General features: G+C 42.1%; 3 protein-coding genes, 2 long non-coding RNA genes, 1 other non-coding gene and 4 pseudogenes across 17 annotated transcripts; 3 read left to right on the forward strand and 7 right to left on the reverse strand.

The window, feature by feature from the left end:
• Positions 1 to 38785: 38785 nt before the first annotated feature.
• Positions 38786 to 42288, reverse strand: KLF14 (KLF transcription factor 14). Its single transcript, XM_024250382.2, has one exon. The coding sequence runs from the start codon at positions 42115 to 42117 to the stop codon at positions 41146 to 41148; it is 972 nt and encodes a 323-aa protein (XP_024106150.1). The 5' UTR covers positions 42118 to 42288; the 3' UTR covers positions 38786 to 41145.
• A 128474-nt stretch (positions 42289 to 170762) lies between these two features.
• On the reverse strand, positions 170763 to 174347 carry LOC100449506 (zinc finger protein 131-like; annotated as a pseudogene).
• Positions 174348 to 212073: 37726 nt separating this feature from the next.
• LOC100939643 (uncharacterized) lies at positions 212074 to 440155 on the reverse strand. 6 transcript variants are annotated; one of them, XR_010140754.1, is made up of 9 exons: positions 439866 to 440155; positions 437859 to 438942; positions 382822 to 382952; positions 315522 to 315578; positions 277166 to 277281; positions 243868 to 275887; positions 243023 to 243065; positions 215393 to 215472; positions 212074 to 213592 (listed from the first exon to the last, which is right to left on the reverse strand). It is a non-coding gene; the product is annotated as an uncharacterized LOC100939643 (long non-coding RNA). The 6 variants fall into 6 exon arrangements; XR_008527588.2 differs by adding an exon at positions 373179 to 373377 and having other exon boundaries at positions 243868 to 277281; positions 439866 to 440154; XR_008527589.2 differs by having other exon boundaries at positions 212074 to 213414; positions 243868 to 277281; positions 439866 to 440154.
• LOC112134430 (U6 spliceosomal RNA) lies at positions 385239 to 385345 on the reverse strand. Its single transcript, XR_002915863.1, has one exon. It is a non-coding gene; the product is annotated as a U6 spliceosomal RNA (small nuclear RNA).
• On the forward strand, positions 440119 to 822439 carry MKLN1 (muskelin 1). 4 transcript variants are annotated; one of them, XM_024249293.3, is made up of 19 exons: positions 440119 to 440339; positions 474255 to 474376; positions 706372 to 706441; positions 719985 to 720127; positions 721745 to 721833; positions 730109 to 730218; positions 732094 to 732286; positions 744082 to 744159; positions 747409 to 747474; positions 761769 to 761881; positions 770582 to 770794; positions 776270 to 776491; positions 780459 to 780588; positions 797592 to 797739; positions 798677 to 798791; positions 800590 to 800729; positions 805197 to 805299; positions 813094 to 813148; positions 822081 to 822439. In XM_024249293.3, exons 2-19 carry the CDS (start codon positions 474348 to 474350, stop codon positions 822200 to 822202), a joined length of 2139 nt encoding a protein of 712 aa, XP_024105061.1. In that variant the 5' UTR covers positions 440119 to 440339; positions 474255 to 474347; the 3' UTR covers positions 822203 to 822439.
• LOC100434022 (large ribosomal subunit protein eL27-like) lies at positions 573543 to 573992 on the forward strand (annotated as a pseudogene).
• LOC100939744 (uncharacterized) lies at positions 640081 to 658460 on the reverse strand. Of its 4 annotated transcripts, XR_008527591.2 has the most exons (7): positions 658286 to 658375; positions 657476 to 657565; positions 654778 to 654909; positions 653849 to 654352; positions 652674 to 652741; positions 641917 to 642010; positions 640081 to 641559 (listed from the first exon to the last, which is right to left on the reverse strand). It is a non-coding gene; the product is annotated as an uncharacterized LOC100939744 (long non-coding RNA). The 4 variants fall into 4 exon arrangements; XR_655464.4 differs by lacking the exon at positions 652674 to 652741 and having other exon boundaries at positions 658286 to 658460; XR_010140752.1 differs by having other exon boundaries at positions 652674 to 654352; positions 658286 to 658457.
• A 5820-nt stretch (positions 822440 to 828259) lies between the features above and the next one.
• PODXL (podocalyxin like) lies at positions 828260 to 892867 on the reverse strand. Its single transcript, XM_009243230.4, has 8 exons — positions 892503 to 892867; positions 845281 to 845889; positions 843838 to 844058; positions 843434 to 843505; positions 841098 to 841245; positions 840775 to 840836; positions 840383 to 840550; positions 828260 to 839007 (listed from the first exon to the last, which is right to left on the reverse strand). The coding sequence occupies exons 1-8, from the start codon at positions 892564 to 892566 to the stop codon at positions 838810 to 838812; spliced, it is 1542 nt and encodes a 513-aa protein (XP_009241505.1). The 5' UTR covers positions 892567 to 892867; the 3' UTR covers positions 828260 to 838809.
• On the forward strand, positions 854699 to 855535 carry LOC100939833 (ras-related protein Rab-5A-like; annotated as a pseudogene).
• Positions 892868 to 1089283: 196416 nt separating the features above from the next.
• On the reverse strand, positions 1089284 to 1089752 carry LOC100431513 (NADH dehydrogenase [ubiquinone] 1 beta subcomplex subunit 9-like; annotated as a pseudogene).
• Positions 1089753 to 1153433: the final 63681 nt, after the last annotated feature.

A 1153433-nucleotide genomic window follows, 5' to 3' on the forward strand; every position in this document is an offset into this window, starting at 1 on the left:
TGTTCAGGCTCTCGCCCTCCACTCTCTTCATTCTTCCTTCTTGCATGTGTCAGCCCAATCGAGAAATTCAGGTTTGAATTCAGAGTGGAGATGGGCCCACTGGACTCTGTACTTCTTGTGAGTAGCCTCCTCTGACAGCTATTCACCTACTGTCTCTCAGCTTTAAGCCCCCCATTCTAGTCTCCACTTTGAGATGCAAACTACATTTCCCACATCCTCTGGCCAATGCACTTCCCATTAGGTTCTGGCAAAAGGAGAGGCTAGTGGGAGATTGGACGGTAAAGGGAATAAAAAAATCCTCCTGGTCTTCTAGTTCTTATCAGCATCTCTGTGACAAAGGCAGTTGGCCCATCTGTAGTATTCCTCAGTATTTTAATTTTAGGTATTGATAAATGGTCTTTGTTGTCAGTTTGCTTTTGTTTGTTTGTTTGTTTTTGGAGATGGAGTCTTGCTCTGTCGCCCAGGCTGGAGTGCAGTGGCTTGATCTTGGCTCACTGCAACCTCCGTCTCCTGGGTTCAAGCAATCCTCCTGCCTCAGCCTCCCAAGTAGCTGGGACTACAGTTGTGTACCACCATGCCCCGCTAACTTTTGTATTTGTAGTAGAGACGGGATTTCACCATGTTAGCCAGGCTGGTCTCGAACTCCTGATCTCAGGTGATCTGCCTGCCTCAGCCGCCCAGAGTGCTGGGATTACAGGCATGAGCCACCAGGCCTGGCCTATTATGTTTTATTGTTTTTAAAGCCCTTAGACTTACCCCTCATATATTTGTTTATTTATTATTCATCTCCGTCATGAGATGTACCCTCTAATGAGGCAAGGACCTTGGTTCCTTACTATAACCCCTGTGGCTGAAGCAGTAGTACTTGACACAAGGTAGACACTCAGCAAATATCTGCTGATTGAATGAGTGATTGAAAACTCAACTGAAAGGTTCCATGTACACTATGTGAGATTGTTGGTTTTGATTTATCAGTTCTGGTCATTGTTGGTGGTACTTGATAGCCATCCCAAATTTTCTTACTTGTTATCCTGTTCTGAAAGAAGACACACTAGATCCAAGGAAAAATCAGATTGAACGAATATCATTTATATGTTGTATCCACAGCCTCTCTGAGGCATTTCCCTACCTACTCACCCTCCGCTCTGTGCTCTCAATGTGGCCCTGACATGTCCATATTGATGACCCAATCACACTTGTTACCATGATAGCAATGTAACAAAGGCTAGATGAAGAGAAAGAGGATTCTTCTCGAAACAAAACAACAACAAAAAAAAACAGTCCCATCCCAAAGATTGAAGAATCACTTCAGGGAGCCTGCATCTGCTGTGCCTTTGCTTATGGAGTCAGGCTTGCCCAGAAACAGTAGAAGGGCTTTGATCAGCAGTCAAGGCCAACCTATCTTTCAGACGAACAGAAAACGATGACTTGAGAAGGATAGCTTTAGATATGACAGAAAGCAGACTGGGGATATATCATCAGATGAATGAAGAGAGACTGATAATTGGGGAAGACATGAGATCAGAAACGTTAAAACTAGTCATAGAAGAGAAAAAGATAGGTGTCCCTTTAATTTAAATCCAGACCTAACTGCCTCTACATTTGGGGATGAGGCTAGAAATGGGTTGCGGACATGTTTTTAATGATAGAGGACCTGGGAAAATGCCTGGGTCCCAAGAGATTTAACAGAAGAGGAATGAAATGATATTAGGGAGCAATTTGGAATTATACCCCAGGAGGGAGCCTAGATTCAGGAAATTATTGAAAGTCGCCCTCTGATGGTGACAGATAGAAAGTCCTTAACAAGAACAATTGGGGGACATTCCTTTGATGATAGGGACAACTCCCCAAGATGGTTACAGAAAACTTAGGTTTAAGAAAAGAAGGCCAGAAACATGATTGGGGAGTACTTTAGTATTCTTTTCTTTTCTTTTTCTTTTTTTTTTTTTTTTGAAATGGAGCCTTGCTCTGTCACCCAGGCTGGAGTGCAGTGGTGCAATCTCGGCTCACCTCAACCTCCGTCTCTTGGGTTCAAGTGATTCTCCTGCCTCAGCCTCCTGAGTAGCTGGGACTACAGGTGCATGCCACCATGCCTGACTAATTTTTGTATTTTTAGTAGAGACGGGGTTTCACCATGTTGGCTAGGATGGCCTCGATATCCTGACCTCGTGATCTACCCACCTCGGCCTCCCAAAGTGCTGGGATTACAGGTGTGAGCCACTGCGCCCGGCCCTAGGTATTCTCTTGTGGGTTTCAAGGTGATGTGGTTTTTGTAGGCGGGAAAGCATGACTAGCACATGCCACAAGGGGCACATTCAGGTAATGTACAAGGCTAGGTCTCTAAGGAAATGCAATACGCCAACATGGGCCAGACAGAGACACAACAGAATAGGTGTAGGGCATTATAGGCAAACTCTGACCCAGGTCTCCCATTTTCACCCAAAATTAACTTCATAAAAATTGCATTTTGGGCCGGGTGTGGTGGCTCACACCACCTGTAATCCCAGCACTTTGGGAGGCCAAGGCGGGTGGATCACTTGAGATCAGGAGTTCGAGACTAGCCTGGTCAACATGGAAAAACCCTGTCTCTACTAAAAATACAAAAATTAGCTGGGCGTGGTGGCGTACACCTGTGATCTCAGCTACTCAGGAGGCTGAGGCAGGAGAATTGCTTGAACCTGGGAGGCAGAGATTGCAGTGAGCCGAGATGGCACCACTGCACTCCAGCCTGGGCAACAAGAGCGAGACTCCATTTCAAAAAAAAAAAAAAAAAAGTGCGTTTTGAAATTTTAAAGGCAGTTCCTAAAAGAATGTGCAAATATGTCCCACAGAATGTCTTGCTTTCTTGCTTGTTAGTATTGTGAATGTTTTCTTGCCTTTTTTTTTTTTTTTTTTTTGACAGAGTCTTGCACTGTTTCCCAGGCTGGAGTGCAGCAGCGCGATCTCACTGCAACCTCCACCTCCCAGGTTCAAGCGATTCTCTTGCCTCAGTCTCCTGAGTAGCTAGGATTACAGGCGCCCGCCACCACGCCCAGCTAATTTTTTTGTATTTTTGTAGAGTCGGGGTTTCACTACATTGGCCAGGCTGGTCTCAAACTCCTGACCTCATGATGCACTGCCTGGGCCTCCCAAAGTGCTGAGATTACAGGCATGAGCCACCGCGCCCAGCCTTTCTTGCTTTTAGATACTAATTTTATAGGCTGGGCATGGTGGCTTATGCCTGTATTCCCAGCACTTTAGGAGGTCAAGGTGGGTGGATTACTTAAGGCCAGGAGTTCAAGACCAGCCTGGCCAACATGGTGAAACCCTGTCTCTACTAAAAAAAATAAAAACAAAAATAAAAAAATTGGCCAGGCATGGTGGCGCACACCTGTAGTACCAGCTACTCGGGAGGGTGAGGCAGGAGAATTGGTCGAACCTGGGAAGTGGAGGTTGCAGTGAGCCAAGATCACGCCACTACACTCCATCCTGGGTGACATAGTGAGACTCCATCTCAAAAAAAAAATACGAATTTTATAGATATATATTTCTCAATACAATATTTTTCATCCACTATTTGTCTAAGAAGAGTTTATGTTCATGGCCTTAAAACTCAATACCACTTTAAAAACGTGCCTTTTAAAGATGTGCAAGTAATCATTTGATTTACATTCCAAATACAATTAGCAGAGTGTGGAAATCATATGTAGTCGTTTTATAAAGCACAAGTATTGACAAAGGGTCATATGAGTTTCAGATGTTGCTGGTATTGAGAGGCCAAAGTATTGCATCAAACCATTTGTTAACATTTATATTCATTGTTTTTCATCAGAAAGCTACTCTAAAGCATTTTTCTCTCTAACATGAAAATGTGTTAATGATATATGGACACTTAAGTTATGTTTTAGGAACTTGATTGGGGGACTTTTGTTGACATGTAACCCATTATAATAATTTCCATTTAAAATTATAGGAAGTACATCCTTACTTAGCATTTTTATATGTAACATCTGGTTTTCAGGAAAGTATTATTGACTTAAATGGGAGATGCCTGAACGTTTATAATTTTCAAACAAATAGAAATGAATTTTAAAAATTGATGTAGCATGAGTTAAAAAAGAATGAGAATAAAAACAAAAACAAAAGCATGTTAAATTGAAGACACAAAATAAGATGGTAAAAATTAAAAGTTCAAATAAATTAATAATCATATTAAACATAAATGGATTAAGTTCACCTAAGAGAAAGACATTCTCAGGGTGGATTTTAAAAATATGGCCATGTACTATTTGCCTAGATATATCAAAAATATAGTAACACATAATGGCTGAAAAAGGTAGTCCTAGGAGTTTTTTCTCATTCTTTATATCCTCTTTAAAAAAATTCCTTCACCCCCATCTACTTTGCCTCCTGTGCTACCATATCTTTATGTCACAGGTGACGTCCAAGAGCCTCCTACCAAACAAGAGGGCCAATAATAGCAGGTTGAAGATGTCCAAGTAAATCTAGGAGGTATTGGGTTACTTTGGCTGGTTTAAAAAATACCAGAAACTATTTGCTTTCATCTGGCAGGGACAACAATACATCTTTACCATTTTGCGGCAAGTGTGTCAGATATTTGCCCAATATTTTTCTGTACTCTGCACTATGATACGGTGACTAAACACTGCAAACTTCACATTCCAGAGCCCCTTGCTAGCTAGCTTCTGCCAATTGGAGGCACTTCCAAAAACCATAAAGTGGAGGAGGTAAGAATTAGTGTCTTCCAGTTTCCAATTTGAGTTTGCTTACTCTCCAGCTACAGCAGACAGCTATGATTTGATTCCAGCCTTCAGCTTGTTATTCCCAGCAATAATCTCACTATGACCCATCAAGATACTAGTAGCAGCCAAGCCCATCATTCACTTTTATCCATTTGGCCATAGCCCCTTGAATGGTGCAGCCTACACTCCCTCAGCAGTCTAAGCACCAGAAATAAAGTATCCTCTTCTGTATGTTCTGGTAATATCACTTCTTCCATTTTGTTCCCCCAGGTCTAAGGTGGTACCTTCTAAAGAGATTAATCTGTGGGTTGCCTCAACCTCTCATTTTTGCTTGTTCAGTGTTCCAATATCTGTGTAATCAATTCCCTTTTTTAAATACCCTTTGTTCGAAATATCTAGTGTGGTTTATGCTCTTATGATTAGACTCTGACTGATACAAGAACCTTGATCCTCTCATCATTCCAAAGAAATTATGCTGGTCCACTACAGAGAGGGGTAAGAAAGCAGGGAATATCCTAAAAGCTTTGGTAAAACTCATGAATGTCAGGAAGAAGAAAATATGAGGGCTTTTACATTAATGCATCTTCTAGAGGGTCCAGTTTAGGAGTATACAGGTTATCTCCTCCTGAGTGGACTGGCCTGCCTTACAGTAAGAAAAATGTAAAATTTTTGGTGGCAACCAATGGCATATTTGGGTGTGTTACACTGACAGATCCAATAGGTGACTTTGAAAGACTGACAAATTTTAGTGGGACTTAGAGCAAGAAAATTTCCTTCAGCTGGTTCAGGCTGCAAGCAAGCAGCTCTGTCACGTGGCTCTTATGATTCAGTAGATCCAATGATGCAAAAAGATCAGGATGACGAAAACAGCCCATGTGACTCCTCAGTAGGTAGGATCACATTAGTGACCTGCAGCGTTCTGTGGAAAAAGCCACGCCCTATGGGCAACTAAATATTCTCCTTATGAACCTCATGTTATATTTTGGGGGAATATATGTCTAAAAAATAAAAATGCTGGGTCATAAGATATATTTGTTTAATATAATTTGTCTGAGAAATGTCAAATTGCTGCCTGTAATCTCAGCACTTTGGGAGGCCGAGGCTGGCAGTTCACCTGAGGTCAGGAGTTGGAGACCAACCTGACCAACATGGCAAAATCCCATCTCTACTAAAAATACAAAAATTAGCCGGGTGTGGTGGCTTGCACCTGTAGTCCCAGCTACTTGTGAGGCTGAGGCAGGAGAATTCCTTGAACCCAGGAGGCGGAGGTTGCAGTGAGCCGACAGAGTACCACTGCACTCCAGCCTGGGCAACAGAGTGAGACTTGGTCTCAAAAAAAAAAAAAGAGAACAAAGAAAGAGAAAGAAATGCCAGATTGCACTCCACAATGGCTGCCTCTTTTAAATATCTGCTTTGAAGGATTGCCCTTGGGCTACTGGAGCCACTTATCCCAGAGAATAGGAAGTGTCTGGGAGATTAGGTACCCCCAGTACATCTGTAGTCAATGGACCACTGCAGTATAAGGGTGAAAGCCCAGCTCCTTTGCCTTAGACTCGTTCAGGCTGAGGCATAATTTCCTCTCCAGAACTCCCTTATAGGATCACATTAAGGCTAGGACTCTGTCTGAAATACAGTACATCTTTCTTTAGTTTCTTCTATTTTTCTGTCCTTCATCCCCAACTTCCCTACCAGTTTATGCTGAGATGACTTTCTTAATAAGTTATTTGAAAATAAATCTATGTCTCAAGATTGGTTTTTGGCGAACATGATCTAAGTCACATTGCCCCATCCACACTTAGTATCATTCAACTTTCTAATTTTTCCCTATTTCACTGTTGTTTCAATTTGATTATTCTTTGATTATTAATGAGTTTAAACATTTCTTCGTATTTATCAACTTTTGGTTCCTTATTTAAATGCTGATTCATATCTTTTGCCTATTATTTTAATGACGTTGCTGACATTTTCTTGTGAATTTGCAAGATTTTGTTGTATATTCTAGATATCAACCCATAGTCAGCTTTAAATGGTATGAATAATTTTCTTTAATTCTATTAGCTGTACATTAATTTTTTTCCCTGGATAGAAAGCTTTTGTGTGTGTGTGTGCCTCCACCAAGATTTTTTAAATTAACTATTTTGAATTCAGTGACATTTAGTTCATTTGCAGCGTTGTGCAACCATCACCTCTATCTAGTTTCAAAACATTTTCTTCACTCTAAAGTAAAACCTTTTGCGCATTAAATAGTTTCTCCCCTTTCTCTCTAACCCCCCAGTACCTGGCAGCCACCAATCTGTGTTCTGTCTTTATGAATTTATCTATTCTGGATATTTCATACAAACGGAATAATACAATATGTGATCTTTGGTGTCTGGCTTCTTTCACTTAGCTAATGTTTTAGAGGTTCATCCATGTTATAGCATGTATTAGGTATGGTACTTCATCCTTTTTTTTAATCACTGAAAAATACGCTTATGAATATACTGCAATTTGTTTATCCACTCTTCCATTGATAGACATTTGGGCTGTTTCCACCTTTTGACTATTATCAATAGTGCTGTTATGAACATGTGTGTACACTTACTTATTTGAATGCCTGTTTTTATTATTTGCAGTATATACTGCTAGCATTTACCTAGGAGTGTAAATGCTAGATCGTATGGCTAACAATTTTACATTCCCACTAGCAATGTATGAGGTTCCAATTTCTCCACATCCTTGCAAACATTTATTTTCTGGTGTTTTTTTGTTGTTTTTGTTTTTGTTTTTCACTTGTAGTCATCCCAGTGGGTGTGAAGTATTACCTCGGTGTTGGAAAGCTTTTTTGATGTAAATAGGTTAATTAATGTTTTGACTTATGGTTGTATTTTCTAAGTCTTGTTTAAAAGTCTGTCTGTGCTCCTAGGATATAAAAGTTTTCTCTGTTTTTTGCTTCTATTGACATATTTTTTCACATTTAAGTCTTTAACCTGTTTAGAATCTTCCTTTGTATTTGATGTTAGTTAAGGATCTAGTTTGCATTTCTCAACAAAATGATGATATTAGGTAATAATCTGGTTACTATTGCTCCACATAGCCAATTTCATCAACACCATGTACTGAAAAAACAATTTCTCAATGGATTTTTCGTGCCTTCTTTAATATATGTTAAATTCTGATACATAAATGGTTGTTTCTAAATTATTCTATTCCACTGGTCTGTTAGTTCTTGATCCCAAACATGCTAAAATCACATGTTAATACTGTTAATATCAGGCAGGGCAAATTTCACTATACTCTTCTTTTTTTTAAGGTTTAATATTTTTTTAATTAATTAATTAATTTATTTATTATTATTATACTTTAGGTTTTAGGGTACATGTGCGCAATGTGCAGGTTAGTTACATATGTATACATGTGCCATGCTGGCGCTCTGCACCCACTAACTCGTCATCTAGCATTAGGTATATCTCCCAGTGCTATCCCTCCCCCCTCCCCCCACCCCACAACAGTCCCCGGAGTGTGATGTTCCCCTTCCTGTGTCCATGTGTTCTCATTGTTCAGTTCCCACCTATGAGTGAGAATATGCGGTGTTTGGTTTTTTGTTCTTGCGATAGTTTACTGAGAATGATGATTTCCAATTTCATCCATGTCCCTACAAAGGACATGAACTCATCCTTTTTTATGGCTGCATAGTATTCCATGGTGTATATATGCCACATTTTCTTAATCCAGTCTATCATTGTTGGACATTTGGGTTGGTTCCAAGTCTTTACTATTGTGAATAATGCCGCAATAAACATACGTGTGCATGTGTCTTTATAGCAGGATGATTTATAGTCCTTTGGGTATATACCCAGTAATGGGATGGCTGGGTCAAATGGAATTTCTAGTTCTAGATCCCTGAGGAATCGCCACACTGACTTCCACAAGGGTTGAACTAGTTTACAGTCCCACCAACAGTGTAAAAGTGTTCCTATTTCTCCACATCTTCTCCAGCACCTGTTGTTTCCTGACTTTTTAATGATCACCATTCTAACTGGTGTGAGATGGTATCTCATTGTGGTTTTGATTTGCATTTCTCTGATGGCCAGTGATGATGAGCATTTTTTCATGTGTTTTTTGGCTGCATAAATGTCTTCTTTTGAGAAGTGTCTGTTCATATCCTTTGCCCACTTTTTGATGGGATTGTTTGTTTTTTTCTTGTAAATTTGTTTGAGTTCATAGTAGATTCTGGATATTAGCCCTTTGTCAGATGAGTAGGTTGCGAAAATTTTCTCCCATTTTGTAGGTTGCCTGTTCACTCTGATGGTAGTTTCTTTTGCTGTGCAGAAGCTCTTTAGTTTAATTAGATCCCATTTGTCAATTTTGGCTTTTGTTGCCATTGCTTTTGGTGTTTTAGACATGAAGTCCTTGCCCATGCCTATGTCCTGAATGGTAATGCCTAGGTTTTCTTCTAGGGTTTTTATGGTTTTAAGTCTAATGCTTAAGTCTTTAATCCATCTTGAATTGATTTTTGTATAAGGTGTAAGGAAGGGATCCAGTTTCAGCTTTCTACATATGGCTAGCCAGTTTTCCCAGCACCATTTATTAAATAGGGAATCCTTTCCCCATTGCTTGTTTTTGTCAGGTTTGTCAAAGATCAGATAGTTGTAGATATGTGGCATTATTTCTGAGAGCTCTGTTCTGTTCCATTGATCGATATCTCTGTTTTGGTACCAGTACCATGCTGTTTTGGTTACTGTAGCCTTGTAGTATAGTTTGAAGTCAGGTAGTGTGATGCCTCCAGCTTTGTTCTTTCGGCTTAGGATTGACTTGGCGATGCGAGCTCTTTTTTGGTTCCATATGAACTTTAAAGTAGTTTTTTCCAATTCCGTGAAGAAAGTCATTGGTAGCTTGATGGGGATGGCATTGAATCTGTAAATTACCTTGGGCAGTATGGCCATTTTCACGATATTGATTCTTCCTACCCATGAGCATGGAATGTTCTTCCATTTGTTTGTATCCTCTTTTATTTCCTTGAGCAGTGGTTTGTAGTTCTCCTTGAAGAGGTCCTTCACATCCCTTGTAAGTTGGATTCCTAGGTATTTTATTCTCTTTGAAGCAATTGTGAATGGGAGTTCACTCATGATTTGGCTCTCTGTTTGTCTGTTATTGGTGTATAAGAATGCTTGTGATTTTTGTACACTGATTTTGTATCCTGAGACTTTGCTGAAGTTGCTTATTAGCTTAAGGAGATTTTGGGCTGAGACGATGGGGTTTTCTAGAAATACAATCATGTCGTCTGCAAACAGGGACAATTTTACTTCCTCTTTTCCTAATTGAATACCCTTTATTTCCTTCTCCTGCCTAATTGCCCTGGCCAGAACTTCCAACACTATGTTGAATAGGAGTGGTGAGAGAGGGCATCCCTGTCTTGTGCCAGTTTTCAAAGGGAATGCTTCCAGTTTTTGCCCATTCAGTATGATATTGGCTGTGGGTTTGTCATAGATAGCTCTTATTATTTTGAGATATGTCCCATCAATACCTAATTTATTGAGAGTTTTTAGCATGAAGGGTTGTTGAATTTTGTCAAAGGCCTTTTCTGCATCTATTGAGATAATCATGTGGTTTTTGTCTTTGGTTCTGTTTATATGCTGGATTACATTTATTGATTTGCATATATTGAACCAGCCTTGCATCCCAGGGATGAAGCCCACTTGATCATGGTGGATAAGCTTTTTGATGTGCTGCTGGATTCGGTTTGCCAGTATTTTATTGAGGATTTTTGCATCGATGTTCATCAAGGATATTGGTCTAAAATTCTCTTTTTTGGTTGTGTCTCTGCCCGGCTTTGGTATCAGGATGATGCTGGCCTCATAAAATGAGTTAGGGAGGATTCCCTCTTTTTCTATTGACTGGAATAGTTTCAGAAGGAATGGTACCAGTTCCTCCTTGTACCTCTGGTAGAATTTGGCTGTGCATCCATCTGGTCCTGTACTCTTTTTGGTTGGTAAGCTATTGATTATTGCCACAATTTCAGAGCCTGTTATTGGTCTATTCAGAGATTCAACTTCTTCCTGGTTTAGTCTTGGGAAAGTGTATGTTTCGAGGAATGTATCCATTTCTTCTAGATTTTCTAGTTTATTTGCATAGAGGTGTTTGTAGTATTCTCTGATGGTAGTTTGTATTTCTGTGGGATTGGTGATGATATGCCCTTTATCATTTTTTATTGCATCTATTTGATTCTTCTCTCTTTTTTTCTTTATTAATCTTGCTAGCGGTCTATCAATTTTGTTGATCCTTTCAAAAAACCAGCTCCTGGATTCATTAATTTTTTGAAGGGTTTTTTGTGTCTCTATTTCCTTCAGTTCTGCTCTGATTTTAGTTATTTCTTGCCTTCTGCTAGCTTTTGAATGTGTTTGCTCTTGCTTTTCTAGTTCTTTTAATTGTGATGTTAGGGTGTCAATTTTGGATCTTTCCTGCTTTCTGTTGTGGGCATTTAGTGCTATAAATTTCCCTCTACACACGGCTTTGAATGCATCCCAGAGATTCTGGTATGTTGTGTCTTGGTTCTCGTTGGTTTCAAAGAACATCTTTATTTCTGCCTTCATTTCGTTATGTACCCAGTAGTCATTCAGGAGCAGGTTGTTCAGTTTCCATGTAGTTGAGCAGTTTTGAGTGAGATTCTTAATCCTGAGTTCTAGCTTGATTGCACTGTGATCTGAGAGATAGTTTGTTATAATTTCTGTTGTTTTACATTTACTGAGGAGAGCTTTACTTCCAAGTATGTGGTCAATTTTGGAATAGGTGTGGTGTGGTGCTGAAAAAAATGTATATTCTGTTGATTTTGGGTGGAGAGTTCTGTAGATGTCTATTAGGTCCGCTTGGTGCAGAGCTGAGTTCAATTCCTGGGTATCCTTGTTGATTTTCTGTCTCATTGATCTGTCTAATGTTGACAGTGGGGTGTTAAAGTCTCCCATTATTAATGTGTGGGAGTCTAAGTCTCTTTGTAGGTCACTCAGGACTTGCTTTATGAATCTGGGTGCTCCTGTATTGGGTGCATATATATTTAGGATAGTTAACTCTTCTTGTTGAATTGATCCCTTTACCATTATGTAATGGCCTTCTTTGTCTCTTTTGATCTTTGTTGGTTTAAAGTCTGTTTTATCAGAGACTAGGATTGCAACCCCTGCCTTTTTCTGTTTTCCATTTGCTTGGTAGATCTTCCTCCATCCTTTTATTTTGAGCCTATGTGTGTCTCTGAATGTGAGATGGGTAACCTGAATACAGCACACTGATGGGTCTTGACTCTATCCAATTTGCCAGTCTGTGTCTTTTAATTGGAGCATTTAGTCCATTTACATTTAAAGTTAATATTGTTATGTGTGAATTTGATCCTGTCATTATGATGTTAGCTGGTTATTTTGCTCGTTAGTTGATGCAGTCTCTTCCTAGTCTTGATGGTCTTTACATTTTGGCATGATTTTGCAGCAGCTGGTACCGGTTGTGCCTTTCCATGTTTAGCACTTCCTTCAGGAGCTCTTTTAGGGCAGGCCTGGTGGTGACAAAATCTCTCAGCATTTGATTGTCTGTAAAGTATTTTATTTCTCCTTCACTTATGAAGCTTAGTTTGGCTGGATATGAAATTCTGGGTTGAAAATTCTTTTCTTTAAGAATGTTGAATATTGGCCCCCACTCTCTTCTGGCTTGTAGAGTTTCTGCCGAGAGATCCGCTGTTAGTCTGATGGGCTTCCCTTTGTGGGTAACCCGACCTTTCTCTCTGGCTGCCCTTAACATTTTTGCCTTCATTTCAACTTTGGAGAATCTGACAATTATGTGTCTTGGAGTTGCTCTTCTCGAGGAGTATCTTTGTGGCGTTCTCTGTATTTCCTGAATCTGAATGTTGGCCTGCCTTGCTAGATTGGGGAAGTTCTCCTGGATAATATCCTGCAGAGTGTTTTCCAACTTGGTTCCATTCTCCCTGTCACTTTCAGTTACACCAATCAGAGGTAGATTTGGTCTTTTCACACAGCCCCATATTTCTTGGAGGCTTTGCTCGTTTCTTTTTATTCTTTTTTCTCTAAACTTCCCTTCTTGCTTCATTTCATTCATTTCATCTTCCATCGCTGATAGCCTTTCTTCCATTTGATCGCATCGGCTCCTGAGGCTTCTGCATTCTTCACGTAGTTCTCGAGCCTTGGTTTTTAGCTCCATCAGCTCCTTTAAGCACTTCTCTGTATTGGTTATTCTAGTTATACATTCCTCTAAATTTTTTTCAAAGTTTTCAACTTCTTTGCCTTTGGTTTGAATATCCTCCCTTAGTTCGGAGTAATTTGATCGTCTGAAGCCTTCTTCCCTCAGCTCATCAAAGTCATTCTCCGTCCAGCTTTGTTCCGTTGCTGGTGAGGAACTGCGTTCCTTTGGAGGAGGAGAGGCGTTCTGCTTTTTAGAGTTTCCAGTTTTTCTGCTCTGTTTTTTCCCCATCTTTGTGGTTTTATCTACTTTTGGTCTTTGATGATGGTGATGTACCGATGGGTTTTTGGTGTGGATGTCCTTTCTGTTTGTTAGTTTTCCTTTTAAGAGACAGGACCCTCAGTTGCAGGTCTGTTGGAGTACCCAGCCGGCTGTGTGAGGTGTTAGTCTGCCCCTGCTGGGGGGTGCCTCCCAGTTAGGCTGCTTGGGGGTCAGGGGTCAGGGACCCACTTGAGGAGGCAGTCTGCCCCTTCTCAGATCTCCAGCTGCGTGCTGGGAGAACCACTGCTCTCTTCAAAGCTCAGATGGAAATGCAGAAATCACCCGTCTTCTGCGTCGCTCAGGCTGGGAGCTGTAGACCGGAGCTGTTCCTATTCGGCCATCTTGGCTCCTCAGGTTTAATATTTTTAAAGTTGACTTTTATTCACATTTAAGCATCAGTTTTTAGAACATGTGGAAAAAGTATTGAAAATATAAGAATATCTAATAAAAATGAAAAAAACAAACAAAAAAGAGTAAGTTTATCATCTTCCTTGAAAGGTCCAGCTGTAATTAATTTTGAGTTGGATTACATTAAAATTATATATTAATTTAGAAAAATTATTATAAAATTGTACCATATAAAAGCATAATTTTTTTCTATTTAGATCTTTTTCATATTCTTTATTAAAGTTTTCTTCAAAATAAGTTTGTACCATCACGTTGCACCATTTAAGAGCATAAAATTTTTTTAGATATATTTTATATCCTTTATTGGAGTTTTAAATTTTTCTTCGTAGACATCATATGCATTTGGGATCAAATTTATTTCTAGCTATTTTATGGTTTTTGTTGCTAATGTGAATAGTGTTTTATGTGTATTACATCTTCTACGTGGTTGTTATTGGTTTAGTTCTAACAGTTTGTTGAATCTGTTGGTTTTTCTAGTTCAATGGTCATATCATCTACAGATAAAGACAGTTTTTATCTCTTCCCTTCCACTCCCTTTGGCCACTTCTATCTTTTTTCTTTTCTTATAAATCTGTCTAGGACCTTGAGTATAAACAACAGCAGAGATGGGGACATCCTTGTCTTGCTCCTGATTAATGATTAAAGTTTTTCCATTAATTATGTTTGCCATTGGTTTTTGATATAAAACTTTATCAAGTCAAACAATTTTTTTCTATTCTTAATTTTCTGAAAGTTTTTGTAAATTATAAATAAGTCTTGAAACATAATATTTTTGTTGCCTACTACTACTTACTACTAGTGTAAATTCTTTTTCTGCATTTTTTCTTTGATCAATCCATGAGGTAAATTTTGTTGATGGATTTTCTTGTATATACTTCAACATATCAGATTTTGTATTATACCTCAATATCTCAATTTCTGAGAAAAATTTTAATTGTTTGTGATGTATTATTTTAAATTTCTCTATTAGATTCGAGGAGCTATTTTTAATTTTATTAAAATTTATGTTTATAAATGAAATGAGCCTATACTTTACCCACCCTTTTTAAAAAATGACCTCATAAAATTAGGTTTCATATGCAGGACAGAAATTAACTGTTCTTTGAAATTTTGGTAGAAATAAGCCATGAATAACATGTGGTTTTGTGGGTTTAGGAGGAGAGGGCAAAGCATGGTCATTTTTAAGTGTGTAACATTTATTCATCTCTTCAAGGTTTCTATTTCTTCTGCTGCTAATATTGACTTTTATATATTTCTAGGAATTAATAAAACACAAACCATTTATAATACTTCAAAAAACTTTTATGTCTCTAGTTATTTTCCCCTTTTTTGTTCTGTATCTTTTATGTATTTTTTTCTTTTTTTTTTTTTGAGACAGAGTTTCACTTTTGTTGCCCAAGCTGGAGTGCAATGGCGTGGTCTCGGCTCACTGAAACCTCTGCCTCCCGGGTTCAAGCAATTCTTCTGCCTCAGCCTCCCAAGTAGCTGGGATTACAGGCATGCAGCACCACACCTGGCTAATTTTTTGTATTTTTAGTAGAGATGGGGTTTCATCATGTTGGCCAGGCTGGTCTCGAACTCCTGACCTCAGGTAATCCACCCACCTCAGCCTCCCAAAGTGCTGGGATTACAGGTGTGAGCCACCGCTCCTGGCCTCTTTCACGTCTTTTTATCTGTATTGTTCTTGCCACAGATTTATGTAATTGATGCTTTCGAATAAGCAGCTTTTGGTTTTGTCCTCTAACTCATTGATTTCTGAACCTATCTTTACTATTTTCTCCCTTCTTATTTTTTTGGGTTTACTCTATCACTCTTTTATCAACTTCTTGAATTTTCTTCTTAGCTTATGTATTTTTTTCCTTACTATCCACCTCCAAGAGAAATCACTATTCCTGACTTCAAACAGCATAGATTAGTTTTGTCTGGTTTTGTATTTTATATAAACAGTGTCATAAAGTATGTATCCTTTTGTGTCTGGTTTGTTTTGCTCAACCTTATGTTTGGGAAAGTCATTCATATTTTGTATACAGTTGTATGCCCTCCATTGACGTTGCTTTAGAATATTCTATTGCGAGAATATGGCACAACTTATTTATCCATTCTACTGTTGATTATGCATTTAGATAGTTTCTAGTCTGGAACAATTACAGAATGTGCTGCTATGAACATTCTAATTCAAGTTTTTTTGGGGGACACATGTACTCATTTCTATTGGGTATATATCCAAGAGGGGGAATTCCTGGTAATGTATATGTTAGGCTTTAGTGAATACTGCCAAACAATTTTCCATAGTGGTTGTACCATTTATACTCTCATCATTGTGGACGAGAGTTCCCGTTGCTCCACATTTTGGTGTTTTCTGCCTATTTCATGTTAGTTATTCTGGTGAGTTTGTAGTAGCGTCTGGTTGTGTTTATTGGCATTTCCTTGATAACTAATGAAATTGACCAACTTTTTTTGTTTGTTTGTTTCTTGCCCACATTGATGAAACTACTTCAGCTCACACCTGCTTCTTCTCAAGGAATTCCCAATGAACAGTTGACTAAGAAGGGGAAATTGACCCTTATTTATAGATGGCTCTTCGTAATGGCACTAGCCAGAAGCAGAATGTAGTGGCATTGTAACCCCTATCAGAGATAATCATGAAAGAAAATGGAGTAGGAAAATACTCCCATGGGGTAGGACTTGAAGTATTACAGCCCATTGTCTTATTGTCTACTGTTTGTTGAAGGTGAGATGATCTGGCATAAGACTCCTTACTGATTTGTGAACAGATACGTGAGGAAACGATTCATACTGATTTATAGTTAGAGCTTAATAGTTTGGCCACATAATCAGGGACTGATGAGGCATCAGATTAAAGGACAGATGACAGTGAGATTTAGGAAACAGGTTTTGAAAATTTCTCCTGTCTTTAAAGCCTTTTCTTGACCCCACTTCCCCTTCTAGCTGCATCCCCGTTTTCTCTCCTTCCCTTTATAACACCCTTCCTTGAAAGGTTTGTCTGCACTTACTATCTCCAATATTTCTCCTTCCATTTTTTAGGCCCACTTCAAGCCATCTGACATCCTTAACACTCAATTAAAACTGTTCTTACAAATGTTGCTTGCATTGCTTCTTCCAATGGTAATTTTGGATTAAAGTCTTATTTAACTTCTACTGGTTTTACCACGTATTCCATTATCCAGAAGTAGCTGGGTGAAAAGGCCTTCTGAAGACTCAGTTTTGGTGACAGCTGACTGACAACACTTGCAAGATTGCAAGATTGTAATCCTGATGAGCCGGGTATGTGGTCTGAACCAGAACTTACATATGGTGCTGTTTTTCCCAAAACCAGAATGCATGGGTCAGGATAAATGTTGGAGTGCTATTCTCAGATCACTCTTATTTAAAGCTTTTTTTTTAAAAAAAATTTAAGAGACAGGGTCTCCTTCTGTTATCCAGGCTAGAGTACAGTGGCATAATGATAGCTCACTGCAGCCTCAGACTCCTGGGCTCGAGTGATCCTCCCATCTCAGCCTCCCAAGTAGCTACGACTACTACAGGTGTGCATCACCATGCCCAGCCAATTTTTAAATTTTTGGAGATATGGAGTCTCATTATGTTCCCCAGGCTGTTCTCAAACTTCTGTGCTCAAGTGATCCTCCCACCTTGGCTGCTGGGATTATGGGCATGAGCCACCATGCCCGGCCTGTTTAAAGCTCTTAATACCAAAGGAAGGAATGCCTCCACCAGGAGGTCTACAATGGTGCCATCGAACTGGAAACTGATCCACCTCCTGGACATTTTGGACACTGCTCTGCATGCCACTAGGAAAACAAGCTAGAAATGAGATTATGACATTGGCTGGTGCACCTTTGATTCTTGGTAAGGTTGCTACTGTACTAACTGGGCAAGAATGTAGGGAGGGGTATGAATGTAATCCAAGGGTCTTAGGAGAGAGAGGAGATAAATATCTGAATGTCTAATGTAATTATCTTAGAGAAAAATCTCAACTCTTACATATAAAATGAAATATTTTTCCCAGTGACTGCTATTGTCTGTTTTCTTTTGAAACTCCCTTTTCTAGCAATTCAATAATTTTCAGTAACTTTCAACTATTAGAATGGTCATTTTCAGTTTTTACAACTTCTTGCTGTTAATTTCACAACTTAAACCTCATATGTAATTTTTTTTTTTTTCAAGAGTCTTGCTCTGTCGCCCAGGCTGGAGTGCAGTGGCATGATCTCGGCTCATTGCAAGCTCCACCTCCTGAGTTCACGCCATTCTCCTGTCTCAGCCTCCTGAGTAGCTGGGACTACAGGTGCTCGCCACCACGTCTGGCTAATTTTTTTTTTTTTTTTTAATAGAGACGAGGTTTCACCGTGTTAGCCAGGACGGTCTCGATCTCATGACCTTGTGATCCGCCCACCTCAGCCTCCCAAAGTGCTGGGATTACAGGCGTAATTTTAAGGTCTCCCCCAGTAAGCCCCTTATTCACTCTAGTTTTTATTGTCTTAGAGTCTGGCTCTCACTCATCTCCTCTGGCACATACCCTTCTGATGATGGAGTGGAGAAGAGGGATAGCAAAGGTAAAAACCTTCTTATGGGATTGCCCATGGAGAGATTAAGGTCATCTCTTTGGCTCATTGTCTAAGGGCATGGTGTGGACAAAGTGCTAGTTTCAACAGGCTCTGCAGTAGACTCACTCACAAGCAATTCTCCCCCTTGGCTAACTTTCACTTGGGGCCTCATGTTCCATTCCCCTTATGTGTGTACACCTTTGGCCCACTGTGGCAGTCTCAGAAAGACTGTGTCTCCTGGCCAGGCATGATGGCTCATAACTGTAATCCCAACACGTTGGAAAGCCATGGTGGAGGAATAGCTTGAGCCGGGAGTTCAAGACCAGTCTGGGCAACATAGTGAGACCCCATATCTACAAAAAAATTTAAAAATTAGCTGGGCACAGTGGTGTGTGCCTATACTCCCAGCTGCTTGGGAGCCTGAGGTGGGAGGATCACTAAGCCCATGAATTTGAGGCTGCAGTGAGCTATGAAGGCACCCCACTGCCTGGGTGACAGAGAGAGATCCTGTGGCCCCCAATGGCATTCACCCTCTGCAGCTAATTCTTGGGTACCCAGGCATTTGGAGAACCCACATACCGTTTCTCCCAGAAACCGGGAACTTGGTGAGGGAGTCATCTCGGCTGTCTGTCGTCTTTGTTAGCCTTGCCACATAATTTCTTCTCCATAATTTTCTCCTGATCTCAAAGCACAGGGGCAGGTCCCCCAGTTGTCCTTTGGTTAAGAAGACCTTCCCTTGGAGTGCCAACTGCCAGCATCCCTTACAGGGCATTGGTAGGAATCTTCAGGAAAATCACTCTGTCAGGAATTACTATGTTAACAATGAGTCTTTCTCTTTTTGGTCAAGAGTCAGTCTCCCAAATTAATTGAAACCTGTTAAGTCTCAGTTTATAAGAAAATAATAAATGCAATCTCTCTTTAAAAACAGGGCCGGCCAGGCACGGTGGCTCACACCTGTAATCCCAGCACTTTGGGAGGCCGAGGCGGGTGGATCACGAGGTCAGGAGTTTGAGACCATCCTGGCTAACATGGTGAAACCCTGCCTCTACTAAAAATACAAAAAGTAGCTGGGCATTGTGGTGGGTGCCTGTAGTCCCAGCTACTTGGAAGGCTGAGGCAGGGGAATCGCTTGAACCCGGGAGGCGGAGGTTGCAGTGAACCGAGATTGTGCCATTGCACTCCAGACTGGCGACAGAGTGAGACTCTGTCTCAAATAAATAAATAAATAATAAAAATAAAAAAATAAAAATAAAAACAGGGCCAAATGGCCAGGTCTGGGATCATATAGGCATGTGCTCCTCCTTGATGAGCCTAAGTTGGAATCTCTTGGCTCACTGTCTACTGACACGCAGCTCAATGTCATTCTGTTATGCTTTAGCGTTGTTGCCAAGCCTTTTTCCTGTTTGGCTTTTGGAAGCATAGACAACCTGGAAATCTCAACTGTACACCTCTGGGGAACAAGCCCAACTCTGGAAAACAATCCAGGAAGGCACTTTAGCATCTGGCTTTATTTTATGCCAAGACTCAAAGTGATGTGCTATGCGTGAAAAATTATTTAACCCAATCCCAACACATTATTCTGCTTAAATCAACACCTGACAGGTAACAGAAGGCCTTCATTTCTATTCTTTCCCTAGTGATTTCACTGTAGGGACGTTGCTTATGCCCTGGCCCGAATGACTAATTTCAAACCTGTTCCCTCTATCTTCTGTACCAAGCATTTACAATTGGACACCTGGAACTGACTTCTCCAAAATGATTTACTGCATTCTAAATTAGATGGGATGCCAAGCAACAAAATCTTTGAAATGCAGCATCCCTTAACCTGCTGTTCATGACCTGGTGCAATGCCTCCAGACACTGCCTCGCAGGTAACTTTCTGAGGTCTCTCTCTGAGCCCACTAAGGGTTACCCAATATCTTTCAGGCTAGCCTAGTTTAGACAGTCTCATCCCCACAAATAAGAGCATGGCTGGATATTTGTCAACCGGGACCCATCAGTCTGTCTCAGGATTGCAATAAGACTCTGGGGAACTTAGAAAAGTCTGTGGGTGAGTGCTCTCTTTCTGGCTAAGTCTATTTTGATCTGATGGAAGTCTCTTTTCTTTTTTTCTTTTATTTATTTATTTATTTAGACAGGGTCTTGCTATGTCGCCCGGGCTGGAGTACAGCGGGCGTACATTCATGCCTTACTGCAGCCTCAACGTCCCAGGCTCAAGCGACCATTCCACCTCAGCCTCCCTAGTAGTTGGGACTACAGGCATGCACCACCACGCCTGGCTAGTTTTTTGTAGAGATGGGGTTTTGCCGTGTTGCCCAGGCTGGTCTTAAACTCCTGGACTCAAGTGATCTGCCTACCTCGGCCTCCCAAAGTACATGGATTATAGGCAGGAGCCACCACACCCAGCCAGAAATGTTTTAATAAGGGTTCTGTTATTACTATTAATCACTTATTCTTAATTTTGAAGATTGCCCAGTACAGTGATGGTATACAGATATTGATGTAACTTGCCTCTGTTAAAAAAAATTTTTTGGCTCTGTTAAAATTTTAAAGTTGATTACTCTCAAATGATTCAGGAATAAAAGTGTATGTTTGTGTATATAAATTATATTTGTGTTTGTGTATATACACACATACACACACATGCATACATACAGAAAGAAAGAGATGGATAAAGCAAATATGGTAAATGCTTAAAATTTGGGAATCATTGTGAAAGGTATGTGGGAATTCTGTGTATTATTATTGCAATGTGTGTGTCAGTCTAAAATTATGTCAAAACAAAAAGTTCAAAAATATACAAATACACAATGTATGATCAAGAAATTTTAAAAACACATCCCTAGTATTAGCGGTGATTATTGCTAGAATATGGGTTCACATTATTTTCTCCTTTTGGTTTATCTATATTTATAAATGTTCTACAATGGGAATGCATTGCTTTTTCTCAGTACTAAGGACAAAGGAGCATAACAATTGTATTACAATTGGTAAAAGGCAATATTTTTCAAAGTTGATCTTGTTGGCATGCTAACCACATGATAGTTACTGCTCTTCTTGGGAATGTAACTTAGACATAGGGTTCTGTAATGTGTGGTCTAGAGCTCCTGTTTTGAGTGAATAGAAAACATTTTGTTCTGTGATCAAAACAAGTTAAAAAAAAAAGACCACTGTCATTCCTTCACCTCCAGCCTTCCACAGTTATTGATATTTTGCTGGATGTCTTCTTATACTTCTCCAGATCCATCTACCACCTTCCTCTCCTCTTCTTCCTCAGAAGTCTGACCTAGTCAAATGCTCTCTTGTTCTCTGGCTTTCATTGGGTTTGGCCAATGGTGAACAAGTAGTAAAAGATCCATGGGAGGGAGGAGACTGAGATCTGGGTAACTTTTTTCTTGATTCCACCCTTGCAGTCTTCCTATAGTTGGCTTTATCCCTTAACTGAGGAACATTGCACCTGTCAGGTGACCCTCTCCACACAGCTCTCTCCTTCAAGTTAAGAATGGTAATGACACTCCAAGTTACTAGCTGTAGGATACAGAACTATCCCTTGCTTAATCTCTGCTCACATCTTTGAAGATAGTGCCTTTATTAAACTCTCCTCCATTGACTCAGTTTGAGTGGGAAGGTGATTCTGGATGTGATTAACGTTTGAATTGGTGGAGTGAATAAAGCAGTTTGCCCTCTGCAACGTGGGTGGGCCTCATCCAATCAGCTGAAGGCCTGAATAGAATAAAAAGGCTGACTCTCCTGCAAGTGCAAGGGAACTCCTGCAGCCTGACTGCTTTCAAGCTGGGATATCCATGTTGTTCCTGCCTTCAGACTTTGGGTTTCAAGACTGCCAGCCTTCAGACTGGAACTATACCATTGGCTCTCCTGGGTTTTCAGCTTGCAACCACAGATCTTAGGACTTGTCAGTTTCCATAATGGTAAACTAGTTCCTTATGATAAATCTCTTTCTGCACACACACATGCACAAACACACACACACGTGTGCCCTATTGGTTCCTATTAGTTCCTTTTTCTCTGGAGAACCGGGACTAATATACTGGCCCTGGAAGACTCTTTCTCTGGGTTCAATACTGATTTTCCCTCCCAGACAGTGCCTGCCCTTCATACCATCAGAGTTGTGAAATCTCATTTCATTACGTGCCGTGATGTCTGTACCTTCCCTCTAGTAACCAGGATTTCATTTCCCTGCTGCCTATATTCAGCGTTAGGCCAGTAGCAAGGGTATCCAGTGAACTTCTCATTGACCCCTCTGGCATCCGGCATTGTTCATGGTCAAAGGGTTCGCTCAGTCACACCAGCTTCCTGGCCCACTGGGTGGTGCCTCTTGTCCACACAGTGGAGACCCATCTGGCTACCTGCTTTTTGGCTAGGTTTCTTCCAGCATTCTTCTGCACATCAATCCACCTCAAAGAGGGAATCTGAGCTCTGTTTTTGTGACTCCTGCCTGTCACTGTGCCCCCTCAGATTCTGAAGCTAACTAACCTCCAAACCTTGCTGGTAAGAGCATTCATAACTTTCACTGTCAAAAACACCATGCCTAGTCACCTTTTGTGTGCATTGATTGGCCTAAAGCATTTTACTTTTTCCCCTTGCTTTTCTTTTTTTTTTCTTTTTGAGATGGAGTCTCTGTCACCCAGGCTGGAGTGCAGTGGCATGATCTCGGCTCACTACAACCTCTGCCCCTCTAGGTTCGAGAAATTCTACTGCCTCAGCCTCCCAAGTAGCTGGGATTACAGGTGTCCGCCACCATGCCTGGCTAATTTTGTATTTTTAGTAGAGACGGGGTTTCACCATGGTGGCCAGGCTGGTCTCCAACTCCTGACCTCAGGTGATCCTCCCACCTTGGCTTCCCAAGTGGAGAGAGTACAGGCATGAGCCACCGCGCTGGGCCTCCCCTTGCATTTTTTTTTTTTTTTTTTTTTTTTTTGAGATGGAGTCTCGCTCTTGTTGCCCAGGCTGGAGTCCAGTGGCGCAATCTCAGCTCACTGCAACCTCCGCCTTCCCGCCGAGTTCAAGTGATTCTCTTGCCTCAGCCTCCCATCCCCTTGCATTCCTTTTTTTTTTTTTTTTTTTTGAGACAGAGTTTCGCTCCTGTTGCCCAGGCTGGAGTGCAATGGTGTGATCTTGGCTCACCACAACATCCGCCTCCTGGGTTCAAGTGATTCTCCTGCCTCAGCCTCCTGAGTAGCTGGGATTACAGGCATGCGCCACCATGCCCAGCTAATTTGGTATTTTTAGTAGAGATGAGGTCTCCATGTTGGTCAGGCTGGTCTTGAACTCCCAACCTCAGGTGATCGGCTCGTCTCGGACTCCCAAAGTGCTGGGATTACAGGCATGAGCCACTGGGCTCAATTTATATCTTACCTTTCTTCCTGCTTTAAACATGAGTAAGATGCCTAGAGCTGGCCCTATTGTTCTGTGGCCATAATATGGCAGAGTAAGAGATGCTGAACCTGCCAGTATAGAGTGAACTGAACAAATCACAGCAGCACTTTCCTCCAAATTTCTTGCTATATAAGAAAAATAAAACTCTATTTGTTAAGTTACTGTAGGGTTTTCTGTTGCTTCCAGCCAAAGCAATTGTACCTAATACAGGTGCTTTAGCAGAATTAAAGGATTTCAACATATGTATCTTTCTCAATGGGGGGGACAGAAGCTTCTAATATCTTCTCCCCCTAGGATCCAGATCCTAAGTTGGCTCTGTGAGATGGCCAAGGATACTCTAAATACTAATAGGACCTAGACAGGGGACTACATTCTCTTTTATGAAGGTCAGTTTTAAGAATAAAATGCTAGCATACAATAATAATCACACTCCAGTTTCCAACTGGGAGATAAAAAGACTGGCCTCTATCCTTAGAACCCAATTTATTTTTAAATTTAATTTAATTTAATTTTTTTTGTTGAGACAAAGTCTTTCTCTGTCACCCAGGCTGGAGTACAGTGGTGTGATCTTGGCTCACCGCAACCTCTGCCTCCCAGGTTCAAGCAATTCTCCCGCCTCAGCCTCCTGAGTAGCTGTGACTACTGAAGTGCCCTACCATGCCAAGCTAATTTTTTTGTATTTTTGGTAGAGACAAGTTTCACCATGTTGGCCAGGCTGGTCTCGAACTCCCGACTGCAGGTGATCCACCCACCTTGGCCTCCCAAAGTGCTGGGATTACAGACATAAGCCACCATGCTTGGCCCTTAGTACCCAATTTAAATTTGCCTGGAGTTCCAAGTTGAGGACCATGGAAAATCTGTATGGGACTAAGGATGCTGGATTCTCCCTTCCCCTACAGCAACCACTCCTAGTAAAATTTGATCTGTGATCCATGCTAAGAGTGCCCTGGGGGCAGGTGCATTAGGGTGGTGCCTCTCCGAAAGGCAGTTAGTATAGCAGCATAGTCTGGGCACATACTCAGTAGCCTGGTGGTCCAGAAAGAAGAGAACAACTTTTGCTCTAGGTGACCACAGTAACTGCAACCTCATCCTGCAGGTATTTGTTTAACAAAACGAAGGAAGGTAGAGAAAGTCTTCAATAAGGTTTTCTGGGCTTCTTGGAGCCAAACTGCCCAACCAACGGTACTAAATGGAACTAAGGCATGATTTTCCTTTATTCTCATATAGCATATTTTCCTAAGTATACTCAAGGGATTAAAGGGACCTGCATAAAATTAAGATGTGAGATGGAAATCTGAATGACTGAGGACTATGAGTCCAGTATTCTGGGCAATATCAGGAGAGTTGACCTACCGCTCCCAAGTCAGTAAGTGTCTTGTACCTTGTGTCTCCAGCAAAGTATAAAGAGGAGATGCTGAGGCCCTTTAATCCTACACATCTACACAACCCACCGTGAGGGGCTAAGGAGGTATCTCATAAATATCCCTTGGAGGCTGAGGCAGGAGGATTGCTTGAGCCCAGGAGGTTGAGGGTGCAGGAATCTGTGATTGTACCACTGCACTCCAGCCTGGGTGACAGAGCGATACTCTCTCTTCTCTCCCTGTCTCTCTCTCTCTCTGTCTCTCCTCTGTCTCTCTCTACATATATTTTTCTATCATCTATCTATCTATCTATCTATCTATCTATCTATCTATCTATCTATCGAGAGATATCTGAATAGATATATATGCCTTGAGATTATCACTATGCCCTTGTGTCAATGATCTAAAACCCATTAAGCTAACTATAATCTGTGAAGAGTTTTTTGCTTTATCTACACAAATACCTGGGAAGATGGGAGGGGAGATTTTCTGGGATTTTAGAGCAAAAATCATGTTTGTACCATAGGAACTATATCAGGATAGGCTGTGCTGTGAGCACAACCACAGTGGGCCTGTGACAGGGTTGAATACACGTCCTGGGCATCCTGGGCAACAAGTCAAGGTCACCTGTGGCAAGACATTAATGTCACTGCAATGGAGTAAAAGAGCCAGCCTGTCTCAGTCACTCCAGTTATAAAGGAGATCAAAATGCTCCAATCACACTTTAAAATGGTTCTGGGAAAAGAAATCATGAGATATTAGCATTCTAAAGAGAATGGTGTATATGATCTGGGAATCAGAACTTAACACCTCAGAACTCTTGGTAGATGTTTTCTTTCTACTGTCCAACCTGGAAATTTCTCCGGAAAGATGAATGGCCCATCAAGGGTTTGAGACTAGAAATTGAGTGACTTAGGGGCCACTGTAACACATAGCAGGCCTTTATGGAGAAGAAATCTGAATCTCCCTCAAGTAAACAGAGGCATAAATAAATCATTGGAGCAAATGGAATGTTTGTTGTGTTGGGGGCAGCCAATTTATTGCTCAAAGAAATAGTACAATGTTACTTTTTTGTTTTTGGCACAATTCTTGTGTTCTAAATACCTGACACGACTTTTTACCAATAAATATAATATGTGGTTGCAATTATAGGAATAACACATGTAATGTATGAATTATTGTGTGTTAGTGGAAGAAAAAACAAAACTGAAAAGAAGCAATACCATTAAGGTGAAGAATGTGTCTCTTTTTGACATTGCTGGCATAAAGCAGTAACCCCACTCTCAGGAGTATACCTCGTAGGAAGAAACCCTTGAGAAATGGATAGGGATCCCTAGGAAAATCCCTCTTTGTTGTGCTTCTTACCCTTTAGGCAACTATTATCTTGTAATAATATTTTGTTTTGTTACAGTGTAATAGTTAAACAACTGAGGTAGAAATAGTATGTTTCAATTGTAAGATTCAATTAGTGATTTACTTTAAGAGTATCAGTGGGTCATTCCACCATATTTCTTTTTTTTTTTTTTTTTTTTTTTTTTGAGACAAAGTCTTGCTTTCACCCAGGCTGGAGTGCAGTAGCATGATCTTGGCTCACTGCAACCTCCACCTCCGGGTTCAAGAGATTCTCCTGCCTCAGCCTCCTAAGTAGCTGGGATTACAGGTGTGTGCCATGATACGCAGCTTAATTTTTATATTTTTAGTAGAGATGGGGTTTCATCATGTTGGCCAGGCTGGTCTCAAACATTGAGGTCTCTTGACCTCAATGATCCACCCGCCTCAGCCTCCCAAAGTTCTGGGATTACAGGCATGAGCCACTGTGTCTGGCTTCCCCCATATTTCTTAAAAATTTTATCTCCTGGCTTACCTTTACTCTTGCCATTACTACCCCTGCCTTAAGTTTGGTGAATGTCCCATACACATAGATGACCCTGACATCTCAATTCTTTTTTTTTTTTTTTTTTTTGAGATGGAGTCTTGCTCTGTTGCCCAGGCTGGAGTGCAGTGGCACAATCTCGGCCCACTGCAACCTCCGCCTCCCGGGTTCAAGTGATTCTCCTGCCTCAGCCTCCTGAGTAGCTGGGGTTACAGGTGCGTGCCACTATGCCCAGCTAATTTTTTGTATTTTTAGTACAGATGGAGTTTCAACATGTTAGCCAGGATGGTCTCAATCTCCTGACCTCACAATCCACCCATCTCAGCCTCCCAAAGTGCTGGGATTACAGGCATGAGCCACCGCGCCTGACCAACCTCTCAATTCTTGACCTCCTCTCCCACAAGGATCTTCTCCACCTCACCTTCACTATTCACTTCCATGGCCATTGCTTAGATTTTATCATTACATATAGGTGTGACCCCTGCATAATCTCCGTGCTATGATTCCCATTGTCTGATCACTTTCTCCTATCTTTCCAGTTTACTGTCTAACCCCAACAAACCTTTGGCATCCTATACTCAAAATACATACAATATTTATTTACAAAAATTACATCGGGTAATACAGAGGGCAAATATGTGCCAAAGACAAAAAGAACATTTTTAGAGCCATAAAAAGAACATTTTAAGCCATTTCCTGAAGCAATAAACTGGCTTCCATAAAAAACGCACACACCATTCCATTCGTACCAATTTATTTTCCATTATTCTTCCCAACCTTGCTGTTCTCATTCCTCTCCATATCCAGTTTAAAGCCCATGGTCTCTTATTGTAAGTACTCCCATTCACATAACTTTGATTCCCTTGCCCCCTCGCACTTTTTGGTCAAACTAAAACTTGGGTAACTCAACTTCTCCGCCCAATCTGTGTCTAAACCCACACAGCTGAATGAGGCTGATAAGCGTGCACAGACACAGACTGACTAATCTCACATTATTACAATTGCTAGCGTCAAGTGAATTATTAATGCTGCCTGGGAATCACACATAGCCTAGTTCATTACTCTCCCCCTCTCCAAAATGACTCACACATTTTCCTTTCTCCTCAAACCCCCAATTAGTTCATGTCTCATTCACAAGCTCAGTTGATGACCTTATTTTCTAATTCACTGAGAAATATTACACAATCAAGAAAGAACTTCCACAGTCTCCCATCACTGCATCCACCCACTTACCTGTGTCTTTAACCTCATATTATGCCTCTCCGACTGCTTCACAGATGAAATGTCCACGCTTCTAGCTAAAATCAATCCCTTTGCTTGTGCATTAGATCCATTGTGCTCGCTGCCTTAAGGATATTGTTCCTGCAATTCTCCCCCTCTTTCTCTTGCATTAATAATTTTTACTCCCTCTTGAATCATTTTTATTAGCAAACAAACAGGCGGCTTTCCTTCCCATCTTAAAAAAAGAGAGAGTAAAAGCAATCATTTCTCTTGACCCTGTTTTTCCCTGCCAACTTCTACTCTATTTCTTTGCTCCCATTTGCAGGAAAATATCTCAGAATAGTGCCCTGTACTCATGGTCTACAGTTTCTTTCCTCTTATACTTTTTTTTTTTTTGACAGAGTTTCGCTCTTGTCGCTCGGGCTGAAGTGCAGTGGCACGATCTCAGCTCACTGCAACCTCCACCTCCTGGGTTCAAGCGATTCTCCTGCCTCAGCCTCCCAAGTAGCTGGGATTACAGGTGCCTGCCACCACACCCAGCTTTGTATTTTTAGTAGAGAAGGGGTTTCACCATGTCGGCCAGACTGGTCTTGAATTCCTGACCTCAGGTAATCCGCCCTCCTGGCCTCCCAAAGTGCTGGGATTACAGGTGTGAGCCACCGCACCTGATCCTCTAATGGTTTCTTAAACCCACTGCAGCTGGGGTTTTAGCTCCTGCCACTCCATCACAATTACTCTGCTCAAGGCTGCTGATGACTGCCTCCTGGCTAAAGCCAACAGTCAGATTCCCAGCCTTCCTCCTACTTGACATAGCACGAGCATTTCACAAAATGGACCACTCCATTTTTGGGTGCACTTTCTTTACTAGGCTTCGAAGATACCATACTCTTGGCTTTCTTCCTACCTCACTGGTCATGCCTTCTTCGCCTTCTTGGCTGGTTCCTCCTGCTTCCCTTGGAGTGCCCCAGGGATCAGTCTTAGCTTTTTTTCCCTTCACCCTCTACACCCTCTTGTTGATCTCATTTGGACTTACAGCTTTAAATAACATCTATATGCTGATAACTCCCAAATTTTTCTCTCTAGCCCAGACTTCTTTCTGAAACACCAGATGTATCTATTTTACTGCCTCGTCAAAATTTCCATGGGATGTCTAATTTTTATTTCAAACTCAACAGTCCAAAACAGAATGCTTTTTCTTCCACTACAAATCTGCCCCACTTCTAGCCTTCCTCATCTTAGTTGATGGAAACTCCATCCTCCCAGCTGCTCAGGCAAAAGACTTTGGAGTCACTGTGACTCTTCTCTTTCTCTCACTCCCCATGGTCAATCCTTTAGGAAAATCTATTGGCTTTTCCTTTAAAATATATCAGAATCTACCATCACTATGGTCCAAGCCATTATCATCTCTGATCTAGATTAATGAAATTACCTCCTAACAGATCTCCCTGCTTAAACCCATCAAACGTAGCAGTCAGAATGATCCTTTGAAACACAAGGTAGATCATACTATGTTTCTGTTCAAGATCCTCAATGGCTTTCTAGTTTACCCATAGGAAAAGTCATTACAGTGACCTATAAGGCCCACATGGTCTGGCACCCTCTCCTCCTTCTGACCATAACTCTGCTCCAGTCCTGCTAGTTCCTTTACTGTTTCTTGACCTCATCACCTAGGGTTGCTTCTTTAGCTGTGCCCTCTGCCTGGGACACTTTTCCTCCAGATATCTGCCGGCTAACTTTCTCAACTCCTTCAAGTCTTTGTTCAAGTCTCATTTGCACAATGAAGCCTATTCAGATCACACTGTTTATGACCTCACCTTAACCCCTACTCTCACCTAGCACTGTTGATCCCACTCAGCCTGCTCTACTTTTCATTAATTCCATATCTTCTATTACCTAATGCTGATTTATTTTTTATTTTCTATATTCTTTCTGCTGGAATATAAAATCATAAGGGCAGGGATCTTTATTTTATTCACTTCAATGTCCCAAGTGCCTACAACAGTGTCTGCCATATTTTAAGTGCTCAATTAATCCTTGTGGAATTGTATTTTTTAGCCCATGAAAGCCTGGTGTTTTTTGTTGTTTTTGTTTTGTTTCATTAAAGATAAAAGCCATGACTACACACGACCCCAGAAGGAAAGCCTCAAGCTAGCACCGCCTCTGGATGCACTTCAGTCCAGTCCATTGCTGACCCCTGCTGGAACTCAGAGACCAAGTTGTTGTCTGTCCCTTGACTGGATGAGTGGACCTGGAACTCCTTGGGGACCAGCAGGGTGACAAGAGGCTGTTGATATCCTCTTTGCCACCTACTTTTTCCATACCCTGTTTGTAAGAGTCGTATCTGTAGTCCTACCTCTCCCTGGGGATTTTCCTAATTCTAGGGGTCTGCACAAGACAGATTAAAGCCTTCTTTTGTTTTATTTATACTTGGTAACTGTCTTCTCTTATAAAGACCCAATAAGAGGGAGAAAAATAAAATAAAAAATCCTGCTCTGGGTTCCACTTTCAGAACTAAGAACTTAATCTTTAACCAGACTAAAACTTCACATGAAGTAGAGAATCTGTTTTGAAAATATTAATGGGATTTCTTTTCTTATTCTCTTCCATATAATGACTCCCTTCTCAACCAGAGACATCCTTTTTCACCAGAGAGCATTATGGTTGTTACAGCAGGAATGCAAAGGTACACGGGACTTGAATTCAGCTTTTGAAGCCCATAATTAAATAACAGTCTTGAAAGCTTTTTTGAGAAAATAAGCTCAAAATTCCAAAACCTCTTAAATATTAAGAGCAAAAAATGTAGCCTGGACATCAGGTTTTACTCTAATCTGTAGGTAGAACACACTTCGGGTATGACGGTGGGAAGTTGCCATCTACCGAGGGACAAAGTAAAGTGCTCTTCCAGTTGAAAGAGCCAAGGACAGGGGGCAGGTTTGATGGGTTAAGACTAACTGATCCTTGGATCCCCGGGAAGGAACCCCTCAGTCCCTTCAGTCCTTGGGCCTTGGCCCAGAATGGGAAGATGGTCATGACATCAGGAACCCCAGATAAGTTGAGGGAGAATCTGGAACTTCTGGCCTGTCCTTCACTTCTACTCCATGTTCAGTGTGACACTGGGGCAATATAGTGCCATTCAAGAGGTAGTTCTTACATGGTTGAGAGGTATCTAGGCAGATGGATCTGGATTTGCAGCCCAGTTCCCTGTGGCCTTGGTGTGGAATGGGGGACAACCAGAATTTTTTTTATGCCTTGGAAAGAGCATGCAAGAGTGCTGAGAAAACCCAAGGTCCAGAAGTCTGCATTGGGGATGAGAAAGCCACATCCAGCAGAGACCTCCAGTAAGAGGTATAGCAGGACTCCAGACTCCAGACTGCAGCAGTGAGTGTCAGAAAGGCATCAAAAACACCAGACAGGACCTGTTGCAATTCACTGGGCATAAGCACAATATTCCCAGAGATCCCTAAAACAGCCACACAGCATAGAAAATGAGTGAGGATCCAGAGAACAGCAGAGGACACAGCCATGAACTGCTTCCCTTTCTGCTGTTTTGAGTATATGTAAGCTCCCAATATTCAGGAACCATGGTGAGAAGAAGGGGAGAGTTTGAGCTTTGAATTGACTGAATATTTATACCCAAAACACTGAATTAAATTGAATGGGACTATTTTAAACAGAAGACTAACTGAAATACAACTAAATTACCTTAGTTGACAAGTTTAAATTTTTCACCTGTCATTAACAGGAGTGGGAGCTTCCTAATAAGACACAAGCAGCAATAGATAATAAAAAATGCTACATTTTTTTTCTTTCAAGTTGAATAGTAAATGTTTGTATGCTTTGACCATTTTGCTTTTCTTGCCCTTTACTAAACTAGAATATTTTGACAGGGGAACTAGGATTCTGGGTCAAGCTCTGGATCATCAAGAGCTATTCTGGAAAAATAAGAGAGACAAACAGTATTCTGGAGTGGAGTGCATGAGATTTTCCTTTGAGAATTCAGATTGGGCTCATTTCCTGTGTGGTTTGTGTTGACACTCCCCTAACTCTATCCCTCCAATGAGCTTAAGAAAATGGGAATGAGTCTCTGAATTCCTAGTGAGGGGTGAGGGGCAAAAGAAACTCCCTGCGCAAGTCCTGGAATAGGCATGAGAGCGCCTGAGCTGACACTCCTATATACGGGCACAAAGGTTCTTATCGATTTGGATTCTTAGTGTACTATGATTTTTCTCCATATAAAATTATCTACCTTTGCTGCACTCAAGTTTTGTGCTTGGAATTGTATTTTGACTCTGATATTAATTTTGTCACATCTTCTTGCTTTTATTAACACTTAATATTTGTTTGGTATATCCTTTCCAAACCTAGGATTTTTCTTTTTTCTTTCTTTCTTTTTTTTTTTTTTTTTTTTGACAGGATCTCACTCTTGCCCAGGGTGGAATAGTGATGTGATCACAACTCACTGCAGCCTCAACCTCCCGGGCTCAAGCAATCCTCTCACCTTAGCCTCCTGCATAGCTGGGACTACAGGCATGCACCACCATGTCCAGCTAATTTTTTTTTTTTTTTTTTTGTAGAGACAAGGGCTTGCTGTGTTACCCAGGCTGGTCTTGAGCTTTTGTCTCAAGCGATTCTCTCACCTTGGCCTCCCAAAGTGCTGGGACTGTAGGTGTGAGTCATTGTACCTGGCCTGCTTTTGTTTTTTTAACCAATATTATTTTGTTTCTGTCCTTTAAAATACTTTAAAATGTCAATCTTGTTAACTTATACAAGCAACACATGAAGGTATTCTGCTTTAAAAAAAAGTCAAAGTAGGCTGGGCTCAGAGGCTAATGCCTGTAATTCACCACCTCCGAAGGCTGAGGCAGGAGGATCACTTGAAGCCAGGAGTTCGAGACCAGCCTAGGCAACAAAGCAAGACCTCCCGCCCTCATTTCTACAAAAAAAATTAATAAAAAAAAGAATGAAAGCATTATATATAAGGCTAGAGAGCCCCTAACCAACACTCTCAATCCTTGTCTTTTCTTTAATTGCCTATTACTATACTTTGACAACTTTTTTGGTTCTTGTCTCTTGAATTTTTGATCCTTTATATATTCCAGACATTGATCTTATGCCTGATAAATATTTTTCTCAGAATGTAGCTTGATATTTAATTGTGTTTAGGCTTTTAAAAGTAAAACATTTAAAAGCTTTCATGCAGTCAAATCTTTTTCCTTCCTTAAATTTTTATTTTTAATTTTTTTGTGTCCTAAACAAGATGACCTTCCTTATTTAATGATGATAGAGAGATTTTCCAGTATTTTTTACCAATATTTTATAGCTTAAACATGTTTAGGTCTTTACCATCTGTAATTTATTGTTATGAAAGGTTTGAGAAAGAAAGTAATGCTGTGTATTGTTTTGTTTTCTTCATGAAGAGTCAATTGTCTCAATAGCATTTATCAAGTAGCCTATCTTTTCCCTGATTACATGAATGCCAACTCTCTCGTCCACCGGACTGTATTTACAGGTTTATTTCTGAACTCTTTATCCAATTCCACTTATCTCTTTGTCTATTCCTGCATTATACCACACTGGCTTAATTAATATAACTTTGTCATATTTTAATATCTGGTAAAGCAATTTTCCCTTCCTTTCCCTTATGTTCTTCTGTAATATTTCCTTTAAAAAGCTCGACGAAAAATCATTGTGGGGTTTTGATTGGAATTGCATTACCTATACAGATCAATTTGAGGACAGAACTGACATTTTTATAGTATTGAATTTTACCATCCACAGACATTATTTTTATCCATTTAGTCCTCTTTTCTTTTCTTTTTTCTTTCTTTCTTTTCTCTCTCTCTCTTTTCTTTCCTTTTTTTTGACGGAGTTTCGCTCTTGTTGCCCAGGCTGGAGTGCAATGGCGTGATCTCAGCTCATCACAACCTTCACCTCCCGGGTTCAAGCGATTCTCCTGCCTCAGCCTCCTGAGTAGCTGGGATTACAGGCATGCATCACCACACCCGGCTAATTTTGTATTTTCAGTAGAGATGGGGTTTCTCCAATTTGGTCAGGCTGGTCTCAAAAGTCCTATTTTCTTTTATGTCATTCAGTAAAAGTTTTATAGTCTTCTTCATAGATGTTCTTTATATTATTTGTTGCTACCAAATATGGAATCACTTAGTCTATTACATTTTCTGATTGATTACTGGCACATAAGAAAGTAATTGATTTTCTTCTTTATTCAATTAATGTAGTGAATTATGTTTATAGATATTATTGAATTAATCTTGCATTCCTCAGATAAACTTCACACGATTATTATCATGCATTATTCTTGTCACGCATTGCTGAATTTTACTTAGGATTTGTGGACCTGTCTTTATAGATAAAATTGGTGTATCTTTTTTTCTTGTCTTTTAACTTGCCTTGTTTTGGTATCAAGGTTAGCTTGACTACATAAAATAAATGGGTTAATTTTCCATCCTTTTCTATGCTTTAGAGTGCTTTATAAAAATAGAAATTATCTTTTTCTTGAAGGCTTAGAAAATTTGCCAATACAACTGCTGAGACCTAGTGCCTTTTGGGAGGTACAACTTTGACTATCACTTCAATTTCAGATTTTCTACATCTTCTTAAACTATTTTGAAATTTTATATTTTTCTTATAAAATTATCCATATAGTTTTCAATTCTTAATATAAAGTTTTTTGTATTATTCTAATTTAAAAAATCTGTGTTATGATTTTATGTCTTTATTCCTGATAACTTTTTGTGCCTTCTATTTTATTTTATTTTATTTTATTTTTGAGACAGGACCTCACTCTGTTGCCCAGGCTGAACTGCAGTGGTACGATCACAGTGCAGCCTCGGCCTCCTGGGCTCAAGCAATCCTTCGACTTCAGCCTCCTGAGTAGATGGGACTACAGGTGCATACCACAAACCCAGCTAATTTTTTTTTTTTTTTTTTTTGGTAGAGACAGGGCTTTGCCATGCTTCTTGAACTCCTGGGCTCAAATGATCCTCCCATCTTGGCCTCCAAAGTTTTGGAATTACAGGCATGAGCCACTGCACCCGACCCTGACTTCTCTTTTTAAGAAATTTATATTTGCCAAAGAAACCTACCGTTATTCACCTTTTAAAAGAGTTTTGCTCAAAGCTACCTATTTTTTCTTCTGTTTCATTAATTTCTGCTTTATTAATGACAGTATTTTTCATACTTTTTTTATTATCACCCCTCCAGAATTGGTTTCAGATTTTTTTTTCCTAATCACTCCCTGTTTGCCACATCCCTGTGAAATCTTAAACCACACATATAATGTATATCTATTTATGTAGTATGCTCTTTTGGAGGCCACAACCATTGTAATATTTAAATGTTTTCCTTTTCTTCTGGAGTTGAAAGCTTAGTTCATTTATCTTCATTCAACCTTTCTCTTTTTCGAATAAAATATTTAAGGCTATAAATTACATTTCTTCCCCTAGTGTTTTTTGCTTGCTATATAGTGCTTTTTGTTTTCATTCAGCTCTAAATTTCTGCAATTTACCCTTCTGTCTGACTTACGTAGAGGATTCCTTTTACATTTCTCAATTTATGGATTTTTAATGATATTTTTGTTGCATTTTTATGTGATTACCTGCCTGAAGTTTGTCTAGACTTTGTGTCTTACCATGTGGCCGATAGGAATGCTTGCAATCTTTCAACATTTAAGTTTGATTTTTATAGTAGGCTTTTGGTAGACACCTTTTATCAACTTAAGAAATTATCTTTTGTTACTAGTTTACTAAGGTATTTTTAAATTAAATCACAAATCATTGTTGAGTTTTAACAAATACCTATTTTTGAAACTATTGAGATGGTCATGCCTTTTTGCTTCCTAATTTCTATAAATTTGATCAATTACTTTGATATATTTCATGTGTCTCATCTTCCTACACTTTCTAAAGACTTACTTCTTTCTGTACGTTCTCCAAGCAATCATCTATATTCCCACTGACAATGGTAATATCACTGAAACTAAGCTAAAAATACTTGGAAGTATTGTTTACATTTTCTGTAATCATCTACTATACCTATCTCAGTGATAGGGATGATTTCCCTGTGCTTTCTCTGCAAATTTAAACAGGTATCGCTCAATATTTTCTTGGACCTGAGATCCCGAGTGAAGACAGACATTCATGCAAAGCTTGCGTCCATTCTTCTGTTAGATCTCTTAGGGTTCTAATCACCTCCTCTAATCTACTAATAATTAAAATGCCACTCTCCTTTATAATTCCATGTTTAAGATTGTTGGCTACTGGTCTTTCTTATTTTTCTTTTCACATCATCCATACTGTCCTCTGAAAACACCACCTTTCTTCTAAATAAATTCTTCTCTTCTTTCAGCTTAATCAAACCATCATCCTTTCTTCAGTTTTCACCCTTGTACTGCTTCTATTTTGATTTCAAGATTTAAATATATATTTGAAACAAATATGACTCCCATTTTATTTCCTGAATAGACCCTGATTCCTAGGGAGAGAAGGATTCAGGCAAAAGCCTTTTTAATACCTTTCTTGCCTTCGGCATTATGGTATACAATGCTTTTCTCTTCCTCAAACCCCTATATAACAAAAACTTCCATTCCTCTTTATGTATTTATGATAAAATCCACCATTTCTCTGTGGTTGAACACACAATAAATTCAGCTGAGGCCTTGAAATTCCACTGTCAGGGCTTATATAGTAAACACATCTGGCACCAACTTGGAACATAAATAGAATGTGATTCTGGATATCCCATATGAATTAAAGGATTTGAAACCTCCCATTGGCCTCTCCTTAGCCCTATTAAAGGGTGCATTTCAAATCCCGATAATGGGGAAACTGATCTGTTACCACCTGATACTTCCCAGAAGAATTTAAGAGCTAGAATGTCCTTAACCTGTGCTCTTACATATACATGGAACTTATGCCATTGACCTTAGAATCCTCAACTGCAATTCTGGCTGAGAATAAAGGCAGCACAAATTGATCTATTCAATAGTGCCTTCCCTTTCTGCAGTGATCCCGTCTCAGCTACATCTATGTGAATCAAAATCAGCCACAGTGTTCTGTACAGCTCACTTTTGCCAAAGTCTATGCTCAGCGACTCTAAAAAATTAGTGGCTTGTGTGAGGACACTTGCTATCATAGGCTGCTAAGATTTGAAATGACTAAAGAACTGAAAGGCTGAAGATCATTAAAGCATTAAAGCCCTGTACTCTGGCATTACAGACATCCAATCTCCACACATCTTATTTTGATTCCCTAATTCCAGGTGAAGTGCCTATTTCTCAAGATTTAACAGGCAAGGCACATCTCAATGTGGTGGGGCCTAAGGGAGAAAATTAATTCTACCTCTTTCCCCTCTATGTTATCAGCCAAATGAATAATAGATATAAGAATCAGATAATGAGGGTCAAAATATCAGTACAGTCATCCCTCGGTATACACTGGGGATTGGTTCCAGGATCCCTGCGTATACCAAAATTCATGCATACCCAAGCCCAACTGGCCCTGTGAAACCCATCTATATGAAGTTTCATACTCTATTCGCATGTGACTTTTTGTATATGTGTAGAGAACAGCATATGAGCAGGCTCTGCATCCCACAAATACTCTATTTTTGAACTGTGTTTGGTTGAAAAAAATCTGCACATAAGTGGACTTGTGCAGGTGAAACTCATGTTGCTCAAGGGTCAACTGTTACTTTGCTGATTAAGCTGTATCATGGTCAAAACTGAGTTTTCTAATACACTGTCTCCCCCACCCCTCCTAATTCCTGGTCTTGGATCTGGACTACCCAGAGAAAAACATACAGTGGAAATACTTACCTGGATAGCAGCAAGGAACAGAGCTGCCCCAAAAGTAGGAACAGAGAGAGGTGTTCTTCAGACCTGCCTCTAGAAGGCAGGTCTGGGGCTCAGCAGGTGTGTTTACCCTATGGAAGCAGGATCTGAGTGAAGTGCATGCACACTGCGGGCAGGGAGGTGCAAAAGACAGAACTTAAGAGTGTGTGTGTACAATGACCCCCCCATGTCTCCATCAGAGAATACAATCATTTCTCCTTTGGGGAGAAGTGTGTAGAGGTAGAGATGGGGGTCAAAAATGATATTCCAGAATGGTTCCCTGCTTGGAGAAGAACAGGGAAATAGGGACAAATGACATATTCTTGCCTCCATGGGTGGGGGCAAAGCCTGTATTCTTCACATCCTCCCAGCAGAAGCAGGGGATTCAACTCCCTCACAACCAAGGTCTGACCTAGAACTCATTCCCAGCCTCCAACCCATATTTCAGGAAGAGGTCTATGAATAGTTTCTGCTACTAGGTCATTCCTACATACGAACTGTGGATGGCAGGGATGGGGCAATGGCTCAGAGGTTCAGTCTGACCCCAACCAACCCCCATATGTACTCACTCATTGAGTGAGTACATCTGATTAACAAAAAGAAACCAAAGAAACACCAATAAAATTAGGAAGCCCTTTTCATGGCATTTCACTAACTATTCCTTGAGAACTCTCTGGTTGCTGGAGTGAAAAAGGTAACAATAATACTCAGACTAAGAAAGACCTACCTAAAACCTTGTATCTGGCTACTCCCATGTATGTGCTGAGTATCTCCTTCCCCACCACCTCAAGACCTGGGAGGAGTCAGTTTTACCAATGAAAGACATGTCACATTGAGATTGTCAGAGGCCATCCCCAGATAAAAGTCCCCAATGTACAAGAACCCAAATAAGGACACTATTTGGGAGCTTGAGAATCAAAAGTTATTTATCAACAGGTGATTGGAAAAGCCAAGCTTTCTTGAAACCAATTTCAGAATGGTTAGCGGAAATTCCTGTTAGCTTCTTTGGTCCACTTACCCAATGGCAGATCTTCAACTGAAAAGGACAAAGAGGAAACAGTAGTCTTCAATAGGACCCACAGTGCCCTAGCTATCCAGCCCTAGCTGAAGAGACAAACAGAGCAAAGAGAGGACTCCTTCCACTACCAAAAATCACTGTCACAGTGGGGGCCTTCTCCTCCCACATGTAACTCAACAGCCCCAGCTTCCCTGCTTAGCCTTCATTAGGAAATACTGAACCTTTTCACGGTCATAGGCCATACTCTTTGGGTCCTTTCTAAGGACTCCTCCCTCACTTGGTGTAGGAGCACTTAGTATAGTCCCAATGCCATGTTTGTATCATTCACTCTCTTGAGGATGCCGGAATGCCCAGGACCAGAAAAAGAAGGGAATTCACACTGAAAATTAACCTAGCAGGTCCAAAGAGAAAGTCTCTCCTAGGATGCCAAAAAGTCATTCTCACTTTATGTCCACATGGTGTGAAAGGAGGGAACGTAACCAGTTAAGAAAAGGGCTTTTGGGTCAAACACAATAGGCAAATTCAATCAACATGTGAAGGTACATAGAAGCCATACAGAATAGGGAGCGAGGGAGGGACTAAGGTCCCAGAGAGGAGGAAGAGATGGGGTAATCAAGTGTGAGGGAAAGAGTCACTTAGCAGGCCAGACACCTAAGTTCTAGTCATGGCTCTTCCCAGCAACCCAGCATATGACTTTGAGCTTATCTAGTCTTCAGTATCCTCATCTGCAAAATAGGGGAAAGCAGTTTGTTTAACCAGATGCCCGTTAGGGTCCTATGAGATTACAGCATCTTCCCCAAATGTCAGTGATAGACTATTGCAAAATATTCAGAGGGGGCCAGAGGGGATCTCCCAGGGCAGGAAATGCCTTTCAGCCTCATCTCTAAAGAAAGGGTCACATATATACACATTCATACATACACAAGCAGAGTGGTCAATGATTTCATCCACAGCAGCAGAGACACATATAGAAAAAACAAATACTGTTGATGTTTGATTCCTTCTTATTGGGAGAGGGGCCCTGAGGATATAACTTGGAGGGACTTATATGGTCAGAGGAGAAAGTTCCTCCTATTTGATAACAGCTATCACCTTGCTACTCTTTCCTCAAATCCAAGGCAGCCAGCTCCTTGGAAGAAACCAGTCTGTTACCCTTCCCTCTCCCATCCACCAACTCACCTGTTTCAGAAACGAAAATCTGCAGACTCTGAGGGAAATAACCCCCTAGTTAGCCACTAGGAAATTAACAGAATCTACCACTCCTGAGATTACATAAGGTGGGGCAGCTGTGTCCACACGCCTCTATTTCCCTGAAAGTTATCAATGGTTATGAACGGTCTTGTTTTGGGCCCCGCCCAACCTTAAGGTCGCTTGAGTTTTCTCTCTGAGTGAAGGGGGAACTAGTCTGGACCACCCCTTTCTTTCTGGTGCCTTTACGGTTGTTTTCAAATTGTTTAACCAATCTCAGCGTGAGAGGGAGCCAGGAAGTTACCATCCTCAAGTAGGAATCCAAATAGGGAGAAGGGCTACGACGCAAGCGCAGGGTTCCAAATCATGCAATAGGACCTGCAAACAGACTCACACCCCAGACATCAAGAAGCATCTCCCAGCCACACATCTACATGGAGCTTATGTGGCCTCTCCTAGCAGAGGTAGCTGGGGCAATTGGGGGAGTGGAGGGCATTAGCCTTCCATCAACCTGGGATCCCTATTTAAAAGATGGTAAAAATAAATTAGTAAACATTGCTGTTTACAGAAATAGAAATCATTTCTGTTTCCAAAGGCCTCTCACCATCCCAGTCCTGGACATTTCCAAGACTGCCACCCCTGACACCCTCTCCAAGGTCCGCCCTGGTGGATGGGTGAGACACCAGAGTCCTTTGAGACTGGGAGCTCCTCAGGCATCTGAGAATTCCAGTTTCACATCCCTGGTTCCAGGGAGGGGAGAATCTTCAGTACTCTGGAGAGTACCGGAGTTCATCCCTTCTTATCAGTTCCTGGGGGCTGTCCTGAGGCAACCCCCACTTTTAGGATGATATACGCGTTGCAAGAATTCCCGCTATTTTCCGGCCCCCAGTACCTCCCCAGAGTCCACATGTCTGCCTGGACCCACCCTCAGAGCAGAGGAACCAGTCTGTGCCTTGGTGTAATGACTCTGGGAAAGAGGGATGGGCAGAGAGAAAGCAGGGACAACGGCCTGGGGGATCATCCTTGAGGGTAAGACTGACAGCAATGACTGTCCTACAGGCAGGTAGTGAAGCTGGGCGCCGGGCCGGGACCGGAGCCGGAGGCGGAGCTTTCCACCTCGCTGGTGAGTGGCGGGTCGATGCGGGGAGTTCGACGACGTCCCCGGTACTCGATCATATCTGGATGATAGGTTGGGTGGCGGCGAGCATGCTTGGTCAGGTGGTCGCTCCGGGAGAACTGCTTGGGGCAGAGGGGGCAGGAGAAGCGCTTCTCGCCCGTGTGCGTCCTGTAGTGGCGGGCCAGCTCGTCGGAACGCGTAAACTTCTTGTCGCAGTCGAGCCAGTCGCAGGAGAAAGGGCGCTCACCCGTGTGGGTGCGCTGGTGGGACTTGAGGTGCGACGACTTGTAATAGGCTTTGGTGCAGCCCGGGAAGGAGCATTGGTGGCGCTTGGCAGCAGGTGTGACAGGCCTCCTACGGGGCACCTGATCCGCGGCGGGGGCGGGGCCGGCCCCTAGGGCCCCTCCAGAGACCCCACCAGAGGCTGCTCGTGCGCCCGGGGCGGCAGGCGCGCTCGGGACGGCGGGCGCATCGGAGGAGCTCTCGGGAGCGCAGACCGCCGCGGCGCCGGAGGCGGGAGCCAGCTCGGAGCACGGGGTCTGGACGGAGCACGGGATCGGGTCGGAGAAGCTGGACGAGGCGCGTGGAGCTTCCCCCGAGTTCTCCCAGGAGCCCTCGCCAGAGCTGCCGCGCAAGTCCGCCCAGACGCTTGCAGCCAGCAGGTGGGGCGCGGCGCCGCCCGCGCCGGGGCTGGGGGCGGGGACCTGCGGGAGCGGGGGGACCGACGCGGGCCCCGGTGGCCCCGGACCCGGCAGAGCGGACTCCGGCGGCGCCGCACCCACCTCCGAGCCTGCGGCTCCGCCCGCGCCCTCGGGGTCCGGCGGGCGGCGGTGAACCACGGCGCCCGCGGACATGGACACCAGGCACTCGGCGGCGAAGTAGTCCAAGCACGCCACAGCGGCCGACATGCTGAGACCGCCCGGCCGCCGGCGAGCGCCGTCCGAACGCGGCCGGCCGCGGGCGAGGGAGTTCCCGGGAGCGTCCGTCCCGCAGCCTCGGAGCGAGAAGCAGGAGGCCGGGTGCTCGCCGCCCGCCGCCCGCTGCCGCAGCCGCCGCAGCCGCCGCTGCCGCCGCCGCCCGCGCGGAGCCCGCCCCGCCTGACGCGCCCCTGACGCACCGGAGCCCGCGGGGGCGGCAGAGACCCGCCCCGGCCCGCAGGACACCCCCTCGGAACGCGCGGCCCCCCGGCTAAGTCATGTTTAACAGCCTCAGAAATTATCTTGTCTCCGCGTTCTTTCTTCTGCCGGCGAGCCAGGTAATGGTAACAGAGCGAAACTCCCCGGTCGGAACTTCTGGGCTGCCGCAGCCTCGCCCCCCCTCCCCGCAGCCCGCCGCCCGCCGCCCGCCGCCCGCTGGTCGGTCGCCAGCTGGGTGTCCCGCGGAGTCCCAGAAAGTTTTTTTTTTTTTTAAGGAAAAAAATGGCTAATACCTGACATGTCTTTCCGTTCATAATTGCGATTGTTAGCGAAGTGGTCTGGAATTCCATTTCATTCCCCGTTCGCCGCTCTCAGACTAAATTGCAAATATCCCCAAGTCTGTAGCAAAAAAAGTTTTCTCATTGAGCAGCTCAACTGTGAACCCGGGGCCGGGAGCAGTTCCCTAAATAGATCCGCTACGTAGCGATTAATTAATAGCATCTCGAACCAGAAACAGTTTTAACCTTGGAAAAGCAAGGAATCCTCTCCCGGTTGAAATTGAAACTTAAAATCATTTGGGTAACGATTTAACTATTCAGCCAACGAAAGAAAAATGCATGTTTAAACTGCATTAACCTGTCACTGGCATCCAAACAAATTTAAACGCTGAGATATAAATTATAGTCTAGCGGCGAGATAAACACATTAAAATGGACTCCCACCATTTTAATAATAGAAAATCACGTTTCCAATTAGACAGTATCTTGTAATTTGCTTTTGACGAAAGTTAAAAGTAAGGAAATGCAGCACATGATATAGAATGCTCATATGGTGTTTTGTGATTGTGGAGGTTTGCCTTTTTTATAATCAAATGCATATACGGTTTCTTTTACGTGTCTTCATTGCTTTCATTTTTTCCCTCGTTTTTCTTTTTAAAAATGTGAAACCACATAGAAAAACAAACAGGATAATTTCTAAAAATAATCATATCTTAGTTTTTGATGTATACAAGCTTTTATATGAGTGAATTGTGTGCATTTTATTTGTAGTTCTTCAGTACTTTTTCTTTTGAAAATTAATACGTGTGTATCAAGAATAACATACGTTCGTGTATTTACTGCCTAGGATAATCAAATGTGAAATTTTTGTTATAGTTGTTTCATGTTTTTATTTATATTAAACATTACAGATAGAGTTGAATGTCACTTTATTTCCCTCCCCAGTCCCATTCACCTTTCTCCCTCTTCACTTTTCTAGGTAATTAGTATTATAAAGTGGTTATTTAATCTGCATTTGTTTTGATACCCGTATTACCTAATTATACATGTAAATATATGTATATATTCATGCTTATTTATTAAAATTTTTAAGTAAATGGTTCACTAGTATACATATCATTTTGCAACTTTTTTCCCTCAATATGATTTTGACAGCTATCCAGGTTGACACCTATAGAATCTACTTTATTCATTTCAGCAGTTTTTAAATAATATTGTCAGTGTTATTATTTTTAAGGCGATTCCATTGCAAAACAGTTAATTTTTCTGAAGTTCCTCTAGACGATTAACTCTTCATTAATCTACACGTTAAAATCTATCAGATAGAATGATTTACTAGCTGTTTTAATTTTATTATTTTAAAAAAAGTGAAGATATTTAAAATGCAGAGAGAACATTACAAGCACCCATATACCTGTCTCATATAATGAATATGTTAACATTTTGTCATATCTCCCTCAGATCTATTAAATATTCAACATTTCTGATAAAATTGAAGGTCCCCTTGTACTGCCCCCAATACCATTCTCCACCCTTTTCCCCAAAGGCAAAAACTAACATGAATTTGGTATGTAACTTTCCAATCTGGGTTTTACACTTTAACTGGATGTGAATCTATAAAATGCAGAATATTGGCTTATATGATTTTTTTAAATGTACAAACCTCGTGTTAGGCTGTGCATATTATTCTTGGACTTGTTTTTTTCCTTCATGGTATGTTTTTATTTTTTCTCTTCGTGTTGATAAATATAGACCCAGTTCATTCATTTTAATTGGTATAGTGTGGATCCATGCATACAAATGTGTCCTGTTTATTCATTCCACTATTGATGAATATTAAACTGCTGCCAATATTTTGGTACTACTTGTACATGTTTCCTTTGCACATATGTGAGAATTTCTCTATGTATCTACCTAGATGGGGAATCGCCGGGCTCCACACACATTTTCAGTTTTGCGAGAGACTGCCAAATGCTTCAATTTGCACACCCATCAGCAGTGTGTGACAGTTCATGTTTCCCTCACATGATCTTCAACACTTTCTAGATTCAGATTTTTATTATTCCTGCCAATTTGATTATTTTAAAAAACAGTATCTTGTTGTTTTATTTGAATTTCCCTCACTGCTAGTGAAGTTAAGCATTTTTTCCCATATGTTTGTTGGTTATTGAGGTTTCCAAGTATGTGATTTGTTTTTTCACAGTCCTCGTTCGTTTTTTTCGGTAGATCGTGTATATTTTATCTTTTTTCCTCCTGATTTGTAGGAATTCATGCATATAAACATTAAATATATTGTCTCAGTCTGTGGCTTGTCTTTTAACTGCTTTTGATGTCTTTTGTACTATAGACAATTTAAAATTACTCATACTCATTGATCTCTTTCTTTATAGTGTCATTTGTGGATTATTAAAGAAACCTCTCCATACCTGATGCATAAAGGTAGCCTCTTATGTCTTCTTCCTTAATGTTTTAAAGTTTTGCCTTCCACACATGAGATTGATCTATCTGGGACTTATTTTTTTTGAATGGTGTAAAGTAGAAATTTAATAATTTTACTCCTCCCTTTTCCCCCAACCCCCATATGGAAGGCGTGTGGTAACCCGGTTTACTGAACAGTCCTTCGTGTCCCTATTAATGTGTAATGCCACCATGATTGTAAATTAAATTTCTATGTATTCATGGATATGTTTCTAGTTTGTCCTTTTCCACTGATCAAACCAAATTTGAGCCAATACCACAGTCTTAATTACTATGGCTTTGTAAATCTTGATGTGTAGAAGGACATATCCTCTCTTTGTTCATTTAAAAAATTGGTAGGTAACGTGCACATCATTTTGCAACTTGCTTTTCTCCCTCAATGTGATTTTGAGAGCTACCCATGTTGATACCTGTAGAATCTGCTTTATTAGTTTCATGAATGTATAGACTGTTTTTGGACTTCTATTCTTCTATACTAACTTTAGCATTAGTTTGTCAAGTTGCATTGAAAAACTCTTTTGGTATTTTGCTTAGTTAAATTTATAGGTTAAAATTTGGGAGCCATGACAACTTCATAAAATTGAGCCAACTAGTACATTAATATTATTCTGATTTTTAAATGTCTTTCAATAACGTTTTATAATTTGTTTATAAAAGTATTGTACCTCTTTGTTAGACTTACTCCTATTGTACCTTACAGCTTTTGCTGCTATTATAAGTGAGATGTCTTTTCTATTAAATGGTTAAATTGGTCATTGCTGCTACTGTCATTGGTAGAGATCCCGTAGATTTTGAAATAACCTTAAAACTGTGTTAGATAATGTTGGCAAACATGCTGAACTTATTAGTTAAATAGTTTATTTGTAGATTCTCTTGTGTTTTCATGTAGATGATAATATTATCTATAAATAACACCCCTAATACATTTTCCCCTTTCTTATCTCCTTGCATGGGCTGGGACCTTCAATATAACATCAAATAGTAAGGGTGAGTACAAGCATTGTTTTCCTATTTTTATCTGATTGAAAATGTTTCTCATGTGTCATAATTATGATATTTGTTGTAAGTCTTTGGTGGAAACCCTTTATCAGTTTCCTTCTATCCCATTTATGCTTAAAGTAGGAATATTGTTAAACCATGAAATGAATATTGAAATGTTATTAAATGCTTTTTCTAAAGATATTGAGATGATTACAGGTTTTATCTTTGCTATGTTAAAGTGACAGGTCACATTGATAGATATTTCTAATGTGAACCTACCCTTGCGTTCCTGAGTTGAACCCTGCTTTGCCTTAATGTACTGTTATTTATTAATACAGTGCTTCGTGTATTTTATTTTAGCATCGATGTTCATAAGTGACATTGGTTTAAAACTTTCCTTTCTTGCTCTTTGTGCAAGAAGGAAAATGCATTTGGAAATTTCCTTCTTTTTCTATATTCTGTGACAGTTTGGATGAGATAGGTATGATTTGTTCCTTGATTATTTGGTAAATCTCATCTGTGAAACTATCATATTTTGAAAATTCAATTTAATTTCTCTAATGATTGTTGGTTTCTTTGGGTTTTCTATTTCTTCAATCAATTTTGATGATTCACTTTTTTTTTTCCTAAAAAATTAGATACTACATTTAAACCTTTAAAATGTTGGTATATGGTTCATGGTATTCTCTTTAAACATTCTTTATGGTGTCTGTAGTTATACCCTATTTTTCATTATTGATATCATATATTTGTGAATTCTCTATTTTTTCTTTTTTGTCTTAACAAAGATTTGTCTGTATATTCAGACAAACTTATAGAGATTTGTCTGTATATTCAGACAAACATAGAGGTTTGTCTGTAGTCTTTACAAGTAGGCAGCTTTTGTTGATCATATATCTGTTTCTTTTAAAATGTATATATTTGTTTAATTTCTATATTTATTTTTATTAATCCCTCACTTACATTTTCATTGAGTTTAACGTGTTATTCCTTAGCACCTTAAGTGCTTTTCAAGTTAAATACCTATCAATTCATTTCCAGTGTTTCTTATTTTCTAATATATAATTAAGGGCTATAAATTTCCCTTAAAGAGAAATTTCCCTTGCTTTATCTGTATCCTGCAAGTTTTTAAAATAGTGCTTTTATTGCCATTCAGTGCTAAATACTTTATAATTCCACTGTGATTTCTTAAATATGAAATTTTTGGAAGGGTGCTGTCCCTGGATTTCCCTGGCATTGTATCACTTGAACTATTCTCTAACCAGTGCTCCTTGTGTAACCTCTCAGGAACTGGGTCTGGAAGTATAATTGGGGATTATTTGAAAAGGAAAGTAGAATAAGGGTAATTTTTTAATGCAGCATATACTGTGGCCTTGAAGTAAATGTTACCAAAATATTATCTCTCCCAAGCCCATTCAGAAGCTTCCAGGAACAACATCAAAGAGATGTTCCTGAAGGCCTTGAACAGCTGACTGGTCCATTCTTTTGGTCACAAGTAGTTCAGGGGATGTACATAGTAGGTGTTACATAAATATAGTAGAATAAATGAATAGGAATGTACAAGCTGACAGATTAGTATTACTATTCATTTATGATTATTAATCCCAAACAGACATTAAACATTCCTAGAAATACTGCACACCAGTTTGCATCTGTTGCCTTTCTCCTTCCCGCCTTTTGGCAAAAGCTAGTCTGTTCTAGTTCTAGCTCCATTATCTCTTGCTTTCTCAAGATTCACAATCTATAACATACCTTCTCTCTCTCCAACATCATCTGTTTTTTCTTCTGTACAGAATAATTTGAATCAACATTCAATAATGGATTAATACCTTCAGCTAAAAAAAAAATCCCTCTGTCTCTCTCAACTCTCCTTTGTCTTCTAGCTACTGCTACATAGTTAGGTTGCCCATGAAAGCCAAATTTCTGAAGTGCCGAGTATATTCTGTCACCAATTCCTTACCTCCATGGATTATTAAGTTTGCTTCAATATCGAACCCTCACTTTGCTACAGAAATTCTTGTCAGGATCAGCATTGACGCACCACACAATGCAAATGTCCTTAACACTACTGAACTGTACATTTAAAAATGGTTAAAGTGAGAAATTTTATATTTTACATACTTTACTGTAATTTTCAAAGCTTTCTTTTCTCAAAAGGAGAAAAAAATTAACATTGACCCCCTTGTTGCTAAATTCAGTCCTCAAATAACTAGAACTCTCAGCAGTTGAGCAATCCTTGAAACATTCTCATCTTTTGGCTTCTGTGATATTACATTCTTTTGGGCTTTCTTCATCTTTCTAACTGTTCCTTAACAGTTTAAGTCTTAATTACTTATTCCACCTCTTTACCTAATCTCTGAAATTTAAAATTCTGCATAACTGTATCCTAGGTCTCCTTCTCTCAATCCTACCCACTCTCTCTAGGTAATTTTAAACATTTTCCATGGTTTAAGTACACCTGTATCCCAAGAACTTATAAATTTTATACTCTTTAGCCCAGATCTCTTTTCCAGAGATGTCAGAGAGTCTTAACTACTTGACATCTCCCCAGCCTTCCTGGAGTGTCTCATTGAGATTTCAAACAATAGATTAAAAAGTCAAATTCTACCCCAAATCTACTCTTACTGTATTCTTCCCTGTCTTAGTACACAGCACTTTCATCCACTCCTGCTCCTTAAACCAGGAAACTGGGGTCATTCTTGACACTTCCCTCTCCATCAGCCCCAACATTTAATTAACCTTCAAGTTTGGTTATTCTGCTTTCAAAATGTGTCTTGACCATCTCTTTTCTCATTTTTCCTGCCAGTACCCTAATCCAAATCAACATCAGCTTTTGATTAAACTGTCATAATATTGGGTTCCCTTAACTAGTTCCTCTACTTCACTCTTGCTCCATTCCAGTGTCTTCCCCATATAGTTGCTACATGGTGAAGTCATCAAAACCTTCCTGTCATAGTTAAGACAAATTCAAAACGGGGGGCAATGATCTGGCTCCTATTTCCCTTTCTACCTGACCTCTTACTCACTCACTGTATTCCAGCTTTCACTGGCCTTTGAAAACACTAATTCCTCGAATGTTCAAACTGTAAAATCTTTGCATATGCTGCTTCTTAAACCTAAACTGCTCTTGCCTTCACTTTTTGCCTGAATAATTCCTATGTATCATTCATCCATTTTCACTTCCTCTGAGAATCCCGACACCCACAATCTAAACTGTATCCCTTCTTTTACACAGGCATTCATTGATTTAACAAATATTTAGCGGTTATTCTACTAAATATTACTAAATATTTACTGTTCTTCACCTTGCATAGTTTTAGGCACTGGTGATAGAGCAGTGAACAAAGCAGTTTCTGCCCTCATGGAGCTTACATCCTAGTGAGAGAGCCTGATAACAACCAAGTAAGTAAATTCATAGTATTTCAGATATTCAGTGACAGATGCTGTGGAGAACAGTAAAACAGGGGCAGTGAGATAGCAAGTTCTGAAAGGGGTTATTTTGTGTATGGGGGTTAGGCAAGACCGTTAGGATGAGGTGAACTGAAGGGAGTAGTCTTACAGAAATTTAAGAGAAAAATAGGAAGTGCGAAAGTTTTGAAGCAGAAGCATGTGGGGTGCTGGGCAGCTTAGAGGCTTGCACTAGTTTTCTACAGCTGCTGTAACAAATTACCATAAACTTAGTGGCCTAAAACACAAAAATTCCGTTTCTCACAGTTCTTTAGTTCAGAAGTCCAAAATCAGTCTCACTGACTAAAATCAAGAGATCACCAGGACTGCATTCTTTGCAGATCCTGGGTGAGAATTCGTTTCCTTGCCCTTTTCTAGCTTCTAGAAGCAGCTGTCTCTTGGACCCCTTCCTCCCTCTGTAAAGGCAGCAGTGATGGGTGGAGTCGTTCTCTGATTTGCATAAATCTGATCTACTCTTCTCCTTATTTCTGCTTATAAGAACCCTTCTGATTGCATTGGTCCCACTTGAATCCAGTATAATCTCCCCATCTCAAGATCAACTAATTAGTAACTTTTATTCCATCTGAGTTCTGGGTATTAGGATCTGGACATCTGTGGGGAGCTATTATTCTGCCTAGCACAGGGTTGAAACAGACTAAGGGAAGGGAAGAATGAGTTCAGGGCCTAGGCTGAGTGGAAGGCAGGTCATGTAGGGCCTTGTAAACAATGTGGAGAGGGAGATGGGAAGTCTTAAGGAGGATTGATTCACCTTGGTTGCTGTGTGGCTAGTAGACTCAATGGCAAACAAGAGTGGAAGCAGGAGACCAGTTAATATGCCATTGCAGAATTCCAAGACAAAGATGATGGTGGTTTAGACCAGTGAAGGTGGTGAGGTGCGGTCAGATCCGGGATGTTGTTTGGAGCTAGAGTGAGGGATATCTGCTAAGGTGTTGGATGTAGGGTATAAGAGAATGTGAGGATTCACGAATGACTGCAAGGATTTCAGCCCAGTAATTGGAAGAATATAGTTTCCATTTTGAGATGGGGACGGCTTTAGAAGAAGCAGGATATAGGAGGTGGAAATTGGGAATTTGCTTTTGGACACTTGGAGATAGGGAAGCTAAGTTGGCTCTTGGATCTGAGTCAGATGCTGCTTTTTTTTTGTTTGTTTTTGTTTTTTGAGACAGAGTCTCACCATGTTGCCCAGGCTGGTCTTCAACTTCTGGGCTCAAGCGATCCTCCTGCCTCAGCCTCCTGAGTAGCCAGGATAGTCTGATGTTTTTATAGTTCAATGAAGTCCAGCTACCCTGACTGGGCAACAGGATAAAAGGGATTTTTTAAAGCTATGTGTTTTTATACATATGTTTCTGGAGAACAGAAATTGTAACTCTTAGTAGAGTTTTTCAAAATGCCACGTATAATTATTTGTTTAATAGTTTTTTACTATAATGATCACAAGATGTTATCTAAATATATTTAAAACTGATTGTTTTGTGTCAAACTGTAAAAACAAAGATTTATATTTTAGGAAATCTAATCATTTAATATCTAATTTTTTTAAGTTCAATTTCCATTCTTGATAAAACCTCTATGTTCTTAGCTGTCAGGTTTCTTTTAGATCGCTGAACTTCTTTCCTGTGACATTCACGCTCATGTTAATTTACAAGTCTAAATGAACTATATGTGACCTTATGAAAAACAGATGAGCTTTTCTTTGGTGAATTTCAAACACTTTTTCAGTGCCTGTAGTGTTGTGGGCACATAGAAGGTAAAGACACATAGCAAATAATTGGAAAATATTTTTATATAATGAGACTGAGAGCAAAGGTCCAACTGAGATGTTTGTATGAGACAGAAAAAAAAGTGGGTGGTGTTAAGATTCTGCAGTATGATAGCTCAATAGTTCAGCAGTATGTGTGGTGACTTTGGAGTCTAACAAGCCAGATTCAAATCTCAGCATGAGGCATAGGACCCTCTCCTTTCCCATGAAGCGAATAGAAATTGGCACAACAGTTTGATGATAACCTGTCAAGATGATGGTGTTCATACATACTCTGTAACTTAGAACTTTTGTACCTTAGTTATATGCCGTAGAGAAATTCTTGTACTTGACCCTAGGAGACTTCTACAAATACGTTCAGAGCACCATTTGCTGCAAATTTTTGAAGCAACTTATTCATTAAAATGTAAGGCAATACTACACAGTAATAAAAATAAGCAGTGAGGCAACATATCAAAGGCCTGTCTCTTAAAAAAATAAAAATAAATATCATAGCCAGGTGTGGCAGCGTGAGCCTGTGGTTCCAATTACTTGGGAGACTTGAGCCCAAGAGTTCGAGGTTACAGTGAGCTATGGTGGTGCCACTGCACTCCAGCCTGGCGACAGGGCAAGACCTCATCTCTAAATAAATAAATAGATAGATGTATAGATTAGATTAGATTAGATAGATAGACCAAAACTAGTTAGATCATGGATAATGCTTTCTGCTTAGTAAATAGAATGAAAAAAATCTAAGATTTTAGAAGACTGTGTCAAATATGATATCTTTTACACAACGTAAATACATGATCATAATTACTATATCAACACGTTATAATTGTTAATAGTACAGACTCTGCAGCCAGCCTGCCACATTCTGCTTCCATCACTCACCAACTACATGACCTTGATTGAGTTACTTTGCTTCATTCATAAAAGGGAATGAGAATAACATCTACTTTATTTGGGTTGTACTAATTAGTTAATACATGTAATATGATTAGACCACACATAGGCGTGTAGTAAGCACTGTATTCATTATTATGTATTGTTATCCACATATTATTCATATATGTCCATAATATACCCATACATTAAAAGTATAATACATTAGCAGGTGTGATAAATACCAAATTTAGAGCAGTAAGTATCTCTGGTACAAGAGGAAAGGGAATGGAGTTTCAACAGATTCTTTTGTTATTTGTTTATTTTTTAAAAAATCTGAAGCAAATTAGGTAAATGAGATTTGTCAATATGAGCATAGGTACAGTGCTGTTTGCCATATTATTCTCTGTACTTTTCTGTGTGTGTGAAATGTTTTTTTTTTTAAATCGCAGAACACAGCCAGAATATTAGATACACAAAACATATCTGCCAAATAAGTGAGTGGACTGAGGATGCAGCCCTCGGAACGTCTGGCTGGACTCCCCCTTTATTCTGCTCTCCAGAATAAAGGATAGCAGGGAGCATCTTGGCCATTAGGAGGGACACTCCTCTCCAGCCATGTGGATGCAGTGGAGCCAGGCTTTCAAGGTTCTGAGGGAAAATTATTTTGAACTTAGAATTCTATACCCAGGTGAACCCATCATTCAGTGTGAGAGCAAAACGAAAACACTTTCAGAAGTTTTCAGGTTCAGGAAATATACCACTCAAGCACGCTGTCTGGAACAATAACTAAACATCGTATTCTGGAAAGAAAAAATGAATCAAAGAGGAAGGCACAGGGGACAGGGAACCCAGTGACAAAACACAGCATAATTTAAAATAATCATTGATTGGGGGGAAAGGGGAGAGAGAGGGAGGGAGGGAAAGAGAGAAATAACAACCATCTGACATTCTGGAATTAAAATCCCTAATGGTCTTTACATGGGAGGTAGCAAAAGGGCAAAGGAAAAAAGTAGAGGCGTGAAAAGGTTCCTGACTTGTTCAGAGAGAAGCTAGTCATGTTGAGTAATTGAAGATGTTGATTTTATCAAATAATTTTAAATATGTGCTACCAAATGAAAGAGTAACCACTGGAAAAATTGAAATAAGATACCTAATTTCCTAACCATTAAAAAAAAACATTAAATAAGGAAAATGTCCTCAGTTCAAGAAAAGGAAGAGGAGAAAAGGAGAAACAATAACAAAGTACAGTAAATAGAAAACACAAAATAAGATGCAGGAGTTAGTCCAAAGTGTCAATAATCACAAAGTGAATTAACCAACCAAATGAAAAGATAGAGCCCCTCAGACTGAGTTTAAAAAATAGAGAAGGGAGGGCAGAAAATTCAAAACCCTAAAAAGCTATATGCTGTTTATCTAAAACAAATGACCCAGGAATTTAAAATTGAACAACAAAAGCAGATATATTATGAAAATGTCAACAAAGCAAACCAGATTAACATTTCAAGTAGAAAAAAATAAGGATAAAGAAGATTCTAATAACATTATAAGAAGTTTTATATACTCAGTTTAAATGTACGTGGAATATTTACAAAGAAAATTTCAATAGATTCTATAAAGTAGAAATTATACAACCTACACAGTGACCACATGCATAAAATTATTATTTAACAACAAGAAGACAGTAAAAAACAACAAACAGAAAAAGCACTATCCTCTTGAAAATGAGAAGGCACACTTCTAATTAACTTGGATTACAAAAGAATTAAAATTGAAATTACAAACTACTTAGAAATGAACAAATGAGCACACTACATTCCAAGATTTGTGAGTACTGCCAAAGTGGTACAAATGGAAAGATTTGCAGCCTCGAGTGCTTGTAGAAAACAGAAATTGTGAAAATAAACAAGCTAAGTTTTTGACTCAAGAGTTAAAGAACAGGAAAAATAAGTCCAAAGAAATAAAAGTAGAAACAAATTGGCCAGGCATGTTGGCTCATGCCTGTAATCCCAGCACTTTGGGAGGCTGAGGGAGGAGGATCACCTGAGGTCAGGAGTTTGAGACCAGCCTGGCCAACATGGTGAAACCCTGTCTGTACTAAAAATACAAAAATTAGCCAGGTGTGGTGGCAGGCGCCTGTAATCCCTGCTAGGGAGGCTGAGGCAGGAGAATCGCTTAAACCCGGGAGGCAGAGATTGCAGTGAGCCGAGACCATGTCATTGCACTCTAGGCTGGGCGACAAGTGCGAAATTCCATCTCAAAAAACCAAAACAAAAATAGTAGAAATAAATGAAATTTTAAAAAACCCCAAATGGGCTTCATTAATAAAACCAATTGCTATTTATTTGGCAAGACCAATAAAATAGATGAATGGTTGGTGAATCAGATTAAGAAAAAAAAAGAAGATATACTTAATATAAGGATCAAGAAATGTGGAAAAAGCCAAATATTACTATGTACAACTTTAAATAAATATAATTAAAATTAAGATAAAATGTTTGATCCATAAATGCACAAATTACCAAAGGTGGTTCAGTAAGGAGCAAAGCTCCATGGACCATTACCTGAAAATAAATGGAAAAATAATCAAAGGTATACTTAAAACAAAACACCAGATCCAAGTAGTTTTGCCAACTGGAGCTACCAAAACTAAAAATAGGTATTTCCCATGTTATATAATGGTCACAGTCCATAAAACAGATTGAACAATTTTTCAATTCATAAGAGGTTGTTTTTTTTTATTACCCTAGTTCTGAAATCAGATAAAGATAGGATCCAAAAAAAAGAGACTAATTCTCACAAACATAGTAAAAAATTTCTAAATCTAGAAGTGTATTTTAAAAATAGTGCATCATACCCAAGTTGAGTTTTTTCCAGGAGAAGAATGGTAGTTGGATGGTGAAAGCGTATTAATAGAATTCATTGTATTCTCTGAAGAGAAAATATATAATAGGCACCTCAAAAAGCAGTTGATAAGATGTAGCACACATTCCTGGTTTTAAAAAATGATCTTAGTAAAGAAGTCATAGAAGAAAGCATCTTATATTTGAAAAGGGGTTTCCAGCGGAAATCTACAACAAACATAATGCTTAACCATGAAATACTTGAAACATTCCCATTAAAATTAGGAACAATACAAGGGTAGCCTTTACTAGTACCACTTAGCATTAAAGTAGACATCCCATTCAGTACAACAATGGGGAAAAAGCCAAGAAAGAAGATGAATACGTATTGGAAAGTAATATACAAAACTGTAACTTTTTGCAGATGCACGTTTCCATGTACCTAGAAAAATCCAAGGAAAATGTCAGAAAAACTTGAGAGCTAGTAAGATTTTGGTAGGGTGACTCTATAAAGATCTTGGTGAAGAAAAGTATACAGCTGAATTAAAGTTCTCATATAAAGATGTGAATACGTGGAGAAACACACTGTTTCTTAACAGAAAAACTCAATGCTATAAAAGACAATTATTACAAAACATTTATAAATTTAAGACTGTTTCATTCAACATAGCAGCAGGTTTCTGTATAAAATTTGGCAAAATAATTCATCCGGATGAGAAAAAAATAGGAGGAATAACATTGTTCTAGCAGGTATTAAAACATATCATAAAGCTTTAGAATTGATTCGGTGTGGTATTGTCATAGAAATTGACCCGTAAATTGGTGGAAGAAGGAGGTGATATAGAAACAGCCATTTATACGTGAGAGTTCAGTATATGATAAAGGTGAGTGGGGGAAATGATAGACAATTTATTAAAGAGTATTCAACAGTTAATCATTTGGGGGAAAATAAAAATCACTCCCACGGCCGGGCGTGGTGGCTCACGCCTGTAATCCCAGCACTTTGAGAGGCCGAGACGGGCAGATCACGAGGTCAGGAGATCGAGACCATCCTGGCTAACACAGTGAAACCCCGTCTGTACTAAAAATACAAAAAAATTAGCCAGGCGTGGTGGTGGGCACCTGTAGTCCCAGCTACTCGGGAGGCTGAGGCAGGAGAATGGCATGAACCCGGGAGATGGAGCTTGTAGTGAGCTGAGATTGTGCCACTGCACTCCAGCCTGGGCAACAGAGCAAGACTCCGTCTCAAAACAAAAAAAAAATCACTCCCATGTATAAAAAATAAACTCTAGGTGGATTAGGGAGCTAAGCATAAAAATCAAATTTAAAGCACTGGAATAATCTCAATAGATGTAGAATAAGTATTTAACAAAATTAAAGATTCCTTCATGATTAAAAAACTCTTAGAAAATTAGGAGTAGAAAGGAATGTCCTTAATTTTATAAATGGCATCTACAAAAAAACCTACATTGTACTTAACAGTGAAAAATGGAATGATTTTCACCTAAGATTGGAAATAAGCTAAGGATGTTCACTCTCTCACTTCAATTCTCAGATATTATTGTCTATTAAGAAAATCCCAAGGCAGCTATCTAAAAGTTCATAGAACTAAGAAGTCATTTTAGTAGAGTTTTCAAAATACAAGGTCTGTATACTAACAATGAGTACATAAAAATCAAAATTAAAAAACAGCATTATTTCCCACACACACCAGTTCCAATTAGCACCAAAAAGATAAATATTTAATATATAGTTAACGAAATTTTCATTATCTGTGTACTTAAAACTACAAAAGACCAATGAAAGACAGCATATACCTAAATAAATGGCAAGTCTTCCATGGATTGGAAGATTCAGTACTGTGTAGATGTCAGTTCTTCCCAAACTGATATATAGATTCAAATGGCCATAATCAGAATCCAAGTAGGAGTGTGACTTTTGTAGATATTATATTGAAAATTGATATGGAAAGACAAACTAAAATAATCAAAACAATTTTGGAAAAAAACTTTTGAAAATAGGATGTTAGGAAATGCATGCTATTTGATTTTAAGAGCTATTACAAAACTACAGTGATTAGGACAGTGTGGTACTGGTGGGAAAATGGACACAAATATTAACGGAGCAGAGGGAAGATTTCAGAAATAGATCAAACTGGCCAACTGATTTTTGGCAAAGGTGCAAACAGTTCAATGGAGAAAGAATAGTCTTTTCAGCAGATTGTTCTTGAACAATTGGACATTCGTTCATAAAACCTGAATTTCAATTCATACCTTGCACCTTCTACAAAATTATAATCAAAATGGATTATAGACCTAAATATAAAAATCCGAAACTGTAAAACTTCCATGGAAAAAAAAAGAAGAAAGATTTGTGTTCTAGAGTTAGGCCAAGATTTCTTAGATTTTGATATCAAAAACATAAGCTATAACAGAAAAAAAAAGATTGGACTTCATCAAAATTAAAAGTTTCTCTGCAAGACACCTAGGAGAGTTAGAAGACAAGCAACAGACTGGAAGAAATATTTGCAAATTACATATCTGAAAAAGAATTTGTATTGAAAAAATATATATCTGAAAAAGAATTTGTATTGAAAAAATACAAAGAACTTTCAAAGTTCAATATTAAACAATAAATAATTTTTAAAATGGACAAAAGATTTAAACACTTTACTCAAGAAGATGTGGGGCTGGCAAATAAGTATACAAAAAGATGCTCACTATTAACAGTTAGGGAAATGCAGATTGAAACCACAATGAGGTACCGCTATACACCTTTTAGTTGTTGTTGTTGTTTTGTTTGTTTGTTTGTTTTTTAAGACAGTCTCGCTCTGTTGCCCAGGCTGAAGTGCAGTGGCATGATCTCAGCTCACTGTAGCCTCCGCCTCCCGGGTTCAAGCAATTCTTCTGCCTCAGCCTCCCGAGTAGCTGGGACTACAGTCACGCACCACCACACCCAGCTAATTTTTGTATTTTTAATAGAGACGGGGGTCTCACCCCATTGGCCAGGCTGGTCTCGAGCTCCTGACCTTGTGATCTGCCTGCCTCAGCCTCCCAAAATGCTGGGATTACAGGTGTGAGCCACCACACCCGGCCCTTTTAGAATTTTTAAAATGTTCTATTTAAACCAGACAGTACAGAGCAGCTGGAACTCTCAAACTCTGGAACACTAAAGCCCAGTCTGCTAGACGGGAGAGATGCCTCCAAGTTCTTATCTCTAGCCACTGGCTTCAGCCATTTGTATGTGGTGTTCTATTTCTAATGTGTAGGCCAGCTTATAAAGTTAAACACACATTTACCACATGATCCAGTAATCCCTCTCCTAGGTAGTTAGCCAAGAGAGCTGAAAACTTATATTCACCCAGAAACCTTTATGTGACTGTTCATGATGGTTTTATTCATAATTGCCCAAAATCAAAAACCAGAAACAACCCAGATGTTGTTCTGCTGGTGAACGGACCAACACACTGGCACTTCTATGCAATGGAATGATAATCAGCAATGAAGAGGGGCAGACTGTGAGAGACACAGCAGTGTGGAGGGACCTCATCTGCGTTATGTCAGGAGAAAAAGTCAGATAAAAGGCCACCTACTTTATGGTTGCGTTTATATGAGGAATCCCTTAAAAACAGATCCGTCGTTGCCACAGGCTGGAAGGGCAGGAATGATTTTGGAGGGTTCTAGAACTGTTCCGTATCTTGTTTGAGGGGGTGCTACATGACTGTGTGAATTGGTTAAAAACTCATGGAGTGATACACAAAGACAGAATTTTGCTGTTTATGAATTTCAAAATGTGAATTTAAAAATTACTGTGAAAAAATGTAGACTCTCGGTAATTGCACAGTAGGATAGGAAGATGTGAAAACTCAGACGCTGTGAAGGAAAAGACTCATAGATCTGATGACTACAAAATAGTAAATTTTTATAGGACAAAAGTCACCCTAAACAAATGAAAAAATTAGGCCACGGGCTTGTGAATATATATGTTCAGCAAATATTACAGAGAAAGGACTAACATCTATAATGCAAAGGGTGCCTACAAATTAACATGTAAAAAGGTAAATGCTATAAAAGACAAGTGGGCAAAGTACATGAAGTATGGGGTAAGTGTAGGGAGTTCACAGAAACCAAAGAGTCAGTAGATCGAAGAGATTCACAACCTCACTCTCCGTCAGTGAGCTGTGAATGAGAGCAATGATACGGTATCATTTTCAACCATCAGATAGGCAAAGCTTTTAAAGATTGTTAAAACCCAACACCAGTAAGGGTGTGAGGCAACGGTCCCATAGAGTTTTTGGGAGTGTATACGTTCATACAACTTTTTGAAAGATAATTTGGTAGTAGCTATCAAAAACCCAAATGTGCATACTTTTTGACTCAGCAATTTCACTTCTAGGTATTGATACTATAAAATACTCATGTAGATGCACAAATATATATATAAAAGATTTTTTATTAGAACATCATAGTAGTCAAAAATAGGGACCAAATTAAACATCTGTCAGCAGAAGAATGGTTACATAAATGAAGTGAGTCTGTAGGGTGGGCTGCTGTGACAGTACAGATGACACATATGTGAGCACTGATAGAGTACTCTGTCAATTTATTTATAATGAAATGCATTATTAAGTGAAAAAAGCAAGTAACAAGAAAACATGCATATTGTCCTGTTTAAAAAAAATTACAAATCTACGCACACACGCACACATACACACACATACAAGGTCTGGCTAAATACACATCAAAGCTCAGGCAGTGGTTCTTAAAGCTCAGGCAGTGGTTCTTAAAGTGGGTGGGGGATCATGAAGGAAAGGTACACTTTTAACTCAACAAAATTTGGTCTTATTGGAACTTTAAAAATGCAAATGTGTTTATGTTTTGTTTTATTTTGCTTAACAAATATCTTAGTATTTTACTAAGCATTTAAATTAGTGAAATAAAGAGGCATAATTCAAACATATTTAGACACTTTAAATTAAGTAAGCCCAAGTAGAAAACAAAAAGGTGTATAATTCCCAAATCATGAATGAGGAGAAAGAATAAATTTGATTACTATAGTAAAAAAAAATAAACAGGAAGTATTAAAAATAGAAACCATAAAATAAAGTGATAGAACAAACACCAAGTATAACTTTTGTCATGACAGATGTGGCTTGAAAATATCTTTCAAAACACAAAAGACTCAGATTGAGTAAAAAAAAAAATACAATTTAGTTGTAAGCTGTTTACAAAAGGAGATACTGCAAAATGAAATTGACAGAGAAGGTAGAAAAGTAATGAGATGGGCAAGAATATCAGAGGCAAATGCAACCCAAAGAACCCATCCATGTATGCTAGTATTAAAATCACATGAAATAGAATTCAGGACGAGAATATAAAATGGAACAAATATAATTATTTTTATATGAATAAGTGATGTACTATGAAGGCAATACAGTCAATATAAATGCTTCCAAATAGGGAACTGGTGAATTATATTATGGTACCTATTTATTTACAGTGAACCTCTACACAGCCAGGAAATTGCTAATGTAGAAAACATATAATGACCTGCAAATGTTATAAACTATAAAGCAAAAACAAGGTTATATACTGTAAGTACGACATGATCGCAATTTCGTTTTAACGTTTTATTAAAGAGAGAAAAAGGACTGGAAGGCTCACAGTATCAGGGTGCCATGCAGGTGCCATGTGGAGGGAGGACAGACATAGCGAAGCAGTCCTAAAACAACACTCGGTCACATGTGAGGACATAATAATGGGTGTTCAGCCTGGTGGCTGGACAGCTCTGCCTTCAAACCAGCTTCAGCTGCTATGTCTTTTCCCCTTTGTTCTCCAGCCTTCTCACTTCCTATATCTCTTGGCTCCGTAACAGGACTGCCTGGTAATAGCTCGTAATCCCTCTTCCTGAGTCTGGTGTGTACCATTGTGAGCTATCACTCTTCTCGTAAGGTTTATGTGATTTCTGTATTTGGTTCCATTATTGATGTTGTAGGATATCCCATGAGAGGTGTCAAGACATTAGGAGGACATAGATTGTGTTGGAAGCATTTAGGTGATCAGGGGAAGGTGCTGTATGTCACAAGGTGGCCAAATCCAATGAGAACAAGATGACTGTGGCTTCCCCTGGGGACAGATATCTGCATTGATCCTGGAGCTCCTATTGAAGGCTGTCTCCCCTGATAACATCTTCATAGCGTCTCATGGGGATTGGGTTGTTGTGGTGCTAAGAAGGGAATAAATTAAGAAAAAATTGAGAAAATTTTGCTATGGAAGAAGGGGCTCTTGATTTATGTAAGCCGTGGTCAACACATTCTCCCTGCAACTAAGCTTGAGGTAGTACATTTCCTCTTCTCTGATGCTGGGTGCCATCATGAGGCCAGAAAATGTTCCTAGGTTTGGTGAGCCACATTAATCTCTGTCCTTCTCTGAATTACCTTGAAACACTGGAATTTAAAATGTGTCCTAGACTGGTACCAGTAGGGACAGGGGAATTTAAGTTACTGACAAGAGTGGTTGAGGAATAGATTGGACACTGACAGTAACATCTCAGGGGAAATAATTGGGGGAAGATTAGTGCCAAAACTACAGTAGGAATCTGTTACTCTGGGACACAGATGCAGGGTTAATTGGAATGAAATGTTACTACTTAGTGTGTAAAGGGAGGAAGCTGACTAAATTTCGTAGATTTCTATGAGACAGAAAGGATATGCAGACTGGAAATCTTCTCATGCCCTTTACTATCTGTGACTTAGGGCAAACCCTCTAGAACGGTGGTTCTTAAAGCTGAGCCTGCACCAGAAGCATCTATAGGGCTTGTTAAAATCCTGATTGCTTGCCTCCCTGCCAACAATCTCCCACCCCCAGGTTTCTGACCTGGTAGGTCTGGGATGGGACCTTAGAATTAGCTTTTTCTTTTCTTTCCTTTTTTTTTTTTTTTTTTTTTTTTTGGAGATGGAGTCTTGTCCTATTGCCCAGGCTGAAGTGCAGTGGGACGATCTCGACTCACTACAGTCTCTGTCTCCAAGGTTCAAGCGATTCTTGTGCCTCAGCCTCCTGAGTAGCTAGAATTATAAGCACCCACCACCACGCCTGGCTAATTTTTGTATTTTTAGTAGAGACGGGGTTTCACCATGTTGGCCAGGCTGGTCTTGAACTCCTGACCTCGGGTGATCCCCCAACCTTGGCCTCCCAAAGTGCTGGGATTACGGGGATGAGCCACCGCACCCGGCCAGAATTAGCATTTTTGACATGGTCCCGGATTGATGTTGTTGTTGCGGGTCAGGAGACCACACTTGAGAACCACCTGCTTAGAATCCCTATGGACAGGTAAAGAAAGTAAGTTAGTGAACGAAGGATCTCAAAAGATCCTCACTGTATTGAAGAACTTCCCCATTCAAGGGTTGTTAGACAACTGTTACATTTAAATGGGATTGGCTGTCTGGCTGCTCCGGCAATGACCTCAGAGGTGCTGTCCCTCTTTCAATACGCTGGGTCTGGTCCTTCATCTTACAGATTGAGTAAAGCCACAGATTGAGGAATGGGGTAAAGGAAATAATATAGAATCGAGATTTTAGATAAAATTTGTTCAAGCCCCTTCCAGCATCCTGAGAAAATTCCAGTGACTCCTTAGGATGTATGTGACCTTCTAGGGACTCATTTCTCAGCATTACCTTGGGTTCTGAGTCCCTGTCTCACTGACCTCTCACCTTCTGTGCCTGTTCCCTTCTTTCTACTGCACATGCCCAGAAAGTGGAATTTGGCCCTTTCCTTATTCCCCCAATGCCACTCAGAAGGGATGTGGCAGACATCGTTTTGCCTGTCCAATAGCCCCCACTTCCTGGTCATAGAACCCCAGGCAGCTTTGGGAAGCTGCCCCTCCTCCCCCTCCTCAGTGGAAATGGATCCAGAGGGCCGGTAAGGTGCCCTGTCGACTCTAGGGCAAGGAGCCGGGAAGTTGTATTCCTGCACTCTGAGTCCGGAGTGGGCAGCTGCCCACTGACCTCAAGAGCTGCAGACCAGCTGGGTCACCAGCACCACATTTCTGATCCTTGCTTTTCAATAGTTCCTTTAATTCTTTGATTTGCTGCATATTTTCCAATGAATCCTGCCGTTCTGAAGTTAGCTCCAGTAGTCTTGCTTGTAAAGAAAAAGAAAAAGCCACAGACTAGAGGTTTGGGATTGAGAAGGGGTTTGTATTTCAGCAGTGCAGATAACTTCAAAGGCAATGTTCGACAGTCTCATTGATTTTATTTAAAAAGTCTTTGGCCCTTCTGCCACAGGACTGTGCTTCTTTTCACCTTCCCTCATGGGCCTCAGTCACCTCATGTGTGGTCCCCCCATTTCCCCTCCATTCCCACCTACGAATTTCCCCAACTTTCCTCTGCTCATGGATGTGTCCTGCAGAGCAGCGCGACTCTCTCTCTGTACTGTCTCCTTTCCGGCCATGCCATGGGGTGTCACCCTCCATATTCAAAGCAGTCTATCTAGGTCTTCTCAAAGAAGTCAATTCTCTCTTGAAGAGTAACCAAGGGCAACAGCAAGCCTGCTGTTCAAAAAGTACATCTCACTCTGCAACAAATCAGTGCCTACTATATACTGGTTCTTACAAAGTGACACGTCATCTGATGGAGCAGGTCATTGTATCTTGTGAATGCTAAATAAACCAACAAAATGCTGATTTATAAACCATAACAACTTATTATTTAGAGTCAGGGTCTTATTCTGTTGCCACGGCTGGAGCGCAGTGGTGCCATCATAGCTCACTGCAGCCTCAAACACCTAGGCTCAGGGGATCTTCCTGCCTCAGCCTCCCAGAGTGCTGAGATTACAGGCATGAGCCACCTCACCTGGCCTCAACAATTTATTAATTTTAATGTAATCAACCAACAAATGGATTAGAATGGGGGTTATCAAACTGTGGTCTGCAGGCTGTTTTTGTACAGCCCATGAGCTAAGAACATTTTTAAAGCAGTTTTAATGGGTTGCAAAACGAAAAGAAGACTCTACAGCAGAAAACCCATATGGCTTGAAATCTTGAAATATTTATTCTCTGGCGCCTTACAGAAAACATTGGCTAACCCCTGGAACAGAATACTCTTGTAACAAGGTCCCTGAGACTGGGATGGATACCCAGACCTTAGGAAATTGATCAACGTTGGGCTATTTTATTTGGGGATTGCCTATTTAGGCCAGGAAGCCCTTTCTGCCGTCATTATAGGAGGTGGCTAATTCTATGGTTGAAAAGGAAAGAGGGAGGGATGATCTGTGATTGCTGGGCCCAACTTGGAAGTATGAGGAGGCCAAAGAGGTTCTGGGGTAGGAAGAGCTGCTCTCGTCCTGTGGAGGGCCTGGAAGTTGGGCCCCACTGGCCTCTGTGGTCTTTGTCAGAGGGAGTGGTAGCAGAGGAGGCTGGGGCTGTGGATTTGCAGGATTGCATGTGAGAGAGGCAGTCCTGGCAGTGGTGGAGTAGCCCTGGATGCCCCTTAGTTCAGCAGGAGGGGAGGTATGGAGTGAACAAACAGCTGTGGGGATTGACCTGGATTGGGGAACATTTGAAGCTGGCTCTCCCAACTTGTTATAGCAAATGAGCCACGGAGTTAACTGGCTCTCAAACCAATGGATGCCACCCTTATCTCCTGATATCCCTGGCTTCTCTACCTAAGATTGCATCACCCTTACCCCTTTCTTCTTATAGATCCTCTCACTTGTTGCTTTCTCTTCTTGCTACTTGGTACTCTCTAGCTCTGATATTATTTAACCCACCCCTTATTTCTCATTTGTCTCCTTCACTAGAATGCTAGCCCTATGAAAGCAGGGATGTTTTGTTCACTGCTTTAACTATAATGCTTTGAATGGTGTCTGGCACACAGCAAGTGCTTAATAAATATTTGTTGATTTAATTGAATGAACTTTATTTCCTTCATAATATTCATGGGAAAAGAACCACTGGAAAGTCTTAATTCCTACTAATTTGGTCAGGAAGGGGCTTAAAGTCCCTCCAAATTGAACGTTAATGGAAATGTGGTCGTATTTTGTATCCTTAACTAATAAAGACTGCCATATTGGTGATATTAGTATCAGTTTGCCAGTACATTTCTCCTTAGCAAAATGCTTACATAGGATGCTAACTTACTAACAAAAGGTTATTTACTGAATCTGGAATCAGAATAAAGGTTGTTTCAGGCATAAGCATAGTAGCTGGTGTTAGGAAGCTGTAGGATAGCCTGATGACCATGTACGTGGGACGGGAATACATCTTTCAAGGGGATCAAGAAACTTAGGGAGTGTCTGGGGCCCTTCTCTCTCCCATATAATAATAACAGGCCACACTCATAGTGCCTATTCTGTGCCAGGCACTGTTTGTTAAAGTCTTTCTGTGTAATTGGTTGAATGAGTTTATGAGTAATAGTGAATATTTTGAACATTTACCACGTACAGGTACTATTCTGAGAACTTTTCACGTTATTTCATTTACTCCTCGTGAGAATCTGATGCAGTAGATTCTGATTGTCCTCCCCATTTTGCACTGGGGCATCAGAGGCATTGACAGGTTGAGTAAGTTGTTTGAGCTCACACAAATTAGTAGGTGATGGAACTGGGATTTGAGCTCTGGTAGCCACCAGGCCCCTGGTGGACAGTGCTGGAGACCTACTAACTACTGTTGCCACTGGTCTTTTACTTCTCTTCTCTTTTCTTTTCTTTTTTGAGATGGAGTCGCTGTGTCACCCAGGCTGGAGTACAATGGCGTGATCTCGGCTCACAGCAACCTCCGCCTCCGTGGTTCAAGCGATTCTCCTGCCTGAGCCTCCTGAGTAGCTGGGGTTACAGGTGTGCACCACCATGCCCAGCTAATTTTTTTTTTCTATTTTTAGTGGAGATGGGGTTTCACCATGTTGGTCAGGCTGGTCTCAAACTCCTGACCGTGTGATCTGCCCACCTTGGCCTCCCAGAGTGCTGGGATTATAGGCATGAGCCACCATGCCCGGCCTGGTCTTTTTATTTTTCTAAACTGTACGTGTATTCCAGCCCTTACAACACAGAGCTCTGCAAGTAACAGATGCCCCCAACGTAAAAAAAAAAAAAAATGAAGCAAATCCCAGTTCCATGTTCTTTCAGAGATACCTCTTCCCCTTGATTTGACGTGTCTGACTCCCAAGTCTCATCAGGAATAGGCTGTTATTCTCTAAATCATAACTATCCCTTGTAAAAGTAGCTACCACTTTAATTCGAAAACCAGGCTAATATTTTAAGTGTATCAAGAGAGGCTTTTTATTGTCACTATCTGTTGAAACCTTCAGTAAATCTGAGAGTATTCTTAGAATCAACACATAACTTTTGTGTTTTGTAAGTTTGGAACGTTGCCTATTGGATTTTCTTAGTGTGGCACATGATTGAAGGGAGCATGTTAACCTTTTAACTAAAATAAAGTGTTTTTGCACAAATTTAGTGATTAGACCTGAGCTGGTTAATGTGAGAGAAATGATCTTAAACATGAGCTTACTTTCTTGTTGTGGAGGTAAGACAGACACAGGATACAATTTGATAACCAGTAAAATTGCTTTTGATTAGTGCCAAAATGGATGGAGCAGATATTGAGTCCAATAAGTTTGGATAAAATAAAATATCTTGGAATATTTTGGGACTAATTTTAGGATAGACATATCATTGTTAGGAATGTTTATAACAGTTCCCATCAGGAGATAATCCCTTCTAGAAGGTTTCTTAGATTGGAACAGTCTTGTTTAAAAAGATAAAAGCGCCTAGAGGGAGCTCACTAGAGGGAATGTGGTTCCCTCTAGTGGTGGTAGAAGAAGTTGTGAATTTTCTTATTTATTTCTTTTTTTCATATTTATTAATTGCATCCTGATACATAGTAGTTCCTGTATTAGAGATACAGAAATAAAAGACACAGTTTTATTTATCAAACTCTTACAAAGTTAGAATAGAGAAGAGCAAATAATTATAATACTGTATCTGAAAATAGTAAAAAGCCTCCTAGTCCAGATCTAGAGGGATGGGGTTAGACAAGGAAAGACTTCCTGAAGAATTAGATGTTATCTGAGTTTTTATAAAAGGAGCACCTATTATTTCTTCCTCTATAGAACAGTAATGTATTATATGGGTGTGTTTGACGTTTATTTTGGAAAATTTTGGAAACACAGATAAGTTTTTAAAAAGTCCATTATTTCTTCACCAAAAGATAACCACTTACAACATTTTGCTGTATCTGCTTCAAGCCACTTTTTATGGATAATTTATTTTTTAACAGAATTTATGCCCATGACATTTTGTAATGTACTTTAAACAAGTTAATATATTTTGAAAATTTTCTTGTATTAGTACGTTCACTAGCATAACATTATTCTTTCTCAAAATAGTATTCACCATTTTCTCACTGTTACTTTTTCAGATGAACTTTAGAAAAATTTTGTTCATTTTTAAAATTCCATTGATATTTATTTATTTATTTATTTGAGACAGAGTCTCACTCTGTCGCCCAGGCTGGAGTAAAGTGGTGCGATTTCTGCTCGCTGCAACCTCTGCCTCCCGAGTTCAAGAGATTCTCCTGGCTCAGCCTCCCAAGTAGCTGGGATTACAGGCACCCATCACCATGCCTGGCTAATTTTTTTTTTTTTTTTTTTTTTTGAGATGGAGTTTTGCTCTTGTCACCCAGGCTGGAGTGCAGTGGCACGATCTCAGCTCACTGCAACCTCGTCCAAGTGAGTCTCCTGCCTCAGCCTCCCGAGCTGGGATTACAGGCGTGTGCTACCATGCCTGGCTAATTTTTGTATTTTTAGTAGATACGGGGTTTTACCGTGTTGGCCAGGTTGGTCTTGAACTCCTGACCTCAGGTGATCTGCCTGCCTTGGCTTCCCAAAGTGCTAGGAGATTTTTTTTTTTTTTTTTTTTGAAATGTAGTCTAGCTTTGTTGCCCAGGCTGGAGTGCAGTGGCGTGATCTCGGCTCACTGGAAGCTCTGCCTCCTGGGTTCATGCCATTCTCCTGCCTCAGCCTCCCAAGTAGCTGGGACTACAGGTGCCTGCCACTATGCCTGGCTAATTTTTTTTTTTGTATTTTTAGTAGAGATGGGGTTTCACCGTGTTAGCCAGGATGGTCTCGATCTCCTGACCTCGTGATCCACCCGCCTTGGCCTCCCAAAGTGCTGGGATTACAGGTGTGAGCCACCGCGCCCGGCTGTGCTGGGAGATTATAGGCGTGAGCCACTGTGCCCGGCCTAAAATTCCATTGATATTTAGATTGTGAGAAATATAGAAATTTATTTGGGGAGAGTTTATATCTTTATAATATTAAATTAAGTCTTTGTATCTAGACATATAGTAGGTCTCACCATCCATTTGAACCTTCATTTTTGTTCTCCCTATCAAATGTTACAGTGTTCATCATTGGGTACAGCACTTCAATTTAAAGGTTTTTTTCTAGTGTTTTATATTTTTATTTTTATTTATTTATTTGAGACAGTTTCGTTCTTGTTGCCCAGGCAGGAGTGCGATGGCGTGATCTCAGCTCACTGCAACCTCTACCTCCCGAGTTCAAGCGATTCTAGTGCCTCGGCCTCCTGAGTAGCTGGGATTACAGGCACCTACCACCACACCTGGCTAATATTTTGTATTTTTAGTAGAGACGGGATTTCACAATGTTGGCCAAGCTGGTCTCGAAATCCTGACCTCAGGCGATCCACCTGCCTTGGCCTCACAAAGTGCTGGGATTACAGGCGTGAGCCACCACGCCCAGCTTGTATTTTTATTGAATTGGCTATTGGATCTTCCTTGACTGTTTTTTTTTAAACTAATTATTATGGATATAGGCATAGTAACACAACTGATTTTTAAATGTTTTGAGACCTTACTGATGCCAGAATTTTAATCTTTTTAGTTTTTTTGTTGTTGGTTTTTCATGTAGATAATCGCAACACCTAAAATAATCACCATTAATCCTTTTATTTTTTCTTATCTTAATGCATTGGGAGGAATAGCCATAACTACATTAAATAATATAGGAACTTTTGTCTTGCTTTTTACTTTATTCTTGTTTTACCTTCAAGTGTAGGATTGTCTGATTTTTTTTTTGACATAGATATTTTTCACATTATGCCTTATTTACTAAGTTCTCTTTCTTTTTAATTTGGAATAAGTACTAAATTTATCAGATGTCTTTTTGGTATTTATATTAGTTTCCTAGGGCTGCCTAAAAAATCACCATAAACGTGGTGGCTTAAAACAACAGAATTTACTTTCTCACAGTTCTGATGGCTAGAAGTCCAAAATGAAGGTCTTGCATGAGTTGACATCTTCTGGAGACTCTGAGGGGGAATCTCTTCCACGGCCCTCTTCCGGCCTCTGATGGCTGTCAGCAGTCCTTGGTACTCTTTGACTTACAGCTCTGCCTTCATCTTTACATCTTCTTCTCCTCTGTCTGTGTCTTCTCTTCTTGGGACACTTGTCATTGGATTTAGAGCCCACCTGGATAATTTACAGTGATCTCATCTTGAGAGTCTTAATTATGTCTACAAAGACCCTTTTTCTAAATAAGGTTGCGTACACAGATTCCTGGTGGACATATTTTTGTGTGTGTGTGTATGGGCCACAACACAAACTACTACAGCATCTATTAAGAAAGGTATCTTTTTTACTAGACGGGCAGTTTAACCAACTAAGACGCAGTGCCGCCTAAGAAAGATATCTTTTGGCTGGACATGGGGGCTCAAAACCATAATCCCAGCACTTTGGGAGGCTGAGGTGGGAGGATTACTTGAACCCAGGAGTTCGAGACCAGCCTGGCCAACATAGTGAAACCCCGTCTTTACTAAAAATACAAAAAATTTAGCCGGTTGTGGTGGCACATGCCTGTATTCTCAGCTGCTGGGAGACTGAGGCAGGAGAATCACTTGAACCTGGGAGGCAGAGGTTTCAGTGAGCCGAGATGGCACCACTGCACTCCAGCCTGGGCGACAGAGTGAGACACTGTATCAAACAAAACAAAACAAAACAAACAAAAAACCCGAAAGGTATCTTTTAACTTGTTCTATAGATAAGTCTCTCCTCTCCCCATCTCTCCTCTCATTTCTCTTTCTTCTAGGAAAAAAAAATCCCTTTCTCTAACCCCATTCTTTCTAATACTGTTTTTCAGATCTCAGCTTAAAGGTTACTATGTGAAAAGCTGTTTTTGATTCAGTAGACTTGGCTAAATACTCCTCCTATGTATGGTATGTGCTTTTTGTAGCCCCTGAACATCTATTATCATATTACGTCATATCTTCTTGTAAATGTGTTTCATTGTTGGCCATTTTTGTGACCCTATAACTTGGAATCATGGATACGTCGCTCCCTATTTTATTCCCAGAGATTGATGCATCAACCAACATATAAAAAGATTAATACATATTTTGGTATAAAAACTTAATATGATGCATTAAACTAATAGATTGTCTTCTGTTGAATTGTTCTATTCTTGTAACAAATTGCATTTAGTCATACTGTGTTATTCTTTTACTATAATGTTTGAATTTGCATATTAGACATTTTATTAGATTTTTTGCATCTATATTCAAAAGCAGGTTTGGTCTTTTGCTATTCATTACTTTGGTTTAGGGAGCAGAGATAAGCTAGATAAATAAGTTATCTGTCTTCTGGAAGTGTTAAGTAGCATGGGAGGTATGTGATACTTGAGTGCCTAAAAGAGCTTCATCATATAGCCATCTAGGCCCACTAACCTTTCAAGTCTGGCTAAACATCTCCCAACTTTTCATCATTATTGGTTTTTGTACTTCTGTCTTTTGAGTTTTTCTACTTCTTTCTTGAAGAAAGATAGCTCGTTCATTGTATTTCGATTTTCAGAAATTTGATGGGCGTTGTATATTGAAATCTCTTACAATTTAAAAATGTATTTCATAGTTCCAATGATGTCTTCTTTCTCATTACTAATGGTGTCTTTGTTGTTTCATCTTTTTCAAGTTTAATTTTCTGCAGATTTTTTTCATTAGATTTTTTAAAATTAGGTAATTAATTTAAAAAACTTATTGAGGTGTATGTGACATACTGTAACATTTATCCATTTCAAGTTAACAATACAATAATTTTCAATAATGCTACCCTGTGGTTTGGCCATCAGCATAAATCAGTTTTAGAATGTATTCATGTGCCCCTAGAAAGATCCCTCATGTCCATTAAAAGTTAATTCCCATTCCCGTCCCCAGCCCTAGGCAACCAATAATCTACTTGCTCTCTCCATAAGTTTGCCTTTTCTGGACATTTCATATAAGTGAAGTTATAAAATATGTGATCTATTGCATCTGGATTATTTCGCTGAGCATAATATTTTTGTGAGTCATCCATGACAGGCATGTGTCAAGAGTTTGTTCCTTTTCATTCCCACGTAGAATTTCATTATATGAATATACTGCATTTTGTCTTTTCATTCACCAGTTGAACCAATCAGTTAGGTTGTTTCTAGTTTTTTCTGTTATAAACAGTGCTGCTGTGAACATTTGTGTGCATGTGTTTGTTTGGACACATGTTTTTGTTTATCTTGGGTAGGACCTAGGAGTAGAATTGCTGGGTTATGTATTAGTTTTATGACTTACTTTTAAAGAAACTGTCAAACTATTTTCCAAAGAAAAGAAAAAGACTTTTCCACATTCCAAAGAAAAAACTTTATCTCCATACTTTTATTCAAGAATGGGTTAATTATTTCCAGGTCTATTTTTATTTTTTTGAGGACCCTCCATACTGTTTCCATTATGTCATACTAATTTATATCCTCACCAAAAATGTGCAATGCTTGCCTTTTTTCCACATCCTTGCCAATTCTTATTATGTTCTGTCTTTGATAATAGCCATTCTAACAAGTGTCAAGTGATATTTCACTGTGGTTTTTATTTACATTTTCCTGTTGATTAGTAATGTTGAGTTTTTTTTTTTTTAATATATATACCTATTAGCGCTTTGTGTGCCTTCTTTTGAGAAATGTCTCTTCAGGTCCTTTGCCGATTTTCTAATTGGGTTGTTTTCTGGCTGTTGAGTTATTTGAATTTTCTTATGTATTTTGGATGTTCATCCCTTATCGGGGATGAACATTTTTTTCTTTTTCTATACGTTGTCTCTTTACTCTGCTATTGTTTCCTTTGCTGTGCAGAAGCTTTTGAAGTTGATGTAATGTCGTCTATCTATTTTTGCTTTTGTTGCCTGTGCTTTTGGGGTCATACTTTAAAATACATTTCCCAGACCAATGTCAAGAAGCTCTTCCTTTATGTTTTCTTCTAGTAGTTTTATAGTTTCAGGTCATATATTTAAGTCTTAATCCATTTTGTTTTTTTTTATATGTGGTATGAAATTAGGGTCTAATTATATTTTTCTACATATGGATATCCAGTTTTCCCAACACTGTTTATTGCAAATACTGTCTTTTCCCTATTGTATGTTATTGGCATCTTTGTTGAAAGTCAATTGAATGTAAATGCATGGACTTACTTCTGCATTCTCTATTCTGTTTCACTGGTCTATGTGTGTGTATTTATGCCAGTACACACACACACACACACACACACACACACAAACACACACATATATATACTTTAAGTTCTGGGTTACATATGCAGAACGTGCAGTTTTGTTACATAGGTATACACGTGCTCTGGTTGTTTGCTGCACCCGTCAACCAGTCACCTACATTAGGTATTTCTCCTAATGTTATCCCTCCCCTAGTCCCCCACCTGCTGACAGGCCCAGTGTGTGATGTTCCCCTCCCTGTGTCCAGGTGTTCCCATTGTTCAACTCCCACTTATGAGTGAGAACATGCGGTGTTTGATTTTCTGATCTTGTGATAGTTTGCTGAGAATGATGGTTCCCAGCTTCATCCATGTTCCTGCGAAGGACATGAACTCATCCTTTTTTATGGCTGCATAGTATTCCATGGTGTATATGTGCCACATTTTCTTAATCCAGTCTATCATTGATGGACATTTGAGTTGGTTCCAAGTCTTTGCTATTGTGAATAGTGCCACAGTAAACATATGTGTGCATGTGTCTTTATAGTAGCATGATTTGTAATCCTTTGGGTATATGCCCAGTAATGGGATTGCTGGGTCAAATGGTATTTCCAGTTCTAGATCCTTGAGGACTCGCCACACTGTTTTCCACAATGGTTGAACTAATTTACACTTCCACCAACAGTGTAAAAGTGTTCCTATTTTTCCACAACCTCTCCAGCATCTGTTGTTTCCTGACTTTTTAATGATCGCCATTCTAACTGGTGTGAGATGGTATCTCATTGTGGTTTTGATTTGCATTACTCTAATGGCCAGTGATGATGAGCATTTTTTCATATATCTGTTGGCTGCATAAATGTCTTCTTTTGATAAGTGCCTGTTCATATCCTTTGCCCACTTTTTGATGGGGTGGTTGTTTTTTCCTGGTAAATTTGGTTAAGTTCTTTGTAGATTCTGGATATTAGCCCTTTGTCAGATGGATAGATTGCAAAAATTTTCTCCCATTCTGTAGGTTGCCTACTTACTCTGATGATAGTTTCTTTTGCTGTGCAGAAGCTCTTTAGTTTAATTAGATCCCATTTGTCAATTTTGGCTTTTGTTACCATTGCTTTTGGTGGTTTAGTAATGAAATCTTTGCCCATGCCTATGTCCTGAATGGTATTGCCTAGGTTTTCTTCTAGGGTTTTTATGGTGTTAGGTCTTACATTTAAGTCTTTAATCCATCTTGAGTTAATTTTTGTATACAGTGTAAGGAAGGGATCCAGCTTCAGCTTTCTGCATATGGCTAGCCAGTTTTCCCAGCATCATTTATTAAATAGGGAATCCTTTCCCCATTGCTTGTTTTTCTCAGGTTTGTCAAAGATCAGATGGTTGTAGATAGGTGGTGTTATTTCTGAGGCCTCTGTTCTGTTCCATTGGTCTCTATATCTGTTTTGGTACCAGTACCATGCTGTTTTGGTTACTGTAGCCTTGCAGTATAGTTTGAAGTCAGGTGCATGATGCATCCAGCTTTGTTCTTTTTGCTTAGGATTGTTTTGGCTATGCGGGCTCTTTTTTGGTTCTATATGAACTTTAAAGTAGTGTTTTCCCATTCTGTGAAGAAAGTCAGTGGTATCTTGATGGGGATAGCATTGAATCTATAAATTACCTTGGGCAGTATGGCCATTTTCATGATATTTATTCTTCCTATCCATGAGCATGGAATGTTCTTCCATTTGTTTATGTCCTCTTTTATTTTGTTGAGCAGTGGTTTGTAGTTCTCCTTGAAGAGTTCCTTCACATCCCTTGTAAGTTGGATTCTAAGGGATTTTATTCTCTTTGTAGTAATAGTGAATGGGAGTTCACTCCTGATTTGGCCCTCTGTCTGTTATTGGTGTATAGGAATGCTTGTGATTTTCGCACATTGATTTTGTATCCTGAGACTTTGCTGAAGTTGCTTATCAGCTTAAGGAGATTTTGAGCTGAGACGATGGGGTTTTCTAAGTATACAATCATGTCATCTGCAAACAGAGACAATTTGACTTCCTATTTTCCTAATTGCATACCCTTTATTTCTTTCTCTTGCCTGATTGTCCTGGCCAGAACTTCCAACACCATGTTGAATAGGAGTGGTGAGAGAGGCATCCTTATCTTGTGCCGGTTTTCAAAGGGAATGCTTCCAGTTTTTGCCCATTCAGTATGATATTGACTGTGGGTTTTTCATAAATAGCTCTTATTATTTTGAGATATGTTCCATCAATACCTAGTTTATTGAGAGTTTTTAGCATGAAGGGCTGTTGAATTTTGGCGAAGGCCTTTTCTGCATCTGTTGAGATAATCGTGTTTTTTGTCGTTGGTTCTGTTTATGTGATGGATTAAGTTTATTGATTTGTATATGTTGAACCAGCCTTGCATCCCAGGGATGAAGCCAACTTGATCGTGATGGATAAGCATTTTGATGTGCTGCTGGATTCAGTTTGTCAGTATTTTATTGAGGATTTTCATGTTGATACTCATAAGGGATATTGGCCTAAAGTTTTCTTTTTTTGTTGTGTTTCTGCCATGCTTTGCTATCAGGATGATCCTGGCCTCATAAAATGAGTTAGGGAGATTCCCTCTTCTTCTATTGATTGGAATAGTTTCAGAAGGAATGGAAGCAGCTCCTCTTTGTACCTCTGGTAGAATTCAGCTGTGAATCTGTCTGGTCTTGGACTTTTTTTGGTTGGTAGGTTAGTAATTATTGCCTCAATTTCAGAATCTGTTATTGGTCTGTTCAGAGATTCAGCTTCTTCCTGGTTTAGTCTTGGGAGGGTGTATGTGTCCTGTTATTTATCCGTTTCTTCTGGATTTTCTAGTTTATTTGTGTAGAGGTGATTATAGTATTCTCTGATGGTAGTTTGTATTTCTGTGGGATCGGTGGTCATATCCCCTTTATCATTTTTTATTGTGTCTATTTGATTCCTCTCTCTTTTCTTCTTTGTTAGTCTTGCTGGCAGTCTGTCTATTTTGTTGATCTTTTCAAAAAATCAGCTCCTGGATTCATTGATTTGTTTGAATGGTTTTTTATGTCTCTGTCTCCTTCAGTTCTGCTCTGATCTTAGTTATTTCTTACCTTCTGCTAGCTTTTGAATTTGTTTGGTGTTACTTCTCTAGTTCTTTTAATTTTGATGTTAAGGTTTCGATTTTAGATCTTTCTTGCTTTCTCTTGTGGGCATTTCGTGCTATAAATTTCCCTCCACAAACTGCTTTAAATGTGTTCCAGAGATTCTGGTATGTTGTTTCTTTGTTCTCATTGGTTTCAAAGAACATCTTTATATCTACCTTCATTTCATTGTTTACCCAGTAGTCATTCAAGAGCAGGTTGTTCATTTTCCATGTAGTTGTGCAGTTTTGAGTGCCTTTGTTAATCCTGCTTTCTAATTTGATTGCAGTGTGGTCTGAGAGTTTATTGTGATTTCTGTTCTTTTGCATTTGCTGAGGAGTGTTTTACTTCCAATTATGTGGTCAATTTTAGATTAAGTGTGATGTGGTACTGAGAAGAATATATATTCTCCTGATTTGGGGTGTAGAGTTCTGTAGATGTCTATTAGATCTGCTTAGTCCAGAGCTGAGTTCAAGTTCTGGATATCCTTGTTAACCTTCTGTCTCGTTGATCTGTCTAATACTGACAGTGGGATGTTAAAGTCTCCCCTTGTTATTGTGTGGGAGTCTAAGTCTCTTTGTAGGTCTCTAAGGACTTGCTTTATGAATCTGTGTGCTCCTGTATTGGGTGCATATATATTTAGAATAGTTAGCTCTTCTTGTTGAATTGATCCCTTTACCATTATGTAGTGGCCTTGTCTCTTTTGATCTTTGTTGGTTTAAAGTCTGTTTTATCAGCATCTAGGATTGCAACCCCTGCTTTTTCTTGCTTTCCATTTGCTTGGTAGAGCTTCATCCCTTTATTTTGAGCCTATGTGTGTCTTTGCACATGAGATGGGTCTCCTGAATACAGCACAGTGATGGGTCTTGACTCTTTATCCAATTTGCCAGTCTGTGTCTTTTAATTGGGGGCATTTAGCCCATTTACATTTAAGGTTAATATTGTTATATTTGAATTTGATCCTGTCATTATGATGTCAGCTGGTTATTTTGCCTGTTAATTGATGCAGTTTCTTCATAGCATCAATGGTCTTTACAATTTGGCATGTTTTTGTAGTGGCTAGTACCAGTTGTTCCTTTCCATGTTTAGTGCTTCCTTCAGGAGCTCTTTTAAGGCAGGCCTGGTGGTGACAAAATCTCTCAGCATTTGCTTGTCTGTAAAGGATTTTATTTCTCCTTTGCTTATGAAGCTTAGTTTGGCTGGATATGAGATTCTGGGTTGAAAATTCTTTTCTTTAAGAACGTTGAATATTGGCCTGCACTCTCTTCTGGCTTGTAGGGTTTCTGCAGAGAGATCCGCTGTTAATCTGATGGCCTTCCCTTTGTGGGTAACCCGACCTTCCTCTCTGGCTGCCCTTAGCATTTTTTCTTTGATTTCAACCTTGGTGAATCTGACAATTATGAGTCTTCTTGTTGCTCTTCTCGAGGAGTATCTTTGTGGTGTTCTTTGTATTTCCTGAATTTGAATGTTGGCCTGTCTTGCTAGGTTGGGGAAGTTCTCCTGGATAATACCCTGAAGACTGTTTTCCAGCTTGGTTCCATTCTCGCTATCATGTTCCGGTATACCAATCAAACGTAGAGTTGGTCTTTTCACATAGTCCCATATTTCTTGGAGACTTTGTTCATTTCTTTTTACTTTTTTCTCTAATCTTGTCTTCTCGCTTTATTTCATTAATTTGATCTTCAATCACTGATATCCTTTCTTCCACTTGATCGAATCGGCTATTGAAGCTTGTGCATGCGTCTCAAAAGTTCTCGTGCTGTGGTTCTCAGCTTCGTCAGGTCATTTAAGGTCTTCTCTACACTGTTTGTTCTGGTTAGCCATTTGTCTAACCTTTTTTCATGGTTTTCAGCTTCCTTGTGATGGGTTAGAACATCCTCCTTTAGCTAGGAGAAATTTATTATTACCGACCTTCTGAAGCCTGGTTCTGTCAACTCATCAAACTCATTCTCCATCCAGTTTTGTTCCCTTGCTGGCAAGGAGCGGTGATCCTTTGGAGGAGAAGAGGTGCTCTGGTTTTTGGAATTTTCAGCTTTTCTGCTCTGATTTCTTCCCATCTTTGTGGTTTTATCTACCTTTGGTCTTTGATGTTGGTAACCTACAGATGGGGTTTTGGTGAGGATGTCGTTTTTGTTGATGTTGATGCTGTTTCTTTCTGATTGTTAGTTTTCCTTCTAACTGGCCCCTCAGCTGCATGTCTGTTGGAGTTTGCTGGAGGTTCACTCCAGACCCTGTTGGCCTGGGTATCACCAGCAGAGGCTACAAAACTGCAAATATTGCTGCCTGATCCATCCTCTGGAAGCTTCGTCCCAGAGGGGCACCCGCCTGTTTGAGATGTCTGTCAGCCTCTACTGGGAGGTGTCTCCCAGTCAGGCTACATGGGGGTCAAGGACCCACTTGAAGAGGCTGTCCGTTCTTAGAGCTCGAATGCCATGCTGAGAACCACTGCTCTCTTCAGAGCTGTCAGACAGGGACGTTTAAGTCTGCAGAAGTTTCTGCTGCCTTTTGTTCAGCTATGCTTTGCCCCCAGAGATGGAATCTAGAGAGGCAGGAGTCCTTGCTGAGCTGCAGTTGGCTCCTCCCAGTTCAAGTTTCCCATCCGTTTTCTTTACACTGTGAGCTCCTCAAGCCTCAGCAATGGCGGACGCCCCTCCCTGCATCAAGCTGCAGCATTGCAGGTTGATCTCAGAGTGCTGCACTAGCAGTGAGCAAGGCTCTGTGGGCGTGGGACCCGCCGAGCCAGGCACAGGAGGGTATCTCCTTGTCTGCCAGTTGCTAAGACCATGGGAAAAGTACAGTATTTGTTCAGGAGTGTACCGTTTCTCCAGGTACAGTCTGTCACAGCTTCCCTTGGCTAGGAAAGGGAAATCCCCCAACCCCTTGCGCTTCCCAGATGAGGCAATGCCCTGCCCTGCTTCAACTCTCCCTCTGTGGGCTGCACCCACTGTCCAATCAGTCCCAGTGAGATGAACCAGGTACCTCAGTTGGAAATGCAGAAATCACCCATCTTCTGCATCCATCTCGCTGGGAGCTGCAGATCAGAGCTGTTCCTATTTGGCCATTTCGCACTCTAGAATCTCAAAGAACATCTTTATTTCTGCCTTCATTTCATTATTTACCCAGTAGTCATTCAGGAGCAGGTTGTTCAGTTTCCATGTAGTTGTGTGGTTTTGAGTGAGTTTCTTAATCCTGAGTTCTAATCTGATTGCACTGTGGTCTGAGAGACTGTTATGATCTCCATTCTTTTGCATTTGCTGAGGAGTGTTTTACTTCCAATTATGTGGTTAATTTTAGAATAAGTGTGATGAGGTGCTGAGAAGAATGTATATTCTGTTGATTTGGGGTGCAGGGTTCTATAGAGGTCATTAGATCTGCTTGGTCAAGAGCTAAGTTCAAGTCCTGAATATCCTTGTTAATTTTCTGTCTCATTGATCTGTCTGATATTGACAGTGGGGTGTTAAAGTCTCCCACTATTATGATGTGGGAGTCTAAGTCTCTTTGTAGGTCTCTAAGAACTTGGTTTATGAATCTGGGTGCTCCTATATTGGATGCATATATATTTAGGATAGTTAGCTCTTCTTGCTGCATTGTTCCCTTTACCATTTTTTAATGCCCTTCTTTGTCTCTTTTGACCTTTGTTGGTTTAAAGTCTGTTTTATGAGATTAGGATTGCAACTCCTGCTTTTTTTTTTTTTTTTTTTTTGCTTTCCATTTGCTTGGTAAATATTCCTCCATCCCTTTATTTTGAGCCTATGTATGTCTTTGCACATGAGATGGGTCTGTCTCCTGAATATAGCACACTGATGGGTCTTGACTCTTTATCCAGTCTGCCAGTCTGTGTCTTTTAATTGAGGCATTTAGCCGGTTTACATTTAAGGTTAATATTGTTATGTGTGAATTTGATCCTGTCATTAGGATGCTAGCTGGTTGTTTTGCCTGTTAGTTAATGCAGTTTCTTCATAGTGTCAGTGTTCTTTACAATTTGGTATGTTTTTGCAGTGGCTGGTACCAGTTGTTCCTTTCCATGTTTGGTGCTTCTTTCAGGAGCTCTTGTAAGGCAGGTCTGGTGGTGACAAATCCCTCAGCATTTGCTTGTCTGTAAAGGATTTTATTTCTTCTTTGCTTATGAAGCTTAGTTTGGCTGGATATGAGATTCTGGGTTGACAATTCTTTTTCTTTAAGAATGTTGAATATTGGCCTGCACACTCTTCTGGCTTGTAGGGTTTCTGCAGAGAGATCCGCTGTTAATCTGATGGCCTTCCCTTTGTGAGTAACCCGATCTTTCTCTCTGGCTGCCCTTAACATTTTTTCCTTCATTTCAACCTTGGTGAATCTGACAATTATGAGTCTTCTTGTTGCTCTTCTCGAGGAGTATCTTTGTGGTGTTCTCTGTATTTCCTGAATTTGAATGTTGGTCTGTCTTACTAGGTTGGGGAAGTTCTCCTGGATAATACCCTGAAGAGTGTTTTCCAACTTGGTTCCATTCTCCCTGTCATGTTCTGGTACACCAGTCAAACGTAGAGTTGGTCTTTTCACATGGTCCCATATTTCTTGGAGGCTTTGTTCATTCCTTTTTATTCTTTCTTCTCTAATCTTGTTTTCTTTATTTCATTAATTTGATCTTCAGTCACTGATATCCTTTCTTCCACTTGATGGATTCAGCTATTGATACTCGTGTATTCTTCACGAAGTTCTTGTGCTGTGTTTTTCAGCTCCATCAGGTCATTTATGTTATTCTCTACATTGGTTATTCTAGTTAGCAATTTGAGTAACCTTTTTTAAGGTTCTTAGCTTACTTGCATTGGGTTAGAAGATGCTCTTTTAGCTTGGAGTTGTTGGTTATTACCCACCTTCTGAAGCCTACTTCTGTCAGTTTGTCGAACTCATTCTCCGTCCAGTTTTGTTCCCTTGCTGGCAAGGAGTTGTGATCCTTTGGAGGAGGAGAGGCCATCTAGTTTTTGGAATTTTCAGTCTTTTCACGCTGTTTTTTCCCCATCTTTGTGGATTTATCTACCTTTGGTCTTTGATGTTGGTAACCTTTAGATGGGGTCTTTGAGTGGACATGCTGATTCTTTCTGTTTGTTTCTTTTCCTTCTGTCAGTCAGGCCCCTCTGCTGCCAGTCTGCTGGAGTTTGCTGGAAGTCCACTCCTGACCCTGTTTGCCTGGGTATCACCAGCAGAGGCTGCAGAGCAGCAAAGATTGCTGCCTGTTCTTTTCTCTGGAAGCTTCGACCCAGAGGGCACTTGCCAGATGCCAGCCAGAGCTCTCCTGTATGAGGTGTCGGTTGGCTCCAACTGGGAGGTGTCTTCCAGTCAGTATACGTGGGAGTTAGGGACCCATTTGAGGAGGCAGACTGACCCTTAGCAGAGCTCGAACGCTGTGCTAGGAGGTCCTCTGCTCTCTTCAGAGCCATCAGGCAGGGATGTTTAAGTCTGCTATAAGCCCCTGACTGGGACTGCTGCCTTTTTTATAGATATACTCAGTCCAGAGAGGAGCAATCTGGCAGTCTGGCCACAGCAGCCTTGTACACTGTGGCTGTAAAACTGCCTACTCAAGCCTCAACAATGGTGGATGCCCCTCCCCGCACCAAGCTCCACCATCCCAGGTGGATCTGATTGCTGTTGTGCTGGCAGTGAGAATTTCAAACCAGTGGGTCTTAGTTTCCTGGGCTCCGTGGGGGTGGGACCCGCTGAGCCAGACCACTTGGCTTCCTGGCTTCAGCCCCCCTTTCCAGGGGATTGAACGGTTCTGTCTCACTGGCCTTCCAGGCGCCACTGGGGTATGGAAAAAAAAAAAAGCTCCTGTAGCTAGTTAGGTGTCTGCCCAATTGGCAGCCCAGTTTTGTGCTTGAAACCCAGGGCCCTGCTGGGGTAGTCACTGGAGGTAATCTCATGGAATGCGGGTTACGAAGACCATGGGACAAGTGCAGTTTCTGTGCCAGAGTTCCTCAGGCTTAGACCCTCATGGCTTCCCTTGGGTAGAGGGGAAATTGCCCAACCCGTTGTGCTTTTCAGGTGAGGCGAACATCCCACCCTGCTTTGGCTTGCCCTCCGTGGGCTGCACCCACTGTCCAACCAGTCCCAATGAGATGAACTGGGCACCTCAGTTGGAAATGCAGAAGTCACCCAACCTTCTGCGTTGATCTTGCTAGGAGCTGCAGACTGGTGCCGTTCCTATTCAGCCATCTTGAATCTCTCCTCCACTGTGCTGTTTTAATCACTATAGCTTCATAGTGGATTTTGAGATCAGATAGTGTGATGCATCCATTTTGTTCTTTTTGCTCAGGATTGCTTTGGCTATTTGGGGTCTTTTGTGGTTCCATACAAATTTTGATATTTTTTTTCTGCTTCTGTGAAAAATGTCATTGGAATTTTGCTAGAAATCACATTGAATCTGTAGACTGCTTTTCAGATTTTTAACTTAAAAATATTTTTAATTTTTGCTTTTATTATTTTTGACACAGTAATTGTATGTACTTATGGGGTACAGTGTGATATTTTGATACATGTATAAAATGTATAATTCTCAAATCAGGGTAATTAGCATATACATGGCCTGAAACATTTATCATTTCTTTGTGTTGGTGTGTCCAGAATTGGTTCCTTCTGGTGGGTTCTTGGTCTCGCTGACTTCAAGAATGAAGCCGCGGACCCTTGCGGTGAGTATTACAGTTCTTAAAGATGGTGTGTCCAGAGTTTGTTCCTTCCAATGTTCAGATGTGTCTGAAGTTTCTTCCTTCTGGTGGGTTCGTGGTCTTGCTTGACTTCAGGAGTGAAGCCGCAGACCTTTGCAGTGAGTGTCACAGCTCTTAAAGGTGGCATGTATGGAGTTGTTTCTTCCTTCTGGTGGGCTCATGGTCTCGCTGACTTCAGGAGTGAAGCTGTAGACCTTTGCAGTGAGTGTTACAGCTCTTGAAGGTGGCACGTCTGGAGTTCTGGAGTTGTTGGTTCCTCCTGATGGGTTAATGATCTCACTGGCTTCAGGAGTGAAGCTGCAGACCTTCACGGTGAGTGTTACAGCTCATAAAGGTAGTGCAGACCCAAAGAGTGGGCAGCAGCAAGATTTATTGCAAAGAGTGGAAGAACAAATCTTCCACAGTGTGGAAGGGGACCCCAGTGAGTTGCTGCTGCTGTCTCGGGTGGCCTGCTTTTATTCCATTATTTGGCACCACCCACATCCTGCTGCTTGGTCCATTTTACAGAAAGCTGATTGGTCCATTTTTACAGAGTGCTGATTGGTGTGTTTACAAACCTTTAGCTAGACACAGCGCTGATTGGTGCGTTTTTACAGAGTGCCGATTGATGTGTTTACAAACATTTAGCTAGACACGGAGCACTGATTGGTGCATTTACAATCCTTTAGCTAGACAGAAAAGTTATCCAAGTCCCCACCTGACCCAGAAGCCCAGCCAGCTTCACCTCTCAATCCCCCCTCTAAACAGGACACCCCAACTGCTTTTGGATATTTGGCCAATGACCGCTCTAGCTACTTCCTGCTGGGTAGGGGCGAAGAAGGGGCCCTGCAGTTGTAGTGTCCTCCAGAGGGGAACTCTTTAGGCCAGTGGAAGGGCCAGCAGGTTGGTCCAGGTGTCCTCGGTAGAAGTTGTTAGTTGAACTCCTTTGGGGTTCCATTTGTAAGACCATTTGTGGTTTGATGGCCTAGATTCCAAAGGAAACAAATTTGACAAGGAGGTTAAAAATACAAGGCCCGAAGGTAATAGCAAGATGGCTGCCATGGGACCTAGAAAGGGGAGAAGCCATGTTGCCTAACTCCAGAGGTTGGTATAAGAGTTTAAAAGGCGTTGTCTGATTTCAGAAGCCTTTTCCTGTAAACGCTGGGTGGCATCTCATACTATCCCTGACTGGTTAGTGTAAAAACAACACTCTTCTCCTAAGAAGGTGCAGAGTCCTCCTTTCTCAGCAGTGAGGAGATCTAGGCGTCGGTGGTTTTGGAGAGTCACTGCTGCCAAAGAGTCTATTTGGGATTGTAAAGGAAGGATAGATTTCATTATTTTTTGAATAAAACCTCATTCAGTCCATATTAACTTAGAATTGGTATAGGTGGCTCTTTCCTGATTCCGTAAGTACTTTAAGGTTTGGCTGAGTGAAAACAGCTTTCAGGTTTGAGCAGACTAATTATTAGGCAATTTTAATACCCATTGTGTCTTTTTCCCTTAATTGCCCAGGAGGAACCATCTATTGTCCTGTCCTGAAGGGAGTTCCTCCTAGGTCTGGTCAGATCTTTGTATGGTAATTAGTTAAGATTTAGATCTCCTGTTAGGAAACCTGCTGGGTTAAGGATTTCTGATAGGAAGGCTATGGGTTGTCAGTGGCCTCAGGGCTTTCAGGCTACGCCCTTGTTTACACTGACAACAAGGTGGTATTGGAGTGTTATAGGGTTGCAGAGAAGACCTTCAATTATCAATTATAGGTTTTAAAGTTACCCTGGCTTTTAAGGGAATAGGGTACACTGTTTTTTCTTTACTACTTCCATTTCTCTGTCTTTCTCTTTGATTTCTTCTTTGTCTCTCTCTCTCTGACTCCCTCTTTGTCTATCTCTTCCTCTTTCTGACTGTCCATCTCACTCTTTCTGACTCCCTCTTTGTCTGTCTGTCTCTTCCTCTCTCTCTCTCTGACTTTCTGTCTCTTTCTCTCTCTCCTTTCTGATGGTCTTTCCCTGCCTCTGCCAGCTGCTTATGCTGCTGTTCTCCCCTCTCCTTCCTCGTTTGATGGCTTCGGCAGTGTAAGACTGCCACCTCCTTGTCTTTTGCACTGTGTGCAATAACTCCATGATTTCCTTGTGGTATTTAATGGGGGTTCCCCCAGAGGTTAGGAACTCCCTTTCTTTCCATATTGCAGCATGAGCATGTAGGATTAGATAAGCATACTTGCTATGTGTATACACATTTATTCTTTTTCCCTTTCCTAGTTCTAAGGCTCGGGTGAGTGCCACTAGTTCTGCTAACTGGGTGCTGGTCCCTGTGGGAAGAGGCTTACTTTCAAGTACGGTTACATCACTAACTATGGCATAACCTGCCCTTCGTATCCCATTCTCCACAAATTAACTTCCATCTGTATATAGGTTAAGATCAGGATTAGCTAAGGGGACTTCTAAGAGATCATCTCAGGTGGCATAAGTCTGGACTATTGTCAGACTTATGGACTGGACTGTTGTCAGTCATGCTCAATTGGTTCCCCATCCTCTGGGAGAAAAGTGGCAGGGTTGAGGGCTACATACATACGTATTTGAAGCACCGGTCCCTCAAGGAGTAGTGCCTGGTATCTAAGTAGACGGTTGTCTGATAGCCATAAACTTCCTTTGGCACCTAGTATGCCATTTGCATCATGAGTAGTCCAGACAGTGAGATCCTTTCCTTGTATTATTTTGATAGCCTCTGACACTAAGACCACCACTGCCGCAGCTACCTGTAAACATTGAGGCCAGCCTTTTGCTACTACATCAGTTTCCTTACTTAGGTATGCCACTGGTTGTGGGGTTGTCCCACGAGTCTACATAAGGACTCCAAGAGCTATTCCTGCTCTCTCTGTGATGTATAAAGAGAAGTTTTGTCCTGTGGGAAGGCTTAAAGCTGGAGCTTGTACTAGGGCCTGCTTCAAGTTTTTGAAAGCTGTTTCTGCCCCTGGTTCCCATTCTACTAGATGAGTATTTGCTCTCTGGGTCTCCTTGATTAGAGTATAGAGGGGCTTGGCTATCTTGCGGTATCTGGGGATCCATAGTCAGCAAAAGCTGGTGATTCCAAGGAACCCTCACAACTGTTTTAATGTATTAGGGCAAGGATAAGCCAGTATAGGCTGTATTTGTTCCTTGCCAAGGGCCCTGGTCCCTCTGGCTAAGGTTAGGCCTAGATATTTGACCTACTGTAGGCAAAGCTGGGCCTTCGACCTAGACGCCTTGTACCCTTCATTAGCTAGAAAGTTCGAGAGATCTAGAGTAACCTGCTGGCATGAGGCTTCTGAACTGGTAGCCAAAAGTAAATCATCCACATACTGAAGGACTAGAGTGCCTGGACTTGAGAAGTGGCCTAGTTCTTGGGCCAGTGCCTGACCAAACAGACCAGGGCTATCCCTAAGCCTTTGGGGCAAGACCATCCACGTAAGTTGGGACGTGTGGTCTGTTGGATCCTCAAAGGCAAAGAGAAAGTGGGAGTCAGAGTGCAGGGGAATACAGAAGAAGGCATTCTTGAGGTCCAGAACAGTGAACCATTCTGCTTCCTCTGGTATTTGAGAAACCAGGGTATAGGGGTTGGGTACAACTGGATATAGAGGAATTACTGCCTCATTGATGAGTGTAAGATCTTGCAATAGTCTCCACTGACCATTCGGTTTTTGTACTCCTAGAATTGGGGTGTTGCAGGGACTGCTGCATTTCCTTACTAAGCCTTGAGCTTTTAAATGTTTAACAACATCCTGTAATCCTTTATGAGCTTTAGGCCTTAAGGGATATTGCCTTTGATAAGGAAAAGTGGTGGGGTCTTTTAGCCTGATTTGGACTGGGCAGGCCTTTTTTGCCCTTCCAAATTGTCCTTCCAATGCTCAGGCTTCAGGGTTGATTCCCTCCTCAAGTAGGGGACAACAAATGGGTAACTTGTTCCCCATATTCATGTAGATAATAGCTTCAGCTTTGGCTAATATATTCCTCCCTAATAAGGGTGTGGGACTTTCAGGCATAACAAGAAAGGCATGTGAAAAGAGCAAAGTCTCCCAATTACAACTGAGGAGGTGGGAGGAATACCTGGTTACAGGCTGTCCCAGGATTCCTTGGATGGTAACGGACCTTGAGGATAGTCATCCAGGACAGGAGACTAACACTGAGAAGGCCACGCCAATGTCGAGGAGGAAGTCAATTTTCTGGCCCTCAATGGTTAAATGTACCCGGGGCTCAGTGAGGGTGATGACATGAGCTGGCGCTTGCCCCGGGCACCCTCAGTCCTGTTGTTGGATCATCTGGTTTGGGACTTCTGACCCAGAGAACCTTTGTCCTCTGGGGCAGTGCACCTTCCAGTGATTGCCTCAGCATAGTGGACATGGATGAGGGGGCGGCTTGTTTCTCATTGGACAGTCTTTTTTATTTATTTATTTATTTTTATTTTATTTTATTTTATTTTTATTAAGTATTTATTGATCATTCTTGGGTGTTTCTTGGAGAGGGGGATATGGAAGGGTCATAGGATAATAGTGGAGAGAAGGTCAGGAGATAAACACATGAACAAAGGTCTCTGGTTTTCCTAGGCAGAGGTCCCTGCGGCCTTCTGCAGTGTTTGTGTCCCTGGGTACTTGAGATTAGGGAGTGGTGATGACTCTTAAAGAGCATGCTGCCTTCAAGCATCTGTTTAACAAAGCACATCTTGCACCGCCCTTAATCCATTTAACCCTGAGTTGACACAGCACATGTTTCAGAGAGCAGGGGGCTGGGGGAAAGGCCACAGATCAACAGCATCCCAAGGCAGAAGAATTTCTCCTAGTCAGAACAAAATGGAGTCTCCTATGCCCACCTCTTTCTACACAGACACAGCAACAATCTGATCTCTCCTTCCTTTCCCCACACTTGCCCCTCCCCGTTCTCTTCAACAAAACCGCCATCGTCCTCATGGCCCGCTCCCGATGGTCGCTGCCTCTTTGGAGCTGTTGGGTACACCTCCCAGACAGGGCGGCCGGGCAGAGGTGCTCCTCACCTCCGAGATGGAGCGGCTGGGCAGAGGTGCTCCTCACTTCCCAGACGGGGAGGCCGGGCAGAGGCGCTCCTCACTTCCCAGACGGGGCGGCCGGGCAGAGGTGCTCCTCACGTCCCAGATGGGGCGGCCGGGCAGAGGCGCTCCTCACATCCCAGATGATGGGTGGCCGGGTAGAGGCGCTCCTCACCTCCCAGACGGGGTGGCCGGGCAGAGGCGCTCCTCATTTCCCAGATGGGGCGGCCGGGCAGAGGTGCTCCTCATTTCCCAGATGGGGTGGCCCGGCGGAGACGCTCCTCACTTCCCAGACGGGGGGGCTGGGCAGAGGCGCTCTTCACTTCCTCCCAGACGGGGTGGCAGCCAGGCAGAGGTGCTCCTCACTTCCCAGACGGGGCGGCCGGGCAGAGGCGCTCCTCACTTCCCAGATGGGGTGGCTGGGCAAAGGCGCTCCTTACTTCCTCCCAGATGGGGTGGCAGCCAGGCAGAGGTGCTCCTCACTTCCCAGACGGGGTGGCCGGGCAGAGGCGCTCCTCACTTCCCAGACGGGGCGGCCGGGCAGAGGCGCTCCTTACTTCCCAGACGGGGTGGCCGGGCAGAGGTGCTCCTCACTTCCTCCCAGACGGGGTGGCAGCCAGGCAGAGGCGCTCCTCACCTCCCAGACGGGGCGGCCAGGCAGAGGCGCTCCTCACCTCCCAGATGGGGCGGCCGGGCAGAGGCGCTCCTCACTTCCCAGACAGGGCGGCCGGGCAGAGGCACTCCTCACTTCCCAGACGGGGCAGCCGGGCAGAGGCGCTCCTCACTTCCTCCCAGACGGGGTGGCAGCCAGGCAGAGGCGCTCCTCACTTCCCAGATGGGGCGGCCGGGCAGAGATGCTCCTCACCTCCCAGATGGGGCGGCTGGGCAGAGGCGCTCCTCACTTCCTCCCAGACGGGGTGGCAGCCAGGCAGAGGCGCTCCTCACTTCCCAGACGGGGCGGCCGGGCAGAGGCGCTCCTCACCTCCCAGACGGGGCGGCCGGGCAGAGGCGCTCCTCACCTCCCAGACGGGGCGGCCGGGCAGAGGCGCTCCTCACTTCCCAGACGGGGAGGCCGGGCAGAGGCGCTCCTCACCTCCCAGACGGGGCGGCCGGGCAGAGGCACTCCGGTGAGATCTTATTTAAATTTTAGGTGTGAAATACTTGTCTGAGACCTCCTAAGTTATATAGCACTGTCTTTAAAAACAGACCACACAGACCGATACATGCGAATTTACTACATTAAAAATGGTGTCATTTCAAATTGGTAAAGGAAATAAATGATTTATGATATCTCCAAAACCATATGGGGGAACAAAGGGGTATCCTGTCTTACCCCCTCCAGATATACCAAGATTGAAACATGAAAAATGAAAACCACAAAGAGCTTGAAGAAGTCCTCAACAAATTTTTTTCCATAACCTTGGCATGAAGAAGGCCTTTCTTTTGTTGTTGTTTTGGTTTTTTTATTTTTATGAAATTATATACAGCAGAATGACTGCTCCATAGACAGAGCAGGGCTATCTCAGTAGCACAGAGTAGCCAAGAAGGCCTTTCAAAGGAAAGCAAAAAACCCAGAAGCTATTTTTAAAAAGGGGGTGGGGGGCGGGTGCGGTGGCTGCCGCCTGTAATCCCAACACTATGCAAGGCCGAGGTAGGAGGATTGCTTGAGCTCAGGAGTTCAAGACCAGCCTGCGCAACACAGCAAGACCTGTCTCTACTAAAAATAAAAAAATTAGCCGTGTGTGACGGCACACATCTGCGGTCTCAGCTACTCAGGAGGCTGAGGCAGGAGGATCACTTGAGCTTGGAAGATCAGCAAGCTATGACTGCATCACTGCACTCCAGCCTGGGCAACACAGCCAGGCTCGGACAGTCTTTTTTAAAGTGTCCTTGTAAACCACACTGATAACAGGCCCTACCAGGTGATTGGTCTGCTCCATTTTCTATCCCCTCTGAGCCACCAAGGTTTGTCTGAGGGCCATGACTAAGGCTGCAGCCTTTCTCTGATCTCAGTTTTCCTTTTGGGCCTGTTCCTGTTGGTCCCTATTGTAGAAAAACGAGGCTTCCAGGTTTAATAATGCCTCCAAATTTTGTTCAGAGCCCAGGGCTTGCTTTTGGAGCTTTCTCCTGAGATCTGTGGCTGATTGGGTAATAAACTTATCTTTTAGAATCAATTGACCCTCTAGTGAGTCGGGTGACAGGGGAGTGTATTTTCTTAAGGCCTCCTGTAGTCACTCGAGGAAGGCAGAAGGATTTTCTTCCTTTCCCTGAGTTATGGTGGAAATCATTGAATAATTCATGGACTTTTTCCTATTTCTCCTTAGTCCTTCGAAAACACAGGTCAACAGATGTTTACAACTCCAGTCTTTATGATCTGAGTCAAGGTCCCAGTGGGGATCCATACTGGGGACAGCTTGCTGACCGGTAGAGAATTTTTCCCTTTCTTCAGCTGTCATTCTGTCATTTACTTGACCTAAGATACCAGGTATGTCCAAGCTCTCAGGCTGCAGCTAAAGCCGCATTCTTTTCATTAAAGGCCAGGGTTTGATCTAACAATAGCATGAAGTCTCTCCAAGTGACATCGAAGGTTTGCCCTAGACCCTGTAGGACATCTGTGTACCTATCAGGATAATCTGAGAACTTCCCCAGGTCTGTCTTGATCTGCTTTAAGTCAGAGAGGGAGAAAGGGACATGGACCCAGGTTGGGCCAAATTCCCCTCCTCCTACAGCTTCAAGGGGCCATAACTGATAGCCTGGGGGTTTTGTGGTCCTTTGGAGATTTCTTTGCTTATTTCTTTCTGGGCAGGGGACGTTAGAGAAGCCTTATTATTAATAGGAAGGGGAGCTATAGGGAGGCTAGGATATGGGGATAAGCTGAAAGGTCCTCCTGTGGGATGTAAATTGCAAGCTTTGCTTAGTTGTGTATTCTCCTTCAATGAAAAGAAAGCTTGGACATAAGGTATTTCACTCCATTTACTTTCCCTCTTACAGAAAAGGTCAAGCTGCAGGATAGTATCATAATTTGTACTTCTCTCAGATGGCCATTTTTCCCCATCAGAGAGAGAATATTGGCGCCAGGCCATAGTGCAGAAAAATATGAGCCGCCTCTTTTTCAGGGTTTGCAGGTCAAATTGGTCCCAATGGCTTTGGATGCATTTCAAGGGTGAGCCTGTTGATGCCTGAGTGTTTCCCATCTGAAAGACAAAACCGCCCGTTGTTTTGTTTTGTTTCACCCCCTGCCCAAGAACCTGCAAAGGTCCCTGGACCCTGCTGATCAGAATAGTTGCGCTCACTGATGCAAGCAGCAGAAACAACCCCTGTCCAAGAACCCGCAACAGTCCCTGGACCCTACTGATCAGAATAGTTGTGCTCACTGATGCAGCAGCAGAAACACTAGTTTTCCTCGCAGACCACAAGGAGGACCAAGGAAGGTCGGATTTAGTGGCCCTTGCCAATGCATTCTCGAAAACCTGCACCCTTTCTTGTCCTCCTAGACCACAAAGAGGACCAAGAAAAATCAAGAGTTAGTGGCCCTTACTGACACATTCTTGAAAACCTGTTAAAGAGTCCTAAGCATTCTCCTGTTAGTATTGGGACCTTACCCGTGTCCTATAAAGAGGTTATGCCCCAAAAATGGAAGTGGAGGTCCATACCCTGAGGGAGGGAAGGGATCTCCAGAGTTGGAAGAGTGATGCCTTATGTCTTCTTTTATATGAATAGGAAGGATACAATTTCTGAGGCTCCCCATATCCTAGTTGCAGGAATAGCTTTTGTTAGGCCTGCTTGTCTGAGGAGGGATTCTAAAATTCCAGATAGTCTCCCCATTGATGGGGCTTTGGGCAAAGATTATGTCTTTCTGATTGGTGAGCCCAGGTGCCTAAATAAGGTAATAGAGTCCTGAAGTTTATACTAGAAATCATTCTTACAGGAGAAACTAGAAAAGCACCAGAGACAGGGAGTGGTTTTTAGAAGCGGGGCTAGCCTTGGGGAGGAGAGGTGAGAGGAAGTTTGTCTGGCAGGCGTTAGGACCCGGGGGCAAGGGTCAGGATAGATGGGTGAGTCTCGCTTGGGCCACATGCCTTTGAGAGTTCTGCTCATGGCCACAGGGTCAACCAACTTGTTGTTAGGACCCCAGAGCTAAATGGCTTTCCTCTCTGCCGACCCTTGGCTCAGCCCAGAAGTACAGGAAAAGCAGAAGCTGGTTCCAGGCAAACCAATGCTCCCAACTCCAAAGAGTTGGGGGTTGTTAGAGAGCCCTTTCCCTGAAAACCTGACACCCGTGTCTTTAGTCTGGCAGCTGCGCTAGTTGCTTTTAACTGGCCGACAGGTGCCCGGTATTTAGCCCCCAATTCTAAGGAAAGATAGGACAGAATAGCAAGCCAAAGGGGTCTGATGGTACTCACCGCTTGGCGATAGTTGATGGTCCCTTCGTGGTCGCCAAAATGTGTCTGGAATTGGTTCCTTCTGGTGGGTTCTTGGTTTCGCTGACTTCAAGAATAAAGCCACGGACCCTTGTGGTGAGTGTTACAGTTCTTAAAGATGGTGTGTCCGGAGTTTGTTCCTTCCGATGTTCAGATGTGTCCGGAGTTTCTTCCTTCTGGTGGGTTTGTGGTCTTGCTTGACTTCAGGAGTGAAGCCGCAGACCTTCGCAGTGTTACACCTCTTGAAGGTGGCATGTCCAGAGTTGTTGGTTCCTCCAGATGGGTTCATGGTCTCACTGGCTTCAGGAGTGAAGTTGTAGACCTTTGCAGTGAGTGTTACAGCTCATAAAGGTAGTGCAGACCCAAAGAGTGAGCAGCAGCAAGATTTATTGCAAAGAGTGAAAGAACAACGCTTCCACAGCATGGAAGGGGACCCGAGCGGGTTGCTGCTGCTGGCTCGGGTGGCCTGCTTTTATTCCCTTACTTGGGCCCACTCACATCCTACTGGTTGGTCCATTTTACAGAGAGCTGATTGGTCCATTTTGCAGAGCGCTGATTGGTCCGTTTTTACTGAGTGCTGACTGGTGCATTTACAAACCTTTAGCTAGACACAGAGCGCTGATTGGTGCATTTACAATCCTTTAGCTAGACAGAAAAGTCCCCACCCGACCCAGAAGCCCAGCTGGCTTCACCTGTCATTGGGAACATTCAAAATCTGCTCTTCTAGCTATTGAAATATATACAATAAATTGTTGTTAAGTATAGTCACCCTATAGTGCTATAGAACACTAGATTTTATTCCTCCTGTCTAGCTGTGTTCTTGTATCTGTGAACCAAACTCTTCCTATCCCCTCCTCCCTCCTACCCCCTCTACCTCTAGTAGCCACTCTCCTACTCTATCCTCCTCTACTTCAATGAGATCAACATTTTTGGCTTTCAAATGTGAGTGAGAACATGTGGTATTTATCTTTCAGTGCCTGGTGTATTTCATTTAACATAATGCCTTCCAAACTCATTCATGTTGTTGTGAATGACAGAATTTTGTTCTTTTTTATGGCTAGATAGTGTTGCATTGTGAGTATGTACCACATTTTAAAAACCCCAGTTAGGGTTTTTTAGGACATTTAGGTTGATTCCATATCCTGGCTATTGTGAATAGTGCTGCAGTAAACGAAGGAGTGCAGATGTTTCTTTGACATGCTGAGTTCCTTTCCTTTGGATATATAACCAGTAGTAGAATTGCTGGATGATATGGTAGTTCTATTTTTAGTTTTTTGAGAAACTTCCATGCTGTCTTCTGTAATGGCTATACTAATTCACATTCCCACTTGAGTGTATTAAGAGTATCCTTTTCTGACCAGGCACAGTGGCTCATGCCTGTAATCCCAGCACTTTGGGAGGCTGAGGCGGGTGGATCACGAGGTCAGGAGTTTGAGACCAGCCTGACCAATGTGGTGAAACCCTGTCTCTACTAAAAATACAAAAATTAGCCGGGCATGGTGGTGCATGCCTGTAATCCCAGCTACTCCGGAGGCTGAGACAGGAGAATTGCTTGAACTCAGGAGGTGGAGGTTGCAGTGAGCTGAGATTGCACCATGGCACTCCAGCTTGTGTGACAGAGTGAGACTGTCTCAAAAAAAAAAAAAAAAAAAAATCCTTTTCTTTGCATTCTCACCAGCGTATGTTATTTTTTGTCTTTTTGATGATAGCCATTCTATCTGAAATATCTCCTTGTGGTTTTGATTTGCATTTTTCTGATGATTAGTGATATTGAGCAATTTTTCATATACTTCTTGGCCATTCACATGTCTTCTTTTGAGCTCATTTGCCCATTTTAAAATAAGATTATTATTATTATTATTGCTGTTGAGTTGTTTGAGTCCTTTGTATATTTTGGTTACTAATCCCTTGTGGAACGAATAGTTTTCACGTATTTTGTACCATTCTGCAGTTTGTCTCTTCACTGTACTAATTTTTTTTTTTCTGTGCAGCAGCTTGTCATTTGATATAATTATTAGTCTATTTTTATTTTTGTTGCTGGTGACTTTGAGGTCTTCTCCATAAAATCTTTGCCCTGACCGGTGTCCTGAAGTGTACCCTGTATGTTTTCTTCTTGCAGTTTCATAGTTTGTAGACTTAAATTTAAGTATTTTATCCATTTTGAGTTTTTTTTTTAATATGGTGAGAGGTAGGATTTACTTTTATTTTTCTGCATGTAGATACTCAGTTTTCCCAGCACCATTTATTGAAGACACTGTCCCTTTCTTAATGAATGTTTTTGGCACCTTTGTTGAAAATCAGTTTCCTATAAATATGTGGATTTATTTCTGGGTTCTTAGTTCTGTTCATCTGGTCTATGTATCTGTTTTTATGGTAGTGTCGTGCTATTTTGGTTATGATAGTTTCATAGTATATTTTGAAGCCCAGTAATGTGATAACTCCAGCTGTGTTCTTTTTGGTCAGGATTGCCTTAGCTATTCAGGGTCTTTTATGGTTCCATACGAACTAAAAAAAAAATTTTTAAGCTGTGAATAATGTCATTGGTATTTTGATAAAGATTGCATTGAATCTGTAGATTGCTTTGAGTAGTATGGACATTTTCACAATATTAATTCTCCCAATATATAAACTTGGATATCTTTCCATTTTTTTGTGTGTCTTCTTCAACTTCTTTCATCAGTGTTTATAGTTTTCACTGTATAGAGCTTTCATCCTCTTGGTTAAATTTATTCCTAAGTATTTTTTTGTGTACATATTATAAATGGGTTGTTTCCTTGATTTCTTTTTCAGATAGTTCATTGTTCACATATATAAATGCTACTGATTTTTGTATGTTGATTTTGTACTCTGCATCTTTACTGAATCTGCTTATTAATTCTAACAGTTTTTGGTGATGTCTTTAGAGTTTTCTATATATAGGATTATGTTTTCTGCAAACAGACAATTTAACTTCTTCCTTTCTGATTTAATACCTTTTGTTTCTTTCTCTTGCCTAATTGCTCTGGCTAGGATTTCCTGTAATTTTCTTTTCTGAGTGTCCTTGACTGACTACTTTCAGGCTTATTGAATGAGTTTGGAAGTGCTCCTTCCTTTTAAATTTTTAAGAAAGTTTGAAAGGGATTGGCATTAATTCTCCTTTAAATATTTGGTAGAATTCACCAGGTAAGCTGTCAGGTCCTGGGCTTTTCTTGGATGACAGACTTTTTGTAATCATTTTAATCTCCTTTCTTATTATTAGTCTGTTCATATTTTCTATTTTGTTGTGATTTAGTCTTGGTAGATTGTGTATTTCCAGGATTTTATCCATTCCATGTAGGTTATCTAATTTGTTGGTGTATAATTGTTCATAGTAGTCCGTTACAATTATTTGTATTTCTCTGGTATCAGCTGTAACTTTTCTTTCATTTCTGATTTTATTTGTTTGAGTCTTCTCTTTTTTTCTTAGTGTAGCTAAAGGTATTTCAATTTTGCTTATCTTTTAAAAACCCAATCTTACTTTCATTGATCTTTTCTATTGTTTTTCTAGTTTCTATTTCATTTATTTCTGCTTTTAAAAAAATATTTATTTCTGCCATTAACTTTGGGCTTAGTTTTTCTTCTTTTTCTAGTTTCTTGAGGTGCAATATTTGGTTGTTTATTTGATATCTTTCTTCTTTTTTGATATAGGTATTTATTGGTATAAACTCTCTTTAGAACTGCATTTGCTGCATGTCATAAGTGCTGGTGTGTTGTCTTTCTATGTTTATTTGTCTGAAGATTTTTTTCTTAAAAAATTTTTTTCCCTAAACAACAAAGATGATACAATAATTTTTAAAAATAGAGACAAGGTCCCATTATGTTGCTCAGACTAGTCTTGAACCCATGGCCTCAAGTAATCCTCCTGCCTTGGCCTCTCGAGAGCTGGAATTACAGGCATGAGCCACTTCACCTGGCGTGTCTAAAGATTTTTTAAATTTTGTTTTAAAATTTCTCTTTGACCCATGGATTGTTTAGGAATCATTTGTTTAATTTTTGCACATTTGTAACTTTTTGAAAGCCTTTTTGTTGTTTTCTAGTTTCATATTGTTGTGGTGTGAAATATAATATGACTTCAATCTTAAATTTTTAAAGACTTGTTTTGTGGCCCATGATCTATCCTTAAGAATGTTCCATTGCACTTGAAAGTAATGTATATTCTGCTGCCATTGGATGGAATGTTCTGTACATGTGAAGTTTATTTGGTCTAAGGTATACTTTAAGTCCAGTGTTTCCTTATTGATTTTCTGTCTGTCCATTGTTGAAAATGGGGTGTTGAAGTTCCCTACTATTATTATATCACACTCTATTTCTCTTTTCAGGTATATTAACATTTGCTTTATTTATTTAGGTGCGCCAATGTTGGGTGCATATATATTTACAATCATTATATCTTCTTGATTAATTGACCCCTTAATCATTATATAATGACCTTCTTTGTTTAACTTTATAGTTTCAACTTAAAGTCTATTTTATCTGATACGAGGTTAGTAACCTCTGTTCTCTTTTGGTTTCCATTTTCATGGATTATCTTTCTCAATATTTTCACTTTCAATCAATGTATGTCCTTAAAAGTGAAGTGAGGCCAGGCATGCTGGCTCACGCTTGTAATCCCAGCACTTTGGGAGGCTGAGGTGAGCAGATAATTTGAGGTCAGGAGTTCTAGACCAGCCTGGGCAACATGGTGAAACCCTGTCTCTACTAACAAAAAACCAAAAAAACAAAACAAAACAAAAATTAGCTGGGCATGGTGGTGTGTGCCTGTAATCCCAGTGACTCAGGAGGCTGAGGCAGGAGAATTGCTTGAACCAGGGAGGTGGAGGTTGCAGTGAGCCAAGATCGTACCACTGCACTCCAGCCTGGGTGACAGAGTGAGACTCCATGTCAAAAAAAAAAAAAAAAGAAAGAAAGAAATGAGTCTGGTAGGCCCCATGTATTTATTTGGGTCTTTTTTTTTTTTTTTAATCCATTAAGCCACTCTATGCCTTTTGTTGGGAAAATTTGATCCATTTACATTCAAGGTAATTATTGATAGGTAATCAGTAATTATTGATTTAATTGATTATTGATCATAATATTTTGGACATTTTGTTCATTGTTTTCTGCTTGTTTTGTAGTTCTTTTTTCCCCTTCTTCCTCTCTTGCTGTCTTTCTTTGTGATTAGATGATTTTCAGTAGTGGTGTGCTTTGGAGACTTATCTCTTGTGTAGCTACTATATGTTTTTGCTTTGTAACTAGCATGAGGCTTACATAAAACCAGCTCAGGCACCAGGCCACCCTGCTCAAAAACTCCAGCATCATGCCTGCCTGTGGATTAATGATAGATGGCTTGCCCAGAATCTCTGGACAGGCTTACTGGTGAAGATAGTTTGTCAGCACTGGAATATGTGCCTACTTACTCAAATGCACAGAAACCAGTGCGTGGCCACACGGATCACAAATGATCAGGGAAACATAACACTATCAAAGGAACAAATTAAAGCACCAGTAATCAAGTTTAAAGAAATGGAGATCTAATGAACTGTCTGACAAAGAATTCAAAATAATCAAAGAAGCTTAGTGAACTACAAGAGAACACATATAGACAACTAAATAAAATCAGGGAAACAATATGCAAACAAAATTAGAAGTTCAGTGATGAGATAAAGCCATAAAAAAGAACCAAACAGAAAATCTGGAGCTAAACTGGCTCCAGTTTTAGCCAGCTCCACTGACTAAACTGAAAAATTCTGTAAAGAGCTCAATCACTCAGTAGAAAGAATCACTGAGGTCAAAGAGAGATCATTTGAAATTACCTGGTGAGGACAAAAACAACAAAAACAAAAATGATGAAACAGGGTGAAAAATGTATATGGGAATTACGAGACTTCTTCAAGTGAACCAATGTTGACATTATGGGAATTTAAGGAGGAGCAGAGAAAGAGAAAGGATTAGGAAGCGTATTTAAATAAATAATGATGAAAAAAACTTTCCAAATCTGGAAAGGGAAATGACCATCCATATCCTGAATCCCAAAGAACCCTAAATAGATTAAATATAAAATTATCTTCACTGAGACACATTGTAATCAAACTCTCAAAAGTTAAAGATAAAAACTTTGAAAGCAGAAAGAGAATAGCACCTTGTCTCATACAAGGGGACCCCCATAAGACCATCAGCAGATTTCTCAATAGGAACTTTGCAGGCTAGGAGAGAATAGGATGATTTATTCAAAGTACTGAAAGAAAAAAAAAATCCTGCCATATAGAGCAGGGCTGTTCTTTCAGAAATGATAGAGATTAGAACATTCCCAGATTTAAAAAAAAAAAAAAAACTGAGGGAGTTCATCACCACTATATCTGCTTTAAACAAAAATGCTGGCCTGTAATCCCAGCACTTTGGGAGACTGAGACAGGAGGATCGCTTGAGGCCAGGAGTTCAAGACCAGCCTGGGCAACATAGCAAGACCCCATTTCCATTTTTTTTAATGCTAAAGGTAGTTCTTTAAACAGAAAGAAAAGTACATGAATTGGTAACATGGAAACATATGAAAGTATGAAACTCATAAGTAAAAGTAAGTACATAGTCAAATCCAGAATATTCTACTATGATAATGGCAGTGTATAAATCACTTATATCTCTAGTATGAAGACTAAAAGGGAAAACTCTAAAATAATAGTTATAAGAGTTTGTTAAGGGATACACAATCTAAAAAGATGTAAATGGTGACTTCAAAAACAGAATGTGTATGGGGTGCTAAAGTGTGTAGTTTTTTACATAACTGAAGTGAGCAGCTTAAAATAGGCTCTTGTAACTATGTTTTATATAAACCTCACTGCTTCATTAAAATCTACTTTTATTTATAATTTTAATTGACTTAAAAGTTAATAGACTATTTTTTAGAGCAATTTTAGGTTTACAGAAAAATTGATTAGATAATGCAGAGAATTTCTAAATAACCCTTCTTTCCCGGCACACAGTTTTTCTATTATTAACATCTTTCACTGGTAAGGTACATTTTTTCAATTGATGAAATTGTATTTATACATTATAATTCATTAAAGTCCACAATTTACACTAGGGTTCACTCTTTGTGTTCTACATTTCTATGGCTTTTGACATAGTGTCATGTATCTATCACTACATTATCATATAGAATAGTTTCACCACTCTAAAAATCCCCTGTACTCCATCTATTCATCTTTTCTTTGCTTGCCCCAGCAAAGACTGCTTTTTTTTAACTGTCTTTTAAAATTTGCCTTTTCCAGAATGTTCTATGATTTGAGTCATATAGAATGTGCTTTTTTTAGACTGCTTTTTTTACTTACCAATATGCATTTAAAGTTCTTTCATGTCTTTTTATGGTTTAATAGCTCATTTTCTTTTATCACTAAATAATAGTCCATTGTATGGATATACAACAGTTTGTTTATCCATCCACTTATTTAAGGGAATCTTGGTTGCTTCCAGTTTCTGGAAAGTATGAATAAAGCTGCTATAAACATTCATTTACAGGTTTTTGTGTGCACATAAGTTTTCAACTCAATTGGGTAAATACCTAGGAGCACAGATGCTGTATTGTAATGTAAAACTATATTTACCTTTGTATGAAATTGCCAAACTGTCTTCCAAAGTGGCTGTAACAGTTTGCATTCCCGTCAGCAATGACTGGGAGTTCCTTTTGCTCCACATCTTCATCAGCATTTGATATTTTCAGAATTTTGGATTTTAGCCATTTTAATAGTGTAGCAGTATCTTGTTGTTATCCTAATTTGCAATTACCTAATGACAGTTTATTTTCATATACTTATTTGTTGCCATATATTCTCTGGTGAGACATCTGTTCTGATCTTTTGCCTGTTTTAAAATTAGGTTGTTTGTTTACATATTGCTGAGTTTTGTTTTGTTTTATTTTGTTTTTATTGAGACAGAGTCTCACTCTGTCACCCAGGCTGGAGTGCAGTGTTGCAATCTTGGCTCACCGCAAGCTCTGCCTCCCGGGTTCATGCCATCTTCCTGCCTCAGCCTCTGGAGTAGCTGGGACTACAGGCGCCCACCACCATGCCTAGCTAATTTTTTTGTATTTTTAGTAGAGACAGGGTTTCGCTGTGTTAGCCAGGATGGTCTCGATTGCCTAACCTTGTGATCTGCCTGCCTCGGCCTCCCAAAGTGTTGGGATTACAGGCATGAGCCACCACGCCTGGCCACATATTACTGAGTTTTAAGAATTATTTGTCTATTTTGGATATGTGTTCTAGCAAATGTGTGTTTCACAAATATTTTCTTCCAGTGTGTGGCTTGTCTTTACATTCTCTTAACAATGTATGCCACAGAGCAAAAAGCTTTAATTTTAGTGAAGTTCAAGCTGTCAATTTTTTATTTCATGAATTGCGGTTTTGGTGTTGTATCTAAAAACTCATTGCCAAACCCAGGGTCATCTACATTTTCCACTATGTTAAATATTTCAGGCAGTTTTATAGCTTTCCATTTTACATAGAGCTATGATCCATTTTGAGTTAATTTTTATGAAAGATGTAAGGTCTGTGTCTAGATTCTTTCTTTCATTTTTTTTTTCCTGCATGTGGATACCCACCTGCTTCAGCACCATTTGGTGAAAACACCATTCTTTTTCCATTGAATTGCCTTAACTCATTTGTCAGACATCAGTTGACTATATTTGTATGGGTCTATCTCTGAGCTCTCCATTTGTTCTACTGATCTGTTTGTCTATTCTTTGCTTTTGTTTTGTTTTTTGAGACAGGGTCTCTGTTGCCCAGTGGTGTGATCCCAGCTCACTGCAGCCTTGACCTCCCCAGACTGAGGTGATTTCCTCACCTCAGCCTCCTAAGTAGCTGGGACCACAGGCTTGTGCCACCAAACCTGGCTAATTTTTGTATTTTTTGTAGATATGAGGGATGGGGTCTCACCATGTTGCCAGACTGGTCTTCAACTCCTGGGCTCAAGTGATCCACCCACCTTGGCCTTCCAAAATGCAGGGATTATGGGCATGAGCCACCACACCTGTCCTATTTGTCTTTTCCTTCACTAATACCCCATCATCTTGATTACTGTAAGCTTTTTAGTAAGTCATGGGGTCAGGTTGTGTCAGTCCTTTAATTTTGTTCTTCTTTATTATTTTCTGAGTATTTTGGATCTTTTGCCTTTCATATAAACTTTAGAATCAGTTTATCAATATACACAAAATAACTGGCTTGGATTTTGATCAAGATTGCATTGAATCTGTAGATTAAGTTGAGAAGAACTGACATCTTAAAAATATTGTCTTCTTATCCATAGACTATCTCTCCATTTATTTAGATCTTCTTTAATTTCTTTTGCCACAGTTTTGTAATTTGTCTCACAAAGATCTTATAAAAATTTTGTTAAATTTATACCTATGTGTTTCATTACTTTTTGGTACTAACGTAAATGATACTATGTTTTTAATTTTTAACTCTAATAGTTCATATTGACATGATGATATGTCATATACATAGAATTGAGAGATTTCTATGTACTGCCTCTGTTTGTTACATAATTAAATCTTCACAAAAATTCCATAAAGTAGGTTCTATTAGTATCCACATGATATGGTTTGGCTGTGTCCCCACCCAAATCTCATCTTGAATTGTAACTGCCACAATTCCCACACATCGTGGGAGGAACCTGGTGGGAGTTGATTGAATTATGGGGACAGGTCATTCCTGCACTGTTCTTGTCATAGTGAATGAGTCTCACGAGATCTGATGATTTTGAAAAAATGGGAGTTTCCCTGCACAAGCTCTCTCTTTGCCTGCTGCCATCCATGTAAGATGTGACTTGCTCCCCCTTGCCTTCTGCCATGATTGTGAGGTTTCCCCAGCCACATAGAACTGTAAGTCCAATTAAACCTCTTTCTTTTGTAAATTGTGCAGTTTTTTCAGCAGCTTGAAAATGGACTAATACGCCACATTTTGGAGATAAGAAAAATTAAGACAAAGCTTAAATGACTTGCTCCATTTCCATAGTGACTAGGCAGCAGAGCTGGTATTCAGATCCACATAGCCTATATTTACCTCTGCTGATATAATGTACTTTTTCTTTTTTTATTTAGAAAAAGCATTTAAGAGTTTGATTTATTGTTATTTGGCATATAACATTCCATATCTATCACACCTGCTATGAGGATTATACCCTTTATTGGTATAAAAATTTTCTTTATTTAATTTCATGTATATTGACTCACTTTTCTGTACATATCAAAATATTTAATTTTGTCTTATTTGTGTTTGTCAATATATCTTTGAACACTGTTTAATTTACAACCTTATAAAGAGCACAGAATTGGAGTTTATTTCTTATTATACGGACTGTGTCTTCTGTTATTATGCTTAATGCTTTTTTCCCCTTTCCCTCATTTCCTTTGTTATTTCTTTTTATGCATGGACTACATTGTTATTTACTTTTACCTCCCTCAGGTATTCGAAGGTTTTAGATAGTTTTAAAAATTCTATCTGTGGTACCCTTTAAACTTTTTTGTTACAAAAGTAATATATAATCACTGACAACAATTCCAACACTTCAGAAATATATAAACCAAAAAAGTGAAAACCCATCTGTCATTTTTGACCTGCTTCCAGTAAAATACATTTTTTTCCTCAGCAGAGTAACCTATTTAACAGTTTGGTTCAACTATATGGATAGGCTTTATTTTAACAGCTACATGGTCTTCCATAGTAAGACTCTATTTACCCCTTTCTCTAATTGTTGAAGCTTCAAGTTGTCTTAATCTATTTGTATTTTTTAATGATGCAGTATTTTCCTTATAGATCTGTGAATATTTTTCTATCTAGTGCATTTCTAAAGTGGCATTGCTGATCCAAGTATATGTGTATTTTTATTTATAAAAGATATTTTCAACTGGCTATAAATTGTACCAACTTGTTTTCTCAATGGTAATGTATGAGAGAGTGCTCATTTCACCACACTCCCACAAACACTAAATGGTATTAGTAGTTGGCCAAGCTGATGAGGAGGAAAAGAATTCCAACATCATTTAAATGCAAATGATGGCAGATTTATCTGTTCTCTTTAAACATTTTTTTTCTAGTACTTTACCTTTTAATTATTTTTTCTTACATTATTGTATTGGCTAGACCAATCTAGACCAATTCTGAGAATCTCCTGTCAAGACCTGGGCCTTAAACCTGGCCATGAAGAATTAGAGACCCCTGTTAATTCAGAATCTCACATGGCAGGAAAACATCTCACCCAGCAGCTTACACCACACCTCCCTGTTACATCTTTTATTCTTAGCATATATAATAACAGATTCTTATCAGGAGTAGGCACTGAATTTTATCAAGAGATTTTTAGGGGCATCTATTAAAAGGATCATATAGTTTTCTTCTTTACTCTTAGGAGGTTGTGATTAATACAACTACCTTGTTTATTATGTTAATAGATTTTCTAATGCTAAGACATAGTTGCCTTTCAGATTAAGATTTTATTGGTGGTAATCCCTTCCCTGATCTCCATCATCCCTTCTCCTCCTCCTCTTCTTTTTCTTGTTGTTGTTGTTCTTCCTCTTCTTCCTAATTGTCCTCCTCCCCCTTCCCCTCCTCCTCCTCTTCTTTCTTTTTGTCATACAGTATGGCATCTATTGACATAGCATTTAGATTGCATTAGGTATTATAAGTAATACCGCTCCTCCTTCTCCACCTCCTTCTTTCTTTCTTGGCTGGGCACAGTCGTTCACGCCTGTAATCCCAGCACTTTTGAGACCAAGGTGGGAGGATTGCTTGAGGCTGGGGGTTCAAGACCAGCCTAGGCAACATAGGGAGACCACGTCTCTACAAAAAGAAATTTAAAAGTAGCCAGGCACGGTGGTGTGCAACTGTGGTCCAGACTACATGGGAGGCTGAGGTGGGAGGATTGCTTGAGCCTGGGAGGTCAAGTCTGCAGTGAGCTGTGATTACACTACTGTATTCCAGCCTGAGCAACAGAGCAAGACCCTGATTTCTAATAAGAAATAAATTATTTAGGTGGCAAATTTAGAATTCCAGTCCAAAATGCACTTTTTGTAAAACTTTTTCTTTGGAAATAAAGATTCACAGAAAGTTGCAAAAATAGTGTACAGAGATCTGGTGTACCCCTCAACCAGTTTTGTTCAATAGTTAGATCTTATCTAACTACAGTATAATAGCAAAGCCAGGAAATTGACATTGTTACAATGTGTGTGTATAGTTTTATGCCATTTATCACAAGAGTAGCTTCCTTTAACCACCACTGCAATCAAGGTGCAGAACTATCCCCCTCACCACAAAGACCTCCCTCATGCTACTTTTCTGTGTCACATCCACTCCACTCCCTATCATCTTTTAGCCTTGACAACCACTAATTTGTTCTCCAACCCTATGATTTTTGTCATTTTCAGAATTTTACATAAGTGGAATCATACAGTATGTGACCTTTTGAGGCTGGCTTTTAAAAAAGACTCAATATAATGCCCTGAAACCCCATTTAAATTGTAAATGAACAGAAGTTCATTTATTTTTTATTGCTGAGAAGTATTCCAAGGTATGATGTACTAAAGTTTGTTTAACTATTCACCTATTGAAGGACATTTTTGTTTTTTTCTAGGTTTTCACTAGTACAAATAAAGTTTTTATGAACAATCATGGAAATCACACACAGGTTTTTGTGTGAATTTAAGTTTTCATTTCTTTGGGATAAATGCCTGGGAATGTGATTGCTGGGTCATACGGGAAATGTACATACAGTTGGCCCTCCATATCCGTGGGTTCTACATCAATGAATTCAGCCAACCATGGATCAAAAATATTTTGGGAAAAAACATAAAAATAACAATACAACAATAGGAAATAATATAAATTTTAGAAAATACAGTATGGCAACTATTGAAATAGCATTTGCATTGTATTAGGCATTATAAATAATCTAGAGATGATTTACAGTATGAGAGGATATATGTAGGTTATATGCAAATACTCCATTTTATTTTTTATTCTAACCAGGCCCAACCCTGGTGCATCTTATCTAAGGTCAGATAAGATGCACCATTTTATATAAGGGACTTCAGCATCCATGGATTTTGATATCTGCAGGGGGACCTGAAACCAATCCCTTGAGGATAATAAGGGTCAACTGTATAGTTTTTGAAGAAACTGCTGAGTTGTTTTCTAGAGTTGCTCGCTACCATTTTGCATTCCCACCAGCAATGTATGAGAAATCCAGTCTCTCTGCATCTTTGTCACCATTTGATGTTATTACTATTTCTTTTTATTTTGCTGTATTAATAGGTACATGGTGATATCTCATAATGGTATTTATTTTTAATTCTCCAATGAATAGTGATGTTGAACATCTCTTAATATGCTTTTTGCATCTATGTGCTCTTTTCAGTAAAATATCTCTTCATGTCATTTGTCCATTTTCTAATTGGGTGCCTTCTTTACTGTTGAATTTTGAGAATGCTTTAACTATTTTAAGCATGAGTCTTTCATCAGATATGTGGTTTGCAAATAACTTCTTTTAGTTTTCAGTTTGTCTTTTTATTATCTGAACAGTGTCTTTCACAGAGCAAAAGTTATTTTTGATGGCATCCAGTTTATCAATTTTTTCTTTTATGGATCATGCTTTTGGTGCCATGTCTAAGAATTCTTCCCCGAGTCCTAAGTACTGCAGATTTTTTCCCATTCTTTTTTTCTAAAAGGTATATAGTTTTATATTTAATATTTAATTTATTATCAGTTTTGAATTAACTTTTGTATAAGCTGTGAGGTTTTGGTTGAGGTTATCTTTTTGCATATGGAGATCCAATTGCCCCCACATTATTTGATGAAAAGACTATCCTTTCATCACTAAATTGCTTTTGTATCCTCAAAAGTTAGTTGTTAGTGGGTTCTGTATTCTCTTTCATTGATCTATGTGTCTATCTCTCTGCCAGTAACACACATCTGGATTACTTTATCTGTATAATGTCTTAAATGGAGTAGAGTACTTTCCTTCAATTTATTCTTGTTTTTCACAGTTATTTTAGCCATTCTACTTCTTTGACTTTCCATATAAATTTTGGAATAACTTACAAAAAATATTTCTGGGATATTTATAGGAATTGTATTAAACCTGTATATCCATCTGAGAAGAGTTGACATCTTTACTATATTGAGTCTTTCATTCTGTGAACATGGTGTGTCTCAATTTATATTTACTTTGATTTCTTTTATTAGTGTTTTATAGTTTTTAGCATGCAATTTAATGCTGTGTTTTATAAAAGCAACACTGTATTTTGTTAGTTCACATGTACCTCCCTTTTTTGTGGAATTGTAAATGGTATTGTATTTCTGATTTTGGTTTCCATGTGGTCATTGCTAGTATGTAGAAATACAATTAATTTCTTTTGCAGACAAGTATTCTTTATGAATATTTATGTTTAAGTTCTCAAGTATATACTAGCAAACCATATATGGCAGCATATTAAAAGGTTTATACACCATTACCAGGTGAGATTTATTCCTGAAATTCAAAGATGGTTAAATATATGAAAACCAATGTATATAATATATTTGTGTGTGTTGAGTCAACTTTCTATCCCAGGAATAAAGCCTATTTGATAGTGGCAGATTAGCTTTTCAATGCGCTGCTGGATTCGATTCTCTAGTATTTTGCAGAGGATTTTTGCACCTATGTTCATCAGGGATATTGGCCTGGAGTTTCTTTTTTGTTGTTGTGTCTCTGCCAGGTTTTGGTATCAGAATGATGCTAACTGCATAGAACAAGTTAGGGAGGAGTCTTTCCTCCTCAATTTCTGGCAATAGTTTCAGTGGGATTGGTACCAGCTCTTCTTTATACATCTGGTAGAATTTAGCTGTGAATCCATTAGGTCCAGGGCTTTTTCTGGTTGTTAGACTTTTTATTACTGATTCAATTTTAGAACTCATTAATGGTCTATTCAGAGTTTCAGTTTCTTCCTAGTTCAATCTTGGGAGGTTGTATGTTTCTAGGAATTTATCCATTTCTTCTAGGTTTTTGAGTTTGTGTGCATAGAGGTGTTTGTAATAATCTCTGAGGGTTTTTCTATTTCTATGTGGTCAGTGGTAATTTGTTGTTTCTGATTATGTTTCTTTGGATTTTCTCTCTTTTTTTTTATTAGTCTAGCTAGTGGCCTATCAATCTTATTTACCCTTTCAAAAAACAAACTTTTGATTTTGTTCATCTTTTGGATGGTTTTTTGCATCTCAGTTTCATTCAGTTTAGCTCTGATTTTGGTTATTTTTTTCCTTCTGCTAGCTTTGGGGGTGATTTGCTCTCGTTTTTCTAGTTCCTTTAGCTGTGATGTTAGGTTGTTAATTTGAGACCTTTCTAACTTTTTGATATGGGCAGTTAACACTATAAACTTTCCTCTATGTCCCAAAGATTCTGATATATTGTATGTTTGTTTTCATTAGTTTCAAAGAATTTCTTGATTTCTGTCTTCATTTCATTATTTACCCAAAAGTCATTCAGGAGCAGATTGTTTAATTTCTATGAAATTATATAGTTTTGAGAGATCATCTTAGTATTGATTTCTATTTTTTTTTTCCTTAGACACAGTCTAACTCTGTTGCCCAGGCTGGAGTGCAGTGGCATGATCTTAGCTCACTGTAACCTCTGTCTCCTGGGTTCAAGCAATTGTCCTGCCTCAGCCTCCTGAGTAGCTGGGATTACAGGCATGCACCACCATGCCTGGCTAATTTTTGTATTTTTAGTAGACACAGGGTTTCACCATGTTGGCCAGGCTGGTCTTGAACTCCTGGCCTCAAGTGATCTGCCTGCCTTGGCCCCACAATGTGCTGGGATTACAGGCATGAGCCACTGCGCCTGGCCATGATTTCTATTTTTATTTTACTGTGGTCTGAGAGTCTGGTTGGTATGATTTTGTTTTTTTTTGTTGAGAGTTGTTTTATGGCTGAGTGTGTGGTCAGTTTTAGAGTATGTGCCATGTGCAGATAAGAAGAACGTATATTTGTTGTTGGGTGGAGTGTTCTGTAGATATCTGTTAGGTCCATTTGGTCAAGTGTTGAGTTTAGGTCCCAAATACCTTTGTTAGTTTTCTGCCTGGATGGTCTATTACTGTCAGTGGAATGTTGAAGTTTCCCACTATTATTATGTGGATATTTGAGTCTCGTTGTAGGTCTCTAAGAATTTGTTTTATGAGTCTGGGTGGTACATTATTGGGTACATATATATTTAGGATATTTAAGTCTTCTTGTTGAATTGAATCCTTTATCATATGTAATGCCCTTCTTTGTCTCTTTTGATCATTGTTTGTTTGGAGTCTGTATTGTCTGAAATAGGAATAGAAACCCCTACTCTTTTTTGTTTTCTGCTTGCTTGGTAGATTTTTCTCCATTTTTAAACTTTTGAGCCTATGGGTGTCATTGCACGTAAAATGGACCTCTTGACAACGACATACAGTTGGGGCTTGCTTCTTTATCCAACTTGCCACTGTGTGCCTTTTAAGTGGGGCGTTTAGCCTGTTTATGTTCAAGGTTAATATTGATATGTGTGGATTTGGTCCTGTCATGTTGTTGTTAGCTGGTTGTTATGCAGACTTGATTGTGTATTTGCTTTATAGTGTCAATGGTTTATGTACTTAAGTATGTTTTTGTAGTGTCTGGTAATGGCCTTTTGTTTCCACATATAGTAGTCCCTAAAGAACCTGTAAGACAGGTCTGATGGTAATGAATTCTCTTGGCATTTGCTTGTCTGAAAAGGATTTTATTTCTCCTTTAAAGAAGCTTAGTTTGGCTGGATATGAAATTCTTGGTTGGAATTTTTCTTTAAGAATGCTAATTATAGGGTGGGCGCGGTGGCTCACACCTGTAATCCCAGCACTTTGGGAGGCCAAGACGGGTGGATCATGAGGTCAGGAGATCGAGACCATCCTGGCCAACATAGTGAAACTCCGTCTTTGCTAAAAATACAAAAATTAGCTGGGCATGGTGGCGTGTGCCTATAATCCCAGCTACTCAGGAGGCTGAGGCAGGAGAATCACTTGAACCAGGGAGTCAGAGGTTGCAGTGAGCCGAGATGGTGCCACTGCACTGCACTCCAGCCTGGTGACAGAGCAAGACTCCGTCTCAAAAAAAAAAAGAAAAAAAAAAGCTAATTATAGGCCCCCAATTTCTTCTGGCTTGTAGGGTTTCTGCTGAAAGGTCTGCTGTTAGCCTGATGGGGTTCCCTTGGTAGGTGACCTGCTCCTTCTCTGTAATTCTCCTGTGGTTAGGTGGGACCTGCTGGAGAAGAAGCTATGGCAGCAGCTGCCAGGAAATACCCTGGTTGGGCATCCAAGGTTGTGCCGCAAGCAGGTGTGGCCAGGCAGGGACTCCGGGAGAGGCCAGCAGACAAGGAGGTGCTCAGACCAGACTGTCCCCATCCTGTGGGCAAGAATGCTCTTCTCTGTCCAAGTCTGACAGTCAACAAAGGCCAAAGCCACCTAGAAGAGTGTGGCAAGCCTTGGAGGATGGATGTTTCTGGTTGTGCTCCACTGCAACCATTCCTGTGCCAAACCCTCTGGGCTCTGCACAGGCTGGAGTCCTGTCCCTGCCTCCTCTCCAAGCAGCTCTCCCTGTCAGCTCAAATGTCTGTGGAGGTCATGGAGTTTTCTGCAGCTAGGATTCTGGAGGTCTGTGGTGAGAGTGGGCCAATCCTCACCTATTTAACCCACCCTTTCCCCAGGAGCTTCGGAGTGCCAGCAATGAGTCCTGGTGCTTGGAAACCCCATGCAGGGCTCCCAGCCTCCTTTGCCTTCAGCCCAGGGTCTGTGCTCTCCCTCTGTCCACTCTCAATGCCTTCTCTCTGAAGATCTGCTCAGAGTGGTCCATTTTCTTGATGGTCTGGTCTCTCAGTGGGAAATGCTCTTCCTGGCTGTGTCTATTCAGCCATCTTGGCTCTTTTCTACAATTGATTTTTGTATATAACTCTTGTAACTGCATCCTTGCTGAACTTACTTATTAGTTCTAGAAGGGTCTTTTTGAAATAGATTACTTGGAATTTTCTGTATAGATCGTTATATTATCTGCAAATAGGGATAGTTTAATTTCTTTCTGTCCAATATGTATCTTTTTTTTCTTTTTCTGGCTTATTGCACTGACTACAACTTCCAGTACGATGCTGATTAATGGTGGTGAAAGTGGACATTTTTCGCTTGTTCTTGACCTTAGGGAGAATTCATTCAGTTTTGCGCTATTAAGTATGATGTTATTTGTAGGGTCTTTGTATATGAACTTTATCAAGTCAAGGAACTTTCCTTATATTTCTAGCTTCCTGAGAGTTTTTAGCATGGATGAGTGTTAAAGTTTGTCAGATACTTTTTGGCATTGATTGATATGATTATTCAACTTTTCTTCTTTAATCCATGTAATGGGAACAACACAGTAAAAGTTGCTGGCCTATGCCACATCCAGATGGCTGAAGCCAGTGGCTGGAGATAAGAACTTGGAGGCATCTCTCTCATCTAGCAGATTGGGCTCCCTGTTTTTCCCACTACTTCCTTTAAAAGGACCATTTGGGAATTTGTCTGTGAACTTAAAGTGACCCATATACCCCATTTCATTGTATTTACTGCTAGTTACCATTCTCTCTCTCTGTCTTTGTCTCTCTCTGTGACCAACTCTTCATTTCTGCCTTGCCTTGTGTGCTTATGTGACGCTGGAATGTAGGAGTGCCCTCCCTGGGAATGTAGGATTGCCCTCCTTACTCATTGCATCCTCCCTGCCCAGAATCTTTAAGTAATAAATATTTGAAGATATTTCCTATTGTGGTGGTGCACTGAATTTGCATCTTACTCTGAAGAACCAGGGGTTCCCCTGGGCCAGGTTCTCCCTGGGATGCTAGAGAAAACAGGGTTGGGTTCCCAGTGCCAGGGCAGTAGTCAAGCAGGCATAAACAGAACACAGGTCAGATATGAGCCACAAGGACCCCTGCTAATATAAACAAGTTCCCATGTGAGGGACACCCTGGTCATAGGTCAAACAGCTAGATATTGGGATATCTGCCAGGTAAAAGAAGTATTCTGTGAAAGACACACAGTAAATACCCATGTCAGGCTCCTCTCCATTTCTCATTAGTGCAGGGTCTCTAGCTGCTCTGGTACTGGAATCCCAGTTTAGCTGGAGGCTCTCAGAACAGTCTGTTAATATGGTTGATTGCATTAATTGATTTTCAACTATTGAACCATCATTGTATACTTGGAAAAAAATCCTACCTGGTCATGGTGCATACTTATTTTTACATATTACTAAACTGTATTTGCTAATATTTTGTTTAAAATTTTGCATCTATATTCACGACAGATCTTCCTCCCTCCCTCCCTCCCTCCTTCCTTTCCTCTTTGTATTTTCTTGGTGAAGTTTTGATAATAGTAAAACTGACCTCATAATTTGAGTTGGTCCTGTAGAATTAGTGTTAATGATTCTTTAAACATTTGGTAGGACTCTGTGTCTTCAAATTTGTTGATTCTTTCCACTGTCCTCTCCATTTTGGTATTGAGCCTATCCACTGAGTTTTCAAATTTTGGTTATTGTTTTTTTTTGTTTGTTTGTTTTTGAGACAGAGTCTTGCTCTCTTGCCCAGGCTGGAGTGCAGTGGCAATCTCAGTTCACTGCAACCTCCACCTCTTGGGTTCAAGCTATTCTCCTGCTTCAGCATCCCAAGTAGCTGGTATTACAGGCATGCACCACCATGCCTGGCTAAGTTTTGCATTTTTAATAGAGACAGGGTTTCCCCATATTGGCCAGGCTGGTCTCAAACTCCTGACCTCAGGTGATCTGTCCACCTCCATCTTCCAAAGTGCTGGGATTACAGGCGTAAGCCACTGTGCCTAGCCTGGTTATTGTGTTTTTCTGTTCTAAATTGCCATTTGGTTTTTCTTTATATATTTTATTTATTTATTTTGCTGATACTATTTTTCATTTCCTCTAGGTGTGTTCATAATTGCTCATTGAAGCAGTTTTATGATGGGTAAGTCGATCTTTGTGTTTGGTGTGAAGTAGGAATATAATTTTATTTTTTATACAAATTTTATATACAAGTACCCAAATTTCCCACCACCTTTTATTGAAGAGTCCATCTTTTCCCTCTATTTTACAGTGCCAACTTAGCTGTTAATCAAGTATCCTTACATTAATTGTTCCCCACCTCCACCTCTAGACTATATTCTGTTCCACTGATCAATTTGCTTATTCTTGTGGTAATACCATATTCCTTATTACCATACTTTTATAATACATCTTTGTGTGGTAGAACAAATTCTCTACCTTTGTTGTTCTTCAAGTGTTTTCATGATACTTGGTTCCTTGTATTTTCATTTAAAGTTTAAAATGAATTTGTCAAGTTACTTTTTAAAAGTTTTGAGATTGCATGGGCTCTAGACAATTTAGAAAGAATTGATGTCATCAAATTGAATCTTCAGAGTACAACATTTATTTTTCACTTCTTTTTAAACTTTTTATTTTGAAATAATTATAGATTCACAAAAAGTTCCAAAAATAATGGTACAGGAGACTCTGTACCCACTTCACCTAGCCTCCGCCAGTGGTAATATCTTATATAACTATCATTATCAAAACTGGGACATCAACATTGGTAAAATCCACAGAATTTGTTCATATTTCACCAGGTTATATGCACTTACTGTGTGTATTTTTTTGTAATTGTATCATATGTAGATTTTCTAATCAGCATCACAATTGAGAGAGAGAACTGTTCCATTACCAAAAAGATCCCTATTGCTACTCTTTAGTCACACTCATTCTTCTTTGATTTTTTTTTTAATAAAAAACTTAATTTCTCCACTTGACAATATATCCTGGAGATTCACCATGTTAGTGTATATGCCTAATTCTGCTTAAATGCTGAACAGTTCTTTTTAAAATATATTTAAGCATCTTCCTATTGATGCTTAATTTTAAATTATTTCCAAGCTTTTACTATTTTGGACCCTGCTGCAGTGAACATCCTAATATATGCATCCTTGTGCACATGTATAAATGCTTCTGTAGGATAGAAACAAAAGAGTGTAACTATCGAATTGTAGGTCAAGCCCATCTTCTATTTCAGTACACGAGGCGCTCTCTTCAATGGCTATAAAATTTATAATCCCACCAGCATTTAGGGAAGGATCAGCACATTAATGAGAATGAATAAAAGATGTCCAGAATACAGAAAGCGAGTGAAATTTTAAATAGGACTGTCAAGACGAGTCTTACTGAGAAGATGGAATTGGAGCGAAGACATAAGAGAAGGTGAAATACGTGGCTGTCTGAGGGACAGCATTCCTCGAGGAAGGAACAGCTAGTACAAAGGCTCTGAGGTGGCAACGTGCTGGCTGTTTGGGGAACACTGAGGGGCCACAGTGGCTGAAGTAGAGTCAATGGTGATACTTATGGTAGGAGATGAGTTCAGAAGGTAATGGGGGAAGGTGTAGATCATGAAGGGCCTTATAGGCCAGAGCAAGAACTTTGGTTTTCATGCAGCATGAAAGGAAGATCATGGCAGGGTTTTGAGGCACGATGTTATCTGACATTTTTAAAAAATAAAATCAATTTGTTGAGAGAGAATTTATTTTTTATTTATTTATTTATTTATTTTTATGAAGTATTTATTGATGATTCTTGGGTGTTTCTCGGAGAGGGGGATATGGCAGGGTCATAGGATGATAGTGGAGAGAAGGTCAGGAGATAAACACATAAACAAAGGTCTCTGGTTTTCCTAGGCAGAGGTCCCTGCGGCCTTCTGCAGTGTTTGTGTCCCTGGGTACTTGAGATTAGGGAGTGGTGATGACTCTTAAAGAGCATGCTGCCTTCAAGCATCTGTTTAACAAAGCACATCTTGCACCGCCCTTAATCCGTTTAACCCTGAGTTGACACAGCACATGTTTCAGAGAGCAGGGGGTTGGGGGAAAGGCCATAGATCAACAGCATCCCAAGGCAGAAGAATTTCTCCTAGTCAGAACAAAATGGAGTCTCCTATGCCCACCTCTTTCTACACAGACACAGCAACAATCTGATCTCTCCTTTCTTTTTCCCACACTTCCCCCCCTTCTTTTCAGCAAAACCGCCATCGTCCTCATGGCCCGCTCCCGATGGTCGCTGTCTCTTCGGAGCTGTTGGGTACACCTCCCAGACAGGGCGGCCGGGCAGAGGCGCTCCTCACCTCCCAGACAGGGCGGCCGGGCAGAGGCGCTCCTCACTTCCCAGACTGGGCGGCCGGGCAGAGGCGCTCCTCACATCCCAGACAGGGCGGCCGGGCAGAGGCGCTCCTCACCTCCCAGACAGGGCGGCCGGGCAGAGGCGCTCCTCACATTCCAGACGATGGGTGGCCAGGTAGAGGCACTCCTCACCTCCCAGACGGGGTGGCCAGGCTCTCCTCACCTCCCAGACGGGGCAGCCAGGCAGAGGCGCTCCTCACTTCCCAGACGGGGCGGCCAGGCAGAGACGCTCCTCACCTCCCAGACGGGGCAGCCGGGCAGAGGCGCTCCTCACTTCCTCCCAGACGGGGTGGCAGCCAGGCAGAGGCGCTCCTCACCTCCCAGACAGGGCGTCCGGGTAGAGGCACTCCTCACTTCCCAGACGGGGCGGCCGGGCAGAGGTGCTCCTCACCTCCCAGACGGGGTGGCCGGGCAGAGGCTCTCCTCACTTCCTCCCAGACGGGGTGGCAGCCAGGCAGAGGCGCTCCTCACCTCCCAGACGGGGCGGCCGGGCAGAGGCGCTCCTCACCTCCCAGACGGAGTGGCCGGGCAGAGGCGCTCCTCACTTCCTCCCAGACGGGGTGGCAGCCAGGCAGAGGCGCTCCTCACCTCCCAGACGGGGCGGCCGGGCAGAGGCGCTCCTCACTTCCCAGACGGGGCGGCCGGGCACAGGTCCTCCTCACTTCCCAGACGAGGCGGCCGGGCAGAGGCGCTCCTCACCTCCCAGATGATGGGTGGCCGGGCAGAGGCGCTCCTCACTTCCCAGAGAGGGCGGCGGGGCAGAGGTGCTCCTCACTTCCCAGACGGGGCGGCCGGGCAGAGGCGCTCCTCACCTCCCAGACGATGGGCGGCTGGGCAGAGGCGCTCCTCACTTCCTCCCAGACGTGGTGGCCGGGCAGAGGCGCTCCTTACTTCCTCCCAGACGGGGTGGCGGCTGGGCAGAGGTGCTCCTCACCTCCCAGACGGGGCGACCGAGCAGAGGCGTTCCTCACTTCCCAGACGGGGCGACCGGGCAGAGGCGCTCCTCACATCCCAGACGATGGGCGGCCGGGCAGGGACGCTCCTCACTTCCTATATGGGATGGCGGCCGGGCAGAGGCTCTCCTCACTTCCCAGACAGGGCGGCTGGGCAGAGGGGCTCCTCACATCCCAGATGATGGGTGGCCAGGCAGAGACGCTCCTCACTTCCTAGACGGGGTGGTGGCGGGGCAGAGGCTGTAATCTTAGCACTTTAGGAGGCCAAGGCAGGCGGCTGGGAGGTGGAGGTTGTAGCGAGCCGAGATCACGCCACTGCACTCCAGCCTGAGCAACATTGAGCATTGAGTGGTGGGCAGATCACTCGAGACCAAGAGCTGGAGACCAGCCCGGTCAACACGGCAAAACCCCGTCTTCACCAAAAATATAAAAACCAGTCAGGCGTGGCGGCGCGCGCCTGCAATCCCAGGCCCTCGGCAGGCCGAGGCAGGAGAATCACAGGAGCCCAAGACAGGGAGGTTGCAGCGAGCCAAGATCACGGCAGTACAGTCCAGCTTTGGCAACAGAGGGAGATGGAAAAAAGAAGGAGAGGGAGACCGAAGAAAGGGGAGACGGAGACCGAAGAAAGGGGAGAGGGAGAGGGAAAGGGAGAGGGATTGGGATTTATATTTAATAAAGGCACCTGTTGTAACTGCGTGGTTTGATTAGTTTTGACCAAGGCATATTCCTATGCACTGCCACCCTTCCATCATCCCCAAAGTCCCCCATGCCTCTTTGCAGTGACTTTGTAGTTAATTCCTATCTCATCCCCATCTGAGGCCACCATTTTTTTCTTATTTTTTCACCATAGATTCATTTTGTCTACTCTAGAGCACCATAGAAATGAAATTATACAGTGTGTGTTCTTTTCTGTCAGGCTTCTTTTGCTCAATATAATATCTGTGAGGTCATCAACGCTGCTGCTTCATCAGCAGTTCATTCATTTTTAATGATGATGAGTATATTCCTTGGTTCATGAATATACCACAATGTGTTTATCCATTTATCCACCTGTTGATGGACCTTTGGGTTGTTTCAGTTCTGAGCTATGAGGAATAAAGCCACTATAAGCAGTCATATACAAGTCATTGTGTAGACATATGTTTTTCCATTCTTTTGGGTAAATGAATACCTAGGAGTGGAATTGCAAGTCCATGGGTAAGGGTATGTTTAACTTTATAATAAACAGTCAAACTCTTTTCCAGAGTGGTTGAATCATTGTACATTCCCACCAACAGTGTGTGAGAATTCGCATTGCTCAACATTTTTGCCAGCAATTGTTATTGTCGATCTTTTAAACTTTTAATAATGCTGCTGAGTATGTCATTAGATTTCATTGTGATTTTAATGTGTATTTTACACGGTGACTGACAATATTAAGCATCTTTTTCTGTGCATATTGGCCATTTGTATATCTTCTTTTTTGAAGTGTCTCAAGTCTTGCCCATTAAAAAAAATTGGGTTGTTTCTTTTTTTAATTTTTGATTTATAACTCTTTATGTATTCTAGATATAAGACTTTTTCCAGATATATTTATAATAAATATTTTTTTCCAGTCTAGGGCTTGTCTTTTTATTTTCTTCTTGGTGTCTTTGGAGAACAAAAGTTTTTCTTAGTTTGGCTACAGGCTTGCCAGTTTTGCTTATCTTTTCAAAAAAACCAGCTCTTAGTTTTATTGATCTTTTCTACAGTTTTTCTTGTTTCTATTTCATTTATTTCTGTTCCAATCTTTATTATTTCTTTTCTTCTGCTAACTTTGGGCTTCATTTGTCCTTCTTTTGCTCCTTGAGATGTAGCATTAGATTGTTTTTTGGGGGATGTTTCTTCATTTTTGATGTAGCTATTTATTGCCATAAACTTCTCTGATAGAACTGCTTTTACTGCATCCCGTGAGTTTTGGTATGTTGCGTTTCCATTTTCTTTTGTCTCAAGAGATACATTTTTTGATGCAGAGTCTTGCTCTGTCACCCAGGCTGGAGTGCAGTGGCATGACCATGGCTCACTGCCTTGATGTCCTGGGTTCAAGTAATCTTCCTGCCTCAGCCTCCTAAGTAGCTGGGACTACAGAATTTCTGCTTTATTTTTAAAAAATAATTTCAATCTCACTGTTAAATTTCTCACTTGGTAGTTTATTTTTTTTTTATTTCATTGAATTGTTTCTCTGTATTTTCTTGAAATTTGCTGAGCTTCCTTAAAATTATTATTTTGAATTCTTTGTCAGGCAGTTTGTATATCTACATTTCTTTGGGGTTGGTTACTAGGAAATCATTGTCTTCTTTTGGTGGTATTATGTCTCCATTGTTTTTCATGTTTCTTGTTGTCTTTGTACATATCTGTGCATTTGATGGAGCAGTCACCTCTTCCAGACTTTACAGGCTAGTTTTGCTGTGGAAAGACCTTCCCCTGTAGGGGAGTATGAAAGTGCTTGGTTGGTGGTGTTCAGGGATTCTGATACCAGTGACAGTGCGGCTCTGTAGTCTCTGTGTGGCACTGTAAGCTGAGGTCAGCGTTAACAAAGATTGCAGAGATCCTCAGTGGCCAATATTGTGGATGTCTATAGTGGCAGCAAGGATTGTTAGGATCTTCAGTGGCAATGGCTGCTAAGTCCTCCCGATCTCTTTTTTCCTCTCTGGAAATGTTGGTGCTGAGGGGATCCCTCTTGGCACCGGGTCTGGCTTGTAGGCCCACTCCTGGTGGTGGTGGCACTGGTGTCTGATGCATGGCACCTGTGGAGCAACCACAGTGCTGAGGCCTGAGGCACAGGCATGTGTAGAGGGACTGAAGTTCTGGGATCCAGGGTGGTAATGCCACTGGTGCCCAGGGTGAAGGCACCCCTGTTGCTGAGTTGGTGAATATATGCAAGTTGCAGATGTTTGTGGATTAGCTGGGGAGCTGAGAATGGGAACACAGGTGTGTGCAGAGTTAGAGTGGCTCTGGGGTCCAGGCGGAGCCTAGCTCTCTATGGTAGCTGAGCTGGTGCCCAGAGCACAAGCATAGATGGTGAAGGTTTGGCTCTTAGGCCTGGCATGTGAACTAGCTCACTTTGGTGATGACTCCAGTGTCAGGCCCAGTAAAGCCACAGAGTCCAGGTGCTATAGTTTCAATATTTGATCCTCCAAACCTCATGTTGACATTTGATCCCTAATGTTGGAAGTTGGGCCTATTGGGAGGTGTTTGGGTCATGAGGATCCCTCCTGAATGGCTTGGTGCTATCCTTGTGGTAGTGAATGAGTTCTCTATTAGTTTCCCCAAGAGCTTGTTGTCCAAAAGAGCCTGGCACCTTCTCTCTCTCCCTTGTTTCTGCTGTCACCATATGATCTCTGCATGCTAGTTGCCTTTCACCTTCCATCATGAGTGAAAGCAGCATGAGACCCTCATAGGAAGCTGAGCAGAACAGTACCATGCTTCTTGTACAGCCTGCAGAACTATAAGCCAAATAAACCTCTTTTCCTTATAAATTACCAGCTTCAGGTATTCCTTTAGAGCAACACAAATGGACTAAGATGCCATCATCGGAGTGTGGGCACTTGCAGTGCAGTGTAGCTCCAGGATCAAAGAACATGTGGGCTTGGGAGAGGTAGTGGCTCCTTTCTTGAATTGGCTCAACAGTCTATCAAATTCATGGATGGGGACGGGGTGTTCAGGCATCTCTGTCTCTGGGGTTCTCTGGTGAGAAGGGCTGTTGGTTAGCTCAGTAGTAAGAGATGCCAGTGTCCTTTGTGGAGCAGGCGCCTAGGAATGCTGGTGGTTCCCATCATGTAACTGATACCGATAGTCTTTGACTTTCTTCTTTTTCGCTACTAGTCATCTCCTGGCATCTTAGCTATGCCAGTCTCACCAGCGATACTTTTTCTGTGGATATTCCCAGATTTTTATGCTCTACTGTATTGCTGCAGATTCTTTAATGAACCATTGAGCTCCCTCTGGACTATTTTGTTTTGTGCATAGCTGTTTATATATATATATATATATATTTTTGGTGTGGTAGATAAAGGCTGGTATTTCCTACTCTGTTATCTTGGTGATGTTGCCTCCTGTATATTCTGGAGGAAAAAAGGTTTTACTTCTGATGCTCAGTTTAATAAGTTTTTTTTTTTTTTTTTTTTTGAGACAGGGTTTCGCTCTTGTTGCCCAGACTGGAATGCAGTGGTGTGATCTCGGCTCACTGCAACTGCTGCCTCCCGAGTTCAAGCGATTCTCCTGCCTCAGCCTCCCAAGTAGCTGGGATTACAGGCATGCGCCACTATGCCTGGCTAATTTTATATTTATAGTAGAGACGAGGTTTTTCCATGTTGGTCAGTCTGGTCTCAAACTCCTGATCTCAGGTGATCCACCCACCTCGGCCTCCCAAAGTGCTGAGATTATAGGCGTGAGCCACCGTCCCCAGCCAATTTAATAAGTTTTTAAGGTTAAAGATACTGACTGGTGTCCTCTCTAAAAACTATTCACCTAACTCGAAGTTGCAAAGATTTTTCTCTTATGTTTTCTTCTATTGAAAGAATGGTTTTAGCTTATAAATTTAGGCCTATAACCTACTTAAGATTGATGTTTGTATGTGATATAAGGTATGGATTGAGGCTTATTTTTAAAATATAAGTATTCAATTGCTCCAGCACTATTTATTGACAAGATCATCCTTTTAACACTAAACCACAGAAGCCTCTTAATTGTAAAACAATTGCTCATATATGTGAGGCTGTCTTCTGAAACCTCTGTTATAGTCACCTCTTCTTATGCCAGAATCACCTTGGCTTGGTCCTTCTCAGAGCCTGATCATTTTCTCCTCACTGTTGCTTTGTTCCTGAATCTTTCCAGCTTTTGTGTGGCTGGACTGTTTCCAGCTTCTGTTTTTGAAGCTCTTTTCTTGTCTTTGATAGCAGGATTCAGCTTTTCAGTGACACATTTACAGAATCCATGTTTACTTGGGGTCATCTTAACATTTAGTCAGAAAACCGTCTATAGTAAGAGAGCTGTTAGCCTGAGCTTGTGCAGACCGTGCCTCTTCCATGCCTCCACTAGTCTCAGGAATGCTGGGAGACAAGGCTTGAGTTGGGGAATATGAAATAAAACACAGTATCCTATGAAGTTCTTCCCTGGTGTGTTGCCATGGTTACTTTTTTTTTTTTTTTGAGATGGAGTCTTGGTCTGTCACCCGGCAGAGTGCAGTGGCACAATCTTGGCTCACTACAACCTCCACGTCCTGGGTTCAAGCGATTCTCCTGCCTCAACCTCCCAAGTAGCTGGGATTACAGGTGCACACCACCACACCCAGCTAATTTTTGTATTTTTAGTAGAGATGGGGTTTCACCATGTTGGCCAGGATGGTCTTGATCTCTTGATCTCATGATCTGCCTGCCTTGGCCTCCCAGAGTGCTGAGATTACAGGTGTGAGCCACCACGCCTGGCCGTTTACTATTTTTTTTTTTTTTTAAAGGAACACAGTTAAATATTTCAAAGATCCCAAGTGAGTTATTGGTGGGGTAACAGAAGCTTCCTTTTATTGCCACCACAGTGAAAAATCAAGAATTTTGAAAGTTAAAGCTGATTGATTATTTCTTTGGATACATAAAGAAAGATGTTAAAGCATATTACAAAGTGCAAAAAAGGAGACATTCAGCAGAGCGAAAACAAACTCGTAGAAGAGCCCAAAGCAGCAGGCTGATTGTCTTGACGAGAGGGTGGAGAAATGAACGCGCTTCCTAGTTTTGTGGTTTTCCTGCAGTTTCTGGACACAGATCTCTGCTCCCACACCAAGGGCGTCTTTGGGGTCTGGTTTCTCTTCTCTAGTGACCAGTCCCCAGTGTATGTGATTCTAGGAAGTTAAATGTCACACAGTTCCTTATGCTGTATCCCTCTTGTGTCCCATGACACCCTGTCTCAAACAGAGAGTTTGGAAATCATAAATCAGGGGAAGGGAGGCTAGCTAAGGGCTTTACATCCACCACCTGTTATGAGAGTATTATTTAATCCATTTTGGAGATGTGAAAACCAACTCTCAGCAGTCAAGTGATTTGCCCAGATTCAAACATTGAGGACATGGCAGGATTAGCATTTGAGCCTAGGCCCATCTACTGTCAGAGCCCATGCTCTTTCTTCGGTGCCCTCATAGGCTGGCTGTAAAGTCCAGACCCAAGACTGTGGTTTCCTGTGACAGTACACTAGGAGGGATGAGGACTGGGAGTGGGACGCTCCTGAGGCTTCAAGGAGAAAACTGCAGAGAGGCCATGAGAGGCAACAGGTAGCCAGCACTCTCCTATCCCCACCATATGTGGTGGCACCTGGGGACAAGGCCATTTGCATACTCCAGTCCTACAGACACCCATTTGGTTTCTCTCATCCTCTTGTTCTTCAGCACAATCTTAGGAGGAAAAGAAATGTCATCTGCTTTCTAATTTAATTCCTTTTTTTGTACTCTTTATTATTTTTCCTTATGATAGAAGAAATGGTTTTCCATTAATACAAAGTTCAGACATCATCAAAACTATAATAAACATCTGCTGTGATCCTACCTGCTAAAGATAACCATCATTAAGTTCAATGCATAGTCTTCCTTTTTCATATTTATACATATGCTAACATATATTAGAATTATTCATTTACTTTTACAAGAAGAAGGTCAGGCTGGGGGCATGGAGGGCTCCCACCTGTGTAAGCAGAGGTCTTGCACCTGCATAAGCAGGGCCATGATCATGCCTGTAATCCCAGTACTTTGAGAGGCCACGGCAGGGAGTCTCTTGAGTCCAGGAGTTCTAGACCAGCCTGCACAACAGGGTGAAACCCCATGTCTACAAAAAATTTAAACTTAGCCGAGTGTAATGGCATGTGCCTGTGGTCCTAGCTACTTGGGAGGCTGAGGCAGGGGGACACCTTGGGCATAGGAGGTCAAGGCTACAGTGAGCCATGATCATGCTACTGCACTCCAGCCTGGGTGACAGAGCAAGACCCTGTCAAAAAAAAGTCACAAATAGTGTTGCAATTTTTCTACCACTTTTAAAATCCTTTGAAACATTTCTTGTGTTGGTATATGTAGATCTTATCTGACTGTATTCTTGTAAATAGATATATAACATAACATTGGGTACACCACAAACTATTTATTTATTTATCTGGTGGAAATCTTATTCCTCCCCTCATGTTGCACTATTAGTGATTCCAGACTTCATTCTCTCCCCTAGGTGGGAATGATTTATCTTACTGTTGAAACTAGGAGAAGAAACTAGGCATAAGCGGCCCTGCCCTCTTTGAGCTTTCAGTCCCAGTGGCTGGCCCTCAAAGATGCCAGGAGTACAGTGACTGGGGGACCTCTGCTTCTGCAGGTGGGAGACTGAATCCTGGGTGGGCGTATTAGTCTGTTCTCACGCTGCTATAAAGAACTGCCTGCGACTGGGTAACTTATGAAAGAAAGAGGTTTAATTGACTCACAGTTCCATGTGGTTGGGGAGGCCTCAGGAAACTTACAATCATGGCAGAAGGGGAAGCAAACACATCCCCCTTCACATGAGGGCAGGATGGAGAAGTGCCGAGCAAAGGGGGAAAAGCCCCTTAGAAAACCATCAGATCTCATGAGATCTCATTCACTATCACAGAACAGCAAGGGAGTAACTGCCCCCATGATTCAATTACCTCCCACTGGATCCCTCCCATGACACATGGGGATTACAGGAGCTACAATTCAAGATGAGATTTGGGTGGGGACACAGCCAAATATCAGTGGGCCACCTTGGAGAGTGGAGGAAGGAAATAGAAAGCTCACCTGTGGCCTCATATTTTGCTTACATTCTCCAGTGAAGTTTAGTGTGGATTTTGAATTTCATCTGTCCTAAGCTTATGGCTTTTCAAAAAAAAAAAAATCCCCTTTCTTTCTCAAAAGAGAAAGAGAGCAGTATTATTTTTTGGCCTCTTCAAATCCCAGCATTCTCATTCCCCACTGATGGACAGACATTTGTGTTTGTTACAACAAATATCGCCTTTGTCACAACAAATACTGCCTTTGTCCAATGTTTACATTTTATGTCTATGCCAACACGGTTGACAATAGGAATGATGTCTTTGAAAGAAGCTCTTTTTTTTGGAGAAATCTCTGAATCTGGGCCTAGGGTCAGTACTCAGGGAGAACCCAATCAACAGCAACTACAGTTCAGGATGGACTGAAGAGTCTCTTGAGGCATGGTAAGAAAGCTGTATTGCAGGAGGTTTTGTTCATTTGCCTATTCATTCAGTAAGCACTGACGGGTCACTTCCAATGTTCCAGGCACAAAGTCAGCTTTTATGGAACCTGCAATGCACAAAGAAACAAGCAATAAACAAGGAAATGTCAGAAAGTAATAACTGCTATACAGTCTTAAAAGAGTGATGAGTTTCAGTAAAAGCAATTTCCGAGTACATCTTGAAGCTGTCATAAGAGAATGCTTTCTGGTATAAAAGTTGAAACGTATCCATAGGCTTTCTTTCAGAAATTTCTAGTTCTTGAGCCTCTATTACAATATTTTGGTAAGTGATTTGTTTTCCATGGTGCTTTCCATTTCATGGGGATTTCAGAAAAACTGTGTTGCCCGCAACCCTCTCCCCACAGACCTCTGCACATACATCTTTTCAAGGCAGGCACTTTAGAATAATACAGATAACTAAATATGGATGTGTATATGTGTTTATTTTCAGCATAAATTTGCTTAAAGTGCTGTTTTCCAAAATATTTTGTCTTCCAAAAGAAAGACTAATTATCTGAAATAGTCTGTCAGTGTCTCTAGGGCATGCTTCAGTTGGGTGGCACTAGAGTTTTGGTATATTTTAAAAATATTTTCTTATTGTTGTATTTCCTATGTGTGGTGAGATGCTATTTTAAAACCCAGAGAGGCCTTGGAGACACCGTAAAGGAGGCCAATTTGGGGTAATGGCTCGATGCCAGCTGGGACCATGGAAAACCTATTCTAAGCCTGGGTCCTTTTGGTGTAAGCATGTGGGCACTTGAGGCCTTCTAATATGAAGCCCAATAGCCTTCTGTTCTGGGAAATTGTTCCCTGTTTTATTTGTTTGTTTAGTGGTGCTTAATGACTTCCTTCCTTCCATTTTCTCTGCACTGTCTTTTTCAAGTACTCTTGTCAGATTGGACCTTCCTAACTCACTTCAATGACCCTTGCTTGTTTTCCTCTCATAATATTCCAGCCCAGATTTCCTTTTCCTTTTTTTTGCGTAAAACTCATATCCTCCATAATGTTTAGAATTTCTTTTTCTTTCTTTCTTTTCTTCTCTTTTTTTTTTTTTTTTTTTTTTTTTTTTGAGATGGAGTCTCGCTCTGTTGCCCAGGCTGGAGTGCAGTGGCACGATCTTGGCTCACTGCAATCTCCACCTCCTGGGTTCAAGTGATTCTCCTGTCTCAGCCTTCTGAGTAGCTGGGATTACAGGTGCACCCCACCACACGTGGCTAATTTTTGTATTTTTTGTAGAGATGGGGTTTCACCATGATGGCCAGGGTGATCTTGAATTCCTGACTTCAGGTGATCTGCCTGCCTCGGCATACCAAAGTGCTGGGATCACAGGTGTGAGCCACCACATCTGGCCTGTTTAGAATTTCTTGACTGCATTTTTCAGGTCTTATACTAATTTTTTTTTTCCATGTGGACAGTCCCATTTTTGTTGAACTCTCTTTGTTGTTCTCTGATGTTTCTTTTTTATAGGATCCCATTTTTGTTTTGTGGATTAAATATTCCCTAAGTCTCGCTGAAGATGCTGCATGTTCTTTTCCAGTTCTAAACTGTTCACTTAATTATTTGTTTCCTCTGGAGACATTTTTTCTGTTAATTCTGGTCTTTTTCTTCCATGTTGTATATTTGCTTCCAAGCTGGTGATCCTTGCCTGGTTTTCCATTTTGTCCTGAAAATTTCCTTTCCAGCAGTCTTTTTCTAAAAGTAAAAGCTCTTAACATCTATCTGCATTGATACCTGAGAACATCTGTATGAGTTCTTCACCCTTAAAGTACGCTCTTCTTTCACTACTGATGATGACGTATTGAATAACTCTGGAATCCTCTCACCAAAGGAGGGCCTTCTTTAGCTCTTGTAAATAACCTTAGATGATACATCTGCACATCTGAGCATAGCCTGTGTTCTGCTGCAGTTCTCCGTATGGGGGAGGAGTGGTTTATCTTACACTAATGGTCAGTATTTAAAGGCTCTCTTTGGGTCCATCTGGTGGAGGGACCTGCCCTGCAGCAGCATCCATCCAGACCCTGCCATCCTGCTCATTTTGGTAGTTTCTGGTTGTTCTGTTAGTTTCTGAAAAGCACATATGGCCTATTTGCATCCTGGACAATAGTTCCTTCCTTCTGCTCCAAATAGGTTGATTCCTTAGGAGTTCAGGTAAGATGACCTTTATGGGCTGAAGATAGATAGGTGTAAGTCCAAAGTTGCAATGAGGGACAGTTCTACCCAGGGTGACAGGAGCTATAACATAGTGACGTTGCAGCCCTGTCTTAATGGTGACATGAGTTGTTCTGTAGCCCATCCTACATCTCTGTATTCTAATCTCCCTTAAGATCAGCGATTATATTTTTAGTAGAGCTTGGTTTAGGGGGAAGAAAGATGAAAGAAAACAGAGGGTGAATAAGAGCCCTTTGTGAGAGACACCAGCACAATCATACTGTTACCGGCGGAGGATGTCCAGGCTCTTGGCGTCTTGAACAAACAATTGGACAAAACGCACAAACAAAGCAAGGAATGAATGAAGAGATTTATTGAAAATGAAAGTACACTCCACAGTGTGGGAGCGGGCCCAAGCATAGGGGCTCAAGGGCCCTGGTACAGAAGTTTGGGGAGTTTAAATACCCTCTGGAGGATTCTGTTGGTTACATGAAGTATGTCATTTGTAAATAGAGGATGAAGTAAAGTTACAAAGTTATTTATTTGGTGTACGCCCTATGGAGAGGATATTTCCTGTCGTAGCTGAAGTGTGAATTGGCCTTACATTCCCTGCCTCCAGACCCTATTTTCCTGCCTCAGTGCAAGCAGTTTACACTTGGCTAATTGGTATTTCTTTATCATGGGTATTGTAAATTACAGTTCCCCTTACCTGGATTATTAGATTCAGACAAATGTGTTTGTAGCTTAAAGGCTTAGGAAGCACAAGCCTTCAATTTCTCTGTAACAGAATGCATTATTTACAATAAAAATGTAGACGAGCTCATAATCCTGGTTTCAGCTTTAAAACAGAAAAAGGTCTAAAATCATTAAGAATCCTAATTTGGCATATGAAAGTGGATGAATGCCATGGTTTTAGATTTGGGAGGATGAGAGTTTAGGTGAGAAACTCTCCAGGCTTTCATGATGCAAATCTCCCTGTTGGAGTAAAAAGATAAAGAAAATTCTAAGTCGTGGTATTAACACTTGTATAACCAGTTACAATGTAGGTATGTGCATCTGTTTTGTAATGATTGTGTTGTTCAGACTTATTCCTAAAGGGCTTAAAACAGTTACAAGAATCTGATATATTGGACATATAAAAAATTTAAGCTACTATCCATGTTTTAAATGTCTGGGAAACTCTCATTTTTTAATATCCATTTATTTTTTATTTACTGCTAAGTGAATACATATGTAGAGAAATTTAAAATGTTTACAGCATAACGCATTGGACTGTGCAGGATGCTAACATGGATATTAGATAAAGTGCTAATAATGAAGTGTGTTCCTCAGATAGAAACATCTCGCCCTCCCCTTGTAACTGCATATTCTGCTTTCAAAGTTCTCTCTGATTACAAAAATCTTTCACATTCTTTTGATCTAAGAAAAAGAGGAAACCCCACAGAGGGGGAACAAGGTCAGAGCCAGGGTGATCAATTTTGCCTCATTTTTATATAATCCTTTTTGTGGTTATATTTCTCTCCCACCTTAAATCCATTATTCTTCTCCCCATCCCCTCAGATGGCCATTTCTTCAGTATGGTTGGAACACTCCCTAGAATAGCAGAATGGAGAGTGTCCAAAACAACTTTTACTATTTGTGCTAGACCTTCACCAAACAGTAATATGAAATTTACTCTGAATAAATTTGTTGCCTCTTTATATTATCTCTCTTTATAAAAGTTAAAACAACAAAAGAACAAAACCAAAAACCCAAACATTCTAGGTAGAAAAAAAAGAGATGAAAAATTAAGTTCTATTTTGAACTCAGAAAGGTCCTGTGTTCTCAAAGTAAGATAAAATTTGGATGAAAGAGGACATGTGGACTTCCACATTAATAATAATAATGAAAATTATGATTAATATGTTTGGATATTTGCTCTGTGCAAGCTGCATTTTGGATCTTAGTCTAGCCAGGTGGGGACCGTTATGGTTCACATTTTGCAGATTGGGAAACGAACTTACAGAGGAGGTTTGTGGTTGCTCATACTTACCCAGACATAGACCCACTGCTCAGGTATACAGAAAGTAATTTATTATTATTATACTTTAAGTTCTGGGGTACATGTGCAGAATGTGCAGGTTTGTTACATAGTACACATGCCATGGTAGTTTGCTGCACCCATCAACCCATCATCTACATTAGATATTTCTCCTAATACTATCCTTCCCCTAGTCCCCCACCCCCCAACAGGCCCTGATGTGTTATGTTCCCCTCCCTGTGTCCATGGGTTCTGATTGTTCAGCTCCCACTTATGAGTGAGAACATGTGGTGTTGGGTTTTCTGTTCTTGTGTTAGTTTGCTGAGAATGATGGTTTCCAGCTTCATCCATATCCCTGCAAAGGACATGAACTCATCCTTTTTTATGGCTGCATAGTATTCCATGGTATATATGTGCTACATTTTCTATATCCAGTCTATCATTGTTGGGCATTTGGGTTGGTTCCAAGTCTTTGCTATTGTGAATAATGCCGCAGTAAACATACATGTGCATGTATATTTATAGTAGAATAATTTATAATCCTTTGGATATATACCTAGTAATAGGATTGCTGGGTCAAATAGTATTTCTGGTTCTAGATCCTTGAGGAATTGCCACACTGTCTTCCACAATGGTTGAATGAATTTACACTCCTACAAACAGTGTAAAAGCATTTCTATTTCTCCACATCCTCTCCAGCATCTGTTGTTTCCTGACTTTTTAATGATCGCCATTCTTACTGGTGTGAGATGGTATCTCATTGTGGTTTTGATTTGCATTTCTCTAATGACCAGTGATGATGAGCTTTTTTTCATGTTTGTTGGCTACATAAATGTCTTCTTTTGATAAGTGTCTGTTCATATCCTTTGCCCACTTTTTGATGGGGTTGTTTTTTCCTTGTAAACTTGTTTAAGTTCTTTGTAGATTCTGGATAATTAGCCCTTTGTCAGATGGATAGATTGCAAAAATTTTCTGTCATTCTGTAGGTTGCCTGTTCACTCTGATGATAAGTTTCTTTTGCTGTGCAGAAGCTCTTTAGTTTAATTAGATCCCATTTGTCTATTTTGGCTTTTGTTGCCATTACTTTTGGTGTTTTAGTCATGAAGTCTTTGCCCATGAATGGTATTGTCCTGAATTGTGTTGCCTAGGTTTTCTTTTAGGTTTTTTTATGGTTTTAGGTCTTACGTTTAAGTCTTAAATCCATCTTGAGTTAATTTTTGTACAAGGTGTAATGAAGGGGTCCAGTCTCAGTTTTCTGCATATGGCGAGCCAGTTTTCCCAACACCATTTGTTAAATGGGGAATCCTTTCCCCATTGCTTGTTTTTGTCAGGTTTGTCAAAGATAAGATGGTTGTAGATGTGTGGTGTTATTTCTGAGGCCTCTGTTCTATTCCATTGGTCTATATATCTGTTTTGGTACCAGTACCATGCTGTTTTGGTTACTGTAGTCTTGTAGTATAGTTTGAAGTGAGGTAGCATGATGCCTCCAGTGTTGTTCTTTTTGCTTAGGAGTGTCTTGGCTATGCGGACTCCTTTTTGGTTCCATATGAAATATAAAGTAGTTTTTTTTCCAATTCTGTGAAGAAAGTCAGTGGTATCTTGATGGGGATAGCATTGAATTTATAAATTACTGTGGGCAGTATGGCCATTTTCATGATATTGATTCTTTCTATCCATGAGCGTAGAATGTTCATCCATTTATTTGTGTCTTCTCTTATTTCCTTGAGCAGTGGTTTGTAGTTCTCCTTGAAGAGGTCCTTCTCATCCCTTGTAAGTTGGATTCCTAGGTATTTTATTCTCTTTGTAGCAATTGTGAATGAGAGTTCACTCATGATTTGGCTCTCTGTTTGTCTGTTATTGATGTATAGGAATGCTTGTGATTTTTGCACATTGATTATCAGCTTAAGGAGGTTTTGGGCTGAAACTATGGGGTTTTCTAAATATATGGTCATGTCATCTGCAAAGAGAGACAATTACTCTTAATAAATTTGAGAGTAATTGAATACCCTTTTTTTCTATTTGAATACCCTTTATTGATTTCTCTTTCCTGAATGTCCTGGCCAGAACTTCCAATACTATGTTGAATAGGAGTGGTGAGAGAGGGCATCCTTGTCTTGTGCCAGTTTTCAAAGGGAATGCTTCCTGTTTTTGCCCATTCAGTATGATATCGGCTGTGGGTTTGTCGTAAATCGCTGTTATTATTTTGAGGTACATTACATCAATACCTAGTTTATTGAGAGTTTTTAGCATGAAGAGTGTTGAATTTTGTTGAAGGCCTCTTCTGCGTCTATTGAGATAATCGTGGTTTTTGTTGTTGGTTCTGTTTATGTGATGGATTAACGTTTATTGATTTGGGTATGTTGAACCAGCCTTTCATTCCAGGGATGAAGCCAACTTGATCGTGGTGGATAAGCTTTTTGATGTGCTGCTAGATTCAGTTTGCCAATATTTTATTGAGGATATTCACATCGATGTTTATCAGGGATGTTGGCCTGAAATTTTCTTTTTGTGTTGCGTCTCTGCCAGGTTTTGGTATCAGGATGATGCTGGCCTCATAAAATGAGTTAGGGAGGAGTCCCTCTTTTTCTATTGTTTGGAATAGTGCCAGAAGGAATGGAAGCAGCTCCTCTTTGTACCTGTGGTAGAATTCTGCTGTGAATCCATCTGGTCCTGGACTTTTTTTGGTTTGTAGGCTATTAATTACTGCCTTAGTTTCAGAACTTGTTATTGGTCTGTTCAGGGATTCAACTTCTTCCTGGTTTAGACTTGGGAGGGTGTATGTGTCCAGGAATTTATCCATTTATCCATTTCTTCTAGATTTTCTAGTTTATTTGCGTATAGGTGTTTATAGTATTCTGTTATGGTAGTTTGTATTTCTGTGGGATCAGTGGTGATATCCCCTTTATCATTTTTTATTACATCTATTTGATTCTTCACTCTTTTCTTGTTTATTAGTCTGGCTAGCGGTCTATTTTGTTGATCTTTTCAGAAAACTAGCTCATGGATTCATTGATTTTTTTTAACTGTTTTTTGTATCTCTATCTCCTTCAGTTCTGCTCTGATCTTAGTTATTTCTTGTCTTCTGCTAGCTTTTGAATTTGTTTGCTCTTGCTTCTCTAGTTCTTTTAATATTGATACTAGAGTGTCGATTTTAGATCTTTCCTGCTTTGTCTTGTGGGCATTTAGTGTAATAAATTTCCCTCTAAACACTGCTTTAAATGTGTCCCAGAGATTCTGGTACATTGTGTCTTTGTTCTCATTGGTTTCAAAGAACTTATTTATTTCTGCCTTAATTTCGTTGTTTACCCAGTAGTCATTGAGGAGCAGGTTGTTCAGTTTCCATGTAGTTGTGCGGTTTTGAGTGAGTTTCTTAATCCTGCATTCTAATTTGATTGCACTGTGGTCTGAGAGACACTTTGTTGTGATTTCTGTTCTTTTGCATTTGCTGAGGAGTGTTTTACTTCCAATTATGTGATTACTTGTAGAATAAGTGCGATGTGGTGCTGAGAATAATGTACATTCTGTTGATTTGGGGTGGAGAGTTCTGTAGATGTCTGTTAGATCCACTTGGTCCAGAGCTGAGTTCAAGTTCTGAATATCCTTGTTAATTTTCTGTCTTGTTGATCTAATATTGGCAGTGGGGTGTTAAAGTCTCCCATTGTTATTGTGTGGGAGTCTTAAGTCTCTTTGTAGGTCTCTAAGAACTTGCTTTATGAATCTGGGTGCTCCTGTATTGGGTGCATATATATTTAGGATAGTTAGCTCTTCTTGCTGCATTGTTCCCTTTACCATTATGTAAGGCCCTTCTTTGTCTCTTTTGATCTTTGGTGGTTTAAAGTCTGTTTTATCAGAGACCAGGATTGCAACCCCTGCTTTTCTTTGCCTTCCATTTGCTCAGTAAATATTCCTCCATCCCTTTATTTTGAGCCTATGTGTGTCTTTGCACATGAGATGGGTCTCCTGAATACAGCACACCAATGGGTGTTGACTCTATCCAATTTACCAGTCTGTGTCTTTTAATTGGGGCATTTAGCCTTTTTACACTTAAGGTTAATATTGTTATGTGTGAATTTGATTCTGTCATTATTATGCTAGCTGTTTATTTTGCCCGTTAGTTGATGCAGTTTTTTCATAGTCTCGATAATCTTTACCATTTGGTATGCTTTTGCAGTTGCTGGTACAGGTTGTTCCTTTCCAGGTTTAGTGCTTCCTTCAGGAGTCCTTGTAAGGCAGGTCTGGTGCTGACAGAATCTCTCAGCATCTGCTTGTCTGTAAAGGATTTTATTTCTCCTTCACTTATGAAGGTTAGTTTGGCTGAATATGAAATTCTGGGTCGAAAATGTTTTCTTTGGCCGGGCGCGGTGGCTCACGCCTGTAATCCCAGCATTTTGGGAGGCTGAGGCAGGCGGATCACCTGAGGTCAGGAGTTCGAGACCAGTCAGGCCAACATGGTGAAACCCCGTCTCTATAAAAATACAAAAAATTAGCTGGGCATGATGGTGTGTGCCTGTAATCCCAGCTACTTGGGAGGCTGAGGCGTCTCAAAAAAGAAAAAAAAGAAAAGAAAATTGTTTTCTTTAAGAATGTTGAATATTGGTTCCCACTCTCTTCTGGCTTGTAGGGTTTCTACAGAGAGATCAGCTGTTAGTCTGATGGGCTTCCTTTTGTGGGTAACCTGACCTTTCTCTCTGGCTGCCCTTAACATTTTGCCTTCATTTCAACCTTGGTGAATCTGATGATTATGTGTCTTGGGGTTGCTCTTCTTGAGCAGAATCTTTGGTCTCTGTATTTCCTGAATTTGAATGTTGGCCTCTCTTGCTAGGCTGAGGAGTTCTCCTGGATAATATCCTGAAGAGTGTTTTCCAACTTGGTTCCATTCTCCCTGTCACTTTCAGGTACACCAATCAAACATAGATTTGGTCTTTTCCCATAGTACCATATTTTTTCGAGACTTTGTTCGTTCCTTTTTCATTCCTTTTTCTCTAATCTCGTCTTCTCGTTTTATTTCATTAAGTTCATCTTCAATCTCTGATGTCCTTTCTTCCACTTGATGGATTCGGCTATTGATACTTGTGTATGCTTCACAAAGTTCTCGTGCTGTGTTTTTCAGCTCCATCACGTCATTTATGTTCTTCTCTAAACTAGTTATGCTGGTTAGCAATTCCTCTAACCTTTTTTCAAGATTGTTAGCTTCCTTGAATTGGGTTAGAACATGCTCCTTTAGCTCGGAGGAGTTTGTTTTTAGCCACCCTCTGAAGCCTACTTCTGTCATTTCATCAAACTCATTCTCCATCCACTTTTGTTCCCTTGCTGGCGAGGAGTTGTGATCCTTTGAAGGAGAAGAGGTGTTCTGGTTTTTGGAATTTTCAGCCGTTTTGCACTAGTTTCTCCCCATCTTCGTGGATTTATCTACCTTTGGTCTTTGATGTTGGTGACCTTCGGATGGGATTTCTAAGTGGACATCCTTTTTGTTGATGTTGATGCTATTCCTTTCTGTTAGTTTTCCTTCTAACAGTCAGGACCCTCTGCTGCAGGTCTGCTGGAATTTGCTGGAGGTCCACTCCAGACCCTGTTTGCCTGGGTATCACCAGCAGAGGCTGCAGAACAGCAAAGATTGCTGCCTGTTCCTTCCTCTGAAAGCTTCGTCCCAGAGGGGCACTCGCCAGATGCCAGCTGGAGCTCTCCTCTATGATGTGTCTGTCAGCCCCTACTGGGAGGTGTCTCCCAGTCAGGAGACATGGGGGTCAGAGACCCACTCGAGGAGGCAGTCTGACCCTTAGCAGAGCTCAAACTCTGTGCTGGGAGATCTGCTGCTCTCTTCAGAGCCCTCAGGCAGGGACGTTTAAGTCTGCTGAAGCTGCGCCCACAGCTGCCCCTTCCCCTAGGTGCTCTGTTCCAGGGAGATGGGGGTTTTATCTATAAGCCCCTGACTAGGGCTGCTGCCTTTTTTTCAGGGATGCCCTGCCCAGAGAGGAGGAATCGAGAGAGGTAGTCTGGCCACAGTGGCCTTGCTGAGCTGTGCTGTGCTCCACCCTGTTCAAACTTCCCATGGCTTTGTTTACACTTTGAGGGTAAAACTGCCTACTCAAGCCTCAGCAATGGTGGATGCCCCTCCCCCTACCAAACTCTAGCATCCCAGGTCGACCTCAGACTGCTGTGCTGGCAGCGAGAATTTCAAGCCGGTGGATCTTAGTTTGCTGGGCCCTGTGGGGGTGGGACCCACTGAGCCAGAGCACTTGGCTCCCTGTGAATGGTTCTGTCTCGATGGCGTTCCAGGCGCCACTAGGGTATGAAAAAAAAAAAAAACTTCCTGCAGCTAGCTTGGCGTCTGCCCAAATGGCTGCCCAGTTTTATGCTTGAAACCCAGGGCCCTGGTGGTGTAGGCACCGGAGGGAATCTCCTGTTCTGGGGGTTGCAAAGACCATGGGAAAAGTGCAGTGTCTTGTCCGGAGTGCACCGTTCCTCACAGCACAGTTTCTCAGGGTGTCCCTTGGCTAGGGGAGGGAGGTCCCCGACCCCTTGCGCTTCCTGGGTGAGGCAACGCCCCACCCTGCTTCGGCTCGCCCTCTGTGGGCTGCACCCACCGTCTAACCATCCAATAAGATGAGCCGGGTACCTCAGTTGGAAATTCAGAAATCACCCACCCTCTGTGTCGATGTCGCTGGGAGCTGCAAACTGGAGCTGTTCCTATTCGGCCATCTTGCCAGCAATCAGAAAGTAATTTCTTATTTAAACGTCTATTTGCTCTCTGAACCTGGCAATTCAGTATAATATATGGGCTAAATGCAAGAAGGAAAATGTTAAATAGAAATTTCATTATCAGGTGGTTCCATAGCTCACACAGACACTAAATTATTTTAATATAATGGCATAAATAAAATGTCATTAAAGAGTTAAACGAGTTTTTGGATTCAGGCTCAATTTTATTTAGGAAATAATGGCCTTTGTAACCTGGGGCAAAAACATCTGGCATTCTGCTAAGAACTTGTCATGGTTTCAAGTATTAGGGGAAAACTATGGTTCGGCTAATGTAGGGCGTTGGCTTGTGGCCACAGTTCATGTGCCTTCTGAACAGAGAAAGTGGTGGAGGGGGGCTGAATTGTTCTTCCTCTCCTTCCTTGAGTGTAAGTAGGGTGTGAGGTAAAGGGATGGTATTAAAGAAAAAGTACATATTATTAAAATGTGTGAGAATCTGGACCTTAGACAGCAGGACCTGGGAGAGACCTTGCCAAGCAGCAAGGAGCACCTACAGAGACCAGAGAAACAAGACCCACTCTGGCAAAACAGAAGGTGGGCCTGAGAACAGCAGGAGGAGGAGGATGCTGGCTCAGGGGGAAATGTCTAGGGATTGGCTAAGCTCTTCCCCTGGACAGGCTGGGGGTGAGGCAGTGTCTTTGAAGAGACCACCTCTTCCTGAGGTGGACAGTTGGAAGACCTGGGCCACAGTGATACTAATGGCCCCAGGTAGAGATGTCTCCCCTACCTCAGTGCAGGTACTAACTGCACGTGCAACATGGAAACTTCCAGTATTATCAGCCCCAGAAAAAGAGTTTATTTCCGTAGTAAAGTCCACAGGAATCATAGAGACAAGGGCTGTCCCCAGCAAATCCTAGACAGCCAAAAAATATGTTACAGGTCCCAGGGAGAAGCCTGCATGCCTAGTGGGCCTCTGTATTTTCACAGATAATAAAGTCCTATTCCTAGATTTTGTCAGTTTCCATGTGTCAGTACTCCCACTGTTACAGATTTCAAACTATCCATGTGAAGCCACTAAACGTGGAGTGGGGAAAAGAGGCACAGCATCCACTCTCAAGGCCAGTGTAAGCCAGTGGCAGCAAGCCACTGGTCTGCCCTGAAGGTAGAGGTCTTCTTGTTGGTTCCTATCTATAAAGTAGAGACAGTTGTAGAAAGGCGACTTTGTGTTCCTCTCCTATACTGATTATACATGTGCTACGGAACCCAAAATCAGAGCTTTAGAAATTTGAATGGTTACAGAAAACTTTTTATAAATGTTGCTAAATTATTTGGTTGTTTTATGCTAATAAAACCCTCTGGGCAGGGATTCAAATGTGTCTGAAAATTACTTGTAAAGCTGTTAGGAGGATAACAAAATGTCATTTAAATATAATTTTCCTACTAAAACGTGTTAATTAAAATATGCTAATATCTTTTATGAGTTGTTCTTGTGGGATATAAACAATATTTTAAAGCTGTTTAGCTACATAAATTGTTCCGATGCCATTTCTGGATCAAAAGTTCCAAAAGTCTCTGATAATTATGGTTATTAATTTGGTCATAGTTGCTGACATCACTAGGGTTAATACAACATTGAAACAGTACATATTTATTTAAAGACCTTTTAAAAATTGGAGTTCAACATTAAAGCTGCCTATCATAAAAGAGAAATGATGCATATACCTGTTCCCAAAAAAGTAGAGTTAAATGAGAGTCAAAGCCTCTTAAGTCCTATTTGTCGGTAATCCTTGTTACTCTCTAGTACTCCACCCCTCCCAGATAGTCTCATTCTTCTCTGCTTGGCTCCATACCCTGGGAGTTCGGCCCGTGTGGGTTATATCAGCCGGGCTCCCTTGCCATTAGCTACTGGTTGAATTTGGCAGGTGGAAGGCAGCAGATTGGAGGTCAGGAGAGATAAGTCTCAATATACCTAACATCCTAGCTTCATGCTTTGGAGTTCTGTCTTGGGCAGTAACTGGATCCCTCCATGAAGACAACTCCCACTGGGCCACCTTCTTTGCCTGTGACACTATTTTCTTCCCTTGTCTCTTCCATACAAGGGATGCTGGTGACTCCGCGCTGTCGCCGGTCTCTGGGTCCCTGTGCCTACTTTGTTTGCTTCCTTCATCTTGCCCACACCTCTGAAATCTTCCCTTCACTAAGGACTCTTTATTTGAATCATCTGGAGTGAATTCTTTCTACTGGGTCCTTCCCTGATACCTTCATATTGTATATTTCGTTTGTATTCTTTATTAACCATAATTAAATTAAGACAGTAGTTGCTCCATGTGTTTGTATTTTCTACCATCCCCTGTTGGGGAGATACATTTAAAGCTTTATATGGCATGGGTACCAGCCAGTCATATGAGATGCTGGCTTGTGAGTTGTTCTAGTGCATTGTGGGTGACTGTTTGCTCTTTTTGATACAATAAAGCCTAATTCCAAGATATTAGGATTGGAAGAAAAGAAATAAATAACGGATGCTGTCTAAAAATAAAATGCATTAGCTGCTTCTGCAGCCAAGACGTTGGCCTTCAGTCCTTTATTTTTTCTATTTCCTCTGTTTGAAATGTTTTTTAGTTGAAAATGACTTTCCAACTTTTTTCTTTTTAAGTATGGCAGATTTACAATAGCAGGCCTCAGATTCAGAACAAAAAATCACAGTGCAGTCGTACCAAACTTGAGTGTGCATCAGGGTCACCTGGAGAACTTGTTAGGACAGAGACTGCTGGGCCCCATCCTCAGTTTCTGATGTAGTTGGTCTGAAGAAGGACATGAGAATTTCCATCTCTAACCAGTTTGCAGGTGACGCTGAGGCTGCTGGACCAGGGACCACATTTCAGAACCACTGCAGTGCATAATCTAGATAGATCCTGTGCCGTATGGCTGCATGGTGGCCCTTCAGACCATTCTTCTCTATTTTACATTTTATAATGGTGCTTTTTGCTGCTTTTGAGAAAAGAAGAGATTATAAATCAGCTGGGAAACATTTGTTTGCCCTAAATATGAAACACATTTCTCAAGACTTATGATCTCTCATGTCTTATTTTGTATTCAACTCTAAAGAATCCTGGGAAGACAGTTGTGAAAATGTCTTGAATCCTTTCCTCAAATTTCTAGTGGATTTTATTCAATTTCCTAAAGTAATGACTGTATATATTTTCTAAATACATAGCTTCAAATTCTTATAAAAGAGTGAATTAATTTCCAGTTACAAAGACATATTTGAATGATTTAATTTCTTATTGGATGTGACATTTCTGTTGTCAGAGAAAATGGATCAGGCAATAAATCAAATATATATTTTAATGTTTATATTTCCTTACCACCCTCAAAATGCAGGAGGAACCAAGGAAAGGCAAAGAAAAAAGTGGCTAAGCTCTGTGGCAACATGGACGGATGTAAGTCAAAGCAAGACATCCATAAATCTGGAGGGTTCTTTTTGTAGGGAAAAGAATCTACCATTCTGATATAATTGGGTTTAACTCTACATTGTAGTTATTCTTAAATGTACAAGCAAATCTTAAGACAGCAAGCTGAGGCAAAGAAATAACTCATAAATTTTAGCCAAAATAATATGTTTTCAATTCTAAGTCAGTTCACAGCCAAAGGAATTAGGAAGGGAAACAAGTTCTTAACTTGATGCAGATCGCCGCCATCTTGGAAAATGGATTGAGTTGCTAGATCTGGACCCATGACCCCAACCTAGCTGGATCAGGACATGCTTCTTGGTGTGTTCTAGGCATAATACCTAAGACTGGATTTATTTCAGTTACTTAGAAAATGTTGCTTTAAATTGTCATCTCCTCCTAAACAACTCATGGTGCTATTGTCAGGAGGAAATGAAGTCCGAGAGTTGAAGTCTCGTATTATTAATATAAGCACAACAGTGGTACACATGACAGCCGGGTATGGGAAGCAGCCTTGGTTTCAGTGGATCTTGGATTACTCCAGAGCAGATAACTAGGATACTTTTACCTGGAAACAGTGTTCTTCCAAATGTTATCACCCATAACTGGAGATAATGAGATTTTATCCCTACCTAGCAAGAGCCCTCATGACTTAAGTGCAGCCACTGTGCTCACACTCTTGTCAGGACGTATCTACCCCATTTTCCTCCTTGATATAATTATTAGTTCCCTTTCTGTACATATAAAAACATCTCCTTGCATGTTTAAAATAAAACTCACTCTGGTAGTGTTAACTTTCCATGCAGAGCAGAACATTTATAAATGTGTGTCTGCAGAAATAAACAAAAACTTCTCGCTGTAAATAGAACAAAAAGAGGAAAAATGTTGTGGAAATTTTACTGCTGCCCGCTATTCTGTTTATATTCAGGCAAGGCAATTTTATGAAATGCGTAGAGTCAGATTCAGGGTTGAGTTTGAATTGACGTAATCTAAATGCTGGAATGGTATCCAAAAGCCAAATCTATATCATCTAGTTTTGATATCTGGAAATGTTTGCATGATGTTTTTGACACTTAAAGGACATTAATATTACATTGCTGATGTCAGTGTTCAGAAAAAATAGGATTACGTAGGCCTTTGGAACCTTCTCACTAAAGGAAGTATTTTCCAGCTCTTTTAAGTAAATTCTAAATAATATATCTGCAAATCTGAGGACAGTCTGCCTTCTGTTACAGTGCCAGGCCAAATCTTCTAAGATCCTTAAATTCTGTAGTTAAGGAGAAATTCTCTCCATGACACATTTCAGTTGGCAATATCAAGATAAAAAGATGCCATTTCGTGTACACGGGCCTGTCTGGTAGAAGGACTTACCAGCTGCAAGGTTTATTTGAACTACAGGATGTCTTTTTTTTTTTAAGTCATGTGCTTGTTTTTGTTTTTGTTTGAGATGGAATTTTGCTCTGTCACCCAGGCTGGAGTGCAGTGGGTGCGATCTCGGCTCACTGCAACCTCTGCCTCCTGGGTTCAAGTGATTCTTCTGCCTCAGCCTCCTAAGTAGCTGGGATTACAGGTGCTCGCCATCACGCCTGGCTAATATTTGTATTTTTAGTAGAGATGGGGTTTCACCATGTTGGCCAGGCTGGTCTCGAACTTCTGACCTCAGGTGATCCACCTGCCTCATCCTCCCAAAGTGTTAGGATTACAGGTGTGAGCCACCATGCCTGGCCATGTACTTCGAGTAGATTGGTACTTGAACTTCAAGTGGATTGGTAGATTCTGGTACCTTCTAGAAAGCATGCTTATTTTATCTGAGTACCGGATAAGGAACTTATTAAAATGGTACACTACAAGTGCCACATAAGTATTAGAAATTATTATTTATTTCCAGAAACTACTTTGTGCCACTTTAAATGTAGCTGTGGCTTTAAGAGATCACTCTTAAGGAGTTATTTAATAATTACCACACGATGTACTCTTAACATAGTTTTGAAAGTGACCCATCTAAGGACTGAGATTAGAGACAGAAATGCAGGGTCTTTTTCATATTTGATGTCTTCAGCATCTTGCACAATGACAAATACTTTGCTGGGATTGGATGTATATTTGCCGATCAAAGAGGTGAATAAATGAGCCAATAAGAACTTTCTGTTTAAGAAGACTGCTTTCTCTCCTAAATAAAATACATCTTTAGTTAATCTTGAAAACACCTATTACTTTAAACCATAATGTGTCGGGAAAGTAGCTACTCAGCTACTTCTAATTGGCTGAGCCAATTAAAGTGGAGGACTGTTGAGTGAGGTTGTTCTCTGTGATGGTCTCCCACAGAGCCAGTGGAGCACTGAGTTGTGTCAGTAACTGACACACAGAACAAACTCTATGACAGTTTTTTTGAAATCACAAAATAGAGGTGTGTTGTCTAGCTTCAGGGACTTCCTGATTACTGCTTAGCACCAAGTGGCTGAGGAGGTGAGGATGAAAAAAGGAAATAAGTGGGCCTATCATATCAGCAAGAATCAGTGTGTCGGGGTAGAGGAGACCTGTAGATTGAAGTGTCAACCCTGTCTGTCTGTCTGTCTGTCTGTCTCTGTCTCTCTGTCTCTCTCTCTGTACCCCAACCCCTCCCCGCCCTCTGTTATTCTCTCTCATATCAGTATGTGTGTAATGGATATCCCAGAAAAGAGATAGAAAAATAAAAGGGTAAATAAATATTTGAAGAAATAGTGGCGGCCGGGCACGGTGGCTCACGCTTGTAATCCCAGCACTTTGGGAGGCCGAGGCGGGTGGATCACGAGGTCAGGAGATCGAGACCATCCTGGCTAACACGGTGAAACCCCGTCTCTACTAAAAATACAAAAAATTAGACGGGCGTGGTGGCGGGCGCCTGTAGTCCCAGCTACTCGGGAGGCTGAGGCAGGAGAATGGCTTGAATCCGGGAGGCGGAGCTTGCAGTGAGCAGAGATCGCGCCACTGCACTCCGGCCTGGGCAAAAGAGCAAGACTCCGTCTCAAAAAAAAAAAAAAAAAGAAAAAAGAAATAGTGGCAACATTTTCCCAAATTTGGGAAGCTAAACAAACTCCAGGTAGGATAAACATCAGATATTAACAACTAAACATGTCATAGTCAAGCCAAGACAATGAGAAAATCATGAAAACAGCAAAAGAAAAATAACTGTACAAATGTACAGGGGAAGCAATAATGTGATTAGCAGCTGACTCCTCATCATGAACAATGGAAATTAGCAGGCAGTGAATGATATTCGAAGTGCTAACAGAAAAATCTGGCAAGCAAGGCTTCCAAAAACTATCCTTCAACAATGAAAATAAAATAAAGTGATAAACAGATAAACAGCCTGAGAGAACTGATATCAAACCTGCTTTCCAAGAACAGACAGGAATGCAAATCCACAGGAAGGATTAAAGAGCATCAAAAATGGTAAATTTGTGAATAAATATATACATTTTTCTTTTCTTCTCTTATTTAAAAGACATAGATTGTTTAATGCAATAATTATAACACTTTATTGTTGGTTTTATAACATACATAGATGTAATAGCCCATATATGTGCCATATCTGTATATGTCAAATTATATCAATATATACAACATAAGTATATTCAATATAAATATATAAATAGCATCTAAAAATATAAGTAGGGAGAAGAAAATAGAGCTATAGTGCAGTAAAGTTTCTGTTTTACCAGAATTATGAGTATTAGCATAGATTGTGATAAATTAAGATGCCTATTGTAATCCCTAGAGAACCCACTAAGAAGACAATTCAAAAAGTGCAATTAAATATTTTCTTTATTTGTTTTGATGGTTTATTTGGGGTGTAAGTGGTCATGACTGCTAAGTCGTCAATGTGGAATGGCATGTTTGTCTCATTTAATGTCGTTTGTCTTCAATTTCCTATTGCCTGATATTAAAGTCTCTGCATTCTCATTATTTAATTTGCCTTGTGTGAATCATCCTGTCCTCTTATTTTTCAACTTTATGAGTAACTTTATTTTAGGTGTGTTCTTTATAAGTGATTTTACTTTCTGAACCAATGTGAGTATTGTTTTCTTATAATGGCAAAATTATCTCACATATTTTGGTTATTGACATAATACACTAAATCATTTTTTACCTTGTAATTGGATTTATGTTCAATTCCCACTTTGAAAAATGAGGAAATAAGTATAATTCTACACCTCACCACCCTATCCTTCCTTCACACCTAAGTTTGGCTACCCAATATTATGTCATATCTTTAAATAATAGACTAGTATTTCTCATATTGATTTATCAGCTTTGAACTATGTCAACTCTTTATTATAGAAGATGAGGAAATTGGCATATTTACACTCACTACCTCCTACCTTTGCTAAGGTAATTAATAAGTATATCTAATAGAGATATATAAAATTCCACACCTGAAAGCCAAGCATACATCTTGTTTTTAAGTGCCCATGATTAGTTTCCAAAATTGATTAGGTACTAAGCTACAAATAAAATATCAATCCAAAGTAAAAAAAAAAAATTGCAGTATCACAGCTTCTGATCATAATACAATAAAGCTGGAAATGAGAGTATCAGATCTAGAAAATCCATAGTCCTAAATACTAATGTAGATGAACAACAAAGAATAAAAATAAGTTCATGGCAGCACTATTCATAACAGTCAAAAGGTGGAAAAAAACCCATATGTCCATTAACTAATGAATGGATAAACAAAATATAGTATAATCATACAATGAAATATTATTCAGCCATAAGGAGGAATGAAGTATTTATACACGCTACAACATGGATTACGCTAAATGAAAAAAGCCAGATATATAAGGCTACTTATTATATGATTTCCTTTATATGAAAGGTCCTGAGTTAACTATTTATGACTTTTCCATAAATCTATAATCCATAAATCCATAGAGACGGAAAGTAGATTAGTGGTTGCCAGTGCGTGGGAGAGAGGGATAAATGGGAAGTTACTATTAATGGGTACAGAGTTTCTTTTGGGGATGATGAAAATATTTTGAAACTAGATTGTGGTGATAATTGCACAATTTGGTGAACATACTAAAAATCAGCAAATTATACATTTTAAAATTCACAGACTTTATGTCTGTGAATTATCAGTCAGTATAAAAAGTGATATACTTCTTCCATATTCTCTTGGTCCACTCTTGATACGGTTACCCAAAGGTAAATACCAGAAGGCAAGAAGCATTTGGGGACTGTTTTGGAGGCTGGCTACCACATATATCTTAAAAAAATGTATGTCCTGTTGGCCAGGCGCCATGGCTCATGCCTGTAATCCCAGCACTTTGGGAGGCTGAGGTGGGTGGATCACAAGGTCAGGAGTTCGAGACCAGCCTGGCCAATATGGTGAAACCCCACCTCTACTAAAAATACAAAAATTAGCCAGGCGTGGTGGCGGGAACCTGTAGTCCCAGCTATTCGGGAGGCTGAGGCAGGAGAATCTATTGAACCCGGGAGACGGAGCTTGCAGTGAGCCGAGATCTGCCGTGCACTCCAGCCTGGATGACAGAGTGAGACTCTGTCTCAAAAATAAAAAAAAAAAGTATGTCCTATTATACCCTACACTTCTCCCATGTCAAATAGCTTCAACTGGATGCAGCTACTAACATCTGTATACTTAGCTCCATTCATTGGACAGTCCAAGTCCACATTTCATAGCTAATTTTTTTTTCTTTCAAGTCTCATGTTTTACATGACTTCTTTTTTCTTTTGTTGCTACCTAGCATACTATATATATACTTTAAGTTCTGGGATATATGTGCAGAACGTGCAGGTTTGTTACACAGGTATACATGTGCCATGGTGGTTTGCTGCACCCATCAACCCATCATCTACATTAGGTATTTCTCCTAATGCTATCTCCTCCCCTAGCCCCCAACTCCACAACAGGCCCCAGTGTGTGATGTTCCCCTCCCTGTGTCTATGTGTTCTAATTGTTCAACTCCCACTTATGGGTGAGAACATGTGGTGTTTGATTTTCTGTTCCTGTGTTAGTTTGCTGCAAATGATGGTTTCCAGCTTCATCCGTGTCCCTGCAAAGGACATGAACTCATCCTTTTTTATGGCTGCATAGTATTCCATGGTGTATATGTGTCACATTTTCTTAATCTAGTCTATCATTGATGGGCATTTGGGTTGGTTCCAAGTCTTTGCTATTGGGAACAGTGCTGCAGTAAACATATGTGTGCATGTGTCTTTATAGTAGAATGATTTATAATCCTTTGGGTATATAGCCAGTAATGGGATTGCTGGGTCAAATGGTATTTCTGGTTCTAGATCCTTGAGGAATCGCCACACTGTCTTCCACAATGGTTGAACTAACACCAACAGTGTGAAAGCGTTCCTGTTTCTCCCCATCCTCTCCAGCATCTGTTGTTTCCTGACTTTTTTATGATCGTCATTCTAACTTGTGTGAGATGGTATCTCACTGTGGTTTTGATTTGCATTTCTCTAATGACCAGTGATGAGCTTTTTTTCATATGTTTGCTGGCCGCATAAATATCTTCTTTTGAGAAGTTTCTGTTCATATCCTTTGCCCACTTTTTGTTGAGGTTGTTTGTTTTTTTCTTGTACATTTGTTTAAGTTCTTTGTAGCTTCTGGATAATTAGCCCTTTGTCAGATGGATAGATTGCAAAAATTTTCTCCCATTCTGTAGGTTGCCTGTTCATGCTGATGATAGCTTCTTTTGCTTCACAGCTAATTTTCTATCCTAAATGATGTCCTATTCAATCAAGGTCAGTGTGATTGGAAAATTATTTTCTAACACATCATTATTTCTTACTGAGCTTTCTACTCACAAGTAGAAATTTCCATTTCTAAATGTCTCAAATACATTAAACATAGATGTGTTATCTCCAATCATAACAGAAATCCTGTAAGGTAGAGATGTAAGGTAGAGATGCATATTATTGGTGAGGAAAATGAGGCTTGGAAAAGTCATGTAATTTCCCTAAGGTTTCCTGGCTAGTAAGTGGCAGAGCAAGGATTCTAAGCCGTATAATAACAACCAACACAATAGTTCACATATACTGAATATTCACTGTGTGACATGTTATTCTACATGATTTCCACATATTATCTCATTTAATAATCACAACAGCCTGATGAAGTAGGTATTATTAATGTTTTACAAATGAGAAACTGAGGCTTAGAAAGGTTAACTAACATACCCAAGGTCACAAAGGTAGTGAGTGGCTGAGCAGAGACCAGAACCCGGGTCTGTTTGAGTCTTGTTTGTGGACTTAGCATTGTATCACACTGCCTCCAGAGTGGAGTAGAGCTGAGTGGAACTGAGGAAGCTTTCAGATTTTTATATACGTATGAATTTATTAATTTATGTACATATCATATACATATATATTTGAGACGGAGTCTTACTGTGTCACCTAGGCTGCAGTGCAGTGGTGTGATCTCGGCTTACTGCAACCTCCACCACCTGGGTTCAAGCAGTTCTCCCATCTCAGCCTCCCGAGTAGCTGGAATTACAGGTGCATGCCAGCACGTCTGGCTAGTTTTTGTATTTTTAGGTAGAGACGGGGTTTTGCCATGTTGACCAGGCTGGTCTCGAACTCCTGGCCTCAAGTGATCTGCCCACGTCGGCCTCCCAGAGGGCTGGGGTTACAGGTATGAGCCACTGCGCCTGGCCATATCCCTTATATCTTGCTCCAGAAAGGATTTGAGGTGGCCAGAGGGTCTAAATTCTCTTTCCACGAGGATATAATCAACTTATTCTCGCAGAAATAACTGACTCCAGTGTTCCATACAGGTATTTCGCAGAAAGACTGAATTTTTCCAGATTCTATCCTTATATCCCTCTCTATATGCCTTTGAAGTTTCCGTTTAGTTGTTTCTCCTTTTTAATTCTCATTGTAATGGGAGATATTGAACAAAATCTTTGAGATCCACCTCCACCAAAATTCTATTTTGGATAAATAAAAACCTATTTTGGATATTGGATAAATGGAAACCTTATATCAAGAAAGGTTTTCATTTCCCAAAGAGGGCGCTGTGGTTCAAGTTGGTGCATTTGCTAGCATTGAGTTCCTATTTGGGCTTTCTTCCTTTTGCATCCTCTGAATGAAGAATTGCAGTATAATTTAGGATTTGGAAAGTGTTTGAAGGCCTGTTCATTAATCTTGTGTAGGAACTGGACAACTCCCTCATCAAACACAAATCAAACACAAAAGCCTGATTTTTTTTGGAAGAAAAGGAAACAGCTGAGGTTTCTGCATAATTAGAACAAGAGTAGCAGGCTCTCAAGAAGTGTCCACACAAAAGAATTAGAGACAGAAACAGATTTAATGAAAACTAATCTTCAGGACCACACACTTGCACAGGCCCTTTCCAAGTTCCCAGGAAGAGTTCCAGCAATGTGTTCAAATGGCCATGTGTTTCTGTAAAATTTGCATCAGTACAATATTTTATTTTATTTTTATTTATTTATTTATTTTTGAGATGGAGTTTCACTCTTGTTGCCCAGGCTGGAGTGCAATGGTGCGATCTTGGCTCGCTGCAACCTCTGCCTCCTGGGTTCAAGCAATTCTCCTGCCTCAGCCTCCTGAGTAGTTAGGATTACAGGCATGCACCACCATGCCTGGCTAATTTTGTATTTTTAGTAGAGATGGGGTTTCTCCATGTTGGTCAGGCTGGTCTCGAACCCCCGACCTCAGGTGATCCAGCTGCCTCGGTCTCCCAAAGTGCTGGGATTACAGGTGTGAGCCACGGCGCCCGGCCCAAAAGTACAATGTTTATTTTAACCACAGTCAGTTAGGGTTGCTCTTCCTTCTTCAACTTTTCCTTGGTCACATGCTTCCTCAGGTCGACTGCTACTGGATGGCCTTGGGCATTACTTAGATCTGACTAAGGTGAAATGAGGCTGGGGATGCATTTATTTTAGGGTTTACAGGATATGTTTATGTGATTTGCTGTCATTTCCATAGAGTTATGTTATGCTAGGTGTCCTGGTGCAGAGAGGGCTTCCAAGAGTACTGCTATTACCCAGGGAGCCAATTCATTTAGCATCATGACATAAAAGTGTGGGCTGACGATCTTGTTGCAATAAGGGTGTGTGTCTAGGACCAGAATTATGTGGTGGTGGTAGAAGAACAAGGTTTGGAATATATGGAAATAGATGCTAATCCACAGAGAATTCTTGCAGCTGTTAGACATGTAAAATTACAAGCTCAGGATTTGGTTCTCATATATGCCTAGCCAGAATAAAAGTACTCTTTTGTGAGGAATATGTTCAATGAGGCAGTATATCCAGCTACAAATATACCATACGTTTTTTATGGGAATCACATGAAAGACTATTTCCAGGGCATGAAACTGTAGCACAGCCACAAACAACAGTTTCTGCAGATGAAGTTGCACCTTTTACCATCCCAATAACCAACCAGAAAAAAATTACATCAACCATGCTAGAAGAGTAAGTTATCTTTCTCTTATCTCTATGAAAATGATATTACAAAATCTTTGTCATATAAACAGATGATCAAATCGTATGCAGCCAAAAATGTAGGGGAAAATATAGCAGAGGATGGTCAGGCAATAAATGAATAAAAACACTGGATTTGTGATGTTTGTGGTATTGTCAGATTCTAAAAATTTTGTAATTTCCTTTGGTTACGTTATCATTTTAAATAAATATTCTCATTCATGCCTAATTTGTATTTGTAAGTTTGTGTTCTCTTAATCCCAGTGGGCCTTCAAAATTACAGACATTTCAGACCCCACAATCTTTTCGTGAATCTTTTCGTGATTAGAGATACTTTCTCTGATTACTACAGCAGAATGGTAGAAATAAAATATACTTAAAACTTTATTTAATAATTGGGAATTTTATTTCTGAATGTCAAGTTTAGTTCCATGAATTTCCTTTTTAACTCAGTTTTAGTGAGGTATAGTTTACATACGGTAATATGCATGGATTTTAAGTATACATTTCAATGACTTTTGACAAATGTGTAAATGTATGAAACTAACATCCAAATAAAGATACTAAACCTTTTCATCATCCCCCAAATTCCCTTGTACTACTTTCCAGTAACTCCACCCTCAGCTCCCCAGGCAACTGATATTCTGATTTTCTTTTTTTTTTTTTTTTTTTTTTTGAGACGGAGTCTTGCTCTGTTGCCCAGGCTGGAGGGTAGTGGCATGATCTTGGCTCACTGCAACCTCTGCCTCCCGAGTTCAAGCGATTCTTCTTGGCTCACGGCAACCTCTGCCTCCCGAGTTCAAGCGATTCTTCTGCCTCAGCCTCCCGAGTAGCTAGGACTACAGGCGTGTGCCACCACACCTGGCAAATTTTTGTATTTTTAGTAGAGATGGGGTTTCACTGTGTAGGCCAGTCTGGTCTCGAACGATATTCTGATTTTTATCACTAGAGATTAGTTTGCCTGTTTGTGAAGTTGGTAGGAATGGAATCACACAGTGCACTCCTTTGTGTCTGACTTCTTCACTCACCATATGTGCGATGGTTAATTTTATGTCAACCTGACTGGGCTAAGGGATGCCCAGATAGCTGGTAAGACATTATTTCTGGGCGTGTCCATGAGGGTATCTCCAGAAGAGATTATCATTTGAGTTGGTAGACTGAGTAAGGAAGACTGCCCTTATCAATGTGGTTGGGCATCATCCTGTCCATTGAAAGCCCAGATAGAACAAAACGGCAGAGAAAGGACAGATTCTCTCTTGTCTTGAGCAAGGACATCCATATTCTTCTGCCCTTGGACGTGAAGCTCCTGGTTCTCAGGCCTTCAGACTCAGACTGAATTAGACCACTAGCTTTCCTAGGTGTTTGCAGACGGCAGATGGTCGCCAAGAAATCTTTCTTGGGCTCCATAATCATGTGAGATAATTCCGATAATAATAAATCTCTGTCTCTGTCTCTCTTTCTGTTGTTTCTCTGGAGAACTCTAATACAATATGTTTTTGTTTTGTTTTTTAATTTTTAAGTTTATGGGTGTATAGTAGGTGTATGTATTTATGGGGTAAATGAGATATTTTTATACAGGCATACAATGCATTATAATCACATCAGGGTAAATGGAGTATCCATCTCCCCAATATACAACTTTTTTTGAGATTTTTGCCATGCTGTTGTGTAGATCAGTAATCTGTTGCTTTTTGGTGATAAGTACTACATCATGATTTCTCCATTCTCCTGTTAAACATTTGGGTTATTTTCAGGTTTTGCTATTAAGAATAAATCTGCTGTAAATATTTTTGTACAGGTCATTTTGTGAAGATTGATTTTCATTTCTCTTGGAGATATAGAAACGGAATTGCTGGGTCCTATGATAGGTGGGTATTTACCTTTATAAGGAACTGCCAAAACTTTTTCCAGTGAGGTTGTACCATAAATCACTTCCAGCAGTGATTAATGAGAATTCCACTTGTTTCATATGCTCGTCAGTACGCTAAGAGTTGTGAAGTGGTGTCTCATTGTGGCTTTAATTTACATTTCCCTGTTAATAATAATGTTGAGTGCCTTTTCATATGTTTACTGACCATTCCTGTATCTTCTTTTATTAAGTATTCTAAATAATTTACCCATTTTTATTTGGATGGTTTGACTTATTATTGAGTTGTAGTGGTTCTTTATAAACTCTGGATGTAAGTTCTTTATAAAGTTTGGAGAGATCTATTTATCTACACATACATTATCTGTCTGTCTGTCTATCTGTCTATCTATCTATCTATCTATCTATCTATCTTGTCTGTCTACCTATCTATCTATGAATGAATCATCCATCTATCTGAAGAGAATATTTTCTCCCAGTCTGTGGTCTGTCTTCAGTGTCTTTTTTTTTTTTTTTCCTAAAAAAACCAACCTTTTATTTTGGAATACTTTTGGAGTTACAAAAGAGTTGCAAAAATAACAGAGACAGTTCCTCTAAACCCTCCACCTGGCTTCCTCTAAAATTAATATTTTATTTTTTCCACAGATTTGGTGATTATCTGCTCATCTTATTACTGATTTCTAATTTGATTCAGTTGTGGTCAGAGAACACATTCTGTACAATTTCAATCTTTTGAAATTTATTATGACATGCTTTATAATCCAGCACATAATTTATCTTGTTTTCATGCATACATGAATAGAAATGTATTTTTTTGCAGCTGTTAGATGTAGTATTTAAAAAACATAAATTAGATCAAGTTGGTTATTAGTATTGCTCAAATCTTTTATATCTTAATGGATTTTTGTCTGCTTGTTATATCAAATAGAGTGTTGAAATTACTAACTATAACTGTAGAATTGTCTAATTCTTCTTTTCAATTCTGTTGGTTTTTGCTGCATATTTTTGAAGTTCTGTTTCTAGATGCATACACATTTAGAATTGTTATATCTTCTTGATGAAATGACTATTTTTTCGTTATGAAATGTCCATCTTTATCACTAGTAATACTCCTCGTTTTGTTTTGTTTTGTTGGAACAGAGTTTTGCTCTTGTCACCCAGGCTGGAGTGAGGTGGCATGATATCGGCTCACTGCAACCTCCGTCTCCTGGGTTCAAGTGATTCTCCTGCCTCAGCCTCCTGAGTAGCTGGGGTTACAGGTGTGTGCCACCACACCCGGCTAATTTTTGTATTTTTTAGTAGAGACAGGGTTTCACCACGTTGGCCAGGCTGGTCTCAAACTCCTGACATTAGGTGATCTGCCTGCCTCGGCCTCCCAAAGTGCTGGGGTTACAGGTGTGAACCACTGTGCCTGGCCTTACTCCTGGTTTTGAGTCTACTTTGTCTAATATTACTATAATCACTCTAGCTTTTTTTTTTTTTTTTTGAGACAGAGCCTCGCTCTGTTGCCCAGACTAGAGTGCAGTGGCACGATCTCAGCTCACTGCCAGCTCCGCCTCCCGAGTTCATGCCATTCTCCTGCCTCGGCCTCCCGAGTAGCTGGGGACTACAGGCGCCCACCACCACACCTGGCTAATTTTTTTTGTATTTTTAGTGGAGACGGGGTTTCACCATGTTAGCCAGGATGGTCTCGATCTCCTGACCTCGTGATCTGCCCGGCTCGGCCTCCCAAAGTGCTGGGATTACAGGTGTGAGCTACCACGCCCAGCTCACTCTAGCTTTTTTATGATTAGTATTTATATATTTTTGCACTTCTATACTTTCAGTGTATCTGTGTCTTTATATTCAAAGTTCCTCTTTGTAGGCAGAATATAGGCGAGTCTTATTTTCTATCCAGTCTGACAATCTTCGCTTTTAGTCAGAAAGCTTCTTATTGACATGGTTGAGTTTCAGCCTATCATCTTACTATCTTCTTTTGTCTATCCCAGCTGCTCTTTTTCCCTTTGTTCTTTCTTCCTGCTTTATTTCAGATTAATCAGTTTTTTTTTAGCATTCCACTGTATCCTCCTTTCTCATTTTTAGCTATGCCCCTTTTAAGTGGTTACTCTAGGGTTATGGTACAGATATCCAACTCATCATAGTCTCCTGTGAGTTAATATACTATCTCTTAACCTATAATTCAAGAACATTATAATATTGTATTTCTTTTTTTCTTTCTTTTTTTTTTTTGGAGATGGAGTCTCGCTGTGTCACCCAGGCTGGAGTGCAGTGGTGTGATCTTGGCGTACTGCAACCTCCACCTCCTGGGTTCAAGCAATTCCCCCGTCTCAGCCTCCTGAGTAGCTAGGACTACAGGTGCGCATGCCACCATGCCTGGCTAATTTTTGTATTTTTAGTAGAGATGGGGTTTCACCATATTGGTCAGGCTGGTCTTGAACTCCTGACCTCAGGTGATCCACCCACCTCGGCCTCCCAAAGTGCTGGGATTACAGGTGTGAGCCACCGCTCCCAGCCATAATGTTATATTTCTTTCTTTGTTTCTTTCTTTTTTTTTTTTTTTTTTTTTTGAGGCAGAGTCTTGCTCTGTCTCCCAGGCTGGAGTGCAGTGGCCCAATCTTGGCTCACTACAACCTCTGCCTCCTGGGTTCAAGTGATTCTCCTGCCTCAGCCTTCTGAGTAGCTGGGACTACTGGTGTCTACCACCATGCCCCGCTAATTTTTGTATTTTTAGTAGAGACAGGGTTTCACCATATTGGCCAGGCTGGTCTGGAACTCCTGACCTTGTGATCCGCCTCGGCCTCCCAAAGTGCCGGGATTACAGGTGTGAGCCACCGTGCCTGGCCCATAATGTTATATTTCTAATAACCTCCATCCTGTTTTTATTTTTTCGCTATTGTTAAGTACAACATATCTATATATAAACTTTCCATATCTTGTAAACCACACAATGTATCCTTATTTTTATTTTAGTCAGTTTTCCTTTAAAGAAGTTAAGAAAACAAGTAAATTTTAAACAATGTATTTACTATTTTGGTACTCTTAATTTCTTCCCATAGATCTGTTACTAATTGGTATTGCATTTCCTTTATCCTGAAGTACTTCCTTTTACATTTCTTGTAGTGCAGGCCTACTGGCAACAAATTCTATCAGATTTTACTTATTTGTAAATATTTTTATTTTTATTTTCTTCTTGAAGGGATATGTTTTCTAAAATTCTAGTTGACTTTTTTTTCTTCAGCATTTTAAAGATTTCCCATTGCTTTTGGCTTCCATTGTTTCTTTTTCTTTCTTTCTTTCTTTTTGAGACAGAGTCTCACTCTGTCCCCCAGGCTGGAGTGCAGTGGCACAATCTCGGCTCACTGCAAGCTCTGCCTCCCGGGTTCATGCCATTCTCCTGCCTCAGCCTCTGTAGTAGCTGGGACTATAGGCGCCCGCCACCACGCCTGGCTAATTTTTTGTATTTTGTAGTAGAGACGGGGTTTCACCATGTTAGCCAGGATGGTCTCGATTTCCTGACCTCATGATCTGCCTGCCCCGGCCTCCCAAAGTGCTGGGATTAACAATCGTGAGCCACCACGCCCAGCTTTCTTTTTTTTTTTCCAGCTCTGTCACCCAGGCTGGAGAGCAGAGGCATGATATTGGCTCACTGCAACCTCCACCTCCCAGGTTCAAGCCATTCTCATGCCTCAGCCTCCTGAGTAGCTGGGATTACAGGCACATGCCACCGTGGCCAGCTAATTTTTGTATTTTAGTAGAGACGTTGTTTCACCACATTGGCCAGGCTGGTCTTAAACTCCTGACCTCAAGTGATTCACCCACCTCAGCCTCCCAAAGTGTTGGGATTACAGACATGAGCCGCTGTGCCCAGCCTGCTTCCATTGTTTCTAGTAAGATGTCAGCCATAGTTCTTATTGTTGTATGTATTGTGATATATCCCTCTCTGCCTTCCCCTTCCCCCAGCCGCTTTTGAGATTTTCTCTTTATTTTTGGTTCTCTGCAGTTTGACAATTATGTATGTGCCTCAGCATAGTTTTCTTTTTGTTCATCTTGCTTAGGGTTTCCTTAGCTTAGTGGTGCTTTGGGTTTGTTCACCTTCAAATTGGGAAGATGTTGGTCATTATTTTTTAAAGTATTTTTCTTCTCCATTCTCTCTCTCCTGTTCTTCAGGGACTTCAATTATATATATTAGATCACTTTAAATTGTCCCACAGATCAGTGATTCTTTATACATTTTTATTTTAATCTTTCTCTCTTTTTTTTTTTCAGTTGAAACATACAACTTTTTTGATGATACACCAATGAAGCTTTTGGTGGATAAATTGAAGTCAAAACAAATAACACAAGAGTATGTGTCATTTATAATAGACAGGTTCACTGTCAATTCACAGAGGAACCAGTAAAAAATATTTCAATCCAAGAAGCATGATTAAAATCACAAATGTGTTTTCAGCACAAGAGGACTATTTATTTGATATTCATAAGATGATTCAGCTTGAAGCAGGTGACTGTCACAGATAACATCACCCTGGGTGAGACATTATTCAAAACTAGCAGCTGAAAGGATCCCTTTATTATATGACTAAGTGGAACAGCAGTAACTTTCAATTTTCAGTGCCTCCAGCTGCAAAACCAAGAAATTTCTTAAAGTCTTTTGAGAGCACATAACTAATTAGAATTTGTTCACTAGTTTTATAACTTTCACTTTCACTGAGAGGTCATGGTGATTTGCTAAGGCTCTAATTTTCTTAACACACACTCCAAATGTAATGCATACGTTTAAAAAGGGAACCTTTATTGAATTCTCTATAGCTGAACACTTCTGCTCTGAGATTGTCATAGATGATCTCAGATATAGTAAGGGCATCAATAAAAATTTCTGATTCCACATAAGAATTGTAGAGAGAATAAATATGTGGACACTTGGGTACTGAGAATTTTTTTCTTTTTTTTTAGCATATCTGATTTTCAGCAAAATTATTTTCAAAATCTCAACCTTGATTCTTAGCCACCAAAGCCATAAAGGGTGCACCCCTGCCACTTAAGCATATAGACTACTCCCATGGCTGTTACATCTTGCACTTGGCATGCTTGGTGTAACATCATCCTGGATCACATTCTCCAGAAACACCTTCAGAACCCCCTGGATCTCCTCATAGATGAGGCCAGAAATGCTCTTGACACCATCACACCAAGCAAGATGCCAGATAGGAGGCTTGCAGATAGATGCCTTGTAGGCTGTCATATGTAGGACCTTGCAGTGATACTTAGTTCCTTCCTTACCAGTCCTTTTCCACCTTTGCCTCAGCCAGACATGACAAAACAGATGCTTTTTCTTTTTGTGGTTCAGTTTGCAAAAATTTTATGACCTGTGTTCAAATTTCACTGATCTTTTTTTCTGTGGTGCCCAATATGATGTTAAGGGTACACAATGAATTTTTCGTTTCATATATTGTATTTCCCACGTCTTCACCTATTCCTTCTTTCTTTCCTTGTAAATTCCTAACTATATTTATAGTAGTTGTTTTAAAGTCATAAGTCTGCTAATTCCTCTGTCTAGGTCATCTTGTGGGTCTCCTATTGATGATTTCTTTCTCTTATGTATCAGATTTTTTTTGCATGTTCCCATGTCTCAATATTTTACTGTAAGGCAAAAATTGTGTATAAATGATAGTGGATACTGCTGTATAATATTTTGTGTTTTGTTTTCACAGAACTTTCAAATCCTTCCTTCCATTCCGGTTTATGGGATAATGGGTTGTTTGTCCAGTGCCAACTAAGATGTGAAGACTGGAATTGGGCTACAGTATTAACCCCAACTTCCTGCATTGTTGCCACTAAGTGGTTCATCCCTTTGATACTGTCAGAATTTAACTGGAAGGAGATTAGTTGCCACATGAGTTGGTTTAGATGACTTTTGGATTCAACTACAATTAGGCTTTAGAATCAGAACACTCAAGACTGCACAAACTTTCTCTAGTTTCTAGCCGCGTGTCCACTGATACGTCAGGATTCCCCTTTATCACTTTTGCAGCAAATTCTTAGAGTGGAGAGGGAATTGTTGTACTAAATAATTTATGTTTGCATTAGAGCTCTTCCAAATTCCAATTCATCTTGCCAGCCCACGCTATTATTAAGTATTCAATGGATTTTTTTTTTATTCTTTGAAAAATTTCTCTATCTGTAGCTAGGCCACTCCTCTACTCACCTATGCCCAGAGTAGACATTGGCCTCTCTATATAAAAATGTCCACAACCCTTTACTCATATGTAAAGTGCTTGCTGTACTCTGCTGTTTAGTTTATTATTGCCTATTTGTGTCTACTTCTCGATGGCTTTGGGGATAAGTGTGAGGGCTTTTTTGTTTTATCTGTTTTTTTTTTTCTTGTTACTCTGGAAGCAGTAGTTTCCACATTTTATTATATTTTTATTAGGTTGGATGTTCTATAAATGTCTACTAGTCTAGATGGTTTGTATTGCTGTTGAAGTCATCTTCTCCTTTTGTAAAAAATTTTCTGCCTAGTTGTCCTATCCATTATTGAAAGTGGGGCCCTGAGGTTTCCATACATTATTGTTGAATGATCTGTCTCACCCTTCAATCTGATTTTCTTCTTTTAATTCATGGTATATGCCATCTACTGCCTCCATTGTTTCTGATTAGTCAGGTATTAATCTTATTGAGGTTCTTTGGTAAGTAATTATTTTTCTCTTGTCACTTTCAAATGGTTCTCTTTATCTTCAGATCTCAGTATTTGTGGTTTTTTTCAATAAATACATAAATTAATTATCTTTTATTTTAAATTCTGCTGTGGGGGAAAGTAAAGGATTAATTTACTCTTACCTCTTATTTTCCCCTACAGCATAATTGACAAATAAAAATTATATGTTTTTGTAGTATACAATTTGATGTTTGTACATATAAAAACTTACTGTGAAATGATTACCTCCAGTTTTGGATGGAGGATGGATACCTCCAGTTTTGTCCTTGCTCAAGATTGCTTTGACTGTTCAGGGTGTTTTGTGGTTTCATGCGAATATTAGGATTTTTTTTCTGTTTCTATAAAAAATGCTGTAAAACTTTGAAAGCATTGAATCTGTAGATTATTTTGGATAGTATAGACATTTTAACATTATCATTTCTTCCAATTCATGAATATCTTTTCATTTATTTGTGTCTTCACAAATTTCTTTCATCAATGTTTTACTCAGTGGTTTACATCAGTGTTTATAGTGTTTAATGTACAGATCTTTCACATCCTTGGTTAAATTCATTCCTAAGTATTTTATTTTGATCTATTGTAAATGGGATTGTTTTCTGAATTTCTTTTTTGGATAGTTTGTTTCTCTACAGAAATGATACTTATTTTTATATATTTAATTTGTATTCTACAGCTTTGCTAAATTCATTTATTCTGTTTTTTGGTGAAGTTTTTAGGGTTTTCTACATATAACATCATGTTATCTGCAAAGAGACAATTTTAATTCTTCCTTTTCAATTTGGATGCCTTTTCTTTTTCTTGCCTGATTGATCTGGCTAGGACTTCCAGTACTGTGTTAAATAAAAGTGGCAAGAATGAGCATCCTTGTCTTATTTTTTATTTTAGAGGAGAAGTTTTCACCAGTGAGTATGATATTAGCAATGGACTTGTCTTATGTGGCCTTTATTGTGTTGAGGTATATTCCTTCTATACCTAATTTGTTGAGAATTTTTATTATTAAAGGATATTGAATTTTGTCAATGGCTTTTTTTCTGCAGCTATTGAGATGATCATATGATCTTTGCCTTTCATTCTGTTAATGTGGTGTATCACGTTTATTGATTTGCCTATGTTGAACCATCCTTGCATTCCAGGGATAAAACCCACTTGATCATGGCGTATAATCTTTTCAATGTGCTGTTGGATTCAATTTGCTATTATTTTGTTGAGGAGTTTTGCATTTATGTTCATCAGGGATATTGGCCTGCAGTTTTCTTTTCTGTTAGTGTCCTTGTGTGGCTTTGATATCAGGGTAATACTGGCCTCGTTTCCATTTTTAAGAAGAGTTTTAAAAGGACTGGTTAATTTTTCTTTAAATGTTTGGAAGAATTCAGTCATGAAGCCATCAGGTCCTGGACTTTTTTTTTTTTTTTTTTTTATATGAGACATTTCATTAGTTATTCAGTATCTTTATTTATTCTTTGTCTTTTCAGATTTTCTCTTCATGATTCATGGTTGATAGGTTGTATATTCATAGTAGTTTATTTTTTTCTAGGTTATCCAATTTGTTGACATTTAATTGTTTATAGTCATCTCTTATGATCCTTTGTTTTTCTGTGGTATCAATTGTAATGTCTTCTCTTTTATTTATAACTTTGAATTTTTCTTTTTTTTGGTTAATTTAGCTAAAGTTTATCAGTTTTTTATATTGTTTTTTAAACTATTTCTTTGATATTTCTTGTCATTTTTCTAGTGTCTATTTCATTTATTTCTCCTTTGATTTTTATTATTTATTTCATTCTGCTAACTGTGGGCTTAGTTTGCTCTTTTTCTAGTTCTTTGCACTGTAAAGTTAGGTTGTTTATTTGACATATTTTTTATTCATGTAGGTGCTATCACTATAAACTCTCTTACTAAAATTGCTTTTGTTACATCCCCTATATTTTAGTATGTTGTATTTTCATTTTAGTTTGTTTCAAGATTTTAAAAATTTCCTTTTTGATTTATTATTTGACCCATTGTTTAGGAGTGTGTTATTTAATTTCCACATATTTGTAGAATTTCGTTTTTCTTGTATTATTGGTTTCTAGCTTCACATCATTGTGATTGGAAAAGATGCTTGATATGATTTCAATCTTCCTGAATTTGTGAAGACTTCTTTTGTGGCCTACAATATGATCTATCCTGGAGTATGTTCCTTGTGAGCTTGAAAAGAATGTGTATTGTGCTGCTGTTGAATAGATATTCTGTATATGTCTATCATGCCCATTTGGTTTATATGTGTTATTCAAGTATACTGTTTCATTATTGGTTTTTTGTCTGGATGATCTATCCATTGTTGAATGTGGGATATTGAAGTACCCTACTATTATTATATTGCTATCTATTTCTCCCTGTAATTCTGTTTATATTTGTTTTATATATTTAGGTGTTCCAATGTTGGGTGTAAATATATTTATAATTATTACATCCTTTTGATGAATGTTTCTGTTTATCATTATGTAGTGACTTTCTTTGTCTCGCGTGACAATTTTTGACTTAAAATCTATCTTGTCTGATATAGGTATAACCACCACTGCTGCTCTTATTTGGTTACCACTTTGCATGGAGTATATTTTTCCATTCCTTTACTTTCAATCTGTATGTGTCCTTAAAGCTAAAATGAGTCTCTTGTAGGCAGCATATTGTTGGGTCTATTTTGCTTTTGTTTTTAAATCTAGGAAGACATTATATTTCTGATTGGGGTCCATTTATATTTAAAGTAATCACTGATAGATAAGGACTTACTATTGCTGTTTTATTAATTATTTGCTATTTTGTGGTTCCTTCATTCCTTTCTCTCTTATTATCTTCCTTTATCATTTGATAATTTTTTGTAGTGGCATGAGATATGATTTAATTACTTTGTCTTTGTCTTTTGTGTATCTACTACAGGTATTTTCTCTGTGGTTCCTTTGAGGCTTATATAAGATATTTTATAGTTGTATCAGTGTATTTTAATCTGATAATGACTTAACTTCAACCACATTCAAGAACTCTACACTTTAAAATTTCCTTCCCCCCATTTTATGTTACTGATGTCGCAGTTTACATCTTTTATATATTGTGTATTCATTATGTATTCATTAATATAATATTGAAACTACAGTTATTTGTAATACTTTTGTTTCTAAATGTATATACTAGAGTTAAAAGTGACTTACATACCATTACAGTATGAGTATTCTGAATTTGACTATATTCTTACTTTTACAGTGAGTTTTATACTTTCATATGTTCTCACGTTGTTATTTTAGCATCCTTTCATCTCAATTTGAAGAGCTACATTTAGTATTTCTTATACTGCAGGTCTAGGTTGATGAACAACCCCAGCTTTTGTTTGTCTGGCAAAGTCTTAATCTCTCCTTCATTTGTAAAGGACAGCTTTGCTGGGTGTAGTCTTTTTGGTTGAAGGGGCTTTTCCCCCCTTTAGCACTTTGAATATATTATCCCACTCTCTCTTGGCCTGCAAGGCTTCTGTTGAGAAGTCTGCTGTTAATCTTATGATGGCTCCTTTGTATGTGATGAGTTGCTTTTCTGTTGCTTTCCAAGTTTTGTTTTTCACTTGACAATTTGACTATAGTTTGTCTTGGTGAAGATCTCTTTATATTTAATCTATTTGAGGTTCTTTGAGCTTCACGGATCTTGATGTTCATATACCTCTCCAGATTTGGGAGTTTTCTGTCATTATTTATTTAAAGTCTTTTTATCTTAAATTATTATGTATACATACTAGTTGTACATATTTATGGGGTACATGTGATATTTTGATACAAGCATACAATGTAGAATGATTAAGTCAGAATAATTGGGGTATCCATCACCTCAAGCATTTATCATTTCTTTGTTTAAGGAACATTCCAATTCTACTCTTTTAGTTATTTTGAAACATACAATAAATTATTGTTAACTATTGTCACTCTACTGTGTACCAAACACTAGATCTTATTCCTTCTATTTAACTGTATTTTTATACCCATAAGATGATTTATAAATCATTCCCTGCTTATCCCCCTCTTTCCCACTACCCTTCCCAGCCTCCATTGGATACCCCAATTATTCTGATTGTAGAGCTCCATTTCTTTAGGGTCATTACTGGTGCTTAATTTTGTCCCTTTGGTGGTGTCATGTTTCCCTGATTATTTGTGATTCTTGTGGCCTGAGTTAGTGTTTGCACATTTGAAGAAGTAGGCATCTCTTTGAGTCTTTACAGACTGGCTTCAGCAGGTAAAGCACTTAAACATTCAGCCCACCGAGAGATTCTGGGCAGGTCTTATAGTGGGGTCTGTGGGTGGGCTTGCTCCTGGAGCCCTTAGTAGAGCTTTCATGATGCCTGGGCCAGTGGGTGGGTGAGCCTGGTACCTCAGTCCACTGAGGCACACCTAAGTATTATATCTGCATGGGCAGGCCTGGTGCCTGAGTTTGCAGGAGGAGGTCTGGAACCAGGGTCTATGTGTACAGGCCTGGATCCTGGGTCTGCAAGGGCAGGCCTGTTGCCTGTGTGGAGGCTGGCTTGAGACCTGGTTCCACTGGGGCCCGGCCTGGCATTGAGGTAGGCCTTGAGCCTGAGACTGTGGGTGTCAGCAGGTAGAGAGTGGGTCTGAAGCCTGGGTCCAGTGAGTCTGATCTGGAGTGTGGGGTCATGGGGGTTGGTCTGGCACTAGGGAAAGTGCGGGTCATGGGCTCCCGCCTATCATCAGGGTAGGCCTGGAGCTGGGGCCATAGGGACTGGTCTGCCACTAGCGCTCACTGGGATGGTCCTGGTGCTAGGGTCTGCAGCAAATATGGGTGCTCATTTCCCTGTTTTTCCTCCACATCAAGAGTATCTCTTTCTAGACTGCACTGCCTGTGCTTTGGGAAGGGTGTCATGGGTAATGTAAAACTGTCCTGCCCTGTTCAGTGTCTTTTCTTAGATCTGTGCTCCACCCAGGTACTCTAATCCCTCATCTGAATTCCTAGCTGTTGTGAAGTTATTTTTATGCATGGATAGTTATTACAAATTGATGTTTCTGTGAGGGAACAAGTACTGGAAACCCCTATCCCTCCATCTTGTTGCTGTCAATCTAGGTCTCCAACATTTGTGTTTATTTTACTTAAAGTTTACTGAGCTTCTTGGATGTATTGATTAATGTTTTTTACCAAACTTGGGAAGTTTTCAGCCATTATTTCTCCTTTCTCTCTCTCCTCTCCTTCTCATGCATATGTTGATGTGATTAATGATGTCTCACATTTCTGCGAGGCTCTGTTTATTTTTCTTCATTCTTTTTTCTCTCTGTTCTTCAGTCTACATAATCTCTATAAATATAACTACAAAATTGTTGACTTTCTTTTGCCTGCTGAGAGCTAATGTGTCCTCACACTCCAAAGAGAGAGCAAGCAAGCTCTTTAGTGTCTCTTCTTATAAGAGCGCGAATTCTACCATGAAAGTTCCACTGTCGTGACCTCATCTAAACCTAACTACTTCTGAAAGGTTCCATCTGTAAATACCATCGCACTGGGGGTTAGGGCTTCAACATATAAATATTGCAGGGACACAGACATTCAATCCATAATAGCGAGTTTCAGTGAATTTCAGAAGCCCCTAAGGCAGAAAAGCAAAAGCACCTTATTTTTTGTCCACTTGACATGTGTCTTATGTTGGACTGAAATGTAGGTCTCCTAATTTTAGTGTAGTTTTGTATATTTCTCCCTGTATATCCTTAACTTTCTGATTTATAAAGGTAGGTGCTGTGTTATTTGTGTCATATATATTCATAACTGATATGTGATTTTTGTGAATTGTGGCTCTTGGCATTATCAAATATTTTGTTGTCTCACTTTTTGTCCAAATTCAACATTTTCTGATATCATTAGCACATTCTCTGTTTTCTTACTATTTTGTTTGTCTGCCCTATACTTTTACATCTCTTGACTTTTACCAGCCATTCTGAATCACTTTGATTTAGATATATCTCCTAAACGCAGCATAGGGTTGGGTTTTGCTTTGTGGGTCAACCTGCAGGTCTTTTCCTTGTAATACATGGATTTCTATTTACATGTATTGAAATGAGTGACATGTTTGGTTCAATAGCTATTTTAATGTTATATTTACTGTGTTTTATTTTACTTAATATGTCTCTTTATGTAGTCTGTTTTTGTTGCTCTTTAAACATTTTGTTTTGATGTTTAGAAACATTTGAACATGTGTTCTTGCAGTTACCTTCCAGTCTTCACATGCCATTCTCCCTGTGTGCACGTCTGTGTCCAAGTTTCCCCAAAGGACATTAGTCATATTGGATTAGGGACCACTCTAGCCCAGTATGGTCTCATCTTACCTAAGTATATCTGCATGACCTTATTTCCAAGTAAGGTCACATCCTGAGGTGCTGCAGGTTGGGACTTCAGCATATGAATGTTGGGGGGACACCATTCAACACGTAACTACCTCCATCTTTATATCCATCGTGGTTGCCTCAAACCCTGTCTTTTGATTCTTTAAGCTTCTAAGGCTGTGGGTCTCTACCCAAGATTTAGTAAACTCTCTGAGGAGAACTGTGGGCTGCCTGCCCTCAGGCTGAAAGCCATTAACATGGAAAGTTTACACAGTGCTATTCTTATCTTCTGCCAAGTGCCAATCCTCTCTCCCTTTCTGCTTCCTTTTGGTTGTTCTCCAGGGCCATCAAGTAGTTTGTTTTTATATTTGGAATGGAATTATGGTCATTATTTGCAAGAGAATTGGCCCAAAGCAGCTCTTCCACTATTACTGCAAGACTCTTATTTTATTTCTTCCTGGGGTTTTGTTAGCTGTTTTTTTTTTCTTTTGTCTGTTCCTGTTCTGGGGTTTTTAATGTATGATTCTAGGTGTTTCTTTCAGATCTGCAAATGGTAAGAAATGTTACATTCAGGTTGGTAGCGTGCATCAGTTTCTTTCTGCTTCATTTTGTGAAAGGGAATTTTTATCAGTTGAGGTGTTTTATTTTTATTTTACATTCCCTTTATACAGAGATTTCATTTGGATGTTATCTGCCCTTTCCCATTCATCTGGAAATGTCCCATCTTTTTCCTGGGCCAGCAATATCAGGCAAGGGTAAAGATTTTAGTTGGCTGACTATATTTCACAGTTCAAGGGCACCCTCTGCTGTTGACTGAAGAGAATTGCAGTTTCATTAATGTTACAGTTTTGGTGGGGTATTTTTTTTTTAATTTTGTTCTAGTGGCACTTTTAATTTTCAAAAATATATTTATCTTCCTCAGATGTGAATCATATTTTTTGTTTCTTGATCTCTGTGGTTTTTTCAAGTACGCGTATTCATTTTGTGAAAATTCAATGAGCTCTACACTTTGTATGTGCATATATTTCAATAAAAAGCTAAAAATAAACTTAAGTCAATAATTAACACCTGATGAATGAAACACAGAATTATATTTGATAAAATTATCTTCTACCCTCTAACTTTGTTATGCCCTACCTGCTATTTTTGTCGATTTGTTACTCTAAAAATTATATTTTGTACACATGCCCAAAAGGTATGTTTTGTAAGTACACTTAAAGGTGTCTTAAAATTACTTGTTTTTGAATCATTTGATACTTACCACCGGTCTTTTCAAAGTGTTTTTATCATTCATGAATTGTTTATCTTGAGTCTTCTTACAGGTAGATGAAATATCATAATTTTTACTAGAAAATAGCCACAATGAAGGGACACCATAATTTCACCATGCAAACCAGCACAACCTTACACAGATGACAAACATTTCCCCTCAAAAGTTGTTAAACTGTATTTGGGCTGACCAAATTAACCAGAGTTAATTCTGTTCATGGGGGAGCAGGAAGTAACTTGATAAAATGCTCTGAGTTTATACATCATTGTCAAATAAATAGTATAATTTTAAAGGAAAAAAACTTGTTAGGCAATGTTCTCTTGTTTTCTGACATCTCATATTGTGACAGAATGTAAGGCCAACCTGGTTTTTACAAATTCCGTGGTCTAATTTTTTTGTTGTTGTTAGTGTATAAAAATGGCATTGACTTAAAATTTTTTTATTTCTTTTATTTAATTAATTTATTTATTTATTTTGAGACAGAGTCTTGCTCTGTCACCCAGGCTGGAGTACAGTGGCACAATCTCGGCTGACTGCAATCTCCACTTCCTGGATTCAAGCGATTCTCCTTCCTCAGCCTCCCGAGTAGCTGGGACTATAGGCGTGCGCCACCACGCCTGGCTAATTTTTGTATTTTTAGTAGAGAGAGGATTTCACCATTTTGGTCAGACTGGTCTCGAACTCCTGACCACAGTTGATCTGCCTGCCTCAGCCTCCCAAAGTGCTGGGATTACAGGCGCGAGCCACCGCACTGAGCTGAGTTTTTTTTTTTTTTTAATGAATGTACTCCTGGTTGTTTTTTGTTGTTGTCGTTGTTATTGTTGAGACAGAGTCTCGCTTTGTCGCCCAGGCTGGAGTGCAGTGGCGCGATCTCGGCTCACTGCAAGCTCCGCCTCCCGGGTTCACGCCATTCTCCTGCTTCAGCCTCCTGAGTAGCTGGGACTACAGGTATCTGCCACCACGCCCAGCTCATTTTTTGTATTTTTAGCAGAGACGGGGTTTCACCATGTTAACCAGGATGGTCTCGATCTCCTGACCTCGTGATCTGCCTGCCTCGGCCTCCCAAAGTGCTGGGATTACAGGCGTGAGCCACCGCGCCCGGCTTCTGGTTGTTTTTTTACTCTTCTCTTGACATAGTTCTCACACACTGCATTCTGTTGCATAAAAGGAATTACATAGTTTTGAATTACAGATAAAGATGGACATTGTCTATGTGGTAAATACGTGGTAGTTTCTGGGTGACTTTTTATATGCTTCATATGAAAAATGATCGTATGTAGTTTTGAAAGGAACATAATCTGGACCATTCAGATACACTGAAATTCAGCTGTTCTCTACGTCATCTGTGTGGGTGTAGCTAAAATATGAGATTTTAAGCTTAAAAACAACTTCTGTGTGTTATTTGGAAATATTTTTTACTTAATTTCTCAACCACCCCAAAACTTAATGGGCAAATTTAAAATATGCATTTAATGCCTTAGTATTTTAGAGTGTAGACTTCAACAAAGTCCTTTGAGCCTCACTGTAGAAAATATTATTGACTTTTTAATATAAATCTTGTGTCCCATGTCCTTGCTAATTCATTATTTCTAATAGTCCATCTGTTGATTCTTTTTAATTTTCTGCTTATACAATTGTATCATTTTTGAATTATGAACAGATATTTCCTAAATTCCATCTGCTGTTTCTGTTGGGCCCCTGTTCCCTTGCTTTGCTGTGAAATAGCAAGTCCCTTCAAGGAAAAAGGCAGTAAACATGAGGTTGGCCTCGTTGGTCTCAGGTATCACAGTTCCTCAAATCCTGTCCTAGTTACATGCTCTCCAAATATTTGAAACAGTTTTTTAATGTATATGGTATATCTTTTACAGTTGTTTTCTGTAGGAGATTTATAATCTCGATATAAACTATTCCATCATGGCTGGACCAAAATGCAGCCTGACTTTTTCCTTTGTTTGTAAACTTTATTTTCTATTTACATGCTGATAGAATTTATTCTTTGCTCTTAAAATTTAATATTGACCAAGAAATACATAGGGCCTTGCATTATTTGCTTCATGGGAATCCTTTCCATATGCAGTTTCAGGTCTTTATTCAGTTTTTATTTAATATTCTTCAAATATTATTCCATTTATTTTGTTCATAACTCAGTAAAAATAGCCACAATTAAAGAGCAATCCTTTGTAGTTTCTTCAGCAGGACCAACATCTGCCTGCATTTGCCATCCTTTGTTGAAGGATCTCTCCTCTGGATGAGACCCATTTCTTCCCTCGTGAATTAACATATTAATCTCCTTTGTCTTCAGTTCACTCCTGCCTGCTCAACAGCATCAGCAAATAAAGACACCCTAGTATCTCCCATCTTAAGAGAAGAAAAATCTGCCCTTCCCACAGGACTCCGCCCAGGCTCCATCTCACTTTTTGTTCCCTTTCAGAGTGAAACTTATGGAAATTCTTTCTTTTTTCATTCTCTTCTATTCTCTCTTCAACTTCCTCAATCTGGCTTTTCCCTCCCTAACTCCATTAAAGCTTTTCTTGTCAAAGCTACCGATAGCCTCCATGTTAAAATACTATCAATACTCAAGTCTCACTCGACCTCTCAGAAGCACTCAAAATATGTTTTTCCTTTGGCTCTAGTGACCACACGTTTGTCTGTCTTTTCACCTATTTCCACATCTTTTTTTCTATTTAAATTCCCTGTCTAGACCGGGTGTGGTGGCTCATGCCTGTAATCCTAGCACTTTGGGAGGCCGAGGTGGGTGGATCACCTGAGGTCAGGAGTTCGAGACCAGCCTGGCCAACATGGCAAAACCTCGTCTCTACTAAAAATACAAAAATTATCTGGGCATGGTGGCGCATGCCTGTAGTCCCAGCCACTTGGGAGGCTGAGGCAGGAGAATCGTTTGAACCTGAGAGGCAGCGGTTGCAGTGAGCCAAGATTGTGCCATTGTACTCCAGCCTGGGTGACAGAGCGAAACTCCATCTCAAGAAAAATAAATAAATAAATAAATAAATAAATAAATAAATAAATTCCCTCTCTAGATTATCTAATCTAGTCCCTCGACTTAAATATCACTTATATGCTAGTGACTCCCAAATGTAGACATTTTTAGCTCTGGGCATTCCCTTGAGAAGTGGGGTTGTCTCTCTAGTAGTTCATCTAACATATGCACGTGGATGTCAAATGGATATGAAAGCTAAGACAGCAAAAATTAATTTCATTCCCTCTCTGCAAGCCTGTTCTCATTTGCTCCCATTTCAGTAAACAGCCTCATCAAATAGTTGCTCAACCGAAAGACATAAGGGTCACCTGTGATCCCTCGATTGCCTTCTGCCAGGTGCACCTGCAAAACACATTCCCCAAATTTTACTTATTTTTGCCGGCTACCACTGAAGTTCAAGGCACCATCATCTCTCACCAGTACCTGCTTTCTAAGTGGGCTCCATGGTTCCATGCTTGGCCTCCCCAACACATCCTCCACATGGCAGCAAGAATTACCCCCCTTTAAAATGTGATCTGTATCACATCATCCTCCGAACTGAACCCACCAGTGGCTGCCTAGGAGTAAACTCCAGATTCTTCACCACAGTCTACAGTATGTACTTGCTGTGGTCCCTGACAACCTCTCTGATCGCATTTTTTATTGTTCTCTTCTTTTCTTACTACTCTCTTCACTGGCATTCTTTTTGTCCCTCAAAATTCATTCCCACTGCAGGGTCTTAGTATTCAGCAGTTTCTTCTGTCGGAAATACTCTTTCTTCAACTCTTTCCGTGATTAACTCCTTTTTTCATTAACCAGGTCTCATCTTAAATGTTGCCTGCCTTCCCTGAACCCACCTCTTCCTGACATTCTCCTTATCATCAGGAAAGGCAGGGTAATGCTGTGGTAACAGATTGCAGTGGCTTAAAACAACAAAGGTTTACTTCTTGCTCACTGTACATTGCAGGTTGCAGGTTGGCTGAGGACCCCAATCCATGCTGTCCTCACTATGGGCTGAGGGAGCAGCTGCTATCTGGAACAATGCCAGTCACCACGTCAGGGGAAAAGAACGCTCTGGAGGGCGCTGCAAAGGCAACCGAACGCTTGGCCTGGAAATGACATGCATCAGTTCTTTCTTTTTTTTCTTTGTTTCTTTTTTTTTTTTTCTCTCTGTCACCCAGGCTGGAGTGCAGTGGTGCGATCTCGGCTCACTGCAATGTCCTCCTGGGCTCAAGCGATTCTCCTGCCTCAGCCTCCTGTGTAACTGGGATTATTGGCGCCCGCCACCACACCTAGCTAATTTTTGTATTTTTAGTAGAGAGGGGGTTTCGCCTTGTTGGCCAGACTGGTCTCCAACTCTTAGCCTCAAATGATCCACCTGCCTCGACTTCCCAAAGTGCTGGGATTATAGGCATGAACCACTGTGCCCAGCTAACACACATCACCTCTAATCACAAGTTATTGGCCAGACTAGTTACGTGGCCCTACCCAGCCACAGAGAGCCACAAGAAATAATCATATAGATGCCCAGAAGATAACTCTAATGGCTATCACACATTTTACACTTACAAAAAAAAATTTTTTTGAGAAAGGGTCTCGCTCTGTTGCCCAGACTGGAGTGCAGTGGCGTGATCTTGGCTCACTGCAGCTTGGACCTCCTGGGTTCAAGCAATTCTCATGTCTCAGCCTCCCAAGAAGCTGGGACTACAGGCGCATGCCACCACACCCAGCTAATTTTTGTATTTTCTGTAGAGACAGGGTTTTGCCATGGTGGCCAGGCTGGTCTTGAACTCCTGGGCTCAAGTGATCCACCCACCTTGGCTTCCCAAAGTGTTGGGATTACAGGCGTGAACCACTGCTCCGGGCCCTCCATCACACTTCTTATATCATTCTGTTTATACAATGTTTTTATACATTGAGAGATAATAAATTCTATGTAACCATCATCCAGGTTAATAAATAAAATAATTCCAAGGTCTTAGAAGCCTCTCCTTAATGTACCCTTCCCTCTGTCAAGGAGCTCACCACCATCCTAACTTTGGGGTTAATAAGAGCAATGCTTTTAGTTACAGTTTTACCACCAAAGCATGTATTTTTGTTTAGTTTGAGCAGTTTTGGACTTATATAAGAAGCAGTATTTTAATTTCTTTCTTTCAATGAATGCAGTGCTTATAAGTTTATGTATATTGATGAATGTAGCTATTTTTTAATGTATCTATTTTGCCTGGCATGCACCTGTAATCCCAGCTACTCAGGAGGCTGAGGCGGGAGGATTGCTTGAGCCCAGAAGTTGAAGACCAGCCTAGGCAGTATAGTGAGACCCACTCAATCAAGTAATCAGTCAATTATTTTTGATAAATAATACATGTATCAATTTTAATGTTAAGGTATATTTGTGTTGTTTTCAGTTTCAGGCTTTTTGGAAACAATGCTTCTGTAAATATCCTAGTACCTGTCTCGTGGGAGTGAAGTTGCTGAATCGTAGGATGCATGCATGTTCGTCTCTGCTAGATCATGTGAAATTGTTTTCAAAAGTGATTTAAAATGCGCTCCCAACACTATGATTTCCAGCTGCTCCATATCTTTACCAATGCTTGGTATTGTTGTACTTTTTTTTTTTTTTTTTTTTTTTTGAGACAGAGTCTCGCTCTGTCGCCCAGGCTGGAGTGCAGTGGCGTGATCTCGGCTCACTGCAAGCTCCACCTCCCGGGTTCACGCCATTCTCCTGCCTCAGCCTCCCGAGTAGCTGGGACTACCGGCACCTGCCAACTCGCCCAGCTAATTTTTTTTTTTTTTTTTTTTTTTGTATTTTTAGTAGAGACAGGGTTTCACCGTGTTAGCCAGGGTGGTCTCGATCTCCTGACCTCGTGATCTGCCCACCTCGGCCTCCCAAAATGCTGGGATTACAGGCGTGAGCCACTGCGCCTGGCCTGTTGTACTTTTTAGTTTTTGCCAATCTGGTGGGTGTATGATGGTCTCATTTTGTTTTTGCTTTGATAACTGATGAAGTTGACCACCTTTACATATGTTTTTTGTTTATTCCTTTAGTTAGGGTATTCAGTTTATACTTACTGCCCCAGCATAATTATTAAAATGGTCCCCCTTTCATTCTCTAACATTTCTCGGTTTGGACAATACGTTGTACGGCACCCTAACCTTAGTGGGGTCCCTCCGCTAACATGGAAATTTCCTTCTTGCTCGTTAGTGTTTAGGATGATGTGGTCTGGCATCTCTGAGGAAAGAAAAAAAAAATGGGATAAATACAGAAGATTGAGTAAAAAGCAGATGAGAGGGAAACCAAACTCATTAACTGGGATTACTCAGTCTGACTCAGGCTGACCATTTCCAAAATAATGTGTGATGGAGCCTTCAAATGGGTACAAAGCAGATGAGTTTGAGCAACATAATCCAGCAGTAAAAGTGAAAGAATTTGTTTACCGATTTCTCAGAAATGACTCAAGGCACGATCATTATTTGAAAGCTGGTCACAGTGTCTACTGCAACCACTGACTCCCCTTTCAGTCTGTAGCAAATCTCTTAAAAGCTGACATGTGAAACCAATAGTATGTTTCTTACCTTGAGATCATCTTGTGAAGTTTCTTACTCTATTTTTTAAAATGTGTTTGTTAGATTTTATTTTCTAAGTAATATTGATTAAAAATATTTATACACCTACTTCTAAGTCCACAGTTTAGCACTCTTATTTGTATGGCTTTAAAAGTTAGAGCACAGGGTCTTTACATTAAGGATTGGGGGAAAAGATTCCATTCAAAACAAAGCCTGTAATTATAGACATGTTTTTCTCTGTACTTTATTTTAAATACATTCATTTTTAAACGATGCTCATCTTTTTTTTCACCAGGTGGTAAAATACTAGTGCAACTTTTCATCAAAATAAAGTTGACCACAGATGTAAATGAATTTTCCCAATTGAAAATTGCCCTTCAGCTGCCCCTAAATAAAATTTCTCTACCTAACTTAAGTGAAAAGAACTGGTGGTTGTCATTGTAAGTAAAAATATAAAGTATCATAGCATTGTCTACATTGCTCCTTACAATACAAACTTTGAAAGAACCAGAGATGCTTCATAGGAGTTTAGTCGGTTTTGAAAAGGCACATGGGTGTGTGTGTGTGTGTGTGTGCGCGCGCGCGTGTGTGTGTGTATGTGTGTGTGCATGTTTTAATATTCTAAAAATTAAACACCACCACTCTTTCTGTTGCAGAGATGGCATCGGTGATTACCAGGCTAGACAAGAACGTTTGTTCAGACTAAAAGCCAGAAGCCAAAATTCAGCTGCACAGTAACAATGTACTTTTCATCATACAGCCTTGTGTTTCCTATATATTTGATTTTCTACCATGCATTAGAATACATAAACTTGTATTCTAATGATTTAAGTTTGATTTCACAATATGGAAAAAATTTGATTTCACAATATGGAAAAAATTTGAGGAAGAACATGACCTGGGAAAGAGAAAAGGGAGAACTTTTACCACAATGAACAAAGATACATTCGTACCCCTCTATATGATAAGAATATAATCCACTTAAGTTACGGAAAAGATCCCTTCAGTTATGGGAAAGATCCCTCTGCTGTGGCATTAAGTTGGGGGAGGGGAATTGACTTGTTCCAACAGAAACAGAAACAACAGGAAATAGCTTAACTTTGGTCCACTTGTCTGTTAGCTTAACGACAGTCATACTGCCTCTAATCAGTTCAGAAACCCAACAAGTCTATTTAAAAATATATTCATGTGTAATTTCATTCTAAAACTGGCATAGCTGTTCTGTCCTCATTCTCTGCCTTTTCAGCTTCAGAATGTGCTGTCGGCATGGTCTCTAATTCTCAGCATCTTCATGATCTTCCCTGGCAGCCTCAGCATCTGCTTGGCTAGGCTCTCTCTCCTCTTGGGTCATGATTTCCGGGGTCATGTAGATGAAGCCTGCTTCTGGAAGTTCACTTTGTACTTCCACTGGCATCTGATTTACCCATTCCACATGCAGCTCCTCTCCATGTACTTCAGTACCTTCTTCAGGCTGAATTCAACCCACTGCTAGATAACTCACTTGGACCTGCTCTGGAAGCTCACTCCTGTGTGTCGGGCACCTGGCTATCCTGGCGTGGTTCTGGGTGGACATGTTCCACGATCACTTGTGCTGAATCCACCTGGACCTGAAACAGTGGGAGCACGTGCACCTTCCCAGCTTATTCTATAATATCATTGATGTCACAGGTTCAGCTTATACACGTGTTTCTACTGAAAGAACTTCTTCCATTACTAGACGCTTTGATACATTGTATCACTGAGATGCCTCCTTAATTCATTTCCTTGCATAAACCACAAGTCATATAAAGTACAATGGTTGGATTTATCTCTAGTATGCATTACCGAGTGATATTTGAACTGGTTCCAGCTGTTAAACACACTGTTGCAGACCTGGCACTCATGAGCTTTTTTCTTCCTTTTTTTGCCCCTACTCATTTGGCATGCAGTGAGGTGACATTTGAGGGGGCTATTTCTAGCAAATTGTCCATGACAATTTGGATATTCAAAAGGTTTTTCACCTGTATGTTTTCGAAGATGTTCTTTAAAATGTCCAAAATGGTCACACGGTTTCTCACAGTACTGACATACATGAATTTTTCCCCAGTTCTTTGCTTCTTACTGCCTCCACGTTCTTCAAGGTGGTAACAATTCAGGTGCTGTTTCCATGCGCTCTCCTGAAGATACCTTTTGTTGCATATTTCACAGTTGAAACTCAGTGAAGTGTGATTTCATGTGTTCCTGTTTGCTTGTGGGGTCAGATGCACAGCTGTCGTCTTCTTTAATCTGCCCTTTTCTGTCACCTTGGTGGTACTGAAACAGGAAAAGCTCCCTTATCCCCCTCACAGGGTGTGTGATGGGGGCGTGGCTAGCTTCTTCGGTGCTGCTGCTCAAACATCTAGGGGGGCAGGTTGTGGTCGTGGGCTCCAACCCCACGGCAGTGTCTTGGGGGAAATGTTTCCAGCTCCTGAAACCCCAGTGGGCGTGTGTTACAGGTGCTCTTTTAATTTTGCTGTCTGTAGGCGGCTTGTGTCAATCAGCTCACTTAGACCCTCTGTCTTATCACAAGGACAGAGGGCTTTCTGTATCCCAGGGTTCTTGCCCTAGTGTACTGGAAAAATCGGATCACATGTGGGCTTGGGGAATGAGTGCAAGGTTTTACTGAATGGTGGAAGTAGCTCTCAGCAGATGGATGGGGAGCCAAAAGAGGGATAGAGTGGGAAGGGGGTTTTCCCTTGGAGTCAGGCTGTTCAGCGGCCAGACTGTCCTCCTACCGCCCCTGCCAAATTCCCCTGGGCATCCGCATTGTTCTGCTGGTTGATGGCCTGCCGGTGTTTGCAGGTGCCTGTTGCTGTGCTCTTCCACTCCCCTGCTCCTCTTGATGCCTAGCCGCCTGCGTGCCCTTCTGCCGCTGTGTTCCTCTCGACATCCCACTGCTTGTGTCTATGCCTGCTAGGGTCTGGGGGTTTTTATAGGCCCAGGATGGGGGTGTGGCGGGCCAGGGTGGTCTTGGAAAATGCAACATTTGGGCGTGAAAACAGGAGTGCCTGTCCTCACTTAGGCCCGTGAGCACAGGCCCGAGGAGGGGAGCCCTCACCAGGGACCCCACCTTTCTCTACCCAGCATTTCCCTGCCCCACTCTGGTATCAGTACTTGCTGGTGATATCTGGCAACAGTGCTGGAGCAGAATCATCAGAGGAACCTGTGCTCTGTAGGTACTTTATGGACTGCTGGGCAGAAGCCCTTCCTCGAATGTTTCCATGCCTTCATCTTCTGCTTCGGTTGTGTCTTCGGCAATCTCTACCTCAGTTTCAACAGGTCTGACTCTGCAGATGGCAATGACTCAGTGATAATGTGAAGTTTCTGCAATCTTACCTTTTTGGCCTTTTTCCTGTGGTATTTTCCTTTAATGAAGTTGAGTTTTGTTTTGTTTTGTTTTGAGATGGAGTCTTGCTTTGTTGCCCAGACTGGAGTGCAGTGGTGCAATCTTGGCTCAGTGCAACCTCCGCCTCTTGCATTCAAGCAATTCTCCTTCCTCAGCCTCCTGAGTAGCTGGGACTACAGGTGCCCCACGCCCGGCTAAATTTTGTATTTTTTAGTAGAGACAGGGTTTTGCCATGTTGGCCAGGCCAATCTTGAACACCTGACCTCAGGTGATCCGCCCGCCTCGGCCTCCCAAAGTGCTGGGATTACAGGCGTGAGCCACTGCACCTGGCCTGAAGTTGAGTTTTCTTTGTTCCTAACTTCAAGGGCTTTGATGGCTTCTAGCATTTGTAGACATTCTGCTGCTTTCCACACATCGCTGGCTGCTTCTGCTTGTATCATTAATTTTGCTGTACATGTGAACTCAATTAAATGGCAAAAGGCCATTTTACTAATACCCTCTATCTCCACCAAAGGTTCTTGGGTAAACTCTGGAAAGAATTTGTAGAAGGCGGCCGGGCCCGGTGGCTCACCCCTGTAATCCCTTTGGGAAGGATTACAGTAATCTCTGTAAGCACTTTGGGTGGCCGAGGCGGATGGATCACCTGAGATCAGGAGTTCGGGACCAGCCTCGCCAACTTGGCAAAACCCTGTCTCCACTAAAAATACAAAAATTAGCCGGGTGTGGTGGCGGGTGCCTATAATCCCAGCTACTTGGGAGTCTGAGGCAGGAGAATCGCTTGAACCCGGGAGGTGGAGGTTGCAGTGAGCCAGGATCGGGTCACTGCACTTCAGCCTGGGTGACAAAGTGTGACTCCATCTCAAAAAAAAAAAAAAAAGAATTTGTGGAACTTACTGCAAGCAGCCAAAACAGCCTTGTGAGCCTTCAAATGGTGTCCGTCAACAATCAGGTGATGTCAGTAAAGCAGTCCTGCCCTCACTTTTCATTCAGTTGGTCGAGGATCATGTTACGACATTCACGGAACTCCTGAAGGCATTGCATCGTCTCTTCAGCCTCCATGGCTGTTGGGTTGCTCTGCCTCATGCTCTGCCCTCCTTCCTGTTTGTCCCTCAGAGCCTCTGGTTTTGTGCTTTCTCCTCCCAGGGCATAATGTGCCCCACAGCTTTCCCTATCTCTAACCCGTGGCTCTCCCTTCATTTCCCCCACAAGACCCGGGTGCTCCCTCTGTTCGGGCCCCACTGGTGCACATGCGCTCGGTTGGACACACGGGCGGTCACGGCCTCTTTCTCTGTTTTGAAGACTCGGCTGTAATTGTGCTATTAAACTTCTTCCACATTCTACTCAAAAGCAATGCTTCATTTCCCCCCAAAAGAAGAAATCAAGTAAGTAAAAACATGTTATAATTTATATAGAAGGGTACTTTGCATTTGTTAAAATGCTTTATAATGGTTCTAATCTTTTTCCTTAAACCCTGAGAAAGCCTTTCTTTCTCAGCTGTACAGATGGAACAGGTGAGGGGAGGGGACGCAGAGGTGTTGCCCAGAGCTTCTGAGTCCGTGGCTGGGCCCGTATCTCCCAAGGCAAATATGACAAATGTTATTTTCTCCTATTTATAAAGCTCCCTTACAGCTGGAGGGATTTTCTTCTAAATCTACTAAAAATTGAAGTACCTAAAAACAACAGTCCCACATTTGGAAACAGACCAAAGGTGGGAAGTTTTAGCTCTTGTTTCTAAGGTTATAGCTGACAACCAGACTGGGGTTAATTATGCACCCAAATGATAGTGTTTCCTGCAAAGGACATTCTGATTCACTGCTTACCAGATCAGTTAATGCTGGTGGCTAAGCTCCTCCACCAGGCTTTTAGGGTCTTCTAAAGACCCTAAAAAAAAAGGAGGTGTCTTCATTCTCACTGGCTCCAGCCAACCCTTTAGATTGCTAATAATTCAAATGTGGAGTATTCAGTAGCAAGAGGATTGTGCGCTTATTTATTCGTAGCACTCCTTCCCCAAACTACGTTGGGAGACACATCAATCAGTGTGTTAGGAAGACCTGATGGCTGTGCTGTTCAATATGGCAGCCACCAGCCACATGTGGCCATTTAAATTCTAATTAAAATTAAGTAAAATGTGAAAGCCAGTTGCTCAGTTGCACTAGCAATGTTTTGAGTGCTCAGTAGTGACATATGCCTGGAGGCTACCGTATTGGGTAGTGCAGATATAAAATATTTCCATCACTCCAGAAAGGTCTATCGGACAATACTGCTTCTTGGTGTGTTATGGTGAGTAAGACTTCCCAAATGGTTTTGGTATCTTCTGCCATGCGGGCTGCTGGGCTGCCTCATATCCTTTTTTTTGTTTTTTTTAAGAGACAGGGTCTGGCTCTGTCACCCATGCTGGAGTGCAGTGGTTCAATCATAGCTCACTGCAGTCTGAAGTTCTGGAGCTCAAGTGATCTTCCCACCTCATCCTCCCAAGTAGCTGCGACACAATGCCTAATTTAAAAAAATTTTTTGTAGAGATGGGATTTTATTGCCAAGGCTGGTCTTGAACTCCTGGGCTCAAGTGATTTTCCCGCCTCAGCTTCCGAAAGTGCTGGGATTACAGGCGTGCACCACTGCGCCTGGCCCCGCCTCATATCTCTCACTGTTGCAAAGCCCAGCCACTCGTTGGCGCCATCCCAGGTAATGAGTCTTCCCCAGGGCCACCCTGCCCTTTGTTTTTCTCTAAATCCCCTCACCTTCATGGGAAGCCTCTTCAAAATTAGAAATTCGCAAGTATGTGTAGTTCTGTTAGCTGGGTGAAGCTCTTGATCCCTCGGGTCCCACAGCTGTCTTCTGTCAGCGAGGCTCACACGTCTGTGTCCCTGGTCACAGGTGCGAGTGGGGCACATTCCTCATCCTCCCCGCCCCCGCACACCCTGCCCTCCAGGAGCTCTGTGCCCATGGGCGTTCCCTAGGCGTGCCCGCTGCTCTCCTCTGTTTGTCACATCTCTGTTTCTCCTCCTGGCCAAACCCTCTACATCTACAGCCGATTGTTTGCTGATTAGAAGCTGTTTATGTACTTAGCAGAAAGAAAACTTGCCATTTCTGAAGGAAGAAATGAGGCAGCAAATGTGCAGGGGAGAACAAGATTAGGCAGGATCAAAAGGCAAAGGCAGGATGCTCGCAACAAAGCTGAAAATTATAACCCTGATGGTTCATTCTCGTGGAATTCACTGGCTGCCAGCACACTATGGGTGTAACCGTAAGGCCTGTGGATGATCTGTGTGCCTTCTCCCTGCCTCTCATCTGGTGACATCCTCTCGCAGTGCCCGAGGTCATCGTTAAAGCATGAGAGAGAACAGCACGCCGATGAATTAATTTGCTTGGATGCAAGTGTTTAACCAGTTCTTCCATCCGCAAATCTGGAAATAAGTAAATGTATTTTACATTTGAAAAGTATGAGAAATATGATCTGAAATATTTATTTCTCATGCTTTTAAAATATATTAAAATATTTAAAAATATTTTAAATAAAACAAGCAAGAGCACAGAGTTAGGTATATGAAACATCAGTCCTTAGTCACTGTGTTGGGGTTCTCCGGAGAAACAGAACCAGACATACATAATACATAATTATATGTGTGTGTATATATATATTTATACACACATATATGTGTACATGTGTATATAGATACACCTATATGTATGTATACATGCATGTATGCAGATAGGTATGTGTATAAATATATATATACACATATAGAGAGAGATTTAAGGAACTGGCTCTTGATTGGGTTGGTAGGTTGGGGCTAGCTAGCGGGCTAGAAATTCTGGGAGGAGTTGATATTGTAGTCGAGTCTGAAGGCAGAATTCCTTCTTCTTCGGGGACCTCAGTCATTTTTCTTAAGACCTTCAACCGACTGGATGAGACCCATCCACATTATGAAGGGAAATCTGTTTTACTCAAAGTCTACTGATTTCAATATTTCAATATTAATCACACCTAAAATATATCTTCATAGCAACATCTAGACTGCTGTTTAACCAAACAACTGAGCACCAGAGCCTAGCTAAGTTGACACATCAAATTAACCCTCACTGTCACCAAACATCTAATTAACAGGATAGATGAGTGTACTCGTTTGCTCAGGCTGCCGTAATACAGTACCACAGGCTGGGTGGCTTCAACCACGGAGATTCAGAGATCAAGGTGTGGCCAGGGTTTGTGTCTTCTGAGCCTCTCTCCTTGGCTTGTAGATGGCCATCTTCTCCGTGTGTTTTTAGTTGGTCTTCCCTCTGTGTGTGTCTGTGTCCTAATCTCTTTTTATAAGGACACTGATCATGTTGGATAAGGGCCAACCCTCATGATCTCACTTTAATTTACTTCCTACTTAAAGACTCCATCTCCAAGTACAGTCACATTCTGAGATACTGAGGTTTAAAATGTCAACGTTTGAAGTGGTGGTGGTGGTGAGGACACAGTTTAGCTCGTGACAGTGGGAAAACAGATGATTCCAAGGTGGTAGTGGGTATGCATTGTGCTGAGAAGGGCCGAGTTCAGTGCAGTCACTTGCAAGTTACCTTGATCTGAAAATAGATGATCAGTTTGCATTGATAAATGGATAACTTCCCCTGTATGCCTTAAAATTGCCTTCACATTTAAAGAATGAGGATGTATGCCCAACTATTAGGCTGAAAAAAAAAGTTGTACTAGTAAGTAGACAATTTGCTGCCTTGAAGTGCAGAGATAGGTATGACTCCACATGGTGTCACTGTAGATATTAGCATCCTCCTTCCCCAAAAATAATAAAGCGAAGCTGCTGGATGGGGCTGTTGGCTACTCTCTTTGGTGTAGAGGTTCGTTACCTGTTGTTTTTAAATTTATATTTTATTCTTTTTTTTTTGCCACAGGGTTTTGCTTTGTCACCCAGGCTGGAGTGCAGTGGTACGATCATGGCTTACTGCAGCCTCCAACACCTGGGCTGAAGGGATCCTCCCACCTCAGCCTCTGAGTAGCTAGGACTACAGGTACATGCCACCGCATCCAGCCATCTTATTTTTCGGGAGTGAGGGGAGCACTTTTTGGAGGTGGGTGGGAACATTCTTTCTGTCTTTTAAAATTTTTTCTTTGTGGAGACAGGTCTCACTACATTGCCTAACCTGGTCTCAAACTCCTGGACTCATGCAGTCCTCTTGCGTCAGCCTCCAAAAGTGCTGGGATTATAGGCATGAGCCACCATGCCAGGCCTTGCTACCTGTTTTTTATTTTTTATTTTAGATTCAGGGGTGCACAGGCAGGTTTGTTACAAGGGTATCTTGTGTGATGCTGAGGTTTTGGCTTCTGTAGATCCTGTCAACCAGACAGTGAACATAGTACCTGACAGGAAGGTTTTTCAGCCCTTGCCCCCTCCCTCCCTCCCTCCTTTTGGAGTCCCCAGTGTCTATCGTTCCCATCTTTATGTCCATGTGTACCCAGGGTTTAGCTCCCACTTATAAGTGAGAACGTGCTATATTGTGTTTTCTGTTTCTGTATTAATTCGCTTAGCTACCTGTTTTTAATACTTAGACTGGGGTAGTCCTTTTCTAGATGAGTTGTAAGATTATTGATTTGTTTTCTAATTAGAAAAAGTAATACTCTGGCTCATTGCAGAAATTTGAAAAATGTATAAGAGTATGAAGAAAAAATGTCAGAGCAATTTCACTTTATATTTGAAAAATCACTTGATCCATTAGTATCTTTCTTTCTAATCTCTTTTTCTAGGCATACATATACTTTTTCAATAAAATTGGGATTACACAAAATATAGTGTAATATTCTGCTTTCACATATAATAAACATTTCCCTGTTGATTATTTTTGAAAAGATGTAAATGGTTATATGATGCATATCCATGAAGGTATCCATTCATTTCACACATTTTTTTTTAGCACCTTCAATGTACTCTGCCTTGTGCTGAGTCCTGGGAATGCACTAATAAAACAGATGGGGATCCTGCTTTCATGGAGTTTTCCCCACTTTCTGGATGTATGTATTTATTTAACCATGTCATTATTCTGCTCAGAGAGACTGACTTAGCTGAGAGGAAGGCATTTTTGTCCTTTCCCCCTTCCTGCTGCATGCCTGGAATGGGAAATGATGGCTCGCACTTCTGCAGCCATCTTGGAACACAAAGTAACACTGAGGATGGAAGCCAAGTATTGAATATAGGACACATAGGAATCTGGTCCCTGTACAAACCGTGGAGAGAGTTCATGGGCCCCAGATTGTCCACAGCAGGACTTCTTCTGTGAAACAAAAACTTCTAACTTGTTTAAATCACTGTTGATACGGATTTTTCTGTTAAATGCAGCAAACTCATTTCCTAATTGATACAATGCTATTTGTACAAAAGCTTCAAATTTCCTTTTTTTTCTGTTAAATGCAGCAAACTAATTTCCTAATTGATACAATGCTATTTGTACAGAAGCTTCAAATTTCCTTTTTTTTTTTTTTTTTGAGACCAGGTGTCTCTCTGTTGCCCAGGTTGGAGTGCAGTGGCACAATCTTGGCTCATTGCAACCTCCACCTCCCGGGTTCAAGCAATTCTCCTGCGTCAGCCTCCCAAGTAGCTGGGATTACAGGCACCCACCACCACACCTTAATTTTTGTTTTGTTTTGTTTTGTTTTTGCTGATTTTTGTATTTTTAGTAGAGACACGGTTTCACCACGTTGGCCAGGCTGGTCTCGAACTCCTGACCTCAAGTGATCCACCCACCTTGGCCTCCCAGAGTGCTGGGATTACAGGCAAGAGCCACTGCGCCTGGCCAGAAGCTCCAGATTTCTGTGTCATCAAATATATAACATTTTATCAACCCTGAGACACATCTTTTCTTACAATGCCGTCTCTCTGGAATCAGTATCATTTAATATGTCATAGTTAAATAACTTTTTTATTGAGGTAAAATTTATATAACATAAAATTCATCATTTTAGCCATTTAAAAGCATACAATTCATGACTTTTGGTACATTCACAATATTGTGTAACCACCATCACTACCTAATTCCAGAACAGGAAATTCTGTACCAGTTAAGTAGTCACTCCCCATCCCCTGTCCTCCCAGCCCCTGACAACCATTAATCTGCTTTTTGGCTGTCTCGATTTGCCTATTCTGGACATTTCATATAAATTAATTAATACAACATGTGATCTTTTGTTACTGGCTTCTTTCACTTGGAATAAGGTTTTCAAAGTCCACCCATGTTGTAGCATGAATCAGTCCTTCATTCCTTTAATGGCTGAATAATATTCTGTTGTACATTATTCAGCCCTAACGATGGTTGTATAATGCATTCGAATGTTACACCACATTTCATTGATTCATTCAATTGATGCACATTCAGATTGCTTCCACATTTTGGCTGTAAAGAATAATGCTGCCATGAATATTCATGTACAGACAATCCCTGACTTATGATGGCTTATCTTAGATTTTTCAACTTTACAGTGGTGCAAAAATGATGTGCATTCAGTAGAAACCATACTTCGAGTACCCATATGACCATTCTGCTTTTCACTTTCAGAACAATAGTCAATAAATTACATGAGCTATTCAATACTTTATTATAAAATAGGCTTTGTCTTAGACCAGGAGTGTCCAATCTTTTGGCTTCCCTGGGCCACATTGGAAGAAGAAGAATTGTTTTGGGCCACATATAAAATACACTAACACTAATGATGGCTGATGAGCTAAAAATAAATCACAAAAAAGTCTCATAATGTTTTAACAAAGTTTACAAGTTTGTGTTGAGCTGCATTCAAAGCTGTTCCTGGGCTGCGTGCAGCCCTCAGGCCATGGGTTGGACAAGCTTGTGTTAGATGATTTTGCCTAACAGTAGGCTAATATAAGTGTTCTGAGCATGTTTAAGTTATGTTAGGTTAAGCTATGATGTTTGGTAGGTTAGGTGTATTAAATGCATTTTCAACTTGTGAGATTTTCAACTTACAATGGGTATATCATCAGGTTGTAACCTCATCATAGGTTGAGGAGCATGTGTACAGAGTTTTTTTGACTATGCATATTTCTCTTAAATTACACTAAGGACTGAAATTTCTGGGTCATATGGTTGCTTTATGTCTAACTTTTTGAGGAACCATCAAAGTATTTTCCACAGTGGCAGTACTATTGTACATTTCCAACAGTAATGTACCAGCGTTCCAATATTTCCACATCCTCAACACTTGTTATATTTTCATTCTTCCCAACCTAGTAGGTGTGAACCACATTTTCTTTATCCATTCCCCAGCAGTTGATGGACATTTGGGTTGTTCCCACCTTTTTACTATTATAAACAACACTATAAATAATACCGTGAACAACTGTGTACAACACAGGTGTGTGTTCAAACAAACACTTTGAACATATGTTCTTCAATCTCTTGGGTATATGACTAAGAATGGAATGGCTGGGTCATATGGTAATTCTATGTTTATTTTTTGAGGAACCACAAAACTAGTTTTTACAGTGGCTGCATCATTTTACGTCTCTACCAGCAGTGGGATTCCTGCAGACTCTGATCAACAGGCAATGAAAAGTGATAAGCAAATTTTCTTTGACTCCCATTTCATTTTGCCTCTTTTATTTTGAAATTTAAATAATAGAAATAGACAAAGAGGAGAGTAAGCATTTTTATATTTACCACCCAGAAATGAACAACATTAATGCTTTGTTTTGGCTTCAGATATTTTTAAGTAAATAGAACATAACAGATTAAAAAACCTAAGCCCCCTTTTCCCCTTTACCACACCTATTACGTGGCCCCCTCTCCAGAGATAATCATTATCACAACTTGGTATCTGTCCTTCTAGACTGTATCTTATTAGTATTACAAATATTACAAATACATTACATGTCTCAACATGTTCTTTAAACTTTAGGTATGTGCTATCATACTGTTTTCATCCTGCAACTTGCCTTTTTTCTAAAAAGAGCTTTATTGAGGTATATAATGGGCACACAATAAACTGCACATATTTAATGCATACAGTTGGATGAGTTTGGACATACGCCTACATCCATGGCGCCATCACCACACTCAAGTTAACAGACATAACTATAAGCTCCAAAAGTTTCCCTGTGTCCCTTTATTTTGGGATATGTGCATGTGTGGTGAAAACATTTAACACAAACTCTGTCATCTTTAATAAATTTTAAAGTGTATAATACAGCACTGTTGACTGTGTATTAATACGATGCTATATAGATCTCTTCAACTAATTCATCTTGCATCACTGAAACTTTCCTCTCCTCTGAAACATGCCTTTAACTGTTTTTTTTTGAAGTCTGTCCAGTGATGTGCTAGTAAATGTTTAACAACCAGCTTTTGTGGGGAGGGAATGATATACAGCTTTTGCTAATTTCCATGTTGTAAATACTCCTAACATAGCTTATACCAAGCTATAGAAGTAACATCAGCCAGCTCACAAAACTGAAATGTTAGCATTTAGTTCTCATGAGCTAGCTTCAGCATGCTACTAAATCCTTCCCTATTGATGTGGAGATCTGAGTTTTACTTTTTAGTTTTTATATCTTAAGACTGTATCACAGTGTTTTTATCCATCACCCTATTGATGGACGTCTAGACTATGTCTAGGGCTTCACTGTTACAAAATGGTGCTACAGGAAACATTCTTCTGCATAGCCGTTGTGCACATGTACAAGAATTTCTGGAACAGAAGGTATGTTTACTAGATGTGGAAACACTGTTCTCTGAAGTAGTTGCCCAGTCCACCCACTTCACAAGCAGTATGTGAGAGATCCTATTTCCCCACAACCTTGGCAATACTTGGTCTCATCAGACTTGCTTTTTGCCCATCTAAAGGTTATAATTCCATTGATTTTATACATAGTTGTCCCTCACTGTGAGATCCAGTAACTATTCATAATTACCTATACGTTTATAATTTCTTCCCCCCCACACATTTAACTCCAGTATTTATCTCTCTCTAGTTGATTGTAATGAATACAAGAGGCTGTTGTGGAGTGTCAATGCCAGACCCCAAATAAGGGCAACATGGCTACTTAGCTTCTCTCTGAATTTAAAAGAAATGTATAGCTTTAATTTAGGAATTTAGAAACAGAAGCTAAGGTGTCTGTAAGCCTGTATTGGTTATTGTAGCCTTTACCTGCAAGCATCAAAGAACCACAGCAACAGTGACTTAAACAATTGTGATGGGCGTTTATTTCAAGCAATAAGAAGTCTGAAGCTAGTAAAGGAGGCAGTGTTGCCATCCTGGACCCAGGCTCCTGCCATCCTTCTCTGCCACCCTTAGCTGTAGGCTGTAATTCTCATGCTCCTCATCTCACGATTGCAAGATGGCTACCGCAGCTCTAGGCTTCACATCAGCACTCAAGGCGGGAGCAGTGCTTGAGCAGAAACAAAAGAGCTTTCACATAAATATCTAGAAGGCTTTTGTCAGCATCACTAACCAGACCTGTGTCACAGGCCACTCGATGTGTTAGGCAAATATTTAATGGGATATATTTTCTCTCATCCTCTCAACAAAATTGTATTCTGTTAGGATGGGAAAAGGGAAGAAGGGAATTATCTGCAACAAGAGTTACTTGGAATGTGGATTTTATAGACATGATTTTTTCATAGTAGCATCAAATTGAGTGAATACTGGGAAATTATTCAGAGATATATACCATCCAGAACAAGAAGCACCACCACAGAACACACAGTCGCCACATTCCATTGCTTTATAGGCTGCTGTTTTGTTATTTTCAGCTATCCATTAGGTATCTAAATTTCACTTCTCTTTGTTCCTTTTTGCCAATTCAAGAAGAATTTAAAATGTTAGAATGGACAAATACTAATGAGGCACATGTTATCTAATGATGAGTTTTCAGGCATTCCTTGTGCCACGAACATGAAGAAAACGGAATCATTATAGGCTCTAGGGTGCGGTAGAGAAGCACATGGAACTAAAACAACTTGCATTTGGCATTTACTGTTTTGTTTGTAGGACAAGTCTCTTTTAATGTCTCATATTACTGACATAACTCATGAATGCTTTTTTCCAGAGTTGATCACACTTAACAATATGTGCAGGCAGGACCGAAAAAAGGTGTGGTGCCTTCCAGCCCATAAATCAAAGGTGAGTCATGAGAATGCTGTCCATTAAACAGGAAGGAGGAGATTTGGATGTGGAAGTAGGACATGCATTAGATTCCACAGCAATTAGGCTTTTCCATAAAAGAAGCATCTGCTTTTGGAACTTGAAAGTAGAATAAAAGAGGAGCATTTAAAGGAGTTCTTGAAGAAGGCACACCAAGGTACTCGACTAATTGTAATTAGCTAATGAATACCTCCTGTAATAAAGCCTGAACTGTGGAAGGGAATCATTGATCGACTTCCCAGGAACACCCTGTCACTGTATTGTACCTGCAGTCTGTCAGCATTCGGACACAGACAGTGGGTGTGGCAGATGTGTGTCTGTGTCATTAGGTTATATTCATTTATTGCAGTTTCCATTTTATACATTATTCTAGTATAGGTCAGAGAAGCAAAGAGTCATCTACTCTCAGGGGCTTGTTTAACATTTTACATACCCAGTGGAAGGATTTCCCCTCTAACTTTGCTAGATTCTAAGCCTGAAATGAGAGGAAAAAAAAACTTTAACTATCTATTTAAATCCCATATCCAAGTCTGATCTATTCCATAGGAGTTCTTTTTGAGACGGAGTCTCGCTTTGTTGCCCAGGCTGGAGTGCAGTGGTGCGATCTCGGCTCACTGCAAGCTCCGCCTCCTGGGTTCACACCATTCTCCTGCCTCAGCCTCCCGAGTAGCTGGGACTACAGGCGCCTGCCACCACGCCCGGCTAATTTTTTGTATTTTTAGTAGAGACGGGGTTTCACTGTGTTAGCCAGGATGGTCTCGATCTCCTGACCTCATGATCCACCCGCCTTGGCCTCCCAAAGTGCTGGGATTACAGGCGTGAGCTACCGAGCCCAGCCTCCCATAGGAGTTCTTATCCTGAAGGAGCATGGCAGCAAATCAAGGAACAAAACTTAAAGCTGACTGTCCCTTTTTTTCCCACTGCTCTCTACCTTGTAGGGTGACAGAGAAACTTTGATGGGATGTTCAACTTCAGCAATTTTGACTCCTTTTATTTTTATTAGGAAATAATATTTTCCTTACAATATATAACTGAAGTATTTTCTCCATTGTGATTTTCCTTATGTCTGAGGACACAGAGATCCTTGGAAGTCAGGCAGAGATGAGTTCAAATCCTGACTCTGCCACTTAGTAGTTGTGCAACCCTGACTGCATTACTCAGCCTCGGCAAATCTCCATATCTTAACCTGAAAAATGGGGATAATAATATATGTGTTTTGCAGAGTTTGTTGTGAAAATTGAGTGAGATTAGGTAAAGTGCTTAGCACCATGCCTGGAATTACTGAGTGCTTAAATGCAAACTGCAGATTAGTAGGATTTGATCTGTGACTTAACTTCATGTCCTTCTTTAGGAAAGCATGTATTTTGTCACGAGGCAAGTACTTGATTATTAACAAGAATGGTCTTCCTCAACGTCGTGGAAGCAGTGCACACCTCAACACTGTGCATTGCCTCCACGTTTGTGTACATGTACTTATAAAAGGGAGCTAGACACTCTCACCTTCATTGAGTTGCTGTGAGGGTGAAATGAGAGTTTGCATTTCATAACTGACACACGGAGGGCTTAGCAGATGTTAGCTCCCTTCCACTGTGTCCCCCACTTTCTGAATCAGTCTGTACTTCCATAAATGTATCTTTTCTCTTAGAAGGGCCATCGAGAGGTGGGGGCAGAGAAATGATTCTGGGGCCAGGGGTCTTCCTCCAGGGCCCTTGTAGTCAGACTCTTACCTTGTCTATATTTGGATTAACACAGCTAAGAGATACAGTGGCTCTCTCCATTTCACAGATTAGCAGAACCAGAAAATCAATATGAAGAAAGCATTTACTGAGTGTCATCACCAAGATGGCAAAATAGAAGGCAACCTGCTCATATTCCCCAACTACAATATGGGTACAAGAATTTTTGTACCCATCTACAGTCAAAAGTCTGTCAGTGGGAGCCTCAGGATTCAGGTAGGAGTTTGTGAAACCCTGAGAGGGCCCAAGACCTAGGAGGCTTGTTTTGAAAGCACAGACCAACACCCAGGTCAGTTGATCTGGTGAGCTTGCTTCCAGGTTCATGCCTGGAAATGGCCAAGAAAGTTTCTGCATGGATAGGATCATTCCCCAGCTACAGCAGGAGGGGCCAGAGCTGAGACTGGGACCCCTTGGGGTCTGCCATTGGCTACAGCCCTGTTTGGCCTTGAGCTTGCAACCAAAACTATCTGCCAAGGAGTCTAGAAGGAATTGGCGCATACTAGAGCCTTGGCAGAAAGACTCGTCTGTCCACTGACATCAGTCTCAGCAGTGATCCTGGAAGTGGCCCTGTGGCTCTGCTCCAGCCTTTCTCAGCTGATGTCTCAGTTCAGAGGTGCTCATACAAGGACCCAGAAGGAGACTTGCCCATATCCCACAACCCAAAAGTCTGAGTGTCCCCAACACACTTGCCAACCTCTGTCTCATAGCAGATCCCAAGTGGACTCAGTCTCAGCTGCACCCTGCCCTCTGCGGCAACCAGGGAACTATCCTATTTGTGCTGAGACCTGCTGGGAGATGTGTACTTATCTGGCCCAGCAAGACAGACTCTTTAGCTTCCATCCCACAGCAGATCCCAAGGACACCCAGACTCAGCTCCAGCCCCTCCTGCTGTAGACAAGAAACTATCTTATTTGTGCAGAAACTTGCTGGGTGATATAAACCCCTCTGAGCTGAGACTGGGCTCTCCAGTCTCTCATAGCAGATTCCATGGGGCCCAGTCTCAGCTCTAGCCCCTACTGCTGCAGTCTAGGAACTACCCCACTCATACAGGGACCAGCTGGGTGATGCATGTTCATCTGAGACAATGAGATAGGCCCACCAGCTCCTTCTCACAGCTGATCCTGAAGTGGTCCAGTCTTAACTCCATCTCCTCTTGCTGCAGTTGAGAAATGCAGAGATCTGCTGGGAGACACACTTGTCTGGGCCACAAGGACAGTTTTCTGGACTCAGGTCCCTCAGTCCAGTATCTGCCTGGGGTCTTCTCTAGGTCCATCTGGGCTGGAAAGCCATGTCAATCTCAGAGTCCTCATGAAACTCATGGCAAGCCTGGGCTTGGAGCATCCTCTAGTGCTGAGATATCTGGCTGCAGTGGTCACAGGCTCAGGGAACACAACAGTCAGTCAGTCAGCTTAGAATCCAAAAGGCCCTCTGAAGGACAGGCGCAAACAAAGCCAGAATGCAAAGACTAAAATAAATACCTAATTCCTAAATATGTAGACATTGTTGTACTTCTATAGGCATCAAAAACATTCAGGGAAATATGACCTCACAAATGAGTTAAAAGAAGGTGCCAGAGACCAACCCTACAGTGATAGAGATGTGTGAACTCTCAGACAAATAATTCAAAATAGCTGCTTTAAGGAGACTCAATGAAATTCCAGAAAACAGGAAATCAATTCAGAAATGTATCAGAAAAATTTAATAGAGACATTGAAAAAATTTTAAAAATCAAAAAATCCTGGAGCTGAAAAATACAATGAATGAAATGAAAAATGCAATATAGAGCATCAATGGCATAATTAATCAGTGACAGATTATTTGGATATACACAGAGGAAAAAAAAGGAATAAAAAGAATGAACAAAGCTTACAGTATCTATGAGACAACATCAAAAAATAAAATATTCCTTATTGGAGTTAAAGAGGGAACTGAGAAAGACAAAGGGGTAGAAAGTTTCTTCAAAGAAATAATAGAAAGCTTTCCAACCCTGGAGAAAGATACAAATACCCAAGCCCAGAAGATCAAAGATCACCAATCAGATTCAACCCAAATAAAGAATATCCCAAGACATATTACATTGAACTTGCAAAAATGAAAGACAAAGAGAGGATTCTAAAAGCAGCAAGAGAAAAGAGGCAAATAACATATAAGGGAGATCCAATACTCCTGGCATCAGACTTCTCAGCAGAAACTTTTCAGGCCAGGAGGGAGATGATAATATTCAGATTGTTGTAGGAAAAAAATGGCCAACCAAGAATACTGTATCAAGAAAATTTCTTCAGAAATGGAGAGATAAAGACTGTCCCAGACAGACTTTATATTTATAGCAGCCAGAACTGTCCCACAAAAAATGCTAAAGGAAATTCTTCAAACTGAAAGAAAAGGACTCTAACGCAATTATTATAGTAATATTGTAATTGTGATAAACCACTTATATCTTTGGCCAGAAGACTGAAAGTCAAAACTATTAAAATAATTTTGAAAATAATTTGTTAAGAGACAGGCAATAAAAAAGGGTAATTGGTGACATCAAAAACTGTAAATGTGGAAGAAGAAGGGAGTTAATCTGTTTGGGTTGTTTGTTTCTTTGCTTTTTTATGATCAAAATTAAGTTGGCATCAGTTTTAAATACCTGTTATAACTGTAGGATGTGTTTTGTAAGCTTAATGGTAACTACAAAGCTAAAACCTATAACAGATAGACTAAAAATAAAAAGTAACAAAACATGCTACTAGAGAAAAATGACTTAACCACAAAGAAAGACAAAGAAAGGAAGAGAGGAGTTACCTACAGCTAGTAAACAAGTAACAATATGGCAGTAAGGCCTTATCTATAAATAGTAACATTGAATGTAAATGGACTAAATTCTCCAATTAAAAAAACAAAGAGTAGCTGCATGGATTAAAAAACAAGACCCAACAATATGCTGTCTACAAGAAACTCACTTCACCTGTAAAGATACACATAGACTGAAAGTGAAGGGATAGAAAGATGATATCCCATGCAATGGAAACCAAAAAAGAACAGGAGTAACTATATGAGCTAAAATAGACTTTAAATTAAAAACTGTAAAAAGAGATAAATAGGGTTATTATATAATGATTAAGAGGTCAATTCAGCTAGAGGATATAACAATAGTAAATATATACGCATCCAACACCAGATTACCCAAATATACAAAGCAAATATTAATAGATCTGAAGGGAGAGACAGACTGCAATGCAGCAGTAAGAGGGGATTTCAGCATCCTGCTTTTAACAATGGAAAGATCATCCAGGCAGAAAATCAACAAAGAAACATCAGAGTGAAACTGTACATCAAATGGACCTAACAGACATTTACAGAATATTTCACCCAACTGCTACAGAATACACATTCTTCATCAGCACATGGAACATTCTCCAGGACAGACTATATGTTGGACCATGAAACAAGTCTCAACAAATACAAAAAAGTGGAAATTATAGCAAGCATCTTTTCTGACCACAATAGAGTAAAACTATAAGTCAATAAAATGAGGAATGTTAAAAACTGTACAAATACATGGAAATTAAACAACATGCTTCCAGACAAACGGTTGGTCCGTGAAGAAATTAAGAAGGAAATTTAGAAATTTCTTGAAAAAAATAAAAATGGAAACAAAACATACAAGAATCTATAGGATACAGAAAAAGTAGTACTAACATGGAATTTTATCGCAGTAAACATCCACGTTTTTAAAAAATAGAGACTCCAAATAAACAATCTAACTATGCACATCAAGCAACTAGAAAAGAACAAACCAAACTCAAAATTAGTAAAAGGAAATAAATAATAAAGATCAGAGCAGAAATAAATGAAATGAGACTAAAAAAATTAAAAAGATCAACAAAACAAAAAGTTGGTTTCTTGAAAAGATAAACAAAATTGATAAACCTTTAGCTGGACTAAGATAAAAATAAAGAAGACCCAAACAAATAAAATCAGAGACAAAAAAGGAAACATTACAACTAATACCACAGAAATAGAAAGAATCATTAGACTATCATGAACAACTATACACAAACAAACTGAAATATCTAGAAGAAATGGATAAACTCCTGAACACATACTCTACCATGATTGAACCATGAAGAAACAGAAAACCTAAACAAACCAATAACAAGTCATGAGATCAAGCTACAATAAAAAGTCTCCCTTCAAAACTTGGGACCTGCCAGATTCACTTCTGAATTCTAGCAAACACTTAAGGAAGACCTAATACCAATTCTACTCAAATTATTTCAAATAAGTGAAGAGGAGAGAAACTCATTCTACCAGGCCAGCATTATCCTGATACCAAAACCAGACAAACACACTACCAAAAACAAAAAATAAAAGAAAAAATCAACTGTGGGCCAATATCATTGATGAACATAGATGTAAAAATCCTCCACAAAATACTAGCAAACAGAATTCAAAAACATTAAAAAGATCTTTCACCAGGATCAAGTGGATTCATCCCAGGGATGCAAGGATGGTTCAACATATGCAAATCAACAAACATGATACATCACATTAACAGAATGAACGACAAAAACCATGTGATTATTTCAATGGATGTTGAAAAAACATTCAGTTAAATTCAATGTCCCTTCATGAAAAAAATCCTCAACAAACTGGGTATAGAATGAACATACCTCAGGCCAGGCATGGTGGCTCAGGCCTGTAATCCCAGCACCTTGGGAGGGTGAGGCAGGTGGATCACTTAAAGTCAGGAGTTCAAGACCACCTTGGCCAGTGTGGTGAAATTGTGATATGGTTTGGCTGTGTAACCCACCTAAATCTCAACTTGAATTGTATCTCCCAGAATTCCCACATGGTGTGAGAGGGACCCAGTGAGAGGTAACTGAGTCATGGGAGCAGCCTTTCCTGTGCTATTCTCATGATAGTAAATAAGTCTCATGAGATCTGATGGGTTTATCAGGGGTTTCCGCTTTTGCTTCTTTTTTTTCTCTTGCCACCATGACGTAAGAAGTGCCTTTCGCCTCCCAACATGATTCTGAGGCCTTCCCAGCCATGTGGAACTGTAAGTCCAATTAAACCTCTGTTTGTTACCAGTTTTGGGTATGTCTTTATCAGCAGCATGAAAATGAACTAATACAGTAAATTGGTACCAGTAGAGTGGGGCGTTGCTGAAAAGATACCTGAAAATGTGGAAGCAACTTTGGAACTGGGTAACAGGCAGAGGTTAGAACAGTTTGGAGAACTCAGAAGACAGGAAAATGTGGAAAAGTTTGGAGCCTCCTAGAAGCTTTGACAAAAATGCTGATAGTGATATGAACAATAAGGTCCAAGCTGAGGTGGTCTCAGATGGAGATGAGGAACTTGTTGGGAACTGGAGCAAAGGTGACTCTTGTTATGTTTTAGCAAAGAGACTGGTGGCATTTTGCCCCTGTCCTAGAGATTTGTGGAAATTTTGAACTTGAGAGAGATGATTTAGGTTATCTGGTGGAAGAAATTTCTAAGCAGCAAAGCATTCAAAAAGGTGACTTGGGTGCTGTTAAAAAGCATTCCATCTTAAAAGGGAAACAGAGCACAGAAGTTCAGAAAATTTGCAGCCTGATGATGCAGTAGAAAAGAAAAAACAATTTTTTTGAGGAGAAATTCAAGCTGGCTGCAGAAATTTGCATAAATAGCAAGGAGCCTAATATTAATCCCCAAGACCATGGGGAAAATGTCTCTCTAGGCCATGTCAGAGACCTTCACAGCAGTCCCTCCCATCACAGGCCTGGAGGCCCAGGAGGAAAAAGTGGTTTTGTGGGCCGGGCCCAGGGGAGTACCCATGCTGGTGCCCTGTGTCTCAGCTGCTTCAGCCATGGCTGAAAGGGGCCAACACAGAGCACAGGCTGTGGCTTCAGAGGGTTGAAGCCCCAAGCCTTGGCAGCTTCTACATGGTGTTGAGCCTGTGGGTACACAGAAGAATTGAGGTGTGGGAACCTTGGCCTAGATTTCAGAAGATAAATGGAAATGGCTGGATGCCCAGGCAAAAGTTTGCTGCAGGGGTGGGGTCCTCATGGAGAACCTCTGCTAGGATGTTGTGGAAGGGAAATGTGGGGTCAGAGCCCCCACATAGAATCCCTACGAGGGCACTGTCTAATGGAGCTATGAGAAGAGGGCCACTGTACTCCAGACCTCAGAATGGTAGATCCATCAAGAGCTTGCACCGTGCACCTGGAAAAGCTGCAGACACTCAATGTCAGCCCATGAAAGCAGCCAGGAGGGAGGTTGTACCCTGCAAATCCACAGGGGTGGAGCTGCCCAAGACCGTGGAAATCTACCTCTCACATCAGCATGACCTGGATGTGAGACCTGGAGTTAAAGGAGATCATTTTGAAGCTTTAGAATTTGACTGCCCTACTGCATTTTGGACTTGCATGGGCCCTGTAATCCTTTGTTTTGGCCAATTTCTCCCAATTGGAATGGCTGCATTTACCCAATACCTGTACCCACATTGTATCTAGGAAGTAACTAGCTTGTTTTTGATTTTACAGGCCTACAGTCAGGAGGGACTAGCCTTGTTTTAGATGAGACTTTGGACTGTGGACTTTTGGGTTAATGCTGAAATGAGTTAAGAATTTGGGGGACTGTTGGGAAGGCATGATTGGTTTTGAAACATGAGGACATGAGATTTGGAGGAGCCAGAGGCAGAATGATGTTTGGCTGTGTCCCCACCCAAATCCCAACTTGAATTGTATCTCCCAGAATTCTCATATGTTGTGGGAGGGACCCAGTGGGAGGTAACTGAATCATGGGGGCTGGTCTTTCCCATGCTATTCTTGTGATAGTGAATAAGTCTCATGAGATCTGATGGGTTTATCAGGGATTTCTGTTTTTGCTTCTTCCTCAGTTTTCTCTTGCCGCTGCCATGTAAGAAGTGCCTTTTGCTTCCTGCCATGATTCTGAGGCCTCCCAGCCATGTGGAACTGTAAGTCCAATTAAATCTCTTTTTGTTCCCAGTTTTGGGTATCTTTACCAGCAGCATGAAAACGAAATAATACAGTAAAAGAGAACCCTAATACAACTCGTCTCTGCTAAAACAATACAAAAAAAGAGCAAGGGATGGTGGTGCACATCTGTAGTCCCAGATACTTGGGAGGCTGAGGCAGGCTTGAACCTGGGAGGTGGAGGTTGCAGTGACCTGAGATCACACCACTGCACTTCCAGCCTGAGCAGCAGAGAGACTCCATCTCAAAAAAAAAAAAAAAAAAAAAAAAAACAGAGAGAGAAAGAAAGAACATACCTCAGTGTGATAAGGGCCACATATGAGAATCCTACAGCTAATATTAAATGGGAAAAAATGGAAAGCCTTTGCACTAAGAACTAGAATAAGACAAGGATGCCCACTTTCACCACTTTTATTCAACATAGTACTAGCCAAAGCAATTAGTCAAGAGAAAGAAAGGGCATGCAAATTGGAAAGGAAGAAGTTGAATTATCCTTGTTTGCAAACGTGATCTTATATTTAGAAAAACCTAAAGAGTCCACCAAAAAAACCTATTAGAAGTGACGAATTCAGCAAAGTTACAGGATATAAAATCAACATACAAAAATCAGTAAAATTTCTTTATGCCAGCAGCCAACAATCTGAAAAAGAAACCAATAAAGCAATCTTACAACATCTACAAATAAAATGCCTAAGAATAAATTTAGGAGGTGGAAGACTTCTACAAGGAAAAATACAAAACATTGATTAAAGAAATTGAAGAGGATAAAAAGGGCAAGACATCCCATGCTCACTTTTTAGAAGAATTAATATTGTTAAAATGACAATACTACCCAAAGCAATCTACAGATTTGATGCAATTCCTATAAAAATACCAATGACAGTTCTTCACAGAAATAGAAAAAAAAATCCTAAAATTTATATGAAAACACGAAAGACCCCAAATAGCCAAAGCAATCCTGAACAAAACGAACAAAGCTGGAAGCATCACATTATCTGACTTCAAATTATACTACAGGCCAGATGCAGTGGCTCATGCTTCTAGTCCCAGCACTTTGGGAGGCTGAGGCGGGTAGATTGTTTGAAGCCAGGAGTTCGAGACCAGTCTGGCCAACATGGCGAAACCCCGTCTCTACTAAAAATACAAAAATTAGCTGGGCATGGTGGCAGGTACCTGTAATCCCAGCTACTTGGGAGGCTGAGACAGGAGAATCACTTGAACCCGGGAGGCGGAGGTTGCAGTCAGTTGAGATTGCATCACTGCACTCCAGCCTGGGCAGCAGAGAGAGACCCTGTCTCAGAAAACAAACAAATTATACTACAGAGCTATAGTAGCCAAAAAAGCATGATACTGGTATAAAAACAGACACATAGACCAATGGAACAGAATGAAGAACTCAGAAATAAGTCTGTGTACTTAGAGCCAACTCATTTTCGACAAAGGCACTAAGAACACATACTGGGGGGGAAAAACAGTCTCCTTAATAAATGGTGCCAGGAAAACTGTGTATCTGTTTGCAGAAAAATAAAACTAGATCCCCATCTTTCATCATATACAAGTATCAACTCACAATGAATTCAAGACTTAAATGTAAGACCTAAAACTATGAATCTGCTAGAATAAAACACTGAAGAAATGCTACAGGACATTGGTTTGGGCAAAGATTTTTTAGGGCAGGACCTCAAAAGAATAGGAAGTCAAAGCAAAAAATAGAAAAATGGGATTACATCAAGCTAAGAAGCTTCTAGACAGCAAAGGAAGGAACAAAGTGTAGAGACAGCCTTCAGAATGGAAGAACATATCTGCAAACTATCCATCTAACAATGAATTAATACATAGAATATGTAAGAAATGTAAACAATTCAATAGCAAAATAACAATCTGATTTTTTTTAATGGGCAAAAGAGCTGGGTAAAAATTTCTCAAAAGAAGACATACAAATGGCCACAGGTAGATTACAAAATGCTCAACATCACTAATCATCAGGGAAATGCAAATCAAAACCACAATGAGATATCAACTCACTTCAGTTAGAATATCTATTATCAAAAAGAGAAAAAAGTAACAAATGCTGGCAAGGATGCAGACAAAGAGGAACCCTGTTAGAGTGTTGGTGGGAACGTAAGTACAATAGCCACTATGAAAACAGTATGGGGGCTTCTCAATAAACTAAAAACTACCATATGATCCAGGAATCTCACTGTTGGGTATATATCCAAAAGAAGTCAATATATTGAAGAGGTATCTGCACTCCAATGTTTACTGTAGAACTATTCACAATAGCCAAGATTATGGAATCAACCTGTGTCCATCAATAGATGAATGGATAAAGAAAATGTGGTATGTATTCACAGTGAAATATTTTTTCACCACAAACATAATGAAATCCTGTCATTTGTAGCAACATGGATGGAACTACATGTTATTGGGCACCAGTGTCACATATTTTCATTTATGTGTGTGAGTTTAAAAAGTGGATCTCATGGAAGTGGCCAGTAGTGGAGAGTAGAACGGTGTTTATCAGAGGACAGGCAGGGAGTGGGGGCAGGGGGAATGAAGAGAAGTTGGTTAATGGGTACAAAAATAAAATTAGAAGGAAGAAGTTCTAGTATTCAACAGTACAGTAAGAAGATTATAGTTAAAAATAATTTATTGTATGTTTCAAAATAGCTAGAACTGTAATGTTCCCAACACAAAAAGGTAAGTATTTAAGATGACACATATCCCAATTAACCTAATTTGATCATTACACACTGTATACATATATCAAAAATCACACATACCCCAAAAATATGTACAACTATGATACATCAATTAAAAATACAAAAAAAAAAGAAGGGGGCAGGCATGGTGGCTTATGCCTGTAATCCCAGCACTTTGGGAGGCCAAGGCAGGAGGACTGCTTGAGCCCAGGAGTTGAGACCAGCTTGGGCAACATAGGAAGACTCCATCTCTACAAAAGTTTTAAAAAATAATTCTCCAGGTGTGGTGGTGCACACCTGTAGTCCTAACTGCTTGGGAGACTGAGGTGGGAGGATCATCTGAGGCTGGGAGGTCAAGGCTGCAGTGAGTCGTGATTGCACCGCTGCACTCCAATCTGAGTGCCAGAGCAAGACTCTGTCTCTAAAAAAAAATCACCAAAAAAAAGAGAAGACATAACTTACTGCCAAAGTGAGAAAGACAATGGGATAAATTCAGATTGAGACCTATGGTTCCTAGTTCAGGCAACACTTGAAGACAGAAGGGGCCTGTCATAACATGGAGTTGGGAGTTGTTTTTTTCCTCTGGCTAACCTAAGCATTGGCTTAGAGGTTATCAGAGTGGGGGAAGATGGAGAATACTTCTCTGAAAGACTCCCCTTATTTTCCTCCTACAGAGAGGGTTTCCTTCAGGTTCACATTTGTTATGTCATTGGCTCTGACCATGGTGCTGAATCCTCTGAACTTGAAAATTGAACTCCTACAAAGGTAGTAGATTCAAACTCTTAGTTGTGAGATGCGCTAGAAGTGATATGGGGAAGTGCAGCACCCCTCCTCTCTTCTGTACTTCTGCCAAACTTATCTGCTCCCTTGAGCTCCTTTTGAGGTATAAAATGCAGGGGAAATTTCTGGCTAAAATTTATAGATTCAGATGCTCCCAGTTCCTGAACACCATCTACATATGAGTAGTTCTTTGAATTTTCAGAAAACAACCTGGCCCCAAAGTAAACTCAAGGCAGGCCAAGCACAATATTCTTCCCATTTATGGGGAATGATAAGAGGTATGTCACAGTTCCTAAGACAACCACAAGGACTTCTGCTCAGTGTGGGTGTTGCTGACTTCACTGGAGTCAGCAGCAGTGGGCTGCTTCGTTGCTGACATTCAGCAAATGTGTGTTTATATAAAGCTCTGTCATAGGCTAATCCTCCATAATCCCACAGAATCTGCAGGGAATAGTACTTTCCATGCTAATTTGATTCAACACAGAGAGTACCTATATTATGCTAGGCATATGCTAGGAATATGGACCCTGAATCAAGAAGTTTACAGTCTATTTGCTGAGAAAAACATGCATATGAGTGATGCAAAGCAGAATGTACTATGTGTGTTACCAGAGATCCCATGTGTTAGACCGATAGTGACAGGACAGTGGTCTATTCTGATCTGGAACCTGACCAGAGGCAGTCCTCAGAGTACTGGGCTCTGAGCTCGACCTTCCCCTCACCTTCCATTTCAAGCTAGGGGCGGACACATCTGAGTTGGTGGAGTCTGGTCAGCTACAAACCTGTTTTTAGAGACGAATTCTGTGCTATGAGACTCTGGTCACGAATCATGGAACTTCTGCTTTCTGAGAGCTTGTGTGGATTGTTTATTCTTCCAAGGACTGCTAACCAGTGAGAAAATAGTTAAGACAGGCTGGGGCAGACAGTGTTTAATCTGCTTCACAGACACAAACTGCAGCTCCATCCCACCAGCATCTGCCAACACAAGGTAGAGAGATTAGTATGTGGACGTGGCACAAACAAAGGGATGCACAGGGATTGGTTTAGGAGGGAGAAGCCACAGGATGAGCCTTTCCTCTAGGGGACCTTGGAGAGGGTTGAGCAACAGGAGCGGAGGGTCTTGCTTCTCATTCAACATCAAGAGTCCTGCATCCCTCCTGGGATCCCTTTCTCAGAACTTGAGGACTTAAGAGAGAAGGTGTGGTATGTTGAGCCAGACATTAACTTTGTGTAGGAGAACAGCATGGGTTTCTAGCAGCATGGAAGGGTGGCACTTATGATCAGTTTAGCTGCTTAAGCCAGTATCCTGAGCTGAGAAAGGCCTGAGGAGCAGAGTTCTGGGCACAGCACAGGAAAACCCCCTCTCAGTGCCTAGAGAGTACCTGGAGCAGGGTAGGTGCTCAATAAATTTTTACTGAACTGAATTCTTGCTGAGCTACTAAAGGAGAGGCGAACATCTGCTTCTAAGGGCTGATACTATGCTCCAGAAAGCAGAGGAATGTGTCACGTGTCCAGTCTTTGGACTCACAGCAGACTGTAGCACCGAGGGGCTCCTGCTGCTGGGACAGAGACATGAGCTCAGGAGCAGCTCTCCCAGGGACCCAGAACACAGCCCATCTTCACCAGCCATAGCACCTTCAGATAAAAAAGGCCAACGCATATGTCCACAAGTCCTCTTTTTCTCTGTCACTTTCACTTCCTAGACATTTCAACGAGGTACTGCTATTGACCTTCGCTTCTATATAGGGAAAGTGGGGCTAGTGGGTTTTTTTTTTTCCATGCCCATCAGGACCCTTTCCAAGGCCATTTCAAAGTAATTTGCAGGTAGGGTACCCACAAGAATCTCTTATCTGTTGACTCTTTTCCTTTGGAACTCAGTTCATAATTTACATTTGTGCCAGCCTCTTTCCCATTCAAGTTTCTAATTTTTTGTTTTTTTTGACAAAGAAAGCTGGTAAGTGAGCTGGATTAGAACAGGAGTCCATGTACAATCCACACTTTATGCCTTTGTCCTTGTTCTCCTGCCTGCCCTTGACCTTCCTCTCTGGCCTGTTCAGTCACAGGAAGGAAGGGAGAGGCAGCTGTCTGCAAGAGTAAAAATGCCTCTTACAAAAGCATACCCGACGGCTGTCCTTTTTTCCAAGACCAGTTCTGACAGCTAAGAAGGCTGACACCCAGCTGGCATCCTCTGGTACCTTTGTCCTGTCACCTCCTGCCGCACCAAGCCTCTGGCACAGTATTGGTTACCAACTTCTGTCAGGCCTGCACCATCTTCTGCCCAACCCACAGTGGGTGGCATCCAGCATGTTCAGGGTTGATACAGACTGGTTCAGGGCCATAATTTTGTGGACTTTTTTTTTCATGAATGCAGAATTTATAGGTGATAGAAGCACCACTATCTTTCTATCCTCCTGCTCTTTGACTTCCTCCTGTAACTTTTGGTGAACAAGGTCCTTATCCACCTACAGACCCCTTTCATCTCCAGGAGGAAGGGCTGTGTGCCTACTGCCCTTCGTCTCTGCTCTGGCTGTAGAAAGTGCTAATCCTGAGACAGCAAGTCTGCACAGTTTGGCCCAAAGCTTCCTGGCCGCACCCACATACCAGGGCAGTGCCAGCTTGCTTCCTTCTAAGGCAGCATCTATTGTTTCCGTACAGTGGGCAGGGTTGGCCATTCGGCGCAAGGCCACCTGAGTGGAAAAAGCCTCTTCAAAACAGGGTGGCTTCAAAACAGTTGACTACACTTTGTTCTTTGGCCCCTAAAGAGGAGAGAGAGAGTAAATGAGAGGTGTGGAGCTTCGCTAGAAGCAGACTGTGGGAATTTAAAATCGACGCCAAAAATCCTTCCGTCAGCTTACTAACAAAATACAATTTCTATGGGGTTCCAAGCTCCATTCTTGGAAAAAAATCAAAGCCCACTGCAATGGGTGGCCATTAGACCCAGAAGGAATGGAGGAGAGAAAACACTAGAGCTTCTTCCAGTCCTCACCGAGGAAAGCTGTTCTTCCTTCTGATGCCTCTGTTTTAACAGCTGTAGAATGGAGGTAAATACTAAAAATACAAAAAACTAGCTGGGCATGGTGGTGCACACCTGTAGTCCCACCCACTTGGGAGGCTGTGGTGGGAGGATCACCTGAGCCTGGGAAGTCGAGGCTGGAGTGAGCTGTGATCACACCACTGCACTCCAGCCTGGGCGATGGGAGTGAGGTGAGACCTTGTCAAAAAAAAAAAAAAAAAAAAAAAGAAAAAGAAAAAAAGGTATATTAAATGAAAAAGACCTCTATTATGGCACAAACTCAGGAAATTTAAAGGACACAAAGGATAAACAGAATCTCTTCAAAACTTCCAGAGCAAAAGGGCCAGAAATCAGCAATTGTATCAGACCTCTTCACAGCACTGGGGGCTAGAAAACCAAAACCTGAGCCAGTCAGGAATTCCATAACCAGTGAAATGATCAATAAAATATGGGCAAAATGAAAAACCTAAAAAAAAAATGACCTTTGTCAGGAAACTACTGAAGGATGTGTACGTGCGCGCGCACACACACACACACACACACACACACACACACACACACACACACACACACACACACACACACACACACACACACACACAGTGACTGTGTGCGGGGTCTGAAAATGCTGAGGGGAATGTTACAGTGCTATAAGGTTTAGGAATTAATTGTTAAGTATATCGTGAATTAAATTTAAAATGATGAAATTATTCATTTCAGAGTTTATAAGAAGTTTTAAAAAGAAATCTAAAACCATGTAACTATGATATCAACAGTATCTATATAATTATCAATACCAATTCTTGAGTTAACCGAAAACTGTGTTCTAACTAAATTGTGAAAGCGAATGGAGTAATATGTGTACAGGTGGCAGTGGAGTTAAAGCTAAATTCTCATTTCCCATAGTAGAAAAATTCAAAAAATAAAGTCAAAATGAAGACATAGAGGTATGAGCATTTTAAAATGAAAGTAACAGTCTATAGACTCACTTATCAGAAGAAACAGATAAATGATTTGAAAGCAGCTGCCTGCGAGAGAACAGAGTAGGACAGAGAACAGCTGTTTGTTTGCTCTGGGACTCAGTGCTATCTTACTTGTTTATCTATGGATATATATTACACTGACAGAAATAAAAGTTTAAATTTAAAGAACGAGACAACTCAAATGCCAATACGAACCTGTGAGTGGATAAACAAAATGTTGTCTATCCAAATGATGGAATATTATTCAGTCATAAAAAGGAATGAAGTACTGATACACACTACAACATGGATGAACCTTGAAAACATCACGCTAAGTGAAAGAAGCCAGTCAGAAAAGGCTGCGTACCTACCTTTTATCATGTATCATCCCTATTGTATGTATGTATCATGTATCATACCTATTGTATGATTCCATTTACATGAAATGTCCAGACTATGTAAGTCTATAGAAAGCAGATTTTGCCAGGACCTGGGAGGAGGAATGAATGAGGAATGTCTACTTAATGGGTACAGGTTTCTTCTTGGGGTGATTAAAATGTTGTGGAGTTAGACAGTGGTGATGGTCACACAACACTGAACGTACTAAGGCCACTGAATTATAGGCTTTAAAATGGTTAAAATGATAAAAATGGTAAATTTTATGTTATGTGAATTTTTACCTCAATAATGAAGGAACACTGTATAGTGGATTTTGTATGGCTAGTACACAGATTCTATTGTAGTTTCAGTTAAGTAAGAGTTGTTTACAAAGTCTCTGCGCTATACATTCTGCTTTAGTTAACACGAAAGAGTGAATAAATGTATGCCTTTGATGATTTATTATTTCCATAGTATCTGAGGAGCCGTCATCGTTCTTAATAGCCAAGATTTTAGGCACAACAGACAGAAATGAATTATAAACTAACCTCAAAATAGAATATCTTATCATTTATAATACAGAAATTATTCATGCTGCAGTTCTTTAGTAAACAGCTTGCTTTCTTGTCATCTGATACTTTCAAAAATGGAGAAGAAGAGAAAACTTGAATTCAGAGTTCTGGGTAGTAATGTCTTGTGAATGAGCTTACACTATGTTTCACTTCACTTTTTTCCAATTAGATTTCAGTTCTCTCTCCTTTGGCACCCCCTCATTCTGCAACATATTTTATTGCCTATTTTTTATTAGTCAGCTATTGAAACAGGTGAATTGGCTACAAAGAAGAGCTTAGTCACTCAGAATCAACTAAGCAGCAAACACTGGCCACCAAGACTTTGACTCTTGTGAATGAGCTTCAAATTTGTTCTTTTTTTTTTTTTTTTAATATTTGTTTGGGTTTTTTTATTAGGTCACCAAGAAGAGTTTTAAAACCCTGTCTCACTAAAGGGCTTTTTAAGATCTATACAAAGCTATTTTTTTCTCATGTGTTATTTTCTCATAATGATTTTTCTCATTTCTACATCATACTAAAAAAATTCAGGCCGGGCACAATGGCTCATGACTGTAATCTCAGCACTTTGGGAGGCTGAGGTGGGCAGATCATGAGGTGAAGAGATTGAGACCATCCTGGCCAACATGGTGAAACCCCATCTCTACTAAAAATACAAAAATTAGCTGGGCGTGGTGGTGTACGTCTGTAGTCCCAGCTACTTGGGAGGCTGAGGCAGGAGAATTGCTTGAACCTGGGAGGCGGAGGTTGCAGTGAGCTGAGATTGTGTCACTGCACTCCAGCCTGGCGACAGAGCAAGACTCCGTCTCAGAAAAAGGAAAAAAAAAAATTCAACCAGGAGGGTAGATGTAATAAGTAGGAGGGACTTTTTCTCTAGGCAGTACCACTTATTCTTTTCCTGAGGATGTTAGTTTCATATGGATTGTCTTTAAGCATCACTTGGAAACACTACAAATAATGCAGCTAAATGTTTAAGCAATTAGGACATAGGAATTTTTAAATACAGAGTTTTGCACTGCAAAGTGTTTACAAGTATTAAAAGATTGTATTACACAACTTTGTTGTAAAATTCTAGTAATATAAATTGATACTAAAGAAAACAAACCCAGAAAGATCAAGTGACTTGGATCACACAGCACAGGAATTAAGAAGGAAATTAGTATTCTTTGTTGAATATTTTCCATTTGAATAGTTACAGGAAAATTAAGTATTTGCATATTACATACAAATTAATGTGTATTGACATCATAGTGGAAAATAACCATTTGTAAATCTGGAGCAGTATTTGATATACTTACTAATAAGTTAAAATATATATATTATGTAATATATATATGTTTTAATTAGCCATGTGTGGTGGTACATGCTGTGAACCCAGCTACTTGGGAAGCTGAGGTAGTAGGATCCCTTGAGCCAGGAGTTCAAGGCTACAGTGAGCTATGATCACCACTGCACTCTAGCCTGGGTGACAGAGTGAGACGCTGTCTCAAAAAACCCAAAACCATCGTTTTATGAGATATGAACAATAGAGAAACTAGGAGAGAAATATAAAGGAACTCTTTATACTATCTTTGCCTTTTTTCTGTAATCTAAAATTATCCCCCCAAAAAAGTTTATCTAAAAAGTTAGAAAAGTTAGATACTAAAGGCAGAATGTTTGAGGCTAGATAAGGATACTATGAGCTGTATTAGCTATCTATTGCTGCATAAGTAACCCCAAAAGTTAGTGGCATAAAACAATAAATCTATTATGTCATAGTTTCTGCAGGTCAGGATCCTGGGCATGGCTTAACTGGGTCCTCTGGCTCAGGGTCACTCACTCATAGGCTGCCATCAAGGTTTTGGCTGGCGCAGTGGTCACCTGCAAGCTCGTTGAGAGAGGACCCACCAAGGCCACTCGTGTGACTCTCAGCAGGCCTCAGGTCCTGGCGAGGTATTGGCTGAAGACATCAGTTCCTTGTGGAATGTGGGCCTCTCCATTGGGCAGTTCCCAACATGGTAGCTGGCTTTCCAGAGTACGTGTACGAGAGAGAGGAGAGAGAGATAAGAGAGAGGAGAGAAGAGAGAGAAGAGAGAAGAGAGAGGAGAGGGAGAGAGAGAGAGAGAGCATGTCGTGAGGGTGCAAGCCTGAGGAAGAAGACAACAGAATCACAGTGTATTTGTAACCTAGTCTCAGAAGTGACATCTATCACTTTTGACATATTCCATCCATTAGAAGCAAATTACTAGGTCCAGTCCACACTCCAGGGGAGGGAATGGAACAGAGCATGAATGCCAGTAGGTGGGGATCAAGGGGACCACAGACGAGGCTACTCAGCAAGTGAACACACCCATTTACGCCATCTCCCACACTGAAATGAGCAGTGCTGATGTAAGAGCACAGGCTCTGGAATCACAGAGATCTGGGTTTGTGCTCCTGCTTGGAAATGTCAGACGATCCTGGATTACTTAATTCTTTTGTTTCTTCGTGGCAAAATGAGAATGATGATAATAACACTGACCTCAAAGGGCTGTTTTGAAAGTCAGACTAAATGAGCTAATTCATGCAAAATACTTACCAAGTATCTAACACAAAATAAGAGCTCAATGATGATGATAAGCTGCTATTATCATCATCCTCACCACCGCCACCGCCACCTGATTTGTAATTCAAACTCTCATGTTGACTAGCCGTGGCATTGCAGGCAAGTTACTTGACTTTTCTGTGCATCTGCTTCCTCATGCATAAGCTGGGGAAATACTACCCACCCTTCAGAGCTATTGGGAGGGGAGGATGGTGATCATGTGCTTGGCCCTTGGTCACTGTAAATGATTACTTTTAATGGGGGTTCAGTCTGCTTAGCATAAATTTACTGCCCTTTTTGGTTAAGGCACATCTGTTTTTCTGTCTTTGTTTGCTCTATGAAATGAGGACAACAATTCTTAATTATTGTGCTTTTCGTGGCTCTCTAGCCTATTAAACAGTTCCTATTTATGCATTTAGAAGGAAAAAAAAACCACATGGGTAATCCATAATGGAAGATACATCAAAGTCATATTTACGGTCTCAGAAATGTTCTTTGAAGCAGGGTTATTTTCTTCCATCTTATTTTGGTCATCATTGAAGTAGTTTTTATTCCTCATGCACATGGCAGATGAAAATGGAGAGAAACTATGAAAAGTGGAGGCTGCAGCCTGGAAGGAAGATTTGCCACAGACACCTACACAAAGGATAGCTCACGTGGAATGTAAGAATGGAGTGTACACAGTATGTGTTGTTCTTGTCTACCGTCCCTCCTAGGAGCAAGGATTTTCCAGCTTTGCAGAGAAGCCTAGTAGGTAGTCAGTCATGAGAATATAACGTGCGAAGTACCATCAGGCTCTGAAGGGGTACAGAGAAGAAAGCCTTTGCCAGGGATCTAAGCCTTGATGCAGAAGGCGGAGGAAGGCTTCCTAGACAAGTTTACACCTGAGCCAGGGGCTGAAGTTTGGAGGTCCCTAGCTCACAGTCCCTAGGGGTTGGAGGTCCCTAGCTGACGAGGAGGAGGAGAGGGGAGATGTGGGCAGAGGAAATAGCACAGACACAGGCTGAGAAATGCCAAGATACCTGAGTGTTCTCAGCAGCAAGCAGCTGGGTGAGCACAGAACGCAGGCCCCAGGAAGCACAGCCAGAAGATGGTGACATAGGTAGGTGTGGGGTCACAAAGGGTCTGGTACCTGGTTGACACACTTATAAGAATTCAGCTAAAAGTGAGGGACAAGGAGCAAGGTCATGTGGTTAAACAATTTTTATTTTTATATTTTAAAGAGATGGGATCTTGGTCTGTCGTCCAGGCTGGAGTGCAGTGATGCAATCATGGCTCACTGCAGCCTCAACCTCTTGGGCTCAAGCAACCTCCTGCCCCAGCCTCCTGAGTAGCTGGGATTACAGGCACCAGCCACCGTGCGCAGCTCACGCATGTATTTTACAAAGATTAACTGGTGGCTGTAACAAAGCTAGACTAATGGTGAGGGGTGGGCCCAGAAAGCTGTCTAGAAGAGCAGAGAAAGGGATGGATTCTAAAGAGAATTGAGAGAGAACAGCAACAAGTTGTGCTGAGTATGGATGTGGGTAAGGGAGAAGGAAGAGGTCACAGACCTCAGGTGTTCGCAGCTTTCACCATGGGACAGAGCAGGGAGAGCTGGCTTTGGGGAGAAGGCAATGTGGATGGCGTTGGTATATGCCTAGTGTTCCATTATTGGAACGCTAAACATGTGGGAGTTGTCTCCTACTGCTCAAGGTCATCGCCAAGGTCTGATGGCAAAAATTCAAAAAATTGCAACCTCAAGCATAAATGGATTAAATTGAGACAAGTTTAGAAGAGCAGGCTGAACTATTATACCTAGGAGCTACTAAAAAGCAAGATGTCTCAAAATATGTCCCAGGCTAGAGCTCTGGTTTGAGGGAAAATCAACACATAGGGATGTATTTGGAACCAGGGGAGTAAATAAGATTACTCAGGGAAAACAGAAAATAGGTAAGAAAGCAAAAGACAAGAGTTTTGGGAAAATAATAACCATAGGATAGAAAAAGATGTGGTGGAATGATCCTGATTCTCGTTGGATTTGTGTGGTAGACGGAATGTTTTGGCTACAAATTGCATGTGTTGGCCCCGAGGAGAAAAGGCCTTTTCCAGACAAGTGACAGGCAGGAGGGAAAAGGAGGGAGGCGGTGTGAGAGGGCGGGAAAACTTAAGCAGGGTAGATAGAATATTAACTCTTGATTATGAGGCCAGTGGCTTTTCCAGGCCATAAAGAAAACAAGGACAAGGCCCGAATTCCACCAGGTGCCCCTGCAGTTCTCCAGGACGCCACATGGGGACAGCAGGTGGCCGGTCTGTGCAGTACCTGTGTTGGGAGCTGCACACAGGGGCCCCTGGAGGAGGAGCGGCTGAGACGGCTCATTCATGAGCCTTTTTATTTTATTTTTTATTTTTATTTTGTATTATTATATTTTAAGTTCTAAGGTACATGTGCTTATACCCAAAGGATTATAAATCATGCTGCTATAAAGAGCCTTTTATTTTTGCCTCTTAGTGGACCTAAAAACTCAGTATTGTTTTCGGTCTAATGACTTCACTTCTAGTGAGGTTGTGTTAGTCCGTTTTGCGCTGCTATAAAGACATACCTGAGACTGGGTAATTTATATAGGAAAGAGGTTTATTTGGCTTACAGTTTTGCAGCCATACAAGCATGGCACTGGTACCTGCTCGGCTCCTGGTGAGGCCTCAGGATGTTTTATACATGGTGGAAAGCGGAGAGGGAGCAGACGTGTCACGTGGCGAAAGAGGGAGCAAGAAAGAGCAAGAGAGAGGAAGGAGGTGCCAGCTTTTTTAAACAACCGGCTCCCTTTAACTGAGCAGGAACTTGTTAAGTGAGGACAGCACCAAGCCATTCACGAGGGATCCGCCCCATGACTCAACCACCCCCACCAGGCCCCACCCCCAATACTGGGGATCACACTTCAACATGAGATTGGAGGGGACAAACATCCAAACCATATCAAAAGTGTACTCTAGGATCCTAGTTCAAGTAGCACCTGCTTTCGTTGCTTTGCCTTCTAAACTGAACTGACACATATTAGCACAGTTCTCTCTCAGCCATAGAAACCCAGTTTCTCTGGACCATTTTTCCTTATGTAAGAAAGAAAATGACTTGTTTAACCACGGAGGGAACTCCTCAGCCAGCTAAGAGAGGAGAGTTCAGAGATAGCTGGTGCAGCTTCTCGTTGACAACAGAATTGACTCTCTCGCTGCTCCTTTCCCATCACCTAAGCCAGTCATCGATTTTCCCCAGGAGTGTTTCTAGGTATCCGTCACCAAAACAAAACCCCCACCAAGTCTGTGGAGTTTCTATAAAGTATAACCATTCACGATATGCTAATAGTGAACCATTTGTTAGTATTATACCACATGCAATTCAGGCCAGTGAAATTCAACTTAGAAACTGGAAGAAGAAAAATCACCTTTGCATTATTGCTTTGTGTTTGTTTTCTTAGTTCTTGTCCATGGCCCCAACGGTCACCAATACATTTCCTCTCAGCAGTCAGCATCATGGTGCTCTTCCCCAATCATTATAACCGATTTCAGATGGTGCTAGAAAATTATATTGACTCTGAACACCAAAAGAAATCAGTCATCCTCTAAGGGGTCACAGGAGGACGTGAGGGTTGGGAGGGCCCAAACCTTACTAAATCCGGCATACATTGGGCCCTTTAACCCAGGCACGATGAAATGAGTCTGTACTATCTATTAAGTGCTATAGGTTTATTCCACAAAGAAGTATAAAATTCCAACAATGTGATATCCTGTACAATTACATTCATCCCTTGGTATCCTTGAGGGATTGGTTCCAGAAAGCCCCTTGGATACCAAAATCCACAGATGCTCAAGTCTCTGATAGAAAATGGTGTAGTATTTGCATACAACCTACACACATCCTCCCGTATACTTTAAATCGTCTCTAGATTACTTAGAATACTTAATGCAATGCAAATGATATGCAAATAATTGTTATGCGGTATTGTTAGAGAATAATGACAAGAAAGTCTGTTCGTGTTCAATACAGACACAACTTATTTTTGGAAAACTTTCGATAACAGTTGGATCCGCCAGTGCAGAGACCTGACTGCCATTCGTGATATATGCCACCACTGTTGGCAGGGGTGAGGAAGGGGTCAGCTACATGTGAGGCAGGTTCTCACAGCCGTCCTGCTGTTGCTTTCAAATACTTCAGAGCTGTCCCATTCATTTCTTTTGCTGTTGGCAGTGCAGCGCAGCTGGTCTCCCCCAAGAACACTGATTTCAAATGGTGCTAGACAATCACTATTTAAATCTAAACCACCATATGAAACCAGCTTCCTGAAGAAGCTTTATGATCTATTTTTTTTCTTCATAATGCTCTCTTACAATAAACCCAAGACAACCTAGAAAGGAAAAGTTGAAACCTAGTTGTGAGTTACTTAGTGGTCTAAACAGAGCTTTGGCAAATTTCATATATTCATAAACTGATGTCACCGAATTTGTTATTGATGGGGGAGCATGCCTGGGACTCCCTTATTCTTAAGTTGCCCAGACAAAGGTTCAGCTTCATCATTTAGAGGCAAGGGCACATGTCAGCCCCGTCACTCTTGGGTGGGAAGACAAGGAAAATCCTTTGCTTGGGTAAAGGCAGGAGAAGTCAGAGGCATCCTGTGATCAAGTACCCAGGCAGGCGGAGGACGACTAGCAGTGGTGCTGGAGAACCGTCCGTCGGACATGTAAATAGGACAAAGCAAGCAAGTGCTCCATAGAAGTTGAAGAAAAATGCTTTCCTAAACCTATTATTTTCACTTGGAGATAACTTTGTTTGATCCAAAGGATTACTGAGATTTTGGGGTCTAGGGAAGAAAATAGACTAGCTCAGAGGCCAAGTCACATAATGGCACTAATGAGATGCTAATGTCACTTCCGGAATGAATTCCTTAGACTGCATCTATGAATTAGTTAGGGGTTTTTGTGAGCTTCACTTAAGACTCTCCTTCCCTCTACTCCAAAGGTAAGACTTTGTACTCTGAGTTCTCCTTGGCAAATTATTTTTTGCAACAGTTCTTTTTCCCCGTCACGGTATAGTTCTTGATATCATCTTATTAGGTGGTCTGTTGTCATCCCTTTTTGTGTTCTAGGCATCCAAAAAGATACTTCATGTACCCAGGCCACCTAATTAAAGGGGTATGCACTGTTTTTATAAACTGTTATAAAAAATTTTATACATTAAATTGGAATGACAATACAATGAATTCCTAAATCCATTACTATCTGAATTCAATAACTATTCCTTTTTGCCATGTTTTGCTTTAATTATGTTATCTATATGTAATATAGATACATATTTTTTGCTGTATTGTTTGAAAGTAAATTGACAACCACCCATACATACACTGCTCCTAACTACTTTGAGGTCATTCTATAAAATGAAGACACTCTTCTACATAACCACAAAATCTTACCATACCTAAGAAAATAAACAATTCCTTAGTACCCACAAACATCCAGCCTACATCCAACTTCTCCCACTTTCTCCAAACAAAAGGTTTTTTATAGGTTTTTCAAACCCACATCGCATCAAGGTTGATTCACTAAGACTCTTTGGTCTCTTTTAGCCTCAAAACACTACCCAACCTTTTCTTTGGTTTGTTTTATTGTGACATACCGCCTTGTGAAAACCAGGCTCCAATCCTGGCTGTACCATTCACTTAGTCTGTTCCCTTGGCTTATATTTAAGAACTGAACTTTAGTTTCTCCGTCTGACTTTCCTCATATATCATCCTCATTTTACAGTCTCACTATGTGTATTAGAAGAACATCCGATTACCACGTGCCTGTCGTTGATCATTCCAAGTGGGTTCAGTGCTAATCAGTCAGGAGGTGCACTGCAGGCTGTTTACCTTGGGTCTGATTAACATAACATTCTGGTTCCTCATGGGCTTGGCCAGTTATCTTTTCATAAGGAGATCCCAGCACAAACTCATCCTTTATCATGGAGAAGCATCCACAGCACATACCTATTGCTACTAGGCTGGTTTTTAAAAAAATCTCTGTGAATAAGGGAATAGAACACCAGGGCTATGGAGATGTGTGGCAATCATTTCATCAAAGATGTAAACAGCTTGTTGACTGCAATGAAAGGCACATACTTTGTGAAGTGACAGGCAGTGACACATTTCAAGTGGATAGTAAATTTAAGCACCAAAACTGGGAAAAGTGCCAGGACAGAAGAATCACTGCAACTCTCAAATAATGGTTTCACTAATTCTGTGATTCCTTTAGGGACCCCCCTGCATCCTTCTGTATATGCTACTCTAATTCGCAGTTTCAGTGACTGAAGTACAAAAGCAGCAGCCAGATTATTCTCATCAGTTACAAAACTCCAAAGTCTGCTTATTTTTGATAAATAACTAGTCACAGTGTTTGCCTACTGCCTAGAAGTTTTTTCAAATCATTGACACTTCAGTTATGGGGAAAATTTTCCCTGAAGAATGAATTTCTTTCTTTTACTTATGTCTGATAAGGTCATATATATCTCATACACCAAATACGTCACACACACTATATAGTCAACCATGCCCTTAGCAGGGCCAAACAAATATGCTAAGTTTTTTACACTGTCTTTATGTATGCTTCTCAAAAATTCAGCAGAAGGCTGAGCGTGGTGGCTAATACCTGTAATCCCAGCATTTTGGGAGGCTGAGGGAGGCAGATCACTTGAGATCAGAAGTTTGAGACCAACCTGGCCAACATGGTGAAACCCCATATCTACTAAAAAAATACAAAAAAAAAAAAAAAACCAAAAAACTAGCCAGGCGTGGTGGCACATGCCTGTATTGAGGCTGAGGCCGAGGCAGGAGAGTTGCTTGAACCCAGTAGGCGGAGGTTGCACTGAGCTGAGATCATGCCATTGCACTCCAGCCTGGGTGACAGAGCAAGCCTCTGTTTCAAAAAAATTAGCCGGGTATGGTGGCGCATGCCTGCAATCCCAGCTACTCAGGAGGCTGAGGCAGGAGAATCACTCGAACCTGGGAGGCAGAGGTTGCAGTGAGCCAAGATCGTGCCACTGCACTCCAGCCTGGGCAATACAGCCAGACTCCATCTCAAAAAAAAAAAAAAAAAAAAAGGCTGGGCGCGGTGGCTCACTCCTGTAATCTCAGCACTTTGGGAGGCCGAGGCAGGTGGATCACAAGGTCAGGAGTTCAAGACCAGCCTGGCCGAGAAGGTGAAACCCTCTCTCTACTAATAATACAAAAATTAGCTGGGCGTGGTGGCAGGCGCCTGTAATCCCAGCTACTTGGGAGGCTGAGGCAGGAGAATCGCCTGAACTCGGGTGGCAGAGGTTGCAGTGAGCCAAGATCGCACCACTGGATTCCAGCCTGGGCGAAAGAGTGAGACTGTCTCCAAAAAAAAAAAAAATTCTGAAGAATAAAGGTATGATACATTATTTTGCATATGTGGGCTCTTCATATTAGCCCATTTTGACAAGGTCATTTCATGTATCTTCCCACATTGCTTTTATGTCCTTGGGGAGAAAGTGGGGTACTGAGTTGGTAAGCAGTGACCACACCAGGTACTCCTGTGTGGCAAGAGCTGAGTAGTGGCAGTCGATTGTTTTCTGTGACATGAAAAGCCAGCAAACTGGCTTAAGGTCACTTCCCCTGGGGTTTGAGGATTTCACAAGGAGAGCTCTATCTGAGCAGGACGTTTCTTTAAGAATGTAGCTTTGAAATGTTCGAGACATCAGGACACAACAGTCCCAACCGGAGTATTGAGGCTGGACTACAGATGCAACTGTTACACAACAGAACACACTGTGATAGACATCTTGAGTTGGGTCCCTGTTTTCACATAAAGCAAGAGGCTAGTTTCCTGAAAATAAGTCTCCATGAAGAGACTGGCTACCCAGTTAACAGCAAAAAACCCCCATGGATCACTAGTAAGGAGATGGAAGAAAACCAGTTGATAAATTAAAAAGGGCTCATTCATTCTGTCTCCAGGGCATGCATAGGAGAACAGAGTGAGACAAGTGGGATCCGCTTATTTTGTTGAGTCTTTCAGTGACTTTCAGCTGCAAGGGCAACTCTACTGAGAAGGAAAGATTTCACTCAGTAAACATTAGCATGTTTCCAACCCTCCCTAGCCTCTCATTTCCAACAATCAACTTGATTGTTCTGTATTTTTAGGCCAGGATACACTAGGGCTGAATTTCTGTAACTCAGGATGTTCTATTTTAATCATCAGCAATTTTAAGGCATGGCAACATCTGAAAGAAAAAAAAAAAACGTAATGACTCTTTCTTACACACAGAACATGCACTTAAAATTGTCAAAACTCTCCATCATCTCCAGCATTAAAACAATCATCTTTCAAGAACAAAATCCTTTCTCAGTGTCTCTCAGCCCACAAGCCATAAGAATGTGTCTCCATTTCAAAACCCAGTCTGTACCGTCATGCTTCCACTGTTTCTCAGCAAGCTGCCTTTCTTTGTAACTTTTTTCTTCCAAATCTGATTGATAGTGAAGCTGGAGCCTGAGATGTAAATTAATAAACCACACCAGGAACTCCTTGCATGGCAAAAGCTGAACAGTACAAATCCATTGTTTTCCTGGATGTGAAATGCCAGTCTGTTCTTGCATGAGCAAACTGGATTAAAGTCACTTCCCTTGGGGCCTGTGGATTTCACAAGGAGAACTGCATCTGAGCAGGACCCTTTAAGACGTAGCTTCATAATGTCTGGGACATTGGACACAATAGTCCTAAGCTGAGTATTCAGGCCGGACTATGGGTGCAACTGGTACTGCCCTGACGAGGGGCCACACAGCTCTAAGTCCTTCTTTGTTGCCCCATGTGCCTTGAATGGATGTTTTCTTATAGGAAGCGGATGAACAAGTTAACACAGGCTCTGGCTGGGCTGCTTACTAGCTGTGTGATCCTGGGCAAATCATTTAATTTTTCTGAGCTTCAGTATCCTGATCTGGAGAATGGAGATGCGAATTTCTATACTGTGGTGGTTGTTAGGGTCATATGTAATGCAGTCCATAAAAACAGTGGGTCACTTTTAAAGCACTGTGTGAATGTTTGCTGTTTTATCAGCTGGATCAGAACACTGGAGTGCTTTTGAGGGAGAAGGCCAAAATGAACTGAAAAGTGATGGGAAGTGTACTCTGTGAAATAGTCATAGCTTCCATTTTTGGAACACTTAAGTGCATGGCAGACACTACGCTATGTGCTTCACACGGACTTTCTTGGCATTCACAACCACTAACATGGTTGGTGGTGGCATCTTCGTCTTTCCGAAGAGGGGCTAGAGACTTAGAAAGGGCACATGACTTCACTTCCTCTTGGTCACAGAGCTGGAGTGGCAGACCGGGACTCAAACTCCAACATGCCTGATTGCCAGCCCAGGCATTCAGCCAGCACTCTTTACTGCTCTGTCCTTTATACCATTCAGCACATCTTCATATGGACCTCTGAACAGTCACTGGCCCCAAGTCTCAGGGTTTCATCAGTAAGTACATGAGTAAACCATGAAAGCCAGCTTTGGTCCTGAGGAGTAGAAGTAGCACCAAATAGCTCACCAAGAGAAAGGGAGAAAAATTGGAAATTAGCACAATTTGGCTTGCACTGAATGGTCAGAAGACCTGGACCCTCCACCACACTTCTGACATGCAGTGTGACCTTAAGCCAGTCCCGTCTTCTCTAAAGCCTCGTTTTCCCACTCACCCTAAAGAAGTTCAAGTCAAAGAGCACAGTGATGAGTCCCACAGTTCATGCCTGAGATTATGACAGTGTTAAAATACTGACTCCAAAATACATCCTGGCAGCTTATCTTCCTGAGTTTCCCGTTTCTATGACACTGTACGGTGAGATGGCCAAATGCAGACTCCAGAGCTGGAATGCCAAGCTCTGCCACCAGCTCCTCACACAACCCTGCACAGATCACTGAAACTGTCTGTGCCTCAATATCCTCATGTGTAAAATGAGGGTAATAGGCCGGGCGCGGTGGCTCACGCCTGTGATCCCAGCACTTTTGAGGGTAATAGGCCGGGCGCGGTGGCTCACGCCTGTGATCCCAGCACTTTTGAGGGTAATAGGCCGGGCGCGGTGGCTCACGCCTGTGATCCCAGCACTTTTGAGGGTAATAGGCCGGGCGCGGTGGCTCACGCCTGTGATCCCAGCACTTTTGAGGGTAATAGGCCGGGCGCGGTGGCTCACGCCTGTGATCCCAGCACTTTTGAGGGTAATAGGCCGGGCGCGGTGGCTCACGCCTGTGATCCCAGCACTTTTGAGGGTAATAGGCCGGGCGCGGTGGCTCACGCCTGTGATCCCAGCACTTTTGAGGGTAATAGGCTGGGCACGGTGGCTCACGCCTGTGATCCCAGCACTTTTGGAGGCTGTGATGGGCGGATCACGAGGCCAAGAGATTGAGACCATCCTGGCCAACATGGTGAAATCCCATCTCTATAAAAATACAAAAATTAGCGGGGTGTGGTGGCATGTGCCTGTAGTCCCAGCTACTTGGGAGGCTGAGGCAGGAGAATCATTTGAACCTGGGAGGCGGAAGTTGCAACAGTGAGACGAAATCGCGCCACTGCACTCCAGCCTGGCGACAGAGTGAGACTCCGTCTCAAAAAAAAAAAAAAAAAAAAAAAAAGATGGTAATAACCGGACCTAGCACATAACGTTGTTGTGAGGATTAAATCAGGTAAATATGATGAAGCCATCTGAACCAGTGTTAGCACAATGTAAATATTCAGTAAATGGTAGCTGTGATAATAAAAGTAATACATTAGTTTTCAATGAGCACATTATAAACAGAGATGTGGCTAAGAGATCCACCACAGCTGCTAAACGGAGAGGGTGCAGAAATCCTGCTGTCACATGCTTTGCCATACTTTGACACATTCTAGAGTAACTGACTGCAAAGCTGAAATGGCATCCCCAACTGAATTTACTGAAATACATATATTTAATATTTTCGACTGCCTTCTCCTCTTCCCATTCTAAGACCTGAAGATGGGATCTGTACCCTTGTTTTTAATCAGGAGTTCATGTTATAGATTCTTCATGACATTAAACTGGGAGTTGGGTGGTTGAGAGAAAAGGAGTAGGGATCAGATACTAATGACCATTTAAAAAAATTTATCAGGCTTGTCAGGCACGGTGGCTCACACCTGTAATCCCAGCACTTTGAGAGGCTGAAGCAGAGAATCACTTGGCCCAAGTGTTTGAAACCAGGGCAACACAGGGAGACTCTGCCTCTACAAAATAAATTTTAAAAAATTAGCCAGGTGTGGGTGGTGCACGCCTGTGGTCCCAGCTACTTGGGAGGCTGAGGTGGGAGGATCGCTTGAGCCTGGGAGGTTGAGGCTGCAGTGAGTTGTGATCACACCACTGTACTCCAGCCTGGGCAACAGAGCAAAACCCTATCTCAAAAAAGAAAAAGAAAAATGTACTGGGGAATCATCCAGGGACAAAATAAAACTCCCTTGAGGTTGACTTACAAGCAGAAGCCTCTACTTACGTAGGTGTAAAAGCAGTCTGTTAACAGATATTTTCCAGGCACAGAAATCCTCAGGAGGCATTTGTTCAGAAGACCTGCACCTGGAATTTAAATGACAGTATGAGCTCCTAGGAAATCTCCTGGAGTAAACAGCAGAAGAAAAAGTCAGTTGTTTTCTCTTAAGCATGTTTCTCCACCAGTGTCACCAACAGATGCATTTTTAAAAACAAGAAATAGAAAGCATCTTCTCTTTCCTGCTTAAGACACACAGGTTGGGAAAGTTCCTGTGCAGTGAGCAACACATGCCCCCTCATGCTGGTGCTCCGTGCCGGAGAAAACGCGAGGTGTGGCTGTTGCTAAGGAAACCGCTGACAGGCAGAGCAGCAAGGTTTGCTCAGCAAGGTGTCTTAGGAAATAAAACACAGTCTAAGCCTATAGATCCCATCACAGAAGAAAGGCAGGCAAGGATCCCGCACAGGAGACGGTAGAAGGCTTCTATTTTCACAACTGATTCTGCGGCCTCGTGCTGTAGCAGTACAGGCTGCAGAAGGTTTGTGGAGGGGAGCGCCAGTCTGCAAGGACAGTCTGTGACGGCTTCAGAATCAGGTGGAGGGCAACTGAGAAGAATGGAAACCGCCTCACATTCTCTCCTACCTGGTCTAACTTTACAGACGAAATGCATCTTTCGGCTGCATCACAAGAGAGGAAGCCAAGGTCGTAGGGTCTTCATTTCTGAAAACTGATTGTTCAAGTAAATCCTTCAGTCGTCCCCCTGATGCGACCTGCTAGGGAAGCTGGGAGCGCCTTCACAGTGGCTCCAAGGGGGTGTCCTTATAGGGGATTACATCTCTAGACACTCACATTTTACCCAGCAAGAGGCTGCATGACTCAGCAGTCTGATGAAGAAAGCTCTGTCAAGTTACCACCAATTGCAGTTTCTAAGTTAATGATTACAGCTCCACCGAGGAACCTGAACACAGCTGAGGCCACAGAGCATTCCCCGTGCTTACTGGCTAGTGGGGATGATGTGGCCCAGATATGTGGGTCTGAGCTGAATGGTGAAGACAATGATTTGTGATTCGCAGGTGGACTCTAAGCCAGGTGCTACTGAACATGCTCTTCAGTGACTGGGAAGCTCTCAAGATGGTATCAGAACAGGAACAAAGTATGTTGGGAAGATTCTTGAGTTGAGATTAAAATCCAAGAGGAGCTTGGCCACTAAAATAAATGGTCAGAAAAAGCCATTCGATACTGTCCTACAACAGAAAAATACATCTAAAAAATCAAGCTGAGAAGTACAGATGGGAAGGAAGAGGCACTGGGGTAAAACAACAATCAAACCAACGTGAAGCTACTGAACACACAGAATTCTGGAATATTTAAACACTATCATAATAGCATGTTTCCAAAATTGTCTGATTATAAAAATGAGGATAGAAACCAACGTCAGACAGGAGCTCTTTTTTTTTTTTTGGAGATAGATAGAGTCTCACTCTGTCACCCAGCCTGGAGTGCAGTGGCATGATCTCAGCTCATTGTAACCTCCGCCACCTGGGTTCAAGGGATTCTTGTGCCTCAGCCTCTCAAGTAGCTGGAATTTTAGGCGTGTGCCACTACACCCGGCTAAATTTTGTATTTTTAGTAGAGATGGGGTTTTGCCATGTTGGCCAGGCTGGTCTTGACCTCCTGACCTCAGGTGATCTGCCCACCTCGGCCTCCCAAAGTGTTGGGATTATAGGTGTGAGCCACTACGCCCAGCCCTCTTTCACTTTTCAACAGTAACCGAGGTCTCTGTCAGATTGTGAGGAACACCGGTGTGCTGCTTTCTGGAAGCTTTCAGTATTTGAAAAAGTGGCTAGGGAAGCTGCTGGGAAGTCCTTCAATTAACCTTAAAAAGCATGTAATAAAACCTAATTATAGAGCATGCTTCTTTCATCCTCTCTGTCACTCCTCTAGAGAATGTGGTGACTTTCTAAGCCACTGTCCCTGCAACCTCCTAGGATTTAGATATATGAACATTATTTACAGATGGGAAAAACAGAGCACTGAAAGTTTTGGTCAAGAAAACCGTACGGGTTAGTGATGGGGTTTCTCAGTTGTGAAGACCTGAGCTTGACAAATGCATTTTCAGCTTCCCAGGATACCCCTGGCTCCCCAGTGAGCACTGGCAATCTGTCCCTTCTATAGCAGCCCTTGGCAGTTCCAGTCTAGGGGCAGAAGCCAGCCAGTGCAGAGGAGAGCAGCAAGTTCCAGCCCAGCCGGCGAGCACGCTGCACTAATGGGATTCCCGAGGCTCTGGCGGGAAGTCAGGGGTCAAGTGAGGTCTTCTTAGGTGCTCAACAGTCACACTCTGGGTCCTGAAAGGTCTTAGAAGCTTATCTCTGTCAATCTCTGCTTAGAATCAAATCGATCAATCAATACCTTTTCCTTCTCTTTGCTTCTCCTCCTGAGCCCCAGCATATTTGAGTGAAGGTACTTATATGTACGTAGCTTTTTAAAAGCCAAGTACTATCAAGTGAGCTCCCATTTCAAGGCACGTTTGAACTGGGAATAGAAAGACGGGCAGCTTAAGCTTTGGGATCATACAGACCTGGATTCAAATTTCACTTGTTACACAGCCTTGGCAAGCTATTCAATCCTTTTGGGGCTTTAGTTTTTTTTTTTTTTTTTTTTTAATTTATAAAGTAGAAATGATAATAATAACTCTCAGAGTTGTTGTGAAACACAGCTAACTCAAATAAAACACATGATATATAGATTTTCAACACGTTAACCCCCACCACCCCACCACATTTCCCTGTGAGGGGATGGCACATCTAATATTTTTGGGTAAAATTTCCAGAAGATCTATACAATTGGATTGTTAAAACTGGCGTGAAAGACTAAAACAAGATTAGGCATCAGTAAATCAAGGCTGCGGGTGGGTCTGGGGGCTTCTCTGGAGGGAAAGGCCAGACCAAGGGATGTCCCAACAAGAAGTTAGGAGTCTGGGGAAAGACAGATACGATCTGAAACTGGGACCAGGAAATTCCAACCATTTCTGCCTACTGATTACTCACCATTGATTCACCGTGTTTACAATTTACCAGAAGGATATGGGAGCAAACTGGAGAGGTAAATCCCACTGAAGTTTAAAACATAAAAATAGACAATGACAGAGGGTGTCAAAGGAAACCACAGGGCACGGCGGGGGCAAACACAGGAGGCGCCGGTCCCCGTGAGCCAGACACAGGAGGGACATGTCACTTCTTCCGCGAGGGACTAACCAGCCGCAATGCTGCAGAGACACAGGTCACTTCTCAACATTCCTGGTCAAGACAGACATCTTAAAATCATGGGTAAATATCCACCGACTGCCTCTTAGGAGCCCGCACTGTGCTGCACACTGCTGGGGAATACCGAGGAGGGGATGTGAAATGTCTGTATGTGACCCAGGACCTAACTGTGGAATGGAGTCCAACTCTCAGGGACAGAGAAAGTGCTCTGGTGTGTCCTGCTGGTGGAGAGCACAATCGTCATTGGGGACTGGATGAGCTCAGGGCAGGCTGATGGATTATTCAGGAGAGGCTTCATAGGGGCCAGGGGCCTGAGCTGGGCTCTCCAGGGGGGCAGCCTGGGCAGGGGAGAAAGGGAGAACTCGAGGAAGGGGATGGTAAAATCATGCCAGAGGTGTCGGGGTGAAGACAGTGGGGGATTGGGCAGAGCCATGGTAGACATCCCACTGCCAGGGATCAGAGATGACAGGGCAGCAGGCGTGCGGGGGTGGAGCCCACATGTAGATCCCCCACCCCCGCACACAGGGTCAAAGTTAGCTGGGATCAGGAATGACGGCGTGAGAAGGAGCGTGAATTTTATGAAGAGTAGAAGAAACAGATGTTTGTTAAGACCTAACATGTGGGAGGCACTGCTGTGGACAGGAGTGAGCGAGACGCGGGGCCAGTCTTCACAGTCTTCTTGGAGTTTACAAGCCGGCGGGGGATACAGCCCCGTGGACAGATAACTGTCATTACACGGGCTAAACACTAGCATAGGGGGAATTCTAGGAGATACAGGGACCCACAGACCAGACTATGGGGTCAGAATAAGATTTCCCCACAGAGGTGTGAGCAAAAAGAAACAGGATATGGTCTGTTCTTTCAAGCTTCCCACAGGGGCCAGGAGCCCCTTTTGCAGGTTGTCTTAGTAAATGGGACATAAAGGTACCCATTTGTCTAGAGTGCAGTGTTGGCTGCAGACAGTGAACATATGAAATGATACCCTTAAAATGCCCTTTGGCTCAAAACGAGTCCCCTTCCCTGACCCCAGCTTTAGAAGTCAAAAGGAAGATGATCACGTCATGGGACCCCAAATTGCACTCACACAGCAGGTGAAACACTGGGGTGTCTTTCACATGCACAGCTAAGAAGGAAGCCAGTTTCCATATGACTGCAAGTGCACAGAAAATCTAGCATGCCGAACAGGAGGAGCAGCGGAGGGGAGTGCTCGCTTAGGAGGGACCCAGGAGTGTGCAAAGCCTCTGTCCTGAATCTGCTCTCTCTATGTAAGGAGGCCATGAATAAGGTACCCATTCCAAGAACAACAGCAAGGGGAGGGTTAGGAGACATTCTCATCCAATGTGAATATAAAAATCTTAAGAATAAAACAATACCCACTGCTTTCTGTTCCATTGTCCCAGCTTACTGTGTGATTTTCTGTTAGGAGAACTGTACCCACAGCTTTAATTTGATGCATTTGCTGGATCATGCTTTTTAAAACAAATATAAAGCAGAGAAGAAAAAAAATCCAAGGTAGATTTCAGTTAAACTATCACCACCATGACTCTCCATTTCACTTCCGTGTAGGAAATGTGCATTTGTTTCTACAGAGCATGCGTAGACAGCCCTAGCTCCCTGGAAGAGAGATCTGAGGGAAGGCCATTATGGACGCATGGTGGTCTTAACACAGTGAAACTCCTCTCTTCAGTAGCTTTTTTTTTTTTTTTTTTTGAGACAGAGTCTCACTCTGTTGCCCAGGCTGGAGGCAGTGGTGCGATCTAGGCTCACTGCAACCTCCGCCTCCCAGGTTCAAGTGATTCTTCTGCCTCAGCCTCCCAAGTAGCTGGACTACGGGTATGCCCCACTACACCCAGCTATTTTTGTATTTTTAGTAGAGACGGGATTTCACTATGTTGGCCAGGCCGGTCTTAAACTCCTGATCTCAGGTGATCCACTTGCCTGGGCCTCCCAGAGTGTTAGGATTACAGGCATGAGCCACCACGCCCAGCCAGTGGCTCTTTTTAAAATAAACTGGGCTGGGCATGGTGGCTCACACCTGTAATCCCAGCACTTTGGGAGGCCAAGGCTGGAGGATCGCTTGAGGCCATGAGTTCAAGACCAGCCTGGGCAACACAGCAAGACTGCGTGTCTCTACAAAAAATTTTAAAAGTAGCTGGGCGTGGTGGTGAGTGTTTGTAGTCCCAGCTACTTGGGAGGCTGAGGCAAGAGGATCGTTTGAGCCCAGGAGGTTGAGGCTGCAGTGAGCCTTGATGGTGCCACTGCACTCCAGCAACAGAGCAAGACCCTGTCATACACACAAAAAAAATTAAAATAAATTGCCTACTTTAAAAATAAAGACAAGGCGGGGCGCAGTGGCTCATGCCTGTAATCCTAGCACTTTGGGAAGACGAGACAGGTGGATCACTTGAGGTCAGGAGTTTGAGAGCAGCCTGGCCAACATGGTGGAACCCCGTCTCTACTAAAAATACAAAAATTAGCCGAGCTGAGAAATCACAGCACTGCACTCCAGCCTGGGTGACGGAGCGAGACTCTGTCTCAAAAAAATAAAAATAAAAATAAAAATGAGACAATATAGGTGTTTGGGGGTGGGGGTCTGGGAGGTGGCTGTCATTTATCTCCAGAATCATGCTAGAAGCTAAATATATAATCATTTTTCCTCCACATTGTTTCCATGGGCTTGGAAGAGGGGAAAAAAATGGCACTTAGTGTTACTAGGACCAAAAGACAGCTCCTCCTACTAAAAGATCATCCTGGAGTTGCTTAACTGAATATTTATGACATATTAACATTCTTTGGGGGAAAACACGTTTTGAAATAATCAATTAAAAAAAGCAAAGTGATCAATGACAGCTGTTTAAACACCACCTGGAAAAATAGGATTTACTCCACAGCAGGGCTCCCTGGGTGCAGAGATCTCGGTGCAAATCCCGTTTTGCTGACTTGCTTTCTCTCCTTAAGACAAATGTGTGTGGCGGGGCTGAGTACCTGCTCATGTCCTTTTCTGGGGGTGCCACACATGGCCGGTTTCTGGCCCTCGGGGACGGTGGCTTAGGTCCAGAGGAGAACCCTTAACTGGCTGTGGTGTGGTGGGCACAGCAGAGGTGGGCCGGTTCACCTCCTGGCTTTGAAGAAACGGGTTCTCTCCTATGGCATCTGTGATCCCCAAAGTCCTCAATCAAGCAGGAAGGGGGTGAGTCGATGGCTCTTCCCAAGGCCTTCTCCTCCCATGGACAGCTTCTCTGTCCGAGTTCTCTCACTGTTTCTCCCCCTTTACTCCATCCCAAGAGGCACTTGTGAGCTTCAAGGGCATCTTCTAAATATTACATTCACTCAGTGCCCCAAAGAGCACAGCATGTTCTTAGAACATTGCTCAATTCTTTCTCCTGCGGTAAGGATTCAGTTTGTTTTATTAAGAACTAGTGTGGCATAAGTTAATTCTCATCCAAAAAAAAAAAAAAAGAAGTATATCAAGTCTCTTCTTTTGGCATATAGTAGATAGGACTGTTATTATTCCTGTTTCTGTCCCAGAGCTAATACAGTCACGACACACTGGCAAAGGATATTTTGAAAAAGCTGTCTATGGCAAATAACTGATTTGTTTCATTTTGTAAAAACGAAGTTCTCCTTTCTGACCCAAGTCGTTTTCTAAACGATCTCAAAGGGCAAGCTGCCTCTTCCAGCGGGAGGCTGAGGCCACGCTGGAACCTCCTTCCGAGGTCTGGACAAGAGCTGTGTGGTGCAGAGGAGGGAGGGCTGGGCCCAGAACCCAGAGGTCTGCCTCGGGCTGGCCTCTCTCTCCAGTCCTGTGACCTCTGGCTGACCAAAGCCTCCCTGGTTCCGTCCCTTCATGTCTGAAATAAGCAAGCTATATTTAATAGTTTTCCTTTTGCTCTAAAATAAGATGATTCTGAAATACGACATTAAGTGTGAGGCTGGTTTCTGCTTTGGACCTCACCTAAGGGGTTTTAGTCATAAGCCCATGTGTGGAAACTGGCCCTGCCAAAAAAGAAACATTCTGAATCATTCAAAACCATTAAGAATGTTGGCTCTGACTTCAGAAAGGCAAGATAAACAGACCCGTGCCCAGCGGGAACTCACTTACTGGATGTCTCTGTGTTTTTTAACTCATCAGTGCCTGAGTACTTCCCCAAGTTCCTTCGAATGGCTTCAATGTTTAACGCTGTCACATTTGTACTATTAACTCCACTTCCACAAAGGCGGGGGGCAGGGGGGTATTTAATTTGGTGCTAAGTGCTTATTAATCTTTTTAGTGTGGTCACCAGAACTGGCTTTTTTGCAGCCTCTATCCAAAAGCAGGTTAATTCTCCTGCCCCACATAGGTTATAAAGTAAAGAATAAAGCTTCCCCGCCCAGCCTTTAAAGTCCTTTTCCCCTAAACAATACTCCAAAATCAATGAATCTAGAGATTCTTTGGACTGGAGTGGGTTCCATATCAATTGACGTCTAAGCTCCAAATGCATTTTGATTCTGCTTCTATTGATCTGAAATAATAAAGACTATGGAATTGGGATATGGTTCTGGTTTCTAGTAGAGTTTACCTGAAAAACTAGGATACCTTTGACCATCCATATTTCTAGGAAGCCCTCTGACTATCCATATTTCTAGGAAATCCTTTGACCATCCATATGAGGCTACTTTTTTATACATAGAGTATTCATGCAAAATAAACAGAAAAATAAAAGAGTAAATCCCAACTTCCAGGTCACAGTTTACAGCGTATCTGGCAACTACGTGGTAGAGTTTAGTGGACCTGCCGGAATCCTTGTGTATGCCCCAGACACAGGCATACACACACAGAGCTCAAGAAAAGCTGCCCAAGAAAATGACAGTCTTTTTTTTCTTTTTCTTTTTTTTGGGGGAACTTTCACTGGTACAGAACTAACTGGGCACATAATGGGTAAGGACAAACACTGAAACTTTTTTTTTTAAAGTTAAAAAATTCCAGCTGGGCATGGGGTGGCTCATGCCTGTAATCCCAGCACTTTGGGAGGTTGAGGTGGGTGGATCACCTGAGGCCAGGGGTTCAACACCAGCTTGGCCAACATGGCAAAACCCCATCTCTACTAAAAATACAGAAGTTAGCCAGGCGTGGTGGTGGGCACCTGTAATCCCAGCTACTTGGGAGGCTGAGGCAGGAGAACTGTTTGAACCCGGGAGGTGGAGGTTGCAGTGAGTCGAGATCATGCCACTGCACTCCAGCCTGGGCGACAGAGCAAGACTGTCTCCAGAAAAAAAAAAAAAAAAAATTAAAAATTCCGTGTCCAGAAAGCAAGAGACATGGTGTTATTTTCTCCAATTCTGAAAGCTCCCAGTGGTGACAGCATTGTTAGCCACGTGTAACATGTGCATCCAGGCAACTGACTAACTGTCACCAGACTTCTCCGTGGCCTTACTCGAACTGAGTAAGCTGGTAGTATTTCCTAAGAGTTGTCACTCAGTTGTGAAAACAGAGAGCTTTTTGTTTTTTGGAAAATCCTGATCAGCCGAAATGACCGGGTGGTCAGCCTTGCCCATGTTTTGGCTACTTAGATAAAGGCTTCTTTTCCCAGGCAAGGAGAGAGATGATGGTTAACTTGCTTTTTAGACTGAGGTCATTGCTATTCACTGGTGTAATGAATAAGCTAGACATTTAAAAAAACACAAACAAAAAAAACCTCCTTTCAAAAGCAACCACATTTTTCTCTTCTCTGGAAATGAACAGAATGCGTCATGAACAGAACGCGTCATAATTTTTTAAACATCCATCAGTGCCCATTAAAAAGATTTTTTAAAATAATCTGAACCTCCCTTGTTCATTGCCTACAATATCAATCAATGGCTTAGATATCTCTCCGTGTTATATTACTTCTCACCGCTCTTAATTCATAAGGTCAAACAGAATCTTAAAACATCATTAAAAAATTTCCTTCCTTTCCATGTCTCAAGGTATCTATAAATGGCTAATTTTGGTGTGCTGAAATCAAATGACTGACCAAGGCCCATAACTGTGATCACAGGTAAAATGTTTTTCTGCTTTGCCAAAAATCTGAGTTTCCTTTGCTCTCTCTGTCAAACTGAAAGAGCCCTCCCAGAACCAGGGGCCAGGTGGAGAGGCCGCTCACACCCGCCCGGTGCCGGTCTGCCTTGGATGGCCTCACCGGGGCACGGTTCCCGGGGTGGTGACTCAGCTCTGGAGGACCACCTGCTGCGTGGGGGTTGCTGCCTAGCAGGTCACTGCCAGTCACGAGGGCAGAGAGACCCAAAGGATCAGAGAACAGCTCCGAGCAGGTCAAGGGCAGTGCCAGAAGGAAAGCCTTTGTTTACAGAAGGAAAGATCCTGCACCTTGAGGTGAAGCATTAAAGAATAGAGGGGCTTTGCACCTGCATCCTAAGCCTCTTGGTTCACCACTAAGCCACAAAGCCACAGAGAGGAAACCACTGGGAATACCATCACAGAAAATGAAGGTAGGGCCACAGGGCGCCTCCCACTCTCAAAGGGAAAAGATGGCCCTGGATCATCTTTCTAAAACACCACTTTGATGAAGTCGCCATGGTTTTCTAAAGTAATAAATGGCAGCCACTACCTACAAGATAACAGAGTGCATTTGAAACCTTTCCACCACCTAAGTCCAATCCACCTTCAGGGCATTCACTCTACTTCCTTAGATAAAGCCTCTGCTGGGGTTAAGATGTTCTGTCTCCGCTGCCCCTACTCTGCAGGCTTTCTCCTCCTGCTGGCTGGTGCAGAGAATGGGGGAGCTGTTAGGAGCCACAGACACTGAGCTATTCCACATGGAATTCTTTTTATTGTTTGATCTATTTCACATGTACAAAGCTTTGACCTTCCAGTTCTAAGAATTCCTACTTAGAACTGGTAGGTTCTAAGAACCTCCCTGGACCGATTCTGGCACATGTCTCTTCTGAACTCACAGAGCTTGTGCCTTAACAATTTAGAGACAACTGACTTTGCTGTCCTTTCTAATGTGTTAAGTTTCAGTCAGTGACAAACACTGACAAGACGTGTACCTCATCAGGCACTGTAAAGGGAAAGGACATGACCCCTGTGGCAGAGGTCGACAGTCACACAGACGACAGAAACGTGCCCGATGCCTTCCAGTGTATGTCACAAATGCGTATTTGACAAGGGAGAGCAGAGACTCTGCAGGTGGTGAGTTTTGCCTGCAGCGCCACAGAAGTCTTCACTGGGGAGCTCCAGGCTGGATTTTAAAGGAAAAGCCGAATTTTAAAGGAAGAACAGGTTAAACACCGAAGGAAGACGGGGAGGAGTGAATGTTTCAAGGAACACGTATACCAAACAACAGAGTGCATTCTCTCCAGCTCTGCAGCTTGGGGTTCCAGGGTCGGGGGTCCCACAAGGTGGGGAGGAGAAGCGGGCCTTATCACAACGGGCTTTGCAGGACAGGCCGAGTGTGTAATGAGGTGGAATGACAGGACTATGCCCTGTGGAAGGGGCCGACTGTAGGACTGCTCGGAATTGGGAGTTTGACAGGAGAGAGGCACTTTCACAGACATTATCTGGTTTCATCACCATTCCTTGAGCCATATATTTGGCGATTAATTGCGTACTTGTGACATGTTCCTTTCTGCTGTCTGTTCTTTAACGACTCCTGCTTTTTTGTCTTGTCCCCAAGCTGGGCTATCCGTTCCTAGTGGCCACAGAACAATACCTTCTTTAATGGCTCCCACAGTGACCAGCACGTGCCTTAAACTCAGAGCAGGTCAATCAAACTCCTTTTAACTGAAAGTTCAGGATGTGCTTTTGCCACACTCTCAAGTAAGTAAGTAAATTCATCAGCAAATACCAAGTCCTAAAATAATGAATGGTACTTAGGAAACACATAAAGAGTGGTACAAAACTAGGTGGGCTGGGGTCATCGTGTGGAGGCCCTGGACAGCCCGGCCAAAGCATGTGGAACTCTTCTGTAGAAATGTTTTGATAAAGAGATGATGTGATTGAAGCTATGCTTAATAAAAGATGAACTTGGCAGTAGGATGGGCTGGAGGGAGACAGTCACTGTGGTGGTAGAAAGAGGTGAAGAAGTGTTGCCAATCCAGGTGCGAGCGTTTGCTACCAGCACGCAGCGCCGTTCCTCTAGGGCTCCTTGAGCTTAAGGTAGTTCTTTTCTGACATCCGTCACACTTAGGAAGATGACATGGTGATGCTGGCTTTTATTCTCCCTCCCTTTCTTCCTTCTAACAATTAGCAAGCAACAGTTATCTGCCAGACACTGTGCTATTACACAAGGGAGAGAGAGATGAAAGGCAGTCTCTACTCTGCTGCCTTGTGGGAGAGGAAGAAAAGTATCTGGTTAAAACACAGCATGGTGAATTCTCTGATATGCCCTCCCTCCCTCTCTTTCCCACTTCTGGCCAGTCTGTCTTCCATTTCTTTCTTTTTCTTCCAAAAAAAGGATCTGAGGCATAATGAAGGAAGTCAGCTAGGAATGGGGAAGAGGGAAGCTAATCTAATGCGAGGAATCCCTGGAGGAGTTGGCACCTGAGATGACGCTCGGGTGAGCAGGTGTCAGCCAGACAAAACCGGGAGGAAGGGAGAAGAACCGTGCGCAGACACAGGCTGGGGCAGAGGAGTGGGCTCAGCGGCCTCCTGAGACATGAGCTGGAACCCAGAAAATGAGGAGCCATGAAAGAGCTTTAATGAGAGAGAGACAATGACATCTATGCTTCAGAAGGATCGGTCTGGAGACAGGAGAAGGGCTTATCAGAAGGTAGTGACTCTATAGTCAAAGAGATGGCAAAGTACAGATTTGAGAGATGCCACAAAAGACGCATTAAGCCCTGGAGCTGGAATGATCTGCACACTGAGAGAGTGAGGGAGTGAGGTCCTTGCTGAAGACCTTTAAAATGAGTTTATTTCACCCAGAAGCTCCAGCAAGGGATACACACACTGCCTCGTGCTGGCCACGAGGTGGCAGCCTCGCACAGCCATTCTAGCAGAAAATGCGTCCCATCCTCACCGGCGCTCACCACCACGTGGGCAGAGCCACTAAAAAAATTCCACCACGGGGACAGGAGCTCTCTGAGCTTGCCCCATGAACACGCTTTTCTCCCACAGAAAGCCTCCACAGAAGCAATGAAAAAGTCGGTTGATTTGGGGAGAGAAGCATAAAAGCTCGTGCTCTTCAGAGAGATCTGGGCTGTTTCAGGGTGGCAGCTGAGCCCTCTGACAACTGCGAAGAGACTGAGACAGTACAGGCTGGGGACGAAGGGGTTCGATGAAGGGCGTTACCCCCAACGAGAACCAACCGGAGAACCAACTCGTGGAGAGCTCGGGCCCCATGACTCAGTCTGACCCGACGCTGGCGAATGCTGCTGAGGACCCTGAAAACCTGCGGGGACCCTGTCCCCAGGCCAGCGACAGCCACCCCTCAGGGCCCCTGGTCTCTGTCAGGCAATGCGGGTCATCTGAGGGAGGCTGGGCTGCAGATTCCACGTGTAGCTGGGAGGGGATGCTGCGTCTGGCGAGGCAAGGGCTGCTGTCTGAACTTCCAAGGGAATGATGTGGGCACCGCAGGAGGAAGGGATGCCGTGAACCTGCTCCATAGTCGAGGGCATGGAGAACCCATCCGACTGTGGCCTTGTGGCCCATCCCTACTCTCTGACGGGCTCATTGTGATTTTCAGCCCCTTGCTATTTGCCACTCAGAGGCAAAGCGGCTGCAAGAGGTAGGAGAAAGCAAGAGACTCCCTCACCTGGAATAGAGCATCCACCGCGATCCCGGAAAAGACAAATCCCCTTGCAGGCACTTCAATCCACACAGCAGTCCTGGGACGAGGGTCCTGTTACCATCCCCATTTCACAGATGAGGAAACTGAGGCACAAAGCATGAAGTAACTCGAACATGCCCAGAGTCACACTGCTAGCAAGGAGCAGAGCTGGAGTTTAGGCCCAGGCGGCCTGACCTCAGAGCTTGTGCGCTACCTGCTGTCTGGTACAGTCCACAGAGAGGGGGCCAGTGCCCAGCCCAGAACCACATGCCCTGGGGCTGGAGACAGGTCAGGGCAGCCGAAAGGTGGAGCGCCCTCTCCAGCACTTCTTCCTCACCCCCTGCGGCTTTCTCCTGTGCTCCGACTGCCACCACTTGCTTGGGCAGCCAAGCATGACAAACTGGCCAGCCACCAAGCAGGACTTTTCAGAGGAGGAGTAAAAACCCTTGTATGAATGTACACTCTTCTTGTCACACACATGCCCTTCCTTCCACCTTCAAAGGTGATTCTGAGACTGCCTGTTTTTATCTTTGCTTCAGTTGTGCTTGATTTACAGCCTCCTGAGGTGTTTTTTTTTTTTTTTTTTTTTGTCTCTGTCACCCAGGCTAGAGTGCAGTGGCGCAATCTCAGCTCACTGCAATCTCTGCCTCCTGGGTTCAAGTGATTCTCCTGCTTCAGCCTCAGCCTCCCAAGTAGCTGGGATTACAGGCACCCGCCACCACACCTGGCTAGCTTTTTTTGTATTGTCAGTAGAGACAGAGTTTCACCATGTTGGCCAGGCTGGTCTCGAACTCTTGACCTCAAGTGATCTGCCCGCCTAGGCCTCCCAAAGTGCTGGGACTACAGGCATGAGCCACGCACCTGGCCTCCCTGATGTTAACTAACATTGCTAGTGGTTTAAGTTGGGCACCGACAAGTATTAGAACGTAATTGCAGAGGTCACGTTGTTTGAACACCAGAACTTCAAGGTGTGCTTGAACCACCTGATCCAAGGAGAAGGGACTGAGGACCAACAGGAGTGGGGCTAAAGGCATCCTTCTGCTCCAGTTTCCTGTGAACCCACTCCGCTGAGGAAAGGAGTAGTCCCCACGGGAAGACACAGGATCCTTCTCGGGGTCCTCCTTGGCCACGTCACACTTCCAGACTGCGTGGCGGGACACTGACCACCAAGCCCACAGACGTAGGTTTGAAAGCTACACCTTCAAATCAGCAACTCTCTTTCCTCATGAATATTTTAGTGTGTAATATAGAAGATGTTTACACACTGAATTAAAGCACCTGCCACTGAATCTTCCTGCTGGAATTATGGGGGGTGGGAGGAGATGGAAAAAAAATCAGTGTTTCAAAGCAGTCCTGATGTGCTAAAAATATCTCTCACTTCTCCTTTCATCTGTCTGGTCATTGTCCCAGACGCAAGCTCAGCACAGCCTCGCCCATACAACATGTCGAATCGCTGTCTACCTCCACTTCTTAATCGGACATAGAGAGAATATTCTTTTTTTTTTTTTTTTTTTCCTTCCTCAGACATTAGTCCAAGATTACAGACTAGGATATAGCAACCTATTATTCAAGAACAGCTTTTAAAGGTAGCTGCTTCAGACTGGCACTTCGGGAAAACTTTGAAAGTAGACTCCTTTTTTTTTTAATGCTTATTTTAACTATAGATTGGTGATAACGATTCAACCCCAGAGATCCAGCTAACTGTTGGCCCAGAAATCCCTAACGCTACTCTCAAGCAAATAAGATCTTGTAAGGGGAAACTCCTGCAAAATATACCTTGTGAACAAGCTGTTCGCACCTCCTCTTGCAGCTGCAAAGATATTCTATTCTATTGCTTAACTCGTGACCTTGAAAAAACTCCACCTTTCCTGCCAGCAGCTCTGCTGCATCCACCTGTCCCTACAGGTAGTAAAAGATTAGATGGAACAGAACCACGTTTACACAACACACTTCCGAACCTCTCTTCCTTCTAGCCCCTGCCCCACCCCCACTCCAAGGTCGAAGTTCATTTCTTCTTGCAGGCTTCACTTTTCAGGATTAACCAACACTGTGCTTTTCATCCTGCTCAACACCAGTCCTTTGGCCTCACAGTGCTTGCCTGTGTGGAACACGCTGCAGCCACCAGGTCATCTGCTTTAGACCCAGCTCCATGTCAAGTCCTGTTATGGTCCCTCGGGCATATTGTCATGCTCCTGGGCACCTGAAAACTGACAACTGGTTTCAGATTTCTTACAATTTGCTTTTCTGGTCTGTCCTTATTTATTCCCCTCACAGTGACATTCACAGGACGAGGAAGCGGCAGGCAGTCTCTTGGGGACAGGTCTCTCCTGAATACCTGGGGGGATGCCCTGGGCTGGGGGACCTCACAGGGACTCATGAAGAGATTCCAGGAGACAGAGTTCGAGACCAGCCTGGCCAACATGGTAAAAACCTGTCTCTACTAAAAATGTAAAAATCAGCCAGGCGTGGTGGCATGCACCTATAATCTCAGCTACTTGGGAAACTGTGGCAGGAGAATTGCTTGAACCTGGGAGGCAGAGGTTGCAGTGAGCTGAGATCGTGCTACTGCACTCCAGCCTGGGCAACAGAGCAAGACTCTGTCTCAAAAAAAAAAAAAAAAAAAGACATTCCAGAAGACTTCTGAAATGGAAGTGGCCACCACACAGCTGCACCTGCCACCTCCTTACCCACTCCAGGGCCTTTGAAATGTGCTGCTCTCTCTATGCCGAGAGCTCTCACCCCTACCCCCTGCACCCACACATTCCTGCTCATCCCTTAGCTGAGACCTTGGAAATCACCTCATCAGGGAACCACTGGGAAGGAGGTCCTTTTCATCTGAGTGCCTTCCCTTCAGGGCATGATTTTTCTTGGGTCATTTTTTTGGGTATGTGTTTACTTAGGTTCCATGATGACAGAGACCATGCCTGTGTTTTCATCACTATCATCTTCACCTCACTGCCAACCAGTGCCTGGCACACAGCAGGTGTTCAAGAAACGTTTGCTGAATAAATGGATGAACAATGACGTCAGCCTACTTTGACCTCTTGAGTTCCTCTGATCTCTGAATGTTCTGGAGCAAGGACCTTTAACAGCATCTCCATCTCTTCCTGGCCTACGCCGCCCCACCCAGTAAAACCATAATACTTGCTGGTATAGCCTCTTCCTGCAAATAAAAGTATAAAAGGAGTTCAGAATGGACACTCTAAACAAAGGGATTTATGACCTTGGTCTCATGTTCTATTGTGGTGGTAAAATTCACTTTTCTATGAAATTAAAAATTCCTCCCCTCAACAACATTGCCAGAGGTCCCCAGAACAAAGCAAAACTGGGTATTCAAAACTTTTTAAGTTTAGGAAAGGCTGCCTGGAATCTCTGTTTCTCCCTCCTCTGGTTGCATTCTATTCCTCAGGTTATGTGCTTATGAAATTCGTATCTAGCTCTGTGCCCAAAGATGCTTCCAGCTCACTTGCTTCCCCTGCTCCCCGCTCCCCGCAGGCCTGCAGAGAGCACCGCCCCAGTCTGCTATTAAGATCTGCTCAACTGTTTAATTGCACAGCCGTCCCAGCAGCAACCTCTCCACAGCCTCTCACTTGCCAACCAACTGGCCGCCCACTCACATTCTCTTGCTGGCTTGCTCACTGCCCAAACACACACCCCTCCCCCCAGTTCATCTCTTACCCACTAACACAACGAAGATCTGACTTATCCGATTTGCTGACGTACTTTACCTGAAGCCCCATCCACCCCCCTCCACTTTTCCAGAGTTCTACCCAGAAGAAAAGGAAAGCAGCCGGCCTGGTCTAAATACAAAAGATTTACTGTCAACACCTTGAAACTTGGAAAGGGTCCATTACATGCCAGCATCAGGCTTTTGGTGGAAAAGCGCGGTGGTGGGGAGGGTAGGAAGATGCTAAGAAGAAAAGACGAAGGGGAAGAGGGAGATGAAAATCCATCAATCCTCCCTCTGAGTCTAGTTGACCAGGACAAGGATGACACAGGACTTTTGTGAAAGATTCTGGAAATATTTCAGAGAGTTGCCTTGAGAATATCCACATGGCGGTACATAGGGCATAAGATCTGGGTTCGAAGACCTGAGCCTGAGTCCTGGCTTTCCACCTGCTAACCACATCCCTGCCATCAGGGCAGGCTGATGTTTCCTGGTCAGTACAACAGGGATGCAGAAATCTATTTCCCAGAGTTGCTGGGAGGATTAAATGAGGTCACGTGTGTGAAAGCATCCTGTAAACTGTAAACACTACACATGGTATACATTAGTTTTTGGTGTTACCCAGTAGGTCATTTCTCTCTCTCAAACATTTATTGTCTATCATGTGTCTGGGTGTTTATCCAAAAGTAAACACTATGCAATCATGGCATCATGGTTTTGTTTTGTTTTATTTTGAGACAGAGTCTCGCTCTGTTGCCCAGGTTGGAGTGCAGTGGCGCAATCTCTGCTCACTGCAACCTCTGCCTCCCGGGTTCAAGCAATTCTCCTGCGCCAGCCTCCCGAGTAGCTGGGACTACAGGCGTGTGCCACCACACCCAGCTAATTTTAGTATTTTTAGTAGATGGGGTTTCACATTAGCCAGGATGATCTCAATCTCCTGACCTTGTGATCCGCCTTCCTCAGCCTCCCCAAGTGCTGGGATTACAGGCGTGAGCCACAGCGCCCGGTCCCAATCATGGCTTTTAAGGGGTCAATGCAAGCCAGGGAAGATGGACAAAAAGAGGAATTACAGAACACAGTATGACACATGTACAACTGGGTAAGCAGAAGGGGCTGTGGAAGCACCCAAGGGGCACCTAGCCCAGCCCTTAGGAGTCAGCAGAGGCTGCCTGGAGGAGGTTTCATCTGAACAGTGCTCTGAAGGGACAGTAGCCATTGGCCAGGAAGAGGGAAGGAAGAGCTTCCAGGCAGACGGCAAGCATGACGGGCTTCATTTGGCTGCACCAGAGATCAACGAACAATGGTAAGGATGCGGGGAGTCCTGAGAGGTAAGACCAGATCATGAAGGGTGTCTTGAGCCCTGTCAAGACATTATGAGGTCAACCAAGCAACAATAACATCATGAGACCACAGGTTTCTTTCTGGGTCCTGACAGTGTATGTAAGTTATGGGGCTTGAACTTACTGGACAGCATTAATGAGCTTCTGTTCATGTCTAATAATGAAAAAAGGGGGTTCTATCATGGGTTATGCCACATTTGTTTTTCTTGGTAGTTGGGACAGTTGCTTTGTTAATTGCCTTTTTTGAACATACTCTCCTATACCCACAGCACATTTGCTGGAGTCATGGGGCGGGGTGTAATAATCTGCACTATTCATGAGCTGTAGCCAGGTGATCCAGAACAAAGATGCCCAGCTGTGGGGAATACATTCATTCTTCCCTAACACATTAAAACCACAACCAAGGAAAGCTGGCTGAACAAAACTGAGTGGCCCCAAGGATCAAAACACCTCCAACACGAGTCATTTATTTATGAAAAGTGAATAGGATACAAATTAAAAGCTTGGGCACAGGAGCCAGACTGCTGTAACTTGAATCCTGGCTCCTCCATTTCCAACTTCCCCCAACCTCAGTTGTCTATCTGTAAAATGGGTCTCACAGTAGGATCTGCCACACAGGATTGTGTATTAAAAGAGATAATCAATATCGAGTACTTGGCACAATGCCTGGCACATGGGGCTCCCAACACATGGTGTTGGTGGTGTTCCTATTTGTTGTTTTTCTCTTGTAGCAATGCTGAATCCAGTCTGCTCCCACTTATAGTTTACATGATGGAAGAATTAGAGACTTGAACACAGAAATGAATTCTCCCTGTTAACCCTAACCCCAGAACACTGAGGCTACAGGAAATACAACCGCAGTGACCTGGACTTCTGCGTTAGTCATGATCAGTACATATTAGGTCACAGCTAGTCTACGCTTTATCACATGGTGGTGACATTCCAGTTTCATATGAGAGGGCTCTCAGTTAAGTAAGTGCACTAAAAATGCATACTGGAAAACACCCGTGATCTATGTAAAACATTGTTCCAGTGCCCTCGTTTTTTTGTTTTGCTTTGTTTTTTTAAATCCCAGAGAGCAATACCATAGAATATTTCATTAGACCTTTTTATTCAAGATCCATCTTAAAAAGTTGAGGCTGTACCTCACATATCTTTTATTTTCCTTGCTGACTTGTTACATGACCCCCACTGCCTGTGAATATATCCAAAGATTTTTCTGTGTTTTAATCTGAACTCACTTTGAAGCTATTGATATGTTTGGCATGGTAACACGATGGAGATAATAAGCGCCATGCAGGTCTGACTCAGCTTTGAAAGCAGCTTTCTGAGTGACACCTTCCTCAGGATTCCTTGAGCTAACTTTATGGGATCTGGTAAGTAACTTCATATTCACTCCATAGCACTTATGATCTCCCAATCATTTCCTGCAGATCTAGCCTGGAAGCTAAATTTTAAAACTAGCTGTGAATTTAGAAGATGATTCATAAGCTCTGTGCATACCATGGTTATGACTGGTGGAAGGCAGAGATTCTTACATCAGTCTTCTTTACATTTTAACAGCAAGGAAAATAACAGGTTAGAGGAGTACTTCGTATCTACCCTCCCTTGCTTCCGGCAAATTAATGAAAGCCAAATAAATTGCAACACTTTGATATCTGTGTCTCTGTAACGTTAAAGACAGCCCTGGGCTGCGAGAGATGAACGTGGTAGGGCACCTCCGGGCCAGCTTCCCAGTGGAGCAATGGTATTGGAGAGGTGGACAACGTGGGGAGGCTGAGGGAGCTAGATCTTCAAAGGCAGAGAACAACACGGTGCATCAGGCAAGCAACAAGCTCTTTTTGCAGCATAAAAGCAAGAGGGGAGAGTGGCAGGGGAAAAACTCAGATTATTTTATTTTTTTTCTGAAAACCACTTGCTGAAATAGAATGCCTCTTTTGAATACTGATGTCATTAGACTATCAATTTAGGTTATATTAAATTTTTTCAGGATAGCTATCCTTAAATTTCAAAGCATTTATTGGCCAGGCTTCTAAAGTGTGATAGCATCATTCACCGGGAAGCAGGGAATTTAGAATCGAGGTGACACCGGACCACAGAGTGAGTCTCTGGGGTAGAGGTGGGAATATGCTCAGTAAGGCAGCTGGTCAGCCGTAAGGCTGCCCGGGAGTGAGGCTTCCCCTGCAGGGTCTCACGGGTGCCTTCTCATGCCTTTTACTGGAGCCATATCTAATGACTTTAAAAGGTTAACCCTGGATCTGTTCTGGTGAACTTCATCAATGTTTGTAACATCCTGGAAAGTATTTATTCTGAGAAGCTGGAAACAAAAAAAGACCTTCCCAGATTTCTGAAAATGGGGTGGATACTGACCTGCATTCAGTGTTCTAGATTAAAATCACAGATTTTGGATAGAGAAAGTATTCTCTGTAATCTAATAAAACCAACTTTTTTTTTTTTTTTTTTTTTTTTTTGAGACAGAGTCTCGCTCCATGGCCCAGGCTAGAGTGCAGTGGCACGATCTCGGCTCACTGCAACCTCTGCCTGTTGGGTTCAAGTGATTCTCCTGCCTCCTGCCCCAGCCTCCCAAGTAGCAGGGATTACAGGCATGTGCCATGACGCCCAGCTAGATTTTTGTATTTTTAGTAGAGAGGGGGGTCTTGCCATGTTGCCCAGGCTGGTCTTGAACTTCTGACCTCAGGTGATCAGGCCATCTTGGCCTCCCAAAGTGTTGGGATTACAGGCGTGAGCCACCATGCCTGGCCAAAACCAACATATTTTATGGATAGGAAATTGAGGCTTAGATGGGGGGGAAAAACATTACACAGATTAAACCACAGCTAATGTCAGGTGGTGACCAAAGCAAGTCTTTTATTGCAGGCTGTGGGTTTTTCCATGTGGCTGGTTGTATGCTGCCCCAAGAGGCAGACCTAGTAGGCCAGTTTCCTGTGCAGACCCAGTTGCAATCCCATCTCTAAGCCAGGATGCTATTAGGTCTCAACAACCCATGGGAATTTAGGGTGCTCATGATTTAGGCTGGAAAGAGGTGACTAAGCTCCTTGATCTAAGGTATATGCAACTGACCACTCACTGTGGACCAGGGACATTCAATGCCAGACAGCGGTAGAGCTGGTCTGGGGCGACGAGCCAGATCCTGGGCAAAGCAGCCTTTCTGCTAAGGGTTCCCTGGCAGAGCACGACGATGGCCTCTTGGGAATGTGACCTGACGGTGGCAGAAGTCTTCTTTCAAAGCCCATTCCTAGGGCCTGCCGTTTCCCCAGCACTGTGTCCCAGGAAGCCCCCTTGGTAGCCATATTCATAAAGTTAAACGACTAAAACATGTTTTGGAAAGTAGTTTCTCTTGGTATTTTAGTGTGTTATTTACTCTCTTACTGTACTAATAATATAAATTGCTAAAGGCTTCCTGGAAATCAAAACTACAAATTAGAGAAAAATAGGGTTAGAGAAAATGTCTTTGATAGTCCACTTTGAAATTCAAATAATGATTTGAGAAGTTTAAGAATTATTACGTGACTAGATGGTAAAGTGACAGAATATTAATTATAGAATCTAGCCAGTGTATTTTTCATAATAAAATATTGGAAAAAAGTATTATCGCATCTTCTGTGCGTACCAATATCCAGCAAGTTCATGGGCTCCTACCACTGGATGGAACAGCAAAAGTCTTGAAATATAAAATAAAGGAAGCACCACAAATTAAATAGGGAAAGATACACAACTCAAAACATGATGGGGGATTTACTTTGTGAAACAAAGTCCATTTGGATCTTTGTTTCACACTTTTTTTTTTTTTTTTTTAAGACACAGGGTCTTGCTCTGTTGCCTAGGCTGGAATGCAATAGCATGATCATAGCTAACTACAGCCTCAAACTTCTGGGCTGAAGTGATCCTCCCACCTCAGCCTCCCAAGCAGAGAGGACTACAGACACATGCTACCATGCCTGGCTAATTTTTTAATTTTTTTGGTAGAGGTGGGGTCTCACTGTGTTACCCAGGCTTGTCTTGAACTCCTAGCCTCAAGTGATTTTTCCACCTTAGGCCCCCCCAAAGCACTGAGATTACAAGTGTGAGCCACTGTGCCTGGCCACATCTTACTTCTAATTTGGTGAGTTTAATGTTAAAAATGAAACTATTTTAAAAAAAAGATGAATATTTTCTAACTTCTGGGTAGGAAGGAATTCCTAAGCCTGAGGTAACAGAAGTTACACAGGAAAAAAAAAAAGATAAAATAACTTAATCCACTACATAAAATATAAAGGTTCTCATGAGAACACATGGACACAGGGAGCAGAACGTCACACACCAGGGCCTGTTGGTGGGTGGGGGACTATGGGAGGGATAGCATTAGGAGAAATACCTAATGTAGATGATGGGTTGATGGGTGCAGCAAACCACCATGGCACATGTATACCTATGTAACAAACCTGCACGTTCTGCCCATGTATCCCAGAACTTAAAGTATAATAATAATAATAATAATAATAATAATAATAATAATAAATAAAGGTTCTGTATTTCCAATAAAGTATAAGCAAAATTAAAAGTCAAAGAAGCTGGGAAAAATATTTGCCCCAAATATCGTATACACACACACACACACATACACACACACACACATCGTTATAAATATATCATAGAAACAGTCACACCCTAATAGAAAAGTTGATAATGGACATGAACAGAACATTTACAAAAGAAAACAAGGCTGACACACACGAAGAAAGTTCAACATTACTGGTAGAGATGAAAACATGCCACATGCCTGACATGGAGTGAACATTCATTAAATAGCTTCTGAGTAGATGAACCAAAAAGAATGTAACCTTTTTGTCTAAAGATAAAAAAGAGAGAACACTCAATGCTGATGAAGATATGGAGAGAAGGACATTTCATACTTTGCTAATATGTGCAGAACTTGGTTCAAGCTTTCTAGAAAACAATTTAGCAAGGTATATCAAGAATCTTACAGTTGACCCCCTTTTACTCAAGAAATTCACTTTAAGGAATCTCTCCTAAGGAAATCATTAAAAATATGCCCAAGATTCATGTATTTAAAAGGTTAATTACTGTAATAAAAAAAAAGTTTTTAAAAACTGGAAGCAAATTAGACACTCCCAAATTAGAGAATTAGCACCATTAGAAATATTTTAAAGGCATTTTAAAGCATAGGGAGAACATGCCTGTTTTAAAAGTGGGATAGAAAGTGTCTATACAGGCCGGGCGTGGTGGCTCAAGCCTGTAATCCCAGCACTTTGGGAGGCCGAGGCGGGCGGATCACGAGGTCAGGAGATCGAGACCATCCTGGCTAACACGGTAAAACCCCATCTCTACTAAAAATACAAAAAATTAGCCAGGCATGGTGGCGGGCACCTGTAGTCCCAGCTACTTGGGAGGCTGAGGCAGGAGAATGGCATGAACCCGGGAGGCGGAGCTTGCAGTGAGCTGAGATTGCACCACTGCACTCCAGCCTGGGTGACAGAGCAATCTCCGTCTCAAAAAAAAAAAAAAAAAAAAAAAAGAAAGTGTCTATACAGGTTGGGCGTGGTGGCTCACACCTGTAATCCCAGCACCTTGGGAGGCCGAGGTGGGTGGATCACCTGAGGTCAGGAGTTCGAGACCAGCCTGACCAACAGGGTGAAATCCCGTCTGTACTAAAAATACAAAATTAACTGGGTGTGGTGACACGTGCCTGTAATCCAAGCTAATTGGGAGGCTGAGGCAGGAGAATTACTTGAACCCAGGAGGCAGAGGTTGCATTGAGCCAAGATTGCGCCACTGCACTCCAGCTTGGGCAACAAGAGCAAAACTCCATCTCTAAATAAATAAATAAATAAATAAATAAATAAATAAATAAATGTACCTATACAGAATTATGCTGATTCTGCAAATTGTGTGTATGTAGGAAAATGCTGGAAGGAAATACACAAAACCCTAATAGAGCTTTGAGGATTAGAGGTAATATGTGGAATCTAAAATAGTCAAATAGAGTCCATAGAAACAGAGTGGTGGTTGCGGGGGATGGGGAGATGTGGGTCAAAGGGTGTAAAGCTGGAATGATGAATAAATCTAGAGATCTGCAGTACAGCATGAGGACCACAGTGAAGATACTGAATATTTCTAAGTACATTTTAGGTGGGCTTAGCACACATGCACAAAAAAGTAACTGTGAGATGGTACACTCATAGCTTGAGTGTAAGTTAGTATTTTGCTATGTACATGTTATATCAAACCAGCATGTTGACACCTTAAGTATATACAATAAAAAATAAAAGAGGTTTTATTACAAATGAGTCAGAATAGAATGAAAAACACCATATAAAAAATTAGAAGAGTGATCACCTGCTTTGGAGACAGGTCTTCACTCAAGTCCTTATCCACATAGCCCAACTGCCCACTGGCTCTGTCTCTGCCATTGACTCTGTGTACTGACATGTCTGAATGCCACCTATCCCCCCTCACACCTGGGCCCCACCTGTCCCCCCTCACACCTGGGCTTCCTCTTGGACTGCATTTTGTGGTGAATGATGCCACTTGATAACCCTGGCCACTCTGCCTGCGTCACCCTCCCCCATTTCTCCCCCGAATCCATCACCACGTGTGTCCTGACCAAAGCTTTCCATTTGGCCTCCTTGCCTTGATGGCCTGTTCCCCACCCCCACCCCCTCGAGTCACTCTCTTCACCGCAGCCTGCCTGGCCTTTCTGAAGTGCACATCTGACTTTTGTCAGGTTCCTGGATGGAAATCTTCAGGCAAGCAAGGCGTGGCATTCACACCTCTGTCAACAAGCACTGCCGAGTCTGCATCTCCCATCACCCCTTCCCCACACACACAGGTCTGCACCTCTGGACAGGCTGCCCCACCTGCCTCCCATCCCACTAACTCTGCCAAGCCTGTCCACTGGGGTCAGTTGTGACTTCACCTCCATGCCTGTCCATTGGGGTCAGTTGTGACTTCACCTCCATGCCTGTCCACTGGGGTCAGTTGTGACTTCACCTCCATGCCTGTCCATTGGGGTCAGTTGTGACTTCACCTCCAAGCCTGTCCATTGGGGTCAGTTGTGACTTCACCTCCATGCCTGTCCACTGGGGTCAGTTGTGACTTCACCTCCATGCCTGTCCACTGGGGTCAGTTGTGACTTCACCTCCATGCCTGTCCATTGGGGTCAGTTGTGACTTCACCTCCATGCCTGTCCATTGGGGTCAGTTGTGACTTCACCTCCATGCCTGTCCATTGGGGTCAGTTGTGACTTCACCTCCATGCCTGTCCATTGGGGTCAGTTGTGACTTCACCTCCATCGGAAGCTGCGCGGGGTGGCGGTTGAGTGTCACAAGCCCTGCGCATGCTGTTTTTCTGCTCCCATGGCACTCATTATACACTGTGACTCTGTTTTTGTGTCTTTGTCTCCTCTACCAGACCGTGAGCACCTAGCCAAGTAGGCACTCAGGGTTTGTAGAATGAATGAATGAATGTTTCCACCACCTCAGCAGACTTACCTGCTTTCATCCTGAAAGAGGTATCAAACCAAGATTTTGTAGCTTCCCCCAGTTAGCTGCTGAAGTATTATATCATCCTCACAAGTGAGACAGTCATCCTTATGTATTAATCACCCAGCAAATTCATGTATTATATACTGTCTGTCATGACACTATCGCTGGTTTTATTTGAACCTACTTACTCCTGCTAAGTCTTTCACAGGAACATTACTCATATCACTAAACACAACAATCATCTCAAGTACTGTGCACCAGGCAGTGTGAAAGGCCCTAGGAATATAAGAATAAACCAGACTGTTACTACTTAAAGGCCATTAGCAAGAAATCCTCCAGCCTTGTGTGGAATAAAATCCTCAGTTGCCTTATCTTTTCCTGGAAGGGCGTGTAATTTCTGTGGCTTGTGTATCAGCTTTTCACAATTGTCCAAAATCTTTTTTCAAGTGTGACTCAGGACACAATGATGAGTCTGACAAACACTACGTCTTGTTTTCTTACCCTTCTATGTCATACTCCTTTTAATATACCCAAGAATCATGACTATTTTTTTCCCACAGCAGCCTCACAGCACTGACTTTAAGTTTAGCTGATGAGTGATAAAGCCTACCATTTTTTAAAAAACGATGTTTCTTTTGTACTCAACCATGCTATTTTAAATCTATCCCTACTACATTTCTTCTGCTAACGTAGAATCATTTTTCTGCTTTATTATAATTGTTATGAATTATACTTCTGGAGTTGACATGATTTTGATTCCTACCTAATGTGGTAGCGTGCACAATAGAAAAATGAAAAGAGATTTCATAGTTTTATATTGTGCAAGAGGCATAGACAAATATATGTATGAAAAATCTGCCCAACTGCTTAATGTTGAGTCTTCAGCCCTCTACCTGAATTCACAACATACTTTACAAATACTCGTGGCTACATGTTGAGGGATTCTGGGCTATCAGTTTGGAGACTCTGGTATTAACCATGCTCTTTATTTATTATTAGTCATGTATTTTCCCCACCCTTTGTCTTTGGCTTTGCACCCCCACCTAGCAACCACAATGACTTCTTTTTGACCTGGATGGCTCGTCTTTTTACATAACAGTGTTTCCTGGGAAGCTTAAGAACAGCAGAGTCACAGTGAGGGCTTAGTCCACCGCAGCCCTTCTTAATGTGGGGTACATGGATGGGCTTCTTTGGGTCTGCAAATGGGCAGGCACATGTTTGCATACAGGTGTGGGAAAAGGATTCATGGATTCCATCATAATCTCAAAGGGATCTAGCACCCTGGAAAGGTTAACAACGGTAACTCCCAGGCATTCAGACACAGCACGGCACAGCACAGCACACTGAATAAACAGCCACAGCTTGCCTGACTCAACCTTCTACTAAGCCACCTCCCAAGAGAGCAAGACATTCTATAGTAATTATACACCAACCGTCTTCTGGAAGGCAACTACGCTCACCACTATACCACCAACCCGCCAAACATCTTTTGAATAATGAAGATCATAATTTGAGGGTGTGATTTTGGGGGGGGGGGGATCCGGCATATATGACATTATATAGAGGCCATAATCTAACACTTTAAATATCAAAGCTATCTTTTCTCAGTTTCTGCTTTTATCCATGTTTTACGTACTTTCTTTGTCCTCTTCTGATACTTTCAGCTTATTTGATAACACTGGTTGAAAACCAAAACATCATGAATCACAAGTTTCTCTACATATTAACATTTTGTTAGAAGCTCAAAGCACGAGTCTTTCATTAACTGTTGATCATTATATTATTTTTGCCAGAATATACTGGTGCCTTGTATACTTGTGTTTTAATAGCATTACAGATATCATTTTGGTGTACATATGTCAAAACCAAAACTGCCTTTATGTCAATATGCTGCAAAAATCTATCAGAATATATCTTAATTCTTAACTTTCATTGTTGTTTGTGGGTTGTCTTTTATAATTATTATCACATCCACAGTATTTTCTGTAGGTAAATATGAAATGTATTATAAACGTACTGGGGGAAAATGCTCTTTAAAGCCTTTCCCTAGACAAAGCACCATTTAGGTGTTAGAAGCAAGAACTAGTGAAATCAGAAATTGCTGTCATACATACTCACCAGTGAACGGGCGTACAGAGGATCCCCAAGCGCAGGACTTGTCCTGGAAGCAGAGGATTGGATTCCATCAGGAAAAGAGGCAAGTAGAAACACCAAATGCCAGTGCTGCCTTTCCCCAGCTCATCTTGTTTGCAGGCACACAGATTTTGGAATCCTCCAGGACTAACAATAAAAACCACACTAGGTTGTTTTCCTAATTCCTATGAAATGAGTCAGTAGGTCAAACAACTTATCCACTCCGGAGAGAGAACAATTCCTCGAGCTACACTCCCTGTTTCCAGTAACCCTATTCCTTCTCTGTGCCCCTGGATAAAAGTGCTGCCAATAATGCATGGAGAGCCCACCGGGTTCTGAATGAGACACATCGTAGAGATTGCCAGAAAGTTAAGTTAGTTGCCTTCATGGGATAGTTTCCCTTATGAATATTTAGGAGGAAAAAAGTCCAGTTAAGAGTAACATGAGGATCAAGTTTCTTCATTTAAAGAGTCAGCATAACTTTTTCTCTATCAAGACCATTTATTTTTTTCATATAGGAGGACTGAATGATGCTGAAAATAATATAGAAAAGCGATAACTGTACCTTTAAAAGCCCCCACAAACCACTTCCTTCTGTAAAACACCCTTTCCTCCTCCAAAGGTCTAGTATATTCACAAGATTCACTGATTATTCAATGAATCCATATTCTTAAAAACCCTTCACAGTTGTCTGTGCGTCCTGCAGTTCCATACTCTGTGTCATATAAAGCAGAAGGTGTTTAAGAGCTTGCTAGCCGTCATTTAAATCCATGACTCAAGACGACCAACACTGGGTTACCAATAATCTTCAGAAACTACCACCTACTCACCGAGTGTAACATTTCTTGGTAGTTAGCGACCTCTGCATAGGAAATCACCAGCTCCTGGCAATGAATCCATACTTCCAAGAACTCACACATTCAGGCAGATATATGGACATACAGCTCTAAATATAGATACAGAGAGGTCTGCCGTGACAGTTCAGTAGGAGACTGGAAATACTTTTGCTTTCTGTATCGATAGTACTTTCTTTCCTTTTTAAAGAGAAGGTTTCGTTTTGATCTTGAGAAATTCTGATAAAACCACCAACTGAAAACCTGCCATTATAAAGGAGGGATTTCACAACGTTCATTCCAAAAAACTGTGGCTATTCATTTCTGGAAGTGATTCACTGCAGAAGAATCGCTGTTTGGGGGTGGAGGGAGCGTTGATTTTTAGAAGCCAGCCTGCCCTCTGAGAAGTGAGCAGAAACCTCCGAGATGGCAGCCACGTGCCTTCTGACCCCCAGCCCTGCTCCCTGAATCACCACCCCTCGAGATGACACGCAGTGACCAATTTCCTCTTAAAACTCCCTTCTGTTCAAAAACCCTATGATCCATGCACCCTGTGTCTAATCCTCTGCGATGGGGCCAGTCTGCAGATCCGTCTGGGCGGGCTGCGGTAGCATTCTCCACCTGCCAACACTCAGTTGCTGGTGAGTAACCAGCATACGGACTCTCACTTCCTGTGAGTATTTCTGAAAGAGCTTATGATATTTCCTTTAAAAAAAAAAATTGTGGGGAGGAAAGCCACTCGGAGGAGAAGCAACTTCAACAAGCAAAGCTAAAAGCATGTAACGTGATCACTGTTGACCAGACACGCCTAATTTTAATTTGGTTTCTCAACCCCTGTGTAATTAAGACAGCCCAAAGAGAACAGCATCAAGAGGGGAAAAAAAAAAAAAAAAAAAAAAGACATTTCACAAATGCTTAGACCTTCGGTGCGCGTGACCAGAAAAGTAATTTTAAGATTCAAGCGAACCAATCTGAGGCTGGTTGGAGCATTAACCCTTCAAGGAAACAGAAAGAATTATTTTTGTTTGTCCCTAAATTTCAAATACGGAATTCATCTTCCCTACCAGGAACTGAGATACCAAAAATCAGCCTCTAAATACCATCCTCTGGGCTTGTAAGATGAAAAAACTTTTTCAGATTTGTCCATCACAGGGGTGGAAAAATACCTATTTATGAGACCTAGCCACATGAACAGAGCAGCCGACAGGGTGTTCACACTCAGGCACCCTTTGACAACCGGCCACTAAGGCTAAAATGTGACACTTTGTATTTCTGTAGGCTGTAGCCAAACCTGTTAATTTATGTCAGAGAGAAGAGCAGCATTTCTTGACAACTGGGCAAAATGAGTAAGAAAACTTGCTTTCATCCCACCTTACAGAGTATCAATGGTGACAAAGCTCACTTTCTGAGATTAGTAGACGTTTTGCTGAAAGAAAGATTTTTCAGAGCCTGTCCTTCAGCTTCAGGCTGTGAATGTGCTTCCAACTTGGGGCCTCCATGTGCCTGCATGGTGGGGAGGGGGGCTCTTGAACGGGGAAGGAGGAAAATACAAGCTTCTACTTAATGGGCACTGAAGAATAAAACAAATCACCCAAATTCACACCTGTATGTATCACACAATCCATGGAAGCCCTTAACTTGAAACACGGCAGCACTTTGCCACTTAGACCCCAACTCTTTTATTTCACATTTTTGGATGTGAAATTCTGGAAGGGAATTTTCACTTTTTTTTTTTTTTTTGAGACGGGGTCTCGCTCTTGTTGCCCAGGCTGGAATGCAGTGGTGCGATCCTGGCTCACGGAAGCCTCGACTTCCTGGGATGTGATAAGCTTTTATCATCTTTACCAAACTGATATTTTAACAAGAAGAGTATGGAAATCATTTGCTTGATATACATAATTGATTTATTTATTTATTTTAGAGGCAGGGTCTCACTTCGTCTCAGCCTCCAGAGTAGCTGAAACTACAGGTAAGTACCACCATGCCCAGATAATTTTTTTTTTTTTTTTTGGTAGAGATGACACCTTGCTATGTTGCCCAGGGTGGTCTCTAACTCCTGGCATTTAGCGATTCTCCCGCCTTGGCCTCCTAAAGCACTGGGGTTACAGGCATGAACCACTGTGCCTAGCCTGCATGATGTAATCTCCAAATTGAGGGTGAGTAAAAAGTAGCACCTATAACTAGAGGTAAATTTTTAATTTAAAACAACTACACTACGCAATAGTCATCTCCTCAGCCCTTGCCCACGAGACCTTATGAACCTCCTCAATAGAAAAAAAAGGAATATTCTGTGATCGGATCAAAGGAACAGGAACCCTTTACATGGAGGGTAATTTTAAATAGCTACAATTTTTGAGCTCGTCCATTGATACCGAGCTCAGCAAAAGAAAAAGCAGTGATTACAGGCCTGACCACTACTCAATGATTAGAATATTCACTCTTCTCTATTACTTAGAAGGAAACCCCCCTCTCCCACTATGTCAGGTATACACAAGTTCACAGCTCTCAGTGTTTCTGTGCAATTTGTTCCTGTTTCAGACGGCTTTCCAGAAAAGTTCCTCTTAAGTCCTGGGTGGCCAATGCAGAGGTTTTAAAAAGAGGAAAAGTAGAGCAAAACAACAAAAAGATCATGAAATAGAAGCTTGGGGAGGGGGGAGCAAAGAGAACATGAATCTAACAGATGCAGCAGTTGCAAAAAAGCTGCTATCCTTTAGAAACTCCTATTAATTTGGGGACCTAAAGGGAGCTGTTTCTAAGGCTGGATGTTGAGAATGTGATGAAACCATGGAGGCTGTCCAGGTCCTTGCTATGCTGTGGACACCATTCAGGAGTTATAGAGTCCACCCTCTCCAAACAAAGTAAAACCCCGTGACAAATGTCCTTCATGTTTAACATTTACTCAGTTCTCTTTTAAACAATGAAATGGAGCGCACTCTTTCGTGGCACTTTTATAGGCAGGAGAGAGAGTGGTCTCACAACGGAAAGGCACCAGCCACTGAGAAGTCTTAAGGCTGTGTTTGAGTTCTGGCTCATCTTTTTTGCTAATTTGCCCTTGTGCATATCACCCAACCTCGCTAAGCCAGTTTCATCATCAGCGAGAACAGCACACTGACATGCAGGGCCAGCTCAGGCGCTACCACGAGCTACACATCCGTCCATTCGTTTAATCTTCATAGCAGCCCTGGAGGTAAGTTCTATCTTTAATCCTCATCCTACAGTTAAGGAAACTGAGGCCCAGGGTGCTTAAGGACACGCCCAGGGTTACACAATCAGTAGATGGTCGAGCCAGGATTCAGAGCCAGGGAGCCTGACCTTGACTCCACACTCCAGAGCCTGCCCTCAGCATGTCTGCCAGTAACACCCAGGTTGGCTGAACAGCAAGGAAAACAGCATATAAGAAACTACCTTAAAACCTACAAAGACCATAAAAACACAAGGTAGATTTTTAATCATGTCACATGCAAATATATTCTCTGTAAAAATGTAATGAAGATTCAGGACAACTAAGCGTGGTAACTCTGCTGATCCTGTGAAACAGTTTCATATAACTTGCACGTTACTTAGCTGCACAGTGTGTGGTACTGAGTTGTAGAGGTAGAAGGGATTCAGAGATCCTGTTTTCCGTCAGGGTGGTTGGGTAAGGCTCCCAGACACAGGGCTGAAGTCTGAACCTTCATCCTTTCACTCCCAGCCCAATGATGTGCCACTGTGTCATAGCCACATGGTGGTTATGAATGCATCTGGAACTCTACATTTTAATCTGCCAGGCATCCATCCATTCATTCACATAATTCACGTGTGTGTAATAGTAACCTTCAGAAATGAATGTCACAATATTTTTCTCATTACAACATCTTTAGGCTTTAAGATGAAAAGGGTGAAGAAAGAAATCTTTTCTAAATCTTTTATTCCTGCTATTCATTTTTTTATTCAAGGAAAAACAAAGCCTCTATTAAAGTTCTGCTTACTATGAAATGTAACTGAAGTTCTATCCAATTCTTTCCTCTTCTCTGTAAACTTGTTCACATGCAACAGCCTCTCTGATGTTAACAGGTTGTTCCTCCCAAGTGCCTGCAGATCATGGCCATAGGAGTCACTGGAAGGAACTTGCCTCGGCGGCAGCTTGGAGGCTTCCTGGGCTTTAATGATGAAAAATGATTTGGTCATTTAAGACAGAGCCCCACTCTGTTGCCCAGGCTGGAGTACAGTGGCGCGATCATAGCTCACTGCAGCCTCAAACTCCTGGGCTGAAGTGATCCTCCTGCCCCAGTTTCTTGAGTAGCTGGAACTACAGGCGTGTGCCACATCTGGCTATTTTTTTTTTTTTAATAGAGAAGGGGTCTTGCTATGTTGCCCAGGCTCGTCTTGAACTTCTGGGCTGAAGCATTCCTTTCACCTCAGACCCCCAAAGCAATGGTTCACAGGTTCACAGGTATGAACTACCATGCCTAGCCTAGCTATTTACTCTTGAAGGAAAAAATAATTTTTATTTAGTTTTCAAACCTTTCATGCTATTTACACTAAAGTTTGGCCTTATTATTTTTGCTTAGAATCTTTTAATGGTTTTAGGTCGTGTGGGGTCACATCAAAACACTTGAAAATGCCTCTTTCTAAAACAAAGACAATCGTTGACCAAAAAAAGTTAAAAGAAAAAAGGAGACCAGTCAGGTATTTAGTTCCATTTAAGAGAGCACAGGCGACTGTATGCAAGATTCTGGAAAATTTATGTACGTTAAATTTATAAGCCAGCACTTTTTTCCCAAAGATTTATTTGGTGTGAAAAGTTACTTCCTCTACTGTAATCATAAAATCAAATGTTATTTACTCCTGTCATAACCATTCACATACTTCCTGCCATAAAAACTTAAACCTGGCTAGAATATTAAATAAAACATGCAAAAAACTACAAGTTCAGGAAGTGACTGTATGTATTATATACATTAAGTTCATATTCCAATCTAAGAGAAAGCTGAATCACCCCTACTTAGGAAAACCAGTATTACGTTTTATCATCTGGGGTGACTAATCCCACAATGGCCCATGCTGAACTTTAAGGGTAAAAAGGGCTTTCTCTTTTGCACTAAGCTCAGTCCATAGTTTTGTGGGGGCTGTCAGGACGCCTCGCAGGTCTGTGATGTGTAGTGGGCTGAAATACACTGCACATGGCCCAGAGTTAAAATTGTAAAGATCCAAAGACTTACTTAGGGTAGATGTGCACACTTTAAATGCATGTGCAAGTTTTTCTTTGGTGCCTGCCTACTTCTAAAAGAAAACAAGCTTCTAAATGCTTAGGCTTTGGCGTGTCGGGTGGGAAAATCAGAGCCAGTGTACACATCCAATGATAGAAGAAAGCGTGCGTGAACAGATTTGTTTACAAAACAGGGCCCGGCAAAGTCTGTCTCTCAGTGCCTCAGCAGCATCCATCCAACAAAACAAACACACAAACACATTGATCTAGGGAACTCGCTCTTTCTTCTGATGAAGGTGTAACAGTTTGTGATTATAACTGGGCAGTAAGTTACAACATAATCACCTGACCCAGGTTTGAATTGGAGATATGCCAACAAATCCAGTTTAACACAAGTGCGCATGCACACATGTGCAACACACACACACACACGGTTATATGTAGTACAGTGGTTCAGCTCTCCTTCTGTGGCATTAATCTCAAATCTGTATCTTTAATGGTAGCTACCTCTCCTACCTATATCTTTAACATATTTCTATCTGGATAAGGCAGTCCCTTTAAATTCATCATGAAGCAAAAAAACCAACACCATTCTACTGATTTTACTTCACTTAACTGTATAGCCATCCTACCAGGGTTGAAAGTTTGGCCTCTGGACTCCCTTTCTTCACTGAGCTGAACTCAGCCATTCTGTCACCAAGTCTAGTCAATACTTACTTTCAATGTCTGCTGCCTCCATCCTTTCCCTCCCACTCCCATTTCCAGTCACCCAGGATGCACCTTTCTCTCTGTCCTTGGACAAGTAAGACAGCCTTTGTAATTGGTTCACTTGCCAAGGAGCAACTGGGTGGTGAAGAAACACAGCAGGCATTAGGAAGGTTGGGTTCTAGGCTTGGCTATGCCAGAACCAAACCATGTGATGCCAAGAAAGTACATCATATCCTTGGGCCTTAGTGTTCTCACCTATGCCATGAAAAAACTGGCTATCAAATGTTATTAGCTGATGCAGAGCATACAGAGTCACCAACTGTGGTCTTCTAAAATGTAGTAAAATTCATGTCGCTGCATTCCTCAAAAATTTTCTGTGACTTTGCAACGTCTAGAGGGTAAAACTTAAGCTCTCTAGCTTCTGGGCTTATATAAAGAATTAAAATAAGTGTAAAAGTCTCATATAAAATGTAAGGTAGCACACAAAAGCAATAACAGCCCTAATGAGGACAGGACTATTTCTTAAACTCATGCACAGGGTATTACTCAGGGTTTTATACATATGGGTTCTAATCCTCATGACCATGATGCAAGGTTGGTTTTATTACTCTACATAAAAGATCAAGAATCTTAGGTTCTGTGAATAGCATGCTCAAGGTTATAGAACTCAGTGAAGTGTCAGGGGTGGCTTCCAAATCTACATGTGGTTGATTATAAAGCCCACTAAACCATACTGAGTATTTTAAATACAACATAATATTTGGCAGGGGGTGGGGATTCATTACTCAAGTAATCATCATCTGAATCCCTATAGTTACCAAGTTGCATAAGGAAGCAAAGGTCATCATCATATAAAAATATTGACAAATACAGCGATCACTTATTATTAGTCCTCATTAAACGTCAGCATCTATTCTTGCTCACTTTCTTGGTTGAATAATGTCATAGAATAAAATGAAAATCCAATGTAGCTCACTTGTAAGGTGGAATTGCAGATTTTCACACAGTTGATAAAAATGATACCAGCAAACTGCATGAGTCACATAGGGTCATGACAAGGATGAAAGACAGTTTCAACAGTTAACAACTGAGGAAGAGAAAGTCAACCGAGGTGATTACATGAGAGGTAGACTCTTCAAGAGAATGGTTTGTATATCAAAAGATTAAGAGAGGCCTTCGGGAAATTTGAATGCTTGTACAAAAATCATCTTCTTTATATGATTCTGCTTTAGAAGTCAACATTCAATCTTTCTTCTAAGAAATAACATGCCATTGCATCATATCCCAAATTTCTATTATATAAAACAAACTAAACTTCAACTTTAGTTTTTTTTTTTTCAGGACTTAGTCCCAATAAGATCTTTAAAAAAAAAAAAAAAGTGACTGTTTGTTTTTAAATGTTTGATTCAGTTTTGTCAATTCTCTTAAAATAGCAGTAGTTCCGGTATCAGTTATCTTCAGATAACAAGTACCTCCTGAAATGGTAGTAATAGGAAAAAAAAAGAAGAAGAAGAAAAGAATTAACTGATATGCAAGTAGCCGTCAACAAGAACTAATTCTTCAGCCCGTGATGGAAAGCAATGTCCTAGTTTTTCTCTCAAGATCTCAGGCTCACCCAGACCAGAGCGCTCAGCAAGAAGCTATGCTCATCACCCCCATGCCCCATTCCCACCACTGTATCAATGCCAGTGTGGGTATGCCATTTGTATGGTTATTAGGCCAGACCCTGGGCAAGTCTGACTGTTGAGGCAAAACGAGACTGCAGCCCTGTAAACCCTCAGTCTAAATCCTAACTTTACATAATTCACCCCATCCATTCTGTCTTTATCCAGTCCTCTGAAGATCTCCACTTTTTTTTTCAGAAGACAAGAGTCAGGGACCTGGAAGAATTCTGCTGTATAATAACCCACTTTTAAAAGGCACCCCTGTATCACGATCCTTCCTGACATATACCGGTGTATATATCAAATGGTTTTGGTTCCTGCAAATATTCTTCCATCGAATGTTCAGAGAAGGGCTATTTTGAGAAAGATTTAATGGGATTTGTAACATAAAACCTCAAATGAATACTGAGTTAACTAAGACAACTCTGGAACACAAAGTGTGGTTGTTATAACCTTGCTTTTTCTGGTGACTATAACTGAATCCAAGAATCTAATAAAATAGTCTCTCATGCCAGAAAGAAACCCAAGAAGGTATGTCCTCAGAAAATTTAGTCTGAAGTTGGTCAATTCTAAGGCAGTCACTCTAAGTGATCAGAACTTTATTAGTGAGCTTTTGGCCTTGCAGGATTGATGTTTGCTACAGAGATCTTGGCTTGCTCCTTAAGAGAGTTCTATGACACTGTGAAATAGCTCCTTTTCTCTGACAAGCATAAGGTGTTACTCTTCATTAAGAAAATCCTAGAGTTGTGATCCACGCATTATACTTGTGAGTCTTTCTCATGTGTGTGCAAAACATACACACGTTCAGTAAGGCACAGTGCAAGATTAATATGTTCACATACACAAGAGCCTTTCTGGAATTCAGAAATCTGAAATTGGGGAATGGCATAAGCTGAAGTGAGACAGGAAGGAAAAGGTGGCAGTTCAGCAGTTTTGAACTTCTGACTGTGATTCCGAATCCTTTTTTAAAAAAGGATTTTGTAGCACGACCCCAAAGGCAGCACAAAGACGTTGGTGAGTGTGCATTAATCGAGGCCATTGAGGATGTTATTTTCTCCTTTAAGACCCTGACCAGAAGCAGAATATGCCAGCAGCAAATGCAGGCAGTGCTGCTGTTCCCTTCACAGTCCTCGGAGGCATTGAAGCCTGTGCTTGAGACGCGCAGGGCGGAATGCTTGTTTTGGAGAGCATTCAGCGGATAGCATTTGGTTTCCTCCATTTAACCAGGTCACCCAGGCATGGAATGCACAGCTCTGCCAGACAGAAAGCGCTTTGGATGCCTGAGAAACAACAGCTTGTCCGGGCTACTGATGCGAAGAGAGGCCACGGTTTCCTTTTTCTCTGCTCTGAATGGCAGCCTTGACGTCACAACAGCTAGGAACCACTGGAGGGACAAATAACAAGGCACAAGCCAGAAGCGCCCTGCTCTGTCGCAGGGGCAGGGCCATTTTCATCCAGTTCTGATGTCCTCTGTAGCTGCTGCGAGTCAGCGGGAGCAGAGACAAATGACTGGAGCTTTAGGCGTAAAGGCGGTCTCTCTAGGCTGATCAAACAGCCCTTTGCCCAGTGCTAATTGCCTTCATGGAACCTGGATAAACTGCAGTTCCTGAATTAAACTTGTTTCTGACAAACTAGACTTCCCAGGGGAATGGGTGTAGTGATTTTGCTGATGGTTCAGACATCGGCACTTTCCCTGAAGGGCTCAACTTCCTGTGTTTAAAAGCAGACCTTTTCTAACAGGGGCTGGTGCATAAGCATCCCGGGAAATACAAGAAGCTCATGAAAGCAGGCAGTCTTTGCAAGAGACCTGACTTATTTTCTAGGAGAAAAACATCCTTTTAGGGATTTTATAATTTAAGTTTAAGCAATTAAACATGTGCATCAGTACCCAACTGCAGGTGTTTGAACAAATGAGTGAAAAACGCTCAGAGGCTGCCAGGCTTAACTCACCATTATCTAAAATGAATTGTCTGTGTAAGTCATCACAGCAGTTTGAAAAGCATGATCTTTCATGTTTCAACCTCACATCAAAATTCTAAATTATATTTAGCTATGTGAGTGTCAGATCATTTGTTTCCATTATCAATGTGATGTTGGGCAATTTGCAGACAGGATCTGAAAGCATCATCCATGACTTTCATGGAACAGAAAAGAGCTTTCTGTTGCCACAGATTTGCCCTAAGTTCAGTCCTCTGCCTTTGGAGCACTGACAGCTGTCACCAAACCCAAACCCCAGTCTGAACCCATAGTGGCTCAAGGTACTTTGGGAAAGCTAATTCAGGAAAACCATAGGCTGGAGGGGTTGTCTTTGAGGTGTGTGCGTGTGTGTGTATGCACATTTGTTGGCAGTGTGTGGACCGAGCACAACATATAGAGAGGCAGTGTTCTCAGGACTTCTGTGCTCCTATTTGGAAAAATTCAGCAGAAGAAACAACAGCTCTGAGACACTCAGCCCCTTTCATCAGCTCTTTCTTTGCTTAATTAAATATGCAGTTCCCCCCAAAGCACTCTTTCCCTGAGGTCATAGTGTCAGTCTTGTTTCATGAGAATAATCTGCTATGAATATTTACTCACTTTCGAAAACAAAAGAGGGTTAAAAATCTGATCCAAAATGTCACTTACGACACCTACAACAGAATCTACCCCTCTGCCTCCAGGCTGTCCTGACAACCCATGTCCTCAACAGGAATCTGCGGTCTGTTCTGGAATCTGGTCTTTGGACTCAAATGATCTTACCTGGGTAGCTCACAAAGTCTTGTGTCTTGTTCCTGCTGTTAAAAAATCCAAGTATGTTCAGGCATTAAACAATGGAGAAGATAAAGCAAAAATAATTTTTTAACTACATCTTTCTTTTTCAAGTGGTGGTTATGCTCAAGAGGTGAAATTTATTGTGGCCCTACCCCTGTTTTTATAAGAGCTTTTTGTAGTATAAGAACTATAATTAAGTTTCCTCTGAACTGTTTTATTAAACTTAAGTTTTCAAGAAGAGAATGATAAAATTTCTTAAACTATTATGTTTCCAAGGGGAGGACAATTTATTTTTATTGTTCTAGCATAAGGAAAGAGAGAATGAGAGGGAAAGTGTTCTTTAACCTGTATCCTGATTAGAATTTTTTAATGTTCAAATTCCTGATTATAAACTGCAGTAAACAATCAGTCATTCATTAACAAGCAACTATTGAAAAGGCGATATTTAAAAGAGAAAAAATAAAACGTGATTAAAACTCTACACACGTCTTCACTTCAAGGCAAACGCAGTGGCCATCTGGGTATTTAGAAGGTGCCAAATATCATTGGGATCGAGATTTAATTCATGTTATAAAGAAAGCACTATATTTAATTTGTTCACGAAAGACCTAGAACCTCGTAGAAATGATGGTGTTGAAGTGAACTTTTAACTTTAAAATAAGGTCTTTATTTTACAATTTTTTAAATATGTGATCAATCACAAACATGAACAAACTTTCAATGCTCCAGTGTTCTACTCTGAATGAGAAAAGTTGGAAAGATCATTTTCAGCTTTCATAAATTTTTGCTTTAATTTTCTCTATTTGGAAATCTTTAAAAATTAGTCAGTTTAAAAGTCCTGGCTGCTTTTAGTCAGAAGGGCCTAAGAAGAGACAAGACTTTTCCCAGGGTATCCAAAGATAGATCGGGAGAATTTAAAGCCTGGACATATTACCTGGACTGAAGGCATTCATTGCATGCTTTACTGGTGAGGACTGGGAAGATCTGACTTCCACAGTCCTCTTTCCAAGTGGCAGGAAACAGGACATGCACTATGTCAAGCAGCTTCCAGCACCCATGCAGCACCCTTCCAGCACCCATGCAGCAGTATCCATGCTCTGAAGTGAAGCCTGAACTCACCACCTTGCCACTGAGGGCTCCCCAGCAGGGCAGGGATAGGACCTTTCCTGGTATCACATGCTCGCTCGCCTCCTGAGTCCTGCACGAACAGCAGACTGCATCCCTGTTTTCAGTCTGAGGACACTCATGAGATTTTTCCAAAAATTTTCTTCAGGAGCAGACGCTATTGTGAATACCACATAAACAAGCTCTCCCTTTTCCAATTCCTCTTTTGAAAATGGTAGAGAATCAGCATATCTGGCTCTAACTTAACTTGTAAAAAATAATAATACATTTTTAAAAAAGTTTCAGTTTATCACACTCAACCACAGTTATCTTCCAATCCTACAATGTACACATGAAAAATTAGTTTTCAAAGACTGCCACTTGTGCTTGTTAGGAAAAACTTCTATCTATCCATCCTTTCTATGAAAAAAACTCTATAATGCTAACCTCCCAGAGTGACTCTGCACTAGATAGCTTCACAAAACTACAATCTTTATGCTTACAAAGCTACTTCCAATGGGTAACAACAGAAGCACGTCATGAACAATACTTTCTGAATAGGTACACAGGATTGACACATGCCAGGCTTTAGTTAGACTCTCACGGTGTTTGTCCCTTTACGTCAGGGCACATCATACCCTGCAGCTGCCTTTGTGTGCTTATTTGCTGCCAGATTCCTCTGCTAGTGTGTAAGTGCCGTGAAGGCAGGATTCATGCCTATGCCCTTCTTGTGTAAAAACTGCTAATGCCGGGGCCGGGCATGGGGGCTCACACCTGTAATCCCAGCACTTTGGGAGGCTGAGGTGGGCAGATCACCTGAGGTCAGGAGTTTGAGACCAGCCTGGCCAACATGGTGAAACCCCATCTCTACTAAAAATACAAAAATTAGCTGGGTGTGGTGGCGGGCGTCTGTAATCCCAGCTACTTGGGAGGCTGAGGCAGGAGAATGGCTTGAACCCGGGAGGTGGAGGTTGCAGTGAGCCGAGATTGGGCTACTGTACTCCAGCCTGGGCAACAGAGCGAGATTCGGTCTCAAAACAAACAAAAACAAACAAACAAACAAACTGCTAATGCCAGAAAGAGGGAGAGGAAGAAGAAGGAAAGGAAGAAAAAAAGGTAGAAGGGAGAGGAAAGTGACAGAAAGAACAGAGAAGAAAAGGGAAGGGAGGAGGGAAAGAAAAGAGGCAGAAACAGCCACTACACTGGTTTTAGTAAATAGGAGTGACTTTGAAGTTTCATAAGATTTTTCATTCATACAGTTAAAAGCTCCTTGTAGCCATGATCTCATCAAATCTCACAATAACCCTGAGTGACCTTTTAACATTAAACTAAAATGTTTACTTACGGCAGAGATTAGGAATGACTAGTTTCTAGATCTTCCACGTTTTATCTGTACATCACTCATGACAGCAGGTAGTTCTGAGACAGACCTCTCAAGTGATCTGTGTATTCATACAGGTCTGTGTTTCTGTAAGTCAACAGTTTAAGAATTGTGAAAGGCCAGGCGCAGCAGCTCATGCCTGTAAGCCTAGCACTTTGGGAGGCCAAGGCGGACAGATCACTTGAGGCCAGGAGTTCGAGACCAGCCTGACCAACATGGCGAAAGCTTGTCTCTACAAAAAATACAAAAATTAGCCGGGTGCGGTGGCCCACGCCTGTGATCCTGGCTACTCGGAAGGCTGAGGCACGAGAATCACTTGAACCTGAGAGGTGGAGACTGCAGTGAGCTGAGATCGTGCCACTGCACTCCAGCCTGGGTGACAGAGCAAGACCCTGTCTCAAAAAAAAAAAAAAAAAAAATTGTGATAAATGCCCAGCATTTCCTTCATTTTTATTCACTCAACATGTCTTATAACCACAAAGCCCAGATTTGAACCTTGTATATACTCATGGAAAGGAGAACCAGTTCTCAAGCAACTCTTCTCATTTTTACCAGCCACATAAACATGTAGCTTCTGGTAAAACAATACTTCTCATTTTACAAGTTCGTTAATCAATAATGAGCAGGCTCAGTGGGGGCACAGGACAGCCTGAGCCTGACAGCGAGGAAGGCGGATTTTGTCACAGAGGGAGGGTTCTCATGAAACTCTGGATCTCCCAGCTAGTTGGGGGGCACTAACAAGGGCTGCCCAGAGAGCATGCGAGGTCTCTTCAATCATGCCACAAACCCCGCAATGTCAGGACAAGGGCACCAGTGTTGACAGAGACCTTCGAGTTCATCAGAGAGGTGACATCACCTGCCTAGGTCTCCACTTCCCTGCTCTTTTCCCCAGCAAAACCAACTGCACTTTGCATTCCCCGTCATTATTAATCCACCAAACGAGCAACCTGTCCACATAGGAACAAGGAACCTGAGGTGAAGTGAGCCGAACTGGCTTACCCAAGCTCACACAGCGCAGGGCCGTCAGCACTGGGAGGCAGCCCTGGGTCCTATAGGCCTCATGTACGGCCTGCCTTGCTGTCGAGAAAGTCCCAGCCACCGACACAGCCTGCAGGAAACAGCACCAAAGTCACTTGCAGCAGCGCAGAGAAAGCGTGAACAAAGAACCTTTTTTTTTTTTTTTTGGAGACGGAGTCTCACTCTGTTGCCCAGGCTGGAGTACAGTGGCGCACGATCTCAGCTCACTGCAACCTCCATCTCCCAGGTTTAAGTGTTTCTCCTGCCTCAGCCTCCCAAGTAGCTGGGATTACAGGCGTCCACCACCACCATACCTGGCTAATTTTTGTATTTTTAGTAGATGGGGTTTTGCCATGTTGGCCAGGCTGGTCTCGAACTCCTGACCTCAGGTGATCTGCCCGACTTGGCCTCCCAAAGTGCTGGGATTATAGGCATGAGCCACTGCGCCTGGCCTTTTATTTCTAAGAGAAATAAAAGTCCCAGCAGAGCATTCTAGTTTTGAAGCATCTCACCTGGGAACACTAACAGACAGCAAATTTAACCTGCTGAGTGCAGCCCTCATTTGGTCCGTTTTTCTTGCCACAACTGCCTACTGCCCTTCTGTCAAGGCAGAGACAGACATAAACCACTACCATCTGTGGCTGCCCTGGGAACTGTGAGAACTCATGGAAATAATGCGTCCCCTTGTGACTCTTCATATCGTGCACCTCCTGTGACAACCCTCCCCTCTGACAATTACACTCACACCCAGTTCCCACCTGAACATGCTGAGTCCAGCCTTGGAGATGCAGCTTTTGTCTTGCTGAAACCTTCCAGTTACATTTCTCCATCAATTTTTCAAATAGTATTATTAGCTGAGGGACTAAAATCTGCCTGGCGTTCTTCTGATGACAAAGGTAACCCATCCCTCCCTGTGCTCTCCATCCTCAAGTTGTTTCTAATTCAGATTTTCTTCTCCCTCCTCTTGAATACCTACATCTTCTTCCTGACTGACATGGCTTTAGGAAACACAGCACATTCACAAACATCTGAAGCCAACTGCAAGGCACCTGTCACTCAGCGAGAAAAGCAGAGAGGTGCCAATTCAGATGGCTGAGCTAATTCGCCTGGGTCCTGACCTGTGTCACCACAGGGTCGCAGAAATGGAACCTTCTCCGTCACACCTCCTGATGGCAGTCAGCTGTGACCCGCTGAATCCAGGACATCATGCATTCCAGTTTCATTTGCGAGAACATTTCCAGGTCCGGCTGAAGCCTAGTGGCGCCAGCAGAGGTCTCAACCCCTTTGGGATGCTCAGTGGGAGACAGAATCAAGGGCCAATGATCCGTGACCTAGTCCTAGTGCCCATGTCAGTTTGTCAAAGGCCCTCAGAGCAGATTGTGTTTTCCCTGGTGGGGGCTTGACTTCTTTGCTTTAAAAAGGATTCTTAAGTATTTATTGCAGTAAAATTAAGCACTTTCAAATTTCTGCCAGATCCCCTGGAGGTATATAGCTTATTAACACAAAACAAATGTGACACTTGAAAGGCAGGAGACTTGGTTTCTATTCTCTGGCCCACTACTGACTTATTGGGTGGCTTCAGGCAAATAACTGAAATCAAGAAGACACCATTTTCAACAAGCACAGAGTGGACACCTGGCAGGTGAGCAGTGCCCTGTGAGGTCTGGGGCTGGGTTCGGTGGTGAAACTAGGTCAGCACACACAGCCCTTTGCTGGGGGCCCACTGCCTGGGGTAGGATTTTTGTAGCTGGGTTCAAGGTGGACATGCTGAAATGTGACCCTAAAATGTTTGTACTCTTGAAGCTGAAGGAGTGGGAAGAAACCTGTCATTTAAAGAAGGACAATATGGCCAGGTGTGGTGGCTTACACCTGTAATCTCAGCACTTTGGGAGGCCGAGGTGGGAGGATCACTTGAGTCCAGGAGTTTGAGACTAGCCTGGGTAACATAGGGAGACCACATCTCTACAAACATTTAAAAATTAGCCAGGCATGGTGGAATGTGCCTGTAGTCCCAGCTACTCAGGAAGTTGAGGCAGGAGGATCACTTGAGCCCAGGAGGTCAAGGCTACAGTGAGCTATTGTCATGCCACTGCACCCTGGCCTGGGTGACAGAGTGAGACCCTGTCTCAAAAAAAAAAAAGGAAGGAAAGGAAGAAAGGGAGGAAGGGAGGGAGGGGAGAAGGAAGGAAGGAGAAGGCAGGCAGGAAATCAGTATGACAGTATAGCATTGGAGCTAAGAACACAGCTTCTAGAAGCAGACTCTGAATTCAAATCCTGGGTCTACCATTTATAAGCTGTACTTTCCTCTGTAAAATATGAATCTATAGTACCTACTTCTCACAGATTGTTATAAAGATGAGATGTGTTAATACAGATAAAGTAAGCACTCACTGAATATGAGGTATTAACCAGAACCCAACAAGGTGCCATCATCAAATATAATAATTAAGTGCATAACTTTTTTCAGTTTACAAAGCAAATTTACATATAGCATTTCATTTGGATCTCACAAAACTCCATGAGAGCTGGCAAAATACTTCCCCCCATTTTCTTTGAAGCTCATACTCTCCTCGTTTACTCCCTTACAAGTCACACTTGAACAAAGTGACCAGGCAGATTTGGGAAAAAGCAAACAAACGAAAAACACCAGATAGACCTTTAAGAAATTAAAAAAAAAAACTGTTAACACAAAAATCTCAGTTGATGGGCTAAATGGCCCATCATTCTGAGAACAGTTGGGAAGACAATGCTTTAGATGCCATCTACACGCTGTTAGTTCCATCTCAGACATCTCTCCTGAGTAACAGCATCCACCTGCCTACTCATCATTTCCAATGGATTTCTAATAGAGATCTCAGACTCAACATGTCTAAAAAAAAGAGCTCCTTGTTTCCCACCCCCCTTCAATAAACAAGATAGTGGATAAATTATGATATATTCACACACTAGAATATTCTGGCAATATGAAGGAACTGTAGCTATACCTGAAAACATGGATGAATTTTGCAAATATAATATGGAGGAAAATCTCAAGTTCCAAAAAGACCATGCATAGTCTGATACTATTTTTATATGTCTCAAAATACCTTTAGCAACACACATTTACTCATTACACCGTGATAAAAATATATGTTTGTTTAAAAATCAGGATAATTATAAATACAAATTTCAGAATAGTGGGAAAGCAGGAAAATGCTAGGAATAAGATGCTTAGAGAGATCTCCAAGTATTTGTAATGAGCCAATTCTTAAGGTGGATGGTGGTTCACTGGAGCACCTTTAAAATTGTGCTTTAGAGTTTACTTGTATGTTACATACCATCTTTTGTATATATCAAATAATTACAAATTAAAAAGACAGAAATGCCATCCACAAAAATGAACTGTGCTGAAAGTAATTCATATTTCAAAACAATAAGCTAAGCAATGAAGGAAAGTAACTCTTGCTAAAAATATGAGGAAGTTAACTTATGCTAATAAAGTTGGTTACGGAATATAATTACTTGAGCACGGATGACTAAAATATGCCTATACTATGTGTATCAAATGCCAAGGGGGAAATGACCAGGGTATTTACAGATCAGAACAAATTTATTTATGACGAATCTTTTTTTTTTTTTTTCTATTTTGCAGACTTTCTTTTTTAAAAGCAAAATAAATTGACGTGACTTGTTCAGGGTTAACTGTTTGGCAGGTGGATGATCTGTGGCCATCCACGATGAGATCACCTCCCTGCCCCGCTGGCCCCCAGCCTCTAGAGGTCAGGGCTTCTGAGGCCCAGAAGCTCAGAGCCACACCTGTTATAGGCCAGTGATGTCAGAGTTACTCTTCCTCCAGCAGTATTGACAGCAGTTTATTGTACGCAATTTCTAGAACTCAGATGTTCTAGAAGGAAGCAAACATATTCTGAGACCAAAGACTATGACTATGCTCTCAGAATATGTTCTAGAATATGCTCTCAGAATATGTTCTAGAATACCTAAGCTGCAATTCTTAAAATCAACATAGTATAAGACTGTTTTAGGAGGAAGTGATCGAGCTCAAAGCAACCTAGGCATGATGTGCCTTGTTTGTTTATCTGTTTGAACAGGAATAAAACAAAAAGAGGCCTGTGTATTTCTCGTATTTTTATAGAAGAGCTGGAGCTATTTGAATGGCTAAGGAGGAGAAGATAGTTTGATTTAGATTTGGCACGGGTTTAGGGGAAGAAACGTCTTTGTAGCTGGTCCTAAATATTATGGTAACTTGGACTGAGTCAGTCTCCAAGGGAGAAGTTGCCACATGTTGTAACAGAAGCCACTGGGCTTGGCAAGAAAAGAAATGAAAAAAAGTACAATGAAAGCAACCCCGCTTCTCCATCGTGGCGGGGATGAACTAGGCAGGACGACTGCATGTCTTCCTTTCCTATGCCTGACCAAATCCAGCACTGCCCTTTCAAATCAGTCTTCATCACATTCCAAAGAATACAAAATGCGCAAGTTAATTTTAATTTCCAATGAATTCTTCAGGAGAAATTTTTCTTCCTCCTTCCTAAAAAAAGAATAAAAAATGCAGAATAGAGATTCAAAATGAGGGGTGGCAGCAAAAATTCTGACTTTCAGAAGGTTGAGAGGGTACCTTTTTCAAATGTATCTATTTTATAGTTCCAAGAAGGTAAGACTACCTTCTATTTTGATTCATGCTCCACCATTCCCCACTTAAATTTTTAAAAATTACATCCTTGCCTATGTCTTTCTTGCTATTTGACTAGTCATTCCCAAACATAAACTGCCCTAGTTTGAAGCTTCTCAAAGCCAAGCAAAGGTGACAGACTAGTACAAACAAGGCTGCTAGTGAGTTTTTACTGAGTGAATCTACATTGTTCCATGGCCTTGGTCTGGATGTAGATTCTAAAGCTTCTTACACTGACAAAAATGGAGTTTCTAGCTCTCCAGGTCATTTTTAGTGAAAGAACATTATAAAAGAAGGCATAAACCTTGGCTCACAAAATAAATATGCACTCAGACCCATGTACTTCATGAAACATACAAGCCCAGAGCTAGACCATGCCATCTGTTTTATGAGAAAAAAAAATAAATTCACATGATTTACTTTAGCTCTGCCAGAAATCATCAGCATCTACTTGCACAACTAAAGAAGACAAGGCAGATGGAGGCTAAACACTGAATACTGCCTAATTTTGATGTGTATTTTTTGGTGAAACCTCTTATAATTTACTATTTCCAAGAGGAAAAATAAGCTTATATAATGGCACTGAATCATTGGTTTCCAGCTATGGGAAGCAAAGGAAATTAACCTCAAGGGGAAAAAAATGCTACAAATATAAATAATACAGTTTCCATTTACGAAGCAATTTTTCATGTACTGCCATTTCTTTATTTTTTTCAAGAAGACATGTTTATGAAATAGGTGACAAACTAAGGTAGGTGTGTGTGAAGAGAGGCAGTGAGAGACAGGGGATCCTGAAATTCTTCTCAGTAGAGGAAAAAGATAATTTTAGGGATGTTTTAAAAAATATATAACTTGAAGAATTTTTTATAGCATGAGTATTATTTGGGTGCTGTCCTAGACCAGTGTGGCTTACAGGCTATAAAAGATTGGTCCTGAATGCTAATGGCAGGGATGAGTGTAAGATTATCAAGACTTCTTTGTGGGAAGGAGAGCTACTGACAGAGCCATGTATTACATGACTCCAGTCTGGGCTGATAGGCCTGTCTTAAAGCATAGCTAGAGGGCAGGCGCAGTGCTTATGTCTGTAATCTCAGCACTTTGGGAGGCTGAGGCAGGCAGATCACTTGAGGTCAGGAGTTCGAGACCAGCCAACATGGTGAAACCCCATCTCTACTAAAAATACAAAGATTAACCAGGTGTGGTAGCGTGTGCCTGTAGTCCTAGCTACCCAGGAGGCTGAGGCAGGAGAATCTCTTGAACTGGGGAGGCAGAGGCTGCAGTGAGCCAAGATTGTGCCACTTGCACTCCAGCCTGGGTGACAGAGTGAGACTCCATTTCAAAAAAAAAAAAAAAGCATAGATAGATAAAATGTCCTGGAATCACTAAAATGGATAAATTATGATATCCATAAAGTGGATAAGTTATGATATATATTCACACACTAGATATACACATTATGATATATTCATATATATCGTGAAGGCTAAACCCACATGAGTCCATAACGCACTCACAGGTCTGTGCTCTTTGGCCCTGGCCCTCTCGCCATTCGGAAGCGATCACAGAGAACACAATGAGTCTGTTAGTCGCTCAATATACAGTCATGCGCAGCATAACATTTCAGTCAATGGCGCACAGTCCAGAGGCACCCACATGCTGATCCCCGACAAGGCCTCTTCAGGACGGGGACTCTAGCCACTCAAATTCTTCCATTGCTCCCCAGTAACTTAAGTTTAAATCATTTAGTCACATGCCATTCAAGGCCCTCTGGGTTCTGGCCTCCAGGGACCTTAGCTACCTGATCTTCTCCTTAGTTGTTTACACACACCATTGCCTGGCAACTACAAATCGATTCCTGCCCACTCTGCACCCCGGCATTTCCCATCCCTACCTATGCCTTTGCTCACATCCATGATGGTGGGTCCGTAAGATTACGTGGAGCTGAAAATTCCTATTGCCTAGTGACACTGTAGCCACTGTAACACACTGTGGGGCTTTACTTTTTCTATGTTTAGGTATGTTTGGATACATGAGCACTTACCATTGTGTTACAATGTATTCAGTACAGTCGTACTGTACGCTGCACACGTTTGTGGCCTAGGAGCAATAGAGCCATATCATATTGCCTAGGGATGTAGTAGGCTATACCATGTAGGTTTATGTATATACACTCTATGATGTTCACACAATGACAAAACTGCCTATCCCCATTGTTAAATGACGCATGACTCTATATGCATTAAGCACCTACTATGTGTCAGGTAGTGTACTTGGCAGGTGCTGAAGTACGGTGGTGAATCAGTGAAGAACATTCCTCATGGAGTTCATAGTCTACGGGGAAGAATGGTGAGCTCCAGTATAGATACCCAGTATATATAGAGAGAGCTCCAGTATAGACACCCAGTATAGACATAGCCAAGTGACCAAGAGCACTGGCTTGGAGTCATTCAGATGAGGTTTAATCCTTGGTTCTGCTACGTGCTTTGGAAATGTGACTCCCTAATCACTGCTTACTTTATATGTAAAATGGGACGGTAATGCCAGCCTTTCGGGGCTGTTGAGAAGATTCCATGAGACAATGTTTATAAAGCACTTACAACAGCATCTAGCACACAACAGACCTAATAAATGGGAGTTATGATGACTGTTCTCTCAAAGATCCAAAGAACACACACAAAGAGGTTTGCTATTTTCTACCCCAGAACACACCCCAAAATGCTGAACCAGGAGCCAACTCATATCACCACTTTATCACACTCCTGTATGACCCTGGGCAAATCAGATGCCCACCAGTGTCACTAGGCTAGACAGCAAAGTCTAGTTGCTAAAAATATACTCCAGCAGGTGGTCTACAGTGTTGCTGTAATGGGAATGTTTTCTATTTTTCAAGGAGCTAAGAAGCATTATCGGATGGCCTCTTGAAAAATAACTTATAAGCATTTTCTCTTTCAATACAAGCCCTACTAAGAGCACACTACCATAATAAATATTCTGGACAATGGCTCCAAAGGGAGAGATGAAAAGCTGTGCTCAGGGCATTAAGCTGAGAAGCGACGGAGTGGTCAACAGCACCACCTCTGCAGCCAGGCTGCCTGAGTCTTCAGTACAGCTCTGTCACTCACTAGCTGTGCAGCAATGACCACATCACTCACTGGACTCCTTGCTTAAAATCTGTAAAATGGGATAATATTATTCCCTGTCTCATTAGGTAACTACCTAATGAGTTAAGGATTAGTTAAGGACTACCTAATGAGTAAGGATTAAAATCACTAACACCTGTAGGGCAACTAAAACAGCACCTGACATACAGAGAACATTCCATAAACATTACCAATAATTACGCATGGCAAACTCAGTAACTTTATTACCTTGCTAATAAAAACATGAAGGCCAAATAGCAAGAAAGCAACTGAACTACACCAGAGGTTTGAAACTTCAGTTTTCTCCCTGGCTCTCCCATCAACGTTCTGCATGATTGTGGGTACATCACATCCCTTCTATACTTCACTATTCTCATCTATACAAAAAGCAATATACACATACATCAAGAACACCTAGAGAAGCCTGATGCAGCTTTCTGCTAATATCAACGGGAGCCGAACAATTTAAATTTCTTTATCTTCCTATCTGCATTAGTCAGGGTTCTCCAGAGAAACAGAACCAATAGGGAGAGACGGAGAGGGAGAGGAAGAGAGAGAGGGCCATTGAGAGGGAGATTGAGATTGAGAGAGAGAGAGAGAGATTGAGATTGAGAGAGAGAGTGGTGGGGGTGGGGGTAGATACTGATATTTACCTTAAGGAACTGGCTCATGCAATTACAGGGACTGACAAATCCACAATCTTCAGGGCATGCTGGTGACCAAGGGAAGAGTTGATGTTGCGGTCTTTTTTTTTTTTTTTTTTTTTTTTGAGACAGAGTCTCATTCTGTTGCCCAGGCTAGAGTACAGTTGCACGATCTCAGCTCACTGCAACCTCTGCCTCCTGTGTTCAAGTGATTCTCATGCTGCAGCCTCCCAAGTAGCTGGGACTACAGGCGCCTGCCACCATGCCCAGCTAATTTTTGTGTTTTTAATAGAGACGGGTTTTTGTCATGTTGGCCAGGCTGGTCTTGAACTCCTAATCTCAAGTGATCCACCCATCTCAGCCTCCCAAAGTGCTGGGATTACAGGCATGAGCCACCACGCCAGGCCAGTGTTGCAGTCTTGAGTCTGAAGCGAGTCTGGAGACAGAGTTCCTTCTTCTTTAGGGACTTCAATCTTTTTCTCTTAAGGCCTTCAACTGATGATATATGAGGCCTACATACATTACAAAGGATAATCTGCTTCACTCATTCTACTGATATAAATGTTAAACCTCATCTAAAAAAATACCTGCACAGCGACATCTAGACTGGTGCTTGACCAAGTATCTGGGTACTGCGGCCTCGCCAAGCTGATACATACAATTAGCCATTACATCATCCTTTCAGAAGGGGTGATGCCCACGCCAAAGGACAAAACCTCTAGACTCCACAGCCATTTAATCTTCTATTGGAGACCATGATTAAGGCAAGGAATTCAGATGAGGCTACTCTTTTCTTCACAGGTGAATTCCAAGCGTCTCACAGCTTCCAAGGCATTTCTTGTTCTGGTTCCTGCTCACCTGTCTAGCCTAATCTCCTTGCTTTTCCCTCTATTCCAGCCATACGTGGTTTTTGGTTTAAAGACACTGTGTTCCTCTCTTGCTCTGCCTGAGTACGCGCTACTTCCACAGCCTGGGATATGCCGTTTTCCCACTTTTTATCTGGGTCCTCATCATTTGAGTCTCATGTTGAGAACCACATCTGCCTCTAGAGAGCTTCCCTGACCTGACAAGGTTAGGCCAGTAAGTTCCTATAGCCAATCTGCACACCTCCTGCCTTACACTCAAGCCACGCCATCAGGGCTCCCTCCCAGCCTGGCAGCTCCGTGAAGGACGCACCTCTCTTGTTGGCGACAGCATTCATGCTGCCAAGCTGGTCCACGAAGACACAACAAATAGCTGCTGAATAAATAAATGAGGATGCAGATGGTTCTTAAGCCTCGACCTTCAGTCCTCCCAATGTCCTTGAGGTTCAGCTCCATGTCTCCAACCACTTGATGGACACCTAAAGGTGGGAATCTCACCAGCACCTACACTGAATATGCACAGAGTGGACAGAGCTTGTCTTTGCTCTCATGTACGCTGTCTTCCAAGCCTAGTACAGTAGAAAGAACTCAGGCTTGGGGGTCAGGGAGGCCTGTACTGAAGTCCCTGTTCTAGATCTTGTTATAACTGTACAGTTTTAGACCAATTGCTAACTTTCTCTGAGCCTTAGTTTTCTCGTCTCTGATATAAGGATGAAAATACCAACCCACAAGATTAGGAGGAGATTAAATGAGATAATAGCTATGCAATGCCTGGCAGATAGCATAGAAATAATGAATGACACCTGGGTTGAAAGCTCTGGGGGCATTTTTGCTTCTCATCAGCCAAACCCTATTGTCTAGGCAGTTCCTAAATCCCATCTCGTAAATTCAATTTCTCCATCTAGTGGCCTTCCCCTCACCCAGGCCCTCCCCACCTCCCTCCTGGACCACCACAGCAGCTCTAAAAGGCTTCCTAGCTCTGGCTATTTCACAGTCCAGAGGCACCCACATTCTGATCCCCGACAAGGCCTCTTCAGGACGGGGACTCTAGCCACTCAAATTCTTCCATTGCTCCCCAGTAACTTAAGTTTAAATCATTTAGTCACGTGCCATTCAAGGCCCTCTGGGTTCTGGCCTCCAAGGACCTTTGCTACCTGATCTTCTCCTTAGTTGTTTACACACACCATTGCCTGGCAATTACAAATCGATTCCTGCCCACTCTGCACCCCGGCATTTCCCATCCCTACCTATGCCTTTGCTCATGTTTCCTTCAACGAGGATACTCCACGACCTCAAGTCCAGCATTACCTTTCTTTGAATGTCTGGCTCAAAGGCTTTTTATCCATGAAGCATTTCTTGATCATCCCAGCCAGAGATAAACACACAACCTTTCTTTTCTATGAACTTGTGGTATGTTTATCTCTCTAACTTTTATACATTTCTCTTTCTCTCTGCATTTATTCTTTGTTTTTCTTTTTTCTAAGACATCTTGTTGTAGCATCTCTGCATTTATTCTAATTTTATCTGTGCACAGAACCTTAGCTTCAAGCTCCTTGAAGGGTAGCATCGTGTCCCAGCCTACACTGTCACACTCAGGAGAAGCACCCAGTAGATGGTGGCTCTGTATCTACCTACAGAGTGCCACTGAGGAGCACAGGCCTTCATGTCTGTAGCCCATCAGCTGAGCCTTCACATCAGCTCCTAGAACAGTGCCTGGCATACAGCAACACCCAGAAATCATTGTTAAATGAAATTATCCACAAGGGAGTCATCTAGTGTCTACAGGATAGAAATTCTTTCCCTGTAGAATATAACATGAAAGGGGATGTGAAGAAGCCTTCTCTCTCCCCATACTTCCAGATGCAAGAAAGCTTCATGTTAACTGTCTCCCACAAGCTATATAGCTACTCTCGGCAATAAACATGACATATAAAGCTTTGGTGCATTTGGTGTGTCAAAAATATTCAATTTTAACATGTCAGAAAGAATCATTTTTCAAAAACAGTCTCCTTTGGAGAAGAGAGTTATTCAAACAATATCCAAAACCTTTTTGGATCTCACATTTTGAAGAGGTCCAACTTCCGTTGGTTAAAAAAAAAAAGTCTATTATATAATGAAAGCCTTACAACTGACTGAGAATTATAGAATTTCAGAAATAAATCCCAGTCTGTTCATCCTTAAAATAAGAAGCTATTTTTCAGGGCTTTCATGTCCAAAATTATATTACGTAAGCCGCTTCATAAATCATGTACACAACAATTCTCATTTTTCCATTAAATCTCTATTTTGAAATTTAATTAATTCACTCATCCATTTTTTCAGAGATAGGATCTTGTTCTGTCACTTAGGCTAGAGTGCAGTGGTGTGATCATAGCTCACTGTAGCCTTCAACTCCAGGGCTCAAGGGATCCTCCTGCCTCAGCCTCCCAAGTAGCTAGGACTATAGATCCATGCCACCATGTGTGGATTATTTTTTTATTTTATTTTTTATTTTGTAGAGATGGGGATCTATGTTGCCCAGGCTGGTCTCAAACTCCTGGCCTCAAGTGATCCTCCCACCTCAGCCTCCTAAAGTGCTGGGATCACAGGTATGAGCCACCGTGCCCTGTCTTTTTATTTTGATCCCCTCTGGGCTCTAACAACACACGTGCACCTCTGTTATAGGACATCAGTCTACAGTGCTACCTCTTTTTATAGTCATTTATCTCACTAACCTGTGTCTTTCTGAAATGCCAGACCCATGTTCATTTTTGAATCTACAGTACCTTCTACTGAAATGTAGTAGCTGGCTCCGTCCATGTTTATAACATGAAACAATGACTTGAATCAGTGGTCTGATCACCTACCATATTCATGAGACCTAACTACTGGCTCCCTCCTACCCTCAAAGGACAGAGATTTCCCACCGCTGTGGATAGTCAAAAGAAGATAGAAAGTTCGTAAGTGCTTCATTTAATGTGTTTATTTAGTCCCCTTGAAATAAATACTGATGGGTAAAACCAAATTAATTTAAATCACATGCTAAAAAGGATAGCCAGTCAAGTACCTAGCTGAGTATCTAAAATTAGTACACACACACACACATACTCCAAAAACAAAAACATGCAAAAAGCCAAAAAGCCCTGCCTGTTCAGCCCTGTATACCCTTCACTGACTAGGAAGTGACCCACTTTTCAGGTATCATCCAATCATACAAACTGGGCATCAGTGTCGTCAGAAGCCCCCACATGTTCATCTCAAGACTCAACAACATAAACACGTCTATGTTTCCAAGAAAGCTCGTTGCAAGTTGGTGACAAATTTGAAAAAAAAAAAAAAAAAAAAAAAAAAACTCTAAATAAAATTACAGACATGACTTTCACATTTGAGCTCTCCAAATATATTGTTATGGGTTTAAGAAATACCACACTTCTGTGTCACAAAGAGAGTTCTAAAAAGCAGTATGTTCTGAGAAGTCCGTACCTGCTACTTGAGAACTAAACAAGGCTTGTAACAACTGAATCTCTTTAGAAGACTGTTAACACCATGCATAAGTATATAAAAATGGAAAATAAACATAACTGAAGATTTGAGAATTTTTCAGTTATAATACAGTTCTTATGAAAGATGGAAAATATTTCATATTCTCATATATTTATAAAAGCAGCAGATATTTCTATTTACAGAGGTGGAAACTGAGGCAAGAAAATGCAGTCATTTTGTTGGAGGACTATTCTACATTTCCAAAGCAATTAAGACATGACCCCAAACTAACTAAATTCTCCTGCAACGTATTCTTACAAGAAAAAGGCTAAAAGCCTTATTGCTTAACAAAAGCTAAACAATGTGAATTATTTCAATAACCGGTCCAAAAAGCTGCAGCAGGCCACTGAGTAACTTGGACATCTGTTGCCATGCTTGTTCATGCTTTCCCCTGAGATGACATATATGCATCATCATTAATAGATGTCCTTGATTTTGATAAGAATAATATTTATGTACATCCCCACATCTCCTGTACATAGCCATGTGCTGCCATCTTCTGATTATGCCCAGTGGAGTGTAAACATTTTTTCATGAAAAAGCAAAATCAATAAAAGTAAAACTCCCCACTTTTCCTGCCAGTAGTGCCCTTGGTAACAAACAGGGCAGAGACACCAACACAGAGATTACAATACTCTCAGACATAATTCAAGCAGAACTTTAAATGGATCAGTGCATGTTATAAACTTTCTTTTTTTTGCAAGTGCCAAGCGTGCTTATGCTACTATTCATTCTGAGATAGACAGATCATCAATGACCTTCTGGGTCACTGACTAGGGAGAAAGCTGACTATAAAAAAGAGTGGGAGAAAAATAAAGGGGGGGTTGCTTCCTTCCACCCTAGACCCCCTACTGCCTTGAATGAAAGAAGACAGATGGCAGCCACCTTTCCTTTTAATTAGGAGGGGCGGCTTAGAAGGGACAGTCCTGCTCACTTGGCACTATCTTTAACAAGACTGTTTTGATGGCAATACTCTGCTCATTCGCCTTTCTTTCAAACTGTTCTTAATTTTTCATTTACAGACTGAATTTCCGTAAATTTAATGGTGAAACAATTACAGCTCTGACCACAACGCTATACATAAAGGACACACTTAAAGATGTTTGCTGAATTAAAAATTCACAGATATTCCTATAAAGAGGCTGGAATGTTTCAAATGAAATACAGCTACCTCCAGTCCTATCAGCACCACTTTGAGATAAAATATGAATTCCCAGGACACAGAAGCTCTAACTTAAATTCACAACATTCCATACTAGACATAGAAGTAACACCCCTGGTTTCTGCTTTCCGGTTCCACACTCCAGTCGTGCTCCCACCTTTCACCTTCAAGGTATTGCTGTTCAAGTTGACCAAAAAAAAAAAAAAAAAAAAAAAAATCAAAAAAAATTCTGCAGTAAAAATCAGTCCTAAATGTAGAAGGGAAGATCATTTAATAACAAATCACAAACCACTCTTCATCTCTATTTGCTCTGCATTTGCAGAAACCATAGAACTTTGTATTACAAGTTAATCAATCCACATCACATCTCTGGAGAGAGGATCAGCATAAAAAAACAAACAAAATGGAAAACAGGAGCCACGTGTCAGAATTAGGCTAGTGTCACAGGATCTTCTATGGAGGTGACGAAGCCTCTTCATTATTTTCTAGAGGCAATTAAGCACATTTTCCATAAATCTACATGGCACAAAACTTTCTAACATGAAAGTAAAGTTTAGTTGCTGTTGATGGGGTTAGGTCTCTATACACTGTATCTCATTTTTATATTAAATTTGTTTTATCAACATCATTAAATATGATATTCTCGCAGCTCTTTTCCATTTCCTGATGCATTTTTAAATTGCAGCCTCTTGTCTGTGACACCTTCCCACCTAGTTTCTGCACAATTCCTGCACAAGGACCCTCTGCCTTAACATCGGTCCTGGGGAAACCCACTGTGCCTGCTTCCAAATGGAAATCAGGGCGGCGAACTGGGGCTGTTTTGCTAGAGGTGCTCCTGGTCATACCATGCAAAACGCCTTGTCTGTGTCATAGTCATTTACCTAATGGCAAAGTTCTTGGACCATTTAGAAACAAAACAAAACACTTTTTGTTTTCTCCTTGATAATAAATTTCAATCTCTTCCTATCTCTAAACAGCAAGCCGGCACACTAGATATGGGAAGAGGGAAAAGATAAAAGAAGCAGTCAGCTATTGAATAAACTATATCCTACTTCCCAATGAAGGGGAAAAAACTTGGCATTTGCCGGATATTGAGTGTCTAATAACATTAGCAAGAAAAAACACGCAGGAGAGACTGACTAACAAAGAAACAAACAGAACTTACTTTGTTTCCCAGCACAGTAAGCAGGTCGGCAATGAGATGACGGCAATTCCTTCCTCAAGGTCCCTGCTTTCACTTTAAAAGCTGTGTGAGTGCTTACATCCAGGTTTGCCGTGGAACTCCAAATGTCTGTGCTTCTAAAGATGCCCCAACTTCCCAGTTCATGTCAGACACTGAAGACACACTTGTGAGGATCGGGAGGCCCCGCGGTAGCCCCAGTCGACCTCTGGGTGCCACGTGGCACCTCCACTGTTGTGACTACACACACAAGCCCGGGACACCCACTTGTTAGCTCAGGAACCAGGCGGCCAGCAGATATCTGCTCAGATGAACATCCAGAGACTCAATCCCCTGGCATTCTCAGGTTCAAGGTTGGAAAACGCATTAAGACGAGAGCCACACAGTCAGCAGAATCTGCGCCATTAGCTTTCCCGTACTTAAATGTCTGTCTAAATAAGAGTCAAAGGCACAAAATGAGAAGGAATATCTTACTAGGGATTGTGACTTGCACTTGCCATATTTTGAAAGTACTGGGTCCTATCTTGCTCTCTCAAACTGCATTTAAGAAACCCTACATCAGAAGTTATTTTCATTTCTTCTGTGAAAAACCGAAAATCAATAAAAGACTGGAAAAACATATGAAATATAATTCTGCTTAAAAACATAACCATTATTTAATCTCAACGGGCCAATTTATTTTAATCCAAAGAAGAAGAAAAAAAAAAAAACCACGTGTATAAATTTAAAGTTTGTTTTGAAAAATTACTTCATCCATGTACCGTGCAGCTCATAAAAACAAACCTTCTTCCAGCGAAACGGGACACTTTGACCTTGTTTACTGCAGTGTTTTGAAACCGCTGTCTCGTAACTCCTGACATCACCGGTGGTGCATTAGCACCTGGACTGCTGTTGGCTGCACATGCTGATACCCCGACTCTCTTGAATCACCCGTGGCTGAACAAATGCTCACAGAACAGTAAGGATAGTGGCATTAGCATTAAACCCACAAAACTCACGAGACCTTTTAGAAGTGTCACATCTCTCCGTTCACTTATACAAGAAAACAAAAGCATTGTATATCTGATACTTTTTAAGTCCCAGCATCCAGACCTAGTACAGACAATTCTTTCTTCTGACCCTCTCCCTGCCCAAGAAACGGGATTCCTTTCTCACCAACCGCCATATTGGCAAGACTTTCTGCCACAGAGTTTTACTATTAATACTAGAAGTTCCAACCTACTTTCCACCAATAAAAAGTTCCCACAAATCTTCCTAGGGGAGAATTTATTTAAGTATATTTTAGAGTTTCAAAGAGCACTGCATTCTTAAGTTTCACAAAATCAAATTTATTTGTTTTCTTTTATGGAACATGCTTTTGGTGTTGTGCCTGCCTGTTGCGCATTTTTAAAGAAACAATTTTCTCCTGTAAGCCTGACACATTTCCCTTTCTGCATTCCCCAGTTCTTTTTCTAAATACACCAAAATCAAAGCAACGGATAGTTGCCACCACTGGAAGCAAGCCACAATTCAATTTGTGCAACTATCTCCCCAGATTCACTTCTTAAATAAAAGTAAATCCTGGTCATACAATGATAGTGCAATTTTACAGAGAAATTAAAAACCCAAGTTTAATGTGTCTGAAATCAGTTGATAACCTTTACTGAAACCACTTAAAAATAGCACATCCTTAAACTATAGTCACCAAAAAATATAGAACACAAAATACATATTTGAGCAATTATAGCCCTTGTTTGTCAAAGAGGAATAAAAAGAAAAACATCCAGAGTTAATACAATTAATTAATTCTAGCTAAAGAACTACTAAAAAGACCCTCCAAATGCCATGCTGTTACTATGACAACTTCCAAATTGCTCTGAGAAAATGTGCTGGATTGTCAGATTCGTGATAAAACAAGTGTCATCCTGCCTGCTAGGAATTACTTTCATTTATATCGGGCAGCAGAAAGGCTAAATGGCCACTTGCAATTCCGAAATATTAGATTGTTACCTTTTGATAGATGCTGTACTCTTCATTCAGATCATGAGAAGAGTTAAAAAATAAATGAATCTCTCTCAATCATCGGAACCCTTTTGGTTTCATTCCTGCAACGATACCACTCCCACCGTCTATCTAGTTGGTACATTATTTTGTACAAGGAAAGCAGCAAAGTCTGATTCAATCTGAAAGGGAAGGGCCAAGGAAAAACCCCTAACAGTATCTCGTTTCCAAATACAAATAGGTGAACAGACACTCACTCTGATATTTAAGGGTTAATAATGACACAGAAAAAGAAAACGGCATTTTCTCCCTTAAAATTCCTGCTCCTAGGTATTCAGGCTGATTTACATTTTACGTAATCTGATGGCTCAATCAGGAAGTGAGAATTTTAAGTGCGTGAGTTATGGACGGGAGGAATCATGTGACCCATACATAGCAAAGAAAATTATGCAGCAGATGAGCACGCTAAGAAAAATAAACTAAGCAGTTTAAAAATAGTGTTGTGGGGATATATCGACCCATGAATATACTATGGCTTTTGAGAACTAATAATTCATTTGGACGCCTTAAAAATAAATCCCCAGGACTGTTTTAAAAAATATTACAAGATCCTAGGAATGCACGGTGAGAAATTAAAGTTTAATTATCCAAGAAACTGTTTCCCTGAAGTTCATATCCATTCATGGTTTATGTTAAAGGCTATTTTTCATCATTATTGAAAGATCAGGCAATACGTAATATAATCAAACAAAACACAGATTGCAGTGATGTTTACTTAAGCTTTATTTATATATATAGTGCGTGGGTTCCTGGAGCACAAAGAAGAAAGTTGCTCAGATTTATCCAGACCTCACATAAGTTTATAGATTTCAAGTAGCCACTGTATTTTATTACAGCAAATACATTCTTCAAGAGGAAAATGTTAGGGCCATAGAAGCTTTGACCTTAGCTATCTAAGCTTGTACTAGGTCATCATTAAGTAGTATCTGTATCATTCTTATGTGTTCCGTAAGTTATGCCACAAATACCAGACCAAGTACACTCAGTCTAGAAACAAAAAAGTGGGAGATAAAGGTTAAAACATTCTAATAGGTGTAATGGGCTGATAGATGACTTTATATTACAAAGCTACTTAAGACAATTCTACTTTCTAGAATACAACACATTAATATAAACACTTGAAATTCAAAAGATTTGGCCTGTGGATGCTTTGTTTCTCAATGCAATTCTTATTAATATGTTAATAAGTAATAATTTATTAATACCAATAATAAAAAAATTAACATGGTTGAGAGCAGGTGTATCTCATAGCCTTTACTTTTATCAATTTAATGCTTAATACCAAAATACTATTCATATTTTTATTTCAGCCTATTAAAAAAATTTATACCACAGCTCTGGGCAAGTGGCAGGGTGGCGCCAGTGACAGGAATCAGTTTAGCGTATTTCTTGATTCCTAGCTCATCTTCCTTTAATTCTTAAACACAAGAGGTAGCTGGCGGAAAGAAGAGACTGTTAGGAAAGACAGAAACCTTTCAGAAAGGAAGCTTAAGGTAGATTAAGAAAAGTTAGGGAAGCTGAGAAGCACACAATCTTCCAGATGGAGTATTACATGACATCTGTCATCATCTTACTAAACTTGATATCATATTTGTTGACTGAATTAAGGAAAGATGAACTAGTTACCAAGAAATATACTCAGCAGATTGATTCATGGCAAACCTAGCTCAGCCACTTGCCTAGACTTTAGTTTATTTAGGATAAACCTCAGAGGATGTACTTCTCAACTCCTTCATTTTATAAATGAATCTTGGGTCCGGGCTCAGCTGTCAGTCAACTATCTGTATAATAAATACAGCAAAGTCTCTTAACTTCCCTAATTTCCTGAAACATCAAATTGTTACCTTTTGAGAGATGTTGTACTCTTTATTCAGATCACAAAAAGAGTAATCAGTAAATGAATCTCTGAGTAATCAGGACCATTTTTATTTAATTCCTGCAACTATACTACTAATCAGAAAATTAGAGAAGTTAAGAGACTTTGCTGTGTCACACAGATAGGTGAGTGAACTGAAACCAGACCCAAGATTTTGGACTTTCTCAGGCTAGGACTCTTTTTCACCATGTGCTGCCTTACAACTGTCACCTGAGGTTCGAGTAACTCTCCAACTAGCCAAGCCCTGGCTACTTATCCTAGTCATGGAAAAGTCAAACAGTCAGGATCCAGAGACCCTCACTCTGTGCCACCTTCTTCTTAACTCACAGGCCCACTGACCCTCACTGCTGCTGTGGGCTGCTCCCACCAGCCCGTGCTGAGCCTCCTACCTCATCTGCAAGGAGACAGGGCAAGTTCCAGCCTGAGAGGCATGGCTTCTGAGATGGTTCCAGTCCCTCTTCCTGGCTCGTTCCTTCCACTGATACTCACAGCTTCCTCATTTTTCCTAATGGGAAAATCAAAGCACTAAAATAAGAAAAATCACTTGTTTTGGTTCATGTCACAGCTATACTGGGATTCTGAATAAACACAAGAACCAGATAATTTTCTAGAAAAAGTAAAATTAACTCCTACTTCATAAGATTCACCAGAATTAATTCTGTGGAGATTAAAGAGTTAAATATAAAAGGAAAAAAAGGAAGAAAGCTAAATTAGTAGAAAATTCTTTCTGAATTTGGAATGGGAAAAGAAGATTTAGCTTTATAGAAGCAATGAAACAAAATGTAAAACCCCTATATGTCAAAAAACAGCAAACAGAATTGAAAGGTAAGCAAAAAAAGGCCAGGTGTGTTGGCTCACACCTGTAATCCCACCACTCTGGGAGGCTGAGGCAGGAGGATTGCTCAAGGCTTGGAGACCAGCCTGGGCAACATAGTGAGATCCTGTTCCTACAAAAAAATTTAAAAACTAGCAAGGCATGGTGGCACATATGTGTGGTCCTAGCAGAGGCTAGGGTTGGAGGATCACTTGAGCCCAGGAGTTCCAGGCTGCAGTGAGCTATGGTTGCATCACTGCATTCCAGCCCGGGTGACAGAGGGAGGCCTTGTCTCTAAATAAATAAAAAGGTAATAAGCAAAAAATAAAATAGCTGTAACAGGATAATATTCTTTATAGTATTTGAATGTAAAAGGTAAAATGTAATAACAGACAATTCACGCAAAAATATAAAAGGCCAATTAATATTGCTCGATTTCATAAGCAAACATCGAAATTCATTTCACCAATCACAAAGATGGACAACAAAAAAAGGAAAGCTCATGAAGTGAGGTGAGACAACCATTTGAGGAAATCAGCAATATGTGTATTTTTTCAGCCTTAAAACTGTTTTGACTCCTAAGATGTTTATAAATATCTCCTAAGGAAATTATCATAGATACATAGGAAGATAACTATACAGGGACATACTTAGCAAAAGCATAAAATTGGGAACAACTTAAACATCCAAAGATGGAATGGAGCATGTGACTAAACAGATCACAGTAAATAATACGCTTAAATCATGATTTTTGAAGAATGCTTCATGATACTGGAAATGACAAAATATAATGTTGGGTGCAAATGCTGAATATAAAATCATATGTAAACATGATACTACTGTTGCCAGGTAAGACAGAAAGTGAAGAAGAAGGGACAAGCTGGTCTTGAGACTGGATTAGGATACATTAAAAAAGCTTAAAAAGGGCAGACGGACATTAGATTTTTTATTACTTCTTTATAATCTTGAGATGGTTGGCATTTTCTGTAATATATTGTTTTTATAACTGGAAAAATTCTATTTATGCTAATTATCACCCTCTAAATGTTTCTCAGCTTTATAAAATCATGAAAATACTTGCAAATACTTTTTAACAAGAAATTTTTTTTTTTTTTGAGATGGGGTCTTCAGGGGAAGTGCAATGGTACAATCATAGCTCACTGTAACCTCGAACTCCTGTGCTCAAACTATCCTCCCAACTCAATCTCCCAGCTACTCAGGTATGAACTACCACACCCAGCCAGAAATTCTTATATTTATTATTAAATGCAAAGAAGAAGGTGCAAAACAATGTGATCTTTACTATGTAAAAATTTACATGAAAGAGACTGGAAGCCTATGCATCAGAATGTTAACAGTTGTTGCTTTTAGGTAGTGCCATTGTGTGTAATACTTTTCTACACCTTACAAATTTTCTGTGATTGTCATATATTGTTTTCATAATAAGAAACAGATAACAGTATCACAATCAGAGGACTAATACATCGAGAAGCTATTATCAACAGTTAAATTTCAAAATACAGAATATCAATAGCTATAAAAATTTGCCCTATGACCAAGATATTTATTTTTTTAAATTTAGGAACCACTGGTATATCTTCAGAAAACAGTAGGAATTGGTGTGTGTGTGTAGGAGGTGATAATGAATCATATTTTTTTTTTTTAGCTGTCAAACTGTTTTCTCCAGGCAGCAGTTCTGTGAGGGTCCAACTGAAGTATGAGAACCTTGATAGTACGGACATTACCAGAAAAATGGCCCAAAGGTCGATGGGGGGAGGAACGGTAAATGATCAAAAGAGTAAGGCAAGAGTCCATGAAAACAGAAGCGTCAATAGAAAAGGATCAATAACTTATTTGATCCAAAGGAACTGAAAGCAGGAACTAAAACAGGTATTTGTACACCCACGTCCCTAACAGCATTATTCACAACAGCCAAAACATGAGAGCAACCCGTGTCCATCAACTCGTGTCCATCACATGGATATATAAAATGTGGTATATCTACACAGCGGAATATTATTCGGCCTTAAAAAGCGAAGAAATCATGTCAATGCTACAATGTTGTTGTAATCCTACAACATTAGATGAACCTTGAGGACACTGTGCTAAGTGAAATAAGCCAGTCACAAAAGGACAAATACTGTAGGGTTTCACTTATTTGAGGTACCTAGAATAGTCAAATTCAAAGAAACAGAAAGTACGATGGTGGTTGCAGGGGAGCTGGGGGGAGGAGGGAATGGGGAGTTGTTGTTTAATGAGGACAGAGTTTCTGTTTTGCAAAATGAAAAGATTCTTGAGATCGATGATGGTGATGGGTGCACAACAATGTGAATGTATTTAATACCAATGACCTGTGTACTTAAACATGGTTAAGATGGTAATTTTTCTGTTATATATTTTACCACAATTAAAATACATACGTATATATTTTAAGTATCTGTATTTACATATAGATATAGTCTTATCTGTGTATATGTGTGTGTGTATATATATATATTTCATCTATAAATATATGAAAGAAAGAAAGAAATCATCAGAATTAGAAGTCCTGAATAAGTTTCCGATTTGGAATGCAAGAAAGGTTTAAGGAGTGTCAATGATGCAAGCATCAAATGACCTTATTTCTGAGACTAAATTCTTTAAATATAAATTATAGAAGTCAGCTCAGAAGTGAAAATCCAGATCAAAAGTGAAAATAAGAAGGGATACTGTGTGTAATTTGAACATAATATACCAAACTTCTTTGTGGTTTTTTTTTGAGACCCTCTCATAATAGCCAGCTTGGAAAAACTCCCCACAACTAGGAAAGAACCTACAAATCCAAGCAACATGATGACATTTTCTCATCAACAGGAAAAAACATAAGCATAAGGGAAACTCTGAGTGTTCTTAAAATGTACTCAATACCCATTTCATGCTATTACCACAGATTTAAAGAATTCTAGAGCTGGACAGAAGCTCTCAGATAGAACTGTTCCAGGACTCAGATGTCTAGAGAGGCTTCCCCAAGGTCACTGAGAAATGCCAGATTTAAAGACAAGCCCCTGTAGAAGAGTTCTATTTTGTTTGTTGTGTTTTATTTAATATATTTATTTATTTTGAGATGGAGTTTCACTCTTATTGACCAGGCTGGAGTGCAATGGTGCAATCTCGGCTCACTGCAACCTCTGCCTCCTCGGTTCAAGCAATTCTCCTGCCTCAGCCTCCTGAATAGCTGGGATTACAGGCACACGCCACCATGCCCAACTAATTTTTGTATTTTTAGTAGAGACAGGGTTTCACCATGTTAGCCAGGCTGGTCTCAAACTCCTGACTTCAGGTGATCCGCACACCTTGGCCTTCCGAAGTGCTGGGATTACAGGCATGAGCTACCACGCTTGGCCGTGTTTTATTTTTTTTAAAGAGGTGGCTATTTAAAGGTAAGAAAGCAAGTGTAATTGGAATGCTCTTTCTACAAGTCATTTTATTCATTAATTTTGTTCAAAAAATACTTGAGTATATCTTGTATAACTCTGCCAGGCACTGGGCTAGGTGCTAGATGATGAACAATATTTCATCATCCTTCCTGTTGCAAACTGGCAATTACAATGTAAAGGAGGCATACAATGCTATTAGTACACGTAAGACGGGGCTCTAATCTGGTCTAGCTAGATTGGTTGAGGATGGCAACCCTAAGGTAGTGATATTTTTAATAATAATACTAATCACTGTTATCACAGCAAGCTTTATTGACCACCATTATAGGTCAGATAGGGCTTTAAAACTTTCTATGCATAATTTAATCTTCCCTACAATCCTATAAAGTAGAATCTTACTGATAAGGAAACTGAGGCACGGAGAAGTCTCACAGCTCATAAGTAGTGAAGTCAGACCAGATTGCATGTTTTTTCAAAATCTGCTTCTAGGGAAACCCAAACAAAGACAAGACAGGAATGAAACTTAAGGATCAGAACATTCAGGAAAGAACTGAGATGCTCTGAATAAGTAAAGAGGGAGAAATAGGGTAGGGTTACTGCAGATGGGAAAGGCTGAGGAAGGATGGAAGGGATACAAAGCCCATGACCAAGAGCTCTGCGGCAGGAGTGGTTGATTTACATTTGGGATTTTCATAAAGTTCTGTGGAGTGGGAAACAACTCTCTTCTCCAACTCCCCATGAACTTGTTAGTGCTGTGATGACCTGGTTATGCACAGGCTGGAACACGTGCTCTGCAGAGGCCCCCATCAATCTGGGTACAGGACATTTAACAAATGGGTAAGAAGTAAAGCAGGGAAGGAGAAGGATGAGGATGCTTTTAGAAGCATCGCCCTGAAGGCAGTCAGAGAATGGATTAGGGGAAATTTAGCAGGGACAGAGTTGCTAATCCATTAACACAGATAAAAGGTCATGGTGACCAAAAAGAAGGACATGACAGATAAAGTAGATGGGTTTGAAAATTGCTGATAGGTAGAATTCTGACCAGATTTGCCTTCTTACTGGATTCTGAAGGTGAGGAGAAAGGATCAATAAGTCATAGGTTTCAAGCTTAGGTATTTGGATCAATTTGGAACCTCTTGGATATGAGGTGCCAACAAGATATCCAAGTGCAGATGCCCAGTGGGCACTGGAATATTAGTAAGGAGCTTAGAGACTGATAGAAAGAACCTGAAAAGGGCAATGAGAAGGAAAAGCAAGAAGGGTAGGGTGAGTCTTCAAAGGCCAGGGAGGAGAATGAGTCAAACCCTGCTCACCACTGAGAGGTTGGGGAAGACAAGAATCCAAATGCATCTGACGAACGTGGCCCACAGCAAAGAGAGGAGGGCGACTATTGGCTTCGGCTACAGCGGAATCCACTTGGTCACCAGTGCAAAAGCCAGACTGGAGCAGCCTGAGGGGTGGGCAGGATTGAGGACAGGGAGGGAGTAACTAGAGACAATTCTTCCAAAAGGCTGGCCCTGGTAGGAGAAGTGAATGGAGAGGTAACGAAAGGCAGGGTGATACTGAAGGCCTGTGTTGTTTAAAATGGGAAAGACTTAAGTAGGTTTCAGTGCTGGCAGGACAAAGTCAGTGGGGAATAAAAAGTACATGGTCAGAGAGAGAAAGTCTTTGAGAAGGTGAGAGGGAAGGGCATGGGGTTCAGGGCCTTGGACACGAGGAAGGACTCCCCTTCCACTGAAACAGGAGGCAAGGAAAGCCAGGCAGGTGCAGATGAGGAGTGCTGATTCACAGCGAGAACCTAAGTCAGTCCACCTTCTGGACTCTCTTCCCTCTGACACCGGAGGGATGGCCAGTTACTGAGAGTAAGTACTGAGATGCAGGAGGTGGAGAGTGGGTAGTGTGTGCAGAACCGCTGGGAGATGCAGGGGCACTGGGATGGCACAGATCAGCCGCTGGAGAGTGGAAAGCTGCCTCCTCAAGTGTGTTTCTCCCACCTGCCAAGTCATGGGCGCCACATCCCAGTCCTCTATGCGTGTGTGGCATCTATCAAACAACACTAAGAACATAAACAAAACCGTGACTATGCTGAGCAGGGCCTTGTGAGAAGTCGCATCTTCCACACAGTGAGATCCGGGAAGTCAGCTGTAGTAAGTGACATCAATTTTCTGTAGGCCTTCATCACATATGTACAACAAAGACAATGGTCTACACAGAACACGATGGCCCCCCATGACAACGTGCAGCACAATCCCTCTTCATTCTACAGTCAAACCCAGTCTGTCTGTGCAACCCAAATGGGGGATTTTGACGGAAATTACATCATTAGTAACAGACCTTCATGTTTGGTCTAAGCCAGATTTTGTTTCTGGTGCTGTCAACCCTACTAAATGTGGGCAGGTGATCACAGTCCAGGCTCTTCCTGGCTGCCCGGGTGGTGGTGGGAAGCTGAGTGGGGAGAGGCCTGTCCTGGCCACTTCTCCCAGGCTCAGCTCTCATTCCCACTTTTGCCAGGAAACTGCTAGAGAAAGCAGAAACAGGGGCCAGGAGCTGAGCACAAAGATACAAGTCCAAACACAGGCTTGGGAAGGTGGTATTTCAAATGAGTGGAGAGGACGACGTAAACTTGAAATGCGTCTCTCCTTGCAAAGTCCTTTTGTAGAGACAAATAATTCTGGTAATGAATATGAAGCATCCCTGGGTATTTTCAGAGCAAGCATTTCCCAAGGAGCTCAAAAGAAAACACTTTAATTCTATATCCTTTTGAGGGAATGGGAATTAATAACAAAACGTGACCGATTCAGCCAACTGGGGAGTCTATTATGAAGATTGAGACAGCTGAATCACAGGAGAGTGGAATGCACTTTTGCTTTATATGTTTTTCCTTTACTAATTCCTTTTTTGGTGCTCCTTTATTATAAAGTTAATATATTATTACCAGCCAGCAGTTACATAGTGCTCACTATGAACCAGGCACAGCTCTAAGCCTTTTGTATACTTTAACCCAAACCATGAGGCAGGTACTCTTATTCTCCCCATTTAGGGAGAGACACAAGAACGTCGATTCCTTCACCTGTGTTCAGTAGCAGAGCTGGTATTCCAATCCAGGCAGCCCAGCCTCAGAGTCCCGTGCTAATCACTTCCCTACACCACCACACCATGAAAGTACCAAATTCAAAGTCCTAAAATGTAGTGTCAAAAGAGAGCATCACCATTTATTCTACCTTTCTAACAGAATAATTTGGGTGCATTTCCTACTCTATTCAGCCTTTGGTTTCCAAATCAAGGAATCTTTTAAAAGAAAGAAAGTTCTATATTCAAATAAATATGCTCAACCAAACCGTTTACAAAAACCTTTCCAAGTAGAGATTCTACTCATAGACAAGGCTTGTTTAAAATCAGATCTACTTTTGCATATAATATACTTGTTATTAAAACAATTTTTTCCTTTACAAGCCTCTTTACATTATGAAAAACATCTTACTTAAGAGTATTTATTTTTTGTCTGGCCCACATTTCATTATGATAAGTTCCAAATTACTCATTTTTGAATCCACACATATCCAACTTTTCAGATAAGAAAAGTGAAGTTAATTTTGTTCTTCTTGAAGTCGCCTGCAGGCTCAGGCCAGATCTCACTTTTTATGGTCTATTTCTGTGCAGATAAGAACATCACATTTAACATGGGAATGTTGGAACTTCTGGAGGCTTCAGCAGGGTTAGCTTCAAAAAACAAGCAAAAAATGCCTCCCACCACATGCAGCTTCCATCAGTGATCTTTGACATAAATGTTTCACGATACAGAAGTTAAAGAGTATGCCAGTCACTTGAGGGTTGACCAATGTGAACTGTTATTTCCTAGATTTGAGTACATGCCGCATGTGATCTATACAAACATTCTTTAAGTTCCTTTGAAATAGACCCACACATATATGGAAAACTGATTTTCAAGAAAGGCGCCAAAGCAATTCAATGGAAAAAGGAAAGTCTTTCCAACAATCCATGTTAGAACAACTGGGAAAATGTATGCAAAAATATGAACCTTGACTTCTACTTAATTCCATATACAAAAATCAACTAGAGATAGATCATAAATTAAAGCATAAAAGCTAAAGCTATAAGTCTTCTAACAGAAAGCACAGAGAAATTATCTGTACAATCCTGGGGAGGCAAGGATTACTTAGGAAACAAAAAATACAGATAATATAGAAACTTTTTTTTAATTTTTAAAAATATATTTTATTTTTTTTAGAGAGTTGAGGTCTTGCTGTGTTACCCAGGCTGCTCTCAAACTCCTGGGCTCAAGCGATCCTCCCCTGCCTTAGCCTCACAAAGGAAAAACATTTTTGATCAATGAAATTATTTCAAAATTAAAACCTTCTACTCATCAAAAGACACTTTTAAAAAACACAGGTAGACCACAGACTGGCAGAGTATTTGCATTATAAACTTCTGACAAGAATATTTTATTCAGAATATGTGTAACATTCCTACCAACCAAAATAATAAGAAAGACAATCCAATTTTAAAACAGGCAAAAGAAAAACAGACTCAAACGACTTGAACAGACACTTCAAAAGAGAAGATACATAAATGGCCAATAAGTATATGTGATTCATCTAGAAAATGCAAATTGAAAACTACAATGAGATACTACTTCATATCCAAGAGAACGGCTATAAGTAGAAAAACCAGCAATATACAATGTTAAGATACTGGGTCACCTGGAACTTTCATAAATTGCTTGTTGGAGTGGAAAATGGTACAATTATTTTGGAAAATGACTTGGCAGTTTCTTACAGAGGTAAACATACACCTACTGTATGGTGCAGCAATTAAACCTAAAAAAGAGTGAGAGTGGGCCGGGTGTGGTGGCTCACGCCTGTAATCCCAGCACTTTGAGAGGCCGAGACTGGTGGATCATTTGAGGTCAGGAGTTTGAGACTAGCCTGGCCAACATGGTGAAACCCCGTCTCTACTAAAATTTTAAAAATTAGCCAGGTGTGGTGGTGCGTGCCTGTAGTCCCAGCTACTCAGAAGGCTGAGGCAGGAGAATCGCTTAAGCCTGGGAGGCGGAGGTTGCAGTGAGCTGAGATTGCCCCACTGCAGCTCAGCCTGGGTGACACAGTGAGACTGTCTCAAAATAAAAAATAAAAAAAGAAAAAGAAAAGAGTGAGAGTGAGAGAAAACTCATTCACAGCAGCTTAATATTCATAATAGCCAAAAATGGGGAAACCATCAAAATGTCAGTCAACAAGAGAACAGAGTTTAAAATTGGGTCTATTCATACAATGGAATACTACCCAGCAATAGAGGAAGAATGATACAGACAACTATATAAAACTGTTGCGGGAAAAAAAAAAGCCAGACGCAAAAGAGTATATACTGCATGATTCCATGTAGAGGAAGCTCAAGAACAAGACTGCAATGATAGAAAGCAGAAAGTTTTTGCCAGTGAGGGTGGGGAATGACCGAATGGGGCAAGAGGAAACCTGGTGATGGAAACATTCTCTCTCTTAACTGGGGTCTGGGAACAGGAGTACACTGAATGTCTGTGCATTTCAATGCATGTAAATTTTACATCAATTAAAATGGAGGGATGGTAGGATTTCCTTAATTGTCTTGACATCCCCATGTCCTCCTGAAGAATGCAATTTGATTTGCACACTTAGATCCCATCCAATGGGGCCTGTATCTGGATTACTTCAGTTCACAACTAGCCATGGCTGTCTCTTCTCTGGGGGACCATCCATACAAGGTATTTCCTCCAGAGGAAGAGAAAGAATTTGCTGGTTCTCCTCTCATTCAACAGTGATAGCCAACCAATAGGCCAGGTCCCAGAACCAGTGTGGGAGTGTTCTACATTCTTGCAGTCACAGAGTGGTTTTTTTAGGCCCACCATTTTTCAGCAGACATCTGACAATCCGCACTCAGCAACATTCTTCATCTCCAGGAAGTTATGCGAAATAGGTGGGAGAAACAAGGTGTGGAAAGGGGGTGTCTGGCATAGGCTGATGATAGATGTTCTGGTCAATACCAGAAATAAAATCCCAAGTGTGTTCTGCTTGCCTGGGAGCTCACACCCTCAGAGCTAAGTACATTTCACTACTCTCCATCTCTGCTTCCAAGGGCATGGCCTCAGAGGACCTGCTCTTTGATCTAGAACTGTACAGGAGGCTCTAAGCTGGTAAACAACTTATAGGGGTACAGAGGTCAGATAGGAGAAGGCCCTTATGACCCTTACTATCTTCAGTTGTCTCTAAGCAGCTACATTAAAAATAGCTAACATCCATCAGCATTACTTTGCAAATTTTAGAGGTAGATTTTAGCCTCCTAGTATTGTGCTAGAAATGATGCTAGGCCTGAGAAGAACCTAAAGCTTCCATCATGTTGCAGTAATTGGCCCTAACTGTGGAATACCTCTGGGAAAGATCTCCAGGGATTTTTCACAAAGAAACTGCTTCCTAAGTAAAAGGAGGGAAGTATGAGATGGAAACATCAATTCAGGCTTTCTTCTGACACAAACGGATACCACTTGTGTCACAAAAGTTAAAGAACTAATTAGTCAACATCTTACTTTTCCCATCTTTACAGTGTCTGCTGACACTTTCAGGACCGACCTGACGAACATGACAAAGGGATAATTAATAAGGGTTTGGAGCTTTTTTCCACAAAGGAGATGGGAAAGGAGAATGTGAATTGCTTCTTATAAGAAAAAGAAGAGGGAGTATGAGGGTCTATAGCCCAAGAAATAAATAGTACAGAAGGGAAGAATAGGAAATTCTCTCAGAAGCTCTTATGCTAAAGGGCAGGGAAGAAATCAAGCAAGCATATCCGCATTTAATTTGTATTAAGATCAGGAACAAGTACAACTACTTAAAGATTTTTTTAAATGACTAAGTTGGATGTTTTATAAGATGCAACTTTCTTCTAGCAACAAAGCTAAAAGATCCTCTTATGGGGCTCTACGATTAATGGCTATGTCTTTACTGGCTGGAAAGTGCATCTTTGTATAATAATGTCAGCCCACTGTTTCCTCCCAATCCAGTAATTGTGAGGGTTCGTTTTCCCAAACCCCAGTACCCACTGCAGTCATCATGCTCCATCTAATCTTTTCCCTGGCTAAATGCCTGACTAAAGGTATTTCCAATTTACTTGTTCAGATATACTTCTGACAAATCAACAAATGAAAGTACTTCTCCTTTCATGATGGCGGAAGACCCCACTACAGTTATAAAAGGGGTATGTACACCCACAACAACAACAAGTTTCAGGGGCCTGAGAGATTTCACCAAATGTCAGGAAGCCAGAAGGATGTGGGGAGAGCACTGAGCAATGAAGCTGAGCAGAGGCAGCTTACAGCCCAGAGAGTTCTGAGCGGGCACTGCCAAGGCAGTGAATAGTTGATTTTATTCCGTTGGACCCCAAAGAGGCTCCAGACTCAGAAAAAGTAAGAACTGTATGTGACATAGGTGACAAGAAAGGTAGAAAGGAGAAGAGTAATTGAAAAGTCTGGAAATCAACAATTATTCTTTTCATGACTACTTCCTGTCTTTATAAAAAAAAACCTTATAGCTTCCCCACTGCAGAGCAAAAATAAGAAAAGGGAGATAATTCTCTAAAAAAAATTAAACAAACGTCTGGTGAGGACTAAATAGCTAGTGTGGTTAAGAGAACCCCACAGTCAAGCCCTCCTCATTCTGACATCTAGCAGTTCTCCAGCAAGAGGGCTCAGGGTGGCTCTGTGTACCCAGGCTGAAGCCTGCTAGAGGCAGATGCTGTCATGCAGAACTTCTGGGCAGCCGTAATGCCACTTCATTTTTAAAAAGAAAATCAAAAATATATATTTTAAAAGTCTGCAACATGAAAGAGAAAAACCAATATAAACAACAACAAAAAAAAAGAAACAGAATATTTAAGAAAAAGATTTTTTTTCTAAAAAAACTAAAAAAAATCCCCAATTTATTAGTATTCCTGGAAATATTTGAGAATTACATCAACATAACAACAACAAAAACAAAACAAGAACTATAAGAAAAAGCTCTATGAAATTAAAAATGCAAGCCTCAAATAACAATAGGGAACACTATGTGTGCACATGCTTGAGTAACTTAACCTCACACTTGTATTTCTTTTTTCCTTTTTTTTCTTTCTTTTTTTTTTTTTCCTGAGACACAGTCTCGTTCTGTTGCCCAGGCTGGAGTGCAGTAGCGTGATCTCAGCTCAGTGCAACCCCTGCCTCCCAGGTTCAAGCAATTTTCCTTTCTCAGTCTCCCAAGTAGCTGGGATTACAGGTGTGCACCACCACGTGCAGCTAATTTTTGTATTTTTAGTAGGAATGGGTTTTTGCCATGTTGGCCAGGCTGGTCTCAAACTCCTGACCTCAAGTGCTCCACCCACCTCAGACTCCCAAAGTGTTGGGATTACAGGTGTGAGCCACTGCACCCAGCCTTTGTATTTCTGATTTAATCTACCATATAGACAATACCTTACCTAGAATGTGTTATATTTTACAGTACTGTCAACAGTTTGTAATGGCATATGTGGGCTATGTTCATGACAAAGAGACAGTGCCACCACGTCCACTGTTCAAGAAAACCTGAGTCTGTTTTTAACTCCTCTGCAAGTTTACAGAAGTTTACTTCTCTCAATACCTGCTCATCTTTTCTATAGAAGGGGAGTAACCAAAAGTCATAGTTTTTTTTGTTTTCGTTTTGTTTTTTTGAGACAGAGTCTCACTCTGTCACCCAGGCTGGAGTGCAGTGGTGCAATCTCGGCTCACTGAAACCTCTGTCTCCCAGGTTCATGCAATTCTCCTGCCTCAGCCTCCCGAATAGCTGGGATTACAGGAGTGTGCCATCACACATGGCTGATTTTTATATTTTTAGTAGAGACAACGTTTTACTATGTTGGCCAGGCTGGTCTTGAACTCCTGACTCAGGTGATCCGCCCACCATGGCCTCCCAAAATGCTGGGATTACAGGCGTAAGCCACTGTGCCCGGCCATGTTTTGTTTTGTTTTGAGACATAGTCTTGCTCTGTCACCTAGGCTGTAGTGCAATGGCACAATCTCAGCTCACTACAACCTCCGCCTCCCGGGTTCAGGTGATTCTCCTGCCTCAGCCTCCCGAGTAGCTGGGATTACAGGCACCTGCCACCATGCCCAGCTAATTTTTGTATTTTTAGTAGAAACGGGGTTTCACCATGTTGGCCAGGCTGGTCTCGAACTCCTGACCTCAGTGATCCACCTGCCTCGGCCTCCCAAAGTTCTGGGATTATAGGCATGAGCCACTGCACCTGGCCCGGTCATGTTTTTAGAGTGACATATGAAGACTCCTAGAAAATATTAATACAGAAGAACTAGCTTAATATGAAGATTTCAAAATACTAATACAAATTAATGAGGTACACGTGAAATCTTCCCTGGGGAGCTTCATGAAGAAGATAAGCATCCCTCCTATCTGGGTAATCTGCATACCCTCCTTCCTTAAACATTGAGGCAGGGATTGGTTCATTGGTTCAAAACCCTACCCATTAGTCTCATAGCCCTCTTTATATGACAAAAAAATTCTGTCATGTCCCATTTACTACTCTAAAATCAAATTTGTTGATAATATTAACTACTGTACATGCAGCTTTAAAACATGAATATCCTAAATGTAACATAAAAGATAATCTAAAAGAAGCAATTTATAATAAAAAATACTTCACATTTCATTATATAAATAATTTTCAGGTGCAATTAACTATGTAATCAAATAGATGCTTGTAACTTACTTAGAAAGAACAAGCTTGTTAAGAGAAGTCAGATTAGAAGCTTTCCATATTAAAAGTGCAGGAAAATGAAAGTAGTATAGGTGGACCAGAGAATGAAAATGAATCTATTCTGTGTATATTAAAAGTATGCAAAAATTATTTTGCATTTTTATGAAAAAATAGAGTTAAGTCTAGGTTCAGAAAATTATAAACTGATCTTTCCCTACATGAATGTCCAACAGGACAACTGGAAGTCATGTGTACTACAGGGCAATTCTTTATATCTTTTCTACTGCGGGACATTAAGTTCTCTCGCTCTCACTCATGAAATATCCTTCATTAGGCTGGGCGAGGTGGCTCATGCCTGTAATCCCAGCACTTTGCGAGGCCGAGGCCGGCGGATCACCTGAGGTCAGGAGTTTGAGACCAGCCTGGCCAACATGGGGAAGCCCCGTCTCTACCAAAAATACAAAAATTAGCTGGGCGTGGTGGTGTGGGCCTGTAATCCCAGCTACTCGCGAGGCTGCAGCAGGAGAGTTGCTTGAACCCAGGATGTGGAGGTTGCAGTCAGTCGAGATCATACCACTGCATTCCAGTCTGGGCAACAGAGTGAGACTCCATCTCAAAAAAAAAAAAAAAAAAACCAGAAAAATCCTTCATTGTACCACCAGAACACCCTCATAAATTTCCACTCTGTCACCTAGGGGGCAGTACTGCTTCCATGAGAACTCCTGACCAGAGCATCTATGGGAGTTTCCTTTTAGTCTTCATCGTCCGTCGCAATGAGAATCAAACCCTGATGGACAAATCAGCAACATAGCTAGGAAGCACAGTAACTTAATATAAAAAAAAAGACTATGAAGAAATTAATTTAGTTTAGGCTTATGCCATTAACTGCAGCCATATTCAACATAATTTCCTCTTTTTGAGTTCAGGATGATTGGTTACTCCACATAGAACATGGAGTGGAAAGCTGTATCTTTGTGACTTTTATTTAGATAGCACAAAATGAGCCTGATTTTTAAAATGTGAACATTCAAACCTGGCTAATGGTAAAAAAGGGAGTTTTTCATAGAACTCTACAACTCTCATTTCCTCAAAACAAGAATTAATGCATTCTTTCACATGCGGTCATTACAGGAAGGGGGGTAGCCATTTACTGTAAATGCCTTTCTGATGCAATTCTACCACGTCTTTCAAAGGCAGAATTCATCCAAGAAGCCTTAGTCACTTCTTCAAGAAAAACGCCACTGCGCTGAATGTACACAGACTAAACCACAGGCCTAAGGAAGAAAGATGAGCTGATTCCACCATTAGAACACAGATCAGGGGAAAAGTGGCAGAGAGAGAGAGCTCATAGCTTGTCAGAGCAGATCAAGTAGTATGTCTGAAAATCCGCCCTTTAACATAACAGTCATTGTTTCATAAATCAAATGCAAACATAGATTTCCCCTCTGCCTAACTTTTAAAGTATACTTCCTAAAAACATAAGACCCCACTTCTAAGCCAGTAGCAACTGTGGTGATTTAATTTTTAAAGTTTCATGCACGGAAAGAAAAACGGAATCTTATCTTTTAAATTTTGAAAATGAAACTATGTTTTGAAGAGGGTAGATTTCACAGGAAAAGGGTGAGACAGTGGATAATACGATAAAGCAGTTTGGATGGAAAAACTTCAGACAAATAGTTCTGAACTCTTCTCAAAGAGAGGATCAATTTTTCTAAAACCTCAAAACCACCCAAAGGGAAAAAAAGGAATAATTTCTCCAGTTTATCCTTACCCGGATGAGCATGAATTCTTCTAACAGCCAGATGCACACACTTGTTTTTATGGAGGAGTTACTGCTGAGCCAAAGCCCAGGAGTCACTCAAGACTGGAGGCTGCGTGCTGCTGGAGCCCGAAATCCCCTTGATGAATGAAACTGCACATCGTAATATACACATTCACAGCGGGCTATTGGCTAAATGAAGGCAATGCGTGTGGAAGTCTGATTTGCCACCTTCAGGGCAGGCGTCTTATATCCTAATTCAGAAAGATGACAGGCTTTTTTTTTTTTTTTTTACTCCCTAGACAGTCAAAACTAGAGAGGGTTCGTTTTTCTGTAGCATTCTCCCCAACCCTACGGAAACCACAGAGAGAACAAACTACAGTGAGACTTGACTCCTTAACTAGGCAATGCCAATGAGAAAAGAATTATGTTGACACTGGCAATTTACAAATAAGTCTCACACCACTGCCAAAGCTTGTTCATGTTACATGACTGCCTGAGAGTCATACATAGGTGTGGGGATGGTGTGGCTCATTTTTTAAGCCAAGAATTCTAAGCCATAATTTTGGGGCTCCCTGAGGATAGCAAACTTTACCAAAGAGTGGTAAAAACTCTTAAAAATATATTAATCTTTATGCTATACTAGTGATCAACCAAAACTTAAAAACTAAGAATTACCCAAGTTTGGACTCAGAATCTCCGGGGAGGAGCCCAGGAAAATGAATTTTAACTGGCATCCTAGGTCATTCTTATGTCCTCTAAAGTTTGAGGACTACTTTTCCTGTTACTGGAACTGAACAGCTGATTATAGCTGCTTCTATCTTCCTTTATCATTCAATTATTTTGTCCTTGATTCCTGCTGAAGTCAGGAGTGACAAGAACAGCAAAGCCTCCTCAGGACAGCTTGTGGCTTCTAACTCCAGGGAAATAAAAGGAGAGCCAGGCTGGGCTCACGTGGTCTCCTCTCCCCACCCACCTCTGCTTCACTCCACCAAGACAGAAAAGTTCAAGCTGCAGAAACCTGGAAAATGCAGTACTTGAGGGCAAATATGAATATTACACTAACAGATGCTACAGCTGGAAAACGAAAAATACACTGCCAAAGAGAAGAGGAAGAAAAAGAGAAGGGATACTAATGCTCACTGACTCCTTACTATTGTAGAAAAAACTGGGTTCTTGTCACATGACCAGGAAAAGTTACACACACAGACCCTTTGAAGGGTAAGGGGTTACGGAATCTATTGGGCAAAAAGGAAAAAGACTCTCAGCAAAGCAAGAAGGGTTTTTATGAACAGGCCCCCATCTCACAGATTGAATCCCAAGTCACCACCCAGGAACAGGAGAAGCCAGGCTCCTAGCAGCAAAGGGTGAGAACTTCCTGAGGCTCTACCCCCTCCTCCCAGTGCACAGGCTGGTGGGAGACTCTCCAGGGACCTTCACTCTTATCTTCCTCCTGCATTGATCATTACTATGTTCCAGACACTGCATCAACAACTTTATACGCAGTTTTCTTTGCCAAAGAAGTCTCACCAAAAAAACTTCTTTGAAAGTATCTGAACACACAAACTCAGATGTCTACATCTCACAGCAGGGACACACGGTGCATCCTCCATGGAAGAAGCCATGCTGGCTAAGTGTGTCCATCTCTACCCCAACTGCCCTATGAACAGAAAGGATTTCTAAAAAAGGAAACAGAGAAATACTGTTGGAAATGTTTTTAAAAGAAATCATCTTTCCGTATTTCCTTTTTTTTTTTTTTTTTTTTTTTTGAGACGGAGTCTCACTCTATTGCCCAGGCTGGAGTGCAGTGGCGCGATCTCGGCTCACTGCAACCTCCACCTCCCAGGTTCAAGCAATTCTCCTGCCTCAGCCTCCCAAACAGCTGGGATTACAGGCGCCCATCACCACACCTGGCTAATTTTATATTTTTAGTAGAGATGGGGTTTCACCATGTTGGCCGGGCTGGTCTCGAACTCCTGACCTCAGGTGTTCCACCTGTCTCGACCTCCCAAAGTATCTGGATTACAGGCAAGAGCCACCACACCCGGCCCCGTATTTCCTATTCTTATTCCTTCTTTATTCAACCTAAGATTGTGTGGCCTTTCAGAAATTTCAGAGAAGACTCCTGTCATCTGTTCTCCATTCTAACTCGTTTATTTCAATCCAAAGTACTGGGGGAAACCCCGTCATTATAATATGACTTGAAAATATTATTTGGACATCACCAACAACTATCAACATTGTTTTTTACTTTAATAAAAAGCGTTTTATCTTTGTCTCCAATATGCATAAAGTTCCTAAGGAAACTTCCTAGAGAAGGGAAGCTCAACTTAGAAAACAGCTCATTTAGGAACAAGTTTTCCAAATCCTCCCCTGCACCTTTGTTTCAGGATGATTACGCATGATGACATCCTAACACAAAGGGGAAGGAAGCTGACTTCTGACTTACTACTATGAGAGGATCTGGTACATTTGGTATTCCAAGTGTTTTTGCCTAATAGGTAAATGCAGATCTGTTAGGGCAGCGTTTCTCAAATTGTGTTAGCACTAAAACCCCTTCTATTCCCCTAAATGAAATCTTGGGTGAAGGCCCAATATCCTCACATGCTCACTGCTGTGGTGGGTGGGCTGCAGGGCCCACAGGCCTTCCTTATTTGGGCCCACTTTCTCAACTCATCCCCATGGTGGCTACAGAGGCAATGCTGCCAAACCCCAAAGGCTCTGTTTTCTATTTTCTCAGACGTTGATGATTTTTTAAATTAATACTTTATCATTTTATCTTATGTATGCCTTTGTGTCTCAAAGTGGGGCATACATTGAAACATTTTCAAAGTCATGTCCAGTCATATTTGAAATGCTACTTGCAACACTGAGCTTAGGAATTCTGGGACATATTTGGCCAGTGTGAACCCTGACATGAAAATTATAATTTCCATCTGTATCCCTTTGGAAACAACACCCTTAATATACTTGCAAGTTCAAGGTCATTTTAGAAACACAAAATTTTGTGGAGATATAAAGTTTAAATGAATGAGAATATCATCTTGATGATTAAGATCCCTTGCCAAATTTCACTTCCACTAGTGACCATTAGTTTGCTACATAGGGGACAGTAAGCTTTGGACTACATATTAACACTCAAGAAAATATATATATATATATATATGTATTTGTACACTGTGTGTGTGTGTGTGTGTGTGTGTATACCTGAGCTCTAAAATGGGAAATGAATTTAAAGTGCTGCTGGGTAATCATTATCAAGAAAATTATATTAATAATATCAGGTCAGCACAGAGAACAAAGACTGAAACTCCTTCATGAAGAGGCAATATGTACTTCTAAACTTCTGCTAACAAAAGTTTAATAATCTTTTCTTTTTCTGAGTGTTATTTCTCAGTTGGGTTTTTTTTGTTTGTTTTTTTCAGACAGAGTCGTGCTCTGTTGCTCAGGCTAGAGTGTTATAGCACAATCTCAGCTCACTGCAACCTCTGCCTCCTGGGTACAAGCAATTCTCCTGCTCAGCCTCCTGAGTAGCTGGGATTACAGGTGCCTGTCACCACGCCCAGTTAATTTTTGAATTTTGAGTAGAAAGGGGGTTTCAGCATGTTGGCCAGGCTGGTCTCGAACTCTTGACCTTAGGTGATCTGCCCACCTCGACCTCCCAAAATGCGCTGGGATTACAGGCGTGAGCCACCGTGTCGAGCTGTTTCTCAGTTTTAAAAAAGATAAAATGTGTCTCATTTGGCAAAGCCATCACATTTCAAAGGTATGTAAGAGAAAATGTCCAGAGTGAAGCAGCTATCCTGGGTCACCTGGGACCACTAACCTGAATCAGGGAAGGTCCCAATGTTCTGTAATCAACTGTCCCATAGAATAAACAGTGTTTAAAAGAAGGGAACTTAATATCCAAGCAAGTGTCAGAAGCATGTACACAGAAGGAATAAAAGTGAACTGTCTTTTCAAAATCCATGTTTAACCATATCCTTGCTTTCAGAATACTCTCAATTTCCTATGATTTCCATTTTAATTTATTATTGACAATAAAATAATTATGGAAGCACTGTAGTAGAACTTACAGTATCTTAAAATAGTCAACCTCTTTCTAAAAACAGAAGCATGGTTAAGAGAAATAATAACATCCCAGCACTTTGGGAGGCTGAGGCAGGCAGACCTCCTGCGGTCGGGAGTTCGAGACCAGTCTGGACAACATGGTGAAACCTCGTCTCTACTAAAAATACAAAAATTAGCTGGGCATGGTGGCGGGTGCCTGTAATCCCAGCTACTTGGGAGGCTGAGGCAGGAGAATTGCTCGAACCCAGGAGGCAGACGTTGCAGTGAGTGGAGATCGTACCACTGCACTCAAGCCTGGGCGACAGAACGAGACTTCCTGTCAAAAGAAAAAAAAAAAAAAAAAAAGAGGGCAAGAGAAATAATGACATTAAAGTAGTCCTCAAATACTTGCTTATGTTCCCAAAATGTATCTATATATTTGTGGTTTAGGGCTGAGGCTACTTTTCCCTTAGGAATATTGCTGCTAATGATAGTACCTGGGTCATTTCACAAAACTTATTTCATATCATGTATCCTATATGTGATATTATATATCCAAATGAAATATATATTTTAATTGTGTTGCAATACTAATAATTATATAAAGTATAAAATAATAACTAAGAATTATTTTATCTGTATGCAAATATAAGAAGGTTTAGTCAGGAGGAAGCCAACTGAGACTCTCAAGAGCTTTGGAAGTTGATGACACTGGTTATTATGCCTTACTTTACCCTCCGAATATATCATGTGCTTTTTTCCCTTGATACAATTATATCACTATTCTCTCTCTCTTTTTTTTTTTTTTTTTTTAAAGAGATGGAGTCGCTGGGCACAGTGGCTCACACCTGTAATCCCAGCACTTTGGGAGGCCGAGGTGGGCGGATCATCTGAGGTCAGGAGTTTGAGAGCAACCTGACCAACAAGGAGAAACCCCGTCTCTACTAAAAATACAAAATTAGCCGGGCACGGTGGTGCATGCCTGTAATCCCAGCTACTTGGGAGGCTGAGGCAGGAGAATCGCTTGAACCTGGGAGGCGGAGGTTGTGGTGAGCCAAGATTGCACCATTGCACTCCAGGCTGGGCAACAAGAGTGAAACTCCATCTAAAAAAAAAAAAAAAAAGAGATAGGTTCTTGCTATGTTACCTGGGCTGGACTTGAACTCTTGGGCTCAGGTGGTCCTCCAGCCTCAGGCTCCCAAGTAGCTGGGTCTATAGGCATGTACTACAGCACCAGGCTATATCACTACTCTTAAGCTCATCCGCTATGACTAATACTACTGGGGGCTCTCCAAAATTACTAATACCACTGGGGGCTCTCAAAGTGGGAAGAAAGAAAAAAAGCTTAGAAAGAGAAACAGATTTACTTGAAATATGGAAGAAATGTGATAAAAAAAAGTATGTATGGAATTAACAAGACAACCTCAAAAAAAGGCAGGAAGAGAAAAGAACATAATATTGAAAGTTTTCCCAACTTAGATGGAAAAGGTGCTGGATTGGATGTATGACCTGAGCCAGGACAACCTGGCTGCTCTGTAAAGCAGAGGACAAGAGGCTGACCAAAGGCAGGCGATGTGTGTGACCAGCCATGTGCATGAATGGGATGTGTGCAAAGCCAGCGTGTATGAACTGGGAAGGCCTTGTGTGGCAAACGTGGTAAGAATTTAGTGGTCAGTCTTTCAAAGAGATAGTTATTTGGTCTGGCTGGTGACTCAACTGATGAGAGCCCGAAGTCAAGAGTTCAGAGGTGGTGTGTGTTCGGCTTCATGGTCGCAGAGCATGAGCAGGAGGAGTTAGCTCTCAAACATGGTGCTGGCCAAGAAAGACCAAGCCAGAGCCCGTGGACAGCTCAGTATAAAACAACACGGCCTCTAGGGCTCCGTTCTTATAATAAAATCATTTTCCTGCATGACACTCTTAATTCCTTACTTAACTGTGGAGGAGAAGAGGGGTGTAGATGTTAAGATATCAGAATCTGAAAAATCCTTTACTATTAACATAGCTAACTTTAAACTGTTTACTGAAAATGATCATTGGACCCTATCTTATAGTAATGAGTTTTACACATTTAATATTATAAATATGGTCTTTTAAATGACAACACAAACTATGACCTTACTAAATAGGCTGGTGACATGTTAAAGTGTGAGTGTGAGAGTGTGTGTGTGTGTGTAAGACTGGTGAATTCCAGTTCCAGTAGCAGGGGAAGTTAGGGAAGGGAATGAACAGGAAGGGATTTTTGGTTATAATCAAGGGTACCTTTTTTGGTTCTTGACAACAGTCAAACTGGTCTAACGCAATGTTTTTCAAACTGTAGGGTAATCTATTAGTGGGTTGTAAAATAAATCCAGTGCACTGAAAGAAGCATTTTTATGAAGATGAAACAGACTAGAATAAAACAGAAAATAAGAGTTCACACTTAGTGGGACAACTATTTTTTCATAAAATAGTTTCATGTATGTGTATGTGTTGCATGTACTTTTCCATGGTGTAAAACATAATCCTTTCTGTGAGTTCCAGGAAAAATGGTCTATTAGAAAAGAAGATTAAAGGCTGGGCAAAGTGGCTCATGCCCATAATCCCAGCGCTTTGGGAGGCCAAGGTGGGCGGATCATGAAATCAGGAGATCGAGACCATCCTGGCTAACACGGTGAAACCCTGTCTCTACTAAAAATACAAAAAAATAGCCGGGCATGGTGGCAGGCGCCTGTAGTCCCAGCTACTCGGGAGGCTGAGGCAGGAGAATGGCCTGAACCTGGGAGGCGGAGCTTGCAGTAAGCTGAGATGGCACCACTGCACTCCAGCCTGCGCGACAGAGCAAGACTCCGTCTCAAAAAAAAAAAAAAAAAAAGAAAAGAAGATTAAAAATCAGGTTTGAAATTAGGTGAGTGGATCTTGTGTGAATTTAATTTTAATCAGTGCTATGCTTCTATGTCCTTAACTTGGAAACCAACTCACAAATCAAGATGCATTTACATTAATAATCAACAATTCTAAAGATATCATGCAAGTCATTATTCATTCATTCACCCAGTGTGGTGTCTACTCTCCCCACATGAGGGGTTATGGGGAGAGGATAAAATTTGAGAAAATAAAAAAAAAATCCATGAAATACAGTCATATAATAGTTAACACATATTGAGTGCTTATTTTGTGCTGGTAGTATTTTAAGTATTTTATACATCATTAACGCATTTTATCCCCTTAATAATCCCATGGAGGTAGATACTAATATTATCCTTGTTTTCCAGATAAAAAATCTAAGAAATTAAGTCAGTTGCCTAAGCAGCAGAGCCAGTATCTGAACCCAGGAAGTCTGGGTCCAGAATCCTAATCCCAACTGTATCGTACCCTTAACAGTTAATGCCACGATCATCCATAATGGAGAGTAAGACTCACACTGGAGAGAAAAGGGAAAAAACACATAAAGGAAACATTACTGCCTGTGCTTTGCTGTCTGTCCTCATTTCGCCTGCTGCTCAAGTATAGCCCATAGTCTATGCTACAGATAGCCTCTTTTCCACTTTGATACCCTAATGCATTCTGAACACAGTTCTTAGCAAATTCATTCAAACTCCATCTCTTTCTTCCTTCTCTAGAAAACATGTAAGAACGCAATTGAGTGGGTTTCTACTTTTCTGTACTGAATCTAACTCTTATTTATTTCAAAGTTAAAAGGAATTCATTCTCAGGTGTTTGTTCTTAAACCTTTTGTATGAGCCAATCATTTCTAACACATCTTCCAGGTCTTATCTCCCCCAAAGCAGTGAATCCTGTCACAGGGGCGATTGCTGCTAGTCTGGCTAGACAGAGCTCCTAAGGGTGCCTCTTTCTTCGCACCCACTTGTGCTACTCTCCTCATTGGTTTTGAATAGAACCCAAATAAATCTCAGGTATAATGTACACTGTGGCAAGTGTACCAGTGTGTTTCAGAAAAAATTTGAAAAGATATGTGCCAAAAAATTTCTTATTCCTCTAATCTATCCACCCTTGTCTTCAGGTTATATAATAAGTCCTATAGATAGGGCCTAGACAGATAGTAAAATCAGTAAAAATCAACACTATTTTTGGTAGCATGGTTACCTTTCCTAGGAATTGAGTCCACGAGTAAGAACCTTATTTTTTAAATGTCATTTAAGTGCTGGGTAAACACAGTAAGCACTGTGTCTCTCATATGTGAGTTAAAATGGCCAGTGCAAATAAATCCTGCAACTGAAGGACAAATAATATTTAGGTCTTCATCTGCCAATATATCTTGGCCACATAATTTGATATTTTGCTAATGAAAATGCCCTGTGGCTAAACAAACATAGCATCTTTCAAACATTTTTTAAAAATCTTTAAAAATTAATGTATCATGATGGGCAGCACATTGTGATGTGCAGAATTAAATTATTAGAATAATTTGGTATTATTTAAAAACACAATGAAATATGCAGATAATCAGGACAAAATCTGGCCAGGTGCAGTGGCTCACGCCTGTAATCCCAGCACTTTGGGAGGCTGGGCTGGGTGGATCACATGAGATTAGGAGTTTGAGACCAGTCTGGCCAACATGGTAAAACCCCGTCTCTACTAAAAATGCAAAAATTAGCCGGGCGTGGTGGCGCATGCCTGTAATCCCAGCTACTCAGGAGGCTGAGGCAGGAGAATCACTTGAACCCGGGAGGCTGAGGTTGCAGTGAGCCAAGATCGTGCCACTGCACTCCAGCCCAGGTGACAGCAAGACTCCATGTCAAAAAAAAAAAAAAAAAAAAAAGACAAAATCCGAGGAGTAAGTAGACTGTGACAAGGCTTTACCATAATTTGCTTGTATATACATTCTCCAAATAACTTACTAAACTTAAGACAATGAAAGTTTAATATTCCTTTGGAAAATACAGTTAAAGTAGAGTGCTGTGAAAATAAAATTTCTCATTGAATAATACTGTCTACATGCCAGTGTGAATGTCATTCAAGAAGCAGGAAATATGATTTTACTATTCATCACTGTAAAACTGTAAGTTATTTTTAGATATATTTAGGTAATTTCTTTCAATAAACAGATTAAACCGTTTATTTCTACCAAGTATTCTTTGTGTTTAAAACCAATATTTTGACATGGGCTGGGACAGATTCTCTGTAGTTTTAAAAAAAATAAAAGGATGATTCAAGTATGTACCTATCTAGTCTATCAGCTTCTAAGAAATATACAGCTTTTGGACAAAAGAGTAGTAATGTCTGCACTTAATTAATATGACACATTTTGCAAGTGGTATTAACATGCTGGGACTTTTTTGGGTGATGATGTTCATTTTCCCTGCCCCATTTACCCTGTTTCATTAGCTGCACCTGGGACCAAGAGGATTCATTTTTAAGATCATCAGAAGAGAGTAGTGTCTGGTTGTGGGAATGAGAATTTTTTTTTAATTGGGAAGCTGAATGGCTTATGGGGCAGGGGATGGGAATCAAGGGTAGAACTGCAGCCTGAGCTAGTGTCACGCACTAATGTCATATGCTCATGGTTAATATGAAAACTGTATCTACTCAGGAGAAAATAATGTGGAGAATAGCATTTTGTTTGTTAAAGCAATCTGGCAGAGGCCTGCCTAGAATATAGGAATTAGGGGAGTTGTTCTCTGAGTTGAATAAAGGTACACTCAGCTGAGAAGGACAGGGAACTTCTCAGGGAGCAACTACTGTTAGAGAAGGAAGTAGCTGCAGTTTTAAAAATTATCCCATAAAACCTTCATTGTCATTGAGGCAAAGAGTGGGCCTCTCTCTTCCTTTCCTATCTGTACACATGGCAGGCTGCCCTCAATCTAGCAGAGTGGAAAAATAGTGTGAACTGGGTATGAGTAGGTTTTGCTTTCCACTACATTTTCCTAAGACAAATACTTTCCAAGTTGGGTATTTAAAAACAAAAAAGATTGAGGTTTAACATTCATTTTTCAAAATTATGAAACTTGTGTTGAATAAGTACTACTCATTTGTCAGTAAAAGGTTTGCTCTTTAATAGCTCTGTGGCCTTGTGCAATTCTTATCAGCTTGGAGACTCAGCTGCCTTGTCTGTAAATTGAAAATCTTAAGGTAGCTGTCCTCTAACCTTCCTCCCTTCTCCAAATTTAAATGGTTACTTGTTTTGTGACTTTATCTTCTCCTCCAAATATCCTTGATCTAAGTCTTACACAAATTTCACTTTAAAAGGAGGGTGAAGGGCGCATGCTGGCTCACACCTTGTAAGCCCAGCATTTAGAGAGGCCAAGGCGGGTGGATGGTTTGAGTCCAGGAGTTTGAGACCAGTCTGTACAACATGGCAAAACCCTGTCTCTACAAAAAATACAAAGAAATTAGTCGGGCATAGTGATGCATATCTGTAACCCCAGCTACTTCGGAGGCTGAGCTGGGAGGATCACCCGAGCCTAGGTGGTTAAGGCTGCAGTGAGCTGAGTCATGATGGTGCCACTGCCCTCCAGCCTGGGTGACAGAGTGAGACTCTGTCTCCAAAAAAAAAAAAACAAAAATGGGGGGGGGGGCTGGAATAGTGAAGGAGGGAAGACAGGAGAACTTGCCAAGACAGATTCAAGTGTTAACTGCTTGCTGTGTCCTGGAGTTTATAGTTTTAAGAATAGGCTTATGAATTTCAATTTACAATGGAAATAAAATTAACTATGTATTAATTTTAATTTGGGGGCAGTATTTAGAACATACCTTAAATTATAAGGAGATTCCTGTCTTTCACAAATGCATACTAAGCTATTCCAAATCCAATGCCAGCAGCTATTCACTCTCAAAAACAAAGAATCTAAAGCAAAAAAACTAAACAAGAAAATAACTTACAATGAAAAGAAAGCTTTTGATTACCCATGCTAACATTCCCATTCATTAAGGTAGTAAACTGAAAATTGATTATAGATATGTATTTATTTGCTCCCTCCACCAGAGATGCTGGATTTATTTTTTCCAATTATTATTACTTTTACAGAGCATTTTATTTTATTATGGTAAGAACACTTAATATGAGATCTGCCCTCTCCACAAAATTTTAACTACACAATACAGTATTGTTAACTACAGGCACAGTGTTGTACAGCAAACTTATAGAACTTATTCATCTTGTATAACTGAAAATATACACTCATTGAACAGCAACTCCTCATTTCCCTCTCTTCCAAGCCACTGGCAACCATCATTCTATTCTGTTTCTATGAGTTTGATTATTTTTGATGCCTCACAGAAGTGGAATCATGCACTATTTGTCCTTCTGAGACTGGCTTATTTCACTTAGCAGAAAGCCTCCAGGCTCATTCACATTGTCGCATGCGGCAGATGTCCTTTTTTTAATGCTGAATAGTGTTCCACTGTATGTATATACCACATTTTCTTTATCCATTCATCCATCAATGAATGTTTAGGTTGTTTCCATATCTTGGTTATTGTGAATAATGCTCAATGAATGTGAGAATGTTAACATCTCTTCAAGATCCTGATTTCAATTATTTTATTTTTTTATTATACTTCAAGTTCTAGGGCACAGGTGCACAACGTGCAGGTTTGTTACATATGTATACATGTGCCATGTTGGTGTGCTGCACCCATTAACTTGTCATTTACATTAGGTATATCTCCTAATGCTATCCCTTCCCCCTCCCCCCACCCCACAACAGGCCCCGGTGTGCGATGTTCCCCTTCCTGTGTCCAAGTGTTCTCATTGTTCAATTCCCACCTATGAGTGAGAACATGCGGTGTTTGGTTTTTTTGTCCTTGTGATAGTTTGCTGAGAATGATGGTTTTCAGCTTCATCCATGTCCCTACAAAGGACATGAACTCATCATTTATTATGGCTGCATAGTATTCCATGCTGTGTATGTACCACATTTTCTTAATCCAGTCTATCATTGTTGGACATATGGGTTGGTTCCAAGTCTTTGCTATTGTGAGTAGTGCCGCAATAAACATACGTGTGCATGTGTTTGGATATATACTCGGAAGTGAGATTGCTGGGTCCCATGTGCAATAGCATCAAAAAGAATAAAATGCTTAGGAATAAACTTAACCAAAGAGATAAAATATTTCTACACTGAGAACTACATAAGATTAATAAAAGAAATTGAAGAAAACACAAATAAAGGGGAAGAAAGCCCATGTTCATGGATTGAAAGACCTACTACTGGTAAAATATCCATACTGTCCAAAGCAATCTGCAGACACAATGCAATCCCCACTAAAATCCTAATGGTATTTTCTACAAAATTTTTTTTAAAAATCCTAAGATTCATATGGAACAACAAAGGACTCCAAGTAGTCAAACACAAACTTGAGAAAGAACAAATTTGGAGGCATCATACTTCCTGATTTCTAAATGTATTACAAATTTACAGTAACTTTAACAGTACAGCAATGGCATTAAAACAGATTTATAGACCAGTGGAACAGAATATAGAGCCCAGAAATAAACCCACAGATAAACAGTTAACTGATCTTTGGCAAGGGTACCAAAAATACACATACATCAGGGAAGGATAATCTCTTCCACAAATGGTGCTCAGACAACTGAATATCCACATGCAACATAATCAAATTGGATTTTGTTATGGTTTGGATCTGTATCCCCAAATCTCATATCAAACTGTAATCCTAAATGTTAGAGGTGGTGCCTGGTGGGAGGTGACTCAATCATGCGGGCACATTTCTCTGTTGGTGCTGTTCTCATGATAGTGAGTGAGTGAGTTCTGGTGAGATCTGCTCATTTAAAAGTGTGTGGTACCTTCCTCCCCAACTCTCGCTCCATATCTTGGCCATGTAAGATGTGCCTGTTTTCATTCTGACTTCTGCCATGATTGTAAGTTTCCTAAGGCCTTCCCAGAAGCAGAAGCTTCTATGCTTCCTGTACAGCCTGCAGAAATGTGAGCTAATTAAACCTCTTTTCTTTATAAATTACCCAGTCTCAGGTATTTCTTTATAGAAATTCAAGAATGGACTAACAGAAAATTAGTACCAAGAAAAGGGGCATTGCTATAATGATACCTGACAATGTGGAAGCAGCTTTGAAACTGGGTAACAGGCAGAGGTTGGAACAGTTTGGAGGGCTCAGAAGAAAACAGGAAGATGAGGGAAAAGTTTGGAACTTCCTAGAGACTTGAATTGTTGTGACCAAAATGCTGATAGTGATATGGACAATGAAGTCCAGGCTGAGGAGGTCTCAGGTGAATATGGGAAACTTACTGAGAATTGGAGTAAAGCTATGCTTTAGCAAACAGCCTGGCTGCAATGTGTCCTTGCTCTATGGATCTGTGGAACTTTGAACTTCAAAGTGATGATTTAGGGTATCTGATGGAAGAAATTTCTAAGCAGTGAAGTATTCAAGACATGGCCTGGCTGCTCACGTGTGTAAGCAAAGAAATGACCTGTAATTTGAACTTTTTTATAAAAGAAAAGCAGAGTTTCCAAAGTTTAGAAAATTTGCATCCTGGCCATGTGGCAGAAAAGAAAAGCCCATTTTCAGGAGAGCAATTCAAGCTAAAAGAAAGACAAGTGCTGATAGCCAAGACAATGGAGAAAAGGCCTTGATAGTATTTCAGAGAACTTCATGGCAGCCCCTCTCATCACAGGCCCAAAGGCCTAGGAAGACTGAAAGGTTTCGTGGGTCAGGCCCAGCTGCCCTGCACAGCCATGAGAACTGCTCCCTGCATCCCAGCAGCTCCAGCTCTAGCCATGGCTCAAAGGGGCCCAGGTATAGCTCAGGCCACTGCTCCAGAGGATGTAAGCCATAAGCCTTGGCAGCTTCCATGTGGTGTTAAGCCTGTGGGTACACAGAGTGCAAGACTGAATGAGGCTCAGGAGCCTCCACCTAGATTTCAGAGGATATACAGAAAAGCCTGGATGTCCAGGCAGAAGTCTGCTGTGGGGATAGAGCCCTTATGGAGAGCCTCCATTAGGGCAGTGTGGAGGGGAAATGTAAGATTGGAGCCCCTATACAGTGTCCCCACTGGAGCACTGCCTAGTGGAGCAGTGAGAAGAGGGCCACTGTCCTCCAGACCCCAGAATGGTAGATCCACTGGCAGCTTGCACCCCGCACCTGGAAAAGCCATACACATTCAACACCAGCCCTTGAGAGCAGCCACAGGGGCTGAATCCTGCAAAGCCACAGGGGCAGAGCTGCCCAAGGCCTTGTGAGCCTACCCCTTGCATCACTGTGTCCTGAATGTGAGACTTAGTTAAAGGAGATTATTCTGGAGCTTTAAGATTTAATGACTGCCCTGCTGGGTTTCAGACTTGCATGAGGCCTGTAGCCCCTTTCTTTTGGCCAATTTCTCCCTTTTGGAATGGAAGTATTTACTCAATGCCTGTACCTCCATTGTATCTTGAAAATAACTAACTTGTTTGTTATTTTCCAGGCTCATGAGCAGAAGGGACTTGCCTTGTCTCAGATGAGACTTTGGATTTTGGAGGTCATGCTGGAAAAAAAGTCAAGACTTTGAGGAACTGTTGGGAAGGCATGATTGGGTTTTGCAAAGTTAGAAGGACATGAGATTTGGGAGGGGCCACGGGTGGAATGATACGGTTTGGATCTGTGTCTCCATCCAAATCTCATGTTGAAATGTAATCCACAATGTTGGAGGCAGGATCTGGTGGGAGGTGATTGGATCACTGGGGTGGATTTCCCCTTGGTGCCGTTCTCGTAATAGTGACTGAGTTCTTGTGAGGTCTGGTCATTTAACAGCCTGTGGCACTCCTCTGTCCCCACTGCTCTTTCTTCTGCTCCGACCATGTAAGACATGCCTGCTTTCCCTTTGACTTCTGCCACAATTTTAAGTTTCCTGCGGCCTCCCCAGAAGCAGAAGCCACTATGCTTCCTGTACAGCCTCCAGAACTGTGAGCCACAACTATGTTAGATGAGGTTGTATTAGTCTGTTCTTGCACTGCTGTGAAGAAATACCTGAGACAGGGTAATTTATAACAAGCTGCTTCTTGTTATAATACAGGTCTTCTTGTAAGACCTTATCTTACACCATACAGAAAACCAACTCAAAATGGATTAATGATTTTTTTTTTTTTTTGGAGATATAGTCTCACTGTCACCCAGTCTAGAGTGCAGTGGCATGATCTCGGCTCACTGCAACCTCCACCTCCCAGATTCAAGCAATTCTCGTGCCTCAGCCTCCTGAGTAGCTGGGGTCACAGGCAGCCGCCACTGTGCCCAGCTATTTTATTTTATTATTATTATTATTTTTGTATTTTTAGTAGAGATAGAGTTTCACCATATTGGCTAGGCTGGTCTCGAACTCCTAAACTCAAGTGATCCACCCACCTTGGCCTGCCAAAGTGCTGGGATTACAGGCGTGACCCACCGTGCCTGGCTGGATTAATGATTTAAACATAAGACCTGAATCTATAAAACTCCTAGGAGAAAACATAGGGGAAAACTTCCTGACACTGGTCTAGGCAATGATTTCATGAATATGACACCGAAGCACAGGCAATGAAAGCAAAAATACACAAAAATACACAAGTGGGATGACATCAAGCTGAAAAGCTCTGTACAGCAAAGGAAAAAACAATCAACAAAGCGAAAGGCAACCTACGGAATGGGAGAAAATATTAGCAAACCACATATCTGGTAAAGAATTAATATCTAAAATATATAATGAACTCCTACAACTCAACAGCAAACAAACAAGCCAAACAACAACAACAAAAGAACTTGATTTAAAAATGGGCAAAGACATTTTTAAATGAATAGACTTTTTTTTTTTTTTTTTTGAGACAAGGTCTCACCCAGGCTGGAGTGTAGTGGTGCAATCTCAGCTCATTGCAACCTCTGCCTCCCAGGTTCCCGAGTAGCCGGGATCACAGGTGTGCACCACCATGCCCAGCTAATTTTTGTATTTTTAGTAGAGATGGGGTTTTGCTATGTTGCCCAGGCTAGTCTTGAACTCCTGGTCTCAAGTGATACACCCACCTCGGCCTCCCAAAGTGTTGGGATTACAGGCATGAGCCACCACACCCAGCCTTGAATAGACTTTGTTGTTGTTGTTGTTGTTGTTTGAGATGAAGTTTCGCTCCTGTCACCCAGGCAGGAGTACAATGGTGCAACCTCTGCTCACTGCAACCTCCGTCTCCTGGGTTCAAGTGATTCTCCTGCCTCAGCCTCCCAAGTAGCTGGGATTACAAGCGTTCCCCACCACGCCCGGCTAATTTTTGTATTTTAGTAGAGACATTGTTTCACCACATTGGCCAGGCTGGTCTTGAACTCCTGACCTCAAGTGATCCACCCGCCTTGGCCTCCCAAAGTGCTGGGATTACAGGCGTGAGCCACTGGGCCCAACAGAATAGACATTTTTAAAAAAGCATACAAATGGCCATTGGGTACATGAAAAGGTACTCAACATCACTAATCTTAAGAGAAATGCAAATCAAAATCTTAACATATCACCTCACACCTTTTAGGATGCCTATTAGAAAAACAAAAACAAAAGATAAATAGTGGTGGGATATGGAGAAATTGGAACCCTTTTACACTATTGGTGAGAATGTAAAATGCAGCTGTTACGGAAAACAGCATGGAGGTTCCTCCAGAAATAAAAAATTGCTACCATATGATCCAGCAATTCCACTTCTGTATATATTTTTTCCCATTCATTGGTGTAGGCATACCTGAAATACTGATGTGGGCATATTATGTTGATTGTACACATTTCAAATGGGAATGCTACTTTTTTTTTTTTTTTTTTTTTTTTTTTTTTTTTGAGACACTCTGCTGCCCAGGCTGGAGTGCAGTGGCACAGTCTCAGCTCACTGCAACCTCTGCCTCCCAGGTTCATGTGATTCTCCTGCCTCAGTCTCCTGAGCTGGGATTACAGGCACAGGCCACTATGGCTGGCTAATTTTTGTATTTTTAGTAAAGACAGGGTTTCACCATGTTGGCCAGGCTGATCTTGAACTCCTGACCTCAGGTGATCCACCCACTTCAGCCTCCCAAAGTGGTGGGATTACAGGTTTGAGCCACCACACCTGGCCCTACTTTTTAAAAAATTACACTAGTCTATCTCTGAGGAACAAACAATGCACTGTAAATTGCAAGAGTTTTCTTAAAAACTGTTATCAAAAATATTAATGTTTCAAACTTAGAAAAACCTGAGTTATTTTTAATACTACTATAACCTAGTTGTATTTTCCGTGTAATGCCATCCCTGCTAATCAACCACGTAAAACCAAAAGCTTTTTAAAGCTGTAAATATTGCTGACATATTATTTGCAGTCAATTAGCACAATATTCTAATGAGATTATCATCATTGATTCCCAACAGGGGTAGGTAATGGTGTTCATTCATACACTAATATAACTTTGTCTTTCTTATAGCATGCACGTTCTATAAAACTGGAATGATAGTACCTGTAGTACTTACCCTTATGTTTTTCAGTCAATGCCTGGCATATGGGAAATACTCGCAAAATGTTATTAACATGATTGTTTTCTTTGCCACATTAAGTTACACCACAAAAACATAAAATAGATCAACATTCCTTAACTATAAGAAACACAACTAAAAGAATTTACTGAGTGTGCTGTCTTTTCTTTGCATGTGGCAACAATAGTAGCTACTCTGTATGTATTGATACATTATTTCATAGCAATACAGGAACACTTTGACTTTGACATTGTTAAGCACTGAAGTTCAAAACTAGCAACCATAACACACTTACTATTTAACATCTTGTGTTTTTTCCTTTATTCATAGGTTTAAAAGAAGTGCTTAGCTACCTGATGGTGACCTCTTACACTTTTCATGATCAACCTGGGTGTCTTGAAAAAAGAAATAATAGTTTCTATTTTCACTTCTATTTCCCTCTCAGAAAATGAATAAAGAAAAATGGCCAGAAAAAAATGGGAAAAATATAAATTTTTTTTTAAATACATGTTTTTCTTCTTGTTTGGGGTTACTAAACTCAAAAACAATATTTTATGTCCCCAAATACTGTTTAAATTTCTACCATAATTTATCCCCTTGAATCATCAATAGTCTTTTTCTCAAGCCTACCATTCTCTGAAGCCACTACAATCTTGTCCTGTGACACTTAGCTTTAGCTTTTGAAATGGAACAGAGAAGAGACAAAAGCTTATGAACTGAAGCCACAGCAGGGGCAAGGATTTAGCCTCCTTTTCTGTACATTCTCAAAGCTGTTGGCTGTAGGGACTAAAATACACATCCTGCGGCTTTTCTACTGGATTCCAGTCATGTACCACGTACTAGGAGTAAATAAGGACAACAGGAAATCAGGAAACAGGCTGGAATTCACGCTTAGAATTTCTTCCAAATGACAACCACCAAAATCTAGTTAAAGACTCGTTTTATGATTTCTTAACTTTTTTTAAATTGGGGATTCCAATGAAGTGGCTTTGAAGTATTTATCTGAAATCTCTTTAATACCACTTCCCAAGCACCTGACTCTGCCTATGCTGAGATAATACTTTGAGTTCATCAACCAAGAATGAAATGGGGGGAAAAATACCCATTGCTAACCCAAGTTTTAGTGCAGCTTATAAAATTACTTGGAAGAAATAATCAGAGAGACATGAGAACAAGTAGTAGGGTGTTTCAAAAGGCAAAAGGAAAGAGAATGAACTCAGTTCAATGGCAAATGCAAGATCAACGTTGGGGCAGTTTCAGGACACTGGTGATGTCGAGCTACATAGCACATTGCTACCTTGGGAAAGGCAAAAAGAGTATGTCTTTGTGGCTCTTATACAGGAGCTGCTTATTTAGTTTTTCCAAGACAGGATTTTTAATTAGCTCTCTATGATTATTCTCTTTTTGTTTTTCCTCAATTTATAGAGGGCTCCAGATCACCTACTACTAGTCTAACCCCTCAGTCATTTTCCTAGGACTGGCTTTCAGCTGCTTCGAAATGATGTCACTGCCAGGAAAGTACTACTGCATCACCTTGGGCCTTTCTAGACTCTTTTCTAGGAAGAGATGATGCACTAATTGTTTCCTAACCCAAATGCTATAAATGCACAAGACTGTAGAATACTGGACTGGTTGGCCAGGTGTGGTGGCTCGCGCCTGTAATTCCAGCACTTTGGAAGCTGAGGCAGGCAGATCACGGGGTCAGGAGTTCGAGACCAGCCTGGCCAAGATGGTGAAACCCCGTCTCTACTAAAAATACAAAAAATTAGCTGGGTGTGGTGGTGGGCACCTGTAATGCCAGCTACTCAGGAGGCTGAGGCAGGAGAATTTCTTGAACCCAGGAAGTGAAGGTTGCAGTGAGCCAAGACTGTGCCATTGCACTCCAGCCCAGGCGACAGTGTGAGACTCCCTCTCAAAAAAAAAAAAAAAAAAAAAAAAAAAAAAAAAAATACTGGACTGGTTTAATTATCCTTCAAAGTAAATGATGAGTCAAAGAAGAATGAACGTATTTGAGGAACAGATGTCCAAAGCAGGATTCATGTCCTCTAATGTAAGGCTAAGAAGAAAACATCAGAAAATCTTTATTATTGTGTGGGTTCTATTTATCTAATGAAAAAAAACACATTATGGATCATTAAAAATAATCTTAGAAAATTAAAAAAGAAATCAAAATGAAATCCTAGAGAGTGACTTTTTCAAATAATTTTGACAGATACACTGCGGCATCCACCAGCCTTCAAGTCTGCTTTATTATCTTCTCACAATCCTTTCAAACTCTGGATACTACAAAACAAAGTAATCCGAATTGTGCAATGTGCTTTAAAAATAACTGTAAGTAATTAAAAATAATTGTAAAATATAGGAAAATGTTAATCTATAATACTAATATTCGGCTAAATTTTTGGTGGATCTGCTATATTTAAGGATACAGAAAGGCTTCATTAATCATAATTGAAATCAGGACATAGTCAAAGAATCAAATGAGCAACTTCAGCTTGGCTTCAATAACAAAACATTTAGAAACTTCTACAACTACCAACTACTCCAATGAGATCTTTTCAAAGCAGAAAATTGGGATACAATATCTTGTTTATTGCCTGTTAGCTTTAGAAATAGCCCTGAAAGATAGGTCAATATTGGTTTAGTTTTGTTTAAAAGAACAATTTTGCATATTATAATCTTTAAAATTTGTCATATTTATGGAGAAATCTTAGATGTATGTACATAATTGCAATTCCTTTATAAACTTGCATCTGAAATCAGTGAGAATTTTGCTAAGACAAGGATGATACAGGATCACTGTGATAATCTAACTAGAGTTTCAAAGTAAAGAGGCAATAGATTTCAGATTTTGTCTTTTTCCAGCACTAGCTTTATAGCTAGCACCAACCCTACCTCTCACATAAGAAACCAAGCTGCAAACCTACACCAGTTAAAAATTACGTTCTTCTACCATTTGATACAGCCATCCCACTACTGGGTATATATCACCCCAAAATTAAATCATTATATAAAAAGATACCTGCACTCATATGTTTATCACAGCACTATTCACTAAAGCAAAGTTATGGAATCCACCTAAGTGTCCATCAACTGATGACTGGATGAAGAAAATGTGATATATACAATGGAATACTACTCAGCCATAAAAAATGAAATAATGTCTTCTACTGCAACATGGATGGAACTAGAGGTCATTATTTTAAGCGAAAATATTCAGAAGTGAGAAGTCAAATATTACATGTTCTCAATGATAAGTGGAGCTAAATATGTGTGCACGTGGACAAAGAGTGTGGAATAACAATCACTGGAGACTTGGAAGGGTGAGACAGTGGGAGGCGGGTAAGGCATGAGAAATTACTTAATGGGTACAATGTACACTATTCAGGTGATGGTTACACTAAAAGCTCAGGCTTCACTACTACACAATATATCCATGTAACAAAACTGCACTTGTACCTTTCAAATTTATACAAATAAAAAAATTCGGTTCTCATTTATCTTGGAAGAGTGAATTATCATTTCCAAAAGTTTTAAATGGATCCAAACCTTTACTTAACTGTCATTTTGCAGTCTCATTAAAAAATACATGAAGGTGAGGACTCAGGTTTTACCATGAAATCCTTTTCCCCTACTAGATTGCAGCTCCTTAAACTGGGTTATAATGTATGACTACATTTCAATTAATTAGATGTTGAGCTAAATGCTAAAAATGCTTGAAGAGATTAGGTAGATGACTTCAACACATTCCAATATACAAGCTCACTTGCACACTATGAAAGTTTAAGGTACTAAAAAATGACAAGGTGATGAACTTCAGCACAGAAAAACAATGCAACACTACACTTGGGCCAGCAGATGTCTCTCTACAACCCATGGCACCAACCAAGAGATAATCAGGCATCTAACAGCACAGAAGGATTGATCTTATTCAAAATGGTAAACGAAAGGATTCTTAGATATTGATCAGGAGGAGAATGTTCAAGTTCAGACAGAAAGTTGAGAAGGGAACAGTAGGTGAGAAAATAGAAACAGAAGCTTATTACAAAAGGAAGGAGAGAGCTCAGCCCATAAAGAATAAAGTTAAGGCAGGTTTGAGGCATTTTTAAGGGTAAAAAAAAGCTGTAGAAGTTACTGAAGAATACGGGGAGAAGGGCAAGAAACCATGCGTCCCTACCATAGCACTGAAATACTGCAAGCTTGTCAAAAGACAACCGACTAGCAGGTTAAGAAATCCACTTTGCTGGTTATGATGAACAATAAAAAGAGAGAAAAAGGGAAAAGAAAAAGTGATCGAATTAAAAAACTCTATCCCAGCTTGCATACTTCAGGAAACCACAAACTCACATGTACAAATATGTGTACTGGGCCCTAAGGTAACAGGTATTTCCTCCTGGGGGTTCCAATAAAAAGGTCTGAAAGCCATGGAGATATTCAGCGCACCCCCAGTGCCCCACCTCTCCCTCAAGCTAATAATGCCAGCTGCAAGACCTCCGAAACAGAAACATAACTGTCAATGGTAATATCCCAAAATCCCCGAAGGAAGACACGGTAAAACATAAAACATCATATTTAAAATAAACTATGTAAATTATGAAGCAGAAGTCAGGGCCGAGGAAGATGCAACATGAATTCCATGAGAGAAAAGTCTAACTACCAGATGCAACTCTCAGCCCCATCTCTGGCATTTTTTCCCACCCTGAATAAAGGGATGCTGAGAGGCTGAAGGGGAGCTGGCAGGAGAGACAGCAAGGCTGGGGATGAGGCGGATGACAGGACCTACAGCATCTATCTGGGCAGGAATTGGTGAAGATCCAGAGAGATGGGAGTGGAGTGAGGAGAAAGATAACCCATTCAACGTCAAATCCCATCACCAAGCAGAGGACCTGGACACGTAATATGCCCCTTATTAACGTTTGCTGAAGGTGTCAGTAGGTCTCCGCAATGCCAACAGTTTTATTACAATTACAGGAAGTTAGTGCCTAAGCAGGCATGATACTTTGGAGCTTCTTATTCCAAGGTTATTACCTGCCATCATCAGAAAATGAGGGTGCTGCTGCTTTTAACTCTATCCTCACAATCTTTAGTAACTGTCAGCCATTTCAGTAGCCACCTGGAAGCTACGCTATGCTCCCCTGGAACTACGTCTTCAAGAATTTCAAAGAAGTTTGTTTGGTTTCAAACTGGAAACCAATCTGACACTTAGAAGGTCAAAGACAAAAATGAATGGGTGCTCAAGGACTTAGGGTGCTCAAAGATTAAGACGTTTCAAAGAGGTTTTAAAGTTACGTTTCTCAGAGCCAGGACAACAGACTATAGAGAGGCCATGTCAGAACTTACCAATGATGTTCACACTTGCTTTAGGAGGAGAGTTTGCTTTTGTTGCGTATTTTTGGTTTGTATAATTGGTTTATTTGGGGCTTACGTACATTTAAAAGAACTTAATAACAGCAAACACCTACATACTATTTACTATGTGTTATGTACTATTCTAGGCCTTTACAAATATTAACTTATTTAATAAATGTATATAGAACTACTAATCTCAGTTACCTGTTCAGTGGTTTATTCTGTTTCACTAAAAGTATCTCCGTTTCTTCCATTTTCCTCCTGCAAAACAGCAGGAGAATATTGTTAGTGAGTACGTACAAATGCACACAAAATGTTTTACATTATTATTTGCTATTTTCCAAACTCAGAGTGCCAAAAGGGCTTCATTGAACTTTAGCCAATTATTTCAGCTGCCTAATTTTACTGAGTTCTTAAATAGAATCTTAAGAAGATATAATTACTACATACACAGATAATAAGAGATTTGAAAAACAACTTGTGGCTTCAAAAGAAATTAAGGTGACACAATAAAAAGTTAGATGCACAGGGAAACAAATTAGAGTAAGACTCTCCTGGACTTTGAATCCTTCTACATTTGATATGACTTTTCAAACCACACTCCCTCTGAAGTTCTTTTTCAGATGGGCAGTATGTTTCCTCACTAGGTGAAATAATTGCAGTTCTAAAGATAGAAACAATTGGTGGATTTGATTTTAAAGATTTACTTAAAATTTTTAAAAAATGATAATGGAAAGCATTTGTTAAAAAAAAGAGGTTATTCCCCAGAAAAGGTAATTGTTCATAATCTCTGGCAGGTGACATTTATCTTTGGGAACTCATGAGTGTCTAGGTTCTGTCCCTGAAATCTCAGGCTCCAAAAGTCTCTCTCACTAAGGTGCCAGAGATGATCACGTTGATTAATACCGATTCATGCTAACAAAGCTCACAAGAGACTGATAAAGCCAAAATGGCGAAGTATTCACTTATAGTGAAAAATGTAATTGTCAGATATCCTGACACTTGCTCCATCCAGTTTGGAAGCCAGTAAATCCAAGGCATAGGCACCTCACAGGCAGGCAAAGATTAGGCCAAATTAACGGTAGATTGCTCAGTGAGCATATCGGAGCAGTCACCACTTAGATGCCAATGGCCTCCAAAACAATCTCTCTAGCCAAGCATTATCCTACCTTCTCCACTACCACCATCCTAGTCCAAGCTGCCATTGTTCTTTCTCCTGGACAAACACAAAACACTTCTTGCTGTTTTCCCAGCCTCCACACTTTCTCCTTTCCAATTCATTATGCACAATGTGTCCAGAGTAAACCCTTTGTTTGTTTGTTTGTTTGTTTTGGAGACAGGGTCTCATTCTGTCAGTCAGGCTGGAGTACAGTAAGTACTACAATCATAGCTCACTATAGCCTCAAACTCCAGGGCTCAAGCGATCTTCCCACCTCAGCCTCCAAAGTTGCTGAGATAATGTACAGGTGTGCACTACCATGCCCACTCATTTTTTATTTTTTGTAGAGACAAGGTCTTGCTATGTTGCCCAGGCTGGCCTGGAACTCCTGGCCTCAAGTGATCCTCCTCCCTCAGCCTCCCGAGATGCTAGGCTACAGGTATGAGCCACCATGCCTGGCACAAAAGAAACCTTTTAAAATAGAAAACACATTGTGGCTCAGCCCTACCTATACCCCCCCTTTATTGCTCTGCATTGGTCTATGATAAACACAGGCGACGACTCTTGGCCCTGCTGGGGCCCTGCCTCCTCCATGACTCTCCCTTGTCATCCTTTCACTTCAGCCACGCTGGTCTCCTTTCACTCCTATGAATAAACAAGATCCCTCAACACCTCAGAGATTTTGCACATTTATTTTCTCTCCTTGAAAATTAATGCACATACTCTGCCCTCCCTCCCCCAACATACATGCCTACCCAGGAACCTGTACATCCTCACTCCAGTTACATGATCCCACCACTAGGACAAATTCCCCTACGCTAAGGTCCCAGGACACCTTGACCTTCTCCACCAGAGCACTTGAACAGTTTGTAACTACATGTAACTACGCATTATTATGCAATTATTTAATTTAGATCTCTCTCTCTCACTAGACTATAAGAAGCTCCATGAGGGTGGACACAGCTCATTTTATTAGCGTGTTCCCTGGTAGTGACTACTCAACAGATATGTTCTTGAATGAATGGTGGCTTCGGGCTTTCAGAATCTGTTGCATCCATTGCCAAAAACAGGGATAATTCTGCCAGATAGACACGGGGCTCTGCTGAAGGGGCTCCATCCCCCACATTGTGCACCCCCACCCATGGGTCACCAGTAATTAGATGGGCATTGTCTACATTCACTTATGTAAATTTTCGTTTCCTACACTTCCATAGCCGAAATAAATCTTCAGATATAAAAAAAGAAATAGCACAAAGTTCAAGACACACATTTGGGTAGCAACCCAGCAGAGAAGACTCACGGCAGTGGGTTACTAAGAAACACTATAAACAAAAAGGAAAACAAATTTCAGCCAAAGGAAGTCCTTGATGAACCACCCCTGGCGAGTGGATACACATACACACACAGACAAAAGCAGTGGCTCTCAGAGGAGGGTGCGTGAGATCCTGGGTTTGCTGCGGGATACCACCACAACCAGGGGGTCAACAGCAAGGCAGTGTGAAGATCCTAGAAGGAGGCCCCACTCCCTGTCCCTCCTCTCATCGCCAGGGCATGCCGTGCATGCTTGGCACACAGGAGACCCGGTGTGCACTGAGTGTGGTGCTCTCCCATTTGCCTAACAAACCAACAATTAATGGGCATTTCCTAACTCACTGCGTAGAGTGTTTTAAATGGCTCACAGCTGTGGTTAATTTTTACAAGATGTTCTAACATTTCAGTCTTCTTATGTGATAGGGATGAGAACAAAACTGGTGGGAAGAAACCCCGTAATACATTTGGCTCTAAATTCATATCTAGTTATGGGGTTAGAGAGGGTCAATTTCATTCATCCTTTCAAAATAGTGTGCACTGCAAATAGTGTGCACCTCATTCTAGGTGGTGTGGATAGGCACTGAACAAGACAAAAGGCCTTTTCAAGGAGATAACATTCTGGAAGGAGACTGACCATAAATACTAAAGTAAAAGATAAAACCCATCAGATGACAATACGTGGTATGAAGAAAAGTAAAGCAAGAGAGGGTGACAGAGAATGTGTGTGTGTGTGTGTGTGTTGGGGGTGGGAGGTGGGAGTCAACATTTAGGGTGTTCAAGGAAAGTCTCCCTGAGAAATTGCCATATGAGCAAAGATCTGAAGAATGTGGAGAACCATGCAGACATCTCTGGAAGGACAGTTCCAGACAGACGGACCAGCAAGTGCAAAGGGCCTGAGGCTGAAGCATAGCCTGTCTTGGGGCACATGAGGGAACAGCAATAGGAGGTGAGATCATAGAGGTGAGTGAGGGGTTTCATAGTCCAGCACTAAAGACTGTTGGCTTTGATTCTGAGAGCCATGGAATGTAACTGAGGTGATGCATGCCGCACCCTGTCCCGTGGAATGCTGGAGAGGGGCAGGGACATGATCTGGCTGTGTTGAGAATCAACTGAAAAGAAGGCAAGGAGGCAGCTAGGCAAGTGACCGGGCTCCTGGGACAATGCAGACACGAGAGCACAAGGGCTTGGACTAGGTGCAGCAGCACAGGTGCTTCCACAGAGTTGTTGGGGTCTTCACAGAGCTTGAAGCAAAGGCTCTGGAGCTAACTCTCACTTCCCTAAGGGCTGATCTTAGTGATCTTAATGCTCTTCTCACTAACCATGTTTTTTGTTTTAATTAGTACTTTTACAAAAGAAAATTTAGTGGGTTTTAATCTGCTACAGAAGTAATAGATGATCAGGCTGGGTGTGTTGGCTCATGCCTGTAATCCCAGGACTTTGGGAGGCTGAGGCAGGTGGATCACCTGAGGTCAGGAGCTCGAGACCAGCCTGGCCAACATGGTGAAACCCTGTTTCAACTAAAAATGCAAAAATTAGCCGGATGTGGTGGTGTGCCTCTGTAATCCCAGCTGCTCAGGAGGCTGACATGGAAGAATTGCTCGAACCCCGGAGGCAGAGGCTGCAATGAGCTGAGATTGTGCCACTGCACTCCAGCCTGGGCAACAGAGCGAGACCCCGTCAAAAAAAAAAAAAAAAAAAAAAGGTCAAGCAAACCAAACCTTTGCATCACATTATAAAAGAACTTAACATACAAGTGCTTCTTATACACTGTCACCACCATATATTAGCATTTTAAAACTGTGAAAATAAAAGGCTTCTTCCCTAGGTGAGGAGAAAGATCATTCTATACACATGATCATGGTAGTTAATGACTCTATGGAACAAAAGGTTTTCCATTGAAGATCTATTGATATACAGCAGGACAAACACCAAGCACAAGTACTGTATTCTTAAAACCAAGCTTAGGTCAGTATGGTCTAACCCTGAAATCTTTCAGCTGTGCCAGTTTGAGATTAATGAAGAAATGTTTGGCCCATCACTCACAAAACCACACTTTTCTGCACAAAGACTTTCTCTCAGAGACACCCATGATGATAACATAAAGTAAAATTTAGATATGGTGAAATTCTTAAAAAATGAAATAAAGTACCCTTTTTAGTCTCTGCATTGTTAACACGGGGGTTAAAAAAAAAAAAAAAAAAAAGGTAGAGGAAGCTCAGTGTGCAGAACTGTCGTCATGGAAACCATCCTACTCCAGGGCAGGGGAGCAGCTCTTCATGCTGTCATCAAGCCACCAAGAATCTCATCTGTTTGGGAGACAAAGCCACGTCCTCCCCTAATCAGAACATTGCTGTTTAGTCAAACATGATGACTTGGCCTGGTCTGTAGCTGCAAACAAAATTAAACTGTGATTCTCAACATTTGACTCTTATGGCTGATATGGCATATTTGTTTAGCTTCTCTCAAACAGGGCTACCAACAGATCAGTCACTCATGGTGACGCAGGGAGCATCAATTGTCCACTAGAGCAGAGCTTTTCAAACTCCGAGGTGCACATGAGCTGCCTGCAAGTCCTGTTAAAAAGCAGATTCTTACATAGATAACTCTTATGACAATATCGCCTGTGCTATAATGTACATCTCTCAACTCTTCTGAGCTATTTTAGTTCATTCTAATTCATTTTTATTAACATTTTTCAGACGTGTTTCTTTCTTAGTTTGCTTCTGAAGTATAAAAGATAATAGTGGTGAGGCTTTAAAAAATAAATACTGCTTCTCTATGACAAGGACCCCCAGCAAAGGATCACCTGAGCCTGGGAGATGGAGGCTGCAGTGAGCCCTGATTGTGCCACTGCACTCCAGCCTGGGCAACAGAGTGAGATTCCGTCTCAAAAACAAAACAAAACAAAACAAAAGGATCCCCAGCATATTTGTGAGCATGACCTACTTTTTTTGTTTCTCTGAAATCCTAAGATGACCAAAAGAAGAAGTGTAGTGAAAAAAGGCTGAATGTAAGTCAGTAAGCAAAGGAGAGGCTGGTCTAACACCCATGACTGTTCTTCTACCTTGGAATCCTGTAAAACCACAGAGGGAGGGACCTGGCAGAAAGGAAGCCAACAGACAAGAGGCTATAGTGGCAACAACTGCTTGGAGATCTATAAGATAAATCAGGGAGATCACAATCAATTGTTTATAGACTCTGAAAGGACCAACAAGAATTACCATTGAGTTACGTAAAGAAAAAAAACTATTAGCCAGCATCTATTAAGGAGGAAAAACAAAGGTATACACAGCTTGGGGCAAGATTTGAAGAAGCATAACCCCACCTACATACAAAGGCATGTGGCAGAGAGCAGGCCTACTCATTCTGTGTGGCTCCTGTGGCTTGAACCCAAAGGTAAAATAGAAAAGGAGAGGCTGGGCACAGTGGCTGACACCTGTAATCCCAGCAATTTGGGAAGCCGAGGCGGGCGGATGACCTGAGGTCAGGAGTTTGAGACCAGCCTGGCCAAAATGGCGAAACCCCGTCTCCACTAAAAATACAAACATTAGCTGGGCCTCGTGGCGGGCGCCTGTAGTCCCAGCTACTTGGGAGGCTGAGGCAGGAGAATCACTTGAACTTGCAGAGGTTGCAGTGAGCGGAGATTGTGCCACCGCACTCCAGCCTGGGTAACAGAGCGAGATTCCATCTCAAATAATAATAATAAAAGGAAACGGAGATGGACTTGGACACAATATAAGAAAATACCTTCTTTTGTTGCTGTTGTTGTTTTTCTTTTTGAGATGAAGTCTTGCCCCGTTGCCTGGACTGGAGTGCAGTGTCGCGATCTCAGCTCACTGCAACCTCCACCTCCTGGGTTCAAGCGATTTTCCTGCCTCAGCCTCCCAAGTAGCTGGTATTACAAGGGCATGCCATGAAGCCTGGCTAATTTTTGTATTTTTAGTGGAGATGGGTTTCACCACGTTGACCAGGCTGGTTTCGAACTCCTGACCTGAGGTGATCCGCCCACCCTGGCCTCCCCAAGTGCTGGGATTACAGGCGTGAGCTACTGTGCCCCGCGTCATCTGTCAGGTTTTAAAGTGGCGGCAAGAAGTGGCCTGTGTTGCATGATACAAACATACTTTCTAACAAAATACACTTCTTGGACACAGAACTTTTCTTTTTGCAAAGTAAGGAGCTCCCATCATTCCTGAGATAGTCTCCACCTGCCACCCTGTTCCTCTCCAGTACTGTACACTGCAAACATGCCAAGCCGGATGCCACTCCCCAGACAGCTTCACAACTGCAAGCATCACATGGGCTGTGCCTACAACGCTTTTCATTTCTGGGCCATCCCTGCAAATTTGAAAACCCAACCTCCTCTGTGAATCTTATGCTCTCTCTCCTCCAAGCAGAGTGGCCAGTCTGCTTCTCGCCCGCTCAGCGTATTTCTCCCCTGCACCATCTCCCTCTGCTGTAAATATCTAGACTGTCGGGTCTCTGAGGGCAGGATCACGTGCTATTTCCCTGTGTATCCTCAGCACTGGCCATAGTGACCTGGACACAGCACGCACTGGATGACGGGAGGAAGGAAGAAGAGGGGAGGTGGGTAAAGACAGAGATGACGATGCCTAAATTATCATCTGCTATGCATACTATAGAAGGAACTCTGATACTGAGAGGAATGTTCATTTGAATGAACACAGACATGAGTTACTGCGGCCTTCATTAAGGTTACTTTACGTATGTTTACAATCCATTTATTGTTATTTAGCTGTTTAGAAACAGTCCCAATATTTTGCTTTTACTCATATATATATCAGTATTTAGCAGTGTAAATAAAGTCTAAGTTTTTATATTAAAAACCATCTTTCAAAGTTACTGAGACGCCTGCAGAAAATGTGTCCACAGCATTTCACTGCAGTTTGGAATAACTCTGTATCATTAAAACAAGCACAGGGGCCTCTACTGGCAAAACTACCCAGCAACACTTTATAAGCCTTTATGTTAGAACGCTGAATACCAGAAAGGGAAGTGAGTCTCCAAACTTTCCCTAATTCACACAAGCCTTTACCTTAATTACTAATTAGTACCAATAAGGGAAGATTGATTGATCGATTGATTTTAGACGGAGTTTCACTCTTGTTGCCCAGACTGGAGTGTAGTCGTGCAATCTCGGCTCACTGCAACCTCCAACTCCTGGGTTCAAGCGATTCTCCACCACGCCCGGCTAATTTTGTGTTTTTAGTAGAGACAGGGTTTCCCCATGTTGCTCAGGCTGGTCTCGAACTCCCAACCTCAGGTAATCCACCCGCCTTGGCCTCCCAAAGTGCTGGGATTACAGGCGTGAGCCACCGAGACGGCTGGGAAGTTTTATTTTACCATTTGTTCATTTTCTCACACTCTAATACCCAAGGCAACAACCTACTTCAAGACATGACATGTTTGGGCTCTGTGGTCACTTCCATCAAGGGCCATTTGACTAGGGCTTCTCAGGGGCGTGACATGTAGGTGAATACATCTGGGAACTACAGAGCCATTGCTAACAACGCTCATTACTATTCAGAATGATCACCATCAGGCACATCAGCACCTTTCCCTCCGACACCGGAACCAACACCCGAGCCACAGAGCTGGGCTCTGCTGCTGCATAGGGCACCGAGTCAGTACCGGCACATCCCGGCCGTCCTTGCTGTCTCCCCATTCTTCCCCAACGTGGGGCCTATCAGCACACTGCCAAACTCACCTCCCCAGCAGCCTGGTTCCTTTAGTCGCATTTCTATCCTGGACTACTGCCCTGAGAGACAACAGAATGGTTTCTGGACTCTTTGGACACCAAGGCCAACCTGGGCTGCCGCAGGGGCAAGGCCTAAAGAAGGAGCCTGCAGCCTCCACACCGTGGGTGTCAGGGTTATGTGCGTGTGAACTGCCAGCCCCGTTTTGTTGTGTTACTAACAGAGAGAAGCACAGTGGACCTTCTCTATCATGAGAGCACATAGTCTAGGAGGAGTGAAGGAAAGTCTTTATTTCATGAGACTTAAAAAAAAAATAGCTTCAAGATATAGTTTTAGAAACATTAGCAGACATCTTGTGGTCTAACATCAATTCATAAATCAGATCTTAAAACTGATTTTAGCAGATCTTTTCTATAAAATGCTGTATTTATAAAATGGGAAAAAGGCAGGACGGTGCAGCAAATTGGCCAAGCACAGATTGCATATTGACTTCATCTGACACTTTTGCTTGTTTGTTTGTTTGTTTTTGAGATATAGTCTTGCTCCGTCACCCAGGCTGGAGTTGCAGTGGCATGATCTCGGCTCACTGCCACCTCCGCCTCCCAGTTTCAAACGATTCTCCTGCCTCAGCCTCCCAAGTAGCTAGGACTACAGGCACATGCCACCATGCTCGGCTAATTTTTTTTTTCGTTTTTTTGGATTTTTAGCAGAGAGGAGGTTTTGCCACGTTGGCCAGGCTGGTCTCAAACTCCTGACCTCAGGTGGTCCGTCTGCCTTGGCCTCCCAAAGTGCTGGGATTACAGGCATGAGCCACCGTGCATGGCCCTAGCCCATTTTCTTTTCTTTTCTTTTCTTTTCTTTTTTTTTTTTTGAGGTGGAATCTCATTCTGTTGCCCAGGCTGGAGTGCAGGGCTGCAATCTTGGCTCACTGCAACCTCTGCCTCCCGGGTTCAAGCAATTCTCCCACCTCCGTCTCCCGAGTAGCTGGGATTACAGGTGTGCGCCACCATGCTCTGCTAATTTTTTGGTATGTGTATTTTTAGGAGAGACAGGGTTTTGCCATATTGGCCAGGCTGGTCTCCAACTCCTGACCTCAAGTGATCTACCCACCTCGGCTTCCCAAAGTGCTGGGATTACAGGCGTGAGCCACCACGCCCAGCCTCATCTGACAAGTTTTAAAGTGGCAGTAAGAAGTGACCTGTGTTCCATGATACAGAATATGAATCTACTTCCAATTGAAAAATATTCATGTATCACCCAATCAGGATGGCTGCAGCAGGAACAAAAGCAAACATGCTGAGAAATAAGATGTCTGGAGGCTACTCTTGATTTGAGGCTGTTTGTATATAGGGTCTAATTTTCAAAATAAAATCTTCTTTGCTTGTTTTGCCAGTTCTTTCTTATATTTGAGCAAATTAGAGGGGAAATAAAATGGCAAAATTCAAACTAAATTCTTGCTGCCTCCAAGATTCCTCAGCCATGAGGGAGAAGGATGCTGTTTCTTAGGAAGAATCATCCAGATTCTGAGTATAGGGCAAAGGCCACCAAATCCTAGTCCCCCATTTTGAAGCCTGGTTAACTTATTAGAAAGAATTCACACCTGTAATCCCAGCACTTTGGGAGGCCAAGGCAGGAGGATCACTTGACCCTAGGAGTGTGAGACCGGCCTGCAACATAGCAAGACCCCTGCCTCTACAAAAAATAAAAAATTAGCCAGGTGTGGTGACACATGCCTTTAGTCCTAACTACCTGGGAGGGTGAGGGAGGAGGATGGCTTGAGCCCATGAGGTGAAAGCTGCAGTGAACCAAGATCATACCCCTGCACTCCAGCCTAGGCGACGGAGCAAGACCTTGTCTTTACAAAAAAAAAAAAAAAAAAAAAAAAAGATTTACCCAACATTCACTATCCCCACAATAAGCCTGGAGTTCATAACCTGGGAAGAAGATAGAGGAAAAAGAGAAACTCTTGAGAGCTCACTCAGTGGCTGCAGTTTCATGTTCACCTTTAGAGTGGCCCGTGGGGAAACAGTAACTGATGGTAATGAGACAGGGCTCAGAGTGCATGTTAAACTTTCTAAGCTCAGCTCTGCCCAGGGGAGCTTTCCCACCTGCAGAGCCTTCTTTCCACCCTATCCCACGCCACCTTCCACAGGAGAGGCCCCACACTCACCTGTTCTACAGACAAAAGAAACGCACACCTGCCCCAAGGAGAGGACTTAACTAGGACAACAGGATTCAATGTTTACCAGGCTAACAAGAAAAATGCTGAACAAGCCAGGAACCAATAACTAAGTGTCAAACAGAACTGCAAGGCCCAATGTGGCTTGCTTCACAGGAAGAGGCACACAAGCACCTCTTAGAACCCCTGCATTGAAACACTCCCACAAATCCCCCCAGGATGCAGACGGGAGATGCCCTGCAGCCACTCCTGGCCTCCAGAACTGGGAGGGGCTCAAGCTCTGGCCCAGTGCGAAGGCAAAAGGCCTCTATTCCTGGCTACAAGAATCAATAGAAACTCATGGACTTCTAGAGAGCCTTGCCAAAGATCTCGAAACTCAGGAACCATGTAGGGAGCCCTACTGTTCACCACTGTACGTTGTATGTTGCCCTCTGGGCTTGGCAGAAATTTACGTAAGTGCAATACCAAGGGGCAAATAAAAAGCCAAACTGTTGAAAATAAACAGGGGAGCGGCGGCAGTTCTCGGAGTTGGGGAAAAGAGAGAAAACGTGTTTTTTAAAATGAAAATGTTTGTCTAGAATTGAGAATGCAAAGAAATGCCCAGAAAGCACTGGCGAGCTGCAGGAGAAGGGTGACAACACAGTCTGCAGCGAGAACAGAGAGTTCGCAGAGCCTGGGCGTGTGCCTGCTTCCATTCCCGCCCACCCACAGTTTCTGGGGCAAACAAATTCTTGGCTGAGCAGGTATGTGTGGGAGGCCTGATTTATTTTCCAACCATTAGAGCTTTGCCCAGAACTACTTAATCAGGATTTTTCAAGGTCATACATTCAAATATGATGTTATAGCCTTACGAAACAAATAACTTTGGGGTCTATGGGGTAGGAGGGTAGGGAGTGACAAGAAGGGGAAGAAGAAATTAACCACTCTCATTTGATCTAGCTTCCCAACCATTCTTGTATCTACTATATATTCTCAGAAAATTGACACACTGGACAAATGCATAGCTCAAAGAAATAATAGCTAATTATAATGCTTACTCTAAAGCAGGCACAATTCTAAATGCTCTGTATATATTGACTTATTTTGATCCTCACAAGAATCCTTTGAGGGGGATACTAATATTATTGTCCTGCTTATTTTACAGATGCATGAAGAGGTTAAGTGACTCACCCAAGGACCAACAGCCAGGTGGTGCGCCCAGATAGTTTGTGCATTCCCACTCTGCTATACGCCCTCTCTGTGCTCTGCCGTCCTGTCCCTCAAAAGAGCTTGTTTCAGTCATGGTATATCTAATTAATTTTCCCAGTGCGGTAGAGTTTTATTTAAGCTACTTTCTTGAAAGGAATACTATCAGAGCCAGTCTCAACCTCAAAGTACAGATGAGACAGTACCAACCCTGCTGCTTAAAAAGCCATATAATTTTAAGAGGGCTGGAAAAGTCCCAAGGCTCAAACCACAATTCACTCTCACACAGAGCCTGATTAGAAGCAGTTCTAGGCAAAGCTTTGATCCTGTTAAAATGTACAAGCTTCTGGGAGGCGTTCACTTTATGCTGTTATCGCTTGGTAGGAAAAGTTGCATTGTTATCTTTTTAAATACAGTTTAATGATAAGGACTTCAGGTGGTTTCCAGGCATCTGATTCACCTGTCCAGTTCTGACTTGTTCCCTGCTGGGTACCTGGAACTCTCCAGGACCTGGCACATAAATAAGTGCTCAATATTGCCAGCGTGGGCGAACAAACGAATGAATGAATGGCTGTCATTCCTGCAGATGCTAGGTTTAGGGCAAACCCATGACACATGTAGGTATCACAGGGGCAGCCAAGTTAGGCAAAATTATCACATTAAAAGTCTAAATGTGAACAAGTAAATCTCTGCCAGATAGTAACAGCTGAAAGAGACCTCAGGCATGTTTAAGTTGTATATGTAGAGAATGGTCTTTTTAAAGATTATATTTTAAAATGCATATATGCAGTAGAGCTAATATACCTAATGAAGAAGGCAATAAATGGCTTAAGAAGGAAGTGATGTCTATGTAATTTCCCCCTAAAATTATACTCTCCCAATAGGTAATGTGCCCTAGGACATCACCTTTTCTCCCAACAGTCTCCTATCCAAGTCCTTTGTGTACTCAAAGTCCTCCCCAAATGCGTTCTTTTCCAGGAAATGTTCCCTGGCTTTCTGGCCAGAAGAGGTCACTCCCCAGTTTGTACTCAAAGGTACTTTGTTCTTTCTTCTTGTACACAATTCATTTTCTGAACTGTAGTTATTTTTCTCATCTGCACTACCAACTTGTCCCTAACTTCTTCCCTGTATTCCACAGGGAACCACACATTCTTCCTAATGTAAACCAAGCATCTAGTAAAAATCAGGCTGTTTTTTAAAAGACTCCTATGGAAGTGCTCCAAGGATACCACAAACATCTGTTTCTGATGTTCAAATATGTTTTGGATATTTTTTAAGCTTTAATTTAAGAAAACAACCTGAAATGGTTTATATGCAAACTTTTCACGCACTGCAGATCTCTGCCCATGAATGTGATGTGTGCCAATAAACCCGGCCAGGCCAGGCAACCTCGCAGCCCTCACAGGAGGCTGCTCTGCCCACTCTGTGCTCGCTCACATGTTAATTTCTCCTAAGTGTGACATTGGTGAGGGAAGCTGTAGCCCCAACTCGGCCCTGTGAGAAATACCTGCCTGCATAGTCTGCTCTCCTAAAGTTGTTCAAGCAAGCACATGAATACAAAACCACACCCTAGCGTGGGCTTCGATTAAATGCCAGGCAAGGCTCAGGGCCATCTGTACGGCCTTGCTTTCATGGCACCATAAAGTCCTTTGTGATAATATCCCACTTGAGAGAGAGTAAATATTTATTCTAAGAATTAGATGTTTCCTGTATGACTAGATTTATGATAAGGAATGTGAGCAACTGTTTCCTAAGTTCAGTTACAGGATTTCTTACAGCTTTGAAACAAATACTCCCTACCTTCCACGAGCTGAACTAAAATGTATCCTGGGGTCCTAAGGCAAGGTATTTAAACCAAACCAAAAACTCTGTTACAGTTTGCAAACAATTTTCTATAAAAACAGACTTTTCAAATATCCTGCATTTAAAGCAAAGTATACAATTTTATTAAAGAAAGAAGATGATGTGAATATAGCCATGATAAGTTAACAACACCTGACTTAAAATGTTTTCTGTCTTCGTAACAGCCTCATTGTTCTTACTGACACAGCGGTAAATAAATTTCATGAACGTAAACTTCAAAAATTTATCCTAGTAAGATAGCACTTTATCTGTTTTACATGGTAGAGTGTCATGTAAGATTTCAGTTAATGGAAGGATTCACTGCTTCCCAAAAGTTTGAAAACTTCTCTTAATGTTCCTTAAACATCAGTCTGTAGAATGACTGCAAGACACCTGGAGAAGATGTTTTCATACATGTGTTCCTGGACCATTTTCCTCGGTAATTTCCTTGTAATAGGTACAAAGGTAAGAATCTAAACTTAGGCAAAAAAAAAAAAAAGAAAAGAAAGAAAGAAACCACTAATCTAATACCATATTCATAGAGTTTATTTAACCCTGTCTTAAAATTTCACTGACAATCAATAGCCAGAGCATCAGTGTGGCTTCTAGAACCTCACTTTATTTAAAATTTGGACAAAGAAAATTTTTCTTGCATTCGGCCCCTATTTTGCATGATTTCTCAAAGTCAACATGAGGGTTTTTCAAGTATTTGCATGCTCCTTCAGCACATCCGAGAGTTGGAGAAAAATTATATATATATATTTGAGATGGAGTCTCGCTCTGTCGCCAGGCCGGAGTGCAGTGGCGCGATCTCGGCTCGCTGCAACCTCTGCCTCCCGGGTTCAAGTGATTCTCCTGCCTCAGCCTCCCAAGTAGCTGGGACTACAGGCGTCCACCGCCATGCCCGGCTAATTTTTGTATTTTTAGTAGAGATGGGGTTTCACCATGTTGACCAAGATGGTCTCGATCTCTTGACCTCATGGTCTGCCTGCCTCGGCCTCCCAAAGTGCTGGGATTACAGGTGTGAGCCACCGCACCCAGCCAAGAACCATTAATATTTTTTAAATTTAATTTAAAGTTCTGGGATACATGTGCAGGACATGCAGGTTGGTTACATAGGTAAACGTGTGCCATGGTGGTTTGCTACACCTATCAACCCATCACCTAGATATTGAGCCCCACATGCATTAGCTCTTTTTCCTGATGCTCTCTCCCCCACCCCCAGAGTGTGTTATTCCCCTCCCCTGTGTCCATGTGTTCTCACTGCAGAACCACTAATTTTTAACAGTAGTCACTGAATATCTCCTCCCACACTGAGCTATACTTCCCAGGGGCCTCTGCAGTTCTGAACTCTTTACAGCTTAAAAACAATTTCCTTGCTTAAAAATATGGAAGTAAAACAGCAGTTGAGTAGAATCACATATTTTTCGGACGGAAAGATACTCTGAAATGCAACTACTTTATGCTAATTTTTTCAGATAAGGGAAATATATTTAAGAAACAAGAAATATATGCAAGATGAAACAGGTTGTTGGCAAAGTGAGAACTCAGTAGCCAGGTTTCCATGGTTTACTAAATAAAGAGATCTAAGTTCAAATTCAGATTCTTCCACTCACTAGCTGTAGGCTCCTGATCCAATCTTATGAGCCCCAATTTCCTTATAAACAGGAATAATATAATATGTGTGAATATATTAGTCCTGTTTATACCTATAAGGATTGTTAAGTAAATTGAATTAAAGACACTTAACTGTCTTCTACAGTAGTGCCTGACTCCAGGTAGTAAGCACACAATAAATGTTGGTTGTAGTTATAAACAGATTTTTGTTGTGGTTTTAGAAAAAAAGAGGAACATTCCCCAGGTATGAGGTAGACTAACCTGAGACTTTTGTGTTTTGAAGGCAGAGACTGAAGGAATTAGGTGCTGGAGCCCAGAGCTGCAAGTGTGAAGGTTGTGGGCCTGTGGGAACAAAGCTGGAAGTGACTCAATCCCTGGGGTTGGTTTCCCCAAAACTGGGAGGGGAAGGGATTAGGGTCCCATGAAGAGAAAAGCCCTGACCCACTCACACACCTGCAGGAGGCAGGATTCCAGATGAAAGTGTTGTCAGAGTGGAGACCTCAGTGAACACGGGCTTGGGGGTACTCTGCAGAAACCCCCTGCAAAGCACTAACAGAGGTTCCCTTCTGAGAGGACGCCAGGGGACTGGGCCAGGGACATGAACAGAGCAACCACAAATGGAGGGGGGTCAGGAGTCCCTCTTCCCCTCTGGCGGCGGGAGGGATCCCAACAATGAGAGTGGGTTTCCCACACACTCTGAAAAGCGGGAATCCTCATCAGATTTGATTTGATTCAGAAAAATGATTTAAATCAGGTTTAGCCTAAGGTCACGCAGCTAGTAACAGCAGAGCAAGGATTCAAAGCCAAGTCTGTCTGACTCCAAAGCCCTCACTCCTGTTGCCCATGCTGCCTCTGTGTGAGCAAACTTGTTCAAGCATGAGTTCCACCAACTATAGATCACCAGCAGTGTCTTCTCAGGTGGAGTTCAGTATGTAGTTTTTCAATTAAAAATATTTTCTAATAAAAAATTTTTTGGTTTTGGGCAGGACTATTTGGATGGGCTCTAGACCAAGGGGTTGTATTTACAATGGCTTCCCTCTATTAAAGTTAGGAGAAAAGACTCTACGGTGAAGATTCTGTATTTTGAAAAACGCAGTGGTAAATAAAATTTATAGTAGTCCAGTGGTTTGGACTGAGCTCCTGCACTAGGCCCCAGAGACCAAACCAAAATGGAGTCACTCAGGCTGAAATCCCAAGCCACCAAGTCAAAATTAAGTTGTTCCAAGAAATCAGGAGAAAGAGAGAGATAAGAGCCAAATCTCCAAAAAGGCCAGTTTTAGCTGGCATGATAAGGAAGTCCCCTCTGCTTTAACCTTTGTAAGGAAAACAACTTTGAAATGATGAATCACTTTTTGTTCACTGTTTTCTTCAGCCCTTTTCTGCCTATAAAACCAATCTCCTCTGCTCGGCTCATCGCAACACCCACTGTATTTTATAGAATGAGGTGTTGCTGTACTTTAGAACAGCAAATAAAAGCCAATTAGATCTTTAGGCTAATTTTGTGGCATTTTGTTTTTCGACAGCGGGTCAGTCTTCAGTGTCTCCAGAGATATGTTTAAACCAGATACAAGAAACAAATTTCTAAAGAAATGAATCCACCTGAGTAAAAGAAGGATGGTCATACCTCTAGGTGTCCTCGTTCAGATGAAGTACTGGCAGTAACTCAGGCAACCAGCCAGTTACGCTGGTGAACAACGCTGGCCCTCCACATACCTCGGTTTTTAGTGGACAATCTGATAGAAGCAGAAGTCCTGTTATATCCAGATGGGGGGGCCTTGATAAACAATCTCTGAGAGACTAATCTATTTGATGTAAGCCAAAGAACTTTTTCATTTTCAAATTACAGCTATTAACAAATGTCAGATTTATACAAATGAACTTAATGCCACATCCCCCCAAAGATGGTTTTAAATTAAGATATATTTTCTAGTTGTGAGATGAATGACTTGAGCATGTGTGAAAAGATCCTAAAAGGATTTCTACTTGTACTGCTGGAGGTGAATGCCAAAAGTGAAAGGCCACCATATCCCAATGGGTGAGGGGATTCTTGTTGGCTTCTTGCCTAGGACAAAGACTTCAGCAGGGTTACCTATACTAAAGACTTGCTGGTAGGCGAACAGCATTCCCACTGTGTAGGAGCTTCTTGGAAATGCAGAGCCTCAGGGTTCCATCCCAGAGCCACTAAATCAGAATCTTTTAACAAGATGCCCCAGGGTTCTCCATGCACAGTAAAGTTTGAGAAGCACTGCACTTCAGTACCTTACTTAAGTAAATGCAGATGCACTGTGCTTAAGTGTGATCAGTTTTCTGTTCTGTGATTTCAATCATCTATCAGAGCTTTCTCGTAAACTAAATGTTCCTTAAATATTTCCAAGGAAGAGACAGGCTATTACTCTCCCTGGAAAAAAGAGCTGATGTTCATCAATCTGTGAAACACTGACTCCACATAAACTGTGTCACAGGCAATAATTTCCTTGATATATATTAGTACCATCAATGCTTTATTTTTATTTTTTTGTTTCTGATTGTCCCCAAACGACAGAAACTCTTAGAATTAAAAAAAAAATCCTAAACTAAAAAAAAAAAATTAAAAATTCTATTTCACCTTTTACCACCATTTCTCCTTTTATATCAAGTAATCAATGGTGGGTTAACGACTTCTTAAATATATTAATAAGGAGTTGTAGATGAATAAAATCTGTGAAACAGAAACATACTTTGATAACAAAATCATATCTTCCAATCACCTCAAGCTTCTTGCAATTTATCTGTGTCTAAATCAGATTTCTAAACCAGACCCTCCTTAGAACAAGAGACAAACTTTATTTTCTCTAGTCTCAGATTCCCAGGGTGGCTGTAAGTAAAGGGGAAGAATACTTAGGGTTTACTATTTAGATAAAAATTACAGATATTTTCAAAAAATAGAATACCTTCTCCAACCACAAAAGTTTAAAAAGTCTCAATTACAGGAAAATTCTGTACTTTCAAATTCCAAACAAATTTTAAGTTATGTTTAGGTGTGTATGAACTGGAGACACCAAAAGAGGACAACTGGATTATCTAAATAAATAAATATTACCACAAACAATAAAGGCAGCACTTGAGTGCACATTTACTTTAAAAAGTAGCTTTATCGGCCATGCACAGTGGCTCACAGCTGTAATCCCAGCACTTTAGGAGGCCGCGGTGGGCAGATCCCCTGAGGTCAGGAGTTTGAGATCAGCCTGGCCAACATAGTGTAACCCCATCTCTACTAAAAACACAAAAATTAGCCAGGTATGGTGGTGCGCACCTGTAGTCCCAGCTACTCAGGAGCCTGAGGCAGAAGAATCACTTGAACCCAGGAGGCAGAGGTTGCAGTGAGCCAAGACCGCACCATTGCACTCCAGCCTGGGCGACAGGGTGAGACTCTGTCTCAAAAAAAAAAAAGGTAGCTTTATCAAAGTGAAGACATGTGAACTATACTACATTAACTGAAGTCTCCCATTCAATAAAAATATTTAATGAGTCACTCCTATATGGTAGTGTGGCATATTATCTTGGTGTCCCCAAGGAATCATGCCTACTGGTGATCACACCCATGGTCATGCCCTCCCACACCAACTCTGGACTGCACCAATGGGACATTAGAAAGCATGATGCAAGCAGAAGCTTCATGAATGCTTGCATACTGGGTGGGGCATGTCCAATAAAAGTATCTCTTAGAATATCTAGTGATATTATTCAGCTGCCCTATTAAAAAGACTAAGCAAGCCATGTAGATAGAGAGGTCAAAACCTCTCCACTATCCCCATTAAGGTGCTGGACACGTAAACTGTCTTGGATATTTCAGCCCGAGTCACTATCTTACTGTAACCACTCTAGATAACATCCACCTGAATGAACCATCCACCTGAGCCCTAGCCAACTCACACACTAATGAGCAAATAAAATGATAGTTGTATGAATGCGGTAAGTTTTAGGGTGGTGCGTTATATAGTAATGGACAATCCAAACAACTAGGAAACGGTATCTGGCTTAGAATGCAAGAGACTTCAAATAAATCTAGGTTTATTTAGATTTTTAAATTCTTTTGTAGATTTTTTTTCTACTTTCTGTTTATGACCTACAAAAGATAAGCTCATACTTAAGAGAACATTAAATGGTCTAAGTAGGGAGTCATTATAATCTACTTGAAATAATGCTGCTTTTTACATTAGTACAGCATTTGCTAGCTATTATGGCTTATCAAATGCACACTAACTTCTAAGGCCGAGATTCTTAATTTGGGGGGAGCAGGGGAGAATTCCCTCTGAGAATCCAAAAAAACAAAAGATAATGGTCCCAGAAACACATAACTACGTACATATTTTTTAATTTATTTTTATTTTTTATTTTTTTAAGATATAGGGTCTGGCTATGTTGTCCAGGCTCATCTTGAACTCTTGGGCTCAAGCAATCCTCCCACTTCAGCCTCCCAAGTAGCTGGGACTATAGATGTACACCACCAGTCTTAGCTTTATATATGTAGTTTTAAGGCAGACCATCTATGAACACCAGGTTAAGAATCTATGTTTTCTAGGGAAACAGGTCTTACTAGCCTAGTAACACTGATAAGTAAACAGAATTCTCTGGAAAATGGCCTACCTAAGCTTATACAGCTAGTAATTGATAGGACCAGCAATCTAGTCTGTCAGAGGATACACCACTAAACTCTTCTTTCTAACTTTAGTTTACAGTCAAAATGGGATTGCTGAACCTGGGAAAAAAATAAATGCTTCCCAATTTCCTATTTAAACAGTGTAAGAATTGGGGGAGGCATTTGAAGGTGGGAGAAGAAGGGCAAACTTGTTAGTTTACTAGTGTGAGCGGTAGATTTTTATGCCAACTGGAATCACTGAGATTAACCTTATGGACGGACTGTAGACTGGAGATTAAAGTCCACACTTTAATTTGGACGATACAATGTGCAACAAGCACAAAACATTTCACATATTTTTTCAATGGTTTACTCATACTTGATTCTCTTATTCCCTATCTACTTCAAATTACTTAGAAAAATCTGTATATACACAAGATGAGAGAGCTTCTTTATATTATATTTAATTTTTTGTTGCTGTTGTTGAGACAGAGTCCTGCTCTGTTGCCCAGGCTGGAGTGCAAAACATTGCACATATTTTTTTCAATGGTTTACTCATACCTGATGAGAGAGCTTCTATTATATTTATTTTTTTGTTGTTGTTGCTAAGACAGAGTCTCACTTTGTGGCCCAGGCTGGAGTGCAGTGGCGTGATCTTGGCTTACTGCAACCTCCGCCTCTCAGGTTCAAGCAATTCTCCTGCCTCAGCCTCCTGAGTAGCTGAGATTACAGGCGCATACCACCATGCCCAGCTAATTTTTGTATTTTTAGTAGAGACGGTGTTTCACCATGTTGGTCAGGTTGGTCTTGAACTCCTAACCTCAAATGATCCACCCACCTCAGCCTCCCAAAGTACTGGAATTACACACATGAACTACTGCACCTGGCCTATATTTGAATATTTAACAATTAAGCTGAAAAGCTTCTTGGTGACATATCTTCAGAGATGATTACCAAGTTACATCTTCCCCTTTTCCATATCCGTGGGAAATATACCCAACACAGTGCTACAGACTACCAAAGCTGGAGTCCTGGTGCACTTCCTCATTTCTGACCTGACAGCTACCACACTTGGACCAAAGACAGTAGGCCATCTGAGAACCCACACAGGCACTTGGCAAGTCTATAAAATGACTTGCAGACCAGTGGGGATATCCATCTCCAATCTCAGCCTTTGACTGGAAAATTCCAATGTACAAGTTTTTGAAAAGATAAATATATATTTTTAATATTTCTCTGCCTCTCTTGCCTCCATCTCCACTCATTCAAGCTTTACCCACTTTTCTGCTTTCTGCACAACTGCCACCTTTTGCATTAAAACTTTCCATAAACCATACCTTGCCTAAGCGCGATCTCTGGGAGAAAGAAGCGAACTCCCACAGCACTCCATCTTTGCTGCTTCAACAGTGCCATCATTTTCCACCTTACACGGTTTTTTTTGGCTGTGTTTTGAAGACAGGGTCTTGCTCTGTTGCCCAGGCCATAGTGCAGTGGTGTGATCTTGGCTCACTATAGCTTTTAACTTCCGAGCCCAAGCAATCCTCCCACCTCAACTTCCCGAGTAGCTGGGACCACCAGCATGTGCCACCATGACTGGCTATTTTTTAAAAAAATTTTAGTAGAGATGGGGTCTCACTATATAGCCCAGGCTGGTCTTGAACTCCTGGACTCAAGCAATCCTCCCACCTCAGCCTTCCTAAGCGCTGGGATTACAGGTGTGAGCCACCGCACCTCGCCTCTACCTTACACGGTTTTATTTCTTCTTTAAGCAACATGAGCATAGGATTTGTGTGGTTTCATCTTTCCTCTAGTGCCTACCATCCTGCACGTACACTATGTGTGTATGTGTGTCTGTGCATATATCCTGGAAAAGCATGTAGACACACACCCAAATTTACCAAGCACTACTATGCCCAGGCACTATGTTTTACCTACACTGTTGCAAAAACCATCCATGTTCACAAAGTCTCCATCAAGTAGTCATTATCATCATTCCCATTTTGCAGAATAGCAAACTGAAATTTAGAGAGCTTAGTACTTGGCCAAAATCACAGAGATAGTAAATAGCAGAGCTGAGATTGAAATCCAAGCCTGACTGATTAAGAGCCAAGGCACTTAATAATAAATTTAATACCCATTCGATATGTCATTTAGTGAACAGCATTTCTATACAAGGTACTAGAATGAGAACTGTTAGGAATGAAGATAGCCCAAGGTCAACAACTATAATATAACTATACGACAAAGGAGAAAGAACAAAGTCCAAGAAAAGAGTGCATAAATGCTAAGGATGCTCACAGGAGTATGAGATCACTTTTTGGGGGAATGGAGGTAGAGAGGGGTAGGAGTAAAGATAATCACAAAGAAGATGGCACTGAGTTGCAGCATGGATTTGAACAAGCAGAAATGAGAGGTAATACTATGTTAAAGATTAAACTGGGCTCACCTTAGTATTCTTCCTAAAGCAGCAAAGTGGGCTAATAAATTACATTCAGTTATATTATCCTTGATAGCAAAGACAATTTCATATACTTGTTTTTTATGCAACATTCATTCTGGAAATATCCAGTAAATATTTACTGATTGAGAAAGGAGGAGAAAAGGGGGCAAGGTGGGCGAATAAGAAATATTAAATATTTCTTTGAATATTTAATTAGTTCAAATGCACAGTTTGTTCCACATGCAGTCTGGTTTTACAATATATGTGAATTAAATCCTCTTCTAGTCACTAACAATCTTTCACTAAGTTGTATGTATTCTCTGCCCATAATACTGGAAGAATCTAGGTGAAAAAAAAAATTGCCCATTTTTCTCTGCCCAATTTTAAATCTTTATGTGTCCAGCGATGTCTGCATTCAAAGTGATTAGGCCAAATCACTGTCTTATCAGTTTTACTCCCAAAACTAAGTACAAATCCATTTTAATCTATGTATCTGTACATCAAAAGATTTTTCTCTAGAAAATATTTTTTTTTTTTTTTTGAGACAAGTCTCGCTCTGTCACCCAGGCTGGAGTGCAGTGGCATGATCTCGGCTCACTGTAACCTCTCCCTCGTGGGTTCATGCAATTCTCCTGCCTCAGCCTTCCGAGTAGCTGGGATTACAAGCGTGCACCACCACGCCCAGCTAATTTCTGTATTTTTAGCAGAGACGGGGTTTCACCATGTTGGTCAGGCTGGTCTCGAACTCCCGGCCTCAAGTGATCCACCCACCTTGGTCTCCCAAAGTGCTGGGATTACACGTGTGAGCCACTGCATCCAGCCTACATTTGTATTTTAAAAAGGTAAAATTAACAAAAGGTACCCATCTACGTAAAAGGGAAAAGTCAAAAGGAACCATCTACCTGCAAGGCAGCATGAATAAAAATGTAAAGGCAAACTTAACTGTTAACAATAACATATCAGCTCTGAGTCTAAAGGAAAACGGGTGTTTGTCTAAGAAATGTGCTAGAGAGAACCAGCCAGTTGTAATGTGCCTTAAGCAATGAAAACCTGTTTCCTCCTTTCCTTCTTGTCCTTTTGAAAAGACAACATGTCACAGGGAGACGTTTTTCTAACAGCATCCATCCTGGTGACAAATGTTTGCCAAGGGTGAGGAGAGAGGAGGGAAGAAAGAAAGAAAAAGAGAAGGAAGACGCCATCTGCTGACGAAAGAGAAAAGAAGAGGAGGAGGAATTGGAAGGCGCCACTTCCGGATCCGTGTCTGAGAAATACAACGTATCACCATAAGGCAGACTTCTACTCAATATAAGGAAGAACTTTATAATAATTGGAGGAATTCAAAGGCAGAATTGATCAGGGACCAAAGTTCAAGCAGGGGGTGGCGAGTTCTCCTCAGGCAGAATAATCTTTCGTAAGCTTCTCCCTCTTGAAGGAAGAACTACTGCCCCAGTTCAAGTAGAAGAAAATACTGTGCTTATTATTTTTCTCTAATTCTTAAATGTTTCAAATAGTCTCTATCTTGATAATTCATGATTCAAAGGACTGAGACTGAAACATCAAATAAGCAAGCACACAAATTTGCCTGACACCACCTGCCCCCACCCCTAGTCCCTGGGCCTTATTTCTGGGCTTGCTGCTGGGCTCTCCATGGGCAGCTGGCTGCCATCGCTCTGCTGGAGGGCGGTACCATGACATGGATGGGGCCCACATGGCAGGCAGAGCACTGGAAATTAATGCCAGCACCCCGCTGCTGCCTGACTCTCAGTCAGCGACTGGCCAGAGCTGATGTGTAAGTGACCCATGTGGGCTAACACTGAGGCCTGGTCCTTACGCTGGCTCCCAGAGTGTCCAGCAAAGTTAGGCTCCAATTGTTTCCCTATCTCGCTTCCCTTAAAATGTTTCTTTCACCTTCCAAACAGACAACATGCATCTCTGTCTCAAGGGAACTCAATCCAAGAAAACACCTCACACCATGATGATATAAAGATGACATAATCTACAAAGCATAGAAGATTCTCATCTTGGTTTCTTAGATTTTCTAGCCACATATTTTAGACTCAGTTTTGTCACACAATTAGCAACACAAAATATACAGGTATTTATACAACAAAATATTAATATAAAACAAGTTATCAGTCCTATGTTTGTGAAGACTAGAGAGTCCACTAGACTCATAAAAGGAATGATGAAGAATACTATCATTTCTTTCAATTTTTTTCAATTCTGAGAGCGAGTGACTTTGAAGTCAAAAAGACAAAAAATCACTGCAGTACAATGAAAAGAAATTCTAAAGCACTATTTTATTATGTGGAGAAGTTCACTTTCACAATTACTAAAGGCTTACTGTGTGTTTCAGACGCTGTGCTTGGTCCTACCCAAAATACAAAATGAAGACCACCCAGGCCCTGCTCTAAGGAAGTCACTCTCTAGAAAGGGACAGAGACATGTAAGTAAATAATTCCACTCAAGTGAAGTAAGGGCAATCAATCAACCTTGGACAAAGACACTAGAGGAAGGTCTGTCTGTAGGGGAAAAGGTCAAAAAAGGTTTTGTCATTTAGTATCATGTGAGCAAGGTTCCCAAGGATGCCTCTAAGAGCTGACTGGGGACTCCAGGAGCGAGAGGGGACACATGGGGTAGAGACTCAGCCTGGGAGGAAGCAGAAGGGTGAAGCAGCTTTGTGCATTCATCTCTCCCTGGCTTCAGTTCAACAGATGGAAAATTAATAGGCATATGAAAATAAATAATTTTTCTTCTAGATTATAAGATCCTCACGCTACATCAATAATTACTTACTTGACAAAAGTCAGAGACATTTTCTGTCTCAGAAAGAGCCTCTAAAATGCGGTGCCCTCATGAGTCACCCTGGTAGCATAAATCAGAGAAAAATTACCTGACTCAAATTGTAGTTACTGTAAAAGTTCATTATTACTTATTAAAAGCCTTCAGGTTTACAGCCATGGGGGAAAAAAAAACTTCCTATTTTTAGAAATAAGACTTATTTTCTCATCTTCTGCATGTTTGGTTTAATTTAAACTTATTCTTGGAGTTTCAATAGACATTGATGGCTATGGTCCAGTTGCTGAGGCAAATCTCTCTTTAACTCTATGGAAGGTGAGAGGCTCCAACAGGGACCAGACTTTGGAAACTGAACACCATCAAGGGTTTGCCATTAGAGGACTTCTCTTGTTTAACAGAAACAGGGCAATGCTACAACCTTGTGATTCTTTTCCTTCTTCTAGGCTATCAGGAAGATAACTGAATATCCTTACATCGTGAGGTCAGATATATGGCTTTCATTCTGAATGCAGTAACTTCAAATGTAGACACGTGAACAGAAAGCTTTGTAACAGAAAAACAGCATTGTTGTTAGATGACTATAGATAGTACTTCATAAAATACAAGAAAAACACTCAAAATTAGCTCCAAAAAATGTATGAAAGGTGATATTCTGATACTCAATAAAACAGAACCTCTCACAACAATAAAATGATCCAATTTCATATACCAATCAATAAGCAAGGGTCTACTAACTTCACCAAGAAAGAGAAAAAAACCTAAGTTAAAGCAAAATAATTTGGATCTTAAGGACGTCAATAACATGGGCCTTGCAGAAAGTTCCAAAAAACATGCTTTCAAACCTTTAACTCCATGAAAAACGAACAAGCGTTATCTCCTGCAGCTAATGAGCACTGACGGGCTCAAGGTAGTCGCCATGCTATGAAATATGGCAATAGCTACAATGTCATCTGTTTAGTTGTTCATCAGTTCATTGCTTAGGAGCCACTCAGAAGCAGCTGGGCGCAGTGGCTCATGCTTGTAATCCCAACACTTTGGGAGGCCGAGACAGAAGGACAGCTTGAGTCCAGGAGTTGGAGATCAGCCTGGACAACACAGAGAGACCCTGTCGCTACAAATAAAAAAAATTAGGTGGTTGTGGTGGTGCACACCTGTGGGAGTTTGCTGTGCTTATGGCCAATTAAGTGTTCCACTCTGAGGACAAAAATGAATGAGCCTGGGAGTCTAAGATGGGAGGATCGCTTGAACCTGGGAGGTCGAGATTACAGTGAGCCGTGATTGCACCACCGCACTTTCTACATTCTTTTGCAATAGGAGCTTATTTTAAGTCATTCTTAGACACACAAATAAGTTAATTTTAGGGGGCAGTCTTGATCTGGATTCTTGCTTTCCTCTGCAGCAGTCCTGTTATTAAGCACCATCTATACCCAGGGCACTCTTTCTTTTGCTCATTTTACCCATCCCAAACCTTGGCAGGAAATCCAACAGCAATGCTTTCACTCTTATCCCATCCTAATCTCAAGATATCAGTATGAAAGTCTTGAAAGTAAGGAACTAACTCAAGTAATTTCCACTTCAGATTGACTAATGGCACACTGAATGGCTCCAGCATACTCACTTACTGGCCTCTGGCAAGTGACTTAACCTTCCTTAGTTTCTTCAACCAGCAAATGAGAAGGCAGAACTAGATGACCTCAAGTGGCCTCTCAAGCATCAAAGTTTTGCTTCTATGAAATACGTATGAGCAAGCACACTCAAGTGTAGACAATATAGATTGGCAAATAAGAGCTAGTAGGACACCAAGAAAAGTCCCAGACTCTCAGATTCAAATCTAGCGTCTTCTCAGGAACTCAACCTACTCACACAACTATTTCCGAGAGCACTGTTAACTGCGTGTCAGAAAATTCATGTAGTAGTTCCGCGGGTCATTACGTTTTTTTAAAAAAAAAGATTTGATTTCCATGTTCAAGTCAGTTTCAGAAACTGGGTTAAATAAAGTTAAACAGATTTCTCAACATCCTAGACTTTTGCAGTGCTAAGAGGGCATGTGAGTTTCTAGGAGAGGTATTACAACACAGCATTTTCCCAAACTTAGTTGCCACAGCATCCTTTTTCATAGGGCAAATCCTGCAGATCTTGTGTTCCCGGGAACAACTGGGAGTTTGCTGTGCTTGTGGCTAATTAAGTATTCCACTCTGAGGACAAAAATGAATGGACTTGAAGGGTCACTCAGGGCCCCACCAGAAGGAGCCTTGGCTGCAGATCAAGACCCTCGACTCCACTGCAGGTTCTGCTGCCAGCTACTTGTTTGCACTGGGCCCCATTTAGCCACCTCCCCAGACCTACTGGGCCCCACTGGCCTTCCAGGCATCCGCTGCCAGCTTCCTTCCCCAACACCCAGCCTCCCAGGCCCCAGCAGCACAGCACGGGGCCATCCTAGGTCTCTGTTCTCCTGACTAAACTTTGCAGAAACACTGGCTGCAGTGGCTGCCCCCATGTCACAATCCGAACAATTTATGGCCTTCATTCCACTATCATCCTAATTTCTACATAATCATGTAATAAATATTGGTAACATTTTGGAATTATTGCATAGAGAATTCTAAATAAAAAAAAATTCCTAATTGTCTTGAAATGTTCTCCAATGTAGATATAACTAAAGAAAATGAACCACAGTCTCTCTTCCAACTATTTTCTTTTCACAGAACTCTCCTAATTAGCAAACTACAATTAATACTAGAAATTAGAGGAACCACATGGAATTCTTTGAAATAAAAAAAAAAAGCTTTTCTGATAAGTATTACTGACTGAAATACAGTTAACATGTTTGTCACTTTCAAAAAGCCACAAATGAATTTCTCTGAAAAACCCAACGTCTTTATAAAAAAAAAAAAAAAAAATCCACAAAACTGGGGCTCTGCCAAAACGTGAATGTTGCAAAATCATGTGTCACATGCCCTCCTTCAGTTTCATGTTAATCACTACAGCAAGGATTAAACTTTTGGAGACTGGAATTCAGAAAGGTCAGACAGGGATTCAAATGCTGTCCTAGCTGGCTGGGAAGTACTGAGGCAAGTTATTTAATTTTTCTTTAATCCCAGTCCCGTAAGCCATTAAAGGAAAACAGAAATACCCAGCTCACAGGATGGTTAAGTTTTAAGTAACATCAAGCTGAACTTGCCTAGCAGATTGGAACCTACATTAATTAGAATTAGGTTTGGCTCAGGGTGGCAAGAAACTCAAAATATCAGTGGCTTAAACAAGAGAAGTTTCCTTCTCAGGGAAATGCCCAGGAAGGCTAGCATGGCACTCCACCCATGTGTGACCTCAACCTCATGGTCCAAGATGGTGGCTTCCACATTCCAGACAGAACGGGAAAGGGATGGAGAAGAAACGGCAAAGCAGGAAGACACACTGTCCCTTAAGGAAGGTTCCTGGAAGGGCCCATGTGGTAACTCACCTCCCACTGACCAGAATTTAGTCACATGACCATATAGCTGCCATGGCCCCGGCTATGAAGTAGGTCTCAGGTTGCTATATAAAGGGGGAGTATGGACACTGGGGGCCAACCAGCAGGCTCTGCCACAAAACCCAGTAATGGCTCATCTCCTATCTCCAGTGGCTTCAGCTTCCAGGAGGAGTAACATTCAGCCTGTAGGCACTAGTACAGCACACCAGTTATTTGAGCTGGCATCCGCCCTGAATGACTGGATTCCCATGCTGTCCTAGTAGTTAAATATTTTGCAAATTACCCTTGCCTTTGGGAAGCTCTGCCTTAAATTTCCACAACAAACAAGATTTCCTTAATAGCACATGCTGTTTGGGACATAAATTTTTCCCAAACTAATTAGTTTTCTTTCCTGAAAAGGTATAGAGCCTAGCAACTTGCTTTGATAGAAAAATTAATTTTGCTCAATTACAGGGTTCAGTTTTCAAAAAGGAATACTTCACCGTTAACTCTACAGGCACTCCATCTTGATGCTGCTGTCTCCTGGACACACAAGTACGGAGGCGTGGTGGTGGAAGAAAGCCACTCTGTCTCCACTGTCTACGTCCCCACCCTGCTGTCCTTCCCACCTCTTCCTCACTGACAGTACCTGTCAGCCAAGGATCGGGGAGGAGAAAGAGCAGTGTGGACTTTTAAGAGAACCCTCAATGCCCATGTGGCTTATCTGTGAGCATGCTGTGCCGAATAAGCCACAATGCGTCACAACTCGACTTAAACTCAGTTAACGCTAAGATTCATTTTCTTTTTTTTTTTTTTTTTTGACACGGAGTCTTGCTCTGTCACCCTCAGGCTGTCCTCAGGCTGGAGTGCAGTGGTGCAATCTTGGCTCACTGCAAGCTCTGCCTCCCGGGTTCACGCCATTCTCCTGCCTCAGACTGGTGCTAAAGCAGGGTGACCCAGATCTAAAATAATTTCTTTTCAATCTCATCTTTCTGTTCTAATTATTTCCAAGAGCTTCAATCAGCATCACCTAAGTTGTGTTCTACAAGTGTTAAAAAGGGTTGTATTAAAAAAAAAAAAATCAGTATTAGAAATACTTTTTTCCTAAAATGTATTAAATTTATGTAAGAAAAACAGTTTTAAAGCTTTAATTGTTGCAGAATAGCCAGAAGCTAAGAAATGCTGGGCCAGCGTCAGGAGAAGGTGTGCCCAGCGGCCTCGTGCGGGTTTATGCTCTGGCCACATGAAGCCAGCCCTACGCTCTCACTCAACTGTGCAATTCCTTCTGTCCTATGTGACCCTAGTTTCCTAAATGACCTATTCTGCATCCTGCACATTTTAAGAATCTGTTTTATTTTTCCTTCATTATTTGATTGATTCTTTTTCTACTACTAAAACAAGCATATATTTACAAAGTATATGAAGCAACGCGTATACGGTGAAAGTCAACCTTTTTCACCAGTCTTCTTGTACCATTTCCATTCCCAGAGCAAAGTATTCTGTTTCTTGTGACTCTTTCTAGATTATGTATTTCCTAACTATAAAAGGTGGCATAAATACATCCTGTTTTGCACACAATACAGAATGCATTTCCAATATTCTAATTTTTTATCATTTTACAAAGCTTCAATGTAATCATCAGCACTTGCTGTAACTAATGTTACTAAACGCTCTGGAGCCGAAATTGAACAGCAGCATTTACTGTTATATGTAGGTGCTATCTGACTTATGTATGGACCTCACCAATTATCAGTAACAGTCCAACCCTGAAAAGCTATTGGCACCAATTTTCTTTCCCACAATTAACTTATTATGGAACACTAATTCTCAACAGACAGCTGGAAGACATGTCTTCCGAGAAAAGCATCAGAACTTCAAGTGGGAAGGGCATGAAGATGCAAGCTCTCCATCCAATCACAGAAATTTCACGATGTCCTCCCTGGGAGTTATCGCTTCTCCCATCTCTCTCCTGTGGAAAGTCACTGCATTTAATGACAGATGTAACTTAACCAAGTGCAGAGTGCAGCACCGTATAACAGAGCCTTCTGCAACAATGGAGATGTCCCCATCCATGCCATCTAACACCAGAGCTACCAGCCACATGGGACTAAGGAGTACTTCACATCTAGTACAACTGAGGAATCTTTTAATTTAATTTAAAATACAGATTCAAATGTAAATAGCCACATGTGCCTAGTGGTCACTGAATTGTGGGAAGTCAGAAAAAGATATCAACTCTTCTTATAAAACAGAGGAATAATAGGAACTGTGTATGAATATATAGGGTAAGCCTAGCCGATTAAGCCCAAGTACATCTCCTAAGAATCGTCTTTCTTAACATATGCAAGGCTGAGTGGACCAGTTCCAAAAATAATTTGTTTAGTTAAAGTTGGAACAAGCATTAAGTTATGTTGCAATTACCTCTAAAATTTGAAATTAAAATAATTTTAATTTACCCAAACTCTATGTTTGATTATGCATTCTGTTTTACATTTTTCCTGGCATGACGTTGCATGTGGATCACACTAAATTAACAGTTTCCCTGTTAGGCGAAAAAAACAAACTGCAGAACGGTATGTACAATGTTATGCCAACCATGTCAGTGTATATGTTTGTATAGGAATAGAATTCCTCTAGAACACTGCTGCCTAACAGGACACTTTGTAAGAATGGAAACGTTCTATGTCTGCACTGTTCATCACGGCAGCCACCAGCCACATGTGGCCATGGCACACTTGAAATATGGCTAGTGTGACTGAGGAACTCAATGGTTAACTATATTTCATTTTAATTAATTTAAATTCAAACAGCCACAAGTGGCTAATGACTACCTTATGAGATGGTGCGAGAAGACTAAACAAACCCCAAACTTAAAATGGCTACCTCCCAGGGGTTATGACTGGAGGAAGGAAAATAAACTTTTACTTACTTTAAATACCACTATATTGCTTGGATCCACTTATTTAGTTGTGTACAACTGGCACGTAGAGTGCATTAAACACACAGATAAAAAGGGGAGATATCTTAGCCAGCGTGGGCTGTTTTAACAAAATACCATCAACTGGGTGACACAGACAAAAGGAATTTATTTCTCACAGTTCTGGAGGCTGGAAATTCAAGACCGAGGGGCCGGCAGATGTGGTTCCTGGTGAGGGCTTTCCTCCTGGCCTGCTGTGCCCTTACAAGGCAGGGAGAGATGGAGCACTTGGGTCTCCCTTCTTCTTATAAGGACACAAATCCCAATATGGGGGGCCCTACCTACATGATCTCATGAAAACCTCATTGCCTCCCAAAAGCTCCACATCCAAATACCATCACGTTGGGAGTCAGGCCTTCAATATAGGGATTTTGGGGGAAGACAAAAACATTCAGTCCATTACAGAAGGAGAAAGGGAAAAATCAATGATTCCTTCTCCTTTCTGTATTTTTCTCCACTCCATTCACTTAGCTTAATAAGTACTATAGAAACATTAGGCATCTGAAATCTGGTTGTGTTTTGTTTTGTTTTGGTAGAGACAGGGTCTCGCCGTGTTGCCCAAGCTGGTCTCAAACTGTTGGCCTCAAGTGATCCTCCTGCCTCAGCTTCCCAAAGTGCTGGGATTACAGGTGTGAGGCACCGTGCCTGGCGTGGTTCTTGAATAGCTGGAACAACGGCATTTCCAACCAAGCAGATATGCAACCAAGTATCTGGACCTTAGGCTATTATAAATTCCAGTGTGAAACAATGTACTAGTGATTCAAAGTCCTCATGTTTACACAATCTCTTGATGACCCCAACAAATGAATGGAGGTGCCAAACCCATGCTAGGCAAGCTGGAAATGACACTTCCCTTGTTACTTTTAACCATACTTGTTCATTGTTCATTGCTGTGCTGCAAGGAGCTGAACTGCCTTAAAGTGATCCCAGAAGCTCCCTCTGGGTTGCCTCAACCAACTAGCCTCTCTCAGCTCTTTCCTTTGGAAGCCAAAGGCACTTTATTCCAGTGGAAGAGGTCATATTCAAGCTCAGCTTCCCACAAGCCCAGTGGCTTCCTCCACTCTGAGTGTGGGGGTACCGGGGCTTCCACAGATCCTAAGGTCTCCAGGTACAGGGATGCTGGCATTCCCAAGCAATGCCTGCAAACAGCCATCCCAAATCCATATATCCCAGTCCTAAGCAGCCTGTATGTTCACCCACGGTCAAAGCTGCTTTCTTGTTCCCCATAAAAAAAAAAGGTTAGGGTGGTTGCCAGGGGCTGAGGAGAGGGAAAAATAGGGACTGATTGCTTAATGGAAACAGGGTTTCTTTTGTGGGGGGATAAAGAGGCTTTGGAACTAGACAGAAGGGTAGCTGTACAACATTGTGAATGTACTAAAATGCTATTGAATTATTCACTTCAAAATGGCTGATTTTATGTTATGTGGATTTTGCCTTCAAAAACCCATTAAAAATAAGGCCAGGTGTGGTGGCTCATGCCTGTAATCCCTGCACTTTGGGAGCCAAGGCAGGTGGATCACCTGAGGTCAGGAGTTCAAGACCAGCCCAGCCAACATGGTGAAATCCCATCTCTACTAAAAATATAAAAATTAGCTGGGTGTTGTGGTGCGTGCCTGTAATCCCAGCTACTCAGGAGGCTGAGGCAGGAGAATCACTTGAACCCAGGAGGTGGAGGTTGCAGTGAGCCAAGATCACACCATTGCACTCCAGCCTGGGCAACAAGAGAGAAATTCCATCTCAAATAATAAATAAATGAATGAATGAATGAATGGCAGGGGCAACATTCCATCACTCACACAGAACTGCCCTGGTGGACCGCCTTCCTCACTGTTCTCAACCAAGCTTTGTAAGATTTCCTTTACCCTAACAAGCCTTGTAGAATTTGTCCTGAACCCTAGGGACCATGAGAGAACTCGCCTAACCTCTCCAACACTTTGTTTCCAATTCAGCCACAGATCCAGCTGTTGCCCCAGAGTTTTTCTCTGTGAATATTTTTTCATCTTGTTCTGCTATTTCCTACCATATTCCCCAGAAGGAACTTTCACTCAGCATCCTACTGGAATTCAACATTTTGGGTTAATGCTATGCTCCTTGTCTGCAGTGGTGAAAAAATTCCTCAAGAGACTTTGACTGGAACCTTGATTGCTCTGCTTCAATCAAACACAGTGACTGGCCCTATCTGGACAATGGGTGCAATCATTATGATTATGGTCAATTAATATCACCAACCCATTGTTTGACTAAACTGACAAATGGCTGGAATAGTGGAATTAGCTGATTGTTCTCCTTTATTACACCCTCATACAGCAACCCCTGGTAGGAATATTAGTAGTAAGGAGGTGAAAGTAGGGGGTAAAGACAAATGGGTTTCTTCAGCCCTCCCCCTGCCACCTCTGCCACCTCTACTCCAGCCCCTGGTCATGCTCTAGAATTATGTTTCCAAAACAAATTTGACTACAAAATCCTTTTTTCATGGAACACCTGCCAACATCTCCTCCTATTCACCTTGCTCATCCCTCACTTTCCCCATCTCAGTAGATAGCACTTCCCTTTACCTAGTTGCTCAGTCTAGAAGTCTTGGAATTATCCTTGGTTCTTCTTTCTCCCATACCCTACAACTGAGCTATCAACAAATTATACCAGCTTTATCATCAACATCCCCAGTCTAACCCTTTCTTCCAACCCCCAATGCTACTAACCCCCTGTCTCAGCCACCACCTACCCACCTGGACCACCCCGCTCACTTGGACCACACCACACTTCCACTCTTGTCCCCAGCACACTCCCGCTGCCCCCATAGCATCCAGTGACCCTTTACAATTAAAAGTCCTAACACACCTTTCCTCTGTCCAGGAAGGGCCTCTCATGCCACTGGGAGTCAAATCTAAACTGCCCACCATGGCCCATCAGGCTTGCATGGACTGACCCCTGGGTACCTTTCCAATTCCAATGCCAAATGCTCTTTCCTTTGTTGCCCACTCTACTCCAGTGACACGAGGGCTGACAGAGGTGCTCCTTTGATCTGCCCAGCACTCTCTCAACCCGGGGTGTGATTCCCCCTGCCTGGAACGCTCTTCCTCTAACTGTCACCTGCTCGGAGAGGCCTGGAGACTTAGCGAAACGTGACTCTCTATCCCTCTACTTGGCTTTGCATCTCTTCACAGCATTTATCATAACCTGACATGGCACCCCATGTTTACTGGGTGCCCCCTACCCACTAGGGCAAAAGCTCAAACAGACAGAAATGCTGTTCTGTGCCCCACTACATCCCTAGCACTCAGAGCTGGGCCTGGTTGGTAGGAGTGCTCAATACATACTTATTAGATCAATTAATAAATAATTCACATAGAACCGTCTCTCAGAACCATCTACTGTGAATTCCTTGTCTGGAGTAAAACAACAGAAGCAAAAGGAGTCAAACTGGGAGACAGTACTATGATGGTCAGAACATATAAAATGGAAGCGCTCCAAAAAGAACTGAATCCAGGTTCACATCACTAGTGCCAGGCCCTGGATATAAGCATTTTAGGTTCCCCAGAAGGATGCAGAGGTGCTAGTTTCCAGATAAGTGTAATAGATTAAATCGGACTAAATTATCTTTAGTGATCTATAAAGCGGTTCCTACATACCTTCCACGATAGATAACCCTTTTTTCCTCCTTCGGCTGTAAGTCACTTAAAATTTCAAAGCTGTGAAATATTTTAAGACTTAAGTTTGAAGTTAGCTTTTAAGGTAGCAGTAGGCGAATACAATATTTTGCTAGAAATATATTACCAATGAGAAACATAGTTATAACAAATGCATTACAAAATAAATGAGGCTAGTATAATTTCCAGGCAGACTAAGGATGCTGCATTACTAGTAATCATACCGTAACCAATGGAGAAAAAACCCAGCACTACACAAATGACTTTTAGCTAGTTACTTCTCCAACACCTCACTATATAAACTTAAAGCTAATATTCAATATGTAAATAGTCTATTCTTAGGACTTGAATTCCACTGTTCATCTAATCAGCCCTTTGAAAAAGGTGATGTGGGAGAGCAGAAAACTGTACTTGTACTAACAGGAGTTAAGAGCATGAGCTTTAAAGCCTCACCAAACCTAGACTGTATTTCCTAGCAACTCTGTGACTTGCTGTTTAAGTGACCTTGAGCAAACGACTTCACTTCTCATAGCCTCAGCTTCCCCCTCTGTAGAATGAGGATAGCCCTGGCAGTCTTGAGGAGATTTTTAAAGATTATCTGGTCAGGTACGGTGGCTCACACCTGTAATCCCAATACTTTGGGGAGCTGAGGCAGGCGGATCACCTGAGGTCAGAAGTTCAAGACTAGCCTGGCCAATATAGGGAAACCCCATCCCTACGAAAAATACAAAAATTAGCCAGGTGTGGTGGGTGCCGGTAGTCCCAGCTACTCAGGAGGCTGAGGCAGGAGAATTGCTTGAACCCAATAAGCAGAGGTTGCAGTGAGCTGAGATCATACCGCTGCACTCCAGCCTAAGCAAGATTCCGTATCAAAAAAAGAAAAAATAGAGATCATATAAAATTATGTAAATAAAATGCTCAGCATAGACTGTAGCAGTCTTTACTATAGTCTACTGGAATTCTACATTGAGATGTTTCTCTCTTAGGATCACCTGAAGGGCAGTGCTGTGTCATTCTCATAATCTTTCCATCCCCAAATGCCCAGCTCGGGAACATAAATCAATGAATTATGCCTACTAAATGTTCAGATTTTGACGTGAAAGTCAACTGAAGAGATAAGAGAAGAGGAAAGAAAATGAGAGGAGTAACAAGATGAGTAGAGGCAGCCTTTGAAGGAGCAAGAGGGGAACGGGCAGCAACACTTCCACAGCGAAGAAGAGAATCAGTGATGCAGAGGCATTAAATAGAACAGATCTGAGGCTTGGCAGAGGGGGAGGCCAACAGGAGCTCCAGACAAGCCTGGGCAACTTAGCGAGACCCTGTCTCTACAAAAAAATTTCAAAAATAGGCAGGTGTGGTGTCATGCACCTGTAGTCCCAGCTACTCAGGAGGCTGAGGCAGGAAGATCATTTGAGCCCAGGAGGTCAAGGCTTCAGGGGACTATGATCTGCACCACTGCACTCTAGCCTGGGTGACAGAGCAAGATCTTATCTCAAAAAAAAAAAAGAGGGGGCCAAAACTGCCACTTCATTGCACCTTGATAATTCTCATAGGCACTGCTGAGCCTTGCAGAGGACCACACTTTCAGAATACTGTAATGGTGAAACCAGTCTATCAGGGAAATTCCTGCCCATTTCTAATCTGAAAGATGCCAATCAAACATCCCCCCATCCATGTGTGCAGAATAAACTCTAGGGTACTATTTCTGCAGAGTGTAGAACTGCTCAGCAGCTAAGAGACGTGGTTACTGTATATGGCCTGGCACAGCATTCAGCTAAGATGATAGTGAGAAGTCCTAGGGCCCATGCAAGTGCCCACATTCATGCAGCACAAAAGAGCCAGGTGCCACTCGCTCTGCAACAGACTCTAATCCTCCAGCAGAAGGAAGAGAACAGAAGCCCAAAATTGTTTTGCTATAGTTAAAAGAGAAAACAGACATCTGTGCGTGCCTGTTGACAGAAGTCAGACAGAGATGAAATCAACAAAGACAACTAAAAGAAAGGGCAGCGAGAAAGACATAAAAACCAGGGGGTTGTCAGGTTTGGAGGCCAAGGACCAGGCAGGGACCCAGTGGCAGGTGGGATGGAGGGACCTACTGCAGGTCCCTTACTGCAGGAAGAAGATGACCTGCAGAAACCCTTCACCAAGTCTGCATGCAAAGGAGAGAAGAAACAGGCTGCTGAGTGAGGATGAGGGCAGAGGGGGATATTTTAAGTTTTGAAGTGTGGTGGCAAGGAGGTGCGGTAGCTCCTGTGTGACAGCCTTGCTAGGCTCTATGAGGTGGAAAATTGGAGAGAAGCAGGAATAAGTCTGAAGAGAGCGGGCTAGGCTTATAACAGTCACTATGAAACCTAAGAGTGACAGCTAACCAGAGTAACATGTACAATTACTGCATAGTGCCAAAGTGGTTGCCTGAAATTTATGTGCACTGGTACCAATCTGCCCAGGTGTATGATTTTCTCCCACAGTGCTTGGCAGCCCAGGTATGAGCAAAAGGATCAAATGATCAGGAAATGGGGGGCTTTGTCTAGAGAGTGATTTACAGTCCGGACCCTGGATTCCAAGTTGTATAAGAAAGAAAATAGGCCGGGTGCAGTAGCTCACGGCTGTAATTCCTGCACTTTGGGAGGCCGAGGCAGGCAGATCACTTGAGCCCAGTGGTTCAGGAGCAGCTTGGGCAACACAGCAAAACTGTCTCTACAGGAAATACCAAGAAAAAAAAAATTAGCCGGGCATGGTGGCACGCGTCTGTAATCCCAGCTACCCAGGAGGCTGAGGTGGGAGGATCGCTTAGCTTGAAAGGTCAAGGCTATAGACTCCTGCCTGTGAGACAGAGTGAGATCCTGTCTCAAAAAAAAGAAGGGAAATAAAAGTGAGAAGAAACGGATGGATAAGGCACCAAGTAAAGGAAACAGCAGACTACAGGTCTTAATGTAGGGAGGGGTGGGGAATAAATTTTTGTGGCAAGGTGGATGGGCAGGAAGAAGTGGGTGAATAGGGAATTTCTTTTGTTTATTAATTTATTTTTAGAGACAGCCTCATCCTGTCACCCAGGCTGGAGTGTGGTGGCATCCCCATAGCTCATTGTAGCCTCTAACTCCTTGGGCTCAAGTAATCCTCCTGCCTCAGCCTCTTGAGTAGTTAGAACTACAGGCATTTGCCACCAGGCCTGGCTTTTTTTTTTTATTATTTATTTATTTATTTATTTATTTATTTATTTATTTATTTATTTTTGAGACAGAGTCTCGCTCTATCGCCCAGGATGGAGTGCAGTGGCATGATCTCGGCTCACTGCAACCTCTGCCTCCTGGGTTCAAGGGATTCTCCTGCCTCAGCCTCCCGAGTAGCTGGCATTACAGGCGCGTGTCACCATGCCCGGCTAATTTTCTGCATTTTTAGTAGAGACAGTGTTTCACCATGCTGGCCAGGCTGGTCTCGAACTCCTGACCTCATGATCTGCCCACCTCGGCCTCCCAAAGTGCTGGGATTACAGGTGTGAGCCACCATGCCCAGCCAGCCTGGCTAATTTTTAAAAATTTTTTGTAGCGGCAGAGTCTCACTATGTTGCCCAGGCTGGTCTCTAACTCCTGGCCTCAAGCGATCTTCCCGCCTCAGTCTCCCAAAGTGCTGGGATTACAGGTGTGAACCACTGTACCTGGCCTCAAATTTCTGACTTGCTGATCTGAGCTGTAAGTAGACAAGGTCTAAAGACTGGAGGGTTTGGGAGCAGCTGAGGAGAAGATCACTGGTGATGAGGAGCCCGATATGGTTTTGTTCTACGTCTCCACTCAAATCTCACCTTGAATTTTACTAATCCCCACGTGTCAAGGGTGGGACCAGGTGGAGGTAACTGAATCATGGGGACAGTTTCCCCCATGCTGTTCTCATGATAGTGAGTTCCCGCGAGATCTGATAGTTTTATAAGGGGCTTCCCCCTTCACTCAGCACTCATTCTCTCTCCTGCTGCCCTGTGAAGAGGAGCCTTCCACCATAATTGTAAGGTTCCTGAGGCCTCCCCAGCCATGCAGAACTGTGAGTCAATTAAACCCCTTTTCTTTATAAATTATCCAGTCTTGGGTATGTCTTTATTAGCAGCAGACTAATACAAACCCAAAACCCAAGCAGTCACAGAAACAGATGGGTTGTCTAATGAAGCTGAAGCAGGGTGGCAAGCCATGAGCCAGTCATTAATGATGAGTGGGAGTAATGGGAAAGTCAGCAGGGCACAGTTACAAGGTGGACAAAAGGATGTGTCTTACCCATGGCTGATGCTCCAAAGAGGAGAGTTATCACAAAAGGGTTGGGAAAAGCAATGATCCAGGGCAGCCATGCCAACAATGGGTGCCAGCAATCCCACCTTCTGAACAGTTACATCTCTGTAATGTTAAAACTAATCTACCTAATCAGGTCATTCCTGCCAATTTTTAATCTGGAAGATGCACATCAATCTTTCCCCTGCATTTATACAAAATAAATACTATTTCTACAGGTTTTCCAAGTAAAATCTTCAATGAATGGAAAATCTATCTTAAGACTTTCAAAAAGGATCACACATTTACCCACAAGCTTACAGGGTATAAGTAATTTTTATTAATTTTTTAATGCCAAGTGTTTATTTTATCTCATACCAACTGGCAACAAAGTTTTGCCTCAAAATTAGAAATCTATTTCCTTGTCATTTATACTGGAGATGCAGGGATCTGGTATATTTTTACTATCTCCTGGTCTTCCAATATTTTGTCACTCATTCAACTTACAGTCTCATATATGATGCATCACTTTATGTTACTAGAGGTATTTCATGGGGAAATTTAGCTCTTCTGCTCCTCTGAATCATCTTGTCCCCTTTGGGAAAATTCAGTTGATATCCACACCTCTGTTTTCCATTTTCCCAACTGAATGCTCCCCTGTTCTGCCACAGCACTCTACAGATAGCTCTGTTATTGCACTTAATACACTCAAATGTCAACCATAGCAAACTTTGTAACCTTGGGCAAGCACTTAATCTCTCTGGGTCTTAACTTACTTATGTATAAAATGGAGAAAATAACAGTAAGAACTTCATCAGGCTATTTATCCACTCATGAGCTAATGCCCAGAAAGTAGTTAGAACAGCACCTTCCATATAGTAAGTGCTACTGAAGTTTTTGCTGTTAGTATCATGATATGCATTTGCACGTCTCTCCTTTCAAATTTGTTTGCACCTTTAAAATGGGGACTAGGTCTTAATCTCTGTATCCAGAGTGCCTGGTATGGTGAATAAATGCATGCATCAATTGATCAGTTTTTTTTCTTTTTTTCTGAGACAGGGTCTCTCTCTGTCATCCAGGCTGAAGTGCAGTGGTGCCCACTGCAGCCTCAACATCCTGGACTCAATCAATCCTCCCATCTCAGCTGTCCTTGTAGCTGGGACTACAGGTGGGTACCACCAAGCCCGGCTAATTTTTGTATTTTTTTTGTAGATACAAGGTTTTACCATGTTGCCCAGGCTGGTCCTGAATTCCTAGGCTCAAGCAATCCGCCTCTTTGGGCCTCCCAAAGTGCTAGGATCATAGGTGTGAGCCACTGTGCCCAGCCCCATTAGTTTTTATCTCACAAAAAAGTAAAAATGTAGATATTAAAAATAATAGGCCAAAGCATCACCTTATTTATAACCCATCTTGTTTGAAAAGTAATTTAAGGCAGTTCATAAAGTATAGCCTGACATTTCAAATATGTAACTTAAATGAAACAAGTTAAAATTAAGGGTGCAGCACCTTGGGGGTTGAGACAGGAGGACTGCTTGAGCCCAAGAGTTCAAGACCAGCCACGGCAACATGGTGAGACCCCATCTCTAATGATTAAAAAAATAAACAAAATAAAATTAAAGGTAGAACTGTATCATCAATACCACTAAAATGTCAGTGTCAAAATAAACTTCTTCAGTCTAACGCTCTCCCAACTGAGCTATTTCGGCGGAGACATAAACTTCTTAAGAATTAAGTACACTTACATATATTTGGACTGTAAGAAATTTTTCACTATTGCTACAGAAAAAGGAAAAAAAAATGTCCAGAGACGTAGCTCTAGACATGCGTTTGCTACGTGGATTTCTTTCACAGATCTAGGTATCTAGGGAGGAGAAAAACTCCATAACAACTGAGGTCTCCTACTTAATATGCTACAATTCTGCATAGGGAAGTCCCAAAGTTGTTGGTGACAGAAGGAAAACAACTGGGGCATCCAAAAAAATTCAAATGATTGTGGCTTAAGTTCCAAATGTTCATGATGCCCACAGATGCTCAGTGTGGGGAGGTGGCTCCTCTCCATCTCCAGTAGAAAACAGCCACTTCCCACATCTCACCCGTGTTTAACATTTCTACAGGACGCCTATCTAGGACCATAACACCACCCTATGTAAAACTACCAGTGCTAAGATTCTGTCATTCTGGTTCTTTTCAGATAGTAATTATTTCTAAAACTGTTGAAAATGAGGGCTGGGCGTGGTGGCTCATGCCTGTAATCCCAGCACTTTGGGAGGCCGAGGCGGGCAGATCACCTGAGATCAGGAATTCGAGACCAGCCTGACTAATGTGGAGAGACCCTGTCTCTACTAAAAGTACAAAATTAGCCAGGCATGGTGACGTGTGCCTGTAATCCCAGCTACTCAGGAGGCTTAGGAAGGAGAATCGCTTGAACCCAGGAAGCAGAGGTTGCACTGAGCTGAGATCACGCAATTGCACTCCAGCCTGGGCAACAAGAGCAAATCTCCATCTCAAAAAAAAAAGAAAGTCTCACATAACTAGTAGAACTTTCCTCTTTCACTGGCACATGAAAAAAAAAAAAAGCCACCTTTTTCATTAAAATGGAATTTAATGAAAAGTCTGTGTTAAAGTCTGGGAGTGGTAATGTTTCACAGAAGAGGAAAAATGTTTCTCATATCCTTCAGGTCACCCAAGTAGAAACCTATATAAAAAGGGTGAGTGTGAAGAATTAAGAGGAAAACCTTTAGCAAACTGAGGTTGTTTCTACTTGCTAAAAGGGTCTTTCATTTCTATTCATGAATGGCCTTTCTACACTTTCTCCTGAACCACAGAAGAGGACATTTCAGCACAATCTAAGGTAGACTGAAACAAGTAAAGCATCTGGATAAGCTCCAGCATAAACACTGAAAAAAGAAACATGACTAATAAGCTCTCTTCTCCACATGCTGGAGATTCTACTGATGGTAACACACTCAGATACAAACACGTGAACCAATAATACCCAACCTCACTGCTAAAGCAATCACTTGAAGCGATAACCTCACTTCTGCTTTCCCAAATAGGTGAGTATAAAATATATACATATATATATGAACATTCCCTTCCAAGACAGAGCATTAAAAAGATAAAGCAACACACACACACACACACACACACACCCCTTAATAACAGTGTGTGTCCTTTAATTAAATGTTGGGCTTTTTAATTTACTTATTTTAAGTTGTTGTTTCTGTGATCTCAATCTGACAAGGATTGCATTTGAGGATTAAAATTGCCAAGCACATACCTTTTTAGTTCCTCATCTTTTAATTACTACATAAGTGGTTGCCTAGGAAACCTCCAGACTGAATGATGAAACTCAAATGAATTCTCCTTTCTAAGCTTGCAGGTTTGACTCACTACCTTTGCTCCCCAAAAACTAAGTCCTCCAGAATTATCAGAGCCAGATATTTTTGCAACCTGGATGACATGTCAAAAAAACACAAAAGGTGAACAATTATTTATTCTGAATACAGGTTTCTCAGGGAAATAAAAGTTAAAAAGGCCAAGTCCCTACTCACAGCAAATTCAGAAGAGAAATGCATGTCTTCAAATATACCCATACTATCTGTTACCAGGTAATTGTGGAGTGTTATTTTTATGGCAGTATGTTAACATGCTAGTGATTAAACATTATAATGAAAGACAATAGAGAAGAACCTGGGAAAGCAGACCATGGAGACACCAAAGCAAAATAATGTCAGAGGGGGTGCAACCCCCCAACCACTGCAGAAATCACCCCTAGCTCCGCCCCCAGCTCTGGTTCCCTGTCCTTTCTTACAACCTGGCTCTACCTCTGCCCAGAATGACATGACATCATCACTGAACAGTGGCAAGAAAACATAGATCCATTTTGCTGTATGCCAAGTAAACAGGGCTGATCACCACACACAAATATATATGCAACTTAGCATAAACGTATCTCAGAAGGTTCTGTTTTAACCACAGCAGATGCACTGAAGTAGGCTCATCTGGCAGCCCTCGGAGGAAGGACCGAGTGTTGCATAATTCCAGCAAATGAAAGCAGAAATACTGAGAACAGCCAGAACACCCAGGCCAGATGGTACCGGGGTTCTGAAGCAGTACCTGAGGCTAGAGACGTGAGCAGGCCTGGGGAAGACAGAGATAGGGCAAGTGGGCCCAGTGGCTGGAGGCAGAGTACACTCAGCAGAAGGCCTTTAATTACTTTCTCTCAGCCCTGATCTCAAAGTCTGGCTGCTTCTTCTAACATCCTTGCATCATGATCTTATCATCATTTACTTTAAATTGAAAAATTTTGAACCAACTCTTCTGGAAGAAAAGCAATAACCAATTTCCACCTCCATCCCCCCAGCTATGCTTCTGCCTCAGGGTAGAGGAGTTTGGGTAGGAGAGGAAAAGACAGATCAGAACTCAAGGCTCTCAGGCTGGGCACGGTGTGGCTCTTGCCTGTATTCCCAGCACTTTGAGAGGCCAAGGCAGGTGGATCACTTGAGGTCAGGACTTCGAGACCAGCCTGGCCAACATGGTGAAATACTGTCTCTACTAAAAATACAAAAATTAGCTGGGCATGGTAGGATGCGCCTGTAATCCCAGCTATTTGGGAGGCTGAGACAGGAGAATTGCTTGAACCCAGGAGGCGGAGGTTGCAGTGAGCCGAGATTGTGCCACTGCACTCAATTAAGCCTAGGTGACAGAGCAAGACTACATCTCAAAAAAATAAACAAACAAACAAAAAAACAAAACTCAAGGCCCTCATCATTTCTCCCCAGGATAACTAAACTTTCCTGCTAACTACTATTCCCACTGCTCCAACCTCACAGTGCAGTTAATCCACTCCCTACAAGGATGGTCGAGATTTTCCTCCACTTAAATAAATTCCCTTCCTGGCTTCCATACTGCCCTCAGGATGAAAACCCAAGTTCCTCTCAGCTTAGTTTAGAAAGCTCTTCACCAGGTAGGCCCTTGAAAATTTGATTGCATCACTGTAATCTCAAAATTGTCAAAGAAAAACTGTTCCGTACCTGGTCTGGAATAGAACCAAGTGGTCTGCTATAAAATTCACAGTATCCTACTAGGAAGAAATGAACAGCATTCCAGAAAAAAAAAAAAAAAAAAAAAAAAAAAAGCTTGCTTTTTTTCTAATGCAATTTCCTAAATGAACTTTAAGGAAATTAAGACTTGCTCTGGGCAACTCATTACCATCTACCCGGCTGACTGTCAACTATCAGAGTGTAGAGGTTTTTAACCAGACATTCGTTTCAATGATGATATTTAATCACTTTCTTCCCTTAATGTCCCTACCAAGAGCAAATTATTGAATGTGCCTACTGCAGGACTTTCTCCTTGCATTGCAAAGCTAAAAAAAAACTGGTGGCACATGCTCAAAATTAAACTGTCTGAAAAGTTTTAACAAATGCTACCTAACCTAAAGCAGGTCCTTTTACCCTGCAGTCCCCAGGACACTTTTTGGTCTCTGGCCTCCTTGGGCCTTCGAATACTCAGCAAACTCCTCCAGGGAGCACCCATCAGGGCTGACACTTTCCCTCACTCTCTGCGCCAACCCCCCAATGGCAACTCCCATCTTCTCTGGTGAACTTCTATTCATCTCCAAAGTCCATGTCAATCATAGGTCAAATGTTAGTTCCTCCAGGAGAACTCGCCAAGAGGCTGGACCCAAGTCCTTCCAGATGCTTCAGTATCAGAGCTGTTACTGTACTGCACTGCATTTATCTCACCAGAGTGGGAGCTCACTGAGGACAGCACAGGGCCTTTTTATTTCTGTATTCCCCACCCTATCACAGAGCTTGGCTCAAAATGAGCACATCCTAAATGTTTGCTGAATGCATGAAATGCCAACAGCCAAGTGCAGGAGTCAACCTTCCAGGCGAAGGTGTTCCATTTCCTTGTGTAATTCACCTTTAGGTGCTCTGTGTTTGCACCAAGCCAAAAATCAGATGGGATAACCTAAAGTTAAGGCTGTTGTTTCTACATCTTAGTGTTAAGGAGGGAGACAAAGCTGGGAAAAATGTACTGAAAGGGGTCATCACTGTGCAGTCTAGTAACCAACTCTAAAATGCAGCCTCCCTCCGGACCGAGGTGGAACTAGAGTCTGCCAGGCAGCCCCAGCAGCACTCTCCTGAGGACCTGGCACAGAGCGGGTAGTCCTGGAGTGACTCAACCCGCTGAAAAGCACGGACAAGCCCGCCCGTCTGAGAGGAAGAAATGTTTAAATATAAAATTTCCTAAAATGTTTAAACCAGAGGAAAAATATAGAAATCTTTTAGAGGAGAAGCAAAATGAAAAGACAGATAACACCTTTAAAGCAGCCTTATAGATCTGAATCTTCTTGGCACAAGAACATAAAAATTTAGTTGTTTTATGAAAATATCACGTTAGGTAAGTTCCGGGGATGTCAGGGCCTGAGAGTGAACCAGGAATATTCAGGAAAAATTCTTTTTTATTATTGCTGTTTGTTGGCTTTCGGATGAGAGTGAGAGGACATTTATTTTTTATTTTTATTGTTTTGAGACAAGCGTCTCGCTCTGTTGACCTCCGAGGCTCAAGCAATTCTCTTGCCTTGGCCTCCTAAGTAGCTGGGACTACAGGTGTGCACCACAACACCCAGCCAATTTATTTTGTCATAGAGGCAGTGTTTCAATCTGTTGCCTAGGCTGGTCTCAAACTCCTGGGCCTCTCAATGTGCTGGGATTACAGATGGGAGCTACCTCAACCAGCCCTGGATGACTTTGAAATGCCTTAAGAGAAAAACAGTCTGTTCCCCTCCAATTTCCCCCTGGCCTTTCAGATCTCTGGGAATACTCTCAATAAGAACAAACTTTCCCTGAGGACTAGACCTGGTGCTGGAGGACAAAGGGAATGCCCAAGGACTTACTAGTTTTCTTCTCATTTAAGACAACTTCCATCTGGTACATCTGCAAGGGTGCTTCAGAGTGGAAGGACTGATGGCAGGTTCCTATCTACCACTGAGGCTTTCCCCATGTTCTTAGAGGGACAGAGGAGGGTGATGGAACACACTGAAATGGGAACCCCCTGTCCCCACAGAAACCATGATATTCTCCTACACAAACACTAGAAAGTCCCAGAACAACATAGGTGGTCCCCACAGATGTTCTTTAACTAACTTTCTTTTTTTTTGAGACAGAGTTTTGCTCTTGTTGCCCAGGCTGGAGAGCAGTGGTGCAATCTCAGCTCACCGCAACCTCTGCCTCCTGGGTTCAAGAGATTCTCCTGCCTCAGCCTCCCAAGTAGCTGGGATTACAGGCATGCGCCACCACAACTGGCTAATTTTTTTTGTATTTTTAGTAGAGACGGGGTTTCTCCATGTTGGTCAGGCTGGTCTCGAACTCCCGACCTCTCAGGTGATCCGCCCACCTCGGCCTCCCAAAGTGCTGGGATTATAGGCGTGAGCCACCACGCCTGGCATAACTAACTTTCCTATAGTGTGCTAATTACAAGATGATCTACCTTATAATTTGATTTATCACAGTTCTTTATCTCAGTATATTTTTCCAAAAGGGGCTCAACATTTACTATCTTTTTGAAGGTCATTTCAAAGCCTTAGAAACTGGCCTCAACAGTAACTGCAGGAAGCATACTTGTCAGATCTGAGCAATAAAAATACACCCTGACTGCTGAGCCTGGAGCATGGGAGAGCCTACAGCTAACCAGGGAAGACATGGTGAGTTCAGTAAAAGGCAGGTAAGGAGGAGCCTTGTGTCCAAAGCTCTGTAAAATTTTCTTTACCTGCTGCATTAAAAAAAAAAAAAAAAAAAAGACTCAGAATATATCCAAAGATCTTATATTTAATAGGCCTTTAACCTGAGAACAAATCAATTAATTTTTAGATTTCATTTTATCATGCTCATTCTTATACATCCATACTTAGAAAAAAGAATGAGTAAAATTAAAACAAAGTAGTGGCACACTCAACAGACCTCACACCACTGAGATATGAGACGAATGCAATCATATCCTACATTCTACACATATCTGAAAACTTTAAAAGAAACTTACAGAACGTGTGGGAATCCCCCGCATGAAATTAAGAATTGTTTGACTGACTAAAAGTAGAATTGAAGGGCCGAAGAAAGGATTTCCCCTGTGGTTGATTAAGAACATTATTCTTGTTTTGAGTCGTTATACCAAGTGACCATGAAGTGAGAAGACTTGTTAAAATGCATTTTTTGAACTTTTTCCCTTGGTGCTAGATCCCAACACTGGCTTAAAGACAAAATACTGTAACATACTCAAACTTTTTTAAATAAGTTACAGTAACACTAAGAAGAGGGAACACGAAGTTCTGTTCTTCTTAAATAAGCTGACAGTAACACCATGAAGAGGAAACACGAAGTTCTAATGTTCTGAAAAGACACTTTAATCAGTCCACCTTAATGGAATGCCTGCAACTGAGGATGAAATAAAATGTCTGCAAATGTGGGTTTGAAAATTGGTCATATAAATCATCATAAAATGTATCACAAGGTTTTTTGAAACAGTAAGTTTCCTAAAACATGTGACATGATGATTCAATGAACAAATACAACATTTATATACACATCTCTTCAAGAACATTCCTATTATATCTAAAACAGTAACATATTCTTCTTTCATCCATATTTTAGCAAATGGGTTTGAAGTGAAAATGTAAAGAAAGTTATCCGAGTGAAAAGAAAATCAGACAAAAATGATCAAATTCATTAAGAATTTCACCCCCACAAACATGAAAACAACAAACTATCTGAAATCTGAACTCCTAAGGTTCAACTACTCTACAAGCAGAAGTGTGTGGAAGGTCAAACTACTCATGATGTTAGGGGCCGGGCGTGGTGGTTCACGCCTGTAATCCCAGCACTTTGGGAGGCCAAGGAGGGTGGATCACAAGGTCAGGATTTTGAGACCAGTCTGGCCAATATGCTGAAACCCCGTCTCTACTAAAAATACAAAAATTAGCCAGGTGTGGTGGCACACGCCTGTAGTCCCAGCTACTCAGGAGGCTGAGGCAGGAGAATTGCTTGACCCCAGGAGGCAGAGGTTGCAGTGAGCCAAAATCATGCTATTGCATTCCAGCCTGGGTGACAGAGCGAGACTCCATCTCAAAAAAACAAACAACTACTCATGATGTCAGAGAGCATTCAAAGTCACAAATGTTTAATTTATACATAAAAACACCAGATTAATCAGAATAAACATATTTTGGTATTTATTAGGTAAGCTGCAGTGTGGATAAAACATTCATATACCAAACTTTATTCCCTGGCAGTAGGAGAAAAAGGAGGCATTCTTATGCCAGAAAATCTGTGTAGGCGAATGAGCAGAATGGAGTAGCTGTTGCAGTAGAAGGATGATGTATTTTACAGAGTATGAAGATTTTAAAAGTAAAACCAGGTGGGGCGCGGTAGCTAACGCCTGTATTCCAAGCATTCTGGGAAGCTGAGGCAGGCAGGTCACTTGAGGTCAGCAGTTTGAGACCAGCCTGGCCAACATGGTGCAACCCCATCTCTACTAAAATTACAAAAATTAGCCAGGCGTGGTGGCACACACTTGTAATCCCAGCTACTTGGGAGGCTGAGGCAGGAGAATGGCTTGAACCCGGGAGGCGGAGGTTAAAGTGGGCTGAGATCATGCCACTGCACTCCAGCCTGGGTGACAGAGAGACTCCATCTCAAAAAACAAACAAACAAACAAACAAAAACAGTAAACCAAATGTACAAGGAGTGGAAGAAAGATTCAACATAGCTACTAACTACTTCCAATACTTCTTAAGTTTAGAATAAATTTTTATTCATTCTTAAGGCTCTAAACACAAACTCTATATTCAGAGTCAAAAAAATATTAGGTATGGCTTCAAATATAACCGGGTACCAACAGATAAGACAAGTAACAAAACTTTTAACTTGAGACTATGCAGTGCTTGGTGACTTGCTTCTGCAGAGCAGAGTATTGGAAAGAAGGGGAAGCAAATTTCCATGGTCAAGGTGAGCATCAGCAGTGGCAAGTCACGTTGATGGTGTTCTCTTTTCACACGGATGTGATAAGGATATCCCTTCACCTCTGTGTTTGTCCTCCCAAAAACTCACATCCCAGTCTAATAATCAGAAAAACAGGAAAAAATCCAAACTAAGGCACATTCTGCAAAATCCCTGCCCAGTATTCCTCAAAACTGACGAGGCCATCAAAAACAAACATCTCAGAAACGATCATAGACTGGAGGGCTTTAAGGAGACATGGTGGCTAAATGTCCTGTGATATCCTGAATGCAGAACGGAAAAAGGACATTTGGAAAAACGGGTGAGCTCTGAATAAAATGTGGATTTTAGTTAACAGTAAAGTACCAATGTTTGTTCCTTAATTGTGACAAATGTAACATAATAATGTAAGAGTCAGCAACAGGAATCACTGAGTGAGGGGCATATGGAAACTCTGTACTATCTTTGAACTTGTCTTCAAATGTATAATTATTCCAAAATAAAGAGTTATTTAAATTTTTAAAAACTAGGCTGAGAGCACTGAGGTATAGTCCTTCAGGTGTGCACCGCAGCTTCGGCTGCAGCCACCGGGGCAAGCACAGGCTTGGGTCCTGGTCACCCTGCCTGCTGACCAACAGACACACTGGCCAATTTGGGAACCTGTCTCCGATGCCAGTAGACCACAGATGGCATGCATGCGACAAGAACAAACATCTCTGAAGTGCCTAACACCCCCATCTGAAGTGAAAAATAGGCAATTTTATGCAAGAAAAAAAAGACAAGGCCTAAACAGGTTGGCTGGGAGCCATCAGTGCTCTGTGAAAACACATGACAAACCAGCCTTCAGACTTCACTTGGCAAATACCACTGCCATCATCCAGGCAGGTGTGAAACAGTTATACAGACTTCTCTTGCATACCCAGCAGGCTCTGTGTCCTGTTTCCTTGCCACAAAAAAAGGTAAATCAGAGAAGTGGGGATATAGAATTCCTTTAAATATCCGCGGGAGAAAGTAGCTCACACACAAAAAAGACTTCTTCAACCAAGCAGCAGTTAGTATCCATTTTCAGGAATCTGTCCAGCCAGGGAACACGTGGCACCATGAGAGTCCTGTTTTATAAGAGGGAGGCAGCAAGGCCTGTGCAGTGCTGTTCAATATAGAAAAACATTTTATCCTTACAGAATAAACACGTGGCAGGATTGCATTTGCTGCAGTGGATTTCTTTAATTACATTGAATTTTAATCCAAAAAGAAATCTGGGGGATTTATCTGCTCTAACCAAAAAGTTCCAGAATTTATGAACTAGATGAATATGTAGCACTCATTAGGCCAGAAAATTAAAATATAAATGCCTTTAAGGTTTTTTTTGTTTTTGTTTTTTTTTTAAGAAAATTAACACAGTGTGGGCCACGCATGGCGGCTCAAGCCTGTAATCCCAAACACTTTGGGAGGCCGAGGCAGGCGGATCACTTGAGGTCAGAAGTTCAAGACCAGCCTGGCCAACATGGTAAAACCCCATCTCTACTAAAAATACAAAAATTAGCCAGGCGTGGTACTGGGTGCCTGTAATCCCCGCTACTTGGTAGGCAGGAGAATGGCTTGGACCTGGGAGGCAGAGGTTGTGGTGAGCCAAGATCAGGCTGCTGCACTCTAGCCTGGGTGACAGAGCAAGACTCCGTCTCAAAGGAAAAGAAGGAAAGGAAGGAAAGGAAGGAAGGAAGGAAGGAAAAGAAGAAGAAGAAAAAGGAAAAGAAAGAAAAGAAGGAAGGAAGGAAGGAAAATAAATTAACAGTGTCAGTCAAAATTATAATAGTTTTACAAGAAAGTTGACCAAATTATTTTCGTTTATCCGAGAGAAAAGTGATGCAGAAGTAGCCCAGAAAAATTCCGAAAAAACAATAACAATAACGACGCTCAACCACATACAAAAATTTATTATACAGCTCTGATAATTAAAACAGCACGGCAGTAGAACTGGAATAGATAGACGTGTCTATGGAAAATAAGAAAACATCTGAAAACAAAACAAATACTCAAATTCATTTATTCAAACATTTATTGAGTGCCTGCTGTGTATGAGTACTGTGGATGGTTACTTGACGGCAAAACCAAAAAGTCCATGTCAGACCAAAGGATGAAGTATTCAATAACTGGCTATCTGTGTAGGGAAAAAGATATTTTTCTCACATTTTACACTCAAATACATCTCAAATACTTAATTATATACAACTCCTAGCACTACTAGAATAAAACAGGTGAATATTTACATATAATTTCATGATGGGAAATATGCGAGTTCGAAACAATCATTATGAAATATGTTAATTTAAATGTTAACAGGGCATAAACTACTGACTAGCTAAGTAAGTAATGGATGGTCATGTAGTCGTTAAATTGTTGGTGAAGAAATATCTTTATTAACATTTAAAAAGTTATAAAAATGATGTGTACAGTAAAAAGACCTAAATATAGATATTAAAGAAGACATATACAGGAAACATCTATCCCATAAGAATATCATTACTCTTCAAACTAATCTATATAGTTAATGCATGACCTCAATCAAAGGAGGGTTTTTCATGGAGCAGAACTCTAAAATGTATACGGAAAAGCAAAACGCAAAGAGTAGGGATGATTTTAAAGAAGAACAAGAAGAGGAGACTTAAACTACCAGGCACTAAGACACAATAAAGAAATAAAGACATATTTTAAAAGCATGATGGTGGCTCATGCCTGTAATCCCAGCATTTTGGGAGGCCAGTGCGGGTGGATCACTTGAGGTCAGGAGTTCGAGACCAGCCTGGTCAACATGGTGAAACCCCATCTCTACTAAAAATACAAAAATCAGCCAGACGTGGTGCACACTTCTATAATCCCAGCTACTCAGGAGGCTGAGGCCTAAGAATCGCTTGAACCTGGGAGATGGAGGTTGCAGTGAGATGAGATCATACCACTGCACTCCAGCCTATGTGACAGTGAGACTCTGTCTCAGAAAAAAAAAAAAAAAAAAAGGCATGAAAATGGGGCAAGAAAAAAGAAATATACCAGTGGAACTAAATAACCGCCCCCCCGCCCCTACAAAAAGACATAGATCTACATAGACAGAAGTTTGTAGGACAGAATGGCACTGCGCATTGGTGGAGAAGGGCTGCAAAGGCAATTAAATGGTGCTAAGACAACAGGTCATCCATGAGAAAAACAAAATTAGGCAACTATACCTCATGCTATACACAAAACTATTTTAGATGGACAGAAGCTGAAATTGTGAAAAGCAAAACTTTAAAACTTTTAATAGTAAACAGAGGATATTTTATATGACCTCAGCCTAAGGGAGAATTTCTAAAATAATATACCCACAAACAATGCCCAAAGGAAGGATTACATTAAAAGGAAACTCTTATTCAACAAATGGCATTATTTAAAAAGTTAACAATCAAGCCCCAAACCAGGAGAAGATATTTTTACTCATATAGACCACAAAGAATTGATATGCAGAATATATAAAGATTACCTACAAATCACTAAGAAAAAGAAATCAACAGAAAAATCACATGATTAGAAAATGTCCTTCACAGAAGAAACCCAAATAGCTAAATAAACACAAATTCTCAACCTCTCTAGTTACCAACCAAATTCTAATAAAACTACAATGAGATACTACTCACTAGTTATCAACCAAACTAATAAAACTATAATGAGATACTATTTCACACCCATCAAACTGGTAGAATTAGGACCTGACAATGCCAAGTGTTTATGAGGACATGGGGTGAGATACAACCACTCCAGAGAGCAATTTCATTCTAGTTATTAAATTTGAAATTGTGCATACCCTAAGACCTGGTAATTTTTTGGTTGTATACCCCAGATGAACTCTGGCATGTGCACTAAGGAGAAATATAAATGAATTCATATAGCCACATTTTTTAATAGTGAAAAATTGTAAAAACTTAAAAGTCTCTCAATAGGAAAATATATTTTAAAATTGTGACATATTTTGAAAAACTGAATACCATAAAACAATTAAAATAAATGAACTAGAGCTACAGATATTAATATAAGTAAACTCCAAAAACATAATATATAGCAAAAAGGGCAGGCTCAGACAATGTACACAATATAGACTGTAGTGAATACTGAGATGGCTGCTTAGGTCTCTCTTTAGGACTGAAGAGCTTATCCCTCAGTTTCTAGGGGTGTTGCAAGTTAACAGCCCTCAGTTGAAAGAGTCACCTGAGAAGGGAAGGTCTCATCCCTTCTTCAGGGGTAGCCTTCTTCCCATAACTGGTCAATGTGAAGCTACCAAGGCCTGGCCCCTCACCCCAACTTGGTACCATCCTCAAGGGCTACCCTACCTTCAGCATCCCCTTTGCGATCAGCTGAGGCCTATCTTGTGATCGCACACCACAGCCCAATTTCTCCCTCGGCCCAATTGTGCTTCCTCCTATTCCACAAGTGTGAATCCTAAAATCTCCTTAACAAACTTCCTACGTGTTAATCTTCTTTTCTTTTCTTTTTGGATACGGAGTTTTGCTTTGTCGCCCAGCCTGGAGTGCAGTGGCTCAATCTCAGCTCACTGCATCCTCCACCTCCCAGGTTCAAGCGATTCTTCTGCCTCAGCCTCCTGAGTAGCTGGGATTACAGGCGCACACCACCACACCTGGCTAATTTTTTGTATTTCAGTGGAGATGAGGTTTCCCTATGTTGGCCATGCTGGTCTGAAACTCCTGACCTCAAGTGATCTGCCCGCCTCAGCCTCCCACAGTGCTGGAATTACAGGCATGAGGCACTGGTGGCCCCTGGCCTTAATCTTTTGAGTTCCATTTCCCTTGGAATCCGACTTGCAACAGATACAATGTATATCCTGTTTTAAAATATGTACCATAATACAATTTATGTTGTGAAACAGTATTATTTATGTTTGGGAATGCGTATTTTGTAAAACTGTAAAAGCATGCACCAGAATGACAAACACTAAATTCAAGAGAGAAGTTACTTCTGGAAGGTAGAAAGGAGGACAGGCTTGTGGAAGCACACACATAATGTTTTAATAACTACATTACATTTTCATTCTTATACTGGATACTGTATACATATAAACTGGTTAGAGTATTCCTTATGCTTTCTTTGTATATCTGAAATTCCATGACTTTTTAAAGTAACCTAAAAGGAACAGCTTGCCCCTGTATCAACCATTCTTCACTTTTTTTCTGCTGCAATAAACAAATGGATGACATTCATGTGGCCAACAGAGAATAATGGGTGTTCCCACATTTTGAAACAAGAACAAATTTCCTGTTGGAAATAAAAAAAAAATAGGGCTACAGAGCTCTTTTTGCTTTTTTTTTTAATGTGGCAATCTTGAGAAGTATTTACAAGTTTGTAATTCTATACCGTGTACTAGCAATGATCACTTTAAACAGGCTGCTACACAGATAATATAAAATTATGCATAATTTCTACAGTAATTCCACTTCCCTTTCTTCTGCTCAAGAAATTACTGGATTTCAAGTGACTGAAATTATAGTGATAACTTTGACTTTGTCAAGTTTCACACATCGTGGTGCCATGATTTGAGCCAGGGCAGTCTGACTCTGAATTTGAACAGTGTTTAATTGCCAGGAACAAACCACAGCGAAAACTTCTAAACAGAAGGATACAGAGTAAAAGGAAATGCCTAGGATTGTTCTTTCTAAATTCTCAAGATTTCCCAATACAAAAAGTATTATGGTATAATTATAGTTCTATAAAACAATGTGCTCTATGTATAATACAAATACTAGCAAAATAAAGAGATTACCAGAAAATTGTAAATCGAAGGACACATTCACATAACTGAGATACAATTGGATTTTTCCCTAAATTTGTTAGATAATTCCACAATTGCCAATTTCGCTCTGTTTGTTGAGATCTGATCTTGGTTTCAAATTTTAAAATTTCACTGTATAATAAAATGAGTTCCATGTCCCTAGGGTTGGGCCACGGAAACAATGTTTTTCTCTGTTCCCACCCAATGTGAGCTATGTATGACAGCAACACATCACATAAAAGGATCTAGAAGCTCAAAATAAGAGGGAAAAAAAGTATGTGGGAGGGGAGCAGGATGAAAAGATTAAAATATTTTCTAACTCACTAATTTGAAGCAAACAGGTTTTGTACATATCCAAGGCACTGAGCACAAACAATCCAATTTCAACTGATGTTAATTATTCAGGACTACCTACTAAGAAACTAAATTTTAAGTTCTATATTTGTTTAATATAAAAAACTTATATACAGTTACAAAGGAGGAGAAAAACAAAACAAATATATCAACATGGTCAGACACTGACAATAAAAGATTGTTGACTGGGAATGAAATATTTAACACTCTGTCAACAAAGTAAGGAATTTTATACGTAATCCCTTCCTGTTAACCCATTACGTGTTTCGAGTTCCTCTTTCTCCTGACACTGTCAAAAAATCTTTTTCTTTAACGTTTTCCCAGTAATCCAGTTATTCCTAAATTTTCAGCGACATTTTAGAAAGAAATCCAAACCTCAGCTCAGGTTAACATCTATACAGGCACTCCCTCTTGTGGTACAAAGGGAAACTGCCTGTTTACTCCAGCGCTCAAGCCCAAGGGAAGTCCTTTTGGGTTTTAGCGCACTGAAGCAGGTTCTTTATTGTCTTCATTTTATAGACCAGGAAACAGCACAACTGAGGTCCAGCAACTTACTTCCTCGAGGCATAACAACCAGAGAACTGAGATTCAGCTCAGATGTCTGATATCCCTATCCCAAGGCCATGCACTTTGCACCACACCTCATCATCTACAACATCTATTCACCCTGTTCTTTTTGTTACCAAATTTCCAAGAATACATGTAAAAGCAGGTAGCGTAGCAACCACATATTACTGAAAGATGCATTTAATGCAATAAGAATCTAATTTTAAACTTCTACTGTTTTGATGTAGTTTCAAAGCAGCTGCTTAGCTTGTATTTTCAGTTTAATACATTCGTGATCATTAACAAAACAGCGAAGTGAATAATGGGCATAAATTTTCCTAAGAAGAATCATTTGCCATATTTATTCTTCAATATTATCAAAAAGTATGTAATTTTGTTTTTGTTTTTTTTTTGAGACAGAATCTTGCTCTGTTGCTCAGGCTGGAGTGCAATGGCGCAATCTCGGCTCACTACAACCTCCGCCTCCCAGGTTCAGGCTATTCTCCTGCCTCAGCCTCCTGAGTAGCTGACATTACAGGCGCACACCACCATACCCACCTAATTTTTGTGTTTTTAGAAGAGACAGGGTTTCACCACATTGGCCAGGCTGGTCTGGAACTCCTGACCTCAGGTGATTTGCCCGCCTTGGCCTCTCAAAGTGCTGGGATTACAGGCGTAAGCCACCGCGCCCGGCCGTAAACAGAATTTTATTTTGTGTGTTATGGACCCACTTGTAACCAAAAGCACTTCTTTGAAGGACAAGACAAATAATTAGAATTTCCAAAATAATAAACTGTCATCCTTATTTACATGTTAATGTCAATGGATCTGAATAAAATAATTTATGTGGCCGGGTGCGGTGGCTCATTCCTGTAATCCCAGCACTTTGGGAGGCCAAGGCGGGTGGATCACCTGAGGTCAGTAGTTCGACACCAGCCTGGTCAACATGTGAAACCCCGTCTCTACTAAAAATACCAAAATTAGCTGAGTGTGGTGGCGCATGCCTGTAATCCCAGCTACTCAGGAGGCTAAGGCAGGAGAATCGCTTGAACCAAGGAGGTGGAGGTTGCAGTGAGCCTTGATCGTGCCACTGCACTCCAGCCTGGGTGAGAAACTGAGACTCTGTCTCAAAAAAAAAAAAAAAAAAAAAAAGAATTTATGCTTTGTGTTAATGGCATGTCATGAAATTTCAAAACCTGCTGATTCCCAAACACTTATTTTATTTATCTTCATCATGAATTTATATGATGAAAAGTACCTCCTTTACAGGTTTTAAAAGTTAAATGAGCTAATACAAGTCAAGGACAGGTTAGTCTTTTATAAAGTTCACCCTTTTCATCTTTCTTGTACCAGAGAAATATAAAGATATACTCCCATAAATGGTAAAAATACAGAGAGAAGAAGGCAAGACAGCAAATAGAAAAAATTATCAAAAGAACTACTAAATTATTCAATGTGACAGGTTTTCACCTGCAAGAGTTTTTCTACTCTGGAAATGCCCCGAAGTGTCCCACGGTGATTCCACCTGTACAAGTGAGACTACAGCCCATGATGCTGCCCAACCACAGTTGGCCAAGACCTCACTAGCTGCCCCTTTCTGCCTGATGTGCCACGTGTGTCCCCCCAGAGCTGGGCCATGGAGCAAAGAGGATCAGCTTTAAAGCCCAATCAAACGTAGGCTGCATTCCCCTGATCAAACCTCCAAAGTGAATTCCTGGTTTCCTAAATCAATAAGCAAAACAAACAGATACAACCTCTGAGTATTTTGTATTCCTCACCTCAGTGAATTCCCCACCACTTGCTGAGAAGGCCAAGGCAGAAGCTGAACTAATCCCTGACTCCTTTTTCTGCTATATTCTCCCTATCCTGCCAGTCAAAAGGGCATATAACTCCCAGTCACTGAATCTCTTGACTCCAACCTCTCTTCTTTAATCCCAATACCACAGCTTTAGATAAAGTCCTTACCAACATCTTGCAACCTGGATAACAGCCAAGTCCTATTCATCCCTCCGAACCTGGCTCTTCCATGCCCTCCTGCAAGGCCTTCCCAGCCCTTCTCTGTGGATGCCCCTCCTCCGTTTTGAAGCAGACTGGATACCAGCCCCACCACACCACCATGCTTCTTTTATCCTTGCAGGTGGGTGTGTCTTTATCTTCAGGGTGCCTGAAACATATGAGTGTTCCACAAATTTTTGTTGAATAAGGGATTTGCTTTTGAGGGAAAGAAAAAGTGAAAAAGTACAATTTGGTTAACTAAGCTGGTACTTTATTTGGAAAAATGGCTTGATGAATTTCAGTTTAAGAACTGGTTTTTTCCAAAATAAATTTTTTCTGTTTGCATAAACTTGGGCAGAATCATGGGCAGGATGTTCTAGGGTCATTGCGTTTTCATTAAAATTAGGTAAATGTCTAACTGAAAAATGCCCACTTTTACCCAAGTAAGTAAAATTCAATCTTCTATTTTATATATGGGGGGATTCAGGGGCAAAGGTGTGAGGTCACTAACCCCAGAGATAACTGATTCCTGGTCTGGTGCAGAAAATGGAAGTGCTCCAAGAGGGCGTCTCTCTGCTTCACTTCCCCAACTACTGCAAGCATCTTATGCTCAGATTACCTGATGTCTCTACATATATAGGAGTTGGGGTCAGGTGGGTGGACACCCAGGCCTAGAAGCAAAGGTATTAAGCCACCATCAATTTCCTTCCTAAAGAACTAAAAGGTGAAGGATAGGGCCAGGGACGGTGGCTCACGCCTATAATCCCAGCACTTTGGGAGGCCGAGGAGGGCAGCTCATTTGAGGTCAGGTGTTCGAGACGAGCCTGGCTGACATGGTGAAACCCCATCTCTACTAAAAACAAAAACAAAAACAAAAACAAAAACAAAAACAAAAAAAAGGCCGGGCATGGTGGTCATGCCTGTAGTCCCAGCTACTTGGGAGGCTGAGGCAGGAGAATTGCTTGAACCCGTGAGGCGGAGGCTGCAGTGGGCTGAGATCACACCACTGCACTCTATCCAGCCTGGGCAACAGAGCGAGACTCTGTCTCAAAAAATAAAATAGGCCAGGCATGGTGGCTCACGCCTGTAATCCCAGCACTTTGGTAGGCCGAGGTGGGGAAATCACCTGAGGTCGGGAGTTAGAGACTAGCCCGACCACCGTGGAGAAACCCCGTCTCTACTAAAAACACAAAGTTAGCCGGGCATGGTGGCGCATGCCTGTAATCCCAGCTACTCGAGAGGCTGAGACAGGAGAATCGCTTGAACCCAGGAGGCGGAGGCTGCAGTGAGCCGAGATCGCGCCATTGCACTTTACCTGGGCGACAAGAGTGAAACTTGTCTCAAAAAAACAAAAAAATTAAATTAAAAAGTGAAGGATAACTCACCACCATAAATTTGAACTACTTTACACAAATTGAATATTAATCCAAAAAACATGTTTTCCAGTGGGGAGGGGGGTGTTAATAACTATTTAACATAAAACCAATCATTTGACAAATGATATGCAAGGGAAATACAGCTATTCCTGGTCACTAAATTCTGGGAAAAACAAATAACTCTTTTTACAATTTAATTTAAATTATTTTACAATTTAACTAATTTACAAATAACTAATTTACAATTAGAATCCAAAAAGCATTTGGCATAGAACATGAATTCAGTGAACCTCACCAAAGTATTCCAAAGCAGTATGTTACAATGAAATCAGTACTATAGTTCAATTCCTTGAATGGTAATTTTTTTTTTTTTTGGAGTCTCACTCTGTCACCCAGGCTAGAGTGCAGTGGCGTGATCTCGGCTCACTGCAAGCTCTGCCTCCCGGGTTCACGCCATTCTCTCCTGCCTCTACAGGCGCCCGCCACCATGCCCGCCACCACGCCCGTCTAATTTTTTGTACTTTTAGGAGAGATGGGGTTTCACCGTGTTAGCGAAGATGGTCTCGATTTCCTGACCTCGTGATCCGCCCGCCTTGGCCTCCCAAAGTGCTGGGATTACAGGAGTGAGCCACTGTGCCCAACCTGAATGGTCATCTTAAAGAGAATTTGAAATTTTGAGTGGCCACCCACATTTAGTGGCTTATCTTGAGGTATAATTTGCATGTCATAAAAATTACCCATTTTAAGTACACAATTCCACACGTTTTCATACAATTTATACACAGCTATCACCAGGAACATTTCCATCACCCAAACTGTTCTGCTGTGCCTGTTTAAAACCAATCTCCATGCTGCCACCCCACACCCAGGCAAAGCACTGATCTGATCTAAGGTTTTACCTGTTCTAAAAGTTTCATATCATAGTATCATACAATACAGAGCCCTTTCACTTGGCATAATGTTTCTGAGGTTCAACCATATTGTGGTATGTACCCGTGGCATGAATCAGAATTTTATTCCTTTTCATGGCTGATATGGACATTCCAAATTTTGTTTATCTATTCACCAGTTGATGGATTTGGATTGTTTCCAGTTTTTGTCTACTGTGAATAATGGTACTATGAACATCTGTTTGCTTTTTGAATGGGCATAGTTTTTATAACTTTACTGAGTTACTCCTGATATACAATAAATTGCATATATTTAAATATACAATGAGTTTTGACATATGTATACACCCATGAAATCATTAGACATAATCAAATAATGAATATATACATCACCCCCAAACATTTCATTGTGCTCTTTCCTTTGGAATCCCTTTCTCCCTCCTCTCCCAAGCCATCCTCTGATCTGCCGGCACTGATCTACTGTCACTACAGATTAGCTTGCATTTTCTAGAATTTCACCTAAATAGAATCAGTATGCTATTTTGTAGGAAAAGGTGTCTGGCTTCTTTCACACAGCAAATTATTATTTTGCAATGCATACATGTCGCTGTATGTATCAACAGTCCATTCCTTTTCATTACTGAGTATTATTCCATTCTATAGATATACCACAATTTGCTTATCCATTCATCTGCTGACAGACACATAAATTAGTTCCAGTTTTCAATCACAGCTAAAGCTGCTATCTTAACCACATCAGACCAATCTGGTTCATCTCTTCTGTAACAAAGTTGTGAGTTGTTTTTCAGTTGCCATGGGCCCCCAGGTTGAACATCATGTAATCTGAGCATGCCCAGATGAACCAAGCATGCAACTATAGGGGCAACCTAAATGTTCCAACCAAGGAGAGGGGACTGAATTAAGAAGTGGAAGCCGGGTGTAGTGGCTCATGCCTGTAATCCCAGAACTTTGGGAGGCCGAGGCAGGCAGATCACCTGAGGTCAGGAGTTTGAGACCAACCTGGCCAACATTGCAAAACCCCATCTTTACTAAAAATACAAATACTGGGCATGGTGGCAGGCGCCTGTAATCTCAGCTACTTGGGAGGCTGAGGCAGGAGAATCGCTTGAACCCAGCAGGCAGAGGTTGCAGTGAGCTGAGATTGCACCACTGCACTCCAGCCTGGGTGACAAGAGTGAGACTATCTCAAAAAAAAAAGTGGATATGGCATAACAGGATCCAGAATCCAATCAGATTGAGCTCTGGCATAGCCCCATGTCAGGAGCCAGTCAGAAAACACCCCCCAGCATCACTTCGTCACAAGATCCAATTGGATCACACCCTATTACCCTATGCTTATAAAACTCTACCCAACTACCAGCTCCAGGAGGCAGATTTGGGTGCTTCTTCCTGGCTCCTTGCCAGTCCAGTCATGATAAAGCTTCTTTTTCCTCAAAAGCCAGCGCCATGGTATTTATTGGCCTCCACGTGCCTTGGGCAGCAGGCCCATTGATTGCTTGCTGGGTGACACTATGAACATCATATACCAACTTTGCCTGGACACATGCTGTCATTTGTCCTGACAGCATACCTTGGAAATAGAATTGCTGAGTTACACATTAAGTGTATGTTGAACTTTTTAAGAAACTGCCAAACTGTTCTCCATCATGGCCGTACTGTTTTATATTCCCACCAGCAATTTGAGAGGATTCTGGTTTCCGCACATCCTTGTCAACACTTGGATTGTCAATCTTTTTAATTTTAGCCATTCTGGTGGTTGTTATTATGGCTTTAATTTGCATTTCCCTAATGAGTGAGTGGCTGCTTAGTTTAGTGGTCAGCCAGTGGATTTGGGCAGAGATTGAGCCCAGCCACCTTGCACCAGGGTAAGGCTTCCACCGTCTGCAGATGGAACAGTCTGTGCATGGAAGGCAGCATTCAAAGTTGTACCCAAATCTCAAGTCTCTTCTGGCTTTCACTTTTTGCTGGGCTCTACTGAGTATCCCTTGGGCATGCAAAGTTTAGCTGTCTGCTACAGATGGTTGGAGAGCCACGTTAGCCCCCTATAGGTCTCTCATTTCTAGGATCTCATTGTTAAATTTCTGGACGGTGGCCTCAAACTAGCAAACTTCAAACTCAAAGTAGCAAAGCTGTGGGTTTTTCATTATTAACTGATTATGCCACTTTTAGCCAGCAAAGCTGTGATTTCTTAACCCCAACCTTTACCCACACTTCAAATTGAGTCTATCATGTCTGATAAAACAGCAGTTCGACAACTGAGATAGTGGGCAAGAAGACCGAAGCAGCCCCATGCGAGAAGGCCACAACCCCTATCCTTCATACCCAAAGACTCAGTGTATCAATAACACTTCTCAATCTATTATCTGCCTTTTGTTTCCAGTGCCCAGACACGACCATTTTGGACAACCTCATCCAGTTTTACGCTTGTTTTATTCAGAAAGAGAATCACCTATCCTCTTCACATCACCATTAAGGGAAGCGATCTTGGCTACTCATTTTTAATTTCTCAACTTTCCACAGCATAAAGTATGACGATAATACAAAAATGAAGTATGACTATAATTCAACTCCAAGTATCAAATATAGAAATGCTCTCAAAGTTTGATAGAAAATTTATCATCAGAATGTGAATATTTTATATTAAGAGAGTGGCTCTTCCACATAGTAACAGCAAGCTAACATTATATTAAAGTACCAAAATAGCCAGTTCAGCAACTTTGAGACTCCTGGAAGATAAACTGGTTGATTGCTTGGACCTCAGCTGTGGCTTGACCACAAAACTCAAACACAGTCGATTCTGCGGTGTCAGTAACAAAATCTGACACAGGCAAAAAGCAAATTCTTGCAGTTCCGTTAGTATGAGTATGTATTACAAATATTCTCAGCCCAGATTTTGTTACATTATACGTTCTCGTTATTTCACATGCTACCACAAAATCCTCAAGTATAATTTAGTTTTAACATTACTTCATATTTATATAATACAATGCTTTATAGTTGACTAAGCCCCTTCACCTACTAGTTCATCTGATCCTCATAAAAACCTCCTGTGGCAGGTAAAGCAAATATTACCCTCATTTTATACCTGCTGGAACTGAACACAGAGGGATTAAGTGTTCCACATAGCTAGGAAATCAGATCTAAAATCCACTTATTCTGGCAATATTTTGTGTGACCTTGGGTATTGTCTCTGCCTCAATTTCTTCAAATGTTTCAATAACTTCCTCAAAAGTAAGGAAAAGAAATTACACCCCAAACATCAGCTTTTTCAACATTTTCAGTTGAGGAGAACTAGTCTTAACATTTGTTACCTTAACATTTTTAATTCCCGGAATGTGAATGCAGACACTGAGCAAGAAGCAGCCAAATTTCATAACAATTATAAAAGCCAGCTTTAACATACTCAATGCCAACCTCTACATTCTCTCTCTTTCTGTCTCTCCCCCAATCCCTCCCACCCCTCCGCCTCTTCCACAACACAATTCTATGAAATCATCTTAGGAGGGAAGCACTACACCTCCACCCCTAACACACACAGGTGGTGGTCTTAAATGTCATGAATCTGGTAGGCCATTTCAGAAAAATAACTTGAAATCTCTCTAACACATGCATTGGGAGAAACATGTAATTTCTCTCATCTTAAAAAACCAAAACCAAAACTTTCCTTGACTCTTCTGGACTTCACAAGTTACTCAAAAGAGAGTCTGTCTGTACTCACTCTTTAATCCAGTTCCTCCAATTCTCCCTGGAATCTGCTCCACTCTGGCTTTTGTCTCTACCATTTCACTGAAACCACTCGCCAAGATCACTAACATCCTCCTCACTGCTAAATCTTCTGATCAATTTTCAGCTGGCATCTTACCTGACCCATCAGCAGCATCTGACAAGGTGGATTACTACTGCTTCCCTTGGTGTCCAGAGTATCACGATTTACACCTTCCTGTCTGTTCCTCAATCTGCCTTGCCGACTCCATGGGACCAGGAGAGGCCCCGGACCACTCTTCTCACTCCCTTGGTGGCCTCAATCCTTCTTATGACTTTGAACAACAGTTCAATGCTAATGACTTCAAATTTGCCTTTTTAATCCTGACCTCCCACTAAAGTCCAGACTCTGCCTACATGACCTTTCCGCTTAGATGTCTAAAGAGGAATCTCAAATTTAATGTGTTTGAAACTGAGCTCCTAGTGCTGCCTCCAATCGGTCCCTCCACAATCCACCCATCTCAGCAAAGGCACCTCCACTCTCAGTTGTTCAGGCTGCAAACTGTGGAGTCTTCCCTGACACTCCTTTCTGTCTCTCATCCCATATCTAATTTCACAACAACATATAACTAGAATTCCGTCATTTCTCCTCACATCCCTTGCTTATGGTCTCAGGCATCATTTCACAGCCCCGGGTCACTGCAGTAGCCTCATTGGGTCTCTCTGCTTCTACCCTTGCAAACACCCCCACCCCCAGCCCAGAGTATTCAAATCACATTAGCTTCAATAGAAAGATCATGTTGCTTCTCTCCTTAAAATCCACCAATTCTTTTTCATCTCACTGGAAGCCAAAACCCATACAATAACCACTGCTCACACTGTTATGGGAAAGGGGTCCCAATCCAGACCCCAAGGGAGGATTCTTGTATCTCATGCAAGAAATAATTTGAGGCAAGTCGATAAAGTGAAAGTAAGTTCATTCAGAAAGTAAAAGAATAAAAGAATGGCTACTCTATAGTTGCCCGTTTTTATGGTTATTTCTTGATTATATGCTAAACAAGGGGTGGATTATTTATGCCTCCCCTTTTTAGACTATATGGGGTACCAACCTGACGTTGTCATGGCATTTGTAAACTGTCATGGTGCTGGTGGGAGTGTAGCAATGAGGACGACCAGAGGTCACTCTCGTCTCCATCTTAGTTTTGGTGGGTTTTGGCTGGCTCTTTACTGTAACCTTTTTTATTAGCAAGGTCTTTATGGCTCGTATCTTCTGCTAACCTCCTATCTCATCCTGTGACTTAGAATGCCTAACTGTTTGGGAATGCAGCCCAGTAGGTCTCAGCCTTATTTTACCCAGCCCCTACTCAAGATGGGATTGCTTTGGTTTATATGCCTCTAACAGCATGACATGACCATCCATATCCTCTCGTCTCCTCTTTCTTTTTTTGAGACAGAGTCTTGCCCTGTCGCCAGGCTAGAGCACAGTGGCACGATCTCAGCTTACAGCAACCTCCGCCTCCCAGGTTCAAGTGATTCCCCTGCCTCAGCCTCCTGAGTAGCTGGGACTACAGGCGCCCACCACCACACCTGGCTAATTTTTTTTGTATTTTAGAGTAGATACGGGATTTCACCATGTTCGCCAGGATGGTCTCGATCTCCTGACCTCCCAAAGTGCTGGGATTACAGCCCCTTCACTCACTCCACTCCATTCACTAGCCTCCTCCTACTTTCAAACAAGCCAGGCATGCTTCTGCCTCAAGGTCTTTGCATTTGCTATCCTCTCTGCCTACAACACTCTTCCCCCAAACACTCACAGGCTCTTTCCATCAACTTCTTCACAACTTCTCACTGAGGCCTTCCCTAAACATTCTCTTTACCAGTCAACTCTTCAGCCCTTACTCTTGCCTGCCTTACGTTTCTCCAAAGCACTCATTGCCTACTAATATACTACATATTGTACTTTTTTATTTGTTCTTAGTCTGTGTCTTCCTGCTAGAATGTTACCTCCATGAAGGCAGAGAGTTTAGTTCATTTTGTTCACTACTGTATCACCAACAATTACAATACTGTCTGACACATGGTAGGTAGTCAATAAATATTTGATGAATCAAAGAATCACATTCTTAATACAAATGTATATGAATTTATCCATAGGAGGACCAGAAAGTTCAAGAACTACAGAATGCTACATACTGGATGACTAAGAATGTTGATTGTATGTGATGATATAGATCAGTTCTATCCAAAAGAAATATAATGCAAGCTACAAGTAATTTTAAATTTTCTAGCAGTCACATAAAAAAGTAAACAAAAACAATATTAATTTTAGTAACGTTTTAATTCAATATATCCAAAATATTATCATTTCAAAATGTGAGTCATATAAAACCTAATATTTTAGTCTTTTTTAATATTAATTTTTTGAAATATGGTATTTTCTGCAGAGCACATTTCTGTTAGTACTACTCATATTTCAAATGTCTAATAGCTACATGTGGCATGTGGCCAGTTGCTACCATATTGGACAACACAGATTTGGACCAAAATTAAATAATCCCACTGCAGTGGGGAACATCTTGTAGATTTATTCACTGTTTTTAGTTTAAGATTCCCAAAAAAGGCCCTGGTACAACTTCATGGTTTACTAGTTTTGTCAAAACAGTTTCAAAGGATATAGTACGAGGAATAATAGCTCTTGTTCTGAGAAACCATTTGTTTTCAAGGTAACTGACTCAACACTTAAAACACTTTAAACTTCATTCAGGTGTTTTGATTAGAAAGAATGAAAGCCATTCTTCCCTAGACTGTTTGAGAAAGTTAAATCCAGAGAGATTCTGTGATTTTATCTATATTAGTATCGGAAAAATCATTATTTTCAAATAGAAAGAACTATTAAAATTCTATATCTACTAAACCAGTATTTATTTCAAATTAACCAAAACGCATCCTGCATTAAAAGATAATTTTTACATACAGTTGCATTTTAAAAATGTATTAACAGTTGTTTTACCAATATTTTTTAGGTTTTATAATGTAAAAGTGAAATAAAGCACTAAGGAGAATGCTTTTAATTTTTTTTTTTTGAGACAGAGCCTCTCTGTCGCCCAGGCTGGAGTGCAGTGGCACAGTCTCAGCTCACTGCACCCTCTGCCTCCCAGGTTCAAGTGATTCTCCTGCTCAGCCTCCGGAGTAGCTGGGATTACAGGCACCTGTACCATGCCTGGCTAATTTTTGCATTTTTAGTTGAGATGGGATTTCACCATGTTGGCTAGGCTGGTCTCAAACTCCTGACCTCAGGTGATCTGCCCGCCTCAGCCTCCCAAAGTGCTGGGATTACAGGCATGAGCCACTGCACCTGGCCTAAATTTTTAATATATGTATTTAAGTCCTATGTTTCTTGAATGCTAAAGTGTTATGTATGGAGCAAGTGTTCATTAACTCTTTTCTATCATCGGGGATTAATTTCTTCCAGAATCCCATTATTTACAAATACTCACAAAATATCATAATAATTGCCACTATTATTCAACAACAAAATTTAAAAGAACCCAATTAAAGTTTATAGTATTTTAAAACTTTAAACTTTTTTTAAAAGCAGTAAAACAAACAGAAGACTCTACTTACTCAGCTGTTACAGGGTGTTATCAATCATCTCTGGTAAATTGGCATGTCTGAGCTCAGATCAGCAAGGCAGAGAAACTCCAGATGGCAAATTATCCCAACTCTTCTAACTCGTAAAAGCATTAATAAAATGCCTGTGTAAGAAAGAAACCTGAAGTTACAACCAAGACAGAACTTTCTCGAGTGGACTGTCTTGATAGGGAATAAACCTCTGTTTCCTCTTTTCTTTCCTTGAGGGCTTAGAACAAGTTAATTCATGGCCTTCGAGTAGCAGGTGGCCTGATACAGCAATACTTGGTATTACAACTGCCTTTCTGTTTTAAGAAATCTCTGGGCAGAAGCCGAAATTGGTGCAATAAAATATCCACCCAGTACTAGAACTTGCTCCCTTTTTTTTTTCTTTTTGAGACGGAGTCTCACACTGTCACCCAGGCTGGAGTGCAACAGGATAGTCTCAGCTCACTGCAACCTCCGCCTCCCAGGTTCAAGTGATTCTCCTGCCTCAGTCTCCCAAGTAGCTGGGATTACAGGCTCCCACCACTGCGCCAGGCTAATTTTTGTATTTTTAGTAGAGACGGGGTTTTGTCATGTTGGCCAGGCTGGTCTTAAACTCCTGACCTCAGGTGATCCACCCGCCTCGGCCTCCCAAAGTGCTGGGATTACAGGCATGAGCCACCGCACCCGGCCCTTATTTATTATTTTTGAGACAGGGTCTGGCTCTGTCACCCAGGCTGGAGGGCAGTGACAAGATCTCAGCTCACTGCAGCCTTCGCCTCCCAGGCTCAAGTGATCCTTCCACCTCAGCCCATTAAGTAGCTGGGACCACAGGTGCACGCCACCACACCTGGCTAATTTTTTGTATTTTTGGTAGAGACAGGGTTTCACGATGTTGCCCAGGCTGGTCTCAGATTCCTGAGCTCAAGTCATCTGCCAGCCTCAGCCTCCCAAAGTGCTGGGATTATAGGCGTGAGCCACCGCACCTGGCCATAATGAGTTTTCTTAACAGCTTCTGTCTCCTAATATTGATTCACTGGTATTTTCTTCTAGAAAAAAAATTTAATAAGGTCTCATTATTTTTAATTTTCACAAGGTTGCCACTATCTTTTTCAAACTTTCATTTTATGTTAAATAATCTGAAATCACTGACACCTTCAGCTGATTCTTCTCGATTAACATTATTTTTAACAAGAAAATGCTGTCTTTATGGAAGTACGAAGCCTGGTTAGGTGTAAAGCAAATTCTGCTAAAGAGAGGATATTCTCACTTCTGTTTCTATACCAAAATTATACATATTTTAGACTAAGCATTTTCATAGGTATTATCTTTTTGCCTAAATTGGCGGGTTTTTTTCCCCACTTTTGCCCCTCTGATCCATTCACCAGGGCATACTTCATCATGGGTCATATTTTTTTCTCCAATGCAAATCTCACCATGTCACTTCCCAATTAGAACAGTTTTCAGCATTTCCCATTGCTCTTAGATACGATATCCCATAAGCTTTAATACGGAGGCTTCCAAAGCCCTGCATGACCTGCTCCCTTCCCACCTCTCAGGCCACCCTGGCCTTCTCTCAAATCCCCAAAAGCACCAGGTTCTCTCTCGCCTGCCCCAGGGCCTTTGCAAGGTCTGTTCCCTTTGCTGGGATGCTCTTCTTTTCAGCCATGGTCATCTTTCACATCTGAAAGACCTTCGTATGCCCCCCATCTAAGTTACACCATGCTACTTTCCCTCTCTTCCTCTCAAAAGTACTCTGTACTCTTCCTGCAAAGTGCTCATCCAAATCTGTATTTGTGTGTTTTTAGAAAGCCTATCTCCATCGGACTGTGACAACTTCATGAGGGTGTAGAGCTCGTGCCTGTTTGATTAGTCCCTTAACCACCACTGTTCCCAGCACCTAAGCTTGGTCCTTGGCACCTTGTGAACCTACAATAAATATTTGTTAAATGAATGAATAAAAGACTGAGAAGCGGGGGCAGGTGGCAAGGACAATCCAGTTATTTTGATCCATTGTTATCTATGGTCCTAAATCCAACTACATCATCAGCTTTTCCCTCTATACAGGATGATTCCAATCACCATAGAAGGTCTGTGGATTTAGGAAGGGAGGGAGGGAGGGAGGGAGGCCTTCTCGCCTACTGGCCTTTCCTCTTGACTCCAGGGTCCCACGAATTAACTTCCCATCTCTCTAATCCAGTTTTATAAGAATACTCAAAAGAGCTAACTCCATCCGCTGTCTCCAATTCTTTCTTCCCATTCCCATCAGGCTTTGTCCCCACTGCTCCTCTAAAACTGCTATTGTTAAAGCCAGCAATGTCTTCAACTGTGAAATACCCAACAGCTAGGTACAGGGAGAGGCGCTTTAAAGGGATTATCTCATCCATTTACTTATTTCTTTTTAAAATTTTTTAAAACTGAATTTTAAAAAGATGGACTGCGTCACAAATATGCATGTCATCCTTGTCCAGGGGCCACACTACTCCTCTCTGTATCATTTCAATTTTAGCGTATGTGCTGCCAAAGTGAGCATTATTTATTTATTTTTAGACAGGGTCTCACTCTGTCATCCAGGCTGGAGTGCAGTGGGGCAATCTAACTCACTGCAGCCTCAAACTCCTGGGCTCAAGTGATCCTCCCACCTCAGCCTCCTGAGTTGCTGAGACCATAAGCACATGGCACAACATCCAGCTATTTTTTTTTTTTTTTTTTAGATGGCATCTTTCTTGCCTAGGCTGGTCATCCACTTAAACAGTTCATAGGCTGGCCATGGTGGCTCACACCTGTAATGCCAGCACTTTGCGAGGTCAAGGCAGGAGGATTGCTTGAGTCCAAGAGTTTGATACCAACCTGGGTAACATAGCACGACTCCTTCTCTACAAAGAATAAAAAATTAGCTGGGTGTGGTGGTGCATGCCTATGGTCCTAGCTACTTGGGAGGCTGAGACGGGAGGATTGCTTGAGTCCAAGAGGTCAAGGTTGCAGTGAGCTGTGATCAGGCCAATGCCCTCCAGCTTGGGCAACAGAGCTACACCCTGCCTCAAAAAAATTTTTTAAAAATAAATAAACAGTTCATCACCACCACCTGATGAGGTTAAGTACCATTGTTATCCCCAGAGAGAGGTTAACTGAATTCATTCAAGACTACTTGGGCAAAAAAGCAGCAGAAACCATTTTCACTCGATCTAATGTTCACTGTTCAGTCTTCCTCTTACTGGACCTGCCAGCGGCACAGAAAGAGCTGATCACTCTCCTCTTTCTTTAAGCACTTTCTTTGCTTGGTTGCCAGGACACCACAACCTACTGACTCTCCTCTCCTTCACCGGCCATTCCTTAAACTTCTCATTATCCACCTTTTAATGCCGGCGGGACCCAGGACTCTCAATTCTCAAAACTTTCCTATCTATACTGTCTCCTCCTGGTCATCTCAATGGGTCTCAGGACCTTAAATAAGAGCCTGAACCTCTTCCCTGAACTCAAGGCTCATATTTTCAGCCACCTCCTTGACATCTCCGCTTGGATGTCTAATAGACATTCCCCTCTTAACATCATGCCATGCCAAACTCCTGATGTTCCCCTAGTGCCCCACACCTGAAGCTCCTACAGGCTTGCTCATCTAGGAAATCGTAACTCCATCCTCCAAGATGGAGTTTTCTCTTTCCCTCATATCCTCTGCCCAATTCCTGAGCAAACCCTGTTGGCTCCATCTTAAAACTACATCTGAATTCTAACTACTTCTCCCTGCTCCCACCACTGCCATCTGAGCCTACCTCATCTCCATCTGGATGACTACAATAGCCTGGGAGCTGATGCTTCCCTTGCCTTACTTGCCTGCTGGGAACAGAAAATGCATTAATATGACCACACTGAAGTCTTTCCGTTGAGATTGTCATAGTAAAGATGAATTGTTTATTTGTCTCTCAAATATTTCAGGAAAAAGTTGTTTCTTCCATGTTACATTAGTTCTGAATATTTAAATTGCTTTCCATTATGAAAACCTGTATTAACAAATGCAAGGTCCTTGAAAAAATATTCTATTGTTGCCCTTGACTCTGAAATGAATTAGAGTTCTGTGTGGGCAAAAATATTAGTCCAGTTCTTAAAGATCCATGGAAAATGTTATTTGCTTTCTTCAAAGCTTAAAAGCTTCCTGTTAATCATCAAAATAAGATATCTCCACTGCAGGCATTTGTTACTTGAAGATGAACAGAACAGAATCAGCACCTATACAAAAACCACACTGACAATATCTAATATTTTAGAGAAAATGAAATCTGATGGTCCTGTTAACAATCATGGTATTTTCTAAACCCCTGCCTCCTTTTTTGTTGTTGTTTTTTGTTTAGTCAGGGTCTCGCTCTGTCACCCGACTGGAGTGCAGTGGTACCCGCATAGCTCACTGCAGCCTTCAACTCCTGCCTCTGCCTCCTGACCCTACTGCCTCAGCCTCCTGAGTAGCTAGGACTACAGGCACACACCATCACATCCTTTTTTTTTTTTAGAAAAGGGGTCTTGCTTTGTTGCCCAGGCTGGTCTTGAACTTCCGGCCTCAAACCATCCTCCAGCCTCAGCCTCCCAAAGTAATGGGACCACAGGTATGAGCCACTGCACCAGGCCTCAACTCCTTTCTTTACTACAGTCCCCAAAAAAGCAGAGGCCCTGGATTCAGTGCCTCTAAAACTCCTTTCTGCTAGTTTGGCTCCAGTGCTCAGCACATGCACTTCCCAAGTCGTTGTTTTCTTTGATCTCCTTAGACTCTCTGCCTCCTAGAGAATCTAATCCACATGAACTGAGCTCCTGGATCTTTTACATAACTGTGGTTTTTCACAAGGTTCTTTAAACAAAGGTCCACGTGATAGATTTCTGCTCAAGCTTAGTTCCAGGAAATGTTTGGTTTCTGCAGATGTTTACATGCTTCCGGCTGTCAGCACATGAAAACAATATAATTCTGTTTCTTTTCCTCACTTTAGCAACTAGAGAACATAAAATCAAATATATTGTTCAAATCTGTTCAACACTGGTATATGGAAATACTTAATCCTTAAACTTTTTTTAGGTGAGGTTGGTTTTATTTTTTATTATTTTGCCTTTTGGCCTAAATGTGGTAAGTGGTTTCAGAAACATGAAAAGCTATAAAATGTAAAATATACAAGACAAGAATAAAATTAAAAAAAGGCTGGGTACACTGGCTCAGTGCCTGTAATCCCAGCACTTTGAGAGGCTGAGGCAGGAGGACTGCTTGAGCCCAGGAGTTCGAGACCAGCCTGGGCAACAGAGTGAGACCCTGTTTCTTAAAAAAAAAAAAAAAAAAAAAAAAAAAAAAAAAAAAAAAATTAGCCAGGTGTGGTAATGTGTGCCTATAGTCCTAGCTAACTGGGAGGCTGAGGCCAGAGGTACTGTGAGCTGTGATTACATCACTACCCTCCCGCAGTTACAGTTAGAGTGAGACTCCATCTCTAACTATGAAAGAAAAAAATGGAAAAAGAGAAAAAAGCAGTGGTGGTTTTCCAATGAGAAGGCATGAATACCCAGAATCAGATTGTCATCCCAAAAACAAAAACTCTCTTCATAAGCAAAGTTAAAAAGAGTCCTCCACACTCTTTTTTTTTTTTTTTTTTTTTTGAGTCAGAGTTCCACTCTTGTTGCCTAGGCTGGAGTCCAATGGCACGATCTCAGCTCACCACAACCTCTGCCTCCCAGGTTCAAGCAATTCTCCTGACTCAGCCTCCCGAGTAGCTGGGATTACAGGCACGTGCCACCATGCCTGGTTAATTTTTTGTATTTTTAGTGGAGACAGGATTTCTCCATGTTGGTCAGGCTGGTCTCGAACCCCTGACCTCAGGTGATCCGGACCCGCCTGGGCCTCCCAAAGGGCTGGGATTACAGACATGAGCCACCACACCCAGCCTCCGCCCTCTTTATTTAAACCCTGTTCACTAGTTTGAGTAAAATAATCAGATATGTTTTTGGTTCAATTTCCCTAGCAACACTTAAAAGTTTGAAATTTTTTACAATCAACCTCAGTAAGGCTTCTTTAAACATTATTTTGAAAATTAAAAACAATTTTAGAAAAGCAAGCTAAACTGGTTGTATGACAGGTGTACATTCTAAGTCATTTTGACAGGTGACACCGTGCTGGCAGCCCTCACTTGCTCTCGGCGCCCACTCTGACCACACTTGAGGAGCCCTTCGGCCCACTGCTGCACTGTGGGAGCCCCTCTCTGGGCTGGCCGAGGCCGGAGCTGGCTCCCTCTGCTTGCAGGGAGGTGTGGAGGGAGAGGCACGGGCGGGAACCAGGGCTGCGCATGGCGCTCATGGGCCAGCACAAATTCCGGGTGGGCATGGGCTCAGTGGTCCCCGCACTCGGAGCAGCTGTCCAGCGCCTCCAGCCCCAGGCAGTGAGGGGCTTAGCACCCAGGCCAGCAGCTGCAGAGGGTGCGCCGGGTCCCCCAGCGGTTCTGGCCTGCCAGCGCTGCGCTCAAATTCTCGCCCGGCCTCAGCTGCCTCCCCACAGGGCAGGGCTCAGGACCTGCAGCCCCTCATGCCCAAGCCTCCCCACTGCCCTGGGCTCCTGCGTGACCCAAGCCTCCCTGATGAGCGCCGCCCCCTGCTCCGCGGCCCCCGGTCCCATCGACCACCCAAGGGCTGAGAAGTGCGGGCGCACAACACGGGACTAGAGGGCAGCTCCGCCTGTGTCCCCGGTGCGGGATCCACTAGGTGAAGCCAGCTGGGCTCCTGAGTGTAGCAGGCACTTGGAGAACCTTTATGTCTAGCTAATGGTTTGTAACTACACCAATCGGCACTCTGTGTCTAGCTAATCTAGTGGGGACTTGGAGAACCTTTATGTCTAGCTAAGGGATTGTAAATACACCAATCAGCACTCTGTGTCTAGCTCAAAGTTTGTAAATGCACCAATCAGCACCCCGTGTCCAGCTCAAGGTTTGTAAATGCACCAATCAGTGCTCTGTGTCTAGCTAACCTAACGGGGACTTGGAGAACTTTTGTGTCTAGCTCAGGGATTGTAAACGCACCAATCAGCACCCTGTCAAAACAGACCAATCAGCTCTCCATAAAATGGACCAGCAGTATGTTGGTGAGACCAGATAAGGGAATAAAAGCAGGCTGCCCGAGCCAGCAGTGGCAATCTGCTCGGGTCCCCTTCCACACTGTGGAAGCTTTGTTCTTTTGCTCTTAGCAATAAATCTTGCTGCTACTCACTCTTTGGGTCCGCACTGCCTTTATGAACTTAACACTCACTGCAAAGCTGTAACACTGCAGCTTCACTCCTGAGGCCAGCGAGACCACGAACCCACCGGGAGGAATGAACTCCCGACGGGAGGAACAAACAACTCCAGACGCACCGCCTTAAGAGCTGTAACACGCACCGCCAAGGTCTGCAGCTTCACTCCTGAAGCCAGCGAGATCAAGAACCCACCAGAAGGAAGAAACTCTGAACACGTCCAAACATCAGAAGGAACAAACTCTGGACACACCATCTTTAAGAACTGTAACACTCCCCACGAGGGTCCACAGCTTCATTCTTGAAGTCAGTGAGACCAAGAACCCACCAATTCCGGACACAATTTCATTTGGTGAGCAGTCCAGATTACATGTGTGTACATTGTAATGATCAGCTAAGGACTGACTGCTTTTAGCTCCTTCACCCCTTCTCACCTCTGAGGTTCAGTAATAAATGGCTCCTAACAACTAACTAAAGTATCAATCAAAATCTTAAAAAGGCATTCACTCATTATGCTGTATTTACACCCCCCTTAAAATGCAAAAATTATAGTTATATTTATTAATACAAAAATCCAGACAAGAAAATAAGCAGACTAGCAAGATAAAACCAGAACCTTCAACAATTATACAAAGCATACAAACACGTAGGCCAAATATTAAAGTGAGCCACAAACTTGGCCCTACACTCTCTAGTGACAAAGCAAAAAGGGAAAAATGATCAGTTACAAACTGGACATGATCAGAGGGTAAATTTCAGGGAAAATAAATTTCTCCTGGTACTCAAATCTAAGAAATATTTCTCTAGTGGATCATTCTATACATAATACACTGCGGTCTTCAATAATGTCCCTGAAAGATATGCTGATTCTTATTGCATATAGCATATATAGTAAAAACATAATGCTCTCTGATAAGGTGGATAAATTTTAAAAATAAAGCCTAGAAAGTCTGTTCAACAGAACTTTCTGTAATGATGAAGATGCTCCATATCTACACTGTCAAATATAGTAGCCATTAGCCACATATGGCTAGTGAGCACTTGAATTATGACTGGTATGACTAAGAAACTGAATTTTAGTTATATTTCATTTTAATAGCCATATTACAGCAGCAAATATCTACCCACTGGACAGTACAGGTCTAAAACATTGGTTATCAAACTTTTTTTTAGCAGCAGAACCATTTTGGGGTTGGCAAACATATAGAATCTAACACATTAAAAAAGACAGTATAGTATATATACTTGTAAGTTCAATCTAAAATATTTATAGTCAATGAAAATATAAGGATTCCAATAAATATTAGAAATTGAGGATTTTAAGTGAGAGTTATAAAGTTAGATCAACCCCAGGAAACACTTTTATTTCTGTATTTTGTTTGGATGCACTGCAGTGCCCACGTGGGACTTCCAATTACACATTCTGAGCTACTCAGTTACCAAGGCCACACTCAGCAGCCATCTATCTACTCAGGAAGCATAGAAGAAAACACAGCATGCCAACAGGGCAGTTTCAGGTGTTTCTCTTCATGGAAGGAGCCCCCACAGGAGCCCACACGATCACCCAGGAGCTATTCTCTCTGGCATCCAGCTGACAGCTCAGGGGCAAGGAAATGAAGATCACAAGGGTTGGCCCAGGTACCATGCTGGTTTGGTGCCACTCTGGGAGGCCGAGGTGAGTGGATCACTTGAGGTCAGGAGTTTGAGATCAGCTTAGCCAACATGGTACAACCCTGTCTCTGCTAAAAATACAAAAATTAGCCGAGTGTGGTGGCAGGCATCTGTAATCCCAGCTACTCGAGAGGCCAAGGGAAGAGAATCGCTTGAACCCACGAGGTGGGGGTTGCAGTGAGCCAAGATTGCACCATCGCACTCCAACCTGGGCAACACAGCAAGACTCTGTCTCAAATAAAATAAAATAATGTAAAATAAAATCACAAGGGTGGTGCACAGACATGCTGGCTTAGAAACTTTGTGCCCCAAGCAGAAACCAAATATCATATAATGGTGCTAGTCACGGCGTCCAGGGTTCCCACAAAGGACATACCCATTTCTGAAAAGTCAGTACTTCTGGGGAAGCTACAGCTTCTAATCAGGAATTTAGAGTTCACTTACAGTTCCTCCCAGTCCAGATATATTTACCAAACAGAGGTCACTTTCACCACAACAATGTTGCCTGGTAACATGGTGAACATTTCCCTTTTACCAGGGGTTCAGGAGAACTGAGTAGAGAGTTAATCTAAGGTCAGATTTGTCCTTAAAAAAATGAAAAATGGTTAATTCTTTTTTTTTTTTGAGACGGAGTCTTGCTCTGTCCCCCAGGCTGGAATGCAGTGGCATGATCTCGGCTCACTGCAAGCTCCGCCTCCCAGGTTCACGCCATTCTCCCGCCTCAGCCTCCAGAGTAGCTGGGACTACAGGCACCCGCCACCACGCCCGGCTAATTTTTTGTATTTTTAGTAGAGACGAGGTTTCACCGTGTTAGCCAGAGTGGTCTCGATCTCCTGACCTTGTGATCCATCCGTCTCGGCCTCCCAAAGTGCTGGGATTACAGGCGTGAGCCACCGCACCCGGTCGGTTTTGTTAATTCTTTAGCAACCTTCATGATTAAAAAAAAAAAAAAAAAAGAATCCCACATATCAGGAATAGAAAAGAACTTGCTTAACTTAAAAACAAAAACAAAACCCTACAACAAAATCACACTTAATGGTTAAATAATGGGAGTATTTCCTTCAAAAGCTACGAAATGCAAGAAGGATGACTACAGTCATCACTTTTACTTAATAACATAATAGAGGACTTAGTCAACGTTAATAAAAAAGACAGAAAGGAAATATAAAAATTTAAATGAAGTAACAAAACTGTCTTCATCTCCAAGTAATCATTATCTGTATAGAGAATTATGAAGGAAAACCATTAAAACTAATAAAAAATAAGTTCATCAATATTGTTAAGATATAAGATCAAGATACAAAATTAATATAATTCCTATAAGCCAAAACATCACATTGTAATTTCAATAAGAAAAGCTACCTATCATTTAAAGCAGCAACTAAAGCTATAAGCTTTCTAATAATTAGTCTAACAAAAAAATCTTCAAGAGCTTTATAGAGAACATTATAAAGCCAAGTAAGTTGAGAAATACACTATATTTGTGGATGGAAGACTTAAATAAATATCCCTAAACTGAACTGAAATACAATATGATTACAATCAAAATCCCTACAGGGTCTTTCATGGACCATGGTAAGCTGATCCTAAAATTCATAAGAAAAAAGGGCCAAGAACAGTCTTGACAAATTTGAAGAAAATAGGCAGCCATTCTCTAAAACTTTAAGTTATATGAAACAATGATAAGTAAAGCAGTAAAGATAAATGAAAAACAATAGAGCACCCAAAAAAGACTCATGTATGTTCAGAAATTTGATATATGATGGCAGTAGCACTGCAAATCAGTGGGGAAAGGACAGACTATTGAACAACAGTTATCCTGAGACATAGGTTAAGTATAGGAAAATAAAATCATTATCTCACATCATAGAGACATATTTTCAAGCTATAGGCTTAGATGTAAAAATAAAATTTTGACAATCTTTAGGAAAAAAATGCTCTTCAGGTAATGATTTTTAAAATAACATACAAAAGTAGAAATTATAAAGTAAAAGACTGATAAATGTGTTACATGTTGAAATTTTTTTAAATTCTAAACAAAAGGTTCTTCAAACAAAATGAAAAACCAAACCACCGACTGCAAGATATTAACAAAATACATAACAAAAAGGTATTTTCAGGATACATTTAAGTCCTAAAAGTCAGTAAATAAATACAAACAACTGTATTGAAAAAAATGAGGCAAAAATTGTGAATAGCTAGTTAACAAAAAAGGAAATCAGGGTGAAAATAAACATAAGATGTTCAAGTTCAGTATGATGCAGTTTAACACTACGATGAAACAGCATTTCACATCAGACTGGCAAAGTATCATACACTAATGAAAGAAAGTTACACTGAGTCAACTACTCTGGAGAGCAATTTGGTAATATCTAATAAAGATGAGATGCGCATACCTACAGCCAAGTAATTCCACTCCTGAAAATGTACACTAGAGAAATTGGCACACAAACATAAGGAGGTACATATCAGAATACAGGTAACTGCAAAAAATTGGAAACAATTCAAATGTGAATCAGGAGAATATGCATATAATATAGTCTCATAATGAAATATCGTATATATGAGTATTACCATATATTTATGAAAGAAATAAGGACAGCTACAAGTATCAAAGAGGAATAAAGAATCAATACAGTAAAAAGGCATCCTATGGAATGGGAGAAAATATCTGCAAACCATGTATCTGATAAGGGGCTAATACCCAAAATATATAAGGAACTGCTACAACAGTGGCAAAAAACCCCAAATAACCCACTGAAAAAATAGACCAAAGACTCGAATAGGTATTTCTCCAAAGAAAAAAAAAAAAAAGACATACAAATGGCTAACACGTACAGGTCACCAAATGCCAATGAAAACCACAATAAGATGTCACCTTGTATATGTTAGGATGGGCATTACAAAAAACAAAAACAAAAAACCCAGAAAATAACAAGTCTTGGTGAGGATCTGAAGCAATTGGAACCCTTGAGCATTGTTGGTGGGACTGTAAAATGGTGCAGCTTCTATGGAAAACATTATGGAGATTCGTCAAAAAATTACAAATAGAACTACAATATAAACCAGAAATCCCTCTTCTGGAAATTTATCAAAAAAAACTGAAATCAGAATCTTGTAGAAATGCTTGCAACCACCCCCCTGTTCACTGCAGCATTAATCACAATAACCAAAAGGTAGTAACAACCTAAACATCCATCTTAAATGAAAAAACAAAGCAAATATGGTGTATATATACAGTGGAATATTAGCCTTAAAACAGAAATCTCGTCGTAAGTTACAACATGGATGAACCTTGTTGCTAAGTGATAGATATTATGCTAAGTGAAGAAGGACAAATACCACATGAAACCACATAGATGAAGTGTCTGAAGTAGTCAAACTTACAGAAACACAAAGTAGAATCTGTTGCCAGACTGGAGGGAGGGAAAAATGGGCAGTTGCTATTCAATGGGAACAGAGTCTCTGTCATGCAAAATGAAAAGTTCCAGAGATCTTCTGTACCATATTATGCTTATAGTTAATACTGTACCATACACAATAATTTAAGAGGGTAACTCTCATGTTACATGTTTTTTTTTTTCACAATTTTTTTTAAATGTTAGGTGAAAAGACTAGCTGCAGAGGCCTACGATGAAACATGGTTTATATAAAGTTTCAAATCATAAAAAATAATGTCTTACATACATAATGATGCGGGCCACATGCCGTGGCTCAAGCCTATAATCCCAGCACTTTGGAGGCTGATGTGGGAGGATCACTTGAGATTAGGAATTTGAGACCAGCCACATGGCAAAACCCTGTCTCTACTAAAAATACAAAAATTAGCTGGGTGTGGTGGTGCATACCTGTAATCCCAACTACTCGGGAGGCTGAGGCAGGAGAATCGCTTGCACCTGGGAGGTGGAGACTGCAGTGAGCCAAGATCATGCCACTGCACTCCAGCCTGGGTGACAGAGTAAGACCCTGTCTCAAAAAAATAAGATTAAAAAAAAATATATATATATATATATATATAAAATGATGCAGATGTAAACAAAGGTAGTAAAAGTATAAAATATGTTTGGAAATGTTAAACACTAAACTCAGGATAGTGGTTTTCTACCGTAGAGGAAAAGAGCAGAATAGAATAAAAAAGAGCTAAATAAGAGGTCTCTATTTCATCTGTATTTTTTTTTAATCTAAAGCAAATATTACAAAACTGATGGTATTTGATAGCTTAGTCTATTTTTCTGTATGTCTAGAATATTTTATTAAAGAAATAAATTTTTTAGAACTTAATACCAAGAATATTTTTTTCCTCCTAAGAAATGAGTATGTTTCACCTTCTCTAGTAACAAGTTTCCATGTACCCCCACTGAAGGAGGGATGAGCCAGGGACAGACATTATAGCAAAATTGAGAGAGAGAGAGAGAGAGTGTGTGTGTGTGTGTGTGTGTGTGTGTGTTCACTTTTCAGAAGAGGTCTCAGATTACAACACAGGGATGTGGCTTAAATAAAAATGTTAAAAATTATTAACATAATTGATGCTATTTGTCATTTTGCACTAGGCATCAATAAAAACATGAAGCAAATCTGAATTAAAATCAACACATGTGCAACCTTTTTTCTCAGTTCTGATTTTCTGTTTATATGCCATTTCATTTTATGTATTTGTGCGGTAAAGTTGCCTCAAACCCTCTGTGAAAAAAAGGCAAGCTATTAATTAAAAAAAAGAAACATCCTTTAATAAATTCTACCAAATCCATACAAGGAAACACAAAACAGAAGACTCAGGTGGAATGAATGTAAACATTGAGATAGCAGCCTTGGGACAAGGTGTCAACACAAATGATTCCATTCCTAACTTTCATAAGAAAGGCTCAAACATAGTGTGGGCTATATCCAAGTTCTCATCCTTTTGGCTACAAAAACAAACCTAAAAACCCTAAGGAATATGACAGTAATAGGAGATGTCGGAACTGGCAGGTGAGAAGTATACTGTTGATTTAAAATGCCCCCCAGATGATTCTCATACGCTTCTCCCCATTCCCCCACAAAAGCCCACAATCCCTGACCCAGTTGACACTACTAAATTAGATTTAAATTAGATTTATTCTTTAAATTTGTTAAATATTCAACAAATAGTTTATTGAGCACCTACTCTGTCAGTGTGAGGAAGTGAGTGTCTTTATACTTCTGCACAATTAGAGCTGGGAAAATTTTACTAGGACTTGTGTTAAAGGACAACCTTAAAACTTAAAAGATGACTGAACAGATAGTGAGGGACTTACCTCCCCTGAGCTATGTGTTTACATTTCAGAAGGATGATGAAACCAGGACTGTGGAAATCTTCCAGGGGTTATAAACTCAAGTCTGTTGTCCTAGGTTATTGCTATAATAATCATAATTTGTCCTTGCCCCAGAAACTTCGCATCCACTTTCGGGATAACATGAATAAATATAGGTGTTCAAAACTTATCAGTCCCCAGGTACCATGCTGGTTTGTAGGCACATCTCATAACAGTGATCAAGGTGAAGTTCCTGCTCTCATATAGAGTTTATAGTCAATTGTGGTCCTGAGAAGCAAATAATCTATTACTACGTGGTGTGGTAAACGCATGGCAGGAGATGCTGTCAGAGATCAGGGAAATCTAAACTGAGAGAGCTGATGGTGAAGTTAGCCAGACGCCTTTGTCTGAAAATAAGAGAAAATCCCAAGCCGACAAAGCCTCACTATCTTCACATAACAAGAAATCCCAACAAAGGATGGCTCAGCAATGCAGCAAGGCCCCCGCCCCAGCTGTCTTTCTACCTCCCTCCGTGTGGCAATGATGCTTGGGCTAGCTCCCTTCATGGCTGCAAGACAGCTGGAGCTCGGCCCACAGTGGGCAGAACTTCTCATCCAACTCTTTTTCACCAGGATGGCAAACCTTTCTGGAAGCCTCCACCAGGCTTCTCTTTATGTCTCAAGGGACAGAACTGGGTCACATGTTCATGCTCAAACCTATCAACTGGCAAGAACAGAACCTTCCTGACAGCCGTGGGCTGTGACTGGGGCCTGAGCCTAGCTTCCCCAGAGCATATGGGTATACACAGAAGAGTGGATTCTTAAGCAAAGTGGAGGTTCTGCTAGAAAAGAAGAGGGCACTGGAAGGTTACAGGGAAAGCGACCCATGGGATGTGCTGTAGTCATTAAAGTAATACTTCCTTTGTTTAGAAGGAATTTCCACTATTTTGGCATTAATAGGAAACGTAAAGAAATAAAAGACCACCTTGTACTTAAGCAACAGCACACACATAGAATTTTAATAGAGAAAAACTAAAAATAAATGAAATTAATATGGTGTAAATTAAATAACACAAAGCTGAAAAGATCATAGAGTAATAGAGGTAGATCAGGTTTTTAATAACCAGAGGCAGTTCTGAAAGAAGAGAATTATAAAATAACAGACGCTGCTTTATGTTTAAAGGCACAAAGGTAAAAAATTAGGAGAGACAAGGTAAATTTACTCAGCCGTGACAGAGACTGCAGAACACTGAGAAAATGCACATGGAAATATAAAGCTCTTAGGGGCAGAACCCGAGTGTTTGTCTTGAGAGCCAAGGTTTAGCCCAGGTAAAGGCAGCCGATATGTATGTCTAGAATGAATGAGTGAATGAATGAATGGAGACTCTTGGACTTGAAATACTATTTGACAGGAGACTACTAAAGGTTGCTTATCATAGGACACGTGTGACCAAACCATTTCTGATGAAAACTCTTGCTTTCAATACATAGAATGAAGTGGAGGAGTACAAGATATAAAGTGTCATCAATTAGAAGGCTATGAAAGTCATCTGGACATAAAGTAATCAGGGCCTGGACTGGGGAGTCAAAAACTAAAAATCAGAAGTGCAATGGAAAAAAGTGGTGGTTACACATCAGTATACACACTCTGCTTGTTTTATTTACTAAGAATGTCACAAGCATATAAGAAAGCGGTATTGCACATTTTAGATTCATTTGTTACTGCATTATGAAAAACAGGATGGCATTTTTAATCTAGTTTATCTGATCCTGAATTTTAAGAAGGGTTTACAGCATTTCAACTAGACTACTTACCCTTGGTTTCTTTCCCAATTCCAATAGGAAATCTGCAAGACTCAATCTGAATCCACCAGAATCATGATGTCTGTGGCCTCCTACTGCTAGCTATCTAGAATGGCAGCTTTTGTGTATTTAATACTTAAAACAGTTCTGTAGCAAATTATTCTATTAATGAAAATAGTATAGACTCCTTCTGCCCTCTAGTTTTTCTCCCATGTATGTAATAATGACGACCCCAAAAGTAACATCTTAGACATGATTCACAACCAGACCAAATCTATGATTGAGGTAAACAAAATATATACAAAGCTAAGAGTCATTAGATCATTCATGTCTCCAACATCATTTCCTGTAACAATCAATGAGAAGCAATTCACAGATTCCTTCTCAGCTGGGTGCAGTGGCTCATGCCTATAATCCCAGCACTTTGGGAGGCTGAAGTGAGAGGATCGCTTGGGGCTAGGAGTTCAAGACCAGCTTGGGGAACACAGCAAGACCCTCCCCCCACCCCCCAACCCATCTCCATTATTTTAAAAAAGGTATTTTTTAAAAAAGAAAGAAAAAGGATTCTGTTTTAACTATTGTTTGCACATATCTTATATACCATTTGGTCTTCATTTCACCCCTGGCACCTTTACTTACCTACTCTGCTTCTTCATGACTGGTCACGGTAAAAGCTAATTAGTGCTTCTGCCTGTCAGAAGACTCATTCTTGACAGTTCTTGCTGACAAGCAGTCTTAGTCACAAACAAATAGGACTTCACGTTCAGCCAGACTCTAAGTCTCACCGTCCCTCTGGGAGGCAGCAGAGAGTTCCAGCTAACTCGAGAAAAGACAACACAGCCAGAGAGGAAGGCTGCCTGCAGGCTGACAACGCTGTTTCATAGCACCTTAACACTTCCGACACAAGTAGATTACACCGGGGAAGAGTTTAGGGATGAACACGGGAAAAGTACATAAAATTTAAGCAAACAAACAATGCCCTCCTCCAAAAAAAAAAAAAAAAAAGAAAAGAAAAGAATTATTAACACCAGGGAAAACAAAAAGTTGTGCTGGAAAGAAAAGGTAACCATAGATTATATAACTCAGCTGGGAATAATGTTTTCAAAGTCCTAACAATGTAAATGCTGAATTATTCAAAATGTAATTATAATGAAAAGAAAAGGGCTATGCACGTGGGGTGAGGGTGCATAAGATAAATTCACCTGGCCGGGGCGGTGCCTCACGCCTGTAATCCCAGCACTTTGGGAAGCCGAGGCGGGCGGATCACGAGGTCAGGGGATCAAGACCATCCTGGCTAACACGGTGAAACCCTGTCTCTACTAAAAATACAAAAAAAATTAGCCGGCGCGGTGGCGGGCGCCTGTAGTCCCAGCTACTCAGGAGGCTGAGGTAGGAGAATGGCGTGAACCTGGAAGGCGGAGCTCGCAGTGAGCCTAGATGGCGCCACTGCACTCCAGCTTGGGGTACAGAGCAAGACTCCGTCTCAAAAAAAAAAAAAAAAAAAAAAAGATAAATTCTCCTTTATCATGAGAGGTCAAAGGTAATGCCTAAGACTGAAAAATTAAGAAGAGGATAGAGCAATGCCTGTTTAGAGAGCTGGAGGTAAACAAGCAGAACAATCCGCTCTAAGAGTTGAGCTCAGAGAGCAAGGGATGGGGCAGGAGTGACAGCAGGGAGACTGCTGGTCTTTGTAACAAGGCTTGTACCTTACAAGCTCTTGGAATATGCAGGTTGTGTGCATGTACAACTTTAGAGTTAAATTAACACTAGTTTAAAAGTGGCCAAGTAGAGACTAGAACCCAGAGTTGCTTAGTTTAGTGCTTGTGCCACTGTATAATACCCTTTATAAAAAATTACATATATTTTCCACTCTTGAATATATAGAAAACAATATTTTATCAAAACAATGTAATGTACTATTGTTCTTGTCAAGGGTATTGTGTTTTCATTTCATGGACAAAGAAAAAAATCAAATATTCAGCAGCTGAATTGCAGACATACCAGTCTATAATAGGGGCAGGGAAAAACACAATATTCTTGAGTAAGACCTTCTCTGTTAAGGGGCACTCTTTTATTACAGAAACACATAAACACACACAATAAAATACAATGAGGTATCTCAGCACTTTGGGAGGCCAAGGTGGACGAATCACTTGAGGTCAGGAGTTCGACACTAGCCTGGCCAACATGGTGAAACCCTGTCTATACTAAAAATAAAAAAATCAGCCGGGCGCAGTAGCGGGCATCTGTGGTCCCAGCTACTAGGGAGGCTGAGGCATGAGAATCGCTTGAACCCAGGAGGCGAAGGTTGCAGTGAGCCGAGATCGCGTCATTGCACTGCAGCCTGCGTGACAGAGTGAGACTACATCTCAATACAATTTAAAAAAAAAAATTACAATGAAGTAAGCACCACAACACTTCCTTGCCCTGCCTTGGTTTCCTCATTTGTTTTTTTTGGTTTTTGGTTTTTTTTTTTTTTGGGGTATTTTTTGAGACAGAGTCTCGCTCTGTCGCCCAGGCTGGAGTGCAGTGGCGCGATCTCGGCTCACTGCAAGCTCCGCCTCCCGGGTTCACGCCATTCTCCTGCCTCAGCCTCCCGAGTAGCTGGGACTACAGGCGCCCGCCACCACACCCGGCTAATTTTATTTTTGTATTTTTAGTAGAGACGGGGTTTCACCGTGTTAGCCAGGATAGTCTCGATCTCCACACCTCGTGATTCCCCCGCCTCGGCCTCCCAAAGTGCTGGGATTACAGGTGTGAGCCACCGCGCCCGGCCGGTTTCCTCATTTGTAAAATACCTATAGAGTTTTGTGAATATGTACTGAGGCAGTACATATATAGTGCCCGGTGCACTTCCAAGCAGGTAGTAATTACCTGCTAAGTCATAAGAAAAATAAGTCCAAATAGATAAACTCGTGTCTGTTTGATTTTAAAACCATGCTCATTCCTTTACATCACATTTCTAAAATAATCCTATTACCACCTTATTAGACAAAACACTGATTTTGATTTTACTCCTGGGTCCACGTGGCATTAAATAGGACACATTGTGATACATATGTATAAAACCTGAGGGTTAGAAAATATTTTCCAGCTCTCTATTTACAAATATTTATTTAGAAATAGTCGCTTAAAATATGTCTTAAGAATTTGCACAATTAGAAGTGAAGTTCCTGACTTATCAAGGACATAAAACTTGTAGTGAACTATTTTCAATAACCAGCAAGTAAATGATTTGTCACTAGATGGCACTGTATTGGATAATATTTTTAAAAACCTTTTTTAGCACAATGAGATCCAAATTGATTTGTCAAATTAAAAGAGTATTTTCTTAGTCATAGGATGAGATAGGAGGTCGGCACAGGATACAGGTCACAAAGACCCTGCTGATAACACAGGATGCCATAAAGAAGCTGGCCAAAACTCACCAAAACCAAGATGGCAATGAAAGAGACCTCTGGTCGTCTCCACTGCTCATTATACACTAATTATAATATATTAGCATGCTAAAAGGCGCTCCTGCCAGCGCCATGACAGTTTACAAATCCCAAGGCAATGTCTGGAAGTTACCCTATATGGTCTAAAAAGGGGAGGAACCCTCAGTTCCGGGAAATCTCCACCCCTTTCCTGGAAAACTCATGAATAATCCACCCCTTGTTTAGCATATAATCCAGAAATAACTGCAAGTATACTCAGTCAAGCAGACCAGGCTGCTGCTCTGCCTATGGAGTAGCCATTCTTTATTCCTTTCTTTTTTTCTTTTTTTGAAACTTGCTTTCACTTTAAAAAAGGAATATTTTCTTTCCAAAGGAGAGGGTAAGATTAAATTACTTCTGTTTTTTAAGTTATTTCATGGCTTTAAAAATAGTTAAGGTTTAATGGAAAAGAAAATACTGATATAATCAAGTTAAATGTCATTTTTAAACGAATCTGATACCTGAATAGTAAATAACTATTCTGATATCTTTTAAGCAGAAATAATTACAAATATCTCTCCTGTTTCCAGTATAACAAATAAGTACAAACACATACTTAGCTGCACAACTGTAGTTTGTACTGTTAGCACTTGGTTAAGGGGAACTACATTTCCCAGAATCCTTTTCTATACATGATCTAGGCTACAGCTAGAGGAATTCAAGAGGTATTCACTTGAGATTGGGAAGGAGGAGCTGCAGCAGCAGGCACTGCTCTCTCAAGTCATTATCCTCTTTGTGGTTAGAGGTGACAGACACAAATGCCGGCAGGGCCCAGTCTGTCCTCACACACCTCTACTCTGCTGTCCAGGTCTCCCTCACAAATATTGAGCCTATTGGTCAACAAGGGCTCCGGGCCCACCACCAGATGCATGGCAGGAGACATGGAAGTGACATTCAAGAAATAGTTCCTTATTAACCAAGGTATGTTTAGCAAGTTATAATAATGCAGTACATGAGTGAGGCACCTCCTCACATGGTAGCTTCAGTGTGTTAATAACGTCCTATTAATTATACAGAATTATATAACCTTTTGTATGGGTCAAATATTACATAACTTTTTTTTTTTTAAAGAACAAACCACATCTCAGGCCAGTCAGTAATCTATTTAAATATTTAGAGGTAAGTAAGTTGAGACCACAATGTCTGAGCAAAACAGTCAGCTAAGGAAATCCAACTCTCCACCACTCCTTTATTATTTACCAAATTATTATCTGGTTGTTTCATTCATTTTGCCTGAAAACTTTCTAATATTACAGACACCTATCCTTAACAGCCAGCCAGACTCCTAAGTCTGTGAGCCAACCACCAATATGGCTTAGTCTTTGCTTTATTTTCAGTGCTAATAAACTAGATCTAGTGCTGGAACCCATAATGGGTGCAAAAACAGACTCAATAATTGTGTACTAAAATAATTGATGATTAAGTCATCTTCATATCAGATGAGTCTGATTCAACTCCCCTAATGTCAGAGTTACCACAAAGTAATACAAACAGGCCAGGCGTCCCAGCACTTTGGGAGGCTAAGGCGGGCGGATCACTTGAGGTCAACAGTTCGAGACCATCCTGGCCAATGTGGTGAAACCCCGTCTCCAAAAATTAGCTGGGCGTGGTGGCAGGTGTGTGTAATCCCAGCTACTAGGGGGGCTGAGGCAGGAGAATTGCTTGAACCCGGGAAGCGGAGGTTGCAACAAGCCGAGATCGCACCACTGCACTCCAGCCCGTGCAATAGAGCGAGACTCAGTCTCAAAAACAAAAACAAAAAACAAAGCAATACAAACAAAACATCAAAGCAAACAGAAAAATACAGTCCACTTTTGTGGATAAAAAAAATAAGGTTCTGTGTCTGCCATGTTGTTTCTTGTTTGCCTCTGGCAATGTCATCCAGTGACATACAGTCTGAGTGATTGCTTCCAATATAGGTAACTCCCCAAGCCATACCTCTAACACTGGACATCAGCAAAGCCAGAAACCCCTGGGTCCATAAAGCACCTCTGTTCCTCTGTGTGTGTTGTCAGTGTTCAGAGAGGACTCACTATGCTCTGCAGTCTTCTAAACCCTTTACAACCATTATCTCATAGGCCTCCAGCCATCCTTATGACATAGGTACTATTATACATATCCTGGTGTTGACATGCACTAGATATAGAGCCTTGGAAGGTTTAGTAGAGATTGAGTAGCTTTTTCCAAGGCTATACATCTGGTACATTGCAACACCAGGGTCTGAACCAGCTTGGGTCTGACTGCAGAACCCCCAGTTCTCAACCATTAAATGATGGTCCATCGCCTCCACCCCCATATTACATGAGAAAATAATAAACTCTGCCTGGTTTATCTTTATATCCTCCAAAAGTATGCAATGCGCTTGTATTTAGTATGTGTCAACAGTTATCTGTTGACTAAATATATTCTGAGTGAGAAAGTTAGCTGAAGTGCTGCCTTTTATCAAAGAATAATTCCTGCTCCAATTTAAACTAGAGAAGACAAGGCTTCAGAAAACCTAACAGCAGTGCAGACAATGAAGACAAAAACCAGGGATAAATTGTAATCAGGTAACCCCTACACCTCAGACTTATCCCAGTTTTTAGGATTCCAACTACATTACAGGACATGTACCTAACACTATCGTCATACCTTCAGTTCTATTGACTATTCTGGGCTTCCTCCCAAAATGAATAAACTCCAAGTCTCTGCCCCTCCTGGACCTACTTAACTAAGTGGGCCAAATCCAGCCATTTTCTAAGAGATGCCAATTAGAGAATAATGTTACGGAACGACAGAATACTGTGTAAAATAGGGTCTCTTTCTGCCAGTCCCCACTAGTAGGTTTCACACTTGGGTTTTGTCACCCTATCTTAATTGAATACATAGTTTTCTCCTGTAAAGACATAATATTTTGCTTTCTCTTATCTGCTAATGAGAGAATCCTACTTGGTACTCCGCAGTGAATAACAGACTTCGAGTTTGTTCAAAAACACCAAAAAATTTACTGCTACGAAAAACAAAAAAATTACTGCTGTGTATCCTGGGAATTCAAATACTATCCATCTGGACTACATTTTACACATAAAAATCTCACAGTATCCAATTATCATGGTAGGTTTAAAGCAGGGGTATCCAATCTTTTGGCTTCCCGGGACCATACTGGAAGAAAAATTGTCTTGGGCCACACATAAAATATACTAACACTAATGACAGCGATTAGCTAACAACAACAACAAAAAATCATACAAAAAAAAAATCTCATGTTTTAAGACAGTTTACTAATTTGTGTTGGGCCGCATTCAAAGCTGTCCAGGGCCACATGTGGCCTGCGGGCCACCGGTTGGACAAGCTTGGTTTAAAGTATCAAAAGGCATCTACCAAGCCTTCCATGATTTTATTTTATTTTCCCTCTGGCTAGCAATTCCTTGGAGTCAGTCCTTTCTGTTAGGCTGGTCTACCTCCACTCCTAGACCCAGGGTGAGCACTCTCTCAAACCCCAAGGTAAAAGAGGAAGTCGTTTTCCATCTGGGTCCCAGATCTAGTCCTTTCAGGTCAAAAGTTTTCTCCTCAGCTGCTGGACTCTCCACTTAACCACTCAGGCTTCCCCCTTCCAGAGGCTTCCGTCTCTGTTTTAGTCCATTTTCTGTTGCTTATAGAATACCTGAAACTGGATAACTTATAAAGAAATGAAATTTATTTCTTACAGTTCTGGATACTGGGAAGTCCAAGGTTGAGAGACGATATCTGGTGAGAGCCTTCTTGCTGGTGGTGAGTCTCTGCAGACTCCGAGGCAGGGCAGGGCATCACATGGCGAGGGGGCTGAGTGTCGCTCTCTCTTTCTCTTCTTACAAAGCCACAAGCCCCACTCCCATGACAACCCATTAATCCACTAACCCATTAATCCATTAATCCATGAGTGGATTAATCAATTCATGAGGGCAAAGCCCTCATGACCCAATCACCTCTTAAAGACTCTACCTCTCAATACTGCCACACTGGGGATTAAATGTGAACGTGAGTTTTGGAAGGGACAAACATTCCAACCACCACACTCTCCTTGAGCATATTCTCAGCCTCACTCCTGTACTGTTTAGCATGGATTCTTATTCCTTGCTGAAAGTCAGTTTTCTTCTACAGCTCTGCCCAGCATCACCCACTCATCTGACTCAGCAAGAGTCACACAAATTGCATATTTTAAGAAGATCCTTTGCTGTATCTTGAGCATTCATCTTCCCTTTACATTTGAATAAAACAATAATGCATGGACTTCTGATTACAGTTTAAGCTCCTTGACACTAGGCAGGCAAACGCCCCCTTTTGTCCATGACTTTTAGGATCAGAAATTTTTCACCATAGACATTAATTACACAGTTGCCTTTAAATTACGCAGTCTGAGCAAGACAATAGCTTTAAAATAAAGCAGAAGAGATTTTATAGTTTCTAATCACCTGTATATGAAAACACTTAAGTGAACCACTGATGGGGCTTGTCAAATTTTTAATTCTGTCAATCTGCAAGAAAAAAGAAAATGGAGAGAAAACAATTATCCGCCCTCGAAGATTTGGTATTATTTGCCTGAGGGAAGATTTTAGGATGTTTTAGAGTCTCTCTGATTTACTGTTCTTTGTTTTCATCATTACATTAGAATGTAATCTGATCCACTCTGATGGTCCCAGAGAACCATGATCCTTTCTTTCCAAAACATCCACTACAAGACCGGACCTGGCTTTTGGTACTCTTCCTTCTTTAAACTCATTCCAAAAAAAGGCTTCAGAGAATGCCTTTCTAAAGTCAACACAAACTTCAGACTTTGGGTCTCTCTCACAATTGGTCACAGAGTGCAGATGAAACTCAAAGTCAGTCATGCTCTCAAAGCAAAACACTGAAAAAAGATGCAGAGATAAGCCCAGTCTTCAAACAACACGCAAGCCCATTGGCTTACTTCCGTGAAGGGCCCAAGTTACAGAAACGCCTGTTCTGTAAATGGCTTTGGTTACTTTCTCAGGATCATCTGCTCAAACAGTAATGTCAGTCACTGCTAAGATCTTTAAAGAAAAACATCTTTTACTGGCACAGGATAGAGCATTCAAGAATTCAAAGAAACATTTGTAGATTAAAAAATAATAATAATAACAAAAAAAAAACTTCAGCATGGCAAATCTCAGCCTGTGGCTTTTGGCTTCAGATTATTTGCATAATACTTTGTTTTTGTGAGATCCTCAAAAATGAGTGGTTATATATTTTTCATTTTAAAAAGTTTCTTCCTTTCCTATTTGTGATTAGAATAGAAACTATTAAGTTTAGTTTAAAAAAAGTATTTTCCTTCAGAAATCTATCCTACAAATCAATGTAGTTCTGTCAACGACCCCAGATAAATATTAAGTTGGACAAACAACATTAAACAAATAACTATGTGAACTGAATTAATTAGTTACACAATTAATTCTCTACTTTTGGCAAATGCTTGATTCTGTTCTTAAAAGGTTAAATACAAAATAAGAGCAGTTTAATGTCATGAGGAGCCTTGTATATTTGCTGAACACCAGGAAAACCTTAAAGCACAACTTCATTAAATTCAAAGCAAAGAGATTTGACTCCTTTAGAGTCACATAATTAGAGAAAGGACTACAGGGAGAACTGAAGGGTCCTAAAAAGAGCATGGCCTTGGGTATTGGGAAGATCAGGATTTGAATCCTAGCTCAGTTATTTGCCAGCTGTGTGGCCTTGCACAAGCTACATAAAACTGTCAGAAAATCAGTTTATTCAGCTGCAACATGAGAAAAATAATAATGTCACCGCATAGAATTGTTATGGAGATTCAATGAGTTAGATGAAGCACTTGGAACCAATGTGGCGCCTGACACATGCTCAATAGGATGTCTGTGATCGATGTGAATTCCCTTCTTCTAATTCCCTTCCCTGTGTAAAACTGATGTGGCATATCGTAGGACTTTGTAATGGTTGTAAATAGTTGGTTTCTTGAAAAAAAAAAAAAAAACTATATTCAAATTATATTTTTAAAATGCTGAAGGAAATCCTGACATGTTACAACATGGATGAACTTTGAATACGTTGTGCTGAAACAGACCTGTCACGAAAGGACAAACATTGTATGATTCCTCTTGTATGAGATTCCCAGAGTAGTCAGAAAGTAGGATGGTGGTTGTCAGCAGATGGAGGAGAGAGAAATGGGGAGTTATTTAATGGGTACAGAGGTTTTTTTTTTGGTTTTTTTTTGGAGACAGAGTCTCACTCTGTTGTCCAGAAAGGAGTGCAGTGGCGTGATCTCGGCTCACTGCAACCTCCACCTTCCGGGTTCAAGCGATTCTCCTGCCTCAGCCTCCTGAGTAGCTGGGATTACAGGCGCACACCACCATGCCCTGCTAATTTTTATATTTTTAGTAGAGACAGGGTTTCACCATGTTGGTCAGGCTGGTCTTGAACTCCTGACCTTGTGATTTGCCCGCCTCAGCCTCCCAAAGTGCTGGGATTACAGGCGTGAGCCACCACGCCCAGCCAGAGTTTCAATCGTGGGAAGTGAAAAGGTTCTGGAGATGTATGGTGGTAATGGTTGTACAACAATGAGAATGTACTTAATGCCAAAAAAAACCACTCAAGAATGATTAAATGGTAAAGTTTATGTTATGTATATTTACCCCTGCTACACACACACATGCTGAAAAGTGCTTGGTATTTTTAAAAATCTTACAACAAATTCTTTTGAAAAAGTTTTGTTGTTGCTTTTGTTTGTTTGAGACAGCGTCTCACTCTGTTGCCCTGGCTGGTCAAATCCAATGGCTTCGTATTCCTGCTCATCTCAGCTTGACCTCTTGGTGGCTATCTCTCCTTTTGAAACTGTTCTTAAATGGCTCTTTTCCTGAGTGTGCCCTTTAAATGTTGGAGTATCCCAGAGTCCTGTGCATGACCCTCTCTCGTTTTGCTCAGCAAGCTCTCCTTATATAATCTCGCCCATTCACACACGTGTGAATACGTTTCCGTCTGCTGGTTCTCTCCATTTGGGTGCCCCATTCTAAAATGTCCAGAACCAAACTCAATGCTTCCTTTCTACTCTCCCATTCAATGGCTATAGGTTAAAAAAAGCTTCCTTCTCTATTCTTCCATCCCTCCCACAACTGTTATCTGCAGCTCCGGTATGTCACGCAAATTCCGCCTCCCAAAATCACATGCAACTTCGTCTTCTCCGCCACATCGCTACTGTCAAGGCCTAATCCAGGCCCTTCACCGCACTCACTTTGCAGCAGTCTCCTAACTCGTCTATTCTCTTTAGTCTTCCCCTTCCAGTCCATCTTCCACACTGCTGCCAGGTATTTTTCTAAAATGTGAATGTCCGCCACTCCTCTGATTTTAAAACTTCCAGTGGCTCCCTACAGCCAACGGGGAAGGCCAGTCATTCAGCATTACACACATGGCCCTCTCCAATCTCATTTCCTGCTGCTTTCCCACTTCCCAATGCCCCAAACCTTAAGCTCCATTACACCTTCTCAAGAAAATGACAATTCCCACCTCTACAGTGTGGTACATGCTGCTTCTGAAACATGCTCCTTGTTCTTCTCCATTTGGTGGGCAACTGCATGCTCTTGAAGACTCAACTCAAAACGCCAGTCTTCCCAGACCAACCCTCATAGTCCAAATTAATTGAAGCGCCCAGAGCAGTTTGTGCAGGAGGTTGCAACGCTTAGCACGCAGCACTGCATTTACCTATTTCTTGCTTCCAAGTCATCCCTGAAACCTTCTTTGTGGAGCAGCACAGGACCAGGAGACCTGCCTCACTCAGTTTGCAGTCACCCCTAGATGCTTCATGGCTTGTGTGGTCTACCTCTCTAGTCACACGTCTCCCAATCCTCAATGCTCAGGAACTCCACTGCCACATTGATGGACCACCATGGTCCAAGCACGTCTACTACAAGGCTTGGGGAAATCTTTCATTCGTTCACTCGACTCACATTTATTACATGTGGAGCTACATGGATGAGACTTGGCTCCTCCCTCAGAGAAGCGAAAACAAACACACAAACAGACACAAATAACACAGGTTGTAGAAACCTACACACAGGGTGATTCCCAGGACATTCTGGAGATGGAGCACACAGAAGGACAATGTGCCTAGCAAGTGTAGGGCCCTGGAAATGGAAGAGACTCTCGGTGGAAGCTTCTAGGACCCACAAAGTTTGAAGTGAGACTCAGAGAACATAGAGGGAAAGAGGAGGGGATAGGACGAGTGGGAAACAGGAAATGGAAAATGTATCAATTAACCAGATTAACTTTTTGTCAACTGCTCAAGTACAAGGAGTAAGAACCATGACAGAATCTCCAAATATATCCAGATCTTTTTTTTTTTTTTTTTAATTGATAGAGAGTCTCTGTCACCTAGACTGTAGTGCAGTGGCAAAATCATAGCTCACTGCAGCCTCGACCCCCTGGGCCCAAGTGATCCTCCCACCTCAGCCTCCTGAGTAGCTGGGACCACAGATGTGTGTCACCACACCCAGCTAATTTTTGTATTTTTTGTAGAGACAGCGTTTTGCCATGTTGCCCAGCCTGGTCTCGAACTCCTGGGCTCAAGCAATCCACCTGCTCTCAGCCTCCCAAAGTGCTGGGATTACAGGTGTAAGCCACTGCAACCTGGCCCTAGATCTTTAACTGTAAAAGTAAACAACACAGTGATCTCCAGAGACATATACATTATCACTCCCTTTCTTTTCTGTCTCCCTCTCTCACACCCACAGATACACAGAAAAAGCTTAATGTCTATGTAATGAATACCTAATGGCAGTACTGACATAGTCAGAGCCTCTGCCCCCTCCAGTCACTTACGATCTGTGCCATCCACGGTGAGGGCACCCAGGTGTCCCTCCCTTCTGCTATTCCTTCTCACCGTCTCCTGGCCCTTTTTTCTCTTCTATGCTCACCTCCCACGCACACTGCAAAACGAGGCTACATCATCAGAGGCTGCCCTATTTATTCAAAGATGATGTTACTGAGAACAATCATATCTTTTTGTGCTAAAACGAACTTATCAACAATAGTTCTTTTTTCCACAGCATAAAGACTACTCTTAATTTGGAACCATAATTATTAATGCTATTGTAATTTAGTTTAAGTCTTAAATGGACCCAACATTTCTTCTTAAAAGGAAAACAGCCCTATCAGAAATAATAATAATAATATAATCATCGTCGCATCATGTTACAGAGAAAACTCACATTTAATTTCTGGATTTGTCAGTGTTTTACTACACAATTCTTTGGTCCACTTAACCTCAAATCCTGACACAAATCTATGTTATGTCACATAAAGACATTTTAAAATTATTTTCATGTTTTGGCTCCATGTTATTGATAATTATTTCACTAATTTGAAAACAGATTAAATCGATGTACAGATACAGAACGTAAAATAATACTAAATAAGGCCAGGTGTGGTGGCTCATGCCTGTAATCCCAGATCTTTGGGAGGCTGAGGTGAGAGGGTGACTTGAGGCCAGGGATTCAAGACCAGCCTGGGCAACACAACAAGACCCCATCTCTACAAAAAATTAAAATTAAAAAACCAAGAATCTTTCAATTTAGTATTTACATTTGCTGCTTGCAATTTTAATTATATTTCTTATATATCAATTGCATCCCTGCAAGTTCAGTTAACAAAGTATATGAATAATATAATCATGCTTGAAGTTGGGAGGTAAGGGAGAAGAATAGGTCTTTGTACTGGATCATGATCTTAAATGCTTACCGACCAGGAAGAAGGGAAAGGGAGGGAAATGAATGGGGCTGGAGGAGAGCACACATGATAGTTAAAAGCAATATGTAAAGTAAAAAAAGAATAAAGTAAGTTGATTTCACATGCAGTTAAAAGAATCCCTGAAAATGAGTGAGGTAAAATCCTCCTCCATTGCCCTCAATCCAAGAGCTGAGTGGAAGTGCCATTCCAGGGAGGCTTGGGGGTACTATCAGGAGGCAGAAAGATGTAAGATCTCAAAATCTGAGTGGTGAATGGTATACCAGCCCCTCATCCTCCCACTTCAAGCACTTTGTAAAAAGTTAATCATCGAATTAAATGTTATAATCCAATTTCCAAAATTGCTCTACTCCACTTAAACTGCTGTCACCTATAATAACCCTGCAAGCAAATGCATTCATTTCAAACATCATTCTCTGCGAATTCTGCAACATCTGAAGCTCTTGATCACTCTGTTTTTTTCGCTCCTGCAGGAACCCAACTGGCTCTTCTTTCTCTCTAATGCAACAGATCCAGCTCCCCTTCCTAATCATATCCCAAACCATGGCTTTCCCCAAAGTCACTGCTCTGATTTTCTCTACATACTCAGTCATTGAAAACTCAACCATCACTCAACTATCATGGAAGGGATTCTGCTGCCTCCCTTCCATGTGTCCTACCTCTGCCCTCTCACTGCCCCCAACTAAATCCATCACTTGACTGCTAGATCGCAGCACTGCGATCCACCTCTGTTTCTCCCTTTCTTCCATTCATCTTTGACATTACTACCAGATTAATCTTTGTCTGGATCCCAGACTTTTTTCCTTTTCAAAATTACACCATCACTCCTCTTTAGGACAGTGTGGTGGTTGTAAAATCTGTTCCCAGATTCTCTGACACACCTCTTTTTAAAAGGTGAAACCCAGCTCCCCTTCCCTTGAATGTGGGCGGAATTTACTGGCTTGTGTCTAAGGAACAGAACATGGTGACAGTGATAGGGGATGATTTCCAAGGCGTGGTCAAAAAGGGCATTGAAGCTTCTGTCTTGTTTCCTTGCATCGCTTGATCTGGGCAGTGTAGCTGCCATGTCATAAGGACACTTAACCCTGTGAAAAGTCCCACATAGGGGAGGAACTGAGGCCTCCCACCAACAACCAACACCAACTTGGCAGCCATTTGAGTACACCATCTTGGAAGAGGATCCTCCAGCCCCAGTAAAGCCTTAAGATGACTGAAGACTGGCTAACATCTATTTTAAAATTATTATTATTTTTTTAATAGAGATGGGGTCTCACTATGTTGCCCAAGCTGGTCTCAAACTCCTAGGCTCAAGCAGTCCTCCTGCCTCAGCCTCCCAAAGTGCTGGGACTAGAGACATGAGCCTCCATGCCCAGCCCTAACATCTTGACTTCACCACAAGAGACCCCAAGCCTGAACACTGTTAATCTGATCCCAAATCTCTGACATACAAAAATTGTTAGAGATAATAAATGTTGATTGATGTTTTAAGCCAATACATTTGGGGATCATTTGTTACAATGCAATAGATTAGTAGTTCAGAAGGCCTCTGCTGCCAGTGTGACAAATCCAAATGCTTTCTTTGGGCACTCGAGGTTGTCCAATAACTGCTCTTACTTTATCTTTGGGTACAGAAACACCGTCTGAGCTAGTTATTTCACTGACCCCACACAACATGTGAAACTCTACCTCTACTTTAGCCCATGCCATTGTCACACAGAACGTCCTTTTTGGTCCTCTCCACTAAACTAAATTCAACACTTTCTTCTAGGCTCAATTCAAGGAAGTGAATTAAATACCTACACAGGAATTTTTTATAGTTTTTAATGTACATAAATAAACATGTCTGATTTCCAAAACTATGTTTTAGTTATTTAAGATAGAAATTATGACTTATGCTACCCTCACATTCCCCCAAACTAATAGATACACAGACATAACTTACCATGGATCCATTTTTTAAAATGAAATAGATCAACACATACTGACCTGTTCAGCTATATGTGATACTTTAAGTGGAAACAAAGCAAGTTGCACAAAGAAAATTGAGTACTTAAGAATAAATTTTAAAAGAAATGTATAAATCACATCTGAGGAAAACTTTAAAGCATTCTTAAAAAGACACAAATGAAGAGTTTAACAACAGACATCTCATATTCAGAACAAGTTAACATAAAAACGTCAGTTCATCATAAATTAATTTAGAAATTTAATGTAATCCTCATAAATAAACCAAGTTTTTTTAATGGAGACATACAATTGATACTGAGCCTCATATTGAAAAATAAATGTGCAGCAACAGCCAGGAAAACACTAACACACTAGAGGGAAGGACAAGTTCTTCCGGACATTAAATCACAGTCTAAAGCCTCCATGATGAAAAGTGTCTTACTGACACAAGAATAGACAGACAAACCAACAGAGTAATAAAGTTCAAAAACAGACCCAAATGCAGATGAAGTTTTAGTACTGTATATGATTAAGGTGGCATCTAAAAATCACCACGGCAAAAACTACTTAATAAATGATGTTTGATATGGTTTGGCTGTGTCCCCACCCAAATCTCATCTTGAATTGTAGTTCCCATAATCCCCATGTGTCATGAAAAGGACCCAGTAGGAGGTAATTTAATCATGGGGGTGGTTATCCTCATACTGTTCTTGTGATAGTGAGTTCTCATGAGATCTGATGGTTTTATAAGGGGCTGTTCTCCCATTTGTTTGGCACATCTCCATGATGCTGTCATGGGAAAAAGGACATGTTTGCTTCCTCTTCTGCCATGACTGTAAGTTTCCTGAGGCCTCCCCAGCCATGCTGAACTGTGAGTTGATTAAACATCTTTTCTTTATAAATTACCCAGTCAAGGGGATGTCTTCATAGCAGCATGAAAATGGATTAATATAATGTTAAAATAATTGGCTAGCCACTGGAAAACCTCATACCGTAAACCAAAATAAACTCCAAACGAATCAGGGATCTAAATAAAGCAATGAAGCCATGCTACCACTAGAAGGGGGAAAAAAACGTGAATTCTCTAACCTTGATGTAGGAAAAGCTTTGCTAACTACAACTCAAAATTGGGAAGACTGAAAGATTGATCAATTTGACTACATAATTTTTTTTTAAAATTTCTATATGGCCAAAAATCCTCCATTGTAAACATAAGGCAATAGATAAAATGGGAGAAAATATTTGCATCATATCACAGATAAAGGAGTAATAACCATAATACATAAAGAACTCTTAAAGACAGAAACAACAGAAAAATGGGTAAAGGACATGGGAAAATACATACACACACATATATATTCACATTTACTCATATACACAGACACACACACACATACATATCCCTTAGACATATTAAAAGATGTTCAATTCCACTCATAGTGGAAGAAATACAAATTTAAATTACATTGAGATGCTATTTCTCAACTATTGAATTGGCAAAAATTAAAAAAAAAAAAGTCACTCTTGGCTAGCCTATGGAGAAACAGACACTCTCATACAGAGTTTCTTGGAGAACCGGCTGATTCTAGGGCTGAGGCAGAGAAGGTACGCAATGAGAAACATTCTACATGCACAAGAAAGAATATGTTCAAAGAACAATGGAGATGTGTCAAAAGACACAGGAGGCAGCTTGAAGAAACTCCTACTGGCCAAATCTGGGATAATTTAAGCATCAAAATACATAATGATAACACATTAAGACTAATATAAGAATCCATGAATATGCACTGAAATAAATGAGAGCAAAGAGAGAGCTCTTTTTTGGGGAAGAAAGTCAACTATAAATAAACGAAGAAGAAATGACGGACTTTTAAAAATCACCATTAGGAAAGAATAAATGATTCACACAAGCATCAATAGATTTTAAAAGCCTAGGGTTAAATGTGTGAGGAGTAACAGGACATTAACGAAATCTAAAAATATCATTCCGCAAGACAATTATTGTTGGAAATAAGGGAGAGAGTAACTTTCCTGAGAAAAACTGGAGAAAGCGGAAAATCTGACAGAAGCCTGACCTTAACCAAGGGATCCAAGTTAATATCACCAGTGGTGAGACAAATAGACATCAGGTGCCTCTGAATATGATGCACTGAGAAGAACACAGTGTCCCTCATGTAGCATTTCTATGGAAAGCACAAAACGTCAATACCAGCATGAGGAAACAACAAACCATTGTTGAAAGACACTATGTAATATTGCCTGGTACTCTCCGAAAATGTCAAGGTCACAAAACACAGAAAGACTGAGAAGCTGTTCCAGGTTAACTAAATGTAACATATGGTCTGGAAATTTCTTACTATAAAGATATTTTGGGGATAACTGACAGAATGTGAATAAGGTCTACACAGTTAGATAATATTATGGTATCAGTGTTAATATCCCAATTTTATTTATTTATTTATTTATTTATTTTTTGAGACCGAGTTTTGCTCTTGTTGCCCAGGCTGGAGTGCAATGGCACGATCTCGGCCCACTGCAACCTCCGCCTCCCAGGCTGAAGCAATTCTCCTGCCTCAGCCTCCCTAGTAGCTGGGATTACAGGTGCGTGCCACCATGCCCAGCTGATTTTTGTATTTTTAGTAAAGACGGGGTTTCACCATGTTGGCCAGGCTAGTCACGAACTCCTGACCTCAGGTGATCCACCCGCCTCGACCTCCCAAAGTGCTGGGATTACAGGCATAAGCCACCATGCCCGACCTATTTATTTATTTTTTGAGACACAGTCTTGCTCTGTCGCCCAGGCTGGAGTGAAGTGGTGCAATCTCGGTTCACTGCAACCTCTGCCTCCTGGGTTCAAGCGATTCTCCTGTCTCAGCCTCTCGAGTAGCTGAGATTACAGGCGCATGCCAACATATCCAGCTAATTTTTGTATTTTAGTAGAGACGGGGTTTTGCCATGTTGCCCAGGCTGGTCTCGAGCTCCTAACCTCAGGTGATCCGCCTGCCTTGGCCTCCCAAAGTGCTGGGATTTCAGGCGTGAGCCACCGCGTCTGGCCAATATCCCGATTTTGAAAAAAAAAACAAAAATTCAACAAGAAGGGGAAAAAAATTAAATTGCATTTACAAGCTATTGTCTAAAAAATATATTTACATACATATATATCTTTAATAATATATGCAAATGTATAGACATGACCTTTCTAAGCACAAAGTAAAGGTGAAAAGCATAATTGGTAATGGTGATAAACTATTCCTAAGTAAAGCAGTTGGGGTGTGTTTTGGCAGAGGCAAATAGGACTGACAGTAAAACAAAATTTTTACAGCCTAATTTTATAATTACCAAATGAGGGTGGTGATATTATGGGATGTTACTATCTTCTAGTGTTTTTCAACATTTTTTAAGTGCAAAATAGTCATTTATGAAACATGTTGCTTTTATTCAAGACAGAACTTGAAATTAACTGAATTCACTTAACATTCATAAATGACCTTACTTCCATACTAATATTCTCATGTTAACACCAGCTGTTTGAGTAAATACAGGAACATATGAAATTATTTCTATCTCTTTATGTAATACAATAAAGAGAGAATACAATCTGTAGAGACTGCACACATTCTCCAAGAAACAAGTTTACAAGTATTCACAGCACTATTCACAATGCAAAAATCATGAAACCCAAACATCAGCCAACAGCAGAATGGAGAAACTGGCATACTCATACTATGAAACTATGGCATATTCATACAACGGAAAGCTAAACAGCAATGAAAATTAATCACCTAGAGCTACATGCATCAGCACTGTTAAAACATCAAAATCCTAATGTTAAGTGAAATAAGAGAGGTACAGAACAATACATCCAGTATGATTCTGCTACATAAAGATAAAAAACAGGCAAAACCAAACATTGTTCAGAAATGTGTGGCTGTGTAACTATATATATATATATTTTTTTTTTTTTTTTTTTGAGACAGGGGGTCATTCTGTCACCCAGACTGGAGTGCAGTGGCGCAATGACGGCTCACTGCAGCCTCAACCTCCAGGGTTCAAGCAATTCTCCCACTTCAGCCTCCCAAGTAGCTAGGACTGCAGACATGCACCACTATGTCTGACTAATTTTTTAATTTTGTAAAGATAGGGTCTCGTCATGTTGCCCAGGCTAGTCTTGAACTCCTGGACTCAAATAATCCTCCTGCCTCAGCCTCCCAAAGTGCTGGGATTACAGGCGTGAGCCACAGCACCCAGCCTGGGCTCCATTTTTTTAGGCAGGATAGCCCCAGAAGGGAAAGAGTTCTCTGTCAAATCCACATGGCTTGACAGACAACTTGAAAATATCCAGTTCTTTTCCATCTTATTTCTATGCTCACCAACAAAAGTTCTGATCCAAGTTTTATCCTTTCAATAAGTCTACAGCTGGCTACAGCACATCTCTCACTGCCAACTAATACACTGGAGAATTCAATCTCATGCAAGCTTGCTTGGCTTGGATAGCTTTACTCAGTCTCACAATCTCCATCCACCCTAAATGAATTAATAAAATCAAATTTCTTCACCTGCAAAGTCACACCTGGGAATCTTGATCAAACGGTGCGGAGTTCCTCTCTTCCTGAAGTCCTGCCTGACAGGAATGTAACCGCCACTGCTGAAATGTTAACTTTCCAGAAGCATCTATCAAGGGCAGACCATCTGTCTCCATTAACCACAAGATGCCTAATGGACACCAGGAGCAATTCAACACTCACTAATTAACAAACACTGGCCTTCAAGAGAAGAGGCTCTAAGTACCAATCGATAATTTTGTGTTAATCATTAACAAAATAGAAAATAAACTATGGCTGAGTTAACTCCAAAATTAATTTTAACCTTTCATGTAACATCTCAAAACACTGAGAAAAAGTAATTTTAAAGGGTAACTATCACAGAAGTTCATCATATAATTATATAAAAATTCTCACACAAAATAATCAAACTGCTATCAAATAGACATAACTTACTAATAACAGATTTCTAGCATTTACTCAATAAGGCTTTATTTTAACCTTCACATAATCTTCAATAAAATCTAAGAACCTGTCTTTTAAAAAATAATTATTAGGCATTAGAAACATTATGATTTTTTAATTGAAAAAATAGGCAGACATTATTTCTAAATGTTCATTTTCTCTCAGCAGCTTTTTTAACACACCATCTTTTGTCCTAAAAAATAGTATGAATAGGCCAAGCACGTTGGCTCACTCCTATAATCCCAGCACTTTGGGAGGCCAAGGCAGGCAGATAACATTTGAGGTCAAGAGTTTGAGACCAGCCTGGCCAACATTGCAAAACCCTGTCTCTACTATTACAAAAATAAAAAAATTAGCTGGGCGAGGTGGTGCACGCCTGTAATCCCAGCTACTCTGGAGGCTGAGGCATGAGAATCACTTGAATCTGGAAGGCGGAGGCTGCAGTGAGCCAAGATTGCGCCACTGCACTCCAGCCTGGGCAACAGAGCAAGACCCCGTCTCAAAAAAAAAAAAAAAAAAAGTATGAATACATCAACAAGGCAAAGTCCAAATCCCAGTCATCATCTTCCGTACTTCTACTACACCTTCCTTTGTGCTCTCCCTTGTGAAATTCCCATACTTTCTGGATATCAGATTCCCATCAAGCCCCGCCTGCTCTCCCCACTAGCAGCTCATGAAAAAATACCTTCTTACACCATGAGTATCTCAGTCCATTAAGTGGCACAAATAGCAAATTTCCCTTTGTCACGGACTGAAGGCTTGTGTCTCCCAGAATTCATATGCTGAAACCCTACTCCCTGATGATAGGATTAGAAGGTAGGGTCTTTGGGAGGTAATTAGGGTTAGATGAGGTCATGAGGATAGAGATCTCATGAATGAGACTGGTGTCCTCATAAGGGTCCAGAGAGCTTGTTTCTTCTCTCCACCGTGAGGACCCAGGGAGAAGGCGCCATGTATGAACCAGCAAGCTGACTCTCACCAAATACTGAATCTGCCAGCACCTTGATCTTGGATTTCCCAGCCTCCAGAACTGTGAGAAATAAATGTCTGTTGTTTATAACCCAACCAGTCTACAACAGTTTGTTACAACAGCTCTAATGGACTAAAACACCCTTCAAAACTGAAATAATAAAATCTTTTCTCCATTGTCTGTGCCTCATGTCTCATTCTCCAAATCTCTTTAGCTGTAAAGAGAAGTATGCTCCTACACGTTACAGAGCTAATAATGGTAATAACAAAAGCCTATGTGTGCTTCTTTACCATTTATTTCTGAATAAGTAATATATTCACATAGTTCAAAATGCAAAATAGAACATAAAAGGTAAAAAGGAATATTCAGAGAAAAGTCCACCTGTCCCCCAGCTACCTGATGCCTTATCTCAAAGGCATGGAATATTATGGTTCTTTTTCTATGCTTCCAGAGATATTATATCTATATATATGCAAATGTTTATAAATTCTTTTTTTACATTCTTCTATGCTTTGTTCCTACTCAGGATTTTACTGTATAGCAGATCAGAATACAATGAGTTTCCTCTATTTTATGGCTACATATGACTCTTCAAATATGTGTAAACCAGTTTCTGTGACTCTAGCCTCACCACACCAATTTATTCAATACGCGTGGTCCCAAGACAATAAACACTCCTTCATGTTTAAATATTTTTTATATATTAAGCCAGGTTATTGCATCAATGCTAGACTCTGCGGGCGTGACAACTGTTTTGCAGGTATATACAGAAAACAGTCCTCCTTAGCATGTATTTAGAGGTGAAATGTCATGATATCTGCAACTTACATTCAAATGATGAGGCAAAATAATACAAATATGCATACTTACCACATATGGTTCAAAATATACACACACTTGGAACAAGCCAGCAAGTACAGCAAAATGTTAACTAGTGAATACAGAAGGAGGGTATACAGGTGCTCACAGTACTATTTTTTTAACCATGAAATTTTCAAAATATTATAAAAAGCTAGGGCAAAAAGGCCGTATTATTTCCAGGGGTCTCCCTCATTTGCCATTGTGAAAGAAAAATAAAATCTCAGGACCCCAAACTCACTATGCCAGTGGGAAAGTTAAGCCTGGAAACTGAATCACGAAAAAACTGCCTTACTTTTGTTCCCGAACAGCTGTAATTTCACATGCTTACTTTATCTTACGTAAAATGTAGATTTACTGAGCATAAGAGGAATGCATAATTGACTTTTTCCCCCACTCCTTTCTTTTCACATGTAAAAATGTAGATTCACTGAGCAGTACTAATCAGAGCCTCCCAAGAATGTAACCACTTGCCTCATTGCCTACCCACTCTCCTTTTTTTTCTTTCCCCTCCTGCTTTCTCTTTCCACTTTAAATATTGAAGTTCCCAAAATCCTCTTCAGAAAAAGCACAAGACACAGATCCTCCTGTGACTTGTGTTTCTTTTTCGGGGGCACGTCCTCAACCTTGGCAAAATAAACCTCTAAACTGATTGGGAGCTGCCTCTGTCACTGTTTGGTTTACACTTTAAAACATACAGTGGTTCTTTCCCAACTCCCAAGCCTATGTCCTAACCTAGCCCAACCACTTCCCTTGCATTCTCCCAAAAGAAAATTAAAATGAGTTCTTTTTAGCTATTCTTAACTACTGGTCCTTCAAACTGCTCAGATTCCATGGCTCCCTAGAGTCTTCCCCTACTGCTTTGTCCCTTCTCCCTTCTCACCTAGAGCACTCTATGCGCATACTCACTTACTGCACCTCACCATTTCGTAGCCTAAGTACTGGGAACCCAGCTAGAGAGGAAGCACCTACAGCAAAAAGCCCTAGATGAACAATTCTTTTGTAATTCCCACAGCACCTAACGCGTGCTATGCACATAATAGGTATTAAAAAAGTGTTCACTGAAAGAATGGTTTGTTGTTTTGTTTTGAGACAGGGTCTTACTGTCACCCAGACTAGAGTGCAGTGGCATGATCACAGCTCACTGCAGCCCCGGCCTCCCAAGCACAAGTGATAATCCTGCCTCAACCTCCTGAGTATCTGGGATCACGGGCACAGGTCACCACACGTGGGTAGAGGCAAAGTCCTCACTATGTCGCCCAGGCTAGTCTCAAACTCCTGGACTTAAGCAATCTTCCTGCCTCAGCCTCCCAAAGTGCTGGGATTACAGGCGTGAGCCACCATGCCTGGCCTAGAATGGGCTTTTTTAAAAGAATTAAAGAAGGGCATGGGAACTACTGCTAGGCAATGGGGGAAAGGTCTCAAAGCTCACTGGCAGAGTCTTCTTAAAAAAACCTCCAGTCTTTCAGCTTTTCTTCAATACTTTAAACTCATCTCATCTTTCCTATCCTTCCACATTGTTACAACTGTCTTCTCTCTGACACAAACAATGCCAGATTATCCTACTAAGAACGGAAAAACCTGTTCCACGACCATAAATAAAGCAACTCGAGAAGTTGGAGCAGCAAAATTCTCTTAAATTTTACTTACATGATGAGATTACTCGAAGACTCTAAGAAAGTGTAAACCACTTGAAAAGAGTACCTCTGAATAACGTGTCCATGGAATATTCCTGCAGTTTGAAACTAGGGAAGAACTGCCTTTTAAAGTGTGTTAACTTCAGTTAATCAAGACAATGCTAGAGACATCTGAATACAGAAGCAACTAGCATGTTGACTCAGACAACCTGTGTCTAACAACAACACACGTTGAAAAGTTGATTCACTAACAAGAAAAAAATAGGAATGCTACTAAAAAATAGGGGTATCTACTTAAAGTGAAATTGCACAAACCTACAGTAAGAAGAATTGAAACCTATTTCATTTTTTTCACCTGATTGGAATTCAGAAGGACCTAAAAATACAACCCTCCAAAAATTAAGATCCAAAGAGGTTAAACACACCTAGTCCAACATCTCGTAACTCAGAAGTTAAAGTCAAAGCTTGCTTGAGAACTCAAATATAGTGGTCTTCTCATGCTACTCTGTCCACTTCACTTCTAAATTTCCTAACCTTATCTTCTGCCCAAAAAGCACAGTGGACAGGGAGGTGGAAGACCTAACTGTGGTCGGCTATGCTGCGAACCAGGTGTGTAAGTTTAAGTAAGTTGTCTCATTTATAAAACGAGAAGATTGAACTCAATGAGCTCTCAAGGCCCTTACAGCTAGAATATACTGTGCTCCTTCAGTGCCATAGGTCACAGTTGCTATTTAACACAAATTTGACTCTACCACATTTTTTACATACCAAACTCTGTTATAGTTTAAGAAATTTAAAAATACTACTTTAACCCAAACAATATCTTTGTTTACCAAAAATTTCCATATGTAGAAAGGATCCTGAAATTCTATATAGTTATTTATTACCAAAATTTAGGCAAACTGTTCTTTAAACTTCAATCTGAAACCTATTTGAATGCCTAGTTAAATTTGAAAGTCTAAACACCAATCTTAAACCTATTTGAATGCCTATTTAAATCTGAAAATTTAAACATCAATCTGAAACCTATTTGAATGCCCATTTAAACATCAAAAACAGCTTGGGAAGTGATACATTTCACATATCTTTTCCATTCAACCTGAAATATGCTATATAAACATATTAAACTCTTCAGAAATAATTTGCACTGGCCGGGTGTGGTGGCTCACGCCTGTCATTCCAGCCATTTGGGAGGCCGAGGTGGGTGGACCACCTGGGAGGTTAGAAGTTCGAGAGACCAGCCTGGCCAACTTGGTGAAATCCCGTCTTTACTAAAAATATAAAATTAGCCGGGTGTGGTGGTGCATGCCTGTAAGACCAGCTTCTTGGGAGGCTGAGGCAGGAGAATTGCTTGAACCCAGGAGGTGGAGAGTGCAGTGAACCCAGATCATCCCACTGCATTCCAGCCTGGGCAACAAGAGTGAAACTCCGGGCCAGGCACGGTGGCTCATGCCTGTCATCCCAGCACTATGGGAGGCTGAGGTGGGTGGATCACCTGAGGTTAGAAGTTCAAGAGACCAGCCTGGCCAACATGGTAAAACCCCATCTCTACTAAAAATATAAAATTAGCCAGGTGTGGTAGTGCATGCCTGTAATACCAGCTACTTGGGAGGCTGAGGCAGAAGAATTGCTTGAACCCAGGAGGTGGAGGTTGCAGTGAGCCGAGATCGTCCCACTGCATTCCAGCCTGGGCAATAAGAGTGAAACTCCAGGCCGAGCACAGTGGCTCATGCCTGTAATCCCAGCACTTTGGGAGGCCAAGGTGGGTGGATCACCTGAGGTCAGGAGTTCGAGACCAGCCTGGCCAACATGGTGAAACCCTGTCTCTCCTAAAAATATAAAACTAGCCGGCTGTGGTGGTGTATGCCTGTAATACCAGCTACTCGGGAGGCTGAGGCAGAAGAACTGCTTGAACCCAGGAGGCAGAGGTTGCAGTGAGCCGAGATCGTCCCACTGCATTCCAGCCTGGGCCACAAGAGTGAAACTGTCTCAAAAAACAAACAAACAAACAAACAAATAAATAAATAATTTGCACCAGCATGCGATTTTACAGACCGTAATATCAGAGTAAAATTTGTCTTTAGTTCTGGACTGCCATTAATCAGGCTAAAAAAAATGTCTATATTAAGTGTAGGATGTTTCCTAGGCTATCCATATGAGGAATGGAAGAAGGTAAAAGGAAAAAGAAGAGAAGAAACGGAAAGGAAACCAAAAAAGACAAAAAAGGAAGGAAACTGAGTGAGTAAAGAATGCAGGAAAAAAAGACAATAAACAGGGAGGAAAAGAATGGCCCACAACTGGTTTGCTGATATGCCAGGGCCAGGGTGGGCCTGCATCCACAAAACGCTCAGACAGATTCCAGACGTATTCAGGTTTTTTGTTTGTTTTGTTTAATTTTGGACAGAAAGTTTACCCAGAGGGGACGTTTTCCTTGTGCCTGCTCCTAGACTCCCTGTTGAAGACTAGGAAGATTACAGTGCATGAAAAGGAACACAGAGTCCACAGTCCAGAATACTCTAGATCAGGGGCCCCCAAGTCCCAGGCTACAGATGGGTATTGGTCTGCGGCCTGTTAGGAACGGGGCCACGCAGCAGGAGGTGTGCGGTGGACTAGTGAGCAAAGCTTCATCTGTATTTACAGCCGCACCCCATCACTCGCATCACCGCCTAAGCTCCGCCTTCTGTCAGATCAGCAGCGGCATTGGATTCTCATAGGAGCACCGACCCTACTGAGAACTGCGCATGCGAGGGATCTAGGCTGCGGGCTCCTTATGAGAGTCTAATGCCTGACGACCTGTCACTGTTTCCCATCATTCTGAGATGGGACCATCTAGTTGCAGGAAAACAAGCTCTGGGCTCCCACTGATACTACATTATGGTGAGTTGTATAATTACTTCATTATATATGACAATGTAATAATAATAGAAATGAAGTGCACAATAAATGGAATGCGCTTGAATCATCCTGAAACCATCCCCCACCCCACCCATCCGCGGAAAAATTATCTTCCACAAACCAGTCCCTGGTGCCAAAAAGATTGGGGACTGCTGCCCTAGGTGACTGACCTGCAATGTCCAAGACCCAACATGTTCCTGAGGAGTAATCTTACCAGAGCTTACAGCTCTTACTCCAAAAGAGCATGATGATAAAAAACACTTTTTAGGAAGTAAGATGAGTATTTATGCAACTACAGTTCAGTGCTTTAAAACAACTGTTACCCTCCAAAAACAACAATAAATGTGGTCAGAATGCATCCATTGCCAATGGATTCTCAGGAGCCACTGTGTTTCCCTCCACAATGCAGGACGGCTTTCTGGGGTAAGCGGCTGGACCACTCAGATACAGAATGAGCCCAGGATGTGCCGCCACTGTTTCCCACAGAAGAGCAAATGTTCTTCAGTTATTGCAAGGCATGATTTCTCATACAGATGATCACTTTTAAAACTTTAGAGCAATTCTGTTGTTTGGATATTTCTGTTGTTTAGAATCCCAAATAATCTTTTATTTTTAAAAAATTTGTATCTCAAAAACATACTGCAGATGATATGAAATGACTAAACAGGGTACTGATTAAGCCTATGAAGTCCTTGTTCCAAACTGCTTGTTAGGCAGTAACACAGATATATGGCAAAGAACAAACCCCTATGTTTCTTTTTCAGAAGGATTAAATTAGTAGCAGAAAGAATCTCAATTTAGAACCCTTTAAAAGGGGGAGCAAAGGGGGATGTTATATCTTTTTCCATAAAAATAAGAGATGTGTAAGCAGAGTAACTTTTTGTAAGCTAACTAAGAGACATAAAACAAACTACAGATTTCAAAGATAAAATCCAAAATAAACAGCATTTTAAAAAAAACTTTCATTTGCTATTAAATACCTGAATTTTCAGGCAATACGCGCTAAAAATAGAAGAGTCACCACAAATTATTTTGGAAGTAGGCCCATAAAAAGTAGGTATTATAAAATTCTAAAAAGCTAAAAAATAGGAATAGCTAAAGGAATATGAATGGCACTAAGGACAAAGGGTTAAATAAATGTTCTTAGCATAGCAATAACTAATCTCTCTGGAAACAAACAGAAAAGATAAACACAGATTTTAAAAAATAAACAATATGTGCAATGAATGCATGACACATCAATACAAAAGCAGACAGCAAAAAAACTGTCAGTGGCCTTGACAATGGACAGATAAGTAGCTTGGTGAACATAACAAAAAGATTCAGTACTAACAAAAATGTCCCTAGAAATAGGACACTAGCACTTATGGTCACAGGCCATGCACAATTTTGCAAGAGAAATATCTGAAGTGGCATTTTTTATGAGTTGTATAAGAATTAACAGAGGCATGAAGCAGGTTCCCAGAAACTCTCCTAGTGGTTTAAATACCATCACCGAAAGAATGACTTTAGAAGGCCACTGCCTCCTTCATGGAGATGAGAAGCAGCAGAATATTTCACACCTGTGTCAGCAATTTTTCCAAAGTGTAATCCAGGTTCAATATTCGGGTCTTCTAACGTAGATAGCACAATAAAGACAAGGGTGCCCTCCTGACCCATCCCTAACTCCTGAAGAAGAGGGCCGGCCACAAGGCAGGCAGTCTAATTTAAGGAGTCCAAGATCTAGTTTTACCTGGGGACTCAAAGGCATCACCCCTACACGGAGTCCAGTCTTGATTACTGGGTACCTTTCAAAATGCTGAAGTTTCCTGTGAGCGTCTACAACCATACCATCGTATGAATAATCTCAATCACAGCATTTTAGGGCTGGAAAGACCTTTCTCCATCCAACCTCTCATTTCAGATGAGCAGAGACTCAAATCTCTCACAGGGTTCCATAGCTAGTTGGAACCAGAAATCCAGCAGAAATACTGTAAGCAAGCTTGTCCAAGATGTGGCCCAGGACAGCTTTGAATGTGGCTCAATATAAATTCACAAACTTTTTAAAACGCTATGAGATTTTTTTTGCAATTTTTTTTTTTTAGCTCATCAGCTATCGTTAGTGTTCATGTATTTTATGTGTGGCCCAAGACAGTTCTTCTTCTTCCAGTGTGGCCCAAGGAAGCCAAAAGATTGGACACTCCTGGAGGTGCAGCACAGTATCTAACACTACTCTACCTCAATACCTTTTCCACCGAACTACATAAGACCAGCCACAGCCCAGAAAAAGAACTTCCCACAGGAAAAGGAGGAAGAGGAAATGTGGAGGAAATCTACGAGGGGGGGATCGGCCAACTGCAAGTCAGCATGGGATGCTGGACACCTGGCCGTGCGAGAAACAGAAGAACAGAAACGTGAGAAGTTGGAAGAAAGGAGCATAAAGAGATGGGAGAAGGCAAAGGCAGACACTGCCACTTAAGCACTGGTCTTATTAAGTACAAGAAAAAAGAACGGTCATTAACATCCTAACTCTCTAAAGCACAGGAGCCTTTTTAAAGGGCTTGAGGAAGCAGCAGAGACAAACTCCAGGAAAGCCTGGGGAGGGGATCACACAGCAGCTCCCTGATTCACCAGTTCAGAGGTGGTCCCAGCATCTTGTTAAGCAGACTGCCAACCCCAGCCTCACACTGTCAAGTCTGAAGGATTCAAAACAGTTTCACAGATTTAATTACAAAGATTATGTCACAGATACATATTTGAGTCAAGAAATGAGTACAGATCTGGGTAGCAAGTCACATATAGCTCTTTTCAAAGAGAAAGAGGTGATCAAAATCTAAAGCTGGGTCCATGAAACATAGTCTCAAATCAATTACACGTATGCCAAATCAACTCTTAAGATTTTAAGGCTCAATCCTCTTATAAAAGTGGTGAGACAATATACAATTTCAAGATAAAACTAAAACTGGTAGTGTGAAAAACAGAGAAGTCTCATGGTCTCAACCCAGCTTCGTGGTCCGAGCTATACAAATGATTTGTCTCCTAATCCATAAAGCACGCCTAGTAATAACCGTCATGTGTGCCTTCCAGAAACTTGATTTAAACAAGGTAACGATCATAAAGCAATCTAAAAATGTAAGCATTGCATGAATTCTGGGCATAACTTTGGAAAGGCATTTGATATGAGTCAAATAATAGCACCTGGCGATATTGCGAAGTTTTCACCAGAAACAAAAAGGAAAACTTATTCATTTATTATTTTCTAACAAAGAACCCTGTGCTATTGACTCATCTTGACATAGTTAATATGTCTTTTAAAAGTTTTAGGACATTTAAAAACTTACAACATTCCATTTTTGTCTTCCCATTCCCTGCTCACCAATTTCTTCTATTTTATTTCTCTGCTTTCAGGTAAAGTTATATATATCTTCCTCAAAGTCTTAACTTTTCTTTTCTCTCCAATACATTCAGTCATATTAGAATATACTGTCAAACCTCACTTCGACTCAACTTGAGTCCATCTGATTCTCAGCACCTGGGAGTCTGGTTTAACATGGAATGCCTCCAGAGCGCCACCTGTCCTCTTAGAATGCCTTGGAATCTCCACCAATGCCTCCCCAAGATCTTCCCTCCTCCATAAACATACACCCTAAGTAAGAACGGTGTGCTTGCTATGAAAGGGCTGCTTGAAGACAAGTCTCCTAGTAACCCCACTCCCTTTCCTACCAGATTCCAGCCCCACAGTCCCCTCATTTAGAAACTACAGAGCCACGACTGTTCTCCAAGGTCATCAAAATCAGATATGACTGTGCCCTGACGTACTCATCCACGCCCCTGATGGACATTTCCTTCCCGCAACCATGATTCTTCCATGAGGCTGTTAACTTCAGGGGATGTCCAAGTTAATGCTGTCACAGTCTATTATGGACCCAAATCCATGGAGTTTTGTCTAGAAAAAACTATGTCTCACGAAAATCATTGTATCTAGTGATTCCACAACTATATAATGTGCTGCATTGTACTCTGTAGCTGCATATTAAGAGAAGACCACATGCCGTGTCATGCACCTGTAGTCCCAGCTACTCAGAAGGTTGAGGTGGGGGGATTACTTGAGCCCAGGAGTTCAAGGGCAGTCTAGGCAATCTAGCGAGACTCCATTTCTAAAAATAAACAGGTCAGGCACAGTAGCTCATTCCTGTAATCCCAGCACTTTGGGAGGCTGGGGCAGGAGGATGGCTTGAACCCAGGAGTTCGAGATCAGCCTGTGCAACAAGGCAAGATCCCATCTCTAGAAAAACATTTTTTAAATTTAGCTGGGCGTGGTGGCACACATCTGCGGTCCCAGCTACTCAGGAGGTTGAGGAGGGAGGATCACTTGAGCCCAGGAGGTTGAGACTGCAATGAGCTATGATTGTGCCACTGCACTCCAGCCTGGGTGACAGAGTGAGACCATTTCTAAATAAATAAAAGGCACTTGGTTAGGTTTAATACAACATTTAGGTTTAAGGAGTAGCAAATAGTTTTGTCATTTAGTAACATCGGAAATACTTTAATATATTTTAACTGGGGATTTCTAATTTAGCTAAGTAGGAATACCCAATCTGAGTTTTAACAGACCCATTATTTTTGGAAGATATATGGAGTTCTCAAGAAATTCTCAAAATAAAATTAATTTAATCCATTTTAAACTTTTACAACTCAGTCTGCCATACAGCAATTTTTAAATGACATAATCCTTTAGAAATCAAGCAGTGATCAGTGCTCAATTTGAAAAGTGATGGGGGCTGGGGGAACAGGCAAAAAAAAAAAAAAAAAGTCACAGAACTTTAGAAGACACTGTCTATCCCAATGGCTCTCAAAGTTTGGCCCTCTGACCAGCAACGTCAGCATTACCTGGAAACTTGTAAGAAATATACATTAGTGGGTCCACCCTAGACCTTCTGAGTCAGAAACTCTGGGGTGCAGCCCAATAATGTGTGTTCTTCAGTGATTCTGATACACACCAAAGTTTGAGAACCACAGGTTCAATCCAACCACTCCACTGATGAGAAAGAAGTGAAGCCAGTAACATCCTCAAACTCGAACAAGTTAGTGACCTTCAAAATGATTCTTAAACTATATACCTGAATCCAAGTAGTCCCATAGGATCTTCTAGGCAAAAATACATCCTCATCTTTTGTAGCATTAATTCTAATATCATTACTATCTACTCAGATACAGGCAAGCATTTTTGTCATGAGTAATTTACATTTAATACCTAAAAAAGAAGACTTGGCCAAGCGCAGTGGCTCATGCCTGTAAACCAACACTTCGGGAGGCCGAGGGGGTGGGTCACTGGAGCCTAGGAGTTCAAGTCAAGCCTGGGCAACATAGCAAAACACTGTCTCTACAAACAAACAAACAAAAAAACACAAATTTGCCGGGCACAGTAGAATGTGCCTGTAGTACCAGCTCCTGGGGAGGCTGAGGTGGGAAGATTGCTTGAGGCCAGGAGGTTAAGGCTGCAGTAAGCCGCGATTATGCTACTGCACTCCAGACCCCGCCTTGAAAAAGATAAATAAAAAATTTTTTAAATAAAAAAGACTTCACATGATTGACCTCGCTACAAAAATGACAACTCGAATCTCACAGGCTGTCTGTGTGGTAGGTTGGGTTAACTTTTGTTGCTATTAGTGGTGGGTTTTGTCTTGTTATGCTCCTGTTTTGGTTTGGTTTCAAGGGCAACAGCAGGAATTGACGAACAAGTGGTTGATACTTTGTTTTGGACTCGGGAGCTTTTATTTTTTTGCCTCACCCAAAAGGTTCACACCAAAGGTATTTGGAAAGTAAGGACTAAAGGACTAGGAATTGCTTAAAAGAGAAGTCTTCCCATTTTATCTTGGAATGTATTCTATGACTTTTTTTTTTAAGACAACAGATTTGTATTTCCAATTGTGTTTGACTTACTCTATGATAAAATTACTTTTCATTTGTGGAACATGTAGTGGCAGAATGATAGGAAGACAACATTTATCCTAGGAACAAGCTGTTGTGGATGAAGACAGGCCTAAAATCCAAACACACATAGCAGCACAAAGTAGGTTAAGTCTGATGCATAGTACAGATAGCAGAGTATGTTTATCACCTCTTAAAGGTACTAAACCAAATATTCGGCTACATCATCAACCCCCGATATAGGATCTACTACATGAAATAAAATCTACAATTTTTGGTTTTAGGACTCTTATGCTAAACAGATGTTTGATGTGTCTGATACTATATATATATTTTTTTCAAAGCCTAGTAGGAGTTATCTACACAATTAAATATTTTCTATTTACATTTTAAATATCCCGTTTGGCAAGCTTATAACTTGGGTGCTAGGATTACCATAGAAAAAAAGACTTAGAATAGATGAGATTTGGAAGCTGAAGAAAGAAATGTTTCCATTCCTGTTTGTCATGGTTAAGTTGTTTTGTCAATGTCCTGCCACACTAGAGGTAATATTTTCAGTCCTTTTTTCAGACTCCATTAACATACACAATTACCAGACAAACTTGGATTTTACAACCCAAACTTTCTAACATAGTTCAGCACATGATTTTATTTTATTTTATTTCCTCTGAAGAAGTTACCATGGGCCAGGTGCCGTGGCTCACGCCTGTAATCCCAGCACTTTGGGAGGCTGAGGTGGGCGGATCACCTGAGGCCAGGAGTTCGAGACCAGCCTGACCAACATGGTGAAACCCCATCTCTACTAAAAATACAAAAATTAGCCGGGCGTGGTGGCGCACACCTGTAATCCCAGCTACTAGGGAGGCTGAAGCAGGAAAATCTCTTGAACGTGGAAGGCAGAGGCTGCAATGAGCTGATATCGTGCCACTGCACTCCAGCCTAGGCAACAGAGCGAGACTCCATCTCAAAAAAAAAAAAAAAAAGAAGAAGTTATCATGGATGACTGCACAATGCAATAGAAACAACTACTTCAATTTGATGTACACTTCCAACTCTCTCTGAGTTGGAAGTGCTATGACCTGAGCACCAAATCTTCTTGTGACTTTATTTTTCAATCTGTCATCAAATAAGTGTAACAATTCCTGCTACATATCTTGCCAGAAAGAAATCAGAGTCGCAGAGCTAACAATAGTAACCCTGGAGAGACTGCGTTCCTTGGAAGAACTATAAAGCCAGTGGTGTAGTTACTCGTTACTTCTCTTCTCAGCTCCATGTTACAGCCTCTGAAGCTAAACTGGAAGGCTTAAGTTAATTGAACATTCATTCATTCATTCAACACATATTTATGAGCACTGATAGGTGTCAAGCAGCATATTAGGCCTTGGAGATCAATGGTCAGCAAGACAAGCACAGTTCCTTCCCCTCACAATGCATCTCAGAAAAGTACTGATTCAACTCATAGGACTTTCATTTAGTGTATACGCCAAGGGCTCACATCCATTTGTAAATAATTACTCATAATCATAATTACTAATAATCACTCTACTCTGCTCCTGAAAAAGACCACATGCACTACATGAAAAGCCACAGAACACATGAATGCTCCATAATATGAAGGCCCCACATAGGCCAAAAATATCACCCACTAAGCACCTTATAATCTATGAATGGGAAACATGGTGTTAAGCCCTAGAAGATGACTGCAGACTTTTAAAGGCAGAATACCTTAGCCTAAATGATGACCTGTCAATTACAGGATTTAAACACAGACATATCTTCTGTAACTGTGCCATCCAATACAGTAGCCATTAGCAGCTATTTACATTTATCAATTAGAAATTCAATTCTGGCCAGGCGCAGTGGATCACGCCTGTAATCCCAGCACTTTGGGGGGCCGAGGCGGGCAGATTGCTTGAGCCCAGGAGTTCAGAACCAGCCTGAGTAACATGGCGAAATCCCACCTCCACTAAAAACACAAAAATAGCCAGGCATGGTGGCAGGCCCCTGTAATCCCAGCTACTCGGGAGGGCTGAGCGGGGAGGATTGCTTCAGCCTGGGAAGCAGAGGTTGCAGTGGGCCAAGATTGCATCACTGCACTCCAGCCTTAGTGACAGAACAACACCCTGTCTCAAAAAAAGAAAAAAAAGAAAGAAAAGAAAAGAAATTCAGTTCGTCAGTCACACTTAATGTGCTCAATAGCCACAAGTGGCTAATGGCTACCACACTGGATAACACAAATTTATAAATCATTTCCATCCTCTCCAAAAGCTCTATGGGACAGTGCTGCTCTACAAATACCTCTGTAATACTCAATCTGAAAATTACAGCAATGAAATGTGATGAAGCACCTGTGCTCTGTTATGGCACATCAAATACCAGTGGACACAGCATGTCCACTGGTAATGTAGTAGTAGTTCTTCCTTCCCAAGTAAATCGAAAAGTGAAAACAACCTTAGGCATCTCTTCCAGCATATATTAGTAACCAAGAAAATTCATACCATCCAATCGACCAATGAAGGATGAAATTCACAAACAAGTGAAAAACTGATATTTTGCCCCTTCCTATTTCTTTGATAATGTGTTACTAGTATCGTGTATTTTCTGTGTAAGTTTTGTCTTGGGGTGCTTTCAGCTGTGTTTTTAGCCTGGTAGCTAGCAGCAGAGAAGGAGGTGAGGACAGTTCAGAATGAAGATGAGTGATTCAGGAAAACACCGACACAGATAATGCAACTTAAATGGAAGTAAATGTAATTGCGACCAATGCAATAAACTTAAGTGCTCACTGTGTGCCAGTGATGTGCAGATAAACAAGTCACCATTCTCACCTTTGAAGAGCCCAATTTAGTAGCGGTGTCCAATATGTAACAAATACAATGAGATATGCTGTGATATAATGCAATAAGACAAGCATATATATAATGCGGAGATGATGCAGGGAGGGTATTTTTAAATGGTTTCTGAGGAGAAATCAGGGAACATTTCCTGAAGGAGGTATCCAAGAAGCAGAAGAGCAAACTAAGCAAAGCCGTGCACAGGAACCCCAAGTGGTTTGGCGATGCTGGTGAAAAATGTGTTTCGTGGTAAGGAGGAGGGGGATGGACAATGGGAGGAGGGAGACAGGGCTAGAGAGCTATTTCCACACCAGACCACAGATACTCACGTTCCAGTCAGGTTTGCCTGAGTAGGTCTATAAGCCTTCCTCACCAAAACTGCAAGTAATATGAAAACCAATCCCTAAAGTGTGCTAAATAATATACCCATACCTGCCATAGAGGTAACAATATTTGACAGCAATCAACAGGAATATAAAGTTCTTTGTGACACGATACCTCTTAATAATACGTACTGGTCACAAATACGCTGTAGCTAGTATCATTTGTTTTCAGGGAGAAACCTCTGTTTACTATGAGTTTTCTTTGGAATCTCTGTACAGAAAATACTAATGAAATGGACTACTCCCACATCTAAACGTCCCACCAACAGTTTATCTGACCAGGAGACAAATGAAACAAATTAAGGGGAGAAGAGAGATGTAACAGCAAAGTTTCTGTACTCCAGACCAGTTTTTTTTTTTTTCTCCAAAATGCTAATGGCAGAACTTCTGCTACTCTGTACTGTACCGCACCTCTGGATACATCCAGCTGTGACCACACCACAACTGTATCAAATCCAGCAACCTAAAGCACTCTTGTGGTTGCTCATGTAAATACTTGGAAAATATCTGCCTCTTCCCGACACTCCCCTTCATATTATACAAATGCTCAAGTCTCAAAAACAAAACAAGAAACTTCCAGAGAACCTATTCACTTCAAATTACGGAGATCCCCTCTCTCCCTGATCCACAATAAACTTCTGGAAAAGGTCGCCTACAGGCCTTAAAGAATCACCAAATGATTTTCCTCCCCTATACAAACAAAGCTTTTCAGACAAAAATCTTAACAGTAGAAATGTACCCACATAAACAAGCTGGCCCTTAGGCAAACATTACTACTATTCACACAAACATGGGGCCCTTAGGCAAAGGTACATTTTCCATGAGGCATATGTGACTGTTGAAAGTAGGGGTTTTGAACTCGACCTCTCCAGGTCCTAGTCACAGTACTCCTCCCTGATTAACTCCGAGCTTCCACTCCTCCTCCAACTGTAAAATAGGGGTAACAGTACTTCTACGAGTAGATCCATGTTTGGGGAGCCGCAGTATCTGACACATAGAGACCCCACTGAGTGACAGATCAATACGTGTTAGCTATTTTAGCTATTTTTACTATTTTGTCCCTAATAGGTATGATTTCACAAGTAGCTATTTCATCAATCTGGTTACTTCTATAAATTCTCACTGCACCAAAATCACTTATGGGGAAGAGGGGGTTAAAAATACACTGTCCAGGCCCTATGTGGATGTGGGTCCAACTGGTCTGGGATTGGGCTGGGCGTTAGAATCCTTCTTAAAGCGCTCCAGTTGGTTATTACACGCAGCCGGCCTTCAGGAGCACACAGAAGTGTCTACACGTCCACCGGGATGTACACACCACCTGTAAGGTCCGAGTTCTGAGCCGAGCAGCGTAGGCAGGCCCTCTCGCCTGGACTAGACTCCCCGAAGCACTGCGACGATGAACCTAGCACTGCTCGCCAAGCCCCTCAGCCAGCGCCGGGCCACCCACGCGGCAGGGATCCATCGGGGGCCACACGCCCCCTCGCGCGCCCTCCGCGGGCGCAGGCCCCTCCAGCCCGTGTGACCGCGCCCTCGCCTCCCGCGCCCCGGCCCCCTCCCGCCCACGGCACGTGACTCGACACGCGCCAGCTGCACGCGGGCTCCATCAAAACAAAAACAGAGGAGGCCGGCCGGGCGGCGGCGGGCGCGCGCGGAGGCGGCGGAGAGCGGGCGCGCCCCCGCTGCCCGGCGCCGCGACCGCGCCTCCGCCACCCCGGGCGCCGCCGGCCGCGCGCCACGGCAGGCCCGGGGCGGGAGGGCAGAGGACGCCACCCTGTTTACCGCCCCGGCCCCGCCCCGCCAGCGCCCGCTCCCGGAAACGGTCTCCCGGGAGAGGGCCGGCGAGTGCGCACCCACCCGCGGCGCGGAACGCCGGCCCTGCGTGGGAGGCGCCCGGCTCCGGCGGCCCGCCGCCCCCGGCTGCTGCGTGTCACCCCCGTCACGACTCTGCTACGCACTTCGCCCCCAGCTTTCAGCTCCGGCGCTTCCGCAGACCCCTCACGTGGCTGCCACCTCCCTACCACGGCACTCCCCGGCGACCGGAGCTGCGGCCCCTAGCGCTGCGAGGGATCCCGAGCCTGTGCCCACCCCACCTCGGACGTCACCCTCCTCGGACCACCCAACCCACACCTTCCGCCTAGGGCGGGGCGAGAGGAGGACGGCTACGAGCTGTCAGGAGCCTCCAGCTTTCCCCGTGACGAAGCTCACCCTCGCCCTGATGTCGCCACTCACCCAGCAGCGGGCTGCGAGCTGGAGCAGACGTTAACACCGAGGGAGGACTGAGGGGAGCGTCTTGATTTTTCTCCTTAATTTGCCACAGACACAGAAAAAAAAACAAAAAAACAAAAAAACAAAAAACAGCAGACGCAGCTCTACCCTTGCGCTGGCTTTAAAGCTTTTAAGCTCCCCACGTCATCCTACCCCATGCAACAGACTTACCGAATAGCAATGCCCACCCCACACACCTGCTAGGTAACTCGCCTTCTGGAAATCGGGGGCCCCACCCACCCCGCCTTCTGGAAACCTGCGCCTGGGGTGGGGTTGAAGAGACACTGTCTGGTATCCTAAAGTCAGAGGGTGTGAGGGGACCCGCGCCCTTCGCCCCACCCAGGCGCGCTGCACCCTCCGGTCCCCGTCTCTAGAGTGCACCAAGGCATCCTGCGTCCCTGCCGGAGAAAAGAGGGATGGGGCCAGAGGCCCGAGTTCCAGGGAGTTGCTGATTCCAGTGGAGAACCGAGACACCGCGTCCTTTCTAATTAATAAGTACGCCACCCCCTACTTCCAACCCCCCCCCGCCCTTATTTCTTGTTGACAGCAAAGGTGGGGGACGTGGGAGAAAGGCGAGAGTTGTCTGTAGGTTCGGGATGTTGGGCTGCGCGGAGGGAAGAGGTGGGATCTCGAAATGGAAACAGTCCCCCCCCTTCCTCCCCCCTCCCCCCCTCCTCCTCCTCCTCCTCTTCTTCTGTTTACCTCAAGTTTGAATTTTATCTGCGCAACATTAGCTGGAATGCGGACATTGAAAAAAAAAAAAAAAACACTCTCTCAGCCCGGCAGCAGCTCCGGAGGAGCCATGTGGCATCAAGCCACAGCAAAGGGGAAAAAGTGCTCTTAGCAACACAAACATGGCGAAATCGCTCCCACAAGCCGGGTTCCCGCGACAGCCCTACCTTCCCCCGCTCGCCTTCCGAACGTCTTGGCCAGGAACCGCAGACCCCTTCCGGGGGACGGCGAGGGGGCCCCGGGCTGAGCGAGGGTGGGCGCACGGGGCGTGCTAAGGGGAAATTGACTAGCCAGCCGATCAGCCCCGCCGGGAGCGGAGGGGACGCCTTCTTCACGCCCTGAGATCGCAAAGGAGAGCAAAATTCCCATCCCAAAGTCCTGCGGGACCGGCTTCCCCACCCGACGAACTTACCCCAGGGCTGAACGCACGCTGCTTTAGCTCCTTGCCTGGTTCCTTCCTCCCGGGCGCGACGCGAGGGGAAAACGATGCGCACGTAGATTTGTAGAGCGTATTCTTGAGAATTTCCTTGGGATGGATCGGGAGGAGCGGTGGAGACTCCGGAGACAGGTGCCGCGCTGGCCGGGGCTGCCGGCTAAAAGTTGTCCTCCGCGCGGTGGGCGGTGGGGTCCCCGTCCAGGGCCAAGGACCCTGGCTCCCTGCCCCCCGGCGTCGCCCACTTGTCACGCCAGGCTGCTGCGTGCACTCGGCTGCAGGGGAGGTGGCGTAGTTTCTCTTCCTCCCACCTCTTCTCACTCACTTGTTTTTGTAGCCGTGGGCTCCCCTAATGCTTTCCTCTCCACAATGTTGTTTCATTATATCATGTCCATCATGTGACACCAGAGAGGCCTCTCTATGGAAACTTAAAGGGGCTCCCACGTGACTGCAGCAGCAACAACAGCAGCAGGACTGGCGGCGGCGGCCGCAGCGGCGTCCGTACCTCCACCCACCGGGAGCCCCTCGAAGCATCCCGGAGGGGCTTCTGGCGCTGCAGGAGCCCAGATCGGGGATCCACAGCATCCGGGAGCCGTGGTGTCTGTGCGTGCGTGGAGCCGGTGCTCATGACATAGGAAGCCGAACAGAAGGAGCGTCCTCAAATCCTTTCCTACAGTCACCAAACCCACGCTCTGTTAAAATGACATTTCGTGGCTCCTACTTTGTTTCCCCGGAGAGCAATGAGTTTTCTATCAGGCCTGATTCAGTTTGACAAAAGTCAAAAAGAAAAACTGGATTTGTCCCTCTGCGAGTTCAGTCAGATCGCTGGGAGAACAGAAATGACAAAACAATAATAACAGAAATAGAACCAGGCATTTGACACATAATTACCATCACCACGGCTTTCAAGCTTTCTGGAATTACGTTCCTCCAGTAACTGTTGATGATGCTTGCAGGAGGCAAAATGCAATGCAGTTTTTCTCTTCCGCAGCTATATTAGGGCTTTGTTGCTGACAACAGTGAAAACTTGTTTGTGTCAGGAAGTGAGGTACGGAGATATGACCTGGAAGGTACAGACAAAACCAAAGTGGCAGTTTTTGCATTACTTTTCTGACCACATTCTTTCAAATGGTGACAAGAAGGCGGTCTGCTCTAAAATTTGTGGGGTGTTTGATGGGAAACAAAATAATTAGAAAAACATAATTATCCCTAGCCATACCATACTTGCTAGACGCTAGAAAGTATACATATATGTAATCTCTGTATACATAGAGAAAGCAAAAAGCGTGTGCACTTTAATATTTTTGAACCACTAATTTTGTCATCCAACAAACACTTGGAAAGACTTACTCAAGTCCAGGGATGTGTGGAAACTCACAATGTTGAGTGCTGTGGGTATTACTGACTCACAGTCCCTTTAAAGGGTTTGTACCATAAATCCCAAATTTCTGCCTTAAGATTTTTACAGACATGGAGATTTTATCCTGTAAATCTAAGCCAGATAGCTATTTCTGGGTTTTTTAGTTCATGCTTTTCCATTTTATAAGGGAAACTGTGTGGATTGGCGGAATCAAGAAAAACTTCGCAAGAAACTGAAGAGTGGGATGGAAGATCTTTTCGTTTGGCCTTGCCTTGACTCTGTCTCTCTCCACCTCATCAGTTTACCTCATCAGCCATGATGAATGAGCTCCATTCCAACCCTTCTAATTCTATAATATCTCTCCCAAGTTTTACCTTCCTATCTCATGCCTAATTATTTCATCCCTTTCCTCCTACATCCCTTGCCTCCCAACTCAGCCCCTTTTCTGCCTGGGGGCTCAGCTCAGGCCTCCCCAAAGACTGTACCCCCCACCCTCCCCTGCAGCTACCCCCACCCCTACGCCCTTCCCAGCTCGGCCTCTCTTCTCTGCAACTCTACCTCCTTACCTCTCTTTGACCTCTAATCACCTTCACAGTCTGGCCCTTGACTTCTGGGCCTCTTCTTACCTCTCTTTACCTGAAATGGCCTGGCCCTCACTGGGGTCTCCTCCACACCCTTCTCTCTGGTCCCATCCCTTCTGCTGCCCAGCCCCAGCGTTCCTCCGGCTCGGCCTGGTCAGCTTGAGCCTCATTTTGTTCGCGTGCCCCTGGGCTGGGAAAGGAGTGTGTGGTGCACAGTGAGGCCAAGGATCCCCCGGGGCCGTGGCCTCTGCCTCGCCCCCTCCACCCCTCCCGAGTCCCGGTTGCGGCGCTTCCTGGGCGGATGGCTTGGAATTGCTGCAGCAGCTGCAGTTCTGCTGTGTCATGCAAGAAGGAGGCGGCGGCGGCGGCGGCGGCGGCGGCCGGAGCTGGAGGGGGAGGAGGGGAGGAACCTGATCCTCCGGTAGCGAAGGGCTAGAGGCAAACACCGACCTCCTCCAGAGCCGCCCGGGAGCAGGGAGGGCTCCGCTAGCCCGGGGGGCCCTCCCCGCGGGGCAGATGGTAAGTGGGGCGGTGCAGGTGGTCGCCTTGGGAAGGGAGCGCGCAGGGGGGTAAGGTGGGGCGGCGGGAAGTACTAGAAGTCACCCCAGCCAAACTGAAGGAGCCCAGTGTCCAGCTGAGAGGGACCCAGGCCGTAATAAGGATGTCCAGCCAAACGCAGCAATAATTACTATTGGAGTGACGCCCCGAAGTTGACCCAAGCTACACAGAGGGTGGAGTGGTGCATCCTGAACCCAGGACAGAGCTGGAGGCAATGATTCAGGGTTTGAGAAGTATCAGCCCATCGGCCTGGCGCTTTAAGGTGCAGCTGAGTAGGAAAAGCCAACCCACATCATATTCCCAGAGCCTTGCTGCGCTTTCTGGGTTGTCTTGTTTAAAACTAGTGAAAGGGATGGGAAACCTGCCCAACCTCACTTTAGCCACGAAAATAATGCTCTTGGCCAGTGGCCTTGGACAAACAGCCTCTGGTGCAATAAAACAGTCAATAGGAAGAAGAACTTCATTCCCCTCACCATCCTCCTTCCCCAAGTTCCTTTGACCAGAGTACCTCATTCGGCTTAAAGGAGAAAGAAAACTATGTGTGACATTCCCTCCCAGGCTACCTGCAGCGGGCCTCCTCACCACACAAACTGCCCATCCCGCTCCTCTCCTCATTTTCAGAGCCATGATTCCGAGAGACATTGCAATACTACTCACGTTGGGTGAGAAGACTGCCTGAAACTCTGAACAATTTCACCTCCCTTGCCCTTTGCCACAGGGGATTCAGAAACCTACAACTGAGAGCAGGGAAATATACAGACAGGCTGGGCACGTAGGAACATTACTTCCTTCACTGGAGTGTAGTTCTCCAGACAACTTTTTAATTATGATTATTCCCTTCCATTGCACTCCTGGAAATTTCAAAGCACTCTCTAAAACATAATTTTTTTAATGTCAGTCATACATTTAGAGGTAAGGGGTTGATGGGATTAACTGAAAGGCTAATGACTGTCTCAAAAGCACATGCTGTTGCTAGGGAACCCAAGCTCCTGCTGCTCTCTAATCACCAGCATGTTCCGTGGAAATCAAACTGCTCAGGGTGTTATTAAAATGAATGGCATCGGGTTAAAAGCGTTCTTGCTTATGTTGTAGCATCCTGGATTATTATCGATTGCCTCACACCCACATATCTTGTTTTCCTAATTTGATTTCTGTATTTGCGTCACTGCCAGGGACACTCAGACTAGACCAGTCAGTTCACTTCCTGTTTCTCAGAACTGGTTTATATTTGGTCTCGTAGCACTAGCTGGTAAAACATTATCAAACTGATCCTCTTGGAAAGAAATCTTTGCTTCCCATTGAAAACAAATTATTCCAATTAAATTCTAATTCCCGTGGAAAACGTCATCATTTGAGGAGCAGACTGCCAGTTGCCATTTGAGAAACCATCCTTGAAATGTAAAGCCTAGAAAAAAAAAACCATCATCTTGATTTCTTTTACCTAGAATCTTCATTCCTCAGCACTAGAACTAAGACAAACTCGAGTAAAGAGTAGATTTAAGTATACTTCTAAAATGAAACGCATAAGTAAATAAATAAATAAATAAATACACGTTGAAGCTGGGGAAATCATTTAGACTAAATAAGGCATAGAATTGAATGGAATCCAGGCCCAGGAAGGACAAGTAAGCTTGGGTTAGCATTGTGGCATTCAGAAAACACAGTGTGACTACAAGGCTACACTACAAATCGGAAACCCCATCACTTTGTGTACTAATTATCTCTTTTACCAATTCCCCTATGTCCCTGGACAAGACAACCTTGTTTTGTTTGTTTTCAGTTCCTTCCTCTTTATAACAAGGATATTGCAAAGGCAGTATCAGAAAGATAAGCCCTATGTAAATAGGTGGATTCTGATGTAGATAATTTGTTTAGATGGAAAATAAAGCCCTTTGAAAAAGATGTATAATGGCATCGATAGGCTGGATGACCTTGAGTGAGCCATTATAGGTCTTATGTCAGTTTCTTCGTAGAAGCTTAAATGAAAGTGCTGGACTAAAGGATTTCTAAGGTTCCTCCCATTTACAAACTTCCGTGATGAGATTGAACTCACTACATAAAAATTTCAATTTTAGCTGGATTTTGCAATGTTAAATTTAAGCACTGAACCTTCAGTATCTATCCATAGGAACCTTGAGGGAAATGATGGGAAATGATTTTCTATTGACGTAGCCGTTTTTAGTGTCTGTTGACAGAAAAATAAAATTTACCTTGCTCCCCATGTACTTACTCTCTCCCTGCCTCAGTGGTATTATGGAAGCAACAGGCTGAGAGTTACAAAAGGATATAAAAGTATAGAGAAAGTTCTTTCAGTCTACTTATTTATTACAACAACGTGTCACTGTGTTACCCAGGCTGGTCTCCAACTCCTGGGCTCAAGCAAGCCTCCCACCTCAGCCTCCTGAGTAGCTGGGGCTACAGATGCACTCAACCATGCCTAGCCTTTCAGTCATTTTAGATGTAGGTAATCCTAAGTACTCTGATGATCAAAGTGGTGGAATGATGGAGGAAGGGGTGTACAAAAAAATAATCAACTGAATCCTCATGGAACTAATAATAATCTATTTACCTGTGTTTTAATTAGTGCTAGGCAAAAATAGACCTAGCTCAGCTCTTAGAATTTTTCAGATTCACAGTATTGAGAAGTAGCATGAAGAAATGTGAGATTTGTGCCAGAGAGAAAAGACCTGACTTTGAAACCCAGCTCTGCCACTTTATTCATTATTGAGTGCTTGCTGTGTGTCAGGTACTGTGCTGGGTGCTGGGAATACAAAGATGAATAAGACACAGTTTCTGCTCTGAAGAACATTATAGTATCGTGAGAACAAAGATGAATACACAGTTGATCACGCAGCAGTGAGATGATATCAACAGGAGAGGTCATAAGAAGGGTGCCTAACCCTGACCACACATAGGATCTCTAACCACACAAGGTGAATCTTGAGATGCATTCTGAAGGATAAGTAGAAGTAAACCAGACAAGTGGGCAGGTTACAGGGAAAGATATTCCAAGCAAATAAAGTACTATGTGTAAAGACCTTAGAGAAAAAGCTGTGCCCAGAGAGTTGAGGGTGAAGAACAGAGCCTGGCAAGTAGGTTCTAAATAAATACATTGTATAAATGCATGGCAGAAGTCCTGAAGGAGAAATCCAGAAAGATTAGCATGGTTGAGTATGTCATCCTAAAAAGTTTGAACTTATTCTAAGGCCAGTGGAGAACCATTGATGAATTTTAAGGGGCATAGTGAACTGATCAAATGTTCATTTTAGAAAGTTCTCTCAGCTGGGTGCAGTGGCACACTACTGTAATCCCAGCAGTTTGGGAGGTTGAGGTGGGCAAATTGCTTGAGCTCAAGAGTTTGAGACCAGCCTGGGCAACATGGTGAAACCCTGTCTCTACAAAAATACAAAAAAAAAAAAAAATTAGCCAGGCCTGGTGGCACACACCTGTAGTCCCAGCTCCTCAGGAGGATCACTTGAACCACAGAAGCGGAGGTTGCAATGAGCAGAGATCATGCTACTGTGCTCTGGCCTGGGGAAACTTACAATCGTGGTGGAAGGTGAAGGGGAAGCAGGCACCTTCACAAGGCGGCAGGAGAGAGAGAGCTTGCGGGGGAAACTGACACTTTTAAAACCATCAGATCTCATGAGAACTCCCTCACTATCATGAGAACAGCATGGAGGGAACTGCCCCCATGATCCAGTCACCTCCCACCAGGTCCCTCCCTCAGCACGTGGGGCTAACAGTTTGAGATGGGACACAGAGCCAAACCATATCACATTATAAGAAAGAAATAATGATGCACGTCTAAACTAAGGTAGCCAGAATGGACATGGAGAGAGGAAGCATTGAAAGGGTTCAAGATATATTAAGGACATAGAACCAACAGAATTTGATTATTGATGGTATCCTCCATCAGTACTATCCTTCCATTTTCATAAGCCATAAATCTGCTCCCATTATATCCTGCAGATATATCCTGAGGTCCAAGATAGGGACCTCAGGAGGAAAAGCAGGTTGTGGAGTGGAGGTAGTTAGTTTAGTTTTCAACATGTTGAGTTGAAGTGTCCATAGAATATCAAAGTGAAGCTGTCTACTACATAATTGAACAGGGAAGTCTATGGAGAGAGATCTATGCTGGAGTCATCAGAATAAGGAATAGTTCATGGAAGTAGATGAAATCCCCAAGAGAAGGCATAGAGAAAGGGAAGAAGAGGATCTACTTTGGAATGCTATGAAAACACCGATATTTAAAAAGTGAGGAAAGAAAAAGTACAGGGGAAAAATATCCCAAGAGGTAGGAGGACCAGGAACAAGTAGTTTCAGAGGAGTCAGGGGAGGAAACATCAGCAGTATTAAATGCCAGCAAGAAGTCAAGAAAAAGAGGATTGTGGCCAGCTGCAGTGGCTCACACCTGTAATCCCAGCACTTTGGAAGGCCAAGGTGAGCGAATCACCTGAGGTTAGCAGTTCGAGACCAGCCTGGCCAATATGGGAAAACCCCGTCTCTACTAAAATCAGCCGGGCATAGTGGCACACACCTGTAGTCCCAGCTACTCAGGAGGCTGAGACACAGAATCTCTTGAACCCAGGAGGCAGAGGTTGTGGTGAGCTGAAATTGCACAACTGCACTCCAGTCTGAAGAACAGAGCAAGACTCTGTCTCAAGAAAAAAAAAAAAAGAAAAGAAAAGAAAAAGAGGACTGAAAAGTTTTTGGATTTAGTAATAAGGAGGTCATTGGTGTGTTTGGCAAGAAGGAGTTTATTAGTAAAATGGGGATAGTAGCCAAACCGCAGTGAGATGAAGACAGGATAAGAGTAGAGGATGCAGATAGATGAAGTTCTTTTATATAAGAAGGACTAAAGGGCAAGTAGGGAAGGAAAATAAAAGTATTGGAAAGAGTGGTGCAATCCATGGTCTGCAAGCTTAAGGCTGCACAAGGAAAGAAGGAAATACTACACTAATAGAATCCTTTATTCTCTCAGCCTTCAAATTAAATGGCATTACCATCCACCAATTGTTCAACACAAAATGCATGTAGATATTCTTGATTCTCTCTTTTCCTCCGTTTTCACAATCCTCAGAATTCAGATCAACTTTACCTCCAAAACATTTCCAAAATGTCTCTTTCAGTCTCCACTGCTACCACCCTAATACAATGGTTTATCATCCCTCTTCTGTGCTCTTGTAATAGCTTTTTAAATGGTTTTCCTGCTTCTGCTCTTGTCCTCATTCGCCACAGCACAGCTAGAGTTTCATAAATCATAAGTCTTAAGACATAAATCAGATCATGTGATTTCTCATCTTAGAATCCCTCCATGTCTGCTGATGGCACTTGTGATAAAGTCCAGACTCCTCCTCCATGCAGGGCCCATGGAGCCCTGTATGGCATCCCCGACCACCTCTTCAACCTCATCTCCCACCACTCTCCACCACTGCAGTGACACCAGCCTTATTTCTCTTCCTCAAACTTGTTGAATTTGCTCTTGTATTATAGGATTTACCCTATATACTTCCGTTTCCTGGAATACTCTTTTGATCATTCTGATCTTTGCTTATATGTCACCTCCTCAAAGAATCCCTCCCTGACCACTCCACCTGAAGTGTCCTTCTCTCTCCACGTTTCCAACCATCCTATATATATTTTTTTCATAGTAGTGGAACTTTATTTCTATTTGTTTTTATCACGTATGGTTGAGAACTCCTCTAAAATGCAAACCTTGTGAAGATTACTGGCATATATCAGGCACTTAAAAAATATTCATTAGGGCCGGGCACAGTGGCTCACGCCTGCAATCCCAGCACTTTGGGATGCCAAGGCCGGCAGATCACGAGGTCAGGAGATCGAGACCATCCTGGCTAACATGGTGAAACCCCGTCTTCACTAAAAAGACAAAAAATTAGTTGGGCATGGTGGTGGGTGCCTGTAGTCCCAGCTACTCGGGAGGCTGAGGCAGGAGAATGGCGTGAACCTGGGAGGCAGAGTTTGCAGTGCGCCGAGATCTCGCCACTGCACTCCAGCCTGAGCGACGGAGCGAGACTCCGTCTAAAATATATACATATATATACATATATACATATATATATACATATATACATATATATACATATATATACATATACATATATACATATATATACATATATATACATATACATATATACATATATATACATATATATACATATACATACGTATATATACGTATATATATACGTATATATACATATATATACGTATATATATACATATATACGTATATATATACATATATATACATATATACATATATACATATATATATACATATATATATATATTCATTGGATGTTTGTAGTAGGAAAAGGAGAAGAGCAACCATTTATTAGAAATTAGAGACATCAAGAATCAGAGTCTTAGTGTAATTGGAATGGCTAGTGGTGATGATTACTCGGATTTTAAGATTTTGGAAGTGGAAGAGTTACTAGCTGTGTGATCCTGGACATTTACATTCTCTGAGCCTCACTTTGTGGTTAACAATACTATATGCCTCACAAGCTGGTTAGGAAAATGAAATGAAATGGAATAGGTATAGGCATAAGGCAGTCTTGTGAAATTATTTTCAGGAATTCAAGACTTCTGCAAATCAATTCACACATTCTACATATGGACTCCCTTGTAATGGAGTTAGCCCTTGACGATTACTTATTATTAGAATAAAAAATTGACCAAATCGTTACTTTGAAAAGATACCAGGATATCTGATAGAACATGGAAATTAAACTATTTAAGAAGAAATCAGAGTACTCCCACAAATCCATAAAAAAAAACCTTTAAAACTCTGGAAAATTGGGCAAAGGGTATGACAAACAGATTGTAGTCAAAGAAATACAAATGGATCTTAAAATATGTAATAATAAAAGGCATGCACCTCACAACTGCAGTGACATCTATTTTTTACTGTCAAGTTGACAAAAATAAAAAAGTTTAATAACATACTTGGCTGGCCAGGCTGGGAAGCAGGCACTTTCTTATACTGTCAGTGGGAGTGAAAGTCGGTATCACATCTATGGAGGGCAATCTGGCAACATTTATCAAATTTTTAAATGTACAAAGCCTTTACCCTGGCAATTCTACTTTTATATATTTATCCAATAGATATACTCACACAGGTATTGGAGGATGACTTTTCTAGGACCTACACTGAAGCACAATTTATAGTAGTAGTTAAAGACTGAAAACAGCCATCAATAGAGAAGTGGTTAAATAAAGTATGCGCAAGAGGCTGGGCGCGGTGGCTCAGGCCTGTAATCCCAGCACTTTGGGAGGCCGAGGTGGGTGGATCACGAGGTCAGGAGATCGAGACCATCCTGGCCAACATGGTGAAACCTTGTCTCTACTAAAATACAAAAAATTAGCTGGGCATGGTGGTGCACACCTGTAATCCCAGCTACTCGGGAGGCTGAGGCAGGAGATTTGCTTGAACCCAGGAGGCAGAGATTGCAGTGAGCCAAGATTGTGCCACTGCACTCCAGCCTGGGCAACAGACCAAGACTCCGTCTCAGAAAAACAAAAACAACAACAAACAAAGAAACAAAAAAAGAAAAAATAAAAAACAAGTGAAAGATAGGCAGCTGTTAAAAGTGTGAGACAATTCTAGGCATACTTATGTGAAAAGATCTTCATGAGACGTTACTAAGTAAAAAAAATTACGATGAAGAACAACGTGTATTTTGCTAGCATTGCATTTCTTTTTAAAAGACAGTTTACATTTTTTGGTCTGAAAAACGTTATTTGTGGGGAGATAAAATAGAGCAGAGAATGAGCAGATGTGGAGAGAATAGTTGGAAGGTACACTAATGACTCCTCTGAGAGATCATGGTTGCCCAGATTAAGGCAGTGAAACACACAGGGAGAGAAATGATGAGAGCCAACAGTTATTTTAAAGAAACTGATGATTGACTGGAAATAGTGGGTTATGGAGAGGGAGACACTGTCATAGTTGACTTTTCTCCCAAGATCAGGTACATGAATAGAGGTGTCAAGACCATGACTAAGATGGAGAATCCTAGGACAGAAATAGAATTGCAGGGTGATACAGTTTGGATATTTGTCCCATTTAAATATCATGTTGAAGTGTAATCCCCAGTGTTGGAGGTGGGGGCTGGTGGGAGGTATTGGATCATGGAGGCAGATCCCTCATGAAGGGCTTAGTGCCAGCCTATTGATGATGAATGAGTTCTCACTCAATTAGTTCATAAGAGACCTGGTTGTTTCAAAGAGTCTGGGACCTCTGCCTTTTCTTTCTTGCTCCTGCTCACACCATGTGACTTGCTGGCTGCCCTTCCCTTCTGCCATGATTGAAAGCTCCTGTAGTGGTCAGTTCTCGCACTGCTATAAAGACATACCTGAGGGCTGGGCGCAGTGGCTCACACCTGTAATCCCAACACTTTGGGAGGCCGAGGCAGGTGAATCACCGGATGTCAGGAGTTCGAGACCAGCCTGGCCAACATGGTGAAACCCCATCTCTACTAAAAATACAAAATTAGCTGGGCACAGTGGTGGGCACCTGTAATGCCAGCTACTCAGGAGGCTGAGGCGAGAAAATCGCTTGAACCTGGGAGGCAGAGATTGCAGTGAGCCAAGATTGCATCATTGCACTCCAGCCTGAGCAACAAGAGCAAAACTCTGTCTCAAAAAAAAAAAAAAAAAAGAAAGAAAGAAAGAAAAGAAAGAAAGGCATACCTGAGACTGGCTAATAAGAAAATAGGTTTAATTGGCTCATGGTTCTGTGGGCTGTACAGGAAGCATTGCTGGGGAGGTCTCCGGAAACTCACAATCATGGCGAAAGGTGAGGAGGAAGCAAACACATCTTCACGTGGCCAGCACAGAAGAAAGAGAGTGAAGGAGGAAGTGCTACACACTTTTAAACAAACACATATCTTGAGAACTCACTGACTATCACGAGAAGAGCAAGGGGGCATCTTTCCCCATGATCCAATCACCTCCCACCAGGTCCTTCCCCTAACATTGGAAATTACAATTCAACATGAGTTTTGGGTGGGGACGCAGAGCCAAACCATAGCATTCCATTCTGGCCCCTCCCAAATTTCATGTCCTTCTCACATTTCAAAACACAATCATGCCTTCCCAACAGTCCCTCAAAGTCTTAACTCATTCCAGCATTAACTTAAAAGTCCAAGTCCAATGTCTCATCTGAGACAATGCAAGTTTCTTCTGCCTATGAGCCTGTAAAATCAAAAACAAGTTAGTTACTTCCAAGATACAATGGGGGTACAAGCATTGGGTAAATACTGCCATTCCAAAATGGAGAAATTGGCCAAAACAAAGGGGCTATAGGCCCCATGCAAGTCCAAAACTCCAGAGGGCAGTCATTAAATCTTAAAGCTCTAAAATAATCTCCTTTGACTCCATGTCTCACATCCAGGCCACACTGATGCAAGCAGTGGGCTCCCAAGGCCTTGGGCAGCTCCACCGCTGTGGCTCTGCAGCATACAGCCCCTGCAGCTGCTTTCACGGGCTGGTGTTGAATGGCTGTGACTTTTCCAGGGCATAATACAAGCTATCGGTGGATCTACCATTCTGGGATCTGGAGGACAGTGGCCTTTTTCTTACAGCTCCATTAGTCAGTGCCTTAGTGGGGACTTTGTGTGGGGGCTCCAACTCCACATTTCCCCTCCACACTACCCTAGTAGAGGTTCTCAATGAGGGCTCTATTTCTTTTTTTTTTTTTTTTTTTTTTTGAGATGGAGTCTCGCTCTTTCACCCAGGCCGGACTGCAGTGGTGCGATCTCAGCTCACTGCAGGCTCCGCCCCCCGGGGTTCACGCCATTCTCCTGCCTCAGCCTCCCGCGTAGCTGGGACTACAGGCGCCCGCCACCTTGCCCAGCTAATTTTTTGTATTTTTAGTAGAGACAGGCTTTCACCGTGTTAGCCAGGATGGTCTTGATCTCCTGACCTCGTGATCCTCCCGCCTCAGCCTCCCAAAGTGCTGGGATTACAGGCGTGAGCCACCACGCCCGGCTGAGGGCTCTATTTCTACAGCAGACTTTGGCCTGGACATCCAGACATTTCCATGCATCCTCTGAAATCTATGCAGAGACTCCCAAACCTCAATTCTTGCCTTCTGTGCACCCACAGGCCCAACACCACATGGAAGCCACCAAAACTTGGGGCTTACACCCTCTGAAGCAATGGCCTGAGCTGCACCTTGGCCCATTTTAGCCATGGCTGGGATGCTTTCCCCCTTGTCTTGGCTATTAACATTTGGCTCTTCTTTACTTATGAAAATTTCTGCAGCCTTAAATTCCTCCTACGAAAATGGGGTTTTCTTTTCTGCTGCATGGTCAGGCTGCAAATTTTCCAAACTTTTATGCTCTGCTTTCTTTTTAAATATAAGTTCTAGTTTCAAGTCATTTCTTTGTTTATGCAAATGAGGATAGGCTTTTAGAAGCAGCCAGGCCACGTGTTGGCAGGCGCCTGTAGTCCCAGCTACTCGGGAGGCTGAGGCAGGAGAATGGCGTGAACCCAGGAGGCGGAGCTTGCAGTAAGCTGAGATCGCACCACTGCACTCCAGCCTGGGGGACAGAGCGAGACTCCATCTCAAAAAAAAAAAAAGAAGCAGCCAGGCCATATCTTGAATGCTTTGCTGCTTAGAAATTTTTTCTGTCAGGCCAGTTGCAATGGCTCACGCCTGTAATCCCAGCACTTTGGGAGGCTGAGGCGGGTGGATCACGAGGTCAGGAGAGCGAGACCATCCTGGCTAACACGGTGAAACCCCATCTCTACTAAAAATACAAAAAAAAAAAAAAAAAAAAAAAACTAGCTAGGCGTGGTGGCGGGCGCCTGTAGTCCCAGCTACTCAGGAGGCTGAGGCAAGAGAATGGCATGAACCCAGGAGACAGAGCTTGCAGTGAGCCGAGATCACACCACTGCACTCCAGCCTGGGAGACAGAGCAAGACTCCCTCTCAAAAAAAAAAAAAAAGAAAGAAAAGAAAATTTTTCTGCCAAATACTACCTACCTCATGTCTCTGAAGTTCAAAGTTTCATAGATCTTGAGAGCAGGGGCATAATGCCACCAATCTCTTTCCTAAAGCATAGCAAGAGTGACCTTTACTCCATTTCCCGATAAGTTCCTCATCTCCATCTGAGACCACCTCAGCCAGGACTTCACTGTCCATATCACTATCAGCATTTTGGTCACAACCATTCAACAAGTCTCTAGGAAGTTCCAAACTTTCCCTCATCTTCCTGTCTTCTTCTAAGCCCTCCAAAGTGTTCCAACCTCTGCCCATTACCCAGTTCCAAAGTTGTTTCCACATTTTTGTATATCTTTATAGCAATACCCCAATTCTGGTATCAATTTTCTGTATTAGTCTGTTCTCGCACTGTTATAAAGACATACGTGGGACTGCGTAATTTATGAAGAAAAGAGCTTTAATCGGCTCATGGTTCTGTGGAGCTGTACAGGAAGCATAGCTGGAGAGAGCTCAGGAAACTTACAATAATGGAGGAAGGCAAAGGGGAAGCAAACGCATCTTCACACGGCTGGCACAGAAAAGATAGGGTGAAGGGGGAAGTGCTACACACTTTCAAACAACAGATCTCGCGAGAACTCACTCACTATCACATGAACGGCAAGGGGGAAATCCGCCTCCATAATCCAGTCACCTCCTACCAGGTCCCTCCCCCAACATTGGGAATTACAATTCAACATGAGATTTGGGTGGGGATACAGAGCCAAACCATATCAGCTTCCTCAGACTCTCATCAGAAACAGATGCAGCACCATGTTTGTACAGCCTGCAGAACCAAGAACCAACTAAATTCCCTTTCTTTAAAAATTACCCAGCCTCCATCCTGGCGAACACGTTGAAACCCCGTCTCTACTAAAAATACAAAAAATTAGCTGGGTGCGGTGGCCGGCGCCTGTAGTCCCAGCTACTCCGGAGGCTGACGCAGGAGAATAGCATGAACCCCTGGGGGCGGAGCTTGCATTGAGCCGAGATCGCGCCACTGCACTCCAGCCTGGGCAACAGAGCGAGGCTCCGTCTCAAAAAAAAAAAAATTACCCAGCCTCAGATATGCCTTTATAGCAATGCAAGAATGGACTATCGCACAGGGGAAGACCAAAAATTCTAAGTGCAGATGTCCCCTGCAGAGTTGTAGATATGGGTGTGAGGGCTCATAAGAGCTGCTGGAACTGGGTTTATAAATTCGAAAGAAGATTTCCTAGGAGGGTAGATGGAAAGACTCAAAGAAAAGTGGGTCCAGGTCTAAACCTTGATCATTTAAGACTGAAAAGAAAAGAAAGAGCTGGCACTGGAGACTGAGAATCAGAAACCAGGAGACTACGGGGCCAAAGAAACCAAGAGAAGAATCTGTTAAGGAGGATCAACTCTTTGTTAAACACTGCCAAAAGGTCAAGGAAGATTATTTTAATTTGTTTCTCACGTAAGCGTTAAGCTCCTTGAAGAGTTAGTATTATTTTATTATTTATCTTTGTTTCCCTGGGGCTTGCCCTGTGACCCACACATAATAAATGATCAGTAAATTTTTGTTAGAGTGAAGAAAGAGAGAAAGATGCATGGCAAGAAAGGCAGACGTGCAGAACGACAGTAGAATTTATGCTTGGGTCTCAAAAAATAAATAAGTAAAACAGGTTCCCTTGAAGTTGACTGCAGACCCAGCTTGATCTTAGGAAATGTAAGGAGGTTCTTTCTGCTCCCTGTGTTTTACTCTTGAGCTAACACATTGATGGGACTCCCACAGAACCATGTTGTTGCCATGTAAGTGCCTTCAGAAAACATTTTGAGAAGTGATATTCACCTGTGTCTGGTCAATCTGAGTCATTTTTATCTTTATTTAGGTCCTAGGTGATGACGAAAAGGGCAATTTGCTTTTCCTCGTCTATGACTCCACCACATCGCCCTGAATGAGTTGATGGAACCGGGGGCATCCATTTCTGTGCCACTACAGTTCTGTAATACACTGTAATCACTCATAACGCTGCCCAGCCCCAGTTTCCCATGAGAGAGAAATGTGACTACTGGCAGGAAGAGACGTCTAACCTCTTAGAGAAACCACCAGCTTCTTAGTCTGTTGTTTCTGCATTAAAGTGTTGCTGCGGGCCGGGCGCGGTGGCTCACGCCTGTAATCCCAGCACTTTGGGAGGCCGAGGTGGGCAGATCACGAGGTCGGGAGATGGAGACCATCCTGGCTAACACGGTGAAACCCCATCTCTACTAAAAATACCAAAAAATTAGCCGGGTGTGGTGGCGGGCGCCTGTAGTCCCAGCTACACGGGAGGCTGAGGCAGGAGAATGGTGTGAACCCGCGAGGCGGACCTTGCAGTGAGCCGAGATAGCGCCACTGCAGTCCGGCCTGGGCAAAAGAGCAAGACTCCGTCTCAAAAAAAAAAAAAAAAAAAAGTGTTGCTGCTATCAGGGCCGCTGTACAGAATATCAAAGAAGGACATGTTTGATTCTGTTCTAAGAACGTGGAGCTCTTCTACATAATAAAAGAGAGTGTCCTTGAATTAGAAATTTTAGGAAATACAGTAATAGATGTAGTTTAAACAATATTTAAAATGTTATGCCATCCTGTATCATTTAGTTATACCAAAGATCAGCAAACTTTTTCTATTTCTATAAAGGGCCAGAAAGGAAATAATCTAGGCCTTCCTGGCCCTACAGTCTCTGTCTCGGCTACTCAATTCTGCCATTGTGGTGCAAAGCAGCCACAGACAAAATTTAAATGAATGAACCTGGCCATATTCCAATAAAACGATTTTGAATTTCAAATAATTTTTATGTGTCATAAAATATCATTCTTCTTTTCACGTTTTCCAATCATTTAAAAATGTGATGGCCTGGGAAATAGCAAGACCTTGTCTCTACAAAGTACAAATAAAAATAGCTGGGTGTGGTGGCCTGTGACGAGGCGGGTGGATCACAAGGTCAGAAGTTCAAGACCAACCTCGCCAACATGGTGAAACCCTGTCTCTAGCAAAAATACAAAAATTAGCCAGGCATGGTGGCGGGCACCTATAATCCCAGGTACTTGGGAGGCTGAGGCAGGAGAATTGCTTGAACCTGGAAGGCAGAGGTTGCAGTGAGCCGAGATTGTGCCACTGCACTCTAGCCTGGGCAACAGAGTGAGACTCTGTCTCAAAAAAAAAAAAAAATCTACTTCTTACATAGTACAGTACTGGGTATTATGGAGTTGAAGATAAAAGAGGATAGATAATTGATAAGTAGGTAGGTAGACTGACAGACAAAAGATCTAGTGACTGATAAGTTCCGTAAGAATTGTTCAGATGTATCACAGTATCAATGTATAAGTGCAGTCTTTTAAAGCAACAATAGGCAGTCAGACAAAACTAAGTTTAAATCTGAGCTCTTTTGCATCTCAGCTGCATGACCTTGGGGTGATTACATACACCATATAAGCTTCAGTTTCCTCTTTTTGAAATGAGGATAATAACACCTACCTCTCAAGGAGGTTGCGAGAATTAAATAAGATCATGTATGTAAATCAGCAGGTGTAGTACCTGGGAAATGGTAGACAATGAGTAAATGGTAGCTGTTGTTGTAGTATTGCAGCAATATGAAGGTAGGTAACTTATTCAAAAGAAGCACATAACCAAAGGCAAAGCAGAGTAACCTTGCAAGTCAAGAAGTCACAGACACATATAGAAACCCGCAAACCTGGGGGCTGAACACCTGGCCGAGAACATTTGGCTGAAAATAAAAGCAGAAGTGACATTGTCACAGGAGCATACAATAAGGCACCTGGCCAGTTGTCTTGCCTTTGTCTTCCCTAGCAACCAGCTTCTGGGTTGTCTAAGGAGCCCTACTTATAGGTCCAACCCCCAGCCTCCCTAGTACTTAAATGCTGGCTCAGACTGGAGAAAGTCACCATTAGTATCGGCCCCACCATTGTGCTTCCTTTCAGTCAGGTCAGCCATGGGGCCTCAGACATCTGTAGCTCCCTCCTATTGTGCTTCCCCACCCCTCTGCCCAATATGGGTTTCCACCTTGCCCTCAACACCTCAGTCTCTGGTCCTCCTGCCTTGTATCCCAGTCTCCCTTTGGATGTGGGTCCCTGTCTTGAACCCCAGCCTACTTTACCATGATCCTGATGTCTTCTTTAGCTTAGCTCTGACCAGTCATCTTTTGCAGAGGGCTGTATTCTGCTGCCTACACCCCTGCTGTGCTCTCCTCAAACCATGGGACATATGCGCCTTCCCCTTTATAGATAACCCATTGCTGGGGTAAGGCTAAACTGCTTGGTATTAACAGCTTCCTGAACTTTATGTGATTAAGAGACACAAGGTTTTGCAGAGGCCAGCTGCCCAAATCCAGGCTGGTTTCTGTATTCATAGCCCGTGCTCTAGGGAGCATCCCCCCCACCCCAGTCTTGGCTCATACCCTCTCTCCACTGGCTGTAGGCAGTCAACTACTCCTAGTATGCCTTGTGATCCTGTTATGGCAACATCAATAATGCTTTCCCAATACAAATGACAAAATTATTGGCACAGGGACACGATGTAGGGGTAATGGAGAACTTCAGCTTATCTGATATCTACTGACAGTCTCATTCTGCTGAAAAGTGATCATCAAATAAAGTTGGCATGACTTAAATTTAAACTAATTGCTTACTGAAGAGGTACTATTCTGTGCTTAATTCTAACCAGCTAAGAAAAATATGTTGGCAAAGTAGAAGTGACAAACAACTTAAAATAAGTGACCAGGGCAGCTTTGAATTTGTAATAGCCAAAGAAGGCAATTCCACACCTGCTAACCTGACATGAACGAGAGGAGCAAGTTAAGAGAAAATATGGACACAAGACTCCCTCTGGCCAGGAACTAGGAAATAAAGGGCAAGAGGAGTAATATGATTGGAAGTGTACATTTTTACAAAATCAGTGGTTTAAATGAAGAAAAGACGAGCATCTAAAAAAAGATCAGGCTAGGCACTGTGGCTCACACCTGTAATCCCAACACTTTGAGAAGCCCAGGCAGGAAGATTCCTTGAGGTCAGGAGTTCAAGACCAGCCTGGGCAACAAAGTGAGACCTCTGTCTCTGCAAAAAATAAAAAACAGCCGGGCACAGTGGCTCATGCCTGTAATCCCAGCACTTTGGGAGGCTGAGGCAGGAGGATCACGAGGTCAGGAGGCGGAGACCATCCTGGCTAACACAGTGAAACCCCGTCTCTATTAAAAATACAAAAAAAATTAGCCGGGCGTGGTGGTGGCCACCTATAGTCCCAGCTACTCAGGAGGCTGAGGCAGGAGAATGGCGTGAACCCAGGAGACAGAGCTTGCAGTGAGCTGAGATCGCACCACTGCACTCCAGCCTGGGCGACAGAGCGAGACTCCGTCTCAAAAAAAAAAAAAAAAAGATAAATATAAATAAATAAATAAATAAATAAATAAAAATCCAGAAAAAAGAAGATTAAAAAGATCAATCTGGTTGTTCTGGAAGTGTTCAGTTAAGCTTGTACATTTAAAGGATATGTACAAAAGGCAGGAGAAGGGGTATATAAAAAGGCTTCCTTCAAAAAGGAGGGCTCAGATCCGTGAGACCCATGAGAAAATGCCAGAAGAGCTAATGACCAGAGACAGCTGAGGTCTGGGAAAAGTATTGAAGACAACGAATTATGAATTTTTATTTTTGCTTATGTTTATAGTAAAGAATAATAAAGAAGAAAGGATAGTACCATTCAATGGGGCAGACTGTCATATGTGAGTAGTTAAGTGAAAAATAGAGTCATTTAACTATAGCATGTCCTAGATTCTAAGGTACAGATATCCCCCCATGTTTTTAATATTTCTAAAATGAGAATGTAGGTACATTTAACACGGCAGTGTTTTTTGGGAGGGCTCTCAAAACAGCCATTAAATGGTGGTGCATCCTACCATATGGTTCTGTTTGTTTGTTTTTCTGATGGAGTCTCACTCTTGTCGCCCAGGCTGGAGTGCAGCGGTACGATCTTGGCTCACTGCAACCTCCGCCTCTCAGGTTCAAGCCATTCTCCTGCCTCAGCCTCCTGAGTAGCGGGAGTTACAGGTGCGTGCCACCGTGCCTGACTAAATTTTGTATTTTTAGTAGAGATGGGGTTTCACCCTGTTGGCCAGGCTGGTCTTGAACTCCTGACCTCAGGTGACCCTCCTGCCTTGGCCTCCCAAAATGCTGGGATTACAGGCGTGAGCCATCGCACCCGGCCCATATGTTGATCTTAGAATAGAAGAAATATGGCCAGGTGTGGTGGCTCACGCCTGTAATCTCAGCACTTTCGGAGGCTGAGGTGGGCGGTTCACCTAAGGTTGGTAGTTTGAGACCAGCCTGACCAACATGGAAAAACTCCGTCTCTACTAAAAATAAAAAATTAGCCAGGCGTGGTGGTGCATGGCTGTAATCCCAGCTACTCGGGAGGCTGAGGCCAGAGAATCAATCGCTTGAGCCTGGGAGGCGGAGGCTGTGGTGAGCCAAGATCATGCCATTGCACTCTAACCTGGGCAACAAGAGCAAAACTCCATCTCAAAAAAAAGAAAGAAAAGAATAGAAGAAAATGGAATTGTTTTTCACTTAGTTCTGCTGGTATCAACCGCACTCAGCAGATGAAGGGTCTACTTGGGATCTTGGAAGTGGCAGTGTAGCCAGTGACCACTAAAAGGTGGGAAAGAGTCAGAAAGGAGTTTGGAGGCCACACGCAGAGGCATATTATCTCATGGAGCACACAGGGGAGAGTGGGCAAGTATGACTGAAGAACAGGAGTGCAGCAAATATTAGAGACAGGACAAGAAGGAAAAACTGATCAAAACCTCTGAGAAGGGGTAAAGAGAGCCCATTGCCGGTCCACAGAAGCCAAGTCACTGAACATGTGTTTCACAGAGGAGGATGGAATGGAGACAGGGGATGTGTGTTGAAAAGATCAGGCATGGCCAAGATGCAAGAAGGAATAAAGGAACTGCTGTGAAGATACTCAGAACAGTGTCTAACATGTGGTCAGATGGGAATGGCTTGCCCTGGGCAGGACATTTTGAACTGTGCCTGGAGCATAGTATGTGTCTACCACTGTGTCCTGCCTCTTCTGAACCAATTAAATGATTGACTTAAAGCCCTGGTGCTCCAGGGTCCAACTATGTGGCTTTGATTAACCATATAGAAGGCTCCTCTGAGAAGGTATTTAGATCAGGATGTGGGTTTGGGATCACAGATCAGGAAAAGACATTGTTAACTGGTATAAGCAAGACACTGAGTATTTTTGTTTTTGTTTGCTTGCTTAAAAAAGGACAAGAATGGTCCGAATAAGTAACCAGGGAACAAGGGAGCCAAAAGCCAGAAACATTACCAGAATAAATTCAGGGGAGAGTTGGAGCTGTGGTCTGTTTCTACTAGGTCTGCGGAACTCATGTTGAAGAAGGAATTTAGAGAACCTATAGATCAGTTGGCTGTGGAGGAAATTGTTCCAACCATATATGAGCAGGCCCCTAGACACTGTGATGTGTCCAAGTGGTCCCTATGCAGCTTGAACATAAAGAGAAGTATTGCCTCTGATTCAAAAAAAAAAAAAAAAAATGGAAAAACATGTGGCCAAGAAGAATGGAATACATTTCAGATGGATTAAAGAATTAAATGTGAAAAGTGACCCATATAATAGGGGTGATATGTGCTGAAAAGATGAAAGTAGTGTAAGAATTTTTGACCTTGGAGTGGTAAAGGCCTTCATGAGCAAAAAAGCAACGGTTTATGGTTTATAAAAGAAAAACATTGTACTTGAGAGGCTGAAGCAGGAGAATCACTTGAGTCCAGGACTTTGAATCCAGCCTGGGCAACATAGCAAGACTTTGTCTCTAAAAAAGAAGAAGAAAGAAAGAAAAACATTGATATATTTCATTGCTTAGAACCTTTAGCTTATGTAGATAAGACAGTAGCACAAACAAAATGAAAAGATACATGAGAAATTCTAGAAGATTTTTTTTTTCATAGGGTCTTGCTCTGTTGCCTAGGCTGGAATGCAGTGGCACATTCATAGCTCGCTGTAACCTTGAACTCCTGGGCTCAAGCAATCCTTCCAGGTAGCTAGGACAACAGGTGTGTGCCACCATGTCTGGATAATATTTTTTTTTTAGAGATGGGGCGTCCCTATGTTGCCCAGCCTGGTCTCGAACTCCTGGACTCACGTGATCCTTCCCCCTCAGCTTCCGGAGTAGCCAGGACCACAGGTGTGTGCCACTGCACCTATTTTTTTTTTTTTTTTTTTTTTTTTTTTGGTAGAGACAGGATCTTGCTCTGTTGCCCAAGCTAGAGATTCTAGGACTTTATGTATATGACAAGCGATAGTGTCTTTAACATACAAACAACTCATACACTTACAAGAAAAAGACAAGATCTCAAAAGAAGAATGGGTAAAGAACAACAAAAGGAAAAAAAGGAAAAAAAAAGGAATTCAACTGGTCAATGAAAATGAAAATGGTCCAGTTTCATTATTAATGAATGAAAACGCAAATCAAAGTAAAACCCAGACGCCTTTGTGCCTAGCAAATTGTAAGAACTTTAAAATGATATCTTACATGGATAAAGGGTCAGGGAAATAAGCACTCTCATACCACATTGGGAATATTAATTGGTATAAGCCTTCTGAGAGCAATTTGGTATTGTGTGTTAAAAACCTTAACATACACAAACCACTCATTTAACAGCAATTTCACCTGTAAGACTTCATCCTAAGAAAATAACTAGAGGTACTAAGAAAATTTAATGTAGAAGAATATTTAGTGTAGCATTGTTTATAATATTAAATACTTAAAGATAACAAATGTCCAAAAAGAATTATTGCATAAATTTTGTGTATTCCCATGATGAAATGTATATATCCAATAAAAAGCAGGTTATGGAAGATATCATGACATCAGAAAAAGTTGGTCATTTATTATTTATTATTTAAAGACAGGGTCTCTCTCTGTCACCCAGGCTGTGCAGTGGCCTATCATAGCTCACTGCAGCCTTGACCTCCTGGGCTCAAGTGATCCTCCTGACTCAGCCTCTGAATTAGCTGGGACTACAAGGATGTGCCACCATACCCTGTGAATTTTTTAAAACTTTTTTTAGAGACAAGATCTTGCTATGTTGTCCAGATTGGTCTCGAACTCCCAGCCTCAAGGGATCATCCTGTCTCAGCCTCCCAAAGTGCTGAGATTACAGGTGTGAGCCACCATGCCCAGCTAGGTCATTTATTTTTAAATATATTTTCTCAGAAAAAAAGAAAGACTGGCCACAGAAAAATATTAACAGTGGCAATATTGTGGTAGTGGATTTATAATTGATTTTATTTTGTGGGTGTGATTTCTATAGTTAAGTTCACTTGGATAGACATGTGTGTTCTTATAGTCTGGATAAAGAAGAAATTTAAGATGAAATGGGAGCCAAGGTGAATGATAAAAGGATACATTTAAATTAGATAAAATTTAAATTTAGATGAGATTCAAATTTAAATGAGCTTCAAATCTTCTGATCCATACAAACTGTATCTAGGGATACAAAAGGAACTTCCAGGTGTGATTATAGACATGCTATGAGGAATCGCTGAGGATAGAACAAATACCATATGCCTAGGATTGGGCAACTATGCCAATTTTTAAAAGGGAAAATGGTGGATTCCAGAACCTACAGCCTGATAAGCTTAGTTTGGTTAGGGAAAGAAAGTTGGTATCAACGAGAGCCAACCTGGGTTCACTTAAGTACTTCCCAACCACTCTCCTTTCCTTATCTTCCACGTGCTTTAAGTCACGTAATCCTCATGCCAGACCTCTAAGGTAGATATTACTACCATTACCCCCATTTCACAGAAGTGGAGCCTGAGGTCATAAATGTCAAGTGATTTGCCCAAGATCCTCTAGCTGGTTTAGCTTTTTCTGTAGATAATGTTAATATGTAAGAAGATGACAGACATATTTGTCATACCTGTCATTGGACAGAGGTTTTCAAGGGATACTGGTGAACAATATAATGGACCATGGAACAGTATTATTCAGTATTATTAGTAGATGAAATGTTTTATTATTACATTTATTACTAATGTATTATTAGTAGATAAAATGATTACACACACAAATGTGGATTGGATGAGGTGGCTCATGCCTATAATCCAAGCACTTTGAGATAGGCTGAGGCAAGTGGATCGCTTGAGTCCAGGAATCCTAAGACCTGGACAACATAGTAAGACCTGTCACTACAACAAATACGAAAATTAGCTGGGTATAGTGGCGTGCAAGTAGCCTCCCAGCTACTTGGGAGGCTGAGGTGGGAGGATTGCTTGAGTCCAGGAAGTTGAAGCTGCAGTGAATTATAATCATGCCATTGCACTCCAGCCTGGGCAACAGAGGGAGACTCTGTCTCAAAAAAAAAAAAAAAAAAAAAAGGTTGGGTGTGGTGGCTCACACCTGTAATCTCAGGACTTTGGGAAGCCAAGGTGGGGGGATCGCTTGAGCTCAAGAGTTTGAGACCAGCCTGGGAAATATAGTGAGACCTCACCTCTACTTAAAAAAAATAAATAAAGAAATAAAATTTAGCTGAGCCTGGTGGTGTGCACCGTATTGCCAGCTACTCAGGAGGCTAAGGAGGGAGTATCACTTGAGCCCAGGAGTTCAAGGCTGCAGTGAGCTATGATCATGCAACTGCATCCAGCCTGGGCGATAAAGCAAGACTGTGTCTCAAATTAAAAAGTGCAGATTAATAGGACATTGCTTACCTGGAGTTTTCTAAGCGGTAATAATAACACCACTTCCCAAGTACTTATGTGCAAGGTTCTAAGCAAAAATGCTTTTCATTCATCATCTCAGTTAATCTTCCCCAGCAGCTGGAGAAACAGGTATTGTTATCCCCATTTTACAGATGAGCAAACCAAGGCTCAGGATGGTTTATGAACTTGCTTGTAATCACCGGATAGCTAGTGATTAGAAGAGCTCAGATTCGGTCACAGAAAGTCTGGTTTCAGAAGCCCTATGCTTAACTATTATACTAAAGTATCTTCTTTTGGTTATTGGCTCCTGTTATGCTCAAATTTTTTTATTAAAAGAAAGATGTATTAATCTTGAGGTATTACTTAAAAGGCATACTTCTGCTAGGGAATCAAAGTTGAGAGAATCAAAGAAAAGGAAGGCAAGAAAACCAACATTTATTGAGAACTTACATCAGGTATTATACTGCCCTGGTTTCAGACTCAGGACCACTTTGCAGTGCAGGTAGGATTAGCCCTATTTTCACTGATAAGCAGGTTGAGACTCAGAGAGATCACATGACATGTTCGAGGTCACTGGGCTATGTAACAAAACCAGAATTCGAATCCAGATCTGTCTGACTCCTAAACCTTTCCACTTTTTACTACTGGCTCATGAAAAGCCAATGTAAAAATACATAATAGTGGGAAAAAGTGTAAAATCTTGCAATTGGCTTTTAAAAGTCAATTGTGTAAATGTTAGATTTGGAAGACCTAGTATATCAACATTTCAAGTGCAAAAGATCTCAAGATTTGAGTTGATCATAAAACACCATGAGTCTGCAGTGTGGCTGTGAGAACACTCATACAATCTCAGGTGGCATTCACAGAAGGACTGTGTCCTGGAAAAGGGAAAGAATGTGCCTACTGGTTTCTAACTGCTATACCAGATGGAGAGAATTGTGATTAATTCTGAGTGCCACATTTTAAAAGGGACTTTGACAGACTAGGGTATGGTTATCCAGAAGAGAGCAGCCAACTAGTAACAAAAGACACACATACATACATACATACATCCATACATAACGACTGGATTATTTCACAGAGGTGAAATGATTGGGAAAGCCCCAGAGGTGGCTGGAAACCATTCTCAGTTAGCTGGAGGGCTGTCGTATGGAAAAAAGTCTTCTTATACTCGTGTGGCTCCAGAGGACAGAGCTATAGTTGGAAGGAGGTAGATTTGGGCCAATAAATGAGAAACCAAAGGCTAGGCGCGGTGGCTCACGCCTGTAATCCCAGCACTTTGGGAGGCCGAGGCGGGTGGATCACAAGGTCAGGAGATCAAGACTGGCCTGGCCAACATGGTGAAACCCTGTCTCTACTAAAAATACAAAAATTAGCTGGGCTTGGTGGCAGGCACCTGTAGTCCCAGCTACTCATGAGGTTGAGACAGGAGAATCGCTTGAACCTGGGAGGTGGAGGTTGCAGTGAGCCAAGATCGAGCCGCAGCACTCCACCCTGGGTGACAGAGTGAGACTCCATCTCAAAAAGAAAGAAAGAGAGAGAGAGAGAAAGAAAGAAAGACCAGAGCATGACTGTGCCTTGCATATATTTTTAGGCCCTGAAGTACCAAGCCCGATGCTTTAGACATTGCAAGGACTCAACAAATATATATTGAATGGAATCAATGTGTTGCTGTACAAAAGCCCAACCAGCTGTCTTGTGGGGTAGTAGGCTCACTAGAGATTTTGAGCAGGAGCTAGATGGCCACTTGTACTCAGGACTCCCATTCCATAAAATAATTCCTACTCCTTGCCCAATTCCACCTTCCTTCCAGCCTTACCTGCTTCCCTCCTGGCCAATTTCAAAGACAAGTCTTCACTCAAGCCACTCCAGGCTGACTTCTTTTTTATTTTTAATTTTAATTTTAATTTTTTTCTTTTTCTTTTTCTTTCTTTTTTTTTTTGAGACAGATTCTCACTGTGTCTCCCAGGCTGAAGTGCAGTGGTGAGATGCCGGCTCACTGCAACCTCTGCTCCCATGTTCAAGCGATTCTCCTGCCTCAGCCTCCTGAGTAGCTGGGATTATAGGCACCTGCCACCATGCCCAGCTAATTTTTTGTATTTTTAGTAGAGATGAGGTTTCACCGTGTTAGCCAGGATGGTCTCAATCTCCTGACCTTGTGATCCGCCCACCTCAGCCTCCCAAAGTGCTGGGATTACAGGCATGAGCCACCGCACCCAGCCTCTATTTTTATTTTTTTCATAGATAGGGTCTCACTATGTTGACCAGGCTGGTCTCAAACCCTGGGCTCAAGTGATCCTCCTGCCTCAGCCTTCCAAACTGCTGGGATTATAGGCATGAGCCACTGCACCCAGCCCAGGCTGACTTCTTTTTTGTTTGTTTGCTTGTTTGTTTGTTTTTGAGATGAAGTTTCAGTCTTGTCACCCAGGCTGGAGCACAATGGTGCGATCTCGGCTCACTGCAACCTCCGTCTCCCAGGTTCAAGTGATTCTCCTGCCTCAGCCTCCCGAGCAGCTGGGATTACAGGTGCCCGCCACCAAGCCCGGCTAAGTTTTGTATTTTTAGTAGAGACGGGGTTTCACCATGTTGGCCAGTCTGGTCTTGAACTCCTGACCTCAGTTGATCCACCTGCCTTGGCCTCTCAAAGTGCTGGGATTACAGGCATGAGCCACCACGCCCGGCCAGCTGACTTCTAATTCTCTAGAAACTGTGCTCATCAAGTCTTCTAATTACTAAGCCTTATCTTATACCTGGTCCAACCCCAGAGAGAGCTGTTGATCATTTTCTCTGGGAAGGTCTCATGTCTCTTTCCTTGCAGACCTCCCTCTGTCCCACTCTCATGCTGCATCTTTTCTCCTTTCCAGTCTATTGCCAGGGTCCTTCTCCATAGACAGCTGCCTCAGGCTTTTTTTCAGTGTTCTTTGCTTGGTCCTTTTCATTGTTTGTCTGCCCCCAAGATATCCTATTTATTACGAGGACTGAGCCACTGATGGGCCCGGACTCCTGAACCTATGCATTCAGCCCAGACCTCTCTCGTGATCTGCAGTCCTGTCATTCATTTGCACTGGATATCCCACAATTACTGTGAGCTTCATATCCTGCTCAGCATCCCCTCTGCACTTGCTCTCCTTCCCGCCTTTAGCTTAGTCAGTGTCATTGCACTTCAACCTTGGCCTGTCTCTCCTGCTCCCAAACCTCTATCTAATTGATAACTGTGTCCTCAGTGCTACTTCTAAATCCCCCTTGGACTTGTTACTACCCTTCACCCGACTGCTGCTATGGTGACTCAGACCTTAATCCCTTCTTTAGACTATTACAGTAGTCTTCTAATTGGCTTTGCTGGCTCAGTCTTCATCCTGCCACTAAAGTTTTTAATTTTTTAAAATATGAATGAGCACATCTTTCCACTCTTTAAGAAATGCTGATAGTTACTGTCTTCAGTATCAAGTCCAGATTCCTTAGCTGTAATCAAGGTTCCTCGCAATATAGCCACAACATACCTTAGCATTGATTTCTAGCCCACATCAGACTTCTCTCTTTTCTTGGAACAGTTTTCCCTCTCCACACCTTTGTGCCTGTTTTCATCCTATTCCTCTTACAAAAAAGCCACTTTTCTCTCCTTGCCAACTCATCTCCTCCTTCAGTGGTTCTAGGAAAAGAATCCACTTCCTTTTTCTTGTTTTTAGTTTGTTTTGAGATAGCGTCTTGCTCTGTCGCCCAGGCTGGCGTGCAGCAGAGCGATCTCGGCTCATTGCGACCTGCGTCTCCCAGGTTCAAGCGATTCTTCTGCCTCAGCCTCCCGAGTAGCTGGGACTACAGGCGCCCACCACCACGTCCGGCTAATTTTTGTATTTTTAGTACAGACGGGGTTTCACCATGCTGGTCAGGCTGGTCTCAAACTCGTGACCTCAGGTGATCTGCCCTCCTCCTCCCAAAGTGCTGGGATTACAGGCATGAGCCACTGCGCCTGGCCTCTCTTCCACTTCCATGTCAGGAGTTTAGGGATGCATCAGAGTGAGAAATACAGTATTTAAGGCAATGGACTGGATTGAGAATTGCAGAGGGACAAGCCCAATGGGGCTGCCAATATTCAGACATTGGGAAGGGCCCAGCCAAAGAGACTGGGAGGGAACAATGAGGTAGGAGGGAACCTAGTGAGGTGTGATGGAAGATAAGGGTAGAAAGTGTTTTATCAGAAGGGGGTGAACATTGTGCCAAGAGGGTACTGAGAGGAGGAGTAAGATGAAGACTGTGAATTTGGATTTGATGTCATGGAGGTCATTGCGAGCTTCATCGGTGTGTTTTCAGTGGAGTAATAGGGGCAAAAGGCTGACTGGATTGGCTTCAAGAGATAGGCAGAAATGACGAAGTAGATGCTTGTTGAATGGGTAAAAGTCGGATGAATGAAGAAATAATGTCTTCGAGGGGATCCCATGATCGATCATGAACCAAAATAGATAAATGAGTTATTCTGAATCTCTGAAAAACTCCTGAGTAGAAACAATGATGTGATTTCAGGGTGCAAAGTTTTGCGTAAGTGACAAGGGAATTCAGGTGGGATTACTCGGGCAGTAGGGTGAGTCTAGGGAGGGCTGTTTATGAGTTCTGTTGTGCTTGCAATTTTATCTCCTCCTGGCCCCAGTTCAAGAAGGCCTTCATGCAAGACTTCTCAGAGGGGGCCTCAGGGAAGAGCTGACCCTGCAGGGACTTGGGTGTAGGATTTTGAGAAATTATTTTCAAACACCTCTTGCAGGTGTGTGGTGTTCCTGAGAATAAGCCTTTCAGACTGACTCCCACCCTTTTTGGGGGGTGAGCAGCACCAAGTCTGCCTGGTCAGGAAGAGGTGAATATGAAAAACCTGATCCATCCAACATAGTGTATTAGAAAATGCCGTACTTCAAAATGTTTCTCTATAAAAATGTTATATTGAAATAATAATGGAGATGGACCAAGTGGTCGCCTAGAATTGGTGAATAAGCAGGCTGTTTATACCGGCTCCCCACTGGAGTACAACAGTAATGAAGTATGAAGAATACAAACCTGGGTAGACCAGACCCAAACTTTGATTTTGTGTTGTTCTCTGTGTCATTTTCCTCAAATGGTCAAAGCTTCAAAAGGCACTTTGGTACCGATTCCATATAGAATGTGCTTTTACTTACATGACTGAGGACAATACATTTCCCTTCATAGAAGCATTTTTGGGGATGTCCAGGGCCCAGACTGTGAAACAGAACCAGCCATAAAGTAACTGAACAACTCCCGTTGTACCACATGTCCTGCCGTTCTCTCCAAATGCATTGTCTGCTCTTATTTGTTGGTGTCTTTGCCCACGCTGTTCCCTGGAACACCCAAATGCCCTTCGTCCTGGCATGCTTAGCTCTGGGAGGACCTTCTACAGGAGGCCTTCCTCACCCACTCATACAAAGACAGAGCCCCAAACCACGTTTGCGTGTAGTTCAATCGCTACAACTACCACAGTGAACTTCAATGGTTTTCTCTTCTGGCTTTCCCATTGGACTGTGAGTTTCTTGAAGCTTGTGACTTTGTCTTAATTCTGGGGTTCCTAGGTTATTTTTTTGCATGCCACCACACCCAGCTACGGGGTCTCCCTGTGTTGCCCAGGCTGGTCTTGAACTCCTGGACTTAAGTGATCCACCCACCTCGGCCTTCCAAAATGCAGGGGTTACAGGTGTGAGCCATCACACTTGGCCCTTAATCATATTTCTATCCTGTGCATCTAGAATAGCGCCTGTACAGTTTGAGCACATAATCGTGTTTGTTGAATAGTTGCATAAAGGCTGGAGAGTGTGGATGAATGAATATATAAAAAGATCAGAAAAATGTTACCCCCCAAATTGAAGCTAATAAAAGAAAAAGAGTGTCAATGACTTTACATATATGCAGAATTTGTACATATAATGATTTTTTCCACATCCAGTTGAGACAAGATTATTGCAACGTAATGCGTATGGAAAGGGGAGTGATCCGTCTGTGACTTGTACTGTGTGTGGCACAAGATTGTGGAATGATGCTGATGAACATCAGAGCTGGGTAGTAGGAATTGATTGGTTTAATTCTAGATTTGTGAGAGAGATGTGATCTGTGAACATGAACATTTTTGTTTTGTTTTGTTTTTGTTTTTGTTTTTTGAGATGGAGTCTTGCTCTGTTGCCGAGGCTGGAGTGCAATGGTGCAATCTCGGCTCCCTGCAACCTCCGCCTCCTGGGTTCACGCAATTCTCCTGCCTCAGCCTCCCAAGTAGCTGGGATTATGTGCATGTGCCACCATACCCAGCTAATTTTTGTATTTTTAGTAGAGATGGGGTTTCACCATGTTGGCCAGGCTGGTCTTGAACTCCTGACCTCAGGTGATCCACCTGCCTCGGCCTCCCAAAGTTCTGGGATTACAGGTATGAGCCACTGCACCCAGACAGAACACATGAACATTTTGGTCCTTGTCTTGTCTTTTCTTTCTTTCTTTCTTTTTTTTTTTTGACAGTTTCGCTCTTGTTGCCCAGGCTGGAGTGCAATGGTGCGATCTCGGCTCACCACAACCTCCACCTCCCAGGTTCAAGCGATTCTCCTGCCTCAATCTCATGAGTAGCTGGGATTACAGGCATGTGCCACCACGCCCAGCTAATTTTGTATTTTTAGTGGAGACAAGGTTTCTCCATATTGGTCAGGCTGGTCTCAAACTCCAAACCTCAGGTGATCCACCCACCTCCGCCTCTGCCTCCCAAAGTGCTAGGATTACAGGCGTGAGCCACTGCGCCTGGCCGGAACACATGAACGTTTTGGTCCTTGTTATTTCTTTTAAGCAAAATATTTTTTGTTTTGAAATTGGAGCACAAGGTACACCTTAATAAATATGTTTATTTGAAGCATCATTTCATTAGTCATGGTTTTTAAATTTTTCATAAAAAATTTTAAAAATAAACCAGCCGTAACACCTCTGAAATGGAAGTTACACTGAACCAGTCATTTCATTTCCAGGTGCCTTGGTCTCTTTCATGCATAATTTGTAAAATGATAATAGCCTTTACTAGTATTTACATTGTAAAAGTGTTGTTACTGTAAATTAGATAGTCTAAAATGGGTTATGATGTCTTCTTTGAAAGACAAGCATCACACACAAATGAGGTATTATTATTTAGTTTTGCCTTTTCAAGCTCGTTAAATGAGAATTAGATGAAAACTCTGCTTTAAGCAATATTCAGCAGGTAAGTGACTATTGAGTGAAATGAAAAAAAAATTCTTCAGCTGAAAACTCAGTTTGTACAGCCTAGCCTATCTGTGCACGGGCAGAAATAGTGTATTTATATGTGATGTTTACCAATGTTCTTTATCTCCTCTCTGTGCTGTAATCACAAACTGAAGACAGTTAAGCCTTTCAGTTCAGTCATTGTATGCGTTTTGGAAAACCTAAGTCATCTGGAATGATTACAACTTAGAAATAATGTTTCCACGAATCAAGTCATGCTGCTAGCTTTCTTACTGATTTAGGGCCTAAATTAACTGTGCTAGGCCTTCACTTCCACTCCTGGTTCTTAGGATGGGGGACCTATTCCTGCAGTGTTTCAGGTTAGTTACCACTAAGGCCTATGTACACCTCATTATCACCCCCGACCAGGCCCAGGGCTTTCCTATCTTCTTCCTGGAATACACAGATAGGATGGTAGGAGAAGGGGCGTTGTGGAAATAAGATGTGAGGAATTGTGGATATCAGAAATTTCGTGTGAAGGTCTGAGGTCTGAAACAGTACCCTGGGAGGATTCAGGGTAACAGAGAGCCGGTGCTGATGGACCCATCCGTACAGCATCATTGTGGCCTCTGTGTGGTCTATTGGCTCTAACCCATTTCTGGCCCCTGCTCTTGGACTCCCCCCATCCCTCCCCTCTCATTCAAACCCCTTCTGGTGTCCCTCCATTAGGCCTTGACTCTCCTTCACTTCCCAGGGCCAACCTTCAGCATTGCTTGCAGTTACAGTCATCCGCTTTTCACCTGACCCATTTATTTTGGCTTCTGCATTTTGCTCCTAGAGAGGCCCCCTGCTTGGATAGCTGCCTGGCCAGCTGCAGAGCCAGCTGTTTGTTCCAGACTTCAAGGTGACTACACTCCTCTCCTCTCCCTCTGACTGGTCCTGATACATGGGCTGTGACAAGAAGTGAGAGATAGTGACAGTGTGACAATTGTGTCAGAACAGATTCATCCCTCTGTAGGTCATCTCACCAGTGGACTGCTCAGAGTTCAGGTGCACATTCATGCTTCACAGTGGGCTATGGACCAGGAAGTCTGTGTGGACCTCAGAGGCCTAGGGACAGGGGCAGGTGCAGAACAAGAGTTAGGAGGAGGACACAAAAGGCTGATTTGGTTTGCTCTGCAGTTTTGGCCAAGACCAGTACTAGTTTTTGGGCCACTGTTCAACAGACAGGCCATGTCCTTCAAGAGCATTGGCATGAGGTCAGCTGAGCTGACACGCAGGTGGTAAGGGACCTCAGAGATCCTCTGAGGTAAGCCTAATGGTGGCCCACCTTCCTTGTCCTTGGAAAGAAACTTTAGGGATTATGTCTTCCACTTTTAAGGCAAACTTTTTGAAACAGGTGTCTGCATCCATTGGTTCCATTTACTCTTCAACTCACTATGACCTGACTGCTGCCTCCCTGAACCCTGCTCCCTGCCAAACTGGTCAGATATCTCCATGGTACTCACCTGTGGGTGCTTCTTAGTCTTTTTCTTGCTTGATCTCTCGATAGCATTTGCCTTTGTGGACCACAACCTACTCCTTGAAACATGCTTTTCCCTTGTTCTCTGGATACCTCACAATTCTTTTTTCCCTACCTTGCTGGCTACACATTCTCACTCTTTTTCTCAGGGGTCCTTTCTCTGCTCATCTCATATAGCTTGGATATTTGTGTCCTCCAACCTCACGTTGAAATTTCATCCCCAGCATTTGGAGGTGGGGCCTGGTGGGAGGTGTTTGGATCATGGGGGTGGATCCCTCATGAATGGCTTGGTGCCTTTCTTGCTGTAATGAGTGAGTTCTCGCTCTATTAGTTCACATGAACACTGATGTCCAAAAGAGCAACACCTCCTCTTCTCACTCTTGCTCTCTCTCTGGCCATGTCATGTGACATGCCTGGTCCCCTTCACCTTCTGCCGTGAGTAAAAGCTTCCTGAGACCTTGCCAGAAGCAGATATGACTGCCATGCTTCTTATACAGCCTGCAGAACTGTGAGCCAAATAAACCTCTTTTCTTTAGAAATTACCCAGCTTCAGGCATTCCTTTTAAGCAACACAGAATGAACTAACACACCATCCTTTTGTTTTGTTTTGTTTTCTAAGACAGAGTCTCGCTTTGTCGAACAGGCTAGAGGGCAGTGGCACGATCTTGGCTCACTGCAATCTCCACCTCCCAGGTTCAAGCGATTCTTCTGCCTCAGCCTCCCGAGTAGCTGGGACTACAGGTGCGTGCCACCACGCCTGGCTAATTTTTTTGTCAGTATTTTTAGTAGAGACGGGGTTTCACCATGTTAGCCAGGATGGTCCCCATCTCCTGACCTCGTGATCCGCCCACCTTGGCCTCCCAAAGTGCTGGGATTATAGATGTGAGCCATCGCACCTGGCCTACACCATCCTTTATTTAAGCTTTGGTGTTATTCTGGCTTCTCTCTTTTTCTCTGCTCCTACACACCCTCCCGGGGCATCTCATTCATCGCTGTGAAGTCTCTTGTTGTCTGTCATGTATGGTTGACTCCTAAATGGATATCCTCAGATTTCTAGATCAAACTGCTTGCTGTTGCTCTGAATGTTCCCCAGTCATCACAAAACAAACACGTCGAAGGCTGAACTCAGCACCTTCACTCCAAAATCTCCTCAATTTCCTCTTCATATTTTTGCTGTCTTAGTGAATGATATCCACTATCCACCCAGTTGTCCAAGTCAAAAACCTGATCTCCAGTCTGGACTTTTCCCTCTTCAAAACTCCAACGTGTAATCCATCACGACTTTCAGTAGATTCTACGTCCTCGAGAATGTGGCTTGTACATTTCTCCATAATTTTGTGCTGCTCACCTTTCCAGTCTCATCTCTGACCACTCTAAGACTCTCTAAACTACTTTTAGTACTCACATACTCAGCATGCATAATCATTCATGTTCTTTCCAAAATGTACATATGTTGTGCCCTCCACCTGAAACAGACTTCCCCACCTCTTTATTTGGTTAACTCCTTCACACCTTGTAAGTGTCTGTGTACAAGTTACTAACTTCCAATTTTCCCTAAATCTGGGTTAGGTTACCTCCTAGGGCTCTCAGTACTTATCTCTTCATAACACGCTTCTCTATCACAGATGACTTTCCTGTTTCTACCTTGCTCTGTCCTGTGAGGTTCCTGTAAGTGCTTACGAGGACCTTATTTTTTCTATTCACCTTTGTATTCCTAACACCAACAAAGTATTTGGTACAAAAAACAGATGCTCAAGAAATGAATGAATGTGAATGTCAAAGATATCATTGTGAAAATATAAATTAAATTTCCAGCTGGGTGTGGTGGCTCACAACTGTAATCCCATCACTTCGGGAGGCCAGGGCAGCAGGGTTGCTGCAGCCCAGGAGTTTGAGACCAGCCTGGGCAACAAGGCAAGTCTCTCTCTACAAAAACAAAAAAAAGACAGGGCACAGTGGCTCACGCCTGTAATCCCAACACTTTGGGAGGTCGAGGTGGGCAGATCACCTGAGGTCAGGAGTTTCAGACCAGCCTGGCCAAAATGGCAAAACCCTGTCTCTACTAAAAATACAAAAAACACATTAGCCGGTTGTGGTGCTGTGTGCCTGTAATTCCAGCTACTCGGGGGAGGGCTGAAGCAAGAGAATCGCTTGAACCTGGGAGGCGGAGCTTGCAGTGAGCCAAGATCGCGCCACTGTACTTCAGCCTGGGTGACAGAGCGAGACTCCATCTCAAAAAAAAAAAAAAAAATTAAAATGATAATAATAATAAAAAAAAAATTAGGCTGGGCGCGGTGGCTCATGCCTGTAATCCCAGCACTTTGGGAGGCCGAGACGGGCGGATCACAAGGTCAGGAGATCGAGATCATCCTGGTTAACACGGTGAAACCTCGTCTCTACTAAAAATACAAAAAATTAGCCGGGTGTGGCGGCGGGCGCCTGTAGTCCCAGCTACTCGGGAGGCTGAGGCAGGAGAATGGCGTGAACCCGGGAGGCGGAGCTTGCAGTGAGCTGAGATCGCCCTCACTGCACTCCAGCCTGGGTGACAGAGAGAAACTCCGTCTCAAAAAAAAAAAAAAAAAAAAAAAAAAAATTAGCCAGGTGTGGTGATGTGCACCTATAGTACCAACTAATCAGGGGGCTGAGATGGGAGGATCACTTGAGCCCAGGAGGTCGAGGCTGCACTGAGCCATGATAGCACCACTGCACTCCAGCTTAGGCAACAGAGTGAGACTCTGTCTCAAAATAATAATAATAAATAAAATTTCCAATCAGAGAAAGCAATTAGTATTTTACTCAACAAAGATTTGTCCAGTCCCTCAAACATTAAAGGGTTTTATTTAAACATTAAAACTATTGCTGGGCATGGTGGTGCACACCTGTAGTCCCAGCTACTTGGGAAGCTGAAGCAGGAGGATTGCTTGAGCCCAGGAGATTGAGTCCAGCCTGGGAAACATAGTGAGACCCCATCTCTTTTTAAAAAAAGATAAAAAAATTTAGAAGAACTTATCAACATTAGAATTGTAAGCAGAGGGGGCTAGGTGCAGTGGCCCATTGCCTACTGTAATCCCAGCACTTTGGGAGGTCAAGGTGGGTGGATCACTTGAGATCAGGAGTTCAAGAACAGCTTGGCCAACATGGTGAAACCCCGCATCTACTGAAAAAAAAAAATTAGCTAGGTGTGGTGGTGCAAGCCTGTAATCTCAGCTACTCAGTAGGCTGAGGCACGAGAATCCCTTGAACCTAGGAGGCAGAGGTTGCAGTGAGCCGAGATCGTGCCACTGCACTCCAGCCTGGGCAACAGAGCAAGACTATGTCTCAAAAGAAAACAAAAAAAGAATTGCAAGCAGAGGGCAATTAATAGAGGTAGACTTCACACCTGTCCCTTGTGGGCTTCTTTTCCAGAGTTCCATATCCAGACTCTCAAACCGTGTTTTGGGATCATCCAAACATTCCATCCTCCTGACTCCATAAACTATTGGATTCATAACCTGCTGCATGCTTGAAAACATGGGGATTGGAATTCGGTAAGTGTTGATGTTTTAGTTTTTTCTCTCTTTAGTTGTCAACAATGTACTGTACCTGTAGAGTAATGCTTTTCAAATTCTTCTCTCTGGAGTCTTCATCAGAGGATGTACTGGAGTCCTGACTAGTCTAGTTGTTTTCACAATGTTTGAATATGCTATGTGTACAAAGAAAAGTTGTGAAGTCTTCTGAGGAGTTCCATCCTTTCACATTTTCTCCTCTGTTTTATGAGTATTTAAATTCTTTGGCTGGGTGCAGTGGCTCATGCCTGTAATCTCAGCACTTTGGGAGGCCGAGGCGGGCAAATCACGAGGTCAGGAGTTCGAGACCAGTCTGGCCAACATGGCAAAACCCCATCTCTACTAAAAATACAAAAAATTGCTGGGCATGGTGGCAGGCGCCTGTAATCCCGCTACTTGGGAAATTGAGGCAGGAGAATTCCTTGAACCCAGGAGGCAGAAGTTGCAGCGAGCCAAGATCGTGCCACTGCGTGCCAGCCCAGGCGACAGTGCAAGACTCCATCTCAAAAAAAAAAAAAAAATTCTTCATCATTGCTCTATTGATATTTTCTAAAGTGACCTTACATAGAGAAAAGTGGATTTTTGGCTGGGCACAGTAGCTCATGTGTGTAATCCCAGTGTTTTGGAAGGCCAAGGCAGAAGGATTGCTTGAGGCTGGAAATCCAAGATCAGCCTGGGCAACATAGCAAGACCCCATCTCTACAAAAATTAAAAAATTATCTAGGACTACGGGTGGCATGTGCCTATAGACCCAGCTACTTGTGAGGCTGAGGCAGGAGGATCACTTGAGCCCAGGAGTTCGAGGCTGCAGTGAGCCATGATCACAACACTGCACTCTAGCCTAGGCAAGAGAGCAAGACCTTATCTCAAAAAAAATAAAAATAAAAATAAAAGTGGATTTTGAGAATCAGAAAGACTTGCTGCCCACTCTGGGCCAGTTTAATAATGCAGGACATGCATAGTTCAACCATACTCCAAAAACAACTCTGTTTTAGCCATATTGCCTATCGTCAACCCCACTCCATCCCCACTGTCAAATTTCTCTAGCCCCATAACTGATTTTGTTTTTCATAACACTTCTTTGTTTGTTGTCTACCTCCCCTCCTAGAATGTAAGCATTATGAGGGCAGGCAATTTTTTTGTTCAGCACTAGATGCTCAGCACTTGGAGTAGTAACTGGTACACAGAAGGCACTCAGTAAATATTTTTTGATTGAATGAATGATGTATTTTAAAAGTTTTTTTTTTGGCCGGACTCAGTGGCTCAAACCTATAATCCCAGCACTTTGGGAGGCTGAGGCGGGCAGATCATGAGGTCAGGAGATCGAGACCATCCTGTGAAACCCCGTCTCTACTAAAAAAAAATACAAAAAATTAGCCGGGTGTGGTGGTGGGCGCCTGTAGTCCCAGCTACTCAGGAGGCCAAGGCAGGAGGATGGCATGAACCTGGGAGGCGGAACTTGCAGTGAGCCGAGATCATGCCACTGCACTCCAGCCTGGGTGACAGAGTGGGACTCTGTCTCAAAAAAAAAAAAAAAAAGTTTTTCTTTTTAATTTTTATACTTTTAAAAATAGAGATGAGGTTTTGCTATGTTACCCAGGCTGGTCTTGAATTCCTGGCCTCAAGCAATCCTCCTGCCTCAACCTCCCAAAGTGCTGGGGTTACAAGTATGAGCCACCACACCTGGCCCTTGTGGTTTTTTTTTTTTTTTTTTTGTCTTTTTAAAAAGGGTGATGCGGGCCGGGTACGGTGGCTCACACCTGTACTCCCAGCACTTTGGGAGGGTGAGGTGGGCAGATCACCTGAGATCAGGAGTTCAAGACTAGCCTGAGCAACATGGAGAAACCCTGCATCTACTAAAAATACAAAATTAGTCAGGCGTGGTGGCACACGCCTTTAAGTCCAGCTACTCAGGAGGCTGAAGCAGGAGAATCGCTTGAACCCAGTAGGCAGAGGTTGCAGTGAGCCAAGATTGCACAATTGCACTCCAGCCTGGGCAACAGGATTGAAACTCTGTCCCCCAACCACCACCACCACCACTAACAACAACAACAACAAAAAAGAGGCTGATGCACATTCAGATCTCCAGGGATCTAATGAAAATCTGCTTTTTCCCCGAACACTTTTATCGATGACTAAGACAATAACATTGATGGCCTGCTGAACAAATTTACAGATGACACACACTAGAAAGAATAACAAATAGGTTGGAGGATACAATCAGATTCTCTCCCCACCCCCAATCCTGACAAAATGTAATAATGAATCATATCAAACAATATAGAGTTTAATGGGTACCAATATAAAGTACTCAAAGATCCTCGAATTGTACAAGTACTGAGTGGGGGCGAGATGGCTTACAGCTACACACGGCAAGAAGATTTACAGTCTCCTGTTGATTGTAAGAAGATGATGAGTCAACACAGTGGGATGTAGCTTTAAAAAAAATCAATCTTTTGTTGTATTAATAGAAATGTAATGTTCAAGAGGAGAACTAGTTCTCTAGTACTCACTGATGATCAGACCACACTTATTGTGTTTTATGAATTCTGGGCTTCAGACATTCAGAGACATTGATCAGCAAAGGATTATATGAGAAAAATAAAAAGGATAATAAGAAATCTGGTGCACAGAGTTATTCAGAAATAACAAAAAGATCCAAGGTTTTATGTAGGTGTGTAAGGGGGATGGTGATAACTAGCATATGTAGCTACCTTTCAAAGTTTGAGGTCTATCTGGCAGAGGAGAGATTTGATCTCTTCTGGGTAATCCCAAATGGCAGATTGAGGGCCAATGAGTGGAAGATGTAAGCATGTATATTTCAACCCATTAACATTGGTTAATTGTTAGATTTGCCTAGCAGACAAATGGACAACCACTGGAGGTAGTAAATTCCCTGACCCTGGTGCCCGGAAGTGGGGCAGTCATGCCCCATTCACTGGGTACATTTGTGATAGAAGTTCAAACACTGGGGTGAGGAAGTGAGGAGAATAGATTTGTTTATAATATCAAACACATAGTGAGTGTGAACTGTATGGCAAGCACCATAATACGTGATTAATGAGGTTGTCATTTCTAATACATCAATCCCACTAGCTCATTTTACAGATGAGAAAGTGAGGCTTAGAGGGAGTAAGCAATTTGCCCAAGGTCTTACACCTTGGTACAAAGCAGATCTAGGATTTGAACCCAGGCAGTCAGATCTCAAACCTTAATTATTATTCTATGAGGACCCTAAGGTGGGCATGGTTGTACACGCTTGTAGTCCCAGATACTGGGGAGGATGAGGCAGGAGAATCACTAGAATCCAGGAGTTCAAGACTGCAGTGAGCTATGATCATGCCACTGCACTCCAGCTTGGGCATCAGAGCGAGACCTTGTCTCTAAAATAAGTAAATAAAAATAAAAGTAAAGTATAAAGACTTTTACTTCTAGAAAGCCGTTCTTTCCCACCTTGAGATCCTATCACTGTAATGAAATAATCAAACCAGGGAGTTTATCTCAAAGGGTGGATGATTCTATAGTACATAGGTTCCCTCTATATGTAATATGCAGGAACTGTATTAGTCTGGCCATTTGCCACTTGGGTATACTATATGGAACCCAGCATAGGACTTGGCACACAGTAGGTGGTGCTTGCTAATTATTTATTAAGTGAAAAGAATGAACAAATGCAACAAATACAACATTGGTGGGATCTGAAATGACAGAATCTCAATATATTGTGCCTGAAGAAAAGCACATTTCTGGGTGGTCTACTGAGGACCCTCAGCAAAAGTGATAATCCGTCATTCCCAGCAAAGGCCTTGAGAATGCCTGTGCAATTGTTTGAACGATATTCATTTAAACAAATATTTATTGAGTACCGGTCCTGTGCCAGGTATGTCCAATGTGTGAAGGATGCAGAGGTGAATTGGAGGATGTGCTGTCAGTGGGGGAGAAGACAGGTGGGCAAATCCTTACAGTACCTTGTGACAAGTGCTATAGCAATTGCTTGTATGTTTTTTAAGTATGATGGAAGCAAAGAACAGAAAGGAACTGATTCTGCTAGGTTGAAGGAGTCATCTGATATTTGATTATGTTTTATTTATTTATTTATTTACTTACTTTTATTATTATAAATTTTTTTTGAGATGGGGTCTCCCTCTGTTGCCCAGGCTGGAGTGCAATGGCGCGATCTCAGCAACCTTCACCTCCCGGATTCAAGCGATTCTCCTCCCTCAGCTTCCCAAGTAGCTGGGATTGTAGGCGCCTGCCACCACACCCAGCTATTTTTTTTTCGTATTTTTAGTAGAGACAGGGTTTCACCATGTCAGGATAGTCTTGAACTCCTGACCTCAGGTGATCCACCTGCCTCGACCTCCCAAAGGGCTGGGATTATAGGTGCGAGCCACTGCCCCCAGCCATTGATGATGTCTTAAAAATAGCTTCCACATGTATGTTACTTGAGTTTATTCAGTCTTCATAAAGACCATGTGAGATTGTGACCCCTTCTTGTACAGAAGATGAAATAGAGTCTTACAGAGCTTAGGTGAGCTCCCCAGGGTCATATAGCTAGTAATAATAATTGCCCACATTGATTGAGTGTTTAGAATATCTGCGACTCTGTTCTAAACCATCTTAAGACATTTAATCCTCTAAGGTAGTTATTGATATCATCACCATTTTACAAATAAGAAAACCAAGTCACAAGATTTAAGAGACTTGCCTACAGTCACATAGCTAGAAAGTGGAAAACCAGGATTTCCACCCACACAGTCTGACTTTAGCAGGCAGACACTGATCCACTGCACTAAATTGCCTTGTCTAGTTCCCCAAAGAGCTGGAACTGACACACTTGGACTCTGATTCCAAGTTCAGTTCTCTTTCAAGTGACCCTGCTCATTAGCAGATACTGCATCCAAATGAGAAGAAATGGTCACGTGGTTACAAGGAGACTTGTGTAGTTCCTGCATCTGTGGTATGGTGCTATGGTGGGAGGGCTATGGTGAAGTCTGTAACGTGCATGAACTTAACCACTGACAAGCATTATGGCACAAGCTTTAGATTTTCTATGTTTTAGGTATTCAGGGTTTTTTCAGGGCAGTCAGAATTTTTTCTTCTGTTTTGTTTTTGAGACAGAGTTTCGCTCTGTTGCCCAGGCTAGAGTGCAGTGGCGTAATTATGGGTCACTGTAACCTGGAACTCTTGGGCTCAAGTGATCCTCCCGCCTCAGCTTCTCGAAGAGCTGGGATTACGGGCATGAACTACCACATCTGCAGAATTTTGCCTGTTCTCCAGGCCAGCATCCTGGGCTCTACGGACTATGACTTGTTACTCATAGGAACTAGCCACCAACACTTACCCTGCAGTCTTTTGGCTGGTTTAAATTTTTCTAAAAAGAAGAAGACAAGACATAAAACATTAAGAATGAAACAAGTTAAATTCAATACCTGCATATTAGCAAGAATGGAATACCGAAATGGAGAAATAAAGCACATCATTGTTTACATTGCCCAGCTTTCTTTCCATAATAAAAATTATTGGATGGAAAAACCATTCAGGGCTGGACACGGTGACTCATGCCCGTACTCCCAACACTTTGGGAGGTCAAGGTAGGACGATCACTTGAGCCCAGGGGTTTGAGACCAGCCTGGGCAAAATAGCGAGACCCTGTCTCTAAAAAAATTTAGAATTAGCCAGGCGTAGTGGTGCACAGCTGTAGTCCCAGCTACTTGGGAGGCTGAAGTGGAAGAATCACCTGAACCCCAGGAGGTCGAAGCTGCAGTGAGCCACGATTGTGCAACTACACTCCAGCTTGGGTGACAGGGTGAGACCCAGTCTCCAAAGAAAAAAGAAGAAGAAAAAGAAAAATAGGTCAATCTAATATTATTGTGCCTTAACAATTAAGTTTGTCTGGCTCTGTGGCAAATCTGAGAAAGAATTGGTTTTTAAAATGAATGAAGGAGATTCCTTCTTCTTTAATAATTACTACTTATGTTAATGTGGACATGACCTATATGATCGAAGATATTGTGTCTTTAAAATGGCCATCTCTCAGAATTTTTGGAGATTTGGTCATTTTAAAATCAGCCGCAGGCTCAGATTTCTGTGGCAGGCGATGGGGCAGAAAAGGTCAGTGTTGTTTGGTATTCTTCAACGCAGGTGGGGTTTTGGTATGGCTTGGTTTTTAGCGTTTTGTTTTGTCATTTATGGAGATTTAGTAGATTCAACTGATTATCTTGGCCTTTGTGTTTGTGGATTTCTATTTTCTTGGCTCCAGTTCCTTGGAAACGTTTGTTTTGATGGTGGCAGGAGAGCTGGTTTAGTCATGTTTTATTTTTGTTGTTCCTATTTATTTCTAATATCCTTTACTTCAAGTCCACTTACAAAGTATCATGTAACCTGTCTTTATGTCTCCACAAATGAAATGTTCCTAGTAGCAACTCTAGTGTAACCTTATAGGAATAGTTGATTTGATGCCCAGTTGATGCCCATCGAGATGGTTCTGTAGTATTAGAACAACGGTATGTTTTGGAAATTATGTTTGAAATTTATAATTGGATTTAGCATTCAGCAAATGAAATTTCAAGTGTCTGAGATCAACAAGTAGCCATATTCATATAAACATATTTTCCTTTTCATTGCTGAGTCAACAAAAGTTGGAAAATTCTTTTCTCACATATTCCATTCTTCAACTAAACCTGAAGGTAAATTACCTTTAAAAACCACATTCCAAACAAACAGTTTCTCATAAAGCTATGAGTACATGAATAGAGTGGGCCCCACTGGCATTTGGGATGTACATGTAATTAGAACTCTCAGTTTTTCAAACATGTAATTTACTGCAGTTGAGGTTTTTAATTCTTAACTTTGAGTCCATTGGGATGAAACAAGTGACCCTTGTTGGAAGTATGTCAAGAATCAACTTTCTCAGGTTGACCTTTAGTTTGCTGGTCATCAAATTAAAACATTGTGTATTCCCAGGCTTGAAGATGTTGGAACCTTCCTAAGTTTGTTAAAAGATCAAGGCAGAAGGCTAGTGCTGCTTTGCTGCTGTGAAGAACAGACTTCCCTCTTCCTTCTCCTTTAAGTTGATTTCTGCCTGAGAGAGAGCATGCTCCACCTCAGCTGGCCCCGTCTTTGCTCTGATAGTTGCCTTGTACTTCTTGTTTTTGCAACTAGATAGATGTCATCATCCTTTGAACTGATTTGACATCCTTTCTAGTACAAGGTTCAGTACTAGACACCAAGGACTGTTACAAACGCCCTCAGTCACCATTGTTCATAACTTAAAAGTGGCAACAAAATTGGAATAACTCAATGACTGTGTGACCTTGAGCAAGCAACTTAATCTCTCTCTAAAATAATGATTTCAAGCCTGGGCAACATGGCAAAACCCTGTCTCTACAAAAAATACACAAATTAGCTGGGCGTGGTGGTATGCACCTGTAGTCCCAGCTACTAAGGAGGCTGAAGTGAAAGGATCCCTTGAGCCCAGGAGGTCGAGACTGCAGTGAGCTATGATGGCACCACTGCACTCTACCTTGGGTGACAGATGAAGACCCTGTCTCAAACAAACAAACAAACAATAATAAAATAGCTATTTCACAAAGTCATTGTACTAAATACTTGGGATTGCATATGAAAATACTTAGCACAAAGCTTGGAACATAATTGCAAGTGTAGATGGAGTTTATGTGCAGTATATAATAATCCATGGAAACTCAAATGGACAGATGGACCCAAATCAAAATTGTCTGCTTCTAGCCATTTGTTAAATCAAAGCTTCACTTTCAAATGAATAACCAAATCTACCCATGATTTCACTTTAAAGTCTACATTCAGAGCAAAAAAGTGCTTCCATGATAATCTGTTCATAGATTTCATAACAGGAGCTGATGAGGGTTTATTTAGGAGTAAATGACATGTGAACAAGCAGAAGAAGGAAGATTAGATAAATACAATGTCTATTTCAAAATAAATGAAGAAGGGACAATTATCTGATAATAGAATATTCAGACGGTGATATAAAATAGACTTGTTTTTGTAAGTGGTTTAAAAAGTGTTTATTGACCTTAAAGGAATAACTTTTTCATAATTGAATGGTAAATCATGCAGTATCTTCTATTAACTAGTAATAAACTACAAATATCCATTAACTATATTTTTCTTTAATTGCATCTGCTGTCATGGCCTTACATTTATTTCAGTGATACAAAAAGAGTGATTTGATTTGATAACTGCCTGTCCTCTCTGCATATCAGAAAATCGGAAGGAGCAGCCTTCTGACTCACTTAGCTGTGAAAACAGGACTCTGCCAAATTACCGGGAACCAACACTGTTGTAAAACCATAAGAAAATTTTGCTAAGAAACCTTTTCTCATCTGCAAATTACTTGACTGAAACCTGAGGTGCTGGATTTCAGCACAAAGGTGACTTTGGAGGGGAAAGTTTGTGCCAAACTGGATCTGCTGTTTTTGTGTTATGTAAAAAGGAGAAAAAAATGAACTGTTCACTCCTAAGCTATAAATTTAAGATTATCCCATTACACCAAATGACAGAATTTCCAAACCTCAAACTTTACTTTAGAGCTATATTTTCATAAACTATGATCTGTACCCAATCAAAACTAAATGTAATTGAATATTAAATAATTAGCCTTGCCCAATTATATTTAAAGAGTACTGGACAAAGTTATTTTATTCAGTGCATCAGAAGTGAATTATAGTTGAATTGCAAAAATGGCAATACATGTGCAGTATAAAAATATAGAATACAGAGTAAAAAGAAGAAAATAAAAATCACCAAGTCACCCATAATTCTATCACTCAGAGATATCATCATTAAAATTTTGTTTTAAATTTATACACACATACAAACACACACATGCACACACATACACACACCAGAATATTCACGATATATAAATGCATATTAATGGTTTATCATAGAAAAGTGAAACATAAAGAAAAGTAGACAGAAAGCATAAAGGGCCGCATGTCAAGTTGTACCTCATGTCTAGCCCATCAATATCCCATTCCTCTCCCCATCTCATTTTATTTTGAAGCAAGTTCCAGATATTATATTATTTTATCCATAAATTTTGATATGGCTGGGTGTGGTGGCTCATTCCTATATAATCCCAGCACTTTCAGAGGCTGGGGCAGGAGGATCACTTGAGGCCATTAGTTTGAGCCCAGTCTGGTCTACATAGCAAGACTTTGCCTCTACAAAAAATTTAAAAAATTAGCTGTGTGTGGTGGTGAGTGCCTATAATCCCAACTACTGGGAGAATAAGGTGGGAGGATCATTTGAGCCCAGAAGTTCAAGACTGCAGTGAGCTACAATTGTGCCACTGCACTCCAGCCTGGGTGACAGACTGAGACCCTGTCTAAAGTATATATATTTCAATATGAATCTTTAAAAGATAAGGACTTGTAAAAAACATAACCATTATCATATCTACATTAACTAATACAACTTTTTAGTAGAATGAAATATTCAGTGTTGGAATTTTTAATTAATTGTCTCACAAATTTATAACTTTTGTTGTTGTTGTTGTTGTTGTTTTTTCTTTTTTTCTTTTTTGTTTGGAGACGGAATCTCGCTCTGTCACCCAGGCTGGAGTGCAGTGGCGTGATCTTGGCTCACTGCAACCTCCACCTCCTGGGGTCAAGCGATTCTCCTGCCTCAGCCTCCTGAGTAGCTGAGATTACAGGCACGCTCCACCATGCTCGGCTAATTTTTATATTTTTAGTACAGACGGGGTTTCACCATGTTGGCCAGGATGCTCTTGAACTCCTGACCTCGTGATCCATCCTGCTCGGCCTCCCAAAGTATAACTTACTTTTGTAGTTTGCTTGTTGAAGCAGGATCCAAATAAGGTTCATGCACTGAAGTCGGTTGATATGTCCCTTAAATCTCTTTTAATTTAAATCCCTTAAATATCTTTTAATTTCATTTTTTTCCTCGTAACTTATTTGTTGCAAAAACCAAGTTGTTTGTCCTGTAGAACTTCCCACAGTCTGGATGTTTCTGATTGCATTCCTATGATATAGCTCAACATGTTCCTCTGTACATGCTCAATCAGATTCATATATATATACATATATATATATTTTTTTTTTTGGCAAGACTGCTTCCTAGGGAGTGGAGTATTTTGCCATTAGGTGGTACATAAAAATCTCTTCTTTTGTGATGTTACCTAGATCCATTAGTTCATTAAGGGTTGTAAAAATGGTAATATTTTAATCCTATCATTCCTTAAGTTGATTTTCTGGCATGTGCCAATGGTGTTTGCTTTGTCTTATTTTTAAGTAACTTTTGTTTTCTCTATTGTAATTATAATTTGAACTCATTCATTGAAATGTATTTAATGTGCTTCTGTACATATTATTCTTATTAATGCTTAAATTATCCTCATTGGTCTGTGGTAGCATCTTCAAAGTGGTTCCTGACATCTTTTGACACAACCCTAGCAGTTTTTGATAGCTTTCATGCTATTTGGTACAAGATGGCATAGGCTCATCTTGAATATTTCCACATAGTAAAAATTACTTATATTTAAGATGTGAATATATATACATATAATACAAAACCTTAGGACAGAAACTATTTATGATACCAAAAGACTAGAAATAACCCCAATGTCTATTAATAGAGGACTGGTTGAATAAACTATGATACCTACACACAATGGAGTCTGTGTAGCTATAAAATGAAAGTAGGTTTTTTTTGTTTTTTGTTTTTTTGAGAAAGAGTCTTGCTCTGTTGCCCAGGCTGGAGTGCAGTGGCACTATCTCGGCTCACTGCAACCTCTGCCTCCTGGGTTCAAGTGATTCTCCTGCCTCAGCTTCCTGAGTAGCTAGGATTACAGGTGCACACCACCATGCCTAGCTAATTTTTGTATTTTTAGTAGAGATGGGGTTTCACCAGGCTGGCCAGGCTGGTCTTGAACTACTGACCTCAGGCAATCTGCCTGCCTTGGCCTCCCAAAGTACTGGGATTATAGGCATGAGCCACTGCGCCTGGCCAGAAGTAGGAACTTTAAATATACTTATTATGGATTGATCTGTAGGATATATTACAAAAAAATGGGGGGAGAAATGTGAGTCTACGATGCTACCATACAGGTCAAAAAGGATATATATGTAAATGTATATACATACACACATATATGCATGCATACACACACATATGTAAATACATTTGCTTATATTAGAAAACAAAGAATAGGAGGATTCACATCACAAAATATTAATAGTAGTTACCTGTAAAAAATGGAGGAAGAAAGTGGAGGGGATAGGGATAGAAACTAGACTTCTTCGAATTCACCTTGTTTTGTAGATTTGACTTTGGCCAGGCTGGTCTCGAACTCCTAACCTCAGGTGATCCACCCGCCTTGGCCTCCCAAAGTGCTGAGATTATAGGCGTGAGCCACCGCACCCGGCCTAATTGTAGTATATTCTGATCTTATTAATGCCTGCTGTCCTTGAGAAGCAGGATTCTCAGCATGAGAGGAAGGGAATATAGATGTAACATGGAGGAGGTTAGGCAGAAATCCTGTGGTCCTGAATTTGAATTGAGAGTTGATATAAATTTAGGGTGTCTATGTACATGTATAGACATATCTCCTAGGTCCTCTGTTCACTGAAAAACCTAGAAACAATGACTAAGCCAGAAGCAATAAGCACTCTTGTTATCTATATTATGATATGATATATGATATACATACACAGATATCATAAATATATATTCATATATACATAAATTCCATATATGTGTAGCATCAATTATTTAGCTATTCTTCTATTTCTGGTCATTTAGATGTTCCCAATTCTGTGGCAAAGCAATTGTGCACTTATTATTTCCTTCAGACACTTTTCTGTAAGTAGAATTACCAGACTAGAGGGTAGGAACATATTTAAACTCTTTATTAGTATTGTCAGATCACCTCCAGAAAGGTTATACCAGGTTACATGGTAAGTGGCAGTGGGGGAGAGAGTGACTGATTCACTGCATTAATAGTTATAGACATTTTAGACATTTACACTGACATAGTTCTGCCAATCTATGTCAGGTAGAACTGTGCCTTTTTTGTTTTTCCCTTTTTGATGTTCTTATAGAGAAATTTAAAAGATCAATAATACCACACGGAAAAACTACACTGCTGTAACATTTTCATATTTACATTAATAACTGTATATTTGGCTCCTTAAAAGTCCTACTTATTTGCCCTTTATATCTCAAGAAAATCCTGCAAAGTGCTCCTTTACTTATACAATTTTATGTGTATATGGAAGAGCTATTTCATCACCAAGCTATTCTGCATTTGAAACGAAGGAGGAAATAGTTTATCCCTCCATGAAGTGGTATTGACAGGAAGCAATCCACAAAGATTAGAATGGGCTTGTCAAACTTAATGTATTCCTTATAATTAATGCACTGAATTATAAATCCTTTTGTTGTAAACATACATATATTGTGAATGTATTAAAATATGAATTTTTATATCTTTTTGGTAATTTTGGCATCTATCTTTGAAATTCCTGGGGTTTTTTATTGTAACCTTACCTTTGCAGAACTCATTATATGTGAAACTTTATTTTCCAAACATAATTTAGGAAATTAACTAACTTTGTAAACATTATTTTACATGTACCTTCTATATACAACTGAAACATGATTCTGAAAGAAAAAAAAAAGTAGATTATAGGCAAAATCATAGACTGTTATAGCTAGAGCAATCTTAAAGATCGTCTGGCCTAACCGCTTCATTTTATACTTTGGAAAACGAAGACAAAGGGCAGTTATGTAACTTCATTAAAGTCATACAGCTACTTTGTGAGAGTGTGACAAAAACCCAAACTGATGTGGTACAGTGTCTCCTTTCCACGTCGCTTCTCAGAGTTAGCAAAAGTTGAAGGCAATACACAAAACCAAAAATAATTGTCGTGTTAGGGAAATGGGATTTGGCGTGTCTACCTTCAAAATTTGATTATGTCACTTTTTTGATAAAAATTCTATAGAGAATGGATCAACAACTACATTACAAAATTAGGTAAAAGAGCACCTTTGTTATTTGGGAAGCTAGAAATAAATTATGGGTTTTCTAATACTTAGCAGGGATTCGTAGCAATCAAAATGCAGACCATCAATGACTTGTTAGGGATGCAAAAGTCATTGCGGGTTTTGCCATTATTTTAGTAGCAAAAAATGCAATTATTTTTGCATCAACCTAATACAATGGTTTATCATGATTTTTTGACTTTACAATGGTGTGAAAGTGACATGTATTCGACCGGTCACGGTGGCTCACACCTGTAATCCCAGCACTTTGGGAGGCCAAGGCGGGTGGATCACGAGGTCAGGAGATCGAGATCATCCTGGCTAACACGGTGAAACCCCGTCTCTACTAAAACATACAAAAAATTAGCTGGGCATGGAGGCGAGATCGCGCCACTGCACTCCAGCCTGGGTGACAGAGCGAGACTGTCTCAAAAAAAAAAAAAAAAAAGAAAGTGACATGCATTCAGCAGGAACCATATGTCAAATTTGGAATCTTCATCTTTTCCTGGGCTAGCGATGTGCAGATACTACTCTCTCGTGAAGCTGGGCCAAATCACCTAACACAAAGCCCATTTTATAATAAAGTGTTGAATTTCTCATGTAATTTACTGACTACTGTATTGCAACTGTTCTGAACATGTTTCAGGTAGGCTCGGCTAAGACGCAATGTGCAGTAGGTTAAGTGTATTACATACTTCTTTGACTTTTGTTATTTTCAACCTACGATGGGTTTATCAGGACATAACCCCATTGTAAGTTGAGGAGCACCCGTACACAGCATCTGAGTGCTTCATGTATGTATTCATAGGCACTGTTGTAAGTACTTTGTTTGCATTATCTTGATGAGTTCTAACCATAATTTCATGCACAGAGACAGTATGTGACTTGCCCCCAGGTAATCTTAAGAATGTCAGACTCAAGATTTGAACCTAGGCAGTCATAGACACAGTGGGTTATTTGAAGTTTCAAGCCTCAACTGTCATTGTCGCCGCTACTGAGGGTTGCTGTGATTGTCTGACTCCCCCCCAGCTGTCTTCCTACAGGATCAAAGGTTCTACTTGAGAAATTCTTACATAGCCAGGCACGATGGCTTACGCCTGGAATCCCAGCACTTTGGGATGCTGAGGCAGGCAGATCACTTGAAGCCAGGAGTTCAAAACCAGTCCGGGCAACGTGGTGAAGCCCTGTCTTTACAAAAAATACAAAAAATAAAATAAAATAAAAATGTAGCTGGGTGTGGCGGTGTGTGCCTATAGTCCCAGCTACTTGGGATGCTGAGGTGGGAGGATCACCCGAACCCAGGAGGTCAAGGCTGCAGTGAGTCATGTTCACAACTCTGCACTCCAGCCCAGCTGACAGACAGAGACACTGTTTCAAAAATAAAAAAATTCCTTAAAGCAAAATTTTTAGAGGAAATCTGCCTTCACCTGCCACTTGCTATGTGATTTTTCATTCCTCATCTGTAACACAGGTGTGATATCTACCTCATAGAATTGTTGGAGGACTAAATGAGAGAAATCGTATCCATTTTTTGGCGGAATAGCTGACACGCAGTTATCATCAGCTATGGTCATCATTACTGGTATTATTAATATCATCACCAACGTTATCATTATTGTTTCTTTCTCTCCTTTTGACCTCTTTTTTCATGCAAAAGCTCCTGAAAAGGATAATACATTACCCGAGAAGCTGGTGACTCATCAGTTGTTTTTTTCCTAACAGAAGAGAGCAGAGAGGTATTAAGGCAGAAGGAAGGAAAGCGGTAGAGAGACCTCAAAGACAACTTAGAGCAGAGTTTTATCCCAAATTAGTTGGGATACATTTACAAAACAGTTCATTTGAAGTCTAGTCTTGTGTTTGGCATCCTGTAATCTTTATTGGGTTTCTGGAGCCTATTAAGGAGTGAGGAAGGGCACTGCTAGCAGTGGTGACAGACCTTCTGTCCCTGCCCGAGGAATCCCGTCCACTGTGGCCACCTGCCTATCCATGCTGCAGTGGGAAGTGGGCAACAACCCTCCGCAAGCTCTTCTGTTTACTGTGCCTGGAAACGGGCATTTTGCCATGGAAAAATTTCTCATTGTACCCGTAAGTACAGAACACATATTGCACAATATGAAAGATCTTATTGAGACTTCTTATTAGGCCAGGCGCTCAAGCCTGTAATCCCAGCACTTTGGGAGGCTGAGGCAGGCGGATCACCTGAGGTCAGGTGTTCAAAACTAGCCTGGCCAAGAAGGCAAAACCCTGTCTCTACTAAAAATATAAAAAAATCAGCTGGGCATGGTGGCAAAGTCCCAGCTACTCTGGAGGCTGAGACAGGAGAATCACTTGAACCTGGGAGGCAGAGGTTGCAGTGAGCTGAGGTCACGCCATTGCACTCCAGCCTGGGCTACAGAGTGAAACTCTATCTCAAACAAACAAACTTCTTATTAACCTGTGTACACACTGTGCTTCAAGAGTAGGACTGAGTGCCATTCCTGAGGTGTCACTCCACTCTTTACTCAGGGGCTAAAAGTCTAAAGGTGGCCCGCAACCACATCCTCACTTTTTTCTCTAGATCACACACTTTCCACTGATGGCTAAAGTCTTAACTGTTTAATGCTACCAGCTTCTCCCTCAGGTCAAGTATTCTTATTTTCTGTATCTCATTTTTCACTTTTCATCTTTATGAAAAGGACTGAGCACATGGTAGAATAGAAAATGGTGCAAAAAGCTGTTCAGTGAAAGGTGAATCTCATTTCCATCCAGGCTGCCCAGTGCCATTGGCCAGAAGTGCCAACCATTTGTTCATTCCTTCAGAAAGTGTGGTGGGGCGCATTGTCTGTATTAGCCACTGTTTGGGGTGCTTGGAATCTAGCAGCAAACAAATGGATTAGATCCCTGCCTTCTAGTAGGGGTTGATGGGCTACAAGCAACATATATAAGCAAGTTATCATAGGGTAGGTTAGAAAGTGATGAATGCAGCCTGGGCAACATGGTGAAACTTTGCCTCTACAAAAAAATTTTTTTTTTAAATTATCTGGGTGTGGTGGCACACCTGTAGTCCTAGCTACTAGGGAGGCTGAAGTGAGAGGATCACCTGAGCCTGGAGTTGGAGGTTGCAGTAAGCCGAGATCGTGCCACTGCACTTCAGCCTGGACAACAGAGAGACCCTGTCTCAAAAAGAAAAAAAAGAAAAAGAAAGTGACTAATGCTACGGACAGAAATAAGCAAGGGTGGGGGACAGGGTGATCAGGATCACTTATGAAATATCTATCACACAAGCTAAGTGTCCATCAACAGATGAACGGATAAAGAAAATGTGGATACACACACACACACACACACACACACACACACACACACAATGGACTATTATTCAGCCATTTAAAAAATGAAATCATGTCATTTGCAGCAACATGGATGGAACTGGAGGTCATTTTGTTAAGTGAAATAAGCCAGGCACAGCGAGACAAATATCAAATGTTCTCACTCATATCTGGGAGCTAAAAATGTGGATCTCATGGAGGTGGAGAGTAGGATGGTGGTTACCAGAGGCTGGGAAGGGAAGGGGGAATGGGGGATGAAGGGATGTTGGCTAATGGGTACAAACATAGGATTAGATAGTAGAAATAAATTCTAGTATTCAGCAGTACAGTAGGGAAATTAAAGTTGACTATAATTTATTATATATTTCCAAATAGCTATCAGGTTTCAAAATATCACATGTACCCCAACAATATGTACAACTATTATATATCAATTTTCTTAAAGTCATAAACATTATAATGGGAAAAAAATAGTATATACCACTGGCCAGAAATTCTCCTGAGCACTTTACATATGTTAACTATCTGAATCCTCATAACAAGCCCAGGCACTCTTATCATCGTCATTGTAAAGGGAAACTGAGGTGCAGAAGAGGTAGGAACATGACTCAAAGTCACAAAGCGAATGAGTAGTGAGACCTGGGCTTTCACACAGGCTGCCCGGCTCCAGAGCCTGAGCCTAGCTCCAGAACACTTCCGTCATCCCAGAAAAAAAAACTCCCATGCCTGGTAGAGTCACTCTCAATTCTCTCCTAACCACAGACCCCGGCAACCACTCATCTGCTTTCTGGCTCTATGGATTTGCCTGATGTAAATATTCATATAAATGGAATCATGTAATATGTGGCCTTTTGTGACTGGCTTCTTTCACTGAGCATAATGTTTTCAAGGTTCATCCACATTGTATCAATCCTTCATTCCTTGTTGTGGCTGAAAAAGATTCCATTGTATGAATATACCACATGCTGTTTATCCATTCATCAGCTCTTGGGCATTTGGGTGGTTTCCATTTCTTGGCTATTATAAATAATGCTGCTGTGTACCTTTGTGTACAAGCTTTTGTGGAAATGTACGTTTTATAATTTTCTTGGGTACATACCTAGGAGAATTGTTCAGTTGTAAGGGAACTCTATGTTTAACTTATTTTTTAATTATTATTATTATTATTATTTTTGAGACAGGGTCTCACTCTGTCACTCAGGCTAGAGTGCAGTGGTGCGATCTTGGCTTACTGCAACCTCTGCCTCCCAGGCTCAGCCTATTCTCCCACCTCAGCCTCCTGAGTAGCTGGGACTATAGGCATGTGCCACCACACTGTGCTATTTTTTTTTTTTTTGGCATTTTTTGTAGAGACAGGGTTTCACCAGGTTGCCCAGTCTGGTCTCAAACTCCTAAGCTCAAGCAATCCACCTGTCTCAGCCTCCCAAAGTCCTGGTATTACAGGCTTGAGCCACCGCACATGGCCCTATGTTTAATTTAACAAATCAACTTTTGACCACATGTATTACTTAGCTAAGCCTCACTACTCAGAAGGGGAAAAGTATAGGAGCAAGTGGTTGCTTTAGCAAATGTCCTATCCTGTCCTATCAATATGATGGTGTCTCCTTCTTGGGGTTTCATAATTCAGTACCCTGAAGGTCATTGACACTCCATATGTGTATTTTCTATGCAGAACCCCCACAGAGGCCACTTTTGGTCACCTTTTCCATGCAATAGATGGGGAATGACCATAAGGAAGTACCCCTTAAAGTAACTGAAGGGCTCAAGCTTGAGCAGTGGAACCTCTCCAGGTACTTCTAAGAGCAGGATAGACAGGGTCAGTCTAGAGAAGTGAATGCTTGGAGAAGATTACACAGTTCTCTAACAATAACATCCATGATGATTTTGTAGAATTCTCTATGCCTAGCATAATGCTAAATGCTTCACAGCCTTTTTCCTAGACTTGCACTCTCCAATATGGTAGCCACTGGTCACATATGGCTATCAAGCGCTTGAAACATGGTTAGTCTGAATTAAGGTATGCTATACCAGTTGAGCATCCCTAATCTGAAAATTCAAAATATGAAATGCTCCAAAATCCAAAACTTTTTGAGGACTATGATGCTACAAGTGGCATTGTTGGTGGTGACAAAGCCTGCTGTTCTCTGCTGTTGCTGCTGTTTAGCAAGTGATACAGGTATTCTTTTTTTATTTATTTATTTTTTTGAGATGGAGTCTTGCTCTGTCACCCAGGCTGGAGTACAGTGACGCAATCTCGGCTCATTGCAAGCTCTGCCTCCCAGGTTCATGCCATTCTCCTGCCTCAGCCTCCCAAGTAGCTGGGACTACAGGCACCTGCCACCACTCCCAGCTATTTTTTTTGTGTTTTTAGTAGACACGGGGTTTCACCATGGTCTCGATCTCCTGACCTCGTGATCCACCCGCCTTGGCCTCCCAAAATACTGGGATTACAGGCATGAGCCACTGCGCCCAGCTGTGATACAGGTATTCTAAGGGATGCTGCTGTGCTGATTAGTAACCCTGAACACATTGTTTTTTTCACTATTTTAATAGTATGTTATATATACATATATACACATATATATACATATGTGTGTGTGTGTGTATATATATGTATATATATATGTATATCACTCTGTTACCTAGGCCGGAGTGCAGTGGCACGATCTAGGCTCACTGCAACCTCCGCCTCCTGGGTTCAAGCGATCCTCCTGGGTTCAAGCAATTCTCCTGCCTCAGCCTCTGGAGTAGCTGGAATTACAGGCATGCACCACCATGCCCGGCTAATTTTTGTATTTTTAGTAGAGATGGGGTTTCATCATGTTGGCCAGGCTGGTTTCGAACTCCTGGCCTCAAGTGATTCAGCGGCCTGGACCTCTCAAAATGCTGGAATTATAGGAATGAACCAACACGCTCAGCTGGTGTGTTATATTTTTTACTGTTAAGTACTTATGTCTAAATAAACGTGAGAAAATGATTGCTTATCAGTAGCACATAAATGAGTGTCAGGAATGATATTGCCAAACAAGCACAGATAGTCCCATGGGTGGTTGAGATAGTGACACCTTTGGTTTCTGATCATTCGATTGATACAAACTTTGTTTTATGCACAAAATTATTAACAGTATTATATAAAATTACCTTCGGGCCATGTGTATAATATGTATATGAGACATACACGATTTTCACATTTAGACTTCGGTCTTATCCCTGAGATATCTCATTTATGCATATGCAGATATTCAAAAATCTGAAATCCGAAATACTTGTGGTCCCAAGCATTTTGAATAAGAGATGCTCAACCTGTACATGTGAAATACACATTGGACTTTGAAAACTTAGTGCAAGAAACAGAATGTAAAATACTCATGAACATTTTTTACATGTTGAAATGATATTTTGGACATGAGTTAAGTAAAATATAGCACTAAAATTAATTTTGCCTATTTCTTTTTACTTTTCTTAATGGGCTACTAGAAAATGTTAAATCACACATGTGGCTCACATTGTGGCTTCCATTATGTTTCTATTGTACAGCGCTGGTTCTAGACTAGTCCTCACAGTTATCTGATCAGCTGGATGGTATTATCATCCTTGCATTATGGGTGAGGAAATTGAAGCTTAGAGCGCTTAAGTCAATCGCCTATGATCATACAGCTGTGGCTTAAGCGCAACTCTGTCTCCAATTCTGAATTCTTACCCATTGCTCTAGGCTGTCTCCCCATAGTCCAGAAATGTAACCCAAGTGATAGAAAAATGGTTAGGATCATTAGCTGTGGCAAAAGGCTGTTTTCATATCTTCATTGTAGAGCAAACGAAAAATGGTCTATGAAGTTCTGTAAAGTAGCATTTAGGGTGCAGTTGGAGGAAATTGCCTATGAGAAAGTTTCTTAAATACTAACTCCGTTTGTAATGGTTCGGGGCTCACCCACTGAGGATCGAAGGTAGAAGGAACTATTTCAGAGCTTGCTTTCATTTCTACGATTCTATCACAATTCACGTTAGATTCACAGGTCAGCCTCTGCTGTAACATTCAGACTGAGATGGAGTAGACTGAGATGAATGAGTGCTTCAGTTTCATCCCTTTTCCCTGTAAAGTGGAGGGTTTTAATTTCATCCCATTTCATTCGAATTTGTGAAAACCTCAATAGGACATTCTTCACAGCAATCCTACCCTCTTCTACGTTTCAGTGGAGAGGAGAGACAAAACTGTCAAGGAGAGAAACCATTCTCTGAAATATTAAGCCATTCTCTAAAATATTAAACCATTCTCTAAAATATATATTTTAACTTGGTCAAATCTTCCTTTTCCTAAGGGCATCAGTGTTCTTCGCTCACAAATAACTCTCGTGTGTATATCATTAATGCTAACTATTACTAGTTGTTAAATGCTATGACAATTTTATTTGCATTTTACATATATTATACTTGTATATAACATGTATCATGGGTATAATTTACTTTTTAAATTTCAAATACCGAAGAGGATGCCCAGTTTAGAACAGTAGCTCCTTGGGCTATTTTTCCAAGTTGGGAAGGCAGGGGGAGGACTGGAATAATTGCAAATTAAGCTTTGCCACAGGGCCTCATTCCCAAATGTTTAAACCCTCTCATATTATTAGGGGCTAAAAATGTTGCTAAGAGCTTTTAAACAGAAAAATACATTTATTTTTTTGTTGTTGTTTTTTTTTTTTGTTTTTTTCTTTAGACAGGGTCTCACTCTGTCACTGAGGCTGGAGTACAGTGGCAAGATCTAAGCTCACTGCAACCTCTGCTCCTTGGGCCCAAGCAACCCTCCCAACTCAGCCTCCTGAGTAGCTGGGACTACAGGCACACACCACCATGCCCAGCTAATTTTTGTATCTTTTTTCGTAGAGATGTGGTCTCACTATGTTAGCCAGGCTGGTCTCAAAACCTTGATCTCAAGCAATCTGCCTGCTTCGGCCTCCCAAAGTACTAGGATTACAGACGTGTGCCACCACACCCGGCCACTTATTTTTCATTTCTTCCCCCAGAGAACTTTATAGCTTACCAAGAAACATGGCAACTAGACTCCTATAAGATTAATGCAAGCCAAAAATCAAGCCCTAAGAAGCTAAAACATTTCTAGACATATATGTGCCATGTTTTTTTGTTGTTTGTTTTTATTTTAGTTTTTATTCAGGATTAAATTTTTAGTGCCCCTTCATTAGGTTCACTTTGGCTTAAATAGCTACATGGAAAATACGTTCCAGCATTTGTTTTTTGTTTAGTCACTCTTCTGTAAAATTCCTTAGCGGTTTCAAATGTCATTCAGATGAGATGACAATGAATCATAGAAAGAAGACAGAGAGATAGAATGGTATTGGGAAAGGGATAGGGAGCTGGGAATCAGATGCCCTGAATTCTAGTTCTGTTCCAAGAACAAATTGGCAACAAGGCCTTGGAGAATTTAAGTTCCACAAACATTTCTTGGACACCTACTATGTTCAAGGCATTGAAATCAGTGCTGTAGGAGCAACAACGATGAAGAAGACACAGATCCTCAAGGAGCTTATCACCTGGCAGGAAGGAAAGTATATTCACAAGATGATAGTATAATGTGGTACAGAATGTGTGAGTAGTGGAATAGAACTTATGGGGGCACAGAAGAACAAAAACATCATTCCAGCCAGGAAGAGTGGGGATGGCTTCATGAAGAAAGTGATATTTGGGATCCCAGAAGTGTGAGTAGGATTTCTGGGTGGGGCTTTGAGGGAGGGGTGTTTTTGTTGTTGTTGTTTTGTTTTGTTTTTTTGAGATGGAGTTTCACTCTTGTTGCCCAAGCTGGAGTGTAATGGCGCGATCTCTGCTCACTGCAACCTCCGCCTCCTAGGTTCAAGCGATTTTCCTGCCTCTGCCTCCTGAGTAGCTGGGATTACAGGCGCGCGGTACCATGCCTGGCTAATTTTTTGTATTTTTAATAGAAACAGAGTTTCACCATGTTGGCCAGGCTGGTCTCGAACTCCTGACCTTGTGATCTGCCCGCCTCAGCCTTCCAAAGTGCTGGGATTACAGGCGTGAGCCACCACACCCGGCCCAAGGGAAGAGTGTTTTAAACAGAAGGTACAGGGAAGCGGAGATGATGTAAGCAAAGATGTACAGTAATAAAGTACAGAGCTGGTTCAAGGAACTTGTTAGACAGAAAGTCACAGTTAATTCTGAATAAAACAATGGGAGATAAGTTTTGAGCACTAGATTAAGATCAAATTGTGGTAGGGCTTGAATTCCATTCTGAAGAATTTGGACCTTATGAGTGCTGAAGAGCAGGGAGACAGCAAAGATAACGTGAAGACCCCTGAGTGATCAGCTTTGCTAGGAAGATTGTTCTAGGGGCACTGGGTGGTACAGGGGTGAGCAGAAAGGTAGAAGACTGGGAGATGAGTTAGAAAACGGTTATGGGGCTAGGCACGGTGGCTCATGCCTGTAATCCCAGCACTTTGGGAGGCCGAGGCAGTCAGATCGCTTGAGCCCAGGAATTCGAGACTAGCCTGGGTAACATGGCGAAACCCCATCTCTACAAAAAATACAAACGTTAGCTGGGAGTGGCAGTGTGCACCTGTGGTTCCAGCTATGCAGGAGGCTGAGATGGGAGGATTGCTTGAACCTGGGAGGTCAAGGCTGCAATAAGCTGTGATCATGCCCATGCACTCCAGCCTGGGAGACCCTGTTTCAAAAAAAAGAAAATGATTATGGTAGGCTTTTGGCTGTGGGAATGGACAGAGAAGGCAAATGCAAGAGACATTACGGAGGGAGTATTGACAGAGCTTGGCGACAATTGGTTTCGGGATGTAAAAGATGACTACGGTTTTGAGCATGGGTGAGTCAGAGTATGGAGATGCTGAGACTGTAGGAGGTTTGCTGGGAAAGATGCTGAGTTTGATTTCGAGCACATTTAGCCCATTCCGAACACATCGGCTAACGTAATCATATAAAACACAGGCCAATTCCCAAATCCCCTCTGCTCAAAACCTTTCAATGCCTTCTCATCTTACTCAGAGTAAAAGAAACATCCTTACAATGGCTGATAAAGCCTTTGATGGCCTAGCTGCCCACATTCCCTCTGAGCTCATCTCCTTCCTTGCCCGCTTCTTGCTGGGCACTGCCACCCTGGCCTTCTTGCTGTTCCCCAAACATTGCCTGACATGGGTCTGTCTTAGGGCCTTTCTTAGTGTTTTCTCTGCCTGAAACCCTCTTTCCTTGGGCAGTTCTTACACCTTAATCCCTCAATTCTTTTAGCTCTTATTCAAATATGTTTTTTTTTCTTTCTTTCTTTTTTTTTTTTTGAGACAGAGTTTTGCTCTTGTTGCCCAGGCTGGAGTGCAGTGGCAGAATCTCAGCTCACTGCAACCTCCGTCTCCTGGGTTCAAGTGACTCTCCTGCCTCAGCCTCCCCAATAGCTGGGATTACAGGTGCCCACCACCATGCTGGGCTACTTTTTGTATTTTTATTAGAGACGGGATGGGATTTTACCATGTTGGCCAGGCTGATCTCAAACTCTTGACCTCAGGTGATCTGCCTGCCATGGCCTCCCAAAATGCTGGGATTACAGGTTTGAGCCACTGCGTCCGGCCTAAATATCATCTTTTTAGAAAGGCCTTTCCTGATCATCCTGTATAGAACAGCAACACTCCCCCCGCCACATCCCCTCTCTCCAGTTTCCTCTTCTCCATTGTACTGATCAGCATCTGACATACTATTTGTTTACTTGCTTATATCACAACCTGGAAACTGAAGCTGTAAAAAAAAATTAATGAAATGATCCACTGTTTTCAAGGGTATGATGAGGTTTGCTACTCTGATACACCATTACACCATTCTTGGGACTGGGCATCGTTATAATCCCTTTGGAAAGCAATTTGGCAGTAAGTATAAAGAGTCATAAAATGTCCATCTCCTGGAACGTTTTATGTTTTGAAAATTCTGAAAGTCGTTTCTAAGAAGATAATCTAAAATGTGGGAAAGAAGGCCAGGTATGGTGGCTCATGCCTGTAATCCCAGCACTTTGGGAGGCTGAGGCAGGAGGATTGCCTGAGCCTAGGAGTTCAAGACCAGCCTAGGGCAACATGGTAAGACTCTGTCTCTATAAAATATAAAAAATTAACCAGGTATGATGGCATATATCTGTGGTCGCAGCTACTCAGGAGGCTGAGGTGAGAGGATCACCTGAGCCTGGGAGGTTGAGGCTTCAGTGAGCTTTTATGGTGCCACTGCACTCCAGCCTGGGCAACAGAGCAAGACTCTGTCTCAAAAAAAAAATAATGTGGAAAAGAAAACACGCAGAAAAATGTATACTAATGTGATATTTATGATATCAAGAAATTGGAAAGATTCTAAACATCTAACAATATACAGAGATAGTTAAATTAAGTAAATTACTGTTCATTTACTTAATGATATATTATTCACTTGTTAAAAGGATAGTTATGAAAGGCTGGTTAGCAACAAGGAAAATGCTACGAGACAATATTATACTTAAAATAACAGGATCCACGACTGTATACAGTATGATTTCACTTATCTTTAAATATACACCCGAAAAAGGACTAGGAGGAAATTAACCCAAATGCTGATATTAAATGCATTAGGCTAATGAAATTATTGGTGACTTATTTTTCCGAAATCTTTTCAGTTTTCTGTATTTCGGTTATATCCTTTTGGTAATGTGCTATTTAATTTTTTATAATAATCATTTTTTAAAATACTCAAAAGAAACTGCTGTTACAACTAACTCACCACCATCTAGATGGCATTGTTGGGTATCAGTGGTAAGTGTGAGTCTCCAGGCTGATGGCTTCTACTTTAGTTCTGAGGATCCTGACATCAATGGCTGGCCCTACAGCTCATTAGCCTCCCATGCCTCATTCCCCCACTTTCTTACTCCTGACTCCTTCCTCTTTGCCACTCGTCCTGTATAATTTTAGGCTGTGTCTGCCTGATTATGAAGGACACAATTATGAAACAATAAAGGCTAAAAAAAAAAAGCGACACAACTTGCCCCCATGCACCTTGACAATCTTTATGTACATGGATTGAGGCTAAGCCACCATATTAATGTCCCCTTCTATTTTTCTCATCCTAGCTACCCCTGTCCCCATTGGTAGACATTAAGGATTCCCACTTTGCTGTTCTCTGTAGCGCTTATCACCACCTGACATATTATGTATTTACTTATTTATTATAATATCATGGCTGAGAAACTGAAGTGACTTAAAAAGAATTAATTCAATGTCTACCTACTAAGTGCCAGTTAAGCCTTTATGTATATTACCTCATTTTACCCTTGCAAGCCAGCAAAATAAGTATTACATTTTAGTGATAAGAAAACTGAGGCTTAGAAAGGTTAAATAATTGCCCAAGTTCACTTATGTAGGAAGTTACCAAATTGAAATTTAAATCGTCGTTTTCTTTTTTTTTTTGAGACAGCATCTAGCTCTTCCACCTAGGCTAGAGGGCAGTGGTGCAATCTTGGCTCACTGCAATGTCCACCTCCTGGGTTCAAGCAATTCTTGTGCTTTAACCTCCCCAGTAGCTGGGATTACAGGCACCCGCCACCATGCCTGGCTAATATTTGTATTTTTAGTAAGACGGGGTTTCACCCTGTTGGCCAGGCTGGTCTCAAACTCATGACCTCAAGTGATCTGCCCACTTTGGCCTCCCAAAGTGCTGGGATTACAGGTGTGAGCCACCTCGCCTGGCCAGCCACCATGTCCGGCTGAAGCCCTCATTTTCTCATCTAAAGTCATATGTCCTTAGCCAATACACTAACAAACACACATCAATTATTAAGATAGCCTAAGTTAACTTATTATATAGGCATTGCCTAAGTGGAGTGAACAATTGAATAACAGAATAATTCAATCTGAAACTTGTAATCAATTGATGCCCCAAATATCGTTGTGTCTAAATTAACCAGCTCATTGCTTCAGATTTTTTCTGCAATGTCTACAGTGTCTCGATAACTATTTGAGACAACAAAATTAACAGTTTGACTGTTAATATTAACTACTTTGATTATCTGCAGTATTCTAAGTATTTATTTAGTAACTAAAACTAATTTTATCTGCTTTGATTAATGGCCTCATTTGAAGGATCTGGAAGCTCTTTTTTGAGACAATAGAAAATTTTTTGATAAAGCAAAATTCTTAATTAAGTTAGATCCTTTCAACTGGTTATTTAGACTTAAGAATTGAGATCATTAACAGCAGACATGTAAGATGTCAAAAGGAATGTATTATCTAGTTATGACTAATAGGATTTTAGAGAAAATTTTTCACAAAAAGAGATTTTTCCATTTAATAACCCATTTATTTTCAAGCAATAGTCTGTTGAATAAAGATTCTAAGCAAATTCACTGTAATGGGGATGAAGGAATTAAATAGAATTTCCCAAGAAATATTGTTCATAATGTTCACCATTATTACAGCTCAACAGTGTTCTTGTATGCCTTCTTTGGCTAAAGTCTCACATAGAAAACCCTTTCACCTAGGCATGGTGGTTCACACTTAAATCCCAACTACTTGGGAGACTGAGGTGGGAGGATCGCTTGAGCCCAGGAGTTTGAGGCTGTAGTGAGCTATGATCATGCCACTGCACTGTTGGGTGACACAGCAGACCCTATCTTTATGAAAGAAAGAGAGACAGAGAGAGCCCTTGTAGCTGCTGACATAGACGTGAGGAGTCATAACATGATCACCCTCATCATAGCTAACAATTTTGAGAATTTACTGTGAGCCAGCCTTCACTGCATACTGCACTAAATTATCTCATTTTAATGCTCAGAATTCAATAGAGTAGGCACAAATGTTATACTCATTTTTAGATAAAGAAACTGAGGCATGGAAAGATTAAATAACTTGTTCAAGGGACAGCATTTAACATAAAACACGGATATGTTATACTGGCTGTTTTGCTTTCTCTGTGTTGCTGAGAAAATAACATTTTTTGAAGGAATTTCAAGTTCGACTTTACAGCTTTAATTTAAAAGGAAAAATGAAAGGCCTTTTGAATTGCTGTGGCTGTTATACCAGTGACTAATTCCATTGGAAAGCTGGTTCAGTGAGAGCTGAAATTTTAGAAGTCTGAAATGTCTGAGAGAGTTGGGTTCCCCTTGGCTAGTTGGTGCTTCCCTCACAACCTTTTCCCACATCAGCCCGTGCTGTAAACCTCCCTTTCACTCTGTGATGATTTCATCTCTGAGGGTTTGTAACTCATGGAGCTGTCCTTGGTCTGACAGGTCAGAGAAGAAAACTTTTGCCTGGGGTCTCTGGCTTCTCACAAAGTTGCTGCACTTCTCAGCTGATTCATATTAATAGAAATCCACAAACCCACCATGTACGACAGATTGAGAGAATTCTTAGGAGAGGGCAGGAAAACGCTGAAGTACTTCATCATAGTACATTTTAATTTTTCCCTGCATTGGAGTAGAGCTTTCCCATCTTAGATCAGGAAATGGGAAACCTAAAGTTCACTTACTCAATAAAATCAGGCTGAAGACCCATTTTGGGCAGTTCTAAACACTGCAAAAGATCAAGATAACATTCCTCCCCTCAAAGATTTTACATGGCAGTGATAAGACACACATAAAAAAGTTAAACAACCCGACATCGTGAAGAGATGAATCAGAAGCCAATAGTGCTCCAAGGATACCAAGTGTTTGAAATCCAAGGCAGGGTTATGGGGAGGAGGTCATTGGATGCTGAAATGGTGAGGGAGGTTTCTGGGGAGAGAGAGGAAACTTAATATAGGTCTTGAAGAGGAGAAAGCTAGCCAAAGGACAGAGTGTATACTGTAACCTCACTTACCTAAAAATGAAGCAAAACAAAAACTGTATAGGTTTATTAAACACAGTGAAAAAGAGTTGGAAGGATAACTAGCAAATTGGGAGAAGGGCAATACAGTTGGTAGGTGGGACAGGGGAAGGGCTAGAATTAATAGGGACTTTCAGTTTTTACTGTATGTATATTTCTATATTACTGTTTAAATATTTTTCTTTCTCTCTTTCTTTTTTTTGAGATCGAGTTTCGCTTTTGTAGCCAAGGCTGGAGTGCAATGGTGCGTTCTCGGCTCACTGCAACCTCCGCCTCCTGGGTTCAAGTGATTTCCTGCCTCAGCCTCCCAAGTAGCTGAGATTACAGGCATCCACCACCACGGCCAGCTAACTTTTTGTATTTTTAGTTTAGACAGGGTTTCACCATGTTGGCCAGGCTGATCTCGAACTCCTGACCTCAGGTGATCCACCCACCTCGACGTCCCAAAGTGCTGGGATTACAGGCATGAGCCACTGCGCCTGGCCTGTTTGAATATTTTTCTAATGAGGATACACTTATGCATTATTTGGTATAACTAAGAAATACAACATTGACAAAGAACAGACAGAACTTAGGTTTGTAGAGCAAAAGAAAGAGGGTATTTTAGTTGAGAAGAACAGCTTAAGTACATGCCTGAAGTTGGAAATGTCCAGGGTGTATTTTGGGAAACAATGAGGAGACCAGTGGGACCAGCACAGAAGGGACATAGTAGCAGTTAGATTGGGGCCAGGTGGAGAAGAGTTGTTAATGAAGACCTAGTGTGAACCTTTCACCTTCCACCAAAGCAATGAAGAGCCTTCGAAGAGTTGATCTGGAGTTCATTAATTTGTCCATACAATAATTTATTTATTTATTTTTATTTTATTTTATACATACTTTTTTGAGACGGAGTCTCGCTCCGTTGCCCAGGCTGGAGGGCAGTGGCGCGAACTCAGCTCACTGCAAGCTCTGACTCCCGGGTTCAGGCCAGTCTCCTATCTCAGCCTCCCGAGTAACTGGGACTACAGACGCCCGCCACAACACCAGGCTAATTTTTGTATTTTTTTTTTTTCTTTTTGAGACGGAGTCTCGCTCTGTCACCCAGGCTCAAGTGCAGTGGCGCAATCTCGGCTCACTGCAAGCTCCGCCTCCCGGGTTCGCGCCATTCTCCTGCCTCAGCCTACCGAGTAGCTGGGACTACAGGCACCCGCCACCACGCCCGGCTAGTTTTTTGTATTTTTAGTAGAGACGGGGTTTCACCATGTTAGCCAGGATGGTCTCGATCTCCTGACCTCGTGATCCGCCCGCCTCGGCCTCCCAAAGTGCTGGGATTACAGGTGTGAGCCACCGCCCCGGCCAAGAATTAATTTATTGATGAGCATACCTGAAGACCTAGCAAAGTTAGATAATAGAAATTGAAATCTACCTTTTTGTACACCATGAAAAGCCATGGAACTGTCTCCTACAGTAACTGCAACAAGAAAGGTTCTGATGTATACAAACCTGATGTTGGGCTTTTCAAGAAACACTGAAAATAGAAATGCTGTCAGATGCAACTGGGGAACAACCACTTATACTTGATCCATAGTATTAATTCCAATGTAAATCTTTGTGTAATTCTTGATAGCTATGACGAATGACTTAAATGTAGTAGAGAGATTTTGATCCCCAGCATATGAGAAATGACTGAGTCAAATTTGTAAAAGTTGATTAAAAATTACTTGATTTAAAAAAATGAAAATCAGGTGGATTCTGTAACATGATATTTGCATTAGTGAATATGTGCTTTCCTTGAATGAATTGACAAAAATCAATATTTTCTTTAAACTTGCATTTATAACACTATTCAAATACTTATGTATACGTCATATTTTGTATATACAAACACACACACACACACACACATTCATACAACAGACACAATAAAGCGAAAATCTGTAGCTATCTGGGAGTGAGGAAGTACCTGACCTACAAGCCCATCTTGGAGGAAATATTAGATCTAGTAAGGGAAAAATACTACAGATAGTTGAACCTTGAGTCAGTCATGCATTCTGACTCACGTGAAATGATTGGATTCTGGGTGAGATGAATTTTTTTATTGACCAACAAGTGGAAGAGGGACATATCAGAGTCCTAGAATGATAATGCAAGTTAGGTTTATAAAAACATAGTCTTGGCCGGGCGTGGTGGCTCACGCCCATAATCCCAGCACTTTGGGAGGCCAAGGCGGGTGGATCACCTGAGGTCAGGAGTTTGAGACCAGCCTGGCCAACATAGTGAAACCTCATTTCTACTGAAAATACAAAAATTAGCCAGGCGTGGTCGTGCATGCCTGCAATTCCAGCTACTCAGGAGGCTGAGGCAGGAGAATTGCTTGAACCCAAGAGGTGGAGGTTGCAGTGAGCCGAGATCGTGCCATTGCACTCCAACCTGGGTGACAAAGCAAGATTCCATCTCAAACAAACAAACAAAAACACACACACACAGAAACATAGTTTTCAGCTGACTCAGTGCTGCTCCACGAGGAGCAGCTCAAAGAACAAAAACAAAAACAGTCTTCTCCTGTAGGAGCTGAATTAAAAAAACAAATCAAAACAAAACAACATAGTCTTCATTTACTACAGATTTTCTTGTAACCAGAAGTGCTATTGGAGGAAGAAACTAACAATTGAATTGAGTTTTCAGTTTTCACTTTGCTTCTCCAGACTTCAAAGACTTTTGATGCCCATTTATCCCTCACTGCACCGTTTCCTTTTCATTCCACAATATGTGTCCTTTTTCAGAGACACAGATGGCACTCTTAATCAGAAAAACTGAATTTTCTTGCCTGGTGATGGGAAAACAATAGCGGGGACAAGAAAGGTTTTAAAAGGCTTCGAAAGTTCCATGGAAAGGGAGATTCCTGATTTCATACGTTGCATTTTCCTCAGAACCTGTTTTCTCTTCTTAATCCTTCTTTATCCTACAAAATTACTTTGTGGTATCTCTTCCCGACATGAGGTGAGGGCAGCACAAGGCATCTGACCTCCACATGTTGGGAGAAGGCAGGAATGCAAGATGATCCTGTGCCTGACATGATTAAACAGACTCACACACATTTTACGATAACAAATTTTGGAATAAAAAATGATCCTTTGAGAAAAATCTCCTGATTGTTTTAATATAGTTCTCAGTACCAATCTTGATGAGAATTAATAATTCAAACCAGTAAATATATACCGCTACCTGCCAAGTTGAATTAAAAAAATTCATTTGGTTCTGATGATATTGCACTCTTGAGTAGAGTTACAGAACAAGAGCAAGTACAGACTCTAAGTTTCCAGTACAATTCAGACAGGGCAAGTCTGTTCTCTCCTCCCCACTTGTCTCCCTCCCTGATAACTGGTAGATAGATAGATAGATAGATAGATAGATAGATAGATAGATAGATGATAGATAGATAGATAGGGTGGGTATATGGATAGATAGATGGGCAGATGGATAGATGGATGGATGGATGGATGGGGAGAGAGAGAGAGAGACAGGGTGGGTGGGTGGATGGATGGATGGATAGATGGATAGGGTAGATGGATGGGTGGATGGATAGATAGATTAGATTAGATAGATAGATAGATGATAGAAAGGATGGATAGAGAGAGAGAGATAGAATGGATGGATGAATAGATAGATAGATAATAGACAGATAGATAGAGTAGATGGAAGAAACTTCTTCCTGATTTTGTTGTTCTCCCACATATGAAAAGATGGAGCTTCTGTGACTGACAATAGCTTAAGCAAAGCCAGGGAGGAATATTTATGAGTGCAGAAGTTAGTCAGGTCATTCTAAGCAGAAAGATGACAGCCAATTTTGTAATCCCACAACATTTTTTAAAAGAGAGGAAGGATTATGTATTGGTGAAGAACTGATACCCTAAAATAATGCTAAGAAAAAATAGGAACATCTAGAGAGTTATTTTGGACACCCAAATAACTACCCTCCATTTCTCTATTTGTACATCAACATGTTTGAGATTAAACATACAAAAATACAAATAGGCCGGGCCTGGTGGCTCATGCCTGTAACCCTAGCACTTTGGGAGGCCAAGGCAGGCGGATCACAAGGTCAGGAGTTTGAGAGCAGCCTGGCCAATATGGTGAAACCCTGTCTGTACTAAAAATACAAAATTTAGCTGGGTGTGGTGGCACACACCTGTAGTCCCAGCTACTCGGGAGGCTGAGGCAGGAGAATTGCTTGAACTCGGGAGGTGGAGGTTGTGGTGAGCCAAGATTGTGCCATTTCACTCCAGCCTGGGCGACAGAGTGAGACTCCACTCAAAAAAAAACCAAAAAAACCCAAATATTACTCTGATGATGCTATTACAGATCTCCAAAAGCAAATGAACAAATACCCCATTTACTCCCAGTTGACATTGATTATTTTATCCCTGGTTTGTGACCTAAAATGAATTGAGGAACTTACTATATTCAGTTCATTTCTGCCTTCCCTTTAAGTTCAGGGATAAACTTCGAAGTTTATTATTTTGAAAGTTTATTTTATCAAAACATTGAATATTTGTAATTTATAACATATCCTATATATTTTTAATTCATACGAAATAATAATTTCCTAAAATATGCAATTAATGGTATTCTTAAGATTCACATATTTGTATATATTGAAGTACTTATTTATGGAAAACTATATTTTCTTTATGTATTTTTAAGTATTTCATGTGCTTTAATATTTTGATTTTGTGATACTAAAAATATTTTATTTTGTGGGTTTTTAAAAAGATTTATATTATTGCTTTCCTTTTTTTAACCAACAGCTAAATTTGGAAGTTCTATCTTACATGGCAAATGATCCTTGTTGGTACAAAAAGTGTATCTTTTGGGGAGCTATAAAGATTTCTTGTCTTTTAAGCCTTATTTACAAAGTTTTTGTCAATTGTTTTATACTGACTTTCTCATTAGCTTGCCAGCAATAAGCAAAAATAAAGCTAGGACTGTGTCAAAAATATTCACTGGCCCACATTCATCCTTCTTCAGCAGGTTTACTCCATAGTGTTCCCCATTCAGCTACTGTGCCGGCCAATGGAAACAGCGAGTCGTTGTCTGAAATGAAGAATAATTGGAAACATGGTGCCTGTTTCTTTTCCTGCAAATAACAATTCATCCATTTAACATTCTTTTGGTGCTCTTGAATTCTGTAGTAGACAGCCTTGTGTTCACTGTTCAGTTGAGGCCCATTCGAGAAAAGCTAACCTTCTAGCCTGCTGTTGACCCTCCAATGGGAAACAGTGACAGCCATCGATGGCTTCTACATAGAGCTAGTGACATGTGGCACTAGCAGCTTCATATAGGTAAACGGGCCTCAGGCTGGAAAATGCTAGGCTGGGAGGGGTAGTAATAATGATAAAAGATTAAAATTCTGGCTATGATTATCTCCACTCTCCAAAGAAACAAAGCCCAGAAAGGTTAAGTAACTTGCACAAGGTCACTTTGCCAGCAAGCTGTAGAAAAGACTGTTTCCAGCATCTTTCTTGTGTACCCTACACAATCTTCTATGGCCACATATGTGATTGATTTTGTAAATGTTCCATACACATATAAAAAGATTGGGCCAGGCGCAGTGGCTGATGCCTGTAATCCCAGCACTTTGGGAGGCCAAGGAGGGTGGATCACGAGGTCAGGAATTTGAGACCAGCCAGGCCAATAGTGAAACCCCGTCTCTACTGAAAACACAAAAAAATTAGCCAGACATGGTGGCATGTGCCTGTAGTCCCAGGTACTCAGGAGGCTGAGGCAGAAGAATCGCTTGAACCCGGGAGGCGGGTGTGCGCCACTGCACTCCAGCCTGGGTGACAGAGCGAGACTCCATCTCAAAAAAAAAAAAAAAAAAAGATTGCATATTCCATTTTTGCAAGGTATATATATATATATGTGGTTTTATGCTGTTTACTAATCACATACACTCATATATGTGTATATAATAAGCCTTTGATGATATCATTATAGTTGTCTATATTCTTGCTTGTTTTTGACTTCATGTTCTATCAAATTCTGAAAGGGATATATTAAAATCTACCACTATGATTATAATTTCATCAAATGCTCCTTGTCTTTTGATTTTTACTTTGCACTGTTTTTAAGTGCATAATAGCTGATAACTCGTATATCTTTGTGATGTTTCTATTCATATCACAGGAAATTGGGCTGGCTGCATAAAAAAGCATACCCACATCATAGTGGCTTAAATACATGAAGCTGTATTTGTCTCATATAAAAGATGTTTGGAGGTAGGAAGTCCAGGACTGGTATAGTAGCTCTATGATAATCTGGAATGCAAGCTGCTTCTGTCTTCCTACTCTGTCACCTTTAGTGTGTGGTACCCATATTTCAAGTCATGGCTGCAAGATAGCTCCTGCAGCTCTAGCCATCACATACATATTCCAGACAGGAAGAAGGAGAGAGAGTAAAAATGAGTAATCCAGGTGAGTTAGATTTCAGCAGGCCCCATCCACTAACTTCTGCTTACAACTTACTGTTTTTTGGTTTTTGAGATGGAGTTTCGCTTTTGTCACCCAGGCTGAAGTGCAATGGCGTTATCTCGGCTCATTGCGACCTCTGCCTTATGGGTTCAAGCGATTCTCCTGCCTCAGCCTCTTGAGTAGCTGCGATTACAGGCGCCTGCCACATGCCCGGCCTTTTTTTTTTTTTTTTTTGTATTTTTAGTAGAGACAGGGTTTTGCCACATTGGCCAGGCTGGTCTCGAACTCCTGACCTCAGGTGATCTACCTGCCTCAGCCTCCCAAAGTGCTGGGATTACAGGCATGAGCCACCTACAACTTATTGTCTACCCCTAACTATGAAAGGAGATGGAAAAATTAACTTTAAAAAAATCTGGACACACTGCTGCTCCAAATTAAATTGAAGTTTTGTTAGCAAGGATGAAGAGGAATGGATATTGTGTAAGCATCTAGCAATCTTCGCCACAGTCTGTTCAATCGTTCCAGCCTCTTGTTCCTGTTTAATGCTTCTGGCCTTGAATTTGCTCATATTGGCACTCCTGCTTTTGTTTATTTTGTTTTGCTTTTTTCCTTTTTTGTTGTTATTTTTGGCAATCAGCTTTCTCAGGTTAAACACTCCTGCTTTTGGAGTTCCCTGACATATATCTGCCCAGTCATTTATTTGCAAACTTTCATAGTCACTTTCTTACAGGTGAATTCCTTAGACGTAGCTTAATTTTGTTTTAACCCAATCCAAAAGTTTGTCTTTTGACAGAGGTTCAACTCATTCACATTTTTAGTGGTAACTGATATTTTTTATTATTTCCATCTTATTTTTACTATGTATTATACTTCATTATTGTTTCCTTTCCACCCTTTCCTTAGACTTACTGGCTTGATCATTTTAAAAAGGTATTTCCTTCTGTTGTTAAGTAGGAAGTTTTCTTCTGAAGCACTTGCTTCTCTTATATAAATAAATACCATTCTTGACTGAGTAAGCATATTCCTGTATCTCAGAGATTCATTGTGAATATGTTGAAGAAGAAATACAATTTATTTCTTTACTAGTGAAATAATAAATAAGGTCATGGGCACCATGTAATAATTAAGGAAGATTATTTTCCTCACTTCCTTCAACATCACACATAGACTGCAACAAATATCTCACTACTCCCTTAAGCAGGGCTGGAAATGAGCCCTGTCTTGATGGAGGTGCTGTGTGGCCAGCACTTCCTAGATTCCTTTCAGGGTCTACCTATTGAAGGAAGAAGGTCAGCTGTGATCCTAAAATTCTAAAGTCCACGTGGATAAGAATTATGATCAGTATTCATCCATACACTTCTCTAACTCTACTGAATGCAAAATAAGTTATCAAGAGTGATAAGGCAAATAATTATGACTAATACTGTAATACACTTTGTGGCTTGCTATCTCCATTGCATTTGTTTTTTAAGAGATATTATTATTATTATTATTATTATTATTTTGTTGTTGTTGTTTTGAGATAGGGTCTTGCTCTGTCACCAGGCTTGAGTGCAGTGGTGCGATCTCGGCTCACTGCAACCTCCACCTCCTGGGTTCAAGCGATTCTCCTGCCTCAGCCTCCCGAGTAGCTGGGACTACAGGTGCATGCTGCCACGCCTGGCTAATTTTTTGTGTTTTTAGTAGAGATGGAGTTTCACCGTGTTAGCCAGGATGGTCTTGATCTCCTGTCCTTGTGATCCACCCGCCTCGGCCTCCCAAAATGCTGGGATTACATCATGAGCCACCACACCTGGCCGGTTCTATTATTTCTAACATTTATTTTTTATTTTTTAGAGACAAGATCTCGCTCTGTCATCCAGGCTGGAGTGCAGTGGCACAACCATAGCTCACAGCAGTTTGAACTCCTGGTCTCAAGTAATCCTCCCGCCTCAACCTCTTGAAGTGTTAGGATTATAGGCATGAGCCACCATACCCAGCCAAAAGAATTTTTATAACCTTTTTTCCATGGAAGGCTTGAGTTCTACAAAGTTTGTCATAGCTCTGTGAAGAACTTGCATATGAAATGTAGCTCTAGATTACTTGGTGAAATTATTAATACTTTTCTGATACTCTTACATGTACATAAATATATTGCTTCTGAAAGAAATCTTTTTTCTTGTGTCTGGCTCCAAATTATACCTTCCCCTTCACGCTACAGCAGGACTCGTTCCCAAGAGCAATCACAGATCCTAAAATGAAGTAAATGGTGCAAATGTTACCATTTATGTAGAAATGTTGCTGTTTTTACCATGAGGAACAATATAAAAGAAGAAACCAATGTTTTATGAAAGCTGTATAAGGCCGGGCGCAGTGGCTCACGCCTGTAATCCCAGCACTTTGGGAGGCCGAGGCGGGTGGATCACCTGAGGTCAGGAGTTTGATACCAGCCTGGCCAACATGGTGAAACCCTGTCTCTATTAAAAATACAAAAAATCAGTCGGGTGTGGTGGCAGGTGCCTGTAATCCCAGCTACTCAGGAGACTGAGGCAGGAGAATCACTTGAACCTGAGAGGTGGAGGTTGCAGTGAGCCAAGATAGCACCACTGCACTCCAGCCTGGGAAACAGAGTGAGACTTGGTCTCAAAAAAAAAAAAAAGAAAAAGAAAGCTGTATAACTTTTACTCAATGTCATTCTAATTTCTTTCTTTCTTAAAATTATTATTTTAGATCCCTTTTGGAAATGATTTGGTTACAAACTGGTATACATTTTGATAAATCTTAGAATAATTCCATACAGAAAATTATTTGTACTCTACAAAAATGTTTATTAATATATATAATACATAAATGACTTACTATGTACAAGAAACTCTCCATCTTGAAACATTTGTGTTATAATATCTGTCCCTCATGCTTTCTCTCAATATCAAGAGTACAGCAACACCCTTACATGTCTGTCACTCACCATATATTTTGGGGGCAAATGGACAAATAATTAATTCTGCAGTTGGACGTTTTCCCCTTCCCATCACCATTATTTTCCTGCAACTTTTCAGGCAAAGGGAGCAGAGCATGGTGTCATAGGAAGATAATAATTAATGTTAAATCCACTACTTCCTCCTCCTCTTAGGTATTTTCCCTCCAGTATTGATTATGAAAGAGGCTTAGCCTCACATCAGCCCTAGAAGAAGTGGGAGAGATTTGAGAGTAAGAAAGAAAAGCATCTGATGAAAATAAAATTGTTATAGAAAACTATATATGCATAAACATGTTATCAGGTTTAAACATTAAAATGTATTGGTATTTAGTATGAGTTTAATGTTACTAGCTACTAATATCTATTAAAAATTAGGCTTCAGGCCAGGCGCAGTGACTCACACCTGTAATCTCAGCATTTTGGAAGGCCAAGGCAGGAGGATCATGTGAAGCCAGGAGTTCGAGACCAGCTTGGGCAACACAGGGAGACTTCATCTCTACCAAAAAGAAAAAAAATTAACTGGACTTGGTGGCGCACACATTTAGTCCCAGCAACTCGAGAGGCTGAGGCAGGAGTTTGAGACCAGCCTGGCCAACATGGTGAAACCTCATCCCAATTTTTTTTTTTTTTTTTTTTGAGATGGAGTCTCGTTCTGTCACCCAGGCTGAAGTCCAGTGGCACGATCTCAGCTCACTGCACCCTCCGCCTCCCGGGTTCAAGCAATTCTCCTGTCTCAGCCTCCTGAGTAGCTGGGACTATATGTGCAAGCCACCACGCCCAGCTAATTTTTGTATTTTTAGTAGAGACGAGATTTCACCATATTGGTCAGGCTGGTCTCGGACTCCTGACCTCAAGCGATCCACCTGCCTTGGCCTCCCAAAGTGCTAGGATTACAGGTGTGAGCCACCACACCTGGCCTCCATCCCTATTAAAAATATAAAAATTAACTGGGTGTGGTGGTGCATGCCTGTAATTCCAGCTACCCGGGAAGCTGAAGCAGGAGAATTGCTGGAACCCGGGAGGGGAGGCTGCAGTGAGCCGAGATCGCACCACTTCACTCCAGCCTGGGTGACAGAGCGAAACTCCATCTCCAAAAAAAAATCATAAATATGTTCATCAATAGAGTTAATAGAGTTAAAAACTGGTCTGGATTCAATATGTTGACAAAATCCTTCAAACCTGGATGCCAGTCCTGTAGTTGACACTGTATGATTGAATTTGGGAAAAACAGGTTCCCATAGCTTTCAGGAATAGGGTTTGAAAATACTGGAATTGAAAAGCTTCAGTAAGAGAAGACAATACTTACCACAGCCAAGCTGTCGCTCTCTAGTTATTTTTACTTTCACGTTATTTGGGCCCAAAGAACTAGATGAGGAATCAGGAGTTTATATAAACAAATCCCTGGAATATACAACTTAGCTTATCCCTTAGCATCTCTATTTTTTCCTCCGGTTGAGTGAGAAGAAACCCTAAGACTAAACCTTGTATCTTCCAGAAGCATTTTAAGGAACAACCATGTTTGAAAGATTTCTCTAATGAGTCACATAGAATTCTGTTACTATAGAGAGATTGTCTTCTTTGCTAAGAACAAATAGAGAATAAAGACTTACAAATAAATGAGTTGTTTTAAGTGTCTGTTTTATAGTGTCACCTTTTTGTGAAATTCCCCGTTATACTGCCACACTTTAATTTTCTTTTTCTCTGGCCTGGGCTTAGAGCAATGATCTGCCACTCTCATGTATGAACTATGCACTAGAGTACAGAAATATACATAATCTTTGCCTAGGGTATAATTTTAGTGGGCTGATGCAGCAGCACAAGAAAGGCTCTGAAACGCCAGTGGGTTACACATGCATTGATCTTGACAAATTCTATGTGATCAATGTGACCGTGGCATACCTTGTGACTTTTTTGGTTGGTTTGCTTAAATGTCAATCAAATTTTAAGGTAATTATGAGGTGAAATGCACTAGGGGACCTACCACACAGTATCAGGCAGATATGGAATGGTTTTGCTACTCATATAAAGTGAAATCCTGCAAAATAACACCCTCAAAGGAGCTGAATGTAAAGGAGAAAGGAGACGACAATATCTTATCATTAAAAATCAATCAGATACTTACTAAGTGCCTCTTCTGATGACTTCTTACGTTTCAGTAGCTAGCAGATCTTGGTTCACAAAATACTTTCACAGACATTATCTTATTTGATCCTCCCAACAACCGGTAAGGTAAGAGAGGCAATCTGAAAATGAGGAAATGGCAACTCTGAGACTTAAGTGCTTTCTGAGGACCTATACTCAGCTTGATGGGGGTGGGGAGCATTGGAACTGCCCAGGTCTCCAAATACTCTGTCCCGTAATCATTCCTTCTTGACCACTCACCATTGTACTCCTTCATTCTGTGTCTGGTCCTGTGGAGGAGTCCAAAGAAGTGAAGGCATAAATCTTGCCCTCAGGGAGATTCTGCTCTAGATGAGAGAATGCAAGTTTTCATAATAAAAGCAACAGATAATTATTACGTGTTAAACCGTATGAAACAGGCTACAAATACAGTAACAGATTATTTTCACTGGAAAATAAGATGCTACAAATTGTACCCAATGCCCTGAAAAAAATGTATGTGCAGGTGCCTGAGAATAGTGGTCAACTCAATGTTTCTGAAGTTTTCCAGCCAGGCAATCAATGTTTTCCTGGAGAAGTTTCATGGTTAATTCTTGACTAGGAGAAAAGCCAACAAGCACAATCTTGCCCAGCTCTTTGGTGACACATGGTTGCTTCTAAGAGCCAATTCCTGAATCTTTGAATTCTTTTAAGCCTCTGTTGTGCCTCAGACTGAGAACGGGAAGCTTATGGGAACCAGTCCTGGCCCTGGTACCTTGTTGCGTCCTCTAAACCATCAGTGGAGGCCACCGAGGAAATTGCCTGTTCACCTCCTCCTAGTTATCTAGTTTGCAAAGGGAGTAAAGAAGAAGAGTTACTTTTTTTTTTTTTTAAGCTGCCTTGAGTTGGGAGAATGGGTACATTTGTTCTCTACTCAGAGAAACCATAGACTTCAAGGGTCTGCAGGGACTCTGTGATCACTTTTCTCTCTTTTTTTAGTTTTTCTAGAGACAGGGTCTCACTGTGTGACTATTCACAGGCATGATCACGGGGCACTACAGTGTCAAACTCCTGGGCTCAAGCAATCCTCCCAACTCCGCCTCCCTAGTAGCTGGGACTATAGGTGTGCACCACTGTGCCTGGCTTTATTTTCTAATGTCTTAATGCTCAAACCTAAAATTCTCCAAATCCATATTTGTTTCAGATGCAAAATTCTATTCCAAATATCTGTTCTTTGTTTTTTTCAGCAGAGCAAGCCTGTCCTTAGAGACAGCTGCAGGCCAGTCACTGTCTCTCCCTGTCTTTATCTTCCCTGCTGAGTGGCATGTTGCTTGCAAGGCCCCATGGGGACTTCCAAAGCCTTCCATAAATGACTGGCAGTAATGCTTTTTTTTTTTGAGGTGGAGTTTCGTTCTTGTTGCCCAGGCCGGAGTGCAATGGCGTGGTCTCGGTTTACTGCAACCTCCGCCTCCCGGGTTCAAGCAATTCACCTGCCTCAGCCTCCCAAGTAGCTGGGATTGCAGGTGCCCGCCACTACATCCAGTTAATCTTTTTGTAATTTTAGTAGAGACAGGGTTTCACCACACTGGCCAGGCTAGTCTTGAACTCCTGACCTCAGGTGATCTGCCCGCCTTGGCCTCCAAAGTGCTGGGATCACAGGCATGAGCCACCATGCCCGGCCAGCAATACTTTTTAAAATATGCACACGCCCAGCCAGGTTCACCAGTATTATGGATGTTTCTGTGTAGTCTTCTCCAAAATGCTAATTTGCTGAAGTGTCCATGGGAATAGGCCAACACAGATGGATCTACTGTATAACCTGCCTGCCATCAGGAAAGAGTCAACACGGCAGACACATGCTGGCAGAAACCCTGCTGGAGTTGCCCCTGAGCACTGATGCATACCATCCGAGAGGAGGAGAGGGTGGTGGGAGAAATCAGATCAGAGTTCAGAATGCACCATAATGCTCTGTAAATGTAAGATTGCATCTTGCAGGAACTGTCAATGCCACTACCAATATCACTCACTTACGTCAAGCACTTGAGAGCAGATGTGAACACAATTCTCTGACTCCTAAGCTTAAGCACGTGACTGGTACCACTGGACAACCTATGTTCTCAAAGATGCATCTTTTAAATTACTTTCCCTAGGGGCCGTGCACGGTGGCTCACACCTGTAATTCCAGCACTCTAGGAGGCCAAGGTGGGCAGATCACCTGAGGTAAGGAGTTCGAGACCAGCCTGGCCAACATGGTGAAACCCCGTTTCTACTAAAAATACAAAAAAAAAAAAAAATTAGCCAGACATGGTGGCACATGCCTATAATCCCAGCTACTCGGGAGGCTGAGGCTGGAGAATCGCTTGAACCTGGGAAGCAGTGAGCCGAGATTGCACGACTGCACTCCAGCCTGGGCGACAGAGCAAGACTCCATCTCAAAAAAAAAAAAAAAAAAAATTACTCTCCCAGGAGTAGAAATGGATTTATGCTGAGTCACCCAAGCTTTCATTTCATCCAGGGGTTGTGAACGTAGATTCTGGAACCAGCTCTGTCACATACTAGCTGTATGACCTTGGGAAAATTACCTAAAAATTCTCCATGCCTTCAATTCCTGTGTGTGAAATGGTGATAATTATACCAACTACCCCATAAAGTTGTTTTGAGGCTTAGAGATGTAAAGAGCTTAGAACATGGCCTAGCACATATTTTGTACCATATAAGTGGTATTTTCATTTGTTCTAATATTAATTTAAAACGTCTGCAGGCCGGGCGTGGTGGTGCAGGCCTATAATCCCAGCACTTTGGGAGGCTGATGCGGGCAGATCACGAGATCAAGAGATTGAGACCATCCTGGCCAACATGGTGAAACCCCGTCTTTACTAAAAACAAAAAAAAACAAAAATTAGCTGGGCATGGTGGCACGTGCCTGTAATCCCAGCTATCAGGAGACTGAGACAGGAGAATCACTTGAACCCGGAAGGTGGAGGTTGCAATGAGCCAAAATCATGTCATTGCACTCCAGCCTGGGTGACAGAGTAAGACTCTGTCTCAAAAACAAACAAACAAACAGCCTCTGTTCTGACCAGGTATGGGTGGCTTACGCCAGTAATCCCAGCACTTTGGGAGGCCGAAGTGGGAAGATTGCTTGAGGCCAGGAGTTCAAGACCAGCCTGGGCAACATAGCAAGATATTGTCTCTATAAAAAATAATTTAAAAAATGAGCTGGGCATGGTAGCACACGCCTGTAGCCCCAGCTGCTCAGGAGGCTGACGTGGGAGGATTGCTTGAGACCAGGAGATCATGGCTGCAGAGAACCATGATCGTGCCACTGCCCTCTGGGCTGGGAGATAGAGTTAGATTCTGTGTCAAAAAAAAAATTAAAACAAAACCTCTGCTCTGGACACTGCTAGGTATTGAGAAGTAAAAACAAATAACATGCAGTAGGTTCCCTCATTGGGCTTACGGTCTGTTTTGTTACTTTACTGTTACTGTTTTATTTACTTTGCCTAGCATACCAGTTACAAAGTACTCAATAAATGTTTCTGAATGTATGATTGTCTTGTGGAAACAGGCAAGCATACCAATAACTTCAATGAAATGACAGGATATAACTGTGCCTGGCCCATAGTAACTGTCTGGTACCATATAAGCATTAGCTATCTTACTTATGAGTTTAGTAGAATAAATGCTGAGACTGAGTGTGCGGGCTGAAGGTTGAGGGTGAGGAGGTAGAAGTGCACTCAGGGAAGTCTTCCAAGAGGCAGTATCATTGAGCTTAGTTTTGATCAGCGTGTAGGCGTTAGCCAGTAAGAGAAGAGGGCTAAGTGTGTTCCAGGCAGAAGGAACATTGTGTGCAGAGTTAGAGAGGCGTGAAATAGCACAATACATTCAGGGAACTCCGAGTAGGCAAGAAGGACTGGAGCGCCATCCTTATTGTGACATCCAGCATGCATTTGTTAAATGAGTTATTTGAGATTAGAAGCTGTGGGATGAAACAAAACAAATGAGACATTGCTTGTGTTATTCTGGCCTTCAGCATTGAACTAAATAAGCAGTCATGGACGAAGTGGCCAGAGGATTTGTTCAGTGTCATACTTGCTCTGGTACAAATGCTATATAGTTTCCTACCGCACAGTCAGCCTCTTCTTGTCCTCTGCTAGAGGAAGTAAATTCACTTCGTCTTTTTTTTTTTTTTTCAAAACAACTGAGATAAATTACAATAAAGTTGAGGAGAGTGTAGTGTAGGTGAAGATGTTTTCACATAGTAACATATTGCTCTAGAGCAGAGGTCAGCAAACTATGGCCTGAGGGCCAAATCTGATCCACCGCCTGTTTTTGTAATTAGTTTTATTGGAATACAGCCATGCTCATTTGTATACAGGTTGTCTATGGCTGCTTTAGTGCTATAACAGCAGAGTTAGGTAGTTATGACAGAGACTATACAGCCTGCAAAGCTTAAAATATTTACTGGCTGGCCCTTTACAGAAAGTGTTTGCCAATCCTAGGCCAGGTGCGGTGACTCATGCCTGTAACCTCAGCACTTTGGGAAGCTGAGATGGAAGGATCACTTGAGTCCAGGATTTCGAGACCAGAGTCCAGGAGTTTGAGGCCACCCTGACCGACATGGCGAAACCCCGTCTCTACTAAAAGTACACACAAAAAAAGTAGCCAGGCATGGTGGTGCGTGCCTGTAGTCCCAGCTACTTGGGAGGCTGAGGCAGGAAAATTGCTTGAACCCAGGAGGTGGAGGCTGCAGTGAGCCGAGATTGCGCCACTGCACCCCAGCCTGGGTGACAGAGTGAGACTCTGTCTCAAGAAAAAGAAAAAGAGTGTTTGCCAATCCTCACTCTAGATTCTTCTCTTCTAATCTGATAAATAACAACCACCTAAATATTTAAAACAAGGTATTGAGTTGGTTTAGAGTCAATGTGGTAAACAATAGGTTATCGAATTTTAAAAATTCACCATTAAGGAGAGAGAAGATTGCACATATGTTACCCATAAAGTGTGTGATAAACATGAATAAATAAATAAACATAGTTTCTACGATTGGCTTTCGAATTTGGCTCTGAGCTTCCTAGCCATTGAGTGGGGTGGTGGGGGGGAAGAAGATAATTGATCATCTGTATTAGTTACCTGTTACTTCATAACAAACCATCTTAAAATTGCATGGCATATAACAGCTACCATTTACTATTTCTCGAGTTTGTGAATTGGCTGAGAGGTTCTGCTGATCTGGGCTGGGCCCAGCTGACCGCAGTGGGCTTGCTCACACATTTGTGATCAGCTGGTATGTTCGCCTGGAGCTGGCTGGTCTAAAATGGCTTCAGCTGGAGTGGCTCATCTCGACTCCACAGGATGTCTCATCCTCCAGCCGGCTAGCCTGGACTTGTTCGCACAGCAGTGGCAGGTTTCAGGAGAGAGCCGAAGCACACACTTGAGGCTTAGGCTTGGAACTGGAACACCATTATTTCAATTACATTCTAGTGGCCAAAGCCAGCCAAAAGGCAGGCCCAGACTCAAGGAATGTGGAAACAGACTCCAGCTCTTGATGGGAGGAGCTGCAAAGTCACATTGCAAGGGGCAGGGAAACAGGAGGGACAGAATTGAGGCCATGTTTGAAATCACAAACAATCAATCATCATCTAAAACAGCGTGTATTCCAACCACAAAATTTTAAAAGTCATCTCTGTGGTCTAAAGCGGAAAGAACGAGTCATCATACATCAGTCTATTCAGCCCCACCCACAGATATGAATCATCAGAGTCTTCAACTAAGAGGACCACTATCTTCTAGCTAATGACAAATACAGAGGAGGGGTGGAAAGAAGTCTGTTGGAAATGTGTACATATCACATGAGACCCAGACCCATATTCAAATACCACTTGATGAATTTCACCAGGGAATCAGACTCAGTTTTAATGGGTTAAAGGGATACAGAAAATCATTGTCACAGATGTAAGCAATAACTCAACTAAACGTCAGCTTTTGAGGCTCAACCCTAAACAGACCTACAATATTCTGGCTGATTCCCATTTGCCTCCACTTTCACCATTGGGTGGTGTTAAAATTGGTCACTGTATTCAAAGATCATATCACTATCTATGGATATGGATGTGATTGAAATGACAGGGGAGAATTTTTTTTAACTCACTAGCCATGTAATGATTTTTTAAAATTTATTGCTAGAAAATCTTCACTATTACCAAACTTGCCTCAATAAATGATGTTATGTATAAATAGCAACAGTGATGTCAGAAGACCTCCTTAGCATTTCTTTTCCTGGTATGATATGGCTGTCTGTAAGAAGAGAGTAAACATAGATAGCTCTTGCTTCTTACAGTATTTCAGAATCCCCCTAGAAGTTTTTTATATTAAAAAACAAACAAAAAAAAAGCAAAACTCCCAAACCACCCAGACAAACCCACCCAGCCTAGGTATGAGAATGTTCTTTCAGGCCTAGAGCCAGTCAGGGTCTTTAGCTTTGTTTGCAAGACGCCAATGCCTTTATAGTCGGACTTCGTGGAGCTGCCACCATACTTCTGTAGTAATAGCAGTAGTGAGTGGGGAGGTACATGACAGAATTTAGAGAACTATTAGACGCCTGTTGACTCAGACATCAGGACCACCTGTGAATGGAAATATCTTTCAACTTAGATATAATGAAAAGGAACAGAGCTGTTGATGTTATTGAGGAGGTGGAAACAAAACCTTCAGGATGCTTGAAGATAACTGGTTTATAGGAGGGCTGGGAGCAATAGGGCTGTCTTAGGAAGAACAAATGATGCTTCCAAAATTTGAGTGCAGAAAATCAGAAGTTATCCTTGGGTGGGTCACAAGGTTAAATGTCATGAAGGCTAAGTGTGACAAGGTTAAATGACATAACATATATAAAATACCTGGTGGGTTACTTAGAAGAGTAGACCTCAAAAATGTTGGTTCCCTCTGTCTCTCTGGATCCCCCACCACCTTAAGGATTTCTTAAAAAACGAAAATCCTGCCAGCCAGCTGCCACTGGAAAGATGTCAAGTAGGATAAGCTGCTGATAGGTGGTAACAACAAAATCCACATCCAGGTGGATGGAGCAGGGGGATGTCACCTCTCCTGCCCCTCCCCTAATTACAAGTTGGAGGCAGCATAAAGACATTCCTTCCTTCCTGCAGAGGAAGTATGTGTTTTCTCTCAGACCTACCTTGGCATTCCTTGATGTCTTAGAGAAGCAGATGACCCCGGCTGAGCAAGACAGTCAGCAGAACAGCAGCCCTCGATGCTGCAATTGGAAATTTCCATTCTTTGCTTGCAGCTCTGAAAAAAAAAAAAAAAAAAAAAATCTAAAGAGCCCAGTAGCTGGGAAATTTCCATGATGGAAAATTTTAACATATTCTTTAGCTCTAAACTATGCAGGTTTATAAAGACTATTTTTTTTTCTTTTGGTAATTTTCTTCTTTAACAATAATTTATGATCATTGTAACACTACAGCTGTGGGAATAAGGAGAACAAAATGAGTTGGAGGGGAATGGGCATGGTTTAGGCTAGTGGGAGGCTGTGCTATCTACTTGTGTGACCACCCAAATAATAGAAATGCAGATTGCTATAAGACCCACTGGTTGGGAACTCATCCAAAATAGAGATAGCTTGTCCTGGAGCACTGCAGAGAAATCTGTGTAGAGACTGGTAGTGGAAAATTGATGGATAACAACTTCAGACCAGGACATGGTGAGTTCTGTTGCTGGAAAAAGCAACTCAGGCAGGTCCCTTAGACCACTGCTATTTAAACCTAAAAATGCATACAAATCACCTGGGAACCTTGTTGAGCTACAGATTCTGATTCAATAGCCCTGGGGTGAGGACCGAGACTCTCTGCTCCCAGGTGATGCTGATGCTGCCCTTCTGAGGACCATGCTGTGACTAGCTAGGCCATAGATAGCAGGTCTTCATCAGTCTAAGGTCAGCTCGCCTTGGGTAGCAAAACACTGCCTAAGGGCGTCTAGAGGTGAGCCCCCATGGGTTTGTTTGCTCAGGTTACAAAGCTAAGGTCTAAAAGTAGAACTGGATGTTTTCTGGAGAGATGCTCCACGCAAGTCTGGATAAAGTGGCTCTCTTGAGATGTGGGAATGCAAGCAGTTGCCAGAAGGCTGCTTACTCCAGCAGATTCAAGTTGGGGGCTTCTAGAAATCAATGCCTTTCCAGAGAAACTCTTGCATCAAGCTGGCGAAGATTCCTAAGCTGGTCCTGATTTCTGAGTGATTCTCCAGTGTTGTGGTGTGTGAGGGAAACACCAATGAACCAGCTCCAAATGTTGAGGGAAGACTGTTGGTCAGGATGATGTGAAGGAGAGAAGGAGTCCAGAGAATAAATTACTTCCACCCTAGCTAGAATAGCTGCCTCATTCTTATTGAGATAAAATAAAAAGGAAATTGAAGAATTTTCCATTTATTTAACAGTTATCTTGCCTTCGTGTTACCAATTTTACAAGGAGAGAGAAAGATAAAAATTTGTGGCATCTTCATTTCAGGGTGTTACCTCCAATTGGTCTGTAATGTATCTGCTGTATATATTTTCTTTTCTTTTCTGTTTTTTTTTTTTGAGACAGAGTCTCACTGTATCTCCCAGGCTGGTGTGCAGTGGTGCAATCTCGGCTCACTGCAACTTCCGCCTCCCAGCTTCAAGCAATTCTCATGCCTCAGCCTCCCAAGTAGCTGGGACTACAGGCAGCTGCCACCATGCCTGACTAATTTTTTTTTTTTTGTATTGTAGTAGAGATGGGTTTTCACCATGTTGCCCAGGGTGGTCTTGAACTCCTAAGCTCAGGCAGTCTGCCCACCTCAGCCTCTCAAAGTGCTAGTATTATAGGTATGAGCCACCGCACCCGGCCTGCTATGTGTGTATGTGTATGTGTATATATACACATATATATATAAAATATATATTATATATTATATATACAATATATAAATAAAATAAATATTATATATGCTATATACTATATATAAATATATATAATATATACACATATAAATATATATAAATATTTACATATATAAATATATGTATATATATATTTACATATATATAAATATATGTTTATATATATATATATTTTTTGAGATGGAGTCTCACCCTGTCACCCAGGCTGGAGTGCAAAGGCATGATCTTAGCTCACTGCAACCTCCACCTCCAGGGTTCAAACAATTCTCCTGCCTCAGCCTCCCGAGTAGCTGGGACTACAGGCGCCCACCACCATGCCCTGCTAATTTTTGTATTTTTAGTAGAGATGGGGGTTTCACCGGCTTGGCCAGGCTGGTCTCGAACTCCTGACCTCGTGATCCACCTGCCTCAGCTTCCCAAAGTGCTGAGATTACAGGCGTGAGCCACTGTGCCCGGCCTGCTGTGTATATTTTTAAAGCAACATTTGTCCTATGTTTTTTGTCTTCCATTCACTTGAGTTTTGGATGGGTTGTTACTACTACCGAAAGTACACACAGGAGCATATGAAGAAAAGGAGAGGGATATTATGAAAATGTGATGTTGAAATCAGTGTAACAAGCATGGAATTACTTTGAGTATGTAATAAAAAGTATTAAAATACATATTGGAAGCAAATAAGTATTCTAATATGCTAACTTCCATATAACAGTTATAAAATTTAAATGGCTTACAGAATTGTTTAGGGATTTGGACCTCCAGAGATTGGTTAATGTTTTCCCTTGCAAAAATCTTCACTGTGGAGTCAAAGTATGATTCAGCAATGAAACAGTCTTCCTGATTACTTATGTAAGGAGATCAGTTTGTTTGTTTGTTTTTTCCTTACTATATGTCTTGTTGAGCAATTATTTATCTAGGAACCGTCTTACAACCTATAGCCAACCAAATGGAATTTACTAAATCCATCTAAAGTCACATTTTAAAAAATTATTATTATTATTATTATTATTATTTTTGAGACGGAGTCTCACTCTGTTGCCCAGGCTGGAGTGCAGTGGTGCGATCTCAGCTCACTGCAACCTCTGCCTCCTGGGTTCAAGTGATTCTTCTGCCTCAGCCTCCTGGAGTAGCTGGGACTACAGGTGTGCACCACCACGCCGGGCTAAGTTTTGTTTGTTTGTTTATTTTAGTAGAGATGAGGTTTCACCATACTGGCCAGGCTGGTCTCGAATTCCTGACCTCGTGATCCGCCCGCCTCAGCCTCTCAGCCTCCCGAAGTGCTGGGATTACAGGCGTGAGCCACTGCGCCCAGCTAAAAATTATTATTTTTGAGACAGGCTGGAATTCAGTGGCACCATCAAGGCTCACAGCAGCCTCAACTCCCCAACCCCCACCACCCGCCCACAATGCCCAGCTAATTTTAAAAATTTTTAAATTTTTTGTAGAGATGTGGTTTCCTTATGTTGTTCAGGCTAGTAACAAACTCCTGGGCTCAAGCAACCTTGCCACCCCAGCCTCCCAAAATGCCGGGATTACAAGCATGAGCCACAGGACCTGGTCCTTTTTCAAAATTATTGAGGTGAAATTCACATAACATAAAATTACCTAGGTTATTTATTTTTCTTGCTTTTTTTTTTTTTTTTTTTTTTCCAGAAACAGGGTCTCATTTTGTTAGCCAGGCTGGTCTTGAACTCCTGGGCTCAAACAATCCTCTTCCCGCCATCCCCCTCAGCCTCTCAAAGTGCTGGGATTATAGGCATGAACCACTGTGCCCAGACAATTACCTATTTTAAAGTGAACAATTCAGAGGCATTTAGTATATTTACAACATTGTACAACCACCACTTGCATCTAGTTCCAAAACATTTGAATCATACCTAAAGGAAACCCCATGTCCATTAAGCAATTGCTTCCAATTTCCCCCTGTAGCCCCTGGCAACCACCAATCTACTTTCTGACTTTGTGGATTTACCTATTCAGGATATTTCCTATGAATGGACTCAAATGGCCCTTTGTAAAGTCACATCTTCTTAATAAGCATCATAATTATAAAATTCTAATGTTAATGAGTGCATATAACAGGTGAGATATTTAATCCTTACAAGCTTACAAATGGGTACCATTATTAGATAGACAAGAAAACTAGAATTTAGCTTAAATCAATACATTAAATCCATATGCTTGAGATCCATACATACGGTCGGAGAATAACCTTTGGCCAGACCCAGTTACTCTAGTGCTTTTTCCAAATGCCACAGCCACATCTCAATTTTCATTTCCCTTATCACAAACAGATGGATAGATACTCCTTCTCAAGTTTAACAACTTCACAGAGCTTGATTCAAATACTGAATGTGTTGTTAGTTGCTTACAGCTGCTATTTCTCTAGCAGTGCAGTAAGTCCAGGCAAACTCTTTTGAAGAGCTCATTAAAACTGCTAAAATAAAGTCTTAGAAGCAGGTGCATTCATTAGCTGAAATGCAGACGATTATGTTAATATCGCATTCAGGTGACAAATTTAAAGGCATCAAATCATGAAGGATAAAAGGATTTTCAAAGCTAAAGTTAACTTCTCCCTTTGTAGGGCTCTTTGTTCTGGTAAGCATGTGACTGACTACAGCTGTCAACATGGGCACCTCCAAAGTTATCTTGCAAAAACAAAGGTGTTTTGCAGTATCATACTTCTTTTACAATTTCCTGGGTCTCTATTGAGGAAAAGAAAGGTAAGGAATTACCTACAAACCTGGCGCTATTTTTCAAATAGGAGATCTGGCACCCCATTTACAATTTATCATCAGATTGGTCTCAGGGGAAGAGGAGACGCGTTAAAGAAGGTGATTAAAATATGTGGACAGTGGGCCGGGCACGGTGGCTCACGGCTGTAATCCCGGCACTTTGGGAGACCGAGGCAGGTGGATCACTTGAGGTCAGGAGTTTGAGACCAGCCTGGCCAATGTGGTGAAACCCCATCTCTACTAAAAGCACAAAAAGTAGCCAGGCATGGTGGCACGTGCCTGTAATCCTAGCTACTCAGGAGGCTGAGGCAGGAGAATTGCTTGAACCTGGGAGGTGGAGGGTGCAACGAGCCAAGATCGTGCCACTGCACTCCAGCCTGGGTGACAGAGTGAGACTGTCTACAAAAAAAAAAAAATGTGGACAGTGGTTCCCAATTTGGAAAAGACGGGCTAACAACTCTTTTACTTTGCCTTTTTTTCCTCCTCAATATTTTGAGCATGAAATATATATGTAACCACATATATATTTCATGTATGTTTGGGAGACTATGTTAACAGTAGTTTTGGCTGGGACCGGTGGCTCACGCCTGTAATCTCAGCACTCTGGGAGCCTGAGGTGGGCGGATCATGAGGTCAGGAGATTGAAACCAGCCTGGCCAACATGGTGAAACCCCGTCTCTACTAAAAATACAAAAATTAGCTCAGCGTGGCAGCGTATGCCTGTAATCCCAGCTACTTGGGAGGCTGAGGCAGGGGAACTGCTTGAACCCAGGAGGCAGAGGTTGCAGTGAGCCGAGATTGCACCACTGCACTCAGCCTGGCGACAGAGCTAGACTCCGTCTCAAACAACAACAACAACAAAAACCAGTAGTTTCATCAGGATAATTTTAATTTTCCTTTTTGTGTATATTTTTATATTTCCCAAGTTTTCTGCAATGAATATGTAAACTTTTTAGAAACTTTAAATGTAATTTTTTATTAAAATTTTTTATTTTTGAATTTGTAATTTTTCAAGTTATTAAAAATTACCTATAAAGTTGGGTTACTACTGAATTGCATAGCACATGGAAGCTGGATGAGATGTTTCCCCATATTCCATTCCTCCTCTCAAATCCAGGATGTCTGTGGAAACGTGGGTTCCTCTTTATAAGGCAATATAAGAAAACGCAGCTAGATATCCAACCATTTATAAGAATATATAAACAAGCTTAAGGATTTTTATGTCTTTCTTCAGAACGTCAATCAAGTGGGCATTCGTCAAAGCAAATGCGTCTGTCACTTGCAAAGGAAAAAAGGCTGAACAACCTTTTTAGGCCAAATCTACTTTATTTATTATACAAAAAAGTCTGTGAAGGCTTTGTAAGCTAATATTCGACACATTCATTTTTTTTTTTTCCAAAATGGTGTGCTAAAATGACTGCTGACTGCAAAATGTAAATAATGAAGCTGCCATAGAGTGGCACCTACTTATAGGACATGTTTGCACAGCATGTGTGTGTGTTTGCTAAATAGCTTGTAATTAACAAACTGAAAGACTGCTTGTACAGTGTAGTAGTCCTATTTTTGCCTGCTGTCCTATTTTGCTCTTCTCCTTCTAGCTTGCTCTGTACATTATCACTTGCTCTTTTCTCTATACAATTTAGAAGCCTATTGGCCCCCATTTAAAAAGAAAAGCAACATGTAAATCAGGAAAAAAAATCCCCATTGGGAATGGGTTGGGTAAGCAAAGAGTTCTATATAGATATATACATATACACCCTTCTCCCTGGTCAAGAATGGCCTCGCTGAATCCCTGTTCCAAATGCCGTGACAAGTCTCATTAGCTGGAGCTCATTGTGTGCAGCTCCTTTGACTGCTGGACAGCTCCGAGTCTCCTAGGAATACTTTTCCACACGCCCCATCCTCCTCTGTTTAGTTCTCAGAGCTGGCACACACACAAAGGTTTCAGAATCAAGACAAAGTGAAGAACATGGCCAGAAGAGACTCCTGTTCTTCCAAAATAGTGCATTACTACCATAAGATTAGAGGGTAAACTTCAGAGCACAGGCTTGATCGTTTGATTGATTGATTGATTTTTTTTGAGACAGGGTCCCGCTTTGTTGCCCAGGCTGAAGTGCAGTGGCACAGTCATGGCTCTCTGCAGCCTTGACCTCTTGGGCTCAAGCGATCCTCCCACTTCGCCCCCTGAATAGCTGGGACTACAAATGCGTGCCATCATGCCCAGTTAATTAAAATTTTATTATTATTATTATTATTTTGTAAAGACAGAGTCTCATTATGTTGCCCAGGCTGGTCTCCAACTCCTGGGCTCAAGCAACTCCCACCTCAGCCTCCCAAAGTGCTGGGGTTACAGGCATGAACCACTGCACCTGGCCAAGAGCACAGGATTGAAAGATGAACTTGAGAGGTCTCCCTAGTCAAGTTTCCTTTAAATGGATGCTGTCTTCTAGAGCATGCCTGATAGTCATCCAGCCTGACCTTGGATAATCATCCAGCCTGACCTTGAAATTTTCCAATGACACAAACTCTCTTTCATTTTCCCACTTTTATGTAGAGTACAAATAGTATTATAACCACAATGCCAAAAAAGAAAAAAAAGTATGAGTGATTTCTAATCTAATACTGCCAGCATTTTAAAAATCAGCATTTTTTTTAAGACAATGTCTGGCTCTATTGCCCAGGCTGGAGTGCAGTGGCACCATCTCAGCTCTGCAACCTCTGCCTCCTAGGCTCAAGCTGTCCTCCCACCTCGGCCTCCTGAGTAGCTGGGACAACAGGCCCACACCACCACACCGGACTAATTTTAAAAAGCAGCTATTTTAAAATTTCTGTTATTGAGCCAGAATCCAGGATGCAGTGAGAGTGAATCATTGACTGAAAGACACTTAGAAGGTTTTATTGGTCTGTGGTATTCATCACACCATGAAGGCCAGACCCTGAAAAGGAAAACTGTGTAAAGAATGTATAAGCCTCAACACCACAGTATTGTCCAAGTCTATTCCTAATTCATCCTGCTTTGTTGCTCTGACATCTGTACCACAAAAGAAAATTTCTGAGATTATCTTATCTAGGAACCTTGTCTTAAACTATATTCCAGCATGTACAAACACTAAGTTGAGCAAAGTAGGACACATGTCGTCAGGACCTCCTGAAGCTGTGTCATGGAAAAAAAAAATTTTTTTTAAAGAAAAGCAAAGTTGAGCAAAGCGTTCCCAAGTTACCTAAATTTTGCATATGATGGTATTCTTTCGGAATGCTTTGGGAAGTTCAGCAGGATTCTGAAACAACTAAATGTGACAACACAAAAAACAAAAATAGACAAAGGAAAAAATTTCAAAGATAATGTGTCCTGTGAAAACAGTCAGATATCCTTTCTTTCCACACTGGCTATATGGGAGAGTCTTTTAAAATGAGTTGTAATGATGAAAGTGGGGTTGAATTTTTTAAAAGCAAATTTTGAAAATTAGTTAGCTAATAGAAAAGGTAGAAGACTGTGAACTATAAATTTTGCTAAGTGAATTGAACGGAGAGGTTTTAAAAATGACTATTATTTTCATGAATTATAAAAAAATTCAAACAACACAAAATATTACAAAGAAGAAGAAACAAACTTATGTCCCATCACCTAAAAATAACCATCATAAATGTTAGGGGAATATCATTCTGGATGTGGAAATGAGAGATAACTTAGAATTTTAAGAAGCAACTTACTCTTAGGCAACTAAGCCTGATCGTATTGTTGATGGTCTAATTGTGAGAGACTGTAAAACTGACTTTTTTATATGTCTGTTTTATTTGAAAAGTTATGAGAGGAGGGGAATTAATTAGAATTCTCAGTCCATAACCAGTGATAAGAACGTAAGTTCAGGCTGGGCAGGGTGGTTCACACCTGTAATCCCAGCACTTTGAGAGGCTGAGGCAGGAGAATTCCTTGAGTCCAGGATTTGCCCAAGGAAACATATCTTATGTTTTAGATATAGCTGAATTGAGGGTTAGATCATGGACATATAAAAGAAAATAAAGATATTTGCTAATTTCTATTGAACTCACATTAAAAAAAAAAAAGACAGAGACAGGGTCTTAATATGTTGCCCAGACTGGAGTACAGTAGTGCAATCATTAGCTCACTGTAACCTCAAACTCCTGGGCTCAAGCAATCCTGCTTCCTAAGTAGCTGGGACTACTGGTGCATGCCCATCCAGATGATTTTTAAGTATTTTAAATATTTTGTAGAGATGAGTTCTCATTATGTTGCCTGGGCTGATCTCAAACTCTTGGCCTCTTCAACCCAAACTCTTTATTTCAATATTCACTGAAGAATATTATTCTTGCTTAGCCATACCCACTTCCCTTGGAGAAGAAAGGGTATATATTTTCATTACAGGTGAAGGTGGATGCTACTGAGAAGGCCTTTGTATATCACATCAAGGCCCATTTTTCTAGTTATACCTCTTTTTCTGAGCACATGAAATATTTTCCTGAGTCTTTTAATTTTTTTTTAAATTGAGACAGAGTCTCACTCTATCACCCAGGCTGGAGTACAGTGGTGTGATCTCGACTCACTGCAACCTCTGCTGCCAGGGTTCAAGTGATTCTCATGTCTCAGCCTCCCAAGTAGCTGGGACTACAGGTGTGCGCCACCACGCCCAGCTAATTTTTTTTGTATTTTTTAGAAGAGACGGGGCTTCGCCGTGTTGGCCAGGCTGGTATGGAACTCCTGACCTCAAGTGATCCGCCCACCTCAGCCTCCCAAAGTGCTGGAATTATAGGTGTGAGCCACTGCACCCGGCCTTGTAGTTTTTTAAAAGTGTTGATTTTTTTTGAGATGAGGTCTTGCTCTGCTGCCCAGGCTGGACTGCAGTAGCACCATCTCAGCTCTGCAAACTCTGCCTCCTGGGCTCAAGCCATCCTCCTGCCTCAGTCTCCTGAGTAGCTGGGACTACAGGGCATGCCACTGCACCTGACCTAATGTGTTACTTTTAACCCCAGTTATTTGTTAAGGAACTCCCACCCTGAGATTCATTCTCTTACTGAGGTGAAGTCATTTTTATTTATTTAATTATTTCTTTATGAAAAGGAAAGAGTAAAATTCCCCTTCCTCACTCCTAAACAAACTTCATTAAACTCATATTTGGGCAAAAAGTTTAAGTAGAAATTTCCAAACTCATAGAAAACTTTGGTCCTTTATGTTGCAAAAATCAAGAACATTACTTGTGTTAAATTCAACAGACATTGATACTGATTATGCAAATGGAAGGTTATTTGTTCTTTTTAAAATGTGTATGGTAGCTCCCCCTTACTTGCATTTGACTAATGCTAATACAAAATTAGATGCCATTTCCTGACTTAGTCACCAATTTACATTGAGAAAATATGGGTCAAATAGGTGGGAGAAGAAAGCCAATATTTCCTTGGTAACCATTATATCAAAATTGAAGATAATTACTTAATCAAAAGTACAGATTTTCCATGCGATAGCTCTGTTTATCTCAAAGTATTAGCACATTGGACTACCTGACCATTTTTCCTGAAAAACTAAAGTACAAATAATTTTAGTAAATTAAGTCATATTTTTCCACTGACATATTCTAATTTAAAGATAGAATTTTACTTTTAATTGATCCTTAACTAAGAGTGGCACTTAACCATTCTCTTACTATTGATGCTTATGTGTATCAAGCAATAGATTAAAGCCAGTGCCACTGCTACTTTGTTTTACTGTTATTGTATTTAATGAGAAGCCACGTTGTATGTAAAATGTAAAGGAGTTAAAGCCCTACTTCCAAAACACTACTTCCTCCTTCCCTAAATTCATGAGGTGGCCACCTTTTTTTTGGAGACAGAGTCTTTCTCTGTTGCCCAGGCTGATGTACACTGGTGCGATCTCGGCTCGCTGCAACCTTCGCCTCCTGAATTCAAGCTATTCTCATGCCTCAGCCCCCTGAGCACTGGGATTACAGGCACCCACCACCACACCTGGCTAATTTTTGTATTTTTAGTAGAAACAGGGTTTCACCATGTTGTCCAGGCTGGTCTCGAATTCCTGACCTCAGGTGATCCACCTGCCTCGGCCTCCCAAAGTGCTGGGATTATAGGAGTGAGCCACCATGCCCAGCCCCACCTCAATTTTTTAGTGTTTGAAACTTCACACTTCATTAGCATTCACTAAGGCATACTGAGGAAGCACCAACTTGAATTAATGAAAATTTTGAATGCTATAATATAAAACTACATGATTATATCTCTTCATGGTACAATATGCAATTCTTAGCAGTCTCTAGTGAAGAATTTCCAAGAAGAAGGCTACTACTTCTAGGCACCTTGGTAAAATCATAAGATGAATAAGGTTACTGGGTAATTCATCTAACACATTTTTACAATTAGAATCATCATCTGTCTTGTATACTGTATCTACTTTGGTGCCAAATGCCTGCATTTGTATAGGGCTTTATTACGTATAAAGCATATTTCACATAATGCTATTTGATTCAGATACAACACTAATCATTTTGGCTACCACTGTTTGTATGACTACTAGGAGTGCTTTAATGATATTACTCTTCTTTTAGCTTCTGACAAATCAGTGTTGCTACGTTATCTGAATATGTTCAGTTCCTGTTCACTGAGCAGTTACTATATGCTTGGCATCAAGCTAGAAAATTTTTGTCCTTTTGGGTTAACAATTCACTCTAAATTATCATTCATTTTGCCTGGTGACACTTTATCTTATGCTTTATTCAGCACCTGTCTAAATGTACTAATGTATTCAAAAGATACTTAACACTTACAATAGGTTACAGGCGCAAATTCAAAATGACTAGGGTCTTCGGGTGAAAGTCATTTGCCTTGTGGAACAACACTAGTCAACAAATTAGTTAATCAATCAGTGTTTTGCTCTAGCTAATATAGCATGTTCAGGGTTTCTCCACTTTGGCACTATTGCCTTTTTTTTTTTTTTTTTTTTTTTTTGAGATATCGTCTTGCTCTGTCACCAGGCTGGAGAGCAGTGATGTGATCTCAGCTCACTGCAACCTCTGCCTCCCAAGTTCAAGCGATTCACCATGCCCGGCTAATTTTTTGTATTTTAGTAGAGACGGGGGTTTCACCATGTTGGCCGGGGTGGTCTCAGTCTCCTGACCTTGTGATCCACTAGCCTTGGCCTCTCAATATGCTGGGATTACAGGCGTGAGCCACCATGCTTTGCCAAATTTTTAAATTGTTGTTGTTGTTGTTATATAGATTAGAGGTTTCTATGTTGCCCAGGCTGGCCTCGAATGCATAGCCTCACCTCCTTATGCACCAGGACAACAGGCCTGAGCCACCATGGCTCCCCAGCACTGACATTTTAGACCAGATCATTCTTTGTTCTGGGGGACTGTCCTGGGCATTATAGGATGTTCAACAGCAGCACTTGCCTCTTTCCATTAGATGCCAGTAGTACCACTTCCAGTTTTGATCATCACAAACGTCTCCAGACATTGTCAAATGTCCCCATGGTGGAGGGGAGGGGAGAGAGTGTCCCTGGTTAAAATCACTGGGCTAGTGTGGAGATCATGCTTTCTTTACTAGATTTTAAAGACCTTGAGGGCAGAGACCCAGTCTGATTTATCACTCTACCACCTCTTCCCCACCAACTAAATTTAGTTTCTGGCACAGAAATGTTTCTTGATGAATGTTCTGAAAAGAATAAAATATCTCCTGGAGTCCTCCACTGTTGTCAGCCCTGTACAAGGCACCTTGGTAAACCCACAAGATGAACAAGGTAACTGGGGTAATTCATCTAACAAATTTGAATACAAATTTACGATTTGAATAATCATCTGTGTTGTATACCGTGCCCACGTTGGTGCCAAATGCTTACATTTGTAGAGGGCTTTACCATGTATGAAGCACATTTCACATAATGTTATTTGATTCAGATATCTAATCACTTTGGCTACCACTGTTTATAATTTAAACTCCCAAGTCCGAGCGCGGTATTTTTAGGCAGGAGTGGGAGGTATTTTGATTTCAGTGGCATTGCCTTCATTTATTAAAAGGAACTCTTGGGAGTGGTTTAATAATAATTGAATTTAAATTTCAGATTCTTTTCTGTCATGGTAGAAGTAGAACATCTAAAAGGCCCTTCGTGATCTAAGTAATTCTGGTTTACTGGTTTACTTAGATTCCTGGAAATTGCCAGAGGATTTTAAGGGAGGAGGGAAAAAAAGAGTGAGGAAATTTTCCCTGTGGGCAATTGGGGAAAACAAAAATATTTTTGTGCTGCAGCGACTTCTCAGGAAAGGAGGGTTGGCCAGCAGCGGCTGCATCTGCACAAGGGGAATTTCCACATTTGGGAAAACATGGTCATAATTAATGACTTAGGAAAGCCAAGAAAATGGACCATGTTGGAAAAATATGATCTTCAGTGGCCAAGTCATTGTCAACTGATTGGGCCAGAAAATTGGATTATTTTAGAAAGAGATTTTCATTTGTGAATATTTGTCTGTAGGTCCTTCCTTCCGTGAATCTAATAAGTGCCCCGCTCCTGCCTGGAGAGTTGGCTTATCATAGCCTTTCCCACTCTCTCTGTCTCTCCCTGTCCTAAGGCAGGACTTGCTTTAGACTTCTAGCCTGAACACTGGCGTGCAGTATTTTGCTTTGAACATGATGCTTGGGTCTAGCCACCAGAGATTGCTGGATCCTAACATAGCCCTCATTTATTGATGACTCCATGTCCTGGGCCCTGGGCGAAGAACACTGAAAAACTATCTTGATTTAGACATGAGAAAACTGAGTCTCGGGGAATTTAAGTCACTTACCTAGGACCAATACAGCCTTAACTACCAAGCTATACTTCTTGCATCTCCTCATCCTGTATATAAAGTCTACTTCCTAAATTGTGATGTCCTCACTCTGTATACAATCTCTTCCCCAGACCGCTTTGTTTAAACTAGATCTGGCCTGGGTTGATGTTCATCCAAGTACTTCCTGGTTACCTATTCTCAGGAGGATAAGTCCGGGTTAGCAGGCTCAGCACATCGAATCTTGGTCTACTTGGGGAATGATTATGTAGTCAGAACATTCTTGCCCAGCTTTGGGGTTTTCTTTTATTTTAGTGATTAATTTTATTAAAATAGGTATGATCATCTTTTGCTTCTTCTTTTCATAATTTTCTCAAGATCAGGGATCAGGAATAGCTTGCCAAATTTCAACAGGTATTCCCAAGTTGAAGGTCAATTTTTTTTAGAAAGGGAAATATCTCTAAGAAAAAAAAAATCCTTATATTTGACATGTAGATGTAGTATCCAATAGAACATCAACAAAATACAGTGCATTGTTTTGTGAATTGAAAAAGCTGCAAGTTAGGCCGGGTGTGTTGGCTCACGCCTGTAATCCTAGCACATTGGGAGGCCGAGGCGGGCAGATCACGAGGTCAGGAGTTCAAGACCAGCCTGGCCAACATGGTGGAACCCCTTCTCTATTAAAAATACAAAAATTAGGCCAGGTGCGGTGGCTTATGCCTGTAATCCCAGCACTTTGGGAGGCCGAGGCGGGCGGATCACGAGGTCAGGAGATCGAGACCATCCTGGCTGCAAAAAATTAGCCAGGCATGGTGGCAGGTGCCTGTAGTCCCAGCTACTCGGGAGGCTGAGTCAGGAGAATGGTGTGAACTCCGGAGGCGGAGCTGGCAGTGAGCATGTGCCACTGCACTCTAGCCTAGACGACAGAGCAAGACTCCGTAACAAAAAAAAAATTAGCCGGGCGTGGTGGCAGGCACCTGTAACCCTAGCTACTTGGGAGGCTGAGGCAGGAGAATTGCTTGAACCCAGGAGGCAAAGGTTGCAGTGAGCCAAGTTTGTGCCACTGCACTCCAGCCTGGGCAACAGAACAAGACTCCGTCTCAAAAGAAAAAAAAAGAAAGAAAGAAAAAGAAAAAGCTGCAAGTTAAATCATGTCCCTCTGCAGCAACAATTCCATGCTCTAAACCTTTATGATGAGGCTTCTAAAGTTAGTCCTGCCTTGCGACTGCAACGAATCGGAGAAAACAAACTTAACTAGGATTTAACAGTCTAATTGCCCTGGATTGAACCTCAATGGTATTATAATTAATTTTAAAATCACCACATTGGGAAATAATTTAATACATTTCTTTTCTGTTGAAATTAAAACATATTAATTAAATCTTATTAATATTTGTTTTCCGAGCGCTTCTTGGGCATAGTCAGACATTATTACCTTTATTTGGTGATATGAAAACTGAAGGGGTGTATTAGTTTTCTACTGTTGAGTAACAAATTATCACACATTTGGGGAGTTGGAACAACATTTCACTTTATTCCATAGGTTTTGCAGTTCTATAGGTCAGAAGTCCAGGTGGGCTTGGCTGGTTTCTCTGCTTAGGGTCCCAATAAGGCAGAAATCAAGGTATTCATCAGGCTAGACTCTTACCTGGGGGCTCAGGGGAAGACTCTGCTTCCAAGTCCATTCAGATCGCTGGAGGAACCGAGTTCCTTGCGGCTGTAGCACTGAGGCCTTTCTGTCTTTCCTGCTGTCAACCAGGAGCCATTGGCTGCTCCTAGAGGCCTCACACGTTCTCCTTCTCATGCGCTTTCCCCCATCTTCACCTTCAAAGCCAGCAATCACCCTTAAATCTTTCTCACCTCTGGAATCTCTGTGACTTTCCTCTTCTGCTTCCAGCTGAGAAAAACTTTTTTTTTTTTTTTTTTCCTGAAACAGAGTCTTGCTCTGTCGCCCAGGCTGGAGTGCAATGGCATGATCTCTGCTTACTGCAACCTCTGCCTCCTGGGTTCAAGTGATTCTCCTGTCTCAGCCTCCTGAGTAGCTGGGACTACAGGTGGGTGCGACTATGCCCAGATAATTTTTGTATTTTTAGTAGAGACAGGGTTTCGCCATGTTGACCAGCCTGGTCTCGAACTCCTGACCTCAGGTGATCCACCGCCTCAGCCTCCCAAAGTGCTGGGATTACAGGCCTGAGCCACCACTCAAAAAACTATTTTTTTAAAGGACTCACTGGTTTGGGCCAGGCCCTCTGGGATAATCCCCATATTTTAAAGTAAACTAATTTGGAACTTAAATTACATCTGCAAAATCCTATTGCAGCTGTACCTAGATGATTGTTGCACAAAATAACCAGGGGATGGGAATATTGGGCAACAATCTTAAGGACTCTGCTTACCATAAGGAAATAGTTACTCAGTTAACCTGAGATACAATCTAGAAACAGACAAACAGCAGCATTAAACCAAAGAATTTAATTTTGTATTTCCTTCCCTTTTTTGTATTTTTTAAACATATATGTTTATTTGTTAATATACCTGTATGTATGTGTATAGTTATTATTATTATTATTTTAGAGACAGGCTCTCACTCTGTTGCCCAGCCTGGAGTGCAGTGTCAAGATCATAGCTCACTGCAGCCTCAAACTCCTGGGCTCAAGCAATCTTCTTGCTTCAGCCTCCAGGGTAGTTAGGACTACAGGCGTGCGCCACCATGGCTGGCTAATTTTGTTTATTTTTTGTAGAGATGGGGTCTTGCTATGTTTTCCCGGCTGGTCTCAAACTCCTGGCCTCAAGCAATCTTCCCACCTTGGTCTCCCAAAGTGCTGGGATTATGGGCATAAGCCCCCACGCCCGGCCTTACTGTAGTATATTTTGGGTGGCACTCACCCCCATATTTTATTTTTATTAATGCATGATTTAAAATGTTGCCAAGGCTGATTTGGGACATGTGTTTTTAAGGGTCTGTGGACGTCTGAGTAGTACTGTCGAGGCTTGGAGCTAGGTGTGGGTGCGTATGGTGGAGGAGATGGTGAAGGCAGGTGAGGAAGGGACAGAGACTAAGGTTTTGGTGAATACAGAAGAGGCATTTACTCCCATTTTTAATGTATTCACTGAAGATATTTGAAGATGGGAATCCTTTTGTTTTCTATAGGCAAGTCTAGAAGTTCAAAACCCAAGGGATTCTATGTGTGTTATTTATTTTTATTTATTTATTTATTTTTGAGACAGAGTCTCACTCACTCTGTCATCCAGGCTGGAGTGCAGTGGTGTGATTTGCAGCCTCCGCCTCCCTGGTTGAAGTGATTCTTGTGCCTCAGCCTCCCGAGTAGCTGGGATTACAGGTGCGCACCACCAGGCCCTGCTAATTTTTATTTTTAGTAGAGACAGGGTTTTGCCATGTTGGCCAGGCTGGTCTTGAACTCCTGGCCTCAAGTGATCCGCCTCCGAAAGTGTTGGGATTACAGGCATGAGCCACCGCGCCTGGCCTATGTGTGTTATTTATGGGCAGTATTTGAGGATGTTGCCAAACAGGCATTTTGGAGCATGTGGATCATCTTGCCATCCTCAAGATGGCAAGAAATTTGAGTTTGAGAAAGAGAGAGAGGGCCTAGGTGGCTGGAACTCAGTGGCAAATGCAAAAGTGGTACAAGATGAAGTTGGACAAGTGGACAGGACCTAGATCATTTAGGCATGGCTGGCCATGGTAAGGAATTTGGATTTTAAGTGAGATGGGAAGCTCTCAGAAGGTTTTAAGCAAGGAAGTAATTTTCTGTTTGGGCAATTAGCGATGTGGATCAGCATCACTAGCATGCTGTGCCTTTACTACGGATTCGAACTTCCCAAGTGTTTGCTGCACGGTTTCAATGTACCATGGCCTACCAGATGTACTAAAGGCTAGAACACAGGCTGAGTCCATGGGCCCAGCTAACCACTGATCCAGAAGCCTGGGCCCACAGAGGGTCACCTTGGGATTGGAAAGGTCTGGAAAATGCTGAGAGGATCATAGAAAGGAAGAGGATCTATTAATTTTTCTGATCTTATAATTTTACCTGGAGAACAGCCTGATGAAATATCTAAAATTCTGGTCAAGGGAGTAGAGATGGTTTTAGCCTTTTAAAGAACATATATAGAAATATGAAAAACCTAAGAAGAAGGCAAAATGTTTCAGAGGCTAAATATTTCTCACTTCTTCCCAGAATATTTAGGTTTCCCCCTTCTTAAAATCCTGGCCAAAAATGGAGGGAGGGGGGACATTTGCCAGATGTTTCTTTTCAATTGTCCCAGACCCTCGGAAAAGAGTGAGAAAATGCTACCATATTATTGGGCAAAGAGAAGTAAGTCAGTGGAGAGGGCATTTGATAATTGCACTGAAAGAGTGATACAATTAGGGTATAAGTGGTGTGTTTACCTTTGGAAAGGAGGCCACAGGAGGAAAGAGGTAGGGTGGAAGATGTTAATGTTGCTTATTCATTGTGTTGTCTTAAAGCACAACATATTGTATGTTCTTTAACTGGCGAAGAAATTATGCTCTATAAAGAATAACTCTGCTGGGCATCGTGGCTCATGCCTGTAATCCTAACAGTTTGGGAGGCTGAGGCTAGCAGATCGTTTGAGCCCAGGAGTTTGAGAGCAGCCTGGGCAACACAGAAAAACCCTGTCTCAACAAAAAAATATAAACAATAGCTGGGTGTGGTGGTGCGTGCCTGTGGTCACAGCTACTTGGGAGGCCGAGGTAGGAGGATTGCCTGAGCCTGGGAGGTTGGTCGAGGCTGCAGTGAGCTGAGATGGCACCACTGCACTCCAGCCTAGGTGACAGAGCGAGACCCTGTCTTGAAAAATAATAATAACTCAAGGATGCTGGTAATATGTTACAGATATTACTTTTATTCTTAATACTTCTACTTAAAAATCTTTCCCTTCATTTATTCAATCATTCAGAAATCTTTGATGAGAACCTGCCATGTGCCTTCATCTGGGTGCTAGGAATACAACAGCAAACACAACAGATGAGGTCCCAGCTCTCATGGAGCTTATATTCTAGTGTAGGGGAGTTGGAAAATGAGGAAACACTTACTTTTCATTATGTGATACATAAAGAGGTAAACATGATGTGTTAGACTGTGAAAGGTTAGACAGTGATAGCAATGCAGAGCAATACAATAGAGTGAAGTGATAGATGACGAGATGGCTATTTTAGACTGGGTGGCTGTGGAAGACCTGTCTGAAGTGGTGACATTTGAACAGTGATCTCAATAACAGGGAGGAGCTGGTCATGAAAAGATCAGAATGAAAAGCACTCTACATGGAGAGAACAGATGGTTCCGACATCCTCAGGATGGCAAGAAATTTGAGTTTGAGAAAGAGAGAGAGGGCCTAGGTGGCTGGAACTCAGTGGCAAATGCAAAAGTGGTACAAGATGAAGTTGGACAAGTGGACAGGACCTAGATCATTTAGGCATGGCTGGCCATGGTAAGGAATTTGGATTTTAAGTGAGATGGGAAGCTCTCAGAAGGTTTTAAGCAAGGAAGTAATTTTCTGTTTGGGCAATGAATTGTAGAGAGCAAGGGTGGAAGTCCAGAGATGTTTAGGAAGCAATTACAGGAATTCAGGCCAACAATGGCGGCTTGGTCTAGGATACTAGCAGTGAAGATGAGGAGCGTTGGGTGTATGGGGTGTGTGTGGAAGGCAGAGTCAACGGGACTTTCTGATGGTTTGTATGTAAGATACAAGAAAAAGGAACCGAAGATATGTCCTCTGTTATCAGCTCGGGCACTGGGTGGATGGTGATGCCATTTAGTGAGACAGGTGGGCTGGGAACAAGAAGTGTGGAAGACTCTGATAAATCCCTCCCAAATAGCTGTTCCTTTCTTGCTCCTTGCTAACACAGCCCTGACTTTGTTTAGGATGACAGTATGTCCAGCTTCAAGTGATGAATTGTGATTGCTGTCATTCAGTCATAATAACCCCTTTCCCTTTTGCTAGATACTCAATTCCCTCATCTCCTTTGCAGCTAGGGGTGACTCATTTCTGGCTAATAAGCCCTAAGTGAAAGCCTCTGGGGATAGATGTGGCTGTCTGGAATACCATTGCAATAGTTGGACCTATGGCAGCCATCTTCTGACTGTAAGACAAAAGACATGAGGATTAAAGACCAATACATGAAGTATGATAAAGTAGAAAAAAAAATTTACCTGATTCCTGGGTAGTATAGATGAGCAGCTGGGTCAACACCAGAAATCATCTATTGCCAAACATCTTGTTTATGAAAAAAGTAAAACTATTTGTTTAAATCTTGTTATTTGATATAAGAAGGTTAAGGGAAAGAATCAGGAGTACTCTTCTAACCATGTTGCGTTTGAGATGCCTATTAGATATTCACGTGGAAGTGACTGCCTAATTTCTTCCTTTCTCCAATGGAATAAAATTGTCTAGACCTTTTAAATCTTAGCATAGGATTATAGTACTAGAAAACATGAAGCATTGGCTGGGCACGGTGGCTCACGCCTATAATCCCAGCACTTTGGGAGGCTGAGGAGGGTGGATTGCCTGAGCTCAGGAGTTTGAGACCAGCCTAGGCAACACGGAGAAACCCTGTCTCTACTAAAAAATACAAAAAATTAGCCAGGTGTGGCAGCGTGCGCCTGTAGTCCCAGCTACTTGGGAGGCTGAGGCAGGAGAATGGCTTGAATCTGGGAGGTGGAAGTTGCAGTGAGCTGAGATTGTGCCATTGCACTCCAGCCTGAGTGACAGAGTGAGACTGTGTCTCCGAAAAAAAACATACAAAAAATTAGCCAGGCATGGTGGTGCACACCTGTAGTCCTAGCTACTTGGGAGGCTGAGGTGTGAGGATCACCTGAGCCTGAGAGGTCAAAGCTGCTGTGAGCTCTGTTTGTGCCACCGCACTCCAGCATGGGAGACAGAGTGAGACCCGGTCTCAGAAAAAGAAAGAGAGAAAGAGAGACAGAAAGGGGAAGGGAGGGAGGGAGAGGGGAGGGGGAAGGAGAGGTGGGGAGGGAGGGGGGGGGGGGGAGGAAAGAGAGGGGAGGGTAGAGAGGAGGGGGGGAGGGGAGGGGGGAGGGGAAGGAGGAAAGGGAAAGGGGGAGGGGAGGGGGGAGGGAAGGGGGAAGGGAGGAGGAGGGAAGTGGGGAGGGGAGCATTAAGCATAAAAGTGAATGAAGTTGAAGTGGCCAGGAGGGAGACCAAATTAGAAGCTGACCATCAACATATAAGACTGACTTCCCTATTATTTATAGGTTAGCAGGGTTGAAGTTGTTAAAATAGGAAATACAGTATACTGGGGTGGTGGGGAAAGCTCAGTCTGAGGAACAGGCAGGTTCCCACGTTACCAAGTATCTTCCATCACCATGGTGGGGCAACACTGTCCTAGACTACAGTATACATTTCTATGAAGGTATCTTCTTACCTATATGATACAGTGTTCATGTACTGCTGTATTTCCTCTCCTGATATATAACAAATAATCTAATGAAAATTCCCCACTAACTTACCCAGGGAACTATAAGTAGGCCAAACGAAGCTTTTAGCACACTTTCTGGTTGCTGATAAAAATCAGCATCTATAAACCCAATTGCTCCTATTTCCATTAGAGCTGCTTTCCAGAACTAGGTCTCCAGTTATGTACATTAAAAGTTTGCCAACCCACTTATTTTCTTCCTAAATACTTTATTATATGCAGGATGGCTTGGGTTTCATCTACAGCAAACAAATATATGTATATATTTGCCAGTGGGCCATCAGAAACATCTATTGATTGTCTATGTGTACAAGTAACTGAGTCTGCAAAATTGCCTTCACAGGCTAAGTCTCTTGTATTCTGCCCTTACTGAGAGTCTGTACTCTCCTAAGGTTAATTGGCTTATCATATTCTGCTTTTGTGCTCCCTAGTTTACCATGATGCTTGGGGTTTTTGCCCCTATGCTTTTCACTTTGTCTTCCTGTAATTTATTACAACCAACCCTTGTTTTTTTTTTTTTTTTAACAGTTTTGGATCTGCATTAATTTTTTAGTCCCCAGAGGAACACTATGTTCCCAAACATTATGTTCTGCACTCTCATGCTCATATCACTTTGTGTAGTGCCAGACACCTCCTGGGATCTCAAGAAATGTTTCTTTTTAAAAGACGGGCGATTACTCTAGGAGGCTCATAAAAGATCTTTCTCAGTTGAGTTACTTTCACTGTTTATGTATCCCAAGTGGCTTAGGTCAAAATATTGGTTAATAGAAAGACTCCAAGTCTTTGGAGAAGCTTTGCTAGTGTCTCCTCGTCTCTGTAAAAGCAAAGATGAGTATTGACTGGTCTTACAGGAGTGTAGGAGAGAAAGGATGAAAAGCATTAGAAATGAGAAGGCCTTTGTTGAAAATATGAAATGCCAGAGAGAAGACAGTATCATTATTCCCAAGCAGGCCTCAGTGTAAATGGAGGTCTCTCCACCAATTGAAGCTGTTCATCACTACAAAGAATGGCTGTCCTGCAGGATCATTTCTGTTGCTGGCTCCTACTGCAGAGAATAGAAACTTCTTTCTAAATACTGTATCCAAAATGTTTCCTCTTCTCTCAACTTCTCAGCTCTATCCAGGACACTTCACTACTTTCCTCTAAGGCAAACTTGAACCTTCCTCTAAATTCCTTCCTTGAAGGCTGTTTTGAGGCAGAGGGATAGGACCATGGACAGAGGCTTAGCCTACCGATCACTCACACAGCAGGAAAGCCAATTAATTCTCTTCCTACCAGGAATCCCTGGGAGAGGGTGTTTACATGAATAGACTCTTCTTTACCTATAGGTCACTTTTCCCTTCTCTAACTTCCTTTGGAGTGATGCTGTGTCTTCTAGAAACACTGGCTCCTTCCAGCAACTCTCTGCTCCTTAGACATACAAGAAATATTCATTCTTGCAAATGCAGTTCTTAAAATATTTCAAAACATCTTCATTATAAAATATTTCAGGCAAACAGAAAACTATGAAAAATAGCTTAACAAACATCTATGTGTAAAACAGCTACCTTAGCTGCGCACGGTGGCTCACGCCTGTAATCCTAGCACTTGGGGAGGCCGAGGAGGGTGGATCACCTGAGGTCAGGAGTTTGAGACCAGCCTGACCAACATGGAGAAACCCCATCTCTACTAAAAATACAAAATTAGCAGGGCATGATGGTGCATGCCTGTAATCCCAGCTACTCCTGAGGTTGAGGCAGGAGAATCGCTGGAACCCGGGAGGCGGAGGTTGTGGTGAGCTGAGTTTGCCCCGTTGCACTCCAGCCTGGGCAACAAGAGCGAAACTCCATCTCAAAAAAAAAAAACAAAAAAACACCTACCTTAACAGATCTTAATTTTGACTTACTTGCTTTAGGGTTTGTTTGTAAAAAGTCTTACAATACATTTGAGGCCCCTTACCTACTGCCGATCACATTCGTTTCTCTATTTTTCTCCTTCCCTCTTTTCACAAAAGTAACCATTATCTGGAAGTTGCAATACGTGATTCCCATGCATACTTTTATATTATACATATATATACATAAACAATACAGAGTATTGTTTTGTGTTTGTAAAGTATAAAGGAAAACTATGTTATGCTGTATATAATATTCTGCCATGTTTTTTATGCATTATTATTTTTTAGATGTATTTATATTGCAGCCTAAAGAACTAAGCCATTACTTGTAATTGTTGTACAGTATTCTCTTGCTTGAATATACACAGGTTACTTATCCTTCCTTTTGCTTTAAGGATGTAAAGGTTGTTTTTAGTTTGTTGTCAGTGGTGTTTGCTATAACAAACAATGCTGCAATTAACATTTAAATACTGGTCTTCTGGTGCACACCATGTGAGGTTTTTCTAGGCCAGAGTCTGTCAACCTTGTATTATTGACATTTTGGACTAGATAATTCTTTGCTGTAGGAAGGATGTTGAGCAGCATTCCTCACCTCTAACAGCCAAAAATATCTTCAAATATTACCAAATATTCCCTCGGGGGGCAAAATCACCCTTGGTTGAAAACTATGAATCTAGACAATTTACCTAAGGGAGGAACTACAGGTCTTAGGATTCATATTAACATATAGTACCATTTTGCTTTCCAAAAGTTCTGTTTCTCCACATTTTGCTAATTTTTGGCATTTTCAGAATTTAAAAATTTTGCCAATTTATGGGTAGGAAATAGTTGATTATTTTTCTTATTGCTTCGCATGAGTTCTTTATAATTTTTGAATACTAACACTTGGATGGTTTTATGCCTAGCAAAATATCTCCTCTCAGTCTGAGCTTTCTTTTTGTTGATGATCTCTTTTTTAAAGTGGCAAAATGTATCCGTATTTTCCTTTATGTTTTATACTTTTATGTTTTATTAATAAGTTCTTCCCTACCCCAAGGGTGTAAACATAATTTCTTGTATTTTTTTCTAGAAGTATAAAGTTTTACTGTTCATATTTAGGTCTTTAAACCAACTTAAACTTACTGTGACGTGAAACAGGAAATATGTATATAATTATTTCCACCCGCCTCAGCCTCCCAAAGTGCTAGGATTACAGGCAAGAGCCACTGAGTCCAGCCCTCTTTCTCCTTTCTAACCTCAATTATTTTCAAGTATTCATGGGTCCTCTGCCATAGTGCATAGTCTAAGCCCGTCATAGTAATCCCATTCCTTTGGGATTGGTTTTGGCACGGGCTCGTGTTGCATGTCTTGGCAATGAGACCTAGGTGAAATTGTGCTAGAGTGGGGTTGGGATGGGGTGGGTAAGTTTTCCTCACACTGAAAAAGGTACATGAGAAAAAGACTTGTCCTTCCTATGTTTGTACAAAGTTGGAGAAAAATGTGATGGCTGATATTGTAGCAGCCATCTTGTCACTCTGAGGGGACGAGCTGGAAACCAGCACACAGAGATCAGCTAAGCAGAAAGATGAAAAGGTCCCAGGTCCCCATGATGCTGCTGTGCTGTTGAAGTAACCAATATTGGGGCTACCTATCACTGGACAGCCTGTAATCTGAAATAATAAACCTCATATTGCTTAAGCCACTCCAAGTTGTATATTGTTGCCTTCCACAAAATGCATGTAATTTTTGACCCTTTAGTTTTCTACGTGGACTTTGTAATCACTGTACCATGTTCCATAATCAGGTTGGGATTTTTCAAATTGGGTTTGCATTGAAATTAAATATTAACTTTGGGAGAACTGACATCTTTATGATAATGAATGTTCTAATTCATGAATATGGTATATGTTTCCATTTATTCAAATCTTCTCCAATGTTTTCCATAAGAATATTTTATATACAAAAGTACGTGTTATATTTATTCCTAGACACTATATTGTTTATTGCTATTAAGTATGTTATCTTTTGTTTGCTAGTAAATGTTGTATGTGATAAATACAGAGATGTAGGGTTACAGTGGAATTTTGTATGTTGATCTTATACCAATCAATATACAAGACAGAATTTCGCTTTGTTGCCCCAGCTGGAGTGCAGTGGCTTGATCTCAGCTCACTGCAACCTCTGCCTCCTGGGTTCAAGCGATTCTCCCGCCTCAGCCCCCACCAAGTAGCTGGGATTACAGGAATGCACCACCACACCAGCTAATTTTTGTATTTTTAGTAGAGATGGGGTTTCACCATGTTGGCCAGGCTGGTCACGACCTCCTAACCATAAGTGATCCACACACCTCAGCCTCCCAAAGTGCTGGGATTACAGGCATGAGCCACTGTGCCCAGACAATTGTTTTTTTACAGACAGGGTCTCAGGCTATCGCCCAGCCTGGTATGCAATGACACCATAATAACTTACTGCAGCCTCAAATTTCTGGCTCAAGGGATCCTTCTGTCTCAGGCTCCTGAGTAGCTGGGACTACAGACAAACATCACTGCACCCAGCTAATTTTTAGATTATCTGGGGATCTTGCCCAGGCTGGTCTTGAACTCCTGGGCTCAAGCAATCCTCCCACCTCAGCCTTCCAAAGTTCTAGGATTATAAATGTGAGCCACTGAGCCCAGCCTGAATTGTCTTTTTAATTCTGATTTTATTTTCAGATAGTCTGTTTGATATTCTCCATAAACGATTACATTATCCAAACAAGGCGAATTTGTCTTTTCTTTTTCTCTACTGTGATGATGGAAATACCATGAATTCAGTCATGGAGGCCTGTAGTTGCTTGATCCAATTTCCTGTCTTGTGTCCTTTCTTCCTGCCCTATATCATTCCTTCATGTAAAGCCTATTACCACGTGCGGTCAGCTTATTTAGCCTCTCTAACAAGCCAGTTTGTTTGGGGGGGGATAGGGGCTCTCAGTCTAGCCCATAGGTTCAAGCAGTGAACCTGGTTTACCACCCACCCCCTTCACTCCATGCAGGTCACTGTTAGTCCCCTTTAAGGAGTCTAGATGCCCCATTCTAGCATCCCCTGCCTCCTTTCAGACCTGGAATCCAACCGGCCCATGTTTTTAGCCCCATTTATTGCTTTGCATTTCCAGTCCAAAGAAAAGTTTATATTTGGGCTGGGCATAGTGGCTCATGCCTGTAATGCCAGCACTTTGGGAAGCAGAGGCAGGCAGATCACCTGAGGTCAGGAGTTCAAGACTCACCTGGCCAACATGGTGAAACTCCCTCTCTACTAAAAATACAAAAAATTGACCCGGCATAGTGGCGTACTCCTGTAATCCCAGCTACTCGGGAAGCTGAGGCAGGAGAATTACTTAAAACCCAGAGGCGGAGGTTGCAGTGAGCCGAGATCGCACCACTGCACTCCAGCCTGGGCAACAGAGTGAGTCTCTGACTCAAAAAAAAAAAAAAAAAAAAAAGAAAAGAAAAAAAGAAAGTTGATTATATTTGGAGAAAACTGTGTCTTTTAATTTTTCTCCTTTATATTTTAATAACCATTGCTTTGTGCTTAGACCTGAGCGAGTGCCTCAAAGGTTCAACAATGCTACCTTGACCAGAAATCATAATTCCAATGTCTGTTTTGTAAAGGATTACAGAACTAGCTTCTACTACTGCCGATACTTCATGCAGTAATTATCACCAAACACAACGCTACTCAATTCCTACAATGTCTTTCAGGTCCTTGTGCTTGGTAAACACTATACTTGTGTCTGTGTCTGTCACCTGGGTAATGGGGAATGGAGGTAAATACTATTTTCTGCACCCGAAAAAACTGAGGCCTCTTACTAACCAGACAGCCACAGGACTGTGAGTTCCTCCAATGATAGGGCTGTGCCTTTTTCATCCTGTGCCTCCTCACGAAAATAACTCAAACCAAACTCTGGGCCCATACCTGGCTTTATTCAACAAGATGTCCCATGAACTGAGGAGACCCCCTATTGAGTGCCCTCAGGATCTATGCAGTACCATGACTTGAGGAAATGAGAAGATAAAAAGACAGGAATAAGAACCACAATAGTTGATTTGAAGCAAAATAAGTGAGAAGGAATTGTCAATGGCATTTCATCTAGAAAGTGAATTTTGATTGAGATTTAGGTATTTTTTATATGAATCCCCTTATATAAACTAGCTTAGTATGTAAATATAATCAAAATAGCATTCATTAAAATTGTAAAACTTATTTATTAAAACATGTAAAACAGCCAGCTGCAACAGTAGTGACTAAGAAGTGTAAAAATAAATTATTTTGTTCAACAAATACAAATATGTATTGAGTTCCTACTATGTGCTCACACTGTACAGGAAGTGGGGATACAAAGATAAATAAAACAGATCCCTGTGCAACTAAAAATCCAGTTGGGCCAATTGTTGGGCAAATAAATCATCCAAATATGATGGGATAGCTTGGGCACAGTGGTTCACGCCTGTAATCCCAACACTTTGGGAGGCTGAGGCAGGCAGATCACCTGAGGTCAGGAGTTTGAGACCAGCCTGGCCAACATGGTGAAACCCTGTCTCTACTAAAAATACAAAAATTAACCAGGTGTGGTGGTGGGCACCTGTAATCCCGGCTACTCGGGAGGCTGAGGCAGGCAAATTGCTTGAACCCGAGAGGCAGGCATTGCAGTAAGCTGAGATCGTGCCATGGCACTCCAGCCTGGGCGACAAGAGTGAAACTCTGTCTCAAAAAACAAAACAAAACAAAATATGATGGGATAGGCTCCTTAAAAGAGTGTTAGTTTGAAGAAATACTTGTACCCCTGTGTTCATAGCAGCATTACGCACAATAGCCAAGAGGTGGAAGCAACCTAAGTGTCCAATGACAGATAAATGTGTAATCGCCCAACCAGGTTCTTCTTGCCTGCTGTCCAGAAAAGTCAATGCAAAACTAGCAGGTTTTGCAGCAAAGAAAGAGTTTAATAAATGTGGGGCCAGCCAAATGGAAGGACAGGAGATAATTCTCAAATCCGCCTCCCTAAGAATGTGAGGGCTAGGGTTTTTCGAGGATAGTTTGGCAGGCAGGGGCTAGGGAATGGGGAATGCTGATTGGTTGGGTTGGGATGAAATCATAAGAGCTTGAAAGTGTTTCCTTGCACTGAGTCAGTTCTCAGGTGCAGGTTATGGGTCTGGGTGGTGCCAGTTGGTTCATACAATACAAGGTCTGAAAAATATCTCAAATACCATCCTTAGGTTTTACAATAATGATGTTATCCATAGGGGTAATTGGAAAAGTTATAAATCTTGTTCCCATTCGCTACATGACTCCTGAGTAGTAAGTAGTTTTTAAAGGCAGGTTATAAAACAATGACTGGTTAGAGTTTAATTATGTGTATATCTTAACAGAATTCAGACCCCTGTCACAATTCTAACCTTGGGGACTTATGTTGGTTATATGAAAGTGGTTTTGGTCCCTGAGCAAGTAGAGGGGGTTAGTTCAGGAAAGAAGTATCATCATCTTTGTTTTGAAATTAAACTATGAACTAAATTCCTCCCATAATTAGCTTGGAATGAGCAAGTTAGCCTGTGAGGTTAAAAGCAAGATGTAGTTAGTTATGCTACATTTCCTTCACTGTCATAATTTTTGTAAAGGTGGTTTCCAGTGGATAAATAAAATGTGGTATGTGCATACAATGGATTATTATTCAGTCTTAAAAGGGAAGGAAATTCTGACACAGGCTACAACATGGATGAACCTTGAGAACATGATGCTGAGTGAAATAAGCCAGTCACAACAAGACAAATACCTCAAGGTCTCTCTGACCTTCCAATCTTCCCCCACCACCCCCCCATCTCTACCAAAGAAATTGAAATTCCTTTATCTGCCTGAGATCAGTCTTACCAAGGAGAACAATCATTTTCTTCCCCTCTCCGGAAGACCAAGAATGTAACCACAGATGAACAGACCCTTTCACAAGATAGTGCCTGTCTTTCAGACTCATTTATGAGACTAATTTATGAGTGTGATTACACTCATGTGAGGTATCTAGAATGGTCAATTCTTAGGAACAGAAAGTAGAATGGTGGTTGCCAGAAGCTGGGGGAGGAAGGAGAAATGAGAGTTGTTTAATGGGTACAAAGCTTCAGTTTTGCAAGACAGAAAATTTTGGAGATTGATGGTCCAACAATGTGTACACACTTAACACAAATGCACAGTAGACTTAAAAGTGGTTAAGATGGCAAATTTTATATTTTGGGTATTTTTACCACAATTTTAAAAATGTTAAAAAAAAAAAGTGTTAGCATCCAGAGGGCAGAGGCATTTCTAACATCTTGCAGAACGCCTGATATCATAGTAGGCACTTGACAAATATTTTGCCTCCCCTTGGTTTCTGCTCCCCATCCTGTGTCCTACACAACAGGACAAAGGCCAAGTCGTTCTGTGAGCCAATTCAGCAAACAAAGGTACTTCTCTCTCCAAGGCACAGAGAAAAATTTCGAATATTTGTGATTTGAGATTTGTCCTGGTCACACCAACTATTCTTTACTTCTCAGATATGCTTATCTGAGTTCTTTTGGCATTTAACTTGTCTAAAGATAGATACTGTTTCTACTTCCCAAAACAGAATTGTGATGGACTTTGTAAGGAAAAAAAAAAGGGGGGGAGGAAGTCTGTGAAATGAAATCATTATTAGGCCATGGTACAAATGGCTGTCGGGCCCTGGGTGCAGCCCAGCACAGGAGGAAGGGTGAAGTAATTAGCATGGATTTGCAGTTCTGCAGCTCGCCTTTGTTCCCTCCCTCCACTGGCTGTGTCTGATTCTAGTCACTGGGTTTATTCTCTTGTGTTTGTTTTTTTTCACTTGGCCAAAAATAGAGAGACAAAAAAAGTTTCCTCATACTTACTTCAGCTTTTTACTTTTTTCCTTGTGTGTTTGGTTTCCTCTTACGTGATCCTTCCTTCTTCCTGCCACCTGCTAGTTTCTCTATGGTGGGGCTCAGAAACCAACACTCCACAATATGGCACACTGACACGCCACCCTGAAGAATCCTCAAGGTCTCTCTGACCTTCCGACCTTCCCCCATCACCCGCCATCTCTACGAAAGAAATTGAAGTTGCTTTATCTGCCTGAGATCAGTCTTACCAAGGAGAACAATTATTTTCTTTCCCTCTTTGGAAGACCAAGAATGTAACACACATGAACAGACCCTTTCACAAGATAATGCCTGTCTTTCAGACTCATTTATTATTCCAATGAAAACTATTTACAAGTTAATTTCTAGTCCCCATCCTATCATTCTCCCTAGTAATCATTTATTGCCCCTCAACAGAATTCTCTTTCTCCCCACTCCCATAACCTGTTTTACAAGGATCAAGCCCCCATTTTTTTCTGTAACCTCAAGATGGTATCAAAGCTTCTGTATCTCATTGGGAAGCCAGATCTTTATTCTGAAGGCCCTTGTATACATGTAACCATAATAGGTTCATTGCCCAAGGCCCACAGCAAGTCAATATACCGAGACATCTGGTTGGAGAAGAGAAAGAGGTTTAATCATAGGGTCACTGAACAAGGAGATGGGAGAAAAACTCAAACTCATCTTCAGGAGGAATTTGGAGCTAGGGTTGTTAAGGGTTTTGGAGTGGGCCAGTGTGGAGGTCATCAGTTGGTAGAAGAGTGTAGCGTGACATCATGGGACAGGGAGATGAAGCAGCCATTCACTCATGCTGATCCTCTTCCTCTGTGGGGGTCTTCAAATTGGTTGCTAGAATTAGGGGTCTAAAAAACATCTTAAGCGATCCTTAAACAAAAGCCTTATGATTGATTCTAACGTCAGATATCCCGTCTGGAGGAACAGAGAGGGTACAAATCTTCAGTATCTAGTGACTTTTAGCAACAAGGAAGTGGGCCAAAGTGCAGCCTGATTAATGCTTATATTTAATTAATGATATTATATAACATATTATGTAATATATTCTATTAATGCTTATAAATACCTATATTTCTGTCCAGAACCTGGCATGCAATTCTTGTCAACCCTGTGTGGCTAGTTTCATACATATGAAGTAAATTTGTATACCTTTTCTCCCATGTTAATCCATCTGCCTCATATCAGTGATTTTGCAGCAACCTTTATCTGCTTTTCCTACCTTTCTCAAGAATAGCTTTTCCTGTGTTCTGTAACCCTGGCTTGGTGCACGCGTGATGGACAGGTTGAGTTGCAACGTTTGGTGACAGTACAGACGTGGAGCCTGGAAAGGGCCTGTGGGGTTTGAATTGAGGGATGCCCATTTCTGGTCCAAGCCCTGGGTGGAGATCCCCATTGTTGGTTCATGGCCCTGGGCATGCACGTGGCCAAGAAGCAGAGTAGAGCAGAGGTGCCCTGCCTAGTGCTGGAGGAGAAAGGTGTCCAGGCATCTTCCAACCTCCTCATGCCAGTATGCTGAGAGGTTAAGTGCAGAACAGAGCTAATGGAAGACCTCCTTAGGAGACCGAGTGAATCATGGAACCAACTGAGGTTTCCAGCCTGGAGATTTGATCATGCCACTTTTTTTTTTTCGAAGATCGAAGTCTGGCTCCATCACCCACGCTGGAGGGCAGTGGCATGATCTAGGCTTACTGCAACCTCTGCCTTCTGGTTTGGATGATTCTCCTGCCTCAGCCTCCTGAGTAGCTGGGATTACAGGTGTGTGCCACCACGCCCGGCTAATTATTATTATTATTATTATTTTTTGTATTTTTAGTAGAGGCGGGGTTTCACCATGTTGACCAGGCTGGTCTCGAGCTCCTGACCTTAGGTGATCCACCCACCTTAGCCTCCCGAAGTGCTGGGATTACAGGCATGAGTCACCATGCCCGGCCTCTTGCCACTTTTTAAATGTAACACTTAAATAGTTCTTGCTATGTGACAGACACTGTTCTAAGTGCTTTTATTTTATTTATTTATTTATTTTGAGATGGAATGTTGCTCTGTCGCCCAGGCTGGATTGTGGTGGTGTGATCTCGGCTCACTGCAACCTCCGCCTCCCGGGTTCAAGCAATTTTCCTACCTTAGCCTCTTGAGTAGCTGGGACTACAGGCATGCACCACCATGCCCGGCTAATTTCTGTATTTTTTTAGTAGAGATGGGGTTTCACTATGTTGGCTAGGGTGGTCTTGAACTTCTGACCTCAAGTGATCTGCCCGCCTCAGCCTCCCAAAGTGCTGGGATTACAGGCCACTGTGCCTGGCCTCTAAGTATTTTTAAATGTTAACTCATTTAATCCTTACAACAACCCTGTGAGCTAAGAACTACTATTGTCTGAATTTTATGGATGAGGAAAAGGAAACTGAAGCCCAGAGAGGTTAAGGACTTGCTCAGACTTACCCAGCTGTTACTTCTCTGGTTTATAGATGGCACCTTCCTGCTGTGTCCCCACATGGTAGAAGAAGGGAAGACATCTCTCTGGTATTAGCATCTTTAATACCTGAAGTCGTGCTTTTCACTACTCCACTATGCTGCCACTCTGGTTTATGTATAGTCTCCCAGGATCTCCTTTGGAGATTTCATGGCTGCTTTTACAAAGCATCTCCCCTAAGGTATAACACTCTCTGTTGGGTTTGGGCAGTGTGTGTATTCCTCTGAAACTTCTGTGTGCCTCCTGTGATATCCACTGGCAGTCAGGTGTTCACAGGCTTCATTCTGCAGAAGACATCAGAATCTGCCCTTCTTTCTCTCCAGGGATAAGGGCACAAGGAAGCCATTTCTACCCATATAAACATTTTAAAATACAATTTCAGGCCGGGTACAGTGGCTCACACCTGTAATCTCAACAGTTTGGGAGGCCAAGGCAGGTGAATCACCTGAGGTCAGCAGTTCAAGGCCAGCCTGGCCAACATGGTAAAAATCCTCTTTGCTAAAAAAAAAAAAAAAAAAAAAAGAAAGAAAAGAAAAGCTAGCCATGCATGGTGGTGCGCACCTGTAATCCTAGTTACTTGGGAGGCTGAGGCACGAGAATGGTTTGAACCCGGGAGGTGGAGGTTGCAGAGATCACACCACTGCACTCCTCCAGTTTTGGTGACAGAGCAAGACTCTGTCTCAGAAAAAATAAATAAATAAATACAATTTCAGTGTATAACAAGCACTATGCTACCTTCATGGTAAGAAGTGCTCTGCCTCCACATAGGAAAGGATACTACTTTGGGATCTGTTGCCAGTCTGGGCGAGTTTGCAGGGACTCTTCCCCACATTCCCCTTTCAGACCCTTGTGAATAGGGTCATGAAATTTTTAGATGGTTGGCTGGAGTCAGGTAACCAGTTCAGAGCTGTAGGACGGGTTTTCTGGTGAGAGTAGCAAACTGGTCTGGAGACAAGCCCAGGACATTGGCCTCCTTACTTTGGAAGACCATAGCCATAGCTTGGAATATCACAGGTACTCTGCTAATCCTCTGAACCTTCCATATGTCCCTCTGGCTGTGCCCTAGATGACTTTGCCTAGTAAAACTGGGTTAGCAGAGAAGAAAGATTTACAGGAAGTTAGGATGAGCTTGGGTTTCTGCTGCCTACACTAACCCTGACTTGTGTTGCAGGACCAGGCCTCATTGCTACACAGAGATTTGTCTGTGGCTCTTTCATGCCTCCTGTCAGCTTGCCGCTCTTAATTCCCAAGGCCTCTGCCCATTCTCCATCTCTAAAATGCTTTTCCTGGATCTGCTTCCCACAGGGCTCTCATGCTGAGCTGGCTGGAACTGATAGCGAATTCTTGCTAAGAAATGAGCTGATCACTTCTGAGTTACAGCCTCAGCTCCATACACTGCATGTGCTTTTTTTGTTGTTGTTTTTGTTTTTTTTGAGATGGAGTCTTGCTCTGTTGCCTAGGCTGGAGTACAGTGGTGCGATCTCGGCTTACTCCAGCCTCCGCCTCCTGGGTTCAAGTGATTCTCCTGACTCAGCCTCCTAAGTAGCTGGGATTACAGGCACGCACCACCACACCTGACTAATTTTTGTATTTTTAGTAGAGATGGGTTTCTGACCATGTTAGTCAGACTGATCTCGAACTCCTGACCTTGTGATCTGCCCACCTCAGCCTCCCAAAGTGCTGGGATTACAGGTATGAGCCGCTGAACCTCGCCTGCATTTGCATCTTAACAGGGACATCAAAACCAACAAGTTTAAAAACTCAAAAGCACTGGCTGGTGTGGAGGCTCAAACCTGTAATCCCAGCACTTTGGGAAGCTATTGGGGACAATCAATCGCTTGAGGCCAAGAATTTGAGATCAGCCTGGGCAACACAGAGAAACCTGGTTTCTATACAAAAATTTAAAAATTAGCTGGGGCTGGGTGCGGTAGCTCACACCTGTAATCCCAGCTCTTTGGGAGGCCAAGGTGGGCAGATCCCCTTAGGTCAGGAGTTTGAGACTAGCCTGGCCAACATGGCGAAACCCCATCTCTACTAAAAATACAAACATTAGCTGGGCGTGGTGGCGAGTGCCTGTAATCCCAGCTACTGGGGAGGCTGAGGCAGGAGAATGGCTTGAACCCAGGAGACAGAGGCTACAGTGAGCCAAGATCACACCACTGCACTTTAGCCTGGTGACAGAGCGAGACTCCATCTCAAAAAAAAATAATAATAAAATAAAATAAAAATTAAAATAAATAAAAATTAGCAGGGCATGGTGGCATGTGCCTGTAGTGCCAGCTACTTGGGAGGCTGACGCCAGAGGATTACTTGATCCCAGGAGTTGGAGGTTACAGTGATCATGCCACTGCGTGACAGAGTGAGACCCTGTCTCAAAAAAAAACCCTCAAAGGAGTGAACATCTCAGGTTAGGATAACAGGCTCCTTGAAATACTAGAGATTTGGCTGGGCGCAGTGGCTCATGCCTGTAATCCCAGCACTTTGGGAGGCCAAGGTGGGTGGATCACAAGGTCAGGAGATCGAGACCATCCTGGCTAACATGGTGAAACCCTGTCACTACTAAAAATACAAAAAATTAGCCGGGCGCAGTGGCTCATGCCTGTAATCCCAGCACTTTGGGAGGCCAAGGTGGGCGGATCACAAGGTCAGGAGATCGAGACCATCCTGGCTAACATGGTGAAACCCTGTCACTACTAAAAATACAAAAAATTAGCCGGGCGTGGTGGCAGGCACCTGTAGTCCCAGCTACTTGGGAGGCTGAGGCAGGAGAATGGCGTGAACCTGGGAGGCGGAGCTTGCAGTGAGCCAAGATCGTGCCACTGCACTCCAGGCTGGGCAACAAAGAGACTCCGTCTCAAAAAAAAAAAGAAAAAAAAAAAAGAAATACTAGAGATTTGGGGGATGGTGTCTTAGTCTGTTCAGGCTGCTGTAATAAAATATCATAGACTGGATGGCTCATAAACATATGAAATTTGTTTCTCACAGTTCTAGAGCTGGGAAGCTACAGTCATGGCAGATTTGGTGTCTGGTGAGGCCTGCTTTCTGGTCCATAAGCAGCACCTTCTTGCTGTGTCTCCACATGGTGGAAGGAGGGAAGATATCTCTCCGAGGTCTCTTTTATAAGGGTACTAATCAGAGCCCCTCATGACCTAATCCCCGCTCAGAGGATCCACTCCTAAAACCATGACTTTGGGGGTTAGATTTTCAATATATGAAATTTGGGGAGAGACAAACACTCAGTCCATAGCAGCTGGAGTCCCAGCCACCTCATATTTGTATATGCATCTAAAACCGGCCCTAATGTCAGTGTCAGGTCCATGGGCCTCCTCAAATCCAAGATAAAAACATTCACTTTGGAGCAACAGATCTCTCTCTTTCTGAGTTTGTCCTTAGGATTCAGCAAATTCTAAGACCCAGATCAGGGCATGCTAACCAGTTCCGTTTATTGGCAACTGGAGTAGGATCCTTTGTCGAGTTGGGTATTTCCTCTGACGTCACTGGGCTACTCCCAAGGCTCCCCGGTGGGTCTTTGCCAGGAAAACCTGCATGGAAAAGGAGGCTTGGCCTTCGAGGAAGAGGGCCTGTGTCCTGGCAGACTGGGTGTGTCTGCTCCAGGCTGGCCTCTCCTCATGGCTGCTGGTTTTCTGGACTAATGCACTTTTGACCCAAGAAGGGAAAAAAGGTATAAACAGAGGAGCTAGAGCAGTCAGCTGTTACTGGGTGGGACTTGTGAACTGGTGGGCTGGTGGCAGCCCCAGCCCTTCATACTCCCTCAGAGCCTGCTGTCCTTTCTGGCCTCTCCACCCCACCTGCCTTCCCCCCACCCTCCCTCCCTACTTTCTCCCCAGCCACTTCTCATAAAGACCAGCTGCCTAGGTGACACCTTTTGCTTCTAAAACCTTCCTTGTTGTTCTTCCTTGGCCCCTTTCTCAAAATACACCTCTCTCTTTCCTCCTTCAATGCCAGACTGTTGGCATCTGTCTCCCTGTCTTGTGCAGGCTGCCATCTCTGGCTCACCATGGTTTTATAATTGCCTCTGGTTAAAGTTTAAATAGATGGGTTTCAGCCCAAGAGAAAAATGTAAACAAGCCCTTTCTGCAGTCTCTCAGAACTGCTGACTTCTAGTGCTTTTGAGTTCTGTGCTAGGAAATTCATTCTGCTCCTCCCTAACCAAGGAACTGAGAAACGCCATTAGGGCTTTCAGAGCCGTAACAGCCTCTCTGAAACCATTGAGAGGCTTTTAGATGATCTGCACTTTTCCTTTTAACTCAATTAAGCCATCAGGATCCAGTTCCCATCCTAGCATGTTTATCTAGTGTATTCAGGTGAGAGAATAGTTCAGCAAATCTTCATGGCCTGGCTTCTGAACAGGAATGAAATGAAAGGAATTGTCATTTCAGTATTGGAGTTTTTTCTATGTGGGAGCAGGGGATTGCATTTGTTGTCCCAGGGTTTTTGGTTGATGAGGTTGTCTTGTGAGTCATGAGAATGGGACTATACCTGGCCAGTACAGAAGGAAAAGGGCAGGCTGGGTTTGAGCTCATGCATTCAGGCATATATCCTCTCATTTGATGAGTGTTTTTGTTTGTTGGGGTTTTTTTTGTTTTGTTTTGTTTTGTTTTTGGAAGTAAGTGGGCGATTTATTTTTGAGTCTTGATGAAGAGTATTGATTTTCTAAATTTTTCCACTTTGTGTACCTCGTGTACTTGTGATCTGGTGTCAGAATGGATTCAGCAATAATTTGAGATGTTTTGGTCAAGGATTTGATTGGATCTTTACCTTTCCCACTCAAAAACCTTCCAGAATTCCCCATTTCATGCTCAGACTTTTCTTCACAACCTTCTATGGTCGGCCTCAAATCTACCATCACTTTTCACTATTCCAACCATACACTGAGTTCATGTGAGCTTTTCTACCCAGCTCCTGTAATCTGTTTCTTTCTCAGCAGTGTCCTGACACCTGGGACTCCTTCCCTGCTCTGCCCAGCATCTTATCAGAACGTTCTTCCAGTGTTCTACGAAACCTTCCTTGCCTCTGGGCACAACCAGAACCAACCACTCCTCCCTTCAGTTCTCCAGCACAAGACAATCCCCTTTATGATAACTAGACTTCCTTTCTTTTCTTTCCTTCTCTCTTCTTTCTTTCTTTTCTTTCTTTCTTTTTCTTTCTGTCTTTCTCTCTTTCTTTCCCTCTCTCTCTTTCTCCCTCTCTCTCTCTTTTTCTCTTTCTCTGTCTTTTTCTTTCTTTCTCTCTTTCTTTTCCTTCCTTCCTTCCTTCCTTCCTTTTTTTTTGAGACAGAATCTCACTCTGTCGCCCAGGCTGGAGTGCGGTGGAGCAATCTTGGCTCACTGTAACCTGTGTCTCCCAGGTTCAAGCAATTCTCCTGCCTCAGCCTCTGGAGTAGCTGGGATCACAGGCACACACCACCACGCACGGCTAACTTTCATATTTTTAGGAAAGCCAGGGTTTCACCACGTTGGCCAGGCTGGTCTCGAACTTCTGGCCTCAAGTAATCTGCCCGCCTCAGCCTCCCAAAGTGCTGGGATTACAGGCTTGAGCCACCGCGCCCCGCCTTCGCTCGTATTTCACTGTTCATTATTCATCCTTTGATCATGTGGCAGCTTCCTGCATTCCATGCTCTTCCCTTCCAGCGCAAGATGATTTATTCTGTCCCCCAGTAGGGCCCAGCTTCGTGTGTGGCCCATAATCAGAGCTCAATCAATATCCAATCTTTGTTTTTCATCCTCTTTTCAACCAAAACTTAATGTTGACATTTTTTGTTGTTGTTGAGACAGGGTCTCCCTCTGTTCCCCAGGCTGGAGTGCAGTGGTGCAACCTCCACTCAATGCAGCCTTAACCTCCCAGGCTCAAGACATCCTCCCACCTCAGCCCCCTGAGTAGCTGAGACTACAGGTGTGCACCACCACACCCAGCTAATTTTATTTTTGTAGAGACAGGTTTTTGCCATGTTGCCCAGGCTGGTCTCAGCAATAGAACATTCTTATCAGAACATTCTGATGTTCTTATCTGAACATTCTTGAGCTCAAGATCTGGGCTCAAGTGATTTGACCACCTCGGCCTCCCAAAGTGCTGGGATTACAGGAATGATGTGCCACCTTGCACCAGCCCTTATGTCAACATTTTAAAAATAGCTCTTGGGAGGAATCAAGGGGAATAAAGAAAGGATTTTGGAGTCAGGCAGATTTGGGTTCAAACCTCAGCTCTGCTGCTCTTAGTATTAGGGGTTTTTCCCTAATTCTTATCCTTTCTCAGCCTCGCTTTCTTCATCTATAAAATGAAGACAATAAGATCTCTTTTATGGGTTTTTGTGAGAATTAAAGTGAAATCATGCAAGTAAAGAACCAGACACAGTTACGTCTCATCCTTACCCTCTCTTGATGCTAAAACAGCTCAAATGTTGAAACACTGTACTCTGGAACATAAGTCTTATCAATCAATTTAAAAGATCCATGCCACATTTTCCCATCATTAACACAACCTTCCTTGATAGAACAGTTTCTTCTCACTTGTACTCGCAAGTTTTTTAAAGGCTTATCTTGTAAGTAGGATTGGACTTGTTCACCGAAAATCCAAACTCTGTAAAGTCTTCTAAAGAGTTGATTGTTAGCCAGTAGAAGTGACTGTAGCCCAGAGAAAACAAAAACCCAAGAAGTATTGAGTAAGTGGTCCTGAGGTGGTCAGGTTATAGTCTGTTTTATACATTTTGGAGAGGCAGGAGTTACAGGCAAAGACATAAATCAATACATAGAAGGTGTACATTGGTTTGGCCCAAAAAGGTGTGACATCTTGAAGCAGAATGTAGGGGGAGGATGTGGGGCTTAAGCTGTAGGTGAGTTTTAGGGATTCTTTTTTTTTTTTAATTATACTTTAAGTTCTGGGGTACATGTGCAGAATGTGCAGGTTTGTTACATAGGTATACACGTGCCATGGTGGTTTGCTGCACCCATCGAACCGTCATCTACATTAGGTATTTCTCCTAATGCTATCCCTCCTCTAGCCCCCCACCCGCCCACAGGCCCTGGTGTGTGATGCCCACCCCCGACCCCTGCACCCAATTGGTTGAGAGAGTTAAGCTATTATCTAAAGATTTGAAGTTAGTAGAAAGAAATGTCTGAGTTAAGGTAGAGGAGTTGTGGGGACCAAGGGCTTTGTTACTTAGAGGAAGCCTCCTAGGTCACAGCCCTCTGAGAGAATAGATGGTCAATGTCTCTTTTCAGACGTGTGTGTGTGTGTGTTGTTGTTGTTGTTTTGAGACAGGGTCTCACTCTGTCACCCAGGCTGGACACATGTGACAAGACCACAGCTCACTGCCTCCTCAACCTCCTGGGCTCAGGCTATCCTTCTGCTTCCACCTCCTGAGGAGCTGGGACCACAAGCCCACGCCTCCACAGGCTGCTGATTTTTTTTATTCGTAGTAATGGGGTCTTGCCATGTTGCCCTGGCTGGTGTCGAATTCCTGGGCTCAAGTGATCCTCCCGCCTCAGCCTCCCAAAGTGCTAGGATTACAAGCCCAAGCCACCGCACTTAGGCAGTGAATCTCTCTTAGATCTAACAAAGGCTGGCTGCATTAATAGAGATTCTCTACAGATGCAGGTTTCCCCGTTTTGTGATGGCTTTGCAGGGCTACTTCAAATTATGTCAAAGAAATATACTTTGGGGTAAAATATTTTGATTTCCTTCAGGGTCTGCTGTCCTGTGATGCTATATTAGAGTGAGGTTGGAAAGTAAGCCACATTATACCAGGTTAATTTTTAAAAACCCATTTAACAAGATTCTGTGGTTTGTAGGGTGTGACTTAACCCTTGCCTGGCATGGCCTTGGGTCTTGTTTATAATTTGGTATCTTACTGCCACAAAAAGTCTGTTTTGACAGTCTTATGGTCTCTACTTTAATATTAATATGGGTCAGTTGTGCCCAAATCCAAAAGGGAGGAGGTATAAGGAGGTGTGTCCCACCTCCCTTCCCACCGTGGCTGGGAATTCAGTTTTTTGGGATTTTCTGGGGCCCCCTTGGCCAAAAGGGGGTCTGTTTAGTTGGAGGGCTTAGTATTTTATATTTGATTTACAAACTTATTTATTGGTCACCAGAAGAAATCCCAGTGGTGGGGATGATGAGGAGGCAGCTGCTCTGTTTGCTGCTAAGTTACTTTCATATGTAACTTGTGGGGGCCAAAGTACCTTGGACGTTGATCCGCCATGTTGACTTCTGATTAACCCCAGTTCTGGGAAGCCTTCTAAGATTTCCAGTTTATCTGTTGTTCTTTATGTAAGAGCATGTATTTACCATACATCTTGCCCTTAGGTCAAAACAACCTTAATCATAAATCCTACCATTAGTCAGTTTCACATGGCATTCTTGCCTTTCCCTGCAGGGTCAATTTCAATTGCCCTGCGCCTTCCTTCCCTTACAGTACATAAGCCCTGAGTCTGGGAGAGTAATGGCACGGGGAGCCTCCATCTCATCTTGCGACTTACCAGGACATCATGGCTTCTGTTTATATGTCTCTTTTGGCCGGGCACAGTGGCTCACGCCTGTAATCCCAGCACTTTGGGAGGCTGAGGCAGATGGATCACTTGAGGTCGGGAGTTTGAGACCAACCTGGCCAACATGGTGAAACCCTGTCTCTACTAAAAATACAAAAATTAGCCGGGTGTGGTGGTGACACCTGTAGTCCCAGCTACTTGGGAGGCCGAGGCACGAGAATCGTTTGAACCTGGGAGGCGGAGGTTACAGTGAGCGGAGATTGTACCACTGCACTCCAGCCTGGGTGACAGAGCAAGACTCTGTCTCAAAAAAAAAAAAAAAAAAAAAGTTTTAAATCTGATGGGCCTGGCAGGGCAGGAGAGGAGAAGATAAACATTCAACAAAAGGATTGTAGTGGTACAGAGGAGGGACAGTTAGTATGTCAGGAAAAGATTCAGAGAGTTGATACTTAGGAACTGAGTCTTAACCTATCAGTACATGGCTGTCAAAAGATAGTTGGGACAAAGCACTTCAGGTACAACCCCAGTTCTCGTTTCTTCCCCCTGTGTATCACCACATGCAGCCTGAAGCACTTGGCTCCATCGTCTTGAACCTGTACAGCTGTCTTCCCCTTGGTCCAGGTGATGTAAGGGCTTCCTTGGAAGCAGCAGCATTTATTAGTGCTGGTTCCAATCAGAGAACTGACATTAGAACTCTACTGTTGCTCTTGTGGCCAGGGCCAGAAAACAGCTGGAGTGGTTTGAACTCTCTGCAGGAGGATGGATGCGTTGAGGCTGTGCATGTGTGCATGCTCGTGCATGCAGATCTGTGTCTGTGTGTCTATGAGTCTGAGTGTGTGTAGGTGTGTGTCCATTTGGATGGGTGGCTAGATGTTTATATGTAGGTGTTGCCACCGAAAACAAAAGTGGATATTCAGAAAACAAAGTGACAGCTCAAAACCTCAGACAAGCTGAAAGACTGCTCAGAGAAGGGGGAGGTTGAAACAACTTCAACCAAAACAAAATGAAACAGAGAAGGAAGTTGCATCAGAAGAGGAAGAATGCCAATGTCATGCTGAAGAACCACAAATGTCGCAAAATAAAAATAAAACACGTGATTCTTATTTTACCTAGTCAAATACTATTACAATATTTTCTCCTTTAGAGTGTTAAAAATTACTGAAATTATAATATTTAGTTCAGTGAACATGAAGGACACAGAAAAACACAAACAAAAAATTCATTCCTATAATTTTTAATGTTATATACATCATATTTTATTTATTTGGATCAGTGATTGATTTTAACTTTGCTTCCTACATCCATATAAAAGTTTTTCTCCAGCATTTAAAAATATTAAAAACACATTCTGAAACTGACTTATTGAAGAACATGTAAAAGGTCTCATTATTAGCACAAGTTGAGAAATTATAATAAAGATACTCTAATAGCGAAGTGATTAAAGATGTCAGAACAAAAAATTATAGATCCCAGGGATGTTATTACGTTTTTTCATTTCAGTTCATGTAGAAATGTTAGCTCCTTTGCCACAAAGAAATAAAAGAGTGGTTTTCCTTTTGATTAGATTCTTGTAACTACACACATGAAAAATTTACAGGATTGGTTTAGGTGAGGGGGTTTTATATATATAAAATGTTAATATAACATTTGAATTAACTTGGCATCCAGGTCTCAGATAAGTCTTTTGAATCTATTACTTTATAATTATAGTGATATTGATTGGCTTTCCATCACCTTCCTAGAATTATAATGACATCCAATGATTAACTGATTTGCCAATCTCACAAATAGTTAAAAGAATATTGAGTTTTTGGCAGTGAACTAGGGACGTTTGTGTGCTTTTTGTTAAAACGAAAAACTGTACTTCTCAATTGAATACATTTTTAGTACACACACAAGTTTACCAGCAAAGATAACTAGACAGTGAGCTTGGTGTGCACAGAGTGAAATGAGCTTGGGAGGTTGAGATTGAAGTGAGCTACAATGCCACTGCACTCCAGCCTGGGTGACAGAGGGAGACCCTGTCCCCAAAAAATAAAAAAAAATAAAAATAATTAATAATTAGGAAGAGAAAAGCACTGATCATGAGGAAACGGAACCACTGAGTATGATGCTTACTTTATGTGCATACATCGGGGACTCAGCAAATAATTGTGGAAGGAGGGAATGAGTGAAATGAGTGCATAAATAGTAAGTACAAAGAAAGTGGCGTAAGTGTTTAATTCAAAATGAAGTTCAGACTGGGCATGGTGGCTTTTGCCTGTAATCTCAGCACTTTGGGAGGCCGAGGAGGGAGGATTGTTTGAGCCCACGAGTTTGAGACCAGCCTGAGCAACATAGCGAGACTCTGTCTTGGCAAAAAACAAACAAACAAACAAAAAAACAAAGCAAAACCCAAAAATGAAATAATTAGCCGGGCAAGATAGTATGTGCCTGTGGTCCCAGCTACTCAGGAGGCTGAGGTGGGAGATCCCTTGAGCTCAGGAGGTTGAGATTGTAGTGAGCTATGATGCCACTGCATTCTAGCCTGGGTGACACAGGGAGACCCTGTCTCCACAAAATAAATAAATAAATAAAAATAAAGTTTATATTTTACGTCATGACAGGGTTATAACATATTTTCCCTATGATGCTGTCTTGGTGATACGTAAGTTGTATACTTTTCAGAAGTTGTGAGGCCCTTAAAGAAAACATCTATAAAATTAGTTTGGGGAAGAAATGAAAATCTATGCAAAACAAAGTTTTTAGATATTTTAAAAATATTTTACAAGTCTAAATTCATTGTTACTTTAGGAACATAAAAATATATTAGGTATAAAATGGTTTACTCATAGAATTATTAAATATTTAAAATTATAATTTATTCAAATAACATGAATGTACTAATTGAGACTTTTAAAAATCTTTAAAACTAATTACCAGTGGGGCTATGACCTACTGGACTTTAAGATATCAAATATCATTTAGCTTCTGCCAACTGAGAAAAAAACAACAAAAAGAGGAGAAGCCATAAACATCATAGTAAAAACACATACCAGAGTTATGTTTTTTCTAGATCTTCCATAAGGCGTTTATTTTCAGAAAGGGTATAGGAAAAAGCATTTTTTTAAATAAAAAAGAAAGCATTTTTCTTTTCTTTTCTTTTTATTTTATTTTATTTATTTATTTTTTTGAGATGAAGTCTTGCTCTCGTCCCCCAGGCTAGAGTACAAAGGCACGATCTTGGCTCACTGCAACCTCCACTTCCCAGGTTCAAGCAATTCTCCTGCCTCAGCCTTCCAAGTAGCTGGGATTACAGGCACCTGCCACCATGCCGGGCTAATTTTTGTATTTTTGGTAGAGACGGGGTTTCACCATGTTGGCCAGGCTGGTCTTGAACTCCTGACCTCAGGTGATCCGCCTGCCTCGGCCTCCCAAAGTGCTGGGATTACAGGCGTGAGCCACCACGCCCGGGCTTTATTTTCAAAAAATAGTCTAAGAGAGTGGATAAGGGAAGAAGAAGAAAATTAACTAAATTCATTAGTTGTAACTTTTTTTCAAGCATTCACATTTCCTGTTTAACGTGTGAATGTCCCCAAATTTGCCAGTTTCCCTGCTTCCTAGGCTTCCAGTCTCCAGGGGTTCTTCATCTGCACTAATTTCCTGACTCAGAATTGCCAGGGGTCTCAAGTACACTCCAGAGGACTCGCGTAAACTGGCTAGGCCAGCTTGTGTTCTGGGAAGCCTGTCTTTTCTGGTGGTGTTCCCAAGAAATAGGAAGGAGAAAAGATGATGTGTGGACTTAGGGATGATGTGTGATACTAAGTTTTGCTTTATATTTTAACTCTCCAGCTCTTTCGTTCAATGAATGGCAAGCCATTCTCAATTCCAGCTCTTCTGTACCAAAGAATTTAGCATCACTTTCCCTGGAGATCCAAGGAACTTTGCTTTTTGCCCAAAATACCTCTCTCTCCCAAAGCAATTTCCCCTCCTCAGAGAAATGCTGTCGTGTCAGGCTGCACTGCCCTTGAACCAGACAACTTTCTCTGCTTGTCTTTATCTGTCTAAATAAAGCTAACCTACATTTGCTGTCTAATTCATTCGGATGCTTGCTGATGCTATTTAAAGCATCCCTCAAGGCCCAGTGGAAAACAAGATGCATTATCTCCAGTAGGGAACCTTTAGGTTTGCTCATCATTTAAGGAATTCAAGAATCTAAAGAATCCATTCAGTCTTCCCTGGTTCAGACATGAAGGACACGGGCTCTTCATATATATATTTTTTTATTCCAGGCAGTCTTCTTTGACTTGTACGTGGCTGGGATCAGTTGATACAAAAGGAGGTAGCTAGAAAGTCAATGTCAATCATTCTCTCTCTTTCACTCTCTCTATCTCTGTCTCTCCCTCTATCTCTCTATCTCTTTCTCTCTCTGTCTGTCTCTCTGTCTTTGTGTGTGTGTGAGTGAGCCTGAAGACAAGAAGACACACACACACTGTGTGTGTGTGTGTGTGTGTGTGTGTGTGAGAGAGAGGGAGAGAGAGAGAGAGAGCAACTCCAGGCTTCATGAAATTCAACTTTTCTGAAGATTAATTGCTCAACAGAATGTATGTTTCATTCTGGGTTCTGATGATTGTTAGTCCACTGTGAATTGCCTCTCAAGAAACAAATGTAAAAGTTCAAAAGCGGCTATCACCTTCATGAACAGACTTCTGGTGAGTTTTTGGCTTGTTTCCATCACATTCTCTTAAGCCTCCATATGACGATTTGTTACAGAATCCTGGTACTTCTACATTCCGGAAAGGAAAAGGAAATTCTCCAGGCGTAGGAGCAAAGTCTCGGGGATGTAAATAGGACTTCACTGTGAACTTATATATGACTGGGGAAATCTGTTGTATCTTTTTTCAGTTCCGGTATTTCTGTTGGCCTGTCGGCTTGCTTAGTGGGAGGGAGAGAGAGCTGGTACAATGGGATTGTTTTAACCATTGGTGCCCCGCTGCTACCTTAGGCACATACTTATTATCAGCATCCATTTGTTCAGCTACAATTCTATGACGTCCATTGCAGTGAGTGAGTCAGAAGCCACAAGCTAACAGGTCTATTCCTTCCCACCGTCACCTTGGAAACCAATGCATCATCCACAGGAAATGCAGGCCCCGATGGGGAGTGTGCCCAGATCGAGTTATAAAGCTGGCAATCAGTTTTTCAAAGGAAGTCAAATAATAATTTGTAGAATCTTAGTCTAGGGTGAGAGGTGGATCCAGCCTCTTGAGTATGGATTGAGGGCTGTCAGGCAGAAATATCAGGAGAAATTAATCAGCTAAAATGTAAGTAGTAAGTGAAATGTAAGCAGTAAGATGTCTGCCTGATAAGAATTTGACCAAAGGCAAGACATATAGAGATATGATTTGATTTCTCTAGCAAATAGCATTTATTTGCCCAATAGCTGAGGGTATTTTTTTGGTATGGTTGTACAGTGTGTGAAATGAGATAAAGAAATTGACAACACATAAAGCTTTCTGCTGAACGAAATGTATGTCCCTTTTCTCATGGTCACTATCCCTGCTAAAAAAGTGATGGAGGCCAGGCACGGTGGCTCACGCCTGTAATCTCAGCACTTTGGAAGGCCGAGGTAGGCAGATCACTTGAGGTCAGGTGTTTGAAACCAGCCTGTCCAACATGGTGAAACCCTGTCTCTACTGAAAATACAAAAATTAGCCGGGCATGGAGGTGCACGCCTGTAGTCCTAGCTAATAGGGAGGCTGAGGGGGAAGTATCACTTGAACTAGGGAAGTGGAGGCTGCAGTAAGCTGAGATTGCACCACTGCACTCCAGCCTGGGTGACAGAGTGAGATTCCATCTCAAAAAAAATTTAAAAAAAAATAGTGATGGAGAGGGCCGGGTGTGATGGTGCAGTGGCTCATACTTGTAGTTCCAGCACTTTGGAAGGCATAGGTGGGAGGATCACTTGAGGCCAGGGAGTTTAAGCCCAGCTTGGGCAACACAGCAAGTCCCTGTCTCTACATAAAATATTTAAGAATTAGCTGGGCATGGTGGTGCACACCTGTAGTCCCAGCTACTCAGGAGGCCTAGGTGGGAGGATAACTTGAGTCTAGCAGTTCAAGGCTGCAGTGAGCTATGATCGCACACCATTGCACTCTAGCCTGGGTGAAAGAGCGAGACTCTGTCTCTAAAAAAGAAAAGACAAAACAAAATGATGGAGAAAACCACAGTCTGGTTTCCCCCAAGCTCTCACTGATTTTTTGTTTGTTTGCTCATTTTTTGCCTATGCCTGATTTTCTCTTTTCTTAATGACTACAGTATGGTATAATCCATTGGCCTTAGTGTATATATGCAATTTATCACACAGTATCCAGATATCTGTGGATACAAGTGTAGTACAGCTGAGAAAAATTACCTGTCCAGTTTCATGTTGTTTGATGAGTTTAACATTTCCAGGCTGATTTACATTCCCATACTCCTATGAGTGAGAGATTTTACCTCAAAGTACAACGTGAAGTCTCCCAGAACTTCCTGCTTTAGACTTAAAGCATGTTAGAAGGCAGAAAAAAGATCTGAAAAATCACCTGGTCCAACTACCTCATTTTTCACACAGGAAATGATGCCCAGAAAGGTGGAATGACTTGTCTAAGGTCACGTAGTAGATATTAGTATGTATGTTAGAGCCAGAGGAAAGGAGACAGAAGAGATAGGAAGTTTGCTCACAAGCTCTAAATTAGTCAACAGGTGATATGGCCATCTCAGAGACAATGAAAATATTAGGCTGTATAATGGAAGTATGCAGTCCTGACTAAGTGGGGCAATTGGTCCATCAAGGGCTGGTCAGTGTGTGCCACGTTTATGATATGATGTTCTGTTCTGAGTACCCATTGAGTAGGAAGCAATGATAGACCTGGGTGTGCCCAGAAGCAGGTAAAGACGGAGATAAGAGTTCTGGTAACTACAAGCTAAGAAAAATAATTGACAAATGTTGACTATTTAGCCTGGAGACCAGGGCATTTGTCATGGAAGGGATTGGGAGTATCATCAAAAATAACTAAAGGATGGCTGGGTGTGGTGGCTCAGGTCTATAATTTCAGCACTTTGGGAGGCCGAGGTGGGTGGATCACCTGAGGTCAGTAGTTCGACACTGGCCTGGTCAACATGGCAAAACCCTGTCTCTACTAAAAGTACACAAATTATCTGGGCATGGTGGCGGGTGCGTATAATTCCAGCTACCTGGGAGGCTGAGGCACGAGAATCACTTGAACCCAGGAGGCAGAGGTTGCAGTGAGCTGAGATCATGCCACTGCACTCCAGCCTGGGTGACAGAGTGAGACCCTGTCTCAAAAAAAACAAGCAAAAAAACTAAAAGGCTATCTTGAAGAAGGCTCAGACTTATCTTGTGTGCCTGCAAAGGGCAGTCCTAAATTGGTACTAGATAAAGGATGATGGATATTAGCTCCATGTAAGTAAAGTTCTAATAATTCAAGCTGATTGAAGTATATTACAGAGACTGATATGGTAGTGAATTAATTCTTTGCCTCAGGAGGTGTTCATGTCTTCATTCACCCCGAAACATTTATTGAGCTGTTGCATTATACCAGTCTTGCTAGACACTAAAGACACAATGATGACTAACACGGCCACTTCCTGCAAAGAGATCAGAAGTCCATTGGAGGTCATGAGATCACTTATTTGCAGAGACAGGATGACCAGTAATGTAGAATGCCAAGGAAGAGAAGCAGGCATTGGAAAGAAGGAAGTCTGGACTACAGGGACTCTGAGGTTGCTGTCTGTGTTAATGAAGGGAACACTAGCTGCTGTAATAATCAAACCTAAAAAATGTCTCATGGCTGAAGCCTGAAAGAAAGTTTATTTCACGCTCATCTGACATTCACCATGGGTGTGGTAATAGTGGCTGATAGTGGTGGTTCTCTTCCAAGTGGTAATTCAAGGAACTAGGCCACTTCTATCTTGTGATTCTCCCACCTTCACATCTTCAGCATGTGGCACTGACAGGCAATGACATCCTGCTAACAGACAGGGAGAGAACATGGAGGATTGTGTGGGGAGGTATTTATAGGCTGGACCTTAAAATGGAAAAGTGGTGCACATAAACTCTGTTCACATTCTATCCACTAGAATTTAGTCGCATGGCCACATCTAGCTGCAAGGGAGGCTTCACATTTAGTTGAGCTGTTTTCCTAGCAGAAAGAAGAACCGGGTTTTGACGCATGACTAGCAAATCTTCTACCACACTCTCCAACTCTGAAATTCCGTGACTATGGTGGCAGAACCAAGACAGGAATTTTTAAGGAGTGCTGGGGAGGGTGGCAGGGTGCTCCATTTGTTTATTTTTAAAATTTCTTTTTATTTCATTTATTTGTATTCATAATTGACTGATAAAATCATATATATTTATGGTGTACAATATGATGGTTTAATATATGCGTACATTGTGGAATGGCTAAATCAAGCTAATTTACGTATTATGGGTTACCTCATATGCTTACCTTTTTCTTTCTCTTTTTTCAGAGAGGGTCTCACTCTGTCACCCAGGCTGGAGTGTACTGACGCAATCATAGCTCGTATCTCACTGCAGCCTCAAACTCCTGGGCTCAAGTGATCCTTCCACCTCAGCCTCCCAAGTAGCTGGGGCTATAGGTACGTGCCACACCCAGCTGATTTTTACATTTTTTTGTAGAGACAGGGTCTTGCTATGTTGCCCAGACTGATCTCAAACTCATGACCTTAAGCTATCTTCCCACCTCGGTCTCCTAAATTGCTAGGATTACAGGTGTGAGCTACCACACCCAGCCCTCATTTCTTTCTGGTGAGAAAGGAATTTTGAAGTTTTCTTGTTTGATACCAGAGTCATCCCATCCCATGTTTACATTAAATGTCTTCCTGGATTGGACATGGTGGCTCATCCCTGTAATTCCAGCACTTTGGGAGGCTGAAATGGGAGGATTGCTTAAAGCTAGGAGTTTGAGACCAGCCTGGTGAACCTAGTGAGACCCTATCTCTCAAAAGAAAAAGAAAACCTTTCTGTTGAAGGTGCCCTATTAATAATATATTGTTAATTTTTAAAAAGCAAGGTAAGGCCAGGCTTGGTGGCTCACGCCTATAATCCCAGCACTTTGGGAGGCTGAGGCAGGATGATCACTCGAGACCAGGAGTTCGAGACCAGCCTGGGCAACATAGTGAGACTCATCTCTATAAAAAATTTAAAAATTAGCAGGACATGATGGTGCATGCTTGTAGTCCCAGCTACTTGGGAGGCTGGGGAGGGAAGATCACTTGAGCCCAGGAAGTCAAGACTGCAGTGAGCCATGATCATGCCACTGTACTCCAGCCTGGGTGACAGAGCAAGATCCTGTCACAAACAAACAAACAAACAAACAAAACTAATGGTGACTATTATAAGTAAAGTTCCCCCTGCCAGGGACCTGCCACTTCAGAATACTATAAAGTTAAAAGGCTACCTACAAATTAGGGGGAGGTGACTCTCCTTAATGTATAAGGAGCAGACTGTGAAGCTGCTCTAGGTCTACTAGTAATCATGTCTAACAAATCAATAATTAAAAGGCAAATACTCAGATATAAATATTGGCAAAGGATATAAACGAAAAATCATAGAAAGAGATCTCAATAACTATCATGTAAACATTTAAAAATTTTTTCTCTTCAAAATGAAGAGAGATAAATGAAAAAAATATCTAATATAGACAAAAGTACATGGAAATAGGAACACTGATATTTTTCTGATGGAGATATTAGTTGGCAAAACCTTTCCAGAGGTAAATTTGAAAACATTAAAACATTAAACTCATTCATATGCTATAACCTGTAACTTCACTCTACTAATTTGTCCTAATAAAATATTCAGATAAACATAACCATTTATGGCAAATAGTATTAATATCAGAATTTTTATGAGCCCAGCAAAAGGTGGATTAAATGACACAGTAGGCAAATGGGATACCAAGCTGTCGTTAAAGAACTAGCTAAAAGCTAAAGGAAAATCTTGCTATCTAATGTTAAGAAAAAAGAATGATTCAAAAATAGACACAGAAATGTTATACACCTTACAAACCTGGTGAATCCTGAAAGACTCTTGTTAAGACAAACTGGCTAAGAGTGATTTAAGCTTAGAAAGACACCTTGGTCCTTCCAAGATTTAAAACCAGGCAGAGCCCTCTTCTTGCTGATATTCATCCCATGGGCCACTTTATTCATAATAGATCCTTTCATACATACTGAAAATCAGTCACGGCAGCCCTTGGTGAGCAAGTGTCATAAAGTACTCCTTAGCAGGCTAGGCTGTGATCCCAGCACTTTGGGAGGCAGAGGAGGGTGGACCACTTGAGGCCAGGAGTTTGAGACCAGCCTGGCCAACATGGTGAAACCCTGTCTTTACTAAAAATACAAAAATTAGCCAGGCGTGGTGGCACACACCTATAATACCAGCTACTTGGGAGGCTGAGGCATGAGAATTGCTTGAACCTGGGAGGCAGAGATTGCAGTGAGCCGAGATTGCACCACTGCACTCCAGCCTGGATGACAGAACGAGACTCTGTCTAAAAAAAAACAAAAGAGAAAAGAAAAAAAAAAAGAACACCTTAGCAGCCCGGGGCAGTGGCTCACGCCTGTAATTCCAGCACTTTGGGAGGCGAAGGTGGGAGAATTATTTGAGCCCAGGAATTCAAGGCCATCCTGGCCAACATAGTGAGAACTTGTCGCTACAAAAAATTTTTAAAAAGTAGCCAGGTGTGGTGGCCTGCACGTGTGGTCCCAGTTGCTAAGGAAGCTGATGGCACCACTGCACTCTAGCCTGGGTGAGATCTTGTCTAAACAAAACAAAGCAAAACAAAAACAAAAACAAAAACAAAGAAAACTCCTTAGCACTGTCACAACGCCTAGCTTTTAAGTACTTGAACACAATTTTAGCTTTCATCTGAATTAATATTTGGATCATAGGCAGTCAAAGTTGATGCTAGCTCTCTAATCACATACTCAGTATTGCTTCCATTTCTTTGATTACTTTCCGTCATTTTCTGCTAATTGCTGTTCTTTGCATAGACCCCGCCAGCATTTTTCACATTTTGAACCTTTTTGTCTTTCTGAATCACCCTGTTGACTAAGGATCCATCTCTTACCCGCTTGCAACACATGATTTTTCTTACCACATTCAATCTGTTAATCTGTTTTATTTTCATCATAATCCTAAACCTACTCTCAATAGCACATTGAGCATTCTGAATTGTTTTTGCAATTATCAGATACTGAGGTTAATAATGTTGCAAAACACCTAAGATTAAATACAGCATATCTGCTGGTAATGGAAAATTAGCTGGCCAAGGCTAAGACAACCACGGCCAACTGCTATTGTCATCTGTTGAGGGCAGGCAAAGTTGAAACACTTTTACTTTTGGAGGAAGGTATTTTCCATCTCCGTGAAAGTTCACAGCTGGCTAGGTATGGTGACTCACGCCTGTAATCCCAGCAATTTGGGAGGCTAAAGCAGGAGGATCACTTGAGGCCAGGAGTTTGAGACCAACTTGGGCACATAGCAAGACTCCATCTCTAAAAAAATTTTAAAAATTAGCTGGTTATGGTGGTGCACGCCTGTAGTCCCAGCTACTCAAGAGGCTGAGGTGTGAGGATCCCTTGAGCCCAGGAGTTTGAGACTAAAGTGAGCTGTGATTGCGCCACCGCCCTCCATGCTGGGTGACAGAGTGAGACCCTGTCTCTTAAAAAGAAAAAGGAAAGTTCCTTTTTGCTGTCGTCCCAAGTGGTTGCTGCTGAAATGGGCAAGTTCTTGAAACCTGGGAAGGTGGTGCTTGTTCTGGCTGGATGCTACTCTGGATGCAAAGCCATCATCATGAAGAACATTGATGATGGTACCTTAGATCTCGCCCCTACAGCCATGCTTTGGTGGTTGGAATTGACCACTGTCTCCGCAAAGTGACAGCTGCCATGGGCAAGAAGAAGATCTCCAAGAGGTCAAAGATCAAGTCTTTTGTGAAAGTTTATAACCACAATCACCTAATGCCCACAAGGTACTCTGTGGATATCCCCTTGGACAAAACTGTCATCAATAAGGATGTCTTCAGAGACCCTGCTCTTAATCACAAGGCCCAATGAGAGGCCAAGGTCAAGTTTGAAGAGAGATACAAGACAGGCAAGAACAAGTGGTTCTTCCAGAAGCTGCGGTTTTAGATGCTTCGTTTTGGTCATTAAAAATTAAAAAGAAAAAAATAAAGGAAAGTTCACAGATGGCCAAACTCTTCCACAGCCATGGTACCATCCTAGTGAAGTACATTTGAGACAATAGTCATCAAATTACATATAAATACGTAATCAACCAAAATTATTTTTAGATAGTTCAGTTGGTTTACGTTGTCTGAACTGGCGGAGTCTGGGGATTTGATTTCTGTGTCGGTTACATGAAGAAAAATTGTGCCACTCAAATAGTCTACACCTATGTCTAGCTATCTCACAAATACCTGCTCTTCAGGGGGCCTAGATACAGTATGTCGAGGGACAATCATGTCATTTCCACAGTCCATATAGAACAATGCCGTTACCGGCCTTTGTAGTAATGTGTGAACCTGGACTCTGCAAACTCAAAACCTCAAGTAGCCATTAACAGGAAAGAAGACGCCTTAGTCATATATTTAAATTTTTTAAAAAGTATGTCAGGCCCTGCGAGGTAGCTCACGTCTGTAATCCCAGCACTTTGGGAGGCCGAGGTGGGTGGATCACCTGAAGTCAGGAGTTCAAGATCAGCCTGGCCAACATGGTGAAACCCCGTCTCTACTAAAAATACAAAAAATTAGCCGGGCATGGTGGCACGTTCCTGTAGTCCCAGCTACTCAGGAGGCTGAGGCAGGAGAATCGCTTGAACCGGGAGGCAGAGGTTGAAGTGAGCCAAGATTGCACCACTGCACTCCAGCCTGGGTGACAGAGCAAAACTCTGTCTCAAAAAAACAAACAAACAAAAAATATGGTTGGATCACAAGATTCTCCAAATGTAAAATACTAAAGAAAGTCACAAGAGGCTCATTTTTCTAATTGAGATTAAAAAAATCGAGTGGTACCCGACTTCCCTCTGCTCCCCAGGGACCTGATGACCATTAATGCCTATTGAGTTAGTTTTTGGGGATTTGCCAAAGAGCAGGTGGGTGTCACTAGAGAATGCTGCACATTTCTCAAAGTAGAGAAAGCTACAGATTCACAACTCAGCTTCTGGCTTCAAATGCAATTTTCTCCCTCTATTTTCATGACCCACTCCTCCCTCCAACGCCAGAGCTGCAGGCAGTTCTCTAAATAACACTATGTCCCTGGCTTCCTAGCTCCCATTTGAACGTTTCAGCGAGCTCCTCTGAAGTCTGCCCCCCACCACCTCCCCTCTCACAGGCTTCTTGTTCGTCTGAGTCAGCCCGTGACTCACCTCACTCATTAGCGGAACTCAGAATGCCTCTCCATCCTCTGGATCCCTTTTGTCTCCCTGCTTATAACTGGTTTCCTGGCAGCCTAAGGTCTATGGACAGCCTTGAAGCTAGAAGGTGGGTTGCTACTAGGATGGTCTGCTCAGTAAAGTGGTTGGCAGACAGCAAGTAGAGTTACAGGGACGACGATGATGATGATGATGATGATGATGATGACGATGATGCATGCAATTGCCTCAAAAGGACTTTGGTGGCAAGATTTGGCATGTCTGCCTGTGTTGGCTCCTAAGATAGCAGCACAGGGGTCCTTGATTCTTGGCCCCTTCTTTTCTCTTTCTAGTCTTTTCTTTCCCTCTTCATCCACCCCTCCTCTGCACACATGCCCGAATGTACAAGGTGAATGCTTCTGGGCTCTGCTCTCTGTGGAAAGGCAGAGAAAAGAGCGACATCCCTACACGGGGGCACCCTTTCCTCCAGCCTTTGCAGCTCTGTTCTCATTTCTACTCATTTGATTTTACATCCCAGTGTTTTCTGTTTTGTGAGAGATGGACTAGAAGGGATGAATGAGAAAAGGCTTTACGCCTTGTTGGTGCCTCCTGGGCATATAAAAAAGCCCAGTGACATGATACTAATAAGAAACTCTAAATTCACGGTCAAAAATATCAGAACCAAAGCACTGTTAGTAATTCGTTAATCTTACTTAAAGGCCTTTGCAAAATGGTGATACAGTCAAGTGCTGCATAATGACATTTCGGTCAGTGACAGACTGCATGTACAATGGTGTTCCCATAAGATTATTATACTGTTTTTTTTTTTTTTTTTTTTTTTGAGATGGAGTCTCGCTCTGTTGTCTGTTGCCCAGGCTGAGAGCAGTGGCATGATCTCAGCTCACTGCAACCTCTGTCTCCTAGGTTCAAGCAATTCTCCTACTTCAGCCTTCCGAGTAGCTGGGATTACAGGTGCCCACAACCATGCCCAGCTAATTTTTGCATTTTTAGTAGAGATGGGGTTTCACCACATTAGCCAGGCTGGTCTTGAACTCCTGCCCTCAGGCGATCCCCCCCTGCCTTGGCCTCCCAAAGTTCTGGGATTACAGGCGTGAGCCACTGTGCCTGGCCCTATACTGTCTTTTTACTGTACGTTTTCTATGTTTAGATATGCTTTGATACACAAATACTATTGTGTTACAGCTGCCTACAGTATTCAGTAAGGAACGTGTCATACAGGTTTGAAGCCTAGGAGCAATAGGCTATGTCATGTAGCCTAGGTGTGCAGTGGGATTATCCCATCTAGGTTTGTGTAAGTGCACTCTATGATGTTCAAACAACAATGAAGTCTCCTAACAATGCATTTCTCAGAACGTATCCCTGTCATTAAACAACGCATGACTATAGTTTACTCAGCTGAATCCTGACAGTTTTCATTAAGTCTCATGATTTATTCTGAAAGGGACCCCAGAGACCATCCTGTCCACCCTTTTGTTCAATGGGCAGATGCGTGATTGCTGTGCACCTGTGATGGTCAAAGCCCAAGCCAGGTGCCCTAGGGCTGCACTTCTGAAGCCCCTGAGAGGCAGATCTTGTTCTAGACGCCTGCGAAGGGGGCCCAAGGTCCTGCATTTCTATAACCTCCTTGGGGATGTCCGTGCCATCAGCCCACAGACCACACTTTGAGTAGCACCGCTGTAGGCACTCTGCACAAAGCTAGACGAGGCTTGACTTGTCACCGAAGAACATCCAGGGCCATAGGCTCCATGAAGTGGCCCTCTGCACCCTGCCTCGTCTGCTGCTGATGTTTGCTTGTGAGGCCCAGGGAATGCCAAACAATTATTCCAAGTGTGCTTGGCTTTCTTGTGTCTTCACCCGCAGCCAGGGGTGTTAAAATGAGAAGATTCGGGTTTGGGATTAGGACGAGAAAAAGGGCCCATAAAGCTTCACCCTGGACTATGAAGTCTAGTCTGGGCCATCTTACAAGAGAGCTCTAAACTCACATTTTAGACAGATTCTGTTTAACAATAAAGTATTTCTTTGATTGCTACAGAGATCTCCTTTTATGATTTGTTTGTTCACGTCCTTTGCTGATTTTTCTATTGGAGTCTTTGCCTTTTAATTACTGAGCTATAATAGCTCTTTATTACAATATTAAGCAAAATCCCCCTTCCTCCAATAAAATGATTTTAGTCTTTTTTTTTTTTTGACTAATTTTTTGTAGAGACGGGGTTTTGCCATGTTGCCCAGGCTGGACTCCTGGCCTCAAGTGATCTGCCTGCCTCAGCCTCCCAAAGTGCTGAGATTACAGGCGTGAACCACTGTGCCTGGTTGTTTTTAGACTTTTAACTTTATCTATTAAATTCTGAGTTTGGAATCTTGGATTCTAGGACAATCTTGCTAATCTGAGCAAGCTGCTTTGCTTCTTGTGATGTGGTTTCTTTCTGTACCTGTAGATGGAGAGGGTAAAGATGACCTATCTCAGGGCACTGTTGAGAGTGGAAAGTGTGTGTGTGGTAGTGCTGTACAGATGTAAGGCATAGTTAGTTTGTTTTCAGAGTCTCTATTAATCTGATCACTTTATTAAACCCAGTGTGGGACATGGCAAACTGGTGTTGACAAGTACAAGTTTTGTTTTGTTCTGTTTTTTAAGTTTATTTTGGTTAAACAAACACTATGAAGCACTTCCAAGTACTCTGAGTTGTAACTTCTCATTGTGTTAAGATACATGAAGCAGAGTTGGAAGATGCCTACTGAGAGCTTTTTTTTCCTTTTCTTCTTTTTCTTTTTTCTTTTCTTTTCTTTTTTTTTTTTTTTTTTCCTGTCATCCTGGCTGGAGTGCAATGGCGCAATCTCGGCTCACGGCAACCTCTGCCTTCCGGGTTGAAGCGATTCTCCTGCCTCAGTCTCCTGAGTAGCTGGGATTACAGGCATGCGCACCACCACGCCCAGCTAATTTTTGTATTTTTAGTAGAGATGGGGTTTCACCATGTTGGTTAGGCTGGTCTCGAACTCCTGACCTCGTGATCTGCCCGCCTTGGCCTCCCAAAGTGCTGGGATTACAGATGTGAGCCACCGCGCCTGGCTTACTGAGAGCTTTATATGTGTGAAGGTGCTTGTGATTTCTGTTTACCTTTGCCCCCTCAAATACAATTATACCTTCTAAGTTGTCGACTGATGCCATCTTCCACCACTCCTAAATGTCCAATCAAAACTGTCCCAGTATGAGGCAAATGACCGGGTTGTTCCTTGGTTTCCACATTTGCTATCTCATCTCTGTTAGAACCTTACAGCTGTTAAAATTATTTATTTCTATAGTAGAAGTTATTACACTAGTAGTATTCCCATTTGAACTGACAGGTTTTTGTCTTAGCTTTAAGAAATAGATTTGTACATTTCCCCCATTTATGATGTTTAATGCCTTTAACTTCTCTCCGCTACTGCCTTTTTTGTTTTGTTTTGTTTTGTTTGTGTGTGTATGTGTGTGTGTTTGAGATAGGGTCTCACTCTGTCACCCAGACTGGAGTGCAGTGGCACCATCATGGCTCACTGCAGCCGTGAACTCTCGGGCTCGAGCAATCCTCCCACCTCAGCCTCCCAAGTAGCTGAGACTACTGGTGTGCCACCACACTCAGCTAATTACCTTTATTTATTTATTTATTTTTGTAGAGATGAGGCTTCCCTATTTTGCCCAGGCTAGTCTCAAACTCCTAGGCTCAAGTGATCTGCCTGCCTCGACCTCCCAAAGTACTGGGATTACAGACATGAGAAAAAAAAAAAAGAATATAATCAGCTACTAATAGTAAAATAGAAATGTTGAAGACAGTGTTTTGCCTCTAATTGGTATTTGTTTTTTGATAGAGTCAAAGGAAAGAGTCTCTACTGGCAAAAATGTAACTCTCAGCCAGGTAGAGATAGTTACCTTTCTATCTCTGCTGGTACCCTGGTTATTCTTTCTGCAAATGAATCTGCCTTATGGGTTCTTATACTGAGCATAGATGCAACAACAAAAAAAGTCAATATTATTGACTCTCATCCATTTGCCAAGCACTGTGCTAAGTGCTTTCACGTACATTTTCTCATTTAATGGATCTTTTGCTTACTTACTGTAGGGGGTAGAAGTGAGATTGTGCCTTTGTGTTGCTCCATCCTCTACCTAGAGTCCTTTTTCCTCCCTGTCTGTGTAAACTCTTTACTGGTAGCAAGGGAACTCAATCTGAAGCAAAATCCATTTTTTTTTCTCATCTCGTCCAGGTTCACAGTGAAAAGTTGGTTGGTTTCTCATTTCTGGAGAAGAGATGTGTTGCTGATTTCGGAAAAAGTGGATGGAACAGGGATGAAGGCTGAATGCTGTTTAATACCACACTATGTACCCACGTGGGTGGGCACCTGCCTCTGCTGAGAGGTCTCTCTTGTCCTGGCTTCTTTCCCAGATAATCTATTACATTCTCTGGGAACAACAATCCATATACATTCAAGTCTTCCTTTGATTGATTTACTTATCTATGAACGCTGGTCACTTACCACTTTCCTCACCTTCTCCCACCCCAAGAAACCCTCTCTTGGAGAAACATAACTGGTCTTATCCATTCCTGAGATTACCTGCCATTTTCTCCTCTTACAATGATTCCAAATCTTGGACTCCACTAAGGAAAACATAGCCTGAGTGAAGTTACACAACCAGTGAGAAAGGAATCTTCCCCGGGCAATGAGATGAGGGCTGACTCACGATCTCAGCTCTTAGGAATGGCTCTCCAGCTGCTGACAGAGGCCACATGGGTTCAGCCATGAGGTCATTAAGGATCTCCCTGGTGACTAACAAAATTGAGGCAGCCAGGGATAGCCAGAGCTGAGCTGGGGCAACTGACCCATTTGTTGAAGTGCCCCCCAGGATGGATGCCAGCAGTCCAAGTTGCAATGCCTTGGCAGTGTAGCACTCACAGCTGGTGCAATCTGGAGGATGATTGGCACCCAACAAAAGAAGTCTCTGGTAAAGGATGTACTTATAATCACTGTGTGGAGACATGTTTATTCCAGAGGCCCATTCTTCATTCTTTCACTTATACAACAGACATTTGACCTTGCTAGGCACTGAGCTGGAGGCTGGTATATTCCTTGTTCTCAAGGAATTGACAGTTTAGCAGAGAGGCACAACGGGGACATGCACAGGAAGCATTAGGAGAATTCAGACGAGCACTTACCTCAAATTGGAGAGTCAGGAGCGCTCTCCCGAGAATGCATGGAAGGCTTATACAGAAAGGGAGGAGAAAGGGTCCTCCAGGTAGAGTGGCAGCAGTGCCCAGCCACAGAGACTAGAGAGAACATGTAGCTCCTTGGGGATGCAAAGGGTGTTGTTGTGGCTGACTTCAGAATATGCAGGGGAAGGGGCAGGAGATGCTGCTGGAGAGGGGAGCATGGCTCAGATTATAAGTGTCCTCTTGCCTGTCATGCTGGCAGGTCAGAATTCTATCTGGAGGGGTCAGGAACCACTAACTGACTTTCTGTCGGGTAAGGACAGGGGGGCAGGTCCGCCTTTTGAGGACGTTTTCTCAGTGGTTTAATGTGAAGATTGGATGCAAAGAAAGCAAGCATGTAGTACGAGGACCACTTTGTAGAATCATGCAGTAATTGAAGAAGGAAATAATGTGGGCCCAGCCTATAGCAGAGACCACGGGGAAGCAGAAAAAGAAGACTGGGAGAGATATAAAGGAGTTGCCCCAACTGACCGTGGCGATCAGCCACAGGCGGGGCATGAAGAGCTCAGAGGGGCTTCAGCTTTGGTGGGTGGGGGGAGATGATGGGAGGAGAAGGCTTGCTGGAAGGAAATGATGAGTGCAGGCTGAAGCAGGAACCCAGGGAAGAGACCCTTCTGTCGGCCTGAATATTAGTGGAGGAAGGTCAAGGCAACTCAGGGGAGTTGGGGACTCCCCAGGTGTCTCCTAAAGGAGGCTTCGTGACAATTCCAGATCCCACTAGCTAGAGAGGAAGAGGCTCCTAACACATGGCCTGGCTTGTTAAGACTGAATCTTGCAGGACCGAGGCTGCAGATGAGAGGTCTCTAGTACCTGCAGCCAAGCAGGGCCTGACAAGCTGTTTCCATGGAGATGTGGTGTACGCAGGAGGGAGTGAGTAGGAGGGCTGATCCATTCCAGAGCCTTGGGTCACAAGGCTGTGGCGGGCTAACAGATAAACAGGAAAAAGACATAGTCAATCAGAAAAGGATGTTCAAAACAATTTGCAGTTAATTGGGGGTTGTATCGTCATAATTCTAGATTAAGTCTAACAATTGAGAAGGATTGGGGTAAGCCACTTAATGATCCTGCTAGTTATTTTAGGTACCACTTAATGAGGGCACAGGGAAGTAGATGCCGACTCAGGCTAACTCCAAATGTACATACACCATCTTAAGTCCTTCTACATCCCTGGACTCCAAGTTGCTGCATATCACTCCCAAATGTGAGTAAAGTAACAGGTTTCTGGAGAAACAGGTATAGATATGGGAAGTTAATTTTTTTTTCATTTGCCATGCTCGTAGCAGTAATACACAGAAAACCTGCAGAGCTCTTCAGAAAACTCAGATGCTGGTGAAGCCTCAGATCAGATGTTGTTATTAAGCAATTTGAAGACTGTTATGGACAGACAGCCAGCAGGAATGGGGCCCAAACGTGTGTGTGTGTGTGTGTGTGTGTGTGTGCCGTTTTGACCATCTTGAAGTGTATAATTCAGTGGCATTAAGTATATTCACAATCTTGTGTAACCACCATCACCATTATCTATTTCCAAAGCTTTACCATCTTCCAAAACAAAAACTCTATAATCATTAAGCAATAAATCCCCTTTGAGCACCAAAGATATTAAACGACCTTATTGTGCTGCAACAACACTGCCTACCAGGCAGGGTGATGTTTTGGTTGCTGCACATAAGAAAGCTGGGTTGGCTTTGGTCAGTTGCTCTCAATTCACACCTAGGCATTTTTGGCCAAAGTCCTCATCTTATACATGAGCTTATTAGACTTAGTCTTTGGGAAGTGACTGACTTTAACCATTGTAATGACTGTTGGGACTTGCTGACCTCCATCTCCAAGGTATTCAAATGGCTGATGGCAGTACTTATTAGGATCAGTAGAAATGAAGTCGGGGCCACAGGCCCTCGTAAAGATTCTGCTGGAGGCAAACTTTGCTCCAAAGTTAGTTGGGCATAATTGTAAAGTGAATTGTCTAGGAAGCAACATTTTTTTTTTTTTTTTGAGATAAGGTCTTGCTCAAGTCTTGCCCAGATTGGAGTGCAATGGTGTGAACAAGGCTCACTGCAGCCTTGTCGTCCTGGACTCAAGTGATCCTCCCACCTTAGCCTCCCAAGTAGCTGGTTCTACAGGCACATGCCACCATGCCCAAGAAATTTTTGTATTTTTTGTAGAGATGTTTGTAGAGATGTTTTGCCATGTTTTCCAGGTTGGTCTTGAACTCCTGGGCTCAAGCAGTCCACCTATCTCATCCTCTCAAAGTGCTGGGACTACAGGCATGAGTCACCACTCCCAGCCCCAACTTCATTTTAGGCAACCAAAAACAACAGTGCCTAGGGAAGATGAGTCATAATGCTGGTTTAAAATGGTAGACCATGACCAGAAGATCACAACCTGAAATCCCAAATGTCCCATTCCCCTTTCTTTCACAAATTATATATAGGCCAAGGTTCAGTCTGGAGTTCACAAACTGAAAGCAGCAATAGCCCCCAAGCCCGGACAGATACTTCACAGATACATGGTGTCCACCCTGAAGAACAGCAGGGGGAAAAACAATGGACTTGATTTAATGAAGATTGCTCCACTATAAACACAATGTAAACCACATGCCTTGTTTTGTGGATCACAGTGAAACGACTTTTTTCTTTACTTTTTTTTTTTTTTTTTGAGATGGAGTCTTGCTCCATTGCCCAGGCTGGAGTGCAATGGCACGATCTCGGCTCACTGCAACCTCCGCTTCCCGGGTTCAAGTGATTCTTCTGCCTCAGCCTCCCGAGTAGCTGGGACTACAGTGCATGCCACCACACACGGCTAATTTTTTGTATTTTTAGTAGAGATGGGGTTCCATCATGTTAGCCAGGATGGTCTTGATCTCCTGACCTCGTGATCCATCCACCTGGCCTCCCAAAGTACTGGGATTACAGGTGTGAGCCACCGCACCCAGGCAAGATGAATATTTTAACACAATATACTGTTCCTGGGAACTAGGACTCAGAAGAGGTTGACTGGCTTAGTTAGCATCACTAAGAAAACCAGAGAAAGAGCTAAGAATCAAGTTTTGTCTCCTGATTCCTGGTCAAGTGGTTTATTTTGATTGGTGTTTGTGGTGCTCTGTTCTTGGCATGCACAAGGGGGATGGTTCTTAGAGCCTCTTACAAAGTTTTTATTTGGCCAGAGGGTAATCTATTAACACATTTATCTCCAAATTCACATTTAATTTAGTGTTCATATTACACTGATTTTTCAACCAACCTTGGATAGGAGCTCAGACGAATGTTGTTAGCAGTCAAGAAAAAGTTTAGTGTTATCAAGATCCTATTAGGAGATGATTTCCAGGATGGTAGTATGAGGAGCTCTACAGACCCAGTCCCAGTGAAACAACCATACTCGTGAAAATTGTTTTTAAGACAACCATTTAAAGTCTCTGGAAATTGTCCTAAGGGCATACAACAAATGAAGAAATATTTATTCAGGAAAATCTACTAAATCCTGGTAAGAACAGTTGGGAGTCCATGGCATCTGAACCAAAAACTGTTCCCTTTCTCCCTGCCCAACCCCAACTAGGTCAGTGCGATGGAAGCTCCAATCTGAGGGGGTGTTGGAAGAACAGAGCTCCCTCTCCTCCCAGATACCAGTCAAGGACTACATTATCTCCCTGGGGAGGGGCAGGCCACCAGCATTTCTCATCCTCCCAGCTCCATGCTGTGGAGGCTAAGTCCCAGGCAAGTGCAGCCAAGAGGTGGGTGATTCCATTCCTCCAACAAGCCCCTACCTATAGGGCAGAAGCTCTCCCCCAGATACAGTAGGTTGATAAAACTGGGGCTCCAATTGTCCTCACCCCAGCTTTTTTTCAGAGCAGAGGTTCCACAAAGGGAGATACAAGTCAAGAAGACCAGAGACCACTGCCCACACCCAGTGCCCTGCTTATGAAACAGAATCATCACTCCAAGAGAAGTGGGTCACTGTCCCTGCCACAGTTCCAGAGCAGAGTCTCAGAGATTCTGTCCAAGAGAAGAGGCAGGTGATGAGAACAGAGAGGCCTGAAGCTCTTCCAAAAGGAACTGGCTTTATTTAGAACAGAGCATGAATAAGTTCAAGCTACAGAGAGTTCTTATAAACAATGGAGAATTGAATGAAAAGCAAGTAAGAAGAAGCTGGTAGCTCAATGTGCGCAACAAGCTAAACTGTAGGCCGATTGGTTTACCAGGGAGAACCAGGGAAAGAGACAGCTAAGAAGAGCCATCCTGAGGTCAGAACAAACCTTAAGGACTGACCTCAAAAACCACCCCAGCAAAGATGCTTAAATTTAATTGGAACACAATGTGGAACAATTTATACCCTAGGGCATTGTTGAAAACAATAGAATGACCAGCAACTAGAGGAGCCTAACACCTAGGGCTTATACCAACAGAGGCAGAGAACATAACAGGGAGAGAGAGCAGGGAAAGAGACAGTCAAAGAGAGCTTTGCTAAAATGATTGCCATCCTGAGGGGGCCGTGCATATGACCAACCCTGTACCTTTTCAGGAGCAACATTAGAGATTTCACACTGCAGGAAAATAGACTTCACTAAAATAAACTAGCCAAGTCACTAAAGAAATCAACAACAACAGTAAATCCTGGGTTGGAAGTATCAGTATTCAGAGTTGCTATATTATATAAAGTGTCCAGTTTTCAACAACAACAAAAATACGAGACATTCACAGAAACAGGAAATGTTATGTGACTCACAACATAACATAAGGAGAGGGAAAAGTAATCAACAGACTACTTGAGGGCTCAGATATCAGACTTAGCAAACAATGACTTTAAAGCAGTTATTATATGTTCCAGGAATTAAAGGAAACCATGCTTAAAGAAGTAAAGGAAGGGATGATGACAATGCCTCATTAGATAGAGATTATCAATAAAGAAATAGATTTTTTTTTTTAAAAAAAAAGAACCTAATGGAAATTCTGGAATTGAAAAGTACAAAACTAAAAAGAAAAATTAATTAGAGGGGCCCAATAGTATATTTGAATTGGCATACGAAAGAATCAGCAAATTTGAAGATAGACAGAGATTATTTAATCTCAAGATAACTTAATCTCAAGAAGAGAGAAAAAAGAATGAGGAAATATGAACAGTGCCTCAGAGGAATGTGAAATACCATTAAACACATCAACATCTGCATAATGGGGTTACCAGAAGAAGAGGAGAGAGAGAGGAGCAGAAAAAAATTTCGAAGAAACAATGGCTGAAATTTTTTTTTTTTAGAAAGAAAATCTCTGTTGCCCAGGCTGGAGTGCAGTGGCACAATCATGGCTCACTGCAGCCTTAACCTCCTGGGCTCAAGGGATCCTCCTTCCTCAGCCTCCAGAGCTGGGAGTACAGGTATGTGCCATCATACCTGGGTAATTTAAAAAAAATTTTTTTTTGTAGAGACAGGGTCTATGTTTCCCAGGGCAATTTTTTTAAAAAAATTTTGTGGATACAGGGTCTCATTATGTTTCCCAGGTGGTCTCAAATTCCTGTCCTCAAGGGATCCTCCTGCCTCAGCCTCCCAAAGTGCTGGAATTATAGGTGTGAACCACTGTGCCCAAACAGCTTCTAAAATTTGATGAAATCTGTTATCTTCACATCCAAGAAGTTCAAGTAACTCCAAGTACAATAAACACAAAGAGAACCATACCCAGACACATCAGAGTAAAAATGTTGAAAGAGACAGATAAAGAGAGAATCTTAAAAGCAGCAAGGGAAAAACACAAAAACACAAAAAACCAAACTCATAATGTATAAGGAAATTCAAATAAGATTAACATTTGACTTTTCCCCAGGAACAATGGATGCCAGAAAGCAGTGGGATGGAATATTCAAAATGCTGAAAGGAAAATTTTTAAAGCCTGTCAACTAGTTGTTGTCTATCTATCTATCATCTATCTATCTATTTATTTCTTCAGATGGAGTCTCGCTGTGTTGCCCAGGCTGGAGTGCAGTGATGCGATCTAGTTCACTGTAACCTCTGCCTCCCATGTTCAAGTAATTCTCCTGCCTCAGCCTCCTGAGCAGCTGGGATTTTACAGGTGTGTGCCACCACATCCGACTAATTTTTGTATTTTTAGTAGAGACTGGGTTTCACCGTGTTGGCCAGGCTGGTCTCGAACTCCTGACCTCAGGTGATCCACCCACCTCAGCCTCCCAAAGTGCTGGGATTACAGGTGTGAGCCACCGTGCCCGACCTATTTATTTATTTATTTATTTATTTTGGAGATGGAGTCTCGCTCTGTTTCCTAGGCTGGAGTGCAGTGACACGATCTTAGCTCACCGCAACCTTCACCTCCTGGGTTCAAGTGATTCTCCTGCCTCAGCCTCCCAAGTAGCTGGGACTACAGACACGTACCACCACACCCAGCTAATTTTTGTATTTTTAGTAGAGACAGCATTTCACCATGTTGTCCAGGCTGGTCTCAAACTCCTGACCTCAGGTGATCCACCCACCTCGGCCTCCCAAAGTGTTGGGATTATAGGTGTGAGCCACCATTCCCAGCCTGTCTACTAGTTTTATACCAGAAAACCATCTTTCACAACCACAGGTGAAAGAAAGGCATTCCAAGATAAACAAAATCTGAGATAATTTATTGCTAGATTACTGACTTTGCAAGAAACAGGTTCTTCAGGTGGAATTCAAGTGACCCCAGTCGGTAATTCAAATCCACATAGAAGAACAAAAAGGACTACTAAATGTAATTACATAATTATAAAAGACACTATATATGCATAATCTTTCTCATTTCTTCTCTTAAATTATTTTAAAAGCAGCTGTGTAAAAAATGTTTGACAATGACAGCATAATGAGGTGGGTGGGAGCAAAGCTACACTAGAGTAAGAAATGACATGAGATGGTAACTTGATTGCACAGGAACAAATGAAGAGAACCAGAAATGGTAAATAAGAAAGTTGGTCCATTTATCAGAAAAGAATGAAATCATGTCCTTTACAGCAACTTGGATGCAGCTGGAGCCCATTATCCTAAGTGAATTAATGCAGAAACAGAAAACCAAATGCTGCATGTTCTCACTTATAAGTAGGAGCTAAACACTGGGTACACATAGACACAAATATGGAAATAATAGACACAGGGACTCCAAAACGGTGGAGGGAGGGAGGAGGGCTAAAAAGGGTTGAAAAACTACCTGTCAGGTACTGTGTTCACTCCTTAGGCGATGGGATCATTTGAAGCTCAAACCTCAGCATCATGCAATATATCCACGTAACAAACTTGCGCATGTATCCCATGAATGTAAAATAAAAAATACAATTAAAATAAAAGGTTAGTATAACCTTTATATAAGCTCTATACATATATACTTGCTTTATTTTCTTCTCATCTTTAAAAGACATAAAATCGTATTAAGTAATAAGTATAACAATGTATTGCTGGGCTTGTAACAACACTGTAGACTAGCTAGATTTAACAGGTATCTATAAAATGCTCCAACCAACAACAGCACAATCGATACTCTTCTCAATTGAATATGGACTGTTCTCCAGGATATACTTATTCTAGATTATAGAACATGCCTTAATACGTTTAAAAGATTTGAAATTATATAAAGCATGACTTCTGACCACAATGACACAAAATCAAAATCAATAAGACAAGTGCGATAAATTAACATGTACAGAAATTAAATGACACATTCCTAAATAAACAATAGGTCCAAGAAGAAATTATAAAATACTTTAAAATGAATGAAAATGAAAGCAAAACAAACCAAAACTTATGGGAAGCCTAAACTTAAGTTGTGCCTAAAATGGAAATGTGAGCTGTCTGGTAAGCTGGCCTAGACCTCATAGCCAAGAATGAAGATTTATGGGGCATTTTTCTTTGCCCTAGGCCCCCAAACGTGAATCTTGCAATTTTATCACACTTCACAGGGTGTGAGGATAGGAGAGCAACCAAGTGCATTTGGGAGAACAGATGAGAACCAAATGGCTAAACTTTATCCCATCTCAGAGAAATGTCCTCTTAACATTGAGGCCACCTAAAAGGAGGAAGGAGAGGAGAAGGGAGGGAAGGGGAAGGGAGAGAAGGGAAAGGAAGGGGAGGAGAGGAGAGCTCCTTCTCCCATGTGGGGAAAAAGTCTTGGATGCTTGGTTTGTTATTTCAGCATCAAAAAAGCAGAGACCGGGTGTGGTGGCTTATGCCTGTAATCCCAACACTTTGGGAGGCCAAGGTGGGAGGATCACTTGAGTGCAGGAGTTTGAGATCAGCCTGGGCAACATAGTGAGACCCCATATCTACAAAAACATTATAAATTAGCTGGGCTTGGTGGTGTGTGCCTGTCGTCCCAGCTACTTGGGAGGCTGAGGCAGCAGGATCGCTTGAGCCTAGGAGGTCAAGGCTGCAGTGAGCCATGATCATGCCACTGCGCTCCAGCCTGGGTGACAGAGTGAGACTCTATCTCAAAAAAATTAAAAAAAAAAAAAAGCTCCTTTTTTTTGAGAGGACACCACCACAGAGAAAGCTTCACGTATGTAATCTTTTAACATTCAGTGACTGTACTCACTGTAAATCTGGCCCTTTGCCTGCAATCTCCTATTTATTGTCTCCTCTTGCAGAAATGGAAAGAGCGGGTAGAGAAAAAAGTAGATGTTTCTCTCCTGAGATGCTCTGTTGCTGGAGGCAGATTCTGTTGCTGGAGGAAGTGTCCTAACAGAGATACAGAGATGGAAGTAGTGGAAAAGATAGGGTCAAACCAAACCTGAGTAGGATGCCTTGGTAAATAAGAATGCTTTACAGTTCCTTGCAAATCAAAGACCCATTAGAGGAAACTAGGACACTGTACATTTCAATATTTCCAAGTAAGATTTTAACCCAGGAAAGAAACTGCAGAATTATTAAAGCAATTTATGTTTTAAAGCAAGGTTACAATTGTGGGTATAAATGAAGTGCTTTGCAGATGTTATCAGATATTTTGGGTATGGGAAGCCATCCATTTACATTCCCAGAGCTTTTTCTTTATTAGTGCCTTGTGTGGTTATATTTTCCCTCTTCTTCCCTTCTTTTATGTGATCAATTCTAGTCAGAATATACTAAATATCTATTCATGGAAAAGAGTAAGGATGGAGATGAATTTCATAACCATCTAGAGGAGATACAACCTAGTGACCTGCTTTCTATTGTATTGATTTGTAAAAGGGAAATGATTTACAGGGTACCTTTGATGAAAATAGTCCCTTTTCCCTCTTTTTAGCTCCCAGAAATGCAACTGTCTGGCCTTTCAGTGTGATTAAGCAGCTTAAACCTCTAGGGAGGATATGAGGGTAACAGGGGAGCCAGTTCTAGCTGGATGCAATGGTTTGCTGTACAGACCGCCTACACTTTGGCTTTGGGTTGAAACTTCTTCTCCACTCTTTTGAACTTTCTTTTTGGATTTTTAAAATATATATATATGTAACACTTCATCAGATTTACACAGCTATGACCACTCATCCTGTGTACCCCTCTTCTTACCCTTAGAAAATCTGGCCTTCCAGAGTGCATTACCTCTGGGGAACTCATGTGGCCAGTTAAGAATTCCATTCACAGGGTGGATTGTACAGAGGGATTTATTCACAGCTCCCTCTTTCTTGCATAAGCCCAGTCCACTCAGAAAAGGAGACAGAATAGAATAGTATAATGGATACCCAATATCTGTCTCCTAGATCAAACAGTTGCTAAAATTTTGCCATATATTCTTCATCTTTCCTTTTTCTTTTTCTTTTTCTGAGGTAAAGTAGTATGTGTATACATATCTATCTATCTGTAGATACGTATACATATATTAATATATCACCCCTAAATACTTTAACATTCACCTCTAAAACATAAGCACATTTTTGTTAGCTAAATAATTTCATTATCAAACTTTAATAAGATTCACATAATTCAAGAGAATCAAATACTCACCTACATTAAAAATTTCCCCTTTTGTCCCCCAAATGGTTTTTTATTGTAGTAAAATATATATAATGTAAAATTTATCATTTTAATCATTTTTAACTGTACAATTTAATGGCATTAAGTACATTCACAATATTGTGAAAGCATCACCAGTATTTCCAGAACTTTTTCGTTATTCCAAACAGAAACTCTACACTCATTAAGAATAACTCCTGGAAGTCCTAGCCAGAGCAGTCAGGCAAGAGAAAGAAATAAAAGGCATCCAAATAGGAAAAGAGGAAGTCAAACTATTACTCTTTGCAGACAATATAATTCTATACCTAGAAAACCCCATAGTGTCTGCCCAAAAGCTCCTAGATCTCTAGATCTGATAAACAACCCCAGCAAAGTTTCAGGATACAAAACAATGTACAAAAATCAGCAGCATTTTTTTTTTAAGAGACGGGGTCTTACTGTGTCACCCAGACTGGAGTACAGTGGCACGATCTCAGCTCACTGCAACCTCTGCCTCCCGAGCTCAAGCAATTCTGCCTCAGCCTCCCAAGTAGCTGGGACTACAGGCACATGCCACCATGCCTGACTAATTTTTTTTGTATTTTAGTAGAGATGGGGTTTCACTGTGTTGCCCAGGCTGGTCTCGATCTCCTGAGCTCAAATAATCCGCCTGCCTCAGCCTCCCAAAGAAAAATCAGCAGCATTTTTATACTCCAACATCCAAGCTGAGAGCCAAATCAAGAATGCAATCCCATTCACAATAGCCACAAAAAGAATAAAATCCCTAGAAATACAGCTAGCCAGGGAGATGACTACAATGAGAATTATAAAACACTGATCAAAGAAGTCAGAGATGACACAAACAAATGAAAAAACATTCCATGCTCATGGATGGAAAAAATCAACACCATTAAAATGGCCACACTGCCCAGAGCAATTTACAGATTCAATGCTATTCCTATCCTTCTTCACAGAATTAGAAAAAGCTTTTAAAATTCATATGGAACCAAAAAAGAGCTTGAATGGCCAGGGCAATCCTATGCAAAAAGAACAAAGCTGGAGGCATCACATTACCTGTAACCAAAACAGCATGGTACTGGTACAAAAACAGACACATGAGGAGTAGAACAGAATAGAGAGGGCTACAGTAATCAAAACAGCATGATACTGGTACAAAAACAGACACATAGACCAATGGAACAGAATAGATAGCCTAGAAAGCTGCACACCTACAACCATCTGATGTTTGACAAAGTCAACAAAAACATGCAATGAGGAAAGGATTCCCTGTTCAATAAATAGTGCTGGGATAACTGGCTAGCCATATGCAGAAGATTGAAGCTGGACTCCTTCTTTATACCGTATACAAACATCAACTCAAGATGGATTAAAGATTTAAATGTAAAACATAAAACTATAAAAACCCTGGAAGATAACCTAGGAAATACCATTTTGGACATAGGCCCTGGCAAAAATTTTGTGACAAAGATACCAAAAGCAATTGCAACAAAAACAAAAATTGACAAATGGGATCTAATTAAACTAAACAATTTCTGCACAGCAAAAGAAACTATCCACCGAGTAAACAGACAACCTACAGAATGAGAGAAAGTATTTGCAAACTATGCATCCGGCAACGGTCTAATATCGAGAATCTGTAAGAAATTAAAACAAATTAACAAGCAAAAAACAACCAGCCCCATAAAAAAGGAAATGAACAGACACTTTTCAAAAGAAGACACATATGTAGCCAATAAGCATATGAAAAAATGCTCAGCATCAGTAATTATTAGAGAAATGCAAATCAAAACCACAATGAGACCCCATCTCATACCAGTCAGAATGGCTACTATTAAAAAGTCAAAAAATAACATGCTGGTGAGGTTGTAGAGAAAAGGGAACACTTATACATTGGTGGTGGGAATGTAAATTAGTTCACCCGTTGTGGAAAGCACTGTGGTGATTTCTCAAAGAACTGAAAACAGAAGTACCATTCCACCCAGCAATTCCATTATTGGGTGTATACTCAAAGGAATATAAATCATTCTGCCAGAAAGACACATGCACGCATATGTTCACTGAAGCACTATTCACAATAGCAGCAAAATCATGGAATCAAGCTAAACGCCCATCAGTGGCAGACTGAATAAAGAAAATGTGGTACATCTACACTATGGAATACTATGCAGCCATAAAAAAAATAAGATCATGTCCTTTGCAGCAATGTGGATGGAGCTAGAGGCCATAGTACTAAGCGAACTATTAATAACATAGGAACAGAAAACTAAATACCACATGTTCTCACTTATGAGTACACATAGACACAAAAAAGAGAACAGCAGACATGAGAACCTACTGGAGTGTGGAGGGTGGGAGAAGGGAGATAACAGAAGAACTACCTATTGGGTACTATGTGTATTATCTGAGTGATGAAATAATCTGTACAACAAACCCTACAACATGCAATTTACCTATATAACAAATCCTTGAACCTAAAAAAAAAATTTTTTTTAAAGAATAACTTGGCTGGGCACAGTGGCTCACGCCTGTAATCCCAGCACTTTGGGAGGCTGAGGTGGGCAAATCACGAGGTCAAGAGATCGAGACCATCCTGGCCAACATGGTGAAACCCTATCTCTACTAAAAATACAAAAAAATTAGCTGGGCGTGATGGTGTGTGACTGTAGTCCCAGCTACTCGGGAGGCTGAGGCAGGAGAATGGCATGAACCCGGGAGGCAGAGGATGCAGTGAGTGGAGATTGTGCCACTGCACTGCAGCCTGGGTGACAGAGTGAGACTCCATCTCAAAAAAAAAAAAAAAAAAAAGAATAACTCCGCACTACCCTCTCCTCCAAAATGTCTTTAATTCTGGTTAATTCAAACAAGATCCACTATTTCATTTTGTTATTATGGTTTTTTTCTTTTTCTTTTTCTTTTCTTTTCTTTTTTTTTTTGAGACAGAGTCCCGCTCTGTTGCCCAGGCTGGAATGCAGTGGTGCAATCTCGGCTCACTGCAACCTCCACCTCCTGGGTGCAAGCGATTCTCCTCCCTCAGCCTCCCAAGTAGCTGGGACTGCAGGCATGCACCACCACACGCAGCTAATTTTTGTAGCACAACCACACCCAGCTAATTTTTGTATTTTTAGTAGAGACAGGGTTTCACCATGTTGGCCAGGATGGTCTTGATCTGACCTCGTGATCCGCCCACCTCAGCCTCCCAAAGTGCTGGGATTACAGGCATTAGCCACCAACCCCAGCCTGGTTATTATGTTTCTTAAGTCTCTTTATTTACAACTGTCTCCTTTCTCCACACTCACATACATTTTTCATGATATTGACGTCTTGATGATTCTGGGGCAGTTGTTCTACAGAATGTTCTACCTTGTCTGATTGCTTCTTTATCATGTTCTTAAACTTGTACTTCTGTTCTCTGCGTTTCTTATAAAAAGAAAGTTAGACCTAAAGGCTTGATAAGAGTGAAACGTTTTGGTAAGAATTCTTCACAGGTAATGCTGTGGACTTCCTACTGCCTCATATTAGGCCCTACATAATGTCTGGTTGTCCTGCTATTGATGAGGCCAACACCGATTACTGGGTTAAGGTGACAACAGCCTGTTAAAAGTAAGTTTTTAAGACCGGGCATGGTGGCTCATGCCTGTACTCCCAGCACTTTGGGAGGCCGAGGCAGGATTACTTTAGCCCAGAAGTTCAAAACCAGCCTGGGCAATATAGTGAGACCTCATCTCTATAATTAATAATAATAATAATAATAATAATAATAATAAAATTAGCTGGGTGTGGTGGCATGTGCCTGCAGTCCCAGCTACTTGGGAGGCTGAGGTGGGAAGATTGCTCCAGCCTGGGAGGTTGAGGCTGCAGTGAGCCATGATTATGCCAGTGCATTCCAGCCTGGGCAACAGAGCTAGACACTGTCTCAAAATATACATATATAATAAGTTTCTTAAAATGAAGAACTGATGATTGCACTTTTTTTTTTTTTTTGAGACAGAGTCTCACTTTGTAGCCCAGGCTGGAGTGCAGTGGCATGATCTCGGCTCACTGCAACCTCCGCCTCCTGGGTTCAAGCAATTCTCCCACCTCAGCCTCCCCAGTACTGGGGACTACAGGTGTGCGCCACCATGCCCAGCTAATTTTTGTATTTTCAGTAGAGACGGGGTTTCACCATGTTGGCCAGACTGGTCTCAAACTCCTGACCTCAGGTGATCCACCTGCCTTGGCCTCTCAAAGTGCCGGGATTACAGGTGTGAGCCACCACGCCCAGCCTGATTGCACTTTCAAGAAATGATCGTTCCCACTTTACCTGTTCAGATAAAGGGACTCTGAGGAGTTCCCTGGCACCCAGGATATAGCCTTTATCCTGTATAAAGGATAAGAAGATAAAGACAGAGGCTTTTCCTTCTCTATGGAGTAGACACAGGAGTTCAAATTTATCTCCAGAGTGTTCCATCAGGGCAAAAATTTCTGGAATATGAGGTCTAGCAGAGACTGTTCTTTCTCTGGGCCCAGTAAGAAGGTACTCTGAAATTGGTAGTGAGCCAGAATTTAACCATAGACAAATAGATCTTTTTGCTAACACTTACTAAAGACAGAACACTTTGGGAATTCAGATACAGGAGACTCTTTTATGGCATTTTAAAATAGCCCTACCCTCCACTCCTCCCCTAACTTCTGACAAATCACTTTAGATTACTGAATAAAAAATTAAGGAAGAGCATCTATTTCAGATGCAGAACAAACAAATCTTAAGATGTTTCTTGAATACCATTTAAATTTAGAGTAAGGAAAAAGTATGCACCTGTCCCCTATGTTTGATGCTTACCTCTTGTCTTTTAGCTACTATACACTGAATAAGTGACCTAGGGAAATACAAGGAACTAATTTTGAATAGTTTTATTTTCAAAAGTAAGAATTTGGGTTTCTAAGGAAAATGAGTTATTTTTAATATCCGTATATACACTTTTGTTTTATAGCAATTAAATACCCACATTAGGTAAACTCTGCCCAAGGTTGCCCTATATTTTTTGGGTCCCTGGAGGGTTTTTGGGTTTTTTTTTTTTTTTTTAGTTATTATTGCTTATTCGTGTTCATTTTTTGCTTTTGCAGTTTTGTTTTTCAGCTAGAGAAGTTGTGAATTTTCTGCCTTAGCAGGACAGACTCTAACCTTAGGATACTAGACTAACACTTTTTGTTTTGCAACTGGAATTAGTAAAATAGATTTTCTCCACTTATTCGGTAATTTTTTTTTTTTTTTGAGACAGAGTCTTACTCTGTCACCCAGGCTGGAGTGCAGTGGTGTAATCTCAGCTCACTGCAACCTCCGTCTCCCGGGTTCAAGCAATTTTCCTGCCTCAGCCTCCCAAGTTGCTGGGATTACAGGCACCCACCACCATGTCTGGCTAATTTTTTTGTATCTTTAGTAGAGACGGGGTTTCACCATGTGGCCGGGCTGGCCTTGAACTCCTGACCTCAGGTGATCCACCTGCCTCAGCCTCCCAAAGTGCTGGGATTACAGGTGTGAGCCACCGCGCCTGTCCTGTTCTGTAATTTTTAAAGATTCTGACTTCACTTGGGTAAGGAGGGGGCAAAAGTACCTTTGATGAAATAATGCTTCAACAATAGCCCTCCCAGGGGACTTAGGCACACATGTCTCTCACTTCCACTGGGAATTACTTTATGTTTGGTGACAAAGACCCCATGGTAGTTTGCAAGGCCAAACAATACAGTCATCCATCCTGTTCTCTTTTCTTCCTCTTTATGCACAGCCACCTTCTTTCTTTCTTCTCCTTATGTCTTTCTTCTTCTGCCTTGCTCCTTCTCCCTCTTTCTCCCCACCCACTCTTCTTTCATTTCCTCCTTTTGCCACTCCACAGCCTAGGCTGGCATGCTTCCCTAATTCTCCGATGCCTACCAAATGCTATGTTCCAGAAAAATTCTCCTGCTTCACATCAGCCCAGGGTTTGTTACTCAACACTCAATAGAATCAAAGGAGTGGAAGTATCCCAGCGGAGGAGGGGCTGTGGCTGGGTCTATGTGAATTCCCTCCTACCCAGCTTCCGTTCCAGGTTCTCCAGGCTTTCCTAGTTCTATAGGATAGTAATGGCATTGCTTCAACTATGTCTAGTATGTCAAAAAAAGCCTGGAAGACATTGTATATTTACCCTCAATAAAGCCTGACCAAGTTAACTAAAATAATGGAAGGTTTCTTTCCTCTCTGGGGAGAGTGGGGGCCTGGGAGGTAGGAGAGGTCATGTAGCACCAACTCATTGTGAAGACTGCATCTCATATTAAGTTCTGTGGCTCACGCCTGTAATCCCAACATTTTGGGAGGCCAAGGCCAGTGTATCACATGAGGCCAGGAGTTTGAGACCAGCCTGATCAACATGGCGAAACCCTATCTCTACTAACAATACAAAAATTAGCCAGGCATGGTGGTGTGCACCTGTAGTCCCAGCTGCTTGGGAGGCTAAGGCATGAGAATCACTTGAACCCGGGAGGCGGAGGTTGCAGTGAGCCGAGATCATGCCACTACACTCCAGCCTGGGCAACAGAGCAAGACTGCATCTCAAAAAAAAAAAAAAAAAAAAATCAGATTGGTTGTGTGTGTTGTGTATAGAATAAAGACAGTATACTGGAAAGAATATGGTAGAGAGGTGAGGCTGTCTACCAGAACCAGAATTTTGTTCCTTGCAATAGTCGTGGGCAATTTACTTAAGATCTCTCAACCAATGTACTCATTTGTAAAATGGGACAATAATTACTATTTTGCAGCCTACTGTGAGAATTCTAGATAATATGTGTAAGGCACTCATTCATAAATACCTAATACACAATAAATACTTACTATGTTTTCTTTGTAAATGTAATTTATTTGGTAGATAAAAGTTTTTCAAAGCATACAGCTCTTGGGGGATCAACGAATCTGATCATTGAGAGAAGAGGTTGGGAAGCACTCATGTAACATAGTTCTACACGGTCACACAGGTCTCCCTCAAGAACTGTCTAGTCTAAGGGCTCTGACTAGGGGATGTACAAGGAAGTCCCACATCCTTTGTGTTGATGAACAGACCCTGTCTTGAGGGAGACACTCAGTTCCCTGACTCAGTTTCCATAGTTTCCCATGGGAACTAATGCCTTAGCTCCATTTTCTTAAGCTTGACTATTCCTCTGCTTGCTTCCTAGGTGATTGCCTCAGAAGTACCAGGTCTGCATGTTTATGGAAACTTAGCATTTTAGGTGGAAAGAAAAAGGAATAGAGTGTCTTGGGGAAAAAGGATAGAAGGAAAGTTTGTGGAAAGTTGGAAGATCACACAAGCTTAGTTTAAGCCCCTTGAAAATGAGGCAATAGAATTTTTTTTTTCCCAAAGAGAAAAGTACTATCCTAGGTCAACCTCTCTCATCTCAGCCTCACAGGGACTCTTCTAAGAAATGAGACTTTCTGGCTGGGCGTGGTAGCTCACGCCTGTAATCCTAGCACTTTGGGAGGCCGAGACTTGAGGTCAGGAGTTTGAGACCAGCTTGGCCAACATGGTGAAACCCCATCTCTACTAAAATTACAAAAATTAGCCAGGCATGGTGGTGCACACCTGTAGTCCCAGCTACTTGGAAGGCTACGGCAAGAGAATTGCTTGAACCCCAAGGATGGAGGTTGCAGTGAGCCAAGATCCCACCATTGCACTCTAGCCTGGGCAACAAGCAAGACTCCATCTCAAAAATAAATAAATAAATAAATATATAAATAAATGAGACTTTCTTCTACATCTCTTACCTCTTCCCTCCACCAGGGTCCTGACTATTTCCAAGTTCTTCTCTCTCTGTAAACACCCCCAGGATAGGAAGATAAGGTTGTTGCCCTTCCATAAGTGGGCTCAGGTTTACAATGAACAGCCAGAAGCTATCTAGCATTTACTAGAACTGTGGTCCCAGGCCCTGCTAAACTTCATTTGGTGGGACATCTTTAGAGAGTTGACCAGTAGATTCCAGCTTTTTAATCTTGGTGTTCTGTTGGGCAGGTCAGATGAATTTGAAATATTCTGTTTTAAGCTGAATTTCTCCCTTATTATTTTAAGGGCTGTAACAAGTTGTTTTTTAAATGTTTTCAGTCAGCACATCTTTATTTATTGTCCTTAATACCCAGAGGCTACTTGAAGAAAGACTTAATTTTCAAAGTCTGGTAAGTAAACAATAGTTTCCCAATAACATCTTCAGGCAAACACCCAAAGACCTCATTTTCACCACAGCATTTGGCTTCTCCATAATTGCCTATTAGTATTGTGCTCAACCACAACATTTTATAATAATTTAAAAAATATTACGTACCTCTAAACACAAAGTTTCTTACCAGTTTTTTTTTCTTCTTTTTAATTACCGTGTTTAACAAAAGACAAAAACAAGACAGGTTTAAGTGCGGTATTGACTAGACTCCAAACATATTAAATAAATCACATAGGCTGGGTTGGGTTTCACACGAGAACTAGTTTGGAGATGGTTATTCACTGTTCTCCCAAGAATATAAAAATGTCCAGAGGAGACAGTGAGATAAGGAGATGCATGGCTTCAGCTCTGTGGGAATTTCTAAGGCTTTAAAATTCACTCCAGAATCCTGCAAAATTCCTTGATGTTGAGCTTGGCTGCTGATGCCTTCTTTTGTCTAGATCCTCTGAAGCCATGCACTGAGACTCCAGAAATTTACTCTAGTCTCTCTTTCTACTTGTGACCAAGAGGAAAGTTGGGCAAAGGGGTTGTATTGGTCAGATAGGCTAATTGTTATAACAAATGACCTCCAAATTTCAATGGTTTGACCCCATGCAAATATTGTTCTTGTCAAGGTCCAATACGGATTGGTAGAGGTGGGGGTGTGTGGAATGTGGTGATTTGATTCTATGCAGTAATTCAAGCACATAACCTTCTTCCATCTTGGGGCTCTGTCTTCCGTGGGGTCCCCAGAGTCCTTTCCATCCAGCCAGTGGAAAAGAGAGCCTGCAGAGAACTGCACAGGAGGATTGTTATGGGCCAGATCTGGAACTGGCACCCATCACTTTCGCATGCCTTTGACTGAGTTCAGTCAATGGCCCTACATGTTGAGAGAGGCTAGGAAGTACAGTCTAGCTCCATGCTCAGCTCATAGCAGTTTCTGCCACATGGAAAAACAGAGAACTCCTTAGAGCAGGCAGACAGTCCTGTTCTTGTATATCGTCAAAGATGTGGAAAATAAATACGCTATCTTATTTTCAGTTTATTTAATGACCAAACCTACCATTAATGTCTCGGTCAGTTTCTGGAAAAAGTCCATCCCTCAAGCTCACTATTACCACAAATCAGTCCAAACTGGAACTTAACTTTTTCATACATAGGACTTTCCAGAGTTCCAAGATACCTGGACCAAGCCCATGCAGACATGCTGATTGTAAGTTGCGAACACACTTGCACGTTGCTCTTCTCATCAGATGGTTCTCATTACAAAATCTGGCAAGTCATCTGCCCAAAGCCATGTGGCATACCTAAACCAAACTTTCTCACATGGGACCTATGAAAAGAATAAATGTGTTATAAACATTTGAAAAACTGTCTTCATATCTGTTTTAGTCAGTTTGTGTTGCTATCCCAAAATACTATAAACTGGGTAACTTGTAAACAACAGAAATGTATTGCCCACAGTTCTGGAGGCTGTAAAGTCCAAGATCAGGTCATCAGCAGATTTGACGTCTGGTGAGGGCCTGCCTTCTAGTTCATAGAGGGCGTCTTCTTGTTGTGTCCTCACATGATGGAAGGGGCAAGCTAGCTCTCTGGGGTGTCTTTTATAAGGGCATGCATTTATCCCATTCCTGGGGGTTCTGCCCTCATGATCTAATCACTTCTCAAAGGCTCCACTGCCTAATTTCATCAGCTTAGGGGTTAAGTTTTAACATATAAATGTGGGGGAGACATAAACATTTAGCTCATTGAAATATGTCTTCATAAAATATTTTTAAATGTTTTTGTCTTTTCTCGATCAATGTATTTTTCACGGTTGTCATGACTCCGTTACTGTTTGCACTCTTTCTTCCTGTTTCTCTCATTAACCAATTTACAAAGGCTATTTCATAGTTCAGCTATTTTAGAGACATCCATTTGTCCTCATTTACTCACAGGCTAGCATTCCCATTGAGATTTTAGCTTCCTCAAATAATGTTTGTTATCATCTCATATAAAGAGGATGATGTACAAGGGAACAGTGGTAAGGTTCTGACATGCACTTTGTGCCATTTTTCTAGTTATAGAGGTAACTTTTCTTTTTCTTTTTCTTTTCTTTTCTTTTATTTATTTTTTGAGATGGAGTCTTGCTCTGTCATCCAGGCTGGAGTGCATTGGCATGATCCGAGCTCACTGCAACCTCCGCTTCCCAGGTTCAAGCAATTCTCCTGCCTCAGCCTCCCGAGTAGCTGGGACTACAGGCGTTGCCACCACACCCAGCTAATTTTTTGTATTTTTAGTAGAGATGGGGTATCACCACGTTAGCCAGGATGGTCTCGATCTCCTGACTTCATGATCCACCCGCCTCGGCCTCTCAAAGTGCTGGGATTACAGGTGTGAGCCATTGCGCCCAGCCTATTTTTATTTTTATTTTTTGAGACAAGATCTCGCTTTATTGCCCAGGCTAGAGTGCAGTGGCACAATCTTGGCTCACTGTAACCCCTGCCTCCCAGGTTCAAGCAATTTTCCTGCCTCAGCCTCCCAAGTAGCTGGGATTACAGATGTGCTACCATGCCCAGCTAAGTTTTGTGTTTTTAGTAGAGACAGGGTTTTACCATGTTGGCCAGGCTGGTCTCGAACTCCTGACCTCAGGTCATCCACCCGGCTTGGCCTCCCAAAATGCTGGGATTATAGGCATGAGCCACCGTGCCCAGCCTATGGTGGTAACTTTTCACTGGTCCAACTATCTTTCCTATTATAATCCAAGTTATGCACTTAAGATGTGAATTATTGGGTTAAGGGTGCAATCTTCATTCATGTATTTATTCATTTATTTTCCATTTGTTCATTCCAAAATAATTGTTGAGTACCTAATATGAACCAGACAGTGTGCTAAATGCTGGAGTCAGAGCAAAGAATAATAGACATAAGGTCCCTACCTTCATGGAGCTTATGGGAGAGAAAGGTTCTAAATAAATATTAATGCAAAATGTTAATTATAATAGTAATATTTATATAAATAGCTTATTTTCAAAAATGGATAACCTTGAATCACCTTTTTTTTTTTCTTTTAACTGGGGTCTTTCTTCCTCTATAAAAACCAGCTTCTTTTTTTAGGGTAATCATTCATTGATTCTTTCATTTACTCACTATTTAATTCAATTATTTATTTATTTATATTCATTCATTTGTTCAATATCATTGTAAAACTACTCCTTGCTATTCACTATGCTAAACTGTCAGAACACAGAAATAAAAGTACAATATTCCTGATCTCAGGGATCACAGTCCAGTTGAGGAGACTAGCATGTAAACTACACAGTACAACGTGATGAATGTCATCATGGAGAAAAGTGCAAAGTGCAGTGGGACAAGGAAAACCAGAGGGCCTACATCTGCCTACTTAGGTCAGGGAAGGCTTCACACAGGAGGTAGCACTTCACAAAGGAGGTAGCACAGAGATCTGAAGGGTGAATAAACCTTTGCCACGTTGAGGAAAGGCATGAGATGGCTACTTAACAATCAAAGATTTGAGGGCGGGCGCGGTGGCTCATGCCTGTAATCCCAGCACTTTGGGAGGCCAAGACGGCCAGATCATGAGGTCAGGAGATCGAGACCATCCTCGCTAACACGGTGAAACCGTGTCTCTACTAAAAATACAAAAATTAGCTGGGCGTGGTGGCAGGCACCTGTAGTCCCCGCTACTCAGGAGGCTGAGGCAGGAGAATGGCGTGAACCTGGGAGGTGGAGCTTGCAGTGAGCCGAGATCATGCCAGTGCACTCCAGCCTGGGTGACAGAGTGAGACTCCATCTCTTAAAAAAAAAAAATATTTGGCCACGCGTGGTGGCTCACGCCTGTAATCCCAGCACTTTGGGAGGCTGACGCAGGTCAGGAGTTCGAGACCAGCTTGGTCAACATGGTGAAACCCCATCTCTACTAAAAATACAAAAATTAGCCAGGTGTGGTGGTGCGCACCTGTGGTTCCAGCTACTCCGGAGGCTGAGGCAGGAGAATCACTTGAACCCAGCAGGCAGAGGTTGCAGTGAACTGAGATTGCGCCACTGCACTCCAGCTTAGGCAACAAAAGTGAAACTCCATCTCAAAAAAAAAAAAAAAATCAAAGACTTGTGCTGTCCTTGCACAGTATTACGTTTATGGAACTGGCCCAAACAACTTCCAATTCCCTGTACATCTCCATGGGGGCAGGTGACCAGTTCTCATTAGTGGAATGTGAGCAGAAGTGATGTCGGTCATTGCTGGGACAGACAAAGACGTAGGTTTGCCTTTGCTTCCTTCTGCTTCCTGGCTGCCAGCTCTGGAAGCGAAGGCCTCTGAAGCTGAGAGGCTGGCAGAGCCTCAAAATAGAAGGACCCTGGGTGGAAGGCTACATGGAGCTGTTACACGGATAAGAAATAACCTTCTGTTGTGTTAATCTACTGACATTTCATAGCTTGCTTGTTACAGCAGCAAGCTCTACCATAATTAACCCAAGGCATACCAGGCAAAGCAAACAGTATGTGCAAAGGTTTATAAATGTGTCTAACATACAGTACATGCTCAATAAATATTTAATATTGCAGTCAGGGTATTAGGAGGAAGTGCAAGTAGTCCAATATTGCCAAAGAATAAAATATGTGATTGGTAGGGGTGAGAGGAGGATGGCTGGATTGAGAGGCATGGTCCAATCAAGATAATTTTGGCTTACCCTCATGGGAAAAGGGAAGCCAATGAAGAATATGAAGAGGAGAGAGGCATGATCACTGGAGTAGCAGTGTATTAGTCCATTTTTACACTGCTGATAAAGACATACTTGAGACTGGGACGAAAAAGAGGTTTAATTGGACTTACAGTTCCACATGGCTGGGGAGGCCTCAGAATCATGGCGGGAGGTGAAAGGCACTTCTTACATGGTGGCAGCAAGAGAAAAATGAGGAAGAAGCAAAAGTAGAAACCCCTGATAAACCCATCAGATCTTACGAGACTTATTCACTATCACGAGAATAGTACGGGAAAGACCAGCCCCCATGATTCAATTACCCCTCCCCGGGTCCCTCCCACAACACATGGGAATTCTGGGAGATACAATTCAAGTTGAGATTTGGGGGGTACACAGCCAAACCATATCAAGCAGGGTCTCTGCAAAACATAGCAGCCAAGAATTTCCCTTGTCTTCAAATGTAAAATGCTAATCCAAAGAGGAGAGAGAAAGGATGTTAGAACCAGAAGATATCATAGTCTGGTCAAACCTTGTTCAACAAATGAGGAGAGTGAGGCCCAGAGAAGTTAAGTACCTTTGCCAAGATCACCCAGCTAGAACTTGGCAGGGCTGGGCACTAGAAGCCTCATCCCTGGTGCCAGTCCTACAGCCTTGCTCTTTCCACTGTGCCACTGTGCTTCAAAGCAGCTGAGACCAGCTGGTGTGCCTGTGTTTTCAGTTCCCTAATGAAGACATTGGGGATTCAGAGGCAGGGTATTTTCCATGGGTGGCTGTCCTTTCTGTAATTCCTCATCTGGCTTGAGCCTATTTTGGAAAAGGTCCATTTTTTAGCATCAGATGTCCCTGGAGGACCACTGGGAATGTGCTTAGTGGCCTGTGGGGTGCCCCTGCACTTTCTGAGTTTTTGTGGGGAAGATAAGAAGAAAGTAGCAGTGGTTTGAGCTCCTGGAAACCCTGCCAGGTCCCTTGGCATTTGGGGAGTTTGTTGGCTCACAAAGAAGGACTGTGGTTCAGCCGGCCAGTTGACTGTCCTTCAGGGGTCAGATCAAAGCTTTGGCTGTCTAAAGGATCAGATACCTATGGCTGAATTCTTTTCTTTCTTTTTTTTTTTTTTTTTGCGACAGGATCTCACTCTGTCACCCAGGCTGGAGTGCAGTGGCATAATCATAGCTCATTGCAGCTTTGACTTCCTAGGCTCAAGTGATCCCCCCACCTCAGGCTCCCAAGTAGCTGGAGCTACGGCGTGTGCCACCATGTCTGGCTAATTTTTTATGGGCAACATAGCGAGATCTCATCTCTAAAAACCCCCTGGCTTCAAGCGATCCTGCCTTGGCCTCTCAAAGTGCTGGGATTATAGGTGTGAGCCACCGCGCCCAGCCTGACGTTTTAATATCACTATCTTGTTCATCAATTCACTACTTCTGGTTTTCATATATTGTTAAGCTCATTCAATATTCATTATAATTGTTTTCACTCCATGTACCACACAAGGCAATAGATCATACATTTGTTTTTCAATAGCAAGTAGGAGTATAGGGACAACTGTGCTGAGGTCAGGCTCAGAGAAACATGACATGTCCTCTGACTTAAGTAGGAATGGGTATTATTAAGTCATTTTACAACTAGGGGTGCTAAAACATAAGTTGGGGACGGGGAGGTCATTTGTTCAAAGTCTCCAAGATAACTGGCAAAAATAGATTCCTTGATGTTTTTTGGCTAAGAATTTTATAATCATCTTGCTTCTTGTCCTTTGATTGTATCATCTTTGTCTTCCATGTGTGTTGCCCAATTGCCAGCTCAGTTGGTTATGATAAGGTATTCAGATAAGATTGCTACCAGGCGTGGTGGCTCACGCCTGTAATCCCAGCACTCTGGGAGGGTGAGGCGGGCAGGTGATCTGAGCCCAGGAGTTTGAGACCAGCTTGGGCAACATGGCGAAACCCCATCTCTACAAAAAATACAAAAATTAGCTGAGTGTGGTGTCATGTAACTGAGGTCCCAGCTACTGGGGAGGCTGAGTGGGGAGGATCACCTGAGTCCAAGAAGGTCAAGGCTGCAGTGAACCGTGATTGTGTTACTGCACTCCAGCCTGGGCAACAGAGCAAGACCCTCTCTCAAAAAAAAAAAAAAAAAAAAAAAGATGAGAGTTGAGATTGCTGCCTCAGTCCCTGAGGAGTGTCTTGGTGTCACTCAAAGACAAGCTCTTAAGCAGTGGCTTTGAAATTAGAGAGACATCTGACACTCACTATGAGAACTTAGGCAAGTTTCTTAACTTCTTTGGGCCTCAGTTTCCTTCTACGTGATATGGGACAATAATGAACACTAATCCCCTGTAGGGATTAAATAAACTAACATTTGTAAAGCTCCTTTCTTAGTGCTGAGACACACAGTTGTCTTTTAAATTATTTCCCTTCTTGGCCTCTGAGAAGATCTCATTAGTAACATTCTGTTACCCACTTTCCATCTCTGGTCAAGATGAGAAATGAGACCAAAGAATGAGCAGATGGAGACCGAAATATCACCTTTGTCTTAGTCAGTTCAGGCTGCTATAATAAAGTACCATTGGCTGGTTGGCTTATAAACAACAGAAATTTATTTCTCACAGTTCTGGAGACTGGAAAGCCTAGATCAGGGTGCCAGCATGGTCAAGTTCTGGTAAGGGCATCTTCCAGGTTGCAGACAGTCAACTTCTTGCTATATCCTTGCTTGCACTGCAGAAAGACAGCAAGAGAGCTCTCTGAAGGCACTAATCTCATTCATGAGGACTCTACCCTCATGACCCGATCACAAAGGCCCCACCTCCTAATACCATCACCTAGTTTTTTTTGTTTTTTTTGAGACAGAGTCTTACTCTGTCTCCCAGGCTGGAGTGCAGTGCCATGATCTCGGCTCACTGCAACCTCCACCTTCCGGGTTCAGGTGATTCTCCTGCCTCAGCCTCCCGAGCAGCTGTGACTACAGGCATGCACCACAACGCCCAGCTAATATATATATATATATATATATATATATATATATATTTTTTTTTTTTTTTTTTTTTTTTTTTTTTTTTTGGTACTTTTTTGTATTTTTAGTAGAGACGGCTTTCACCATATTGGCCAGGCTGGTCTCAAACTCCTGGCCTCAAGTGATCCGTCTGCCTTGGTCTCTCAAAGTGCTGGGATTATAGGCCTGAGCCACTGTGCCCGGCCCATCACCTTGTATTGGTTAGGATATCAACATATAAATTTGAGAGGTTGTTATTCAGTCCATAACCACCTTGATTACTGATAAAGGCTGTTTATTGTGAAAGCTAATGGCACAGCTGACGGTAGACAGCTGAAGGTGATGTAGACTTAACTCACCCCGTCACAAGTAACAGCATTTGACCAGGGCAGCCCTTCCCATGCTGGGATAGGGAGGTTGGGTCAGAAAGAAGACCCGGCCCACTGGAGGAGCAGGGCGCAATGATATCCTCACTCTGGGCAGGCAGATACATAAGAGGAAGAAGGGAGGTGCTAGACTGTGTCGTCTTCACACATTCACCAATCGGATTAAGTCACTCCTCTAAGGAGGAAGAACGAGACAGGCAGGACAGGGAGCTAGGAGTGTCAAACTCCACAGGAAAGGAAACCACAGAAGCATTTCCTCCAGTGTCCCCCTCTCCTTTATTCTGGGCCTGTTGCTTTGGAAGATTCAGGGGCTGGTGGGGAGGTAAAGGCAGCTTCCGAGCACAAAAGGTTGGGAGAAAAATATTGGGGAGAGAGGGAGAGCTAGGGTGGAGTCATCCGTAGAGGAAGAGCGATGTGCACTTGAATCCAGAAAGAAAAGTCAAGTTCAGAGTCAGGGGTTAGAGGTCTGAAGGAAGGTCAAAGTTCAGAGATCTGTTCTAGATGGGAAAGCACAGCAAGTGCATAACCAGAATTTCCAGGCATGGGAGAATATCCTTAGGGCCAAATCCCGAGAGGATGGGGACAGCAGCATTCCAATGGCACATGAAAGGTGGGTGAAAGTGATGTGTGTGTTGATTTGGGGCAGAGTGTGGTTCACCATTTTTCTTTTCCCTCTTCACGACAACCAGTGATGTTTCAGATAATAGTGGCTGCATTAGTCTGGGTCTCTGAGTGAAGATAAACTGGAGCAGAGTCACAGCTGACTTAACATGGACAAGCAGCATGAATGGGATAAAAACTGTTGTTGTTGTAAGCCACTGAGATTTGGGAGTCATCTGTTCTCGTAGCATAATCATAACTTTCCTGATGGATATGCCACTATAACATATCATTTCCTTCACAAAAGACAGTAAAGGAGAACTTTCAGTGACTCTGTCTGACTTTTGAGGAGGAGCATTACAAATGTGACAAGGCTAGATGTGGATGCTGATCAGTAGGTACAAGTCAGTCCCTGGCTGCATGACCTGCTTCCACACAGCAGCCTCACTCCCCACGTGGTTCAGATTTATGCTTTGATGACTTCATGACATGGATCTTTTAAGTCACCAAGGAAGAGCCAGATATATCAAGTGGCTTGATATATTTGTACTCAATGAAAGCTCACTAGATTCTTGTGTAATATTTAATAAGTGGTAAGAAGTTAATGGAAGGGGAAGGGAATGGTGAACAGAGGTTGATTAATGTACAACTATACAGTTAGAAGAAAGAAAACCTAATGTTTGATAGATCAGTAGGGTGATCTATATTGTAAGCTATAGTTTACAACAATCAATTGTGCATTTTTTTTTTTTTTTTTGAGTTGGAGTTTTGCTCTTGTTGCCCAGGCTGGAGTGCAATGGCACAATCTTGGCTCATTGCAACCTCCGCCTCCTGGGTTCAAGCGATTCTCCTGCCTCGGCCTCCCAAGTAGCTGGGATTACAGGCGCCCACCACCATGCTCAGCTATTTTTTGTTTTGTTTGTTTTTTTGAGACAAAGTCTCACTCTGTTGCCCAGGCTGAAGTGCAGTGGCGCAATCTCGGCTTATGGCAACCTCTGCCTCCCGGGTTCAAGCTATTCTCCTGCCTCAGCCTCCTGAGTAGCTAGGATTACCAGCGCCCACCACCATGCCCTGCTAATTTTTGTATTTTTAGTAGAGATGGGGTTTCACCATGTTGGCCAAGCTGGTCTCAAACTCCTGACCTCAGGTGATCCACCTGCCTCGGCCTCCCAAAGTACTAGGATTTCAGGTGTGAGCCACCACACCCAGCCTTTTTGTATTTTTAGTAAAGACAGGTTTCACCGTGTTGGCCAGACTGGTCTCAAACTCTTGACCTCAAGCGATCCACCCGCCTCAGCCTCCCAAAGTGCTGGGACTACAGGCGTGAGCCATGGTGCCTAGCCAATTGTGCATTTCAAAACGGCTAGAAGAGGATAATTTAAATGTCTCTAGCATTTAAATATTTGTCTTTTCTTCTTTAAAAGACAAATGTTTAAGGTGATGGATATCCCAATTACACTGATTTGATCTTTACAAATTATATGAATGTATTATCACATGTAACCTCCAAATATGTACACCTTTTATATATCAACAAAAATAAAGGAAAAAAGTTAATGGATTATGATCAACAGATATAAGATCTGCCCATTCTCCCCTTTTCTCTTCTTTTTGGGGCAATTTTCTTTAGTCTTTCTCTCTTTTCCCCTCCTTTTCCTCCTTTATTTTATTTTATTTATTTTATTTTTGAGACAAGGTCTGGCTCTATTGCTCAAGCTGGAATACAGTGGTGTGATCTCAGCTCACTGCAACCTCTGCCTCCTGGACTCAAGCCATTCTCCCACCTCAGCCCCCTGAGTAGCTGGGACTACAGGCACACCATGCCTGGCTAATTTTTGTATTTTTTATAGAGACAGAGTTTTGCCATGTTGCCCAGGCTGGTCTGGAACTCATGAGCTCAAGCGATCCGCCCACCTCGGCCTTCCAAAATGCTGGGATTACAGGTATGAGCCACTGTGCCTCATACCTGTTTTCTCGTCTTTATAATCCAGGTGATCCTGGAATTGATTAAAATTCTTTAATCCATTATTGTTTTCTCTTCTTTATAATCTAGGTGATCCAATAATAACTATAACTATTATTATTTAGTTTAAGGAGGGGCCATATTCTAAGGGCCTTGAATGCAAAGCTTGTCCAGCTTTGAAGATGGGACCCAGGCATTCTTTTTCCATTGATAATACTTAGTTTAGGTGCTCATTATCCTCATCTGGACCATTTTAACTAGAGAGTAGTAGTGGTGGTATTAATAGTAACAATAATTATTATTAACATTTATTGAATGTCTACTATGAACTTTTTTTTTTTTTAAGAGACAGGGTCTCATTCTGTTGAGATCATAGCTCACTGCAGCCTCGAACTCCTGGCCTCAAGCAGTCCTCCCAGCTCAGCCTCCCCAGTAGCTAGGACTACAGGCATAAACCAACCATGCCCAGCTAATTTTTAAAATTTATTTTTTGTAGAGACAGGGTCTCACTACGTTAGATCCTCCCACCTCAGCCTTCCAAAGTGCTGGATTATAGGCCTGAGCCATTGTGCCTGGCCTATGAGGTATGTTTTTGCATGCACTGTTATTCAATTCTTAAACCAATCCTATGGACTAAATGTAATTTTTATTATAATGCCACTTTGTAGCTAGGAAATGAAGATTGAGAGAGATTAAGTGAAACTTGGAGTTTAGCCACCTTTCATTCATCCAACATCCAACATATATTACTGAATGTTTACTGTGTGCCAGACACTGTTTCAGACATGAGGATAGAGCTGTGACTAAGACTATTCTCATGAAGCTTTTATTCTAGTGGGAGAGACAGATAGGAAACTAGTAAATTAAGAAACAAGAGGATTTCAATAGTGATTAAAGCTATGAGAAAACTAAAATATGGTAATTGACATGACTGACAGGAGTAGGGGGAGATTGTGCAACACTGGATAAGAGATTCAGAAGACCTAAATGATGTGAAGCCAGCAGTGCAACGTTTTGGGGTAATGATCTCATGACATTTGCATTTGCAAAGATCCTGAGGGAGAATGAGCTTGGTATGATCAGCAACAGTAATTGAACTAGAATTCAAAACTGGGTCATATTTTTATTTCTTTTACAGCTTTAGTGAGATATATTTCCCATACCATAAAAAAAATTACCCATTTAAAGTGTAAAGTTTGGTCCGGGTGTGGTGGCTCACACCGGTAATCTCAACACTTTGGGAGGCTGAGTCAGGAGGATCACTTGAGGCCAGGACTTCAAGACCAGCCTGGGCAACAAAGAGAAACCCAATCTTTACAAAAAATAAAAAAGTTAGCTGTGTGGTGGTGCACACCTGTTGTCCCAGCTACTCGGGAGGTGGAGGTGGGAAGATTACCTGAGCCTGGCAAGGTGGAGACTGCAGTGAACCATGATTGCACCTCTGCATTCCAGCCTAGGTGACAGAGCAAGACTCTGTCTCAAAAATAATAATAACAAAAATAAAGTATATAGTTCAATGGTTTTTTTACTGTATTAATACCATTGAGCAACCATCACAACTATCTAATTTTACAGCATTTTCAACATCCCCCAAAAGACCCCTGTACCCATCAGCAGCCATTCCTTGTTCCCATTCCCCACCCTCAAGCCCACTCCAGCCCCAGGCAACCACTAATCTACTTCCTGTCTCTATGGATTTGCCTATTCTGGACATTTGGTATAAATAGAATCACACAATATATAGTCTTTTGAGACAGGGTTCCTTCACTTAACATATGTTTTCCAGGTTCATCCATGTTGTAGCATCTATCATCAGTAATTATTACTTTTTTCTGGCTGAAAAGATTCCATTGTATGGCTATACCACATTTTGTTTACCCATTCATCAGTTCATGGACATGGATTGTTTTCACGTTAAGCCATTATAAATAATGCTGCTATGAACATTCATGTACAGGTTTCCGTGTGGACATACGTTTTCATTTCTCTTGGTATATATATATGGCTAGGAGTAGAATTCCTGAGTAATTTGGTAACTGTATGTTCAGCATTTTGAGGAACTGCCAAACTGTTTTTCAAAGTGGTGCCACCATTTCACATGCTCACAAGCAATAGATGAGGGTTCCAGTTTCTCCAGATCCTTACCAACACTTATTCTTGTTATTATAGCCATCCTTGTGGTGTGAAGAGATGTCTCACTGTGGTTTTGACTTGCATTTCCTGAATGACGAATAATGTTAAGTATCTTTTCATGTGCATAATGGCCATTAGTATATATTCTGTGGCAGAACGTTTATTTAAATTATTCATCCATGTTTTTCTTTTTCTTTTAATTTTTTTTTCTTTTTTGAGAAGAGTCTCACCCTGTCACGCAGGCTGGAGTGCAGTGGCACAATCTGGGCTCACAGCAACCTCCACCTTCCAGGTTCACGCAATTCTTGTGCCTCAGCCTCCGGAGTAGCTGGGATTATGGGCGAACACCACCACACACAGCTAATTTTTTGTATTTTTAGTAGAGACGGGGTTTCACTATGTTGGCCAGGCTGTCTTTGTCCATGTTTTAATTGAGTCATTTGTCTTTTTATTCTTGAGTAGTAGTAGGGTTTAAAAAAGATTCTGGATATGAGTCCCTTGTCAGATACATGATTTGCAAAGATTTTTTCCTGTCCTGTGGATTGTCTTTTCACTTTCTTGATGGTGTTACTTGAAGAACAAAAGATTTTACTTTTGAAGTTCAATTTATCTATTTTTTTCTTTTGTTACTTCTGCTTTGGCGACATATCCAAGAAACTATTGCCAAATCCAAGGTCATGAACATTTACTCTTGTTTTCTGATAGGAGTTTTATAGTTTTAATTCATACATTTAGGCCTATGATCCATTTTGAGTTATTCTTTTTTGTTTTTTTATAGTGTTGAGAGTCCAACTTCATTTTTTTTTACAGGTATCCAGTTGTCCCAGCAACATTTGTTGAAAAAACGGTTCTTTCCCTATCGAATTGTCTTGGCACTCTTCAGAAATTCAATTCAATACCAGCGTGAGGGTTTATTTTTAGTCTCTCAAGTCTATTCCATTCATCTATATGTGTATCCTTATGCCTTATGTCGTGATTACTGTAGTTTTCTGGTAGGTTTTGAAATCAGGAACTATGCCTCTTCCAACTTTGTTCTTCCTCTTCAAGATTGTTTTGGCTATTTTGGGTTGTATTTCCGTGTGAATAGTATGATCAGCTTGTCAATTTCTGTAAAATAAAAAAAAAAAAGTTGGGATTTTGATAGAGATTGCATTGGATTTCATTTTTCAGGATTATTCATTGCTAGTGTATAGAAATACAATTGATTTTTGTTTATTGATCTTGTATCCTGCCATATTTCTTTTCTTTTTTTTTTTTTTTTGTTTACAGTCTTGCTCTGTCACCCAGGGTGGAGCGCAGTGGCATGATCATAGCTCACTGCAACCTCCAACTCGTGAGCTCAGCAATCATCCCATCTCAGTCTTGTTGAGTGGCTAGGACTACACATGAACACTCAGCTAATTTCTAAATTTTTTTGCAAAGATGGGGTCTCACTATGTTGCCCAGGCTGGCCTTGAACTCCTGGCCTCAAGCGTCCTCCCACCTCAGCCTCCCAAAGTGCTGGGATTACAGCCACCATGCCCAGCCACTGCCACATTTCTGAACCTGTTTTATCTTATATTTTTATCATGGTGCTTTACTGCTTACTCTGTGGGAGGCATCCTGTTAGACACTAGAAATACAAAGATGGGCCAGGCACGGTGGCTCGTGCCTGTAATCCCAGCACTTTGGGAGGCCAAGGCGGGTGGATCACCTGAGGTTGGGAGTTTGAGACCAGCCTGACCAACATGGAGAAACTTCATCTCTACTAAAAATACAAAATTAGCCGGGCATGGTGGCACATGCCTGTAATCCCAGCTACTTGGGAGGCTGAGGCAGGAGAATCGCTTGAACCTGGGAGGCAGAGGTTGCGGTGAGCCGAGATAGTGCCATTGCACTCCAGCCTGGGCAACAAGAGTGAAACTCCATCTCAAAAAAAAAAAAATAGAAAGATGAAGAAAATATGGTCTTTGTCCTGAAGAAGCTTATAGCCTAATTCAAAAAGTAAGACATAAACTTATTGATTAAACAGTAGCCCATGACAGCAACATACAAGGAAGTACATAATTGCCAAATGAATGTTACAGATGATTAGAGATCTAGCAGAGTTCAGGGGATGAGGAGGGACGTGGAGGCTATAGAGGTCTAGGAGAAATAGAGGAGGAGGGATCTGAGCTGCGCTTGAAGGCTCACCCTGGCCCTCCTTCCCTTCCTTCTTTCTCCCCTTCCTTCTTTAATTTTCTTATTTCCTTTTCTCCCTTTTCTCTTCCTACCCATCTTCTTTGAAAACATTAATAGAATATAACCATGGTTGGTTATCATTTCTCAAACCTGGCGGATCATCAGAATCTCTTAGCAAGCCTTTCAAATATACAGATTCCAGAGTCTCATGTCAGACCTATTGTATCATATTCTCAGATGGTGGGGCACGGACAACTGCATTAAAAGTTTTATCTGATTTTCAGCCAGGTTTGGAAATTTCTGGATATGACTATAGTCATGATTTCCACATGTGGACCAATTCCCATCTTCATTCCACTGCACCTCTGACTCTGTGTAGGATGCTCACAAGGCCAGCAGGTCACACGGGCTCCTAGTAAAGGAGGGGAAGTGGGCCCATGCAACAGCTCCTCCATTCATGAACAGCATCTCAATCTGCATACGTTACTGAGAGGGCTCTTCAGTGTCATTTATGTTTATGGGGATGGCTCATTATACAGATCAAACTTTTATTTTCTGTAACTGAGAATCTAAGAATCTCAAAAGATTCTTCCACTGTGGATGGCCGTGACCCTCAGAGTTACCTGTGGGACATGGACTCACTATCCAGACTTAATAAATAATAACAGCTTGCCATGATAAAACCTTCTAGTTACAAGAGAAGGCCCTTCTCTCCCTCCCTCCCTCCCTCCCTCCCTCCCTCCCTCCCTTCCTTCCTTCCTCTCTCTCTTTCCTGCTTTCTTTCTTTGCTTTTTTTTTGAGACAGCATCTCACTCTGTTGTCCAAAACAGGCTGGAGTACACTGGTGCACTCACAGCTCACTACAACCTTGACCTCCTGGGCTTAGGTGATCCTCCCACCTCAGCCTCCCGAGTAGCTGGGACTACAGTCATGCACCACCACAGCTGGCTAATTTTTGTATTTTTTGTAGAAACAGGGTTTCATCATGTTGCTCAGGCTGGTCTGGAACTCCTGGGCTCAAGCTATCTGCCCATCTTGGCCTCCCAAAAATACTGGGATAATAGGCATGAGCCATTGTGCCTGGCCAAGAAGGCCCTTTCATTTCAACTCTCTCCAGAGGTAACCAATCTGTTGAAGACTGTGAGTGTCCCTCCCACATGTTTTTATAGTTTTACTACACAATAGGCAAGTTTTGCATGTTTAAACCTGTATATAAATAGTGTACATATTTTTTCTGTAGCTTTTTTTCTCAACATTGTGATTTGGAGATTTATCTGTGGTACTTGTAGAGCGAATCCATTCTATATAACATAATATTATGTTATATAATACTGCAATGTAGTGCTCCATTGTGTAAATGTTCTAGAATCTATTCTCCTGTGGGTGGATATTTGTTATGACCTGTTTTTTGCTATTCCAAATCATGATGTAAATCATGCCCTGGTGTACATCTCCTTGAACACATGTATGAGAGTTCTAGGGAATATATCTAGAACAAAAATTGCTAGGGAATAGGATATGCGCACTTCCAACTTGACTAGATTGCCTTCCAGCTTACTGTCCACAGTAGCTGAACCAATTGTTATGTATCTCATCAATGATATACGAGAATTTGTCTTGTCTCACATTCTAACCAACGCTGTCAAGTTTTTAAAAAATACACATATCTAAGCCCTATTTTCATAGATTCTGATAGGTTCACTCTGGAGTGTGGTTTGAAATAGGCTACAGGTGGTTCTAAAACACAAATAAAGTTAAGTCTGTTCCAAGTATGCATGCGTATATGATCTAATATATTGATATGTGAATCGTCACCCTGAGGCTACTCTGGTGCTCTGTTGGTAGCATCTATGTTGGCTGGATTTAGATGTTTGAGGAAAGGGTGGGGAAGTACCACTCTCCAACATACAGATACACTTTGAATAAAAAAGCAGTCTGTGATTTACCAGTGCACTGGACTGTAGTTGATCTAAAGCCCTACCTTTGCCAGCTACGTGAATAGGGTGGGCCCTTTCTGAGTGCTGCCTTCCCTCTTACCAGGTGTGTGGCTGGGTATCAGCTGTCAGGGCTTGCATACGTGCGGTTGCTTAGGGCAAGGTGCCTGTCAGCTATGTCTGCCAGCCCGCTGGGTGGTGTCACTGTGTGGAGCATTTGTGGCTTTTTCAAAGCCCTGAGGAATCTGAGAAGCAAGTGAGGGGAATGATGCATGAAAACAAAAGGCAGTGGAAAGAGTGACCAGCCAGCAGGCTCCAGCAGGCTAGAACGCTCTGTCCTTGTTATTACTGCTTCAGGAAAATGCTGCCAGCTTCCTGGCAGGGCCTGGAAGGTAGAGGCTTCTTGAGAAAACAAGGATAAGTGATGCGTACTCTGAGGCTGAGATTCCGGTTCCCCAGCCTCCCCACTTTTCCAGCAGAAGCTGCAGGCTGAGGATGGGGAACCATTTGCTCCTTGGTGGGTTTGGCCAGTCTTTCATTCTCTCCTGGCTGCTGTCCTAAGAGTTTCTTCTCCTTTCTTCCACTCATAAGCAGCACAGCTCTGGTCTCAGAGGCCTAGCAGGGCTGGCCTGGGAGGGAAGCTGGGCGGTGCCCTAGGCAGAGCTGTTCCCCGAGGAGTGATGTGAAGGTCAGCCTAGGGGAGGAAAAAGGGCCTCAGCCATAATTCCCATTCAAGGAGTGTTTGCCAAAGATGAACCTCCTGGTGTGGGGCAGTGAGACACGGGATGCGCTCATACCTTGTCCACTTTCCCCCTGGTACCGCATTCACAGGATAGCCTAACCCAATTTTCCGAAATGAGGTAGAAGCTCAGCAAAGGTAAGCGTTTCCATGTTAACTTATTATCGGATGGATGTGAGGACCTGTCGTAATTGGACTTGCCAAAAGTCAACTTCTATTTTCCCTCCTGACAATCACCTTTCTTTGGCATATAAAATACATGGATGCAAAATTAGGGAAGAAGTCAGCATTCTTTTCTTCTCTTAAAAAGTAGCGATGAGGATAATGAATAAAAATAGGCCTCTGTAGATACAATAGGGCTGAGCTGAGGGTGTGGTTTGCTTGGCAACAGCTCAGGCAAAGCTATTTCTCTTGGTCCTGGAATGCCCTTGACTTCACCTCTGCCTGATGCAGTCTTAAGAGACCAGCTTGATTGTGAGTTTTTTTGGTGAAACTCCCATCAATAGTTAGTCATTCCCTTTTTTCTGGCCCCATAGCATTTTGCTCTTGTAAAAACCATTCATCATATTGCGTGACAATTACTGACTTGGGATCATGCCTTATTCTCTGCGTGTGTGTTTCCTCAGCATCTATGGACTTTTTTTTTTTTTGAGACACAGTTTCACTCTGTTGCCCAGGCTGGAGTGCAGTGGTGCCACCTCGGCTCACTGTAACCTTTGTCTCCTGGGTTCAAGAGATTCTCGTGCCTCTGCCTCCCAAGGAGCTGGGATTACAGGCATGTGCTACCATGCCGGGCTAATTTTGTATTTTTAGTACAGACAGGATTTCACCATGTTGGCCAGGCTGGTCTCGAACTCCTGATCTCAAGTGATCTGTCTGCCTCGGCCTCTCAAAGTGCTAGAATTACAGATGTGAGCCACTGTGCCCAGCCAATGGACTATATTTTAACATAGTAGTTCTTTGATAAATGTTTATTGAATGAATCAAAGTTCCTAAGAAGATATCAGTCCTCAGCTCTTATATTTTCTTAATTATCCCCTGCCTTTTCCTTTGTGGTGTGATCTGCAAGCAGTTTCATCTGCACGTGGAATGAAGGACATGCTAAAAGTAAATGTAGGTTTGTTTTTTTTTCCTCCCCCAAGGAATTGCCTCAGTAGGAATGGGTGTTTCAGATATATCATTCTGTTACAGGTACAAAAAATTGTTTCCAGGAAACACTGCCATCATTATCTCTGAGAGGCAAGTCAGTAGAAATTGTTATTTTCCATTTACAGATGGACAAATGGAAGGTTTCTTTCTCATTTACCAATTACAGCAGGTCCACTCTGTTTAAAGTACTGTGCTAAGATTTTTATGGGCTACAAAGATGTACAAGACAAGGTTCTTGTTTCAAATAAGAATGTCATAATCTTATTTGGATAAAACAATATTTATTTAACAAAAGAACTACAACTCAGGAGCATATAGTTTGAGGCATATGAGTGGTCCCCAAAAGGAGCCCCAATGGGCCAGGCACGGTGGCTCACATCTGTAATCCCCAGCACTTTGGAAGGCCAAGATGTGTGGATGGCTTGAGGCCAGGAGTTTGAGACCAGCCTGGGAAACATAACAAGGCCCCATATATACTTTTTAAAAAATTAGCTGGAAGTGATGGTGCACACCTGTGGCCCAGCTTCTTGGGAGGCTGAGATGGGAGGATCGATTGAGCCCTAAAGATTGAGGCTGCAGTGAGCCACAATCGTGCCATTGCACTCCAATCTGGGTAACAGAGTGAAATGAAACCCTGTCTCAAAACAAAACAAAACAAAAAGTACCAAAGGGAATATAAAAGGCAGGCAAAAGAATGTCCAGCTAAAGTGATCAGGTATATCATCCTGTCCCATCTGAGATGAATAGGTTTTGTGCTGGTTATTCTCCATCTGGCCCCTGTACTGGTTTTCTGTGACTGCTGTACAAATTACTACAAACTGGGTAGGTTAAAACAACAGAATTTTATTTTCTCACAGTTCCGGAGGACAGAAGTCTGAAATCAAGTGTTGGCAGGGCCACACTCCTGAAAGCTCTGGGGGAGAATCTTTTCCTTGCTTCTTCCAGCGTCTGGGGGCCCCAGGCTTTCCTTGGCTTGTAGCCACTCCTCTGAGGTCACATTGCTACCTCCTTTTATCTCTTAAAGTTTCTGCTTCTCTCTTATAAGGATACATGTGACTGCATTTAGGGCCTACCACAGTGATCTAGGATAAGATCCTCCTCTCAAGCTTCTGAACTTAGTCACATCTTTTGCCATGTAATGTAATATTCCCAGGTTCCAGAGATTAGGCTGTGGGCATGTTTTGTGGGGGAAGGGAGGAGAATATCATTCAGCCCATTATAGCCCTGATATGGTTAGGCTTTGTGTCCCCACCCAAATGTCATCTTGAATTTTAATCCCCATAATCCCCACATGTCTGGGGAAAGACCAGTGGGAAGTGACTGGATCATGGGGGAGGTTTCCCCCATGCTGTTCCCGTGATCGTGAGTGAGTTCTCATGAGATTTGATGGTTTTATAAGGGGCTCTTCCCCCTTTGCTTCTCACTCTTCTCTCTCCTGCCCCCATGTGAAGAAGGTCCTTGTTTCCCCTTTGCCTTCCGCCATGATTGTAAGTTTCCTGAGGCCTCCCCAGCCATGTGGAACGGTGAGTCAATTAAACCTCTTTCCTTTATAAATTGCCCAGGCTCCAGTAGTATCTTTAAATTATAGTAGTGTGACAATGGATTAATACAAGCCCCGTGTCCTTCTCTGCCACACTTTGTTCCCGACAAGGATGTTACCTCACAGATTTTATCCCCTGGGAGCCAGTGCCCTCTGGCTTACTGTTGGGTTTGTCCAATGGCAGGCATCAGCAAGTATCAGAGGGTAGGAGGCAAAAGAGGTTCAGATATTTCTTCTCCTTTCCTTCCTGCTTTAGCGCCATGGGTTTGGCATTAGGTATGCCCCTTCACAGTTCTAGCTCTTTCTGGACTCTGATAAACTATTTCTCTTCAGGCCTGGACTTCTACTGCTACTCGACCTTGGCTGCCTCAGTATCCTCTTAAGTTCCCGTCACCCTCCCTACATCCTTGTAAATATCAATTTCATCAAATGATTTTCAAAATCCCAGCGCAATGTGCCTTCAGTTTCCTGCCATGATCTTGAGTGATAGAGATTCCAAGAAGCAAAAATTTAATTTTCAGAACAGAGAGATATACTCAGGTTACCTCAATCTAAGCTTAAGACTAATACAAGCCCCATGTCCTTCTCTGCCACACTCTGGCAATGAGGAGTGGGAAGGTGATTCAGCACACAGTGCCGCCCTAGCAACTGGGTTATCTTGTGGGCTCTTCAGTAGTCAGTATCTGTTGCTTTGCACTCTAATTATCTGCTACTATTGTGACTCTCCACTGCCCTTGCTGCTCAGTACTTTCTATTCTTTTCTCATCTCACAGCTTCTATTGCTGCATGCTTTTTGCTGCCACATGACCTCAGCTTTCTTCCTTCTCTCTGTGTATCTTTTAGTTTCTGCCCATTTCTAACTGCTGACTCCCTCTTTGTATTTCATATTCAACTCAACAAAAGAATCTGCCTGGTTTGGCTGTTCACCGTCAAGTGCAGGTGGTTAGGCAGAGCCTTCTTTTTAAAAAAAAATTTTATTTTTTTAAAGTAGAAATAAATGGGGGTCTCACTGTGTTGCCCAGGCTAGTCTTGAACTTCTGGGCTAAGGCAATCCTTCCACCTCAGCCTCCCAAAGTGCTGGTATTACAGGCATGTGCCATCATGCCCGGCTAGCAAAGCCTTCTTGACAAACCATCTCATGAGCATAGGTCTGATGCCCTAGATCAGGTGTCCCCACCCCTGGCCTCAATGGCTTTGTTTGGAATGGCAGAATAAATTGTTACGTAATTTGGTGTCCTGTCTATTAGAAACCTAGAAGGCGGTTTATGGGTGTGGCAGACATGATGACACTTGCAGGAAGTGGGGAAGGATGGTTATTAAAACCCACAAGTAGCCAGGTGTGGTGGCTCACGCCTGTTGTCCCAGCACTTTGGGAGACCAAGGTGGGAGGATCCCTTGAGGCCAGGAGTTTGAGACCAGCCTGGCCAACATAGCGAGACCTCATCTCTACAAAAAATGAAAAAACAACCCCAACCGCAAATCCTTACCAATGGACTTTAATAAGGTACAGGATCTAGTACCCACTTGTTTCTTATCTCTTACTACCAGGAAGCAGCACAGCATACTTTAGTGTTTAACAGCATGCATCACTAGAGACAGACCACTTGAGTTCCAATCCTAGCTCTATCACATGATTGCTGTGTCATTTGGGGGCAGTTATTTAACTTTCCTGTACCTCAGTTTCCTCATCTGGAAAAGGTAAAATCAGTATCTACTTCATAGACTTGCTGGGAGAATTAGTTAATATCTTTCATGTGCTTCAAATAATGCTACTAGTAAGGGCTATTTAAGTGTTTGTTAGGTAAATAAAATATTTCCCCCCATTCACTACATTCCAGCCACACTGGTCTCATTGCTGCACCTCCAGCAGGCCAAGCACACTTCTGACCAAGGGCCTTTTTGTTTGTTGTTCTTCTAGGGGGACACATGACCAATTTCCTTACCTCTTTCTATTCTTTGCCCAAATATTGTCTTTTAAATGATGACAATGCTATTTAAAATTGCAATTCTTGGCCAGGTGCGGTGGCTCGCACCTATAATTCCAGTACTTTGGGAGGCCAAGGCAGGTGGATTACTTGAGGTCAGGGGTTCAAGACCAGCCTGACCAACATGGTGAAACCCCATCTCTACTAAAAATACAAAATTAGCCGGGTATGGTGGCGGGTGCCTGTAATCCCAGCTACTTGGAAGGCTGAGGCAGGAGAATCTCTTGAATGCGGGAGGTAGAGGTTGCAGTGAGCCGAGATGGCACCATTGCACTCCAAGCCTGGGCAACAAGAGCGAAATTCCGTCTCAAACAGTAAATAAATAAAAATGAAATTGCAATCCTCTGTACACCCCTGCTTTATTTTTCTCATTATCACTTACCTACTTCTAATACTCTATGTAAATTTGCAGATTTGTTTTTCACCTATCTCTCCCAGCTAAAGGGTAAGCAAGGGCAGGGCTGTTGTTTCATTCTATGATGTATCCCAGCTGCCTAGAACATTGCATGGAACGTAGTGGGCACTCATGCTCTTTGTGGAATGAATTAACAAACTGTATTCAGGTAAACAAACTTGGGATCTATTTTGAAGATTGATTTCAAAATGAGCTTCCTATGCATGTGCAATGCCAAAGATCTTCCCAAAAGTTGTTCATTTAAGTTGAGTAGAGATGATTTCCCTTCCACAATATCATTTATTTTAATAAACTGATTAGCCAACTGTCTTTTCTCCCCAAAGATAAAGGTAAACTTTAGCTGAAACTTAGGTCAACATCTCTTTAATTCCTAGTGAACATACTTTGAATTAATGAGATAGACCAACTCCTAATTAATTGCTGGTAGACTCTGTAGCACTGTGATTTATCCAACATGAGCTAAAAGCTATAGCTTATCATCAGGATATGGAAAGACAAGAACTAATAACACTGACTCTAGGTCAGATAAGTTGCCAGGCTTAAATCTGTGAGGCAAATATCATCATCACCATAGTACAGATAAACAAACCAAGGCCCCAAATCACATACCTAATAGGTAATAGAGCCAGGATGCAAACTATCAGTTTCCAGAATCCATGCTTTTCCTTATATCTCATTTTATTTTTATTTATTTATTTATTTATTTATTTGAGACAGAGTCTCACTCTGTCATCCAGGCTGGAGTGCAGTGGCATGATCTTGGCTCACTGCAACCTCCGCCTCCCGAGCTCAAGCAATTCTCCTGCCTCAGCCTTCCAAGTAGCTGGGATTACAGGCATGTGTCACCACACCTGGCTAATTTTTGTATTTTTAGTAGAGATGGGGTTTCATCATGTTGGCCAGGCTGGTCTCGAACTCCTGACCTCAGGTGATCCACCCGCCTCAGCCTCCCAAAGTGCTGGGATTATGGGCATGAGCCACCGCACCCAGCCCATCCCATATGTCATTTTAAGCTTCAAATTTCTCATTTGTGATATGTAGTGACAGTACTTATGTACAGAGTTGTGACAATTAAAAATAATATATATATAATGCAGAATACATATGTAATATATATATAACACAATACAGCTTTCATTTATTTTATATATATATAAAATACAGCTTTCATTTTATTTAACATATATAATGCAGAATGCAGTTTTCATTATGGCTGTACTTAGGAATGGTGATGCGACTTTTCCCATGGGGAATAATCACAGCTGCTCCAGTTGGATGACAGCAATAAGTTCTACAGAGGTGAGTTAGTTGGAGTAGTCACATTAAAAAAAAAAAAAGAAAAAAGAAAAAAAGACATTTAAATAAAAAAAAAAAAAGTTTGAAAATAGGCCAGGCATGGCAGCTCACATCTGTAATCACGGCACTTTGGGAGGACGAGGTGGGAGGATCTCTTGAGACCAGGAGTTCGAGACCAGTCTCGGCCACATAGTGAGACCCTGCCTCTACAAAAGAAATTAAAAATTAGCCGGGTGTGGTGGCGTGCGCCTTAAGTCCTAGCTATTCGGGGGGCCGAGGTGGGAGGATGGCTTGAGCATAGGAATTTGAGGCAGTAGTGAGCTATGACCATGACACTGCACTCCAGCCTGGACAACAGAGCCAGGCCCTGTCTCTAAAATAAGAATAATATAGAGTTGACCTTACGGACTCTCACTAGTAAAATTTGAGGCAAGTTGATCATGAAAATGTTGTTTGTATGGTTGTATAAAAATGATAGTTTTTTTTTGCAAAGCAAAAGCCATGCATTCAAAGTGATTTAAAAAGTTGGAGAAGGGAAGAAAGGAGGCGAGAATGCCAGCTAATAAATGTTGAGAAAATGATGATGCTTAAGAAAAACACTGTTGTGCAATCCCCAAGGATCATCTGTAGATGATAAAGCCATTAAGTGAAAGGTTAATGGATATTAGGGCTCTAATCATGTCCCCCAAAAAAGATATGTTGAAGTCCTAATCCCTAGCACCCCAGAATGTGCCCTTATTTGGAAACAGCATTGTGGCACAAATAATTAGTCAAGATACTGGAGTAGGGTGGGCTCCTAATCCAATCTGACTGCTGTCCTTATAAGAAGACCAGGGAGAACATCATGTGAAGATCAAGGCTGGATTGAGGTGTTGTAGCTGCAAGCCAAGGAATGCCTAGGGCTACCAGAGGTTGGAATAGGCAAGGATTTTCCCCTGCAGGTTTCAGAGGGAGCATGGCCCTGCCAACACATTCTTTTCCTACTTGCAGCTTCCAGACAATACATTTCTGTTTTTTAAGCCACCCAATTTGTGAGTACTTTGTTACCATAGCTCCAGGAAACTAATGGGGAACAGGACTGACACAGTGCACCAAAGCATCATCCCACATATATAAAAGATAGAGCTCTCCAAAGGAGGGATTTGTTAGTTACCACTTAATCAAGTTTCAAGCTTAACAGCACTAATAGTGGGACAACCTGACATTGTATATCTCCCGATATGATGCAGTAAGAGGTACACAATATCACTTTGATAGACTGATTGCAATAGGAGGTTGAGTTTTTTTTGCTACCACTTACCTCTGGGCTGGCTTTGTCACTTGCTTTTGCCAACATAATGCAGTTGAAGTGACAGAGTGCCAGCTGTAAACCTAGGCCTCAACAGAGGCTTCTACACTCCTTCAGACCCTGCCTTTTCCATGAGAACATGCCAGGGCTAGCTTGCTAAGTGTGAGAGGCTAATGGAACTGAGCCCAGTCATCCCAGCTGAGATCATCCCAGACTGACCAGCTCCTAGTCAACTTACCAAATGACTTGGATGAATGAATCAGTCCAGCCAAAATCAGCTGAGCCCAGTCCAGAGCAGCAGAACTACCTAGCCAACGGTTCTTAATATTATACCACTGAATTTTGGGATGGTTTGTTATGCAGTAATAGCTAATGGTTATAGTCATCTATGTTGTAATTTTTGCATTAGTTTAAATGCAAACTGATCATGAGGAAACAATCAGAAAAATGTATAGTGAGAGGCATTCTGCAAAACAACTGGACTAGATGCTACAAAACAGTAAGTGCCTGGCTGGGCACCGTGGCTCACACCTATGTCCAATACTTTGGAAGACTGAGGTGGGAGGATCACCTGAGGCCAGGAGTTCAAGACCAGCCTGGGCAACATGGTGAGACCATCTCTACAAAAAATAAAATATTAGCTGGGTGTGGTGGTGTGCACCTGTAGTACCAGCTACTCCAGAGGCTGAAGCAAGAGGATCACTTGAGACCAGGAGTTTGAGGCTGCAGTGAACTATGATCACGCCACTGCTCTCTAGCCTGGGCAATAGAGTGAGACCCTGTCTCTAAATTAATTAATTAATAATAATAAAAGTCAGTGTCATGAAAAGCAAATAAAGTAGGGAAATGGTTCTTGATAGTCTAGAATAGGGTTTTTCAATTTAGGTATTAAATGACATTTTGGACTAGGTCATTCTTTGTTTTGGGGGGCTGTTCTGTGAATTCAGGCTCTTTAGCAGGCATCCCTGGTCTCTAGATACTAAATACCGGTAGCACCCCCAGTCATGACAATCAAAAATGTCTCCAAGCATTGCTAAAAGTCCGCCTTGGAGCACTGGACTAGAGAAACGGAATCAAATGCAATGTATGGACCTTGTTAATATCTTGGATCAAAGGCTGTGTAAAAGACATTTGGGACGAATGAAGAAATCTGAATATGAACTTAGAGATGTTATTATTGAATCATTGTTAATTTTCCTAGGCCTGAAAATGGAACTGTAGTAATGGAGGAGAATGCCCTTATTCTTAGGAGATGTATGCTGAATTATTTTAAGTGAATAACTGTAAAGTATTCAACTTACTTTCTAATGCTTCAACGGTTAAAAATGTATATTTACAGAAAGAGATAAAGCAAAAGTGAAAAAAGTGTTAATAATTGGTGAATCTAGGTGAAGAGTATAGGCACATTCCTTGTACTATTCTTCCATCTTTGTGGATCTGAAAATTTTCAAACTAAAAAATTGGGGAAAGAACAAGTTTATTGCATCTCTACTGCCTGGCTCTTCATTAATCTAACGTGATAGAAGGAGGAGGCTTGTTTTAAATGAATCTGAGTGCTTATTTTGTGTTGCCTGGGAAATGAGCTGGCTCAAACCAGGTGTGGAGAGCTAGGGCTGAGGAAGGGGGCTTCTCCCAGCCTGAGAAACTGTACACAAGCTCATCTTCCCAAGGGACCACTGTCTTCCTTTCCCTTGTGTAACATTCCACAGGACCCAAAGTCTAGATGCTGGGCAGCTTGTGTGCGTTTCCCAGATATCTCTGGTAAATAGCTGACAGTAAATTCCAGGCTGCCTGGTGCCAAGATAATCTGATTATCCCTTTCATGATAAGGCTGCTCTCACACTTGCTACATACAAAAAAGAGACCCAAAGAAGGACAGAGTTCCCTTCCTTGGAACACAAACCGTCTTGTGAGGCTAGCAGGTCACCCAGAGGACGATGGGAGGATGGGGTCCCTGTGCCTTCTCTTCTCTTAATGACTTTCCTTGTAAGTTTTCTCTTTCCACAGAAAAACCTAATTTCTTAACCTCTACCACGTGACAGGGAAATTCAAATCAAGCTCTGGTGCATTAAAATGGCAACTGCAAAGAGACCCATTTTGCAAGAGAGCTAATGTTTATTTTTTTAATTTTAATTTTTGCTCTTATTTTTATTTTATTTTGTAAAGACAGAGTGTCACTATGTTGCCCAGGCTGGTCTCAAACTCCTGGGCTCAAGCAATCCTCCCACCTTGGTCTCTCAAAGTGCTGGGATTATGGGCATGAGCCATCATGCCCAGGCAAGAGCTAACATTTAAAACACAGGCAGAACTCAGAAGCCAAAAAGATAAATGCTGATAAACGCATTGTGTAAAACATTTAAAACCTTTATATGGAAGAATAAAAATGACAACAACAAGAAAACACCATGAATAGAGCCAAAGACAAATGACACAGTAGAAAAAGTTGCAATCCAACAGAAAAAGTGCTTATTTCTTTATTTTACTAAAAGATCTTACAGTTTTATGAGGGAAAAAATGGAAAGAAAAAATGCATAACGAATAGGAACAAATATTTCATACAAATAAGAGTGGCAAAAAGCCAGGTGTGGTAGTTCACGCCTATAATCCCAACACTTTGAGAGGCCAAGGCGGGAAGATCACCTGAGCTTAGGAGTCTGATACCAGCCTGGGCAACACAGCAAGACCTCGTCTCTACTAAAAATAAAATAAATTAACTGGACATGGTGTTATTTGCCTGTAGTCCCAGCTTCAAGGAAGGCTGAGGCAGGAGAACTGCTTGAGCCTGAGAGATGGAGGCCGCAGTGAGTCATGATTGCGCTACTGCACTCCAGCCTGGGTAACAGAGCAACGTCCTATCCAAAAATAAAAAAGGGAAAAAACACTTGAAAAAATACTTAGCTTCATTAGTGCTTAGAAAAATGCAGGTCACAACAATGTGATACCATTTTTACCTATGAGTGACAAAAATGTTTAAATTCAATAAAACTTAGTTTTGGCAAAATTACTGTGAAACTTACACTGTCGATGAATATAAAGGAACAACTTTTTTGGCGGTTACAATTTGGGAACATGTAACCCAATCTTAAATGTACATGTATTTTGATCCAGCAATTTTCATTGAAAAGAATTTATCCTACAGAGAGAGTCATACAAGTCCCCAGTGACATGTGTATAAGGATATTCATGGAAATGTTGTTTATAATAATAGTGTAAGTAGAAATGATTTAAATGTTCAGCAGTTAGGCAACAAATAAATTTATGGCCCATCCAATGATTAAAACATCTACAAGTGCTATTATGGAAATATTTCTGCTATATTACTAAATGAACAAAGCAAGGTATAGGATGCTATATATTATTTGCTTTGTGTAAAAATGCAGTCTATTTTATATAATCTTAATATGGAAAAAATACACCAGAAATAATTAACAGTGCTTGCCTTGTGATAAGAGTGGGAAGGAGATGTTTCCCTTCCATTTTAAACCAGTTTGAAGTTTCAATTTACAGTTGCCCCTTGAAGAACATGGGTTTGAATTGCATGGGTCCACTTGTATCTGGATTTTTAAAAACCAAACTCAGATAAAAAATACAGTAGTTGGCTCACACCTGTAATCCTAATTACTCGGGAAGCTAAAGTGTGAGGATTGCTTGATGCCAGGAGTTTGAGACCGACATAAGCAACATAGCAAGACACGATCTCTTTATTTATTTTCATTTTTATGTATTTATTTATTTTGAGATGAAGTCTCACTCTATCACCCAGGCTGGAGTGTAGTGGCATGATTTCAGCTCACTGCAGCCTCAACCTCCCAGGCTCAAGCGATCCTCCCACCTCAGCCTCCCAAGTAGCTGAGACCACAGATGGGTGCCACCATGCCCAGCTAATTTTTTTGTATTTTTGGTAGAGATGGAGCTTCACTGTGTTGCCCAGGCTGATCTGGAACTCATGGACTCAAGTCATCCACCTGCCTCAGCCTCCCAAAGTGCTGGGATTACAGGCATGAGCCTCTGCACCTGGCCAAGACCTCATCTCTTAAAAAGATATATATACAGGCCGCGCGTGGTGGCTCATGCCTGTAATCCCAGCACTTTGGGAGGCCGAGGCAGGCAGATCACGAGGTCAGGAGATTGAGAACAGCTTGGCTAACATGGTGAAACCCTGTCTCTACTAAAAATACAAAAAATTAGCCAGGTGTGGTGGCGGGCGCCTGTAGTTCCAGCTACTTGGGAGGCTGAGGCAGGAGAATTGCTTGAACCCGGGAGGCGGAGGTTGCAGGTTGCAGTAAGCCGAGATCGCGCCACTGCACTCCAGCCTGGTGACAGAGCGAGACTCCGTCTCAAAAAACAAAATATATATATATGTGTGTGTGTGTGTGTATACACAAATACTGTGTGTGTGTGTACACACACACACACACACAGACAGTATTTGTAGATACGAAGCCCAAAATCTTGAGGGCTGACTTTTTGTATCTGCAGGTTCTATATGGCCAACTGCAGGGCTTGAGTATGTGTAGATTTTAGTATATATAGGGGCCTTAGAACCACTCCCCCCAAGTCTACTGAGGGATGATACAATTTTTATTATGGTCATGTATTACTTTTACAATGGAAAAAAAATGCACAGATTGTGCCTTGGAACAACTTTCAAAATGTCAATCAGTGCTCCTTATGATACTTTTGAAATAGGACAAGGTTGTGTGCAGGGTAAATTGTTTTTAGCTAGAGATGCGAATATGCAAATGGTACTCATCCATTACAACTAAAAGTGTGAATTTTAGAACCTAGGAAGATTGGATCAGAGCAGTTACCAAGTTCATCCTTGAAGCAGCTCAGGTTCAGCCTTTAGCCAGACTCCTATTGGAAAGCCCAGCAAGGGAAAAATAATGTAATAGGAAATTTTCTTTCTCCTTCTCTTTCTTTGCCTCTTTGTGGAATTTCTTCAGGAACATGCAAGTTAAGATATACACGTGACGGCCGGGCGCGGTGGCTCACGCCTGTAATCCCAGCACTTTGGGAGGCTGAGGCGGACAGATCACGAGGTCAGGAGATCGAGACCACGGTGAAACCCCGTCTCTACTAAAAATACAAAAAATTAGCCGGGCGCGGTGGCAGGCGCCTGTAGTCCCAGCTACTCGGGAGGCTGAGGCAGGAGAATGGCGTGAACCCGGGAGGTGGAGCTTGCAGTGAGCCGAGATGACGCCACTGCACTCCAGCCTGGGCGACAGAGCGAGACTCCGTCTCAAAAAAAAAAAGATATACACATGACTCAGAGGTACTGAGATATGAAAAAAATTTGCCAAGGTGCTTGGATGATTCTTCCTCTTTACAAATGCACCATATTTGTGCCTGGCTGGTTCTCTTTAAAGCACCCAAGGTATTAATCTGAGAGGACAGCCTCTATCAGGGGAACATTTTTTTGTTCTCAGTGAAGTGGCACATTCAGTTCCTGGTGCAGGCTCACTCAATTTCCATTAGTCATTTCACAGCTGTATCTTGGGAAAAGAAAATTTCAAATACTTTTGGCTGATTTCACAAGTAAACAAAAAACAAGGCCTTCCCTCTATTCTCACAGATCTTGTTTGTTTACAGTTTTCAAGTCAATAAAACACGCCTGTCTTTGTAGATGTTTCTCCTAAGTGTTTTAGTTGTCTGCTGACCTATCTGCCTGGCTTCCACTCTACTCTTGTACCTAGATTTGTTGCCCTCATGTTGCAGGTGAATGCTGGACCACCCACTCTAGTTTGTTATTAAATCGATGGTGCAATTTTTGTTTGGTAGTTTAGTATTCTAAGGTTGTTTATGGACACCATTTAGAAATGAGGGTCAACTATCAAGCGAAATACTGGATCTGATCGTAGGTTTGTTATTTTTTAAGTTGTTTAAGGGCATCAGATTAGCACTTTGGGAGGCCGAGGTAGGAGGAACGCTTCATGCCAGGAGTTTGAGACCAGCTTGGGCAACAAGAGTGAGATTCTGTCTCTATTGTTTATAAAATTAAAACTTTTGAAAAAGGATATTAGATGAGTGCACAAATTTGTTATTATAGAGTCACTATGAATACTGAAGATGCACATACAGGGATCATTGTTGTAGGGTGGTTTGTGACAGCTGGCCCTGTTTTAGTTATTTCCTCAAGAAGACACTTGAACAATTATTGCGATGCCTCCTCTCTGTAATTACAATAATAATCATGATGATTTTGCAACTGAATATTCAATTCAGGGTGTATACACTCAACTACTGTTTTTAGCTTGTTTCTCTTTTTACATTGATGTCAGCTGCTGTTGTCAGAATTGAACAGAGAAACATTTTTCTGGTGAAGGTCAATGAACTACATGAAAAAAGTAATCTGGGGCCAATACAGGGAATTATGAGAAAAATAATTACAGTTAGGATTTAAGGAGTGCTAACTATGAGCTAGTTTTTTTTCTCCTTGGAGAGAGAAATATAATATTTTCAGCACTTATCTGATTTAAAACTAATAAAATATCTCATTTAACCCTTTTCCCATTTAGAAAAAAAGTGTAGCTCACTGCCAGCACTCATTTAATTTTACATAAACATGCTCTTTGAGGCTGAAGCAAATCTGACTGATTTTCAATGTGAAGATAAAATATAAAAACTGTTCTTAGAGTTAATTCTAAACAGAACTAACATCAGAATCGTCTGAATCATCAGAATTGTCTATTTCAGAGAAATGGGATTCATCAAATGAATCTTTGGCCAACTGTTCGTTAACGATGTTAACATCGCACATAGGAATGCTACGTTTTCTAGGATTTGACATTTTCAGCGATCGAGAATTACTGTATTTTGTAAATGGAAATACCACCTCTAAAAATAGAATGCTATAAACAGAATGATGTCTTTTGTTTCCAAAGTCAATATACTAGAGCGATGTGAAAACAATAATAAAAACAAGATATTTTGTGGCAAAGTTATCTCGGGGTAAATGCTGCAGCCACAAGTGCTGCTGGTGAGTATTCTTGGGGCAAACGAGAAAATGGTTAATAATTATAACTATCTGACAATGCTTTTGCTTCATATCGTAGCCAGTTAAGGAGCCGGGAGTGGGAAAGATGATGAAGCAGAGAAGAGAGGTGTGTAATTGGGGGTAAGGGGGAGAGAATAGAGACTAAAGGAAAATAAGACACAGAAGGAATAGTGAGGTGCAGAGGCTAAGAAAGAAATACAAGAAATAGGTGCAATAAGAATGACAATGACAAGGTTGGAGAGCAGGTGAAGGAGATGGCAGGCAGGAAGGGAGAGGAAGGGGAAGAGAAAAATGGCTGGAGAGTGGGGAGAGAGACAAGTTTGGAGGGTGGGAAAAAAAGCATTTATGTTTGTTTTTAAGATCAATGTGGGGCTGGGGGCGGTGGCTCATGCCTGTAATCCCAGCACTTTGGGAGGCCGAGGCAGGTGGATCACTTGAGGCCAGGAGTTCAAGACCAGCCTGGCCAAGATGGCAAAACACTGTCTCTAGTAAAAAAAAAAAAAAAAAAAAAATTTAGCCAGGTCTGGTGGGGCACACCTGTAATCCCAGCTACTCCAGAGGCTAAGGCAGGAGAATCGCTTGAACTCCGGAGAAAGAGATTGCAGTGAGTTGAGATCGCGCCACTGCACTCCAGTGTGAGGTGACACAGTGAGACCCTGTCTCAAAAAAAAAAAAAAGAAAAAAAGAAAAAAAAAGAATGTGGAATCCCTAGAGCATGGCATTCATACCACCATCACCTGTTACTGGTTCTCTCTTTGAAATACTGATTAGCCACTGTTCATAACTCTGTAGGTACTCAAATCATTTTAATTGTAGACCTGATGGATACGGTGGGAAGGCAGAAATGGAAATCTTACAAGGTAGATGTTTATGCTGGCTGCCATTGCAGTATTTGGTTTCTTCATGCTGGCTTTTCGGGAGAAATTCCAAAGGGAGGAGGTGAGCTCAGCTGTCAGTTACTAGCAGCTTCCTGCCTCTTCTTATCCTAAGACTTAATGTGGGAAAGTCTCAATCTTGGCTGTACATAGACATCTTTTGAGGAACGTACAAAAATGTTGATACCTATGGTAGATAAAAGAAACGTTGATGCCTAGGCCCCACCCCTAATATGTAATTGGTTTGGGATGTGGGGTGAAGATTTTTAAAAGTTCCCCGTGTGAAGCCAAGGGAGAGAACTGCTGCTCAGAGGCTTCACTATAAATATGTTCACCAGAGAATCCCATTATAACACTGATTATTTTTGGGGCTATGACATCAGTGAACTAAACATTCAGTTGGATAAAACTCAGCCAAAGACCAGAGGTTCTCGACCTTTGTGCTATACATGTAGTAACTGGCATAGCTGTGAATCGCCTGTGGAGCTGTGGGAAGAAGGAGAGCCTCTTGAGGCTTATTTGGAACTCTGCAGGAAGAAAAGAAATCATCAACATAAGAAAGGTCTCTATTAAAACATTATGTTTGAGAAATACTGAACTTGATTTTAACATTATGAGGGCATCTAGTATCTCTTGGAAGGCAAACTTCAATTGTCCTTTTCAGACTAATCTGAAATCAGTCCAGGGAACCTGGAGAAATGGTTTGCTTCTTTTCTGCTTGTTTGTTGTGGTCTATAGCTCAGTTCATTCCTTGTCACATAGGACAGCCCTGTGTTTTCTTGCCCTCTGACCTGCTCTCCAAACTTCCAGAATATGGTTCTTTTCAGGAGTGAAGCTATCTAGGATTTGCTATCACTAGGCTCTCCTACCTCTGTCATTCCCCAGTTCTCTCTGTTGCAGTAACACTGAAACTTATTTAACCTGCCCATCACCTGTGCTGATATTTTCAAGGGGAAGAGGTGGAGATAGAAGCTATCCCACCAGCCCCATCCTTTGATGCCAGGTAACATGTACAATATTTCCATTTAGAGTGGCCTTCCGGAACCAAAACTCCCAATCTGGGAAGGGATTCTAATATGACAACTTTCATGTGAAATAGGAAAAGTTTAATTGACAATCCCACAGGGGCCAATACCTATAGGAGGATGGGATTCTTTCTAGATGATTGTGCTATAACTCTAGGGATAGCGTTCATTAGGAAGTATGGTATTTGGCCTGTGGCCTTATGGAGATAATACTATTTCTATCGCCTCTATTATATTTTACATTCCAACCCTTTCTGAATGTTCCATGTATATTAATTCATTTAGCATCTGACTACTCCACTGTGAGCTCCTCAATAACCAGGTGTACACCCAGCCCCTGACTCATGGGAGGTGACCTATAGATGTTCACTGAATAAATGGATGAAAGTTTAACCAATCCAAGTGGAAGCAGGGGGAAAATGAAAGGAACCAGCTCTGTCTCCTTCACAAAGACCAGGCTGATGATCTGACTTGTGGTGATGGGAGAAAAGTGTGGAAGATCTTGACTTAACATTTCTACCTGGAGTGCTGGGGTACTCTTTTTCTGAGCCAATTTCATTCTTCCCAAAAGGCCGTTGGTTCCAAATACACTAGGCATCAGTGTTAATTGCTTTTCTGAAATATCATTTTGTCAGCTTCGTTTAGATGTGGTAATTTGCAAAGCAACCCCCAGCAGTTGACAGTTCATCCATAGCTGAGTGGTGTTCAGACATTTCCTGGGATTCTTGCCCACCTTCTATGCAGCTGGCAGTGTTTGCCAAACCAGGATATGTGCTCAACCGGGATTAACTTGGAACCAGTAGTGCTTTGTTGTGTCTGAGATTTTTTAAAATTCTAAAAGGGTGAAGGCCCAGCCATTAGTCCAGAAAATAAAAGTGCAGTAACTTATAATTTAAGAATTAGCAGGTGCTTCAAGATGACCTAGTCCACACTGGGTGGATGAGGAAATTATGGTTTTGACAGGTTCAATGAGAAGGTCAGCTGGCTGGTTGCTGAGAGGCCAGGTCTATGATCTGTATCGTTTGTGTGGTACCAAACTGTGCGCTGGGGTCTCTAGATTTATGCTTGTGTGGATGTGTTTCAGCTTTTTGAAGCTCTTTTTCCCTGGCCAGAGACTTCCTGAACCTCCTTCATACATGTTTCAAGGTCACAGCCCAGACCAAAGTGTTTACAAAAAAAACTAAGCACTTATAAAGAGGAATTATTGCCAGCTCCTGAACTCCCAGTGCCCCAGCTCCAACTAAGCTCTGCAAACCAAGGAAGGGATGAAGTGGTCTTTGGAACCAGGAATTTCTTGGTTTGGATGCCAATAGGAAAACGGATGAATTCTGTCTGATTTCTGCAGCAGGCGGAGGCTGCAGCTGCTGTTGCTGCCACCTCCTGGGAGAAGACAGACCTTAGCTTCATACCTGAAGCCAGCCTCAATGTTCACCTGTGTCTTGGGCAAAGGGCACATTGGGGCAGGACTGAAATTACTTTCTCCTGGAAAATAAAAGGGATATCCCCTTACTCAACAAACAGAACCCTGGTATTCTTTGCTTTTCGTTTGTTCGTTTTGGCAATGTTATGCTTGAAGAAATAATCTCAAACAATGACAAAGTTGTAATGAGTTAATACCGGAACCATGAGAGAGCAGAAATAAGATTGAGGCAGAACCATTTGTTTTAGGAAAGTATCAGAGATTCCATCTCTTGGACTTCTGAATCCTGGGGTGATGTTAGGAATGCATGCACTTGAGAATTGTATGATATAGAGGATGCATGAGTTTGGTGAGTCTTAACCTCTAAGAGTCTCGGTTTACTTGTGGGGCTGTTATGAAGATTAATTGAGATAATGCATGTAAGTTCCTCATATGAGAAGTGTTCAATGTGAATTATTTTGAGGCAAGTTCACTCTTACATCCCCATCGTGATTTTCTATATTTACGGACCAAAAAAACTGACCAACAGCCCCATGCTTTTAATTCTTTCTAGTCTTCTGATTTATAGATGATCCCTAAGCAAACTCCTTTTATTTATTTAAACACAATAGTACACTAGTGAGAAGAAATTCAGGAAGAACTAGGAGATTCAATTTAAAAAATATTTCTTGAGTGCCTATTATGTGCTGTATGTGTACAATATAGGTATAGGCCTCAAAAATGTCCCCTGAAGTACATTAGGAAGACCAGGCACAGTGACTCATGCCAGTAATCCTAGGACTTTGGAAGGCCGAGGCGGGAGGATCTCTTGAGGCCAGGAGTTTGAGACCAGCCTGGGCAACGTAGGAAGACCCTGACTCTACAAAAAAATAAATTAGCTGGAGGAAGTGGCCCATGCCTGTAGTCCTAGCTACTCAGGAGGCTGAAGAGGTAGGATCACTTGAGCCTAGGAATTCAAGGTTGCAGTGAGTTATGATCATGCCACTACTGTACTCGTCTTGACAACAGAGTGAGACTCTGTCTCAAAAAACAAAACAAAACAAAAAGTTACATTTGGAAAGTGATTGAGAATTGGGGACTTGGGTTCTAGATTGAGATGTGTAAACAGCCTGGTTGTATAAATGACCTTAGTCATGGCAGCTAACATATTTGGATATTAGTTTCTTCATCTGTTGCATAATAATATCATAAAAGGAAATGCTTTTATTTACAGCAGAGCTTGCCTAGGGGATAGCGCATTGAATTCTGTGTTGTGCTTCAACTGCCCTTTAACAGCGCTGTTAAAGAAAACATGAATTTTGAGAGATCCTGGTAAGCTGAAGGAAAACCCTTATAAGACCTATCTGAAGACTTTTTTCCCATGAAATATGGGTCTTGTTTTAACCAATCACATAGAGAGCTATGGATTTACTCTGGCCTATTTGGAGTGTTTGTTTTTCATCCTTTGCTGTGGTTTGAATGTTTGTGTCCCCTCCAAAATTGATCTTGAAAAATTCCCAATGCAACAGCATTAGGAGTTGGGGCCTTTAGGAGGTGATTAGGGAATGATGCTCTGTCCTCATGAATGGGATTAGTAACCTTATAAAAGGGCTGGAAGGAACTAGCTAGGCCCCCTTTTTGCCCTTCCTTCCTTTCCACCATGTGAGGACACAGCCATCCGTCCCCTCTGGAGGATGCAGCAACAAGGCGTCATCTTGGAAGCAGGGAGACTGGGCCCTCACCAGACACTGAACCTGCGGGCGCCTTGATCGTGGACTTCCAACCACCAGAACTCTGAGAAATGAATTTCTATTCTTTATGTGTTACCCAGTCTCAGTTACTTTGTTATAGAAGCATGAACAGACTCAGCCTTAAATAGCATAGCAACCATGAAACCCCTTCCTAACAATTAAAAACACATGCTTTTTGCCCTCAGCCAACTGGTGTGTTCCTTTGCCTGAAAAATAAACTCAGCTGTGTTTGTTTTGCTTTGTTAACTTTGGTGGCCTTTAGTAATATTATTATTTGACAATTTGAACAGTACTTTAGAATTTACTTAGTTCCCATATAGCAACTTATTTGGGAAGAAATGTGATGCAATCCAACAGGATGGGCTTTTGAACCAAAAATATTCTGGGTCTGTCACTGATTAGCTCTATTTCCTTGGATAGGTCATTGTGTCAGTCAAGGTCCCAGTCTCTGCCTAGAATTCTTTCTGTTCAGGCTTTGTGGGGGTGACTCTTCATCATTGTACTAGTTTAAGTATTACCTTCTTACAGAAGCTTTCTTTACCATCCAATCTAAAAATTATCCTGGTTTAGTCTCTACATAGCACAGACTAAAATTATCTGGTGGACTTATTTATTATATTTTATTTTGCCCCACCAGAATATTAGCTGTATGAAGTAGGGCCCTGGTATGGCCTGTCTGCTTACCCCTGGCACATCACAGCCTTTCCATAAATATACGTTGCAAGAAAAAGAGAGTGGATAATGACAAACCAAACACAATGAGTTATTCTCTCTCTCAGGGAAATATTTAATATGGAGATGCATACTGAAAGGCATTGGACAGTGATATGGTTTGGCTCTGTGTCCCCACCCAGATCTCATCTCAAATTATAATCCCCACGTGTCAGCGAAAGGACCTGGTGGGAGGTAACTGGATCATGAGGGCGATTTCCCCTATTCTGTTCACGTGATAGTGAGTTCTCAGGAGAGCTGATGGTTTAAAAGTGTGGCACATCCCCCCTTGCTCTCTCCCTCCTGCCACCTTGTGAAGAGAGTGCTTCTTCTTCTTCACCTTCCACCATGATTGTTAAGTTTCCTGAGGCCTCCCCAGCCATGTGAAACTGTGAGTCAATTAAACCTTTCTTCATAAATTACTCAGTCTCAGGTAGTTCTTTATAGCAGTGTGAGAATGGAGTAATACAGAAAATTGGTACCAGGAGTGGGGCACTGCTATAAAGATACCTGAAAATGTGGAAGTGACTTTGGAACTGGATTATGGGCAAAGGTTGGAACAGTTTGGAGGGCTCAGAAGAATACAGGAAGATGTGGGAAAATTTGGAACTTCTGAGAGACTTGTTGAATGGTTTTGACCAAAATGCTGATAGTGATATGGACAATGAAGTCCAGGCTGAGGTGGTCTCAGATAGAGATAAGGAACTCACTGGGAACTGGAGCAAAAGTCACTCTTGCTATGTTTTAGCAAACAGACTGGTGGCATTTTGCCCCTGCCCTAGAGATCTGTGAAGCTATAAACCTGAGAAAGATTATTTAAGGTATCTAGCAGAAGAAATTTCTAAGCAGCAAAGCACTGAAGATGTGATCTGACTGTTTATGAAAAGTGTACAGTCATATGCGTTCACAAAGAGATGATCTGAAATTGCAACTTATGTTTAAAAGGAAAGCAGAGCATAAAAGTTTGGAAAATTTGCAGCCTGACCATGTGGAAGAATAGAAAAACTCATCTCCTGGGGAGAAATTCAAGCTGCCAGCTGCAAAAATTGGATAAGTAAAGAAGAACCAAATGTTAACCACCAAGACAATGCAGAAAATGTCTCCAGGGCATTTCAGAGACCTTCATGGCAGCCCCTTCCATCACAGGCCCAGAGGCCTAGGAGGGAAAAATGGTTTCATGGGCTGATACCAGGGCCCCACTACTCTGTGCAGGCTTGGGACATGGCACCCTGCATCTCAGCCACAGTTGGGGGATGCAGGGTGCCATGCCCATTTTAGCCACAACTACAGCTCGTTGTGGCTAAAAGGGGCCAAGGTACAGCTTGGGCTGTTGCTCCAGAGTGTGCTACCCCACGCCTTGGTGGCTTCTATGTGGTGTTGGGCCTGCAGGTGTGCAAAAGGCAACAGTTAAAGTTTGAGAATCCTCCACCTAGATTTCAGAGGGTGTATGGAAACACCTGGATATCCAGGCAGAAGACTGCTGCAGGGGTGGAGCCCTCATGGAGAACCTCTACTAGGGCAGTGCAGAGGGGAAATGTGGAATGCGAGCTCCCACATGGAGTCCCCACTGGGGCACTGCCTAATGGACCTGTGAGAAGAAGACAACCATCCTCCAGGCCCCAGAATGGCAGATCCACCAAGAGGTTGTACTGTGCACCTGAAAAAGCTGCAGGAACTCAAGGGCAGCCCATGAAAGCAGCTGCAGGGGCTGTACCCTGCAGAGTCACAGGAGCGGAGTTACCTAAGGCCTTGGGAGCCTACCTCTTGCATCAGCATGCTCTGGATGTGAGACATGGAGTCAAAGGATATTATTTTGGAGCTTGAAGATTTAATGACTGCCAAGTTTCAGACTGGCAGTGGGGCCTGTAGCCCCTCTGTTTTGGCCAGTTTCTCCATTTGGAATGGGAGCATTTACCCAATACCTGAACCCCTATTGTATCTTGGAAGTAACTAACTTGTTTTTTTATTTTACAGGCTCCTAGGCAGAAGGGACTTACCTTGTCTCAGAAGAGACTTTGGACCGTAACCTTTTGAGTTAATGCTGGAATAAGACTTTCGGGGACTGTTAAGGAGGAATAATTGTATTTTGCAATTTGAAAAGGACATGAAATTGGGGAGGGGCCAGGGGCAGAATGATATGGTTTGGCCCTGTGTCCCCACCCAAATCTTATCTCAAGTTGTAATCCCCATGAGTCAAGGGAGGGACTTTCTGGGAGGTGAATGGATCATAGGGGCAGATTTCCCCCATGCTCCTCTCATGATGTGAGTGAATTCTCATGAGATCTGATGGTTTGAGTGTCTGAGACTTCCCTCACCGGATCTCTCTCTCCTCCTGCCTTGTGAAAAAGGTGCTTGCTTCTCCTTTGCCTTCCACCATGATTGTAAGTTTTCTGAGGCCTCCCCAGCCATATGGAACTGTGAGTCAATTACACCTCTTTTCTTCATAAATTACCCAGTCTCACGTAGTTCTTTTTTTTTTTTTTTGAGATGGTGTCTTGTTCTGTCAGCCAGGTTGGAATGCAATGGCATGATTTTGGCTCACTGCAACCTCCACCTCCTGGGTTCAAGTGATTCTCCTCTCTCAGCCTCCCAAGTGGCTGGGATTACAGGCATGCATCACTACGCCCAGCTAATTTCTGTATTTTTGGTAGAGACAGGGTTTCACCATGTTGGTCAGGCTGGTCTTGAATCCTGACCTCAGGTAATCCACCCGCCTTGGCCTCCCAAAGTGCTGGGATTACAGGCATGGGCCACCGCGCCTGGCCTCAGGTAGTTTTTTTTTTGTTTTGTTTTTTGTCTTTTTTTTTTTGAGACAGAGTTTCACTCCTTTTGCCCAGGCTGTAGTGCAATGGCACGATCTCGGCTCACCACAACGTCCACCTCCCAGGTTCAAGTGATTCTCCTGCCTCAGCCTCCTGAGTAGCTGGGATTATAGGCATGTGCCACCATGCCTGACTAATTTTGTATTTTTAGTAGAGTTGGGGTTTCTCCATGTTAGTCAAGCTGGCTGCCAACTCCCAACCTCAGGTGATCCACCCACCTTGGCCTCCCAAAGTGCTGGGATTACAGGCGTGAGCTACCACGCCCAACCTAGGTAGTTCCTTATAGCAATGTGAGAATGGACTAATACAGATTTTACTCTCTGTAAAGATGGTAGCTTGTGGGGGATGATAAAACAACTGGGTCACTAGAGCTGTTGTGTCACCATAGCTGCTGTTATGCCTACAAAAATGATGATCCATTGTCCAGTTTTCTATAAGGTTCAATATGTCTCAATCTTTGAACTGCAAGGGAACTAGAGAGATTATAATTTCCAGGCTTTCCCTGTGTATCTTACAATAAACCCCATCACTTAAAATCATGTCCTGTAGACAAAGGAGAGTTAAGATGTACCGAGGAGTTTGAGGGTCTAACTACTAGCAGCCTCCTGCAGATTTTGAAGTTTCTCTTGTCTTCTATTTTATCTTACCATTGTTGACCTAAAAGGAAGAAGCTGAGGCAAAATTAATATAAGTAGAGAGTTTATTTGGGACAAGCTTGAGGATTGCAACTCAGTAACATAGATTCTACTTGCCCTGAATATACATTCTGAGTAGCTGCAGTTACAAGTGGATTTTTTTTTTTTTTTGGAGGCAGTTTCACTCTTGTCACCAATGCTGGAGTGCAATGGTGTGATCTTGGCTCACTGCAACCTCCACCTCCTGGGTTCAAGACATTCTTGAAGTCTTGAGTCTGCCTCAGACTCCCAAGTAGCTGGGATTACAGGCACCCACCACCACAGCTGGCTAATTGTTGTATTTTTAGTAGAGATGGGGTTTCACCACATTGGGCAAGCTGGTCTCAAACTCCTGACATCAGGTGATCCGCCCGCCTCAGCCTCCCAAAGTGCTGGGATTACAAGTGTGAGCCACCACACCCAGCCACAAGTGGATTTTTTTTTTTTCTTTTTTTTTGAGACAGGGCCTCGCACTGTTGCCCGGGCTGGAGTGCAGTGGTGCCATCTCGGCTCACTGCAAGCTCCGCCTCCTGGGTTCACACCATTCTCCTGCCTCAGCCTCCCGAGTAGCTGGGACTACAGGCACCCGCCACCATGCCCAGCTAATTTTTTGTATTTTTAGTAGAGACAGGGTTTCACCGTGTTATCCAGGATGGTCTCGATCTCCTCACCTTGTGATCCGCCCACCTCGGCCTCCCAAAGTGCTGGGATTACAGGCATGAGCCACCACGCCCAGCCCACAAGTGGATTTTTAAAAGGAAAGAAGAGGCAGTTCCTGAGTTATTTACCAATAATTTACATTAACATAACATAAGCTATTGATTGGCTATCCATTATTAAGCTATAGGATGTGGGTTATAATGTCTGGTGCAGCACCAGTAGGCTAATTTTCAGCTACTTGTGGCAATAGTAAGCAGTATAAAAAGATGAGTACGTGGCTCAAAAGGGGGTGTGTGTAGGACAGGATTGCAGTCTCATTTTAATACCTCTCTGGACCTGATAATTGGAAAGGACTTGCATTCTTCAGATAAAAGTTCTTTTTCTCATTTCTTCCTTGTGATCAAAAATCTTTCTTTTTGAAAGCACTGATGATCAAAATCTGAGTGTCAAGGTATCCCTCATTGCCAGAAAGGCTCATTCCCAGGTAGTCCTACCAGTCATTGATTTATAGCTGCCGTCACTTGTGGAATCACCTCTTCAGTGTACCATGAATTTAGTTTTCTCAGAAGAAATAAAACAATGAGAGATACACAGTGGAAATATTTTGAGGTTCCCAGGCCTGTCAGAAAGTGACATTCTTTACTTTACACAGGACAGAAATCTTGAAAGGGAACTATGTAGACAAGGGACCAGGCCAGTCTTTCCAAGAGGCTTTGTAATTGCCTCTGTACAGTCAACCTCCATTCTTCAAAGCAGTCTGGTCATATCTGAAAATATGTCATTCCAGTCAAATCCTTAGTAAAATAACAAATGTCTCCAATTATATCCTGTTACAGAAAAAAGATTCTTATTAAATGTATGCAAATAACTAGATTGCCATAAAATAAGAGTACTCATGAATAGTTCCCAAATTTTGGAGCAATCAGGTAGAGAGAAAGGCAAATGTTTCAATGTTGCTCACAAAGGTATTTTTACCCAATTGTTATAAAGTATAAATAAATAGCTCAAGGAAAAAAAGTGTTCTTGACTCTGGAAGACAAAATTAAAAAAAAAAAACAGCAATGTTTTAAATAAAAAGTCAGCAAATCATTTCAGTCTTCTGTCAGTTCAGTCACATGTAATTAATTCTTGTTCTGCTTGATGTTGAGTTAGCAATCTAAGGAACACATCAGTTTATTACATACCTGAAAGTTGTTACTTAGTCCAGTGATATGATCTCCAAAGTTATCAGAAACCTGTATTCAAGAGTACTTGTCAGGGTCCTTTTCCAGGAATTTCCTTGAAGAAAAAGCAAATTTTGAATTATAGACAATTGTAACTGCTTTATGAGAAGAAGAGAAATAAAATGATAACTGTTTTAGATAGCAAAAGACTTAGAATAGCCATGGTTAAAGATGCAATTGACAAGGAAATTTGGTTATTCCTGTGGTTTACAACAGTTTAACATAATAATCATAATTATGACTGATAACATATACCAAGACACATTAAAATTTTAGGAATCTCATAGAAAACACATTCATCCTAATATAACTCAAAGAAAGTTAAACACCATTATTTCTTTGACAATGCTTTCCATATGATTTTAACATGCTAAATATGCCTAATATTCCTCTCTTGGACTTCCAGAGGTTCCTTTTGGAAAATACTTAATTTTAGAATTTGAAATTTGATTTTAGGAAGTATGTCAAATTTAAAAGTTTAAAATATTTGACCAAATAGGATCATAGGTCACTGTAAAATAGTATTCATTCATTTAGCCAAAGTGATAATTCAAAGATTGCAAAAAGCAAAACCCTTTACTCTTTGACAGAGAGTAAACTCGGTTTTCCAAACAATCCAAAAACCTTATAAAGATGGCATGAGACCAGCAGAATCTCTTTCCCATTTATTTTTTTTTTACTTAAAAGGTGAACATTTTTTTACCGTTTCTTAAAAATACTTAAAAATCTTATTCAAAAGAGAAAACCAAATTTTACTTTTGCATCAGTATATTATTAATCCTAAAGCTAATTTCATTAAATCCTTATAAACAAATCTATCAAATCTCAGGAGGTTTTGTTTTGTTTTTGGTTTGTTTGTTTTAGATGGAGTCTCACTCTTGTTACCCAGGCTGGAGTGCAATGACCTGATCTCAGCTCACTGCAACCTCTGCCTCCCGGGTTCAAGTGATTCTCCTGCCTCAGCCTCCCAAGTAGCTGGGATTACAGGCACCTATCACCATACCTAGATAATTTTTGTATTTTTAGTAGAGATGGAGTTTCACCATGTTGGCCAGGCTGGTCTCAAACTCCTGACCTCAGGTGATCTGCCCACCTCACCCTTCCAAAGTGCTAGGATTACAGGTGTGAGCCACCGCATCTAGCCCTCAGTTTTAACTGCATAAGATTTCTATAACCTTTAAAAATTTTTCTATTAAAGAGCAGTTTAATGCTCCAAGAAAACCCTGTTACTCTGAAACAGGGGTCCCACATCAGTGTGCTTTAAATATCAATGCATAATTTTTAGAAAAATTAATAATCTCCTTCTAATTTTAGCCAACTTTATCACATACAAAATTCTTTTCATGAGATTAATCTTCTACAAACCTTTTACAACTTGCTTATACCTTCAGTTTTGTCCTATACTTCATTTTTTTTATATTGGTATTCTACTTAGGACAAAGATTTACTATCCCCCTTATCATTTTGACCAAGTCCCCTCTTATGTAAAGGAAAAAAATTACCCTTTTCAACTTTCTTTACATCTTCTTTATATGCTCTCTATATAAAATTGTTTCTGGCCTAGTAGTTTTAGTTACATATATTAACCACAGTGTTAACTCTTAGTAACCCTCATTTTCAGTGAAAAACCTAAGAAGTAAGCAACTTTAATTATGTACCATATGCAGAGCTCAGGCAGTGCTATGGAGACAATGCCTGGAGGATCCAACTCCTTGCAGTATAGCCAAGAGGCACAGCTCAACTAGGGATGATGGGGCCCAGGCACTGTCCCCAAGGCCACTTGTCTAGTCCGCAGAATCTAAAGGCTCAAATCCAAAGACATAAGCTCACAGACAAATTAAGCAAATACCAAAAAATACCATAAAAGCAATGGCCTTATGACCTTAAAACATTTATCAGAGACAGTATAAACCAGTCTGACCAATAGATCTAGGCAAACATGTCTAAATTAAAATTTGAAGATGTTTCTATTTTACTTTACCAATAATTAAAAAACTATCTTAATTTAAACCCAAGATTACTAAAGTCAAGTGACCATGAAAAGCATTTGGGTTGGTTATATTATTTATGAGCACTTTTTCTATAAGTCAGTGGTACCATGTAGACAATATATAAACAGACATGTATACATGGTACACATCAATCAGACAGACACAGATAATGACTTTATAGCTTTAATTAAAAAATTTTAGCCACATTGAAACTGCTGGTGAACTGAGGTAAGAAAAACAAAACAAAACCAAGCAGAGAAAAAAATTTTAGTCATGAGACTGGTAAAACTCACTAGTTTAAAAGGACAGTTGGATTCAAACTGTACCTTTGTAAATGGAAAAGTTTAAAGTTTATCTGTTCCACATGGCTGAAGCTCATACTGAGTTTTAGAGAAAATGCAGTAGTAAATTTATATCTCAAAGCACAAGGAGAAAGAATTTAAGCCTTTTCAAGGAGGAATTTGGGTGTGTTGGAAGAAAATTAAAAATGGATGCCAAGGTAACACAAAATCACAGGAATCTATCATTGGATTTTATAAGGAGACCTATTTCACTTAGATAAGTAGCTTTTAATTAAGTCTGTTTTCCAGTTGGATCACTGAGCTCAGGGCAGAGCCCATTAAGGAGCAGGGCCATCAAAGCATTTACAGTTTTTAGAGCCTAATAATTTAAATATGTGAAAAGCAGATGCAATTGAAGACAGAGCATCTAGATCTTCATAAATTAAGGATTCCATTTTTAGGCTGAATCCTGGGTCCCCAAAAAGAGGGAAACACCATGGGACTGGGCTATGCAACACTTTCATGGTGTACTTCAATACAAAAACATTTCTCTAAGTATTTAAACCGTGCCTTTCTTATATTAACCAGCAAAGAAACCAGTAACTCCCTGTAGTAATAATAATAAGCATTCACTGTAAACAACTGCTGTCAGCCACCTCCAGTACTATAGTTCTCACCAGTAACTTGCCAGCCATCACACACACAAAGGTTAAGTGTTCTCTCACAGAACAAAGTAATATCCAGTACTCCTAAAAGCCAAAGGGATCAGGTGACACAATACAAAAGAGAGCAGAGTTTTGTGCCTGAAACTGTCATGAAATCTCTCCATGACTCTTCAGACTCCACAGGAAGACAGAAGACCCCAGAATGGGAGTGAGAGGCATCTTTTTCTGTCTTCCTTTAGGGGTCTGAGTCATTAGAAGTCTCCTCTAGATCCTTCCATGTGGTACTGAAGACAGCAGAGAGGTGGGAGGAGGTTGAGTCTCATTTTTGTTTGTTTGTTTTTGAGACGGAGTCTCGCTCTGTCGCCCAGGCTGGAATGCAGTGGTACGATCTCGGCTCACTGCAAGCTCCGCCTCCCAGGTTCACACCATTCTCCTGCCTCAGCCTCCCGAGTAGCTGGGACTACAGGTGCCTGCCACCACGCCTGGCTAATTTTTTGTATTTTTAGTAGAGACGGGGTTTCACCGTATTAGCCAGGACAGTGTCAATCTCCTGACCTTGTGATCTGCTTGCCTTGGCCACCCAAAGTGCTGGGATTACAGGCTTGAGCCACCGCGCCCAGCCCTTGTTTGTTGTTTTGAGAGAGAGGGTCTCTCTGTTCTGCAGTACTGAAAGAAAAATAAAAAAATAGAAACAGGGTGTCGCTCTGTCACACAAGCAGGAGTGCAATGTGGCATGATTACAGTTCATGTAGCCTTGACACATTCTGGGTTTAAATGATCCTCCCACCTCAGCTTCCTAAGCAGCTGGGACTACGGGCACACACCACCATGCCAAGCTAAGTTTTGTTTTTACTTTTTGTAGAGACAGGGACTCATTACATTGACCAGGCTGGACTCAAGCAATCCTCCCACTGTGGCCTCCCGAAGTGGGCTGGGATACAGGCACGAGCCACCATGCCTGCGTGAATCTGTTTTTAATGAAGCTGGCTTTTGACTATGGAGTTCTTAAACACTTTTCAAGAAGGGGCCAAGATGGCCGAATAGAAACAGCTCCAGTCTGCAGCTCCCATCGAGACCAATGCAGAAGGCAGGTGATTTCTTCATTTCCAACTAAGGTACCCAGTTCATTCCACTGGGACTGGTTAGACAGTGGGTGCAACCCATGGAGAGCAAGCAGAAGAAGGGTGGGGCATTGCTTCACCAAGGAAGTGCAAGGAGCTGGAGGACCTCCCTCCCCTAGCCAAGGGAAGCCATGAGGGACTGTGCTACCCAGCCTGGGTACTATGCTTTTCCCATGGTATTTGCAATCCGGAGATCAGGAGAGTCTTTCGTGAGCCTATACCACCAGGGCCCTGGGTTTCAAGCACAAAACTAGGTAGCACTGAGCTAGCTACAGGAGTTTTTTCATACCCCAGTGGCGCCTGGAACCCCAGCGAGACAGAACCGTTCACTCCCCTGGAAAGGAGGCTGAAGCCAGGGAGTCAAGTGGTCTTGCTAAGTGAGTCCCACTCCCATGGAGCCCAGCAAGCTAAGAACCACTGGCTTGAAATTCTCACTGCCAGCACAGCAGTCTGAAGCCAACCTGGGACAATTGAGCTTGGTGGGGGAGGGGCATCTGCCATTACTGAGGCTTTAGTAGGCAGTTTTCCCCTGATAGTGCTAAGGAGACTGGGAGGTTTGGACTGGGCAGAATTCACCACAGTGTGGCAAAGTGGCTGTGGCCAGACTGCTTCTCTAGATTCCTCCTCACTGGGCAGGGCATCTCTGAAGGAAAGGTAACGGCTCCAGTCAGGGGCTTACAGATAAAACTCTCATCTCCCTGGGACAGAGCACTGGATTGTCCCCAGAGCACTGTGGAGGGGCTGCTGTGGGCACAGCTTCAGCGGCCTTAATCTTTCCTGCCTGCTGGCTCTGAAGAGAGCAGCTGATCCTGACAAAGGGTATTCTCCCAACACAGGGTACCAGCTCTGCTAAGGGATGAAGTGCCTCCTCAAGTGGGTCCCTGACCCCCATGCCTCCTGACTGGGAGAAACCTCCCAACAGGGGTTGACAGATACCTCACCTCATATAGGAGAGCTCTGGCTGGCATCAGGCTGGTGGCCCTCTGGGACAAAGCTTACAGAGGAAGGAGCAGGCAGCAATCTTTGCTGTTCTGCAACCTCCACTGGTGATACCCAGGCAAATAGGGTCTAGAGAGGATGTTTAGCAAACTGCAGCAGACTTGCAGAAGAGGGGCCTGACTGTTAGAAGAAAAACTAACAAAGAGAAAGCAACAACAACAACATCAACAAAAAAGACTCCCACACAAAAACTCCCATCCAAATGTCATCAGCCTGAAATATCAAAGGTAGATAAATCCACGAAGATGAGGAAAAGCAGCACAAAGACACTGAAAATTCCAAAAACCAGAATGCCTCCTCTCCTCCAAATGATCGCAACTCCTCTCCAGCAAGGACACAAAACTGGACAGATAATGAGATTAATGAATTGACAGAAGTAGGCTTCAGAAGGTGGGTAATAACAAACTCCTCTGAGCTAAAGGAACATGTTCTAACCCAATGCAAGGAAGCTAAGAACCTTGATAAAAGGTTACAGGAACTGCTAACTAGAATAACCAGTTTAGAGAGGAACATAAATGACCTGATGGAGCTGAAAAACACAGCACAAGAACTTCCTGAAGCATACACAAGTATCAATAGCCGAAACAATCAAGTGGAAGAAAGGATATCAGAGATTGAAGATCACCTTGCTGAAATAAGGTGTGAAGACAAGATTAGAGAAAAAAGAATGAAAAGGAATGAACAAAGCCTCCAAGAAATATGGGGCTATGTGAAAAGACTAAACCTACGATTGACTGGTGTATCTGAAAGTGATGGGGAGAATGGAACCAAGTTGGAAAACACACTTCAGGATATTATTCAGAACTTCCCCAACCTAGCAAGACAGGCCAACATTCAAATTCAGGAAATACAGAGAACACCACTAAGATATTCCTCGAGAAGATCAACCCCAAGACATATAATCATCAGATTCTCAAAGGTTGAAACGAAGGAAAAAATGATAAGGGCAGACACAGAGAAAGTTCAGGTAACCTACAAAGGGAAGCTCATCAGACTAATAGCAGATCTCTCTGCAGAAACCCTGCAAGCCAGAAGAGAGTGAGGGCCAATATTCAACATTCTTAAAGAAAAGAATTTTCAACCCAGAATTTCATACCCAACCAAACTAAGCTTCTTAAGCAAAGGAGAAATAAAATCCTTTCCAAACAAGCAAATGCTGAGGGATTTTGTCACCACCAGGCTGGTCTTACAAAAGCTCCTGAAGGAAGCACTAAATATGGAAAGGAAAAACCAGTACCAGCCACTGCAAAAACATACCAAAATATAAAGACCAGTGACACTATGAAGAAACTGCATCAACTAATGTGCAAAATAACCAGCTAGCATCATGATGACAGGATCAAAATCACATATAATAATATTAACATTAAATGTAAATAGGCTGAATGCCCTAATTAAAAGACACAGACTGGCAAATTGGTTAGAGTCAAGACCCATCAGTGTGCTGTATTTAGGAGACCCATCTCACATGCAAAGACATACATAGGCTCAAAATAAAGGGACAAAGGAATATTTACCAAGCAAATGGAAAGCAAAAAAAATAGCAGGGGTTGCAATCCTAGTCTCTGATAAAACAAACTTTAAACCCAAAAAGTTCAAAAAAGACAAGGGCATTACAGAATGGTAAAGGGATCAATGCAACTAATAATAGTTAGAGAAGAGCTAACTATCCTGAATATATATGCACCCAAAACAGGAGCACCCACATTCATAAAACAAGTTCTTAGAGACCTATAAGGAGACTTAGACTCCCACACAATAATAGTGGGAGACTTTAACACCATACTGTCAATATTAGACAGATCAACAAGACAGAAAATTAACAAGGATATTCAGGACTTGAACTCAGCTCTGGATCAAGTGGACTTAATAGATATCTATAGAACTCTCCACCCCAAATCAACAGAATATACATTCTTCTCAGTACCACATGGCAGTTATTCTAAAATTGACCACATAATTGGAAGTAAAACGCTCCTTAGCAAATGCAAAAGAATGGAAATCAGAACAGTCTCTCAGACCACAGTGCAATTAAATGAGAACTCAGGATTAAGAAACTCACTCAAAACTGCACAATTACATGGAAATTGAACAACCTGCTCCTGAATGACTCCTGGATAAATAACGAAATTAAGGCAGATAAAGAAGTTCTTTGAAACCAATGAGAACAAAAAGACAACGTGCCAGAATCTCTGGAACACAGCTAAAGCAGTGTTAAGATGGAAATTTATAGCACTGAATGCCCATATCAGAAAGCTGGAAAGATCTGAAATCGTCACCCTAACATCACAATTAAAAGAACTAGAGAAGCAAGAGCAAACAAATTCAAAAGCTAGCAAATGACAAGAAATAACTAAGATCAAAGCAGAACTGAAGGAGATAGAGACATGAAAAACCCTTCAAAAAATCAATGAATCCAGAGGTAGTTTTTGAAAAAATTAACAAAATAGACCACTAAGACTAACAAAATAGACTAACAAAGAAGAGAGAAGAATCAAATAGACACAATAAAAAATGATAAAAGGGATATCACCACTGATCCCACAGAAATACAAACTACCATCAGAGAATACTATAAACACATCTATGCAAATAAACTAGAAGATCTAGAAGAAATGGATAAATTCCTGGACACATGCACCTGCCCAAGACTAAACCAGGAAGAAGTCGAATCCCTGAGTAGACTAATAACAGGCTCTGAAATTGAGGCAGTAGTTAATAGCCTACCAACCAAAAAAGCCCAGGACCAGACAGACTGACAGCCGAATTCTACCAGAGGTACAAAGAGGAGCTGGTACCGTTCCTTCTGAAACTATTCCAAACAACAGAAAAAGAGGGACTCCTCCCTAACTCATTTTATGAGGCCAGCATCCTCCTAATACCAAAACCTGGCAAAGACACAACAAAAAAAGAAAATTTCAGGCCAATATCCCTGATGAACATCGATGTGAAAATCCTCAATGAAATACTGGCAAACCAAATCCAGCAGCACATCAAAAAGCTTATCCACCACGATCAAGTTGGCTTCATCATTGGGATGCAAGGCTGGTTCAACATATGCAAATCAACAAACGTAATCTATCACATAAACAGAACCAATGACAAAAACCACATGATTATCTCAATAGATACAGAAAAGGCCTTCGATGAAATTCAACATCTCTTCATGTTAAAAACTCTCAATAAACTAGGTATTGATAGAACATATCTCAAAATAGTAAGAGCTATTTATGACAAACCCATAGCCAAGATCATACTGAATGGGCAAAAGCTGGAGGCATTCCCTTTGAAAACTGGCACAAGACAAGGATGCCCTCTCTCACCACTCCTATTCAACATAGTATTGGAAGTTCTGGCCAGGGCACTCAGGCAAGAGAAAGAAATAAAGGGTATTCAGATAGAAAGAGAGGAAGTCAACTTGTCTCTGTTTGCAGACGACATGATTATATATTTAGAAAACCCATTGTCTGAGCCCCAAAATCTCCTTAAGCTGATAGGCAACTTCAGCAAAGTCTCAGGATACAAAATCGATGTGCAAAAATTGCAAGCATTCCTATACACCAATCATAGACAACAGAGAGCCAAATCACGAGTGAACTCCCATTCACAATTGCTACAAAGAGAATAAAATACCTAGGAATACAATTTACAAGGGACGTGAAGGATCTTTTCAAGGAGAACTACAAACCACTGCTCAAGGAAATGAGAGGACTCAAACAAATGGAAAAAAATTCCATGCTCATGGATAGGAAGAATCAATATCATGAAAATGGCCATACTGCCCAAAGTAATTTATAGATTCAATGCTATTCCCATTAAGCTACCATTGAGTTTCTTTGCAGAATTAGAAAAAACTACTTTAAATTTAATATGGAACCAAAAAAGAGCCTGCATAGCCAAGACAATCATAAGCAAAAATAACAAAGTTGGAGGCAGCATGCTACCTGACCTCAAACTATACTGCAAGGCTACAGTAACCAAAACAGCATGATACTGGTACCAAAACAGATACATAGACCAATGGAACAGAACAGAGACCTCAGAAATAACACCACACATCTACAACCATCTGATCTTTGACAAAACTGACAAAAACAAGCAATGGGGAAAGGATTCCCTACTTAATAAATGGTGCTGGGAAAACTAGCTAGCCATATGCAGAAAACAGAAACTGGACCCCTTCGTTACACCTTATACAAAAATTAACTCAAGATAGACTAAAGACTTAAATGTAAAACCCAAAACCATAAAAACCCTAGAAGAAAACCTAGGCAATACCATTCAGGACATAGGTATAGGCAAAGACTTCATGACTAAAACACCAAAAGCAATTGCAACACTAGCAAAAATTGACAAATAGGATCTAATTAAACTAAAGAGTTTCTGCACAGCAAAAGAAACCATCACCAGAGTGAACAGGCAACCTACAGAATGAGAGAAAAATTTTGCAATCTTCCTATGTGTCAAAGGTCTAATATCCAGAATCTACAAGGAACTTAAACAAATTTTCAAGAAAAAAAACAAACAACCCCAACAAAAAGTGGGCAAAGAATATGAAGAGACACTTCCAAAAGAAGAGATTGATGTGGCCAACAAACATATGAAAAAAAGCTCATCATCACTGGTCATTAGAGAAATGCAACTCAAAACCACAGTGAGATACTATCTCATGCCAGTTAGAATGGCAATTATTAAAAAGTCAGGAAACGACAGATGCTGGCAATGCTGTGGAGAAACAGGAACGCTTTTACACTTGCTGGTGAGAGTGTAAATCAATCCAAACATTGTGGAAGACAGTGTGGTGATTCCTCAAGGATCTAGAACCAGAAATACCATTTGACCCAGCAGTCCCATTACTGGGTATATACCGAAAGGGTTATAAATTATTCTGGTATAAAGACACATGCGCATGTATGTTTGCTGCAGCACTTTACAATAGCAAAGACTTGGAACCAACCCAAATGCCCATCAATAATAAGCTGGAAAAAGAAAATGTGGCACATAAACACCATGGAATACTATGCAGCCATAAAAAAGAATGAGTTCACATCCTTTCCAGGGACATGGATGAAGCTGGAAGCCATCATTCTCAGCAAATTAACACAGGAACAGAAAACCAAACACCACATGTTCTCACTAATAAGTGGGTGATGAACAATAAGAACACATGGACACAGGGAGGAGAACATTAAACACCGAGGCCAGTCAGGGGGTGGGGCCAAGGGAAGGGAGAACATTAGGACAAATACCTAATGCACGTGGGGCTTAAAACCTAGATGACAGTTGGTAAGTGTAGCACACCACCGTGGCACATGTATATCTATGTAAGAAACCTGTACATTCTACACATGTATCGCAGAATTTAAAGTAAAATTAAAAAAAAAAACTTTTCAAATCTCTCATTATCAGATATTAGCCGGCACAAATAGCTGTTATTCCTGGCTTTTAAACTTTAAAACAAAAACAACAGAAAAAAAACAAAGGCACCCTTCCAAATGACTCACCAAAACCAATAAGCCTTTATCAAAGTTATGACTTAACCAAGGATGCATGGGGCATCACCAAAGGAGGTGCAACGCAGTCCTCACAAGATCAAGAATCATCCCAAAGACAGCTCAAAGAAAGGAAAGTTTCACTAGCCACAAGTAAAGTACAACTCACATTTCTATCTGGTCATGATTTCTAGGATCTCAGCTTCTCAGCTGGTTACTCATGAAGGCCCAAATGGTCTGTATGTCCCACAAATGGAAAAAGACAGGAAATCAAAAGTTGTCCATGGAAGGGATAAGGATCAATAACAATTGGTATCCCAAAAGGTCAAGAATCATACAATACTTTAAAACAAATGAGATTAGCTCCCTGGCTAGGAATTGAACTCAGGCTACCGTGGTGAAAGTACCAAATCCTAGCCATTATACCACTGGATGGGGTGTTTTCTTTGTTTTTGTTTTCGTTTTTTTGTTTGTGTGTTTGTTTTTTGGTAAATCTTGCAAGGAATCCAAAGCAGGCAGTTTAAGCATTTAAGGATTTTATCTTGTTTTAGATCTGATCTCATCTGTAATGCTGCTTAGCTAATTCCCTGAATGTTAGCATTTTAAAGACATGATAAGATTTAAAGGGTACTGTCTGATAGTGGGTCAATAAATCAGTGTGTATTAGTTCATTCTCACTCTGCTACAAAGAACTACCTGAGACTGGATAATTTATAAATAAAATTGGTTTAATTGACTCACAGTTCTGCATGACTGGGGAGGCCTCAGGAAACTTAAAATCAGGGTGGAAGGTGAAGGAGAAGGAAGCACCTTCTTCACAAGGCAGCAGGAGAGAGAAAGCCAGAAAGGGAACTGCCAAACACTTTTAAACCATCAGATCTCATGAGAACTCCCTCACTATCATGAAAACAGCATGGGGGAAACTGCTTCCATGATCCAATCACCTCCCACCAGGCTTCTCCCCCGACACGTGGGGATTACAATTCGAGATGACATTTGGTTGGGAACACAGAGCCAGACCATATCACAGTGTCATTCACTAGACCTGGTTAGAAAAAATTTTGTTGGATCTGCATTTTTATAGTCTCAGCAGTCTTATTCCCATTCTGTTGTTGTTCTGCTTGTTCCTTCTGCTCTAAATTTAAATTCATTTCCCAAGAGAAGGAAATGTGTACATTGTGAAATTTTAAAACATCTCTGCCTAAGAGATGTATGGAAGCCAAGAGAAGAGGCAGAAAGGGATGAGTTCAGATCACAGGGCTGGAAGGAAAAGGAGGGTCTGGAGGTGAAAGGGAGAAAGCCTCTGAAGTCTTTTAAAATAGTTTCAAATATCTCTTTGTTTACCTCTTGAATGAAGGCGATTTTTTCTTTCAGGATTTCTTTTAGAAGTTTTTAGGTGCCAGTGGAAGTAAGTCTCCTATTTACATGTCTGGTTCTAAAACCAGCTCTTTCCAATGGTGTGCACAAATAAATTACTTTAGGTATATCAAAAGATCCCCATTTTTGGTCATTGTTGCCTATGATCATTCCAGGTTAGATGGGTCTACTTTCCCAGATACTACAAGACAGTACCCCATTAATTGTATGTGTAATTCCAGCAGGTATTTCTAAAAAGAGTGTTCAGGTTTTGAACACTGTTATTATTGATTTCTCATAATTCAGGAACTTTTCAAAAGTGACCAAAGCCAGGAATGTGTTTAGGATCAAAGTGTGGCATGTTTTGGACTGTCTCTAATTGTCAGATGGCAGCAGAGTCCTCAAGGATGAGGACAATTGGATTGTCTCTAATTGTCAGATGGCAGCAGAGTCCTCAAGGTATGGGGGACCAGACCCTCATATTACGTCCACCTGGAAGAGCAAAAGGGGTATACATTTCAGTTAGGAACTAACAGGAATTGGTTAAAATTAAAGACTAATTCAGAATTTTCAAGTGATAGTAAACAACTGCTATCTCAAACGCATACAATATAAAATGAAACCACTGGTGCCTAACTGCCAGTTCTTTCACTCAAACCTCTGCTGTGAGACAGAGGTGAAAAAAACTTGACCCAAACCCCTGGTTCTGAGGCAGAGGCAGAAAAATCATGACCTGCACCTCTGCTATAAGACAGAGGGGGAAAAAAGGCAGTTCCCTGCAGAGCTCTATACCCGAATCTTCTGTCCAAAGACAGAGACCGAAGCCCTCACACTTAAAGAAAGGGTTTGAAAAACAGCCCAAATAAAGTCTAGACCTTCAACCCAAGAGTGGGAGGTCCAAATTCAGGAGAACTCACCTGAAACACCTGATGGGACTTCTGAAGGAGGAGAGTTCACACTGGTACCAAGTGCTGCTTTCAGAGAGAAACACCACCAGGTGGTTCGGGGGAGTCACTTTGAATCCTGCTGACTTACTCCAGATGTTTTACCTAAAAGGAAGACGTGGAGGCAAAATTAATATAAGTTGGGAGTTTATTTGGGCCAAGCTTGATGACTGCAACCTGGGAACATAGATTCAAGTTGCCTTGAATATACACTCTGAGTAGCAGCAGTTACAAGTGGATTTTTAAAGGGAAAGATGAGGCAGTGCCTGAGTTATTTACCAAGAATTTACATTAAAATAAATCAAGCTACTGATTGGCTATACATTATGAAACTATAGGATGTGGGTTATAATGTCTGGTGGAGCATTAATTAGTAGGTTAATGTTTAGCTTCTGTGGCAATAGTAAGCAGTTTCAAGAGACAAATACACAGCTCAAAAGTGGGGGAGAAGGACAGGATTGCTGTTTCACTTTAATACCTCTCTGGGCCTCATAATTTAAAAGGATTTGCATTCCTCAGATAAAGCTCTTTTCTTAACATTTAAACAAATTTTCGTCTCAGTATCATAATATAGCTGTCTGTATTTATGTTAACATAGGAATGCTTTAAATTATTTTACCATTTATAAAATTTGTGAAGCAGGAAAGCCATGCTATCCTGGGTCTTTACCTTCTGAGTAGCAATTATACCTCAGGGATACACGTTTGTAGTCTGAGAAGTGCTGGCATTTTTTTTTTCCTTTGCAACTCAGAAGTCTCTAATTCAAGTTCTCTTTTAGCATTATTCCTTCATTCTTTGATAAATATTTACTGAACATCTTCTATTTGCTAGACACATCAACAGGACTGAGGATACAACTGTGAACAAGATATGTATGACTCTTATCTTCATGGGAGCAATCATTTAGAGGAAAAGAAAGAGGAAAAAAGAGGAAATTAAAATATACTGTGATGTGTGCTAAGATAAAGAGGGAAACTTAGAGTGCTAAGAGAAATGTAAAAAACGTTACCTATCATGTGTTAGCTTGCATAGGAAAAAAAAAAAAAATGAAGAAAACTGTCACCTAATCCCAAAGCAGGTGATGAAGAAAGATTTTCGGCCAGATGCAGTGGCTCATACCTGTAATCCCAGCACTTTGGGAGGCCAGGCCGAGGCATGAGGATCGCTTGAGCCCAGGAGTTCAAGACCAGCCTGGGCAACAGAGTGAAACCCTGTGTCTACAAAAAAACTAAAAAAGTAGCTTGGTGTGGTGATGTCTGCCTGTGGTCCCACCTACATGAGAGGCTGAGGCAGCATGATCCTTTAAACCCAGGTCAAGGCTGCAGTGAGCCATGTTCATGTGACTGCACTCCATCCTGGGTGACAGAGTCAGAGTGAGACCCTGTCTCAAAAAAAAAAAAAAACCAAAAAAATTTCCAGGACCAAATAGTCTACAGGATGAGCTGGAGTTAGCCAGGTAAAGAATGGGAAAGAATATTCCATGCCTGGCTTAGAGTAAGCCCTGGAGGCTAGAGAGAACAAGGACTCTATGGGAACAAATTCAGTGTGCTAGTTAGTGGGCAGATGTCAAAAGCGCAAAGGAGAAAGAGGGGGGTGGGGGCAAGGGAAGCTGGAGAGAAAAATCAAGGCAGGTTATGAAGGGTCTCTGTTAAACAGTTTAGAAGGGGATTGAAAGTCACCAAAAGGATTTAAGCTTAAGAAGAACTAATTAATATGTGTTTTAAAAAAAGATTGCTCAGGAACTATGTCTGGAAAAGAACAAGGACTTGACTTACATTAAGGTAAGAAGTGGAATTATAAAATCTGGGGCCCAAAGGAATTGGAGTGAGTTAATTCCTCCCCTTTAAAGTGTCTATTTTCTTCAAAGATAACCACTATATCATCTCTGGGGCTAACATTCTCTGGTCCTTTCCCACTGTCTCTGGCAGCTCTCAACCCAAGTCACTACAGTTACAGCATTCCCTTAAGGAACACATCCTTTTCCAACCTGCTGCAACACAGAAAGCACATGTAATTTTTTATTTTATTGTATTTTATTTGTTTTTCTGAGACAGAATTTCACTCTGTTGCCCAGGCTGGAGTGCAGTGGTGTGATCTTGGCTCACTGCAACCTCCGCCTCCTGGGTTCAAGTGATTCTTGTGCCTCGGCCTCCCAAGTAGCTGAGATTATAGGTGTATGTCACCACACGCAGCTAACTTTTGTATTTTTAGTAGAGACAGGGTTTCACCATGTTGGCAACGCTGGTTTCGAACTCCTGACCTCAGGTGATCCACCCGCCTCGGCCTCCCAAAGTGCTGGGATTACAGGTGTGAGCCACCATGCCTGGCCAAGCACATGTAATTTTAAAGACGAACATACTTGTGGCCTTTCTTATTTTATTTTTGTTATTTTAGAGATGGTAGTCTTGCTATCTTGCCCAGGCTGGTCTCAAACTCCTGGGCTCAAGTGAGCCTCCCACCTGGACCTCCCAAAGTGCTGGGATTACAGGTGTGAGCCACCGTGCCCAGCCTGGCCTTTCTATCCGGCTTTTTTGATTTGATATCCTAGTAGAGCCCACTATTAAAATTTCCACCTATAGAAACAGGAAGTCAGGAAACGACTGGAGGGAATTTTGGCAGGTTAATGATTACAACGGGAAGAGAATACAATTATTGAGGTGTTTTGACTCACTTGGTCATTTCCTGAGAAATTCTTTGCTTGAATTTTTCCACTCTTCAGGTGAAGATGATGACACTGTCCAGGTTTTCAGGAGTCCAACCCCTTAGACAATAAGCGACATACTCTTTGGTAACTGCAGTGGCTAGCAAGGAATAAATATGCATAACTACGACAAACAGGTACTTGATGAGAACGTTATCTAGAGCTGCCAGATATTTAGACCAAGTGCTCCTTTTGTTATAAGAAGCTGGTATGACGTCCATATAGTTTTCAGGGCTGCTGTTCCCTCTGAGAAGAAGGAATAGTCTTTTTCCTGAACTACTCTCTCTCTCTGAACTTTTAGGCTACAATTATGTCAGTTCAAAGTGGGCAGATTTGACAACTGAAAAAATGATGACACGCAGCTTCCCAACTCTGTAAGGACTTTTCAGGTCTGTGGGTGAACGTCATTCCCGAGCAAACCAATGCCACAAGATTAGTAGGATGCGGCCCACAAGAAATGTTTACAATGAAGGGCATCACAGACTGCAAACCAAACAGGGTAGGAGGACACGGGACCATTTCCTTTTCCTGTCTCCATCTGACTCTGGAAGGCGGGGACAAGACATTTAAAACCAGGACCACTCCGGGAGGACAGCACATTAGCTACTGCCCTCCAGCTCCCTTCAGTGTTGTTTCCGTAAAGGACTTATCAACTGGCGAGGGCGGTGGCTTCCAAAAGCGCACAGGCGTCCCTTTTCCAACTTGGTCTTGTTATTTTCCCTTCCTGCTCCATATAACTACAACGTGTTTCTGTTCGTAATCATCTCGGCTTTTCCTTACCTCTGCTTGTCAGAAAAGTCCTTTGCGCCATTCCCCTCCAAGCCCCAGGGAAGGGCCTGGAAAGCGCTTACACCTCAGACCCAGTGTCGCTCAGCCGTCAAGGAGCGAGCGACGTGGGAAACCCTGAGATAGGACTTTGGCCCGGCGTTGGGCCCGGGTAACGATGCGGGGCAGGCAGCGCGGGCGGCCGGGAAGGGCGGCGGCACCTTTAAGAGCAGGCCACGCCCCCTCCCCTCCTCCCGTTCGCTGCCAGCGGTCGGTGGCGGCCGCTACGGTGCTGACAAGATGGCGGCTGGCGGAGCTGTCGCTGCGGCGCCGGAGTGCCGGCTTCTCCCCTACGCGCTACACAAGTGGAGCTCTTTTTCCTCCACCTACCTTCCCGAGTAAGTGCCGGGCCCTGAGCTCGTGCTGCCCCACTCTTCCGTGTCAGCACGGTTGGGCCAGGGGTGCAATGGAGGGCAGCCGAGCCGAGAGGCCCAGGCGGGGCCTGCTGAGGGGGACGTGCGGCCTCCGGAGTCTTAGTTCAGCTGCTGAGAGCGTTGCTTGGCCCCGCTCGGGAAGGGGTTAGGGTCCTGAGAGCGAGCCCAGGGAGAAGGGGCGAGGTGTGTGGCGGATCCGGGGCGCGCTCAGGAGAACCGGAAGCCCAGTGGTTCTGCCCTTAGGATTTGGGGGTTTAGGTTGAGGAGGGCTTGGGGGGCGGGCGGCTCTGGGAGGTGGGGCAGGAATCGGAGCTTGCGGGGCCCGGCCCGCGGGCAAACTACCCCGACAGTCTGAGGTCGTCCGAGGTGGTCGGCGTCGGGGGACAGTTCAGTCGATTGCTGCCGGGACAAAGTGTAAAGCCGAGGAGTGTCTATTCCAGTGTGGGGTCATTAAAAGTGATTAGCTCTAGAGTAGTGTTAAAAGTCACGGAACGCTGAAAAGTTGTGGAATCCATCTGAATCCTAGCAGGCGGGGAGAAGTTGTAGGATTGGCAGACGTTGTCTTTAATGCCTGGAAGTTCTGAAAAAGATAGGGAGTGGGAAGGAGGGACGTTACCGAAGAATTTCATTATTACGGCTCATTAGAAGATGGGTTTGTATAGACACAGACCCGTTTCCCAATCCGGAAACTCAAACATAGAAAAATCTGGCTTTAATGAATTTGATTTTCAACACCGGCTTTGTCTTGATCCCTGATTTAGGTGTTAAAAAAGAGTTCAGTTGCATAGTTAGGTTTTTGTTGTTGTTGTTTTCTCTAGCAAATTCCTTCTGAAATGCTGAAAATACTCTTACATAGTATCTTATTTATCTTTGGCTTATCTTTGAAAGGAGGAGCAGATCTAACTACAATTTTACATGCTAGTGGAGGAACTGGCTTAGTAAAGGCTTAAGATCTGTGCAGGTCCTGAAGAAAAGTGCTAGTTGTCCCTCTAACCATCTCACAGGACCGAAACGATTTTATGAGCAAAACAAATTAATGAATAATATATTTTACTGAATATTTTACTAAACAAAAAAGTGACTAGATCTGTGAAGCATACTCAAGTTTAAGTTTTCCACCTATATTTGAGAAATTCCTCACATTTATCCAAATTTGATTTCACTGGTTATATCAATGAAGAATCTGAAAATGGAGCTGCAACTGCAACAATCTGTCATGACTGCCAGCCTCCCATTTTATTCACCAGGTCAAGGGTTGGCATTCAGTAGGATCTGGCCCAATGAAGGGTGCCAAGTGACCTGTGGTTTGATCTGGCCTGCATAGCCTATTCATGACCATATCCCTGATTGATGCTGAAACCCAACTTTCAATTTGAGAGTGAGCCAGGTAAACATTCCAGCCATGTAGTTGGAGTTGAAATGTGGCCCTATGTACTTGACCTCTGATATTCTGGGTTATCATGTTCTTGGATCTGAAGTTATTCAGCTTTTTTCTATACCCAGGCTAGGATTACGGACAGTTGGGAATTGGTGTGGCATTGTTTGATCTAACTGTAGAGACATTTTTCTGGTCTTGAATTAGCCTATTTCCAGGATGTCACTCCTTAAATTTTTGATGTAGGCCTGAGGCTTGGATAACACAAGTACCATCCGCGTTATCTTTTGTATAGACATTTTAAGAAAGTACATTTCAAGCAGGAAATGATTTAGTGGGATGGCAACTTTAATCTTTTGTGTCTTGTTACTGTGGCCCCTGGTTTGCAGTGGGCAGAACACTAGTTTTGGAGTTAGAAAGCAACAATTTGAGATTGGAGAAATACATTGCTGCAATTTTCTCAAGTACATACATAAAATAGTATTTAATACATATGTAACTTTCATACACTTCCACTTACTATATCTTATTTAATCCTTATGACATTCTGTTGACAAATGCAGTATAATTTGTATTTAAAGTAAAGTATTAGAAGAGTAAGCTTTTTTCTTTGAAGGGGTATAGTTGAGTATTATGGAGCTTGAGTTGGAGAATATTGTGTCTGCTGGGTTGGTGTGTGCCATACCTAAATTATAAAACTCTTGGCTCTGAAATTCTATAAGCAAGCAAAGATATTACTCCTCTGTGTGACAGAAGATGTAAGAAAGGGGTCGACTTTACTTACCTTTGCCCTAAAATCCCCTCTAGCAGCAATTGCTGTATCTTTACTGACAGCGGAAACCATATTAAGGTACTTCTTAAACAGGTCTCATTTTAGGTTAAAGACATTTGTTGAAATTGTCCACAAAGTGGCAAATATTTGTTGACATAGATCTAAGCATTTCGAGGTGGCAGTAATAAATCAGTAACAAAAATGGTAAACATTTATGATGTGCCGTCCATTTGCTAGGCTGTCTTGTGAACATTTTTAAGTGTATCAACTCATTTAATCCTTACCGCAATCCCAAGAGGAATCTCCATTTGCCAGATGTTGGAAGCAGGTAGGGAGAAGTTTAAACTTGCCTAAGGTCACACAGCTAGATGGAGCCAGAATTTGAATCAAGGTAGTCAGGCTCCACAGTCTGTGGTCTTTAACTATAGTGTTTTACTGCCTCTGCACAAAGGTATATATAGTACAGGAAATCAGAACTTTAAAAGAGCTCTTGTATTAAAGGCACTTACATTTTAGTTGTGTAAAGAAATGTGAAGTCATTAAAAAAATTGAACAATTTTATCTCTATTTTCTTTCTAAGGACTTAGAATTTTTTTCCCCTTCTTACAGAGGCAGAAAAAACAAATATTTCCCCTTTCAACTCTTTTTAATTTATTTGGACTTTAAAAATGTTAAAGCAGATTCAGTTATAGGGAACACATTTTTACTTTGAGACTGAAAAAAGGCCTTTTATTTTTGTGTGCTTAGAGATTGCCTGTATTTTACTTTTTTCTGAAATTTACACCTAATTTAATAATTAAATACACTTATTTAATAATTCATAGAATTACATATACTCTTATACATAAAAATATTTTGTAAACTGCTAATCCCTGTACTCAAATGTTTATTTTTGTACCTACTAATGATGTTAGTTACAATTTATTGAGCACCTAATATATGCAGGATGCTTTTTGTATACAGTTTTGTTTAATTCTTGGCACATACCTGTAAGATAGGTATTATATGTATGTATGTATATATATATATATATATATATATATATATGTTTTGCAGAGGATGAACCTGAGGTCCATACAGGGTAAGTAGCTTGCCCAGGGTCATATAGTTTTCCAGAGGCTTGCCAGGTTTTCTGACTTAAAAACTATTGCATTGTGACTTTAATAACAGTAACCACATTGAGTACCTTCTATTCTTCAGGCACTGTACTGAGCATTTGGCATGTGTTCTTTGATATAGTCTTCACAAAAACCCTATGAGATAAATATTATTATTCTATTTTAGAGTTAGGAAAAGTGAGATTCAGGGAGGTAAGTTAACTTGCCCAGGTCTAAGACTTGAAAATGTAAGAGGGGCAGGGCAAGGTGGCTCACACCTGTAATCCCTGCACTTTGGGAGGCCAAGGCAGGAGGATCACTTGTGCCCAGGAGTTTGAGACCAGCATGGGCAACACAGTGGGACCCCATCTGCAATAATAATAATGATGAGGAGGAAGAAAATGTAGGTGATAAGGTTCTCATCTTGGGCCTTTTGACTTCTGTTACGAAAGCTGTTCATTATTATACATGGCTATTGTATATGTCTAATTGAGATTACAGGTAAGAAGTGCTCTAAGGTTAGAACAGCAAGAGAGGGAAAAATAGATTTTATCTTGATGTTTAAGATTTTAGTATACTCATATGAGAACTGGGAGAAACTTTGAAAGTATTTTTTATAAATTAGGTAATTTCATTGGTATAGAATGATTCTTATCTTGTTTACATATTATTGAATGACTTAGATAATTTAGATTATAAAATCTGATAGATTTTTAAGTGTAGTTTACCTTTTTCCTGTTAGTCTTATTACTTAAAATCAAATAGTGCTTAAAATAGTACCTTGTGTCAACATGTGATTGATTCATGGTTCAGAGTACAAGTGTTATGATTTGACAACTAGAATAGAAGGTGAATTTATTTCAACTCTTTTCAAAACTAATTTTAAAATTTCACATTTAAAAATGAATATAGGCTAGGCACGGTGGCTCATGCCTGTAATCCTAGCACTTTGGGAGGCTGAGGCAGGACCATCACTTGAGACCAGGAGTTTGAGACCAGCCTGGGAAACATACCCCATCTCTACAAAAGAAAAAATACATATAAATATTTATATGTTTTTATTACATAAAATATATATGCATAGTTAGATATTATTATGTTAAAAATACATAAATGTATATATATATTCTTTTCTTTCCTTTTTGTCTCTATAAAAGAAAAAGACAGCATCTCGTCAACACCCCATGTCTAAGAAAGAAAAAAAAAGACTTTTTATATAATATATATTAAAATATATTTTATATATTTATATATTTTATATATTTTTAATATATATTTTATATATATTATATATAAAAATATATAAATATATAAATATATATAAAAATATATAAATATATAAATATATATAAAATATATATAAATATATAAAATATATACATATATAAATATATTAAAATATATAAATATATAAAAATATATATTAAAATATATATAATATAATATATATTTTAATATATATTTATATATTTTAATATATATTTTATATATTTTAATATATATTTTAATATATATTTTAATATATATTTTGATGTAAAAAATGCTCTATGTTTATTATGGAATATTTGTAAAATATGGACCCACAGAAACAAAATTTAAATAACCCTTGATATCACTACCTAAAGATTACTAGTCACCCTTTAAATACCGTTTATTATCATTCCAGATCTTTTACTGTAGGTGTATGTATTTTTCAATTTACTGTTGTCCTCTGTTTGCTGTTCTGTATTTGCTTTTTTCTCCTTAACATATAGTAAATACTTCCTTATGTTATTAAATATTCTTCTATATTGTATTTTTTTTTTTTTAAAGGGACAGGATCTTGCTGTGTCACCCTTGCTGGAGTACAGTGGCATGATCATAGTTCACTGCAGCCTCGACCTCCTGGGCTCAAGCGATCCTCCAGCCTCAGTTTCTCAAGTAGTTGGGACTACAGGCACATGCCATCACGCCTGGCTAATTTTTTTTTTTTTTAGATGGAGTCTCGCTCTGTCACCCAGACTGGAATTTAGTGGCACCATCTTGGCTCACTGCAAACTCTGCCTCCTGGGTTCAAGCAGTTCTCGTGCCTCAGCCTCCTGAGTAGCTGGTATTACAGGCGTGCACCACCACGTCTGGTTAATTTTTGTATTTTTGGTAGAGACAGGGTTTCACCATGTTGGCCAGGCTGGTCTTGAACTCCTGACCTCAAATGATCCACCTGCTTTGGCCTCCCTGAGTGCTGGGATTACAGGCATGAGCCACCATGCCCAGCCAACCATGCCTGGCTAATTTTTTAAATTTTTTGTAGAGATGGAGTCCCACTATGTTGCCCAGACTGGTCTCCAGCTCCTGGGCTCAAGTGATCCTCCCACCTCAGTGCCCCAAAGTGCTGGGATTGTAGGTGTGAGCCACTGTGCCCAGCCAAAATTTATTTATTATGGATACATTATATTCCATGTAATGACTTTATGTCATTTTGTTTAATTGGTCCCCTGTTATTAGACATTTAGGTTTTGTGGTTTTATTTTATTTTCATTTGTGTTTCTTGTTGTTTGACCATTATGAGTCATGAGGTAGTTTTGCTTTACAGAAATTTTTTTTTTTTTTGAGATGGAGTTTCGCTCTTGTTGCCCAGGCTGGAGTGCAATGGCGCAGTCTCGGCTCACTGCAACCTCCGCCTCCCGGGTTCAGGCAATTCTCCTACCTCAGCCTCCCAAGTAGCTGGGATTACAGGCATGTGCCACCATACCCAGCTAATTTTTTGTATTTTTAGTAGAGACGGGGTTTCTCCATGTTGGTCAGGCTGGTCTCGAACTCCTGACCTCAGGTGATTCGCCCACCTCGGCCTATCAAAGTGTTGGGATTACAGCCACCGCGCCTAGCCTGGAAAAAAATTTTGAACTCATTGGTGATAAATTCCTAGATGTTGAGTTGCTGGATTAAAGATATCAGTTTATTTTCCTTCTATCTGTGTAGACTACTCTGAGTTCATTTTGGCATTATCCTTGGTAATTTGGAAGAAAACGTATTTAAATCAGAGACAGGTCCGTAGAGATGTCTAGAGGATGCTTATATAGTTCAAAAGTGATAATGCTCCCAGTAACTTTTTTGTTTCTTCCTCCTCTATCCCTTTACTTTAGCTTTTAAGTGAATTTTGATTTTATTAATCACATATAGTTGAAAAATAGAATATATTTATTGTGTATTTGGTGTACAGATAATGGTGGTTGTGCAAATGGATTTGAGGTCTTGTTACAATAATTCTGTAGGCTCCTGCAACCCAGAATTTGTGAACCACTAGTTTGGAGGCATGCAACTCCCAGGAGACTGGATACTATTATGCCCTTCCTTTTCTTCCTTTTCTCCCTATCTTAAACTAAGGACACTGGCCTTGCTTGGGAACCTTACTGGCCACTGAAAGTTCTGTGTTTTTCAGTCTGGGACTCTTAGAACTTCAGAAAAATAAAAACACTCAAGATGGAAGAAATGTACTCAGGACGAGAATTTGAGTCTACAGAGCTGATTCCTAGAATTAGATATTTGTGACTTTTGGCAAGTTATGATTCTTTTCTGAGCATCAGTTTCTTGTGTAGAAATACTTTTTATCTTGATCAAATGTTGAGAGGTTTATGTACAATTTTTTGGGCAGATGGGTAAATGATTCTATTATTTGCATTAACTTTTAGGTAAATATTTAAATAGATTTTTAATAAATGATTTTTGGCCTGATACAAAGACTTTGTGATGTTTTACATGTAGATAAGATACATTTCAGCCACTTGTGGCAATGAGTTTGCTGTATTTCAGTCATTCAAAAATCGTTTTGGGAAATATGAAAGATTTTCTAGACTTTAATTTTAGAGATACAGCTATTTATAGACATTTTAATATGTATAAAATGTTTCAAAGAATGTACAGTTGAGAATTTAGAGATACCTAATTACTGTTTGTTTATAATATCATTTGTCAGAAATCTCTGATAAGGGACAAGAGAGTAGAAAATTTATAAAATTTCTAGGTCTTTATAGGTTCAATCTTAGGATAGTTGATCCGGTTATCTTCTCTACTACCGATTTCCCAGGGCTTGTTTTGTGAATGGCTGGTTCTGTAGATTGTTGCTTATTAAGGGGTGGTCAGATAAAGCTCTGAGAAGTCCAGCAGTATTAAAATGTATTAATATGGGGGACTTTTGAAGAAAATATTTTTTAACATCTTTGCACATTGGGGAGATGTTTCAGTTAGAAAATTTTTTTGTTGTTGTTTAATGAGAACTTCATGACTTGGTTATGAATATTTGTAAAAATCCGTGAAGTCAAAGTAACATTCTGTAGAATACTGTGTATGTATATTTATACTGTAGATAAACAAAGATATTGTTTGTTTAATGGGTTTTGCTTATGATGAAATGTTACTTATTAAGATTAATCCATGTTTAAAAAAGTATACAAAGAGAAAGGAAATATCATAGTCATTATCTAGTAATAATTTAAGTAGTCTAATATAAATCTGTCCTTAAAATTTGTTGAATGGCAGCTAATTAGATTGAAGTACTCTAACATAACTTATATTTTGAATTGGTTGTTAATAATAATTGGAAAACTAGGCTATGTTTAGTCCTAAGACTGTAGGGTTTCCTCTCAACACATTTTAGCTGTATCCCACAAGTTTTGGTATGTTACATGTTTGTTATCATTTATGCAAAAATGTTTTTCAAATTTTATTTTGGCTTATTCTTTGACCCGTAGGTTTTTTTTTTTTTTTTTTTTTTTAACAAATGTATTGCTTACTTTTTGAACATTTGGGGATTTGCTAGTTATCTTTCTGTTACTAATTTCTTAATTTCACTATGATTAGAGAACACACTCTGAATAGTTTCAGACCTTTATTGATACTTATTTTATGGCTCAGCATTTTTATAAATGTTTACGTACCCTTGAAAAGACTATGCATTCTGCTGTTAACTGCTGTCTTCTATGTACTTTGTTAAGTTCAAGTTTGTAAATTGTGTTACTGTGTTGTTCAAATCTTCTCTATCCTTACCGAATTTTTTTTTTTTTTTGCCTTTTTTTCTATTCATTACAGAGAGAGGTGTCTTGAGGTTAAGTGTTAAATGTGTCCACTGTGATTGTGGATTTGTGTATTTCTCCTTTTAGTTCTATAAAGAACTAAACTGTATGCTTTATGTATTTTGAAGTCATATTACTAGGCACATACAAACATCTTTCTAGTACATTGGCTCTTTATCATTATAACATGTCCCTTTTTATCTCTAGTAACACTTGTCTCTCGCCTCAAAGTCTTCTTAGTATAGCTACACCTGCTTTGTTTTGGCTACTGTTTGCTTGCATGGTATAACTTTCTCTGTCCTTTTTGCTTTTAATGCTCCTGTAGCTTTATATTTGAGGTCTGTTTCTTGTTAAGAATAAACAGATTTTTGTTTGCCTGTTTTTAATTAAATCTGAGGTATATTTAGCTCATTAACACTAAATATAATTATTGATAAATTTGGGTTTATGTCTATCATTTTATTGTTTTCTGTTTGTCCTACTTGTTCTATATTCTGTTTTCTCTCCATTGTTGCCTTCTTTTGGATTAATCAAGTTTTTTAAAACATATTATTTTAGTCCTCCCTTTGTTAGCTTGTTAGTTATATATTCTGTTACTGTTCTTTTGGTGGTTATGCTAGATTACCATAAGCATTCTTGTGGTACATTAGAGTTGCATATTCATTAGGATTTTGAAAAACAACATCGCAGACATTGTTAGGACCCTAGAAAACTTTAATAGCATTTATCACTCTCCTGCTTTTATGTTGTCATTGTCATGCATTTCACGTCTACATTTAAATCCAGAGACTGTTGTTTTGTACAGTTAATATTTACCCTTTCCATTGTTCTTTATTTCCTTTTGTATTTACATGCTTCCATCTGAGATTAATTTTCCTCTGTCTGAAGAACTCCTTTTAGGGAGTTTGGTGGTACTGAATTCTCAGTTTTTGCTCGTTTGAAATTTATTTATTTTCATCTTTGAAGAATATATTAAACGACTGTACAATTCTACGTTATTAGCTGTTATTTTCTTGAAGCACTTTAAAGATCTCAGTTCATTGTCTTCTAGCTTCCATTGTTTCTGTTGCAAAATCAGCTGTCAGACTTATTGTTGCTTCTTGGAAGGCAGTATGACTTTCTTGTTCAGCTGCCTTTCTTTTTGTCATTCTCTTTTTCTTTAAATTTAAACAGCTTTTCAGTGATGTACCTAAGAATGGTTTTGTTTGTACCCTGTTTGGAGTTTCTGGCACCTCTTGAATTTGTAGTATGACTGATCAGTTGTGAAAAAATTTTGACTTTTTAAAAATATTGTTTCTGCCCCATTTTTGTCTCCTTTGCTCTGTGACTCCAATGAAATCTTTATTATACTTTTTATCCCCCATATGTCTCCTGCTCTCTTCTGTTATTTTTATAATTTTTTTCCTCCTCTTACTCCATTCTGGATGGTTTTTACTTGACTGTATTTCAGTTCACTTATTCTGAATTTAACTATGTCCAATTTGCTTTTTAACCCCATCTATTCTTAATTTTAGTTATAGTATTTTTTAGTTTTAGAATTTTTATTTGATTCTCTCTTTTTAAGATAGATTCTGATTATGTGAAAATCTCTTGTCATGTATTTTTTGAGCATATTAATCAAATTGCTTTAAAGTCTGTGTCTGAAAACTCCAATATCTGTATCACCTATAGGCCTATTTCCATCATCTTTTTCCTTTTGATTTTGCATCTTGTTAGGCCAAATAATAATAATAGTTAATATATTTGTATATTAATGTATGTTAATTATATATTCTATTGTATATTATATAAATTATTATATGTGGATAATAACATAATAGTAATAATTATTATTACGCAATTTTTTGATTGAGTGCCAGACATTATATGCAGAATTTTAGATACAAATTTTGTATTTATAATGATACATTTCCCCAGATAGGATTCACATGTCTTCAGATTCACCCATCTTCTTGCAGGCAGATAGAGATCACTGCAACTGTCAAGGACTGAGCTGACTTGAGGTTGGGTTTTCAGCCTTATAAACCTTGTTCTACCTGTAGTTTGCTTCCAACTTGGTAGCCCCCTAGAGACCTCAATTAAGAGATTGGGTATTTTTAGGGCTTCTCTGGCTTTTTTTCTTTCCAGACCCATGAGAGTTTTAAAAGCTCCGTCTTCGTTTTTAATTGCTTTCTGCTGGCTTTTTAGCCTTTTGCTATGTGCAGTTTAAAAGCTGACAAATCCCTTAAGAGGAAAATCAGTACTGAGTGTCACATTTGTTCTTCTGTGCCTTCTTTCACTAGGGGATCTTGACTCCTCAAGACTTAGCTACCAAGTTTTGTCCCCCTACTCCCATGAAATTGCCAAAAGCTTTGCTGACTTCTCTGCCTCCTAGTGGCTGTCATTTTTTGGCTTCTCAGCCCTTTGGCCTGTGCCATTAAAGAAATAGGTGACATGTCTTGAAAGGGAAAGCTGCACAGAATGTGAGATACCCTTCAGTGAGTTTCTTACCACCTCAAGTCTTAGCTACCTCAGAAAGTCTCTGATATTTTAAGAACTTTCTCCCTATTTAATACAGTTTTTCTAGTTTAAGAGGGAGTGTTGATCTGCTACAGACTATTCCGTCATATTCAAAAGCAGAAATCTTTCTGTGTTTAGTTCTTTTGGAATAGAGTGTTATAACTTGTAGGCCTGTGAGTTTCTCATGGTTATATTAATGTAATAACGTAAGATTTGGTCCCCAGAGTTCTTTGGTCTCTTGCTAAGTGTTTTCCTTCATTAACTGCTTATTCTTGCTATCTGATGGGAAAGAATTGTGGAACTTAAATACAGTTGACCCTTGAACAACATGGATTTGAATTTGCAGGTCTACTTATACGTGATTTTCTTCTGCTTCTGCCACCTTGAGACAGAAAGGTCGATCCCTTCTCTTTCTCCTCCTCAGCCTATTCAACATGAAGATGACAACGATGAAGACCTTTATGATGATCCACTTCCATTTAATGAATAGTAAATATTTTTTCTCTTCCTTATAATTTTCTTAATAACATTTTCCTTTCTCTAGCTTATTGTAAGAATATAGTATGTCATACACGTAACACATGAAATATGTGTTAATTGGCTGTTCATGTTATTGATAAGGCTTCTGGTCAACAGTAAGCTATTAGCAGTTAAGTTTTATGGGAGTCAAAAGTCATACATGGCTTTTTCAACTGCATGGGAGTTGGTGCCCCTAGGCCCCACATTGTTCAAGGGTCAACTGACTGTAACATGATTTGTTAGCAGTTGTTTTATTCTTGTTCTTAGCCAAAAGACTGAGAAGTGATTGTTAAGCAGTTGTTTTAAATGCTTATTAAGAGTTAAAATGAGATTTTATTTTTGGTTTTGTTGGTGATTTGCACATTTCTTTTGAGACTTACTTGTTTATAAGGTTAAGAAATTGAGAGTTGGTCGGGTGCAGTGGCTCATGCCTGTAATCCCAGCACTTTGGGAGGCCGAAGTGGGTGGATCACTTGAGGTCAGGAATTCAGCCTGGCCAACATAGTGAAACCCCGTCTCTACTAAAAATACAAAAATTAGCAGGACGTGTTGGTGCATGCCTGTGCTCCCAGCTATTTGGGAGGCTGAGGCACGAGAATTGCTTGAACCCAGGAGGTGGAGGTTGCCGTGAGCTGAGATCGTGCCACTGTACTCCAGCCTGGGTGACAGAGCGAGACTCAGTCTCAAAAAAAGAAAAAAAAATTGAGAGTTTAATCTTTCCATAAGTGTAGTATTTCCTTTCACATAATAGGATTTTTAAATTATCTACCTTTTTGTTAGAACTTTTATGGAATCTTATATTTATGTGAAGATGTAGGTTTAGAAGGAAGATAATTGGGTTTGGTGTAAACTTTGGTTTTGCAAATGTTAGTATTTAATACTTTAAAAATATTCCTACTTTTTTTTTTAGTATGACTAATATTTATTATGGCCAATATCACCTATGTATTTGTTGTTAAGGAAGTTGTCTTATATACATAGAAATGCTATAATAAGCTACTTTAAACAACCCTGGATATGTTTCTTTTCCCTTCCTGTCACTGTTCTCTTTCTTCCCTTTTCCCTTTTGATTAAGAAGTTCCATCAGAAAAGTCATAAAATCTAACTCCTGTTTATTCTTGAGCTATCAGCTAAAATGTCACTTTCTCAGGAAATCCTGCCTGACCTCCCTTTCCCCATTGATCTGGCACCTATTCCCCTGGCCTTTAAATGCTTTCATAGCAATGTGTACCTATCTATCATTTTTTACAGTTTGTAATTACGGCTTTTTTTTGAGATGGAGTCTCGCTTTGTCACCCAGGCTGGAGTGCAGTGGTGCGATCTTGGCTTACTACAACCTCTGCCTCCCAGGTTCAAGCAATTTTCCTGCCTTAGCCTCCCAAGTAGCTGGGACTACAGGTGCGCACCACCACACCTGGCTAATTTTTGTATTTTTAGTAGAGGCGGAGTTTCATCGTGTTGGCCAGGCTGGTCTCAAACTCCTGACCTCAGGTGATCCACCTGCCTTGGCCTCCCAAAGTGCTGGGATTACAGGCGTGAGCCACTGTGCCTGGCTTCCTGTAATTATGTATTAAAATGTATAATTACTTGATTAATAGCTATCTTCCCAACTACACCAAAAACTCCATAGAATGTATGGAATTTTCCTCCATCATCCTTGTAGTCAAAGCATAATATTTATTAAATGAGTAAATGAGTGAATTAACTAGCCATTTTGATTAATTTTCTCTTTTTAGTGCAGTTTTGGTTTAGGACTGTAAGGAGTCATATTGGCCTATATTCAGAATGTCACATTAGTGACATTCTGTATTTTTTTCAATGAGTTTCAGCAAAATCTGAGAGTGTTTTAAGTGAAATTGGTTATATCTAGGGTGGAGGTATTATATTTGGAAAGACTTGTAACAATAGAAAGCTTTTTATTTAAATCTTTGAGTTTTAAAATATTTTTATTATGAAGTTATTTATGATTTTATAGGTAATATTTTTAATGAGACCTTGAAAAATTTATAGAGTGCAGTTTATTATAGAATCTGAGTTGCCTAATAGTTTTTAATAGTTTTTGAGTATCAGTATTTTGATTAATTTTAAGATAGGGATCATTTCCTCTAATTCTTTGAACATAATTATTTGTTGGTTGATTTTTTTTTTTTTTTTTTATGTAACAGTGTTTTTGAGATGTAATTTATGTACCATACAGTTCTTCTACTTTAGGGTATTTGATTCATGGATTTTTTGTACATTCACAGATGTGACCGTCATTGCAGTCAATTTTAGAACTTTTTCATAATCTCAAAAGGAAAATTGTAGCCTTTGGCTACTATCCACTTATTCTTCCATCCCTGAGCAACCACTAAACTACTTCTGGTGTGTATAGATTTGCCTATTTCAGACATTTTCTATAAATGGAATCATATAATATATGGCCTTTTGTGATTGGCTTCCATTTAGGATATTGTTTTCAAAGTTTATATTGTATCATGTATCAGTACTACATCCTTCTTATGGCTAGTAAGTATTCTATTATATCGATATACCACATTATGTTTAGCCATTCATTAGTTCAGTGGTCCCCAACCTTTTTGGCACCAAGGCAGTTTTTCCACGGATGGGGGTGATGGGGGAGGATGGTTTCAGGATGAAATTGTTCCATTTCAGATCATCAGGCATTAGATTCTTATAAGGAACAAAACCAAAACAGCAACAACAGCAATGATTCTCGTAAGGAGCACCCAACCTAGATCCCTTGCATGTGCAGTTCATAGTAGGTTGGTGCTCCTATGAGAATCTAATGCCTATGCTGATCTGACAGGAGGCAGAGCTCAGGCAGTAAGGCTTGCTAACCCACCGCCACTCACCTCCTGCTGTGCATCTCAGTTCCTTACAGGAACCGGTACTGGTCTGTGGCCTGGGGGTTTGGGATCCCTGCATTAGTTGATAGACATTTGGATTATACCCACTTATTGGCTATTACGAATAATGCTGCTATAATAAACATTCATACAAGTTTTTTGTGAACATGTTTTCATTTCTTGGGTATATGTCCAGCAGTGGAATTTCTGGGTCATTTGCTAACTATGATTTAGTTATTGGAGAAACTGCCAGATTTTTTGTTGATTTTTTTTCTGTTATTATGTAGTGTCAAGAAACTGTTTAATGCATATGAATTGAAGCCCTGTAAGGAAAGTGATCATTTGGGATTAGATAGCAAATTGCTTGACTTCAAATGTATTACTTTGAGAATTTTCTGTGACAGTTTAGCTAGTCCTTTATCTTCCTTATTTTTCTTGAGAATACATGAATTAGCTCCCTGCCTTCATATTTGAAGATACTTACCTATCAATGTACAGACATGTACACACATAGGTACACATATAATACTTAGCTAAGCAGTTTGTGCTGGGGACAATAGTTGAAAGTCAGTGTTTTTTCCTAAAATTTATATCGTTTGTTTATATATGAAATATCAAATGGGAGATATTTTTGGAAGCAGTGAAACTTGTTTATGAATTCTTTCCTTATACAAAAGAAGACAGGTTTTTTTTTAAAACAAATTAATCTTTTTCTCTTTGTTTCTTTCAGCATTGATGACTGGGAAGTGAGAGACATAGATTTTTGAAAAGCTGAAAATAACTTCTAGTTTAACAAAATAGTTTCTTCCAGAGCTTAGAATTTCAGATGATTGGAAGATTCATACATCTAGGTCTGAAAGTTTAAGTCTTTGGCATCTATGGAGATCTCTGTTTTCTACAACCTAAAATGCTATGATGGGTGACAGGTTAAAGACAAACCTTTTTAAAAAATGTATATTTTTATTGCTGTATAGTGGTATTATGGCTTTTCAAATTCCTATTTTTACCATAAACAGATTATTAGGTGCTTACTGATTCCAGATAATAGCCTAATCTATTAGAAGGTAGAAGAGAGAATCTCTGGTGATACACTGTCCATACATGGTTCAATAGGAGGTAGCAAAGGCTAAGTATGAGTAAGTGACAAAAGCAGTAAATGCTGCAGAACTGAAATTCAGATAATTGCGCTTCCACTGTTGGGTAAGGCTTGAGGGGAGACTTTGAAAGAGGAAGATGAGCTTGGGTACTGATTTAATTTCTTTTGCCATTTTTTTGCATTTCTTGAATGTAGGAATTTATCCTTACCCATGTGCATATTCATCAGCTCCAATTTAGGAAATTGACTAGTGTAGCATATCATAACCAGAAAGATGCTTGGAGGCAGACTTTTCTCTAAAGTTTATACAAGACACTTAATGGGCTGGGTCCTTGATCATGTACTTCTTTCTTAGACTTTGTGTATATGAAGTGGTATTCTTATCCTTATTTCTTTCCACATTCACCCTTTTTAATGCTTTTAGTAAGTCTTTTCAGTTTTTGTTAAGATTTATTTTATAGTTACAGTATTGTATTTATTGAAGGTAGCTTGGCTGATACTGTTCCAAAGTCACTTGCCACTTTCCTCTCTGCATAATTAACATTTATTCTCCTCCTTATTTGTCAGTGAATTCCCTTCTGTTTATTTATAGTTTCTTTATGATTCTGCATATCAGAAGATAATAAGCACTTATCACAAATGCATTTAGGGGATGTACTACTCTCTGTAAAAAATTTAAATATATTGAAAATAGAACTCTTTGAATTTTATTTTACTCTTTTGAGGAAATAAAGATATCTTGATTTTTTTATGGTATTCTAACCTGCTTTTCCGGGGCATACAGGGCAGCACTTATTTTTGTATAAATCTGAGAATGTGTGAATTGCAAATTAATCTTCTGGCAGATATCTAATGCTGTTGATAGAGATGTGTTGCCCTAAGATTTATTGGATTTAATGAGACAGTCTTTTGATATATCCTTGAATTATGATGGGATGGATATTGGGTTGCCACATGTACGTTTTAGAATATTTTTTTAATGATATAGAGAAAATGCTTCAGATACAATGGCATGTAAAAGAGAAAACAGCAAAAAAACCCTGATTTTAAAATGGTTTGATTCAATTTATATTTTAAAAACACACACACATGATTTGTATGCCTGTGTATATAGAAAAGATTGCAAGGATATTTACCAAAATATTAAGTGATTATCTCTGGGTTGTAGTAATTGGGGTGATTTTTATTTTTTAAGTGCCTTTTCTTTGGGTATTGCCTGAAGTGTTAAATATTATCTCATTTTAGCAAATAATAAATACTGCTTTTAACTAAGAAAAAATAGAGAATTGTTGTGTTTGTGTGAATTGCTTTGCTTATAAACACAAATTATATAGGATCCTATGTCCCATGTTAGTGAATTTCTTTTTGTTTTTTTAAAGTGAGGAGCCATCAAAGGATTTTTTAATAGAAAAGTGATGTGAATAAAGTTGTCTATGGTTTAAAATTAAAAATTTTAAGTACTCTTATGACTCAGCAATTTCAGTTTTTAGTAGCTAATTTTGAGTATCGTCAAATTCAGCCATGCTGAATTTGAAATTCAGCCATGCTTATCCCTGGGATTACATGTAGACCTTCCACTGGGTACGTGGGCAAAAATAGTTTTAAAATACTCAGTTTCCTAAGCCTTACTGTTCTTGTGTATTCTTTCCTAAAATTGATCTGCCTAAGAACTTGCCTGTGGCTTATGCCCTTGCTCCTCAAAAGTGTGGTCTATTCACCAGCAGTATTGTCATTGCTGGTTGTTAAATTCAAAAAAGGTGGTTCTCAATTCTTTTAAACAAAATAAAAGGAGGACCTAATCAATTTGTCAGTTGATGAATCGTAAATAATTTTTTTTTTTTGAGCCAGATCTTGCTCTGTTGCCCAGGCTGGAGTACAGTGGTGCCATCTTGGCCCACTGCAGCCTCCACCTCCTGGGTTCAAGCGATTCTCCTGCCTTGGCCTCCCCAGTAGCTGGGATTACAGGCACGCGCCACTACACCTGGCTAATTTTTTTTTGTATTTTTAGTAGAGACAGGGTTTTACCATTTGGCCGGGCTGGTCTCGAACTCCTGACCTCAGGCGATCCACCCATCTTGGGCCTCCCAAAGTGCTGGGATTACAGGCGTGAGCCACCGCACCTGGACTGATAGATCATAAATATTTTTAATGATAGCTCGTTATGCGATTTTTGGCATATAATTTGGAAGGTGGTAAAAAAATTAGTAGTACAGGAACAGTCCAGGTTGAGTATCCCTTACTTGAAATGCTTAAGGCCAGAAGTGTTTTGGATTTTGGAATTTTTACGATTTTGGAATATTTGCATTATGTTAATATATACTTAGCAGTTGAGCATCCCTAATGTGAAATTTGAAATCTGAAATGCTCCCATGAGCATTTCCTTGCAGTGTCATGTCAGAACTCAAAAAGTTTTCAGATTTTGGAACATTTCTGATTTTGGGTTTTCAGATTCTCAAACTGTAGTAACAAATTCCTTCGGTTCCCTTATATTTATTTATGTGAGCAAGGGAGGATCATAGAGTCCAGGAGTTGGAGAATAGCTTGGGTAACATAGCGAGACCTCTTCTGTACAAAACATTAAATTAGTCGGGTGTGGTGTTGTGCTCCTGTAGTTCTAGCTACTTGAGAGGCTGAGGTTTGAGGATCACTTGAGCCCAGGAATTCAAGGCTGCAGTGAGCTATGTTCATGCCACTGCACTCCAGCCTGGGTGACAGAGCGAGACTGTGTCTCAAAAAAAAAAAAATTTAAAAATAAGTATAGAGTTGATGTTGAATCCCGTTTTATTCTAGCAGTGATATTTATTCATATATACATGAGATAATTGTTTTGAAAGTACATGTGTCTTTGAGAATCATATCTAATACCTTTATATTTAATCATCATCTGTCAAAGTTTTTAATATATTTATATTGTTTTGGTCAATAGTATACTTATGAAATTGATAATAACATCCAGAAGAAATTTTAGAAATCACTTGGAATCTCATGATCAAAAACAAAAAAAGTTTAATCTCAATTCACGTGGCATTTTCTCAGAAGTCATATGGAGTGAAAAATGAAAGACCTTCCAGCATATAAGTAAAATTACATTTTACATTTTGTAAAATTCTGTGGGGGAAGTTTAAGGAGAAACCAAGATAATATAAACTTTTGACTGTATAAGAAGAGGCTGTTCACTTAAAAAATAGATGATGGTATTTTTATTCTATTGATACTTTTAAAAGAACACATATAACAACTTTATTAAAAATTAACAATATTAGGGCGGGTGTGGTGGCTCATGCTTGTAATCCCAGCACTTTGGGAGGCCAAGGCAGGTGGATCACTTGAGGCCAGGAGTTCGAGACCAGCCTGGCCAACATGGTGAAACCTGTCTCTGCTAAAAATATAAAAGTTAGCTGGGCGTGATGGTGCACACCTGTAATCCCAGCTACTCGGGAGGCTGAGGTAGGAGAATTCCTTGAATCCGGGAGACGGAGGTTGCAGTGAGCCGAGATCGCACCACTACACTCCAGCCTGGCAACAGAGCGAGACTCAGTCTCAAAAAAAAAACCAAAAAACAATATTTAAAGTACACTGGAAATCACAACCTTTGCAACAGTTATAAGGTATGAAACATTTTACGACTTAAAAATGTTGAAGATGTGCATAGATTTTCAAAATTAATTTAGAGGGTACTTGAGCAGAAAAGCTTGTGCACCATTAACTGACAGCAGTTTGCACTTTCGAATTACTTGTGAATCTTTTAAAAATTCTGATGCTCCTAGGTTATAAAATAATCTATTATTTTGGGCCTAGGCCCAAAGTACTAGACTATGATGAAGATCCCACAAAAGTGATTGTTTTTCTATAATTACATATACACATATATTTATTCTGTAGTTACATGCATAGATAGAAAAAAGACTTGGAATCTAAAAGAAAAGCAAAAAGATAAGGAAAATATTAATGAAAAATTGAAATAGAGGCTAGCCTTGATCCAGAAGGTCCACCTTCTCGCCTTCAGGACACATGGCTTAATGAGCAGATGATGCTCTTTGACTGGGATACAGGACTTGATGGGTGGGACACAGGCTGAATTTCACCTTTCACTCTTCAGTGGGATCTTCTAGTGCACGGTGCAACCTGCATAATTATATATAGCAGCCCTGCACCTTCTACATAATAATAGGCCTAGAAAGACATTAGAAACAAAATAGAAATGAAAGGAAAAAAATAGAGGAAAATTTATCTGAGCTAAAGAAAGGCTCAGTTGAAGTCATTAGTTTGAACAGCCTTGCTCATTGTCAAGAGAGTAAGTGCAAAAATATCCATAATTAGTCTGCATTCAGATGCAGGAACCTGGTGCTAGAGAAGCTGCTCAGGCACAGGAACTGGGCATTGAAGCTGTATATGCTGCTGGAGCCTGATGCTGGAGAAACCTGTATGGCAGGAATGAAGAGCTAGAGAAGCTGTGTATGCTGCAAGAGCATGCAGGGCAAGCATACCTGAACCAGGAAGCCAAACAAAAAAAAAAAACCCAACGACAAAAAACCCTTACTTGCTGCGATGACTCCTGCCCCCTCTTACTGACACAGCTTAACATTGCGCCAGCTGGTAAAGGAAAAATAAAGGGCCCAAATCCATTTTCAAAGAGGAGACAAAAAGGGTGAATTTAGAGGTGAGAGTCAATAAATCCATAATTGGGTCATTTACTTTTACCTTTTGATGTGATTTAAAAAACTTTTCTCAGCATTTCATTTATACTTAAACTGGTTAAATCTAGTATCTGAAGTTTTCTTCTTCGAGTTAATCTGATGCCCATTATTGTTTCAAGTGGATTAATATTACTAGTAAGCTTTTGTGTTTCTATTTTCCATTCATACAGTGCAATAACATTTTTTAAATTGCAAAAATGGATACTGAATTATAGACAGAAGTGCTTTTGAAACAAATGTTGGCTGGCATGTGAGGTAATCATAGTATAGTAACAAACTAATGGTTTGTGACCTGATGAACATCCTGAATTTAACAAAGGAAAGGCTGAGAGCTCTAAGATACATAAGTGTGACTTGTCTGACAGTTGAGTGAGGAGAGTTATTACCTGTAATAAACTTGATTTCAGTTATATCACTAAACTGCTCATGTTCCATATATTATTTTAAACAGAAAAGCACTCCAAAGTTGTATTCTGTGCTACAGCTATCTATATTGTGATTTGCCATATGACATATCTCTTATTAATATATGAAGAGAGCATTAAAACAAACACCCTTGCCTATTTATCGGATATGTTCTAGGTGTGAATTTATTTGTGAATTTTATGCGAACAGATACATATATGGAAATGAGTTTTTGAAAGTCCAGCATACAACTACAGCCATTAATCAAGGACACATGTAGAAAATAATTCATATATATGCAGAGATGTTGGGAGAAGTTTTATTCCAAAGCTAACACAAAACAAGGTACAGAAGTTTTTATAGAGGATATTATCCATTGCGGTAATATTTGATCTATAATACTTCTGAATTTTTTAATAGTTTTAAGAGTTAACTATAGTTGTTGGGTTTTTTTTTTTTTTTAAAGACAGGGCCCACAAATGTAATTTAAAAATATTTGTAGATCCTCTGGAGTATCTCTGAGGAAGAGTGTTTGAAAAATGCTTTACCATGGGACTTAGGGCGTTGGTCAAAGATGCCTATTATGGGTATGAGAGGAGAGTTCTTATCAGTAAGCAGATTTGGATTAGTTAATATTGGTTTGACCTGTCATCCTTAGTACAGTTTAAATTATTGTATTATACTGTGGCAAAAGCTGGATCTGATACAAAGGAAAACATGAAAGAATTGAGACAGTGTGGTATAGAGAGAACACTGACCTAGGACTGGGGACTTGAGTTCTAATCCCAGTTCTACCACCGATTAATTGGTAGTTTTAGATCGGTCATTTAATTTCTCTAGCCGTTTATTTTTTTCTCATACAAAATGAGGGATTTACATTCTGAACGTATTTTTTTGACGCAAGATAGCAAACAGTTGATATTACAGAGTAATTTTTTAAAGACGTGCACCCTCCCCCACATCCACATGTTATAGTTCATATTAAGCTAAATTGTTGCCCAGCAAAGATATTTTAAGAACTTAATATAATTAGATCATAGTGATTATTTTAGTAAAATTAATTACATATAAATGAAGCCTTTGAGAGTGCTTAGAAACAGTTTGATCTCTTAAATCTTTTTTTTTTTTTTTTGAGACAGAGTCTTGTTCTGTTGCCCAGGCTGGAGTACAGTGGCACGATCTCGGCTCACTGCAACCTCTACCTCCCAGGTTCAAGCAGTCCTCTTGCCTCAGCCTCCTGAGTAGCTGGGACTACAGGTGCATGCCACCACGCCCAGCTAATATTTTGTATTTTTAGTAGAGACGGGGTTTCACCATGTTGACCAGGATGGTCTCTATCTCTTGACCTTGTGATCCACCTGCCTTGGCCTCCCAAAGTGCTGGGATTTAGGCGCAAGCCGCCGCACCCGGCCTTAAATCTTTCTAATCCCTCTGTGAATATATTGTTATATTGTCTGAGGTTTGAAGAATGTGTGTACTAAGCAGTAAATCATTGCCAGATCATGTCCAAATTTAATGATCTTTGCATTAGGTAGAAAGGGGGTAGTTCTTTGTTTTGAAATATATTCTGAAGGGTCATTTAATTTCTGAAAAGATTGATAATTCAAGCCTTCTGAGATATTCAGCAATTGAGGACTATTTTTATATGAGTGTCTCAGCAGATAGATTTTTTTGTTTCGGGGAGACACCAAATCATGTTAGCAAGCTTTTTAGATTCATTTTTGTCTAGTGAGAATTTCCTATGTTATTCTTCTGTATAGGAATGTTTGTTTTATTTTGTTGCCATTCTTTTTTCCTAGTGGTTGCTCCATTCATTTGTGTGGAGTATGTTGTAGGTATGTGTTCCTAAAGTGTTTTGAGTTCCTTAGAGATAATTACTACATGCTCATTTTCAGTTGCTTGGTACTGATAAGTTGACTTGAGTTTTGCTTTGAGTGATAGTAACTAACGATACTACAATGGTCTGCTATTTGCTAGGCCATTGATATTCTATAATTTTCAATCTGTATTTGCACCCACCTCTCTTTCTTTCTTCTGGTATATTTTAAAGTAAATATAAGTTATGTTATTTTATTTCTAAATATTTCAGTATACATGAAGAAGAGGACATTTTATTAGTTATTTTTTATTTCATTTTATTTAAAATCTTTTTTTTTTTTTTTTTGGTAGAGATGGGGTCTCGCTATGTTGCCCAAGCTAGTCTCAAACTCCTGGGCTCAAGCACTCCTTCACCTCAGCCTCCCAGAGTTCTGGAATTACAGGCGTGAGCCACTGCACCTGGCCTTCATTATCTATTAATCCATAATAAATTGCTACAAACTTAGCAGCTTAAAACAATACATATTTATTATCTCAATGAGGGCCCAGTGTTTAGACATAGATTTGAGAGGTCTTCTGCTCCAGGTCTCTAAGGCTACAGTCAAGACGTTGGCTGGGGCTGTGGTTTCACCTAAAGGCTTAAGTGGGGAAAGATCTGCCTCTAAGCTTATTTGATTGTTGGCAGGATTCAGTTTCTTGCAAGTTGTTGCCCAGAGGTTGTCCTCAGTTCATTGCCACGTGGGTATCTCCAATGTGGTGTTTTGCTTCATCAATGCCAACAAGGGAAAGTGTGCTAGTGAAGTGGAAGTCACAGTTTTATGTAGCCTAGGCCCAGAAATGATGTCACATCACCTTTGCCATATTCTCTTGGTTAAAAACAAGTCACTAGGCCAACCTACACTCAATGAGATGAAATTAGAATGAGATGGAATTACTCACTGGTGTGAATACTCAGTGGTGGGGATCATTTGAAGCCATCTTTGAACTGCCCTGCCAGAGACATTTTCTCTTATAGCCACAATGTCATTATTTTACTTAACAGGTTTAACAGTAATTCTTTAATTACAATTAATACCTAGTCCATATTTAATTTTCAGTTTTCTAAAAAAGTCTTTTTATAGTGTGTTCAAATCAGGATCCAAATGCTTATTGCATTTGTTATTATGTCCCTTTTACAATTCTTTTTATCAAGAATTCTTCCATTAGCCGGGTATGGTGGTGCGCACCTGTAGTCCCAACTACTTTGGAGGCTGAGGCAAGAGGATTGCTTGAGTCCAGGAGGTCGAGGCTGCAGTGAGCTATGATTGTGCCACCGCACTCCAGCCTGGGCAACAGAGCAAGACCCTGTCTCTTTTAAAAAAACAAAAAGAAGAAGAAGAGTCTTCCCATCCTCTTGCTGTTTTCTTTTTATCCATTGATTTGTTGAAGAAATCAGGTCATTTGTCCTGAAGAAGCTCCCCTACTATAGATATGTTCAGTTGTTTTTTATAGTGGCATTTGACTAATTCCTCTATTTGTCATGCTTTATATATACTGGGAGTTAAACAGAAAGCCTTATTTAGATTTTGGATCAGATTTTTTTGAGACAGGGTCTTGCTCTGTTGCCCAGGCTGGAGTGCAGTGGCACAATCATGGCTCACGGTAGCCTTGAACCTCCTGGGTTCAAGTGGTCCTCCCACCTCAGCGTCCCAAGTAATTGGAACTACAGGTATGTGCCACCATGCCTGGCTCATTTAAAAATTTTTTTTTTTTTTGAGTCAAGGTCTCGTTGTGTTGCCTAGGCTGGTCTTAAACTCCTGGCCTCAAGCAATCCTCCCACATTGGCCTCCATCAATTTTTTAGAAAGACCACTCCCTAGGTGGTGCCATATACTTTGTATTTTATCACTTCAGGTGGCACAAAATGTGGTGGTGACAACTTTTTTGTAAAGCCATCCACTTTTCATTAATAGTGTTAATATCCAAAGATAACTCATTGTTAGAATAAACTATTTCAGTAGAAGTATCAAAATTGGATTTCTCTCATTCCTTTCACATTTACTAGCTGTTAATTTTCCTGGATAAAATTTTCCCTTGTCTATTTGAACTTTTTGGTTACTCTGAAATACAGTTATACTGGAAAAGCAAGATAAATGCTTAATTCTTTCCTTTTAATCACTAGTTTTCAGCATAGTGAGTTGTTATATACCTCCAGGTGTCTAATTAATTTTTTCTTTTTTAAAAATGAAAAGCATTTATGAACATTAGTCTCTTTATTCATTGTGTTTTAAATGACTTCAGTAGTCATTCTTTGTGATGCCAGATGGTTCCATCTTAGGCCAGTGGGAGTCCCTTCAGGCTGTCTCCTGTGTTCCTTTGACATGACCCCATTCTTTATTTTCTTGCTTTTTGGCATAGGAAAATGACTTTATCTACCATGCTTTAGTTGAGGAATGATGTTCAGAGTGCATAATTGGAAAATAGAGATACTTGATGTTACCAGATTGTTATTTCTTTTAGATCTTTCTAGGTGATAGAGCTAGGAAATAAATTTTTTTAAGAGAAAAAATATCTTGAATTTATACTGCTATTTCTAGTTCAAATTTGATTTGTGAGGTTGTAACTTCTTTCATTTTACACTTTTTTTTTTAAGTTGAAAATGTTTCCCAGTGTTAACATTAATGTAATTGCTTTGGGCCCTATCTTTGTGTGTGTGGTGCACATAAATATGTTTAAAACATAAATTTAAAGTAATATCAGTGTTATTACTGGGTGAAGTTTAACATTTCTTTGTAGATTCTTTTTGTCGTTAGACTGTTTTCTACTGAAGATAGTAAAAATGCTGTGTCCTAAGGTCAGTTGGAATAATTCTTTTTATTATTTTCTGTGGGTTATGTCACTAACTTGATACACAGTGAGGTTCATTTGTTTTAGTTTATTTTCAGCTTTTAGTGATTCCTGTTTTTGTTTCTGCATGTAAAACATTTGCATGGTTTCAGATTTTAAACTATGCAGCTTCCACCTCTGTCCCTTCAACACTTTTTATTCCCTTTACAATGGGCTAGTTCTTCCACTGCAGATACAAACATCTACCTGTGTATCCATTCATTTAGATGTGCCACAATTTGTTTAACCATTCAGCAGTTGATGGACATCTAGATTGTTTCCATTTTGAGGTTATTAGAAATGAAGCTACTATAAACATTGGAGTACAGGTTTTTGTTTGAACATAGGTTTTTGTTTCCCTAGGAAAAATGCCGAAGAGTCCAATTGCTGGATTGTAGTGGTTAGTTTTGTAAGAAACCTTCATACTCTTTTCTAAAATGGGTTACCATTTTACATTCCCATCAACAATGTATGAGGGATCCAGTTTCTCTGAATCCTTGTCAGCATTTGGTGTCATCACTGTTTTAGCTATTATGATAGGCATGTAGTGATATCTGATTTTTTTTTATTCTTCTAATGGCTAGTGATGTTGCACATCTCATATGTTTATTTGCTGTCTGTATAACTGCTTACTGGAATGTATTCATGTCTTACCTATTTTCTGATTGGATTGTTTGCCTTTTACCTGATGGATGTCAGGAGTACTTTGTATATTTTAGGTGTAAGTCTTTTGTTGCGTATGTAGTTCGGAAATATGTTCTCCCAGTCTTTAGCTTACCTTTTCAACCAGTTAAAAGTCTTTCTCAAAATAAAAGTTTTTAATTTTGCTAAAGTCCAATTTTTCAATTTTTCCTTTTATAGATTTTGCTTTTTGTGTAAGATCTCCCTGCCTAGTCCTAGACCGTGAAGATTTTGTCTTGTTTATATTTTTTTAAAGTTTCATAGTTTTATATTTTACATTTTCATTCATGATTCATTAATTTTTTAATGGAGTTTTAGGTCAAGATTTTTTTTTTTTTTTTGGCTTATAGTTGTCCAGTTGCTCTAGCACTATTTGTTGAAAAGGCTATTCTTCCTTTGTTGAATTGCTTTTGTACCTTTGAAAAAAAAAAAAACCAGTTGGGCATATATGTGTGGGTCTTTTGGGGGCCTTTTATTCTTTCCCAATGATATGTGTCTGTCCATCTGCTAGTATTATACGTTGTTGATTATGCAGTTTTATAATGGAGCAAGCTTTAATATTGTATAGAGTGATCCCTCTCATTTTATTCTCATTTAAATAATTATTTTGGCTATTCTAGGTCTTGTGTTTTATGTGTAAATTTCAGAGTAAACTTGTCTATGTCTAAAAGAAATCTTGCTGGGATTTTGATAGGAATTACATTAAATCTGTAGGTCATTTTGGGAGAATTGCCATCATCGCTATGTCGAGTCTTCCAGTCTGTGAGCGCAATATGTCTTCCATTTATTTAGGTCTTCTTCAATTTCTTTTATCAGCATTTTGTAGTTTTCAGGATACAGAACATCCTGTACATGTTTTGTTAAAAATATTCTTCCTTCATTTCCTTTAAAGCAACTGTAAATTGTTTTGTGCTTTTAATCTTGGGTTTCACATGTTTAGTGTTAGTATATAGAAATGCATTTGATTGTTGATCTTATATCCTGCAACGTTGCTGAACTCATTAGTTCTAGGAGTTTTTTTGGGGGGGCGGTAAATTTTGTGGGATTTTTCACATAGGCAAATTATGTCATCTGAAAATAGGGATGGTTTCATTTCTTCCCTTCTGAAGGTTGCATCATTGTTTAGTTGGATGTGTCAGGTTTTATTTTTTTCTGGATTTTTGAATTATACTTAGGGAGTGTCTTCTCAGTGACAGGATGTAAAGGATTTACCTGTGTTTTCTTCTATTGTATGTTTTTATATTTAGTTTTCTGATTCATTTGGAATTTAACCTGGTGGATGATGTGAGGCACAAATCTAATTTTATTTCTAAATGGCTGTACATCATTTATATCTATCGAAACATTTAAATGTTTTAACATCATTTATTATAAAGCTTATATTTCCCCCAACCCCAATGATTTATGATGCTATCTTGATCATTTATTAAATTTTATGTGCTTTGTTCTATTTATTTTTATTTTTAAATTTTTTGGTAGAGATAGGGTCTCACTATCTTGACCAGGCTTGTCTTGAACTCCTGGCCTCAGGTAATCCTACTGCGTGGCCTCCCAAAGTGCTGGGATTACAAGTGCAAACCACTGCAGTCAGCTCACTCTGTTTTATTTCACTGTTTTCTATTCTGTTCCCGATTGTGTATTCATGTATAAATATCTCGCTGCTTTAATTATGGAGACTTCATAATATGCTTTAACATCTGATAGGGTCTAGTCTTCTCTCCTTGCTCTTGTACTCTTTTTCAGGGTTTCTGTGGCTGTTTTTCTCCTTTTAATTTTTTATGTGAAATTTATTATTTGTGTGAACTGTATCAGCCTTATTTGTTGTATAGTCGTAGGGAAACCTGTTTTTATTTTTGGGTCTAATTAAATTTATAAGTTAACATAGAATTGTATTTTTATGATGAGTCTTTTTATGCGGGAACATGGCATGTCTTTGCATTTTTTCCAGGTTTACTTATGCATATATATATATATATATGTGTATATATATATATACACACACACACGCATATATATCAGGACTGTTGAAAACAATTTTCTCATAGGTTTTGCACACTTTTCTAAGCTTATGGCTAATACTGTATTTTATTGTTGTAATTAGAGGCTTCTCTTGCATTATATCTTCTAACTGCTTTTTGCTTTTATGTTTGAAGGCTCTGATTTCTTTAACTTGATACTATATATGCTTTAAGTTCTAGGGTGTGTTTTTTTTTTTTTTTTTTTTTGTTTAAACAGGTCTCTGTGGCCCAGGCTGGAGTATAGTGGTGTGATCATAGCTCACTGTAACCTCAAACTCCTGGGCTCAAGTGATCCTCCTGCCTCAGCCTCCCAAAGTGCTGGAATTATAGGTGTGAGCCACCGCACCCAGCCTTGATATTTTTTTCTAACTAAATTCTCCTATTCTAAATAGTATTTTTCCCATTGATTCTTTTGGCATCTTCTAGTTATATAATTTTTTCATCTACAAACACTCTTTCTAATTTGTATGCTTTGTAATTACTTTTTCTGTCTCTTAAATTTTAGACTTTATCCTTTAGAACAGTTTTAGATTTACTAAAATATCAAGCATGTAATATAGAGAGTTCGTATATACCTCCCAATAGTTCCCCTATTTTTTTTTTAAGGAAGGGAAGAAAAGGAAAGGAGCAAAGTACAACTTGGAAGAGGGCCAAGCAAGCGACTTGAGAAACCAGCGGCTTGACCTCTTGACTTGGGGTTTTATACGCTGGCATACTTCCGGGATCTTGCATTACTTCTCCTCACTCCTGAGATCTTATTGAGAAGCTGCTGATGAGTTTCAGGTGTTTTCTATCAGACTGCCTTTCCCTGGCTCCGGCTGCAACCAGTTATTACTTTAGAGAAGCAGTTAACTGCCTGACCATCACCTGATGGTCGCCTAACACTCCTGGTATGCATGTGGGGTGGAGCCCCCTACTGCCCTGCTCATACCTGACTAGCTACTCACTGTAACATTTCCCCCCTCAAGAGTCCAAGACCCCAAATCTTTGGGGGCAAATGGATGAAGGTCAGTCTTCTGTAACTGCTTCCTGCTGACAGAGGGGCAGTGGTGGTTCTATGGGTCTTGGCCTCTTGCTAGCTGTCATTGCTGAGCTGGCTCCATGAGTTGTTAAAAGTGGTATCCGGCGAGGCCCAAGGGAGACAGGGGCAGGATTTCGCCTCTGTCGTGTCCCACTGATGGGCAGTCTAGAGGTCCCCTGTAGAAGGGTGATTCTTGAATATTGAAAGGACAGCATTCTTCATCGAGGATTACCTGGAGCTTAATGGCCACTAGGGAATATATCCAAATCGTGTGCGCCAAATATGTTATCGGTGGCAGATACTCAAGTTACCCCGATACCTTATAGGTCTGCAACAACTTCAGTTCTTGCCTCCTCAGAATAATTCGAATGAGGGGCATAAGGCAGAAGGAGGGAGAGACTGAGGCAGGTTTCAGAGCAGGAGTGCAAGTTTGTTAAAAAGCTTTAGAACAGTAAGGAAAGGAAGGAAAGGAAAGAAGGAAAGTACACCTTGGAAGAGGACCAAGTGAGTGACTTGAGAAACCAAGTGCCAGTTACCCTATTCTTACTGTATTACATTCGTATGCTCTATTTCTTAGAATTAATGAACCAATATTTATAGTTCATTACTAACTATAATCTATAGTTTATTTAAATTTCCTAAGTTTTTTTGGAATGTCCTTTTTCTGTTCCAAGTTCCTATTGAGGATACCACATGAAGTTTGTCATATCTCAGGCTCATCTTGACTGTGACAGTTTCTCGAACTTCCTTTGTTTTGGACTGACAGTTCTGAGGAGTACCGGACAGGTGTATTGTAGGATGCCCCTCTACTGGAGTTTGGGTGATTGGGAGGGAATATATTGTAAGCATGCCCTTGATCACCTCCCTGAGGTGGTGTGTCAGGTTTCTCCACTGTAATATTTTCCCTTTTGCATACTGTGCTCTGGAAAGAAGTCGTTATACACAGCCAATACTGAGGGAGTACTCTCAGTTCTTAGAGTGGAGTATTACATAATTTCTTAAGAATTCTTCTTTATGGGAGATTTGTCTCTTCTGCCGTACTAATTTATCCAATAATTTATTTGTATCATGTGGACTCAGATACTTATTTTATACTTTATTATAATCCAGTACTACTTTATTTATTTTGTTGCTGAAAATGTTCCAGCTTTGGGTGTTGGAAGCTCTTTCAGTTGACTCATGTGCACCTTTAACATAACTTCCATCGTTTTTGTTTTGTTTTGTTTTTCATTTTAGTGCTTTCTTAATTTCTGGTATTACAGGATACTCCAGGCTCATCTTGTTTATTTTCTGCCCCGTTTCTCCATGGAACTGTTGTTCCTTTTATTGGAGAAAGGTAAAAGAAACCAAAATCTGGGTGCTAGATGTCCTGCTTTGGGGGTTTTGTTTCTTTTAGTCCCTCTCATTAACCTTATATCCTGAAGCCTTGCTATAATCATTTATTTCCAGGAGTTCATCAGTTCTTTGGGATTTTCTGTATAGGCAGTCCTGTCATCTGTGAATGATGACAGTATTATTTCCTTCTCAATCTGTAGACTGTTTTTTTTCCCGCTTATCTTATTGGATTTAGCTAGCACTTCCAGGATAGTATTGAATAGAATTGCCTTATTCCCAGTCTTGGGGTAAAACATCTAGTTTCTCACCATTAAATATGATGTTAGTTGTAGGTGTTTTGTAGATACTCTTTATCAAATTGAAGACGGCCGCCTGAATTCCTAGTTAGCTAAGATTTTTAATCATGAATATGTGTTGGATTCTGTGAAATGCTTTCTCTGCATCTGTTGATATGATCATATGACTTTCTTCTTTAGCCTATTGATGTGTAATACATTAATTGATTTTGGGATATTGAAATAGCCCTGTAATAAGTACGTTTTATTGTGGTGTGTAATTATTTGTATACATTTTTAAATTTGATTTGGTAATATTTTGTTGAGAGTATTTTTGCATCCATATTCATAAGAGATTGGCTGGAGGTTTTCTTTTTGTAATGTCTTTATCTGGTTTTTGTATTAGGGTAATGCTGGTCTCGTAGAAAGCATTAGGAAGTGTTTCCTCTGCTATTCTTTTCTGAAAGACATTCTAGAGCATTGGTATCATTGTTTTCTTTAAATGTTTGGTAGAATTCACCAGTGAAACCATCTGGGCCTGGAGATTTTCTTTTTGGAAGATTATTAATTACTAATTCAGTTTCATTAATAGTTATTAGCATATTCAGAAGGTCGCTTTCTCGACTTTCGGTAGTTTGTATCTTTTAAGGAATTGGTCCATTTCATTTATGTTATCAGTTTTGTGGGAATAGAGTTATTCATTTTATTATCTGTTTAATATCCAAGTGATCAATAGTGATCACTCATTTTCATTTCTAATATTGGTAATTTGTGTCTTCTCTGTTTTTTTCTTTGTTAGCCTAGCTAGAGTTTTGTCAGTTTTATTGGTCTTTTCAGGTAGCCAGCTTTTGATTTCTTGCTTTATTCTATGCATTTCCTGTTTTCAGTTTCATTGATTTTTGCCCTAAGATTTATTATTTTTTTTTTCTGCTTTGTTTATGCTTCAGTTGCTTTTCTCTAGTTTCCTAGGGTGGAAGCTTAAGTGATTGACTTTAAGTCGTTTTGACTTAATAAAATGCTTTCAATGCCGTAAATTTCCTTGTAAGCATTCCTTTCACTGTATCCCACAAGTTTTGATGTTTTGTTCTTAGTTTCACTTTGTTCAGAATATTTTTAAATTTATCTGGAGACTGCTTTGACCCATGTATCATTTAGAAGTATGTTTACCCCAAATATTTTGGGATTTTCCAGCTATCTGTGAATGACTTCTAGTTTAATTCCATTGTGGTCTGAGAGCATACTTTGTGTAATCTTCAACTCTTTTACATTACTAACATATATTTTATGATCTTCCTTGGTGAATATTCTTGTGTGAGCTTGAGAAGAATACGTATTCTGCTGTTATTGGGTGAAATACTCTGCAAAGTCAATTAGATCTAGTTGACTGATGATGCTGTTCACTTCAAGGGTATTCTGAGCTTCTGCCTGCTGAGTCTGTCAATTACTGACAGAGGGATATTGATGTGTCCAATTATAATAATGCTTCTTGAACTTCTGTCAGTTTCTCTCTCAAGTATTTTGACACGCTTTTGTTTGGTACAGACACCTTAAGGATTGTTGTGTCTTCTTGGAGAATTGACAGTTTTTTTTTATTATTTAATGCCTCTTTTATTTTTATTTTTATTTTTTGAGACAGGGTTTCACTCTGTCACCCAGACTGGGGTGCAGTATTGTGATCTCAGTTCACTGCAACCTTTACCTCCCAGGCTCAAGCAATTCTCCTGCCTCAGCCTCCCAAGTAGCTGGGATTACAGACCTGCACCACCACGCCTAGCTAATTTTTGTATTTTTAGTAGAGATAAAATTAAAACATGTACTTTTTTACCATGTTGGCCAGGCTGGTCTTGAACTCCTGACTTCAAATGATCCACCCGCCTCGGCCTCCCAAAGTGCTGGGATTACAGGCATGAGCCACTGCTTCTGGCCAATGGCTCTCTTTTTTGCTGATGATTTTCCTTGATCTTATGTTTGCTTTGTCTGATATTAATTAATATAGCTATTCCGGTTTTCTATTTAAAGAATGGTGTGTCTTTTTCCATTTCTTTATATTCACCTATTTGTATCTTTATGGGGGTTTCTGGTAGACAACATATTTGAACTTTGTTTTTTTATGTACTCTAACAGGCTGTCTTCTAATTGGTTTCTTTAGACCATTCACATACAAATTGATTGTTGATATAATTGGATTGATATCTACCATATTTGTAACTGTTTTCTATTTACTGTACTTGTTCTTTGTTTCTTCTCTTCCCCTTTTTCCATCTTCTCTGATTTAAAATGGACATTCATTGTGATTCTGTTTTCTCATCTCTTAGCATATCAGTTACACTTCTTTTTAACTTGTTTTTAGTGGTTGTCCTAGAATTTGTAATATTTATGTGCATCTAAACTAAGTCCGGCTTTAAATAACAGTGTACTATTTCATGTGCCATGTACCTAATATCAGTATTTCCTACTGCTGTTCTCTTGTATCCCTTATAATGTTGTTCTTACTCATTTATCTACATGCCATAATCACTCAATATATTGTTAACATTGTTACTTTGAACAGTTATTTGTTAGATCAGTTAAGAGTAAGAAATACATGTTTTAATTTTATCTTCATTTAATCCTTCTCTGACCCTCTTTATGTAGATCAATGTTGTAACCTATATAGCTGTTCTTGCTGAAGAACTGCTTTTAACATTTCTGCAAGGCATATCTACTGGTAACAAATTCCCTTAGTTTTTGTTTTAGGAAGTATTTATTTCTCCTTCACTTTTAAAGGATAATTTCACTGGATATAGAAGTCTAGGTTAGTGTTTTTGTTTTTATTTTTTTCCCTGACACTTCAAGTATTTTGTTCCACTCTTTTCTTGCTTGCATAGTTTCTGATGAGAAATCCGATGTAATTCTTCTCCTTGTTTCTCTATAAATGAGGAGTTTTTTTCCCTCGTCTTTGGTTTTCTGCAGTTTGAATATGATACTCCAACTTATAAATTTTTTTGATATTTCTTGCTCGGTTTTCTCTGAGCTTCCTGCTGGGTTTTCTCTGGTCAGTGGTTTGGTGCCTGTCATTAATTTTGGAAAATTCCAGCCATTATTACTTCAAATATTTCTTCTGCTCCTTTCTTTCCCTTCTCATATTGCAGTTATGCATCTGTTATAGCTTTTTTATTTAAAAAAAATAGTTTTTGGATATTCTGTTTCTTTTTTTTCTTTATTTTCTTTTTTTCAGTTTGGGAACTTTCAGTTGTCATATCTTTAAGCTCACTGATTCTTTCCATGGTACATTACCCATCTATCTTGCATGTTGTCTACATTTTCCATTAGTGGCCTTAAAATATTAATCATAGTTATTTTACATTCACTGTCTGCTCATATCAAAATCTATATCATATCTGAGTCTGGCTTGCTTTGTCTCTTCACACTGTTTTTTCTTGTCTTATTTAGCATGCTTTCCAATTTTTTGTTTCTTTTTTCTGGCTTTCTTTTTTTTTTTTTTTTTTTTTGTTCCCTTCAATCCAGTTCCTTTAACACTTAAATCTCTCTGAGGAAGTTAAGTAAGAACTTTTTCTAACTTTCTTTCCTCACTCTCCCAACATCTGATCTTAAGTGATGATCTTTTCCTTTCATTTTATACTTGTGAGGCAGTCAGTAAGTATATTCCAAATTCCACTTATTCTCCATTCTTCTCTCATTTTTTTTGGTTAGCTCTATCTTTTCTACATTGTTGCACCACACATTTATATTCTGTTATGTTTGACATTCTTATCTTCATGGTTAGTTTTAGTTTGGTGGTTAAATATTTTTATTTCATGTAACCAGATTTTATGCTGAAGCTTCTCAAATCATTTCTTCAGTATGTATAGTTTTATTCGTTAGTAGGTTTCTCAGAAAGAATGGCTCAAGGAACGCTTTGTTAACTATGCCTTTAAACTTGAAAGATAGTTTGATTATATATATAGTCCTAGGCTCACATTTTTTGTACTTGACTTTCTTAAAATTTTTTATTTTATTTTATTTGAGTATAAAATACCTGTTTATTGTATTTGGGTATGAAATACAGTCACGTGTTGCTTAACAACTGGGCTGTGTTCTGAGAAGTGTCTCTTTAGGTGGTTTCGTCATTAGACGAACTATAGAGTGTACTTACACAAACCTAAATAGTATAGCGTACTCCATTATATAGCTCTATTATAATCTCATGGGGCCAACATCTTACATGTGGTCTGTTATTGACAGAAACATAATGCGGTTCATGACTGTTGTAGCTGTTGTAAGGTTTTTTTGACAATAAACTTCTTAATTTTATGAGTGTCTTGATATTTCTATCTGGAAGCTCAAGGAAGTTTTTTAAAAAAGTCTTCAAAGTCTACATAGTTTGTACTAGGAATATTCTGAGTTGAATTTCCCTAGCATACCGTGTATTCTTTGAGTGTGTAGATTCAAGTTTTATTTTTAGGAATATTTGCTTGAAGCACAGTTTGAAGTATCTGTCTAGTTCCAATTATATATTTTTTTGTCTAGTCCAATTATGTTACATTATAGACAGTTGCTTTCTTTTGTATCTGTTTCATTATTTTCATTCACTTTCCAACCTCTTTTCCCTTACTGGGCTATTTTAGCAGTATCTTTTTTAGGAGGAATTTTTAAAATTTAGTCTGTGTTTTTGAAAGATACTCTAGACAGATATTTCGAACTGTGTATTTTTGGGGGGAGGATTTTTAAAAATTTAGTCCTTGTTTCTGAAAAAAACTCTTCTCCCTTATATGTGAGTCTTATCAGCTCTTTGTGTCATTCTGGCCATACTATTTTTGAGCTGTTTTAATTTTGAATTATTGCTTCTTAATAAAAGTAATGATAATAAAAATATAAACTATTTTCTTAATTTCATTTAGGTCATTTTGAAATAATTAACAATTTTCATCTTCGTGGCCACATTTTTCTCAAGTATTTTTATCTATTACAACATCTTAGAGTGGATTTTTATTTTATTTTGTACTATTTAAACAAGTTGGTTTTCCTGTAGTTTTAGAAGGAAGAACTTCTGTAGGAGGAGGGGATAGACCCGTGCAGTTTTTGAGCTTTGTGGCTCCAGGCCGCATTTGTGAATTTTTTTTTTTAATTGCACTGTTGAGATGTAGTAAAGCTTTTCGCCTTTATGTTTTCCAGGTATTTTGCTTTCTGAAGAGACCCCTTTAAATGTATTTTACTGTTGTGGTGCTTTCTGAGATCTGTGTCACTTGGACCTCCTGCCCACCTAGAATATGAATCTTATCTCTCCTGGAGGGTTCTCATTGTTTTTGCTTTGCTTAGGTCTATTTCTGTTTCTTGCAGTTTCTCCAGAATGGGTCTGTGTTTTCATGAAAGTAAGAGAGTATTCGTTGGTAGGATACTTCTGCAGTCGTCTTAGAGTGTAGAATCTGCCTCTCTTAGTTTTCCAGCTATCTCTGCATTTACCTATATCTTGGAGCCTGAGAAGGATGTGTTATCTAACTTTACTTAGTTCTCAGATTTTCTTGGTCAGATTATTTCCCATCACCAGAATTTGAACTTGTTGGTTCCTTTGTGAAGAACAGACTTTTTCTTTATTTCTACATGAGTGGTTCCTTCTGGTTAGCATAATTAAAATATTTTCAGAGAGGTGATTTTTTTCTTTTTTTGTACCATCCTTGGAAAAAAAAAACAAAACTGTCCTGCCGTGTCACCACCCTGTTTATTTCTTTTGTAGCACTTAGCACAGTCTGTAATTATCTTGCTTACAATTCTACTTGTTTATTTTCTGCTGCTTGTCATTTGAATGTTAGCCTCACAACTGGGGATCCTATCTCGTATACCACGGTGTTCGCAGAGCCGATCACATTGTCTAGCATAAGAGTAGGACTCAGTAAATATTTGTTTGATAAGTAACTCCAACAAATAGTAAAATCCCCTTCCTACTATGCTCTTGTCTTAAAATTGGGAAATACTTGTGAGTCTAAACCTCTGCAGTATATGTAAGTCTAAGTGATTTGGGAGAAAGCTATCATTTTTATAGTAAACTCTTTATAGCTAGAGATATTAAAAATTGATTTAAGAATTGATCCTTACTGCATTTTGAATTATAGTTTTTTTAAGAAAAAACATGTTTATTTATTTACATGTACTTATCCTTTCAAAATACAATGTTCTTAGATTTTAAATCAGAAAGCCTTGAAAAATTATCAGCATTCCCCCTTCCCACACATTTCTAGCTGTAATCAAAAACTTTCTAGACTTCTGTGTGTGCAGATAAAGATATTTCTTGAATATTGGGAGAGAATGCCCCAAGTTTTTACCAAACTCATTATTCTTGGGTATTTAAGTGTGTTCTTTATCAGTATTTCCTAATGTATAAGGACTTTGGTTATTATTTTTTTTAACATTTATTTTAGGTTCAGGGCACACGTGAAGGTTTTTACATAGTTGTGTTATGGGGGTTTGTTGTACAGATTATTTCATCACCCAGGTATTAAGCCTAGTACCCAGTAGTGATCTTTTCTCTTTTCTGCTCTTCTCATTCCTCCCACCCTCCACCCTCAAGTAGTCCCAAGTGTCTGTTGTTTGCTTCTTTGTGTTCATAAGTTCTCATGATTTAGCTCCCACTTATAAATGAGAACATACAGTAGTTGTGCTGAGGATAATAGTCTCCAGGTGCATCCATGTTCCCACAAAAGAAATGATCTCGTTCTTTTTTATGGTTGCATATTCCATGGTACATATGTACCACATTTTCTTTCTCCAATCTGTCATTGGTGGACATTTAGGTTGACTCCATGTCTTTACTGTTGTTCATAGTGCTGCAGTGAACATTTGTGTGCATGTGTCTTTACGGTACTTTACGGTAAAATGATTTCTATTCCTCTGGGTATCTCCCCAGTAATGGGATTGCTGGGTTGAATGGCAGTTCTACTTTTAGCTATCTGAGGAATTGCCATACTGCTTTCCACAATGGTTGAACTAATCTACACTCCCACTAACAGTGTGTTCCCTCTTCTCTGTAACCTTACCCCCATCTGTCATTTTTGACTTTAGTAATAGCCATTCTGACTGGTGTGAGATGGTATCTCATTGTGGTTTTGATTTGCATTTCTCTAATGATCAGTGATACTGAGATTTTTCTCATACGCTCGTTGGTTGTCATGTATGTTTTCTTTCGAAAGTGTCTGTTCATATCCTTTGCCCACTTTTTAATTGGGTTTTCTCTTGTAATTTTAAGTTCCTTATAGATGCTGTATATTAGACCTTTGTCAGATACATAGTTTTCAAATATTTTCTCCCATTTTGTAGGTTGTCTGTTTACTCTGTTGATAGTTTTCTTTTGCTGTGCAGAAGCTCTTAAGTTTAATTAGATCCCACTTGTCAATTTTTGTTTTTGTGGCAATTGTTTTTTATTTGTCTTGAAATCTTTGCCTGTTCTTATGTCCAGGGTGGTATTGCCTAGGTTATCTTCCAGGGTTTTTATAGCTTTGGGTTTTACATTTAAGTCTTTAATCCATCTTGAGTTGATTTTTGTATCTGATGTGAGGAAGGGGGTCCAGCCTCAATCTTTTGCATATGGCTAGCCAGTTACCCCAACATCATTTATTGAAAGGGGAGTCTTTTCCCCATTGCTTGTTTTCATCAGCCTTGTCGAAGATCAGATGATCGTAGGTATGTGGCCTTTATTGTATACTTTTTTTGTCTGTCTCTTAAATTTTATGTGTCTTTTTTTTATGTTTAAAAAATACCTTGTGATCCCTTTGGCCACAGATAACCATTCCTGTTCTGATACAGTATTACCCCAGCAGAGTGTTCGCATGTAATGGAAGCTCTATTATAATGGTTTGATTGATTGTTATTACTGACTTTTGTGTAGGAGCAAGAGTATACATGATACTTTGAATGAAGGATGTGAAAACTCTTCATAGAAATGCAGAATGTTAACTTGGCCTTCATGAGTAGTGTTACCTAGAATTGTGCAGTTCAACTGCCCTGATTACAGCTGAAAGAAATTTGAGACTAAAGAATTAAACCTTTCCCTTTATACTGCAGATAAAATAATTCAAGTCTTGAGAGATTATGTAATGGATTATCTAACCAATTAGTGACCAAGCTCCAAAATCTTAAGATTTCTAGTTGAAGTTGACTTTTTTTCAGATCCATTTTATCATATAATTCAACAAAAAGGCACAGGCTTTAGAAGGATGTTTTTAAACTACCAAAGGAAAAACATCCTTTTGTACTTTTTAAAGTACTCTGCTTGACTGACTTTTCTTCATATAAAAATTAGAGGTGGCTTTTAAAGTATCTAAAACTTCCAATTTAAAGTTGGCGGGGCTTACTGATAAGCATCCTGAGCAGCCCTTATCAGAAAAAATGTTAAATGCTCAATTTTTTGCCCAATTGCTGCTGTTATATTTAAGTATTCTTAAGAGTAGTAATTTGGGGCTGGGTGTGGTGGCTCATGCCTGTAATCCCAGCACTTTGGGAGGCCGAGGCGGCCAGGATCAGTTGAGGTCAGGAGTTCGAGACCAGCCTGGCCAACATGGTGAAACCCCCGTCTCGACTAAAAATACAAAAATTAGCCGGGCATGGTGGCAGGCACCTGTAATCCCAGCTACTCTGGAGGCTGAGGCAGGAGAATTGCATGAACCTGGGAGGTGGATGTTGCAGTGAGCCGAGATCGCACCACTGCACTCCAGCCTGGGCGACAGAGTGAAACTCCATCTCAAAACAAAACAAAACAAGAGTAGTAATTTGAAAGGTATTGCTAAGCAAGCTTAGGGTTTAAGCATATGTAATCAAGAAAGGTTTTTAATTTGCTGACTTGAATTGAAATCTAAAATGTCAAATAAATTATCTTCTTATGATGAATTGTAATCGTTTGTTACTGACATTTAATTGGTAGTATATACAGATATAGTAGATTTTAAAATATGCAAAAATAAAGACATATAACTTGGGAAAAATTAAAACTGTATCCCATTTTTCAGTTACCCATTTGTGTTTCATTATAAATTTTTAAAGTTCTAATAGAAGAATTTAATTACTCATAGCCTTGCTTTTGTAGTCTTTGTATGAGAAATTTAAAATGTTATTCATTTTTATTGCTTTCAGTTTTCATCCAGCATTGGTAAGAATGAAAATGTACATTTTAATATTAAACTAACCTGATGGAAATAGGTAGCCATTTTAGTCTTCAACCCAACTCTATTTTCAGTTCTTCTTGACCAGTTCTCAGCTATTATTTGCATTTTAAATGTATTTAAATGGCAGATATTTAATTTAACTCTAGTTGGCAAATCTTTATTATTTGACTCATATAGTTGATACCGAATTGTATCTTATAAAATGTATTTTCTATTTTTCTAGATGTTAGTATAAATGGAAGTCATGAGTATCTAGGAGAGTGTTGTGGTCACAATTGCTTTGGTTGCCAGAGCAGTGACTCCTGGCAAGTGGAACTAAAAAGCCAGTTTCTATTCTTTCTTATTCCCTCTAGTGCGTGGTCTCTCAAGATACCCCTCCTTCTGTTCTACATCCGCTTCATTTTTATTATGTTACTGACTGCGTTATTTCTCTTTTATTATTCTTACCTGGTATCTCTGTTCTCTGTTTCATTAGTTCTGTTTACTTATATATTTTTTGTCTTAGAATTTTATTTCCATACTGGCCCATCCCATCTCCTGTCACAGGAGATAGCCAGCCAAGATTAGCAGTCATTGAAATAGTCATAAGTAAAAATCACATGTACAGAGCATATTGCCTATGATTGTTCCTTCAGTAGAGGCTGTGGATGGGGTATTCCGTTTTTAAAAACAAGGGATGTTGAATTGATATCATGATTGACATATGTAGTATAAGAGGTTAACATCTCTCACTTAGTCCTGAAAATTAGAGGAGGATAGGCTATATATACCACTAGTGATGGTAGATTGTATAAGTCTTTGGAAAGTAATACAAGAGAGGATAATAATGAATATGTTTTATAGACTACTACTATGGCAATAGGCTCTATTACCACTGCTGAGGGGCTGATGTTAGCAGTCACTACCCTAAACTGGATTCTCCTTTGCCTTGCAGGAGAGTGGAAATGGGTTGAAGGGAGCAACATCATAGGAGGAAGAATTAAAAACAGTCTAGATCTTACTTTATGTTTTGAAATAAGATCCATTATTTAAAAATTTTAAGAGACAATGAGCTTTTATTAGTTTCTTTGCTGTCTTTTTCTATGTCTTTAAAATGATGGAAAAGTAGAGCCTGATTTGATTTTCTGATGGTGTGTTAGTACATTCTCACACTGTTGTAAAGAACTACCTGAGGCTGGGTGATTTATGAAGAAAAGAAGTTTAATTGACTCACAGTTCTGTAGGCTTGATAGGAAGCATGACTGGGAGGCCTCAGGAAACTTACAGTCATGGCAGAAGGCAAAGGGGAAGCAAACACCTTCTTCTCATGGCAGCAGGAGAGAGAGAGAATGAGGTGGGAAGTGCCACACACTTTTAAAACATCAGGTCTTGTGAGAAGTCACTCATTTTGACAAGAACAGCATGGGGGAAATTCGCCCCCCGCATGATCCAATCACCTCCTACCAAGTACCTCCCCCAACATTTGGAATTAAAATCCAACATGAGATTTGGGCGGGGACACAGAGCCAAACCATATCAGATTGCAAGTCAGTTTGCTATAAATGCAGGAAGTTTGCTGTCATGTCAACTATTATTTTCAACCATAACTTTTTACTGTTTTGATAAATAATATATGCTTATATATTATTTTATGTATGAATAATATGACAAATACAAGAAAATAAGTAAAATCTCTTAATGGTATTTATGCCTCATTTTGGGCTACCATTTGTACTTACTTTATATAATTTGATGTAAATTGGATCATATACCTGCTTGTCTGTATAATCACACACACACACACACACACACACACACAGACACACATATCTATATATAACAGGTTTTTAAAATAAGAATAAAATCATACATGCTTCTTTGTATCTTGCATAACAGAAATCCCTTCAAGTGTTTTATAATGATAGTATAAAGTTCCATTATGTATGTTCTGTAATTTATTTGATCATTTCCTTTCTACTTAAAAAAATGCGGCATCAAACATCTCTATCATATGTCCTTACGTACTGGTGATTTTGTTTCTGTGGGATAGATTTTGAAATGAGAGTTCTAGGTGAAAGAATATGTACATTTTAGATTTTAATAAATTTTACAAGTTTACTTTCCATAAAGGCTAGGATAATGCACATGTTCATCTTTTCTCCCTAATTTTCTGATAATTAGGGATTAATTTCATCAATTTGATGGGTAAAAAGGGATATCTTACTATTTTAATTTCTTTTTCTGTGACACAGACAATACACAGGGATTTTGAGAAATTTTTTTGGTCATAGTTTATTGGCTATTTGAATGACTCTTCAGTGACTTGCATTCTGCTCATTTTCAGTTCTGTTGTTCATCTTATTCTTATCAAGTGTAATAACATTTTGCATACTCTAGATATGAATTCTTTATTAGTCATATGAGTTGCAGAGATTTTTGTCCAAACTATTGTTCGTCTCCTGTTTTTCTTCATGGCACTTTCTATAACACAAAATTTGAAAGTTTTAATATAATCAAATAGTTACTTTTTGTTTTACAGATTATGTGTTTCTTGCCAAAAAGATCTCTCTAACACTTTAGGTTGTACATATTGGCCCCTACATTTTTCCCCTAGGGTTTTTATGTATATGTATGTGTTTAAATCTTTAATTGAGATTACTTTTTGTTGTTGTTGTTGAGACAGAGTTTTGGTCTTGTTGCCCAAGCTGGAGTGCGATTGTGTGATCTCGGCTCACTGCAACCTCTGCCTCCCGGGTTCAAGCGATTCTCCTGCCTCAGGCTCCCAAGTAGCTGGGATTACAGGTGCGTGCCACCATGCCTGGCTAATTTTTTGTATTTTTAGTAGAAACGGGGTTTCACCATGTTAGCCAGGCTGGTCTCAAACTCCTGACCTCAGGTGATCCGCCCGCTTCGGCCTTCCAAAGTGTTGGGATTACAGGCGTGAGCCACGGCGCCCAGCCATGAGATTACTTTTGTATGATATTAGATAGGAGTTAACTTTCTTCTGATGGATATTCAGTTGTGCATCATTTAATAAATGAATTATCATTTCCTGCTGAATTAAAATATCACCTTAATCTGATACTAAATTTCCATCTACACTGGACTCAGTTTCTGGGTTTGTGTTTCTCTGAGCTATTGTTTTTTTCCTATTCCAGTCCTTTCTGTTTTTAATTATGGAGGATTTAAAGTGTTTTTTTTTTTTTAAAAAAAGGAATCTTTTTAAAATTAAAGTCTTTAATTCTTACTTTTAAAAAGTGTTTTAAAAGTAGTAAGATGATTTCCTGTCACTATTCTTTTTTTTTTTTTTTTAGTAAGTTTTCTTAGCCCTTTTTGTATGTTTATTTTTCCATACAAACTTTTTACATTGTATACTCCTTGGGTAAAATTTCGCATACCTCAAATAGTTGGCAGTCAGCAATGCTTGTCTTACGGGTTTTGGTATACCACTTCCTGTGTTAGGTTTCTGTGGGTCACCAGGAGACACCCCTCAGCAATTAGATGGCTTCAACTGACAGGGCGAGTTCTTCTCACCTTTAGGGCAGGTTACTTCTCTTGAAGGTCTTAGTGGGGTAGGGAGATAGCAGATTGTCACAGCAATACTTATGCAGTTGATGCCTGACTCTTAGGGAGAGAAGTATTCAAGGAATTTATGGTTCTTCTGCTAGGGCCAAGCTTTTGTAAGATTCTTAAAGATCTGAGCCTGGCCTCTGTAACCTGATGGGCTCAGGAGAGGTACTTAGTTGGCTTAGTGCTGGGACTGGAGATCAGCAGGAATTATCTTCAAGCTTCTATCTTTCCAAACCCCCTAGGCTAACCTCACTCCGTTTCTGGTCTATATTTTATTTCTTTTTAATTTTCCTTTCAATTTAGTATGAGCTTTAAGTTACAGGTAATCAGTGGGATTAATGTACTGTATCCTTTGGTGAGTCTACCTTAATTTTTTTCTTTTTTGTGTTATTTATTTGTTCATATCATTATCAGATATTTATTAAGTACCTTGTGTATGGCAACATTTAGGCCTGTGAAGATGTATTACCCAGTCCTTGTCTTCTCAGCAGCATTTTGCAAAATTTTTCTTCTCTTTCTTCTTAAAATACTTTCTTCACTTAGTATTTACACTTTCTAGGTTTTCATTTTCTTTATCTTTGGCGTTCTTCGGTTTCTTTTGCTCGATTCTTTTCTTCTGGACCTCCTAAATGATGGACTCCCAGAGCATAATCAATCCTTAAGCTTTTCTTCTGAGCTCTATTTCATTCCCTAAGTCATCTCACTTAATGTTGTGGATTTAAATAGCATTGATACATTGACATCTCTGAAGAGTATGTTTTATTCAGCACTGGTATTTTCCTTGAATTTCAGCCCCAGATAGCCAATTGCCATATCTAATAGGCATGTCAAAATTCACAAGACCAAAACATATTGTAACTGTTTGGCCCCCTTGATTTTGCATTTAGTGGTCCATCTGCTCATTTTTCAGGTTATGACATGGCTCTCTTCCTCATGTTATTGAGGCCTGTTTCTCCTTTACTTTTCTTCATAGTAACATTATTCTTTACCACTACTTACCAATACTTTACATTATAGTTGACATATATAACATATATATATACAGTTAATTTTCCAGATGCTGAGAGCTGTTAATCTCCTATTTTTGGAATCAATTTCTTCTCATATTTACTGTGGTTTTTGCTTTATTTGATTCATTACAACTGACAAATTATGTTACCATCGAATTTCTTTTTTAGAGACAGGGTCTCTCCCTGTTGCCTTCTTGATTTTCTGTCTCAAATAATTTAGAAAGTGTGTGGTATGTTTTTATTTCTGTCTTTGTTTAATTTTAAACTTTAAATAGTATTAATTTTTTTTTCCTTTTATCAACTTCAGAAACATTATTCTTTCCTAGGAACTGTGAAAGATGAAGGAACTACCTCACTTCCATGACGTCTAACATTCCCCTCCCCATATTTATTATACTTCATGATTTTTGTGGTTCCAGTGTATCATAGTTATAATGTATTAGGTTTTCCTTCATGCCTTATAACATGTATATCAGTGTGATTTTTAAAAATTCTAGTTCTTTAGCTTGTAATTGTCCTGTAGTCTTTTCAAACTCAGTTCATATCTTCAATCTTCTGTGTTTTCTAATTCATTTTTGGGAAAAAGCTTTTTTTGTGATATGAAAGGAATTTGTGTTAATTTTAGAAAATTTGAAAAAGCACAAAAAAGCACAAAGAAAAAAATCACTTGTAATCTCCCTTTGAGAATTATATTGATAACTTAGTATACATTGTCTTTTCTCCCTGTGTATGAATGTTATTACTTTGCAACACTTGATTCTTTACATACACAGTTAACTACTTTTCCCCTTCACTTACTATGTATTGAACATTTTCCTATGACATTAAAGTCAAGCTGTAGAATACTTAATAATTTACATGGTATTCTGTACAGACGTGTTATAATTTAATCCTCCATTGTTAGTTTATTTACAGCTTGCTCTTCTAAAGTGTGCTTTGTTGAATGTGGATTAGTTATATCCCCTAGGTTTTCTTTTTTTAGATAAAGTTCTAAGAAGTGGAAGAATTCTGAGACTTTAGCATATGGTGATTAAGAGCATGGACTTTGTAGACTGACTGCCTTGGGTTCAAATCCTTACTTAGGTGTATATGTTTAGGCAATTAATCTTTTTCTTTCTTTTCTTTCTTTTCTCCCTTCCCTCCCTTCTTTCTTTTTTTTCTTTTACCTTTTTCCTGCAGTATGTTTCAATTTCTTAAATTTGTATACTTCCAAGATAATGGTTTATACATAGAAAACATTTAGAAGAGTGTCTGGGACTCAAACACAGTCATTGTCATGGTTGTCATCATTTTTATTTAAAGGATGTACATATTTGAAATATTTTTGCTATCAATTAAATTTTTCTCCTGAAAAGTTACATTAATTTGCATTCCTATCAGCAAAATATAAGAGTAACATTTTACCAGCCCTGGCCAACAACTGCTGTTATAATTGTAAAATGTGGTTATTTTTGAGGGTGTGGGACTAATTTTATAGGGACAATATATATGTTTATCTTAATCTCCAATTTTTGAATATTGATTTTGGATTTTTTTGTCTGTTTTCATATGGGGTATTTATATTTAAGTGCTCTTTAAATATTCAAATTTTAATTAGCCCAATGTATTTTATGTTGCCTTTATTTTTTCTAGTTGGCTGTTTGCCTGTTAATTTGATTTTTAGTTGTTTTATGTATTTATGTTTTGCCTTTGTGGAACATGTGTGTAAAGGCAGTTCTTTTCCATACACTGCTTTTTAAAAAAATTCATTAATCTATTTTTGATAATAAGTCTCTTTGTGATGGTATAAATAAATCTATAATTATTAATTACCTTCTCTTTGCCAGTATAGATCTAACTTTTAAAAATAGAATTTTTATTGCAGAATAATTTTAGGTTTATAGAAAAGTTGCAAAGATGGCATAGTTACTATATATGTTGTTTACGCAGTTTTCCCTTGTTGCTGACATCCTGCATTACCATGGTACGTTTGTCACAACTAAGATGTCAACATTGGTACACTACTATTAACTAAATGCCACATTTTATTTGGATTTCACTAGTTTTCCCACAAGTATTCTTTCTCTGATGCAAGATCCCACATTACATTTAGTTGTCATGTTCATTACTCTCCTCTGGTCTGTGAGTTTCTCAGTCTTTCCTTCTTTTTATTATATTGACAGTTTGGAGGAGTACTATTCATTTGTTTCAATGTCTTCCTCTGATGTTTTCCTGCTGGTTAGACTGGGGTTATTTGTATCAATATGGACTCATGGGTATTTTACCGCTTAAATTTTTTTAGCATTGGCCTGTCATTCTCTGTGACCCTTTGACATGATCCATACTGCCCCCTTCCTCTGCCTTTTTAAAAAAACGCTTCTTTTTTTCTTGTGTGAGATGCTCTAGGTTAATCTTCTGTATTCCCTTACCTGGCTCTGGAATCAGCCATTTCTCCAGCTCCTCCTGTTTTCTTTTATTGGAGAATGGTATGTGGAAACAAATATCAGGGTGCTGGGTGTGTTTTTGGGTACTGGTGTGTCACTGCTTATAGTCCCCCTCAGTGGACAGAGTTAGAAAATACTGTTTGTGCACATACACCTGTATAATTATTTATTTGTATTATATTACGGTAAACACAAGTTTGCAGTGACGTTGCTGATTCTAATCCAGTACCACAGGGTTCCCTCCCTCCCCTTGCTTAACTGTAACATCCCCCTACAAAAGTAAGAAACCTGGCTCCCACATTTACCAGCCATTTACTTATTTGTTCAACCCCAGTATGTATGTAACTAGGAATTAACCCATATTCCTTGTGAAAAACAACTTTACCAAATCAAGCTGTGTTTATGTATAGCTCTGCTTGCCTTTAGCCTTACGGTTTCCAGTGAAATCTAAATTACTTATATCAGTTCCTTTTCCACTCGCAGTTCTGCTTTTGATGGTATGCTTAAAAGTGCATCTTATTCCAAAGATGGACTTTATATATGTATAAAAAAAAATATATTCTATACGATGCATGTATGATATATGTAGTAAATGCATAATGTAACAATATGATTGCATGCAATGTAATGCATGCTACGTATAATATGTATATATGGTATTTTATTTTTAGGTATTTTATTGCTTTATTTTTACCTTGAAGTCTTTTTTTTTTTTTAAAGACAGAGTCTTGCTATGTTGCCCAGGCTGGAGTTGCTATTCACAGACATGATCCATCATAGCACACTGTGGCCTTGAACTCCGGGCCTCAAGTCTTCCTCCAAATAGCTGAGGTTACAGACGTGTGCCACTGCACCCAGCTATTTTTACCTTATATTCTTAAATATGTATATCTAAGGTTCATTTTGTCACTTAGTGTAAAGTATTAATATAACTTTTTATTTTAAACAAAAGTGCCTTATGAAAAGTCTTGATTTTTCTCTGTTGTTGAAAATACCACCTTTGTCCTATTTTAAAATCTTACATCTACTAGAAGCTTTTTGTGCTTTTCTTACTCTGTTTTGTTTTCTGTTCTTATTCAAGTTCCAAACATTACATAACTTTGTGATAATTTCAGCATCTGGTAGATTATTCCTGTTTTTGTCTATTCATGTTCTCTTAATATTTTAATACTTTCTTTATTCCAGGAACATTTTAGTGGACAAACCAAACGACCAATCTTCAAGATGGTCTTCAGAGAGCAACTATCCTCCCCAGGTAAGATTACATGTATCCCTTAATGCTGTTTAGAAGTCACCATTTAAATAAACACTCAATTGATACTAGTTATCTGGAATCTACTAATAGTTTATTCTCTTTTTGAGATTGTGAGGTAAATTTTTATTTTCTCTATTTTTGCTTGTTTATTAAATTTTGGAAGAATTTTTATCTCATAGGCAAATGTAGTGTGAGATTTGATGAAACATGGACTTTTACTTCTGTCTACCAGAACAGTTACACTCAAGTTATTCTGTAAATGTTTAAGAAAATGTTAGTAAATTGAACTCTGACTCAATGACTACCTTATGGGGAAAATAAACTTAAATAGTTTATTTTATTATAATATTATTATACTTAATATTAAAATAATATTTAAATGGCATCAGGACCATGTGCTAAATTTCTTTTCCCTGGCAAGTAGTGTCTAGGGTTGACTGAATTTAAAATCATTCTTTCAGTTATATGCGTTCAGCATTAATATTTATAATGTGTTAGGCACACATATGTCCATATCCTTGAAGAAATTAAAACAAATGGGTAAATAATACTTTATTTTTTAATTGTAGTATAATTCATGGAAATATATATATATATATATATTTTTTTCCTCTTTGCCTACCTATTTGGATCCCCTGGTGTTTACATGTTTTATTGCAAAAGACATGTCTAAAGAATATATATTTATAATTTTTGGGAGCCGCAGTGGCTCAGGCCTGTTGTCCTGGTGCATAAGGAGGCTAGGCTAGGCGTTCGAGGCTAGCCTGGGCAACACAGAAACCTTTGATCTATGTTAAAAAAAAAAAAAAAAAAAATGGCCGGGTGCGGTGGCTCATGTGTGTAATCCTAGCACTTTGGGAGGCCGAGACGGGCAGATCACAAGGTCAAGAGATCGAGACCATCCTGGCCAACATGGTAAAACCTTGTCTCTACTAAAAATACAAAAATTAGCTGGGCGTGGTGGCACACGCCTGTACTCCCAGCGACTGGGGAGGCTGAGGCAGGAGAATCGTTTGAACCCAGGAGGCAGAGGTTGCAGTGAGCCAAAATCGCACAACTGCACTCTAGCCTGGTGACAGAGTGAGACTCTGTCTCTAAAAAAAAAAAAAGAATATATATTTATAATTTTTATATATAATGTAAAGAATAAGACAAATAACCTGTTTATTCATCAACCATGTTTAGAAATGGAAAGTGACTATCTTTTGAAGCCTCCTTTGAGCCCCCTCTTATATCTTTCCTCTAACCCCTCCCCAGTAACTGTAATTGATGTTTTATTAAGCATTTAAAAATAATATTCCATAGATATAGCATATAAATATTTTATGATTTAGTTTTTTTGGCTTTGACTTTATAAAAATAAAATATAAATTGATTCAGTCGTTTATAAATTTTCTGTGACTTGCTGTTTTTTAACATGATGTTTATTAATGTTGTTATATGTAATTGTAGTTTGTTCATTTTCACTACCATATAGTATTCCTGTGTATAAATATGCCAAAATGTATTTATCCATTTTGCTGTTGATAGGCATTTAGGCTTTTTACAGTTCTTTGCTATTATGATCCAAGCTGCTGTGAACATTCTTATATGTTGTCTCCTGGTACACATGTGTAAGAGTTTCTTTAAGGTATACATACCTTGGAGTAGAATTGTTGAATTATAGGGTAGGTATATGTGTATTGAACTTTATCAGGTAACAGAAGACTGTTTTACAAAGTAGTTGTAGAATTTATCCTCTTAATGGGTGTTTATGGAAGTTGCTGTTGGTTCAGGTTCTCCTCATCACTTCTGTGGGTGGTTTTTTATATTTTGCCAGTCTAGTGGATTTTTGATTTTAACTCATTGTGGTTATAATTTGCTTTTTCCTATTTACATTAAAATCTCTTTGCATATGTTAATGGACTTACATTGTGTTTTTAATCACGCTTTTCTTGATTCACTTTGTCATTTTACTTAATAATTTTAGTGCTCGAGTTTTGGTATGTTAGTGTTTTTCATTTGATTATTTTTATTTCTTATTAATGATCTTTTTTTCTGAAAAAAAGAAAATTCAGTGATCATAACTGAAACTATGATAACCTTATTATTTTGAAATTGTCTTTATTTGTTATTGGACTATATTTTGAAGGCAGTAGAATTTAATGCTCTTCTTAACTTTTTTGTTTGCTTATTCATTCATTAAAAAGTTATTTAGTAAGCATCTATGGAGTGCCAAACTTTAGGTATTTGAATACTGTAGGGAATTAAATATTGTCTCCTCTTGATGAGTGACGGGTATTGCATCAGATACCCTGAAACATTTCAATATGATAAGTCCTATAGTTGAAGTTATCTGAAGTTTTTGTAATGAAGAAGGACTAATTTGTCATGAAAATAAATACCGTGCAATCTAGTTTTCTTCATTGTAGTTATTACTCAAATGTAAGTGGGGTTTTCCGTGGCCAGTCTCAAGGGACAACATTTTTGCCAGAAAAGAAAAAATAAAATTGAAAGCAATTTCAATGTTTACTTAGTTGTATAAGAAACTGCCATGTTGGATGGAATGGGTATAGTTTTATTTTTTATTTATTTATTTATTTTTTAGACCGAGTTTTGCTCTTGTCATCCAGGCTGGAGTGCAGTGGCGTAATCTTGGCTCACTGCAGCCTCCACCTCCTGGGCTCAAGTGATTCTCCTGCCTCAGCCTCCCGAGTAGCTGGGATTATAGGCATGCACCACCACGCCCAGCTAATTTTTGTATTTTTAGTAGATAATGGGTTTCACCATGTTGGCCAGGCTGACCTTGAACTCCTGACCTCAGGTGATCCACCCACCTTGGCCACCCAAAGTGCTGGGCTTACATGCGTGAACCATCATGCCTGGCCAGCATGTGTATAGTTTTCATGTATAGATATGTAGCAAAGAGTCTTGCACTTCTAGTGGTTGTAAGCTATAATATTTCTTTCCCACTCTTGATCTGAAAGTTCCCAAATGCACTGAATAAAAAATAGATATATCCACGGCCAGACATGGTGGCTCATGCCTATAATGCTAGCACTTTGGGAGGCCAAGACGGGTAGATCACTTGTGCTCAGGAGTTTGAGATCAGTCTGGGCAACATGGTGAAACCCTGTCTCTACAAAAAATACAAAAATTAGTCGGGCATGGTGGCATGTGCCTCTGTAGTCCCAGATACTCAGGAGGCTGAGTTGGGAGGATTGCTTGAACCTAGGAGGTCAAGGCTGCAGTGAGTCGAGATCATGCCACTGCACTCCAGCCTGGGTGACAGAGTGAGAGACTGTCTCAAAAAAAATACACGCACGTGTGCGCACACACACACACACGCACGCACATGCACAAACGAAAGCTGGGACTTTTTTTTTTTTTGGAAGCTGGAAGCTTAAAGCAATTCATTCTCAGGATAAGAATGAAACAGAAGAAGTCCCCACCTCCTGGGGACTGTGGAAAGAATTGCATTGACACTCAGTAGAGGAAGGGAAAATGAAGAAGAAAACTCATCTCTGAGAGGTTATAGCTTATGTATTGGTTTTTGTTCACATTTGGTAGTCAGATTCTCATTACTTGACTATCTATGAAACCTTGTGGTATGGTTTTAGTTTAAAGTGATTGCGGATGAATAGTACATTTAAGGTTCTCAGCAGAAGCAAATGCAGATCTTCTCTGAAAATAGTTACCTTTATTTCTAGGCCTCAGGCATTCTCCACAAATCATTATTAAAGGAAATTGAGCAGTAAACACTCAAAGATAACTAAGTATATAGCAGAAAGTAAGATACTTTAAGAACTAGCAGAACAAATAGCAGAACCCCTTCCAGAATTTTAGATATTAGAATTAAAATTACTGAAAGATACTGGAATTAAGTCAACTACTTATATTTAAAGAAATAAAATAAATTGGACACTAAAAAGTGATGTGGCAGATTTGAAAAAGAACAAAATAAAACTTCTATAAATGAAAAATATAATAATAAAAGTCAGTTTTGACAAGATTTTCCACTAAGCACAGGTAGAAAAGATGAAATAGAAGTGAAATTTTAAAAAATATTTTTGAAGGTAGTATATTGAAAATAAGGTAGTAAAGAGTCATGGGAATGAATGAGACCTACTATTTGATAGAACAACAGGCTGACTATAGTCAATAATAACTATATATTTTTTAGTAACATAAGGAATGTAGTTGGATTGTTTCTAACTCGAAGGATAAATGTTTGACGTTAGGGGTACTCCATTCTCCATGATGTGCTTATTTCACATTGCATCCCTGTATCAAAACATCTCATGTACCCTGTAAATATATACACCTACTGTGTGCCCACAAAATTTTTTTTCAAAAGTGATGGAGCCAAGATTCAGAAGACTATGAGAATCCAAAAAGAACTACTTTGGGGCCACTTTTCTACTGAGTATCCTAAAGAAGTTCTAAGAGATTAAGAAGCTGAAATAGCACCTTTGACAAACCCCTGGAGCCAGGGAGATATAGATTAGAAGCTAGAACCTGGGGTGTGGTAGGGTGGTAGACTCCTCTTGCTCTGGGTTAAGACCCTGAAGCTATGTCTGAAGAGTGAGCATGAACCAGAAATAGTCTGGCCCTCACAGGGAGTGAAGTCCAGTTTCATATCATCTCGGTACTTGAGACTGGATTAAAATAATCAGGAATTGGTAGTATCCCTAGCAATAGACCTACAGTAGAAGATATACTTTTTTAGGAAGCTGATACCCTAGGCATCTAGTTACTTTTAGTTTTTCATATTTGGTGTCTATCAAAATAGAAGGATTTACAGATAATAGGAGTTTCAGATACAAGTCTTAAAATAAGTGCCCTTGCTATGTGAAAGGAAAAAAGGAGATGAAAATTAATATTGAAAATTTTGGCAAAGAACTGAAAACTGTATTAAAAAGGACCAACAAAAAATGAAAAATGCAATACCCAAAATGCAAATTGCATTTATGAGAATAAAATAAGAATGTATGCAAAAGCATTTTCTGAAATTTAGTATACTTTATGTAAAGTAGCAGTATTATTATAGGCAGGTATTGCTAAGAAAATAATTGTTGCCAGTAATATAATATTGCAGATGCAAAAAGTTATTCACTTTTTAGTTTATTCTAATAAGCTGTTACGTGACCTGCTTGTTTCAAATCACTTGAGGATACACATGCTATATAAATTAGTTTTATTTAGTTTTGAATAAGGAGAAACCTTATTTCACTGAATGTTGATGTGTTTTTGAATTCTTCCCATAATCATACGGTAATTGCAAGGATTAGGATACATGTAGTAGCTACTTTGCTGCCCTTAAACTATGGCAAGTATTTTGGTTTCATATACAGTGATTCTGGTTATTCACAGTAGTTATGACCTATAAAGTAGTCATGATCAGTGATTTAGCAAATACTGAACCAATGCTCCTAGAAAAATACAGGGTTAGGTTCCTGTGAGTCTTCGGTTACAATATTTCCATCAGCTAATCAATGTATAATCTTGTCTTAAGTATGTTTCTGTTGAAAGAAACCTTAATATAAGTATTTTTGATTCATTAACATTGAATTCACAGCCAACAGTACTATAACTCATATCATAATGAAGTTTATCTAACACATGTATTTTCTCCATAAGGCATATCATTTACTGAAACTACTTTGGAAGAAGCTTATAATTGCAGTAAAGGAGTTATGATCTAACCCTTATTATGTCAATTAAAAAGACATTTGTAACTGCCTGTACATTTTAACCAACCCTAGAGAGTTTTCACTAGTCATCTTGAAAGACATGTTTTCCATGACAGTATCAGTAACTACTGTAACCACATATATGATGACAGGGAAGGGTGACATTTTATCTTTAAAGCATTTATGGGATTTTCATTCATGCTACATTTACTCTACCACCACAGATGATCCAGAATTAACAGCAATGTTTTCTCATTAAGGTCTCAAAATGTTGCCCCCATCACTGTGAAAATGACTTTAATGTTTTTGTTTATACAAATTACAAATACTAAAAGTGAGAATCAAAAAGGAGATAAAAGCATAAGAAATTTAAAAGAAATTAGAAATCAGCTGAATTCCATCATCCTGACCTCATCACCACCACCACCACCACCACCACTGCCGTCATTTTGAAGATGATTCAGCTTAACTCTATGCATACACTCACACAGTAACATAATTTATGTAAGTGGAACACCATACATGTTGGTTTTTTAAATGGGAATAACTTTTTAAAAGAAAATAATTGTTTTCTTTTTTTTGTCCTCTCATCTCCTTCTCTCTAGTAACCAATGCTAACAATCAGGTTTGTGCCCATTCATATCTTTATATGGGTTCATTGCATCAAATATTAATTTAAACATGTACATGCATACATCTGTATGTACTCACAAACATACTGTCAAGTGCAAGTGTCGTTATTCAGGTAATAATAGTAGGATCTTGTTACCTACTTGATTTCTATTGTATGAATATCTCACAGTTTGTTTATCCATATACTTGTTGATGAACATTGAATCGTTTTCCAATGTTTGGCTATTATAAAGATGTGCTAAAAATTAATACAGAAGTGGCTGGGTATGGTGGCTCGTGCCTGTAATCCCAGCACTTTGGGAGGTCGAGGCAGGCAGATCACTTGAGGCCAGGAGTTTGAGACCAATCTGGCCACCATGGCGAAACCCCATATCCATAAAATTACAAAAAATTAGCCAGGCATGGTGGCTCATGCCTGTAATCTCAGCTATTTGGGAGGCTGAGGCACAAGAATCACTTGAACCTGGGAGGCGGAGGTTGCAGTGGGCCAGAATCTTGCCACTGCACTCCAGCCAGGGCGACAGACAAGGCGAGACTCTGTCTCCAAAAAAAAAACAAAATTAATATACAAGTCTTTGTGGTTTTAATTTGCATTTTTAAAATGATTAATGATGTTACCATTTTTTGTATGCTTGTTGCTTTCTTGACTGTTTTCTGGTGAAGTGTCTGTTCAAAAGTTTTGTCGTTTTGAAATTTGTTGTTTTCTTATTGTTGAGTTTTGAGAGTTCTCTGTATGTTTTGTATTTAAGTTCTTTATCAGATTTTTATATGATTTGCAAATATTTTCTTTGCATCTGTGGTTTCCCCTTCCTGTTCTCCCCACTCACTGCCCCAGCCTTCCTTCTGTTCCAATATTAGAGGGAATCATCATTAAGCATGATGCTTAGCTATGGATATTTTATTTTATTTTAGAGACGGAGTCTTACTGTGCCTCCCAGGCTGGAGTGCAGTGGTGCGATCTCGGCTCACTGCAGGCTCCGCCCTATAGGTTCATGCCATTCTCCTGTCTCAGCCTCCCAAGTAGCTGGGACTACAGGCGCCCACCACCACGCCCGGCTAATTTTTTGTATTTTTAGTAGAGACAAGGTTTCACCGTGTTAGCCAGGATGGTCTCGATCTCCTGACCTCGTGATCCACCCGCCTTGGCCTCCCAAAGTGCTGGGATTACAGGCATGAGCCACCACACCCGGCCAGCTATGAATATTTTATATATGTCCTGTGTGTGTTTGAGAAAATTTCCTCCTGTTTAAAGTTTTCTGAGAATTTCTAATCCTAAATGGATATTGAATTTTGTTGCTATTGTTCCACACCTTAAAACCTTTTTATGTTTCTCTACTTGTCCTAGAACAGAGTCCAAATTTCTTAATATGGTCACAAATTACAGCTCCTTCCAGCAGAAGGTGCAGTCTCTTCTACCTCATGAGTCTTGGTTGGTCTTGTGATTTTCTTTGACCAACAGAAAAGTCTAAGGAAGTGATATTGCAACTTCTAAGCAAGGCCTATAGAAACTTAGAGATAAATGTGCTTGAGGAAAGCCTATCTAGCTTCTTTGAGGTTGAAAGCCCAATCCCAGTTAACCCCAGCCTTCCCATTCCCCACTCCAATTAAGCCCAGTCCCCTAGCCACTCCATCAGCTTAATACAACTACATGAATGAATCCAGGAGCTACCAATGGAAAAGCTGTCTAGCAAACCCACAGAATCATGAGAAATCATGAACCACTGTTGTTTTAAGACACTGGAGTGATTTATTACATAACCTCAGATATATATAGATATAAAATCTGGACTTTTCTAGTCTCATTTTTGTACTTCCTGTCTCTTTGCCAGTTCTTTCCATCACAGTAAATGATATCACCACTTACCCTGTTATTCAGGTCAGAAACTATGTCGTCATCCTTAATGCCTCCCTCTTTTTCCCCTGCATCCAATCTGTCACCAAATCCCATCAATTGTTTCTCCAAAATGTGTGTCAAAACTGTCTACTGTTGTCCATCTCCACACTATTTTAGTCCAAGTCTCCTTCATCTCACCTCTTTCCTGAGTTTATTGTGACAGCATCCTAACTGGTGTGCCAGTTCTTTTAATCCGCTCTCTGTAATGCACATTGTGTGCATATGTGTGTGTAATGTTAATCAGATCATAGCTTTTTATTGTGCTTAATAGATCCCATTGCATTTATAATTCAAACTTCATGTAATTGCACGAACTGCATGATCTGGTGACTGCCTCCTCTTCATTTTCAACACATACCATTTTTTGCCCTGCCTACTAGGCTGCGACCACACTGGCATTTTAACAGCAGTACCTAGAACTAATTTTCATAAGCATTCATTACTTTTTTTTTTTTTTTTTTGCCTTGCTGGCTCTGTGTAGTAGATTGAATGGTCTCTCCCCCAACCCCCACCCCTACCAAGATATGTGACATCTCAGAATGTGACCTTATTTGGAATAAAGTGTTAGTAAATGTAATTAAGGTAGGGATCTCGAGGTGAGAGCATCTTTGATTAGTGTAGGCTATAAATCCAATGACAAGTGTCCTTCCTAGACACAGATACAGGGAAGAAAGCCATGTGAAGATGGGTGGCAGAGATAGGAGTTACGCTGTCACAAGCCAGAAAAAAAATCAAGAGCCACCAGATACTGGAAGAGGCAAAGAAGGTTCCTTTTCTGAGATCCTTTGAAGGGAGCATGGTACTGCTGACACTGTAATTTAAGACTTCAGGCCTCCAGAACTATGAGAAAGTAAATTTCTGTTGTTTTAAAGCCATTGATTTGTTATAATTTGTTATGGAAACCCAAGGAAACTAATACACCCTATCTCAACACTGCGCTCCAGCCTTGGCAACACAGTGAGACACTGTCTTAAGAAAAAAGGAAGAGTTGGAAAAAATGGAAGTTGAAAAACTTATCAATAAAGTTAAAATGTGATTCATACATTTAAAAATTTACCTACAATGGGCCGGGTGTGGTGGCGCATGCCTGTAATCCCAGCACTTTGGGAGGCTGAGGCGGGAGGTTCACAAGGTCAGGAGATCGAGACCATCCTGGCTAACACGGTGAAACCCCGTCTCTACTAAAAATACAAAAAATTAGCCGGGTGTGGTGGAGGACGCCCGTAGTCCCAGCTACTCAGGAGGCTGAGGCAGGAGAATGGCGTGAACCTGGGAGGCAGAGCTTGCAGTGAGCCAAGATCGCACCACTGCACTCCAGCCTGGGTGACAGAGTGAGACTCCATCTCAAAAAAAAAAAAAAAACAATTTACCTACAGTGTTCTTCACTCAGACCATTATGTTTTACTTTAGATTACTCTGGATTTTTATTTTATTTTTAATAACAAAAATTCTGTTGATATTTGGTTATTAATACTACTATATATGTACAAACAGATGCTTTCCATTGGTTTTAGGGGTTTAGTATATGGGATAATGGATAGTGTACAACAATCTGTATAAAGGCCCATTTTTACTGTTATAGTTACAGTGCTATACCTAGCTAAATGAATTGTCAGGGAAAGGTGATGTCTAAGACTTAAAAGGATGACTGAAGAGTGAGAGGAAGGGGGATACAGGGGTGGAGGGAGTGTGAGTTAATAAAAAAGATAGATGTGAATATCAACCTATATTATCTATTGAATGTGCAAAGATAAAGAGTGTGAATATCTACCTATATCGTCTGTTCAGTATGCAATTGTATTCTTAAAGAAACTTTGAATTACCAAAAGACACATTACTACACTTATTAATTTGATAGGGATAAAAAAAGGTTAATGACTAGAGAATATCAATTTCAATTTTCCTATGGCAATGTAATAAAGAAGTTTTAATAGCTACTTAAAGTGTAAATGGTATGTAAATGTAAACAGTCTTTATAAAGTAGTGGTTAAAGCTTTGGTCTGCTGGGGTCAGTGAATCAGTAGAAATGCTTTTAGCTTCAACTAACAGAAGGTTCTGTTACAGTGGATTAAACAAATAGGTTTTCTGGTTGTTATTCCCTGCATAAGAAAACTAGAGAAGATTACATTACTAATTTACAGAAAATAAACATTGGGGTGGGGGGTATAGTCAGCAAAATCCAGACTGTGGGAAAGTCTTAAGGACAAACAACCCAGTTTCTTCAGCAAAAAATTTAAAGGGGGGAAAAATGCCATTGAGAGACACCAATGTTTTAAAAGTTACTTAAGAGATATGTTAACCAATCATAATTCATGAGCCTTATTTGGACTTCAAACTAGAAAAACCATTTTTTTAATTAGACAATTGTGGATTTGTGAACACTGACAGGATTTTTTGATGCCATTATATTAAGGAGCTGCTGTTACTTTTTTCTGGTATATAACAGTATCATGAATATTTTTTAAGTCTGTGTCTTGTGGAGAAACATACTAAAATATGTACAGTTAATATGGCTGGAATTTATATAGATTAAAGTGGCTGTGAATGAAAAAATAAAACTGGAGGTAGGTGGCTGCTGATGAGATTTGAATGGCTCACTAATGGTTGTTATCTTTGAGATTCTCTTGGCCATTTCTCTTCATGGTTGCACAGTGATTGTTGCAGTTGTAACTGTTCGTATAGCAAAGAGGCAGAAGAAGTAGCAGCATTTGTTTCAGAAAGCAAAACTTAACCCATTACAAACTGCTGCTTGCATCTCTTTGACCTTTGTCATATGTCTACCCTTGCCTGGAGGGTATCTAGGAAGAACTAGGCTGGGAATGGAAGTTGGGTCAGCCAACCAGCAGTGTAAGCCAGAGGCAGATGACTGAGTTTTGATCTGAACTCTGTCATTTATTAGCTGTGTAACTGTATTTCTTCATCTGTGAAATGAGGATGAAGAGAGTAACCCGTGTTCATATATTCCTCCCACTACTACTACTACTACTGCTACTACTATGAATGAGCTAATGCATGTAAAAGTCACAGCAATGTGCCAGATAAGAAGTTAGTGCTCACAAAATGTTAGCGTTATTTTCATTGCCATTCTTATCACCACCAGCTTAATTCTTTTTTTATTGAGGTAAAATTCACACATAATATAAAGTTAGCCATTTTAAAGTGTATAATTCAGTGACATTTAGTGCATTTACAGAATTGAGCAACTATCACCTCCATCTAGTTCCAAAATATTTTCATTGTCCACAAAGAAACTTCATATACCCAGTAAGGAGTATCTCCTTTTCTATCTCAGCCCAGTTTTTGACAACCACTAATCTGCTTTATGCCTCTATGCATTTACTTGTTCTGGGTACAAAAGGTATCTGACTTTTTTCACTTAGTATGTTTTTGAGGTTAATCCAGGTTGTAGTGTGTGTCAGTGTGCATTCCTTATGGCAGAATACTACATTGCATGGAAATACTGTAGTTTGGCCATTCATCAGTTGACGGACATTTGGGTTGTTTCCACCTTTTGGCTATTGTGAACAGTACCCCTGTGAGCATTCATATACAACTGGTTGTGTGTATACCTTTTTTTTCTCACTTCATTTGGGTTTATACCTAGGAGTGGACATTCTTGTTCATGTAGTAATTCTGTTTAACTTTTTGAGGCACTGCCAAATGATTTTCCACAGTATGTGTACCGTTTTACATTCCTGCCAGAAATGCATGAGAGTTCCAGTTTCTTTACATCTTTGTCAACACTTACGGTTTTGCATTTTTAAATTATTATTATTATTATTGCCATCCTAGTGGATGTGAAATGGTATTTTGTGGTTTGGATTTACATTTTCCTGGTGACTAATGATGTTAAGCATCTTTTCATGTGCCTGTTGGCCATTTGTTTACTTTCTTTGGAGAAAGGGCTATTCAGGTCCTTTATCTGTTTTTAAATTGGGTTGTTTGTCTTTTTGTTGTTAAATTGTAAGGGCATTTTTAATATATTCCGGATACCAGACTCTTATCAGATATATGATTTGCAAATATTTCTCCCATTCTATAGGGTGTCTTTTCACTTTCTTGATAGTATCCTTTGACACTAAAGTTTTGGTTTTGATGAAATCCAATTTATTTTATTTTGTTTGTACTTTTGCTGTCATATCTAAGAATCCGTTGCCAAATCCAGAGTCATGAAGATTTGCCTGTAGTTTTTGTCTAAGATGTTTAAAGTTTTAGCTCTTACATTTAGGTCTTCAGTCTTTTTTTTTTTTGAGCTAGAGTCTTGCTCTGTTATCCAAGCTAGAGTGCAATGGCGTGATCTTGGCTCACTGCAACCTCCGCCTCTAGGGTTCAAGCAATTCTCCTGCCTCAGCCTCCTGAGTAGCTAGGATTACAGGTGACCGCCACCATACCCGGCTAATTTTTGTATTTTTAGTAAAAACGGGGTTTCACCATGTTGGCCAGGCTGGTCTTGAACCCCTGACCTTCTGATCTGCCCACCTCGGCCTCCCAAAGTGCTGGGATTACAAGTGTGAGCCACCGCACCCGGCCAGGTCTTCAGTCCTAAAGGATTGATGTTGGATCAGTTTTTATCCATTTTAAGTTAATTTTTGTGTGTGATAAGAGGCAGGACCAGCAAGTTTATTCTTAACCATCTTTATCACCTATATTATCCAATATCGTGAAGCATGACGTCTCTCCAACAAAACATCTGAATTGTTTTTCTGAATAGCTTTTCCAACATGTGTTCAAGCAGTGGTAATTTTCTTCTTGATTTTTATAATAGAGAACAGTCTGCATGATGTAAATTGTTCTCTATTTAATTGATCCCATTTTATCCAATGTGTAATAGGAAAACGAGCTACATTAGACGTATCTAGAGTAGATTTGGGTTTCAAATTTGTAAACTTGGCAGGGTTGATTAGTAAATCTTTGCTGCTACTTCTAAAAATGTTAGTGCCGCTTTCAAACATTGATTTAGTTATTGAAGTAGAGTCCATAGGAATATGTAATTGTTATTTTTGTATTCTAATCTTGTTTTATTTGGTTTTGCATAGTCTGGTTATATCTTTTATTGAATACTGTTCTTTGGTTAGAAGTTATCTCACTAGTTCTTTTTTTCCTCCCTTCACCTAGTGTTGGGGATAATGTAGTTTTTGGGATCTACTGGAGTGAAAAGTGGTTCTGGTGGGATAACCTTTATAAGGCTGTTATGTACTATTCTATAGCTTTAAAAAAAATCTGCTAGTACAGGATGGACAAGGATGGACCTTGTACATTATTTTGTTAACTGGCAGTAGTTTTAAAGTTGTCTAACATTTGTTTTAAACAGAAGAGGATATAATTTGGTTGTTTCTTTTTTTAGTACTTGATTCTAAAGCTCGAAAGGCCTGCTATAGTTCAGAATATCACATTTGGAAAATATGAGAAAACTCATGTTTGCAATTTGAAGAAATTTAAAGTCTTTGGTGGAATGAATGAAGAAAATATGACAGAGCTGTTGTCCAGGTGAGTTATGGTTATGCGGTGAGAGCTGTCTTCTAAACAAAACGTAGTCTTAGTCTTTTTGTAGCTAATCTGCATGGTTTGATTTTTCTTTCAAAGGAGAAAAGAGTATTCCTTCTATTCTATTCCTAATGCCTTAGTTTAATACTGTGGCTTGAGTTAGCTTTCTTTTTTTTTTTAACCAACAGACCCTAGTTAATATTTTTACCAAAGAAGAATCAAACTTTTTTGTTTCGTCCTTTTTTAATTGTATTTTTGAGCTGTTAATGACTTCAGAAATATTTTCAGCTTTAATAAAATTTTTTGCTATAATCTTTGCTGTAAAAAAAGTACAGGCTCTATCCAAAACACTAAGATTAATTGCCCTAATCCAGAAGCAGTATTCTAGTGGTTTACTGTAAGTTGGAGACTAAAAAGAGGAATGTTTTATAAATTGAAAGATTTATGACTACACCAAGCACAATGCCTGTCACTTGGAAGGAGCTCAGTAAATTTGAGTTTTAATAGTATTAGACCACCGGGAATGAAGGTGTTAATTTGCTGCCCAGCAAATGAAAAATCAGATAGCTAATGGAGTGGACAAATGAAACTATGGAGATTTAGAATATATTTGTGATGGCTGGGTGCGGTGGCTCATGCCTGTAATCCCAGAACTTTGGGAGGCTGAGGCAGGTGGATCACGAGGTCAGGAGTTCAAGACCAGCCTGGCCAGCACAGTGAAACCCTGTCTCTAATAAAAATGCAAAAATTAGCTGGGCATGGTAGCGGGCGACTGTAGTCCCATCTACTTGGGAGGCTGCGGCAGGAGAATCACTTGAACCTGGGAGTCAAAGGTTGCAGTGAGCCAAGATCGCACCACTGAACTCCAGCTGGGGTGACACAGTGAGACTCTGTCTCAAAAAAAAAAAACCAAAAAAAAAACAGAATATATTTGTGACATGGTATGGCCCATTAACATAATATTTTATATAAGCAAATACTCTATACTGTATTTAAGTCATGAAAGTATTTCAGGAAATATAAAGCAACCTGAGGATGAGTGACTTTCCCATAAATCTTTTGTCAGTCCTAGTTGTTTAAGTAGAGAGGTGATATCCATTTATTTTTACTTAGGATAAAGCAGATGCTATTAAACCAACAGAGTAAGGTAGGCTTCGAAAATTTGTTGAATTATAAAAGAAACATTGGCATCTCAGTCAGAATTAAATAACTAAATTCTTTGGTGAATTCTAATATGTGGTTTTGTTTCAGTTGTCAGATTTGACTGTGAATTATTTTTGAATTTCATTCTTACCATTTGAAAATTTTATGTTATATTCAGTTATCCATTCAGGACACTAGGCCCTGTCACACATTTTTAAACACTGTAGCTACATTCTTTATAATACTGAACATTTTTCATTAATCCTCATATAATTAAGAGAATCCAGTTATAATGCTGTTGATTTGAATGTACCGGTTTTGACCTATATGCCCATGTTCAACTACTTGTTTATATGTCTTGGTCATAATATTTTGAGCATGAGTTTAAACTTAAAACCTGAGTGTGCATTAATTTGTGTTCTAGTGCATTTACTAAATTATGAAGTCAGATTTAATAGCCTTATTTTTTTCCCACAGTGGCTTAAAGAATGATTATAACAAAGAAACATTCACCTTGAAGCATAAAATTGATGAACAGATGTTCCCTTGTCGATTCATTAAAATAGGTAAGATTTTAGCATTCTGAGATAGAAACAAATTCTTGATATCATCAGTCAGCAAACTATAGCCCATAGACCAAATCCTGCAGGCCTCTTGTTTTTTTAAATACAATTTTATGAGAACATTGCTGCACTGGTTTGTTTACATATTGTCTGTGTCTGCTTTTGTGCTACAAAAGTAGACTTGAGTAGTTGCAAGAGACCACAGAGCCCCTTAAATTTACTCTTTGTTTCTTTACAGGAGAAGTTTGCTGACTTCTGCTTTATATAAATTCATTACTAAGTTGCAGTTATTTCAAGTGGAATCTTTTCCAAATGTTTTCTCATTTGAAAGTTTTCTTAGATTTTATGGGATCTAGTGATTTGATTGCCTTAATTTTATGGAGGTTTATCACTTATACTAAAACAATAATATTCTAAAACCAAATACTGATGAAATCCTTAAGGCAGTATATTATGGTTATTATCTGTTATGTTCTTTTATTTTATTTATTTATTTTTTTAGTTAAATGCTGGTCAAACCCATTAAATTGATTTAATGACCCATCGATAGGTTGCAAATCACTGTTTGAAAAGTATTACCTTAAGGCATGTATTTATTTAGCAAGTATTTTAGCTTAAGAAAGTATTTACAATGCATCCTCAAAATTAGTATTTTTCAGGTGATTTTGTTTCCTTTAGGATTTATTATTTAGAAGATAGGGAAATTGAGGAATTAAATCCTGGCTAACATGGTGAAACCCCGTCTCTACTAAAATCCAAAAATAATTAGCCGGGCGTGGTGGTAGGTGCCTGTAGTCCCAGCTACTCGGGAAGCCGAGGCGGGAGAATGGCGTGAACCCAGGAGGCAGAGTTTGCAGTTAGCCGAGATCATGCCACTGCATTCCAGCCTGGGAGACAAAGCAAGACTCCATCTCAAAAAAAAAAAAAAAAACTTCTAATGTATAACCATGTTGCATACTTTTGAAAATATTATATTAGTATGGGGATTAAAGTGAATTAGATACTTTGAAGAATAATGATAAAAGCCAGAGTCCACATTTTGATTTGGGAGGATAATTACTCTTTTGGAACAAACATAGTCATTGTTTGCCAGTCTATCAAGAGTTGCTGCTATTTTGTTTTGTGACTCAAACAGTTCTGTTGGGCAAAAGAATATATGAGGTCTTAAGAAAAACTGCTTATATACAGAAACTGTTTTTGGAACAATTGGATTCCAGTATATCACTTTGTAGTAATTATAGTTTCTGTTGTTATAATAAATACTTGTAAATTAAAACCTATATTTTGTTTTCTTATAAGAATTTATGAGCAAGCAAATTTTAAAAATAAATTTAACTTTCGGTTATTTACTTCTTTTGCACTGAGTAATGTTTTCATCAGTATTTAGGGTTACCAGTTCCTAAAGACCTTTGCATAGCTTTAACAATTTTATGATTTTATATTGCAAGTATACAAGCAGTGGAAATTGGAACCTTTTCCAGCCCTGTCAGCCTTTTTTCCCCTTTCTTTTCTTTTTTGCTGAGTGTTTGAATATGTGCACTTAAAAAATTTCCCTTAAAAAATTTCCCCCCAGGTTTACTAAGGTATAATTGACAAATAATAATTATATATATTTATGGTTTACAATGTGATGTTTTGACATATGAATACATTGTGAAATTATTAAATCAAGCTAATTAACATATCCCTCACCTCACATACTTAACATTTTTTTGTGGTGAGAACATTTAAGATCTACTCCCTGAGCAATTTTCAGTTGTTATTACTATAGTCACCATGCTGTACAGTAGATCTCCAGAACTTATTCTTCCTGTTTGACTGAAACTTTTTACCCTTTCACCAACAGCCACCCATTTCTCCCATCACCTTTTTAATTATAGGGCATAATGATGTCTTTTACTTGATCTAGGGTTAGTTTTATGGTATTTAGGCAAAATGTTAATTGGAACTTTCCAAATAATAGTAGACACTTATTAGCCCATTTTCTATTTAGGATATTCATACATAGATAACTTAGTATGTCTTACTTTTCTCTTAAAAGATGTTAATACCGGTCAGCAGTGTATTTGCTTCCCAACCCTTTCCCAGCATTCTCTTAAGAACTTTTTTTTTTTAAGTAATATAAGGAAAATGTGGAACTAAAAGGCCATATGTTAGGTCAGTATTTTTAGTTTGTCATATTTTCTTCAAAAGTTATTCCAGTAAAGGACTTGAATGATGTATAGCTCTCTTTTGATGTTAATTTAGCACAGACATTTATTTCATTTAGGTAAATCGTTAGAATTTGACTTAAAAAAAGCCTTAGAGTATTTTACATCTATGTTCTATAGTGACATGTTTGAAAGATCTTGCTTTATTTAAAAAACAAGTTAATGCTTAAACAGCACAATTTCTCAATTTAGTCAGCCTTCAATTATTCACAGTAATAGAGGGGAACAGAAGCAAGGCTAACACAATGGCAGATAATCTCCAAATTGTTTATTGACATGTAACTATAATAATTTTCATTTATAATGAATGTAGCTTATTAAGCAAATTGAAGTAAGTTTGGTCATAAATTGTTAACAAGGAAAATAGCCCACATTTCTATTGTGTGGCAGGGGTTAACTTTTAAGATCTGTTGTGGATAATTCAGAGTACCAGCAAAGCTGAACTGATATCATTGGACTGCCTTCCTTCAGGAAAATTTTACTTTCCTTTCTTAAATTACCTTTTGTATAAAATGAGGAAGTTAGTGCTTTTTCTGTCTAATGGTAGGATAGGTAGCTATATTGGATATTTTCTTGAATTCTGTTCCAGTTTGTGGATCTGTGGTTTTAATTTAAGAGTACGTTTATGGAAGAAATGATTTCATTTTGGATATCTCTTTTGCACATTTTTATACTTATATTTTTAAAGCTTGTGTTTACATGCCTTCTTACATCTAGTATTTTAGGGACTTTGATGGGACTTAGTGTAGAAGGACAGTTGGCCTTAGAAAGAAGCTTGGTTTTAGATAAGACCTAGAGGTGAAAGGAAAATTTAGTAACAGAAGTGAGTTATTAATTGGGAGACTGGATTCCAGAGGGCAAGTTAAAGTTTGGGAAGGGAAACCTCAGCAGGAGATTGGATCAGAGGAAAGTAAACATAAAGTAAAATGGGATGAGGGTATTGGTTACAGATGGCTCGAAGGGTTTACATCCTGATTTATAGCCACAATAACAGCTGTATGAGGAAATCAGGGGTAGGTGAGGGCAAAAAAAGCTGTACTTTTTTTGGAAGGGTCTTGGAAGGATTCAGGGGGAGTCTTGGAAGGATTCAGGGGGAGTCTTGGTTTTTGGTAAATGGAGAGATGTGGATTTTTGTAAAGGAGTCAGCTGCAGCCTGGATGATTGTGGAGACTTTAGAGAGCGGCTTTAGCTCTGGCTGGATGCAGCATGAAATCTGAGCATGAAGTCTGGGTATTAGGTCCAGGAAGCCCTTTAGGAGAGCATGTGGAAAAGTGACATTTTAGAAGTATACTATTAAGGGGAAAATTAATATAATAATAATAGATAATAACAGCTAACATTTATTGAACACTTAGTATGTGCCAGTTATTGTGCTAAGTATACTTACGTCATTAAATCTGTAGTAGAATAGTAGATGTACTCTTTCAGAATAGTTAATCTTGAATTTTTAGGATCTCTCAGAACCTCTTTTTTTTTTTTTTTTGAGATGGAGTTTCGCTCTTGTTGCCTAGGCTGGAGTGCAATGGCACAATCTCGGCTCACCACAACTTCCTGCCTCCTGGGTTCAAGCGATTTTCCTGCCTCAGCCTCCTGAGTAGCCGGGATTACAGGCATGCGCCACCATGCCCGGCTGATTTTGTATTTTTAGTAGAGACGGGGTTTCTCCATGTTGGTCAGACTGGTCTTGAACTCCCGACCTGAGGTGATCCACCCACCTTGGCCTCCCAAAGTGCTGGGATTACAGGCATGAGCCACTGCGCCTGGCCTAATTTTTTTTTTTTTTTTTTTAAGAAGCAGAGTCTTGCTCTGTTGCTCAGGTGGCACAATTAGAGCTCAGTGCAACCTCCAGTTCCTGGACTCAAGCCATGTTCCGGCCTCAGCCTCCCTAGTAGCACACCACCACACCTGGCTAATTTTAAAAACAACTTTTTTGTAGAAACTGAGTCTTGCTATCTTGCTCTCTGAGTCTTGTCTGATTGTCCTATGGGGAAAACTGATGGCTGAATCCTAGAATACAAACTGCTAGCCTTGGGATATATATTAGGAGTTTCTAATTCTTTTATTTGATGAGGGAGGCGTCTTTTATCAGGAGACAAAGAACACGTGCCTGGAGCTTTAATTCAGTTTTAGATTTCTTATAGTATTCTAATATGCATTATTAGTATTGCTAATGCTACCAAAAATCACTGGCGTTCGAAGTGAGTGGACATCATTCTGCTCATTTTTTACATACCCTTTTAGTCTGTTGAAAATTAATTATATTGTTTATTCGTCTGTAATATATATGCCCTTTGGCGAGATAACTTCATGATTTACCTCCTTCCTCTAAAGGTGTTCTTTAAAAGTATTAAAAATTATAACTAATTTTATTCTAGAAATATTTCTATTAGACCATTGGGTAACAGATTAAATTTCACTGCAAGTGTTTTAAAAGGTTTTTGTTTTGTTTTGTTTTGTTTTTTAAGAGACAGGGTCTTTCTCTGTTACCTAGGCTAGAATTGAGTAGCGTGGTCGTAGCTCACTGTAACACTGAACTCCTGGGCTCAAGTGATCCTTCCATCTGGCGTCCCAAGTAGCCAGGACTACAGGCACATACTATCATGCCCAGCTGATTTTTAATTTTTTTTGTAGAGATAGGGTCTCACTATGTTTCCAGGCAGGTCTTGAACTCCTGGGCTCAAATGATCCTCTTGCTTCTGCCTCTCAAAGTGTTAGGATTACAGACGTGAGCCACTGCACCAGGACCAATAAATGAATTCTTAATGAGACTTGGATCTGGAAATCTCTAGTATTTTATGTCTGGTGACATATATAGACTATATTCTTGGTGCTTTTTGAGTTTAGAATCATTATTTTATTCTGACTCTTATGCTACTAGATGGTTATTGCTATGTGATTTAGTAGATAAACTTTTAAATGACACTGCTACATAAGAAAACACTAAAACAATAAAGATAATTTAATATTTATTGTTAAAAAAACTTTTTGAAATGTGTGTTGTTTACATACATAAACAGAAAGGCATATTAAATATCCCAGGAGTCCTTCATACATCCTCATGGCTGGTTGCTACTGCCTGTGTTTTTATTCACACAGCTTCCTTTATATCAGTGGTCCCCAACATTTTTGACACCAGCGACCAGTTTTGTGAAAGACAATTTTTCTGTGGACCCAGAAGTTGGGGCAGGGTGTGGTGGAGAGATGGTTTTGGGATGAAACTTTTCCATCTCAGATCATCAAGCATTAGATTCTCATAAGGAGTGCACAACTTAGATCCCTTGTATTTGCAGTTCACAATAGAGTTTGCAGTCCTTTGAGAATCTAATGCCAACGCTGATCTGACAGGAGGCAGAGCCCAGGCAGTAATGCTCCCTTACATGCTGCTCACCTCCTGCTGTGCGTCTGGGTTCCTAACAGGCCACGGACCTGTACAGGTTTGGGCCTGGGGGTTTGGGACCCCTGTTTTAGATGACAAAAATATATAAAAGTATCATACCCCATACATCTTCCTTATTCAGTTGGATATTGGAAATCATTATGCCTGGTATCAGCTATTCTGGATATTCTATTTTGATGCTTCATCAAAACTCTACAAGTGTTAGTTTCTTAAAGATAGTTGCATTATAGATTCTGAAACTGCATCAGTGAATCTATTGTTACATTGAAATTCACTGGTCTGTCTTGGACTTTTTACCCAGTGGTCTGTCTTGGACTTTTTACCCAGGTGTGATTTTGTAACATTCATTGGTTTTTTAGAAAATATGGTTCACTGAATTACACAGATCTCCCAAATGTTGAAACACTTCATTATGTAATATTTTAAAAATCACATTTATTAATATCACATCTAATCTCATTTAAAAAAATCTAAGTGTTGGGAATCAGTTAAGCTCACAGTGGTGGGTACTTATCTTCCAAAATTCTAACTTTTCTCTTGAAAGCTTGGTTTTTATCCTTGACAGCAAATATCATTAAGTATTTTCCTTGAAATGACATGTAAATGTTTGGCAAATACCCAAATCTAAATAATCATAGGTTGTCTGTTTTTCTTTCAAGAATAAAATGGCATTCCATGAAAAATAAATTGATTTTTAAACTCACAACTTGAATAATTGTACAGGTCCTTTCCTTGAGATAACCATTGTGGTTTGGTACACAACAAAAATGCTTTATATGCAAATCTCATTTTGTCACACAGGATACTAGACAGATGTGTACTTAATGATGGGAGTTTAATAAAATTAATTTTTCTGTGCCATTGGTAAAAATTATTTTTTATTTTATTTTATTTTATTTTACTGCCAGTGTATGGTGGTGAGGCATACAGTGCACTTTGTACTTACTGAGCACTACTAGTACTTTTTGGTGCCATTAGTTTGGTACCAAGGTGCTAGCAGTTTTACACAGCATTGCTTTTGTACCATTAGTGCAATGTTGCTGTTATTAAAAGGCTAGAAAAGTGTTTATTATGTTATTTTGAAAAATAGTTGTTTTGAAAAATAACTGGTGTTGTTATTTAGAAAAAAAAAATAGTTTTGGCTACATGGGACCTCCGGAAAGACCATTGGGATTTTGATTGACATGATGTTAAATTTATAATTAATTGGAGAGAACTACACATTTACAATATTGAGTTTTCCTATATAGGAACATAGTATGTTCTTGCATTTATTCAATTATTCACTAAAATTTTATATTTTATTATAAATACTGCGTATTTTAAGTTTATTCTGAAGTATTTTCAACTTTTTGCCATTATAAATAGGACTTTTTTGAGGTATATTTTCTAATTGGTTATTTATTGTAGGTATAGGAAAAGTTGATTTTTGTGTGTTTACCTTGTTTACAAATAAAAAGAAAAGTTTTTCAATTGAATATATATATATATTTTTTTCCATTGAGACAGAGTCTTATTCTGTCACCCAGGCTGGAGTACAGTGGTGTGATGGCAGCTCACTGCAACCTCCGACTCCTGGGTTCAAGTGATGCTCTTGCCACAGCCTCCCAAGTAGCTGGGATTATAGGCGCACGCCACCATGCCTGGCTATTTTTTCTATTTTTAGTGGAGACGGAGTGTCACTGTGTTCGCCAGGCTGGTTTTGAATTCCTGGCCTCAGGTGATCCTCTTGCCTCGGCCTCCCAAAGTGCTGGGATTACAGGCTTGAGCTACTGTTCCTGGCTCTCTTGAATTTTTTTAGGTAGACAGGTCATCTTTAAATTACAATTCGTTTTTCTTAATTTGTTTGTTTGTTTCCTTATTGCACTGGCTGAGACCTCTGATTAGTGTCGAATAGTAGAGATATTGGACATCTTTGTCTTGTTCTGACTTGAGTGGGAATACTTAGTATTTTCCCATTAGGTTTAATTTTTAAGGTTTTTCATGCTTTTTAAAAAAATCTAAGGAAATTTTTTATTGCCTTATATTGCTTATATATTGAGGGTTTAAAAATAATAATGTATTAAAGTCGTCAAATGTTTTTTATTTTGTTAATGTGGTAAATTATATTAATATAGCTCCTATTATTTATTGAACCATCATCTTTCCATTCCTGGAGTGAGATCTGTTTGGTTGCAATGAAAATCTGATTGAATTTTTTTGCAACTTTTCTCCTTTTAATTTGTATTTAAATATGTATTCATAGCTGCGATTGGCCTTAAGTCTTTTTTCTTCTGATTTGGATTTCAGGGTTATGCCACTGATAAATAATTTCAGTCTTTTTCAGTGTTCTGATGTAGGCTAAATTCTAAAGTAATTTTTTGCTGCTTGTACATTTGATAAAATTTACCTGTTAAATCATCTAATTCTGGTGGCATTTATTTGGGGTAGACATACGAACATTTTTAATTTATCTGACAGTGCTTTTATTAACTAAGGAAATCTTATGGTGGCGTGGGTCATCTGTTTCGCTTTACTGTTGTAGCCTTAGCACCATGCTAGTCATATAAAAGATGCCCAGGAAATTTGTTGAATGAATCATTGTAAGGTTGAATAGTGCTTTTACTTTGCTTAAGTTTTATTTGAACTGTGTTAATATTTTTCTTCTTCTTTTTGTTTTTTCTCCTTAAAGTTCCACTCTTGTCCTGGGGACCCAGCTTTAACTTTAGCATCTGGTATGTTGAACTTAGTGGCATTGATGATCCTGATATAGTACAACCTTGTCTCAACTGGTATAGCAAGGTAGGACTGTGTTTTAAATCCTGACTTTAATGCCTATAAAAGGAGAAATATGTCAATCTCTTATCTTCATTGAGAATAATTTAAAATATTCAAAATAATAATAACAACAGTTAGCTAACATTTTATTAAGCACTTCCAGTCTGCCAGCTTTTAAGGAATCCTGATAACTCACTTAGTCATTATCACTCTATGAGACAGGTGCACTTATTATCCCCATTAGTTTATAGATGAAGAAATGAAGCACAGAGAGATTAAATAGTTTGCCTAGGATCACACAATTGTGAAGTGTTTGAGCCAGTATATGAACTCAGGCAGTTTGGCTCCACAGTCTGCTTTTACGTTATTATACCCATTTGACTCTGAATTTTGTTTTTTTACTTGTATTCATATAAATACTTAAAACATAGTTTTTAGTGGGATAGTTTTGCAGCCTAGTGGAAAATTTAAGACGTGGATGTGATTTAGACTCCTAAAGTAGTCAACAGGGTTAAAAAATACTGCTGTTTAATATAACTGTAATATATATTGTTACATGGTAGTTATGATAAGTCTTTTTTAGAGACCAAGAGTAAGTTAATTATAGTTAACTAATTATAATTAAGTTGTTAATTAGTTATAGTTAATTATAATATGTAAGGATTAGGTGTTTAATGACCTTTTATTAGTTAAGAAGTCAGCTATCAACTGATTTGTGTTTCAAATCTTATACATCTTCCTAAAGACATTATTTTCTTGCCTTATTAAAGGGTCATGCCTATAAGTAAATCATTGTTGTTTGATTATCATGCAGGCTTCCGTGTCATCTGTTTGTTTGAATAGTGGTATACTTAGGAAGTTTGAGGTAGTCCCAGAACATATTCCTGAAGTTGAGATTTTTTTAAAAAAATCCTTTTTATAAGATTGTATTTTTGGCATCTGTCCTATTAGGGGAAAATTCTAATAAATTAAGTGCCTGCTTTTTGGATTCCAGTTAATTGAGATGTCTACTTTATAGCTGCTTAATAGATGAGGTAGTTCAGGCTTAGAAAACAATTAAATTGGGCCGGGCGCAGTGGCTCACACCTGTAATCCCAGCACTTTGGGAGACCAAAGTGGGCGGATTGCCTGAGGTCAGGAGTTCAAGACCATCCTGACCAACATGGTGAAACCCCGACTCTACTAAAAATACAAAAATTAGCTGGGCATGGTGGCGCGTGCCTGTAAGCTCAGCTACTTAGGAGGCTGAGGCAGAATTGCTTGAACCCGGGAGGCGGAGGTTGCAGTGAGCTGAGATTACGCCGCTATAGTCCAGCCTGGGAGACAGAGCAAGACCCTGTCTCAGAAAAAGAAAAAAAAAAAAAGATTAAATGTAGTCTCTTTTTGATGATTTTTGAGTCATAAAATGTGTTTGTAAATTTGAAATATCTGTATACTTGATACTTGCCATTCAAGTAATAGTTTATTTTTAAAAACCAAAAATAGCATAATATAATTTATGTGGATTATTTAATGTTTTTTTGTGCTCTCAGTACCTGCATTGTAATGGGATTAATAGATGCTATGGAGTTATAATTTTTACAATATTAAGTGGAGTTTAAGAAATAGATATTCTCCCTTTCTTCAAAGTTGAGGCTCTGGAATTAGGTTTGGTTTAATAACTTTTGGCTACATACTTTGTGACCTTGGGCAAGTTATTGGAACACGCCAAGCTTTAGTTAAGTTTTGCTAGTTAAAAGAGCCAAATAATGATGCCTAATGAATCAGGTTAGTACACTGCTTGGCACATAGTGTTAATAAATGCTCAGTGTAGATTAGTTATTTTTACTGTTGTTATTGTTTCCTACAGTATCATCTAACCAAATCTCTTCTTTCCATACTTACTCTGTGTTCTAGTAGTACCGTGAACAGGAAGCTATTCGCCTTTGCCTAAAACACTTCAGACAACACAACTATACAGAAGCTTTTGAGTCACTGCAAAAGAAAACCAAGATTGCACTGGAACATCCCATGTTAACAGATATTCATGACAAGCTGGTGTTGAAGGGTGATTTTGATGCTTGTGAAGAGTTGATTGAAAAGGCTGTAAATGGTATGAAACTTAGATTGGTTATTAGGGTAAATTCAAGTACATACGGGAAACTTTTTCTCAAAACGAATATAGGCTTATGCCAGTTATTACTCTAATTTTTTTTCTTGGTTTTTTACTCGGTTAAAGATTGTTATCTCTTTGGATTAGAGAATTCTTTCATGTAAAATGGATCCATGATGTAATGAGACTTAAAAAATTGAAATGTACTTGAACTCACATATAAATTTAAGTTGTCATCTTGGGAAACCATGCACTTACAAATGATAACATTAACTAACATTAAACTGTATCAGAATAATATTTTGATATTGATAGCCAATATTCATTAACAGTGTAGTTTTGAGGAGAAGGGGGGCTAGATAATAAAAAATGTTATTAGTAAACAATTGTATATAAGGAACAAGGAGATTTGTATTGAAAACAACTTCCTTGTGGTGTGAATGCTATATAATTGCCGATTTTCTTGTGTGACCTGTAGTCTGGCTTTGAAAGAAATGTGAATAGTTGAACATCTATATTATCTCCCAGGGTATTGGCTTTGGAGGGTAACACTCATTTGGATTTTTAAGGTCTGATGTGTTTTGTTATTTAAACTAAAAAGGGACTCTGTTGTTGCTTATAGTATGACTTTTTTTTTTAATCTTCCTCAGTAACTTTCATAGTGACAAAGAACAGAATAGTTGCACAATATAAAACTTGTGGAATTGAATTTGGTGCATCCTTTATAGGAAGAAATAAGAAATAATAGATTTTTCAGTGGTTTGCTCTTATTTTAATTTTATCACTGTTATTATCATCTATTATTAGGTATTCATATTTATCAGATATTGGGTAGCTAAAAAAAAAACCAGACCTGTACTGCCTTCTTTGAGTTTATAAATTTAAAGTTAACTTAAAATGAATTGCTTTGAGCTCCACTTTTTAAAATATGACAAATCTTTTTCTCAGCCTTGTACGTTGTTATTGCTTACTTGATTGATGACGATACTTGCAAATAAATGATTGGTATGTTTGAAATTGAGTATATTTTGGAGTATAAGCAAACACATAACTAATCTCTTACCAGACTTTAAAATGCTACCAATAAAATATATATTATATATATATGCCATTTCTAGGAGTGAATTCTGTATTTTTTTTTTTAACCTCATAAGATGAGGGAGGCATAGGTAATTTTAGGGCTTTTTAGTTTGTTTCAGATATTTGTCAGTAAGGCGTTTGATACCATTTTGTGACGGGAAAGCAAAACAACAGCCACAGGCAACTCTACAATTAATAAGCTAAAAACAGTTATATTTTAAAGCTCTTTTTAGTGACATACTTAGTTAGTTAAGATTAGCTGATAAAAATCTTGTGCAGTTTTGATATCCACAGAGACTTAACTTATCCTTTGGCTCTAGAAAGGAACCAAGTTTAGAGAAATTAGTAGTTGCTCAATTCTTGAAACTTACAGCCACATCATAGTTTTTGTACTGTGAATACTATGGGCTCTCTAAACTGGCCTGGAACACAGTTAGTTAATAAACATTCCTTTCAGGGTTGTTCAGTTTGCTTCTGACCTCATTGATGATGATTTGTTGGACAAATAAGGAAGTAAACAGTGCAGAGTTTTTTGGCTTCTGCTCTATTAAAAACATAACAGAGAAGAACAAGAAGTTCCTGCCTGCTAAATAAGAAGATCTAGGGAATCAAAAGAGTCTCTGTCAAGCTTCTTGTAATGGAGGATACAAAAGCTACTTTTAGTATTTTTAGTATATTACTTAGTATGATCTTTAAGTATTTTCTGTATTTTAAGAAAGTGTAAGGCTCTATTTATTTCTGTAATAGGCTTTTTGTTTGTCTAGAAGCATCACTGTATTTACATTTCATTTTATTAGATGTGATTTTGGAACCAATAATTGCTACTACCTCTTTGCCAATGCAGGATCCAGTGATGATAGGCAAAAGTAATCACCTAGGGACAGGAATGTTTTACTCAGACATGTAGAGATTGTACTGAAAACGTCCCTTTGCTGAGCTTATCTTATTTGCTATAGAAAGAAAAGTTTTCTTTTGTGAGATAAGGGAAGGATAAAGTTTAATAAGGTAGTCATAAAGTTTCAACCTGAAATCTCTACCTTTCTCCCTTTGTCTTTCCCTGCTTCTTTCTTTTTTCTGTTATCCTGCTTTAAAAAAAAAATCTCTCCACTCTCGTTTTTTGGATTGTGCAGTAGTTGTTAATTATAGGCATATCTTGGAGATATTGCAGGTTTGGTTCCAGACCACTGCAGTGAAGTGAATGACACAATAAAGCAAGTCACACAAATTTTATTTCTTTTCCCTGTGCATATAAAAGTTATGTTTCCACTTTACTGTAGCCTATTAAGGTACAGTGGCATTATGTCTTTAAAAAAAAAATGCACATACCTTAACTTAAAAAATGCTTTATTGTTTAAAAAATGCTAGTGATCATCTGAGCCTTCAGTGAGTTATAATCTTTTTGCTAGTGAAGGGTCTTGCCTCAGTATTGATGGCTGCTGGCTGATAAGGATGGTGATTGCTGAAAGTTGGGGTGGCTGTGGCAGTTTCTTAAAATAAGACAAAAATGAAGTTTGCTGCATCAATGAGTTCTTCCTTTCACAAAAGATTTATCTGTGGCGTGCAATGCTGTCTGATTGCGTTTGACCCACAATAGAACTTCTTTCAAAATTGGAGTCCTCTCAGACCCTGCTGCTGCTTTATCAGCTAAGTTTATGTAATATTCTAAATCCTTTGTTGTCATTTCAACAATGTTCACAGCATCTTCATCAGGAGTAGTTTCCATTTCAAGAAACCACTTTATTTGCTCATTCATAAGAAGCAATTTCTCATCCATTCAAGTTTTATCATGAGATTGTAGCAGTTCAGTCACATCTTCAGGCTCTACTTCTAATTCTAGTACTCTTGCTATTTTTACCACATCTGCAGTTAATTTCTTCTTCTGAAGTCTTTAACACTCTCCACATCATCCATGAGCATTGGAATCAACTTCTTCCAAACTCTTGTTAATGTTAATATTTTGATCTCTTCCCATGAATCATGAATGTTCTTAATGGCATCTAGAATGGTGAATCCTTTCCAGAAGGTTTTCAATTTACTTTGCCCAGATCCATCAGAGGAATCACTATCTGTGGCAACTATAGCCTTACAAGATGTGTTTCTTAAATAATAAGATTTTCTTGAAAGTCTAAATGACTCCTTGATTCATAGGCTGCAAAATGGATATGTGTTAGTAGGCATGAAAACATTAATCTTCCTGTGTTTCTCCATCGAGCTCTTGGGTGACAGATGCATTGTCAGTGAGCAGTAATATTTTGAAAGAAATCTTTTTTTTTTTTTCTGAGCAGTAGGTCTCAACAGTGGGCATAAAATATTCAGTAAACCATTCTGTGCACAGATGTGCTGTCATCTAGGCTTTGTTATTCCATTTGTAGAGCACAGGCAGTAGATTCAGCTTAGTTCTTAAGGGCCCTAGGATTTTTCAGAATAGTAAATGAGCATTGACTTCCACTTAAAGTCACTAGCTGCATTAAACCCTTACAAGAGAGTCACACTATCCTTTGAAGCTTTGAAGCCAGGCATTGACTTCACTCTAGCTATGAAAGTCCTAGATGGCACCTTCTTCCAATAGAAGTCTATTGGAATGTTTTGTCTACATTGAAAATCTTTTTAGTATAGTTACCCTTCATCAGTGATCTTAGCGAGATCTTCTAGATATTAATAACTTGCTGCATCTTCTATAATACATCAACACTTGTGGCTTTACTTTGCACTTTTATGTTACAGAGATGGCTTTTTTCTTTAAACTTCATGAACCAACCTCTGCTAGCTTCTAACTTTTCTTTTGCAGTTTTCTGACTTCTCTCAGCTTTCACACACTTGAAGAGAGTTAAGGCCATGCTTTAGATTAGGTTTTGGCTTAAGGGAGTGTTATGACTGGTTTAATCTATCCAGACCGCTCTTTCTCCATATTAACAATAAGTCTGTTTTGCTTTCTTATCAGTCGTGGGTTCACTTGTAATTTCCTTCAAGAACTTATCCTTCTCATTTACAACTTGGTCAACTTTAGTGCAAGAGGTCGACTTTCAGCCTATCTTGGCCTTTGACATGCCTTCCTCCCTAGGTTTAATTATTTCTAGTTTTTTATTTAAAGTGAGAGGTTTGTGTTGAACACTTAAAGGCCATGGTAAAGATATTGAATGGCCTAATTTCAGTATTGTTGCATCTCAGGGAATAGGGAGGCCCAAAGAGAGGGAGAGAAATGGGGGAACTGCTGGTTTATGGAGTAGTCAGAACACATACAACATGGTGCTTCAAAACAATTACATTATTAACATCAAAGATCACTGATCATAGGTCACTGTAACAGATATAACAATAATGGAAAAGGTTGAAACATTGCGAGAATTACTGAAATGAGAGAGAGACACAGTGAAGAAATTCTGTTGGAAAAACGGCATCCATCGACTTCCTTCAATTTGTAAAAAGCACAGTATCTGTGAAGCATGGTCAAGCAAAGCATTATAAAGGCATATGTATATTGAATTATCTTAGTTGATTTTCTGTTTTTAATGCAATTTTGTATTCCTGTTACAAACCCTACTTGATAATGGTGTCTTACTCTTTTCAGGTATTGTATTTGATCTGCCACCTTTTTATGAAGTATTTTTGCATATATTTGTGTATGTAAGATATTGGTCTGCAGTTTTCTTATAATGTGCATGTCTTGTTTTGGTATCTTTTGGTATGTTTGGGTAGTTCCAGTCGTGTAGAATGAGGCAGGAATCTAAAAGTGTTTGTGTAGAATGAGTAGTAGCTTGGTAGAATTTACTAGTGAAGGCAACTGGACCTGAAGTTACCTTTGTGTGGAGGTTTTTGTGTTCTTTTGGCAGGGTCTGTCTTTGTCACCCAGACTGGAGTGCAGTGGCATGATCAGTTAACTTTAGCCTTGAACTCCTGGACTCAAGCTATCCTCCTGCCTCCTGAGTAGCCTGGACTATTGGTGCATGCTATCATGCCTGGCTAATTTTTAAAAATGTGGAGATGGGGTCTCGCCATGTTACCCAGACTGGTCTTTAACTCCTTACTCAAATGATTCCAAAGCACTGGAATTTCAAGTGTGAGCTATTTGTTTATTTGTTTTCTCTTTTTCTTTTCTTTTCTTTTTTTTTTTGAGACAGGGTCTCGCTCTGTTGCCCAGGCTGGAGTGCAGTGGCAGAGTCACGGCTCACTACAGCCTTGACCTCCCTGGGCTCAAGTGATCCTCTTACCAAGTCTCCCAAGTAGCAGGGACTACAGGTGTGCGCCACTACACCTGGCTAATTTTTTGTAGAGATGGGGTTTTGCTGTATTGCCCGGGCTGGTCTCAAACTCCTGGGCTCAAGTGATCCACCTGCCTCGGCCTCCCAAACTGCTAGAATTACAGATGTGAGCCGCCACCCTCAGCCGAATTACTTCTTTATTGTATACTTGGTTAAAACAAACAAACAAACAAACAAACAAACAACTTTCCAGTGTCTGAAGCTGTCTGTGCTTGAAATTTGGTGGGTGGGAGTGTTTTTACCTATCAGTTTAACTTCTTTAAACATCATAGGACTAATCAGAGTTGTTAATTGTTTGGTTCAGCTTTATTAAATGATATTTTTCTAGGAATTGTCTATAATTGTCTATAATCAAAAATTTCAAATTTATGGGTATTAATGTATACCTAATAACTTATTGTTTGTTTAGTGTTTGCAGGATTTCTTGAGATGCCCCTTTTTTTGTTACTTATCTTGAATGTGTATATATATATTTTTCCATCAGCACATGTTTATCAAGTGCACTAGTCTCTTGAGAGAACCAATTTTTGGTTTGTTCATCTTTTCTGTTATTTCCTGTGTCCTTGACTTATGGTCTGTTTACTGTTGTCTTCCTTCTCTTTTTGAGATTAATTTGCTGTCTTTTTATAACAACTTTTTAAGCTAGATGCTTAGCTCATTAGTTTTCGGACTTTGAAAATTTCCCTTATATACATTTAAATATGTAAAATTTCCTCTTCTTGTTCTTTAGTTGTGCTATGAAGTATTTTTATTTTTGTTCAGTTTAGTGTTTTCATTATGAAATGAAATGGCTCTTTGGAAGAACTTTGGTTTTTAATTTACAAATTTGTGGCGATTTACTAGTTGTTTTCTTTGTTAGTGATTTCTGGCATAATTGCATAGGGGCCAGCGTGCATATCCTGTATGTTTCCAGTCCTTTGAAATTTAATGAGACTTGCTATGTAACCCAGCTTATTCAATTTTTATAAACATATCATACATATTTGAACAGAATGTGAATTCTTTAGTTGTTGGAGCAGTGTTGTATATCTGTTCAATTGGTCAGAGTTGCTAATCATATTGCACAAATCTTTATCAATAAGAATTTTCTGTCTGATTCTCATTACTGAGAAAGATGTTAACACCTTCCACTATGATCATGGAATTACATGTTTCCTATAGTTGGTCCAATTTTACTTTATACATTTTGATGCCATGTTTTTAATTGAAGACAAATTTTAAATTATTTTGAATTAAATCTTTTATTATGAAGTGCCTTTTTATCTCTAGAAATATTTTTGCTTTAACGTAAATTGTTTTAAGATCTATTTTCATTTCTTATTTGTATGGCATATCTTTTCCATCTTTTATTTTCAACCTTTATCCCTCTTAAGAGAAGTATCTCCTATAAATTTTATTTAAATAAAACAAAGAAAATTTTATTTTATTAATAAATCATTTGACTTATGATTAGTTTAGAAATTACAACAAGTATGCATGATTACCTTAACAAAATTGATCAGTGCCTTTTCTCTCTTCCCATGTGAGGATTTAGTAGACTTTCAGCTTCATATTCTCACCTTCTAATTCATTATTCTATTGTTGTCAGTTGCTCTATTGTTGTCATTTATTTTGATACCATGTTCAAAGACCCTATAAAATATTTGTCTTATATAGCAAATATTTTATTTGTTATATGAAAAAATATACATAAAAAAATTCATTAATTTTACCCAAATATTTACTGGGGTTTTTTTCTCTTCATTACTGTTTGCATCTTTAATCTTATATCTAGGATTGTGTTCGTTCCCTGTGCCGTAAGCCCATCCTTTAGAATTTCTTCTATAATGCAGCTCAACTCTCTCAGAATTGATGGCCTGAAAATTTTGTCTCCTTTCTAGGAGGGTATTTTTGCTAGATGTAGAATTCCAGATTGACGCTTATTTTCTTGAAATACATTTTGAATATCATTCGACTGTTATTAACCAGCTTCCATTGTTGCTGTTGAGAGGTGTGCTGTCATTTTCAACTGCCATTTTTTTAATATAATCTTTTTTCCTCTGTTTAAATATTTTATATTTGTTTTAGATTATTTTGTAGTTACATTAACAAGGCTGTCCGAAACTCCAGTGTGGCAGCCCTGTTAACTATTGTCTATTTTGGTTTTCTTTCAATTAAATATATGTTGCCTTTGTTTATCATTTCTTTTATTTTCTCCTTTATCTTTTTTAACTGCACATTTCTGTTTAATATTTTAAGCTTCTCTAAACCCTTTATCCCATTTCCACTACTATATTATTTTTAGTGTCTCTTTCTTACACTTTGACCTTCAGTTCTGTGATATTTTCAATTTTTTCATTCCTCTTTTCTCTTATTTCTAACAATTCAGTTTTTGTTTCCTTTGGTTGTCTTACCATTTCTTTTCCAACTATTTAGATGTCTACTTTCCAACTGCTTATATCTCTAATCTGTACTCATGTTTCATAGAGAGAGTTGCTTTTTTTTATTTGTGGAATAAATTTGTGGAAAGGTATTTGGCTACTTTCATCTATTGCAGGCTACATTTTTCTGTTGAATCAGATTCATTTGCTACTTTAAAAAATTCATTTCTTTTCCTTTTTATATTGTGGTATAATTCCTGGGTTGATTCTTTTTTTGACATTATTAATATTTGAATGTGGTGAATTTTTCCTATTTTTAGAAGCTTCTTGTGAGTTAGGAGGTAGGGCTGTGTTCCAGGATAGCAAGATTTTTCCTTATAACACCTTTTTTCTCTTTAAGATTTTGTTTCTTAGCAATGCTCATAATGCAAAATCTCACTTTTTTCCCCTTTCCCAACTGCCAGACCCTTTTTCTGAAACATGGTTTTTTTTTTTTCATAATTTTTGCTCATTTATGCCTTTGTGCCTTTGTGTATGCTGTATTCTCTTTCCTATTACCTTCCTTTTTATATAATTAAGTTCCAGTGCATTCTTCAAAGCCAACTGTTTCAAGGTATCTTCTTTCATTATATTCTCACTGAATCACTCCTTCCTCCTCTTAACTCCTATTTGCCTCGGTGCTATATTTCTCATTTTGTTCATAAAAGATTGTTAATTTTCTGTCAAGTACATTTCCAAACACTGCATCATTGTCATCATCATCATCATCATCATAAGTAACATACATCTGAGAGCTTGACAATGTGCCATTTATTCTCCTAGGCCTTTTATATGAATTTATTTAATTTTCATACTTACCTTCTAGGTTAAGTATTGTTGTTATTTCCGTTTAATATATGAGAATGCTTAATTTGCTTAAGATGGTGTATCTAGTAAGTGACAGAGCTAAGATTTGAATTCAGGTAGTCTGGTGCCAAAAATCCATACTCTTTATCTCTAAGCTTTACCGTCTTAGTAAATATTTACTGGTTCAGTATCCTAATATTGACTATTATATTCTTACTGGCATAATATTGCTGTTTTTTTCAGAATTTGGACAAACTGATGAAATCAGCTTCTTAAAAATTCTTTTTGATCTAATCATTCTTGAATGGTCAAAAAGGATTTTATGCTCTATAAGTTATTTACCTATACATGCATTTTAAATTATTTCTTTTGTATGTAATCTCTATTTTGGTGCAAAATCAAATTTGATAAAAGTTTGAGTTTACCAAATATAAATACAACTAGGCAGCAGTACTATAATCTATGTGGATTTTTTTGGTTTTGTTTTCTTTTTAATTCTGGGCAAGAGATTTGAAATTTTTTCCCCTTTTGGTGAAAGCTTCCTAAATCATGTTTTTTAAATCATGTTGTGTGTGTATGTGTGCATGTGTGTGCAGGCAGGATTTCTGTGTTGCCCAGACTGGTTTTGAACTCCTGGCCTTGAATGATCCTCCTGCCTTAGCCTCCCAAAACCCTAGGATTACAGGTGTGAGCCACGAGGCTGGGCCATCATGTGCTTTTTAAAGAGAGTATCCACTATTATTGGAGAAAAGAACAGCTTGTGCTCAGTGAGGACTGTATGAAATATATTTAGTATAGTCATAATTATAGGGGAAAAAAATGAAGTGATATTGGACCTGGAGACGGTAGTTAAATAGTTTAAAAATTATTAACAACTAGTTCTTAGTGTGCTTTCTCCTAATGATATTTTAATTTCTTTTGGATAGTTTTAATTTTATCTGACTGTTCTGATCTCTTGCTTTAGATTTTTGTCAAAAATAGACTTACAGAAATATTAGCAACTGCCTGACTTCTTCTTTAAACAGAAATAATTTTTGAACTCACATGGTTCACAGGCATCTTTAAATTTCTTATTTACTAATTTGTTTCTAAGATTTTCAAACAGTGTAATGGATATCATATTTTTATAGATGAGAATGTCATTGTTTCAATAGAGAGGCTGAGTTTTTTGCAGAATTACATATCTAAAGCAAGCCTACCAAGGCAAAAGGCCCTATTAGCAAGCGTTTGCAAGAATTAGAAATAATAGGGAGCATGGAGATTATTTGGGATGCAGAGGTGTCAACTTTTTGTTTTTAGATTGTGAAAGTTGTAGAAGTTCTTTTACATTAAAACAAGGTACTAAAAGCAATGCATTTTTTTTAACTTTTACCCTGCTTTAGTATTTACAGTATTTATTGACTTTTTGGAAGAATTTTGAAAAGTCTCAAAGGCAAAGAAGAAAGGAAATTTGATGAGTGTGCCTGCAGGATGGAGGTTTCCAGTTAAAGCCAGCTGAAAAGTCTTGAAAGTGAAAGGGTTGGTTACGACTGAGCTTCATAATTACCCAGAAAGATTAGGGGGAGTGCTCTAAATTGCTTGGTCTCTGGTGAATATATAAATCGCAGAAAACAGTTTTACTTTTAAATTGAGTCACATGACAGAGTTTAATAGTAAAAGTAACTTTATAAATTATGATCTATTTGGGTGCATGTAAAAGCTAGGGTTTCTAGCTTAAAAAGTAAGGAAATGTTATTGTAGCACATAGCAAGAAGTCCAGAGGTAAGGCAGATTTCATGGTTGGTTGATTCAGTGATCATTTCTTTCTTTCTCTCTGCTGTGTCATCATTATAGAATTGACTGCATTCTTGTACTTTGACAAATTGGCTTTTAATATTTGTATACATTACATGCAGATATTCCAGAGGAATAAAAGTAGATTTTTTTTTTCTGTATGTCTTTTTAGAAGTAAGGAAAAATTGCCTAGAAGTCTCCCAGAAGATTTCTCATGTTTCATTAGCCAAAATTGGGTTCCATACTGTTCTTCAACTAATCTTTGTTGAGGGCCATGGGAATAGGGCTTCAGAATTATTTAGGTGTATATGTGGGGATGTATGTAGGGAGTTCAGTCTCCATACCATTACAGTAACTAGTGTAACAACTTAAGTAGATTATGAGTTTATCGATACAGCAGAATCAGGAGTAAGGAAAACATGGTAGAACTTTAGTCCCAACCCCACCATTTAAGAGCTGTGTGGTTTTGGTTAAGTTTCTTACTTTTTTTAAATACAAATTTCCGGATTTATAAAATGGAGATGATAATGTGTAGTTCATAGGATTGTTTTTAGAATTAAATGAGATGAGACAGCATAAATTCTAACATTTGGTAAGTGTTCCATAAGTATAGTTTTATTACTGCTGTTAGTACTTTTATCTTTATGTAGTTTTGTACTCAACACTGTATAATAATGGAATTCACATGTTAAAGTTAGTGTTCCCTTTTCCTGAAAATGTATCAAGGACCTAGACCAAAATTGTTGGAGCTCTATTTTCTTCTCTAGTTCTCTTGGATATGGGTGGCAAAAAGTACTGGCACAAAGCACTGTTGGGGGAAAGAGATTAGGATGCAATGAATCCATGTCATTATAGGATGTAAAGATTAAGAATTTCATAGTTGAAATAAAGACAAGTGGTGGGAGATCACAAAAAGAAAATATAATTCTCCTAATCTTTAGTTATCCTTTCCTCTTCTTGATTATATTTATAATAATGATAGAAATGATTTTTTAAAGATATATAAGATCTTTTTTCAATGAAGTAGAACATTTATTCAGATTATTTATTTTTATTTTCTCCTGCTTCTATTTTTTAGCCTTAAATTGTCTTATGACTTTTTTTCCCCTCCCAGTTCACTCCCTTTTCCTTCTTTCAAGGTCTCTAACCCTCTGATAATGTCACATACTTGTCCATTGAGTGCAGCAATGACTTTGTGTCTAATAGGTACAATAATGATGAGAAACATAGTACGTTTAATATGAGCTTCCCCTAAAGCAATTTGTTTGCATGGTTGTGTCAATTAATATTTTACCATTTATATTTGGGGTAGCATGAAGTGAAATTGAAGTGATGCATATTTTATGAAAATGTGTTTTTGTATTAGTGATATATTAGTAATTTCTCTTAATGTAATCTTTTAAATTTTAATTTTTTTCTATAATAAATAATGTAAGTAGTTAAGGTGTAATTCTTTCTCATTCTTCAATATTGGCAGATGGCTTGTTCAATCAGTATATCAGTCAACAAGAATATAAGCCACGATGGAGTCAAATCATTCCCAAAAGTACCAAAGGTGAGCCATACCTTCTAGATTGTAGTTCTTTTTCATTAATGTCTCAGTCTTCAGTTTTCCCAAGGTAGTTCAAGTATGATAGTACTATGTTAATAAAAAAGAAGATGTTGGCCAGGTGCAGTGGCTCATGTCTAATCCCAGTACTTTTGGAGGCTGAGGCAGGAGGATTGCTTGAGCCCAGAGGTTCAAGATCAGCCTGGGCAACATGGTGAGACCCTGTCTCTACAAAAAATTAGCTATACAGCCGAGTGTGGTGGCTCACACCTATAATCCCAACACTGTGGGTGGCCAAGGTGGGCAGATCACCTGAGGTTAGTAGTTGAAGACCAGCCTGCCCAACATGGCAAAACCCTGTCTCTACTAAAAATACAAAAATTAGCTGGGTGTGATGGTGTGCACCTGTAATCCCACGTACTCGGGAGGCTGGGGTGGGAGAGTCACTTGAACCTGTGAGGCAGAGGTTGCAGTGAGCTGAGATCACGCTGTTGTACTCCGGCCTGGGAGACAGATGGAGACTCCATCTCAAAAAAAAAAAAAAAAAAAAAAAAAAAAATTAGCCAGACATGTTGGCAGGCATCTGTGGTCCCAGCTGCTTAGGGTACTGAGGTAGAAGGGTGGCTTGAGCCTGGGAGGTCAAGGCTGCAGTCAGCCATGTTCATACCACTGCACTTCAACCTGGGCAACAGAGCGAGACTCTGTCTCAAAAAACAAAACAATAACCACAGCAAAATAAATAAAAAGCAGATGTTTAAAACAAGACATAGGTTCCTTAACTAGGTGGCAAAATTCATTTGTTATATTAAAATTTTCTTTTTAAACCTTTTTGTTTTACTGCCATAACAGAAGGTTGGGCAGCTTTTACACAGAATATCATTATAAACTGCTTTGATAGAAGCATGGTGTAAAATTATAGGCTGTGTTGTAATGCCATACACATGTTCTTGAAAACCTTAAGTTCTGCAAAATTATTTGCTAAACCTAGCAAGGCATATAAGAAAAATAGAAAGGCAGAAGACCATTCTAAATCTGTGGAACTTTATAACCAGCTACTAATAAAAACTAGTGTAATAATTGTAATAAAAATAAATATCAGTACATTTAAATTTTTAAAGGTATTTATATTGAACATCATAGTGTGTTTAGAGACTTAAGCCCTGGGCTTATGCCTCTGTCTTTGAAATGTAGATCCTAGAGGGCATTTGCTTCTAATAGAGACTGTTTTCATCAAAACTTGAAATTGGATCCAGAGTATTGTCTTCTTCATGAATACCTTATTTTCATGTAAGGGGGAAGGTTTTGTCACTTCTTCATCTGTACTCACTGCTTTGCCAGATAGTTAACATAGTGGAAAGTGTAGCAATTTCTTAATGCAACTGTTTGTGTTAAAGGAAGGCAGTTCTATGGATACTGAGCTATTTTCATTGTGGTCTTCATATATTACTAAGGACTTCTCTTTAGTTGTGAGAAAGCTTTCTCCTGATAGTGTTGCACATTAATATGCAGGGGAAAATTGCTTAAGAACCTCTATAATTGATGTTACATGAACATCTTCTCCTATTTTATCAGTCATGTATGAGGTAATTTTCTTCAAAGACACACATATTATAGCAAACAGACAGTAATTGTGTATCTGCAAACTAATGGATTCAACATATAAAATACAAACATACTGAAAATGAATTCATTTTAGTGCTTTCTTTTTTCCCTCAGACCTCTCAGGGATGAATATGCTTTCTTAAATCTATTCTTAAAGATGGCGATATGGTACTGACTGATGGGGGAAGGAAAGAAGAAAAGGGCAAAGCTTCAATGATAATAAATTGCACAATCTAAAGGCTTAACTATTAGGAGAAAGGATTTGGAGGGAACTTCTGGATGATTAGCCGCTGAATACAGTAGTAATGAAAAGCTTCAGTTTTGTATCTTATTTTCTGTATATAAGAACTGACATTTCAGTCATTTTCATAGCACCCTAGTGAAATTAGTATAAAATTGGATATTCTCAATTTTACATTAGGAGAAAGCCAATACAGGGAAACTTATTAGCCAAAGTAATATATTTCAACTAATAGGAGAGCTATGAAGAAAGCCTTAGGCTTTCTAGTTCATATCAAGTAAGACATTAGAATCTTATAACCTTTTGAACTGCTGAAATGAATTTATAACTTTTTTTTTTTTTTTTGAGATGGAGTCTCGCTCTCGTTGCCCAGCTGGAGTGCAGTGGCGCAAACTCCACCTCCCGAGTTCAAGTGATTCTCCTGCCTCAGCCTCCTGAGTAGCTGGGATTACAGGCACCCGCCACCATGCCCGGCTAATTTTTGTATTTTTAGTAGAGACAGGGTTTCACCATATTGGCCAGGCTGGTCATGAACTCCTGACCTCAGGTGATCCACCCACCTTGACCTCCCAGAGTGCTGGGATTACAGGTTTGAGCCACTGCACCTGGCCATAACTTTATTTATATAAGATTTGGTGTAAAGTAAGATTAGATACAAGTTGAATAATAGTGTTCTCTTTTGGAAGTTTAAATGAAGTTTTACTGATTGTATTTAAACCTGCCTGTTAAGCTCTGTGATGGAAATAAGATCAAAGTGAAGTAAATCTTAGATTTCCTCAGTCAGTACTTACATAAAATAGTTGGTAAATTAGGTGGGAACTGATTGCTGAAATATTGGCACAAAATTAATACATTATACATTATACAAAGTTATATAAAATAATTATACAAAGTACAGAATTATACAAAAATTATACAAAATAATTGTACACATTATACAAAATATCATTAATATAAAACTTGATAACATCTTTGTTTTTGTAAATAGTTTGATAACTCAACTTTAAAACTGCTCATCATGCTAATGAACTATGCCTAGAATATATACAGGAGATCTAATTTTGTAATTGTTTTTGACCTTCACTTTGGCACTCAAGTAGCTTAGAGATTTTTGTTTTATGTTTTTGTATAATATTCTGTGTCTTTGCTGGTTTGTGGCATTGATCATAAATAAATCAAAAATAACTTCCAAGTTCATTAATGTCTTGAAAGCATTTGGAAAAAAGAACAAGATTATTATAAACACAGATTTGAGTCATACTGTTACTTTTATGAGTCCTTTTACTTATTCTTAATATTTTGAAAAAATAAGGGTGGGTTATTTTTACTACTGATTACAGACTTATGAATAAATTTACTCTGGATATGCTGTTCTTTGTTATTCTTTTAAAAGAAACTTATTTCTTCTAAAGGTGATGGGGAAGATAACCGTCCGGGAATGAGAGGAGGCCATCAGATGGTTATTGATGTTCAAACAGGTGAGTAGAGCAAAATCTTCATTGGCTACAGGCATCATCTAAACCAGGCAGTGGCAGGTAAGGAAGGGGCGGGGGGTGGAGGGCTCTTACACAAATGAAATTAGATTGCCTAAAAACAGTTTAACATGCGGCCTTTTATGTGTGTCTGTGCGTGTGTGTATGTGTCTAGTTTATATGTGTTGTATTTTCATGGAAAACTGGTGTATTTCTGGATTTTTGTTGCACTTATATAGTAGAGTAATATGGGAATTACTGGAATAAAGAGAACTAAGATATATTTTTAGAGGAAGCAGATATCAAATTAGGCAGCTAAGTGTTGGTAAGTCCATTAATTGCTAAAAACTGTTCACAAGCCTGTAAATAATTTAGTTGTTGTTTTTTGTTTGTTTTTGGTTTTTTTTTTTCCTGTCTTTTAAATTTTGTTCTGAAGCTTGGTAGCAAACGTTTTTCTTAAGTTTCTAAAACCTAGGAAAACTTAATTACCATAATATTTAGAGGTTAATGCCAACATTATAATAGGTCTCAGATTAGCAGCTTAAAAAGCAAATAATATCAATAATCTACCATAGCTATATTTTATTATTGGATTTTAGAAAACTTTACTGCATAGAATACCACTCTTTCCAAGTGTAATGAATGCTCAATTCTACTGTGTGTTATGCCAACTCATAGTACTTCGGGAATAAAATAATTGCTTGGAGACTCATTCTAAAATAATTAAGAATAAAAATGGTTACAGTGTAGATACTAAGTCTTCTTGACATGAATTTATTTTCATAATTTTTGTAAGAGAAATTATAATTTTAAATTTAAAATTAAAAGCTAAATTTCTATGATAACCTCTGAACTGGTTTGAGACTCTTATTAGGGTCTCTTTGGAAAAGGTTCATTTTTAAGGTATAGGAATTCACTTTCTTAATCTTGGTCCCTCTTTCCAAATGCCTTTCTGCCCTACAGAAATAGGCTTCAGTTAGCTATAGAGTCTTAGGCATCTTTTTTTTCTGCCTGAGAGTATAGTAAATATTCATATGCTTATTTACTAAAGAGCTAGATTTATATACAAATTGGTTTTTTATCCAGAATAATTAAATAATTTATGAATATAGACATGAAAATTTATTTTTAGATTTTCTACAGTAGCTTCCCCTTTTTTTGAACATAGAGTAGAATTTGTAATGCTTTTCTTTTTTCTCCACAGTACTATAAGGAAAATATTATTAAACACCCCTCCCCTGCCCAACCTGGTTTTAAAATAGAGATGAGGTTTTGCCATGTTGCCCAGGCTGGTCTTGAACTCCTGGGCTCAAGCAATCCGCCTGCTGCAACCTCCCAAAGTGCTTGTATTACAGGTGTGAGCTACCATGCCCAGCCCACCCTTTCAAACAGATTTGGTTATAGTATGCTATAATAATATACTAAATCTATGTTTATTTGAAAGGAACCTTTACCTTTTAAAGCAAAATGCACTTTCCTTAAAAATATAAAAGTAATATGGTTTACTTTAACATTTAAAGCTCACCTTATCTGGGGAGGCAGAAGGAATTTTCATAGTGCTTACTGCGTTAATTACTATGAGAGATGAACCATATGTGATAGGTAAAGTACATGTGTAAGAAAGACAAAAAAAATTTTCCTCTTTTTATAATCCATGAAATTTGAAAACAGAAAATTATTCAAAGAATAGGCAAATGTCATGACAGAACTTAGTGTGAGCAAGTCATTGAGAATTAAAATCTAACTTTTCAGGTCAGAGAGCCTTGAAATACTTACAATAAAGTGATAAAGGCCTAGATATTTTTCTTTCTTTCTTTCTTTTTTTTTGAGACGGAGTCGTGCTCTGTCGCCTAGGCTGGAGTGCAGTGGCACGAAGGCCTAGATATTTTTCTATAATATTTTTGTTTTATGCATTAGGGGTAGGATTTCAGCAAACTCTTGATGGTCAGGGTCCTTACCCCTACTCCCTTTAAAAAAATATTTCAGCTAGGCACAGTGAGTGTCTCGTGACTGTAGTTGCAACACTTTGGGAAGCCAAAGCGGGAGGATCGCTTGATCCCACAAGTTCAAGACCAGCCTAGGCAGCATAGTGAGACCCCATCTCTATAAGAAATAAAAAAATCAGCTGGGTGTGGTGGTGTATGCCTGTAGTCTCTGCTACTCAAGAGGCTGAGTCAGAAGGACTGCTTGAGCCCAGGATTGGAGGCTACAGTGAGCCATCATCACACCACTGCACACCTGCCTGGGCAACAATGCACAACCCTGTCAAAAAAAAAAAAAAAAAAAAAAAAGAGGAAAAATGTTATTTGAGTAACTACTAGATTTACTTTAGAAATTATAAGAAAGCGTAGCGAGAATGACTATTGTAGTCATGGAATTTTACTCCAGATGGGACCTTTAAAGGAATAATCTCTTTCTGATAGCTTCTAAGGATTTATTATAGGTTAGCGAGGGTGTACAAAGAAAAATCGGCCTATATCCACACTTCAATATTGACACCAGTTTATAGAAAGCTACAGAAGTACTTTAGAAATACACTTTTAAGCAAATATTTCTACCAAAGAAAATCTGGGGAATTATCCTGTTAGTAGATATTTTTGTTAGAGCCATTTTGCACCTATTTGGAGTGCTTTCTTTTTTTCTTCTAATCATTATGAATTCTGGGTCAAACTTTATTTAGGCCCATGGTTGATGACAAAACTAGTTTTTTCAGCCTTTAAAAGAAATCATGGGTGGTCATTTAATATACAGTTGTCTGTTGCTCAAGTTCTCATGCTTTTCAGTATGTTACCATTGCCACATATAGTGTGGAAACAGTACTAACTATACATGGACATTGAGGTCGAAAGGATTTCACCAGATTCAGGTGATTCTTGTTATCAGTAATAGAGATGGCATATAAAACATTTGGAGGTGGAATTCCTCTTCTGTTTTTTTGTTTTATTTTTTATGTTCAAAAAATATGTTTCCAAGAAGAGCTATCTGAAACCTTTTGTCGACATTTTGATATCTTAGTATAGAAATAGGGATAGAAGTGATGATTCATTTTAAATTTATCATTCACTATAGAGGGGAAGACTAGAAGGACACATACCAAAATATTGACCTTAGTTACGTCTGGTGGTACAATTACCAGTGATTTAAAATTTTTTTATTTAAAATGTATTTTTAAAATTTCTACTTAATTATAAGTTGGAGAAAATTTTACTCAATAGCATTCTTTTTAGGAAGAGAACTGTATTTATTTGTGAAGGTCCTTTGGAGTACAAAGTAAAATACTGAGACCTGATTGTAGAAGGAACTATTTTTGTAACACTAAGAGAAATTGTCTCGTTAGGACCAGAGAAAGGGAACAAAAAATAGAAAGAAATGGCCGGGCACAGTGGCTCACGCCTGTAATCCCAGCATTTTGGGAGACCGAGGCGGGTGGATCACCTGAGGTCAGGAGTTCTAGACCAGCCTGGCCAACATGGTAAAACCCCGTCTCTACTAAAAATACAAAAATTAGCCGGGCATGGTGGCAGGCGCCTGTAATCCCAGCTACTCGGGGGGCCGAGGCAGGAGAATCACTTGAACCCGGGAGGCGGAGGTTGCAGTGAGGCGAGATTGCGCCATCACACTCCAGCCTGGGAGACAAGAGCAAGACTTCGTCTCAAAAATAAATAAATAAATAAAAGAGAGATAAATCAGGGGTGTTCAATCTTTTGGCTTTCCTGGGCCACATTGGAAGAAGAATTGTCTTGGACACACATAAAATACACTAACAATAGCTTATGAGCTTAAAAAAAAAATCACAAAAAAAGTCTCATAATGTTTTAAGAAAGTTTACAAATTTGTGTTGGGCCACATTGAAAGCCATTCTGGGCCTCATGCAGCCCGTGGGCCGCAGGCTGGACAAGCTTGAGATAAGTGGTAGAGCCAGCAGGATGGCCGAATGCCACATTTCATGACATGACTCTGTCTTTACTCACCAAATTCTCAGAAGTTTTCTCTAGTAAAATTGATCTGGGAGTTGATTTTTATTTATTTATTTTTTGGTAGATACTGGTGAGACAATTAGGTTTGGGGTTCAAACTGAGGTAGGACAGTAGTGAGGCAACTTCTGTGGATTCCAGTGTCTGGAAGCAGAGAGAAATATGAGGAAAGATGCCCTGGGACTCAATAGGAAAAGCTCTGAACTTTCACAAGACTGAAATTACGGTTCAGGTTAAATTAAACAGGTCTCTGGTTGTGAGTGTGGGTAATCCAGGAATCTGATCAAGAGAAAACAAAAGAAATCAGAAAACACTTCAGAAGTCTAACAACTTTCACGCCTTGGCATTCCCAGTCTTTTATTTCAGCTAGCCATTGCTGTCGATTTTTTCTTCTGTTCTCTATCCTTTGGCTATTTCATGTTTGTTTACATGAAGCTTCATGAATAGATTTTAAGGGAGCCCATCATAGTCTTTAAATGGTGTGCAAAATTTTTGTCTTTGTGTAGTTTTCTGGGAAGATTCATTACATATATATGTGTGTATATATATAGATTTTTTTTTTTTTTTTTTTGTTTTTGAGACAGAGTCTCGCTCTGTTGCCCAGGCTGGAGTGCAGTGGCATGATCTCGGCTCACTGCAACCTCTGCCTCCAGGGTTCAAGTGATTCTCCTGCCTCAGCCTCCCGAGTAGCTGGGATTACAGGCTCCCGCCCAGCTAATTTTTGTATTTTTGGTAGGACACTCTTGTGCCATGTTGGCCAGGCTGGTCTTGAACTTCTGACCTCAGGTGATCATCCTGCCTCGGCCTCCCAAAGCGCCAGGATTACATATATGAGCCATCGTGCCTGGCCTCATTACAGATATTCTTAAGGGACTTAATCCCTATCTTAATTGACATTTTATGGTAAGTACTTCTGAACCAGGTATTCAAATAAAGTGTCTTCATACAGGTGATATTCATTATTGAACTGATATTATTACAAAGTAAAACGTTGCCACCTTTCTACTACTCTTGGTTTTTTTCCAGAATTTTTGTTGCTAGATCAGAGGTATGTGAGAAAGAGAGTGGGAAGAGGTGAAGTCAGAGAAAGAGAGTGGGAAGAGGTGAAATCAGAGAAATAGCTGGGGGCACAAACTGTGTTGAGTTTTTTAGGACTTTGTTTAGGATTTAACCTATATGCTAACTGAAGTAGGAAGCCACTGTTGGGTTTAAGAAATGCTATGAACTGACCTTGCATTTTAACAAAACAAATTGAGTGAAGGGCAGCGAGTCCTTTAAGGAGCCTATTGCTCACTTGAGAAGTGATTATAGCATTGGCTTATACTAGAATGGTAGTAGTAATGTTGAAAATTGGTCACATTTTGGATGTATTTTAAAAGGTATCATATAAATGCAGCACACCAACATGGCAAATGTATACATGTGTAACAAACCTGCACGTTGTGCACATGTACCCTAAAACTTAAAGTATAATAAAAAAAAAAGATAGTATGTGGAATGAGCCCATCAGCTGGCTGCTTATGAAAGAGTAGCTATTAGTGAGTATGAGAAGTTGAAAGAGAAAAAGAGAGAGGAGGAGCACATGGTGGCAGGGAGAGAGAGAGAGAAACTAGAAAAAAAAAAGGTATCATATAGAGCTGACAGGATTTTTTGATGAACTGGATGAGGAGTGTGAGAAAAAGAAGCTAAGGATGACTTGAAGTTTTGACCTGAGCAATTAGAAAAATGGTGTAACCATTCTCTAAGATGGGTACAACAAGAGGATCCAATATGGTGGGTTGTTCAGCAACTTGAGTTTAGACAAGTTAAGTCTGAGATGCCAATTAGACATCTACATAGGTGTGTCAAGTAAGCAGTTGGATATATTAGTTTGAGGTTCAGGAGATAGATCTAACCAAAGTAATAATTCCCTCTACATTTATGTAACACTGTTCAAACCATTATTAGTACAATAATTTCCACATTGTTTTAGAGTTGTTGACATAGGTGTTGTATATACCATTGCTGTCTCTCCAGCTTCCCAGCCCCCATGGACAAGGGGGGAAGGACAAGGATCTTGCCTTATTTATTTTTATGACTATAGAGCCTACAATGGAGTAGATGTGCACTAAATATTTGTTGGATTGGATCAAAGTTTTAAAATTCATTTTCCTTTGAGTAGAAAGAAAAATATTTACCTGGAAACTGTATTCAGATACTGCTGTAAACCTTGATAAGTAGATCAGGTTATTATGTCATTTATTATACTAATATTTTCTGTGGTGGATCTGTTTTATTGGTTATATTCGAACATATTTAAATTTTCGGATTCTACTTGTTATACCATTTAGACTATGCTTCCCAAAGCTGTAATTATCATTACCTCGGGATCTAGGTAGAAAAACTAAATATAGAGCTTTGCATTTGTTAAAGTAAAATTTGTTGCTTTCTGAACTTGGTTTGGGCTCAAGTGCAGAATCTGGTGTATCCTTGGGTTTTTCTCTCCAAAATTTCTTCTGTATTTCTATTATGACTATTAGTAGCATAATTTACTGAGGGCTTTCATATACTCTAAGTATCTATTTAATCATTTAGGTACCATAGCCCTGTTATTGATCAGCAGTTACCTTAATTATCAGGTTGATCTTAATCACTTTCAAAGAGATTGTATTTATCATCAATCTTTGAAAGAACCTTTCTAGTCAGATCTTAAATGATATGGCAGCCAAATATAATAGGTAGGTGTTAAGTTTGTGGGAAGGAGAGATGGGTGTCTGACATCCCTGAGATTGAATCCTGGCTCTACCCCTGACTTCTTATTCAATCTTGAATGAATTGTATTGATTAAAATGGTGATAATAAACTAAGTAATTGTGAGAGTTAAATGAAATAATGTATTTTATATGTGCATATATTATTTATATAACATGCATTTGATATGCCATATATTAATATGCAGCAGTGATTAATTATGCTGAGAGAATTTTATATAACTCAAAGGAATTTTCTTTTGTGTGTTTTTTGCATAATTTGACAAAATTTCACTATGGAAATGTTTTAAAGTAATTAAAAAGTTTGTGAAAAAGTTTAAAACAATTTGAAAAACAGTGTTGAGGGGAAAAAGTAACTCACTCATAATTCCACATTCTAAAAAACCAGTGTTATTGTGGTATATTTGTTTAATCTTTTATATAATTGTTGCCTTAGGAAGGGACACCATAAATTTATTTATAATATTTTTGAGACAAAATACTAAAGTGCATATAAGAATTTTCTTGATGAACATCAGATAAGTTTAGTAATGAAGAATAACTTTCTCTAAGTAGAGTTTGAACAACCAGGAAATTCCATGTTAACAAAATTGGTGCGTAAGTAGTAAAATATAGTTTAAAGAAGCCCAGTTATTACTTTAAGTATGCATTTTAAAGTTTTCTAGCACAAGGATTCTTTATCTGTTGAAGTTAGGTGCAACATGTTGTCTATTTGCAAATTTTTTCTAGGAAGAGAATCCGTGGCTTCAGATAATCAAAGAGACTCTTATTAACTCACAGAATTAAGAACACTGGCCAGACATGGTAGCTCATACCTATAATCCCAGAGTTTTGGGATGCTGAGGTGGAAGGATCACTTGAGGCTGCGAGTTCGAGATCAGCCTGGGCGACACAGCAAGACCTCTGTCTCTACAAAATATTTTTTTTAGTTAGCCAGGCATGGTGACACGTGCCTGTAGTCCCAGCTCTGTGGGAGGCTGAGGCTTGAGGAGGATGGCTTGAGCCCAGAAGTTCGAGGCTGCAGTGAGCTATGATTGTGCCACTGCACTCCAGTCCAGGCGACAGAGCAAGATTCTGTCTCCAGAAATTTTTTTTAAAAAAGAACACCTTCACTAGAGTAAAACTCATAAAGTTAATTTCAGCTTATTTAACATGGCTTATATTTTAAAGCAATTGTTGCTTCCTGGTGTTTCATATACCTTGTTTTCTTAGATATTAGAAACTTAATAGTACCTAGATTTTATTTTCTTTTTTTAGTCTGTAGGGTTTTTTTTTTCCCCCATATTGCTGTCTTCTCTAAGGATACAGTGACCATTTTAAAAGGTGTATGATGGCACAAATTTTATTATTTAATTTTCAAAGCTTTCTTCCCTCCTAAGGGAATCCTATCATTCATGCCATGGTAGAGAAGGAATGTTGTATTTTGTCCTACTGAATTTGTCCTACTGGATCAGTTTTATTAATTGTAATCCCTATACCTGGCAGCTCTCCACTTAAGATTCTTCAACTGTGACTTGGGTTTCGACTGGGAAAAGAACAGTGAATAGAAAGAGAAAAGCCGTGTCTGTTTTGTTTCAGTGTGGAAGTCTGCTGAGTTAGAAATATATTAATAAATTTCCATTGTGTTAGGCTGTTCCTTGTTGTGTAACTCTAATTACATTTTGAGAACCTACAGTTTAAGCCTTTTTCTTCTTTCTCAGTCAGAATAGGTATGAAGACTTAGGCAAAGCTCTAATATTTGGTATCTACAAAAGAAGTTGATGGAGAGTTGCTTGTCACTTGGAAGAGCCCTTCTGTAGAAATTTGAACCTTTAACTGTTCTGTAGCTATTATATGAAAGTGCTTTTATTTATTATTATTTTTATTTATTTATTTATTTTTTGAGACGGAGTTTCACTCTTGTTGTCCAGGCTGGAGTGCAATGGCACAGTCTCAGCTCACCGCTACCTCCACGTCCTGGGTTCAAGTGATTCTCCTGCCTCAGCCTCCTGAGTAGCTGGGATTACAGGCATGTGCCACCACGCCCGGCTAATTTTGTATTTTTAATAGAGGCAGGCTTTCTCCATGTTGGTCATGCTGGTCTCGAACTCCCGACCTCAGGCGATCCGCCTGCCTCAGCCTCCCAAAGTGCTGGGATTACTGGAGTGAGCCACCACGTCCGGCCTGAAAGTGCTTTTATTTTTTTACATGTGGTACCACATAGTTTTTCTTGATGTTCCTTAAAGAAACTTTTGAAGGGAGTGCCTAAACATGGGTTTTGGTTGCTATTAGAAATTTATTCATATGGCTGTGCTTCTGAAAGTAATGTGCATCTTTCTTTTACACTGTTAACAGAAAGGAATTCTGAAATGCAGACTACATTAAGAATACAAAGTATATTGTCATAGGCATAACATTCAGCCTTTTAGTAAGGAAAGTAACTCTATTTTGAATTCACCCAAAAGATTTAGATAGTGTTGTAATCATAGCTTTATGTAAGAATACAGTTCTATTTAAAAAGGGAGGCAGTGAATCCAGTTGATAATCTGCTGGCTCATGATACTTCAAGGGGATGGCTTAAGAAGGGAAAGGTAGAGAGCATATAAAATATTTTTCCCCCTTCAAAAAATTCAAAAATATTTCTGTCTTCAAAAATTGTCATGTTAATTTAAGTCTTACTAAACTTCACTTTTAGAAGGATTCAAACTCTTCATCTAAATATTATAGAGTTTTATTTCTATCTTAAAGATGAATTTGTTTCTTAAAACCTTTTTTTAAAAAAATTTTTTCTCTCGGTGTCTAAACTAAGAATTAAGGTAACTTCTTTCACCAGCCTGTTAACCTTTCCTCTGCCTCTTCTTTTTGATACATGAATTTTGTCTAAGTTTTGGGCCCAGGCTATGTCAATGTGTAGTATACACATCCTATACAGTGTCAGAGTGGAAAAACTGATTTAATTACAAAAGTAGTGTGCCATCTTGTGGAGGATTATGCAATCAGCACAGTCTGATTTATCCTAAAAATCAAAGTAGAAGACAGATATTGCACTTGGGCACTAAAAATAAAAAGCCTGTTCCAGTGTGCAAAAAGACACTGAGATGTCTCTATATACCTTACATTTCTACATTATTTTTAGTGCATATAAGATGTGTAGATTGGTACTACTGGTAGTCGGTAGCTCCAGGGTTTGTTTTATACTGGTACCAAATTGGTACATGTACTATACCAAAGAATATGGTTGAATTTTAGTTTTTGTGGCCTAAGTAATGAAAAATTGATTGATTGGTGATTGATTGACTCAGTGTTTTAGAACGAAATTTGTTTGCCGTTTCGAACATAGGCTATTACTGGCCACTTTACCTCCAATCTCTGTCATTCTCAACTCCTTCAGTCAGTCCTGTATGCTGCAAGTTCAGATGTTACCTTGCTACCCCTCTGCCTAAGATCTTCTGTGGCTTCTCCACTGTCTGTGTGGAGTCAAGTTCAAAGTCTTTATCCTGTTATTTAATCCCTTCCATGATCTGGACACACCTGCCTTTTAACCTCCTCTCCACCTCCTACCTGTGTGTTCTTTTAAATCAAACAGTGTATTTATTCATCACACAGTTTAACCATTTAACATGCATTATTTAATTTAATTTAATTCTCACAGCAGCTTTATGGGATAGATACTGTATCACATCTTAGAGATTAAGAAACCAATAGTTAAGGAACTGTGTGGTGGTCACATAGCTGTGGTGATAGAGCCAGGATCGTAGCCAAGATCTGCCTGACTAGAGTACATGTTCGTTAAAACACTTTTGATGTGTTTTTCTGTCTCTATACTTTTGCTATTCTTTTTACTCTGTTTGAAAAGCCCTCTTTTTTTTTGTTCTGTATCCTGCCTTCCTGCTGGTGCATAGGTCAAATACCACTGTCACCATGAAATCTCTTCTGAGTCCCCTCAGCCAGATATACTGTCTTCCCTCTTTTGAACCCTCATGGTGCTTTTTACCTTGTTTACCTTTCTTATGACATTTAGTCTGCCCTGCGTTATGTTGATCTATTTGCCTTTTGATATTCTTGACTAGACTGTAAGTTCCTTGAGGATAGGGACTGGGGACTATGTCTTCTTTCTTTTGAATTCTCTAAAGTGCTTTGCGAATTCTCAGTACTCAAAAAGTGTTGAATAAACATTCCTCAAAGTGCTGGGAGAAATGGGATAGCCTATATCCCATTCAGAAAAAATATAGAGAAGGGGTGAAGGGGTTGCTCCTTGAAGAAGATCGTACTACCCCAGATGTACATGAATTATTATAGAACCTATATGCATGAGAATGGGCTTCCGTAAGCCAATCTACTACCCTACTGCAAATATTAATGCTTTCTTTTTTCTCTTTTCTACTTCCTTCTCTCTACAGTTCTCTCCAATTATATCCATAATTTTTAAAGGTCTTTGATATCCTTTGTGCATTAAATAATACCTTTTCTGGTGTCTGTTTCTGGATAATAGTTCTTCTTTGCATGACTTAAATAATTAGATGAATTAATTAAAATTTTTGTTACGCATTTTCATTCAGGTATGTCAGAAGGCTCAGCTTCCATCCAATTCGTTTAATTTTACTATTAAACTTCAGCTGGGACCACAAAGCTTTCATGGATAGGAATGACATCTTGGCTTAATTCCATTAGGATGCTTACTGCGTGCCAGATTTTATTTTGCTCAGCTATCAATGAGGCTGTTGTGGAAATGTGGGTTTTCTTTTCTGTGAGAATTTATGCGTACAAAGAGACCTGCTTTTCAGAAAGAACATTGAGAACCCAGAGCCCAAAAGGAAGGGTTATTAAAGTTAATGAACCAGGGTAACCTTATCCAGAGGGTGCCCAGAAACACTATAAAACAAAAAGTCAATTGCTATTGCTATTTTAGTTACATACCCCCTCTCCAGGCTTCAGAATTTAACAGGGTTAATTTCCTTTATAGTGAGGACTTGGCAAATAATTTTTAAGCCAGATGAAAATTCTTTAATTTTTTTTTTTTCTGTAAAATTATGTGTCTGAGTATTACTGTGTGCCATTTTGGAAACAGAATGTTACTTAACCGATGATAATGGATTGTTTTATAGTTCCAAGATAGGACAGTTTTTTTGTAGTTTAAAATAATTGGCATTATTTCACACTTATACAGTGCCAAAAGAGTTTTACGTACTGAATTAGACATGTAGTCAGTTATAATATCATTTTTATTGTACTTAGTAAATACAGAGTACTTTTCATTTTTATGTATATTTTAAAGGTAGAAATGATGTTTGTACTTGACAGCCTTCGGAATGTTTTCATGTAACTTTTTTTTTTTTAGATGGAGTCTCTCTGTGTTGCCCAGGCTGGAGTGCAGTGGTGCGATCTCAGCTCACTGCAGCCTCCACCTCCTGGGTTCAAGCGATTCTCCTGCCTCAGCCTCTTGAGTAGCTGGGATTACAGACGTGTGCCACCATGCCAGGCTAATTTTTGTATTTTTGATAGAGACGGGATTTCACCATGTTGACCAGGCTGGTCTCAAACTCTCGACCTCAGATGAGCCACCATGCCTGGCCTCATATAACTTATATCTGAAGGACTTCACAACACTGAGAGTTTTGCAGATGAAAAAAACTAAAACCTAGGGGGTTTAAATGACCTGTACTGATCACCCAGTTAGTACTAGAACTCAGTCCTGCTCCAGTGGCCTGTTCTTATCCAGAAAGCAGTGAAGCATTTTTTTTATTTCCCATGGTATTTGGGGGATAGAAGAGACAAATCACTTGAAAAATTTACTTAGAGTTTGAAATTATATGCAAATATGACAGAAATCTTGTAGAAGATAGCCTAACTCTGTGAATGGCAAAAGGTTTTCTTAAACAGTCTTCTAGTATTTCCAAGTACACTTTGAATTGTAACCGTGCATGGTGGGATGTAACTTAGATGACAGCTTCCGTATGTACAGGCCTAAAGCGTGTTAGTTAGAGAGTACATGACTTTACAGTTTTCATATAGTGTTTTATTTAACATTAAAAGATAGTAATTGGTGGGCTTATACAACTGGTAGACTTAAAACAGTTATAAAGGGGGAAATATTTGAAGAAAGGAAACAACTATTTTTTTTATTTTTTATTTTTTGAGACAGAGTCTCACACTGTCACCCCAGGCTGGAGTGCAGTGGTGTGATCTCAGCTCCCTGCAACCTCCGCCTCCCAGGTTCAAGTGATTCTCCTGCCTCAGCCTCCTGAATAGGTGGGATTACAGGTGCCCATCACCACACCTGGCTGATTTTTTTGTATTTTTAGTAGAGACGGGGTTTCACTATGTTGGCCAGACTGGTCTCAAACACCTGACCTCGTGATCCACCCGCCTCAGCCCCTCAAAGTGCTGGGATTACAGGCATGAGCCACCGTGCCAAATTGGAAACGCACTATTATTGCATGAAGAAGGGGCTGAATGGGGTGGCTCATGCCTATAATTGTGGTACTTTGGGAGGCTGAGGTGGGAGGATTGCTTGAGGCCAGGAGTTCAATACCATCCTGGACAACATAGTGAGCCCCTGTCTGTACCCCCCCACCCCCCCAAAAAAAGTTAGCTGGGCATGGTGGCATATTATTGTAGTCCTAGCTACTCGAGAGGCTGGGGTGGGGGGATTGCTTGAACCCAGGAGGCTGCAGTGAGCCATGATTGCACCACTGCACTCCAGCATGGGCAACAGAGAGAGACCTTGTCTCAAAATAAATAAATAAATAATAAAAATAAAGAAGGATCTATGATACACAATGTTATATGTAAAGATTCATTATTCACTGAACAAGAAAATCAGTTTTGTCAGTGATAAAGTCTGTGAATATAATAGACATTTCAGAGTCAGAAGAAACCAAATTCTCAAGATACTTAGAATGACTTAAAGGATAATTTCTGATGACTTAAACGTACCACAATATATCTGGAAAAATTTCTCCCAGTTTTTATAGGAATATCAAAGCTATGGATCACTTTTTCTTAAGATATCTAATTTTAACTTAAAGCTAGTTTTAACCATTGTTTTTGATATAGCAATAGAGAGAAATTGCCTTTAATATGACTTTTTTCAAAAACAGCTAAATGTTCTTATGCTGTACTTTTACACTATATATTCCTCTGGGGTTTTTATTTTTTAGAATCTGAATTTAAAAAATTCCATAGTGGATAAAAAGTGGCTGCATTATTAAAAAGCTGGTAAATGTAAAGTTTTCAAGGCCAAACACAGAAACTCCAAACCAGCTGCACGTTAAATTTTTCTGGGCTACTTTACAAATACAGACCCATTTTTACCCATTGAAAACCTGTGGAATCAGAATCTTGGGACATGCCTCCTAGTTATCTGTATTTTTATAAATCTCTCAAAATAGTGGTTCTGCAGCATCCTTTTCATATATTCATGCCTAGGAAATACTAGTCTAGTATATATTTGAGAAAGTTACCAGGTTAAAATTTTTATTTTAAAATTTATTTAGATGTACCTTCTTAAGTGGCCTTAGAAACAGCTGGCTAGGTTTGGGTGCTTACGCTTATTTTGTCCTTTATTTTTTTACACATATTTTTCTGATTTTCATAGAGACTGTTTATTTGTTTGGTGGCTGGGATGGAACACAAGATCTTGCTGACTTCTGGGCGTACAGTGTGAAGGAGAACCAGTGGACATGTATCTCTAGAGACACTGAAAAAGAGGCAAGTTCTCAGACTTTTCATACATCTATATTACAGAAGGGGCGTAGATGTGCACTTGTTTTTCGGCATGATTGTATTCTTCACTAATGTCTATCAGCAGTAGTAGCAATAGAATTTGTGGTAAACAAGTTTTTTTAAGTACTCTTGAATTTCAGCTTCTATAACTGGCTCTTCAGCTACTGATATACAACCAAATCTGTTTTATAGAGACAGAGAGAGAGAAATGGGGATTTTTATATCATTTTGTTTTTAAACTGCTTTAGCCTAGAAATGTAACTGTGTAACTGTCTTTTTTGCTTATGTCTCCACTACCTCTATTCTTATTTTTAATGTTCATCTTATTTTTATTTCTTCTGGAATATTGTGTTTTTGACACTCGCTATCTCACTATTTTGGCTCCTGTTATTTTACTATATGTCAGTTTTCATAAATTTTATATATATGTGTGTATATATATATATATATTTTTTTTTTTTTTTTTTTTTTTGAGGTGGAGTCTTGCTCTGTCGCCCAGGCTGGAGTGCAGTGGCACCATCTCGACTCACTGCAAGCTCCGCCTCCCAGGTTCACGCCATTCTCCTGCCTCAGCCTCCCGAGTAGCTGGGACTACAGGCGTCTGCCACCACGCCCAGCGAATTTTTTTTTGTATTTTAGTAGAGACGGGGTTTCACCGTGTTATCCAGGATGGTCTCGATCTCCTGACCTCGTGATCCGCCCGCCTCGGCCTCCCAAAGTACTGGGATTACAGGCATGAGCCACCGCGCCTGGCTGATACATATTATTTTTAATTAAAATTGTATATATGTATGCATGTGCATATCTGTGTATGCACATATACATAAAGCATTTCCATAGTGAATAAGATGGCTTAGGTTTATGGCTTTGAATTAAATGCATGATTATATCCTGGAATAAAGCAAATATTAATTCATTTATTATTTTTTTCAAATCTTTATAGAACATTTTAATTGCACTCTCCATTTAAAGTGTTTCAGGATATAAAGTGAAAAATGAACTATAACAAAACAGTAGGAGCCTTAAATGAAAAGGAGATTAAAAGGCCTAATTCATAACCCACTGATTTTGATCTAGGAAGGCCATTTCCAAAGATCTAGTGCTGTGTCTTTAATCCTGGGGAACTAGGTTCTTGCTTACTCTGAAACTATGTTAATAAAAACTCTCCAGAGATTAATCACTGGACAGTTTTTATTTTTTCAAATAAATGTTGAAATTCTGATTTACTTTTCTTACCCCGGGAAAGTATGTGTAAGTGGCCTTCCTTTTTCAGTATTGAAGTACTGTTTTCTGAAATGATTATTTCTGTCTTCAACAACGAAAGACAAATCTTAAATAAAAAAAAAAAAAAACTAACTTTTTTCTACTAAAGTATTGTAAATCTAAAGTGATGACATCTGTAATTATTCTTGTATTAAGCCTAGGTTTCATCCTAAAATCCTCCCTCTTCTTCAGTGAATGTGTCTAATTAGTGCCTAAGATCCAACAGTTCTCCAAGTGCCTGGCGTGATCCAACAGGTCATCCAATACCACATTTCAAATGTCTTTTCCTCTCCATTCCTTTTAGCAGTTTTTTCAACTTTATGGTTTCTTACGCTTTTTATGTCTCCATTGTTGACCTATTCTGTGTTCACCAACACAGTCTTTAAAAAGCATATTTGGGCTCAGTGTGGTGGCTTACACCTATAATCACAGTACTTTGGGAGGCCAAGGCAGGAGGACTGCTTGAGGACTGGAGGTGGAGACTGCAGTGAACCATTACAGTGTCATTGCCTCCAGCCTCGGTGACAGAGCAAGACCCTGTCTCAAAACAAAAACAAGGCCAGGCACAGTGGCTCATGCCTGTAATTCCAGCACTTTGGGAGAGCGAGGCTGGCGGATCACCTGAGCTTAGTAGTTCAAGACCAGCCTGACCAACATGGTGGAACCCCATATGTACTAAAAATAGAAACTAGCTGGGCATGGTAGCAGGTGCCTGTAATCCCAGCTACCTGGGAGGCTGAGGCAGGAGAATCCCTTGAACCCAGGAGGCGGAGCTTGCAGTGAGCCGAGATGGCGCCACTGCGCTCCAGCCTGGTCGACAGACAGACTCTGTCTCAAAAAAAAAACAAAAAAAACAAAAAACAAGTCCCCCAAATACCATATTTGACCCTGTGACACCTCTGCTTAAACCCTGTGGTTAGCTTCAGCCTTTGTTTCAGTTATCGTTTACACTGTTTATTACATTACAAGCACTCACAAAACTTCAGTGGCATATAGTAATAAGCATTTATTTGCTCATGAGTCTACAGGTTGGCTCGGTCATTCTTTTGGTTTTGGCCGGGCTCATTCATTTGTCTAGGAGTCAGCTATCTGTCAGCTGGTCTAGTGTGGTTTCAGCTGGGACTGCCTGGCTCTGTTTTATATAGGCTAGCCAGAGCTTGTTCTCATGGCAGGTGCTGGGCTGCAAAGGGGATGAGGTAGACATGAGCAATCCATCAATTTTTTTCTTGCCCTGATAGCAAAAAGCAATCATGTAACCAAGTCCAGAGTCAGTTGGTGCAGGATACTATTAAAGGGCATAGATACAGGAAATTGTAAATAACAACAACAATAATAAAACAATTTATTTATCTCACTTCCTTTTGCTTAGAGTAAAAACTCGAAATTTCTCATCAAGATTTGCTACTCAATTACTTTTCCAGCCTCATCTCCCATGTGCCAGTTATAGATGCTGGAATTATTCAACTTTCTCACCTGTGTCCTTTGGCAATGTTGTTTTCCTTGTTTGGAATTAACAGAGGGAGGATCTCCCCCTAACTTTACCTAATAAATACCCACTTATTCTTTAAAACTCAGTTCAGACTTCACTTTCTCTGTAAAGCCTTTCTTGACCTCGCCAAGCAGAATTAAAAGCTTCCATGTGCTCACTTAACCCCTTTTAATACTTGAATGGCTTACTATAATGATTGATTTATATTCATGTTTCCCTATCTGAATTCCTTAAAGGCATGAATCACATTCTTTAAAATGTATGTATTTTAAGGATGTGCACATTCTTACTCTTTAGTGAGTAAGTGGGTGAGGTAAGTTAAATGAGAAATTAATACTAGAGAAAAGGGAACGATAAATACAAAATCCGGAGAGGGTAGGGGGTTTAAAGGTAATATTAAATGTTATTCTTCTAAAGCTTGGTACGGGTAGATAACTTCATTCCATTATTTTTTTGTACCATATACATACGTTGTAAGTAATATTTATAATGCAATAAGTAATTATTTTAAAACTCATGCTGGAAAAATATAGAGGTTATTTTGATGAGAACACTTTCTGTTAATTCAAAGTCAGTAGAGATGAGTAAAGTGGTGATTCAGTACTGGAGCTCAGATTTATTCTAGTTAATTAATAGACTTATAAAAACCTCCGCCTCCCGGGTTCAAGCGATTCTTCTGCCTCAGCCTCCCGAGTAGCTGGGATTACAGGTGCCTGCCACCACGCCTGGCTAATTTTTGTATTTTTAGTAGAGACAGGGTTTCATCATGTTGGCCAGGATGGTCTCGATCTCTTGACCTCGTAATCCACCAGCCTCGGCCTCCGAAAGTGCTGGGATTACAGGCGTGAGCCACCGCGCCTGGCCCTCAAGTGGCATTTTTGTATAGTTTTCTAAATCTCTTTAATGTTTGGCTCAATAAAAGACATCTGGGTTCATATGCTTCTTTATTCAGTTGCTGTATTAGAAAGTCATGTAGCCTCTGGAAATGTTCACATATACTCATAAGAGAATAAGAGTGAAAAGACAAATTTTTTTGTTAGTATTGTAAAAATAACTTTGACCTTATAGACTCCCTAGGAGACCCCAGACCACACTGAGAACTGCTGCTTTAATCTAATCCACAGTTCCCATTCAGATATAGACAATTATCCCAATAATGCCCCAGTAATGTTCTTTATAGGCATCCCTTGTCACTCTGCAACCTCAGCCCAGAATTTAGACCATGATCATGTATTGCTTTTTGGTGTCATGCTTCCTTAGTCATCTTTAGTCTAGAATAGTTCCCTAAACTTTCTTTGTCTTTCTTGACTTTGATGATTTTTAAAGAGTACAGGGCAGTTATTTTTTAGAATATCCTTCAACTGGGTTTGTATGTTTTCTTAGGATTGGATTTAGATGATATATTTTTAGCAAGAATAACCCATAGATCACATTAGCATCTCCTCAATATATCATATCAGGAGACACATTACGTCAGTTTGTCTGATATTAGCTTCAATCACTTGGCTAAGGAGATGCCCACCAGATTTGTCTAATTTATAATTAGTAAGTAATTTATATGGAGACATTTCAAGATTATGAAAATATGCCATTACTCATCAAACTCTCAGCCTTTTATCATCCATTAATGAAACTTAAAGCTTTTCCCAAAATGGTTAAACCATTTTATACTTTGCCTGCAATGTATGAGATTTCTGGTTACTCCCTATCTTCTTGGCCCATTGATTTGCTTTGGCACCTTGGCCAGAAATCAATTGATCATGTAAGTATATATCTCTTTTTGTACTCTATTCTGTTCTATTATATTTTGGTCTCTTGTTAACCAGTATGACACTCCCTCGATTACTGTAGCTTTATAGTAATTCATGAAGTCAGGTAATATATAAATTTTAGAATTTATATATTTCTATATATAAATTTCTAGAACTGTTGGGATTATGATGGGAATATGATAAATCTATATATTAATTTGGAGCAAATTGGTAGGTTTTATTTTGTCGTTTGAATTTTTTTTTTTTTTCTTTGAGACGGAGTTTTGCTCTTGTTGCTTAGGCCGGAGTGCAATGATGCGATCTCAGCTCACTGCAACCCCCTTCTCCCAGGTTCAAGTGATTCTCCTACCTCAGCCTCCCGAGTAGCTGAGATTACAGGCACCCACTCAGCTAATTTTTGTATTTTTAGTAGAGATGAGGTTTCACCATGTTGGCCAGGCTGGTCTCGAAATCCTTACCTCAGGTGATCCACCCACCTCAGCTTCTCAAAGTGCTGGGATTACAGGCATGAGCCACTGCGCCTGGCTGCAAATTGATGTTTTAATGATATTGAATCTTTCTACACCATGAACATGGTTTATTCTCCATTTATTTTAGTCTTCATTATCTCTCAGCACTCTTAAGAGTTTTCAGTTTAAGAGGTCTATGATATTTTCGTTAACTTGATATCAGTGTATTTTGCTTTTTGTGCTATTATAATGGAATTTAAAATTTTTTTACTGTCCATTTGTTGGCTGGTAATATAGAGAAATACAGTTGATTTGTTAATATTGCCTTCGTATCATGTCACTTTAAGTCTACTTATTTCTAATAGCGTCTTTTTTATTTCTTAGAGTATTTTAAAGAAGCAGTCATTTTTCTTCTTTCTGTTCTCTTTTCCTTCATTATTTTATTTTATTTTATTTTTCGTTTGTTTGTTTGAGACACAGTCTCACTCTGTTGCCCATGCTGGAGTGCAGTGACATGGTCATGGCTTGCTGCAGCCTCAACCTTCTGGGCTCAAGCAATCCTTCTACCTCAGTCTCCCCAGTAGCTGGGACCACAGGCGCGTGCCTCCATGCCCAGCTAATTTTTTAATTATGTGTAGAGATAGGGTCTCTGTATGTTGAACATGCAGAGGAGTCTTGAACTCCTTAACTCAACGAATCCTCCCGCCTTGGCCTCCCAAAGTGATGGGGTTACAGGCATGAGCCACCAGGCCCAGCCTTTATTTTATTTTTTAATTCCTTCCTTATTGCACTGACTTGAACTTCCAGAGTAATGTTAAATATAAGTGGTGAGAAAAGACATCCCTGTCTTGTTTCATATCTAAGCAGGAGAGTGTTCAGTATGTCGTCATTAAGAAAAATTAAATTTTACATTTTCTTACATGTTATCGGATTGAAAGTCTTTCTATTCCTATTTTGCTATGAGTTTTGATCATGAATAGGTGATGAATTTTACCAAATGCTCTTTTTACATATGTATTGATATAATTGTGTTTTTTCTTCTTTATTCTGTTAATATGACAGATTATCCTGATTGATTTTCAGATGTAAAATCAACTTTACATTCCTGGGATAAATACCTTTTTGTTGTAAAATATTATTTTCATATATTGCTACTGCTGTTTGGTAATATTTTGTTAAAGATTAGTTTTGTCTATGTTCATAAGGGGTCCTAGCCATCTGTAAATGATTTCTCCACCTCTTCCCCATTTCTTCTTCCTTCTTCCCCTTCTCTTCCTTCTCCTTTGTAATATTGTTATTTGGTTTCAGTGTTATGTTGGCCTCATAAAATAAGCCAGGAATGGAAGAGAATGTGGATAAACAGTAGAGTTTTTCTTTTTCCCTCGATTTTCTGAAAAATTTTGTCTAAAACAGATACCATTTTTTCCTTAAGTGCTTGATATAATTTACCAGTGCAGATATGTGGGCAATTATGAATTCAGTTTTTCAGTATGTGTAATTCCTTCAGATTTTCCTCTTTCATCTCATGTCATCTTGGTAAGTTAGGTTTTTTTAATAAATTATGTCTGTTTTATCTACATTGTCAGATTTTACCTATGTTTTTGATAGTATTCTCTCTCTTTTCATTTCTAGGAAGTCTGTAGTGTTAATCTTGCTTTCATTTCTGGTACTGGCAATTTGTATTTTCCCTCCCTTTGTAAAAAATTAGTCTGCCAGTGGTTTATAATTCTATCAGTCTTTCAAAGAACCAACTTTGTTAATTTTCCCTATTTTTTTCATGTTTTCTATTCTATTGATTTATCTTTATTTCTTTTTTCTTGGCATGTAATTTGGTCATCGTTTTAATATTATTTGTGCTAATTTAGTTGAAGCAAGAAGTTCTATTATTCTCTTATTAAAATTTCAAGTTTTACACTCTACGCATTATGGCATAGATTTATTATGTGTTACTCCGTCTTTGTTTTTGAGATTATTTATGGAGGCAATCCTTTCTTAAATAAAATTTTCACCTTATTTGCTAAAGATATTCTTTGACAAAAATATTTTAAAATAAGTTTGAAAATAATTAGTATGAATATTAAAGTGTACATTCACATCAACTTCATTGTCAAAATACTGTTCTTTCTGCCTAATATTCCTTCATTTCACTTAATTAATACTGCTAAATTACTCTTCTTAGAATACTGCCTTTTTATGTTATATCTTACTTTAGAAACCACCAATAGTTCTTTATTGCCTACAAAATCATAAATTGTCTCCTCTGTCAGTCATTCATCAGGCTTTCTATGTCCACTTTATACATCAATTCTGTTATTTCTGCAGCAAGAACTCTTCATCTCAGTCATAACTGCATAGACTGTATTAACAAGTATATTTTTGCCTTTGTTTTTCTTCTAGAAAAAATAATCTGAAATTGTGAAAGAGCCCAGTCTTTGGCTCTGGTACACAAGGGCATAGATTTGCTATCTTACTTCCTAGTTTTGTGACGGTGGACTCTGTGAAATGGTGATAATATTTCCATACGGGGTTGTTATAAAGATTAAATGGAACACACACATACACAGTAATAGTGTAAACAGAACTTGGGAATTGTTTAACAAACATTAGTTTCCTTTCCTTTCCCCTTTTCAGCTAATTAAACCCTGTGCAATTGAAGTTCTTTTTCCCCGATGAACCCTTTTGACTATACTACAATATTTTTTATGTTTTATTGGGTCCTGTGATACAAGTGATACCAGCTAATTAATTTATTGATAATATACTGTTCTTAATATTATTCCCTATTTATTTACTGTAGCTGTGCTATTTATTCAATCAGGAAAATTAATTTTACAATGTAAAGGATGGATAAAGAAGTGATAGACTTGGATTCTTATTAGTTTCTGTCACTAGCTTATTAAAGTTATCATCCTGGTCTTATATTTCCTTGCTAGACTTGTATTTTCTCTTCTTTAAAAGGAGAAAACTAGAGATTTAATTTTTTTAAATTTTTTTTTATTATTATACTCAAGTTCTAGGGTACATGTGCACAATGTGCAGGTTTGATAGGTATACATGTGCCATGTTGGTTTGCTGCATCCATCAACTCATCATTTACATTAGGTATTTCTCCTAATGCTATCCTTCCCCTTGACCCCCACCCCTCGACAGACCCTGGTGTGTGATGTTCCCCGCCGTTTGTCCAAGTGATTAAACTAGAGATTTTATTGATGTTTCTGCTAATTTTGAAATTCACTGATTCTAAATATTCTTGGAGTACCTCTTTTGTGCTAGATTCTGATGAGAAATACAAAAATGTTCATAAAGACCAAACATGTCTTAAAGTAGATTGTCATGTAATAGGGAATTGAACTCTGTGCACAAATGACTAAAATGCAGTGCAGTATATGGTAGAAACCATATAGATGTTATAAACAGAGTGCCATGAGCTGCAGTGTAGTTCATCTCATCTTTCCTGGTAGATTTTAAGCATTTCTAAGGTAAGATTTCTGTCTCCTACTGCTTACTGCTTTTGCTTTCCTTTAGAGAGTTAAGCCTAGTGTTGGACTCATATTGGTTGACTTGATGTGAGTTTCTGAGAAACCTTTTAATGAAAGGTAATAAAAAATGGCATTTAATTTTTCTATTATTTGTTCTTTGATTTTTTTTTTTTTTTGCTCTTTCATTTATTTATTTATTTGTTTATTTATTTATTTATTTTCTCTCTCTACAGAATGGTCCTAGTGCCAGATCGTGTCATAAAATGTGCATTGACATTCAACGGAGGCAAATCTACACCTTGGGGCGTTACTTGGATTCCTCTGTGAGGAACAGCAAATCTCTGAAAAGTGACTTCTATCGTTATGACATTGATACAAACACATGGATGTTACTAAGTGAGGATACTGCTGCTGATGGAGGGCCGAAATTGGTGTTTGATCATCAGGTTTGATGCACAGTTAAATATATGATGGAATTAATCAGTGCTTAGTGATTGTTGCAATTAGAGTTCATGTTAGATGTTATGCTGAGTTGTCCAGTAGTGCTTTCCATGACAAATATCTATGACAGTAATAATAATTGTTGTTTCAGTAGGTATAAAGTTATCCTTTAAATTTTTTTCTCTTGTTTGTTGCAGGATAGAATACGAAGATCTCAGGACATAGATTGTTGATATATAGAAACTTTAGAGAGTAGATGGAGCAATATTAGGAAAAACATATTTAGTTTTATAATGCATATGCATAAATCATAACAATAACAACTTGCCCTTTTAATTATATTTCTTATTCTACATTCCTGTGAGAAATGGAAAATCACTTTATAATGAACTAGATGAAATCTAGAGCTTTTCTTCCAGTTAGAGTGAAATATATTTTGTTTTGTTTATAGTCACAAAATTGTATAAACCTAGAGAGGAATTTGACATACTAGATTAAACTCAGCACCAATAGAAATTATACAATAATGTTGTAGACTAGAAGACTGAACATAGCCTCGTTGTAAGCCATTTTAATATTAATATACATGTAGCTCTCATTAGCCCCATCATTGTCATTATCATTGTTACCTGTCTTTGAATACTTATTCCATACAAATTCAATGTAGGTCAAAAAAGACAGTAACCATTTTAAATTCCATAAGCAAGTTTTTACCTGGCTCAACCCACGTCCAAAGTTTTTTTTGATGTATTGAGGAGAAAAAGACTTTAAAAATCTATAACTCCGTATTGATGGACATAAATTATCTAGTATTTGGGAAATGGGAGGTGGTGCTAGAATTATGACAAAACTTAGGTGAGACCTGAAATCTTATCTAGGACTTAGAACCCAGGGTCTTTATTTATTGTGTCTTTATAGATTTTTGTTAATTATTTGCTTTTAAACTATCCTATTGCCGTATTTCTATTAACATATAATTGTTATAGGAGAATGGTAAGGAGAGGAAGAGTGAGTTATGCCTATGAAGTTAAGTGGTAGGTAGAAAATCAAAACTAGTATTCTTGGAAATACTCCCCAGCTTAAATGTGGAACTTCTGTTGGCTCTATTTAACTGAGCTCCACAGAGCTATGCACATCCCTGCTGACACCCTCACTGTTCTTCGTGTGGAAAATAAGCATGCCAAGAAAAGTTAGTCTGGTTCTGATCTTTTAAAAACATCAGCAGATAATATTGTTAGGGAACAATTTATTCTCTTGTTCCCAAATGGTTACGTATTTCTTTTATAAAAGATGCTGATGTCTTTTTTTTTTTTTTTTACAGGTTGAAAAAAGAATAGCTTAGGAGTAGCACATAGAGAGATCTTGTGTGTGGCCTTTGTTTCTCTTGACTTTTATAAAATAGGATGTTTCTTGAAAGCTGGGTGCTGTTAAATAATGCATGGTTTTCAACTGGTTAGATGGTACAGCAGAACACTGGGGGTGAAGAAACAAGGATTTCAGTACTAATTCAGCCAACAACTAGCCCTGTAACAGTGAGCAAGTAAATCTGTATACTCCTGCATTTGCTATTCTATTTCATACAAATAAAGCTGTAAGTTAGAACTTACACTTGTAGTGTTTATGACACTCCAAAAATAGCTTGTGGTGTTCATGAAAATTTAGGATTTAACACTTAACGTTCAAATTTGATAAAAATATGAGAAAGCTATATGATACAAACATGCTTAAAAGCTATTTGCCGTTTTTAATTTTAACATATTTAAAAAATAAAATTCAAAGACATCTGGATTTCTTAAGAACATAGTGGCAGTTTAGTTCTCAAGCTTTCCTTGATGTTGCTTTGTGTGGTTTTCCAGGAATAATGGTAATCAAGCAAAAAGATTTAAACACAAACACACACACACACACACACAGTCTCTCTCTCTCAGCAAAACCAAGAGCTAGAGTAAACCTACAACTCCCAGTGCCTTGTAAGTTTAGCCAAAAACAACTGAAATACTCAGAACTTTTGTTGAAGCCCACAACAGTATAATAGGGAGACCTGGGAAAGCAAAGGGAGCGTAGCAGTTGTACGTCATAGTGAGAAGTGTCAGGGACAGGGCACAAATTGCACCTAGGGCAGCCACTAGAAGAATCAGTGAATTAACATGTGTAAAGTACCCAGAAAGATCCAGAGGTGATATGTGTCAGAAAGCATTATTTTTGTAAAAGTGAAGGAAACACAGTGGGAATGGTGGCTCCTTTTGCAATGGCCAGTAAGAAACTTGGGGAGCTCAAAGCTTGAGATCTGCCCTGTAAGCCAGATGAGATTCATAGAATTAGAGAAGGTATGGCTTCACCAGAAGTGCCATATTTTGAAGGAGCCATTCAATTCAGTAGCAACAGAGGAAGGAGTTCTTGAGCAAGAACATCCACCTTCTATAGAAATCCTCTGTAAAGTTATCTGGTCCAGGGAAATTCAACTCAATTACATATGAAAAACTAAAAAGCAATAAATAACAAAGCTTTAGAGAGATACTCTAAAGAAAAACAATAAAAAGAAAAATAACAATAAATGAAAGTTATATCCCAGTATATTACCCCTTTCAGAAATGAAGACTTATCTACAAAGAGCATAAAGAAGAATAGGTAATGATCATATAGCATAGGAATAAGATCAAACAAAGAGGTAAAAATGATTAACCAGGGAAGGTAGGCAGAGGAGAGCCAACATATATATATAACTGGAGACTTTAAAGAAGAAAGCCAAAACAATGGAAAAAACAATTATTTATCAATTGAATTCAAGAACATTTTCCTGAAGAAAGATTTTACTCCACATGTCAAATGGGCATACTATATTCAGAAAAAGTTGACCCGAATACTTAACTCTAAGACGTATATTAATAACATTGACTATAAAAGATAAGAGATCATTTTATAGCAAGTAGACAAAATGATCAAGTCACCTATAAGAGAACTAAAATGAGACTGGTATCAGATTTCTCTACATCTACTTTCAGTGCCAGGAGATAATAGAGCAACATCTAGAAGACATTCAGGAAAAGACAGTGTGAGCCAAGAATTTTATATCTAGCCAAACTGTCCTTCAAGTGTAATCACTTTTTGTGGAAATTACTAGAAAATGGAAGGTGAGCTAGCCAAGAAGTAGCAGGAAAAACTTCAGTTGAAGAATTGAAGATCTCAGCTCATTGATATTCTCACTGGGTCATGAGGCATTTTTGGAGGTTTGTAGAAGGGAAGGTGGTAGGTTGGGCAACATTGGATACTTAGAAGCCTTTATAGCATTATCTTCAGATTTTGTGAGGAGAAGATTATTTTGAACCCAGCCAAACCCTTACCAATCTTGTATTCCTGTGATGAGTAAAATAAAGTCATTTTCAGGTTCAAAAAATAATTTTTCCCAGGAAAATAAGTGGTATCCACTATTTTGATTTTAAAAATTAAATATCTTAACTCCTGACATAATAAATGAATAGTCTTTAAACTTTTGGCTTTAAAGATTTTTTTAAGTCTTTGATGGAAAAGACATTATCACACAGAGTTTAATAAGCTTACTAGCTTTTCAGAAATTTTTTCGTGGAGTAAAAATGACAAAACAAATCAAAAGAGTGGAAATCAAATATTAAAAGGTTTCTTGGTTTAAACTGGTGTGCTAGGAAGAACTACCAAGATAAAGATGTTTATACTTCAGCCCTGCAAACAAATGAGAATAAACCACATCAAAATTAAGCTTGAATATCCTCAAAAAGAAAGAAACTCTCTTTGTAGCCATACGAAGTAGAAAGGGTAGGGGGTTGGTAACAAAGATTGGCCATTAGTATGATCTGTGAGTTAATAAAAAATGGAAATAGACTCATTTAATGTGAGTCCCTAAAGATTTTCAGCATAGTTCCCAGATATTTGGAGTGATTGAGTCTGAAGTACTTCAGAAAGGGAAATGTGACCCAGCTCCAGTGGAGCCCTCCAACAGAGGCAGTGGATGGGGCCAAACTGAGTTGTTTTCAGCAGTGTGCTGATTTTAACTATATGATCATTTAAAAAATAGGAATATTCCCAGACATCTTTGTTTTTCAACCATGTTTACCAAGATTTCACCCTTGGGGAATAGATTTTCATCTTAATTTATGGAAGTCTTTGAGAAACCTGGGAAATGGCTAACGAGGTAGATCTTTTTAGTGGTAGATAAAAATTAGGAGATGTTAGAATCTTTTCTTTTTAATAATAACTACAGTTTTTTAAAAACAACCTTTAAAATTATGAAAATAGCCGGGCACGGTGGCTCATGCCTGTAATCCCAGCACTTTGGGAGGCTGAGGCAGGCGGATCACCTGAGGTCGAGAGTTCAAGACCAGCCTGACCAACATGGAGTAACACCATCTCTACTAAAAATATAAAATTATCCTGGCGTGGTGGCATATGCTGGTAATCCCAGCTACCCGGGAGGCTGAGGCAGGAGAATTGCTTGAACCTGGGAGGCAGAGGTTGCGGTGAGCCAAGCTCATGCTGTTGCACTCTAGCCTGGGCAACAAGGGTGAAACTCTGTCTAGGAAAAAAAAAAAAATTATGAAAATAGCCTTTTGTTTAAAAAAATACATAAATAGCAGAAGTAATCTGGTAGGAGAATTGAACATCAAATGGTTGGGTTTTTTTAAGCAAAACATAGATGTTTTGTGTGCACAATTTATTCTTTATGTAAATGCCACTTACGTTCAACAGCTAATTCCCAACTTGGATTTATATGTTATTTGAAACAGAATTTGATTCTTACTGTCTCGTGACAAATGGCTGTTTTATCACACATTTTTATGAAAAGTTATAATCTTGAGTTGAAAGAATGGAAGAATAAAGCTTGACTTTTAAACATGAAGTGTATAGCTTAATTCAAAGAAAATTAAATAGTGGTATGTTAAAAGTAAGCAGAGTTCTTCACACTGTAAAAGTATGTCTGGAGACTTGATTGTTGTAAATGTCCTTTTGTTTGTTTTACTGTTTTGTAACATAATTTGAAGGGTTTTATAAAAATAAATGCAGAGAGGTGAATTTAGCTTCACCACTCTTATTTGCATATCTGATCGCTTAATAAATGGTAGTAATATTAATAGGATGCTTGCCTAGAATGAAAGAAGGGAATTTTTATAAGGAGGGTATGATGACTGTTCACCCAGAATATGATAAGTATTCACTCTTACATATAAATCAACGCCTCATGTATCATTGGTTGATTTTGGTAAAAATTATGCAATTTCAAGAAAGCAGAAAGCTCTTTATCCCAACATGTTTTTACTCTCACTGAGAAAAATGGCAACTTGAAAAATTATTTAGAAACTTGCATATGATAATCAGGGGTGGTATTTAGTGTCATTAGGGACAAAGTTTAGGTTTTTTTTGAGAATGTAAAACTGTACATGTTGGTTTTGTTTTAGCACACATGACAGGAACAAACTAAAACTACTCAATCTGTTGCCTTGTTCTGATAGATGTGTATGGACTCAGAAAAACATATGATCTACACTTTTGGTGGTAGAATTTTGACTTGTAATGGCAGCGTAGATGACAGCAGAGCCAGTGAACCACAATTCAGTGGCTTGTTTGCTTTCAACTGTCAATGTCAAACCTGGAAACTTCTTCGAGAGGACTCCTGTAATGCTGGGCCTGAGGACATCCAGTCTCGAATAGGACACTGCATGCTATTCCACTCAGTAAGAACATTCCGTACATTGCGTAAATGTTATTTTGTCATGTATATCTAGATAGGAAAAGAAGTGGTGAAATCTAATTCTTTAGGAAGAGATTAGTGTAGCAATGACAGAGAAAGACAAAACTTCTTTAACAGTGAACTGTTTGCTAATTATGAGACTCTTCCCATCAACCTGGTAATTCCTAAATAGTTATTACCTGGCTACCAACCTGGGCAATCTTATGACTAATTTCACTGCTTATGTAGATTTTGTAGCTATGTTCCTTTCTTATGCCTTTCCACTTACGTCTCTTAGTAATTAGAAGGACAATTTCTTACTCTGTTCTTATTTTCCCTTCTGCTATTCTCCATTAAGTACAAAGAATTTAGGATTTGATTTGATAGAATTAGAATTTAAATGTATCAGCAATGGTCAGGCGCAGTGGATCACTTGATTCCAGAAGTTTGAGATGAGCCTGGCCAACATGGCGAAACCCCATCTCTAGTAAAAATACAAAAATTAGCCTGGTGTGGTGACCTGTGCCTGTAGTCCCAGCTACCTGGGAGGCTGAGGTGGGAGAATGGCTTGAACCCAGAAGGCAAAGGCTGCAGCAGTGAGCCAAGATCATGCCACAGCACTCCAGCCTGGGTGACAGAGCAAGATTCTGTCTCAGTAATAATAATAATAATAATAATAAATGTATCAGTAAAACCAACATACAGACTTTATTTTAACCTTTTCAAATGTTCTAATGAAATCTTGGTGTTCTTTCTGTGAACACAGCTTTAAAACAATGTCATGAAATATTTTAAACATGTTCTTTAACATGCATTTTAAACATGTTTTTCTCTCTACAAAGTGGAGAGGATAATATAATACATTTTTGTGTGCTCATTGTTTCAACAGTTATCAATAGTGTGTTCATTTTTCATACAGCACTTTTATTTAATTTCATTCATTTTCTTGATGTTTCTTTGATTTTTAAGTTTATGCTTAAATTTTATTGTGCTGGAGTATTTTTAAAATTTTTATTATTCCTTTTCTGCAACATCTTGTTATAGCATGTGCTGTAGTGTTTTAAAGCAGATCCCAGATACTGTATCATTATACTTGTAAATACTACTATAGTGTATAATTCTAACAGATAAGGACTTTTTAAAAACATAATTACAGTTGGGTGTGTTGGTGCACTCCTGTAGTCCCAGCTACCCAGGAGGCTGAGGATTGCTGGAGCCCAGTTCTGGGCCACATTGCACTGTGCTGATGAGTTGTTCATACTAAGTTTGGCATCAGTATGGTTACCTCCCAGAAGCAAGGGACCACCAAGTTGCTTAAGTAGGGGTGAATTGGCTAGGTCAGAAACAGAGCAGGTCAAAACTCCCATGCTGATCAATAGTGGGATTGCGCTTGTGATAGCCACTGTGCTCCAGCCTGGGCAATACAGCAAGACTCTATCTCTTAAAAAAAAAAAAAAAAGAAAAAGAAAAAAGAAAAAGGAAACATAATTGCGATATCATTATCAACCAAAAATAAAAGCAGTTCTTTAATATCATTTAATATTCTATCTGTGTTCTTTTTTTCTCATATACTGAAAAATACCTTTACTTAGTTGTTTTAAGTCAAGATTCAAAAAAATGGTATTTTGCATTTGGTTCTTATGTTTCTTACATTTTAAAAAAATTGGAATAGTACTCTTTCCTCCTATTCCCTATTCCCCCCTACACACAACCCACTAAGCGAGACATTTGTGCTCTAGAATCTCCCACATTTCCAGTTTTGATTTTGATTTTATCTTCATAGTGTCATTTAATGTGTTCCTCTTTCATATTTCCTATAAACTGGTCATTGTACTCAGAGGCTTGATTTTAGATTCACTATCTTTTTTGGGGGGCCGGGGAGAATGTGCAAGAATACTTCATAGACACTCTGACTGCAAAATATAGAGAGGCATTTAATAACTGGTTGACATACTTTTAATGATGTTAGTAGGTTTGGGTATTATTAGCCTGACTGATCAATTATAAAGTTTTCTTTCAAACTTTTACCTAATCGTTTTTGTAGCCATTCATTACCTAAATTTCTTTAGGATGTATAAGACGGTGATTTTTCTAATGATGTCATTTCCTCTGCATTTGTTAAGTGTGTGATTCTCCTATTACGGGGAAAAAAAACACAAAACTTCCTCTCATTAACTTTTTGGTTACCCTGAAATGTAAAGCATACTGAATAGGCAGTATAAATGTTTCATTGTTTTTCTTTATTGATTTTCATATTAATGAACTCATTAATATGAAATGAGTTAACTTTGAGGCTTCAAAGTTAACCAATGATATGTATACAAAAATTTTATTATGAAGTATTTTACATATCTGATGTATTTCTATCCAATGCTGTCATTCTTCTTCTTTTATTTTGAGATGGAGTTTTGCTTTTGTTGCCCAGGCTGGAGTGCAATGGTGCAATCTTGGCTCACTGCAACCGCTGCCTCCCGATTTCAAGCAATTCTTCTGCTTCAGCCTCCCGAGTAGCTGGGATTACAGGCATGCACCACCATGCCTGGCTAATTTTTTGTATTTAGTAAAGACAGGGTTTCGCCATGTTGGCCGGGCTGGTCTTGAACTCCTGACCTCAGGTGATCCACCCGCCTCTGCCTCCTAAAGTGTTGGGATTACAGGCATGAGCCACTGTACCCAGCCACTTTCTTGATGCTCAAAATTTTCTCTTTGGCTAGTAGGAGCACCCCCCCACAGCATATGTATGTATCTTTTTTTGTAAGAGAAAAATTAAATCGTGAGTTCATACTGATATGTCTGGTTCAAATAAAATATTTTTTATCTTAATGTCTTCTATTTTGTAACTTTATATCTTTTCTTTTTACCCCGACTGGAGTGCAGATCGTAGCTCACTACAGCCTTGAATGTCAGGGCTCAAATGATCCTCTCACCTTAGCCTCCTAAGTAGCTAAAACTACAGGTGTGTACCACCACACCTGGGTTTTGAGAAGTAGTGGTAGTAGTAGCAGTAGCAGTAGCAGTAGCAGAAGTAGTAGTGAAGTAGAAGTAGAGACAGGGCCTTGCTATGCTGCCCAGGCTGGTCTCAAGCAATCCTCTCACCTTGGCCTGCCCAAATGCTAGGACTACAGGTGTGAGCCACCGTGCCCGGCCTATTTTTGTGTCTTTTAAGGTTAAAATCCTGCTTCATAACATTACTTGCTTTGTCTGTCTATAATAGCTTTCACAGTAAAAAAAACTAACAACAGAATCACTGAGTGCTGTTTAACATTGCTGTCTGATTATTTTTCTGTTTAGGATTTAGACTTCTAGGGATGGGTAGTCAAAAAGTATGTATTAAAATCACTAGAAATACTATTTGTCTGTCTGAGCATATCTTTATATACAGATAGGTTTATTTGCTGGATTTTTTTTTTTGGCCCAAATTTTAGATTTTTTTTTGAGTTAATTTTGTCTTCTAATTAAATAAAAGCATATACATGGTTCTAAAGTCAAAACCATATGTCAAGGTGTTATTTTTGGAGAGGTCTTCCTGCTCTGTTCCTGCCACTAGAGGTAACTGTCTTTTATTAGGTTTTGGTTTATCCTTCGTTTTTCAAAAAAAGAAGCAATCTCTATTCTCGCTCTCACTTGCGTGCTGTCTCTCTCACTTTTCCCCTGTCTCACATTCTCTTTCCCTCTTTCCCTCTCTTTTTGTCTCATGCACAGATATTCCTTCTTCTCCATTCCTACACAAAGGAAGAAGGAACCTGTATATATTATTCTGCACCTTGCTTTTCTTCTTTAACAGGATGTCCTAGAGATCCCCTTTTAGCAATATGTAGAGAGCTTCCTCTTTCCCTTTTATTCCAGCATAGTACTCCATTGGGATCTGTTATAAAATTACTTTTGTAGAGGTTTAAGTTTTTAAAGGATCATTCTGAGTTCCTCGTGGAAGTGACAAGTTATTCCTTTCTTTTTTTTTTCTTCTTTTTCAGAAAAATCGTTGCTTATATGTATTTGGTGGCCAGCGATCAAAGACCTATTTGAATGATTTCTTTAGTTATGATGTGGACTCTGATCATGTAGACATAATATCAGATGGCACCAAGAAAGACTCTGGGATGGGTAAGGGCATTGAGTGATTTCTTCTCTCATGTCTTAACTACTTTAGGTAGAAAACTGCAGTTCATTCTCTTTTCCTTCTAATCATTTTTCACCCTTTCTTTATTTCTTTAATTGAGTAATTCCAAGTAAGAGAAAGAAAATTCTACCAGCCTATTCAGTTCTATCTATTTTTAAATATGTGAATTACTATTTCCTTCAAGCAGAAAATATGTGAATTTCTAAATGAATTGTGTGTGTGCTTGTTGGGGGCAGGGTAGGAAGAATCAGTATCTTAAAAACTTTTTATTCTGTGTTTGCTAATTTTTTTCATCTTCTATTTTCACTGTAGTGATCTTTATATTAGGCACTAGCATAGTAGGGTGTGTGTCTTAAGGGGGGAACTTCATGGGATTGGTAACACCTTGTAAGTTTAAAAGCTCAGCATCTAGGAGGTTATTAGTAATGGAATGGCTGGTTTGCTTAGATTATGCATATTGCCCTGGCATAATTATTAATAGTGCTCCATTCATTTTCAAAAGTGTCCTGTTTTGATCATTTATAGTTACCCTACATAGTAGTTGCTTTGCTTGTGATTATTATATGTAAAAGAGTAGCTTTAATTAAGGTGCAATGGTTTAAAATGCTAATTTGAACAATAGGGTGAGAAATTAGATCAGCTTGCTTTTCTTTTTAGCTGTTGCTTATAAATTGGTGTTTTTATTATTGGCTCTTTTGCCAAATGTGGATAAAAGCACTTGTTTCACAGACATTGTTTCTGGATATTTTATTGATTAATGCAAGCTTCCTTTAAAACAACAACAAAAATATTTTTAATTAAAATATTTGTTCACATTTAAGAAGAAAAACTTGTTTTAAAACAAACAAACAAAAAAAACAAAAGATAGGCAAGGCACAGTCGTATATGCCTGTAATTCCAGCTAGTCCAGAGACTGACATGGGAGGATTGCTTGAATCTAGGAGTTTAGGACCAGCCTGAGCAACAAAGCAAGACCCTGTCTCTACAAAAAGGAGGTTTCCAGATAAAAGTAGACTCAATAGATATGTTAAGCATTTGGAAGAAAAATCTGTTGATGAGTATAAATAGCATCTAATGTAAAAAATGAAGGATAGGGACACAACAGGAAAAGCAAAACTTTTTATAAAAAAGGAGACATTATCACAGTAAATTTCTTGGCTTTACAGTAAGCAGTATTTCCCTAATCATAATGCAGAACTACAGTCAGTTTAACCAAAAATTGGGATGAAATATAGTGGGAAGATAGTGTAAGTGGAGTAAACATCTTCGTCTGTTACAACAGGAAATCAGTAGGTAATGTCTAAAATAGCAGCTTAGCATGTGATTTAGAAATATGGACCTGAATAGGTAATAACATTATTTACCCTGTCTAAAATTGTCTTATTTATTCATTTATTTACTGTTGCCATAGGAAGTGTGAAGCTATATGATTTAATATTTGACTTTCTCTGGCTTTTAAGAGTTATTCTAACTTACCATTAAAATAACTAGGAGGGTCAGGCGCAGTAGCTCATGTCTTTAATCCCAGCATTTTGGGAGGCTAAGGTGAGAGGACTGCTTGAGCCCAGGAGTTTGAGACTAGCGTGGGCAGCATAGTTAGCCCTCATCTCTATAAAATAAAAATAAAATAGCAGGAGAGAGGTAATACTCCTTCTACAATCCTAAGATGGCTCTCCCTGAAAAAGGTAGTGAAGATAGTAATTGATATGACAATATGTTGAAAATTATGACATGCTGACTCAGTGCTAGACTACGGACACAGTGGATACAAGGCAATCACAGGCTCTCAAAGTGCTTATAATCTAGCTAGTAGGTAATGTATTCCAATGGATAATAATTACTACTCTTTATTTAGACCCTACCATATACCAGAATATCTTTAATTGGTGGTATTATTCTAATGTACAAGATGAAAACAGTTACACAACTACGTAATGATAGAGCTGGGATTTAGAAGTTTGAGTGCAAGGAAGGTGTTTCTGCCATGCTAAACTACTGCCCAAGATTAAAAGAAAAAAGTGGCAGCCAGGCGAGGTGGCTTACTCCTGTAATCCCAGCAGTTTGGGAGGCCAAGACAGGCGGATGACGAGGTCAGGAGATCGAGACCATCCTGGCTAACATGGTGAAACCCCATCTATACTAAAAATATAAAAAAATTAGCCGGGCGTCGTGGCGGGCGCCTGTAGTCCCAGCTACTCGGGAGGCTGAGGCAGGAGAATGGTGTGAACCCGGGAGGTGGAGCTTGCAGTGAGCCTATATCACGCCACTGCACTCCAGCCTGGGCGACAGAGCAAGACTCCGTCTCAAAAAAAAAAAAAAAAAAAAAAGTGACAAAGCGTGACAGAGAACTAGTAAAATAAAAATTCACCCTGACAAGTAGGCTTTAATGACTGTCATTCAAAACAATTTTTTAATGAGTTAAAATTATGTAATGTACAGTATCAACAATTATTCTTCAATCATGGTTATGGCTAGCTTTAGAGAAGTGTGGCAATTATTCTTTTTAATTTTGTTGTGGTCATAAAAGTAAAAATATGCTCGTTGTAGAGAATTTGAAAAATAAAGAAGATGCAAAAAAGAAAATATATCAAACTGTCCAGAGATAACTTGTTAAAATTTTGATATATTTCTGTCTAGTCTTTTTAAAACTTATTTATTGTATAAAAGTTGATGCAAGTTTATATTCTATTTTAAAATTTACATTAAATTGTGGGTTTTTTTCCATTATTGTGGTTTTATTAATGTGAACTGGAGATATTATTAGAAAAGACAAATGGATTCATTGTTTAATTAGTGCTATAATCAGTTTTTCTAAAATCAGAATCACCATTTTTCACTGTGTATGTTCAGTGTTTGTTACACAATTGAATTTTCCCACAATGCAAATAAATTCATTAGTAATATTTGTTGACCATCTACTAGCATCTAAGTTTGTCCCTCTCCCTTCCTCCTTCCCTCCCCACTTAGTTCATTGTCTTCTATAGGCCCAAGATTATTTTAGGCACTTGGGATTCATCTATGGACCTGGAGGATAAGATCCTTTCCCTTAGAGGACTCACATTCTAGTGGAGAGAGACCTGCAGTTGTGTTCTAAGTACTGTGAATAAAATACACTGGATGCTGTGATAATGAATAACAAGGGAAGTCTCATTTAAACAGAGTAGGTTGGGAAACCATCTTTGAGGAGGTAATCTTTAAGATTTAAGATGAAAAGTAGAGAATTAGGAAGAACCATGTGAAGAACTGAGAGAAGAACAAGTACAGAGTTTCCAAAGCAGGAAGGAACCTGGGGTGTTCGGAAATAGTGGGACTGGTACGTATTGAGGATCGGGAAAGTTGGTATGAAACTAGGTTAGAGCTACAGAGATAAGAGTCAGAGTATTTAGTGCCTTGTTACAAATGCAAGGAGTTTGGATTTTTTTTCTGTATAAAATAGATTATTCAAAGGTTTAATATCCGTGTCTTGATCTAAGTTTTAAAAATACCACTTCTTTGTCTAGGTGTACATTTTCCAAGTGGTTAATTTTGACAACATTCCTGTGAGTTGCATTGTCCAAAGGCTTGTTTACTGAGGATTTTTATGGCAGGGTTGAGCATCTGGTTAGAATTACTTGGAAAAATTTCCCACCTAAAACTGTTGCAGTTATACTTGGAATTGAGGAACCTCAGTGGCTCTGTTAGGATAATTAGAGTGAAATGGAAATTATTCTCTTTTTTTCTGTTTTTTTCCCCCTCATCTCTGTCTCTCTCACTTTCTTCCTTTTCCCTCCTTCCCATTCTTTTTCCCATGTTCCTTTTACTCCTCCCCCAACTTTCTCTCTCCTAAAGGATTCTAATGTGCGGCTGGGATTGAGAACCACTGTTCTAGCTCTCCGGAGTCTATTGCAGTCCTTAGTTAACCTTAGGCAAGTTACCTAATGTCTCAGCTTTTGCTTCCACATTTGTAAATGACCCAAATTAGATTTTAAGGAAAATAGCGTCTCTGTCCATGGCTACCCTCGGAGTAGAGATGGGTTAACCCTCTAGTTTTGGCTGGTGTTACTGTTGGGTGCCTTAATTTTCACAAGAGGATGTTAGTACTACCCTCAGGTTCACTAATCTAGCCAGTTAACATCAAGTCATGCCAGTTTTGCCTCATCTTCTCTCTATTCCCATTGCTGCTTCACTATGAACTAGTTTGGGCTAACATCACCTATTTGGCCTCTGTCTCTAGAAGCCCCTCCCTGCAACCCATTCTCCACACTGCAAGCAGGATACAGCTATTCTGTGTTACCAGTAAAGAATAGAACCATATGCCTTAACATTTATAGAGCAGATATTTTTTGGTCACCTACTAGGTGCCAGACAATAAGCTACGCACTAGGAGTACAACTGTGAATGAGGGCCCTATCTTCATGGAGTTATGGTTGTACACAGAGAGGGAAGATAAAGTGACAACCTTACCTTTAGATTAGTGCTAGTGAAGAAAAGAACATATTTTTAAAAATACAAACCTGGTGGGTTTTCTTCCTCACTTTAAATCTTTTAATGGTTTCTCCCTGCCCTCAGGATTAAGTCTAAACTTAACATAATTCACAGACTCTTCTATGATGTGCCCCAGTTTAGTTCTCTAGTCCTGTTCTTGGTATCTGTACTCTTCTTGCCACCAACTCTGTTTCACGACCACCGAATATTAAATCTTTATAGATAGTGTGTTTTAACTTGCCTTTGAGAGTTGCCCATACTATTCCTCCTACCTGAATCACTTTCCTCTCGCCTCCAAAATCTAGCTAACTTGTACTGCTTACCTCTCAGATCTTAGCTTGTAGATCGTTGTCTCCCAAAATTCTCTAATGCCTTAAGCCCAGGTTAGAAATTTAAAAACATGTGGCTCTAGCCATCATTGTTAATGCAATTCTAGGTATTCATCTGGCTGTAAAATCTTGATTGTGCTTTTCAAAACCTATGCAAAGATCAGCTGAAATATACAGACTTTGTTCATGATTTCTTAAAGAGCATTCAGTGGTTTCAGTACTCTAGATCTCCTAAAAGTCTTTTACTGAACTAAGTTAGACTGTTCAGAAAACCTCACATCAGAACCATAGTGTATTATATTGTCCTCCCATAGAATTATTTTACCTCACTTTTAAAAAGTACATTTTTTTCTCTCTTACTAGATTATTATTGTAAGCCGTGAAAAGTACTTTTAAGAAGGCAGAATACTATTTAAATTCCCACATTTTTAAATATTCTTAGAAAACACCAATTTTATCCATTATGTAGATGCTCTGTAGCTTATTAATCATTCTGTTGTTCGTTAACTGTTGTTCTAAAGATTTTTTACTACAGTTAATTACTGTAATTTGAGATGGACTTAACATATAATTACTGTGTTTATCTGTGATTCAGTAATGTGGCTTATTGGATTAAAATTATATTTACAATGTGAGTATCAAATGGGATTGTTTGAGCTCATAGAGTAAATTTGTTTGAACTATTGAGATCACCGAGGTGGTATAGCTAATAGTAAAATTACTGCTGTTTATATAATTCTGTATTGTCAGGTACTATAAAATCTTAAATTGTTGCTTTTTATAATTATCTGAATGTACCATCTTAGATTTAACATCTAAAGATCTGAAGAAACTTTAATGCTTATTTTTAAACTACAGTGTAACAGTTTTATGCTCTCCTCAGAAGAAAATTATAATTTAAATCAATGGATTGGCAGCTGCTTTAAGGGATTTATTAGCATTGTGTCTAATACATACATAATTACATCAAAATTCAGCATATCTAAAACTTGAGTTTATTTCTGAGAAACTTTTGGCAAGTAAGACTGTGAACACAAGGGATTTAGCAGATTCCCCATATGTAAGCTCTGTATTTAACACTAATTGAAACTTATGTGTAGAAGATGGTCTGTCACACCACCAGAGTTTTGTAGTTTTCTATAGAAACTCAGTCTACTATAGTAAGAGTGCTTTCTCCTGTTCGTATTCATTCAAGGAAGAAGCATATATTGAACCTTCTTCATTTGCCAAATGCTAAGTCAAGTATTGGTAATACTGAGGTCTTACAACCTGATGCTTGTTCTTTAGTAGTTATGTATTTACTTGTTTTGATCTTTAAATTGTGTCCACTCTGTTTTCCCACATCTGCCATTGTTTATTCCATCCTGTTCTAACCATTGTAGCAGATTGGTACAATTGAGAGAATAGCAAATTGAGAATCAGAAGACTTGGTCTCTCTTTGTCTGGGTCTGCCACTCATCCCTCTGTAATTCTAGAAAAATTATATAACTTCTCTGAACCTGATTATTCATCTGAAAATGAGGGGATTGGACCAGTTGATCGTAAGACCTCATCTAGCTCCAAAATTTTGAAAATTAAATTTCATTCCCTTCTGCTGTTATCAGGCTGTGAAACTAAGATATGAGGGCTATGTGAGTTACGTCTACAGAACTTGATTTATCTATAAATAAATTTTTGTGAAAACCTTAAAAGCAAAATCATACTGATTTTCATTTTGGCCCTGGGAATGTGCTTATTGTGCTTAATGACATTTTAAAAAATTAGTATAGTCATAACTCTCTATGTTTCTGATCCTTTTATACTTTTACCAATTAAATGAGTAAAGCCAAACTAGCAACACAGAGAAGACTTTGAAGCTGATGATTTGCCGTCATTAACATAGATTAGTTACTGAACTAGAAAATGGTAGCGCTTATTTTCAACATAATTAGGCTTCATTGCTGTCAGTTTAGTATCTTTTGTATTTGATGTGTCATTATTCAGAGTATCTACTTTTTTCCCTCTCAAAATTATTGGTAATAATAACTTTCCCTAATTTCCCCTTTCTACCCTCCCGGGGTGTTTTTGCTAGTTACAAGCTTACAAAAGTATTTTATATTTTTAGATATGATATTTAGGTTACTTGATAGTAAATGAGAATTAACGTTCACATGTAAAAACAAACATGCAAGAACACTAACAACAATTTTGAAAGTTAATGAAGTAGTACTGGCACTACCAGATATTTATAAAGCTACAATTTGCCAAAGTACAGACTAATGGGATGAAATAGAGCAGATAGTATAAAAATGTCCCCAAATACATATGAGAATTTAGTGTATGGTAAAGTTGGCATTTCCAGTCAGAGAGAGAGAATAGATTAAACAGTATGGAGCAATACTGGAGAATAGATTAAGCAACATGGAGACATTGCTTAAGACTTGGCAGTATTTTAAAAAAAGAAAAATCTGACTCCAGCCTTGGCAACGGCAAGACTCTTTCTCTTTAAATAAGTAAATAAATAAATATGAATGAATGGGGAAATCTGGATCCCTACTTGACTTTTGTACATCAAAGAAAATTCTAGGTGAACTTAAGTTTCATACTTAAGAAATAAAATTATAATTCCAATTGTTTTTAATAATTAAGAGAAGACCATTCTAAACATGCCACAAACCCAGAAATCATAAAGAAAAGGAATGTTTGATTTTTGCAAAATTAAAAAACAGAAAAAATTGTTAAAATATCAAATAATGACAAGCTAGCAATTAAGACAAAGCTTATTTCCTACAATGAACAAAAGGCTCTTATAAACCAATAAAAGTGGATAATCCTGTAGTAGAACAATGACAAATTATATGAATAGATACTTCAAAGAAAAAATAATTCATATTGCCAGTAAATTTACACATGTACAGATGCTCAGCTTTATTCATAACTTTTAAGTGTAAATTAAAAAATCACTCAGTGAATGTTGGTATGGCCATGAGGAAGCAGTTATCTTACATTCTGGTTGAAATGTATTTGGTACAGCCTTTTTTTTCTTTTTTTAACAGTACTTTATCATTATCTGTTAAAATACAAAAAATATATTTTTTTGACTAAGCATTTTACCCCAGGAACTTTTCCTACTCATATACTTTTATAGATCCACAAAAAATAAGCTATACAGAGATATTTATTGTAGTATTGTAGGCAAGGAGAAAAAATCTGAAGACGGATTGACCATCAACTTATTTGATTTTTATTTATTTGATTGTCCACCATTAAATAAATTGGTTGATCCATTCAATGAGTTCAGTTTTTTATAGCTTAATACAGCTGAGATAAATCAGTAAATATTGTTGAGTGTCAAAAGCTAGTTGCAAATTTACAAAAAATAAATGATGAGTGGTAGAAAGATTCAAGTAAAATAATAGAAGTTAGTTCTGAACTGGAGTTGTTGCTAGTGCTTAATAGGGCCCCATCCAACATTTAAAATGTCCCAACTTTCAAAGAGAAGGATATGACAGACACTGTTGTTTGCTTACCCAAGAGTCATTGGCCCTTTCTTCTGTTAATCAAACCATAATTTTGTTTAATGGCAAGTTACCTAACCCCAGGGGATGAATGGTGAATCATGATTAGTCTAAACCAGTCATTATTATCCTTTGGCAAATTATTTCACTTTACCTTCCTCCCATGTGACACAGTTCTGGCCAATGAGACATAAAGAAAGTCTACTGGAGGACATTTGACAAAAATGTCTTCCCTGATGACAATAGAGAGATGCTGAAACAATTCTTTGCCTCCCTGCTTTGGGTGCTCTATATAAGGATGTGATGCTTAGAGTTGGTATTGGCAAGTTTCAAAAATGAGAAGGCGGCCAAGAAAATTGCAGAAAGTTAACCTAGCACCATGATTTGGTTGAACTCTGAAACAATCTTGGAGCTGTCTACTTGCAAAATTTTGTTACATGAGCCAATTAATCTACTGTTAGTTAGGTTTTCTGTTACTTGGAGCTGAAAATATCCTAACAAATAGTGAATTCGTAGAAAGCTATTTTTTATTAGATTCTGTATTTCTGTGACAGCTCTGAAAACTGTTCTTTTCCTTTGTCTTAGCTAATCAGTAATGAATATGTGCATTGGACCGTGAAGCAAAAATAGAGTTGAGATTAATTCATAAGTTAATACAATAACATATCTTCCTCAGGAATTCAAAGGACTTCGAAAATATTTGTTAACTGTTTTTTATCCCCCCTCCCACAGGGTTTCTTTATGTTAAATATTCTGACAATCTCTCCCATTTGCTTAGAGGATAAACCAAGGAAGGAAGAGAAAAGATGTGATTCAGACATATAGATAAAATTTTTTTACTTCCCCTTTAGCTGTTCTATTTTGAGTTTTAAAGATGTTAAAGAAGAAATAGAGTTGAAAGATTATCATTGTAACTTCCTAAAATAATTCTAAAAATAACGAGTTGGCAGTGATAATTGTTGTATCATTCTTATTTTCTGTTTTTTCAGATAAATGTTCTTTCAAAATATGTTAATGATTAACGTTTACTGATCTACTTGATTAATTTGTGAGTCAGTTTCTAAACTGGTTAAGGTTAAAGACTGGTTAAGGTCCTGGCATTTAGTTGAGCTTTTTAGCAGTTGAATCTTAAAGTTTTTAAAATCGTTTATGTTGCAGATCTTTTGTCCTTCCCTCCTCCCCCCACTATACCCATTAGAAACTGTTAAATTGGCCAGGCGTGGTGGCTCACGCCTGTAATCCCAGCACTTTGGGAGGCCGAGGCAGGCGGATCACCTGAGGTCAGGAGTTCAAGATCAGCCTGGCCAACATAGTGAAACCCCGGCTCTACTAAAAATACAAAAGTTAGCCTGGTGTGGTGATGCACGCCTGTTGTCCCACCTACTCAGGAGGCTGAGGCAGGATAATTGCTGGAACTTGGGAGGCAGAGGTTGCAGTGAACTGAATTCACATTATTGTATTCCATCCTGAGTGACAGAGTGAGACTCTGTCTCAAAACAAAAAAAAAGAGAAAAGAAACTGTTAAAAATTGAAAAGATAGCCTTGTTTTCATCTTGCAAAGAAGATCAGTACAGAAAACCATTAATAGTTTTGCCATATTAGAATGAAAGCTGCTTTCTTGGTTTTGACCTTTAGTTTTTTTTTGTTTTTTTGATAATGCCATTATTATTTAACCAGCCTTCATTTTTATTATTATAATTATTATAAAAGTAATGCAGTTCACGTGATCAATAAAGCAAAACTCAAATAACACAGAATGCTATAAAATGAAAAGTACTTCTGCCAAAGTAGCAAACTGACACAGGCTGCTGATTCCTTTCCCCAGAATCAACCCCAGAGAAATAAAATTGAGAGCAGCTGGATTCCAGAAACTCCTTAAATGAGACTGAAGGCTCACTCTCCCCCAGATTACCCTTTAGTTAATTCTTACCCTTTCACTATAGAAACTAGCAGTGGTAGCCTATCCCACCAGTGTCAGAATTCGGTGGGCAAACATTATGTCAGTGTAGAAACCCTGCTGGAGTTCAGAGTTGATGAAAACATGTGGACTGACCATCTGTTCTCAATAGTTCATTTCTTCTTCTCTTCTCCCTTTGTCTAGGGAGACTGCCTTCTCCTTCCTCTGAAGGGTTTAAAGGTACAAAACTGTTGCGTAGGGGCATGATCATATATAGACATGATTCTTGGTTCTTTGTGCCTATGCTTCACAACCCTATGACTTTTCCTCTCTATTTTCCTTAATCTCTACCAGTTAAGGCCTGGCCTTTGAGTCCTCTCCAATATATCTTACCAGAAAGAAGAGCTGATTCCCTGAAAAACATTACCTTGCATACTGACATAACTAGACAGTTGAGGACTACAACTGCCTCAAAAAAAAAAAAAAATGAGTAAACTTATAACATACATGATGTAAAGCAGAATTATTAAAACAGATGAACGGCCAGGCATGGTGGCTAATGCCTGTAATCCCAGCACTTTTGGAGGCTGAGGCAGGCAGATCACCTGAGGTCAAGAGTTTGAGACCAGCCTGACCAACATGGAGAAACCCCGTCTCCACTAAAAATACAAAATTAGCCAGGCGTGGTGGCACGTGCCTGTAGTCCCAGCTACTCGGGAGGCTGAGACAGGAGAATCACTTGAACCCGGGAGGCAGAGATTGCAGTCAGCTGAAACTGTGCCATTGAACTCCAGCCTGGGCAACAAGAGCGAAACTCCATCTCAAAAAAAAAAAAAAAGAAAGAAAAAGATGAACCAGGAATTTAAAATAAGCATGATGAATACACTTAAAGATGTAAGGGAACACACTAGTAATATGAAATAAGATCCAAACATTATAAAAACAGAACCATATGGAAATAGTAGATATGAAAAATATAATGAAAATGAAGACTACAACAAATATAAGTAGGATGGTATAAGTGAATTAATCAATTGGAAGATTAGAAAGAGCACTCTTCCAGGAAAAAGCGAGGGAAAAAAGACAAAGAAATAGAAAATAGAGTAGAGAAACTAAGAAAGATAGAGAATTGTTGTACAAGTGCCAACATCTTAAAAGGAATTCCAGAAGAAAAGAAAAATAAAAATTTAAGCCCGGGCACAGGGGCTCACACCTGTAATCCCAGCACTTTGGGAGGCCAAGATGGGTGGATCACCTGAGGTCAGGAGTTCAAAACCAGCCTGACCAACATATTGAAATGCTGTCTCTACTAAAAATACAAAAATTAGCCAGGCTTGGCGGCGCATGCCTGTAATCCCAGCTACTTGGGAGGCTGAGGTAAGAGAATCGCTTAAACCCACAGGTGGAGATTGTGGTGAGCTGAGATCGTGCCACTGGACTCCAGCCTGGGCAACAAGAGTGAAACTCCATCTCAAAAAAAAAAAAAAAAGTAGGTAAATAATTGTAGAAATAATGGAGATACATTTCTTAAAATTCAAAAATGATGAAAGACTTCAGATTGGCAAAAGAGCTCATCGTGTACCAAATAGAACACATAAGGGAAAGCATATACCTAAGCAGATTAAAGTAGAATTAAGAATAGCAGAGAGAAAATTCTGAAAGATTTCAGAGAGAAAAAGCAGATGACTTGTAAGGGAACAAGAAGATAGACATTTGACAGTTGAACAGCAATGTAGAATGAGAAAAAATGATAAAGTTTAAAAGTAGCCAAGAAAAACAACTTTGAACCAAGAAATTTAAATCTTCCTAACTTTGAGATGTGAGGGTGACATAAAATATTCTCAGGCATATTTGCCTTAGCACATTTGCTGTATAGAGACCCACAGTAGAAACCCATTTGGGAGCAGGACTCAATGAAAACTAAATCTAGGAAATGCTAGAAGTATGTGATAAATGATGATCAAAATTTGTTGTTGCCTGAAGAAGAACACTAGGAACAATATTCTAGGTCAAGGAACCATGGTGGAAAGGGAAAATGGGACACTATATAAATTCAGCTATTGTGATTAGAATATAGAGAAGAAACTATTCTATATTATTAACACTAAAATGTCATATACAAGGCTCAAGAGTTAATGGATCTTGATTTTCTTTCTAACTTCCTTTTCCTGTGTCATGTATCAGTGCCACCGTCTCTTATATCTCATGCCATCTTCTTTCTTGGATTCCTTTTTTTGTTTTGTTGGAATATCTCCTTAAAGAAGTATATATATATGTAGTCATATGTATGAACTTTAAAATTCTCTTATTTTGCCCTCGTTAAGATTGCTAGTTTAACTGGAAATGGAAAGTTAGTTCCATATCTTTTTATGCTTCTCAGAATTTTAAAGTTGTTATTCCATTGTATTCTAGCATTCATTGTTACTGATAAGTTGTAGGGGCCAAAAGAGTTGTGATACTTTTCCTCAACCCTTTTAAGAGTCATGGTTGACACTCCTATAATAAAAGACAGGTTAACAAAAGAAAGCATAACAAATTTATTTAATCAAAGTTTTATGTGACGTGTGAGCCTTCAGAAGAAATGACCCAAAGATACAGGGAAAACTGTCCATTTTTTTGCTAAGATTTAATGAAGAATGAACAGCTGGTTAGAAATATGATTGGGTAAAAGGCTATGATTTAATGCAGGTAGACTGAGGTGGGGAAACCCAATAAGGCCTGTCTGTTCAGATTCTTCTTGGCCCCTTTGTGTAGTACTTCTTCCTCCTGGGTATGGGGCAGGACCCTGCTACAGCAAGGGTCTTATGACCTACTATCAGACAAGGGTAGACCACAGAATTTATGGCCAGCTCCTAGACAGAAAGTCAGAGGAAAGTTGGATCCATAATTCTAGTTTTTAGAATTTAAAAGTCTAGGCTGACTTTGGGAAAAAGAGGTTCTAGTTTTTATGACCCACCTTGAGGAAGAGGAATTCTGATTTGATGACTCACTTGTAGGGAGAATGAGGGAAGACAGGCAGGAGGGCAGAAGAAGGTGAGAAAGAACTTGGTTCTGAAGCTGTTCTGAGGCCTTCCAGTGTTCTTTAGTTCAAAGTACTTAGCATGCCAGAGTGTATTTTGTTCTGAGCCCCTGACAAGGTCTAATGTTAGTTTGATTTTTATTCCTCTGTATATAATAATCTGCTGTTTCCTTCTTTGGAAGCTTTTAGAATTTTTCTTTTCTTGGAGTTTTAACGTTTCATATTAAGGTGGAGATGTACATCTATATATCTATATGCCATCTTTTTTAAAAAAAAAAAAAAACATAGATATATGTGTGCACCATCTTTTTAAATTAAACATGCCTAGCTTGCAGTGGGCTCTTTCAAACAGGACACCCAGTTCAGGGAAACTTTTTTTATTTTTTCTTCTACATTATTTCTTCTTTCCTTCTGGTCTTTTTTTCAGATAATTTGACTTCGATGGATATATCCTCTGTGTCCTTTAACTTTTCCCTCATAATTTCTATCTTTTTGCTGTTTATTCTGGTGATTTATCAGTTTTATCTAGAGACCACTGACTTTGTTTCTAACTATGTCTGTAGTTTCATTCTGTCATTTGAATTTTTTGGTCATAGTTTCACTTTTTAGTATCTTTTCATAGTCCCTGCTCCTTTTTATGGCAGCTTATTCTTGTTTTGCACATGGAATATTCTCTTTAATCTCCTCAAGGATACTCATAGGGTTTTTTTTTTGCCCCAAGTTATGTTCTTTTCTGTGATTTGTCTTTTCCTGGTTGTTCTATTTGTTCATCTAGATCCCTCTCTTTTACACTGTTGATTTTTTTTCCTCATATGTCTACAATTCATGTCTAAACTTTAACATTTATGAATAAAGGACTGTATCAATTAAGAAAGGTAGTTAACAGCAGTTTCTTTTACAGTGTATAGGTCTCTTTTTCCAGTAGGTTTCTCTCATAAATGAGACACTGATCAAGGTCTTGTATAAGTGCACAGCACATACTGTCAACCAAGCTTTCTTATAGAATGCATAAGCTGAGAATAGGCACACAAGTTGGGAACATATATGATTAACAAAGTAAAGATTGGGAGTTACTTTAAGCTCTGCTCTCATTCTTATTTAGGCCTCTATGTCCTTATTAGAAGCTCTCCACAGAAGCCTTCCTCACAATCTACTTCTTCTCTTTGTATTCGATGACTTATTTGGAAGTTTTCCATCTTTTATCTCTGGTGAGTTACAGGCTCCGGTAATTATTGTAGGTGAAAACAGCCGTAGACAACATGTAAATGAATGGACATTGCCTGATTTGATGCTGAGCAGGCCAGATCAAGCCATAGTTTGCCAAGCCATGTTATAAAATTTTTAATTCAAAGGCTCACTATTAAGACAAAATAGAATAAAGAAATTTAAATGCAATAAATTTAGGCAGTTATACCCTTCACTTCTACCATTTACGAAAGTAATTCCAGTTCTTCACTGTTTTTATCTTCCAAAGTTATCTGAGGAACAGAGGTCAGAACCTGAGCACATCACTTCTGAAAATTTACCATGCCTTATTAAGAAAATACAGTTGTCCCTTGGCATCCTTGAGGGACTGGTTCCAGGACCTCCCTTGGATACCAAAATCCTCAGATGCTCAAGTCTGTAATATGGTGTAACCTACGCACATCCCCTCCTATACTTTAAGTCATTTCTAGGTTACTTATAATACCTGATACAATGTAAATAGTTGTTATAAGGAATAATGACAAGAAAAAAAGTCTGTATGTCTTCAATACAGATGCAACCATTTATGGGTTTTTTTTTTGTTTGGGGTTTTTTTTTTTTTTTAATACTTTAAATTTGTAGTGGTTCGAATCCTTGAACATAGAACCCAGGGATATGGAGGTTCGACTGTACCAGACTTTACATACACTAAAGACTGTGGCATGAGGGTGTAGGCTATTATTAAGATCAGGTTGATATATGTGTGTGTATAAATATAAATATTGTTTATGTATGTATACAAATTGTATGTTGTGTGTGTGTAATTTTATAATATAGTTACTGTGGAATGCATTTGGATAGTCTTTAAAATGTCTCAAATTTATTGAATAAGAATGTAAAAGGACGTGAATTTAAAGTAGACTAGGAAAAAATAAATACTGGATTATTTGATCCCACTAAAGTAGATAAAGAAGACCAAGATCAATATGGCTGACATCTCCTGCAATACATAGTATTCTAGGTTGACGTAAATATTTCACTTCAATCTGATATTTGTTTAGCTTTTTGAGCACATGATAATTGTTCATGGGTAAAAGAAATGTTAAAACAATGACATTGTTTTAGATCATGAGAATTATGACATAATAATCATGACAATTATTATGTTGTGAAGTAGCCAAGTTCATAATATGCACTTTATATATATGAAATTATATTTCAAACATTTTCAAATAAGAATAAGAAAATTTGGCATTTGCCATATCAGTGTTTTACAGATTATTGGATAATGCAGCGTGATCATCATTTATTTCATAGATTTCTTATAAAAATACAGCATTATTAACTTTGGGGAGTTTAAGCCACTCAAGAAAACAAAATGGCATATTATACCCCAGAATTTTTATTTATTTATTTATTTGCTTTAGAGACAGAGTCTTACTCTGTCACTCAGGCTGAAGTACAATGGCATGATAATAGCTCACTGCAATTTCTAACTCTGGGCTCAAGGGATCCTCCCACCTCAGCCTCCCAAATAGCTAGGACTACATGTGCACACCACCACACTTGGCTGATTTTTAGTTTTCATAGAGACAGGGTCTCACTGTGTTGCCCAGGCTGGTCTTGAGCTCATGGCCTCATATGATCCTCCCACCTTGGCCTCCCAAAGCACTGATATTACATGCACAAGCCACTGCACCTGGCCCAGAATATTAAATTTTGTTTTTGGAAGTTATTATATGTGATGAACAGATATTTTAAATGAGTCTGACCTTATTAAGCAACGCTGTGTTTTACCTTTTATCAAATTTTTTTTCCCAGGTCAAGATTTGAATATTTAATCTCTACTATCAAATTAGAACTGTCCCAGATAATAAATCAGTTAATTAAAGCATTATCCTTTCCTTCCTTATGTAAAAACGATTATATTGCATACCTCTTTCTGCTGCTTTTTTCCCTGTAGCTGGCAATTGACATTTCCTTTAGTCTTTCCACAAATTGTTTAGTAATTGTTATATTCCAGGCACTATTCTAGACACTGGGAACAAAATAGTGAACAAAACAGCCTCTTTCCTTGTGGAGCTCATAGAGTAAGGAGAAGGCAATATATAATTGTTTATTGTTTAATTAAAAAGTTATGTAGTGTGTTAGAAGTTAAGTATGTGGACACATAGAGCAGAATAAAGGTGTATTGATCTTTTCAAGAGAAACTAGTAGGGGCTGGTTGTGGTGGTTCATGCCTGTAATACCAGCACTTTGGGAGGATGAGGCAGGAATATTGCTTAAGGCCAGGAGTTTGAGACCAGCCTGGGCAACATAGCAAGACCTCATCTCTACAAAAAATAAAAAAATTAGCTGGGTGTGGTGGTGCATGCCTGTAGTCCCAGCTACTTGGGAGGCTGGGGCAGGAGGATCCTTTGAGCCCAGGAGTTCTAGGCTGCAGTGAGTCATGGTTGTGCCACAGTGCACTTCAGCTTGGGCAACAGAGTGAAATGCTGTCTCTTTAAAAAAAGAAAGAAAAGAAAGGAAGGAAGGAAGGAAATACTAATCTATCTAATGTGAATATTTTCATCTTATTTTTTTCTTTAATTTATAGTTCCAATGACAGGATTTACACAGAGAGCAACTATTGATCCAGAACTGAATGAAATACATGTCTTATCTGGACTCAGCAAAGATAAGGAAAAGAGGGAAGAGAATGTTAGAAATTCATTCTGGATTTATGACATTGTGAGGAATAGTTGGTAAGGAACTCTTGTCTCTGCTGCAATCCCAATGTAACAATTATTTGAGGTTGTTGGTTTATTCAAAAGAAGAGAGAAATGAGAGTATTATGTTAATTTGTGACATTGTATATTTAAAAGTCAGTATTGAAAAAAAATCAATGTCGGTACCTATGTATACAATGATGTTCAGTGAATGGATTTTACCTCTGTGTTTTTCAAGTAGTAGATGGTTCCTGGCCTGGGACTCAAGAGAATTGTATTTTAGTCTAGGTTCCGTTCTCAAGGAGGTGTGTGAACTTGAGAACAATGCTGTTTTTTTAATGTTCCCAGATCTTAGTTTTCATAAAATGAAGAGGCTTGACTATAGCAAGGAGGGGACGACAGTATTACTTAGCATTTCCAAACCATGACTTTTGTGTCATAGAGCATCCCACAGAACTGGTGCTGCACATTTTGCTTTGGGAAAACATGGATCCAGCTCTGACATTCTGTAATTGCTCCATAAGTGAATATTGTGCAGAACAGAAGCACTTCAGAGAACTTCTCCATTCATAATGGAGAGTATGCTCTGCAGCTAAGGAATTTATTATTTTCTAAATAGGACATTTATTTACAGTCAAATGACAGCAATGTATACTGTACATTTTTATTGTGCATACATAGACAAGATAGCATCTCTTTCAGTCTTTAGTTTGAGCTTTCATGTATGCTGTTTGTATTTCATAACAAAATGTAGGATATGTGAGCTATTTAATGGACGTCAAAAGAACTTTAGAACTCAGTTCTAACAAATTCAGATTGTTTTATGAATAACTAGAACTTTAAGATATGATGTGAACACATTCCTAAAATTTTTTGTTAGTAATTAGACGTGCAGTTAATTTGCTTGCTACAATTGTATTATCTTTGCTGCTAATTCTCTAGGGTAGAATGCCTTAAAAGCAATGTCTTGCAGGTCTTGTGTCTATAAGAATGATCAAGCTGCAAAGGATAATCCAACTAAAAGTCTTCAGGAAGAAGAACCATGTCCAAGGTTTGCCCATCAGCTTGTATACGATGAGCTACACAAGGTATCCTAACTACATTGACCTGTAAACTTTCCATGGCTTACTGTCTGAAACAATCCCTAAATATATCTTTCTGATTGTTTTAAATTGGATTTGAGTAAAAAGTTAAAATACATAGTAGACATTCAATAGAATAACAAACACCCAATATCACTTCTCCCTAAAATTCCTTAAGAGAATAGCATTTTTACGTAGTCTGTAATTCTTGATACTTTTCCTTTTTTGAAAATAGTCAGTGGCAGCTTCTTAGCTGTATAGATCTAGATACATGACATAGCCTATTGTTTCTGCAATGTGAATATCCAAGTAAAATATGTACAACTGTCAGCATTTAGGTACCTTGTTCCGTGATATAACATGGTTTTTGGTTTTAGATTTTCCTATTGTGTAAGAAGTCTTTTTATCTTAATTTTCCTGATATACTAGTGATACCTCTTTTAAATCAGCCTTGTGAAATGGTCCTGTGTTGTGAATTTTTAGTGTCATAGTGTTGAGAGTTCTTTCTTTATTTCTCTCTTAAACTTAACCATGTACTTAAGTGATTGGACTTAGATTACATAGTAAATTACTGACAGAGACCAATTTTTCTGTTAAGCCATGGATGATTATTTAAATTCTATGCAATATACTTTGAGACCTTTAGGTAAAAGATAACATGGGAGTGAGTAAACACCAATGAATATAAATGTTTTTAAAATTTTAGGAAATATTTAAATTTAAATTTAATAAATGTATACACTAATTGTAATTAAAATACTTAAATATTTAAATGCTTTTGTATATGTACAGAAAAACATTCAAGTGCAATAAATTTAGGCAGTTATACCTCTCACTTCTACCACTTATGAAAGTGATTGCGTTTCTTCACTGTTTTATCTTCCAAAGTTATCTGAGGAACAGATAACTGATTAATGTAATAGTGAAATCATTATAAATTCCTTTTGCATTTCATTTTTGGTATTGAATTATGGAATAATGTTTTTAATGTTATTTCACAAATTATATGTGCCATTTAATATTTGGCATTTCAGTTAAAGCAAAATTAAGATGTTAAAAATTTTTTTTTTTTTTTTTTTTTTGAGACAGAGTCTTGCTCTGTTGCCTAGGCTGGAGTACAGTGGCGTGATCTCCACTCGCTGCAAGCTCCACCCCCCGGGTTCACATTATTCTCCTGCCTCAGCCTCCCAAGTAGCTGGGACTACAGGTGCCCGCCACCACACCCGGCTAAGTTTTTTGTATTTTTAGTAGAGACGGGGTTTCACAGTGTTCACCAGGATGGTCTCAATCTCCTGACCTCATGATCGCCCGCCTTGGCCTCCCAAAGTGCTGGGATTACAGGCGTGAGCCACCGTGCCTGGCCTAAAATTTTTTAAAGTTTCTAGTTGACCTGTTGACTTGACTGTTAACTTTTAGTGATTCAGCATTTATGTCAGAATTTTTAAGATATTTGTTATATGATCAATATTTTGATTAATTTTATCCCCATTATTTGTTGTCCTCAGCAAATAATACTTTGGATTAACTTCTTCCTATCATTGTTTTTGTTTCATGCCTTCCACTGTCATTGTAGTTATGTTAATATAACTCATTTTAGCATACATGCAGTTTTTTAAAGTAGCCATGGTGCTTTAAAGTAAAATAGAAACGAGAAAGATCAAGAGAAGCTTTTGGTAAAAATGCAGTGTAATTTTTAATTTTTTTATTTGAATGGGCTCAGGAAGTTAACCTGTTATGCACTGCTACTAGAATATCTTGGGTATGCATGCATTTTTAAAAATCTGGCTTATTTTGCTTATTATAGGTTCATTACTTATTTGGTGGGAATCCAGGAAAATCTTGTTCTCCAAAGATGAGATTAGATGACTTCTGGTCACTGAAGTTGTGTAGACCTTCAAAAGATTATTTACTGAGGCATTGCAAGTACCTCATAAGAAAACACAGGTATGAAAGTAATTCACTGAAAACATTTAATTAACATTATCAGCTATTGTTGGTTTTACTTAGCTTTGGAGATAGAACTTTCTCTTGGCAAATTTAATAATGAGACAGTGTAAATACTATGAAGATCATGAATTTTGTAAATGCCTTGTTATTCCACTTATTTTTGCTTTCATTTTTCAAAGGAAGATACAAAATACAGATATTGATGCTAAAAATTTATAAATACGGAACAAGTGAAATTTTGCAACTGTTAAAAAAATGGAAAATAATTTCTGTGAAGGTGACATGCCTACATTGAAGTAACTAAAAGCTAACTACAAATTAGATCAGTTCTAGCTTAATGACACATGCCTGAGCTTTTGATAACTCTCTTAACAGTGAATGTAGTGGTATAGTTGACTATACTATATCTTCCTAATTTGATGTTTCACAATACAATTTCAAAGCTTGTAGTTTTATGTCACCTTTATTATTAAATTGCAAAATCATTTAATCAAACATTTTCATATATATACATATACATTCACACACACACACACACACACACACACACACACACGCACGCACCCTGAGTCATGTTTGCTTTTTAGCCTAGAAGTCAATAAACTACTAAAAAATGCAGAAAAGGGTTTCTCTCCTTTTGGTTGCTGTAGTGTTATATGGTAATAAAAATTTGCTTTAGGGCCAGGTGCAGTAGCTCATGCTTATAATCCCAGCACTTTGGGAGGCAGAGGTAAGAGGATTGCCTGAGGCCAGGATTTCAAGACCAGACCGTCAATTACTTTATGCTAGACCCTGTATATTATTCTGTGACAGAGCCAGGATTTGAGCCTGAGCATTCTGACTCCAGAGCTCACCGCTTAACCGTCATATATACATACGTATCAATGAAGAAAATGAACAAAAATCTGCCCTCAAGTGTCCATTCTTAAGAAGGGAGACTAACAATAAACATAATAAGGAATTTATATTACATGTTAGATGGTAAATACTATGAAAAGAAACAGATTGAGTTATTGTTTGTACAGGTGAGGGGGGTGGGAATATAGTTTTAAATGAGAATATCAGGATAGACTGCACAGTGAAGATGGCATTTGAATAGAAACTTAAGGGACAAAAGGGACTGAATCATATAGCTGTCTGGTGGGGTGGGGAGTGTTCTAGACAGGTAATAGTCAAGGCTCTGAAGTTAAAAAGATGCCTGAATAATTTGAGGAGTGAATTGAGAAGAAGTGTGGTGGAAGTAGAATGAGTGAGATGATTGTGGTAGGAAATGAGGTTGAAGGGACTAGGAAAGGGACAGCTTGTAAAGGGCCTTCAGCTTTTACTCTTAGGGGAGGTCGAAAGATTTTAAGTAGAGGAGTAACACATTCAGGCTTGTATTTTATAAAAATCATTCTGTATGTTCTTCCAGAAGAACTGGGTAAAACTCGTGGCTGCTTTCCCTTAGGTGGGGAATTCTTCAGAAACAACAGGTTTATGTGTTGGAAAAGATTAGTTCAGTTTGGGGTACTTTAGGTTTGAGAAGTCTGTGAGACATGCAGGCGGAGACCATCTGAACATTTGGTGAAAAGACTTGTCCTGACATTACAGTTGTGAGTCATGGGGAGAAGGAGCTTGCTCAGGGTGAGCAAGAAGGGTGAAGGGTTGCTGAGTATTCTCTGAGGACCACCACCATTTGAGGGACAGGCAGAGGAAGAGACACTCCACAAGAGATCAGGAAGGCATCTTAACATTCTGGATAAACTTTGAAGATTGTGCCAACAGAATTTCTTGATGGATTTGATATGGGTATGAGAGAAAGAAAGCAGTCGAGGATGACTCTTAGGGCATCTTGAAAATCTTGTCAACTACTAATTCAAACTGACAATAAAAGGCTTATTTTAGACCTTTTTCTCTACCAAGCTGTTAGATAAATTCAAGAATTTGAGGGACATCACTACATTATAGACAGAATAGAAGAAGTTTGTGTCTATGAATTGGGTAGAACACAAAAATTGCCTTTTTAATTCAAATGTTATGCAGATTTATTTTTTTATAATACGGGAGCTTGTACTACACTGTTAGACTGGCTTATTTTTGTTTTGTTCGTAATGGAAAATAATTATTCTGTTTAGTTAGAATATAAATTTAGGAGGGAAAGAAGTATATTGTGTGCCAAGGAAGTACCTCCTTGTTTCTTACTGATGTCACTTGATATAATAAATAAAATACCACTATGATTTTTTCATACGACGTTCAGGTTTCCAAACTTGATGATTTGAGGGTAGAAATGGGCAAAAAAAAATTATTATAGGATTAATTTCTGTTAATTTAGGAACAGGGCAGAACTGTTGATTAAAATACAATTCTAGGCTGCAGACACAAGTCTGTGATAAGTTCTTGCTGGCCAAAAATAGCTTAGAAAATGAAGATGGAAAACATAACTTTCAGGACACTGATCTCTTTACTGGATATAGGATTGTGGGTGTGTGTTGGTTAGGTTATTTCAGGTTGTAAAGGATAATGACATGCTTTGGATACCTCAGCTGAAAAAGATTTATTATTAGATTATTCAGGGAATTAAGGCACCTTCTCAGCATTTGAATGGTGAAACTGGATGGAGAATTGTTTAGGATACTGGAACAATTCTAGTAGCCAGGTGCTACTGTAGCTTTTCCTTGTACCTCTGTCTGCTTCTTTCTCCATCTGCTTGTCCTGTTCCACTGACTACTGCTGACTTTCTGCCAACCTTGTGGCCTAGATAGATAGATAGATAGATAGATTAGATAGATTAGATAGATGCATAGATAGATAGGTAGATAGAGGCATAGAATGATAGATGGATGGATGGATGGATGGACGGACGGATGGACGGACAGACAGAATCTGCCATCTCATGGCTTCTGTTTACTGCCTTCTCTATTTCTGTCTGCTCTTTACATGTCCTTATATGTCTCATATTCAGATTATCCAAGAGAAAGAATCTTCTTAGAAAGCATTTCCTGGGGAGAGTGTCCCTATTAGGAAGAATTCTGCCAAACTACTTTATAAACTGCTAATCAAAGCGTGGGTGCCAAAACCTTGGTCTAATCTAATCTGTTGTGGACAAGATGGTAGAGTAACATAGTCTTTACCTAAAGGACTCTCATCTGAAGGCTGTAAGCCTGGCTGTCACTCTTAGGGTACTGCCTGGTACAAGAGAGCTGTAATATTTTGCTGGTCTTTGTCCCTGTGTGAAGTACAGATACCCTGTCACCAAGGATGCCATCAACCTGAACACCATCGTGAAAGGCTCTTCATCGTCTTTCCTACTCAAAGAAAATTCATCTTTTCCGTGTCTGTATATTTTGAAAAGTATACCAACTTATTAGAAATAAACCTGTATGTAATTATGGTATAACAGAGACGTTATCTTTTTCAAATAGATATATAGATATAGATAGTTACAGATTTTTGTTGTTGTTGTTTAGGAGAACTCATCCAGATTCATTCTCTGCACCTCAGTTGTGCTTTTTTTTTTTTTTTTTTTTTTTTTTGGAGACAGGATCTCACTCTGTCATCCAGGCTGGAGTGTAGTGGTACGATCATGGCTCACTATACCCTTGACCTCCCAGGATCAAGCAGTCCTCCCACCTTAGATTCTCAAGTAGCTGGGACTGTAGGCACGTGCCACCACACCTGGCTAATTTTTGTAGAGATGGGGTTTTGCCATGTTGGCCAAGCTGGTTTCAAACTCCTGGGCTCAAGCAGTCCACCCACTTTGACTTCCCAAAGTGTTGGGATTACAGGCATGAGCCACAACACCCTGTTTTTTTGTTTTTTGTGTGTGATAAACGATGATAAAATAGATTATCATCATAGCATTATTGTGAGGATAGATGAAGTGATACATGTAAAATACTTGATACAATGTCTAGCATATTACAAATGCTTGATAAGTGGTTGCTGCAGTTTTTTTTACTGACTGAGACATGGACATAATCTCATTAAAAGTAATCAGTGTTAATGATATTCATTTAAAGATACCCTGCTTATTTCAGTTTCCAAGGTATCTGTTAAGCATCTCCATTAGAAAATACACAAATCTAAGAAAGTGTTTTTATTTTTATGTCTACTTGTTTTGGATGAAACACATTGGGATTTTCTAAAGTTCTGTTTTATAAAATACGTAGTATATTCACTTTGTTTGGTAGTTGGTTTAGTGCTACCTTGTAGTTTTAAGAGAAGATAGGAAATGCTCCTACCCAGTCGCTAGCACCACAGCTGTCTGCGACCACCTGGCATTACCATTACATTTTCAAGAACTCCACAACTACACTATCTACATGGCAGTATTGTTACTTCTGTATTCCTGAACTGACATTTTCTAGATATCCAGAACAACTCCTCATACGCAGTGTAACAGTGTATTTTATTCCAGGTCTGAAAGACATTTCTGATATTTTCTCATAACTCCAGATAATTATCCTTGTTTACATTTTCTAGGTTTGAAGAAAAGGCCCAAATGGATCCCCTTAGTGCTCTGAAATATTTACAAAACGATCTTTATATAACTGTGGATCATTCAGACCCAGAAGAGACAAAAGAGGTAAAGAAAGGTGGTAATAAATTTCAGAAATTAAGTATTTTTAAATGTCTTCCTAACTTATATTTAATGATTTTGCTCTTGAGTATGTAAAGGAAAATGAAGAAAATATGATGACATCAGTAATCTCTAAAATGTCACAGAGCAGGTGAAATAAAAATTGAATAGGCATGTTTTCATGTGATAAGATTCAAGTCACCAAAAACCCTTGGTCCATTCAGAAAAGGATTATCAGGTATAAAGTTTTAACTTAGTTTTGTGTTTCGGAAAGCAAATAGAAATTTTTACTTTGTCCATAGTCTCATGATTATTTTACTTAAGGATTACATAGTGGTTCAATATAAACTTTTCTGTGGATAGTTAAGATCCCCCAAGAGAGGAAAGAAAACTCCCCTGTTGCTTAGGGAGAAAATGAAGAGAGGTTGGTGGGAGTTGGAATCCTTGGTGCCTTAATATTTAGTTATGTGAATGTTGTAGCAGTATTGTTTGTCTATAGGCTACTGATTTCATTCATCACTAGTTGCTAAGATGGAGAAATCAGTTAGCCAATCATTACTTTTCAGTTTTTTGTTACATAACATTGTGATAGAAATAGCTGTTTCTGAAGATTTCATATGCTTAAGGACATGTTTGCTTATCCATGGTGTGTGAAAATACCTGCAATGATTTTTGTGTTTTTGTCATTTTTTCCTTTTGCCAGCCATCCTTGTTCATCTAGCAATATCTGAACTGCAGTGCATTTGCCTTCCACTCACAGAATTTGTGCTGATTATATGTAGTTCTGACCCTTAGGTCTCTGTCCATGTTAGCTGCTGCCTTGCTTTGGCTTTGTGATAGCAGTATCAAGCTGTGCCCGGCATGCTTGAGCATTGACACAGGTGTCAGATTTAATGTTGAATCACTTTCAGGCTCCAGGTTCATTGTACTTTCAAGCAATAGAGGCTGCGTGTCTTCAGCACCATAACAAAGCGATACTCTTTCACAGTTTCGTACTATAAAATTAAGTCGTAAGTCTCTCAATATTGATTACAGCCCTTCACTAGGTAGAGAATCTGCAGGACATGCTTCAGAACCCCCATGAAGGGGGACAGTTAATTGTCTTTCTTTGAGTTTTCAGTCAATTCATGATACTGTGCAAATAGGAGAAATAATTATAGTTTTGCCAAGTGGCAGAATATGTTTGATTTAATCTTTTATGACTTATAACTGTACTTAGTTGTGAAGAGTCCATTAATGTTAATTTTGTTATGCCATGCATTTGAGAGTTATGCATAGATTTCCTTGTATTTTCTCCATATTCTATGTAAAATAGCTGTAACTGGGAACAATCATTTTTTCCTTATTTTTTGGAGCCAAAACAATATTTCAAAGTAAATAATTTCAGCTGTGTGAGATGCAAGTAGGCCAAAGAAAACAAGACAGTTTGTTCTTAAAGTTAAACTAATAGGGAAAAAAAACAGGACAGGGAGGTATCTCAAGTTCATTTGAGCCATTTTTAAAATTTTGGTAGCTGGTTTCTGTTTTTCTTCTTTTTAAAATAGTAACAACTTAGGATTTTGTGTGCCACCAGCTTCCATTCCATTTCATAAAAGCTTAATCTAGCAAGAATTGGTGAGCCTTAGTAGAAGTTAGAAAGAAATGGTGAAGTGTGTGTGTGTGTGTGTGTGTGTGTGTGTGTGTGTGTGTGTGTGTGTGTGTGTGTGTGTGTGTGTGTGTGTGTGTGTGTGTGTGTGTGTGTGTGTGTGTGTGTGTGTGTGTGTGTGTGTGTGTGTGTGTGTATTGGCATCAGAATCACCTCAGACACTTTTTAAAACAATGTCCTTGGCTGGGCGCAGTGGCTCACCCCTGTAATCCCAGCACTTTGGGAGGCCAAGGAGGGCGGATCACGAGGTCAGGAGATCAAGACCATCCTGGCTAATGCGATGAAACCCCGTCTCTACTAAAAATTCAAAAAAATTAGCCGGGCGTGGTAGTGGGCTCCTGTAGTCCCAGCTACTGGGGAGGCTGAGGTAGGAGAATTGCGTGAACCCGGGAGGCGGAGCTTGCAGTGAGCTGAGATCGTGCCACTGCACTCCAGCCTGGGCATCAGAGCAAGATTCCATCTCAAAAAAAAAAAAAAAGAAAAAAAAAAATGCCCTCACCCTAAGATTCTCCTCTGTCTGCTCTTAAAGAACAGAAAATAGAAAACATTCCTGACATTGAGAATTACTGGTCCGTAGTATTATTATTTTGTTTTAAAATGTGTGAACATATTTAACTTTTAAAACGTTTTATATCCAACAGTCTGTTTGAGGGGAAGAAATCCTCTGGTAACAGTTCACATGTATACTCACGATATTTGTCAGTGAGACATGTAGATCTCATTGTAGGAAATCATTCCACTCATTGAGAAGGGCGTTACTGTTCTTCATTTTCTATAGTAACTTGTTTTTGTTCTGTTTATATGTTTTACAGACATTTAATGTTATTAAATGACTTTCTCATTTAAGTCTCAAAACACGAGAAGTGTTTTTTAGATTTTTTTTTTCACAGCTGTTATGATCATCATCATTGTGCCTGTTGTCAGGACATTGACAGCTGACTATCAACTATATAACAAAAAAATGTTACTGGCTTCCTCCAGTCTTCAGAACATGGGTTCTGAATTGGTGATGAACTTACAATAAATCTTATAAAAAACGATATTTTTTTCTAGAAAAGGCATGAGAAAAGGATGCCTAATCAATTATACCACTTTCAGAGAAGACTTCTATAATAGAGAAGGAATGAGAATAAGTTTTCAGCTACAATAACACATTTTATATTCATTACACTTCTGCGGAGTTTCCAGAGTACTGGTGTCATTCATTTAACAGATGTGTGTCGATTCCCCATAATAGGTCAGGCATTCTAGGCAGAGGAACTATATCAGCAAACCAAACAAGATCGCTGCCTAGGAGGTACTTACATCTTAGTGGAGAAAGACAATAAACATTAAAGAAGCAAATTATATAGTACATTAGAATTGAATAAGTACTGGGCCGGGCACAGTGGTTCACGCCTGTAATCCCAGCACTTCAGGAGGCTGAGGTGGGTGGATCACCTGAGGTCAGGAGTTCAAGACCAGCCTGGCCAACATGGTAAAACTCCGTCTCTACTAAAAATACAAAAAATTGGCCGGGCATGGTGGGAGGTGTCTGTAATCCCAGCTAATCGGGAGGTTGAGGCAGGAGAATCGCTTGAACCCGGGAGGTGGAGGTTGCAGTGAGCTGAGACTGTGCCACAGCACTCTAGCCTGGGCAACAAGGAGTTACTATAGCTCAGCCCAAAGTAATAGTAGAGCAGTGAGAAGTAAATAGAGCAGATTCTTAATATATTTTAAAGATAGAACCAACAGAATTTTATGATAGATTAGATCTAGTGTTTGAAAGAAACGACTCAAAGGTTTTGGCCTGAAAAACTGGAAAGATGGAGTTACTATCAACTGAAGTGAGAAAGTTCTGTGGGGAGCTGGTTTGTGGGGACTCCTGACTGGCATTCAGGAGTTTAAATTTGGAAATGTTCAGTTTGAGATATCTATGAGACAGCCAACTGAAGATGTTGAGGTGACTGTTGGATATTTGAATCCAGAGTTTGGGAAAGAGGTCTGTAATATCCCTTGGTATGTGTTAAAATCCTTCAGCCAGTACATACAGTTCACGTATTTAATCAGATTGTTAAGATAATAGTTTTCTCCTCATCCTGTATGTAGAGCCAAAACAATTTATTTTTCACCTTAGGAGTTAGAAAAGAGGAGCAAATTCAACCCCAAATAAGTAGAAAATAAGAAATTCATGAAATAGGAAACAAACAATAGAGAGATTTTAAAAGTGAAAAGTTGGCCTTTTGAAAAGGTAAATAAATTGATAAACCCCAAGCAAGACTTACCAAGTGTATTAGCCTGTTCTCACACTGTTGTAAAGAACTACCTGAGACTGGGTAATTTATGAAGAAAAGAGGTTTAATTGACTCACAGGCCCACAGGCTTAACAGGAAGCATTACTGGGAGTCCTCAGTAAACTTACAATCATGGCAGAAGGTGAAGGGGAAGCAAGCACCTTTTTCACATGATGGTGGGAGAGAGAGTGACCATGAGGGGGGAAGTGCCACACATGTTTAAACCATCAGATCTCATGAGAACTCACTATCACAAGAACAGCAAGGGGGAAACTGGCCCCTGTGATCCAATGGTCCCCCACCAAACCCCTCCCCCAATTCAACATGAGATTTGGGCAGGGATGCAAATCCAAACCATATCACCAAGAAAAAAAGTGAAAACGTAAATTATCAACATTACAAATGAAAAGGGGGCATCAGTTTAGACCCTACATATATTAAAAGTACAGTGGGTATGGAAAACTTCATTGACAAATTCAGCAACTTGATGAAATTGACAAATACTTTAAAAGACACAGTTGACCAAAACTGACACGAGAAGAAATAGAAAATCTTAAGGAACTCCATATCTACTACAGAGATTGAATTTGTAATAAAAAATTTTCTAACAAAAAAAACTCTAGGCCCATAATAGCAGTAAATTTTATCAACCATTTAAAGAAAGAAAAAAAAATACAATTTTACATAGACTCTCAGAAATTAGAGGAAGGCAATACTTCTTAAATCCTTTTATAAGCCAGGTTAACTTTGATATAAAATCCCAACAGAAGCTGGGCGTGGTGGCTCATGCTTGTAATCCCAGCATTTTGGGAGGCTGAGGGGTGAATCGCCTGAGCCGATGAGTTTGAGACCAGCTTAGGCAACATGGGAAAAACCTGTTTCTACAAAAACATGCAAAAAATTAGCTGGGTGTGGTGGTGCATGCCTGTAGTCCCAGCTCCTCTGGAGGCTGAGGTGGGAGGATCACCTGAGTTCAGGGAGGCTGAGGCTACAGTGAGCTGTGATCATACCGCTGCACGCTGAACCTTGGTGACAGAGTGGGATCCTATCTCAGAATAAATTAGAATAAAATAAAATCCCAAGAGAGATGTTACAAGCAAAGAAAATCATGGACCAATATTTTTCATGAACATAAATGTAAAATTCTTAGGAAAATTTTTGTTAATTAGGAATATATTAAAAGGTTAGTGTACTATGACTAAGTGGTGGTTTATTCTAGGAATATATGGCTAGTTTAACATTTGAAAAAAAATTCAGTGTAATTCACCATGTTAACAGAGTGAAGGAGGAAAACCATAGATCATCTTAGTAAGTGAAGAAAAGCATCTAACAAAATTCAGACTCATTCATAATAAAAACTCTTAGCAAACTAGGAATAAAAAGAAACTTCTTGAATCTAAATTCCTAAAGGACACCTGTGAAAAACATACAGCTAGGACTATTCTTAATTGTTAAACATTAAACCCTTTTCCCTAAGATTGTGACAAGGAAATAATGTATATTATCAGCCCCTCTATTCAACATTCTACCAGAATTACACTAGCTAGTGTAATAAAGAAAAAGCCATAAAAAACATATAGATTGGATAGGAGAAAGTAAATTTGTTTGCATTTGTAGGTAACATGATTATGTACATTCAAAACCCCATGGTGTCTACAAAACAATATACTAGGACAAGTGAATTTAGCAAGATTACAAAAATACAAGGTCAATACCAAAAAAAAAGCAATTATTAGCAATTTTTATACTAGCAGTGAACAATTAGAAAATGAAAAGCATAGTTTATATTAGTATCAGAAATATCCAGTGGGTAGAATGAGTCTGTTGTAAGAAATTAAAGAAGACCTTGATAAATGGAGAGATATATTTATGGATTGAAACACTAAAAATTGTTTAAAGCTGCCCATTTTCCCCAAATTGGCCTTTATTTTAATGCAGTGTAAGTTTGGTCTTTGTTGTTGTTGTCATTGAGGAAATAGACAAACTACTGTAAAATTTACATGGAAATGCAAAGGTTTTAGACGAGCCAAAACAATTTTGAAAAAAAAAAATTGGAAGCTTTATACTGTCTGATTTCAGGACTCTGTATAAAGCTACAATAATCAAGACAGTGTGGTACTGGCTTAAGGATAGACAAATGGATCAGTACCACAGAATAGAGTCCAGAAGTAGACCCATACATATGTGGTCACTTGTTTTTTGACTGGGGTACCAAGTCCAACGGGGAAAAGAAAGTTTTTAACAAATGATACTGAATAACTGGGTATCTCAAACCTTTCTCACTGTTTACTGAAACATTAATTTAAGATTGATTACAGGTCTAAATATAAAATCCAGAAGAATAAGGCTTTGAGAAGAAAACATAGCAGATTATCTTCACAACATTGGGATAGGTAAAGATTTCTTGGACATGAACTAAAGGCAGTAATCATCGAAGAAAAATCTTGATAAATTGGACTTCAAAAAAGTTAAAATTTCTACTCATTAAAAGACTTTTAAAAACATAAATAGACATTGCCAGGTTCAGTGGCTCATACCAGTAATCCCAGCATTTTAGGAGGCCTAGGAGGAAGGATTGCTTGATACCAGGAGTTTGAGACCAGCCTGGGCAACATGTGAGACCTCGTCTCTACCAAAAAAAAAAAAAAAAAAAAAAAAATGAAAAAATGAGGCAGGAGGATTGCTTGAGTCCAAGAAGTTGAGGCTGCAGTGAGCCATGATCACACCACTGCACTCCCACCTGGGTGACAGAGCGAGACCCTGCCTCAAAAAATAAATAAATAGATAAGCCACATACTAAACAATCTTTGCAGTAGATATGTCTGACAGAGGACTGATACCCAGAATATATAAAGAACTTCTATACATTTTAAAATTTTTCTTTTTATCCCCCCTTTTCATAACTCTTGCTTAGATAAATACCTATGGAATATTTGTACAATTTCTGATCTTCAAAGGACCATTAATCAGGGCTTACAAATGTTGGCATGATTTAATATCTGAAATATTAAAGGCTGCAAACATAGATGTGAAATATATCCTGAGGACTTGGTGATATTAACTGCTCAAGTCTTGGGAAGTGCCAAGTAACTCCATTGAGGAGTTTGTCTGCTCTAATTCATTCCTTTAACTTGCCTCTTTTCCTGCATTCTCATTCAAGATAAATATAAATAGTTCCCCAGATTTTTTATTTTGTGCCTATTTGTTAAATTGCTAATGTTGCAATAGTTTTGTCTTACTCTGTTTCTTCGTTGTTCAATTACATTGTCTGTTTTAAACTAACTTTAACTGACAGCCTGGAAATCTAAGCAACATTTACAACATTATGTCCGTTAAAAAAGGTCTTTGGGTTTTAACAATATAATTATATATACTTGGGAATCTCAATCTAAGTTGTAATTTAGGAATGGTCTATACATGCTTTTTTTCTCAGATTTTGATTTACACAGCTGAGATATCAGGTATTTTACAGTGGCTTACATTTATTTTTGAGATGAGAATGCATATATGCTAAAAATTCAATAACAGGGCCCAGGGCACGAATCTGTTCATATGTGTTAGATTGAAATGACCGTTTCCTTTTTTATTTTGTTGTGCTGTTGTTCCTTAATAAGTACATACTTTAACACATTTTTAAAATAAAATAATTCCAGGACATGGCCCAGTATTTTAGAAAATGATAATAGCAGCCTAATAGAAAAGTCATTATGTTCTGTAATCTGAATGTGTTCTTCTTGCCACTATTTGGTGAATAGACCTGTGTCACACATATGCAAAAATACGTAGTTGCTGATAAATGGTCAAAGTTATAGAAGGCTATTTTCCTTCAGTGCACTTAGCCAGCTAATTTGCTTCTTTTTTTTTTTTTTTTTTTTTAAACAGTTTCAGCTCCTGGCATCAGCTCTATTCAAATCTGGTTCAGATTTTACAGCTCTAGGTAAGTATTGCAGTATAATTTATCCAGCTAGTTGCCCTAGCATTTGGAAGGTTGGAATTTGGTTTCTTTTACGTGAAACATCAGGTGAGATGTTTCAGTCAAATAGATGAGCAAATGAAGTTTCAAGGTATCATGCAAAATTTCTAATAACCTGCTACAAAGTTACTTTGAGGTATCATTTATCAGTTCAGTTTGCAATGACTATTATACCAATTGCTGTGTCAGTATGCAAACAGATAGCAATAGAAGCACAGTCAAAATAAATTAATTTGTATAGCACTGCCTTGGAATGCAGGCTGTTTTACTGATACACACTATGAGATAATACTTGTTGATTAAACAGTTTTTCCTCTCAGTTTGTTCTTTGTGGAATTGTATGTCATCAAGAGAATAGCGATGGAGTAGGCAATGTTTTGGAAACACAGAAGATAGATTATCTCTTTCCTAAAAATGGGAGTTTTGTTATCTTAATTGTTCAAGATAACTTGTGGTTGAAACTCAAGTTTTTCTCAAACACTTTAGTCTTCATTTAGTAATACTCTCATTTAGTATTAATGAATTATTAACTAGACTGTAGGCCGGGCACAGTGGCTCACACCTATAATCGTAGCACTTTGGGATGCTGATGTTTGAGCCCACCAGGAGTTTGAGCCAAGCCTGGGCAATACAGTGAGACCTTGTCTCTACAAAAAATTTTTTTAAATTAGCCAGGTGTAGTGGTGTGCACCCATAGTCCTAGCTACCTAGAAAGTTGAAGTGGGAGGATCACTTGAGCCCAGGAGGTAGAGGCTACAGTCAGCCAAGATCATGCCACTGCACTCCAGCCTGGGTGACAGAGAGAAAGCCTGTCTTTAAAAATAAAAAATAGACCGGGCGTGGTGGCTCACGCCTGTAATCCCAGCACTTTGGGAGGCCGAGGCGGGGGGATCACTGGGTCATCACGGGGTCAGGAGATTGAGACCATCCTGGCTAACACGGTGAAACCCCATCTCTACTAAAAATACAAAAAAATTAGCAGGGCGTGGTGGCGGGTGCCTGTAGCCCCAGCTACTCAGGAGGCTGAGGCAGGAGAATGGTGGGAACCCAGGAGGAAGAGCTTGCAGTGAGCCGAGATTGCGCCATTGCACTCCAGCCTGGGCGACAGAGCGAGACTCCATCTCAAAAAAAAATAATAATAATAAATAATAAATAAATAAATAAATCAGCCGGGCGCGGTGGCTCACGCCTGTAATCCCAACTACTCGGGAGGCTGAGGCAGAAGAATTGCTTGAGCCCAGGAGGCGGAGGTTGCAGTGAGCCAAGATCGTGCCATTGCACTCCAGCCTGGGCGACAGAGCAAGACTCCATCTCAAAAAAAAAAAAAAAAAAAAAAAAAAAATACCAAGACTGTAATAAAGTGGGTAGTCTCTAGAACCCAGACCTTTACTTGGGTGAATTTTCAAGGGCATTTTCATCAGGATAACTTATGGTAGCTTCATTTTTTATCAAGATAATAGTCTTGAAGTATGGAAATTCCCAGCTTTCCTCTGGTCAGTGAATGCATATTAATCCCATTGATGCTGGTGCAGTTATTATTTGCCTTAGAGTTGAGCAATAGTATTGAAATTTTCCATTGTATGTAATATAAATACTATTTTTTATGTTTGGAATAAAATAACACTTTGGGATATCAATTTAGTTTCTTCATTATTTGACCTTTTATCTCTTAAAAGTGAACGGTACCTCAAAGAAAAAAGAGTATATATAATTCTGGTGCTTTTCACTGGGATGAAAAAATACAGGTGTTCTTGAGGTCTTGCCCTTTATCCATAGCGAGTGATTGAGGCTTCTCGACTGATCAAGGCAACTCCAGTCCTAAGTTCTAACTCCAGAATATGTAGGATTCCTCAGGACTAGACTGAGCAGACTGCTATAAACGTGACTCCAGAAGTTTCTCCTAAGAATTTAGATAATGATTTACCACTATTCATACACTTGAGTTGAAGTCCTTAGGCTACTAGAAATCCCCACTGTGTGAGCTGGAGAACCTAGGTGTAAACATTATTTTGGAAAGTTCATGACCTTCTGAATTCTAGCATTTGAAACTGTCGTACTGATACATGAATTGGGAGTCTGGCATGTATTCTGTTTGAATTATTGTGTGCCTTATGTCTGATACCACAGCCCAGGCCCATTATTTTATTTATTAGTGGATAGCACCAAACTATCTCTAACTGACTTATTTTTAGCCTTTAGAACAAGAATTTCTTGGCAGCAGTTTAAATATATCAATTAGGGTGGTGTCAGCAAATATTTTACCTTCAGCTTAACTCCTTTCTTTTGACTCTGACCTATTCACTGCCAACTAATATATTTTGTCAGGAATAGTTTGTTTTATTTGGATTCTAAACAAACCTCAGATACACTGAGAACAATACAAACACAAAAAGAGAAAAATACAAGCAGGGAAAATTCCTGTGGGATGTTGTTTCCTGTCTTGTCTGAGGGGAGGTATTATATAGCCTAGTGATTAGGAGGTTGGAATGTGAGATGGTGGTTGAGAGTCAGGATCTCTTTTAAAAGTGATCTTGAGCAAGTTATTTAAACTTTCTAATTATCAGTTTCTTTATCTGTAAAATGGAGGTAATGGGAATACTTACCTCAAATTGCTGAGAGAATTAAATGAAATAATTCTGGAAGACACTTAGCACAGTAAAGCAGTAAATGCTCCATTCAGGGTACCATTACTATTGACTGCCTTAAAAATTTAATCTTCTAGCCAGGTGCGATAACTCATGCTTGTAATCTCAACACTTTTGGAGGCCGAGGTGGGACAATCATCTTGAGCCCGAGAGTTCAAGATTAACCAGGGTAACATAACAGGATCTTGTCTTTGTTTTTTTAAAAAAGTCACCTTTGTAACACTGGTGAATTTGGATAAGGAGCAAATTCAGATTGTATTCTAATTTTAATAACGAGAAATTTGATTTAGTATTTATAAACAAGAAGTACTTTTCATAAGGTTTCATGCCTATTTAGAGTTCCTGGTTCTTGTTCTTATTAATTTTCTGTCAGACTATTTTATCTTTATGCCAATTAGAATAGAAATAAAATGGGTTATTTACTGTACCTCTCATTGTATAAATGAATATTTCATTTTCTAAGGTCTGCAAAAAAAAAAAAAAAAAAAGCTTCAGTCAAACTTTCCGAATGACTTCCTCCAGAAATAATCCAATTTATGTTCATCTCTTAGTGAGAATTAAATAAAAGTATTAATATTGTATGTAATATTTTAAAGAATCAGAAAGATGGAAGGTGACATTATCTTAGTTTTGGAAAAATTGGTGACCTCGGAGAAAATCTCCGAGGATCTTGATTTTAGAGCTTCTGGTGGCTATAGGCACTTTTAAGGTTGAACTCAGTCACTTTGCTAAGTTTAAGAGCTATATCTTATTTCTAGAAAGTATGAATTGGAGCAGTTAAACTTATTTTCAGCAGGGTATGTGACAAGTAGGAAAAATCTGGTCTGTAAAGCATGTTGCCTATTTGTTTATTGATTCATTCATTCAGACAGGGTCTTGCTCTGATGCTTAGGCTGGAGTGCAGTGGTACAGTCATGGCTCACTGCAGCCTGGACTTCCTGGGCTCAAGCAATCCTTCTGCCTCAGCCTCCCAAGTAGCTGGGACTGCTGGCATGCACAACCACTCTGAGCTAATTTTTTTTGCTTTTTTACACTTTTTGTAGAAATGAGATCTCACTGTATTGCCCAGGTTTGTCCTTTTTTGGTCCTCACAACTCTTTTTAGAAGTTTACAGTCCAAATATAAAGTTTAGTGTTAGAAATAAGAAATGTACATTTAATAATGTGTATGCTAGGAAAAAAAATGAGAATTCGTGTTATTTCTCCTTTACCACAAGTAGGAAAATCCAGCTACGTGTAGGATGTTAAGTTAAAAGTATATTCCTAGCCAGGCATGGTGGTGTGAGATGGAAGAATCTCTTGAGCCCAGGAGTTTGAATCCAGCCTGGGCAATGTAGCAAGACTCCATCTCTAAAAACAAAAAATTACTCCTAATAGGTCACTTTCTTTTTAGAGCAGTCATTATCTTCAGTCATACTACTAGTGATACGCTGATAGCTAATTAATATTTATTGAGCACTTACTATGGGGCCAAGTGCTCTTCTAAGCACTTTGCATGTCTTAACTCATGATTATCCCCACAGTAGCCCTATGAAGTAGCTACTGTGTGATCCCCTTTTGTATATGAAGGGTGCAGAGAGACTAAACTAACTTGCCCAGGCATAGTGCTAGTGAATGGCAAAACCAGGATTAAAACCCTGTCAGTATGGCTTCAGAGCACCTTCTCTAAACCACTAAATGTGCTACCTCTCACTGAGCTTTACCAGTTTCCACTGCTCAAATGGTTACTTCCTCTTTCCATTTTACTTTATTTATGAAAATAAAGTAAGATAAACATAGTGATTAGGAGCATGAGGTTTAGAATCAGTATCACCTTTTTGTCCTAGCAGTGCCATTTAAGTAGTTGTGGTATTGTTGATGAGTTTCCTAGATCCCCACCCCTTTTTTATTTATTTTTAGAAAAAGACATTGATTACATATAAAGCTTAGGATTCTCCTTAAACAACTTTCCTCAATCTCTATATTTTACCCTCAAGTATAATCAGTTATACGTAATACATCTTTACACACACACAACCATATACACAGACATAGATGCAGTTGGTTCTCATTATTCAAAGTAGAATACAGAGTTAGGTTCCTACAAGCCTCTGGTCACATTTTATCTACTGATTAATATATAACCACGTGTTATGTGTATTTCTGTTTAAAGATTCCTCATTTAATATATATTTTTGATTCACTAACATTAAGTTCATGGTCAACATCACTCTAACTCATACCTGAACCAAGCTTATCTAACGTGCATATTTTTCCCTATAAGGCCTTTTTGCACTTAGGAGTGCCAGACAGCACTTTGGCACTACATTTGGGTCCCATTTTAAACAGTGAAGCCACCAAAAACATAAAAATATGGCACCAAACAGATGGTGAAAGGGCTGTTGTGGATAGTAAGAGCTGAAACTAGAGAGCAGCAGAGATCACAGAGTTCAGCTTCAGCTGGGGACATGTGCGTATGGTAACTCAAATTTTGCCACTTTGCACATGTCTGCAATGACCACAGAAATACCACAAGTATTGGTTTGGGGGTTGGTTACAAATGAATTTTAGCAAACAGGCAAATTCACAAATATGGAATCTGTAAATGATCAAGATCAACTGTTTATACGCATGCATACACCCATATAAATATATAGGTTTGTATGTGCTGTTTTAATTTATTATATAATGTAAAAACATATTCTGCAGCATAATTTTTTTAAGTTAATGATGTGGCTTATAGACGTTTTTTTGAAGCTACACTAGATCAGTTGTATTCTTATGAAGGATACATAATTATTCATAATAGGGATCTACCATAATTTAACCATTCGTCTAATGATAGTGTAAGTTTCAATTTCCTCATAGGTAAACAGTAAATAAAAATTAAAAGATGTGCCTTTGAGAGTTAAATGAGCTTAGTACATTGCCCTACAACTTAAGCACTTAATGAGTATAAGTTAATAAAAATTAAAGGGCTTTGGAGTCAGACAGACGTGGGTTCCACATTCCATCTCTTCCCTCCCTAGCTGTGAGACTTCATTGAATTACTGAATCTCTTTCTGTGTAAAAGAGGTAGATGAAGAACAAAAATAGTAATAACCTTAAGATTATTGAATCTCTCTAAGTCATCTCATCTGAAACTGGAGATTATAATACTTCATTGTTTGTGTGACAATGAAATGTAATCATACCTAAAGTACCTACCACACGGGAACTCAGTGTTTTTTCCCTCTTAGATAATTTGATCTCAAGAAAATGGTATTACTTTATTAGAGTAGCATTACAGAATCAATATCTTCTTTTAAAAATATAACACAGCATTGTACTTCTACATACTCAGAACGTAAGAGAAAGAACTAAGCCATTTTAGTACAGTGCTTAGACTATATACTTTCAGTGAGGTATAGTCTACAAACAATAAAAGCAAAGAAATGTTGAGTTTTGGTTGGTAGTGGTACATATATAGCAAATCTAGAACTCTTAATGTATTTTAAATTGAGCAAATGAGTACATATGATGTTGCTGGGAGTCAGGGTTTTCTTGGTGGAAGAAAGGAGATATGGAATGGAATAAGAGAAGGAAGAATCCTCTGGGGCTTTAAGAAATTAGAATTAACAATAAAAGCATGAACTATAATAGTCTTAAAAAATGTATTCATATGATAGGTATATATGCATAGGCCTAGAAACAATGACACCCTGGCAATTAGCACAGCTGTTCTTGCTTGGTTTTTAAATAATAGTCACAGCTAAAAGGAAGTAGGACTCCAGAGCTGTGTAAAGATGAATTTGGATATATACCAGATAGTAAGGAAGTACCCCAAAATTAATGGGTACATTTCAGAAAGACACAGAAGCCAGCTCAAAAAGGCTCTCACTGGTCAAATCTAGGACAGTATGAGTATCAGAATGAATGATGACAGTAATGAGTATAACATTGAACAAGAGAAGAATCCCTGAGTACACAGTGATGCAAACAAATAAGTAAAATGGGAGGAGGGGAAGAAAAAGCTCTTCTTTACAATAGAATGTCAACAACTGTAGAAGGAATCATAGAGTTAGAAAATCACCATCGTATAACTGATAATTGTTTTAGCAAGAATCATCAATGATTGCTAAATTATTGGATGCAGGGCTGTGGGAGAACAGGATATTTACACAGTCTCAAACTATCTCCCTATCAATAGTTTATTAATTACAAAGGTAGAAAAGAACACCTTTACCTTGGAGAAACTTGGCATATACCAACTTAAGTACATGATCAAAGTTAACATCATCAGTATTGGGATAAACTGATACCACATGCCTTCTGAGATGATGCACTGAGGACACACACTATCACTTCTGTAGTATTCTTGCCAAAACTGCATAAACTGAATCTGATCATGAAGAAACAATCAGGCAACCCAAATTAACACATTCCACTCATAAGTGTTCTGTACTCTTCAAAAATATTCATAAAAGTCAAAGACTGAGGAACTATTTCAAACTCAAGAGACTTGGAAGCTAAATGCAGTGTGTGATCTTGGATTGGATTTTAGATTAGTAGGAAACATGACTGTAAAAAAGTGACTGAAAAATAACTGGTATTATTGGGACATCAATGTCAAATTTCATGAATTTAATATATATTGGTTATGTAAGTTAATGTTCTTGTTCTTAGCTGAAATTAGTTTGAGCATATAGGAGGCAAAGCTGTCTAAAACTCCCAAATAGTTCTGCAAAAAGATTTTCAGTGGGGTACACAGAGAGAGAGAGAGAGAGAGGAGAGAGAGGGAGAACATATTTGATGAAACATTAATTGATGAGATGAATCTAAGTGAAGGCTATTTGGGGTGTTCATTGCACAATTCTTGAAACTTCTCTGTGGGTTTGAAATTTTTCAAAATAAGTTGAAAAAGAAGCAATTTGGAAATTTCAAAAAAAAAAAAGCATAAAATAGGAAGACTCTAATCTCACCGTTCAGAGATAACCTTTGTTAATATTTCGGAGTATTTCTTTCCATTCATTTCCATGATCCGATAGTGGGCTTTGTTAAACTCAAGCTCATCTCAAGTGAACATTCTCCCTCAAACTTAAAACAATATATTTTTAAAAAATAAAAAGGAATGTGCTTTTCTTGAGGTATTGTTTATTTTCCTTCCAGGAAACTGGTATCCTTGGCAATGTTATGGTCGATTCCTGTTCTTTTACAAGATTAAAACAGGTTGGACCTAAAATGTTACTCTAAGTTGAATGAAAAGCAGTCTGATCTGAAGTCGCCTTCACTGAACACCATGGCATATATAACTCTTGATGGCTCTGTTTCTGTTTCTCATGGCACTTAGCAGCGCTCTCAGGTCTCAGCTATTTCAGGAATAGGGGAAATTATTTATTTTATTTTATCACTTAAATATCTCATTTGTATGTAAGAAATCTGAAGCAGCTGAGATAAACCAATTGATGAAGACAGCATCTTACTGAATGTTCCTTTAGCTGGAATGAACTTGATAATTGAATGTTTATTAGAGGTTAAGGGAAAAATCCTTTAGATTAACAGTCCCTGCCTTTTGAAAATGTCATACGCTTTCTAATATTTATCAGGATAAAAGTAGTTCGTTGCCCTATTCCTCACATAATGTGTGCCTAGCATAGGGCCTGGTACATAGTAGCATAAAGGTATAGTGTTTATTATGTGCAGGTACCATTCTACATATTATACATGTATCTCCCTCAGTCATCTCTGTTATCACTCAGTTCTCTGAGACTACTTCCAGCTGTCTCAGAGACATTAATGATTTTAGACTAATTTCTAAAGACCTCTTTCATTTTGATTTTATTATATTTTTATTACCAAAAAACTTTTTTAGTGGTTCAGAAGCATTAACAAGTCAGAAAAGACAAGTGGAATTTCCTCAGTGGACCAGCAGAGAAAAGACCTTGTAAGGAAGAGAAGAGAGATCAGTATTATTTAGTAACTAAAGTGCCAGTCCTTCTGCTAGACACTTTTCATGTAACTACATTTAATCTGCACGATAACTGTATGAAGTAAACAGGATTATCACATATTTACAGCTGAGGAAGCAAAGTCTGAAAGCCAGAAAGTCTGATTGATTTACCTAAGATCACACCACAGCCAGGTAGTAGAACTGGGGTCAGATCAGTAATGTCTGCCTGGTTTTGAAGCCTGATTTGATTTCTCCATTATAAAATACATTGCTGCTGGTCTCAACTAGTTTTTCTGTTACATGTTTTAAACACAATGGATGTTTCTTTGTATCTTCTTCACCAGGCTTTTCTGATGTGGATCACACCTATGCTCAAAGAACTCAGCTCTTTGACACCTTAGTAAATTTCTTTCCTGACAGCATGACTCCTCCTAAAGGCAACCTGGTAGACCTCATCACACTGTAACTGAAGAGTCACTGGACACAGAAATGGAAAACAGGAGTCGATTTTCCGTCTTTTGGATTGCAGCTCCATTGACTGACAGTAAAGCTGCAGTGATTGAGGACTGTGCCAGAGTTCTGAAGGGATCTTAACCATCACAAGTTTTTACCCTCTTCCTTCATGCCTGACCTCAACCCTGCTCTCCTCATCCTATTCCTAAATTAGGCTAATAAAGTGAAATTGGTATACTTTCCAGTTAAATATATATATATATTTTTTCTTACTTTATCTTTTAAGAATTAATGAGTATAAAAGAAAAATTAGGCAGTTTACCCTTTTCAGATTTTTATTTCTTTTTTTTTTTAAATTGGGGGAAATAAGCACTATTAACAGATTCAGCACTACAAGTATTTTGAATGTTGTTGCTGTTGGTCATTTGGCCTGCCTTCTCCCTTCCCATTTCACTTTGCCTCCCATCACACAACTGCGTGTAAATGGTGTCACTTGTTCACCTCTTTACTTCATTCTTAACAAGTGTATAGTTCTCTAGGACAGTTGATGTATGTTAAGGTGATATCTGTGTCTGTGTTGACTTGCCTTGTGTTACATTAAACAGTAGGCAGAACTGAGGTCTCAAGTTTGCACTCTTGGCCATAGAACTAAAAATGAAACCTGAGATTGACCCAAGCACCTATCTGAGATTGGTATATAATATTTCTATAATGATATATTTTATAGTAGATATTACAATAGCATCTGACTTTGAGTCACAGAAACCTTAAACTGAGGAGACAATAGTTCAGAACCTTTAAGAGCCATTCTAAAAATGAATAGCAGGAGGGATCTAGTAGTGAATAATATCTTCATAGCAATTTTAGGAGAAAATGACTCTTTTGTCCAGAAGAGCTCTGCAGAACCAGGGCTCCCGTTTATCTTGTGCTATCTCTAGTATTTTCATTTGAGAGAGGAGGCTGGGTTTCCAGAGCTTTGCTTTCATTTATTTTTATACACATTGTCTCTCTATATCTGCTTGTGGATATTGATATTTTGAAGAGAAATGGTTTGTGGTTGTCCAGTGGTATACAACTGACAGGCATTTCATTAAGCACATAGACCAGACTTTGTGAATGGTTCAGATATTTTTTCATTAAAAAACAAGGTATGGCAGATGGACTTTTCCACGGGTCAAATTTTTTGTGTGAGAGATAGAGGTACATATCTTCTGATGAGGTGCTGTGGAATGCAATGTGGGAAACCTACATCTGGCTAGTGCTTACATTTGCTCAAAAAGCATATTGTATGAAGCTGACTGCCACCATGCTAAAGCAGATTCATATTAAGAAGTGTCGGTCGATCCAGTGGCTCTTAAGAGTGAATAGCTTTATGGAATCAAGTATGTCCCTGAGTAGCAAGATTAGGCCTCACCAAAGAAGAAATTAACCTGCACTTTCAAAAAGTGTCATGTATAGGAATGAAACATTGAGGTCCCACTTTATTCTGTCTTTAGTACATGGTTTTACTTATTTTGGGGATGGATAGAAATATATTTTTGCTAGTTCTAGGCTTGAATCGTGGGCTCCTTGGCTTTCCTAGCATCCCAAAGCAGTCAACAGTGATTTCTTAAGCAATTTGATCTGTACCTTTACTTGTGAAAGGTATGCTATATAATTCAGCAAGTACCAGCTTGTGTAGCTGCAGAATAACCAAGTGGCTATCCAGTCAAGTAAATACAGTTTACTTACATACTTCCAACAGTTTCATAAAACGATTCCCCTGAGTGACAGAAGAATCTAAAATGTTAATATCACTAATATAGCCTGTTAAATCTTTTGTGGAGACAGGTGCAAATCAGAAGATTGACAAGGAAGAACTTGAGCTTGCTAAGACTTCCTAAATTTAAAAGCTCTAGTTTTGCTTAGTGTGAATTCTGGCACTTTAAAAAGATTAAGCAAGTGAAATTCTGCTGCCCTCCACCATTTATTTTTACAGTGCTTCTTTGTAATTTTTTTCATCAGTTCCTTGAATATTATTTGGAGGAAACTAAGTTCTTGACCTCCGTAATTTTATTTTTGTTTTTCCCTAAATGGTTCCCTACTAGTCGTTTTGGAAAACATGTTTGTTTTAATTTCATCTTCACTCACTTTATTTAGTTAGAATTTTTCCCCCTTCATTTCCGGAATTTTTTGCTCACTGCCATGTTTAAATGGGGTTGAATCATAGCGAGCCATTTGCTCTTGCCAAAGTGAGATAGATGTACTGAGGAGATAATTGAAAAGTCAGACTCTGTACTGTGGGGCTTTAGTCGGAGCACGGCTGGAAATGATTGCAGAGAATGTAGTGCTTCATATATCCATGACCAAGACTGACATGTTGCTCACAACATGTCACAGTTTAGTGAGGAGCTACATGTATATCCAAGAATTCCAGCATAGATTATAATTTAAATAATCGAATTTGGTATTTAGGTACACTGTTTATATAGCCAAGTGTATATGCTTTACTACCTAACAGTTATTCTAGCCTAGATGAATCCCTAATTGAAACACCTGGCTAACACTTTAGACACATAAATTAAGTGGGATACAGTTTTCTCATTGATATTATCTCCAGCTTCAACCTCGTTCATCCTTTTTCCTAGTATAATACGTTGTTTTCAACCAGAAATTAAGCTAGATATCCAACATTATTTTCAGTGCTTGTACTTCATGAGAAATAATCTGGTTTCAAGACACCTCTTAAGTGCATTTGCATTTTATTTTGGTAATGGCAGAGACCGCATGTGGCCAGTTTGATTGATTGAAGAATGCATCACTCTTATTCAAGCAAAGGAATTCAGACTTAAATGCCTACCTCTGTGCTGAAGCTGACAGACAGTATTAACTCTTATCAAGGCCATCTTTTAGACCTGATTTTCATTTATATGAAAACAGACCTGTCCATGTCTAATAAGTAAAAGCTGATAGAATACATTAAAAAGTCACTGGTTTATCATAGAAAAGTTTGATGGGTTTAGAGCTCAGTGATTTAAGCTCGTAAAACTGCATTCTTGGGCAAAATATGTATATTGTATATAAATGGTTGGCAGCTTATTCCAGTTGATCTCTGCACATCTGCCTTAAAAGTGCTATGTAGAGATACATTAACAGAGTTATAATAAAACATTTAATAAAACAGTGTTTTAAAATCTAGCCTATAAGCAAAAACTAGTTTGAGGCACCCAAGCATTTAGTGAGAGATTGAGAATGATGCTTAATGGATCAAAAAAAGCAATTAGGAGTATGTTCCTGATTTTATTCTCTAAATTATACTCAATTTCATGGTAATTACATGAAGAAGTTACCTACAATTATTCTTAACACTACATGGAATTCACTGGGTAATTGTGGGTCATTTATTTCCTGAAAGTCACGTGAAATCCTTAGCTGGTTGAATGTTGCACAGTATTTGAGAATTACGGTTTGAAGTGATTTCTGTGGGAGGGAATCATTACAATGTATATTCTAAATAAAGTTATCTAACTATTAAAAAAAAAACACCCTTCCTAACCCTTCTTTTCTTAAAAATCCACATTCATCCACAATCTCATCCCTTTGTAGAAATTCTTGCCTAAATTCTCACCAAGTTTTGAATTCCTAAAATAGCCCCGATCTAGGATGTGAAGGCTGCCCCAGAAAAAGTTTATGGCTGGAGGAGTATCATACAGGGTCTACATATGACAGTACTTACAGATTAGGCCTTTGGATGCTTTAACACAAAAGATTTTTGTTATCCTTATTAGTCAAATAACACTATTCTTTTGTGGTTTGTTTTAATGCTGTGATTTGTTTTAATGCTGTGATTTGTTTTAATGCTGAAATGACTTGGCTATCCAAAACTTCTAGTCTAGAGGTCTGTTGGTTGAAGGCAGACATTTCCAAGTTTGTTGAAATAATACGAAGCTGACTAGCTTACACGAATGATGTTGCCCTCATTTGTTTTGGGTGAGGACTCATTACTGCAGTATATTGATCTCTTCACCAAATGCTTTTTCTTTTTCTCAGTAAATGCTGTCTTAGAGGTTCTATTTATATATGATTTTTAAAACTTTGGTTTTCTTCTATCCACCAAATACTGTGAATTGTTTTTCCATTTATTTTTCTTAGCTAATGTAACTTTATTCTTCACTTTTTTTTAACCCTAGACTTCCTAGAGTTTCTGTGGCATTCTGTAGGAGCATTGTATTGCTTGGAAAAAAAAGATCAAAATCATTCTGAGGCAAATGCTCTGTTATCCTTATTTATGACAAGAGAATAATGAAATTCATAAGGAATTAGTAACATTCAGATATTGCTGTAAACATACTTGAGTCATTTTCATTTGGGGATAGTAATAATGGCTGTGGCAGCTTTAATGGAGAAACCTGTGTTGGCCTCTTTTCCTGGCATTAGGAACTCTTGTCATAGAACTATTGGCAAAGTACAGGTTTGATAGCAGAGTTCCTGAATTCAGCATATCATCAGAATTTCCATTTACCTTTTGTCTTTTCTTTTTATTGTGTTTTTTAACCTTTTTGTTTCTATTCCTACCTCCCAAGAGTAGCATTGATTTTCTGCTGAAGTTAGAATTTGTGTTAAGAATTGACTTTAAATTTCTGATATAGTTGAATATTAGAAGTGGCTTCAATTGCCATGAAATGATTGCTTTTCTTTTCTTTTTTTTTTTTTTTCTTAAATAAAAATAATACAGCCTTATAAATGTCTCTTCCCTTCAAGAATGTGAATTTAGGCTGGGCATAGTGACTCACGCCTGTAATCCCAGACCTTTGGGAGGCTGACACGGGAGGATTGCTTGAGCCCAGGAATTTCAGACCAGCCTGGGCAACACAGGAAGACTCCATCTCTAGTTAAAAAATTTTTGTTTTTTAGCCAGGTGTGGTGGTATGTGCCTGTAGTCCCAGCTACTTGGGAGGCTGAGGTGGGAGGATCACTTGAACCCAGGAGTTTGAGGCTGCAGTGAGCTATGATTGCCACACTGCACTCCAGCCTGGACAACAGAGCAAGACCCTGTCTCAAAAAAAAAAAAAAAAAAAAAGAATGTGAATTTAGCTCCAATTCCAAATGACTAACTCTTAGGCCAGTCATAGCCAGTGAAATCATCTGACGGTAGCTTCTGTAGCCCTTAACCTAAGGAGTCATTAGAGGTTATAGTAAATTAGTTTCTCTAGTGGTGCAGAGAGAAATGCCATGAGGGGAAATTATCACTGTCGTTTTTGCTAAAGTTTTATATTGTGAACTGGATCCCACTTAACAGCTTAAAAACACAAAAATGAAAGGGTAGTCCTAGTTTATCTTCTTAATTAGAATCATTATTTGGAAATAAGATTTGCAATATGCTGTCTATCCCCAAACACTGCTGAGCTTGCTGGAAAACAATTTAACATGAATGTTATCTGAAAGCTGTAGGGTCAACAGCAAAAAAGGGGAAATGTTTGGTAGGGAATTAGACCAGTCTAAGGTATCACTTTTAATTATAAAATAATGTCTTCCTTTTTATCTGCTTTTCAGACAGCCTCAGTGAACTATTAAACATTTGTGTACAAAGTCCTATTTTGCTTATCTAAGGCATTTTGACTTGGAAGCATTAAACTTCAGGAACAAGCTAGAGAAGACCATGAGGGTATGTTAGAGAAGGAAAAATAGGAGCTTTTTGCTCATGGATTTTAGAAGTCCACAAATCGAAAGGAAAAAGAAATTTCTTCATTTCTAACCCTAAAATAATTTTGTTAATGAGATGCTGGGAAGAAGACTGCCAAAAGTCCTCAAAGCTCATGCTTCTAGAATATTCAGTAATTCTGAATAGTCTTTCGGAAGTATCATTTCTTGGGAAGTAGCATTTCCCTTCTCCCAAATAACTGTTTGAGATCTTAAAACAGAAAATCCAGTGTTAATGGGCTCTAGATCTTAAACTAGGTGAGCAGCTTCTTACATACAGCCAGTTCCTGGTTAAGGATCCAGCAGGAAAACCAGCCATAAAACATTTCAACATGCAGTTTGGGGGCTCCCTTGCTTATTCACTGAGTTTAAGCTCTTTTTGCAACATAGCTCTGTACCATCTGGGATGCTAGCAGTCACAGCAGTTAGCTCAGATATCTGAGCTGTCTGCCACACAAATACCAGCCTGAGGAGATCATCATTCTTCAGTTTCATTCATTACTTAATGAATGCCAAATTAATTGGCGGGAGGAAGAAACACTCTGTGTGATACACTGAACAAGCCTGTGTGCATGATTAAGGAGCCACTCAAAAGGCCAATTTTGAGCTTTATTTCTCCGTTGTTAACAAATCTCAAGAAAGCCTTTGTTACAGTTTAGCTCATGTCATTTGATTGGTTTTATTTTCTAGCCCTTTAACATAGGAGGAAAATTGTCATTTCATGTATAACTTGTAACAGAATTGAACTGATACTAGTTTCCTTGCCTTAAATTAATTATATATCATCCCAAGGGTCTCTGTTAATTCTGCTTTGCCAAGAAATAATGAGATCTGGGTTTGGCATTAGAAGTATTTCATAATTTTGGTTTTTTCTTTAGGTTTCCTCCACATCTGTAAAGTGATTAATTAAATTAGAGGAGGCATGTAGAATAAATCCCAATCCCATTGCAACTGGCAGAGCTTTATAAATCTTTATAAATTCAGTTACAACAAAGGAGAGGATACTACACCATTAGAGCCATGCCATCAGGTGTTTGCAAGTGACAGCTATAGTGTGTTGCCTCAAATAATACCAAGTTATAAGATAAATAATACCAAGTAATTATCAACTCACTCCCAAATTTAATAATAAGATATCAAAGTCCAAAAGGTTACTTAGGAGTAGTCTTCCATGGGGGAAGATAAATTTATTAAAAAGTCATGTACTGATCCTCTTCTTGGGATTTTTTTTTTCCTTTCCCAGAAAAAAAAATTATTTTGGTGACTGATCAATTGTAAACAATTTTCTTCCTTACTTACAAATCATCCGTTTAGAAAAATAAAAGTGGACTTCCTTTCCTAAGCATTACAATTAGCCTGGCAGGAGGTGTTATGATTGTCTTATTCTTTAAGCCAGCTTACTTTTTGGATTTGTGTGAAATGTCTTTTGAAAAGAAAGTAGATAGTATAGTATTAATTAACTACTTTGTATAGTCTTCTGCATAATTTAGAGTTGAAAATAATGTAACATTTTCCTGTGAACAGATTTCTTTATGCATACGTATTTTATAAATATACATATATACACATACACATACATTTTTTAAATGCTCTTTTTAAAGAGATGCTTATCTTGCTCCCACTCCAAAAGCTATGTACAGTTGAGTCATTAGCCTCAGAGGAAGAGTACAGGAAAGCGAAGATGAGGACCTCCTTTTCTTGTGTTGGTCTTGGGAACAAACAGTATTCCATCTTTCAAATATGGCATATTTCTAAACAGTTTGGGAAAGATGTTAGAATTTTTTAAAAGTCAGCTCTTTTATAAATTGGAAGTACTCAGTAGTCAGAAATTAAGATCCCCTCTGATAGAGATAGATTCTCAAAACCAAAATTGGACTGAAAATTAGATTGAGAAGAAAGATACAACTTCCTCCATAGCCAATAAAATCTATCTTTCCAAGTCTGCTTATTAATGCTGTGAATCGCTCCTTCTGTTTGTGAAACATCTCCTGGGCTGGAAATGTGGTGCTGTAACCAGCTGAGCCGAAAGTTGGAGAATGTTAAATATCTTTTATGGGACTTATGATAAAATGTATTGGTGTTAGTGATTGTCAAAATAGGTTTATCATTTAAAAAACTAGGAAATTACTAAGTATAAAGAAGAAAAATCAGTATTAATTAAGTGATGAGACCTCTTCATTTTATTTTCCCTGACTTATTTCCATTACCAAACATAGTAAAGGCCAGAAAAGATTAAAAAAAAAATTAACACAGCCATTCCATTGTTTTTTACCACATGGAGAAAGGACCAGGCTGGAAGCATATGTCCCCACCCTTATTTATATTCCTTTGAGCATTGCCGTTTTCTAGACAGACAATCCGAAAATAATTGTGTTGATAGGTCTGTTTAAGCCTGAACTCTGGGTGTAAAATGTTATCCAGAAGCTATAGGGAGCTGCCTTGCTCAGGTCATTGGAAATTTCAACCCTAAGACTCATTTGAATTTCTAAGTCCGTTATGCACCATTATGGGCATATGGAGCATATTCATACCATGAGGAGGAGTCTTTGTTTATGATGGACTTTTTAATATGGCCATAATTAAACTCACACTCAAAAAGGATGAGCTATTGTCAAAAGCCAAAAGAAAAACAGACAAAATGAACGTGAAGCAAGGAGTCCATAAAACAAGAGTTCTTTACCATGTTTAAGCAGATGTCTCACAAAAAAAATTGTATTTCTGTGCATATTAGCTGAGATTCACACATTTTGTACCTCAGTAGTATTTCAGATGAGACTCAATGTGTGGAGGAGAAAACTGCTAACTTGTTTGTTTCTACTCTCACTCCCTCTTCTGTGGCAGTGGGGTCAGGGCCGTATCCTAAAGTATCCACATGGTCTTAAATGGAAATCATGGGACTCTGGAAAGCTGGCATGAGCTGGTTGGAGCTTTTAAACAGAAGTGCTTTATGGGTATCAGATCTCTTCTGACATCAATTGTTTCGAATCATTGTTGGGCTCTGTCGTGTTCTGCAATCTTCCCCATTCCCCTCATGATCCTCTCTGGCTTATCTTTTATCCAATCTGTATGGACTTTTTAGGATTTTTTTTTTTTTTAGTACAAATAATTTTCAGATCCCAGCTTTGGTAAATGTGTTAACTCTACTTTGTGAATAAATAAATGAGTGATCTGCTAAAAATGGCAATTGTAGAATTATGTTGTATGTAATGTACATATGGAGAAAGAATGTATTTTGTTCATTTTCTTAATAAAAAGTTATATATGGATGCTACAAGATATCTCTTTTATTTGCTCAAACTACTTTTGAAGTTAACTTTTAAAATGTTTTTATACTTTACAGTTGTGTTTTTTCCCTCAGAAAGGTGAGTTTTATTTAGGCTTCCAAAAATGGAAAGTGATACGCTTTCGAAGGGCCTTTGGGTGTTTTCCTTTGAGACAGTGCTCAGATGAACAAATACCGGCCATGCTCACAAAGTTTCTGTGGGGAGGCTTCCACTTATTTAAAGACCACTGGTAAATTATTTCATGAAATGTTCTTCTATCTACTGTTAATGACCACCCTTATTTTATTTGCTTTGTCCATTTGGACTTGTGTTCCTCTTTAAAGGGGATATGCTTGTACAGGCTAGGAACTAGAAGGAAAGACTGAACTGAAATGGAAAACTCATTGTAGAAAAGATAGTAAAGGGAGAGAACCTAGAAGTGTTGCAAAGTTTGGGAAAATTCTGGATCCCTGTCCCCATTAAAGGGGAAAGACACTTTATGGGCCAAATCTTGAAAAAACTAAGCTGAGAAATATGCCAGATAAAGTCCTGGGTCACTGGGGCCGAGTGGTGGGACTCTCAGTAATGAGATCCCCTCTCTGCCCTTTCCGCCTCCTGGTCTGCTTTACATCATGGCTTTGTGATCATGCATTCTAGAGTGAATTGTCAGCTGATTTTATTCCAAACAGGGATCATGCTTTCTCAATTTACAAATTGAATAATCCAAACCTTACTGCAGAGCTTTCATTTCTAGGGTGTCCTTTGAGTGTGGCCCTTAAGTAACGTTTCTTTGTGTTCTCAAAACAGGAAAGCATGAGGTGCAGTGATAAGGTAAGGAATTGGCCTTTCCTTGGTCAGTCCTCCAGAGAATTAACTCAAAAGGATCAAAATGCAGGACACTACCCTTGATATATTTGTCACTACCTTCTGGTGGGACGACAACAGTAAGTAAAGAAGACTTGGCCCTAAACACAGATGAGAGCCAGCTGCTCCCAGGTCAAGCGCGTGTGGAGACTGTACTACAGAGCTTGGAAGTTGCTGCGTTAGGAGCTTCTACCGTCTAAGGAAGATGACTGAGCATCTAATAGGGAAATGGCTGTGTGTGCCCATGCTCCCGTAACTTCTTATATAAATGACGACTGCAGAGTTCCTAGAAACGGGGTGGGGTGGGGGGGGGAGATATTTTCCCTGTAAATGAAGGCAACATTGGTTTATCACTAACTTCAGATTCTGAAGGTATTAATATGACTGGAAAGACCATCTGAGGCTTGTACAGCCCTGGTGTAAGTCTAAATCCTGGTTGATGACATTCCTTCTTTAGCACCACGTATGCTACGTCTTCCTTTGCCTTTTACATGTCTTAGAGAAAAGGAAGAGGGGACTGGAGACTTGGGCTTTCTGGGGCATAGGGCAGTTGGGGCAGCAGAGGATGATGCCACCATCCTTACTCTACAGCTTCACTATTGTCTTACGGGGCCTTTTTTCCTGTGGGCTTTCACCCAGCAAAAACAGTAGCTGTCAATCATATCCTTGCCAGAGAGATTCTTAATATAGGAGAAACTATAATAAGAAGGAGAAACTACGTAGAAGTAGCCTGCCTAGCACTATGTTCGTAAGTTTTAATGGTTGGCAAACCCCGAGAGGTGGTTAGGAACCTTGGTGATGTACATAGCAGCATTGTACAGCTGCCCTCTAAACTTGGGACATAGAATGGAGAGCCCAGGAGGAATTGGGAATCCTGGCTTTTATTTCCGATGACCAATGACTTCTGCATAGCATTGTGCAGAACCACAACTTCTCTGCCTCATTTCTTCTGTGAAGTAAATACTGGCAGCAGATCTTGTTTGCTAGGATCCTATTGATTTTCTTTTTTTTTTTCTTTTAAGGACAGGGTCTCACTCTTGTCATGCAGGCTGGAGTGTAGTGGTGTGATCATAGCTTACTGCAGCCGCCAACTCCTAGGTTCAAGTGATCCTGCCTTAGCATCCTGAGTAGCTAGGACTACAGGCATGTGCCAGCACAACTGGCTAATTTAAAAAAAAAAAAAAAAATGTAAAGATGGGATCTGGCTGTGTTGCCCAGGCTGGTCTCAAATTCCTGAGCTCAAGCTATCCTCCCACTTTGACCTCCTAAAGTGCTGGGATTAAAGGCATAAGCCACCATTCCCTGCCAAGGTCTTTGAAAGCAATAGATATCTCAGTGTTTATCACTAGTGTTAATTATGTAGCCAGTTCTATTCTTTACTTTTTTCCCTTGTGGTACAGAAGAAATCTGTGATTTGGGAGGGAGCTTATAGGGGAGGTTCTGAGTGACAAATCAGCATAACACATTTAAATTGACAACTGTGCGTGTGTCTTGGTTGGCACGCAAGGAGCAGGGTGAATGACCTACTCAGGAAGAGAATGGGATCTTAGGTCTAACTTGTGGCCCACGATAAGCTGTGGGTCACTCTTAGAACAGTGCACCTCAACTATGGCCAGGGTCCTGTGTGAGTTCCTTGTACTTGGACTCCTTTCTGTATCCTTGGCACCCTCTCGAAGCTAACCTCAAAATAACCCAGGCCCAACATTAGCCCTCTCTTCAGGGTTTAACTGCCTTTCACAACTTTCATGGAAGGAAAGTCATGTTGTAACAGTAGTTGCATTCTAGAAATGTATTTTGCTGTTGTTGGAACTCTGGCATTAACGTGATACTGAGAAAAGAGTGTAGGACTAAAGAGCAAAAAGATAGAGAATCAAGGCCCGTGCTGCCATTTAAATGGTTGTGTGATCAATCTCAGAGAGAATACTTAACTCCTGCATCTAATTTCCCGAGTGGGGACAATTCCTATAAGATAGGTTTGTAAACCTAAAGGTTTCCTATAAAATGGTTTGTAAATGGTAAGATGCTAGGCAAGTAGACAAGATTGTTGTCTAGCCAACTAAGATTATGGGCCAGTTCTACCTGATAGTTTCCCTTCTGCAAGTTGGGAATGATGATGTTTTCCCCTTCCAGTGAGGAAGCATGCAGCTGTGGATAATACCACACTAGGAGATGAAGAAAGAATCATCTCCAGTGATTCCTTCCTTAAACCTCTATCTTCACTGCAGACCTGGAGGAGGGATAGGCAGAAGCCTCTTGTGGCAGTAAACAGATCCTTTTATGGCAGAAACAGGGCCAGAACAGAGCTGCTTTGTTTTTACATAGATACATATATACACATATATATACACACACACACACACGTATGTATACATATATATACACCCGTGTGTATATATGTATGTATACATATACACACATATATATATGCACACACATACATATATAGTCTCTTTGCCAGTGTTTTCATAGCTGATCAGTGTTGAGCAGCCCTCTTGGGGATTTCTGATAGTGGTGATTCACAATGTATCTGAGGCAGAAGTGGAGGGAGGGAAGAGGGTGAAACATACAACAACAAACATCTTAGGGGAAAGTGAGGTTCTTTACAGTCACTAGGATAGCTTGAGTAATGTAAAGACTCATAACCACCTTTAGGATCCCCCTTTTTTTTGCTTTTGGGTTCTCTCCTTCTCTCGCCTAATTTCTTTGCCTGCAGAGTTGGACAAGCGTAACTCAGCACAGAGGCTCCTGTGCTATGGGTGTGACCCGACGTTCTCAGGCACTTTGGCAATGAGCCTCATACACAAGTGAAGGCTTTAAGTCAGAGCAAAATACTAGAGCTTGAACCAGTTTACACAAAAACACTTTAATTGACAGTATACAATTTTCCAAAATATATTTTTGTAAGAAAATGCAGTAATTAACTATAGTTTTTACAAACAAGTTTCTCAGTAAATTCCAGTGTACTTCAGACCCCTGTCCACTAAGACACATATGATCCCCCAGTTCCTGGGCAAACTGTTGAACATTCACTGCAGACAAAAAGACCCACACTGAAGAGTCATCTGCGTCCTCCATGTTGTGTTTGCAGCAGACCTGAGGGATCAGCTACTGACCGTGACAAAAGCTATGCTACAGTTTTACTCTTGCCCTCTCTGCCTCCCCCATCTTGTTTCCTTGGTCCCTCGGTCCTGTTGGAATAAGTTCCATACATAAAAGCTCATCCAAAACTTGTTTCTTGGCAGAAAGAATTGTTCACTTACATCTTAAACCTAAATGATTCAGAAAGTGTAGAAGACCAGTTCTTATGTTTGTGTTCATGCCCTCCCTAGCCTTGCTAGGGTAAGAAATGGGAAAGGAATTCTGTCCTTTGTGTCATTCTGGCACCTTCGAGTAGCAATTCTTAATTTACTGATTATTCCTTCTGAGGTGCACAGTCTGTGGATCCAGGTTTTAATCTTGTTTCTGTCCTGAGCCATGTGATTTTGAGGAAGTCACTTTATCTTTGTGAGCTTCAGATTATCTTTTTCTCTAGAAAAAGACTGGACTAGATCATGAAATACCTTTACTGAAATGGAGCTGTGACTGCTGGGGAGGGGGCAGGGTTGCATTTTAAAATTAAAAAAAAACACCTGATCTACAAGACAAATACTGTATCATAAGTTTGTCTTGTTATAGTTCATTTTTTGTTAAAAAAAAAATCAAGCAAAAACTTGTCATTTCCAGTAAGACATTTACATTCCTGTCCAGAGAAAAAACTTGGCCATCACTCAGCTAACAATGTTTTTTCAAAGTATGTTCACTTAAAGCAGTGCAGAGTGGATTAACATGGTCACTGTATTTACATTATCAAAAAAAATGTGCATATGTATCAGTTTGAACTTGTTCTTCAAAGTTTCTCCAGTATATTGTCAAAAAAGATAAAGCTCAAGAAGTGGTTTAAATAAACTTTCTGCTAGCTTTCCTTATCAACCGGGAAAAAAAATCTGGTGTCTAGACTAGATTAAACCCGTGTTCTGTTTTACAACGCAAAGAATATTCTGTACCTCCTTCATAAGGATTGCTGCCTGTCTCCCCACTCTCATGACAGTAGGCTTCCCAGTCATCATACTCGTAGTTTCTGGCCTTCTGTGCAGCTTGGGGAAACCACAGTTTACCACTGAAAGAGTTGATAAACTGTCTTTGCTACAACCTGTTTAAGTCATGCTGAGCTTCTAGTGTTCCTCTTTCTTACCTCTTCCCAGACCCAGAATCTGAATTATCAGAGAGCATTTAGAACCCAGTAAAGGTGGCGGAAGATGATGACCTTTATAGATGCATGGCTGTTTGGCCTGTTGACATAGGTGTCCTGGTGGCAAGAGCAAGGCAAGGTGTCAGATTCTGAAGCTGCCCTAAGCCTAGACTAATACAGTTTGGACGAATATAAAGCAGTAACCTCTGAATCAGCCCAAAGCCTCTCCGTGTTCTCCTTGGACAGAGCGATGGAGAGTCAGGAGAGTCAGGACCGACCTGGCCAGGCACTTCTGCTCTCTAGTCCTTGCCAGTCATCATCTGTCTCCAAGAGGCCACAGGGTTGCAGCCTTTGATTGATTTGCAGAGGCCTATTTGCTGTCTCCGTCGAAAGCCCTGGCTGGTGAAGTGTGACCCAGGATCAGCAAAGGAGGAATAATCCAGTCTGGCCTCTCCCATGGGACCACAACAGAAAAACCTACTGGGTGGAGAGAACCCAGCACTGGGCAAGAAGGAAGCAAACACCTCACTCAAGCCTAACAAGATTTCCTGTTTTCCCCCAAACAGGCACTGTTCTCCATCCTGCCCACCTCCAAACACTAGAGCGTCAGGGCAGATGTTTTTGGAACTTGTTAGCCTCGTATCCCCCTAACTCCTGGGAAACTCGCTGGGGCCCTATGTGAACCCTTGGCCTTCCTTTTCCCCTAGGATATCAGATGGCTACAGACTGTGAGGAAGGAATTAGGCAGACGGGGCAGGACAGATCTTCCCCAGCCCCTCCCCCTACCCTTTTAAAAAGTAAGCTATCCCGAGTGGATAGCCTATTTCATCAGAACTACTACAGCCGGAGCCTGACTCTTAAGACCCTGGAGGTGTGGCGTTTCACCCGAAAAATGGCAATTTCATTCCCCTAAGCAGTTCTGCCCATTTTCCTACTTGATCCCAGGGAATTTACGCCCAGAACGATGGAGACCATGGCGAAAGTTCAACATTCCACACAGGATTCCCCCTTCTCAATCAGATGAAACCTCACCATGCCCACTGCTTAGGAGCCTTCTACATGGCAGCTAACTGCTGAGCCCATAAAAGTCCTACATTGGGGAATAGACATAGCTTTGTGTTTCCCTGAGATGCCACCAGAAACCGCAAGAGAACCACAGCAGCCCCACTAGGCTCACAGAGAAGAGGAACAGCAAGGCCTAGCTCCAGGCCAGGACAGTGGGACGTTCCCACAACAGTCTGTCCCCCAGGCTGCCCTTCATGCACCCAGCGTGCACTGCGCTTTCCAGGCCCTCTTTCCCTGTGGCACAGGAGAATCAGAATGAGTGAGATGAGCTAACTGGACGTCTGCAACTGTCTGAGCTTTTGGCCTTTGGCAGTGGAAGGCTGGGTTAGAAAACAAACAACTATAACAAAACTCTCAGCAACTTGAAATGTCCCTGAGTTTCCTATGACATACAGAGGAAAGCCTGTCCTTCCTGGCTGCTTTAATGGATTGTCTCTGAAGACACATCGCTGATGGGGGGCCCCGGGAAGGCCTCTCCTGCAGCCACTGCTCTTTCATACTGGGTCTCAGGGAATCACTCCCATCAGCTGAGCAGTGAACAACAAAAGGAACACGCTGCTCTCACTAGCTACAGCAGATTTTAGTCCCTGGTGGAAATGGAAGCCCAAAGATGATCATGGGTAGCCTCTGCAAGGAGTGCCAGGGGCAATGGGCCAGTGTTCCTGCTGACCCTCATCAGCTGCCCTGAGATACCAGCCTGCACTTAAGAGTGTCCCCTCCTCTCCTCACCTGCACGCGGGTCCCCTAAGCAGACCTGGTTCATGCAGGGAGACCTGTGTGGGTTAAGCCCCCATCTCACGAAGCAGATGTGAGAAAATCCGAATCCAGAACAAGGGGTTCAAGGTTATGAATAACCTGTGCTAATCCCAGAGGCCCCAGGACAGAGTAAGTGGGAACAAACACTGAGTGTAGGGAGAGGTAAGAACACAGAGGGTGGGAAGACGGGTACACAAGGCTGGGGTAGGAGAAGGAAAACTTGGGAGCTGGACTTTCAGTTCGTCAGATCCCACCGAGCCAGGATGTAGCCCTGCCCTCCTTTCCAGCCCAGCCGCCTGCTGGAGTTTCACCCCTGCCCGGGACCGCTGTGGACGGAAGGCACACGTGAACACAGCAGTGTGGCATGGTGCAAATGGAATCTTTGTTCTCATCCTGACTCTGTCACCAAGTGGCTCTGACCTTGGGCAAGTCACTTGCCCTCTTCAGGTCTCGGCAATCTCACTGCAGAATGAAGGGATTCCACTAGTTCATCTCTCAAGTCCCTTACGTGGCTTTTTCTTGATCTCCCTCATTACCCAGCAGCACTGAGCTCAGGCACTAGTGGGTTATTTTACAAGAGGAATCTGGACAGAATGTGATTTGTTCAGGTTGAAAAGGGACAAATTAAGGCCCTGGGGGGATTGGGAGGGGACACCCCTCGGAATTCACTCTCCCTCCCCAGTCTTTCCCTTCCCCATCCAAACGGCACTTGGGGTGGTCAGTCTGGAGCTCTGTGGTGCTGCTGGAGGCCACCGGCAGACCGGACTAGAGGTGTGTGTCTTCCTCCTCATCCATGTCGTCCTTGGTCAGGTTGTCCAGAGGGACGATCCAGCTGTCCCCCAGCTCCCCGTTGAGGCTGACCACCTTCTTCTCCTGCATCTCAGAAGAGGTCTCCATCACTTCCAGTGTTGGGTTGTCATGGTAACCATTCTCCACCGTCTGCAGCTCCTCTGTTAGCCGTTGCTAGAGTGGGAAAGGTGACCGGTGAGAAGGGGGTTTCAGAGGGCTCTGAGCTTAATACAGCGCATGTACGTACCCCTCCCACTCAGGAGCCCCACTGTAGCTAAAGCAGGCCCTCATTGCTCGCCTGTGGGGCTGGCTGCTCCTGGTGGTCATTCTGGCTCTCAGCCTGCCCGGAACTAGTTGGGAACAAAGACTTGCCCCTCACCCTCGCCCTGGTGGCAGAAACTGTGAAGTCAGTGGAGATGGACTTTGTTCTCCAGAGTCCTCTAAGCTCTTTCCTCCCCTTCATCCCTTCCCCCAAAACCTCCTCTCCAGGCACCTACCTCACCTATCATAATGAATGGGAAAAACACTATTAAAAAATGACCTCTCTCGGGCTGGGTGACTGAGCCCTCTCAAGCCTGGGCAGGATGGGTACGGTGTCTCTAGAACCATCCCTGCGGCAGATAGCAGCCATCTGGCAGAGGCACTTTCTGCCCCTCTCAAACACAACCTTGAGTGCATGCTAGAATCACCTGGGGAGCTTTTAACAACTACACTGATGGACTCAGAGATTGTTTGAATTGGTGTGGGAGGCAGTCAGGCAAGGGAATTTTTCGAAAGTTCCCCATGGTGTGCAGGCAGGAGTGAGAACCACAGGGTCTGGGTGGCACCATCATGGCAGGAATTCTAGTAAGGTAGGCAGAAGAATTTTTGGTTGGACAGAACACCTAGGCCTGCTTCTATCAATGAATCCTCAGACCAGCTCTGCAAGGAGGTTATCCCTGCTGTGCAGATGAGGAACCTGACGCCCAAAGAGCTCCTCTGACTGACTTCCTCAAGGTCAGGGCCAGGACTAACCAAGTCTCCCTGACTCCAGTCCAGGCGTGGTGACTCACACCTGTAATCCCAGCACTTTGGGAGGCTGAGGCAGGTGGATTGCTTGAGGTCAGGAGTTCGAGACTAGCTGGCCAACATGGTGAAACCCCATCTCTACTAAAAATACAAAAATTAGGCGGGCATGGTGGTGGGCACCTGTAATCCCAGCTACTGGGGAGGCTAAGGCACAAGAATCACTTGAGGTTGCAGTGAGCTGAGATCTCACCATTGCACTCCAGCCTGGGTGACAGAGCAAGACCCTGTCTGAAAAAATAATAATAATAAAATAAAAAATAAATAAGTCTTCCTGACTCCAAAGCCCACGCTCTCTCCTCTGCCATGCTGCCTCTGTAATGCTCTGTGGACTGAGGCGGCTGCCTATCAGGGGTGGCCTCTGCCTGTTAGAAAGGGTCCAGGGCCTGCTCCCTTTCCTCTTCTGCAACTCGGGAATCACGAGGGGAGGGTTCCTCTGGTGACCTGGGCTGCTTCCCCTGTGTGGCTGCAAACAGCTGCTTACCTGGTCCTTCCTCTGGGAGAGGCGCTGGTGGCAGCAGCCATAGAGGGCCGCCACGAGGAGCAGGAATGATGCCATGCAGACGATGGTGATGATGAGGGGCATACTGAAGCGGTCCTCGGCCTCCTCCGGTGGCCCCTGGTCCCCTAGCTGCATGTCACTGACCCCTGCCTGCATGGGAAGTGGCAGAAAACAGGCTGGGGGCATCCTCTCTCCCTCAGCCCCCGGCTTCACTGTAGAGCCCCTCTGCTTGCAGTCTGCTAGGGTCTGTGCCGCCGCCCTCTTCTACATGCAGGCACGTGACGGGGTTCCTCCATACAGAGAGAGGGGAGTAACCAGACCTCCCACAAGGGGCTTCGGAGCCACTCTGTCCCCACACTTGGGGGGCCGCTTACCTCCTTTAGTTCATCCCATTTGTCCTTCAGCCGCTCGTACACATCCTTGGCAGGGAGCTTAGCTGTGGGAGAGGAGGGAGACGCTGCCCAATGGCCCAGCCCAGAGCGAGGCAATGGGGGACAGGGACTGTACCCCAAGAGAGGGACGCACCGTATCTCAGTCTCCTGAGTGTGTCTCTCGGATGACCTGGGAGGGGGTGTGGCTTGACAGTTCTTAGCGAACTGAAGGGGCACCACTGTGACCCAGCCTCCAATGTGGCTTCTGCATGCCCCCGATTCCCACCCATGCAGGCCCCGCCCAGGCCCCCTTGCCCTCCACTCACTGTGAATAGTGATTTCTTTGACGACCACGGCCTGACTTCCTGGAACACGTGCCAGCCGTATGCTGCACTCGTCTTGGGCCGGGTTGAAGGTGGCTTTGACTGCTTGGCATATCAGCGTGACCAGTTTCTCATCCGGAGGGCCCTCTGCCTATGGTGGGGAGAGCGCAGGTGACTCCGCGGGGAGTGTGACAGCAGCCTAGGCCTGTGGGGCTGCCCTCCAGCTAAGGCCGGGAGAATGCTGTTGCTGTGCTAGAACTTGCCTCCCTCTCCAGCCCCAGGTGGTGCTCCATGCAGGCCTGCCAGGAGCCAAGGGTTGCGTGCTGTTCTGGGCCAGTTCCTGCCTCCTCTGTCTCGTTCCCATCAGCCCGTTCCCCGCACTGTGTTTATCTGGTCTATGCTTGCACCTTTCATTCCTTTCACCCTAGTGCCCCTTTTTTCCCTCCAAGCTATTTGCGGATTGGGGGTCTTTTTCATCTCCCTCCCTAGAAAGGGCTAGAGCGGGGACACTGCACAGCAACCCTACCCCTACAGCCTGCGGGGAGACTCCAATTCCCCCTGAACTCCCATTCACCAGCCTTTCATGCCCAGTTCAGAGAAATCAGGTGAGGAGGCTGCAGCTCTCAGCAGAAGGGTCTCTACCCCCAAAGCTGAAATACATGTGCCCTTGCCCTAGGCAGAGCCTCTGGCTCTGAAGCCATGGACAGGCTGACAGGGAAGGGGCTCCACTGAGTAGGGGAACAGGTGGGATCTTGAAGCTACCCCTAGGATATCTTGGAGGGGGTCTTATTTAGCTCTAAGAACAAAGATTGTGGCTGATGTGGCTTTAGAGCTGAGGATGAGGAGAGAAGTGTGGGCAGCATGTACCCAGTCCTGCCATGCCATCTAGGGGCACCCCTCCCTGGGGCTTCTCTGACCTGATTCCGGAATAAATGACTAAGACAAAGAAAAGGACTCTAGGGATGGCTTAGCACAGAACCCATACAAACCACCCCTAAGGTTTCTACCAGAATTTCCTTAGGCTTACTAATTCCCCACCCTGACATCAGGAAGGGATCCAGGGTTTTCCATCTTCCTTTTCTAGCAAAGGAAAAAAAAAATGTGTCTCACAAACAATCACACAGCCTACCAAGCTACATCCAAAAAGAGGGTCTGAGGAAGAGCTGGGCGGGCACCTGACTGTCCCCAGAGCCCATCTCATGCAATGCCTGCCTTGTCCAATAAGCCCAACCCTAGGAGAACACTGCTCCCTTTTAAAACTCTGGTCTAGATGTAGGCTTTTGTAAAGTTCACTTGGAGAATGCAGGCATAATGGACACCCAAAAGAAAACAACTGCAGAAAATTCAGTCAGCATTAAAGTGTTGTAAGCCCAAATTCTCCATCTTATCTATAGACACCGTGTTTGGGTCTGTTCTAGTTCCTAGGGGGTAGCTGCAAAAAACTGGCACTGACCAGGAGAGGGCAGCAGTGAGCCAGCCATCTCCAGCACCTGCCGTGCTCAGCAGCTATTTACTGAGTGTGCACAGCGCACACTCCCCAGACCAAAGCCTTTGGACCAATGGAGACCGGTGGCCTGAAGGCTGCTCACACACTGCTACCTCCCACACACAGCTGTGCTCACACGCACGCTCACCACCCAGACTGGAGAAATGCTGGCAGTGGCTCCTGCATTCCTGGGCCCTTTTCTCTCCCACCCATCCCATCAGCTCCTCAGGTTACAGGGAGAATCTCCCAGCACTGTTCGTCCATCAAGGCTCTCAGATAGTCCATGGACGATTAAAGCAGACAGACTACACCTCTCATTTTCTCTTTTTTTTCTTTTCTTTCTGTAAAAACAGGGTCTTCCTATGTTTCCCAGGCTGGTCTTGAACTTCTGGCCTCAAGCAAACTTCCTGCCTCAGCTTCTCAAAGTGTTGGGATTACAGGTGTAAGCCACCACACCTGGCCTCACCTCTCATTTTCAATTGAGACATCTGAAACCCAAAGAGATCAACTCACCAAAGTCACTCCCAGGGCTAGGGGCAAACAAGAACTAGGATCAGGGTCCCTCAACTCAGCATACTGGAAATAGTCACACAGTGAAAGCCAAGGAAACCGGGGGGTGGGAGGGGGGTTCAGTCCTGTGGGTGTGTCCTGACTTAGAGAAGTCTAAACCTTGGTCTGTCACTCTGTAAGATGAGAAAGGACCACTTCCTACTAGGAAGAAATGAGGGCCGGAAAGCAAATGCACCTTAGAAAGATGCTTTAAAATGCACCTAGAAAGAACATACATTCCCTCTCCCTCCCTCAACCCTGCTTCAAGCCTGCACCTGGGGGCTTAGATCAGTGAGCTACTCACACAGAGGGTGTTTCCTGTGAGGTTCAGGATGAGCTGCTTCTCACTGGGTGTCTCAGGAGCCTCACACTTTGTCTGGAAGAAGCCACTGAGATTAAGGTTTGGACTAATAGGGAATCTTTGACATTTCCCCCCAACTAAGGGGTGACCCAGATAGGAAGGAGTTCATGGCAAGCTGAAGGCATGGCTGGACCCATTCCAGAGCCAGGTATGTCCTGGCTGCGTGGCTTGAGGGCAGCTCAAGCCAGGACCAGGCTAACCAGGAAGAGGGAGAAGGGAATGGGTAAGTGCTGCTCAAAGCCCCAGCCAGGGGCCCTGCGTTGGAGGAAAGAACAGAAAAGCTTGTCTTAAAGCCCCTCCTACCCGAGTCTGGGTTCTCCTACTTGCCCCACCCCTGCTCGAGTTACCCAGTTACTCTCAGGAGCCACAGTGGGAGAAGGTGTTTTGGGGTATCGGTGGGTAGTTGATGCTGCCGTGGGGCTGGAGCTCATGGTCTCTGGCAGGGGAGGTGTTCTCAATGCTGTTGCCGGGCTTGTGGGCTGCACTGTCTCCTGGGAGGAAGGGGCCGTAGAGCTGGCTGGCATCTGACTGGAGGTCTGTTGAGTTCTTTGCGAGATAACCGATGACGCTGTCATTGGGAAAATGAGGGTAATGAGAAAAGATAAGTGCACCCTTGTGAGAAGAGGACAATCTTTTCTTGCTCTAATAGTTTTCCCAGGTTCTTTGGTCTTACCTCCCACAGAGACGGAAGAAGTGGACTCCTATGACAAGCCAGTGGAATAACCTGACAAAGTCACAGCAGCCGCAGCAAACGTTCACTGAGCACTTACTTTGTGCAAGGGACTAGGTGCTTCAAAGGTACTTTCCTACTGAATCCTCACAACCCTCTGGGGAAGGAATCGTCATCATCTGTATTTCATAAACAAGGAAACTGAGGCTCCGAGGAGCTCAGTGATTTGCCCGAGTTCCTGTGCCAACAAGTGGCAGGGCAGGGATTCGAATCCAGGATTATCTCAGCCGGAGCCCACACTCCTACTGTGTGGCACCCTCCTGTAGAGCGGTGGCCTGCTGACTTCTGACCATATGCCGCTGGTATGCAGCAACATCACCAGGGAGCGCTCAGAAATTCTGGGTCCACAGGTCTGAGATGGGCCATGATCCTAAGGCTCATGATCCATAGGTAGATTTTGAAATTGATTTACTAGGTTAAGACAAGCTCTTATAAATAATGAATAAGTAAGTAAACCTTTCGGCCGGACGTGGTGGCTCACACCTGTAATCCCACCACTTTGGGAGGCCAAGGTGGGCAGATCACCCGAGGTCAGGAGTTCAAGACCAGCCTGGCCAACATGGTGAAACACTGTCTCTACTTTAAAAAAAAAAAAATTAGCTGGTGTGGTGGTGCACACCTGTAGTCCCAGCTACTCGGGAGGCTGAGGCAGGAGAATTGCTTGAACCAGGAGGTGGAGGTTGCAGTGAGCAGAGATCACGCCACTGCACTCCAGCCTGGGTGACAGAGCGAGACTCCATCTCAAAAATAAATAAATAAATAAATAAATAGGTATGGAATAGAAACTATTCCCCTCTCAGGTTCAAGCAATTCTCCTGCCTCAGCCTCATGAGTAGCTGGGATTACAGGCGCCCGCCACCACACCCAGCTAATGTTTGTATTTTTAGTAGAGACAGGGTTTCGCCATGTTGGCCAGGCTGGTCTCGAACTCCTGACCTCAGGTGATCCACTTGTCTCGGCCTCCCAAAGTGCTGGGATTACAGGCATGAGCCTTTTCAGAGCCATCACGCCTGGCCCTGAAAAGTTTCTTGGTACCTGAAGAAAACCAGGCATTACTTACGTAGGGTGGTGTTCATCCCTGGGTTTGGGAAGGTGTAGCCAGGGCTAGCCACAGTGCTTGAACTGCTTGAAACTGTCGTAAGATGATCATGTCCCAAGCTTGTTGGGGTGGCCACAGGATGTATCGAAGTGGGTTGTGAGGGGCTAAGTGGATTTGTAGGGTGAGGGTTCGTCGGATGTTCTGCCTTAGTGGATGTGAGGTCTGTGGTCACACTGTGGCTGCTTTTCTCCCCAGAGTTTGTTGTATCTTCTGCTCCATTCTGGCTGCTTGTGGTGTTACGTTTAGCTGTGGCTGTGGAGGTTGCAACCGTAGTGGTGTCTGCACTTTTCGTGCTCTTGGGGCTCTCGATGGTGGTAGTAGGGTTGCCTGAGCCGCCTCCTCTAGCCACGGTAGTGTTGACTGGGCCTGAGACTTGCTGAACCAGGGTTGTAGTCCCCGGTGAGTCACTGGATACCCCAAGGGTGGTCGCCTTGACCGAGGCCAAGGTTTCGCTGGCCTTGGAAGTGGGGACTGTGCTCTGCTGGGCTGTAGCTGTAGCCATGATGGTGACATTGGATGCTGGAGTCGATGCTGTTATGTTAGATGACTTTGTAGTAGTAGTCTGGAGTGCTGTTTGTAAAGACAACAGAGAATGGAGTTAGGGCCGGGAGGCTTCCTCACCACGCTTCTCCAGTTCTTCCCCAGGATTCAGAGGCCTTGCTCGCAGCCCTGCTGTCTGCCTTGCTAAAGGCCTGGGTCTTTGTTGAATCCAGAATTTTCAGAGGTTCAAGAAATCTCTTTTTTTTGTCTTTTTTTTTTTCTTCTTCCTTTTTGTGGAGAATGGGGTCTCGCTATATTGCCCAGGCAGGTCTTGAACTCCTGAGCTCAAGCTATCCTCCCACCTCTGCCTCCCTCAGAGCTGGGATTACAGGTGTGAGCCACCACGCCTGGCGTGAAACCTCCAAGAAGGCAGCTTGGAGTGCAGCAGGGTCAGAAAAGCAAAATGCTGCTGAAGGGGAGGCCAGGCCAACGAGGCCCACCACATATGGAGGCTGTCATGCATGCCCTGCCCTCCCCGTCCAGCCCCATACACATCCCCTTTAAGTTTCTCAATATGCTACCCCAGAACCAGCTGCCAGGAACACCTCTGTCTCCTCCTCCCCAGCTCCCAGGCATGTGGCCCGCAGAAAATTCCACAGACTAATGCTTCCTGAACTGCCCTGGCCCTGTTCTGAGCTTAAGCAAAAAAGACGTGGGCCCTGTTCTCATGGAAGTTAAATCTAGGAGAAACTGACGATAAACTGAAATTACACAAATTACTATTTCAGTACTAGGTGAGCTGTGCCAAGAAAGAAAGGCCGAGTGCCCGGACTGCATGCAGCCTGGTGGCTTCACCTGCCATTTCTTGAGGAAATAGGTTCTGTGTCAGGCAATGGAGACACAATGGTGAACACGACACAGAGAGTCGTACCCTCAAGAAGCTAACACTCTGGTGGGGAGGCAGAGACTAAACACCTGGACAGAGCAGCCATCAAATCTGCTTATTACACGGAGGAAGTGAGGAAGGAAATGATGCAGAGACGAACGGGGAGGGACCATGTTGAATGAGGGAAGGAAAGGCATCTCTGCGATGATGGTTAAGCTAAGCCCTGAAGGATAGCAAGGAGAATGCTGTGTGAAGAATGGGAGGAGAAGTGTTCCCAGCAGAAGGAACAGAATCTGCAAAGCCCCTGAGTAGGGAAAGGAGCTGACAGAAGACAAGCAGGAATGGAGTTTGGTAAGGAGGGGTCAGGTTCAGGGCTGAGAAAATGCAGGGTCTTATGACAGTGACAGCAACTGAGCGTCCAAACCAGACATTTTTGAGAATAAAATGCTCTCTTAAAAATCACATTCGGACAGGTGTGGTGGCTCATGCCTTTAATCCCAGCACTTTGGGAGGCTGAGGCAGGCAGATCACTTGAGGTCAGGAGTTACAGACCAGTCTGGCCAATATAGAGAAACCCTGTTTCTACTAAAAATACAAAATAAATAAGCTGGGCGTGGTGATGGGTGCCTGTAATCCCAGCTACTTGGGAGGCTGAGGCAGGAGAATGGCTTGAATCCGGGAGGCAGAGGTTGCAGTGAGCCAAGATGGCACCACTGCACTCCAGCCTGGGCGACAGAGCGAGACTCCGTCTCAAAAAAAAAAAAAAAAAAAAAAAATCACATCCTACGTAGGAGACATAAGATCATCCTCCTCAAAGGCCAACACGCAGATTCCAGATTTTATTCTTGGCGCAAAAAAGAAGCCACTGAAGGCATTAAAGCACAGAAGTTTTATAGGATGACTTACAGAGAAACCTGTTCCTGCTGCTTTGGGGAATGCAGACTGGAAAGAAGCGTGTGTGGAAGAGGGAAGAGAAGTTAGGAGGCAATCACAGTAATCCAGATGGAATGAACAGGGTTGGCCATAGGAAGCTATTGACACTGGAGACAAAAGGTGGATAGAGTCAAGACTGTTTTGGAGATCAACTGCTTGCTGATGTCCTAAGTGAGGGAAGAAGAGAATCTAAGGTGATTCCTAGTTTTCTGTCTGAAGCAGAAGGGAGTGGTGGGAAGGGGGCTGATGGCTGCATCCCGTTCTCTGTGCCAGCCAGTACCCAAACCATTTCTCTATATCTGGGAGTTCTGCACCCCGTGAGACTTGATGGCAGCAGAATCTGCCTCCTATGGTGATGCTCCTATGAAAATGCCAGCTCTTTGCCTTGCCAGCCTCCCCTGGGATGAGCATAAGCAGGTGACAGTGCCACCATGAACTAGCAGTCTCATTCCAGCCGTGAGGGGCTCTGCAGGCAGGAGTGGTGACATCATGCATGGAGGTGAGGCCAAGCACTCATCCCGGGCCACAGCGCCACCTAGTGCTTGGCATGGGTAAGCAGCGCTGGCCTCCCTGAATCTGCAGCCTGGCTTGGGTGATGTTCAAAGTAGCCCTGAATGTGGCCTCCAGCAATCCCAGCTACTCCATACACTGGACAGTATCCCCAAATCTTTTACACACACATTTTGCTACTGAAAAGCAGAAATGTTTATCAGGAGTAGCCGCCAGCAGCAAGACTTCAAGGATTGGTTGTCAGGCCTTACTGGGGACAAAGGGCAGTCAAAATTCTGCAAGTATTAAGGAATACTTGCAAGTGTCCCATGATATCTCAAGGATAAGCAGTCACATTATCACCTCTAATCTAGAGTGAAGTGCCCAGGAAGTGGCTTTGGTGTGGCCCAGTGGTTGCTGCCAGAGTATGAAAGGCACACTCACCAAATGTGTTTTAAAAAGCAATAAAGGCTGGGCGCGGTGGCTCATGCCTGTAATCCCAGCACTTTGGGAGGCCAAGGCAGGTGGATCACCTGAGGTCAGGAGTTTGAGACCAGCCTGGCCAACATGGTGAAACTTCATCTCTACTAAAAATACAAAAATTAGCCAGGCGTAGTGGCGGGAGCCTGTAATCCCAGCTACTCAGGAGGCTGAGGCAGGAGAATAGCTTGAACCTGGGAGGCGGAGGTGTAGTGAGCCAAGATCGTGCCACTGCACTCCAGCCTGGGTGACAGAGTGAGACACGGTCTCCAAAAAAAAAAAAAAAAGAAGCAGTGCAATGTGTGGGTTTGACAGGCATTTTTTCTTCTTAGTAGTTCATAAAATAACAGTGCTTCTTACTATTGATGGCATCATAGTGTCATCTGGCAAGATACTAAATTGCTAAGGGACTATATCAGCATATTTGGGGAATTAAGGAATTTGTGGGATGATTGTTTTTTGTTTTGTTTTGTTTTGTTTTGTAAGACAGGATCTTGCTCTGTTGCCCAAGCTGGAGTACAGTGGCACGATCAGGACTCACTACAGCCTTGACCTCCTAGGCTCAATCAGTCCCCCCACCTCAGCCTCCGAGTAGCTGAGACCACAAGCACGCACCACCACACCCAGCTAATTTTTTTTTATAATTTGTAGAGACGAGATCTCACTATAATGGCCAGGCTAGTCTCAAACTTCTAGGCTCAAGTGATCCTCCAGCCTTGGCCTCCCAAAGTGCTGGGATTACAGGTGTGAGCCACGGCACCCAGCCCTGGACGGTTGCTTCTTATAGTGGTGAATAGCTTAAAACAGGATTTGTCAACTCTGAAACTATTGGCATTTTGAACTGGATATTTCTTGTTATGGGAGGTTGTCCTATGCATTATACACAGAATGCTTAGCAGCATTCCTGGCCTCTATGTATTAGATGCAAGTAATACACATGCACGCCCCTTTCCGGTTGTAACCATGAAAAATGTCTCCAGATATTGCCAAATGTCTCCTGAGGGAGACAAAATCACTGCCAGTAAAAACTACTGGTTTAAAGAAAGAGAACAACAAATTCAAATTCCTAAACCTCCTATGAAAGCACAGACTGAAAACCAGAGACTTTCCAAGAACACATTCAAGGAGTCTCTTTGTTTGCAGCTGAAGGGCTGAGAGGGCCCTTTAAAAGACTTTAAAAGCTTAATTCCGTGAGTTGCTGAATTAGGGTGTTAACTTAATTCATAAGCTCACCAGGTCTCTTATGTGAAAATAGAACCTAGAGAATTTTTTTTTTTGAGACAGAGTTTCGCTCCTGTTGCCCAAGCTGGAGTGCAATGGTGCGATCTCGGCTCACTGCAACCTCGTCCTCCCAGGTTCAAGGGATTCTCCTGCCTCAGCCTCCCAAGTAGCTGAGATTACAAGTGCACGCCATCATGCCCAACTAATCTGTTGTATTTTTAGTAGAAATGGGGTTTCACCATGTTAGCCAGGCTGGTCTCGAACTCCTTACCTCAGATGCTCCGCCCACCTTGGCCTCCCAAAGTACAGGGATTACAGGCGTGAGCCACTGTGCCTGGCCAACTTAGAGAATTAAATGGTGACATGAGAGGTTGTAGATGAATCAGACTACCCATAAATCTCCATCTTCAATAGAATTCACTTGCCAGGAAGCTCTACCACTGCTCTCCTGTAAGATGCTCAATAACCTCACTTCAGCTCATTGGCACCGAAAGCCAAATCTCATCATGATCCCCGCCGCTCTTTATTTTCTTCAAACCTATAACAACAGTCAGATTCCAATATGTCCCAGGAGGAGAAACACAGACTCTGACCTAGGAGAAGGCTCACACACTAAAAATATCTACAAAAAAAACTTGCAAATATTTATGGATATTTAACTAAGGGTGCTGTATCAAAAGGAGGATGATTGTAATTTTACATCAGGCTGAATTACCCAGTATGGGTATGCAAAACCGTAGGTTTTGGATCCAATATGCTGACTCAAGCAGCTACAGGTAGTTCTCATTGCTTTCTTAGTTGGATGACTGAAACCTGGACTCAATGGAAACCCACATTAAATAAAGCTGAGTTGTCAGAAATTCCCTGGAGCAATGTATAGGAAGAAATGCAAAGTCTTGGCTGGGCACGGTGGCTCACGCCTGTAATCCCAGCAATTTGGGAGGCCGAGGCAGGTGGATCACGAGGTCGGGAGTTCGAGACCAGCCTGGCCAACATGGTGGAACCCCGTCTCTACTAAAAATACAAAAATTAGCCGGGCGTGTTGGCGCACGCCTGTAATCCTGGCTACTCAGGAGGCTGAGGCAGGAGAATTGCTTGAACCCAGGAGATAGCACCACTGCACTCCAGCCTGGGAGACAGAGAGATACTCTGTCTCAGAAGAAGAAAAAAAAAAAAAGTCTTGGAGAAACAGAGTGTTTATCATGTATGTCCTGCTCACTCACGCTCTGGTGTGTCATGAGAACTCAAATGACACTCCCTTTACAAGGCTTTAAGCAACGTAATTCCTGACTTCTAAGATTCACATCTTTCCATGTCTCTGAAATGAGAATGTATTATAAATAATTGTGGGTCACGCTTTGACTGTGGTGCTTTTTCTTTTTTTCTTTTTTTTTTTTTTGAGACAGGGTCTTGCTCCATCACCTAGGTTGTAGTGCAGTGGCATGATATACTGCAGCATCAACCTCCTGGGCTCAAGTGATCCTTCTGCCTCAGCTTCCCAAGTAGCTGGGAGCACAGGTGTGCACTATGACACCTGAGAAATTTTGTAGAAACAGGATCTCCCTATGTTGCCCAGGCTGGTCTCGAACTTCTATGCTCAAGTGATCCTTCTACCTCAGCCTCCCAAATTGCTGGGATTACAGGTGCAAGCCACCATGCCTGGCTTTTTTTCTAAGTGGTTCATAAAATAATAGTGCATCTTATAATTGATGGTGGCTTGGATTTCATTACATTTGGGATATTGTTAAGAGGAGGACTATTCACATGTTCTGAGAACTCTTGTGGCTGACCTTCACTGGTCAGGTATGTTAATAGCAAATGCTGCTGATTTCAGTGGGGATGGACACCAGGTTCCTTGGTGTAGAGAAAATAACAGAAATTCGTTTCCAGGAAAAAAGGTGTGTGTGTTTCCACAGTGGGCAGCAAGACCAGCGTGGCGATCTCAAGGGTCTAACCAAGGCTCTTTCGAGCAGCAGCTAACAGCTCGTGTGCTCTTTAGGATCAGAATGGATGGGCAGCTCACTGACTTCCTAGGTGTAGGGCCCGCAAACTGGGAACTGTGTTGACTCACAATGAAAGGGAACGCAGCCACTCAACCAGGTCCCAGAAGTCGATGTTTTCAGACTCGGCGTTCCTTGAATGAATCATGCATTTCTTTCCTATGGCTGCGTTAACAAATGACTACAAACTAGGTGGCTACAAACAACATAAATATATTCTCTCGTGGTTCTGGAGGCTAGACGTCCAGAACTGGCAGGGCCATGCTCTCTCCAAAGGCACCAGGGAAGACTCTTTTCCTGCCTCTTACCAGCAATCCTGGCTACTCCTTGACTTGTAGCTGTGTCACTGTGATCTCTGGCTCCATCAACACAAGACCTTCCTCCTTGCATAACTCTCCCTTTTTTTTTTTTTTTTTGAGACAGAGTCTCTGTCACCCAGACTGGAGTACAATGGCGCGATCTCCACTCACTACAACCTCCGCCTTGTGGGTTCAAGCGATTCTCCTGCCTCAGCCTCCGAAGTACCTGGGACCACAGGTACACACACTACACCAGGCTAATTTTTGTATTTTTAATGGAGATGCAGTTTCACCATGTTGGCCAGGCTGGTCTCGAACTCCTGACCTCAGGCGATCCACCCTGCTCAGCCTCCTGAAGTGCTGGGATTACAGGTGTGAGCCACCGGGGCCGGCCACATATCTCTCCTCTTATAAGGATACCAGTCATTGGATTTAGAGCCCTCCCTAATCCAGTATGACTTCATCTTAACTTGATTACATCTGCAAAGACCCTATTTCTAAGTAGGGTCACCTGCACAGGTACCAGGTACCAGAGATTAGGACCTGAACATGTCTTTTTGGGGGGGAATGCCATTCGCCCTCCTGATCTGCTCTCCTATATCCTCGTGAAAAAACCAGGAGTCTTTCAAACATTAGAAATTAACTCTGTCTGCTTTAAAGAGAAAGTCAATGTATTAAAAAGATAATGCGTTGGCTAATAAAATACTTGAGGTGGCTAAAGAATCAGGCACGAGTCAGAAACAGTGCTCAAGACCTCTTCTCCTGAACGGGTCTGGTGAGGTCATCACTTCCACCACCATCGAGCATCAGTTCGCACCACTGGCAACATTAGTATTGGATACTGGATTTTACCGGGGATGAGTGTTTAAGGTGCTGTCTGTAAGAGGTCTTTCCATTTACTTTTACGATGGCACCATGGGGAATCCCCTGGGTTCTAGCCATATTCCTTCCTGCTTCATTATTTAGCTCCGTGTGGGGTTCACGCTAAGTCTGATTAAATTTAACAGGCCACTTATTCTGCCATAGAGTAAGCTCCTTGGTAAAGCCTATGGTCTCTGGGGTAATTGTGATGGTGAATAAAGCATTCTGGAAGTCCAGAAACGGCGCTGCTGACAGAAACGTGGCAGCCTGAGGGCACATGCAGGTCCAGAACGGGCCGCCCTCCACCACGGCCACTTGGTCACGGGTCCACAGCGCCATCATTAGGCGATGGAGAAGAAAACTGATACGCTGAAGGGGTCATCTTGCCTATCTGATTACCCAGAGCCTTTCTCTGGCGTCAGGCAAATATCCTCACACTCCAGACCGATCCCTGTGGGTCCCTCCACACACCTGCCTAACCTTCCAAGTCACACTGATTCTCCATTGCTGTTCCTTCTGAGTTCCCTAGCATTGTTTTAAAAATGATTAGCTCCTGCTGATGAATCTGTTCAGAGCCTCGCCTCAGTGGACCTTTCCTTCAAAAAGAAAAGACCAGGAAATGTATTCTTTTTTTGTTGTTGTTACTACCATATTGCAATACTTTATGTTACAAATTACGGGTACATTGTTTATTATGGTTCTAGCCATGGCGGAACAACTGAAGCCCCTTCCTGTCAAAGGGGGAGAGAGAAATAATTAGCTGTTTTAGTAACTGTACATTTTGTATACTTTTAAGCAACTCTTAAATATTACAGAAAAGTAATACAGATATGGAGACTACAATACAGTACCCTATTTACAGTACAGCTGAAGATCGAATTTAAAATAATCAAGTTTGAATATACATAATTGTTAGTGCATTGACTATATTACGTCAAAAGGGAACAAAAGCCCCCTCCCCTCCCCGCCCCAAACAACAAAACCTATGTAATGGCCAGCAGTGATTAATTAGAAATCACAGACACCTGGGTTTATTTCATTTTTGTTAAAGAACTCACATGTTTGAAAGGAACACTGTCCATTAAGGTGCATTTATTAGTTCTCAAAATTCCTAAAACAAGATGGGGTTGCATTTGATTTTTACCCCATTTAAAAAAAAAAAAACAGGACTGGGTATAATTAAGATACCATTAATACTCTTCCCCACCCCCGACCTTGTATATGTGGGATTATTTTCTTGCGGTTAATTTATTAAAATGTGGAATGTACATTTTAAATACAGGTACCAGGAGAAATGAACATTTGCCTGAATACTATGGCTAAGCATCATAAATAACTTTAGAATCTCCTTCTAAACAAAGAATGTTTTTGAAAAGCCCAAATTAGTAAGTTCCAGTTTTTTTTTTTCACAGGTGACTACTGTACCAGTGTGGAGAAATGGGCTGGTTAACTGTGTGGGTCCAGACAGTCATTTGTCTATATTCCTAGTGATGAGAAATTATTCCCCCTAACCTTCCAATGAAACAAGTGTCCACACTGTTCTCATTTTTCCCTATTGTTGAAACATTAGTGAGAGGGACCCATGCATGTTATTAAAAATTAAGTTCAAAACACTTAAAATAATTCTGTATTAGAAACTTGACTCTATCATAAGTCTCTTCTTTTGGAAGTCATACTGGGCTGGTTAAATGCTCGCTTGGGCCTTGCTGCCAGGAAGATTCGAACCCGCAGCTCGGTTTGCCGCGGTCTCGGGTTTCTTTACCTCCAGAAAGAAGAATATTGGCCCCTTGAATTCTGGAAGTTCATTGAAGAGTCTGAAATTAGGGACTTATTTCAAATTTGGACATGGCTAGTCGAGGCGCAACAAGACCCAATGGGCCAAATACTGGAAATAAAATATGCCAGTTCAAACTAGTACTTCTGGGAGAGTCCGCTGTTGGCAAATCAAGCCTAGTGCTTCGTTTTGTGAAAGGCCAATTTCATGAATTTCAAGAGAGTACCATTGGGGCTGCTTTTCTAACCCAAACTGTATGTTTTGATGACACTACAGTAAAGTTTGAAATATGGGATACAGCTGGTCAAGAACGATACCATAGCCTAGCACCAATGTACTACAGAGGAGCACAAGCAGCCATAGTTGTATATGATATCACAAATGAGGAGTCCTTTGCAAGAGCAAAAAATTGGGTTAAAGAACTTCAGAGGCAAGCAAGTCCTAACATTGTAATCCTTTATCAGGAAACAAGGCTGACCTAGCAAATAAAAGAGCAGTAGATTTCCAGAAAGCACAGTCCTATGCAGATGACAATAGTTTATTATTCATGAAGACATCCGCTCAAACATCAGTGAATGTAAATGAAATATTCATGGCAATAGCTAAAAAACTGCCAAAGAATGAACCACAAAATCCAGAAGCAAATTCTGCCAGAGGAAGAGTCGAGTAGACCTTACCGAACCCACACAACCAACCAGGAGTCAGTGTTGTAGTAACTAAACCTCTAGTTTGAACTAGCTGGAATAGTCTTCTGCTTCCTAAATGTTAATAACAAAGGAAATGTATTCTTTAAAGTCCTGGCCACTGGGAGAATTTTCTTTCTACACCACCCTTCAGGATATAGAGCTTTTCTCCTGTCACCGTCCAGTTTGGGCTGGTACTAGCATATTATCCCAAATCATATAAAACCAGGCTTGGCTTTTTCACTCCTCATTCAGCTGATCTAGGGTAACTAATTCTCTTAGAAACCTTTAGGTATGGGTGGGGGCAGGAACACGCATTCTGAGGGCGTGAGCCGCGCTCCAACTTCCATTGTCTTCCTTTAAGACCAGCCCAGGCCTGATCCTCTATCTACCACCTTCAGTCTAACAATAGAAAGCCACAAAACAAACCTAAAGAAAAAAATGGAGGAATGAAAGAACAACCAAAGAAATAGAAACCAAAATACAATACCACATATCAAAATCAATAATTGGTTTTTTTAAACAGGCTAATAAAGTGCCAAAAAGTCTTTGAAGAGGTTGATCAAAAGGGAAAAAAAAATCCAAAGGCATAAGTAAACAATGTGAGGTACAAAAATAATAAGTTATTTAAAGCATAATACTTTATGGGCAAATATTTATAAATTTGAAGCAGATGAGATAGACAAATTTCTTTCTTTCTTTTTTTTATTTTTTTGAGACAGAGTCTCACTCCATCCCACAGGCTGGAATGCAATGGTGTGATCTTGGCTCATTACAACCTCCTGGGGTCAAGCAATCCTCCTACTTCAGCCTCCTGGGTAGCTGGGACTACAGGCATGTACCACCATGCTCAGCTACAATTTTTGTATTTTTTGTAGAGATAGGGTTTCACCATGTTGCCCAGGCTGGTCTCAAACTCCTGGGCTCAAGGGATCCATCTGCCTCAGTCTCCCAAAGTGCTGGGACTACAGACATGAGACACTGTGCCCCGCCACAAATTTCTTGGGAAAGAAAAAACCAGAGTGACTCAAGGAAAATGGAAATAATCATTTATCCTATAATCATAAAGAAATTGAGCCTTTCCAACCTGGGTGCGGTAAAATGGCTCCTGCGAAGAAGGGTGGTGAGAAGAAAGGCCGTTCTGCCATCAATGAGGCGGTGACCCGAGAATGCACCGTCAACAATCCCAAGAGCACCCTGGAGTGGGCTTCAAGCAGCATGTCCCTCAGGCACTCACAGAGATCCAGAAATCTGCCATGAAGGAACTCCAGATGTGCGCATTGATATCAGGCTCATCAAAGCTGTCTGGGCCAAAGGAATAAAGGATGTCCCATACCTATCCCTGTGCGGTTGTCCAGGAAACAGATGAGGATGAAGAGTCACCAAACAAGCTCTATACTTTGGTTACCCACGTGCCTGTTACCACTTTCAAAAATCTATAGACAGTCAGTGTGGATGAGAAATAACTGCTGACTGTCGAATACATCAAATAAAGGTATAAAACCACAAAAAAGGAAAAAAAAAATTGAATAGGTACTTTTTTCATAAAGAAACTCCAAAACAGGATTCAAAGATCAAATCATTCTGGCCTTACGTGAACTTTCTGTAGCACAGTCTGTTCTGCTCTAATATGTGTCTGTAAAAGGAATTGTTTCATATACAATTGTCCATCAACAAAACATGAAAAGCGCAAACCAAAGAAAAAGACTGATACATTTAGTGTCAAAGTTAAGAATTTGTGTTCATCAAAAGAAATAGGACTTCCAGTTTCAGCTAATGAGAGCAGAGACTGGAAAGAACTTTGCTCCTACTCTGACTATAAGAAAAAAGCTGAGAGGCTGGGCACGGTGGCTCACGCCTTTAATCCCAGCACTTTGGGAGGCTGAGGCGGGCCGATCACTTGAGGTCAGGAGTTTGAAATCAGTGTGGCCAATATGGCGAAATCCCATCTCTACTAAAAATACAAAAAATTAGCCGGGCATAGCGGCAGGCGCCTGTAATCCCAGTTACTCAGGAGGCTGAGGCAGGAGATTTGCTTGAACCCAGGAGGCAGAGACTACACTGAGCTGAGATTGTGCCACTGCACTCCAGCCTGGGTGACTCCATCTCAAAAAAAAAAAAACCGCTGAGAAGCCAAAAAGTTAAGACTTTTCTTGAGCCCTGAGGTCATGAAGAAAACGACCCTGAAAAGTGGAGACAGATGGACAACTGCAGGGAGCAACCGGACCCGAGCGCACTTGCTTTACCTGGGACATGGACAAAGTTCAGTAAGAACATTAAGGTCAATTTTTTTTTTTTTTTTTTTTTTTTTTTTTTTGAGACGGAGTCTCACTCTGTCACCCAGGCTGGAGTGCAGTGGTGTGATCTCAGCTCACTGGCTCACTGCAACCTCAGCCTCCAAGGTTCAAGTGATTCTCCGGCCTCAGCCTTCTGAGTAGCTGGGATTATAGGCACGCACCACCACGCCCGGTTGTATTTTTAGTAGAGAAGGGGTTTCACCATGTTGGTCAGGTTGGTCTCGAACTCCTGACTTCGTGATGGACCCACCTCGGCTTCCCAAAGTGCTGGGATTACAGACGTGAGCCACCACACCCAGCTGATTAAAGACAATTTTTAAATGAGTTTCTGAAAGCTGTGTATGGGTTAGTATGAAAATGTGAAGCCCTATGAGCTGTAGGCATGGTAAGGTCCACAACACAGGGCAGTTTACTCCTGGGAACCCCGCCAGGTGCTCACAGGAAGCCTTGAAAAAGCAAACCCTTGTGGGTGGGGCTGGCTGGGGAAATAAAACAGCCGGCGCTGAAACTCCATACCCACCACATCCCCATAGGGCAGGAAAAAAGCCTTTCAGGTGGAGGTCAGTAAAATCTACAGCCTGAGGGCACTGGCGGAAACCTCCCGCAGCCAGGGAAGAGAACAGGAAAGATAAAACAGCTCCTTATTCCTGAAGCAAAGCAGAGCTGTGGGCTAAACCCAGCCGGAACATCTAGGAAGAGGCAGGAATGCCTGTGAAGGCCACACCCTCAAGCTCAGCTTCCCAGGGCCTGAGTGAGACTTAAACAGAACATCAGGAAATGGTCCCCTCCCCTGTTCCACAAGGCCAGCAAGTGTGAAGTAAAAAATAACAGTGGAGCAGCAGGGCGCAGTGGCTCACGCCTGTAATCCCAGCACTTCGGGAGGCCAAGGTGGGTAGATCACCTGAGGTCAGGTGTTCGAGACCAGCCTGGCCAATACAGTGAAACCCTGTATCTACTAAAAATACAAAAAATTAGCCGGGCATGGTGGCACGTGCTGAGTAGTCCCAGCTACTCAGGAGGCTGAGACAGGAGAACCACTTGAACCTGGGAGGTGGAGGTTGCAGTGAGCTGAGATTGTGCCACAGCACTCCAGCCTGGGCAACATGGTGAGGATGCATCTCAAATAAAAACAGTGGAATACAGCTGGGGGGGAGCCGCAAAAGGCAGACTCTTTGAGAAGCAGCAAACAAGGATGGGCTACAGACAAGCAGAGACCCACAGAGATATTACTGGAGGACTTTGCAGCCCCGGGTGCACTGAAGGTATTCATAGCAACAACAAATTGTGAAGCCCAGCCCACTCGTGCCTTGATTAACATAAACCTTCACACTAAAGACACAGCAAAAGAAAAGCCGCACAGTAGGCAGCCACTAATCTACTTCTGCCTATGGACTCACCTATTCTAGAGAGTTCATGTAAATGGGATCATACGCTACATGGTCTTCTGTGACTGGCTTCTTTCACTTTGATGTGTTTTCAAGCTTTTCTCTTTCACTTTTGTTTTCCTGGTTCATCCATGCTAGCATGTGTGTCCGTTCCTTACTCCTTTGTATTGCTAAATGATATTTCACAGTATGGAGCTTCCATTTTTGCTCATCCATTCATCGGCTGATGAACATTTGGGTTGTTTTAACCCTTGGGCTATTATGCATAATGCTGCTATGAACATTTGTGTACAAGCTTTTGTGTGGACATGTTTTCAATTTCCCTTGGGTACATACCTAGGATTGGAATTGCTAGGTCATATGGTAACTCTTTATTTAGTATTTTGAGGGACTGCCAAGCTATTTTCCAAAGTGTAAAATTTCCCCATTTTACATGTCAATCAGCAATTTTTTTTGTGAATCCAATTTTTCCAGATCCTTGCCAACAGTTATCTTTTCCATTATTGCCATTTTAGTAGGCATTAAGTAGTATCTCACTGTGGTTTTAATTTTTATTTCCCTAATGACTAATCAAATCCAACACTACATAGAAAGGACATAATGACCAAGTGAGGCTCATCATGGACAGTTCGGTATTTGAAAAATCAATCAACGCAATTCAACACATTAAGAAGCAAAATAAGAAAAACCATATGAGCCGGGCACGGAGGCTCACGCCTGTAATCCCAGCACTTTGGGAGGGTGAGGCGGGCGGATCACGAGGTCAGGAGATCGAGACTCATCCTGGCTAACACGGTGAAACCCCGTCTCTACTAAAAATACAAAAAATTAGCCGGGCGTGGTGGCAGGTACCTGTAATCTCAGCTACTTGGGAGGCTGAGGCAGGAGAATGGCATGAACCCAGGCGGAGCTTGCAGTGAGCTGAGATGGTGCCACTGCACTCCAGCCTGGGCAACAGAGCGAGAATCCGTCTCAAAAAAAAAAAGAAAAAGAAAAAGAAAAACCATATGATCAGCGGACTCCTCAACTCCATACAAGATTATTTTTATATTTGCAGAAAAATCATCTAACAAATTTTTTTTTTTTTTTTTTTTTTTTTTTGAGATGGAGACAGTCTCACTCTGTTGCCCAGGCTGGAGTACAGTGGTGCGATCTCAGCTCACCGAAACCTCCGCCTCCCGGGTTCAAGCAATTCCCCTGCCTCAGCTTCCTGAGTGGCTGGGATTACAGGTGCACGCCACCACGCCCAGTTAATTTTTTGTATTTTAGTAGAGATGGGGTTTCACTGTGTTGTCCAGGCTGGTCTCGAACTCCTGACCTCAGGCAATCCACCCGCCTCAACCTTCCAAAGTGTTGGGATTACAGGCGTGAACCACTGCACCTGGCCCATCTAACAAAATTTAATATCCATTCATGATTTAAAACAAAACAAAACAAAACCTTTCAGCAAACCAGGAATAGTAGAGAACTTCCCTCACCTAATTAGTGATGTCTCCAAATAAACCTACAGCTAACATCATACTTAATGGGAAGAGATTGAATGCTTTGCTGTGAAGTTTGAGAACAAAGCAAGGATGTCCTCTCTTTCCACTCCTATTGAACATTGTACTGTGAGTCCTACTGAGTTCAATAGGAAACACACACACACACACACACACACACACACACAGAGAGAAAGAGAGAGAGACACACACACACACACACACACACAGAGAGAAAGAGAGAGAGAAAACAACAAGGAAAACTCAACAATAAAAACCCAATTTTTTAAAACAGGCAAAAGATCTCCAAGGAAAAATTACCAAAGATATACAGATGGCAAATAAGCATATGAAAAGATGCTCATCATTAGTCATTAGACAAATTCAAATTCAAGCTCCAATGCAGCACCATTACATACCTATTGGAATAGCTAAAATCAAACAAACTGACGATCCCAAATGCTAAAGAGGATCTCTCATACATTGCTGGTCGGAATGCACAATGGCACAGATAATTTGGAAAACAGTTTAGCAGTTTATTTTAAAGTGAAGCAAACAATTATTATATGACCCAGCAATTCCATTCTTATTTACCTACACGAAATGAAAACCTATAGTCACATAAAAACCTACATGCAAATGTTTATAGCAGTTTTATTTACCATCACCCAAAACTGAGAACCACCAAGATATTCTTCAACAAGTGAATGGATATTATATAGCCATATAATGACTACTCAGCAATAAAAAGGAATAAACTAGTGATTCACGTGACAATATAGATAAGACTTAAATACATTTTGCTAAGTGAAGGAAGCCAAAAGTCTGCACAGCATTTGATTCCATTTTGATGTTATGGAAAGGGCAAAATGATAGGGATAGAAAACAGATCGGTGGACACCAGAGGTTGAGGGAACTGGGAGGAGCAGACTCCTCAACTCCATACAAGATTATTTTTAGGACAGTGAGTGATGCACAAGGATCCACAAGACTCTGGATCGTTGAAACCCAAAGATTTGTGTACTCCAAGAATTAACTTTACTTAATGTCAATTTAGAAAAATAATCATCTCGGATGTCCAGGAAATCCTAGGATGTAATGGAGACTACGAAAATCAATTTAACTATATTATAAAGGTATAACATGGCCAGGCGCAGTCGTTCACACCTGTAATCCCAGCACTTTGGGAGGCCGAGGCGGGTGGATCACCTGAGGTCAGGAGTTCGAGACCAGCCTGGACAACATGGCAAAACCCCGTCTCTACCAAAAAACAAAACAAAACAAAACAAAAATTAGCCAGGCATGGTGGTGCGTGCCTGTAATCCCAGCTACTCGGGAGGCTGAGGCAGGACCGCTTGAAGTGGGAGGCAGAGGTTGTAGTGAGCCGAGATCGTGCCATTGCATTCTAGCCTGGGAGACAAGAGCGAAACTCCATCTCAAAAAAAAAAAAACAAAAAAAGTATAACATAACCTCGCTGAGGAGGGTGGAGAACAAGAGTTGACTCTGGAAAAGTTTTTTTTTTTTTTTTAAACTAGATACTGTAACGAACTGCATATAAACAGTGTATTCTAAGTAGTAAGAATGTTTCTCACAAGGGCATGTCAATTTCAAGCCTACTTGACATGTATACTAGGATTGAACTAATAATTAAATAAATTATAGATAACATAAGCCAGGTTTCTAGCTGTTGGAGAAAGAAGTTACAAATAAGTAAACCGGTGGGGAGGAGGCTAGCCCTGTGATGCTTGATGAGAAGCAGTGATGTCAGTCAGTCGGAACTCATGTTTCAGTAGACAAATAGATGACAGATGAGGAAATGAATACACAGTAAACAAATGTATATTTCCCAGCTCTGTCCACTCAGAGCATCTAGAAGCAGTGACAAACCAGTAGCATAGGGTACACCCAGGTCCATGTTTGGTTTCTGATACCATTCTACAATAAAATGAACCAAGGCTCCTTGGAGAAAGGGCTTGATTCTAATGCTGATACAAGGAAAATGCAAGATAAGCCTGGAACATCTTGTAATGTCAGAAAGTAAAGAAGTGCTAAAAAAATAAAAATGAAATGAAGAGGAAGGCAAGTTCAGCCTGAAAGACCTGAAAGAGGGTCAACAGGAAAGAGCTCGTAATGGCCAAACCTGGAACAATTTGAGCAACAAAACAAGAAATGCTGGATCGGAACCCCAAGAATAAAATAAATATCCACGAGTCTAATCTGATAAATCAATGATTAAATAAATAAATCATCCTTACAGTGCTTTTCCAAAAATATTGTAGGTATGCCCCCAAAACTTCTATACTTAAGAAAACAACCCAATAGAAAAAGAATTAAACATGCATTTTACAGAAAAAAAAAAGCACAGCCTAAGAACATCTGAAAATGTTAGTAATTAGGGAAATGCAAAATAAGAATTTTCTTTTCATACCCATCAGATTGACAAACATTTTAAAGTCAGTAAGAAGTGGTAGCAAGAATATGAAGTAGTGTAAATTGGTTGAAACACTTTGGAAAAGAGTGTGGCATTATCAAAGAAAGTTAGACGTGCACATATTGTTCAATCCACAACCTCCTTTTTCTTTTTTTTTTTTTGAGACGGAGTCTGTTGCCCAGGCTGGAGTGCAGTGGCACGATCTCGGCTCACTACAGCCTCCGCCTCCTGGGTTCAAGCAATTCTCCTGCCTCAGCCTATATCCGAGTAGCTGGGATTACAGGTGCCCGTCACCACAGCCGGCTAATTTTTGTGTTTTTAGTAGAGATGGGGTTTCACCATGTTGGCCAGGATGGTCTCAAACTCCTGACCTCAAGTGATCCACCCACCTTGGCCTCCCAAAGTGCTGGCATTATAGGCGTGAGCCACCACACCTGGCCCACAACTTCCAATTGTATCACTAGGCATTTATCGTAGGGAGACAAGTATGCATCACAGTGCATTTATAAAAATGCCCTTAAGAGGAGTTTTACTTTGGCCCCATACAAGTAGCAAGAAAACGCAATGTTGATAGTAGTACAGTAGAGTACAGTTGACAGTACAGCTGACAGTAGTATGGATAAATGAAGTGATAGTATATTCTTCTAGAATGCTATACAGGACTGAAAATGAGTGGACTACATCTACATCTATTAGCATTAATCTAAAGAATAATACTGGACAATAAAAGGAAGAACAAGAACACTCATATGGTTCTACTTACAGGGTACAAAAATCGGCAATACTAAATGTTTTTAGGGAAACAGAAAATGTTACTAAAATTTTACAGAGAACTTAACACTAAGTTTAGGATAGTAGTTATCTCTAGGGGGAAACAGGGAGATACAACAGAAGCTTCTGCTTTAGATTCAGGTTTTGTTTTAAGGAAGGAGTGGCTGGCTGTGCTGAATGACGAGACTGGCAAAGAGCAGTCCCTGGCAACCACCATGTGCAGTTTCAGTGGGCACAGTGCAGGTGGAAGCCTGATTCGGGCAGACCGAAGAGTGAATGCATGGTAGGAAAGTGAGTTTGTATGTGTGGACAACTCTTTATCAAATGCTAGGGGACCAGAGACATACAGCAGCAGCTGGAGGGAGCTGGGACAGTCAAGAAACCTGTTTCCTTTTTGAAGGTAGGAGATGCTAGAGCTGGTATGAATGCTTTCTTTGTGTATGTGTTCTCTTTCTACTGTTTCATAGGGTCCTTAAGATGCAGAGGAGATAGACCTGTGCCAACTCAGCACCAGTAGAGGATTTGGCCTTCATTGGATAGTCAGACGCTTTTTTTTTTTTTTTTTTGAGATGGAGTCTTGCTCTGTCACCCTGGCTGGAGTACAGTGGTGCAATCTCAGCTCACTGCAACCTCTCCCTCCTGGGTTCAAGCAATTCTCCTGCCTCAGCTTCCCAAGTAGCTGGGAATACAGGTGCCCACCACCCAGCTAATTTTTGTATTTTTTTAGTAGAGATGGGGTTTCACCATGTTGGCTGGTCTCAAACTCCTGACCTCAAGTGATCTACCTGCCTCAGGCTCCCAAAGTGCTGGGATTTCAGGCGTGAGCCACCGCGCCCAGCCGACACTTCCATCTTTGAAACAGGAGGGAAGAAAATGGATACAGTCATAAGTAAAGTGTAGTCTGGTGGTAGAAAGAGTTTACATTTGACAGCTTTAATTTTCTCAATGAAGTCTAGATGAAATCAGCTATAGTGACATAGATAGAAAAAAGGAGGAGGGAGTGTTTGAGGGAAAAGTGTAAAATACTCATGTTGGAAATAGGAACATGAACCTCTTAGAAAAGAGGTTCTCAATCTTCAGCAAGCGTCAGAATCACACAGAGGTTGTGAAAACACCAGTGGCTGGATCCAGCCCCTGAGTTCCTGATTCAGCAGGCCTGGGATATGAAATATGCATTTCTAACAAGTTCCCAAAAGATTCTGATGCTTCTGGCCAGAGGACTACACTTTGAGAACCACTATGCTAGAGAAGTAAAATGTGATTGTCAAGTAGTATTTGGTGCCAAATTGAGGCATGGCATCATGAATTTAAAGTTAATGCAATCGGCCAGATTTTACTGTAGCGATATTCAGCTGCTTGGTGTATAAAAATGGAGGCAAAGGTTTATCTGAGAATGGGGGTTTTGCTAGGTATGACAGCAGGAGAGGGTGCAAGGAATTTGGGGATATCTTTGTAAGGCAAGGATTCTAATGGTGGATTGTTGACCTAGAGGATGGAGAAAGACAGAAATATGGCCAGGTAGGGGCTGACAGGCAATGAGGAAGGTTACTAGACTTTGTTACGTCTTGAGTCCAAGCATCATGATGTGGGTTTACTTGAGCGGATAAGTTGGAAGGCAGAGAGACAGTGATACAAGGAGGAAATGCTGAGATTTCAGAGGTGATACAGTTTGCGGGGCTGATAAAGTTCAAGGGGCGGGAAATGGGAATGACCCAATGAAGTAGTGATGAGAAAAGGTTGAGAAACAGAGGCCAGGGTATTTCATTGTTTACCCAAGTGAGTATTGGAGTCACCAAGAATGATGACACCTATTGAGATGGAGAGGACGGAGTGAAAGTCTTTGGTGAGTGATGGACAGGATTGAAGAGGTCAGTACATCACAGCAGGGTAGAAATGACATGACATTCCTGCTGATGTTGAAGCCTGTGTTGAATGAATTCGCGCAGTGCCAGCTCCCCCGGGGGCCGGGGGACAGTGGGAGGAGAAGGCAGACTTCAGTCTGCTCCCCTGGGGTGGGAAGGCTGCTTCAATCTTCAAGGAGGGCCTGCTTCCTCTGTTCCTGGCTATTTCCAGACCTGGGATTGACTCTTGACTATTAATAGTGGGAAAGGAAACTGGAAAGAATGCTCCAGGAAGAGGGGTGTGGAAGAAGGCCAGGGAGGAGGTGGGATGAGAGGCTCTGGCCTGGACACCAGTATCGACCTCTCCTTCCTTCTTTATCCCCTGCTCACCACACCCATCTCATCTCCATAGCAATAAAACAAAAAACCTCCAAGGGGAGAGACAGGCAAGATGAGCGGATGTGTTCCTCAATTGGTGTGCCAAAGGGAAGAGCGCAGACTGGGAAATGGGAGGTCTGAACCTTCTCGTCCTGCCCCTGCCTTGGACCCTCAGGCCTGGGCAAGCTGTCCGCCCTCTTGAAATGCATCTGTGAAAGGTGGGACAGAAGATTCCTAAGGTCCCTCGGGGTGTGTACGTACTCTCCCAAGCACGACACTGTATACTAGGTAAGCCTGCTTTGGCTGTGACAGCAGAGCCATCCTAGCCAGTCATTTCAGAGGGCTTGCACTGGGCCTCCCTAGGGGTACAGGTGGGGCCTTTCCAAGGGCTGCCCAACCCTATCACTCATTTTTCCAACATGTGGTATCTGCTCCACGAGCCCCTTCTTTCCAGGGGGTGCAGGGAGCTGCTAGGACTCAGGAAGGGCCTGGTGCGATGGGAAGGGCCTGGTGTGATGCCATTGCGGGTTCAGCCAGGTTGAGGTCTACACCCCACGCCCCCACCCCCAGCTCTCCAGGGCACACCTTCTCAGGCTACAAGTCCTGCTGGCCATTGTACACTGGCCTTTTTATTGCCAGCTGGGCAGGACAGCAAGGCAGGGTGGGATGGGAGAGCCGGGTCAGTAAGGGACCTGGGGCTGCTCTCTGTTCACCTGGCCAGGACTCCTCCCAGCACCAAGATATCAGGTGCCCTCTCTTGCCCCTGCATGCAGCCCCCTGACTCCCCAGCCTTCCTTGGGAAGGACTTGATGCTCCCCGTGTTATGGTCCCACCTCTGTGTGTCTTGGGTGTTATTAATCAGGTCAGGGCTGGGCTTGATGGCTCATACCTGTAATCTCAGCAATTTAGGAAGCCAAGGCAGGAGAAATGCTTGAGCCCAGGAGTTTGAGACCAGCCTGGGCAACATAGCAAGACCTCATCTCTACAAAATAATCAAAACATTAGGTGGGCATGGTGTGGGGGGCACCTGTAGTCCCAGCTACTCAGGATGAGGTAGGAGGATCACTTGAGCCCAGGAGTTTGAGGCTGCAGTGAGCTATGATCACACCACTGCACTCCAGCCTGGGCAATGGGAAGAGATCATGTCTCAAAAAAAAAAAAAAAATGCTGGGCGCAGTGGCTCCCACCTATAATCCCAGCACTTTGGGAGGCCAAGGTGGGTGGATCACCTGAGGTCGGGAGTATGAGACCAGCCTGACCAACATGGAGAAACCCCGTCTCTACTAATAATACAAAATTGGCTGGGCGTGGTGGCACATGCCTCTAATCCCAGCTACTCGGGAGGCTGAGACAGGAGAATCGCTTGAACCCGGGAGGCGGAGATTGCAGTGAGCCAAGATCGCACCATTGCACTCCAGTCTGGGCAACAAGAGCAAAACTCCGTCTCAAAAAAAAAAAAAAAAAAAAAAAAATTAAGTCAGTGCCCTTAATTCCCTGCCCCAGTGGTCTGGTCATCCCCCTGCCCTGCTCTTGCTTAGCTGGGCACTCACTTCCTTCCACAAAAAGGCCCTTCTGGATCCCTCCAACCCAGTGTGGGTCCTGTCCTTAGAGGCTGTTGCCTCTGGTCTTCTGCTCTGGAATCTTATTAATGCTATATCTACCCGCTTATAAACAATTGCCCTCTGTGGCTTTAAAAAAACCAGTATCTCCCCCTCTCTACCCTGCAAGTTGCCAACCAGATGTTGGTGCCTCCAGGAGGAACCTAACCTGGGATAAGAACAAGGGGCTTGTCTGCAGAGGACAGCATGGGAAGGCCATCGAGGAACTGAGTCGCCTCACTCTCGCCAACCAGTGACGGTTCTCTCCCCTGTCTGCATGTGCTCAGGTGAACCTTGGTCCATCTCTGCGCCTCAAGTCCTAGATCAGTTTACCTATGACCACCATAACAAATTACCACAAAGGCTTAAAACAACAGAAATGTAGTCTCTCACCATTCTGGAAGCCAGAAGTCTAAAATCAAGGGGTGTGCTTCTGACACTCCCTGGCTGAAGCAGTATCCCTCCAACCTCTGCCCTCATGGTCACATGGCCACCTTCTCTGTGTGCCTCTTATGAGGACACTTGTCATTGGATTTAGGGCCCACCCACTTAAATACAGCACGCTCTCATCTTGAGGTCCTCAGTTATTATCTGTAAAGACCCTTTGTCCACATAAGATAATAATCACACGTTCCAGTTGGGCATGGTGGCTCATGCCTGTAATCCCAGCACTTTGGGAGACCGAGGTGGGCGGATCACCTGAGGTTGGGAGTTCGAGACCACCCTGACCAACATGGAGAAATCCTGTCTCTACTAAAAATACAAAATTAGCTGGGCATGGTGGCACCTGCCTGTAATCCCAGCTGCTCGGGAGGCTGAGGCAGGAGAATAGCTTGAACCCAGGTTGCAGTGAGCCAGAGATCGTGCCATTGTACTCCAGCCTGGGCAACAAGAGCAAAACTCCATCTCAAAAAATAAAAATAATAATAATAATAATAACAATAATCACACGTGGCCGGGCGCGGTGGCTCAAGCCTGTAATCTCAGCACTTTGGAAGACCGAGGAGGGTGGATCACGAGGTCAGGAGATCGAGACCATCCTGGCTAACACGGTGAAACCCCGTTTCTACTAAAAGTACAAAAAAATTAGCCGGGCATGGTGGCAGGTGACTGTAGTCCCAGCTACTCGGGAGGCTGAGGCAGGAGAATGGCGTGAACCCGAGAGGTGGAGCTGGCAGTGAGCTGAGATCACGCCACTGCACTCCAGCCTGGGCGACAAAGCGAGACTCCGTCTCAAAAAAAAAATAATAAATAAAAATAAATAATAATAATAATAATCACACGTTCCAGAGATTTTTACTTGTATATCTTTTTTTTTTGACGGGGGACATTTTTGGTCAGCCATAGGTCCCCATCTGGAAAATAGGGCGTAGTGACTCCTGAGGTTGCTCTCTTTCCCTCTAAATGGTCCCCTGCTTGGGCTAAGGACCCCAAAAGTGGGGTGGCTTGACTTCCCTGGGTATAAGGGGTATGACAGACTTGACTCTCTGGGCCCCACATCCAGTGCATACGTGGAAGCCCTAACCCCTAGCGTGAAGGTCTTAGGAGGTAGCACCTTGGGAGATACTTAGGTTTAGATGAGGTCCTGAGGATGGAGCCTCCATGATGGATTAGTGTCCTTTTAAGAAGAGGAAGAGACAGCAGAACTTCTCTCTGCCCAGTGAGGTCACAGCATGAAGGCCCTGTCTGCAAGCCAGGAAACGCCCTCGCCAGAACCTGACCATGCCGGAACCCTGATCTGCGACTTTCAGCCCCCAGAACTGTGAGAAATAAATGTCTGTTGCCTAAGCCACCCGGCCGACAGTATTTTGTTATATTGTAACAAAAGTCAGAGCTAAGACAAGGGGTTCAGGATGGAGATTAATAACGAGAACAGAGACAGCAGGAAGGGCTGCTCCAACTGTCTGGGGCAGGGCCGGGTCCCCAACCTGTGCCCCTTACCCCCACACAGGCTGAGTGTCAGGTACACAAGTGCAGCCACAGACTCCAGTCATGCTCCACCCTCCCCGTCCCTTCCCTAGGACCCTGGCAGTTCTGTTGGCTCTGTGGTCCCTGGGAACCTGGCAGCTGTGAGACTTGGGGCCTCTGGGTAGCAGGACGGCCCCTCAGGGGTGGGGTCATCAGGCCTGCCTCTCAGCATCACCTCTCCCAGAGGGGCCCAGAGCTGCCCCCTTAGGGGAGATAATTCCGGGCATTCTTCAAATCTGGAATTGTTCTGCCCTTATCAGCTTGTTTCAGCTGGCCTGCCCGGCACCCGCTGCTCCCCGTAGGGTGGGGCCCGTCTGCCTGCTTCCCTGGGCAGGAGAGGGCTGCCACTGTCTAGCGTGGAGATGTCCCAGCTATGGGGAAGGGCAGCCTTCACTTGGGTGCATTTCTCCCTGCAGGGAGGGCACTGTGGCCAGATCACCTGTAAGAAGCCCTGGTTCACACCACTTCTTCCCAGGGCTGACAAGTTCTCATTCTTTCCTGTCCTCAACACCTGGGAGCAGGGCACAGCACCCAAGGATATTTGGCTCCCATCTGCCCACATCCCTGCCTCAGAGGTGCCCCTCTGTAACTCCCCACTAAAGCAGTACAGGACAGAGGCTAAGAACATGTACCAGGGAGCCCAACACCGGCTTCCAGTCCACGCACAAGCTGTATAACCAGGCAAGAGTCTCGACTTAACACAAATGTCTGAATGCTGTTCCTCAGTTTCCCCATCTGTCAAAAGTGGGGAGCAGGGTAATAAAAGTAACAAACTCTATACCTTTGAGTACTTAGAGCAGTGTGTGCACATAGAAAGTGCCCGATCTATGTCAGCTATAATTATATTCCTGCTGAGCCCTGCACCGCACCCCACCTCCCCTTCCCCGTTAGAGCCGCACCGCCCACCTCCTCCTCCACTCCTCCTCTACTCCCTCTCGAGCCACTCACACCTGCACAGGCCTTGCCAAGGTGAGAGTGGGTGCAGGTCTGCCCAGACCCACGGGGCTCTTCCTTCCCAATGAGGCATGGCTGATCTGGGGAGGGGAGAAGATGAGGCACCAGGGCAGCTGTGGTCAAGAGAAGACCCAGACGAGGGGCTGAGCCTGAACCTTCCTGGGGAAGGAAAGGAAACCCAGGCCTGGGGGACCCCAGCTCCAGGAAGTGTCTCCTCACCAGCTCAGAGACGGAGGGAGGGGCTTTCCGGCTGTCAGCCTCAAGTTCTACCCTAACAATGACCCCACACCCCATCCTGGCGGGGCAAGGCCGCCATCTGTGAGAGCTCTATGTGAGGTCAGCTGGGCTCCAGGACCAGTGCCTGGTGTCAGGGCCACAGGGGTGGCTGGCGGTGGTGGGCAGCAGGGGTGGGGTGGGGGTCAGGAGGGGGCTGGAGCTCAGACTTCACTGGCTGTGCCCTTCTCCCTCTCGGGCCTGGCTTTCCTCCTCAGGGAAATGAAGCTCAATCACTTCTGCCTCCTTCCCTTGTCCATCACAATGGGTGTGGACCAAGAGGGAAGAGTCTGCTAAGTGTGACTCTGGGGGAAGAAGGCAGGGAACTCAAATGTATTAAAAGATATTTTAATACACGTGGCCGGGTGTGGTGGATCACACCTGGAATCCCAGCACTTTGGGAAGCTGAGGTGGGCAGATCGCTTGAGCTCAGGAGTTCAAGACCAGCCTGGAAAACAGTGAAATCCTGTCTCTACCAAAAACACATACAAAAAAATTAGCTGGGTATGGTGTAGCCTGTAGTCCTAGCTACTCAGGAGGCTAAGGTGGGAGGATGGCTTGAGCCTGGGAGGCAGAGGTTGCAGTGAGCCAAGATTGGGCCACTGCACTCCAGCCAGGGTGACAAAGCAAGACCCTATCTCAAAAAAGAAAAAAGAAAAGAAAAGAAAAAGAAATATATTGACCATCAACGGAGGGCCAGGGTATCTCCTTAATTCTCAAAAGGACACGAGATATGTGTTATTGTCTCCATTTTGAAAGTGAAGGCAGTCTGGAGGGGAGGGAAGGGGGGAGTTAGCATCTGATGGGTGCAGAGCTTCAATGTCGGAGGATGAACATCTTCTGCAGGTGGATGATGGTAGCAGGTGCATGACAATGTGAAGGTACTTAATGCCACTGAACTGCACCCCTAAAAATGGTTATTCCAGTAAGTTGTATGGTAAGTCAGTTGGACCACATACACACAAAAGTGAAGAAAGCGTTCAACACCACAGCAAGTAAACAGGTCAGTTTGGGACGCCAGTCTGACTGGAGGCGGCTTTCTCTCCACGGCCCTGTGTGCAGGAAAGAAGACCCTCTCGTGTGTGGAATCACACACTGTGTGTACACAGTAGTGTACAAAAGGGGTCACATGCTTTTTCCATAAAAGGCCAAAGTAAATATCTTAGGCCTTGTAGGGGGCCATACAGTCTCCGCCACAACTACTCAACTTTGCTGTCACGGACGTGAAGACAACCGCAGACAACCTGTACAGAAATGGGTTTGACTGTGTTCCAAGAAAACTGTACTGACAAATACAGCTGGCCAAGGAGTCATGTGCTGACCACCGATGTCTAAGATACCCCTGGGGCTAGGCCTATTTTTGTTTCTTGGTTTTTTGAGATGGTCTCGTTCTGTTGCCCAGGCTGGAGTGCAGTGGCACAATCACAGCTCACTGCAGCCTTGACCTCCCAGGCTCAAGCTATCCTCCCACCTCAGCCTCCCGAGTAGCTAGGACTACAAGTGCTTACCACCATGCCCAACTAATTAATTTTTTGTAGAGACAGAGTCTCACTATGTTATCCAGGCTGGTCTCAAACTCTTGAGCCCAAGTGATCCTCCCTCCTCTGCTTCCCAAAGTGCTGGGATTATAGGCATGAGCCACCGTGCTTGGCCAAAGAGGACTATGTTTTTTAACCCAGCTGTGGATCCTATTGTGACTTTCCTAAAGAGCCTGACAAGTGTCATTTGTACTAGCCTGTTAGAAACCAAGCCACATCATGGCAAACTGGGAAAAAATATTTGCAACTCATATGGCAAAGGAAAATACCTAAGCGGTTAGCTAGCTACTCAAAACCACGTAAGAAGTAAGACAGATTTTAAAATCTGAAAGTTTCACAATCCACTAATAGATGCCAGGGGAGATGTATGGCATGACGGGTCCTTGGAGAGGTGCCCTCCCCTCTGGATGGCTGGTGCTGTCTACTGGTGTTGCCACCCCTCAGTGGGCAGATGCTGAGGCTTCTGTGGGAGGGACCACGACTGTTTCCCTCGTATCCCTGGCACCTGCACAGAACCTAGTCCCAACGAACACCTGATAAGTGTGTTCCAGGATGGTGCTTACACCCTCGGGCCAGCAGCAGCCGGTGTCAGGGCTGGGGTAGAAGTCAGCCAGCAAAAAAGGCCAATCCAACACAGCAGGTTAAGGCACGTAATCTGGCCTTCCCTGCCGCTTCTCCTGGGCCTCTCCCTGTTGGTTCCTGTCCCCAGCGCCCCTCCCCCTGGGAGGCTCACCTGAACTGCCTGTGTGGAACCTGGTGTTTTCATCCTTCAGTGCCGCTGCCCCAAGCTCACAGTAGGTTCTACTGTGCTCAGTCAGGGGGTTCTCAGAACAGCCCCTTTCCCTATCATTTTTTAAAATGTTTCACTGAAGAATTACAGGCATTTAAAAAATGACACGTGGCCAGGTGCAGTGGCTCACACCTGTAATCCCAGCACTTTGGGAGGCCGAGGCAGTCAGATCACTAGAGATCAGGAGTTCAAGACCAGCCTGGCCAACATGGTGAAACCCCATCTCTACGAAAAATACAAAAATGAGCTGGGTGTGGTGGCACACACCTGTAGTCCCAGCTCCTCAGGAGGCTGAGGCAGGAAGATCACCTGAGCCCAGGGAGGTGGAGGCTGCAGTGAGCTATAATTGCACCACTGCACTCCATCCCGGATGACAGAGTGAGATCCTGTATATATGTATGTATGCGTAAATTAGTTAACCACTTAATTGATTGCCAGGCCTGGTGGTGTGTACCTGTAGTCCCAGCTACTTGCAGGGCTGAGGTGGGAGGACTGCTTGAGCCTGGGAGGTCGAAGCTGCAGTGAGCCATCATTGCAACACTGCACTCCAGCCTGGGTGACAGTGAGAACTTGTTTTTCAAAAAAAAAAAAAAAAAAAAAAAAAAAAAAAGCCAAGCACGGTGGCTCACGCCTGTAATCCCAGCACTTTGGGAGGCCTAGGCAGGCGGATCACTTGAGGTCAGGAGTTCGAGACAATCCTGGCCAATATGGTGAAACCCTGTCTCTACTAAAAATACAAAAATCAGCTGGGCATGGTAGCACGTGCCTGTAGTCTCAGCTATGCAGGAGGCTGGGGCAGGAGAACTGCTTGAACCTGGGAGTGGGAGGCAGAGGTTGCAGTGAGCCAAGATTACACCACTGCATTCCAGCCTGGGCATGGAAGCAAGACTCCGCCCCACCCCACCCCCCCAAAAAAGGTGCATATCACAAGTATACAGCTTGATGAATTGTCCTTGAGGGAATACGCACATTTAACCAGCACCAGATGGTGAAACTGGACAGCTCGTCTCAGAAGCCCTGCCTGTGTTCCTCTCCATCCCCGAGGATAACCGCTATTATTCTGACTGAGAAGATTCGGGGTTGTGTCTGTTGTGGGATTTCATATCAACGGCATCACACCGTCGTGACTCTTGGGTCTGGCTTCCCTCACTCAGCTTTGGTTTGTGTAACTCATCCTTCTCGTGGTGTGCGGTCGCAGACTGTTCACCCCCATTACAGTGGAGGACTCTATTGTGTGCACATGCCACTACGTATTTGTCCATTCTGCTGCTGATGGGCATTTGGGCGGCTTCCAGTTTAGGGCCATTGTGAGTAGGGCTTCCATGACCATCGCAGTCCCTGTCTCTGGGGAACTGATGTGTACGCACTTCAAACACGTCTGTGGCAAGGCTGCACAGGGCCCACTGTGGCCCTGCAGAGTACAGGAGGGAGATGAACCAGGAGACCAGCTCCCGGCCCCTCCCCTGTGCTCTGACTTGGTTGGCAGAATGACCCCCCCCCCCGCCAGAGCCGCCCCCAGGCAGACCCTCAGGCTGTTTCTATGTGGGCTGCCCCACTCAGTTGTGTGTCCCAGACCCATTCTCTGACCGAGCTTCCCATCCCTGAGGCCTGGCAGGGAAGGAGTGGCAGGGGCAGAAGCGCTCTGTGGGGAGCCAGCCTCATCCTCCATCCCACCCTGGCACAACAGCTAGTGGGGCTCAGTTTCCACATAATGCAGACAGCACAGGGTTCGATGACCTCTGCAGTCCCACTTGATGAAAATCAGGCCCAGAGTTGGTGACGCTGCATCCTCCAGGTGGAGGTCAGAGGGCTGAACCCCACCCCTAATCCCTAACAGGACCGAGTGCCTCGGCAGGAAGCTTCTAAATACATTCTTTGGATTACTCATGACTGTAATCCTGTGGCTGAAGGCAGAGAGGTAACAGGAGAGCCTGGAATTCAATCGATGGTGCCACCCAAGATTCCTGCCTCACCACTCCCTGGGGCTCAGCCCACCCCTGCCCGCTCTGGTTCCTCTCCCTCTCAACTGCTCTCCACTCCCCATCCTGCTCCCGCTGTTGTTGCTGTTCCTAACAAGAGAAGCATCCCCATGCCGAGCCCCTGGAGCTTTGTATAAGCCCCTGGAGCTTTGTACATGGTGTCAGGCTTTGTCTAGGGACCACCAGCCTGCCCAGAGAAGGGGCTGGGTTCTTCCTGAGCTGGAAAGAGCAGACTAACCTCCTTAAAACAATACCCTCCCCAGGGCCTCCTAATCCCTTCCCCTGCTGCAGACCATGTGAATCCTGATCTGTCTTCCCGGGCCTTGTGCCCAGGGACAGCCAACACACCAGCCAGCTGGCAGGCGAGGGCGGGTACAGGGCTGATGCCTGGATGCCTTCGCTAACCTTGCCTGCCCAAGATGGGCTCCCAAACAAGTCACCACCACAGGACAGCACGCAGGGGAGGTGGCAGAGTGGCCCCTCGCCTGTCTTTAAGGTCAGTTTAAATGACCACATCGAAGATGTGATGCAGCCTCCACAGAAAAAGTGAGCTCTGCAAATGGAGACCTGGATGTCTGTGTGAGCCGGGGACCTCTCTGGACCTTGGTTTCCTCCTCTGTCGAGGGAGACATATCTATCTTGGAAAAAAATGAACATATTTTTTAGAATGTATAAGCTCTTTTTTTTGAGACAGGGTCTTGCTCTGTCACCCAGGCTGCAGTGCAGTATTGTGATCTCGGCTTACTGCAACCTCCACCTCCCAGGTTCAAGTGATTGTCCAGTCTCAGTCTCCTGGGTAGCTGGGATTACAGGCGCGCACCACCACGCTCAGCTAAATTTTGTATTTTTAGTAGACATGGGGTTTCGCCATGTTGGCCAGGCTGGTCTTGAACTCTTGACCTCGTGATCAGCCTCCCAAAGTGCTGGGATTACAGGTGTGAGCCACCACGCCCAGTCCCCCCCGAAATGTAAAAACTTTGAGGAAAATGTTTAAATATTCCAAATCTACAGTATCCTTACTGAGGGCGGGGCTGGAAGAAGGGGCAGCCAGGCTCAGCCAGCCTTGCCGACCCCCTGCTGTGAGCAGGAGACAGGAACGTCTGTGCCCAGTCTGGGTGCTGCATGTGTCCTGGCACACTCGGGGCAGCTCTGAGACCACGGGGTAGAGGGGTGGACATGCCGCCTCACTCACATGCTGGAACTTTCTGTAAATCCACCTATTAAATGACACCTCCTAAGAGCATTTTATCCTCATGACTCTAAACTTAATACTGGGCAAATACTGAGGTCTTAGCATATTGGCCGGACTCTGCGCCACGTTCTTCCTGCATATGATCTCATTTGTGTCTCCAGCACCCTCTGAGGACACACCTTTAGTACCTTTTAATTTTTAATCTTTTTAGAAACAGGGTCTTGCTCTGTCACCCAGACTGGAGTGCGGTGGCGCGATCACAGCTCACTGCAGCTTCAACCTCCTCCTGGGCTCAGATGATCCTCCCACCTCAGCCTGCCATGTAGCTGGGACCACAGGTGTGCACCACCACACCCAGCTATGTTTTTGATTATTTTGTAGAGATAGGGTCTCACTCTGTTGCCCAAACTAGTCTTGAACTCCTCAGCTCAAGTGATCCTCCTGCCTCAGACTCCCAAAGTGTTGAGATTACAGGAGTGAGCCACAGTGTCTGGCCTATTATGTACCTCGTTCAGAAAAGGAGAGACAGACTAGGCCAGGGAAGGCCCCACCCCAGGTCAGAGAGCCAGATTCTAACCCAACTGTCTCGGGGATGAGTGTTCTACCCGGCCCCCGCCCCCCAATACCCATCACACTGGGTCTGCACTGACCTGCACCCTTCTCAACTCGCCCTGTCCCTGCTCCCAGGAGCACCTGTGACCTGTCCCCAGGCACACATACACTTCCAGAGCCAAAGCGCACGGACATTTGGCACACAACTCTTCCCCTAGCAGTAAGTTCAAAAACAACCTTGGTAAATATTTTTCTGAGGGAGCACGTTGTCTTTCCCACGCCACCTCCGGCCTCCTGCAGCCGTGAAAATAACCAGATGTGTATGGGTTTCTCAGTGGCCCCTGGAAACCTCCACCAGGGCTGAGTCTCCACTCCTAGCCTAAAACAAACAAGGGCCCTGAGCCAGAGGGAAGTCCTGCATGCATGGCTGTGGGATAGTCACCTCTGAAACGGAGAGTGCCTCTGGGAAGAGAGGGAGAAAGTTCTGTGAAATGGAGCCTGTGAATTTCCCAGGGAATGATCTGCTTCCGTCTGGTGGACACTGAAGGTTAAGGCAGCAAGTTCAGCTCTCCAAATTTCTATCCTCTTTGTGTTCTGTCCTGGCGAGAATTCTCCCCTTCCAGGAATAACACCTGTGTCCTTCTCGCTACAGAGTAATTCACAGCAGGGCACGTTCCCCAGGCAAAATCCCAGACTAAATCCGAGCTTGCTGGGGGTGGAGCAGGAGCAGGAGCTAAGGCTCTCCGATGGTCACCTGCTTACTCTGCAAAGCAGGGCAAATAAAGCTAAAACTATCACCTAACTCTCTCCTTGGCCCAGGAGGTGGAAGAAAAAGCATGATTACCTCCCACAGAGCACACAATCCGAATTTCTTTGGTGGTTTTTGACAGTGGAGCCTGTATCTTTTGGACAGTGGGGAGTGGAGTGGAGGTGGGGTTGGGGGTGACTTGGGGGTGGGAAGGTGTTGCTTAAAAAGAACAAACAGGCCGGGCGCAGTGGCTCACACCTGTAATCCCAGCACTTTGGGAGGCCGAGGCGGGTGGATCACGAGGTCAGGAGTTCAAGACCAGCCTGGTTAACATGGTGAAACCCCATCTCTACTAAAAATACAAAAATTAGCCGGGCTTGGTGGTGGGTGCCTGTAATCCCAGCTCCTCGGGAGGCTGAGGCAGTTAATTGCTTGAACCTGGGAGGCGGAGGTTGCAGTGAGCTGAGATTGTGCCACTGCAATCCAGCCTGGGCAACAGAGCGAGACTCCGTCTCAAAAAAAAAAAAAAAGACAAACAAACCAAGTGGATATCATTAAACAATTGAGGACTGGCTCCCTTGTCCCCTGCCAGGGCCGGCAGGGAAAGTTAAAGGCCATGTTCCTTTTAAACAAAGCCAAGTCATCATGGCCCTCCCTGTGTTCGAGACGTCAGAGTTCGTCAAGGAAGCCCGGTTTCCTACGGGCACCGCCTAGGGAAGTGAATCAAGAATCTCAGGGCCAGCCCCAGTTGAAGCCAGGTGTCCAAACAGCTGAACATTCATCCCCTAAAAGTAGTTTCATGACATCAGAGAGGGGGGACAGAGGCATGACTGAGTATATGCCTCAATGATATACACACACACTCATGCACACAGCTGTGAACTCACAGCTCTTCTTTTCCCAAGAAACTGGGAGCAAAATATTTCCCTCTGAAGTTTTGCAGCTCAGGAAAGGGGTCAGGTTTGCTTAGATCACACAAGATTGATTCTTAAGTCAGACTTGCGGCTCCAAAAGGGGTGGAGGAAAGGAAGGCACCGTCTCTTGCCCCCTGGCCCTCACAGGCTCCATGCCCCGTTCTCTCTCTGCCCTCTGTCTCTGCCCAGTCTGGCTACCCTGCAAGGTGGGTGCAGACGCCCAGATGTCTAGGCCAAGTTTATTTGGCCACTCCCATGCCCAGAACAAGAAAAGAAGGCTAATTCAAAGTGGAAGGGAGGCTGACTGCGGTGACTCACGCCTGTAATCCCAGCACTTTGGGAGGCTGAGGCAGGAGGATCACTTGAGCCCAGGAGTTCAACACCAGCCTGGACAATATAATGACACCTCACCTCTACAAATAATTTTTAAAATTAGCAAGGCATGGTGTTGCATGCCTGTGGTCCCAGCTACACAGGAAGCTGAGGCAGGAGGATCGCTTCAGCCTAGGAGGTCAAGGCTGCAATGAGCCATGTTTGTGCCACTGTACTCCAGCCTGGGTGACAGAGGGAGACCCTGTCTCAACGATGACGACAGCAATAACAACAAAAAATGAAGTGGAAAGGGGGTACCTGGAGCCTCAAGACATGACTCTAGGTAAAATCACCAGCATCCTCCGCCTTGGATTTCTCATCTGGAAAGCGGATACAGCGCCAGTTAGAGCCTCCCTCCCTCTAGAGCATGGCAGTAGTGTAGCTCCTAGGGAGAGGCAGAGCCAGGATCACAGGATCCAGAGATCCTGGTCCCAGGAGCTGTCACCTTTCTTGTTTTCCCTTACAGCCTGGTCTTTGCCGGCACAAGGTCTAGAGATGCACAGCATGAGGAGCTGATGCCACCCCTCAGGCTGGACGCAGGGGCCAGGGCCAGGCTGGGGCTGAGTCCACGGTGCTCTGTGACCAGAGGCTGGGATGTTCTCTGCTTTTCTTTTTTTTTTGTCATCAGTTCAGCCAAATTTATCTCCTTAAGCCACTGTTTTCTACTTTTTAAACTTATTATTTTCATATTTATTTAAAGATAGGGTCTTGTGTCATCCAGGCTGGAGTACAGTGGCACAATCATAGCTCACTACAGCCTCTCGAACTTCTAGGCTTAGCAAGTAGTTCCCACCTCAGCCTCCCAGGTAGCTGGAATTACAGGTGCATACCACCATGCTCAACTAATTTTTAAACTGTATGTAGAGATAGGGCCTCACTATGTTGCCCAGGCTGGTCTTGAACTCCTGGCTTCAAATGATCCTCCTGCCTCAGCCTCCCAAAATGCTGGGGTTATAGGTGTGAACCACCGTGCCAGGCCATCCCTTGTCCCCTGCTCTTTAAAAGCCATGCAGGCATCACATTCCTCTGCATCCCAGAGTCATAATGTTACAGCTAGAGGAAGCCTAGATGTCATGTGATCTCAGCCCAACGAGTAGAGATGAGCAAGCAGTCAGAGGACCAGGCACCACCATGCCTTCTCTGGCATCTAGAACCATGTAGTCCCACTCCCAGTGCAGCTCTCCAATCCTGTGGGGCCTGAGTGCCCACATACACCTGGCTCCAGGTGCTGCACCCCTCTTGGTCGTTGGACAGGGGAAGGGGAGGCATCTGACCTGCAGTGAGATGAAGAAAGGACCGAGGCCAGCAAAACACGAAGTGCCCCCAGGACACGACAGGACATGTGTCCGTGGCCCCCTTCACATTACCCAGGAATCCATGGTGTCACTACCTGTCCCCAGAAGCCAAATGCGTGAGAACAGCCCCCTCCAGCCATTCCCAATGGCTCAGAACATCCACACTGTCCAGCTAGGTTCCCTCTGCATATGCAGCCACAAACACCCATCAGTCCCATGACGCCAGCAGTCCTGGGTCTGAAATCACCCAGCTTTAGACCATGGGAAGTACTAAACAGGAAGGCCCCTGAAAGCCACTGGGCCAGCTCCTCATTCACAGATGAGGAAACTGAGGCCTGCCGGGGAGGACACTGGGTTGTGAGTGTCTGGACAGAGGACCTGTTTCTTTTGCAAACCCACTCCTCAGCTCAACACCCAACTCAGATGGACCCTGCTGATTTTCTTCACTGTGCCTGCCACCAGCCCTGTGTACACGTGGCGCACCCACACAAACACCCAGCGCTTAGCCAACAGGAGACCCCAGGGCCAGTTATAGCTGGCACATGGACACGATTGCCCTAGAGTGCCTGTGGCATTCAGAGATGTGATTCTATGTCAACAGGACCAGACTTCCAGATTCATCCAGGGCTGTAAAGCCAGAGAATTTCCCTGCCCAAGTGTAATCCCCATAGGATGCCATGGGTGAACGAAAGGCCAGGATGGGCTCCCACCCTGCCCGTCCCCAGAACCCGATCCACAGCACAAGCTCTCTAGAACCCCGGCCATGGAGAAGCAAAACCCAGGATGACCTCAGGATGAGAAGCAACTTTTTGGGCGGTGCTCTCAGGGCCTCCAGATCAGGGAGGCGTGGGCAGGAGTCAGGACAGCACAGGCCTGGGGAGGGAGCAGCAGGGCCCCTGCACGCCCTGTACCATGCTTGGCAGTGCCCCCAGGGCAGGATGCAGGACTGCATCTGGCTGAACAATGGGCACCCCTCCTCATTGTCTCACCTGCGAGTAGTGCCTTAGGTGCTAGCTGCAGCTGGAAAGGCACATGCAAGCTGGTGGCTTAACAAACAAGCACACCACCCCCTCAGCCATCAACTCCCAGGAACAATGACAGCATGAAGGTGGATGAGACCCATGCACTCAGCAGGCCCTGTTCAGCCAGAACTGTCCCTGAGCCACTATGACAGTGCTGGCTACCAGAACATCCTGGAATCCCCTTCTCCAAGCTCCTGGGGCAGGACGACAGGATGACGGGACTCAGGATCTAAAATAGCACCGTGATGCTGTCAGGGTCAAGGACTCAAAGCAGCAGGGGGCAGAGGCACAACAGGAAAGAGCCAGCCACAGGCAACTGGCAAACAATGTCTGCCCCCATCTGGGCAGAAAGATCAAACATCAAAAACACACACTTCCATAATTCTTTTAACAGAGCCTCCCACTTCTGGCTGAGAAGCAACATCACTGCAAACACTCTTGAGGTGCCACCAGCCTTGAATGTTAACTTGTTCCCAATGGACTCTGGGGCAAGCAGCCTTCAAACTGGCTGCAACCTGCCGTGTCGCAGCCAGTCTCCTAAGGTCGGAGGGCCCTCTTCATTTCAGCTAGACACATGTGAGTGCGTTGTTATAGCTAATGCTTTTCCAGCTTGGTCTTTATGCAGGACTGTCTGGGTTTTAGTACTTTAAGTCCCACATCTCAGGATAACCTGTTAATACTGGGTAAACTGGGACAGTTGGTCACTCTACCTTCACATCAGTATTTCCCCCAAAATATCCTAGGGAAACATGAGTGTTTCACAAGATGTTAATCGATGTTCTACTAAAAAGAGGAAGCTGAAAAGGAAATGGTCCCATGGTTAAAGTACGTTTGGGGAATGATGGGTTAAAAAAAGGTAATAAGTAATCCTCCTTAGAGGATATTTCAAAGCATGTAAGATCATAATGTATTTTGACCTTCTAAGAAGGGAAATGTATTCATTTTATTAAATATTCATTGAGAGCATAACTATTAAAATCTTGAGGATTACGAAATGTTCTTACTGGACACAGTTTGAAACACAGCTTGCTTTATGGAACATAAAAGCAAAATAAAAAACCTCATACGGTGCTAGCCCAGACTTACCGTGTGGGTAAACTGAGGCACACAGCAATGCCCCCAAGGCAGATCTGTGAGTACTTCCTACCTTCCCTTCCTATCTTCCTCCTACTTTTCGTCCTTGTGAGGAAATGTTCCTTTCTCTAGTTGTTGGATTGTAGCTCCATGCACCTCCCCCACGCCCTCCCTTTCCTGAGAAGGAACATGGAGAGCTGGCCATAGAAAGATCAACATCGTGCTTCACTGCCTGGCTCGACGGCATCAAGAGGAATTTGGTGCAAGAGAGGGGGTAGGCTCAGGGTTGGATGATCTGAGAAAGGAAAGTGAAAGGGAGACTGGGATCCTAGGGCTAGGAGGGAGTGTACAGTAGGCGTGGCCAGGAGCTGATTACACAATCACAAGCGCCATTTATCCAGGTAGAAAGAGAGCCAAGAGGTGGAAGACTGCATTTAACCATGTTATGGGCTAACCACCTAGAGGCTGCCAGGATCGGGATGCAGGTGGCTTCAGAAAGCCTGTTTTGGGCCGGGCGCTGGGGCTCACGTCTGTAATTCCAGCACTTTGGGAGGCTGAGGCGGGCGGATCACTTGAGGCCGGGAATTCAAGACCAGCCTGGCCAGCATGGGGAAACCCCATCTCTACTAAAAAAAATCCCCAAATCAGCTGGGCTTGGGGGCAGGTGCCTGTAATCCCAACTATGGGGGAGGCTGAGGTGAGAGGATCGCTTGAATTCCTGAGGCGGAGGTTGCAGTGAGTTGAGATCGTGCCACTGCACTCCAGCCTGGGCAACAGAGTGAGGCCCTGTCTCAAATAAAAAAAAAAAGTCTATTTTGACTCAAAGCCCCAAAGTGAAGGGCAGTGCCCCCTAGGGGTGAGCTGAGGAGCACCAGGCAGGAATAGGAAGGCAGGGGGCGCCATCTCAGCCGCTTCTTAGCTAAGCCCACCCTACCCTAGCCACCTTTATCTGAAACTGCGGTCTGCAACTAACCTCGCCTCCCCGCACTGAGGCCTCCAGCCTGAGTAATGGGGAAGGGCCTTGAAGAAGAAAGCCTGGCCCTGTGAGGTCGCAGAGGATGCTGCTCTAGCATGGCGTTGGGGGTGGGGTAACAGGGTCTGTTGACTCACACTGGGCTAGGGCTGACGCCAATACAAGAAATAAAATCAACATGCCAGGTGCGGGTGGCTCACGTCTGTAATCCTAGCACTTTGGGAGGCTGATTAGGCGGATCACCTGAGGTTGGGAATTCAAGACCAGCCTGACCAACAAGGAGAAACCCCGTCTCTACTAAAAATACAAACTTAGGTGGGTGTGGTGGTGCATGCCTGTAATTCCAGCTACTCCAGAGGCTGGGGCAGGAGAATCACTTGAACCCGGGAGGCAGAGGTTGTGGTGACCCAAGATTGTGCCATTGCACTTCAGCCTGGACAAACAAGAGTGAAACTCCGTCTCAAAAAAATAAATAAATAAATAAAAATCAACATGTGTGGATGCTTTCTGCACATCAGAGGCACCACCTACATGATCCTATTTAGCCCTTGCTATGGAGGAGGGCACAATACCTATTTTCCCGCCGGAGAAGCCCAGGTCAAGGAACAAGTCTGAGATCACAAGGCTAGCAAGTGTCGAAGCTGTGGCTAAAATCCAAGCCTCTTAACTGCAGAGTCTAGGGCATCAGCAGAGATTTCCATTTTTCTTCTCTTCACTGTCACAGCAAAATTTTTTGTCAAAGGAATTCTTACGTAGAGACCTATCATACAGAACAGTTAAAGGTAGGCCTTCGTGAAGAGGATGGACATAAAACTCCCCCCAAATCGGCCTCCTCTTCATTTTCCTCTCCAGGTATGCACCCCAAGCCCTTGGTGGCCCCCAAGGCAGCTCCACAGAATACCTCCCGCGGGTTTCAAAGCCACTGGCCCCGGCTGCCGCTGTCACTGAGGGCTCATAGCCAAACCCCTAAGACAGTATTTCCTTGGCCCTGCACTCACCCGCTCTGAGGTGAGAGGGAGAGATGGGGAGCAGAAACACTTCTTCCCTATCCACAGGCCAGGGGGGGAAACCAGGTCTTTCCCCTCCTACCTTACCCAAGGCCCAGCTTATGGGGGTCCCGGGACACCTCGGATCCCTGTTGCAGCTCAAGACCCAATTAGGAAGGAGCCAGGTTTCTTTGTGCATTACCAGGAACTGCCCCTCAGGACCAGAAGGCTACAGCCACATAACTGGAGGACTAAGTGGGACCAGGCTTCCTGAGAGCCGTGTTTCACTCGTGCAGAGGTGAAACTCATCTGACCGGCAAGGTGAGGATAGAGGGCCGCTACAGAGAAGCCCAAGGTTTGCAGGGACCAGTTCTGCAGTAGCATTTGCCAGTCACCTACTCCAAATATCCACTCTCTGCTTCCTCTTTGTAATTGAACCACTGTTTTTTGGTTAGGCACTTGGGTGCCTGAAATAAAAATTACTCTTCCCTAAGTTCTCTTTCTTGCCTTCCTTTCAGCTAGTGTGGCCACATGCTAAGTTGTGTTCAACAAAATGTGACTGGAAGTGTCACGTGTGGTTTCTGGGAGGCACACTCTAAAGAGGAGCCACACGCTTCTTATTCCTTCCTTCTTCCTGATGGCTGGAACTCCAGCAGCCACCTTGGACCACGAGGCCACATGTGAATGATGGCAGAACCACTATACCAGCCCTCTGAAGTTCTATGATATGAGAGAGATATAACTGATGCCTGTCTTATTTAATCCACTACTTCTTTTTTGTTGCTATGAGCAGCCAAATCAAGTTCTAACAAACACAAGCTCCAATCCTCAGCTGAAGGATCGTTTGGGTGGGGACAACACAGGAGACATGGCCCTCTCCTGCTTCCTACCAGGAATCCCTGCTCCTTCCTGCCCATATGCCTGTTCCCCCAGGACCTAGGCCGGCCCCCACCTGCCACCTCTTTCTTGAATCAGGTAGCCTTGCATTTGGAGAGCACAGGCTGGCAGGCAAGTTCTAAGCCAGCCCTGACACCCACTCACTTACTAACTCACTCATTCAACCTATATTTATGGAACAGCTACTTTGTGCTAAGTGCTATTCTAGGTGCTGTGGCTACAGCGCAATGGAAGTCCCTGCCCTCATGGAACTTACAGTCTAACGGGGGAGAGACAGACAAACAAACAAACCAATGAACACACATCAGGTGACGAGTGCTATGGAGAAAATAAAGGCGAGGAGGAGGAAAAGAGTGTGCTGGAGGGAGGGGTTTCTAAGCAGAGCAGCCCCCGTAGGCCTCTTTGAGAAAGTGGCATTCACGGGGAGAGCTGAAGGAAGTAAGCGAGTGAACCATGTACATATTTGGGAGAAGAGCTGGTTGTATGATCTACTGCAAGTCCTTGCATCTGTGCCTCAGTTTCTCCTCTCTGGAATGGTCTGTGAGATAAAGGTCATGCAAAGGCAAGCTACCCCAGCTGGAGGGCTCTGTGGTTCCAATCGGTTTGTTGGGAGTAGGTTGGCATGGGAACCTGGCTAGATGGAGACCAAAGGGACTCAGTCCTCAGGCAGAGCTCCATGAATTTCAGGTAAGGAGGAGCTGTGGCTTCAGCCTCACACACAGCCAGTATGTTCAAGAATTACAGAGTGCCCTCCTCACCGGCTTGCTTAACTGCTGTCCCTTCTACCCTGATCAGGGTCAGGTAGCTGGAAGGTTAAGAGATCAGACAGCGTAGACCCCAGGTCAGTCCACACATCCCTAGGGGCCTGGCTCTGGGAGGCCCCTGCACCCCAATCCAGGGCCAGATAGTAAGCCTCTCTCAGCCGCTCCTTAGAATTCTCTTCCCCCTGAGTGGAGGCACATACATAGCCTTCCGGCCATGACAATTGGTGGACGACATGCCACCCTGCACCCTGGTCCTGGGAAGTATGAGGTCGCTTATTCCCAAGGGGAATAAGGCTACAAAGGAAGAGAGGGTGGTGATGATATATGTCGGGGAAGGGGGTGGGGATGGTTGGAGGTGGCCCAGGGGCCAACCTTAGCTGGGGGACCCTCTTAGCTGAGGATCTGTGCTTGCTGCTGCTCCAGTGATTCAGGGCAGGGCCAGGACTCAGAGACAATGCAAGAGCTTAGGATGCGGGAGATGTGGGCAAGGGCCACTGATGAATCTGCAGCTGAACGCTGCATTTTGTGCAGCCAATTATCCCGCAAACATTTCTTAACCACCTATTTGGCTAGAGGCCGTGGACATGACAGGGGGTCCTCAGCCAGTGGGCCAGTGGCAAACACAGACATATTTAGGCACAATGCATGGTGGCCAGTGCTATGGCACAGTATTCCAGGCACCCTTAGGAGTCTAACTCTTATATAGCAAAGTGGCCCCAAGCCTTAATTTACCCTTATGGTAGAGGGATAGGGAAAGAGATGTGGGCACAGTATAGGTTTGTCACCATCCTAAAATCCTTTTTAAAGAGGCTTTTTGCCAGGCATGATGGCTCATGCCTGTAATCCTAGCACTGGGAGGCTGAGGTGGGCAGATCACTCAAGGTTAGGCGTTCAAGACCAGCCTGGCCAACATGGTGAGACCCCTTTTCTACAGAAATTAGCTGGGTGTGGTGGTGCATGCCTGTAGTCCCAGCTACTCAGGAGGCTGAGGCAGGAACATGTCTTGAATCTGGGAGGCAGAGGTTGCAGCAAGCCACCTGCACTCCATCCTGGGCAATAGAGCGAGATTCCATCTCAAAAAAAAAAAAAAAACGTAAAATAAAAAAATATATAAAGGGGATTTGGTGAGTTTTTCCAATTCCCAGGAGGGAATCAGCACTGAAAGGCTGAGTTCTATTCTGGTATTTACAGCTGACACGTATGCGCACGTGCACACACATACATGCGCACACACACACGTACACACACATGTGCACACCCACCTCCTGGAAAGCTATTTATTGAGAGTCACTGGGAACTTGGGCAAAAGAACCCACCTCCCTGGCCTGCAATCCCCCATTTGAAACAAGCGGGTTGTAGTAGATGATTTCCAGAAGGCTCCCCAGCTCTAGAATTCTGTGTCCTATGATTTTCTGGCTCGTTTAGAATTCCACATTGCACAGCCTGCAGGCTGCCTACTCGAAGCAGTCATATGGCAAATGTTACTGCAAATATGAAGAGGCTCCTTTAAGGGATCCTCTGTGTCAATTTTCTTGAAGGCTTTTCTTATAGAGAATGCCCCCGTCATTTGGCCTGTGCAGGGTAGGAGTCACCATCCCAGATCTGCTACATCACTTGATTTCTTAACAGCCCCATAGAGCAGACAGGACACATGATAAAGAGAGACCCATCCAACTTCACACCCATGTTCCTGGGTCCGGGACAGGAAACCCCACCAGCTGAGCTCCCTGCCCTGCTTCATGCCCAGTGGGTGCAAATAGGAAATGAGCCCAGAGCTGGGTAAAGAGCTCCTGGCTGAGGTCCAATGAAAGTGTCCAGGCAGGCTCAGGCTGGTGGGTAGGGATGGGCGGCAGGGCAATGCCATTCTCTTTCTCTGATTATGTAGGAATGGCTTCCATTTCAGCTAGAGCAAAGCTTGCATTCAGCTGCCCTGAAGAGGGCCTCTGCCTCAAAGGGTGTGAAGAAACAGCACTTCCTGGAATAGGGGTCATCTACATCCCCTCCCGAGAAGTCCAGTGAACTGGAGACACGGTTCTTCCCACTTCCCTTAAGTAATCCCAGCACTTTGGGAGGCTGAGGCAGGCGGATCACGAGGTCAAGAGATCGAGACCTTCCTGGCTAACATGGTGAATCCCCGTCCCTACTAAAAAATACAGAAAATTAGCCGGGCGTGGAGGTGGGCGCCTGTAGTCCTAGCTATTTGGGAGGCTGAGGCAGGAGAATGGCGTGAACCCGGGAGGTGGAGCTTGTAGTGAGCTGAGATCGTGCCACTGCACTCCAGCCTGGGCGACAGACTCCATCTCAAAAAAAAAAAAAAAAAAGAGTGAAGGGCTCTGAGTTAAGTGATGAGCCAGCTCCAGAGCAACCACCAGCATCACAGGGGTCACCAGCCCCACAGAAGCCTTAACCTTCAGCAGCGGCTCCCACCAGCTCTGGCTGCTGGAGAACAAGCCCACTGGCCAGACATCCCTTCCCAGGATGCAAACTCCCCTTCCAGGGAGCCTAAAGCCAGGGCTGAAGCTGGTTCCCCTCTGTTCTATAGTCCAGAGTATCCCAAGCGACCGCTCAGCACTGGGTGCTGGGCTGGGCCCTGGAGGTGGCGATAAGTATGTTGCTGGCCCCTTGAAGGCCTCACTGCATGGTGGAGGAGACACACAGATCATGGAACACACTTTGGTTCTCCCTAGGAAACCAGGGAAGGCATGTCAGAGATGATGCCTGAGGGTGGCCAGGAGTGGCTCTTCCCCTCCCTCCCTGCAAGGGGGGGAGTTCTAACCACAGGGAGTCCAGTCCCCTTCCCCTCTCAGCTTTCCACAGGGCAGTGGTGTTGAAACCCCAGCCAGCGCCCTCCTCTCCCTTCAAACATGGGTTCCTGAGGAAAACCAGATGGGGGACAGCCTCCATGCCCCTCCCCCCACCTTCTCTAGGCCTGGGGGACACCCTGAGGACCCTCCTGGGCAGGCGACGCTCCCCTCCTCAGCCCTTCTCTGGGTGACCACACTCCAAAGCTCTGGCCACACTGACACCAGGTGCTTTTGGGTCTGCCCTTGAATGGCTGGCTCCTAACCCCCCATGTCCAGCTTGCTCCTGCCTCAGATCCTGTCCCAAGCCGCACCATGCTGGAAACACCCACATTCCCCCACCCCAGCCCTGGGCACCTTGTTTTTTTCCTTGAGTCAGGGTCTCCCTCTGTTGCCCAGGCTGGAGAGCAGTGGCGTGATCTTGGCTCACTGCAACCTCCGTCTCCCAGGTTCAAGCAATTCTCCTACTTCAGTCTCCTGAGTAGCTGGGACTACAGGCATATGCCACCACCATGCCTAGCTAATTTTTTTGTCTTTTTAGTACAGACAGTCTCACTAGGTTGCCCAGGCTGGTCTTGAACTCCTAGGCTCAAGCGATCCTCCCACCTTGGCCTGTCAAAGTTGCTGGGATTCCAGGCGTGAGCAGCCACGCCCTGCCACCGTGGAACTTTCTCTCCAGTTCTGAGAGCTAATCTCCCCAAAGCCTCAATGACTCCATCTCAAGAACCGCCATCACAAGACTCCCCGTCCCTAATCTGCATCTCCCCTACACACTACAATTCATAGAGCCTCAGCCACATTAGGAAACACTGACCCTTTTAATTTTAAAATCCCTATGTGAAAACCCCACCTCCTTCAGGAAGCTTTCTCCAGACCTCCAGACCACCCCTTCCAAATCTTACACTCTTTTACATATGCCTCCCTCTCCCAGAGTGGCAATGGGGCTTCAGTTTTTATTATCATACATCCACTGATACCCACAAACATTTGCAGAATCCCAACGCCTGGGGTCCCTTAAACCCACCAGGTGCTCAATATATATGCTTACTAATCATCATAGCTATTTTTTGAGTGTTGATCCTGAGTTGGGCGTAAAGCCAAGCCCATGATACATATACTCGCTCATCTTCATAGCAACCCACAAGGTAGGGCTGTTATTACTTTATAGATGAAGAAACTGAGGTTCACGGAGGTCCACTATTTTGTCCATGGTCACGCACATCTCTCTGACCCAAAGTCTGAGTGTTTCTGCCCCACCAAGCTGCCTTTCTGTTGCCCAGAATTCATCCGTTCAACATCAGATTGAGAGTACTGAATCAGCTTGTCCTTTCAGTAGCTGAGGGAACACGGAACCCTAGATATCTTATCATGGTGGAACTAGAGGTCCCTTTGGTTCTTTTATTCTATCTCACAAATAACGAAACGGAGGCACAGAGATGTGACTTACCATTGTGGTTCTGCCAGATGGTTATCAAACCAAAAAGCACTGAAAGGGGGTCTGATGAATTGTCCGGCCCCTAAGGTGAATGCTTTCTTTGCTGTAGGCTGCATAATCTGCCCATATATTGGAAGGTAAGCTGTGGGAGAGGGGCAGGGATGGACCTGTCTGGGGATAATTCCTTTGTTGCAGAGACTCGAGCTATAAATCTTTCTTGCTTTGAATCAAATCACAGGATTCCAGCAGATGGGGGGCAGTGTTTATGCTATTCCTGATGACAGCAGCCCAGACGACCACACCTTCAGAAGGACAGGGATGGAGCTGGCCTTACTGAGTCCCTAGAGGGTGGTGTAAAATGCACCATAGCTACTGAACAGACCAAGCTTGCTGCAACATGCCCCCCACAAGCCTTTTCTGGCCTCAATATATGCAAATCATCATCGCCATCGTGATCATCATCCTCTCCCCATCCCCCATTTAGCACTTTGCACTTTTCTAAGTGCTTCCCAACAGTGCTGCATACTGTAATGCATACAGTGCTCGGATAGGCCAAGTTACTTGCTGGTTAGAGCAGGCACTGGGTTATAGTCATTTTTATTTGCCACATACCAAACTTCTGCCATGTGCCATGCCCTGTGCTAGGCCAGAAGAGGTGCTTCATGGAAGAGACATGGTTTCTGGCAGTGCCCAGGTGCCAGGAAAAAGTGCCATCCTTGAAGCCAGCAGTGAGCTGGAGTCAGAGCTTTGCCCACTGGTGACTTAGGAACATTTCCTTTTAGGGCAGAACAGGGAGGGTCTTGTCCCACAGTGCCTTCCATTCCTCAAAGGAAGGGTGGCTCAGCCTCCTTAAGCACAGAAGCACTAGGGACTAACTCCTCTTTCCTGACACAGCCCAGCGCCCTTCTAGGTGGTTCTAAGAGGCTTCCCAACAAAAGGTTCGTATGAAGGCCCACCCTGAAGTCCAGCTGTCCCCAGAGTAGGGCTAAGGAGCCACCACACTCCCGTGTCATCTCAACCCTGCATGTCGTGCGGCTCTTCAGTGATTGCCACTCTGAAAGCTGTTCTGACTGTTCCTCACACTGCAGCCCCTCTTCCAGGGACACACATTCTTCCCCCGCCAGGACCCTTTCTAGTCAGGCTGGTGGAGTCTCCCGCCGGCCACAGGAGGATGCCCACGCCTGCCTGCTCCCTGAGTGCCAGCCCCTGCCCACTACCAAAGGTTTCCTGCGGTGCAGAGGAGAGACTGTATTGCCCTCCCATCTCCCCTGGCCCCTTAGAGTCCAGTCCCAAACTGCCAGCACCTGCTCACAGCAGAGTCCCTACCCTGTCTGTGCTGTCCCCACAGTCCTCCTGGCCCTAGGGTGACCACACCACCTCCGCTCTTCCTGCAGACACGTGCTAAGGTGGGCAAGAAAGAATGAGAAATGCGCCTCTCCCGTGGGGCTGAGGCGACTCTGGCTGTTCCCTAAGGGCTTAGGAACACCTGTTCTGGTTGAGTTTGCAGCCATCGCCTGTCCCCCAAAAGGGAAAGAGTAACATTTCACCTTGAAAAGAAACAGGGAGGGGATGTTTCTGAGGTGCAGCTGTTTCATGAGAGACAGGTACATTTTCTAAGGTGTGTCTAAAATGCAGCCCAATCCTATTCTACGAGAGAGAAGTTCCCGTTTGAACAAGAGGATTCGAGGGGGTCTCACCATCGTAGCCACGCACTAAGAAGCGACCGCTTTGGGGACACGGAGGTAGGACCCCCACTCAGCCAGGTGACTCTGGGACTGTGGAAGGTCCACTTACGACTCTGTACCTGCCCCAACACGGGCTCAGGGAGTTGAGCCTGCACACATTGCTTGGAAAAACCTCTCTGCAAACGGGTAAGCACATCGCCCGCGTGGGCCGTGGCTGGAGGCTTATCACCTGCTTCAGGGACTTCCTCGGGAGCCTCTCGCCTGCCTCTTTGCCTGGAATTAACGAATACACACTACAGCCCCTCATTCCTTCCAACACGAAAGAAAGGTGTAATCAGATCCCGAGGGTCCCGCAGAAGCGTGGAGCCTCGCAGTGCCGTTTCCCTTTTCTTTCCCATGCAAACCCACTTAGCACCGGCGCGCCCCTGTTTGCCCGGGCAGAATCCACCGCCCACTCCTCTCGAGTGGAGACTGGAGACGAATCTACGCCCTGCACCTGCCGCGTTGCGGAGTTTGGAGGGGGCGTGGATGGTGCAAGGTCAGGGCTCCGTGTGTGGCCTCGGCGGTGATAGGGCTGCTCGGGGTCGGACCACGCGGCGCGCCGGGCTTCCCTGCAGCTCGGCCGGGCAGGGGGCACATGAGCACGGTGGGAGTCCCGGCGGAACCCGGGACGGCCACTCACCATGCCGGGAGGGCAACGTCGACAACAGTAGCAGCAGCGCCGAGAGCGCCAGCGCGCAGCGCATCGTGTCCTCGCCTCTGGGCCGGGAGCAGGTGGCTGCGGGGCCGGCGGAGGATCCGCGCGTCCGGGCGGTAGGAGCGTGGGCTCCGCCCGGGGAGGCCTGCGGAAGGCTCCGGCGGCCCGGCTGTGGCCCGGCGCTCCCGAGTCGCGCTGCGGCGGCTCTTTCTCCCTGCCGCTGCAGCAGAGCCGGGCTGGGGCGCAGAGCCAGTGGCAGCAGAGCGGCGGCGGCGGCGGCTGCGTCCTGGGCGGCGTCTGCGCGGCTGCGGCCCCACTGGCGGCTGCGGCTACTCCTGGCCCGTCCCGTCAGCGCCGGCCCCCGCCCCCGCCCCCGCCCCCGCCCCCGCCCCCGCCCCCTCCCCCAGGAGCCCGCCCGCGGCGGCGGCCGGGCCGGGCGGGGCCGGGGCTGGGCGGGCACTGGGCCGTGAACAATGAGCAGAGGAGGAAACTCCGCCCTGGAGCGCGGCAGGCGGGAGGGCCGGCGGCCTCCGAGCCTTGGGGGGCTGTGTGTGCGCGCGGGCCAGGGCGGGGGGCTCCTGCGGGGCAGCCGGGCCCCGCCCACAGGTGTCCGGAACAGGTGTCTCCCCGAGTGCTTCTGAGTGGGTCCCGCGGGATCCCCCAGCACACCGCCGGGGCCCTCGCACTACGAGCAAATCCGGAGCGGGCGGACCCCCAGCCTTGCGTTGGTAGCTGATAACCATTCGCGGCCTCCCGGGCTGCTGCGCGTTCTGCAGCGACCCCGGAGAAGCTGATCTCCCACCTGCCAAGTGCAATTCACCTGCCTGTGGGCCCCCATCCCGCACGACTTCTGAGCGGGGTCTCTCTGCAGCTAGGTGTGCACCGGGCAAGCTGGACTAACTCACTCCTTTACCTCTCCAAGGGTAGTTTCCTTACCTGTGAAATGGAGATGATGGTTAAAAAACAACAGCAACGACAATTTCAGGGATGAATGTGTGCCAGGCTTTACATATATTAATTCTTTTACTCTTCATGACAACCATATTTTTAGCCTCATTTTGCGGTTAAGAAACTTCCTGAGGCCACATAACGGGTAAGTGGCAAACCTGCCTCTGAGAGTAGTTTGGAGAAATACCGTGCACCGTGCCTGGAATATAGTAATTGCTCTGCAAGGAGTGGTTATTACTCTTATTCCTGCTATATAAAGAACAGCTATAAAGATTAGGGCTTTTGGGTCAAAACAGACTGGGGCTCAAAACCTAACTGTGCCAATCTATTAATTGTAAAACCCTAGGCAAGTTATTCTCAGTACCTCATTTCTTTTTATCTGTAAAATAGGGATAATAACACCTACCTCAGGGGGTTGTTGGGAAACTTAAATGTGATCTTACAAGATAATACTTAGCCTAGGGCCAGGAACACAAAAGTCTCAATGAATGAAGTAGTTCCCCTCCAAGTGAGGATCAGAGATATTTGCACACTGGGGGTGGGAGTGGGTGTTGGAGAATTCCGTAACCTGAGTTTATCCGGTGAAAGAACAAAGAAGTTCCTTTCCCCTCCCCCTCTCCCCTGCTTCCCCCCCCCCAGCAAAGCTGCCTGGGAGACGCAGACCCCAGGCCCGCCTGAAGAGGAGGCACATCAGCGGAGCCAGGAAGCGGAGGGGGCCGGGGGCGATTAACCTTGGAACCGGGGTACGGCGTAAATTTGGCTCACGTGACTCCGGGGTTGCTAATCTGGAGTCTCTCTGCCAGATGGGGCTGGGTGGAGGGGTTTTCCCCAGGATCTAGCCGCGTCCCGGGGACAGGGGACTCTGTGAACCCCTCAAGTCGGCTGCAGGCAGGCGATGCCTGCAAGGCACTGCGTCTCTGGAGCCGCGAAGGAAGCGCTGGAGCCCTGGCTGGGGTTCCGTGGCAGCCGGCCTCAAGCTTGGGAAGGGCTGACGGGGCTGTTTTCATCAGGAAGTTTCTGCAGGATCGTTCTGGCCCCGTTTTCCACACCGCATATGGGAAAGACAGAGGGTGTTCCCTGTGAATACTCTGAGATATGTGTGTGTGACTATCTTTGATGTTTTTTTAGTACTGTTCCCCTGACATCATGTCAACAAAAGGCTTGTTTCTCTTCTGAAACCAAGTGATATATATTTTTTTTTAACTGAGATTTTAAAAAATGTGTATCGCACTCTGATTTAAACAGTGTTTTTGCACTCAATCATTCAATTTCTCTAAAAACTCAGAAGAAATCATGTTAACTTTATAAAGAGAGAGTGTGCATTTTGAAGCTTAGGACATTTTAAATTCACATGATTTGGGATTGGTGCCATTACAAGATCATGCAAAATTAAAATGAGAGCAGACATCTGGGCTTAGAGAAGACACAGAAAAGTTACAATTGTCCTGGACTCTCCCCAGTATCCAACAGCCCCCCTCAACTTATGCACAACGTGGCTTTCTGGAATGAGGCTGGCTGGGTTTTGAGGTCACCGGTGGCCAGTGAGATGAGCTACCCCCAGGTAACTGGCCTGTGCCTTTGGTCCCATTTAGCATTGTGCTCCAACTAGCGAGCTCACTGGCCCAGAACACCTGAGCTTATATTTGAAACCCAAAGCCCTTTATGGATGCTGTTTTTGAAGCTTTTCATCAGGAGGTTTCTGCAGGATCATTCCTTCTGGGATTTGTTGCATTTTGGTTATTTGTATACATGCATTAGCTCCCCTAGCAGACATTCAGCTTCTTTAACATGGCGTCTTTCTTATTCATCCTTTACTTACTCAGACCACCAAGAACAGCACATCACTTTTTTTTTTTTTTTTTTTTTGAGACAGAGTCTTTCTCCTGCTGCCCAGGCTGCCTCCACCTCCCAGGTTCAAGCGATTCTCCTGCCTCAGCCTCCTGAGTAGCTAGGATTACAGGCATCTGCCACCACACCCGGCTAATTTTGTATTTTTAGTAGAGACAGGGTTTCTCCATGTTGGTCAGGCTGGTCTCGAACTCCCGACCTCAGGTGATCTGCCCGCCTCGGCCTCCCAAAGTGCTGGGATTACTGGCGAGAGCCACCGCATTTTTATCAAGCAAATGGTTTTGCTGCCCCATGGGCGCAGAAGCCAATACTATGAAGCACTAGCTTTGGAAAAAGTAGTGGCTTTATTTGCAAAACTGGTCAGCAAAGAGACAGGAGTGAGTTCAAATCTGTCTCCCCAGCCGGGCACGGTGACTCATGCCTGTAATCCCACAATTTTGGGAGGCTGAGGTGAGCAGATCACCTGAGGTCAGGAGTTTGAGACCAGCCTGGCCAACATGGTGAAACCCCGTCTCTACTAAAAATACAAAAACTAGCCAGGGTTGGTGGCATGCGTCTGTAATCCTAGCTACTCAGGAGGCTGAGGCAGGAGAATTGCCTGAACCTGGGAGGTGTAGGCTGCAGTGAGCTGAGATTGCGCCACTGCACTGCAGCCTGGGCGACAGAGCAAGACTTCATCTCAAAAAAAAAGAAAAAATGTCTCCCCAGTTTGAGGCCTGGGATAAATTTATGGGATCAGAAGGCAAGGAAAAGATTTAGGAATGTTGGCTTGGCAGAATCTGATTGGAGTGCTTTAAATTTGACCATTTACAGAAAGGTATGTTGAGGCAGACTTTTAGCCCCACATCTTCCAAGCTATTGTACCTCTGGCTTCTGAGAGAGTTCTGGCATTCGGGTTCCCATCAAGTCTCTTAGTGTTTTTAGTTCCAAGGGAGAATTCATTGTTTTGGGGGTGTTGTTAGAGTTCCAACTATTTTCTATTGCTTATGCTGGGGCAACGTGACATTTCGTTATCAACAGAGTAAGCCCAGTTTGGGCTTGTCCCTCAGTTACAACATCATACATATAGATACAGATACAGATCTATAGATACAGATCTTGAATGCAAATATGAATGTCACCTGGAAGATATTACACAGGAACCCATGGCACAAGGTTACACATTTTTCCATGGCCCCTGGCTGTCAATGTTAGGGGCCATAATTCTCTGCCCCAGGTGCAATGTGGTGATGTTGTTTACCTAAGTGCATCCGTATGTGCAGACTCAGTAAGTCCTCTTGACCCTCATCCTAAGTAATACTGATCCCCAGTCACAACATCTAGGGGTGAGACAGAGCGTCCGCTACCACATCCCCCAAGAAAAGATGAGTGCATGCATGTATCCATCCTGGAGCCACAGCTCCTACTCGTAAGGAGCCAGGGATGCTCTTACCTGGGCTTTCTAATCACTGACCTCTGAGTTCCTTGTGGGTCAAAGCAGTGTTTAATTCATCTTGGAATCCAGTGCCCAGTATGGTGGTGTCTGACCCCAAACAGGTGCATGATATTCAAAGGCTGCATAGATGAAGAAGTGGTTGGATTTTCTCTCCAGGGTTGGGTTACCCCTGACTGCCAAGTGTGCGGTTCTATGAATATCAGCTGGGACTCAAGTTGGGCAGCTCACCCCAAAGTCATGCCTTTATGTATTATTATTCAATAACATCTACCCTAATAGGCAGAGTATGCTAGGTTCGGTGCACTGTGCTGAGAATGCAACCCTGTACACAAACATGACCAACATGTAGTAGGGGCTGTAACACATGGCGTGGGTGGGCATGTGGGGAGCAGAGAGCAGGATGGCTCAGCCCCACCTGGGGAGGTCAAGGAAGGCTCCAGAGGAGGGAACTGGGTCTTGGAGGAGTTGAAGCACCTCATCAAGGGAAGAGTGAAAGGGAAGGCTTTTTGGGCAGATGGAACAAGATCTACAGGTATTTTGCCCTCAGCAGAGCATAGGATTTGTTAGGATGATGGGAGATGAGGATTGGGAGGTGGATAAAGGTGAGATGCTTAGACAATGAAGAGTCACTACAGGGTTTTAGCTGGAACGGGCAAGACCAGCTTTTCTTTTTTTTTCTTTTCTTTTTTTTTTTTTTTTTCTGAGACAGAGCCTTGCTTTGTCGACCAGGCTGGAGTGCAGTGGCGCGATCTCAGCTCACTGCAACCTCCACCTCCCAGGTTCAAGCAATTCTCCTGCCTCAGCCTCCCGAGTAGCTGGGTCACCAGCGCATGCCACCACGCCTGGCTAATTTTTTTGTGTGTGTGTATTTTTAGTAGAGATGGGGTTTCACCATGTAGGCCAGGCTGGTCTTGAACTCCTGACCTCGTGATCTGCCCGCCTCAGCTTCCCAAAGTGCTGGGATTACAGGCGTGAGCCACCGTGCCTGGCCCCAAGACCAGCTTTTCATGAGAGAAAGATCATTCTAGCCGCAGTGGGCTTAGGAAGGGCGGGCTGATGTGAGGTGGAAGGTGAGCACAGCATTTGGGGAGGCTAGTGCAACTGTCCCTAAAGGGCCTGCCCTCAGACAGTGGTGGTGGGAAAGAAGAGAAGGGCCTGATGCAAGAGGTGTCTGAGGGGTAGCATTGATATAGGACTCAGTGGCCCATTGGATATGGACATGGTGTGTGGGCTGGTGTGTGTGGTGTGTTGAGGGCAGAAAGACACGGCAGGACTGCATGAATTATCTGAGTGCCATGGTTGGAGGGAGACTAAATGAAACAAACTGTGATGTAGAATATAAGAAGGGAAGCAAATGTGGGAGAAGAAAATGATGGGTCCAGTTTCAAACAGGTTGACTCTGAAGAGCCACGGCCACATCTCCAAGTTATATCCAAGACAAGACTCAAGGGCTATGTCTAGAAGTTCTTTCCTTCCCCCTGCCCCCCAGTAAATAGAGATGGGGTCTTGCTGTGTTACCCAGGCTGGTCTCAAACTCCTGGCCTCATGCGATCCTCCCAGCTTGACCTCTCAAAGTGCTAAGATTACAGATGTGAGCCACCATACCCACCCTAGAAGTTTTATCTGTGACAGTAAAGCTCAGACCTGAAGTCAGGACTGGAAATGGAGATCCAAGAACCATAACCAAGCAGATGGGGTTGTAGCCATGACTGTAGATGATGGGCCAGGAATATTCTGCGGTGGAGAAGAGAAGAGGCTGAAGGCAGAGCCCTTCAAAATATCAACATTAAGGAATGGGCTTAGGAAGAGGAGATGGAGAATGTATTGCTGAATAGAAAGTCAACGAAAAGAGAAGGGCGCCATAGAAACGGAGGGAGGAGAATGTTTTAATAAGAAGGAGGTGGTCAAAAGTGTCACCTGCTCCAAGGACTGAAATCTACCAGCTGAAGTTTACAATGAAAGGATCCTTGGGGATCTTACCCAGGGTGATTTTAGTGAAGTGCAGTAACTGAAGGGAGAGAATGGAGATGAGGAAATGGAGGCAGCGAGTGTGGATGGGAAGGGAAGTAGGGAGAACAATGGAGTCAAGGGAAAAGTTTGTGTGCGTTGGTTCATTTAAAAATTGGAAATGTGTAGGCCAGGTGTGGTGGCTCACACCTGTAATCCCAGCACTTTGGGAGACTGAGGCGGGCAGATCGTTTGAGCCAGGAGTTCGAGACCAGCCTGGCCAATGCGGTGAAACTTCATCTCTGCACAAAATGTAAAAATTAGCCAGGTGTGGTGGTGCATGCCTGTAGTCCCAGCTATTCAGAAGGCTGAGATGAGAGGATCGCTTGAGCCTGGGAGGCAGAGGTTGCAGTGAACCAAGATCGCGCCACTTCCACCTGGGTTACAGAGTGAGACTCTGTCTCAAAAAATAAAATTAAATTAAAAAAATTGGAAATGTGTATATGACTGTGGGCCAAGAGGAAGACGATAGTTGAAAGGGAGAAGTTACAAGAGATGGGATGAGAAGCAGAGATAGATAATCTCAGGCCAAGGGAACTTTGTCGCTGAAGGTATGGATGGAGATGCTGTTTGTCATGGTAGATAAGAATAGCCTTGGAATGAGTCAGCCCAGAACTTCATCTTTGCTTTGTGACTTAGTAGCCATGTGATTTTGAGCTTTTACTTAACCTCTGTGAGCCCAAATCTTCCCCTCTGTGAAATAAGTAACATCAATTTTGCAGAATCTCTGTGAGAATTTGTGTAGGGGGGGATGCACAATGCCTAGCTGGTACACAATAAATACATTTAAAATGCAAAACTTTGTGTCCACAGCAGAGCTCCAAGGCCCATGTGATTCCTGCTGCATTCACTCCGGTGAGGCGCCTGCTCTTCAGCAGGCATTTTTTCTTTTGGACGCTCTTCGCCATGGGTTGGAAGAGCAGGTCATGCCCTGGCGCAACAGGTAGAGAGGGTTTTCCACGATGGCTGCATCCATTGCAGGCCAGAGCTGTGGGTTGCAAAATTGGGGTTGTCCCTCCTGCTCGGATGTAATGGAGTTACCTGAACGTGGGCCCTTGGGACCAGGCCTAGCACCTAAGAGAGAGCCGAAGGCTCAGCAGATGTTAGAGAGCACTTGACCCAACGTGGGAAGAAAGCAGAGTCCCAGAGAGTGGAGGTGAAGTCCTCATTCACTCAACTCGTCAACAGCGCAGGTTCCAGAACCAGCTTAGAACTCTAGTTCCTGTTCTAACAGCCCATTGCATGCATCTGTGTCCCACAGCTGTTGATCTTACAACTCAAAAAAGCACAGGTCCCCTGGCAGAAGCAAAAGAAAATGTGCCATGGAGATGGAACCGGGGGAGGGAGTTACAAGTCAATTACTACTTATGTTGAACTAAAAGAAGCCCAAGGCATCAGCTTCAGCTCAGTCTTCTCCATACACCCCAAGCTGCTTTCCATTCTCACTCAGCCCCTGACTATCCCTCCCATTCCCCTGCCCAGTATAATAAAAACAGCATGCAGTTAGCTTCCTCCACCCCGGAGGCTGACCAGGACCAGAATCGGCACTTGGATAGTACTGCATGGAATTTTGCCTGTATTCTGGGCATGGTGCTGAACGCTTTACATTCCTAACATAATTTAATCTTCATACATCTGGAAAGGTAAATATATTACCATGATCCCATTTTACAGATGAGCAGATGAAAACCTTATTTCCGTAGGATAACCCGAAGGTAGAAATGTGTATTACTCTGTTTTCACATTTGCTAGAAGAAAAACTTCAGGCTGGGCGTGGTGGCCCATGCCTGTAATCCCAGCACTTTGGGAGACCGAGATGGGCAGATCACTTGAGGTCAGGAGTTCGAGACCAGCCTGGCCAATATGGTGAAACACCATCTCTACTAAAAAATACAAAAATTAGCTGGGCGTGGTGGCGGGTGCCTGTAGTTCCAGCTACTGAGGAGGCTGAGGCCGGAGAATCACTTGAACCCAGGAGGCGGAGGTTACAGTGAGCCAAGATCACACCACTGCACTCCAGCCTGGGTGACAGGGTGAGACTCTGTCTCAAAAAAAAAAAAAAAAAAAAAAAAAATATATATATATATATATAAAGAAAAACTTCAGCTGAATTAAATTTAAAGGAGTTTAATTGAACAATGACCGATTTGCAAATTGGGCAGCCCCCAGAATCACAGCAGATTCACAGAGATTCTATCGCAGTCACTTGGTGGAAGAGGATTTATAGACAAAAAAAGGGAAATGACGTATAGAAATTGGAGGTGAGGTACAGAACAGCTGAACTGGTTACGGCTTGGTGTGTTTGCCTTATTTGAACACAGTTTGTACACTCAACATTAGATGAATGGTTGAAGTATGGCCGCTGGGATTGGCCAAGACTTGGCTATTGTTACAGGCGCATACTCCTAAATTAGGTTTTCAATTTTGTCTGCCTGTTAAGCTAGGTTACAGTTCATCCACAAGGACTCAAATATAGTACTTCTCAGGCCATATTTAGTTTGCTTTAACACATTGCTATAAAGAAGTACCTGAGGCTGGATAATTTATAAAGAAAGAGATTTAGCCTGGTGCAGTGGCTCGCGCCTGTAATCCCAGCACTTTGGGAGGCTGAGGCAGGTGGATTACTGAGTTCAGGAGTTTGAGACCAGCCTGGCCAGCCTGGCCAACATGGTGAAACCCATCTCTACTAAAAATACAAAAACTTAGCTGGGCGTGGTGGCGTGTGCCTGTAATCCCAGCTACTTGAGAGGCTGAGGCAGGAGAATCTCTTGAACCCGGGAGACAGAGGTTGCAGTGAGCTGAGATTGCGCCACTGAACTCCAGCCTGAGCAACAAGAGCAAAACTCCATTTCCAAAAAAAAAAAAAAAAAAAAAGAAAGATTTATTTGGCTCACGGTTTTGCAGGCTGTGCAGGAAGCATAGGGCCAACATCTGATCAGCTTCTGGGGAGGCCTCAGGAAACTTACAATCATGGTGGAAGGCAAAAGGGAAGCAGGTGCGTCACATGGCCAGAACCAGGAGCAAGACAGCGAGGGAGGAGGTGCTACACACTTTTAAATGACCAGATCTCAGCCGGGCATGGTGGCTCATGCCTGTAATCCCAGCACTTTGAGGGGCCGAGGTAGGCGGATCACGAGGTCAGGAGATAGAGACCATCCTGGCTAACACGGTGAAACCCCATCTCTACTAAAAATACAAAAAAATTAACCAGGCGTGGTGGCGGGCACCTGTAGTCCCAGCTACTTGGGAGGCTGAGGCAGGAGAATGGCATGAACCCGGGAGGCGGAGCTTGCAGTGAGCCGAGATTGTACCACTGCACTCCAGCCTGGGTGACAGAGCAAGACTCCCTCTCAAAAAAAATTTAAAATAAAATAAATAAATAAATAAATGACCAGATCTCACAAGAACTCACTCATTATTGCAAGGACAGCACCAAAAGGGATGGTGCTAAGACATTCATGAGAAATCCACCCCCGTGATCCAATCAGCTCCCCCTAGGCCCCACCTCCAACATTGGAGATTACATTTCTATATGAGATTTGGGATGAGATGATGTCAATGTGGCTTTGTTATGTGGCCCTGCTGCCTGATGTTGACATGTATGCAGCTAATTTCCCTGAGGAGCTGTGGCTGCTCGAGGACAGAGCTGTGTCTGGCTCTCCTTCACACCCTTGGCAATGCCTGACTTTTGCATCCTCACCGTCTCCTCTCCTTCCTTCCCTTCACCTGCCACCAGAGAAGTGGACTCAGTCAGATGGGATTTCATCCCGCACCTGCCCAAACTCCTTAATTCTGGCCCCTGCTAACCTTTCCAACCTCTTCTCCCACTGCCTGGGAGAAAAGTCTTTTTTTTTTTTTGAGATAGTTTCACTCTTGTTGCCCAGGCAACAATGGCACGATCTCAGCTTACTGCAACCTCTGCCTCCTGGGTTCAAGCGATTCTCCTGCCTCAGTCTCCTGAGTAGCTGGGATTACAGGGATGCGCCACCACGGCTGGCTAATTTTGTATTTTTAGTAGAGATGGGGTTTCTCCATGTTGGTTAGGCTAGTCTCAAACTCTCGACCTTAGGTGATCTGCCTGCCTCGGCCTCCCAAAGTGCTGGGATTACAGGCATGGGCCACCTGGCCTGGCGGAGAAAACCCTTTAGATTCGACTATGACACTCACTTTCACTCTTTCTTTTTTTTTTTGAGATTGAATCTCGCTCTGTCACCCAGGCTGGAGTGCAGTGTCACAATCTCGGCTCACTGCAACCTCCGTCTCCCGGGTTCAAGCCATTCTCCTGCCTCAGCCTCCCAAGCAGCTGGGATTACAGGCACCCGCAACCACACCGGGCTAATTTTTGTATTTTTAGTAGAGACAAGGTTTCACCATGTTGGTCAGGCTGGTCTCAAACTCCTGACCTCAAGTGATCCACCCGCCTCAGCCTCTCAAAGTGCTGGGATTAAAGGGGTGAGCCACCGCACCTGGCCTCACAATCACTCTTGAATGCTTTAGATGCTGCTCTTTGTGCCGGATTTAACCTGCTCCCACCTGCCAGTGATCTCCCAGCCTATTCTGGCCTGAGCCCTGCCCCTCAGGTCAGAGAGAAACACTTCCTCCTCTGGATTCCCTTTGCCTTGTGCTGGTGCTTTCATTCACTGTCTGATTTTGCCTGCCTTTTGTTAGTCACGCACACAGACAGACCTTTCGTTAGTTATGCACACAGAGAGACCTCAAGTTCTTTCTTTGAGGGCAAAAACCTCACTTTGTTTGTGTCCGTTTCATTCTCAGCACAGCATCTGGCCCAGGTTGAGGGCTCAGTAGTTGCTATTGGCATTCAATAATAAGAACAACGTGAATGCTATCTGGAGTCCACCAATCCTTACCGTGTGTGCTAGCACTGAGCTACGTGTTTTACATGGATGGGCCCATTGGATCTTCACAACTCCACGAGGTAAGTGCTGTTATTAATCTTGTTTTACTGATAAGGAATTGAAGGCCTTTGTGGAAATTAAGTAACTTGACTAAAACCACACAGCTTAACAGTTGTGGAGTCTGACTCCCAAAACTACTACGATATTCAGAGCGTGAATAAATGGCTGCAAAGAGATATTCATTGTATTACAACTTTGCCTTCTGTGTCCCATAAACATGGCGAAAAGATGAACTATCTGCCCCTAGGAACAATCTAAAATATATGATGCTGATGAAGCAGACTACTAGTGTTTTTTTGTTTTGTTTTGTTTTTGAGAGGGAGGGTCTCAGTCTGTTGCCCAGGCTGGAGTGCAGTGATGCAATCTTGGCTCACTGCAACGTCTACTCCTGGGTTCAAGCAATTCTCCTGCCTCAGCCTCCCTAGTAGCTGGGATTACAGGCGTGCGCCACCACACCCAGCTAATTTTTGTATTTTTAGTAGAGACGGGATTTCACCATGTTGGCCAGGCTGGTCTTGAGCACCTGACCTCAGGTGATCTGCCTGCCTCTGCCTCCCAAAGTCTTGGGATTACAGGGGTGAGCCATCAGGCCCAGCTGACTACTAGCATTTTTAAAAAGTCAAGGAAATGGCCGGGCGTGGTGGCTCACACCTGTAATCCCAGCTCTTTGGAAGGCTGAAGCGGGCAGATCACGAGGTCAGAAGATAGAGACCATCCTGGCTAACACCGTGAAACCCCATCTCTACTAAAAATACAAAAAATTAGTCAGGCGTGGTGGCAAGCGCCTGTAGTCCCAGCTACTCAGGAGGCTGAGGCAGGAGAATGGTGTGAACCTGGGAGGCGGAGCTTGCAGTGAGCCGAGATCGCGCCACTGCGCTCCAGCCTGGCAACAGAGCAAGACTCCGTCTCAAAAAAAAAAAAAAAAAAAAAATTTAAAGGAAATGATTGGTTCACCCACACAACCTCTTGTAATCACTTAACCAAAGTCATTTGTAAACTTTTCAAATCCACACCACCCTGGATCCCCAAAGAGGCCCACCCAACTTGAATAAGAACGGACACGTACTTAGCCTTACAATTTCCAGTTACTGAGCCTTTATTATACAATACACAAGAAACCATGCCCTGCATTGAAGGCAAACACACACAGAACTTTCCATGTAATCACAGGATCCTGCTTAGCTCTGGGCTACTTCCTCCATCTGCACAAATCAGAATTGCCACCCCACTCCAGCGTTTTCACACTATTGTTCCCCACCTCTCCCTTTCACATGTGCAGGAGGCTTCCTAATTGTCTTGACTGGTTAGTAATTATTACGGGATTCTATTCACCTTTCCTGGAAGTTTGATTCACAAATCAAGCCCAGATTTATGCAAGTCCATCATACTTTCTGCTCTTAGACTACACACTCCATTTTCAGGGCCTCAGGTCTCTGGGAAAAGTATGTAGCTCAGGTGTCCTTCTCTCAACAGTAAAACTAGAGCAGCCCTGCCGGGACCCACAGGGACAGGGCTGCAGACCCGCTAGAGCAAACAAGTGGCCCAGATACGGAGAAACGACAGCAACACACAAGGCTGGGATTTGGCAGTGGAGGTTCCCATGACTTCATTAACCTCTGAAGCATTGTTCTTCCCCATGTCACCGGGGCACTTGATAACAGTTGCACACTCAAAGTGCACAGCTGGGGTTGTAAGATCTGCCTCTCTGCGGCAGGAAGACAGTCAGAGCCCACAGCTCCAAGAGGGCCAGCCTGGAGCAGAGGCGGCTGAGGAGCTGATGAAAAAGCAGAGCCTCCCCTGCCCCCAACCATCGCAAATGCTGTTTGCAGGCGCCATGTAGGAATTCCAGAATTCTCAAGTTGGAAAGAATCCTGACAATCAAATAGCTTAGGGGCTTGAGTAAAATCACAAACTTAGAGAATCTGAGAGCTTACAGAACTCTTGCCTTCTCTTCCTTCACAGCACGGGTGGGTCATGCATTTCCAGATTTGGTTCTTTGTGTGTGCAGTACTGCCCCCTCCACGACACTCAGAGCTCCATGAGACATCGGGCCATGCCTCTGTCTTCACACCTACACCTGAGGCCTAGCATGCGCCTGGCCTTAGTAGGTGCTCAATAAATACTGGCTGGATAAATGAATCATCCTCCAAAGGTAATTTAAAAAGCAAAAAGTCATGTTTTTATGCTTTGTTTACTATTAACGGGGGTCTCACTATGTCACCCAGGCTGGTCTTGAACAAAATGCTGGTATTACAGGTGTGAGCATCCACGCCTGGCCATGTGCTGTTTTTATTTCTTTGAGACTGAGTCTTGTTCTGTCACCTAGGCCGGAGTGCAGTGGTACGATCTCAGCTCACTGCAACCTCCGTCTCCCAGGTTCAAGAGATTCTTATGCCTCAGCCTCCTGAGTAGCTGGGATTACAGGCACCTGCCACCATGCCTGGCTAATTTTTGTATTTTTAGTAGAGATGGGGTTTCACCATGTTGGTCAGGCTGGTCTCGAACTCCTGACCTCAAGTGATCTGCCCACCTCGGCCTCCCAAAGTGCTGGGATTACAGGGGTGAGCCACTGTGGCCTGTCATGTGCTGTTTTTTATGAACCCCTAGACATAGACATAGTGATGGATGAGGCAGGGTGCGAGGGTCAAGATCCCGTGGTTTGTTCCTCTGTCCCAAGGTGGGAGTGAGTGTACCTAGTTTATTCTGAAGGGGGAGGTCCCCATCCTTTCCATAGGAACTATCAAGAGAGTGACTTTCTGCAGCGTCCTCACATTTTAGGAAGTATCTAACCGTTGCTTTGTCAAGGAGTTCGAGTTCTTACATCCAAGTTATTTTATCTAGACTGCTACAAACTCACTAGGAAAAATAATTTGGACTTTTTAGAAGAAAGCCTGGATCTAACATTTATTAACATGTCTCCCTGGGGACTGCTAGACCAAAGAACACAGCTCACACCCTTTTATCATCTGATGACTGAAGAGGCTGCTTTTCTAGCAGCAACCACCTCTTACAGGAAGGATCAAAAGACTGCATTGTCTGTGCAACTGTTAAGTACCACAGTTGCAGCCTGTTGCTTTGTCCACAGAAATAAAGCTCTGCGACTTCCCTGCTTCTGCCCAGTGCCCTGCAGGTTCCAAAACCCCAAGTCTCCACTCCACAGGACCACCCCCAAGCCCAGTCTCCTCATTTCCTCTCGTGACCCCTCAGCATTTTTCTCTCCACTTTTGTTTGTTTTTGACAGAGTCTCGCTGTTTTGCCCAGGCTGGAGTGCAGTGGCATGATCTCAGCTCACTGCCACCTTGCCAGGCTAATTTTTGTATTTTTAGTAGAGACGGGGTTTCAACCATGTTGGCCAGGCTGGTCTTGAACTCCTGACCTCGTGATCCACCCACCTTGGCCTCCCAAAGTGCTAGGATTACAGGCATGAGCCACTGCACCCAGCCTTCTCTCCATTTTTGAAACCAAAAATCCACCCAAGGCTTTACTTGGAAACCGTAACACACTAAATACATAGAATGAGGCGCCTCTACGCTACAGACAGTTGTCGAGCCTGGAACTGCCTGACCAGGTTTCTAACCTTGAATTCAGTCTTTGAAGATGTTGTCTTCTTCGTGTGTCAGGTAAGTCTAATGATCAATAGCTACTGTTTGCAGAACACTTACTTTGTGCTGGGCCCTATTTGAAGTGCGTTACAAGGGTTATTTAGTTTTCATGACAAACCTATGAGGAACAAACAATTGTCTTCCTATTTTACAGATAAGAAAACTGAGGCCTAGGCCAGGCACAGTGGCTCACGCCTGTAATCCCAGCACTTTGGGAGACTGAGGTGGGAGGATCACCTGAGGTCAGGAGTTTGAGACCAGCCTGGCCAACATGGTGAAACCCTGTCTCTACTAAAAATACAAAACTAGCTGGGTGTGGTGGTGGGTGTCTGTAATCCCAGCTACTTGGGAGGCTGAAACAGGAGAATCACTTGAACCCAGGAGGTGGAGTTTGCAGTGAGCTAAGACTGTGCCATTGCACTTCAGCCTGGGCAAGAAGAGTGAAACCCTGTCTCAAAAAAAGAAAGAAAGAAAACTGAGGCCTAGTGAGTTTAGTGGGTTAAATCACTTATCCAAAGTCATACAGGTAGTACGTGGCAGAGCTGGGCTTCAAAGCTAGGCAGTCAACTCTGCCATAGCTATTTGAACAACTGTACCCTTCAAGTGAAAACCCCTTTCTCTCCAAGAATCCTCTTTTATTTTTTTGAGACGGAGTTTCGATTTTGTTGCCTAGACTGGCGTGCAATAGCACGATTTTGGCTCACTGCAACCTCCACCTCCCAGGTTCAAGCAATTCTCCTGCCTCAGCCTCCCGAGTAGCTGGGATTACACACCTGGCTAATTTTGTATTTTTAGTAGAGACGAGGTTTTGCCATGTTGGCCAGGTTGGTTTCGAACCCCTGACCTCAGGTGATCCACCCGCCTCGGCCTCCCAAAGTGCTGGGATTACAGGTGTGAGCCACGGTGCCTAGCTGAATCCTCTTTTTTTTCCCCCACAGTTCAGCTCAAAAGAACCTCAGTTATGAAGCTTATTTTCTGAATTTCTCTTCCCTGGGGCATGTTTTTCATATCGCTCTTGGAGTTGTTGCCATGCTTTGATAATGGGAGCACCCAAGCCTGTCCTTTCCTGCCCCTTCTCTTGCAGCAGAGGGAGGATGTTGCCTCATGTTCATTGCTGGCTCCCAGCTCCTAGAAGCAGCTCCACAAATGTTTGCTGATTGAAATAATGATGAACACTAAGATGGTGGATTCTGCCACAAGTGATTCTAGGGACCAGGATGAGCATCACACTTAGTTGGGATCCTGGAGGATAGAGAATGAGTGAAAGGTATGATACTGGACTTTTAGGAGTTTGGGATCTAACTGGGAAGTTATATGTGCATGGCTTGAAATCTGCAGCTTAAGGCTTAATGAAGCAACAGATTAGCGAAGGCAAAAAAAAGCCTAGCTAGATATTGATTAGTGATGTGGATCAATGTAAAACATTTTACGTTGAGACCAGCCTGGGCAACATGGTGAAACCTTGTCTCTACTAAAAATACAAAAATTAGCTAGGCATGGTGGTGCGCACCTGTACTCCCAGCTACTCAGGAGGCTGAAGTGGGAAGATCACTTGAACCCGGGATTGTCAAGGCTGTGGTGAGCTGAGATTGCACCACTGTACTCCAGCCTGGGTGACAGAGTGAGATCCTGTCTCAAAAAAAAAAAAAAAAAGTTATCCAGGAAAATTTGAACCATTGCCTAATTCTTCTCCCTATATATATATATGTTGTTTTTTTTTTTTTTTGAAGGAAATAGACCTTCAAAGTCACCCCTTTGATCTTAACATTGCTCTCAAAATGGCAACTGCTCATTCCTACTGCAAAAAATTTTGAGCTCTAATTTTGTGCTAGACTAGACACTGGGGCTTAAAAAGAAAAAGGAATGGGATGTGTCCCTTTCTGGAAAAATTCATAGCAGGTTGGCCAGTTGTTAACACTGGTCATAGTAGTGGCTGTCTTTTTGAATGTTTATTCAAAAGACTAAACACTAGATGTTTATTACTTAATTTAATGTTCATGTTGCGGGGAGACACTTTCGTTATATCTATTTTAGAAGAGAAGAAAGAGTTTAAACTTACCAAGTACTCTGAATTGAATTTTGTCCCCCAAAAAAAGATGTATGTTGAAGTCCTAACCCCCAGCACCTCAGAATGCAAATTATTTGGAAATAGTGTCATTGCAGATGTAGTTAAGACCAGGTCTTAGTGGAGGAAGGTAGACCCTTAATCCCATGCCTCTGATGTTCTTATAAGAAGAGGAGAAGGGCCGGGCATGGTGGCTCACACCTGTTATCCCAGCACTTTGGGAGGCTGAGGTGGGCAGATCACCTGAGGTCAGTAGTTCGAGACCAACCTGGCCAACATGGTGAAACCCCGTCTCTACTAAAATACAAAAATTACAGGCGTGGTGGTGCACGCCTGTAATCCCAGCTACTTGGGAGGCTGAGGTGGGAGAATTGCTTGAACCTGGGAGGCGGAGGTTGCAGTGAGCTGAGATCGTGCCACTGCACTCCAGCCGGGGCAACAGAGGGAGACTCTGTCTCAAAAAAAAAAAAAAAAAAAAAGAAGAAGAAAAGATACAGGGAGGAAAATCCCATGTGGAGACTCAGAGAGAGGCACACAGAGAGAAGACGGCCATGTGAAGATGGAGGCAGAGACTGGGGTGACGCACCTACAGCCTAGGGACACCAGGAGAGAGCTCTGGAACAGATTCTGCCCCAGAGCCCCAAGCCAGAATCAACATTGCCCACACCTGGCACTCAGACTTCTAGCCTCCAGAACTGTGAGACAATCACTGTCCATTGTGCTTTTTTGTTTGCTTGTTTGTTTGTTTGTTGAGACAGGGTCTCACTCTGTTGCCCAGGCTGGTGTGCAGTAATATAATCACAGCTCACTGCAGCCTTGACCTCCTGGGCTCAAGCCATCCTCCCACCTCAGCCTCCCATGGGGCTGGGACAATTAGGTGTGTGCCACTATGCCTGGCTAATTTATTTTTATTTTTTATAGAGATAGGGTCTCCCTATGTTGCCTGGGCTGATCTCCACCTCCTGGGCACAAGCCATCCTCCTGCCTTGGCCTCCCAAAGTGCTGGGATTGCAGGGGGCAGCCACCGTACCCGGCCTTCTCATCATAATTTATATGCACCCTGAGATCCCTCCGCCTTCCACTCCTGCTTAAATTTAAGCTCCTTGTGAGCAGAGACCGGGTCTGGCTTGTCCCCAGAATTGAGGGCCGGATCTGGGACTTCGGAACAGATCTGTGGAATGAACTTTTCATCAATGAAAGCAATGTAAAAAATGAAATGGATTCCCCAGGAGGACCTATGAGTGAAGGGTTCGCCAGAGGCCCCAAAGGTGGGCATTCACGCATGGAAGGGCAATTAGACGAAAGCATCTTGAGATGTCGAGGATGACTGTGTATTTACAGTCCAGTTTAAAACGAGGCTGTGTTTCCATCGGGGCTCAGGTCTATTAAAGGGCTTCCTTTATCAGCATAGAGCCCTATACCTGCATAGAGCTGCATGGAGAGTTCAAAAGCCTTTGGGCAGAGAATTTGTCCTAAGGAATGAGAGAGTCACACACCACTCAGGTTCTAGAACAATAGGCCAAGGACAGAGAGAAGATTCAACTCTTGAGGCCAGAAAGTGTCTATTTCCCAGGCTATCCTGTGGCCCAGCTCCCAGAGCGAGAAGACTGAATCATAGAGGAAATAAAAACAAGACGACGAGCTTGATGCCAGGCACAGTGGTTCATGTTTGTAATCCCAGTACTTTGGGAGGCCAAGGTGGGCGGATCACTTGAGTCCAGGAGTTCGAGACCAGCCTGGTCAACATAGGGAGACCCCATCTCTACAAAAAATTTTTTAAAAAATTAGCCATGCATGTGTAATCCCAGCACCTTGGGAGGCTGAGGAGGGTGGATCACGAGGTAAGGAGATCACGACCATCCTGGCTAACACGGTGAAACCCCGTCTCTACTAAAAAAAATACAAAAAAATTAGCTGGGCGTGGTGGTGGGCACCTGTAGTCCCAGCTACTTGGGAGGCTGAGGCAGGAGAATGGCGTGAACCCAGGAGGCGGAGCTTGCAGTGAGCGGAGATCGAGCCACTGCACTCCAGCCTGGGCAACTGAGCGAGCCTCTGTCTCAAAAAAAAAAAAAAAAAAAAATTAGCCATGCATGGTGGGGCATGTCTGTAGTCCCACCTACTGGGGAGGCTGAGACGAGAGGATCATTTCAGCCTGGGAGGGCAAGGCTGGATGACAGTGAGACCCTGTCTTTAAAAAAAGGGCCAGGCACAGTGGCTCACACCTGCAAATCCCAGCGCTTTGGGAGGCCGAGGCGAGTGGATCGCCTGGGGTCAGGAGTTTGAGACCAGCCTGACCAACATAGTGAAACCCTGTCTCTACTAAAAATACAAAAATTAGCTGGGTATGGTGGCAGGTGCCTGTAATCCCAGCTACTCAGGAGGCTGAGGTGGGAAAATTGCTTGAACCTGGGAGGCAGAGGTTGCAGTGAGCCGAGATTGTGCCACTGCACTCCAGCCTGAGTGACAGAGCAAGACTGTCTCAAAAAAAAAAAAAAAAAAAAAGATATGCTTGAGTAACATCTCTACTGAGGAGTGAGAGGGCTTGGTGGCCTCAGTGGCCCAGGCTGTGATGGCCAGAAGCTCCATTGAGGTCAGGGTAGCCCTGCAGGCTTCCGCATCAATGGCACCTAGTGGCCGCCAGGAGCTGGGAGGGCTGCCTTGACCGATGAGTTTGATTGTGCCCTGGTGTGGGCTTGGCCTGCCCAGAACATGCAGTGCCTTTTCCTAACTAGCACAGATAAGCCATCTGGGCCTGGAACCATGGCAGGAGGGCAGGAGGTTGTGGCCAGACTGGAGAACCATGTTCTTACATGGGACACTCCCTAGGGTTGGGGTGCGCTCTACAAGCTGGGAGCAGGGAGCCAGAGAATAGTGTCCAGTTTACAATCTTTGTGGCTGGTTTTTCTTTTTTTTTTTTTTTTTGAGACGGAGTCTCCCTATCACCCAGGCTGGAGTGCAGTGACGTGATTTCAGCTCACAGCAACCTCTGCCTTCCGGGTTCAAGCAATTCTCCTGTCTCAGCCTCCCGAGGAGCTGGGATTACAGGCATGCGCCACCACGCCCAGCTGATTTTTGTAATTTTTTTAGTAAAGACAGGGTTTCACCATGTGGGCCAGGTTGGTCTCAAACTCCTGACCTCAAGTGATCCACCCACCTCAGCCTCCCAAAGTGCTGGGATTGCAGGCGTGAGCCACCGTGCCCGGCTGTGGCTGGTTTTTCATGCCTGGACTGGTTTTGTCAGAGAAAATAGAATAGTGACTGTTCCTAAGACTATTAAATTATCCTTCCTTAACTGTGAGTGTCAGAGGCTCTTCCTGACCCTTTCTGGCCTTGCTCTCAGAGCACTTCACACTTCAGTGGCAAGCCAGAAGGGAAGTCCACAGAACTAGAGCTGTGAGTGCATTCTCACTGACTTGAGAGCGGACAGGTTGCTAGTCCCTTCCTGGGCCCACCACAGGAGGAGAACCGGGCTGGCTGGGTGAGTCCCTACCTTCCAGGAGCTCTAGGTCTATTTGGAGGGTAAAGCACAGAGCGTGCTCACGACCAAGGTGGATGGAATGCTTTAAAGCTCAGAGCTCCACGGAGCAGCAGAGCCTTGAAATGTCTTAGCCATCTGCATTGAGCACAGGAAGGTATTTTAGTCAGTGACTAAGTCTTCTTGTTCAGAGAGAGAGGTGTGATCTTGAAGGACACTTTTAGAGAAAAAGCTAACAATCATTGAGTGTCTCTTCTGTGACAGGCATTAAGTCACATGTAGATGTTTCATATAAATTAAGTCACTTAATACTTTTTTTTTTTTTTTTTTGAGATGGAGTCTCGCTCTGTAACCCAGGCTGGAGTACAGTGGCATGATCTCAGTTACTTGCAACCTCTGCCTCCTAGATTCAAGCAATTCTCCCTGCCTCAGCCTTCCAAGTAGCTGGGATTATAGGCGCCTACCACCACGCCCAGTTAATTTTTGTGTTTTTTTTTAGTAGAGATGGGGTTTTGCCATGTTGGCCAGGCTGGTCTTGAACTCCTGACCTCAGGTGATCCGCCTGCCTCGGCCTCTCAAAGTGCTGGGATTACAGGTGTGAGCCACCGAGTCCGGCCAAAGTCACTTAATTCTTACAGCAACAACTACAACAGATAATGACACTGACGTCCAAAGAGGCAGCCCACCCCGCTCCATAGCCCAGTGGTTCCAAAGTAGAGGGTCTTGGAAGAATGAAGTAGTTGATCCCAGGAGGATGAACACTGGGGATGCCTTTCCTTTTCTTTCTTCATTGAATTCCCAGGGCTTAACTCAGGGCCCAGAGCATAGTAAGTGCTCAATTAATATCTGTGGGATGAGTAAAAACCAAGGACAACCTGCTAGAATATTGTGGTTTATGTCGTAAGGGCATTTCCATGGGCATGGACCCACTTGATGTTCATACTGACCTTATGAAGAAGAATGAGAGCAAGTATTATTGCTGCTGTGGCTGTATTGTCGCTGCTGCCGTTGTGTTGTTGTTGTTGTTATATTGTTGCTGTTATCATTCTCCTTTTGTAGACAAGGGAATTGACAGGGAGCACAGAGGGTGTAAGTTTCTCCAGGGTGAGACAGTTAAGGCTGCCAGAGCTCCAGTCTTCTGATCCCAAATCCCAGGTTTGTCTCACTGTACTCTGATGGCAAAGTCAGCCAGAACCTACAGCTAATTACCTTGTTCTAATAATGAAGTTAGGGTCTTACTTCAGACCCTGAGATTGGTGCCTCCTGCCTCCTCCTCGCTTTCTCTCTCCACTCAAGGATAGCTCTGTCGTTACCTCGTAGAAGGAGGTGACCCCTTGACTCCCCAGCAACACCATCTCCCACCATCCTGGCTTCCCTCCAGCTAAGATGGGTGGAGACACTGAGAAAAGTCCTGGCCAGAAAATTCATCCTGGAAAATATCTCAACTCTACCTGGCCTGTCATATGCGGCCAATACCATCTCAGGATGGGAGAGCGAATTAGGTGAAACTAGCATGTGGAATGCTCTGTGAATTTCCAAGCCTGTGCAAATGTTAGTTATTATCTTTTTTTTTTCTTTTCTTTTCTTTTTTTTGAGACAGGGTCTCACTCTGTCACCCAGGCTGGAGTGCAGTGGTGCGATCTCAGCTCACTGCAACCTCCACCTCCCGGGTTCAAGTGATTCTCCTGCCTCAGCCTCCTGAGTAGATGGAACTACAGGCATGTGCCACCATGCCCGGATAACTTTTGTACTTTTTGGTAGAGATGGGGTTTCACCATGTTGGTCAGGCTGGCCCCGAACTCCCAACCCCAAGAGTTCTGTCCGCCTTGGCCTTCAAAAGTGCTGGGATTACAGGTGTAAATCACCACACCTGGCACAGTTATTATCATCTTTTCAGCATCACCTTCCTGAAATGCCTCTGTGTGGCCTCTAGAGACGTCTGGGGCTTCCAAATTGCATTCTGAGAAGGAAGGATAATCTAATTACCTCATCCCTTTCCTTCCATGGGAATAATGGGCTGGGGCTCCATGTAAGAGGGGGATGGAGGCTGTGAGGAAGAAAAGAGAATGTTATGTTTTGTAGGAAGAGGACAGAGGAGCAGGGTTTTGTGAAACAAGCATGCGGGCCTAGTCTGCTTCACACTTCACACCTTTGCTCAGAAATAAACTTGGATGAGGCAGACTGATACCCTCAGTGAATTTTTTAGTAGAAAGGGAGGATATCCCATTCAACAATAATTTATTAAGTTCCTACTGTGTTCTATAAAGGTATAATAGAGATATATTAGCAAGGTACAGTAGTAACCTCATTGTGCTTTCGACTTTTTCTTTTTTTTAGATGGAGTCTTGCTCTGTTGCCCAGGCTAGAGTGCAGTGGTGCAATCTTGGCTCACTGCAACCTCTGTCTCCTGGGTTCAAGCAATTCTTCTGTCTCAGCCTCCCGAGTAGCAGGGGTTACAGGCACACACCACTGCACCCAGCTAATTTTTGTATTTTTAGTAGACAGGGGTTTCACTATGTTGGCCAGGCTGGTCTCGAACTCCTAACCTCAGGTGATCTGCCCGCCTTGGCCTCCTAAACTGCTGGGATTATAGGCATGAGCCACCACGCCGGGTGCTTTTGGCTTTCTGACAACTTCCCTTCTCCACAATAGGGTCAGACGTTAGGAAAGGGGCCTGGCATGGTGGCTCATACCGGTAATCCCAGCACTTTAGGAGGTCAAGGTGGGTGGATCACTTGAGGTCAGGAGTTCGAGACCAGCCTGACCAACATGGTGTAAAACCTTGTCTCAACTAAAAAGACAAAAATTAGCCACGTGTCGTTGTAGGCACTTGTAATCCAAGCAACTTGGGAGGCTGAGGCAGGAGAATCACTGGAACCTGGAGGTGGAGTTTGCAGTGAACAGAGATTGCACCACTGCACTCCAGCCTGGGCGACAGAGTGAGACTCTGTCTCAAAAAAAAAAAAAAAAAAAAAAAAAAGCAGGCTGAGCATGGTGGCTCACACCTGTAATCCCAGCACTTTGGGAGGCCGAGGCGTGCGGATCACCTGAGGTCGGGAGTTCGAGACCAGCCTGGTCAACATGGCAAAACCCTGTCTCTACTAAAAATACAAAAATTAGCCGGGCATGGTGGCAAGCACCTATAATCCCAGCTACTTGGGAGGCTGAGGTGGGAGAATCGCTTGAACCTGGAAGGTGGTGGTTGCAGTGAGCCGAGATTGTGCCACTGCACTCCAGCCTGGGCAACAGAGCGAGACTCCTTCTCAAAAAAAAAAAAAAAAAAACCAACAAACCAACAAATAAACAAAAAAAAAAACAAGAATTCGAAAGGAAACACAAAGTCATTGATTAGTCAGAATTATGCCTCAAATACACACATAAATCTGTGCATTTACATGTTTACTCTTAGCTGTTCATACTTGATTTGCATATAGTTATAGCAGATCAAGAAGTCACAAACTTGAAAGAGAAAGAGTTGCTGCTGTGGATGGATCCATAAACGATGGTCTAAAATTAGCCTAGGCTGGGCACAGTGGCTCATGCCTGTAATCCCAGCACTTTGGGAGGCCCAGTTGGGAAGATTGCTTGAACCCGGGAGTTTGAGACCAGCCTGGGCAACACAGCAAGACCCCATCTCTACAATATCAGTTTCTAAAAATTAGGCTAAAGTCAAGATAGGAGAGAAGGAGATCTACCAAAAATGGTCATGGGAACTCAAAAAGTCAGCTGTGAGTTAGTGTGGAGGACAAATGGCCTTGTGTAACTCAGTCACTTTTGTATTGATATCACTGCATGACCACATGGTACAAAACAAATCATGGAACTGCAGAACATGAGAATTAGATGAACAGTATTGTCAGGCCAACCTCTGCAAGGTGTGTGTGTGTGCCTGTAATCCCAGCTACTTCAGAGGCTGAGGCAAGAGAATTGTTTGAACCTGGGAGGTGGAGGTTGCAGTGAGCTGAGATCATGCCACTGTACTCTAGCCTGGGTGATAGAGCAAGACTCTGTCTCAAAAGAAAAGAAACTTGCTCCAGGTTGCACAGATAGCAAGGCAGTGTGAGCGTGGGAGCCCGGATCTCAAACCTACCTAGTCCGGGCTCTCTCTACCTCTCCACCCAGGACTCAGAACTGAGACCCCAAATTTCCAAGAAAAGCCCAAATTCTGTTCTAAGTATCCTATCTGAGACAGTAGGGTTATGTGTAGTTGCCTTTGAGAAGAATTCCACCGGAAATGATGCTAACAAAGAAAAGACTGGGAGCATAAAGGGGTCCTACATGCACTGTTGCCCATAAATACATACCCCAGGTATCTAGCTGACCCCCAGGATGCCAGCAACAAAGGTTCTCCTATGGTAGAAAGAAATGGCCCCTTCCTTCAAGAAGCCCACACAGCCTTAGAGGGTCAAGGCAGGTGACCTGACTCACACCCAGGCAGAGGCCAACCAGGCCATGAGAACCCAAGGGTGGGGCCACAGGGAGGCCTTCTGCCAGGGCAGGCTGTGATTCCCTGAAATGTGCCAGGGGAGCGTGCAGAACATCTTGTCAGATATATAAATATCAGGCAGGCTTATTGGGTGTCTATGGCCACATACTTTTAATTCGGCAACCCTGCCCCCGGTGGTGGGCACCCTGCCAGTCTGCATTCCCACATCCTGCCGCCGGCTCCTGGCCCACCCGTTTCTATATTGAGGAGCTCCTCTCCATAAATAAAGCACAGGAGTCAGGCACCAAAGAAAGGCCATTTGGAGCGCCAGGAAGGCTGTCACATGGGCCAACAAAGGGCAGGAAGTGCCGGGCGGTGGCCCCTGTGTCTGTCCCTGGGCCCAGCTCACCTGGCTGGGCTATGGGGCCTTTGTGCAAAAACTATCAGGCCCAAGTCCTGAACTTCCTGCCATTTGTCAGGTTGTGCTGTGACCCGGGGTTCACTGAAATGCTTGCTGCTCCCAACAATGCACACACACATCCTTTGGAAAAATTCTCTCTCTCCCATCCAGGCAGCAATGGCTTTTTTTGGAAGCAGCTTCAGGGATGCAGGGCTGAGCAGTGGAAAGTTAGGTTGCACTTCCCTCCTGAAGAAGCCCCACTCAGAGAGAGAAGGGAGAGGGCAGAGCCCCAGCAGCGGAGGACTGAAGCTCAGGGCTCTCACCCCAGGAGCTGTGCTGCCGTGGTGTGGGGGTGTCTGTGTCTGGGACTCATTTGCTTCCGGCTCCTGTTCACCACTCCAGATGCCCTGCCCCTCCTGGCTCCTCTGAGACTCAAGGGCTTCACTGCCCAAGAGTAGGAAGCAGTGAGTGTCACAAACACCTGCGTGCCTACAGAGTCCAGTTTCCAGGAGCACAAAATCAGGACAAATGGGCTGGGTGGGGTGGCTCACACCTGTAATCACAGCACTTTGGGAGGCTGAGGCAGGCGATCACTTGAGGTCAGGAGTTCAAAACCAGCCTGGCCAACATGGTGAAACCCTGTCTCTACTAAAAATACAAATATTAGCTGGATATTGTGGCGGACGCCTGTAATCCCAGCTACTTGGGAGGCTGTGGAAGGAGAATCGCTTGAACCCAGAAGGCGGAAGTTGCAGTGAGCCAAGATCACGCCATTGTACTCCAGCCTGGGCAACAGAATAAGGCTCTGTCTCAAAAAAAAAAAAAATGTCTGAGACAGAGTCTAAGGGGATGGACAGCTGGGTGTGGGGCCATCTGCTGCACTGCCTGGACCAGTCATGTCCCTGGATCCCAGGCCTGATCTGGTGAGAGGACACTCAGGATAGCTTCTCCTGCCAATAACCAAAGCAAGAGATCAAATGACTACTCCACTCACTTGAGCTGTGCTCAGCCCTGGTGAGGGGCTGTAGACAGTGGCTCCCAAATGCTGGGATGGACATTGATAAAGTGGTCACCTGTCCCCTGGGAATTGAAAAAGAAAAAACATATAATGAATCTTCCATCTTGCTAAATGTATTCCATGGAAAAGACTGTCCTTTTTTTCTGAGATTTTCTGAAACAAAGAAAAAGAAAAATGTGGTGAATTTTTCTATACTGCTAAGCTTATTCAGTTTCAAAAGTTGTTTATTCAACTTTTGAAATTGAATAAATAAAGTTGTGTATTCAACTTCTGAAACTGAATAAGCTTAGCAGTATAGAGTTATTTCAAAAGTTTATTCTAGGATTATGTTCTTTCTCCTTTCTTAGTGTTAAGATGTGTCTTTGTTTATGACAACGCAGTAATTTAAAAAATGTGTTTGTTTGGGCTGGGTGCGGTGGCTCATGCCTGTAATCCCAGCAATTTGGGAGGCCAAGGCGGGCGGGTCACCTGAGGTCGGGAGTTCGAGACCAGCCTGACCAACATGGAGAAACCCCGTCTCTACTAAAAATACAAAATTAGCCGGGGGTGGTGGCACATGCCTGTAATCCCAGCTACTCGGGAGGCTAAGGCAGGAGAATCGTTTGAGCCCAGGAGGCAGAGATTGTGGTGAGCCAAGATCACACCATTGTACTCCAGCCTGGGCAACAAGAGTGAAACTCTGTCTCAAAAAAAAAAAAAAAAAAGGAAAAAAAATGTGTTTGTTTGATAAAATAAAAAGTTGACAACCCTGTGCTAGTCTTCCAAAGGAAAAATGGAGAGCCTGTGGTTTGTGAAGTTCCCAAGTGGAGGAGCCAGGGCCATGGGGGACACAGAAGACATAGGAGACAAGGTTGTTGTCCTCGAGCTTGTGACATGGTTGGTGGGACGCAAAGCCTGTAATATGGCACATTATAAGACCTCCCGGGTCTGTGTGCAAGTGTGTGGAAGGAGTGACTCATGCTGTTGGAGCTAAGAGGCGAGGCTGGTCAGAGGCAGCACCTGCCACATTGGTCCATAGAAAGTGCTCAGTTAAAATTGGCTGAATCGGCTGGCCATGGTGGCTCACGTCTATAATCCCAGCACTTTGGGAGGCAAAAGTGGAAGGATCTTTTGAGCCCAGCAGTTGGAGACTAGCCTGGGTAATATGGTGAGATTCCAACTCTAAAAATATAAATATAAAAAAGTTGGGTGAGCATGGTGGCATGTGCCTGTAGTCCCAGCTACTAGGGAGGCTAAGGTAAGGGGATCACTTGAACCTGGGAGGTAGAGGTTGCTGTGAGCCAAGACTGTGCCACTGAACTCAAGCCTGGGCAACAGAGTGAGACTCTGTCTCAAATAAATAAATAAAATAAAATAAGTTCAATCAATGAATGATGGGAAGGCTGAAAGAGGACTTAACAAAACTAGGACCTGGAGTGGGAGGAAGTCTTAACAAGGTAGAGGAAATATTGCCAGCTCAGGCAGAGGCATAGAGGCCCCAAGAGCACACTTGTGTGGGGGTTGCTGACTTACAGAGTCGTGGGATTTGATGTTAGACAAGTGGAAATGAGCCTTGAGAGCCAGACACACGTGTTCAGACTTGATGCAGCCAGAAACAGGGAGCCATAGAAAGTTCTCAAGCAGGGAAGTGCCGAGAGCAAATGATAGCGTAAGTCTATTTCTGTGACGCCTCAGCGTAGGAGACTTGGAATCCCAGTGCCCATGGGGAGGCTGTCTGAGGACTGTGGCCTGGGAGGACCGAGGGCCTGGGCTTGGGCAGTGGTGCTGATGAGGGGCACTGCTGTGGTGGCAAGGGCTCAGGAAGGTGACTGAGATTTTACTGTGGAGTCTCAGAAAGGTGTTGTTGTTTTATTTTTGTCTTATTTTATTTTTGAGATACAGTCTCGTTCTGTCGCCCAGGCTGGAGTGCAGTGGTGTGATCTCAGCTCACTGCAACCTCTGCCTCCCAGGATCAAGCAATTCTCCTGCCTCAGCCTCCTGAGTAGCTGGGATTACAGGCACCCGCCATCACGCCCGGCTAATTTTTCTATTTTTAGTAGAGACAGGGTTTCACCACGTAGGCCAGGTTGATCTGGAACTCCTGACCTCAAGTGAAACACCCGCCTCCGATTGCCAAAGTGCTGGGATTACAGGTGTGAGCCACGATGTCTAGCCTTGTTGTTGTTTTAAAGAAGCATGCTTGGGCCGGGTGCGGTGGCTCACACCTGTAATCCCAGCACTTCTGGAGGCCAATGTGGTCAGATTGCTTGAGCTCAGGAGTTCCAGACCAGGCTAGGCAATATGGTGAAACCCTGCCTCTACAACAAATCCAAAAATATTAGCCAGTCGTGGTGGCGCATGCCTGTAGTCCCAAGTACTAGGGAGGCTGAGGTGAGAGGATCACTTAGGCATGGGAGTTCTAGGCTGTGGTGAGCCAAGATCGTGCTGTTGCACTCCAGCTTGGGAGACAGAGCCAGACCCTGTCTCAAATAAATAAAGAAGCATACTTAGGGCCGATGCAGTGGTTCACGCCTGTAATCCCAGCACTTTGGGAGCCCAAGGCAAGAGGCTCGCTTGAGGCCAGGAGTTTGAAACCAGCCTGGGCAACAAAGCATGACCTTGTCTTTAATAAAAATAAAAAAGAGATCAAGCCAGGAGCGGTGGCTCACACCTGTAATCCCAGCACTTTGGGAGGCTGAGGTGGGTGGATCACCTGAGGTCAGGAGTTGGAGACCAGCCTCAACATGGAGAAACCCCGTCTCTACTAAAAATACAAAATTAGCTGGGCGTGGTGGTACATGCTTGTAATCCCAGCTACTCAGGAGGCTGAAGCAGGAGAATTGCTTGAACCCGGGAGGCAGAGGTTGTGGTGTGCTGAGATCGCGCCATTGCACTCCATCCTGGGCAACAAGAACGAAACTCTGTCTCAAAAAAAAAATCAGCCGAGCGTGATGGCTTGTAATGAGTGTATGTGTTTTCAGGGTATATGTGATAGTTTGATCATTCAGATGATCAAATCAGAGTAATTGGAATATCTATCACGTTAAATATTTATTTTTCCTTTGTGTTAGGAACACTTGAATGATCAACTTCTAGCTATTTTAGTTATTTGGAGAAAGGGTCTTTCTCTGTTGTCCAGGCTGAAGTGCAGTGGTGCAATCATGGCTCACTGCAGCCTCAACCTCCTAGGCTCAAGCAATACTCTTACCTCAGTTTCCTGAGTAGCTGGGACTGCAGGCGCCTGTCACCCGCCTGGCTAACTTGCTAAGTTAAAGTGGACAATCAATTGACGTTAGCTGTAGTCACCCTAGTGAGCTATTGGACACCAGGTCTTTGACATGACTGGTTGAATGGCAATGTAGGAGAGGTAGAGGATTTCGGATGAGCTTGGCTTTGAGTTTGACAACTTTATGGGGTAACTGGACAGCTCACGAGCCCTGACCACCTCCCCCAGTGAGGAAAGAAGCCATCAGGTACTGTCCCGGACATGCATGGCCGCTGCGAAACCTGATGGAGGTGGAGGTGGGGGGCCTCCCCAGGAAGGGCTCCAGCTTGGTCTAGTAACTGTGGAATTCAGGTCTGGATTAAAGGAGAAGGACTGCTCAGGTTGAGTGACCAATCTCCCTGGAGGGGTGGAGGTGGCTGTCAGGCAGGCGGGGCCACACCGGCAGCTTAGATAACCCCAAGCTATTTCAGGAAGAAAGCACTAAGAAGATAAACAGGCCAGTGGCCAGCAGATGGACAGATAACCTGAGCTTATCCAAGGAGAGGCGGGAGGGGGCCCTTTGGGGGCAGGGTCCTTCAAGACAGGAAGGTGCCAAAGTGCGTCAGAGGGAGATAGGAGGGGCTGGAGCAGGCATGTGAGGCTGGAACTCCAGCTGGGAGGGGCAGCTTCTGCCCTGGCCTGGTCACAAGTGGCAGAGAGAAGTCCTGGTCCTATGATGCTGATTGAAGTGAGGACGGAGTTCTCTGAGGTCTCCCCAAATCCAGGAGATGCAAACCTTATTTGGGGTCTGAATGCCCACCAGTGGCACCAGCGGCTGAAAGCCTTTTACCATTTATTCATTCAGGTTGTTCACAAGTCAGTGCTCACATTTATTGGAGGCATAACTCCAGCGTGGTGCAGTGTGTGTGTGTGTGTGTGTGTGTGTGTGTGTGTGGTAGTATGTGCATGAGAGGGTGGTCTTGTGGGCATGGGTAGTGTATAGGTGGAGTTTGTCACGTGTGCTTGTGGTTAAGGATGTAATGTGCATGTGTAGTGTGTAGTTGGTGTATGTGCAAATGCTATGTGTGTGAAATGTGTGGGTGTTGTGTGTGTGAAATGTGTGTGGTGCATTATGTGTGTGTCTGTGGTCCAGTGTATGGTGTGTGGGGTCCAGTGTGTATGTGTGTGTGTGGTCTGAGTGTGGCATAGTGTGTGTGGTGTAGTGTGTATGGTGTGAGTGTGTGGTGCAGTGTGTGTGATGAATGTGGTGTGTGTAGTGTAAGTATGTGGTGCAGCATATATATGTGTGGTGTGAGTGTGTGGTGCAGAGTGTGGTGTGTGTGTAGTGTTTGTGAGGTGCAGCGTGTGTGTGGTGTGTGGTGTGTATGTGTAGTGTAAGTGTGTAGTGCAGCATATGTATGTGTGGTGTGTGTGGTGCAGAGTGTGGTGTGTGTGGTGCTGCAATGTGTGTGTGGTGTGAGGGTGTGGTGCAGCGTGTGTGTGGTGTGTGTGTGTAGTGTGAGTGTGTGGCACAGTGTGTGTGTGGCGTGTGGTCTGTGTGTAGTGTGTGTAGTGCAGTGTGTGTGTGGTCTGTGGTATGTGTTGTGTGTGTGGTGCAGCGTGTATATGTGTGGTGTCAGTGTGTGGTGCAGAGTGTGGTGTATGTGGTGTGGTGTGTGTGTGGTGCTGCAATGTGTGTGTGGTCTGAGTGTGTGGTGTGAGTGAGTGGCATGAGTGTGTTGTGCAGAGTGTGGTGTGTGTGCTGTGTGTGTTGTGCTGCAGTGTGTGCATGATGTGTGTGTGTAGTGTGAGTGTGTGGTGCAGTGGTGCAGTGTGTGTATGTGTGGTGTGTGGTGTGTGTGTAGTGTGAGTGTGTGGTGTGTGTGTGGTATGTGTGGTGTGTGTGGTGTGTGTGGAGTGTGTGTGGTGTGTGTGGAGTGTGTGTGTGGTGTAAGCGTGTGGTGTCTGTCATGCGTGTCTCTGTGAAGAGACCACCAAACAGGCTTTGTGTGAGCAATAAAGCTTTTTAATCACCTGGGTGCAGGTGGGCTGAGTCTGAAAAGAGAGTCAGCGAAGGGAGACGGGGTGGGGCCGTTTTATAGGATTTGGGTGGGTAGAGGAAAATTACAGTCAAAAGGGGCTTTTCTCTTGTGGGCAGGGGCAGGGATCACAAAGTGCTCAGTGGGCGAGCTTCTGAGCCAGGAGAAGGGATTTCACAAGGTTAATCGCTCAGTTAAGTTGCGGCAGGAACAAATCGCAATGGTGGAATGCCATCAGTGAAGGCAGGAACTGGTCATTTTCTCTTCTTTTGTGATTCTTCACTTGCTTCAGGCCGTCTGGATGTATACGTGCAGGTCACAGGAGACATGATGGCTTAGCTTGGGCTCAGAGGCCTGACAGTGTCTGCCGTGGGAGCCTTCACAATTCGGTCCCAGCCTTCCTTGCCCCCTTGCCCCCAGCCTTCCTTGCCCCCTCGCCACCTCAGGGGACTCCTGGTCTCCTCTGCACAGGCTGGTGTTTTCCTGGGTCTGGGCCTGCGTTTGCACAGCTTCCTCTCTGGGGTTGGCTCTGCCCATCCTCTCCACCCTAGAAAGCATCTCTGTCCTTGAGGGATGGGTCCCAGACACCTTTACTGGCAGTGTCCCTGCCCACACCCTCTGCCCTGCCACCTTCCCCAGCCCCTCCTAGGAGCTCCCTGGACGTCTGCGTGCACGTGCATCCATCCTAGGCTTAGCACGGTGGATGGGTGCTGCCCCCTGCACGGGGCTGGAACTATCCAAGTACCCAGACCAGTTGTGCTGGGCCAGACTAAGCACCTCTCTGGAAGCCCTCTCTGGGCCAGCTGGGGAGGCTCTGCCCCTCCCTGCACCTGCCTCACTTCTGTTCTGCGCTGCTACAGGTATTTTTCCATCGTTCCACGTTCATCAGCTGCTCAGGCTGAAGAGTTTAAAAGAGTATTTCACAGGTTCATGGCCACAGTGGTTCTATGCCTCTGATCCCAGCCTTCCTGCCACCCTGCCTGCACCCAGGCTAAGAAACCAGGCCTTCCCCAGGCTCCCCTGTTCTCCACTCCCTAAGTCCAATCGCTGACTGCATTTGTTCTGTTCCTTCTTCCTTGTCACTGTCTCTTCTTACTGTCCCACCTCAGTTTGGGTTTTTATTCCTCCTGACTAGACTACAATGATAACAACAAATATTTATGAGGCAAATGCAACAAAACAAAAATAGACAAACGAGACTTAATTAAACTAAAAATCTTCTGCATAGCAAAAGAAATAATCAACACAGTAAACGGACAACCTACAGAACAGGAAAGATTATTTGTAAACCATGCATCTGACAAAAGGACTAATATCCGGAATCTATAGGGAACTCAAACAGCTCAACATGAAGAAAACAGCCCCATTAAAAAAGCGCGCAAAGGACATGAACAGATATTTCTCAAAAGAAGACATACAAGTGGCCAACAAACATATGAAAAAATGCTCAACATCACTAATCATAAGGGAAATGCAAATTAAAGGCACAATGAGATGCCATCTTATATCAGTCAGAATGGCTATTACGAAAAGGTCAAAAAACAACAGATGTTGGTGAGGATGTGAAGAAAAGGGAACACTTACACTCTGTTGGTGGGAATGTAAATTAGTACAACCTTTGTCAAAAACAGTATGGAGATTTCTCAAAGAACTCAAAATAGAACTACCATTCAATCCAGCAATACCACTACTAGGTATCTATCCAAAGGGAAAGAAATTATTATATTAAAAAGATGCCTGCATTCATATGTTTACTGCAGCACTATTCACGATAACAAAGATGTGGAATCAGCCTAAATGTCCATCAACAGAGGATTAGATAAAGAAAATGGTATACTACTCAGCCACAGGGAAGAATGAAATCAGGCTGGGCGTGGTGGCTCATGCCCGAAATCCCAACACTCTGGGAGGCCGAGGCGGGTGGATCACGAGATCAAGAGATGGAGACCATCCTGGCCAATATGGTGAAACCTTGTCTCTACTAAAAATACAAAAATTAGCTGGGCATGGTGGTGCATGCCTGTAGCTCCAGCTACTCAGGAGGCTGAGGCAGGAGAATCACTTGAACCGGGGAGGTGGAGGTTGCAGCGAGCCGAGATTGCGCCATTGCACTCTAGTCTGGGCAACAGAGACTCCATCTCAAAAAAAAGAATGCTATCATACCTTTTGCAGCAACCTGGATGGAACTAGAGGCCATTGTCCTAAGTGAAATAACTCAGAAACAGAAAGTCAAATACTGTGTATTCCCACTTATAAGTGGGAGCTAAACGATGGGTACATATGGACATACAGGGTGTAATAATGGACATTGGAGACTCCAAAAGGTGGGAGGGTGGGAGGAGGGTGAGTGATGATAACTTACCTGCTGTGTACAATGTGCACTACTCAGGTGATGGGTATGCTAGAAGCCCAGGCTACACAGCGCAATATATGCATGTAAGAAATCTGCACTTATACCCCCCAAATCTATAAACATTTGTAAAAGATGGCCTTTCCGCTAGGTGTGGTGGCTCACACCTGTAATCCCAGCACTTTGGAGGCTGAGGTGGGCAGATCACCTGAGGTCGGGAGTTTGAAACCAGCCTGACCAACATGAAGAAACCCTGTCTCTACTAAAAAAAAAATACGAAATTAGCCAGGGATGGTGGCTCATGCCTGTAATCCCAGCTACTGGGGAGGGTGAGGCAGGAGAATCGCTTGAACCTGGGAGGCGGAGGTTGCGGTGAGCAGAGATCGTGCCATTGCACTCCAGACTGGGCAACAAGAGTGAAACTCCGTCTAAAAAAAAAAAAAAAGATGTCCTTTCCAGTTTTAACTCACAAAGATATTCTCCTACATTTATCTTCCTTCCTTCCTTCCTTCCCATCCTTTCTTTCTCTTTCTTTCTTTCTTTCTCTTTCTTTCTTTCTTTCTTTCTTTCTTTCTTTCTTTCTTTCTTTCTTTCTTTCTTTCTTTCTTTCTTTCTCTCTCTTTCTGTCTTTCTGTCTTTCTCTCTTTCTCTCTTTCTTTCTTTCCTTTTTTTCAGGGTCTTGCTCTGTCACCCAGGCTGGAGTTCGGTGGTGTGATCTCGGCTCACTGCAGCCTCTGCCTCCAGGTTTAAGCGATTCTCCTGCCTCAGCCTCCTGAGTAGCTGGGATTACAGGCACATGCCACCGCAACTGGCTAGTTTTTGAATTTTTAGTAGAGACAGGGTTTCACCATGTTGGCCATGCTGGTCTTGAACTCCTGACCTCAAATGATCCACCCGCCTGGACTTCCCAAAGTGCTGTGATTACAGGTGTGAGCCACCGTGCCTGGCCTCTCCTACATTTTCTCAAACTCCTGGGCTTAAGTGATCCTCTCACCTCAGCCTCTCAAGTACCTGGGACTCCAAGCATGTGCACCACCTGGCCCATAATCTCTCTCTGTTTTTTCAGTATTGAGTGTTATCCAGAGTCAGGTATTCTGCAAAGAGCTTTGCAGACATGATCTTAATAGGCAGAGACTGTTTTAGATACTTTACGTGTATTAATACACTTAATCCTCATAACAACCCTATGAAGTAGGTACTATTATTATTATCCCTGTGTTACATATGAGGAAACTGAGGCACTGGAAGATCAAGTAACTTCTCCAGGGTCACACAGGTAATAGGTTGAAAAGTCAAGGAATCTGGCTCCAGAGACTGTGTTCTCAACCTCTTTGCTAGACCACTGCTCCAACTGACTTCCACAGCAACCCTTAGACCAGGCAAACAGGTGCTACTCCTGCTAGGGAGAAGGGAAGCCCCTTGCCTGGGCTCACAGCCCTAGCCAGTGGCCAAGGCAGTCCAAGACCAGAGCCTGTGCCCTGAGCCACTTAGCCTCTTCTCCCACTGGGAAAGACTGCTGGAGACGGGGACCTGGATCCAGGTGGTTCATTTTAGGAAGTGGATCCCAAAGAATGGGAGTAGGAGACTGAGAGTGAATGGGGAAGGAGGGCACACCAATCTAAGGATGCATTTCCAAGCTATCACTGCTGTGTGCAGCTGGGCTCCATCCTGCTGTGAGCCTCGAGGAGTACACAGAATGGGGCTCAGAACTATCCTTGGGAAGAATGGAAGAGACAGCATTTATCCACTGGCTTGTGTCCCCTATGGGCCAAGGGTTATCCTGTCACATGTGTGAGTGTCCAGAGTGCCTGTCCTGGGCACAGAGGGGCCCTGGGGCAGAAATGAAATGGTCACAGGTGCAGCTGAGCCCAGGGGCTGTGGCCAGGGCTGAGGGAAGGGTGGGTGAGAGCGTGTGAGGCCAAGGCGCTGTCCAGCATTACTACTACTGACACTTCCCATGTACTCTTCTGCACTTTCTCTTCCTGTGTGTTTCTCTTCCTGTGTGTTTTTCTCACTTCACGCAGACAGCACCTTGATCATTGTTTCCACAGTGCCCAGCGTGGTTCTGGGAAGAGAGCATGTGCTCCAATATCAGCCTGCCTTTTTTTTTTTTTTTTTTTTTTTTTGAGACGAGGTCTTGCTCTGTTGCCCAGGCTAGACTGCAGTGGCACGATCTCGGCTCACTGCAACCTCTGCCTTCCGGGTTCAAGCGATCCTCCTACCTCAGCCTCCCGAGTAGCTGGGATTACAGGTGCACACCACCACGCCTGGCTTATTTTTGTCTTTTTAGTAGAGATGGGGTTTCACCATGTTGGCCAGGCTGGTCTCGAACTCCTGACCTCAGGTGATCCACCTGCCCAGCACACCTTGTACCCAGCACCTCTGCTGTTCCAGGTACCAGGCTGGGTTCTCTACACGTACGATAGCCTTGCATCCTGACAACAATCTAACAATCTATTCTGCCTGCCTCATATATAGGGACGTTGAGGCTGAGAGGCTAGGGGATCAGGGCGGCAGAGCTGAAAGCAGAATCTTGGTGGGAGGCTAACAGGGCCCTGCGCTCCCTCTGTGCTGGCTGAAGTGAGGAGATCCCAGCTTCTCCTGCTGGACCTGAGAGACCCATGGCATGGGGAGCAAGGAGGTTTTCAGAATAGGAAAGAGCTAGAGGCTTAACAACAGCGCAGAGCAGGAAAGCCAGGGCTTGCCTAAGGAATAGCAGTTTGGCCAAGGGTGGGAAACCTGTGGGAGGTGCTCTCACAGCCAGTTGCCCCTGGAGGTAGGAGGAGGGGAGGAGGGCGCCGGAGGGGAGGGCACATTCTGCAGTTCAGCTGGTGATGGAGCCGGGTGCTTCTGCTGGCCTTTTTAGTTTATTTGCTACAATTTAAAAATTCAACTGGGGGGAGGGCCTGTCTTGGACATTATTGCTTCTTTTTGTTTTTGTTTTTCTTTCTTTTTTTATTTTTATTTTTATTTATTTATTTTTTTGATACGGAGTCTTATTCTGTCACCCAGGCTGGAGTGCAGTGGTGTGATCTCGACTCACTGCAAGCTCCGCCTCCTGGGTTCACACCATTCTCCTGTCTCAGCCTCCGGAGTAGCTGGGACTACAGGTGCCCGTCACCACCACGCCCGGCTAATTTTTTCTATTTCTAGTTGAGACAAGGTTTCACCGTGTTAGCCAGGATGGTCTCAATCTCCTGATCTCGTGATCCGCCCGCCTCAGCCTCCCAAAGTGCTGGGATTACAGGCGTGAGCCACCACGCCCGGCCCCTTTCTTTCTTTTTAAAATTATTTTATTATTAATTTTTTAAGTTCTGGGGTACATGTGCAGGATGTGCAGGTTTGTTACATACGTAAACGTGTGCCATGGTGGTTTGCTGCACCTGTCAACACATCACCTAGGTATTAAGCCCAGCATTCATTAGCTCTTTTCCCTAAAGCTCAACCTCCCCCAATCTCCCTACCTCCAACCAGCCCCAGTGAGTGTTCTTCCCCTCCCTGTACCCATGGGTTCTCATTGTTCAGCTCCCACTTATAAGTGAGAACATGTGGTGTTTGGTTTTCAGGTCGTGCATTAGTTTGCTGAGGATAATGGCTTCCAGCTCCATCCATTTCCCTGCAAAGGACATGATCTTGTTACATAGTATTCCATGGTGCCTATGTACCACATTTTTTTTTTTTTTTGAGGCGGAGTTTTGCTCTTGTTACCCAGGCTGGAGTGCAATGGCGCAATCTCGGCTCACCGCAACCTCTGCTTCCCGGGTTCAAGCGATTCTCCTGCCTCAGCCTCCAGAGTAGCTGGGATTACACACACGCGCCACCATGCCCGGCTAATTTTGTATTTTTAGTGGAGGCGGGGTTTCTCCATGTTGGTCAGGTGGTCTCGAACTCCCGACCTCAGGTAATCAGCCCTCCTCGGCCTCCCTAAGTGCTGGGATTACAGGTGTGAGCTGTGGGGAAAAGCAAGAGAGATCAGATTGTTAATATGTCTGTATAGAAAGAAGTAGACATAAGAGACTCCATTTTGTTCTGTATTAAGAAAAATTCTTCCGCCTTGAGATGCTGTTAATCTGTGACCTTACCCCCAACCCCATGTTCTCTAAAACATGTGCTGTGTCAAACTCAAGGTTAAATGGATTAAGGGTTGTGCGAGATGTGCTTTGTTAAACAAATGCTTGAAGGCAGCATGCTCCTTAAGAGTCATCACCACTCCCTAATATCAAGTACCCAGGGACACAAAAACTGCGGAAGGCCGCAGGGACCTCTGCCTAGGAAAGCCAGGTAATGTCCAAGGTTTCTCCCCATGTGATAGTCTGAAATATGGCCTCGTGGGAAGGGAAAGACCTGACCGTCCCCCAGCCCGACACCCGTAAAGGGTCTGTGCTGAGGAGGATTAGTATAAGAGGAAGGCATGCCTCTTGCAGTTGAGACAAGACGAAGGCATCTGTCTCCTGCCCGTCCCTGGGCAATGGAATGTCTCGGTATAAAACCCGATTGTACGTTCCATCTACTGAGATAGGGAAAAACCGCCTTAGGGCTGGAGGTGAGACATGCGGGCGGCAATACTGCTTAACAAAGCATTGAGATGTTTATGTCTATGCATATCTAAAGCACAGCACTTGATTCTTTACCTTGTCTATGACGCAAAGACCTTTGTTCACGTGTTTGTCTGCTGACCCTCTCCCCACTATTGTCTTGTGACCATGACACATCCCCCTCTCTGAAAAACACCGTAATAAATACTAAGGGAACTCAGAAGCCAGGGGGATCCTCCATATGCTGAACGCTGGTCCCCTGGGTCCCCTTATTTCTTCCTCTATACTTTGTCTCTGTGTCTTTTTCTTTTCCAAGTCTCTCGTTCCACCCAACGAGAAACACCCACAGCTGTGAAGGGACGACCCACCCCTTCAGTGAGCCACTGTGCCCAGCCCACATTTTATTTATCCAGTCTATCATTGATGGGCATTTGGGTTGATTCCATGTCTTTGCTATTGTGAATAGTGCTGCAATGAATATGTATGTGCATGCATCTTTATAATAGAATGATTTACATTCCTTTGGATACATAACCAGTAATGGGATTGCTGGGTCAAATGGTATTTCCGGTTCTAAATCTTTGAGGAGTCACCTTACTGTCTTCCACAATGGTTGAACTAATTTACAAACAACCATATTAAAAAGTGGGCAAAGAATATGAACAGACACTTCTCAAAAAAAGACATACATGCAGCCAACAAAACATACGAAAAAAAGCTCAGCACCACTGATCATTTGAGAAATGTGAATCAAAATCACAATGAGATACCATCTCACACCAGTCAGGATGTCAATTATTAAAAAGTCAAGAAACAACAGATGCTGGCAAGGTACAAGGTTGGGGGAAAATAGCAATGTTTTTACACTGTTTGTGCTGGACTTTCAAAAACCCGTGTCACGGCTGGGTGCAGTGGCTCACGCCTGTAATCCCAGCACTTTGGGAGGCTGAGGAGGGCGGATCACTTGAGGTCATAAGTTGGAGACCAGCCTGGCCAACATGGTGAAACCCCGTCTATACTAAAAATACAAAAATTAACCAGGTATAGTGGTGCATGACTGTAATCCCAGTTACTTGGGAGGCTGAGGCAAGAGAATTGCTTGGACTTGGGAGGTGGAGGTTGCAGTGAGCTGAGATCACGCCATTGCACTTCAGCCTGGGAAATAGAGTGAGACTTTGTCTCAAAAACAAAAAAAGAAAAAAGGAAAAGGGACAAGAGACTGTCCCCAGACCAGGGGCCTAGTTGGCCAACCCTTGGCCAAAGAGCCACAGAGGTAGAACTTGTCCTTGGTCTTCCTCCCTCATATCCCTCTCCTGACTCTGGCACATTTTCTGCCTCTGCAAGTAACTGGTCTTATGCTTTGTCTCCTTTAGCCTGGCCCTGGTCCCGGCTTCTGGCTCCCACCATGCTCCCTTCCTCTCCACCTCCAGGAGGTACCCACTTGCAAACCAAAAAAAAAAAAAAAATCTGAGACAGGGCCCTGCGTGGTGGCTCATGCCTGTAATCCCAGCACTTTGGGAGGCTGAGGCAGGCAGATCCCTGTGGTAGGGAGTTCAAGACCAGCCTGGCCAGCATGGTGAAACCCTGTCTCTACTAAAAATACAAAAATTAGCCAGGCATGGTGGCAGGTGCCTGTAATCCCAGCTACTCGAGAAGCTGAGGCAGGAGAATTGCTTGAACCTGGGAGGCGGAGGTTGCAGTGAGCCAAGATCGTGCTGTTGCATTCCAACCTGGGCAACAGAATGAGACTCCATCTCAAAGAAAAATAAATAAATAAATAAATAAAAAATCTGAGACAGGTCTCAATCAATTTAGAAGTTTATTTTGCCAAGGTTAAGGACAGCCCAGAAGAAAAACACAGAAAATCACAGAAATGGTCTGTGGTCTGTGTTTCTCTCCAAGGATGATTTTGAGGACTTCAATATTTTAAGAGGAAAAGCAGGCTGCAGGGGAGAAAAGGTGGGTACCGTAATCCACATGTTGCCAGAGAAAAGGAACAGTTGGGGAATAGTTAATTTTGTATTTGTCTCGCACTCAGTCAACTGGCACTTTACACAAGATAAGGTGAACATAGAGTAGCTGCCTGTGGAGATGTTTAATCTTTTATCTGTAGCTACTGTCTGCTTAGGAACAAAAGGAAAGGCAGCTTCTTCCATGACTCAGTTTTCAGCTTAATTTTTTCCTTTTGACAGAGTGAATTGGAGTCCCAAGTTTTTATTTTCCTTTCACACACTGTCATAGTTAGTGTACATCTGTCCCCTCTCTCTTTATATATGTATGTATATATGCACATGCATACATATATAGACACATATATATACATATATATAATATATACCTAAACATATGTATTTGTGTGTACATACATATACACAAAAGTACTGTCCAGGCATGGTAGCTCATGCCTGTAATCCCAGCACTTTGGGAGGCCAAGGCTGCAGGATTGCTTGAGGCCAGGAGTTCGAGACCAGCCCGGGCAACGTAGAGAGACTGTGTCTCCACATAAAAAATAATAAAAACCCATGAATATTTGCGCATATATATATGTATATATACATATATATATACACACATATATATACGTATATATATACATGTATATATATACATATATATATTTCAAAACCAGGATCATACAATGTGTATGACTCTTCAACTTGCTCCCCTGCCCCGGTGATATCATGGCCATCTTCCCGTGGACTGACTGCGTGGACCCAACTCCTTCTTCTCAGTGGTTGCTTAACATTTCAGTATATGCAAATGCCATTACATTTTATTCTTAACGGGTTTTCTTCCCATTGTTTGTGGAGGGCCTGTCATGGACAAGGCTATGTTCTGGGGACCAGAATTTATATTCTATTAAGGGAGACAGGAAATATACAGTAATTAAGTTGATAGGCAGGAGCATTGTGGGTGAGGTTAAGTGTTAGGAGGAAAATAAAACAGGATCTGGGGGCTTCGGGGGCAATGTCACTATGAAGGTGAAGTGATGTTTGATAACTCCAATTAGAATTTCTGGACCACACGTAGGATGCATACTTGGGTTATGTCCATTTTTTTGTTTGTTTGTTTTTTGAGACAGAGTCTTGCTCTGTCACCCAGGCTGAGTGCAGTGCAATCATGGCTCACTGCAGCCTTGACCTCCTGGGCTCAAGCAATCCTCTCGCTTCAGCCTGTCGAGTAGCTGGATGACAGGCGAGTGCCACCACGCCCGGCTAATTTTGGATCTTCTGTAGAGATGGAGTCTTGCTATGTTGCCCAGGCTGGTACATCCAGTTTTGAGCTGGGACACACACTGCCTATGGTGCCTGTGAGCCCATGTGATACAGATGGAAGAGGAGCTGTGGGATCTTCACTTTGGAAAGAATGAGCCCCGTGACACCATTCTCCCCTCTTGCTCACTGTCCTTGGTGGTCTCAGGTCTGGGGCAGCTGCCGAGGGTCAGATGCACAGGCCAGCCAGCAGGCCCACATCCCTAGAGTGTGAGCTTCTCTGCACAGGCCCATCTTCATGATTTCCCCACTCTGTGGCCTTAGGACCATTACTTTGTGACTTCTCAGAGTAATAAAGCAGCTTTCTTTTTTTTTTTTGAGATAGTGTCTCGCACTGTTGCCCAGGCTGGATGGAGGGCAGTGGCGCGATCTCGGCTCACTGCAAGCTCCGCCTCCCAGGTTCACACGATTCTCCTGCCTCAGCCTCCCGAGTAGCTGGGATTACAGGCTCAAACCACCATACCCAGCTAATTTTTTGTATTTTTAGTAGAGACGGGGTTTCACTATGTTGGCCAGGCTGGCCTCAAACTTCTGACCTCGTGATCCACCCGCCTCCGCCTCTCAAAGTGCTGGGATTACAGGCTTGAGCCACCGCTCCCAGCCTAAAGCAGCTTTCTTTAAGAATTTATTTATTTTTTTGAGACAGGGTCTCACTCTGTCACCTAGGCTAGAGTGCATTGGTGTGATCATAGCTCACTGCAGCCTCAAACTCCTGGGCTCAAGCAATCCTCCCACCTCAGCCTCCTGAATAGCTGGGATTACAGGCTGAGCTGCCATGCCCAGCTAAAGGGGCTTTCTTGTATGTAAAGTATTAAAATGCTTCTCTGTCTCTGCTTTCACAAGAAAATGCATATAAAAGTGCTTTAAGAGAGGAAAGTATCTATTAGCTTGTTAGGATTGCCAGAACAAAGAACTGTAAGCTGGGTGGCTTCAAATAACAGAAATTTATTGTCCCACAGTTTTGGAGGCCAGAAGTCTGAAACTGAGGTGTTGGCAGGGTTGGTTCCTTCTTGGGAAATCTGAGAATCTCTTCCATTCCTGTCTCCTAGTTTCTGGCAGCTGTCATCAATCCCTGACATTCCTTTGCTGTTTGGCTGTGACGCTGTCACTCAATCTCTGCCCCCATTATCACATGGCATTCTCCCTGTGTGTCTGTGTCCAAATCTCTTGTTTCTTTTTTTTTTTTTTTTTTTTTTGAGACAGAGTCTCGCTCTGTTGCCCAGGCTGGCGTGCAGTGACGCGATCTCGGCTCACTGCAATCTCTGCCTCCTAGGTTCAAGTGATTCTCCTGCCTCAGCCTCCTGAGTAGCTGGGATTACAGGCATGTGCCACCATGCCCGGCTAATTTTTTGTATTTTTAGTAGAGATGGGGCTTCACTGTGTTAACCAGGGTGGTCTCAATCTCCTGACCTTGTGATCTGCCCGCCTCGGCCTCCCAAAGTGCTGGGACTACAGGCGTGAGCCACCGCGCCTACCTGTCTTGCTTCTTATAAGGACATCAGTTATTGGATGATGTCCACCGTAATGATCTGATTACATCCACAAAGATCCTATTTCCAAATAAAGTCACATTTGCAGGTCCCAGGGGTTAGGGCTTGAACATATCTTTTTGCAGGGGGCACAATTCAACCCATGTCATCTTCATCATCAGCACCATCTTTCTCATCATCATCGCAGAAAATCAATGTTAAAAAACCCACCAAGGCCAGGTGCAGTGGCTCACACCTGTAATCCCAGCACTTTTGGAGGCCGAGGTGGGCGGATCACTTGAGGTCAGGAGTTCAAGACTAGCCTGGCCAACATGGTGAAACCCCATCTCTATTAAAAATACAAAAGTTGGCCAGATATGGTGGCTCACATCTGTAATCCCAGCATTTTGGGAGGCCGAGGCAGGTGGATCACCTGAGGTCAGGAGTTCAAGAGCAGCCTGGCCAACATGGTGAAAACCTGTCTCAAGTAAAAATTACAAAAAAATTAGCTGGGCGTGGTGGTGGGTGCCTGTAATCCCAGCTACTTCAGGAGGCTGAGGCAGGAGAATCGCTGGAACCCATGAGGTGGAGGTTGCAGTGAGCTGAGATCACGCCACTGTATTCCAGCCTGCGTAACAAGAGTGAAACTCCGTCTCAAAAAAAAAAAATTAGTTGGGCATGTTGGCGTGAGCCTATAATCCCAGCTACTCCAGAGGCTGAGGGGGGATAATTGGTTGAACCCAGGAGGCGAAGGTTGCAGTGAGCTGAGATTGTGCTACTGCACTCCAGTCTGGGCAATAGAGTGAGACCTGTCTCAAAACACACACACACACACACACACACACACACACACACCCCAAAACTGCATTATCAGTCAGCAAACTGAATCTGCTTGGTTTTATGTGGAGTTGCTGCCTTGCTTTAGTAGTCCACTTTGACTCTAGAAAGGTGGTGATAGATTTGCAGGATCCGGCCAGGTGCGGTGGCTCACATCTGTAATCCCAGCACTTTGGGAGGCCGAGGCAGGCAGATCCCTTGAGGCCAGGAGTTCAAGACCAGTCTGGTCAACATGATGAAACCCCATCTCTACTAAAAATACAAAAAAAGTACCCATGAGTGGTGGTGCACACCTGTAATCCCAGCTACCTGCGTGGTTGAGGCACAAGAATCACTTGAACCTGGGAGGCGGAGGTTGCAGGTAGCAGAGATCCAGCCACTGCACTCCTGCCTGGGTGACAGAGCCAGACTGTCTCAAACAAACAAAAAAATGATTTGCAGAACCCTGGGAGAGACAGAGAAAGGGTTCTGATCAGTGCTGCTCCAACTATAGGCATACATTCATCACCTGGGTGTCTTGTCAAAATACAGACCCTGCTTCAGTGTGCTTGGGGTGGCCTGACATTCTGCATTGCTGTGAAGCTCCCAGGGGATGCCTTTGCTGCTGGCCACAGACCACACTGTGAGTAGGGTCTGATGGATTTCTATCTGCCCTGCCTAAGGCCCAAGCACCTTTGAGGAGCCTGGCCGCTCACCCTCTTCCTCCCGTGACCTTTATGATAGCAAGAGCCAGCCTAGCAGGTTTCACGTGTGTCACTTCTCCCTTAGGTAGTCCCAGCTGTGACATCTTTCCCTACCTAACCCGTCCCCCTGCGTAGCGTGTGTTCTTCTTAGCCTCCATTAGTATTCCAGTGAGCCCACCTCGTCAACAGCGGGACGTACCAGGGAAGGCGAGAGGAAATTTAGCATAAAGGAGGACTGCAAACACATCAGAACACAAAACACACACATTCAGCCAAAAGACCCCCATTCCTGGACTCCATCCAGACCCGTCCCTTATTATTTTTGTTCTTTTTCCTCTTTAACTAGATCTTGCCTGAAAACAGCCTGGGCGTTGCTAAGGGAACGCCTTAGAGCCTCCCTGAACACATCATTGTTTAATTCCAGCACAGGCAGCCCGGAGGAATTTGCTATTTGTTTAAGAGATGAAAGCCTCAACATCCACACATTCTTCTCCAGCTTCACTCCCCTTTAACCGTATGGCCCAGCCGGAGTGGAGCACATTGGATGGAGGGAACTCATGGGACCCAACAAGGTAGCAGGTGCTCTGCAGGTGGTCCTTGCTATTCAAAGACAAAGAGATCCAGGATTTCTCGACTGGGTACTGGGGGAGGAACTGTCCTCACGCCATGGTATGAGAAGGACATGATGGGAGAGGAAAGCCTCTCAGCCATGTTTACCCCAACCTCAAATCTGTACATGGGGAATTGACCCAAACTTCCCTCAGGGCCTCAGTTACACAGACTGTAATTCAAGGAAGGGTACCAGATACCCCACCGAGCAGCACACCTAACTTGTACATATAACACATGAAAATAGGCAACAGGCTGGGCACAGCGGCTTGTGCCTGTAATCGCAGCACTTTGGGAGACCAAGGTGGATGGATCACCTGAGGTTGGGAGTTGGAGACCAGCCTGACCAACGGTGTTTCTCAACCCCATCTCTACTAAAAATACAAAATTAGCCAGGCATGGTGGCGCATGACTGTAATCCCAGCTACTTGGGAGGCTGAGGCAGGAGAATCTCTTGAACCTAAGAGGCGGAGGTTGCAGTGAGCCAAGATCACACCATTGCACTCCAGCCTGGGCAACAAGAGCAAAACTCCATCTCAAAAAAAAAAAAAAAAAAAAAAAGCAAGAAAAAAAAGAAAATAGCCAACAAGGCTATTGGCTATTGAGGGCTGGCTTTCCAGCGATCCAGGGAATGTCACCCAAGCAGGAAGAGCAGAAATGAGCCAAGTGCTGGCCTTTTGGAGGATGGATGTGATTTGAGGGTTTAGGGGTCAAGGAAGAGCTTTCCGTTTGGCCCTATGAAGGTTTCCTGAAAATCACTAACATGAGGCAGATTAATAGGAGAAAAGACATACACATTTATTTAACATATAGACACAGGAGCCCGCAGCATGAAGACCTCTTTCGCCCAGTGAGGTTCACAAGCTTGTATTCCAACCTGGCAAAACAGGTTATGGATGGGGGAGAACAGGAATTTTGTTGGGGGGATTACTGGGGAGAATGAATGGATCAGGGAACAGAGATTAACCAGAAATAGTTCTCTTTGACAGCGAAAGGGTCTGTTCAGGTGTGGTTACATTCTTAGTCTTACAGAGAGGGAAAGAAGAAACAATTGTCTGGATCTCAGGCACATAAAGGAACTTCAGCTTCTTTGGGAGAGACAGTGGGGGTGGGGGAAAGGTCAGAGAGACCTTAAGGCTTCTACAGTTCGGCATGTCGCCTCGCCATAATTTGGGGTATCAGTTTCTGAGCCCCCAAAAGGCAAGGAGGTGTTTCAGGAACCCATCCAGGCACCATTTAACAGGATTTATCAGTAACCCAATGTGTCCTGTGGCACCTGCTAGGTAGGGGTGCAGAGAAGCACTGTGACAGAGCCCGGGGCTGTACAGGCTTGTACCTGCAGCTTCTCATTCTGGGGAGAAGACTGAACCTCCTCTGCTTTGCGGCCTCATGGCTCCATCCCTCCTGTCCTTGCTTTCCTTCCAGGGCCATTCTCTGCTTTTCTTCCAGGGCCATTCTGCTTCTCTGCCAACCAGCACATGGGTCCCCCTGGGCATTGGCTGCAGGAGAACCTGATTGGCTCAGGTAATCACCAGCTCTTGGATACTGGCCAACCAATACAGCGGCAGTATCCAGGTCAGGTGCCCACCCTTGGTCCAATCAGCTGTGGCCCAACTGCCGCAGGACCCGTGGTACAGGTGGTGTTTTTAAAGGGGGCTGCAGGTGAGCCAGGTCTTGCGGTGTCAACTACACGATAAAAGCGACACTTTCAGAAGAATTCTAATGAGAGAGCCGAGTCATCTACCCGGGACGTGTGATCGAATTTTTGTGGTGCGATGGGGTATGGGATAAAATCTCTCCTGTGTCATCCTGTGGAGACTTGGTGAAAGGCTCATCACCCACACATCCTCCTGGCATTGGACTTGTGTTTTGGAGGCAGTTTGGCTGTGCTGACTGAGGCTTCCCGGGAAGGCACAGGTTGAGAAAAGAGGCTGCTCCTGGGGGCCAAGCCACCACTGGTTACCTACAGAAAAACTTGAAATTTGGCAGTGAATGCAAGGGGAAAGTGAGCTGACTCTATTGGAGTAACAGGAGCATCTGTGTACAGACCCACAGAGACCTGTGCAGATGGAGAGACAAACATGCCTACACATGCCTAGACAGACAGTGCGGGGCAGAGAGAGAGGCTCCGAGAGCCACAGAGAACCACATACCGGGAGATAAGCACAGAGCCAGAGAGATAGAGACACAGACACAGAGACAAACACTCATATGAAGCAACACACCCAGTGGCACACTCATTCACCGAAGCAAGCAGAGGGCTGTAGGGAGCTTGCAGCTCAAGTGGAGCCAGGCTACTGGAAGTGAACCTTGCGTTGTCCCTTGATGTGGGAAGCTGAGGCCGTCTGTTACAAAAAGGAAAAGGCCATTTTCCCAATGATCAGGATTTCATTGTAAAGGAGTTGCTGGGCTCATCTCAAGAAAGGAGGGGCTGACGCAAGTCAATAGAATCCATTTTCAGAGGAAACTGTGTTTTCTAAATTTGAATCAGTATAATCCATTTTATTTCTCTCTCTCTTTTTTTTTTTTTTGAGATGGAGTGTTGCTCTGTCACCCAGGCTGGAGTGCAGGATCTCAGCTCACTGTAACCTCTGCCTCCCGGGTTCAAGCAATTCTCCTGCTTCAGCCTCCCAAGTAGCTGGGACTACAGGCGTGTGCCACCACGCCCGGATGATTTTTGTATTTTTAATAGAGACAGGGTCTTGCCATGTTGGCCAGGCTGGTCTCAAACTCCTGACCTCAGCTGATCCACCCATCTCGGCCTCCCAAAGTGCTGGGATTACAGGCGTGAGCCACCGCGCCCGGCCAGTATAATCCATTTTCATAGGAAAATGTGTTTTCTAAATTTGAAAAGCAAAAGCCAAACACAAACAAACAAACAAAAAACAGCAATAGAAATACTTTTGGAGAAGTTGCCAAAATGCAGACAAATTCTAAGCGTCTGCTTAGGCTGTGGCTCCAGCACTCAGAAAGGAACCCCCTCAGGGAACACTGGGGCAGCAGCCCTGAGAAGGTTATCTTTACAGTGCTATGACACTGGTCAGAGCCTGGAGAAATGGCCAGTCTAATCAGGGCCCACATTGTACAGAGAGATGGCTATTGTCTGTCTGTGGTTTGCACTGTGTAGCCACCCACAGCAGGGTTGAGCCGCAAAGGAATTGGATACTTACTGTGTTCTAGCCATAGCCAGGCCCCAGGGGCAGGGCCACTACCTGAACAGCTGAAGAAGAAAATGGATGAGTTGTCCTGCAGTAAGATGTGGAGCTCCGGGAGGCTGAGGTGGGAGGATTGCTTGAGCCTGGGAAGTCGAGGCTGCAGTGAGCCAAGATTGTGCCACTGCACTCCAGCCCGGGTGACAGAGCAAGAATAAAAAAAAAAGTGGAGCTCACACTTGAGCCTTAGGCTGCCATGTCTGGAAGGAATCTTAGAAGTTTTCCAGTCCAACCTTTTCCTTTTTTGCTGGAGAAAGCTGAAGCTGAGAGGCTAAGTGATTCCCCTGAGGTCCTGCAGTAAGTTAATGATGCCCTGGCAGATTCATTTACTAAAGGCTGGTGCCCCTCAACCTAGGCCAGCTTTTCCCCTTGGAGGGGGATCAGTTCTGTGGGTGGGGACGAAACCTGATGATAGGTACAAAGATCTCTAAGAGGGGCTGCTGGGAGGGTACTGGAGAACTGTTAAAGAAATATGTGATCCATTTTCTATAAGATCGCTCCTTTGGGCCCTTGATAAAGACTTTATTTTGGTCACAAAAGGGACAGGGTGGCTCAGGCAACCCCTTTCTCAGTCATAGAAAAACAATGGAAGACATAAGCCCTGCAGAGTATAGGTGATCTGGAGTCCCAGAATCAGAAAGACAGTGAGAACAGACAGTCAAAGATGGTATTCATGGGCAGCCTCCTAGCTTCCCTCCTCCCCCAGTTGCTTGTGAATCACCAGTTCCTTGTTGATTTGGATGCAAAGTGGCATCTGGTGGGAGAGGGATGAGCAATTCATCTGGGAATGAAAGGATAGGGATCTCAGATTGGTAACAGAGATCCTCCTTCACAACTGCAAAAGGCTTGCTGGACAGAGAGGTATGTGGAAATCTGAAATTTCCGGCTGAGGTTAGCTTCTGGCTAACCTCCTGATGGAACTTATCCGTGATGTCCCTGCCTCTTATTCATGTTCCTACACTGAAAACACCATGACTATCACCATTGGTGCCCTCACTGCTCCTGGGATGGGAAGTCAGAGGATGCAGCCAAACTCTTCTCCACGTCGGGAGGTGGTGGGAATGCGGCTTCTAAGTTCACGGTGGTTTGCCTGAGGTCCTGCAGAGTCCTCAGAATCCGGGTGTCCTGGCTCCCTGTCACATTCACCCGAGAACCCAGTGAGTCTGGGAGAGCTGCTCTTCCCAGAAAGAGCATCACATTTCCATCACTTAGGACCTGGGCCTGGGGCTGGGGCTATAGACAGAAAGGGAAATGCAGTGAAACAAATCTCGTAGGACCCCCTACCCCCTAAATGACTCCATCGGTCATTCAGATGAAAAAGCCTCAGAATTCCTTCAGCTCTCTTCTAGGATCTTCCTTTTGAATGCAAAGGAAGACTGGGAACTCTCCGCAGAGTAAAATGTGGGTCTCCATCTCAATGCCCAGAGACAAAAGCCAAAAAAATGTGAAGAATTTCCAAAGAGCCTCCTTCAAACGGCATCTCCCCCCACCTCTGGCTGTGCTCCACAGGCGCCGTGGATGGGAATGGCGACTTTCTTCTCTGGGCCCGGCTTGGACAGTTGCCCACTCACTAAAAGCCTGTATGAGGAGAAATGAAATTAGGCATGTCCCCACTCAGCCCATGCACTTGTCCTCATGTAAGAAGATACTTCTGTGATCCGGCTGACTGATGGGCCTTGTGCGTGGTTCTGCCGGTACATGGCAGGGACGTTTGTACCAGGCAGTGCACACTCTTGCACTCCTGTCCCCAGTGGGAGCAGCCCCTGGGAGGGGGTGTTGAGCAGACAAAAGCACCCCACCTACGCCGGGGCAGTGGAAACTTGTTCACTTTCCGAGGACCCTTTAAGAGGAGCACTCACTTGGCTCAGGGCTCTTTTGTTCTTCTCCTTTGGAGGCTGAACAGAAAAGAATAAGCTGCTGTTCTATCATAAGGATTGAAAAAGAGATAGGGAAAGAGCCCTGAGAATTCTCTCTGTAAGACATCTTGAAGAAACTGAGTGATGCTTGATGTGCCAGGGGTCCTTGGCCATCTGGGTAAATGTCTGCCGGCCCTCACTCTGCCAGCTTATTTCACCCTAACCTCTTCTCCCTTCTCTGCAGGACATCGAGTTCTTTGAGGGTCACTAGGTTCCCTCAGATGATGAGAAAAAGCACAGAAGATGACAACTCATAGATAATCTTTGGGGAGAGGTTAGGAGTGATAAGAGCTGGATTACACAACCCATAGAGGGCTGTTCCAGTTACCGCATGACTATATTAGGGAAGTTGCCTCCCTCTCTGCCAGCACCTGCCAGGTTCGTAAACTTGCCTCAAGCTGTTTTTGCTTCCCTCTGGCAGACAGGATACTTTCCCTGAAGCACTTACTTAGTGGTGCTATTGTCAACTTCAGACTCTGCAGTAGCACTCGATAGCTGCAGTGCCTGTCCCAGGGGCCTTGGTGTGGCACCAAAGGCCCCGCTGCAGCCAGGGTGTCCTCCTCCCAGCCTCTACAACTCACCCTGCAAGGCCCTTTGATGTGGCCTTTTGACCTGGCCACCCACACCCACCACACTTCTCACTTATCCCACACCCCCCAATTTCAATATAACATTTCACAACTCCCCACGCCTTCTTCACTGCGCATCCTGCTCACTGCATTCGCCTTGTGGCTTGAGTCACTTTTCCTCTTGGAAGCTTCTTGACAAACCCCACCTCCCCTGTTGGTGTCGGGTGACCTGACCTCAGAACCTGTGCTGCTTGCCACTCTGTTAGTTGCTTACCCTCGGGTCAGTGACGGACTTTTGGGCCTCTTTTTTCCTGTGAAATGGGAATAATGACTACTCACCTTATAGGTTGTAGGGACCAAGGGAAGTCTAACAGAGTCTGACTATGTTGCCCAGGCTGTCTTGAACTCCTGGCTCAAGTGATCCTTCCACCTCAGCCTCCCTAGTGGCTGGAACTACAGGTGTGAGCTACCATGTCTGGCTACTTTTTAAATTTTTTGTAGAGATAGGGTCTCACCATGTTGCCCAGGCTGGTCTCAAACTCCTGGGCTCAAGCCATCCTCCCACTGCAGCCTCCTAAAATGCTGGGATTACAGGCATGGGCCACCACGCCCTGCCTGGGTTTTAATAAGTCCCCCAGGTGATTCTGAGGCACATTCAAGTTTGAGAGCCACTGCTGTGTTCTATTGCTTGGGACATGAATGGTCTGCAGAATAGTAAAGGACTCGGACTCACCAAACTGCATGTGCTTCAGAAAGCCAGGTGGCTAACTTGCTAGCCTGATAAAATCCCTGTCTGCAGCCTCATTCCTCAGCCCTGACTCTCTATTCAGTCCCTAGAGATAGGTGTCTTTTAGATGGCTCTTTTTATCCCCTAGCTCATTGGAAGAGGAAGAAAGTTTTGTCTGTACGCTTTGTCTGTGCATGTCCTCTCGTTGACACTTCGTGGAGCCGGGGGCTCAGATGATGGTCGGCAGAGGGGTAGACAGGGTGCTCCTCAGCCCTGTCCCTCTGAGCTGGTGTCGAGATTTCCCAGGAGGCAGACAGAAGGTGGCACTGAGTGGAGAGAGGGAATTCAGGCAGCACGTCTTGGCCTCTCTGGGAGCCAAGGGGGAAGATCCACCCTGCACCCAGCAGTTTTCCTTTTGGAGCAAGGGCTGCCTGTGTGGCCAAGAAAGGCGAGCCTGGCATGAATGGAGACCTTGTGCCAAAGACCTCGCTGGAGCCGGGAGCCGCAACACAGGGGCTTTTCACAAGGAGCCTTACAACAGAGGCAGCATTGAGCGTGACTGTGGCCAGCGGGCAGGCGTGGGGTCTGGTGGACGCGTGGCATCGGTAGAACAACATTGCTGCTCCTCCTGACCCTGTCTCGGCTGGGGGTGGGGGGCGCTCCCGGGTCTCTTCTCAGAGGGGAATACACTAAGAGTCATGTTGTCTCTAGCTGAAGCTGCCCTGACCCCCCTCGAGGGTGTTTGAGGCTCTACAGGGGCACAGAATATGAGTGCAGGAGTCAACGTGTGCGTGGAGTAAGCTGGTGGGCTGGACAGGAATGGGTTAAAGACAGCTGCTTGGAGACATCACCAAAGCACGACTCCACTGGGGCCTAGGCTACCAGCAAAGGAGGGTGCCAGATGCCTCTGTCTGTTGAAGGGGGATGGAATCCCTCATTGAAAGGTGAGGGAGAGCTGCAGCCTTGCCAAGGGGCTGTGCAGGGGCTACAAGCCAGGGACGGAGGGCAACTGCCCAGGGACAGTCAGGATCAGAGGATCATGGGGGTAGGGGCGTGGTGGGTTTAATACTTCCCCATATATAGGGTTTAATACTTCCAAAGGAAAGGTTTAATACTTCCCCATATATAGACACACCCTCTCTGTGTCCACCTATAGCCACCTTCTTTTTTTTTTTTTAGAAGACAGGGTCTCACTCTGTTACCTAGGCTGGAGTGCAGTGGCTTATCTGTCACATGAAGACAACACCTTCTGAATGGGTCTGGTGGCTCATGCCTGTAATCCCAGCACTTTGGGAGGCCAAGACGAACCGATCACTTGAGGCCAGAAGCTTGAGGCCAGCCTGGCCAACATGGTGAAATCCCGTCTCTACTGAAAATACAAAAATAAGCTGGGTGTGGTGGCGCATGCCTGTAATCCCAGCTACTCTGGAGGCTAAGGCACGAGAATCACTTGAGCATGGGAGGCGAAGGTTGCAGTGACACGAGATCATGCCATTGCACTCCAGTCTGGGTGACAGAAGGAAACTCTGTCTTTTTTTTTTTTTTTTTTTTTTGAGATGGGGTCTCACTCTGTCGCCCAGGCTGGAGCACAATGGTGCAATCTCGGCTCACTGCAACTTCTGCTTCCCAGGTTAAAATGATTCTCCTGCCTCAGTCTTCTGAGTAGCTGGGATTACTGGTGCGCATCACCACACACAGCTAATTTTTGTATTTTTAGTAGAGACGGGGTTTCACCATGTTGGCCAGGCTGGTCTCGAACTCTTTATCTCGTGATCTGCCCATCTCGGCCTCCCAAAGTGCTGGGATTACAGGCATGAGCCACCGTGCCCAGCCAGAAACTCTGTCTTGAAAAAAAGAAAAAAAGGAAAAAAAAATCTTCAAATACTGAATCCAAGGTCAGAAATCTGGTTGGGCAATTCCAGGCTAGCTGACTTTCTGTGGCTCGAGGAGTACTGATCATGGCTCACTGCAGCCTCAACATCCTGGGCTCCAATGATCCTCCCACCTCAGCCTCCCCAATAGCTGGGACCACGGGTGTGTGCCACCATACTCAGCTAATTTTTAAATTGTTGGTACAAATGGCATCTCTCATATTACCAGGGCTGGTCTCGAACTCCTGGGCTCAAGCGATCCTCCCACCTCAGTCTCCCAAAGTGTTGGGATTACAGGCGTGAGCCACTGTGTCCAGCCCAGCCAACACTTATCTACCCAAGGTGGTTAATCAGTGAATTAGCCAGATCCCTGGCTTCCTCTCTCTTTTTGAACCTGATCTTTTCTAGGGTAACCAGTGTCCCAGTCTACTTGAGACCAAAGGATTTCCCAGGACACGGGATAGGCATATATGCGCACGCGCACACACACACACACACACACACACACACACACACACACACACGTATGTCCAGCATTCTTCACAATCATTTCCTTATCTGCTCCAGTAGAATGTGTCCTCCTTCAAGGAAGGATCACTTTACTTTTCTGTATCAGCTGCCACATGGAAGGTGCAATAAATGTTTGCTGAGAAACAAATAAGCCAATTAATTCCATCCAGGTGAGAAAATTAGGAAAGACTTCATGGGCAAGGGGCCTAAAATGTTGGCTTGGATAAACTAGGGCGAGATTGAGCACCGGCCTTCTGGGAGGGAGAGGTTTGGCATCAAGCAGAGGTCAGGCCTGAGTTTCTCCTGGTTGTCCGCCCTCCACCCCAACCCCTGTCCTGGCCCTCCTGTCTCCACGGCAGCCCTGAGTCAGCCCTCCTGGAGTCTGTTCCCTGGGTCCAGGCTGGGCGACTGTCGTGGTCATGTGGTGGTGATGCCCTGGCTCCTTGGAGCTCGTTGACAGGCAGGCCCAGGAGATCTGGGAGCAGTCCTGGAGGTCTTGCAGGCCCAGCCCTCTGAGATGACAGCTGTCTTGGGGTCACTTGATTTTTAGGAAAAATGCTGTTGTGTTTTCAGTCTCCTACCAGAGACAGACAAACACTCCCGGCCAGGTCATCTTGGGGCCTCCCCTGGGACCCTGCCCGGGCCTCTGAGGTGGCTGATAGACTCTCACAAGCTCAGGTTTTGGGGTGGGGGTGCTGAGGAGGCCTCTGAAGAAAAGACTGGGGCCCGGCACGGTGGTTTACGTCTGTAATCTCAGCACTTTGAGAGGCTGAGGCAGGCTGATCACCTGAGGTCAGGAGTTTAAGACCAGCCTGTGTAACATAGTAAAACCCCGTCTCTACTAAAAAGTACAAAAAATTAGCCAGGCATGATGGCGTGTGCCTGTAATCCCAGCTACTCAGGAGGTTGAGGCATGAGAATCATTTGAACCTGGGAGGCGGAGGTTGCAGTGAGCTGAGATCGCACCACTGCACTCCAGCCTGGGTGACAGAGTGAGACCCCATCTCAAAAAAAAAAAAAAAAAGAAAAGATTGAGGCCAGAGGGGAGCAGAGGGGAGGACTCAGGTGAGCACCAGGCAAAGCCAAGGCCTTGGCCACCAGCAGTTTTCGGTCCTTAACAGGGCTCAGCTAAGTGGAGCAGGATGAGACCCTGCACCCTGCCCTGCCTTGTGAACCATGTTCTGTCTTCCCCTTCCCCTCCCTTCTCTTTTCTCTCCACCCTCCCAGGTCTGTACCTTGGCGCTCTCCTCCATGTTGCCAGTCCCTGCATCTTAGCCCAGGAGAGGATGCCGTGGGTCAAGGGAGTCTCCTTTAACCACCCTAGCTGCCCCGTTACCTGTTTTGTTTTTCTTTGTGGTACTTCTTACAACCTGAAATCAGTTATTTATTTGAGTACCAGTTTCATGCTTGCCCCTTGACTTGAATGGAATGAGGGCAGAGATGAGTTTGTTAACTGCCAGCTATGCCCCAGCACTTAGCGAGGTCTGATACCTCATGAGTGAATGAATGAGGCCACATTTTCAGGCCCATACCACAGACCATGGCGATATAATGCTGGGCAGTGCCCAGGCTCTGAAAGGCTCCCAGGACACAGGGATGGGGGGTTTGGGGGGAAGCCCCCAGCAGTTCTTTTTTTTTTTCCTTTGGAGACAGAGTCTCCCTCTGTTGCCCAGGGTGGGATCCAGTGGCATGATCTTGGCTCACTGCAATCTCCACCTCTCCAGTTGAAGCGATTCTCATGCCTCAGCCTCTTGAGAAGCTGGGACTATAGGTGCGTGCCACCCTACCTGGCTAATTTTTTGTATTTTTAGAGACAGGGTTTTATCATGTTGCCCAACCTGGTCTCGAACTCCTGAACTCAGGCAATCCACCTGTCTCGCTCGGCCTCCCAAAGTGCTAGAATTACTGGCATGAGCCACCATGCCTGGCCCGCCCTTGCAGTTCTACAACTTCTTCTTTTAACCCGAGGGGAGCCAGGGAAAACAGAGGGAGGTTTTGGGGTCCAGGGGAATTAGCAGCCCTAATTACTTGCCTCTTTTGGCAAGTGGAGACCTGCAGACCCTACTGCCTTGCTTTTGGCATTTTCTCACCAGCCCACTCTACCAGTGCCCACACTCCTTTGGTCCAGAGCACCAAGTTTCCTCTGGCCCCCAGCTCTGCCTATTCTGTGGCATGGTGAACTGCCCTGGGAGGGACTATGACGACCCTGTGCCCATTCCCTTCTTCACAGCAGAACAGACAGACCCAGAGCAGCGAAGTTGTTTGTTCAAGATCACACTGTTTGTCATTGGCAAAGCTGAGAACTCATTGATTTATTTATTCATTGGACATGTATATTTATTGAATCCCTAATGTGTGCCAGATACTTTCCAAGGCACTTGTGACACAACACTGTTTGAAACAATGTGACAATACCATTAGTGTAACGACGGAACAGAATTAACAATAACTACCATTTTTTATAATGGAATGAGTATTTTTTTTTTTTTTTGAGATGAAATTTCGCTCTTATGGCCCAGGCTGGAGTGCAATGGCACTATCTCGGCTCACTGCAACCTCCGCCTCCCCGGTTCAAGTGATTCTCCTGCCTCAGGCTCCTGAGTAGCTGGGATTACAGGCATGCGCCACCATGCCCCGTTAATTTTGTATTTTAGTAGAGACGGGGTTTCTCTGTGTTGGTCAGGCTGCTCTTGAACACCGGATCTCAGGTGATCCACCCGCCTCGGCCTCCCAAAGTGCTGGGATTACAGGCATGAGCCACTGCGCCCGGCCAATGCAGTAAGTATTGTACTAAGTTCCTCCTATATACTATTTCATTTATCTTTACAACAAAACTACAAAGTAAGTCCTCATTTCAGCTAATAAGACCCTGACCTCAAACCCTGCTTTTTTTTTTTTTGAGACGGAGTCTCGCTCTGTCACCTAGGCTGAAGCGCAGTGGCGTGATCTTGGCTCACTGCAAGCTCCGCCTCCCAGGTTCATGCCATTCTCCTGCCTCAGCCTCCCAAGTAGCTGGGACTACAGGTGCCCGCCACCACGCTCAGCTAATTTTTTGTATTTTTAGTAGAGACGGGGTTTCACCATGTTAGCCAGGATGGTCTTGATCTCCTGACCTCCTTGGCCTCCCAAAGTGCTGGGATTACAGGCGTGAGCCACTGCATCCAGCCCTGAAACCCTGCTTTTACTGCTCCTGGGTTACATCTTGGTTTGCTAGGTTAGAACACTTTGGTCTTGGCTCCCAGCCCAGCACTATTTCTACCCTACCATTCCGTCTCTCTGTCCTTTCTTTAGTTCTGTTCTCTATCTGGAGAGCAACTGTTATTTAAAGGTCAGGTTTGTATCTTCACATAAAGTATAAGCATAAAGTCAATGGTCCCTATTGTTTTGTAGGGATTAGGAAAGATATTATAACATTCAGAGGTGACAGCAAAAGAAAGATGATCCCTAAGCCTTACTCGCACTGGAGGATGAAGTAACAGAATGGCCTATCCCTATCCTCTTTGTGGGTATATGACCCAAGTGAAATGGTGAAGGAGGAAGAGTGCCTAAGGAAAGGAGAGTGTAAAGGAAAGAGGAGCAGAACACTTGTTAAACTGGTGGCCTTCGGCTGGGCACGGTGGCTCACGCCTGTAATCCCAGCACTTTGGGAGGCTGAGGCGGGCAGATCACGAGGTCAGGAGATCGAGACCATCCTGGCTAACACGGTGAAACCTAGTCTCTACTAAAAATATAAAAAATTAGCCGGGTGTGGTGGTGGGCGCCTGTAGTCTCAGCTACATGGGAGGCTGAGGCAGGAGAATGGTGTGAACCTGGGAGGCGGAGCTTGCAGTGAGCCAAGATCACGCCACTGCACTCCAGACTGGGCGACAGAGCGAGACTCCATCTCAAAAAACAAAAACAAAAATCTGGTGGCCCTGCAGGTAGGAGGTAGAAGGTGAGAAAAGAGAGCCATTGACAGAAAGGAAAGGACTGGCTGCTGAGGAAGGATGATGCTTGGACTATGAGGTTGGGAGTTGACGGTAAGTTATGGTACATGCAGAGAAACAATGGCATGCACAAAGATCACTGGAAAGAGTTTAATAAAAGGACCATTTACAGTAGGAGGGTAAGGGTACAGAAAACCAACAGGAGATGGCACAGTATAATAATAGCAACAGCTGGGAGCCATTACTGTCTCCTGGCTTGAGGGGAGAGAAGAGACAGCTGTCCAGAGGGGGCTGCCTGGCGGGATTGCAGGGAAACCCGGTGACCTGGGAGAGAGGAGCCGGCGGAACATGTGTCTTGGTCTCTCGCCTACTACCTTCCAGTCTCCGGCTGGTGTTTCCCACTGGCTGAACCCAGTCCAAAGCCAGAGGGAAGCCCCATTCAACAGTCCATAGAAGAAAGTTTTGGAGAGAAATAGTTTCCTCAGTGTTTGAATTCTATATCAGGTTGGTGCCTTAGCATAAATTGAGGCAATGGCCCCACACAGTAGCAGCTGCCTTGTATTATTCACCATCGGGTACTCGCAGAAAAAAGAAAAAGAAGCCCATTTCACGTAAAAATGTTTTTGAGGAAGCAGTAAGAAGTATTAATTTTATAAAGTCTTAACCCATGATTCTTCCTATTTTTCCATGTGATGAAATAGGAATTATGCATAAACTTCTAGTGCAGAGTGATGAATGACGGTTGTCTTAAGAAAAATTATGCACCGGGCACGGTGGCTCACGCCTGTAATCCCAGCACTTTGGGGGGCCGAGGCAGGTGGATCATGAGGTCAGGGGATCGAGACCATCCTGGCTAACATGGTGAAAGCCCGTTTCTACTAAAAATACAAAACAATTAGTCAGGCGTGGTGGTGGGCACCTGTAGTCCCAGCTATTTGGGAGGCTGAGGCAGGAGAATCGCTTGAACCCGGGAGGTGGAGGTTGTAGTGAGCTGAGATTGTGCCACTGCACTCCAGCCTGGGCAACAAGAGCAAGACTGTGTCTCAAAAAAAAAAAAAAAAGAAAAAAGTATGTATGATTTTTTTGGCCTATGAGCTGAACTAGACCCTTTCTTCATTGGATCTCATGTTTTTTTTTTTTTTTTTTTACTTGAAAGAATGACTGACAAACTGTGGTTGTTCAGACTTGGATGTTTTGCAGATACTTTGTTGAAAATGAACAAAGTGAGCCTGTCACTTCAATAAAAAACAACTGATAGTATTTGTGGCCAATTATAATGTTTCAGCTTTAAAGGAGAAATTGGAATTTTGCAAGACTTGTATCTGCTGCTGTGAGTGTGATGGCTGGCTGATACTGAAAGGCTTTTCAGATAAGATTGGTGTTGATGGTAATGAATATAGCTTTTTGACATCACATAAAATGGGCCCACACTTGGAAGCTTTTTATAATTCAATGAACTAATATTTTTCAAGTGACCAATGCATGAGATTAAAAAAAATGCATAGAGAAAAGAGTCATTTAAAATACCAGAAAGACTGTTTTATTGTTTGAGAGTGTAAAATGTTCACTGATGTGGTTTCAGATTCCACATTGCAAGCTACCTTTAAGAAATGACCACTTGTTGAGTTTTGGTATGCAAAGAAGAATATCCAGAATTATCTGCAACAGCTATTAAAATATTCCTCTCTTAACTACAAATCTGCAAAGGTGGATTTTCTTCAGATACTTCAATAAAAAGAATATATCACAGCAGACTGAATATAGAAGCAGATGAGAAATCAATTGTCTATTTTTTTTTTTTTTTTGAGACAGAGTTTCGCTCATTACCCAGGCTGGAGTGCAATGGCATGATCTCATTTCACTGCAATCTCCATCCCCAGGTTCAAGCAATTCTCCTGCCTCAGCCTCCCAAGTAGCTGAGATTACAGGCGTGCACCACCACACCCAGCTAATTTTGTATTTTTAGTAGAGACAGGATTTCTCCATGTTGGTCAGGCTGGTCTTGAAATCCCGACCTCAGGTGATCCACCTGCCTTGGCCTCCCAAAGTGCTGGGATTACAGGCGTGAGCCACCACGCCCAGCCCACCAATTGCCTTTTATTAATCCAGACAATAAAGAGACTTGAAGACATGTAAAACCATGCCACTTTTCTCATAAATGTATTTTTTGCTTTATCATCTAATTATTTTGAATATAAATATATTTATTAATTTAATACAATTTTTTAAAGTATTTAATAAAATATGTTAACAAATAATCGGCTTATTACTTTAAATCAATACATATTTAATTTTTTTTCTTTTTTTGAGATAGACTGTCACTCTGTCACCCAGGTTGAAGTGCAGTAGTGTGATCACAACTCAGTACAACCTCTGACTCCTGGGATCAAGTGATCCTCCCACCTGAGCTACCTGATCAGATGGGACCACAGGCGTGTGCCACAATACCTGGATAGTTTTTAGATTTTTTGAAGACGTGGGGTCTTTCTATGTTGCCCAAGCTGGTCTCTCAAACTCCTGGCCTCAAGCAATCCTGTTGCCTAGGCCTCCAAAAGTGTTGGGATCACAGGTGTGAACCACTGCACCCAGCCAATATTTAATTGTTTTGTTTTACTATCGAATATGGTAAATATCAGTATATGAAATTGAACTATTTAGTGTCTTCAATATTTAAGAATGCAAAGGAAGCCAGGCCAGGTGGCTCATCCCTGTAATCCCAGCTACTTGGGAGCTGAGGTGGGAGGATTGCTTGGGGCAACCAGTTTGAGACAAGCCTGGGCAACATAGCAAGACCCTATCTCCAAAAAAAAATAATAATAATTAGCTGAGCATGGTGGCACATAGTGTAGTCTCAGCTACTTGAGAGGCAAAGGCCAGAGGACCTCTTGAGCCCGGGAGTTTGAGGCTACAGTGAGCTGTGATTGCACCACTGCACCTTGAGCTTGGGCAACAGAGCAAGACCCTGTCTCTGAAAAAAAAAAGAAAGAAAAAGATGTAAAGGAGCTCCGACACCAAGAAGTTTAAAGGCCACTGCAATGCAGGGAACATAATGCAGATAGCTGGATCCAAGGTTCTTGGAATTGCAGAAAGATCAGAGGGCAGTGAGGAAGCGGAAGCCAGAGGGTAGCTGCATGGGGAAGCTGCCACTGCCCTCGCGACTGGAAGAGCAGAGGAGGAGGAGGTGGTATTCTGATGATCATGAGCAGGAACTGACCTCAGGACCTGGCATCATAAAGAAGGGACATGTGGCAGGACGAGAGCCCAGAGTCAGGGATACCTGGTGGGAAGCAGAAGCATGGCAGGGGCTGCCAGGTGGGAGGTGGAAATGTGAAGGAGTTGCAGGTCCTGCTGGAGACCCCACCCACAGAGAGAGAAGGGGGAGAAATGCCCTGCTTGCTTGCTGTCTCCTGTTCCCCCATTTCATGGGACAACCCTGTCTGCTGTTTGGAAGCTTGTTTGCAGCAGAACTTGGGGAACAGAGCTTGCAGGAGTCAGCCCCACTGCAGTTCAGAGCAAAGGAGAGCAGGAGAGGGGTAAGAATGCATCTGAAGGCCGGGCGTGGTGCCTCACGCCTGTAATCCCAGCACTTTGGGAAGCCGAGGTGGGCGGATCACAAGGTCAGGAGATCGAGACCATCCTGGCTAACACGGTGAAACCCCGTCTCTACTAAAAATACAAAAAATTAGCCAGGCGTGGTGGTGGGCACCTGTAGTCCCAGCTACTTGGGAGGCTGAGGCAGGAGAATGGCGTGAATCCGGGAGGCGGAGCTGGCAGCGAGCCGAGATCACACCACTGCACTCTAGCCTGGGCAACAAAGAGAGCAAGACTCTGTCTCACACACACACACAAAAAGAATGCATCTGAGAGCAACAGGCACATACCTGGCATATAAAAGGAGGAGAGAACCAGGAGCTTGGCTTGAGGGAGTCACAGGAGTGAGAAGAGGATGTTCATGATGGGAGTATCTTGCACTGCAGTGGAGGCAGACAGCCAATATAGAGGAAGATGGAGGTCAACCCAGTTTGGGTGGGCGTGGGACAGAAGGGAGGGGATGGTGGACTCTAGGCAGAATAGTTGGCCTTGGAGACAGTGGCCACTGGATCTAGAGTTCCTATATGAAAAAGCTTGTTGGTGGCCGGGCACACTGGCTCGTGCCTGTAATCCCAGCACTTTGGGAGGTCAAGGTGGGCAGATCATGAGGTCAGGAGATCGAGACCATCCTGGCCAACATCTCTACTAAAATACAAAAAATTAGTTGGGTGTGGTGGTGCTCGCCAGTAGTCCCAGCTACTTGGGAGGCTGAGGCAGGGGAATCACTTGAATCCGGGAGGCAGAGGTTGCAGTGAGCCGAGATCACGCCATTGCACTCCAGCCTGGCAACAGAGCAAGACTTTGTCTCAAAAAAAAAAAAAAAAGTGAAAAGGCTTGTTGGTCTAGCTGATTGGAACTGGAAATATAATAGGAAGCTTGTTTAGAAAAGCCGGGTGCAGTGGCTCATGTTTGTAATCCCAGCACTTTGGGAGGCTGAGGCAGGTGGATCACCTGAGACCAGGAGTTTGAGACCAGCCTAACCAACATGGAGAAACCCCATCTCTACTAAAAATACAAAATTAGCCAGGAGTGGTGGAGCATGCCTGCAATCCCAGCTGCTCGGGAGGCTGAGGCAGGAGAATTGCTGGAACCCGGGAGGCGGAGGTTGCAGTGAAACGAGATCACACCATTGCACTCCAGCCTGGGCAACAAGAGCGGAACTCTGTCTCAAAAAAAAAAAAAAAAAAAAGAAATCGTTTGCATGCTTCTCTCATTTAGGGTCTGTTTACTTGGGGAAATTTTTGGATATTGGGCATGGAAAGGCTAAAGCCATCTATCCCTAGGCTACTAATTTTTCAGTCTCTATCTGTAGTCTAGACTCATCTCACATTCAACTATCTGCTAAAGATCTCCAGGCAGATGACAGGGTGTCCATGCTCTTCCTCATGGCTTGGGTAACTCTGATTCACTCTTCTGGTCTTATCTTAAACGGACTTCTTCCAGGAATCTGTCCCTGGCTCCTAGACTAGATTCCCATAGCTCTGGCTTTCTTGTCACTGGTTGTTTAATGTCCCTCCCTTCCCACTAGAAATGTCCTGGAGCAGTACTTGGGATGAGGTAGGTACTTACTGCTTATTTGATGAGTGACTAATGACTGATTGTTATAAGGAGATGTGGAATTTTGGGGTGTACCTCTTGAGCAACTCTCCTGCTCCCCCCCCACCCCGCTGCCTCCATAATCCCAGGGTGCCAGAGAAGAGAACCGAGCTGGGCACCTTTCCTTCCCTTGTGTACAGTTCAGAGAAGAGGAAGGAGCTTCAGGTTTAATCTGGCTATCATGTAGTGTCTGGGAGGTCTGCGTAAGCCGCATCACATTCTCAGTTTCCATCATGTCATGTCTCTGAAATGGAGACAGTAAAACCTGCCCTCTCTACCTCTTAAGGTTGCCAAGGTGAGAGTTACTGGTAAAATAGCACCAAAATACAAACTCAAATTCAGAGGAGCAATCCTCCCTGGCTTTAAGCACTGGGTGGCCCCTGATATCACCAGCCCAGTTTTTTATCTTCTCTGGAGAGGAAATGTTAACTGGAAGGTCTCCAAGGGAGACAGCTCTTTGGCTGTGGAGCTGGCCCATGTCTCACCCTCCAGCCATGGAGGGAGCCCAGCCCATCCTCCTTCACTTCCCTCAGTGGGTACTCAACTCAGGTTCCCGCATGGGCAGCTGATGTGGAGAGTGAAATGGGCAAGACCCAGGAGTTCTGACTCCCCCATCTTCTCTGGTACCACACAGGCTCTCCTTCTGGCAAGGACAAAAGAAAGAGGTTAGTCCTGAGGAGAGAGGAGCCTTCCAGAAGTGTCCCTTCCTGGAAGACTCAGCAGAGGCCCAGGCTTAGCCCTGGGATAAAAAGATTAAAAGCACGGCTCAGCCCTCCAAGGGCAAGGGGTGGAATGGCTGCCCCTATCTGGGAGAGTAAACAGGGAGGCTTGCTGGGTACAGGACAGGGGGCAGGTGGGTGACTCTGTGCTACTCCTGCTGGCACTTCCTCCCCTGGCACTGCTGAGGCAGGTCTGTCAGGCACTGAGGAGGTGTTTCCTAGCTCCAGGCACTGGGCTTGACTCACTGGGCAGTGGGAGGCGGATGCCAGGCAAAAGGGCTTGTCTGAGAGGAAGGCCTAAGGTTCCTGGGGAGAAACGATCTCACTTCCTCTTTTCTCCAGCTGAAATGCCACACAGCCTTCCTTAGGTGCCAGTAGAGGCTCTGGGCCTGCCCCATAGAAGTTTGAGAGGCTGCTACACACAGGACACTGGAGGTGAGGTGGTCCGAAGGAATGCGGGAGCCCCCCTGGCCCTAATCCCCAGGGCCTGGTGGGAGGGTACGGCTGGTACAGACTAGGACTGCACTTTCACCAACATAACCCCTCTGAAGCCCAGAGGCCAGAATGTGTGAATTATAGGCCTGGCCTGGGGGAGCCTTGGGCCTCACACCCTCTAGGGTAGATAAGGATGGATCAAACGAAACTTCTTGGGCCCCTCCCTCACACATACTGTTCCCAGGATCCACTGCCCAGTGGCTGGAATGATAAGACAGATGATACATATGCACAGAGGGGATTTTGGAGCCTCCTGCACAAACATTCCCTTGTGTGTGAGCCGGCCACGTGCCTCCCCTGCACAGCCCACCAACCCAGTGTTGTTGTTGGGTCATGCATCCTATCAAGTCATCTTGTAGGAGTCCTTCCAGCCCTTCCTCCTCTGCTGGTTTATCCTGTGGAGTCCAGGTTGGCCTGAAATGAAGATCAGGAGCAGCCTTTGTGGACCTGCTCCCTGTGGGGGGCCTCTGTGCCTGTCCCGTGCCAGGCTTTGGGTCAGCCAACTTTGTTACAGCCTCTAAATAAAAAAGCTGACCCCTAAGCCCTGGGGAGAAGTGTAGCTTTTCCTGGAGGTCTTGTGGAGGTACAGAAGAGAGGGTCACACCACACATTAATCACCCAGCAATACTCAACATCAGACTTCCCTGCCCAGTAGACGTCTCTACCCTTTCCGGCATCCCTGTTCATTGGCACTGGGCTGTCAGGCCTCCTCTTCCTTTCCTTCTCTTTTTTCAGACTTAAAAACCCCTCTGCTCTCCCAGGCAATGTGGCCATTCCCAGATCTTCCTCCCAGGCCTCCTTGGAATTTCCCTTAGCTTGCGGATTGCAGTTCTCACTCAGCAGACAAAACCACAGCAGAGCTCAGCAAACCGCTGCACTGTGATGGCCTGCGGGTTCTTACACCTGCCCGGGGAATCCCTCTCGCTTCATCCCATCACACCTAAAGAAAAGGAGAGCTGCAGGAGGTCTGATGGTGGGTGCATGGGGCCCAGGTGGGCGGCCTGCCCAAGCTCCTGCCCATGCTGGCCTTTGTTCCTGGGGCATTTCCAAAGCTCAGGGCTTGGGCCTTTGTCCATTCTCAGGATCCGGTAAATGATGCCTGACCACCCAAAACCCAGCAATCTTTCCTGCCTCCAAACAAAGAAGCCTTTTGATTTTTCTTACTCTCTTGGCCCTTACATGCATGCCAAAATGTCTTGGGTAATAAAAAGAAGATTATCAGGAAACACTCACAGAGCACTTACTATGTTCCAGGTACTATTTTAAACATTATAGTTATTAACTCATTGAATCCCAGGAGTTGAGAGGCACTGTGTGTGTGTGTGTATGTGAGTGTGTATGAGTGTGTATGTGAGTGTGTGAGAGTGTTTGTGTGCATGAGTGTGTGAGTGTGTGAATGTGTGTATGTGTGTGAGTGTGTATATGGGAGTGAGTGTGAGTGTGAGTGTGGGTGAGTGTGAGTGGGTGTAAGTGTGGGTGAGTGTGTGTGAGTGTGTGTACGAGTTGGAGTTCCTTTTCATGCTTTCCTGGATTTGCTACCATGAACAACTATGACTTTTACACTCTCAATAGGGGAATTAATTGCTAAGGAGGCTAAGGTGGGAGGATCACTTGAACCCAGGAGGTCGAGGCTGCAGTGAGCCACTGCACTCCTGCACTCCAGCCTGGGTGACAGAGCAAAAACAAGTCTAAAAAAAAAAAAAAAGAAAAGAGAGAGACAGAGAGTTAGAAATTGAAGCGGATGTTTACTGAGCCTGTTGTGGTGAGTTTTAAAGGGTGAGTACAGAAGCCCAGCGCTGGGCTGGCATCCAATAGGTATATAGCAGTGTGGCTGGCATTGGTCCGGATGGTTAGGGACCTGTTCTGACCGATTATGCCCATTGATAAGCATTTTTATATCTTTCCTGGCTGGAAGTCATGGTCTCTGCTTTGGGAGGGAGGAAGATTCTACCCTGTGGCCAATTACCTTCCCCCAGCCAGCAGCCCCAGTCCAATGAGGGACTCACTGTGTTGATCTCTGTGGTTTTTTTTTTTTTTTTTTTTGAGACAGAGTCTCGCTCTGTCACCCAGGCTGGAGTGCAGTGGTGCGATCTTGGCTCACTGCAACCTCTGCCTCCTGGATTCAAGCGATTCTCCTGCCTCAGCCTCCCGAGTAGCTGGGACTACAGGTGCCTGCCACCACACCCGGCTAATTTTTTGTATTTTTGGTAGAGACGGGGTTTCACTGTGTTAGCCAGGATGGTCTTGATCTCCTGACCTCGTGATCCACCCGCCAGCCTTGGCTTCCCAAAGTGCTGGGATTACAGGCGTGAGCCACTGCACCTGGCCGATCTCTGTGCTCTTTAAAGAGGCTGCGTGGGGGAACTCTACTAGCTCCCTCCTGGGTCCTCATTTCAAATTCCCAGCCTTTAGAGTTAGGGATTGCAGCTCCAGGTTGGTGTCCACACTCCAGAGCAGACGACCTCAGCCCTGGCTGCATATTTTTAAAAAATACCAAGGGCTGCACACAGTGGTTCACGCCTGTAATCCCAGCACTTTTGGGGGCTGAGGTGAGAGGATGGGTTGAGGCCAGGAATTTGAGACCAACTTGGGCAACACAGCAAGACCCTGTCTCCACAAAGAAAATGAAAAAACAAAACAAACAAACAAAAAACATTAGCTGGGTGCGGTGGGGTGCACCTGTGGTCCTAGCTACTCAGGAGGCTGAGGATCGCTTGAGCCTGGGAGGTTGAGGCTGCAGTGAGGTGCTACTGCACCACTGCACTCCAGCCTGACCACAGAGCAAGATGCTGTCTCCAGTCCATCAATTAATCAATCAATCCCAATGCTGGAGTTGCACCCCACACCAGTTAAACTGGCAACTCTGGGGTAAGCCCAGGGCAGGGGTATTTTCTAACTTTCCTGAGATGGCTCTGCTGTGCAGCCACAGTTGAGAACCACCAAGGCATCCAGGCAGATGGAAAAAGCTCCCTCCAAGGCAGGCCTTGATAAAGGTTCCAGCATGGAAGAGGACACATGATGACTCCGAGGGCTTATAGTTGATTAGAAAGAGAGCTAGACCCTGTGCACAGAGATGGGTTGACTCAATGCGACTTGGGTACTGGAATGCAGAGAAAGGAGGCAGCTCAGGTAGGGTGGGGTTAAGCAGGCCAGTCTTTCTGGAGAAGGTTCTGGAAGCAGTTTTGGGAGGCAAGTCCCCCACCCCGGTGAATGGACTCTTCAGGTCCTTGCTAAGGGTTTTCCCAGGGGCTCCTTATCTGATGAGCCAGCCCCTTTGTGACTCTGGCTCAGGCTCCCTGCCCACCCCCGGGCCCGTGGGGTGTGGCTGGCCACTCTTCAGTCACTGCCCTGGCTCTACGGGACACCCCGGCAGGACGAGGCTCCGATAGATAAGACCCGTGCTTGTTAGCACAGCTGTTCTCTGCAACACCCAGCCTTGTTTTCAAACCTGCGGAAACTTGGGTGCGGAAGTGTGGCTACATCCACCCAACTTCAGAGTTGGGCTTGGTTCCAAATAAAAGGAAATTTAGTCAGTTTTCCCAGACACAGGACAAAAATAGAGTTGACAGGAACCTCAAAGGTTCTGCTGGAGTACCAGGGTCACACCTAGAAAAATCAGTTGGATCTTTGGTCTGGGCGCCCTGTTCAAATGCCCTGTTTAAACTTAAACTCTCAGCATCAACAACCACCCTCAAATCTGCCCCATGTACGTGCTTGGAGATGGTGCTCTAAAAGATTATGCTTTTTTTTTTTTTTTTTTTTTTTAGACAGGATCTCACCCTGTCATGCTGGATCATGCAATGGCATGATCTCGGCTCACTGCAATCTCCGCCTCCTGGGTTCAAGCGATTCTCCTGCCTCAGCCTCCCAATTAGCTGGGATTACAGGTGCGTACCACCACGCCTGGCTAATTTTTTGTGTCTTTAGTAGAGACGGGATTTCACCATGTTGGCCAGGTGGGTCTTGAACTCCTGACCTCGTGATCTGCCTGCCTTGGCCTCCCAAAGTGCTGGGATTATAGGCGTGAGCCACTGCACCTGGCCAAAGATGATACTTTCTTTTAAGAAGGTCATTTTGTTTCTTCTGCCTTTAACAGTCCTAGAGTTTCTGTGTGTTCACTGAGCCTCTTTGGGCAATAAGCTTACTACAAAGCTCTGGGGTCTATAAATTATTTGCATGATTAAAGACATCGAACTGCATGATCAAAGAATTGAACTTTTGTATGTTTAATAGAGACTGGACAGGTAACTCGTGCTTGGCTAGATTGGCCCCTGGCAGAATCTGTTACCCCTGGATTCAGCTTTGGGTCCCATCTCAGGTGTCCAGGTCCTGTATGAGCTCCTGCTGCAGAGTGGCACCTCGGGGCCTCCCACAGGAGAACTTGTTCTGCCTCAACGTTCTGTGCTGAACAGTGCTGACCTCACATGCGTCCTTCCTTACCTCCTGGAGAGCATTTTCCTTTTCATTGCCCTTTCACCAATTCAGCACTATCACGTTGCATAGGACCAACAGCGGGGAGGGCTCACGTGGGCCCTGGGAAGGCCCTCTAAAGTGTGGCGGGCAGGTTTCCCACCATGCAACAGGCAGAGGTCACACTGCCGTTAGCAGCAGAACTGAGCCTGAAATTCAATCTCCTGATTCCCAGGGCCCTCACCCACCTAGTTAGCTGTGTGCCGTGAGGGGGCTCTGCCCATCAAAGGGTCTCCAAAAGCCAGCAATGACATGAAGCAGGAAATGTGTCATTAGAGCGGAAAAGAACCACACAGCTCCTCAGCTCCATATGTTGGTCAACGGGCCCATACTGTCTGTGGCTTAAATGGGTCAGAGGTGTTGTGGCAGACAATAGGACCATCCTCATTCCTCATGGAAAGTTTCCTGGGGAGCTCTGGACCCATAATTGAGTTAATAGTAACTGGAAAGTCTAGAGGATGGTGGGATCTAAAAATGCAGCACAGAAGTTCCTAGGGCAAGTGACTGAACCCTTTGGAGCTTTAGTTTCTTCATCTGTAAAGCAGGAACAATGAAAGTACCTACTTCTGGCAAGGCGTGGTGGTTCACGCCTGTAATCCAAGCACTTTGGGAGGCCCAGGCCGGTGGATCGCTTGAGGTCGGGAGTTCAAGACCAGTCTGGCAAACATGGTGAAACCCCATCTCTACTAAAAATACAAAAATTAGCTGAGTGTGGTGCTGTGCACCTGTAATGCCAGCTACTCAGGAGGTTGAGGCACAAGAACCGCTTGAACCCAGGAGGTGGAGGTTGCAGTGAGCTGAGATCATGCCATTGCACTCTAGCCTGGGTGATAGAACGAGACTCCATCTCAAAAAAAAAAAAGAAAAAAAAAAAAAAAGAAAGTACCTACTTCTCAGAGTGTTGTGGGGGTTAAGGTGAGATGATACCTGTGGAAAGTGCCCATGGAGCGCCTGTGCACAGGAAACCTCAGGATGCTGGAAAACTGCGTTCCTTTTTTTGTTTTTTTTTGAGACAGAGTCTCACTCTGTCACCCAGGCTGGAGGGCAATGGCGTGATCTCAGCTCACTGTAACCTCCACCTCCCAGGTTCAAGTGATTCTCCTGACTCACCATCCTGAATAGCTGGGACTACTGGCATCTGCCACCATGCCAGCTAATTTTTGTATGTTTAATAGAGACAAGTTTTCACCATGTTGGCCAGGCTGGTCTTGAACTCCTGGTCTCAAGTGATCTGCCCACCTCGGCCTCCCAAAGTGCTGGGATTACAGGTGCGAGTTATTGCACTCAGCGAAAACTGTGTTATTACTTAAAGGCTCTCTCTGTTTGTAGCTGGCCTCCCATTTCCCTTTCCCTGGCCAATCTTCTCTGAGCCCTGGAGAGGCAGGTGTGGGATGAGTTTGTTCTTTTGAGGAGGAGACAAAGACACACAGAAGTGACTTGTTCCTGAGACATGCAGTGAGTCAACAGCTGGGGCGTCCTGGAGCCTGGGTCTCCCTGCCCCAGTGGGTCTCTCTGACAGTGCCCTGAGTTTCTGCCTGCTGCTGGCCCGCCTGGGGCCCTGCCTCCCATCTTGCAGCTGACCCTGGCCGGAAACTCCGCCCCATTGTCTTAGGCCTCGGGAATCTGGCTGCCCTGGGGTGACAGCTTTCTCCTCTGGCTGAGATAACTCCAAGAGATGTCTATCGGGTTCAGGGAAAGGGGAGCCTCTGAGCAAGCCCTTCCCTGCCCTGTGATAACGGCAGACAATGCTTAGAAAGGAGAGCATTCCATCCCACAGGCTGCCCTCTGCACCCTCCCCCTGCTCCCACCAAACCCACCTCTCCCTCATCCCCCCAAAGGCTTTGATGAGTCTTTGGGAAACTTGGGTGCGAGGCTGAGTCTCATTAACTCCTTCAGCACTGTCAGTGCTGTGAGTGTGCAGGTGGCAAATGCGCCCCTCCCTGGGCAGTCTGGTGACCTCCAGGAAGCAGGGTCAGGGCCAGGTGCTTTCTGGGTGGTAGAGGGGAGGTTTTAGTAGGGATGGTTCAATGGCTGTAGTTTTGTCCTAGGAAAAAGCTTCTGTGTAGCTGAGCTCTAGAGTCAAACAGATGTGAGTTTAAGTTCTGGCTCTATCATGGATGAGCTCAATGGTCTTGGGAAACTTAAGTTCCTCCTCTAAGCCCTGGCTTTCTCATCTGCTAAATGGGGGTGCAAATAGCCACCACTTAAGGTCATCATAGGGAATAAATAAATGATGAATAAATAAATAAATACACGCAGAGAACCTAGCAGAGGGCCTGGCACAGGAAGGATATCGTGATGGTCATTTCTCCTAGCGCCACCTCTGTGCGGGCCTCGGGTTAGTGGCCTTGTGACGAGAGTGAAGGGGAACACTCTACACCTCACCCTTTACTGGAAAGAGCAGCTCCACTTCCCATGGTAAGTCAGACAGGTCATCTTGACATGGAAGGAAAAACCCTTTGTTCATTTGATAAATATTTATTGGCAGGTTACTCTGTGCCGTGAATCATTTGAGCAGCTCGGGAGACCCAGTGAGTCCAGCCATCCCTGTACACAGGGTGGTGTGAATGTGCAGGGCTAGCACAGGGGGCTGGGAAGGTAACAGATAAACTAGTGAAAACAAGTAAAAATAATATAACCTCACATAGAGAGGGGGGCTTGGAAGACAAATAAAATGACACAAGGGGTTAGAAGGTGACAGGAGGCCAGGCGTGGTAGCTAGCACCTGTAGTCTCAGCTGCGAGGTCCCTTGAACCCAGGAGTTGGAGACCAACCTGGGCAACATAGCAAGATCCCACCTCAACAAAAAATAAAGGAATTAGCTGGATGTGATGCCTCATGCCTGTAGTCCCAGCTACTCAGGAGGCTGAGGCAGGAGGATCGCTGGAGCCCAGGAGTTTGAGGCTGCAGTGAGCTGAGATTGCACCACCGCACTCCAGCTTGGGCAGCAGAGCAAGACTCTGTCTCAAAAAATAAATAAATACAAAAATAAAAAGAAGGCAACAGGTTGCACATGTGCTATTTTTGATAGGATGTGCAGAGAAGGGCTCTCTGAAGAGGTGACATCTGAGCAATATTGGAATGAAGGAAAGGAGTGGGCCCTGGTAACCTGTGCCAGAAGTTTCCCAGTCCTAAGGAACAGCATATTGGGAAGCCTGGGGGTGGAGGTCCAGCTCCCAGGGACAAGCTCGAGGCTGGTGTGAGGACGCAAGGCTGCAGGGGCTCAGCACTGTGGCCGCGTCTATCTGGGTAACCTACTCACACGCACTGAGGAGTCTCTCTCTGTCTGGGCCCAGGGCTCTGCCCCCATGGCGGTGACCTCTGTCCCTACACAGAGGTCCCTACACACGTGTGTGTGTGTGTGTGTGTGTGTGTGGAGGGGGAGCCAAGGAACTGCAGAAAGCTGACCATGGTGGATTGCATATTTGTTTTTAATTAGGGTGATGGCAGGCAGCTGTCACTGGTTTCTTTTTATTTATTTACTTTGTCCCTGCGTGCTGATTAAAATTTCTGGTGCCATTTGCTGATGCCAGAGGCAATCTTGGGTTCTGAAAACACAGCGGGGCCCAGCTGCTCCCCTTGGGCTGGCCCCTCATTTAGGACCATGTGAAGGCAACAGCAGGTGTCGGGGCAGTGCCCTCCACGTGATACTGCTCCAAGCTCTGTGTGCCAGCCTAGGGCCCTCATTAAGACCAGAATTCAGGGAAAAGAAAGGTACCTCCATCCCCAAGTCAAGCCAGTTGCTTGACTAAACTGACTGATATTTCCCCTCATTAAATTGATGCTCATTCATCATTTCAATGCAACAAATATTTCTTGGGACCCAGCACTGCAGAGGGTGCAAGCCCAGCTGATGGTCATGGGGAAGGTGTGTTGGCTGATGGCTGTTCTCATGGGCTGGGACCCATGCCCCAATTACTGCATATTTTAAATTATCACACTGCTAGAAAAAAAAGATGAACAAGAGAATGTCTCCACCCTCAAGGAGCAGGCATCTTGTAAAAATACCCGTGAAGCTGTCCAACATGAAGTTGGACAGATGAAGTCGGAGCTTTGACAATTGGATAAACAAAGCACTAAGACATAAAGTGTATCCAAAAAATCAGCTTTTCTCAACACTTATCTCCCTGCGCTAAACCCACATGCTGCCTACCTCCTCTGTCTCTACTGACCCAGGAAAATTCACTGCCAAAATCTGTGCTGCTTTTTTTTTTTTCCTTTTAGTTTTCCCCAAGGTTTGCATTCTGAGCCACCGGAGATGAGGCTGACTTGCCAACATGCCCTCCGAGGACCCCATTCCGGCCTCCAGTTCAGGGCCTTCTTGGGGTTATCATTCTCCAGATTCCCCATTGACATGCCCCCTCCACCTCCCTACGAAACTTCTGGCTGCATTTGGCTGCTGAGTCTCTCTTTGCAACTTGCAGCCTACTCTTCCCTCCTCTGAATGTCCCCGTCCCTCCCTCTGCCTGTCCCAACTCTAATTCTGCCTCAGAGTCTCCTTGAAAGCCCCTTGGTCTCTGGGGACTCTCACAGCCACCAAGGCCATCATTTTCTAGACACGAACCCATGCTTCTTAGTCCCTGGTCTCTTGTGAGCTCCCTGTGACTTCCTGGTCCCCTCTTCGTCATTCAGGCTCAGCTCCCCCTTTTCAGCTCTGGTGACATAAGGTGGCCTTGTCCTCTCCCAGCTGGCTGGGGCAAGGGAAGAGCACGGGCAGTGGATCATGCCATGGGGTTTTGGAAAGTCTCCCCGTGCCAGTGTTGGGGGGGATGCTCCTGTGACCCACCCAAGGGCCAGGCAGGAGGGGCGGCTGGCTGGGGAGCAGACCCTGCAGGGCTCAGATGGGCCTGGGGTGGAGGGTGCGTGCACAGTGACCAAAAACCCAGCTTGGATTTGTTCTGAGGCATCCATGGGCAGTGTGGGGGGCGGGGTGGAGCGGGTGGGGCACAGGTCCCCTGACCTCATCCAGCCCCTATTTCCTTTGCTTCCCCTAGATCCGGGGCCTCCTCCAACTGTGGTTTGCAAATGTCAGGGTTCAGGGCAGATCGGGCTGGGTGGTGGTCTGCCTCTTTCTCTGCCCATTTTCTCAACTTGGGCCCGGGAGCAGACAGGGCAGGGCTGGACTGTTCCCCTCAGCATAGGGGCTTCACGGAAAGCCTGTTTGGTGGAGGGTGTGAACCAGGAGGGTGGTCCCAAACTTCCCCTTCAGCCTTTCTCCTTGAAATGGACAGTGACTCACATGGAACAATGACGTGATCGCAGGAATATGCCCGGGGCTGACAGCCAGACCTGCAGGTCTTGGGGTGTGGGCGGGGTGCCCTGGAACAGGCAGCAGAGACCAGCAAAGTTGACTGTGATGGCTGAGACCTACTGTATGCTGCAGAGCAGAACTCTGGTTCCTAAGGCCTGAATGAGGGCAGTGGGTACAAAAGAAACAGAGATATGGTGGGGAAAGATGAAGGGTCTGGAACAATAGGGATGGGTGGAAGAGCTCACAAGCGTCATGGAGACGCCATACCGTGTCCTGCAGCTGCTCTTCCTGCAGGATGCGGAGATGGGGAGGGCAGGCAGAGGAGGGAACAGAATGGAGGCTCTGAGTCTATCTGCTCACAGCAAGAGGAGGAAACTAAAGCCCACCTGGCAAGGTGAGGGCGTGGCTCCGGGTCCCCCAGCCACAGAGGGACTTAAGCCTCGCCGTGCCTTAAGCTCCTGGGAGCAGGGCTGTTTCCTCAACCTTTCAGCTGCTGCCTGGGATCTGAAGAACTTGTCCCAGGAAAGCTGAGTGGGTGGGGTTTCCCCGGTAGGGTGGGGGTGATTTGTGCAACACACGAAGGTAGGGACACAGAGGTCGAACAGGGGCCAGCAACTGGGATGCCTGGAAGATCCAGATCTACTGGCTGCCCCTCGCGTGGTCTTGTTCCTCTCTTCCTTCACCTGTGTGCCCATGGGGCGTGTTCTGTGTTGCCTTCTCCTCTTGCCTCGTGTCTCCTTTGCCTCCTCTTCTCTCTCTCTCTCCTCTGTTGAGCGCTAATGCTGAGGAGCCTGCCCTTGCCTCCTGATCCATTTTGGTTCCCAGTCAGTTTTGTTCTGCAGTCACCAGCATGGACTGCGGGAGCACTGTGAGGAGTGAGGCACCCAGAGATGAGGCTCCCACCTGGCAGATGCTGGTATCTATGAGGAGAGACATCCATCCAACAGATGCTCATGTGACAGTTGGCACATGCCAGACTCTGGGCTAAGCATGGCCTGCCCCCGGCTCACTCTGTAGTGGGGAGATGGACACATGTACAATTAAATCAGGTATTAAAGAGAAGGGGGTGAGTGCTCCAGGGGTGATGTTCCTTTGTAGGAACAGCTCAGCTCTCTTCCTTCCCTCTTCCCTCCCTCCCCTCCCCTTCCCTCTCTCCTTTCTTTCCTTCCTTCCCTCATTCTTTCCATAGTCTCAGATATGTCCATTGAGCTCTGAACCTTAATTGCCAGCTTCTTGCCAGACACTTCCACCTGGATGTCCCACGGACATCCCCAGGCAGCATGGCCCAGCCTGAACCCACTGTTTTCTTTTCCATATCTGTTTCTCAGGTTTTCCCATTGCAGGTGAAAGCCCCACTCTGCAGCCCCAGGATAAATCTTGGGGGTTGTGTTCACCTCCTCTGTCTTCCTCATGTGCACACAGCCAGTAACAGAAGGGTGAAGACCCACCTCAAAGACTCTTTCTTGTCTGCCCATCCCCTCTGCCTGTCCCCACGGCCATGATTACCTTGGGCTTTTATAGTTTCTCTCCTGGACCACTACAGGGCTCTCCTGTCCTGTGTCCCCACAGTCTACTCCTTTAACGCTCAGCCCTGCTAAGAACATTTATAAAACACAAATAATATTCTATTCATTTATCTGGCCGGGCACAGGGCTCATGCCTGTAATCCCAACACTTTGGGAGGCTGAGGCAGGCAGATCACTTGAGGTCAGGAGTTCAAGACCAGCCTGGCCAACATGGTGAAACGTCTCTACTAAAAATACGAAAATTAGCCAGATGTGATGGTGCACGGTTGTAATCCCAGCTACTTGGGAGGCTGAGGCAGGAGAATCGCTTGGACCTGGGAGGCAGAGGTTGCAGTGAGCCGAGATCGCACCATTGCACTCCAGCCTGTGTGACAAAGCAAGACTCCATCTCAAAAAATAAAAAATAAAAAAATAAAATAGATTCTATTCATTTATCTCATAGCATGCATATTGGAATCATTGTGTGCCGGGACACTCTGTGTACTTCCAAAATATTAACCCATTTACTCCTCCTAACGCTCTTAAAAGGTCTGTATGGTTCTAACCATATCTCATCAACTTTAAGGTACCACCAATTGTAAGATGCGCCTAATTTTTGTAATACTAAGAGAAAAACTATGACACAATGCTTTCAGTCACATAAAATTGTAATTTTATATTTAATGAAAGTGCCCTTTTAGGTTTGTTTAAACGTGGGTTTTCAAAATCATAGATCTATTCTGTGCATACTTAGGGTGTTTATAAATGAAAGAAATGTTTAGATACACTTAAAATTTCCACATCCTCGGGTCCCATCCTTCTGAATTGTTTTGAAACTCAGAGTCATCATAACCCAGAGTTATGTTCTTCTGCATAATTTTTCCTGTGCCATTAAGGGATGCAGTATTTCTCAAAAGTGTGGATTTTCTTCCAAATGACATTAATTCTGTAATTCTTGGTATGTTTGCACAAGTAATGAGAACTGTGTCATTGTGGCCACCTAGCCAATGAGTCTAAGATGATTTTTAGATGTGTTCAAAACAAAACAAAACAAAACACACTGTGCATCTTATAATTGATGAACCACTTTATCCCATTTTACAGATAGCAGAACCAAGGCATGGAGAGATTAAGTATCTTTCCCCAGGTCACATAGCCAGTAAGTGGCAGAAATGGCATTGGAAGCCAGGCAGTCTGCCTCTGAGGGCTGCACTTCTAATCATCACCAGAATGTTGCTTTACTATAAAGCCCTCATTAGAAATCCATTTTCTACAGCAAAGGAAATTCAAACTCTTTCCTCAACATTCAAACCTTTTGACTTGCCTTGCTTTCCTTTCTGGGCTTATCAGCTCTTTTTTTTTTCTGAGATGGAGTCTCACTCCGTCACTCACGCTGGAGTGCAGTGGCGCAATCTCAGCTCACTATAACCTCTGCCTCCCGGGTTCAAGCGATTCTCCTGCCTCAGGCTCCAGAGTAGCGATTAGCTGGGATTACAGGCATGCACCACCATGCCCGGCTAATTTTTGTATTTTTAGTAGAGATGAAGTTTCACCGTGTTGGCCAGGCTGGTCTTGAACTCCTGACCTCAAATGATCCGCCTGCCTTGGCCTCTCAAAGTGTTGGGATTACAGGCGTGGGCCACCGCGCCTGGCCCTAGGTTTATCAGCTCTCAAATGTCTTGTGCTCTGGCAGCTCTGGCCTGCTCTGAGCTGCAGGTGGTCTCAGGCCTGTGGTATCTGGGCTCACATTCGGGAGCCCTCCTGTAGAAGACAGCTCAGACACCATGGGACGTCTAGGGCTTGGCTCTAGCATCACCTTTTTTAAGACGCCTCCCTGACCCTTGCTGGTGGTCTTGCAGAATATAGCCTGCTGAATGCGGCAGTGGGCCCCTTGGGCCAGGGGCTGGCTTCAGCCTGGGTGCTTCTATCCCAGCCCGGTGCCTGGATCTGTGGCCTTGACAACACCAACCTCCCTTCTTCCCACCTGGAGAGACAGAAAACCTGATAGTTTGAGAAGCATTTTGGAGATCTGGAACATTCTATAGTTGCCACCTGGGTGTTGAGCAGCTGGGGACCTGCTGTTTATGTAATAATATCCTGTCCATGGGGGTGTGTGCCTAGTGTCATAGTGAGCTGTGGGAAAACACCTGATTCGGCATGTTGTAAACCTAGGACACTCTTCACCCTGAAACCCCTCTGACCTAGCAACTCATGGGACACAATGACCCAGGCATTGCTGCCGGAGGACTCATGGGTGTATGTGTGTGTGCAGGGTGGGGAGGAAGTGTTGGCGACATACCTTCTTCTTTTCTGCTATAAATCTCATTTCCTGTGGCTGACAAATTCCAAGGAGGCTCCAGGACCCTCTCTTCCCAGTTCCTGCCCCTGGGCTTCGTGCCAGCAGCCCCAGCAGGAGATGCTCCAGCCAGCGCCAGCTCAGGGCTCCAGCATCCTCCTCCAAGCACTGGGGTGGAAAAAGCCATGTGGGAGAAGCCGAGGAGGAATGTTCCAGGCCTGCTCAGTTATTAAAGACCTCTCAAGATAATGAAGTACAGGCAAGAACAAAGAGGCAGAAAAGCAGCTAAATTAAAAATGTTATTCTCTGCACTTGGACCATCAGGCCCTGGCAAAGGCATTTGGCAGATATTCAGGCCATTTGGATGAGGGAGTTTCTGGCTTCGTCAGGCAGGAGGGTCAGGAGGGTCTCTCGGTGACCATGAGAGTGTAGAAAGTGTCCCACTGGCTCAGGTCTGTGGTCCGCTGAGCAGAGGGGCTGTGTCCCTCTCTTAGAAGGAGCGAGCGCCCTGGCTTTGTGGGTGATCAATCTCCCTGATGTCAACTTTAAAGATAAGGGATTTATCCTCCAAATCCCACCTTGCACTTAATATTCCACTAGGGACAGACTTTCTGATTTTATTTAAAAGTTTTGGTGTCAGTTTATATAGCTAACAGGGACTGTCTCTTGAGAGTATTTATGACTCAAGTTGTGCTTTCTTTCCTTGTTCTTAACCCATCTCTCTCTCTTTCTTTCTGTTTCTCTCTCTTTCTCTCTTCCTTCCTCTCTCCCTCCCCCCTTCCTTCCTTCCTTTCTTTCTTTCTTTTTTCTTTTTCTCTTTCTTTCTTTCTTTTTCTTTCTTTCCTTCCTTCCTTCCTTCTTCCTTTCTTTCTTTCTTCCTTTCTTTCTTTCCTCCTTCCTTCCTTCCCTCCTCCTTTCTTTCTTTCTTTTCTTTTTTTCTTTCTTTCCTTCTTTCTTTCCTTTACAGGGTCCCACTCTGTCACCCAGGCTGGAGTGCAGTGGCACTATCTCGGGCTCACTGCCACCTCTACCCACTGCAGCTTCCACCTCCCGGGTTCAAGTGATTCTTGTGCCTCAGCCTCTTGACTATCTGGGACTACAGGCATGTGCCACCATGCCCAGCTAATTTTTGTATTTTTAGTAGAGACGGGGTTTCACCATGTTGGCCAGGCTGGTCCCGAACTCTTGGCCTCAAGTGATCCGCCCACCTTGACCTCCAAAAGTGCTGGGATTACTGGTGTGAGCCACCACACTCGGCTTAACCTACCTCTTTCTAAGCTTTCTACTGGTGCCTTGGAATTTGGAGAACCGGCTAGCCATATTGGAGATCATAGCTATTATTGTTTGAAAAGATTGAATATATATGTATACGCATTTAATTGAGAGGTATTGTATCTATGCTTTAAATTCAGGTTTTTACAGTTGGAATTCAAGCCACTTCTCATCACTAGGCTTTAAGAGAGAAAATTTTTTGTTGGCCTTCCTGGGGAGAAGGTATGAGTTAAGGAGGATGTGGAGAAATAATTCTTTAGGCCTCTTGTGGAGCGCTAAATTATACTGATTTATGAACCACTGGCAAATACACAACATTGGAACTGTTTCTTGTTGGCGGCACTCCTGCAAACATGGTGGGCCACCACCTGAGGATCAGATGGGGAAGAGGGCATCCTCATTCTTCCCTCCTGCCAACCATCCCTGGTCCAGGCATCTGACTCCTCCACCGCCATGCTTCAACTTGGTAGAGAAATAGACATCAGACTCGCTCACTCCTCCCTCCACTGAATGACCATCCCTTTGGTCCTCACCCCGACTTGGGGTGAAGGGACAAGACAACAACCCAGGACATGCCAAGACCAGGGAAGTCTTTGAGGCAAAAGAGCTCTGTGACCTCCCCTTTACCAAGGTGACTATAGATTAAAGAGCCCCCCTGGGACAGGCCAGATGTGATTGAGAAATGGTTAATGTTGGCTTTAAGTGTTTTATCTGCAGGGAGGGACTCTTGGGAGGCCCTGAGGTTTGAGGTGTTGGCAGCTACCTCTGGAAGGGCATGCATGAGGGCCTTGATGTTCTTCTACCCAAGGACTCTCATGCAAACTTTTTTTTTTTTTTTTTTTTTTGAGACGGAGTCTCGCTCTGTCGTCAGGCTGGAGTGCAGTGAGGCGATCTCAGCTCACTGCAACCTCTGCCTACCAGGTTCAACCGATTTTCCTGTCTCAGCCTCCTGAGTAGCTGGGACTACAGGCACGTGCCACCAGGCCTGGCTAATTTCTTGTATTTTTAGCAGAGACGGGGTTTCACCATGTTAGCCAGGATGGTCTCCATCTCCTGACCTTGTGATCTGCCTGCCTCGGCCTCCCAAGTGCTGGGATTACAGGCCTGAGCTATCGAACCCAGCCTCTCATGCAAACTTTTCGTGCAGAAAGCGTACGAAGGCTTTGGGTTGGCCTCTTTCTTTCCTTTAAGTCAGGGTGTGACACGGATGTGGAATAGCATGACAATTTCCACTAAGGGATCCAGTGCTGCTGTAATTGTTGGTCTTGGCCTCTGTCTTGACTAATGTGATCGTGAACTACCAGAAGGGAAGATGACGATCGCCAAGGAGTACGTGGGAAATGCGCTCCCCGGGCCAGCACAGGAGGTGGTCCGGAGATAGGAGGGCCAAGCTGCACACAGAAGCACGAGGAAGGGCTGCGAGGAAGGCCTGGGAGCAGGCCCAGGGTGGGTGCAGGAGAGAGGCAAGAGCAGAGCTGAGGAGAGGAGCCACGGATAGGCATGGAATCTCCGCTCTGGGCCTTGCTCAGGGGCCACTCCACGATGCTACAGAATTGGAGTTACAGGTGGATCCTGGAAAAGTCGTGTTCAACCTAAGGTCAAAGGACAGACTCTCATGCCAAAGGACCTTGCTTTTTATTTTTTATTTTTTGAGACAGGGTCTCACTCTGTCACCCATTCTGGAGTGCAGTGGTGCAATCTTGGCTCACTGCAGCCTCAATCTTCTAGCCACAAGCAATCCTCCTGCCTCAGCCTCCTGAGTAGCTGGGACTACACGCATGTGCCACCATGCCCAGCTAATTTTTGTATTTTTTGTAGAGACAGGGTTTCACCGTGTTGCCCAGGCTGGTCTGGAACTTCTGGACTCAAGCGTTCCACCTGCCTTGGCCTCCCAAAGTGCTGGGATTACAGATGTGAGCTACTGTGCCTGGTCCAGGACCTTGCTCTTATACAAACTCAGAAGGCTGGAAGACCTGCTTGGTGTGAGTGTGTGGCAACATCAGCACGGTCCAGAAGGATACATAGAGACCCAAGACTTGGGGCCCATGGAGGAGCCTGGGGATGGGAGAAAAGAGGCAGAAGGGATGCCTGGAGGCATCTGCTGAAAACTTTAAACTTGAGCTGCCTTCAGCCACCACAGGGCATGCCTGGGCTGGGGCTTTTCTTTGTCTTTGAGGGTCAGGCCCATGCCCAGCCGAGCATTCTAGAGCAGGGAGGAAGCTAGAGGACATCTGCTCCCATTCTCTCATTTTAGAGTTGGGAAAACTGCCACTTGGAGAGAGTAAATGACCTGCTGAAGCTCACACAGCTTAGGAGTCCTGACTCTTGGGCTACTGCCCTTTCTACTGAGCCATTTGGTCTCAGAGGGGCCAGTCCTCAGCAGCGTCTCCTCACTGGCAGGCCATGGCCCTCTCGGTACCAGGACTTGTGTCCTCCAAGGTGGACAACCAGAGCAAGGCCACTGTTTCTGGAAAGCTGCCATTGGAATGAACATGTGAGCGCCTAAAGGGAAGTGGGTGGTAGGAGTACATGAGGACTCCTGAAGATACGGAGTTTTAAGTCAAAGACATGAATGTCTAAGGGTGAAATTGTGAGTATCAGCTAGCTGGTGAGAGTATTCTTTCTCCAGTGCCCTCAAGTGTCTTCCCAGTCCTGGGCGTTTACTCTGGCGTGGGCCTGATGCTAATGGAGTATAGCCCCCTATTCAAACTACCTGGCTCACCATGGCCACATCTGCATAGGTCTGGGAGCAGATGGACTTGGTCATCTCAGAGGGTGGAGAATAGGACACAGAGCGGACAAAAGAGGATGTGCCAGAGAGGCCTGGGGGACCTGCTGTGGGGTTTGGGGTCCTGGATGAACCTGCTGACCGGGATACCCTGCTGTGGGCCCTGCAGGCAGCTCAGGGTGAGCACTTCCAGGAGACAGAGCCTCACTCCCCCAAAACCCCCTTATCACCATCACAGGGAGAGCACCAGAGCTGTGAGAGCAGGTACCACCACCCCAGGCCACATTCCTCTCATAAGTGGAATAACACAATGGCCCTTTTAACTTAAACTTCCTTCTTAATTGACTGCTGTGGAGAGAGCAGTCCATCATCCCCCCACCTCCACCCCCACCTCTCCTGCTCTGGGCCCTGTTTATGGTGCTGATGAGCAGGGCGGGGGAGCTTCCTGGCTGGGCTGACATGATGATAAAGGGCAAAGCTCTGCATGCCTTGCCAGCCCCTGGCTGGGGGCTGTGGCTGGAGCCGCCTCGTACCCGGGACCCTGATGTTTAGAGAAACTTCAGGAGGACTTGTGGGCTCCCACGTTCCTGGTACAACTTGGGAATTATGTCGAATCGTGTTGGTGAGGATCCCTGGAATCCCAGTGGTCCCATTCCCCAGCCTCCCTCTCTAGACGTTTACAAACCAGGTGATGGGCTCGGTGTTGGAGAGAGAAACATTGGCTCTCCTAGAAAGGGAACACGGTGGTCCCAGGACTCCATAGTCAGGTCTTGGCCAGTCTTGGGTGGAAAACCCAAACCCAGAGCGTCTACTAGGTGGGTTAGGGGACAAAGACTGCAAATCCTGATGTATCTGTGAGGCCAACCCTGGGTCTTGGCATTGGGTGGGCAGGCCCCTCATCAGCCTCAGGATCTGTATCAGGGTCTGTGTCAGCAGCGGCACCTGCAGGAAGCAGCTGCACCTCCCATCACCTCTCAGGCCCGGAAGGTACAGAACACTGTACTCAGAGATGTTAGCTGGTGGGAAGAGGAAGGGAAGATGGTGGAAATGGATTCCGAAGAAAGCCAGCTCTGCCTGAGGGGGATCTTATCAGAGCTGGGGCCAGGGCCTATTGCTCTGCAGACAATGGGAGTTCAGCAAACAATTAACATGTATTGAGTATCCAGTGTTGTTATCTGATGGACACACCTCTACATGCTTTGTAAAATATCTCTTTATCCTTGTAACAATCCTCTGATTCTTAATTGGTTTTATTTTTAATAGGTCAAGTCACTGAGGTGCAGAGACACTGCCTTCCTGGCCTAAAGTCCAGCTCAGGCTGGCTCTCTCCAGAGTTCCAGGCTTCTGGTCTCTGTCTGCAGGTCTCCTTTGCTTTGAATGAGTCTGGCCCTGAGGAGGGCTAGGAGCAACCTTGAGAAGGAATATGATGGTCACTAATTCAGCCAGAACACTCTCAAGGTGCATTCTGAGCGAGGCTGATGCCAGGTGCAGAACAAACACCTCTTGCGCCTGGGAGCTTCCTGAAGTTTGGAGAATGTGTCAGATATCACCTGTTTGCCCCTGGGGTCCCAGCCCCAACCCTGTCTGCATTTCGTGCAGACTACACTGGGGCATCCTTTGCCCTCCGTTTGGCCAGCAGGAAGCTCTGGCAAAAGATCAGTGGGATAGAGGAAGATCCTTTGGGGATTTATTTCTCCCGCTCCCTCTCTGCCGATCCCTGAATGGACAGCTGGGCCTCCTGTCCAAGTGTCCTATTTGCCCTCTTCTCCAGGACTAGTGGTAAACCTTTTCCTAGTTCTTTCAGTTCAAAGGGGGAGTAGGTGCCTTGTTCCAGCCCTGGAGTATAGCCCTGTCTCCTCTGGTTCCTCTTCAGTCTGCCCTGTGTAAACAGCCCCTTTCTTTTTAAAACTCTCCTACAATAGGCCAGGCACAGTGGCTCATCATGCCACACTCTGGGAGGTGAAAGCGGGCAGATCACTTGAGGTTGGGAGCTCAAGACCAGCCTGGGAAACATGGTGAAACCCTGTCTCCACTAAAAAATACAAAAATTAGCCAGGTAATCCCTGCACTTTGGGAGGCCAAGGCAGGCGGATTATGAGGTCAAGATATTGAGACCATCCTGGCCAACATGGTGAAACCCTACTAAAAATATAAAAATTAGCCGGGTGTGATGGTGCGCACCTGTAGTCCCAGCTACTTGGGAGGCTGAGGCAGGAGAATCGCTTGAACCTGAGAGGTGGAGGTTGCAGTGAGCTGAGATCATGCCACAGCACACCAGCCTGGGCGACAGAGTGAGACTCCATCTCAAAAAAAAATCTTTCCTACAATCATCCTAATTAGAGTGTGCTATTTGTTTTCTGCTGGGCGCTGACTGATACAAAGAATAGGACCTACAGATAGAAAATTACCGGTGGAGGCTGGGCACAGTGGCTCACGCCTGTAATCCCTGCACTTTGGGAGGCTGAGGCAGGCAGATCACGAGATCAAGAGATCGAGACCATCCTGGCCAACATGGTGAAACCCTACTAAAAATACAAAAATTAGGCCAGGCGCGGTGGCTCATGCCTGTAATCCCAGCACTTTGGGAGGCCAAGGCGGGTGTACCACCTGAGGTCAGAAGTTCGAGACCAGCCTGACCAACACGGAGAAATCCCTTCTCTACTAAAAATACAAAATTAGCTGGGCGTGGTGGTGGGTGCCTGTAATCCCAGTTACTCGGGAGGCTGAGGCAGGAGAATTGCTTGAACCTGGGAGGTGGAAGTTGTGGTGAGCTGAGATCACGCCATTGCACTCCAGCCTGGGCAACAAGAGCAAAACTGTGTCTCAAAAAAAAAAATAGCTAGGCATGGTTGTGTGTACCTGTAGTCCCAGCTACTCAGGAGGCTCAGGCAGGAGAATCGCTTGAACCTGGGAGGCGGACGTTGCAGTGAGCCGAGATCGCACCACTACACTCCAGCCTGATGACAGAGCAAGACTCCGTCTCAAAAAACAAAAAAGAAAATAACCAGTGGAGCACAATTATTCCACACTGCAGGGAGTGAGTGCCGTAGGAGTCTTGGAGTGAACGTTCTGGAGGAGTGAATGTTCTCGTGGCCTGGGGCAGACAGAGAGGTCTTCCCGAAGGTCATGGGATCTGAGACCATGAAGGACAGTGGGAACTCACATGTCTGAGTGGCTCCTAGCATAGTGCCTGAAGCATTTTTGAACAGAACCGAACTGGAATGCTTGATGCTGCCTGGTGTTCAGCAATAGCTTCCAACCCCTTCCCAGGCCTAGGTCCCAGCAGGCCCCTTGGACTGTTGGGGAAGAGTCAGTCACTGTGCTGGGATATGTCCCTCCATGGACCGCCCCCTGCCCTTTGCAGCATTCACACAGCCCTTCTTATGTGTCAGATGGACCAGGTATGAGTGTACACATCTTAGGTCTCTAGTGGATTCTGGGTCAAGCATGTGCCATGGGTCACATGTCAGGTGGCACAGGTATGAGTGTGCACATTTTTTTTTGAGCTGGAGTTTTGCGCTTGTTGCCCAGGCTAGAGTGCAATGGCATGATCTCGGCTCACTGCAACCTCCGCCTCCCAGGTTCAAGCGATTCTCCTGCCTCAGCCTCCCGAGTAGCTGGGATTACAGGCATGCACCACCACACCCAGCTAATTTTGTATTTTTAGTAGAGACGGGGTTTCTCCATGTTGGTCAGGCTGGTCTCAAACTCCCGACCTCAGGTGATCTGCCCACCTCGGCTTCCCAAAGTGCTGGGATTACAAGCATGAGCCACCGCGCCCAGCCGCACATCTTAGCTCTCTAGTGGATTTTGGGTCAAGCATCCTTGCACACCACCACCACCTGCCTCCGCTCTCCCCAGTGCCTAAAACTATGCTTTGCATAGAGAGGGGGTCTAAATAAATATTTATTGACTGAATAAATGAATGAATGTATGAATGAATCTAATTCTGTCAATGTTTGAGCACCTGATGTGCTTAGCACCTTGAGAGGAGCTAGGGATACAGAGGCAGGACCTGCCCTTATTCAGGAGCTCCCAGGCAGGTGAAGCTGACCATCACCCAAAGGACCGTAGCCCAGCGGCTCAAGACTGATACAAAGAATAGGACCTATAAATAGAAAATTACCAGTGGAGGCTGGGCGCGGTGGCTCATGCCTGTAATCCTGGCACCTTGGGAGGCCGAGGCAGGCGGATCACTAGGTCAAGAGATCGAGACCATCCTGGCCAACATGGTGAAACCCTACTAAAAATGCAAAAACTAGGCCAGGTGTGGTGGCTCATGCCTGTAATCCCAGCACTTTGGATGATGTAGCCAGGGTGATGCAGCCCCTAGGACAGAGGGTCAGAGAAAGCCCCCTTGCTGGAGACTGCATCTGAATGGAGTCTAGGTTTTGCCTAGTGGTAGGAGTGGAAGGAGGGACTCTCATTTTAGGCAGAGGGACTGCATGAACAAAATGAGTAAAAAGTGCGTGGTGCCTTTGGAAACGACTAACGTGGCTTTGCTGAGGAGAAGGGCGCTTTGCACAGTGTGACAGCAGCCTCTGAAAGGTGGTTAAAGTGGATTAGGAAGGGCTCGGAGGCCGTGGGGGACTGTGGAAGATTTTGGAATCAGGAAGTAACATGTGTGGATAGATCTATGATTTGGAGAAATACCTCTGGTGTTTGGTGTCGGGGAGGGCTCGGAAGCTTAGCGGCCATTTGAGATACACTGTGGTCATCCAGGCCACAGAGCCACATGCCTGAGTGAGGGCCGGGCATGGTGGTGGGGATGGTGAGAGGACAGTGGGGAGGGGCATGCTGAAAGGAGAACTCTTCCACCTAGTCACTTCCGCTGGGAAATGAGCATAGGTGAAGTCAGAGAGGATGAATGTCTGGCTGCCAAATGCCATGGCATTTAAGGAGATGGAACCCAGGAGAGGGAGCCAGTCTGGGGAAGGAAGTAATTATTTTGGCATCAGTCAAGCTAAGTTTTGTGTCTGTAGGACAGTCACAGGGGTGTGGGTTCTGTAGTCAGTTGGCCTCTTTAGCCCAGAGCTGGATTAGGGCTGGAGGTGGTACTGGGTCCCCTCAGGAAGGGGGTGATTGTTCCAGTCCAGGGGAGAGGACCAGATGGCTGAAGATGAAGCCTTGGCTATCCCAGCTTAGAAGGGGTGGCCATTGTAGGTACCAGAAAACAGGGATGGCAGGAGGCACAGAGCAGAGAGTGAGGACATCCCAGAGACAGGGACACTGAAGCTCGGAGAAGAGAGAATGATCAGCTCAGAGTCTGAGAACACAGGGAGCCCCATCCAGGCCGCCTAACTGAAGCTGGGTTATTTTAATGTAAACCATTGTGGTGGTCAAGCAAAGCATCACTCCCCCTGCCACGTAGTTCTGACAGTTTGGGCAGATGGAGATGGATTGTGCAAGGGCTAGCAGCTGATAGAGAGTTCAGAAGGTCCAGGGTGGGCCTTGGGTGACAGCAGGTATAATAGCCACGAGGCTGGCCAATCCTGGGAGCACAGGCTCCTGCTTACAGACGAGACAGGCACAGGGGACCAGGGGCTGCCACATTCGGGAAGGGAACACCCGGGTTCTCTTTGTGGTTCTGTCAGTGATTAGGGCCTTCAGAACCTTCATCTCTGCGTCTCAGCTGTCTCGTGTGTAAACGGCTCCTGACGCTCTTGAGCTGCTTAGGAAGCTAAAAATACTCCACCTTTTAGAAAAAGGGCACCTTGTAACTTAGGGAATTAATTCCCATGTCCTTCCTACACTGACTCGTTAAGTCATAATTCAGCAAAGACGAGCAGGGATTTCCTCCTCCCTCTCCCTACTGGTTCCCTATTACAGATGGGGGATGTGGAGGCTGGGGAAGGGCAGGTCTAGCCCCCAGCCCTTCTGTGCCAGTTCAGAGTGTTTCTCAGCTACTCCTGGATATGGTGCTGTCTCGAAGGCCCTCTTCTTTCTGAGAGAGCCTGGTGGAAAGGTCAGTGTGCCCCAGCAGGCAAAGGTGCAGAAAATCTGGGTAGAGTGCATTTTTTTTTTTTTTTTTGAGACAGGGTCTCACTCTGTCATCCAGGCTGGAGTGCAGTGGCATGATCTCGGCTCACTGCAACCTCCACCTCTCCGATTCAAGAAATTCTCTGCCTCAGCCTCCCAAGTAGCTGGGATTACAGGCGTCCGCCGCCATTCCCGGCTAATTTTTTTTGTATTTTTAGTAGAGACGGGGTTTCACCAAGTTGGACAGGCTGGTCTTGAACTCCTGACCTCGTGATCCACCCGCCTCTGCCTCCCAAGTGCTGGGATTACAGGCGTGAGCCACCACGCCTGGCTGAGAGTAGCATGCATTTGTATCACGGGCCAGGATGCCTCCATCCAGGAGACTCCAAGAGGTCCTGGTTTGAGCCTTGACTCCCCGGATAGAGCAGAGGTTTGATGACACCCCAGGGACAAGTTCACTTCACATAGAAAAAAGCCACACCTATGAGTTATTTCTAAAGCAAAAATCACACACTATGACTCCCTGTTTGAAACCCTTCAATTGTCCCTATTGCCCTTAGAAAATTCAGACTGTTGGGCTGGGCGCGGTGGCTCACGCCTGTAATGCCAGCACTTTGGGAGGCTGAGGCAGGCGGATCACAAGGTCAGGAGATTGAGACCATCCTGGCGAACACTGTGAACCCCGTCTCTACTAAAAATACAAAAAAAATTATCCAGGCATGGTGGCGGGTGCCTGTTGTCCCAGCTACTCGGGATTCTAAGGCAGGAGAATGGCATGAACCCAGGAGGCAGAGCTTGCAGTGAGCGGAGATTGTGCCACTGCGCTCCAGCCTGGACGACAGAGCGAGACTCTGTCTCAAAAAAAAAAAAAAAACACACACACACAAAAAAACAAAAACGAAAATTCAGACTGTTCAGCAAGCCCTCCAAGGCTGCTTAGAACCTGGCCCTGATGCTTCTCCATCTCCATCTCCTACCCGTTCTCACCTCCTTCTCTCTGGGTTAGCCACTCTGGCCCCCTTTCTCTCACCGTGTTGAGCTTGTTCCTGGCTCCATCTTTGATAAACTGTATCCTCTGTTGGCAACACCTGTAGGCCCCATTTGAGATGTCCCCTCCTCAGAGGGTCGTTCCCTGACAATCCCAGCTAAAGCCACCTGCTCTCTCCTCCCACCCTCCCTTATTCCCCTTCTTATTAATAGTTTGTCTCCTTAACAATTCTCATTATGATCTTTCATTTTCTTGGATATTTGTTTATGTGTTTATTGTCTGTCTCTCCTCATAGAATATAAGTAGCACGAGGACAGGAACCTGTTCTGTCTTATTCATCATCATACCCTATGCCTGGCACACAGCCTGGTGCATAGGTGCCCAAAAAATAGGCATGGATTAATAGGTGCATATGCCCCAACCACCAAGTGCACCTGAGCCTGGAGTGTCAGCTGGGAAAAGTGTGCTGTGGTTACCAGGGCACAGGCAAGGGAATGTGGCCAACTCTATGGAAGAAACCTTTGGAAGTCGGGTGTTTTGGCCTCAGGTAGATTTTTTTTTTTTTTTTTTTTTTTTTTTTTGAGATGGAGTCTCGCTCTGTCGCCCAAGCTGGAGCGCAGTGGTGCGATTTCAGCTCACTGGAAGCTCCGCCTCTTGGGTTCACGGCATGCTCCTGCCTCAGCCTCCCGAGTAGCTGGGACTACAGGTGCCTGCCACCACGCCCAGCTAATTTTTTGTATTTTTAGTAGAGACAGGGTTTCACTGTGTTAGCCAGGATGGTCTCAATCTCTTGACCTTGTGATCCGTCTGCATCAGCCTCCCAAAGTGCTGGGATTACAGGCATGAGCCACCTGGCCTGGCACCCAGGTAGATCTTGAGTTCAAATCTCAGCCCTGCCCTTGGGAGAGTTTCTTAATCCTGGACAATTTAATTTCCTCATTAAAAAATATTTTAAAGACCAGGTGTGGTGGCTCACGCCTGTAATCCCAGCACTTTGGGAGGCCGAGGCGGACGAATCACTTGAGGTCAGGAGTTTGAGACCAGCCTGGTCAAAATGGTGAAACCTCATCTCTATTGAAAATATAAAAATTAGCCAGGCGTGGTGGTGCACACCTGTAATCCCAGCTACTGGGGAGGCTGAGGCAGAAGAATCACTTGAACCCGAGTGGCAGAGGTTGCAGTGGGCTGTGAGCTGAGATTGCACCACTCACTGCACTCCAGCCTGGGTGACAGATTGAGTGATGAGACTCCATCTCAAAAATAAGTACATAAATAAATAAAAATTAAAAAAATAAAAAATATTTTAAATTGTGATAGGATACACATAAAATAAAATTTACCATCTTAACCATTTTTAAGGGCACAGTTCTGTGGCATTAAGTACATTCATAATGTTGTGCCATCATTTATCCCCAGAACTTTTCAACTTGCAAAACTGAAACTTTGTATCCTCGAAACAATAACTCCCTATCCTCCCCCAAGCTTCCAGCCAAGCCCCTTGAAACACCATTCTACTTTCTGTCTCTGTGAATTTAACTACTCTAGGTACCTTATGTAAATAGAATTATACGGTATTTGTATTTGTCTTTTGTGACTGGCTTATATCACTTAGCATAATGTCCTTGTGTTTCATCCATGGTGTGTAGTCTGTGTCAGAATTTCCTTTTTTTTTTTTGTTTTTGAGACAGGATCTTGCTGTGCTGCCCAGGCTGGAGTGCAGTGGTGCAATCCTAGCTCACTGCAGCCTCGAACTCCTAGGCTCAAGCAATCGTTCCACCTACCTCAACCTCCTGAGTAGCTGGGACTACAGGTGTGTGCCACTATGCCTAGCTAATTAAAAAAAAAAAACAAAAAAACTTTTAATAGAGACTGAGTTTTGCTATGTTGCCCAGCTTGTTCTTGAATTCCTGGCCTCCAGAGATTCTCATGCTTTGGCTTCCCAAAGTGTTGGGATTACAGGTGTGAGCCACTGTACCCCTCCCAGAAGTCCTTTCCTTTTTTTTTGAGACGGAATCTCACTCTGTTGCCCAGGCTAGAGTGCAGTGGTGCAATCTCGGCTCACTGCAACCTCCGCCTCCAGGGTTCAAGCAAATCTCTGTCTCAGCCTCCCAAGTAGCTGGGATTACATGTGCCCACCATCACGCCCGGCTCATTTTTGTATTTTTAGTAGAGACGGGGTTTCACCGTCTTGGCCAGGCTGGTCTTGAACAGCTGACCTCGTGATCCACCTGCCTCGGCCTCCCAAAGTGCTGGGATTACAGGAGAGAGCCACCACGCCTGGCCTTTTTTTTGAGATGGAGTCTCACACTGGAGTGCAATGGTGCAATCTCGGCTCACTGCAACCTCCACCTCCCAGGTTCACGTGATTCTCCTGCCTCAGCTTCCCGAGTAGCTGGGATTAGAGGTGCACACCACCACACCTGGATAATTTTTGTATTTTTAGTAGAGACAGGGTTTCACTATGTTGGTCTTGAACTCCTGACCTCGTGATCCACCCTCCTCAGCCTCCCAAAGTGCTGGGATTAAAGGTGTGAGCCACCGCGCCCGGCCAAAAGAATTCCCTTCCTTTTGAAGGCTGAATAATATTCTATTGGATGAATATACCACATTTTGTTTTGTCCATTTATCCATCGATGGACACTTGGATGGCTTCCACCTCGTGCCTATTATGAATGCGCTGCTATGAACATGGGTGTTTGAGTCCCAGCTTTCAATTATTTGTGGTATTATCCAGAAGTGGAATTGCTGGATCATAGGGCCATTCTAATTTTATTTAAAAGAATTCACCCCATTTATTGATCAAAATGCATAATCTGGGGCACAGACAGCTAAAGCCACTCATATTCTCATGAATCCTTGTGTTCTTCTGAGAATGATTTGTTATCTATTTAGAAGAACTACCATGCTGGTTTCCACAGCACCTGTGTCATGTCACAATTCCACAACAGTGCACAAGGTTCCAGCTTCTCCACATCATTGCCAACACTTCTTAGTTTTTTTTTTTAATAATGGCCTCCTACGGGGTGTGAAGTGATATCTCCTTGTGATTTTTTCTTCTTCTTCCTTTTTTTTTCCTTTGAAACAGGGTCTCACTCTGTTGCTCAAGCTGGAGTACAGCAGTGCGATCTCAGCTCACTGCAACCTCTGCATCCTGAGCTCAAAGGATCCTCCTGCCTCAGCCTCCTAAGTAGGTGAGACTACAGGCATGCATTATCATGTCTGGATAATTTTTGTATTTTTAGTAATGATGGCGTTTCACCATGTTCCCCAGGCTGGTCTCAAATTCCTGGACTCAAGTGATCTGCCCATCTCAGCCTCCCAAAGTGTTGGGACTACAGGCATGAGCCATGGTGCCCAGCCCTTATTGTGGTTTTGATTTTCATTTTTCCCTAATGTTTGGTGATGTTGAACCACTGTCTGAATTTTGGAAATGGTTAGATCAGCTACCTCACTGAGTAGTGAGGAGGCTTAAAGGAGAAAAATGCCGTTGGTGTAAAGCCAAATCCCTAGCATAAGTGCTCACTAAATGTTGTCCATCATTACTTTTTCTAACTGCTTCTTGAGAATCAGCCCAGAGGTCTGGCCCTTTGGAGGCATGGGGGTTGTGCATGTGATGATGGTCTCCCTGTTGGACACTGGGTCTCTCCAGAAGCCTCTTCTACCACCACGGTCCCCCACAGCCTGGGACATGTGTGAAAGCCACCCAGTGAGGCAGGAAGCCTGGTGAGGGGTTGTTGATGGGTGGATGGGGTCGGGGGTGGGGGGTGGGTAGAGAGATAGGCCCAGGGTGGCCCAGAGTCCTCATTGCTTCATGAGGACTGGGTACCACCTGCCCTCTGCTTCAGTTTCTCCCTTTGCCACAAAAGAGGCTATCTTGCAAGGAGGTGAGATTCACAGTAATGCCTGTAAAGAGCTCTGGAATCTGCCCTGACAGCCTGGCTGTCTGTGTGGGACCCAGGGTAGTGTGGAGGGTGGGGCCCTGCTTCTGTTCTTTTTCACATTTTTACTGCATGCTCAGTGGACAGGCTCTGATGGCCAGAGCCCACGTCGGCCCTAAAAGCTCCTTTGAAGTGAAGCAACCACTTTTAAGTGCAATTATTTCGAGATAACCCTAAACTCCCTGCTTCTAAGCCAGGAATGTCTCCTCCTCTGCCCCAACCCTACACCGACCCACCCCCACCCAAAATCAAACCTGACTCCATTCTTTAAAGGCGTTGCTCCCAGAGCCCGGGAATTATCTGCTTTGATTGTGGTGGTTGTGGTGTTTGCTTTTGTGTTATTCTTCTGTGAAAACAAGAGATTGAGGAGTGTAAATACGTTCCTAGTAGGAATGCTCTGAGGAGGATTACAAAACAATTGAGGGGTTGGCAAGGAGAGTCCAAGGAAGGGAAGAAAAGAGAAAAAGAATTGCCAAAAACTCAGAGCTGGAACAGAAGAAATTGACCAACAGGCAAGGATGCAAAGTGTGATGTCGCTTTTTCCAAAAGACTGGGGTGATCTGAGGCTAGAAAGGCAGGAAGGAAGAGTTCATTTACAATTACAAGTTTAAAAAAGTGCGTGACGAATTAAGGTCCAGGACTGGTTTGGAAACCAGTGGGGTTTGGGAAATGCAGCGAGTTAGGGAACAGGTGTTAGGAACTTGGTTGTGACTCTCACGTTAACACTTTCTATGCCAAGGGGTGGGTAAGGAGGAGGCTCTTAGGAGCTGAGCCTGAGCTCGTCTGGGAGGCTGAGTTGGTGATGTCCCCACGCAGAGGCCCTGGACCCCGTGGCTGACTGCTGAAGTGCTGGACAGTGGGGTGGGGGATGGGGGACAGTGCTAGCTCCTCAGAGGCAGGCTTAACTTCCCATCCTGCCACCACCCCTCCTTGGTTGCCTGACCTCTGGCAAGCCAGTCAACAACTTGGAGCTTCCTGGGATGGAACATTCGCAGCCATCAGGGTGGTCACCCGGACAAAATCAGATAAGTTGTACAAAGGGCCTGCCATGTATGCCTGCCATGTATGCTGGGGAGGGCATTTCCTTTTAAAGTGGTAGAACCAGACCACGGGCGATGATGCTTGGCCTCCATCTCTAGCCCTGGCTGCCTTGACACACTTGCCTCTGCAAGCTCTCACAGAAGCCTTTTGCCCATGGGGTCAGAAATGCTGTCATCACTTGTCTTCCTGATAGGTCCACTCGGTTCCCACCTTGCCAGGGTTCTTGCTCTCTTAACATCCAGGTGACGAGGCCACGTTTGAGTATAGTAGTTTCAGGAGGGTGTAGGCAGAAAGTGTGCAGTCACCCGGGGACGCTGGCTGTCTTGGCTGCTCCGTGGGTAGATGCTACCGAGGACTCTGGAACTGGAATCCTGCTGGGGATTCCTGGCTGTGTGTGCTTTAGGCCTATGCAGGGTGGTAGGGGGCCAAGGCTCAGACAAAATCATTCGACAAGGGTGTGCCCAGCACTGAGCGGGTGCCTGCAGTTTGGGGGCTGTGTTGGAGGTGCCTGGAAAGGAGGGATTCACTGAGTTGATGCTTAAAATGGCCTGCAACGCAGCGTACGTGACAAACCTTGAACTCAGAAATTCTTACAACGATCATGTAAACAAACTCCTTCCACCTCCTCCACATGGTTCCTGTGATTTCCTTTCCCCTCTGAGACTGGCTTGGTTGTTTGTGGAAACTTGGTCTCAGCTGGGTGAAACTGTGGGGCGGAGGAGGGAGGGATGCTCTCGGCTGCTCTGTCTCAGATTTCGAACTCTGTGCTTGGGTCCCAATTCACTCAGATTCATTCATTCATCATTCATTCTTAGTTTATATTTCTTTATGTTAGAGGCAGTCTCCTGTCACCCAGGCTAAAGTGCAGGGGCATCATCATGGCTCCCTGCAGCCTTGACTCCCTGGGCTTCCTGAGTAGCTGGAACTACAGGCACATGCCACCATACCTGGCTAATTTTAAATTTTTTTGTAGAGATGGGAGTGGGGGAGGGGGCCTCCCTATGTAGCCCAGGCTGGTCTTGAACTCCTGGGCTCAAGCCATCCACCTACCTCAGCCTCTAAAAGTACTAGCATTATAGGCATGAGCCACCGCACCTGGACTTTTTTTTAAAAAAAAAATTTTTTTTTTTTTTTTTTGAGACGGAGTCTCTCTCTGACACCCAGGCTGAAGTGCAAATGGCACGATCTCGGCTCACTGCAACCTCTGCCTCCCGGGTTCAAGCGATTCTTCTCCCTCAGCCTCCCGAGTAGCTGGGACTACAGGCTCCCGCCACCATGCCTGGCTAATTTTTGTATTTTTAGTAGAGACGGGGTTTCACCATATTGGCCAGGCTGGTCTCAAACTCCTGACAATGTGATCCACCTGCCTCAGCCTCCCAAAGTGCTGGGATTACAGGTGTGAGCCACCGCGCCCGGCCCTCATTTATTTTTAATTGTAGTAGAAAACCACGTAACATAAAATTTACCCTCCTAACCATTTTCACATGTGCAGTTCAGTAGTGTTAAGTATATCTACATTGTTATACAACAAATCTCCAGAACTTTTCATCTTGCAAAGCTAAAATGGTACCCATTAAAGAACAACTCCCCATTTCCCTTCCTCACAGCCCCTGGCAACCACCATCCTACTTTCTGTTGCTGTGAGGTTGAGTTCTTTAGATCCCTTATGTAAGGGGAATCTTTTCATGGACATATGTGTGTGTAAACATTCACTTCACCTCAAGGTTCTTCTGTGTTGTGGCAGGTAGCAGGTTTCCTTCCTTTCCATAGCTGCATCAAGTTCTGTTGTGTGGAGAGAAAACATTTTCTTTTTTTTTGGGCGCGATGTTTGCTCATTGCGACCTCCACCTCTCAGGTTCAAGCGATTCTTCTGCCTCAGCTTCCCGAGTAGCTGGGATTACAGGCAAACGCCATCATGCCCGGATAATTTTTGTATTTTTAGTAGAGACAGGGTTTCATCATGCTGGCCAGGCTGGTCTTGAACTCCTGACCTCAGGTGATCCACCCGCCTTAGACTCCTAAAGTGCTGGGATTACAGGCGTGAGCCACTGCGCCCGGCCGAGACCACAGTTTCTTATGCCACATTATCTTAGCATGGGGTACCTCGCATCTGTTGTGTGATGTGTCCAGCCTGGATTCGGACTATGCTGTTACTCGCCATTATTGCATACCCACTGAACTCCAGGGACTGTTTTAACGTATTAGGTAACGGTCTTTAGGAAGTTCTCACACTTACGGGAACCTCCATTGCAGGTGGAAAAGGTCTTTGTTCTTCCCGCCTCCCTGACCCCCAAGAACACGGTTGTTCCACCAGAACAAGCCCTCATTCCTTGGCCATGTTTACACGTTCTGAATGAAGGATTCAGCTAGGAACCTCTACTGCTTTGAGAAGCATTTCAAAAAATAGAAATAAGAAAAATGAACAAACATTCCTGCATTTTTGAAATGGTGACATTTCATTTGGGCATCGCACCCACTATGTGAGATCTGTGATCTCCGTGTTTGGGATGAAGAAATGGATGTGTGAGGTGGAAGAAGGGATGGGAGGGGAATGGGTAGCTTGGAGCAGGGCTAGCAGGAGGCAGCGAGGTGCTCAGGCTGCAGTACCTGCCCCGAAAGGAAGCGCCCTGCACATCTGTGCCCTGGGTGCTCACTTGACTCACCTAAGTCCTAGCTCTGGGCAGGAGGCTGAGCCTGAGAGAGGCCTTCCCAAGGCCAGGAGCAACTGTCCACACCCAAAGGTCTGAGAGCCACACTAAAGTGGGTTCAGGGCTGCAAGGGGCTCCGTGTTGGAAGTCAGGAAGGCCCCTGGGGGCTGAAAACAGAGTTTGACCTGAAAAAGGCCTGAGCCCCAGGACCTGCACTGTGTCTGAGTTAATTGTCCCCACCCTCTGCGTGTCCCTTGTCTTAGGTGTTCAGTCCTAATTACTGCTTTTTTTTGTTTTTTGTTTTTTTTTTTTTGAGGCAGAGTCTTTCCCTGTCACCCAGGCTGGAGTGCAGTGGCATGATCTCGGCTCACTGCAACCTCCACCTCCCAGGTTCAAGCGATTCTCCTGCCCCAGCATCCTGAGTAGCTGGGATTACAAGTGCGTGCCACCACGCCCAGCTAACTTTTTGTATCTTTAGTAGAGACGGGGTTTCACCATGTTGGCCAGGCTGGTGTCAAACTCCTGACCTCGTGATCCTTCCTGCCTCGGCCTCCCAAAGTGCTGGGATTACAGGTGTGAGCCACGGCACCCAGCCTTAATTACTGCTTCTTAACAACCCTACAGGAGCCACCTGAAGGTGCTATGGATGCAGATGAAGAAATGACATCCAGGCAGGGCTTATGCAGATGCCTCTTGCCTCCAAAAGGAGGATTGGGTCCCTCTGCTGTATTTAAAACAACTTGAAGCTGGGAATTGTGGAGCGGGGGAGGGGGCCTCAGTCCCACAGAGACCCAGCTCCCATTTCGTGTGGCCAGGGTGTTGAGAACTTTTGTCCCTGGAGCTCCTGTGCTGAGTCATAAACACATGGGACAAATTCCAGTAGAAACGACCATTCACTAAGTTGGAAGTGACTTTCTCAGTCTTTTTTGCTTTTGTGCAGAAAGACTGAGAATTCAGCCCTAGAGAATTCAGCTCTGGTTGTGAGTGCCTCTTTGCCAGGGCAGAGACTTCTGGAAAAGCAGATGGAGCCTTGTGGAATGGGGCTCTCTGCCTCATCTGGGCAGTGACTCTCGATTCCCCTCACCTGTCCCTCCCATCACACCTGGGCTTCTTTGCAGTGACAGGTGTGTGTCTGGAGAGGGAGTAGAGTGGAACGCAGGGTGTGGCTGTGGGATGTGGGGGTCGCAGAGTTGCACCCTGGGATCTGAAGGTTGGCCCCTGTCCTCTCATCTGGACGGGCAAGGAGCTCAGCCTCCTGGACTCTGCTTTCTGACTCATCTAATGGCAGTCCTCATAATTTCCTCCTAGGATGGTTGAGACGGTCAAAGGAAAAGCAGGTGGGAAAACTCCTGGTGAAGCAGAAAGTGTTCCGCTGGGGGGAGGTTTTATTTTTCCCTCACGAGGAGTGGACGGTGGAGGTGGGGGGACAGTGGGAGGGAAAGGCCTGGGCAGGCGTGTTTGGGAAAAGATGATGAGGAGCACTTTGGAATTTGTAGATACCAGGAGACAAAGGGGAGGAGTGCTGTGGGGGGCGGTTTGGGGTTGGAGGCTGAATAAGCAGGGTGTGGAGTGGGGCAGAAGAAGCTAGCATCTCCCAAAGTGGAGGGATAGTGAGCAGTTGCTGCCTGTGTGGTGTGTGTGTGTGTGATGTGTTTTGTGTGTGCTGTATGTGTTTGTTGTGGTGTATGTTGTGTGTGCTGTGGTATGTGGGTGCTGTATTGTATATGTAGGGTGTGTATGCTGTGTGTTGTGTGTGTGTTGTAGTGGTATGTGTTGTGGGGGTGTGTATTTGTGGTGTGTGTGGTGTGTGCTGTGGTGTTTTTGTGTTGTGTGATGTGTGTGTAGGGTTTACGTGTTGCTTTATGTGTTGTGCGTATGTTGTGTGTGTTGTGTGTTGTCTGGTACATTGTATTGTGGGTGTGTGTGTTTTGTGGTGTGTGTTGTAGGGATGTGTGTGTTGTCTGTTGTGTGTTGTGTGGGTATGTGTGGTGAGTCGTCCATTGTGTGTTGTGTTGTGGGGTGTGTGATGTGTGTTGTGTGGTATGTTGTGTGTGTGTGTGTTGGGTATGTGTTGTATGGATGTGTGGTGAGTTGTGTGGTAAATTGTGTTGTGGGGTGTGTGTTGTAGGGGTGTGTGTGGTGTGTGTTGGGGTGTGTATGTGTGGTGTGCATTGTGTGATATGTGGTGCATTGTGTTGTGGGGTGTGTGTTGTAGGGGTGTTTGTGGTGTGTGTTGGGGTGTATATGTGTGGTGTGTGTTGGGTTGTGGCGTGGGTATGTGTGTTGTGTAGTGGATGTTTGGATGCATTGTGTGTGTTGTGGGTGTGTGTGCTGTGTTGTGGGTGTGTTGTGGGATGTGTGTTGTAGCGGTGTATGTAGTGTGTTGGGGGTATGTATGTTGTGTAGTGTGTGTGTTGGGATGCATTGTGTGTGTTGTAGGTGTGTGTTGTGTTGTGTGTGCTGTGTTGTGGGTGTGTTGTGGGGTGTGTGTGTGGTGTGTGTTGCATGTGTGTGTTGTGCGGTGTCCTCCTGGGCATGTTCCCACCTTGGCAGTGCTGCCTCTGCCTGGGCCGCCCATTTGGCAGCTGCTCCTGAGCCCTGCCTGGCTTAGTTGGCCTGTGTCCGCCACCTGGTGGCCGAGAGTGGAAGGGCGACCGGGCATCTCACTATGGCTGGATTGGGCGCATCCTCTTTTAAGAATAGGTCCTTGTCCCCCTCTCTGCTTGTGTCTCTTCTCCTCAGCGTCTTGTCTCTACCTCCTTCTCTCACCTCTGTACCAAAGGGGTCGGATTTCAGGTTTCCCCAAACGTCTCAGCGTGAATGGGAGTGAAGTCTCCAAGGCTGCCTGCCTCCCAGGGCGGTCGTGAGGATGACATGGCTGAGGAGGGGGCTGTGACAGGATGTGGCAGCTCACACGCTCCTCATGCATGACAGGATAGGTATAGGATGAGCTTGCAACCCCCTCAGAATCAGGTGGCCATTGTGGAGCAGCCCCTCCAGGATCCCAGCACAGGTTCCGTCCCTGCCAGTTCATGGGAAAGGTGGCCAGGTGTCAGCGGTCAGGCATTTCTACTCCACCCAACACCCACCTGCTGAGTATTTTCTATTAAGGATTTTCAAAACAAACAAGGGAATTATTTGAGACGCATAAAGTTACATTGTGTGGATTTACTAAGCAATTAAAGCAAATGCTGTGAGTAATTGCAGATGTGCTGTCCAGGTATTGTTCTGGTTTTAACTACTGATCCCTTCTCCCTAAAGAGCAGGCCCTGGTCCTTTAGACAGAGCTGCCTGGGCTGATAGCTCTGCCCTAAGTGTGCGACGATTCCTTCATTCATTTGTACATTCGGTTACTGATGTAACAAGTATTCATTAAATCCGCAGCACGTGCCTGGCACTGTGCTACATACTGGGGACAAAAAAGATGAACAAACACATGCTGCCCTCCAGGGTCCTGACTACAGCTAAGAGGCCACATCAGGATAAATGCTCCAACAATGCTGCATCAGGGGGCTTCACCTGAGCCAAGGCTGTGGTCCCCAAAGCGTCTGACATGGGGGCCTTTAAGAGTTAGTGTTTCAGGAATACACACACAGGTCTTTTCAGACTCATCTGTGTGAAACTCACATTCTGATGCTCTGAGATTCTGATGCAATCGTCCTATGAAGCTCCTGGAAGCCAGGTGTGTAGCCGCTTTTCTAGAACATGACTGGGATAGGAGAGTGGAGACAGGGCAGAGGATTTCAAGGCGATAGGCTGGTGCTGCCTGGGGAAGAGAGGCTCTCAGAGCAGCCGGGCGCCTTTGCTGATTGGCCTGGGCCTAGGAGGCCAGGGCCCCATGCTCCGTGCTGTGGGCTCCCACCAGGCAGCAGTGGCCCCCACAGAGACAGCGGGGGCCTGCCGGTGGCAGCTTTGCTGTCTGGCACAAAGTAACTGAGGGTTTAATGACGTTGCCATGACGTCTTTCTTTTCTTGGGTTCCTGCTGCCTGCACCTGGCTGAAATACAGTGAGATGGGCTGAGGCTGCTGTGTTCTCTTGGCGTTGACGGTCACAGCTCCTTGGTCTGACTGGCCTGGCTTGACTGGATTACAGAAAAAGCTGCTTATTCACCTAAACAGGCCAATGTCACCAGCAAGACTGACTTGGGAAACAAAGCAACTCTGTATCTATGGATCATTTCCAAAAGGATGTTTTGTAAACATTAACTCAAGGTAATTTATAATAATAATATAATATAATCAATATCACAAAATTATATAATATATAATTAATATCACAACACAATATTATAATAAAATTAACATTTATAATATAATGTTAAAATTAATATTTATGCTATAATACAATTAATATTTATACTATAATATAGTTAATTTTTATAATATTAATTTATGAAAATTTCAAATGCAGAGAGAAAAAATGAGAAGACAAGAGAAAAATGAGAGAGTGATGGTCAACTTAAATTAGGATATATTGGTAAAACATAATTTAAGTTGTAAAAATAGTTAAACAGTTTTTTTGAAGTAGCTACTGAGATGTTTTGATAAAATGACTTTTCTAGAGGTGGGGGTTGCCTTCAGCATTTCCCAGGTGCATTTGGTCATGGAGTCCTTCCTTGGAACTGCCTCTCCACACTACAGTTTGGGGAATATCAGTTTGGGAAGCATTTCTCTATGGTTTTACCTTCTTCTCCACCAGCATCAGATGCAAAGAGAATAAATCAGTAAGACTTCAAGCCCTGCTGGCATTCTCCACAAGGGTGTTACCACCCGAAGGGGATGAAATTGGCTCCTGAAGAGCAAAAAAATCTTTTTTTCTTTCTTTTTTTTTTCCTTAGGGACAGGGTCTTGCTCTGTCGCCCAGTCTGGAGTACAGTGGTCTCGCTACAACCTCAAATTCCTGGGCTGAAGTGATCCTCCCACCTTAACCTCCCAAGTGGCTGAGACTACAGGTGCATGCCAACATGCCTAGCTAATTTTAAAAACTTTTTGTAGAGATGGGTTCTTGCTATGTTGCCCAGGCTGGTTTCAAACTCCTGGCTTCAAGCAATCCTCCTGCCTCAACCTCCCAAAGTGTTGGGATTACAGGCGTGATCCAAATTCTTATTTTTTAATTGTATAAAGCACAGATATACATTCAGTCCACAAACTGATATGTGGTATATCTGTAGCATTAACGTTGCATAAACGAGGGAGCATTAGGAGAAAAAATGTCTATAAAGGCTCCATAGGAGGGCGATTGCAAACAGAAGAGAAAAGGCTGAGAAATGCTGACATAGAGGCATTTCAGTTGGTCAGTTGGTGAGATGGAGTTTGGTGAGGCTCTGCCACTGTGCACCTTGGGGTGAGTTTTTACCTCTCTGAGCTTCAGGTTTCTAACCTGGGAAATGAAGACTTTTGCCACCTCCTAAGATTGTGGTGAGCTTTAATGAGACAAGAACAATGTCTGACAAACAGGAGGTATTTGGAAAATGGAGGCTGCAGATAGACCTTTAAGCCTGAAACTTTGCTGTCTGCTCACAGTAAGTTGTGGCACAGTCAGCCAACATACCGCCATGTTGGGCTCGTCCACCTTTAAGGCTGTAGACCGACAGATAAAGGCAAAGGGAGCTTGGTATAGGCAGGCTGAAGGAAAAGGACCTGAGAAACTACTATTTTACAGCTTACAAAGTAAACCAGGAAAGCAACTTAGCCTGGGGGGATCACCTGCTGGGTGCTAAGCTGCTCCTGGACACCAGGGTCCCAGACCTGGAATCAAATACTTCATCCTTGAGGCCCGCCCTCCACGCACCCTGATATCAGAGGCTGGGATAGACACTGAGGCGGGTGGGATAGGCCAAGGCAGGAAATGTCTGCTGGACCTAAAAATAGTGTGGGAGGGAACAGGAAACAGAAACTTTGGGCCAACATGGAAATGCTTTCTGAATTGTCAGGAAATCAGGACTAGAGATGCAGGGGCAGCCACCACCCTACAGCAAAACTGCAACTCCCCATGAGCTCTCTGTATGGAAAGAACTGGAGAAAGCCAGAGGTGGGTGGGCTGGGGAGGGGGGTTCCAACTGAGAAACACTAGGCTCACCTTTGCGTAGTTCCTAACACAGCACTTTTGTGCCTTGTTGATCCTATTTATTTATTTATTTATTTATGAGATGGAGTCTCGCTCTGTCACCCAGGCTAGAGTGCAGTGGCACGATCTCGGCTCACTGCAAGCTCTGCCTCCCGGATTCACACCATTCTCCTGCCTCTCAGCCTCCTGAGTAGCTGGGACTACAGGCGCCCACCACCGTGCCCAGCTAATTTTTTTGTATTTTTAGTAGAGACGGTGTTTCACCATGTTAGCCAAGATGGTCTCGATTTCCTGACCTCGTAATCCACCCACCTCAGCCTCCCAAAGTGCTGGGATTACAGGTATGAGCCACCGTGCCCAGCCATATTTTTTATTTTTGAGATGGAGTCTTGCTCTGTCACCCAGGCTGGAGGGCAGTGGCACGATTTTGACTCACTGCAACCTCTGCCTCCAGGGTTCAAGTGATTCTCCTGCCTCAGCCTCCTGAGTAACTGGGATTTCAGCTCATGCCACCATGCCAGGCTAATTTTTTGTATTTTTAGTAGAGATGGGGTTTCACCATGTTGGCCAGGCTGGTCTCGAACTCCTGACCTCAAAGTGCTGGGATTACAGGTGTGAACCACCGCATCTGGCCCCTGTTGATCTTTAATTGCATGTAGATGTCATTCCTTATTGGGGTGACCAACAGTCCTGGTTTGTCCAGGACTGAGTAGGTTCTTGGAGCTTTGTTGTTTTTTTTTTTGTTTTTTTTGAGACAGAGTCTCACTCTGTTGCCCAGGCTAAAGTGCAGTGGTTTGATCTTGGCTCACTGCAACCTTCACCTCCCAGGTTCAAGTGATTCTCCCACCTTAGCCTCCCGAGCAGCTGGGACTATAGGCGGGCACCCCCATGGCTAATTTTTATATTTTTAGTATAGATGGCTTTTCACCATGTTGGCCAGGCTGGTCTTGAACTCCTGACCTCAGGTGATCCACCTGCCTCAGCATCCGAAAGTGCTGTGATTACAGGCATGAGCCACCGTGCCTGGCAACTTTGAGTTTTAAAAGTAGGGGTAGTACTAGCAAACTGACAAGTTGTTTACTCTTTCTTTACACAGAATGCTCAAGTGTCTTAAAGCATTAGTGCAGTGGGTTCAATCTTGCCTGCACTGAGAATCACCTGCGCAGTTATTAAAAATGCCCCAGCCCCAGGCTGCACTCTAGACCAGTTGAATTAGTCTCTGGGGTGGGACCCTGGCGTCTGTGTTTCTTTCCTTTTCTTTTCTTTTTTGTTTTTTTGAGATGGAGTTTCACTCTTGTTGCCCAGGCTGGAGTACAATGGCACGATCCCGGCTCACTGCTCACTGCAATCTCTGCCTCCCAGGTTCAAGCGATTCTCCTGCCTCAGCCTCCCAAGTAGCTGGGATTACAGGCTCAAGCCACCATGCCCGGCTAATTTTTGTATTTTTAGTAGAGACAGGGTTTTGTCATGTTGGCCAGGCTGGTCTCAAACTCCTCACCTCAGGAGATCCACCCTCCTCAGCCTCCCAAAGTGCTGGGATTACAGGTGTGAGCCAGCGCACCCAGCTTATCTATATTTCTTAAAGCTCTCCAAGTGGGCGATTCCTATGTGCAGCCAAGGTTGAGAACAGGGGCTTCAGCATGGATGAAAACATCACCTGGGGCTTGTTTCCTGGCCTCATGACCAAAGAGTCTCACTCAGTGGTCTGCAGTGGAGGCTGGGGACACCACTTAAAAATAAGTTTTGCAGTCTGGGTGCGGTGGCTCACGCCTCTAATCCTAGCACTTTGGGAGGCTGAGGTGGGCGGATTGCCTGAGATCAGGAGTTCGAGACCAGCCTGGGCAACACGGTGAAACCCTGTCTCTACTAAAATATAAAAAATTAGCCGGGCGTGGCAGCATGGGCCTGTAGTCCCAGCTACTCAGGAGGCTGAGGCAGGAGGATCGCTTGAATCCAGGAGGTAGAGGTTGCAGTGAGCCGAGATCGCGCCACTGCACTCCAGCCAGGGTGACGGAGCAAGACTCCATCTCCGAAAAAAAAAAAAAAAAAGTTTTGCAAGGGTTCCCCTGGGCACACTTTGAGAAACACTGACCTAGAGTTTTATTCCCTATAGATCTTCTATATTTGAACAGAAAGGGATGTTTTGATCAATCCAATTAGAACATTTATTAGGCCAGGCATGGTGGCTCATTATGGTAATCCCAGGGTTTTGGAAGCCTGAGGTGGGACGATCGCTTGAGGGGAGGAGTTGGCGACCAGCCCGAGAAACATAGTGAGACTCTGTCTCTGTAATTTTTTTATTTTATTTTTTAAATCAGCCAGGTGTGGTGTTGTGTACCTGTTGTCTCAACTGGGAGGATGAGGTGGAAGGATCATATGAGCTTAATAGTTTAAATGAAACCAGCCTGGGCGATATAGCCAGAGTGTGTCTCTCCAAAAAAAAAAAAAATTAAACACTCACACAGTGAAGGACTGCTGAAGGGGGTTACAAAGATGACTCAATCAAGGTTGCTATTCTTTTTTTTTTGAGACAGGATCTCGCTCTGTCATCCAGGGTGAAGTGCAGTGGTGTGATCATGGCTCACTGCAGCCTTGATCTTCCAGGTTCAAACCATTCTCCCACCTCAGCCTCCCAAGTAGCTGGGACCATAGATGTGTGCCACTATGCCCTGCTATTTTTTTTTTAATGTTTTGTAGAGATGGGGTCTCACTATGTTGCCCAGGTTGATCTTGAATTGCTGACCTCAAGTGATCCTCCCCACCTGGCCTCCCAAAGTGCTGAGATTACAGGCATGAGCCACTGCTCCTGAACCAAGTTTGCTATTCTAAATTCAATTCACTTTATTTGTTTTAAAAATTATTTTTTTAAAATAGAGATGGGGGTCTTGCTATGTTGGCCAAGTTGGTCTTGAATTCTTGGCCTCAAACAATCCTCTTGCCTCAGCCTTCCAAAGTGCTAAGAATACAGGCATGAGCCACCAAGCCTGTCCCACAATTCACTTTTAAGGAGCAAGACAGGTACACATCAGGATAGCTGGTAATGAGAGTCACCAACAGATAAAAAGGCACTGGATTAAGAGTCAGAACTCCTGGGTCATCATCACACCCCTAATATTAATGAGCTATGCATGCGATCCTAGGAAAATGATCCTCCTTTCCTTGTCCTCATCTTCTTTTTCTGCAAATTGCAAGGCTTGGAAGACCTGACTTCTAAGGCCTCATCTTGTCTGACACTTTGGGATTCTGAAGCTGGCCACCATGTCTTCTCGAGTGTGAACCCCGAAAAACTGAGACAGGTCTCAGCTAATTTAGAAAGTTTATTTTGCCAAAGTTGAGGACGCGCTCCTGTGACACAGCCTCAGGAGGTCCTGATGACATGTGGCCAAGGTGGTCAGAGCACAGTTTGGTTTTATGCATTCTGGGGAGACATGAGACATCAGTCAACATATGCAAAGATGAACATTGGTTTGGTCTGGAAAAGCAGGACAACTAGAAGCAAAGGCGAGAGGCTCAAAGCAGGGAGGGGGCTTCAAGGTCATGGGTAGATAAGAAACAAATGGTTGCATTTTTTTGAGTTTCTGATTAGCCTCTCCAAAGGATGCAATCACATATGCATTTATGTCAGTGAGCAGAGGGGTGACTTTGAATAGAACGGGAGGCAGGTTGGCCCTAAGCAGTTTCCAGCTTGACTTGTCCCTTTAGCTTAGTGATTTGGGGGCCCCAAGATTTATTTTTCCTTTCATATGAGAGAGCAAGTATGTAGGGCTCCGGGCAAACAATCCCCATGCTGTGGACAAACTACTCGTATTTTGCACATAAGTGGCAATGCTTTGGCTAAGAAGAGAATACATTCGCTTGGGGAGAAGAGAGGTAAAGTCACAGGGTCCCACGTGGAGAATGATGAGGGGGAGAACTTAGGGATTCCAGAGTTGAGTTGACAGCAGCATTTGTTGCAGGTAGGAGAGGGAGAGAATGGGGGCTTGCTACACACTTATCAGTCTGCTAAGGCTTCCATAATATAGTGCCACAAGCTGGGCGGCTTAACAAGAAGAAACTTATTTGGAGGCTTTCTAGGTCTGAGGTCAAGGTGTAGGTAGAGCCACGCCCCCTCTGAAGGCACCAGGGAGAGATCTGTTCCAGATCTTCCTCCTAGCGTCTGCTAGTTCTTGGTTTGTGGAAGGATAACTCCAAATTTTGCATGTTCTCCTTTCGTTTAAATTTCTCCTTTTTATAAACCATATTGGATTAGAGGCCCACTCTACTCTAGTATGACTCATCTCGTCTAGTTCCATTTGCAATGACCTGCCTTCCAAATAAGGCTACATTCTGAAGTACTGGGGGTTAGAACTTCAACAAATAAATTTTGGGGGAAAATAAATAACTCAACCTGTAACAGTGGCGATGCACTACAGCTGCTGCTAAACAGGGCTCAATTTCTAAAGAAGGTTCAGAGATTCACAATGGCGGTGCATCCAAATATGCAATTTATTACTGGAGCAGAATATAGTATAGCTGCCTATCAAAGTAGGAGTGCCATCAGAGCCAAAGGCTATGCCTCCCAGCAGGGGGTCTGGAGAGGCCAAGTCCAAGGTTTTTTTTTTTTTTTTTTTTTTTTTTTTTTTTTTTTTTTAATATAGACAGGATCTCGCTCTGCTGCCCAGGTTGGGGTGCAGTGGCACAGACACAGCTCACTGCAACCTCGATGTAATTCTCCTCTCAGCCTCTTATGCAGCTGGGATCACAGGTATGCACCACCATGCCTGGCTAATTTTTTTATCTTTTTGTAGAGACAGGGTTTTGCCATGTTGCCCAGGCTGGTCTCAAACTCCAGGGCTCAAGCTATCTTCCCGCCTCGGCCTCCCAAACTACAGGTGTGAACCACCACATTGGGCCTTTGTGGTGGTTATTTACATATTAAATGTCTGCTTTATAGTTCTGGGGTCTCTTGAGGAATCGGCGTGCTCATTTACCTGTTGTGTGTGTGTGTGTGTGTGTGTGTGTGTGTGTGTATGTGTGACTTAAAAGCAAAATTTTAGTTGTGGCGGCCTGGAGTTCTGGAATTTTTGCATTGGTTACACTTTTTGTTATGTGTGAAGCTGAGACCTTGCATGGTTAAGAAGTTGGAAAGACTACCAAATGAGGACTGAGTCCCAGCTGGGTCCTTTATTAACCATCTGACCCTAGCAAATTGTTTCTTTGCGCCTCAATTTCTTTTCTTTTCTTTTTTTTTTTTTGAGATGGAGTCTTGCTCTGTCGCCCAGGCTGGAGTGCAGTGGCGCAATCTCGGCTCACTGCAAGCTCTGCCTCCCAGTTTCACACCATTCTCCTGCCTCAGCCTCCCAAGTAGCTGGGACTACAGGCGCCTGCCACCACACCTGGCTAATTTTTTTTGTATTTTTAGTAGAGACGGGGTTTCACTGTGTTAGCCAGGATGGTCTCGATCTCCTGACCTCGTGATCCGCCTGCCTCTGCCTCCCAAAGTGCTGGGATTACAGGCATGAGCCACCGCACCCGGCGTCTCAATTTCTTCTGTACAAGAAGAGAATGTATTGCCTACTTTCCAGAAGTAAATGCAACAGTGTATGTGAAAGTCCTTTTTGACCTACGAAGTTCTGTGTAAGGGCAGGGTACTAGTCCTGCTGTTATTCTTCAGCGTTAACATTGTTTCCATGGGAAAGCTCAATCTGCTTTATGACAATTGGATTTACAACGTAGTTTCCAGGAATGCATTTGTCTCAAAGCAGTCTTTGGCCAAGAGCAACATAACCTGACCTAAGGATAAAATGCACTGTGGCAAAAGGCAGGAACTGCCCATGCAGGTTTTAACAACAAAAGAAAAAGAAAACTTTAACAAGCCATAATACTCATCTTGCCTCACCTTGTCCATCTATAGTTAAGTCCTTATATTAGTTAGCGTTCTCCAGAGAAACAGAAAAAAAGAGGGTATATTCTCACACTGCTATAAAGAACTACCTGAGACTGGATAATTTATTTAAAAAGGGGTTTAATTGATTTACAGTCCCAAAGGCTTAACAGGAAGCATGGCTAGGAGGCCTCAGGAAACTTACAATCATGGCGGAAGTCAAAGGGGAAGCAAGCACATCTTTACCATGGCAGAGCAGGAGAGAGAGAGGTGAGGGAAAGTGCTACACTTTTAAACCATCAGATCTCATGAGCATTCACTATCATGAGAACATCATGGGGAAAATCCGCCCTCATGATCCAATCACCTCCTACCAGGTCCCTCCCCTGACATGTAGGGATTACAATTAGAGAAGAGATTTGGGTGGGGACACAGAGCCAAACCATATCAGAGGGTCTCTCTCTCTTAAGGATTTGACTCGGGCAATTGTGGAAACTGGTAAATTCAAAATCTTCGGGATAGACCAGTAGGCTGCTGACCCAGGGAGGAGCTGCAGTTTGAATCCTAAGGCAGCCTGAATGACACCTTTGTCCATGTCACTGATCTTTCTGGTAGGGAACCACCTGCCGTGTGGCCAGTGGGATGAAGGAGAAGGCTGACCAAGATGAATCCTCCCCATGTACTGCCATGTTGACTGCTCAGGATGTGGTCCAGAGGTGCAAGGAGCTGGGCATCACTGCCCTACACATCAAGCTCCTGGCCTCAGGAGGAAATAGGACCAAGACCCCTGGATCTGGGGTGCGGTTGGTCCCCCGAGCCCTTGCCTGCTCAGTTATGAAGATCCAGTAGATTGAGGACATCACCACCAGCCCCTCTGAGAGTGTCTTCAGGAAGGAGGGTTGCTGTGGTCACTGTCTGTGAACAGGACTCCTCAAATTGTTTGCTGTTAATAAATTGCCTTTGTGTAAACTAAAAACCAAACAAAACCAAAAAACAAAGCCAGTCTTTTGGCAGAATTCCCTCTTGGTTGGGGTAGGTCAGTCTTTGACCTACTCAGGCCTTCAAACTGATTGGCTGAGGCCTGCCCACGTTGCAGAGGGTAATCCACTGTACTCAGTGCCTACTGATTTAAACGTTTGTCTCATCTAAAAAATATCTTCACAGAAACATCTAGAATAATATGTTTCATGAAATATCTGGGTGCCATGGCCCAGCCAAGTTGACACATAAAATTCACCATCCCGGCCACCCTCTGTGTCCCTCTCTGATGCCCTTCTTGTCAACTCCCCCTCCCCAGGGGCATAGCAGCCATCCTGATGTTGCAGTATTTCCTTCTTGCTCATGTTTCTATATGATTACTACAAAGGTTTGTATATCAATATGGCAGGTAAAGTGGAAGTTTCAGCTGAGGCACCCAGACAATAGATGAGATGTGAGGTCCCATTGGAGGATTTATGAAGGAAGACCAGCTGAAGAATCCCTAACCCTCATCCACCATGAGAGTATAAATGAGTCAGAGATTAGAGATTTGAGGAGGATTTATGGCATCAGCTCCTGTTAGTGAGCTCCAAGGTGCATGCTCTCCAAAGGGGAGAAGTCAGAGGAGCCTGCCTCCCACCTCAAGCCTGGATGAGCATCCCTGCACTTTAGGCTGTTCAGGGAACTAATGCCAGACTCTCACTTGAGAAATCTAAAGGGTGGTGATATGATTTGGCTGTGTCCCCACCCAAATCTCAACTCAAATTGTAATCCAAATGACAATCCCCATGTACTGAGGGAGGGATGTGGTGGGAGGTGATTGGATCATGGGGGCAGTTTTTGCCATGCTGTTCTTGTGGTAGTGAGTGCGTTCTCATGAAATCTGGTTGTTTGATAAATGTCTGGTGCTTCCCCCTTCTCTCTCTCTCGCTGACCACCATGTAAGACATGCCTTGCTTCCCCTTCATCTTCTGCCATGATTGTAAGTTTCCTGAGGCCTCTCCAGCCATGCAGAACTGTGAGTCAATTAAACTTCTTTTTTTTTTTTTTTTGAGACGGAGTTTCACTCTTATTGACCAGGCTGGAGTGCAATGGTGCGATCTCAGCTCACCGCAACCTCCGCCTCCTGGGTTCAAGCGATTCTCCTGCCTCAGCCTCCCAAGTAGCTGGGATTACAGGAATCCGCCACCAACCTGGCTAATTTTGTATTTTTAGTAGAGTTGGGTTTCTCCGTGTTGGTTAGGCTGGTCATGAACTCCCGACCTCAGGTGATCTGCCTGCCTTGGCCTCCCAAAGTGCTGGGATTACAGGCGTGAGCTACATTGCCCAGCAATTAAACCTCTTTTGTTTGTAAATTACCCAGTGTCAGGTAGTAGTATCTTTATGGACTAATACAGGTGGCCACTGGCTGATCAGCTACTTTAAAGGTGGAACCAAGGTAGGTTGCATCACTGGGGGCTCCCTGTACTCCCATAGTTTGCTGTAGTGAAGAACATGAGATCAGTTGTGCCTCAAGTGCAAGAGAGCTGCATAGGATCTTCTAGAGCCCATGGAGAAGATGGCCTAGGGGAGAGGGATAAAGAGACTTCTGCAGATAGAAGCTGGGGACATTCCTGATTCTCAGGGCTGTGGAGGGAGTCAGTGACCAGCCGGATAAGACATGCACTGGCCATTATCAGGAGACTGGGAGCTCTAAAGATCCCTGAAGACCCTGAAAACTCATGGCAGCGTCCATGAGAGTCACCTTTAACCATTTCCTAGGCTACAGAGGATGATGCCAGTATTGGTCAAGTAGGAACTTCCTGCCCCTTTTCCTTCCTTTCCCTTCTCTGACCTGGAGGGGTCAGAAACTAGGGTTGGCAAGGTGGGGGAGGAATCAGCCTCTCTCTTTCTTCACTGGATGGCTCCTCTGTAGCTGGCCTGAGCTGCATATTTTGTAAGCATTCCCTCCCCTCCTGTGGCAGAGTGCACTTCCCCACCCCATTCGTATTGGGCTTGGCCATGTGACTTGCCAGAGGGCTGTGGGCTGTTGTCACATGAATAGAGGCTTGCGATGCCCTTGCACTGGTGACTTTCCTCTTGTGCTTCTGCCATCATCAAGAGAACATTTCCCAGGTAGACCAGGGTTCCTAAAGAATAAGACACCTGGAGCTTCTTCTTCTTCTTCTTTTTTTTTTTTTGAGATGGAGTTTCGCTCTTGTTGCCCAGGCTGGAGTGCAATGGTGCATCCCAGGTCATTGCAACCTCCGCCTCCTGGGTTCAAGCAATTCTCCTGCCTCAGCCTCCGAGTAGCTTGGATTACAGGCATCCGCCACCACATCAGGCTAATTTTGTATTTTAAGTAGAGACGGGGTTTCTCCATGTTGTTCAGGCTGGTCTCAAACTCCTGACCTCAGGTGATCTGCCTGCCTCTGCCTCCCAAATTGCTAGGATAAAAGTGTGAGCCACCGTGCCTGGCCAACACCTGGAGCTTCTTCTAATGGAGCTCATGCTTGGTACTGAGCCAGCCCATATCAGTGCAGCCACTCCACTGACCCTCAGACTTGCCAGCTAGAAGTGGAAGCTTATTTCTGTGGGTCATTGAGCTTTGGGCTGGTTGATTATGTAGCATAATTATGGCAATAATTGACTGATAAAAGGAGTAAACAAATAAAGTAAAAAGTTAGGATGATTACACTAAGACATTATTTATTAACTGGAGGACATTGTTTATTGGATAGAACTGCCTAAATTTCTCTGGGGTGAAGGAAGAACATGCCTAACTAAATAAATTTAAAGGAACATCAATAGAGAACAATAAAGTTGCTTTATGATTATATCCATGAGCCCTTCTTGTTCAATTCAACAGCTACATGTACTTCTATGAGCACTATGTTATAATGCTGTATATATTTACAAATTTACACAAATAACATCATTCTGTATTCTACAAATTGCCCTTTCCACTCAAAGTTATATTTTTGAGATTTATCCAGGTTGATGCTTGTAGTTCTAGTTTTTCATTTAAATTGTTAAAAATATTTCATTGTGGGCCAGGGGTGGTGGCTCATACTTGTAATCCCAGCATTTTGGGAGGCCAAGGTGGGCAGATCTCTTGAGGCCAGGAGTACGAGACCACCCTGGACAACATGGTGAAACCCCGTCTCTACTAAAATATGAAAATTTTCTGGGCATGGTGGCACGTGTCTATAATCCCAGATACTTGAGAGGCTGAGGCAGGAGAATCACTTGAACCTAGGAGGCAGCAGAGGTTGCAGTGAGCTGAGATCACGCCACTACACTCCAGCCTGGGCAACAGAGTGAGACTCCTTCTCAAAAAAAAAAATTCGTTATGCAAATATACCACAATTTAAAAAATCCACTCTCTCAATGATGGACACTTGGGTTGTCCCCACTCCGTGTTTTGCTATTACAAAATATGTATCAAGAGCCATGCTTGTAGTTGAGTTTTCCTGGTCATATGTATGTGAGTCTCTCAAGGGTATATATCTAAAGCTGAATGGCAATCATTGGTGCTGTTTACCATGCACCAAATTTCTATTTTTCCTCTTGCTGGACACAAGACAGAATTGTACTCCCTGTCCCCTTGATGTTAGACCTAGCTAAGTGACATCTTTGGCCAATGAGATATAAGTGGGGGTGGTAAATGTCACTCACAGGTGGAAGCTGTTAGGATCTAATATGCGATTCTCCCTTTCCTTCCTACTGCCACAATCCCAGACTTAAGCGATCCTCCTATCCCAGCCTCCCAAGTAGCTGAGACCACAGGTGTGCACCACTATGCCTGACTAATTTTTTTTTTTTTTTTAGTATTTCTTGTAGACCCAGGGTCTCCCTATATTGCCAAGGCTGGTCTCGAACTCCTAGGCTCAAGGAATCCTCCTGCCTTGGCCTCCCAAAGTGCTGGGATTGACTCCTCTGGGTGGTGAGGCTTTATCCTCCCCCTTCTGGTGGGTAGAACAGCATGGAGCGCTGCTTCTAGCTAACCCATGATGGATATGTAGCATGAGGAAGAAATCTACCTTGATTTTCGCTCTTAAGATTTAGTTTATCTTGTTCAGTCAGCATAACCTTCCATTCTGTCTGAAACATAAATCAGTATCTGCAGAGCAGTGCTCCTTCAGCAAAATACTTGTTCATGGTGCTGGCTTAGGTGCTGCGTGATGTGCAGTGAGAAAACACACAGAAGGGTGGAGAAATGGTCACCCACATTATGCAGCAGAGAAACATTATGTACAACAGCACTTGTAGGAATTTGAGAGGCAGATAATTTACCTAATGAACTTGTAGATTTAGGGAAAGAGTCTGGAAAGCAGAATTTTGTTGTTGTTTTGAGACAAGGTCTCATGGTGTCATCCAGGCTGGAGTGCAGTGGTACAATCACAGCTCACTGCAGCCTTGACTTCCTGGGCTCAAGTGATCCCCCTACCTTAGCCTCCCAAGTAGCTGGGACCACAGGCGCATGATACCACACCAGGCTAATTTTTGTATTTTTTGTAAAGACAGGGTTTCACCCTGTTGCTTAGGCTGGTCTAGAACTCCTGGGCTTAAGCAATCCTCCCGCCTTGGCCTTCCAAATTGCGGGGACTACAGGCAAAAGCCACTGCACCTGGTCAGCAGAATATTGTGTGTTACTTACTCTTGACAGTGCTTGGCAAGGTATTACAAGAAAGAGATGAGTTCAGGAAAGAGTTGGCCAATGTATACCCCTTTTAGGGGAGGAAAAAGCAAATGCTTCTTATCTCCAAACAGTCAAAGATAAAATTGAGACAGAAAAAGAATGATGAAAATTCATTTTTGTAAGCAAGGCTTAAATCACAGCCATGGATGTTACACCCATTTAAAAAATCTCTGGATGTATTAAGGCATCTTTTAGTAATGGTCCCTGTTCTAGCAATTAGACAAAACGTAACAGGGAAAAAGATTAAGGGTGTGGATCAAAATACCTTCAATTAAATTTAGAGTGACATGGTAGCAAGAAAGTAAAGAAATACAGCTAACAGGAGATTTATTTATAAAGGAAGCTTGACCCCTGGCATTGCCTGGAATCAAATGATAAGAGACTGAGAGTTTTGAGAAAATTACACATGCTGCCAAAGAACCACTGGCCTCATCTAGATTTCATTTGCATCTTAAAACAACTTTCAACTTTTGGGTCCTCTAGAAAATGTGCTTAGGAGGATGCTCTGCCCATAAAGAGGGCATATCTTCTGGGTTCCCCTGCAATTTTGACCAAAGATGGTGGAAAAGGGATATCTCTTGAAGGGTAAGCTGAGGCCTACAGAGAATGTTCCAGGAGATGGAGTCAAGACCTAATCAAGAATACACTTTATCCCTGGGGAAGAATGCTCTGAGATTTCAGAAGTGCTGTGACCCATTATTCTCTTTTCTGAATGGGAGTGTTGACTGCCATTTTCTTGTCCCATATTTCAATATTAAATATTGGTACATTGGCAAAGCAGCTTATCTTTTTAGTCTTCTAATAAAGAGATATTGACCCAAGATCTAGAGATAACTACTCATCACTTTGATGTAAAAATTACTGTGAAAATTTGATATCTTGGGGTTTGAGCTTGATGCTATGTTGGGATGGGGTCTTTGAGTTATCTCCTTTGAGAAAGGAAGAGTATATTTGCATCCAGGAATAAGAGTAGACCAAATATTGGGTTTTGAGTAAGGTTAGACTGTGTGAGTCATTATTGTTCTCTGCCAGTATTTCTGATTCTCTTCTTACCTATTGTGCTAGATGGGTTGCTCAGGTCTGACATTGGTCATGCAAAGGGTTGAATGAATTCTACAATGTCACAAGACATGCATAAAGAAATAGGTGCTGCTTTATAAAAGGACAAACTCACAAGACCAGGGTTAGCAAGGCTTGATGCATGCAGTCTTTCTTGGTGATGCCAGGGCCAGACCACCTGCCCTCAGGGCTGGGGGTTCATTCCAGTGGAAAGCTTCTTCCACACTGCAGTGTCCCTTTCTGTAGGGAAAGTATAACAGTGTGGCTTTATTAGCGGGGAGACAAAAGATGCTTGGTGCTAGGCCATCTGGATTTGGGGTGCTGGGCTTATCAGATTTGTCTAAGGACCTTGAGCCTTGTGGGATGTTACAGTCATCTCTGATGGGGGAGGAAGAAGATACCAGTGCAGGAAGATGAGCTGGATACTGCCTCACTAGCTGGGAAAAGGGAAAATCTCCCCAGTACTAACCAGCTTGCTATCTGGGAAACCCATGGTGAGTGCCTTGGGTTGCATTTCTCCATGCCCTTGAAGATAGAAGCATCCGTATGACCTACTTTGGCCAATGAATGTGAGCATTTGAAGCCTCCCAGAGCCTGTATGCAACTTGCCCTTTTCTTCTCCCTACTATGGTCACTGTTGAAGTTGCAGAAAATGAGCCTCCATCAGCTTGTGTCCCCGCATGAGGACAGTGTGAAACAGACACTCCAGCTGAGCTGTGAGAGACGAGCAGTATGAGGCAGAAATAAACCTTCGTTGTCTTACACTGTTGATTATTTGTGAGTTTTTTGTTTGTTTGTTTGTTTTTTTGAGATGGAGTCTTGCTCTGTCACCTGGGCTGGAGTGCAGTGGCATGTGATCTCGGCTCACTGCAACCTTCACCTCCTGGGTTCAAGAGATTCTCCTGCCTCAGCCTCCCAAGTAGCTGGGATTACAGGCACGCGTCGCCATGCTTGGCTATTTTTTTTTTTTTTTTTGTATTTTTAGTAGAGATGGGGTTTCACCATGTTAGCCAGGATGTTCTCGATCTCCTCACCTCATGATCTGCCTATCTTGGCCTCACAAAATGCTGAGATTACAGGTGTGAGCCACCGCACCCGGCCTGTGAGTTGTTTTTAACTGCAGTATCACTGTCCTAGCCTACCTGACCAATACAAATGAATCTTCTGAGTGATGGGGCGTGCACATCCTTGGCTTTCCTAGATATTGCCAAATTGCCTTCCAGAGTAATTGCTTCAGCCAGTGCTATTCCTTACAGGAGAGAGAACTCAGAGCTTTTCTTTTCTTAAACTCCTACCTTGCAATGGTCATCGTTGGATTCCAGTTGGTCTTTGAGTTGCTACTTGTTATCCTGGGTCTCAGGCAAGAATGGGATAGACTTGTCAAGGAGGGAAGAAGAGTGAGAATCTAGGCAGATAGGATGAAGACTGAAAACCTGGTAGGTCAGAAATCAGAGAGGTCAGCTGAGACAGGGAGAAATGAGTGTCCAAGGTCTGGTCAAAGAGGGCCCAGGCCAGGTCAGCTGAGAGCTGCCTGGAATGCACACTTGGAGCCTGGAGGACAAAAGACACATCAGGGGCTCAGACCAAGGGTTCGGGCAAACAGGTGTCAGGATTCAGGCAAGGGTTTTGGTACAAGGTAAGGGGATCCCCAGCCGGGATGGAGCGGAGGCTAAGTCAACCATCTTCTGGGCCAGGAGCTTCTTGCTTGGCTGGCGTAGGTCTTGGCACCTGGGTAGATCAGTTCCCAGAAAGACACAGACAGACATGCCCGGGTGGAAAAAAGGGTTTGAGGGGAAGAGAAGCCAAGGGATCCCTGAAACTCCAAGACTCTGGAGTCCTAGAATGAAATGAGGTAAGACTTTTTTTTTAGCCCTGTTGCTGTTCCTTCTTTTTGACCTGTCTGGTCCCATCCTCATGTGGGTCTTCAGGGTTTTCCTTTAGTACATAACTTTTCTCTGCAATCACCATTTTTTATTCTTCATATCTTCACTGGTATCTGGCCCAGGGTGAAGAAAGGAAGTAACATTTATCAGGCACCCACCACATGCAGACACAGAACTAGGTACTTTTAATGCACTATCTTGTTTAATCCTCCCAGTAACTCTTTGGCGTAGCTGTTATTATCCTGTTTATAGATAAGGAGCCTAGAGTTTGGAAAGCTGAGTAATTTACATGAAGTCACATGAGCAGAAAAGTGGCAGTGCCAGGACCCAGGTCTGTCGGACACCAGAGGCCGTGCTCCTAACCACAGTGCCGCATCTGCTCTTCTTAGTGGAATGACTGTCCTTCATTTCCATGTCATTGCTCTTTAAATTTAATTTTGGGCTAATTGACCTAAGGGTTCAGTGGAGTCTCCTCTGCTGTCCCCAGATCATTTGTGTAGGATGGGGCAGTTCACATTCACCTCCTTCCTCAGGTGGGAAGTTTCACCCTCACTGACACCAGGGTCCTCAAGGAACAAGCCTTACTGTCTTTTTTTTGCAGGGCTGTGTGGCATGCTCAAACATATGGTTGGTTAGAGAGCCCACACAGAGGCATCACTAAGGGAAGAGGAGCTGCTCCCTCACTTAGGAGCCAACAGGTCCTGTCGTACAGGCAGGAGGTTTTTGCAGGGACCCGGGGGAGTGAATGATAGGCAGGGCGGGAGGGGGATAAGCAGGGTGACAGCTGCTTCTGGTGGCTCTGAGTCACGTTCCAAGCCTAAATTAGCCTTGCTCTTTTCCAGATCTTCTGTGGGCTTGCTGCAGGCTGTCTGGCTGGTGCTTCTCCTAGGCATGGATTAGTCCTTTTCTTCCCTTTCCAGTCTTCCCTTTTGGGTTCTTGTACTAGAGCTAGCTCACTGAGAGGCTAGATGGGGTGGCCTGAATTTGGGCTCAGGCATGGAGGGGGGTGCTTGTATCTCTTCCTTGTCTCTTCTTGTTCTTAGGATGTACCTGCTTAAAGTTTTGCCATTAGAGATTATTTTATTACAATGCAACCTGAAGTAAAATCTTATAAGCAGAATTTGATTTTCCCCTGAAGACGTTATATTTGCATTAGTCCATTTTCATACCACTCTGAAGAAATACCTGAGACTGGGTAATTTATAAAGAAAAAGAGATTTAATGGACTTCACAGTTACACAGGGCTGAGGAGGCCTCACAGTCATGGTGGAAGACGAACGAAAAGCAACGTCACGTCTTACATGGTGGCAGGCAAGGGAGCATATGCAGGGGAACTACCCTTTATACAGCCATCAGATCTTGTGAGACTTACTCACTACCACAAGAACAGTATCAGGGAAACCACCCCCCATGATTCAATCATCTCCACCTGGCTCCACCCTTGACACATGGGGATTATTACCATTCAAGGTGAGATTTGGGTGAGGACACGACAAAACCACATCAACACACAAAAATAAAATTCTCATATAATTCTACTCTCATGAAGGGTGATTATGTCAACTAATAAGGGAAACCCATCCTTCCTCCTGTCCATCTTACACACACGCGATTGTGCCCTGCTCTTAGAAGGCTGTGGATGGAGGAGGAGGGGCTCCATCCAAGAGAGGAAACAGAAAGGGCAGGCTGGGCAGGCTGGGCCACTCACACAGGCTTGCTCTCAGCCAGCTGTGCTGCAGGTTCAGGGCTGGAGACACCAAGTCTGAGCCTCATCTCTTTCACAAACTTGGGGTACAGCCTAGTGAAAATTACTTCTCCTTTCTGAGCCTCTGTTTCCTTTCACGGAAAACAAAGGTTTAGGAAGATGATGCCCAAGATCCCTTCCTGTCTGACCATCCAGTGAGTCTATACTTGTTCTCTGCAGACTCCGCACTGCAGAACAGTTTCCCAGGTCTTGGTGTATCTTTCTGGCTTAGCATCATGGCTCTCTGCAGAAAACTGATCTGTGCCCCCACCCCACATTGATCCTTTTGTTTCTGGAGATAGAGTCTCGCTCTATCGCCCAGGCTGGAGTGCAGTGGCACGATCCTCCACCTCCTGAGTTCAAGCGATTCTCCTGCCTCAGCCTCCCAAGTAGCTGGGATTACAGGCACATGCTAGCACGTGCAGTTAATTTTTCTGTTTTTAGTAGAGACGGCGTTTCACCATGTTGGCCAGGCTGGTCTCGAACTCCTGACCTCAAGTGATCCACCTGCCTTGGCTTCCCAAAGTGTTGGGATTACAGATGTAAGCCACTGCGCCCAGCCCACAGTTGATCTTAAAAGCAAGGCAATACAACACCAACTGATTTTCTTATTAACTCTGCAAACAACTGAGGTAACTCTAGGAAGGATCTGCTGAAGGGTCATTTGGCTAAACTGGGCTTTGCTTCAAGGTGCAGGGTGATGCAGCCCTCCTGGAAGCATCACTTTGATGCAGTTTGGTGTAGGCACAGCACAGATAGGCTTGCAGCAGTCTGGCTTGCCACTTGCCACTTGCCTGGCTGGACATTCTCTAGACCTTTGGGGGTCCTATCTCACCAAAGATCCTGACAGTTGCCAGACAGAAGGCAGTATAAAGGCAATTCCCATCATTTGGGCCTGAGTTTTCTTTGGGATCGTTCCCCAAATAGCTCATTCTTCTTTCATGGAGTGTGTTCCCTTTACACTTTTAATTATTTCTTTTTTTGGAGAGAGTTTCATTCTTGTTGCCCAGGCTGGAGTGCAATGGTGCGATCTTGGCTTACTGCAACCTCCGCCTCCCAGGTTCAAGCGATTCTCCTGCCTCTGCCTCCCGAGTAGCTGGGACTACAGGCGTGCGCCACTATGCCCAGCTAATTATTTGTGTTTTTACTAGAGATGGGATTTCACTGTATTAGCCAGGATGGTCTTGATCTCCTGACCTCATAATCTGCCCGCCTCAGCCTCCCAAAGTGCTGGGATTACAAGTGTGAGCCACTGCACCGAGCCAATTTTTGTATTTTTTAGTAGAGACAGGGTTTCACCATGTTGGCCAGGCTGGTCTCGAACTTCTGACCTCAGGTGATCAGCCTGCCTTGGCCTCCCAAAGTGCTGGGATTACAGGCTTGAGCCACTGTGCCCAGCCACTTTTTTTTTTTTTTTTTAAATTATACTTTAACTTCTGGGATACATGTGCAGGATGTGCAGGTTTGTTACAGGATGTGCAGGTTTGTGCAGGTATACAGGTGCCATGGTGGTTTGCTGCACCCATCAACCCATCATCTAGGTATTTCTCCTAATGCTATCCCTCCCCTAGCCCCTCACCCACCAACAGGTCCCAGTGTGTGATGTTCCCCTCCCTGTGTCCATGTGTTCTCATTGTTCAACTCCCACTTATCAGTGACAACATGCGGTGTTTGGTTTTCTGTTCTTGTGTTAGTTTGCTGAGAATGATGGTTTCTAGCGTCATCCATGTCCCTAGAAAGGACAGGAGCTCATCCTTTTTATGGCTGCATAGTATTCCATGGTGTATATGTGCCACATTTTCTTTATCCAATCTATCATTGATGGGCATTTGGGTTGGTTCCAAGTCTTTGCTATTGTGAACAGTGCCGCAATAAACATACTTGTGCATGTGTCTTTATAGTAGAATGAGTTATAATCCTTTGGGTATCTACCCAGTAATGGGATTGCTGGGTCAAATGGTATTTCTAATCCTAAATCCTTGAGGAATTGCCACACTGTCTTCCACAATGGTTGAGCTAATTTTTTTTTTTTTTTTTTTTGAGACGGAGTTTCACTCTTGTTGCCCAGGCTGGAGTGCAATGGCGCGATCTCGACTCACCACAACCTCTGCCTCTCAGGTTCAAGCAATTCTCCTGCCTCAGCTTCCCGAGTAGCTGGTATTACAGGCATGTACCACCACACTCAGCTAATTTTGTATTTTTTAGTAGAGATGGGGTTTCTCCATGTTGAGGCTGGTCTCGTCTCGAACTCCTGACCTCAGGTGATCTGCCCGCCTCGGCCTCCCAAAGTGCTGGGATTATAAGCATGAGCCACTGTGCCCAGCATGGTTGAACTAATTTACACTCCCACCAACAGTGTAAAAGAGTTCCTATTTCTCCACATCCTCTCCAGCATCTGTTGTTTCCTGACTTTTTAATGATCGCCATTCTAACTGGTGTGAGATGGTATCTCACTGTGGTTTTGATTTGCATTTCTCTAATGACTAGTGATGGTGAGCTTTTTTCGTGTGTCTGTTGGCTGCATAAATGTCTTCTTTTGAGAAGTGTCTGTTCATATCCTTTGCCCAATTTTTGATGGGGTTGTTTGTTTTTTTCTTGTAAATTTGTTTAAGTTCTTTGTAGATTCTGGATATTAGCCCTTTGTCAGATGGATAGATTGCAAACATTTTCTCCCATTCTGTAAGTTGCCTATTCACACACCAAAAGCAACGGCAACAAAAGCCAAAATAGACAAATGGGATCTGATTAAACTAAAGAGCTTCTGCACAGCCACTTTTAATTATTTCTTTTGTGTCTACTTAAATATTCTTGTTTTATAGTCTCTGTCAATTTTTTCTTTATCTGAAATTTTTGGGTCTTGATACTCTTGTTGGTTTTGTCTGTGGACTCTCGCTCATGGTGGATATTTCCTTATAAGTTTGGATGGTGATCTCTCATTTTTAGTGGTGCTTTGCCTGTGGGCAGTGTGTGTGCAGGTGCCTTCAGAGTAGTTTCGCATTTGCCTCTCTGGGCTTCCAGGATTATCTCTTTCCATGGAACAAATTTTATGTTAATTTTTCTACTTGGGGGTTTCCAGGCCCACAGGTGGTATAATTCCAAACCCCAAACTCTTGTAAGTTGTAGACCTGTTGTCTAAAATTCTCAGGGGAGACTTTTCTAATAAACCAGGAAGGAAGAGATAAATTTCCTTGTAATCCGCCTGTCCTGGTGAATGAATTTTTCGAATCCATCCTTCTGCTGAGGTCACATTTCATTGAGAGTTCTGGTTCTGCTAAGGGATCTTAGTGCTAATTTCCCACCTTGTACTATACAAAATCTCATTTCTTACACTTGGGTATAGGAAGCTGCTGGTTACTGAGATTAACAGCTCAGACTTAATTAGGGCAGATGAACGACCTCAGATGAACTGGGTCAGCCACAGCGTCAGCTTAAACCTACTGCCCCAGATTTTAGTTCCCACCTGGTTTCTGGCACCTGGGAATCTCCTGACTTACCTCTTCTCATGAGCTCAGCTAGCTATACATTAAACATTTTTTTGTTATATTTTTCCAAAATTTTTAGAAATTTAGGGGTTATTTTTGTCCTCATCTTTCTGGAATCTAAACTTTCCCAGATCCTCCTTGTTACTGAATAAGAACTATGCTTACTGTGTCAATGGGGAAGAAGGGGAGAGGGTAGCAGAATTTGTTGTGTTAATCTGTAGACAGTCTCTTTGGAAGAGATGAATAGCAGCCACCTCAGTAGTCTTTACCTTCTTTTGCTTAAAATAGTTCTGAAAAACAATGAGTCTTGTAGCACATTTAAAAAGTTTTATAAACCTTTTCAAAATAAATAAAAGTAGTTGCAAAAGATAGCTTCCAACATACATTAAATATTTTCACTTAAAAATAAAACTTACATCATTAAAAATGTATTCAATGTAATCTAAATATGTTAGTGATTTGATACCTACCATCATTTATCACAAATGCAAATACAACTTCTTAAAAAGTTGGAAACTTGGCCGGGCACAGTGGCTTACGCCTGTAATCCCAGCACTTTGGGAGGCCAAGGCGGGCGGATTGCCTGAGGTCAGGAGTTCGAGACCAGCCTGACCGACATGGTGAAACCTTGTCTCTACTAAAAATACAAACATTAGCCGGGCATGGTGGTGGGCGCCTGTAATCCCAGCTACTTGGGAGGCTGAGGCAGGAGAATTGCTTGAACCCAGGAGGTGGAGGTTGCAGTGAGCTGAGACTGGGCCATTGCACTCCAGCCTGGGCAACAAGAGTAAAACACCATCTCAAAAAAAAAAAAAGTTGGAAACTTTACATCATTTTCCTGTATTTGATCAAAATACCAAATACATTTTGATAAAGGAATACTTAAATATTTTGAAAATGGAAACGTATCCCATCCTGAGATGAATGGGACTGAGGCATTAGGTTAAGTATGTATGGCCAAATATTGCTTATTGCTTGAATGAGACAGGATTCAATATACATTTTGCTCTTTTATTTTAATAGATGCGAGCACCTAACAGCTTCATTCACATAAATAAGAGGGAGAAGGAAGAAGTTTTGTCTCATCTGTTATTGAATTCTTTAACTTCTAAACTTTTTAAGCCCAAAATTGTACCGTGATCTACCATCAAAAATTATTTTTAGCAATCTATCTGTTAGCCATTTGATTAGTTCTCTTTCAATTTCACAGAAGGCAAAGAACTGAAAAATCGTGTGATGCGCAGAAAGTAAACAGAGTCACTCATTTTCTCACCCTGTAAACCAATGCCTCAAAATCGCTCTTTTGTTTGATGCCCAGATGTTTTCACATCTGGGGATAAAGATGTGAAAAATACAGTGAGGTTCTGAGTGGGTGAGAAAAAGTGGGACTTTCTTTCATAAAGTGGGAGAAGGGGAATTTTGAGAGTGGAGTCCTCTGCTGGAGGCATTTTCAGGAAGATCAATTTAGGGAGTAGTACCTTTGGAAGTTGAGTATCTGGAATGGAAATTCATTCCCCTTGAGACTGCCAGTACTGCACACCCCCTGCAAAGCTTTTCAAACCCTCTGTTATTTGTTTGAGGCAGGCTTCCTGGAAGAAGAAGGATTTGCAGCTAGATTATAAGCTCTGTGGATCTTGCAGTGTCTTTACAGTGCTCAGCATGTAAAAGCTGGGCAATAATTAGCAAATTTTTATTGTGTGTTTACTGTGCCTTGGCACCTTCACAGTGGTGCATGTGCCTTAGCTCAGTTAGTTCACAAATAAACTCCATGAGAAATTTCTTCTCATGAACACTACCTTATGAGTGAGAAGCTAAGGACTGGAGGGGCTAAGTAACTTGCCCTAGGTTGCGTGAGTGATAAATAGTAGAACTGGGGATTGGATCCTAAAGAGTTTGTCTAATATAAAAGCTCATAGGCTGGGTGTAGTGGCTCACACCTGTAATCCCAGCACTTTGGGAGGCCGAGGTGGGAGGATCACTTGAGGTCATGAGTTCGAGACCAGCCTGGCCAACATGGAGAAACCACATCTCTACTAAAACTATAAAAATTAGCTGGGTGTGGTGGCCGGCAACTGTAATCCCAGCTGCTCAGGAGGCTGAGGCAGGAGAATCACTTGAACCTGGGAGGAAGAGGCTGCAGTAAGCTGAGATCATGCCACTGCACCAGCCTGGGTGACAGAGCAACTCCATCTCAAATGAATGAATGAATGAATGAATAAATAAATAAATGCCCATAATCTTACCAATTGCTACATGGGAGAAGCAGCAAAGGAAGGACTCAAGGTAGACTCCTGACTCACATTCCCTTCACTCTTGTCAAGAAGAGAGGAGAAAAGAGATAGCTTCTTAGAGAATTAAAAATAATAGAACGGCAGTGTTGGAAGTAGCTTTCTTATGAGCAATGTGATATGGGATGAGTCAGTTAACTTGTCTTAGTCTTAATACTGCATCTGTAAAATGAGGATGGTGATGATGGTGATGATGATGAAGATGATGGTGATGATGGTGAAGATGATGGTGATGATGATGGTGGTGATGATGGTGGTGATGGTGATGATGGTGATGATGATGACGGTGATGGTGGTGGTGATGATTGTGATGATGATGATGGTGATGTGATGGTGATGATTGTGATGATGATGATGGTGATGTGATGGTGATGATGATGGTTATGATGGTGATGGTGGTGATGATGATGGTGATGGTGATGATGGTGATGACAGTGATGGCGATGATGGTGGTGATGATGGTGATGATGGTGATGATGATGACGGTGATGGTGGTGGTGATGATGATGGTTATGATGGTGATGATGATGATGGTGATGGTGATGGTGATGATGATGGTTATGATGGTGATGGTGGTGATGGTGATGATGATGGTGATGGTGATGATGGTGATGACAGTGATGGTGATGATGGTGATGGCGATGATGGTGGTGATGATGGTGATGGTGGTGATGGTGATGGTGATGATGGTGATGGCGATGATGGTGGTGATGATGGTGATGGTGATGATGGTGATGGTGATGATGGTGATGGCGATGATGGTGGTGATGATGGTGATGGTGGTGATGGTGATGGTGATGATGGTGATGGCGATGATGGTGGTGATGATGGTGATGGTGGTGATGGTGATGGTGATGATGGTGATGGCGATGATGGTGGTGATGATGGTGATGGTGATGATGGTGATGGTGATGATGGTGATGGCGATGATGGTGGTGATGATGGTGATGGTGGTGATGATGGTGATGGTGATGATGATGGTTATGATGGTGATGATGGTGATGATGATGGTGATGGTGATGATGGTGATGGTGATGATGGTGATGGCGATGATGATGGTGATGGTGGTGATGGTGATGGTGATGATGGTGATGGCGATGATGGTGGTGATGATGGTGATGGTGATGATGGTGATGGTGATGATGGTGATGGCGATGATGGTGGTGATGATGGTGATGGTGGTGATGGCGATGATGGTGGTGATGATGGTGATGGTGGTGATGGTGATGGTGATGATGGTGATGGCGATGATGGTGGTGATGATGGTGATGGTGATGATGGTGATGGTGATGATGGTGATGGCGATGATGGTGGTGATGATGGTGATGGTGGTGATGATGGTGATGGTGATGATGATGGTTATGATGGTGATGATGGTGATGATGATGGTGATGGTGATGATGGTGATGGTGGTGATGATGGTGATGGTGATGATGATGGTGATGATGGTGATGGTGGTGATGATGATGGTGATGGTGATGATGGTGATGACAGTGATGGTGATGATGGTGATGGCGATGATGGTGATGATGGTGATGGTGGTGATGATGGTGATGGTGATGATGGTGATGGTGATGTGGTGATGATGATGACGGTGATGATGATGGTGATGAGGGTGGTGATGGTGGTGATGATGGTGATGACTATACTTATTGCATAAGACAGAAATTATCCTATAGCCAGTACCTTCCATTACTTGACACTTCTAGCTATCTGTTTTGCTTAGATGAAATATTTTACCTGTTAGTCTACAAAACACTCTCTTCATAACAAGCTCTCAACTGTTTGATGTTGAAATATATTTTCTTTTGTGTTTTTTTTCCAGGATAGCTCTCATGAGTTATTTCTTTAAGTGAGATTTATTATTTGAAGACTCCTTATCTTCCTGGTCACTCTCCTTTGGATACATTCTTATTTGTCAAAATGATTTAAAATATGGAACCCAGAATTTATTAACATATTCCAGATGTGGTTTGACGAGGGCAGAACACTGTGAAATTGCTCTTTCCCTTGAGATTTAGATGCCATCTGAACACTTAGTAGTTTTTTCCTGTTCACTCTGTAAACTTCCATTAAACCCATAATTCAGAGATTATGATACAAGTCTGCTGCAAACCCAGTCTCTCATCCCATCCTATAATTTTGCAATTGACAGTTTGCACACTGATTCTGGGACTTCACATTTATCTCTGTGAAATTTCATCTTGATGACTCAAGTCCGTGTTTCAGCTTGCTAAAGTGATTTTGGATCTTGATTCTGCTCATTAAGGAGGACGATGCATCATAAGATATGGTGGACTGGATAGTTTGGCAGAAAAAGCAGTGAATGGTGTTGCAGACTTGCCCAAGCCAATTAGGTCATTCATTATTTTAGGTTCTTTTTATTTGGTATCAGTCCTTTATATTATTTAGAGATGGGTGAGGAATATAGATTTGTTTTGGTTTGTTTTTGCCTACTACAGTTTGTATCTCATGGTATGTTCCAGTGGAGGGAAATCTTAGAATTAATTCTGTTACATGCACAAAAGTTTATTAGCAAAGAGGCACAAAAAAGGTCATGAAGTGGCCGGGCACGGTGGCTCATACCTGTAATGCCAGCACTTTGGGAAGCCGAGGCGGGTGGATCACGAGGTCAGGAGATCGAGACCATCCTGGCTTAACGGTGAAACCCCGTCTCTACTAAAAAATGCAAAAAATTAGACAAGCGTGGTGGCGGGCACCTGTAGTCCCAGCTACTTGGGAGGCTGAGGCAGGAGAATGGCGTGAACCCGGGAGGCGGAGCTTGCAGTGAGCCGAGATCGCGCCACTGCACTCCAGCCTGGGCGACAGAGAGAGAGTCCGCCTCAAAAAACAAAAAAATAAAAAAAGGTCATGAAGCTCACTCATGTAAGCTCCATGATGTCCCAGGTCCCTGACTCGGGTTCTCTCAGGAGCACTTTGCATACCCTGGTAGATGAAGAAATGCTTGAGCAGAAGATTCAGTTAACTTTCTCGTTGGGATCAGCTGACAACCCTCCATAATTGCCAAATGGAGAAGACCTGGGTTGCTATCCCAAAGGGCATAAGTAACTGGGTTCAGCGGATTCTTACGCCCCACACACACATGGGTGAGAACGCCTATGAAATACATTTATGCCACCCATGCATCTTGAACTGCACTCATTTCAGCAATAAAAATGTTTTCTAACATCCGTTATACTAATTAACAAAAGCTGTCATGTCAATCAGAAATCTAGTTGGTTGGAATGCTTGTAAGCAGCTGCCTCTTGGGTATGGGGTTTTCATGAAAGTATTTCAGATGCTACCTACCTGCTGCCCCGGGAGTATGTATTCCCCATTAAGGAACTTCAAATATTACATAACTTCCCTTAGGCTGTACATGTATAGCTGTGATATATGTTTATATGTATTACCATCTATGCTGAAGTGTTTTGAGATAAGTTATAACAATGTAGCAGATTGGGAGTCTGGGGCCTGGGTTTTCTTCCCAACTATTGTTTGCTAACTGGCTCTGTATGGCACAATGTAGTCCTATGATGATCACCACAGTCACACAGAGAGATCCTTTCTGGTGCCCACTCGTGCAGCAGGACTCAGTACACATTCCACAATCTCACATGGAATGTTAAGGAATAAAGTTCTTTTAGGGATGGGGGCATGGGTGAAGAGAACTTACGAGGCTGAGTCAGCAGACCCCTCTCTCCCCATCCTTTATCCCCAAAGAGGCCTGCCTGGGCCAGGTGCTCTGCTGGGTGCGCACAGTGGCCTTGCATCCCAATGGGAGGACTTTACTCTCTGGGGTCTGGCTCCTGTGTGGCAAGGGTGGGGCAAACTGATGGCAGGGGAGGGAATCCTCACTGCCGGGGTGCTGGGCCATCTGGCTTTTAGTGCCAGCTGTAAGGAGAGTTGTCTGGGAACACCAGCTGCTCAGTGCCTGGAGACCTGGGGCTGTGAGAAGTTTCAGCTCCTCTGCAGAGGGGTAGGTGAAGGTCGGGGAGGAAACCCACCAGTTCCATGAGAAGCTGGGCTTGGGAAGCTCAGTGCCCAGGAAATCCAGAGTGAGGTCTCAGGGTCCTGTCCAGGCAATCTTGCCCCTGTTCCTTGCATCACAGTTCATGCTCCTTCCTGGGCCTCAGTCCTCTCATCTTTCATTTTTTAATATTATTTTTTAGAGACAGGGTCTCACTCTGTCCCCCAGACTGGAGTGCTGTGATGTGGTCATGGCTGACTGCAGCCTTGAACTCCTGGGCTCAAGCGATCCTCCTGCCTCAGCCTCCTGAGCAGCTAGGGCTACAGGTATGTGCCACCAAGCTCAGATAATTATTTATTTTATTTCATTTTTATAGAGATAGGGTCTTGCTATGATGCTCAGTCTAGTCTCAAACTCCTGCCCTCAAGCCATCCTCTCGACTCAAGCCTCCCAAAGTGCTAGGATTATAGGCTTGAGCCACCATGCCTGGTCCCTCTCATCTTTTAGAATAAAGAAATTCGGTTTTGGTCTCTCTCAGGCTCCATACTAAAAAGGAATAGAGACCCTCTTTCTCCACATTTAACAAAAACAAGTACACAGACATTTGATAGAAATGGTACATGTCAGCCGGACGCGGTGGGTCACGCCTGTAATCCCAGCACTTTGGGAGGCTGAGGTGGGTGGATCACGAGGTCAGGAGTTCAAGACCAGCCTGGCCAAAATGGTGAAACCCTGACTCTACTAAATATACAAAAATTAGCCGGGCATGGTGGCGGGTGCCTGTAATCCCAGCTACTCGGGAGGCTGAGGCAGGAGAATCGCTTGAACCTTGGAGGCGGAGGTTGCGGTGAGCTGATATTGTGCCACTGCACTCCAGCCTGGGTGACAGAGTGAGACTCCGTCTCAAAAAAAAAAAAAAAAAAAAAAAAGAAATGGTGCATGGCAGATGTATAAAACCTGATTCAAAATATTGAGAAACTTCCCTTCATGTTTTCTTGCACAGATGAGTACAATCATGTAAATTGTAATCTCTTGCTAATAATGATGCTAAGTGATTTGAATGTGGAAAGAGACTTGAAGAAATGAGTGACAAAGGCTTCACACTGCTGCCGAGACTCAGTGAGCATTTGCAGGACCATAACGTTTCTATCATTTTCTGAACTCATTAAAAAAGGCATGCAGAGCTTTTGTGTTCAAAGAATTCTGTCTTTTTCCTCCCTAAAGCCATTGCATTTGTTTTATATCTACGTGTGACTACATTTGGAGATAAGTAGCCCTTTTCAGACCTTCTTGATTTCAAAACACAGATTCGGTCTGCACATTCTCATGATAAAACAGAGAAGGAGACTATGGAAATATTTTGCCTGTCTGTAATTGGCAGGGCTGGGTGAGGATCAGAAGAGCTGTAGATTCTCTTTGGGAGGTTTTGTCTCGCGCATTGATTAGGTTACCATGCTGTTGAATAATTATGATGGCATCATTGTTCTGTATTTGGCAAACATTGCACATGGAGCAATCTGACAATGTACAACGGTCTAGACCATCTCTATAAAAGTCTCTGCAATTGTCTTTATACACATGGCTCATTTAAGAGGCAGATAACTTACTTCTAAAGTATAGATCTTTCCCCTTTCAAAATCTTTGGGAAATTTCAAGTTTTCTTTCCTTGCACCTAGCAAATGTCCCACGTATAACAGGCAGTCAGTAAATATCTGTTGTGGCTGATGATGATGGGGAGTGAAATTGAGGAAGCCTTTCATGTGTTTAGAATGCAGTAGATTGGTGCTAGGGGTTACCAGAAACATCGATGATTACTGCTGCAGCCCCATCTCCCTGTGCCGACTTACTGAGCCTTTGAATGAACAGTATAAACGTATCATTTTGCTGCATTAGGAGGAAAAGGTATATGGAGATTTGACATCCGTGGTGTTTCATAACTTCCTTTCCATAAAATAGCGACATTTGTCTTCTTTCATCTAAGGCCGCATCATTTCTGAAATGGAGACCTAAATTTTAAGGTATGGAAGATTTCAAGTTAAACATCCTTGGGAAAGCGTGCCTCATGTTTTTCTGCCCAAATGGGGAGAAAGATTATGGAAACCTATTACCTTTTGATAATGGCAGTTCTGAATCAGAGTGTGGTGAGGGCGGCTGAAGAAAGTTACCTGACATTACTTCTAGAGGCTTCATTTCTCCACACTGACTGGTTTGCTTTTGTTTCATCTAAGTGTTGCCACTCAGATGTGTGGAGCCTGCCGAGGGGGAATGGTGACAGAGAGCCAGGAGGTGGTTTCCAGGCACAAGGACAAAGGAAAATCCTGGCTAATGGCATTTCCTGGGTGCCCATCATGTGCCAGGAAGGATGCCAGGCATTGAGATCCAAAGGTGAATATGGTCACTTAGGCACCGTGGTGCACTGCTGTGGTCTCAGCTACTCGGGGGCTGAGGTGGGAGGATGGCTGGAACCCAGGAAGTGGAGCTACAGAGAGCTGTAATTGTGCTATCACACTCCAGCTTGGGTGACAGAGTAAGATCCGGTCTCTTATTTTATTGAGACAGAGTCTTAGTCTGTCACTCAGGCTGGAGTGCAGTGGTGCGATCTCTGTTCACTGCAACCTCTGCCTCCCAGGTTCAAGCGATTCTCCTGCCTCAGCCTCCCGAGTAGCTGGGACTACAGTTGTGCACCACCTCACCTGGCTAATTTTTGTTTTAGCAGAGATGGGGTTTTACCATGTTGGCCAGGCTGGTCTTGAACTCCTGACCTCAAGTGATCCACCTGCCTCAGCCTCCCAAAGTGCTGGGATTACAGGCATGAGCCACTGTGCCTGACCTAGATCCAGTCTCTTTAAAAAAAAAGAGAAGGTATCTGCCCTGCAGAAGCTCCTGGTGGGGTCCATGCTGAGTCAGAAGGGAGCACAGAGACTGAGGACCTAACTCAGCTCAAAGCAGTCAGGGAAGCTTCCAGTGGGGAGGTGCTGTTTGCAGAGTCTATAAAAGACACTGAAGTGGCCAGGCTGGGTGGTGCAGGGCTGGGGGTGGTGTCCAGCAAAGAGAAGCCCATGTGAGGGGCAGAGGCAGGAGAGGTCTTGGTCAAATGATTTTTTGAACCCAGGGAAAGGAGAGATCTTGAAGAAGGGAAGATGCACATAGGAGAAAGTGAGATCTAGAAGTGAAATGACAAAGAAGAGGACGGTCTGTCTCAAATACCTCCATTCTGCTGTCAACTTCATGCCTTGCTGGTCCTCCTTCCCCACCGCCCACATTCAGCCACATGCCAAATCCTATTGGAGTTGTTTCCATAGCACGTGAGGATCTCCCGCCCCTGCCCCTTCCCTTCCATAGCCTCTGACTTTGCTGTCTGGCTGAGACCCCTGTGATAGCTTTTATGTTAGCTAGAATTCAGGTTCAGCTGCCGTGGCAGAGACCCAAATAAGGGCGTACACGTGAGAGGAGTAGATTTCTCTTTCTCAAGTAATGCCTGATGATAAGCAGTCCCAGGACAGTGTGACAGCCCCGTGACATCTTCCGTGTGGTGGCTCTGCTGTTCCTGCAGTGTCCCCTTGATTGCATGAGCCGGCACCCCTTGCCACCTCGCCCGCAACCCAGCCAGCAGGAAGAGGTGCAAGAGGCATTCTCCTTCCTTTCAAAGCGTCACCTGGAAGCTGTTTATGTAGGTTCTACTCACGTACCCCTAGCCATATGGTCGCATCTACCAGTGAGGAAGGCTAGGAAATACAGTTTGTATTTAGGGTAAACAAGAACTAAGATAAAAACCAAAGGTTTTTTTTAGAATAAGGAGGGAAGGGCCAGGCACGGTGGCTCACACCTGTAATCCCAGCACTTTGGGAGGCCAAGGCGGGCAGATCATGAGGTCAGGAGATCAAGACCATCCTGGCTAATGCAGTGAAACCCCGTCTCTACTAAAAATACAAAAAATTAGCTGGGTGTGGTGGTGCACGCCTGCAGTCCCAGCTACTCAGGAGGCTGAGGCAGGAGAATAGCTTGAACCCAGGATATGGAGGTTGCAGTGAGCAGAGATCACACCACTGCACCCCAGCCTGAGCGACAGAGTGAGACTCCATCTCAAAAAAAAAAAAAAAAAAAGGGAAGGGTGAGTGAGGGCCATGTGGTCACCCACCCCTCATCTTGCCCTCCTCGTCCACCCTCATGTGTGGCTCTGAGAGTGCAGGTCCCATGCTCACGTGGCGCTGTCTCAGCCTGCCTGGAAACACTCTCTATTCCTGAGCAGGCTGCCACTTCCAGCCTCCACACGTTTGCTCACGCTCTGCCTTCTGCTAGGGAAGCAACAGAATGGTGCCTTGAATGTGGCACCAGGTTCAAATCACCTGCTAGCAACGAGACCCGGGGCCGGCTGCCCTAATGCTCTGAGGCTGTATTATCTTTCAAAAGCAGGATAATAACATCAGCTTTATCTTCAGCATTAGGGCGAGGTGAGAATAGTGTAGGTAAAGGCGTGCTCAGTAGTGGTGGTTTTCACAGCCAGCATCCCCTCTGCTCTATGCCGGGGAGCCTGCTCCCCCATCAGCCTAGGATTCAGGTCACTTTCCCCATGAATCCTCTCCCTGGGGCTCCCAGGCCCTGCTGTCCTCAGACGCTCTTCCTGGTTCAGCACTCAGTACATTCTGCTCGGGTACCTCTTGCCCGTGTCTGCCTTCACTGGTAGACTGATTTGCAGCCTGTTCACCTCTGTTATTCTCTTTGCTCCTAGGACAATGTCTGCTAAAGAGCAGAACTGCTTGGTTAATGCCAGTTAAATTGAAGTCGGTTGAACCAAGGCCAGCAAGCAAATCCAGCAAGCCCAAGGAAGCAGAGGCTCAGAAACAGGCCGCCCAGAGCCTTGAAGCTGGTGGCCACAGCTGGGCATCTAGGGCCAGGTCAGCCCCTTACCTACGATCAGAGCCTTCAGTGGGGGAGGAGACCAGACTGGCAGACTGGCAGGCAGACAGCAGGGATGAGCTCCAGGCAAGGAGACCCAGGGAGAAGGGGTCATGGTACAGGGGAGGCCCAGTAGCATCAGGGGCAGGGCACCAGTTACGCAGAAGGAGCTGGATGCTAGGCCAGAAGGTCCCCGAATGCTGGGATCAGAAAGGAGGTGGTCTTGATTTGTAGGAGGAGATAAGGTGAGCGGGAGTGAGGGAGCAGAGAGTAACCCCCACCTTCAGTATGGCCCTGGAGGTGCAGGGCCCAGATACAGGATCCTGTGGGAAGAGGAACAGAGATTGAAGAGGCTGTGGGAGGAAAGGTGATTGCACTTGGGTTATGCAGTATGCACTGCTGGGATCTGTCCACCAGAGGGCAGGAGAGACCAACACATGAGGCAGGGATGGCCTCAGCCACAGAGCTGCAGGGGTTATTGGCTTCCCCTGGGGGACTGGGTGGACAGGAAGGCGTGGAGAAAATTGGATAGGGCGAGCCTAGGCCAGAATCTTCTTCTTCTCCTCAAGAAAGCCTCTTTAGATGGACATGTCCAGCCCCTGGGGTATACAGAGTGTGGCAGGAGTTGTGGGTGGGGTTACTCTTGCAGACGGTGGCTTTTGAAGGTGGTCCTGGGCAGCCCCAGTGACGACCTCAGTTCTGAGCTCTGGTTCAGGCTGCCTGACTTCTCCACTTTGCTTCAGCCTTCAGAAACAGGGGTTATCTGTCCCCTCCCCCAGTTGGGGCTGCTCTTTGGAGGGGATTTTTGGTTTGTGCGAGAAGCTACTGTGGGTGGAAGTCCGCACCCGCAGAGCTGAGGACCCCAGCCAGTGGTGGTGTCTCTGTCTTGAGGATCAAACCCACTCCTCCGATGGCCAAAACTGGCCTTGCCGCTCCGCCGTGGGCAGAAGGGTGGAAGCGTGTGGAGCGAAGTCTGCGGGTCAGGCTCAGGCTGGGCCACCGCTCATCTCTCTGGGACTCAGTTTCTTCTTCTGTGCAGTGGAGCTCTGAAACCAGCTCTCACCCTGGAACCCGAGATGAGGTCACTGCTTCAAAGTTCACGACACAGTAACACGACACAGAAATGTGACTTTTGGTTGTCCGTTGTCCCTTTCAGCCATGATGGGGGACAAGGACAGGGTCTTACTCATCTCTCTTTCCCCATGGGATCCAGCACTGTCTTGGCACATGGAGGGAGGGTGGTCCCTGAATGAATGAGAGAGTGAGCAGGGAAGAAGGCCACGAGGCTCAAAGCTGCCCAGGTGAGACCTGAGGACAGCGGGTAAAGACCCCAGAGCTCTCTGTGAGGTGATGCCTCCTGCAGGAAGCATTCCCTGGGCCTGAATTAGCCTATTTCTGAGCTGCCTTAGCCCCTCTGCCCCTAGGGCAGCAGGGAGGGGTGAAGGATGGCAGTACTTGGTCAGGTGGGAGGGGGCTGGGGTGGACTGTCCACGGTGCAGCAGGGCCGGGGGTGGTGGTAGGAGCTGGGCTGGATTTTCCCCTCTGGCGGCTCCCTTTTCTAGCTGGTGGAAGTGTTTGATTGGAGCCCCTGCTTGGGTGCACATTTTATTTCTGGAGAGACTGCTTCATGGCTCACAAGGGTCTTAGATTCCTTAACTTGTCTTTCTTCTTCCTTGAGAACAGACACGTGTGGGGGCGTTCACAGGCTCCGACAAGTCCCATTTCCGCACTAATAAATATTCCTCCTCTCCTCTCTCAACATTAAAAAAAATTTCAGAGGAAGAACAAGTCTTCCATTTGTCACCGGCTCCTCGGTCCAGAGCAGAGGATGCATTTTGCTATCGCTTGTGGCGACTTGGAGATAGGGATGAGGAATGGGTTTGCTTCCTCCAATCAGTTTACTCGCGCTTGGAAGGGCCATTTGTGCCCTTGACCCTGGTGTGGCCATAGCCCTGGGGAAGGGCAGGACAGGCAGAGGGGAGCTCTGGGCAATGGTTAGGGCAGAGGCAGTAGGAGATCAGACAAGAACAGGGAGAATCTGGGAGATGCCAGATAGAAGTTTGGGGAAGCTGACTTGAGATGATCTGTCCCCAGGGAGGAAGAGGGTTCCATCATCAAAAGAAGGAGTCCAGCTCCAGCCTGTTGCACGCCCAGGGTGTGTGGCTTTGTCTTTTTTTTTTTTGAGATGGAATCTCACTCTGTCACCCAGGCTGGAGTGCAGTGGTGTGATCTTGGCTTACTGCAACCTCCACCTCCTGGATTCAAGTGATTCTCCTGCTTCAGCCTCCAGAGTAGCTGGGATTACAGGCACCCACCACCATGCCCGGCTAATTTTTGTATTTTTATTAGAGACGGGGTTTCGCCATGTTGGCCAGGCTGGTCTGGAACTCCTGACTTCAGGTGATCCACCCACCTTGGCCTTGCCGTGAGCCACTGTGCCTGGCTGTGGCTGCTTTTATCTATGGACCTTGGCTCTTCCCGGACACTTGGAAAGCAACAGGAGCACAAGGTTAAGTGATCAACCATCCGAACTCCAGCCTTGCTGTGGGGGCTAGCCCAGCATCTCAGCATCCTAGGGGCTGTCTAGCCGCTATGCTGGGGCGGGATCTCTGTGCTCTACAATACTTATGTTTTCTCAGACCTCTGCTTATCTCTACTTAATGTGCCTTCCAGTCTGTTATGGAGAATACAGACCATTGTTACACCCAGCCTCTCCCCGCCCACACCTGCCTGTCACCAGGCAACAGGTTGGGTCTGGCTCTGGGGGTAGAGGGAGTTTTTGTCAGAACAAATTCTCATGCTCTGGGGCCACCACAGGGGTCCAGAAACACTTGTTCAATATCACACATCAGAGCAGAGGCAGACATTATCCTGGGTGCAGCCCAGCACGTGGTTGTGCCACTGTAGTTGAGGGATACCAGCTCCTTGGGCTTCCATGATCTCACTGGAAAAATAGAAGGAACGCTACCTGCCCTGCCTCTGCCTTTCAGGGTCGTCTGGAAGAGCTGTGATGTTCAGTGAACATAAACGTGCTCTGTAACCTGGGAAGAGCAGTGCAGATGGCAGGGGCTTGTATACACTTACTCTTCAGGCTGGCTTGCAAGCTCCTGTCTCTCACCCTCCTCCCCCTGCTCTCCTTTTCTGTGCTGCCCGTTCCCTCTCTGCAAACTGGGAACTATTCTGGCTGCAGCCAGTTCCACGTCCCCACTGAGGGCCAGCACCCCTGAACGTTCCCTGTTGTAAAGCTGTGCGGAGGAAGGGAGGAGGCCTTTCTGCGTATTGTCATCAGCCGGCGGTGTTCCAGAAGCTGCCAGCAGGGGGCAGTAGCACCGCATGCCTGGGACCCTCCCGGCGCTTCCCGGCCACGGCCCTGGGCTCCGAGGAGGCCACCTCTGTGAGTGGGTGTGTGCCTGCGGGTCGCAGGTCGAGAATGTCTTAATGACCTGTGCCGCGTGTGCGCGCTCGATGAGCAGAGGGCCTGACGCGGCAGGGCCACCGTGGGGGCCAGGCCTGGAAACACGTGCTGATTTCCTTTGGGCAGCAGGGGTTGAGAGGGGGAGGTGTCCTGGTGACGTTAATGGGGAGGCCAAGGTGGCCTTCAGGGGCTGCTTGTGTAACACACGGGGGGACCGTGGGTGGGGCTCAGATGAACGCAGAGGATGGGACGGATCCCACTGGCCGGGTCCTCTAGGGTACCCTGCTGAGCCTGGGTAGTAACAATGACAAGGGCACACCCACCCAGCGGGCCTTGAGGCAGCCTGTCAGCCTCCACCCAGGCCCCTCCTGACCTTGCATGGACCAGAGGGGCTGTCCTCTGTGCCCCCACCACTGTCTCTTCAGCCCCCTCCGACTGCACTCAAACTCCTGACATGAACTCCGGCTCCCAGCTCCTCCAGCTTTCGGAAGCCCCTGCACTGGGCTCAGCCATTTCCCCTTTCTGGATTCCTGGGCCCCTCAGGACATGGCTGTCAGCGCCACTGAATTGAGACTGGAGGCAGGTGCCAGGTTCCACTCATAGTGATGGGTCCTGCCACTCAGCATCTGGCAGCATTGCAGGGTGATGTTGCAGGATGGTGCCTGCAACCACAAAGGGCTTGGCCCAGGGTCTCTAGGGACTTGCAACCCCTTGAGGAAAGATAAACTCACCTGCATCTAGAGTTTCCGTTATTGTTTTTTGCCTAGAGGGAGTTTTTGAGGAGGGGCCTCAAGGTGGGGTAGAGCCCCTCAGCACCATTGTTGTCTCTGCCATCTGAAACAATGGCCAGCTCTGTCCTGTGCCTTGGAGGTCACCCTGCTTTCCTGGGTGATGCAGGGCCTCTCTCGCAGGCTCCCTCTCCCCAGAAAGCAGGGATTGAACACAATGTTTGCTCGCACCTGAGAAGTCCTCCACGCTGCAGAAGATCCTGCGGTGAGGATGTCAGGGTTCTGTTCTCTGCACTCCTGAGCTTTCCAGGCGTACTGTTATTTAATTATTCATTCTGCAGTGTTCATTCATTCACTCACTGGTTTATCACACATTATCGAGCCTCTACTACATACCAGGTGTGTATTCTGTCTCCCGCAGTTAGGGAGGGGGTGTTTCTGGGCCCTAGGAATAGTCTCACTCCTCCCTTCCATTTTATTTTTTATTTATTTATTATGTTTGGAGATGGAGTTTTGCTCTGTCACCCAGACTGGAGTGCCATCTCAGCTTACTGCAACCTCTGCCTTCCAGGTTCAAGTGATTCTCCTGCCTCAGCCTCCCGAGTAGCAGGGATTACAGGTGCCCGCCACAATGCCTGGCTAATTTTTTCTTTGTATTTTTGGTAGAGATGGGGTTTCACCATGTTGGCCAGGCTGGTCTCGAACTCCTGACCTCAGGTGATCTGCCCACCTCAGCCTCCCAAAGTGCTGGGATTACAGGCATGAGCTACCGCATCCAGCCACTCCTCCCTCCTAAAGAGAACCAGTGGTGGGTCCACATGTGGGGACAGACAGATCGGTTTTTTAGAACCTCCAAGGAAATATGCAGGGAAATGTCTCCACTTTTCTCTTGGTAGTTCTGACATTCCTCATAGCCACACAGATTCCTCTGATGCCGAATCCAAGCCCCCCACCTTCAACCCCAACCAGGTCAAAGTGGTGTCCCCTTCCATTCTGGTGGAGATGGACAACAGCTGGGCCCTTTTCTTTATTTTGCAAAGGTTGTTTTTAAGTCTCTTTCAACTCTTTCCTCTTCAAGTTCAAAGAAAATCTGGTTCCTTTAACTTTTCCTCAAGCATTCTGCTTTTTAATCCCTAATCATTCTTGCAATTTCTATCCCCTAAATCTTTTCCAGTTCTTGCTTCTCAAGTGAAACCTTAAACTGGACACATTAAGAGCTTGGGACTTTAATGGGATGATTTCTTCTTGGCTTCCATATTTTTTCTTAGAAAATATTCCAACATAGGCCAGGCGCGGTGGCTCACGCCTGTAATCCCAGCACTTTGGGAGGCTGAGGCAGGTGGATCATGAAGTCAGGAGATCGAGGCCATCCTGGCTAACATGGTGAAGCCCCGTCTCTACTAAAAATACAAAAAAAAAAAAATAGCCAGGCATGGTGGCACGTGCCTGTAGTCCCAGCTACTTGGGAGGCTGAGGCAGGAGAATCGCTTGAACCCAGGAGGCAGAGGTTGCAGTGAACCGAGATTGTGCCACTGCACTCCAGCCTGCATGACAGAGTGAGACTCCATCTCAAAAAAAAAACAACTTGCAACATAATAATGATAAGAAAATTAATGTTTTCATTCTTTTTTTTTTTCTGAGTCAGGCTCTGTTTTGGGGGTTTCTCTTATGTATCTTAATTTAATCTTCATAACAACAAACTTATGAGGAAGGCATGATTACTCCATTTTACAGGTGAGAAAAATTAGGGCTGTTAAGAGACGTTAAGTAATTTGCCCAAAATCACACAGCTGGTTAATGTAAAAGCTAGGGAGAGGTGGTGGAAGTGTGTTACAGAGCTCTAAGCTGACTTCTGCAAGGATGGAAATTTGTCTTAAGCTGAATTTTCTTATCTTGGTAATTTATGCAAATATTGTACATTGTGCTTTATGCAAAATCTGCATTTGTTTTAATCTAAGAATAACATTTTTTATTTCTATGAACATTGGGATAGAACTGATGATTTGGGGAGACGTATCACATCTGCACTGTGGCCTTAAGACCCCCAGGTGCACTGCCATACACCCCTGGGCTTCAAACACCCAGCAGAAAAAAACTGTTCTATGACAGCTGAGCCTGGGTTCCAGGCTCACCACATGACTGAATGGCTCTGTTTACATCTTCCCTTCTCCTTGAGTATCAGTTCCTTATCTCCAAAGATGGGCATGATTTATTTCTTAGAGTTGTTTTGAAGACAATGTGAAATATAGACATGAAAATGACCTGCAAAGTGCAAAAGCATGACATTTTTGGTTAACATTTACATTTTGACATCAGGAGGCCATTTGAACCACATTTGCGCTTACTATAATTTACTGTGTTCCCAGATTTATTCTACTGCATTCAATAGATTTATTTTACCTAGAGTTTCTGTTTAGCTCAATCTCAATTTCCCAGAGTCCAATGGAAGTCCATGTTTTCCCAGCTTGATTTCTCTGCCTGATTAATAGAATTTCTCCTAAAGTGAGGAGGGTAGGAAAGGGTGGCTTCAGGGCAAGAGGTGTCCCTGCTCATGAGAGCAAAAGTGAGCTGGGGCCACAGCAGCCCGTGACGGTGATACTTTCACAGGACACTCACTCTAGCTGAACATCAACATCTTTCAAGTACCCAAATAAAAGGTGGGGCACAGGGATACACTTACAGAAACGAGGGATTCCAAGTGATACCACAGCTGATGGAGATTTCTGCAGTCCTTCTCTGAGCCAGGGACTGTTCTAGGGCTTGAGAGATAATAGTCAACAAAGCGGACAAAGATCCCTGCCCTTGGTGAGCTTAGATTCTAGTGTATGTTTACACCAGATGTTTACATCAGTAAATGTATGAATAAGCAAATTAAAGAATACATTGGAAAGAGGAAGTGATTTGGAAAAAAGAGCAGAGCAGAATAAGGGGCATTAGGAATCGTGAGGTGGTGATGGTGAGTGCCAGCATTAAATAGGGCGTTCAGAGGAAGTCTTGCCGATACAGGGAGATTTGCAGAGACTTCTTCAAGTCTCCATTTGGAGTTAGCCACATGGGTGTCTGAGGAAGGGTGGTCCAGGCAGATAGAGCAAAGGCATTAAGGCAGGGCTATGCCTGGCATGTCTCAGGAATATCAAAGTGGCCAGTGTGGCTGAAGTGGAGTAGGTGAGGAGAAGAATAATAGGGTTAAAGGTCAAAGAAGCAGTTGAGGCCAGGCGCAGTGGCTCACGCCTATAATTCCAGCACTTTGGGAGGCTGAGGTGGGTGGATCAGCTGAGGTCAGGAGATTGAGACCAGTCTGGCTAACACGGTGAAACCCTGTCTCTACTAAAAATACAAAAAATAAGCCAGGCATTGTGGTGTGCGCCTGTAATCCCATCTACTCGGGAGGCAGAGGCAGGAGAATTGCTTGAACCCGAGAGGCGGAGGTTGCAGTGAGCCGAGATCATGCCACTGCATTTCAGCCTGGGCGACAGAGTGAGACTCAGTCTCAAAAAAAAAAAAAAAAAAAAAAAAAGCAGTTGAGAAGGGAGTACAAGATGTATATAGAACATTCTAGGCTTCTTTTTTAAGTGACATGGGAGACTTTGCAATGTTTTAGTTAGAAAAAGGTATAGCATGACATCCTTTCGGCTTCGAATCCCTGCCTTCCAGCATAAGTTCCATGGCTGAGGCTCCCAGGTTTTGTTGTCTCGCCCTGAACCAATACCTAGCCCTGGAGCCAGGGATGGGAGTTAGTTTCTCTAGAAACATCCAGTCTGAGAGTGAGAAGAGGTGGTTCCTAAATGGAAAGCCAGATGAGCATATAACCATGCCCCTAGAAGGAAGAAAGGATCTTTAGAAGAGAGGAACAATGGCTGCCTGCCACCATCCTCAATTAGCTGCTGGTGGAAGTGAGACCTGGACATAAATGACATTCAGATAGAAGGCTGTGGGTGCTCAGAGAAGGATGAGATTAATACAAACTCTGAAGATTCGGGGTTTACTTTTTTGGGGGATGTCATTTAATCTGGGACTTCGATGATAGAATTTGGATAGGCAGATACAAGAGAAGGGGGATTCCACATGCTGGAAATAACTCTGAAATGTGCACTGGGGTAGAAAAACAGGAAACAAGTGAGCAACTAAATACAGGGCAACAAGTAATAGGGACTAGTTCAACTCTGTAGGATTGTAGGATGTGTGAGAGGCAGGGTCGGAAGGTTAAGCCTGATTCACAAAATCTTCAAATGCCATTTTGGATGCTGTGAGGAAATAAGTATTGCATTGTAATCCTATGTTTAAAGGACCATGATATAAACTTGTTAAAATTCTATAACAGCATAACATGATAGGAAAAGCGATTGAGAGAATTAAATTCAGAACAGTGGGTGGAGTAGCAGGTGGAGTTAAGGACATAGTTTGGAAAATAATCGTGGTGTCATTGGGCTTCAGGTATGTGAGTCATCTCCAGAGAGAAGACTATGTGACAAAAAAGTAGAGAAAAAAAAGATAGTAGAAATAAACCCACAGTAGATACAGATTTTAGAATAATCAGAAATGGGCTTTAAAATAAATAATTAACATACTCAGGAAGTAAAATAAGGTAGAGAAGAGAGAACTGGAACCCATCAGCAAAGAAACAAAAAATTCTAGAACTGAAAAAATGCAGCACAGTATGAGTTTTACAACAGATTTAACACACAGAATAGGGAGCTTGAAGACAGAAGAAAACATTCAGACTAAAGAAAAAGATGGAAAATTCAGAAAGGTGTATAAGAGATAGAAGAGACATAGTACAAAGGTCTATTATATGTGCAATGGGAATCCCAGAAAAAGAGGAGACAGATAAGAGAGCAGAAAAAATATTTGAAAAAAATAATGACCAAGAATTTTACAAAAGTGACAAAAAATCAAGCCATGAGCTTATTAAGCACTATGAACCTCAACCAGGATAGATACAAATAAAACCATATATCTAGGCCCATCTTAATAAAATGGCCTGAAACAAGAGGGAAAGAGAAAAATATTAAAACCAACCAAAGAGAGAAAATATATATTACTTTCAAACAAACAGCAATAAGATCAACAGCTGGCTTCTCACTAGAAATGATGGAAGCTAGAAGACAATGTAATGATATCTTCAAAGTGCTGAAAGAAAATAATTGCCAACTTAGAATTCTATACCCATTAATTGAAGAGGTGCTTCAAAAGTGAAGGCGAAATAAAGTATTTTTGGGCAAACAAAAATGGGAAATATTACTAGCAGGCCTACCCTAAAGGAAATACTAAAAAATTCTCCAGACAGTAGGAAGAAGATCCCAGGTAGAAGCATAAGGATGTGGGAAGAAACGGGCACCCATATGGATAAATCTACACAAATACTGACCGTATAAAACAATGACAAGAGTTACTTTCTTATGAAATACGTATTATGTTCCAGGCAGTGTGCATGCATTATTTATTCTTCACTAAAATCCTATGAGTTTGGTACCATTATTAGTCCCATTTAGCACATAAAAAGACTAAAGCTTAGAGAGGAAAAGTAGCTTGCATGAGGTCATCTAAGCAATGAATTTGAGTTGGCCCTACCCCCAAATCTATGCTTCTTTCATTAAATTGTGCTTTTCTGAGGTATCAGCAACAGGTCCCTTTAAGTTCCAGGGAGAACTAGTGAGGTGAGGGTCCATCTGGATCGGCTGGGGTGGATGTCATCTCCATATGCTTCCCACTCGCTGTGGAAGGGACACTCAAAGTAGCTCTGGAGGTGGGCACAGCAGCTAGCTAGATAGCTTCCTGTCTTTGTGGGGCTGGCAAGTTCCTTCTGCTTCAAACAGCTTCTCTTCTCCTCCAAACAGCTTCTCTTTTCCTCACCACCCACCCAATCACCAGGCATCTGAAAGTTACAGTGAAAATCTTGCCCTGGCCATGAAATCTTCCCTGACATTGCCATTTATTCTGATTACTCTACTTGTAACTTACCTACAGAATGTAGATATCAGTACATTATTTAAGACATTCTCAGTTGTTTCTTATGTGATAGCTCTTTTTTTCCTGCCATTAGATTGTAAGATCTTGGAGAGGAGAGGGCAAAACTTGTTTGACTTTTTGTCTACCAATGTGCTTAGTGCAGAACCTGGCACTTGGAGGGTACTCAGGCAGTAAATACTCATTGATTTGTTAATTACAGTTCATCCTATCCATTGGCAGTGAAGCCAGAGCCAGTGTTTTGGGCATGAGAACCATGTGAACAATTGTAGAGTGTTTCAAGTTGCCTTGAAGTTAGTAGAGCAGTGGAACTCAGTAGAGTCTAATCATGGCTATGTTCACACAACATCAAGACTTCTGGATTGAAATGTGTGAAATTAAGCCTGTGATTTACATTTGGATTATCAACCAATAAAATTTCCAATCACTACTAAGAGCAGCTGTTTAATGGAATTTGACTTTCTCATAGAATCTTGTGTCAGACTGATTTGTGAGTCACCACAGTCAAACACTTCAGATGTCCCCTCAGCCCCATAGCTCTGGGTCCCACCTCAGAGCTCTGTGCCCTCCTCATTGACTCATGACTAATTTTTTAACCTGCTTTTCTCAATGCTGACATTCATGGAAGTCTAGACACATCGGTGGGTAGAGAAGACACCCACAAGGGTACCATGGTGAATATCAACAAGTGTTCCATGATCAGACCAGGACACTGGTGGGCTGCTGGGAATGTGGAGCAGAGAACAACTGTTTGAAGAAGACAAAAGAGTAAATAGCATTTTTGGCTGAGTAAGAAGAAGGGAAGAGCACTGTGTGGATCTCAAATGACCCGAGTAGATATTGGATCTCTCTTAGTTTGGAAGAGGGCAAGAGGAAAGTGAAGGAAAAAGTGACTAGATTAAGAGTCAGTTCTGGTATTTCTTGAAGACCTCATCTGTGCTTAGCTTTGTTCTGAGAGGCAGGTGCAAGGGAAAGACATAGCTCCCATGTGGGTCTCAGACAAGGGTGAAGGAAGAAAAGGCAAAGTAAAGCGTTTCTGGATGCAAGATGTAATATATAGTGATCCACATACATCTTCGTTTTACAGGTGATTCTATTTTGTATCTCATATAAGCTGAACATAAGGGGCGGAAGAGATTTTTGACCTATTGGCCTCCCATGAATGGCCAAGCCCAACAATGGGTTGTATTTCACTGAATTGAATTAAACCTTAATCCCACACTTACATACACATACATGTACATACATGCATACATACATACATTCTTTCAGTTGAAATCAGGAAACACTGTTGAATTAAGGATTTTTTAAGATTGTAAAACATTGCTGGGTGTGGTGGCTCATGCCTGTAATCTCAGCACTTTGGGAAGCTGAGGCGGGTGGATCACTTGAGGTCAGGCATTCAAGACCAGCCTGGCCAACACGGTGAAACCCTGTCTCTACTAAAAATACAAAAATTAGCTGGGCATGGTGGCTCAATTGTGCTCAATCCCAGCTACTCTGGAGGCTGAGGCAGGAGAATCACTTGAACCCAGGAGGCGGAGGTTGCAGTGAGCTGGGATCACACCACTGCACTCCAGCCTGGGCAACAGAGTGAGACTCCGTCTAAAAAAAAAAAGAGATTATAAAACATCGACACATTTTTTTTGCCAGGATTTTGACAGCAATTGCATCAAACCTGTATATAAACTTGGGGAGAATTGACATCTTTAGTCTGTTGAGTTTTCCAATCCACGAACATAGTATGTCTCTCCATTTTAATTAGGTGTTTGATTTCTTTCATTAATGTTTTGCAGTTTTCAGCATACTCCTGTATATGTTGGGGTTTTTTCAGATTCTTTTTCTGTCTCTGAGGCATTTTATTTGTCAATATGTACTACGTCTCTAGAAAAAGAATCCCAGGATTTTCTCTCCTGTGTGTTTTCAGCTTCCTTTTTCATGGTCCATGATGCCAGCTGAGGTTGTCAGTACAATAAAACCAAACTGGCAGGATGGGAGCAGATTATTCTGCGATTTTTCTGGATCTTTGAGGTGGACGTCACATTTGGGGCTGATCACTCCACACTTATTTAGCCTGTCTGTGAGGTTCACAACAATTTTCCCAGTCCTATGATAATCAGTGATTTCAAGTTCATCAATGTGACCATGCTTCACCATCACAGTTAGAAACCGGACAGTGACTTTGGAGCATGGCCTAATAAGAACCTGCCATTTGCTTCATCAGCATTGTTGATGCTTTTGAGAGCATCAATGAGGACATTTGTGCACACCATTGTGGCAGCACAGAGAGATGGCAGAAAGAGCTAGATTTACACCTAAATATTTTATTTATTTTTGAGCAATTATAAGTGGCATTGTAATTTTAATTTTGGTTTCCATGTGTTCATTGGTAGGATATGAAAATGAAATTGATTTTCGTATGTGAATACTATATTCTGTGACCTTGCTGAACTCATTTACTAGCTCTAGGAGTTTTTGTTGTAGATTCCTTGGAATTTTCTGCATGGGTAATCATGTCATCTGCAAGTCACGACAGTTTAATTTCTTTCTTTCTACCCTGCATGCCGACTGATTTCTGAAAAAAATACAAAAGTAATTCAATGGAAAAGTACAGCCTTTCAACAAATAGTGCTGGAGCAATTAGATATCTATGGGTGAAACAAACAAGCCAAAAAAACACAGATGTAACCCAAAAAATATTACCAAAAACCTAAAATAGCTTGACTTAACTTTACAACCTTATACCTTATACAACAATGAGCTAAAAATAGATTATAGATTTAAATGTAAACTATAAAGTTATAAAACTTTTAAAGAAAATATGGGACCTCCAGAATTCTTAGAAATGATAACAAAAGCACTATCCATAAGAGAAAAAAATAAAAAATTGAGAAATTAAACTTCATTAAAATTAAAATCTTTTACACTGTGTAAGACCTTGTTAAGAGAATGAACAGACAAGTTACAGACTGGAGGGAAATATTTGCAAGCCACATATCTGATAAAGAACTCATATCTAGACTATATAAAGGAATCTCAAAACTCAACACTAAAAAAAAAAAAAAAGAAATAGGCAAAATACATGGAGTGACATTTCACCAAAGATATACACATGAAATAATGTACAATATCACTAGTTGTCAGGGAAATGCAATTAGTATCATGATAAGATATCACTACACACTCCTTAGAATAGCTAAAATAAAAAAATAATAAGGATACCAAACTCTGGTGAGGATGTGGAGAAACAAGATCTCTCATATATTGCTGATAGGAAAGTAAAATGGTATAGCCGCTCTGGAAAATAATTGATCAATTTCTTTGAAAAACCATATACTTACCATATATCCCAGCAATTATACTCCTAGGGATTTGTTCAAGAGAAATAAAAAAATTATGCCCACATAAATCTTCTATATGATTGCCCACAGCAGCTTTGTTTGTAATAGCCCCGAAGTTGGAAACAACCAAAATGTTCTACAAAAGTCTAACGGTTAAATAAATAGTGGTACATATATTACACAAAATACTACTCAGAAATGAAAAGGAACTATTCATACATGGAACAACTTGGGTGGATCTAAAGGGCATTATTCTGAGTGAAAAAGGCCAATCTTAAAATGATGTGTATTGTATCATTGTGTTTACATAAAATTTCCAAGTGAGAGAAGTATACAGTGGAAACAAATCAGTGGTTGACAGAGGTTAGCGATGGTGGGGGGCAGAGCGGGGGGAAGGTGTAATTCTAAAGAGATAGCATTAGGAAGATTTTTGTGGGTATGAAACAGTACTTTTTTTTTTTTTAATTTAAGACAAGCTCTTGCTCTGTCACCCAGCCTGGAGTGCATTGGCTTGATCATGGCTTACTGCACCCTCGACCTCCTAGGCTCAAGCAATCCTCCCATCTCAGCCTCCTGAGTAGCTGGGATGACGGGCATATGCCACCATACCTGGTTAATTTTGTTTATTTTTTGTTATTTATTTATTTATATATTTATTTTTTGAGACAGGGTCTCACTCTGTCACCCAGACTGGATGGAGTACAGTGGCAGGATCATGGCTTACCGCAGCCTTGACCTCCCAGGCTCAGGTGATTCTCCCACCTCAGCCTCCCAAGTAGCTAGGACCACAAGTGCGTGCCACCACACCTAGCTAATTTTTGTATTTTTTTTTTTTTTTTTGTAGAGACAGGGTTTTGCTGTGTTGCCCAGGCTGGTCTGGAACTCCTGGACTTAAGCAATCCACCCACCTTGGCCTCACAAAGTTCTGGGACTACAGGTGCATGCCACCATGCCCAGCCAAATTTTCTTTATTTTTTGTAGAGACAAGGTATCTTTGATGGACATTTAGGGTATTTCCAATTTTTCACTGTTACACACAATGCTGCAATAGTCACTTTTATAAACTTCTTGACCATGTGTAGAAGAATTTTTTGGAGACATATTTTGGAGTGGAATAACATGGATTACATGTTAATTGCTCTCCCAGGTGGTTTTCCCAGCACCATATGGAATTCCTGTTGCACCATATCATTGCCAGGATGTGGTAGTGTTGTTTTTTTTGCCAATCTAATGGGTATGAAATGGGATTAGAGGCCAGGCACAGTGGCTCATGCCTGTAATCTCAGCAGTTTGGGAGGCTGAGGCAGGAGGATTGCTTAAGCCCAGGAGTTTGAGAGCAGCCTGGGCAATATAGTGAGACCCTGTCTCTTAAAAAAAAAAAAAATTAGCCAGGCATGGTGGCTCACGCCTGTAGTCACAGCTAGTACGGGTGAAGGTGAGGGGAGGGGATATAGGGGTTGGAGGGTGCTGAGGTGGAAGGATCACTTGAGTCCAGGGAGGTTTAGGCTGCAGTGAGCCATGATCATACCATTGCACTCTATTTTTTAATTTTTTTTAAAGGGCATTAAGATGTATTTAATAATTTATCAATAAAAGTCTTGCACACCTATTGTTAGATTTATTCTTAGATACTTTCTAATTTGATTTGCTATTGTAAATTACATTTACAAAAATTAAATGTTCTAACTTTGATAGTGGTATATAGATTATAATTAAATTTTGTATAATAATTTTTCATCCCGGAAGTTTGTTAAATTCGCTTACAAATTTTAATTAATTTTAAAATCATCTTGGTCCTTCTATGTGGACGTCATATTATTTTGGAATAACTATAGTTTTATACTTCAAATAAAATACTGAATAGAACAATGAGAGTAGTATCCGTACCTTGTTCCTGATTTTAAAAATAAATACTTCTATTTCACTGTAAGTATAAGGTTTTTGGTAGCTATTAAGATCCCTCCTATTTCTAGATTAGTAAGTTCCTAATGCATTTTTAAGCAAAAGATTGTCTCTACTGAGTTAATGATGTAGTTTTTCTGTCTTCTTCTGTTAATGTGATTTCTTGTATGAGTAGCTATTCTGGTATTAAATTTTCCTTGCCCTCGTGAGATAAATCTTACATGGCCTTAATTATACTATTATTATTTTAAACATGATTTGATTCTGTTTGTTAAAAATTTTTGTTTAACATTTTTTACATCTATTTTTCATAAATGAGGTTGGCTTGAAATGTTTCTTTCTTATACTATCTTTGTCTGATTTTGGAATCAAAATTTTTAAAGCCTCATACATTGCTGTTTTCTCTTCTTTTTTTCCTTCTCTGAAACAATTTGAATAAGATTGCATTTTTTTCTTGAGGTTTTGGTAGAATACACTTGTAAGATGATATGGCCCAGAAAGCCCTGTCTTCCTCCTCTTCCTGCAAATGAGTTTTAACTATTGATTTAATTACTTTAATGATTAGTGTCTATTCTGTTGTTCTTGGGTTAGTTTTTCTAGGTTTTTCTACAAAAGTGGCTATTTTATTTAGGCTTTCAATTTTGTGGTTATAGAGTTTTCATCCTTTCTTATTATCTAATATATGCATTTAAGACTACAGATTTTCGTCTGGTATAGTTTCTGAAGTTTTGACTCATAGTGTTCTCATTGTAAAAATATTTTCATTTCCAAATTTTTTCATTTCAAAATATTTTCTAATTTATGTAATAATTTCTTTTTGACCTATAGATTATTTAGAACTTAGTTTCTTAATTTCTAAACATTTGGTATTTTTGTTTGTTTGTTTGTTTGTTTTTGCTCCGTTTCCCAGGCTGGAGTGCAATGGCGCGATCTCGGCTCACTGCAACCTCCGCCTCCCGGATTCAAGCAATTCTCCTGCCTCAGCTTCCCGAGTAGTTGGGATTACAGGCGCGTGCCACCATGCCTGGCTAATTTTTTTTTGTATTTTTAGTAGAGACGGGGTTTCACCATGTTAGCCAGGCTGGTCTCCATCTCCTGACCTCGTGATCTGTCCTCCTCGGCCTCACAAAGTGCTGGGATTATACGCATGAGCCACCGCGTCCCGCCAACATTTGGTATTTTTTTTAGTTATATTTGTTTTATATTTACTTCTGGCTTAATCTTTTTTTTTTTTTGACGAAGTCTTGCACTGTCGCCAGGCTGGAGTACAGTGGTGCAATCTTGGCTCACTGCAACCTCTGTCTCCTGGGATCAGGTGATCCTTCCTCCTCAGCCTCCTGAGTAGCTGGGACTACAGGTGCGCACCACCATGCCCAGCTAAGTTTTTGTAGAGACGAGGTTGCACCATGTTGCCCAGGCTGGGATTAATCACATTTTAATCAGTGAATATGCTCTATATTATTTCAATATTTTGAGAATTATACAAATCTACTTTATGATAATTATCAGTTTTTATAAATGTTCCGTACATGCTTGAAAATGGAGGTTTTTGCACTTACTGTTCCATATATGTTCATTACGCCAGGTTTGTTAATTTTATTGTTCATCTCTTTATTTATTTATCTATTTTGAGATGGAGTCTCGCTCTGTTGCCCAGGCTGGAGTGCAGTGGCGTGATCTCAGCTCACTGCAACCTCCGCCTCTTGGGTTCAAGCTATTCTCGTGCTTCAGCCTCCCGAGTAGATGGGATTACAGGTGTGCGCCACCATACCAGGCTAATTTGTTTGTATTTTTAGTAGAGATGGGGTTTCGCCATGTTGGCCAGGCTGGTATCAAACTCCTGACCTCAAACGATCTGCCCGCCTTGGCTTCTCAAAGTGCTGGGATTGGCGTGAGCCACTGCACCCAGCCCACCTCTTCTTACTCTTATCGATTTTTTTGCTTATTCTAAGTTACTGAGAGAAATACGTTAAAATTCCCCATTATGTTTGTGTATTTGTATATTTTTCTTTCTGGATCTGTCAAATTTGCTTTTCATATTGTTTGTGTTATTAGATGCATACAAGTCTAAAATTGTTATAGTTCTCTCATGAATTGTCCTTTTTTTTTTTTTTTTGAGACGAAGTCTCGCTCTTGTCTCCCAGGCTGGAGTGCAATGGCACGATCTCGGCTCACCGTAACCTCCTCCTCTCGGGCTCAAGCGATTCTCCTGCCTCAGCCTCCCGAGTAGCTGAGATTACAGGCGACTGCCACCATGCCCAGCTAATTTTTGTAGTTTTAGTAGAAATGGGGTTTCACCATGTTGGCCAGGCTGGTCTCGAACTCCTGACCTCATGTGATCTGCCCACCTTGGCCTCCCAAAGTGCTGGGATTACAGGCATGAGCCATGGCACCCGGCCTGAATTCTACTTTTTGTATTATGAAGGAACTCACTTTTTCACTAGAAATCCTTTATCATCAATTTGTTTTGCCTGATATTAGTATACCTGCAATAGGTATTTTGGTTAACATTTGTATGCTATATATTTTTCCTTCTTTTCCTTTTGATATTTATGTAACCTATATTTTAGAGGTGTATCTTGAAAACAGCCTATAATGGAGTTTAATTGATAATATTTGACTTTTTAACTAGAGCATATAATTCTTTTACATTTATTTTAATTAGCAACATATCTGGATTTATATGGACTCTTATATTTCATGTGTTTTGTCCTACCTGTTTTATGTTTCATTTTTCTCCTTTCTGGACTTCTTACAGGATGATTGAGCACATCTTCATTTTTTCTTTTTTTAAAATATAACAAACTCCCATGTACCCACACTTGGATTCAACATGGCTAATCTTGTTTCATTTATAACTTTCTCTCATTTCTCTTTCTAGATTATTTTGAAAGGAAAAAGACACTGTATCATTTCATTTTTATTTTTTTAGAATGTATCTCTATGATAAGAATTCTTTTTTTAAAAAAACATATGACAACACTGTTATTTCACCTAAAATTTAGCAATTCACTAATATTATCAATATTATTTTTTCTGGTTCTCTCTCTCTCTCTTACAATTTCTTCATTTGAATAAGGAGCCAGTAAAGATCCACTAACTGCAAGTCATTCATATGCCACTTAAATCTCTTTTACTCTCTGGTTCGCTTCTATCTCTTCTTTTTCTGTGATTGCCGAAGGACTGGGTAGTTTTTTCTGTGGTTCTCCGCAGTCCGAACTTTGCCAATTTCATTCTTATTGTATCAATCAACATGCTCCTCTCATTCCTATATTACCTGTAAATTAGTAGTTATATCTAGAAGCTTGATTTGAGATTAAGATTTCTTTTCAAGAACTCCTGACAGGTTATTTTGCATACTTCCATCAGGCAGCACAAAATATCTCTCTGTTTTGGTGATATTAGCTGACATTGAAGATCATTACCTAGGTATATTAATTCGTTAGGGGCTACAAAATATGGCGATATTATAATTCTTTTGTTCCTTCTTCCTTTTTCATGTATTAGCAGGAATACCTCTACAAAGAGAAACTTCCCTTCCTCTCCTATTTGACTATGCTGGAGTACAGTGAGCTAAGACAAATGTCTAATTCTTTCCCTTTGCCAGTTTTCTAAATAGCAGTTTGGTTCCCTAGTGTCCTCTAAAGGTGACCAAGGAAGTATGAACCCTGTATGTGTAAACACAGTTGATGTGGGTCAATCTGCTGCCATTATTTTCCTTATTTACATATAAATTTTTCCATCTTTATCTAGTGTTATCCTCTATGGGTTGGCTCCTGAGTCCTTTTTGATACGAGCCTAGTAGGTTTTGATAGCTGCCTTTCTTTCTCATATGACAAGATGTTTGTCCATCTTACAGCATGTCATGCCTTGACTTGGAGTCAGCCATTTCTTCAGGGAGTCCTGGTTTCTTTTAGTGAGAATAGTGTTTGAATCCCACAATCTGGGTGCTAGGGTGCTCGTTGCCATGGGTTGGTCATTGTTTCTAAGCCTTTTCAGTGAACAGAGTTAGAAAATATGTAACTAAAGAAAAATATATAATACATCGTGAGTTTATACTGGTATTTTCAATTCAAGTTGAAATTCAGGATTACAGACTTTCACTTAACCTCCTTCATTCTTCCACACCAAAAATCCTGATTTACAACACCCACAAAATTTCTCATTTGATTTCCTCATAAATTGTTTAGAATTTTTTTGTCTTTTTTTCCTTGGCCCTGAGCTTATATCCCTCTAGGGTTGTTCAGTTAAGTTATTTGGGTGATTCTTTTGTGTTTGTGTCACCAACTAGATGGCATAAATTACTTTAGGTTAGGTTCATTTATGTAAATCTGCATTTGATTTTTAGGGATTGCTTTATAATTTTCTTATAGTTATATAAAGCATTTATATAGTTTCACATATTCAGCAAAACCTGACTTCTATTCCTGTTACCTCCACGGTATTTCTTTGCTCCCCTTATAGGAAACAATTGAAATATGTTTATATAGTATCTTCCTATTATTTGTTCTTAATATAGGCAAAAATGCATATATGTTTATAACCCCCTAGCTTTTCTTAGATAAAATGATAACATACCATATGTGTTTTTCTCTGCCTAGCCTTTTTCACTTAGCAACATATCCTGGAAATCACTACATAGGATTATGCCTCTTTGCAGCTGTATAATAGTCTATTTGTGAATGTACCATACAATATTTAACTAGTCTTCTGATGATGGATATTTGGTTTGTTTCCAGGCTTTTGCTGTTGTAAAGATTGTTACAATGAATAGACTTGTATATGACTTTTTGTATTTTTACCAATGTCTCTTTGAGATTGATTTCTGAATTAAAGAATAAATATATATGTAATTTTGCTAATTATTGACAAATTCACTTCCATAGGGGTGTATGTGAGAATGCCTGTTTCTCCACAGCCTTTCCCATAGGATATATTGCCATACTTTTGAGCTTTTGCCAATCTGAAAGGTGAAAAATAGTACCTCAGGGCAGTTTAGTTTGCATTTCTCCTTGTGAGCAAGGCTGCACATCTTTCTAAATGATTAATGCCATTTTCCTAGTTTTCATTTTTAAAATTCAAGTAACTCACATATAGTAACATTCATCCTTTTTAGTTTGTGATTATGAGTTTTGATAGATGCAAATGGTTGTATAGTCACCAGTAAATTCAAAACATAGAATCAATTCATCATCCTCCACATATCCCCTGAGCCTCTTGGAAGTCCAGTCTTCCCCTTCCTCCTACTACCCACTTATTTTTTTGTTTCTATAGTTTTGCTTTTAAAAAACTACTGTATTTGGAATAATACAGTATGTAGCATTTTGAGTCTGACTTTTTTTTCAATAGTGCAATGCATGTGAGATTGGCATGTGTATCACTGGTTCATTTCTTTTTATTACTGAGCGGTGTATCATTGTATAGATTTACCACAGTTTGCTTATCCATTTCCTAGCTGGAAGACATTTAGACAGATTCTAGGTTTTGGATATCATGAATAAAGCTGCTATAAATATTTACATGCAGGTTTTCTTGTAAGCATAGACTTTCATTTCATCTGGGTCAATACCTGGGTTATATAGGGCAAGAGTATGTTTAACTTCATGAGGAAATGCCAAACTGTTGTCTAAAGTGGCTGTGTCAGGTTTTTTTGTTGCAGTGTAAAATGACACCTATTAAAATTTATCATTTTAATAGGTGTGCAGTGGTATGTCATTGTGTGTGTGTGTGTGTGTGTGTGTTTTGGTCGCCCAGGCTGGAGTGCAGTGGCATAATAAGGGCTCACTGCAGCCTCTACTTCCCAAATAGCTAGGACTGCAGGCATGTGCCACCATGCCTGGCTATTTTTTTTGAATTTTAGTAGAGATGAGGTCTTGGCATATTGCCCAGGCTGGTCTCACACTCCTGGGCTCAAGTGATCCTTCTGCCTCGGCCTCCCAAAGTGCTAGGATTACAGTCATGAGCTGCTGTGCCTGGCCTCATTGTGGTTTTAATTTGCATTTGCCTAGTGATTCATGATGTTGGGCATCTTTTCATGTGTTTACCTGCCATTTGTATGTCTTCTTTGGTGAAATGTATGTTTAAATCTTTTGCCCCTTAAAAAGATTGGGTTGTTTGATTATTGTTGGGTTTTGAGAGCTTTTAATATATTCTAAATGCAAGTCATTATAAGGCATGTGATTTGCAAATTTCTCCCAGTATGTGGTTTGTATTTTCACTCTTTCATAGAGTGAAAAAATTTTAAATTTTGGTGAAGTCTGATTTCTTAATTTTCTCTCAAGGATTGTGCTTTTAGTGTTGTAGCTAAGAAATTGTTGCCTAATCTAAGGTCACAGTGATTTTCTCTAAGTTTTTCTTCTAGAAGTTTTACACTTTCAGCTCTTACATTTATGTTTGTTATCAATTTTTAATTTTTTTTTTTTTTGAGATGGAGTTTCGCCCTTGTTGCCCAGGCTGGAGTGCAATGGCACAATCTCAGCTCACTGCAACCTCTGGCTCCCAGGTTCAAGTGATTCTCCTGCCTCAGTCAACCTCCCGAGTAGTTGGGATTACAAGCATGCACCACCACGCCCAGCTAATTTTGTATTTTTAGTAGAGATGGGGTTTCACCATGTTGGTCAGGCTAGTCTCGAACTCCTGACTTCAGGTGATCTGCCCACCTCGGCCTCCCAAAGTGCTGGGATTACAGGCATGGGCCATCACACTGGCCAGATTTTTAATTTTTGTATATGGTGCAAGGTATGAATAATGGTTTACTTTTTTGCATGTAGTATCCAGTTGTTCCAGCACCATTTGTTGAAAAGACCGTTCTCTCTCCATTAAATTACCTTTGCACCTTTGTCAAAATCAATTCACCTTATATGTGTAGGTCTATTTCTGGGCCCTCTATTTATTCCGTTGATCTATATGTCTATCTTTTCTTCAATACCGCACTGACTTGACTCCAAGAACTTTATGGGAAGTGTGAAAATCGGGTAACGTTAGTCTTCCAACTTTGCTCTTCTTTTCCAGAATTGTTTTGGCTATTCTAGTTCTTTTGCCTTTCCATATACATTTTAGAATCATTTTGTTGATTTATCTAAAAATTATACTGGGATTTTCTTGAAATTATATTAAATCACTAGATTAGTTTGGGGGGAACTGCCAGGCTACCAATATTGAATCTTCCAATTCATGAACATGATATATCCTCTATTTATTTAGTTGATTTTCTCTCATTTGTAGTTTGTGATTTTTAGCCTGCAGATCTTATACATATTCTGCAAGATTTATACCTAAGTATCTTATGTATTTTGGTGTGGTTGTAAATGGCATTTTAAAAATTTAATTTCAGCTGGGTGCAGTGGCTCACACCTATAATCCCAGCACTTTGGGAGGCCGAGGCGGGTGGATCATCTGAGGTCAGGAGTTCAAGACCAGGCTGACCAACATGGTGAAACCCTGTCTCTACTGAAAATACAAAAATTAGCTGGGCTGGTGGTATGCACCTGTAATCCCAGCTACTCGGGAGGCTGCGGCAGCAGAATCACTTGAACCCGGGAGGCACAGGTTGCCGTGAGCTGAGATCTTGTCATTGCACTCCAGCCTGGGTGACAAGAGCAAAACTCTGTCTCAAAAAAAAATTAATTTCTAGTTTCCATTGGTAGTACATAGCAATAGATTGATTTTTTTTATACTAGCCTTGTATTCTACAACCTTGACAAACTCACTTATTTCTAGTAGGTTTTTGATAGATTTTTTTCAGGTCATTTTATCCAAAAATAGTCATATTGTCAGTAAAGAGAGACAATTTCTTCCTTTCCAATCTATATGCCTTTATTTATTTTTCTTTTATACTTATTAGGGCCTCCAGTATAATGTTGGATAGGAGTGGTAAGAGTGGATATCTTTGCCTTAATCCTAAACTAGGAGAAAAACCATTTGGTCTTTCACCAATAAAATATTATGTTATAAAGTCTTTCACCATTATATATGATTCTAGCTGTAGAGTTCTAGTGATGCCATTTATGAGATTGAGATTGAGAAAGTTCATTGTTATTCCTAGTTTGCTGATTTTAAAAATCATAAATGGATGTTGAATCTTGTCAAAGGCTTTTTCTGCGTCTGTTGAAATGATTTAGCCCGTTGATATGGTGAGTCACATTGACTAATTTTGGTTGCTGAACTATCCTGTATTTCTTGGACAAATTCAGTTGGTTATGATGAGTTATTCTTTTTGTTAATTTTGAACCTGACATGTCATGTTTTGTTAGAGATGTTTGAAGCTATATTTATGAAGGGTATTGGTTTATAATTTATCTTGTAGTGTTTTCATCTGGTTTTGATATGCAGGTGGTGTTAGTCTTATAAGTTGGGAAGTATTCCGTATACACTTTTGTATATGCTGGAAGTTTTTGTGTAGAATTGATATGAGTTCTTATTTGATGTTCGGAAAAATGCACCTGTGAAGACATCTGGGCCTTGAGTTTTCTTTGGTGGAAGGTTTTTAACCACAGATTCATTTAAAAAAAAAAAAGATATAGATTGGGCACGGTGGCTTATGCCTGTAATCCTAGCTTTTTGGGAGGCCAAGGCGGGAAGATCACTTGAGGTAGGGAGTTTGAGACCAACCTGGCCAACATGATGAAACCCCATTTCTACTGCAAATACAAAAATTAGCCAGCTGTGGTGGTGGGTGCCTGTAATCCCAGCTACTTGGGAGGCTGAAGCATGAGAATTGCTTGAACCCAGGAGGCGGAAGTTGCAGTGAGCCAAGATAATGCCACTGCACTCCAGTCTGGGTGAAAAAGTGAGACTCTGTCTCAAAAAAAGAAAAAAAAAAAAAAGATATAAGGGCCAGGCGCGGTGGCTCACGCCTGTAATCCCAGCACTTTGGGAGGCTGAGGCAGTTGGATCACCTGAGGTCACGAGTTCGAGACCATCCTAACCAACATAGAGAAACCCTGTCTCTACTAAAAATACAAAATTAGTCAGGCATGGTGGCACATGCCTGGAATCCCAGCTACTCAGGAGGCTGAGGCAGGAGAATCGCTTGAACCCGGGAGGCAGAGGTTGCAGTGAGCCGAGATTGTGCCATTGGCACTCCAGCCTGGGCAACAAGAGCGAAACTCCATCTCAAAAAAAAAAAAGTATATATATATATGTATTCATATATATATATATATGTATTCATATATATATATATGTATTCATATATATATATATGTATTCATATATATATGTATTCATATATATGTATTCATATATATATATGTATTCATATATATATATGTATTCAGGATATAATGGAGTTGTTTGTAGTATTTTTTTTTTCAGCTTTTTTTTAGCTCGGCCTCCCAAAGTGCTGGGATTATGGGCATGAACCACCATGCCCGGCCTAAATTCTGTGTTTAGATTGTCTAAATTACTGTTAAATCTACCCCAAGTTTTTAATTCTAACTCATATTATTTATGTATTTATAGAGACAGGGTCTTTCTGTGTGGCCAGGCTGGTCTCAAACTTCTGGCCTCAAGTGATCCTCCTGCCTCAGACTCCCAAAGTGCTGAAATTACAGGCATGAGCCACCATGCCTTGCCCAAATTCATATTTAATTCTTAAATTTCAACTTTGTTCATTTTCGAATCTGCCTGGGTGTTTGGTAAATAGTTTCTGTTTGCCTGCAGGGTATTTTTTTTTTTTAATGCTTGCCTTTTATTTCTTTAAAGATAGACTACACAATTGTTTTATAATCTAACCTTATAATTTCAGTGTACAGTGAATGCCTTTGCCAATCTGTTTCTGCTATTTTTATTCATGGTGCATTGCTTGCTTTTGTGCTTGGTTATTTTTGACTATAAGCTGAACTTTTTTTTTTTTTTTTTTTTTTTTTTTGAGACGGAGTCTCACTCTGTCGCCCAGGCTGGAGTGCAATGGCGCAATCTCGGCTCACTGCAAACTCCACCTCCCAGGTTCAAGCGATTCTCTGCCTTAGCCTCCCAAGTAGCTGGGATTACAGGTGTGTGCCACCATGCTCGGCTAATTTTGTATTTTTGGTAGAGACGGGATTTCTCCATGTTGGTCAGGCTTGTCTTGAACTCCCGATCTTAAGTGATCCGCCTGCCTCGACATCCCAAAGTGCTGTGATTACAGGCATGAGCCACCGCGCCCAGCTAGGCTGCACATTTTTTATGGGTACTTATTTGTGGTATCTCTTTGAGGCCTAGGATGGAAGTTCATTTTTGCAGATAGGATTTCATTTATTTCTTCCATATGCTTAAGAACACTACTGATACCAATTCTCTTTAAGCTGAATTTATAGTTTGAAGTTATTTGGGCCATTCAAATGGGCTGAAAAATCAGATTTATGGTTTCAATTTTTCAGTAATAGGGTTTTTTTTTTGTTAGTGTTTTATTCCTGCTCTTCTCTGTACCAAGGCAACTTTTCATGTGGTCCCCTGAGAGTGTGAGGGTGGGCTGGACTTATTTCTATTTAAAGTGTATCTTGAGGATATAGCTTTTTGGGCTCCCAACCTTATGGAAAGAGATTCACTATGAGATTCCCCATGTTGGGCAGGCTTTGGACTTTGTCTTTTGTCTCCCAAGCCTCGTGAAGCTGAGTAAACTTAAGGTTGAAGTTCTTTTGCTTTGGCAAATGCTCTCAGAACAAATGTCACTTAAAGATTCTTGATTTTCTTTGTCACATAGATTTTGGTCTCATAATCCCCTAGTTGTCAGCTTTTTGAGGTTTTTAGAAAGAAAATTGTGGGCTGGGCACGGCGGCTTACGCCTCTAATCCCAGCACTTTGGGAGGCTGAGGCTGGCAGATCATGAGGTCAGGAGTTCGAGACCAGCCTGGCCAACATGGTGAAACCCTGTCTCTATCAAAAATACAAAAATTAGCCAGCTGTGGTGGCAGGCATCTGTAATCCCAGCTACTCAGGAGGCTGAGGCAGGAGAATCGTTTGAAACTAGAAGGCACAGGTTGCAGTGAGCTGAGATCGTGCCACTGCACTCCAGCCTGGTCAACAAGAGTGAAACTCTGTCTCAAAAAAAAAAAAAAAAGAAATAAAATTTAAAAAAATTATCTAGCATTTTTAGCTGTTTTTTTAAGTAGGAAAATCTATCCAAGTTTCTATAAAATTAATAACTATTATTTCTTATTTTTTATACTTTTTTTTGAGACAGAGTCTTTCTCTGTTGCCCAAGCTGGAGTGTGGTGGCATAATCTTGGTTTACTGCCAACTCCGCTTCCCAGGCTCAAGCGATCCTCCCACCTCAGCCTCCCAAATAGCTGGGACCACAGGTATGTGCTGCCATGCCCAGCTAATTTTTAAAAATTGTTTGTAGAGATGGGGTCTCACTGTGTTGTCTAGGCTAGTCTCGAACACCTGGGCTCAAGCTGTCATTCCGCCTTGGCCTGCCTCCCAAAGTGCTGTGATTACAGGTGTGAGCCATCATGCATGGCCAATAACTATATTATTTCTTAATAGAAATTTTATGTCACTTTAAAAACCTGCTCCTTTTTCGTTTTTGACCCTTTCTTTTATATTACCAATGAATTTGCATTTTTGATTTTATAGTCTGCACTGAATAATTCTATTAACTAAAAATCCTATGGATCAAATTCTGTTATTTGTTGTTTACTCCCGTTCACTCTGTCTTCTGTCCTTACATATTTTGCAGTTTGGGAGTTCCAGCTGTCATTTAATGGAGCTTTTTTAGTGGTATTCTGTGCAACGTATATAAGAGTATATTCCTTGTAGAGATGGTTTACATTTGTTTCTGTCTTGTGCTCAAGGCATTACTAGAAGGGGCTGCTTTTATGTGGCTTTCTTAATTGTGAGGCTCTGAGACAATGCAGATAGTGTAGGGCAGGCCTGTGCTTATAAATTGTTAAGAAGATGTTTCTTGGCTACCCAGATCCCCAGTCCAGATAGATGGGCTTCTGTGCCACCTCCCTTTGACAGTGCGCATATATATATATATTTACTTTGCCTTTGCACAAAGACCATAAAACTTCAAGGATCATGTTTTTTTAAGGTCTGCCTCCCCATTTTATCCAGCCCCAAGGCTTTGTGTCTCATCCCTATATGGCTATTCAAACCCAAGCTTCTTTCATTTTAAAAAATGCTCTGAACACAGCCATTGCATAAGCACCACTTACCACTCTAGTTTTCAGCTTCCTTTTTTTTTTTCCATCTCTAAGAATTTTCTTATGAGATCAGCCATGCATTTAAAGGATTTTTGTTTTACTTTATCCAACATTTCTTTCCTTCTTTTTTTTTTTTTTGAGACCGAGTTTCGCTCTTGTTGCCCAGGCTGGAGTGCAATGGTGGATCTTGGCTCACCGCAACCTCCACCTCCTGGGTTCAAGTGATTCTCCTGCCTCAGCCTTCCTGAGTAGCTGGGATTACAGGCATGTGCCACCATTCCTGGCTAATTTTGTATTTTTGGTAGAGATGGGATTTCTCCATGTTGGTCCGGCTTGTCTTGAACTCCCGACCTCAGATGATCTGCCCGCCTTGGCCTCCCAAAGTGCTGGGATTACAGGCATGAGCTACCGTGCCTGGCCAACATTTCTTAGTATTTGGTAATAGGAGGCTATTTCTTCTGCCACATTGCTAAAAACTAAAGTCAATTCATTCATTTTTTAGGAAGAATCTACATGGTGTCCAATATCTGGTTTGAATATGCATAAAAAGAAAGTTTTAACTGATGTTTCTGAAGACCGAAAATAGTGAAGGCAAGGACCTTGTCATATTTGTCTATTTCTCATGTGTAGATACAAAGTGCTAATCATTGTTAAAGAATAAGAATACATTGATCTAGAGCATACGAATTGCCGTTCCTTCAAGCCTGCATTCACTTCTGAACAACAATAAGTAAAATGTCTCAGCCAACCTAAAAATTGTTCTCAAGCAGACATCTGATTAGAATGCTTTTGTTTTTCTATTTTTTATTTTTATTTTTTTATTTGAGACAGAGTCTCGCTCTGTTTTCCAGGCTGGAGTGCAGTGGCGCGATCTCAGCTCACCGCAGCCTCTGCTTCCTGGGCTGAAGCCATTTTCTTGCTTCAGCCTCTTGAATAGCTGGGATTACAGGCATTTGCCACCATGCCAGGCTAATTGTTGCATTTTTAGTAGAGACGGGGTTTCACCATGTTGGCCAGGCTGGTCTCGAACTCCTAGCCTCAAGTGATCCACCAGCCTCGGCCTTCCAAAGTGCTGGGATTACAGGTATGAGCCACCGCACCCTGCCTGAATGCTTTTTTTTTTCCAGGATAAAAATAGGTGGCTAGGATAAAAAGCAAGTGGATAGCAAGGCCGTTTCCTTCTATTCTGGTGACTTCTGACCTGGGTTAAGTCTACACACAGACATTTTTATTCCATACTTGTTTGTAGGCTGGATACTTCCCAGTGTAGTGTGATTATATTGAATGATGTTGATAACAGTGTCTGATCCCTCCTCTCCCACATGCATGAACACACATATACACACCTACACATGCATTAGAAGTGCACTACCCCTCTGGGTAAATGATTACAGCTATCCATAGGAGTTTGCATGCCCAGAAGGAGAGCCTTGCTGGGTGTGAAAGGCCTTGGGAAGTGGGCGCTCTTGTAACTTGCTGTCTACCTGCAGCCTCCTTCTGTGGGGTTCCCATTCTCATCAAGCAGAGCATGGCTGCATCCCAGAGCTTCCCATACGGAGGCTCTGCCAAGGCTTACTGATAAATTACCAGCCAATGTGGGAGTTAATCAGAGAGTTCCAAGGCAGCTAGAGTGGGGATTTGAGAGAAAACAGAGCGAGTGGCTGCCAGCTTCAACCCACTACCTACATTTCCTTTCTAGGATGCTCAGGATATGATGTTCAGGCAGCTTCTTTATGGGATGGTGTTGACTGCACACTGTCTCCCTGGGCAATCCAAGAAGCAGCAACCAGGGGATGGAGGGATGGGAAGGGGAGGCAGGAAAGGTCATGGATGGCCTTAGAGCTGAGGATAGGAGCAAGATGACACAGTTTGCTCTATGGATGGTGGTGTTGAGAGTGGGCTTGGGGAGGCTACTGCTGATGCAGACATATGTACTCTTGGGACCTGGGGATTATGGTGTCTGTATATTTGCATTTGGGGCTTTAGAGAGGAGTTTAAACTACTGCAAATGGATGTGGCATTGACTGTCTGACAATAGGAGGCTGCAGACTCATTCCCTATAGTCTAGTCTTCTAAATAGATAGGCACGCCAAGCACACATCATGCCTTATACTGCAAATGTTAGTTGTGACTCTGAAGAGGAGCTAGTCAGAATGCCAAACTATGTTCTGCCCTGCCAGATTCTGTAGGCAGATATATGTTGACTATTGCATTAGTCTGTTCTCACACTGCTATAAAGAAATACTTGATACTGGGTAATTTATAAAGAAAAGAGGTTTCATTGACTCACAGTTCCACATGGCTGGGGAGGCCTCAGGAAACTTACAGTCATGGTGGAAGGCGCCTCTTCACAGGGCAGCAGGAGAGAGAATGGGACCCACGCGAAGGGGGAAGCCCCTTATAAAACCATCCGATCTCCTGAGAACTCATTGACTATCACAAGAACAGCATGGGGAACTTGCCCCTGAGATTCAGTTATCTCCATCTGGTCCTGCCCTTGACATGTGGGGATTATTACAATTCAAGGGGAGATTTGGGTGGGGACACAGAGCCAAACCATATCAACTATATAACCCACAAATATGCACTATGTTACGATTTGGCCCTAAATCTCTATGTATAATCCTAGGTTCTACTAAAGCATAATCCCAGGTTCTACTAAAGCAACTTAGACCACATACAGAGGAGTAGGTCCCCTGGCATCCAGCCAGGCTTCCTTTCCCTTGGCCCCACCTCGGTTCTTGTTTAGGGAGCGGGGCATGGAAAAAGGGGTGGGAGGAAGTCCTTGGCCCATTTTACTGTAACAACTCTCTTGGGAGGTCAAGAAACAAGAAGATGCACATAACACTTAAAGGAAAGGCCAAGAGGCTCAGACCCTCACATTCCAGAGTGATGAGAGTCAGAATTTCCCATGTCAGAACTTTACCTTTCCTATGTCTCTCTTTCCCATCACATTGGCCTGATAGTGTCTTTGGTCTCAGTCTAGTTTGTTGGTCCTTGAGGTGGAGGCGGAGAGGAGAGTCTTGAGCTCCCTTCAGGGTTGGAGTAAACTGAGAACAGAGACCTGAGCACTTCCTTAAGGACAGTGGTGGGGTCCCCTTTCCTCTCTGTGCTGCTCTCCTGCTTTCTTGGAATCACTGGCCAAGTGTCCCCATGGCTGGACGTTCTTCCCCTAGAACATCTCATCTCCCTGCCTTGGGCTCTCCTTCACTTACTATTACTTGGACTCCTGCCAGAGGTTGTTGTTCCCCTGGGATACAGAGCTGCCTGCTGGATACAACCTTTCCTCCCCCTATAGCAGAAGCCCCTCCTCCATTCTCTATTCTGCCCTATCGAAAGGATTTAGTGTTAGGACCTGGACGCTCCCACTTTGCATGGCTACCTGCAAATGACTGTCCATGCCCAGGCAATTCCTGAGATGTGACACCTACCATGCAGGATCCCTTTGGCTACTGAGTGATGAACTGACTGTAGGGGCAGGGGTGAATGCAAAGAGCCCATTTATGAGGCCATCACAATGATCCAGGTGAGAGAAGGTGGTAGGTTGGTTCAGGATCACAGTGATGGGATGGAGCTCACTGGCTGCATACTTTTTCTTTTTCTTTTTTTTTTTTGAGACAGGGTCTTGCCCTTGCTCTGTTGCCCAGGCTAGAGTGCAGTAGTGCGATCATAGCACACTGCAGCCTCCACCTCCTTGCAGGTGACTGGATTCTGAATATATTCTGTAGGTAGCATCAGTGGGATTTATTAATATCTTGGATATAGGATATGTGAAAAGAGACCAGTCAAGAATGACTTCAAGATTTTAGACCTGGGCAGCTGAAAGGATTGTATTGCCATTAACTGAGATGGGGAGTTTATATGGGGAGTGAATTTATGAAGATTATTAGTTCAGTTTTGAATTTGTTAAATTTGACTTTATAGATGTTACAGATCATTTTATATATTATTTAAAATATATCATATATAATATAAAATATATCATATATTATGTAATATACAAATATATAATATATACATATATAATATATGCACACACATATGCATATATGTACATATATAATATACATATACATATATGCATATATGTACAGATATGCATGCATGTATATGTACATATATACATGTATGTATATATACACATATACATATAATATATATGATATATTTTATATATATCTATCTCCATATGGAAATACTGAGTAGACATTTGGGTAGTGTCCAAGTTCTGAGACAACACTTGGGCTAAGCCGTTTGTGTGGGAGTCATCAGTGGGTATAGATGGAAAAGAGAAGTCGTGCAAGGACTGAGCCCTGGGGCACTCTAACCTTAAGAGGTTGGGGAGATAAGACTTTGCTAACTTATGTCCTTATTATGTATTTTTTCCATCTCCCACTAGGATGTAATTCTGTGACAGTAGTCAGCTTGTCTTTGTCTGTCTTGTGGCCCGGCACTAGCTGTTCAATAAGAAATTGTAGAATGAATGAAGACAAAGATGTATACCACCTATGTGATCTCTGATGCTGGAGGGGACGTGGCAGACTTGTCCACTTGGGTGCCACCTATTTACATCCAGTCAGTTCTTTGGTCAGAGGTTGGTGTGTGTCGTCAGAAAGAATTCTGACACTACCCCTGCCCCTCTTGTACCTTGAAGCTGTTTCTTGGGGGCTGGAAGATGAAGGAGGGGCTGCTGAGAGGAGCCAGGAGCCACAGCTTTTGAAGGTGGCAGCTTACACGTCCCTGTGAAGTGACTCTGGGGGATGGGGTCTCTCTCTGGGCAAACTCATCTTCCTGCTGTGATTCTCTGCATGCCTGTATTGAAGGCACAGGAAATACCCTAATCCTGTTATCCTTGAGCTTTCCAGTCTGGGAGTCTAAAATCCAATTCCCCCAAAACCTGAGCAAACATAATGGAGGCAGACGACAGAGGAAATGCCAGCGGGCTTGGGTGTCATCACGAGCTGATGGAGCCCAGCTGAAATGAGCTCATCCCTGACGATGAACTTGGGAAAGGCTAGGCTCTGCGTCAGGCCTTCCCACCCCCATATCCTGCTGTCCTTTTTCCGGGCTAATTGCTTTGTCTCCCATCAGGCCCAAGTGTGCCCCATTCATCTGTGCATACCCCTTTAATTTCATACCCTCCCTAGCCCCCGTATATCAGAGGCCCTTCCTAGACAGAGGGTCAGCTTGTCAAGTGGAACTTCTTACGACTGATGTTTTGCATTCTTGGACTTCTTGGCTTGTCCTCATTCTTGGCAAAGGCTTCCTTTCTTGGTGTTATTTCCACCTGCAATCTCCAGGTGCAGAGAGCTGGGCATGGCTCCAAGGGTATTGACCAGCTGACCCAATGTCTATTCACCAGCCTTCTGACTCTGAGGGTCTGTCTGGAGCTGTTCTTGTGGTCACAGCCTGTGTCTGCCTTCTCCTGACTTTCTCATAGAAAGTTATTGATGACATGATTTCAGACTGATCATTTCAAATGCAACAAGTGCTTGCAAGCTTAAGCATCGATAGCATGCAGACTCTTCAGAATAATAACATAATTTAAGGGGGTGCTCTGATGGGGAATATAGGTAACATTTTAACTAGAAAATTAAAAGTCATCCACAATTGCATGACCTAGAGATAGCCATGGTAAACCCTTTGGTGTGTTTCCTTCCAGGTTTTTCCATGCATATTTATAAAGCATTGCTGTGATCATACCGCTAGGTCTACCCAGTCGGCTTCCAGGTGGGCACTGCAGATGCACAGGAGAGGTGCATCATCCTGCATGTGTCTTTTGCAGAAGAGCTTCAGCTCTGTGAGCATTGGTCCAGCTCCCCAAAGCCAGCCTGATCCCATATCATACCAGTCCTGTTTCTTCTGCTGCACTAAGAAATTGGCATTTTCTTTGGGTTTCATAGCTTCAAGCCCTAATCCAAGCTGAGCTGTTCTTGCATTCCCTTGCTCCAGAGAGGGTGATAGTTTCTCAGTTTTTCAATTTTATTTTGAGCTCAGCAGCAGCTGCTGATTGACCTGGCTTCGAGCAGCGAAGACTGCCTACGTTCCACCTTTTAGGGAGCAGAACAGCTAACTACCCACTCTCTGTCTCCTGGATGTCCCACCCTTCTTTTTTTTTTTCCCACCCTTCTTTTGATCTGTTTTCCCGTTTAGGATTCTGAGCACTTTTCTGCTTTTCTCCTCCACAGAAAGGGCCAGAGGCTGTTGACTTTCCCATTACCAGTGAAAACTAGCATCAGTTAGTAGCCACTTCCCATCGATTGGCAGGAAAGCAGCTGCCAGACCTGGCAAAGTCACACGAGGGCACTGGTAGGTAAGGGCTTCTCTTCACAAAAATCAGTATTTCTTCTCCAGCAGTGACTGGAGCACTAGAAGATGTCAGAAAGGAGACTGCTTTATTCTCTCTGTCCTGCCACTCGGCCCTGTGATGCTTCCCAGCATAGGATATAGCCTTACCCCTGAGTGAGCCAATGATGTCATATCTGTTTACAGTTTTCCCCTTTGCACTAGCTGACCTCTCTGGAATGTCTCTATGCTGTCTGTCTCTCTGGGTTCTGCCCACTTACGCACACTCTGCTTAGTTCTCCTCCACCTGGAAGCTGTCTCCCTTCCCCTGAGCCCCTGCTCTAAATTCCTGAAGCACATGCAGTCCCCATTAGCACCATCCTAGAGCCAGATAGCCAGGGACCCCTCTGTTGGCTTGTGATATATTATTATTACTTTTTTAGAGACAGAATCTCACTCTGTCACCCAGGCTGGAGTGCTGTGGCATGATCACAGCTCACTGTAGCCTCAAATTCCTGGGCTCAAGTGATCCTTCTGCCTCAGCCTCCCAAGTAGCTAGGACTACAGGCATGTACCACTAAGCATGGCTTACGGTTCTAATTTCTGCAAGAATTATTAAAAAGGCCTCCTATGCTATGTTTGCCATAAGTTTTTGAAGTTTTGAGACCCTGTCTCAAAATGAAAATACCTGATAAAAGGTATTTGTTTTGTTTTGAGACAGGTTTTGAGACTGAGGCTGGATTGCAGTGCTGCAATCATAGCTCACTATAACCTCAAACTCCTGGGCTCAAGCAACCTTCCTGCCTCAGCCTCCTGAGTAGCTAGGACTACAGGTGCATGCCACCATGCCTGGCTAATTTTTCTATTTTTATTTTTGTAAAGATGGGGTCTCACTATGTTGCCCAGGCTGCTCTCAACCTCCTGGCCTCAAGCCATCCTCTTGCCTTGTGGGCTTGTGTTTTAGAAGGCTTCCCTCTGGCCCTCCTTGCAACAGGCCCCTCCCCACAGGGCACAGTATTTCTAGACTATGTTCATGTACCTGAGACACCAGAACTTCCTGCCCAAATGATGCCCAGTCCCCTGCCAGGTGTTAAGTGTGTGACCACAGAGGACAGCTATTTGGCAAGAGTAGAGTGGGGACTTGGATGTATGGACCATCTTGTCGACACATGTGCAAAGCCCCCACAGGGTGTGGAAAAAGGAAGGGAAGGAAGTTGCTAGGGGTGGCCCTGAGCCAGGGGCCTTTGCTCATGTTCTTATTTGCACTCTTGCAAATAAGGAGATGCTCTGCAGAGAGAAGGGGGTGCCTGGTCCCAAACATTTTAACATTCACTCCTCTTTGCCTTGCTTTATTATCTAGGCAACAAGAATACACACCTTCTGAGGGTGAGAATCATGGCTTATCTTTTTTACATCTTCCATCCTATCAAGGGTTTCTGAACTGGCATGAGAAATTGACTGTGTCCACTAGTGAGAACTTTGGCTAAGCAGGTACCACAGCCCCTCCTCAGAACATTTGCCAACTGAATCTTTTCCTTTCCCACCTGGCCCTGGCTCAGGGGAGGAGGCTGGTAATCCACAGTCCTGCAGTAACTGGTCACCTTCTTCTTGACTCCAGAGGCAGCCTGTGCCTGGCTGGCTCTGAGAGGGCATGGCAACTTTTACTCTGAGGTTCTTTGTAGAATTGGAAAGACAGCTGCATATGGTAGGGACTCAGTAAATACTGGGTGAGCAAGATGTGAGTGAAACTGGGTGTAATGCTTTTTTTTTTTGAGATGGCTCACTGCAACCTCTGCCTCCTGGGTTCAAGTGCTTCTCCTACTTCAGCCTCCTGAGTAGCTGGGATTACAGGCATGTGCCACCACACCCAGCTAATTTTTGTATTTTTAGTAGAGATGAGGTTTCACCAGGTTGGCCAGGCCGGTCAGGAACTCCTGACCTCAAGTGACCTGGTGCCTTGGCCACCCAAAGTGCTAGGATTACAGGCATGAGGCACCATGCACAGCCCAGGGCCTGATGCTTTCTAGGAAGCAGAGAAGATGGCACAGGCCATCCCAGGTGTGTGTGAGGCATGGGAAGGGATACCTTGGAGGGACATTCCTTTAGGGGCCATTAAACAGGCCAGGGACAAGGAGGACCTAAATCAGAGAAAATGCTTTGGGTAAGTTCCATCATAAAATGCTGCCACCCAGAACTACAGAAACTCCAGGGGCACCCCAGTGGGTGTCCAGGGGGTGGCTCTGAGATGAGGTAGCTTGGCCCAGGGGCTGGTGGCCTCCCCTTGGGGCTAGAGACTGCAAGGCCAGGCCCCCTGGGCTGCTTTAGACACTGGGGTCCCACTCCTCTGGCCCGGCTGCAGGTGGTAAAGTCTGGCCTGCTTGTGGGGAACGGGGATAGGCTTGGAAGAGGGAAATCCTTCCTGTGTCTTGAGTGGCTGCCTGGCTCTGGCTGTAGAGATGCTGTCAGGCTATCTGTCCGGAAGAGTAGATGATGGAGCTGATAGAATTTAAAAATGGCCAAGCTCTGTAGCCAGGTTCCTGGGCTTCTTGGTGTCCACCGTGCTCTTTTATACCCTCTCTCTTTCTCCTAATTTAATGCACAAGACTACATTCAACTTAATTAGGATTGTATGTCTTATAAATTTAACATTTAATATCCAAGCAAAGGCTCCCCTCCTGCATATTTATTAAAGATGTCCTGGGAAGAATGTTAATGAGTTATGATGTCATAAATACTTGGAATGAAGGAGCTGGAGACAGGGAAGAGGGAAGAGGGGAGAGAGAAAACCAGATTATTTTAAGAACCAAAGAGGAATTAAATTTTCCTCTCGGATTGGGGTTTGTTGTGTAGGCTGCTTGGATTTTCTGGCTGGGGCAGAAATACGATCTCAGGATTCAGAGCTATGAGCTGTGTTCTTGTCCAAAGCCAGGCAGGGCTGGGGGTACCATGTGTGCTGGCTAAGTCAGACTTGTTTTAAATTTGGGTACATGCTGTGTTTTCAGGATGCTGAAGCACACATTTTAATGAATAATGGAGGAAAACATCTTAGCCAGATGTTGCACCAATTTGTATCCTCTTCTCTGGTTATTTGAAAGCATTGGTGTAGATTCAGTGTTTGGATGCTTGACTTTAATGCTGAATCTCCATCCAGTGGCTTCATATTTTATAATCAAAATAACATGGGAAGCCAGGTTCAGAGCTTGGCCATTTGTAAATTCAGCAGCTCCATTGTCCACTCCTCTGGACAGATAGGCTGACAGCATCTCTAGGGCCAGAGCCAGGCAGCCATGCAGGACACAGGAAGGATTTCCTTCTTCCAATCCTATCCCCATTTCCCACAAACAGGCCAGACTTTACCACCTGCAGCCCAGCCAGAGGAGTGGGACGCCAGCATCTACAGCAGTCCAGGGAGACTGGCCTTGCAGCCTCTAGCCCCAAGGGGAGGCCCCCAGCTCCTGGGCCAAGCTACCTCATCCCTCATCTCAGAGCCACCCCTTGGACACCCACTGGGGTGCCCATGGAGTTTCTGTAGTTTTGGGTGGCTGCATTTTATGATGGAACTTGCACTACAGTGCACACCTGTTGTCTCAGCCACTTGGGAGGCTGAAACGGGAAGAGCACTTGAACTCAGGAGTTCAAGGTTAGCTTGGGCAACATAGTGAGACCCTCATCTCAAAACAAAAACCAAAAACCACACACACACAGAAAAAGAACAAAAAACCAGACAACAGGGAAATAACATGGGGAGGAGGAGTGATGGGGCAGAAAGAAGAAGAGGAGAAAGATTCTCCCAGGGCTTTGTGGAGGCCTAAAAGCTCATCTCCAGAGCTTGAGAAGAACTTTTTCCTCATTGGATTTCCCAACTGCCTTATTTCTCTAGATGCGAATGATTCACAAATCCCTCTTTCCTGATGGAATTCATTTATTGAACAGTTTGGCCTGAAAGGGATACAAGGACACCAGGATGAGTTTCCCTTCCTGTGCCCTAATGATGTCTCAGACAGAGCCCTGGCTTTCCGGATCTTTTGTGGAACTAAAAAGCAGCCTGGTCTACACCAGTGTAGAACTCACTTCTCAATCTTGCATCCGTTCAGGGCTCCACTCCTCCCTCTGCTCAGCTTAATATGGCCTCTCAGAGTGTTGCTGTGGTGGGGAAGAAATGTCCAAACAGACCTGGGGAAGACCCAGCAGACCTCCTCCTGCTGGGATTGAATGAGATCCAGGCACTCCCTGTCTCTACAAAGGGTTCTGTTGGAGCCCCTTCACTTGATTTTGGTTCTGGGAAGCTTCTTGCTCCCCTCCCCTAGGGAAGGCAGGTGTAATTGTAGTTGGGGGGAAGGCCTTCTTAAAAGTTTCTGGCAGCTTCCTTAAGAATGTAGGGAGTACTTCATGCCATTATTTTTGGATTTAAGACCTTAGCTGTAATTCTGCAAGCCAAGGCAATTGGAGAAGTACCATTGAGCAAACTCTTTCATTAACGTTCTGTAGTTGAAATGATATACTGACAGTCTCATATGCAGAGATTCCCTCCCATCTTTCCATTCATTCATTCACACACTAAACTCCTTGGCTCTTGTGTCCTCCCAGGGGCTTAGTGTTAGGGATACAGATGTGAGCAAAACCAGTCATCCTTGCCTTCAGGGAGCTGACAGTCAATGGGAAGGCAGAACAGCCCATAGAGAATCAGAGTACCGGTGATATGGCTTGAAAGAGGGGATGGGTAAGCAGCCGTGGGAGGGTACTCTGAGGCGTCCAACCTAGTTGCTGGTGGCTATCAGAGAAGTCTTTCTGGATAACTAAGTGAAAACTAAACAGTCAGCCCTGAAGGTGGGGTAGGAATTAACTAGACAAAGGGGCTGAGCAACCTAGGCAGAGGGATCAGTATATTAGTCTGTTCTCATGCTGCTAATAAAGACATACCTGAGACTGGGTAATTTATAAAGGAAAGAGGTTTAATTGACTCACAGTTCCACATGGCTGTGGAGACCTCACAATCATGGCAGCAGGTGAGTGAAGAGCAAAGTCACATCTTACATGGCAGGCAAGAAAGCACGTGTGCAGAGGAACTTCCCTTTATAAACTATCAGATCTCCTGAGATTTATTCACTATCATGAGAACAGCATGGGAAAGGCCCACCCCCATCATTCAATTACCTTCCACTGGGTCCCTCCTATGACATGTGGGAATTATGAGAGCTACAGTATGAAATTTGGGTGGGGACACAGCCAAACCATATCAAATTGTATGTGCAAAGGCCCAGAGGAGAGAAAGCTCAGGGTGATGGGATCATAGAGGGCAGGGTTTGAGAGGGTGAGGATGAAGGGATAGCAGGCACTGAAAGGTGGCCAGAGCCTGAGCATAAAGGGCCTGGCACCTTGAGGGGCCTTTATCTTGAGGACAACAGGCATTTCTGGCATGTGTCCCACAGAGGGGGGCATACAATTCGTTTCCCAGCTACAAAACATGCTTGGCTCTGGGTGGAGAATGGAAGGTGGGGGGCAGGGCCTTGAGTCAGGGGGACAAGCTAGGAGGTTGCTTCCCTTTCCTCCAGTCCTGTTTGCCACTGGCCTAGTCCAGGGAAGAGAAGCTGATGGCCTGGACTGGGCTAATGGCAGACAGGACCAGGGCAAAGTAGGCAGATTTGAAAAATGTCCTGTTTCTTATTTGCATACTCCAATTTTTTATTGCAGAAATAGCAAAGAAGTCCTCAACAGGGCAAGTGCCCCCTCCATCTGTGATCTCACCTCCATGTCCAGCCTGTCCACTAGCTTCATTGACGGCCACCCCAAAGATTTACAAGCATAGACTTTAGTCCCTTGGTTCTAGGGTCAAGGCAAATGTAGTTGTAAAGTGAGTTGCCATGGCAACCCAAAAAGAGCTTGGGTTTGGCCTGGCAGATTGGAGGTGATAGAGGCAAACATGCAGTGATGAGTGAAGGAGTTTGTGGCTCTGACACAGAGCTGAAGAAATCAGAATTGTTTCCTATGTGCCCAGCCACATCACTCTGGTAGGCTGGGCAGTGAGGCCAGGCAGCCCTGGGAGGAGGCAGGTCTGAGTTCTGACCTGGTGGGTGCCAGTAGGAGGGTCATGGTGACTAAGGTAACTGGAAGTCTTATGGCCCCATGGGGGATGTATATGGTGGCCTTGCCATCTGAGATCCAAAGGGCAGGGAGGTGCTGCAGTTGTGGAGGGGTGGGCAGCAGGCAGATCCCAGGCAGATGGGCTTTGTCATCCAGGAGAGTTTTCTGGGAGGGGCTGGGGGGCTTATGAGGGATACCTCAGTGCTGCCCCTGAGAATGTCATGGTAACTCATGGGGCTCTCAGCTCTGTGAGGGCTTCTTTTTTTTTTAAATTTAAATTTTAGATTCAGGGGGTGCATGTGCAGGTTTGTTACAAGGGTATGTTGCATGATGCTGAGGTATGGGCTTCTGATGATTCCATCACCTAAATAGTAAGCGTAGTACCCAGTAGGAGGCTTCTTTTCAGCCCTTGCTCCCCTCCCTTCCTCCCTGCTTTTGGAGCCTTTGATGTCTTTTGTTTCCATCTTTATGTTCGTGTGTAGCCAATGTTTAGCTCCCACTTATAAGTGGGAACATGTGAGGTATTGTTTTCCATTTCTATGTTAATTGGCTTAGGATATGGCCTCCAGCTATATCCATGTTGCTGCAAAACACATGATTTCATTATTTTTTATGGCTGAGTTGTACTCCATGGCATATATGTACCACATTTGCTTTATCCAGTCCTCTGTTGATGGGCACCTAGGTTGATTCCATGTCTTCGCTATTATGAGTAGTGCTGCAATGAACATAGAGTGCAGGTCTTTTTGGTAGAACAATTTATTTTCCTTTGGGTAGATACCCGGTAATGGGATTGCTGGCTTGAATGGTAGCTATTTTTAATTTTTTTTGAGAAATCTCCAAACTGCTTTCCACAGGGGCTGAACTAATTTACATTCACATCAGTGGTGTATAAGTGTTTGTGAGGGCTTCATATATCATCGGGAGCTTCAGTAGTAAACTTCCAGGATAGAGTCCAGGGCAGCCTCTTCCCCGCCCCCTCCCTCCATATCCACCTTGATTCTTATTCATGACTGCTCTGCTCCAGTGGTGCCTTCTGTGGTGGTGAGCTTCCCGGACACTGTTGGAATTCTCCCTGTTGCATTATACCCTGCTTGTCTCCCTATTAATCATTGGACCCCTTGTAGGGCTTTGGTGACATCCTGGTGGGAAAGCATTAGACCGATGTTTCAAAGCCTGAGAAAAAGAAGCTAGAAAAGATCTCTGAAGCTCTTTCCACAGATAATCTGCCTTCCTCTTCATTTCTTTCTTTCAATATCTTAAGAATAGAAGAGCAGAACAGTGAGTAGAATATCTAATTCTACTCATAGCCACCATTTGTTGAGTGTTTGCCATGGGCTAAGCACGGTGACAGGTACTTTATTTTCTATTTTCAACATAGCAGCTCATCTACTACGTTATCACCATGGAGAAAACGGTGCCTACAGAGTTACATGAACTCATCCAAGGCTATTCAGAGAATAAGTGGCAGGAAATTAGCTAAGTCCAATGGCAGGTGTTCTTCCTCATCTTCATCTTGACCTGTCAGCAGCATTGGGCTCTGCTGACTTCTCCTCTTCAAAACACTTTACTTGGCTTTGGGACACCTCCTGCCTTGCTGGTGGCTTCTTTGCAGACTCTTTTTTTTTTTTTTTTGGAGACAGGGTCTTACTTTGTCACCCAGCCTGGAGCAGATGGTGCAATCATAGCTCACTGCAGCCTCAAACATTTTTGTAGAGATGGGGTCTCACTATGTCACCCAGGCTGATCTCAAACTCCTGGCCTCAAGTGATCCTCCCACCTTGGCCTCCCAAAGTGCTGGGATTATAGATGTGAGCCACCACACCTGGCCTTTCCTTTTCAGACCCTTGTTAGTTCCTACTCCTCTTCCCAACTTCCAGTCATTGAAGGCTCAGTTCCTGTTCTCATCTCTCCCTGTGCCTACTCCCTTGGTGACTTCGTCTAGTGTCATGGCTTTAAGTAGCATCTCTACGCTGACCACTTACATATTTTATCAGTTGTCAATTTTATCCAACTGACTATTTGACACCTCCATTTAGGTATCTAAAGGGACCCAAAGTTAACACGTCCAAACTCAAATTCCTCATCTTCCATTCCAAACCATCTCCTCCTGCAATTTCCTGATTTCAATAAATGGCAACTCCATCTTTTTATTGCATAGGCCCCAAAATCTTCAATTCTTCCTTGACTCCTTTTCTCATCCTCCACATCCCATCATGCAGGTTCAGATTCCAACCACTCTCCTATCTTTTCCACTTGCCTGGCCTGGGCCATGCCCATTTCGTGGCTAGACGCTGCACAAGCTTCCCAGCTTTCCTGTCTTCCTCCCATGTCAATTTTCAACACAGTAGCCTGAGTGACTTTTAAAAATATGTAACTCAGATGACATTATTTCTCTGCCCAATAGCTTCCAATGGGCCCATCTCACTCAGGGAACAGCCGAAGCCTTTGTGATGGTTTTCAAAGCCCAGCATGACTCAGCCCCAGCACCTCTCACTACTCTCCCAACTCCCTCTGCTCCAGCCACCAGGGCCTCTTGCTGTTCCTCGGAGGTGCCAAGCACTTTCCCACCTCTGGGCTTTTGTTCTTGCTGTTCCCTCCACCTGGAATGTTCTTCCCCCAAAGCAGTACACGGTTGTTTACTGCATGAAGCCACCTATTTATGGGGTTAGTGGGGGCTCGAATGCAGATTTCATTCTTCTTACTGCATGGTGCCTCCACAGGGGCTTGTCCACTCTCAAAAGGCTTCTTTTTGTAATTTGCAGAGGCTTGCTATGGGCCACTGCTTGTCATGTGGTCCCCTAAACTCTATGGGCCTCAGAGACATCTGGGAGGTGCCCTGGAGAGTGAGATAAGTCAGGAGGTCAGTCTAGTCAGGAGGTGAGTCTGGGAAGGTGGCCTTGATGGTGAGGAAGGTGTCAGGGTCCTGCCTTAGACTGCCTCTAGAGGTTTTCCTAGTGTCCTTCTGAAGCTCTTTCTGACTACAAGAGGGTGTTGAATGAATAGGGGCTTAGCACAGCTTCCTGGGTCAAGTGAGCAGCTTTCATAGAGCTTCAGAGCTGTTTCCACATTCCTGAGACTCTAAGAAGTCTCTTGGCAGGACTTATATGGGGCCTGGAAGGAGATAAGTTCTTGATCTGTGTTTTCCCTGGATCCTACCTCTGTACAAACCTCTGGGTCTCAGGATACCCCTGTGTGCTAGGCACAGGGGTGACACTATGTGGTTAAGGGCGTGGACTCTCGAGCCAGATTGCTGGGTTCAAATCCCAGCTCCCCGAGCTACTAGTTGTGTGGCCTAACCTTTCTGTACCTTATTTTCCTGTCTATAAAATGTCAATAATAATAGTACACATTAAATGAGTTAATATGTATGTGAGATTAAAAGAAACTGGGGCCAGAAGATCTAGCAGCCCAATTCACCTCCTAGGGAATCACAAAAGTATATAGTGGGGTACCCTGCAGCTTGCCGGCATGGTTGGGCACAAGGTGAAGGTAGGAAAAACTCATTGAGCTGACAGGGACCCATCTATACGGAGACCCCATTCCTGTAGCCCTGAGGTACCTGGGTGATGGGGGAAGTCCTGTTGGGGAGGAGGCCTGCAGGGTTTGAGGCTGCAGCCTGCACATGAACTGGGCGGCAGTGAGCACCCATCGGGGGCAGTGGTGGTTCTAGGAAGGGAGCAGCTCTCACAGTGGTCCTCTCTTTGGCTGATTTTGCATTTGAATCACAAGCAGGATAAAGCTGGAGGCAGAAGGAAGCTGTCGAGGTAACCTTGCAGGCAGTGGGAGGCTTGGGCAGAGGCAAACAGGAAGCTAGTTCTAAGTGTGTGTTGTATCTGCTGGGCTGGCGCTTGCCTAGTTTGGAGCTGACAGTCTTCTTAAAAGAGGACAGGCTTGGTTTTGAGATGGAATGCTGTATCTCATATACTCACCACTAGCCTTTTAAAAACAATTTGAAGCTTCCCTGTGTCAGAGACTGATGTGATTTTCAATGGGCTGACATCAAAGCTGTTGGTTTATGTCTGGAAAGAGATGGTAGAGGATGGTGGGTAGGCAGCTCCCCTGAGCATAATGGGATGTCAGGTCCCCACGATTATCTTAGGAAGGGTTGGTCACCAGCCTGAAGCCCTTAGCCTCCAAGTTCTGGCTCACCTGCTGCACTGTGAAAAAGAAATTTGAGGGAAGGGGAGAGGAAGGAGGAACCTGCCTGGGGCCTTTGCATGGGTCTTGCAAAGGCGAGGGGGACAGGCGGGGGTTACTAGAGGTCTTTACATGGCACAGACCAGTAAAAAAATCAAACAAGGAAACCGTGACTAACAGGAGGGAGCTGATACCTTTTGTCAAGCAAGAATGTTAAAAAAGAAAAGAAACAACCTGCTCCCCACCTTAAAAGAACAGTAAGAACAGCAGCAGCAACAACAGCAAAACCACTATTACTACTACTACGAATTCGTGAAAGAAGGGATATTTTAACATGAAAAAGGACTATTCCCCAGAAGGGAATATTCTTGGAATAAAGGTCAATTTTCCCAAGAAATGAAGGTTGGCAACCTTACACACACACACACACACACACACACACACACGCCTGAATTATCCTTATTTTTATTTTTCATTTTGTTTAAGTCTGATGAAAACTTTCCTATAAATAGGCCTGCTGGATAGGTTGGCTTTGGGGACAAATGACTCTGGGGCTCACCAAGCGTGGAGTGTGAAGAGAGGACAGTGGAGGGCTTAGGTGGAAGAAATGGCTGAGAGATGGTCTGCCCTACGCCAGGGGCTGGTAGAGTGGGGGAATCTTCTAAAAGCAGGCCAGGCCGATTCTTTTAATGCAACACATTTTAGATTCAGGAAGAGGGAATAATAACAGACTCTCTGAAGGTCAATTACTCTGCTTTCCAGCAGACTTTTCTTCCATTTCCCCCTCTTCCTCCATATAGCCCTCACTGTTTGCTGAGCCAATGACCACTGCCCCCTCTGTAAAAGTGGAATGAATTTTCCCTTCAGAAAGAAGCTCTGTCCAACTCAAAGGCCTAGACATAATTTCATCAGGCTCAAGCAGAGTTCAGTTGGGAAGCTCAAGTCCAGAACTCCCAGGATCCAGTGAAAGTGAAGCACATCTGTAAGTTTACTTCAGCTGGTGGATCACTCCCTGGGGCCCCACGTGATAGGCTATTAACAGCTTCTCTAGGAGACACAGTTTTTAGCAGCATCACCTTCAGAGACTTTTCTCATAGGTTCAGCTTTTTTATTTGTTGTTTGAAGCTGCTGACTTACATCGTATTTGTCTGCTCTTACCGTGAGTTCTGGCCATCTCTCAAGTGGGAAAATGCCTGGCAAAACATCAGTTTCCTCTGAACGGAGATTCTGAATCGTCTATGAAATAAAAGCTTGTTCCCCGAAAGAAGTTTAATAGAGCCACAGCACCAAGGTCACATCTGAGCCACTTGGACTTTTGGTGGTACCAGTGACAGAACACCTCAATATTGGGATACACTGCATTAGTCTGTGCCAGGGCACATGTATGGCTATGCCTGTGTGTGTTTACACACACATTCACATGCACACACACTTGCTGAGCCAGGGGTGGGGAGGCAGACTTCTGGGAGAAAGGAAAAGGAGTTTTAAAAGGACAGCTACTCTCTTCTTCACTCTTCTGTGGAATTAACTCTGGGCTAGAGTAAGGAAAGTTGAATCTGGTCCCAGGTCTGCCTTCTAAGTTGCTGTGGGACCTTCATTTCTTTGAACTTCATCTGCCAAATGGTTACAGAGACACTGTATCAGTCAAGATTTAAAACAGGAAAACAGAAATATCTCAAGGTGTTTTGAACAGAAAGGAATTTTATACAGAGAATGAAATCTTTACAAAATTCACTGGGAGAGCCAGAAGAATGAAGTTGAAGGCTACCAAGTCAGAAAACTGCTGCCGTGGTGGTAGCCTCCACTGTCATCATCACACCCTTGAAGCTGGTGACAAGACATGGGCCCCGGAATCCAGCCACCACCAACATTGATGGTCCGACTGCACCTCTGCAGAGAGATGATGGCGTCCTTTGGGTCCCAGTCCCCAAATCTGGCACAAATGCAGCTAATGAGCAGAACCTAAGTTGAGCTATGAGAAGCTCTGGGAAGTGTCATTTTTAGCTTTGCCAGCTCTGGAGACGGAAGGGTGAAATTGAAATTGAGAATCAACCTCGGCATTTGACATAGTTTTTTTGCTCTGGAGTTCCATGATTCTGCTGGAGAGAGTAGACTTGGGGAGTTTCAGCAGAAATATCAGCTTTTTCAGGTTTTCATTGGTTTTGACACACTTCACCCAGCTTCCTGTGTGTGGTTCACAGCCCAAGGGGTGAGGTTCCCTGTACGCTGGAACAGTGGGGTTTTGAGGCTCCTTGAGGTCCCCTTTAGACGTCCACTCTGTGTGGGGGTGGGAGAGCCATGAAGGAATCTGCCAATTGCCTTCTCTTTGGAAAGTTCCTCCCACCTCAACTCTCAACTTTGTATAAACTTGAAAAACAGAATTGGAAGGACAGAGAAAAATGAAGTTTAGGAGGAAACCAAGAGTTCTTCTCTGGAAGCACATTGCCAAGGTCTTGGCTTTGTAATCTAAGTACAGGTACCCTTCCTCACCAGGGAGGAACCCAAGCAGAGGGTGGCAGGCTGTGGGTTCAGCAGGGTTTCTATCAGGGAGCTGGAATAGACGGCGCTAGCTCTATCACCCCTGCTCTGCCCTTCCTTCCCAACAAGGGCAACTTGAGCTAATGAGCAGAATGGAAGCTGGGAGGCTGGGTGCTGATGTGGGGTATGAGGAGTGGGGGACAGGACGGAGGAATAGAATTTTAACCATTATTCAATAAGACACATTCCCCATGCTTGCATCACTCCTCCAAATTGGCAGTAATTGGTGCCCCCCCACCATTCCTGCCAATTGAGCAGCAGGGAGGAAAGATGGCATGGGGAGAGGAGCTGCCTCCTCTCTAGAGCCTGGATTCTAGATCCAAACTGGGCAAGCAGGGGAGGGCAGCGAGGATGGTGCGTGGCGAGGAGGCTCTGGTGGGGACTTGAGGACACCCAAAGGGGTCCAGTCTCTTTCCCCTAAGGAGTCCCTAAGGTGCCTCCTTAGGACTTTGTCTTATGTAGACTTTCTGAGAAAGGCCAGGAAACAGGCTTGTTTGTCTGAGAGGCAGCATCAATCAGAGGTAAGCAGGCAGTTAAAAACTTGAGCCCCTGGTTGATATCGCATCTGGCTGGGGCCCTGGACCTGGTCTTCTTGGAGAAGGGTTGCTACTTGGGGGTAGCACGGCTGATTATCAATATGGGATGCTGCCATTGAGAAGGGGAAGGCATGGAGAGACCAACCCTCTTGCCAGAGGAGGAACTGTACGGGTTAAGAGAAGAGTCCACAGATCCTTCTGAATCCAAATGCCAGAAGCATGAAGGGGGCCACCTCAGTAGAAGACGCTCCGGTCGAGTAGGCGAAGGAACTGGTTGTGTCTGGGCTTCATCATTTCACCTCTCTGTGCAAGGAGATTCCTCACCCGTGATGGGATAGTGAGGCCACTCTGTGGAGGGCCCTCTTGGCCTTGATGGTCTATGATTGCAGGTCTGCAGAGCACCTGTCTCCTCCTGTTTCCCACAGGACGTGGGTTCCTGCTCCCTCTGGCCTGCTCCTATTTCTCAGGAAGGTGGAGGAGCGGTCTCTGAGTGCCAAAAAGACCCCCTTTGGCTGTTTGAGAGGGCTCGGATGTGCACGGAAAACACTCTCCCATGTTGTTATTCAGCGGGAAGAAAGAAGAGGAAGAAAAGCAAAGGGAGAAGGTATTGTTTGGGTACAATCTGTGTTTGCAATTTTCCACATCGGTTCTTTTTATGAACGCTCCAAAAACAAGACAACAGCAGCGGCTGATTCAATATGCGCCATGCAGGAAAACAATAAGGAAAAAAATAAGGGTTTTTAATAAGCACTTGGAAAGGCTGTAATTAAATCTCGGGCTCTGTTTGGAAAACAAGAATCTCATTTAGTGCCTTTGCCCCGGCGTTCCCTAATATCTGCACCCGTGTTTTCTGCTGGGCAATTACTGTGTCCTCCGCGGCTTGATTAACAAATACAGGTGCGGGACGCGCTCAGGAGGGAGATCCCAGGACAGAAGGCGGGGCGCCTGCGGGGGAGGGGCGGGGGCTGCAGAAAACTTGGCTCTCACCCCAACAGCTGTCGCGGGGACCTGTGGGAGGTGGGTAAGGAAGAGTCGCAGGGTGGGGGAAGGATGAGTGAGGGCAGACGCAGGGCCCCTGCCTCTCCTGCCTGCATTTCCTCAAGTCTCATTCCACGAAGGAGCCAAGGGGTTATGAGAACACAGAGGGCCCCTCTGGCCTAGGACTCAGGGACTTTAGAAGAGAAGACCAGATGGCCGGGCACGGTGGCTTATGCCTGTAATCCCAGCTCTTTGGGAGGCCGAGGCGGGTGGATCACTTCAGGTCAGGAGTTCGAGATCAGCCTGGCCAACATGGTGAAACCCCGTCTCTACGGAAAAAAATACAAAAATTAGCCAGGCGTGGTGGTGGGCACCTGTATTCTCAGCTACTTGGGAGGCTGAGGCAGGAGAATCGCTTGAACCCGGGAGGGGGAGGTTGCAGTGAGCCCAGATTGTACCACTGCACTACAGCTTGGGCAACAGGGTGAGACCATGTCTCAAAAGAAAAAACAAACAGCAAAAATTAAAAAAAAAAGAGACAGATGAACAGAGGAAGAAGGGACATGTCAGCAAGAGAATGGGAGCCCCGAATCAGTGGGGGTTGTGTGTCCACAGCGATTTTAAAAAACATTTTAAATTTTATTTATTTTTATTTTTAGAGACAGGGTCTTTCTATGTTGCCCAGGTTGGAGTGCAGTGGCCCAATCATGGCTCACTGTAGCCTTGACCTCCTGGGTTCAAGTGATCCTCCCACCTCAGCCTCTGGAGTAGCGGGGACTACAGGCATGCGCCACCACTCCTGGCTAATTTTTTAATTTTTTGTAGAGACAGGGTCTTACCATGTTGCTCAGGCTGGTCTCCAACTCCCAAAGTGCTGGGATTATAGGTGTGAGCTACTGTGCCCAGCCTGAAAAACATTTTTCCAGCCTGGGGAACATGGTGAGATGTCATCTTTACAAAAAATAAGAAAAATTAACTAGGTATGGTGGCATGCACCTGTGTTCCCAGCTACTTGGGAGACTGAGGTGGGAGGATTGCTTGAGCCCAGAAGGTCAAGGCTGCAGTAAGTTGTGATTGTGCCCCTGCACTCCAGCCTGAGTGACAGGAAGAGACCTTATCTCACTCCTTGGTTGATCAGAGAGATCAACCAATGAGTGGATAAGGAAAATGTGGTATATATTCACCATAGAGTACCACTTAACCATAAAACGAAATGAAATAATGAACTTTGCAGCAACTTGGATGGAGTTGGAGGCCATTGTTCTAAGTGAAGTAACTCAGGAATGGAAAAGTAAATGTCATATATTCTCACTTATAAGTGGGAGCTAAGCTGTGAGGATGCAGAGGCATAAGAATAATATAACGGACTTTAGTGACTCACAGGGAAGGATGGGAGGAAGGCGAGGGATAAAAGACTACATATTGGGTACAGTGTACACTGCTCGGGTGATGGGTGCACCAAAATCTCAGAAATCACCACCAAAGAACTTATCTATGTAACAAAAAACCACCTGTACCCCAAAAATTATTGAAGTAAAAATTGACACGTAGTCATTGCATGTATTTATGGGGTGCATAGTAATATTTGGATACATATAATGTGTAATGATCAAATCAGGGTGATTAGCATATCCATCATCTTAAACATTGATAATTTCTGTGTTGGGCACATTCAAAAGCCTCACCTCTATGTGAAACTATCCAATAAATTATTGTTAACTATGGTCCCTGTACAGTGGTATGGAACACTAGAACTTATTCCTCCCATCTAGCGGTCATTTTGTATCCTATAACCAACCTCTTCCTATCCACCCCTCCTCCTCACCCTTCTCAGTGTCTGGTAAACTCTCTTCTACTCTCTGCTATGAGATCAACTTTTTTTTTTTAGCTTTCATATGAGTGAGAACATGGAGTATTTATCTTTCTGTGCCTAGTTTAATTCACCAACAATGTACTCCAGGCTCATCCATGTTGCTGCAAATGACAAGATTTCATTGTTTTTTGATAGCTGAATAATATTCTATTTGTGGATATATACCATATTTTCTTTATCCATTAATCTGCTGATGGACACTTAGGCTAATTCTGTATCTTGGCTATTGTGACTAGAGTGGCAGTAAACATGGGGCTGTAGATATCTCTTTGGTCTACTGATTTTCTTTCCTTTGGATATATATTGGTAGTGGGATTGCTGGATCTTATGGTAGTTCTGTTTTAGCTTTTTGAGGAACCTCCATACTGTTTTCCATAATGGTTGTACAAATTTACGTTTGTACCAATAGCGTGTAAGAATTCCTTTTCTCTGCAAACAGGGATATTTCTTTGCAGGAAATTAGCTAATTTGTATAGTATGTGCTTTTCCTTGCCAAGTTGTATTGAGTGGGTTTGAACTTCTGCAGTTCAAAACAGCTGCCTTGACCACAGTCCTCCACCTGTCCCATAGAAATACCACGCCTTCCCCCATGGTATTAGCGCACTTTTTTTTTTACTGAATAGTCACTAGGGGTCAGGCACCATACTAAGGACTCTTTCTACTCTGTCACTGAATCCCCTCAACACAATCAGAGGATAGGTGCTGCTGTTACTAGCTCTGTTTTCTGGATGGGGAAGCTGAGGAACAAAGGTTAAGTCTTGTGTCCAAGAATCACTAGCTAGCAGGAGATGGGGCCAGCTCTTGAACCCAGGCTGTCTGGTTCCAGGGGGTTTGCTGTTCACCCTGCCTGCTATGCTTGCTTATCAGAGACACTTCCACTGCTCTCTTTCTGCCTCTTGCTCTGGGTGCCAGAGTCTCAGGCATTTTAACAGAGTGCCTGCTGGGAAAGGGGAGAGTGGGAACCTTGGCCAGGTTTGGGCTGGAGGAGGGGCCGAGCTTTTTCTCCTGGGGCCCTGTGTCCCAGGGATGTGGTGGTAGGACTTGCACCGAGAGGCGATGCATCAGTGGGGAGCAGGGTCTGCAGTCTTGCATAAAGCTACCAAGACTTAAAGCATTTTCCAGAGGCTTTTCCAAATCTTAATGCAGTATCCAAATATTATATACTATAATGTTATAATATACTGTAACATTGATTGAGTGCTTTGTCCAGAAGTACAGCTCAGGTAGGCAGTGCCTAGAGAGCTGAAGAAATCTGTTGACTTTGATATCTTGTCCTTATTTATGGGCTCTTTTTTCAACTCTCTGAAGCAGAGCCTGAGTCCTTTGGAAACATTTGGCCTTTCCTTTCCATCTTTCTGTGACCTTCAGTAAAGCATCTTCCCTCCCTGAGTCTCAAGGACAGATGGATTTCCTTGCTAGAGATTGTGTCCAATTCCATGGTGCTGCCTTATGGCTTTCCAATCCCCTACTCCTGTCACGGCTGCATCTCAGTTCTAGCCAGAAGCTGGCTCTGCCCCATCCTTCCTCTGCTCCTCCCAACAGTGCTGAGGGTACAACTCCCTGTGCCAGCTGGAAGTCACCCTATTTTGTGTGTGTGCTCATGGTAACTCTGTGCCCAGTGCCAGGCTCCTGGAGAAGAGCTGAGATTCTAGAGCAGCCAGGTCCCTCCGCATTCCTTGGCATAGCTACTCTCACCTCCTGAAACGCAGGGAAGGAAAGCTCTTGATGCCGCTCACTGCTGCCTCTTCTGAAGCTCTTGAGGCTGCTGTTGCCTGTTGCTGCTGTGGCTTTGAGGAAACAGCTTTTGAGGAGTTGTTGCCTGTGTCAACTCAACAAAGAGAGAAAGAGAAAGAACAAGAGTGAGAGGGAGTGGGGTGAGCAAGTGAGCATCACTGAATAGGGAAGGCAATTAATATTCTTGGAACAAACTCTCTGAGCACTATCTGCTGTCATCAGCGAGTCAATGCAAATGCTGAAAATCCAGATACAGATGGGAGCAGCAGCTCATTCCTTTAATGCCAGGACATTCTGCTTGGTGTTGTCTTGAGAAGGTGACACAGTTAACTATTACCCTTTAGTAGTAATCACAAACTGTAAAAAGCACCTGAGTATGTCATTAATAACACCACCTGGCATGCATATTGCACTCTCTTCTGGGAGCTCTGATGGTAGAGAAGGCATGGTTTCATGTACTGTTGCCGACAAACTTGGAGATGCCATACCTGCCCTATTTTCCGGATTCACATACAGAGGCTGGGGAGATCATAGTATGTCAATGGCTAAAGCAGGTTTCTTAATCCCAAGCCATTGCTTCTTCATTGAAATTTCTTAACTATACAGGATCTTGAATTTAGGCCTCTTGGGCTCATGACAGTGGCTAGAGGTGATGAGCTAAAATCAGAAATGACTCTACTTGTAGTATTAGTACTTTTTGGGAAGCAAAGTTTAAAAGCACACTTAAAGGACATCAAAATAATCCAAAGAAACACAGTATGTCCCCAGGACACTCTGGGGGAAGCTGTACTTCCACACAGTCCTTTTAGTCCTTCCAGGGAAGTGGGGGAGCTCTATCAGCCATTTAGGTGCCAGACTTTGGATAGATTCAGGTCCTCACTGTGGATTTTACTGCCTCTAGAATATGACTTAACAACCTTTTTGCTGCTGAGTAATGCAAACAAGTGTGTATCTTATTTGGATGACCTGGGTAGACCTCACACTTAGCAGGAAAGAAAAGGACAACAGAGACAAACATCAGGACTATATTGGATGAGGCCTGAGCTGGCTGACCTCTAAGTTCCTTTCACACATGAGTTTCTGTGCGTCTGTGATTCTCTACATAGCTGAGTAGGAAGGAAGAAAGAGATAAATTTGAAAGCGATGTACGTGTTGAGATGTGGGACAAGGTTGGTACCAATCTCCCAGAGTGACCTGGCCTCTCCCTCCCACCCACCTGTCACCCACACTGAGCGTACCCTAGTTCTCTGAGGATGAGATCCAAGTCTGACCTAAGGGCCAAGGCCAGATAATTTGCCAGTTTCTAACTCTGCAGGCCTCTCTGCTACACCAAGTAGCAGCTCCTCTCTTCTTTTGCCCCAATCCATGAAGCTTTTCAGCTGCTCTTCCCAACCTTCCCAAAGGTTTTTGTTGCTTGACTATTGTATGGATAAGAGGGTACCCAAGTCATCCCTTCTTCCCAACCAAACTGCCAGGAAGTCCAGCCACTATCAGAGAGTCCAGAACATGGGAGGTCTCACAAAGGTTTGCTGGAGTGATTTGAATTGCTGTGCCTCAACAGGGCAATGCATTTATGCTTCCAAAACTCAGTGTGGGCTGGGCGTGGTGGCTCATTCCTGCAATCCCAGCACTTTGGGAGGCTGAGGCGAGTGGATCACTTGAGGTCAGGAGTTTGAGATCAGCCTGGCCAACATGGTGAAACCCCATCTTTACCAAAAATATAAAAAATTAGCTGGGTGTGGTGGCGGGTGCCTGTAATCCCAGCTACTCGGGAGGCTGAGGCAGGAGAATGGCTTGAACTTGGGAGGCAGAGGTTGTGGTGAGGTGAGATCGTGCCATTGCACTCCATCCTGGGTGACAGAGTGAGACTCTGTCTCAAACAACAACAACAACAACAACAACAACAACAAACAAAACTCATCCTGCACAAAACTTGTTTGGGCAGGATGTTAAAATACCCATTCCTGGGCCCAGCCCCAGAGATCCTGATTCAGCAGGTCTGGGGTGGAGCTCAAGGATTCTGCATTTTTAACAAGCTCTCTGATTGGTGCTGTACAAATTGCAGTGTGCCATTCTTTTGTGTGATGTGGAAACTGTGACTTTTGGATCGTGGAGGTTCTCCTTTGACTTCCTCATTAGTGCATAGTGACCTGGTTTGTGACTCTGTCTTCCTGTTCTCACAGGACTCACTTTTATGAAATTGAGCTTGGTTTTAAAGGCCTTCTTGTAGCAGAACCAGAGTTTCCTATCTCTCATTTATTCCTTAATTTGTATTATCTCGTGTGTTCTTATTTCACCCGCAAGCCTCGGTGTTGGGAAAAAAATAGCTGTTCAGGTGAGCTCTGCCAGCACAAATCTGGAATTTTCTGTCCCCCAGTGGGGCCCTTCTTCATTGGCACAGTCGTGGTGCAGGAGGTTTTCATGTGACTTCATCCTGGGATTGGGCTCATCTCCTCCCTCAATCCTGACTCTAAGGCAAGGACTTAATCAGCAGATTCCACTGGGGACTTCGGCCACTTTGGAAGCAAACTGTTTTTGCAGGAGATTCAGAATGATCCCTGCTCTGTGCCCTTCACCTTGCTAACCTCCTGGCTGAGGGAAGAGCATGAGTCTGAGCATGAGACTCTGTTGGGAGGAAAAGAAGCTGAGATGAACTCTGATGTATTAGAACAATGGTGGCATGGCCTTCTCAGTGCTGAGAGTGCCTAGCTTTCACCAAGACCCCACGTCAAAGGCCTGAAGCCAGGTAGACCCATGGGAGTAGGATCCTTCTGGGATGTACATTGGAGCAGGGAAGATTTAGAGCTTTGCCAACCTTCAGCAGTCTCCACAGGGTCCCAGGCTGGGCTCTGGGGAGGGGGGGTGGAGGAGATTGAAAATGGTTATCCAAGGGCTCTCTTCAAGGTATGGGGAACTTCTCTCAAGCTGTGTTTTGAACACTTCATTAGCTTATGGGCTGCTCTGGTGGAATAGATTGAAAGGTTGGCTCTCAATTCATTATTTTCTGCTCTTCTACTTGCTTGCATTTTATAGGTGGGCCACATTTTTTAAGTGTCTCAGTTTGCTCCTGTATAAAATAGAGAAAATCATCCCTGAATAATCATTTTGATAATAATAATAACACTGCATTCACCCAGTGTTTTTGAATACCTGTTACATGCCAGATACTGTTTAATGGCACCAGGGATACAAGTGAGCATAACATAATTCATGCCTTCATGGAGCTTACATTCTAAAAGAGGATAGAGAAAACACAAACATAAAAATAATATTTAGTACATCAGAAAGTAATACATTTTAGGAAAAAAAGCAGGAATAGGAGGTAGGGAGTGGTGGAGAGAGAGGTACTATAGGGTATAATCAGGGAAAGTCTCACTGATAGTTAGAAGAAAGTGAGGGAGCAAGCCACATGGGTATTTTGGAGAAAGCTTCTAAGCATAGGAAATAGCAAATGCAAAGACTTTGAGGCAGGAGTATGTTCAAGCAACAGCAAAGTAACCAATGTGGCCAGATGATAGCACTGATCATGACAATAATAACAGCAAAGCCAATGAGATAGGTACTATTTTTATTTTCATTTTGCAGGCGACTTGCCTAAGGCTATACAGCTACCATGAGGTCGAGCTTAGAGAAGACAGCTTGACCACAGGTCTTGCTCTCTTAGTCATTAAAAGGCAGGTGGTGGGAAGGAGTTTCCAGCATTTGTCAAATGCAGCCAGCTTCTTAGAGAGGGAGGGATCTATGCACATATGTAGTGGAGGGGAGGGGTGCTTTCTCTTCTCTTCTCCTACCAGTTAATCAGAGAATATGTTAGTACAACACAGTCAATTTTTATGGATACCCAAATGCAGTACCCCTGCATGGACCCAGAGGGAAGAAGCTTCAGAAACAAGAGGAAGAAAAAGGAGCCCTGTGGCTGACTACTGAGAGAATGATTATATTTTCTGCTGCCCCTTCTAGGTTTCGCTCCCTTCTGCTGCCTTAGGCACTGGCCGTGGTGCTGAATGCTGATGTGCTGAATGCAGGGTGAACTCGTCTGTGCAAGGTGATCCTCGCTAGTGCAGCAGTCAGTATGGGGGGTGTCTGTATGTCTGATGCAGGATATTGGTATGGACAGGCAATGAGAGCTGAGAGGAAGGAGGTATGGCAGAAGTGAGATTGGCTTGCTCATTTCTCGTTCTAAGGTTGGTTCACTGTGCACTAAGCACAATGGTTTCAGTGGTTCAGTCCTGGCGTGATGCTGGAGAGGTTGCTGTGCCGGGACAGCAGCTGGAAGTGCCCATCAGTGGAGTACTGTCCATTGCTCATAGCAGCAAAGCTGCCTTTTCTGTGATCCCAGGCCATTCACATTTCCACATTTGTGCTTTGATTGTTTTATTTCTCTACGCAGGAATGTTTAAAATCTGCCTTAAATCAGATTTGATTTCATGGAGCTGCATTAGCTATCTCTTTTAAAATGCGTGTGTTAGATGTGTAGCTTATTTCACACAATCTAAGAGTTAATCCTATTTTCTTGTCTAATCAACGTTTTCTTGAGATCACAGAAATTATTCTCCAATTTCTTTTGTAATTCTCACTGCTGCACAGTTGTGGGTACGGGACAGATTTGCAAATATCTCAGATCCTTTTGGGCCTTGGTGCTTTTCAAAAGCTTCTTGTATCCTCTTCTGGATCTCTTTTTCTTCAGAGCCATGACAGTCTTTTTAGGGCTAAAATCTCATTTATTAAGCCTTGATTTTTTGAGACATCAAATAGCCATCTATATTCTGAGCATTATAGAGGAAGGGTGGGGATATGTGGCTGAATGATGAGGAGGCAATGGTGAATAAAATCAAAGGGACAATATTTATGCCCCTTAGCAGGAAGGGCAACTATGTTACATTTTGTGGGTTAATTATGAAAATTATACATTGCTTTGGCTTGTCCCCAACTGCTGCCCCAGACAGCAGCCTGTTGGGTTATTGGTCTTCTGTGAATGCATAGTTTGAGTGCTTGAGTTATTGGCATTTAGCCATATCTTTTTTTAAAGGAGATATTACCTCATTGTTCTAGTTCTTTGGCCTGGATGTTTGGAGAGAGTCAGTAAACATGATCCTGCCTTGGGGGAATCCAGGTTGCTACTCTCCTGCAGTCAGACAGAAAGGAACAGAATGAAAGAAGAGCTTTTGATCAAGAATGACCCTTCTTCATCCACTCTGTCCATGTGGTGACCCAGGTGAATGCTGCCAATACCTTTCTCCATGATCTTTCTTAGAGACTTGGCAGGTGCTTTTGTAACTTGGACAACAACAATGTATTAAGTAACAGAACTTTTTCTCAGCTCTGGGAGAAACTTGCAGATGTTTGATGACTGTGGGGATATCACAGAAAAAGCATTAAACTTTCCAGGATGCCTGGGCCCAATATTAATCATCTGTCAGCCAGGAATCTTGGTGAGCAGGAAGGAGAAAATGAGGTGTGTGTGTGTGTGTGTGTGTGTGTGTGTGTATGGAGGGGTGGGGGATGGAGGGTGGTGAGAGGCTGAAAGATAGCACTCCAGGAGCTAGGCCAAATGAAGAGTACAGGAGGTGAAGGAAGGAATGGTGAGAAGATAGTCAAGTGGAAAGAAAAGCAGTTGAATTGGGGAGGAAAGTGAAAGACACTAAAGAAGGTATATGGAAAAATGAAGTGAGGGCAGAAGATGCAAGATGGATGTGAGAATTATTTGAAAAGAAAATGGTATTGAAAAGTGCAATGTCATTACAGGTAGGCACACAGAGGTATCGGAGAGGAGATGGCATAAAATAGGGAGAAGAAAAACAAAGATGAGCAAGAAGGACATTGAGATAGATTGAGAACAGACAGGCAGAGAAAGACACACACAAAGAGGAAATGAATATTCTAGGGTCATAAGAAACCAGGGACTAGAGATCTTGTGACATCAACAGAAGGCAGAGACTGCAAGACAAAAGGCAACTTAAGCCATTTTCTGGTCTGTTAAGTCACCCACGGCAGCACAATGTGCTGGGAACTGATGTCTGCCTGTGATCATTGTTTACTTAGAAAGCCGGCTGACGTGAGATGAAATTAACACAATAGGATGGAAAACTGCTAATAAAACAAAAATCCCGTTAGATTTTCATAGCCTAATGGCATGAAACATTACTCACTAATGGCATGAGACATTACCATGCTAATGTGTAGTCTGCATATGTCGGAGGAGGAAGGATGGGAAGGACTCTTATTCTCTGCAAATGGAGAAATTACCTACTCCCAGATGGAGGACTGTTGGGATTAGTGGGATACTGGTGACCAGGAAAGAGGGGCAGACTTTTCTAGGCCTGGGCAGGAATCAGAGCCCTAGGGTTTGTTCCTCTGTACTAATAAAGCACCATGGGCTCTTCCAATCCAAGCTGCTCTCTGCATTCACCATGTGTCCCTCCCATTTGAGAATCACATTACTGACATGAATAAGATTTGAGCACAAATAATAAGAAGGAAAAGCTGTCTCCAAGTGCACTTGATAACTGTGGAAGCCTGACTTTGTTTACACTTTTACTTGGCATCCTCTGATCATTATCTGATTCAAATCTTATGGAGTTAATTTATTCTTGTGGCTTTTATTTAAAATCTGTTCTGTTGTGTTAAGAGGTATTCTAATTGTCCTTGACAAAGTAAAAAGATCCCAGAGTCAGGGACTGTGAATTCTACTTTCTTAGAAGCTCTTTATTCTGTCCGTTTATGCATCCAGAGATACAGATATTCATTCAATACTGGCTGAATGACTATCCCTGGACCACGTGATAGAATGCAAAGAAAAACAGAAACCATTATTTTCCTCAAGATAACCACGGGCTCTTATGGGACATGAGGTTGGCATGCAAATTACTAAGGGAGGTGTTCAACCAGGGAGACACTGGAAGAGTGAGCACAGGCAAGTCCCATCTTCATGGAGGAAGGCAGCAGGGCTATAGCTCTGGAGGAGCGGTTCTATCGTCTTCAGCTTTAGACAATCCTGGAACCATAACCTGTTTCTAAGATGGGCAGTCTGATGATGGAAGGGCTGCCTGAATGCGGGTATGTATGTGCTTGCACATGCTTGTGTGTTTATTTGATTCTGTCCCCTTACTGTGGTTGGCTCTGGTAGTTGTAGCTCTCCTCTCCTCCTTTTCTCTGGAAACAGAAACATCTTTTTCCAACAATAAGTCTATTCCATATTGATGCTATGGGACCAAGCTACAGTGACCATGCAATCAGTTCAAGGAGGCCTATGTGACCTGGGGCTGATCAACTAGAATCCTCAGCATTCTTCCAGGACTTTGCTGGGACCAGTGGCAGAGGTATTCTTTTTCTCTCTGTGCTTCTGTCTCTGTCTCTCTCTTCCTGAAAGAGCTAACTTTCTGAAAGTTTGGGATAGATTTAACTCCCTGTGTTAGTCCATTTTCATATTGCTCTCAAGAAATACCTGAGACTGGATAATTTATAAAGAAAAAGAGGTTTAGTGGACTTGCAGTTTCACATGGCTAGGAAGGCCTCCCAATCATGGTGGAAGGTGAAGGAAGAACAGAAACACGTTTTACATGGCAGCAGGCAAGAGAGCATGTGCAGGGGAACTGCTCTTTATAAAACCATCAGATCCCATGAGACATATTCACTATCATGAAATCAGCATGGGAAAAACCTGCCTGCATGATTCAATTACCTCCCACTGGGTCCCTCCCATGACCCATGGGGATTACGGGAGCTACAATTCAAGATGAGATTTGGGTGGGGACACAGCCAAACCATATCACTCCCTAAGTCAATTTTTTAGCATGTGGGAGAAAATTGCCTGAGAATAAAATCAACTCAGAAAAGCAAGAGAGAGAGAGAGAGAAAGAGAGATCTAATGATATTGTTCAAATTAATTCCTTAATTCTGAATCTGGACAGGAATTCTTGGTTATACAGACCAGATCATTCTCTTTGTGCTTAAGCTGGTTTGAGTTAAATTTGTCACATGCAAATCAAGTAGTCCTAGTAACACTTTTTCTTCCATCCATCTCAGCTTTTGAATGCTCAAGGCATTCTTGGCCACTGTGAACAGAACAAGACTTTATAATTCTTTACAATGAATGTGTCCTTTGTAGCCTGCCATCTGCCTTTGTGGTGGCAGGTGAAGAGACAGGTCAAGCCCCTTGCTGAGCAACACTCAATGGAGTGAAAGCTGGTACAGAGATCCTTGATCTGCTTACCTACAAAGGCTTTTTGAGGCATACTTTTCCCAATGTTTCTTCTGTTTCTCTTTGGACTTTTTCCCTCTTGTAAATTGATACTGAGGGTATGAAGCCAAGGAAGAACTTCATAAAAGCACTAGGTTTTTCAGGAGGGATTTCAGAGTGAAGAAGCAATTAAGCAGGTGGAGCTTGCTCGAGATATATCAATGACACTAGCAGGGATCAGTGGGCTTGGAGAGCCTTTGCCTATGAGCAGCCAGAATGTTTTTCTGTGTGCTGGCACAAAACTGTCCTGTGCACAAGTGTCCTGGTGATAATGTTGAACCAGGAGAAGGAACTAGGAAACAAGGGGTGGTAGTCATTAGGACTAATGACTAGAATTTGGATTTTTCTTTTTCTGGGCACATGATAAAATTGCATTCCCACCACTTTCAAAGCAAGGTGTGGCTGGATGACTTACTCATAATGAAATGTGAGCAGAAGCAATGTGCCTCCTCTGGTGCATCATATTTAAGAACCATTGAATGATTTCTCCACTCTTTCATGAAGACTGGTGATATTCAAGACGAGATTTTCATCAACCAGGCTGCCCCTGAATAAGTCTGTACCAGTTTCCTGAATAAGGAAAAAGCAGCCAATTTTGGCATGAACTTGAAGTGTGATCAAGAAATAAACCATTGTTATTTTAAACCAGTAAGTTTTTTTTTAAATTAATGAACTTGATTTTTTAGCACAGTTTTAGATTTACAGAAGGGCCAGGCACAGTGGCTCATGCCTATAATTCCAGTGCTTTGGGAGGCTGAGGTGGGAGGGTCCCTTGAGGCCAGGGGTTTAAGACCAGCCTGGGCAAAATAGTGAGACCCATCTGTACAAAAAATAGAAAGAAAATTAGCTGGGTGTGGTGGCATGTGCCTGTAGTCCTAGCTATTCAGGAGGGTGAGGCAGGAAGATTGCTTGAGACCAGGAGTTTGAGTTATAGTGAGTTATGATCATGCTGCTTCATTTGCACTCTAACATGAATAACAGTGTGATTTTGTCTCAAGAAAAAAAAGATTTACAGAAGAATTGAGCAGATAGTTCAGTGTTTCCATTTATCTCCCCTACTGACATATTCCCTATTATTAACATCATACATTAGTGTAATACATTTGTCACAATTAATGAACCAATACTGATATATTATTATTAACTAGAGTTCATAGTTTACATAGAGGTTCACTCTTTGCATTGTACAATTCTGTGAGTCTCAACAAATGCATGTCATATACCCATAAATATAGTATACAGAATCCTATTGCTGCTCTAAAAATCTTCTGTGCTTCACCTGCTAATCCCTCCCCTACCCAGAACCCCTGGCAACAAGTGTCTTTTTAATGTCTACATAGTATTTCATTTTCCAGAACGTCATGTAGTTGGAATCATACAGTATGTGTCCCCTTCAGACTGGCTTCACTTAGCAATACACATTTAAATTTCTTTTATATCTTTTCATGGATTGATAGGACTTTCTTCCTGTCACTGAATAATATTCATTGCATAGAATATGGTTTGCTTATCCATTCACCTATTGAGTTACATCTTGGTTGCTTCCAGTTTTTGCAATTATGAATAAAGCTTCTATAAACATTTGTTTGTAGGTTTTATGTGGGCATAAGTTTTCAAGTCAGTTGGATAAATACCTAGGAGTGTGATTGTTGGATTGTATGGCAACACTATGTTTAAGCCTTGTAACAAACCACCAGATTATCTTTCAAAGTGGCCACACCATTTTGCATTGCCACTGAATAATATTCTTGCCAATATTTGGTATTGTCAGGTTTTTTTTTCCATTACAATAGGTTTTTAGTGGTATCTCATTGTTGTTTTAACTTGCACTTCTCTAATGACATATGATGTTGAGCATCTATTCATATACTTGTTTGCCATCTGTGTATCTTTTTTGGTGGGGTATCTGTTCAGGTCTTTTGCCAGTTTTTAAAATGGGTTGTTTATTTTCTTATTATTGAGTTTTAAGGATTGTTTTCCCCTTTTGGCTACAAGGCCTTTATCAGATATGTGTTTTGTGAATATATTTTTCCAGTCTGTGGCTTGTCTTTTCATTCTCCTAAAAGTATATTTGCAGAGCAGAAGTTTCAAATTTCAATAAAATCTAAGTTGCCAATATTTTTTTTTCTGTATTGCTCTTTTTTTTTTTAAATCTGAAAACTCATCTCCAAACCCAAGGTCACCTAGATTTTCTTCTACATTGTCTTCTAGAAGTTTTATAGTTTTACATTCAGGTCTATGATCCACTTTGAGTTAATTTTTTGTGAAAAGTAGAAGGAAGGTCTGTGTCTAGATTATTCTTTTCCTAAGGGTGTCCAATGTTTTAGTACCATTTATTTAAAAATCTACGATATCTTTTTTTTTTGAGACAGATTCTCAGTCTGTCGCCCAGGCTGGAGTGCAGTGGTGTGGTGTTGGCTCACTGCAGCCTCTGCCCCCCAGGCTCAAGTGATTCTCTCAAATCAGCCTCCTGAGTAGCTGGGACTACAGGTGTGTACTACTATGCCTGGCTAATTAAAAAACCTTGTAGATATACACGGTCTCACTATATTGCCCAGGCTGCTCTCAAACTCCTGGGCTCAAGCCATCCTCCTACCTCAGCCTCCCAAAGTGCTGGGATTACAGGTGTGAGCCACCATGCTTGGCCTAAAAATCTACTATTTCCTCATTGAATCTCTTTTGCTCATTTGTCAAAGATAGATGGTCTGTATTAAGTGGGTCTGTTTTGGACTCTTTTATGTTCCCCTGATTTATTTGTCTATTCTTCCTCCAATATCATGTTGTCTTGATTACTGTACCTTTATTAGCAGTGTTAAAGTCAGGTAATATCAGCCTTTTGACTTTGTGCTTCTTCTTCAGTATTGTGTTGATTATTTTGTCTTTTGCCTTTCCACATAAACTTTAAATCTTTTTTTGATCTTCACAAAATAACTTGTTAAGATTTTGATTAAGACTGCATTCAATCTATAGATCAGTTGGAAAAAATTGACATCTTTACAATATTGGGTCTTCCTATCTATGAACACAGAATACATTTCCATTTATTTAGATATTTGATTTTTTCAAATCAGACTTGTATTGTTTTCCTCAAATAGATTCTGTATTTATTTTGTTAGATTAGAATCTAAGTATTTCAATTTTTTGGTGCTGACATAAATGATGAATTTTTAATTTTATAATCCATTTTTTCCTTGTGAGTATATAGGAAAGCAATTAAATTTTGTATATTAGCCTTGTATCGACAATCTTGCTGTAACTGCTTATTGATTTCAAGACTTTTTTTTGTTTTTTGGTCAGTTCTTTGGAATTTTCAACATCGACAATCATCACATTTGCAAACAAAGACAGTTTTATTTCTTCCTTATCTGTTTAATTTTTTTGTTCTTTTCTTATCTTACTGTCTTAGCTAGGACTTCTAGTATGATGCTGAATAGGATGGTGAGAGGAAACCTCCTTTCCTTGTTTCTGATTTTCAGGGGAAACCATCTAGTTTCATCATTAAATATAATATTAGCTGTAGGGGTTGGCAAGCTTTCTTTTTTTTTTTTTCCTTTTCACTGATTTTTTATTAGAGCAAGTGTATGTTCTGTAACGTATTTCACTAGCAAGCATGAAAGAGGAGGTCTCTCTCTCTCTCTCTCTCCATGGGCCGCTCCCAGCGTCTGGTCACAATATGCCATCACAGTGGGGGCAAATCACCTTCCTTTCTGGCAGGTGGCGTTTCCTCCTGCAGCTGCTTAACCTCTCGTTTCCAGCTTTCCCTCCACAGTTTCTTCCACTTTTTTCTCTTGGCAAAGTAATCAGGATACATTGCCTTCTCAGAAGGATGCCAGTCATCTAAGCACCATTCTGGGACCTTGTAGCACTCGTGTGTCACATAGGAGGTACCCCTAGGAGAGTCAGGGAAGATGTATGGCTGTGGATGCTGATGGTACCGGAATTCTTCCTCAGCTCCTTCAGCAGCCGGGTGGCCTTCATCATATCCTTTTCGTTCGTATGTTCTTCAGACCGGGCTCTCATCAAATAAGCAAAGTATCAGTATTTGTCCCTGTGGATGCACCACAACTCGAGGTGGCGCACCCACTTTTAAAGCCTCAACACCTTCTGCTGATGGGTCAGGTAGGCAGCCGGTGCGGAGTATGCCACGACTGCACTGACCTTCAACGGCCTCGGGGGTAGCCAGGCGACTTTCTTTATTAAGGTAAGGAAGTTTCTTTCTGTCCCTAGTCCACTGACTTTTTCCTTAAATCATGAATGGGTGTTTGATTTTATCAAATGCTTTTTCTGCATCTATTGATATGATTATATATTTTTCTTCTTTAGCCTGTTGAGGTGATGGATTGCATGAAGTGATTTTTGTTTATTTATTTATTTTTTGAGACTGAGTCTCACTCTGTCGCCCAAGCTGGAGTGCAGTGGTGCAATCTCGGCTCACTGCAACCTCTGCCCCCCAGGTTCAAGCGATTCTCCTGCCTCAGCCTCCCGAATAGCTGGGATTAAAGGCACACACCACCACACCTGGCTAATTTTTGTATTTTAGTAGAGACGGAGTTTCACCATGTTGACCAGGCTGATTTTGAACTCCTGACCTCAAGCAATCCGCCTGCCTCAGCCTCCCAAAGTGCTGGGATTACAGGCGTGAGCTACCATGCCCGGCCTGAAGTAATTTTTGAATGTTGAGCCAGCCTTGCGTATCTGGAATAAATCTCATTTGTCGTGGTGTATAATTCTTTTTCTACATTGTTGGATTTGATTTACCAATATTTGCCTGAGAATTTTTACATCTGTGTTCATGAAAAATACTGGCCTGAGTTTTTCTTTCTTATAATGCCTTTCGCTGGTTTGATATTAGGACAATGCTGACCTCATAGAATGAGTTAGAAAATGTTCTGTGTGCTTCTATTTTCTGAAAGAGATCATAGATAATTGGTATAATTTCTCCCTTAAATGTTTGGTAGAATTCACTAGTAAAACCATCTGGACCTGGTATTTTCTTTTTTTGGAAGGTTATTAATTATTGAGTCAGTTTCTTTAATAGATATAGGTTTATTCATATTCTGTGTCTCCTCATGTGAGTTTTGGTAATTTATTCCCATCAAGGTATTGGTCTATTTCATATACTTTATCAAATTTGTAGGCATAGAGTTGTTTATATTCCTTTATTATACCTTTAATGTTCATGGGATCAGTAGAAATAGCTCCTCTTTAATTTCTAATATTAGTAATTTGCAGTTTAACTAGAGGTTTATCAATTTTACTCATCTTTTGAAAAAAATTAGCTTTTGATTATACTTTTTTTTTTTAACTAAAAAGTAAACTTTAATGTCGAAAATGCAAACCTGGGGAGGACAGAAAAGATCACACACAAGGTTGTCACTTCACACTTGGAAGGTCACACAGCGGCCGGGCAGAGGCGCTCCTCACTTCCCAGACGGGGCGGCGGCCGGGCAGAGGCACTCCTGACTTCCCAGATGGGGTGGCCGGTAAGAGGCGCTTCTCACTTCCCAGGCGGGGCGGCGACTGGGCAGAGAGGCTCCTCACTTCCCAGACGGGGCGGCCAGGCAGAGGTACTCCTTACTTCCCAGATGGGGCGGCGGCCGGGCAGAGACGCTCCTCACTTCCCAGACAGTGGGCAGCTGGGCAGAGGCACTCCTGATTATACTTTTAAACTAGGCTTTATTATGCTTTTAATGATCATGAGATCAGTAGAAGTAGCTCCTCTTTTATTTCCAATATTAGTAATTTGTAACTTGACTAGAGGTTTATCAATTTTACTGATTTTGTGAAAAAACTAGCTTTTGATTTTGTTGATTTTTCTCTATTGATTTCTTGTTTCGACTTCCATTGATTTCTGCTCTAATATTATTATTTTGTATTATGCTTCTTTGGGTTTATGTTTCTATTTTTTCCTTAATTTCCTAAGGTAGAAACTTAAATGATTGATTTTAGATCTTTTTTCTTTTTTAATGTGTGCATTCAATGTTAGAAAATTTCTTCAAAACCCCACTTTTGCTGCATCCCACAAATTTTGATCAGTTGTATTTTCATTTTCATTTAGTTCAAAATATTTAAACATTTATTTGGAAAAATCCAGTCAACCTGGGATGCAATAGAACTATGAGCAAGAGAGAAGCCATATTGTTTTAAGCCACTAGGGATTTTTTTTTTTTTTTTAAACTGTAGAAAACTTAGCCTATCCTGCTGGTAAATGAGGACAAAGGATTTTGTAAGTATAGCAGTCACAGTGTGTATTTCAGGCAACATAAACCAAATCTGGTTGATTTAAGCATGCACAAAAAAGAATTTATTAAAATGAATATTGGTAGTTCAGAATATCTTCAGGAGGCCTGGAGTACCTGCATTGTGGGCTACACACCTGGAAGCAATGTTCCTAATCATGCAACAAAACTAAGGCAGTGAAGACACCATTGTTGCTGCAGTCCAGCACTGATACTGTGATTGCCCTGCAGACACCTCCGACACTGGATGCTGCCCTGGGAACCTGGGAGTAGCTGCTGCCACACATCAACAGAGTGAATTCTCTCAGCTCCTGCCTCTTCACAATTCTTGCTTCCAATGTAATGTCTGGGAAGGTGCCTATAGGTTAGTTCAACAGAATGAAAACATCTGCTATAGTAAGCAACAAAGTGATATAATTGAAAGAGCTCTAGACTGCAAGATGACCTGGGATGCAGTCCAGATGCTCAGCATGGTGAGCCTGAGGAAACCCCTTTGCCTTTGAGAGCTTATAGGGTGGCATGAGGATGAAAGGAGATCAGTGGTTTGAGGGCAGTAAAACTCTCTATCAATGTGTGTTATTAAGTGTTTGCGTGACCAGGTGTGGTCAGCACAGTACCCAGCAACTAACCCACCACTAGGCACAGACTGGGCACTCAATATTTAGAGCAAATAAAAGGTCTAAGCTTGTTCAGGTTAAAGATCTTGACCTCTCAATTTCTGTCTTCCCTGCTAGAATATAAGGACTTTTCTAGGGATTTTTGTCTGCTTTCTTTAATGCCGTAGCTCCAGCTATAAGAGCAAGGCCTAGAAGAGTGGGCCCTCAATAAATATTTGTTGAATGAGTGAATGAGTGAGAGAAATGAATGAATATCTCAGTCCTGTCATCTGAGACCAGAATGTTCCTAGCCCAGACCCTTATTTCTAAGTTCATCTAGGAATGTTCTTCCTGACTTAGTTCTGCCCTTCTTCAGCTGCTGTAAAAGGGCTTCAAAAAAGTGTCCAACTGTCCAAGCAGCAAACTTCTGTCATTGTTTCTCTGTCACTGTCTTATGATAAGAGCCTGCTGGGTGCTTTGAAAGGAAATTGGCCCCAGTCTCTGCAATATTCTTTATAGCCCAATGATGTCTTTGCTTTTTTAGCTGTAGTTTTCTCTTTCCAGTCTGGGTTATGATTTTCCCTTGCTCAGCTGGCCCCTAGCATAACTAGTCTAACTGCATCACTATCTACCTCTTACTGACAGTGATCAGCCCATAAAAGGACTGCCATTTGACTTATCCTAGTGTCATACCCAAAAGTCACATCCTGACCACAGTGAACACAAGATAAAGGCTATTGGGCCTAGAAAGGACTTTGGATGTCATCCAAGCTTGCTTCTTTTGAGGGAGCCTCTGCATTTGCTGTTTCCTTTGCCAGCACAGCATCTCCCCTTGAGCTTTTGATGGCTAGCTCCTTCTTGTCATAGGAGACCTCAGTATAAAATTCATCCCCTCACACAGGTCTTCCCTGAGTGCTCCATCTGAAATAGCTACCCAGGACCTCTCCATCATAAGACTACATTTTAATTATCTGTCTATTGCTTACCATGATTTCACACACATGTTTATTCATTTATTCATCATGTAAGCAGATTAATAGCTCCTGGCACATATTGGAAGCTCAGTAACATTTTTTGAATGAATAAATTCAGTTCAAGCCCCTGGGAAACTCAAGCCCAGAGAAGTAAAGTGACCTTAACAAGGTCACACAGCTCCTTAGTGGAACAGCATGGACTAGAACCCATGGCCCTTGACTCTTGTACAGTGCTTTTCCCACCACGCGTTTTCATAGATAAAGATAAAAAGAAGGAATATCTCTTGGGCTCCCAGTAGGTGTCAGTTTCTGTGGTAGTTGCTCTATACATGTCAGTCAAATTATCCTTATGATGACCCTATAATGTAGGTAGAGTTCAGATTTTTATAAATAAGGATAGAGAGTCTTTGCGATGCTGAGTAATTTGCCAGGTATCCCACTGCTATAGAGTGAGAGCTGGGATCTGACCCTAGCTTGGTCCGACTTTCAAGTTTTTTGTACTGCTTCAGCTGCGTGACATCTCCAGGTAACATTTGTGCTTTATTAGTATTTCTGTACAGTAAATCTAAGCAGTGAATAATAGGGAAATTTCAGGCACAATGGAAGGCCGACAGAAGGCATGGGGTAGGGAGGCTACACAGATTTCCTGTTGCCCTTCAAATCACACTGTAGAAGTGACATCTGTCTCTTTGTCTCACAAATGAGGCTTACTGCTCTAGAGTCCTGGGATGCAACTGTCACACTGTGTGAGTAGCCTCCAAAGGTGTGTGATGCGAATGGCAGCTCTGCCTGGCTCCATTCAGTTTCCTCCTTGGGAGGACAAAGAAAATTGCAATGTGTGTAATTGATGCCCAAATGGCTAGAAAATAAAACATCTCATCAATGATTTATGTATTTCCAAATATAAAATAAAACTTGTAGACCAAATGCTAACAGAGCCCATGCAGCCCTTGGTTTCTTCCATCTCTGTTTACAGCCTGAATCCCACATTTTTTTCTGGTTCTACCCATTCCTTTTTCCTCTTGAGCTCATGTTGCCATCTACTTGGCTGACTCCTAACCTTGGGCAAACTTATTTGTCCCTTTCACCTGCCCTTTCTCCAGGTTGCAGAGTATTTTTGGAGTAATCACATAGCTCTCATCAATCTATGTTCTCTTGCTTCACCTGGGCCTTTGATGCAACTTAGTGGAGCTTTTTCTCTGCTCTGGTTGCTGGCCTCTTCCCGTCCTCACTGTTATAGGTAAAGCCATTCGTGATGGATTTAAAGATTTAAAGATGCTGGTCCAAGTGCACGCACCTGGTTTGACAGTGTAGAGGGAGCTGCAGGACTCAGGGAAAGGTGTTCTCAGCACCTATAACAGTTTCTCAGGTAGTGGCAAAGAAAAGAATGGTAAGAAGATTCTGGCAGTTCTCTGGGCTTTTATTATAAAAATCCAAAAATGGCCTCATGGGCTCAAACTCTAGTAAAGGATTTAAGGGTCATTGTATTAGAGACTGTGGTCTTCCTTCCCTTGCTTGCTATCTCACTTTCCTTCTTTCTTTCCACAAAAGTTATGCACCTACTATGTGCCAAGCACCATTCTAGGTTCTGGAAAAGAAAAGCTAAAATCTCTGATATCCTGGAACTTTCATGTAGTAGTTGACTATCGTCACGTACTTTCTAAGGTGAAGCACCCTGAGTTCCTTGCATCCCAGGCACCCATTTGTTGGCTTCTCCTCCACTCATTAAGCTTAGTTACATTCTTGGGCTGTAAAAACCTCTTGGGGCTCAAGTCTAGTTCACTAGATTTTTTTTTCAGAGACAGTGAAGAAGAAAGGCAAAAGCAATAAGCATGCAAAGAGAAGATACACCTGTTCAAGACAGAAACCCTCAAAGCAGCTCTTGTAGCAAACCAAACATTAAAAGTAATTTTGCTTGAGCTGAGATCTCCCTGAACTCAAAAGCACAGGTGTAGGGAGATGAGACGGAAGAATTATCTTGGAGATACTGTAATAAGCTAATACAGTGTGCATGACAACTTAGGGACTGAGAATTCATAAATATATTCATGTTTTCTTCCCAGTCAAATTGATTAAATATCCAAGCACAAAGACTGAAAGAGAGATTGAAACAGCAAGAGAGAGAAAGGAAAAGTGAGCTACAGAAGTTCTGGTAAAACATATCAACTCTGGACAAAGACTACTTCATCAAATGCATAAACAGCCACTGCCTGATACATTAGAATCTGGAAGTATCATAAATTAACTGCCAAGAAACTTTGCGAAAGGTCATATTTAACATTAATCAAGCTCTGGTAGTGGATATTTCCATGGCTAGAGGAGAGAGGAAAAGAAAGACTGCTTTCTCTGCATTGCATTTTCAAAATCACTTTCTAATTTTTCAGCAAGAGAAGAAAAAACCGATTTCTAGCTGACTTAGGGACAGATATTTAATTATCTCATCACTTGGGCATCCCTCGAATGTGAATATTGAGGCATATGAATGGGAGGGGGCATGGCTGTTCATTTTCTGAGTAAGTCCTTTTGACTGCTTTCAGCCACAAGGTAGTCTTATTTTGAAAAGTTCCCACACATAGGTATGCCACACATAGGTACTCTGTGGAAGCCACAGAGTAAATGAGCAGCTTAGGAGCGGGGACATAGTCAACAGAAAGTTGAAGGTGAAAGAAAATGAACAATTGTCCTGGTGGCAGCCAGTTTGGGACAGAAGCCCACTTTCTTTTAGGCTATGGGATCTTGAGCCAGGATCTAAGACACTGGGTTATTTAGTAGGACCATAGGAGATACTGGACTGGCCATTCCTGGGTCTTAGCATCCCCTTCCTCTGAATGGGTATGATAACATTTGCCTAGAGAGTGGATAGCTAATGTGTTTACTCATCTGGGTGGGAAAGCAGTACCATAAATCCAGATCATTACTTTTCTGTGTCTTCTCTAAGATGGCCATTTTCTTGATCTGACTTTATATAGATGATCTGTTTTTATCGCTGGTTACTTCAGATGCTTATCTATTCTTTTCTTTTCCATTGCCTTTTTTGACTGGAGATTCTAATTTGTCCCAAGACTGAGCTACATTTATATGTGCACTTATTCAACAGATAGTTAAGAATTTGCTTCGTGTGTCAGGTTCTTATTTACATGCTGAGGGTGCATCTGTGAACCAAACAGACAGAACTTTCTTCTCTCATAATACATAAATAAATAGGCTAAGAAACCCATTACACGGCAATATGACAAACATAAATAAATGAAGTGCATGGAAAGTTAGGAGGTGAAGAGTGCTATGGGAAGTGAGAGGAGGGTTTGGGAGTGCCTAGGGAGTTATGGTTTTAAAGAGTGGTCAGTGCAACCTCATTGAGAAGGTGACATTTGGCCAGGTGCGGTGGCTCTTGCCTGTAATTCCAGCACTTTGGGAGGGCAAGGCAGGTGGATCACCTGAGGTCAGGAGTTCATGACCAGCCTGGCCAACATGGTGCAACCCCGTCTCTACAAAAATACAAAAATTAGCTGGGCATGATGGCAGGTGCCTGTAATCTCAGCTACTTGGGAGGCTGAGGTGGGAGAATTGCTTGAACCTGGGAGGCAGAGGTTGCAGTGAGCTGAGATCACACCAAGCCTGGGCTACAGAGCAAGACTCCACCTCAAAAAAAAAAAAAAAAAAAAAATAGAAGATGACATTTAAACAAAGCCTTACAGGAGGTGAAGGAGGAACCGTTTGGATGCTGAGGGACAGAGCATTCCAGGCAAGAGAATAGCAAGTGCTAAGGCCCTAGGAGCTTGGAGTGTACCTGACGTGTTTGAGAAACAGTAAGGAGGCTGTGGTGGCAGGAGCAGAGTGAAGGGGAGAAGCTAAAGAGGTGCCCAGGGGAGATTTTCCAGGGCCTGGCAGGTCAGAACAAGAACTCTGGCTCTTACTATGAAAGAAACAGAGTATCTTTGGAGAATTTGGGGCAGAAGAGGCGAAATTTTCCTTACAAAATGACTCACAAAGATGTTTGCTCTGCGTTATTCAGATTGGCTCTAATCACAGAGAATAAAAAAGAACTCAATCTCTAAACTCATAGGCACCAAGGGAAGCTGTGGGCAAGGTAGGGCTCTCCCCCAGCAGCCCCTCCTTTGTGCACTTTTGCCTTTGCACAAAGTCCTTGTCAGTGAGTGGCAATAAAGCATCAGCCAGGTGTTGTGGGGCAGTAAGACACTGATCCTGGACCAGGCTGGGACACTGGGCAGCCACAGGCATAAATGGGGAACACTCAGAGACTCCTCCAGAGGTCCTGGGTGGGAGGCAGATGTGAAGGGTGACACCCCATTATCTCAGAGAGTGTGGCTGAAAGGCTAAGATTGTTCACTGCTGTTACAGTATTCATTCTCCCCTTCTTTGTAAACAAAACTCTGGCTTTATAAGGCATTGTCCAGCTTTCCTTGCATCCAGGGCTTCCAATTAGAGGCAAAAGCCACAGAATGGAGCTTCTAGGGAATCTTTTTAAAGGGGGCTAACTGTACTTGAAGGTATGCCCCTTTGCCCCTTTCCACTCCATTTCCTCCTGATGGCTGGAGTCACAGCAACTATCTTGCGACCTTGAGGATAAAAACAAACAGCTCAGGATGGCAGAAAAATAGAGAAGTCTGGATTCACGGTGCTTCCTTACCAATCATCTACTACTTACCTTTGGTTTTACTTTATGTGGGGGTGTGCAAGTTCTTAAGATGAAAATGGAGTCATTAATTAATATCAAGAAAAATCTAACACATAGAGCCAGAGAAGGCCATGTAGAGAGGTTTCTCATGCTTATATGCCTGGCAGCAAAAGCTATCACAGAAGACTGTAAAAACCACAACCTTGTGCAAAGGGCATTGTAATTTTACACAAAAAAAATCCTTCTGTGAGGACATCTGCCCAGCAACTGCCTGTTTAACCTCAGACTGGCATCATCCTTGTCATTGGTCTTTGTAGCCAAGGATAATTATTTCAAAATAGTTATGCAATTCTCCTCATTTTCTCCTTTAAAAACCTTTGTCTTCCCATACCTCCCTGAATACATACATAGTTTACTATGGCATATGTATTTCCATTGCAATGCCTATTCCCAAATAAACACCTTTTCTTTTAGAGAACTTCTCTTTGTTATTTAGGTTGACAAGAGAATACAACCCTAATTTCTCTAAGCCACTGGTATTAGTAGATGAATGAAATTCCTAAATGATAAAGAAAGTGACTCACTTTGAAGGTCCTTTTGATCATTAGAAAGTGAACACTGCTCTAGGAGTTGAAAGAACTGAATTTGAGTTCTGCGTCGGATATGAATTCTCTGGATGACTTTGGCCAAATTATGTAATTATAATGATAATGTTTACCACAAATTGTTTAATTCCTATGTTAAGTGCTTTATTTACTTCCTTATCTCATGTGAACCTTACAAACCATATGAGGGAAGTTTTCTCGTATACATTTTACAAATGAGAAAATAGAGACTTGTGGAGATCAAATTCAAGGTTATAGAGCAAGCAAGTTGTAGAGCTGGGGTTACAACCAAGTTCAGACCGGCTCCAAAGCCCTCGGTCTTAACTACTATGGAATATACTCTTATTTTCTCTGAAGCTCAGTTTTCTCCTCTGTACAATGGGCAAGAGGACTGGATAGTGTTTGAACTCCCCTTGCAGCTCTGAAAACTCTGGAATATCTAGCCTTTTTTATGCAGTCTTGCCTGTCCGATCTTGATCTTGATCCCCCGTACTTCTGCCTGTTCCCCAAATTTCCAAATGGTGCCCTTTTCAAAGATGCTGTAATCAGAGCCCACATCTCTCCCTTGATCTTGAGAAGAGCTGCCAGACGAGGCAGCCCCAGCCAGGGAGCACAGCGGGTGTTCAGAAATGTTCTGTGGGTGCCACTGCCCTAGCCTGCTCCTGTTGGCTGGAGAACCTTCTGTCAGCCCTGGAGCCGCCTTGCCTCTCCTCGCCAGGGGAGGCTGTGTCTCTGCACAATCTGTCTGTTCTGATGATCAAGGAGGGCCTTGGTGGAGCAGCGGCGCATGCCCTCCCAGGTGATAAAACTTCCCCAGGCACTCGGGAGAGGTGGGCTGCCGGTGAAACGTGAAGAACAAGCACTGTGCTGTGTAAATACATTTACAGGATGGAACTGTTTCTTGGCCCTCTGGGGCCCATTTCCTGAGCTGTGTGGCAGGAACTGTCTTCCTCGGAACGATTGACAGGGCCGGTGGGGAAAGCTGAATAGATCTTGATTTCTTTCCTTGTGTTGGCACATTTACCTAATGAGCAGAAGGAACAGGCCTGGAGAGGCTCTGAGACCGGGGACCACAGGTGGCTTCACGGTGAAAAACTCTTGCTCTTGCTGTGCGGAAATATCCAGCTCTCTCTGCTTCTCCACATTCCAGTTCTCTGTGGTCCAGGACAAGCAGGGCCCTCATTTCCCTTCATGGGGCAGACAGGAAACTCCCTTTGGGACTTGCCTAGGTTGGGGTGATGTTGTTTGGCTGTTGCATGAGAAAGACCTCTCCTATCTCAGCAACCTGTCACCTCGGCTTGACGGGGGCTGAGGGTGTGGTGAAGTTGACGGGTATGGGATGGTGGTGCTGACGGAGGCACCCATGGTGGCACCTCTACGTGATTAGTGCACCACCTGCCGTTTTGATGAAAATAGTGGCACTCAGGAGTTTTTTATGCGTGCAGCTCAGCCACGCAGGCCACAAAGGGAGAACGTGGCCCCTCAGCAGTCGAGGGGCACTGTCTTAGTCCACTCAGGCTGCTGTAACAGAACATCATGAACTGGGTCACTTATGAAGAACAGACATTTGTAACATTTTTCATAGTTCTGGAGACTGGAAGTACGAGATCAGGGTGTCAGCAGGGCAGGGTTCTGGTGAGGGCCCTCTTCTGGGCAGATTGCCAGCTTCTTTTATTGTATCCTCCCCAGGAGAGAGCAGGGAGCTGAGGCAAGCTCTCTTGTGACTCCAAGGGCACCAAACTCATGACCTCTTCTAATCCTAATCACCTCCCAAAGGCTCCTGCTCCTAATAGCATCACATCAAGGGGGTGGGTAGGGTTTCCACATATGAACTTTGCAGGGGCACAAACATTCAGTCCATAGCAGGCACTCAGCCAGGCCAGAATATTGAAATATTTCAGATTCAGTCACTGTGTCTGGGAGATGGAAAACAGCTCTTTAGTTCAGCCTAGAAAAGGAAGAGGAGTCAGGGTCTGGTGCTCCTAATAGCCAATGATGGCTGAGTGTAAGAGTCTGTGTTTCATTCCTTCCTCCATCGGGACCAAGATGGTGTCTGGTTTCACTGTTGCTCAGTGATTGGTCTGGAGTCCTTTCTCATGGGTAGGTCTGTGACTTCCAATTCTTTGGTATCTCTCTTTTCAGGGTAGGCTCTTGGTTAAGGGCTTGCTGATATGGGAGAATGTAGCTCTCAGCAAATTTACATGAACAGCTGGGAGGAAACTGCTGCTTGGCAGGAGGGGCCATGGTTTTGTTCTTCTCTTTTGAGAAGAGCAGCCCTGCCATCCTTCTGTTTGGTAAAATGGGGAGGAAGAATTCCTGGCATGAAGACACATCAGTCTGCAGACCCCTGACTTCCAAGAAGTAGCAGAGACTCCAGCTTCTGAGTGGATTGGAGAGATCCCTGGAGATGAGTTGGAGATGCACTCGTCTCTGTCGGCCTCCCTGGGCAGGAGGTGTCTGATTCCCTGGTTAGTCTCCACCTTGAATTTCTACAGTTCTTCAGTTTGGTCTCTAGGGGAAAGAAGCCAGACAGCTGGACTTTCCTGAGCTGGAATGGCTATTGCTGAGGCTTTGGCATCTTCATTCACAACTTTTCAAGGGCTTGCCCTTTTGACTACTCAGCTTCCCATTCCTCTCTCAGCCCCAAGAACAGCAGGTGTACAAAGCTGCAGGGCTGTCATTCCCGGGAGATTCTTTTCTATTAGCTGGTGCTGAAGGAATTTGGAAATGGATGAGTTTTCCCCCAAACTCCAGGTCCAGCTTGGATTTCTTCTAGCTTAGAGATTCAAATACGTGAGAGTTTATAACTGGGCACTTTGTATCTGTGGAGGACAACTGTGAGAATGTGGAGGCTGTCCAGGGAACAAGTCAGCATGAACCCAGGACAGAGGGAACAAGCTTCTAACACTGACAACAAATGAGGTGAGTCCTTCTGCCTACCCAACTTTAAGGCAGCCACAGCAGCACCTTGCAAGCCCCTACTATAAAACAGGCTGGATCTGAGGCCCTGCCCAGTGCATGCTTCAGAACTAATGCACAGAGATAAGACAGCACTAGAATTGGATTCCCACCTAGGGTTTTCACTGAATAAGAGCAAGAAGGGATCTCAATGATTATCTGTTTTCAACAGCCTTATTTTACAGAAAAGAAAACAGAGTCCCAGGGGAAATAAGAAAAACATTAGCGAATGCCTTTATGTTACTTACTTTGTGCCCATTTCTGTTCTAAGCACTTCCTCATTTCATCCTCACAAAAGCCTACAAGGTAGATATTGTTATTATCTCTGTTTTATAGATGAAGAAACTGAGACAACAGAGTCTAGTAACTGGCGTAAGATGGAAATGAAATAGCCTCCAACCTCTCAAGCCCTTTGCTAAGTTGCCCTCACAGTTGATCGGAGTCAAGATCCGCAATCCACAGTCCAAGCTTTCTGAGCCATCCTATCCTTCTAGATTTGCACTATCCAATGTGAAAGCCACTAGCCACCTGCAGCTATTGAGCACTTGAAACGTGGCTTGTCCAAATGGTGATGTGTTTCAAGGACCTAGATAAAAAAAAATAAGAATGTAAAGTATATTGTTAATATTTTTCATATTGATGACATGTTGAAATGGCAATCTAATGGCTCTATTGGTTTCAATAAAATGTATTATTATAATTAATGTCACCTGTTTCTTTTTACTCATTTTATGTAAGTACCTCATGTTTTAAGATCGTATGTGGCCTGCATCTGTGGCTTCCGTGAAATTTAACACTGCGTACGTGTGTTAGTCCGTTCTTGCATTGCTATAAAGAAATACCTGAGACTGGGTAACTTATAGAGAAAAGAGGTTTAATTGGCTCATCGTTCTGCAGGCTGTACAGGAAATATAGCAGCATCTGCTTCTGGGGAGGCCTTAGAAAGCTTACAATCATGGCGGAAGGTGAAGAGTGAGCAGGCACGTCACATGGAGAAAGCAGGAGCAAGAGAGGAGGGGAGGTGCCACATACTTTTCAACAACCAGATCTTATGAGAACTCACTCACTATCACAAAAACAGCACCAAGGGAGTGGTACAAAACCATTCATGAGAAATCCGCCCCCATAATTCAATCCCCTCCCACCAGGCCCCACCTCCAACACTGAGGATTACATTTCAACATGAGATTTGGGTGGGGCAAATTTCCAAACTATATCAATATGTGACTTGTGTTTGTGGACAGCACTGGCTGGCAAGCAAACCCTGAGAGTCACAGCACTGCAGAGGCTACATCCCAGCTCCAGCCCCAGTAACTGCAGTGCTCCACAGAGAGGGCACCTCACCCACACTTGGCCTTCTCTGCATCTATAACTCATACTGCTGTTCTGAGGCTATGCTAGAAGCCTCCTCTGACACCACTGGGATGGTATCATCAGGAGAAGGATACACCATCAAACTCTTTGGAGATTAGCGAGGCTTAATGGAAAGGCCATGACTTCCACAGATCCACGTTTGGATCCTGGCTTTAGTATGTGCTATTTACACTCTGAGCATCACTTTTCTTATCTGGAGAATGGGGATAATAATACATCTCAGATTTTTTCTTTTCCATCCTGCATTTTCAGAGGATGGCTTTCTCTTCCACTTGCAATAGCACATTCTAACGGTTAAAATCAAAATTTACAGAAAACATTGGGGAAAATAGTCCCTGATGCTTTTTTTGCTTTCTGATTTCCTTGGTAACTTTGAACATGTGTAAGCCTCAGTTTTCCACTCTGAAGAATGGGAGCCCCCAGGAGACAGACCCTGCACTTACTGCCCAGCGATGGTTGAAATTCAGATGCCAACTAGTAGTGGTCAGTGCAAGTGGGAGAAGAGTGCCCTGGAGTAGCTTCCAGGTTATTGTTCTTCCTTTCCATCTCCTGTTTGTGAAGCTCAGCTGGCACTGCCACTAGCTTTGGCCTGGGTCAGATGCAAGGTGTGAATCTGGGACCAGGTAGGCCCAAACTATCCTGGCAATCAGAGTGGCTGAGGTGGGGCCATATCCCATGTATTTGTCTGGGGAGAAAGGAATAATCTCTGCATTTACCCTGGGCTGTCATTCAGAACATGTGTGCGAGGTAGGCACCCAGGCTAGCCCCAGATTTCTTATACATCTCTAGGCTATGGCTGACTGTAGGACCCTTGTGGAATGTGGAAGTGAAGTTCTATTGGTAAAACATGGTAGAAGTGCACATCTATTCAAATCAGCAAAAATGCACTCAAATCCCAAGTCTAAACTTGTTATGTGACTATGGACAAGTTATCTAATCTCTTTAAGCCTGTCTCTTAATTTTGCAAGGAAATATCTAGCTCATCTAGTAGTTGTAAGATAAATGACATAATGAATATAAAGTGCACATTAAAAATGTGCATTGTGGAAAAGACAAATGAAAACAAAAAACACATGCATTGTGGGCAGTCATTAACTGGCAAGTGTTAACATGGAGCCATGTCTCTTGGTTCCAGTGCAACAATGATAGGAACATTTTCTCCACTTGGTTGTAAAGAGTGCTGTGTCTGTCCATAAGGATGCAGCAGCATTTGCCTACCGAAGGAGAAGTGAAATGCCAAAAGCTTGCTAACCTCTTCGCTTCCCCAGTTTATACTCTTCCCTTAACACTGCCCGTTTGATGGTCTGAATCACAAACAAGTTTGAGAAACAGAATCACTTCCTTTTCAGAAGTCTGCAGGTAAAAATCAGCAGGTATAAGGACAATTTGGGACTAATTTCAGCCCCTGCCTGATTTTGAGCAAATAAATGACTCACGACATGCCCTTGGCCAACCCATGGAGCCTCTTGGGGCTTCAGCTTCCTCTTTAATAAAATGGGATGAGTAATCCTTGCCTCATCTTCATTTGACAAGCACGTAACAAGGATGAATCAAGTAATGGCTGTAGAATCCTTTGAGGTCCTTGGAGAAATACTTGCTATATAAATGCAAAGTATGATGTCCATTTCTATTACATTGTGTTTTGCAAATAAATATATAAGCCTATGGCACATCCATGTCAGTTCCTGTCTGGCCAGCTATTTGCCATGTACATCTTTTAATCATCTCCATACATTTATTCATTGAAAGCATATTCCAAATCTGTAATGTGTGGGTTATTATTATTTTTTTTCTTTTTGGAAGCCCAGGGCACATGTCTGTTTTGCTTCATTTCAGCTGCTGAAATTCTGACAGAAATTCAGCTGCTGAATTCTGACAGATCCATTGTTGGTGATATGTGCACGGGGGGAGGTTTTCAATATCATCAGAGACCTAGATCCAGACCAAAGAAGGTTTCATGTTCATCGTGCTTCCCATTCCCTTTTCCTGACCCTCTTAATTGAGCTGTTCAGAAGAGAGGCCCTGTCATTCTTTTGAAAAATAGCCTGCTTGTCCCTTCCTAAAAACTTTAACCAGGTTGCTCCCTGATTCAGAAGATAAAAGAACAGATTGTAGAATGTACTTTGAATCATGTAACACTTTAGAGGCTATTAGTTGTTGTCGATTATCTCTGGGAATAACCAGTATCCTTTCCCCTATCTTTTACTATCATATGTCTTTTGTTTAATCCAGATCTCTTTTCTTAACTCTGGATCCTGTTGTACAACTACCCCCTGTGTATCCTACAGGCACCTTAGACTCTAAATGTCTAAAATCAGACTTTCCATCTTCCCTTCACATCGGCTGTACTTCCTACATTCTGTCAAGACCCCAGTAATCAAGGCTAAAGATAGGTGAGGTGATGATTTCCTAGTTGTGGTTCTGAAGCTTCAGGGTTTATACTTGGGTGAATTGCAACTCTGAAGGCTGAGTTTTCTTCCCTTTTAATAAAAATACATAGAAATTTGGCCCATGGGGTAAAAGTGAGTAGTATTGGGGAAACACTTTCGTGTTTAAGAAGTCTCCTGCATCTTGTACTCAAAGGTAGACAGCTGGAGTCCTCTGGGCTTGTGCCTCTTGAGATCACCTGTATTCATTGCATACTGATCCTTCTCCAAAAAGCTTCATGAGACCTGATTCATGTTCACAAAATCTTCGGGAACTGAAAAGTTGGAACTTCTGAATCTTTTGGCTTTATAGAAACCAAAGAGGAACTTCTAGTTCAGTGTTCTCCTGAAAGGCTTAGACCTCAAGGGTTCTGTTACTCAACTGTCTGATTGTTTTGACTAAATGTTGGCATACCTAGGGTAAACCTCTGGCCATTCAAAATTCAAAGTCTCTCTTATTGAGGCCTCTTCCCTGCTGTCCTTTTTAAAAATGCAGGTGGCTGGGCACGGTGGCTCATGCCTGTAATCGCAGCACTTTGGGAGGCCGAGGCGGGTGGATCACTTGAGGTCAGGAGTTCAAGACCAGCCTGACCAACATGGCAAAACCCTGTCTCTACTAAAAATACAAAAATTAGCTGGGTAGGGTGGCGTGCACCTGTAATCTCAGCTACTCAGGAGGCTGAGGCAGGAGAATTGCTTGAACCTGGGAGGCGGAGGTTGCAGTGAGCCAAGATCACGCCATTGCATTCTAGCCTGGGCAACAAGAGTGAAACTCTGTCCCTCCAAAAAAAAAAAAAAAAGTAGGTTCTTTCCTAAGCTTTCCTGCCTTCTCACTCAAGGCAGTGTCCTCAAGTGAGCTCATCCTCTCCCATATCTTTTACTGTCATATCTCTTTTTAAACCCAAACTTCTTTCCTTGCCACTGGATCCACACATCTAATTGCCTGTTGTACATCTTCCCCTGTGTGTCCTACAGGCACCTTAGACACTAAATGTCCAAAGTCAGATTCGCCATCTTTCCTTTCCATTAGCTCTACTTCCTACATTCTTTGCCTTGGCTTACATCAACTAGTACACAAAGTAAGCCAGACACTAATGATATTGAGCACATTTTCATCTTCATGTTACCCACATGAACCTTTGTGTGTGTGTGTGAAGTGCATGCTCAATTGCAAGTTCTTTTGCCCACCTTTTTCCTAATTATTTTTAGGAATTCTTGATATAAATCCTTACTTTAAGCTGGGCACGCCTGTAATCCCAGCACTTTGGGAGGCCAAGGTGGGTGGATCACCTGAGGTCAAGAGTTTGAAATCAGCCTGGCCAACATGGCAAAACCCTGTCTCTACTAAAAATACAAGATTTAGCCAGGCCTGGTGGCATGCACCTGTAGTCTCAGCTACTTGGGAGGCTGAGGCAGGAGAATCACTTGAACCCTGGAGGCAGAGGTTGTAGTGAGCCAAGACCGTGCCACTGCACTCCAGCCTGGGCAACAAGAGCGAAACTCTTTCTCAAAAACAAAGAAACAAAAATCCTTGGTTCGATATATGTTTTATAAAATAAGTTCTTCCAGTCTGTAGTTTACCATTTCTCTTAACAATGTCTTTGAGTAGGCTGGGCACGGTGGCTCACGCCTGTAATCCCAGCACTTTGGGAGGCTAAGGCGGGTGGATTACCTGAGGTCAGGAGTTTGAGACCAGCCTGGCCAATGTGGTGAAACCCCATCTCTACTAAAAATACAAAAATTAGCCAGACCTGGTGGCAGGCACCTGTAATTCCAGCTACTCAGGAGGCTGAGGCAGGAGAATTGCATGAACCTGGGAGATGGGGGTTGCAGTGAGCTGAGATCGCGCCATTGCACTCCAGCCTGGTCAACAAGAGTGAAACTCTGTCTCAAAAACAAACAAACAAACAAAAGTCTTTGAGGAAACACAAGATTTTATGTCCAATTATCAATTGTTTATTTTACGGTTAGTGCTTTTTATGTCTTGTCAAAAAATATTTGGCTACCATAAGTTACTATTCTCATTTTGGAAATTTAAAAGACAGTATTTATTTGTTTATTTATTATTTATTTTTTATAGAGACAGGGTCTCACTATGTTGCCCAGGCTGGTTTTGAACTCCTGGGTTCAGGTGATCCTTCTGCATTCTATTGAATGATTTATCACATTTTATTTGGTCATTTCCTGTGGATATTTAGGTTGTTTTCAAATTTCAAAGCTTTGTCAATAAGCAATGGTGCAAAACATCCTTGGATGTGTCTTTTTGTGATACATATTTCTTTAGGGTACATATCAAGAATAATATTGTTGAGTCAGAGATTATGTACATTTTAAAATTTGAATAGACACTGCTATATTGCTCCCAAAGTAATTGTGCTGATTTATGTTCCCAGAGCCTTTATGTTTTAATTCAAATTTCTAAGACTTAAGATTTTGATAAACCTAGCATGACCGTTGAACAGATTTTTTTCTCCAGGCTACCATATAGACTACTGTGCAGCCCAGGGATTGGCTGTCATTGGATCAGGTGCCCACCCCGATCTAATTATCAGTGGCGGGAGATGGGGAGTCAGGTGGTATGAAACTCATTGACTAAGGCTGCCACAAGCAGGTCTGAGCCAATTTTCCTTAGAAGTGGCTCAACAAGGCCAGGAGTTCGAGATCAGCCTGGGCAACATGGAGAGACCCTATATCTACTAAAAATAAAAACAAAAATTAGCTGAGTATGGTAGTGCATGCCTGTAGTCCTAGCTACTGGGGAGGCTGAGGTGGAAGGATCACTTGAGCCCAGGAGCTGGAGGTTATAGTGAGCTATGATTACATGATTGCACTCCAGCCTGAGTGACAGAGTAAGATCCTGTCTCAAGAAAAAAAAAGTGACTCACCAAGTCTCCTATAATTCCAAAGTACTTTTGCATCTAAAGTTTCAGTATCATATATTTGCTGGAAAGTTAAAATGAGATCATAATATGACAATATTTTAGAAAACAAAATACATGATGGCCTTATTATTATTATTTAAAAATATTTAAAAAACCACTCTGCTAGGTATGTGGGAAAATACCTTTATCAGCAAGTCACAGATAAGAGCTAATGGTTACTGAGTGCTTCCTTTATGACAGGCAGTAACCTAAGTGCTTTGCATATACTGACTTATTTATCCTCATGATAATCCTATCAGGTAACATTACTTTATCTCCATTTCACAGATGAGGTGACCGGACAACAGAGAGGTTAAGTGACTTTCCTAAGTTCACACAGCTTTCAGATGGCAAAGGTGCAGTTTGTGCCCGGGTTATCTGATCCCTGATGCCAGTATCCCACAACTCCACTCTGAACACATGGGAAAGAGCAAGTGAGCAAATGGCTTGTTCCATTCTGCCATGAGGACTAAACTCGGATTTTTTTCTATCTTGCTCTAATTCCTATCTAAGGGGTCTGGGGAGTCATGCCCTACAAATCATAAATTCTCATCAGATGGGTTTTATTTAACCCTATATGTCATGACTTTCCAGCCTGACTCTGGCATAACGTTACCAGACAAGAAAGAAAAGAAAAATATTTTGCCGGGAAACGTGTTTCTTTGCCATGTTTAAAAATGGCCCTGCAAAGCTGTCCTTTGTAGGGGAAAATGTGCATCTGTAAAGAATCTCTATTAACATAGCTAGATCTCTTTTTTTTTTTTCAGACCCTCCCAATCCTGAAAAGATTAACTAAGATCTGAATAGAAAACCTTTGTCATCTATTGTCTCTAAGGGCAGCCACTATAAGACTTCAAAAGAACTTTGGTCTCCACAGTCTTTTAGCTTAACCAGAACATTCTCTTTCTGTCAGTCCCAGGTCTTTAGACAAACTCAACCAATTGTCAACCAGAAAATGTTTAAACTCACCTGTAGCCTGGAAGTCCCTGCTTTGAGTTGTCCCACCTTTCTGGACCAAACCAATGCATTTCTTAAAGTGTATTTGATTGATATCTCATGCCTCTCTAAAATGTATAAAACCAAGCTCCTCCAGACTACTTTGGGCACATGTTCTCAGGACCTCCTGAGGGCTATGTCACGGGCCATGGTCACTCATATTTGGCTCAGAATAAATCTCTTCAAATATTTTACAGAGTTTGACTCTTTTCGTTGACAGCCGTCACCCGTGGGGGACCCTGACCTGTGCTCTGCCCACTCTCGACACCATCTTCTTCAGCCCTTTCCTGGGCTGCCCTTGTTTGGCATTAGGGCCCTGATAGCTGAAAGTCCCGCCCACTCCTCCTAGCTCCCTCCTGCCTCCTTCTGGGAGCCTGTGGCTGATGACTCTTCTTGGCCCTTTTATCTCTAAATAAGTAAAAGGAATACTTTTCTCCACTACCCACATCTCAGGCTGATCCTTGCCCTTTTATTTATTGAGCAATGAATGTAAGTGACTGAAATCAGCCAATGCTTATCAAAACCCTTGCATCAGCTAATCCTTGGGGGAAAATAGAGTTAGGAAGAGAGTTTGCTCAGGGCCACAAGCAATGAGTTTGATGATGGCAGGGTCAGCACCAACCCTTCAGGGCAGGGAGGACTAGCCCAGGCTTGCCTCCTGTCATTCTTGGAAGTGGGAGAGGGAGCTACAGTTTCCACAGTCTCTCTTTGCTGAGGAAATGCAAGAGCTCTATGCCTTAATGTTGCAGTTTCTTTTTATCAATTCATCCTTCTACTGACTCTTATCTGGAGATTTCCTGTCTCCTTGATTATAATGATCCTTGGAATGAAAGGCTTAAAAAAGAACTTGGATTTCACCTTATATACACATTTCTATCTGGTAATAAAAGATGAGGGGAATGAAACTAGTCACCATTCACTCAGAGAGTAAACAACATTTAAAACTCGGAGGCTGACATGCCACTTAGGTTTGGATCATTGAGGACATTGGGTTAATGACTTCTCTGAAAGGAAAAGTTTTACTCGTATCCCCTATTTATTCAATGGTTTTCTAATTGGGCACCTACTATGTTCCAGGTATCAACACTTAATTGGAGGGGCGTAATTAGTAACCAAAAAGGCGCGCTGCTCAGATTTTAATTGAATCACTCAGGGGTTTTGTTAGAGTGCAGATTTTGATTCAACAGGTCTTGGGTGTGGGGTCTGAGAGTTTGTGTTTCTAAGTGGCCCCTCAGGGATGCAGAGGGGGCTGTGACAGAACGGGGACTAGGGTAGCATTGTTTAACTCATATGGTGTGTCTGGCCAGGCCCTTTCCCCCATAGGTCACTTCTCCCTACACCTGGGTTACTTGGAGCCAGCCTCATCTCCAGCTCTGACACTATGCTGTCTATAGTTAAGAGCCAGGAAGAACAGAGCGCTTCTAACAGATGAGCTTCTGCCTTGCCTGGGAACCTGATCCTCACTTTGTATCCTGGTTCTGGCTTGTTCTTTGGGTCTCAGTGTTCTTAACTAGTCCAGGAACCTCTGGCCCACCAGACAGAAGTCCTGCCTGGCTCTTGTTCACTCCCATTCATGTGGCTGGGACGGGGCCCTCGCTGGGAGATTTCTCTGATGATGCTGTTCTGATAGGCTGCGTGGATCTTTGGGTAGTTCCTGAGTGCTCCCACCACCGGGGCTCTGCTCTGCCCACCTTTTGCCCACCATATGCTGCCTGAGCCTTCCAGGTCCTGTCTGACCCAAAAGTCCAGGTCCAGACCTTCCTCATGATGCCCTGTCCTACTGGAGGATACTACCCAAGTGATGGGGGCCTTGGCTAACGAGGTGTGATGCTCTGATGATCTCATGGAAGTCTCAGGTAAGCAAGGCCTTTTTAGCTTCCAAGGGGTTGCTCTGGCCTCATCACCCCCAAACTTCAGTGAGCCGAGTCCAGCTCAGACTTATCTTAGGCCTGGCAGCCTGCAGCTCTAACCTGAGCCCTAACCCACATCTCGGTCCCACCACTGCAGTAGGAGGAGGGCAGTCAGTCACACCAAGAATGGATCTGCCACTTACCAGTGTGTGACTTGTGAAGTAACCTAACCTTTGTATGTCTTCCGACATCATCTTCTGCTACTCTCCTATTGGTTGAGTTTCTTTCATTTTAGGGCCTGTACTACTCAGCTAGGGACACAGTGACAAAATGCCAGAGAATGCATGGCTTAAAGAAGACATTTATTTCTCACAGTTCTGAGGGCTGAGAAGTCCAAGATCAACATGCTGGCCAATTTAGTTTCTGGTGAGGGCTGTCTTCCTGGCTTGCAGACAGCTGCCTTCTCACTGTGCCCTTACATGGTGGAGTGGCAGGGCTGGGGCGGGGGGAGGAGGAGAGAGAGAGAGAGAGAGAGAGAGTACTCAACTCTTTGGCATCTTCTCATATAAGGACAGTAACCTTATCAAATTAGGACTCCACCCTATGACCTCATTTAAGCTTAATTAAGCATGATTACTGAATTACTTCCTTACTCCAAATATAGTGGGAGCACTCAACTCTTTGGCATCTTCTCATATAGGGATAGTAACCTTATCAAATTAGGACTCCACCCTATGACCTCATTTAAGCTTAATTAAGCATGATTACCAAATTACTTCCTTACTCCAAATATAGTAACACTAGGGGTTGGACTTTAACATATGAATTTTGGGGGGATACAATTCTGTCCATAGCAGGGCCTTTGCTCTAGCTGTTCTCTGTACCTGGAAAGCTCTTCCCCAGGTTTTCTTAATGGGTGGGTAACTCTGTCATTCACACCTTTGTTAAGATGTCACCTGCTCTGAGAGGCCTCTGTAACCATCCACTCTAAAGTAGCCATACAGTCACCTTCTAAGAGGTTACCTTGTTTGTAAATACTATTCTATGGAGTACTCATCGCTTTTATGCTTTTAAAAATTCAATTTATTTTAGGAAGTCTCCTATCCCCCCATCCTCCACTAAACAGAAGCTCCAGAGAAATAAGGACCTTGCTGGCCTCTGTCTTGAGACCTTAGAACAGTGCATGACACAGAGCAGGTCCTCATTAAACATTTGTTGAAAAGTAAACAAGCAAATTAATACAGTTACTACTACCAGGGAGTTGGCAGTCTGGGGGTGGGGGCAACGTGTAAAGAGGCCCAAAGTCACTTGCCCTAATATAAGAAGGTATGTGGGTTATGAGACAGAGAGAAGGGAAGACTGATTCTGCTGCATCTGTGCGAAGAGGATTGGGGAAGGCTTCACAAAGAGGGACCCTCTGTGCTGCATGTCAGAGTGACACAGAAGAGACGAGAAGAAAGGTGTTCATGTCCTATGGAGAGGGAGGAGCATATGGGAAGTCATGGAGGGAAGGGAGTATCATGGCCAGGTGCCTGGGAGTGGTTTAGGGTGGCCTAAGACAGCATGTCTGCGGGGGAGGGGCAGCCAACTTGGGGCCATGGAGTACCGCGGGTTCCATGCTCAAGAATCTCATCCTACAAGAGACAGGGAAGCCTCTATGGAGATTGGGCCTCCCAACTACAGAGGTACACGCTCTGCCCTGGGCCGCCCACAGTCTGTATCCTGTCTCCCTAGTGCTGACCTCGATCCATTGGACATCATGAGATGTGTCTATTTCTCACAGTTCACTTACAGACTAGGAGCTCCTTGAGGGCAGACACCCTACTGTATTCCTTTTTGTATTGTCATTGTGCTCACTCCGTACCAGGTTATTGAGGCTCAGCATCTAGTGTCATCAAGTTGGTGACTTTATTTAGTAGGAGTCAGAAAGCCACTTCTAACCCAGGCATCCGGGGTAGCAGTTGTCCCACTTTGAGAGTATGGAGTGTGATGTTGGGCTGAACCATGTCACATGGCCTACTGCCACCTTGACTGGCTCCCAAGAGAGGGTGGGTGGAGAAGCAGCTCTGGCGGTGTCAACAGGCAGGTAACTTATAATGCTGACAAGAGCAGGGAGAAAAAGGATTCTTACTGAGTTTCATGGCTGTGCTGAGAAGGTCTCTACTTGATCAGCACCAGCAGAACAGGGTCTTCCTCCTTGGAGAGGCCAATGACCAATGGCAAATGAATATTCAAGACCTAATACAATCATTTCTATTCACTTCAGAGATGCCAAAGGGAGGCATGGAAAAGTGACTCCCAGGACTCTGGCTGTGAGATTCCCACTTGATCTCTGACTGTTGACCCAAATATGACCCTGTAACAGCTGGTCTCTCCTGGTGGGCACTTATCCTTTGTCTGCTACCAGGTTACAGTGGAGAGAGCCACCGTGTACCAAACTTGGGAGCCCCCTCCCAACCCCTAGGCCCTCTGGCCATCCTGTGTATTTAGAACCATATCTGGGCCCCAGTGCCAACGCTGGCATGCAGGTCCCCAGCCGCATGCTAGACGGACTCTTGCCTGGGTGCCTTGTTGAACAAGACAAGGGGTCTTTCAAGGCACTCTCTGCCCTGGATCCTGGTGTCAGGAGTGCAGACGTGCTTGTGTGATGACCACCATGCCACAGCATGACCTGGCTCTGTGGAGAGTGTCATGTAAATCGGTAGTAAACCAAAGGGAGCCTCAGGTACTGTGGACTGTGATGTGGTAGAGGGTAGTCTGTGACTTCCAGTATTGGCTTGTGCTCACACCAAGAGAGCCAGCAGCCCTTTGTTGGTGTCCCAGGACACTAGGCCACTTAGTTTGCTGCTTAGCCCCTAGAGTAGTGGTTCTCAACTTTGGCCATATGTTGAGATCTTTGGGGGAATTTAAAAAAATTCTGATGCCCAAGATATGTCTCAGATCAATTAAATAATATCTATGGGGCTGGAACACACATCAGTATTTTTTAATTGAATTCATTGAGGTGTAATTTGCATACAATGTAATGAACAGTTTTAAGTGTATGATCTGATGAGTTTTGACAAATGTATACACTTGTGTAACCATCACCAGGGCAATCAAGACAGAACATTTTCATCACCCCAGAAAATTTCCTCATGCCTCTTTGCAGCCAATTCCCTTCTCCCTCTCCCGGGAAACCGCTGATCTGCCTTCCATCACTTAGATGGGTTTTGCTTTTACTAGAATTCCATGTAAATGTAATCTTACTTTGACGTCTTTTGTGCAGCAAAATGTTTTTGAGAATCATCTGTAGTGTTGTGTGATCAGTATACACTCCTTCTTGTGGCTGAGTAGTGTTCATTGCATGGAATACATACAACAATGTGTTTGCTAGTTACCTGTTGTTGACATTTGGGTTATTTCCAGTTTTTAGCCATTATGAATATGCTGCTATTAATATAAATATTCATGTAGACTTTGTGGGAATATAGATCTTCAGTTCTCTTGGGTAAACATGTAGGAATGAAACTGATGGGTCATATGGTAAAGCGTGTATTTACCTTTATAAGAAATTGCCTAATTATTTTCCAAAGTGGTTAATCCATTTTATAGTCTTACCGGCAGTGTCTGAGAGTACCAGTTGTACCTTGCCAATAGTTGATATTTTCTTGCCAATAGTTAATATTTTCAGGCTTTTTAATTTTAGCCATTCTTGTGGGTGTGTGATGCTATTTAATTTTAATTTTCACTTCTTTGATGACTAATGATATCGAGCATCTTTGAATTTGTTTATTGCCTATCCACATATTTTCTTTTGTAGCATATCTTTTTTTTGCTTTGAATTGTCTTATTCTTATTAATAAGATTCTTGATTCTTAATAAGTTCCTCTGGGGTATATTTAAATTTAAATTTATATTTATACATATGATATGCAAACACACACACACACACACACACACACACACACACACACACACATACAAACACAGCAAATGTTTCTCCCAGTCTGTGGCTTGCCTTTTTATTTTCTTAATAATGTCTTTCAAAGTTTAAAATTTGTCATTTTTTTTCTTTTGATATTCATACTTTTTGCATCCTAAGAAATACTTGCATATCCCTGGTTGCAAAGATTTTATCCTATATTTTCTTTTAAAATTTTTATAGTTTAGGTTTTATGTTTAGGTCTATGATCAATTTCAAATCAATATTTGTGTATGATGTAAGAGATAGGTCAACATTCATTTTTTTTCCATATATGTATTCAGTTGTCCCAGACCATTTATAAAAAGATTATCCTTTCTCTACTGAATTATGTTGTCACCTTGTAAAAAATCAATTAACCATATATATGGGTCTGTTCCTGGACTTGCTCTTTTGGTCCGTGGTCTATATGTCCAACCTTACTAATATACACTGCCTTGACTATTGTAGCCTTGACATCGGTCAGTGTAAATTCCGTAAGTTTATTCTTGTTTTTCTAAATTGTTTTGACTGTTTTAGACCCTTTGAACTGCCATATGAATTTTAGAATCAGTTTGTCAATTTCCACAAAAGAAGCCTGCTGGAATTTTAATTGGGATTGCACTGATGCTGTAGACTAGTTTAGGAGAAAATTGATATCTTGACACGATTGAGTGTTCCAAACCAAATGTGGGATATCTCTATTTATTTAGGTCTTATTTAATTTCAACAATGTTTTGTGGTTTTCAGTGTGGGGGTCTGAAATGACTTTTATTAGATTTATTCCTAGTATTTTATGTTTTTATGTATTTATGGCACTACTGTAAATAGAATTATTTTCAAATGTCATTTTCTGATTGTTGCTGCTAATATAGAAGAATACAATTGATTTTTGTATATTAACTTTGTATTTTATGACCTTGCTAAATTCATGTATTAGTTCTAGTACTTGACATAAGTCATCTCTACATTTCTCACAGCAGTATTTATTTACGATATACAGATCTTGCCCATATTTTGTTAAATGTATCCTTAAACTGGAGGTGGTGGGACCACTACTTTTATTTGCTTTTCTCCCTTTGTCTTGATGCTTGTGAATGGCTCAGATCACTAAAGCAACGGAGAGTTCCGTCAACAAGCAGAATCATTTGCACCTGTAGCAAAGAGCAAACACTCGCGATTTTTCTTAATGGAAAACGCTACTGGGTTTTCCCACCTAAGATGATGGGCTCCTGCAAGTGGCTTAATGGATCTTGGAGTAGGTTACTGACCTACTGTGGACCTGACCGTGCTGATAGGGCTGAACTTCAGCTCCTCAGGGCTGGCCGTGTGCTGGGCACTGGTGATTGCTGAAGTTCAGTGGGCCACCTATTTTCTGAGGTTACATGTGTTGTTGTTGGTGGAGATGGGTTGAGGAGAACACATGAGAGTTGTTTCTGTAGGCTTTTTGTTAATTATGAGAAAAGAGATGGAACCTCGGTGTGAGTTTGCAACCCATTCTTCATTCTCCCCGGTGCTCTGAGTAATGATATTTAATGGAAAGACAAATCCATTCGTCTTCCCGGCATCCTGGCATGGGGAAGCTGTGCAGGCTGCTGTCAGAAGAGATATTAGGGGTTATAAAAAGCCATTCGATTCCTTCCCCTCCTTACTCTCACTTTGTAACCCCCTTCCCAGGGAGGTTGGTGCTGAGGCTGCTGACACTCCATCACCTGGAAGTTTTTGGCCTCGTGGGCATTTTGTAGAGATTCAGATTGTCTTTACCTGTCCATTCTTCTTCTTTTAACCTCCATCATTTCTCTGCCAGGGGAGGCAACACCATGGAAAGATTTGTCTTTTTGCTTCATTTCTGGTGTTTAAAAGAGTCAGTTGCTATGCCCCTGGGTGTAGGAAGCAAACCAGTCCATCAGGACAGGTAGCAGGTTCCCTGCCAAAGTGCCCTCTGCTTCTGAGCCAGGCTTAGGGAAACAGGAGCTTCCTGCCTGTCTTCTATGCTCTTGTTCTTAGCCTTGGATCTGCCCCTTGTCTCATCTCCATACCCAGGAGCACCCTTGACAGGGTAAGTTGGTCAGCATTTATCCCTCTTGATTTAAAAATTATCATGGGACCGAGCGCAGTGGCTCACGCTTGTAATTCCAGCACTTTGGGAGGCTGAGGCGGGCGGATCACCTGAGGTCAGGAGTTTGAGACCAGCCTGGCCAATATGCGAAACCCCGTCTCTACTAAAAATGCAAAAATTAGCCAGGTGTGGTGGCATGCACCTGTAGTCCCAGCTACTCAGGAGGCTGACGCAGAAGAATCACTTGGACCCAGAAAGGTGGAGGTTGCAGTGAGCCAAGATTGTGCCACTGTGCTCCAGCCTGGGTGACAAAGGGAGACTCTGTCTCAAAAAAAAAATTGTCATGGAAGAGAGTTCCATTTCCTAAGGATTTTGTTCCTCTTCTCCTTGTTCTTTCATTCTCTTAGGTTGCTGTGCCCTCCCCTTCACTTCCCGCGTTCCCCCTACTTTCTCCACCCCATCCATTCCCACTTCCCCTGCCCCTCACCCCACAGTACAGGTCTCTGGCCACATCCCTCCTTTTCCATTTTCATTTTTTTTTTCATGGTAGGTTCAGAAAATGTAAATTCCTCATGCAGCTATTGAGCACTGATTCTATGGTAGGATGATGGTGGAAAGGAGGGATAGAGTAGAAAAGAGGATCCAGTTTTAGCTCCCAGATAAACATATTCAGGTGCAAATCATTGTCCCTCAAGGTCGGGTATGACACACCCACACCAGAAGAATGAACAAAATACTTCTGATGATGAATTCTAATGAGGGCAAGCTTCCCGCACACACTGGCATTTTATCTGGGCCTCCAAAAAGGGATGAGGTCTCCACGGCCACAGAGGAGGTGATGGCAGGAAGGGTGGGGTGTGACATTTAAGCTAGGGGAACAACATTAGCAAAGGCCAAGAGCTGTGAACCTGTCTGTGGGGAGCATGTGTGTTGTCTAGTGCAATTGGAGGGGGCAGGGCATGGGGCTTGGGAGAAGCAGGAAGGAGAGCATCAGAGCAGAAACTAGAAAGGGAAGTTGGGCCATTGTGGAGGGCCTTGACCGCCACACTAAGGAGCCTGCACTCATACTCCAGTAGTCAATGGGGAGCCTGCAAAGGCCCATGAATGGCACAATGGCCTGGTCTGAAGTGGGCTTCACAGAACTGTGAAGGATGAATTAGAGAATTAGGAGACTGCAGGGAGAGAGAGATCAAACAGGAGTCCGTTTCAATGGCTCTTAGTGCAACTTTTTTTTTTTTTTTTTTTTCCCGAGACGGAGTCTTGCTCTGTTGCCCAGGCTGGAGTGCAATGGCACGATCTCAGCTCACTCCAACCTCTGCCTCCCGGGTTCAAGCAATTCTCCTGCCTCAGCCTCCTGAGTAGCTGGGATTACATGCATGTGGCACCATGCCCAACTAATTTTTGTATTTTTAGTAGAGATGAGGTTTCACCATGTTGGCCAGGGTGGTCTCGAACTCCTGACCTTGTGATCTGCCTGGCTTGGCCTCCCAAAGTGCTGGGATTACAGGGGTGAGCTGGACAAACCATAATCTTATACATTTATGGGGTAGAGTGGGCTGTTTTGATATATGTGTATAATGTGTCATAATTAAATCAAACTAATTAACATATCCATCACCTTGCTTGCCCATCATTTTCTTATGGTGAGACATTTGAAATTTATGCTCTTAGTTATTTTGACATATATAATACATAATTATTGACTGTAGTCACCCTGGTGTGCAATAAATCATGAAACCTATTTCTCCTGTCCATTTGAAACTTTATATCCTTTGATGAACAACATCCTATTTCTGGTAACCACTGTTTTACTCTTTACTTTTACAAGTTCTGCTTTCTTAGATTCCACATGTAAGTGAGATCGTGTAGTACACTTATGTGATCACGTGGTGACACTTAGGCTGTTTCCTGTCTTGGCTGCTGTGAATAAGGCTGCAGTGAGCATGAAAGTGCAGATATTCCAGTCAACATACTGATTTCGGTTCCTTTGACTATATATCCAGGAGTGGGATTACTGGGTTGTATGGTGATTCTAGTTTTAGTGTTTTTGAGGAACCTCCAAACCATTTTCCATAATGGCTGTAACTAATTTACATTCCCGCAATGTACAAGAATTGCCATTTTCCCATATCCTCCCTAACAGTTACCTTTCATCATTTTGGTACTAGCCATTCTAACAGGTGAAAGGTGTTAAGTCATTGTAGTTTTATTTTGTGTTTCCCTAATGATTAGTGATACTGAGCATTTTTTCATGTGTCTATTGGCCATTTGTATGTCTTCTTTTGAGAAATGTCTATTTAGGTTCTTTGCTCATTTTTAATTGGGTTATTTGTTTTCTTGCCATTGAGTTGTTTGAGTTCCTTCTATATTTTGATAACACCTTGTTAGATATACAGTTTGCAAACATTTCTTCCCATTCTGTGGATTTTCTCTTCACTTTGTTAATTGTTTCCTTTGCTGTGCAGAAGCTTTTCAGTTTGATGCCATCCCATTTGTCTATTTTTGCCTTTGTTGGTGTTATATCCAAAAAATCCTTGCCCAGATCATTGTTGTGTAGCTTTTCCCTTATGTTTTCTTCTACTAGTTTTACAGTTTAAGGTCTTATATTTAAGCCATTAGTCCAATTTGAGTTGATTTTTGAATATGGTGTAAGACAAAAAGTCTAATTTTATTCTTCTGCATGTGAATATCTAGTTTTCCCAACATCATTTATTGAAGAGACTGTCCTTTCCCCATTGTGTGTTCTTTAAATTCACAGGACAGAAAGTCTAGTCCAGCTTGGTGGAGGTGTCTCTTCCTGGTTCGGTCACCTCTGGCCTGGAGTCAGATTGATGGTGTACAGGCTTGCTTTGTGGTAGCCCACACCCACATACTAGGGCTGATCCTGGAAAAGGGGAAATTGTTGTGAGCTGGGAAGCCACACTGATTGGTACCCGCTCTGGGTGAGGGTGAGGAGGTAGAAGAGGATGAACTTTGTTTTGGACACGTTCTGGTGTCGGTGAGGTGCAGGAGGTGGCAAATCCAGATGAGATGTTCTTTGATGGATTTGGGGCCAGACACAGGCAGATGTGTGAACTCTCCAAGCTCAGTGTTAGCTAAAGCTTTTAGAATGGGAGTGCTTGGGAAAAAGGGAAACAGAGGAAAAGAGGGAAAGAGGACAGAATATGAAGAGATGGTAAAAGGTTGGAAAAACTCTAGTTATCATCTAGTCCAATATTTTCATTTTATTTAATTTTCATTTATTTTTATTGAGGCATAGCATATACATAGGAAAGTGCACATATCTTAAGGAGACAGACCAATGAAGTTTTACATATATACACACCTTTGTAATAACCATCAAGAGCAGGATGCAGAACAATTCCATGCCCCTAGAAGGTTCCATTGTGCCTCTTCTTGGCCAATGCCTCTGCCATCCATACCAGAAGTAATTGTTATTCTGACTTCTACTGCCACCAAGAACAGATAGATGCTTGTTCTTGAACTTTATATAAACATTAGCATTCAATCTGTATTCTTTTGAATCTGAGCTCTTTTGTTCAACATTATGTCTGAGAAATTTACCCATGTTATTGTATAAAGCAGAAGTTAGTTTTTTCTTATTGAGTAGCATTCCATTATATAGACATGCCACCAAGTATCTATTATTATGTTCATGAACATTTGGGTTTTTCAACTGTTTGGCTATTATAAATAAAACTGCTGTGAAATTTCTTGCATGTGCCTTGGTGCACCTGTGCACTAATTTATATCCCTAGGGCATATATCTAGGAGTGAAATTGCTGAGTCTAAGTGATACAGATGAACCCCCAAATTGGTGCTTAGCCTGGGAGGGTTCTTGGCTTTGCTCAGGAAAGAATTCAATAGTGAGCAGACAGTGAAAGAAAGTAGGATTCTCAGAGCAACAGTGTACAGCAGAGTGGCTGCTCCACAGACAGAGGAGGGCAGAGTGGCCCAGAGTATCAGCGTACAGCAAAGCGGCTGTTCCATCCGTAGGGCAGAGCTAGCTCATAGGCAGATAGCCCCTAGGAGGAAGAGCAGCAGCAGCAGTGAACAGCAACAGTAGTAGTGCAGAGCAGCAGCCCCTGTGGATTGCTGGCTAAGTATATTTATACCTATTTTAATTATATGTTAATTAAGGGACAGATTGTTCAGAATTCTTTAGAAAAGGGGCAGGGGAAGTTACTGGAACTATATAAGGTAACTTCCGGGTCATTGCCATGGTATTTGTAAACTGTGATGGTGTTGGTGGGAGTTTCTTTATGCTAATAAGCAGTGAGGGCAACTAGAGGTCACTTCCCTTGCCATCTGCTGGTTTCATTTCATTTCTTTACTGCAACCCATTTTTATCAGGAGGGTCCTGATGGATGCTTGGAAAACAAATCCTGTGAATCTCCTAGCTCACAAGGGTATATATGTTTAATCTTAGTAGGTACTTCCAGTTTTCCAAAGCGATTATACCATTTCACACTCCTGTCAACAATGAAAGAGAGTTCTAATTACTCTGTCTCCACACTAAACACTGGTGTTGTCAATCTTTTAAATGTCAGCCATTCTGCTGGACATATAGTGGTACCTCAAGTGGTTTTAATCTGCATTTCCATATAACTAATGATATTGAGCACATTTTCATCTGCATGTTACCCACATGAATCTTTGTGTGTGTGCGTGAAGTTCATGCTTAATTGCATGTTCTTTTGCCCACCTTTTTCCTAATTATTTTTAGGTTTCTTGATATAAATTCTGAGTTCAATATATGTTTTATAAAATAACTTCTTCCAGTCTGTGGTTTGCCGTTTTTCTTGATAATGTCTTTGAATAAACATAAGCTTTTATGTTCAATTATCAATTGTTTATTTTATGGTTAGTGCTTTTTTATGTCCTGTCAAACAATATTTGGTTACCATAAGTTAGTATTCTCATTTTGGAGATTAAAAAGCCAGTATTTACTTATTACTTATTTTTTACAGAGACAGGATCTCACTATGTTGCCCTGGCTGGTCTTGAACTCCTGTGTTCAAGTGATCCTCCTGCTTTGGCTTCCCAAAGTGCTTGTATTACAGGCATGAGCCGCCGTGACAGGCCAAAAAAAGACAGTATTTAAAGAGGAGGAAATGACTCAAAGTTACAAAGCAACTGATAGTGCTAGAACAAGAACCCACAGCCTCTGTAGCCCCATGCTTCTTTCATGGGAAACCACATAAAGTGCTTCCCTTCTAGCAGAGGAGCTGGAGAAACAGCAACAAGCCTCTTTCTCTTCCTACCCACACAGTTAAAAGCAATTAACTTTGAGAAAATATTGCACCACATGTATTGGGAGCCTTGAAAATATTTTTGCTCTTTGACCCAATTGTCTCCTTTTCATGAATCTGAAACTTAGACAAAGTTTTATATAGGCAGATATTGATTACAATGCTTTTTAAGTGCAAAAGAAAAAAAAGAATATCACTAAGTATTCAGCAATAATGGCTAATCAAGTTGTGGCACATCTATAACATTAAATAGAATAGCTGTGTAATATTCAATTTAGGGTGTTTTTGAAAAATATTTAATGACCTGTGAAAATGAACACAATGTAATATATATTATGTGCATTTTAAAAACTCAAATTTATTGAGCTACAATTTATACACCAAAAATGCACCTATAAATTTATAGTTTGGTGAGTTTTTTATTTTTAGAAATACACTTTATTGAGGTATAATTTACATATGATAAAATTTAAGAATTTTAGGTGTACAATTTGATGAGTTTAGAAAAATGCACACAACCATATAACCACCACCACAATCATGACACAAAATTTTATCATCATTCTACAAAATTCCCTCATGCTCCTTTGTACTCAATTGCTTTTTCCCATTCTCAGACCCAGGCAACCACTGATCCATTTTCTGTTGTGATAGATTAAAGTTCCCTCTTCTAGAGTTTCATATCAATGGAACAATCTGGTATTTTGTCTGTTCTGCAGAGCTTCTTTTACTCAACATAATGGTTTTGAGATTCATCTATGTTGTTGCCTGAAATGGTAATTCCTTTTTAATGCTACATAGCATTCTGTTGAATAAATATATCACATTTTAATTTAATATATGATATACAGATATGTTGTAAAGGCTGAATAAACAGGAAAAAATAAAAAGAGGCAAAGCTTGAGGAAGTTTCTGTCTGTCCATTCTCCTATTGATGGACATTTTTGTTGTTACTAGTTTGGGGTTAACGTGACTAAAGCTACTATGAATAACTGCACAAGGGATAGGTTTTTGTGTGGACATATGCACGCATTTCTCTTGGGTAAATTCCTAGGAGTAGGATTGCCAGATAGTATGGTAAGTGCATGTTTAACTTTGTAAGAAACTGCCGAACTGTTTTCCAAAGTGGCTGCACCGTTTTATATTTTTATCAGCGTTCCAGTTACTTTATATCCTAACTAGTATTTGGAATTAAAGTTTTGAAAATCAATTGTTTTTGTTTTTAATATTGGTCATACTACTACACACCTATTAGCCATTCTAATATCAGCCATTCTAATAGGTATGTAGTAATATTCTAATATTCTAATTTGGCCATATAGTAATATTAGCTATGTAGTAATATTCTAATATTAGCCATCCTGATAGGTACATGGCAGTATCTCACTAAGTTTTTTTTTAAAAAAATTTTATTGACATGTAATTTACATAACATAAAGTTCACCTCTTCAAAGTGTATAGTTCAGTGTTTTTAGTGTATTTTCAGCATTGTGCAATCAGCAACATAATCTAATTTTAATATATTTTTATCTCACCAAAGAGAAATTGGGTACCCATTAGCAGTCTTTCCCTATGTCTGCCATGCAAATAAGAAGTGAAAAAAGGAAAACAAAACATATTATTTCAATTTTGTAAAAGATACAAATATATATATTTGTGTGTATACATATATGTATATGGATATACATACTTATATATAATATATACATATATATACATATTTTATATGTACATATATAATATGATATGGAAAAAAGACTAGAAGGAAATATACCAAACACAAACTTCAGTTGTCCCTTTGTGATAGTATTTATACATAACTTTATTTTCTCCTCTGTATATTTTGAAATTTCAGAATTCCTCATAATAAGCACATATTACCTTTATAATTAAAAAATCATTTATATATTAAGAAAAGACATTTCTTCAGGCTACATCTATCAAAGGGGGCAGCATTATCCCAGCTATGATCACTCTGTATTTGCAGTCTGATTTCCTGTGGAAAGAAAGCTTGTAAAATCTTATTCTTCTGGGTATCTGCAGTGAGTTGGCAGTATAAACTTTCAGTTTGCAATATTTACGTGAACTGCCTGGGGGAGTCTTGTAAACCACTCTAGAGTTGGTTTCTCTATTGACAGACTGTTGAATACTTAGAAAATGTGCTCTGAAAGCAAATCCATGTGGGAGTTGACTCAAGGGGTGCATTTTGTCTTGTGATACATCAATACGAGTGAAGAGAGGTTGCTCTTTGCTGGGACTTCATTTTCCTAGTTGGTGAAGTGTGTCAGTTGCCATGTAGGTATGTGCATGTGTGTATGCACATTTGTATGAATTTGTAACATATATTTTCACATTGTAAGTTACTGTGGGTTTAGAAGATAATAAGGTTTGGCTGTGTCCCCACCCAAATCTCATCTTGAATTGCAGTTCCCACAATCCCTACATGTCATGGGAGGTGCCCAGTGGGAGGTGATTGAATCATGGAGGTGGTTACCTCCATGCTGTTCTCATGATAGTGGGTGAGTTCTCACAAGATCTGATAGTTTTATAAGAGGCTTTTCCCCCTTTTGCTTTGTACTTCTCTCTCGCTGCCGCCATGTGAAGAAGGACATGTTTGCTGCCTCTATTGCCATGATTGTAAGTTTCCTGAGGCCACCCTAGCCCTGTGGAACTGTGAGTCAATTAAACCTCTTTCCTTTATAAATTACCCAGTCTCAGGTATGTCTTTATTATCAGTGTGAGAATGGACTAATATAGAAGGCTAAGTATATCGGCCCTCAAGCTCTAGTTTAATGAATATAGTGCAGTTTGATTTAGGATAAATCAAATTCTCATTGCTTTAATTACATTTCCACCTTGATTCACAGACAGAACAATAACCTCCATCTCAATAAAGACCTATGGAAATGAATTGCATTGCATCTGTGCTTTGAACAAAAATATGCTTTGCTTGGAATCTGCACATTATTTTACATCTCAAAGGTCATTTTCTGGAGTGAAATTGAACTGATATTAATCATTTTCAAGGAGAAGAAACAGACTGGGGAAAACTTGCCTTAGTCAGGGTTGAAGGTAAAGAAACAAAACCCATTGTAGGCTAGCTCAGATACAGGGGAGAAGGTATGTGGTCAAGACTGAATAAACAGAAAAAAGTAAAAAAAGGCAAGCCTTGAGGCAGTTTCTCTGTGTTTCTGTGTCTTTGTCTCAGTCCTTATATCATAAGGGTCCTGGTATCTCTCTGTCTTTGCTCTTTCAGATTCTTCTTTGCTGATTGGCTACCTCTGCTTATGCCTGGTCTCTGCTCTCCTAACTTCAGCTTGAGCATGGCTTTGCTCAAGACACTGTGTTGGCTCTGGTCTCACTTCTAGGTGACCATCCAGTTTAACTTTGCATACCTCAACTACTCATTCCTGGGAGAGGACTTTGGCTCCGCTTTGACCAGAGTTCCCGGCAGATATGGTGTGAAGGGAGGTCCTATACCAAAATATGACCATGTGTGCTTACCTTTCATCACAGGCTTAATGGTGATGGCTGACTACTGCAAGGATAGAAGGAATCTGGTCAGCGTGGTTGCTGTTTTCCTTCTCTTCTTGCCAATCCCCATGATACAGACATGTAAATGAGAAGGTAATATGTAAAGGTAATATGAGAAGATAATATGTAGTGTGTGGTAGGCAGTCTCCAAAATGGCCTCACAATGATTCCTATCTCCTGGGATTCATGTCCTTGTGTAATCTCCTCTCCCAGAGTGTGGGCTGGACCTAGTGGTTCACTTCTACTAAGCAGACTATGAGAAAAGTAATAAGATGTCACTTCTGAGTTAGGCTCCCAAAAGACTGTGGCTTCCATGTTCTGTGCCCTCTCTTACTCTCTTGCTTGCTCAGATGGAAAAAATGCCATGTTGTGAGCTGCCCTATGGAGAGGTCCATGTGACAGGAACTAGGGGAGGCCTCTGGCCAACAGCCAGCATGGAACAGAAGCCTTGGTCCAACATCTGCAAGAAAATCAATTCTGCCTGTAACCACATGAGTCAACTTAGGAGGCAGATGTTCCCCAGTTGAGCCTTGAGATGATTGCAGCTCTGGTGACACCAGATGGTAGATTGTGAGACACCCTGAGGTGAGATACCCAGCTAAGCTATGCCCAAATTCCTGACCCACAGATAATGTGAGATACTAAATGTTTGTTTTTTTATACCACTAAGTTTTGGAGGTAATTTGTTACATGGCAATAGATAACCAATACACGGTCTCCCCAGATAATACTGTATTATTATTATTTATTATTTTTTTTTGAAACAGGATCTCACTCTGTCACCTAGGCTGGAGTGCAGTGGCATGATCATGGCACACTGCAGCCTTGACCTCGCGGGTTCACCGAGTAGCTGGGACTATATAATGCTGTTTTTGAAGCCCAGGTTCCCTTCAAAACAACTTGTAAGAGGTTATGTGACCCAAGAAGCTATTCTGAATAACTTGTTGAGGTCAAAGTACCAGTCTCTTCTAGCATAGTCGGCGAGCTCAAGTGCAGCCACCATGCCTCCTGTATGGCTGGTTGGACAGGAGGAGTTAGGTTCTAACAGTGACAGCATAGCTGTATTAAATGCAAACAGAAACGTCTTCATCCTGGAGAACCCCAGAGGACAGTGAAGTGTTTCAACCTGTGGTGTCGTATGTGAGATGTGGAGAGGGTTATACCTGGTGATTCTAGTGTCCTTTTAAACTCCAAATGACAATGAATCTAAATATGTGCTGGTGAGACGCCAAGCCCCTATGCCAGTGTTCCAGAGAGCCGATGTGGACCACAGGGGAAGCCTCTGCCTTCTGGAACATCCCTGGGATGAAAGGTTAGGCATGGGATGCTGTTACATCTCAGTCTCGCTGAAGACACTATTAGGGCTCAGAGGTCTAGAGAGCATTGCAGTGGCCCAGCCACTTCTGCAAACTCCATTTCATAGGGAAAGCATTTCAGGAGCTCTCCAGAAACCAAGACTCCTCGAAGTCCTATGTCCTACAGCAGGTTCCACAGATGGATTAGGAAGTTCTTTTGTTGGGGAATTAGCCCACAGTCAGAGAGCATAGTTTCCTGCTGCTTCTGTCCACAGGGCAGGGTTTTCCCTAAGCATCCTTGAATACCAAGAAAATGCTTGTTTCTCAATTCCCACTCCTGTTTTTTGGCCTCCATTTTTACAAAGCGAATGTATCTAATGCCTTCTTCTTTTGCACCCTCATCTGCCTCATGTCAGAGGTTTCCCTTTTCTTCATCTGTGTCCTTCCTTAGATCTTTGGGTTGCATTCCAGTGACCATACACATGCGAAATACTTGAAGACAGTTTTATTGACATAAACATCCTGTTGCCACAGAAAGAATTGTGAAGACATTATAGTACTGTACCAGGAGGGACTTTTTCTTTGATCTTTCAAAAGCAGAACTCCTCAGGGTGCTGTACATAACCTTTAGCCTGGAAGCTTCTTCCTTATGAGCCATGAAAGACATCTCCCTTTCCTGGCCACACATCCTCCCACCCAGAATTCAGTGGCATCACAAGCCAAGCATGATGGATGCTGAACTGATGAGACAGGGCAGGGTCTGGCCCAGCCACAGCCATGGTTGTTCAGTATGCAGAGGACGAGGTGGTAGTCTCATTACATGAAAAAGACTGTGAATGGATAAGTGTGCTTTTGGAGGGATGGTGAGTAAGGGAAGAAAGAGAATTGAGAAAAGGGACAGCTATTGTGTCTGATTTTCAAGGTTGCCTGTTGAGATTGGGCTGCAGCTCCCTTATGGCCTGGAAAAGCAATTCCTTTCCAATAGCTTTATAATAAAGAAGAAAGACCCTTTTGTTAACAATACCTTGTATTTATCTCACATCTTTCTCCAGAGAAGCTGCAAGTGCTTCAGAGATTTTATCTTTATAAAAAGCTGATAAGTAGGTGTGTAGACCTCCTGGTGAACCCAGCCCCGCTGTCCCTGATCCAATCAGTTTGTTTGCAGTCCTCTCACTTCTGGTGATGATGATTAACTTGGGTGGGTCTGAGATCACTCTTGCAGTGAGTGCCATATGCCAGGGTACAGAAGAGCCCATTTCCACCCAGGATCCTTCAGTGTCTCTTGTTCACCAGTGTCCCACAGCCAGAATCCTGGCCCAGCTGTCTTAAATTAAGGGGACTTTATTCAAAGGAACTGAGAGTATTTCACGGAAGTCTTGGCCCATGAAAATAGCCAAGCCTCATGAAGGTCTAGACCTGTGCTTGAAAGCCATCATTCTCCCTCCTTCTGCTTTGGGGTCATATGGTTTCTTGGATCTGCCCTTCTCTGTGTGCTTCCTTCCTTCCCCTGCTTCTCTTTAGAGACCTCTTCTCTGCTCTCCTCTGAATACGTGGTCTCTAAATGGCAGGCTTGTCACTTGAGTTTTAAGTTTCAGGGCAGGTGACTCATTTAGTCTGGTCATCCTATAAGAGGAAACCAATTGGTTTAGTGTGGATCTGGTGTCTACCGTGGTTCAGTCTGTTCTAGCTGGGAGGGATAGGACTGGTGGTAGGAAGGGCTTTCTTCTCCAGGATTGTGGCTATGCTTAGACTGTTCCCTTTGCTTGGAATGGCCCTAGCCTCGCCTCCCCGATGATCCTCAGCCCATGTATATTTTTTCTGAGAGGCATCCCTGTCACTTTCCTTCCCCCGTCTGCTCTGCACAACTTGTGAATCCCTCTACTCCTCCACCATTTTGTAACTAATTGCCTATTTGTGCACTGTATTCCCTTTCATGCTAGCAGGAGAGTGCCTTGAGGACAGGCCTTTTGGTCTCTCTCTCTTTTTTTGTATCTCGAATGCTATCAGAATGCTCAGTAAATATTTGTTGAGTGAATGAATGCATGAAAAACAATATATCTCTTCAAAGACTTCACACTTCTTTGTCTTTATGCTAATATTTTGTTAGTAGCAGAAGAAATTTCTTCCTATTTTTATTATTTCTTTTCTTTCTTTTCTTTTCTTTCTTTCTTTCTCTTTTTCTTTTTCTTTTTTTTTTTTTTTACGAGATAGAGTCTCATTCTGTAGCTGAGGCTGGAGTGCAGTGGTGCAATCATAACTCACTGCAGCTTAACTCACTGCAGCTTTGAACTCCTGGGCTCAAGTGATCCTCCCACCTCAGCCTCCTGAGTAGCTGGGATTATGGGCCTCTTTTTGAATAAGGACTTATTACAACTAAGTACAGAGGCTTGTACTAAAGTGTGCTTGCCACTAGGTCCCTTCACTCTGGGGAATGAAGGAGGTGCACCAAGGCTGTAGCCACTGCGTTCCGGTGCCTGTGGTTCAGGAATTCTCATCCCTTTCTTGCAATGAGTTTAACAGCCACGGAGTGCTGGTGTTGGATAATCAGCATTGTACCCTGTGCAACCTTTCATTATGTTTTTATGATAATGTCTACATAGGTTAGCGACTATATTAGCTACGGCAATGATAATTTACAACCATGTGCCTCACAAATTTATGTTGTTTAGGATCATTTCACATTACAATTTGAAGCAATAACATTGAATGTGGCAAAAATCACTCCATAACAGTAGGTGGGGTGGGGAAGTGGGATGTGGGGTGGCAAACGAAATCACCCGAGGAGTTTTCCCACCATCCAGTCCCACTCTCCCCCACACCCATGCCTTCACATTCCCCAGGTGAATCTGATCCCTCCCTCTGCCCCAAGAGCCCATTGCTGATGATATCTCTTTGCTCCTTGCTTCCATCTCCTGGAAATGGTGTGAAAGAGGGGAAGGATAAGAGGAAGGGCCGGGTGAACGTGCGCTCTCATGTTTTCTCAACGCTTCCAAATACCTCATTACTCCACGCTGGGAGAACCTCTTCGTGTAAATTTCCCCGTCTCCCATGATCGTCCTTAGCAACGAGCTAATATCTTTGCTGGAGTGTGGCAGCTGGGGGCCTACATGAGGTGTTTGGACATAAACACCTTCTAATCCACTATTAAGTCCTTCAGTTTGTGTTCTCATAGCATTAACCATAATGAACTCTTCACATACCGATGTCAGTTTAATATGCTGCTTCCCGAGGAAGGGCCTGGTGATTTAGCGTTAATTAATGATGACTTATTGCAAATTATGTTACTGACTTACTGATGCTCCTAGGTGATATGCACATCTTTCAGATGAAAGCATGACATTATGACTTAGCATTCACACGGTGCTTCGCACATCCAGAACACTTGGTAATTGGGTTAGCTGCATCGCCACTATCCCTCACACTGATGCCGTCATCCAGGTGAGTTGAGGTGTTCCTCGTTATGGGTAAACCTGACACACTGAATTTCAAACTTGCCAAATTGATAAAGTGGAGGGGCTGCATTTTACCTGTTTGAGAGTCTAGAATGTAAGGTGTTTGGAGACTGGGGTTCATCAGGTATTCAATGGAGATAGCCACGGATGATGCACAATACTATGAATTAGCTCCATCGGACCTTTTATTTTTATTTTTATTACTAATTTTTGATACAAGGTCTCACTCTGTCACCCAGGTTGGAGGACAGTGGTGCAATCATGGCTCCTGCAGCCTCGACCTCCCCGGGCTCAGTGATCCTCTCATCTCAGTGTCTCAAGTAGCTGGGATTACAGATGCGCACCACCATGCTTGGCTAATTTTTACATTTTTTGTAGAGACGGGATTTTGCCATGTTGCCCAGGCTGGTCTCGAACTCCTGGCCTCAAGCGATCCTCCCACCTTGGCCTCCCAAAGTGCTGGGAATACAGGTGTGTACCACTGCACCCAGCTTCCATCAGGCATTTTAAATATAAAGAAAAAGAGAGGTAGCGAAAGTCTAGGAGGTGATGTGTCACCAGATCTTTAGATATGAGAGGAGTTGAGAGAAGGTGGCTGCCAATGACTAAGATATAAGAAAGGCCACAAAAGAGAAATAAGCCACTAATTTGGACCACAGTGCTAATAGATATGACCTAAGTCTTAAGTTTCTTTTCTTGCCAGAATTTTCAGCCTCATATAGAGTGGTGTTTTTGGTGGGAATACATCTTAGTTTCTCTATGACCAAAATCATGTGGAAAGGGGAATTTGCTTTAGACAGTGGCTGTTACAATCAATGTCGTTGAAATACCTCTATACCATAGGATAGGGGAGGGAAATCTTCAAGTTATTTTCCCCATTTTCAGAGTGGAGGAAGTTCAAGAATGAGCAGTGGCCAACAAGCCAAGTCTCCCAGAACAAGGAAGGATAGATCGGAGAGAAATCTTTGGTCATGTGGTTCAGGGTCATTTTTCATCTCCTCTTTAACTTCTGTAGCCTGCCTACTGATGCTGCCCTTTTGTGCTGGACACATTATGTAGTCTGAAATATTAAACACATCTATTTGAAACAATATTTTGATTTCTAATAAATGATAAGGAGAGGGGAAATGAGATTCCCCCCGGCCAGAAAAAGGGCAATCTTTACTTTCCATGGGAGACAGATGAGCCCAGTTGATTTGTGGAGATGGTGTTAAAATTAAATTATTTTTCCAGAAACTTATGTATATAAAAAAAAATAACCCAACTTGTCTTTCTTGGAAAAAGCGTGATTACCCTCCTTCCTTTGTTGCCATCTCCAGGACCTTAATTAATCCCTGCTCTTGATTTTATTGGTTCCTTTCTGTCTTGTCCTTGTCTTGCTTGCCAACCCCATTTTAAAATACAGAAATTGGCTCCCACAACCAACAACTAAGAATTCATTTCAAGCTCAAATATGAGTAGAGCTCGTATCAGAAACTTTTATTATTCCTTGACTCTTGTATCCAAACATTTTGATGGGACCTAAGCAAACCAGTGATATATTTAAATCAGATTAGCAATTTGCATCTTCATGGAGGGCTTAGCAGAGCAGCTTTGTTCCAATGCCTTTACACAAATCCATTTGTATCAGTAGGAAAATGTAACTTTATTTGCATCTGTGGCTATATCCCTGGGTTGGTAATGAGGATGAACCAACTCATGTCTCAAGCAGGATTGAGGGTGCTCAAAGATCAGGTTCACATTAGAGTGCAGAATATGCTCTTGGGGTGACCTCTGCCTCCCTAAACCCTCTATGTTGCAGAAGATACCAGGTGGAGGAGAGGCAGTCCCACTGGGAAAGGGAGGCAATGTGGCACGCCGGTCGATGGAAACAGCGCAAGAATACGGCTGTCCGAAATTCAAATTCTGACTTTCCACCTCTAGATATGTTAGCTTGGGCAAGTCACTTGACCTCTCTGAGCCTTAGTTTACTCACCAGGAAAATGAGCATCATTATATCTACCATATAGAGTTGTTGCAAAGACTAAATTAAATGAGATGATGTACTTAAGGCACTTGGGAGATAGCAGCAGATATTTGTGAGTCACAGACATAGAGAAAGAAAAGAATTGCCTGCTGACAATTTGAGGCCCCATAAAGTATATAAATTAAGTTTCCACGCTATCTCCATCCGCTAGGTTTATGGACAGGTGAATGAGGTCCTTCTCCAGGCAGACAGTGAGTAGGGCCTGTGGGTACTGGAAACCTTCCAGAGCTAATAAGAAAATGAGCACCAACTGCAACCTGGATTTGAATGACCCATTTGAAATGGGTCATGTACTGGGAGGAATGCAACATGGTATAACAAACTCCAACACGATTGGAATGAAAGTTAGGGGCTGCTGTGTAATTGGTGGTGCAACTTTTGATGAGTCACCCAACTTCTCAGGTTCCTCATATGTGAAAGAGGCTCTTCCCATGGAATAATGTAGACTACAAGGTGAAAAGACATCTTTGATGCCATCCAGGTATGTGGAGGTTTCAGGGCGGGCAGGATACAATGTTTTTTCATGCTCTGATTTCTTGGTTTATTGCCAGATGTTGGTGTCTATCTTTGCCATTAGTCTGAGCTCTTATGTTTCTAAGCATCTCTGTAGGTTGTATCTGTGCCTTCTGAATGGGTCCTAGGGCTTCTTTGCTTCTCATTACCTGCCAGGACCATGACTGGGCTTGAGGATTTGGATAAATGATCTAATCCAAATATCAGGACTGAGCTGGCCCTGGGGTGGTTGGTTGTCATGTTGGAGAAGCAGGCTTTGGACTGCTGCTATGGTCCAAATGTCCTCTCCAAAACTCGTGATAAAATTAATTGCCATTGTGACAGTATTAGGAGGTGAGACTCTTAGGTGATTGGGTTATGAGGGTTCTACTCTCACAAATGGGTTAATGTCGTTGTGGGAGCAAGTTTACTAGAAAGTGAGTTCAGCCCTGTCTTGCTCTTTTGCCTCCTACCATGGAAGACACAACAAGAAGGCCCTTGACGGATGCAGGCAATCTGACCTTGGACTTCCCAGCCTCCAGAAATGTAAGAAATGAATTTCTTTTCTTTATAAATTACTCAGTCTGTGTTCTTCTGTTATAGCAACACAAAATGGATGAACACACCTGCCTTTCCGTTGCCCTCCCCTCTTCTCAATCACCTGCCCATCCTGCTGCCTCAAGTGGGCCTTGTACTTCATGCAAATCCTGGCCATGCCTTTAGCCCTGTATTGTAATGGGTTGCACTGAGGTTGTAGTTGAAGAACCACAAGACAGTGGCTTTGGTGACTTTGGCCATGGAGCCATGGTCCTTCTGGTCTGGTTCTGCTTGGCAGCCTTAGAAAGGGTCAGAATGCCTGGACTTGTCTGTGCTACTGGCATTGGCTTCTTCCATGGCTGCCATCAGGGGACGTTGGCTACAGCCATCCTAGGGAAGACAGAGTCTGGGGTATGACCTGTGTCTTTCAGTAGCAACATCAGGGTCACTGGTTCAGATGACCCTCATGCCAGATATCAGAGGGGGCTACAGTGATAGAACTCTTTTATTTCCCTTGGGGGTCAGCAAAAATGGCACCTTCTCAGAGAGGCTTTCCCTGACTGCCTACATAAACAGATCCATTTTTTTTTCTCCCCAGATTCTGGCCTCTTGTTTCCTTCATAGAAACTTTCACATTTTAAAATTTAATTAAAAAACATTTTTTTCCTATCTCCCCCACCTGAGTTTAAGCTCTTCGCTTAATTTAAGTTCCTGAGTAAGGCCTGTCTTTTCACCTTTGTATCCCTAGCACCTAGAAGAGTGTTTGATACACAGCAGGCACAACTCAGTAAATGTATGCTGAATAGAGGGAATTTGGAGGTCAGGTGCTGAGATATGGGGGCTCCCCTATGAAGACAGTGTCATGGGAGGATAAAGTTACATGAATCGAACACCTATTATATGCCCCATACTTTACTTTCATTATATCATGAATTTCCATATGAATCCTGAAAGGTAAGAATTATCATCCACATTTTACTGGAAGGAACTGAAGCTCAAGGAGGTTAAGTAACTTCTCAGGCCACCAGCTGGCATTTGTCTCCAGGTTGTCTGACTCCAGAACAATGATTCTCAATCTTATCTACGCAATAAGATCATCTGGGGAACTGCTAAATCCAGATGTCCAGGCTGGGCCTGGAAACCAATGAAATCAGAGCCTCTGGGATGTAGCACTCAGGCAGCAGTAGTTTTTAAAGTTCCCCAGGTGATGACACGATGAAGCAGGGCTGGAAAAAAAAATCTGCTACACTGGAGCAGTAGTTCTTGAAATGTGGTCTCAGAACCAGCAGCATCAGTGTACCCTGGGAACTTGTTAGAGATACAAATGCATCTGCCCCACACCAGACCTTCTGAAGCAGAAGCTTTGGGGGTGGGGCCCAGCAATCTGTGATTTTAACAGGGCCTCCAGGTGATTTGGATTCATTGCTGGTTTGAGAACCTACTGCAGATCTGTGATTCTCAAATTGCAATGTGCATAGGAATCAGTCACCTGGGGCTCTTGCTAAACTGTTGGTAGGGATTCAGTAGATCGGGGTGAGGCCTGAGCTTTTGAGTTAATGATGCAGATATTGCTTGTGCACAGACCGTACTTGGAGGAGCAAAGGAACTCAGCTTCATTCTCAAAATACGGTCCTGCATCACAACTAACTGGGATGTCTATTAAGATACAAATTCCTGGGCACTGCTCCAGACATGCTGAATCCAAATCTCTGAGGATGGAGCTGAGCAGTGCACATTTAAACAAACCCCAGGAATGATTTTGTAATGTCCTGGTAAGTTTAAGAACCTGTGTTCTCAAGGGATTTGCTCATGATGGCACCTGGTCTTATCCCAGCAAGGACCTCTCAATCCACAGGACCAGCTAACCAGCTGGCCAGGCAGACAGATTCTGGGCAGCAGACCTTTGATGCTGTCGCTTCAAACAAAGAAATCAGTAGCAGAAACCCTCGGGCTGCTGTCAGCCGACCCTGCCGCTGTGCCCACATGCTGCAGAGAGCAGGGCTCTATTAATCACCCTGTCCCTGACATGGCCCTGTCCATACATCTTGAACCCTGAGACTAGAAGTATAACTCTTCTTCCATGCTTTGGATTTGTGGCAACCGCCAGTCCTCCACAGTCACCACACTGCCTGGCTCAGGGTGCTTAGGGCTGACCCAGCAGGTCAGGCACAGCCATGCTCCTCTGGGAGTGTGCAGTACACTGCCTGCCGCAGATGGGAATCCAATGGAGCACAGAATAGACACCTAAGGAGTCGAGTTTCAGTGCAACTGGAGGAAGACTTAGGCTCCCGTGGGTCTTGTGCAGAGCTAGAAGCAGGCTCTTCATAGGTAGTCAGCCCTTAGTCTGGGGCAATGTAGGCTGTGTCCACCACAAGCCACAACATGTCCCTAAATCCATGTCCTCAAACCTGTAAATACTGCCATCATGGTACCCCAGGGGTGGGCAAGATGGGCAGAGCCAGCTCCTGCCAATGCATCATCCATGAGGGGCTCAGGGATAGTCTCATCCAGGCATTCTCATCCATCACTCCTCAGATACATCAGCCTTGCCACTGGGCAAGAAGCTTGGGACGCCATTTCTTTATGTCTCATGATCTTCCTATTCATATGATACCTTTAAGATGAGGTGAGGTCTTAATGTGGGTGGGGAGTAAGTAGTTGATATATGAAAAGCAAAGCATTCAAGAAAGCAAGGCACAAAGTAAATGTTGTTATTATTAAATACCAGGAAAGGTAAAAAGCTAGTATCTTTTCTCGGGGAGGGGTTGATAGGATTTGGCTTCATGTCCGCACCCAAATCTCATGTCAAATTGTAATTCCCATTATTGGGGGAGGGACCTGGTGGGAGGTGATTGGATCATGGGGGCAGATTTCCCCCTTGCTTTTCTTGTGGTAGTGAGTACATTCTCAGGAGATCTGATGATTTAAAAGTGTATGGCACTTCCTCCTCGCTCTCTCCTGCTCTGACATGTGAAGAAGTACTTGCTTCCCTTTGGCCTTCTGCCATGATTGTAAGTTTCCTGAGGACTTCCAGCCACGCTTCTTGTACAGCCTGTGGACCTGTGAGTCAATTAAACCTCTTCATAAATTACCCAGTCTCAGGTAGTTCTTTATAGCAGTGTAAGAACGAACTAGTACAGGGGTATTCCTGTTTTTCTTTTAGGTCCATGCCAAATATGCCATCAAGCACATAGCTGAGGCCTACAGTTCTCCAACCATTCTAATCACAGAGGAGTGAGGGTGGTTCGATAACACAGGGATATCCTCCTTCCTTGGGGTGGGGATGAGGGATCCTGATACTTCTTAGTTTGCAAAAAAGGGTCTGATACTGTAACTGAGCTTGTTTAGGAACCTTATTTGACAGGTGAACAGAATGACCAACTGGTTGACCTGAATGACAATGATCCCTTGGTTGACCAGCCTCCAACATGGGTTGCAGGCATCCTGCTATGGCTTGAGGTGGCTTTTTATGAGGCAACACAACACCTCGGCTCCCCCACCAGCCCCCCAGGGCTGCTGGTTGGAATAATAGCCATGAAAAAGCCATTTTTGCAGGTTCAGTTGAGGTCTTCTTCATAAAGTGCAATGAAACAGAAGGGACAAGTTGTAGCTGCCACGTGGCCTGCCATGGGGTGGGGCTTCCTACACTGTCCCTATCTGAAACACGAAGGACTGCAGATGGGGTTTCAGAGGCCTCCTGGCCTCCTGGGTCTCCACAGCTAGGCTTCTGCTCGCCCTTGTCAGAGCCACCTGTCTTGGTGCCCTGGCTTCAAAGCTGCCCACTCAAGCCTCTTCTAACCTGCTTGAAAGGTGGCGTGTATTACTGTCAGCTGAGCATGACAGGAAGTGAAGGGGACAGGCACTGAATGCAGGCAGGAAGAGGAGAGCTGGGATCCAGCAGCGGTGCACAGGCACACGCATCATACCTCCCAGGCATTCATTATAAACACTGAATGTGCTCGTGCATTTGCAGAAATGATTTGTGTTTGGCTCCTTCTAACCTATTTCCCCTCTACCCTCTATCTAACCCTTACCCACACAAACAGGGCTCTGGAAAATGTTACTCACATATCCTCAAGAGGTGGTAGATGGTGGGATGGAGGTGAAATATGGCTCAGAAGCAAGAGATGGGTTCCTTACTTGGCCTTTCCAACAGCTTTTGCAGAGACCTGTGATCTCATGTGACCCTGGGAGGTAGGATAGGTATTCCCCTCCTCTTCCACCCCTTTCTCTAATTTCACATATGGGGAAACTGAGGATCAGAGAGGTTAAGTGACTTGCCTAAGGTTACCAGTTGGATCCTAGCTGATACGACTCATTGATAATATGTTTAGCAGAACAATATATATTTCCTGTGTGTCAGTCTTGTCTACCCAAGCTAAGTTTGAGGCCTTGTGGATGGGTTTGGTAGGGATTACAAAGATATTTGCTTGTTGATTGAAATATTCCAGCTTTACTGTTCTCTTAACTCTTCCTAATTTTGTGTGTTTAGCTGTTGAGTGAGAGACAAGAAGACATCTTTTGGGATGTGAAGGCAGTGGGTTTAGCTGGAAGTGGAAAAGCTTTCCCTCTTCCCATCTCAGGAAGGCTCTGGAGAAGATCTGGAGGGTTGCAGGACAGCTTGAACCCCATTCCTCTGTCATTCTGTGGGGACATCCATCTCCTTGCCCCTCTCCAGCCCAACCACGTGATTTCCTCCCAGGGTCCAGGAGATCAGGGGAGCAGATCAAAAATAGGGATGAGAGTAAGGGAAAGTAGGGAGGAAAGACCCCAGGAGAAAGAGGAGGGCCAGAGGGTTATGGTGTTTGTTTAGAGAAAACTAAGATATTAAAGGAAAGACCATTAATGAAAAAAAAAAAGAATTTCCTTCATGCTACCACCTGTCTTTAAATAGTAGAGGAAGGATGGAGGGTGATGACATGAGCAGAGACCCTGAGGCATGACTGGGCTGCCTTCTTGTGTCAGCAACAGCAGTGGCCTCACATTTTTTCTCAGAATTGTTGGCCTCAGAAGAATCCAGGTTTCAAAGCCACACACACTCCCATCCTTTCTAGTATGATCTGCTGGCCCACACCCACCACTTCCCTTTGCCTTCCACTCTCTGCCCTCTGCTTTCTCAGAGAGGGACTCTGCCCCAGATTGTTCTCATTAGAGTTGTCACTATCCTTGGGGTGGATGCGTTTCCTGAGGACAGACTCTCCTCTGTGGCCACGGTCCTTGCTCAGATACCTCCAGCTGTGAGGCCTGAGGACAGCAAGGCACATGCAAGCCAAGGATGTGGAGACTGAATGGTGTTATGTTTCCCATGGCAACCAATTCTGAGGCCGGTTCTGCCTCTGGCTTGTCTGTCTGTGTTTGAGAACTACTATATTTTTTGTTCTTTTGTTTTCTGCCTTATTGAAGTATCATTGACAGACAAGGATTGTATATACTTAAGGCATACATTGTGATGTTTTAATACCCATATATATTCTTCAGTAATCATCACAATCAAGATAATTACTGTATCTATCACTTCACATCATTACCACTTTTGTGTGTGTGTGGTGAGAACACTTAAAATCTACCCTCATAACGAATTTTAAGTATACAATAGAATATTGTTAGCTACAGTTACCATGCTGTACACTAGATCTCCAGAACTTATTCATCCTGTGTAACTGAACCTTTGTACCCTTTGACTATTTCCCCATTTCTCCAACTACCTGGCCCCTGGCAACCACTGCTCTACCCTTTGCTTCTAGGAGTTTGACTGTTTAAGATTCCACACACATGTATGTGAGATCATGCAGTGTTTGTCTTCCTGTGCCTGGCTTATTTCACTTGGTATAATATCTTCCGGGTTCATCCATGTTGTCATAAATGGCAGGATTTCCTTCTTTTTTTTTTTTTTTGAGATCAGCCTGTCTTCCATGCTGGAATGCAATGGCATGATCTCGGCTCATTGAAACCTCTGCTTCCCAGGTTCAAGCAATTCTCCTGCCTCAGTCTCCTGAGTAGCTGGGATTACAGGTGTGTGCCACCACACCCCGCTAATTTTTATTTTTAGTAGAGATGGAGTTTCACCATGTTGGCCAGGCTGGTCTTGAACTCCTGACCTCAAGTGATCCACCTACCTCGGCCTCCCAAAGTGCTGGGATTACAGGCAGGAGCCACTGTGCCCGGCCTTCTTCTGTTTTAAGGCTGAATAATAATGTTCCATCGTGACTATCACCCCATTTTCTTTATCCACACATCCGTTGATGGACACTTAGGTTGTTTTCACATCTTGGCCATTGTGAGTGATGCTGAAAAATGAACATAGGAGTGCAGATTTATCTTTGAAATTATTTTATTTCTTTTGGGTATATGACTAGAGGTGGGATTGCTGGCTCATATGGTAATTCCATTTTTAGTTTTTTGAGGAACCTCTGTGCTATTTTCCATAATGGCCATCTTAATTCACATTCCCACAAATAAGGTACAAGGAAAACCTATTGCACTTTCTTTGGGACTTGAGAGTTTGTGGGTTTTTCCTCCCTACACATAAAGTGGTCATTTTTTTTTCTGGCAATATTCACACACACACACACACACACACACACGCATGCACTTCTTGAGCCTTGGTCACGTATGAATCTGTATTCTCAGCTGTTGATGTTGGAGGGGCTTTTGAAACACTTCCTCTGAATCTAACCCCAAATAATTCAATTCCAGATCTCCAGGTTAATAAAACAACTGGGAATGGTGCTCATCTGGAGTTGGAGAGCTGTGTTTCCCCAGTTTTGTTTCCAATTAGCTGAGGGCAAGTCACATAAATGTTGCCAAGCCTCAAGTTTCCTTATCTATTAATTGGGCTACTATACTTCTCTATCAAGGTTACTGTAAGGAATACATTACATTAAATAAGATAATGGGGTGGAAATGCCTATAATGACTGATAAAAATGTTTTGATGAAGACAGGGTGCATTTGTATGCATAGTGCAAGCCGTTACTAGAGAATCTACAAAGGAAAGAGAAGACATGGACTTTCTTTTTAAAAATTATGGTGAAACACAGATAACAAAATTTAGTTTTGTGTGTATAATTCTGTAGTGCTAAGTATATTCACATTGTTGTGTAACCAACCTCTAGAACTTTTTCATCTTGCAAAACTGAAACTCTATACCCATCCAACATCTCCCCACTTCCCTCTCCCCCATCCCCTGGCAACCACAATTTCACTCTCTGTTTCCATGAATTTCACGCTCTAGAACATATTCATCCTGTGTAACTGAACCTTTGTACCCTTTGACTATTTCCCTATTTCCCCAACATAATGTCCTTAAAGTTCATCTAGATTGTAGCATATGCTGGAATTTCCTTCCCATTTAAGGCTAAATAATATCCCAAGGATATAGTCCAAGGACATGGACTTTAAAAAATGTCTGGAAAACATAAAAAATAGCACATGATAAATTACAAAGTAGCCTGTGACACAATGCACCCAATGCAAATCAATATAGTAGAAGAGAGAAGAAGATCTTCCTGCTGTGCTGGTTTCCGGGAGGTCCCCTGCTCACTCTGGGGCTTGCTTTGCTATCTTAGGACTCAACATTCATTCCTAAGCAATGGCTTCTGGGTCAGGCTAAATAGTTCTGTTCATCAGAACCCTGTGGTTTAGGACAGCAATTCCCAAACAAATTGCACCAGAATGGTGGATAATTTGAACTTGTTCTTGGGTCTCCAGGAGGGAGGGGCAGTAGGAGTTGGGGAGAGAGGGACAAGGGAGCAGGCGCCGCAGTGGCTGAGGAGGGCGCAGGAGCTGGAGAGCAGAGGCTGTGGTACAGTTTCCTGGACCATCCTGCATTTGAGAAACAATGGTTTATTTCTGCTTTGCAAGTGAAAGCAATGCCTGTAAAACACTTAACTTAGAGCTTCATGGGCTTAGCCAACCAGCTGTATGGATAAGGTTGACCTACCCAGCTTTACCTGGTCTGGGTGGAGAGGAGGGCATATTTGTACATTCCCATTACCTTTCAGTTAGGTCACCCAGCATCCAGGGAACATGGCTCGATGGTGATCCCAGGCTCTGACCCAGCAGATTAGCACCCTCTTCTGTGGGTGGAGGCAGAAGGCCTCTCTCATTTGGGCCAGTGGAGAAATCCAAAGAGAGGGGCACAGTGGTCCCACATTCCAAGTGTTTAGTCAACACCTTCTGTGTTTCCCTACAGCGTGAATTGGGCTGATTCTTTGGGTTGTATGACCAGTGATGGAAATTTGTCTCATGTTCTTGCTCATTCCTCAAGTTTAAAGCACACCTTTGAGACAGACATTCAGAATTCATCTGTAGCTGGGGTAGATCTAAGTGTTTATTGCTTTGTTTGTTATAGTTAAAATCAGGTGACCCATTGCATGGCCCCAGTTGATTGTATCTATTTGGTATTCATCATGCAATGTCCCTAATCCATTGTAATTCGTTATCAGATGTAAGTATTGCTTTCACTCCCTCCTTCTCTGGATCTTCAGGACTATGAAATCAACAGGGAAGCTAATTGTTAAGACGGAAGGTGAAAGGAGAAATTAAGAGGAGAACTGGTCTGGTGGGAGCTGAGATCAGGCGACAACTGCTTTGAAGGACTCTGTGTTGCTTAGTGGCCAACTCTGGTCTGTGAATAGGGACAGGGAGCAGAAGGGATATCATACTTCTTGGCCATAAAATAATATATATATTTTAGCATTCACATTGTAAGTTTACATGTTCAGAGAGTGAATGCTTAAGAAACATTTACTTTAAGAAAAATGTGTGATACAAGTGGTGTTCAAAGTCTGAACCAGGTGTTTAAATGCTTGGTTGTAGAAGTTAGAAAACAAACCCATGTATTGAAGGCTACCTAGAACCAGGATAAGTGAATGAGTTTGCAGCTTGGTTGCCAGTAGTAACCTCTCTCTGATGGGCAATAAAGGAATGCAGAGTGATCCCCAAGCAAGAACAGAGAGAAGTTCTAAGATAATTGAAACAAGCTAATAATTCTTGGCTTTGACTCCTTTCGCCCTTCCTTCCATAAGCCCAGCTGACCTGAAATCTTAATGCAGCTAGTGCCGACTGCAGCCTTAGGTTGGAATTCTGGTGTTCAAGTTGAATAGGGAAGGCTAGCATGACTCAAGGTTAATCCCCATACTAAATAGAACCAGCGGTAGAATAAATGATTGCCTTTCTCAAGGTTGTCATTAATGCCTTATGACTTGTATCTTGGTGTTCTAGTTCTTTAAACTTTGCTCCTAATTTTTTAGATAACTATTCATTGTTAATTATGAAACAAGTAATGTAATGTTTTATTTAAACAACTAAATAGGTGAAAACTGACCCAATTATAAACTCATCTAATTAACTCCCACACCAAAAACAAAAGCACTGCCTATGGAAGTTTCTGGAATTGCAAGTTTCATGCCAAAGATGAAAACAAGCAACCAACCACCAGAAGACTTACTTGGTGAAATCATGCCTTATAAGTGACAGCAGATACTAGATTGCAGGTGACTTGTGCTCAGTGGGGAATAAGAAGAGAACCAGAGTGGAGCTAATAAGAAAATGAAGTCACAGGTAGAAGAACCTGGGCCGGGCGCGGTGGTTCACACCTGTAATCCAGCACTTTGGGAGGCCGAGACAGGTGGATCACTTGAGGTCAGGAGTTGAGATCAGCTTGACCAATATGGTGAAACCCCATCTCTACTAAAAAAATACAAAAACTAGCCAGGCATGATGGTGTGCACCTGTAGTCCCAGCTACTCGGGAAGCTGAGACAGGAGAATTGCTTGAATCTGGGAGGCAGAGGCTGCAGTGAGCCGACATCATGCCACTGCACTCAGCCTGAGTGACAGAGCAAGACTCCATCTCAAAAAAAAAAAAAAAAAAAGAAGATATTTCCCTGTATATAATCAATGATGGATAAATGTCCAGAACATATGAATAATTCCACAAATCCATAAGTATATGAAAAATGTTCAATCTTTCTAGCATCCAGAAATGCCAAAAACTCTCAAATCACAATGAAATGCCACTTCCTGCCAATCAGTTTATAAAAAATTTGAAAGTTTGATATATCAGCTAGAATGTGAGATAATGGAAACTGTCTTACAGTACTTGTGGGTACAACCAATTAGGCAGTATCTAGTAACATTTCAGACCTGTGACTCTGACTCAGCAATTTCACTTCTAGCTGTATATACTCTGAGACAGTCATGTATAAACAAGGAGATGTTACAAAGATGATTGTTGTAGCCTTATTTATAATGGTCTTCTAAGAAAGCAAGTTGCAGAATATTATAAATAGCATAAAACTATTCCTATCAATTTTAAAAACACTTAATACTATATGCTTTTATGGAAATGTGTAGTAAGGCTCAAATACATAGGTGAGAAGGATATACACCAACTTCAGGAGAATTATCTGTCATGGGAAATGGGTTAGAATAGGCAGTGTAACTTTAACCATACCTGTAATGTTTTATTTCTTTTAAAAAATCTTAAACAAATATGGCACAATATAGCAATGATTAAATCTTGTTGGTGGAGACAGATATTTGTTTTGTTTTTCTTTGTGCTTTTTGTATATTTAAAATATTTCACAAATGCATTTTTTTAAAATAAAAAAGGTGACAAAATCCTTCCTAATCTGGCCTAATCTGGACAAAATCCTTCCTCATTTTGTATTTACTCTGTGTTCTTGCCTTTGCCTACCTGTGTATTATTTCTTCTTTATGGTTGAAGAAGTTTGTGCTGGACCAGGCAGAAAAAAATGTATGATCTTAAAGCCACAGTCACTTACCAAGGAGTCTACCCAGAGCAGGCATCCTATCCATACCACACATTTGGGACATGTTCTCTTAGCCCCTGATAGAATGGTTCTAACAGCAGAAATTCACTAACTACTATGCACCTGACCATTCCATTGTTGGAGACATCTTCAACGTAAGTTAGAGAGTATTCTCTTTTACAGGCTGGACAGTAGTTTATTTTGTTGCTTTGTCATGAAAGCAATAACAGCATGGATGCCTCTTTATCCAGACCTTGGATGGGAAGCTTTTCACAGTCTCTCACCATGTTGTCCACCCTTCTTTAGATGCTCTGAGATATGTTGGTGTGGCATCCAAAGATGAAGCATGTGCTGCGGATATGATCAGATTACACCAGAGTATAGGGAGCCTGTAATTCACATGAACTGAATATTGACTTTAATAAGTTTGCCTTAGCTGTTTAAATGGCCACATCATATTATTGCCTCATATTAGGTTTGTGATCAATGACTACCTACCTGCCTCCCTTGTGCCACAAAATCCTTTTCACATAAATTGCTCCCAAATCGGTACTCCCTCTGCAACCATTTGGCATTTGTGCAAGTGAATTTCAGAAATTGCTGCTGGGCTCTGCATTTATACTTGTTAAATGTTATTTTCTGGGCTTCACGCAAGCAGCCTAGACTATTGAGATCATTGTGAATTTTGATTATGTCATCTGTGGCACGTGCTCTCCCTATCAGCTTGCTGTCATCTGACTAACTGATTGACAGGTATTTTCAAAAGGACAAGGTCAAGGACAGAACCCTGTAGCCAGGCAGTGGGAACTTTTCTCTGAATTGACACAGAACCCTTAATCAACAACCTTTGATTACAGCAGTTCAACTGGCCGTAAATTTGTCTCAAATTATTGTCATCTGATGCTGTGGAAGTGCAAGAGACAGAGTGATTAGGAAGAGTCAGTATTGCGAAGGTGTCATTACCTCCAGATGAATCTGTAAATTGAATGCAATGCCAGGCAAAATCCTAACAACTTTTTTCATAGAACCTGGTGGGCTGATTCAAAAATTTTTTACGGAGAGCAAAGAAAGGAACAGGAGTATCCAAGTCAATTTTGAAGAAAAATAAAAAAAAAACCAAGGGAATTGATCTACCAGAAATCAAGGCTTATTATAAAGCTATCATGATTAGGACAGTGTGATATTGGCACAGAAAATGAAAAAGAGATCAAAAGAACAGAAAAGCAGTGTCAGATATAAAACCATGAATACATGGGCATTTGGTATGTGACAAGGTGCATTGAAAATCTTTAGGAATGCATGGGCTATTTAACAAACATCACTGGAAAACTTGGTAATCTATAATGGAAAAAATTCTATTTCAAACCTATACCAAGATCGATTTTAGGACATTAAACGACCTAAATGTGCAAAAGAAAACTTCAAAGTATTGGAGGAAAGTGTAAGAGAATGTCTTCATAACCTTGGAAATAGGAAAGGTTTCTTAAGATGTCAGAAGCAGTAACTAAAATGAGAAATTGGATAGGTTTGACTATATTAAAATTAAAAATATTCATCAATTGAAGTATGAATTAAAAATCAAGGCCGGGCGCGGTGGCTCACGCCTGTAATCCCAGGACTTTGGGAGGCTGAGGTGGGTGGATCACGAGGTCAGGAGATTGAGACCATCCTGGCTAACACGATGAAACCCCGTCTCTACTAAAAATAGAAAAAATTAGCCGGGCGAGGTGGCGGGTGCCTGTAGTCCCAGCTACTTGGGAGGCTGAGGCAGGAGAATGGCGTGAACCCCGGCGGGGCGGAGCCTGCAGTGAGCGGAGATCGCGCCACTGCACTCCAGCCTGGGCGACAGCGAGACTCCGTCTCAACAACAACAACAACAACAAAAAAATCAAGTTACAGAGTTGATAAAGATATTTGTAAAGCTTACAAAAGATAAGTAATTAGTATCCAGAATACAAGAAAATCACTTATAAATCTATATGAAAACTACAAATAGTCTAAAAGATATTACCCGTGACGTCTTTTTCTTTCTTTCTTTCTTTCTTTCTTTCTTTCTTTCTTTCTTTCTTTCTTTCTTTCTTTCTTTCTTTTTCTTTCTTTCTTTCTTTCTTTCCTTTCTTTCTTCCTTCCTTCCTTCCTCCCTTCCTCCCTCCCTCCCTCTCTCTCTCTCTCTTTCTCTCTTTCTCTCTTTCTTTCTCTCTCTCTCTCTTTCTCTCTTTCTCTCTCTCTCTCTTTCTCTCTCTCTCTCTTTCTCTCTTTCTCTCTTTCTTTCTTTCTTTTCTTTCTTTCTTTTTGATGGAGTTTCACTCTTGTTGCCCAGGCTGGAGTGCAATGGCACAATCTCGGCTCACTGCAACCTCTGTCTCCCGGGTTCAAGCGATTCTCCTGCCTCAGCCTCCTGAGTAGCTGGGATTACAGGCATGCGCCACCATGTCCAGCTAATTTTGTATTTTTAGTAGAGGTGGAGTTTCCCCATGTTGGTCAGGCTCGTCTCAAACTCCCAACCTCAGGTGATCCGCCCGCCTCGGTCTCTCAAAGTACAAGGATTATAGGTGTGAGCCACCATGCCCGGGCTGCCAGTGAATTTTATAAAGAGGAATCTAAATGACCAGTGAATACATGAGAATGTGCTCAACCTCCTTAGTAAACAGGCAATGCAAGTTAAAATCACAGGGAGATACTTTTCTGACTGATCAGATTGACAAAATTTAGGAAGTCTGAAAATAGCAAGTATGGGTAACAACGTGGAGCCAGGGGAACCATCATATACTGATGGAGGGTTTAATTGGTACCGTCGTGGAAAGTTTAGAGACTGCTAGTAAGCTGGAAATGCACATACTGTGTGAATACAGTAATTTCATTCCCAGGAGTGAATTCTACAGAAAGTCATACAGGTCTTGGGAGGCATTCCCATGAGTGTGGGCTGTAACATTGTTTGTGAAAATGAATAATTAGAAACAACCTGAAAGACCACCAACCTAATTATTTCGACCTAAAAGACCATTGACAGCAGAATGAATGAATAAATAGTGAAGCATTTATTCAAATGCTATAGTTTCTGGTAACAGAAATGATTGAATAAAATCAACATGTATAACATGGATAGATCTCAAGAACATGATATTGATTAAGGTGATCTCTCAAGTACACCACAATTTGATCTTTACAAATTATATGAATGTATCAAATTATCATATGCACCCTGAAACTATGTACATCTATTATGCGTAAATAAAAAAAGCAAAAACAACTAAAAAAACCAAACCAACCCACAATGCTGAATGAAGAAAGCAAGTAGCAGAAGGATACATGTAATGTGATGACAGGATTGACATAAAGTTTAAAATGATGTCCTGGCGGGGCGTGGTGGCTCACGCTTGTAATCTCAGCACTTTGGGAGGCTGAGGTGGGCGGATCACGAGGTCAAGAGATCAAGACCATCCTGGCCAACATGGTGAAACCCCATCTCTACTAAAAATACAAAAATTAGCTGGGCATGGTGGCACACACCTGTAGTCCCAGCTACTTGGGAGGCTGAGGCAGGAGAATCGCTTGAACCTGGGAGGCAGAGGTTGCAGTGAGCCGAGATTTTGCCATTGCACTCCAGCCTGGCAACAGAGTGAGACTCCGTCTCAAAAAACAACAACAAAAAAACAAAAAAACCCCATATCCTCTGTATGAGGGGTGGCAAACTGTATCCTATGGGCCAAATCCAACCCAACAAATGTCTCTTTTTGTACATACAGTTTTAATACAGCCACACTCATTTGTTTACATATTGTCTATGGCTGCCTTTGTGCTGCAGGACAGAGGTGAACAGCTGCAAAAGAAATAGCATGGCCTGAAAGCCTAAAATATTTCCTACAGAAAACGTTTGCTGGCCCCTGGAACATATATGTAGTGGCTAGGCTAATATATAACATTAATGGTGTACAGAAGGAGAAGCTTGTTTTTGCCATTTGAAATGCTAGGTAAGCAGTCCAGGGCTTCTGTGATAGTTCAACTATCAGCAGAGACCCAAGATCCTTTCCTGTGGGTCCTCTGTCATCCTTACAATGCCCTCACTGTCCATCTCATGATCTGAGGTGGTGCTTCGGCTCTCATAATCACATTTTATTTCCAGCCAGCGAGGGCTGGAAGAACGAAGACTGGCTACATAGGTGCCTTCATGTAAGGCAAGACCTGCCTGCAAGAAAGCTGGGAAATATAAGCTGGGTACGGTGGCTCACGCCTGTAATCCTAGCACTTTGGGAGGCCGAGGTAGGCAGATTGCTTGAGCTCAAGAGTTCGAGAGCAGCCTGGGCAACATGGCAAAACCCCGTCTCTACAAAAAATACAAAAAATTAGCTGGGCATGGTGGCACACACCTGTAGGGAGGCTGAGGTGGGAGGATCAATTGATCCTGGAGGTTGAGGCTGGAGTGAGCTGTGACTGCGCTGCTGCACTTCAGCTTGGGTGACAGAGACCCTGTCTCAAAAAAAGCTGGAAAATATGGGTTTCACTTGGGCTATCATGGGCTCCTATTGCTGTTGTGTAAAACAGGAAGAATCAGCTGGGTGCTGTGGCTCATGCCTGTAATCCCAGCACTTTGGGAGGCTGAAGATGGCCGATCACCTGAGGTCTGGAGTTTGAGACCAGCCTGACTAACGTGGAGAAACCCTATCCTTACTAAAAAATAAAAAATTAGCCAGGCGTGGTAGTGCGTGCCTGTAATCCCAGCTACTTGGGAGGCTGAGGCAAGAGAATCGCTTGAACCCAGGACGCGGAGGTTGTGGTGAGCCAAGATCGTGCCATTGCACTCCAGCCTGGGCAACAAGAGTGAAGCTCTGTCTCAAAACAAAAACAAAAACAACCGAGAAAAATGGCTGTGGGGACCATACAGAAGCCTCTGCAGTGAGTCCATTTGTAATGATGTATTAAAGACGTGGAAAGGGATGAAGAACAGTGACTGGCTCTTCACCTTTAGGCAGGATGGTGGTCACTTTAGGCAGGAGGGAATGCGATCAGGGAGTGGTAAAACAAAAAGAGACAAGCTAAACAGCTGTGTGCCCCCGGGCTATAGATTCAAGATGTAGTTTAATGCCTTTATGCCTTCTGGCAGCAGAGGTGGAGTCAAATCTATATCTATCACAGTTATGCATAGACACATAAACACATTTAATTAGAAGAGAGCAGAAAAATTCAAGGAAAAAAATCAAAGGTGGAATAAGAGTGATATGAGAAGATAACTCAAAAGAAAGACAACAAAATATGGAAGTGAAACACCCGTATAAATTACAGTGTGCTGGCACAGAATCTTATTAGCTGAACACAGCTATGGTTAATGTGGTATAGATTCTTGAGCAGTCACTTTATTATGGGTGTCTATTGATGGTGGCAATTGGAGCCAGCAGGCCAAAGGACTTGGGAAACGCTAGAAACATATTGCCTGAAAATATGCCTTGGTTATTTTGTCCTTTGAAATCCTGATAATAAATAGAGAACATTTAGGTGGGAGCTAGAAGAATTGCACAAACATGCATTGGGTCTCAAAATATTTTTGTGGTCACCTGGGGAAGAAGTTGAGCACTGCCCTCATTTGGAGTTTCTGTTTGAATGGTATTAGGTGCCCTGGCACAGGAAGAGATAAATGGAAAAAAGCAGAGCCCCAGAACTTCAATAGGGAATCCTTAGACGTAGGAATCACCTTGCCCTGCTGGTGGGCATGTAGACTGTGCAACCATTCTGGAACCATCTCACATGATTTAGTTGTTAAGAATACATTTTCCATATGACCCCAAAATTCCACTTTAGGGCACATTTCTCTCCCCAATTCTTTCACAGGTCCATAGTGGCATGCATGAGGGTGCTCATAACCCCATGTTTCATGAGGCTGGTGGGGAAGGCGCAGTTGGAGGCAATCTGGGTTCCATCACCAGGAGATGGCACACTACAGCATGGTGGATGCTTGCTATGGACTATTGTACAGTGATTAGAAACAGAGGACCGGATACGCACATAGTAACATGGAAGGATCTTAAATACAGAGAGCTTCTTGAAAAGAGTTAAGAAAAGGGGAACCAGATCTGTAGCACAATAATATTTATATAAATGAAAATGCATGCTCACAAAACTACAGTACACATTTTTCAGGAATGTATACAAATGAAAGGATGCACGTTAGAATCACATGTAAATGCTTGCTTATGAGGGGATGGGAGGGACTACCATTGTGGAACCCCCACTGATGACTCCATGGGGGTTTACTTGGATTGCCCCCTCCTTCACTCTCAGTACCCTGCATTCCTGCTGTCTCCTGCCAGCTTGGGCTTGGATGTGCCCACTTTGACTCTCACACCCTCCCTGGGTTTGGCATCTCTTGTTTTGCTCTTGGTCTAACCACAGCCATGTCCTGAACTCCCCTCTACCACATAGACATGGCTTTGACATCTTGCTATTGCTTTCTGGGTTTCTGACCATCCTGCTCACCTTCTGGCCTTGCCTTCATTACTCCCAGCTCATTGCTGACAGCTTGTAGTGGTCTTGCTCCATTACCCAGCCATACACGTCAACTGGTGTGTGGAAAGTGGACCTGCTTGAAATTGTGTGATGGATCAGTGATGGCCAAATAAAGTCATGCTTGCCTCAATCTGCTGTCTCTCCAGACCATTTGTCTACCCGCTGTCCTCTATTCCCCAGGTGGGGAGCTTTTGCTCTGGAGGGCATGGACCCTGTCTGTCTTTTCCTTTAACACTGAAAGCCTTTGACTTTTATTTAGTACTTTCACCATGCTAATATATTTTAATATAAACTTCCTTTTATTTCAGAAGCAAAGAGTTAGATAATTTTAAATATACCAAAATGTTGAGTTATTGAATAGAGGGAGGGAGTCCACCCCACATATCTATGACCCTTAAGTCATGAGCAGCCTACTTCATCCAGCAGAGTGAGATACATTTTAGGAAGCTGGTGACATCACTTAAAGGCTCAATGGCCAAGAGGTTACCTGGAGGGAAGAGATGGATAATTAGAAGATGCAAATCTCTGCCTTCCACCTGCCTTCAGTTGAGAATCAATCACTTGGAACCGTTAGTCTTTGTGGCTCTTGGCCAAAGTTATTTTCCATGTTTCTTGGACATGTTGCAGAGCAGGGCTGTGTAAACACATGTGTATTGGATGGGTGGGTGTGTGGGGGTGTGTGCAGTTATAAACTACAGAACCAACAGAATGCCTGACCACATGTGTTCCTGGCACCAATTAGGCCTCCAGTCTGTCTGACCCAGCCTGGTTGATGCAGGGCTCAGTGCCAGGCACAGCAGCATGACATGAGGAGTGGTGAGGACTTGCTTCAGTGCTTGATGACAATCTGCTGTCTGTTCTCTAGGGGGGAAAATCAGGCTGCTGGGAAATCGTAGTAATGCCACCAGAAGTCCATAATGAATAAGAATTGACTCAGTGATGATGGTTGCAGTCAGTAGGAAGATGGAGGCTAATTAAACACCAGAGCTGTGACTAAGAGAGGCTCTGCCTCAGCTGTGGCGATGACACCACGTGGCACCATCACTTGGCTAAAGTGTAAATTAGCCTCAGCCATGAGCAAGTGTGTTAAAACTACCTCATCATGATAGGAAGGAGTTCACAGGCTACCATGACTATATTTTCAGAGCCCAAGACATTTTGAAAAAGGAAGTCTGACAAAGGAATCTGGGCTCCTTGTTGATGCAAGAGTCAAAGGATAGGGGGCTATTTTGCATATGAATATAATATAATTTCTCAAGTGTTTTGTGGCTTATATAAAAAATAGGTCACAGGATTGAAACCTGGATTACTCTGGAAAATCCAGGCCATGTGGTCACTGTGATATAGTAAAATGGTTGATACAAGATGTTTTGAAATATAGTGGCAATAACAAATCAATAAAATGCCAGTAATAGACCAATGGTCTGCTGTTTGATGAGTCCAATTAAGCAATGGATCCTGGCCAGGTATGGTGGCATGCCTGTAATCCCAGGACTTTGTGAGATTGAGGGGGGAGGATCACTTGAGACTAGGAGTTCAAGACCTGGGTAACATACTGAGACCCCGTCCCTACAAAAAATAAAATAAAAAAATTAGCTGGGTGTGGTGGATGCCTATAGTCCTGGCTACTTGGGAGGCTGAGGCAGGAAGATCACTTGGGCCCAGGAGTTTGGGGCTGCAGTGAGCTATGGTCACAGCACTCCAGCCTGGGCAACAGAGTGAGACCCTGTCTCTAAAAACAGAGAAATAAATAAACAAAACAATGGATTCTTTTGATGCTGCTGATTCTCTCAGCAGAAACAGCTCAGAAAGACAAGTTGGGAAGTTATGTATTGATTCTGGTGGGAGGGATAGATTCAATGTCATGAAATGTCCTTGTAATAAGGAGGTGGCGGAGTATAATGATTATGAATTCAGGCTACCTGGGTTCATATCTTGGCCTCAGCACCTAATTGTGTGAGCTTGGGCAAATAGCTCAACTTCTCAAAGTCCTAGTTTTCTTTTCCATGTATTTTGAAAACAAATGAAGTAATCTATGTAGGGTGTTTAGTGCACAGTGGCTGAAACATAGAAAGTGCTAAATAAAATTAGCTATTTTAATCATTATTAGTCTTCCACCCTGCCATTAAATATCTTAAAAAACTAGGTACTTGTTTTTTATCCAGCTGGACTCCTAGATGCATGAAATCCCAACCTCAACAAGGACAGTAACAGTCTGTAATAATTGACTGGAAGTTATATGGTAATGAAATCATACGACCAAATCTGTGAGCTGCCCTTGAAAATAAATTTTTTTTTTTTAAACTGTAGAC

Source organism: Pongo abelii, chromosome 6 (genome assembly GCF_028885655.2).
Source record: "Pongo abelii isolate AG06213 chromosome 6, NHGRI_mPonAbe1-v2.0_pri, whole genome shotgun sequence".
Classification (NCBI taxonomy): domain Eukaryota; kingdom Metazoa; phylum Chordata; class Mammalia; order Primates; family Hominidae; genus Pongo; species Pongo abelii.

What these genes read in the sequence shown, in the direction of transcription:
- MKLN1 (XM_024249293.3), top strand. Translation starts at nt 474,348, where the DNA reads ATGCTTGAAAACATGGGGATTGGAATTCG. An exon ending in GTCTCAACTGGTATAGCAAG is followed by an intron (nt 730,219 to 732,093) that starts GTAGGACTGTGT and finishes GTGTTCTAGTAG; the next exon opens with TACCGTGAACAGGAAGCTAT. An exon ending in ACTGCATGCTATTCCACTCA is followed by an intron (nt 776,492 to 780,458) that starts GTAAGAACATTC and finishes CTTCTTTTTCAG; the next exon opens with AAAAATCGTTGCTTATATGT.
- PODXL (XM_009243230.4), bottom strand. Translation starts at nt 892,566, where the DNA reads ATGCGCTGCGCGCTGGCGCTCTCGGCGCTGCTGCTACTGTTGTCGACG. An exon ending in TGGCTCCTGAGAGTAACTGG is followed by an intron (nt 843,506 to 843,837) that starts GTAACTCGAGCA and finishes GGCTTCTTCCAG; the next exon opens with ACAAAGTGTGAGGCTCCTGA. An exon ending in AATGGGATGAACTAAAGGAG is followed by an intron (nt 840,551 to 840,774) that starts GTAAGCGGCCCC and finishes CTTCCCATGCAG; the next exon opens with GCAGGGGTCAGTGACATGCA.
- KLF14 (XM_024250382.2), bottom strand. Translation starts at nt 42,117, where the DNA reads ATGTCGGCCGCTGTGGCGTGCTTGGACTACTTCGCCGCCGAGTGCCTG.